Source organism: Oncorhynchus masou, chromosome 23 (assembly GCF_036934945.1).
Source record: "Oncorhynchus masou masou isolate Uvic2021 chromosome 23, UVic_Omas_1.1, whole genome shotgun sequence".
Taxonomy (NCBI): Eukaryota; Metazoa; Chordata; class Actinopteri; order Salmoniformes; family Salmonidae; genus Oncorhynchus; species Oncorhynchus masou.
Genome location: NC_088234.1, coordinates 35,735,006 through 36,724,315, shown reverse-complemented (window position 1 = coordinate 36,724,315; position 989,310 = coordinate 35,735,006). Strand labels below are relative to the sequence as shown.

The window sequence follows — 989,310 nt, the reverse complement described above, 5'->3', positions numbered from 1 at the left end:
AGTGTCATACCCAATAAGACTCAAGACTGTAATTGCTGCCATATGTGCTTCAACAAATTACTGAGTAAAGGGTCTGAATACTTTTGTAAATGTGATATTTCCATATATTTTTTTATGAGGAAAAAGACAAAAAAAACAATTTAATTAATTTCAGAATAAGGTTATAATGTAGAAAAATGTGGGAAAAGTCAAGGGGTCTTAATACTTTCCAAATGCACTTTATGCCTATGCAATGTACTTGCAGAAGGAGGTGTCTTCTGTTGGTACAATGGGCTTTTTATGCTGTGATGTTGCATGCAAATACTGGCCATATTTGCAAAAAGTTGTGCAGGTATGCCCAGAGTTGGAGGAGCTTCTAAAAATGCACCCTCTCCTCTCCGTTATGCATGCGAAGGCACATGAATGTTCTTGTGAGGTCATTTTTTAACTTCATGACTGTTTGTTTTATGCAGAAAGGCTATTGTAATGCTTTTTAAAATAATAGAATGAATACAAAAAAACATATTTGTTCATTCTGGCATTATACTGTAGCACAAAGGGGAGGCAGAAATCAGTCTGGTGCCGGCAACACAACCGTAGAGGAAGTTGAGCAGAAGAATAGTTTTATATTCAGAGCTTCTGTCACGACAAAGTACATATCCAAGGCCGATAAGTGTATTATGATAACATAACTAAAGCTGAAGGTTTAGGATTGCAACATAAATCCCTTAATAATGTTTAACCATTAATTAAGTGGTCCTTATATTTGAGCTCCAGCACACTTCAATTTATAAGATAAACCTAATTGCCCCTCTCCTGGACTGTCACCTTGCCACTGTGGAGAGGCTTACGTGCGCCAATGACCCTGAGAGCTAAGCCGGAGAGGTTTTATAATCCTGGCAGGTGAAACCAAGTCGACCAGGTCAAAGGGTAGGAGGCAGACAAAGCAGTCCATGGTCCTCCATGTTAGGGGTTGGGCAAGGGCTAACTACTCCACCCCGTAAAAAAACTGAAATATTGACGAACGGAAACCAAATAAATTGCCCCAAAGCAGGACATTCACTTGACCAGCCTTAGTATCCAAATATTAGTGGCCAGTAATCCACTTCTCCAAGAATTTAACTGAACGTGTCCCTTCTGTATTTTACGGGAGTCCCACCACACAGGTATAACATCTGCATCCTCGGTTATCCAAGTAATCAATGTGCTCCTCCATTTCGCGCACATTTTTTCTCAAGTGCCTTTATCTTAATGTCCATTGATGTAGTTGACGTTTCCACAGTAGCAAGAACACTCTTGTTATTCTAAATGCCCGATGTTATTATTCTTCTTCTGCCCATTTTCTGTGCTCCCTATCTACTTTAGAAAACATTGAAACTATTATCACCACTTAAATCAAATAAAATCAAATAACATTTTATTTGTCACATGCATCAAATACAACCTGACAGTGAAATGCATACTTATAAGCCCTTAAGCAACAATGCAGTTTTCAGAAAAATAAAAATGATAAATGATAAATAGAACTAACAAGTAATTAAAGAGCAGCAGTAAAAGTACAATAGCGAGGCTATATACAGGGTGTACAGGGTGTACAGAGTCAATGTGTGGGGCACTTGTTACTAGAGGTAATTGAGGTAATATGTACAATACCGGTCAAAAGTTTTAGAACACCGACTAATTCAAGGGTTTTTCTTTATTTGTACTATTTTCTACATTGTAGAATAATAATGAAGACATCAAAACTATGAAATAACACATGGAATCAGGTAGTAACCGAAAACGAACTGAACAAATCAAAATATACAGTGGGGAGAACAAGTATTTGATACACTCCTGATTTTGCAGGGTTGGGCGGTAAGTAAATTGGAGTGGGTCTAGGGTGTCAGGTAGGGTGTAGGTGATATGGTCCTTGACTAGTCTCTCAAAGCACTTCATGATGACGGAAGTGAGTGCTACGGGGCGGTAGTCATTTAGCTCAGTTACCTTAGCTTTCTTGGGAACAGGAACAATGGTGGCCCTCTTGAAGCATGTGGGAACAGCAGACTGGTATAGGGATTGATTGAATATGTCTGTAAACACACCAACCAGCTGGTCTGCACATGCTCTGAGGACGCGGCTGCGGATGCCGTCTGGGCCTGCAGCCTTGCGAGGGTTAACACGTTTAAATGTTTTACTCACCTCGGCTGCAGTGAAGGAGAGACCACATGTTTCCGTTGCAGGCAGTGTCAGTGGCACTGTATTGTCCTCAAAGCGGGCAAAAAAGTTATTTAGTCTGCCTGGGAGCAAGACATCCTGGTGACTGAGCTGGATTTATTCTTATAGTCCGTGATTGACTGTAGACCCTGCCACATACCTCTTGTGTCTGAGCCGTTGAATTGAGATTCTACTTTGTCTCCATACTGACGCTTAGCTTGTTTGATAGCCTTACGGAGGGAATAGCTGCACTGTTTGTATTCAGTCATATTACCAGTCACCTTGCCCTGATTAAAAGCAGTGGTTCGCGCTTTCAGTTTCACGCGAATGCTGCCATCAATCCACGATTTCTGGTTAGGGAATGTTTTAATCGTTGCTATGGGAACGACATCTTTAACGCACGTTCTAATGAACTCGCACACCGAATCAGTGTATTCGTCAATGTTGTTGCCTGACGCAATACGAAACATGTCCCAGTCCACGTGATGGAAGCAGTCTTGGAGTGTGGAATCAGCTTGGTCGGACCAGCGTTGGACAGACCTCAGCGTGGGAGCTTCTTGTTTCAGTTTCTGTCTGTAGGCAGGGATCAGCAAAATTGAGTCGTGGTCAGCTTTTCCGAAAGGGGGGCGGGGCAGGGCCTTATATGCGTCGCGGAAGTTAGAATAACAGTGATCCAAGGTTTTGCCAGCCCTGGTGGCGCAATCGATATGCTGATACATTTTAGGGAGTCTTGTTTTCAGATTAGCCTTGTTAAAATCCCCAGCTACAATGAATGCAGCCTCAGGATGTGTGGATTCCAGTTTGCAAAGAGTCAAATAAAGTTCGTTCAGAGCCATCGATGTGTCTGCTTGGGGGGGAATATATACGGCTGTGATATAATTGGTATATTTGGATAGAACACTGAAGTTTCTAAAAGTGTTAAAATAATCTGTCTATGAGTGTAACAGAACTGATTTGGCAGGTGAAACCCTGAGAACAAACCATCAAGGGAAAGAAATATTGAGGTCAAAGTATTTTCCTTAGCAGGTCCTATGGCTTCCACTAGATGCTTAGAAATTGGTCGATGTTTTTCTTTTGAGAAATGAAGAAGTAGTGCTGTTCTTTGCAAGTGTCAATCTGAAGGTCCCTAGTCTTTTGTTGCACGTGCACAGGAGTGTGCTCCGTGTTATTTTTCTTTCTTTCTTTTTTATTTTTTTTATTTCACCTTTATTTAACCAGGTAGGCTAGTTGAGAACAAGTTCTCATTTGCAACTACGACCTGGCCAATATAAAGCATAGCAGTGTGAACAGACAACACAGGGTTACACATGGAGTAAACAATTAACAAGTCAATAACACAGTAGAAAAAATAAAAGAGTCTATATACTTTGTGTGCAAAAGGCATGAGGAGGTAGGCGAATAATTACAATTTTACAGATTGACACTGGAGTGACAAATGATCAGATGGTCATGTACAGGTAGAGATATAGGTGTGCAAAAGAGCAGAAAAGTAAATAAATAAAAACAGTATGGGGATGAGGTAGGTAAAAATGGGTGGGCTATTTACCGATAGACTATGTACAGCTGCAGTGATCGGTTAGCTGCTCAGATAGTAGATGTTTGAAGTTGGTGAGGGAGTGTGTGCTACTACGGGTGGGTGTTGCCATCGTGACCAGTGAACTGAGATAAGGCGGAGCTTTACCTAGCATGGACTTGTAGACGACCTGGAGCCAGTGGGTCTGGCGACGAATATGTAGCGAGGGCCAGCCGACGAGAGCATACAGGTCGCAGTGGTGGGTGGTATAAGGTGCTTTAGTGACAAAACGGATGGCACTGTGATAAACTGCATCCAGTTTGCTGAGAAGAGTGTTGGAAGCAATTTTGTAGATGACATCGCCGAAGTTGAGGATCGGTAGGATAGTCAGTTTTACTAGGGTAAGTTTGGCGGCGTGAGTGAAGGTAGGTATTCTTAGGTATTGGAAACAGATTATCCCGTCTTAAATCGATTAATTACATTTTAGGATACCTGAGGTTGGATTAGGAACTTTGTTTGAAATGTTTGGACCACTTTTACAGGTAACTGTCAGGACCCAGTTGCGAACCTGGGTCCCCGGAGTGAGAAACAGTCACTTAACCAACTGAGCCACGAATAGTCAGCAGAACCCAGAAGATGAGGCAGACACAGCAGTACTTAAGACGGTGTATTTAATAAAGTAAAAAGGAGAAGTCCTTAAATACAAAAATGGCAAATCCAAAAGGTGGTAGGAATAGCACAAAAAAGCCTCAAGAGACACTCAAAAACAAAAACAGAATTCCACAAGAGCATCCACCGGAATCGACAGGAAAACACAGAACACTAGGGCTGGGTGCTAACATACAAACACAGAGCACAGAACTGAGGGAAACTAAGGGTTTAAATACAATCAGGGGAAACGAGGTACAGGTGCAAATAATAATGGGGAACAAGGGAAAAAACATAAGGTCAAAAAGCACAATGGGGGCATCTAGTGACCAAAACCCGGAACAACCCTGGCCAAATCCTGACAGAATCCCCCCCCTAGGAACGGCTCCTGACGTTCCTACCAGCTCTCTCAGGGTGGAGGGCCCTGAACTGACGAATGAGGTCAGGATCCAGGATGTCTTTGGCAGGAACCCAGGAGTGCTCCTCGGGACCGTAGCCTTCCCAGTCCACCAGATACTGCCAGGACCGCTGCACCCGGCGGGAATCCAGTATCCGATGGACGGTATAAGCCGGCTGGCCTCCAATGACACGAGGCGGAGGGGAGGTCTGTCTGCCGGGACAAGGGGAGAAAAAACAACAGGTTTTAACAATGAAATGTGAAATGTGGGATTAATCTTATGGGATCTGGATAAGTGTAGGCGATAAGAAACTGGGTTAACTCTCCTGGCAACCTTGAAGGGACCGATGTATTTTTGGGACAGCTTGCGAGACTCCACCCGTAGAGGTAAGTCTCTTGTGGAGAGCCAGACTCTCTGGCCGGGGCGCAGGGTAGGCCCGGGACGGCGACGTCTGTTGGCTTGTTGTTGGTACCTCTGTGAGGAACGCATAAGATTAAGACGGGTCTTCCTCCACATAAGCCGACAGCGTCTGACGAACTTCAAGGCTGAAGGCACTCTGACTTCTGCCTCCTGGTCCGGGAACAATGGAGGAGCATAGCCAAACTGACACTCGTGCGGGGACATACCAGTGGAGGAGGAGCGCAAGGTGTTGTGCGCGTATTCGGCCCAAACAATAAAGGATGACCATGTGGACGGGTTGTCACGAATCAGACATCGGAGGGTGGTTTCCAGCTCTTGATTCATCCTCTCTGTTTGGCCGTTGGACTCCGGATGGTACCCTGAAGATAGACTGGCAGAAGCCCCCATGAGTTGGCAGAAGGCCTTCCAAAACCTTGAGGCGAACTGGGGACCTCTGTCAGAAACCATATCTTGAGGAATGCCGAAGACTCGGAACACATGATTAATTACCAACTCAGCCGTTTCCTTGGCAGAAGGTAACTTAGTCAGAGGGACGAACCTGGCCGCCTTTGAAAACCTGTCGATTATGACTAGGATAGTAGTATTGCCATGGGATGGAGGAAGTCCAGTAATAAAGTCCAATGAGATATGGGACCAGGGTCTGTGGGGAACAGGTAAAGGGTGAAGGAGTCCTTGAGGGCGGAGGTGAGAAGATTTGCCCTGGCAGCACACGGGACAGGCATTGACGAAAGTGGCAACGTCTTCTCTTATGGTAGGCCACCAGAACTTACGCTGGATGAACTCCAAGGTGCGACCTACGCGCGGATGACAGGTGAGGCGAGAGGAGTGCCCCCACAGAAGGACCTGAGTCCTCACTGCCTTGGGGACAAACAACCGATTGGCAGGACCTCCTTTCGGGTCCGGTTCGCTAGCTTGAGCACGTCTCACGGTATCCTCAACTTGCCACGAGATCGGAGCCACAATCTTAGCAGCAGGAAGGACAGGCATGTCCGTGTCATCTCGAATGGCAGGAGCGTAGACTCGGGACAGGGCATCCGGTTTGAGATTCTTCGACCCGGGCCGATAGGTGAGGATAAACTGGAATCGATTGAAGAAAAGAGACCATCTAGCTTGTCTAGAGTTCAACCGCTTCGCCTGCTGGATATACTCCAGATCTTTGTGGTCCGTAAGCACTTGAAACGGGTGAGAAGCCCCCTCGAGCCAGTGTCTCCATTCCTTCAATGCCATCTTAACCGCTAGGAGTTCACGATCCCCCACATCGTAGTTCCTCTCAGTCGGGGTAAGCCGGTGTGAGAAGAAAGCGCACGGATGAAGCTTCTTGTCTTCACCCCTCTGAGACAGGACAGCTCCAACACCAACCTCTGATGCGTCTACCTCCACCACAAATGGTTCATCCGTAGTCGGTAGTATCAGGATGGGAGCAGAGAGAACGCGCTGCTTGAGTCCTTGGAAGGCCGTCTCAGCTTCTCTTCCCCACAAAAACCTTGCATTGCCACCCTTGGTTAAAGCTGAGAGAGGGGCTGCCACCAAGCTGAAGTTCTTGATGAACTTGCGGTAAAAGTTTGTGAAGCCCAGGAAACGCTGAACTTCCTTAACGGATTTGGGGGTGGGCCAATCCGCTACCGCCCCTACCTTCCTGGGGTCCATTTGGACTCGACCGGGTTCCACTACAAATCCCAGGAATTGTACTCGGGATGAATGGAATTCACATTTTTCCGGCTTAACGTACAGATGGCTGTCCAGGAGGCGTTTGAGTACTTGTCTGACATGCTTAGTGTGTTCTTGAAGGGAGCTCGAAAAGATGAGGATGTCATCCAAGTAAATGAACACAAATATGTTAAGCATATCCCTAAGCACATCGTTTATGAGCGCTTGGAACACCGCTGGGGCGTTGGTCAGGCCGAAGGGCATCACCAAGTATTCATAGTGACCAGTAGGCGTGTTGAAAGCGGTCTTCCACTCGTCACCAGGTCTGATCCGCACAAGATGGTATGCGTTCCGCAGGTCAAGCTTAGTGAAAACAACTGCTTCCTGGAGCAGCTCGAAGGCTGTGGCCATAAGGGGTAGCGGGTAACGGTTACGGACGGTTATGGCATTGAGTCCCCGGTAGTCGATGCAAGGACGTAATCCACTGTCTTTCTTGGCCACAAAGAAAAACCCTGCTCCCGCCGGGGAGGTGGATGGACGCATGAGGCCTGCTACCAGAGCGTCCTTGATGTAGGTATCCATAGCAGCTCGTTCGGGTGGAGATAGGGAAAAGATCCGACCCCTGGGGGGGCAAGTGCCCGGAAACAGGTCGATGGGGCAATCGTAAGGTCTATGGGGTGGTAGCATGGTGGCCCTCTGTTTGCTAAACACCAGTTTGAGGTCATGGTAACACTCGGGAACTCGGGTCAGGTCGATGGATTCTAAAGACTCGGGAGTAGAACTCGGGGAATTCTGGAAAATACAAGTAGCTTGGCACGTAGGACCCCACTGCTTGATAGTGCCCACAGACCAGTCGATGTGAGGGTTATGGCTGTGAAGCCAGGGGTATCCAAGGACGAGAGGGAACTCGGAACAGGAGATCAAATGAAAGTTCATCAATTCCTGGTGTTGTGAAACTGAAAGTCGCAAGGAGGTAGTGACATGAGTGACAAGTCCAGATCCCAAAGGGCTTCCATCCAATGTAGTGACCCTCATGGGTTCACTTAGAGGTTCAGAGGGAACGCCATTCTCCTTCGCCCAGACACCATCCATGAAGTTACCTGCGGCTCCAGAGTCTACCAAGGCTTGAAGGTGAAGCTTGTGGTTGTCCCAGGAGAGGGTGACTGGAATGAGCAGACGGGAGTTGGACGGATGGGAGGAGGTTATGTTTCCCGTTACAGTTCCCCCGGTCTGTACGGGACAGAGCGTTTCCCTGGAGCCCGGGACACGTGGAACGGAAATGGCCCGGTTTGCCGCAATATAGACAGCGTCGCTCCCTCATCCGGCGGTCTCTCTCAGCCTGGGAGATGCGTCCAATCTGCATGGGTTCCGATGGAGCCAGCGAGGATAAAGGTGGGGACTCGGAGCTGGGACTGATAGGGGCTAGAGGTCTACGGTTGAGTTCTCTCTCTCTCAGGAGCTGGTCAATGCGTGAGGCCAACTTGATCAGGGACTCGAGATTGTCCGGTGGTTCCCGAGTGGCCAGTTCATCTTGGATAGTGTCGGAAAGGCCTTTCAGAAAGCACACCGTGAGCGCCTCGTTGTTCCAGCCACTTGCTGCTGCCACCGTGCGGAACTGGATGGCATAGTCCGTCACGCTGCGCCAACCTTGGTGGAGAGTCAGGAGCTGTTTGGCTGAGTCAGAACCACTGCTTGTACCTTGAAACACTCGTTTGAATTCCTCAGCAAAGGCAGAGTAGCTGGCACAGCAGGAACTATGGGCATCCCACACAGCAGTAGCCCAGGCCAGGGCTTTTCCCGACAGCAGGGTGATGATATAAGCGATCTTAGACCGGTCGGTGGGAAACGACGAGGGTTGTAGCTCAAAGGAGAGAGAACATTGGGTGAGAAACCCTTTACAAGCACTTGGATCACCTGAGAACCGTTGGGGAGGTGGAAGACGAGGTTCAGCCAGGGGGTTAACTGCCATGGGTACGTGAATCTGAGGTACTGGGACGGGAACTGTTGCCGGGGTAAGACGATCAGATATTTGCTTAATGGAAGTCAGCATCTCCGACAGAAGATGAGAATGTCTAGCCATTAAGGCCTCTTGCTAAACCAGGGCGGCTTCGTGGCGTTGGACAGTCTCCTGGTGGTGGGACAGCATGGCAAAAAGGTCCTGGGAACTGGCTGCCTCTGGGTTCATTTTTGGCTCTGTGTTTCTGTCAGGACCCGGTTACGAACCTGGGTCTCCGGAGTGAGAAACAGTCACTTAACCAACTGAGCCACGAATAGTCAGCAGAACCCAGAAGATGAGGCAGACACAGCAGTACTTGAGACGGTGTATTTAATAAAGTAAAAAGGAGAAGTCCTTAAATACAAAAATGGCAAATCCAAAAGGTGGTAGGAATAGCACAAAAAAGCCTCAAGAGACACTCAAAAACAAAAACAGAATTCCACAAGAGCATCCACCGGAATCGACAGGAAAACACAGAACACTAGGGCTGGGTGCTAACATACAAACACAGAGCACAGAACTGAGGGAAACTAAGGGTTTAAATACAATCAGGGGAAACGAGGTACAGGTGCAAATAATAATGGGGAACAAGGGAAAAAACATAAGGTCAAAAAGCACAATGGGGGCATCTAGTGACCAAAACCCGGAACAACCCTGGCCAAATCCTGACAGTAACTTATTAGATACTTTGAAGTCATGTTGGGCGAGTTGGAACCGGTGTATTTCTGATTCAAATGCGCCAAATAAATTGCCATTTTGGGTATATAAAGAAGGAATTTATCGACAAAACTACCATTCATTGTGTCACTGAGGCATTTGGCATTGCAAAAAGAAAATCTTCAAAGGTAAGGCATTTATTAAATCGTTATTTCTGACTTTTGTGTCGCACCTGCCTGGTTGAATTTTTTTTTTCATGTGTTTGTATGCGGGGCGCTGTCCTCGGATAATCACATGGTGTGCCTCCGCCATAAAGTCTTTTTAAAATCTGATACAGCGGCTGGATCAACAAGAAGTTACTCTTTATTTTGATGTATTACACATATATTTTCGCGAATGTTGAATATTGATATTTCTGTAGATTTCATTTGGTGCTCTGCAATTTCACCCCATGTTGTCAAATCGATCCCGCTAAAGGGATTGGCGCTTTAAGGGATCCCTGAAGAGTGAGAGAGAACGGCAGAGAAAGCGAGATAGAAAGTGAGAGAGAGAGGGATGGGTTTTCCAGACTCAGACTGTTTTAAGAAAACAGTTATCAGCTGAACATAACAATATGCCAGTGAAAGCAATGACAGTAGCAGGTGACCTAACTGTGGTCTGTGACTATACTTATTTCGCATTGCAGCCAATTCAGTTGCAGTAATTCCATTTCAGATTTTTTGGTAATTTCGTTTTAATTATTTAATAATAAATAAACAGAATTGATATCAGCAAAATCATTATAACAGATTGGTAGGTCTACCATTACTTGTTACTTCTGTGAACTTTCATTATCCTACCACATCACGAGGGAGAGAAATTAGAAGATATCTTAAAAATATGTGGGTTTTTGGTAACGGAATTACAAGGCACAAGGCAATAATTCTTAAATCTTAATTCTTGCGGATCATTGGGACGCTACAATCCCACCTAGCCAACATCCGGTGAAATTGCAGAGCGCCAAATTCAAATTTCAGAAATCGTAATATTAAACATTCATGAAAATACAAGGGTCATAAATCATTTAAAAACGTAACTTCTTGTTAATCCAGCCACTTTGTCAGATTTCAAAAAGGCTTTACGGCAAAAGGACACCATGCGATTACCTGAGGACAGCGCCCCGCACACAAAAGCATTACATTTTCCAACCAGGCAGGTGCGAAACAGCTATAAAGTCAGAAAGAGAGAAAATAAATCACTTACCTTTGAAGATCTTCATCTGGTTGCAATCACAAGGGTCCCAGCTACATAACAAATGGTCCTTTTGTTCAACAAAGTCCTTCTTTATATCTCAATAAAGTAAGTTTCAATGGCGCACATGACTCAGTAATCCACCGGTTTCCCTCGTTCAAAACGCATACAAAATTAATCCCGTAAATTACCAATAAACTTCTTCTATACAAGTCAAACAACGTTCCTAATCAATCCTCAGGTACCCTATTATGTAAATAAACAATATAATTTAAGACGGAGAATACCGGAGACCATTCCCGGAGATAAATAACCAAGTACCTGCCCTCACCGGAACACGCTGCAAACACTACAGCCAAAATGGGAGCCACTTAGAAAAACTACAAATTCTAGCTAATTTTTCAAAAAACAAGCCTGAAACTCTTTCTAAAGACTGTTGGCATCTAGTGGAAGCCCTAGGAACTGCAATCTGGGAGGACATCCTTTTATTTTCCCATTCCCAGCCATTGTAATCAGAGGTAAGCTGAAAAAAACAATATTTCCGGATGTATTGTGTTGGCTTCTAAGCAGGAATCAGGTGTATAGTCTGGTTTTTGCCTGCCATATCAGTTCTGTTATACTCACATACAGTTTTGGAAACTTTAGAGTGTTTTCTATCCAATATTACCAATTATATGCATATCCTAGCTTCTGGGCCTGAGTAACAGGCAGTATACATTTGGCACCTCATTCACCAAACTTCCGAATACTGCCCCCTAGCCAAAAGAAGGTAAAACATTTATTTGAAACTAACTGTAACAGGTGGTTATTTGGCAGGGGTCCAAACGTCAACATTATTGTTTGATGTATTTCTGATACCTTTTAAGACATTTTCTGGTAGTTTCCTAGGACCCCTTTTTCCATCTGTTTAACCAGAAATCAAAGCCTTTACTTATGCCTACTTTTTAAGATGGAAAATTGTTGTCAAATGTATCATGCCTCTATTTCTCAAGAATATAGACTCTTAGCATTAATTTGAAAACCAATTTGATCTGCTCCTATGAACTTTACATGTTGGTGCTCATGGTTCCTTTTTGATGGAAATGCCCTAGGGTTGTTTGTGTCCAGTTTCAGGTTTTCAAGTCTCTTTACAAAAACAGATTCCTAAACAAACATTTGAAATATTGGCACATGTTAATGTTATTCCATAAAAACAAACACTTCATTTTCCCTCTACAGTTTGGCGACCCCGACGTGATACTGAAATGATCCTTATCCCTACATCTGTGAGTGTAAAATGGAATGTCATTGGAATCTGACTGATTATGATTACATTTCTAGGATGTGGTCTACACTAATGAGGTGCAACATAGCTACAGTTTCGGTAGCTCAATGGTTTTTGCATCTAAGTGTGCGTACCAAATGACGCCCTATTCCCTATATAGTGCACTACTTTTGATCAGAGTGTTATCGGTCTTGGTCAAAAGTAGTGCATTATGTAGTGAATAGGGTGCCAATTGGAATGCATGCTAAATGTGTTCAACGAAGGCCACTGTTGTTCATCTAATTTATCTGGTCCTTCCTGCCAGCTAGAGCTTTGTTGTGCAGCTCATAAGGAAGAATTATGTACAGGTCATCCTCACAGCGGGAGGTGTGCCAGGGGATAGGCTAACCTGGGCACAGGCATATAAATACAGAGACACACTGTAGAAATAATATTGTCACGCTCGCTATCCACAAACTCCCTGTCATAAATCAACCAAGGCGCAGCTTGCATGTAGTTCCACGTCTTTTAATGAAAGTGAAACCGAAATAACAAACAGGTAAACAGCAACGAACGTGACGCAACCGAGGTGCACGCAAACACACACGGAAAATAAATTACCCAAAAAAACACAGGTGGGAAAAGGCTACCTAAGTATGATTCTCAATCAGAGACAACGATTGACAGCTGCCTCTGATTGGGAACAATACCAGGCCAAACACATAGAAATAGAAAACATAGAAAAAACACATAGAATGCCCACCCCAACTCATGCCCTGACCAAACCAAAATAGAGACATAAAAAAGGAACTAAGGTCTGGACGTGACAAATATACTGTAGATGGAATTTACCTGCCCTGCCTCACTCATAAACTGTTAATGCCACTTACACAGATACTTCTAACATAGTATACTCACACCCAGTCCATAACACACTGCAAAATACCTACATTTTGTCTTGACATGTGAACACAAAATCAAAGATACCATATTAATAAGCATATGCTGATGTTTATTGAAACACCTCAAACAGGAGTGCAGCTGTACTGATGTAGAACAACACAACACACACCTTCACTGAGAACAGAGAGTAACACACACAAGTCTCCTTCAGTTCTACATTTTCATCTGACACTGAGTCCTGTTGGAGAAAAAAAATGAACATATCCAACCAGGTTAGAACTGAGGACATATTCTATTTCAAATGTGGACATGCAGTATACAATTGTTCAGTTGCATATTATATAACATAATATAGTATCATAGAATGTTGTAATAATATATATCATAAAATCACTCCAAATGTAGTTTCTATTAACATCCTCAAAGTTTATGTAGTGTTCCCAAAATGGCTACTAGTTGATGTTGTTAAAGAAAAGGTTTCCTTAGTCACAAATGAATGATCTGTAGAGTCCCAATTGTCAACGAACAAAGCACACATCAGGATCCAGCTCATTGTTGCACCTATAGTAAGGTATATAAACAGAAAAACACATTTTGCTCTCAAGGCCCAACATGCTTATCCATATGCAATAGTGTCTTTTCACAAATGGTGTTGTCATGCCATTGTCAATAATGATACTTTACTTTAAGGATGGCTATTCAACATCAGTCTGGTTGCCTTTTCAATTTACAAAATGCAGATTAGAAGGAATTTATGTTGTTGAAGTAAAATGTTGTTGATAAGATGAAGCAAAACATGATTGTACTCTCATGAACAGCAATTTAGTTTTTAAAATATTTATCCACAATCACTTTTAATTATCAACTTTTTTCTCACTTTATATATTTTCAAGACACATAAATACTTTTTTGCCGCACATTTTCTTTTTACATGAGGAAAATAACCAATAAAACGGAAAATGATCAGGTTCCAGTACTTTGTGGCTCCAATAGGCAATCCATAGGTCCATACATCACTTAAACACTCCCAATAGTTTTCTGATATGTCATGGCAACGCTCCCGGCAGCATCACAGAATTATGACGCGCACACACACACACACACACACACACACACAAACACACACACACACTTATACCGAGTGTGTCAGATTGTTGATCATGACTGTGATTCTTATCTTGCTCTCAAAGCCAAGATGTAAAATAACTCAGCTCTATTTTATGAAGTTTCAGATTAACAAAGAACAAACCACTGACTAATTATTGCAGAACAGAGTTAGACTGGTATGGGACTGCAGTAAGAGACATAGTCCTTTGTTTTCCTTTTTGGGTGGACTAAGGTGCAGCATTGGTGTCCCTCATTCTGCATTTTAGTTAGTAGTGCTGGATGGGGCAGCAAGCAGTCAAATGACTTTCAACCAGTCAAATGATCATGTGGCCTCATGGGTGGAATGTTATTAATATTTTTTTAAAGTGCAGAAAATCCTGTTTTTCTATCTCAAACAGTTCTGTTATATTTCAGTCTTCTTTGATGTATAAAACGTGTAATATTGGGATACACGCTCACAAATGGAATACATTTCAACTCTATACCTGACATGGTACAGGTGTCTTCTTTTTTGTAAGCCCATAACCATGTGTGTGAGGTGTAAACTTTTGTTTCAAAGTAGATTGGGTTAAGACTACCAAGAAACACTCTGTGTGACCCTGATTTAGTCCACTTCAGTTAGAGGCAGGTGTTTATCGTTGTCTCTGATTGGGAACCATATTTAGGCAGCCATATTCTTTAGGTATTTCGTGGGTGATTGTTTCTGTCTCTGTGTTTGTTACACCAGATAGGGCTGTTTTGGTTTTTCACGTTTCTTGTTTTGTATATTGTTCGTATTTATCATCTTCATTAAATATGTATAAAGATAACCACGCTGCATTTTGGTCCTCCTCTCTTTCACCAGAAGAAAACCGTAACATCTTCACCGTATCAGTCTGAAACTTTTGCACTCAAACTGGTGCCATCTGGTGGCCAAAATCTAAATTCCAATCTGAATGTATGGCCATTCTCTTGCATTTCAAAGATGATGAAAAAAATAAATAATAAAATGCATGTTTTTTTGTTTGTATTATCTTTTACCAGATCTAATGTGTTATATTCTCCTACAAAAATGTCACATTTCCACAAACTTCAAAGTGTTTCCTTTTAAATGGAATCAAGAATATGCATATCCTTACTTCAGGCCCTGTGCTACAGGCAGTTAGATTTGGGTATGTCATTTTTGAAAAAAAGGGTTGGATCCTTTAGAGGTTTGAAGTAAAATGCAGAAGCTGAGCTCAGCCCTTCCATATAATGTCACAACAATGGTATGGTATGCTTCAGCAGTATGGAAAACATGCCAATTCATCTTTGTCTGAACTACATCTGCTTGGTGGGGCTATGCAAATCAGTTTGATGACTAACAAGGAGGAATATGCTATCTCACTAAATAACTTCCAGTTGCTTACATCACAGAACACTTTCAGTTGCTGGAAAATAACCATCCTTGGTATTTCCCTGTAAATTGGCACTCAAATTGGGCTTGGCATAGCTCAAAACCCAGTAAAGAGTCATGTGCAGATTGTCTATTTATTTTGTGAGGCCAATGTCGACTAAAACCTATTTGCAATGCATGGGCTGTCTTTGGGGCTGCTTAGGTTTAATTTGACCCTAATGTCATCACAAGCAGTGCTGCCTTACTGAACATAATGAGGATTAATGTAGTATCAGATTGGAGTTTGTGCCTGGCTCAACGCTCTTCTACCATAACAATTCCACCTGCCACACTATCAATTGCCCTCGTTGAACTTGAATCTGTACTCAAATCTACCTCAGTGCAGGCAGGAAACGTTAAATACCCAGTCAGCCCACGTCATGGCAAGAGGGAGAGAGGGAGAGATTGCTTAGCAAGAGAGAGTGTGAGAAAGGGAGCGGGAGGAGATGGAGGAGGGAGAGAGGGGGTGGTAGATAAGGAAAGAGTAAGAGAGATTGAAAGAGAAAGAGTGGGAGAAGAGAAAAAGGGAGAGAGAGAGAAAGAGAGAGGAAAATAAATAGAAGAGATAGAGAGAATTGTCATGGAGGGATGAGAAAGATGCAATGAGAAACATTTGTGGAAAAAGAGAAACTGGATTGAGAGAAATGGATAGAAAGAATGGGAGGAATTGGAAAAAGAGAAATAAACACAGGACTAGGTAGAAGATTGTTCTGTCATCGAACAGTGCATCTCTCCATGTATGTAATGTTGCTATATTTATCCTTACGTTGACATGGAGAAGCAGCAACAGGAGAGATGGTAATAGTGCAATAGCAACCCTTGTTGGTCTAAGACGTTATGCTAATGAGCTTGAGGCTATAATTACAATCCCGGATACGGGATTGCTCGTAGCAAGAGGTTAAAAATCTTTTACATATCAACGCATCGTTAGAGCTTTACTTATTTTGATTACATAAATGCTTCAGAATTCACGAAACATTATGTTAGCTGATGAGATTATCTCATACAACAATCGTATAAAATCTCCTAAACCTGTGTTTACCACAGACCTTATTTTCTGCTTAAATCCGAAATCCCTCCAAAACTCCATTCCTTACCCAATAGGTTTTGGCCAACAAGCCTTGGCCTCGATTAGTGATTACGAAAAGAAGATATTTCTATTGCTCTCTATTGCTGTGACATTTAATGGGATTATCACCAGCTGCTCTGCTTTCCATCCAACTCCACATCAAACTTATACCAGCTGCCATACCAGCTAACGTCATTCTACTGATGAGAACAGTGAAGAAATTGTAGACCAATAACTTATAATGAGCATCCTCGTTGTACCATAACCTTTTATCAACCCACTGGTAACATTTACAGTGCATTCGTAAAGTATTCAGAATCGTATACCTTTTCCACAATTTCTTACGTTACAGCCTTATTCTAAAAGGTATCCTCCTCCTCATCAATCTACAGATAATACCCCATAATGACAAAGCAAAAACAGGTTGTATTTTTTCTTGCAAATGTATAAAATAGAAATAACTGCATTCAGTATTCAGACCCTTTACCCAGTTCTTTGTTGAAGCACCTTTGGCAGCGGTTACAGCCTTCAGTCTTCTTGGGTATGACGCTACAAGCTTGGCACACCTGTATTTGGGGAGTGTCTCCTATTATTCCCTGCAGATTGTCTCAAGTGCTGTCTGGTTAAATGGGGAGCATTGCTGCAGAGCTATTTTCAGGTCTCTCCAGAGATGTTAGATCAGGTTCAAGTCTGGGCACTGGCTGGGCCACTCAAGGACATTCAGAGGCTTGTCCCGAACCCACTCTTGCATTGTCTTGGCTGTGTGCTTAAGGTCATTGTCCTGTTGGAAGGTTAACAGTTGCCCCAGTCTGAGGTCCTGAGAATTCTGGAGCAGGTTTTCATCAAGGATCTCTCTGTACTTTGCTGCATTCATTTTTGCCTCAATCCTGACTAGACTCACAGTCCCTGCCGCTGACAAACATCCCCACAGCATGATGCTGCCACCACCATGCTTCACCGTAGGGATGGTGCCAGGTTTCGGCCAGACGTGACACTTGGCATTCAGGCCAAAGAGTTTAATGGTCTGAGAGTCTTCAGATGCCTTTAGGCAAACTCCAAGCAGGCTGTCATGTGCCTTTTACTGAGGAGTGGCTTCCGTCTGGCCACTGTACAAAAAGGCCTAATTGGTGGAGTGCTGCAGAGATCGTTGTCCTTCTGGAAGGTTCTCCCATCTCCACAGAGGAACTCTGGAGCTCTGTCAGAGTGACCATCAGGTTCTTGGTCACCTCCCTGACCAAGGCCCTTCTCCCCCGATTGCTCAGTTTGGCCGGGTGGCGAGCTCTAGGAAGAGTCTTGGTGGTTCCAAACTTCTTCCATTTAAGAATGATGGAGGACACTGTGTTCTTGGGGACCTTCCATTCTGCAGAAATGTTTTGGTACACTTGCCCAGCTCTGTGTCTCGAAACAATCCTGTTTTGGAGTTCTACGGACAATTCCTTCGACCTATGGACAGGTGTGTGACATTCCAAATCATGTCCAATCAATTGAATTTATCACAGGTGGACTCCAATCAAGTTGAATAAATATCTCAAGGATGATCAATGGAAACAGGATGCACCTGAGTTCTATTACGAGTCTCACAGCAAAGGGTCTGAATACTTATGTAAATAAGGCATTTTTGTTGATTTTTTTGCTTTGTTATTATGGGTTATTGTGTGTAGGTTGCTGAGGAATTACACTTTAAAATCCATGTTAGATTAAGGCTGTAATGTAACAAAATATGTAAAACTTCAAGTGGTCTGAATACTTTCCGAAGACACTGTACGTCCATTTTATGTTGATTTCACGCAACTGGCTCTTAATTTCCTTTTTTCACATTTGTATTGCCTTTTTGCTCCAGCAGTGTTGTCCTATATCCCTACACATACAAAGCCACTCTAAATGTAGACCAATGAAATGCTCCTGATTCAGGCAGGTAAAACAAACAAAGAGCGAGGATGGAGGAAGGCGAGAGGCTGGGAGAAAGGTTGTGAGTGGGAGAGGGGGTACAGTATTGTCCACATCTCAGTCTGTCTGAGTGAGAGGGGGTTGGATGCTCCTTGGGTGGGTGGGTGTGAGGCTAGGGGCCAGGTCTGGGTGTAGGGGTGGGCAGGAGTCATACAGGCCCCACTGTCAGCCCCTTCAGAGGCATGCTGGTGGTGTTCTCGGTGGGCAGGACCAGGGGATCGCCATGGGCAGAGACAAGGTGGGGGTTTTTGGCCAGACTGGCGTAAGGTAGATGGCAGTCCATGTGCAGGAACGGGGGGTAGTGCTGCCGGTAGCAGATGTAGGCAAAGAGCAGGCCGATCACCCCTCCAACAAAGGCATCTGGGGAATAACAATAATATATTAATAATGTACATATGCGACTTAGCGTAGGCGAGGGTTTTTCCAAAAGCATGTTACAGTATAGTGAGTGCATACATTTCTTGTATGTCTATGTGAGTGATATCCACAACAGTTAGTGCCACACTCCTACCAAATGAGTCACACAGGACATAAGACAAGTATTGCTAGATTGCACTTCAGATCTCAGAAATCTACCATAGGAAATAAATGTGGGTACTTAGTTATTTATACAGTGGATGAATCATTGATGATTTACTTAATTAATGATGTTTATATTGGAAATGTCAGCTAATTTAGATTTATCAGTTGCTCTTTTGAACGTTGGGCTGAGATCGGATGAGCTTTGGGCTGATGTCACTACTGGGCCTGGCTGAGTCTCAACATGTCCCTGGCTTGGACAGACCATCTGTCACTTTGTCACCATAGCTGAGAACAAAAATGATTTCCTAGTCATGATCAATGTAAGAAAATAAGTGCTAAATTGTAATGTGATTTGTGAACCAATAAAAACAATTGTTCACAAACAAATACATTGTAATGTTGTAGAGAGAATGAACAACTAATGCATTCGTTAGACTGGCTGAACTAGTCTCAAAAATATTTTGGAAACAATTATTTAACTATCCAACTGTAGAAAATGAAGTTAACACCATCACCATAAATTGTGTTGGAAAATAGATTGTCCACATTCCAATGTCCATTGTAGCATCCCACTTAAGAAGGCATGTCCAATGAATAATTTCAACTAGTTTATGCTAGTGCGGATTGGGACAGAGCCAGTAGTTTCGCCTGTTGATGGCAAAGTTTAATTACTGTATATAGTTGAGATGGATGACTATTAAAAGTAGGGATACTACAAACTAATGATGTGGAGGCTCTGTCACTGAGCTGGTGATTTGAAATGCATCATAATATGTGCAGAGTCATCTAAATGTTGATGGTGTTGATGCTTCAGTACGGGTCCCTTCTCCAATGCTGGAGCTGAACCCAGACATTTACAAAGGAACCAGGGGGCTACATCATCCCTTAATGGGGAAGAGTGCATGATGTTATCCACGCAGCGCTGTTCACAGAGCAGGGTAATAGGAGATTGGGCCCCTCAAGTTTAATGATCCAATCCATTGCTGCTTCCTTCTTATTTCCTGCTTTAGAATATGTACATAAAAAATGTGTAATATTCTTCCTGGGGGTGTACAGTATATGAACCGATTTGAATAAGATTTAATGTGGCAATAATGCTGTCAGTTCCGCATTAATGTAGTGCTTTGGCAGATTGTATTATACTGTAGTATTTCTGGACTAATATGCTGCAGTATTTACTGTAGTTTTTTTCAGACTGTAGAACACTGTATTATTATTGCAGAAATTACTTTAGTATTTACTATCTTTGACATAAAATGGAGGCTTTCTCCTTGAGAAAACCTACTGGAAAAATACTAAAAGGCCACTTTAGGAAGGACTTAACAAATAGTTAATCACTTGCACTCTTTTCTATAACCTGTAGGGAAGGCAATATATAATCAATACTTGTCATGTAGGTTTCTAAATTATAGGTGGCACAAATGGGGCTATGAGGGAGGGGAATGGGCAGGGTATATGCAAATTAAATACTTTCGTATTTACTATAATACATTTTTTTTAGTTTTTACAGACTGTAGTGTTTTTGCAGACATTAATGTAATATTTTCTATAGTATTCTACAGCATACTACAACATTTTATAGTAAGTACATGATCGATAAATAATCCAGTGTATAGTATAGAATTCTACGGTATACAAAAATCAAATCAAATTTTATTTGTCACATACACATGGTTAGCAGATGTTAATGCGAGTGTAGCAAAATGCTTGTGCTTCTAGTTCCGACAATGCAGTAATAACCAACAAGTAATCTAACTAACAATTCCTAAACTACTGTCTTATACACAGTGTAAGGGGATAAAGAATATGTACATGAGGATATATGAATGAGTGATGGTACAGAGCAGCATAGGCAAGATACAGTAGATGGTATCGAGTACAGTATATACATATGAGATGAGTATGTAAACAAAGTGGCATAGTTAAAGTGGCTAGTGATACATGTATTACATAAAGATGCAGTCGATGATATAGAGTACAGTATATACGTATGCATATGAGATGAATAATGTAGGGTAAGTAACATTATATAAGGTAGCATTGTTTAAAGTGGCTAGTGATATATTTACATCATTTCCCATCAATTCCCATTATTAAAGTGGCTGGAGTTGAGTCAGTGTCAGTGTGTTGGCAGCAGCCACTCAATGTTAGTGCTGGCTGTTTAACAGTCTGATGGCCTTGAGATAGAAGCTGTTTTTCAGTCTCTCTGTCCCAGCTTTGATGCACCTGTACTGACCTCGCCTTCTGGATGATAGCCGGGTGAACAGGCAGTGGCTCGGGTGGTTGATGTCCTTGATGATCTTTATGGCCTTCCTGTAACATCGGGTGGTGTAGGTGTCCTGGAGGGCAGGTAGTTTGCCCCCGGTGATGCGTTGTGCAGACCTCACTACCCTCTGGAGAGCCTTACGGTTGAGGGTGGAGCAGTTGCCGTACCAGGCGGTGATACAGCCCGCCAGGATGCTCTCGATTGTGCATCTGTAGAAGTTTGTGAGTGCTTTTGGTGACAAGCCGAATTTCTTCAGCCTCCTGAGGTTGAAGAGGCGCTGCTGCGCCTTCTTCACGATGCTGTCTGTGTGAGTGGACCAATTCAGTTTGTCTGTGATGTGTATGCCGAGGAACTTAAAACTTGCTACTCTCTCCACTACTGTTCCATCGATGTGGATAGGGGGGTGTTCCCTCTGCTGTTTCCTGAAGTCCACAATCATCTCCTTAGTTTTGTTGACGTTGAGTGTGAGGTTATTTTCCTGACACCACACTCCGAGGGCACTCACCTCCTCCCTGTAGGCCGTCTCGTCGTTGTTGGTAATCAAGCCTACCACTGTTGTGTCGTCCGCAAACTTGATGATTGAGTTGGAGGCGTGCATGGCCACGCAGTCGTGGGTGAACAGGGAGTACAGGAGAGGGCTCAGAACGCACCCTTGTGGGGCCCCAGTGTTGAGGATCAGCAGGGGGGAGATGTTGTTACCTACCCTCACCACCTGGGGGCGGCCCATCAGGAAGTCCAGTACCCAGTTGCACAGGGCGGGGTCGAGACCCAGGGTCTCGAGCTTGATGACGAGCTTGGAGGGTACTATGGTGTTCAATGCCGAGCTGTAGTCGATGAACAGCATTCTCACATAGGTATTCCTCTTGTCCAGATGGGTTAGGGCAGTGTGCAGTGTGGTTGAGATTGCATCGTCTGTGGACCTATTTGGTGGTAAGCAAATTGGAGTGGGTCTAGGGTGTCAGGTAGGGTGGAGGTGATATGGTCCTTGACTAGTCTCTCAAAGCACTTCATGATGACGGAAGTGAGTGCTACGGGGCGGTAGTCGTTTAGCTCAGTTACCTTAGCTTTCTTGGGAACAGGAACAATGGTGGCCCTCTTGAAGCATGTGGGAACAGCAGACTGGTATAGGGATTGATTGAATATGTCCGTAAACACACCAGCCAGCTGGTCTGCGCATGCTCTGAGGGCGCGGATGGGGATGCCGTCTGGGCCTGCAGCCTTGCGAGGGTTAACACGTTTAAATGTTTTACTCACCTCGGCTGCAGTGAAGGAGAGACCGCATGTTTCCGTTGCAGGCCGTGTCAATGGCACTGTATTGTCCTCAAAGCGGTCAAAAAAGTTATTTAGTCTGCCTGGGAGCAAGACATCCTGGTCCGTGACTGGGCTGGATTTCCTCCTTCCTGTAGTCCGTGATTGACTGTATACTACAGTTTACTACATAATTCTATAGTATATACTGTAGTATTCTATAGTAAACTCTAGTGTCATTTCATATGCGATCCCTCTAAAAGTAATTAGTGGTGTCTGACAGCAATGTCGCCTAACGCCTAATTTCTGCTGTCACTTTATAACTGGACATCAAATTTCTCTCTCTTTCTCCCCTCTGTGGTTATTTCTCTCACTCTCTATCAGGAAATAATTACTCAATGCTGTGTGCTTGCTTTCTGTCTCTCTCTCCATCCCTCTCTTTCTGGACATTACTGTCCATGTTGGTGGGGATTGAGGAACAGACGGCAGTTAAGACACCATAGAAAATGTGTTACCTCACTGTCATCGGCCAATGTTTTGAGATTCACACACTTATCACCTTCTTCCTTATAGAAACCTCTAATTACCCCTGTGTGTGTGTCTGGCAGGGTTTGTGTGTGCATGTGTTTGTGGGATTGTTTGTGTGAGTGTGTGAAAGAGAGAGAGACATGTTTCCCTTTTAGACCTGGAGACTCGGTGCCCTGCGTTCTACATCTTATCCACATGAGTTACACTGCTACACCCTGGTTCTGTTCCTATCTCCTGGTTGATTACTTGATGACTGTGGTTCATATATTGACATCAGTGTTGCCTCTGTGGTGATGATGCACTTGCTGTTACAAAAAGTGGAGAGTAGAGTAATAGAGTAATCTTAACAAGATAGCACCATATCTGATAAACCACCCACATAAAAAAATACTATAGTATACTATAATATAAATACTATCGTATTCATTGTAGAGTTTTTGCAGACTTCCTTGTAGTATTCACTGTAGTGTACTGTAGTTTACTGTACTATTTACTGTAACTATAGCATAAATACTGTAGTGAACGGAAACTAATATATACTGTCGTGTTTTTGTGGACTGTACAATATTGTAGTTTTTACTGTAGTGTTTTTGCAGTAAACTGTATTTACTGTAGTATTTTTTAAACATCAGTGTTGTATTTACTATAGTGCTTTTGACTTATTATCTTTGACATAAAATTGGAGGATTTCTGCTTCAAGAAACCAACTAGAGCCATACTAAAATAGCAAACTTACCCTAACCTGTAAGTCGGACTGGGGACTGAACAGATAATTTGTAAGCCGCTCTGGATAAGAGCGTCTGCTAAATGACTTAAATGTAAAAATGTAATGATAATTCAGCACTTTTGCTCTTTTTCTATAACATATACAATGTAATACTGCGTATGGTCTATACTTGGCATGTAGGTTTCTCAGTTATGGGTGGCACAAATTACGATATAATATATAGTTACTATAGTTTAAAAAGTGAAGTGTTTTTGCAGACTTTTGTGTTTTTGAGGACATTACTATAGCATTTACTACAGTGGTTTTTGCAGATAATATTGTAGTATTTACTATAGTGTTCTACGGTATACTACAACATTCTATAATAAGTTCTACACATGATCGATGGATACAACCATGTGAAGTATAGTATTCTATAGTATATCACAGTTTACTATAGTAAACAATATAATTTCTTCATGTGGGCATAATGATTTATAGATAGGGTTTTGGTTCGTAACTAAACTGACACAGGCTGACAGATGCAACGCAAACAGTTAGTCTGTATGTATCCTGACAGACCTGGGGCCTTGAGTGCTGGCATAGGTCTAAATTATGTAAAAGTACATTACCAGCCAACAGTTTGGATACCTACTCATTCCAGGGTTTTTCTTTATTTTTACTATTTTCTACATTTTAGAATAATATTGAAGACATCAAAACTATGAAATAACACATATGGAATCATGTAGTAAGCAAAAAAGTGTTAAACAAATCTAAATATATTTTAGATTATAGATTCAAGTAGTGACCCTTTGCCTTGATGACAGCTTTGCACACTCTTGGCATTCTCTCAACCAGCTCATGAGGTAGTCACCTGGAATGCATCAGTTGTGTTTTGACAAGGTAGGGCTGGTAAACAGAAGAGGCCTATTTGGTAAAATACCAAGTCCATATTATGGAAAGAACATCTCAAATAAGTAAAGAGAAATTACGATCCATTATAACTTTAAGACATGAAGGTCAGTCAATACGGAAAATGTCAAGAACTTTTAGAGTTTCTTCAAGTGCAGTCGCAAAAAACATCAAGCTCTATGATGAAACTGGCTCTCATGAGGACCGCCACAGGAATGGAAGACCCAGAGTTACCTTTGCTGCAGAGGATAAGTTTATTAGTTACCAACCTCAGAAATTGCAGCCCAAATAAATGATTCACAGGATTCAAGTAACAGACAACATCAACTGTTCAACATCAACTGTATATTTCAATGATGCCGCTCTTGCTGCGGGTGATTCCTTGATCCACCTCTACGCAGACGACACCATTCTGTATACATTTGGCCCTTCTTTGGACACTGTGTTAACAATCCTCCAAACGAGCTTCAATGCCATACAACACACCTTCCGTGGCCTCCAATTGCTCTTAAACGCTAGTAAAACAAAATGCATGCTCTTCAACAGATCGCTGCCCGCACTCGCCCACCCGACTAGCATCACTACTCTGGACGGTTCTGAATAAGAATATGTGGACAACTACAAATACCTAGGTGTCTGGCAAGGCTGTAAACCCTCCTTCCAGACATGTATTAAGCATCTCCAATCCAAAATTAAATCTAGAATCGGCTTTCTATGAAGCAAGGGCCAGCCAACGAGAGCATACAGGTTGCAGTGGTGGGTAGTATATGGGGCTTTGGTGACAAAACGGATGGCGCTGTGATAGACTGCATCCAGTTTGTTGAGTAGAGTGTTGGAGGCTATTTTATAAATAACATCGCCAAAGTAGAGGATCGGTAGGATGGTTAGTTTTACGTACATATGTTTGGCAGCATGAGTGAAGGATGCTTTGTTGCGAAATAGGAAACCGATTCTGGATTTAATTTTGGATTGGATATGTTTAATGTGAGTCTGGAAGGAAAGTTTACAGTCTAACCAGACACCTAGGTATTTGTAGTTGCCCACATATTCTAAGTTAGAAGGCGGGCAGGTGCGGGCAGCGAACGGTTGAAGAGCATGCATTTAGTTTCACTTGCATTTAAGAACAGTTGGAGGCCACGGAAGGAAAGTTGTATGGCATTGAAGCTCATCTGGAGGTTAGTTTCCACAGTGTCCAAAGAAGGGCCAGAGGTATACAGAATGGCGTCGTCTGCTTAGAGGTGGATCAAAGAATCACCAGCAGCGAGAGCAACATCATTGATGTATACAGAGAAGAGAGTCGGCCTGAGAATTGAACCCTGTGGCACCCCCATAGAGATTGCCAGAGGTCCGGACAACAGGCCCTCCGATTTGACACACTGAACTCTATCAGATGACCTAGCCTCCATCATCATCTGACGTCAACCCACTTTGAAGAATCTAAAATCTGAAGCACTTTTTTTGGTTACTACATAATTCCATTTGTTATTTCAATGTAGAAAATAGTAAAAATAAAGAAAAAATGTTGAATGAGTAGGTGTGTTCAAATGTTGGACTGATACTGTATATACCAGGAAAAACTCTGGGCCTTAGAAACCGAGTTTATGTGTATTCTAGTGATCTTATGTAAGCCTACAATTTTAAGTACATTCACATTGTGATGATAGGGATGCAATTCCCTGGTTTTCCAGAAATCCTATTGGAAGATTCCTGAATTAGTTGAAATCCAGGGAAATGGGGATAGTTAAAGTCACATGGTCAGAAAAAAACTCCTGGACCTAAATGGCATATCTGCTGGTTAATTTGGATGTGGTGTGACAGTGACAGACCTTGCCAGTGGTGTTTGTAGTCGCAGGTGCGGGACAGGGCAATCATCACAGCACTGTAGAGGGGCAGCAACATGAGGCTTTAGTCACAAACCCGGATCTGGGATGGGGAGTTTCAAGAAGTTAAAGTCACATGGTCAGAAAAAAAACTCCTGGACCTAAATGGCAGTGACAGACCTTGCCAGTGGTGTTTGTAGTCGCAGGTGCGGGACAGGGCAATCATCACAGCACTGTAGAGGGGCAGCAACATGGCACACAGACGCCAGCTGCGCCCGCGGCCCTGGTCCGTGAAGCAATGCAGCTTCCCAGCCAGGTAGAAGGAGGTGAAGCCCAAGCCAGAGAATGCAACTGAGGGATTGGGGGAGAGAGGGAGAGGGAGATGGGGAGTGCATGCAAAGAAGAGAGAGAACAAACAGCAAAAACATATTCATGATCAAGTACAAATCTTAGAACAAATCTTAGAACAAATCTTAGAACGTATTAAAGAAAGTATTAGACTACCAGAACCAACTTGATTCTCCAATTACATTGAATGACCTACCGGACAAAATACAAACCTCCAACCCAAAAAGGGCATGTAGTGTTGATAGTATCCTAAATGAAATGATGAAATATACAGACAACAAATTCCAACTGGCAAAACTTGAACTCTTTAACACCATCCTTAGCTCTGGCATCTTTCCCAATATTTGGAACCAAAGACTGACAGACCATGTATCCACCCTGCACACCCTAACTGACAAACATACAAACGAAAACAAATGCAGTCTTCTCATGCTTTGTTGATTTCAAAAAAGCTTTTGACTCAATTTGGCATGAGGGTCTGCTGCACAAATTGATGGAAAGTTGTGTTGTGGGAAAAACACTATAAAATCCATTTAAACAAACAACAAGTGTGTGGTTAAAATTGACAAAAAACACCTTTCTATCCACAGGGCCGTGGGGTGAGACAGGGATGCAGCATAAGCCCCGCCCTCTTCAAAATCTATATCAATGAATTGGCGAGAGCAAAAGAACAGTCTGCCCCACATGGTCTCACCCTACTAGAAAGTCAAATGTCTACTATTTGCTGATGATCTGGTGCTACTGTCCTCAACCAAGGAGGGCCTACAGCAGCACCTAGATCTGTTGCACAGATTATGTCAGACCTAAGCGCTAACAATAAATCTGAGCAAGACAAAAATAATGATGTTCCAAAAAAGTTGCCAGGACCACAAATACACATGTAATCTAGATTCCATTGCCCTAGAGCACACAAAAAAACAATACATACCTCAGCCTAAACATAAGGTAACTTCCAAAAAGCTGTGAACGATGTGAGAGACAAGGAAAGAAGGGCCATCAAATGCCATCAAAAATAACAGAAAATACACCAATTAGGATCTGGTGAAAAATAATTGAATCAATTAACCTAGCAAAAAAAGAAACGTCCCTTTTTCAGGACCCTGTCTTTCAAAGGTAATTCAGAAAAATCCAAATAACACCAAAAACACCAAAAGTAAGATGCCCAGGGTCCCTGCTAATCTGCGTGAACGTGCCTTCGGCATGCAGCAAGGAGTCATGAGGACAGCAGATGTGGTCAGGGCAATAAATTGCAATGTCCGTACGGTGAGATGCCTAAGACCGCGCTACAGGGAGACAGGATGGACAGCTGATCGTCCTCACAGTGGCAGACCATGTGTAACAACACCTACACAGGATCAGCACATCCAAAAATTACACCTGCGGGACAGATACAGGATGGCAACAACAACTGCCCGAGTTACACCAGGAACGCACAATCCCTCCATCACTGCTCAGACTGTCCGCAATAGGCTAAGAGAGGCTGGAATGAGGGTTTGTAGGCCTGTTGTAAGGCAGGTCCTCACCAGACATCATCGGCAACAACATCGCCTGTGGGCACAAACCCACCGTCGCTGGACCAGACAGGACTGGCAAGAGGTTCTCTTCACTGACGAGTTGCGCCATGGGTGATGGTCGGATTCGCATTTATCGTCGAAGGAATGAGCGTTACACTGAGGCCTGTACTCTGGAGCGGGATAAATTTGGAGGTGGAGGGTCCGTCATGTTCTGGGGTGGTGTGTCACAGCATCATCGGACCGAGCTTGTTGTCATTGCAGGTGTCACGACTTACGCCAAAGTCGGTCCCTCTCCTTGTTCAGGAGATGTTTGGCAGTCGACGTCACCAGTCTTCTAGCCATCGCCAAACCACCTTTCATTTTCCATTTGTTTTGTCTTGTTTTCCCATACACCTGGTATTCAATCTCATTAAGATTGGCACGTTTCCGTCTGGTTTGCGCCGGGTTTATTTTGTGGCAGCCTGTACCCTGCTTTGTGGCAGCCTGTACTTTGTACCTGTGTTTGTGTACTTTTGTGCTGCTTCACTGGTTCGTTGGGCATTTGTTTTGTGACGCTATTGCGTTCTGTGCAAATGATTGCCTCAGTAAAGTGCTTTGTCCCCTCATATTTGCTCTCCTGCGCCGGACTTCGATGCACCAGCTACACTCACCTCTTGACAGCAGGGAATCTCAACGCTGTGCTTACAGGGAAGACATCATGTGGTACCCTTCCTGCAGGCTCATCCTGACATGACCCTCCAGCATGACAATGTCACCAGCCATACTGCTCAGTCTGTGCATGATTTCCTGCAAGACAGGAATGTCAGTGTTCTGCCATGGCCAGCGACGAGCCCAGATCTCAATCCCATTGAGCATGTCTGGGACCTGTTGGATCGGAGGGTGAGGGCTAGGGCCATTCCCCCCAGAAATGTCCTGGAACTTGCAGGTGCCTTGGTGGAACTGTGGGGTAACATCTCACAGTAAGATGGTGCAGTCCATGAGGAGGAGATGCAAAACAACGCCGTCAGAGGAGAGGGTGCCAGAGCGGGCTTCTAGTGAAGCTTCGGATGCACGCACACCACCCACCGCTTCTGAGTATATTACTCGCTAATGTCCCGTTGTTAACAAAGCCGATATCCAGGATTGCAACATACTCTCTTTCAAAGAGACATGGTTTGCTGGGGACATGCTGTTGGAGTCTGTACAGTCAATGGGATTTTCAGAGCATCTCAGAGCATCTCTCTTGTAAGAAGAAGGGTGGGTGTATTTTTCATGATTAACGAATTGTGGTGTAATTGTAACAACATACAAGAACTCAAGTCCTTTTGTTCACCTGACCTGGAATTCCTCACAATCAAATGCCGACTGTAATATCTCCCAAGAGAACTCTCCTCGGTTATGATCACAGCCGCAAGCGGATACCAAGACGGCCATCAAGGAACTTCACTAGACTTTATGCAAACTTGAAATCATTGTTGTGTCTTTACTATCATTAAATTGAAGACTTAGTTTTATCAAAGACTCTCTGTAATTAGTATTCCGCGATTAGATTAATCATGTAACCGTAATTAACTAGGAAATCGGGGCACCAAGGAAAATATTCCGATTACAAAGTTATCATTTCCTAAAATAACTTTTCAGATATTTTATATCGGATCAAATAGTCTTCTGATTAATGAATTATTTACTTTACCTCACGTTAGTCTCATTCCAAACGTTGTAATTGTTGGTTATCTGCACGAACTCAGTCTTCACTATGAGTCATCAATTGTCAATTGTCTTAAATCATCAATTGTCTTTAATAACTAAGTAATTCATAGAAATGCATAAACAAACAAAGGTAAATATGGTACAAGAAATTATAGGGGAATGTGCCCTAGTGGGCTAAACCGGCATCGTGGCTTGGTAGACAAAAGCGGAGTCAGCTGAGAAGTCACTACAGAGTGATAATTATAACAATTGAAATGCTAATCCTTTGCACATGAACGCTCACTCATTCGGGAACAATTGCAATCAATATATATATATTTACGCTCAGTGTGTCGTCTTAATTGCTGGTGAAAAGTTTGTTTCTGTTGGAGAGTTTCGTCTCTCTCTCTCTCGGTGAGAGGGGACAGTTCAGAGCGACATTCATTAACTTGTTATAGAATGGATGTTTCAGCGGTTGTCGTTCTTCGCATTCAATGATCCCGAATTCCTAGCTGCAGACTAGTAATTAATATCAAAGACTTGTTCTTATTCTGTTGGTATCGATAGTCTAAGAGTTTAACCCCATGGTATTATTAAAGGATTCAGCAATGGTCTACAACCTTTGTACTCCCGTGATTGAGAGACACATGGTCTGGTGATCATTTCTCAAAGTTGGGTTTTATTCGGAATTGCAGAAAAGGGGCTGTCCCAGGATGTGGATCGTGCTGACCATAGTTCTGTTATTTTATTCTTTGTTTTAGTATGGTCAGGGCGTGAGTTGGGGTGGGCAGTCTCTGTTTGTTTTTTCTATGTTGGTTTTTGTGTTTGGCCGAGTATGGTTCTCAATCAGAGGCAGGTGTTGTTAGTTGTCTCTGATTGAGAATCATACTTAGGTAGCCTGGGTTTCATCTTTGGTTTGTGGGTGCTTCTGTCCGTGTTAGTGTTTGGGCCACACGGTACTGTTTCGTTTTTTTGTAAATTCACGTTGTCATTTATTGTTTAGTGTTCTGAGTTTTAATTAAAATCATCATGAACACTTACCACGCTGCGCTTTGGTCCGATCCTTACTCTTCCTCAGACGAAGAGGAGGAAATCCGTTACAGGATGCCTGACCCTAACTGGGCTCAGGGGCGGTCCTCTGATTTAGTTAAACTCAAAAGGGAATTGGAGTTTCCTTCATTAAACAGTCCAAAATCACATTGTAAAATTGTGTAAACAGTATCATACTCACTCATTCATTTTATACAAAAATGAGATGGAAACCTCATAACTGAGGCTATTATATAAACAGCGTTATGGTAATGTGGCCACACCGTCTCCCATGAGTTTCCCCAAGTTGTAACAAACAGACCAGTTCGTAGCTGGATTCTTCACCGATCTTTTATACTTTCTCCGGAACATGAAATTTGTTCGGACCTCAAGTTCTGTGAGGTGGAAGAAATTCCTTTTTTCTCTATGAAAATTCAAGCGGTCTGTGTGGCCATGAGGCAGGTCTTCTCGGGAATTTACGACCTCTCTCTGACTACAGCAGCCTTGTTGAAGGAACCAGGGGGTGGCAGGGAGAGGGGAATGAGCTTGCTGTACCCAAAGAGGGCAACGTCATGACAACATATATCCTGAGGCTGCATTTATTGTTGCTGGGGATTTTAACAAAGCTAATCTGAGAACAAGGCTACTTAAATTCTATCAGCATATCAATTGCAGTACACGAGCGAGTAACACACTCGACCATTACTCCTCTAACTTCCGGGATGCATACAAGGCCCTCCCTCGCCCTCCTTTTGGCAAATCTGACCTTGACTCCATCTTGTTGCTCCCCTCCTATATGCAGAAACTAAAACAGGAAGCGCCCGTGCTTAGGTCTATCCAATGCTGGTCTGACCAATCGGATTCCATGCTTCAAGATTGCTTCGATCATGTGGACTGGGATATGTTCCTGGGTAGCCTCAGACAATAACATTGTATACGCTGACTCGGTGAGCGAGTTTATAAGGACGTGTAAAGGAGATCCTGTACCCACTGTGACTATTCCCTTCCCTAACCAGAAACCGTCGATTGATGACAGCATTCGCGCAAAACTGAATGCACGTACCACCACATTTAATCATGGCAAAGTGATTGGAAACGTGACCAAATACAAACAGTGTAGTTATTCAAACAAGCAAAGCGTCAGCATAGAGACAATTTGGAGTCGCAAATCAATGGTTCAATCACGAGAGGTATGTGGCAGGATCTACTCAAACAGATTACAAAAAAAAAATCAGCCCCATCGCGAAAACATCGATGTCTTGCGCCCAGACAAATTAAACAACTTCTTTGCACGCTTTGAGGACAATAAAGTGCAACCGACACGGCCCGCTACCCAAGACTGTGGGCTCTCCTTCGCCGTGGCCGACGTGAGTTAGCTAGTGAGCCAGCCAGCTAACGTTAGCAAGCTAACAGTACATGTTAACTTGAAATGAAACCACTTTCTGTCAAAATTAGAAATGTGTAGTATCTGAAAATGTAGCTAGCTGGACTATCTTACCCGTATTTATCATGGACGGACGCCTCTCCTGCCGGATGGTTGCCCTTAGTTCGAATAGGTAATCCGTGCTTTCTCCATCTCCTTAGCTATCGTACTCGAATTCCACTAATTTCAAAACTCTGTCCTCCAGAATGTGGAGAGCACACACTTAATGTTAGCTAGCAAGCCAGCTAACTTTAGCTAGCTAACAGTACACTTTAAAACCTGTTAAAGATAGGGCTGTCTGCTGCCCCCTTTGGAGTAATTGCGTGCCCATATTAAACAGAAAAAAAATCTTTCAAAAATTGCTAATATATGCATATAAAAATATTATTGAATAGAAAACACTCTAAAGTTTCTAAAACCGTTGAAATTATGTCTGTATGTAAAGCAGAACTCTCAGGGCAGTCATTCTCCCAAACTCTCTCTTGTCATCATAAAAGTTGGCCCAACTTTGACGTCATCGCCCCCACCCTTCCCAAGCGCCTACAGACCTGGGAACAGTTTCTATGTCTTCAGCGCGATGTCTGCTTTCAATGGGGCTTCTCATTGTGAGAATAGCGCGCTCACGAGAGTTTTGGCGGCCCAAAACCTTTCGGTCACGCGAAAAAAAAGGTCACATTCATGCGCGCTCTCCTCCGGTGATCTCTCTCTTCCAAGACTGATTAAACGACGCGTGTGTTTCTGTTCGTCCTGAGAATTGTTGTGCACCTTTATAACATGCTAAAGCTTGGTTATGAACATCCACTTGACTTTTGGCTGCATTTCAACCGAAATATGCCGTGTTTGATAACCGAAAGACACAGACTTCACAACTAAACAATGTTTTTGGTGAGTATAATTCCTTCCAGGTCTTCTGATGGAAGAACAGCAAAGGTAAGGGAATATTTATGTGTTAAATTTGGGTTTCTGTGGACTCCAAGATAGAGGATAAATCATGCTAATTTCTGAGCGCCGACTCATATTATAGCCTAGTGAACAAATTCTGTAACGTTAAAAATAAATGTAACACAGCGATTGCATTTAGAAGAAGTGTATCTTTCTATATATATGTAGAACATGCATATTTAGTTAAGGTTTATGATGTGTATTGCTTGTTATCTGACGTTATCTGCCGGAGCTATCGTCATTTCTCCGGACATTTGAGTAGCATTTTTTGAACAATGCGTAATTGTAAACAGAGATTTATGGATATATATAGTATATTATTGAAAAAAACATAAATGTACTGTGTAACATGTTATATTACTGTCATCTGATGAAGATTTCAAAAGGTTAGTGATTTATTTTTCTTTTAATCCTGCGTTTGTTGATTGCATATTTTGTTCAACTTGGCTATGCAAATTAGCTGTGTCTTCGGTGGTGGTTTGACATAAATATGTGCTATGTTTTCGCCGTAAAACATTTTAGAAATCTGACTTGCTGGGTAGATAAACAAGGTGTTTATCTTTCATTTAAGCTATTGGACTTGTTAATGTGTGGAGGTTAAATATTTTTAAGAATATTTTTTAGGTTCCATGCGCCACATTCCAGCTGAGGGTGTTAGGGAAAGTTCCCAAATGGGGATCAACATCCACAACAGGTTTAACTTGACATTAGGCTAATGCAGTTATTACTACGCGATACATAATAAAAGCTGTGTTAGCCAGAATTACGTAGACATACTGATTAGCTGAAATGGACAGCAGCATGTTTTATAGTAGACCAATCCAAACTCATCTCTTGGCATGTCCAGCCCACTCATTATCTCAGCCTAGCGGGAAGGTTCCTGCCTTTTTCTGTGGGTAAGCCAACTAGGCTTGTAATTTAACAATTGTATTTGTATTTACAGAATGCATACAGGTTTGTTATTAAGGCACATTAAAATTCAAGTTCGAGAAGGCATTTAGATTGTTTTTTAAAAGTTTATGTTCAAACGGCTCTTCTGTGAAGTAGTGACCTGCGACATACACCTAGTTTTATGAAACGGGTCACATACAGTGGTTTGTCCTTGAAAAGTTGCACCATACTGCGGCGCAACTTGGATGGTGCATTGAAAAATGAGCCAGAACGACAACATCGCATCAAATGGTCACATGAGTTTTGCTCGCGCAACAGAATTGCATAGGTATTGCTTTTCCCTCTCCTACTGTGAAAGACATTTGCGGTTGATATATTATCGATTATATATTTTAAAAACAACCTGAGGATTGATTATTCTTCTATAGCACATTATTTAAGTGGGAACCACTGGTACCATTAATGCTAGTTAGTGCTAGTTTGACCACCAAAGGCCATCTTTAAAAAGCATTTGATAGCCTTCCATAATGGCTGTAGTAGAGAATGCAGTCAAGCGGGAGAACGGGGTTAATTTCCCCGACAGGGAGGAAGGAGAGTGCTGTCCTTGTAAATAAGAATTTGTTCTTAACAGATTCCATGTGTGTTATTTCATAGTTGTTATGTCTTCACTATTATTCTACAATGTAGACAATTTGTAAAAAAAAATAAGGAAAAAACCCTGGAATGAGAAGGTGTGTCCAAACTTTTGACTGGTACTTGCTTAATTGATTTGATTAATGTTATGATGTTTCTATTCCAAGAAAAATGAAAAACCCTCTGGGTTTCCATTAGGATGGAACGGAAAATATGGTGCTGTACAACGTGGCGGTCGGAAATACTGTACTGGGCTATTTAGCTGAAGAATCCCGTGTCGTGCGGGCACGGGGCAGACCGGGGTTCAATTCCCCGACAGAGAGGAAGGAGTAGAGTGTCCTTGTAAATAAGAATTGGTTCTTAACTTGACGCTACCCATCCCTTAACTTTTATGGCTGCAGGGGCAGTATTGAGAAGCTTGGATGAAAAGGTGCCCATTGTAAATGGCCAGCTCCTCAGTCTCAGTTGCTAATATATGCATATTATTATTATTATTATTGGATATAAAACACTCTAAAGTTTCCAAAACTGTCAAAATATTGTCTGAGTATAACAGAACTGATATTGCAGGTGAAACCCTGAAGAAAATCAAAACTCCATGTTCCATAGCCTCCCTTTGCTGGATTTAAAGGGATATCAACCAGATTCCTTTTCCTATCACTTCCTCAAGGCGTCAACAGTCTTCAGACATAGTTTCAGGCTTTTATTTTGAAAAATGAGCCAGAACGATAACATCGCGTCAAGCGGTCACATGAGTTTTGTTCGCGCAACAGAATTTGGATAGGTATTGTCACGCCTTGGTCTTAGTATTTTGTGTTTTAGTTAATTAGTTGGTCAGGCCAGGGTGTGACATGGGTTTATTGTTTGTTGTAATTCTTAGTGGGGTTTTTTAGTTATTGGGATTGTAGCTGATTAGGGGTGTATGTTACATAGGTTTGGCTGCCTGAGGCGGTTTGCAATCAGAGTCAGGTGATTCTCGTTGTCTCTGATTGGGAACCGTATTTAGGTAGCCTGGGTTTCACTTTGTATTTCGTGGGTGATTGTTCCTGTCTCTGTGTTAGTGTTCACCAGACAGGCTGTATAGGTTTTTCACATTCCGTTTGTTGTTTTTGTTTTTTCATGTATCGTCGTTTGTTCTATTAATAAACATGAGTAACCAACACGCTGCATTTCGGTCCGACTCTCTTTTGACAAACGAAGAACGTCGTTACAGGTATTGCTTTTCCCTCTCTTATTGTGAAAGACATTTGCGGTTGATATATAATTAATTATATATTTTAAAACAACCTGAGGATTGATTATAATGCGTTTGACATGTTTCTATGGACATTTTGGAAAATATTAGGAATTTTCGTCCGCATTGTCATGACCTCTCTTTCCTGTGGATTTCTGAACATAAGGCGACAAACAAACGGAGGTATTTTGGATATACAAAAAAAAAGCCTGAGAATGTGGCGCTATGTTATTCAGCGGTTGCTGATGACAATTCTCCCCCTTAACTTGTTATGACTGCAATCCTGATATCGGGATAAGTATCATCAAAAATCCATGTAATATAGCCTACACCATCACAATAAATCAATGATTTATTTTAGACAGGTCTAAAGAAATATGATATGAAGAAAATGTACTGTAGTATATTTCAGAAGAACAGAATAGCATACTCTGTGTTGTCCTTATGTTAGGCCCTAATCTGTGTGAGAACAGAAATTACAAGGTTATGTTATAATACTGTTATTGCATAAAATGGTTGTTTCATGCAACAGATTTTGTTGTTGTTGAACATTCTCATCTGTGTGTGTGGACTCTGGGAAATGTTACACTGACAGTAGATTTACGATGGAATGGTGATAAGACAACATTCCATTCCATGATTGGTGTCTGTGTCTCTGTCTGTTGGTAACAGGGAGAACCAATCTCCAGTTTCTTTAAAGAAAGGATTTTGTATTCGAGGTTGTATTAGTATTTTTGTATAAGCAAGCAGTAAATGAACAAGAGACAGATATTTGGCGCCATGTAAATCTTGATGTCTGTTGCATGAGGGCAAAATATACCTTGTATAAATTCTCTCATCTGTGATTTGTCATGAAGGAGGATGTTGCTTAGACCTGTTGGTTGGGCTCTCAAAGAATCATCTATGAGGTCTTGTTGGCAAGCTCCATTACTGCAGTAATTAAATAATAAAGTTGACTTGTTTTGAAGAAACCTAAAAGTTTCTCCTTAGATTAGAATAATTCCACAACATCTGGCTATACCATATGGCTGTAGGCTACACTAGTTCTTTTAGCAGACAAGATTTGCTTAGATTTCCTTAGCATTATTTTATAGTATGAAGAATACATTTGAACATGGCTAAATAAATTAGAAAATATATTTTCTCCAAACGATTTGAGGGAGTGAGCATATATAATAAAATAAAGATAGTAGGCAAAGCCTATAGAAAGCTGATGGGATCCTCCTCTTTTTAAGAGGCCATCATTCTGATCGTGGACTTCAGGAAACAGCAGAATGAGCACCCCCTATCCACATCAACGGGATAGTAGTGGAGAAGGTGGGAAGTTTTTTAAGTAACTCGACGTACACACGGACAAACTGAAATGGTCCACCCACACAGACAGCATGATGAAAAAGAAGGCTGATGTAAAAAGGGCTTTATAAATACATTTGATTGATTGATTGATTGTTATGATCATATTATGCATGTGTACGCATGTTATGTTTGTGGGAGTATGTTGGGGTGTCAGTGTAAGTATGTGTGTGTGTGTGCAGAGTCCAGTGTGTGTGCATAGAGCCAGTGCAAGAGTGTTAGTGCAGGTTGTCCGGGTAGCCCTTTGATTAGCTATTTAGCAGTTTTGCTTAGCAGTCTTATGGCTTGGGGGTAGAGGCTGTTGAGGTTGCTGTTGGTTCTAGACTTGGTGCATTTGTACCACTTGCGTAGCAGGGAAAGCAGTCTGTGGCTTGGGTGGCTGGAGTCTTTGCGCACCTTCCTCTGACACCGCCTGATATGGAGATACTGGATGGCAGGGCGCATTCTCAAACACCCTCTAAACGCCTAGCGGTCCGGTGCCTTGCATTTGCCGTACCAGGCGGTGATGCAGCCAGTCAATATGCCCTCAATTGTGTAGCCGTAGACCTTTTTGAGAGCCCATGCCAAATATTTTCAGCCACCTAAGGGGCTGCTCCACTACAACCCCATCAATGTGGAAGGGGGGCGTGTTCGCCCCTTCGATCAGCTGTTTTGTCTTGCTGACATTGAGGGAGAGGTTGTTGTCCTGGCACCACACTGCCAGGTCTCTGGCCTCCTGCCTATAGGCTTCCTCCTACCAACGTTCTTTCATCATGAAACCTGATGATGGTGTTGGAGTCGTGCACGACTACGCAGTCATTGGTGAACAGGGAGTACAGGAAGTGACTAAGCATAAACCCCTGAGGACCCCCCGTGTTGATGGTCAATGTGGCAGATGTGTTGTTGCCTACCCTCACCGACTGAGGGCAGCCCGTCAGGAAGTCCAGGATCCAGATGCAGAGGGAGGTGTTAAGTCCCAGCGTCCTGAGCTTGGTGATGAGTTTGGAGGGGACTATGGTGTTGAATGCTGAGCTGTAGTCAATGAATAGCATTCTTACATAGGTATTACTTTTGTCCAGGCGGCTGAGGGCAGTGTGGAGTGCAATGGAGTGCAATCATCTGTGGATCTGTTGGGGCGGTATGCAAATTGGAGTGGGCCTAAGGTTTCTGGGATGATGGAGTTGATGTGAGCAATAACCAGCCTTTCCAGGTACTTCATGGCTACAGACGTGAGTGCTACGGGTGTAGTCATTTAGGAAGGTTACCTTCGTGTTCTTGGGCTCAGAGACTATGGTGGTCTGCTTAAAACATGTTGATATTACAGACTCAGACAGGGAGAGGTTGAAAATGTCAGTGAAGGCACTTGTCAGTTGGTCAGCGCATGCTTGCAGTACACGTCCTGGTTATCTGTCCCTCCGGCCTTGTGAATGTTGACCTGTTTAAAGGTCTTACTTTCTCACATCGGCTGTGGAGAGCGAGATCACACAGTCTTCCGGAACAGCTGGTGCGCTCATGCATGTTTTAGTGTTCTTTGCCTCGAAGCGAGCATAGAAGTAGTTTAGCTCGTCTGGTAGGCTCGTGTCACTGGGCAGCTTTCAGTTGTGCTTCCCATAGTAGTCTGTAATGGTTTGTAACCCCTGCCACATCCAACGAGCGACAGAGCCGGTGTAGTACGATTAGATCTTAGTCCAAACATTTTTCCTGTTTGATGGTTCGTCGGAGGGAATAGCGGGATTTCTTATAAGCTTCCGGGTTAGTCCTGCTCCTTGAAAGCAGCAGCTCTACCCTTTAGCTCAGTAATCTACACCTAATACACACATAAGCAACGCAGTCAAATGAGGACGACTCTTTGTAGGTTCAGTCCAGGCCAGGATCGGCAAATCTAATAAGAACTCAGTAGCCAAATCAAGTACTCAAAACTCAATTTGAATAACAACTCAGTATATCTTCAGTACTCCTCAGAGTAATTACTAAATACAGTACCATGAGTGCCCTCGCAATAGAAACGACACTCACATTGTCACTGAGACTGATGTTGACTGTGTCATAAGTGGTGTCCCAAATGACACCCTATTCCCTTTATAGTGCACTACCTTTAACCAGGGCCCATAGGGCTAAGGTCAAAGGTAGTGCACTATGTAGGGAATAGGGGGCCATTTGGGATATAGCCAAAATTGACATTGATCCTGTCTCGAGGCATCCATAGGATGATTCGATACATGGAAGGACCCTTCCATGTACCCTTCCATTTTGTTTTGATTACTGTAATACAGCCTTTAGGTGTAATGAAAGGTGTCCTTGTGACATTATGATATGTAGCCTACTGTCACGCCCTGGTCTTAGTATTTTGTGTTTTCTTTATTATTTTGGTCAGGCCAGGTGTGACATGGGTTTATTATGTGGTGTGTTTTGTCTTGGGCTTTTTGTAGGTATTGGGATTGTGAATTAGTAGGGTTATCTAGAAAAGTCTATGGTTGCCTGAAGTGGCTCTCAATCAGAGACAAGTGTTTATCGTTGTCTCTGATTGGGAACCATATTTAGGCAGCCATATTCTTTGAGTCTTTCGTGGGTGATTGTTCCTGTCTCTGTGTTACTGTGTTAGATTGCACCAGAATAGGCTGTTTCGGTTTTCGTGTTACGTTTCTTGTTATTGTATTGTTTGTGTTTATTCGTTATAAAACATGTATGAAAATTACCACGCTGCATTTTGGTCCGATCCTTGCTACACCTCGTCGTCAGAGGAGGAGATAGAAGAAAACCGTGACACCTACTGACAGAGCAAAGTTTGAGATTGACTACATTAGTCGGATTGCACAGAATCACTGATCTAAAAATCCTCTTGCGTCCCAAATATCTACTCATTATGTGATCCTAGCAAACTGGGAACATTCCTAAAACATTAACTATGATTCCTATTAAGTTCTAGTTAGGGTTATATCTAAAATTAGGATAATGAACACCCCAAAAACATTCAAAGAATGTTCTTAAATATTCTCCTAACGTTCACTAAAATGTTGTCCAGAACATCTGTCACAACCAACACAGAACATTCCCCAATAGTTATCATTAGGTTTTCAGGTAATTTAATCACACAAATTATCAGTAATGTTTTCAGAATATTCTGTCGCAACAAAATGTGAGAGCAATAGAAATGGTTCCGAGAAAACATTATATGAATTTCCTGTTAATGTTGATGATGTTAATTAAAAACTTCTTATGGCTGGGGGGCAGTATTGAGTAGCTTTGATGAATAAGTTGCCCAAAGTAAATGGCCTGCTCCTCAGTCTCAGTTGCTAATATATGCATATTATTAGTAGTATTGGATAGAAAACACTATAAAGTTTCTAAAACTGTTTGAATGATGTCTGTGAGTATAACAGAACTCAAATGGCAGGCAAAATCCTGAGGAGAAATCAAAACAGGAAGTGGGAAATCTGAGCTTTGTATGTATTCACCAGAGTCCCCAATGAAATCCTCTTGAGATAGTAATGATGTTGCACTGCCTGGGGGATACACTAGATGTCAACCATCAATAGAAATTTGAATGGGACTTCTACGTTGTTGTGGGAGTGAATGAGAGCAGAATCTATCAGGTGTCTGGCAGTCAGCCATTTTCTGATCACGCTTATTCCTCATGGTATCCACTTGCGTTCCATTGCTCATGAAGACACAAAGGAATACTCCGGTTGGAACTTTATTGAAGCTATATGTTAAAAACATCCTAATGATTGATTCTGTACTTAGTTTGAAATATTTCTTCGACCTGTAATATAACTTTTTGAAGTTTTTGTCCGATGTAACGCTGACCAGAATGAGCGTTTGAATATGTATACCAAACACGCTAACAAAAGAAGGTATTTGGACATAAATAACGGACATTATCGAACAAAACAAACATTTATTGTGGACCTGGGATTCCTGGGGTGCTTTCTGATGTAGATCATCAAAGGTAAGGGAGTATTTATCATGTAACGTCTGGTTTATGTTGACGCCATCATTGCGGATATTGTGACTTTTACTTCTGAGCGCCGTCTCAGATTATTGCATGGGTTTCTCTTTCCGTAATGTTTTTTTTAATCTGACGGTTGCATTAAGGAGAGGTATATCTATAATTCCATGTATATAACTTGTATTATCATCTACATTTATGATGAGTATTTATGTTGAATGATGTGGCTATGCAAAATCCCTGGATGTTTTTGGAACTAGTGAATGTAACGCGCCAATGTAAACTCATATTTGGATAAATATGAACTTTATCAAACAAAACATACATGTATTGTGTAACATTAAGTCCTATGAGTGTCATCTGATGAAGATCATCAAAGGTTAGTGAATAATTGTATCTCTATTTGTGGCTTTTGTGACTCTGGCTGGAAAATCTTTGGCTGGAAAAATGGCTGTGTTTTTCTCTGGCTATGTGGTGACCTAACATAATCGTTTGTGGTACTTTTGCTGTAAAGCATATTTGAAATCGGACACTGTGGTAGGATTAACAACAAGATTAGCTTTAAAATGGTATGAGATACATGTATGTTTGAGGAATTTTAATGATGAGATTTTTGATGCTTTGAAATTGGCGCACTGCACTTTCACTGGCCTTTGTCATATCACTCCCGTTAACAGGAGTGCAGCCATAAGAAGTTAAATCACCCATAACAAGAAGTAGGGAATATTCCCACAATGCTCTCATAAAGCTATAGTGTGCCGTTATGACATGATGTTTTCAATGACATTCCCCTAAACATTATTCAGCAAATCATCGTTGGATTCAAATAAATTGGTTCTGAGAAAAGCCTGGTAAGGGTTTGAGTTAATATTAGGCTGATAATGTCCCACAAACATTCAAATGTTTTTGATCACCAAATATGTTTTTCTAATAAAAAGTTACAGAAAGCTTAGATTCTGTCAAACATGTTACTGTTACATACCATGACTCTTACGGAGGGAGACAAAAGGCAACAGTCTGGTTTCAGTCACTGATAAAGTAGGACAGCCGTGGATTAGGGAGGAGTGAGGAATTTGTCCCGAGGTCAAGTCAGGTGAAGTGAGAAGTCCTATTACACACACCTATACTTCCATTCCCATATTGGTTATAGCATGAGGCAGGGCCATGACTACACCAGTGAGGGGAACCAATTAAGTTCCTGTTTAGCAGCAGAGATGTATTGGCTGTCTAGATTTGCAAAGAATTGACTCTTTCTAGTAGGAGGGTATAAATATATGTGCTTGTGTAATCATGTTTTTTGTCTTTGCAGCTGTTTGACACAGTGGGTGAATAACATTGGTATGAGCTTTTTACTAGTTTGTTTAGAACCTAACACCAGTAATATAACACTAACACATGAAAGAAACAACTGTTCAAAAGTGAATTGTATCATTCTGGGAACATATGAAAACCATTCTAAGAACATTCAAACATTTTAAGAATGTCATCACAAGTAGAATGATTTTGTGTTTTGGGAAACTATCTCTTGCAAAATCCCCACAATGTTCGCACAACCTAAAGAAATGTGTTTTTTATGCACACTAAAATAACATTGTATGGTCATCTGCACACCTGGACAGTTTTGGTGTTTTGGGAACATATCTTTTGTGACATCCCCACAATGTTCCCACAACCTAATTAAACTTTCTGAGAACCTTCAAAGAACAGACTAAATGTTTTCTGGGAACGTTCTTGCAACGTCAAGCGAATGTTTATACAAACATTATATACTAATCATCACAACTGGACAGTTTTTGTGTTATGAGAACATTTGCTACAACCTAACCAATGTTCTGAGAACTTACACAGAACCAGTTTTGGTTTGCTGGGATCAAGATTAGGGATTCTGTGCCTTGCCTGGCTCAAACTGATCCCTAAAACATACTAATCGACAGTGTTGTGGCTGCTGACTGACTGACACTCACAAGAAGAGTGGCTGCTTGGGAAACTCTTGCGTCCTTCTGACACCAGGTATGGTTCTCCGGTGCACAGCATCTTAACATTCACCTGTCCATCTGGGAAACAACGCTGGAAGTAGTCTGGCCTGGGTCTGCAGAGAAAAGGAAGAAGACATTTCAATCAATCACTAAAGTTATGCCACCTAAAGTTAACTTTAAGTACATGTCAAGGCATTTAGTTACTTATTTAAATCACAAGCAGACGTGATTCGGAGTTCCATAGGCAGTCATTGTAAAGAAGAATTTGTTCATAACTGACTTATAGTTAAATAGTTAAGAATTTGTTCATAACTGACTCATAGTTAAATAACGGTTAAAAAAAAATAAATAAACAGAATTAAGTGCCACACCGCATAACTGAATTGTGAATGCCAATTTAAATAAAGTACTAATTGATATATAATTCAACCTTGCCCAAACAGTTTTTGAGTCTAGTTGGTGTACTGCAATGACGTATTTACCTGCCAACGATCAACTTGATAGTGTTTGTGAAGACTCCATTCAAGGCTAGAGCCAGTGAGACAGCTACAGGACATAGAAAGAACCAGAGACAGAAACAAGTTTTACAGAGACACAGAGTAAAACACAAAACAGCTAAATTATTGATCAACCGGGGGTGACACAGCACTTACAACCTCAACAATAAACCTGAGTCAGAGGGCACGCATGTATCTATTACAGATGAATGATAATCTATGGGGAGTTTTGAGCTCCATTGTACTGTTTTCTTCGGAACTCTGGTAGAGATTCTGGATCTGTGCCAGTTATTCTGCATTTGATGTCATAATAAAACAGAACATTAAAGGGCTATGTTTTTTTAACCTTAACTAGGCTAAAACAAATTCTTATTTTCAATGACAGCCTAGGAACAGGGGGTTAACTGCCTTGTTCAGGGGCAGAACAACATATTTTTACAGTGTCTGCTCAGGGATTCAATTTTGCAACCTTCCAGTTACTAGTCCAACGCTCTAACCACTAGGCGATCTGCCGCCACAGGATTCTGGGGCCTGGAGATAGCAGAGGTGACTGGAAGGATAGCAAACTAATGGAGTAATTACAGTTGAAGTCGAAAGTTTACATACACTTAGGTTGGATTCATTAAAACTAATTTTTCAACCACTCCACAAATTTCTTGTTAACAAACTATAGTTTTGGCAAGTCGGTTAGGACATCTAGTTTGTGCATGACACAAGTCATTTTTCCAACAATTGTTTACAGACAGATTATTTCACTTACAATTCACTGTATTACAATTCCAGTTGGTCAGATGTTTACATACACTAAATTGACTGAGCCTTTAACCTCTTGGTGCTATGGGGGCGCTATTTCATTTTTGGATAAAAAGACGTGCCCGTTTTAAGCGCAATATTTTGTCACAAAAAGATGCTCGACTATATAATTGATAGCTTTGGAAAGAAAACACTCTGATGTTTCCAGAACTGCAAAGATATCCTCTGTGGGTGCCCTAGAATGGGAGCTACAGGCAAAACCAAGATGAAACGGCATCCAGGAAACCAGCAGGATTTTTGAGGCTCCGTTTTCCATTGTCTCCTTATATGGCTGTGAATGCGAGAGGAATGAGCCTGCCCTTTCTGTCGTTTCCCCAAGGTGTCTGCAGCATTGTGACGTATTTGTAGGCATATCATTGGAAGATTGACCATAAGAGACTACATTTTCCAGGTGTCCGCCCGGTGTCCTCCGTCGAAATTGGTGCGTCTTTTTCAGCTGCTGGTATTTTTCCATGCGATTCTGAGGGGAAAGCAGGCTTCCACGAACTGCATATCAATGAAGAGATATGTGAAAAAACACCTTGAGGATTGATTCTAAACAACGTTTGCCATGTTTCGGTCGATATTATGGAGTTAATTCGGAAAAAGTTTGACGTTTTGGTGACTGAATTTTCGGTTCGTTTCGGTAGCCAAATGTGATGTACAAAATGGAGCGATTTCTCCTACACAAAGATTCTTTCAGGAAATAATGAACATTTGCTATGCAACTGAGAGTCTCCTCATTGAAAACATCCGAAGCTCTTCAAAGGTAAATGATTTTATTTATTTGGTTATCTGGTTTTTGTGAAAATGTTGCGTGCTAAATGCTTCTCAAAATGCTAAGCTAGCTTAGCATACTCTTACACAAATTAGTGATTTGCTATGGTTCAAAAGCATATTTTGAAAATCTGAGATGACAGTGTTGTTAAGAAAAGGCTAAGCTTGAGAGCAGGTGCATTATTTTCATTTTATTTAAATAACGATTTTCAGAAATTGTTAACGTTGCGTTATGCTAATGAGCCTGAGGCTTTATTCACGATCCGGGGTGGGGAGTATCAAGAGGTTAAACTGCTTGAAAATTCTGCTTGACATACTTGAAAAGTATGTCATGGCTTTAGAAGCTTCTGATAAGCTAATTGACATAATTTGAGTCAATTGGAGGTGTACCTGTGGATGTATTTCAAGGCCTACCCTCAGTGCCTCTTGCTTGACATCATGGGAAAATCAAAAGAAATCAGTCAAGACCTCAGAAAAAATATTGTAGGTTCATCCTTGTGAGCATTTTCCAAACGCCTGAAGGTACCACATTCATCTGTACAAAATAGTACGCAAGTATAAACACCATGGGACGACGCAGCAGTCATACCACTCAGGAAGGAGACGCGTTCTGTCTACTTTGGTGCGAAAAGTGCAAATCAATCCCAGGACAACAGCAAAGGACCTTTTGAAGATGCTGGAGGAAACAGGTACACAAGTATATTTATCCATAGTAAAAATAGTCCAATATCGACATCACCTGAAAGGTCGTGGTAAAATGGCTTAAGGACAACAAAGTCAGGGTATGGCCATCACAAAGCCCTGACCTCAATCCAATAGAACATTTGTGGGCAGAACTGAAAAAGCGTGTGTGAGCAAAGAGGCCTTACAACCCTGACTCAATTACACCAGCTCTGTCAGGAAGAATGGGCCCAAATTTACCCATCTTATTGTGGGAAACTTGTGGAAGGCTACCCAAAACATTTGACCCAAGTTAAACAATTTAAAGGCAATGCTACCAAATACTAATTGCATGTATGTAAAATTCTGACCCACTGGGAATGTGATGAAAGAAATACAAGCTGAACTATTATTCTGACATTTAACATTATTAAAATAAAGTGGTGATTCTAACTGACCAAAGACAGGGAATTTTCCGCGGATTAATTAAATGTCAGGAATTGTGAAAAACAGAGTTTAAATGTATTAGGCTAAGGTGTATGTAAACTTCCAACTTCAACTGTATGTAAACTGGACACTATGTATCTGGAGGCTGCATTCATTGTAGCGGGGGATTTTAACAAAGCAAATTTGAGAACAAGGCTACCTAAATTCTACCAGCATATTGATTGCATGACATGCAGGGCTAATACTCTCGACCACTGCTACTCCGACTTCCGCGATGCATAAAAAGCCCTCCTGCACCCTCCCTGCGGCAAATCCGACCATGCCATCTTGTTTGTTCCGTCTTACAGGCAGACACTCAAACAGGATGTACCAGTGACAAGAACCATTCAACACTGGTCGACCAATCAGAAGCCACGCTTCAACTTTGTATATATACATGTACATTTTTTCACTTTGTTAGTGTTGTGTTTACCTTATGACATTAGATCAATGTTAGCTGCCAACTTGGCCCTTATCTTAAATATTTAACTTCTGTGTTTGGAGACATTGGATCAGCATTCTTGTCGCGTCTCCTGTTCATTCCTTTTTTGTAGGGAAGCTAATATTCCATCATGTATGACATTAGTGGGAGTGTGTAAACATATTTTTTATTAGCATAGCATTTTTGTATGTTCTTCAAAGTTATGTTCTTGAAAATGTATCAATTTACCAATTTGTCCACTTGGAGGCCACTACATTTAGGCAACTCGTGAGGGTTACCTTGGTGACTTCATACTAAATTTCATGAAGCTTGCTCATTCTTGAAGTTATCAGTCTGAAACTTTGCACATACGCTGTTGCCCTCTTGTGGACATCATCCTATCTGAATGTATGGCTTTTTCTTTTTCATGTCAAAGGTGATGCAACACAAATAAAAATAGAAAACATGTTTTTGTTTTGTTTCACCTTTACCCAGATCTATTGTGTTATGTTCTCCTATATTAATTTCACATTTGTACAAATTTCAAAGTGTTTCCTTTCAAATAATATCAAGAATATGCATTTCCTTGCTTCAGGTCCTGGGCTACAGGCAGAAATTGAAAAGAAGGGTGCGATCCATATTAATTAACCTCTTGAGTGTAGGGGGCAGGATTTTCGTTTTTTGGCTAAAAAACGTACCCATTTGAAACTGTCTATTTCTCAGGCCCAGAAACTAGAATATGCATATAATTGTCAGATTATGATATAAAACACTCTAAAGTTTCCAAAACTTTCAAAATATTGTCTGTGAGTATAACAGAATGGATATTGCAGGTGAAAACCTGAGGAAAATCAAACCAGGAAGTGCTGTTTTTCCGGTAAGCTCTCTGTTCCATTGCCTCCATTTAAAGGGATATCAACCAGATTCCTTTTCCTATGGCTTCCATAAGGTGTCAACAGTCTTTAGACATAGTTTCACGCTTTTATTTTGAAAAATGAGCGAGAAAGATAACATCGCGTTAGTGGATAGCTGAGTGTTCACAGTTTTGCTTGTGCAACAGAGTGGGGCAGCCATTGTCTCTCCCTCTCATTTTGAAAAAGCGACAGACCGGGTTGATATATTATCGATTATATATTTAAAAACAACCTGAGGATTGATTATAAAAATGTTTGACATGTTTCTGTGGACATTACGGATACTATTTAGAATTTTCGTCTGCGATGTCGTGACCGCTCGAGCCTGTGGATTTCTGAACATAACACGCCAAACAAATGGAGGTATTTTGGATATAAAAATTATCTTTATGGAACAAAAGGAACATTTATTGTGTAACTGGGAGTCTCGTGAGTGCAAACGTCCGAAGTTCATCCAAGGTAAGCGATTTAATCTACTGCTTTTCTGACTTTCGTGACCAATCTACTTGTCTGCTAGTGTTTGTAATATTTTGTCTACTGAGAGTGATATTACATAAAAGCTTGTTATGCATTCGCCGAAAAGCTGTATTGAAATCTGACACGCCAGGCGGATTAACAACAAGCTAAGCTGTGTTTTGCTATATTGCACTTATGATTTCATGAACATTAAATATTTTTTGTAATTTAATTTGAATTTGGCGCGCTGCAATTCAGCGGGTGTTGATGAAAATGATCCCACTAAAGAGATGGGTGCTTCAAGAAGTTAACTTCTTCTCTCGTGGTGCCCCAAATTACTAATCTGTTGATTGTTACATGATTCATTTAATCGGTAACAATTAAACATAGTTAGTTGATTCGATAAATAAAGATTAATGAAAGCAAAGTCACGACACTAACTTGAATTCTAAATAAATCCCTGACAGTGTCCCCAATAAAGCACCCACACACCATCGCACCTCCTCCTCCATGCTTCATGGTGGGAACCACACATCCGGAGATCATCCATTCACCTACTCTGCTTCCCACAAAGACACGATGGTTGGATCCAAAAATCTCCAATTTGGACTCATCAGACCAAAGGACAGATTTCCATTGCTCATGTTTTTTTGGCCCAAGAAAGTCTCTTCTTCTTATTGGTGTACTTTTAGTAGGGGTTTCTTTGCAGAAATTCGACCATGAAGGCCTGATTCACACAGTCTCCTCTGAGCAGTTGATGTTGAGATGTGTCTGTTACTTGAAATCAGTGAAGCATTTATTTGGGCTGCAATCTGAGGTGCAGGTAACACTAATGGACTTATCTGCAGCAGAGGCAACTCTGGGTTTTCCTTTCCTGTGGCAGTCCTCAAGAGACCCAGTTTCATCATAGCGCCTTGGTCGTTTTTGCAACTGCACTTGAAGAAACTTCAAGTTCTTGAGTTTTTACTATCCAATACTACTATAATTATATGCATATCCTAGCTTCTGAGCCTGAGTAACAGGGAGTTTACTTTGGGCACTTCATTCATCCAAACTTCCGAATACTGCCCCCTATCCCTAAGAAGTTTAACACATTTAATCTAGCACTATATTCTACAGTACACAGAAAATTCACCAGTGGTGATTGTAACAATTTTCTAGAGGTCAACACTTTGCTATGCACTTATGCTGCTACCATTTTTCAGTGTTAACAAATGAACACCTGCAGTGTTACAGTCATTTATCTGCTTTTTGAGTGAATTGTATAGTTACCAGCCATGACTGTGTTTGTTAGTGACAGCGACATGATTGTTGCAAGGATGTCTTCATGGCTGCCCTACTTCATTGCACATTCAAATAAAATATTGGAATACTGGTCAATTTATGTAACAGAGATTTGGAATATATTTAACTGAGTCAGGAATGGGCATACATTATAAAATACCCGAAATACCAATGTATCAAAGTAAAATATAAGAAATTTGTGCAAAATCTTACATTTAATTACAATACATGTATTGTAAAAACACAAAATCTAATTTGAAAGTAGGAAACGGAAACTTCTTACTCACTAAGATATGTTTTTTTCCCCGTTACCTATCAGTCTGGACAAGTGCATCTGCTAAATAACCAAAACATTTATGTAAATGTAAAAAGGAACAACTGCAAAGCATGCTGGGTATTGTTATTGGCCTTGTTTCTGGGCAGAGCTCTTTAGAGTAATACTCAGCATGCTTTGCAATTGTTAGTTTTTACATCTACATTTATGTTTAGTTCATTTTGCAGGCACTCTTATCACGTCAGGCTTTTGATTCCAATGTAGGGGGCCACATAAATGTGAACAGCTATGAAGAAATGGTATAGACAAGAATTTTGAAAAGTATCATGTTACAAAATACATTGGAGTGTAGTACAGCCCAGTCTAATAAAACATACAAAAAGCTCAGATGTAATTTAAACATATAACAGAAATACTGCCCATCTCTGCTGACAGAAAGACACAAAACAGCGCCTCTCTGGCTCAGTATGTGTAGACCATGTATCTGATTTTGTCTGGACAAAAATAGTACGGCAAGTCATACTAATTCTGTCCCTACAGCATCAGATACATGTGCTACATATTGTAAGACAGACGGGCACTGTTTCATCAGCAGAAAGGAAGAGGCGAAGCGAGAGGGTTTACTCTCACCAAAATCTGTCCAGAATAAGTCCAATACGTTTCTATGGCCATAAATTATGCAGACCTAAACTTGTTGCCTGTATTCCCATCTTTGGGAAAATGACTCCCAATGTTGAAGCAGAGACATGAGCATCTTATCATTATTCAGATCTCTCGTTTCAACCACTTGGGAATTGGAAAATAAAGTTGGCTGTGCACAGCGCATGGTTCGGATGCTGGCTTCCCCTAAAGTAAATTGATGTTCTGACAAAATTATATAATTACTCCTGTCTAAATAAAATAATTCAAAATACTTCACCAAATAGCGTCACTTAGCCAAAGCGGATCATTAGCTTTAAAAAAACAACATCCTATGGATTGTTTCAAATCACAAGTGTGCAGGCCTATTTGGGAAGTGCAAAATTTGGGCAACATGTGGCAATAGGCCTAGCTGAATACTGAGTTGTGGCTGTCAGTGAAAAGTATCTAAGATATGTGTGAAGATAATGTGTCTTGAGTATAATTAAAAATGTTGAGACAATAAGAAAGGGGAGGGGTGTGTGGTGAAGATCTGACATGTTTCTCTCTCCAGAATGCATGTACTCAGTTCTCCAGAATGATCTCAGCTGTTTCCCGCCAATTCTTGCGCATTCATTGTTTCATTGTGTAAATTGTTTGCCCTTTGATTGTTAATTTTGATGAATTCCCCATTACATATGTCACCAGTAGGCCTAGTAAATGTACCGTTAATCCCGTCTTTTGGTTGCATACATTTCTGTTAATGCATCTATTAACCATTGTGTGGCATTTGTGTTTTTCTTATTCACCCAATGTTTGCGGGTCTGATACAGCCATAGCAATTTACATAAAAATACTTCATACTTAGATGTTGACTGATATCAATTACAAGCAATATTGATAGCATATATGGTTAACCTCTTGGAACTCCCCATCCCGGATCCGGGATCGTGACTAAAGCCTCAGGCTCATTAGCATAACGCAACGTTAACGATTTCTGAAAATCGCAAATAAAATGAAAATAATGCGTCTGCTCTCAAGCTTAGCCTTTTCTTAACAACACTGTCATCTCAGATTTTCAAAATATGCTTTTGAACCATAGAAATTGACTAATTTGTGTAAGAGTATGCAAAGCTAGCATAGCATTTTGAGTAGCATTTAGCACGCAACATTTTCACAAAAACCAGATAACCAAATAAATAAAATCATTTATCTTTGAAGAGCTTCTGATGTTTTCAATGAGGAGACTCTCAGTTACATACCAAATGCGCAGTTTTTCCTGAAAGCGTCTGTGTGTAGGAGAAATCGTTCCGTTTTCTACATTGCGTCTGGCTACCGAAACGAACTGAAAATTTAGTCACCTACAACGTAAAACTTTTTCCGGATTAACTACATAATATCGACCGAAACATGGCAAACGTTGTTTGGAATCAATCCTCAAGGTGTTTTTTCACATATCTCTTCATTGATATGCAGTTCGTGGAAGCTTGCTTTCCTCTCTGTATCCCATGGAAAAATACTGGCAGCTGTCTTTTGCGCACCAATTTCGGCGCAGGACACCGGGCGGACACCTGGTAAATGTGGTCTCTTATGGTCAATCTTCCAATGATCTGCCTACAAATACGTCACAATGCTGCAGACACCTTGGGGAAACGACAGAAAGGGCAGGCTCATTCCTTCCTCTCGCATTCACAGCCATATAAGGAGACAATGGAAAACAGAGCCTCAAAAATCCTGCTCATTTCCTGGATGCCGTCTCATCTTGGTTTTGCCTGAAGCTCACGTTCTAGGGCACGCACAGAAAATATCTTGGTATTTCTGGACACGTCAGAGTGTTTTCTTTCGAAAGCTATCAATTATATGCATAGTCGAGCATCTTTTTGTGACAAAATATCTTGTTTAAAACGGGAACGTTTTTCATACAAAAATGAAATAGCGCCCCCAGAGCATCAACAGGTTAATATTTGCCATTTACCTCTATTAGACCATACTTCCGGCGCCTACAGAGATGGCCGCCACGCTTCGCATTCCTGGTAAACTATGCAGAATTTCGTTTTTTTTATGAGTTATTGCTTACATTGTTACCCCAGGAAATCTTAGGATTTATTACATACAGTTGGGAGGAACTATTGGATATAAGAGCAACGTTACCTTACCAACATTACGACCAGGAATAAGACTTTCCCGAAGCAGATCCTTTGTTTGGTCCACCACCCAGGACAATGGATCGGATCCCAGTCGGTGATCCAAAACAACGGCACTGCAGAATCGGCAGACGGAGCGGTCCTCTGGTCAGGCTCCGTGGACGGGCACATCGCGCACCGCTCCCGAGCATACTACTCGCCAATGTCCAGTCTCTTGACAACAAGGTAGACGAAATCCAAGCAAGGGTTGCCTTCCAGAGAGACATCAGAGACTGTAGTGTTCTTTGTTTACCGGAAACATGGCTCACTCGAGACACGCTACCGGAGACGGTACAGCCACCTGGTTTCTTCACGCATCGCGCCAACAGAAACAAGCATCTCTCTGGCAAGAAGAAGGGCACTGGTGTATTCCTTATGATTAACGAGACGAGGTGTCATCATAACAACATACAGGAACTCAAGTCCATTTGTTCACCTGACCTAGAATTCCTTACAATCAAATGCCGACCGCATTATCTACCAAGAGAATTTTCTTCGATCATAATCACAGTCGTGTGTATTCCCTCCCAAGCAGACGGTGGCCTTGAACGAACTTCATTTGACTCTATGTAAACTGGAAACCACATATCCTGAGGGTGTATTTATTGTAGCTGTGGATTTTAACAAGGCTAATCTGAAAACAAGGCTCCCTAAATTTTATCAGCATATCGATTGCGCGACCCGGGCGTGCAAAACCCTGGATCGTTGTTATTCTAACTTCCACGATGCATATAAAGCCCTCCCCCGCCCATCTTTCGGAAAAGCTGACCACGACTCCATTTTGTTACTCCCAGCCTATAGACAGAAACTAAAACTGGAAGCACCCATGCTCAGGTCTGTCCAACGCTGGTCCAACCAATCGGATTCCACGCTTCAAGATTGCTTCGATCATGTGGACTGGAAAATGTTCCTCATAGCATTGAACAACAACATTGATGAATACGCTGATTCGGTGAGCGAGTTTATTAGCAAGTGCATCGGTAATGTTATACCCACGTCTATTAGAACATTCCCCAACCAGAAACAGTGGATTGATGGCAGCATTAGCGCAAAACTGAAAGCGCAAACCACTGCTTTTAATCAGGGCAAGGTGACCGGAAATACAAACAGTTCAGCTATTCCCTCCGCAAGGCAATCAAACAAGCTAAGCGTCAGTATAGAGTAGAGTCGCAATTCAACGGCTCAGACACGAGAGGTATGTGGCAGGGTCTACAGTCAATCATGGACTACAAAAGAAAAACCAGCCCCGTCGCATACCACGATGTCTGGCTCCCAGACAAATTAAACAACTTCTTTGCTCACTTTGAGGAGCAAAGTGAAACGGCCCACTACCAAAACCTGCGGGCTCTCCTTCACTGCAGCCAACGTGAGTAAAACATTTAAACGTGTTAACCCTCACAAGGCAGCAGGCCTAGACAGCATCCCCAGCTGCGTCCTCAGAGCATGCGCAGACCAGCTGGCTTGTGTGTTTACGGACATATTCAATCAATCCTTATCCCAGTCTGCTGTTCCCAAATGCTTCAATAGGACAACCATTGTTCCTGCTCCCAAGAAAGTTAAGGTAACTGAGCAAAATTACTACCGCCCAGTAGCACTCACTTCCGTCATCATGTAGTGCTTTGAGAGACTAGTAAAGGACCATATCACCTCCATCCTACCTGACACCCTCGACCCACTCCAATTTGCTTTCCACCCCAATGGGTCCACAGATGATGCAATCGCAATCACACTGCACACTGCCCTAACCCATCTGGACAAGAGGAATACCTATGTAAGAATGCTGTTCATCGACTACAGCTCAAGCAAATAACACCATAATACCCTCCAAACTCGTCATTAAGCTTGAGACCCTGGGTCTCGACCCCGCCCTGTGCAACTGGGTCCTGGACTTCCTAACGGGCCGCCCCCAGGTGGTGAGGATAGGTAACATCTCCACCCCACTGAACCTCAACACTGGGGCCCCACAAGGGTGCGTTCTCAGCCCTCTCCTGTACTCCCTGTTCACCCATGACTGCGTGGCCATGCTCACCTCCAACTCAATCATCATGTTTGCAGACAACACTACAGTGGTAGGCTTGATTACCAACAATGACGAGACAGCCTACAGGGAGGAGGTGCGTAGTGTGGTGTCAGGACAATAACCTCACACTCAATGTCAACAAAACAAAGGAGGTGATCGTGGACTTCAGGAAACAGCAGAGGGAGCAGCCCCCTATCCACATCGACGGGACAGTAATGGAGAAGGTGGGAAGTTTTAAGTTCCTCGGCGTACACATCACGGACAAACTGAAATGGTCCACCCACACAGACAGCGTGGTGAAGAAGGCGCAGCAGCGCCTCTTCAACCTCAGGAGACTGAAAAAATGTGGCTTGTCACCAAAAACACTCACAAACCTTTACAGATGCACAATCGAGAGCATCCTGTCGGGCTGTATCACCGCCTGGTATGGCAATTGCTCCGCCAACAACCGCAAGGTTCTTGAGGGTAGTGAGGTCTGCACAATGCATCCCCGGGGGCAAACTACCTGCTCTCCAGGACACCTACACCACCCGATGTCACAGGAAGGCCAAAAAGATCATCAAGGACAACAACCACCCGAGCCACTGCCTGTTCACCACGCTATCATCCAGAAGGCGAGGTCAGTAGAGGTGCAACAAAGCAGGGACAGAAAGACTGAAAATCAGCTTCTACCACAAGGCCATCAGACTGTTAAACAGCCATCACTAACATTGAGGGGCTGCTGCCAACATACTGACTCAAATCTCTAGCCACTTTAATAATTAAAAATGGACCTAATAAATGTATCACTAGCCACTTTAAACAATGCCACATTATATAATGTTTACATACCCTACATTACTCATCTCATATGTGTATACTGTACTCTATACCATCTACTACATCTTGCCTATGCCGTTCGCCCGTCACTCATTCCTATATATTTATGTACATATTCTTATTCATTCTTTTACACTTGTGTGTATAAGGTAGTTGTTGTGAAATTGTTAGGTTAGATGACTTGTTAGATATTACTGCATGGTTGGAACTAGTAAGACAAGCATTTTGCTACACTCTTATTAACATCTGCTAACCATGTGATTTTTTTGATTTGATTTATCAATTAAAGCGCTATTTGTTTTTTGGATACAATGTAAATTTTGAAAACATATATCTATTATAATGACGATATGGGTGGAAGAAATCATGTTAATCTTGAACAAATCTAAATTGAACAAGGTTTTCATCACCATTAATGTTTATAGCTTTGAACTGAACAAATTGGAAGGACAAATTTTACATGCAGTATTTTATGGAAATTATGAATAGCCACATTGCACACAAATTAGGGCCGGTCTACACACCACAAGAGGGAATGAGTTTTACTGTCTGTGTGTTGCAAATTCATTTCTTGCACTTGATGCATGTGTCCTGTGTCTTCGTGTCCTTCCTGGGTCCACACACATCGCAGTGCTTCTTCTTGTTGCTACCGGCTGCAATCTATGCATGGAATATTTCACGCATATGATGAAGTAGCATAGAATGATGAAAACACTTAGTTCAGGACTTTTTCTTACATCTCACTCACTCACTCACTCACTCACATATATAGTTACAGCAGGCCAAGTTAGGAGAGTCAGACACACACACACACACACACATGCAACAACGTCACTCACACTTACTTCCGGTATTGGAGTTGTTGGTTCCGTGGGTCGGGTGGATGGGGTACCAACATCCTCCTCCTGAATCCTCCTCACGATGGCTGCAGAAGCTGGGATCCTTTGAATATTTTACCTTCTCTGGATTTGAGGTCTTGCCCAGCTCCTTGAGAAGCTCCTCTGGATCTTCCCTCTGTTTAATCTTGGTGCAACGCCATCCAGATGAACAACGCGTTGTACGCACAGATGTTGAAGAATATCACCAGTGGCCACCGTAGGGTTCTTCTTTTGCAACTGTAGACAGTCACCAGCTTGTCTAAATTGTCCATTCCTCCTTTTGTGGCATTGTAATCCATTCTGATTTCTGGTTTTTGAGGTTCCTGGCCACAGATTCTCCCATTCCTATGCAGCATACTCAAGAGTACCACATTTTTGGCTTTGTTTGGCACGTAGATCACTAGGGAGGTGTCGGCCGCGAACACAACCTTAGTAGAATTGATTGGCATGTTCTGTGTATTCAACAGCTGAGGTGGGAGCTCTGGTTTCTTTTTCCCTACCATCGTCAGCTTCCTCTTGAGGAGCTCCTGTCCCAGCTTATGCGAAGTAAAAAAGCTTGCATGTGATGTTGTGGCAACGGAGTCCCTGTGTCATGTCCAGGACAACCCGCATCCCTTGGTTCTTTTCAGGGGCTCCACCATCTGGCTTCCTTGTATACACTTGCAAGTTCCACACATATGATAAAGCAGCATCACAGGCAGCTCAGATCTTGATTCCATATTTTGCGGGTTTAGACGGTATGTACTGCCTGAAGGGGCAGCGGCCCCTAAATGGCATAAGCTGCTCATCAACAGTAATTTTGGTCCCAGGGCTGTAAAACAGGGGAAGGCTGTCCACCCACTTGTCCCAGAGTGACTTTATAGACGTTAGCTTGTATCTCTGCCGCCGAGCTGGTCTGGGGTCTCAGTTATCGAAGTGGTTCATCCTGGAAATAATGTGGAAGTTTTCCAAAAACATTGTTGCACAGAAAAGTTCTCTGCCAGTTTCTGTATCCCACAATTATTGGATCTGAAAACACCAGCAAGGATAAGAATCCAAAAGTATGCATGTAAATGAGTTTGGTCCATCTCCTTCCATCTCTCTCCAAAAACAAGCCTTCCCTCTAAATTAGTGCTGTCCAGAATGATTTTCTGGATGGTGTCTGGGATGAACAGTTCAAAAGAAGGCTTTATGTTCTGCACATGAGTAAATGCCTATCTGCGTTGGCCCTGGTTGCATCACATTGGCAGTCATGCAGGGTGGCTCATTCCTTGGCCAAGAAGACCATTCAATTTCACAAATTTTTGACATCCATATTTTTCCTCCTGCAGACTGCTGATGAGCTGGTTGCTGACAGGCTGGTTCTGGGGCTGGCTGACGGTCATCTCATTCTCTTTGTCCAACTCACTGTCAGACTTCGAATTGACAGAGACATGATCCTCATATTCGGAAGATTCTTCATCTTCCAAAATGGAAGACGTTCCTTCCACACTAGCTTTATTTCTAAGGCCTTCTGAATAGAGCAGATTTTTTGCCATACTGATTGATTGTGGTAAGGAGCCACACATGCAAAGATATTTATTTGTTTTGTCCCTCCCCAAATTTGCACCTGGCTGGGGTAGAGTGTGGGAAAATACAGATTGTTGTTGTTTTGAGAAGTAAGTTTTGGTTAATTTCATAACCATCTTTTTTGGGGGGGCGTCTTTTGTTTATAGTGCTCAATGTGAACAATGAGCATATGTCTGGCTTCTCTGTCCTGATAATGTTGAGGGAGCACGCGTGCCTGAGCATGCATTGTAGGAAAAAAAATGTAAGAAAGTGCCAATTTGGGATGTCTGATTTCTTACTTTCTTAACCTGTTGAATCCTGGGGTCCTTTTTTTAAAAAGAACATTCCCAAAGTAAACGGGCTGTTTTTCAGGACCATAAAATAGAATATGCATATAATTGATTTCTTATTTTCTTAACTCACCACGTTCACAGCTCATCAGTTGAGCTTCTCAATAAAAAAATATTCACCTCACACAGTAACATGCTGACCAGACTGCCATCGTGCACATGTTGATTTTGTCCACCCATACCTTACGCAATCAGGACACGCATTTTGAAATATCAAAACGATCTCCGAACCAACTATATTAATTTGAGGACAGATCAAAAATCATTAAACATGTATGGCAATTTAGCAAGCTAGCTAGCTAATTTGTCCCGGGATTAAAACATGGGGTTGTTATTTTACCTGAAATGTACAAGGTCCTCTATTCCGACAATCAAAAGGGTAAACCAAGTATGTTTTTAGCAATCTCTCTGCCTTCAGGCTTCTTCTTCTTTGGACTTTAAATGACAGTTGTCAACCAACTTTAAGGTGCATTACCACTACCAACTGGACTGGAGTGTGGACCTCAGTTCATCTTTCAATCACCCACGTGGGTATATGCTCCTACAAACCAATGAGTAGATTGGAGATGCAGGACATGCAGAAAGGTGGGACTTGCAGCGCGTCAAGCTTCACAAATAGAAACAAGTTCTATTTTTAGAGCCTGCCTATGCAGACGCTCATTGACGCATGAGCAGTGAGGTTGTAATGATTGAATAACATGCATGTGGATATTTATTTTGCAACACGAGCGCACAGGAGCAGTGTGGTCAGCATGTAAGTTAATGATGTCTGTTTAACATGATCTGATGATCCTATATGTCCAGTGGGAACATTAAAACAGCTGTCTGTCCCGAGCTCACTTGCAGGAAACTCTGAGGGCCCAGAATTGGCTAGTTGATATAATGTTGCGCTTCACTAGTGTTAGCTCAAGACAAATAGAAAGGAAGGCAGACAGGCAGAGTAGAGAGAATAATGCGATTGAAAGAACCTGAATTTTCATCAGGATATGTTCTACTGTTTTTATCTGTCAGCGTTAGGCCTATGTATTCTACTTAGTTAGCAATTAATGTTATAAACTTACTTCTGCGTTGGCCTTTAGGCTATCTTTGAGTTCCATGCGCTCATTTCTTTAGCCACAATGGATCACGGTGTATCAATTTGTCCATATGTGTCCGAGGCTCGTGCTCTCGCATTAGTTGAATTTGGAAAATGTAATAATTTTTTTAATTCACATTTTTATGATTAACCTCATGACAATGATTTTGAGAAAGGAAATGTTATTATTTAAATCAAACTGTTCCACACGCAGGTAGGTAGAAATGTTTGGATAAATTGTAAGCTTCCCCAAACTTGAAACTCAAGAGCCAACTACGGTCTTTACTATAACACCCATTAAAAAACATTGTGTACAGGCAAGCACACATAGGAGGTCCCGTGAAAAAAATGTGTCCAACTGATTAGTTCTGGCCCCAGCCCTGGGTTGTTGTATTTCTTCTCTTTCAGTCCTGTTGCATCCACGAAGTGAGTGCCTAACATGCTGGCCATCCGTCTCTGTGACGTTGTACACATGTTGAGTTTGTCCATCCTTACCAGATGCGATCTGGATGTGCAGGTTGAAATATGAAAACAAACTCTGAAGTAATTATTCTGTATTACTTTGGTGGCATGACGATGTGATAAGACGCCTTTTCTAGCCGGCATTTTCAGTGGCCCTGTTGAAAATGATTCTGATTCTTCTGATTTCACTGCGATTGAGCAGTGGTAACATGGGTAAGTACATTATATCATATTGTAGAATAGTGATATTATTGCCAGGACAGGAATATAATTTATGAAATACAAATTGTAGGCTATCAGTTTTACACATCTAGGCATTCGCCTCTCACAGACTCCCATATGCCTTTAGTATACATGACGACAGGCTGTAACTGATTACTAGAAATAGCCAGCATCTTTCACCTTACAACCAAACTACTCTGTTATGAGTCGTAAATTATGCATTTCCTGAACAAAAGTCAAGGAAAAAAAGATATTACTCATCCAATCACAATTTAAAAATAAACAATATATTATGCGTGCTTTTCTAAACAGATGCCACCTGCTAAGACTTAAGTTGGTCGTCTTTGTATTAATAAGGTGCAGACACGGAGGAGGTTGTTATTGGTGCATCCCGTAAATGTAAAAGTAAAAAAGCTATCGCATGTGATGTTGTGGCAACGGAGTCCCTGTGTCATGTCCAGGACAACCCGCATCCCTTGGTTCTTTTCAGGGGCTCCACCATCTGGCTTCCTTGTATACACTTGCAAGTTCCACACATATGATAAAGCAGCATCACAGGCAGCTCAGATCTTGATTCCATATTTTGCGGGTTTAGACGGTATGTACTGCCTGAAGGGGCAGCGGCCCCTAAATGGCATAAGCTGCTCATCAACAGTAATTTTGGTCCCAGGGCTGTAAAACAGGGGAAGGCTGTCCACCCACTTGTCCCAGAGTGACTTTATAGACGCTAGCTTGTATCTCTGCCGCCGAGCTGGTCTGGGGTCACAGTTATCGAAGTGGTTCATCCTGGAAATAATGTGGAAGTTTTCCAAAAACATTGTTGCACAGAAAAGTTCTCTGCCAGTTTCTGTATCCCACAATTATTGGATCTGAAAACACCAGCAAGGATAAGAATCCAAAAGTATGCATGTAAATGAGTTTGGTCCATCTCCTTCCATCTCTCTCCAAAAACAAGCCTTCCCTCTAAATTAGTGCAGTCCAGAATGTGAATGTGATAAGGGAGCATGGGCAATATTATCACCTTGTCCAGGAACTACTACTTGATGGTGCCCGACATCACCAATACTTCTAGATGAGTGAAGAAGAGATGGAGACTTCTGTCTTTTGTTGGCCCAGACCTCACCAAGCAGACGACCAACTACAGGACCCTCAATAGAGCCAAAGCAAAGACTAACTGTAACTCTAAGGTCAATTATTGGAAAATGTTGTATTGTGTGAGCAGGTGCATGGAGAAAAGCAGTATACTACAGTGTAAAGAAACTCCAGCACACTGGTGATCATGATGCTCCAAAGATGTAGGCCTATTTTCCATTGCATCTAGGGAGCAGCAACATCACCATGTGCTGGAGTGTCTTCTCATTATACTCAAGGTAAGTAAGACACATTGTTCTTTGTTAAGTCCTTTAATATATAAATATTCAAGGTGACATGAACAGCCATGTCAAGGCATGGTGCACCTGTTGTAGGTGACACGAACAGCTACAGCAGGCACGATGCACCTGTTGTAGGTGAGATGAACAGCAAGGCTTGTAAAAAAAATGGCATATCCCCCAATTACAATATCCACTAAATAGAAAAAAACAATTAAAAGAAAATTAAATACAAGCTGCAAATATAACTGCAACAACAAAAAAAGTGCATTCATAAAAAGTTGGGTTCACTTTAAAACTTTCACAGGGCCTTCTAAAACAACATAGGTCTACATATATGCAGGAATGGGAACTTCCTTTTAAGAAGGGATTATCGATGTAACTCTGAGTCTGTCTCAGCTCTCTAGAGAGAATGTACTGAAACCTTCATCCCAGCTATGTGTTGGAAACCTAGGTTCTGGTGAGCATTGATCCTTGAGCTCATCGTACATGATTGGCTGTGGTCCACCTCTTCCGTGCGATGTAATTGCTGGCCGTGGTGTTGCCTGCTGGTAATCCCAGTTGTGTTGGAGACCTACAGTTGAAGTCGGAAGTTTATATACACCTTAGCCAACTAAATTTAAACTCAGTTTTTCACAATTCCTGACATTTAATCCAAATAAAAGTTCACTGTCTTAGGTCAGTTAGGATCACCACTTTATTTTAAGAATGTGAAATGTCAGAATAACAGTAGAGAGAATGATTTATTTAAGCTTTTATTTATTTCATCACATTCCCAGTTGGTCAGAATTTTATATACCCTCAATTAGTATTTGGTAGCATTGCCTTTCAATTGTTTAACTTGGGTCAAACGTTTAGGGTAGCCTTCCACAAGCTTCCCACAATAAGTTGGGTTACATTTGGCCCATTCCTCCTGACAGAGCTGGTGTAACTGAGTCAGGGTTGTAGGCCTCCTTGCTCGCACACGCTTTTTCAGTTCTGCCCACAAATTCTCTATAGATTTGAGGTCAGGGCTTTGTGATGGCCACTCCAATACCTTGACTTTGCTGTCCTTAAGCCATTTTGCCAAAACTTTGGAAGTATGCTTGGGGTCATTGTTCATTTGGAAGAACCATTTGGATCAAGCTTTAACTTCCTGACTGATGTCTTGAGATGTTGCTTCAATATATCCACATCATTTTCCATCTATTTTGCCATCTATTTTGTGAAGAGCACCAGTCCCTTCTGCAGCAAACACCCCACAACATGATGCTGCCACCCCCGTGCTTCACGGTTGGGATGGTGTTCTTCGGCTTGCAAGCCTCCCCCTTTCTCCTCCAAACATAACAATGGTCATTATGGCCAAACAGTTCTATGTTTGTTTCATCAGACCAGAGGACATTTCTCCAAAAAGTACAATCTTTGTCCCCATGTGCAGTTGCAAACCATAGTCTTGCTGAGCGGCCTTTCAGGTTATGTCGATATAGGACTCGTTTTACTGTGGATATAGATACTTTTGTACTTGTTTCTTCCAGCATCTTCACAAGGTCTTTGTTCTGGGATTGATTTGCACTTTTCGCACCAAAGTACATTCATCTCTACAAGACAGAATGCGTCTCCTTCCTGAGCGGTATGACAGCTGTGCGGTCCCATGGTGTTTATACTTGTGTACTATTGTTTGTTCAGATGAACATGGTACCCTTTTCTTTGTTTTTGGAAATTGCTCCCAAGGATGAACCCATACTACATCTACATGTTTTTTCTGAGGTCTTGGCTGAGTTATTTAAAACATTTTCTCATTATATCAAGCAAAGAGGCACTGAGTTTGAAGGTAGGCCTTGAAATACATCCACAGGTACACTGCCAATTGACTCAAATTATGTTAATTAGCCTATCAGAAGCTTCCAAAGCCATGACATCATTTTCTGGACTTTTCCAAGCTGTTTAAAGGTACAGTCAACGTAGTGTATGTAAACTTCTCCCTGGAATTGTGATACAGTGAACTATAAGTGAAATAATCTGTCTGTAAACAATTCTTGGAAAAATGACTTGTGTCATGCACAAAGTAGATGTCCTAACTGACTTGCCAAAACCATAGTTTGCTAACAAGAAATTTGAGGAGTGCTTGAAAAACAAGTTTTAATGACTCCAACCTAAGTCTATGTAAACTTCCGACTTCAACTGTAGGTCCTGGTGAGTAGGAGTATTGATGCCTGGGCTGGCCATACATCATAGGCTGTAGTCCATGTCTTCCATGTGGCGCACTGAAGAGCCATTGTGGTGGTGACAGAGGTGTTGCCTGCTGGTCATCCCAGTTTACAATCAATGATAGTAGTTGCACTTTCAGACTTCACCTGTTTTCTCCTATTTCTTTAGCTGTGGCACAAGGCTGTGCACAAACACCTCAACCTCATCCTCAAACGCAAGCAGGTCTTAATCCACATCTTGATGGTTGACCTTATCTTTTACTTGGTTGGTCTTGACTGCTGTTCAGGCCTCTGAAGCACAGGGCATGGCTCAGGGACCCCACATCATCCTCAGTGCCATCAGGCTCCACAGGTTGTGAATCAGAATGTTCAAGACTGAGGATGCCTTTTGAGCTGAAAATAGGTAAACATACAGTGTAAATTAAAGTCAAATGTGTTTAAGTAAAACTTCTGAAACAGCTCAGGCTCAATTAATTATATTTCTCAAATTTGGGACAGAAAATCAGTAGCACTGCTCGTTTTCATCATTCCTCTCTAATAAGGCCCTATATAATCACTAATTCATCATTAGTAGTCAATCAAGTAGTTACTTAGCAGGTAGAAAATAAGGCCAGCAATACTGCAGACCTTGAAGTTCGGAATTAAGTGCAATCAATTAAAATGTACAGTGACTAAACAAAACATTAGGAACACCTTCCTAATGTTGATTGCACCCCCTTTTCCCTCAGAACAGCCTCAATTCGTCGGGGCATTGACTTCACTGCTTCCCACAGTTGTGTCAAATTGGCTGGATATCGTTTGGGTAGTGGAACATTCTTGATACACATTGTAAAATGTTGATTGTGAAAATTGCAGTTCATGACACACTCAAAACGGTGCGCCCGACACCTACACCATACCCTGTTTGTCTTTCCCATTCACCCTCTGGATAGCACATATATACAATCCATGTCTCATTTGTCTCAAGGCTTACATTTTTGTCATCTACATCTACACTGATTGAAGTCAATTTAACAAGTGACATCGATAAGGGATCATAGCTTTCACCTGGTCAGTTTATGTCATGAAAAGAGCAGGTTTTCCTCATGTTATGTATGCTCAGTGTATAGTATAACTTACCTTCTTGGCTGGATGTAAGGTATCAGGAACAATAATATGTTCCCCCAGAAATGCTGGGTTGGGTCTTCTGTAGATGCCTTACAAAATTGTCACGGAAGGACTTCCATCTGGTTTTGCACAATTCAACATCTGTGAAGAGTAAAATAGACATAATTGATAAACCGATGGTCCCCTGTGCAGCCGATGAAATGTATCTCTCTTTGGGTTGTGGAGTGGAAGGCTGAGTCGTTATTAAACAGCTTGTTAATTTGGGCGAGCTTCGTGCAGCCTAGCAGAGAGAGTAGAAATTAGATGTGTTCCATTGGACCAATTCAATTACCTTGTAAACTGAGGCAAAAATATGAGCATTAATTACAATGTGCTCCTTTTCTGTCTCCCATCCCCTCTCTCCGGGGACACAAAGTGAAAGAATGAAAGCGAGGCCTCATCAAAATGCTATGATAGGTAATTGCACCACGTTTTGTGGAGGTTAGTCTCTCTGTCGCTACCCTGTTTCTGTTTCTCTCAAACTGCTCTCTCACTGCTATGGAAAATCAATGCCTGGTGAGACTCATTTGCGGTGAAAATAAGGTCATTACCATTGCTAAAGTCCCACGATCCCGAGATAAAGGATTATCTATGCACACTCCATCTCCCTATGCTACGTAGACCGAAGATAATATATTCAAAAGGACATAGGCAATCGGCAAAAGGCAATCACACTAAATGGGTACATCATGTATCTATTTTGTAAAACATGTTTGGTGGTACTTTCCAGAGGCCATGGGCAGCTTTGCCCCATTAAACCAATGTAGAATATGTATCCCTTCATTTAGTATGACATGTAATGCATGGAGTAATGGTCTGGTTACTTAAAGATCTAGTGCAGATGTTCTGATCTCTGGCTGTGATTGTTTTCAATTAAAATTTATCACAGGTGGACTCCAATCAAGTTGTGGAAACATCTCAAGGATGATCAATGGAAACAGGATGCACCTGAGCTCAATTTCGAGTCTCATAGCAAAGGTTCTTACTTATGTAAATTTCATATTTCAGTTTTTTATTTGTAATGAACTTGCAAACATTTCTAAAAAACTGTTTTTGCTGTTCTCATTATGGGGAATTGTGTGTAGATTGAAGAGGATATCTACCAAAACCATTTATGGTAGATTGACCAAACGGAAGCCACAGTAAAAAGCACATGACGGCCGGTTTGGAGAAAATGCACCTAAAGGACTCAGACCATGAGAAACAAGATTCTTTGGTCTGACCAAAGCGAGATTGAACTCTTTGGCCTGACTGCAAAGTGTCACATCTGGAGGAAACCTGGCACCATCCCTATTGTGAAGCATGGTGTTGGCAGCATCATGATGTGGGGATGTTTTTCAGGATTCAGAATTGAGTGAAAGACTGAGTGAAAGATGAATGGAGCAAAGTATAGAAAGATCCTTGATGAAAACCTGCTCTAGAGCGCTCAAGACCTCCGACTTGGGCGAAGGTTCACCTTCCAACAGGACAACGACCCTAAGCACACAGACAAGACAACACAGGAGTTGCTTCGGGACAAGTCTCTGAATGTCCTTGAGTGGCCCAGCCAGGCCCAGACTTGAAACCGATGAAGTGATGTACTGAGCCGTATGCTCTACCCTTGTAGTACCTTGCGGTCATAGGCTGACCAGTTGCCATACCAGGTGGTGATGCAACCGGGTCAGGATGCTCTTGGTGGTGCAGTTGTAGAACTTTTTGAGGATCTGAGGACCCTTGCCAAATATTTTCAGTCACCTGAGAGTAATAGGTTTTGTTGTGCCCTCATCGCGACTGTCTTGGTGTGCTTGGACCATGATAGTTTGTTGGTGATGTGGACACCAAGGAACTTGAAGCTCTCAACATATTCCACTACAGTCTCGTCGATGAGAATGGGGGCGTGCTCAGTCCTCCTTTTCCTCTAAAGCACAATCATCTCTTTTGTCTGGATCACGTTGAGTGAGAGGTTGTTGTCCTGGTAACACACTACTAGGTCTCTGACCTCCTCTCTATACGCTGTCTCAACGTTGTTGGTGATCAGGCCTACCACTGTTGTGTCATCTGCAAACTTGATGATGGTATTGGAGTCGTGCTTGGCCATGCAGTCATGGGTAAACAGGGAGTACAGGAGGGACTGAGCATGCACCCCTGAGGGGCTTCTGTGTTGAGGATCAGCGTGGCAGATGTTACCTACCCTTACCACCTGGGGGCAGCACGTCAGGAAGTCCAGGATCCAGTTGGAGAAGGAGGAGTTTAGTCCCATGGTCCTTAGCTTAGTGATGAGCTTTGAGGGGACTATGGTGTTGAACGCTGAGCTGTAGTCAATGAATAGCATTCTCACGTAGGTGTTCCTTTTGTCCAGGTGGGAAAGGGCAGTGTGGAGTCCATTTGAGACTGCATCATCTGTGGATCTGTTGGGGCGGTATGCATTTAGGAGTGGGTCTAGGGTTCCTGGGATAATGGTGTTGATGTGAGCCATGACCAGCCTTTCAAAGCACTTTGAAAGGCTGGTCACAGCGCTACAAGTCGGTAGTCATTTAAGCAGGTTACCATGGTTTTCTTGGGCATAGGGACTATGGTGGTCTGCTTGAAACACGTTGGTATTACAGACTTGGTCGTGGACAGGTTGAAAATGTCAGTGATAACACTTACCAGTTGGTGAGCGCATGCTCGGTGTCCTGGTAATCCATCTGGCCCTGCGGCCTTGTGAATGTTTACTTGTTTAAAGGTCTTACTCACATCGGCTACAGAGCGCGTGATCACACAGTCGTCCGGAACAACAGATGCTCTCATGCATGATTCAGTGCTGCTTGCCTTGAAGTGAGCATAGAAGTTATTTAGCTCGTCTGGTAGGCTCGTGTCACTGGACAGCTCGCATCTGCCACATCTGACGGGCGTCGGAGCTGGTGTAGTACGATTCAAAATTAGTCCTGTATTGACCTTTTTGATGTATTGACCTTTTTGATGGTTCGTTGGAGGGCATAGCAGGATTTCTTGAATGCGCCCAGGTTAGAGTCCCGCTCCTTGAAAGCAGCTGCTCTAACCTTTAGCTCAGTGCGGATGTTGCCTGTATCCATGACTTCTGGTTGATGAAGCCGATGATGGACGTGATGTACTCCTCAATGCCATCGGAAGAATCCAAGAACATATTCTAGTCTTTGCTATCAAAACAGTCCTGTAGCTTAGCATCTGCATCATCTGACCACTACCTTTTTGAGTGAGTCACTGGTACTTCCTGCTTTAGTTTTTGCTTGTAAGGGCGACGGAGACCTTTGTAAGCGTCTCTGTGTCTAGAGTTTTCCTTCTGGTTGCAAATATAACATGCTGGTAGAAATTTGGTTTACCGGATTTAAGTTTCCCTACATTTAAGTCCCAGGTCAATAGGAGCGCCGCCTCTGGATGAGCATTTTCTTATTTACTTATGGCCTTATACAGCTCGTTGAGTGCAGTCTTAGTGTCAGCATATTTTTGTGGTGGTAAATAGACAGCTATGAAAAATATAGATAAACTCTCTTGGTGAAAAGTATGGTCTACAGTTTATCATGAGATACTCTACCTCAGGCAAGCAAAACATAGAGACTTATTAAATTTTGTGCACCAGCTGTTTACTATTTACAAATAGACATAGACCGCCAACCCTTGTGTTACCAGAATAAAAATAAAGGAAAACACTTGAATGAGTAGGTGTGTCCAAACTTTTGACTGGTTCTGTATATAAATGTGTTTTTGCTTTGTCATTATGGGTTATTGTTTGTAGATTGATTAGGGTGAACAAAATATTGCCCTGTATAAAAAATAATACACTGTATAATATGACCATCTAGCAACTCAAAGGCTACATTTTTCGAGACACGTAGGGGAGAACAGTAGCATTTTAGCTAACCCCTCCCCTAATGTTTTTCCTAACCTTAACCTAATTCTCCTATCCTGATAAATAATTTGTCTTTATACTTACAACTTAAGCTCTACCAACCTCCAAAGTATATTATCTTAACATTCTATGTTGTTAGCTCTCTTAATCCTCTGCATTAGCTGTTATTGTTAGCCACAAATGCTAATAATGCCTGGCATCAGAGCAAGACATATATTAAAATATTTTCTTGATTTCTTTTTTACCTTTATTTAACGAGGCAAGTCAGTTAAGAACAAATTCTTATTTTCAATGACAGCCTAGGAACAGTGGGTTAACTGCCTGTTCAGGGGCAGAATGACAGATTTGTACCTTGTCAGCTCGGGGGTTTGAACTTGCAACCTTCCGGTTACTAGTCCAATGCTCTAACCACTAGGCTAAATATTTTAACATAGTAATTCCATGTTCAATCAAGCTATTATTTTCTATATGTTAGTACACCTCGAGGTTTAAGAAGCAAATACATCAGAAAGGTACTGGGAACAAGGCAATAGCCATGGAGTCAACATTGGGGGGTACCCAATCTGCCGGGAGGTCTGAGGCTCCCCCCAGAAAAATTTCAACATTTGAAATCGAACTTCCTGCCATTCTAAAATAAAAAATTAAAATCACTAACACATGGGATTAACATTGTATTTTTTATTTTTATTTTTTTACAATAATGTCTAATTTTGAATTGTATTACATTGCTCTGTTTTTGATTTTGTGCCTTTTCTTCTTTCATTGTATGTAATGGCAGAGATCAGAAATTAATAAAATTCAACCATAACCATAATCATATACACAGAAATCTATGCATTGTTATATGTAATTACTGACACTTTATAGCAAAATATGATTTATTTCCACATTTACAGTTCCAGGGCAAAATTACGTATTGACGTACGGACATTGACATTAAAACTATCACAATCGACAGTGATATAGCCTACCTAACACTCATATTACATTCTAGTTTTCCACTTTTTAATACATTTGAAAGTTTTGAGACAGTACAGTGCTTGACATTGATTTTACCTACCCACAGTAGTCAAGCAACAGCTTATTCTGGGGTACGGCAACACCACTTGAACAAACCACATGCAGAACTGCAGTACACCGTAATACTAGAACTGGTAGTTATAATCATGCCAATTTGTTACATTTATTTATGATAATGATTACATTTTCTAGCGACTATTTATGGTTGCCTGTCGTAGCATAGCGAATGTTTTATTTATTAATATTTTTATATCAATATGTTAGGGGGGTGGAACATTTTGAGCATATTTGAATATTGGAGGGATGTGTCCCCGCCAATCTATATTATAATTACGGCCCTGATTGGGAAGTTCAGGAAAACATCAAGGAAGATCATCAGGTAATAATTTGTGCGTAGAAAAGAAGATCTGCATTGGTTTGAAATACAATTTTGTCAAAATCCATTTTAAGGCGTCCTGTGCGGCTTGAGAGTAAGAAGAAAAAAGAAGCCAATCTGTTTGTCACAACCGTTAATAGCGGCTATCGGTGGCTGCTCACGTAACCGTGGTTCTATGAACCAAGGGGCGCATTAACCCTTGCATGGTTTTCGGGTCTGTGGGACCCATTTTCAATATTTACTAAAATAAAAATTATACAATTAATATTTTTTTCAACCTGAGACACATTGGCCATGGCTCCTTTGTGAAGAACATGTAAAATTAAACATTATCATTGAGTGCAGACTGTGGACCCGCCTACACATTTATATTACAGAGGGTAATAAAGTGTGGAAAAGTGTGTGTTGGTGAAAACAAGTAAAATTAAACAAAAAAGTTTGCTGTGTGCCTCCCTGGGCCTGCTGTTTCAACATAGTATCAAGAACCTGTCTGTCTCCCTGCCTATCTCCTGCTTTTCTTGCTATCTTTACACAATATCTTGCGGGAACCTGCACAATGTTATTACAATACATTATTTTGATACATTATAAAGAAAAATGTGTATTTTTCCACACTCGAGCTCAGCCAGGTGAAATTGGGGGAGGGACACTAAAAGCAGTAAATAGCTTTGCATCTGTGGCTCCTTACCACAATCAGTGTGGCAAAAATAATTCCTGCTCAGAGGGCCTTATAAATAGTATTTGCAGAGACAGAAGCTATCATGGAAAGAGTGTCTTCTACTTTGGAAGATGAAGAATTTTCTGAATATGAGGATCATGTCTCTGTCAGGTCAAAATCTGACAGTGAGTTGGATAAAGAGGATGAGATTGACATTCAGCCAGCCCCAGGACCAACCCGTCAGCAGCCAGCCCCAGGACCAGCCCTTCATCAACTAGCTCATCAGCAGCCTGCAGGAGGAGAAATATGGATGTCAAAAAATTGGGAAAATGAATTACTTGCCCAAGGAATGAACCAGCCGCATGGCTGCCAATGTGATAAGGATGCAACCAGGGCCGATGCAGATGGTGGTTACTCATCTGCAGGACATAAAGTCTTCTTCTGAACTGTTCATCCTGGACACCATCCAAAAAATCATTCTGGAATGCACTAATTTGAAGGGAAGGAGTGTTTTTGGAGAGAGATGGACCAAACTAATTTACATGCATACTTTTCGGTTCTTATCCTTGCTGGTGTTTTCAGATCGACTGGGGAATCCACAGAATCCCTGTGGGATGCACAAACTGTCAGAACTTTTTTTTTCATGCAACAATGTCTCTGGAATACTATCCCATTATTTCAAGGATTTTCCGCTTCGATAACAGAGACACCAGACCAGCTCGGAGGCAGAGAGACAATCTAGCTGATATCAGGTCAGTGTGGAACAAGTGGGTGGACTTGTAAGTATAGGGACAGGCAAAAATGTGGTGTTAAGGAGTACGATGCATAGGGATGGGAGAATCTGTGGCCAGGAACAACAAGAAACTGAAATCATAATAGATTACAATGTCACAAAAGGAGGGGTGGACAATTTAGACACGCTGATGACTGGCTACTACTGCAAAAGAAGAACACACGGTGGCCGCTTGTGATTTTCTTTAACATCTTGGACATCTCGGCGTACCACGGGATTGTCATCTGGATGGCGTTGAACCCAGATTGAAACAGAAGCTCAAGAGGAACTGGGCAAGGCATTGGTAATACCTAAAATCCAGAGGAGCCAACATATCCCAAGGATCCCAGCTTCAGCAGCCATCGTGAGAAGGATTCAGGAGGAGAAAGCTGGTTCCCCATCCGCCCGACCCACAGAACCAACAACTCCAATACCGGAAGTTTGTGTGAGTGATATTTTCGAGTGTGTATGTGTGTCTTACTCTCCTACCTTGGCCCGCTGTAACTATATATGTGAATTAGTGAGTGAGATGTTAGTAAAATTCCTGAACTAAGTGTTTTCATCATTCTAGATTGCAGCCGTTAACAACAAGAAGAAGCGTTGCGGTGTGTGTGGACCCAAGGACTGGAAGACACAGTACATATGCATCAGGTGCAAAAATACATTTGCAACACCCGCACAGTAAAACTCTAACCCTCATGTGCTGTGTAGACCGGCCTTATTAATTTGTGTTCAATTGGGATAATTAATCATTTCAATAAAATACTGTGTGTAAAATGTGTCCGTCCAATTTGTTCAATTCAAAACAATAAACATCAATAGTGATGAAAACCTTTTTGTTCAATATAAACATGATTTATTCCACCCATGTCATGATTATAATTGTGCTAATAGTTTTTTGTAAACAAAAATCTTTTTTTTTTTTTTTACAAATTGCGCTTTTATTGATACGTGTGATCCAGCAGATCACAAATATTTAAACATGTATGCTTTCTATATTGCTTGTAAATGTCAACATCTAAGTATTAACCTTTCTAGCGCAGGCATTTGCTAGCGGAACCCATCCACAACATTCCGCTGAAAAGGCAGCGAGCGAAATTCAAAAATATTTTTTAGAAATATGTAACTTTCACACATTAAAACCTCTTAGTGCCACCCGACACGCTAGCGTCCCACCTTGCCAACAATAAATGCAAATGCGCTACGCCAAATGCTAATAGCACTCGTTAAAACTCAAACGTTCATTAAAACACACATGCATGGTACTCAATTAAAGCTACACTCGTTGTGAATCTAGCCAACAAGTCAGATTTTTAAAATGCTTTTCGGCGAAAGCTTGAGAAGCTATTATCTGATAGCATGCAACACCCCGAAATACCTGAAGGGGACGTAAACAAAAGAATTAGCGTAGCCGGCGCTACACAAAACGCAGAAATAAAATATAAAACATTCATTACCTTTGACGAGCTTCTTTGTTGGAAATCCTATATGTCCCATAAACATCACATTTGGGTCTTTTTTTCCGATTAAATCGGTCCTTGTATACCCAAAATGTCAATTTATGAAGACTGTGTGATCCAGGAAAAAACACCATTTCCAAACGCAACGTCATTTTTTTAAATTAAAAAAGTTGCCTATAAACTTTGACAATACACTTCAAACTACTTTTGTAATCCAACTTTAGGTATTAGTAAACATTAATAAGCGATCGAATTCATCACGGGGCGATATGTACCCAATTTGTAAGTCGCTCTGGATAAGAGCGTCTGCTAAATGACTTAAATGTAAATGTATTCAATAGCAGCAAGTCTTGAAATGATGGTCGATATTCTCTCTACCAAAACTTCCTTTGGATGCACTGATGACAGGAAGTGCCTTTTCTTCGTTGAACCAAGGAATAACGTCACACCAATTGCCAAGACTGGCGACATCGTGTGGAAGCTGTAGGAATTGTCAACTGGGAGCTATCTATTTTCCCTGGCCATAGACAATACAGGCAACTGGCACATTGATATTTTTTTGTTGTAGTTGGGTGATCAGTTTTCCTTGGGGTTTTTCCCAAAACACACATTATGTTATAGTCACAGCCGTGGTTTAACCAGTTTTAGAAACTTCAGAGTGTTTTCTATCCACACATACTAATCATATGCATATACTATATTCCTTGCATGAGTAGCAGGACGTTGAAATGTTGCGAGATTTTTAACAGAATGTTGAAAAAAGTAGGCCTATCCTTTAAGTTAACTTCTTTCGGATCATTGGGACGCTAGCGTCCCACCTCAACAACATCTGGTGAAATTGCAGGTCGTGAAATTCAAATACAAAAGTAGTAATATTAAACATTCAGAAAAATACAAGTGTTATACACCATCTTGGTAATCAAACCACTTTGTCTGATTTACAATAGGCTTTACTGCAAAAGCATAGCATTTGATCGTCTGAGGACAGCGCCTCACCCACATCCTGCATTAACATGAATTCATAACCTGCACAGGTGTCACAAAACTCAAAAATAAAGATAAAATAAATCACTTACTTTTGGAGATCTTCTTTTTGCAAAGCAAATGGTACCAGGTACACAATGAATGGTCATTTTGTTCGATAAAGTCCTTCTTTAAATCCCAAATGTCTGTTTATTTGGCGCGTTTGATTCAGAAATCCACCTGTTCTAACTCGCCCAACATGACTACAAAGGAATCTAAAAAGTTACCTGTAAACTTTGTCCAAACAATTCAAACAAGGTTTCTAATCCAACCTCAGGTACCCTAATAGGTAAATAATTGATCAAATTTAAGACGGAATATACTGTGTTCAATTACCGCAGAAAAAGAATGAGGAGCGCACACTCATTCACCCGCGCCAAAAGACTAGAGTCCTTCTGAGGGATACTTCAAATGAATATGAATACTTCTTCATTTGTCAAAAAACAAGCATGAAACAATTTCTAAAGACTGTTGACATCTAGTGGAAGCCATAGGAACTGCAATCAGGGTCCTAATTATTAGACTTTCCCATAGAAAATCATTGAAAAGTCCAATGACAACAACAAAAAAATCCTGATAGATTGTCCTCTGGGTTTCGCCTGCCAAATCAGTTCTGTTATACTCAAAGACATTATTTTAACAGTTTTAAAAACCTTAGAGTGTTTGTTATCCAATACTATCATGCATATGCATATCCTGAGTAAAAGGCAGTTTACTTTGGGCACCTCAGTCATCCAAACTTCCGAATACTGCTTCCGAGCCTTAAAAAAGTTAAATGTGTGCTGAAAGTATGTTGTCAATAATTTTATTGTATCTGGTCAAACAGTTTTTTTTTCCAAATTTTACCAAGGGTTGGCAACAGGCTGATTGGTCGGCTTTACTATTCTTAGGTATTGGAATAACCTTTGCTTCCCTCCAGGTGTCACGCCCTGGCCTTAGTTATCTTTGTTTTCTTTATTATTTTGGTTAGGTCAGGGTGTGACATGGGGGATTTGTGTTTCTCTAGTCTAGGTGTTTATGTAAGTCTATGGATGCCTAGATTGGTTCTCAATTAGAAGCAGGTGTTTATCGTTGTCTCTGATTGGGAACCATATTTAGGCAGCCATGTTCTTTGGGTATTTTGTGGGTGATTGTCTTCTGTCTTTGTGTCATTGCACCAGATAGGACTGTTTCGGTTTTCCCATTTTGTTGTTTTGTATTTTGTAGTGTTCTCGTGTATGGTCTTGATTAAACATGTTGAACTCTAACCACGCTGCATTGCGGTCCTCCTCTCCTTCAGCAGAATGAGGCCTGAGTGCACACACTTTCTAGTAGGCTTACATTGAAGATATGGCAAATATGACTGTCAATATTGTCCACTATTATCCTCAGTAATTTCCTCAGTAATTTTCCATCCAAGTTGTCAGACCACAGTGGCTTGTCATTGTTGACAGAAAACAATCATTTTTCACCTCTTCCACACTCACTTTACGGAATTCAAAATTACAACGCCTGTCTTTCATAATTTGGTCAGATATACTCGGATGTGTAGTCAGCGTTTATTGCTGGCATATTTCTGGCCAAAGTTTTCAAATCTTGTGAAGGATAAAATTGTTAAAGTTGTTGGCAATATCAGTGGGTTTTGTGATGAATGAGCCATTTGATTCAATGAGTGACGGAGGTGAGATTGCCTTTTTGACCATTTCATTCTTTATGTCATTTATCTTTATTTCAAAGTGTTCTTTTTATTCAGTTTAGTCACATGATTTCTTAATTTGCAGTATGTTTGCCAATCGTTTGTGCAGCCAGACATATTTGCCAATAATTTTGCCTCATCCGTCTCAACCATACAATTGTTCAATTCCTCATCAATCGACGGGAATTTATCAGTTTTTACAGTCATTGTCTTAGTGTGTGCATGCTTCTTACTGACTGGGATAAGCAATTTCATAAATGTGTCAAGTGCAGCGTCTGGTTGCTCTTCATCACACACCACGGACCAACAAATATTCTTTACATCAACAACAAAACTTTTTGTATGACCTCTTATACACATTATTAGGTTTGGTTTTTGTTTTCCCAGATATCACTACTATATTGTGATCACTACATCTGATGGATTTGGATACTGCTTTAAATACATTTCTGCTTCATTAGTAAAGATGTGATCAATACATGTTGATGATTTCATTTATGTGCTGTTTGTAACTACCCTGGTTGGTTGACTGATAACCTGAACCAGGTTGCAGGCACTAGTTACAGTTTGAAGCTTCTCTTGAGTGGGCATCCTGATGAATGCCCGTCATTATTTTAATAACCTGTTAGGGACAGGGGGCAGCATTTTCACTTTTGATGAATTGCGTGCCCATAGTGAACTGCCTCCTACTCGGTCCCAGATGCTAATATATGCATAGTATTATTAGTATTGGATAGAAAACACTCTGAAGTTTCTAAAACTGTTTGAATTATGTATGTGAGTATAACAGCAAATTTCCAAACATGAAGTGGAAATATGGGGCTGGTCGAATTTCAAGTCATCGCCTATTCACATCCAAACAAGATAATGATATGTTCGTACTTCCTACACCTTCCACTAGATGTCAACAGTCAGTAGACTTTGAATGAAGCCTCTAGTGTGATATATGACCGGATGGGAGGGGAATGAGTCAGTGGTCTGTCAGAATGCCAGTTCCTGATTGCGCACAGTACTGTTGATATCCCCTGAGTTCCATGACCCTGTAGACAAAAACGAATGCTCCGGTTGGAACGTTATTGGATATATATGAAAATAACATCCTGAAGATTGATTCTCTACTTAGTTTGACCAGTTTATTCGACCTGGAATATAACTGTTTGACGTTTTTGTCCGAGTTCGCCTGGACCAGCGCCAGCTTTTGGACATGTGAACTAACCGTGCTCGCAAAAGCAGCTAATTGGACACTAGTAATGGACATTATGGAACAAAACAATGATTTATTGTGGAACTAGGACTCCCTGCACTGTCACGACTTCTGCCAAAGTCGTTGCCTCTCCTTGTTCGGGCGGTGCTCTGCGTTCGACGTCACCGGTCTTCTAGCCATCATTGATCCTTTTTTAATTTTCCATTGGCTTTGTCTTGTCTTCCCACACACCTGTTTTCCATCCCATTCATTACCTGTTGTGTATATAACCCTCTGTTTCCCCTCATGTCTTTGTCAGAGATTGTTTTATTGTCAGTGTAGTGTGTTTGTTGTATAGGTGCGCGTCGGGTCCTTGTACCCATGTTTGTTTGTTATGTACTTTTAGTGTTATGGAGCATACTCGGTGGACTTTATTAAAAGACTCCATTTGACTCTCCTGCGCCTAACTTCCCTGCCACCTATTACACCTATGCATGACATGCACTGCCTTCTGATGAAAGATCATCAAAGGTAATGGAATATTTATGACGTAATTTCGTATTTCTGTTGACTCCAACATGGCGGAGAAATATTGTTACGTCTTAGCGCTGTTTTAGATTATTGCATGGTATGCTTTTTTCAAAAATCTGACACAGCGGTTGCATTAAGAACCAGTGTATCTTTAATTATATGTAAAACATGGATCTTTCGTCAAAGTTTATGATGAGTATTTCTGTTATCTGGCTTAGCTCTGTAATTACTCCGGATATTTTGGAGGCATTTCTGAACATGGCGTCAATGTAAACCGAGATTTGTGGATATAAATATGCATATTATCGAACATAAATGTATTGTGTAACATGATGTCCTATGAGTGTCATCTGATGAAGATTATCAAAGGTTAGTGATTCATTTTATCTCTAATTCTGCTTTAGTGACTATCTTTGGCTGGGAACAATGGCTGTGTGTTTTTTTGGATTTGATGGTGATCTAACATGTATGTTGTGTTTTCGTTGTAAAACATTTTAAAAATCAGACACGATGGATAGATTAACAATATGTTTCTTTCATTTGCTGTATTGGACTTGTTAATGTGTGAAAGTTAAATATTTCCCAGAAATATTTTTGAATTTCCCGCGCTGCCTTTTCAGCGGAATGTTGGGGGGGTTCTGTTAGTGAAACGTCTGTCCTAGACAGGTTAATCACCCATAAAATATACCTCTCTGTTTATCACACACATTATCAAGCATTTTATCCAGATAAACACTGTTAGCACTTGGTGGTCTATAGCAGCTTCCCACCAGAATGAGCTTTAGGTAAGGCAGATGAACCTGTAGCCATATTACTTCAACAGTTTATAACATGAGATCCTCTCTAATCTTTACAGGAGCGTGGTTCTGAATATAAACAGCATCACCATTGGCATTTTAATTTTTTCTGTAAATGTTATAACATTGTATTGCTACTGCTGTATCAAAAGTATTATCTAAGTGAGTTTCAGAGATAGAATATGCATGTAATCTGTTATTAGCAATGTATTGATTTCATGTATTAATGTGGGTTATTTTTAGCACTTAGCACTTTAGATTCTTATGAATTCCACATCACCGTCTAAGACGCTGCATCGCAGTGCAAACTGCGTTGCTACAGATGCTGGTTCAATACACGTGCTGGCCATGACTGGGAGACCCATGAGGCGCCCATGAGGTTCTCTACCTCTAAAAACAGAAAAAAATAATTCTAACAAACTGACTTTATTAACAAATTAAGAAGAATTATTCTCCCCATGTTCAAGAATGGCCTTTTTCTAGCTCACTTTACATTATTTGAAAACAAAATCATTTTTAAACATTCATTTTTAATAATTTTTTAAACAGAGCGATTATTATTATTAATAATTTGTTACTATAAATTATAAATCCCCATTGGATATTCCCACAGATACAGTGCCCTGCGAAAGTATTCGGCCCCCTTGAACTTTGCGACCTTTTGCCACATTTCAGGCTTCAAACATAAAGATATAAAACTGTATTTTTTTGTGAAGAATCAACAACAAGTGGGACACAATCATGAAGTGGAACGACATTTATTGGATATTTCAAACTTTTTTAACAAATCAAATCTGAAAAACTGGGCGTGCAAAATTATTCAGCCCCCTTAAGGTAATACTTTGTAGCGCCACCTTTTGCTGCGATTACAGCTGTAAGTCGCTTGGGGTATGTCTCTATCAGTTTTGCACATCGAGAGACTGACATTTTTTCCCATTCCTTCTTGCAAAACAGCTCGAGCACAGTGAGGTTGGATGGAGAGCATTTGTGAACAGCAGTTTTCAGTTCTTTCCACAGATTCTCGATTGGATTCAGGTCTGGACTTTGACTTGGCCATTCTAACACCTGGATATGTTTATTTTTGAACCATTCGATTGTAGATTTTTCTTTATGTTTTGGATAATTGTCTTGTTGGAAGACAAATCACTGTCCCAGTCTCAGGTCTTTTGCAGACTTCATCAGGTTTTCTTCCAGAATGGTCCTGTATTTGGCTCCATCCATCTTCCCATCAATGTTAACCATCTTCCCTGTCCCTGCTGAAGAAAAGCAGGCCCAAACCATGATGCTGCCACCACCATGTTTGACAGTGGAGATGGTGTGTTCAGGGTGATGAGCTGTGTTGCTTTTACGCCAAACATAACGTTTTGCATTGTTGCCAAAAAGTTCAATTTTGGTTTCATCTGACCAGAGCACCTTCTTCCACATGTTTGGTGTGTCTCCCAGGTGGCTTGTGGCAAACTTTAAATGACACTTTTTATGGATATCTTTAAGAAAGGCTTTCTTCTTGCCACTCTTCCATAAAGGCCAGATTTGTGCAATATACGACTGATTGTTGTCCTATGGACAGAGTCTCCCACCTCAGCTGTAGATCTCTGTAGTTCATCCAGAGTGATCATGGGCCTCTTGGCTGCATCTCTGATCAGTCTTCTCCTTGTATGAGCTGAAAGTTTAGAGGGACGGCCAGGTCTTGGTAGATTTGCAGTGGTCTGATACTCCTTCCATTTCAATATTATCGCTTGCACAGTGCTCCTTGTGATGTTTAAAGCTTGGGAAATCTTTTTGTATCCAAATCCGGCTTTAAACTTCTTCACAACAGTATCTCGGACCTGCCTGGTGTGTTCCTTGTTCTTCATGATGCTCTCTGCGCTTTTAACGGACCTCTGAGACTATCACAGTGCAGGTGCATTTATACGGAGACTTGATTACACACAGGTGGATTGTATTTATCATCATTAGTCATTTAGGTCAACATTGGATCATTCAGAGATCCTCACTGAACTTCTGGAGAGAGTTTGCTGCACTGAAAGTAAAGGGGCTGAATAATTTTGCACGCCCAATTCTTCTGTTTTTGATTTGTTAAAAAAGTTTGAAATATCCAATAAATGTCATTCCACTTCATGATTGTGTCCCACTTGTTGTTGATTATTCACCAAAAAATACAGTTTTATATCTTTATGTTTGAAGCCTGAAATGTGGCAAAAGGTCGCAAAGTTCAAGGGGGCCGAATACTTTCGCAAGGCACTGTATATTATTAACCCTGTTATTAGCAGAACAATATATATTGGTCATATTTTTCATGGGTCCCGAGTGGCGCACAATGGGATTGCCTTGCAGTTCTCCAGCTGTATCTACTGAAAGCGCATGAGGTTCAAGGGATGAGGACACGGGATGGGCCGCAGAGCCGCACACAGAAGACTGACCTAGCCCATGGGGAAGAGAGGAGATGGAAGGGGGAGTGGACCCCCACCTGGACACACTGACAGCACTTTAAGGGTCATTGCACTAACAATGGCACTGACTAGGGAAACATTCCCGCTATTCTGTTTTTAGTGCCAGTCTACACGTTCAGACTAAAATAATGTAACTAATAATAGCGTGCTTCGTGGATAAAATAATGGTAAAAATACTTTTTCAAAATGCCAATGTTTATTTAGTTATGGATCCATAATGAATTACTATGGGAATAAATATCACTGAATTACAGAAATATCCTCCAATCCTCTTCACGTAATTATTGGCGGAGAGTCATGTCATATTTTTGATTTTCATTTATTTTATTTCACCTATATTTAACCAGGCAGGCTAGTTGAGAACAAGTTCTCATTTACAACACAGAGTTACACGTGGAATAAACAAGCGTACAGTCAAAAACACAATATAAAAGAAAGAAAGTCTATATACAGTGTGTGCAAATGGCGTGAGTGTCACGCCCTGGTCGAAATATATTATGTTTATTCTTCATTTATTCGGTCAGGCCAGGGTGTGACATGGGTTATTGTGGTGTGTTTTTGTCTTGGGGTTTTGTGGGATGTCTAGCGTTAGTCTATGGCTGCCTGAGGTGGTTCTCAATCAGTCAGGTGATTCTCGTTGTCTCTGATTGGGAACCATATTTAGGCAGCCATATTCTTTGTGTGTTTCGTGGGTGATTGTCCTTAGTGTCCTTGTTCCTGTCTCTGTTTACTCAAGTATAGGCTGTTTCGGTTTTCGTTACGTTCATTACGTTCTTTTGTTTTGTAGTATTTGTATTGATTCGTGTTTACGTTTTTTTGATTAAACATGGATCGCAATCTACACGCTGCATTTTGGTCCGACTCTCTTTCGCCTACAGAAAACCGTTACAGTGAGGAGGTAAGGCAATAAATAGGCCATAGTAGCAAGTAATTACAATTTAGCAAATTAACACTGGAGTGATAGATGTGCAGATGATGAGGTGCAAATAGAAATACTGGTGTGCAAAAGAGCAGAAAAGCAAATAAAAACAACATGGGGATGAGGTCGGTAGATTGGATGGGCTATTTACAGATGGGTTATGTACAGCGGCAGCGATTGGTTTGCTGCTTGGATAGCTGACGTTTAAAATTAGTGGGGGAAAGATAAGTCTCCAGCTTCAGCGATATTCTGTAGCATATGCATATCTTCCGATATGCTGTAGGCCTACCGTAGGCGAGATGAGTCTCACTAGTGTTGAAAAATGTGCTGTTAAAAGTGGTGTAGGTCTTATTTATTTATAGAGCATATTGAAGTTAGAATCAATAGGGTTTTAAGAAATAGCCTTCAAAAATGTTTGCACCGTTTCGGGCTGGTCTGAGAGAAGTATGGGGTCTGGTCTTGATAAATCAATGAGATGTTTATTTTCACTGAGTCTCCATTTTGGGTATTGGTTATACTAGAATTAGAAAATAAGGGTGTAGAAATATTATGCCCTTAGTGTAACCTTTATTTAACTAGGCAAGTCAGTTAAGAACCAATTCTAATTTACAAGGACAGCCTACTTCTTCTTTACAAGGACAGCCTACTTCTTCTTAAGGATGGAACCCTGGCCTCCCACGTGCCCGCACGACACAGGGATTCTTTAGCTAAATAGCCCTGTACTGTACTCCCGACCGTCACATTGTACAACGCCATATTTTTCGTTCCATCCTTATGGAAACCCAGAAGGGTTTTTAGATTTTCTTGGAATATAAACACCATAATATTAATCAAATTAATTAAGCAAGTACCAGTCAAAAGTTTGGACACCTACTCATTTGAGGGTTTTTCTTTATTATTACTATGTTCTACATTGTAGAATAATAGTGAAGACATATCAACTATGAAATAACACAAATGAAATCAGTTAACTAGAAATACAAACTGATTGTCATAGCTAGCTAAAGTTAACAAAACAAGGTTCACTGTTAGCTAGCAAGCCAGCCATCTAACCTCCGCTAACGTTAGCTAGCTAACAGCAAGCTTTAACTTGGGGTATTTTGTTTAGACATGTAACGTTAACAATAGCTAGATAGCAAAACATTTTACTAAAATCCCAATCCATAGAGTAATGTTAGCAAATCAGCCATCGAACTCCAGCTGGCTAGCTTACAGCAAGCTTTAACTAGCAAAACAAACCGATTGTCATAGCTAGCTAAAGTTAACCAAACAGGTTCAATGTTAGATTCTTACCTGTATACATGGATGAAAGTTTCACTGCAGACAGATTAATTTTCAGTCAGAGAGATTTAGCATCATCCTTCAGAAAGTAGTCCATCACAACAAACTCAAACCTTCTTCTTCTATGAGGTTTAACGACGGTTGGCATCCAATTTGTTGCATTACCGCCACCTACTAGACTGGAGTAAAACTCCCTTGTACTTTGCTTGAAAATAAAAAAAATACTAAATCAATACCCTACCATCTAACACTACACTCATTAATTTCAAAATTATATGAAATAAGATTAACACCACCCTACTCCTGTCACATGTGCTTCCTCTCTGTCCTCTAGGTCACCAGGCTGCACGTTAGGGCGACAATCTGTAACCATCGTTAGGCGCATAATGACATTCACCTGGTCTCCATCACCTCCTTGATTACCTGCCCTTTACATGTCACTCCCTTTGGCTTCTTCCCCAGTCGTCGTTGTTCCTGTTCTATGTCGGTGCGCTGTTTGTGGTTCTTGTGGTTGCTCTTTTATTTATAAAACGTATTCACTCACTGAACTTGCTTCCCAACTTTCAGCGTACATCGTTACAACTCCACTAATCACATTTATTTATCCCTACCTCATGACATCATCCTGAAAGGATGGGACATCACCTCTTAAAGGATGTACTGAATTAAATGTAAGAACAATATATTTACAATGGATATGCATGTAACTATAACGTACCAACCCATGAGCAAGCAACTTAATTTAAAGTGAAACACAAAATGGTATAACCTTTGTAAATACTATATACCTGTCTTTGAAAAGGGATTTAATGGTTTATTTATCTGGCTTCAAAGGTGTATTGTAAGTGAAATGTTGTTCAAAATAATATAATTTCTAATGTTAATGTAGGTAGTCATGAGCAAGCCAATTAAGCACGGTTGAAATGCGGTCACTCTCCACCCCTGACGTGGAAATGCGGTACCCTAAGAAGATGACGGACTCCAACAGTCGACCAAGCACCCTGCGCACCAGGGACACATGCTCGGTGCGTGTAGAGGAGTATATCAGAATGTCGTCGATATACACCACTACACCCTGCCCGTGGAGGTCCCGGAAAAACTTGTCAACAAAGGCGTGGAAGACTGATGGAGCATTCATTAACCCATATGGCATGATGAGGTACTCATAGTGCCCTAAGGGGGTACTAAATGCCATCTTCCACTCGTCCCCCTCCCGGATATGCACTCCTGAGATCCAATTTTGTGAAGAAGCGTGCCCCATGCATTGACTCGATCGCACTGGCGATGAGAGGCAGCGGGTAGCTGTACCTCACAGTGATCTTATTGATCTCCTCGATAGTCAATACACAGGGGCAGACTGTATCTGTAGTGATCGACTAGGGCCCTGTCGTTCCAGCTGTAGTAGAAACCCCTGGCATCCGGCATCCATCCCATCATACTCCCTCGGGAGCGCGAGTCGAATCCCGCTGGGACCAGGTGAAAGAGGGGTGGACAGAGGGACCTGTTGTAGTGGGGCTGGTGGTGGAGCTGAAAAACCGATCCATTGTCTGCAACATGCATCCATGGCTGTGCCCAGACGTTGCAACTTGGTCGCGTGCTGCTGAACGCTCCTCCACTGAAACTGGAGGGCATCTGCTCCTGCTTACTCCATTCTTCAGGTGAATGATCCTGTAAGGTGTGAATATCGGAGGCGAAGTCAAGTGCAGGAGAGCAGAGTATAATAAACAGGCCCCCTTTTAATACCGGTTAACAAATGACAGCACATAACACATACTAGTGCTAAAACAGGTCTAAAACAAAATATATACTTACTTTATACTTGCTATTGTTTGTGCCGATGAACGTGGTACCATCAGGCGTTTGGAAATTGCTCCCAAGGATGAACCAGACTTGTGGAGTTCAACCATTTTTTTCTGAGGTCTTGGCTGATTTCTTTTGATTTTCCAGTGATGTCAAGCAAAGAGGCACTGAGTTTGAAGGTCGGCCTTGAAATACATCCACAGGTACACCTCCAATTCACTCAAATGATGTCAATTAGCCTATCAGAAGCTTTTAAAGCCATGACATCCTTTTCTGGAATTTTCCAAGCTGTTTCGAGGCACACAGTCAACTTTGTGTATTTAAACCTCTGACCACTGGAATTGTGATACAGTGAATTACAAATGAAGTAATCTGTCTGTAAACAATTGTTGGAAAAATGACTTGTGGCATGCACAAAGTAGATGTCCAAGCCGACTTGCCAAAACTATAGTGTGTTATCAACAAGACATTTGTGGAGTGGTTGAAAAAAAAGAGTTTTAATGACTCCAACCTAAGAGTATATGTAAACTTCCGACTTCAACTGTAAATATAATACCTATACTGTTTATGCTAACACATATTCCTGTTCATTTACTAAAATCAGTTTGGTGCAGCTAGTTCACTCAGTCACAGGCTAGCCGGCAATGTCGCATTAGATGGTAAACTTTGAGCCAGCATAAGTTAGCCTTATTCTTTTGTTGCTTGGGTTACCCTCCTGCCATAAAATAGTGCATTATGGGTAGAGTTCTGAAACAATGTCCAGATACAGTAGAAAAATATGAGGTACAATCTACATTTGACCTTTAAAACACGTTTTATTTTTAATCCCAGCTCCCCCTGTCCCCGCAGGAGGCCTTTTTCCTTCTGGTAGGCCGTCATTGTAAATAAGAATTTGCTCTTAGGTAGCCTAGTGGTTAGAGCGTTAGACGGTTGCAGGATCGAATCCCCGAGCTGACAAGGTAAAAAATCTGTTGTTCTGCTCTTGAACAAGGCAGTAAACCCACTGTTCCTTGGCCGTCATTGAGAATAAGAATTTGTTTTTAACTGACTTGCCATGTAAAAACCTGTTTGGGAAAAGCGTGCTGCGCATCCGGTGAAATTGCAGAGCGCAAAATTTTAATTATTATAAATATTTAACTTTCATAAAATCACAAGTGTAATACATCAAAATAAAGCTTAACTTCTTGTTAATCCAGCCGCTGTGACAGATTTCAAAAAGGCTTTACAGCGAAAGCACACCATGTGATTATCTGAGGACAGCGCCCATCACACAAAACCATACAAACATTTTCCAACCAAGTAGATTAGTCACGGAAGTCAGAAATAGCAATAGAATTAATCACTTACCGTTGATATTCTTATGGTTGCACTCACAAGACTCCATGTTGCACAATAAATGTTTGTTTTGTTTGATAAAGTCCCTCTTTATGTCCAAAAACCTCAGTTTGGTTGGCACATTTTGTTCAGTAATCCATTGGCTCAAAGGTGGTCACAACAGGCAGATGAAAAATCCAAATAGTACCAGTAAAGTTCATAGAAACATGTCAAATGATGTTGATAATCAATCCTCAGGTTGTTTTTTGTCTAAATAATCAATAATATTTCAACCTGACAATAGCGTTGTCAATATAAAGGAAAAATAACGAAAGGCACGCTCACATATGTAAGGGCTATTTGACCAAGAAGGAGAGTGATGGAGTGCTGCATCAGATGACCGGGCCTCCACAATCCCCCAACCTCAACCAAATTGAGATGGTTTGGGATGAGTTGGACTGCAGGCTTAAGGAAAAGCAGACAACAAGTGCTCAGCATTTGTTTGACCCCCGTCACGACTGTTGGAAAAGCTGGTTGAGAGAATGCAAAGAGTGTGCAAAGCTGTCATCAGAGTAAAGGGTGGCTATTTGAAGAATCTCAAATATAAAATATTTGTTGATTTGTATAACGCTTTTTTGGTTACTATATGATTCCATGTGTTATTTCATAATTTTGATGTCTTCACTATTATTCTACAATGTAGAAAATAGTAAAAATAAAGAAAAACCGTTGAATGAGTAGGTGTTCTAAAACGTTTACATGTAACTACTGTGTTATGAGTACATTTATTACTATTTAGTTACATATTAATTAATGTGCACTTGATGTAAAGTGTTACCTGATGCGTTTTCCGTTTTGCTCTATGACCCTCACAAGTGTCACGGGACTCGTCTGAAAGTAACCGGTACCGTTTTTTAAAAACATATGGAAGTACTGTATGAAGGTAGTTTGGGCCTACCCCAAAAAAGGGTTTAAATATTTGTAAAAACATATACATGAGTATACATATATATACTGTACATATATCTCCTTGATTTAAACCTCATATCTTATTATTCATTTTTTGACTGTTCTTTATGCATTTATGAATGTGTTATTCAATGTATTTACATAGGCTTTAATAGTAAAAGCAAAAATCTATATTTTATCAAATCATTTTTTAAATGTAACATTTACCTTTATTTAACTCAGCATGTCAGTTAAGAACAAATTCTTATTTACAATGATGGCCTAGGAACAGCTTCCTTGATCAAGCTTCCTTGATCAGGGGCAGAACAACAGATTTTTACCTTGTCAGTTTGGGGATTTTATCTTGCAACCTTTCGGTTACTTGTCCAACGCTCTAACCACTAGGCTACCTGCCGTCCCATATTTATTTGAGTGGTATCTAAAGGGTTCCTAAAATTCCAAATCAAATAGCTTAATGATCCATAGGATTACCATCGTAAAACAATTCCATATGTCAGTTTAGCACCCCCCCCCCACAATTTCTATGCCTCAGTAATGTAAAAATACATAATATGCACTTAATATGGACATATCAACTCACTGATGTCATTCCCACAAATTATACCAGCCATCACAACCCTACCGTATTTCTTTCACATCAAGTCCGCATTAGAAAACATCACTGTTCTGTCACACTTCATCCACCATTTATACATAGTATGACATACGCTTATAGATGATGTGTGAAGCTTGTCATGCTTGTCATGCTTCTGATGACTTTATGTATGCTATACAAAGCCTTTATAAGTTGTAGTTTGTTTATTGTGTGACCAAAAATTGGCATAATAAAACACAGATTCAGGATAATGATGACTATGAAGAACGAAAGGAGGATTATGTAATTAAACTTATTAAAGTTGCTTATACGGATCCTCATTAGATGTTACTACTAATTCATCCTCCAGGATGTGAGATGTGGTATGGCCTGCATTACAACCACATATTTAATCATACTCACAGCATGTCTGCAGGATGTAAATAATGATAACAGTTCAAATAAAATGATGAGACAATTTAAGGGTTCAAAACATACATACCTAGACACGCTTCCTTGATTTCTGTCTTATCTGTCCGCCGAATGATCTTCACCACGAATATCACAGCCAAAGGAGTGAGAAATGAAATTGCCTGCGACGAAAACAAGAAGAAACACAATCAAAAGACAAACAACACACTTACGTACAGTATCACTGACATTGTTGCCGATTACAGGAACTCTTAATCGTTTCCCAAAGAGGTCCACAGGAGCGATTTTCCTGGCTTGACACAAAATTACTTTTCCTTCCACTGGGAGTGTGCAGTGTGGCATCTACCGTTAAAAGTTTTAATCAAAATAGTGCAAAATGAGCTGCCACCGATAAGGTTCTTTATTGTGCTCTGCAATCTCTTGCACTAAAGGGAGCATTCTGTTTGGTGTTCAGTGGCTGTCACTCCATAGGAGACTTGGGCATTCACAGACACCAGGTTATTATTTCTGCTTCAAAAAGTGTTGATTTGATTCATAAGATGTGCAGCACATTGATGTTCACAGCACATCGAATTTCCCTTGAGATAGTGATAAATTGATAATTTAAGTCTTTAAATTCAAATGTATTGTATCAGTTAAGCAATCTGTTTCAAAATCACTATCGCTCTCTGGCAATTATAACCTCACCCAGGAGATCATAGCGGGTCTATGAGAGGTCAGACTGAGTAGGGCTCTTTAACTTCTGGGATGAAGGATGACTATGGATTAGATACAGGATAGGAACAGCCCTGTCTGTGTGAAGCACAAAAGTGATAGATGGAGAAGCAAAGTTTGCGTATTGTTGCTTTGTCAATACAAATATGTTATTTTGTCATCACAATAAAATTACTTTTTGGAGAGAGTTCCTTTTTAGTTTTTTAATATAATATAATTTCTTGCTTTTTATAGAAGGCAAGGGATGAAGTTACACAGACGTTATGGTGTTAACCTTCTTCAATGTGTATCAGGGGACAGCAGTAAGCCGCTATCACTCTGCGTATTTGCTGACCTGTGACACAGTTAGATGGGAGCAGCCAAAGAATTAACACACACAGGAACTTTATTTATACACACTGGAGATGAACATGAGCATATGCATGGGGATGGTTCTGTAACGGACAGAAACAGAGATATTGTAGAATGAATATGCTATACAGGAGATAAATACACTGGCTTGAATGGAAATATGCAGTATGATAGAATGGGATATGGGATAGAACAACAAGGATTGTATCTAATATTGACCTAATAATTACCATTTATTATATAGTAACACCAGATTAATGACTAGCATGGCAATAGGACAGTAAGAATAATGGCTAGGACTGTATATAGCATATAGTAGGCTATTGCACACCAACATTCAAGAGCAAGGACTGTATTTAAATCTATAGGAAAATAGGAAGAAGTAAACAGTGACTAATAATTGCAGACAATATCAGTAGTAGTAACTAAGTAATAACAGGAATGAGAACTACATAGAATAATGCTACTCTGCACATCCTGCAATGACAACAACATCGACAACAACTTACTTTGTTTACAGATCCCATGGCTACATGTCCACTCGTTCTTAGACCAGAAAACATGGTTCAGGACCGCGTTAAACGTATACGTTTGATGGAGCATGCAAAGGACTAGATTGGTCAGATGCTCCTAGCAGTCTAGTTAATCACAGGATGCATGATAAGTGCATGGGGTCAGTGTGGGGTGCATGGGGTCAGTTTGATTGGCTGAAGCCAGGTACTGGAGGTGATCGATATTCTCAAGTGAGGGGAGAGCTAGACTACAGTGGTTCTTCCTTTGAAAGTTTTGAGCTTATGCTGCGACCGTTAGTGGTAGATGATAGCATTCTGTCATTGCACCAAACTATCACAAGGGGGAGTTAGAACGCTGATCTATCGATGGAGGTGTTAACCTCTTGAGTGTAGGGGGCAGTATTTTGATGTTTGGATTTTTTACTTTTTTTTTACATTTTATTTATTTCAGAGCAGAAAAGTAAATAAATGAAAACAGTGTGGGGATGAGGTAGGTGAAAATGGGTGGCTATTTACCAATAGACTATGTACAGCTGCAGCGATCGGTTAGCTGCTCAGATAGCACATGTTTGAAGTTGGTGAGGGAGATAAGTCTCCAACTTCAGGGATTTTTGCAATTCGTTCCAGTCACAGGCAGCAGAGTACTGGAACGAAAGGCGGCCAAATGAGGTGTTGGCTTTAGGGATGATCAGTGAGATACACCTGCTGGAGTGCGTGCTACGGATGGGTGTTGCCATCGTGACCAGTGAACTGAGATAAGGCGGAGCTTTACCTAGCATGGACTTGTAGATGACCTGGAGCCAGTGGGTCTGGCGACGAATATGTAGCGAGGGCCAGCCGACTAGAGCATACAAGTCGCAGTGGTGGGTGGTATAAGGTGCTTTAGTGACAAAACGGATGGCACTGTGATAAACTGCATCCAGTTTGCTGAGTAGTGTTGGAGGCAATTTTGTAGATGACATCGCCGAAGTCGAGGATCGGTAGGATAGTCAGTTTTACTAGGGTAGGTTTGGCGGCGTGAGTGAAGGAGGCTTTGTTGCGGAATAGAAAGCCAACTCTTGATTTGATTTTCGATTGGAGATGTTTGATATGAGTCTGGAAGGAGAGTTTACAGTCTAGCCAGACACCTAGGTACTTATAGGTGTCCACATATTCAGGGTCGGAACCATCCAGGGTGGTGATGCTCGTCAGGCATGCGGGTGCAGGCAGCGATCGGTTGAAAAGCATGCATTTGGTTTTACTAGCGTTTAAGAGCAGTTGGAGGCCACGGAATAAAAATGTACCCAAATGAAACTGCCTATTTCTCAGGCCCAGAATCTAGAATATGGATAAAATTGGCAGATTAGGATAGAAAACACTATAAAGTTTCAAAAACTGTCAAAATATTGTCGGCGAAAACCTGAGGAAAATCCAGCCAGGAAGTGTTGTTTTTCCCGAAACCTATAACCTATTTTCGTCTGCCCCGTCGTGACCGCTCGAGCCTGTGGATTTCTGAACAAAACCTGCCAACCAAAATGAGGTATTTTGGATATAAAAATAATCTTTATCGAACAAAAGGAACATTTATTGTGTAGCTGGGAGTCTCGTGAGTGCAAACATCCGCAGATCATCAAAGGCAAGTGATTCATTTTATTGCTTTTATTTGCTGCTAGCTGTTTGTAATGTTTTGTCTGCTGAGAGAGATGTCATAACATAAACGCTTGGATAGCTTTTGCTGTAAAGCTTTCTTGAAATCTGACACGCCAGGTGGATTAACTTCTTAGAACTACACCTCGCGGATCCGGGAGAATTGTCATCAACTACACAAATTAGCATAACAGAACGGACAAAAAATCTTACTAGAAAATATTCATATTCATGAAATCACAAGTGAAATATAGTGAAACACATCTTAGCCTTTTGTTAATCACCCTGCCATCTCAGATTTTGAAATTATGCTTTATAGCCAAAGAAAGACAAGCATTTGTGTAAGTTTATCGATAGCCTAGCATAGCATTATGTGCAGCTAGCAGCAGGCAGCTTGGTCACGAAAATCAGAAAAGCAATCAAATTAAATAATTTACCTTTGATGAGCTTCGGATGTTTTCACTCACGAGACTCCCAGTTAAGACAGCAAATGTTCATTTAGTTCCATAAAGATTATTTTTATAGCCGAAATACCTCAGTTTATTCTTCACGTGTTGAGAAATCCACCGGAAAATGCGGTCACGACAACACCGAAAAATATTCCAAATTAGATCAATAATATCGACATAAACATGGCAAACATTTTTTATAATCATTCCTCAAGGTGTTTTTCAAATATCTATTCGATAATATATCAACCGGGACAATTGGCTTCCTAGTAGGAGCGAGAGGAGCAATGGCCGCCTTTGTCTAATATGCACAAATCACTCTGAGAGCCACCAGCTGACCACTGACAGAATGTTGTCGTTCACGCTCATTTTACAAAATAAAAGCCTGAAACTATGTCTTGTGACTGTGGGCACATTAGGGAAGCCATAGAAAAAGGAATCTGGTTGATATCCCTTTCAATGCTCAATAGGGAGGTATAGGAACGCAGAGGTTTCAAAATAAGAGTCACTTCCTGATTGGATTTTTCTCAGGCTTTCACCTGCAATATCTGTTCTGTTATACTCACAGACAATATTTTTACAGTTTTGGAAACTTTAGAGTGCTTTCTGTCCTAAGCTGTCAATTATATGCATATTCTAGCATCTTGTCCTGAGAAATAACCCGTTTACTTTGGGAATGTTATTTTTCCAAAAATGAAAATACTGCCCCCTAGTCTCAAGAGGTTATTAACAACAAGCTAAGCTGTGTTTTGCTATATTGCACTTGTGATTTCATGAAAATGTTATATTTTTAGTAATTTAATTTGAATTTGGCACTCTGAAATTCAGTGGATGTTGACAAAAATGTGCGACAAGGAGTTAATGGAGGTGTTTTCAGTCTGAGAGAGTCTCTCTTCTCTGAAACTAGAGTCCTGCATCAGGCATAAAAAAACTGTCGGTGGTCCTGGAGCATTTAAAGCATACAGAAGATAAGATGCTGCCTCTTAATGATTTCTGAGAGCCAATCTGTTATCCAACGATTATTATTATTGTTAACCCTGCATTAAAATTACATAAAATGTTGGATCAAGCATATAAGTACAGTATTTTTTTATTAACATCTTTATGCTTTTGTTAATAAAATAATTATAAAAATACTCTTATCAAAATGCAGATTTTATTTCAACTACTGTACATTTCAGCTACATAATCCCAATATAATAGTATTTTTGAAATGTATCTCGTAGATTTTCCTTTCCTCCTGAAAGCCCTAATCTGTTCACTTAAATTATTAGAGATCCTGGTCATGCTACAGTATGTTGTTACAGGATAATGAAGGTGAGGACAATCGGCAATCAGCTGTATACTTATGGCCTATTGTAACCTGGAGTCACACCTTTCCAGTACTCCTCAACACTCACAAATCTCCACCCTTATTAATAACTTCTCTAGGGTCGGGGGCAGCATTTGGAATTTTGGATGAAAAGCGTGCCCATATTAAACTGCCTTCTACTCAGGCCCAGAAGATAGGATATGCATATAATTGGTTGATTTGGATAGAAAACACTAAAGTTTCAAAAACTGTTAAAATAGTGTCTGTGAGTATAACAGAACTGATTTGGCAGGCGAAAACCTGAGAAAAATCTATTCAGGAAGTGGGATTTTTTGTTGTTGTTGTAGTTTTCTATTCAATGCCATTACAGTATCCATTGACTTAGGACTCAAATTGCCTTCCACTGGATGTCAACAGTCGTTAGAAATTGTTTCAGGCTTGTATTCTGAAAAATGAGTGAGTAAGAGCAGTCTGAATGAGTGGACCCTGCCGTGTCACAGAGCTTTTTCATGCGCGTGACCGAAAGAGTGCCTTTCTTGTTTACCTTTTATATTTTTATTTTATTTAACCATTATTTAACTAGGCAAGTCAGTTAAGAACACATTCTTATTTTCAATGACGGCCTAGGAACAGTGGGTCCAACTGTCACGCCCTGGTCGTAATATATTGTGTTTGTCTGCATTTAGTTGGTCAGGCCAGGGTGTGACATGAGTTTTATTGTGGTGTGTTTTGTCTTGGGGTTTTGTGGGGTGTTGGGTGTGTGGTTTAGTGGGGTTAGCTAGCAAAGTCTATGGCTGTCTGGAGTGGTTCTCATTCAGAGGCAGGTGTTTATCGTTGTCTCTGATTGGGAACCATATTTAGGCAGCCATATTCTTTGAGTATTTCGTGGGTGATTGTTCCTGTCTGTGTTTGTGTTCACCAGATAGGCTGTATAGGTTTTCACGTTCCGTTTGTTGTTTTGTATTGTTCATTTTTTCTTCGTCATTAAACATGTATCAAAGATACCACGCTGCATTTTGGTCCTTCACCAGACAAAAGCCGTTACACCAACGCTTTAACCACTAGGCTACCCTGCCTCCCCATATTGACAATGTTATTGTCCAGTTGAAATGTTATCGATTATTTAGGCAAAAAACAACCTGAGGATTGAATAACAACATGGTTTGACATGTTTCTATGAACTTAACGGACACAATTTGGATTTTTTTTGTCTGGCTGTTGTGACTGCGTTTGAGCCTGAGGATTACTGTTGAAAACGCTCAAACAAAAAGGAGGATTTTGGATATAAAGAGTGACTTTATCAAAAAAGAGAGACTTTACTTACAGATAGGGGGCAGTTTTTTCACTTTGGATGAATTGCGTGCCCATAGTGAACTGCATCAAAATCTATCCTAAATTGCTAATATATGCATGTTATTATTAATATTGGATAGAAAACACTCTGAAGTTTCTAAAACTGTTTGAATTATGTTGGTGAGTATAACAGAACTCATAGGGCAGGCAATCTTCCAAACAAGTTTTGAAATCCTGAAAGTTGGGGCAACTTTGACGTCATTGCCCCCTCCCTTCCCAACAAGTTATGGATCTGGAAACACTTCCTACGTCTTCCACTAGATGTCCTCATTCAGTAGAACGTGTAATGGAGCATTTGCTGTGAACTTTGACCTAATGGGAAGGAAAGTAGTTGGTGTCGCAAAAGAATTCCATTTTGTTGTGGTGCGTTTGTCTTTGAGTGCTTGGGCTGTTCCAATCAGCCCCAGATAAAAACGAATGATCCGGTTGGAATGCTATTGGATCTATATGATTATAACATCCTGAAGATTGATTCTGCACTTAGTTTGACCAGTTTCTTCGACCTGTAATATGTATTTTGGAAGCTTTCGAAGTTTTCATGCAAAGTTATCCTGGACCAGAAGTCATTTTTTTGGGCATGTGAGCTGAAAGTGGTAACAAATGCTGCTACTTGGACACTAGAATTGAACATTATGAAACAAAACGATTTATTGTTGAACTAGGACTCCTTGCACTACATTCTGATGAAAGATCATCAAAGGTAAGGGAATATTTATGTTGTAATTTTGTATTTCTGTTGACTCCAACATGGCGGAGAAATATTGTTACGTCTGAGCACCGTCTCAGATTATTGCAATCTCAGACGTAACAATTTCTCCGCCATGTTGGCTTTTTCCGTAACATAAAAAAATGTGACACAGCGGTTGCATGAAGAACCAGTGTATCTTTACTTATATGTAGAACATATATCTTTAGTCAAAGTTAATGATGAGTATTTCTGTTATCTGGCGTAGCTTTCCATAATTCCTCCCAATATTTTGGAGAATTTTCTGAACATGGCGTCAATGTAAACCGAGATTTATGGATATCAAATGCATATTATCGAACAAAACATAAATGTACTGTGTAACGTCATATGACTGTCATCTGATGTAGATTTTCAAGAGGTTAGTGATTGATTTTTTTTTAATCCCGCATTTTGTGATTTTTATCTTTTGCTGGAAAAAATGTTTTTTCTTTGGTTTGGTGGTGGTCTAACATAAATATATGTTGTGTTTTTGCCGTAAATCTGACACTCTGGGTAGATGAACAAGGTGTTTATCTTTCATTTGAGGTATTGGACTTGTTAATGTGTGGAGGTTAAATATTTCTAAAGAATATTTTTGCATTCCCTGCGCCACCTTTTCAGCTGAACGGGGGGGGTGGAGTTCCTGTAGGGGAACCCATCGCCTTACCTCTTTCGATATAGGGGGCGCTCTTTTAATTTTTGGATAAAAAAACGTTCCCCTTTTAAACAAGATATTTTGTCACGAAAAAATGCTCGGCTATGCATATAATTGACAGCTTTGGAAAGAAAACACTCTGACGTTTCCAAAACCGTTTCCAAAAAGATATTTTCTGTGTGTGCAACAGAACTGATGCTACAGGCGAAACCAAGATGAAATTTCAAACAGGAAATGGCCCAGATTTTGACGGCGCTGTGTTCCAATGTCTCCTTATATGGCTGTGAATGCGCAAGGAATGAGCCTACACTTTCTGTCGTTTCCCCAAGGTGTCTGGAGCATTGTGACATATTTGTAGGCATATCATTGGAAGATTGACCATAAGAGACTACATTTACCAGGTGCTCGCTTGGTGTCCTCCATCGAAATTATTGCGTAATCTCAAGCTGCGTGCATTTTACCATTTGCTTCAGAGGAGAAAGTCATCTGCCACGAATGATTTATCATCGAATAGATATGTGAAAAACACCTTGAGGATTGATTCTAAACAACGTTCTGTCGATATTATGGATTTAATTTGGAAAAATGTTCGGCATTGTAATGACTGAATTTTCGGGGGTTTTCTTAGCCATACGTGATGAACAAAACGGAGCGATTTCTCCTACACAAATAATCTTTTTGGAAAAACTGAACATTTTCTATTTAACTGAGAGTCTCCTCATTGAAAACATCCGAAGTTCTTCAAAGGTAAATGATTTTATTTGAATGCTTTCCTTGTTTTTGTGAAAATGTTGCCTGCTGAAAGCTAGGCTTAATGCTATGCTAGCTATCTTGTGTAGCTATGGTTGAAAAGCATATTTTGAAAATCTGAGATGTCAGTGTTGTTAACAAAAGGCTAAGCTTGTGAGTGAATAGATTTCTTTAATTTCATTTGCGATTTTCATGAATAGTTAACGTTGCGTTATGCTAATGAGCTTGAGGCTATGATTACGCTCCCGGTTACGGGATTGCTCGACGCAAGAAGTTAATCCACCTGTCGTCTCAGATTTTGAAATTATGCTTTACAGCGAAAGCAATCCAAGCGTTTGTGTAAGTTTATCGATAGCCAAGAATAGCATTATGTACACTTAGCATCAGGAAGCTTGGTCACAAAAATCAGAAAAGCAATCAAATTAACCGTTTACCTTTGATCTTCGGATGTTTTCACTCACGAGACTCCCAGTTACACAACAAATGTTCCTTTTGTTCCATAAAGATTATTTTTATACCCAAAATACCTCTGTTTGTTTGTCACGTTATGTTCAGAAATCAGAGCGGTCACGACAATGCAGACAGAAATTCCAAATAGTCTTCATAATGTCCACAGAAACATGTCATTTTATAATCATTCCTCAGGTAGTTTTTAAAATATATATTCGATAATAAATCAAACGAGTGTGTAGGTTTTTCAATAACACCGGGTGGAACAATGGCCACTTTACTCTGTTGCGCAAAAACTCACTCTGAGAGCCCCCACCTACGACATACACAATGTGATCTTTCACGCTCATTTTCAAAATAAAAGCCTGAAACTATGTCTAAAGACTGACACCTTAGGGAAAAAGGAATTTGGTTGATATCCCTTTAAATGGAGGATAGGCATGCATAGGAACAGAAGGGTTTCAAAATAAGAGGCACTTCCTGATTGGATTTTCCTCAGGGTTTCGCCTGCAATATCAGTTCTGTTATACTCACAGACAATATTTTGACAGTTTTGGAAACTTTAGAGTATTTTCTACCCTAATCTTGTCAATGATATGCATATTCTCGCATCTGGTCCTGAAAAATAGGCCGTTTACTTTTGGAGCGTTATTTTTCCAAACTTAAAAATAGTGCAACCTAGCTTCAAGAGGTTTTAAATTATATGAAAAAAAATGTTATTTGGCATGGCCAAATTAAAAGTGCTTATTTATGTAACACATATGAATTCGGAGGACAGAAATGATTAAATATTAAGGCATTAGACCTCTCATTAAATCATCAGTCATACAAAATTTATAATTAAATCCAAACTGGTTCTCTAGTAAATTGGTAGGAATGTCTCATCCTATGTTCAAGAATGGCCTTTTTTCCTTTATTTAGATTACACCTGCTTACTTTCAGGTGTTTGAAAAGGACATCATCTCCAAAATATCATTATTTTTTCAAACAAGCCTTTAGAAAGTTAGTTGCAATTTCAATTTTAATCCACCCAAAAAGACAGCACAAATATTACAACAAATATTGTCGTTCAACTGAAATATACTAATTGGTTAAAAAAACATTTTCATGAAGAATTTTTTTAAAAGGTCTAATTTTAGTGAATGATATCATAAATAGGACTGGTGGAGTTATGTCACACATGCAGCTAACACAGACATACGGAAATGTCTGCTCTACCCAAAATGCCCTACCCAACTAATTGCACCATTACCACAAAAATGGAAGAGGCATGTAGAAGGGGAAAAAAGTATGGAACTTGTATGTCGGCCCTGTACTAAAGAACATAAATGGTTAAAGAAAAGGGTGATAAATAAAAACATATACCACTTTCATTTAGGGACCAAAGAACTGACTGCTGTGCCATATAAATTGCAAAATAGTTGGGAAAAGATTTTTGAGGTTCCCATTCCATGGCATATTGTTTATGAATTGATACACAAAACAACGCCGGATTCAAAACTTCAAAACTATACAAAATTCTTGCAACCAATAGAATGTTATATATCTGTGGATACAATCTTCCCAGTTCTGCAGATTTTGTTGTGAGGAGGCAGTCATTAGATCATTTATTTTGGTATTGTCCACATGTAGCTCGTTTTTGGTCACAGGTCAAGGAATGGCTGAAGAATTTGCCTAAAACTAATGCTGCAGATAGCAATTTCTGGGTGATTTGAAAAGCCATAGTCAATCAATCAATTATATAATAATTATTTTAGCATTTACAATCTCCAGAAGCTATGAAAATAGAAAGGTTCAGTACTTTTTGTGATGCATCACAGCACAGTTGAAAAATATATGGCAAATAGAAATCCAAAATGGATGGTGTTGAGAGATAGATGGGAGAGGTTGAATGGAGGGTGGGACTAATAACAAGATAACCAATGTAAAACATACGGGATCTGTAACATTTATATAGGTTCAGAAATTTTAAGAAATAGCACAGTTACAAGTAAAAATCAAACTGGATGGACATCAGAAATAGAGGAAGGACTAAAAACAAACAAAATATAACTGTTGTAAAATAGATTGTGTCTGTAAAATGTGTATAAGATGTATAAACTGAAGGTAGAAGCCTAAGTGTTTTTGTTTATTAGTTTACTCCAATTGGGGGAAGGGTGGTAGGGTTGGCAGGGAATAATAATGGTATATTCAAAAAAAAAGTATGTATATCTATATAGGTATGTATATGTATAAATGAGTATATGTATTGTGGCGTACAGCAGGTCAGCCACCAGGGGGAGACTCGTCGAGGCCTGGTAACAGATGGAGACCTCACGGGGCGATGTCTCCATCTGCTGGACGTGCCAGGTCTCGACGGGCTCTCCAGCCAGAACTAATTGGGGCTGATTGGGAGCTGGTGAGTAAATCAAGGGCGGATTGCTTACCAGCTGTGCAAGGCCCATAAATCTGCCAGAAGTGCAGCACACAGGGGGTGGGGGAAGAGAGGGGAAGAAAGGACTCCCGTTTTATTGTTGATGGTTGCAGAGGTAACAAAAGGGAGTTCAGTTTTGTGCCAGACCCGGAACCCCGAAAGTCGGTATCCCGGAGAGGGTCTCATGGGGGAGACCTATTCTTTGGTTTTTGATCAACTATCTAAATAAACACCTGTGAAACTGAGCTAATCCTTCTCTGTCTGTGTCTGATCTGGGTAAATGTCTTGACCAAACCTCCTGGTCTGCCACAGTATGTATATATTTACCCCCAAAAAGATATGGGGGATTGAAAATTATGCAGACAATTACATTGATGGATGCAACAATATTTCCACAATATTAAGCTGATTCACCCCTTAAAAAAAGAAAAAAAGCGCTATTGATAACAAATGTGTGGTTGTGACCCAGAGAATCATTATCATCTATTTTGGTACTGTTCTTATGTCGGAAGATTTTGGAGTGAGTAAGATTTCATTTTAAAATTAGCTACTATTAATGTTAATTTCAAAGACTCTGTTTTATTTTGATCCAAATTATATGGACCTTGATTTAAACTAAAGTGGGTGGAGAACAAACCCCTCTTCACATTGTTTAAGATAGAATTGAAATATTAAGTGTAAAAACTATACCTACCATAAATCTTTTTGACAAATGAAATGTATCTCGATATGTAATGTTTATGTACTCTTGTTTTGTATATTTCTGTTTTTGTGTTGGTTTTGTTCATAATAATAATACAAAGGAAAAAAAGCAGTCAGGCAACCAGGCTAACTTGCTAGCCACTTCCACACACAAATGAGAGAACAGCTCACTGAACATTTACTCGCCATAGCAGAGCTGGTTTGGCTGTTATGTTATCCAGAGCTTTGGTGACTGCAACTGTGGTGTCAGATTTGTCCATTTGTAAATTCAGAGCATTTTTCTCTCGGAGCGTACAAGCACACACTGGACACGCAGGCCGAGGAGTAGGGTTGATCCGAGCATTCTGACCTCACAACGTCAGTGAAGCACCAAAGCTAAATGGCTAACATTGGCTAGCTTGCTAGCTACTTCCATAATGAGAGAACACCCCGCTCTGACCATTTTACTTGCCAAAGTAGAGCTGGTTAGGCTGTTTTTATGTTATCCGCAATTTAATTACGCTTTTTTGCCAACGTTTACTGACACCGGCCTTATTCAAAGTACTGGTGTTGAGCATTTTGTAAATTCATCAATTATTCTGCGCTCTTGCACACTCTGACGAGAGTCTTTTTTTGAGACATGTAGCTATCTAGGTGAACCGTGACTCATGACATTACTACCCTGCATGAATCTGCAGGTAGCTAACCAACCAGGTTTTATATTAGCTAGCTAACATTAGGCTATAACTAGTCAAGCAAATGGGCCTGAGATACGAATAATAAGATCATACACGTAACATTAGATAGCGAGCCAGCCAGCCAGATAACGTTAGCTAGCTAGCTAACAGTACACTTTAACGTGAAATGAAACCACTTTTTGTCAAAATTTGAAATGTGTAATATCTGAAAATTTTGCCAGCTAGCTTACCTGTGGTCTGAAATTGCAGTAGATAACCAGAGCAAATTTACCAGCTAGTATGTCTGTCAACAGTTGTTGCAGTGACATTCTATTTAAATTGATATTTGCATAGTGGGGTTTGTTGTTAAGACATGCAGCTAGCTAACTAGCTAAACAATTAACCATAATGCCAACTATTACTATTAAACTGTATAAGCCTACTGTCAAGTTGAAGTGTGGCAGGCTGGCTAGCTAAAATTATGTGTATGCTCTCCACTTTCTGGAGGACCAAATTTTGAAATCAGTGGAATTTAAGTATGATAGCTAAGGAGACGGAGAAAACACTTCGATGATGTATACAGGTAAGATAGTCTAGCTAGTTACATTTTCAGATATTTCACGTCTCTAATTTCGACAAAGTGGTTACAAAATATATCCCAAAACATGCAAGTTGTAAATGCAAAGTTGTCATTTATAAAAATTTAACATGATGTATGAATGTACATAAACTTTAGACCATGCATACACACAGTTTCTAGTGGTGGGTGTATTGCACTGCAAGCAGGCAAGTAGCCTAGTATTTTGTGCCAATGGGAGATAAAATGGACAAGTTTGTTCATATGAAACAACAGGTTAATCCTTCAGAGTCTATATACACAATCACCCAACGTCAACCCAAATGGGATGGTTTGGGATGAGTTGGACCGCAGAGTAAAGGAAAAGCAGCACTCCTTCAAGACTGTTGTGAAAGCATTCCTGGTTGGGAGAATGCCAAGATTGTGCAAAGCTGTCCTCAAGGCAACAGCTGGCTACTTTGAATAATCTAATCTCATAATTTGTTTAATCTAATAACACTTTTTTGGCTACTACATGACTCCATGTGATATTTCATAGTTTTGATGTCTTCACTATTATTCTACAGCCGTGACCAAAAGTTTTGAGAATGACACAGATATTAATTTTCACAAAAGCTGCTGCCTCAGTATGTATGATGGCAATTTACATAAACTCCAGAATGTTATGAAGAATGATCAGATGAATTGCAATTAGTTGCAAAGTCCCTCTTTGCCATGTAAATAAACTGAATCCCCAAAAACATTTCCACTGCATTTCAGCCCTGCCACAAAAGGACCAGCTGACATCATGTCAGTGATTCTCGAGGTAACACAGGTGTGAGTGTTGAAGAGGACAAGGATGGAGATAACTCTGTCATATTGATTGAGTTCAAATAACAGACTGGAAGCTTCAAAAGGAGGGTGGTGCTTGGAATCATTGTTCTTCCTCTGTCAAAAATGATTACCTGCAAGGAAACACATGCCGTCATCATTGCTTTGCACAAAAATGGCTTCACAGGCAAGGATATTGCTGCCAGTAAGATTGCACCTAAATCAACCATTTATCGGATCATCAAGATCTTCAAGGAGAGAGGTTCAATTGCTGAGGAAGAAGGCTTCAGGGCACCCAAGAAAGTCCAACACGCGCCATGACCGTCTCCTAAAGTTGATTGTGCCATCACCAGTACAGAGCTTGCTCAGGAATGGCAGCAGGCAAGTGTGAGTGAATTTCCACACACAGTGAGGTGAAGACTTTGAGGATGGCCTGGTGTCAAGAAGGGCAGCAAAGTAGCCACTTATTTCCAGGAAAAACATCAGGGACAGACTGAAATTCTGCAAAAGGTACAGTGATTGGACTGCTGAGGACTGGGTAAAGTAATTTTCTCTGAATCCCCTTTCCGATTGTTTGGGGCATCCGGAAAAAAGCTTGTCCGGAGAAGATAAGGTGAGAGCTACCATCAGTCTCGAGTCATGCCAACATGAAAGCATCCTGAGACCATTCATGTGTGGGGTTGCTTCTCAGCCAAGGAAGTGGGCTCACTCACAATTTCGTCTAAGAACACAGCCATGAATAAAGAATGGTACCAACACATCCTCCGAGAGCAACTTTTCCCAACCATCCAGGAACAGTTTGGTGATGAACAATGCCTTTTCCTGCATGATGGAGCACCCTGCTATAAGGCAAAGGTGATAACTAAGTGGCTCGAGGAACAAAACGTCAATATTTTGGGTCCATGGCCAGGAATTTCCACAGACCTTAATCCCATTGAGAATTTGTGGACAATCCTGAAGAGGCGGGTGGAAAAACAAAACTCCACAAATTGACAAACTCCAAGCATTGATTATGCAAGAATGGGCTGCCATCAGCCAGGGTTTGGTCCAGAAGTTAATTGGCAGCATGCCAGGGCGGATTGCAGAGGTCTTGAAGAAGAAGGATCAACACTGCAAATATTAACTATTTGCATCAACTTCATGTAATTGTCAATAAAATCATTTGACACTTATTAAATGCTTGTAATTATACTTCAGTATTCCATAGTAACATCTGACAAAAATATCTAAAGACACTGAAGCAGCAAACTTGTGGAAATTAATATTTGTGTCATTCTCAAAACTTTTGGCCTTACAGTACAACATATCCCTCAACAATAAGACAGCACTAACACATGAAAGAGCCAACTCAGTGGCCTTATGGTCTGCCCTGAGATTGGAAGGTTTGGAGTGCAATCCCTGGTGCCGAGTCATAACAAAGACCGTAAAAATGGGACCCGATTCGTCTCTGCATGGCAATCAGCATTTAGGAGTTTGGGGTGTTTAGATTTACAGTAGTTGATTTGCTTGTCTTTTATATGCTTCCAACTGAAAAATGTGTCCTGGAGATTTTGTTATGTTTGTGAAAATTGATTGGCAATGTCCTCCATGGACTTCCACTGCCCCTATTCTTTCCGTAGAGACTTGCAGGACATTTCTTTAAGGACGATTGATCAATATGGCTCTGTGATGCACTTTTCACATCTTTTGATGAATGCTTAGAACATATGTCAATAGAGAATTTGATGTATTACAAGATATTGATTATCCTGAATGACTAATTTCTCCAGTTCACAGACCATCTGAATTCGTTCATTTGAGTCTAAAATGTGAGAGGTAATAGAATGAGTGGGATGAGGATGATGGTGATGGTGATGATGATGGTGTGTGCATGTGTGTGCTCCTATCTGTCTGTTTGTGTGTCACTTACGAACATGACCCTCTTAGGGATGTGGTCTGACTCCACCAAGGGGTTTTTGTAGAGCCATAGCTCCTCTGGTTGGATTACTCTCTCAAAGGGCTCCAGGAATTCTGTGAATCTGAGGGAGACACACATATGCACATTAGCTCTCAGTCATTCACAAAACATTTATTTTCATATGGGTGGCCCCCAGCTGGACTTAAACCCACAATCCTGGCTTTGCAAGCCCCATGCTCTGAAGGACCACACAATCTCTTTACGGTAATACCATGTTTTTAGTTCTTTGATACGTTAGACAGCAAACTGGCGCTCCAACATTGTATGTATAGAACTTTGAACAGGATTCGATATTTGCTACTGTACTTAACACGTTTTTACACCTTTAACCTCTTTTAGCTACCACCCTACTTTTTTCAATTTCCGCCTGAAGACATACCCAAATCTATCTGACTGTACCGCAGGCACAGAACCAAGGATATGCATATTATTGGTACCATTTGAAAGACAACACTCTGAAGTTTGTGTAAATGTGAATTGAATGTAGGAGAATATAACACAATAGATCTGGTTTAGATGATACAATAAAAAAAATCATACATTTTTTCTTTTTATTGTTGTATCATCTTTAAAATGAACAAGATAAAACAAACATTCAGATTGGATGATGGGACAATTTCAGTGAAACGCATAAAAGGGCAACAGTACTTGTGCAAAGTTTCAGAATGATAACTTCGAAAATGAATGTGCTACATGACATTTATCATGAAGTCACTCAGGTGTCCCACACAAGTAGCCCAAATGTGGCCAAATTGGTGAAGGTATACATTTTGAAACAAATAACTATGAACAAAATGCCAAAATGGTATTCTACACACCCCCCCCCAAAAAAAATGGACAAAAATAAATACTTGTACAAAATAACATGGGTAACTATTTACACACTCTCAATATTTGGAAGACCCTCAGTCCTTTATCAAATCAAATGTATTTATATAGCCCTTCGTACATTAGCTAATATCTCAACGTGCTGTACAGAAACCCAGCCTAAAACCCCAAACATCAAGCAATGCAGGTGTAGAATCACGGTGGATAGGAAAAACTTGCCAGAAAGGCCAAAACCTAGGAAGAAATCCAGAGAGGAACCAGGCTATGAGGGGTGGCCAGTCCTCTTATGGCTGTGCTGGGTGGAGATTATAACAGAACATGGCTGAGATTTTCAAACGTTCATAGATGACCAACGGGGTCAAATAATAGTAATCACAGAGGATGCAACATTACAGCACCTCAAGAGTAAATATGAACAGTTTGGGGTTCCATAGCTGCAGGCAGAACATTTGAAACTGGAACAGCAGCAGATCTACTGTCTCTATTATATTATGTCAGACCAGCTAGATCTACTGTCTTTATTATATTACAGCAGACCAGCTGTATTTACTGTCTCCATTTCAATTTGGCCATTGTTGTGGGCCTGCCTTCCCCTCAACAGCCGCAAATAGGCTATTTCATGTGGGGTGAGGCGGCAGACACGCATCTCACATTTTATTACATTACATTTTAATATATTGCTTCTAAAATTAAAAAAAATCACAAATAATATTTTATATTATTAATTTCAAACAAGCGCATTAGCATGAGAAGAACTTACCAGTCCAAAACATGTTCTCTCCGCTCAAAATATTCCTCCACTTGGGAATCGGTAAATTAATCGTCCTACAATAATCTCTGTCTCACTATTCCGATCAATTTCCTCTAAAATTGTGTGTACACCTGAGATTTTATCTCCCTCACCAACTTCAAACATCTGCTATCTGAGCAGCTAACAGATCGCTGCAGCTGTACATAGTCTATTGGTAAATAGCCCACCCAGTTTACCTACCTCATCCCCATACTGTTTCTATTTATTTACTTTTCTGCTCTTTTGCACACCAGTATCTCAACCATGACCATCTGATCATTTATAACTCCAGTGTTAATCTGCAAAAGTGTAATTATTCGTCTACCTCCTCATTCCTTTTGCACACAATGTATATAGACCCTTTTTCTTTTTTTCTTCAGTGTTATTGACTTGTTAAATGTTTACTCCATGGGTAACTCTGTGTTGTCTGTTCACACTGCTATGCTTTATCTTGGCCAGGTCGCAGTTGTAAATGACAACTTGTTCTCAACTAGCCTACCTGGTTAAATAAAGGCAAAATAAATAAAAATATCTAGACTTCGATTTAGCTTTCCCTGACTTAGTCGCCATACTGATTAACCTCTTGAATCTATGGGGGCAGTATTTCATTTTTGGATGAAAAACGTTCCCGTTTTAAACAAGATATTTTGTCACGAAAAGATGCTCGACTATGCATATAATTGACAACTTTGGAAAGAAAACACTCTGACGTTTCCAAAACTGCAAAGATATTATCTGTGTGTGCCATAGAACTGATGCTACAGGCGAAACCAATGAAATTTCAAACAGGAAATGCTCCAGATTTTGAATGCGCTGTGTTCCAATGTCTCCTTATATGGCTGTGAATGCGCAAGGAATGAGCCTACACTTTCTGTAATTTCTCCAAGGTGTCTGCAGCATTGTGACGTTTTTGTAGGCATATCATTGGAAGATTGACCATAAGAGACTACATTTACCAGGTGTCCGCCTGGTGTCCTCCGTCGAAATTATTGCGTAATATCCAGCTGCATGCACGTTTCCATTTGGTTCAGAAGAGAAAGGCAACTGCCACGAATGATTTATCATCGAATAGATATGTGAAAAACACCTTGAGGATTGATTCTAAACAACGTTTGCCATGTTTCTGTCGATATTATAGAGTTAATTTGGAAAAAATTGTAATGTAATGACTGAATTTTCGGGGGTTTTTCTTAGCCAAACGTGATGAAAAAAATGGAGCGATTTCTCCTACACAAATAATATTTTTGGAAAAACTGAACATTTGCTATCTAACTGAGTCTCCTCATTGAAAACATTTGAAGTTCTTCAAAGGTAAATTATTTTATTTGAATGCTTTTCTTGTTTTTGTGAAAATGTTGCCTGCTGAATGCTAGGCTTAATGCTATGCTAGCTATCAATATTCTTACACAAAAGCTTGTGAAGCTATGGTTGAAAAGCATATTTTGAAAATCTGAGATGACAGTGTTGTTAACAAAAGTCTAAGCATGTGAGCCAATATATTTATTTCATTTAATTTGCGATTTTCAAAAATAGTTTACGTTGCGTTATGGTAATGAGCTTGAGGCTATAATTACACTCCCGGATACGGGATTGCTCTTCGCAAGAGATTAACCTCTTGAAACTTTTGGATGGGTTTTAAACAAGATATTGTCACAAAAAGATGCTATATGCATATAATTGAGAGCTTTTGAATTTTCCAGATGCAAAAATTGTCTGTGGGTCCCGGGAGCTTTTAAACAAGATATTGTCACAAAAAGATGCTGATTTGTGATGGATTGACCATAAGAGACTACATTTGCATAGGCAATTTTATTTGATACAGATGTTAATAGATGGTATCCGACAATGCAGTAATACAGTATATACATATGAGATGAGTATGTAAACAAAGTGGCATGAGAGTTAAACAAAGTGGCATGAAAGTAGTGATACATGTATTACATAAGGATGCAGTCGATGATATAGAGTACAGTATATACGTATGCATATGAGATGAATAATGTAGGGTAAGTAACATTATATAAGGTAGCATTGTTTAAAGTGGCTAGTGATATATTTACATCATTTCCCATCAATTCCCATTATTAAAGTGGCTGGAGTTGAGTCAGTGTCAGTGTGTTGGCAGCAGCCACTCAATGTTAGTGGTGGCTGTTTAACAGTCTGATGGCCTTGAGATAGAAGCTGTTTTTCAGTCTCTCGGTCCCAGCTTTGATGCACCTGTACTGACCTCGCCTTCTGGATGATAGCGGGGTGAACAGGCAGTGGCTCGGGTGGTTGATGTCCTTGATGATCTTTATGGCCTTCCTGTAACATCGGGTGGTGTAGGTGTCCTGGAGGGCAGGTAGTTTACCCCCGGTGATGCGTTGTGCAGACCTCACTACCCTCTGGAGAGCCTTACGGTTGAGGGCGGAGCAGTTGCCGTACCAGGCGGTGATACATCTTCAACTGCACGTCTTTTTCCAAGCGATGCACCGGAGAAAGTAGACTACCACGAACGATATATCAATGAAGAGATATGTGAAAAACACATTGAGGATTGATTCTAAACAGCGTTTGCCGTGTTTCAGTCGATATTATGGAGTAAATTTGGAAAACAGTTCGCCGTTTTGATGACTGAATTTTCGTTTTTTTTTGGTACCCAAACGTGATGTACAAAACGGAGCAATTTCTCCTACTCAAAGAATCTTTCAGGAAAAACTGAACATTTGCTATGTAACTGAGAGTCTCCTTATTGAAAACATCTGAAGTTCTTCGAAGGTAAATGATTTTATTTGAATCCTTTTCTGGTTTTTGTGCAAATGTTGCCCGCTAAATGCTACGCTAAATGCTACGCTAGCTATCAATACTCTTACACAAATGCTTGTTTTGCTATGGTTCAAAAGCATATTTTGAAAATCTGAGATGACAGTGTTGTTAAGAAAAGGCTAAGCTTGAGAGCTAGCACATTCATTTCATTTCATTTGCGATTTTCATAAATAGTTAACGTTACGTTATGCTAATGGCTTGAGTCTATAACTGGATACAGGTTTTTTTCATAGCCAAACGTGAACAAAACGGAGCGATTTGTCCTACACAAATAATATTTTTTTTTTTAAACTGAACATTTGCTATCTAACTGAGAGTCTCCTCATTGAAAACATCTGAAGTTCTTCAAAGGTAAATGATTTTATTTGAATGATTTTCTTGTTTTTGTGAAAATGTTGCTGGCTGAATTCTAGGCTTATAGTTATGCTAGCTATCAATACTCTTACACAAATGCTTGTTTAGCTATGGTTGAAAAGCATATTTTGAAAATCTGAGATGACAGTGTTGTTAACAAAAGTCTAAGCTTGAGAGCAAATATATTTATTTCATTTCATTTGCGATTTTCATGAATAGTTAACGTTGCGTTATGCTAATGAGCTTGAGGCTATAAATAGGATCCCAGATCCGGGATTGCTCGACGCAAGAAGTTAAAGAAAATAATAACACATTCGGTGTTCGCCAAAGGGCATGTTGGGAGACTCCACAAACAGATTACTAAAAGGTATTCTGAGTCAGATGAGACTAAAATGTAGCTTTTTGGCCATAAAGGAAAACGCTATGTCAGGCACAAACTCAACACCTCGCATCACCCCCAGAGCACCATCCCCACAGTGAAGCATGGTGGTGGCAGCAACATAGTGGTGGCAGTTTCCCAGTCAGCAGGGTCAGGGAAACTTTTCAGAATTGAAAGAATGAAAAATGGTGCTAAATACAGGGAAATTCTTGAGGGAAACCTGTTTCAGTCTTCAAGAGATTCAGATGGAGGATGGAGGTTCACCTTCCAGCAGGACAATGACCCTAAGCATACTGCTAAAGCAACACTTGAGTGGTTTAAGGGAAACATGTAAATGTCTTGGAATGTCCTAGTCAAAGCCCAGACCTCAATCTAATTAAGAATCTGTGTTATGACTTAAAGACTGCTGTACACCAGCGGAACCCATCCAACTTGAAGGAGCTGGAGCAGTTTTGTCTTGAAGAATGAGCAAAAATCGCAGTGGCTCGATGTGCCAAGCTTATAGAGGCATACCCCAAGAGACTTGCAGCTGTATTTTCTGCAAAGGGTGGCTCTATATAGTATTGACTTTGGGGGGTGGGTGAATAGTTATGCATGCTCAAGTTCTTTTTTGTTGTTGTCTTATTACCTGTTTGTTTAACAATAAAACATATTTTGTACCTTTAAAGTGGTAGGCATGTTGTGTAAATCAAATGATACAAACCCCCCCAAAATCCATTTTAATTCCAGGTTGTAAGGCAACAAAATAGGAAAAATGCCAAGGGGGTGAATACTTTCGCAAGCCACTGTATTTAACCAATTGTTTTTGTTGGTAAAAAAATACCTCCATACTTCCATTCATTTCTTTTTTACCTGTACTGGGTTACCTTCAGATGAGTACTGTGACACTTGTGGGGGTCGTAGAGCAAAACGGAGAACACCCTTGTCGGCAGTTGTTCAACATTCAATGAGAGATGACTCATGATACAAAATCATGCAATTTTTTTCACTTGAGAAATACTGACCAAACATCATAGTCAGATGCAAAATTGAGCGACTACAATCTCCTCTGCAATAACTTAAAAATGAATCACAGATTACTTGAGTTATAATTGATTCATTCTGACTACTTTGAAGAAGCCTATACTGGCTATGGCATCTCAAAATGGACAAACAGTACTATTGCCCCTTTTTTCTCGGGAAGGTCTTTTAAGTGAGTATGCAAGCACACTCGTTCGGTTTGGCTACCCGAGCTCAGCTAGGCACTAGCAGAACTGAAGCATGCTGATGCCTTTAGAATAGTGCCAGTCAAGCCGTATAAACCCTCCTATGCTGTGTCCACCCCCTCAGTCCTACAGACTACAGGGTAAATAGACCTCTCTACTGGGCTTTCTCCTCCCACTCCCCTCTGTCTTAATGAGTTTCTCCTGGAACACACTCACATACCGAACCCCCACATGCCTGAATGGTTATACATGTACACACACAGTGGTGGAAAGTACTTAAGTAAAAATATTTTTACTTCACTACATTCCTAAAGAAAATAATCAACCTTTTACTCCATACATTTTCCTTTACACCCAAAAGTACGCGTTACATTTTGAATGTTTAGCACTACAGGAAAATGGTCCAATTCACGTTCTTATCAAGGAAACATTCCTGGTCTTCAATACTGTCTCTGATCTGGTGGACTCACTTAAGACAAATGTTTAGTTTGTAAATTATGTCTAAGTGTTGAACTATGCCCCTGTCTATACCGTAAATTAAACAAACAAGAAAATTGTGCCATCTGGTTCGCTTAAGGAATTGTAAATTATTTATACTTAAGTATATTTGAAAAATTACATTTACTTTAGACATATTTAAAACCTTTTATTCAAGTAGCATTTTACTGGGTGACTCACTTATACTGACTAATTTTCTATTAAGGTATCTTTACTTTCACTCAAGTATGACAATAGAGTTTTATTTATTTGTTATTTATTTCACCTTTATTTAACCAGGTAGGCCAGTTGAGAACAAGTTCTCATTTACAACTGCGACCTGGCCAAAATAAAGCAAAGCAGTGGGACAGAAAACAACAACACAGAGTTACACATGGGATAAACAAAAGTACAGTCAAAAACACAATAGAAAATCTATATACAGTGTAAGCAAATGTAGTAAGGAGGTAAGGCAATAAATAGGCCAATAAAAGCAAGCTAATTACAATTTAGCAATTAATTACTGGAGTGATAGATGTGCAGATGATGATATGCAAGTAGAAATACTGGTGTGCAATAGAGCAAAAAAAGTAAATAAAAACAATATGGGTATGAGGTAGGTAGTTGGATGGGCTGTGTACAGCTGCAGCGATCGGTAAGCTGCTCAGATAGCTGATGCTTAAAAGTTAGTGAGGGAGATATGTCTTCAACTTCAGCGATTTCTGCAATTTGTTCCAGTCATTGGCAGCAGAGAACTGGAAGGAATGGTGGCGAAAGGAAATGTTGGCTTTGAGGATGACCAGTGAGATATACTGTACCTGCTGGAGCACGTGCTACGGGTGGGTATTGTATTGGTGACTAGTGGGCTAAGATAAGGCCAAGCTTTATCTAGCAAAGACTTACAGATGACCTGGAGCCAATGGGACTGATGACAAATATGTAGCGAGGGCCAGCCAACGAGAGCATACATGTCGCAGTGGTGGGTGGTATACTGGGCTTTGGTGACAAAATGGATGCACTGTGATAGACTGCATCCAGTTTGCTGAGTATAGTGTTGGAAGCAAATTTTGTAAATTACATCGTCAAAGTCGAGGATCGGTAGGATAGTCAGTTTTACGAGGGTATGTTTGGCAGCGTGAGTGAAGGAGGCTGCGAAATAGGAAGCCGATTCTAGATTTAATTTTGAATTGGAGGCCACGAAATAAGTGTTCTATGGCATTGAAGCTCGTTTGGAGGTTTGTTAACACAGTGTCCAAAGAAGGGCCAGATGTCTACAGGATGGTGTCGTCTGTGTAGAGGTGGATCAAGGAATCACCCACAACAATAGCAACATAATTGATATATACTGAGAAAAAAGTCGGCCCGAGAATTGAACCCTGTGGTACCCCCATAGATGGGGTACCAACAGGTCCTCCGATTTGACACACTGAACTCTGTCTGAGAAGCAGTTAATGAACCAGTCGATGCAGTCATTTGAGAAACCAATAAGAATACGGTGATTGACAGAGTCGAATGCCTTGGCCAGGTCGCTGAAGACGGCTGCACAGTACTGTCTTTTATCGATGGCGGTTATGATATCGTACAGTACCTTGAGCGTGGCTGAGGTGCACCCTTGACCAGCTCGGAAACCGGATTGCACAGCGGAGAAGGTATGGTAGGATTTGAAATGATCAGTGATCTGATTGTTCACTTGGCTTTCAAAGACTTTAGAAAGGCAGGGCAGGATGGGTATAGGTCTGTAACTGTTTGGGTCTAGAGTGTCACCCCCTTAGAAGAGGGGGATGACCACAGCAGCTTTCCAATCTTTAAGAATCTTGGACAATATGAAAGAGATTTTGAACAGACTAGTAATAAAGGTTGCAACAATGGTGGTGGATAATTTTAGAAAGAGAAGTTCCAGATTGTCTAGCCCAGCTGATTTGTACGGGTCCAGGTATTGCAGCTCTTTCAGAACATCTGCATTTGGTTGAAGGAGAAACTGGGGGGGCTTGGGAAAGTCGCTGCTGGGGGTGCGGAGCTGTTGGCTGGGGTGTTGGGGTAGCCAGGAGAAAAGCATGGCCAGCCGTAGAGAAATGCTTATTGAAATTCTTAATTATCGTGGATTTATCATGGTTACAGTGTTTCCTAGCCTCAGTGCAGTGGGCAGCTGGGAGGAGGTGCTCTTGTTCTCCATGGACTTTAGTGTCCCAGATCTTTTTGGAGTTAGAGCTACAGGATGCACATTTCTGCTTGAAAAAGCTAGCCTTTGCTTTCCTAACTGACTTTATGTGTTGGTTCCTGAATTCCCTGAAAAGTTGCATATCGCGGGGACATTTCGAAGCTAGTGTAGTACGTCACTGGATGTTTTTGTGCTGGCCGAGGGCACTCACGTCTGATCCAAGGGCTATATCTGTTCTTAGTTCTACATTTTTTGAAAGGGGCATGCTTATTTAACCTTTTATATACTAGGGGGCAGTATTTTCATTTTTGGATCAAAAACGTTCCCATTTTAAATGGGATATTTTGTCACGACAAGATGCTCCACTATGCATATACAGTGCCTTGCGAAAGTATTCGGCCCCCTTGAACTTTGCGACCTTTTGCCACATTTCAGGCTTCAAACATAAAGATATAAAACTGTATTTTTATGTGAAGAATCAACAACAAGTGGGACACAATCATGAAGTGGAACGACATTTATTGGATATTTCAAACTTTTTTAATAAATCAAAAACTGAAAAATTGGGCGTGCAAAATTATTCAGCTCCCTTAAGTTAATACTTTGTAGCGCCACCTTTTGCTGCGATTACAGCTGTAAGTCGCTTGGGGTATGTCTCTATCAGTTTTGCACATCGAGAGACTGAAATTTTGGCATTGCATGGCTCGGTAATAATATGAGACGGGGTCACTGTATTTTAGATGTTTCCAAAACGTAATTGCTTTAAAAAATTATATGATTAGTGGATATTGGCCAAATTCTGCCCTGCATGCATTGTTTGTAGTTTTCCTCTGGACATGTAGGAGAATCTGACAGAAGTCTGCATGCAGAGTTTCAATGGGGTGTTTGTCCCATTTGATGAAATCTTGTTTTGCAAGTGGACCCCACACCTCACTGCCATAAAGTGCTATTGGTTCAATGACAAATTCAATTAGTTTTAGCCACATTCTTTTAGGTATTTCAATTTGAATTTGTTTTTTAATGGTGTAGAATGTTCTGCGTGGTATCACTCTCTGTTCATTCACTGCCTCATTAAGGTGTCCAGTTGAGCTTATTTTTAAACCTAAGTAATTGTAGTGTGTGCAGTTCTCTATATATTTTGTACCAATTGAGAACTTTGGTCTAATTCCCTGAGATCTGGATCTTCTCTGGAAAATCATTACTTTAGTATTTTTGGGGTTTACCGACAGGCCCAGGTCTGGCAGTACCGCTCTAGCAGGTCCAGGCTTTGCTGTAGGCCATTTGCTGTGGGTAACAGAAAATGTGAGTTGTGGAGACTAACACCAGGGGCCGAGGATTTTTCTAGAGTAGTGTCCAATTCGTTGATGTAAATTTTGAAGAGTCAAGGGCTCAGATTGCAACCCTGGCGAAGGCCCCGCCCCTGGTTAAAGAATTCTGTTATTTTCTTGACAATTTTAATGCTGCACGTATTGCCAGTATACATTTAATTTCATGTTTTACCCCCTACACCACTTTCAATAAATTTGTATAACAGCCCTGTATGCCAAATAGAATCAAATGCTTTTTGAAGTCGATAAAGCAAGTGTATATTTTGGTGGACATGTGTATCTATCAGGGTGTGAAGGGTGTACATGAACAGTCGTGTGATGTTTTGGTATAAATCCAATTTGGCTTTTAATCAAGACATTGTGCTTATCAAGGAAGTTTAGAACTCATACATGTATAATACCACAGAAAACCTTCCCCAGGTTACTGTTCACTCACATGCCCCTGTAATTGTTGGGGTCAAATTTGTGTCTGTTTTTAAAGATTGGGAGTCCTTGATTCCAGATGTCAGGTAAATAACCCACACTCAAAATCAAATTAAACAGTTTTAATAGAGCCAATTGAAATGTTGCACTAGTGAGTTTGAGCATCTCATTTAGGATGACATCAGGTCCGCATGTTTTTTTTAAAATAAATACATTTGAGGGCCTGAAGTTTCTTAAAACTTCTGGGCAGTAATTGGGGAGTCCAACCGATTTTAATTGTCATTTATAGCTTTTTCTAATCCATTCAATTTCTCATGAATTTGGCATTCTGCGATTGTGTCAATTTGAACGGTGTTGTAGATGGTTTTAAAATGGGTTGTCCATATTTCACCACTTTGTATCGCTAATTCCTCTTTTTTTGATTTTGTATTTTTTTCCAATTTGCCAGACCTTGTTCGTGTTTATTGACTCCGCAATTAGTGTCAGCTGCTTGCTGTTGTACTGTGCTTTTTTTGGTTCTGAGTGTATGTTTTTAGAGTAAGTCTCACAGTAATGAAGCCATAATTCACCATTATTTGAGACTCTGGTTTTGGTTGGATAGTGTTTTCCTTATAATTTTACAATTTGCATCAAACCAGTTGTCATCTGGTATTTTTTTTGTTTTGTTTTTATTCTCTCACACACTCACTCACTTACGTACTCAGTCAGGCAAAATTGGGATATGAAGCAATAGTCGCCAGGTGCCTACGTGCCCAGAATTCTCACCACCATACCTGTCACTCTCTGGGGAGAGGAGGGAAATCTGAGTCTGTCACTTTGGCACTGCCCAGACTTGAAGTGGCTTCCCTAAATAATTACTGTCCCAAGATGAGCAAGTGGGAGAGAGTCGAGATAGAAATTGGCATCCTCTCACTACTCAGCTCTCTGGGAAGATGCTGGGGGAGAAGGGAATTCAAGATCTTTCACGTTCTGTAATTACTCGACGACACTGGATCTATTCAGCCAGCCTGGTACATTAACCTAGAGTGGATGTCCCCGCACTGGCGTAAATCGAAATAGCATAATTCAAAAATCACCATACAAATCTGACAGTTTGAGATATCTGTTCTCTTTTAAATTGGATGAATCTCAATCCACCGCATCCGCAGATGTCGCACTTTCGCATCTGCGGCGAAAGGTGACAGAGCTAGAGCGGTGTTTGTGAGACCATGAGACATCCCGAAAATGTATCTTCTCACAAAATCGTCTCTAGCGTACGGACAGTTTGGCTAACTATTATGACCCCTATATAGAACGTTTACTCTCATGAACACGATGGTGTTCTCAGTTTTCCTCTACGACCCCCACAAGCATCTTGGGACTCATCTGAAGTCGGTACATCCGATCTGCCAACAGCGAAAGCACTAGCCTATGTCATTCTACAAAAGTTGACCTATTCTATTGGTCAACTTTTCCCTCTGTGCAATAAATAAATATTCCAAATATAGTCTGGGACAGTTGTGGGATGCGATAGATCCCAAATGAATACAATCACTAGCACCAAACATTTAAAAAGCATTGAGGCTATTGCAATAGATCAGAACGTTTAGCTTAACCTTTCCAAATATCTCTAACGGTTGCCCCAGTGTGCATTTTGTGTACTTGATGTCAAAAGGCAATCACTGTTCCAAAATGTAATTGTTGCGCAAAAGGAAAATTAAACCACTCTGGCCTCAAACCAATGCACGGTGCCTGTTAACTATGTTTCAACTTGTCAATTTCCAAATATATTATAACTAGTTAAATTTTCTAACAATACTTTGAATAGAGGTGTGTTCTGCCTCCTTATTAATTCACATAAAAAGTAACATTTCACTGTTGTGGACAATTTGTTTGAGGCCTTATTGCGAGGAACAAATGTTTCTATTCAACAAGAGCTGTCGTAGCTGAATCAGAATTAGTTAGGTAACATAGATAAATAAGATGTTTTATTCACTTTATTCTTGTAATTAGAATGTCTTCTTTTGGACTATACTGTTGGCAGTTGCATTTTCCTCTCTCTTCTCCAGGCAAAAGTCACTTGGGGCCCAAAGAGGGGAGAGGTCAGGCTTGTCTTTTACATGTCTGGTAATAGGCAGAATATCAGAAAGGGAGAAGTCAGGTTTGAACATTGTCTTCATAATGAATATATCTGTGAAACCATGTGAAGGGCTCCACTATGTCTGTACTCCAGTCATCGTCTCCTTTTCCCATTGGGGGGAGGAGTATGGCAGTGTCTGGAACCATTGTATGTCCCCTCTGATGTTGAAACTTATCTTTCATAGTATATGACCTAGAGGGAGTATCTAGTATTGACAATTGATATATGCCATTGAATGAGGTAATGTTTTGGTAACATGAAGTACCAAGATCGAGAAGTAGAACCTTGTATTAGAGTCCAAACTGAACGATAATTTATAGCTAATGCTATCTGGCTATGGGATACTCCTTTTTTAAGTAAAAGGCTCTTTGTGAAGTTCCTAAGATCTGTGGTTTGTCATTGTGAGTTCAGAGGGGTGTATCTTGGCTATAAAAGATGAAGTATTCTTTTGTAAGCACTCTCAGAATTCATTTATAGACACTGAATTAATCTGAGAGTCGCAGGGCTATGGTGAAGCTCATATTATTAAAATATGAAGTTTAAAATATAACTCTGACTTGTGTGTGGTTTATAACTCTCCTCATTTAGTAATACAGGAAATTACCACGACAGAGCCCACACACTTCCCCAGTGTTTCCCCAGATCAAGTATGATACATATCTCTTTTTCCCCCTGGCACATTTTCTGGCTGATGTCTGAAAGGCCTGTATTGATGTTTTCCTTTATAAATTATATCTTTGGACATGTGTGTTCCTATCAAAGTAAGTTACTTATTTTCTGTATATATTCTGTTGTAATTTCTACTCTATCACACCATATGTACAGTATGTATGCGCACAGTACCAATCAAAAGTTTGGACACCGACTCATGCAAGGGTTTTTCTTTATTTGTACAATTTTCTACATTGTAGAATAATAGTGAGACATCAAAACTGTGCGTCACTTGAGTGGGTTGAGTCACTGACTTGCTCTTTCTATCCGGGTTGGCGCCGGTTGGTATGTTGGTGGTTGGGAATATCACTCTAGTGGTGTGGGTGCTGTGCTTTGGCAAAGTGGGTGGGGTTATATCCTGCCTGTTTGGCCCTGTCGGGGGGTATCGTCGGACGGGGCCAAAGTGTCTCCCGACCCCTCTCAGCCTCAAGTATTTATACTGCAGTAGTTTGTGTCGGGGGGCTAGGTTTAGTCTTATATCTGGAGTATTTCTCCTGTCTTATCTGGTGTCCTGTGTGAATATAAGAATGCTCTCTCTAATTCTCTCTCTTTTGCTCTCTTTCGCTCTCTTTCTCGGAGGACCTGAGCCCTAGGACCATGCCTCAGGACTACATGGCCTGATGACTCCTTGCTGTCCCCAGTCCACCCGGCTGTGCTGCTGCTCCATTTTCAACTGTTCTGCCTGCGGCTATGGAACCCTGACCTGGTCAACGGACGTGCTACCTGTCCCAGGCCTGCTGTTTTCAACTCTCTAGAGAATGCAGGAGCCGTAGAGATACTCTGAATGATTGGCTATGAAAAGCCAACTGACATTCACTCCTGAGGTGCTGACCTGTTGCACCCTCGACAACCACTGTGATTATTATTATTTTACCCTGCTGGTCATCTATGAACATTTGAACATCTTGGCCATGTTCTGTTTTACTCTCCACCCGGCACAGGCAGAAGAGGACTGGCCACCCCTCATTGCCTGGTTCCTCTCTAGGTTTCTTCCTAGGTTCTTGCCCTTCTATGGAATTTTTCCTTGCCACCGTGCTTCTACACCTGCATTGCTTGCTGTTGGGGTTTTAGGCTGGGTTTCTGTACAGGACTTTGTGACATCAGCTGATGTAAGACGGGCTTGATAAATACATGGAATCATGTAGTAACCAAAAAAGTGTTAAACAAATCAAAAAATATTTTAGATTCTTCAAAGTTTTCCTTCACTCTGCGGTCCAATTCATCCCAAACCATCTCAATTGGGTAGAGGTCAGGTGATTGTGGCCAGGTCATGTAATGCTGCACTCCATAACTCTCCTTGGTCAAATAGCCCTTACACAGCCTGGGTCATTGTCCTGTTGAAATACACATGATAGTCCCACTAAGTGCAAACCAGATCGGACAGTGTATTGGTGCAGAATCCTGTGGTAGCCATGCTGGTTAAGTGTCTTGATTTCTAAATAAATCACAGACAGTGTCACCATAAAAGCACTCCCACACCATCACACCTACTCCACTATGCTTCACGGTGGGAACCACACATGCAGAGAATCTGTTCACCTTCTCTACGTCTCACAAAGACATGGCGATTGGAACCAAAAATCTCAAATTTGGACTTATCAAACCAAAGGACAGATTTCCACCGGTCTAATGTCCATTGCTCGTTTCTTGGCCAAAGCAAGTCTTTTCTTCTTATTGGTGTCCTTTTAGTAGTGGGTTATTTGAAGCAATTCGACCATGAAGGCCTGGCAGTCTCCTCTGAACAGTTAATGTTGAGATGCATCTGTTACTTGAACTGAAGCATTTATTTTGGCAGCAATTTCTGAGGCTGGTAACTCTAATGAACTTATCCTCTGCAGCAGAGGTAACTCTGGATCTTCCTTTCCTGTGGCGGTCCTCATGAGAGCTAGTTGCCTCATAGCAGTTGATGGTTTTTGCGACTGCCCATCAAGAAACTTTCAAAGTCCTTAACATTTTCCGTATTGACTTGCCTTCATGTCCTAAAGTAATGATGGACTGTCATTTCTCTTTGCTTTTTGAGCTGGTCTTGCCATAACATGGCCATGTTCTTTTATCAAATAGGGCTATCTTCTGTAAACCACCACTACCTTGTCACAACACACCTGATTTGGCTCAAGCACATCTAGAAGGAAAGAAAATTCACCATTAACAAGGCACACATGTTACTTGAAATAAAGCTGGTTGAGAGTATGCCAAGAGTGTGCAAACCTGTCATCAAGGCAAACGGTGGCTACTGTGAAGAATCTCAAATATAAAATATATTTTGACATGTTTAACACTTTTTTGGTTAAAATTGTAAAAATAAAGAAAACCCCTTGAATGAGTAGAAGTGTTCAAACTTTTGACTTGTAATGTAATGTGGTCAATAGTTGTGTGGTGATGATAAATAATTTTGTAGTTGTGGTCAGTACTTATGTGGTTGTGGTCAGAAGTTGTGCCCAGGAGTTGTGCTCATGAATGTTGGTCAGGAGTTGTGGTCTGTAGTTGTGATGTTGTGGTCAGCAGTTGTGTGGTTGTGGTCTATAGTTGTGCTGTGATCAGTAGTTATCTGGTTCAGTAGATGTGGTGTTCAGTGTGGTTGTCGTCAGTTGTGTGATTGTGGTCGGTAGTTGTCAGTAGTTTGGTCATTAGTTATGTGTGGTCAGTAGTAATTCATTTGTTCAGTGGTTGTGTTCAGCAGTTGTGTGTTTCAGTAGTTGTGAGGTCAATATTTTTGTGGTTAGTAGTTGTGGTCAGTATTTGTGTGGTTTTGGTAACCACAACCACACAACTATTGACCGCAACCTTAGAACTAACCACAGCTATTCACCACAACCACACAATTTCTGACCACAGCTGATGACCACAACCGCACGCCTACTGGCCACAATCCCTGACCACAAATACTAACCAAATCACACAAGAACATGTATTTGTATTGTGGTCGGTAGTTGTGTGATTGTGGTGAATAGTAGTTATGTGGTTGCGGTTAGTAGGTGCGGACAGGGGTTGTGGTCAGTTATGGTCATCAGTTGTGTGGTTGTAGTGAATCATTGTAGTCAGTTATGTAGTTGTGATCAGTTGTTGTGGTCATTAATTGTGGTCAGGAGTTGTGGTTAGTAGTTGTGTGGTTGTCTAGTAGTTGTGTGGTTCATTATTTATGTGGTCAATTGTTGTGGTCAATAGTTGTGTGGTTTTGGTCAGTAGTTCTGGTCTGTAGTTGTGCTGTGGTCCCTATTTGTGGTTAGTAGTATTCAGTAGTTGTGGTCAGTAAATTTGGACATTAGGTTTGGACAGTTGTGTGGTTGACAGTGGTTGTGGTCAGTAGTTGTGTGTGTGGTCAGGACTTCTTTGGTAGCGGTCAGTAGTCATGAATGGTGGTCAGAAGTTGTGGTTAGTAGTTTGTGGTTGTCTTTAGTAGTTGTGTGGTTCATTATTTTTGGTCAGTAGTTTGGGTCTGTAGTTGTGCTGTGGTCCCTATTTGTGATTAGCTGTGGTGATCAGTAGCTGTGGTCAGTTTTGGTCAGTAGCTATCGTCATTAAATGTGTGATCAGAAGTTGTATAGTTTTGGTTCACAGTTGTGTGGTTGTCATCAATAGTTGTGTGGTTGTGGTAAGTTGTGTGGTTTAGTAGTTAAGTATTTGAATGGTCAATATTTTTGTGATTATCAGCAGTTTTTTGATTTTGGTCAATAGTTTTGGTCAGTGGTTGTGGTCAGGAGTTGTGGTCAATAGTTGTGGTTCTGCTCAGTAATTGTGGTCCATAGTTATGGTCAGTAGTTGTGTGGTTCTGCTCAGTAATTGTGGTCAGTAGTTGTGTTGCTGTGGTTCAGTAGTTGTTTAGTCAACATTTTGTGGTTGTGGTCTGTAGTGTTGTGGTTAGCAAGTGTGTGGTTCTTGTCAGTAGTTGTGTGGTAATGGCCATTAGTTGTGGTCAGTCGTAGTGTGGTTGTGGTCAATGGTTTTGGTCAGTAGTTCTTGTCTGTAGTTGTGCTGTGGTCCCTATTTGTGGTTAGCTGTGGTGGTCGGTAGTTGTGGGCCGTAGATATCGTCATTAAAATGTGTTATCAGTAGATGTTTGGGTGTTGTCAGTAGTTGTATGGTTTTAGTTCACTATTTATGGGATCTATAGTTGTGTGGTTGTGGTCAGTAGTTATGGTCATCAGCTGTGGTCAGTAGTTGTGGTCAGTACTTGTCCAGCCAGTAGTTGAGGTTGTGCTCAGTAATTGTGGTCATTAGTTTTGGTCTGTAGTTGTGGTCAGTATTTGTGGTTAGTAGTTGTGTTTGTGGTAATTAGTTGGTCAGTAGTTGTGTGGTTATAGTCAGTAATTGTGGTCATCAGCTGTGTTTAGGACATGTGTAACGGCGTGTGTAACGGCGTGTGTAACGGCGTTCTTTGTTTGTCGTAAGAAAGTCGGACCGAAATGCAGCGTGTTGGTTACTCATGTTTTTTTTTTACATAAAAATACTGAGACGGCTTCTTGCAGACTGACAGCTCTGACTTTTCCATCCAGACGAACAGCTTTGGCAGCTCCTTGCAGACTGGCAACTCCATGCAGACTGGCAACTCCATGCAGACTGGCAACTCCATGCAGACTGGCAACTCCATGCAGACTGGCAGCTCCTTGCAGACTGGCAGCTCCTTGCAGACTGGCAGCTCCATGCAGACTGGCAGCTCCATGCAGACTGGAGGCTCCATGCAGACTGGCAGCTCCATGCAGACTGGCAGCTCTGGCTGCTCCAAGCAGACTGGCAGCTCTGGCTGCTCCATGCAGACTGGCATCTCTGGCTGCTCCATGCACACTGACAGCTCTGGCTGCTCCATGCAGACTGACAGCTCTGGCTGCTCCATGCAGACTGGCAGCTCTGGCTGCTCCATGCAGACTGGCAGCTCCGACCAGGCAGGAGGCTCCGGCAGCGCTGTAGAGGAGGAAGGCTCTAGGAGCACTGAACAGGCGGGAGACTCTGACAGCACAGGAGAGGAGAAAAGCTCCGACAGCGCAGGAGAGGCGAGGCGCACTGTAGGCCTGATGCGTGGTGCTGGCACTGGTGGTATTGGGCCGAAGACACGCACAGGAAGCCTGGTGCGGGGAGCTGCTACCGGAGGGCTGGGGTGTGGAGGTGGTACTGGATAGACCGGACCGTGTAGGCGCACTGGAGCTCTTGAGATCCGAGCCTGCCCAACCTTACCCGGTTGAATACTCTCGGTTGCCCTGCCAGTGCGGCGAGGTGGAATAGCCCGCACTGGGCTATGTAGGCGAACCGGAGACACCGAGCGCAAGGCTGGTGCCATGTAAGCCGGCCCAACTGCTCCGCCCATAACCTTAAGGCTCTCCAGAGAGTTGTGAGGTCTGCACAATGAATCACCGGGGGCAAACTACCTGCCCTCCAAGACACCTACACCCCCGATGTCACAGGAAGGCCAAAAAGATCATAAAGGACAACAAGCACCCGAGCCACTGCCTGTTCACCCCGCTATCATCCAGAAGGCGAGGTCAGTACAGGTGCATCAAAGCGGGGACCGAGAGACTGAAAAACAGCTTCTATCTCAAGTTCATCAGACTGTTAAACAGCCATCACTAACATTGAGTGGCTGTTTCCAACAACCCAGAAACTTCAATAATGGAAACATTGATGTAACAAATGTATCGGTAGCCACTTAAACAATGCAACTTCAAAAAATCTTTACATACCCTACATTACTCATCTCATATGTATATACTGTACTCTATACCATCTTCATGTAATGTATCACTAGCCACTTTAACCTTTCTAGAGCAGGGGTTCCGCTAGCGATAGATAAACATCTTGTTAAATCTCTTGTAACTACCCATCCCGGATCCTGGAGCGTTGTCATCAACTGACACTAATTAGCATAACGCACATAAATATTACTAGAAAAAAATTCATATTCATGAAATCACAAGTGAAATACACTGCTCAAAAACATAAAAGGAACACTAAAGTAACACATCCTAGATCTGAATGAATGAAATATTCTTATTAAATACTTTTTTCTTTACATAGTTGAATGTGCTGACAACAAAATCACACAAAAAATATCAATGGAAATCAAGTTTATCAACCCATGGAGGTCTGGATTTGGAGTCACACTCAGAATTAAAGTGGAAAACCACACTACAGGCTGATCCAACTTTGATGTAATGTCCTAAAAACAAGTCAAAATGAGGCTGGGTAGTGTGTGTGGCCTCCACGTGCCTGTATGACCTCCCAACAATGCCTGGCCATGCTCCTGATGAGGTGGCGGATGGTCTCCTGAGGGATCTCCTCCCAGACCTGGACTAAAGCATCCGCCAACTCCTGGACAGTCTGTGGTGCAACGTGGCATGATGTCCCAGATGTGCTCAATTGGATTCAGGTCTGGGAAACGGGCGGGCCAGTCCATAGCATCAATGCCTTCCTCTTGCAGGAACTGCTGAAACACTCCAGCCACATGAGGTCTAGCATTGTCTTTCATTTGGAGGAACCCAGGGCCAACCGCACCAGCATATGGTCTCACAAGGGGTCTGAGGATCTCATCTCGGTACCTAATGGCAGTCAGTCTACCTCTGGCGAGCACATGGAGGGCTGTGCGGCCACCCAAAGAAATGACACCCCACACCATGACTGACCCACCGCCAAACCGGTCATGCTGGAGGATGTTGCAGGCAGCAGGATGTTTTCCGCGGCATCCCCAGACTCTGTCACATGTGCTCAGTGTGAACATGCATTCATCTGTGAAGAGCACAGGGCGCCAGTGGCAAATTTGCCAATCTTGGTGTTCTCTGGCAAATGCCAAACGTCCTGCACGGTGTTGGGCTGTTAGCACAACCCCCACCTGTGTACGTCAGGCTCTCATACCACCCTCATGGAGTTCTGCTGGAGGTCATTTTGCAGGGCTCTGGCAGTGCTCCTCCTGCTCCTCCTTGCACAAAGGCGGAGGTAGCGGTCCTGCTGCTGGGTTGTTGCCCTCCTACGGCCTCCTCCTCGTCTCCTGATGTACTGGCCTGTCTCCTGGTAGCGCCTCCATGCTCTGGACACTACGCCGACAGACACAGCAAGCCTTCTTGCCACAGCTCGCATTGATGTGCCATCCTGGATGAGCTGCACTTCCTGAATCACTTGTGTGGGTTGTGGACTTTGTCTCATGCTACCACTAGAGTGAAAGCACCGCGAGCATTCAAAAGTGACCAAAACATCAGCCAGGAAGCATAGGAACTGAGAAGTGGTCTGTGGTTACCACCTGCAGAACCACTCCATTATTGGGGGTTTCTTGCTAATTGCCTGTAATTTCCACCTGTTGTCTATTCCATTTGCACAACAGCATGTGAAATGTATTGTCAATCAGTGTTGCCTCCTAAGTGGACATTTAGATTTCACAGAAGTGTGATTGACTTGAGTTACATTGTGTTGTTTAAGTGTTCCCTTTATTTTTTTGAGCAGTGTATATTGAAACACAGCTTAGCATTTTCTTAATCACCCTGTCATCTCAGATTTTGAATAATGCTTTACAGCCAAAGCAACACAAGCATTTGTGTAAGTTTATCGATAGCCTAGCATAGCATTATGCCTAGCTAGCGGCAGGCAACCTGGTCATGAAAATCAGAAAACAATCAAATTAAATTGTTTACCTTTGATGAACTTTGGATGTTTTCACTCACAAGACTCCCAGTTAGATAGCAAATGTTCCTTTTTTCCAAAAACATTATTTTTGTAGTCAAAATAACTCCGGTAGTTCTTCACGTTTGGCTGAGAATTCAAGCGGAAATTGCGGTCACGTCAACGCCGAAAAATATTCCAAATTAGCTCCATAATATCAACAGAAACATGGCAAACGTTGTTTATAATCAATCTTCAAGGTGTTTTTCAAATATCTATTTGATAATGTATCAACCGGGACAGGTGGCTTCTTAGTAGGAAAGAGAGAAACAATGGCCGCATTTGTCCCTTACGCACAAAACACTCTGAGAGACTCCAGCTGACCACTGACGCAATGTTGACGTTCAGGCTCATTTTTCAAAATAAAAGCCTGAAACTATGTATTATGACACTAGACACATTAGGGAAGCCATAGAAAAGGGAATCTGGTTGATATCTCATTCACTGCTCAATAGGGACGCATGGGAACGCAAAGCTTTCTAAATAAGAGTCCATTCTTGATTGGATTTTTCTCAGGCTTTCACCTGCAATTTCAGTTCTGTTATACTCACAGACAATATTTTTACAGATTTGGAAACTTTAGAGTGTTTTCTATCCTAAGCGGTCAATTACATGCATTATTCCTGCATCTTGTCCTGACAAATTATCCCATTTACTTTGGGAACGCTATTTTTCCAAAAATCTAAATCGTGCCCCCTAGTTTCAAGAGGTCTGCCCATCGTGTCCGATTTCAAAAATGCTTTACAGCTAAAGCACAACATATGAATATGTTAGGTCATAGCCAAGTCAAAAAAACACAGACATTTTTGCAGCCAAAGATAGGAGTCACAAAAAGCAGAAATATAGATACAATTAATCACTAACCTTTGATGATCTTCATCAGATGACACTCATAGGACATCATATTACATGTATGTTTTGCTCGATAATGTGCATATTTATATCCAAAAATCTCAGTTTACATTGTTGCCTTACGTGCAGTAATGTTTTGATTCCAAAACATTTGATTTTGCAGAAATATTCATAATAAACATTTATAAAAGATACAAGTGTTATTCACAGATTTAAAGATAGACTTCTCCTTAAAATGCAACCACTGTATCAGATTTTTAACGCCTTCACGGTACACGTTCCCCAAGGGCAACCCCCCAAGCTCAACTCAAAAGATGGCGCACAGAATGCAAAAATATTCTTAGAAATATTTAACCTCCACACATTAACATGTCCAATAGCTCAAATGAAAGATAAACACCTTGTTCATCTACCCAGCGAGTCAGATTTCTAAAATGTTTTACGGCGAAAACATAGCACATATGTATATCAAACCACCACTGGGACACATACAATATGTAGCCACATTGTCAAGCAAAAAGCACAATCACAAACGCAGGATTAAAAGAAAAATAATTCACTAACCTTTTGAAAATCTTCATCAGATGACAGTAATAGGACATGTTACACAGTACATTTATGTTTTTTTCAATAATATGCAATTTATTTCCATAAATCTCCATTTAAATTGAGCCATGTTCAAAAAATGCTACAGAAATGTCCAGAGAAATTATAAATAGCTCCGCCAGATAACAGCAATACACATCATAAACTTTGACTAAATATACATGTTCTACATATAGTTAGAAAGATAAACTGCTTCTTAATGCAACCGCTGTGTTACATTCCTTTTTAACGTTACAGAATTCGTTCACTAGGCAATATTCTGAGGAGGCGCTCAGACATAAGCAATATTTCTCTGCTATGCTGGAGTCAACAGAAATACAACATTACAACATAAATATTCCCTTGGTCTTCGATCAGAATGTAGTGGAAGGAGTCATACTTACCTAATATAACGTTTGATTTCAGTTCGTGTGTCTTTGTATTAGCATATGCTAACAGCTTCAGGTGAAATGCACCAAAAAGGACTTCTGATCACGAACAGTTGCGCATCAAAACTTCAAAATTACATATTATATATCGACTAAACTGGTCAAACTAAGTGCAGAATCAAGCTTTAGGATGTTATTAATGTACAAAACAATTGGCGATTCAAACAAAAGAACGCAACTCTCCTCAGAAGATGTGGAAAAAAGAGTGCCGTGTTTTCAATTGCGCCCTGACGCTCAGCTAAATTCTCGTGACACTTCAGTATTTTGCCCGCCAACTGGTCAAAGCTCGAGGGATTTTCTTCATTACGCGCCCCATTGAAAGAACACAGCACGCTGAAGAAACAGAAACTGATCCCAGATCCGTAGCTGGTTGGGAAGGGTGGGGGCTATGACGTCAAAGTTGGGGTAACTTTCCTGATGAGAGAGAGAGTTTGGGAGAATGGCTGCCCTGTGAGTTCTGCTTTACATAGACATAATTCGAACGGTTTTATAAGCTTTGTTTTCTATTCAATAATAATTATTATATGCATATATTAGCAATTTTGGACAGATTTGTTTTCTGTTTACTATGGGCACGCAATTCCTCCAAAGGGGGCAGTATTGTGCATAGCCTTAACTGGATAAGTTACGGAAAAAGCATAATATGAGAACGGCACTCAGAACCCAAAACAGCCAGAGGAATATCTGACATTTTGGAATCAACAAAGTTAGAAACAACACTATAAATATTCACTTACCATTGATGATCTTCATCAGAAAGCTCTCCCAGTAATCCCAGTTTGACAATAAATTAATGATTTGTTCCATAAAGTTCCATAATTTATGTCCAAATAGCCACTTGTTGTTAGCGTGTTCAGCACAGTAATCCATCTTCATTAGGCGTGAGCATTTCGCCCAGACACAAGCTCGAAAGGTTCAGTTACAGTCCTTTAGAAACATGTCAAACTATGTATGGAATCAATCTTTCTGATGTGTTTAACATAAAACATCAATAATGTTGCAATTGGAGAATTCATTTGTCTTCAGAAAAGCACTGGAATGAGAGGTAACTCTGTCGGGAGTGCGCGTCATGAGACCAAGGCTCTCTGCTAGACCACTGACTCACTGACACTGACTCTCTTGAGCCCCTCCTTTATAGTAGAATCCTCAAACCAGTTTCTAAAGACGGTTGACATCTAGTGGAATCCGTAGGATGTGCAACGTTATACATATCTCAATGTGTATTTGGTAGGCCAAGTTTTGAAAAACTACAAGCCTCAGATGTCCCACTTCCTGGTTGGATTTTTATCAGGTTTTCGCTTGCCATATGAGTTCTGTTGTACTCACAGACATCATTCAAACAGTTTTAGAAACTTCAGGGTGTTTTCTATCCAATACTAATAATAATATGCATATATTAGCATCTGGGAGAGAGTAGGAGGCAGTTCACTCTGAGAACGCTATTCATCCAAAAGTGAAAATGCTGCCCCCTATCCCAAAAAGGTTATTAAACAATGCCACATGTGTATGTATACATAGTCATCCGAAAGTGAAAATGCTGCCCACTATCCCAAAAAGATTATTAAACAATGCCACAGACAATGCAATTTCAACCACACTGCACACTGCCCTAACCCATCTGGACAAGAGGAATACCTATGTGAGAATGCTGTTCATCGATTACAGCTCGGCATTTAACACCATAGTACCCTCCAAGCTCGTCATCAAGCTCGAGACCCTGGGTCTCGACCCCGCCCTGTGCAACTGGGTATTGGACTTCCTGACGGGCCGCCCCCAGGTGGTGAGGGTAGGCAACATCTCCACCCCGCTGATCCTCAACACTGGGGCCCCACAAGGGTGCGTTCTGAGCCCTCTCCTGTACTCCCTGTTCACCCACGACTGCGCGGCCACGCACGCCTCCTACTCAATCATCAAGTTTGCGGACGACACAACAGTGGTAGGCTTGATTACCAACAATGACGAGATGGCCTACAGGGAGGAGGTGAGGGCCCTCGGAGTGTGGTGTCAGGAAAATAACCTCACACTCAACGTCAACAAAACTAAGGAGATGATTGTGGACTTCAGGAAACAGCAGAGGGAACACCCCTCTATTCACATCGATGGAACAGTAGTGGAGAGGGTAGTAAGTTTTAAGTTCCTCGGCATACACATCACAGACAAACTGAATTGGTCCACTCACACAGACAGCATCGTGAAGAAGGCGCAGCAGCGCCTCTTCAACCTCAGTAGGCTGAAGAAATTCGGCTTGTCACCAAAAGCACAAACTTCTACAGATGCACAATCGAGAGGATCCTGGCGGGCTGTATCACCGCCTGGTACGGCAACTGCTCCGCCCACAACCGTAAGGCTCTCCAGAGGGTAGTGAGGTCTGCACAACGCATCACCGGGGGCAAACTACCTGCCCTCCAGGACACCTACACCACCCGATGTTACAGGAAGGCCATAAAGATCATCAAGGACAACACCCACCCGAGCCACTGCCTGTTCACCCCGCTATCATCCAGAAGGCGAGGTCAGTACAGGTGCATCAAAGCTGGGACCGAGAGACTGAAAAACAGCTTCTATCTCAAGGCCATCAGACTGTTAACCTGTTGCGTCGCGCAATCCCGGATCCGGGATTCTATTTATAGCCTCAAGCTCATTAGCATAACGCAACGTTAACTATTCATGAAAATCGCAAATGAAATGAAATAAATATATTTGCTCTCAAGCTTAGACTTTTGTTAACAACACTGTCATCTCAGATTTTCAAAATATGCTTTTCAACCATAGCTAAACAAGCATTTGTGTAAGAGTATTGATTGCTAACATAGCTATAAGCCTAGAATTCAGCCAGCAACATTTTCACAAAAACAAGAAAATAATTCAAATAAAATCATTTACCTTTGAAGAACTTCAGATGTTTTCAATGAGGAGACTCTCAGTTAGATAGCAAATGTTCAGTTTTTCAAAAAAATATTATTTGTGTAGGACAAATCGCTCCGTTTTGTTCACGTTTGGCTATGAAAAAAACCTGTATACAGTTATAGCCTCAAGCTCATTAGCATAATGTAATGTTAACGATTTCTGAAAATCACAAATAAAATGAAAATAATGCGTTTGCTCTTTTCATAACAACACTGTCATCTCAGATTTTTAGCCTTTTTTTATTCACTAACAACACTGTCATCTCAGATTTTCAAAATATGCTTTTGAACCATAGAAATTGACTAATTTGTGTAAGAGTATGCAAAGAATTAGCATAGCATTTTGTGTAGCATGTAGCACGCGGACAACATTTTCACAAAAACCAGATAACCAAATAAATAAAATCATTTACCTTTGAAGAGCTTCTGATGTTTTCAATGAGGAGAGTCTCAGTCACATACCAAATGCGCAGTGTTTCCTGAAAGCGTCTGTGTGTAGGAGAAATCGTTCCGTTTTCTACATTGCGTCTGGCTATCCATTTGATTTGATTTGAAACAAAAATGATGCTGAGCGCCCCTAGAGTTTCAACCACTAACAAAATGCAGTCACCTACAACGTGAAACTTTTTCCGGATTAACTACATAATATCGAAATTTGAAACATGGCAAACGTTGTTTGGAATCAATCCTCAAGGTGCATCTTTTTTTTTTTCACATATCTCTTCATTGACATGCAGTTCGTGGAAGCTTGCTTTCCTCTCTGTGTCCCATGGAAAAATACTGGCAGGTGACTTTGTACCATCAGCACCATTCTTTATTTCTGTGTATAAGAAATTAGTTTTGGAATTGCAGGACACCATTGGGCGGACACGTGGTAAATGTGGTCTGTTATGGTCAATCTTCCAATGATCTGCCCACAAATACGTCACAATGCTGCAGACACCTTGGGGAAATGACAGAAAGGGCTGACTAATTCCTCTTGCGTTCACAGCCATATAAGGAGATCTTGAAAAACAGAGCCTCAAAAATCCTTGTCATTTCCTGGATGCCATCTCATCTTGGTTTTGCCTGAAGCTCACGTTTTAGGGCACGCACAGAGAAGATCTTTGTATTTCTGGACACGTCAGAGTGTTTTCTTTCATTTGGTATGTTTCCCATTTCGAACGGTAGCAATTATATGCATAGTCGAGCATCTTTTTGTGACAAAATATCTTGTTTAAAACGGGAACGTTTTTCATCCAAAAATGAAATTGCGCCCCCAGAGCATCAACAGGTTAAATCGCTTATCTTTGATGATCTTCGGATGTTTGCATTCAAGAGATTCCCAGTTACAAAATATATGTTCCTTTTGTTCCAATAAGATTATTTTTATATCCAAAATACCTCCATTTGTTTGGCGCGTTATGTTCAGAAATCCACAGGCTCGAGCGGTCACGACATCGCAGATGAAAATTCCAAATAGTATCCGTAATGTCCACAGAAACATGTCGAATGTTTTTTATAATCAATCCTCAGGTTGTTTTTAAAATATGTAATCGATAATATATCAACCGGGACTGTCGATTTTTCAATAGGAGAGGGAGAGACAATGGCTGCCCCACTCTGTTGCGCAAACAAAACACCCAGCTATCTACTGACACAGTGTTATTTTTCTCGCTCATTTTTTCAAAATAAAAGCCTGAAACTATGTCTAAAGACTGTTGACACCTTGAGGAACCATAGGAAAAGGAATCTGGTCCTCAGGATTTCGCCTGAAATATCAGTTATGTTATAATCACAGACAATATTTTGACAGTTTTGGAACTTTGGAGTGTTTTCTATCCTAATCTGACAAATAATCTGACAATTATATGCATATTCCAGTGTCTGGGCCTGAGTAACAGGCACGTTTTTTTTAGCCGAAAACTAAAATCCTGCCCCCTACACTCAAGAAGTTAACCCACTGTTCCTAGGCCGTCATTGAAAATAAGAATTTGTACTTAAATAGGGTGTCTTATCATAATTTGTTAGCTTGAGCCATTAGCTAGCTAACTATTTTCTTTGCTAATATCTCTTGCTAACATTAGCTTCACAGCCAATACTGAAGTGTTGTTGAGGAATATACATAAATGTATGTTTTTTTTGATGACATTTGGCGAGCTAACTATGTAATGGAAGCTAGCTAAAGTTATCTGGACTGCCTCAGACACAACATTAGCTAAGTTACCATAGCTAGATTTGACTTATTCTCCATCCGGGTTAATTTAACAAAGCTATTTGGCAGGCTTATCTCGTGAATGAATGAGTTAGCCAGCGTTACTGAACTGATTTTCAATGGTTTCTGACAGTGGCAGCTTTAGTCGCACTTGTGAAGTTGAGGAGGCTGGATGCACATTATGTTAGCTAGCTAGCTAGCGTTAGAGTTTAACTTCTCATGACTCTCAAACCCGCATGCAGGAGCGTAACCATAGCCTCAAACTAATTAGCATAACGCAGCGGACATAAATCTTCCTAGAAAATCACAAATGAAATATATTGAGACACAGCTTAGCCTTTTGTTAATCACACTGTCATCTCAGATTTTCAAAAATGCTTTACAGCCAATGCCACACAAACATTTGTGTAAGTTTATCATGGCATAATGCTATGGCTAGGCTCTGCTACCAGCAGGCAACATTTTCACGAAAATAAGAAAAGCAATCAAATTAAATAATTTACCTTTGAAGAACTTTGGATGTTTTCACTCATTAGACTCCCAGTTAGATAGCAAATGTTCCTTTTTTCCAAAAATATTATTTTTGTAGTCGAAATAGCTCCGTTTGTTCTTCACGTTTGGCTGAGAAATCGACCGGAAAATGCAGTCACTACAACGCCAAACTTTTTTCCAAATTAGCTCCATAATATCGACAGAAACACGGCAAACGTTGTTTAGAATCAACCCTCAAGGTGTTTTTCACGTAACAATTCAATAATATATCCGTCGGGACAATTGGTTTCTCATAAGAAGCGATTGGAAAAATGGCTACTTGTGTACTTTACGCAAGATTTTCTGCAGGAGCCATCATGTGACCACTTGCTAAATGTGGTCCCTTACGGCTATTCTTCAACATAAATGCGTAAAAAGACGTAGAAACCTGTAGACAGTAGACACCTTGGGGAATACGTAGAAAACGTAAGCTCATTCGTAGCTCATTCACAGTCGTATAAGGAGTCATTGGCATGAGGTGGTTTCAAAAAATGCGGCACTTGCTGATTGGATTTTTATCTGGGTTTCGCCTGTAACATCAGTTCTGTTGCACTCACAGACAATATCTTTGCAGTTTTGGAAACGTCAGAGTGTTTTCTATCCAAAGCTGTCAATTATATGCATAGTCGAGCATCTTGTCGTGACAAAATATCCCGTTTAAAACGGGAACGTTTTTTATCCAAAAATGAAAATATATAATAATATAATAATAATATGATGTAGCCAAAACAGTTTACCTAGCCCCCAACAACAACTGCTCCCTGGGTTCCGTGGATGTCTATTAAGGCAGCCTCCTGCATCTCTCTGGTTCAGAGGGGTTGGGTTAAATGCTGAAACACATTTTGGTTTAATACATTCAGTTGTGCAACTGATTAGGCACTCCCTTTTACCCTCTCTATTGCAGTGGAAGATATGGACCAGGAAAGGCTATTGCTTTTGCACAACTTTTCTATAGCCTGCAGTTAAAGAAGAACATAAAAGCAACCTTTTTTATACACTAGTAGAGGTTCTTGGGAAACGCACATACTGTGAATACATAGGACTATGGACGAACCATGCGACACACCAAGCTTGAGCAGTAGCCGGGTCTTGCCAGGTGAATGTTGAAAGATATGTTGTGTATTTTGAAAACTGATTGATGAAAGGAATTTGTAATTCATTGTATACTTTATGTTAACATCAGAGTCAAATGTGAAAGGGAAGCCCAGATGACCAGGTGGCTGAACAACAACAATCAGCTCAGGCAAACCAGGTTGTGTAGTACATGAAGGAGACCGTGATACAGAGGACCAGACAGAATGGTGGTGCTCAGGGGCTGTGTTTGACTGTGGGCGTTTGCTGTGGGTGTTTGAGTGAGAAAGACACAGAGGAGAGCCAACCAGCGAAAGCACAGCCCACTTTATGACCGACACATTGTGCCGACAACATCAAAGAGCCATTCCAGACGGAAGTCAGGAGGACTAGTGATTGACTGCAAAGGAAAAGTAGTTGTTTGTCTGTCTACAACAACACAATTTGAAGTCTTATTGGGTAGTCTCACAAGCATTAGAAACAGCATTTGATGTGGATACCGTTGGAACATCTGAGCTAGGGTGACGTCATCAATGTTTGTGGATATGTATGTACTGTATGTTAAGTTGTCTATTGTTTTTGTCGATGTATGTTTTTGTTTGTTAATAAATAAAAAGTAACCATCAAGTTATTCACTAAACAATACTTTCTTCAGATACACAATGTGATATCACTTTAAGACTTCTGCCATTAGTCCTCCCAACACCAGCCTACAAGATATGCAGGAAGACATTTCGACCTAGCTTCAATGAAACCAAAAAGTCCTTCATTGACTTTTAGCTGTAAGTTTAAATAGTGGATAGGCATTGGGAGATTGATGGGGAAATTAGATGATGGCATTTTGTAAACCTTGAATGAAAGGCACATCATTCGAAAATCTGTTACGCATAACTGCACACTCCAAGACATTAGGTAGGCTTCCATCCAATTTGAGACAGATTTTCATGCAAATATTCTAAAATCTGCATAAAACAATATGCACATTTTCCCACCAGAGATGTTTCCAGCAAACAGAGTTTTTGCAGATAAAATAAGGTGCGTGATGAACATAAAAATTACTTTTGCTATTAAATTTTCATGTTCCTAATACAAAACAACAACACGATGAATTGGTTTCCATCACATTTTCAACTCTACTGATGGTTTTGTCACAAACAAATGCATTATATAGCAAATGGGCCCACTCTGGTCTTGGCACATGAGCTCTAGCCAACATCTCACACATACAGTAGGTGTAGGCTGTCTACATTATGAGATTATGATGGATAAGAGCAATATTATTTGTATCTTTCAAACCCAGCCAAGCATTGATCATCATGTCACCAGAATAAGACCCTCATGATTTATTGGAAAGGAGCATCAAGCTCATCACCTTGCACATTCACCATCCTGTGAAGTTCATCATCATTTCAATTCGATCTTATGTAGCAAAATTCGAAATGGTGTTTTTATATTAGATTAAAGTAGAGACTCAGAGCTACAAAATGGTATATCATAAACTGCAGTTGAGGAGCAATGGGAAAGTAATTCTGCTTTGAAAGTTGATAAACACCTACTGGAGAGCTCTTCTTTGTCTACACCCATTCAGCATCGTTCACACTCTCTTAAAACCTTAGCCCCACCTCACATGGGAGGGCCTGTGCTAAACAGAGTGAGAAGTGTAGTAAACAACCAAAGATTTCAAGACTAAAAATGGTAAAATTACTTCCCTACAATAAGGAAAAACTCCAGGTAAAAATACACACTTTATTTCTTGGCCTATATCCTAATCTGATTTAGCTGCAGGTCATGTTGTTCTACACATTACTGTCTCTGGTAAACACGAACTATATCAAGAAAATTCCAAGTTTATTTGTCACATACACAGGATACAGAAGGTGTAAACAGTACAGTGGAATGGTTTCTTGCATATTTGCGTAGTAGCAATATCAAAAATATTAGATGATGCTTACCCAGACACACTTGTCTAAATTGATGGGTTATGTGAAAGAAGTGCTATAATCCCCAGCCACATCTTGCTAAGTGAATGGGTCTCTACAGAAGGTGTAAACGTTACAATTAAATGGTTATTTGCATATTTGCATAGCAATATCAAAAATAGAAAGTGTCAATACCAGTAGAGAAGTAATAAAATAATATACAGTATGTTCAAGAACAATATCAATAAAGATTACAGTGATAATGGTGATAGACGAGGTAGTTACAGTGCATTCAGAAAGTATTCAGACCCCTTGACTTTTTTCACAATTTGTTACATTACAGCCATATTCTAAAATGGATTAAATTGTTATTTTTCCTACAAGCAAAAACTGTTCTTTGTAAATTAAATGTATTAACAAATAAAAATATACTGAAATGTTACATTTACATAAGTATTCAGAGCTTTTACTCAGTACTTTGTTGAAGCATCTTTGGCAGAGATTACAGCCTCAAATCCTCTTGGGTAGGATTTTTAATGAATTTATTTGCACATTATGGTGAAAAATAAGTATTTGGTCAATAACAAACAAGCAAGATTTCTGGCTCTCACAGACCTGTGACTTATTATTTAAGAGACTCCTCTGTCCTCCACTCGTTACCTGTATTAATGGCACCTGTTTGTTATCAGTATAACATACACCTGTCCACAACCTCAAACAGTCACACTCCAAACTCCACTATGGCCAAGACCAAAGAGCTGTCAAAGGACACCAGGAAACAAAATTGTAGACCTGCACCAGGCTGGGAAGACTGAATCTGAAATAGGTAAGCAGCTTGGTTTGAAGAAATCAACTGTGGGAGCAATTATTAGGAAATGGAAGACATACAAGACCACTGATAATCTCCCTCGATCTGGGGCTCCACGCAAGATCTCACCCCGTGGGGTCAAAATGATCACAAGAACGGTGAGCAAAAATTCCAGAACCACACGGGGGACCTAGTGAATGACCTGCAGAGAGCTGCGACCAAAGTAACAAAGCCTACCATCAGCAAGGGCATTGAAGATGAAACGTGGCTGGGTCTCTCAGCATTACAATGATCCCAAACACACCGCCCGGGCAACGAAGGAGTGGCTTCGTAAGAAGCATTTCAAGGTCCTGGAGTGGCCTAGCCAGTCTCCAGATCTCAACTCCATAGAAAATCTTTGGAGGGAGTTGAAAGTCCGTGTTGCCCAGCAACAGCCCCAAAACATCACTACTCTAGAGGAGATGGAGGAATGGGTCAAAATACCAGCAACAATGTGTGAAAACCTTGTGAAGACTTACAGAAAATGTTTGACCTTCTGTTATTGCCAACAAAGGGAAAATAACAAAGTATTGAGAAACTTTTGTTATTGACCAAATACTTATTTTCCACCATAATTTGCAAATAAATTCATTAAAAATCCTACAATGTGATTTTCTGGATTTTTTTTCTCTCATTTTGTCTGTCATAGTTGAAGTGTACCTATGATGAAAATTTGGGAAATATCCTGTTTTTGCTATTTTCTTCATTACACACACACACACACACACACACACACACACACACACACACACACACACACACACACACACACACACACACACACACACACACACACACACACACACACACACACACACACACACACACACACACACACACACACACACACAGGGGTACTCAAGATCTGTGTTTTGGAATGGATGATGTCAATGCCTTTTGTACCCTATGTTATGATTGAATGTTTGAGAAGGCTCTATGGTGTTTCTTTGTTTGAAAAGGCCAACATCCTATTTTACTATTTTAGGAGGAAGTCAAACAAGTAATGCTCAGTTGGATCTTATCGTCGAGACTAGGTCCTCTAGACAATGTTTTTGTTTCTTCATGAATAGGTTGATAGTGAAAGGCTGTCTTTGTTGTTGACTTGCATAGCTAATGTTTGGTCTATTCCTTTCACATTTGTGTCCACACTCTCCGCATTTGAATGGTAATATACAGTACATTAGACTGATATGTTAACTGTAGTTCTCCTAAACAAAGATTTTGTTTAAATTCTTAGTGTCACAACTAATTCCTGTAATTTTGGGTAACCACTGTAAATTATAGGCGTTACAGTCATTTACAGGCTACTGTGCAGCGAGCAATTGACTACAAATTCATAAAACACAGTAACTTTATTTTTTATATTTACAGTATATGTACTGTACATTTACTGTAACTTACTTGCTACTTTACTGACAGTAATTTTCTGTTAAAACTACAGGAAATTTTTTACAGTGTAGTGGTCCTGCCTATCTGACAGAGTCATGAATTCATAACATGATGGATCATTCAAGTGGAACTGAAAGATAGCTATTGTATAAATGTAATGTAAATGTAAATGTATCCTCAGCTATTTTAACTTAGGAATGAGGGCAGTGATGGCATACGGCGTGTAGAGACTACTCAATAGGCACATTTCTTGAGGAGGGATACATACTGTACTTGTTTACCAAAATGAGAGTTGACGTGACGTATAATGTCTCTTACAGAGGATAACTGATGGCATACCTAAAGTGTCTGTAATAATATGGCACTATAACAAATGTCATCACTGGTGTACTTACAAAAAAACTCCAAAAAGCAGAACTCGTATGCCAGTCTCCATCACCAGAGCTCTTATGTTTTTCCTCCGGTCTGGGAGCGACATATTCATGAATCTTGAGACAATCCGTGTGGTTTAATTGACAAGCAGGGGCAGTCAATTCTCTGTGCTCACTTCATAAAATAATCCACCTTTCGACTAAGGCTTATTCATTGTCAGGCACTATAGGAAGCATTTTGCGTATCCACACGTCGTGCACATCTGTCGCGACTTGGTCAGCTGAAACGGAATCTTCCCTCCCCGCCGCCTCCTTTCTTCGCCACTGTAGCTCCACCGTCGGAGGTTTTGGGGAGAATTCTCCTTATTGCACCTCAATTGATAAATGCTCCACCTTTATTGCATGAATGTCTCATTCGTCCGTTCCATCAATTAGCCAATTAGGTGAGAAACGGGAGAGAACGGTGGACACGCAGCTATGAGAGACTCTCCTGAAAATATGGAGAGAGAGAGAGAGAGAGGAAAAAAAGGGAGAGGGGACATATGATGCTGAGCTGCACAATGTGATTATGGGGAGTTGTCTCCTTTTCATTGCCCCGTCTACCAGATAAAGTCAAGAAGCTTACAGACAAAAAATAATATGTAAATTATTGGTAGGCTATGTACACTGTAAAGGGGTTGCCGTGAATTTGACAGTAGCTTACTCATTGGCAATTAAGTTAGGCATACTGTATTTCACATTGCAGTCCACCTTCTGTAATCTAAATACACGATAAAATCTGTGTAATGAAACACCGTACAATATCATAAAATGGACTATATTATGTGTAAAAAAGTAAATGCTACCGTAGCCATGATGAATAAATGAATTTCATTAAGGGGTTTGTATTCAGTATTTTACTGTAATTACAAAGGATTGCTAGGTAATGCACAGCAAATAATCAACTGTTGAATCAACAATGAAGGTCCACAATTTTGTTACACTTTGTCAGTGTGCAACATCATCTATAATATTTTGTCTGTTAAAAATTATTTTGACCAGCAGGTGCCACTAGTGTACACTGTCGATCAAAGCCTCGAGTAATACACCTATTTTTGACACAATTGGCTGGAAATGCTAAATGCTTCAGGAAGCTTAGTATCCCCATCACTATTATGAACCTTCAGGTTTAAAGAAAACATCAAGGCCTGCAAGTCACATTTTGCTGGTTATGACATCCAGCATTTTGAACTTCTATTCAGAATCAATCAATTTAATGTATTTATAAAACCTTTTTCACATCAGCAGTTGTCACATAGTGCTTATACAGAAGCCAAACCTAAAATCCCAGAGTGCAAGAAATGCAGACGCACAGTGGCTTGGAAAAACTCCCTAGAAAAGCCTTAACTTAGGAAGAAACAGAGCGGATATAGGATCTGAGGGGTTGCGAGGCCTCTTCCAGCAAAGACTGTCAAGGTTAGGAAAATTGTTAGAAGGAGACTACTTAAACCATTGAAAATGGAAAAATCGTTTCAGTAACAGGTGCAATAAATCTAACTAACTGATGGATAAGTTTAATCAATCAATCAATGTACATGCAAAAACACAGACAATAAAAACAATCCTAAAAAATGTAGTTGCAGTTGAGCATGCTGGGAAATATGATAATGATGGCCATTGTTTTGATGGGAATGTTTTTTTTCTCAACAGAATAAAACTGACACAATCCCAATCTCACACTCAATCACAAACACTGTTTTTTTACACCACTGAGTGTTATTTCCACTCTTATAGAGTTAATTCACCTCTTGAATCAACACAAAAAAATGTTACATTTAAAATCAACACTAGATCTCTGGCCAATATAGCAGATCAATTAACATTTGGTGTTTTAAATCACTTGCACTTCTAGATGTTAATAAAGGCTTCCAAACTGGCAACGACTGCAGGGCAAAACAGACCAAAAGCACAATGGCAATATGCTCAACCATTTAACCTGTTGCGTCGCGCAATCCCGGATCCGGGATTCTATTTATAGCCTCAAGCTCATTAGCATAACGCAACGTTAACTATTCATGAAAATCGCAAATGAAATGAAATAAATATATTTGCTCTCAAGCTTAGACTTTTGTTAACAACACTGTCATCTCAGATATTCAAAATATGCTTTTCAACCATAGCTAAACAAGCATTTGTGTAAGAGTATTGATTGCTAACATAGCTATAAGCCTAGAATTCAGCCAGCAACATTTTCACAAAAACAAGAAAATAATTCAAATAAAATCATTTCCATTTGAAGAACTTCAGATGTTTTCAATGAGGAGACTCTGTTAGATAGCAAATGTTCAGTTTTTCAAAAAAATATTATTTGTGTAGGACAAATCGCTCCGTTTTGTTCACGTTTGGCTATGAAAAAAACCTGTATAAAGTTATAGCCTCAAGCTCATTAGCATAATGTAACGTTAACGATTTCTGAAAATCGCAAATAAAATGAAAATAATGCGCCTGCTCTAAAGCTTAGCCTTTTCTTAACAACACTGTCATCTCAGATTTTCAAAATATGCTTTTGAACCATCGCTATTCACTAATTTTGTAAGAGTATGCTAAGCTAGCTTAGCATTTTGAGTAGCATTTAGCACGCAACATTTTCACAAAAACCAGATAACCAAATAAATAAAATCATTTACCTTTGAAGAGCTTCGGATGTTTTCAATGAGGAGACTCTCAGTTACATAAAAAATGTTCAGTTTTTCCTGAAAGCATCTTTGTGTAGGAGAAATCGCTCCGTTTTGTACATCACATTTGGCTACCGAAACGAACCAAAATTCAGTCACCAACAACGTCAAACTTTTTCCGAATTAACTCCATAATATCGACCGAAACATGGCAAACGTTGTTTGGAATCAATCCTCAAGGTGTTTTTTCACATATCTCTTCATTGCTATATATCGTTCGTGGAAGCCTGCTTTCTTCTCTGAATTCCATGGAAAAATACTTGCAGCTGAGGTTTGCGCACCAATTTCGGCGCAGGACACCGGGCGGACACCTGGTAAATGTGGTCTCTTATGGTCAATCTTCCAATGATATGCCTACAAATACGTCACAATGCTGCAGACACCTTGGGAAACGACAGAAAGGGCAGACTCATTCCTCTCGCATTCACAGCCATATAAGGAGACAATGGAAAACGGAGCCTCAAAAATCCTGCTCATTTCCTGGATGCCGTTTCATCTTGGTTTTGCCTGTAGCTCACGTTCTAGGGCACGCACAGAAAATATCTTTACAGTTCTGGAAACGTCAGAGTGTTTTCTTTCCAAAGCTACCAATTATATGCATAGTCGAGCATCTTTTTGTGACAAAATATTGCGCTTAAAACGGGCACGTCTTTTTATCCAAAAATGATATAGCGCCCCTAGAGTTTCAAGAGGTTAACTTCTTGAAACTCCCCATCCCGGATCCGGGATCGTGACTAAAGCCTCAGGCTCATTAGCATAACGCAACGTTAACGATTTCTGAAAATCGCAAATAAAATGAAAATAATGCGCCTACTCTCAAGCTTAGCCTTTTCTTAACAACACTGTCATCTCAGATTTTCAAAATATGCTTTTGAACCATAGCAATTCACTAATTTGTGTAAGAGTATGCTAAGCTAGCTTAGCATTTTGAGTAGCATTTAGCACGCAACATTTTCACAAAAACCAGATAACCAAATAAATAAAATCATTTAACTTTGAAGAGCTTTGGATGTTTTCAATGAGGAGACTCTCAGTTACATAGCAAATGTGCAGTTTTTCAAAAAAATATTATTTGTGTAGGACAAATCGCTCCGTTTTGTTCACGTTTGGCTATGAAGAAAACCTGTATACAGTTAGAGCCTGAAGCTCATTAGCATAATGTAACGTTAACGATTTCTGAAAATCGCAAATAAAATGAAAATAATGCGCCTACTCTCAAGCTTAGCCTTTTCTTAACAACACTGTCATCTCAGATTTTCAAAATATGCTTTTGAACCATAGAAATTGACTAATTTGTGTAAGAGTATGCAAAGCTAGCAATGCATTTTGAGTAGCATGTAGCACGCAACATTTTCACAAAAACCAGATAACCAAATAAATAAAATCATTTACCTTTGAAGAGCTTCTGATGTTTTCAATGAGGAGACTCTCAGTTACATACCAAATGCGCAGTGTTTCCTGAAAGCGTCTGTGTGTAGGAGAAATCGTTCCGTTTTCCACATTGCGTCTGGCTACCGAAACGAACCGAAAATGCAGTCACCTACAACGTAAAACTTTTTCCGGATTAACTACATAATATCGACCGAAACATGGCAAACGTTGTTTGGAATCAGTCCTCAAGGTGTTTTTTCATATCTCTTCATTGACATGCAGTTCGTGGAAGCTTGCTTTCCTCTCTGTATCCCTTGGAAAAATACTGGCAGGTGACTTTGCGCACCAATTTCGGCGCAGGACACCGGGCGGACACGTGGTAAATGTGGTCTCTTATGGTCAATCTTCCAATGATCTGCCTACAAATACATCACAATGCTGCAGGCACCTTGGGGAAACGACAGAAAGGGCATTCTCATTCCTCTCGCATTCACAGCCATATAAGGAGACAAGGGAAAACAGAGCCTCAAAAATCCTGTTCATTTCCTGGATGCCGTCTCATCTTGGTTTTGCCTGAAGCTCACGTTCTAGGGCACGCACAGAAAATATCTTTGTATTTCTGGACACGTCAGAGTGTTTTCTTTCGAATCGTAGCAATTATATGCATAGTCGAGCATCTTTTTGTGACAAAATATCACAACGGGAACGTTTTTCATCCAAAAATGAAATTGCGCCCCTAGAGTTTCAACAGGTTAAAGACGGATTTCAGATATTTTTTTATGTTTCGTTTTAAAAAGCGATATTGCAAGTATAAATATGTTTTGAGCAAAATAGTGTTTTTTTAACTTTCTGTGCGTTCTCAAATTGCCACCCGCAGACCAATTGGAAGGCATTACATCATTGGTCATAACCCCACCCCTTCTGTAGGTTAGGTTACCTGGATGCAGAGTTGCTTACTGCTATCGGTAATCCAGTAACATTGTTTTGGAGAAAGTCACAGACCATCTCAGGATGCAAGACAACCAAGCCAATTGAAAAAAAATCTTTCAAACAAGTCCAGAATGCCGGCAAACAAAGTTGAATTTATTTGGGAAAGTTGAGTCAGACAACGTTCATTGCAAATCAAAATCACATTGTATTTGTCACATGCGCCGAATACAGCAGGTGTAGACCTTTCAGTGAAATGCTTACTTACAAGCCCTTAACCAACAATGCAGTTTTAAGGAAAACAACTATTAAGAAAGTATTTATTAAAATAAACGGAAGTAAAACAATAGAAAAAAAAATAAGAATTAAAGAGCAACAATAAAACAACAGTAATGAGGCTATATACAGTAAGGGAACATCCCCCTGTATTGGACAAAGATGAATGGCAAACCATTGGCATAGTACAAACCATGTACACAATGGCCAATACCACCCAAATCGGCGTTGATTCATGCAAAATGTACTTCAAATGCCATATGGCTATTGCCAGTTGTAACACTTCAAAAATCCAACAGGTGGCGTGTGCGCTCCACCGTGGTTTTTCATATTGAAAATGGACTCCAAGTCAACATCCAAAAGCCAAATTTTGAAAAAATGGATTTTTTGTCAAAAACTTCTCACCCCTTAAAAAAGTGCATTCTGGACCGTTTTTTGAAATTCTTTCACTTTTTTTTGTCAATTACACATGTGTAAGAACTGTATGAATATACTTTTGTCCAATTTTATTATCATATATATTTTTTTTTTTACTTGCGCATTATTGCATGTGTTTTCTCCATTTGCAATATGATTTCATAGGAAGTCAGAAGTCAAAAGTCAATAATTGCAAAATTTCATAAAAACTTCACACACCCCTAAAAAAGTGCTTTCTGGACCGTTTTTCGAAATTCTTTAGAATTTTGTGTCAATTACACACGCATAAGAACTGTATCAACATACTTTAGTCATATTTTATTATCATAATTTTTTTTTTTTTTACTTGTGCATAAAGCATATGTTTTGTGGGGGCAAAATGTCATAAGAAATTTGACATGCTCAAAAATCCTGCAGAAATGCAAAATTGACTGGCCTGATGAACTCGGGATGGCCGGGCAGTGATTGTTGTTCCTTTCAATCACTCGTGGTGTTGATTTCATCATGTCCATTTGTTTATGTTTTCTCACTTTTGCAAAGTCACTGTGCATTTGCAATATGGTTAACTGGGCATTCACCATCACCAATTTGTCATGCCATAAAAATCGTGCAGGAATGCCAAATTGACTGGCCCGATGACCTCGGGATGGCTAGGCAGTGATTCTGGTACCTCTCCATCACTCGTTTGGGTTGATTTCAGAATGTCGCTTTTGGTGATGGTACCTCACCACTTAAACATATTGCAAATGGACAAGAGTCACCTGCAATTCACCGTCCATCAGTCAATTTGATATCATTCAAAGCTAACTATTGGAGGTACTGTCAGTCTCTAAGCACCCCAATAATACGTCCCTCCATCCAAGTTGTGAATCTGTGTGATTTAGTTTTCCTTTGAATTTATATGGGTAAAATGACTGATTTACAGTTCATGGGGGTTGCCTAATCACACATATGAAGTTTTGGACAGATCTGATTTTTTTAACCCTTCCAAACAGCCCCTGAGACACCAATTATGGCACTTCCGGTTGGTACAGGAAGCTATAAATACACACATGTCTTGATTGACATAGAAACGTACAGAATCCTGAGTTTTAAGTCTTTACGTTGAGAATTGACTGATCTACACAGGGTTGAATGCAGAGTCATTTTCACCTTTGGTGGTGATGTACATCCAAATAACTTTTGGGTGAATTGAACCACTTCCGGTTGCTCCAGGAAGCTTAGAATCGACACAGGTAGACCTCATAGTGGTCTGATGGAATGTCATAGAAGACAGGTTCATAAGGCATTCATAACCCACATAGGCTTCAGGTTGAATTTCGAGGTGAAGCCAATGTATTCCTATGGGGAGAGAAGTCAATGCAAACTGTTTTTATGTAAATACCTTCTTTTAACTGTGAAGGGTTAATGTCACACGGTCAAGGTTAGGCTTGCACATATCGGGAGGACCTTAGGAACAGTCCTGTGTTTGAATTGTCCTTCTAAACCTAACGGTTCCGCCGCTGTCACCCAAAATCAAATGACGTTCTTGTGCAGGCTTCATATTGGGCCTACTTTTCTCATGGTCGCTGCGCTTAGACCGAGCGAGCTACGGTCAAGCGGGATATCTCGTTGAACTCGGCACGGCCTTGGGATTATGTTTATGCCATTGCCTGCTCTCTGTGTCTTTAAACACCGCGCTTTGTCACTCCATCCTTGCTGTGTGTGTGTGTGAGAGCTTTTCCTTGACATCTGTTGGGAGAAATGACTGATTTTACAGTTCAGGAGGGTTGCCTAATCACATATGAAGTTTTGAAAAGATCTGACCTTTTTAACCCTTCCAAACAGCCCCTGAGACACCAATTATGGCACTTCCGGTTGGCACAGGAAGCTATAACTCAACACACATCCTCATTGGGGTATTCCATTACAGAATCCGGAGTTTTAAGTCTTTACCATTAAAACTGACTGATTTACACAGGGTTGAATGCACTATGTCTATCAAACTGCAGGCAGGTTATGGGTATACACTTTTAGGGCGATTTTAACCACTTCCGGTTGGTCCAGGAAGCTTAGAATCGACACAGGTAGACCTTATAGTGGCCTGATGGACTGGTACCGAAGACAGGTTCATACAGCATTCATAACCCATATAGACTCCAGGTTGTATTTAGGGGAGCAGGCAATGTATTCCTATGGGGAGAGAAGTCAATGCAAACTGTTTTTATGTAAACACCTTCTTTTAACCTTGAAGGGTTAATGTCACACGGTCAAGGTTAGGCTTGCACAGATCAGGAGGACCTTAGGAACAGTCCTGTGTTTGAATTGTCCTTCTAAACCTAACGGTTCCGCCGCTGTCACCCAAAATCAAATGACGTACTGGTGCAGGCTTCATTTTGGGCCTATTTTTCTCATGGTCGCTGCGCTCAGACCGAGCGAGCTACGGTCAAGCGGGGCGCCTCATTGGACTCGGCACAGTCTGGACACTATGGTGATGCCATTTTTTGTGTTGATTTCAGAATGTCCATTTGGTAATGTTTTCTCACTCTTTCAAAGTCACTGTGCATTTGCAATATGGTTAACTGGGCATTCACCATCACCAATTTGTCATGCTATAAAAATCATGCAGGAATGCCAAATTGACTGGCCCGATGAACTCGGGATGGCTGGGCAGTGATTCTGGTACCTCTCCATCTCTCGTTTGGGTTGATTTCAGAATGTCACTTTTGGTGATGGTACCTCACTGTTAAAACATATTGCAAATGTTTTCTCACTTTTGCAAAGTCACTGAAAATTCGTGCAGGAATGCCAAATTGACTGGCCCGATGAACTCGGGATGGCTCGGCAGTGATTCTGGTACCTCTCCATCGCTCATTAGGGTTGATTCCAGAGTGTCCATTTGGTGATGTTTCTCACTCTTGCAAAGTCACTGTGCATTTGCAATATGGTTAACTGGGCATTCACCATCACCAATTTGTCATGCTATAAAAATCGTGCAGGAATGCCAAATTGACTGGCCCGATGAACTCGGGATGGCTGGGCAGTGATACTGGTACCTCTCCATCGCTCGTTAGGGTTGATTTCAGAATGTCGCTTTTGGTGATGGTACCTCACCGCTTAAACATATTGCAAATGGACAAGAGTCACCTGCAATTCACCGTCAATTTGATATCATTCTGACACCAAACTGATACAAACTGACACCAAACCCACTTTTCCCAACTCGTTTAGGAGCCAAGTATCACATACCTCAGAGCTGGCCCAAAATTCACAACGCCTTCGGTTCAAACCATAAAAAAAACATAAAACACATAGTTACTTTCTAGCTGCGGGTCCAGTTCGGACATTATGTGTAGGCCTATGTGAGGCAACCCCGAATCCCGAGTTTCGGCTCAATAGGTCATTCGGTGCCCGAGTAAAACCCTAATTGGTGCTGAAAATCCACTTTTTTCAATTACTTGCTACGGGGTCCTTGAATGAGCTATCGGATAGAAACGTTGGGGTCCATCTCTATGGGCCGAGCCGGTTTCAATGCACCTAGTCTTGTGTCTCTGAGACTTTTCTAAATGTCACCATTTTCGTAATGGTCAAAATGAATTGAAGTCATTGCAAATGTACGAGGCTGTTTCTCGGTCCGAGAACCTTCTAGAGCCACCTAACTCACCACGCACTATCGACCTGAGGTCTAGAACAGGTTTCTAAAGTTTCGGAACTCTAGGTCTGACGGTTCTTGGAGGCACTGTCAGTCTCTACGCAGCCCAATACGTCCCTCCATCCAAGTTGTGTATCTGTGTGATTTAGTTTTCCTTTGAATTTTTATGGGACAAATGACTGATTTACAGTTCATGGGGGTTGCCTAATCACACATATGAAGTTTTGGACAGATCTGATTTTTTAACCCTTCCAAACAGCCTCTGAGACACCAATTATGGCACTTCCGGTTGACACAGGAAGCTATAAGTCAACACATATCCTCATTGGGCTATGCTTTTACAGAATCCTGAGTTTTAAGTCTTTACGTTAAGAACTGAGTTATTTACGGAGGGTTTAGTGAGTGTGTGTTATTTCAGAAAATCATAGAAAATCACAGAAATGTCGCAGAGCTCCACAGCACACTTTAAAAATATTCGTATGAACACCCTGCAACTGGATCTGTAACCGTTGAAAAAAAGAAACACCTATATTTGAACATCACAAATCTGTCATTGTACGATTTCTCTTAAATGACGATAGATAAATGGCTGATTTTTTTTTTATTGACACCGGAGGCTCCTTGACTTTGACGTGAAGTGAAAAAATCATTTCTCTATTTTCATTTTGGACCTTTAATCCCAGAAAAATGGCCATAACTCAAAAACCGTCGAGGCCTAGACGCCATCTTGTTCGGGGCCAACTGCCCATTATGCCAAACCTATGCTCACCAAGTTTCGGCTTCGAAATATTTTCAGTTTTCGATATATGGCCCGTCGTGATTCGTGATGCTTTGTCAAATTGCAATATGATTGCTTATGCCCTCTTGTGGGGTTTTCCGGCATAGCGGAAAAATGGACCAAAATTGATTATTTTATAAAACGAAAACCGAATGTCCGACAAAGTTCATTTGATGACTTCCCGGTAGGTCTGGCCCTGCCGCTCGGCCCGACGCCGTCCCCGAATTTTAAAAATGTTTTTGGACGTCTAGTAAGGGACGGTACATTTCCAATATGGACTTTCTCACTAACCATACGGGAAATGTCGAAATGTTCCCTTAAGGTACCGGTACAGAGTCAATGTGCTGGTGCACAGGTTAGTCAAGGTAATTGAGGCAATATGTACATGTAGGAAGAGGTACAGTGACTATGCATAGATTATAAACAGAGAGCAGCAGCATAAAGATGGAGGAGGGGGGCAATGTGTATAGTCTGGGTAGCCATTTGAATAGCTGTTCAAGAGTCTTGGGGGTGGAAGCTGAACCTCTTAGAGATTGGGCTACTTTTTCCAACATTCTGTTAAAAACCGCAAAATAACATTTCAACGTCCTGCTACTCATGCCAGGAATATAGTATATGCATATGATTAGTATGTGTGCATAGGAAACACTCTGAAGTTTCTAGAACTGGTTCAATGGTGTCTGTGACTATAACAGAACAAGTTCCGTGGTCAAAATCGCCAGAAAACCTGGTCACTAAATCGACGGAGAAAAAATCAATCCGCCAGTCTATGTATTGTCTATTGGAAGGAAAAATACTTAAGGGTGAGATTACAGTTCCTATAGCTTCCACACGATGTCACCAGCGTTGTGATTTCGATTCAACTAAATCCTTGGTCATCTGAGTAATAGCCAATTCCGGTTGTCAGGTCCACAGCTGTGAACAAAGGAACCGGAAAAGTTGGCTACGTTTCCCAAACTTGTGCCTATTGAATACAGATCGCTCCGTGATCAATTTGATCATTTATTAATGTTTACTAATACCTAAAGTTGGATTACAGAAGTAGTTTGAAGTGTTTTGTCAAAGTTTACAGGCAACTTTTTTAATTAAAAAAAATAACGTTGCGTTTAAAAACTGTGTTTTTCCTGGATCGGTCTTCCTAAATGGACATTTTGGGTATACAAGGACCCAATTGCGATGTTTATGGGACATATAGGAGTGCCAACAAAGAATCTCGTCAATGGTAATGAATGTTTTATATTTTATTTCTGCGTTTTGTGTAGCGCCAGCTACGCTAATTCCTTTGTTTACGTCCCCTTCTGGTATTTCGGGGTGTTGCCTGCTATCAGATAATAGCTTCTCATGCTTTCGCCGAAAAGCATTTTACAAATCTGACTCGTTGGCTAGATTCACAACGAGTGTAGCTTGAATTGAGTACCCTGCATGTGAGTTTTAATGAACGTTTGAGTTTTAACGAGTGCTATTAGCATTTGGGGTAGCGCATTTGCATTTATTGTTGGCAGGGGGTGCGGTTGCGTCCCTCGTGGGCCAGAGAGGTTAACTTCTTCGATATAGGGGGCGCTCTTTTAAATTTTGGATCAAAAAACGTTCCCGTTTTAAACAAGATATTTTGTCACGAAAAGATGCTAAGATTATCTCTGATATACTAATTGGAAGTCTTTGAAGAGTTGAGAGATCCACTCAATAAAATGGAGATGCTTCTTTAAACTTTTTGTTGGGGTCCAATTGCCCCTTAGCCTCCAGACCTGCCCTTATATTGTCATTGTCTCCCACACTCTTTCAATGTGTTGTGTGTGACGTCCCACAAAATTGTTTGAGTGGTTGACTGTCTGGTGAATGTAACCCAGCCTATTCAGAGACCCGACATACGCTCTACAGTAGTCACTCAGAATGGTGGAACCTCTTCGCACATGTTGTCTGATGATAGGGATTAAGTTTGCCTGTGAACGGTTTTCCACCACATTTAAGAATGTGTTTCTTCTGTTTTGTTTGACCTCCATCTTACCAAGCACTCAACCCTGTCTTCTCCACATTGGCCCCATCCTTCCACGATTGTACTGAAAGATAGAAACAAGTGCATATTGTTATTTTGTGACAGGGAATTGGCCAGTGGTTAGTCGTGCCTTGAAATGGCGAGAGATCAGTAAATCCATGGGAACTAGCTTAATGGCACTTATGACATAAGCTAAGGTCTGATGGGTGAAACTGTATGATGTTGAAAGATAAATACATAAATATATATCTGTACTCTTGGACACAAGTTATCAAATTATTCAGTATATAAAATGGGCAAGCCCTCTAGTTTTTATCCATATGAGTATATCTACTGAGGAGTACTTAAAAAGGCAGCTGATTACCATAAGTTAAATATATCAACAAATTATCTCTCAGTTCCCAAGCCCAGCTAATGAATGTTAATACATAAAAAATGGATAATGCTATATCTTTCTCTTGTGCGAGAACTTGGATTAATCTATCACCACCAATCTCCATAGAGAACTTGACCCAATTTGGAAACCCTTCCTCCTCTTGAACCTCCTCAGGGCTTTGTTGCAGACCTTAAATAATGAGAGGTAAGACAAATGTTAGTTATATGAGAAGACTTGAGTGTCCCAGGGAAGCATCAACTTCTATAGGAGGGGCACTGAAATTAAATCTCAGTTAGGGTCCCAAATCGTCTTGAGCTGACACTGCTCCTGTCTTATGTTGAAATACACTTTAATGGAAGTTGTTACAAAATAACTGAGTTTGAGTTTGTCTGTTGTTACTATTTGCACAGTAATGCTCTGAAAACATTCAGCCTATATTCATTCAGCAGAACAGGCTTTTTAAAAGTCAAACAAATTCAGTAATCAAATAATTAATTGACAGATTGATTATCAAAATAGTTGCAGCTCTACAAACAGTACACAAAACACATTTGTATCAGCTTTTACTTAAAACTTTCCACCTTATTGTCAGGTTCATCTAGGGGTCATAAAAATAATGTTGATGTATTAGAACAATTGATTATGCTTATGTTTTATTAATAGAAGGGGAGGGGTTATAAGACCCCTCCCTCCTTACATTTATAGGGCCCTAGACTACAGATTAACAATATATATATATATTCATTATATAGTTTTCGAATTTTTCCACAGTTGTTTGCTCTTTCTCTGTCTTTCTTATAAAGCAGACCCCTCTTAGAAATGTGGGAGATAAGAGACTAGTCAGACAATTCCACAATAAATCAACTTTGGGGAGTGGACATTTATTGCTGAGCTTTTAGATAACACTGAAACTCTATGTTTGTATAGCTATGGATGCAGGGTTTTGGTCTCAGGAGTAAAAAGGTAATGACGTAGTCAGAGACATCACTAAGGCGTGACTTCAGTTTCATAAAACAACTAGAGACCTTTTGTTTGATGCAGAACTTACTCGGAAACATGTGTGCTATGTTCCTGATTGTCAATTTGTGTCTGCAATTGCATTAAAAGGTTTTTGAATGATTTAATTAAAGATATTGTCATAATGCTAATTTCACCAATGAACCAATGATTGACAAGGACGAAGTAGGAACAAACCCTAACATTGCTGTCCAGTCAATGTGGATAGGGGGGTGCTCCCTTTCCTGTTAAATAAAGTTCATGATTTTACATTTACATTTAAGTCATTTAGCAGACGCTCTTATCCAGAGCGACTTACAAATTGGTGAATTCACCTTCTGACATCCAGTGGAACAGCCACTTTACAATAGTGCATCTAAATCATTAAGGGGGGGGGTGAGAAGGATTACTTATCCTATCCTAGGTATTCCTTGAAGAGGTGGGGTTTCAGGTGTCTCCGGAAGGTGGTGATTGACTCCGCTGTCCTGGCGTCGTGAGGGAGTTTGTTCAACCATTGGGGGGCCAGAGCAGCGAACAGTTTTGACTGGGCTGAGCGGGAACTGTACTTCCTCAGTGGTAGGGAGGCGAGCAGGCCAGAGGTGGATGAACGCAGTGCCCTTGTTTGGGTGTAGGGCCTGATCAGAGCCTGGAGGTACTGCGGTGCCGTTCCCCTCACAGCTCCGTAGGCAAGCACCATGGTCTTGTAGCGGATGCGAGCTTCAACTGGAAGCCAGTGGAGAGAGCGGAGGAGCGGGGTGACGTGAGAGAACTTGGGAAGGTTGAACACCAGACGGGCTGCGGCGTTCTGGATGAGTTGTAGGTGTTTAATGGCACAGGCAGGGAGCCCAGCCAACAGCGAGTTGCAGTAATCCAGACGGGAGATGACAAGTGCCTGGATTAGGACCTGCGCCGCTTCCTGTGTGAGGCAGGGTCGTACTCTGCGGATGTTGTAGAGCATGAACCTACAGGAACGGGCCACCGCCATGATGTTGGTTGAGAACGACAGGGTGTTGTCCAGGATCACGCCAAGGTTCTTAGCGCTCTGGGAGGAGGACACAATGGAGTTGTCAACCGTGATGGCGAGATCATGGAACGGGCAGTCCTTCCCCGGGAGGAAGAGCAGCTCCGTCTTGCCGAGGTTCAGCTTGAGGTGGTGATCCGTCATCCACACTGATATGTCTGCCAGACATGCAGAGATGCGATTCGCCACCTGGTCATCAGAAGGGGGAAAGGAGAAGATTAATTGTGTGTCGTCTGCATAGCAATGATAGGAGAGACCATGTGAGGTTATGACAGAGCCAAGTGACTTGGTGTATAGCGAGAATAGGAGAGGGCCTAGAACAGAGCCCTGGGGGACACCAGTGGTGAGAGCGCGTGGCGAGGAGACAGATTCTCGCCACGCCACCTGGTAGGAGCGACCTGTCAGGTAGGACGCAATCCAAGCGTGGGCCGCGCCGGAGATGCCCAACTCGGAGAGGGTGGAGAGGAGGATCCGATGGTTCACAATTATCGAAGGCAGCCGATAGGTCTAGAAGGATGAGAGCAGAGGAGAGAGAGTTAGCTTTAGCAGTGCGGAGCGCCTCCGTGATACAGAGAAGAGCAGTCTCAGTTGAATGACTAGTCTTGAAACCTGACTGATTTGGATCAAGAAGGTCATTCTGAGAGAGATAGCGGGAGAGCTGGCCAAGGACGGCACGTTCAAGAGTTTTGGAGAGAAAAGAAAGAAGGGATACTGGTCTGTAGTTGTTGACATCGGAGGGATCGAGTGTAGGTTTTTTCAGAAGGGGTGCAACTCTCGCTCTCTTGAAGACGGAAGGGACGTAGCCAGCGGTCAGGGATGAGTTGATGAGCGAGGTGAGGTAAGGGAGAAGGTCTCCGGAAATGGTCTGGAGAAGAGAGGAGGGGATAGGGTCAAGCGGGCAGGTTGTTGGGCGGCCGGCCGTCACAAGAAGCGAGATTTCATCTGGAGAGAGAGGGGAGAAAGAGGTCAGAGCACAGGGTAGGGCAGTGTGAGCAGAACCAGCGGTGTCGTTTGACTTAGCAAACGAGGATCGGATGTCGTCGACCTTCTTTTCAAAATGGTTGACGTAGTCATCTGCAGAGAGGGAGGAGGGGGAGGGGGAGGAGGATTCAGGAGGGAGGAGAAGGTGGCAAAGAGCTTCCTAGGGTTAGAGGCAGATGCTTGGAATTTAGAGTGGTAGAAAGTGGCTTTAGCAGCAGAGACAGAGGAGGAAAATGTAGAGAGGAGGGAGTGAAAGGATGCCAGGTCCGCAGGGAGGCGAGTTTTCTTCCATTTCCGCTCGGCTGCCCGGAGCTCTGTTCTGTGAGCTCGCAATGAGTCGTCGAGCCACGGAGCGGGAGGGGAGGACCGAGCCGGCCTGGAGGATAGGGGACATAGAGAGTCAAAGGATGCAGAAAGGGAAGAGAGGAGGGTTGAGGAGGCAGAGTCAGGAGATAGGTTGGAGAAGGTATGAGCAGAGGGAAGAGATGATAGGATGGAAGAGGAGAGAGTAGCGGGGGAGAGAGAGCGAAGGTTGGGACGGCGCGATACCATCCGAGTTAGGGCAGTGTGGGAAGTGTTGGATGAGAGCGAGAGGGAAAAGGATACAAGGTAGTGGTCGGAGACTTGGAGGGGAGTTGCAATGAGGTTAGTGGAAGAACAGCATCTAGTAAAGTTGAGGTCGAGCGTATTGCCTGCCGTGTGAGTTGGGGGGGAAGGTGAGAGGGTGAGGTCAAAAGAGGAGAGGAGTGGAAAGAAGGAGGCAGAGAGGAATGAGTCAAAGGTAGACGTGGGGAGGTTAAAGTCGCCCAGGACTGTGAGAGGTGAGCCGTCCTCAGGAAAGGAGCTTATCAAGGCATCAAGCTCATTGATGAACTCTCCGAGGAACCTGGAGGGCGATAAATGATAAGGATGTTAAGCTTGAAAGGGCTGGTAACTGTGACAGCATGGAATTCAAAGGAGGCGATAGACAGATGGGTAAGGGGAGAAAGAGAGAATGACCACTTGGGAGAGATGAGGATCCCGGTGCCACCACCCCACTGACCAGAAGCTCTCGGGGTGTGCGAGAACACGTGGGCGGACGAAGAGAGAGCAGTAGGAGTAGCAGTGTTATCTGTGGTGATCCATGTTTCCGTCAGTGCCAAGAAGTCGAGGGACTGGAGGGAGGCATAGGCTGAGATGAACTCTGCCTTGTTGGCCGCAGATCGGCAGTTCCAGAGGCTACCGGAGACCTGGAACTCCACGTGGGTCGTGCGCGCTGGGACCACCAGATTAGGGTGGCCGCGGCCACGCGGTGTGGAGCGTTTGTATGGTCTGTGCAGAGAGGAGAGAACAGGGATAGATAGACACATAGTTGACAGGCTACAGAAGAGGCTACGCTAATGCAAAGGAGATTGGAATGACAAGTGGACTACACGTCTCGAATGTTCAGAAAGTTAAGCTTACGTAGCAAGAATCTTATTGACTAAAATGATTGAAATGATACAGTACTGCTGGAGTAGGCTAGCTGGCAGTGGCTGCGTTGTTGACTTTGTAGGCTAGCTGGTAGTGGCTGCGATGTTGACACTACACTAATCAAGTCGTTCCGTCGAGTGTAATAGTTTCTACAGTGCTGCTATTCGGGGGCTAGCTGGCTAGCTAGCAGTGTTGATTGCGTTACGTTACGTTAAAAGAACGACAATAGCTGGCTAGCTAACCTAGAAAATCGCTCTAGGCTACACAATTGTCTTAGATACAAAGACGGCTATGTAGCTAGCTAGCTACGATCAAACAAATCAAACCGTTGTACTGTAATAGTTTCTACAGTACTGCTATTCGGGGGCTAGCTGGCTAGCTAGCAGTGTTGATAGCGTTACGTTACGTTAAAAGAACGATCATCTCTTTTGTTTCGTTGACATTAAGTGAGAGGTTATTTTCCTGACACCACACGCCGAGTGCCCTCACCTCCTCCCTGTAGGCTGTCTCGTCGTTGTTGGTAATCAAGCCTGCCACTGTTTCGTCTGCAAACTTGATGATTGAGTTGGAGGCTTGCATGGGTGAACAGGGAGTACAGGAGGGGCTGAGAACGCACCATTGTGGGGCCCAAGTGTTGAGGATCAGCAGAGTGGAGATGTTGTTTCCTACCTTTACCACCTGGGTGCGGCCCATCAGGAAGTTCAGGACCCAGTTGCACAAGGCAGGGTCGAGACCCGGGGTCTCAAGCTTAATGATGAGTTTGGAGGGTACAAAGGTGTTGAATGCTGAGCTGAAGTCAATGAACAGCATTTTTACGTAGGTATTCGTCTTGTCCAGATGGTATAGGGCAGTGTACAGTGTGATGGCGATTTTATCGGCTGTGGACCTATTGAGGCGCTAAGCAAACTGAAGTGGATCTAGGGTGACAGGTAGGGTGGAAGTGATATGATCCTTGACTAGTCTCTCAAAATACTTCAAGATGACATAGGTGAGCGCTAGTCTTTAGTTCAGTTACCTTAGCTTTCTTGGGAACATGAACAATAGTGGCCATATTGAAGCATGTGGGGACAGCAGACTTGGATAAGTATTGATTGAACATGTCTATAAACACACCAGCCAGCTGGTCTGTGCATGCACTGAGGACGCGGCTAAGGATGCCATCTGGGCTGGCAGCCTTGCGAGGGTTAACACGTTGAAATGTTTTACTCATGTCTGCCACGGTAAAGGAGAGCCCAGAGTCTTTGGTAGCGGGCTGCGTCGGTGGCACTGTATTGTCCTCAAAGCGTGCAAAGAAGTTGTTTAACCTCTTGATGCTATGGGGGCGCTATTTCATTTTTGGATGACAAACGTTCCCGTTTTAAACAAGATATTTTGTCACAAAAAGATGCTCGACTATGCATATAATTGATAGCTTTCGAAAGAAAACACTCTGACGTGTCCAGAACTACCAATATATTTTCTGTGCGTGCCCTAGAACGTGAGCTTCAGGCAAAACCAAGATGAGATGGCATCCAGGAAATGAGCAGGATTTTTGAGGCTCTGTTTTCCATTGTCTCCTTATATGGCTGTGAATGCGAGAGGAGTAAATCTGCCCTTTCTGTCGTTTCCCCAAGGTGTCTGCAGCATTGTGACGTATTTGTAGGCATATCATTGGAAGATTGACCATAAGAGACCACATTTACCAGGTGTCCGCCCGGTGTCCTGCGCCGAAATTGGTGCGCAAAAGTCAGCTGCAAGTATTTTTCCATGGAATTTAGAGAAGAATGCAAGCTTCCACGAACAATATATCAATGAAGAGATATGTGAAAAAACACCTTGAGGATTGATTCCAAACAACGTTTGCCATGTTTCGGTCAATATTATGGAGTTAATTCGGAAAAAGTTTGACGTTGTAGGTGACTGAATTTTCGGTTCGTTTCGGTAGCCAGATGCGATGTACAAAACGGAACGATTTCTCCTACACACAGACGCTTTCAGGAAAAACTGCGCATTTGGTATGTAACTGAGAGTCTCCTCATTGAAAACATCCGAAGCTCTTCAAAGGTAAATGATTTTATTTATTTGGTTATCTGGTTTTTGTGTAAATGTTGCGTGCTAAATGCTACTCAAAATGCTAAGCTAGCTTTGTATACTCTTACACAAATTAGTCCATTTCTATGGTTCAAAAGCATATTTTGAAAATCTGAGATGACAGTGTTGTTAAGAAAAGGCTAAGCTTGAGAGCAGACGCATTATTTTCATTTTATTAGCGATTTTCAGAAATCGTTAACGTTGCGTTATGCTAATGAGCCTGAGGCTTTAGTCACGATCCCGGATCCGGGATGGGGAGTTCAAAGAGGTTAATATCCCCAGCTACAATAAATGCACCCTCAGGATATATGGTTTCCAGTTTGCATAAAGTCCAGTGAAGTTCCTTGATGGCCGTCTTGGTATCCGCTTGGAGGGGACGATAACTGAGGAGAACTGAGGAGAGATATCTTGGGAGATAATACGGTCGGTATTTGATTGTGCGGCATCCTTGGTCAGGTGAACAAAAGGGCTTGAGTTCCTGAATGTTGTTACAGTTAATCATGAAACGTACACCCCCACCCTTCTTCTTACTGGAGAGATATTTATTCCTGTCAGCGCTATGCACTGAAAATCCCGTTGGCTGTATGGACTTTGACAGCATGTCCCCAGCTAGTCATGCTTCGGTTGGACAGAGTATGTTACAATCCAGGATATCTCTTTGGAAAGCAACTCTTGCCCAGATTTCGTGGACTTTGCTTACTAGGAACTGGATTTTAGCAAGTAACACACTTAGGAGCAGTGGGTGGTGTATGCGCATCCGAAACCTCAGAAGACCGCTCCGGAAACCTCTCCTCCGGCGGCGTTGTTTTGGGTCGGCCTCTGGAATCAGTTCAAATACCCTGGGAGGTGCAGACAAAGGATCCAATGGGAAAGTCTTATTCCTGGTTGTAGTGCTGGTTGTGCTTTACGTCTCTCTGATATCCAATAGTTCTTCCCGGTTGAATGTAATAACACTTAAGGTTTTCTGGGTTAACAATGTAATAAATAATACATTAAAAAACTAAATACTGCACAGTTTCCTAAGGACTAGAAGTGAAGCTGCCATCTCTATCGATGCCATCTTCTATACCACTTTTCCAAGCGCATTCTACAAAACTGTCATGCCCACTTATCCACTGCCCCCATTTTGATGTTATAGTCAAGCACTGGTTTGATCTTTCCCTCTCCCGTCAGGTGGTCCACATTCCCTGTGGCCGAGATGGTTGCTATGTGGACAGTGTCTCATTTGTCATGCCACTTTACTGCCAGCTGTTGACCTTTCTCTTCGAACTCCAACTCCCCTCTATACATCTTCCTGCATCTGAATGCCGGCATCCCCTTCCTGTTCGACCTGACTCTGGCACATGCTGATGTCAGGCTGGTTAGAACATGTCTTATGTTGTGTAATGGGTCATTTAGATTGGCAGTAGCATTGTTGACAAAATCTGGCATCGCACCAGAACTTGGAAGCGGTCTTGGGAATAGAGAGTGGCAAAGAAAGGCGTTACAAACATGGGATTTGTGCTCTTTGGGAGTTATTTATTCCCATGAGAAGGACTGTCACAAGCAAGGTATATATTTCACAATTTGTGGTTGTCCCCCATTTAGTGAGTTTCCAACTCACTCCTGGCTCTCTCTTCTCCTGTAGCTCCAAGGCATAGCAATTGGTCTCCTCCACTATGTCTGCCACCAGCTCCTCTAATAGAAACAGCTTGAAGTACTTTCCTTCAGAAGGTAATGGCAAGGAGCTTTGCACTCCATAATGGGACTCATCAAAGCAAACATCAGGGCCAGGAGGGGTGAAATGGCTGGAGGCCTTCCATACCTGAAGAGCACTTTTCGGCATTTGCTGTATGATCGATGAGAATCTCCATGTTGCAAATGTACAGTCCCTTACTAGACGTCCGCAAATGTTTTGAAAATTCGCAGACGGCGGTGGACCGTGCACCGGGGCCAGATCTTCCGGGAAGTCATAGGAACGAAGTCTCTTGGACATTCGGTTCCGTTTTATAACATTTTCAAATTTTTGTCATTTCTCCGCTGTACCGGTAAATTCCACCAAATTGCGAATGGATTCTTATTGCAAATGTACAATCATCACCAATCACGACATGGCCATTTCACCTAAATGGAAAAGACTTCGAAGACAAAACTTGGTGAGCATAGGTTTGGCCTAATGGGCTGTTAGCCCAGAAACAAGATGGCGTTGAGGCCTCAATGCTTTTTGAGTTAAGGGCATTTATCTGGGATTAAAGGTCAAAAATTAAAATAGAGCGCTAATTTGACTGCTTCACGTCAAAGTACATGAACCTACAGTGTCAGGAAAAAAAGAACCAGCCATTTATCTATCCTAATTTTTGAGAAATCGTCCACAGTACAATTGGTGATGTTCAAAGAAATGTGTTTTTACCCGAAAAAAAGTTACAGATCCAGTTGCGGCATGTTCAGACGAATCTGTTTATGTGGGTTTCGGAACTTTCTGAAATAACACTCACTCATTCAACCCTCTAAATAAGTCAGTTCTTAACGTAAAAATTCAAAATTCTGTAAGAGCCTACCACAAGGAGGATATGTGTTCACTTTCAGCTTCCTGCGTCAAAAGGAAGTGCCTTAAATTGGGGTCATAGTGGCTGCTTGGAAGGGTTAAAAAGGTCAGATGTTTCCAAAACTTAATATGTGAGATTAGGCAACCCTCATGAGCTGTGAATCAGTCATTTCCCCCAACAGATGTCAAAGAAAAAACTCTCTCAGACACACAGCAAGTATGGAGTGACACAGTGCGGGGCTTAAAGACACACAGATCCTGCAATGGCATTACCAAAATCTCTAGGCTGTGCTGAGTTGAACGAGATACCCGCTTGACCGTAGCTCACTCGGTCGGAGCACAGCGACCGTGAAAAATGTAGGCCCAAAATTAAGCCTGGCCCTAAATTTCAGGTGTTTTTGGGTGACAGCGGGAGAACCATTAGGGTTAGAAGCAGAATTTGACCTCAGGAACGTTCCTGAGGTCCTCCCGATCTGTGCAAGCCTAACCTTGACCGTGAAAAGAAGGCGTTTACATCAAACAGTTTGCCTGCTCCCCTAAAGTCAACCTGAAGCCTATGTGGGTTATGAATGCCTTATGAACCTGTCTTCGATGACAATCCATCAGGCCACTATGAGGTCTACCTGTGTCGATTCTAAGCTTCCTGGAGCAACCAGAAGTGGTTAAATTCAAAGTTGTTGTGATAAATGCTGCATTCAACCCTGTGTAAATTAGTCAGTTCTTAACGTAAAACTGAAAACTCAGGGTTCTGTAAAAACCTACCCCAATGAGAATATGTGTTTACTTTTAGCTTCCTGTACCAACCGAAAGTGCTTTAAATTGGGGTCAAACGGGCTGTTTCAAAGGGTTAGAAAAGTCACATCTTTCAAATGTGTGATTAGGCAACCCTCATGAACTGTAAATCAGTAATTTCTCCCATCAGATTTCCAAGAAAAACTCTCTCACACACACAGCAAAGATGGATAATTACCTTTGTTCGAACTATCAAAGAACAGTCAGACCTAGAGTCGATAGTGCACGTTGAGTTATGTGCCTCGAAGGTTCTCAGACCGAGAAACAGCCTCAGAGTCGCAAGATAAGGTGCATTGAAACCGTCTCAGCCCATAGAGATGGACCCTAATGTTTCTGTCCGATAGCTCATTCAAGGACCCCGTAGCAATGACCGGAAAATGTGGATTTTCAGCACCAATTAAGGTCGCTGCTCAGGCTCCAAATGACCTATTGAGCCAAAACATGGGATTCGGGGTCGCCTCAGCTAGGCCTACACATAATGTCAGAACTAGACCTGCAGCTAGAACGTAACTATGTTTTTATTATAATTTAAACAGAAGGCGCTATGAATTTTGGAACTGCACTGAAATATGTGATAGTTGGCTTCTAAACGAGTTGGAAAAGTAGGTCTGGTGTCAGTTTGGTGTCAGAATGATATCTAATTGACTGATGGATGGTGACTTTTGTCCATTTGCAATATGTTTAAACAGTGATAGACCATCACCAAATTGACATTCTGAAATCAACACCAACGAGCGATGGAGAGGAACCAGAATCCCTGCCCGGCCATCCCGAGTTCATCGGGCCAGTCAATTTTAGTTTTCTGCAGTATATTTGAGCATGTCAAATTCGTGATAAATGCCCATTGAAACATATTGCGAATGGACAGCCTTGCACCTGGTGATTGGAATGGGTTACCAGGAGCACATAAAAAAATTGTTTTTAATGCCTTTAGGGGGAGCAAGGGGTCTACGGTTGGGTAGGGAGCACCACCCCCCGCCCATGCCCGTCCAAGGGGGCGCCCCTGGTCATTTTGGATGTTTTTCAAAATATCCCTCATCATACATGACAAATAGACCATCTAGGTTGATTCATGGCTTAACATAGTGCTATGTATGGTTCACTGACTTTTGGGTTTGGAAACCGACTTCCTATGATCGTACATGGCAAATGGACATAACATCCTGATTTGGCACTTTCAATACTGTCCTCTTGCATTTCTTATGGCATTTGGCCATGGTTCACTGACTTTTGACTTCCTATGATATCATATTGCAAATGGACATAACATCCTGATTTGGCACTTTCAATACTTTCTTATGGCATTTGGCAATGGTTCACTGACTTTTGACTTCGACTTTTGACGTCCTATGCAATCATATTGCAAATGGGGTCCTGTGTGGCTCAGTCGGTAGAGCATGGCGCTTGCAACGCCAAGCGTCAATGGGGCCACCCATATAAAATTGCAAATGCTTTGGACAAAAGCGTCTGCTAAATGGGATATATATACATATTCCTTATGGACAAGTAAAAAGATATGACAATAAAATATGACAAAAGTATGTTCATACAGTTATTATACATGTATAATTGGCAAAAGATATCAAAAGAATTTTGAAAACGGTCCAGAAATGACTTTTTTAGAGGGTGATACATTTTTTTTCTTCTTCTAAATTTAACCCTTGGGTCTTGACTCGATGTGCATTTGCAATATGAAAATATACTGTGGAGCGTGCTCGCCATCTATTTGATTTTTGCTGTGTGACACTTGGCATTTGCAATAAGCTTTGAGTGGTATTGGACATCGTGTATATGTTTTGTACGGTGCCCATATGTTCCCATTCATTTTTGTCCATTACAGCTACCACAGACCTCCTCTATTTCATACACTGTCTGTCTGCCTCCATCACAACCTGCATCTTCAAAGGGACTTGGGACTTCGTCAGTGGACAAGGGGTCCTCAGATTCAGGGTTCTCAAAGGCTACAAGGTTGGGGTTCAGCTCCTCATTGTCACTGTCACTTTCATACTCAAACTCGTTGTCAGAATTGATAAAAATCTCCCAAATTTCCGCATTTTGTGTTCTCTCCTTTTGAAAGACACTGCTAATGCTACAGCTTAGCCCACTGTCTACATACATAAACAACAACACTGACAGGCTCAGATTGGGAGTCAGAGGTTACGTAATTGACTACCAGCATGAGCCACTTGTACCAATAAATAACTAACAGAAAATATTTTGTGTGGTAATTATTTATTTATTTACTGTTTTATTCACGTTTTCAAGTTCTGGTGACGAATCATGCATTCTGATTCTTGCATAGATTGTAATGGATCCATTATGTGCGTAAAATACTTTTTTTGAGGATTGCACTGCTTATCATGAGCTAATGTAATTACAGCTATGTGTGGAGCCACGTTTGTTGACGTACAATGCATTCTGGGTTTCAAATAAACGTCTGTCGGACCAAATATGTTAAAACAAAATATGATGCAGGGTTCACAACATTTTTCGAGTATACTTCTGGAAGTGAATGATGGGATGTGAACGGTGGTAGATGACACACCCCCTTCAACATGCATACTGTAAACAGACCAAACTCATCTGGTCACCTCTTATCATCTTTGGTTGACGTGAAAAACAAACATGGCGGCGTGCACAAACTACCCATCGTCGGATTACTTATGATTTGTGTTTTACTCAACTATTGAGATCAATGGTGAGTTCACCCGTGATGTGATTAATTATAAATAGTAATTGCTATTAGCTAATTCATATTGTAATTCATGTCAGTCGAGAGTTATCTAAATATGACCACTTGTGTTACCTCAATCTTTACTCAGTTAGTGCTAGGAAAATATAGTCTACATATTCCGGTTTGGATGAATGTGTTATGGCAATGTCTGAACATTGCCTCCAAAAATAAACTGATCACATTCAGGTCATAACTTTGTAAGGATTGTGGATGTGCAAAATGTTTCTGTGAGAAAACAGTGTGGTCAATCAAAACTGGATGTTCTAAATTAGCGTCACACCGGTTTGAGCGTACACTGCAGGTACCACTGTAGAATGATCACACCCGTTTGTTGGTACTTGTGAAAAGGTGAAAGAGTACAATCTTTTTAGGTGTTTTTTAGCCTGTCAATGTATTGCTTAAATGGCTGCAATCCCGATAACGGGATCGATATGATAACAGTCAGTGAAAGTGCAGGGCGCCAAATTCAAAACATCAAATCTCATAATTAAAATTCCTCAAACAGACATGTATTTTATACCTTTTTAAAAGGTTATCTTGTTCTTAATCCTACCACAGTGTCCGATTTCAAATATGCTTTTACAGCAAAAGCACCACAAACGATTATGTTAGGTCACCACCAAACAACAATAAACACAGCCATTTTTTCCAGCCAAAGATAGCAGTCACAAAAAGCACAAATAGAGATAAAATTAATCACTAACCTTTGATGATCTTCATCAGATGACACTCATAGGACTTCATGTTACACAATACATGCATGTTTTGATAAAGTTCATATTTATCAAAATATGAGTTTACATTGGCGCGTTACATTGACTAGTTCCAAAAACATCCGATGATTTTGCATAGCCACATCATTCAACAGAAATACTCATCATAAATGTAGATGATAATACAAGTTATACGCATGGAATTATAGATATACCTCTCCTTAATGCAACCTCTGTGTCTGATTTCAAAAAAACATTACGGAATAAACAAACCATGCAATTATCTGAGACAGCGCTCAGAAGAAATAGTCACAATAGCCGCCATGTTGGCGTCAACATAAACAAGAAATTACATGATAAATATTCCCTTACCTTTGATGATTTTCATCAGAAAGCACTCCAGAAATCCCAGTTCCACAATAAAAGTTTGTTTTGTTCGATAATGTCCGTTATTTATGTCCAAATACCTCCTTTTGTTAGCGTGTTTGGTATTCTGGTCAGCGTTACATCGGACAAAAACTTTTAAAAGTTATATTACAGGTCGAAGAAACATTTCAAACTAAGTACAGAATCAATCATTAGGATGTTTTTAACATATAGCTTCAATAAAGTTCCAACCGGAGTATTCCTTGTGTCTTGATGAGCAATGGAACGCAAGTTGATACCATGAGGAATGCGTGTTATCAGAAAATGGCTGACTGCCAGTCACCTGCTCTCATTCAGTCCCCACAACACAGTAGAAGTCTCATTCAAATTTCTATGGATGGTTGACATCTAGTGGAACCCCTAGGAAGTGCAACATCATTAATATCTCAAGGGGATTTCATTGGGAATTGTGGTGAATACATACCAAGCTCAGATTTCTCACTTCCTGTTATGATTTCTCCTCAGGATTTCACCTGCCATATGAGTTCTGTTATACTCACAGACATCATTCAAACAGTTTTAGAAACTTCAGAGTGTTTTCTATCCAATACTAATAATATGCATAAATTAGCATCTGGGACAGAGTAGGAGGCAGTTCACTCTGGGCAAGCTATTCATCCAAAAGTGAAAATGCTGCCCCCTATCACAAAAAGGTTAGGGGGAACTTTTGACTAGCCAGCTTGACGATGAGATCCACATTCTGGGGATAGTGCAGGTTTGGTGGTGCAAGCGAGGCCGGCTTCTTTGCCTGTGATCTGTGTGCGCGGATGATCAGGATGGGCGTTTTGAAGTTCACTCCACAGCAGTGCCGGTATCAGCTCTGATACAAATTTTGTTCGTTTTCTCAGTGTCCTCCTGGATCCCATATATTCGTATGTTTGTGCGTCTTGAATGTGATTCAAGCATTTTGAGCATTTCCAGTCGGGCTTTCAGAGTTTTATTGTCATATTTTTATGTTGTGATGTTTCTCAATATCCTGTAGCCTGGCCTTGTGATCAATTGTCTGCTCGAACTCATGCATCCTGCCCTTGGTTCCCTTCACAGTTTTAGACCAAGTCCCAATACTCTTTAACCTCTCTGGGCAACCCGAAGCGCTAGCGTCCCACCTTGCCAACAATAAATGCAATAGCACTCGTTAAAACTCAAACGATCATTAAAACACATATGCAGGGTACTCAATTCAAGCTACACTCGTTGTGAATCTAGCCAACAAGTCAGATTTTAAAATGCTTTTCGGTGAAGGCATGAGAAGCTATTATCTGATAGCATGCAACACCCCAAAATATCTGAAGGGGACGTAAACAAAAGAATTAGCGTAGCCGGCGCTACACAAAACGCAGAAATAAAATATAACACATTCATTACCTTTGATGAGCTTCTTTGTTGGCACTCCTATATGTCCCATAAACTTCACAATTTGGTCTTTTTTTCGATTAAGTCGGTCCTTGTATACCCAAAATGTCCATTTATGAAGACTGTGTGATCCAGGAAAAACACAGTTTATAAACGCAACGTTATTTTTTTTAATTAAAAAAGTTGCCTATAAACTTTGACAAAACCCTTCAAACTACTTCTGTAGGTATTAGGTATTTAGGTATTAGTAAACGTTAATAAACGATTAAATTGATCACGGAGCAATCTGTATTCAATAGCAACAACTTTGGAAAACATAGTCCACTTTCCCCCTTCCATTTCTTCCTGCTGTGTACCCGACGAAAGGCTGTGCCTATTACTCATATGACCAAGGATTTAGCTGCATAGATTTCACAACACTGGCGACATCATGTGGAAGCTTTAGGAACTGTAAGCCCATCGCCATCTATTATACCTTGCAATAGACAATACAGAGACTGGCGGATCTCTTTCTAAAGACTGTTGACATCTAGTGGAAGCCCTAGGAACTGCAATCTGGGAGGATTTCACTTTATAATAAAACATCACAAATGGTCCTTTTGTTCGATTAATTCCATCGATATATGTTCATTTATTTGGCGCGTTTGATCCAGAAAAACACAAATTCAAACTTGCCCAACATGACTACAAAATATCTCAAAAGTTACCTGTAAACCATGCCTAAACATGTCAAACTACTTTTGTAATAAAACGTTAGGTATTTAACGTAAACAATCGATAAAATTTAAGACGCGATGATCTGTGTTCAATACAGGAGGATTTTTTTTTTAGCTAGCTTTATGGTCACGTGCCTCTAACAGTACACTTGAAGTGACCCTCATTCTGAACAGGGCTACTTCTTCATTACACAAAGAAAAAACCTCAACCAATTTCTAAAGACTGTTGACATCCAGTGGAAGCGGTAGGAACTGCAAGAAGGTCCCTTAGAAATCTGGATTCCAAATGAAACCGCATTGAAAGGAGAGTGACCTAAAAATCTGAATGGTTTGTCCTCGGGGTTTTCCCTGCTAAATAAGTTCTGTTATACTCACAGACATGATTCAAACAGTTTTAGAATGCAAATCTACTTATAATATGCATTTCATATCTTCTGAGGATGAATAGCAGGCAGTTGAATATCGGCATGCATTTCATCCGGATGTGAAAATACTGCCCCATCCCGCCAAAAATTGCATACAATACATCTCAATATTTGAATAATTAATTTTATACAGTCATTATTGCTCATCTTTGTTAAGGGTGTAAATAATTTCAGACCCCACTATGTATGTATGTTGTTAAAAGTAGAGGAAAGAGAGAGTAATGAATAAGACTCTTACATAAAACGAATCCAGTGTTTTTCCCCTGCTTGCTTTGACTCTGAACAATAGGTCATTGTCGCCAGAAAAAAAGAAAAGCCTTGTTGAAAGTGTTACTACTTTCTTTTTTTCCTCCCTTCTAATCCTTTTCTGCACCCATTTGTTCCTTAGTCTTAAATGAACACATATTCATGCTGGGCTATTTTAGAATGGAGAGGCCCCTGGAGGATGTGTGAGTGTGTGTGCGTGGCTGTGTGGCTGTGTATCTGTTTACGTGCATGTCCATCCGTGTCTGCCGATGTCCGTCTGTGTGTGTACTGTACAAGACTGTGTCTGGAGCCAATGAGCTACTAGCCAGTAGTGTAGGTGAGACTAAAGATCTCTACATACAGTGCCTTGCAAATGTATTCATCCCTCTTGGTGTTTTTCCTATTTTTTGCATTACAACCTGTAATTTAAATAGATTTTTATTTGGATTTCATGTAATGGACATAAACAAAATAGTCCAAATTGGTGAAGTGAAATAAAAAAATTGCTTTAAAAAAATAACTTAACGGAAAAGTGGTGGGTGCATAAGTATTCACCCTCTAAAAAAGATCTGGTGCAACCAATTACCTTCATAAGTCACATAATTAGATAGATAAAGTCCACATGATCTCAGTATATTTACACCTGTTCTGAAAGGCCCCAGAGTCTGCAACACCACTATGCAAGTGGCACCACCATGAAACCAATGAGATCTCCAAACAGGTCAGGGACAAAGTTTTGGAGAAGTACAGATCAGGGTTGAGTTATAAAAAATATCTGAAACTTTGAACATCCCTACAGAGCACCATTAATTGGATTCATTATTAAAAAAATGGAAAGAATATGGCACCACAACAAACCTGTCAAGACAGGACCACCCACCAAAACTCACGGAACAGGCAAGGAGGGTATTAATCAGAGAGGCAACAAAGAAACTAAAGATAAATATGAAGAAGCTGCAAAGCTCCACAGCAGAGATTGGAGTATCTGTCCGTAGGACCACATTAAGCCGTACACTCCACAGAGCTGGCCTTTACGGAAGAGTGGCCAGAAAAAAGCCATGCTTAATGGAAAAATAAGCAAACACATGTAGGAGACTCCCCAAACATATGGAAGAAGGTACTCTGGTCAGATGAGACTAAAATGTAGCTTTTAGACCATCAAGGAAAACACAATGTCTGGCACAAACCCATGTTTTTCAATGGCAGGGACTGGGAAACTGGTCAGGTTTTGAAGGATGGTGCTAAATACAGGGAAATTCTTGAGGGAAACCGGTTTCAGTCTTCCAGAGATTTGAGACTGGGATGGAGGTTCACCTTCCAGCAGGAAAATGACCCTAAGCATACTACTAAAGCAACACTCGAGTGGTTTAAGGGGAAACATTTAAATGTCTTGGAATGGCCTAGTTAAAGCCCAGACCTCAATCCAATTTAGAATCTGTGGTATGAATTAAAGATTGCTGTTCACCAGCAGAACACCTCCAACTTGAAGGAGCTGGAGCAGTTTTGCCTTGAAGAATGGGCAACAATCACAGTGGCTTGATGTGTCAAGCTTATTTTTTATTTTATTTTTCATTTCACCTTTATTTAACCAGGTAGGCTAGTTGAGAACAAGTTCTCATTTGCAACTGCGACCTGGCCAAGATAAAGCGTAGCAATTCGACACATACAACAAGACAGAGTTACACATGGAATAAACAAAACATACAGTCAATAATACAGTAGAACAAAAGAAAACAATAAGTCTATAAACAATGAGTGCAAATGAGGTAAGTTAAGGAAATAAATAGGCCATGGTGGCGAAGTAATTACAATATAGCAATTAAACACTGGAATGGTAGATTGGCAGAAGATGAATGTGCAGGTAGAGATACTGGGGTGCAAAGGAGCAAAATCAATAAATACCAGTATGGGGATGAGGTAGGTAGGTAGATGGGCTGTTTACCGATGGGCTATGTACAGGTGCAGTGATCTGTAAGCTGCTCTGACAGCTGCATCTTAAAGCTAGTGAGGGAGATGTGAGTCTCCAGCTTCAATTTGTTCCAGCCATGGGCAGCAGAGAACTAGAAGGAAAGACGACCAAATTCGGAATTGGCTTTGCGGGTGACCAGTGAGATATATCTGCTGGAGCGCGTGCTACGAGTGGGTGCTGCTATGGTGACCAGTAAGCTGAGATAAGGCGGGGCTTTACCTAGCAGAGACTTGTAGATAACCTGGAGCCAGTAGATTTGGTGACGACTATGAAGCGAGGGCCAACAAACGAAAGCGTACAGGTCGCAATGGTGGGTAGTGTATGGGGCTTTGGTGACAAAACGGATGGCACTGTGATACACTGCATCCAGTATGTTGAGTAGAGTGATGGAGGCTATTTTATAGATGACATCACCGAAGTTGAGGATCGGTAGGATGGTCAGTTTTAAGAGGGTATGTTTGGCATCATGAGTGAAGGATGCTTTGTTGCGATATAGGAAGCCGTTTCTAGATTTAGTTTTGGATTGGAGATGCTTAATGTGAGTCTGGAAGGAGAGTTTACAGTCTAACAAGACACCCAGGTAATTGTAATTGTCCACATATTCTAAGTCAGAGCCGTCCAAAGTAGTGATGCTGGACGGGCGGGCAGGTGCGGGCAGTGATCGATTTGAATAGCATGCATTTAGTTTTATTTGCGTTTAAGAGCAGTTGGAATCCACGGAAGGAGAGTTGTATGGCATTGAAGCTCGTCTGGAGGTTGGTTAACCTCTAGCGTTGAGCAATCCCGTATCCAGGAGCGTAATCATAGCCTCAAGCTCATTAGCATAACGCAACGTTAACTATTCATGAAAATCGCAAATGAAATGAAATAAATATATTGGCTCACAAGCTTAGCCTTTTGTTAACAACACTGTCATCTCAGATTTTCAAAATATTCTTTTCAACCATAGCTACACAAGCATTTGTGTAAGAGTATTGATAGCTAGCATAGCATTAAGCCTAGCATTCAGCAGGAAACATTTTCACAAAAACAAGAAAAGCATTCAAATAAAATCATTTACCTTTGAAGAACTTCGGTTGTTTTCAATGAGGAGACTCTCAGTTAGATAGCAAATGTTCAGTTTTCCAAAAAGATTATTTGTGTAGGAGAAATCGCTCCGTTTTGTTCAGCACGTTTGGCTAAGAAAACCCCCAAAAATTCAGTCATTACAACGTGTCAGGATTTGGCCAGGGTTGTTCCGGTTTTTGGTCACTAGATGCCCCCATTCTGCTTTTTGACCTTTTGCTTTCCCTTGATCCCCATTATTATTTGCACCTGTGCCTCGTTTACCCTGATTGTATTTAAACCCTTAGTTTCCCTCAGTTCTTTGCTCTGTGTTTGTATGTTAGCACCCAGCCTTAGTATTCTGTGTACTCTTGTTGATCCCGGTGGACGCTCTTGTGGAATTTACATTTACATTACATTTAAGTCATTTAGCAGACGTTCTGTTTTTTGTTCTTGTTTATTTATTTTTGAGTATCTTTTGAGGCTTTTTATGCTTTACCTACCACCTTGTGGATTTACCTTTTTGTCTTGGAGGATTACCTTGTGGATTACCTTGTTCTTGTGGAATTCCTTTTGAGGTTGTGGAGTTACATGTTTTCCTGAAGGACTTCACTTTTTATTTTATTAAATACACCGTCTCAAGTACTGCTGTGTCTGCCTCATCTTCTGGGTTCTGCTGACTATTCGTGGCTCAGTTGGTTAAGTGACTGTTTCTCACTCCGGAGACCCGGGTTCGTAACCGGGTCCTGACACAACGCCAAACTTTTCTCCATAATATCGACAGAAACATGGCAAACGTTGTTTAGAATCAAGCCTCAAGGTGTTTTTCACATATCTATTCGATGATAAATCATTCGTGGCAGTTGCCTTTCTCCTCTGAACCAAATGGAAAAGTGCACGCAGCTGGAGATTGCGCAATAATTTCGACGGAGGACACCAAGCGGACACCTGGTAAATGTAGTCTCTTATGGTCAATCTTCCAATGATATGCCTACAAATACGTCACAATGCTGCTGACGCCTTGGGGACATGACAGAAAGTGTAGGCTCATTCCTGGCGCATTCACAGCCATATAAGGAGACATTGGAACACAGCGCATTCAAAATCTGGGGCATTTCCTGTATGAAATTTCATCTTGGTTTCGCCTGTAGCATTAGTTCTGTGGCACTCACAGACAATATCGTTGCAGTTTTGGAAACGACAGGGTAGGATAGATATAGGTCTGTAGCCGTTTGGGTCTAGAGTATCACCCCTTTGAAGAAGGGGATGACCGCGGCAGCTTTCCAATCTTTGGGAATCTCAGATGATACGAAAGAGAGGTTGAACAGGCTAGTAATAGGGGTTGCAACAATTTCGGCAGATACTTTTAGAAAAGAGAAGGTCCAGATTGTCTAGCTCGGTTGATTTGTAGGGGTCCAGATTTTGCGGCTCTTTCAGAACATTATCTATCTGGATTTGGATAAAGGAGAAATGGTGGGGGCTTTGGCGGGTTGCTGTGGAGGCTGCCGGGAAGTTGACCGGGGTAGGGTTGGCCAAGAGAGGTTGAGCAGGCTAGTAATAGGGGTTGCAACAATTTCGGCAGATACTTTTAGAAAGAAAGGGTCCAGATTCTCTAGCCCGGCTCATTTGTAGGGGTCCAGATTTTGCAGCTCTTTCAGAACATCAGCTATCTGGATTTGGGTAAAGGAGAAATGGTGGGGGCTTTGGCGGGTTGCTGTGGAGGCTGCCGGGCAGTTGACCCGGGGTAGGCGTAGCCAAGTAGAAAGCATACTTCCGGCGCCGACAGAGATGGCCGCCTCGCTTCGCGTTCCTAGGAAACTATGCAGTTTTTTGTTTTTTTACGTGTTATTTCTTACATTAGTACCCCAGGTCATCTTAGGTTTCTTTACATATAGTCGAGAAGAACTACTGAATATAAGATCAGCGTCATCTCACCATCAGTACGACCAAGAATATGACTTTCGCGATGCGGATCCTGTGTTCTGCCTTTCAACCAGGACAACGGAATGGATCCCAGCCGGCGTCCCAAAAAAACGACTTCGTAAAAGAGGGAAACGAGGCGGTCTTCTGGTCAGACTACGTAGACGGGCACATCGTGCCCCACTTCCTAGCATTCTTCTCGCCAATGTCCAGTCTCTTGACAACAAGGTTGATGAAATCCGAGCAAGGGTAGCATTCCAGAGGGACATCAGAGACTGTAACGTTATTTGCTTCACGGAAACATGGCTCACTGGAGAGACGCTCTCGGTGGCGGTGCAGCCAGCGGGTTTCTCCACGCATCGCGCCGACAGAAACAAACATCTTTCTTGAAAGAAGAGGGGCGGAGGCATATGCCTTATGGCTAACGAGACGTGGTGTGATCACAGAAACATACAGGAACTCAAATCCTTCTGTTCACCTGATTTAGAATTCCTCACAATCAAATGCAGACCGCATTATCTACCAAGAGAATTCTCTTCGATTATAATCACAGCCGTATATATTCCCCCCCAAGCAGACACATCGATGGCTCTGAACGAACTTTATTTGACTCTTTGCAAACTGGAATCAATACATCCTGAGGATGCATTCATTGTAGCTGGGGATTTTAACAAGGCTAATCTGAAAACAAGACTCCCTAAAATGTATCAGCATATCGATTGCGCCACCAGGGCTGGCAAAACCTTGGATCACTGTTATTCTAACTTCCGCGATGCATATAAGGCCCTGCCCCGCCCCCCTTTCGGAAAAGCTGACCACAACTCCATTTTGCTGATCCCTGCCTACAGACAGAAACTGAAACAAGAAGCTCCCATGCTGAGGTCTGTCCAACGCTGGTCCGACAAAGCTGATTCCACACTCCAAGACTGCTTCCATCACGTGGACTGGGACATGTTTCGTATTGCGTCAGGCAACAACATTGACGAATACGCTGATTCGGTGTGCGAGTTCATTAGAACGTGCGTTGAAGATGTCGTTCCCATAGCAACGATTAAAACATTCCCTAACCAGAAAACGTGGATTGATGGCAGCCTTCGAGTGAAACTGAAAGCGCGAACCAATGCTTTTAATCAGGGCAATGTGACTGGTAATACGACTGAATACAAACAGTGCAGCTATTCCCTCCGTAAGGCTATCAAACAAGCTAAGCGTCAGTATAGAGACAAAGTAGAATCTCAATTCAACGGCTCAGACACAAGAGGTATGTGGCAGGGTCTACAGTCAATCACGGACTATAAGAATAAATCCAGCTCAGTCACGGACCAGGATGTCTTGCTCCCAGGCAGACTAAATATTTTTTTTGCCCGCTTTGAGGACAATACAGTGCCACTGACATGGCCTGCAACTGAAACATGTGGTCTCTCCTTCACTGCAGCCGAGGTGAGTAAAACATTTAAACGTTTTAACCCTCGCAAGGCTGCAGGCCCAGACGGCATCCCCAGGCGCGCCCTCAGAGCATGCGCAGACCAGCTGGCTGGTGTGTTTACGGACATATTCAATCAATCCCTATACCAGTCTGCTGTTCCCACATGCTTCAAGAGGGCCGCCATTGTTCCTGTTCCCAAGAAAGCTAAGGTAACTGAGCTAAACGACTACCGTCCCGTAGCACTCACTTCCGTCATCATGAAGTGCTTTGAGAGACTAGTCAAGGACCATATCACCTCCACCCTACCTGACACTCTAGACCCACTCCAATTTGCTTACCGCCCAAATAGGTCCACAGACGACGCAATCTCAACCACACTGCACACTGCCCTAACCCATCTGGACAAGAGGAATAACTATGTGAGAATGCTGTTCATCGACTACAGCTTGACATTTAACACCATAGTACCCTGCAAGCTCGTCATCAAGCTCGAGACCCTGGGTCTCGACCCCGCCCTGTGCAACTGGGTACTGGACTTCCTGCTGGGCCGCCCCCAGGTGGTGAGGGTATGCAACAACATCTCCACCCCGCTGATCCTCAACACTGGGGCCCCACAAGGGTGCGTTCTGAGCCCTCTCCTGTACTCCCTGTTCACCCACGACTGCGCGGCAACGCACGCCTCCAATTCAATCATCAAGTTTGCGGACGACACAACAGTGGTAGGCTTAATTACCAACAATGACGAGACGGCCTATAGGGAGGAGGTGAGGGCCCTCGGAGTGTGGTGTCAGGACAATAACCTCACACTCAACGTCAACAAAACTAAGGAGATGATTGTGGACTTCAGGAAACAGCAGAGGGAACACCCACCTATCCACATGGAACAGTAGTGGAGAGGGTAGTAAGTTTTAAGTTCCTCGGCATACACATCACAGACAAACTGAATTGGTCCACTCACACAGACAGCATCGTGAAGAAGGCGCAGCAGCGCCTCTTCAACCTCAGGAGGCTGAAGAAATTTGGATTGTCACCAAAAGCACTCACAAACTTCTACATATGCACAATCGAGAGCATCCTGGCGGGCTGTAACACCGCCTGGTACGGCAACTGCTCCGCCCACAACCCGTAAGGCTCTCCAGAGGGTAGTGAGAGGGCAAACTACCTGCCCTCCAGGACACCTACACCACCCGATGTTACAGGAAGGCCACAAAGATCATCAAGGACAACACCCACCCGAGCCACTGCCTGTTCACCCTGCTATCATCCAGAAGGCGAGGTCAGTACAGGTGCATCAAAGCTGGGACCGAGAGACTGAAAAACAGCTTGTATCTCAAGGCCATCAGACTGTTAAACAGCAACCACTAACATTGAGTGGCTGCTGCCAACACTGCCTCCAGCCACTTCAATAATGTGAATTGACGGGAAAGGATGTAAAATATATCACTAGCCACTTTAAACAATGCTACCTAATATAATGTTTACATACCCTACATTATTCATCTCATATGTATACGTATATACTGTACTCTATCATCTACTGCATCCTTATGTAATACATGTATCACTAGCCACTTTAACTATGTCACTTTGTTTACATACTCATCTCATATGTATATACTGTACTCGATACCATCTACTGTATCTTGCCTATGCTGCTCTGCACCATCACTCATTCATATATCCTTATGTACATATTCTTTATCCCCTTACACTGTGTATAAGAAATTAGTTTTGGAATTGTTAGTTAGATTACTTGTTGGTTATTACTGCATTGTCGGAACTGGAAGCACAAGCATTTCGCTACACTCGCATTAACATCTGCTAACCATGTGTATGTGACAAATAAAATTTGATTTGATTTGAACATTGCAAGCCATAGAGAAATGCTTATTGAAATTCTCAATTATAGTGGATTCTGGACAATGTTTCCTAGCCTCAGAGCTGTGAGCAGCTGGGATGAGGTGCTCTAATTCTCCATGGACTTTACAGTGTCCCAAAACATTTTGAGTTAGTACTACAGGATGCAAATTTCTGTTTGAAAAAGCTTGCCTCAGCTTTTCTAACTGCCTCTGTATATTTGTTCCTAACTTCCCTGAAAAGTTGCATATCACAGGGGCTATTCGATGCTATGCAGAATGCCACAGGATGTTTTTGTGCTGCTCAAGGGCAGACAGGTCTGGAGTGAACCATGGACTATATCTATTCCTAGTTCAAAATTTTTTGAGAGGGGCATGCTTATTTAAGATGGTGAGGAAGGCACTTTTAAAGAATAGCCAGTCATCATCTACTGATGGGATGAGGTCAATGTCATTCCAGGATACCCCGGCCAGGTCGATTAGAAAGGCCTGCTCGGAGAAATGTTTCAGGGAGCGTTTGACAGTGATGAGAGTTGGTCGTTTGGTTGAAGACCCATTACGGATGCAGGCAATGAGGCAATTATCGCTGAGATCTTGATTGAAAACAGCAGAGGTGTATTTGGAGGGCGAGTTAGTTAGGATGACATCTGAGGGTGCTCGTGTTTACTGATTTGGGGTTGAACCTGGTAGGTTCATTGATAATTTGTGTGAGATTGAGGGCATCAAGCTTAGTTTGTAGGATGGCCGGGGTGTTAAGCATGTTCCAGTTTAGGTCACCTAGAAGCACGAGCTCAGAAGATAGATGGGGGGCAATCAATTCACATATGGTATTGAGGGCACAGCTGGGGGCAGAGTGAGGTCCATAACAAGCGGCAACAGTGAGAGACTTGTTTCTGGAAAGGTGAACTTTAGTAGAAGCTCAAATTGACTTAGATAGTAATACAGAACTCTGCAGTCGATTGCAACACAGCCCCCTTGGGAAGTTCTATCTTGGCGGAAAACGTTATAGTGAGGAATGGAAATTTAAAGGTTTTTGGTGGTTTTCCAGGATTCATACACGGCTAAGACATCTGGGGTTGGCAGAGTGTGCTAAAGCAGTGAGTAAGCTTCTAATGTTAACATGCGTGAAACCAAGGCTTTTACGTTTACAGAAGTCAACAAATAAGAGCACCTGTGGGGTGGGAGTGGAGCTAGGCACTGCAGAACCTGGATTAACCTCCACATCACCAGAGGAACAGAGGAGAAGTAGGATAAGGGTACGGCTGAAGACTATATGAACTGGCCATCTAGCGTGATTAGAACAGAGAGTAAAAGGAGCAGGTTTCTGGGCACGATAGCATAGATTCAAGGCATAGTGTACAGACAAAGGTAAGGTAGGATTTGAGTACATTGGAGGTAAACCTAGGCATTGAGTAATGAAGAGATGAAGAGAGAGATATAGTCTCTGGAGATGTTTTAACCAGGTGATGTCATCGCATATGTAGGAGGTGGAACAACATGGTTGGTTAAGGCATATTGAGTAGGGCTCGAGGCTCCACAGTGGAATTAGACAGTAATCACTAACCAGGACAGTAATGGACAAGGCATATTGATATTAGAGAGAGGCAAGCGTAGCCAAGTGAACATATGGGTCCAGTGAGTGGTTGGGGTTGCTGGGGACACAGCGATTCAGACAGTTAGTGTAACAGTATAACTTTAGACCTTCCCCTCGCCCATACCCGGGCGCGAACCAGGGACCCTCTTCACACATCAACAACAGTCACCCTCGAAGCATCGTTACCCAATGCTCCACAAAAGCCACGGCCCTTGCAGAGCAAGGGGAACCACTACTTCAAGGTCTCAGAGCAAGTGACGTCACCGATTGAAACGGTATTTAGCGCGCACCACCGCTAACTAGCCAGCCGTTTCTCATCCGTTATACTCACCCCCCTTTTGACCTCCTCCTTTTCCGCAGCAACCAGTGATCCGGGTCAACAGCATCAATGTAACAGTATAACTTTAGACCGTCCCCTCGCCCATACCCGGGTGTGAACCATGGACCCTCTAAACGGCTAGCTAGTTAGCGGTGGTGCGTGCTAAATAGCGTTTCAATCGTTGACGTCACTTGCTCTGAGACCTTGAAGTAGTGGTTCCCCTTGCTCTGCAAGGGCCGCGGCTTTTGTGGAGTGATGGGTAACGATGCTTCGTGGGTTACTGTTGTTGATGTATGGGCGAGAGGACGGTCTAAAGTTATACTGTTACATTGCTAGGCCGGGGCTAAACAGGCTAACAGCTAGTAGGCCGGGGCAAGCTAGCAGTTAGCAGACCGGGTTAGCAAGCAAGCAAGGGCTAGCAGTTAGCAGAACGGGCAAGCAAGCAGATAGCAGGGGCTAGAAAGTTAACCTTTGAGGGATGTCGCGATGGGGATAAGTCTGTTTTTGCCTCTTCATGCGGTGACGTTGATAGACCAGTCGTGGAATTAGTAGGGTTCCAAGTAGCTCAAGGTAGCTAGCAGGCCTAGCTGGTTATCATAATGGGCCTTCAGCAGGCGTCGGGCCTATTGGGAGTCCTCGGGCAGATTATGTCGGTATTCCAGTCGTAGGGGATCTGCTGGGTTCCATGCCACGTACCGGCTGAAGAAGGTGTCCGGATATTGTAGCCCAGGAGTATACTTCGGTGGTAGCACAGGAGCTCTGGACGGGCTAGTTCTTATAGAGAATATACTCCAATAGACTTGCAGCTGTGATTGCTGCAAAAGGTGTCTCTACAAAGTATTGACTTTGGGGGGGGGGGGGTGATTAGTTATGCACGCTCAAGTTCTGGTCTTATTTCTTGTTTGTTTCACAAGACAAAATATTTTGCATCTTCAAAGTGGTAGGCATGTTGTGTAAATCAAATTATACATTTTATCTCCAGGTTGTAAGGCAACAAAATAGGAAAAATGGGGTGAAGACTTTCGCTAGCCACTGTATATCCCCCACTACTGCCAAGCCACCTCTTTTGCTGGATGCAGGGAACAAGTGGAGACAAAGTGTGGCCACAGTAAGGCAGCTCCTAGTGTGTCCAGGCATCTGTGTCTGTTGAGGATTCCCGTTTTCTTTTTGCGCTTGGTTGTCCATGTTTACCATGCTGGGTGTTCGGATGACCCTCCGACATGTTTTGGCGTTCAAAGCATTAGCAGTATTTGTCAATAAACCCATCGAGCCTTAAAAGTTGTTTTGGGTTGTTATCCAGCTTTTATGTTATTGCTCGCGAGTGAGCAGATCAGCTTCTTGTTTTGTATGTCAGTAGTCAAGTTGTCAAGATATTGGACTTTCAAGAAGCAAAGTGTAATTTGCCACATCATCATAATGATGTAAAATGCATAATGTAGATAAATCGTATCTTAAACCTTAACTGCTGACATGCAAAACATTTTGGGACTGTATTAACAGTTGACTAATGAAAGAAATATATTGACATCAACCACACACAGCAGAACAAATAATATTGGTGCAGTGCTCCAGTGGATACAAAGTAGTATGGCTGCATGCAAAGACTGCAGATACTCTTAAATGTGGTGCGGGGCTAAGCTTGTATTTCTAAGCATAGAGTAATGTGTCACAGGCACCAGTGTCTTTGTACCTACATAGTATATTACTTTGATGAAACTTTTCTCAATTATGACTGGTTTGTGACATTGGACTGTTGTGTGTTTTCAGTCGGGAGGCAGCTGTGACCTGTGGTTTGTTCATTGAAAGCACCATGAGGATAAATAATGGAGTACATGCAAAAAAAAACATTCTGGTGGCACACAGCCAGCTCAGCAACCCTGACTATGTAAGGTGTGACATTTCCAGGTTTGGGCTCAAATTAATAAAAAAATGATCAGAACTACAGTATGTGTCCTAGTGGACCAGCATCTTCATGGCAACTATTCTGACTCACACTCGAATCTGGACCCAGATAATACCTCCAGTGAATCAAAAGAACCAAAGTACCTTCCTGTTTGTATGAAAAGTGATCCCGATTCGGGTTCACAGCAGCTAGCTGACCAACAGACTTCTCACGGGAGTGTGAAGACTTGTGGTCACATGTTGTCAGTACATATTCAGCAGAGTCACTGCCCATCTTCTGAAAATGTCTGAAACCCTACCTCTTCAAAGAGCAGTACCTTGCCCTGAACGTAGTCACTTTCAATAGCCAACTACCACCCGGTTACTCAACCCTGCACCTTAGAGGATGCTGCCCTATTTATATAAACATGGAACACTGGTCACTTAAAAAATATGTACATACTGTTTTACCAATTTTATATGTACAGTGCCTTCAGAAAGTATTCAGACCTCTTGACTTTTTGCACATTTTGATACGTTACAGCCTTATTCTAAAATGGATTAAATTAAACAAATCCTCAGTAATCTACACCCAATACCCAATAATGACAAAGTTAAAACAGGCTTTTAGAAATGTTTGCAAATGTATTCCAAATAAAAACAGATACCTCATTTACATAATTATTCAGACCCTTTGCCTTGAGACTCGAAACTGAGCTCAGGTGCATGCTGTTTCCATTGATCATCCTTGAGATATTTCGACAACTTGATTGGAATCTACCTGTGGATTGGGAAAGGCACACACCTGTCTATATGAGTTCCTACAATTTACAGTGCATGTCAGAGCAAAAACCAAGCTGTGAGGTCAAAATAATTGTTTGTAGAGCTCCGAGGCAGGATTGTGTCGAGGCACAGATCTGGGGAAGGGTACCAAAACATTTTTGCGGCATTGAAGGTCCCCAAGAACTCAGTGGCCTCCATCATTCTTAAATGGAAGAAGTTTGGAAACACCAATACTCTTACTAGAGCTGGCTGCCTGGCCAAAATGAACAATGAACAATCGCCACCCCTCAATAAAAAGCACATGACAGCCTGCTTGGAGTTTGCCAAAAGGCACTGGTCTGATGAAACCAAGATTGAACTCTTTGGCTTGAATGCCAAGTGTCATGTCTGGAGGAAACATGGCACCATCCCTATGGTGAAGCATGGTGGTGGCAGCATCATGCTGTGGGGATGTATTTCAGTGGCAGGGACTGGGAGACTTGTCAGGATTGAGGGAAAGATGAACTGAGCAAAGTACAGAGAGATCCTTGATGAAAACCTGCTCCAGAGCACTCAGGACCTCAGACTGGGGTGAAGGTTCACCTTCCAACAGAAGAACAACCCTAATTACACAGCCAAGACAGAGCAAGAGTGGCTTTGAGACAAGTCTCTGAATGTCCTTGAGTTTTCCAGCCAGAGCCCGGAGTTGAACCCAATCAAACATGTCTGGAGAGACCTGAATATAGCTGTGCAGCAACGCTCCCCATCCAACCTGACAGAGCTTGAGAGGATCTACAGAGGAGAGACTCCCCAAATACAGGTGTACCAAGCTTGTAGCGTCACACCGAAGACTCAAGGCTGTTTTTGGTTTGTCATTATGGATTATTGTGCATGGTTGAATAGGGCTGTAATGTATCAAGAGGTCTGAACTTTCCGAATGCACTGTATATAGTGTAAGTGGTCAGACATCTGAGGATATCCCCCATCAAGTTGGAAACAAGTTAAACGGATAACCATAGTTCTGACTGCAAGTCCTAAAAGTCAGGATAGGAAGAAGAACCAAAACGGCGACATTAAAGTGTGAGGAATTAAAGTGTGAGGAAACCCACAGCACCACAGTCAACATAAGCTTATCTCACCAACCGGACAACAAAAAGAAAAAGGGAAATTAGACTTGTTGTAACCAATGTGGGAAAAGCGTTTACAACCAAAACTGGTACACTCGGGAGTAAGGTTAACAAAGCTGCAGCAACTGTTGGAAGAAGACTGTCAAGTTACACAAGCGGATTCACACTGGCAAGAGGGCTTGCAGCTTCTCAGTGTGATAAAAGTTTTGTCCAGAAGAGGGCATTGACAGACCACAAAAAGAGACTTATGGGATCAGCCGTTTGTGTGCACTCTGTGTGGGAAGAGCTTCAGTTTTGTCCAGAATCTCAAAGAGCACGAGACAATACACTCAGAGGAGTAGCCAAACCACTGCACACAATGCAAAAAGAGCTTCAAAACAGTATAATACTTCAGGATACACCAGCGCACACACTCAGGAGAGAAACCCGATTGTTGCTCACACTGTGGCAGAGAATTTGGCCACTTGAATGCGGTCAGAGTGCATGAGAAGCTGCACACAGGAAACAAGCCTTTCAAGCTTGAGCATTGTTGAAACGAGCTCCAGTCTGGCTAATTACCTCAATTATGTATTTGTTTATTTAGATTATAAGTAAGCAATTATAAACTGGGTAGTTCTAGCCCTGACTGCTGATTGGCTGGAAGCCGTGATATATCAGACTGTATACCACAGGTATGACAAAAACATTTTTTTTACTGTTTTATTTACATTATAATAGCAATAAGGCAACTCTGGGATTTGTAGTATATGACCAATATAAGTATAGGCCTATTGGTTACCTGTTTTATGTAATTCAAGTAATCCAGTTACATGTTCTATTTAAGCACAACCCCATAGGCTGTTCTTATCCATACAGCCATTAGCCGTGGTATATTGGCCATATACCCACGACAATTACCCAAGATGCCTTATTGCTATTATAAACTTGTTACCAATGTAATTAAAACAGTTTATAGCTCATAGCTATAGCTCATCAAAATCATAGCTCTGTATATGGTCTGGTATACCACGGCTTTCAGCCAATTAGCATTCAGGGCTCAAACCATCAGTTTATAAAATGCTACAACACAGGGAGAAGCAAAACGGGAGTTGGTGCAGAAAAATTGTAAGTGCGCACCGAACAGGGCAGCGCGTGTCGGAATTTTCTGTAGCCTATGCTGAGGTGAAGTTGAAGTGGAGAGCCAGAGCCAAGACGTGACATTTTCGACTGGAGGTGGAAAAAGTGTTGTGAGAGGGAGAGAAGAAGAGAGAGAGAGAGGGAGAGAGTGGAGCGTAAATAAGTAGCCTACCTATAGCGTTTACTTTCCTAACGCATCACAGCAGGACCGTGGATCGAATCTCAAGGCACTTAGCCCCTACGGACAAGGACAAGGCAGGTAAGATTAGATGATGAAGATGTGATAATTAACTCAATTTGTTTGCGTTAAAGCAATCGCATTATAGAGCAATGAGCACAATTCATTGAATAACTGATACTTTGATGGTTTTTGTGTACTGTGCCACCAAACCGATTGATAGAGGGTAGCCTATAGGCACGTTTTTGGGCTGCTTATTTCTGGACTTGCTTTCTAGTAGGCAGGGCAAACCCGTTTTGGTGATTTCTGGTATCTCATCAAAATCAATCAATCGCAGCACATGTTTGGACTCATTCAGAAATACCATTGGAAATGAATGCTGAAAGTTCTATTTATATTCCTAAAACTTAAGTTGAAAATGATGCATGCTGTCGCTGTTTCCTGTTGACAAGACATTTTGAGAAATAGCCCAATGTCAAAACACAGTTTAAGGTGTCCAAATCAATAACCAATATGCAGAAACTGTTCATGATATTGAAAACATTTAATATAATATATAATAATATATAACATAATATAATATAAACAAACAGTTTCTGCATATTGGTTATTAATATATATATATATATATATATATATATATATATATATATATATATATATATATATTACAAGCACCTTATAAAATGCACACGTTCCAAAAACCCTGTTTTGACAAGTGGCAATACATCACTAATATCGATTAGGGGAAATCAGGTTGTACGTCCTGTTGAAAGTAACACAACTTAAAATCCACATGGAAACTGGGTATATTTTTTACACACTGGTTGGGGAACAACCTGAAGAAGACAGTTATATTTTAGAGTGATGCATTTTGATTTGGAGGTCGCCAAAAAGGAAAGAGAAACGCAACACTTATTTGTCAATCACTCATATTGTTATGACCTTGAAATCAGTTGCGAGAGGGGGGAGATGAGGTTGCACGTCCAGTTAAAACTATTAAACACAGCTCAAAAACCCCACGGAATCTGGGAATAATGTGTACATCACTGGCCTGAGGACAATTTGTACAGCTCAACATTTGAAGTGTTGCACTTTGATTTAAGTGGGTCGCCAAGGTTGTAAGTGCAAAGCAACACTTTTTGTTAATCACTTTAATCGATATCTCGATCAAATCAATAGAACAGGGGGCAAACGTGTAGCGCTGTTTAAACTAACACTATTCAAAGGCCACATGGAAACTTTGAATAACCTATACATGGTTAGTTAGATGAGAACTTATAGAAGGCTTATATCTATATTGTGGAAGGTTAACTGTTGATTTCGGGAGGCTTCTATCATGGAAAAGGGAACGGGACACTTTTCTGTTAAACGCATCACGACGCATCATAGGATATCAAAAGTGACAACGATTGGCTGCTTTTTAAGTGGTTGTTTGACTGTTAAATCCATGTATTGGTGTGTGGAAGTGGCGACCAGTCATTCAGGGCAGGTGGGTGTTTTGAGCCCCACATTTTTAGCAAAAAAATATACATAAATACAAATATTTTGGGCTTGCCAGTTTTGCATGTTATTTTCGCATTAATGTGTCACATATCAGTTTGCAAACAATGTAAAAAAACAATGTAATATATATATATAATTGAGTTAATAAAGCTGCATACAAACTAGGGCTGGGCGGTATACCGTAATTTACTATATACACCAGTATTTATGCATGGCTCAAGGTCATTGCCAACAATGGGTATATAACAAAGTATTGAGAAACTTTTGTTATTGACCAAATACTTATTTTCCACCATCATTTGCAAATAAATTCAAAAAAATCCTACAATGTGATTTTCTGGATTGTTTTTCTCATTATATCGGTCATAGTTGAAGTGTACCTATGATGAAAATTACAGGCCTCTCATCTTTTTAAGTGGGAGAACTTGCACAATTGGTGGCTGACTAAATACTTTTTTGCCCCATTGTATGGAGCATTGATTGGTCTGATCTTGACAACATCATACTTTCAAAATCTTAGCTAGCAGTCATCATCATGAATCAAGTTGACAATCTACTTGCAAATTCATTTCAATCCTTGTCATATGAAGAGAAATTAAGGATAACACTTATCAGTACTCATCTGTCATTGGACTTAAACATTACACAACAAGTTGGGAATAGCAAATTCAACAATGAGTGGTTTGGAAGGAACTGAGCACAGCACAACAACGTGAGTCCAAAAAGGTATTGTATGCTGCTGCTTAAATTATGTAATATTCCAGGAGAGATGTATACTGTAACTAAGAAAGTTACTAAGTGTTTGTTGTGTAGTAAGCTGTTAGTATCCCATGTGCCTCGCGCTAATAATTCGGGCCCTTTTCCACTTTTAATTAGCCTATAACCTGTTTTAGTGAAATGTAATCATCGAATATTGTAAGAGATTTCATTGTCTGCTTATATGCCCCCGTTATGCATCCTATGGTTCTGACTTGGGGTACAGGGAGAATATTGTTAGAACAGCCCATGTTCTGAATTCTGTCGCTCTACATTTCAGAAGTGCTTAACAAATAGTTCTATTGACAACGTCCATCCTAGCTTGCTCATTAAGTCAACATCGAAATTACAGATGACCTCATCTGCTCGTCGTTCCCTTATGCCATAGTTTGTACATCTCAATTGTCAGTAGAAACCACATTTGTTTAAACAAGTCAGCCATATCAGCTATGTTTTATAAAAAGACAGTAAATGAGGCTAAATGAACAGTTTCGCTGCCAGACAAGGTTCCGCTGATAGCAAGGTGTTGGGACAGATTTATGTAGGCCCTAACAGTTTGTGGACACCGTTAGTCACCTTTATAGTGCAAGTAATTATTGTTTAGTGTTGTGTAGTGGCTTTGCTGGAATTAATAATGATTATTATTATTATTGTTGCCCCACCAAAGATTTACATGCTAAAATCGCCGCAGCTGTGGCCAGCGACTTTTATAGAGACCTCTCAAATTTTACATGCAATTTTCTGGCCATTTATTTAACGGACTAGGCTGCAGGGTAGCTTAGTGGTTAGAGCGTTGGACTAGTAACCGGAAGGTTGCAAGTTCAAATCCCCGAGCTGACAAGGTACAAATCTGTCATTCTGCCCCTGAACAGGCAGTTAACCCACTGTTCCTAGGCCATCAGGGCATTAATATCCCTAGAAAATATTCCTATTCATGAAAATCACCAATGAAATATATTAGCCTTTTCTAAATCACCCTTTCAACTCAGATTTTCAAAATATGCTTTACAGCCAAAGCTAGACAAGCATTTGTGTAAGTTTATCATAGCCTAGCATAGCATTATGCTCTGCTAGCAGCAGGCAACATTTTCATGAAAATAAGAAAAGCAATCAAATTAAATCATTTACCATTGAAGAACGTCAGATGTTTTCACTCACGAGACTCCCGGTTAGATAGCAAATGTTCCTTTTTTCCAAAAAGTGATTTTTGTAGGCGAAATAGCTCCATTTGTTCTTCACGTTCGGCTGAGAAATCGACTGAAAAATGCGGTCACTACAACATCTAACTTTTTTCCAAATTAGCTCCATAATATCGTCAAACATGGCAAACGTTGTTTAGAATCAATCCTCAGGGTGTTTTTCATATATCTATTTGATAATATACCCACCGGGACAATTGGTTTCTCATTAGAAGCGATTGGAATAATGGCTACCTCTGTACTTTACGCAAGATTTTCTGCGGGAGCCATCATGTGACCACTTGCTCAATGTAGCCCCTTACGGCTATTCTTCAACATAAATGCGTAAAAAATATGTCACATTTCTGTAGACACCTTGGGGAATACGTAGAAAGCGTAACCTCATTCGTAGCCCATTCACAGCCATATAAGGAGTCATTGGCATGCAGCGCTTTCAAAATATGGGGCACTTCCTGATTGAATTTTTATCTTGGTTTTGCCTGTAACATCAGTTCTGTTATACTCACAGAAAATATCTTTGCAGTTTTGGAAACGTTACAGTGTTTTCTATCCAAAGCTGGCAATTATATGCATAGTCTAGCATCTTGTCGTGACAAAATAGCCCATTTAAAACGGGAATGTTTTTTATCCAAAAATGAAATACCGCTCCCAGAGTTTGAAGAGAGGCTCCTCTGTCCTCCACTCGTTACCTGTATTAATGTCACCTGTTTGAACTTGTTATCAGTATAAAAGACACCTGCCCACAACCTCAAACAGTCACACTCCAAACTCCACTATGGCCAAGACCAAAGAGCTGTCAAAGGACACCAGAAACAAAATTGTAGACCTGCACCAGGCTGAGAAGACTGAATCTGCAATAGGTAAGCAGCTTGGTTTGAAGAAATCAACTGCGGGAGCAATTATTAGTAAATGGAAGACATACAAGACCACTGATAATCTCCCTCGATCTGGGGCTCCACGCAAGATCTCACCCCGTGGGGTCAAAATGATCACAAGAACGGTGAGCAAAAATCCCAGAACCACACGGGGGGACCTAGTGAATGACCTGCAGAGAGCTGGGACCAAAGTAACAAAGCCTACCATCAGTAACACACTGCAGTGCCAGACGTGTCCCCCTGCTGAAGCCAGTACATGTCCAGGCCCGTCTGAAGTTTGCTAGAGAGCGTTTGGATGATCCAGAAGAAGATTGGGAGAATGTCATATGGTCAGATGAAACCAAAATATAACTTTTTGGTAAAAACTCAACTCGTCGTGTTTGGAGGACAAAGAATGCTGAGTTGCATCTGAAGAACACCATACCTACTGTGTGTGTGAAGCATGGGGGTGGAAACATCATGCTTTGGGGCTGTTTTTCTGCAAAGGGACCAGGACGACTGGTCCATGTAAAGGAAAGAATGAATGGGGCCATGTATCTTGAGATTTTGAGTGAAAACCTCCTTCCATCAGCGAGGGCATTGAAGATGAACTGCTGTGTTGTCGTTCGCGCGAGGTTAAGCTTCAACTCTCATTTGCCACTGGCCTTGGTTCAGCTCCACTATTGCGGAACGTTGTCGGATGAGCTGACTCCAGGGTTGCAGAGGGCCACGTGGTCCTGGTGCTATCTAGTGATATCATTATGATAGTAGTTTGGTGTAAGCAACGCATACCCTCACCCCCTGTATACTGTATTGCTGGGTGTATTATCATAATGCTGAGTGACAGGTGTGGCAGAATTGCCAAGTTACAGAATAGAACAATATCTGCTTTCGGGGGTCACAAGCTTCAATTCTGTAGTTGGCCAGTGGATGAAATGGCCAGTGCAGAACCGTCTCCAAGACCATTTGGGATTAATTTACATGCACACACTCCGCGACATTATCTGTGACTCAATATAATATGAAGTGCTGCTACTCCTTTGTTTTCTCCTTATCTTAGAAATGAGTGTAGGAGAAAGAAACATTAGCTTATTGTGTATCGTTTCCCTCTCTCTCTCTGCAGTGTGGAAACAGCAAACCTCTGACAGTCGCTCTCTCTCGGAGTGTCTGTCACTCTTGCTGAATCCACTCAAAATACGCGAGGGGGAAAAATATCATTTGAAATGAAGGGGCCATATCTGACCATCTCTGTGAGCGACAGGCTCAAATGAAACACGATATGAGGGATATAGTAGCAATGGCTTGCAGATACAGTGAGATACAGATACAGTGTCCAAAGAGTAATAAGGGAGGGAGCAGGGTGGAGTTTACTGTATAGCAGGGGGGAAAAAAAGGAAGAACGAGAGAGTGGCATAAAAATAGGGCAAGTTTAAATCTCCCTCTCCTTATGGAATACCTAGACAGGATAGTGGAGTATGGGGTTGCATCCCAAATGAAACCCAGAATTTTTTAAAGTAGTGCACTATAGAGGGAACACATCGTAGATGTGCCTTCAGATAGAAGCAGGTTGAAAGCCTTCACATCAAACTCTCTAGAAGTAATCATCTATGTCAAGTAATTTCTTTAAATCAAATAAAGTGTTATTGGTCGCATACAAATATTTAGCAGATGTTATTGCGAGTGTTATTTATTTTAAGAATGTGAAATGTCAGAATAATAATAGAATGATTTAAGCTTTTATTTCTTTCATCACATTCCCAGTGGGTCAGAAGTTTACATACACTCAATTAGTATTTGGTAACATTGCCTTTAAATTGTTTAACTTGGGTCAAACATTTTGGGTAACCTTCCACAAGCTTCCCACAATAAGTTGGGTGAATTTTGGCCCATTCCTCCTGACAGAGTTGGTGTAACTGATTCAGGGTTGTAGGCCTCCTTGCTCGCACAAGCTTTTTTAGTTCTGCCCACACAATTTTCTATAGGATTGAGGTCAGGTCTTTGTGATGGCCACTCCAATACCTTGACATTGTTGTTCTTAAGCCATTTTGCCGCAACTTTGGAAGTATGCTTGGGGTCATTGTCCATTTGAAAGACACATTTGCGACCAAGCTTTAATTAATAACAACCAGATTCATTTTCCTATCACTTCCTCAAGGTGTCAACAGTCTTCAGACATAGTTTCATGCTATTATTTTGAAGAATGAGCGTGAACGACCACTTTGCGTAAGTTGGGGGCTCTCAGAGTGAGTTGTGCGCAAAAGCCAAATATCTTTATGGCACAAAAGGAACATTTGTATTCTAACTGGGAGTCTCGTGAGTGAAAACATCCGAAGATCATCAAAGGTAAATGATTCATTTGATTGCCTTTCTTATTTTCATGACCAAGTTACCTGATGCTAAGTTTACTTATTGTTTTGTCGAGCCATCGATAAACTTACACAAACGCTTGTATTTCTTTCGCTGTAAAGCATCATTTCAAAATCTGAGACGACAGGTGGATTAACAAAAGGCTAAACTGTGTTTTGCAATATTGCACTTGTGATTTCATGAATATTTTCTAGTAATATTATTTGACTGTGGCGCTATGCTATTCAGCGTTGCTGATGACAATTATCCCGGATCCGGTATGGGTTGTTCAGAGATTTTAACTTCCTGGCTGATGTCTTGAGATGTTGCTTCAATATATTCAAATAATTTTCCTTCCTTATGATGCTATCTATTTTGTGAAGTGCACCAGACCCTCCTGCAGCAAAGCACCCCCACAACATGATGCTACCACCCCCGTGCTTCACGGTTGGGATTGTGTTCTTTGGCTTGCAAGACTCCCCCATTTTCCTCCAAACATTACGATGACCAAACAGTTCTATTTTTGTTTCATCAGACCAGAGGGCATTTCTCCAAAAAGTGCTGTTGCAAACTGTAGTCTGGCTTTTTTATTTCACCTTTATTTAACCAGGTAGGCTAGTTGAGAACAAGTTCTCATTTGCAACTGTGACCTGGCCAAGATAAAGCGCAGCAATTCGACACATACAACAAGACAGAGTTACACATGGAATAAACAAAACATACAGTCAATAATACAGTAGAACAAAATAAAACAAAAGGTCTATATACAGTGAGTGCAAATGAGGTAAGTTAAGGAAATAAATAGGCCATGGTGGCTAAGTAATTACAATATAGCAATTAAACACTGGAGTGGTAGATTGGCAGAAGATGAATGTGCAGGTAGAGATGCAAAGGAGAGGTGCAAAGGAGCAAAATAAATAAATACCAGTATGGGATGAGGTAGGTAGATAGATGGGCTGTTTACAGATGGGCTATGTACAGGTGCAGTGATCTGTAAGCTGCTCTGACAGCTGGTGCTTAACCTCTTGAACCTCTGGGGCAGTATTTCATTTTTGGATGAAAAATGTTCCCGTTTTAAACAAGATAGTTTGTCACGAAAAGATGCTCGACTGTGCATATAATTGACAGCTTTGGAAAGAAAACGCTCTGACATTTCCAAAACTGCAAAGATATTATCTGTGAGTGCCACAGAACTGATGCTACAGGCGAAACCAAGATGAAATTTCAAACAGGAAATGCCCCAGATTTTGAATGTGCTGTGTTCCAATGTCTCCTTATATGGCTGTGATTGCGCAAGGAATGAGCCTACACTTTCTGTCGTTTCCCCAAGGTATCTGCAGCATTGTGACGTATTTGTAGGCATATCATTGGAAAATTGACCATAAGAGACTACATTTACCAGGTGTCCGCCTGGTGTCCTCCGTCAAAATTATTGCGTATCTCCAGCTGCATGCACTTTTCCATTTGGTTCAGAAGAGAAAGGCAACTGCCACGAATGATTTACCATCGAATAGATATGTGAAAAACACCTTGAGGATTGATTCTAAAAAATGTTTGCCATGTTTCTGTCGATATTATGGAGTTAATTTGGAAAAACCTTTGGCGTTGTAATGACTGAATTTTCGGGTTTTTTCTTAGCCAAACGTGATGAACAAAACGGAGCGATTTCTCCTACACAAATAATCTTTTGGGAAAAACTGAACATTTGCTATCTAACTGAGAGTCTCCTCATTGAAAACATCCGAAGTTCTTCAAAGGTAAATTATTTTATTTGAATGCTTTTCTTGTTTTTGTGAAAATGTTGCCTGCTGAATGCTTGGCTTAATGCTATGCTAGCTATCAATAGTCTTACACAAATGCTTGTGTAGCTATGGTTGAAAATCTGAGATGACAGTGTTGTTAACAAAAGGCTAAGCATGTGAGCCAATATATTTATTTAATTTCATTTGCGATTTTCAAAAATAATTAACATTGCATTATGGTAATGAGCTTGAGGCTATAATTACGCTCCCGGATACGGGATTGCTCGTCACAAGATGTTAAAGCGAATGAGGGAGATGGGTCTCCAGCTTCAGAGATTTTTGAAATTCGTTCCAGTCATGGGCACCAGAGAATTGGAAGGAAAGACTACTAAAGTAGGAATTGGCAATGGGGGTGACCAGTGAGATATATCTGCTGGAGCGTGTGCTGCTATGGTGACCAGTGAGCTGAGATAAGGCGGGGCTTTAAATAGCAGAGACTTGTACATAACCTGTAGCCAGTGGATTTGGAGACGAGTATGAAGCGAGGGCCAACCAACGAGAGCGTACAGGTTGCAATGGTGCATAGTGTATGGGGCTTTGGTGACAAAACGGATGGCACTGTTTCTGGCGGTTTCGGAGCAGTAGCTTCTTCCTTGATGTGCGGCCTTTCAGGTTATGTTGATATAGGACTCGTTTTACTGTGTATAGATACTTTTCTACCTGTTTCCAGCATCTTCACAAGTTCCTTTGCTGTTGTTCGGGGATTGATTTGCACTTTTCGCACCAAAATACTTTCATCTCTAGGAGACAGAACGCGTCTCCTTCCTGAACGGTATGACGGCTGTGTGGTCCCATGGTGTTTGTACAGATGAACGTGGTACCTTCAGGCGTTTGGAAATTGCTCCCAAGGATGAACCAGACTTGTTGAGGTCTACAATTTTTTTCTGAGGTCTTGGCTGATTTCTTTTGATTTTCCCATGATGTCAAGCAGAGGCTCTGAGTTTGAAGGTAGACCTTGAAATACATCCACTGGTACACCGCCAACTCAAATGATGTCAATTAGCCTATGAGAAGCTTCTAAAGGCATGACATAATTTTCTGGAATTTTGCAAGCTGTTAGAAGGCACAGTCAACATTGTGTATGTGAACTTCCAAACCACTGGAATTGTGATAACCAACCAAAACTATAGTTTGTTAACAATTTGTGGAGTGGTTTAAAAATGAGTTTTAATGACTCCATCCTAACTGTGTGTACATTTCTGACTTCAACTGTACCTATGAACACAGTAGCCTCCATGATTCTTAAATGGAAGAAGTTTGAAACCACCAAGACTCTTCCTAGAGCTGGACGCCCGGCCGAAGTTAGCAATCGGGGAAGAATGGCCTTGGACAGGGAGGTGACCAAGATTCCGATGATGATCCTGTCACAGCTCCAGAGTTCCTCTGTGGAGATGGGGTAACCTTCCAAAAGTACAACCATCTTTGCAGCACTCCACAAGTTAGGCCTTCATGGTAGAGTGGCCAGACAGACGCCACTCCTCAGTAAAAGGCACCTAAATGAAGGTTGAACTTTTTGGCCTGTTTGCCAAGTGTCACGTCAGGAGGAAACCTGGCACCATCCCTACGGGGAAGCATGGTGGTGGCAACAACATGCTGTGGGGATGTTTTTCAGTGGCAGGGACTGGGAGACTAGTCAGGATCGATGCAAAGATAAATGGAGAAAAGTACAGAAAGATCCTTGATGAAAACCTGCTCCAGAGCTCTCAGGACCTCAGACTGGGGTGAAGGTTCACCCTCCAACAGGACAATGACCCTAAGCACATATCCCGAAGCCACTCCTGTGTTGTCTTGGCTAAGTATCTGAATGTCCTAGATTGGCCCAGCCAGAGCCCAGATTTGAAGCTGATCGAACATCTCTGGAGAGACCTGAAGATAACTGTGCAGCAACGCTCCCCGTCCAACCTGACCGAGCTTGAGAGGGTCTGCAGAGAAGAATGGGAGAAACTCCTCAAACAGAAGGGTGCCAAGCTTTTAGCGTCATACCCAAGAAGACTCTAGGCTTTAAACGCTGCCAACAGTGCTTAAACAAAGTAGTGAAAAAGGGTCTGAATACTACTTATGTAAAGGTGATTCCCTCCATTTTTTTAGATATATATTTTTTACATAAATTAGCAAAAATAAAACAAACAGTTTTTGCTTTGTCATTATGGGGTATTGTGTGTAGATTGATGAGGAGCATTTTAGATTAAGGCTGTAACTTAACAAAATGGGGAAAAAGTCAAGGGGTCTGAATACATTCTGAATGCACTGTATATGATGGGATGTATAGACATTATGGACAGTATATGGATATAATATTTTGTTTATTTGAAGAACAGTGTATAGTTTAACAGCAATAGTGGATGAGTAAGCAGGGTGAACAGGCCGTGGCTCAAGTGGATGAGGTCCTTGATGATGTTCTTTGCCTACTGGATGGTGGCAGGGTGAGCAGGCCGTGGCTCCGGTGGCTGAGGTCTTTAATCTTCTTGGCCGGGTGCTGTAGATGTCCTGGAGTGCAGACAATGTGCCCCTGGTGATACGTTGGGCAGACTGCACCGTCCCCTGGAGAGCAATGTGCAGTTGTCTGTAAAGGTTTGTGAGGTGCCAAGCCAAACTTCTTCAGCCTCCTGAGGTTGAAAAGTCCACGTTGGACCTTCTTCACCACACTGCCTGTGTGAGTGGACTATATAAGATTGTCAGTAATGTGCATGCAAAGGAACTTCTCCACTGCGGCCCATCAGAAGTTCAGGACCCAGTTGCACGGGGCGGGTTCAAACTCAGGGCTGCAAGTTTAATGATGAGCTTGGCTGGTACTATGGTGTTGAAGGCTGAGCTGTAGTCAATGAACAACATTCTTACATAAGTATTTGCCCTGTCCAGAGGGGATAGGGCAGTGCGATGGCGGTTGTGTCACCCGTGGATCTATTAGGGCGGTATGCAAATTGCAGTGGGTCAAGGGGGTCGGGTAAGGTGGAAGTGATATGATCCTTAACTAGCCTCTCAAAGCACTTGATGACAGAAGTGAGTGCAATCGGGCGATAGTTATTTAGTTCAGTTTCCTTCGCTTTCTTGAGTACAGGAACAAATGGCGGACATCTTGAACAAGTGGGTACAGAAGACTGGGATAGGGAGAGATTGAATATGTCCTTAAATTCTCCAGCCAGCTGGTCTGCGCATGCTCTCAGTACACGGTTAGAGATGGCATCTGGGTCGGCAGCCTTGTGAGGTTTAACACGTGTAAATATCTTACTCACGCCAGGCACTGAGAACGAGAGCTCACAGTCCACGGTGATTTTCATCGAAGTGGGCGAAGAAGGTGATTAGCTTGTACGGGAGCAAGACGTTGGTGTCCGCGACGTGGCTCGTTTTTCCTTTATAATCCGTGATTGTCTGGAGTTGCTGCCACTTAAGTCTCATGTTTTAGACGTTGAATTGCGACTCAACTTTGTCTTTGTACTAACGTTTTTGTGTTTTGCCTGTTTGCATGCCTTACGAAAGGCATAACTGGAATGTTTGTACTTAATCATATTCCCAGTTACCTTGCCATGGTTAAATGCGGTGGTTCACACTTTCAGTTTTGCGCGAATGCCACTATCTATCCACGTTTTCTGGTTAGGGTAAGTTTTAATAGTCACGATTGGTACAACATCTCCTATGCACTTCCTTATAAACTCACTCACCAAATCAGCGTATACATCAATGTTATTGTCTGAGGCTACCCAGAACATGTTCCAGTCCGCATGATCAAAAATAGCTTCCTCTTTTCAGTTTTATTGAGAAGTTATTGAAAATAAATGCCCTTTTTTCAATTATTGAATTGTAATTTTAATTTTCTTCCTGACTTTAGGGGAGGAGAGGAAAGAGTTTCAAGTTTTAATGTCAGGTGCACAAGTACAGTGAAATGCCTTTCTTGTAATCTCCAAACCCAACAATGCAGTAATCAATGTAGAACAAAAACACTAGAACACTAGAAAGTAAGAAGCTTATATACAGGGTCAGTTCCAATACCATATCAGAGAGAGAGAGAGAGAGAGAGTGTGTGTGCATTAGGGTTGTCCCCAACTAAGAAAAATCTTGGTTCATCAAAAGTCTTCTGTTCTTTCAACCAATTCGATTAATTGGTCGCCATTTTTATACATGTATTTTTCCATATATCGACACACTGTGTTTTAATAAAATAAACTTTATTTGTTGAGCTTGTCTGATGCGTTAAGCACGCTGTTTTATGAAAGACACAAATGACTCAAGAGGGATCCAGAGATCAATATAACAAGAAGAAAAAGAACCTTAAACCGCTCCTGCTGGCTTTTAGAGATTCTGCCGTTTTAACCTTTTTTTATTTAACTAGGCAAGTCAGTTAAGAACAAATTCTTATTTTCAATGACAGCCTTGGAACAGTGGGTTAACTACCTGTTCAGGGGCAGAATGACAGATTTGTATCTTGTCAACTCGGGGATTTGAACTTGCAACCTTTTGGTTGCTAGTCCACCGCTCTAACCACTAGGCTACCCTGGCTACCCTGCCTTCCCTCTGTTACTCTCCTGAATTTGCCGGTAATAGGCTACAATTTGTCTTACCATTTCTACCGATCTGTATGCCAATTATGGTTTTCATATGCACAATTGTGTGGCTGCTTGGGTTTGTAGTTGTGTGCCTGCTTGGGTTTTTAGATTAGGAGCCAAAGGTCAGGTGTAGCCGATATATAGTTCAAAGCAGACACTAAATGGGGTGTTTTGATCTGTTGACTGTGAGACTGCAGACTACACAGCGATATGCTCTTGCTCAACTAGACCAGGGAGGACCTAACAGAAAGGTTGTGTTCCCAATGGCCCCTTATTTCCTATGTAGTGCACTACTTTTGACCAGTTATACAGGGGATACAAACAAGTAGATGCATGAGTCTCTGCAGGCTATCTGGTGCCCTCTGACAGCTGTGTTTAAGTTGTCTGATATACACAGTCCTTGTTCAGGACAGCTTCTCCAAGCGCATTCTAGCAGATAATGGCCAAGTGGGAGAAAGGGATGGAGACCTACTATGCGTCCCAAATGGCACCATATTTAGTGCACTATATAGGGAATATGATGCCATTTGGGATGCATATAAAACAAGTTTTGGGAATCGGGTGTCAGGCCCTGGTCACAAATATTGCATATGGTGCCATTCAAACATTGTCCAAATATACCATATTTATTTACACATTCTTATTTTTCATATGCATTGGGACTGTAGCCTGTGGGGCTAAAAAGTGCTGTTTTTTATGTACCGTATGGGTGTTGATATGTCCGTGTTAATTGGAGTTTACATTGAAGTAAAATAGAGGGTTATGGAGAGAAGAGGGACTAATAATGACATCAATACTGATGTTTGGTATATGTCAATATGAACCGTGTTGTGTAGGTCTACATTTTTCCTTTCTAGGCATTATGTGTTAATTGATATCATGTGCCTTTCGATTGACAAAAAGAAGACAGTTTATTTTTTTGTTAAAATGGTAGACAAGCATTAGTATGTATGCATGTATATGAGTCACTCTTTAGTCTAAAGCCTTTCTATGGACTGACAGCTTATTGATCCAAGCCTTTTAGAGAATAAGCACCAGGAAAGAAATGCATCACTATTCCTCTTTCAAGATTTACTCTCAAAAAAACAAATTAACAGTCGGACATCAGTAAGTGAAAATGGCATTGTTATCACAAGCTAAGTTTCCCTCCAATTGCACAACTATGCACATTTTCACACCAGAGGTGATTCCATCAAGCTGACTTTTTGTGGATAAAAAGCTGTTTATGATGTTGTAGTCCATTTAAAAGCACTTTTGTGCTTAAGTTTTCATGACCTGAATAAAAAGAGTTCAATGTGTTTTTCAACTCTAGCGAGTTGGTTTTGGTGCATGCTCTATAGACAACAATTCGCTGATAAAGTGGACAAGGGTGGTTATATGATTAAAAGCAATAATTTTTATTCGATAATTGGCAGCCAAGCACCGATCATCATGTAAACGGCATTTAAAATAATGGCTTACCCTCGATATTTTCATTTCATCACTGTGCACTTAACCACCATAAGTTATGAAGTTCATCGTAACTTATTCCATCTGCCTATAAACTCTGCATGTTTTCCATGTCGTGGTGGTAGTACAACATAACATATTGCGTGACTCCAAGTTTACTACGACATTAGGGTTTTTATATCAATATTCGCTCATAAAAGTGTTTCCACCACAATTGTGGCATAGTCTATTTCACCGACCAAATAATTATCCGCCCTTGTCTAACAAATTTTTATTTATTTATTTTCGAAATTGTGACATTTTACAGATAAATTTGCAGTTTCCATAAGGCCTGTTGTGAGATTTTTTAAATGGATCAGGTACATTATTTCACTAGAAATCTGGTCAATCTCAGACATGATGGAAGTGTTAGAACTTGAGTGGATTCTCAGTCTGATCTTAGTTTTAAACATTTTTTAAAACTTTGAATTGGATGTATGGGACTGCATCTCAAATGGCACCCTATACAGTGCACTACTTTTGAGCATAGGGGATAGGGTTGTCATTTGGGACACTGACAGTGTTCTCGTCATGAAGTTTCACTCAATTTATTTTCTTGCAAACCCTTTTTAAGCTATCAGCTGGTGCTGCTATGACAAATATGGCTTTTGTTTTGTTTGTGGCTATTTGAACAGGTGTACTAGCACAATCCCTTTTAGTTAGGAGGATTTCTAAACTTTGTTCATCCTATTGAGAAAAATGGCACCCTATTCCCAGGTCAAATATAGTCCACTAAATATGGAATAGGGTGCTTTTGACAGATATTGTCTTTGTCCCAAATCCAGATAGGACAATTGGTGGTGGGTGGTTGTGACAGTGACAGGGCAAGTCGGACCAGGCGCAACAACTCACAGCGCTCCCATCCTGTCCTGAAAATTACCCTCTCCCCAGATCCCTTTTTTCCTCCCATGTGCCTGTTTTGGAGGTGTCAGTGCATCCCGTGGGATCAAAGGGGCCTCAGGGAGCTACTGGGGGAGAGGAGAGTTTTCCTAGCATCTGTCCTGTACCCCACCTCTCCATCTCCTCTGAGATGAGGCGCTAGTCCAGTAACACTGAAAAGAAGCAGAGGAACATGTTTGTTACTATTCCTGCAGCAGCCTCACCTGGTACCAGAGCTGTTTGTATTTGATATAATTGTCATGTCCATAACTTATAAAATACAAACAGACCTGGGACCAGGATAGCAGCATCCCGCTTCCTCTGCTCTTCTGTTCCTTAGCTCAAATCATGTATGTGAAACTAAACAATCTCTCAAAGTTGATTGGAAATATTTCACTTCGCCACATGAACATGAGAAAGTATCTATATCATACACAGTGTTGCACTGTGCTCTGGAAAAGGGTTTCACACCTTGTAATGTGTGTTTACAACTGTGTCATTCTAAATGACATGAGTGAACAAACATCGACAGCAATTTCCAGCCCAGAGTGTGCAATGTGTATAGTTTCAGCATAGCACTATAAAACCACACACACGCACATACCATTATTCCTGTGTGGACTATTGTACTTACAGTACTCTCCACATGCTGTCACGTCATCCCACTGTTGTCATACTATACTCAGGAATGCTGAGTCGGGCAACAGCCTTTCTAAACACAGTGTCACTGGAGTGACACTAGAGGGATGGCTCAGCTCATCAGAGCAGCGTTGTCCCTCCCTCCATCCCTGACAGAGCCGAATGTCCCCTGATCACTCTCTGATCACTCCGCTAATGTCCAATGGTTTTTTCATGGTGAGCTGGGGAGAGATGTATACATCTCTAATTGATTGCCGTGATAATCCACAGATCTGCTCAGGCAGCTCCAGACTGCAACTGGGGCCCTGGCTGGCGCTGGCTCCAAGAAGGGTTGTCAGTGAGGAAGTCAGACACAATTGCCATGTAATCAATTATATCGAGTGCTATGGGCCGGGAGGGAGTCAGAGATATAGTTCCCTGTTCGTCTGTTGAATGGGACTCTTTCTGGAATCAACCCAGAGGGCCCAGATATTATTACGCTTCACTTTACATTTATTTTTTGGCCTTAATCACAAATTACAGAGAGATAACCGAGACAAGATCCCAAAACTCGTTTTCCCGTGATTAAATAACAATACATTTTTCTGTTGTGGGGAAAGCAATTCTAATGGACCCTGGTCATTAGCCAAATTGCTAGTGTAACAATTCTCGTCCTCCTCTTCTGAGGAGTAGTAGTAAGAAGGATCGGAGGACCAAAGCACAGCGTGGTATGTGTTCATGATGATATTTATTTAAACTCAGAACACTAAACAAAATAACAAAGAGAAAGAAACGAAACCGAAACAGTTCTGTAAGGTTAAAACACACTAGACAGAAAATAAACACTCACAAAACACAGGTGGAAAAAGGCTACCTAAGTATGAATCTCAATCAGAGACAACTAACGACACCTGCCTCTGATTGAGAACCATACCAGGCCAAACTCAAAACACAACATAGACAACCCACCCAACTCACGCCCTGACCATACTAAAACAAAGACATAAATAAAAGAACTAAGGTCAGAACGTGACAGCCAGGATTGCCTCGTTTCTGCAGTGTAGCCTATCCTGACCTTGATTGAACACTTTACATTACAGTGAAATACTGTAGTAGAATAGTTTAGCAGAATAAGCAGGTCATATTACATTTAATTAAAACCAAAAAATTGTTTTTAAGTGAGTAGGCATTAGGCAACTTCTTTTGTGGGCACTCCAATATGTCCCATAAACATCACAAATGGTCCTTTTTGTTCGATTAATTCCGTCAATATATATAAAAAAATGTCAATTTATTTGGCACGTTTGATCCAGAAAAAAACAGCTTCCAATTTGCGCAAAGTCACTAAAAAATATCTCAAAAGTTACCCGTAAACTTTACCAAAACATTTCAAAATACTTTTGTAATACAACTTTAGGTATTTTTAAACGTTAATAATCAATCAAATTGAATAAAGGTCTATTTGTTTTCAATAGAGGACGAGAGGAAACTAACGCTACTTTTCAAGTCTTGGCCAACTCTCAACAGCGTTACTCTTTTCCAGGATGGCCATACTTCTTAATTGCACAAAGGAATAACCTCAACCAAATTCCAAAGACTGGTGACATCCCAGTGGAAGCGGTAGGAACTGCAAACAAGTGACTAAGAAATATTGTTTCCCCATGAGAGTCCATTGAACAGACAGTGATCTCAAAAATAAATCATTCTGAATGGTTAGTCCTCTGGGTTTTGCCTGCTACATAAAATGCTGTTATACTCACAGACATGATTCAAACAGTTTTATAAACTTCAGAGTGTTTTCTATCCAAATCTACTAATCATATACATATCTTATATTTATGGCATGAGTTGCAGGAAGTTGAAATTGGGCACGCTATTTATCCAAAAGTGAAAATGCTGCCCCCTATCCCAAATAGGTTTTAAATATGAAATCAAGGTTTGCTTTTATACAGTTGAACTCAGAAGTTTACATTTAAACTTAGTTTTTCACAATTCCTGACATTTAATCCTAGTACAAATTCCCTAGTCTGTTGGATGGGGCTTTCATCCAACAGACTAGAGATCACCACTTTATTTTAAGAATGTGAAATGTCAGAATAATAGTAAAGAGAATGATTTATTTCAGCTTTTATTTCTTTTGCAACTTTTCAGGGAAGTTAAGAACAAATATAAACAGGCAGTTAGGAAAGCAAAGATGAGCTTTTTCAAACAGAAATTTGCATCCTGTAGCACAAACTCCAAAACGTTCTGGGACACTATATAGTCCATGGAGAATGAGAGCACCTCCTCCCAGCTGCCCACTGCATTGAGGCTAGGAAACACTGTCACCACCGATAAATCCACAATAATTGAGAATTTCAAGAAGCATTTTTCTACGGCTGGCCATGCTTTCCACCTGGCTACCCCTACCCCGGTCAACAGCCCTGCACCCCCATCAACAACTTGCCTAAATCTCCCCCATTTCTCCTTCACCCAAATCCAGATAGCTGATGTTCTGAAAGAGTTGCAAAATCTGGACCCCTACAAATCATCTGGGCTATACAATCTGGACCCTCTTTCTAAAATGATCTGCCGCAATTGTTGCAACCCTTATTACTAGCCTGTTCAACCTCTTTCCTATTGTCTGAGATCCCGCAGTCATCCCCTTCTTCAAAGGGGGAGACACTCTAGACCCAAACTGCTACAGACCTTTATCTATCCTACCCTGCCTTTCTAAGGTCTTTGAAAGCCAAGTTAACAAACAGATCACTGACCATTTCGAATCTCACCGTACCTTCTCCGCTCTGCAATCAGGTTTCCGAGCTGGTCATGGGTGCAATTCAGCCATGCTCAAGGTCCGAAACGATATCATAACCGCCATCAATAAAGGACAATACTGTGCAGCCATATTCATCAACCTGACCAAGGCTTTTGACTGTCAATCACCACATTCTTATCGGCAGACTCAACAGCCTTGGTTTCTCAAATGACTGCCTCGCCTATTTCACTAACTACTACTCTGATAGAGTTCAGTGTGTCAAAATGGAGGGCCTGTTGTCCGGACCTCTGGCATTCTCTATGGGGGTGCCACAGGGTTCAATTCTCGGGCCGACTCTTTTCTCTGTATGCATCAATGATGTCGATCTTGCTGCTGGTGATTCTCTGCTCCACCTCAACACAGATGACACCATTCTGTATACTTCTGGCCCTTCTTTGGACACTGTTAAATTCTTCGTTCTTATAGTGGGCGCTCTTTTAATTTTTGGATGAAAAAACTTTCCGGTTTTAAACATAGTTTGTCACGAAAAGATGCTCGACTATGCATATAATTGACAGCTTTGGAAAGAAAACACTCTGATGTTTCCAAAACTGCAAAGATATTATCTGTGAGTGCCACAGAACTGATGCTACAGGCAAAACCAAGATGAAATTTCAAACAGGAAATGGCCCAGATTTTGAAGGCGCTGTGTTCCAAGATGAAATTTCAAACAGGAAATGGCCCAGATTTTGAAGGCGCTGTGTTCCAATGTCTCCTTATAAGGCTGTGAATACGCCAGGAATGAGCCTACACTTTCTGTCGTTTCCCCAAGGTGTCTGCAGCATTGTGACGTATTTGTAGGCATATCGTTGGAAGATTGACCATAAGCGACTACGTTTACCAGGTGCCCGCTTGGTGTCCTCCATCGAAATTATTGCGTAATCTCCAGCTGCGTGCATTTTTCCATTTGCTTCAGAGGAGAAACCCAACTACCACGAATGATTTATCATCGAATAGATATGTGAAAAACACCTTGAGGATTGATTCTAAACAACGTTTGCCATGTTTCTGTCAATATTATGGAGTTAATTTGGGAAAAAGTTTGCCGTTGTAATGACTGAATTTTCAGGTTTTTTCTTATCCAAATGTGATGAACAAAACGGAGCGATTTCTCCGACACAAATAATCTTTTTGGAAAAACTGAAAATTTGCTATCTAACTGAGAGTCTCCTCATTGAAAACATCCGAAGTTCTTCAAAGGTAAATGATTTTATTTGAATGCTTTTCGTGTTTTTGTGAAAATGTTGCCTGCTGAATGCTAGGCTTAATGCTATGCTAGCTATCAATACTCTTACACAAATGATTGTGTAGCTATGGTTGAAAAGCATATTTTGAAAATCTGAGATGACAGTGTTAAAACCTGTTTGGGCTACTTTTTTCAACATTCTGTTAAAAATCGCGCAACATTTCAACGTCCTGCTACTCATGCCAGGAATATAGTATATGCATATGATTAGTATGTTTGCATAGAAAACACTCTGAAGTTTCTAAAACTGGTTCAATTATGTCTGTGACTATAACAGAACGTGTTTCGTGGTCAAAATCGCAAGGAAACCTGATCACAAAATCGACGAAGAAAAAATCAATCCGCCAGTCTCTGAATTGTCTATTGCAAGGCATAATAGATAGGGATGGGCTTGTTGCTATTGAATACAGATCGCTCCGTGATCAATTTGATCGTTTATTAACGTTTACTAATAACGTTTACTAATACCTAAAGTTGGATTAAAGAAGTAGTTTGAAGTGTTTTGTCAAAGTTTATAGGCAACTTTTTTAATTAAAAAAAATGACGTTGCGTTTAAAAACTGTGTTTTTCCTGGATCTGACGGTCTTCACAAATGGACATTTTGGGTATACAAGGACCGATTTAATCGAAAAAAAGACCCAATTGTGATGTTTATTGGACATATAGGAGTGCCAACAAAGAAGCTCGTCAAATGTAATGAATGTTTTATATTTTATTTCTGCGTTTTGTGTAGCGCTGGCTACGCTAATTATTTTGTTTACGTCCCCTTCTGGTATTTCGGGGTGTTGCATGCTATCAGATAATAGCTTCTCATGCTTTGCCGAAAAGCATTTTAAAAATCTGACTTGTTCACTAGATTCACAACGAGTGTAGCTTCAATTGAGTACCCTGCATGTGAGATTTAATTAACGTTTGAGTTTTAACGAGTGCTATTAGCATTTGGCGTAGCGCATTTGCATTTATTGTTCACAAGGTGGGATGCTTGCATGTCGGGTTGCCCAGAGAGGTTAACAAAAGGCTAAGTGAGTGAATATATTTCTTTCATTTCATTTGCGATTTTCATGAATAGTTAACGTTGCGTTATGGTAATGAGCTTGAGGCTATGATTACGCTCCCGGATATGGGATTGCTCGACCTAAGAAGTTAACTAACCTCCAGACGAGCTTCAATGCCATAACTCTCCTTCCATGGCCTCCAACTGCTCTTAAATGCAAGTAAAACTAAATGCATGCTCTTCGCCCGCACCTGCCCGCCCGCCCAGCATCACTACTCTGGACGGTTCTGACTTAGAATATGTGGACAATAACAAATACCTAGCTTTCTGGTTAGACTGTAAAGTCTCCTTCCAGACGCACATTAAGCATCTACTTGCCTAGAGTTTTCAGCTATACTTTTCTTGGCTATTTATTTACCACCACAGACACACACTCAGTCAACTGTATAAGGAAATAAGCAAACAGGAAACCAATCACCCAGAGGCGGCGCTCCTAGTGGCCAGAGAAGTTGTAGAGAAACTTAAATCAGTTCTACCAAATGTCTATCAACATGTTAAATTTACTCCACACACAGAGACGCGTACAAAGCTCTCCCTCGCCTTCCATTTGGTAAATCCGAACACAACTCTATCCTCCTGATTCCTGCTTACAGGAAAAAATTAAAGCAGGAAGCACCAGTGACTCTGTCTATAAAAAAGTGGTCAGAAGAAGCAGATGCTAAACTACTGGACTGTTTTGCTATCACAGACTGGACCATGTTCCAGGATTCTCCCGATGGCATTGAGGAGTACACCACATCAGTCACTGGCTTTATCAATAAGTGCATCGAGGATGTCGTCCCCACAGTGAATGTATGTACCCAACCAGAAGCCATGGATTACAGACAACATTTGCACTGAGCTAAAAGGGCAGAGCTGCTGCTTTCAAGGTGCGGGACTCTAACCCGGAAACTTACTAGAAATCCTGCTATTCCCTGTGACAACCCATCAAACAGGCAAAGTGTCAGTACAGGGTTAAGATTGAATCATAGTACACCAGGTTTTCGACGCTCGTCATGTGGCAGGGCTTGCAAATTATTACAGACTACAAAAGGGAAAAGCTAAATCACTTCTATGCTCACTTCGAGACATGCAACACTGAGGCATGCATGAGAGCATGAGCTGTTACAGACAACTGTGTGTTGTGTGATCACGCTCTCCGTAGCCAACGTGAGTAAGACCTTTCAACAGGTCAACATACACAAGGCTGAGGGGCCAGACGGATTACCAGGATGTGTGTTCCGGGCATGTGCTGACCAACTGGCAGGTGTCTTCACTGACATTTTCAACATGTCCCTGACTGAGTCTGTAATACCAACATGTTTCAAGCAAACCACCATAGTTCCTGTGCCCAAGAACACAAAGGCAACCTGCCTAAATGACTACAGACCCGTAGCGCTCACATCCATAGCCACGAAGTGCTTTGAAAGGCTGGTAATGGCTCACATCAACACCTTTATCCCAGAAACCTTAGACCCTCTAAAATTTGCATACCGCCACAACAGATCCACAAATGATGCAATCTCCATTGCACTCCACGCAGCCCTTTCTCACTTGAACAAAGTAACAATTATGTGAGAATGCTATTCATTGACTTCAGCTCAGCATTCAACACCATCGTTTCCTCAAAGCTCATCACTAAGCTAAGGATCCTGTGACTAAACACCTCCCTCAGCAACTGGATACTGGACTTCCTGACAAGCCACCCCCAGGTGCTGAGGGTAGGTAGCAACACATCTGCCATGCTGATCCTCAACACTGGAACCCCCCAGGGGTGCGTGCTCAGTCCCCTCTTGTACTCCCTGTTCACCCATGACTGCATGGGCAGGCACGACTCCAACACCATCATTAAGTTTTCAGACGACACAACAGTGGTACGCCTGATCACCGACAACAAAGAGACAGCCTATAGGGAGGAGGTCAGAGACTTGGCCGGGTGGTGCCAGAATAACAACCTATCCCTCAAAATTACCAAGACTAAGGAGATGATTGTGGACTACGGGAAAAGGAGGACATTCTCATCGACGGGGGTGTAGTCTAGCAGATTGACAGCTTCAAGTTCCTTGGTGTCCACATCACCAACAAAATAGAATGATCCAAACACACCAAGACAGTCATGAAGAGGGCACAACAAAGCCCATTCTTCCTCAGGAAACTAAAAAGATTTGGCATGGGTCCTGAGTTCCTCAAAGTTCTACAGCTGCAACATTGAGAGCACTGGTTGCATCACTGCCTGGTACGGCAATTGCTCGGCCTCCGACTGCAAGTCACTACAGATGATAGTTTGTATGGCCGAGTCCATCACTGGGGCTAAGCTGCCTTCCATCCAGGACCTCTACACCAGGCGGTGTCAGAGGAAGGCCCTAAAAATAGTCAAAGATCCCAGCCACCCCAGTCAGAGACTGTTCTCTCTACTACCTCATGGCAAGCGGTACCGGAGTGCCAAGTCTAGGACAAAAGGCTTCTCAACAGCTTTTACCCCCAAGCCATAAGACTCCTGAACAGGTTATCAAATGGCTACCTGTACTATTTGCATTGTGTTCCCCCCAACCCCTATGTTACGCTGCTAACCATAACCCATACACTTAGGTTGGAGTCATTAAAACTCATTTTTCAAACACTACAAATTTCTTGATAACGGACTATAGTTTTGGCAAGTCGGTTAGGACATCTACTTTGTGCATGACACAAGTAATTTTTCCAACAATTGTCTACAGACAGATTAGTTCTCTTATCACAATTCCAGTGGGTCAGAAGTTAACATGCACTAAGTTGACTGTGCCTTTAAACAGCTTGGAAAATTCCAGAAAATGATGATAGGCTAATTGACATCATTTGAGTCAATTGTAGGTGAACCTTTTGGATGTATTTCAAGGCCTACCTTCAAACTCAGTGCCTCTGCTTGACATCACAGGAAAATCAAAAGAAATCAGCCAACACCTCAGAAAAAAAGTCTGGTTCATCCTTGGGAACATTTTGCAAAACGTACCAAGTTCATCTGTACAAACAATACGCAACAGTACGCAAATATAAACACCATGGGACCACGAAGCCATCATACCACTCAGGAAGGAGACGCGTTCTGTCTCCTAGAGATGAACGTACTTTAGTGTGAAAAGTGCAAATCGCTCCCAGAACAACAGCAAATGACCTTGTGAAGATGCTGGAGGAAACAGGTACAAAAGTATCTATATCCACAGTAAAATGAGTCCTTTGTTGAAAGGCAGCTCAGCAAGGAAGAAGCCACTGCTCCAATACCGCCATAAAAAAGCAAGACTACGGTTTGCAACTGCGCATGGGGACAAAGATTGTACTTTTTGGAGAAATGTCCTCTGGTCTGTTGAAACAAACAGAACTGTTTGGCCATAATGACCATCATTATGTTAGGAGGAAAACGGGTTGAGGCTTGCAAGCCAAAGCACACCCTCCCAACCGTGAAGCACGGGGGTGGCAGCATCATGTTGTGGGGTGCTTTGCTGCAGCAGGGTCTGGTGCACTTCACAAAATAGATGGCATCATGAGGCAGGAAAATTACGTGGATATATTGAAGCAACATCTCAAGACATCAGTCAGGAAGTTAAAGCTTGGTCGCAAATGTGTCTTCCAAATGGACAATGACCACAAGCATACTTCCAAAGTTGTGGCAAAATGGCTTAAGGACAACAATTCAAGGTATTGGAGTGGCCATCACAAAGCCCTGACCTAAATTCCATAGAAAATTTGTAGGCAGAACTGAAAAAGTGTGTGTGAGCAAGGAGGCCTACATCCCTGACTCAGTTACACCAGCCCTGTCAGGAGGAATGGGCCAAAATTCACCCAACTTACTGTGGGAAGCTTGTGGAAGACTACCCGAAACATTTAATCCAAGTTAAACAATTTAAAGGCAATGCCACCAAATCCTAATTGAGTGTATGTAAACATCTGACCCACCTGGAATGTGATGAAAAATAACATCTGAAATAAATACTCTCTCTACTATTATTCTGACATTTCACAATCTTAAAAGATAGTGGTGATCCTAACTGACCTAAAACAGGAACTATTTCCTCAGATTAAATGTCAGGATTTGTGAAAAACTGAGTTTAAATGTATTTGGCTTAAATGCAGTGGAATATAGTATATAAACATATGAGATCAATAATGCAAGATATGTAAACATTATTAAAGTGACTGATGTTCCAGTGATTTCAAGTCTATGTATATAGGCAGCAGCCTCTAATGTGCTAGTGATGGCTATTTTAACAGTATGATGGCCTTGATGCATTCTGGGTGACATGTAAATGTCTGTCAGACCAAAGACGTTATCACAAATCGAGGTGAAGGGAATAATGGAAGACAACACACCCCCTTCAACCTGCATATTGCAAACAGACCAAACTCATCTTGTACACCACCTGTGATGTGCTATTTGTTAATAGTAATTGATATTAGCTAATTCATATTATGGTTTCTGTCAGCCAAGAGTTAGCTAAACATGAACGCTTGTGTTAGGTCACTCTTTCCCCAGTTAGCTCTACAACTAATGTAGCCTACGTATTCTGGTTTGGATGAGAATTCTGTTATGCTGTAGCTACTTCTGTGGATGTCTGAACAGTGCATCCAAAAATAAACTAAACTAGACAACATGTTGTAAAGACTGTTTGTGTAAAATGTTTCTGTGAAAAGAACAGTGTGGCCTGCTCAAACACTGAATGTTGTGTCAATTGTAATTGGACGTTCTAAATAAGTTTTCGAATCACACCAGTTTGAGCGTATGCTGTAGAATGATCATACTTGTGTGTTTGTATGTGTCAAAGGTTAAAGCTTATTCTATTGCCAACATGACAAGCTAAGTTATAAAATACGATCTTACAGTGTTCGGCTTTCGAAACGCACTTTAGACAAACAGATAGCAATTTACAGTGTATTCGGAAAGTATTCAGACCCCTTCACTTTTTCCACTCTGTTGTTTCATCCGTATTCTTAAATTGATTCAATAGTTTTTCCCCCACATCAATCTACACATAATACCCCACAATGACGAAGCAAAAACGTTTTTTTTTTTGATTTTAGCAAATGTATTTAAAATACAAAACTGAAATAATACATTTACATAAGTATTCAGACCCTTTACTCAGTACTTTGTTGAAGCACCATTGGCAGCGATTACAGCCTTGAGTCTTCTTGGGTATGACGCTAAGTTTGGCACACCTGTATTTTTAGAGTTTCTCCCATTCTTCTCTGCAGATCCTCTCAAGCTGGATTGGGAGTGTCACTGTAAATCTATTTTCAGGTCTCTCCAGAGATTTTCGATCGGCCACTCAAGTAAATTGAGAGTCTTGTCCCGAAGCCACTCTTGCATTGTCTGTGTGCTTAGGGTAGTTGTCCTGTTGGAAGGTGAACCTTTGCCCCAGTCTGATGTCCTGAGCACTCTGGAGCAGGTTTTTATCAAGGTTCTCTCTGTACTTCGTTCATCTTTCCCTCGTTCATAACTAGTCTCCCAGTCCCTACCGCTGAAAAATGTTCACGTCCGTGTTTCGTGGAACATTTTCTTCACAATACAACACACAGGCTCATTCTGTTCAGTACAATCCAGGGTATGAAGCATATCATCCTTTTAACTGTACATCAAGTATAGCAATGATAAATGTTGATACTGAAGGCATATTTGGACTGATGTGTGCGATTTGCTTTTATGACATCAAAGTGGTATTTATTACAATCTTCAACATCCCATCTTTCAGAACACATCGAGTCCTCTCAATGTACAGCATTCCCCTCAATCAGTCTACAAAAAAAAAATCCAAATATAGCCCAATTAGCAGGAGCTATGGTGTCATCTTTTTGTTGCAAGTGGTACACACGTTTAAAACGGCTGTCATATGAAACCCATACAATGTTGTAAGGCAGAGAGCCTGAGATCTGACATCATATATAGTATGTTACTGTACAGACAATGCGTTTCAAGTTGCTTATCAACGACCAAATCTGCCATTTTAAACCTGTATACGTGATGACAGAGGCTGTGACTAAAGGGCTAGGTAGTAGTGAATATGAGCCATTTGGCAATGTGCTCCGTGTGTTACAGTGGACTTTATAATGGCTTAACTTACACTTCCAGAGTGAAAATGCTTTGCACTCAGAGTATGAGTAATATGGAACTTGGTCTTCAACAATCAAGTGAGTTCGAGAGAAACTCTTTTAGGGATAGACCAAATGACTCTATATTTTCCCTAATTCAGTCTGTTCCATGTAGAACCAAACATTTATCATACAGGGGTGTGTTTCCCAAAAACTTTGAAGCACTATGATCATCTTAAGTTCATTTTTGGCAATGGATGTAAGATGATCTTAGTGCTACGAACCTTTGCAAAAACTCAGCCAAAGACCCAGAGACGCAAACTGTACACTTATTGAACCAGTCAGTCACAGCCAAAGTTCTATGCTCTTCTCACATCAGCCCTGCAGAAAAGCCAAAGTACAAGGCAGAGTGGCCGGTGTCTCCCAATGAATCTGCTGAAGCGTTGATCTAAGTTCACCCCTCTGACACCCAGTGTATCTGTCTCAGCCAGTATCCATCATCTCCACTCATTCATCTGTCATCTCAGATATGTCCTTAGCGTTTGGGAGTGGGATTAGTGACGAGACTGTGGTGGCAGAGGTGTGTGTCATTGTGTGTGTGTGTGTGCTCCTGCCAGTATGTGCCTGTCAGTCATTCTGTGTGTGTGTTTGTGCGCGCACAGTATGCCAGTGTGTGTGTGTGCCTGCAAGTGTGTGTTTTGCCAAAGTGAGCAATTTGGCTCATTGTTCGTATCCACATGTGAACCTTATAACTGTGCTTTAACTTGCTGCTTAATCCAGGGCCCATTGACCACATGGTTTACATCCCAAATGGCACCCTATTCCCTACATTGTGCACTACTTTTGACAATAGCCCAACATAATGCACTACTTTTGACTAGGCTTATGGGCCCTGGTTAAATGTAATGCACTATATAGGAAATAGGGTACCATTTGGGATGTGGCTACATTCATTAACTCAAACCCAATCAGACCCTTTATGATTTTGTCACGTCCGTCGTATGGAGGAGACCAAGGTGCAGCATGGTAAGCATACATTCTTCTTTAATAAAAGAAAGAACACTGAACAAACTATACAAAATGAACCGTGAAGCTAATATAGCTAGTGCAGACAGGCAACTAAACATAGAATAAGAACCCACAAACAACCCAAGGAATATGGCTACCTAAATATGGTCCCCAATCAGAGACAACGATAAACAGCTGCCTCTGATTGAGAACCAATCTAGGCAACCACAGACATATAAACACCTAGACTTACAAAACCCATTGACAATAGAAAAACTAACAAACCACCTGTGTCACACCCTGACCTAACCAAAGATAACTAAGGTTTGGTCTGGGACGGAGTGTGTTCAAATTGATTTATATAGCCCTTTGTACATCAGCTATCTCAACGTGCTGTACAGAAAACCAGCCTAAAACCCCAAACAGCAATCAATGCAGGTGTAGAAGCACGGTGTCTAGGAAAAACTCGCCAGAAAGGCCAAAACCTAGGAAGAAACCTAGAGAGGAACCAGGCTATGAGGGGTGGCCAGTCCTCTTCTGGCTGTGCTGGGTAGAGATTATAACAGAATATGGCCAAGATGTTCAAATCTTCATAAATGACCAGAATGGTCAAATAACAATAATTACAGTAGTTGTCGAGGGTGCAGAAAGTCAGCACCTCAGGAGTAAATTGGCTTTTCATAGCCAATCATTAAGGGTATCTCTACCACTCCTGCTGTCTCTAGAGAGTTGAAAACAGCAGGTCTGGGACAGGTAGCACGTCCGGTGAACAGGTCAGGATTCTATAGCCGCAGTCAGAACAGTTGAAACTGGAGCAGCAGCCAGGTGGACTGGGGACAGCAAGGAGTCATCATGCCAGGTAGTCCTGAGGCATGGTCCTAGGGCTCAGGTCCTCCAAGAGAGAGAAAGAAAGAGATAATGAGAGAGAGCGTACTTAAATTCACACAGGACACCGGATAAGACAGGAGAAGTACTCCAGATATAACAAACTGACCTAGCCCCCTGACACAAACTACTGCAGCATAAATACTGGAGGCTGAGACAGGAGGGGTCAGGAGACACTGTGGCCCCATCTGATGATACCCCCGGACAGCGCCAAACAGGAAGGATATAACCCCACCCACTTTGCCAAAGCACAGCCCCCACACCACTAAAGGGATATCTTCAACCACCAACTTACCATTCTGAGACATATGGGGGGGGGTGCCACCCCAGACAGGAAGATCATATCAGTGACTCAACCCACTCAATTAACGCACCCCTCCTTGGGACGTCATGAAAGAGCACCAGTAAGCCAGTGACTCAGCCCCTGTAATTGATATTGTTGATATTATTCCTGCTCTAAAACATGGCCACATCCCAAATGACACCATTTCTGACTCGTTTCCGGAAATTAGGTGTATGTCCCACATCACTACTTTACGGGAGATGCATTTGAATGTAAATATAAATTTTTATCAAAATGCCCTTTTTTTTGCCAGAAATGCTTTCTGCGACGTGAATGTTCATGTGCCTTAATAACACACTTGTATGCCACCTGAAAATGCAAATAAAAATAGTTAAATTAGTTGCTTTAGCCACAGAAAAAGACAAGAACTTTCCCGCTAACCATGATTGTCTGAGATAATGGATGGGCTGGACATGCCAAGAGATGAGTTCGGATTGGTCTGCCTTGTAGCATGCTTCTATCTGTAACATGAGCTGTGTAGTATGTGTAGATCATCCTTTCTACCACAACTTTTTGGACTGCAAAAGTGTCTCCGTTTTCTTGAGGACGATCGTGCCATGCTAACTCTCTCAGACTCTGAAAATGAATCAGACAATGAGGAAATCCCTGATTTAGGTAACATTTTCATTGCACCAGATATTGTGGAATCTCACGGAAGAAGTTGACCGAGTTTTAAAAATCTGTGGAATGCCTGGTGGATGCAGAGTATGATAGCTAGTGTAGAAATTCTGACATTTGATTGCAAAAGTTCAGAGGGAGTTGAAAAGAGAACACAGAAGACTGTTGTATAAAACACGTGTCTCCGGATTGCATCTTCAAACTAAGGGCAACCATGGCTACATTTTCAGATATTTATGTTTTGTTTTTTTGTCGTAAAGTTGTTTTCATTGCAAGTTAAATTGTATTATTAGTTAGCTAGCTAACTAATAACTGGCTTGCTAGCTAACGTTAGCTACTGGCTCGCTAGCTAACGTTACATGTAATGTTATTCGTATCTCAGAAAACAATTTGTATTGCTGGTTATAGCCTAATGTAAATTAGCTAGCAAACATTGAACCCAGTTGGTTAGCTTTAGCCATCTTCAGATTCATGCATTGTGGCTAGCGATGACAATCAGTATGGGTTGGGATTGCTGCCGCATTCAAAACAAGTGGGAACTTGGAAATCTCAGACTTCCAATTTCAGTGCTTTCAAGACAACTGTGAGCTCTGGCTGGTAAAAAATATTTTTAACGGTCATCCAACTCAAGACTCCACTTCACTAGATGATTACATGACCATTCAAGTTAGCCAGGTGGGTCAGGGGATGATTACAGTCATCTGTTGTATTTCATGAACATGTGTAGACAATAGTGACCTATCCACTTAGATGTGGCTGGGTGGTGGTTATAGCATTTATTTCACATGACCCATCAATTTAGACAAGTGTGTCTAATCATCTAATTATACCGTATTTATCTTGACATTTTCTGTTTTTGATATTGCTACGAAACAAATAACCATTTGTATATTTTTTATTTAATCTTTATTTAACTAGGCAAGTCAGTTAAGAACAAATTCTTATTTACAATGACGTCCTACCCTGGCCAAAGCTGGGCCAATTGTGCGCCACCCTATAGGACTACCAATCATGGCCGGATGTGATATGGACTTTAGTGATGCCTCTTGCACTGAGATTCAGTGCCTTAGACCACTGCGCCGCTGTACCGTTTACACATTCTGTATCCTAAGCATGTGACAAATTAACTTTGGTCAACACACTCTATATCAAATAAAATCAGAGACAGTAATGTTAAGAACAACATGACCTGCAACAAAGGACTAGATAAAGTGTAGTTTCGCTACTAATTTCATCACTTTGTCTTAATCTTTGGTTGTTTACTACACTACCTTGCTCACTCTGTTTAACACGTGGCCTCACATGGGAATCCTTAAGACATGGGTGGGACTAAGGCTTAAGAGGGTGTGAACTATGTTAAATGACTGTAGACTATCAGGTATGAAGGTAAGACCCAGATGCAGACCACTCCGAATAAACAATAGTTTAATGATCCAATAGGGGCAGGCAATAGACAGGTCAAGGCAGGCAGAGGTAAGTATATCAGAGGTGAGGCAACAGTACCAGATGGCAGGCAGGCTCAGGGTAAGCAGAGGTAAAAAATCCAGCGGGTGCAAAGGTACAGGTCGGTAGGCAGGCTCAGGTTCAGGGGCAGGCAGAGTGGTTAGGCAGGCGGGCTCGGAGTCAGGACAGGCAAGGGTCAAAACCAGGAGGGCGAGAAAAGAGAGACTGGGAAAAAGCAGGAGTTGATAAACAAAATGCTGGTTGACTTGACAAACTGAGAACACAGGTATATAAACACGGGATAATGGGGAAGATGGGCAACACAATCACAAGGACAGGGGAAACCAATCAGGGTGTGACAGTAGACAAAGAAGAGCTCTCCAGTAGGAGTACCAATACTTTCAATGGTCATTTTCTCAAAATGTGGGGTTACTAGTTTATCAACTTTCAAAGCAGAATACTTTCACATTGTTCCTCAACTGCAGTCTATGATATACCTTTTTTTCTCTCTGAGTCTCTTTTATCCAATGTAAAAAAACACAATTCCAAATTATGCTATGTAGAACCGAATCAGTCACATATTCCCTACACAGTGCAGTAAATAGGGAATAAAGTGCCATTTTGGATGAAGCTCTTCTCTTCCTGTAGCGTATTAACACAACTCCAGGAGAATATCAAAACACAGGACTCATGAGTCTCACTATTTACTTCCACTGAGTTATAGCATTGATATGTATTTGGCTAGATTGGATCAGTTTATCCTTGCTCCAGGATTTGCAGCTAATACTAGCTAATACTGCCTCAGGGGTTTTATGTTGAACTGATAACTACTGCTGAAGGAGTAGATTATAGAAAACATGAACCACAAACACATACATTTTTGGTATCATGATACTGAGGCTCTCTGTGCAGCCACTGAGTGGACATAATCTCTCCTGCTACAGGTCTCTAGGGCCCAACTGGGAATGGAGGGATAGGGGGAGGTGGAGGGAGAAGGGGGAGATCAGGGCCTCTAGGGCTCAGCAGGGAAAGGATGGGAAAAAAGAAGAGGGAGGGAAACAGGTATAGAGAGGACTACAGGAAACAGATACACCGCTGCTATTCTCTTCTCAACCTTTCCCCTCTCCTTCTGCCTCACCTGTACATATTTATCTTTTTCTTTGGCTGAATTGATTCCACCGCCCGCCATATCTCAAACAGCACACCAGAGACTGAATGGCTGGGAACTGCATGTTTATTTTATACAGAATTTTGGGCTGTTTATTCACACACACAGAGAGAGAGACAGAGAGACAGAACTGTACCTGCAGTCAATTTGTGCAATATGTTAGGAGATAAAGGAGATAGCGTTCATCATTTCACCTGTCACATTATTTTACATTACGAAGTTTACCATATATCCCCAGAACAGTTGAGCCAGTCACATGTTTGTTTGTAAATAGTCCAATGGGAGAAAGCAGGAGCAGGTTAATCCAGGGATTGCATTTTATATTGAAGTTTTTTTTTTTGCTTCAGTAGTTATCAGGGATGAGCAACTATAGTTTCCTTCACAGAAAATACTTTAGTGCAACACATTCGGGAGAAAGTAGCTTCATTTTTATCAGATGACCACAGAAGTGCAGTGTTATTTGGTTGGCAGCCACACAAGAAAATGAGTTTACAATGGAAAAGCAAGGCATTTCTTGCAAAAACAATGCTAAGCTGAGCTGACATATGTAATTGTTAAAATGTTCATACTATGGATAATTTTGTTATTTGATTTTGAATTTTAGGACCACTTTAGAAATCCCCCCCCCCCCCCAAAAAAAAATATATATATATATTTGATAAAATATTTAATTTGGGCTTTACTACTATAGCCCAGAGAAACGCAATGAATGAAGTTTTAATCTTGCATTTTACGGGAGAAGTAGGCTGGCTACACCAAGAAAAGGAATGAAGAAAAGTACCTACACAAAAGTCAGAGCGCTGTCTGCTGATTGAATGCCCGTTTGTGAATTCAATAAGAATAAAATTACAATAAGAAGCATTTTACATCTGCGTTTACAAAACTCAGAAAGATATTTATGCGTTTTTATATTTTATCTTCCTGCGTGAAAACACAGAACTCTGCGTTAACGCGATTTCTAAGATGAACTTCGAGTGGCCAGAAGGAAGCCCCCCTCAGTAAAAGGCACCAGACATGCCGCATGGAGTTTCCTTTATGTGCCTTTTGGCACTCTCCCCACAGCATGGTGCTGCCACCACCATGCTTCACCATAGAGATGGTGCCAGGTTTCCTTCAGATGTGACGCTTGGCATTCAGGCCAAAGAGTTCAATCTTGGTTTCATTAGACCAGAGTATCTTGTTTCTCATGGTCAGGGGGTTCTTTAGGTGCCTTTTGACAAACTCCAATCGGGCGGTCATGTACCTTTCACTGAGGAGTGGCTTCCGTCTGGCCACACTACCATAAAGGCCTGATTTTTGGAGTGCTGCAGAGATGGTTGTCCTTTTTGAACGTTCTCCCATCTTCACAGAGGAACTCTGGAGCTCTGTCCCTGACCAATGACCTTCTCCCCCGATGCTCAGTTACTGGCCGAGCGGCCAGCTCTAGGAAGAGTCTTGTTGGTTCTAAACTTCTTCCATTTAAGAATGATGGAGGCCAGTGTGTTCTTGGGGACCTTCAGTGCTGAAGACATTTTTTGGTACCTTTCCCAGATCTGTGTCGACACAATCGCGTCTCTGAGCTCTACGGACAATTCCTTCGACCTCATTGCTTGGTTTTTGCTCTGACATGCGCTTTCAACTGTTGGACCTTATATACATTAGACAGGTGTGTGCCTTTCCAAATCATGTCCATTGAATTGAATTTACCACAGGTGGATTCCAATCAAGTTGTAGAAACGTCAAGGATGATCAATAGAAACAATTTCCAGTCTCATAGCAAAGGGTCTGAATACTTATATAAATAAGGTATTTCTGTTTTGTATAAATTATCAACATTTTATTTAAAACCCATTTTCACTTTGTCATTATGGGCTATTGTGTGTAAGATTGATGTAGAAAATATTTAATTTAATCCATTTTAGAACAAGGATGTAACAAAATGTGGAAAAGGTTAAGGTGTTTGAATACTTTCCAAATGCACTGTAGCTATAGATTTTTGGAGAGGACCAGCTGAAATTAGTAATTTTTTGCCCACTGGTCACTGCAAAATAGCACCTTTTATTTTGCCTTGAACTTGCCACGTTTACTATAAATGGGCATCTTAGCTAATGGGAATTGAAGGATAAGAAGTGAAATACAGAGGTAGTGAGACAATGTGACATCTCTCAGTATATCATGGGTGTATCCACTAAAAACCAAACGAAACCAAGCAAACAGGGAGGGATCTACCAGAACATGTCTGTTAAGAAACTCTCATTTTCGTTGCTATGTTTTGCTATGGACTGCTATAGTGTGCACTAATGAACAAACCCCAGTCGAGGTAAGATGCGGATAGAATGTAAGTGTTGAGTTATCTTCCCTTGTGGCACCAACACTAGACTTGACACTCGACTCCGTGACATTAACAGTAAATACCAGTTAACAAAAACTGCAATTAGCAAGTAGCTTAATTAAGCCCTCTTCATATTAAGTGTTATTTTGCATCATTAATTTCAACCTTACAGTTGCCTTAGTGACACTGTGCTGGCAGATGAGCTCTCTAAATATCATTTACACTTCCCTTCCTTTTTCATTTTTTTTCAGACAGACTGAGTTTCCTGATACCATTAACATGTAGATAGCCTTATTATGGGGCATTTAAAAAGTGTGTGTAAGTGAGCAGTTCCTGTTAAATTCCCCATCTGCTAGTTGCCAGGCTGTTTTCGCACATATATCTAGCTAAGCATAGACAACATAGCATCGCTTCCCCTCCGCCTAATAACATTGTGTAAGATTACGTAAACTCTCACTTAAAACTCCAGGATCCACACAATTCCTCAAAGATGGCTGGAAATTTATAAGGGCAGGAATGTTTTAGGTTTCACAGATGGGATCCGAACCCTGGTCTCCAACTTGGGAAACCAACGTCTTAACCATCAGGCCAAGAGGAAATTCTCCTTGGGCCGAGGTTAATCTTGATTTTGAAGTCACAGGCAGGACTACTTCATCACGAGTGCTACTTTCCTCCGCTACACAGGAGGCATTCAGGTTCAGGTGCAGAAGTTGTTTTAATTTACAAATCGACAACATTAAATAAATAATTACACATTTCTAAAGCTATTCAATGAAACGTAAATGCCTTGGAGCAGGCAAACTTGTCTTTTTCATTAAGAAACTAATGGCGCATCGGGTGAAGATGACAGTGAGAATGAGTGGGTTACAGTGGCGACCATGAAAGGAAACAAGAGAACTAAAGTTGTGGTGGAATCTAGTAAAACTGAGCCTAGTTCTGCCTCGTTTTCAGTTGGAGTGGGGGTTTTGGACTGATGGAGTTACCTGGGAGGTCTCAATAAAAGTAATGGATGTATTGGATAATGTGGCATCAGTGAGAATTACAAGGTGAAGTAGACAGGTGGCAGGAATAAGGGGTGTCCACTGTCTCATCTGGAGGCAGTGACAATAGTTGAAGTAACAAGTGACTTTGAAGAAAAAAAGGGTAGGGGAGAGTGGGGTAAGTTGAGATGTTTTTTTACACTCTGTCAAGGGAAATATAGTATTCTGTCTAACAAAGTTATCTACATCTATACTGTGTATTCAGAAAGTATTCAGACCATGTGACTTTCCACATTTTGTTGTGTTACAGCCTTATTCTAAAATTGATGAGATTGTTTGTTCCCCTCAGTCTACACACAATACCACATAATGACGATGCAAAAACAGCTTTTTAGAATAGTTTGCACATTTCTTAAAAATAAAAAACAGATCACATTTACATAAGTATTCAAACCCTTTACTCAGTACTTTGTAGAAGCACCTTTGGCAGCGATCGATTAAAGCCTAGAGTATGATGCTACAAACCTGGCACACCTGTATTTGGGGAGTTTCCACCAATTATTTTCTGCAGATCCTCTCATGCTCTGTCAGGTTGGATGGGAATCATCACTGCACTAGGTCTCTCCAGAGATGTTGGATCAGGTTCAATTCCTGGCTCTGGCTGGGCTACTCAAGGACATTAAGAGACTTGTACCGAAGCCACTCCTGTACTGTCTTGTCTGTGTGCTTAGGGACATTGTCCTGTTGGAAGGTGAACCTTCACCCCAGTCTGAGGTCCTGAGTGCTCTGGAGCAGGTTTTCATCAAGGATCTCTCTGTATCTTTGCTCCTGTCATCTTTCACTTGATCCTGACTAGTCTCCCAGTCCCTACTGCTGAAAAACATCCCCACAGCATGATGCTGCTATCACTTTGCTTCACCGTAGGGATGGTGCCAGGTTTCCTCCAGACGTGACGTTTGGCATTCAGGCCAAATAGATTAGTCTTGGTTTCATCAAACCAGAGAAACTTGTTTCTCATGGTCAGAGTCCTTTAGGTGCTTTTTGACAAACTCCAAGCAGGATGTCATTTTCCTTTTACTGAGGGGTGGCTTCCGTCTGACCACTCTTCCATTAAGGCCTGATTTGTGGAGCGCTGCAGAGATGGCCGTCCTTCTGGAAGGTTCTCCCATCTCCACAGTGGAACTCTGGAGCTCTGTCAGATTGACCATCGGGTTCTTGGTCACCTCCCTGTCCATGGCCCTTCTCCCCCGATTACTCAGTTTGGCCTGGCGGCCAGCTCTAGGAAGAGTCTTGGTGGTTCCAAACTTCTTACATTTAAGAATGATGGAGGCAACTGTGTGTACCTTTCAAAATTATGTCCAATCAATTGAAAATGATTGGTTGCCTCTAATTAAGTTGTAGAAACATCTGAATGGAAACAGGATGCACCGGAGCTTAATTTCAAATGTCAGAGCAAAGAGCCTGAGTACTGATGTAAATAAGGTATTTCGGTTTTGAATTTTGAATACATTTGCAAAACTTTCTAAACCTGTTTTTTCCATTGTCATTGCGGGGTATTGAGTGTACATTGATGAGAGAAAAATGTATTTGATACATTTTAGAATAGGGCTGCAATGTAACAAAATGTAGGTAAAGTCAAAGGGCTGAATACTTTATGAATGCACTGTACATACCGTATGTGTGTATATATATATATATATATATATATATATAATATATATATATATAATATATATATCATATAATATATATAATATATATCATATATATATATCATATAATATATATATAATATATAATATCTATATAATATATATCTATCTATCTATCTATAATATATAATATCTATATATCTATCTATCTATCTATCTATCTATATATATGGTAAGTTGAGCTGCAGGACAGGGTAAGTTAAAACCTGTTATGGCAAGGCGATCCCCGAGGGGAACTCCACCCTCCCCCATTCAGCTGAAAAGGTGGCGCAGGGAATTCAAAAATATTCTTTAGAAATATTTAACTTTCACACATTAACAAGTCCAATACAGCAAATGAAAGAAACATCTTGTTCATCTACCCATCATGTCCGATTTTTAAAATGTTTTACAGCGAAAACACAACATATATTTATGTTAGACCACCACCAAATCAAAGGAAAAACGCAGCCATTTTTTCCCAGCCAAAGATAGCGTCACAAAAGCAGGATTAGAGATAAAATGAATCACTAACCTTTAGACAATCTTCATCAGATGACACTCATATGACATGTTACACAATACATTTATGTTTTGTTCGATAATATGCATATTTATATCCACAAATCTCGGTTTACATTGACGCCATGTTCAGAAATGCCTCCAAAATATCCGGAGGAATTATAGAAAGCTACGCCAGATAACAGAAATACTTATCATAAACTTTGACTAAAGATACAGGTTCTACATATAATTAAAGATACACTGGTTCTTAATGCAACCGCTGTGTCAGATTTTGTTTTTAAACGTTAAGAAAAAAGACTACCATGCAATAATCTGAGACAGCGCTCAGACGTTGGAGTCAGACATACGAAATTATATCATAAATATTGCCTTACCTTTGATGATCTTTCATCAGAATGCAGTGCAAGGAGTCCTAGTTACACAATAAATCGTTGTTTTGTTTCATAATGTCCAATACTAGTGTCCAATTAGCTGCATTTGCTAGCACTTTTAGCTCACGTGCACAAAAGCGGACGCTGGTCCAGGACAACTCGCACGAAAACTTCAGAAAGGTATATTCCAGGTCGAATAAACTGGTCAAACTAACTAGAGAATCAATCTTCAGGATGTTATTTTCATATATCCAATAACGTTCCAATCGGATAATAAGGTGTCAGCTGCAGCCAAATGGAATGACAGTGGCACCCACAGGGAAATTTCATTCTGCCAAGACCGTGACTATTTCCCCTCCCATTCGGTCAAAGTTCACACCAAAAGCTGCATTCCACATTCTACTGAATGAGGACATCTAATGGAAGGCGTAGGAAGTGCTACCAGATCCATATCATGTTGGGAAAGGAAGGGGCAATGACGTCAAAGTTGACCCACATTCAGAATTCCACTTCTTGTTTGGAAGATTGCCTGCCCTATGAGTTCTGTTATACTCACAGACATAATTCAAACAGTTTTAGAAACTTCAGGGTGTTTTCTATCCAATAGTAATAATAATATGCATATATTAGCAATCTAGGACAGAGTAGGATGCAGTTCAATATGGGCACGCAATTCATCCAAAGTGAAAATACTGCCCCCTATCCTCAACAAGTTTTAAGCCGCCAACACATCTGTTCTGAATGAAATGTAACGTCTATCTTTATTTTTTAAACACAATTCATTATAATCACTTTCTGTCTTTTAATAATTTTAAGCATATTTTAACACTGGCTTAACAACTAACAAACACTGCACTTTAACGTTGTTACCTCATATCTCAGCAATAATGCTTTGCATTACGCCAGGGAAGAAAACACTTCAATTTGCTAAACTTGCCATTGGCTCAACCATTGGCTTAGCTTATCCCATGGCCAGGCTCAACTTACCCCAAGGCAAACATTTTGACTATATTAGCCCACACAGCTATAAGGATGCAGTTTCATGTGAGGTTTAGGACCTCATATTGACATTTATGGAGACCCCAACTGATGTATAGAACAATCTTAAAATGATGTACTTTTCCGTAAGATACAGTGGCTTGTGAAAGTAATCACCCTCCTTGGCATTTTTCCTATTTTGTTGCCTTACAACCTGGAATTAAAATATTTTTTTCTAGGGGGGGGGGTGTATCATTTGATTTACCCAACATGCCTACCACTTTGAAGATGCTAAATATGTTTTTGTGAAACAAACAAGAAATAAGACAAAATAAACAGAAAACTTGAGCGTGCATATCTGTTCACCCCCCAAAGCCAATATTTTGTAGAGCCACCTTTTGCAGCGATTACAGCAGCAAGTTTCTTGGGGTATGTCTCTATATGCTTGGCACATCTAACCACTGGGACTTTTGCCCATTCTTCAAGGTAAAAGTTCTCCAGCGCCTTGAGCTCCTCAAATTTAGTCTCATCTAACCAGAGTACCTTCTTCCATATGTTTGGGGAGTCTCCCACATGCCTTTTGGCAAACACCAAATGGGTTTGCTTATTTTTTTTCTTCAAGCAATGGCTTTTTTCTGGCCACTCTTCCGTAAAGCCCAGCTTTGTGGAGTGTACGGCTTAAAGTGGTCCTATGAACAGATACTCCAATCTCCGCTGTGGAGCTTTGCAGCTCCTTCAGGGTTATCTTTGGTCTCTTTGTTGCCTCTCTGATTAATGACCTCCTTGCCTGGTCTGTGAGTTTTGGTGGGCTGCCCTCTCTTGGCAGGTTTGTTGTGGTGCCATATTCTTTACATTTTTTGATAATGGATTTAGTGGTGTGCCATGGGATGTTCAAAGTTTGTGATATTTTTTATAACCCAACCCTGATCTGTACTTCTCCACAACTTTGTCTCTGACCTGTTTGGAGAACTCCTTGGTCTTCATGGTGCCACTTGCTTGATGGTGCCTTTTGCTTAGTGGTGTTGCAGACTCTGGGGCCATTCAGAACTGGTGTATATATACTGAGATCATGTGACACTTAGATTGCATGCAGGTGGACTTTGTTTAAAGAATTATATGACTTCTGAAGGTAATTGGTTGCACCAGAACTTATTTAGGGGCTTCATAGCAAAGGGGTTGAATACATATGCATGCCCCAATTTTCTGTTTTTTAGCTCTCTTTTTTTCATTACACTTCACCAATTTGGACTATTTTGTGTATGTCCATTCCATGAAATCCAAATAAAAATCCATTTAAATTACAGGTTGTATTGCAACAAAATAGGAAAAATGCCAAGGGGTGAATACTTTTGCAAGGCATCATGAAACCTTAACACAAATTAATTTGACATAGTTAAACTATATATTTTTTAACCTTACTTGCTTACCACTTTTTTTTCATGTGGTTTCTTCCTTCTCAGACTTCATAAAATGATGACCTCTTCCTAAATATTTGGTCAAATTTATTAATTTTGTGTGTGGTTTCCTAGAAACATAGGTTGCTCAACTTACCCCTTTGGCTTCACTAACCCCACTCCCCGTTAGTAGTCACCAGTGAATGTTTCTCGCCAACCGAGTGATCCTGACATATTGCATGTGAAAAAGGTGGACTTTGTATACATTTTTGCGATGGTCATAAACTGCACAGTACAAATGGAGAAAGAATTTGAGAAAATTAGCATCATTGTGAGCCTGAATGCTTTTTGGGACTTCACAGCAGAGGTCTTGCAAGGAATCCTGTCGATTACTGTATCGCCCTCACCGGCACCTGAGTCTCTGTAGGGAGTTGATTTTGATTGGACTGTGACTGAAGGAGAAGGATTGGTTTTGATTGGTCTATTTTTTGTTATTTTGTGTGATGTTGTTTCCCCCCCACACACCTTTCTCGTTCACTACCTGTAGGTGGGGTCAGTACACCTTTTAAATTCTAGTCTGCCTTCTTTTTCTGTGAAGGTTTATGGCAATGTGTCCGCGCCTGCACAGAACTCCAACAAGTACCGAACTTTGACACAGACACGCGAGGAGCTCCCAAGGACTAAACAGCAAAGAAAAACATTGAATGGAAATACCTCATGAGTTAGCAAATGTTTGTGTTCAAATTCTACTCCTCATTTTTGGATATAGATTTAAGACAGAATGGAAGCAAATCTATAACATATCACATCATATGCTTCAGCAAAGATTGTTATATGATCCCATGACATTTGGTACAAATATTTGCGTTTTCTCCGCCTTCCTCTCTGTGACCCGGAAAAATAGAAGTGGTCGACCATATGTAGGAGAGAGTCAATTTGTTATAAGGTTAACGTAGGAGTTTGCGCCTGTCCTTGAGTGCGAAGGAAAGCATGCACACATTTAAAAATTATACGCTACTTAATCATTTTATCTATAAAATGTATGGCACAACTAGCTACATTTTATTTTTACCACTTTACACATGTATTTTGCGATTCCATCTCTTGTAATGTAATTTCCATACAAGCATATTTCTTTCCATGTTTCTTCTACTCTTGACCTTTGTCAGAAGGAGGCGACAAGAGGATGGAGGTGAGGATGTGAGGAATCAAGGAAATCTAATTGAAATTCCCCCAATGTCTTTCTAAAACTGAGGGGGCCAAAATTTAATGGGGGGGAAAAGGAATGAGATAACACAGGACCATCTGGATTAAAGGGGAATTTCACCCTGGCTTTGCCACGGGATATAGTCATTATTATTAACAACATTACATTTTTATCGTAAACATCACAATTATCCAAACCGTAAGCTAGAACTAGCACATGTTCATTTCACTGGTAGTATTGGCAAGTTTCGACTCCCTGTGTTTTAGTCTGCTCATAGTGAACCTAGGTAGAAGGGGAGTGCCCACAAACTTGAACAAAGGCAGCATTGTGTACTTCGAAACGACCAACACACAATGATCTCAGAACTTCTCTGTTTGTCATCAGGCCAATTGCCATAAGCACAAGGGTCTCAGCTTTCCCAGCCCACCATGCCAAACACCATTGCTAGTGTACCGAAGCCAGATAAAGAACTATGGCTGTGTTTAGTTCTGAAAAATCTGATTTGATTAAGACCAATTAGTGGAAAAAATATCCAAATTGGTCTGCCTGTGTCAATGCAGCCAGTGTGACTCAGCATAAGACCGTGTAGGCCTGAGGTCTCCAACCCTGTTTCTGGAAAGCTACCCTCCTGTAGGCTTTCGCTTCAACCCCAGTTGTAACTAACCTGGTTCAGTTTATCAACCAGCTAATTATAAGAATCAGCTGTGCTAGATTAGGGTTGGAGTGAAAATCTACGGTAGCTCTCCAGGAACAGGATTGGAGAGCCCTGATGTAGAACCAACATTAAATAAATATGGATATTTTGTATCAATCTTTGAAATTTGTCTGCCCTGATGGATTCCCCAAATATTTTTTATATAAGCTGTACAGGGCTCTGTTGCATCAAACAGGTGCAAGACATTCAGATATCCAAAATCTTTGGTGTAAAAATCTGTAGCCAAGAGAACTGGTAATCAGCAGATGATGGGTGGGAGAGGTGGTCATAATGAAATTGCAATTCTCAAGAAACATACAGTAAGTTCAGGTGATACTTGTAAAGCTGTGGAAGGAGTGCCATTCAGCTCCTCATGAGTCATCTACTTGAATTCCAGCAGAGGGATACAGTACATGGGATACCATGACACACGCAGGCAAAATAATTATGTTTCTTTAATCTAGAATCCATTCCAAGAAGAAGCCCAGGCACCACACTGCAGTATCTAATTACAGCAATGTCTATCAGGCATGCTGAGGCAAATATGTTTATAGTAAAACCAGCTTCAGTTTTAGAGATTTACCAAATAAATGGTTTTATTTTCAGTGTCAGTGGTGTATAGGTGAGGACGGAGTCAAGCGCAGGAAACAGAACTGAGTAAAAATAACGTACTTTACTTGGGAAAAATAAACAGTACAATAAATCCATGTAGGGATAACAAACCCTAACACAGATTGTTACATAGGGAAATAATAATAGCATAATGGGAACCAAGTGTACAATCAAGACATAACAAATGGAAAAAGAAATGTGGATCGGTGGCAGCTAGAAAGCCGGTGACGACGACCGCCGAACGCCGCCCGAACAAGGAGAGGCACCAACTTTGGCCGAAGTCGTGACATTTATGATTGTTCCTCATTACTGTTTGCTCGTAAACTTGGCAAGCTAACTTTCTGGAAATGCCATAATTGTTATTTACATCTTTTTTGAATCCTGTCTTGCGTTATGCCTATAATTTTGTGAGATTGAAATGCATCCACATTCATAATCATAACCAATGTCAACCATCGTCAATTATGTTACATAGCTTGCTTGTAAAATTATTGACAGTTGCTAACATTACACGTTTGCTCACATGTTACAAATACAAGTTAGCAGGCGCCAGGCTAACTAGGTAGCCAACTCCAGTCATGTGCTAACGTTTGCTGGTAAACCTACCTTTAGGTGGCTGGTTGTAACATTGTTGCTTGCTGTTTAGCAGCTAGCCATATTTACGACTAAAAAGAGAAGAGGTTTTAGAATCGAGATACTAAAGATCTCTTATAGTTTTAGTCATAGATAAGGCTACTGGTCGTTGTTTAGCTCGCTAACTTAGTTAACCAGCTACCTAGTTAGCTAAATTAGCAAACAGAAAAATAATCGTATTACCCCTCACTCTAACTGTCAAGACTTCCGCCGAGGTCGGTCCCTCTCCTTGTTCGGGTGGCGTTTGGTGGTCTTCTAGCCATCGCCGATCCACCTTTCATCTTCCATTTGTTTTGTCTTGTTTTCCCGCACACCTGGTTTACATTCCCTCATTACTCGTCTTGCATATAACCCTCTGTTTCCCCCCATGTCTGTGTGTGGAATTGTTATATGTATGTGTACTCCAGGCTGGTTTGTGGCGGGTTATTGTAACCCGTGTGGGTTTAGGTTTCTTAGTACCTACGGAGAGTGTTTTGTTCGCCTCAATAAAGGGCTCCGTTTGCTACCCATTTCTGTTCTCCTGCACCTGACTTCCCTGCAGCCAGTTACGCACTCCTTTACACTAACAAGTAGTATGTTAGCAAGAAATACACACTATGGGTTTCAGTAGATGAACTAAAGTTAGCTATGTGCCTTGCTGAATAAATAACTTACTTAGCTAGGCACCGTATTTTTATATGTGACCTCTTGGTTCTGACATCGGCTGTAGCTGAGGTTCTAAAGTTAGCTAAATTACAACGCTTTCATTTCGAATCTTCTTCGCTATATTGCAGTTTAAACATGTATGGTTGAATGTCACCATGTAGCTACTAGAGGTTCCATTGTCGAATTCGTGTTCATGAGAGGAATCACTTGAAGCCGTTGCATCTGGACAGTTTCCCACAAAGGATTGTTGTTAGTGTCCACCTCCTTTTCAAAAAAGCCTGCCTTGGGGAGGGACAGGGGCCAGAGCATGAAGCACCACCCAACACAAGTGGCTGTTCCACTGATGTCAGAAGGTGAATTCACCAATTTGTAAGTCGCTCTGGATAAGAGCGTCTGCTAAATGACTTAAATGTAATGTAAATGTAGTCTTTCAGAGACTGGAAGAAATGTTTCTGCTTGTATATTTAGCAGAGAATCTGCCGAAAGGAATATTGCTGAAAGATGTCCAATGACTCTATTGAACATGGACAACCATATCTACACCCACAGAAACATTTAATGCAATCAGTGTAACACAGACTCCCCCCAAACCATCAATACACTGGAAGTCGTCACAGCGTGTATCATTCAGCGAGCGAATCCCTGACCTACCTTCCTGTCCTGCCACATCTCACTGTCCTAGAAACGATTCAGACATTATGAAAACAAGCCCTGATTCACCCAGTGTGAAATTTCCCTTTAAATGTTTTGAAAAACCACCCTGCTTCTAAATGTTCTGAACACTTGCTCCTTCTCATAAAACCTTACTTTGTTTACTCTCTGAGGCTGACATTGAACATTGTCTTTAAACACACACACAGACATGCTGAGTATTTCCTATATGTGTGTATGTTGCAGTGCGGAGCAGGAGCAGGCGATGTTGTGGAGTGTGGGTTTTGGTGGCAGGATGACTGTAGCCAAGCTCCTCCTATTCATCTTCATCCTCCACACGTTTTGCGAAGGTGAGTCCCCACTACTTACTTTCCACTTTCCTTCCATCCATCACACTCCGCTCCTTATTCGCTCTTTTCTCCTCCCTCTTCTCTACCCTTTTATTCTTGCTCTCTCTTCTCTGAACCCCTATTTTTTACCCTTTGTATAAATGTTTTCTTTGTTTTACATTTTTATTATTCTCCCCCTTATCACTTCTTGTCTCTCTAGTCAAGCTTTCTTCATCTACACCTGATGATCGATGTGGCACAATTTGTCTGTTTGATTCATGTTTGTGTGTGTGTGTGTGTGTGTGTGTGTGTGTGTGTGTGTGTGTGTGTGTGTGTGTTGTGTGTGTGTTTTTTGTGTGTGTGTGTGTGTGTGTGTGTGTTTTTGAGTGTGTTGTGAATTACGATGCCGTGTAAACTGGTTGTGACAGCATTGCTGTGACAGGCAGGAGACACGTCCAATCACACCCACTGCTGATGCTGCAGGGGAAAGTTATTATGTGAATGCCACGACCTCTTTAGATCAACCCCAATGAGTTTATAAAGGGCTTACACTCTCTGGATTCAAATCACATTTTATTTGTAATTTGTGCTGAATACAATGCTTACTTACAAGCCCTTAACTTATTTGTCTTAAAACGACATTGTTGGTTAACTTCTTGCGTCGCGCAATCCCGATCCGGGATTCTATTTATAGCCTCAAGCTCATTAGCATAACGCAACGTTAACTATTCATGAAAATCGCAAATGAAATGAAATAAATATATTTGCTCTCAAGCTTAGACTTTTGTTAACAACACTGTCATCTCAGATTTTCAAAATATGCTTTTCAACCATAGCTAAACAAGCATTTGTGTTAGAGTATTGATAGCTAACATAGCTAAAAGCCTAGAATTCAGCCAGCAACATTTTCACAAAAACAAGAAAATCATTTACCTTTGAAGAACTTCAGATGTTTTCAATGAGGAGACTCAGTTACATAGCAAATGTTCAGTTTTTCCTGAAAGAATCTTTGTGTAGGAGAAATCGCTCCGTTTTGTACATCACATTTGGCTACCGAAACGAACCGAAAATTCAGTCACCAAAACGTCAAACTTTTTCCGAATTAACTCCATAATATCGACCAAAACATGGCAACCGTTGTTTAGAATCAATCCTCAAGGTGTTTTTTCACATATCTCTTCATTGATATGCAGTTCGTGGAAGCCTGCTTTCCCCTCAGAATTGCATGGAAAAATACCAGCAGCTGAAAATGACGCACCAATTTCGACGGAGGACACCGGGCGGACACCTGGAAAATGTAGTCTCTTATGGTCAATCTTCCAATGATATGCCTACAAATACGTCACAATGCTGCAGACACCTTGGGGAAACGATAGATAGGGCAGGCTCATTCCTGTCGCATTCACAGCCATATAAGGAGACAATGGAAAACAGAGCCTCAAAAATCCTGCTGATTTCCTGGTTGCCGTTTCATCTTGGTTTTGCCTGTAGCTCCCGTTCTAGGGCATCCACAGACAATATCTTTGCAGTTCTGGAAAATTCAGAGTGTTTTCTTTCCAAAGCTATCAATTATATGCATAGTCGAGCATCTTTTTGTGACAAAATATCTTGTTTAAAACGGGAACGTTTTTCATCCAAAAATGAAATAACCTCTTGAAACCCTGGGGTGCTAAGAAAATATTTGCTAAATAAATGAAAGTTAAAAAAATAAAAGTAACACAATAAAATAACAATAGCGAGGGTATATACAGGGGGTATTTGGTCTTTTGGTATCTAGTTAGGATCCCCAATAGCTGTTGCAAAAGCAGCAGCTACTCTTCCTGGGGTCCACACAAAACATGACATAATACAGAACATTAATAGACAAGAATAGCTCAAGGACAGAATGATATACATTTTTAAAGGCACACGTAGCCTACATATCAATACATACACACAAACTATCTAGGTCAAATAGGAGAGTTGTTGTGCCGTGAGGTGTTGCTTTCTATGTTTTTTGAAAGCAGGTTTGCTGTTCATTTGAGCAATATGAGATGGAAAGGAGTTTCATCCAAAAATGGCTCTATATAATACTGTATGCTTTCTTGAATTTGTTCTGGATTTGGGGACTGTGAAAAGACCCCTGGTGGCATGCCTGGTGCGGTAAGTTTGTGTGTCAGAGCTGTCTGTAAGTTGACTATGCAAACGATTTGGGATTTTCAGCACATTAATGTTTCTTATAAAAATAAGAAGTGATGCAGCCAGTCTCTCCTCAGCTCTTAGCCAAGAGAGACTGGCATGCATAGTATTTATATCAGCTGTTCTGGGCCAGCTGCAGCTTAACTACAGTCAGTCTTTCCTTGCAAAACTCGACCACACGACCGGTCAATAATCAAGATAAGACAAAACTAGAGCCTGCAGAACTTGCTTTTTGGAGTGCGGTGTCAAAAAAGCAGAGCGTATCTTTATTTCGTACAGACCTCTCCCCATATTTACAACCAGTGAATCTACAGTGCAATCGGAAAGTATTCAGACCCCTTGACTTTTTCCACATTTTGTTACATTACAGCCTTATTCTAAAATGTATCAAATTGTTTTTTTCTTTCAATCATCAATCTACAAACACAACCCCTTAATGCCAAAACAAAAACAGGTTTTTAGAATTGTTTGCAAAAAAACAAAACCCCCGGAAATATCACATTTACATAAGTATTCAGACCATTTACTCAGTCGAAGCACGTTTGGCAGCGGTTACAGCCTTCAGTCTTCTTAGGTATGACGCTACAAGCTTGGCACATCTGCATTTGGGGAGTTTCTCCCATTCTTATCTGCAGATCCTCTCAAGCTCTGTCAGGTTGGATGGGGACTGTCGCTGCACAGCTATTTCCAGGTCTCTCCAGAAACTGTTCGATCAGGTTCAAGTCCGGGCTCTAGCTGGGCCACTCAAGGACATTCAGAGGTCCTGAGCTCTCTGGAGCAGGTTGTGATCAAGGATCTCTCTGTATTTTTCTCCGTTCATCTTTTTCTCGATCCTGACTAATCGCTTGGCATTCAGGCCAAATAATTCAATCTTGGTTTCATCAGACCAGAGAATCTTGTTTCTCATGAGTCTTTAGATGCCTTTAGGCAAACTCCAAATGGGTGGTCATGTGCCTTTGTTTACTGAGGATTGGCTTCCGTCTGGCCTCTCTACAATAAAGGCCTGACAGGTGGAGTGCTGCAGAGATGATTGTCCTTCTGTAAGGTTCTTCTATCTCCACAGAGGAACTCTGGAGCTCTGTCAGAGTGACCATCGGGTTCTTGGTCACCTCCCTGACCAAGGCCCTTCTCCACCGATTGCTCAGTTTGGCCGTGCAGCCAGCTCTAGGAAGAGTCTTGGTGGTTCCAAACTTCTTACATTTAAGAATGATGGAGGCCACTGTGTTCTTGGGGACCTTCAATAAGGCAAAAATGTTTTGGTACCCTTCCTTTTCGACACAAGCCTGTCTTGGAACTCTACAGACAATGGCAGAATGGCAAGCAGAATGGTCAAAACCAGGACCTAGAAACAGATATGAGCAAGGGGAGAAACACTGGTAGGCTTGACAATCAAAATAAACTGGCAACAGACCACAGAGAGCACAGGTATAAATACACTGGGGATAATGGTAAAGATGTGCGACACCTGGAGGGGGATGGAGGCAAGCACAAAGACAGCACAAAGACAGGTGAAACAGATCAGGGTGTGATATCAGGACAGAGATCATCAACCTCGGATTAGACAAATATGTTTTCTTCAACAAGCAGGACGCACAGGATGTACTTCAGACACCCGACCAAAATCCCTGTCATTGGCAAGAGAAAGAGAGGCAGGTTCAGAGGACACAGAGCGGGGTGCCTCTTAAGGACCTGCCCGACGGCGAGTGTGAAACCTGCCTTTACCGTCAGTATTACTTGCCAACGTTTGGACAGTATATTAGGCTAGGTACGATCACGAATATCCTACCAACGGGACATCAAAAACTTTAACCTCTTATGTTTCACCGTATAGTGGCTAAATGACGACATGGATATTCAGCTTGTGGGATATATGCTGCACTGGCTAGATAGAACAGCACACAGGTAAGACGGGGGGGGGGGGGCAGTCTGCATATTTGTAAACAACATCTGGTGCACAAAATCTAAGGAAGTCCAGATTTTGTTCGCCTGAAGTAGAGTATCTAATGATAAGCTGTAGACCACACTATTTGCCAAGTGAGTTTGTCATCTATATTTTGCGTGGCTGTTTATTTATCACCTAAGACCGCACTCAGTCAACTGTATAAGGAAATAAGCAAACAGCAAACCACTCAACCAGAGGCGGCGCTCCTAGTGGCCAGGGACTTTCATGCATGGAAACTTAAATCAGTTTTACCTAATTTCTATCAGCATATTAAATGTACAACCAGAGGGACTTCAATTCTGCCCTTTACTCCACACACAGAGACGCATACAAAGCTCTCCCTCGCCCTCCATTTGGCAAATATGACCACAATTCTATCCTCTAATTCCTGCTTACAGGCAAAAATTAAAGCAGGAAGCACCAGTGACTCGGTCTATAAAAAAGTGATCAAATGAAGCAGATGCTAAACTAAAGGACTGTTTTGCTAGCACAAACTTGAATATTTTCCGGGATTCTTGGAATTAATGGCATTGAGGAGTACACCACATCAGTCACTGGCTTTATCACAGTGACTTTACGCACATACCCCAACCAGAAGCCATGGATTACAGGCAACATTCACACTGAGCTAAAGGGTAGAGCCGCCACTTTCAAGGTGTGGGACTCTAACCCAGAAGCTTATAAGAAATCCTGCCATGCCCTCCAACGAACCATCAAACAGGCAAAGCGCAAATACAGGACTAAGGTTGAATCGTACTACACCGGTTCAGATGCTAGTCTTATGTGGCAAGGCCTAAAAAGCTTTACTTACTACAAAGGAAATCACAGCCGAGAGCTGCCGAGTGACACGAGGCTACTAGACGAGCTAAATCACGTCTATGCTCGCTTCGAGGCAAGCAACACAGGCATTCATGAGAGCATGAGCTGTTCCAGACATCTGTGTGATCATGCTCTCCATAGCCGACGTGAGTAAGACCTTTAAACAGGTCAACATTCATAAGGCCGCGGGGCCAGATGGATTACCAGGACGTGTGCTCCGGGCATGTGCTGACCAACTGGCGCAGGTGTCTTCACTTACATGTTCAACATGTCCCTGATTGAGTCTGTAATACCAACATGTTTCAAGCAGACCACCATAGTCCCTGTGCACAAGAACACAAAGGCAACCTTCCTAAATGACTACAGACCCGTAGCACTCACGTCCATAGCCATGAAGTGCTTTGAAAGGCTGGTAATGGCTCACATTAACAACATTATCCCAGAAACCCTAGACCCACTCCAATTTGCATACCGCCCAAACAGATCCACAGATGATGCAATCTCTATTGCACTTCCCTTTCCCACCTGGACAAATGGTACACCTACGTTTGAATGCTATTCATTGACTACAGCTCAGCGTTCAACACAATAGTGCCCTCAAACCTCATCACTAAGCTAAGGATCCTAAACACCTCCCTTTGCAACTGGTTCCTGGACTGCCTGACGGGCTGCCCCCAGGTGGTGAGGGTAGGTAGCAACAGTATGTACATGTAGGTATAGTTAAATTGACTTTGCATATATGATAAACAGAGAGTAGAAGCAGCGTAAAAGAGGGGTTGGCAGTTGGGGGGTGGCGGGATACAATGCAGATAGTACGGGTAGCCAATGTAACGATGGCTACCCGTACTATCTGCATTGTGTCCCGCCACCCCCCAACTGCCAACCCCTCTTTTACGCTGCTTCTTCTCTGTTTACCTGTCATATATGCATAGTCACTTTAACTATACCTACATGTACATACTGCCTCAATTAGTCCGACTAACCGATGCCTGTATATAGCCTCGCTACTGTTATTTTCACTGTCTTTTAACTTTGTTTTTATTCCTTTATCTATTGTTCTCCTAATACCTAGTTTTTACTTAAAAATTGCCCTGTTGATCAGCAAGCATTTCACTGTAAGGTCTATCTATACCTGTTGTTTCCTCGCACATGACAAATAAACATTGATTTGATTTGACACATGGCTTGGTTTTTCTCTGACATGCACTGTCAACTGTGGAACATTCTATATATGTGTAACAACTGCTTAACACTATGGGCTACTTTAAGCTTAAACTCTATTGGACCAGTTAGATTCGCTACTAGAGCAGTAGGGAGAAATGCAAACCGCACAACTGAATAATTTAGGAAAAGAATGCCGGCTTGTATTTGGTAAATTCAAATTCCTACAAAAAAAAAATCACCTTGAGTAAATATTAATATGAAATTTGTACAATGAGCTCAATATGAATTCAAAACATCAACATTACAGTATACTTAGATATTGGCCATATATCCCGCCTATAGTTTACTAGGCTGCACCCAACTCTATTTCAATCTGATGGTAGCTCACATTTCAATGTGCATAGTTCAATATAAATAGAATTAACATGAATCCACAGAAAAACACAACCCAATTCACAAATACTGACTTATAAACCATTATGAGATGGAATCAAATGTGAGTGACTGTGCATATCAATAAACACTTTAAGGTACTTAAATGTGGTATGTTCTTATTACATTCAAAACCTAAACAAACAGGATCACACAATATATATACCACGAGTACCTTTCATATAAACATTAATTTAACCTCTTGCGACGAGCAATCCCGGATCCGGGATCGTCCTCCTAACAACACCTGTCTCAACATAGGAACACGTTTCTGTTTATTTAGTCCTTTAGTTTATGAGTTTATTTCTTTCCAGTAGCGGACATAAATACCCCTAGAAACTTTTCCTATTCATGAAAATCACAAATGAAATGAAATAAATATATTCAAACACAAGCTTAGCCTTTTGTTAACTACACTGTCATCTCAGATTTTCAAAATATGCGTTACAGCCAATGCTAGACAATCATTTGTCTAAGTTTATCATGGCATAATGCTATGCTAGGCTCTGCTGGCAGCAGGCAACATTTTCACGAAAATAAGAAAAGCAACCAAATTCAATAATTTACCTTTGAAGAACTTCAGATTTTTTCACTCAGGAGACTCCCAGTTAGATAGCAAATGTTCCTTTTTTCCAAAAATATTATTTTTGTAGGCGAAATAGCTCCCGTTTGTTCATCATGCTTGGCTGAGAAATAGGCCGGAAAATGCTACAACGCCAAACTTTTTTCAAAATGTACTCCATAATATCGACAGAAACACGGTAAACGTTGTTTAGGATATTATCGAATATATATGTTAAAAACACCTTGGGGATCCAAGGTGTTTTTAACATATATATTCGATAATATATCCGTTGAGGCAATTGGTTGCTCATAAGAAGCGATTGGAAGATTCTCGCAAGCGACGCAAGATTTTCTGCGGGAGACACCATGTGACCACTTGCTATATATGGTCCCTTACGGCTATTCTTCAATGGAAATGCGTAAAAAGACGTCACAATGCTGTAGACACCTTGGGGAATATGTGGAAAACGTAAGCTCATTCGTAGCTCATTCACAGCCATATAAGGAATCATTGGCATGAGGCGGTTTCAAAAAAATGCGGCACTTCCTGGTTGGATTTTATCTGGGTTTCGCCTGTAACATCAGTTCTGTGGCACTCACAGACAATATCTTTGCCGTTTTGGAAAAGTCAGAGTGTTTTCTATCCAAAGCTGTCAATTATATGCATAGTCGAATATATTTTCGTGACAAAATATCTTGTTTAAAACAGGAACGTTTTTTATCCCAAAATTTTAATAGCACCCCCTAATGCATAACTATAGCTCTTAGCTTTAATCTTTTACATGAATAAGAAAATAAAGCTGAGTCAAAATGCTTTACACTAACTACAGCACCAGGTTCACGTGGACTGAACAATAGAGTCTCCTGGGGAAATGGAAAGTACTAGTGCTAACACCTATACACCATTTCTTATAAAGTAATCTAAAACATAAATGTGTACCAAAAATGATTAAGATTTTAGCTAATCACATTTATTAAAAAAGTATGAAAAATAAAATGGTTTGCCATGCATGATTAGCATGATTGAGACAAAATTACTTGGCATTACCTTAGATTGTAAACTGTCATGGTCAAAACATATACAGTGCCTTCTGAAAGTATTCAGACCCCTTGACTTTTTCCACATTTTGTTACGTTACAGCCCTATACTGACATGTATTACATTTTAAAAAGTATCTATATCCACAGTAAAAACGAGTCCTATATCAACAACCTGAAAGGGCACTCAACAAGGAAGAAGCAACTCTTCCAAAACCGCCATAAAAAATACAGACTACGGTTTGCAACTGCACATGGGTCAAATATTGTACTTTTTGGAGAAATGTCCTCTGGTCTGATGAAACAAAAATATAACTGTTTGGCCACAATGACCATCGTTATGCTTGGAGGGAAAGGTTGTAGGCTTGCACTTCACAAAATAGATGGCATCATGAGGATAGAAAATGTGGATATATTGAAGCAACATCTCAAGACATCAGTAAGGAAGTTAAAGCTTGGTCGCAAATTGGTCTTCCGAATGTACAATGACTCCAAGCATACTTCCAAAGTTGTGGCAAAATGGCTTAAGGAGAATAAAGGCAAGGTATTGGAGTGGACATCACAATGCCCTGACCTCAATCCTATAGAAAATGTGTGAGCAGAACTAAAAAAGCATGTGCGAGCAAGGAGGCCGACAATCTTGATTCAGTTACACCATCTCTGTCTGGAGGAATGGGCCAAAATTCACCCAACTTATTGTGGGAAGCTTGTGGAAGGCTACCCGAAACGTTTGACCCAAGTTAAACAATTTAATGGCAATGCTACCAAATACTAATTGAGTGTATGTAAACTTCTGACCCACTGGGAATATGATGAAAGAAATCAAATCTGAAATAAATCACTCTCTCCTATTATTCTGACATTTCACATTCGTAAAATAAAGTGGTGATCCTAACTGACCTAAAACAGGGAATTTTTAATAGGATTAAATGCCAGAAATTGTGAAACTCAGATTAAATGCATTTGGCTAAAGTGTATGTAAACTTCCGACTTCAACTGTACATACATTTTACATACACATTTTGAATCCAATGGGTATGGATACAGCTTTAGAACAAGGTACTACAGTATTAGTAAAAATGTGATTGATACATGTGGATGATCTTGTTCCTGTAGTGTTTGTAAACACCCTGGTAGATTGATTAATAACCTTAACCAGATTATGGCACTGCATACAGTGAGAAACTTCCTCTTTAGCGAACAACTTGATGAAAACCAGTCAATTTTCAGGTACAACAACACCACCCCATAAGCATTTCTGTCTCTTCTATAATGTTATATACTTGTATTACTAATGCTGTATCATCAAAATAATAATAAAAATGTGATTCTCAGAAATGGCTAATATATGAATGTTATCTGATGTTAGCAAGTTAATTTTATTAGCCTTATTCTAAGGCAACATATATTAAACTCTCTGGGGTAGGTGGGACGCTTGCATCCCACATGACCAATAGCCAGGGAAAACGCAGGGCGCCAAATTCAAATGCATTTCTATAAAAATCTAACTTTCATTAAATTACACATGCACTATAGAATTAAAGCTACACTCGTTGTGAATCCAGCCAACATGTCAGATTTCAAAAAGGCTTTTCTGCAAAAGCATAAGATGCTATTATCTGATGATAGCACAACAGTAAACAATGAGAGTGTGGCATTTTTCAACTCTGCAGGCGTGACACAAAACGCAGAAATAAAATATAAATCATGCCTTACCTTTGCCGAGCTTCTTTTATTGGCACTCCTATATGTCCCATAATGTAACGGCTTTCGTCTGGTGGAAGAGAAGCGGACCAAATTGCAGCGTGGTATTTTTGAGACATGTTTAATGACGATGAAAACGAACAATACAAAAACAACAAACGGACCGTGAAAACCTATACAGCCTATCTGGTGACAACAAACACAGAGACAGGAACTATCACCCACGAAACACTCAAAGAATATGGCTGCCTAAATATGGTTCCCAATCAGAGACAACGATAAACACCTGCCTCCGATTGAGAACCACTCCAGACAGCCATAGACTTTGCTAGATACCCCCACTAAGCCACAATCCCAATACCTAACAAAAACCCCAAGACAAAACACACCACATAAACCCATGTCACACCCTGGCCTGACCAACTAAATGCAGACAAACACAATATACTTCGACCAGGGCGTGACAGAAACCCCCCCCCCCCCAAGGTGCAGACTCCCGGACGCACATCAAAACAATAGGGGAGGGTCCGGGTGGGCGTCTGTCCATGGTGGCGGCTCCGGCGCGGGACGTGGACCCCACTCTATCAATGTCTTAGTCCCTACTCCTCGCATCCTAGGATAGTCCACCCTCGCCGCCGACCATGGCCTAGCAGTCCTCACCCAGAACCCCACTGGACTGAGGGGCAGCTCGGGACTGAGGGGCAGCTCGGGACTGAGGGGCAGCTCGGGACTGAGGGGAAGCTCGGGACTGAGCGGAATCTCGGGACTGAGGGGAAGCTCGGGACTGAGGGGAAGCTCAGCACTGAGAGGAAGCCCAGCACTGAGAGGAAGCCCAGCACTGAGAAGACGCTCAGCACTGAGAGGAAGCTCAGGCAGGTAGTTGGATCCGGCAGATCCTGGCTGGCTGGCGGTTCTGGCAGATCCTGGCTGACTGGCGTATCTGGAAGAGTCTGGCTGACTGGCGGATCTGGAAGAGTCTGGCTGACTGGCGGATCTGGAGGAGTCTGGCTGACTGGCGGATCTGGAGGAGTCTGGCTGACTGGCGGATCTGGAAGAGTCTGGCTGACTGGCGGATCCTGGCAGACTGACGGATCTGGCGGCTCCATGCTGACTGGCGGCTCCATGCTGACTGGCGGCTCTGGCTGCTCCATGCAGACTGGCAGCTCTGGCGGCTCCTTGCAGACTGGCAGCTCCTTGCAGACTGGCAGCTCCTTGCAGACTGGCAGCTCCTTGCAGACTGGCAGCTCTAGCTGCTCCATGCAGACTGGCAGCTCTGGCAGCTCCTTGCAGACTGACAGCTCTAGCTGCTCCATGCAGACTGGCAGCTCTGACTGCTCCATGCAGACTGGCAGCTCTGACTGCTCCATGCAGACTGGCAGCTCTGACTGCTCCATGCAGACTGGCAGCTCTGACTGCTCCATGCAGACTGGCAGCTCTGGCTGCTCCATGCAGGCTGGCAGCTCTGGCTGCGCTGAACAGGCAGGAGACTCCAGCAGCGCTGTAGAGGAGGAAGGCTCTGGCAGAGCCGAACAGGCGGGAGACTCCGGCAGCGCAGGAGAGGAGGAAGGCTGTGGCTGCGCTGAACAGGCGGGAGACTCCGGCAGCGCAGGAGAAGAGGAAGGCTCGGGCAGCGCTGGAGAGGTGAGGCGCACTGTAGGCCTGATGCGTGGTGCTGGCACAGGAAGCCTGGTGCGGGGAGCTGCCACCGGAGGGCTGGTGTGTGGAGGTGGTACAGGGTAGACCGGACCGTGCAGGCGCACTGGAGCTCTTGAGCACCGAGCCTGCCCAACCTTACCTGGTTGAATACTCCTGGTCACTCTGCCAGTGCGGCGAGGTGGAATAGCCCGCACTGGGCTTTGTAGGCGAACCAGGGACACCGTGCACAAGGCTGGTGCCATGTAAGCCGGCCCACTGGGGACCAGATGCGTAGAGCCGGCTTCATGGCATTTGGCTCGACGCTCAATCTAGCCCGTGCGCACCACAGCATAACACGGTGCCTGCCCGGTCTCTCTAGCCCCCCGGTAACCACAGGAAGTTGGCGTAGGTCTCCTACCTAGCGTCGCCATACTCCCTGTGAGCCCGCCCCCAAGAAATCTTTGGGGCTGACTCCCGGGCTTCCATCGCCGTGCTGCCTCCTCATACCAGCGCCTCTCAGCTTTCGTCGCCTCTAGTTCTTCTTTGGGGCGGCGATATTCTCCAGGCTGAGCTCAAGGTCCTTCTCAGTCCAATTCGTCCTCCCATGTCCATTCCTCTCTTTGTTGCTCCTGCTGTTGCTGTTGCCTGTTACCACGCCGCTTGATCCTTTTGTGGTGGGTGATTCTATAACGGCTTTTGTCTGGTGGAATAGAAGCTTTAGGTATTTAGGTACAACTTTAGGTATTTCTAAACATATATAATCGATCAAATTAAAGACTGGATGATCGGTGTTCAATACAGGAGCAAAAAAAGCTGACGCTACTTTTCTGTAGTAACAGTTACTCGCCTCTATCAAAAGGTACACATGAAGTGGGTCGTTCTGAGCTATGGTTCTTCTTCATTACACAAATAAAACACCTCAACCAATTTCTACAAACTGGTGACATCCAGTGGAAGCGGTAGGAACTGCAGGAAAGTCGATTAGAATTCTGGATTCCCCATGAAAACTTATTAAAAAGACAGTGACCTCAGGTTTCGCCTGCTAAATAAGTTCTGTTATACTCACAGACATAATTCAAACAGTTTTAGAAACTTCAGAGTGTTTTCTATCTAATCATATGCATATATTAGGATCTGGGACCGAGTAGGAGGCAGTTCAGTTTGGGCACGCTATTTATCCAAAGTGAAAATGCTGCCCCCTACCCCAAACAGGTTAATATGGGATATTTGCAGCCCTTTCCTGGCTAGACAGACATAATATGGAAAAGAGCAAACAAAGCAAGAGAAAACATATGTACAATCAACAGTCCATTAATCAATTGTTTGTGATTTTTTATTTCACCTTTATTTAACCAGGTAGGCCAGTTGAGAACAAGTTCTAATTTACAACTGCGACCTGGCCAAGATAAAGCAAAGCAGTGCGACAAAAAACAACAACACAGAGTTACATATAATGAAACGTACAGTCAATGTGTGCAGAAGATTAATGTGCAAGTAGAGATACTGGGGTGCAAAGGAGCAAAACAATAATAATATGGGGATGAGGTAGTTGGGTGGGCTATTTACAGATAGGCTGTGTACAGGTGCAATGATCGGTAAGCTACTCTGACAGCTGTTATTTAAAGTTAGTGAGGGAGATATGAGACTCCAGCTTCAGTGATTTCTACAATTCATTCATGTCATTGGCAGCAGAGAACTGGAGGGAGGAGGAGGAGTTGTCTTTGGGGAAGACCAGTGAAATATACCTGCTTTTGTGCGTGCTGCGGTTGGCCAGTGAGCTGAGATAAGGTGGGGCTTTACCTAGCAAAGACTTATAAATGACCTGGAGCCAGTGGGTTTGGCGACGAATATGAAGTGAGGGCCAGCCAACGAGAGCATACAGGTCGCGGTGGTGGGTAGTATATGGGGCTTTTGTGACAATACGGATGGCACTGTGATAGACTACATCTATTTGCTGAGTAGAGTTTTAGGCTATTTTGTAAATGACATCACCAAAGTCAAGGATCGGTAGTATAGTTCGTTTTACGAGGGTATGTTTGGCAGCATGAGTAAAGGACGCCTTGTTGCAAAATAGGAAGCTGATTCTAGATTTAATTTCGGATTGGAGATGCTTGTCTAACCAGACACCTAGGTATTTGTAGTTGTCCACATATTCTAGGTCAGAACTGTCCAGAGTAGTGATGCTAGAGGGGCGGTCAGATGCGGGCAGCGATCGGTTGAAGAGCATGCATTTAGTTTTACTTGCATGTAAGAGCAGTTGGAGGCCAAGGAAGGAGAGGTGTATGGCATTGAAGCTCGTCTGGAGGTTAGCTAACACAGTGTCCAAAGAAGGGCCAGAAGTATACAGAATGGTGTCGTCTGCGTAGAGATGGTGTAACGGCTTTCTTCTGTGGATGAAGGAGAGGACCAAAGTGCAGCGTGGTTAGTGTTCATCATGTTTAACCTGTTGAAACTCTGGGGGCGCTATATCATTTTTGGATAAAAAGACGTGCTCGTTTTAAGCGCAATATTTTGTCACAAAAAGATGCTCGACTATGCATATAATTGGTAGCTTTGGAAAGAAAACACTCTGACGTTTCCAGAACTGCAAAGATATTTTCTGTGCGTGCCCTAGAACGTGAGCTACAGGCAAAACCAAGATGAAACGGCATCCAGGAAATTAGCAGGATTTTTGAGGCTCAGTTTTCCATTGTCTCCTTATATGGCTGTGAATGCGAGAGGAGTGAGTCAGCCCTTTCTGTCATTTCCCCAAGGTGTCTGCAGCATTGTGACGTATTTGTAGGCATATCATTGGAAGATTGACCATAAGAGACCACATTTACCAGGTGTCCGCCCGGTGTCCTGCGCCGAAATTGGTTCGCAAAAGTCAGCTGCAAGTATTTTTCCACAGAATTCAGAGAAGAATGCAGGCTTCCACGAACGATATATCAATGAAGAGATATGTGAAAAAACACCTTGAGGATTGATTCCAAACAACGTTTGCCATGTTTCGGTCGATATTATGGAGTTAATTCGGAAAAAGTTTGACGTTGTAGGTGACTGAATTTTCGGTTCGTTTCGGTAGCCAAATGTGATGTACAAAACGGAGCGATTTCTCCTACACAAAGACGCTTTCAGGAAAAACTGCACATTTGGTATGTAACTGAGAGTCTCCTCATTGAAAACATCCGAAGCTCTTCAAAGGTAAATGATTATTTATTTGGTTATCTGGTTTTTGTGAAAATGTTGCGTGCTAAATGCTACTCAAAATGCTAAGCTACCTTAGCATACTCTTACACAAATTAGTGAATTGCTATGGTTCAAAAGCATATTTTGAAAATCTGAGATGACAGTGTTGTTAAGAAAAGGCTAAGCTTGAGAGTAGGCGCATTATTTTCATTTTATTTGCGATTTTCAGAAATCATTAACGTTGCGTTATGCTAATGAGCCTGAGGCTTTAGTCACGATCCCGGATCCGGGATGGGGAGTTTCAAGAAGTTAATATAGATGATAAACGTGAACACTACAAAATGCAAAACAACAAATGTGGAAAAACCGAAACAGTTCTGTCTGGTGCAGACACACGAAGACAGAAGACAACAACCCACAAAAACCCAACACAAAACAGGCTACCTAAATATGGTTCCCAATCAGAGACAATGACTAACACCTGCCTCTGATTGAGAACCATATCAGGCCAAACATAGAAACAGGAAAACTAGACACACAACATGGAATGCCCACTCAGCTCACGTCCTGACCAACAATAAAACAAAGAAAACACAAAAGAACTATGGTCATAACGTGACAGGTGGATCAGAGAATCACCAGCAGCAAGAGCGACATCATTGATGTATACGGAGAAAAGAGTCGGCCTGAGAATTGAACCCTGTGGCACCCCCATATAGACTGCCAGAGGTCCAGACAACACTCCCTCCGATTTGACACACTGAACTCTGTCTGAAAAGTAGTTGGTGAACCAGGCGAGGCAGTGATTTGAGAAACCAAGGCTGTTGAGTCTGCCGAGAATAATGTGGTGATTGACAGAGTTGAAAGCCTTGGCCAGATCAATGAATACGGCTGCACAGTATTGTCTTTTATCAATGGTGGTTACGATATCGTTTAGGACCTTGAGTGTGGCTGAGGTGCACCCATGACCAGCTCGGAAACCAGATTGCTGAGTGGAGAATGTTCGGTGGGATTCGAAATGGTCGGTGATCTTTTTGTTGACTTGGCTTTCGAAAGACAGGGTAGGATAGATAAAGGTCTGTAACAGTTTGGGTCAAGAGTGTCTCCTTTGAAGAGGGGGAAGACTGCGGCAGTTTTCAAATCTTTAGGTATCTCAGATGATATGAAAGAGAGGTTGAACAGGCTAGTAATAGGGCTTGCAACAATTGCGGCAGAAAATTTTAGAAAGAGGGTCCAGATTGTCTAGCCCAGCTGATTTGTAGCGGTCCAGATTTTGCAGATCTTTCAGAACATCAGCTATCTGGATTTGGATGAAGGAGAAATGGGGAGGCTTGGGCAAGTTGCTGCAGGGGGTGCAGAGCTGTTGACCGGGATAGGGGTAGCCAGGTGGAAAGCATGGCCAGCCGTAGAATAATGCTTATTGTTTCCTTGCCTCAGTGCAGTGGACAGCTGGGAGGAGGTGCTTTACAGTGTCCCAGAACTTTTTTGAGTTTGTGCTGCAGGATGCAAATTTCTGTTCGTAAATCTAGTCTTCGCTTTTCTAACATTCCTGGAAATGTACATATCACGGGTAATGCAGTATGCCACAGGATGTTTTTGTGCTAGTCAAGTCTGGAGTGAACCAAGGGCTATATCTGTTCATAGTTATACATTTGTTAACGGGGCATGCTTATTTAAGATGGTGAGGAAAGCATTTTTAAAGAATAACCAGGCATCCTCTACTGACATAATGAGGTCAATATCCTTCCAGGATATCCGGGCCAGGTTGAATAGAAAGGCCTTCTCGCTTTAGTGTTTTAGGGAGAGTTTGACAGTGATGAGGGGTGGTCGTTTTTCCGCTGACCTTTTACGGACGCAGGCAATGAGGCAGTGATCGCTGAGATCCTGGTTGAAGACAGCAAAGGTTTATTTAGAGGGCAGGTTAGTCAAGATGATATCTATGAGGGTTCTGTGTTTTACGGATTTAGGGTTGTATCTGGTAGGTTCCTTGATAATTCGTGTGAGATTTAGGCATCGAGCTTCGATTGTAGGATTGCCTTGGTGTTATTCATATCCCAGTTTAGGTCACATGACAGAACAAACTCTGAAGATAGATGGGGAGAAATGAATTCACATATGGTGTCCAGAGCACAGCTGAGGGGGATCAAGCTGCAACAGTGAGAGACTTATTTCTGGAAAGGTGGTAATAGAAATAGTAACAGTACAATATTATAAAGTCATGCTCACTGACTATCCTACTGATCCTTGACTTCGGCGATGTCATTTACAAAATAGCCCACAACACTCTACTCAGCAAATTGGATGCAGTCTATCACAGTGCCATCCATTTTGTCACCAAAGCCCCATATACTACCGACCACCGCGACCTGTATGCTCTCGTTGGATAGCCCTGACTACATATTCGTCGACAAACCCACTGCCTCCAGGTCGTCTATAAGTCTTTGCTAGGTAAAGCCCCACCTTCTCTTAGCTCACTGGTCACCATAGCAACACCCACCCGCAGCGCGTGCTCCGGCAGGTATATTTCACTAGTCATCCCCAAAGCCAACACTACCTTTTGGCCACCTTTCCTTCCAGTTCTCTGCTGCCAATGACTGGAACGAATTGCAAAAATCACTGAAGCTGGAGTCTTATATCCCCCTCTCTAACATTAAGCATCAGCTGTCAGAGCAGCTTACTGATCACTGTACCTGTACACAGACAATCTGTAAACATCACACCTACTTACCTCATCCCCATATTATTACTTACTCTCTTGCTATTTTGCACCCCAGTATCTCTACTTGCACATCATCGTCTGCACATCTATCACTCCAGTGTTAATGCTAAATTGTAATTATTTTGCTGCTATGGCCTATTTATTGTCTACCTCCCTACTCTTCTACATTTGCACACACTGGACATATATTTAAAAAAAATGTTTCTATTGTGTTATTGACTGTACATTTGTCTATATGTAACTTTGTGTTGTTGTTTTTGTCGCACTGCTTTGCTTTATCTTGGCCAGGTCGCAGTTGGAAATGAGAACTTGTTCTTAACTAGCCTACCTGGTTACATAAAGGTGAAATAAAAAAATGTAAAATAAAAAAATAAAAATCTCGGAACATATTCCATCTATGCTAGCAAAACAAATGCTGTAGTTTAGCATCTGCGTCATCTGACCACTTCCGTATTATGCGAGTCAATGGTACTTCCTGCTTTAGGACGATATAACTATAGTCAGATTTGCCAAATGGAGAACGAGGGAGAGCTTTGTACGCGTCTCTGTGTGTGGAGTAAAGGTGATCTCGAGTTTTTTTCCTTTGGTTGCACATGTGACATGCTGGTATAAATTAGGTAAACCGATGTAAGTTTTCCTGCATTAAAGTCCACGGCCACAATGAGCACCACCTTTAGATGAGCATTTTCTTATTTGCTTATGGCCTTATACATCTTGTTGAGTGTGATCTTAGTGCCAGCATCAGTTTGTGTTGGTAAATAGACAGCTATAAGGAATATAGATGAAAACTCTCTTGGTAAATCGTGTGGTCTAGAGCTTATCATTAGCTACTCTACCTCAGACGAGCAAATCCTCGAGACCACTGTAATATAAGATTTCGCACACCAGCTGTTATTGACAAATAGACACAGACCACTACCGCTCGTCTTACCAGCAGTAGCTGTTTTGTTCTGCCGATGCACAGAAAACCTAGCCAACTGTATATTATCTTTGTCCTCGTTCAGCCATGACTCTGTGAAGCATAAGATATTACAGTTTTTAATGTCCCGTTATTAGGATAGTCTCAAACAGAGCTCATCCAGTGTATTGTCCAATGATTGCACATTTGCTAATAGGACGGATGGTACAGGCGGGTTACCCACTTGCCGACAAATTCTCACAAGGCACCCGGATCTGCTTCCCCCCTCTATCGGCGTCTCTTCTTCATGCGATTGACAAGTATTTGTGCCTGGTCCGGTAGCAGCAGTAATTCCTTCGCGTTTGACTCGTTAAAGAAAAAAATGTTAATCCAGTTTGAGTTGAGTAATCACTGTCCGAATATCCATAAGCTCTTTTTGGACAGTGGCAGAAACATTATGTACAAAATAAGTTAGAAACAAAAAAGACATACAAAATAGCACAATTGGTTAGGAGCCCATAAAACGGCAACCATCCTCTCCGGCACCATTCTTCCACCCCTCCCCCTTCTCTATATCTCACTCCCCTTCTCTCACCCTGTTTTCCATCTCTCTATTATTACTTCTCTCTTACTTTTCCTTCCCTCTCCATCTTCACTCCTCTCTCTCCCCCTTATCCCCTCAACCTTCTCTCTCACACTCTGCTTCTCCATCCCCCTATTTCTCTTTACCCCCCACCTCTTTCTTTCTCCAGACCAGCCAATTAGCCCAGTGACCCGGACAATTTATGTTCCCTCTCTGATTTTGCCCCCTTGAAATGATAAAATAAAGGGATCAGGAGGTCCTGGAGAGCACAGTAGCAACCCCCCCATTTACAGTACTCCTTTTTGTGTAATCTATCCATTGTGGTGGCCATAGCCTAGGACTGGATCCCAAATGGCACCCTACTCCCTTTGTAGTGCATTATAATAGTAATAGCGTGCCATTTGTGACACATCCTATCTAATTGAGGCTCAGTGACAGCATGCAGGTATGCATGTGTGAGCCGATCGGTTCATCCTGTTGTTGATTCATCCTCAGTTTTCTCCGATCACAGCCATTAAACTCTGTAACTGGTTTAACGTCACCATTGAGCTCATGTTGAAATCCTTGAGCTGTTTCCTTCCTCTTTGGCAACTGAGTTAGGAAGGATGCCTGTATCTTTTTAGTGACTGGGTGTATTTATTAATTACAAAGTATGATTAATAACTTCACCATGCTATTCAATTTCAATTTTTTTACCCATCTACCAATAGGTGCACTTTTTGCGAGGCATTGGAAAACCTATGGTCTTTGTTGTGTAATCTGTGTTTGAAATTCATTGCTCGACTGAAGGACCTTACAGATAATTGTATGGGTGGTAATACAGAGATGAGGTACTGTAGTTTTAAAATCTGAGGTAAAAAATTGTTTATTCCAAAACACGCATCCTGTTTGCAACAATGCGCTAAAGTAATACTGAAAAGAAAATTGGCATAGCAATTATCTTTTTGTACTGAATACAAAGTATTATGTTTGGGGCAACTCCAATAAAATTCATTACTGAGTAACACTCTCCATATATTCAATCATAGTGGTGGCTGCATCATGTTATGGGTATGCTTGCAATTGTTAAGGACTGGGGCCAAATCTACACTGGAGTTGCTCACCAAGAAGACCATGAAAAATGGTTGTCTAGCAATGATCAACAACTAATTTGATAGAGCTTGAAGAATTTTTTAAAATAATAATGGGCACATGTTCACAACCCACATGTGGAAAGCTCTTAGAGACTTATCCAGAAAGACTGCTGTAATTACTGCCAAAGTTGTTTCTACAAGGTATTGATTCAGGGTTGTGAATACTTATTTATATTAGATATTTCCGTATTTAATTTTCAATACATTTGCAAACATTTCAAAAAATATGTTTTCACTTTGTCATTGTGGGGTATTGTGTGCAGATGGTTGACCAAAAAAAAGATGTTGAATTCAGGCTCACATAAGAACATTTGGAATAAGTCAAGGAATACAAATACCTGTATATTACTCCAGTAGTAGTGTGGGTTGGTGGTGATATGAACTGATAAATCAGTATGGACACAGGCACAGCTTGACATGCAGTGTCTCTGAAATAGTGTATGTGATGGCACACTCCAGTATGCTTTCATGTAAACTGCACATAGGTAGGAGTCATTCACATCATAGATGAACACACACACTCACAAATACACACAAATACACACGTATGTATGCCTGCAGTGTATGCCTATGCCTCCAGGCACTGAAACGTTTTTTAATTTACATTTCTCACACCTATATAGGGATATTATAAGAGCCTGTAGAGCCTAACTTAATCACACTTTCCTCCTCTCTTTCGCTCCTCTTCCATAGCCTCCAACCAGCCTCCACGCTTCCAGAACTACTTTTTCCACTCATACCTTCTCATCTATGAGAACACACCAGTTGGTGAGTCTTTCAGTGTGTTGTGACTATATATGTTGTCATTTACTGTCCACATTGTGTGTCAACGTCCCAAGTCGTGATGGAATTCAGCAAACCACCCAGTCTTCATTTGTGATTTAGAGAGATATGGAAGATCAGAAAGATATAAAACATTAAAGAGTCACTGGTTCAGGTGTGAATTACTCTGCTTTAGAGAAAGAAAAGGAAGGAAAATGTGTGACGAAGAACGCATATGAAGTGAGGGGTATCTGACGATAAAGAGAGAGAGATATAGATAGAGAGAGATGTTTTGTAGTTGCGATCAGAATATAACCTTCTAGGCCTGGATGCTAATGCATAGTTGACTCAAAGGTTGTATGAACAACTTCACTATCAAATGGAGTCATATGTTTTTATGCATTGTATTTCTCATATCACTTATGCTGCTACTCAGTCGCAGTTGCTAAAATATGCATATTATTATCAGTATTGGATAGAAAACTGTTTGAATGATGTCTGTGAGAATAACAGAACTCAAGTGGGAAAGTGGAAAATCTGAGGTTTGTAGTTTTTCAACTCTTGGCCTATCGAATATACAGTGTCTATGGGGTCAAATTACACTTCCTAAGGCTTCCACTAGATGTCAACCATCTTTAGAACCTTGTTGATGCTTCTACTGTGAAGAAGGGGGGAATGAGGGCTCTTTGAGTCAGTGGTCTGTCAGAGTGCCACGAGCTGACCATGCGCGTTTACGTGATAGTTCGCTTGAGTTCCATTGCATTTCTGAAGACAAAGGAATTCTCCAGTTGGAACATTATTGAAGATTTATGATAAAAATATCCTATATTCTATACTTCGTTTGACATGTTTCTACGAACTGTAACGGAACTTTTTGACTTTTCGTCTGAACTAAGTGATCGCGCATTGAGCATTTGGACAAAAAGGAGGTATTCGGACATAAAGATTAACTTTATCAAACAAATCAAACATTCATTGTGGAACTGGGATTCCTGGGAGTGCATTCTGATGAAGATCATCAAAGGTAAGTGAATATTTACAATGCTATTTCTGACTTCTGTTGACTCCAACATGGCGGATATCTGTATTGCTTGATTTGTTGTCTCAGCGCAGTACTCAGATTATTGCATGGTTTGCTTTTTCTGTAAAGTGTTTTTGAAATCTGACACAGCAGTTGCATTAAGGAGAAGTATATATCTAATTCTGTGAATAACACTTGTATCTTATATTAAAGTTTATGATGAGTATTTCTGCACATTGATGTTGCTCTCTGCAAAATCACCGGATGTTTTGGAAGCAAAACATTACTGAACATAACTCGCCAATGTAAAATGAGATTTTTTAAATATAAAAATGCACTTTATCGAACAAAACATACATGTATTGTGGAATATGAAGTCTTATGAGTGTCATCTCATCAAGGTTAGTGATTCATTTTATCTCTATTTCTGCTTTTTATGACTCCTCTCTTTGGCTGGAAAATGGCTGTGTGTGTTTTTGTGACTAGGCTCTGACCTAACATAATCATATATTGTGCTTTGCTGTAAAGTATTTTTGAAATGGGACACGATGGGTAGATTAATAAGAAGTGCATCTTTCATTTGGTGTATTGCACTTGTTAATGTATGAAAGTTACATATTTCCCAAAAATATTTTTGAATTTCGTGCGATACCTTTTCAGCGGAATGTTGTCGAGTAGCCATAAGAAGTTAACCCAGTAGGACCCATAGTGGCCTCGATAGCTGTCCTTTAAATTTATATAGCGGCCGTGAATGGCCTTGTTTTTCTAACAATATGTGTCAATAATGAATAATGTACTTGCTAACAAGCTGTTGTCGTATTCGCAAGGCTGTTGTCATCAACCAGAAACCAGAAACAGGGTATGTTGTCATTTATTTAAAATGATCCAAAATGGTGGCGCCAACGCGGCCACAACTTTTCACTTTAGAAGAAACGGTAGCTATGTCGGTTGATAATATGGATTCGCACACATCGTTGAGCTCAAAATGGATGATGATGATGTCAAGTTGAGTGAATTAAGTAAACAGCAGATATATGTTTGGTTTTGTCGATGTTTGATGTTTGATGTTGTGAAAGCTCTCAGATTAGCAAGTACTGTCATAATCACTTGGTTGGTACAGGTGAGCACATCAGCGGTGGAGATCGAATGATTGCTCTCTCTGCCTCATGTTTGTTTTGTCTCTTTTTTTATAGATTTTATTTCATTTTTCAAACAACATAAACATATTGTTAGGTTCTTAGTTCTGGTATAAATCCAGCCGGACACCAAAGGAAACTCAAACTAGAAGCACATAGATAATTTCAAGAAATCCATAACATGATAATTACTGCTGCTAGGCTAATTATACAATTATAAACACATTAAAATGGGCTCAAGTCAAATAGTATTTTAACAGTCCTCCCTCTGGAAAAGTGATGTACCACACCATCTGTAAAACATAATGACTTGAGCAGAGCAGAGAAGAGAAAGAAAATACATGTTAATTATTTCACACCACCCTTGATGAAAATGTAATTGGAGCAAGGACCATCCATCCGATCTGTTCTATGCGATTTGGATGTTAGATCTTCTGCTGGGCTCCATGAAAATAGGACCCTATTGCTTTCTCTCACACATTCCCCTAGACTTCCCCCATTGGCCTAAGATCATCAGAGAAAACTAATTCGCTCCCTCTCCTTTATCCTCACCCTCTGGTGTCATAACAAGATTCAGACTATGAGCCTTGAAAGTAGTTAATTGTACTGTAGCGTCCGGCAAGCCATACTTATTAATGTGCTTTAACATTAGAGTTTTGATGGCATAGTCAAACATCAAAATCCCAATAATGGCCAAAATTTCCCAAGTTGCATACTCAATTATCCACATAATTTGTGCCTTCGTCCATTACCACGTGGTTACTAATGCTTCCCTAACAGATTTGGCTACCCCTTTTACACCACAACTCCAGTCACCATCATTGACATGGTGAATTAATTCACGCTGCTAGTCAAAACTCGTAAGGAATTCAATTTGAGTGACATTCTCTTCCCTTATATATATGTGTCATTCACCTTGCCTTGGTGAACACTCTACCATGGTTGGAAGGTGCTGTTAACACCTGTTCACCCGTGTCTGATTCTAACACCTGTCATGACTGTCTCTCCTTGGTGAGGATCAAAGGTGCCGGATCAGCTAGGCCAATGGCTGACAGATCCTGGGGAAGTTGGCCTGGTTTTATGATTTAACGACAGGATTGTAAATACCTGGCAGAAACATTCCCTTTGCATTATTGAGAATGGAATGTCTGAGTGTTATCTTAAAAATGTAAGATACAAAATTGAACATTGGAACATAAGTTTTGAAATCGAAACGTTTGGAATGGTTGGTGGGGATCCAAACAATAATCCTGTCAAAAGTTTATTATTTTGTGATATCATTAAGGATGGTATAACTAAATAACATTATAACTTTAAGAGCTTTCACAATGTATAGATCAGATTTGCATCTAAATGTTGTATAAAATAAATGATTAAGAATAAGAATAATTTGGTGAAAATAAAATGTGATTTTAGCCTTCTAAATTAGATAATTATTTTTTATATAAACTTTTGCCAAGTCAGTAACCACGCCCACGTGAGCACAGACTTTGTGTCAACATGATGGAACCTTTTTACTCAAGCATAAATGGACGAAATTTACATGAGACCAAAACATGCCTGTGTGCTGCCGGTGTGTAAAGTGGTCCTAGCTTTACCCTGAATAATCAACAATTGAGAGCAGTCTACATCCAGCATGAGCTTAATACATTACAAATGGTTAAATCTCTACAGACCAGACAGAGTGGAGCGGTGGCTACACGGCTGGAAATGGTTAACTTCTCTAGGATAGGGGGCAGCATTTGGAAGTTTGGATGAAAATCATGCCCAAATTCAACTGACTGCCACTCATCCCCAGAAGATAAGATATGCATATTATTAGTAGATTTGGATAGAGTTTCTAAAACTGTTTTAATCATGTCTGTGAGTATAACATAACTTATGTAGCAGGCGAAACCCCAAGGACAAACAATTCAGATTTTTTTTTTGAGGTCACACTCTTTTCAATGGGTTTTCATTGGGAATCCAGATTTCAAAGGGTCTTGCTTGCAGTTCCTACCACTTCCACTGGATGTCACCAGTCTTTAGAAATTGGTTGAGGTTTTTCCTTTGTGTAATGAAGAAGTAGCCCCGTTCAAAACGAGGGTCACTTCATGTGTACTGTTTGTGAGAGGCGCGTGACCAGAAAGCTAGTGTCAATTTGTTTTCTTCTTGTATTGAACACAGATCATCCCGTCTTCAATTTTATTGATTATTTACTTTTAAAAAATACCTAAAGTTGTATTACAAATGTAGTTTGAAATGTTTTGGCAAAGTTTACAGGTAACTTTTGAGATATTTTGTAGTCACGTTGCGAAAGTTGGAACCGGTGTTTTTCTGGATCAAACGCGCCAAATAAATGGACATTTTGGATATATATGGATGGAATTAATCGAACAAAAGGACCGTTTGTGATCTTTATGGGACATATTGGAGTGCCAACAGAAGAAGCTCGTCAAAGGTAAGGCATGATTTATATTTTTATTTCTGTGTTTTGTGTCACGCCTGCAGGGTTGAAATATGTTTTCTCTCTTTTGTTTATGGAGGTGCTATCCTCAGATAATAGCATCGTTTGCTTTCGCCGAAAAGCCTTTTTGAAATCTGACATGTTGGCTGGATTCACAATACATGTAGCTTTAATTTGGTATCTTACATGTGTGAATTCATGAAAGTTTGATTTTTATAGGAATTTATTTGAATTTGGGGCTCTGTATTTTCAATGGCTTTTGGCCAGGTACTGTCCCACATATCCCAGAGAGGTTAAAACTACAAGACCAGAAAATGGTAAGAACCTCTGAAACTCTTGACGAGTGAAGAGCTACAGACAACACCGGAACATTCAGTCTGCAGCTGTTTAAGTACAGGTAGTCTAGAAAACTCGACCAAAGATACAAGGAAGATCTCTTAAACAACCATTGGAACATCTGAAGTATCCATTCTAGGGACAGTCTAAGACAAACAAGCCTACTACAACTAAGGACATTGTGACCTCTGGTGGACAACCAGAGCCTTAAACAACCAGAGACTTAACATCGAACCACTTCCTATTGACGGATTGACTTCAATAGAAAGACGACCAATAAATGTCAATATATACATTGCAATTATTTTTGAATGAGCATTTTTGAATGATTCATGTGCAAAGTATTCATTTTCCCATGAGCATAGCTTCACATGTATGTACAATAATCCCACTCTCTGTCTCTCCTTCTCTTTCTTTCCCCCACCCCCTTTCCATGGTGTAACAAACCGTCATATCGGGTTAGTCCACTAGCTACTGTTTTCATTGCATGAGGTTAGTAATCAATAATCTATACTGTGTGTGTGTTTATGTATTTCTGTGTGATTATTTATTTAGTTACTTAGTAAATAAATACTTAAGCCAATTTGTGTATCACTGAATCATCACTTAGGCTAGGGTTTGTGCAGATTGTTCAGAATGAGACTGATGCGGTAAGAATACATTAATAATGCATTAAGTGACTTGTCTATAGATATGAATATATCTTATAAGAGTTTATTTCGGGAGATAGTAACTCGTTAAATATGTTTTCCCGTGGTGACCCAAGTTATTAATGAGTTAATTGTTACATGATTAATTTAATCACTTAAAAATTAAACATAGTTAATTGGATTAAAAATAACAGTTAATGATCTCATTAACGATAGTCACGTCACGACACACCCCATAAAATTGTTTATCTGCTTCTAGGCTGTTCCATTTACATTGAATAACCGTCTGTACCGAAATGCCAGTATTGTGTTCCCCTCTCATATTGGTCAATTGGATCAACAATTTCACTACAATTGTACTTTTGTTAGCATATTGTAGAGGTGAATCCAGGCCCTGCAGTGCCTAGCTCCACTCCTATTCCCCAGGCGCTCTCTTTTGATGACTTCTGTAGCCGTAATAGCCTTGGTTTCATGCATGTTAACATTAGAAGCATCCTCCCTAAGTTTGTTCTTCTATTCACTGCTTTAGCACACTCTGCCAACCCAGATGTTCTAGCTGTGTCTGAATCCTGGCTTAGGAAGACCACCAAAAATTCTGAAATTTTAATCCCAAACTACAACATTTTCAGACAAGATAGAACTGCCAAAGGGGGCGGTGTTGCAATCTACTGCAAAGATAGCCTGCAGAGTTCTGTCCTACTATCCAGGTCTGTACCCAAACAATTTGAACTTCTACTTTTAAAAATCCACCTCTCAAAAAACAAATCTTGCCGCCTGCTATAGACCACACTCTGACCCCAGCTGTGCTCTGGACACCATATGTGAACTGATTGCCCCCCATCTATCTTCAGAGCTTGTGCTGCTAGGCGACCTAAACTGGAACATGCTTAACACCCCAGCCATCCTACAATCTAAGCTTGATGCCCTCAATCTCACACAAATTATCAATGAACCTATCAGGTACCTCCCCAAAGCCTTAAACACGGACACCCTCATAGATATCATCCTAACCAACTTGCCCTCTAAATACACCTCTGCTGTCTTCAACCAAGATCTCAGCGATCACTGCCTCATTGCCTGCATCCGTATTGGGTCAGCGGTCAAACGACCTCCACTCATCACTGTCAAACGCTCCCTGAAACACTTCAGCGAGCAGGCCTTTCTAATCAACCTGGCCGGGGTATCCTGGAAGGATATTGATCTCATCCCGTCAGTAGAGGATGCCTGGATATTAAAACAAAAATGCCTTCCTAACCATCTTAAATAAGCATATATATATATATATATATCAGTTCTGTGGCACTCACAGACAATATCTTTGCAGTTTTGGAAACGTCAGTGTTTTCTTTCCAAAGCTGTCAATTATATGCATAGTCGAGCATCTTTTCGTGATAAAATATCTTGTTTAAAACGGGAACGTTTTTCATCCAAAAAATGTAATAGCGCCACCTAGTCGCAATAAGTTAAATTATGAGCCTAGTTGGTTTAGCCACGGAAATAATGAGATAATGGTTGGGCTGGACATACCAAGAGAGGAGTTTAGATTGTTTTGCCATGTAGCATGCTTCTTTCTATTATTATTATTTTTTTTTACCTTTATTTAACCAGGCAAGTCAGTTAAGAACAAATTCTTATTTTCAATGACGGCCTGGGAACAGTGGGTTAACTGCCTGTTCAGGGGCAGAACAACAGATATGTACCTTGTCAGCTCGGGGGTTTGAACTCGCAACCTTCCGGTTACTAGTCCAACACTCTAACCACTAGGCTACCCTGCCCTAACATGAGCTGTGTAGTATGTGTAGGTTATCCTTCATAACGCAGCTTTTTTTAAAGATACAATGTAGTAGAACTGCAAGGGTGTTGTTCTCCACTTTCTGGAGGACCGAGATTTAAAATCAGTGGAGTGCACAATGGATGATAACTAAGGAGATGGAAACAATTCTGGCATTTGATTGCAAATATGCAGACAGTGTCAAAATGAGAACACACAAGACTGAAATCCTTTTTTAGTTCTTGTCATATGAAGATAAATAATTAAGATAAATTATATATAAAGCATCTGTGCTCGTCGGGATTGAACATAAACATTACACAACAAGTTGAATATTGCAAATTCAACAATGAGTGGATTGGAAGGAATCAGTGGCTAACTGCAAGCGATGCAAAGCAATCACTTGCCTCCTATTCAGTGGAGTGGGTGTATGGTCCAGTCTGGGTTTAAGGGTATCTTTTCCAAGCTTAAAAGACATTCAACATTGGCCATGCTGTCAGTGAAACATGATTTGTGCTGTGCTCAAAACAACTGTTAACTCCGAACTGTTAAATCTGACTTCAGTGAGTTCAAGACAACTGGGAACTCGGGGAAATTTTTTTGTTTTGAACGGTGATCTAACTCGGAATTGTAAATCGGGAAATCGACATGATTCAACCTTGTTTTTTTCAGAGTTACCAGTTGTCTGTAAACCCTCTCTGGGATATGTGGGCCCACCTGGCCAAAAGCCAGTGAAAATGCAGAACGCCAAATTTTAAATAAATTACTTTAAAAATCAAACTTTCATGAAATCACACATGCAAGATACCAAATGAAAGCTACATTTGTTGTGAATCCAGCCAACATGTCAGATTTCAAAAGGCTTTTCGGCGAAAGCAAACAATGTTATTATCTGAGTATAGCACCATAGTAAACAAACACTGACAAGCTTATTGGCATCCCTCCAGGCTCGACACAAAACGCAGAAATAAAGATATAATTTGTGCCTTACTTTTGACAAGCTTCTTTTGTTGGCACTCCAATATGTCCCATAAACATCACAAATGGTCCTTTTGTTCGATTAATTCCATTGATACATATCCAAAATGTCTATTTATTTGGCGCGATTGATCCAGAAAACACCGGTTCCAACTTGCGCAACGTGACTGCAAAATATCTCAAAGGTTACCTGTAAACTTTGCCAAAACAATTCAAACTACTTTTGTAATACAACTTTAGGTATTTTTGAACGTAAATCATTTATAAAATTGGAGACTGGATGATCTGTGTTCAAAACAGGAGGAAAACAAACTGTAGCTAGCTTTCAGGTCTCTCGCCTCTAACAGAGTCCTCTTCACTCTAGCCTCGTTCTGAACAGTGTTTACTTCTTCATTACACAAAGAAAAATCATCTACTAATTTCTAAAGACTGTTGACATCCAGTGGAAGCGGTAGGAACTGCAAGAAGGCCCCTTAGAAATCTGGATTCCCAATGAAAACACATTTAAAAAGAGTGTGACCTCAAACAAACAAAAATCTGAAATGTTTGTCCTCTGGGTTTCGCCTGCCAAATAAGTTATTTTATACTCACAGACATGATTCAAACAGTTTTAGAAACTTCGGAGTGTTTTCTATCCAAATCTACTAATAATATGCATATCTTAACTTCCGGGGATGAGTAGCAGGCAGTTGAATTTGGGCATGCTTTTCATCCAAAATTCCGAATGCTGCTCCCTATCCTAGAGAGGTTTTAAAGCACCATAAATGCAGAGAATACCAGATTTTTATGACAAAGTTTGATGACAAGATTTGCTCACGAAGGACCGCCACATTGCCATCCCATTCAAGTGAGGACAGCACAATAAGGTGAGTCCAAAAATGTATTCTATGCTGCTGTAATATGCCAGGGAGATATGTATACTGTAGATAAGAAAGTAATACCAAGTGTATGTTGTGTCATAAGCTGTTTGTAGTCCATGTGCCGCACCCTAATAATTTGGTCTATTTTTCCCCACTTAATTTTGCCTACTTTTCTGACTTGATGGTGAACATGTAGATTTGGTGTACAGGGAGAATACTGTAAGAACGGCCCATGTTCTGAATTCTGTCGCTGTACATTTCAAAAGTGCTAAACAAATAGTTATATTGACTGTCAACCCTAGCTCGCTCATTAATGTCTTAACCAATATTACGGATTGCCTCTTATCAGCTTGTCGTCCCCTTGTGCCATATTTGTACATCTCAATTGTCAGTAGAAGCCACATTTGTTAAAGCAAGTCAGCCATATCAGCTGTGTTTTTTTAAAGGCAGCAACTGAGGCTGAATGAACTTTCGCTGCCAGACAAGGTTCTGCTGATGGCCAGGTGTAGCAGTAGTAAGGTGTTGGGACTGCTGTCGAGAATCTGTTGTTGGGACAGCTTTTTGTAGACTCTAACCGTTTGTGGGTACCGTTTATAGTGCAAATAATGTATTGTTTAGTGTTGTGTTATGTTGGGGCTTTGCTGGCATGCATCCCACTTTTTTCCTTTTTTTTGCCCCACCAAGTTTGATGATTATAAAGGGCTATACAAATTCGACAGTCAAAAGACAGGGACTTCAATTAGGCCTATGGCACGTCAAGGTAAAGTTAGCCTACTGTGTTGTAGATGTGACAAGGGGTTTGTCCACTCACTGGCCAATCAAGGTGTTCCATGGCTTAATACTGCATGTGTTTGGCACAAGTTCTGTAAGTTATTGGCAGTGTTTGTGTTGTCATAAACTCCAATTTGGCTGGGAGCGCGGAATTGTGGATTAGATTGATACAACAGTTTATTATAGAGATAAGTACATGTGACATACGACAAACACAAGTTTTCAGGATAAAAATGGATACAGTGAGCTCCAAAAGTTACATTTTTAGGTTGCTTTAATTTGAGGGTATTTTCATCCATGTTTGGTGAACCGTTTCGAAATTACAGCACTTTTTGTACATAGCATTTTAGGGGCAAAGAGTATTCGGACAAATTCACTTAGAGTACCAGTCAAAAGTTTGGACACACCTACTCATTCAAGGGTTTTTCATTATTTTTACTATGTTCTACATTGTAGAATAATCGTGAAGACATCAAAACTATGAAATAACACACATGGAATCATGTAGTAACCAAAAAATAATAAACCTCCGGTAGTAGTTGGCAAACCCTAAAAATCGCTGCACCTCCTTTACCGTGGTTGGAGTTGGCCAATTACACACGGCTGAAATGCGGTCATTCTCCATCTCTACCCCTGAAGCGGAAAAGCGGTAACCTAGGAAGGAGACGGACTGTTGGAAGAACAGACATTTCTCAGCCTTGACGTACAGGTCATGTTCCAACAGTCAACCAAGCACCCTGCGTACCAGGGACACATGCTCGGCACTTGTAGCGGAGTATATTAGAATTTCATCTTTACACACCACTACACCCTGCCCGTGCAGGTCCCTGAAATATCGAATCTACAAAGGATTGGAAGACTGATGGAGCATTCATTAACCCGTACGGCATGACGAGGTACTCATCATGCCCAGAAGTGGTGCTAAATGCTGTCTTCTACTCAACTCCCGCCCGGATACGCACCAGGCTGTAAGTGCTCCTGAGGTCCAATTTTGTGAAGAAGCGCGACCCGTGTAATGACTCGGTCATACTGGCTATGAGCGGCAGCGGGTAACTGTATTTTACCGTGATCTTACTTAAACCTCGTTAATCAATACACCTGTGTCACACCAGGTGAAAGCTATGATCCCTTATATATGTTACTTGTTAAATCAGTTTATATGAAGGGGAGGAGTAAGGTTGAATAATCATTTTTAAGCCTTGAGACAATTGAGACATGGATTGTGTATGTATGCCATTCGGAGGGTGTAAGGAACCTCATCCTCCTCTTCTGAGGAGGAGAAGCGAGAAGGATCGGAGGACCATAATGTTTATTTTAAAACATAAACTGAACACTACAAAATACAAAACAATAAACGTGAAATTAACGAAACAGTCCCGTGTGGCGACAAACACTGACACGGAAGACAAACACCCACAACCCAATGATTCTCAATCAGGGACAACAATTGACAAATTGACTGCCCACCCCAACTCACGCCCTGACCATACTAAAACAAAGGAACTAAGGTCAGAATGTGACAGTACCCCCCCCCCCCAAAGGTGCGGACTCCGGCCGCAAAACCTGAACCTATAGGGGAGGGTCTGGGTGGGCGTCTGTCCGCGGTGGCGGCTCTGGCGCGGGAAGTGGACCCCAGTTCACCATAGTTTTTTTGCGCCTCTTAGCCCGCCTCAGTGGCCTCTTTAGAGCGGATGCCCTTGCCACTGAGCTCGGACTGGGGATCCTCGCCATGGTTCTAGAATGGACGGGAGACTCCGGCAGCACCGGACAGGCGGGAGACTCCGGCAGCGCCGGACAGGAGGAAGGCTCTGGCAGCGCTGGAGTGAAGGGCGACACCGTGCGCCTCACGGCATAACACAGTGCCTGCCCGGTCCCTCTCTCTCTCTCCGGTAAGCACGGGAAGTTGGCGCAGGTCTCCTACCTGCCTTCGGCACACTCCCCGTGTGCCTTCCCCCCAAATTCTTTTGGGGCTGCCTCTCGGGCTTCCAGCCGCGCCGCCGTGCTGCCTCCTCGTACCACCGCCGCTCGGCTTTCACTGCCTCCAGCTCAGCCTTGGGGCGGCGATATTCTCAAGCCTGTGCCCATGGTCCCTTGCTGTCCAGAATCTCCTCCCAAGTCCAGGAGTCCTGCGATCGCTGCTGCTGCCCGTTACCACACTGCTTGGTCCTTTTGTGGTGGGTGTTTCTGTAATGGATGTCGTCTGGAGATAGAAAGGAGGACCAAGGTGCAGCGTGTTAAGTGTTCATGTCTTTTTAATAAACAAACTGAACACTGGAACAAAACAATAAACGATGTGAACAAAACGAAACAGTACCGTGTGGCCCAAACACTCACACGGAAACAAACACCCAGCCAACTCAAAACTAAAACGCAGGCTACCTAAGTATGATTCTCAATCAGGGACAACAATTGACAGCTGCCTCTGATTGAGAACCATACTAGGCCAAACTCAAAAACCAACATAGACTGCCACCCCAACTCACGCCCTGACCATACTAAAACAAAGACAAAAGCAAAGGAACTAAGGTCAGAGCGTGACAGAGGGTGAATGGGCAAGACAAATTATTTGTGCCTTTGAACGGGGTATGGTAGTAGGTGCCATGTGCACCAGTTTGTTGTCTGGCTCAACAGGTTTCTGTGTGTATCAACAATGTCCACCAGCCAACTTCACAAAAATGTGGGAAGCATTGCAGTACAACATGGGCCATCATCCCTATAAAAAGCATATACACATTGTAGAGTACATGCCCTAATGCATTGAGGCTGTTCTGAGGGCGGCTGTTGGCTCAGGCGGTGAATACTTATCAAGTTATATTAGTGCTATATTTCTCATTAATCTTTTTTTTTTTTGCATTTTTCTTCCACTTTGACATCAGACTATTGTGTAAGTCGTTGACGAAAATTAAATTCATTTTAATCCCACTTTGTAACACAATAAAATGTTAAGAAATTCAAGTGGGAGTATAGTTCTGATTAGGCACTGTATAAAATGGCAGTCAGGAGCCAATGGTATCTCAAGTCGATATCTGCATACGAAATGGCGCCCTATTCCCAATACTGCACTACTTTGACCAGGGCCCATATAGTAAGCCCATAGGGCTCTGGTCAAAAGTAGTGCACTTTATAATAAGCCATTTAGGATGCATTTAATGATGATCTTTTATTCCATTTTTTTTCATTTTGGTGGTTGAAGTGATTGACGGAGTAATTTGAGGATGCCTGGCTTTTCATCACCTAGCCAGGGCTGTCAGGGGCTTTGAATTTAAAACATATAGGTCTATAGAGTCTGTCACTTCACATAGGTTGTTTTTTATATCACAAATACCCTCTACTATCCTTCTCCTGCCCTTGTGAACTCTTAATCTGAGTTTTGGGAGTTTTCACAAACTTTTTCCTGCAGTTTGAGTGAGGATGGGATGAAATTGTGTACTTGGTGTACTCTGCACTCTATGTGTGAGCAGCTCATTTCCCTAACCACTAACCCGTCTCTCCCCACTGTGCCGTCTGGTCATGAATCACAGTGTCCTCTCTGCAGGCAGCCGGCTGGCTCCTGCCCAACACCCCCCACCATTGGTGCAGGGGGCAGTCAGTCATGTCCCAGTGTGGTCCATGATGGCCCCTGTCATGGGCCCTGTGATGGCTTGTTCAGTGGGGTGATTTTGAGGGCGGGCTGAGTGATTGGACAGTGACTATTTGTCAAGATTATTGTTTATTAGCTCAGCAGATGTCCTCGTCCTGGAGGGCCTCTAGTACATCCACAATGATGCCACTGAAGCTACACAGACAGGCCTGTCAAACTGTAGGAAGAGAGTGTGGTAGGGGGAGTTGTGTGTGTGTGTGTGTGTGTTGTGTGTGTGTGTGTGCACGCACGTGTGATGAGTTGAGGGCATAACAGACTGAAGGGTAGGAGGACCTTACTACTCTCTATAATAGCATAGGAGGATTTGAGGTCTGGAGGGTAAACTGAGGTTTTACTGCATACAGTCTCAGACAGACAGGTTGCCTAATAATATATGCCATTTAGCAGACACATTTGTTCAAAGCGACATGTGTGCATACATTTTTTTACTGGTGGCTCAAATGGGATTTGAACCCGTTAACCTAGCATTGCAAGTGCCATACTTGACCAACTCAGCCACACATGACTCAATAGATATGCTGTCTGTAGAAGGGACTGCATTACTTGATCTTTTTTGATCAAGTTTACGCAACAGCCCTGATTGGTAAATGTAAGTGATTGTGCTGGTTGACGTGTGTCTTGTTGATGGCATAACAATGTGGGGAATGCTTTGGGCCAGGTGAGGACGGGGCCACTATGTGTCAGCAGACACCTTATCCCGTGGCCCTGTGGGGGCCTGACTCAAACTGACGCACACATAGGGGCAGATCATGATTTTCAGATGTGTGTGTGAGAGTGATGTACAGAAGCAGCTTTTCCCTTTGTGTATTGCCCCTACCTGCCCTTCCATCCCTTCACTTCCCTCTCCCCCTGGGCAGAGGATCAGTAGCTGGGCTGCCTCCACCACCGGGCCTTGGAGCCTCTAGCCCTAGCTAGCCCCAGCCAGAGGGTGCCCATGTGTATTTATGAAGGAACATCAACATCTGACCACTACATGGATATTTGATCTGAGGCTGCAGCGTCTCCTCTCCTCCCTTTTCACCAGAAGGGGTCTGGTCTAAACATGGGAGATGCTTGACACATACAGTACAGCAATAGTGTTCACAGGTTGTCTTGGTGTGTTTGGTTATACACTGAAGTCTAGGTTGTTTGACGAATATAAATATTTTACTGAAGGGTTTCTTATTTCAGGGACGTTTCTACTGTGCACACCATGTCATTTGAACGTGGATAATTGGGAATTATTTAGTTGAGATGTTGATCAATGAGATTACAATTCATATTCACCCACTCAAAAAGGCAGCCAAATGTTTGTTGAGTTTCCAATGTGTTATCACTATGCTTTCAACCATTTTAAAAGCTCAAAGTTCAAGTTGGAATACAATGTCAGATGTTTTGTTTATTTAAACAGATGAATATGTTATCACTGTAGGATTTACCCCAATTATTCGACTGGTCGATTGTTTGGTTGGTAGGCTGTTGGTCAAGCAATATTTTTTTTAGTCGAGCAGTATCAATTATATATTTTTTATGGCACACGAGATACCTGTCTTATTCGCTCCCATCTCATTGAATTTATCCATTGCGGAGGCAAGGTGAATGACAGTTCAAGAAGAAGCAGACCCAGCTAGCAATGAGGAATCGGCCCAGAAGCAGCACTCTTCCGTGGGGCCGGAACAGATTGAATCGGCCCGGATTCAGGTGTCGGAGTCTCCCCGGAATCAAAATGAATGACTGCCCAGAATCGGCACAAGTACATTGGGCCGTTTCCGTCTACCGGCTTCTTACCAGAATTCCGTCAGAAGCGGCTCGATGCAATTTTAAATATATGTATACAAAATTACCCGTTTTCGTCATTATAAATATTTCTATTCTACATGATAAACATAGAAATGATACCCATGCACAATTTTTTACCCCCTTTGCATCATATCCAATTGTCTTTTTCCATCGCTGCAACTCTGGAGAGGCGAAGGTCGAGAGCCGTGCGTCCTTCGAAACACAATCCCACCAAGCCGCACTGCTTCTTGACACAATGCACGCTTATCCCAGAAGCCAGCCACACTAATGTGTCGGAGGAAACAACCGTGTCAGCGTGCATGTGCCTGGCCCGACACAGGAGTCGCTACAGCACGATGGGACAAAGACATCCCGGGCCGGCCAAACCCTCCCCTAACCCGGACGGCGCTGGGCCAATTGTGCGTCACCTCATGGGTCTCCCGGTCATCGAATTGGCATCTGTAGCAATGCAGTTTGCACTGCATTGTCTAGTCATTTAGGTCAACATTGGATCATTGAGAGATCCTCACTGAACTTCTGGAGAGAGTTTGCTGCACTGAAAGTAAAGGGGCTGAATAATTTTGCCCACCCAATTTTTCAGTTTTTGATTTGATAAAAAAGTTTGAAATATCCAATAAATGTCGTTCCATTTCATGATTGTGTCCCACTTGTTGTTAATTCTTCACAAAAAAATACAGTTTTATATCTTTATGTTTGAAGCCTGAAATGTGGCAAAAGGTCGCAAAGTTCAAGGGGGCCGAATACTTTCGCAAGGCACTGTAGCTGGAGAGTGTGGCTGCACAATGCACCTCTCTCTCCAGAATGCTCTCTCTCCCGCCAATTTGTACACATTCATTGTTTCATAACTTTATTGTGTGAATTGTTTACATTTGATTGTTAGTGTCTCTCAATATCCTATTACATACATTGCCAGTAGTATGTTACCGTTAATTCCTATCATTTCTCATCTGCAATGTTTGTCTTACCATTCTCATTGTCTGAGTGGACACGTTGTTTTTAGAGCGCACAACCTATGCTACACTATTTCCGATTTTTGTCAATTTAGTCATGGTCTTATGATTAGAGCGCTCCTGTCAATGTTGATTACACAAATGACCTGCGCTCAAATGTAGGCATATACAGTACCAGTCAAAAGTTGACACCTACTCATTCCAGGGTTTTTCTTTATTTTTTATATTTTCTACATTGTATAAAAATAGTGAAGACATCAAAACGATGGAATAACACATAACATGGAATCATGTGGTAACCAAAAAAAGTGTTAAACAAATCAAAATATACTTTTATATTTGAGATTCTTCAAAGTAGCTAACATTTTGTCTTGATGACAGCTTTGCACACTCTTGGCATTCTCTCAACCAGGTTCACGAGGTCGTCACGTGGAATTAATTTCAATTAACAGGTGTGTCTTGTTAAAAGTTAATTTCTTTCCTTCTTAATGCGTTTGAGCCAATCAGTTGTGTTGTGACAAGGTAGGGATGGTATACAGAAGACTGCCCTATTTGGTAAAATACCAAGTCCATATTATGGCAAGAACAGCTCAAATAAGCAAAGAGAAACCACAGTCCATCCAGAAAGGCCAGTCAATCCAGAAAATGTCAAGAACTTTGAAGGTTTCTTCAGGTGCAGTCGCAAACACAATGATGAAACTGGCTCTCATGAGGACCCAGAGTTATCTCTGCTGCAGAGGATAAGTTCATTGGAGTTAACTGCACCTCAGATTGCAGCCCAAATAAATGCTTCACAGAGTTCAAGTAACAGACACATCTCAACATCAACTGTTTAGAGGAGACTGCATGAAATCAGGCCTTCATGGTCGAATTGCTGCAAAGAAACCACTACTAAAGGACACCAATAATAATAAGAGACTTGTTTTGGCCAAGAAACACGAGCAATGGACTTTAAGACCAGTGGAAATCTGTCATTTGGTCTGATGAGTCCAAATTTGAGATTTTTGTTTCCAACCGCTATGTCTTTGTGAGACGCAGAGTAGTTGAATGGATGATCTCTGTATGTGTGGTTCCCACCATGAAGCAAGTAGGAGGAGGTGTGATGGTGTGGGGGTACTTTCTGGTGACACCTTCGGTGATTTATTTAGAATTCAAGGCACACAACCAGGATGGCTTTCTTCAGTGATCTGCTCCATCTGGTTTGCTCTTAGTGGGACTATAATTTGTTTTTCAACAGGACAATTGACCCAACACACCCCTCCGGCCTGTGTAAGGGCTGTTTGACCAAGAAGGAGAGTGATGGAGTGCTGCATCAGGTGACCTGGCCTCTACAATCACCCGACCTCAACCCAATTTCGATGGCTTGGGATGAGATAGACCTAGACCACAGAGTGAAGGAAAAGCAGCCAACAAGTGCTCAGCATATGTGGGAACTCCTTCAAGACTGTTGGAAAAGCATTCCAGGTGAACCTGGATGAAAGAATGCCAAGAGTGTGCAAAGCTGTCATCAAGGCAAAGGGTGGCTAACTTGTTTAGTTACTGCATGACTCCATATGTGTTATTTAATAGTTTTGATGTCTTCACTCTTGTTATACAATATAGAAAATAAAGAAAAGGTTGATCCTTGGGGTCCTCCGTAGTTAATGTCATGTTGATAACAGGCTAGCTAATAAAGTAGTTTTGACTATAGAGTACTAGCTTGGTTGTCAGTCATCAGTCATTACATTACTGTTATAGTGGATGGTAGGCCCCTTACTTGCCATGGATGGTTTGAGCCGTCTGGCTGGTTTTGGTGAGCAAGGAGTGGCAGGAAGCTGAAGATCCAGTGAATGGTTCATATTTTAAGGCTCTTGGAGCAGGTGAAGATATTTGCAAAATATACAAATCATCCAACAAGATGCTGGACCAGGCTTAAAGTAAAAAATATAAAGTCAAATTTATATAAAGATTGACTATCCGTCTGACTAGCCCCTAGGGCTACCCTAACTAATCCCTGCAACTCCCATAAACTCCCATAAAGCTCAACACCTGAGCATATTCCTGTCACCTGGCGGAGACCAGAAACACTTGTAATAATAGAAAGCACTTTGTCAAACTAAGCCAATAAACACTTATATAATATACACAACTCTACAATAACAGTTTAGATACTATAACCTGATGATATAGAAATATATAGAGTGCTTTTAAAAGGCTGGACTAGAGCAGAAACTCTTTCCCACCAATTAGTAACAGAGTGTCCCTTAATTAATGAGCAGCCCATGGTCACCTGCTCGCTTGGTGGCTACGCCCTTCTACATGCTACAAGACAGATCTCACACAAAATGTTGTAAGTACTGCTTTAGACTGGCAAAAAGTGTTGCTTTACACTAACAACATACCTAACAAACTGATTTCTGATTTACTTGTCATGTCTTATGTAATTTATTTATGTTTAGAAATAATTTTTAATCGGTCCATCATAGGTAACACACTCAATAAAAAATAAATATTTGGTGAGGAGACCAAGCAATTATATCACTATGCATACTTTGCAATAGGACTAGTTAGGAAGCACAGAGTTAGCATTCTCACACCGTATGTACAGTAACACTAGTGACTCCCCATCCCGCATGCGGGAGCATAATCATCGACTGACATTAATTAGCATAACGCAATGGACATAAATATTCCTAGAAAATATTCCTATTCATGAATATCACAAGTGAAATATATTGAGACACAACTTAGCCTTTTGTTAATCACCCTGTCATCTCAGATTTTCAAATTATGCTTTACAGCCAAAGCTAGACAAGCATTTATATAAGTTTATTGATAGCCTAGCATAGCATTTTGGTCACGGAAATCAGAAAAGCAATCAACTTAAATTGTTTACCTTTGATGAGCTTCGGATGTTTTCACTCAAGATACTCCCAGTTAGATAGCCAATGTTCCTTTTTTCCAAAAATATTATTTTTGTAGGCGAAATGGCTCCGTTTGTTCTTCACGTTTGGCTGAGAAATCGCCCGGAAATTGCAGTCACAAAAACGCCGAAAAATATTCCAAATTAGCTCCATAATATCGACAGAAACATTGCAAAGGTTGTTTATAATCAATCTTCAAGGTGTTTTTCAAATATTTATTCGATAATATATCCACTGGGACAATTGGTTTTTCAGTAGGACCGATTGGAAGAATGGCTAGCTCTGTATTTTACGCGAGAATCACTCTGGGAGCCATCAGGTAACCAGTGGCGCAATGTAGCCGCTTACAGGTATTGCTCAACATAAATGCGTAAAACTACGTCACAATGCTGTAGACACCTTGGGGAATACGGAGAAAAAGTAATCTGGTTGCTCAATAGGGACGCATTTGAACGCAGAGCTTTCAAAAGATGAGTCACTTCCGGATTGGATTTTTCTCAGGCTTTCACCTGCAATATCAGTTCTGTTATACTCACAGACAATATTTTTACAGTTTTGGAAAATTTACAGTGTTTTCTATCCTAAGCTGTCAATCAGATGCATATTCTTGCATCTTGTCCTGACAAAATACCCGTTTACTATGGGAACGTTATTTTTCCAATAATGAAAATACTGCCCCCTAGTCACAAAAGGTTAAATTGAGGGGGTAAACAATCACTTAATATAACGGAGGGGCATTCAGCAAGGCTTGAATTTGCAGTGACCATGTATCCTAGTAACAATTTCAGCTGGGTGATTTGAATGTATACCCCACTCATTACCTTTTCTGACATCTAAGTAAGGGATAAACCCCAATGTTCTGTACATTACCTTGGAAATAATGGACACGCAGCGGGATGAGGCGTTCATCCCACTTATTCCGCATTTGCCAAAGGAAACAATTTGAAAGCACACATTTACTGGTACTTTTTTAAATGTATACTTACATTTGTTTAACCAAATTCATACTTTCTCATCGTTTGGTTGCTGGAGAATTGTAAGATAGCACCGGAGCAGAAGGTTTTACGTGCCCCCAACCGATTGTGTTTTTTTGTTAGTTTACCTGCGTTGTTGGTAACTTATTTTTTTACTCTTTTTGTAAGTAATGTCGCTTCTACCGTCTCCGAAAATAGCTTCTAGACGTCAGGTCTGCGATTAATCAACACGGACAAGCAGAATCCTTTTCTTCTTTCATGACTCTGATGAGCCAAAGGCGGAGGATATATACGGCTCCCTCGGGAACAGTCCCCGACCCCAGTGATCTGCGTGAAGAGGAGGCGGAGAAAGAAAGGCCGGAGAGTGGGCTGCCTTCTGAGAAGTCGGAGGCGATTGAATAAACCCCGACCTCCCTCAAATTCTACTAGCAAACATGCAATCTTTGGACACTAAAATGGATGAGTTACTGGGAAGATTAAACTACCAACGGGACATTAAAAACTGTAACATCTTATGCTTCACGGGGTTGTGGCTAAAACGACGACAATATCAACATACAGCTGGCTGGTTTTACGATGTACAGGAAGGATAGAACAGCGGCATCTGGTAAGACAAGGGGCGGCGGTCTATGTATTTTTTTTGTAAACAACAGCTGGTGCACAATATCTAAGGAAGTCTTGAGCTATTGCTTGCCTGAGGTAGAGTTTCTCATGATAAGCTGTAGAAAACACTACCTACCGAGATAATTTTCATCTGTATTCGTTGTAGCTGTTTAAATACCACCACAGTCAGAGGCTGGCACTAAGATAGCATTGAATGAACTCTATTCTGCCATAAGCAAACAAGAAAACTCTCACCCAGAGGTGGCACTCCAAGTAGCCGGGGACTTTAATGCAGGGAGACGTATATCAGTTTTACCATATTTCTATCAGCATGTTAATTGTGCAACCAAAGGGAAAATAACTCTGGACCACCTATGCATACACAGTTCTCCCTCACCCTCCATTTGGTCAGCCACCAATTGTGCAAGTTCTCCCACAAGATGTGAGAGGCCTGTAGGATTTTTAATGAATTTATTTGCAAATTATGGTGGAAAATAAGTATTTGGTCAATAACAAAAGTTTATCTCAATACTTTATTATATACCCTATGTTGGCAATGACAGAGGTCAAACGTTTTCTGTAAGTCTTCACAAGGTTTTTTGGCCCATTCCTCCTTGCAGATCTCCTCGAGAGCAGTGATGTTTTGGGGCTGTTGCTGGGCAACACGGACTTTCAACTCCCTCCAAAGATTTTCTATGGGGTTGAGATCTGGAGACTGGCTAGCCCACTCCAGAACCTTGAAATGCTTCTTACGAAGCCACTCCTTCGTTGCCCGGGCGGTGTGTTTGGGATCATTGTCATGCTGAAAGACCCAGATACATTTCATCTTCAATGCCCTTGCTGATGGAAGGAGGTTGTCACTCAAAATCACACGATAAATGGCCCCATTCATTCTTTCCTTTACACAGGTCAGTCGTCGTGGTCCTTTTGAAGAAAAACAGCCCCAAAGCATGATTTTTCCACCCCCATGCTTCACAGTAGGTATGGTGTTCTTTGGATGCAACTCAGCATTCTTTGTCCTCCAAACACGACGAGTTGAGTTTTTACCAAAAAGTTCTATTTTGGTTTCATCTGCCCATATGGCATTCTCCCAATCTTCTTCTGGATCATCCAAATGCTCTCTAGCAAACTTCAGATGGGCCTGGACATGTACTGGCTTCAGCAGGGGGACACGTCTGGCACTGCAGGATTTGAGTCCCTGGTGGCGTAGTGTGTTACTGATGGTAGGCTTTGTTACTTTGGTCCCACCTCTCTGCAGGTCATTCACTAGGTCCCCCCTTGTGGTTCTGGGATTTTTGCTCACCGTTCTTGTGATCATTTTGACCCCACGGGGTGAGATCTTGCATGGAGCCCCAGATCGAGGGATATTATCAGTGGTCTTGTATGTCTTCCATTTCCTAATAATTGTTCCCACAGTTGAGTTCTTCAAACCAAGCTGCTTACCTATTGCAGATTCAGTCTTCCCAGTCTGGTGCAGGTCTACACTTTTGTTTCTGGTGTCCTTTGACAGCTCTTTGGTCTTGGCCTTAGTGGAGTTTGGAGTGTGACTGTTTGAGGTTGTGGACAGGTGTCTTTTATACTGATAACAAGTTCAAACAGGTGACATTAATACAGGTAACGAGTGGAGGACAGAGGAGCCTCTTGAAGAAGAAGTTACAGGTCTGTGAGAGCCAGAAATCTTGCTTGTTTGTAGGTAACCAAATACTTATTTTCCACCATAATTTGCAAAGAAATTCATTAAAAATCCTACAATGTGATTTTCTAGATTTTATTTTCCACATTTTGTGTGTCATAGTTGAAGTGTACCTATGATGAAAATTACAGGCCTCTTTCATATTTTTAAGTGGGAGAACTTGCACAATTGGTGGCTGACTAAATTATTTTTGCCCCACTGTATATGCACGCAACCACTCACTTACAGTACTGATTACTGACTACACACACCATTGTTAATTGTGTTTAGGTTACTTCAAATAATAAATATATTTGTGTTATTCCTTATCTCCCGTTGTCTCCTTTTTTGTTAGTCGTGACACAACATCATTAAAATAGTGGTCAGATGAAGCAGATGCTAAGCAAAATGACTATTTTGCTAGCACAGACTGGAATATGTTCTGGGATACCTCCAATGGCATTGAGGACTACACCACATCTGTCATTGGCTTCATCAATAAGTGCGTCGATGACTTCGTCCCCACAGTGACCGTATGTATATTCTCCAACCAGAAGGCATGAATTACAGGCAGCATCCGCACTGAGCTAAAGGGTAGAGCTGCCGCATTCAAGGAGTGGGGATCTAACCCGGAGCTTATAAGAAATCCCGCTATGCCTTCCGACGAACCATCAAGCTGGCAAAGCGTCAATACAGGACGAAGATCGAGTCGTACTACACCGACTCTGATGCTCGTCGGCTGTGGCAGGGCCTGCAAAACCATTACAGACTACAAAGGGAAGCACAGCCGAGAGCTGCCCAGTGACACAAGCCTACCGGACAAGCTAAACTACTTCAATGCTCTCTTTGAGGCAAATAATGCTGAAACATGCATGTACCGGAAGACTGTGTGATCACACTCTTCGCAGCTGATGTGAGTGTAACAGTATAATTTTAAACTGTCCCCTCGCTCATACCCGGGCGCAAACCAGGGACCCTCTGCACAAATCAACAACAGTCACCCACCGAAGCGTCGTTACCCATCGCTCCACAAAAGCCGAGGCCCTTGCAGAGCAAGGGGAACCACTACTTCAAGGTCTCAGAGCAAGTGACGTCACCGATTGAAACGCTATTTAGCTCACACCGCTAACTAAGCTAGCCGTTTCACATCCGTTACACTCACCCCCCTTTTGACCTTCCTCCTTTTCCGCAGCAACCAGTGATCCGGGTCAACAGCATCAATGTAACAGTATAATTTTAAACCGTCCAAATCAAATCAAATCAAATTTTATTTGTCACATACACATGGTTAGTAGATGTTAATGCGAGTGTAGCGAAATGCTTGTGCTTCTAGTTCCGACAATGCAGTAATATCCAACAAGTAATCTAACTAACAATTCCTAATCTACTGTCTTATACACAGTGTAAGGGGATAAAGAATATGTACATAAGGATATATGAATGAGTGATGGTACAGAGCAGCATAGGCAAGATACAGTAGATGGTATCGAGTACAGTATATACATGTGAGATGAGTATGTAAACAAAGTGGCATAGTTAAAGTGGCTAGTGATACATGTATTACATAAGGATGCAGTCGATGATATAGAGTACAGTATATACGTATGCATATGAGATGAATAATGTAAGGTAAGTAACATTATATAAGGTAGCATTGTTTAAAGTGACTAGTGATATATTTACAACATTTCCCATCAATTCCCATTATTAAAGTGTCAGTGTGTAGGCAGCAGCCACTCAATGTTAGTGGTGGCTGTTTAACAGTCTGATGGCCTTGAGATAGAAGCTGTTTTTCAGTCTCTCGGTCCCAGCTTTGATGCACCTGTACTGACCTCGCCTTCTGGATGATAGCGGGGTGAACAGGCAGTGGCTCGGGTGGTAGATGTTCTTGATGATCTTTATGGCCTTCCTGTAACATCGGGTGGTGTAGGTGTCCTGGAGGGCAGGTAGTTTGCCCCCGATGATGCGTTGTGCAGACCTCACTACCCTCTGGAGAGCCTTACGGTTGAGGGCGGAGCAGTTGCCGTACCAGGCGGCGATACAGCCCGCCAGGATGCTCTCGATTGTGCCTATGTAGAAGTTTGTGAGTGCTTTTGGTGACAAGCCGAATTTCTTCAGCCTCCTGAGGTTGAAGAGGCGCTGCTGCGCCTTCTTCACGATGCTGTCTGTGTGAGTGGACCAATTCAGTTTGTCTGTGATGTGTATGCCGATGTTCCATCGATGTGGATAGGGGGGTGTTCCCTCTGCTGTTTCCTGAAGTCCACAATCATCTCCTTAGTTTTGTTGACGTTGAGTGTGAGGTTATTTTCCTGACACCACACTCCGAGGGCCCTCACCTCCTCCCTGTAGGCCGTCTCGTCGTTGTTGGTAATCAAGCCTACCACTGTTGTGTCGTCCGCAAACTTGATGATTGAGTTGGAGGCGTGCGTGGCCACGCAGTCGTGGGTGAACAGGGAGTACAGGAGAGGGCTCAGAACGCACCCTTGTGGGGCCCCAGTGTTGAGGATCAGCGGGGAGGAGATGTTGTTACCTACCCTCACCACCTGGGGGCGGCCCGTCAGGAAGTCCAGTACCCAGTTGCACAGGGCGGGGTCGAGACCCAGGGTCTCGAGCTTGATGACGAGCTTGGAGGGTACTATGGTGTTGAATGCCGAGCTGTAGTCGATGAACAGCATTCTCACATAGGTATTCTTCTTGTCCAGATGGGTTAGGGCAGTGTGCAGTGTGGTTGAGATTGCATCGTCTGTGGACCTATTTGAGCGGTAAGCAAATTGGAGTGGGTCTAGGGAGTCAGGTAGGGTGGAGGTGATATGGTCCTTGACTAGTCTCTCAAAGCACTTCATGATGACGGAAGTGAGTGCTACGGGGCGGTAGTCGTTTAGCTCAGTTACCTTAGCTTTCTTGGGAACAGGAACGATGGTGGCCCTCTTGAAGCATGTGGGAACAGCAGACTGGTATAGGGATTGATTGAATATGTCTGTAAACACACCAGCCAGCTGGTCTGCGCATGCTCTGAGGGCGCGGCTGGGGATGCCGTCTGGGCCTGCAGCCTTGCGAGGGTTAACACTTTTAAATGTTTTACTCACCTCGGCTGCAGTGAAGGAGAGACCGCATTTTTACATTTACATTTACATTTAAGTCATTTAGCAGACGCTCTTATCCAGAGCGACTTACAAATTGGTGAATTCACCTTCTGACATCAGTGGAACAGCCACTTTACAATAGTGCATCTAAATCATTTAAGGGGGGTGAGAAGGATTGCTTTATCCTATCCTAGGTACTCCTTGAAGAGGTGGGGTTTCAGGTGTCTCCGGAAGGTGGTGATTGACTCCGCTGTCCTGGCATCGTGAGGGAGTTTGTTCCACCATTGGGGGGCCAGAGCAGCAAACAGTTTTGACTGGGCTGAGCGGGAACTGTACTTCCTCAGTGGTAGGGAGGCGAGCAGGCCAGAGGTGGATGAACGCAGTGCCCTTGTTTGGGTGTAGGGCCTGATCAGAGCCTGGAGGTACTGCGGTGCCGTTCCCCTCACAGCTCCGTAGGCAAGCACCATGGTCTTGTAGCGGATGCGAGCTTCAACTGGAAGCCAGTGGAGAGAGCGGAGGAGCGGGGTGACGTGGGAGAATTTGGGAAGGTTGAACACCAGACGGGCTGCGGCGTTCTGGATGAGTTGTAGGGGTTTAATGGCACAGGCAGGGAGCCCAGCCAACAGCGAGTTGCAGTAATCCAGACGGGAGATGACAAGTGCCTGGATTAGGACCTGCGTCGCTTCCTGTGTGAGGCAGGGGCGTACTCTGCGGATGTTGTAGAGCATGAACCTACAGGAACGGGCCACCGCCTTGATGTTAGTTGAGAACGACAGGGTGTTGTCCAGGATCACGCCAAGGTTCTTAGCGCTCTGGGAGGAGGAAACAATGGAGTTGTCAACCGTGATGGCGAGATCATGGAACGGGCAGTCCTTCCCCGGGAGGAAGAGCAGCTCCGTCTTGCCGAGGTTCAGCTTGAGGTGGTGATCCGTCATCCACACTGATATGTCTGCCAGACATGCAGAGATGCGATTCGCCACCTGGTCATCAGAAGGGGGAAAGGAGAAGATTAATTGTGTGTCGTCTGCATAGCAATGATAGGAGAGACCATGTGAGGTTATGACAGAGCCAAGTGACTTGGTGTATAGCGAGAATAGGAGAGGGCCTAGAATAGAGCCCTGGGGGACACCAGTGGTGAGAGCGCGTGGCGAGGAGACAGATTCTCGCCACGCCACCTGGTAGGAGCGACCTGTCAGGTAGGACGCAATCCAAGCGTGGGCCCCACCGGAGATGCCCAACTCGGAGAGGGTGGAGAGGAGGATCTGATGGTTCACAGTGTCGAAGGCAGCCGATAGGTCTAGAAGGATGAGAGCAGAGGAGAGAGAGTTAGCTTTAGCAGTGCGGAGCGCCTCCGCGATACAGAGAAGAGCAGTCTCAGTTGAATGACTAGTCTTGAAACCTGACTGATTTGGATCAAGAAGGTCATTCTGAGAGAGATAGCGGGAGAGCTGGCCAAGGACGGCACGTTCAAGAGTTTTGGAGAGAAAATAAAGAAGGGATACTGGTCTGTAGTTGTTGACATCGGAGGGATCGAGTGTAGGTTTTTTCAGAAGGGGTGCAACAACTTCCGTTGCAGGCAGTGTCAGTGGCACTGTATTGTCCTCAAAGTCGGCAAAAAAGTTATTTAGTCTGCCTGGGAGCAAGACATCCTGGTCCGTGAATGAGCTGGATTTCTTCCTGTAGTCCGTGATTGACTGTAGACCCTGCCACATGCCTCTTGTGTCTGAGCCGTTGATTTGGGATTCTACTTTGTCTCTGTACTGATGCTTAGCTTGTTTGATAGCCTTACGGAGGGAATAGCTGCATTGTTTGTATTCAGTCATGTTACCAGACACCTTGCCCTGATTGAAAGCAGTGGTTCGCGCTTTCAGTTTCACACGATTGCTGCCATCAATCCAAGGTTTCTGGTTAGGGAATGTTTTAATCGTTGCTTTGGGAACGACATCTTCAACGCACGTTCTAATGAACTCGCACACCGAATCAGTGTATTCGTCAATGTTGTTATTTGACGCAATACGAAACATGTCAGTCCACGTGATGGAAGCAGTCTTGGAGTGTGGAGTCAGCTTGGTCGGACCAGCGTTGGACAGACCTCAGCGTGGGAGCTTCTTTTTTTAGCTTTTGTCTGTAGGCAGGTATCAGCAAAATGGAGTGTGGTCAGCTTTTCCCGAAAGGGGGGCAGGGCAGGGCCTTATATGCATCGCGGAAGTTAGAGTAACAGTGATCCAAGGTTTTTCCGCCCCTGGTTGCGCAATCGATATGCTGATAAAATTTAGGGAGTCTTGTTTTCAGATTAGCCTTGTTAAAATCCCCAACAACGATGAATGCAGCCTCCGGATAAATGGTTTCCAGTTTTCAAAGAGTTAAATAAAGTTCTTTCAGAGCCATCGATGTGTCTGCTTGGGGGGGGATATATACGGCTGTGATTATAATCGAAGAGAATTCTCTTGGTAGGTAATGCGGTCTACATTTGATTGTGAGGAATTCTAAATCAGGTGAACAGAAGGATTTGAGTTCCTGTATGTTTCTTTCATCGCACCATGCCTTGTTAGCCATAAGGCATACACCCCCACCCCTCTTCTTACCAGAAAGGTGTTTGTTTCTGTCGGCGCGATGCGTGGAGAAACCCGTTGGCTGCACCGCATCGGATAGCGTCTCTCCAGTGAGCCATGTTTCCGTGAAGCACAGAACGTTACGGTCCCCTCGTCCATACCCGGGTGCGAACCAGGGACCCTCTGCACACATCAACAACAGTCACCCACCGGGTGATGCTGTTGACCCGGATCACTGGTTGCTGCGGAAAAGGAGGAACGGGTAATGACGCTTCGAGGGTGACTGTTGTTGATGTGTGCAGAAGGTCCCTGGTTCATGCCCGGGTATGGGCAGAGGGACGGTTTAAAAAATTATACTTTTACATGAGTAAGACCTTTAGACAGGTCAACATTCACAAGGCCACAGAGCCAGACATTTTCAACCTCTCCCTGTCCGAGTCTGTAATACCAACATGTTTTAAGCAGACCACCATATCGCCTGTGCCCAAAAACACTAAGGTCAACTGCCGAAATATCTACCGACCCGTAGCACTCACGTCTGTAGCCATGAAGCGCTTTGAAAGGCTGGTCATGGCTCACATCAACACCATCATCCCAGAAACCCTAGACCCACTCCAATTTGCATCCACAGATGATGCAGTCTCTATTGCACTCCACACTGCCCTTTCCCAACTGGACAAAAATAACATCTATGTGAGAATGCTATTCATTGACTACAGCTCAATGTTCAACACCATAGTACCCTTAAAGCTTATCAATAAGCTCAGGACCCTGGGACTAAACACCTCCCTCAGCAACTGGGCATTATTGATTTTTTAGTTAACCTGTATTTCACTTGGCAAGTCAGTTAAGAACAAATTCTTATTTACAATGACAGCCTAGGATCAGTGGGTTAACTGCCTTTTTCAGGGGCAGAACAATTTTTTTTAACTTGTCAGCTCAGGGATTCAATCAAGCAACCTTTCGGTTACTGGCCCAACACTCTAACCACTAGGCTACCAGCCGGATCCTGGACTTCCTGACTGGCCACCCCCAAGTGGTAAGGGTAGGGAACAACAAATCCGCCACGCTGATCCTCAACACAGGGCCCCTCAGGGGTGCGTACTCAACCCACTCCCTGTTCACTAATGACTGCATGGCCAGGCACAGACACCTTCATTAAATTTGTTGATGATACGTCACGTCACCGACAACAACGAGACAGCCCATGGGGAGGTCAGACCTGACAATATGGTGCTAGTACAACAACCCCTCCCTCAGCGTGATCAAGATGAAGGAGATGATTGTAGACTACAGGAAAAACAGGACCGAGCACGCCCCCATTCTCATCAACGGGGCTGCAATGAAGCAGGTTGAGATCTTCAAGTTCCTTGGTGCCCACATCACCAACAAACTAACATAGTCCAAGCACACCATGACAGACATGAAGCGGGCACGGCAAAACCTTTTCCCCCTCAGGCGACAGAAAAGATTTGGCATGGGTCCTCAGCTCCTCAAAAGGTTCTACAGTTGCACAATCGAGAGCATCCTGACTGGTTGCATCACTGCCTGGTATAGCAACTGCTCGGCCTCCGACCCCAAGGCACTACAGAGGGTAGTGCGAATTTCCCAGTACATTACTGTGGCCAAGCTTCCTGCCATCCAGGACCTCTATAGCAGTCGGTGTTAAAGGAAGGCCCTAAAAATTGTCAAAGACTCCAGCTACCCTATTCATAGACTGTTCTCTCTGCTACCACACAGCAAGCTTCCACCTCCAAGCCATAAGACTCCTGAACATCTAATCAAATGGCTACCCAGACTATTTTTCATTGCCGCCCTCCCCCTCTACACACCACTCTCTGATGTAATTTATGCATAGTCACTTTAATTACCTCTACCAACATGTACTGACTACCTCAACTAACTGGTGCCCCCACACATTGACTCTGAACCGGCACCCCCCTGAATATATTGTTATTTTTTACTGCTGCTCTTTAATTACTTGTTACTTTTCTCTCTTATTCTTATTCATATTTTTTGAAACTACACTGTTGGTTAGGGGCTCGTAAGTAAGCATTTCACTGAATACCTGTTGTATTCGGCTCATGTGACTAACAACATTTTATTTGATTTAGAGACACGACCCAGTCATTCGTTCGCTACGGCTACACAGTCACTACCTCTGCAGCCAGAGTAACAGCAAAGTTCATTCTGTTGCGTTTGTTTAAGCTGTTTAACCCACTTATACAACATTTGCCAAAGAAAACAATACTAAGCACAGATTCACCGGTATAAATTACTATTTTCTGTTGCTATTTTCATTTACATTAGCAAATTCATACTTTATAATCTTCTGGTTGCTAGAGACGCGACCCAGTCATTCGTTCGATTAGTTCGATATTTATGGGTGGGACCCAGTCGTTCGTTCTTTATGTTCCGTTGCCATGCTCACTGTCAATGCTCTTATCCCTTGCTTGCTACCTAGCCAGCTAGCTACGGCAAACACAGTTAAGACCTCTGCTGCCAGAATAACAGACAAGTAACTGCTTTCTAGTGACGTTCATGTGGATACATCCATAGCAATGAGCTGATAATGCCTGATTTATGCCTGGCATAGCTAGAAAAGTTTATCTTCTCATCAGGACACTCGTCAACACTGACTGTTAATTACGAGGAGATCACATTGCATGTCAAACACTAGTCTAGAAACCAATTTTTTTTTCATATCAGCGGCTAGAAACAGCTGGTCAAACTGAATGTGTTAGCTTCTGTTAGTGAACATTCGCAAACGGTTTGCCTTGTTGAATGCCCCTCAGATGTGAGTAAGGCTTCTGTTTGTGGCGAACATGTTACCTAGTAACAATTTCAGTTGAATAATTTGAATGAATATTCCAAAATATTACAGGCTGCAAATAGCTCATTTTTGTACTGGTATCTCTCTGAGTTAGTGATTGCTGTCTAGCAGTCTGATAGCCTTGAGATAGAAGCGTTTTTTCAATCTCTCGGTCCCAGCTTTGATGTACCTGTACTGACCTCGCCTTCTGGATCATAGCCGTGTGAACAGGGAGTGGCTCGGTTGGTTGTTTTCCATGATGATCTTTTTGGCCTTCCTGTGACATCGGGTGCTGTAGGTGTCATGGACGGCATGTAGTTTGCTCCCGGTGATGCGTTGTGCAGACCGCACCATCCTCTGGAGAGCCTTGCGGTTGAGGGCGGTACAGTTGCCGTACCAGGCTGTGATACAGCCCGACAGGATGCTCTCCATTGTGCATCTGTAAAAGTTAGTCAGGGTTTTGGGTGACAAGCCAAATTTCTTCAGGCACCTGAGGTTGAACCATTTGTTTGTCTGTGATGTGTACGCCCAGGAACTTAAAACTTTCCACCTTCTGCACTGCAGTCCCTTCGATGAGGATAGGGTGGTGCTCCCTTTGCTGTTTCCTGAAGTCCACAATCATCTCCTTTGTTTTGTTGATGTGAGAGGTTATAACTTGATGATTGAGTTGGAGGCATGCATGGCCACGCAGTCGTGGGTGAACAGGGAGTACAGGAGAGGGCTGAGCACACACCCTTGTAGGGCCCCAGTGTTGAGGGTCCTCGAAGTGGAGATGTTGTTTCCTACCTTCACCACCTGGGGGAGGCCCGACAGAGAGTCCTGGACCCAATATGTTTATGCATAGTTTACTAAGAACGCGAAGCAGGGTGACCATCTCTGTCGGCGCCTTTGGAGTACCAACTTAACTCCAGAAATATTCAATAAAATACATTAAATTCCAATCCACATGTATATCTAAAATAACAAGACGGTATCTATTGTAACAGAATGCATCTATGTTATTTAAATAACCACTGTTCACAACTTTATTTAATTAAGGCTTATACAATTATAATTTCATTATGCATTATGCCTAAGCATTTTTGCTACAAGCATTTTGCTACACCTACAATAACATTTGCTAAATATGTGTATGCGACCAATAAAGTTTGATTCGATTTTTAAACACTGGCCTCACAACGCTAGATTCTAAATCCACATATATTTTTCTTGTCTGTGTGTTTTCAACAACATTTGTTTTTACTTTGAAAAGGGCCTTGCAGTCAAGACATTGACAATGAAAAAGTCTCTATTTAATTACCTTGCTCTTTTTTTACTCTTTCAGCAACTAAAACACCAAGTAAAAAAGGTAATCACGTTCCTGAACATGAAGTTAATGGTTTATGATTTAAAACGTGAAATTCAAACACAATAATCTTCATCATCATATTTAATTTGTAAAATGCATTTCCCACACTAAACTTCTTAGCAGCATCAGGGTTCAAGATGCTGATGCAGGAGCTGGTTTCCTTCCCCGTTTTTAAAATATAGTTTACTACAGAAAAGCTACCTAAATGCAGACAAGCTGTCTAGTTGTGTTTCTTCTTCAATCAGTGTCATTTAAAATTGTTGCATTCACTTACAGGTTCATTAACTCATGTTGTGCAAATTGAATTGTATTACCTGCACAATTTCAGAAAGACCAAGGAGTAGTTTGAATGTTCTTCCCAAAGGCTCCAACAAAACTCAAGTGTTTGATCAATTTTATTTGTGGAGTGCCTTTGTAAAAACTATAAAACAGAAAGCATGTGTTGGAACACCGTAACAACTTCTTTTTATAACAATTAAAGAGAAAAAATACCCCAACAACCAAGACGCACAGTCGGCAAGATGCACGGTCAAACAATGAAAACATCAGTAGCCAAAACATAATTATAAGTGCAATGTGTGCTGGATAAATAAAAAAGCAATATTGGCATTATAATGAATATGTGTTGATATTACAGCAGTTAAAAAATAGCCAATTTATAAAAGTTAGATACCATGGCGAATTTGTCTGTATCTTTGTCATCAAAACAGAGGTAAGGCATGATCTATCTGAAGCGATCTTGTGACATGGTTTTTCCGAAGAAAGGTTTGACCTGAAGCTCTCCATATACACTCTTTCCACCGAATGCTCCACGGACATACAGCATTAAGGTGAACGCTTCCAGCTCATCAACAGACAGATCCCATGCATTGTCTCCTTGCTCCCTGTGGCCTCAGCCTGTGGCCCAGCCTGTTGCACTATTGTGGCTTGTTTGCGCTTAGTCTTCAGAATCAGAAGAATAAATCATGAGATGTCATGATTCATTTCATTCCCACCATCTAAGTAATTTTCATTCAGATCTTGTAGCAGCACTAACACAGCATGTGCATTCATCTTGCTTGGCCTTCTTGCCCTTTGTAAATCATGCAGGTTCTCACTGTGTACTCCAAGTAGGCCAGAGTAGACTGATAAGACTGCTATAGAGTACATACCATAATAATTAGAAAATACCAATAAAATAGAATTGTCCACCCTGTTCTTCACTCACAATTGGTGATTACATAATTATGCATTGTTCGTTTACCATCGCTCATCAACTCACCCATTCTCCCCTATCATTTTTTATTTAACTAGGCAAGTCAGTTAAGAACAAATTCTTATTTCAATGATTGCCAAACCCAGACAACACTGGGCCAATTGTGCACCGCTCTATGGGACTCCCAATCATGGCCGGTTGTGATACAGCCTGGAGAGGAACCAGGGACTGTAGTGACGCCTCTTGCTCTGAGATGCAGTGCCTTTGACCGCTGCACCACTCGGGAGCATACTTTACTTAATTTATTTAATCTGTTATATGTGTGAAATTAGTTTCGGGATAGTTTAGGTTAAATTTCAAGGCAATTATCTGTGTGATTATCAACTTAGCACGGCATATACTACTGTTGGGAGAACGAGTGGAACAGGCCCTAGGAGGTGCAATGGTTCTGTTTGTGATATTAAGATTCTAACAATGGCAGTGTGTTATATAGACTTATTTAGGGAAAGAAAGGAAGGAACGGGGCATAACTTAAAACATGGCAGAGTAATATATATTTTTTAAATCATGCGCAGGCACAATGAGTGCTTTAGTGGTTCTAGCGTTCATTTGCACATTGTTGTAAGCTTAAGAGCTAAGGAATTACATACATTTTTTACAAAAAGAGGATAGCAGAAGGGAGTTTAACAGTCTTTTTTCCCTCTCCGATATTAACAAGTTGCGCCTGTCTTGCTCTCTGTCTCCCACTTGCTGCCTTACTAAATACCCGGCAGTTTTAATTAGCTCCCCTGCTTTACTAATTCAATAATAATTAAAGAGCAGTATGTTGCCCCCGGGAGCAACTTATTAAACCCTCCCCCTAAACGCATTGATAATGTTTGTGTATTCTCATTTCCTCCACCCCTGCTGACTACCAATGCCTGCTTCTCATTACTGATTACACTTTTGCACTTATCCCTCTCTATCTGACCACTGTGTGTGTGTATGTGTGTGTGTATGTGTGGAGGCTCCACAGAGGAAGAAAGGGAGAACCATCCTCCTCAGTGAATTTCATAAAAATGGTAAAACATTGTAAAAGTTATCCTTTTTAGATAAAACTATACTAAATATATTCACGTTAATAAATAATTGGTTAAAACACACTGTTTTGCAATGAAGGTCTACAGTAACCTCAACAGCAATCTGTAGGATAGCACCATGGTGTAGCCGGAGGACAGCTGGCTTCCGTCCTCCTCCTGGTACATTGACTTCAATACAAAACCTAGGAGGCTCTTGGTTCTCACCCCCTTCCATAGACTTGCACAGTAATTATGCCAACTCCCGGAGGTTGTCCTCCATCCGATCCGAGCTCTTGCAGCATGAACTGACATGTTGTCCACCCAATCAAAGGTATCAGAGAATGAATCTAGTACTGAAAGCATAAGTTACAGCTAGCTAGCACTGTGGTGAGTAGTTGACTCAAGGAGAGAGAAAGACAATAGTTGAGCAGTTTTCAACAAATTAATTTATTAAAAAATGCTAGTTTAGTTACTCAAACACCCGGCTCCAACAGAGGGATGCTATGTTATGTTAGCTAGTTGACTATCCAACACAACACTGGAACTCTTCCAAGTCAAGGTAAGCTTTTGATTTTATTAATTTATTGCAACCGGGGCCCGACGGTCTAAATGCATGATTGTAGTGTGTTTGCGAACACATTAGTTCTATTAGCTATGTTGACTAGGATGGGGACAATGACGTAGGCTGTGTGTAGCGGTTATGTCATGGTTTGGCTTGGAACTTTTTTTATCGCCTGGTCACATACAGCTGATGTGTTGTTCATTGAATTCCACAAACAATGGGAAAAGATAAGAGGGGGAGAGTGCAAAGAGGCGAGAAGGAATACAAGGTGGCTGCTATGAAAGTGAACTGTGTTTATGCGTGATCAGGGGTGTATTCATTCCGCCAATTCTGTTAAAAACATTTCTTCAATGAAAGCAAACGAAACAGGGATAAAAATACCTGAATTTGTCCAATAGAAACTCTTGGTTGCGACACCCTAGATAAGCTAGATGCAGGCAAGAGTGTACGAGGGGGTATTGAATATTTCACTGTTACAGTGTTACACACTGTCTGTCATCTCAACATTTTCTCTTGTCCTGTGTGCACCTACATTGTAAACTTTCATTCATAGGCTAGGTAGTAGCAACGTCATGATGGGTTTAGGGCAAATTTGAGTGTCATGTAGTAGCCTAAACCTATCAATGTTAGATTGAACTGGGTGAATGGAATATGAATAACAGTCAATCAACATTCTGTATTAGAAATAAGGTGTGTGTGTGTGTGTGTGTGTGTGTGTGTGTGTGTGTGTGTGTGTGTGTGTGTGTGTGTGTGTGTTTACAGTAACTTCAGAGAGTATTCACACCCCTTTTTTTGTTACAGTCTGAATTTAAAATGGATTAAATTGAGATTTTGTGCAATTGATCTACACGCAATACCCCACAATGTCAAAGTATTTTTTTTTGTATGTTTACAAATTTATACAAAATGGAAACTGAAATGTTTTGATTCAGTAAGTATTCAAGCCTTTTGTTATGGCAAGCCTAAATATGTTCAGGAGTAAAAATGTGCTTAATAAGTCACATAATGAGTTGCATGAACTCACTGTGTGCAATAATAGTGGTTAACATGATTTTAAATCATTATCCCATCTCTCTACACCACACTAACAATTATATGTAATGTCCCTGTCGAGTAGTGCATTTCAGTCAACCACAAAGACCAGGGAGGTTTTCCATTTCCTCACAAAGAAGGGCACCTTTTGGTAGATAGGTAAAACATTTAAAAAGCTGACAGTGGTGTACACCCAGTCACTACAAAGATACAGGCTTGAAAATCTATGGCAAGGCTTGAAAATAGCTGTAGAGTGATGATCAAAAACCAAACCGAGCTTGAAGAGTTAAAAAAAAATATTATACACTCCAGATATGCAAAGCTCTTAGAGACTTACCCCAAAAGACTCATAGCTGTAATAGCTGCCAAAGGTGATTCTAACATGTTTTGACTCAAGGGGTTGAATATTTATCTAAATCATCTAAAAAAAATGTGTAGATCATGGGGGGGGAATACAATTACATAAATTTTAATCCAAATTTGTAACACAACAAAATGTGGAAAAGTTGAGTGGCGTAAATATTTTGTGAAGGCAATGTGGGTGCTTAATCGTACATCAGGGTTGAGGAGTAGCCTGGTCTCTCCTGTCCTCCTTTTCTCTGTTGATTCCCCAGGCCTGTATGTGTGAGGGCCACTCAATGACCAACTGATTTACACAGAACAAAATGCAGGGGGGAGTTAACTTTGCTTTTCAAGTGGGGAGGGGGAGGTTTCATGGCGGAGGGGGTGTTCAGTGGTGTTTTAAGTTAGTAAGGATGTCTCAATGAAGAGCAGAAGTCAACCTCTCTTTATCTCTCTCTCACTCTCTCTCTATCACGCACACACACACACACACACACTTCAGAGGCTCTACTTTGCACTAGGTCTGGTAATTGCCAGGGACCTCACAACCTTCTCATTATTTATTTGTTTATTTATTTATTTGTTTATCTATCATCAATGATCCAGCCAACCTTATTGTTTTCTACCAGCCAGTAAGCCAGAATTAGACAAGTCATCGTCAATACATCTGAAGGACTACCCTATGGTCTGTGTATTTCTTTGTTTAGTTTGTGGTCAGAGGAGGGTTGCAGAACAATGGTGGCTGGTGCAGTGCTGTAGGCTAGTAGCGCTCTCTCCTCTATCCCTTGGATTGCCTCCCTCAGTCTCTCTCTCCCTCCCCCTTCTTTCACCTCCTCCAACTCTTTCTCTCTCTCTCTCTCTCTCTCTCTCTCTCTCTCGCTCTCTCCATCTCCCCTCCTTTTCTCTCTCCCGTCCCTCCTCTCTCTGCCTCACCCTCTCTCTCCTCTTTCCCAACTGCACAAACATGATTATGATGCATAGATAGTCCGTTAGCTCTCTCTCCACTCCCTCCTCTCTATCCCTCCTCCCTCCTTCACCCTCTCCTCTCTCGCTCTCTTTCTCGCCATTCTCTCCCTCCTCACCCATACATGCTCTTTCCCTCCTTTCCCTCATCCTTCTCTCATCGCTCTCTCTCCCTCCTCTCTCCCACCTCTCTCTGCTCTCTCCCACCTCCACAGACAGGATATTGATGCATAGATTCTGTCTGTTGACTCTCTACCCTCCCTCCTCTCTATCCTCCTCCCTCTTTCACCCTATCCCTCTCTCTTTTTCTCTCCCCTTCCATCTCACCCTCCCTCCTCCCCCATTCAATTTCCCCCCTTTTCTCCTTCCCTCCCCTCCTCTCATCTCTCTCGCTACTCTCTCTCCCACCTCCACTTCTCTCTCCCACCTCCAAAGATAGGATATTGACGCATAGATATGCATGATAGCATTCAATGCAAAAAAAGTTGGTGATAAAGCTGCAATGGGTAAATTGGTGAGACAGACAGACAGACAGACAGACAGACAGACAGACAGACAGACAGACAGACAGACAGACAGGTGTACTTAACATTACTAAGTGTACTTAACATTACTAAGTGTACTTAACATTACTAAGTGTACTTAACATGACTAAGTGTACTTAACATGACTAAGTGTACTTAACATTACTAAGTGTACTTGACACAAAGAACACCTGCTCTTTTCAAGACAGAGACTGACCAGGTGAATCCAGGTGAAAGCTATGGTCCCTTATTGATGTACAGTGCCTTGCGAAAGTATTCGGCCCCCTTGAACTTTGCGACCTTTTGCCACATTTTAGGCTTTTAACATAAAGATATAAAACTGTATTTTTTTGTGAAGAATTAACAGCAAGTGGGACACAATCATGAAGTGGAACGACATTTATTGGATATTTCAAACCTTTTTAACAAATCAAAAACTGAAAATTTGGGCGTGCAAAATTATTCAGCCCCCTTAAGTTAATACTTTGTAGCGCCACCTTTTGCTGCGATTACAGCTGTAAGTCACTTGGGGTATGTCTCTATCAGTTTTGCACATCGAGAGACTGACATTTTTTCCCATTCCTTCTTGCAAAACAGCTCGAGCACAGTGAGGTTGGATGGAGAGCATTTGTGAACAGCAGTTTTCAGTTCTTTCCACAGATTCTCGATTAGATTCAGGTCTGGACTTTGACTTGGCCATTCTAACACCTGGATATGTTTATTTTTGAACCATTCCATTGAAGATTTTGCTTTATGTTTTGAATCATTGTCTTGTTGGAAGACAAATCTCCGTCCCAGTCTCAGGTCTTTTGCAGACTCCATCAGGTTTTTGTTATGTACTTGAGTGAAGACCCAAAAGCGGTTTTAACAGAAAACAGAGTTCTTTAATGAAAAACAGGAATGGCATAAATCCTCTTCCAACGTTGACAATGGAACAAAAAGAACGTAGTATAGTGCAGGATGCACCTGCCAGGCAGACTCCGACAGGATAGGACAAGGTGGAAGCAAACGAGACGACAGCTTGCTTCTGGCATCAAAAACACAAACAAGAATCAGACCCTGAAAGTAGCAGGAACAGAGAGAGAAATAAAGACCTAATCAGAGGGGGAAGAGAGAACAGGTGAGAAAGAGTGAATGAGCTAGTTAGGGGAGATGTAGAACAGCTGAAGAATGAGAGACAGAGAAGGTAACCTAAAAAGACCAGCAGAGAGAGACAGAGTGAAGAGAAAGGACAGGAACAGACATAACAAGACATGACAGTTTTCTTCCAGAATGGTCCTGTATTTGGCTCCATCCAACTTCCCATCAAACCATCTTCCCTGTCCCTGCTGAAGAAAAGCAGGCCCAAACCATGATGCTGCCACCACCATGTTTGACAGTGGGGATGGTGTGTTCAGGCTGATGAGCTGTGTTGCTTTTACGCAAAACATAAAGTTTTGCATTGTTGCCAAAAAGTTCAATTTTGGTTTCCTCTGACGAGAGCACCTTCTTCCACATGTTTGGTGTGTCTCCCAGGTGGCTTGTGACAAACTTTAAACGACACTTTTTATGGATATCTTTAAGAAATGGCTTTCTTCTTGCCACTCTTCCATAAAGGCCAGATTTGTGCAATATACGACTGATTGTTGTCCTATGGACAGAGTCTCCCACCTCAGCTGTAGATCTCTGCAGTTCATCCAGAGTGATCATGGGCCTCTTGGCTGCATCTCTGATCAGTCTTCTCCTTGTATGAGCTGAAAGTTTAGAGGGACGGCCAGGTCTTGGTAGATTTGCAGTGGATCACTTCGGATCTACACTTCGGTCCGCAGGTAGTATAACTTTTCATTACATTTTCATTACATTTTCATTACATTTCATTATAGTACAACGGTTTGATTTGTCTAATCTTAGCAATTTCTTCTTAGCTAGCTACATAGCCGTCTTTGTATCAAAGATAATTGCGTAATTATCGTATTTCGTCGTCCTAACGTAGTCTACACTGCTATCTGCCCAGCAGCTAGCTAACGAATACTAGCACTGTAGAAACTATTCACTCACCTGAACGACTCGATTAGTGTAGTGTTAGCTAGCTACATAGTTGTCTTTGCTGTCTTCGTTTCCAAGATAATTGTGTAGTTTAGAGTGTGTAGACTTGAGTGATTATCTTAATTTACCGAGGTTAGCTAGCCAGCTATTTGTCGTCCTTAACGTAGGAGATACTGCTAGCTAGCTAGCCAACAGCTAGCCAACGCCTACTGAATAGAACGTCAACAACCCGGTCAACATTCCGCTTCGCTCCACAGGTAGTATCACATCTTCATTTCACTTCATTACAGTACAACGGTTTGATTTGTTTGATCGTAGCTAGCTAGCTACATAGCCATCTTTGTATCTAAGACAATTGTGTAGTCTAGAGCGATTTTCTAGGTTAGCTAGCCAGCTATTGTCGTTCTTTTAACGTAACGTAACGTAATCAACACTGCTAGCTAGCCAGCTAGCCCCCGAATAGCAGCACTGTAGAAACTATTACACTCGACGGAACGACTTGATTAGTGTAGTGTCAACAACGCAGCCACTGCCAGCTAGCCTACAAAGTCAACAACGCAGCCACTACCAGCTAGCCTACTCCAGCAGTACTGTATCATTTCAATCATTTTAGTCAATAAGATTCTTGCTACGTAAGCTTAACTTTCTGAACATTCGAGACGTGTAGTCCACTTGTCATTCCAATCTCCTTTGCATTAGCGTAGCCTCTTCTGTAGCCTGTCAACTATGTGTCTATCTATCCCTGTTCTCTCCTCTCTGCACAGACCATACAAACGCTCCACACCGCGTGGCCGCGGCCACCCTAATCTGGTGGTCCCAGCGCGCACGACCCACGTGGAGTTCCAGGTCTCCGGTAGCCTCTGGAACTGCCGATCTGCGGCCAACAAGGCAGAGTTCATCTCAGCCTATGCCTCCCTCCAGTCCCTCGACTTCTTGGCACTGACGGAAACATGGATCACCACAGATAACACTGCTACTCCTACTGCTCTCTCTTCGTCCGCCCACGTGTTCTCGCACACCCCGAGAGCTTCTGGTCAGTGGGGTGGTGGCACCGGGATCCTCATCTCTCCCAAGTGGTCATTCTCTCTTTCTCCCCTTACCCATCTGTCTATCGCCTCCTTTGAATTCCATGCTGTCACAGTTACCAGCCCTTTCAAGCTTAACATCCTTATCATTTATCGCCCTCCAGGTTCCCTCGGAGAGTTCATCAATGAGCTTGATGCCTTGATAAGCTCCTTTCCTGAGGACGGCTCACCTCTCACAGTCCTGGGCGACTTTAACCTCCCCACGTCTTTGACTCATTCCTCTCTGCCTCCTTCTTTCCACTCCTCTCCTCTTTTGACTTCACCCTCTCATCTTCCCCCCCTACTCACAAGGCAGGCAATACGCTCGACCTCATCTTTACTAGATGCTGTTCTTCCACTAACCTCATTGCAACTCCCCTCCAAGTCTCCGACCACTACCTTGTATCCTTTTCCCTCTCGCTCTCATCCAACACTTCCCACACTGCCCCTACTCGGATGGTATCGCGCCGTCCCAACCTTCGCTTTCTCTCCCCCGCTACTCTCTCCTCTTCCATCCTATCATCTCTTCCCTCTGCTCAAACCTTCTCCAACCTATCTACTGATTCTGCCTCCTCAACCCTCCTCTCTTCCCTTTCTGTATCCTTTGACTCTATGTCCCCTATCCTCCAGGCCGGCTCGGTCCTCCCCTCCCGCTCCGTGGCTCGACGACTCATTGCGAGCTCACAGAACAGGGCTCCGGGCAGCCAAGCGGAAATGGAGGTAAACTCGCCTCCCTGCGGACCTGGCATCCTTTCACTCCCTCCTCTCTACATTTTCCTCCTCTGTCTCTGCTGCTAAAGCCACTTTCTACCACTCTAAATTCCAAGCATTTGCCTCTAACCCTAGGAAGCTCTTTGCCACCTTCTCCTCCCTCCTGAATCCTCCTCCCCCTCCCCCCTCCTCCCTCTCTGCAGATGACTTCGTCAACCATTTTGAAAAGAAGGTCGACGACATCCGATCCTCGTTTGCTAAGTCAAACGACACCGCTGGTTCTGCTCACAATGCCCTACCCTGTGCTCTGACCTCTTTCTCCTCTCTCTCTCCAGATGAAATCTTGCTTCTTGTGACGGCCGGCCGCCCAACAACCTGCCCGCTTGACCCTATCCCCTCCTCTCTTCTCCAGACCATTTCCAGAGACCTTCTCCCTTACCTCACCTCGCTCATCAACTCATCCCTGACCGCTGGCTACGTCCCTTCCGTCTTCAAGAGAGCGAGAGTTGCACCCCTTCTGAAAAAACCTACACTCGATCCCTCCGATGTCAACAACTACAGACCAGTATCCCTTCTTTCTTTTCTCTCCAAAACTCTTGAACGTGCCGTCCTTGGCCAGCTCTCCCGCTATCTCTCTCAGAATGACCTTCTTGATCCAAATCAGTCAGGTTTCAAGACTAGTCATTCAACTGAGACTGCTCTTCTCTGTATCACGGAGGCGCTCCGCACTGCTAAAGCTAACTCTCTCTCCTCTGCTCTCATCCTTCTAGACCTATCGGCTGCCTTCGATACTGTGAACCATCAGATCCTCCTCTCCACCCTCTCCGAGTTGGGCATCTCCGGCGCGGCCCACGCTTGGATTGCGTCCTACCTGACAGGTCGCTCCTACCAGGTGGCGTGGCGAGAATCTGTCTCCTCGCCACCCGCTCTCACCACTGGTGTCCCCCAGGGCTCTGTTCTAGGCCCTCTCCTATTCTCGCTATACACCAAGTCACTTGGCTCTGTCATAACCTCACATGGTCTCTCCTATCATTCCTATGCAGACGACACACAATCAATCTTCTCCTTTCCCCCTTCTGATGACCAGGTGGCGAATCGCATCTCTGCATGTCTGGCAGACATATCAGTGTGGATGACGGATCACCACCTCAAGCTGAACCTCGGCAAGACGGAACTGCTCTTCCTCCATTGTGTCCTCCTCCCAGAGCGCTAAGAACCTTGGCGTGATCCTGGAAAACACCCTGTCGTTCTCAACTAACATCGAGGCGGTGGCCCGTTCCTGTAGGTTCATGCTCTACAACATCCGCAGAGTACGACCCTGCCTCACACAGGAAGCGGCGCAGGTCCTAATCCAGGCACTTGTCATCTCCCGTCTGGATTACTGCAACTCGCTGTTGGCTGGGCTCCCTGCCTGTGCCATTAAACCCCTACAACTCATCCAGAACGCCGCAGCCCGTCTGGTGTTCAACCTTCCCAAATTCTCCCACGTCACCCCGCTCCTCCGCTCTCTCCACTGGCTTCCAGTTGAAACTCGCATCCGCTACAAGACCATGGTGCTTGCCTACGGAGTTGTGAGGGGAACGGCACCGCAGTACCTCCAGGCTCTGATCAGGCCCTACACCCAAACAAGGGCAATGCGTTCATCCACCTCTGGCCTGCTCGCCTCCCTACCACTGAGGAAGTACAGTTCCCGCTCAGCCCAGTCAAAACTGTTCGCTGCTCTGGCCCCCCAATGGTGGAACAAACTCCCTCACGACGCCAGGACAGCGGAGTCAATCACCACCTTCCGGAGACACCTGAAACCCCACCTCTTTAAGGAATACCTAGGATAGGATAAAGTAATCCTTCTCACCCCCCCTTAAATGATTTAGATGCACTATTGTAAAGTGGCTGTTCCACTAGATGTCATAAGGTGAATTCACCAATTTGTAAGTCGCTCTGGATAAGAGCGTCTGCCAAATGACTTAAATGTAAATGTAAATGTCTGATACTCCTTCCATTTCAATATTATCGCTTGCACAGTGCTTCTTGGGATGTTTAAAGCTTGGGAAATCTTTTTGTATCCAAATCCGGCTTTAAACTTCTTCACAACAGTATCTCGGACCTGCCTGGTGTGTTCCTTGTTCTTCATGATGCTCTCTGCGCTTTTAACGGACCTCTGAGACTATCACAGTGCAGGTGCATTTATACGGAGACTTGATTACACACTGGTGGATTGTATTTATCATCATTAGTCATTTAGGTCAACATTAGATCATTCAGAGATCCTCACTGAACTTCTGGAGAGAGTTTGCTGCACTGAAAGTAAAGGGGCTGAATAATTTTGCACGGCCAATTTTTCAGTTTTTGTTTTGTTAAAAAAGTTTGAAATATCTAATAGATGTCGTTCCACTTCATGATTGTGTCCCACTTGTTGTTGATTCTTCACAAAAAAATACAGTTTTATATCTTTATGTTTGAAGCCTGAAATGTGGCAAAAGGTCGCAAAGGTCGCAAATACTTTCGCAAGGCACTGTAATTTCTTAAATCCACTTCAATCAGTGTAAATGAAGGGGAGGAGACAGGTTAAAGAAGGATTTTTAAGCCTTGAGACAATTGAGATATTAATTCTGTAGGTATGCCATTCAGAGGGTGAATGGGTAAGACAGAATATTTACGTGCCTTTGAACAAGGCATGGTAATAGGTGCCAGGCGCACCGGTCTGTGTCAAGAACTGCAACACTGCTAAGTTTTTCACCCTCAACAGTTTCCTGTGTTTATCAAGAATGGTCCACCACCCAAAGGACATCCAGCCAACTTGGCACAACTGTGGGAAGCATTGGAGTCAACATGGGCAACCATCCCTGTGGAACACCTTCGACACCTAGTAGAGTCCATGCCCTGGCGAATTGAGGCTGTTCTGAGATCAAAAAGGTGTTCCTAATGTTTTGTATACTCAGTGTATGCGATCGCAGACGAACAGACAGAAAGACATACAGTACCAGTCAAAAGTTTGGACACACATACTAATTCAAGGATTTGTCTTTATCTTTATTTTTACTATTTTCTACATTGTAGAATAACAGTGAAGACGTACAAAACTATGAAATAACACATGGAATCATGTAGTAACCAAAAAAGTGTTAAACAAAATTGAATATACGAACACACCCGTAGTATAAACCAGCCTTTAGTCTTAAAATCTTTGATTGCTTAGCACATGGCCTCACCCGTGAATCCTTAACATTTTCACACATACCAACAAACAGCTGTGATCATTTTATAGTGGTCCTTGCAGCGTACGCTCAAGCCCGTGTGATTAGAAAGCTTTTTTAGAACGTCCAGTTTCGATTGACGCAACAGTCAGCATTTGAGCTGGCCAGACTGTTTTTCACAGAAACATTTTGCACAAACACAGTCCTTACTAAGTTATGTCCAGAATGTGAGCAGTTTATTTTTGAATGCAATGTTCAGACATTCACAGAACTAGCTCCAGCGTAACAAAATCATCCAATGTGGAAATTGTAGGCTATATTTGTTGTAGCGCTAAAGGAAAGATTGACGTAACACAAGCTGTCATATTTAGATCACTCTCAGCTGACAGAAACTACAATGTGAATTAACTAATAGCAATTACTATTTATCATCAGTCACATCATGGGTGAGTTCACCATTGATTGAAATAATTGAGTAAAACACTGTCGAGATATGGAAAGTAATCCAACGATTTTTTATTTATTTTACTAGGCAAGTCAGTCAAGAACAAATTCTTATTTTCAATGACGGCCTAGGAACAGTGGGTTAACTGCCTGTTCAGGTGCAGAATGACAGATTTGTACCTTGTCAGCTCGGGGGTTTGGACTTGCAACCTTCCGGTTACTAGTCCAACGCTCTAACCACTAGGCTACCCTGCCACCCCATTGGTAGTTTGTCTGCATTTCCATGTTTGTTTTTTCACATCAACCAAAGATAAGAGACCAGATGACTTTGGTCTGTTTGCAGTATGCATGTTGAAGGGGACGTGTTGTCCTCCATCATTCACATCCCATCAATCAGTTCTGGAAGTTTACTGAAAAAAAATGTGAACCCTCCCTCACCTTTTGTGACATCATCTTTGGTCCGACAGACGTTCACATGAAACCCAGAATGCATTGCATGTCAACCAACATGGCTCCACACATAGCTGGAATACGCTTAGCTCATCATAAGCAGTACCACCTTCAAAAAAAGTAATATGTGTCTATTAGTAACTTAAAATGTGTCCATTACAATCTATGCAAGAATCAGAGTGCATGATTTGTCACCAGAAAAGATGTGAATAAAACAGTAAATAAATAAATAATTACCAATAAATACTTAATTCCCCCCAACCTTGTAGCCATCGAGCCCCTTGTCCATTGATGAAGTCTCAGATGGAGGCAAACCGACGGTGTATGAAGTACAGGAGTTCTGTGGTAACCATTTCACCCCTCCTGGCCCTGCTCTTTGCTTTGACGAGTCCCAGTGTGGAGTGCAAAGCCCCTTGCCATTATCCTCTGAGGCAGAGTGCTTCAAGCTGTTTCTGACAGAGGAACTGGTGAGAAAGATAGTAAAGAGACCAATGCCTTGGAGCTACAGGATAGGAGCTACAGGAAAAGAGAGAGCTATGCCTTAGAGCTACAGGATAGGAGCTACAGGAAAAAAGAGAGCTATGCCTTGGAGCTACAGGAGAAGAGAGAGGCGGAAGGGAGGGGGAAACTCGCTAAATGTGAATTTCACAATTCGTGAAATGTATACCTTCCTGGTGACAGTCCTCATGGGAATAGTAAAGAAGAACTCCCTAAGAGAATACTCTTAGGAACTCCCTTCTTTGCCACCCTCATTTCCCAAGACTGATTCCTTGTTATGTTGTGATGCCTGCATTAATACTGCCAACCTAAATGACCCGTTACACAAAATAAGAAATGTTCTTACCAGCCTGACATCAGCATTTGGTTGGGTCTTTGTGCCGTTTGGGTCTTTGTGACGTGAAGACAGGATTTGTGCAGGACATTATAGTTTCACAGGGTCCACCGCTGACATCCAACATTATGAGGGGCTTGGGCTGTCTGGGTCCATGGTGACGACCATGCTGGCTCCTCATCTCGGCAAGGGACACACTCTTCCAGCATCTGCTCTCCAACAGCACAGGGGCCTGTGCCACAGTCAGGTCTAACAGGAAGGGGATGCCGACATTTGAATGTAGGAAGATGCAGAGAAGGGAGTTGGAGTTCAAGGACAATGGTCAACAGCTGGTAGTAAAGTGGCATGACCAACGATACGTTCATGTCCTCTCTACTGTCCATACAACAACCATGTCGGCCACAGGGAAGGTGGACCACCTGACAGGAGATAGAACGTTCAAACCAGACTGTGTGTTTGACTATAACCTCAAAATGGGGGCAGTGGATAAGGCGGACACGATAAACATCTTTGTGGAATGCGCTCAGAAAACTATCAAGCTATTTATGAATATATTTTTCCATCTGATCGACACTGCTGCCCTAAATGGCCACATAATTCACCGCCAACTAACAGGTGAGATGATTACTGAACAAGCTATTTTTTTGTAATTGGATGTACAGTTCACAAATAAAGCATATACAGTACCATTGTGCAATTATATAGTGACAATATCCAGAGGTGTGGACTCGAGTCACAAATATGATGACTTGCAACTCGACTTTGACTTTAACACCAATGACTCGAGACTTAACTTGGAGTTGAGCCTTTTGACTCGAACTGACTCGATACCCTCCCCAAGCCCAAATATAGAAAATTATGATATTAAAAGAAGTGTGCAGCGCAGCAACTCTTCATTTAAACGGATTACAGTTTGAATCGGACAGCAACCAATCAAATTGTGCCAGCTGAGAAAAAGTTGTGCATGGCAGTGCAGAGGAATGTCGGCAGGTGAATTCAGATAAAGCCATTGGAAAGATGATACCCAAAATATATAAAGGCTACACTGTATAAACAAAAAACAGAATGCAACTTGCAAAACATGCGGGAAGAAAATGACAGACAGAGGCTCAACAACTTCCAACTTTGTTCGACATTTGAAGCTACACAAAGAATGGTACGTTGTGGCAAATATAGCTGACAGCTATATAAATTATAACTTTGCTAGTGTAGCATGTGGGCTAACGTAATGTTAAATCAATGAGCCTCCACACAGTCAGTCAGTGCGGGAATGTGATCATTGCACCCAAGATTGAGCAACAACTGGCTCGGCAGTTAGTAGCCTAAATCCTGACTGATGTTACTGGTGTTCCTAAAACCATTGAGATACCTTAGCCTACTGTAACCGCATACCAAGAGGGTGTGGGGTGGATGGGTGGGTGTGTATGTGTGTGTGTGTTTAGGTTGGGCGATTGTATACAAGCCTAAGTTGCCCGATTGCGCCCCCATCCCTCATCCTCCCCACTCCCTCTCCCACATAGGTAAAGTAATGACCTACCAAATGTACAGAGAAAGAGAGCTGCTGGAGGAGCACTACACCCCTCGGCACCCATCCACTGGGGGCCGTCCTGCTGCAGACAATCCCCTACGCCTCACTGCACGGCATTTTACCTGCGATGTCCCTCAAACTGCTGCTCATGGTAATCGGACAGAGGCACTGCAAAATCTGCCTGTCTGGAACCAGGAGAAGGAAGCAGAGGAGGTTGACAAAGTACATGTGTTTAGCTTGTGACACATCTCTATGTGTTTCACCATGCTTTGGGGAGTACCATATGCTCAAGCACTATCGAGCACATCTGCAGCAATTACTGACTGACTTGACAGGTGACTTGACCGGTGATCTGCCATGATACTACGTCTTGAGAGGTGGGGGGGTGGAAATGCAGTTGTTGTTCAATCACTGCATGAATATAAAATATGTGTTATGCATATTCATAACTATTCAGTCTTGCAGTTTTTTCCCTCTGAAACAAGTTTTTGTTGTTGTTGTTCAACCACCACCAATATCTCAATCAAATATACAACTACATATAGGCAAATGATATGTTCTCTTGCTGTGTTTTCATCCAGTAAAACTGTTAAGGAATGTACTCTAGCATACAAAAGCTGGCCTCAATGTTCAGCCCCAAAGATGCCCAGCTATGATATTGGCAAATAATGTTCAGTACTGCTTGTGTGTTTGGTTTCTGAAAGTACAGAATGAAGAGAAATTATTAATAATTAGAATACGATATCAGGACATACAGTTAAAGTCGGAGGTTTACATACACCTTAACCAAATACATTTAAACTCAGTTTTTCACAATTCCTGACATTTAATTGTAGTAAAAATTCCCTCTCTGGTCAGTTAGGATCACCACTTTATTTTAAGAATGTAAAATGTCAGAATAATAGTAGAGAGTGATTTATTTCAGCTTTTATTTATTTCATCACATTCCCAGTGGGTCAGAACTTTACACACTCAATTAGTATTTGGTAGCATTGCCTTTAAATTGTTTAACTTGGGTCAAATGTTTTGGGTAGCCTTCCAAAAGCTTCCCACAATAAGTTGGGTGAATGTTGGCCCATTCCTCCTTGCTCGCACACGCTTTTTCAGTTCTGCCCACACATTTTCTATAGTGCTCGGTGATGGCCACTCCAATACCTTGACTTTGTTGTCCTTAAGCCATTTTTCCACAACTGTGGAAGTATGCTTGGGGTCATTGTCCATTTGGAATACCCATTTGTGACCAAGCTTTAACTTCCTGACTGATGTCTTGAGAAGTTGCTTCAATCTATCCACATAATTTTCCAGTCTCATGATGACATCTATTTTGTGAAGTGCACCAGTCCCTCCTGCAGCAAAGCACCCCCACAACATGATGCTGCCACTCCCATGCTTCACGGTTGGGATGGTGTTCTTTGGCTTGCAAGCCTCCCCCTTTTCCCTTCAAACATAATGATGGTCATTATGGCCAAACAGTTACATTTTTTGTTTCATCAGACCAGAGGACATTTCTCCAAAAAGTATGATCTTTGTCCCCATGTGCAGTTGCAAACCGTAATCTGGCTTTTTTATGGCGGTTTTGGAGCAGTGGCTTCTTCCTTGCTGAGCGGCCTTTCAGCTTATGTCGATATAGGACTCGTTTTGTCGATATAGGACTCGTTTTTACTGTGGCTATAGATACTTTTGTTTCCTCCAGCATCTTCACACGGTCATTTGCTGTTGTTCTGGGATTGATTTGCACTTTTCACACCAAAGAATGTTAATCTCTAGGAGACAGAATGTGTCTCCTTCCTGAGCGCTATGACGGCTGTGTGGTCCCATGGTGTTTATACTTGCATACTATTATTTGTACAGATGAACGTGGTACCTTCAGGCATTTGGAAATTGCTCCCAAGGATGAACTAGACTTCTACAACTGTTTTTCTGAGGTCTTGGCTGATTTATTTTTATTTTCCCATGATGTCAAGCAAAGAGGCACTGAATTTGAAGGTAGGCTTTGAAACACATCCACAAGTACACCTCCAATTGACTCAAATGATGTCAATTAGCTTATCATAAGATTCTAAAGCAATGACATAATTTTCTGGAATTTTCCAAGCCTTTTAAAGGTACAGTCAATTTAGTGTATGTAAACTTCTGACCCACTTGAATTGTGATACAGTGAATTCTAAGTGAAATAATCTGTCTGTAAACAATTGCTGGAATAATTACTTTTGGCATGCACAAAGTAGATGTCCTAACTGACTTCCAAAACTATAGTTTTTTTAACAAGACATTTGTGGAGTGGTTGAAAAATGAGTTTTAAGTGTATGTAAACTTCCGACTTCAACTGTATCAATAAAACAATATTCCAAAGAAGTAACACTTCTATAAAAACAATAAATTGCATTGACAATATCACAAATATGAGTTATAGAACAGTAAGAAACAGTAACTGAAACATAACATATAACTGAAACATAACTGAAACAGAACATATATACACAACATCCTCGTTACGTCTCATTCACAGGTGTCCATCTCAATAATCCTGGGAATACCTGGAACTACCACCACTCATTGTCGGAGAGTCAGAGAATGCATTCGGCAACATGGCTGCAAGGATGAGGATTCTTGATGGACGCACATTTCTTTGTGTACGCAGTGAACCAGTAGAGTTTTAATCTGGTTAATAAAATGAAACCTGATTCCTGGACGTCTCAGTGTGCCGTCATTTAGATTAGATTGAACTACACCACAAGTAGAAGCAAGCCTGTACAATCTGTGGCACACATCTCTTCTGTATGTTAGAATGCATTGAAACACCTTGTATTGAGATTAAGGAATGCCAACAGAGCTTTTTCGGCACATAAATAAAGCTTTATTCTTGCTTCTGAAGGTAAACCACAATACAAAAGTGTCTCTGAGAACAGAGATGTAAACAAGTGTCTATGGAATAAAATGTCAGTGTTGGAGTGTAGTTACAGATATTTCTGAATATAAATATTTCTAAATAATAGTACAACAGTGTATGCTATGTACATACATGTAATCAACAAAAGGGTCAAATATAAAGTGTCAGTTGTAGATACAATTATTTATGAGCGATATAAATATTTTGGAACAATAGTAAAAGTAAATGTAACCATGTAAACATGTAAACCAGACATGTAAATAACCAAAGTGCCTATGGAATAAAATGAAAGTGTCTCGTGTCTGACTACTCAGATAAGTTTCACTGGGGTCTCAATCTTTTGGTCCATGTCCTCTTCTTGAAGTCATGCACAAACTCATTCCTCCCAGAGTTTTGGCAAGAGTTCATCCATGAAATCAGCTATAGGTGCCAAACCCTGTGGAGAGGATGAGAAGACTGGGGAAATTAGGAGTGCAGTGTGCATGGTGAGGAGAGGAGGAAAATGGACAACAGAAGAGAGGAACGGCGAACAGAGTAAATTCTGAAATTATTATTTTTTATTTACCTGGTGGCTGGTGGCTAAGTGCAGGATGGCTAAGTGCAGGATGGTCTCCAGGTATTGAGATATGTCTTCAATCATTTGCACTGCCTTTGCAAGTGTTGGGGCGGCAGGGTAGAGCATTGGACTAGTAACCGGAAGGTTGCAAGTTCAAAACCCCGAGCTGACAAGGTACAAATCTGTTGTTCTTTCCCTGAACAGGCAGTTAACCCACTGTTCCTAGGCCGTCATTGAAAATAAGAATTTGTTCTGACTTGCCTGGTTAAATAAAGGTAAAATAAAAAATAAATGTGTCAAGGACTGAGTCTGCAGTTCTATTCTCCCTCCTTCTCACAGCCCTGCTACAACTACTGCTGCTGCTGTTTGGCACCGGTGAGGAGAAAGCCAGAGCTTCCCAGGTCCTGCATGTATATTGTTTCTAGTTCTGCACTGCAACTCAGTGCGGGAGATGGGCTGGTAGCCGATCACCAGTCAGTACTGGGGACAGAGGTAGTGCTTGAACGGGAAATGCTGGAGCGCAGAGAACAAAACCAGGTGCTGTCGTGACTTTAACATTCATTTGCAGACCGTAATTTATTAACTAACTATATGTAATTGTTAATTAAACAGGTAACAATTACAATTACATTTACATTACATTTAAGTCATTTGGCAGACGCTCTTATCCAGAGCGACTTACAAATTGGTGAATTCACCTTATGACATCCAGTGGAACAGCCACTTTACAATAGTGCATCTAAATCATTTAAGGGGGGGGGGGGTGAGAAGGATTACTTTATCCTATCCTAGGTATTCCTTAAAGAGGTGGGGTTTCAGGTGTCTCCAGAAGGTGGTGATTGACTCCGCTGTCCTGGCTTCGTGAGGGAGTTTGTTCCACCATTGGGGGGCCAGAGCAGCGAACAGTTTTGACTGGGCTGAGCGGGAACTGTACTTCCTCGGTGGTAGGGAGGCGAGCAGGCCAGAGGTGGATGAACGCAGTGCCCTTGTTTGGGTGTAGGGCCTGATCAGAGCCTGGAGGTACTGCGGTGCCGTTCCCCTCACAGCTCCGTAGGCAAGCACCATGGTCTTGTAGCGGATGCGAGCTTCAACTGGAAGCCAGTGGAGAGAGCGGAGGAGCGGGGTGACGTGAGAGAACTTGGGAAGGTTAACTCATTAGGATATTGGGCACCACGAGAGCGGTTCTGTCACGCCCTGGTCGAAGTTTATTGTGTTTGTCTTTATTTATTTGGTCAGGCCAGGGTGTGACATGGGTTTATTGTGGTGTGTTTTGTCTTGGGGTTTTGTTAGGTATTGGGTGTGTGGCTTAGTGGGGGTATCTAGCATAGTCTATGGCTGTCTGGAGTGGTTCTCAATCAGAGGCAGGTGTTTATCGTTGTCTCTGATTGGGAACCGTATTTAGGCAGCCATATTCTTTGAGTATTTCGTGGGTGATTGTTCCTGTCTCTGTGTTTGTTGTCACCAGATAGGCTGTATAGTTTTTCACGTTCCGTTTGTTGTTTTTGTATTGTTTGTTTTCTTCGTCAATAAACATGTCTCAAAAATATCACGCTGCATTTTGGTCCGCTTCTCCTTCGACAGACGAGAACCGTTACAGGTTCTTTAAAGAGTTACCATCTCCCTAATTAAACTCTAAAACCTCACATCACATCTTTAGACAGTCAACTTATTAAGCATAACCTCGTATCACATCATCATTCTGAACCGTTACCTCCTTGGATCTGAAAAAACCGAGCCTTGCTTATGATTCAGTACTACACAAATTGGTTTAATTATTTATTTACTAGCTAATAAAATGGGAACACAGGATAAACACAGGACAACACTTTGCATTTGTTATTGACTCAAGACATAATATGCTGAAAACAGGTCCCCCTGATGGAATGACAACAACATGGCTGCTTGTTATTAAGAAGAGAGAGAGAGGGACAGAGACACTTAACATTGGTACATTCAGAAACAACTTTCACATACAGTAACCATATATTTGCACACGAATCACCACTCGCTTTGAGTAAGAAATCATGAATGTGTTTAATTAACGACATCACGCTACCACATTCCCCAAGGGCACCCCCCCACGCTCAACTCAAAAGGTGGCGCACAGAATGCAAAAATATTCTTCGAAATATTTAACCAGTCCAATAGCTCAAATGAAAGATAAACACCTTGTTCATCTACCCAGCGAGTCAGATTTCTAAAATGTTTTACGGCGAAAACATAGCACATATAGCATAGCATACATAGCACATATATATCAAACCACCACAAAGACACATACAATATGTAGCCATTTTGCCAAGCAAAAGATGCAATCACAAACGCAGGATTAAAAGAAAAATAGTTCACTAACCTTTTGAAAATCTTCATCAGATGACAGTAATAGGACATGTTACACAGTACATTTATGTTTTTTTATCCATAAATAAATCTCCGTTTACATTGAGCCATGTTCAAAAAATGCTACAGAATTGTACGGAGAAATTATAGATACCTCCGCCAGATAACGCCAGATAACAGCAATACACATCATAAACTTTGACTAAATATACATGTTCTACATATAGTGAGAAAGATACACTGCTTTTTAATGCAACCGCTGTGTTAAATTTATTTTTAACGTTACAGAATTCGTTCACTAGGCAATAATCTGAGGCGGCGCTCAGACATAAGCAATATTTCTCTGCTATGTTGGAGTCAACAGAAATACAAAATTACAACATAAATATTCCCTTACCTTTGATGGTCTTCGATCAGAATGTAGTGGAAGGAGTCAAACTTACCCAATACATCGTTTGGTTTCAAGTTGTGTGTCTCTGTATTAGCATATGCTAACAGCTTCAGCTGAAATGCACCCAAAATTACTTCTGGTCCCGCACAGTTGCGCATCAAAACTTCAAAATTACATATTATATGTCGACTAAACTGGTCAAACTAAGTGCAGATACAAGCTTTAGGATGTTATTAACGTACAAAACAATTGGCGATTCGACCGAAAGAACGCAACTCTTCTCAGACGACCTGGAACAAAGGAATAGCCTGTATACAATTGCGCCAGGACGCACAGATATTTTCCCGTGACACGTCACTATTTTGCCTGCCAACGGGTCAAAGCTCGCGGGATTTTCCCCATTACTCGCTCTATTGAAAGGACACATCCCGCCGAAGACACAGAAACTGATTCCAGATCCGTAGCTGGTTGGGAAGGGTGGGGGCGATGACGTCAAAGTTGGCCCAACTTTCCTGATGAGAGAGAGAGTTTGGGAGAATGGCTTCCCTGTGAGTTCTGCTTTACATACAGACATAATTTGAACGGTTTTATAAGCTTTGTTTTCTATTCAATAATAATTATTATATGCATATATTAGCAATTTTGGACAGATTTTTTTTCTGTTTACTATGGGCACGCAATTCCTCCAAATGGGGCAGTATTGTGCATAGCCTTAACAGGCTAATGTCTGGGTTCGCTGGGGATCTCTCGGTGGACAGGGCAGCCATGGAAAGGGGGTTGGGCATTTTCGCTGCACGCATGTAAGGCTCTGATTGTCCAAAATGGTTCCAGCAAGTCTTCTGCTGTTGTACTGCTTTGTAGTTGTCCGATATCCGGTGACGTGTGCAGTCCTGAACAGAACTTGACTTTCCTTAACCCATCACTTATACAGTTTGCAGGGACGGGGCGGTTCCGGCAGGCTGACTCACTCTCTGACCTCACTCAAGGGGCGGTGACTTCTCACTGTGCACAAGTACACATACTTTAAATAAGGGAGCCCATTAAGCACATACAACAGGACACAGGTGAAACTAATAAGACAAAACAAACAGACAATGAAAAAGGGATTGGTGGCTGCTCGTAGGCCGGTGACGACGTCCGCCGAGCGATGCCCGACTAGGCGGGGGAGCCAACTTCGGCGGATGTCTAGACAAACATCTTGTTAATCTTCCCATCGTGACCGATTTAAAAAATGCTTTACAGCGAAAGCACAACATATGATTATGTTAGGTCATAGCCAAGTCAAAAAAAACACAGCCATTTTTCCAGGCAAAGATAGGAGTCACAAAAAGCAGAAATATAGATACAATTAATCACTAACCTTTGATGATCTTCATCAGATGACACTCATAGGACATCATGTTACACAATACATGTATGATTTCTTCAATAATGTACATATTTATATCCAAATATCTCATTTTACATTGGTGCGTTACGTGCAGTAATGTTTTGATTCCAAAACATCCGGTGATTTTGCAGAAATACTCAATAATAAACATTGATAAAAGATCCAAGTGTTATTCACAGAATTAAAGACAGACTTCTCCTTAATGCAACCGCTGTGTCAGATTTCAAAAAACCTTACGGAAAAAGCATAATCTGAGAACGGCGCTCAGAGCCCAATCTAGCCAGAGAAATATCCGCCAGTTTGGAGTCAACAGATGTTAGAAATAACACTATAAATATTGACTTACCTGTGATGATCTTCATCACAAGGCACTCCCAGGAATCCCAGTTCGACAATAAATGACTGATTTATTCAATAAAGTTCCATAAAGTCCATCATTTATGTCCAAATAGCCACTTGTTGTTAGCGTGTTCAGCCCAGTAATCGATCTTCATGAGGAGCGAGCACTTCGTCCAGACAAAAACTCAAAAAGTTCCGTTACAGGTCTTAGAAACAAGTCAATCGATGAATGGAATCAATCTTTAGGGTGTTTTTAACATAAATCATCAATAATGTTCCAACCAGAGAATTATTTTCTGAAGAAAAGGTAACTCTGTCGGGAGCGCGCGTCACGAGCCTGCCAGACCACTGACTCAAACAGATCTCATGAGCCCCTCCTTTATAGTAGAATCATCAAACCAGTTTCTAAAGACGGTTGACATCTAGTGGAATCCGTAGGAAGTGCAACTTGACTCCATAGACACTGTGTATTCGGTAGTCCAAGCTTTGAAAAACTACAAACCTCAGATATCCCACTTCCTGGTTGGATTTTTCTCAGGTTTTCGCCTGCCATATGAGTTCTGTTACACTCACAGACATCATTCAAACAGTTTTAGATACTTCAGAGTGTTTTCTATCCAATACTAATAATAATATGCATATATTAGCATCTGGGACAGAGGAAGGAGGAAGTCCACTCTAGGCACGCTATTCATCCAAAAGTGAAAATACGGCCCCCTATACCAAAAAGGTTAATCCAGCCGCTGTGTCAGATTTCAAAAAGGCTTTATGGCAAAAGCATATCATACAATTATCTGAGTACAGTGCCCCGCTTACAAAAGCATACAAACATTTTCCAAGCAAGCAGAGGAGTCACGAAAGTCAGAAATAACAATAAAATAAATCACTTACCTTTGAAGATTTTAATCTGGTTGCAATCACAAGGGTCCCAGCTACATAACAAAGGGTCCTTCTTTATATCTCAAAAACTCTGTTTTGTTGGCGCGTTTTGTTCAGTAATCCACTGGCTCAAAGGCAGTCAAAACATGCAGACGAATACATGCTAATAGTACCGGTAAAGTTTGTTGAAACATGTCAAACCATGTTTATAACTAATCATCAGGGTGTCAATTATCTAAATAATCAATAATATTTCAATCAAACAATAGCGTATTCAATAGAAAGGAAAAAGAACGAAATGTGCGCACACAGTCACGTGCGCAAACCAGTACTGCATGATTCCATAGACCAAAAGGTATTTTTCTTTGTCGTTTTTCAGAAAACAAGCCTAAAGACTATTGGCATCTAGTGGAAGCCATAGGAACTGCAATCTGGGCCCTAACTACTTAAATAGTCAATAGGCTTTCAATGGGAAACCACTCACATGAAAAAAATCAAATTTCCTGGATGGATTTTCTTCTGGTTTTCGCCTGCCATATCAGTTCTGTTATACTCACATACATTATTTTAACAGTTTTAGAAACGTCCGAGTGTTTTCTATCCAAATCTACCAATTATATGTATGCTTGTCATCCAGACGTCAAAATACTTTCCCCTAGCCTAAGGAAGTTAACTTTCTCAAATGACATCCCTCTCTTAAGGAGAAGTGTATCTAAAGTTACATGTATAATAGTTGTATATTTCATCAATGTTATTATGAGTATTTCTGTAAATTGATGTGGCTCTCTGCAAAATCACTGCATGTTTTGGAACTAATGAACATAACACGCTAATGTAAGATGAGATTTTTGGATATAAATATGAACTTTATCGAACAAAACATACACGTATTGTGTAACATGAAGTCCTATGAGTGTCATCTGATTAAGATCCTCAAAGGTTAGTGATTCATTTTATCTATATTTCTGCTTTTTATGACTCTCTTTGGCTGGAAAAATGGCTGTGTTTTTCTGTGACTTGGTGGTGACCTAACATAATCGTTTGTAGTGCTTTCGCTGTACAGCTTTTTTGAAATCAGACCCTGTGGCTGGATTAACGAGATGTTATCTTTAAAATGATGTAAAACAATCAAAAGCCTGATCAACTCTATACGAAGGAGATGTGAATCGCTGATCACACCAGATACTGATGGGCACTGATGCTGTGCGATTATGCTTGGCTCACAGTCGGCATTCCAATTCATCCCAAAGGTGTTTGATGGGGTTGAGTTCAGGGCTCTGTGTAAGCCAGTCAAGTTCTTCCACACCAATCTTGACAAACCATTTCTCTATGGACCTCGCTTTGTGCATGGAGGCATTGTCATGCTGAAATAGGGAAGGGTCTCCCCCAAACTGTTGCCACAAAGTTGGATGCACAGAATCGTCTAGAATGTCGTTGTATGCTGTAGCACTAAGATTTCCCTTCACTGGAACGAAGGGGCCTAGCCCAACCATAAAAACAGCCCCAGATCATTATTCCTCTTCCACCACTATGCATTGGGGCAGGTAGCGTTTTCCTTGCAGTCGCCAAACCTGCCAGATGGTGAAGTGTGATTCATCACTCCAGAGAACGCGTTTCCACTGCTCCAGAGTCCAATGGCGGCAAGCTTTACACCACTCAAGCCAACACTTGGCATTGCGCATGGTGATCTTAGACTTGTGTGTTGCTGCTCCGCCATGGAAAGCCATTTTATGGAGCTCCTGACAAAAACATTTTGTGCTGACGTGGCTTCCAACCGAGGACAGACAATATTTAGGCGCTACGCGGTTCAGCACTCGGTGGTCCCTTTCTATGAGCTTGTGTGGCCTACCACTTTGCGGCTGAGCCGTTGTTGCTCCTAGACATTTAAATTTCACAGTAACAGCACTTACAGTTGACCGAGGCAGCTTGAGCAGGGCAGAAATTTGACAAACTGACTTGTTGGAAAGGTGGCATCCATCCAATGATGGTGCCACATTAAAATTCACTGTGCTCTTCAGTAAGGCCATTCTACTGCCAATGTTTGCTGTGGATATTGCATGGCTGTGTACTCGGTTTTTACACCATTCAGCAACTGGTGTGGCTGAAATCGCCAAATCCAATAATTTGAAGGGGTGCCCACATACTTTTTTATCTGTGACGTCTGTTTTCATAGTCATGTGAAATCCATAGATTAGGACCTCATTTATTTATTTTAATTGACGTATTTCCTTATATGAACTGTAACTCACTAAAATCTTTGAAATTGTTCTATGTTGCGTTTATATTTTTGCTCATTGTATAAAATGTCTCTAATTAAATAAAAAATTATAAAAATAAGTGTACAAGATAAGCCAAGACATAAGTAAAAAATATACTGTGTATTCTTGAACCCCCTTCAAAAAAATAAGTAATGAAAAAAATATATTGCACTGTATGAAATAAGTCAAATATATTTATAAAGCCCTTTTTACATCAGCAGATGTCACAAAGTACTATACAGAAACTCCTAAAACCCCAAACAGCAAGCAATGCAAATGTAGAAGCACAGTGGCTAGGCAAACTCCCTAGAAAGGCAGTTCAACACCATTGTGCCCTCAAAGCTTATCACTAAGCTAAGGACCCTGGGACTAAACACCTTGCTCTGCAACTGGATCCTGAACTTCCTGACGGGCCGCCCCCAGGTGGTAAGGGTAGGTAACAACACATGATCCTGATCCTCAACACACTGATCCTCAACATGGGGGCCCCTCGGGGGTGTGAGCTCAGTCCCCTGTTCATGACTTCACAGCCAGGCACAGCCAACACCATCATTAAGTTTGCCTATGACAAAACACTGGTAGGTCTGATCACAAAAAACAACGAGACAGCATATAGAGAGGGGGTCAGAGACCTGGCCGTGTGGTGCCAAGACAATAACCTCTTCCTCAACATGATCAAGACTAAGGAGATGATTGTGGACTACAGGAAAAGGAGGACCGAGCACGCCCCCATTCTCATCAACGGGGCTGTAGTGGAGCAAGCTTCAAGTTCCTTGGTGTCCACATCACCAACAAACTAACATGGTCCAAGCACAACAAGACAGTCGTGACGAGGGCATGACAAAACCTATTCCGCCTCAGGAGCCTGCAAAGATTTGGCATGGGATCCTCAGATTCACAAAATGTTCTACAGCTCTATCATCGAGAGCATCTTGACTGGTTGCATCACTGCCTGGTATGGATGTACGGCCCAGTACATCACATGGGCCAAGCTTCCTGCCATCCAGGACTTCTATACCAGGCGTTGTCAGAAGAAGACCCTAAAAATTGTCAAAGACTCCAGCCACCCTAGTCATAGACTGTTCTCTCTGCTAATGCACGGCAAGCGGTACCGAAGCGCTAAGTCTAGGTCCAAGAGGCTTCAAAACAGCTTCTACCCCCAAGCCATAAGACTACTGAACTTCTAATGAAATGGCTATCCAAACTATTTGCATTGCCCGTCTCTTTTATGATGCTGCTACTCTGTTATTATCTATGCATAGTCACTTTAATAACTCTACCTATGTGTATATATTACCTCAATTACCTTGATTAACCATTGCCCCTGCACATTGACTCTGTACCTGTACCCCCTGTATAATAGCCTCGCTATTGTTATGTTACTGCTTAATTATTTGTTACTTTTATTTCTTTTTTTTAGGTATTTTTCTTAAAACTGCATTGTTGGTTAAGGGCTTTGTAAGTAAGCATTTCGCTGTTGTATTCGGCGCATGTGACAAATACAATTTGATTTGACATCTAACATTAAAGCTCCAACTATCGTCTTCTTATGCATTTTTTTTGCCAATCATCAGTCAAGAGTGAGTACACGTTGAGTGCTCTTCCCTATATTTGTATTTGTATTTATTATGGCTCGACATTATTTACTGCCAAGGCAGCAGCTACTCTTCCTGGGGTCCAGCAACATCAGACAGTTAAATACAGTTTAAAATACAACATGACATCACACCTTACGCAACACATTCAGTGTGTTTCCTCAGACTACCACTCCACCACCACATATTTAAAATACAAAATCCATGTGCACGTGTGTGTAGAGTGCATGCCTTATCATGTGTATTTGTGTCTGTGCCTGTGTGTGTCTCTTCAAAGTCCCCTCTCTTCAATAAGGTGTATTTTTATCCATTTACTTAATCCGATACTGATGTGGAATAGAGTTCTTACAAAAACAAGTAATGATGAAGTCAATCTCGCCTCCACTTTGAGCCATGAGAGATTTACATGCATATTATTAATGCTAGCTCTCCGTGTACATTAAAGGGCCAGCCATGTTGCCCTGTTCTGAGCATGCAATTTTCCGAGTCCCCTCTTTGTGGCATTTGACCACACCACTGAACAGTAGTCCAGGTTCGACAAAACTAGGGCCTGTAGGACCTGCCTTGTTGATAGTGTTGTTTAACGTCTAGGCCTGATGAGAACAAAACTGATAATCATGCATTTACATTGGACCCACTCCCACTCCATACCCTGCCTCAATACCACTATCACTGTGGGTCTCCTATAATAACACCACATTTCAAATGTTTACTGAACTCATACACTACAGCCCTCCTATTCCTATACCTTTCCCGATTTACGTTGAAAATGCCCACTTTTAAAGCCATGAAAAATATTACATTAAAAGTTTAAAAAAACAGCAGCGGTAACAAACAAAGGAAAGAAATCCCCCTGTGGTGCATGATCATACCCAGCATTATTTATCAACTTATCGGTAAAACTTTACTTGACACAGTGTCTTAACAGTCATAACCAGCTATAAAATAATGCAATATACCTGTATGTCTCAACAGCTGTAAATATATGGGTCATGACAGTGTTATGACCATATTATGGCAGGTTATGTATGACAAGTTATTTTTATTTTGTATTTTTTTTACTTCACCTTTATTTAACCAGGTAGGCTAGTTGAGAACAAGTTCTCATTTACAACTGCGACCTAGCCAAGATAAAGCATAGCAGTGTGAACAGACAACAACACAGAGTTGCACATGGAGTAAACAATAAACAAGTCAATAACATAGTAGGAAAAAAAGGAAAAAAGAGTCTATATACATTGTGTGCAAAAGGCATGAGGAGCTAGGCGAATAATTACAATTTTGCAGATTGCAGACTGGAGTGATAAATGATCAGATGGTCATATGCAGGTAGAGATACGGGTGTGCAAAAGAGCAGAAAAGTAAATGAATAAAAACAATATGGGGATGAGGTAGGTGAAAATGGGTGGGCTATTTACCAATAGACTATGTACAGCTGCAGCGATCGGTTAGCTGCTAAAGATAGCAGATGTTTAAAGTTGGTGAGGGAGATAAAAGTCTCCAACTTCAGCGATTTTTGCAATTTGTTCCAGTCACAGGCAGCAGAGAACTGTAAGGAAAGGCGGCCAAATGAGGTGTTGGCTTTAGGGATGATCAGTGAGATACACCTGCTGGAGCGCATGCTATTTTGTAGATGACATCGCCAAAGTCGAGGATCGGTAGGATAGTCAGTTTTACTAGGCGTGAGTGAAGGATGCTTTGTTGCGGAATAGAAAGCCGACTCCAGATTTGATTTTAGATTGGAGATGTTTGATATGAGTCTGGAAGGAGAGTTTGCAGTCTAGCCAGACACCTAGGTACTTATGGATGTCCACATATTCTAGGTCGGAACCATCCAGGGTGGTGATGCTAGTCGGATGTGCGGGTGCAGGCAGCGAACGGTTGAAAAGCATGCATTTGTTTTACAAGCGTTTAAGAGCAGTTGGAGGCAACGGAAGGAGTGTTTTATGGCATTGAAGCTCGTTTGGAGGTTAGATAGCACAGTGTCCAAGGAAGGGCCAGAAGCATACAGAATGGTGTCGTCTGCATAGAGGTGGATCAGGGAATCGTCCGCAACTCTGTCTGCAAAGTAGTTGGTGAACCAGACAAGGCAGTCATTAGAAAAACCGAGGCTACTGAGTCTGCCGATAAGAATATGGTGATTGACAGAGTCGAAAGCCTTGGCCAGGTCGATGAAGACGGCTGCACAGTACTGTATTTTATCGATGGCGGTTATGATATCGTTTAGTACCTTGAGCATGACAGAGGTGCACCCGTGACTGGCTCGGAAACCAGATTGCACAGCGGAGAAGGTACGGTGGGATTCGAGATGGTCAGTGATCTGTTTGTTTACTTGGCTTTCGAAGACCTTAGATAGGCAGTGCAGGATGGATATAGGTCTGTAAACAGTTTGGGTCCAGGGTGTCTCCTCCTTTGAAGAGGGGGATGACCGCGGCAGCTTTCCAGTCCTTGGGGATCTCAGACGATATGAAAGAGAGGTTGAACAGGCTGGTAATAGGGGTTGCTACAATGGCGGCGGATAGTTTCAGAAATAGAGGGTCCAGATTGTCAAGCCCAGCTGATTTGTACGGGTCCAGGTTTTGCAGCTCTCTCAGAACATCTGCTATCTGGATTTGGGTAAAGGAGAAGCTGGGGAGGCTTGGGCGAGTAGCTGCGGGGGGGGGGAGCTGTTGGCCTAGGTTGGAGTAGCCAGGAGGAAGGCATGGCCGGCCGTTGAGAAATGCTTGTTGAAGTTTTCGATTATCATGGATTTATCGGTGGTGACCGTGTTACCTAGCCTCAATGCAGTGGGCAGCTGGGAGGAGGTGCTCTTGTTCTCCATGGACTTTACAGTGTCCCAGAACTTTTTGAAGCTACAGGATGCAAATTTCTGCTTGAAAAAAGCTGGCCTTTGCTTTCCTGACTGACTGCGTGTATTGGTTCCTGACTTCCCTGAACATTGCATATCGCGGGGACTATTCGATGCTATTGCAGTCCGCCACAGGATGTTTTTGTGCTGGTCGAGGGCATTCAGGTCTGGAGTGAACCAAGGGCTATATCTGTTCTTAGTTCAGCATTTTTTGAACGGAGCATGCTTATCTAAGATGCTGAGGAAGTTACTTTTAACTTCTTGCGTCGAGCAATCCCGGATCCGGGATCCTATTTATAGCCTCAAGCTCATTAGCATAACGCAACGTTAACTATTCATGAAAATCGCAAATGAAATGAAATAAATATATTTGCTCTCAAGCTTAGACTTTTGTTAACAACACTGTCATCTCAGATTTTCAAAATATGCTTTTCAACCATAGCAAAACAAGCAATTGTGTAAGAGTACTGATAGCTAGCGTAGCATTTAGCGTAGCATTTAGCGTAGCATTTAGTGGGCAACCATTTTCACAAAAACCAGAAAAGCATTCAAATAAAATCATTTACCTTTGAAGAACTTCGGATGTTTTCAATGAGGAGACTCTCAGTTAGATAGCAAATGTTCACTTTTTCCTGAAAGATTCTTTGTGTAGGAGAAAAATGCTCCGTTTTGTACATCACTTTTGGCTACCAAAACAAACCGAAAATTCAGTCACCAAAACGCCAAACTTTTTTCCAAATTAACTTCATAATATCGACTGAAACATGGCAAACGTTGTTTAGAATCAATCCTCAAGGTGTTTTTCACATATCTCTTCATTGATATATCATTCGTGGAAGCCTGCTTTCTTCTCTGAATCACATGGAAAAATACTTGCAGCTGAGGTTTGCGCACCAATTTCGGCGCAGGACACCAGGCGGACACCTGGTAAATGTGGTCTCTTATGGTCAATCTTCCAATGATATGCCTACAAATACGTCACAATGCTGCAGACACCTTGGGGAAACGACAGAAATTGTGGGCTCATTCCTGTCGCATTCACAGCCATATAAGGAGACATTGGAAAACAGAGCTTCAAAAATTTTGCTCATTTTCTGTTTGAAGTTTCATCTTGGTTTCGCCTGTAGCATCAGTTCAGGGGCACTCACAGATAATATCTTTGCAGTTTTGGAAACGTCAGAGTGTTTTCTTTCCAAAGCTGTCAATTATATGCATAGTCGAGCATCTTTTTGTGACAAAATATTGCGCTTAAAACGGGCACGTTTTTTATCCAACAATGAAATTGTGCCCCCATAGATTCAAGAGTTAAAGAATGATCAGTTACCAACTTTACTCTTCTTTTCTGCCACTTTCTTTCGTTTTGCTGGACCTTTTCTTTATAATGCAACATGGCTAGTTAAATGGCAACTCCCCCCTCTAACTTTATCCAAGCCCACTGATGTTTTAATGTGATTGACTGTCCTAATAAGATTCTCTACATCAGGAACAAAACCCTGCATGATAGTGTGTTTACCAAATTAATTCCTCTAGAAAATAATGAATCTTGCGATTCCCATGTTGGGGGTTGAGTCTGGACCTGGGGCCGAGGCTGGAGCTGCTCCGAACCCCCCGGCTCGCTCTCAGATCTGGAGCCAGACGCGGCAGTAACCCTCATAACTGGGGAGAAAAGTGTAATGTTTTGCAAAAACACATCATTAAGAATACCACCTGGTTGACAAGGCAATTCTCTTTCACAAACACAACCAATACTTTATTCATTCCAACAACATCACATTTGCCTCAGGCACACACCTGAATCTGGGACGGCTTTTCCACCTGAGACATCATCCACACCCCCACCAAACAAATGCAACCCAAGCAACTTCCTCATCTGAAAATGTAGGCTGTAAACCACTAAATAAATCACTTGAACCTAAATCATGCAGGCAACAATTTTTATAAAGAAAGAAATTATCAAAAAAGGTAATGAAAAACCCTCTCACCACCTACAGCCCCCTCACACCCAACTCCTGTGAGGGAGAGAGACGTCTCCCCCCTCTTTCTTTGTCTGTCTGTCTGTTGATTTGTTAAAAAAGTTTGAAATATCCAATAAATGTCGTTCCACTTCATGATTGTGTCCCACTTGTTGTTGATTCTTCACAAAAAAATACAGTTTTATATCTTTATGTTTGAAGCCTGAAATGTGGCAAAAGGTCGCAAAATTCAAGGGGGCCGAATACTTTCGCAAGGCACTGTATGCCTCTCCTTGAATCTCCTGCAGATTTTATACAGGGACAATGTTGATCTTCTTACTTCTCGGCCAAAATGCCACCCCTCTCCATATTTTGCCACTACTTTTGACCAGAGCCTTATGGGCCTTCGTCAAAAGGAGTACACTAGATAGGGTATACAGTATGGTGCCATTTGGATGCAGCCCGCCAAGCCTTCTTACCTCTCCCTCTAGTGTTGTTCAGCTCTCAGCCTTAATGTCTACTCTCCCCATCGCTACCCAATAACACCAAGTGACGAGCACAAGGGACTTTTATTTTGTTTTAATCTAATCATCCCTTTTCTCTCTCTCTCTCTCTCTCTCTCTCTCTCTCTCTCTCTCTCTCTCTCTTTCTCTCTCTCTCTCTCTCTCTCTCCCCATTCACTCCTCTCTCTGGAAATGATGGTTTCTACGGTTCAGTGACGTCTGCAAACATGCCATCCATCATGGTATGGTTCTGTGGTATACTATCATACACAATTACACTCAGCCACGTGACAATGTGTTACCCTATATACACTCCCAGTCAAAAGTTTTAGAAAACCTACTCATTCAAGGGTTTTTCTTTATTTTTACTATTTTCTATTTGTAGAATAATAGTGAAGACATCAATCCATGAAATCACACATACGGTAACCAAAAAAGTGTAAAACAAATCAAAATATATTATATTTCAAAAAGACACCCCTTGCCTTGATGACTTCTTGTGCACACTTTTGGCATTCTCTCAACCAGCTTCATGAGGTAGTCACCTGGAATGCATTTCAATTAACAGGTGTGCCTTGTTAGAAGTTAATTTGTGGAATTTATTTCCTTAATGCGTTTGAGCCAATAAGTTGGGTTGTGACAGGGTAGGGTTGGTATACAGAAGATATTTGGTAAAAGACCAAGTCCATATTATGGCAAGAACAGCTCAAATAAGCAAAGAGAAACAACAGTCCATCATTACTTTAAGACGTGAAGGTCGGTCAATGCGGAACATTTCAATAATTTTGAAAGTTTCTTCAAGTGCAGTTGCAAAAACCATCCAGCACTATGATGAAACTGGCTCTCATGAGGACCGCCACAGGAAAGGAAGACCCAGAGTTACCTCTGCTGCAGAGGATAAGTTCATTAGAGTTACCAGCCTCAGAAATTGCAGCCCAAATAAATGCTTCACAGAGTTCAAGTAACAGATACATCTCAACATCAGCTGTTCAGAGGAGACTTTGTGAATCAGGTCTTCATGGTCGATATGCTGCAAAGAAACCACAACTAAAGGACACAAATAAGATGAAAAGACTTGCTTTGGCCAAGGAACACAAGCAATGGACATAAGACCGGTGGAAATGTGTAATTTGGTCTGGAGTAGTGTCTTTGTGAGATGCGGTGTGGGTGAACGGGTGATCTCTGCATGTGTATTTCCCACCGTAAAGCATGGAGGAGGATGGTGTGGGGGTGATGAGCTGGTGACTCTGTCTGTGATTTATTTAGAATTCAAGGAACACTTAACCAGCATGGCAACCACAGCAATCTGCAGTGATATGCCATCCCATCTGAACTATCATTTGTTTTTCAATAGGACAATGACCCAACACAACTCCAGGCTATGTAAGGGCTATTTTACCAAGAAGGAGAGTGATGGAGTGCTGCATCATATGACCTGGCCTCCAAAATCCTCCGACCTCAACCAAATTGAGATGGTTTGGGCTGAGTCAACCACAGAGTGAAGGAAAAGCAGCCAAAAAGTGCTCATCATATGTGATAACTCCTTCAAGACTGTTGGAAAAGCATTCCAGGTGAAGCTGGTTGAGATAATTCCAAGAGTGTGAAAAGCTGTCATCAAGGCAAAGGGTGGCTATTTGAAGAATTTCAAATATAAAATATATTTTGATTTGTTTAAAAAAAAATTGGTTCCTACATAATTCCATGTGTTCTTTCATTGTTTTGGAGTCTTCACTATTATTATACAATGTAGAAAATAGTAAAATTAAGAAAAACCCTTCAATGAGTAGGTGTGTCCAAATATCAGACTGGTACTGTATGTGGACACCCCTTCAAATTAGTGGATTTGGCTATTTCAGTCACACATTTTGCTGACAGGGGTATACAGTCGAGCACACAGCCATGCAATCTCCATAGACAAACATTGTCAGTAGAATGGCCTTACTGAAGACTTAGGTGACTTTCAATGTGGCACCGTCATAGGATCCCACCTTTCCAATAAATCACTGCAGAGAACATGGAAACACGTTTTCTGGAGTGTTGAATCACGCTTCATCATCTGGCAGTCCGACGGACGAATCTGGGTTTGGCGGATGCCAGGAGAACGTTACCTGCTCGAATATCATAGTGCCAACTGTAAAGTTTGGTGGAGTAGGAATAGCGGTTTGGGACAGTTTTTCATGGTTCGGGCTAGGCTCCTTAGTTCCAGTGAAGGTATATACTTACACTACAGCATATCATGGCATTTTAGATGATTATGTGCTTCCAACTTTGTGGCAACAGTTTGGGGAAGGCCCTTTCCTGATTCAGCATGACAATGCCCCGTGCACAAAGTGAGGTGCATAAAGAAATGGTTTGTTGAGATCAGTGTAAAAGAATTTGACTGGCCTGCACAGAGCCCTGACCTCAACCCCATCGAACACCTTTGGGATGAACCAGGCCTAATCGCCCAACATCAGTGCCCAACCTCACTAATGCTCTTGTGGCTGAATGGAAGCAAGTCCTGCAGCAATGTTCCAACATCTAGTGGAAAGCCTTCCCGGAAGAGTGGAGGCTGTTATAGCGGCAAAGGGGGAACAAACGCCAGTAGGTTTCCACATTCTTTTGGTCATGTAGTGTACATTTTGAGATAGTAGGAAGGCTTTACATCTGGAAGAGTGATTTCCGCTGTAGAAGTTAATGGAAGTGGCTAGAGGAGTCTGGCCAGGTACCAGTTGAAAGTTGCAGTGGTACCCAGGACTCCGCTGACAGGTGACAGTGAGACGGTGACTCCATGTAAACTATACCTGACCACTAGAGGGAACATGAAGGAGCACTCTCACACACACTCCTCTTACACACATGCGAGAAAGCACGCATGCTCACATGTGCACACACACACACACACACAAACACACCACTGTTTAATGTGGTCTCTTTATTTTACTCTAGTTGGATGTGCATGGTTAATATATTTAGATGGCATTGGTTTTGGGAAAGGTGTGCATTCTCATGTTGTAAGTTGGTGGGTGTGTGGCTTTTTGAATGAGTCCGTGTGTGTGTGTGTGTGTGTGTGTGTGTGTGTGTGTGTGTGTGTGTGTGTGTGTGTTGTTGGGGGAAATGGAGCAGCTTACTGGGTGCGGGGCAGATCAGCCTCCTGCAGCTGCTTATCAGGCCCAGGTGGGTCATGCCTGATACCTGCCTGAGCCACAGAGAGCAGCTAACCTAGAAATTGATGTTTCACATCACCAACCTGCTACTCTCTGCTCCACTGTCTGCTAGGAGGAACCCTTCTTGGGAGTTTGTTAGTCTGTTTGTGTGTGTGTCAGTCTGCTAATGTGTATGTGTTAATCTTTTGGTCTTGTTTTATTTGTATGTCTTTCACCTGGTGTCTGTTTCTTTGTGAATTTTGATCTGTGTGTATGTCGTTGTTTGTGTGTTTGTATGTGTCTGCTAATGTAGATGTGTATAATTGTTGGTTTTGTTTCTTAAGCTATGTGTATGAGTATGTGAGGGACAGTGACAGTATTTGCATGTGTCTGTCTCTCCTTGTGAGTATGTGTCTTTTAGTGTGTGTGTGTGTGTGTGTGTGTGTGTGTGTGTGTGTGTGTGTGTGTGTGTGTGTGTGTGTGTGTGTGTGTGTGTGTGTGTGTGTGTGTGTGTGTGTGTGTGTGTGTGTGTGTGTGTGTGTGTGTGTGTGTGTGTGTGCGTCACAGTAGGCTGCTGAGGGGAGGACAGCTCATAATAATGCCTGGAACTAAGCAAGTGGAATGGCATCAAACACATGAAAACCATGTGTTGGATTTATCTGATACCATTCCACCTATTCCGCTCCAACCATTAACACAAGCCGATCCTCTCCATTTAATATGCCATCAACCTCCTATGGTCTCTATGTGTCAACAAGAGTGCGTGCAGGGAAATATATTTTGATGTCTAACCATATGTGTGCTGACTGGAAGTGTGTGTGGCTTACGCGTGTGTAAGTTATATTCGGAAGTCACCGTGTGTAAGATCAGCATTAGTTGTTTTAGACAGGTGTGCTGAATGAAGACAGGTTATTGTGTTCTTGGTTTGAAAGCTGACATTTGTTCTGGTAAAGGACAGCACACTATTGACAGATATAATTAATTGACAAGATGTGTGTCTGTACCTACATTCCTGTGGCTCCTCAGAGAGAAAGAGACATATCCTTCCTTTGTTTTCTCCTATCTATCAATCTCCCTATCTTGTGTTCGGGCATTTGCACTCTCTCTTCAATTAAAGTCATACTTACACTCTTAGAAAAAAAGGTGTCTAGTAGAACCATATAGGGTTCTTCAGTATGTCCCCATACTAGGGGAACCCTTTTTGGTGCTAGGTATAACTCTTTGCAGAAGTTTCTACCTATAACCCTCTATGTAGCTTCCTTCATAGAACCAACTGTAGAGGATTTATTTATTAACAGTTCCACCAGCCTTATTAGCATTTAAAATGTAACTCTTTTTGACAATACATTACATATATCTTAAGGCCTTTCTTTTAATATCTAGTTATACCCTAACGTAGGGTTTTTCGGAAACTGCTGGTTTACAGGCCACAATTGGCCTGCAAGTCACATTATGCTGGCTTGCAAAGGGATGCGTAATTCCTATTGGAATCCAGACAGATAATCACCTGCAACCTGCATTTAGAATGACTGCCAATGTAAGGAAGATTGATAAAATAAGACTACCTAAACCATCTAAACTGGAATAACTCAACTGGAACAACCATCTTAGTAACAGATGAAATAGCTACTAACAGATTTGACTAGTTCAGAAAAGGTATGTTATTTATCTTTGTGTAGCATAAGATCAATCAATATACAAAAACACAGATATTGAAACAAACAATTCTAAAAATCAACCTTGCTATACAGGATGCTGGGAAATATGATAATGATGGTTATGGTTTTCAGTGTTTGTCAGGGTTATAAACACCAACACATATTATTTCACACCACGTAGTGTTAATGTACCACTTTACAGAGTTAATTTAAGTCCTGGATCAACTCTAGTTATAACTGGTCAATTTGCTGTGTACAAATATTCCCATATACTGAAGGTACAGTTTAAAACATTCTCACACCTATCCTTTTAAACTCTACAGGGTTAAAGTTTAAACAGTGGTAAACACTAATGCTGAGACACTATTTAAAATAAATAAAAATAATACAATAATAGAGCTACTCAGATTCATAAGGGCCTTCCAAACAATCATCAAAGACCCCTTTCTTCAAAAAGTGGTTATTAGGATGACAAAGGTAGGACCCTTTGCTGTACAAATAACCCTCGTCTTCCAAAAAGGTTTCTTCTGAAGAAAGTGGTTCTTGGTAGAACCCTATCCCTCTGCAAAGAACCCTTTTGGAAAAACAATTTCTAAAGGTGTATGCTATCTTTTTCTCTCTTCTCCGTTATTTTTCTAACCTCTCTCTTCCTTATGCTATTCCACTTTCTTTTCTCTTTTTTTCTCTCGTCCCCTATCTCTCTTTTCTTCCCGCCTCTCTCTCTCTCTCTTTCTCTTTCTCCCTTTCTCTCTGTATGCTGGGAGTGTTGGTGCACAATGGGAATTGCACCTTGTTATAAGAATGATTAAGGTTTTTGTTCTGCGGTAGAATGATGTATTTTGCATTTCCTGTTGGAATTGCCCTGGTTTTGGTGGGGATGGCAACCCACATGGGGACACCGTCTCTGTCACTCGGCACAGCTTCAGGTGTGTTACTGAAGCTACTATCACTGTGTAGGAATTTCTGGTGGCCGTAGGAGAGAAGGTAGGCTGTGTTTCTTATGCGACACGGGTGGATAAAGCGGTGGTGTTTTTTCTTAAAGCAGCGCGTATTGTCGATCGGATGGTTGAGCATGGCATTAATTCTTAAAAGCATGTCTTTTCAAGTTAGGCCACTTTTTTCTCCCTCAACAAGGGTATGATTTTCCAATGTACTGCCTTTTATTCCCAATGAGCTATTGGAGCAAGCCTTATTGCTGTTTGGGAAGTTTGCAAGTTCAATTAATATTGTCCCGCTGGGTTGCAAGCACTCTGAAACAGGTTATGGCATTTTGGCAACAGCTGTTTACGTGTTTGGACGCACCGGAGCAGACTTTGGAGTTATCGTTTAAAGTCGAGTATGACAACAGATTGTATATGCCTTATGCTAGTACAGATAGTCAACAGTGTTTTGAGTGTGGAGATATTTGCCATGAGTGGCATGCTTGCCTGAAAAGGGAGAAGGCGGAGGTCGGGATGTAGGTGGTCCTCATAACGCCTGGGCCCACTGATGTAGGGAGAGGTGGGTTGACAGTGGTAGAGCAGCCAATAGTACCTGTTGCTGAGGAACAAGTTGTTTTTGTTGATGGTACTGAGTTGCAGCTTGTACCAGAGGGGAACATAGCATCTGATGTGCAGCAGAAAAATAGCCATTTCCCCAGATTGGTGAGGAGATGCCCAGTACGAGTGATACAGGAGGGGGTTCAGGTGGAGGTAGTGGAGGAGATGTCCATTAGGAGTGATGGGGTTCAGGTGGGACTAGTCTCCCAGGCAGTAGAGGAGATGCCCGGTACAAGTGATGGGGTGCAAGTGGGGAGTGTTGAGAGGGATGTGGTAGAGGGGAGTCAGGGGTCAGTGGCCTCATTTGAGGAGGATCAGGAGAAGGCTATGGACACTTCTGATATGTCTGTTTACATGATAGCAGCTGGCGATGACTCAAACCTCTAGATGAGGTAAATGGGTTCCTGGACCAGACTTTTGGGAAATCTGTTAAATTGGCAGATATTTTTTGATCTTGATAAGTTTGTGAGGTCAGTTGTGGTGTTACCGAAGATGAGTGACCAGTTGACCAGTTAGACCAGTTGAGTGTGAAGAAAGCTTCCGCTTGAGGAAATGTGTTACTTGTGGTAAGGTTAAGATAACATTTAAACAATGATGATTATCATACGTCATAGAGGGATTTTTTCTCTTTGTCTGTTTTCTCTGTGATTTCTTCTATTGTTCCTTTCTACAAGGAGGTACTAAGGGGAGGTTCTCTCAATATTATTGGGGAAGGAACAGGAATAAGAGGGCTTGGATATTAGAAGTAATGAAACAGAAAATGCTTAATGTAGTTTTTCTACCGGAGATACATAGTGATGAGGCTAATAAGGTTGACTGGGGTATGTGGTGGGAGGGGTAACACATACTCAGTCACGGTACTCATTTCAGTGCTGTTGAGGCAATCTTGTTTTCCTCCGGCTTAGGGGTGACTGTGGTATCTACCACAGAGATTGTGAAGTCATGCTTTATTGGTCAAGGCGGATGTTATGGGTTATTTTTTTCTTTCTTTTATGTTTATGCTCCTAATTAGGGTACAGCGTGTATTGCTGTATTTGATCAAATAAAGGAAACCTTTAACACAGTGTTACCAAAAGAGGTGTAAGGTTTTAGGGGGGGGACTGGAACTGTACAGTGGATTTTTCTGTTAATCGTACTGCTGAAGATTCTCACCTGCGGTCAGCTACTTGTCTGTCTGGTCTATTAACTGAGTTTGAGCTTTCTGATGTGTGGAGGGTAAGAAATGCAAAAGTTAGGCAGTACACATGGCTAAAAGTTCATGAAGGTTGTGTTAGTGCAGCAATGTTAAACAGGTTGTATGTATCTGAGCACTACTGTAATAGTGTTGTAAGTTGTGACATTACTCCTGTGGGTTTTTCTGATCATCATATTGTTACTGATGATATTCACTTGTCCACCTTATTGGTATTTTACATTTAAGTTATTTACGTGATGCCATGTTTTGGGAAATGTTTTTGTTGTTTTGGGAAAAATGGAGAGCTATTAAATGGAATTTTGAGTCCTTGAGACAATGGTTGGAGATTTGGAAGGCTCAAATACGTGTGTTTTGTCAACAGTATACTGCTCTGTCTGGTATTGACATTAAAGAGACTACCAGAGACCTTGAACAGGACATAAAGTCTATTGAATTGAAGAAACATGAACTGAGGTCATTTTTAGATGAGGGTGAAAGGTACCTTGATTAGGTCTCGCTTTGCTACCTTCAAAGATACGTATGCTCCGAGTGTTTTTTTAAAACCTAGGGCAGTCGACATTGCCATGCAAACAGATGGTCTGCATTCGTCTCCCTGATGGGAAGGTGACCACGGATGACGGTGAGATGCGCCAACATGCCATGGATTTCTACTCTGCCCTCTACAAGGTGGATGATTGTGATCCTCTGTGTGCTGAGCAGTTGTTACATGGACTTCCTCAATTGGGCCCTGAGCAGAGAGCTGGTTTGGACTCTGACATTACTCTGCAGGAGCTGTTCACTGCAGTTATGCAGGTCTCATCAGGCCAAGCCCCTGGCATCGACGGTTTACCAGCTGATTTCTATAAGCACTTTTGGGGGTGTATTGGGGAGGTTATTTATGAAGTGGTGTGTGAATCTTTTCATGCGAGTTCTCGTCCTGTATCCTGTCAACATGCTGTGCTTTCATTGTTGCCAAAAAGGGGGATTTGGCTTTTATAAAAAACTGCGACCTGTTGTATTGCTGTGTGCAGAATATAAAATTATATCTAAGTGTTTCTCAAACAGGTTGAAAGTATATCTGGGGCTGTTGGTCCACTAGGACTAGGCTGTTGGTCCACTATTCTTATTGTGTACCTGACTGCTCTAGTGTTGATAACTTCTTTCTAATAAGAGATGTTTTAGATATTTGTAAACTGTCTGATGTGAATGTGGGTTTGCTTTCTTTCGATCAGGAGTAGGCTTTTGACCGTGTGGACCACCAGTACTTGTTGGAAAACAATAAAAGTCTTTGCGATTGGGGATGTTTTTTGTCTTAGATGAGTTTACTGTATTCTGGGGCGTCATATATGGTGAAGATAGTGGGTGGTTTGAACTGCCCCATCCCCGTCCAAAAGGGGTATTAGGCAGGGATGCCCAATTTCAGGACAGTTATATTGTCTGGAAATCAAACCAATGCATTATTTTTTTAGAGCAAAGCTTACTGGCTTCTCTGTGCCAGGGGTTATGAAAGGTCCCACAATAGCACTGTCTGCGTATGCAGATGACAGCTTTTATTACAGGGGGTGCGGATGTTAAGGTTCTCTCAAACGCTCTAAAAGTGTATGATGGGGACTCCTCAGTTAGAGTCAATTGGGAAAAGAGTGAATTGCCGTGGGCAGGTCAGCTTCAGACAGGGTCCGCTTCACGGTTACCAAGGGGATTCAGTGGGACAGAGATAGGATGAAGACTTTGGAGTTATTTCTAGCTTCCGATGTCTTTCAAAAAAATAACTGGGAGGGTGTAGTGGAGAAGGTGTGTGCCAGATTGTCTAGGTGGAAATGGGTGCTACCCCAGCTGTTTTATACGGGAAGGGTGCTGGTAGCCAATAACCTAGCCTGTGGCAGAGACAAATGATTTTACAGCCACAGGGGTCCTGATACAAGAGCTTCAGAGGACCCTTGTCGATTTCTTCTGGTTGATTAAAGCCGCATCCCTGTACCTGCCACTGCACATGGGTGGGCAAGGCCTGGTGGACATTTCTTCTATGATCATGGCTTTCCGGGTTCAAGCAGCCCAGAGACTGCTGTACAGACAGACAGACAGATAGACAAGGGCAGGCAGACCGGCAGACAGACACAGACAGTTTCAGAGGGAGTGAGATGGTTGAGGGGATGAAAGAAGGGGGAGGGTGAGAGAAGAAAGAGATAGGGGATAAAGAGGAGGAAGAGCATGGATCTCCAACCCTGACCCTGGAGAGCTACCATCCTGTAGGTTTTTCACTACAACCCCTGTTGTATTTAACTTGATTCTGCTTATTAACCAGTTCATTATTAGAATCAGGTGAGCAAGATTAGCGAAAACCTACAGGATGGTAGTGCTCCAGGAACAGGGTTGGAGAGCCTTTAGGTAGAGAGAAGAGACAGACAGAGAGGAGGGAGTGCAGCGTCCACATCACTAAGGACTTAACATGGCCCACACAAACTGCACAGTCATGAAGAGGGCACAATAGTGACTCTTCCCCCTCAGGAGATTTGGCATGGGCCTCGATAAATTCGACAGTTGCACCAAAGAGGGCATCCTAACTGGCTGCAAAACTGCTTGGTATGGCAACTGCTTGGCATCTGTCCACAAGGCGCTACAGAGGGTAGTGCTTACGGCACAGTACATCCCTGAGGCCGAGCTCCCTGCCATCCAGGACCTCTATACCAGGCAGTGTAAATTGTGTCACCCACACACACACACTCTCTCCTTCACCGCAGCCAACGTGAATAAAACATTTAACCTCTTGATGCTATGGGGGCGCTATTTCATTTTTGGATGAAAAACGTTCCCGTTTTAAACAAGATATTTTGTCACAAAAAGATGCTCGACTATACATATAATTGATAGCTTTCGAAAGAAAACACTCTGACGTGTCCAGAACTACCAATATATTTTCTGTGCGTGCCCTAGAACGTGAGCTTCAGGCAAAACCAAGATGAGACGGCATCCAGGAAATGAGCAGGATTTTTGAGGCTCTGTTTTCCATTGTCTCCTTATATGGCTGTGAATGCGAGAGGAGTAAGTCTGCCCTTTCTGTCGTTTCCCCAAGGTGTCTGCAGCATTGTGACGTATTTGTAGGCATATCATTGGAAGATTGACCATAAGAGACCACATTTACCAGGTGTCCGCCCGGTGTCCTGCGCCGAAATTGGTGCGAATTTAGAGAAGAATGCAAGCTTCCACGAACGATATATCAATGAAGAGATATGTGAAAAAACACCTTGAGGATTGATTCCAAACAACGTTTGCCATGTTTCGGTCGATATTATGTAGTTAATTCGGAAAAAGTTTGACGTTGTAGGTGACTGAATTTTCGGTTCGTTTCAGGAGCCAGATGCGATGTACAAAACGGAACGATTTCTCCTTACACACAGACGCTTTCAGGAAAAACTGCGCATTTGGTATGTAACTGAGAGTCTCCTCATTGAAAGCATCCGAAGCTCTTCAAAGGTAAATGATTTTATTTATTTGGTTATCTGGTTTTTGTGAAAATGTTGCGTGCTAAATGCTACTCAAAATGCTAAGCTAGCTTTGCATACTCTTACACAAATTAGTCAATTTCTATTGTTCAAAAGCATATTTTGTAAATCTGAGATGACAGTGTTGTTAAGAAAAGGCTAAGCTTGAGAGCAGACGCATTATTTTCATTTTATTTGCGATTTTCAGAAATCGTTAACGTTGCGTTATGCTAATGAGCCTGAGGCTTTAGTCACGATCCCGGATCCGGGATGGGGAGTTTCAAGAGACCCTCGAAAGGCTGCCGGCCCAGATGGCATCCCTAGCAGCGTCGTCAGAGCACGCGCAGACTAGCTCGCTGGTGTGTTTACGGACATATTCAATCAATCCCTATCCCAGTCTGCTGTTCCCACATGCTTCAAGAGGGCCACCATTGTTCCTGTTTCCAATAAATCTAACTGAGCTAAATGACTATCGCCCCGTAGAATGAAGTTCTTTGAGAGATTAGTCAAGGATCATATCACCTCCACCCTACCTGACACCCTAAACCCACTCCAATTTCCTTACTGCCCCAATAGGTCCACAGACGATACAATCGCAACCACATTGTACGCTGCCCTAACCCATCTAGACAAGAGGAATACCTATGTAAGAATGCTGTTCGTCTATTACAGCTCAGCATTTAATACCATAGTACCCTCCAAACTCGTCATTAAGCTTGAGACCCTGGGTCTCGACCCCGTCCTGTTCAACTGGGTCCTGGACTTTCTGACAGATCGCCCCCAGGTGGTGAGGGTAGAAAACAACATCTCCACCCACAACCATAAGGCTCTCCAGAGGGTAGTGACATTTTCACAACGCATCACCGGGGGCAAACTACCTGCCCTCCAGGACACCTACAGCACCCTATGTTACAGGATGGCCAAAAAGATCATCAAGGACAACCACCCGAGCCACTGCCTGTTCACCCCGCTCTCATCCAGAAGGCGAGGTCAGTACAGGTGCATCAAAGCTGGGACCGAAAGACTGAAAAACAGCTTCTATCTCATGGCCATCAGACTGTTAACCTGTTGCGTCGCGCAATCCCGGATCCGGGATTCTATTTATAGCCTCAAGCTCATTAGCATAACGCAACGTTAACTATTCATGAAAATCGCAAATGAAATGAAATAAATATATTTGCTCTCAAGCTTAGACTTTTGTTAACAACACTGTCATCTCAGATTTTCAAAATATGCTTTTCAACCATAGCTACACAAGCATATTGATAGCTAGCATAGCATTAAGCCTAGCATTCAGCAGGCAACATTTTCACAAAAACAAGAAAAGCATTAAAATAAAATCATTTACCTTTGAAGAACTTCGAATGTTTTCAATGAGGAGACTCTCAGTTAGATAGCAAATGTTCAGTTTTTCCAAAAATATTATTTGTGTAGGAGAAATTGCTCCATTTTGTTTCTTTTCGTGACAAAATATCTTGTTTAAAACGGGAACATTTTTTTTTATCCAAAAATTAAAAGAGCGCCCCCTATATCGAAGAAGTTAACACAGGAATGAGTGTTCTGTCATGCTGATTGAGTTCGAATAACAGCCTGGAAGCTTCAAAAGGAGGGTGGTGCTTGGAATCATTGTTATTCTTCTGTCAACCATGGTTAGCTGCAAGGAAACACATGCCGTCATCATTGCTTTGCACAAAAAGGACTTCATAGGCAAGAATATTGCTGTCAGTAAGATTGCACCTAAATCAACCATTTATCGGATCATCAAGAACTTCAAGGAGAGTGGTTAAATTTTTGTGAAGAAGGCTTCAGGGTGCCCAAGAAAGTCCAGCAAGCGCCAGGACCGTCTCCTAATGTTGATTCAGCTGCGGGATTGGGGCACCACCAGTACAGCGCTTGCTCAGGAATGGCAGCAGGTAGGTGTGAGTGCATCTGTACGCTCAGTGAGGCGAAAACCTTTGAAGGATGTCCTGGTGTCAAGAAGGGCAGCAAAGAAGCCACTTATCTCCAGGAAAAACATCAGGGACAGACTGATATTCTGTAAAAGGTACAGGGATTGGACTGCTGAGGACTGGGGTAAAGTCACTTTCTCATTTTCTGATTGTTTAGGGCATCCGGAAAAAAGCTTGTTCTTAGAAGACACGGTGAGCGCTACCATCAGTCCTGTGTCATGCCAACAGTAAAGCATCCTGAGACCATTCATATGTGGGGTTGCTTCTCAGCCAAGGGTGTGGACTCACTCACAATTTTTCCTGAGTGCACAGCCATGAATAAAGAATGGTCCCAACACATCCCTGAGAGCAACTTCTCCCAAACATCCAGGAACAGTTTGGTGACGAACAATGCCTTTTCGATCATGATGGAGCACCTTGCCATCAGGCAAAAATGATAACTAAGTGGCTCAGGGAACAGAACATCGATAATAAAAGTCTCCAACTTCAGCGATTTTGGTAATTTGTTCCAGTCACTGGCAGCAGAGAACTAGAAGGAAGGGTGGCCAAATGAGGTGTTGGCTTTGGGGATGATCAGTGAGATATACCTGCTGGAACGTGTGCTACGGGTGGGTGTTGTTATCGTGACCAGTGAACTGAGATAAGGCAGAGCTTTACCTAGCATAGACTTATAGATGACCTGGAGCCAGTGGGTCTGGCGACGATTATGTCTCGAGGGCCAACCGACTAGAGCATACAGGTCGCAGTGTTGGGTGGTATAAGGTGATTTGGTAACAAAACGGATGGCACTGTGATAGACTGTATCCAGTTTGCTGAGTAGAGTGTTGGAAGCTATTTTGTAGATGACATCGCCGAAGTCGAGGATTGGTAGGATGGTCAGTTTTTCTAGGGTAAGTTTGGCGGCGTGAGTGAAGGAGGATTTGTTGCGAAATAGAAAGCCGATTTTAGATTTGATTTTGGATTGGAGATGTTTAATATGAGTCTGGAAGGAGAGTTTACAGTCTAGCCAGACACTTAGGTAGTTATAGTTGTCCACATATTCTAGGTCCGAGCCATCCAGGGTGGTGATGCTAGTCGGGCGGGCAGGTGCGGGCAGCGGTTTTCTCAGCTGAGGGAGAGAGGAGGGTCAGTGAGTCGGGTGAGAGGCAGCCTCATTGCTGTTCCGTCCCCTCAAACTGACCATCAGATGCAGGCCATCAGTACAGTTTGATTGCCTTGCGGAGGGAATAGCTACACTGTTTCTATTCGGTCATGTTTCCTGTCTCCTTGCCATGATTAAAAGCGGTGGTTCATCAATACACAGATTCACATTAGGGAAGGTTTTAATAGTCACAGTGGGTACCACATCACTGATGGACTTGCTAATAAACTCGCTCACCAAGTCAACGTATACATCAATGTTGTTGTCTGAGTCATATACAAGTCTACCAAGTCTTCCTTGAACATATCCCAGTCCAAGTGATCGAAGCAATATTGAAGCGCGGAATCCAATTGGTCAGACTAGCGTTGGATAGACCTGACGTGCGTTTCCTGTTTTAGTTTCTGTCTACAGGCTGGGAGCAACAAAATGGAGTCATGGTCAGATTTGCCAAAGGGAAGGCGGGGGAGGGCTTAGTATGCATCTCGGAAGTTAGAGTAGCAATGGTCCAGAATGCGACCAGCTCGTGTCACGCATTCAAAGTGCTGATAGAATTTAGGAAGCCTTGTTCTCAGGTTAGCTTTGTTAAAATCCCCAGCTACAATAAATGCAGCCTCAGGATATATGGTTTCCAGTTAACATAGAGTCAAGTGAAGTTCTTTCAGGGCCGTCAAGGTATCTGCTTGGGGGGTGGGAGGGGCGTGGGGGTACACAACTGTGATTATAATCAAAGAGAATTATATTGGTAGATAATGTGGTCGGCATTTGATTGTAAGGAATTTTATGTGAGGTGAATAAAAGAACTTGAGTTCCTGTATGTTGTTATGATTACACCATGAGTCGTTAATCATAAGGCATACACCCCCGGCCTTCTTCTTTCCAGAGAGATGTTTGTTTCCGTCGGTGCGATGCGTGAAGAAACGGGGTGGCTGTACTGACTCTGACAACATATCCCAAGTGAGCCATGTTTCTGTGAATAAGAGAATGTTACAATCACTGATGTCTCTCTGGAATGCAACTCGTGCCCTAATTTCATCCACCTTGTTGTCTAGAGATTGGACATTGGCAAGTAATATGCTCGGAAGCAGTGGATGGTGTGCTCGCCTTCTAAGTCTGACCAGTAGTCCGCTCCGTCTGCCTCTCCTGCGGCGACCTCGTAGTTTTGGGGCGGCCTCTGAGATGAGATCCCATGTCCAGGGTGGAGGTCTAAACAAAGGATCCACTTCGTGAAAGTTGTATTCCTGGTCATGATGTTGGTAAATTGATGTCACTTTTATATCCAGTAGTTCTTTCCGGCTGTATATAATAACACTTGAGATTTTCTGGGCTAACAATGTAAGAAATAATACATTTAAAAAAATGACTGCATAGTTGCCTAACGACCTGAAGCGAGGCGACCATCTCTGGCAACATACACCTATTTTCCCGAATTGGGTCACATATATGAGAACACTGTAAAAAAATATTAATATTAACACTCACCTCAACTTAGCGAACATTTCCCCAGCCTAATTATTACCAAATATTCAAACATAGATTCAGTGAAAACAAAGATCTGACACAATTTGATTTATCTAGAGGAGTTTGTCATGGATATTCTAGAGGAAGAGATAGACTGTAGATTCTTCCACCAACAGCTTTATTATAAGATTTGCAAAAATTACCCAATCAACATCACCAAGAATGGTTCAGAGTTGAAAGCTTAACAAACATAGCCGGGTCTCTGCTTTTATAGAGAAAATATAACCCCTTTCTGTATATGTGTTAGCAGATAGTGTGTGAAAGGTAATTAGTTGCCGTCTTTAAGATATTTCGAGTTTGATAGCCCGATGGCTCAACCATCTAACTGCATTCACAACAACAAACACAATATTGTACTCCTTTCTGTAAGGTTCCATACATGTGACTTTCTGTAGATCGTAGATTTCACATCCTGTGGTTGCACCCAAATGTCTCTTAGCTGTAAACCCAGTCTTATGACTAAGTCACATCAAGACAAGTTTGTATCAGGTTAGAAAAAACACTTATCTATAGGGTGATGGTGCTGCACCAATGACAATGGTGCTGAAATTATAATCTAGGTGACTAAACAGAACTACTGCTTTAAATTAATATAATGATTGTATATGACTGGGAGTTTCAGTATAAGCAGGAATTTGATACATTCCTTCAATTGCATTAGCCTACTTTATTCCAATAGTTTCATCATTCAGTTGATCATAACTAAGGTGAGTTTCTTTCTCTGGGTTTTTCTAGGCCCAATGGCAGTTTCCTCGTCTCCTCACTCCGCTGCCGCCCACCTACACCACTTTGTTCTCAATGCTAGTTTAAATCAATATAGCCTACTGTCAATATAGACTGTCAATATAGCCTACAGCTCACCTAGTTTGGACTGAAAACTCTTGAATGCAAAAACAAATTTTCTGTCGCTAACAAATACAGTCATGGGTGGTAACTACAATTCACTCGAAAGCCAAGGCACAAATGTGCAAATAAGGTAGAATAAGTTCTCAAGTTGAATTGTTTGCTCACTCACCTATAAATTCAAAGTTAACTCTACATACAATTCAACTTGAGAATGTATGTTGGTTCAGCTACAGTGTACGCCCAAATGTGGAGCAAGCTCACAATCTTTTTGCAACTGGTTGTCTTACAATTGTATGTTGAATCATTTTGAGAATGTACATTTGTTCAGTTACATGCCCAAATGTTCAGCAGACATTGGGCAGTCACAATCCTATTGCAGCATGCATGTAAACACACACGGACACCTGCCGACCGTAGCCTTACTCCGACTTGTATGCATTACAGTCATCAACTGGTCAACTGTTGAGCAAATCTTCTGGCAGCATCAGCTCCTCTCCTCAGAGAGTGACCACTAGAGCCAGCCTAACATTCTTCATCCATCTCTATTTGTCATTCTCTCTCTCACTCTCTCCCCTCTCTCTCTCCCCCTCTCTCTCTCTCTCTCTCTCTCTCTATCTCTCGACTGTATCTCTCCCATCTCTTTCTCTCCCTCTTTGTCTCTCTCTCTCTCTCTCTCTGGTCACTGAGGACGGTCAGTGATAACAGCACCTCAGCGAGACAGTGTGTGTGTGTGTGTGTGTGTGTGTGTGTGTGTGTGTGTGTGTGTGTGTGTGTGTGTGTGTGTGTGTGTGTGTGTGTGTGTGTGTGTGTGTGCACACATGGGTGTGAGTATGTGTGTGCATGGTTCAGGGTGAGCAAATGTGCAGAAAGAGTAGAACTGTAGAGAAAGAGAGGAGACTGGAGAATAATAGAATAAAACTGGAAGTGGAACTGATGGACATACAGAGAGATGGAGGGAGAGACTGGCGGAGAGGAGGGAGAGGGGGAGTGATGGCAACAGATGGACGTGATGCTTCAGCAAGCAGCAATGTTTGAAAAAGCAGAGAGAAAAAGAAAGGAAAGAGAGAGTGCCGGGGAAGCTCGATATGTCATTGTCCGTCTGTCTACATAGATAATGTCCAGCTCTCCATTCTTTTCCGTGAGTGTACTGGCCTGGTCAAGCATGTCTATGTTGAGCCGAGTGAACTGGACCCAGCCAGTCTGAACCATGCTAGCATGACTATTGCCCCGCAATAAAATTCTCAAGTGTGTTGTAGTAGTAGTAGTAGTAGTAGTAGTAGTAGTAGTAGTGGCAGCAGCAGCAACAGTACCAGTAGCTGCCGCAGGTAGCCTAGCGGTTAACACTAGAACTGCTGGGCCTTGAGGGTGCCCCCTTACAGCTAATGAAAAGTAATTCTGCCCTGCTAGAGCTACTCCGGTCAACTGTAAGGGCTCTTATTGTGAAGTGAAAACGCCTAGGAGTGGTAGGCCGGCCACACAATCTCACAGAACGGGATTTCCAAGTCCTGAAGCGTATAGCGCGTAAAAATCTTCTGTCCTTGGTTGCAACACTCACTACCGAGTTCCAAACTTCCTTTGGAAGCAACATCAGCACAATAACTGTTTGTTTGGGAGCTTCATGAAATGTTTTTCCATGGCAGAGCAGTCTCACACAAGCCTAAGATCATCATGCGCAATGCCAAGCATCAGCCATTGGACTCTGGAACAGTGAAAACATGTTCCTTGGAATGATGGATCACGCTTCATGTGAACTGTAAAGTGTGGTGGAGGAGGAATAATGGTCTAGGGCTGTTTTTAATGGTTGAGGCTAGGCCCCTTAGTACCAGTGAAGGGACATCTTAACGCTACAGCATACAATGACTTTATAGATGATTCTTTGCTTCCAATTTTGTGGCAAAAGTTTGGGGAAGGCCCATTCCTGTTTCAGCATGACAATGCCCCCATGCACAAAGCGAGGTCCATACAGAAATAGTATGTTAAGATCAGTGTGGAAGAACTTGACTGGCCTGCACTTATTGATGTCACTTGTTATGTCCACTTCAATCATTGTAGATGAAGGGGAAGAGACTGTTTTCTGTGTGTATCAAGAATGTTCCACCAACCAAAGGCCATCCAGCCAACTTGACATAATCTCCTGTGGCACCGTTGCCACAGGAGATTGTGCTGTCATGATGTATTTGATGTAAGCATTTGTAAGCCAATTGTGAATTTGTTAAATAACTACATTAACCATGCTCATTTACTGGACATTTCAAATTACCATGACAGTTATGTATCACAATAGTTATAATAATTTGTGCAACATGCAGCAATCGACAGTATACAGTGCCTTCAGAAAGTATTCATACCCATTGACTTATTCAAGGGGTTAGCTCCATTCCATAAATGTTTTATCCTGAAAAACTCCCCAGTCCTTATCGATTACAAGCATACCCATAACATGATGCAGCACCACTATGCTTGAAAATATGGAGAGTGGTACTCAGTAATGTGTTGTATTGGTTTTGCTCCAAACATAACACTTTGTATTCAGGACAAGAAGTCAGTTGCTTTGCCACATTTTTTGGCAGTGTTACTTTTATTCTGTACAAGCTTCCTTTTTTTCCCACTTTGTCAAATAGGTTAGTTTTGTGAAATAACTACAATGTTATTGATCCATCCTCAGTTTTCTCCTATCAAAGCCATTAGACTCTGTAACTGTTTTAAAGTCACCGTTGGCCTCATAGTGAAATCGCTGAGCGGTTTCCTTCCTTTCCGGCAACTGAGTTAGGAAACACGCCTGTATCTTTGAAGTGACTGGGTGTATTGATACACAATTTAGCGGGTAATTAATAACTTCACCATGCTCCTTGGACTTTGTAGTTGAATCTGTTTTTGAAATTCACTACTTTACTGAGGGACTTTACAGATAATTGTATGTGCAGGCTACAGAGATGTAGTCATTCACAAATCATGGTAAACACTATTATTGCACACAGAGTGAGTCCATGCAACTTATTATGTGACTTGTGAAGCAAATATTTACTCCTGAACTTATTTTTGGCTTGCCATAACAAATGGGTTGAAAACTTGACTCAATTTTAAAAAATGTTGAAAACCTTAATTACACTTTGACATTATGGGGTATTATTGTGTGTAGGCCAGTGGCTAAATAATCTAAATTCAATCCATTTTAAATTCAGGCTGTAAAACAACAAAATGTGGAAAAGATCAAGGGATGTGAATACTCTCTGAAGGCACTGTAGATTAGAAGGTAAAGTATCAACTGTGCTTATTGTCCAAGTGGGGTCAAAGCCCGGCCCGCCAGGCACTTCCATCCGGACCCACGAGACATACAAAAAAAAAATATATAATATTAGTATATATATTCTTTAACAATTTTTCTCCCCAATTTCATGGTATCCAATTGGTAGTTACAGTCTTGTTCCATCGCTGCAACTCCCGTACGGACTCACGAGAGGCGAAGGTCGAGAGTCGTGCATCCTCCGAAACACGACCCAGCCAAGCCGCACTGCTTCTTGACACAATGCCGGTTAACCCTGAAGCCGGCCGCACCAATGTGTCGGAGGAAACACCTGGCAACCGTGCCGCAGGAGTCGCTAGAGAGCAATGTGATAAGGAAATCTCGGCCTGCAAAAACCGTCTCCTAAGCCGGACGACGCTGGGCCAATTGTGGGCCGCCTCATGGGTCTCCCAGTCACGGCCAGCTGTGACACAGCCTCAGATTGAATCCGGGTCTGTAGTGACGTCTCAAACACTGAGACTCAGTGTGTTAGACCCCTGCGCCACTTGGGAGGCCCCTGCAAATTTGATTTTAGTAAACAATTGGTCTCCCAAAAAATTGCGGTCCTCCATTGAATTTCAAAATCCCAATGTGGCCCTCGAGCCAAAGTTTGCCCATCCCGTTATAGTCCATTGTGGGCCCGTATGTACAATCTTCAGAGGCATATCTCATGACCCGCTGCCCTGTTTTCCACAACTCTTAAACTGACACTCAAATTATGCTATAAAATAAAGCTATTTACATGTGTCCAATAAACACTAGGCCTAAAACATAGGCAACAAACGTGAGCTGGTACCGTAGGTTAGTCAGCCTACACTAGAGAGGTGGAAATTAGCCTACACTCCCAGCTTGGATGTGTCCGCATACCGATGCGGTGCGAGCTGCAAATCCTAGCTGGTCACTTCACTCAAATCTTTCTATTTTTGGCTAAAACCATGATTTGGTCAAACAATAGCCCAAAGTGCATTAATATCCTAATTCCTGCTTTAAAGTGTTTGCTCTGCCCCTGTTTCTCCCTGTGCACTCTCAGTAGCCTAGATTGAGAAGGAGAGGAAGAGAAAAATACATTCTGATTGGCGAACATTTCAAATTGCAATTGCGATGACAAAAAAATATTCTCAATATTCACCATTTAAGTACTGTTTGAACCAAAGTATATTTGATACAGCCTAGGCTATGGATCACAAGGCAGTGTGCATCGTTTATTCAAGAGATGACATCATTGGGTAGTATACTCCAACAATTTTTTAAAGATATTAAAAACGGTTCGATTTATCAATTACACGGCTAACTAGCAGAACATTTTATTTAGCAATCTAGTTGATCCGTTTTGAGTTTCCACTTCTTCAGATGGTGATTAGTCCCATGATTTGAACACAAAAATATGTCTATATAACAAAATAAATCAGCATTTCTGGAGCCCTATTTTGACAGTATAGCAACAATAACCTAATTGTCAACCCAAAATTGATGTCAGTCCCTGGTTTAGGTGTTTCACATCAAAATATGTTAATCATGCATTCCTGCTTGGAAATGTTAGATGAAACAACTTACAGTGCATTCGGAAAGTATTCAGACCCCTTGACTTTTTCCAAGTTCTATTACGTTACAGCCTAATTCTAAAATGTATTAAATTATTTTTCCCCTCATCAATCTACACACAATACCGCATTACAAAAAACAGAAATACCTTATTTACATAACTATTCAGACCCTTTGCTATAAGACACAATATTGAGCTCAGGGCCATCCTGTTTCCATTAATCATCCTTGAGATGTTTCTACAACTGGATTGGAGTCCAGCTGTGGTACATTCAATTGATTGGACATGAAAGGTACATACCTGTCTATATAAGGTCCCACAGTTGACAGTGCACGTCAGCCAAGTGTCATGTCTAAACCTGGTACTATCCCTTCCCCTACAGTGAAGCGTGGTCATGGCAGCATTATGCTGTGTGGATGTTTTTCAGCGGATAAGGGACTGGAAGACTAGTCAGGGTCGAAGGAAAGATGAATGGAGCAAAGTACAGAGAGATCCTTGATGAACACCTGCTCCAGAGCACTCAGGACCTCAGACTGGGACAAAGGTTCACCTTCTAACAGGACAACGACCCTAAGCACACAGCCAAGACAACAAAGGAGTGGTTTCAGAAACAAGTATCCGCTTTTCCTTGAGCGGCCCAGCCAGAGGCCGGACTTGAAGCCGATCGAACATCGCTGGAGAGACCTGAAAAAAGCTGTGCATAATGTTCCCCATCCAACCTGACAGAGCTTGAGAGGATCTGACTAGAACAATGGGAGAAACTCCCCAAATAAAGGTCCTTCAAAAAAGTACTGAGTAAAGGGTTTGAATACTTATGTAAATGTGATTTACATCAGTTTTTAATTTATTTCATACATTTGCAAACATTTCTAAAAACCTGTTAATGCTTTGTCATTATGGGGTATTGTATTTAGATTGATGAGGAAAATAAAAAAGTCAATGGGTTTGAAAACGTACTTTATAACATTTTTGCAAAAATGTGGGCAGGGGAAAAGTTTGTCTGGAGCTCTCCTATACTATTTTGGGATTTACAGTATCAGTCAAAAGTTTAGACACACTTTTACTATTTTCTACATTGTAGAATAATAGTGAAAAAATCTAAACCTTGAAATAACACATATGGAATCATGTAGTAACCAAAAAAGTGTTTATCAAATCCAAATATATTTTTATATTTGAGATTCTTAAAAGTAGCCACCATTTGCCTTGGTGACAGCTTTCACATTCTTGGCATTCACCTGGAATGCATTTCAATTAACCTTTTATAACTAGGGGGCAGTATTTTCATTTTTGGATAAAAAGCGTTCCCGTTTTAAACGGGATATTTTGTCAAGACAAGATGCTCGACTATGCATATAATTGACAGTTTTGGATAGAAAACACTCTGACATTTCCAAAACTGCAAAGATATTGTCTGTGAGTGCAACAGAACTGATGTTACAGGCGAAACCCAGATAAAAATCCAACCAGGAAGTGCCGCATTTTTTGAAACCGCCTCATGCCAATGACTCCTTATATGGCTGTGAATGCGCTATGAATGAGCTTACGTTTTCTACGTATTCCCCAAGGTGTTTACAGCATTGTGACGTCTTTTTACTTATTTATGTTGAAGAATAGCCATAAGGGACCACATTTAGCAAGTGGTCACATGATGGCTCCGGCAGAAAATCTTGCGTAAATTACACAAGTTGCCATTTTTCCAATCGCTTCTTATGAGAAACCAATTGTCCGAACGGATATTTTATCGAATAGATATGTGGAAAACACCTTGAGGATTGATTCTAAACAACGTTTGCCATGTTTCTGTCGATATTATGGAACTAATTTGGATAAAAGTTTGGCGTTGTAGTGACTGCATTTTCCGGGCGATTTCTCAGCCGAACGTGAAGAACAAATTTAGAGCTATTTCGCCTACAAAAATAATATTTTGGGAAAAAAGGAACATTTGCTATCTAACTGGGAGTCTCCTGAGTGAAAACATCCGAAGTTCTTCAAAGGAAAATTATTTAATTTGATTGCTTTTCTTATTTTGTGAAAATGTTGCCTGATGCTAACAGAGCCTAGCCATAGCATTATGCCATGATATACTTACACAAATGCTTGTCTAGCGTTGGCTGTAAAGCATATTTAAAAAAATCTGAGATGATAGTGTGATTAACAAAAGGCTAAGCTGTGTCTCAATATATTTCATTTGTGATTTTCATGAATAGGACATTTTCTAGGAAGATTTATGTCCGCTGCGTTATGCTAATTAGTTTGAGGCTACATTACTCTCCCGCATGCGGGATGAGTAGTATCGAGAATTAACAGGTGTGCCTTGTTAGAAATTAATTTGTGTTCTTAATGCGTTTGTGTCAATAAGTTGTGTTGTGACAAGGTAGGGTTGGTATACAGAAGCCCTATTTGGTAAAATACCCAGTCCATATTATGGCAAGAACAGCTCAAATAAGCAAAGGGAAATGACAGTCCATCATTACTTTAAGACATGTAGTTCAGTCAATACAGAAAGATTCAAGAACTTTTGTGTAATCACAAAAACCATTAATCGCAATGATGACACACACTCTAATGAGGACCGTCACAGGACCGTCACTGCTGCAGAGAATAAGTTCATTAGAGTTAACTGCACTTCAGATTGCAGCCCAAATAAATGCTTGACAGAGGTCAAGTAACAGACACATCTAAACATCAACTGTTCAGAGGAGACTGCGTGAATCAAGCAATGGACATTAGACCGGTCTGATGAGTTCAAATTTGAGATTTTTGGTTCCAACCACTGTGTCTTTGTGAGACGTAGAGTAGGTGAACTAATGATCTCCGCATGTGTGGTTCCCACCGTGAAGCATGGAGGAGATGTGATGGCGTGGGGGTGCTTTGCTGGTGACACTCTTAGTGATTTATTTAGAATGTATGGCACACTTAACCAGCATGGCTACCACAGCATTCTGCAGCAATACACCATCCCATCTGGTTTGCGCTTAGTGGGACTATCATTTGTCTTTCAACAGGAAAATGACCCAAAACACATCTCCAGGCTGTGTAAGGGCTTTAACATGATAGCTATGTTAAAGCTAGCCCACACTCTTAGAAAAAGGTGCTATTTGAAACCTAAAATGATTATTCGGCTGCCCCCATAGTAGAGGAGCAAGATGGCGCAGACATAGAGGGTCACCTCGCTTCTAGTCCTCATGAAACTATGCAGTATTTAGTTTTTGTTGTGTTATTTCTTAAATTGCTAGCCCAGAAAAGCTTAAGTGTTATTACATACAGCTGGAAGAACTATTGGATATCAGAGTGACATCAACTAGGCTAAATTTTACAATGACAGCTCTACATGAAATCCAAAGAGGTTCTACCTGGAACCAAAAAGGGTTCTGCTATGGGGACAGCCGAAGAACCCTTTTGGAGCCCTATTTTCTAATTGTGTAGAAGAGAGAGGGAAAAGGGCAAGGAAAATGTGAGAGTGTGTGTGTGTGTGTGTGTGTGTGTGTGTGTGTGTGTGTGTGTGTGTGTGTGTGTGTGTGTGTGTGTGTGTGTGTGTGTGTGTGTGTGTGTGTGTGTGTGTGTGTGTGTGTGTGTGTGTGGAGGTGGCATGTTCCATTACCCTGCTGTGATTTAGTCTGACTCAGGTAATGGCTGGCCCTTACGAGGTCAACACAGGGCCAGCAGAGAGAGAGAAAAAGGGGTTGGACAGAGAGAGAGGTGAGTATGAGGTTGAGAGAAGAAAAGAGAGAAAAACATTTAAAGAAAAAGATGGTATGAGGGGGAAGGACACAGAGAGAATGGGAGTGAGAAAACGGAGACAGGAAGATAGAAAGAGCAAGAAGCAAGAAAGAAAGAAAGAAAGACAGAAAGAAAGAAAGAAAGAAAGAAAGAAAGAAAGAAAGAAAGAAAGAAGTGGGTATGGGGGTGGGGGCAGCCCCTGCTCCAACCCAGCCCTTACGGACAAGTTGTCGTGTGGACGGGTGGACGGGGTCTGAATGTGTAGCCAGTCTGTTTTGTTTCTGTGACAGCTTAGATCAGCTGCCACTCCAGAGTTCTGAGTAGCGTGGAGCCACCTGTCCACTCCTATCTAGGGCTGTTGTGGTGACCGTATTACCGTCACTGCAGCAGTCATGAGTCATGACCGCAGTCAAATTCCATGTGACCATTGAGTCACATTAATCTCCTACTATGCTGTACATGAATGGTACTGATGTGTTTGTAGAACCCAACTCGTTAAGACCGTCAGGTCGCTAATGGCCTGGTACTCAGTGCTCTATTGTCCCCCTAATCACTCTGACAGCAATGCAAATGCTATAAAAATCACATCAAACACTTACAGTTGCTTGCGAAAGTATTCACCCCCTTTGGCATTTTTCCTATTTTGTTGCCTTACAACCTGAAATTAAAATTGATTTTTTGAGGGTTTGTATCGTTTGATTTACACAACATGCATACCACTTTGAAGATGCAAAATGTTTTTCATTGTGAAACAAACAAGAAGCAAGAAGACAACAAAACAGAAAACTTGAGTGTGCATGACTATTCATTCCCCCCACCTTTTGCAGCACTTACAGCTGCAAGTCTCTTGGGGTATGTCTCTATAAGATTGGCACATCTAGCCACTGGGATTTTTGCCCATTCTTCAAGACAAAACTGTAATCTTTAAATCATACCACAGATTCTCAATTGGATTGAGGTCTGGGCTTTGACTAGGCTATTCCAAGACATTTAAATGTTTCTCCTTAAACTACTCGAGTGTTGGTTGAGCAGGATGCTTAGGGTCATTATCCTTCTGGGAGAAAGACTGAAACAGGTTTCCCTCAAGAATTTCCCTGTATTTAGCATCATCCATCATTTCTTAAATTCTGACCAGTTTCCCTGTTTCCCTGACAAAAAAATAAGAAATATTTATAAATATGTACAAACGGTGTATTCCTAAAGACTGACATAACAAGGTGATGAAAAACATCCTCACAGCATGATGCTGCCACCACCATGCTTCACTGTGGGGATGGTGTTCTTGGAATGATGAGAGGTGTTGGGTTTGCGCCAGACATAGCATTTTTCTTCATGGCCAAAAAGCTACATTTTAGTCTCATCTGACAAGAGTACCTTCTTCCATATGTTTGGGGAGTCTCCCACATGCCTTTTGGTGAACAAAAAACATGTTTGCTTATTTCTTTCTTTAAGCAATGGCTTTTTTCAGGCCACTCTTCCGTAAAGCCTTGCTCTGTGGAGCGTATGGCTTAAAGTGGCCATATGGACAGATACTCCAATCTCCGCTTTAGAGCTCCTTTAGGGTTATCTTTAGTTTCTTTGTTGCCTCTGATTAATGCCCTCCTTGTCTGGTCCTAGAGTTTTTGTGGGCGGTCCTCTCTCTCTTGGCAGGTTTGTTGTGGTGCCGTAGTCTTTCCATCTTTTTATAATGGATTTAATTGTGCTCCGTGGGATGTTCAAAGTTTCTGATATTTTTTTATAACCCAACGCCCGATCTGTATTTCTCCTCAACTTTGTCCCTGACCTGTTTGGAGAGCTCTTTGGTCTTCATGGTGTCGCTTGCTTGGTGGTGCCCCTTGCTTAGTGGTGTTGCAGACTCTGGGGCCTTTCAGAACGGGTGTATATATACTGAGATCATGTGACAAACTAATTATGTGACTTTAGGGGCTTCATCGCAAAGGCGGTTAATACATATGCATGCAACAGGTATCCTTTTTTATTTTTATTTTTACATTTCACTTCACCAATTTGGACTACTTTGTGTTTGTCCATTACATGAAATAAAAATAAAAATCTATTTAAATTACAAGTTGTGATGCAAGAAAATAGGAAAAATGCCAAGGGGGATGAATACTTTTGCAAGGCACTGAATCATTATAACAGTATCATTCTTTTAAAACTGCCCGTCGGGTTACATTGATTGATCTCACTGTGATCAACCAATTTGAAGAAAGTTCAACAACAGGTTGAAACTGAGTGGGGAACATGGTCGTTGTGGGTCTTGTTTCAAAACCAAACTCATCAAAATGAACAGCCCTTTCTAAGGTGATATTAATTCAAAGCATTTAAGACGTTGAATATAGAATACCCATACACATATTAGAGCTTATGTATAGGCCTATGAGCCCAAGCCCGAAAAAAAGCCTGAATTAAAACAAAAAACCAACCCCATTTTATGCATAGCAAAAACACACTTTTGTAGGCTACATAATTGGTCGAGCCTATACTCCAAAATTAAAGAACCTCTAGTAATCGCCTTTGAGTGTGGACTGTATTATTAACGGAAAAGGGTAGGGGGGATACCACGTCAGTGGCACAGCTGAATGCATTCAACCGAAATGTGTCTTCCTCATTGAATCCAACCCCTCTGAATCAGAGATGTGTGGTGGGCTGCCTTATTCAACTTTCTTGTCATCGGCACCAAGGAAGCAGTTGTTGTGGGTTAACTGCCATGTTCAAGGACAGAAAGCAGAGTTTTTCTCCTTACCGGCTCAGGAATTCAAACCAGTGACATTTCAGTTACTGGCCCAATGCTCTTAACCTCTAGGCTACCTGCATACTGGATGCACTGGTTACCTTATGCTATGCTCCAAACGTTCTATCCATGAGCCTGGGATAGAACACAGGCCTATTTGTATTTGATTTTGATAATTAATAGGCAGTTCTATTTCTTGATGCAGAAACAGCTTTAGATAGACTAGAATGGTCATATCTTTGGTCACTTTTGGAAACATATGGGACTTGGCTCCAATTGCATTAATATGATTTAAATACTATGCCACTCTGCCACTCCCTCAACCATAGTAAGGAAATACCTGCTCTGTTCCATTCAGAATAACTCTCACCTCTACTATGGAGCCACTGGCCTAGGCAATTCGACAATCGAAAGAAATTACACCAATATCTCTCATTTCTACAGATCATGTCATCATCTCATTATGTGTTGACGATATCTTACTTTATCGAGACAATATATCTCAATCCCTCGCAGATGCTTTGAAGACCATAGACGAATTCAGCTCCATTTCATGTTATACTATAAATCTAACCAAATATGCCCTACTGGCTAGAAGGCCAGCATCCCGGAGTCGCCTCTTCACTTTTGACGTTGAGACTGGTGTTTTGCGGGTACTATTTAATGAAGCTGCCAGTTGAGGACTTGTGTTGATGCTGATGCTCCAGATGCTTAACTAGTCTAAAGAAGGACATGTTTTTGCTTCTTTAATTAATCAGGACAACAGTTTTCAGCTGTGCTAACATAATTGCAAAATGTTTTTCTAATGATCAATTAGCCTTTAAAAATTCTAAACATGGATTAGCGAACACAACGTGCCATTGGAACACAGGAGTGATGGTTGCCTATAATAGGCCTCTGTACGCCTATGTAGCTATTCCATAAAATAAATATGCCGTTTCCAGCTACAATAGTCATTTACAACATTAACAATGTCTACACTGTATTTCTGATCAATTTAATGTTATTTTAATGGGTAAAAAAGGTGCTTTTCTTTCAAAAACAAGGACATTTCTAAGTGACCCCAAACTTTTGAACCAGGTTTTCCTCCAAGATTTTGCCTCTGCTTAGCACTATTCCATTAATTTTTATCTTAAAAACTCCCTAGTTTGTGGATGAGTCATGAGTGGTATTTAGTGATGTGTTGTGTTGGATTTTCCCCAAGCATAACGCTTTTTTATTCAGGACCCTTTTTAAAAAATTTCACCTAAAATGACACCAAAATCTAACTGCCTGTATCTCAGGACCTGAAGCAAGGATATGCATATTCTTGATACCATTTGAAAGGAAATGCTTTGAAGTTTGTGGAAATGTGAAATGAATGTAGGAGAATATAACACATTACATCTGGTAAAACATAAAACTTCACAGCGAAAGATCCTTACAAGTCACCCGGACCTTCGTCCTCAATACCTCTGTCTCTTTTTCCTGTGTCCGCCTCGTTGAAGAAAATAATTCCTCCAGTATGGGGTGATTCATCGCTGTCCTGATATCTAGAAGCACTTTTCGGTCATAAGACACAGTGGCAGAAACATCATATACAAAATAAGTTGCAAATAACGCGAAGAAACATACACAATAGCACAATTGGTTATGGGATCGTAAAGCGGCAGCCATCTCCTTCTGTGCCATTCTCTAAATCTAGCATATAGGACCTGTTTCAAATTATCACTTTTAGGCTCAACATAGCATATTCATATGCGCACTCGCTCGGAAATGGGAAAAATATAATTTTTATTTTATTCAGCCATGTTCAATTATATTATTCTTACAATAAAATCATATAATATCAAATAATGTCATGGGATTTCTAAGCATATCTTGTCTGCTAAATGAACTAGCCTATAGCCTAGGCTGGCATTGGCATGGGACATAGCCAGATAACATAGCCAACAAGCTGACTCAGAACATGCTATTATGTTCTTCTCAAAAAAATAATATTCATATCATAATGTTTCTTTAAACCTGCCTAAAATAAATAGATTTATGATACTTTTTTAAATGTAGATGTTCCATAGGTGCAAATCAGTGGCTTGTATGTGTGGAGGCCTTGAGATGCCAAACATGTTTATGTTCATTAAAGTTCAATTACTATGAGACCGGCAGTCATTTGTATGACAGTTACCGGTTGACAACATTTCATGACTGCCACAGCCCTACTCCTACCACTGCTCTTTTAGATCCCCCTCCAACACACACATTGACACCCAACAAACACTGTCACAGACACACACACACACACTCTACCATCTACCCCTGTCTGTCTGTCCATGGTGAGACAGTGAAACGTGATGAAAAGGAAACGAAAAGCGAGACATCAGAGCTTAATTTATTGGTTGGAGGAAGCTGTCTTTTCCACGGAGTGGTCTTGATGGGACTGTGTGTCTTAGTTGGATGCTCCGGCAAGTACACAAGGCCTAAGAATATCTATCTTTGTCCTCTCTGGCTGTGTCTGAAAACTTTACAATCTGTGAAATTTGGAGTTTTACGTTTTATTGTCACGTAAAGATGTACAGAGAAATGTCTTTCTTGCAAGCTCTTTCCCAACAATGGAGTAATCAATATCAGTAGTAAAAAAAAATATTATTCTCTATCATAAGTAAAGTAGAACAAAAACAGACGAGAAAAAGAAAATGACAAATAAGTGAGTAAGCTGTAATCCGCCGTCCTTGTTTCCTCCTATTTCTAACCCCCATTTAAAAGCACATTTTAGGAGAGGATCCAAGGTCCCTCCCCCTGACCAGGGTTAGGGTCAATTCCATTTAAATTCAGTCAATTCAGGAATGCTTCTATGATATTTTTTTTCCAGTCTGCTTCCTGAATTGATCGAATTTAAATGGGATTGACCTCAACACTGCCCCGGACATCCAATTAGCTTTGAGGAGGTGAAGAATTTAGGAAACAAGGACAGTGTAAGCCAGGGTTGGACAGCTTGTAACGTTTTAACACAAAGCCAGTGTATGTTCACAGGGGCCGGTATAAGAAGAGATGTGATTGGTTAGTCACATCGTCACTGAGCGGTTGTCATCCCATTCGGGCAGATTAGAAACCAAACCGTACTACTGTCATCCAATCCCCTGTGTCCTCTGCTCACATAGAAGAGGAAGTACCTAGATTGACTAGATTATTTCTATGCCTGTGATAGAAAATAGATGCGCTAAAGCACTTATCATTTACAGCAGAGAACCTTAAGGCAGTGTTTATATAAACCCAGCAAAAAAAGAACTTCCCTTTTTCAGGACTCTGTCTTTCAAAGATAATTCATAAAAATCCAAATAACTTCACAGATCTTCATGGAACAGGTTTAAACACGGTTTCCCATGCTTGTTCAATGAAACGTAAAGAATGAATGAACATGCACCTGTGGAACGGTCGTTAAGACACTAACAGCTTACAGACGGTAGGCAATTAAGGTCACAATTATGAAAATTTAGGACACTAAAGAGGCCTTTCCACTGATTCTGAAAATCACCAAAAGAAAGATGCCCAGTGTCCCTGCTCATCTGCATCAACATGCCTTAGACATGCTACAAGGAGGCATGAGGACTGCAGATGTGGCCAGGGCAATACATTGCAATATCCGTACTGTGAGACTCCTAAGACAGCGCTACAGGGAGACAGGACAGACAGCGGATCGTCCTCGCAGTGGCAGACCACATGTAACACCTGCAGAGGATTGGTACATCCGAACATCACACCTGTGGGACAGGTACTGGATGGCAACAACAACTGCCTGAGTTACACCAGGAATGCACAATCCCTCCATCAGTGCTCAGATAGGCTGGACTGAGGGCTTGTAGGCCTGTTATAAGGCAGGTCCTCACCTGCCTTACAACAGCTGTCACCTGTCTGGTCCACCGTCGCTGGATTAGACAGGACTGGCAAAAGGTGAAAGGTGCTCTTCACTGACGAGTCGTATTTTTGTTTCACCAGGGGTGATAGTCGGATTTGCGTTTATCATCGAAGGAATGAGCGTTACACCGAGGCCTGTACTCTGGAGCGGGATCGATTTGGAGGTGGAGGGACTGTCATGGTCTGGGGCGGTATGTCACAGCATCATCGGACTGAGCTTGTTGTCATTGCAGGCAATCTCAACGCTGTGCATTACAGGGAAGGCATCCTTCTCCCTCTTGTGGTACCCTTCCTGCAGGCGCATTGTTACGAATCCCTTTTGGCCCGACAGTCTAGGTGGGGGATGGTAATGAGAGCCGTAACGTAACTCATGCAATTTATAATAGTGACAAAGTAAACATGAGAACGAAATAACCACGACAACTGAAATCTACCGTCAAACTCAGGGTTTATTGGAAAACACACAGTAATGGGGGGAGCAGGAAAAGGGGCTGAGCTGGACCCAAGGAAATAAATAATAAGTATTCATAAACACCCCAAAGCTAGACTAGCCTATTTCAACAACAGCTAACTAACTAACCAAAAAAATACAGTGGGTGGTCCGCCCAGTGCTAACTACTGTATTTAACAAAGTTTACCTACGGGTAGTGTATGCCCATGGGCGACTTGTCTTGTTTCCCCCTTTTCCCACCAGCAAACAAAATACAAACACCATAACCAAAAACAATACTCACAGGTGAGGACAAAGTGATATGGAGGTGCTCAAACAAAAGAGGTCAATACATAAAGAGAGAGTGAAACAGAGAGACCTACAGATATGGCATTTACAGAGAGATTGAGCTCTAGAGCAAACAACTGCCTGGGTTTTTAAACCAAGGGAAAGGAACGGTGATTGGGTAGGAAACAGGAGGAGGTGTGTCTTCTGATTGATGATTGTGGGTGACTGATTGGGGAGTGATGATTTTCATCTGTGAGGGGAGAAGGAGAGAAAAGAACACAGGATACATACACACACACGCACACAGGATACCTGTATCCGTAACACTCATCCTGACATGACCCTCAAGCATGACAATGCCATCAGCCATACTGCTCGTTCTGTGCGTGATTTCCTGCAAGACAAGAATGTCAGTGTTCTGCCATGGCCAGCGAAGAGCCCGGAAATCCCATTGAGCACGTCTGGGACCTGTTGGATCGGAGGATGAGGGCTAGGGCCATTCCCCCCAGAAATGTCCAGGAACTTGCAGGTGCCTTGGTGGAAGAGTGGGGTAACATCTCAGAGCGAGAATTGGCAAATCTGGTGCAGTCCATGAGGAGGAGATGCACTGCATTACTTAGTGTCTGGTGTGGCCATCAGCTGCATTGACTGTTAGTTTTGATTTTGACCTCCCCTTTATTCAGGGACACATTATTCCATTTCTGTTAGTCACATGTCTGTGGATCTTGTTCAGTTTATGTCTCAGTTGTTGAACCTTATGTTCATATACATATTTACACATGCTTTGATTGCTGAAAATCAACGCAGTTGACAGTGAGAGGATGTTTATTTTTGTGTGTGTCTCTCTTTGTTAATGTGCACCTACGGGTGTGTGTGTGCATGCAAACCTTTTTTCGTCACCATAGGAATGCCCATGAAAAGTGTGTGTTCGTATGTCAGTGAATGTGTGTTTTGTCCTTGTGTGTGTCTGTCTTTGTCTACGTGCACCTACGAGTGTGTGTATTAGAGGTCAGCCAATTATGATTTTTCAACAAAATACCAATACCGATTAATTGGCCAATTTTTATATATATATATATATATATATATATATAGTTGTAATAATGACAATTACAACAATACTGAATGAATAAAGAACACTTTTATTTTAACTTAATCCATCAATAAAATATATTTAGTCTCAAATAAATTGTGAAACATCAATGTGGTTTAAATGCAAAAACAAAGTGTTGGAGAAGAAAGTAAAAGTGCAATATGTGCCATGTAAAATAGCCAACGTTTAAGTTCCTTGCTCAGAACATGAGAACATAGTTATAATAGGACTATTTCTCTCTATACCATTTGTATTTCATATACCTTTGACTATTGGATGTTCTAATAGGTACTTTAGTATTGCCAGCCTAATCTCGGGAGTTGATAGGCTTGAAGTCATAAACAGCTCAATGATTGAAACATTGCGAAGAGCTGATGGCAAACACAGGAAAGTGCAGTTTGAATGAATGCTTATGAACCTGCTGCGGCCTACACCGCATCGATTATATGCAACACAGTACAAGCTAGATAAACTAGTAATATCATCAACCATGTGTATTTAATTAGTGATTATGTTAAGATTGATTGTTTTTTATAATATATGTTTAATGCTAGCTAGCACCTTAACTTGGCTCCTTGCTGCACTCGCATAACAGGTCAGCCTGCCACGCAGTCTACTCGTGGAGTGCAATTTAATTGCCATGATCGGTTACCGTTTGTTATGAAAACTTGAAATCGACCTCTAGTGTGTATGGGTGAAAATTTGTGTCAATGTGTTTTTTCCACCATACAAATTATAATGAAAAGTGTGTGTGTTCGTATGTGAGTGAGTGTTTGTTGTGCTAGCGTAAGAGGTGACAGGCCTTTTACTTATGTGCTGTGTGTTTATGGTCTATGGTGTTAGTGGCTAGGAGTGTGTATTTCTCCTATGTGTAAATGGAGTGAGTGTCCATACGTAAGTGAGTATGCTGTGTTTGTGTGGGGGTATAACTTTTGTGCTGTCTGTACGGTCTACTTTGTGTGACTTTGGGTGTGTATTTCTCCAGGAGACTGAGACAGGTGAGAGAAAGGCAGAGGATGCATTTCTCTTGTCTGTGACAGATTTAGCCATAAATCTGCTAGATTAATCCACACTCTCCCAAGGACTATCATGGTGTGTGTTGTTGAAACACAGGAGTCAATTAGAGCTTGATGCACAGCACTATCCGTCTTCGGCTCACTTACCAACACTGTTATTAATGTCCTGTATACACATACGTGCAAGCACACACAGGATGTCACAGGAAGGCCAAAAAGATCATCAAGGACAACAACCACCCGAGCCTCTGCCTGTTCACCGCTAACATCCAAAAGGCGAGGTCAGTACAGGTGCATTAAAAGCTGGGACCGAGAGTCTGAAAAACAGCTTCTATTTCAAGGCCATCAGACTGTTAAATAGCCATCACTAGCACATAGAGGCTGCTGCATATATAAATAGACTTGAAATCACTGGCCACTTTAATAAATGGAACGCTAGTCACTTTAATAATGTCTACATATCTTGTATTACCTCATCCTATACTATTCTGTATCTTATTCTTTGCCGCTCTGACATTGCTCGTCCACATATTTTTAGATTCTTAATTCCATTCCCTTATTAGATTTATGTGTATTGGGTCAGAGCTGGAAGCACAAGTATTTCGCTACACCAGCAATAACATCTGCTTAACATGTGTATGTGACCAATACAGTTTGATTTGATTGATTTGATTTGAGGCTGACTGGTAGGTATGGGCAGGCACACAAGCAGATACTCGCATACATGCATGCAGGCAGGCAGGCAGGCAGGCAGGTGCACACACACACACACACACACACACACACACACACACACACACACACACACACACACACACACACACACACACACACACACACACACACACACACACACACACACACACACACAGGAGGAGAGATGGGGGGATGGAATGGAGAGGAGGAGAGGTGAGGAAAAGACAAAGGGAGGAGGTAGGGAGAAGGTAGAGACTGTTTGATTAAAAAACAACAGGAGAGCATGGAGAAAGAAAGAAAGAGACTGAAATGGAGAGAAACTGAGAAAGAGGGGCATGCATAATGTAAGAGAATTACCCACAGTGGTAACCCTATCACTTTGCAGAAAATAAATTGAGCAAACAAAGGGAAGTTACATTGATTTTGTGTGTGTTTGTGCGTGAGTGTGAGTGTAAGCTTGCTGGTGTGTGTATGTGTCCGTTTGTGTTTACAGTGTATACATAAATGGCACCCAACACATTTGTGCCACAGGTCCTTTTGTAGAATGTCTGCTTTAACTCCCTCTCTTCTAATTGACCTCCCTGGGGACAGATTTTTCCTGTCTGTTTCAATGGGCCTTTAAACCTCCCACAGGAAATAAATATTCTGCTATCTCCATTGATGCCACACCATTAGAAATGCCTCCTGAACACACACAAACAAAACAAGACACTCTTTGTATGTAAATTGACAACAAGGCGGCAGTATCCGCCCACCACAATTGATTGTTTGCCATTCCAGGTAATGATCTAGCCAGGTCCATTTCTGTCTGATTGGTTCACCTGAGGTGATGTGTGGTTGTAGGTATGGTATGGTATAAACATATACACAACCCCAGGGTGAAATAGTGATAGAGAATAACTATTTTCAACAAACTTTTATAGAATTTCTGAAGGAGGACAAACAGTGTTATTTATTGCGCTGGGGATGAGGTTGGAGTTTGGAGGAGATAGCCAATGTTGAGTCCTCAGGGATCCGTTAAAGACTAAACCTGAAATTGTGAATTCAGTCTCCCTCCTGAATCTTACTCATACATTACTTTTAAAAGGCAATTCAGATGACTGGGTCCAAATTAATCAGCTGGGGCAGTGGGGCTGTATACTGCTAATAGGAAAATTAGTTTGACTGACCTATTGAATAAAGATGTAGTACCAAGTACTCTGAAAAAACTATTGTTTCCTTTGAAGTCATATTCACTAATAAAAATAAAAATAAATGTATTTTAGTTACATTTCACATTGCCATGTAAATTAAATACTTCCAACATTATACAGTGAGGGAAAAAAAGTATTTGCTGATTTTGTACATTTGTCCACTGACAAAGAAATGATCAGTCTATAATTTTAATGGTAGGTTTATTTTAACAGTGAGATACAGAATAACAACAACAAAATCTAGAAAAACGCATGTCAAAAATGTTATAAATTGATTTGCATTTTAATGAGGAAAAAAGTATTTGACCCCCTTTCAATCAGAAAGATTTCTGGCTCCCAGGTGTCTTTTATACAGGTAACGAGCTGAGATTAGGAGCACAGTCTTAAAGGGAGTGCTCCTAATCTCAGTTTGTTACCTGTATAAAAGACACCTGTCCACAGAAGCAATCAATCAATCAGATTCCAAACTCTCCTCCATGGCCAAGACCAAAGAGCTCTCCAAGGATGTCAGGGACAAGATTGTAAACCTACACAAGGCTGGAATGGGCTACAAGACCATTGCCAAGCAGCTTGGTGAGAAGGTGACAACAGTTGGTGTGATTATTTGCAAATGGAAGAAACATAAAATAACTGTCAATCTCCCTTGGCCTGGGGCTCCATGCAAGATCTCACCTCGTGGAGTTGCAATGATCATGATAACGGTGAGGAATCAGCCCAGATCGACACAGGAGGATCTTGTCAATGATCTCAAGGCAGCTGGGACCATAGTCACCAAGAAAACAATTTTGTAACACACTACGCCGTGAAGGAGTGAAATCCTGCGGCGCCCGCATGGTCCCCCTGCTCAAGAAAGCACATATACATGCCTGTCTGAAGTTTGCCAATGAACATCTGAATGATTCCGAGGACAACTCCGTGAAAGTGTTGTGGTCAAATGAGACCAAAATGGCATCAACTCAACTTGCCGTGTTTGGAAGAGGAGGAATGTTGCCTATGACCCCAAGAACACCATCCCCACCATCAAACATGGAGGTGGAAACATTATACTTTGAGGTTGTTTTTCTGGGGACAGGACAACATCACCGCATCAAAGGGGCGATGGACGGGGCCATGTACCATCAAATCTTGGTTGAGAACCTCCTTCCCTCAGCCAGGGCATTGAAAATGGCTCGTGGATGGGTATTCCAGCATGACAATGACCCAAAACACATGGCCAAGGCAACAAAGGAGTGGCTCAAGAAGAAGCACATTAAGGTCCTGGAGTGGCCTAGCCAGTCTCCAGACCTTAATCACATAGAACATCTGTGAGAGAGCTGAAGTTTCAAGTTGCCAAATGTCAGCCTCGAAACCTTAATGACCTGGAGAAGATCTGCAAAGTGGAGTGGGACAAAATCCTTCCTGAGATGTGTGCAAACCTGGTGGCCAACTACAAGAAACGTCTGACCTCTGTGATTGCCAACAAGGGTTTTGCCACCAAGTACTAAGTCATGTTTTGCAGAGGGGTCAAATAATTATTTCCCTCATTAAAATGCAAATCAATTTATAACATTTTTGACATGCGTTTTTCTGGATTTTTTTCTTGAAATTCTGTCTCCCACTGTTCAAATAAACCTTCCATTAAAATTATAGACGGACCATTTATTTTTCAGTGGGCAAACGTACAAAATCAGCAGGGGATCAAATACTTTTTTCCCCTCACTGTAGATGCGACAATAGGTTTTGATTGGCCAATGCATTTAAAGTGAATTTTTTCCCCTCTTTTCTCTGTCAAGCCTGTATGATATTGGGACCTTAGCTGAGAGCTCCATTCCCTAAATGGTGACCAGATGGTGCCACAATCGATTCGCTAGTTTTCTTGCAAAACAGGGGGTTTCTTTAATAGCATTATCTCATAGGCACTTTTTGAAATGACCTCTAAGAAATTCCACAAAGTTATCAACAGTGACACTCAAATCACAGAGAACAATTAATTATGACCACTTCCTTACGTTTGAATATTCGAGAAAGGTGTTGTTGATTTTATTAAACACAATATTTTCTGCATAGAACGCTTTCTGCCCCACTCGAACTCTGGCAATCTCAACGTATCTCTCTCTCACAGGGCACTGCGGATCCCCAGGTGCATGGGCACCCCACAGTTGACACACAGTGCTTTCTCTAACCCAACTGTACACTCCCTCTGACTTTGCCCTCCTGCATTTTTCTCACATTGTGGGATCTCCCTTCTACACACTGCTGCAACATGTCCGATTCCTTGGTACCTAAAGCACCGAAGTTGGTTCGGAACGTAGGTCCTCACAGAATAGCAAATATAACCTAACCTGACCTTATCACAAAGAAACTGTGTCAAAGCTCAACAAGACAGACAGGGTGTTCTCAGTCTCGCCATTGCCACCGTGTCTATGTCTCACCAAACGGAGGGTGTCACAAAGGAATATTCCTTTTCATATGATCTACCTCTACACTCAAGGCTACCCCACTGATCACCCCTTTTAGCGGCACCCTGCTCTGGAGAGCAAAGCACACAACAGGTTGATCCCCGAGCCGCGTGACTTGAAGCGCCTGCTTCCTCTGGGAGATGGATACACAACAATTGAAGTCCACCTCTCGAAATGCCGCCATCTATTGTACTGGAGTGTGTATTCAATCACAGCGTACAAACAACATGGATAAAGAAACAAATGTTAAGAAGAAACAAATCCTCCTATCTAATTTTGTACTACTAAGAATATTAAAAAGAGCCCTACTAACTTCTAACAAACCCTAAGCCGTCCCCCAAATAGCTTCCAATCCCCCCATCCCCATCCAACCTAAATAACCTTACACATCAATCTTTCCCTCTCTTCCACATACCGGTACTGACAACAATACATCAACACATGCTTCGTCAACCATACAAACCGTACACCAGGGCTACATCAACTGTATTCTTACAGGGGCCAGATGTGAAAAAGGTTCATTGCAGGGGGACATTTTACACATAGAATCTTTGTGTAGAAACTGTATAAAAAAAAGCTATGCACACCCACAAACAAAGCACTTTTCTTAAAATGAAATGTTGCTAAAAGTAATTAGGGAAGAAAGTGAACCAACATGAGTCGAGTGTAACCGAAAAATGTGATAATCATTGAAAACTCACAAGTGTTTTTTAAATTGATTTAATCAAATATTAAAAGCATCTTAAAAATAGTTTGATAATTTTTAAATCATCTGAAAACTAAGCATCTCAATAAATAATACAAAGATATGTCAAATCATTACCAGGTACATTCATGGGGTAAACCTACTTTAAGATCAACCTACTCTAAGACCTACTCTAAGATCATCATCATTAGGCCATCCTATGTTAGTACATCTGTTGTTGAAGTACAATATATCAATAAAGCTACAGAACTTTAGCAGTCAAACTGCTTGTGCTTATGTTCATTTCTCTACCATAAGCCACCTGTTGTTTTAGAGAATTTGTCAGTACGTTCAACCGGCCTCACAACCGCAAACCACATGTAACCACGCCAGCCCAGGACCTCCACATCCGGCTGCTTCACCTGCGGGATCGTCTGAGGGATGGGAGTGTGGGTGTGCTGAGAAGTATTTCTGTCTGCAATAAAGCCCTTTCTGAAACTCATTCTGAATGGCTGGGCCTGGTTCCCCAGTGGGTGGGCCTATGCTCTCCCAGGCCTACCCATGGCTATGCCCCTACCTAGTCATGTGAAATCCATAGATTAGGGTGAAATGAATTTATGTACATTCACTGATTTCCTTATATGAACTGTAAATCAGTAAAATCGTTGAAATAGTTTTTTCATGTCAAATTGTAGTTTTGTGTAAAATTTCCATCCATTTTGTTAATCATCCCGAAACTGGTCAAATAAATGCAATAATAGTCAGACTAAAGCTTATTTCAAGGTACAAAGCAATTATTTTGGTTCCATCCCATGCGTAACATTCAGACAGTGCAGTTAACCTATTGAAACCTTGGGGGCGCTATATCATTTTTGGATAAAAAGACGTGCCCGTTTTAAGCGCAATATTTTGTCACAAAAAGATGCTCGAATATGCATATAATTGGTAGCTTTGGAAAGAAAACACTCTGACGTGTCCAGAACTGCAAAGATATTCTCTGTGCGTGCCCTAGAGCTACGTGAGCTACAGGCAAAACCAAGATGAGATGGCATCCAGGAAATGAGCAGGATTTTTGAGGCTCCGTTTTCCATTGTCTCCTTATATGGCTGTGAATGCGAGAGGAACGAGCCTGCCCTTTCTGTCGTTTCCCCAAGGTGTCTGCAGCATTGTGACGTATTTGTAGGCATATCATTGGAAGATTGACCATAAGAGACCACATTTACCAGGTGTCCGCCCGGTGTCCTGCGCCGAAATTGGTGCACAAAACTCAGCTGCAAGTATTTTTCCATGGAATTTAGAGAAGAAAGCAGGCTTCCACGAACGATATATCAATGCATAGATATGTGAAAAAACACCTTGAGGATTGATTCCAAACAATGTTTGCCATGTTTCAGTCGATATTATGGAGTTAATTCGGAAAAAGTTTGACGTTGTAGGTGACTGAATTTTCGGTTCGTTTCGGTAGCCAAATGTGATGTACAAAACGGAGCGATTTCTCCTACACAAAGACGCTTTCAGGAAAAACTTCACATTTGCTATGTAACTGAGAGTCTCCTCATTGAAAACATCCGAAGCTCTTCAAAGGTAAATGATTTTATTTATTTGGTTATCTGGTTTTTGTGAAAATGTTGCGTGCTAAATGCTACTCAAAATGCTAAGCTAGCTTAGCATACTCTTACACAAATTAGTGAATTACTATGGTTCAAAAGCATATTTTGAAAATCTGAGATGACAGTGTTGTTAAGAAAAGGCTAAGCTTGAGAGTAGGCGCATTATTTTCATTTTATTTGCGATTTTCAGAAATCGTTAACGTTGCGTTATGCTAATGAGCCTGAGGCTTTAGTCACGATCCCGGATCCGGGATGGGGAGTTTCAAGAGGTTACGAGGTAGTCACTTGGGATTCAATTGAAACAACTTCCAACACCAATTCTGTCACACCCTGACCATAGTTTACTTTGTATGTTTCTATGTTTTGGTTGGTCAGGGTGTGATCTGAGTGGGCATTCTATGTTGGATGTCTTGTTTGTCTATTTCTATGTCTGGCCTGATATGGTTCTCAATCAGAGGCAGGTGTTAGTCATTGTCTCTGATTGGGAACCATATTTCGGTAGCCTGGGTTTAACTGTGTGTTTGTGGGTGATTGTTCCTGTCTCTGTGTTTTGCACCAGATAGGACTGTTTTAGGTTTTCGCGCGTTTGTTGTTTTGTTAGTTTATTCGTGTACAGTTTATTTATTAAAGTAAAATGAATAACAACCATGCTGCATTTTGGTCCGCTCCTCCTTCTACAGACGAAAGCCGTTACAAATTCTTTCAACTGCTCACTATCTCCACAATTCGTACCTCCTCCAAACAAGACAGATGCTTGACTTGGCTTATATTTTGGTACATTTTAATCTACATGTTCATCTAAATTCAGAGAGAATATCAAGTAAAGCATAGAACAAACTTGAAGAATGCGCTGTGCCAAGACAATAGTGTTCTGCAATTGTAAAACAAGAGTATCTAAATAGAATACCAACAATTGACTCTTCTGAAAAACACTGAGCGATGAACTTCATATAATCAAGGCGCATTTGAGGTCCTAAGGGTAGCTCAAGTTGAGTGCATAGACAGTCCAAACAACATGGCACATCCAAAGGCTTCACTTCTCAGGTCGCTGAGAACTTAAACACCCTCGATCACAATTCCAACATCCTCTGGCTTCCTCCTCGGAATCTGCGCCCTCTTTTCAGATGATGTAAATCTCCATGACAGTCTGTATGATCTCCTTCTCAACCTCAGCAATGTCGCAGTTCAGAAGAACACACAACACAAACGAACACCAAGATAAGAACTGATCAGATAATAATCAAAAGCCATTAACTTTACTTCAATATTTTAACATGCATTTTTTTGGACAAAGGATTTTGTAAAAATATTACAAAAAAATATTACATTCACCTCAGCATTGTTATAATTGTTGTTATAAACTGGGTATATCAGACCGTACAACACTGGTATGACAAAACATATTTTTTTACTGCTCTAATTAAGTTGGTAACCAGTTTATAATACCAATAAGGCACCTCGGAGGTTTGTGATATATGACCAATATACCACGGCTAAGGGCTGTGTCCAGGCACTCCGCAATGCGTCATGGCTAAGAACAGCCCTTAGCCGTGGTATATTGGCCATATACCACACCTCTTCTGGCCTTATTGCTTAATTATACTGCACAGAGAGTTTGTTGACATATATACTAACCAAGTACTCATTGACAAGCTTCTCATCCTCATTGAGGTAGACAAACAGTCTTTTAAGAATCCAGTATCTCTTGATGTTAATGTCGTCACTCTACAATAAGACAAAACATATCAAGATGGAAATGGGTATTTTTTTCTGCATCCTGCTTTGCCATGTAACAATAGCAGAGAAGTATGCATATCTAACACCTTAGCTGTGACTGCCATCATTTTGTAGACCTTCCTTCCTGCAACTCCTCCTTTGGTGCGGACGGTTATCCAAAAACTGGTGCAGTTGTGCCATGAACTTTGATTGTTATCCACATGAGGTCTGCTTTAACCTGAAAACCCATTTTGAACAGCCAGCCATCAGAACCATGCAGAATTAAGAGGGAATGCCAAATACGGTGTAGGTTCATTACAACAAAACAACCTTAAATCACAAATAACACAAATGATTGTTCAAGCACATACACCAATCTAGCACGTCTCATTATTTACTCACTTTTAACTTTTTAGGATTTCAGCAATCATCAGCTTGTCCTAAACCACGTCTTGTCTGAGAAGGTTGGCTCCTTCCTTGATCACCACCTTGTTGTCTGTCTTTTTCACTTGCATCAAGAGAGTGACCGTCCCTTTCTCCAGGCTCTCTGTGGTTTCCCCTTTCGGGTGGTTTGGACAAATATTTACCTCTGCCCTCGTCGGTTTATTCATATTTGAGGCATCCAAACGGTACCGGAGTGCCAAGACTAGGTCCATTTGAGGCATCCATATTTGAGGCATCCTTGCCGCTTATATTTCAGGCAGGTGACGTGGACTTCTGGGCATCCAAGTCAGCTAAGCTTCGGCCAGCGCGGGATGCTCTTCAAACAAGGTTAGGTCTTTGTTAAGGCTTCAACCATCTCTTCTAATTGGTAATCATTTGGGTGTAGTTGATTATTTCCTCTGCCATGCCTTCAAGAATGTCAGATTACAGCTTTGGGGCAGGAGACAAGAATTTTGAATGTATTTCCCCATTCAAGTTGTATCCCTGCGTTGTAAGAAAAGCGAGATACCACAATTTAATCTGGCCAAGTGCAGGACCTTGATGATGTTGATTTAGGGGATGACAGTATGACAGTATCGTTGCTGTCATATGATAAGATGGATATGGAATCATTTGGGCCTCGGAGTGGGACTACTAGGATGCAAGAGCTGGTGGCCCCACTGGGCAGGGTTACAGGGATGCCAGAGTTAGCATCCTCACTGGATAAGTTTCAAAGTACTTTTATCTTCAATTTCAGTTGGCGATATCAGATTAATTCATTTGTTTCTAAAGTCAACATCCATGTACTGAAGCCTGAACTTCTTTATCTGTCCAAAAATGGTCTTTATCTCAAGACATTTATGAAGTGCTTTGAAAGGCTGGTCATGGCTCACATTAACACCATCCTCCTGGAAACTCTAGACCCATTTTAAATCCTATACCATCCACAACAACCTCTCGCTCAACGTGAGCAAGACAAAGGAGATGATCGTGGACTACAGGAAAAGGAGTGCCGAACACGACCCAATTCACATCGACGGGGTTGTAGTGTAGCGGGTTGAGAGTTTCAAGTTCCTTGGTGTCCACATCACTTACAAACACAAACACATGATTCCCCAGATCCTCAGAAAGTTCTACAGCTGCATCATCGATTGCATCCTAACCGTTTGCATCACCATCTGGTATGGCAACTGCTCAGCATCCGACCATAAGGCACCTCAGAGGGTAGTGCATACAGCCCAGTACATCAATGGGGCCAAGCTTACTGCCATCCAGGACATATATACTAGGAGGTGTCAGAGGAAGGCCCCAAAAAATTGTCAAAGACCCCATTCACCCAAGTCATAGACTGCTCTCTCTGCTACCGCACTTCAAAAGGTACCGGAGTGCCAAGTCTCGGTCCAAAAGGCTCCTTATTAACAGCTTCTACCCCCAAGCCATAAGACTGCTGAACAATTAATCAAATTGCCACCCAGACTATTTGCGTTATTATCTATGCATAGTCACTTCACCCCTACCTACATGTACAAATTACCTCGACTAACCAATACCCCTGTACATTGACTCGGTATCGATACCGGTACCCCCTACTTTTTTTACTTTTTATATTTTACTTTTGTTTAATTAGTAAATATTTGTCTTAACTATATTTTCATAAAACTGCATTGTTGGTTAAGGGCTTTTAAGTAACCATTTCACGGCGCATTTGACAAATAGATTATGATTTGATTTGATCCACAGACTTGGGAATTCCTGATTCAAGGGTTAGTTTTCTGGATTCATGCTCCTCGCCTAACTGGACAAGCCATTTTACAACCCCTTTATTCTAAAGAGCAGAAACAGAGGACAACTATTAGAGAGAGAGAGAGAGAGAGAGAGAGAGAGAGAGAGAGTGTGTGTGTGTGTGTGTGTGTGTGTGTGTGTGTGTGTGTGTGTGTGTGTGTGTGTGTGTGTGTGTGTGTGTGTGTGTGTGTGTGTGTGTGTGTGTGTGTGTGTGTGTGTGTGTGTGTGTGTGTGTGTGTGTGTGCATTACTTTTTACCAGAAGACCAGCATGCACACACACATACCTCTCCGGGGATCTTGTTGAAGATGAGGAAGGAGCTACCTGCAATGGAGTTACCCAGCAAGACATATACAAGTACAACGACTGACATGTTGATTTTCAATTTGCACATGTGCATTCACCCTAAATTGCCATCTTAGATAAACAGCAATGATGAAACAGTCATTTGATAGTATTTGATGAAGATGTATGGATTTCAGCAAACAAAGAACGGAATGCAACAACATAGGACAAACATAGGTACGTGGTAAGGGTTTAAAAATGTATATTTTTGAAGTATTGACGTGTAGCGACTTGAAAGAGTCAGAGGTTAATTTAAAAAACTCTAGTCTGCTCTCATCTGGTCATCAGTGATATGCATGCCGAGGAACTTGAAGCTTTCCACCTGCTCCACTGTGGTCCCGTTGATGTGGATAGGGGCGTGCTCCCTCTGCTGTTTCCTGAAGTCCATGACCAGGTCCTTTGTTTAGTGAACATTGAGAAAGAAGTTATTTTCTTGGCACCACACTCCCAGGGCCCTCACCTCCTCTCTGTAGGCTGTCTCATCGTTATCAGGCCTACTACTGTTGTGTTGTCTGCAAACTTGATGATTGAGTTGGAGGTGTGCGTGGCCAGGGATTGCAGGAGGGGACTGAGCACGCACCCTTGTGGGGCCCCTGTTTTGAGGATCAGCGAAGTGGAGGTGTTGTTACCCAACTAGGGACGGTGAAAGAACAAGTTGGTCCAAGACCAAGTTGCACAGGGTGGGGTTTAGACCCAGAGCCCCGAGCTTAAAAAATTCTTAACCCTCAACAACATCCGCTGAAAAGGCAGAGCGCGAAATTCAAAAATATGTTTTAGAAATATTTAACTTTCATACATTCACAAGTGCAATACACCAAATTCAAGCTTCACTCCTTGTTCATAAGCCCATCATGTCCGATTTGAAAAAGGCTTTACAGCGAAAGCACACCATATGATTATGTTAGGTCAGAGCCTAGTCACAAAAAACATACAGTCATTTTCCAGCCAAAGAGAGGAGTCACAAAAATCTGAAATAGAGATAAAATGAATCACTAACCTTTGATGATCTTCATCAGATGGCACTCATAGGACTTCATGTTACACAATACATGTATGTGTTGTTCGATAAAGTTCATATTTATATCCAAAAATCTCAGTTAACATTGGCGCGTCATGTTCAGTAATCTTGTGCCTCGAAAACATCTGGCGAATTTGCAGAGAGCCACATCAATTTACAGAAATACTCATCATAAACTTTGATAAAAGATGCAAGTGTTATGCACAGTATTAACTTCTTGGAACTCTAGGGGCGCAATTTCATTTTTGGATGAAAAACGTTCCCGTTTTAAACAAGATATTTTGTCACAAAAAGATGCTTGACTATGCATATAATTGCTACTGTTCGAAAGAAAACACTCTGACGTGTCCAGAAATACAAAGATCTTCTCTGTGCATGCCCTTTAACGTGAGCTTCAGGCAAAACCAAGATGAGATGGCATCCAGGAAATGACAAGGATTTTTGAGGCTCTGTTTGTCATGATCTCCTTATATGGCTGTGAACGCAAAAGGAATGAATCAACCCTCTCTGTCGTTTCCCCAATGTGTCTGCAGCATTGTGACGTATTTGTAGGCAGATCATTGGAAGATTGACCATAAGAGACCACATTTACCACGTGTCCGCCCGGTGTCCTGCGCCGAAATTGGTGCGCAAAAGTCACCTGCCAGTATTTTTCCAAACAATACAGAGAGTAAAGCAAGCTTCCACGAACTGCATGTCAATGAAGAGATATGTGAAAAAACACCTTGAGGACTGATTCCAAACAACGTTTGCCATGTTTCGGTCGATATTATGTAGTTAATCCGGAAAAAGTTTTACGTTGTAGGTGACTGCATTTTCGGTTCGTTTCAGTAGCCAGGCGCAATGTAGAAAACGGAACGATTTCTCCTACACACAGACGCTTTCAGGAAACACTGCGCATTTGGTGTGTAACTGAGAGTCTCCTCATTGAAAACATCAGAAGCTCTTCAAAGGTAAATGATTTTATTTATTTGGTTATCTGGTTTTTGTGAAAATGTTGCGTGCTACATGTTATTCAAAATGCATTGCTAGCTTTGCATACTCTTACACAAATTAGTCAATTTCTATGGTTCAAAAGCATATTTTGAAAATCTGAGATGACAGTGTTGTTAAGAAAAGGCTAAGCTTGAGAGCAGATGCATTATTTTCATTTTATTTGCGATTTTCAGAAATCGTTAACGTTACATTATGCTAATGAGCTTCAGGCTATAACTGTATACAGGGTTTTTCATAGCCAAACGTGAACAAAACGGAGCGATTTGTCCTACACAAATAATATTTTTTTGAAAAACTGCACATTTGCTATGTAACTGAGAGTCTCCTCATTGAAAACATCCGAAGCTCTTCAAAGTTAATGATTTTATTTATTTGGTTATCTGGCTTTTGTGAAAATGTTGCGTGCTACATGCTACACAAAATGCTATGCTAGCTTTGCATACTCTTACACAAATTAGTCAATTTCTATGGTTCAAAAGCATATTTTGAAAATCTGAGATGACAGTGTTGTTAAGAAAAGGCTAAGCTTGAGAGCAAACGCATTATTTTAATTTTATTTGCGATTTTCAGAAATCGTTAACGTTGCGTTATGCTAATGAGCCTGAGGCTTTAGTCACGATCCCGGATCCGGGATGGGGAGTTAAGAGGTTAAATACTGTGCCTTGCGGAAGTATTCGGCCCCCTTGAACTTTGCGACCTTTTGCCACATTTCAGGCTTCAAACATAAAGATATAAAACTGTATTTTTTTGTGAAGAATCAACAACAAGTGGGACACAATCATGAAGTGGAACGACATTTATTGGATATTTCAAACTTTTTTAACAAATCAAAAAATGAAAAATTGGGCGTGCAAATTATTCAGCCCCTTTACTTTCAGTGCAGCAAACTCTCTCCAGAAGTTCAGTGAGGATCTCTGAATGATCCAATGTTGACCTAAATGACTAATGATGATAAATACAATCCACCTGTGTGTAATCAAGTCTCCGTATAAATGCACCTGCACTGTGATAGTCTCAGAGGTCCGTTAAAAGCGCAGAGAGCATCATGAAGAACAAGGAACACACCAGGCAGGTCCGAGATACTGTTGTGAAGAAGTTTAAAGCCGGATTTGGATACAAAAAGATTTCTCAAGCTTTAAACATCCCAAGAAGCACTGTGCAAGCGATAATATTGAAATGGAAGGAGTATCAGACCACTGCAAATCTACCAAGACCTGGCCGTCCCTCTAAACTTTCAGCTCATACAAGGAGAAGACTGATCAGAGATGCAGCCAAGAGGCCCATGATCACTCTGGATGAACTGCAGAGATCTACAGCTGAGGTGGGAGACTCTGTCCATAGGACAACAATCAGTCGTATATTGCACACATCTGGCCTTTATGGAAGAGTGGCAAGAAGAAAGCCATTTCTTAAAGATATCCATAAAAAGTGTTGTTTAAAGTTTGTCACAAGCCACCTGGGAGACACACCAAACATGTGGAAGAAGGTGCTCTGGTCAGATGAAACCAAAATTGAACTTTTTGGCAACAATGCAAAACGTTATGTTTGGCGTAAAAGCAACACAGCTCATCACCGTGAACACAACATCCCCACTGTCAAACATGGTGGTGGCAGCATCATGGTTGGGCCTGCTTTTCTTCAGCAGGGACAGGGAAGATGGTTAAAATTGATGGGAAGATGGATGGAGCCAAATACAGGACCATTCTGGAAGAAAACCTGATGGAGTCTGCAAAAGACCTGAGACTGGGACGGAGATTTGTCTTCCAAAAAGACAATGATCCAAAACATAAAGCAAAATCTACAATGGAATGGTTGAAAAATAAACATATCCAGGTGTTAGAATGGCCAAGTCAAAGTCCAGACCTGAATCCAATCGAGAATCTGTGGAAAGAACTGGAAACTGCTGTTCACAAATGCTCTCCATCCAACCTCACTGAGCTCGAGCTGTTTTGCAAGGAGGAATGGGAAAAAATTTCAGTCTCTCGATGTGCAAAACTGATAGAGACATACCCCAAGCGACTTACAGCTGTAATCGCAGCAAAAGGTGGCGCTACAAAGTATTAATATAAGGGGGCTGAATAATTTTGCACGCCCAATTTTTTAGTTTTTGATTTGTTAAAAAAGTTTGAAATATCCAATAAATGTCGTTCCACTTCATGATTGTGTCCCACTTGTTGTTGATTCTTCACAAAAAATACAGTTTTATATCTTTATGTTTGAAGCCTGAAATGTGGCAAAAGGTCGCAAAGTTCAAGGGGGCCGAATACTTTCGCAAGGCACTGTATATACTTCTCCTTAATGATTAGTTTGGTGGGTACTATGGTGTTGAATGATGAGCTATTGTCAATGAACAGCATTCTTATATAAGTATTTCTATTGTACAGATGGGATAGGGCAGTGTTAACTGCGATGGCGATGCATCGTCTGTGGGGTGGTGGGTCTAGGGTGTCAAGTAAGGTGGAGGGGATATGATGCTTAATTCTTGACGCTACCCATCCCGTTAGCGGGACCATTTTCATCAGCAACCGCTGAATAGCATAGTGCCACAGTCAAATAATATTACTAAAAAATATTAATATTCATGAAATCACAAGTGCAGCAATATTGCAAAACACACCTGTCGTCTCAGATTTTGAAATTATGCTTTACAGCGAAAGCAATCCAAGCGTTTGTGTAAGTTTATCAATAGCATAGCATAACCCATTATGTACACTAAGCATTAAGTAGCTAGGTCACGAAAATCAAAAAAGCAATCAAATTAATCGTTTACCTTTGATGATCTTCAGATGTTTTCACTCACAAGACTCCCAGTTACACAACAAATGTTCCTTTTGTTCCATAAATATAATTTTTATACCAATAACTCTGTTTGTGTCCGCGACCTGGCTAAATGTACTATTTCATTATTTATAATTTTTTTCGCAAATTATTATAAAAACCTGTTTTTGCTTTTTCATTATGAGGCATTGTGTGTAGATTGATGAGGGAAAAAAATGTTTTAATCAATTTTAGAATAAGGCTGTAACGTAACAAATTCTGAAAAAGTAATGTGGGTCTGAAAACTTTCCGAATTCACTTTCCGAATGCACAAATGTATGTGTACACCGCTTCAAATCAATTGATTTCGCTATTTCAGCCACACCCGTTGCTTACAGGTCTATAGAACAGAGCACACAGCCATGCAATCTCCATAGACAAACATTTACAGGAGAATGTGCTTACTGAAGAGCTCAGTTTCAACATGGCAACATCATAGGATGCCAACTGTAAGTGCTGTTATTGTACCATGAAAATGTTTAGGAGCAACAACAGGTCAACCTTGAAGGGGTAGGCCACACAAGCTCATAGAACGGGAATGCAGGGTGCTGAAGCGCGTAGCACATAAAAATTGTCTGTCCTCCGGTGCAGCACTCATTGCCAAGTTCCAAACTGACTCTGGAAGCAACGTCAGCACAAAAACTGTTCATCGGAAAGGTTCATGAAGTGCATTTCAATTGCTGAGCAGCCGCACACAATGCCAAGCGTCGGCTGAAGAGGTGTAAAGTTCGCTGCCATTGGACTCTGGAGCAGTGGAAATGCGTTCTCTGCAGTGATGAATCACGCTTCACCATCTGGCAGTCCGACAGATGAATCTGGGTTTAGCGGATGCCAGGAGAACGCTACCTGCCCCAATGCAAAGTGCCATCTGTAAAGTTTGGAGGAGGAATAATGGTCTGGGGCTGGTTCGGCCCTTTAGTTCCAGTGAAAGGATATATTTACACTACAGCTTATAATGACATTTTAGATGACTCTGTGCTTCCAACTTTGTGACAACAGTTTGGGGAAGGCCCTTCCCTGTATCAGCATGACAATGCCCTCGTAGAAATGGTTTCTTGAGATCGATGTGGAAGAATTGACTCGCCTGCACAGAGCCCTGACCTCAACCCCATCAAACACCTTTGGGATGAATTGGAATGCCGGCTGCGAACCAGGCCTAATCGCCCAACATCAGTGCATGACCTCACTAACGCTCTGGTGGCTGAATGGAAGTAAGTCCCCTCAGCATTGTTCCAACCTCATTTTTTTGAGTGTGGTTGGTATACAGTATATTATATTACACTACACTACATTACTAAAGGACACGATATTATACTATACTATAGATACTACACATTAGGGTTGTGCCGAGTAGTCGGACATAATGAGTATCATCACGAGGATGGGCAATTTTCTAAATATGACGATGATGTGAGTATTTATCCGCAAAAAAAATACATACATATTTGGGTGCCAACAAGCATGTTTCTCATGTCATTCAGTCATGTGAGAGGTTTTGCGTGGTCTAAATTACTCAATTGGTTAGTGATGGGCTGTATGTTGATCCTGCTGCTCTGATTAGATAGAGTGAAGCTGGCTTCATAATTTCATCCGATCACTTTTTCTTGCATGTTTTCAGTCTGATCAGTTAGATTGCTGCTGCCTGCTACTATGGTAAATCACATTAAAAAAATGATTTTTTTATTTCACCTTTATTTAACCAGGTAGGCCAGTAGAGAACAAGTTCTCATTTACAACTGCGACCTAGCCAAGATAAAGAAAAGCAGTACGATGCAAACACAGAGTTACACATGGGATAAAAAAACATAGTCAGTTTATTTTTTATTTTTTATTTCACCTTTATTTAACCAGGAAGGCTAGTTGAGAACACGTTCTCATTTACAACGGTGACCTGGCCAAGATAAAGCATAGCAGTGTGAACAGACCTCAACACAGAGTTACACATGGAGTAAACAATAAACAAGTCAATAACACAGTATCATTTTGTTATTATTATTAAAAAAAGAGTCTATATACATTGTGTGCAAAAGGCATGAGGAGGTAGGCAAATAAATAAAATGTAGCAGATTAACACTGGAGTGATAAATGATCAGATGGTCATGTGCAGGTAGAGATACTGGTGTGCAAAAGAGCAGAAAAGTAAATAAATAAAAACAGTATGGGGATGAGGTAGGTAAATTGGGTGGGCTATTTACCGATGGACTATGTACAGCTGCAGCGATCGGTTAGCTGCTCAAATAGCAGATGTTTAAAGTTGACGAGGGAGATAAAAGTCTCCAACTTCAACGATTTTTGCAATTTGTTCCAGTCACAGGCAGCAGAGAACTGGAAGGAAAAGCGGCCGAATGAGGTGTTGGCTTTAGGGATGATCAGTGAGATACACCTGCTGGAGCGCGTGCTTTGGGTGGGTGTTGCCATCGTGACTAGTGAACTGAGATAAGGCGGAGCTTTACCTAGCATGGACTTGTAGATGACCTGGAGCCAGTGGGTCTGGCGACGAATATGGATGCGAACGGTTGAAAAGCATGCATTTGGTTTTACTAGCGTTTAAGAGCAGTAGGAGGCCACGGAAGGAGTGTTGTATGGCATTGAAGCTCGTTTGGGGGTTAGATAGCACAGTGTCCAAGGAAGGGCCAGAAGTGTTCAGAAGTGTACCTCTCTGCGTAGAGGTGGATCAGGGAATCGCCCTCAGCAAGAGCAACATCGTTGATATATACAGAAAAAAGAGTCGGCCTGAGAATTGAAGCCTTTGGCACCCTCATAGAGACTGCCAGTGGACCGGACAACATGCCCTCCGATTTGACACACTGAACTCTGTCTGCAAAGTAGTTGAAGAACCAGGCAAGGAAGTCATTAGAAAAACCGAGGCTACTGAGTCTGCCGATAAGAATATGGTGATTGACAGAGTCGAAAGCCTTGGCCAGGTCGATGAAGACGGCTGCACAGTACTGTCTTTTATCGATGGTGGTTATGATATCATTTAGTACCTTTAGCGTGGCTGATGTGCACCCGTGACAGGCTCGGAAACCGGATTGCACAGCGGTGGGATTCGAGATGGTCAGTGATCTGTTTGTTGACTTGGCTCTCGAAGACCTTAGATAGGCAGGGCAGGATGGATATAGGTCTGTAACAGTTTGGGTCCAGGATGTCTCCCCCTTTGAAGAGGGGGATGACCGCGGCAGCTTTCCAGTCCTTGGGGATCTCAGATGATATGAAAGAGAGGTTGAACAAGCTGGTAATAGGGGTTGCAACAATGGCGACGGATAGTTTCAGAAATAGAGGGTCCAGATTGTCAAGCCCAGCTGATTTGTACGGGTCCAGGTTTTGCAGCTCTTTCAGAACATCTGCTATCTGAATTTGGGTAAAGGAGAAGCTGGGGAGGCTTGAGCAAGTAGCTGCGGGAGGGTGGAGCTGTTGGCCGAGGTTGGAGTAGCCAGGAGGAAGGCATGGCCAGCCGTTGAGAAATGCTTGTTGAAGTTTTCAATTATCATGGATTTATCGGTGGTGACCGTGTTACCTACCCTCAATGCAGTGGGCAGCTGGGAGGAGGTGCTCTTGTTCTCCATGGACTTTTCAGTGTCCCAGAACTTTTTGGAGTTAGAGCTACAGGATGCAAATTTGAAAAATCTGGCCTTTGCTTTCCTGACTGACTGCGTGTATTGGTTCCTGACTTCCCTGAACAGTTGCATATCGCGGGGACTATTCGATGCTATTCCAGTCCGCCACAGAATGTTTTTGTGCTGGTCGAGGGCAGTCAGGTCTGGAGTGAACCAGGGGCTATATCTGTTCTTCGTTCTGCATTTTTTGAACGGAGCATGCTTATCTAAGATGCTGAGGAAGTTACTTTTAAAGAATGACCAAGCATCCTCAACTTCCAGGATACCCGGGCCAGGTCGATTAGAAAGGCCTGCTCGCAGAAGTGTTTTAGGGAGCGTTTGACAGTGATTAGGGGCGGTCGTTTGACTGCGGACCTGTAGCGGATACAGTCAATGAGGCAGTGATCGCTGAGATCCTGATTGAAGACAGCGGAGGTGTATTTGGAGGGCCAGTTGGTCAGGATAACGTCTATGAGGGTGCCCTTGCTTACAGATTTAAGGTTGTACCTGGTGGGTTCCTTGATGATTTGTGTGAGATTGAGGGCATCTAGCTTAAATTGTAGGACTGCCGCGGTGTTAAGCATATCCCAGTTTAGGTCACCCAACAAAACAAACTCTGAAGCTAGATGGGGGGCAATCAATTCACAAATGGTGTCCAGGGCACAGCTGGGAGCTGAGGGGGTCGGTAGCAGGCGGCAAAGGTGAGAGACTTATTTCTGGAGAGATACATTTTTTAAATTAGAAGTTTGAACTGTTTTTGGTGTGGACCTGGAAAGTATGACATTACTTTGCAGGCTATCTCTGCAGTAGACTGCAACTCCTCCCCCTTTGTCAGTTCTATCTTGACGGAAAATGTTATAGTTGGGTATGGAAATCTCATCATTTTTGGTGGCCTTCCTAAGCCAGGGTTCAGACACTTTAAGGACATCAGGGTTGGCAGAGTGTGCTAAAGCAGTGAGTAAAACAAACTTAGGGAGGAGGCTTCTGATGTTGGCATGCATGAAACCAAGGGTTTTTCGATCACAGAAGTCAACAAATGAGGGTGCCTGGGGACATTCAGGGCCTGGGTTTACCTCCACATCACCCGCGGAACAGAGGAGGAGTAGAATGAGGGTGCGGCTAAAGCCTATCAAAACTGGTCGCCTAGAGCGTTGGGGACAAAGAATAAAAGAAGCAGATTTCTGGGCGTGGTAGAATATATTCAGGGCATAATGCGCAGACAAGGGTATGGTGGGGTGCGGGTACAGCGGAGGTAAGCCCAGGCACTGGGTGATGATAAGAGAGGTTGTATCTCTGGACATGCTGGTTGTAATGGGTGAGGTCACCGCATGTGTGGGAGGTGGGACAAAGGAGGTATCAGAGGTATGAAGAGTGGAACTAGGGGTCCATTGTAAACTAAAACAACAATAACTAACCTGAACAACAGTATACAAGGCATAATGACATTTGAGAAAGACATACAGCGAGGCATAAAGTAATCACTGGTGTTGATTGGGAGAGCTAGCTAAAACAACAGGTGAGACAACAACAGCTAATCAGCTAACACAACAACAGCAGGTAAAATGGCGATGACTAGGCAGAGAGGGTCGGATTAACTACACACAGAGTTTGCGGCTGGGGCCGACAGATAAAAAATAAATAAATAGAATGGAGTACCGTGATTAATGGATAGTCCAATAGGCATCAGCTATGTAGCCAAGTGATCATAGTGTCCAGGGGGCAGCAGTATATGGAATGGGGGAACCCCATTACACTAGTGACACGGCATTTAAAGTTAGTAGCGTCTACCCCGACGGAGGCCGGATGAAGGCACAGCAGATGGAGTATTCGTCGGCAGACCAGTCGTGGTGGTGCGGCTAGTTTAGTTTGCAAGCCGGGAGATGTGCCTGGCTCATGGCTAACTGGTGCTAGCTTCGTGGCAGTGGCGTTAGCCACTATATCCAATCAGCAGCAGCGGTGATCCGGTGCCAAGGTCCAGAGTTTACAGCAAGGATCCGGTCGAGTTTTGGGCTCTTATCGTATATGAGTGGGGTTTGGGTGAACAGCTGAGTATGCCGGGAGGTGGGCTTCAGGGAATAGCTTCGGTATTAGGTGCCACGGTGAGTGAAAGCTAGCTGTGAAGATCAGAAGTAGTGGTCCGGGGATTCCGGTAGGAATCCGGCGTTGTTGTGGAGAGCCAGTCCAATATTGGTAGACAAGCAATATTGGTAGACAGGCGAGTATTATCCAGGCTAAAAACAGGTATGGTATCTGTGCAGAAGGTAAAAGCCGCTAGCAGTGGCTAACAATGACTAAATAGCTTGTAGCTAATTAGCTGGTTAGCTTCTGGAGATTCTTGAATGTGTTCTAAAATTGAAAATAATAGCAATTCCGTATCACATTGGGTGAGGCAGGTTACCGGAAGGTATAATCGAATAAAAAAATCGAGAAGAGATTGAAAATAAATTGAAATATATATATACAAAAAATTTGAAGACTTTAGAAAGGCATGGTAGCATAGATATACAGTTGAAGTCGGAAGTCTACATACATCTTAGCCAAATATATTTAAAATCAGTTTTTCATAATTTCTTACATTTAATCCTAGTAAAATTTCCCTGTCTTAGGTCAGTTAGGATCACCAGTTTATTTTAAGAATGTGAAATGTCAGAATAATAGTAGACATAGTGATTTATTTCAGCTTTTATTTATTTCATCACATTCCCAGTGGGTCAGAAGTTTACATACACTCAATTGGTATTTGGTAGTATTGCCTTAAACAATTTAAACTCGGGTCAAACATTTCGGGTAGCATTCCACAAGCTTCACACACTCTAAGTTGGGTGAATTTTAGCCCATTCCTCCTGACAGAGCTGGTGTAACTGAGTCAGGTTTGTAGGCCTCCTTGTTCACACACACAGTTCACAGTTTCAGTTCTGCCCACAATTTTTCTGCAGGGTTGAGGTCAGGGCTTTGTGATGGTCACTCCAATACCTTGACTTTGTTGTCCTGAAGCCATTTTTGCCACAACTTTGAAAGTATGCTTGGGGTCATTGTCCATTTGGAAAACCCATTTGCGACCAAGCTTTAACTTCCTGACTGATGTCTTCAATATATCCAAATAATTTTCCTGCTTCATGATGCCATTTATTTTGTGAAGCGCACCAGTGTTGTTTTTCCTCCAAACAAAAAATGGTCATTATGGCCAAACAGTTCTATTTTTGTTTCATCAGACCAGAGGACATTTCTCCAAAAAGTACAATCTTTGTCCCCATGTGCAGTTGCAAACCGTAGTCTGGCTTTTTTATGGCGGTTTTGGAGCGGTGGCTTCTTCCTTGCTGTGCGGCCTTTCGGGTTATGACAATATAGGACTCGTTTTACTGTGGATATAGACACTTTTGTACCTGTTTCCTCCAGCATATTCACAAGGTCCTTGTGTTGTCTGGGATTGATTTGCACTTTTCATACCAAAGTATGTTCATCTCTAGGAGACAGATCTCCTTCCTGAGCGGTATGACGGCTGCATGGTCACTTGTTGTTTATACTTGCATACTATTGTTTGTACTCATGAACATGGTACCTTCAGGCATTTGGAAATGTCTCCCAAGGGTGAACCAGACTTTTGGAGGTCTACAATTGTATTTCTGAGGACTTTGCTAATTTATTTTGATTTTCCCATGATGTCAAGCAAAGAGGCACTGAGTAGGTCTTGAAATACATCCACAGGTACACCTCCAATTGACTCAAATGAGATCAATTAGCCTATCAGAAGCTTCTAAAGCCATGACATCATTTTCTGGAATTGGAAGCTGTTTTAAGGTACAGTCAACTTAGTGTATGTAAACTTCTGACCCACTGGAATTGTGGAATAGTGAATTATAAGTTTAAAAAATCTGCTTGTAAACAATTATTGGAAAAATGACTTGTGACATGCACAATGTAGATGTCCTAAACGTATGCCAAACTATAGTTTGTTAACAAGAAATGTGTGGAGTGGTTGAAAAACAAGATTTAATGACTCCAACCTAACTGTATGTAAACATCTGACTTTAACTGTAGGTCTGTAACAGTTTGGGTTTAGAGTGTCTCCCCCTTTGAAGAGGGGATGACCGCGGCAGCTTTTCAATCTTTCGGGATCTCAGACGATACGAAAGAGTGGTTGATTAGGCTAGTAATAGGGGTTGCAGCAATTGCAGTGGATTATTTTAGAAAGAGAGGGTCCAGATTGTCTAGCCATGCAGGCTATTTCTGCAGTAGATTGCAACTCCACCCCCTTAGGCAGTTCTATCTTGGCGGAAAATGTTGTAGTTGGGATGGAAATTTCAGAATTTCCGGGTGTCCTTCCTAAACCTGGATTCAGACACAGCTAGGACATCAGGGTTGGCGGAGTATGCTAAAGCAGCGAATAAAACACACTTAGGGAGGAGGCTTCTGATGTTAACATGCATGAAACCAAGGCTTCAAATCAAATCAAATGTTATTTGTCACATACACATGGTTAGCAGATGTTAATGCGAGTGTAGCGAAATGCTTGTGCTTCTAGTTCCGACAATGCAGTAATAACCAACAAGTAATCTAACTAACAATTCCAAAACTATTGTCTTATACACAAGTGTAAGGGGATAAATAATATGTACATAAAGATATATGAATGAGTGATGGTACAGAGCAGCATAGGCAAGATACAGTAGATGGTATCGAGTACAGTATATACATATGAGATGAGTATGTAAACAAAGTGGCATAGTTAAAGTGGCTAGTGATACATGTATTACATAAAGATGCAGTAGATGATATAGAGTACAGTATATACGTATACATATGAGATGAATAATGTAGGGTATGTAAGCATTATATTAGGTAGCATTGTTTAAAGTGGCTAGTGATATATTTTACATCAATTCCCATTATTAATGTGGCTGGAGTTGAGTCAGTTTGTTGGCAGCAGCCACTCAATGTTAGTGGTTGCTGTTTAACAGTCTGATGGCCTTGAGATAGAAGCTGTTTTTCAGTCTCTCGGGCCCAGCTTTGATTCCCCTTCACTGACCTCGCCTTCTGGATGATAACGGGGTGAACAGGCAGTGGCTTGGGTGGTTGTTGTCCTTGATGATCTTTATGGCCTTCCTGTAACATCGGGTGGTGTAGGTGTCCTGGAGGGCAGGTAGTTTACCCCCGGTGATGCGTTGTGCAGACCTCACTACCCTCTGGAGAGCCTTATGGTTGTGGGAGGAGCAGTTGCCGTACCAGGCGGTGATACAGCCCGCCAGGATGCTCTCGATTGTGCATCTGTAGAAGTTTGTGAGTGCTTTTGGTGACAAGCCGAATTTCTTCAGCCTGCTGAGGTTGAAGAGGCGCTGCTGCGCCTTCTTCACGATGCTGTCTGTGTGGGTGGACCAATTCAGTTTGTCTGTGATGTGTATGCCGAGGAACTTAAAACTTACTACCCTCTCCACTACTGTTCCATCGATGTGGATAGGGGGGGTGTTCCCTCTGCTGTTTCCTGAAGTCCACAATCATCTCCTTAGTTTTGTTGACGTTGAGTGTGAGGTTATTTTCCTGACACCACACTCCGAGGGCCCTCACCTCCTCCCTGTAGGCCGTCTCGTCGTTGTTGGTAATCAAGCCTACCACTGTTGTGTCGTCCGCAAACTTGATGATTGAGTTGGAGGCGTGCATGGCCACGCAGTCGTGGGTGAACAGGGAGTACAGGAGAGGGCTCAGAACGCACCCTTGTGGGGCCCCAGTGTTGAGGATCAGTGGGGTGGAGATGTTGTTGCCTCTACCCTCACCACCTGGGGGCGGCCCGTCAGGAAGTCCAGTACCCAGTTGCACAGGGCGGGGTCGAGACCCAGGGTCTCGAGCTTGATGACGAGCTTGGAGGGTACTATGGTGTTAAATGCCGAGCTGTAGTCAATGAACAGCATTCTCACATAGGTATTCCTCTTGTCCAGATGGGTTAGGGCAGTGTGCAGTGTGGTTGAGATTGCATCGTCTGTGGACCTATTTGGGCGGTAAACAAATTGGAGTGGGTCTAGGGTGTCAGGTACGATGGAGGTGATATGGTCCTTGACTAGTCTCTCAAAGCACTTCATGATGACGGAAGTGAGTGCTACGGGGCGGTAGTCGTTTAGCTCAGTTACCTTAGCTTTCTTGGGAACAGGAACAATGGTGGCCCTCTTGAAGCATGTGGGAACAGCAGACTGGTATAGGGATTGATTGAATATGTCCGTAAACACACCAGCCAGCTGGTCTGCGCATGCTCTGAGGGCGCGGCTGGGGATGCCGTCCGGGCCTGCAGCCCTGCGAGGGTTAACATGTTTAAATGTTTTACTCACCTCGGCTGCAGTGAAGGAGAGTCCGCATGTTTTCGTTGCAGGCCGTGTCAGTGGCACTGTATTGTCCTCAAAGCGGGCAAAAAAGTTATTTAGTCTGCCTGGGAGCAAGACATCCTGGTCCGTGACTGGGCTGGTTTTCTTTTTGTAGTCCGTGATTGACTGTAGACCCTGCCACATACCTCTTGTGTCTGAGCCGTTGAATTGAGATTCTACTTTGTCTCTATACTGACGCTTAGCTTGTTTGATAGCCTTGCTATTAGCTGTTTGTAGCCCTAGAATTAGCTGGTATATGGGCCTAGCTCGAGGCTAGCTCAAAGCTTGTGTCGGGACAGATTTGTCAGCTAACAGTAGCCACTCGTTTGTGATGATCCGGAGTAATCATCCAGAGCGGCAGGAATCCGGTGATGTGTAGAGAGAAGCAGTCCGATATGCTCTTGGTTGATATAGCGCTGTGCAGACTGCCAGGTAATGTCCGAGCTAAGGCTGGCTGGTGACCAAGACAAAGGTGAAGACCGCTAGCCGTGGCTAACAAAGACTAGTAATCTGGTTAGCTAGCTCCTGGTGGAAGTTCCAGTTATAAGGAATAAAAATAGCAGATCAGTACCACATTGGGTGAGGCGGGTTGCAGGAAAATATATTTAGTTCGTATATAGAAAATGAGATGAAGATATATTTGCGCGGGATAAGACACGGGATAAGACACACATCCTGCTGCTACGCCATCTTGGAGTGATACAAGGACATTTGGTGAGGGCGTTTGCTATCAATCTATCAATGTGCATAATATATCTATAAAGTGGAGCAAGGTAAAAAAAATAATGTAAAAGATGAAAGGCTGATGCACAATCTGACTGAGGGAAAGCAAATTTGGCTGCCTGCTACAAATTGAGGACACACAGACGCACATATACCCCTCTGCAGGAGGTATTTTGCCAACTTATTTAGCCATATTTAAACACAATTTTGAGTATCAGCCTATCCGACTATCAAGTGTCTTTTTACGGATACATTTACGAGTATGAATATTCTTTTTTGACATTGTTTTAGTACAATATGTATAGTTGTATTGAATGAATGAAAAGGCATTAGTAGCAGAGTTAGAGGTGCATGCGTTAACATAGAGAGGAAACACACACATTATGGCCTTTTGTTGAGTAACAGCCCTGTCCTCCGATTATGACACATAGCCAATTATAAACACGTGATTTATTGTGAAGTGCATCCGCTTTAAAGGCACACACAAACACACACACATTTTGCACGCACGTCCAACACAAGTACGCATGCATGTGCATAAGTATGTCTGAATGCATGCACACTAGCACGCATGCAAACACACTCGCGCACACACTGTCACTTATAACAAGCTCTTACAGTCTCACTGCCGAATTAGACGTTTTCCACATTTCTCCAATGTCAAATTTCAAAGTTTCTCGAAACCTAACATTTTAAAAGTTGCAAAAATAAGTGCCTATCACTGGGATTGAACACATGACTCTCAGTGCTGGATCTCATGAATTAAGCCTATTCACCACCCCTGTCCACAATGCCCTATCAAAACCCAAGTTTACTTGATGTTAGTAGTGTTCACCATTGCCCCTAGAGGTGACATCCTGTATTTAGGCACACAGCTCCCTCTTCCCGCCTCTCCCCCTTCCAAATTGCTCAAGATTGAATTTGAAATTGGACGCCTGTCTATGTCCTAAGGACGTCCAGTTTGGTGGTTTTAACCCTATCCCTATCTCAAACCTTAACCCTGAACTTAACCATTCGGAATAATGTCTAAACATAATGTTTTAACCCTATTTAAAAGCTTAACCCTTAATTTAAAATTCGGTGTTTGGAACTGCATCAAAATTTTACGTTTGGAGAAACAGAACGATGCGGAGCAGGAGGACCAATCCAGGGTGTATAAAACACTTAAAAATGTGACGTTTGGCACAACCTCTGTCACGCCTTGGTCTTAGTATTTTGTGTTTTAGTTAATTAGTTGGTCAGGCCAGGGTGTGACATGGGTTTATTGTTTGTTGTAATACTTAGTGGGGTTTTTTAGTTATTGGGATTGTAGCTGATTAGGGGTGTGTGTTACATAGGTTTGGCTGCCTGAGGCGGTTCTCAATCAGAGTCAGGTGATTCTCGTTGTCTCTGATTGGGAACCGTATTTAGGTAGCCTGGGTTTCACTTTGTATTTCGTGGGTGATTGTTCCTGTCTCTGTGTTAGTGTTCACCAGACAGGCTGTATAGGTTTTTCACGTTCCGTTTGTTGTTTTTGTTATTTCATGTATTCGTCTTTTGTCTATTAAAAAACATGAGTAACCAACACGCTGCATTTCGGTCCGACTCTCTTTCGACAAACGAAGAACGTCGTTACAGAATCACCCACCACACACGGACCGAGCAGCGTGTCAACAGGCAGGAGCAGCCCAAAGAGGAGCCGCGTATTAAGGATTTCTGGACATGTGAGGAAATCCTTGACGGGAGAGGACCCTGGGCTAAACCAGGGGAGTGTAGCCGCCCAAAGGTGCAGCAGGCGAAGAGGAAACAGGAGCAGCCCAGAAAGGAGTACAGTATGGATTATACGACGTGGGAAGAAATAGACAGGTGGGCGGCCGACCCAGAGAGAGTGCCGGAGCCCGCCTGGGATTTGCTGGAGCAGTGCGAAGAGGGCTATAGGAGAATGGAGTCGGAAAAAAAAGACACGGCGGCGCAGAGCGAAGCCCCAAAAAATTATTGGGAGGGGGCTCAGAGGGGGAGTGGCTGAGTCAGGAGACAGACCTGAGCCAACTCTCCCTGTTTATCATGAAGAGCCAAGGAGGAGACCAGAACCGGTGTTGGAGTTGAGCGAAGCAGAGACTGTGAAGGAGTTAATGGGGAAATTGGAGGAGAAAGTAATGAGGGAGTTGCTAGTTTGGTGCTTTAGGTACAATATTCGTCCGACGGAGCGCGTCGGGGATTTAATGGCACCTGGGTCAGCGCTCCATACTAGTCCTGAGGTGCGTGTTAGTCGGCTGGTGAAAAATGTGCCAGCCTCACGCACTAGGCCTCCTGTGTACCTACCTAGCCTTGCACGTCCTGTGCCAGTCCTGCTCTCAGGCTCTCCAGTACACCTTCACGGTCCAGTCCATCCTGTACCACCTTCACACACCAGTCCTCTGATGGTAGCTCCCCGCACCAGGCTTCCTGTGCGTGTCCTCTATCCAGTACCACCTCCACACCCCAGCCCTCCGGTAGCAGCTCCCCGCACTAGGCTTCCTGTGCATGTCCTCGGCCCAATACCACCAGTGCCAGCACCAAGCATCAGGCCTTCAGTGCGCCTCGCCTGTTCAGCGCAGCCAGCGCTTTCTCCCTCTCCTGCGCTGTCGGAGTCTCCCGCCTGTTCAGCGTTTCTAGAGCCTTCCTCCTCTACAGCGCTGTCGGAGCCTCCTGCCTGTATGGAGCTGCCAGTCTGCATAGAGCAGCTAGAGCTGCCAGTCTGCATGAGGCAGCCAGAGCTGTCAGTCTGCTTGGAGCAGCCAGATCTGTCAGTCTGCTTGGAGCAGCCAGAGTTGCCAGTCTGCATGGAGCAGCCAGAGCTGCCAGTCTGCATGGAGCAGCTAGAGCTGCCAGTCTGCATGGGGCAGCCGGAGCTGTCAGTCTGCTTGGAGCAGCTAGAGCTGCCAGTCTGCAAGGAGCTGCCAGTCTGCATGGAGAAGCCAGAGCTGCCAGTCTGCATGGGGCAGCCAGAGCTGCCAGTCTGCATGGGGCAGCCGGAGCTGTCAGTCTGCTTGGAGCACCTAGAGCTGCCAGTCTGCAAGGAGCTGCCAGTCTGCATGGAGCAGCCAGAGCCGCCAGTCTGCATGGGGCAGCCAGAGCTGCCAGTCTGCATGGGGCAGCCAGAGCTGTCGGTCTGCTTGGAGCAGCCAGAGTTGCCAGTCTGCATGGAGTTGCCAGTCTGCATGGAGTTGCCAGTCTGCATGGAGTTGCCAGTCTGCATAGAGCTGCCAGTCTGCAAGGAGCTGCCAGTCTGCAAGGAGCTGCCAGTCTGCAAGGAGCTGCCAGTCTGCAAGGAGCTGCCAAAGCTGTTAGTCTGCATGGAACAGTCAGAGCCGCCAGTCAGCATGGAGCAGCCAGAGCCGCCAGTCAGCATGGAGCAGTCAGAGCCGCCAGTCAGCATGGAGCAGCCAGAGCCGCCAGTCAGCATGAAGCAGCCAGAGCCGTCAGTCAGCCAGACTCTTCCAGATCTGCCAGTCAGCCAGACTCTTCCAGATCTGCTATTCAGCCAGACTCTTCCAGATCTGCCAGTCAACCAGACTCTTCCAGATCTGCCAGTCAACCAGACTCTTCCAGATCCGCCAGTCAGCCAGGATCCGCCAGTCAGCCAGGATCTGCCAGATCTGCTAGTCAGCCAGGATCCGCCAGTCGGCCAGGATCTGCCAGATCTGCTAGTCGGCCAGGATCTGCCAGTCAGCCAGGATCCGCCAGTCAGCCAGGATCCGCCAGTCAGCCAGGATCCGCCAGTCAGCCAGGATCTGCCGGATTCAACCGCCTGGCTGGGCTTCATCTCAGTACTGGGCTTCTTCTCAGTACTGGGCTTCTTCTCAATGCTGGGCTGCCTCTCAGTGCTGGGCTGCCCCTCAGTCCCGAGCTGCCCCTCAGTCCCGAGCTGCCCCTCAGTTCCGAGCTGCCCCTCAGTCCCGAGCTGCCCCTCATTCCCGAGCTGCCTCAGTCCCGAGCTGCCCCTCAGTCACGAGCTGCTCCTCTGTTCAGTGGGGTTCTGGGTGAGGACTATTCGGCCATGGTCGGCGGAGAGGGTAGATTATCCCAGGACGCGAAGGGGAGGAACTATGACATTTATGGAGTGGGGTCCACGTCCCGAGCCGGAACCGCCACCATGGACAGACGCCCACCCGGACCCTCCCTATGGTTTTGAGGTGTATTCGGGAGTCCGCACCTTAGGGGGGGGGTTCTGTCACGCCTTGGTCTTAGTATTTTGTGTTTTAGTTAATTTGTTGGTCAGGGTGTGACATGGGTTTATTGTTTGTTGTAATTCTTAGTGGGGTTTTTTAGTTATTGGGATTGTAGCTGATTAGGGGTGTGTGTTACATAGGTTTGGCTGCCTGAGGCGGTTCTCAATCAGAGTCAGGTGATTCTCGTTGTCTCTGATTGGGAACCGTATTTAGGTAGCCTGGGTTTCACTTTGTATTTCGTGGGTGATTGTTCCTGTCTCTGTGTTAGTGTTCACCAGACAGGCTGTATAGGTTTTTCACGTTCCGTTTGTTGTTTTTGTTATTTCATGTATTCGTCTTTTGTCTATTAAAAAACATGAGTAACCAACACGCTGCATTTCGGTCCGACTCTCTTTCGACAAACGAAGAACGTCGTTACAGAATCACCCACCACACACGGACCGAGCAGCGTGTCAACAGGCAGGAGCAGCCCAAAGAGGAGCCGCGTATTAAGGATGAACGAAGAACGTCGTTGCAACCTCGAAATTAAATGTTTGGAGAAATGTATATAAACGTCAGAATTTGAAGTAAAATTGGTAATCATTGTTATTGGTGCCTTCTCACTTATCCTCTTGATACTCCCCATCCCGGATCCGGGATCGTGAATAAAGCCTCAGGCTCATTAGCATAATGCAACGTTAACGATTTCTGAAAATCGCAAATAAAATGAAAATAATGCGCCTGCTCTCAAGCTTAGCCTTTTCTTAACAACACTGTCATCTCAGATTTTCAAAATATGCTTTTGAACCATAGCAATTCACTACTTTGTGTAAGAGTATTCAAAGCTAGCTTAGCATTTTGAGTAGCATTTAGCACGCAACATTTTCACAAAAACCAGATAACCAAATAAATAAAATCATTTACCTTTGAAGAGCTTCAGATGTTTTCAATGAGGAGACTCAGTTACATAGCAAATGTTCAGTTTTTCCTGAAAGAATCTTTGTGTAGGAGAAATCGCTCCGTTTTGTACATCACATTCGGCTACCGAAACGAACCGAAAATTCAGTCACCAACAACGTCAAACTTTTTCAGAATTAACTCCATAATATCGACCGAAACATGGCAAACGTTGTTTGGAATCAATCCACAAGGTGTTTTTTCACATATCTCTTCATTGATATATCGTTCGTGGAAGTCTGCATTCTTCTCTGAATTCCATGGAAAAATACTTGCAGCTGAGGTTTGCGCACCAATTTCGGCGCAGGACACCGGGCGGACACCTGGTAAATGTGGTCTCTTATGGTCAATCTTCCAATGATATGCCTACAAATACGTCACAATGCTGCAGACACCTTGGGGAAACGACAGAAAGGGCAGGCTCATTCCTCTCGCATTCACAGCCATATAAGGAGACAATGGAAAACGGAGCCTCAAAAATCCTGCTCATTTCCTGGATGCCGTTTCATCTTGGTTTTGCCCGTAGCTCACGTTCTAGGGCACGCACAGAGAATATCTTTGCAGTTCTGGAAACGTCAGAGTGTTTTCTTTCCAAAGCTACCAATTATATGCATAGTCGAGCATCTTTTTGTGACAAAATATTGCGCTTAAAACGGGCACGTCTTTTTGTCCAAAAATGAAATAACGCCCCCATAGCATCAAGAGGATTTATACCGTTTTTGCACTACTAAGCCAAACATAGCCAAAGCAAGCTGTACTAGCTTGGTTACTGTAGTTGCTAGAATTGTGCTGAAAAGGACAATGGGAAAATAAATTCTCAGAGCCAGCTCAGTTTGGTTCGGGTCATGCATTTGAAAATGAGGATGCTCTCTCTCTGGCCCAATCATGTCTTCTTTAACCCTGTCTGTTTCTACCCTGGTCGGCCTTGTATGATCTCATTCTGCTCACCTCAGTTTGGCCTGGTTTGGTCTCTCCATTGACAGTGTCAGATTGTTGCAAAGGGCAGGGAGATAGACGAGAGAGAGAGAGAAAGAGAGAGATGATTCCCGAGCCCATTGCTCTTGTCCGAGTAGCAGGACTCGAGAGATGGAGGAGGGGAACTGTTAATGTGCACTGCATCATTCATAACAGTAATACTTGCATCACTTGCTGCTAAATAGCATCATTTGTCAGGGAAAGGGCTGGGTGCCTCACTGTTACAGATAAGCACCAACAGGTTGCCCTCACTGCACCACACACTTGCAAACAAGAATGCACATGCACATAGGCATGCAAAAATAGACACACACACACACACACACACACACACACATCACTCAAGAGTGCATGTCAACACACATGTACACCCCTGCATGTGTAGTAATACATTCTTAAAACAATGCATACATAGTTTAGGCTAAACAAGCACACGAGGCCTCCTACTCATGCACACTCTCACTTATACTCACAGCAAAGAACCCTTTACACTTAATGTTCTATACTCAATCACATGCTCTTTCCCTTGGTAGGAGTTAATCTTCCACATTACCGTGGCTAGTAGAGACAGGGTCCTGGTATGAAGGCACCATTTGTTACTCTTCACTCATATGCTGGGACATAACCATGTCTTCCCACATGCAGTGGACATTTATTTTTCAATGGAAGAGAGAGAGAGAGAGCGGGATAGGGTGAGTTAGGTCGTTATTATTGATGAATGTGCAGTAAAATGCTTAATTTCAACCCTCTTCGACCAAATTATAAATCATATTGAAAGCAGAGGAATTTGCATAAATCTCATTAGACACAATGAGAGGGGTTCATAAATCGTTATATTAATTAGTAATTTTTGCCTCCCTTTCATGAGGAAAATGGGGTGTATTAATAAAAAGAGAGGGGTGTGTGATTGTGGGGCCTAATTGGTCTTTGTGTTAAGCAGTCAGGTCCTGGAAGTGGCTTGATTTAGTTGTATCTCTAAAGTACTATCTCTAATGGACTACCTGCAGTGGTGGAGAGAGAGGAAGAGAGGTAGGAAGGTATGGAGATAATACTGCATATTAGTGTGTGTGGGGGGTCATGTGTATGTGTGCCTGTGTGTGTGTGCATGTGCCTGCCTGTGTGTGTGTTTGCCTGCCTGTGTGTGCATGTGTGTGAGTGTGTGTGCAATGCTGGTTAATACACTACACAGCACCACGTTAATAAATCCTCTTAATGGCCCTTCATGTTCTCCGTGTGGGTAACTCTACCAGACCCTATCTCTCCCTCAGTGGCTCCCTATCTCCACTTCAGTTTAACTGTACCATAATGAGCCCCTATCCCCCCGCCCCACCCCGCCCCTCACCCTGATTAGATACCCTCCACACACACACTCTCTCACATTCATGCATGCACACACACACATCCCGAGGCCCATGCCCTGGACTCTGCCTACCCTGGATCCACCCTGACACATGTCCAGCATGTTGGATTAGCCAACCTGTCACTGCTCCACCCCTGGGTTTGATTAGCCATCCTGTCTGGTCCTCGGGATGCGTGTGGGAGAGAGAGAGAGTGAGAGAGAGAGAGAGTGAGTGTGTGTGTTGCTCTGGTCTGTGATGAATGAAGCCTCTGAACCGCTGCAGCTCTCCAATTAAAATCACTCTACCCTCCTAACCTCACTGTGTGTGTGTGTGTGTGTGAGTAAGTGTGTTTGTTTTATTTGTGTATGTGTTCTCTCTATGCGGCTATGTGGGCATGCTGTCTGTGTGCTGTGTGTAAATATTTACATGTTTCCTCCCTATGCCAGTGTTTGAAAGTCCAGGACTTGAAAAAGTTGTCGAATGTGTGTGTGTGTGTGTGTGTGTGTGTGTGTGTGTGTGTGTGTGTGTGTGTGTGTGTGTGTGTGTGTGTGTGTGTGTGTGTGTGTGTTTGCTTTAATAAAGCCTTTTTCAAACCTCTCCTCATAATTGAACAAAAGTTTGGAGATGTGTATTGATTGTTTTTGATTTGTTATATTAGAGAAATCAGTGTACAGTAGGAAGAGCCAATAAGTGTCTCTCCTTTCTGGGGAGGTTCCCATTGCTTGGAAGGCAGCCACAGTTTGTGTTTTATTTAAGGGGGGGTCAAGCTGATCCTAACTGTTATAGGCATATTTCTATTTTCCTTTATCAAAAGTGTTGGAAAAACTTGTCAATAATCAACTGACTGGCTTACTTTATGTCTATAGTATTATTTTGGGTGTGCAATCTGGTTTCCGCTCAGGTTATGGATGTGTCACTGCAATCTTAAAGGTTAAAGGTGATTCTAAGCAATATTGTGCTGCTATTTTTATTGAGTGGCCAAAGCTTTTGATACGGTAGACCATTCCAGGAGCATTGGTGTCTCTGAGGGGTCTTTGGCCTGGTTTGCTAATGACCTCTCTCAAAGAATGCAGTGTATAAAGTCAGAAAATCTGCTGTCTCAGCCACTGCCTGTCACCAAGGGAGTACCCCAAGGCTCAATCCTAGGTCACTCGCTCTTCTCAATTTACATCAACAACATAGCTCAGGCAGTAGGAAGCTCTCTTATCCATGTATATGCAGATGATACAGTCTTATACTCAGCTGGCCCCTCCCTGGATTTTGTGCTAAGTGCTCTACAACAAAGCTTTCTTTGTGTCCAAGAAGCTTTCTCGATCCATAACCTTTTTCTGAACACCTCCAAAACGAAGGTCATATGGCTTGGTAAGAAGAATGCCCCTCTTCCCACAGGTGTTATTACTACCTCTAAGGGTTTAGAGCTTGGGGTAGTCACCGCATACAAGTACTTGGGAGTATGGCTAGAAGGTGCACTGTCCTTTTCTCAGCACATATCAAAGCTGCAGGCTAAAGCTAAATCTAGACGCTGTTTCCTCTATCGTAATCGCTCCTCTTTCACCCCAGTTGCCAAACTAACCCTGATACAGATGACCATCCTACCCATGCTAGATTACGGGGACATAATGTGTAGATCAGCAGGTAAGGGTGTTCTCGAGCAGCTAGATGTTCTTTACCATTCGGCCATCAGATTTGCCACCAATGCTTCTCATAGGACACATCACTGCACTCTATACTCCTCTGTAAACTGGTCATCTCTGTACACCCGTCGCAAGACCCACTGTTTGATGCTTCTTTATAAAACCCTCTTAGGCCTCACTCCCCCCATCTGCGATATATACTCCAGCCCTCATCCTCCACATACAACACCCATTCTGCAAGTCACATTCTGTTAAAGGTCCCCAAAGAACACACACATCCCTGGGTCGCTCCTCGATCAGTTCGCTGCAGCTAGCGACTGGAACGAGCTGCAACAAACACTCAAACTGGACATTTTTATCTCAATCTCTTCATTCAAAGATTCAATCATGGACATTCTTACTGACAGTTGTGGCTGCTTTGTATGATGTATTGTTGTCTCTACCATCTTGATCTTTGTGCTGTTGACTGCCCAATAATGTTTGTATCATGTTTTTGTGCTGCTACCATGTTGTGTTGCTACCATGTTGCTGTCATGTTGTGTTGCTACCTTGTTATGTTGTTGTCTCTTTATGTAGTGTTGTGTCTCTCTTGTTGTGATGTGTGTTTTGTCCTATAGTTATATTGTATTTATTAGTTTAATCCCAGGCCCCTGTAAATGAGAATTTGTTCATAAATGACCTGCCTAGTTAAATAAAGGTTAAATAAAATAAAATTAAAACAGTATTTTCATGAACGCTATTGTACTGGTATGGAAAAAGTAACACAGCTTTACTGCCTTTTTTGTTTCTTCATATGGTAACATTGGGTACAAAATTCAGCGGTGTAAAGTACTTAAGTAAAAATACTTTAAAGTACTACTTAAGTAGTTTTTCATGTGTAGTTTGCTTTACTATTTATACTTTTTATACTATACATTTTTTTTACAACTTTTACTTCACTACATTCCAAAATAAAATGATGTACTTTTTACTCCATACATTTTCTCTGACACCCAAAAGTACTCGTTACATTTTGAATGCTTAGTAGGACAGAAAAATGGTCCAATTCACACACTTATCAAGAGAACATCCCTGGTAATCCTACTGCCTCTGATCTGGCGGACTCACTAAACACACATGTTTAATTTGTAAATTATATCTGAGTTTTGGTGTGTGCCACTGGCTATCCATACATTAAAATAACATGAACATTTTTCCGCCTAGTTTGCTTAATATAAGGAATTTTAAATAATTTATACTTCTACTTTTACTTTCAATACTTGCCTAGTCAACGCCATTTTACCTGCTGTTGTTGTGCTAGCCGATTAGCTGTTGTTGTCTCACCTACTGTTTAAGCTAGCTTTCCCAATTCAACACCTGTGATTACTGTATGCCTCGCTGTATGTCTCTCTCAAATGTCAATATGCCTTGTATACTGTTGTTCAGGTTAGTTATCATTGTTTTAGTTCACAATGGAGCGCCTAGTTCCACTCTTCATACCCCTGATACCTCCTTTGTCCCACCTCCCACACTTGTGGTGACCTCACCCATTACAACTAGCATGTCCAGAGATACAACCTCTCTCATCATCACCCAGTGCCTGGGCTTACCTCCGCTGTACCCGCACCCCACCATACCCCTGTCTGCGCATTATGCCCTGAATATATTCTACCATGCCCAGAAACCTGCTCCTCTTATTCTCTGGCCCCAATGCTCTAGGCGACCAGTTTTGATAGCCTTTAGCCGCACCCTCATACTACTCCTTCTCTGTTCCGCGGGTGATGTGGAGGTAAACCCAGGCCCTGCATGTCCCCAGACACCCTCATTTGTTGACTTCTGTGATCGAAAAAGCCTTGGTTTCATGCATGTCAACATCAGAAGCCTCCTCCCTAAGTTTGTTTTACTCACCGCTTTAGCACACTCTGCTAACCCTGATGTCCTTGCCGTGTCTGAGTCCTGGCTCAGGAAGGCCACCAAAAATTCTGAGATTTCCATACCCAACTATAACATCTTCCGTCAAGATAGAACTGCCAAAGGGGGAGGAGTTGCAGTCTACTGCAGAGATAGCCTGCAAAGTAATGTCATACTTTCCAGGTCCATACCCAAACAGTTCGAACTACTAATTCTGAAAATTACTCTCTCCAGAAATAAGTCGCTCACTGTTGCCGCCTGCTACCGACCCCCTCAGCTCCCAGCTGTGCCCTGGACAACATTTGTGAATTGATTGCCCCCATCTAGCTTCAGAGTTTGTTCTGTTAGGTGACCTAAACTGGGATATGCTTAACACCCCGGCAGTCCTACAATCTAAGCTAGATGCCCTCAATCTCACACAAATCATCAAGGAACCCACCAGGTACAACCCTAACTCTGTAAGCAAGGGCACCCTCATAGACGTCATCCTGGCCAACTGGCCCTCCAAATACACCTCCGCTGTCTTCAATCAGGATCTCAGCGACCACTGCCTCATTGCCTGTATCCGCTACGGAGCCGCAGTCAAACGACCACCCCTCATCACTGTCAAACGCTCCCTAAAACACTTCTGTGAGCAGGCCTTTCTAATCGACCTGGCCTTGATTTTTGGTTGGTGACATCGGGTCGGGGTGCCGTCGCCAAAGGAACCAGGGGTGCCTCAGCTAGCTCGTCGTGCTTCCACGCCTTAGCTGTCTCAAGAGGTCTTCTTGCCTCGGTGTGCTTTGTGGTGGGGGTACTGTCATACTTTTCCCCACTCCCCCTCTCTGGCGCTCGAGGGCACCAGGCTGCCCTTCATTACGCACACCTGTTCACCATCACTACGCGCAGTAGCGCTCATTGTACACACCTGGACTCCTTCCCTTTTGTTGATTGCCTCATCTACATTGGCTTGCGAAAGTATTCACCCCACTTGGCATTTTTCCTATTTTGTTGCCTTACAACCTGGAATTAAAATAGATTTTGGGGGGGGTTTGTATCACCACTCGTTAAGAGAAGACATTTCATAGCAGAGATACTTTTAAACGTTTATCCTTAAAGTTATTGTACATTGTATTCCACTTTTTAATTTATATAAAGGAATGAATCATATAAATTAGCAGAGATACTCGTTAAGAGAAATCCCTTAAGACTTTTCATAGCAGAGATACTTTTAAAATTAAAATTAATTATCCTACCTCTTTGAAGATGCAAAATACTTTTTATTGTGAAACAAACAAGAAATAAGACAAAAAAACTTGAGCGTGCATAACTATTCACACCCCCTCCCCCCAAAAAAAGTCAATACTTTGTAGAGCCACCATTTGCTGCAAGTCTCTTGAGGTATGTCTCTATAAGTTTGGCACATCGAGCCACTGTAATTTTTTTCCATTCTTCAAGGCAGAACTGCTCCAGCTCCTTCAAGTTGGATGGGTTCCGCTGTTGTACAGCAATCTTTATGTCATACCACAGATTCTCAATTGGATTGAGGTCTGTGCTTTGACTAGGCCATTCCAAGACATTTAAATGTTTCCCCTTACACCACTCGAGTGTTACTTTATCAGTATGCTTAGGTTCATGGTCCTGCTGGAAGGTGAACCTCTGTCCTAGTCTCAAATCTCTGGAAGACTGAAACCGTTTTCCCTCAAGAATTTCCCTGTATTTAGCGCCATCCATCATTCCTTCAATTCTGACCAGTTTCTCAGTCCCTGCCAATGAAAATCACCCTCACAGCATGATGCTGCCACCACCATGCTTCACTGGAGGATGGTGTTTTCGGGGCGATGAGAGGTGCTGGGTTTGCGCCAGACATAACGTTTTCCTTTATGGCCAAAAAGCTACATTTTAGTCTCATCTGACCAGAATAGCTTCTTCCATATGTTTGGGGAGTCTCCCACTTGCCTTTTGGCAAACACCAAATGTGTTTGCTTATTTTTTTATTAATCGTGGCTTTTTCTGGCCAATCTTCCGTAAAGGCCAGCTCTGTGGAGTGTACGGCTTAAAGTGGCCCTATGGTAGGATACTCCAATCTTCACTATGGAGCTTTGCAGCTCCTTCAGGTTTATCTTTAGACTCTTTGTTGTCTCTCTGATTAATGCCCTCCTTTCCTGGTCCATGAGTTTTGGTGGGCGGCCCTCTCTTGGCAGGTTTGTTGTGGTGCCATATTCTTTAAATTTTTTAATAATGGATTTGATGTTGCTCCGTATGATGTTCAACGTTTCTGATGTTTTTTTATAAGTCAACCCTGATCTGTACTTCTCCACAACTTTGTTCCTGGCCTGATTGGAGAGCTCCTTTGTCTTCATGGTGCCGCTTGCTTGGTGGTGCGCCTTGCATAGTGGTGTTGCAGAATCTGGGGCCTTTCAGAACAGGTGTATATATACTAGGATCATGTGACACTTAATAAAGTCCACCTGTGTGCATAATTACGTTACTAATTATGTGAATTGGTTACACCAGATATTTTTTAGGGGCTTCATAGCAAAGGGGGTGAATACATATGCATGCACTACTGTTCCATTTTATTTATTTATCTAATATTTTGATAAAAGTTATTTTTTTACTTTCACTTCACCAATTTGAACTATTTATGTTCATTACATGAAATCCAAATGAAATAAATTTAACTTACAGGTTGTAATGCAACAAAATAGGAAAAACACCAAGGGGGATGAATACTTTTGCAAGGCACTGTATAACTGTCTGCTCCCTCGTTTGTTCCCTGTGTCAGCATTCATGTCGTTAAGTGTCCGTTGATAATTAGATGTTCACTTCCTGTACCTGCTTCTCGTCTACCATCGTCGATCCTTAGTATTTTACTGGGTTGCTTTCACTTTTACTTGAGTCATTCTCTATTAAGGTATCTTTCCTTTTACTCAAGTATAACAATTAGTTACTTTTTCCACCACTGGCCGAAATGGCAACCTATTCACTATTTAGTGGGGAATAGGGTGCCAAATTGGGAATATGGTGCCATTTTGGACCAAAAAAAATGTCTTCCTTTGACTGACGTTCGACCAATGTTTCCCCCTGTGTATGTCAGGCACATCAGTGACCCAGCTAGAGGCTCTGGACCCAGAACAGGAGCCACTCATCTTTGGTGTCGTGGGAGAGGAGGCCATGAGGTACTTTGCCGTGGCGAGAGACACAGGAGTGGTGTGGCTACGACAGCCTCTGGACCGCGAGGTTAGAAGACACACACACACACACAGGCACTTGCACGTACACATGCAGGTATACACACACACACATTAATGAGAAGAACAAGAATGTCAGAAAAGGAGGGATGGAACAGAGAGAAGTGAGGCTTTGGAAGAGTGTAATGATGAATGTTACAGTGTTCCCGAGTGGCACAGTGGTCTAAGACACTGCATCTCAGTGCAAGAGGTTCATTGCACTGGTTCAAATCCAGGCTGCATCACATCCGGCTGTGATTGAGAGACCGATAGGGCGGTGCACAATTGGCCCAGCGCCGTCTGGGTTTAACTGGGATAGGCTGTCATTGCAACTAAGAATTTGTGCTTAAACTGACTTGCCTAGTTAAATAAAGGTTAAATTAATTTAAAAAATAAGACCAAGAACAACTTGGAAGAAGACAAATAAAAGAGAAAGAGAAATAAGTGTATTTGTATGGGAATTGGCAAGAATGGGGTTTTAGAAAATCTTTACAAACACATCATCACATTTCAATTAAATAAACTGTATTCACATGCATGAATGCACAAGCTCACACACAAAGGTTATTATATTAAACTAAAATTCAAATTAAAACAGATTATGAAAAAAACTATTTTAGTAAACTGAAATAAAATAATTAACAAATATGTTTTAAAAAACATTTCTATTCTATTCAGAATAGAAACAATTATCTTTTACTCCAAAACTAACTAAAATAAAATAAAAAAACATAATGAATGTTCAGTTTTAGTTAGCTTTGTTAACTGTGGGCAAAAATCGAGTGGGGTTTGCAATGGGGTTTTAAAACTTTGGGGGGGATTTCAAGCTACAGAATCTGGCGGTGTTTCAAATAGGCCTATCTTTTATATGTCTCAAATAGATCTAGCTTGTGCATCACTATTACTAGTAATCACTACCTAACAGGGAAACAACTGTCTAGGTAGTAAACTTCATTCTTCTTACATGTACTACTAAAGTTAAAATGCATTGGATTGGTGTAAACATGGGCTATTACTTTTAGGCCGTGACTGCGTATCGGACTTTTCACCACATGTTTCTTTCCGCACATGTGCAGAAGCTTCGGGATCATTGGTATGGAGAAAACAAGGTCCGAGAAAAGTCAGATCCGCAGCCACTCCATTCCTTTTAAATTAGGTCATTTTGGGTTTTACTTTATAATTGAAACCTAACCTGACCTATGACATGACCCGCGACCCGGTTTCTTCACGTATCGCGTTGACAAAAACAAACATCACTCTGGTAAAAAGAAGTGCGGGATTGTATGCCTTATGATTAACGAGTCGTGGTGTGATCATAACAACAAACAGGAACTCAAGTCAGTTTGTTCAGCTGACCTAGAATTCCTGACAATCAAATGCAGACTGCATTATCTACCAAGAGAATTCTCTTCAATTATAATCACAGCCGTGTATATCTCCACCCAAGCAGATACCTTGAAAGAACGTCATTGGACTCTATGTAAACTGGAAACCATATATCCCGAGGCTACATTTATTGTAGCTGGGGATTTTATCAAGGTTAATCTGAAAACAAGGCTCCCTACATTTTATCAGCATATCGAATGTGCGATCCAGGCTGGCACAATTCTGGATCATTGCTACTCTAACTTCCACGACGCATACAAAGCCCTCCCTCGCCCTCCTTTCGGCAAATCTGACCATGACTCCATTTAGTTTCTCACAGCCTATAGACAGAAACTAAAACAGGATACGCCCGTGCTCAGGTCTGTCCAAAGCTGGTCCGACCAATCTGATTCCACTCTTCAAGATTGCTTCGATCACGTGGTCTGGGATATGTTCCCGATAGCATCGGACAACAACATTGATGTATACGCTGATTCGATGAGCGAGTTTATTAGCAAGTGCATAAGTGATAATGTACCAATGGTGACTATTAAAACCTTCCCCAACCAGAAACTGTGGATTGATGGCAGAATTCGTGCAAAACTGAAAGCGCGGACCACTGCTTTTAATCATGGCAAGGCGAATGGAAACATGACCAATTACAAACACTGTAGCTATTCCCTCCGCAAGGCAATCAAACAAGCTGAGCGTCAGTATAGAGACAAAGTAGAGTCACAATTCAGCGGCTCAGACACGAGATGTACAGTATGTGACAGGGTGTACAGTCAATCATGGATTACATAAAGAAAACCAGCCCCGTCGCAGACGTGTATATCGTGTATAGACGTGTATATACACTGTGTGTTTGTGGGTGATTATTCCTGTCTATGTGTTTGCAACAGATAGGGCTGTTTAGGTTTTCTCACGTTTATTGTTTTGTTAGTTTATTCATGTATAGTTTTCTTTATTAATTTATTTAGTTTTCATGAATAGAAACCACGCTGTATTTTGGTCCGCCTCTCCTTCAACTCAAGAAAACCGTTACATGGACACTGTGCTGTCTAACCTCCAAATGAGCTTCAATGCCATACAACACTCCTTCCCTTGGCCTCCAACTGCTCTTAAACGCTAGTAAAACCAAATGCATGCTTTTCAACCGTTCGCTGCCTGCACCCGCACGCCCGACTAGCATCACCACCCTGGATGGTTCCGACCTAGAATATGTGGACATCTATAAGTACCTAGGTGTCTGGCTAGACTGTAAACTCTCCTTCCAGACTCATATCAAACATCTCCAATCTAAAATCAAATCTAGAGTCAGCTTTCTATTCCGCAACAAAGCCTCCTTCACTCACGCTGCCAAACGTACCCTAGTAAAACTGACTATCCTACCGATCCTCGAATTCGGCGATGTCATCTACAAAATAGCTTCCAATACTCTACTCTGCAAACTGGATGCAGTTCATCACAGTGCCATCCGTTTTGTTACTAAAGCACCTTATACCACCCACCACTGCGACCTGTATGCTCTAGTCGGCTGGCCCTCGCCACATATTCGTCGCCAGACCCACTGGCTCCAGGTCATCTACAAGTCCATGCTAGGTAAAGCTCCGCCTTATCTCAGTTCACTGGTCACGATGGCAACACCCACCTGTAGCACGTGCTGCAGCAGGTGTATCTCACTGATCATCCCTAAAGCCAACACCTCATTTGGCCGCCTTTCGTTCCAGTTCTCTGCTGCCTGTGACTGGAACGAATTGCAAAAATCGCTGAAGTTGGAGACTTTTATCTCCCTCACCAACTTCAAACATCTGCTATCTGAGCAGCTAACCAATCGCTGCAGCTGTACATTGTCTACCGGTAAATAGCCCACCCAATTCACCGACCTCATCCCCATACTGTTTATATATATTTACTTTTCTGCTCTTCTGCACACCAGTATCTCTACCTGTACATGACCATCTGATCATTTATCACTCCAGTGTTAATCTGCAAAATTGTAATTATTCGCCTACCTCCTCATGCCTTTTGCACACAATGTATATAGACTCTCTTTTTTTCTACTGTGTTATTGACTTGTTAATTGTTTACTCCATGTGTAACTCTGTGTTGTCTGTTCACACTGCTATGCTTTATCTTGGCCAGGTTGCAGTTGCAAATGAGAACTTGTTCTCAACTAGCCTACCTGGTTAAATAAAGGTGAAATAAAAATAAATACGAATAAATAGTCAGATCTAGAGGCGCAAGCATTTCACTACACTCACATTAACATCTGCTAACCATGTGTAAGTGACCAATAAAAGTATGTATTTCAAATAAAAAAATATATGAAAATATAAAAACACAAAAATACAATAACCTTGACACACACCTTCCCTCCCCACACTCCCTCCCTCCTTCCCTCACATACTCTATGAAGGGTTATGCTGACTTGTCTCTCTCTCCATCTCTTCCAGACCAAGTCGGAGATGCAGGTGGAGTTCTCTGTGAGTGACAGCCAAGGGGTAAGAGTCAAACCTACACTATGATCAATGCTGTGACATGATGTATCACATCCTGTCTGTCAAGCAGCTCACACACTGTATATACAACTCCTGACTAACTCTCCTTACAGTTATTTACTCTGACACCTTTCTCACACGTAACATTCTAATGCTAAAGCACACTGACATTTCAACCTGCACAACCGTATAGGTCATGGTAAAGACAGTACACTTGTTACGTGCACAGATAGGGGTCTACCTGTGCCCGAGCACCTGTCCCTTTGCCCTCCCTCTTACCAGGTGCTCTTTTGGGTGGTGGTATATATATTTTATTGTATACAGTTTTGTTGTTGTTGTTCTGAACCCACTGTCCCCAAGTCGTCATGACGTCATCAAGTTCGCCCACCCCTACCCCATCTGTTGGTCTGCTGGGTCCACAACTCACATGCACCAGGTTGTGCCTTTTTCCCAGTTTGCCCTGTATGAATTGCATGCGCAAATCTGGTCCCCGGTTGAGTGTGTGTAGCAAGCTTCCAAGTTTAAATATCAACAGTGCTGCCACAGCAGCATAACTTTTGATGAACACTAGATAACACTTACATCACCATCAATATTTGGTATGTTTGCCTGCACAGCAGCACTTTATAATGTATTTACTTATAGAATTTACTTATTTTACTTATAGCCGAGAGAAGGGTGCTGGAGGTGTTGCAGAAACGCTGATAAATTGAAATAAATTTGCAAGTTATATAATTACTGCTGTTTGTTCAGAAATAAATTACATTTTTCAGAATAGCTTACTAAACCATGAGTGGACCTATAATTTAGTCACAGAGGATCAATATCTTCTTTAAAAAAATTGCCTGTCTGTGTACTGTGTGTAGCCTAATAACAAGGTATAGCCTGCAGTTGGGAAATCTGTCAGTGAACAGCATGCAGACTAAACAGGCCTTTCACAATATTTAAAATACATTCGCGGGATAACACAGGTTGGAAAGCAAATGGTTCCTGCTGAAAAGTGAAGACTAATCTTTCTGCTATCGGCTGCAAAAATATTTTAGCAACTTCCAAACAGGCCTATTGAGAGAGGCTTTTGGCACGAGCCAGCGAGTGAGCTGCACATCATTGGGTGAGTCAGTGAACTAGAAAGATTTTTTAGTGCTTTCCTTCTCATACTGTCAATAGGTGTGTCTCCACACACTTAAGCCGAGGCTATTGATGGATTCAAGACATGGGCGTTTTTAATGTTCTCAGATTCTCATTTTGTCAGTGTCAAAGTAGCCTGTCATTTTGATCATCTGTGCAGTATTTAAAAATATTCTGCCAAAGTCTCCAGTCATGTAAAATTATGTAGATTGCATGTAATGTGTTCATAAAAGGACACGTTTTTCAGGGACACTAGGATATTAAATATGTGTGCAACTTCTGTAAGCACCGCTACTCTACTGCTCTATGCCACAGCGATGATATGCATGCAATCCTTTATTATAAAGGTTTTAAAGAACCTCTTGTGTTCCGGTACCTAAAAGCTCCACAGGTCACTCCCCCTTTCCACTCACCACTCATGATTTACAAATTAAGCAATGAACACAGGTAGTCTAGACTCGTTATAAGCACCATTTTCTAAAGAATCCACACAAGCCACTGTCCAGCTAGCCATATATCATGAGTTAGAAGATTATGAGTATTAGGCTATATTATGAAGTTATTATTTAAGAGCATTGAAGATAAATCACATTCAGTAAAAAATGTGTTGAGGTAGCTAACTAGCAGATTAACATCAAGCACCATTTGCACCATTTGTGAACTGATTGCCTCCCATCTATCTTCAGAGCTTGTGCTGCTAGGTCACCTAAACTGGAACATGCTTAACACCCCAGCCATCCTACAATCTAAGCTTGATGCCCTCAATCTCACACAAATTATCAATGAACCTACCAGGTACAATCCCAAAGCCGTAAACACGGGCACCCTCATATAGATATCATCCTAACCAACTTGCCCTCTAAATACACCTCTGCTGTTTTCAACCAAGATCTCAGCGATCACTGCCTCATTGCCTGCATCCGTAATGGGTCAGCGGTCAAACGACCCCCACTCATCACTGTCAAATGCTCCCTGAAACACTTCAGCGAGCAGGCCTTTCTATTTGACCTGGCCCGGGTATCCTGGAAGGATATTGATCTCATCCCATCAGTAGAGGATGCCTGGTTATTCTTTTTTATTTAGAATTTGACCTAGAATATGTGGACATCTATAAGTACCTAGGTGTCTGGCTAGACTGTAAACTCTCCTTCCAGACTCATATCAAATATCTCCAATCTAAAATCAAATCTAGAGTCGGCTTCCTATTTCGCAACAAAGCCTCCTTCACTCACGCCGCCAAACTTACCCTTGTAAAACTGACCATCCTACCGATCCTCGACTTCGGCGATGTCATTTACAAAATAATCTCCAATACCCTACTCAATAAATTGGATGCAGTCTATCACAGTGCCATCCGTTTTGTCACCAAAGCCCCATATACTACCCATCAATGCGACCTGTACGCTCTCGTTGGCTGGCCCTCGCTTCATACTCGTCGCCAAACCCACTGGCTCCAGGTCATCTACAAGACCCTGCTAGGTAAAGTCCCTTCTTATCTCAGCTCGCTGGTCACCATAGCAGCACCAGGGAGCAGCTCACAGACTACTGCACCTGCACATAGCCCATCTATAATTTAGCCCAAACAACTACCTCTCCCCCTACTGTATTTATTTATTTATTTATTTATTTTGCTCCTTTGTACCCCATTATTTCTATCTCTACTTTGCACTTTTTTCCACCTCAAATCTACCATTCGAGTGTTTTACTTGCTATACTGTATCACATTGTATATAGACATATTTTTCTACTGTATTATTGACTGTATGTTTGTTTTACTCCATGTGTAACTGTGTTGTTGTATGTGTCGAACTACTTTGCTTTATCTTGGCCAGGTCGCAATTGTAAATGATAACTTGTTCTCAACTTGCCCACCTGGTTAAATAAAGGTGAAATAAATAAAGAAGCATGAACATCAATGATCAAATCAAATCAAAGTTCATGTGTACACCTGTTGTATTTAGTGCACGTGAGAAATTAACTTTGATTTGATTTGATCATTGATGTTACAAGAACAAGTTCTCAACTTACAGTGAAATGCTTACAGACTCTAACCAATAGTGCAAAAAAAGGTATTAGGTGAACAATAGGTAGTTAAAGAAATAAAACAACAGTAAAAAGACAGGCTATATACAGTAGCGAGGCTATAGAACTAGCTACATACAGACACCGGTTGTCAGGCTGATTGAGGTAGTATGTACATGTAGATATGGTTAAAGTGACTATGCATATACAGTATGATGAATAGAGAGTAGCAGTAGAGTAAAATAGGGGTTGGCGGGTGGTGGGTGGCGGGACACAATGCAGATAGCCCGGTTAGCCAATGTGCGGTAGCACTGGTTGGTCGGCCCAATTGAGGTAGTATGTACATGAATGTATAGTTAAAATGACTATGCATATATGATAAGCAGAGAGTAGCAGCAGTGTAAAACGAGGGGTTGGAGGGGCACACAATGCAAATAGTCTGGGTAGCCATTTGTTTACTTGTTCAGGAATCTTATGTCTTGGGGGTAAAAACTGTTGAGAAGCCTTTTTGTCCTAGACTTGGCACTCTGGTACCGCTTGCCATGCGGTATTAGAGAGATCAGTCTATGACTGGGGTGGCTGGGGTCTTTGAGAACTTTTAGAGCCTTCCTCTGACACGCCTGGTGTAGAGGTTCTGGCAGCTTAGCCCCAGTAATGTACTGGGCAGTACGCACTACCCTCTGTAGGCTGAGCAATTGCCATACCAGGCAGTGATACTCTCGATGTTGCAGCTGTAGAACCTTATGAGGAGCTCAGGACCCATGCCAAATCTTTTTAGTTTTCTAAGGGGAAATAGGCTTTGTCGTGCCCTCTTCACGACTGGCTTGGTGTGTTTAGACAATTCCAGTTTGTTTTTGATGTGGACACCAAGAAACCTGAAGCTCTCAACGTGCTCCACTACAGCCCCGTCGATGAGAATGGGTGGCATGCTCGGTCCTCCATCATCTCCTTAGTCTTGGTTACGTTGAGGGATAGGTTGTTATTCTGGCACCACACAGCCAGGTATGTGACCTCCTCCCTATAGGCTGTCTCATCGTTTTCGGTGATCAGGCCTACCACTGTTGTGTCGTCGGCAAACTTAATGATGGGGTTGGAGTCATGCCTGGCCATGCGGTCGTGGGTGAGCAGGGTGTACAGGAGGGGACTGAGCATGCACCCCTGTGGTGCTCCAGTGTTGAGGATCAGCGTGGCAGATGTGTTGCTATCTACCCTCACCACCTGGGGGCGGCCCATCAGGAAGTCCAGGATCCAATTGCAGAGGGAGGTGTTTAGTCGCAGGATCCTTAACTTTGTGATGAGCTGGGTACTATGGTGTTGAACGCTGAGCTGTAGTCAATGGATAGCATTCTCACATAAGAGTTCATTTTGTCCAGGTGGGAAAGGGCAGTGTGGATTGCAATAGAGATTGCATTATTTTTGGATCTGTTTGGGTGGTATGCAAATTGGAGTGTGTCTAGGGTTTCTGGGATAATGGTGTTGAAGTGAGCCAACCTTTCAAAGCACTTCATGGTTACGGACGTGAGTGCTACGGGTCTGTAGTCATTTAGGCAGGTTGCCTTTGTGTTCTTGGTGGTCTGTTTGAAACATGTTGGTATTACAGACTCAGTCAAGGACATTTTAAAAATGTCAGTGAAGACACCTGCCAGTTGGTCAGCACACATGCCCGGAGCACACGTCCTGGTAATCCGTCTTGCACGGCAGCCTTGTATATGTTGACCTTTTTAAAGGTCTTACTCACGTCGGCTACAGAGAGCGTGATCACACAGTCATCCGGAACAGCTGATGCTCTCATGCATGCCTCAGTGTTGCTTGCCTCAAAGCGAGCATAGAATTGATTAAGCTCGTCTGGTAGAGCTTTGTGCGCATCTCTGTAGGTGGAGTACAGGTGATCTAGAATTTTTTTGACATGTTGATGGAAATTTGGTAGAACTGATTTAAGTTTCCCTGCATTAAAGTCTCCGGCCACTAGGAGCGCCGCCTCTGGGTGAGTGGTTTCCTGTTGGCTTATTTCCTTATACAGTTGAGTGCGGTCTTAGTGCCCGCATCTGTCTGTGGTGGTAAATAAACAGCCACGAAAGTATAGCCGAAAACTCTCTAGAGAAGTAGTGTGGCCTGCAATTTATCACAATATACTCTACTTCAGGGGAGCAAAATATTGCTTACAATTTGTGATGTGTTGGGGAAATAAATAGGCAAATAGAAAACAGCATCTAAAAAGAAATTGCTTCAGATGCAGTCTGTATGTTTGAAGATCTTTTATTTTTAGGGGGAGGCCCTGCTGTGCATAGTGTATGTACTGTGTGTGTGTGTGTGGGGGGGGGGGGGGTCTGTATTTCTCCTTGCCTGTGTGTGTTTGTGTAATAACAAATCAGTACCTCTTGTGCCTTCGCAGGTGGTCAAAGACACAGTAAATATCCAGATAGGAGACGTGAATGACAACTCCCCAACTTTCCATGGCCAGCTGTACACAGTACACATCGCAGAGGTAGGCTACAGTCATGTACAGGATGTGTGTGTTGTAGTGTGTCTGTGTGTTCGTGTTTGTGTGTATGTCACTTCAATATCCCTATTGTGCCACGAGATGTTTTATAAATTTTTTAAAGATACTTTTGATGTTTTCTTGTGTAATTGGAGATGGAAGGGAGTTCCATGCGATCATGAATTTGTTTTTGACTTGGGGACTGTGATGAGACCCCTGATGGCATGTCTTGTGTATGGATATGTGAACTGTATGTTATTTGACTATGTGTAAAATCTGGAATTTGTATCACAGTACGTTATAAAAATAGTTTTCCCACTTTACTAGCGAAATAGTCATTGACATTTTTGTCAATATCAAAACATTTTGTTATAAATAACTCATAATCTTGATGGAAATGAATTGGGTTTTCTGCCCATGATACCATTTAACGTACTCCAAAGTATTTTTTCATTGTGTTTTATGTCATTTACCTTGGTTTGGCAATGTAATTTCTTGTTATTTTTGTTAAGTTTATTCACAACCTTTCTAAATATACAGTATGTCAATCGATTAGCTGAGCAGCCTGACTTGTTTGCCTCCACTTTTGTATAATTTATTTTTAATTCATCATCAATCCAGGAGGCTCTAACAGTTTTCACAGTTAATTTCATTACAGGTTCATGCTTGTCAACAATTGACATGAATAATTTTATGAACACTCTCAGAGGTGCATCTGGGTTCAGTTCCTCATACACATCAGACCAACATGCATTTTCTACATCCTCAACAAAAGAATCACGAGAAAACGTTTTGTATGATCTCTTATCATTTACTTTAGGAACTGCCGTTGATACTTTGGCTCTCCCTATTATTACCACAATGTTATGGTCACTACAGCCATTGGGAACTGATGATTCTTCGGAGCAAAGCTCTGTAGCATTAGTGAAGATATGATCAATACAAGTGGATGTCACAGATCCAACACTATCGGTATGCACTGTAGTTGGTTGAGTGATGACGTGGGTCATGTTCCAGCCATTCGTCACAGTTAGAAGCTTCCTCTTGAGAGGACAGCTAGTTGCTAACCAGTCAATGTTCAGGTCACCCAGAAAATAGACCTCTCTGTTAACATCACACACACACACTATCAAGCTTTACACACATTTTATTAAAGTACTGACTGTTAGCCTATTGTAGCAACCCAAAAGAAGAGGCTTTAGATGAGGCAGGTGAACTTGCAACCACAACACTTGATCTATGATCTTCTCTAAGCATTACAGTGATATGGCTCTGAACATATACAACAACACCTCCCCCATAGGCATTTGTGTCTTTTCTTTAGACATTATATCCCTGGATTGTTACTGCTGTATCCTCAAAGGAATTATCTAATTGAGTTTCAGAGATTGACAGTTTATCTGTATTTGTTAAAGATCCCATTAACAAACTTGTTTGATATATGTTTTAACCACTCCTATTTAAATGGTAGATTACCGGAAACTCAACAAGAAGGTCTGATTTAATTATTACTGAAACAGGATACAAGTGGTGTACATAAAGATCCAGTCCATTGAAAAAATTGGATGCCCCTTACACTTCGGTGTTGTGATGCAAAAATTCTAGCAAAATGTATAGCGCATAGAATTAATATTTTTTGATAAAGTACGACTGAAGTTTATATATAAATGCCTGGAACATTTCCATTTTGGACAATCTCTTATAAAATGGGTTAACGTGATGGATAATAACCTTAGGCGTAAAATGGTAAATAATGGCTAGTTGTCAAAAGGAGTAAAACAAGGTTGTCCACTATGTATTGAAATGTTAGCTATTAAAATACAGACCCAACAATAATTTCAAACGGTTAGAAATCCAGGGCTTAAAAACAAAGGTGTCATTGTACACTGATGACTCATCTTTTATTTTAAATCCACAATCATAGAGTATCTAGATACTTTTTCTAACCTCTCTGGATTACAACCAAATTATGATAAGTATTACATATTGGATCACTAAAAAATAAAACTTTTACATTACCGTGTAGTTTACCAATACAATTGTCTGATGGTGATTTGGACATATTCTATATACATATTACAAAATACATAAATGATCTCACGCCAATACATTTTTATAGAATGTTAGCAAAAATCACCCCGATTAACTCTTTAGTCATATCCCAGTTTACCAATTTGCTTATGGTCTTGCCTATACCTAGGAAACAGTTATTTAAAATGTACGAGAAAAAAGTATTCCATTTTTTTTGGAATGGCAAGCCAGACAAAATTAAGCAGGCCTATTTATACAATGACTATGAATTTCTGAGGGCATAAATTCTGAAATATTAAACATTAGACTTCTCACTAAAAGCTTCAGTCATACAAAAGTTTAACTTAAATCTGAACTGCTTCTCTAGCAAATTAATAAGAATGTCTCACCCCATGTTCAAGAATGGCCTTTTCCCTTTTATTCAGATTACAATGTTGCACTTTCGGTTATTTCAAAAGGAAATAATCTCCCAAATATCACTATTAAAAAAATAAAACATAGAAAGTTGGTTGCAATTTCAATTTAATCCACCAAAAATAATACAACTAATACTGTTGTTAAATTCAAATATACTAATAGATTTAAAAAAAAAATAGATATAAAAAATTGGAATAAAAACATGCTATAATCTTTCTAAATTAAATCATAAATAGGACTAGTGGAGTTATCTCACATGCAGCTATCAAAATATTTGGAAATGTCTGCTCTACCCACAATTACAATTAACTAATTCCAGCATTACTGCAAAAATTGAAGAGGCAAGTGGATGGTAAAAAGTAGGGCATTTTTCTGTTGGCCCTTCATTGAAGACCCTAATTGGTTAAAGAAATTGTAACAAGTAAAAAAGAATACCAGTTTCATTTAACCCTTGTGTAGTCTTAACATTCTGTATTCTCCCTTTGTCCTAAGGCTCAAAAATGACCCGCCTTCATTAAACCCCTAAAATAAAGGAGCTTAATTGAATTTTAACCCCAAAGCTATTTTGCATGAAGAAACAACCTGCCATTCATCACAAACTTTGTAATATCTGGTATTTCCCTCTTCACAGTGCAGAAAGACATTTAATCAGTGGACACCACTCGTTTCTAGTAGAACACACCTGTCATAATTTTTTTATTTACTAAAGTGAAGTTAATTATTATTATTATTATTATTGCTAAAGGTACTGCATAGGTGTATTTTTTTTTGCAAGAGATAGCACTTGCATAGCCTAAGAAAGTAGCAGAAATGTGCAGAAAGTTGTTTTGAATGTATTTTATTAGAGTGAAACAATAACAGTCTTGAATTTTTTGGCAACATAGTGATATATTCTTATATATTGTACAATGAAGATTTCAACTACAAAATTATAGTATTATCCCATTTTTTAATCATTGCTCCCACCCACAAGGTGTACCAACAACATTAAATACAAATAAAATAAGATAATAGATACAAAACAAAACCGTGAAGAACATAAATCAATCAACTCTAATTAGCACATGTAGGACAGTATGAAAATGTGTGTGCATGGACTTTGCAGATGTATTTCTCACATGTGCAGCACATTGTATTGTATCTCCTCCTCTTGCCTGTCCCAACTGCAGCCTCAGGTGGATCAGGACACGATTCAGCCCCCTAAAAAGCTTTCACAAGAGCTGCAGAGGCTGCTGTGCGGGGGATGCAGTCCCTTCTTTGAATGTGTGGGGTTACAAGTGCCTGTCCCAGCCGCTCCAGGAACACTGTCCTCTTGTTCCGCTTATCAGGCATCCAGGCAGGGTTGATCTTGTTCCATATCACAAAGGCATTGTATGAGGACACATCAAAGATGTTATGGAAGATGATCAAAGGCCAGCAGGCAGTCATCATCCTGCATCTGCAAGCTCCAATCACCTTGTCCAGGTTGTCCATGCCTCCTTTGTTGTGGTTGTAGTCCAGGATGATGCTGGCTTCCTGTCCTCACGATCACTGATATCAGCTGTTTTGTGCAGTGTTCTCAGGAGGACCAAATTCTTGTTTATCTTTGGGAGGTAAGAAACTAGAGTGGTGGTGGGGGTGAAGGCAAATGAGAAGTCGTCTCTCCACCTTGTTGCGAGGAGTGCAGGGGGGAGCTCAGGCTTGTTCTTTCTAACTGTGCCAACCATGGTGATCTTCATTTTTCAGGAGCTGTGTGTGTGTGTGTGTGTGTGTGTGTGTGTGTGTGTGTGTGTGTGTGTGTGTGTGTGTGTCTTTGTGTCTTTGTGTGTTTGTGTGTGTGTGTGTGTGTGTGTGTGTGTGTGTGTGTGTGTGTGTGTGTGTGTGTGTGTGTGTGTGTGTGTGTGTGTGTGTGTGTGTGTGTGTGTGTGTGTGTGTGTGTGTGTGTCTTTGTGTGTGTGTATCTTTGTGTTTTTTGTGGAGTGTAAATGATTTTATAACTCCGGGTCAAAGCTGACCTTAAGACAATCGTTTTACCCTGGTGGTGTACAGTTTTCATGTAAATATGAACAAAGGCAATGTTTCAGTTTTTGTTGGTGTCACGCTAGGAAAAGTCATCAAATTTCAAGTTGGAAAAATATAAATTATGGGGTTTTCCCTGCTGTGGAACATAGTGGCGGGTCATTGGCATTCTCTCAACCAGCATCATGAGATAGTCACCTGGAATGCATTTCAAATAACAGGTGTGCCTTGATAAAAGTTAAATTGTGAGATTTCTTTCCTTCTTAATGTGTTGGAGCCAATCAGTTGTGTTGTGACAATGTAGGGGTGGTATGCAGAAGATTTGGTAAAATACCAAGTCCATGGTATGGCAAGAACAGCTCGAATAAGCAAAGGCAAAGGGTGTCTACTTTGAAGAATCTCAAATATAAAATATATTTAGATTTGTTAAACACTTTTTTTGGTTACAACATAATTCCATATGTGTTATTTCATAGCTTTGATGTCTTCACTATTATTCTACAATGTAGAAAATAGTAAAAATAAAGAAAAACTCTTGAATGAGTAGGTGTGTCGAAACTTTTGACTGGTACTATATATATATATATAAATATATATATATATATATATGGAGCTACAATCTATCTGCAATATTAAAGCTGATCTACCCCTCAATGTTATCCCATGCCACCAATGTTATCCAATGTTATCAAGTTATTCATTTCATGAACCTTATTTCTAAGGCAACATATACTAATATTGGCTATTCTTAGCCCTTCCCTGTGTAGCTTATCTGAGATAGGCATAATGTGGAGACAAAAAAAATAGGACACTTGTTGGTGTGTGTTTGTGATATTGGGCTGAAGCTACTGTGTCGGAAGCTTGGCTCTCTTGCTCCTCCCAGTCTTTTGGGAGGGAGGGTGAACAATGAACTTGTTGTGGCAGATGTAAGCGATGTCCCCACATTCTCTGGCAGCTTAATAGCTCGGATAAGTTATTTCCGCCTCTGGCACACAGCTTCAGAGAACTCCTCGTTGAGGAAGATGTTGGTTCCTCTCAAGTTCTTGGCTCTCTCCAGAACAGCCATCTTTGAACCTTAGTAACTTGACCACTATTGGCCTGGGTCTGTCACCTGGGATGGTTACAGGTTTTTGCAACCTTTGGGCACGCCCCACCTCAATGTTCCTTTGATCCATCTGAAGCTTTTCGGTGATCGTTTTTCTCATTTTATCCTTTGTCCAGGTCTCATGTGGAGACTCTCGTATACCATCCACAACAATGTTATTCCTCATGGATTGTCCTTCCAGATAGCCTGTTTTCCCAGTCATGTGTGATAATGATTCACAGACAGTGCCAATTTTGTGTGGAATTGTTTATTGTCATCTTGCTGCAAGTCTCTTTCAGGACGTCCACCTCTCCCTGGAAGAACTGCAAACTGGTCTTAGGGTATTGGACCTCTCTGGTCAGATCATCCATTATTTTGTTTGTTGAGTCCACCAGTATTTGGACAAAGCTCTTGAAGCTCTTTTCCTGTTGCTGTAACAATTGCTTTTAGACATGTTTTTGTTGATTTTAAAGATCACGCACCTCTGATAGTGAAACACTGTCCTCTCCATTACTTCCACCTTCTTTAACTTTGGGAGCCATGATGGTAACAACGTAGGCTAACGCTGGTACTTCACGCAAACCAAACCAGCACAGCTCACATGGCCAACAGCAACAAACAGCAGAGATTTAAACAGCCACCATCCGCGGTCACAGCCACAATCGCTTTGTTTCCTTTGAATTGGGGTCTGTTTGAATAGTGTAAAAAACATGAAAGTGGACTAATTCCATGGATAGCGAACAGAAGATCATAGGTTTGAAACTCATTGATGCCGTATCACAATAAACAATAAATGTGTTTGCATTCATTTCTGTGTCCTCTCTGTTTGGAGTAAAACAAATCTAAATCAAAATAAGCTCGCAGTGTTATGAAAAGTCTTATTCAAAAACTTACAAAAACTTTGCATTTCATTATTAGAGGGTTAAGAAAACTTTCAATAATAACCATGAGAAAATGTTCACAAGATTTAGAGAATGTTCTCAGAATGTTATTTAATTACCTTCAAATAACTTAGAATTTCCGTTCTCAGAGTGTTAATAAAACCAACCAGGACATGTTTAAAGGAACTCGAGTAAAACATTCTCAAACTGCAACTTAAAAGCAAATATTCCTAGAACAGTCAGAACAGTTTGGATTTGTTCTCAGAATGTTTAAACAAATTCAATTTTAATGGTCAGAAGATGTAGGGAAAGAACTGGTTTGGGAATCATCGTCTTTCTCATATTTGGAGAAAGTCAACTTGCCTTCCAAACAGAACAACTCTTCATGTGGAGTGCTGTCCTAAATCTCTACCCTACAGCTTGGCTTTCTCTCTCTGTCTACTACCTCCACCAACTCTCTTCCACCTTTTTTCTATCTCTCTCCTCTCTTTCTATCCTTGCCTTCCTCTCCCATTTTCAGTTGCTCTCTTCCCCCTCTCCATCTTTCTCTCTCTCGCTTTCTCCCTCTATCCCTCTTCTTTGCCCTCTCCCCAATCTAATCCTTGATATTAAGTAATTGCCAGAGTGGAGTAAAGTGTTGGAGTGTGGAACTTCAAACAGAGGCTAAAATCTATCTCAGCGCGCACATATATTGTGTTGTGTTTATATTGAGTGCATAGCCTACCCCCAGTCCTCTCCAAATCTTCAAAGCCGCTGGGATTTTTCTCCTCTTCAATCCATAAAGTCCAGCAAATAAATTCAGAGAAATAGGAGACTGTTTAGCCTGCCCTGTTTACCTCCTCCTATGAGTGGAGTGAAGGGTTCTCTCAGGGTTCTACCAGGGTTCTCTCTGGGTTATGTTACAGTTACAGTATATCAGCATATATCATGGTTCTCTCAGGGTTCCAGTTACTAAGAGCTGCCAATGTCAACTGTTCATTTAAACTTTAACCCTATGCAATTACACATTCAAATAGATATAGACCTTAAGGGCAGGGATGTTATCATTCCTGTAAATATAGCATAGTTTTATTTTGATAATACAAAAGACCAGTCAGGTTGAATTGGCTGAAATTGTGTTTCTGAAATGCTGTTATTTCAAGATAAACCATGGTAAATGCCTGTTTACTAAAGTATCACTACTTATAGAACAGGGAACGGATTGAGTCACAACACCCTCACTGCCTTATCTTCCTTAAGGCAGTGAGGGTGTTGTGACTCAATCCGTTCCCTGTCCTATCCTGTTTCCTCCACTCCGTCCCTTCTCTCCTTCCTCCCTCTCATCATCTTCCGCCTTCGACAACTTTTTGTCCCCCGCATTTTTATGGTCTCCGTCTGTGACCTCTGGTGACCACGGGCAAAGCAAACTTTGCAACATCACTCCATCAACCTGTCACTCACCGGACATGCCACAGTAACCAGTCAATCACAGATTACGGCTTTAATTAACAACTCTGAGACAACAAACTAGTTCCTGAAATTGACTGCAGAGAAAAATAGACAAGGGGAGGGACAGAGAAAGAGATAGGGAAAGTAACATGGAAAAGAGTGGAAAGAGATGGTAGACAGGGAGTGAAAAAGATAGACAGAAATGTGTTATGTGTGAGAGACAGACGGAGAGAAACAATAACAATGTAAGGAGTGGGAAAGAGATGGAAGAGAGGGAGTGGGAAAGTGAGATCAAACAGGAATACAGAGAGAGAGAAAAGGGAAACAGCTAAATGACATGACAATATGAATAAAGGAAGAAGAAAAGTGATGATGTAAGAGCTCTTGACAGAGAAAGCAAACAGGTGGATGAAGATATTGAAAGGAACTACAGCCCAGTTAGCACAGTGAACAGATTAAGCTGTTACACTGGCTCAATATGATCTGAGGACAGGGAGTGCTAGTATGTAGACGAGTGGCGTGTGTGTGTGTAATTGAGCACGTGTAGAGGAGAGGAGTGTGTGTAATTGAGGAGGTGGAGAGGCTAGGAGTGTGTGTGTGTGTGTGTGTGTGTGTGTGTGTGTGTGTGTGTGTGTGTGTGTGTGTGTGTGTGTGTGTGTGTGTGTGTGTGTGTGTGTGTGTGTGTGTGTGTGTGTGTGTGTGTGTGTGTGTGTGTGTGTGTGCGTGCGTGCGCGTGCGTGCGTGCGTGTGTGTGTGTGTGTGTGTGTGTGTGCGTCTGTGTGTGTGCCTGCATGTGTAATTGTGAGTTTAATTTGTGGTGCTATAAAGAGGTTGAAGGGTAGCAGGTGGGCTGCTAGCATTCCCTCTGTCAGCGCTAATGAGCTGGGCAGATTTACAGCAACCAGACATTGTGGAGACAAAGAGATAATGGCTGTATCTCAAATGGCTCCCTATTCCGCATATAGTCTACTACATTTGACTAGAGCCCATAGGGTCCTTCCATACGGCTCAGGTGAAAACTTGTGCACTATATAGGGTATTTGGTGCCATTTGGGATGCACCCAGAGACTGTCATCCAAACACAATGTTTGACTAAATCAACAGATTCCCCATGTGATAGAATGATGGTGATGGTCAATGTGCAGGGGTCCTGCATGTTGAGTAAGGGAGATGTTTTCTTTTTTCTTCACATTTTAGAGTAAGGTGTATCCTGATCTGTTAACTTTTCGTTATGAGCTCAAGAAAGGTGATAATACATTTACTGGCATTCAGCCCTATGATTCTTGATCTAGAGCTAGTATAACACACCTAAAAGTATTTTAAATGTAGTCTGTCTGTGTGCATGTGTGTGTCTGTCTGTGGGTCGGTGTGTCTGTGTGTCTGTCTGTTTGTCTGTCTGTGTCTGTGGGTCAGTTTGTCTCTCTATGTGTGTGTGTCTGTCTGTGGGTCGGTCGGTGTGTCTGTCTGTCTGTCTGTCTGTCTGTCTGTCTGTCTGTGTGTGTGTGTGTGTGTGTGTGTGTGTGTCTTTGTGTATCCAGCAACTCAGTGTTTAATAAAAACCAGTCACCCCAGGGAATTCCCGATTCCCCACCCCCCAGCCTCTCGTCCCATGCTCCCTGACCCCTAAACCCTCTCCCACTGCGAGTTAGTCTCTGTGTCATTGAAACGTCGCCATCATCAAATGCCACCACTAATGACTTTGAGACTCGCCAAGTGTGTTTTGTGTCCTGTTGCTCTCCCCAGATGTATCCTACCCCAATGACACAAACACACTATTTCTCCTGCTCTCTTCTCTCTTCTTTTTTCTTTCCCCAAATACCCCTCTTTCTTTCTTTGAATTCCACTCTCTCCCGTTCATGACATATACTGTACATACAGAGAGACAGGCAAGCACGCACGAACACACACAAATCTATACATTTTCTGTACTGTCACTCTCTCTCCTTTATCTATACCTTAATAACTTGTCCATTCATCAATTGTTTTTTATCCTCCAGTAGACAGGCGGAGTAGAATATTGAACACAGATAAGCCAACAGCGATGCCGAGGGAGATAGTACAGCCATGTCTGGCCCTAAAATGCACACTCTTAGAAAAAAAGGGCTCCAAAATGGTTCTTTGCGGAGGGATAGGTTTCTACCAAGAACCGTTTTACCTAGAACCTTTAAAAACCCAATAAAAATGTTTGGAAGAAAGGTTTCTTTGATGATTCTTTGAATATATTTTTTAATTATATATATTTTTCTTAATTTAAACAGTGCCTGATTATTAGTGTTTACCTCAGTGTTGAATCCTCAGCATTAATAGATTGAGTAATCTGATAATTTTAAAACAATATGTGTGAGAATGTTTTAAACTGTACCTAGAGTATATGGGAATATTTTTGCATGGTATTCTCTTAGTAATTTTACAAATACCATACTGACATAGTTCATACCATTGCCATGATTTCTGTCTTTCAAATTCATATTTTATGTGATATTAAGCAGAGAGTAGTATATTAGAAGGCAGTGAACCAGCAGTGTATTGCATGGTTGTCACAGCTGATGAAAGGAGCAGACCAAGGTGCAGCGTATTGCACGTACATGTTCTTTAATTAAGAAAAGACACCGAACAGAACAAAACAATACACACTACAAAACAAAACCGTGAAGCTTAAGGCTAAGTCACTTAAAGAACGTCAACTTCCCACAAACACAGGTGGGAAAAAGGGTACCTAAGTATGGTTCCCAATCAGAGACAATGATAGACAGCTGTCCCTGATTGAGAACCATACCCGGTCAAAACCTAGAGATAGAAAATCATAGAAACACAAAACATAGAAATGCCCACCCCAACTCACGCCCTGACCAAACCAAAGTAGAGACATAAAAAGGATCTCCAAGGTCAGGGCGTGACAGTGGTACATTTGAATTTTCAGCTGGTTGAAGCTGGTCTGCAAAACCGAAAGTGAAAGATGTAAAAATGAAAATTAAGAACCGGAAGCATAGAAATACCACACATAGAACAAAAAATGCAGCTTCTTAAACTTTCTTTCAATGACATATCTATAACTCACATTTCTATGTGAATTTGGTTGGGTCTGTCACGTTCTGACCTTAGTTATTTTGTTATGTCTTAGTTTTAGTATGGTCAGGGCGTGAGTTGGGTGGGTTGTCTATGTTTGTTTTTCTATGAGTTGGTATTTCTCTGTTTGGCCTGGTATGGTTCTCAATCAGAGGCAGCTGTCAATCGTTGTCCCTGATTGAGAACCATATTTAGGCAGCCTGTTTTCACCCTTGCTTTGTGGGTGATTATTTTCTGTGTCTGTGTGGTCCACACGGAACTGTTTCGTTTTTGTTATTTCACGTTATTTTGTATTTTTCTGTGTTCTATTAAAAGTATCATGAACACTTACCACACTGCTCATTGGTCCTCCGATCCTTCCTACTACTCCTCGTCAGAGGAGGAAGAAGACCGTGACAGGGTTGCCCAAAAAGTTATATATTGCAGCTTTAACGCTTAGTGGTGTAAAATAACCCGCGTTGGTGTTAATAGCCAGAGTTGAGTCTGGTTGTGTAATTTTTACTTTGTGCCTATAAAACACTCAAAACCATGTACATTGTATTTCCCATCTTGCTCTATTGCAGGTTGATTTTCAGAAGTCTTTGTTTTTGCATTGATTGATTGATACATTTTTTGATATACAAAGATAACTTTTTTTTTAACAATTCCAATCTCTCAGCAGTTGGACTTATTGCACCCATTACTGAGATGGTTGTTCCAGTTCAGATGATTTAGGTAGTCTCATCATTCTGAATGTAGTTTCTGGGTGATTGAAAGTTCCAATTGTTGGATATTCTCACATCACTTTGAAAACCAGCATAATATGCTACAGGCCTGATGTGGCCTGTAAAGCAGGAGTTTCCTAACATCACTGTGTTAGGGTATAACTACGCCCTCAAATTGGAGTCCTGCATGGGTCCGTTATTTTTAGCCGCAGCCGCTTTGTGCCGGACACGTCAATTCCAAGCCCCATCACGACAGATTTTCCTCCTCAACCAGACACTCGCATATCATTTTTCAGAGAGCCGATCCGTGGCCCACCGAATAACATTCATTTATTCAATGTTTTTATGACTCCAGAGGAGTAGGCTATTAAGCTATTGCTATTCCCTGCATGAGTTTGTCTGCGTGTTTATTCCACATTTGGATAAAAGAAAAACATGCCATGAATTAAGAACAATAGGCCTATCTTCTTATTTACACAATAAGATGCAGCACATTGAGAACTCTATTCACTTTGAAAAAGAGCCTTCTAATTAGCCTTCTTCTTACCTAATGAAAACATATGGCTGACAACAAAATACACCATAAAATGCAATATTGTTTAGATAATCAGTATCAGTTAAACTTAAATAAACAATTGCCAGAATCAATAGGCTATAGGCTGCAAATATAGCCTACATTTATTTATTTAGTATGAAATTGGCTACTCAAACTATTATCAGCCACACAGGTTTAAACTTTATATGGCCTGTATATGGTTTAAACAAACAAAAGTCTGAATTAATGTAATAATTGACTGATAAGTAACTGAATTATCATAAACAAATACATGCTTGCACTTTTGCAGGCTGTGTGTCTATCAATCGGGTTGTTGTACTCCTTGTCCACAATGACTCCACAATTCACGAGGATTTCACTCACGCGGCACCTGTTTCCACGATGGTATATTTCACCATCTCAACCTTTCTCTTTATTTCTCTTGTTAAGTTAGTCATTTTTTGTGTGAGCTAGGAGTCAGGGAAAATTAACTTGACAATGTATTGTTGCGTGATGGAAGGAAACATGAGCTTTGCAGCTGGACAAATTAGGAACGTTTCAACCCCACACAAATAGCCTAGTAATGGACAGTTCCCGGCTACACTCTCACTCCGTGACTGCATGGTAGCCTAGGCCTAGGCTATGTCTGCCTCACTGCTCACATAGCCAAATGTAATTCGCAACACAACACAATCGCAACACAACAAGCTCCTTGGTTAGTAAAACTAATATTTATTTTCAACAACGTTTTCGACTCTCAATATAATTGTTCTGAATCACGAGCAGAACAAATCGAAGAACCCTATATGATTCTACTTACTATGATTATTGTGCACTATACAGATGGATCGAATATATTGGCAAACAGGCAGACAGACAAGCACTGCTAGATAGGAAACTTTAAGCTATCTGGGGGTTTTTCACAGCTAGATAACTAAATGTGAGCTTATCTGTTTTCTCTCCTCTCTCCATTCTGTCAGGCAGCAGGTGAAGGCAAATCCCTGCTCAACCCAGGTATTTCTGTATTTGCTATCAACTCTATCTTAGCGTCCCTCTCACAGAGCTGATGAGCGAGCTCTCCCATTGACTGCATTATAGACAAGTCTCTGTTTTAGCTGGGGGTGGACAGGCTACACAATAGAAATAGAATGACTAGAATATGGGTACACTCAATATAGCCACCAGAATTTACAGTACACGTAATCATGGAACGTTGACTTGAATGGGAATGTACGTTTTAATCATTCTATTTCTATGGGAGACAACTGTTCCTGGAACAATTACAGACCATAGAAAGTCAAACAGGATCAAAGCTTGAGAGTGGTCAGGTCATCATAACTGTGCAGTATCTATCTGGTGATACTGTACTGACTGCCACAGCATTCATGTGAACTGATGTTACATTGATGTTGAAATCACATCACAAGAGATCAAAGAATGGCAGGATAGTACTGGAGGGTTGGGCTGGGGAATGGAGAGTGGTTGGCAGAGAGGCAGGCAGGCAGACATATAGACGTACGCACGCATGCACACACACGTTCATTATGCCTGTGAATGAGATATTTAAAGCTTGTTGTTCTATTGTGCAGAACAACAGAGGACTTGCACTCTTGATGTGCCCTGTGTCACTATAAAGTAGACATCAGATTAATCTGATCTAGTCTCCTTTTCTCTTAACTTTGTCAAATGTTTATTATTGTGAAAACATAACTTCAAGACCTATTCATGTATGCCTCTGTGACTCGTATCATATTATCCTGCCAGAGGTTATTGTACCCATATCACCTTGGTCATATTAGAGCCATTATTTGCATTTTACCTGACTTATAAGCTAAGACATTATGAAACAATCCTATTAATTTTTGAATTTGTAAACTCTCCTCATTACCGTTGGCAAAATGAAAATGGCTGTTTGTACTGTAGTTGTCATAAAATCAAACACTCCCTCTGCATCTACCATAGCATAAACACCCCCCCCCCCCCCCACGAGACTGCAGTAGAGAGTGTCAGCAGTTTTAAATTCCTCTACATCACCGAGGACTTGACATCAAATCAAATCAAATTGTATTGGTCACATGCACATGGTCTTTTAGTATGTCTTATCTTTTAGTATTTATTTTGTTGTTGCGGGCAAAAATGTTATTAAAGTTAATTTCCTGCAATTCAACAAGGGAAAGAGAGAGATAGATAGAGAGAGAAGGAAGAATAGATGAGCGAGAGAGAGAGAGAAGAAAGACTTTATGAGTGTGAGAGAGGGAGAGAGAGAGAGAGAGGAATAATAGATGAGAGAGAAGGGAGGAGGTTGAATGGAAAGCAGTCTATGATATAACAGGGCAGGACTGGATTTGAATTGGAAGACAACCAAAAAAAAGAGCTAAGAATTAGTTAGTCCAAGCAAGGATTAAAACCACATAGATCTGTAATAATGTGATTGTGTTTGTGTATGTGACTGACTCTACATATGGTAATGAGAGAAAATTGATAGGGCTGCTCACAGTGCTTGGAGAGGAAACATTCAATGTTCAAGTGGATAAGAGGGCACATGATATGAGACATGGCTTCAGTTCATGTCAGGAGAGAGTTGACACTGTTATTGGAGTTGATTGGTCATCGCCCCTAAAACTGTGAGCTGGAAGGGACTTAGCTGTAAATACAAATAGCAGATACATTCCATTACAGCAGCGCCATCATAGGTGGTTTGGGCAAAAAGTTTCTCTATGAAGTTAAACTCAGAAATCTCAGAATTTACAAAGTCAAACACAGACTGTGCATCTCGCTCACTTGACACATCAAAGTTGTCCAATATTCCTGAATAAAGCCCTGATCGTCCACACACCTGCCGATACCTGACAACTGTGAGCAGACTGGTGGCACCACAGGTTTTTTTCCTTGGGCCCAGAGTGTTTCCTTATCTGGAAACCTAACCTGGTAAAACTCTGGACCCTATAGGGTATGACAGTGATTAATCAGTTGTAAAATTATTTTATATTGGCCATGATGGGACCAGTTTTTCTAATCAGGTCACATGGTTTTACAAAACTCCTGGAAAAACACCTGGCCCTGGGGAGGATGAAAACCCTGTCAAACTGCAACAGCTTGTTCATATGAGTTATATTTAAACTAGACTAACAGGGGGAGTTTCCTCTACACAGACACAGAGACTAAAACTGATGGACAATAGAACTCACAGGGCTGAGGTTTCTAAATGCATGTTTGCACCGTGTAGGCCTATGCAAAGCAAAATGCCTAATTAATAATTAACTCACAGCCTATGTCATCAATATTGTGTTGATTGATTAATTCCAGTTTAAAATGTATTGAAAAGTTATTGGCAGCCTAGCCAGCTGAGTTGAAATATAAACCACATTTGATCACATCCACATTTTCACCTGATACAACCAAATGGACTATAAATACAAAATGATACCAAGTTGTATGGACAGGGCACATAGGCTGTATGCAACTGCTGTTCTTAGAAGCCTACAGTTGATCAGACTGATTGCTAATGTTTAGGTGTAGCCGAGCTGCTGCAACATTTATGTAAAGACCAATTGTAGACCAATGCAAAACAGTTGTTTTTTAATCAAATATTATTGGTCACATACATGTGTTTAGTTGAAATTATTGGGGTGTAGCGAAATACCTGTGCAGTAATATCTAACAATGCACAACAACAATGGAATAAAGAAATATACATATTAGGACGAGCAATGTCGGAGTTGCATTGACTAAAATACAGTAGAATAGAATATAGTATATACAGTGCCTTGCGAAAGTATTCGGCTTCCTTGAACTTTGTGACCTTTTGCCACATTTCAGGCTTCAAACATAAAGATATAAAACTGTATTTTTTTGTGAAGAATCAACAAGTGGGACACAATCATGAAGTGGAACGACATTTATTGGTTGGATATTTCAAACTTTTTTAACAAATCAAAAACTGAAAAATTGGGCGTGCACAATTATTCAGCCCCCTTAAGTTAATACTTTGTAGCGCCACCTTTTGCTGCGATTACAGCTGTAAGTCGCTTGGGGTATATCTCTATCAGTTTTGCACATCGAGAGACTGACATTTTTTCCCATTCCTCCTTGCAAAACAGCTCGAGCTCAGTGAGGTTGGATGGAGAGCATTTGTGAACAGCAGTTTTCAGTTCTTTCCACAGATTCTCGATTGGATTCAGGTCTGGACTTTGACTTGGCCATTCTAACACCTGGATATGTTTATTTTTGAACCATTCCATTGTAGATTTTGCTTTATGTTTTGGTTGATTGTCTTGTTTGTAAGACAAATCTCCGTCCCAGTCTCAGGTCTTTTGCAGACTCCATCAGGTTTTCTTCCAGAATGGTCCTGTATTTGGCTGCATCCATCTTCCCATCAATTTTGACCATCTTCCCTGTCCCTGCTGAAGAAAAGCAGGCCCAAACCATGATGCTGCCTCCACCATGTTTGACAGTGGGGATGGTGTGTTCAGGGTGATGCGCTGTGTTGCTTTTACGCCAAACATAATGTTTTGCATTGTTGCCAAAAAGTTCAATTTTGGTTTCATCTGACCAGAGCACCTTCTTCCACATGTTTGGTGTGTCTCCCAGGTGGCTTGTGGCAAACTTTAAACAACACTTTTTATGGATATCTTTAAGAAATGGCTTTCTTCTTGCCACTCTTCCATAAAGGCCAGATTTGTGCAATATACGACTGATTGTTGTCCTATGGACAGAGTCTCCCACCTCAGCTGTAGATCTCTGCAGTTCATCCAGAGTGATCGTGGGCCTCTTGGCTACATCTCTGATCAGTCTTCTCCTTGTATGAGCTGAAAGTTTAGAGGGACGGCCAGGTCTTGGTAGATTTGCAGTGGTCTGATACTCCTTCCATTTCAATATTATCGCTTGCACAGTGCTCCTTGGGATGTTTAAAGCTTGGGAAATCTTTTTGTATCCAAATCCGGCTTTAAACTTCTTCACAACAGTATCTCGGACATACCTGGTGTGTTCCTTGTCCTTCATGATGCTCTCTGTGCTTTTAACGGACCTCTGAGACTATCACAGTGCAGGTGCATTTATACGGAGACTTGATTACACACAGGTGGATTGTATTTATCATCATTAGTCATTTAGGTCAACATTGGATCATTCAGAGATCCTCACTGAACTTCTGGAGAGAGTTTGCTGCACTGAAAGTAAAGGGGCTGAATAATTTTGCACGCCCAATTTTTCATTTTTTGATTTGTTAAAAAAGTTTGAAATATCCAATAAATGTTGTTCCACTTCATGATTGTGTCCCACTTGTTGTTGATTCTTCACAAAAAAATACAGTTTTATATCTTTATGTTTGAAGCCTGAAATGTGACAAAAGGTCGCAAAGTTCAAGGGGGCCGAATACTTTCGCAAGGCACTGTACATATTAAATGAGTAAAGCAGTATGTAAACATTATTAAAGTGACTAATGTTCCGTTATTAAAGTTACCAGTGATTCTATGTCTATTTATATAGGGCAGTAGCCTCTAAGGTGCAGGGTTGAGTAGCTGGGTGGTAGCCGGCTAGTGATGGCTATTTAATGGCTATTTAATGGCTACTGATGGCTATTTAACAGTCTGATGGCCTCCTTTATTTTGTTAACATTGAGAGAGAGGTTATTTTCCTGGCACCACTCCGCCAGGGCCCTCACCTCCTCTCTATAGGCTGTCTCGTCATTGTTGATAATCAGGCCTACAACTGTTGTGTCATCTGCCAACTTGATGACTGAGTTGGAGGAATGCATAGCCATGCAGTCATGGGTGAACAGTGAGTATAGGAGGGGGCTGAGCACACACCCTTGTGGCTCCCCTGTGTTGAGGATCAGCGAAGTGGAGGTGTTGTTTCCTACCTTCATCACATGGGGGTGGCCCGTCAGGAAGTCCAGGACCCAGTTGCACAGGGCGGGGTTCAGAACCAGGGCCCGAGCTTAATGATGAGCTTGGAGGTTACGGTGGTGTTGAAGGCTGAGCTGTAGTCAATGAACAGCATTCTTACATAGGTATTCCTCTTGCCCATATGGGATAGGGCAGTGTGCAGTGCGATGGCGATTTTATCGTCTCCGTGGATCTTTTGGGGCGGTATGCAAATTGGAGTGGGTCTAGGGTGTCAGGTAAGGTAGTGGTGACATGATCCTTAACTAGCCTCTCAATGCACTTCATGATGACAGACGTGAGTGCTACGGGGCGATAGTCATTTCGTTCAGTTACCTTTGCTTTCTTGGGTACAGGAACAATGGTGGACATCTTGAAGCAAGTGGGGACAGCAGACTGCTATAGAGAGATATTGAATATATCCGTAAGCACTCCAGCCAGCTGGTCTGCGCATGGTCTGAGGATGCAGCTAGGGATGCCGTCTGGGCCGGCAGCCTTGAGACGATTAACAGGTTTAAATGTCAGGTATTTGTTGACATGAGAATATATTTAGTGTCATTAAAAAGAAAAATCTGAGTAGGATGGTCCTCCCCTTCTTTCAATAAGAGCCTCCCCTGGTGTAATACCTATTTCATCTTATGCGTTCACTGTTAAAGGGTTGCCGTAAATTTGACATCCATTTACAGGCATCTCAGTGACAACTAACATTCTGTATTTCTTATTACAGTACACCAATTGTAATATAAATACGGTATCAAACCAAGTCCTCGGTAATGACACCAGTGGAGGCTGCTGAGGGGAGAACGACTCATAATAATGGCTGGAACAGAGGAAATGGAATGGCATCAAACACATGGAAAATATGTGTTGGATGTATTTGATACCATTCCATCTATTCCACTCCAGCCATTACCATGATCCCATCCTACCCAATTAATGTGCCACCAACCTCATGTGAATGACACACAGTACAATACTGTAAAATTTAAAATGCTATTGTAATCGGAATGAATGGATCAATTAAATTAATTGAGGGGTGTATTTTACTGTAAGGATTAATGCAAGCAGGTTGGCTACTTGGTAAACTGTTTGCACATTACAGCATATTAATGAATATTTTGTGTTTTATATCAGTTGCACTTATAGAGGCCTTAACAAAGGCTTCCAAACAGGGAAATACAGAGCAAAAGGACATAGTAAAATATTACACATTTAAGGTTAAAGACTTGCTCCCACTTCAATCTGTCCTATATAGATGTTAAACGATGGGGTACTTTAACTACATATGAGATAAATTGGTAAAGCAATCTCGCTCACAGGTGAAACAAATATTGTCTCTTACAAGGCATGCCTCAAAGTCAGAAAAGACAATCACATGCACCTACTAGCCTTTTGACCAGTATGTTCTAAATATTTATTACGTCCCTTACAGTGTGAGTTATTTTTGCACAAGTTTCGAGAATTCTATGCTGCTTTTCTAGAATTTGATTGTTACATTTTCTCACTATACCCTGAGTCAATATTCACGTCATAAGAAGGAATTCCGCTCGACCACGGCCACAAATTGGTGAAAATCAACATTCTTTCCCATTGACCCCATTGCAAAAGAGCCAACTTCTTTGTGCATTTTATGTTGTACAGAAATAAGAAAACATGCCGAATAGCTGCTGAGTTGTTCAATGAAGATGTTACCAGGTCAGAAATCCCGACCTACAGTTCACAATGCTCCCACGTAAAGAAATAGAGCCTGCAAGAAGAGCCCTGTGGCTTCAGGCTATTCGGAGAGTGGGAAATATCCATGTAGGCTACACGTAGCTGTGTTTATGGAAAACATTTAATCTCAGGTAAGACATTTAATTTGTTTTAGTATAATCTGTTTGTATCTCCACTCACTACTTGTAGTATGTTTGTTTGTGTTGTTGGTCTTAGCCAGCTTAATGTTCCAGACCGGTTGATAGCTAGCTAGCGCTCACTCACGTATGTGGCTGCTAGCACCGTCATGAAAAGTGGAATGAGGGAAGCGGTCAATATTATATTTTTCTAAGTTGTGAGAGTGCTCGGGAGCAGGCCATGTTGAAAAGTAATAACTTTAGACATTTCTTAAATGTAGTTTTGTAATTGCTGAAAACAAGCAGACAACAAGAAAATTGCGTTTGAAAAGGGTAGCTTTTTTGCTAAGCCAAAAGGTTAAAGTAGATTACCACAGGTTGTTTTCCATACAGGCAGGCAGGGCTGCAACGTTCTATCTAATACCAACTGGGACTATTCTTTGCGTCCCTCACTGTATCAAGACCACATTGTCTTTATATAGGGCTCTTTAACACGGTAAGTTTTTACCACACAATCTATTCCTATAGTAGTGGCAGCGAGTATCTATAGTACTATTGATAATTACTGTATATAATTATTATTATCATCTATATAAAATATAATATTATTTAAAAGGCCTTTGGTATTAGCCTGTCTGAGGGGATGTGCGTGTGAGACAGGGTGGGAAACCTAAAGTGCTAAATCTGATGTATTTGATATTATAGTGAGGGCGGGGTATGATCATATTACATATTCTGACCATGGCTAAGGGAAACACTGGCATCCTACATACGTTTTGGTCATTTTTTAAATGTATTTCATTTATTCTCCCCTGGAAAAAGTAGGCTATAGCGGTGGCTACATTTCATCAACATATTATCACAACTGGACATATAGCCTACAGATGCCTGCCTCATCGTCAAGCAAGGAAGATATTTTGTAATCATCAAATATGGTGAGTATTATGGCTTGGAGTTGGATAGGTTTAAGCCTGGTCGGGGTGGAGGAGAGCGAGAGGAGATTGAGAGCAGGATGGATCAAGTCATGTAAGCAACAAAGTGAGAGTTTGTGCAGTGATCAGATTGAATGGTGTGTGCGTGAAATCAGCTATATTGTATGCAGAGATTGTGGCATGAGTGAGGCGAGGTTGTAGATATAATGGGTTATCATAAACAATGGAGCTAGACAGGATTTTCTAGGTTTATGCTTTGGCAAAGGCTGAATGTTATGTGGACCAGTTATCGATCTCCTTCCAAAACGTGCTTACATTTGTATAAACTTCAATTATTACTAACTATATATTCCTTGGAAAAATAGATGTAATGTAACAACTCAAATTGTGTTTGTTTTTTTGGCGACTTTAGTAGTCAGCTGATGAAACGGGTTAGGCTAAAGGTGGTTGGCTACGGAAACAATGATTTTGAAAGGTTTGATTGAAATTGATGAAACATGATTGTGTGAATGTATTACAATGGGTCGTTTTTTGTCTTTTTGTTTCAATTTCCCCAATCCGCCCTCACCCGTCACACGTTTCAATACATTTTACAAAATATATATTTTTTAAATATCAGCATGAAGCGACAATTGTGCCCCACCCCTACACACATTTTACTTATTGTTCGCCTACCAGTCAGGTCATAGGTCAATCAATTTAATCCTGTATGACACTATAGGCCTACTTTCCACTCAGTAGTGCTTGAGGGTGTGGTACTTGCCAAAGCAAGGAAATGCACACAAGGCTGTGTTACAAGGCTAACACATGTACTTGGTCATCTTCTGTTTTGGTCGCCGAGTAGATGATAGACAGACCTTGCAATACCTCCTTGTGGTTTTCCCCTGAGGGGGATATTGCTTGAGTGACGTCAAGTGAGGCGTAGAGGATTGTCAGACAGGCCGGCCCCCAGTGGATGGACGACGCGAAGTGTGAGCGGCCGCATCTGTTTTATCCCGTACTGCTGGTATGAGATCACCTGACCTGTGACCTGCAGGTGAACAATGTGGCTGTTGAGGAGAGCTATGTCTATTAGGTGGAAAAATAGCTTCTTGTACCAATTGAGGGACTTTCTGGCGCACTCAACCAAACTGTTCTTCATGTCCACTTTGTCAACTGCTCCCATTTTTTTGTTGTACTCCCAGACACAGTGTCTTTTTTCCTCTCTCCGGTGAACACCGTCCAGTTTTCCTCTGTCTGACATTTTGGAGGTGTGCACTGTGGACAGAACATGGACATCTCGGTCGTCCCATTTCACTGCCATTATCTCCCTGTTGGTTTGGAACTCCCCCTTGCCCATTGTCTTTTTAAATATTGGCATCCCCTTGGATCTCACTAAAGGTACTGAAAAATAGTAGGGATACTGTACCAGCTACAGCATGGTGGTGAATACCACTGATCCAGATATGTCATGACCCTCACCATGCTTTATATCTGTGGTGGCGCCACAGATTTTACCCCAGGTGCAGTCTTCTCTCTCAGTTCATGAGCATACCTGCAAACAAATATGCATATTTAGAAGGCTAAAGGCATTCTGAATTTTGATACATTTGATGAGAGCCTTCCATTTGATAGTGGGCATACCTGTTGTTCTCCTGCACCATACTCTCCACGAATTCCTCATCAAGGAACAGTTTAAAACATTCTGCCTCTGAAGGGGTAGGTAGGGTGTGTTGTACGCCAGACAGTGTGTCATTGAAGTCTATCTCTGGTGGTGTGACAGGATCTCCAGCAGAGGGGCTTCCTCCTCAACTTCACCCTCTTCTCCCTCACTGCCTACAAGATTGGCAGCAGCACTAACATCTTGGGAATGTGAGGGATGCTCATTGATCGCAAGGTTGGGGTGGACACCATTGTCCTCAGACATCCCACAGTCCAGAAGGTTGGCGATCGGATATTCCTCATCAAGATTCCTTTTGACACAGATTCAAAAGGAAACACCTCACTGATGAGGAGATATGAGAAATATTTAGTCATTCTGATGTAGGATCTGGACATTATCAATCAATCAATCAATCAATCAATCAAATGTATTTTTACATCAGCCGATGTCACAAAGTGCTATACAGAAACCCAGCCTAAGACCTCAAACAGCAAGCAATGCAGATGTAGAAGCAAGGTGGCAAGGAAAAACTCCCTAGAAAGGCATAGGTATAATTCTAGAGAGGAACCAGGCTATGAAGGGTGGCCAGTCCTCTTCTGGCTGTGCCCGGTGGAGATTATAACAGTACGTGGCCAAGATGTTCAAATGGTCATACAGTGAAGGAAAACATGTTTGCCCACTGACAAAGAAATGATCAGTCTATAATTTTAATGGTAGGTTTATTTGAACAGTGAGATACAGAATAACAAAATCCAGAAAACGCATGTCAAAAGTGTAATAAATTGGTTTGCATTTTAATGAGGGAAATAAGTATTTGACCCTCTCTCAATCAAAAATATTTCTGGCTCCCAGGTGTCTTTTATACAGGTAACGAGCTGATATTAGGAACACACTCTTAAAGGGAGTGCTCCTAAACTCAGCTTGTTACCTGTATAAAAGACACCTGTCCACAGAAGCAATCAATCAATCAGATTCCAAACTCTCCACCATGGCCAGGACCAAAGAGCTCTCCAAGGATGTCAGGGACAAGATGGTAGACCTACACAAGACTGGAATGGGCTAAAAGACCATTGCCAAGCAGCTTGGTGAGAAGGTGACAACAGTTGGTGCAATTATTCGCAAATGGAAGAAACACAAAGGAACTGTCAATCTCCCTCGGCCTGGGGCTCCATGCAAGATCTCACCTCGTGGAGTTGCAATTATCATGAGAATGGTGAGGAATCGACACAGGAGGATCTTGTCAATGATTTCAAGGCAGCTGGGACCATAGTCACCAAGAAAACAATTTTGTAACACTACACCATGAAGGAGTGAAATCCTGCATCGCCCGCAAGGTCCCCCTGCTCAAGAAAGCAAATATACATGCCCATCTGAAGTTTGCCAATGAACATCTGAATGATTCAGAGGATAACTGGGTGAAAGTGTTGTAGTCAGATGAGAACAAAATGGAGCTCTTTGGCATCAAATCAACTCGCCTTGTTTGGAGGAGGAGGAATGGTGCCTATGACCCCAACAACACCATCCCCACCGTCAAACATGGAGGTGGAAACATTATGCTTTGGGGGTGTTTTTCTGCTAAGTGGACAGGACAAATTAACCGCATCAAAGGGACGATGGACGGGCCCATGTACCGTCAAATCTTGGGTGAGAATCTCCTTCCCTCAGCCAGGGCATTGAAAATGGGTCATGGATGGGTATCCCAGCATGACAATGACCCAAAACACGAGGCCAAGGCAACAAAGGAGTGGCTCAAGAAGAAGCACATTAAGGTCCTGGAGTGGCCTAGCCAGTCTCCAGACCTTAATCCCGTAGAAAATATGTGGAGGGAGCTGAAGGTTCGATTTGCCAAACGTCAGCCTCGAAACCTAAATGACTTGGAGAAGAGCTGCAAAGAGGAGTGGGACAAAATCCCTCCTGAGATGTTTGCAAACCTGGTGGCCAACTACAAGAAACGTCTGACCTCTGATTGCCAACAAGGTTTTAGCCCCCAAGTACTAAGTCATTTTTTGATGAGGGGTCAAATACTTATTTCCCTCATTAAAAAGCAAATCGAATTATAACATTTTTGACCTGCGTTTTTCTGGATTTTTTTGTTGTTATTCTGTCTCTCACTGTTCAAATAAACCTACCATTAAAATTATAGACTGATCACTTCTCTGTCAGTGGGCAAACGTACAAAATCAACAGGGGATCAAATGCTTTTTTCCCTCACTGTAGATGACCAGCAGGGTCAAATAATAATAATCACAGTGGTTGCAACCGGTCAGCACTTCAGAAGTAAATGTCAGTAGGCTTTTCATTGCTGATCATTCACAGTTAGAGACAGCCGGTGCAGTAGAGAGAGAGACAGTCTAAAACAGCAGGTCCGGGACAAGGAAGCACGTCCGTTGAACAGGTCTGGGTTTCATAGCCACAGGCAGAACAGTTGAAACTGGAGCAGCAGCACGATCAGGTGGACTGCGGACAGCAAGGAGTCATCAGGCAAGGTAGTCCTGAGGCATGGTCCTAGGGCTCAGGTCCTCCGAGAGAAGAGAGAAACAGAGATATAATTAGAGGGAGCATATTTAAATTCACACAGGACACCGAATAAGACGGGTGAAATACTCCAGATATTGCAGACTGACCCTAGCCCCCCGACACATAAATTATTGCAGCATAAATACTGGAGACTGAGACCAAAGGGGTCGGGAGACACCTTGGCCCCGTCCGACGATACCCCCGGACAGGGCCAACCAGGCAGGATATAACCACACCCACTTTGCCAAAGCACAGCTTTGGTGGAGGTACACAGTTCCTTGAGGAACACCGACATTTACAGTTGATTTGTCAGAGGACAAACCATTCACAGAGACAAACTGATATCTTTCCGACAGATCTAAACCAGGCCAGAATCTGTCCATGTAGACCAATTTGACCAATTTGAGTTTCCAATCTCTCCAAAAGAATGTGGTGATCGATTTAATCAAAAGCAGCACTAAGGTCTAGGAGCACGAGGACAGATGCAGAGCCTTGGTCTCACACCATAAAAAGGTAATTTACCACCTTCACGAGTGCAGTCGCAGTGCTATGATGGGGTCTAAAACCAGACTGAAGCATTTTGTATACATGGTTTATCTTCAGGAAGGCAGTGCAACAGTTTTTTCTAACATTTTTGAGAGGAATGGGAGATTCGATGTAGGCTGATAGTTTTTCATATTTTCTGGGTCAAGGTTTGTCTTTTTCAAGTGAGGCTTTATTTCTGCCACTTTTAGTGAGTCTGGTACACATCCGGTGGATAGGGAGCCATTTATTATGTTCAACATAGGAGGGCCAAGCACAGGAAGCAGCTCTTTCAGTAGTTTAGTTGGAATAGGGTCCAGTATGCAGCTTGAAGGTTTAGAGGCCATGATTATTTGCATCATTGAGTCAAGAGATAAAGTACTAAAACACTTGAATGTTTCCCTTGACCCTCAGTCCGGGCAGTGCTGTGCAGACTCAGGACAACTGAGCTTTATAGAAATATGCAGATTTAAAGAAGAGTCCATAGTTTGCTTTCTAATGATCATGATCTTTTCATCAAAGAAGTTCATAAGTTTATCACTGCTGAAGTGAAAGTCATCCTCTCTTGGGGAATGCTGCTTTTTAGTTAGCTTTGCGACAGTATCAAAAATACTTTTTGGATTGTTCTTGTTCTCCTCAATTAAGTTGGAAAAACAGTAGTGAGGGCTCTAGACACTGCACTGTCTTTCCAAGCTAATCGGAAGACTTCTAGTTTGGTGTAGTGCCATTTCCTTTCCAATTACCCAGTTACTTATGACAAATGTATTTTGTTTTTAGCTTGTTTTTAACTGGCTGCATTTACCGTATTACGCAAGGTTAAATTGAGTTCCTTTTTGTACTCTGAAGTCCTTGGGTAGGTGGAGGGAGTCTCGAAGGGCATCTAGGGATCTTTGGCCGAGAATTTATAGCACGGCTTTTGATGATCCTTGGTTGTGGTCTGAACAGATTATTTGTTGCGATTTTAAACGTAATAAAATGGTGGTCCGATAGTCCAGGATTACGAGGAAAAACATTTAGATCCAATATGTTTTCCACAGTACAAAATTAGATCCAGAGTATGACTGTGGCAGTGAGTAGGTCCGGAGACATGTTGGACAAAACCCGCTAAGTCAATGATGGCCCCAAAGCCTTTTGGAGTGGGTCTGTGGACTTTTTGATGTGAATATTAAAGTCACCAAAAATGTGAATATTATCTGCCATGACTACAAGGTCCGATAGGAATTTAGGGAACTCAGTGAGGAACACTGTATATGGCCTGTAAACAGTAGCTATGAAAAGTGATTGAGTAGGCTGCATAGATTTCATGACTAGAAGCTCAAAAGGTGAAAACGCAGTCATTTTTTTTTTGTAAATTGAAATTTGCTATCGTAAATGTTAGCGGGATGTGCGGGGGGATATGGTGAGTAGTGTAACCAGGAGGAGGGGCCTCATTTAACACAGTAAATTCATCATGCTTAAGCCATGTTTCAATCAGGCCAATCACATCAAGATTATGATCAGAGATTAGTTAATTGACTATAAATGCTTTGGAAGTGAGGCATCTAACACTACGTAGCCCTATTTTGAGATGAGAGATTTCACAATCTCTTTCAATAATGACGGGAATGGAGGAGGTCTTTGTTCCAGTAAGATTACTAAGGCGAACACTGCCATGTTTAGTTTTGCCCAACCTACATCTAGGCACAGAATCGGTCGCAATGGGGATAGCTGAGCTGACTACACTGACTGAGCTAGTGGCAGGCTGGCTAACAGCCTGCTGCCTGGCCTGCACCCTATCTCATTGTGGAGCTAGAGGAGTTAGAGCCATGTCTATGTTCATAGATAAGATGAGAGCACCCCTCCAGTTAGGATGGAGTCCGTCACTCCTCAGCAGGCCAGGCTTGGTCCTGTTTGTGGGTGAGTCCCAGAAAGAGGGCCAATTATCTACAAATTCTATATATTGGGAGGGGCAGAAAACAGTTTTCATCCAGCTATTGAGTTGTGAGACTCTGCTGTAGAGCTCATCACTCCCCCTAACTGGGAGGGGGCCAGAGACTCGATGCCGACACATCTTTCTAGCTGATTTACACGCTGAAGCTATGTTGCGCTTGGTGACCTCTGACTGTTTCATCCTAACCTCATTGGTGCTGACGTGGATAACAATATCCCTATACTCTCTACACTCGCCAGTTTTAGCCATAGCCAGCACCGTCTTCAGATTAGCCTTAACGTCAGTAGCCCTGCCCTCTTGTAAAACAGTGTGTGATCGCTGGATGCTTCTTTTTAAGTCTAATACTGTGGGTAATGGAGACGCCAATGACTAGGGTTTTCAATTTGTCAGAGCTAATGGTGGGAGGCTTTGGCGTATCAGACCCCGTAACGGGTGGAGGAGAGACCAGAGATGGCTCAGCCTCTGACTCCGACTCGTTGCTTAATGGGGAGAACTGGTTGAAAGTTTCTGTCGGCTGAATGAGCGACACCGGTTGAGCATTCCTACAGCATTTCCCTTCAGAAGCCATGAGAATATTTTCCGGCTGCGAGGACTGTGCGAGGGAATATATTGTACCCTGTGTACTTATTGGTGGCACAGAGGCTGTTACATCCTTTCCTACACTTAAAGTACCCTTGCCTAACGATTGCGTCTGAAGCTGGGCTTGCAGCACGGCTATCCTCATCATAATGCGATCATTCTCCTGTATATTATGAGTACAGCGACTGCAATTAGAAGGCATAATGTTACTCCTTAGCTTCGGCTTCGGTTCTGTATAACCACGTCCAGATAAAGCGTCCGGGGTGAAAAAGTTGAATGAAAAAAGTTGAATGAGGGAATTTTTTTAAATGTAAAACTAATTAAAAAGTAAAAACTGTAAAGTTGGCAGGCAGCAAAGTAATGTTAGCAACAAACCGTACAGCAGCATATAAAGAAGTCCACAAGTTGTGACCGGAAATTACTTAATGGCTGTCAATGTCTGTTAAAACGTACGTTTTTATGTCAGGACTGAATTTTTGTAACTATGGTTACTCAGGGTTGCCAGCGCAGACCCAGGTGTTTTATTGTTATTCATGTTATTTTATTGTTATTCATGTGTTTGCCCCCCATTTATTGACACATTTGATACATTTCCCATCATAGTAATGTCCTCCATCATATTCCCCCATGATACCTTCCTCCATTTCTACCCCCACATGGACTTGAAAAACCCCCACAAATTAATTGGGAATAAAGTCTTCAAGACCTTTTTTTCCCATTAGGACAAAACATAGTTTAGATGCTTTTCAGACAACATTGCTATTTAGACGTGTTTGTGGCATCACATGTAGACTTTCTCTTGCTACTGTTACAATCACATATTTGCAATGGTAGCTGCAGGGACCAGTCAACAATTATCGCAAATATGTACTCGTGCGTGTGAAAAAGCTTGTGGTCAAAAGGTTTTTGATGCTGCAAAGATACATTACTGTGTTCCATTACAGTACAGTGCTACATGTTAGTGAGAAGGATATACCAATTTAACTCATATGTGGTTATAGTGCCCCATCAATTTAAAATGTATAGTGGACAGATTGGAGTGGCAGCAAGTCTTGAACCTTTATTGGTTGAGCATTTTGCCATTTTGCCACTCTCTTTCTTATTGGTCTGTTAACTAATTTACAGCATGGGGATGTCACCATGGAAAGCCAAAACTCCCTTCCACCAAAACAGGCTGACATTTCAAGTGGTGTTTTCAAACAGCTATTACACTAAAAGGGCATAATATACATTTTCCATGCGGGCTCGGGAGAGACAAAGGTCGAAACACAACCCAACCTTCTTAACACAGCGCGCATCCAACCCGAAGCCACCCGCACCGATGTGTCGGAGGAAGCACCATGCACCTGGCTACCCTGGTTAGCCTGCCACAGGAGTTGCTGGTGCACAATGAGACAAGGATATCCTTACCTGCCAAACCCTCCCTAACCGAGATGACTCTAGGCCAATTGTGCATTGCCCCACGGACTTCCCGGTCGTGGCCGGCTACGACAGAGCCTGGGTGCGAACCCAGGGTCTCTGGTGGCACAGCTAGCGCTGCGATGCAGTGCCCTAGACCACTGTGCCACCCAGGAGGCCTACGCTGGGCTTTAAGAACTCTAGAAGTGCAAGTCATATAAAACACTAAATATTAATTGATATGCTGTAATCTGTAAACACATTATCAGCCAACCTGTTTGTACCAATCCCCAATCCCGTAAAATTGTGTAAAATACTCCATCTCCCCTGAATAAATTTTATGAATTCCTTCATTACGATTACAGTTGCATTTACTTTTTTTGCAGTATAATACAGTCAGTTGTACAGTATTGTACTGTGTGTCATTACACAGTACTTGTTTTGATACTGTATTTAGATTACACTGTACTGCAATATGCAACTTACTATGCAATATGCAATATTGCATATTATGCAATATGTAACTTACTTGCCAATAAGCAGTCTATAAATTACTGTCACATTTACGGCAACAGTGTAGATTTGGTCTGTTTATGTCCATGGCTGAACTTGCCTCCTACGGAGCACACACAAACATAGAATAAGCTTCAACCTTCCATTTTGACTCTCAATGTGTTGTGTGTGTGTGTGTGAGTGTGAGTGTGTGCGCGTATGTGCTTGTGTACATATGTGCATGCATGCTTTTGTGCACATGTGTGTGTATTGTTATTTGTGTGCATCCGTGACTGTTTCTGTGTTAATTTCAGTCAGTCCCTAAGTAGTCCTTTCAGGCGAAAATGGCTTTTTGAGTGAATTATGTAAAAGCCTACCATCGTTGCACTATAGTAATGGTTTACTGCTCGTACATCGTTTCCAGTCCAGGGGGTTGTCCAAACTGTGTTTGTGTCTGTCCATCACGTATGCTGCCAGTCGTGAAGGTAAAGTATAGACTCAGAAGTGTGTGTGTGTGTATGCTGCCATTCGTGAAGGTAAATCACCTTCTCACTCCCTTTATCTCCACCGTTTACTTTATTCCACTGAGCATGAAGAGCACCTTGATTTAGGTGTGGCAGTGGCGTGTGCATGTGTCGTGTGGGTATGGAAACTCCTCTGTTGATGAGAGAGCAGAGGGATCGCTCAAGATCCACTGCAAAATTTGACGTCCGTCCAGGTAGTCAGGTCGTTAGGAGATTGACTTCAAAACTGACCACTAGGGACGAAGGTGAGCGCTATTACCATCAAGTAATATTGGGTTTTGCAAGGGCTTTGTGGACGGGGAGGGCAGTTGGGTGTAAGCCGCGAGCTCCAGCTCCGAGGGACTCATCTTCAATCTCAGTGCCAGGCGCTCGTTTACATTTTTTAAATCCCAAATCTTAATTTAACCATGTGGACGTTTATGTAGAAGGGTTTGGATGTCTGATTCCGCAGTGAGATTGTGGGAGCTTGTTGGAGAGAGAGGGGATGGCAAGGGAGAGATTCAGTGAGAGAGAGAGGACAGATTGAAGGGAGAGAGAAACATCTTGCACTCCCAAAGCCATTAAAGTTTGATTCACCCCACTCCTCACTCTTTGAATAAATCAACCTGTCATTCGTCTCTCTCTCTCTCTGTTTCTTTCAGGTCCACCTCGGCTTCCCTCTTTTTCTCTCTTTTGCTCCCTCATGCCCTCTCTCTCTCTGTCTTTCTCTGTCTGTCAGTTTCTCTCTCTCATGCTCTCCTTCTCTCTCAAACTCACATAATTTTGAATTCTGACAAGGTTTGGCTAACATGGAAAGCCATTGTGCAACTTGTCAATCTCTTTGACAGTGCGGATAGTTTTCTCTCTCTGTGTGTTGTGTATGTGTGCTTGCGTGCCTGCGGGCGTGTGTGCGTCTTCTTCCTTCCCCTGCACTGTCTTTACGATCTTTGACAGATTAGAATATTGTTCTGTTATTCAAGTCTAAAGAGAAAAAGAATTAAGAGATAATATTTGCAGGCATTTTCCATTCACCCTACAGCAAACCACATCAGTTTTACAAGATGCCCTTTGGTGACAGAAGACATTTGGTGAGCCATGGGTGGTACAAAAGTGGAAGTGGAGAGCGAACTGAAAACTAAAGAGAAATACTGTACTGTCTTTCCCACCATTTCTGGTATTCTGGATGTACAGTTTTTTCTTTCTTTTCTCTATCGGCCTACAATTTTTTTCATAATTCCTCTGTCACCATCCTTAGCTACTGAATGTGTAGTGCTTACCGTGGGTTCCCAATTGAAGTGAAGAAGAAACTCTTGGATGGCACACTTTTTTATTGATAAAACCAACTTGTTTTAGCCCTTAGCCTTCTTCAGAGTTTTTCATTGAGTTCCCAATTTCCATAGCCTCACTCTCTCTGGTCTTGATCACAGTGAATGCTGAATTTCTCGAGGTGTGATTCACCCTTACGTCCTACAATACCAGTACTTGCGTCCTAAATAGAATTCTGATTGGGTATGCGAAAATGGAAACTTTTATAATTTGTGAAATTTCTAAAATAGTAGTAATACGTTAAATTCCAGGATGTCATAGTAATTTCAGCTTTACCTCTAGTAGAATTCGCACCATACAATTGAGGAAGAAAAGTGTATTTTCAGACCCATATTTGTTTGACAACAGCTGATAATCAGATTAGTGGACGGGCTGTACAAAAATGAATGAATGGCGGAAACAAGGCTATTGCACATTAGATTATGCATTCTCAGTATGAGTGAACCTATGTCAATATTTGTTATTTACTTCATACATTTATACTAAACAGTACGTTCTAAGTAGTATTTAGTATGACTAATACACAGTATGTAGCTTTAGTAAGTAGTAGGCAAGACAGATTTTGGACACGGACCATGATCTACTTACTTCACTGTAGGGAAGAGTGGAAATTACGTGGACATGCCATCATTTTCGCTGGTGTTGGTGAATGTAATCAGGGCTGTGTAACTCCCTCTATTGTCACTACTACTGTGCAGTTTAATTTAGTTTGTCCCAACATTTTCACATCATAGCAACCTCCCACCCATCAGTTTCCACACACACACAACTCAAATCAAATTGTATTTTTCACATGCGCCAAATACAATGGGTGTAGACTTTACTGTGAAATGCTTGCTTAAGAGTCCTTACCAACGATGCAGTTAAAACATAATAAAAAGAAAAATAGCAACATAAGAGGAATAATATACACAATAATTGAGCTATTTACAGGGAGTACCAGTACCAGATCAATGTGTGGTCATATGTGACAATAGTATGAACTTCTATGCAAAAAAAGTTTAAAAAAACCATATGAAAGACAGTTTGGAACACCTAAGTTGTCGCCGTTCTCCATCTGTGCCATATTGCCCACATCATCATAATCTCCATCATTATTATACGTGACAAACTTGCATTAGACGTGACAAACACTAAACATCCACTTTGTCCAATTAAAGCAAGGAACTGATGATTATTCACTCAATTATAAATCCAAACGTTGACAAATATTTGCTGCAAATGTCCCCAGATGTTGTCATTCCAATCAATCAGCTGCTAAGTGGCTGTGTCTTTTCTGCGTCATCCTATTTGGTGGTAAAAAACACAATTGTCCACAGCCATACAAATCAAATCAAATGTATTTATAAAGCCCTTCTTTCATCAGCTGATATCTCAAAGTGCTGTACAGAAACCCAGCCTAAAACCCCAAACAGCAAGCAATGCAGGTGTAGAAGCACGGTGGCTGAAAAACTCCCTAGAAAGGCCAGAACCTAGGAAGAAACCTAGAGAGGAACCAGGCTATGAGGGGTGGCCAGTCCTCTTCTGGCTGTGCCGGGTGGAGATTATAACAGAACATGGCCAAGATTTTCAAATGTTCATAGATGACCAGCCGCAGCATGGCCAGGTGGACTGGGGACAGCAAGGAGTCATCAGACCAGGTAGTCCTGAGGCATGGTCCTAGGGCTCAGGTCCTCCGAGAGAGAAATAAATAAATAAAGAGAATTAGAGAGGGCATACTTAAATTCACACAGGACACTGGATAAGGAGAAATACTCCAGATATAACAGACTGACCCTAGCCCCCCGACACATAAACTACTGCAGCATAGATACTGGAGGCTGAACAGGCAGGATATAACCCTACCCACTTTGCCAAAGCACAGCCCCCACACCAATAGAAGGATATCTCTAACCACCAACTTACCATCCTGAGACAAGGCCGAGTATAGCCCACAAAGATCTCTGACACGGCACAACCCATACAGTACATCAATATCAAATAAAATGTTATTAGTCACATGCGCCAAATACAACAGGTGTGGACCTTACAGGGAAATGCTAACTTACAAGCCTATAACCAACAATGCAGTTAAACAAATACTAATGAGAATAAGAAATAAAAGTAGAAGCAGTTAAAGAGCAGCAGTAAAATAACAATAGTGAGACAGTAATAACAGAGAGTTGCAGCGGTATAAGGGGGAGGGCAATGCAAATAGTCTGGGTTGCCATTTGATTAGATGTTCAGGAGTCTTATGGCTTGGGGATAGAAGCTGTTGAGAAGACTCTTGGACCTAGACTTGGCGCTCCGGTACTGCTTGCCGTGCGGTAGCAGAGAGAACAATCTATGAATAGGGTGGCTGGAGTCTTTGAACATTTTTAGGGCCTTCCTCTGACACCGCCTGGTGTAAAGTTCCTGGATGGCAGGAAGCTTGACCCCAGTGATGTACTACCCTCTGTAGTGCCTTACGGTTGGAGGCCGAGCAATTGCCATAACAGGCAGTGATGCAACCAGTCAGGATGCTCTCGATGGTGCAACTGTAGAACCTTTTGAGGATCTGAGGACCTATACCAAATCTTTTCATTCTCCTGAGGGAGAATAGGTTTTGTCGTACCCTCTTCACGACTGTCTTGGTATGCTTGGACCATGTCAACCATCTCAACCTGCTCCACTCGATGAGAATGGGTGTGTGCTCGGTCCTCCTTTTCCTGTAGTCCACAATCCTCTCCTTTGTCTTGATCACGTTTGAGGGAGAGGTTGTTGTCCTGGCACCACATGGCCTGGCCTCTGACCTGCTCCCTATAAGTTGTCTCGTCATTGTCGCTGATCAGGCATACCACTGTTGTGTTATCGGCAAACTTAATGATGGTGTTGGAGTCGTGCCTGGCCGTGCAGTCATGAGTGAACAGGAAGTACAGGAAGGGACTAAGCACGCACCCCTGAGGGACCCCTGTGTTGAGTATCAGCGTGGCGGATGTGTTGTTACCTACCGTTACCACCTGGGGGTAGCCCATCAGGAAGTCCAGGATCCAGTTGCAGAGGGAGGTGTTTGGTCCCAGGGTTCTTAGCTTGTTGATGAGCTTTGAGTGCACTCTGGTGTTGAATGCTGAGCTGTAGCAATTAATAGCATTCTCACATAGGTGTTCCTTTTGTCCAGGTGGGGAAGGGCAGTGTGGAGTGCAATAGAGTTAGCATCATCTGTGGATCTGTTAGGGCACTATGCAAATTGGAGTGGGTCTAGGGTTTCCGGGTGTTAATGGTTTTGATGTGAGTCATGCCTTTCAAAGCATTTCATGGCTACAGACGTGAGTGCTAAGGGTCGTAGTCATTTAGACAGGATTCCTTAGTGTTCTTGGGCACAGGGACTATAGTGATCTGCTTGAAACATGTTGGTATTACAGATTTGGACAGGGAGAGGTTGAAAATGTCAGTGAAGACAATTGCCAGTTGGTCAGTTTATGCTTGCAGTACACGTCCTGGTAATCCATCTGGCCCAGCGGCCTTGTGAATGTTGACCTGTTTAAAGTTTTTACTCACATCGGCTGCGTAGAGCGTGATCACAGAGTCGTCCGGAATAACTGGTGCTCTCATGCATGTTTCAGTGTTATTTGCCTTGAAGCAAGCACTGAAATAGTTTAGCTTGTCTGGTAGGCTTGTGTCACTGGGGAGCTCTCGTCTGTGCTTCTCTTTGTAGCCTGTAATGGTTTGCAAGCCCTGTCAGTCACATCCGACAAGCGTCGCAGCCAGTGTAGTACGATTCGATCTTAGTCCCGTATTGACACTTTGCCTGTTTGATGATTCATCGGAGAGCATTGTGGGATTTCTTATAAGTTTCCAGGTTAGGGTCCCACTCCTTGAAAGCATCAGCTCTAGCCTTTAGCTCAGTGTGGATGTTGCCTGTAATCCATGGCTTCTGGTTTGGTTATGTATGTACCTTCAATGAGGGGACGTCGTCATCGATGCACTTTTTGATGAAGCCAATGACTGGTGTGGTGTACTCCTCAATGCCACAAGAAGAATCCTGGAACATATTCCAGTCTGTGCTGCAAAACAGACCTGTAGTTTAGCATCTGCTTCATCTGACCACTTTTTTATTGACTGAGTCACTGGTGCTTCCTCTTTTCATTTTAGTTTGTAAGCAGTAATCAGCCGTATAGAATTATGGTCAGATTTGCCAAATGGAGGGAGAGAGAGAGCTTTGTACGCGTCTCTGTTTGTGGAGCAAATGTGGTTAAGAGGTTTTTTTCCCCTCTGGTTGTACATTTGTCATGCTGATAGAAATTTGCTAAAACAGATTTAAATTGCCCTGCATTAAAGTCCCTGGTATGTAGACAGTTCCTAAAAATATAGATGAAAACTCTCTAGGTAGATAGTGTGGTCTATAGCTTATCATGAGATGCTTTACCTCAGGCAAGAAAAACCTTGAGATTTCCTTAGATATCATGCAGCAGCTGTTGTTTACATATTTGCGTAGTCCGCTCCCCCTCGTCTTACCGCTTACTGCCACTGTTCTATCTTGCCGATACAGCGTATAACCAGCCAGATGTATTTTGATAATGTCATTGTTCAGCGACGACTCCGTGAAGCATAAGATATTACAGTTTTTAATAGTAGTTTCATCTTCCTTGTAGGTCGTCAATTTTATTTTCCAATGATTGCACGTTAGCTAGAAGAACGGAAGGCAGGGAGGGATAATTCGATCGCCTACAAATTCTCAGAAGGCAGCCCCTCCTCCGTCATCTTTTTCTCCATCATCTCTTCACGCAAATGACGGGGATTTGGGCCTGTTCCCCGGAAAGCAATATGTCGTTCACGTTGGACTTGTTAAAGAAAATATTTTTTTGCCAGTCCATGGTGAGTAATCGCTGTTCTGATGTCCAGAAATTATTTTCGGTCATGAGAGATGGTAGCAACAACATTATGTACAAAATAAGTAAAAACATACGTGTGTGCGTCTGTGTACAGGTGCAAATTGATGTTGGTTTCATTTACACAGCGCTGGTGATGACTGTGATGAATGGATGAGTTGATATATTTACCAACGTTTGACTTCCAAATGTCTTAACCAGAAAGTGGTGTCACAAAAGTCACTTATAAACAATTCGCAAGACAGGTATATCTACTGTTGTAGGATCTTAATTTCAGCCAGTTTGCTACAGCAGGAAAATAATCCTACAGCAACAGGAAAGGTAAATGAATGCACATTTTGTATGGTTCATACATTTTTCATACTTTATTTGTGGAGGCAGGGTAGCCTAGTGGTTAGAGTGTTGGACTAGTAACCGGAAGGTTGCAAGTTCAAACCCCTGAGCTGACTAGGTACAAATCTCTCATTCTGCCCCTGAACAGGCAGGTTAACCCACTGTTCCTAGGCTGCCATTGAAAATAAGAATTTGTTCTTAACTGACTTGCCTAGTTAAATAAAGATAAAATAAATTATCTTGAGATTGAAGACTTATTTACAGTTTTACTGCAAGATATGCCACAATGATGTTTGTTCTTCAAATTATGTATTTTATTAAAACAGTGAACAGCCACACAAAGTGGTAGACGCGTGCCCCACACTCGCACAGACGGGCATCCTCATTGCCTCTAATAATATAATATTATTATAATAAAAAAAAAAATACATTTTCAAACTGCTCTTAAAACCTATTTTTGCTTTGTCATTATGAGGTATTGTGTGTAGATTGATTGTGAAAAAACCCAAACAATTCAATCAATTTTAGAATAAGGCTGCAACGTAACAAAATGTGGAAAAAGTCAAGGGGTCTGAATACTTTCCGAATACATTGTACATGAAAATGCTGTTCATTGACTACAGCTCAGTGTTCAACATCGTAGTGCCCTCCAAGCTCATTACTAAGCTAGGACTCTGGGAGTAAACACGTCCCTCTGCGACTGATTCCTGGACTTACTGACATGCCAACCCCCAGGTGGTGAGGGTAGGCAACAACACATCCTCCACGCTGACCCGTAAAAATGGGGGCCCCTCGGGGGTGTGTGCTTAGTCCCCTCCTGTACTCCCTGTTCACCCACGACTGCGTGATCGTGGACTACAGCAAAATAAGGGCCGAGCACATCCCCATTCACATCGAAGGGGCTGTAGTGGAGCGGGTCCAAGTTCTTTGGTGTCCACATCAACTAGGACCTATCATGGTCCAAACACACCAAGACAATTGTGAAGAGGGCAAGACAAAAACCTGTTCCCCCTCAGGAGGGAGAAAAGATTTGGAAGGTACCTCAGATCCTCAAAAAGTTTTACAGCTGCACCATTGAGAGCATGGAACTGGTTGCATCACAGCTTGGTATGGCAATTGCTCGGCATCAGCAACAAGGCGCTACAGAGGGTAGTGCGTGTGTCCTAGTACATCACTGGGGCCAAGCTTCCTACCATCCAGAACCTCTTTACCAAGTGGTTTAGGAAGGCCCTAAAAATTGTCAGACTCCAGCCACCCAAGTCATATACTGTTCTCTCTGCTACCGCACGGCAAGCAGTACCCGAACTCCAAGTCTGGAACCAAAAGGCTCCTTAACAGCTTCTACCCCCAAGCCATAAGACTGATGAACAGTTAATCAAATGGCTACCAGGACTCTTTGCATTGACGCCCTTATTTTATTTGATATTTATAATATATTTTTGCACCAACTCTCTTCCACAGACTATATGTACATTCACTGGACTCATACTCACACATACCACACTGAAACTCCAACACACACACACACACACACACACACACACAGCTGCTACTCTCTGTTTATTATCTATGCATAGTTACTTTACCTTTATCTGCATGAGCCTATCTCTTGTTTCTGTAGCGTGAGGAAACTTGATGTACAAGTACACCCCCAATCTATCTCCTTAATGCTGAGTGCCAAGCAGAGATTCATTGGGTCCCATTTTTACAGTCTTTGGTATGATTCGGCCGGGATCAAACTCCTAACCTTCTAATCTCAGGGCGGACACTCTAACCCCAATGCCACTGAGTTGGTAGTTGTTTTGCCTTAATGATAACATATTGAGGAGATATCTACCCAACACAGATGGCCTAATGCATCTCAAGTGATCTTCTCATCTTTCAAGCACCAAACATACACAGGACTGCCACTGATGGTTTCCGACTAGAATGTCTACCAGACTCTTTACAAATGTTTTGTTAAAAAGGACATGAAATACATTGCTAAAGCTCTTTCGCCGTTCTTGGATTTCACTTAATTTTTTTGCAAGGGAAAAGTGCTCTAGCGCTCCGATTGTGTCAAGGGTGTGAAGCTTTCCCTGGTAAATGTGATTCATCTTTAGCCACATTTAGACGTTTTTGCACACACAAAAAAACAGAAAACATTTCAACTCCGATATCAGCAGTTTCACCACAAACCAGAGCAACTCCAGGGTGCTGAATTGTTTTTGCTTAGTACCCCCAAAAGGCTAGAGAGAAACAAAGAGAGAGACAGGTATTCTTATGTGTTTATATCACTTTGTCACTGCCCGTCAGTTTGATTTGATTGATTTAATTTGACATTGTCACTATAACACAGAACATCTAGATCTACTAGCTGCTTCTCCTGTCTGCCCCTCTAATGAAATTGAGGGAACAGAGAGAGAAATAGAAGGATGGAGGGAACAGGTTAGATTGGGAAAGAGAGAGCACTGAAAGACGAGGACTGTAAGGCTGCTAGAGAGTGACTGATGCTGTTGATCATAGCTCATAGTGGCTCCCATACAAAACATTATACTCTAGCTCTACTGTTCCCCTCACTCTTGTCTTTCCCCGCTCCATCTTCATCCATCCATCCCCCTCTCTCTCCCCATCTCTCTCTCCTCATCTCTCTCCTTCGCCGACTCTCTCATTTTCTTTCTTTCTTTCTTTCTTTCTTTCTTTCTTTCTTTCTTTCTTTCTTTCTTTCTTTCTTTGTGTCTACTGCAGAGCTACATGAATTGATTGCAAACTGAGTGTCTGTGTCACAAGGGGGCTCAGACACAACGACTACCCCCTTTACTGTGAAATGCTTACTTACAAGCCCTTCATTAACCAACAGTGCAGTTCGAGAAGAGTTAAGAAAATATTTACCAAGTAGACTAAAATAAAAAGTAATTATAAAAAAGTAACACAATAAGAATAACAATAACAAGGTTATATACAGGGGGCACCGGGACCGAGTCAGTGTGCTGTGGTACAGGTTAGTTGAGGTAATTTGTACTTGTAGGTGGGGGAGAAGTGACTATGCTTAGACAATGAACAGCAAGTAGCAGCAGTGTACAAAAGGGAGGGGGGTCAATGTAAATTGTTCGGTGGAGATGGGTATTAATTGTTCAGTAGTCTTGTGGCTTGGGCGTAGAAGCTGTTGAGGAGCCTCTTGGTCCTAGATTTGGCGCACTCACTATCCGCTGTCGCTTTCACTCCTTTTTCTCGTATAGTAACCACTTAATATGATCATCTTTCTGTCTCTCTCAACCTCTCATACCAATCTTACTTTCCTATTTCTAACTATGTCTCTCCACAGCATTTCCTTATAGCCGCTTTTTAAAATGTTCATATTGCTATACACATACATTTTGATATTTTATGTAGAGTTTAAAAGATACTCGCAATCAAATAATGAAAAGGAAAAGCCAAGGATGTTCAGTTGCAAAACGTTTATTAATTTAATCCATGCTTAAAATAATACAAAAAGGTGAAAGTGCTAAAAGGTGTTAAATCACACACATAGAGACACACAAGGAGACACACAGGTGCATGCATGCACACACACGCACACTGAAGTGACATTTGGTGGCCGGTGCATGAGAGAAACAAATATATGTATAGTTCAATATCCTTCCAGGATACCCGGGCTAGGTTGATTAGAAAGGCCTGCTCGCAGAAGTGTTTTAGGGAGCGTTTGACAGTGATGAGGGTTGGTCGTTTGACCTCGGACCCATAACGGGCAGTGAGGCAGTGATTGCTGAGATCCTGGTTGAAAACAGAAGAGGTGTATTTAGAGGGTAAGTTGGTCAGGATGATATCTATGACGGTGCCCATGCTCTGTGGACACGGCTAGGGATGCCATCTGGGCCAGCAGCCTTGTGAGGGTTAACAAGCTTAAACGTCTTACTCAAGTCAGTCACAGACAATGAGAGCACAAAATCCTTGGGAGGGGGCCGTGTCGGTGGCACTTTGTTATCCTCAAAGCTTGCGAAGAAGGTGTTTGGCTTGTCCAAGAGCAAAGTGTCGGTTTCCACGACATGGCTGGTTTTCCCTGTGTAGCCCGTGATTGTCTGTAGACCCTGCCACATACGTCTCGTGTCTGAGCCGTTGAATTGTGACTCCGCTTTGTCTCTATACTGACATTTTAACTGTTTGATTGCCTTACCGAGAGAATAACGACACTGTTTGCATTCAGCCATATTCACAGTCACCTTGCCCAGGTTTAATGCGGTGGTTCGCGCTTTCAGCTTTGAGCAAATGCGAATCGTCAGTTTTTGTATACGTCAATGTGACAAATCTAAACATTTTCTCAACTTTTAACCTGCAATTTTTTATTCAAATGATGTGATTCACTATTCATTTATGGTCATGTGTATGACCGCTAAGGGGTAATGCACTTCAATCTACCGCAGTCCTAGTAAAACTATCAGACGGCGCTCACCTTACTGCTGTCCCCCACCCGCTCAAAAATGTAGTTCCTGTCTGGATTTGAACTGATATCTAAAAACGCCATAATTGCCTCTGGTGGGATATACAATTCAACATTAGAAAATTGCTATCTTGGTCCATATGCTGGTATATAAGGGAAAATGTATTCTTATTTATCAGGATGCCTACACCTCTGTTGTTACTACAGTAGGTGGCAGCATAGGTATCCAACCCAGCTTCTCTTTAAATGTTCAATTTCTCCTTTTTTAAATGTAACAACAAAAAAACTGCTGACAAACTCTTTAGGTGTTTGAAAACCATATGATTTTTTCCCCATCATGGAGCCCATGGACATTCCATGTGATAAGTTGAGTTTTCTCGGTGTTTACTTGTATAGACTCAAACTTAACCGTATCTGTTTTGTCTATCATTGAAGAACCAAGTAAAAAAATTTAACAGACATGACATATGATGGCAGTGGGCATACCAAAAATGTGAGGATCATAGTATACATACCTAGTTATTGTATACATAACATATATAGAATGTGTGTGCAAGTGGGCTGAGCAGACACAAAAAAACTAAAAACAAACACAGAAAAATATATAAAGCAAAGTACATCTGTACTTAATCAAATTAAAACTAAAATAAATAAATCTGTTTTTTTTAACTAACAACAATATTTCTAAATAGATCGGGTCAGTAACATGATATCATAAATTGCTTCTCTCGTTCCATGGCGCTGTGTGCACAAGTAGGCCTTCATATGTTTGAACATAACATTCGCATGTCTATCAAAATACTAGGCTCCTGTCAATAGTATCGTTGCCTATGTGTGAGGCAGATTCTCAAGAAAGTCTGCCATTGATATGGTATTATAGGGGGACTGAATAGCTTGGTGGAGCGTGTCTTTGGTTATCGGACGAGGGGTGCTCTTTGACAATGGGGATGGATAGGCTACTTGAACAAGAGAAATGCAGGTATGTGAATTGTGAATAATGATAAAGCACCAAATTATTTCAAAGCACTCTCAGTACCCCCTAAAACCCTTTTATTCGGAGGCTACTTTTGGCTTATGGCCAGGATAAAAAATATGCACTTATGCAATGCTGCTAAACCAGCCTTGATTAAAGGGAGCGTAGGCTATGCTTATTTTTTAAATCAAATTAAACGAAATTGCGGGAAATCAATAATTTTTTAAATGTTTGTAAATACGAGATTCACCGACACAAAAGGCACATCTGTTCTTCCATGGGCACTGCACGTCATGGCTCGATAGGCTACGCTTCTGCTATCAAAACACATGCTATTATCAACTGCGTTACCGTTAAGGACACGCCTCAAATATTGCCACCCCTTCCACTTTAGTGCAAGACAGCTGATGTTAGACAGGTAAATTGTCAAACATGGCATTAGGGCTGGAAAAGATAGTGTGATAGTTTTTACATGACAAAATTGCAAACAAACATGCGTTTCGCACTTGTGGCTCCTTAGCACCAGCTGAAATAGAGCCCTAAGTGTTAATTACTATTACAGGGCTCAAGACTAACATTTTCCCATGGTGTTAATGGTGCCATTAACCTTTACAGGTGGTGGCACCAGCCCATGATTTGTCCAACATAGTGCTTTATTAAGAAGTATAATAAATAGACTACTGAGGTATTCAATAAATAAGTTGTTTCATCTAACACTGTAACGGAATTCTTCCGTCAAAGGAGAGGAGGACCAAAATGCAGCGTGGTTGAAATTCATGTTTGTTTTTAATAAGAAAACTATACATGCATAAACTACAAAAACAAAAACGTAAACCCGAAACAGTCCCATGTGGAACAAACACTGACACAGGAGACAAAAACCCAAAACCAAACAGGCTACCTAAATATGGTTCCCAATCAGAGACAATGACTAACACCTGTCTCTGATTGAGAATCATATCAGGCCAAACACAGAAACAGACAAACTAGACACACAACATAGAATGCCACTCAGATCACACCCTGACCAAACAAAATATAGAAACATACAAAGCAAACTATGGTCAGGGTGTGACAAACACGTCCAAGCAGGAATACATTATTCAATATATTTTTATATGCAACATAATCCAGTGATTGGCCTGAATTTTGGGTTGACAATTAGATTATAGTCACTAAATAGGCATCCAGAATTTCCCAATTTAAATTTTTGTTCAATAGAGATAAATTACATACATCATTATGTGGACTAACTAATAGCATAGGCTAATTAATTTGTGGTTCAACACCTAAGGAGGTTGAAACTCAAAACACAAACTCTAAATATAATACCCACTGCTAGTAGCCATATGCTCATCTAACAGTGAATGTATGTGCTAAAAAATCTTAGCAGTTGTATCCACGCTTATCTCAAAGCCATATCAAATATCTTGGTTGTAAAATAGTTGCTATTAAGTTGAATATTGAGACATGAAAAATTCTAAATGATTCCTACTGTCTTCTACAGTGACAATGGGACGAAGGTTCCAAAGCTCTGTTTTTCCTGCAATTGCATTATGAAATGTTACATGATTAGATCGTGCGCATGGGCAGAGAGGAGAGTGGCTCGCTCATCATAGCAGCAGGCCCCAGCGAGGGCACAGGCACAGGGCAGACACTTTCATTACATGGCCTGAATTTTGTTCAGCACTTTACTGTTTGGCCTAATTCTTGGTTTTAGATAGGACGTTTTGAGTGAGGTAACAATGTAGAATGGGCTCTTTGTACATGTATAGCCATCCTTTCCATTTTTTACGATGATCTTGGCTGTCTAACTGATGACAGAGTGATGACAGAGTTAAAGCAGGTCTCTTTGCTGATGCCGCTTTTGACTTTGAATGTGAGTTTGCGTGACCTCCCAACTTTGTAGGGGGGCCAGCCGCTTCCCACTGATTAGTATAACAGACAAAAAAAATGTGTGTGTCAATTTCGACCAGCCCACTCATCAATAAAACTGTGTTTGTCTGTGTTTGAATGAAGAGTGATTCAGGCCAATATTCAGGAGGAGCAACAGCTAACTAACATGTCGTGATACAAATGCCTGATTGACGTCTGCATGACGCCTGCATCTTAAAAAATTGCCTAGAGCTAAAATGTAATCAATAGGCTATTATAATACTGTAAGCCTCTCAACTGCAGGACGGTCTACTCCTGTAATTTTGATAGGACTTTCTTGATTTTAGGCTCAAAAGAAGTGTGTCATCCTCATACATGGTACTGCTGGCAACTTTGGCAATTATGCATTACATTAGTAATATATGCAACATACTGTACATCAATCCACTGTATCTAAGGTATCCATCAACTGCGCTGCAATGCATATAGCCCTGCTGCTGCGCTTATAGTGGCAAACAAAATTTACTGCAAGGTCAGTGTGTACATTATGTAACTTTTATCAATCCAATGATCTAATTAAATTGTTCAATTTGAACAACAGAATACTAGTTGCAGTGTTTCTACCTTGTTTAATTTATATTGCTATTTTTATATATTTTCTGCGTATAATTTCTGACATTTGATGGACTATTTGTTTGTCATCTTGTTTATATTTAGATACATGCAGCTTCTCTTCTGTCATTAGCCTACTTGTTGCTCTGGAATACTAAATTAAGTCTCACCATAATAATGTCATATATCGATAGAATGAGTGCATGGCAAACCCAGTTGACAAATGCAAGGCAAAAGTTATCTCTTTCATTTCTGATTCTCTCACCGAGCGAGGTTGTAGATGGCGGCTGTAGATGGCGTAGCAGTTCAGACGTCTTTGTCGTTGTCTTGTCGTGTCCCGTGTATTTATTTTTTTTTCCCTTTGTGTATATTTGTTAAATATATATTTTTATTTTTAACCTCAGTTTCAACATACTTTCCTTTTCCTCACCCAATGTGGTATGGATCTGCTATTTTCTATACTTTAGAACCAGAATCCCCAACAACAGCTAGCCAGCTAACTAGCTAATAGCTAGTAGACAGTTAGGCACTGCTAGCGGTCATCTGCGAACCCTAGCCCAGTCAACTCCTGCCAGTCTGCACAGCGATTCAACCCAGAGCATACCTGCTTTTTCTCCACATCTCCGGTGTCCTACCTCAAGCTCTGAACCTTTTCACCTGGATCATCGCAACTAGCCTCGTGCTAGGCCCATCTCCCAGCTTGCTGAAGAGGTCCATCAGCCAGACCTTGGGCTACAGTACATATTTTGGTAATTGGCCTAGACGCCTTTTACTGCCAACACGGAGCCCCGCTGATTCCATCACGACTGGTCTTCCGACGTAATCCGCCCGAGAGGTTTCAACAGGCTCCTCCGTCGCAACGTCCCCTAAAGGCCCATCCGCTAGCCTGCTAGCCACGGCCCGCTAGCTGTCTAGAGAATATCGGACTGTTAGCTGAAGAGGACCATCAGCCAATTTCTTTGGCTACAATTGTATGCTGTAGTGGTAAGATCTCCCTTCACTGGAACTAAACAGCCTAGCCCAAACCATGAAAAACAGCCCCAGACAATTATTTATCCACCAAACTTTACAGTTGGCACGATGCATTAGGGCAGGTAGTGTTCTCCTGACTTACGCCAAACCCAGATTCGTCCGTCAGACTGCCAGATGGTGAAGTGTGATTCATCACTCCAGAGAACGCATTTCCACTGCTCCAGAGTCCAATGGCGGTGAGCTTTACACCACTCCAGCCGACGCTTGGCAATGCGAATGGTGATCTTAGGCTTGTGTGCTACTGCTCGGCCATGAAAACACATTTTGTGAAGCTCCCAATGAACAGTTATTGTGCTGACATTGCTTCCATAGGCAGTTTGGAACTTGGTAGTGAGTGTTGCAAACGCGGACAGACAATTGTTACGCACTTCAGCACTCGACGTACCCATTCTGTGAGCATGTATGGCCTACCACTTCGCGGCTGAGCCGTTGTTGCTTCTAGTTGTTTCCATTTCACAATAACAGCAATTAGTCGTGGCCAAAAGTTTTGAGAATGACACAACTACTAATTTTCACAAAGTTTGCTGCTTCAGGGTCTTTAGACATTTTTGTTAGCTGTTACTATGGAATACTGAAGTATAATTGCAAGCATTTCATAAGTGTCAAAGGATTTTATTGACAATTACATGATGTTGATGCAAAGAGTCACTATTTGCAGTGTTGACCCTTCTTTTCCAATACCTCTGCAATCCGCCCTGGCATGCTGTCAATTAACTTCTGGGCCACATCCTGACTGATGGCAGCCCATTCTTGCATAATCAATGCTTGGAGTTTGTGGGTTTTTGGTGGTCCATCCGCCTCTTCAGGATTGACCACAAGTTCTCAATGGGATTAATGTCTGGGGAGTCTCCTGGCCATGGACCCAAAATATCGATCTTTTGTTCCCCGAGCCACTTGGTTATCACTTTTGCCTTATAGCAAGGAGCTCCATCATGCTGGAAAAGGCATTGTTCGTCATCAAACTGTTCCTGGATGGTTGTGAGAAGTTGCTCTCGGAGGATGTGTTGGTACCATTCTTTATTCATGGCTGTGTTTTAGGCAAAAGCTCACTCCCATGGCTGAGAAGCAACCCCACACATAAATGTTCTCAGGATGTTTTACTGTTGGCATGACACTACCATGGTAGCGCTCACCTTGTCTTCTCCAGAAAAGTTTTTTTCCTGGATGCCCCCTACAATCGGAAAGGGGATTCATCAGAGAAAATGACTTTACCCCAGTCCTCAGCAGTCCAATCCATGTACATTTTCCAGAATACCAGTCTGTCCCTGATATTTTTCCTGGAGAGAAGTGGCTTCTTTGCTGCCCTTCTTGACACCAGGCCATCCTCCAAAAGTCTTTGCCTCACTGTGCGTGCAGATGCACTCACACCTGCCTGCTGCCATTCCTGAGCAAGCTCTGTACTGGTAGTGCCCCGATCACGCAGCACCACCATGCTGGTGGTGCCCTGATTGCTTGCTGGACTTTCTTGGGTGCCCTGAAGCCTTCTTCACAACAATTGAAACCCTCTCCTTGAAGTTCTTGATGATCCGATAAATAGTTGATTTAGGTGCAATCTTACTGGCAGCAATATCCTTGCCTGTGAAGCCCTTTTTGTGCAAAGCAATGATGACGGCACGTGTTTCCTTGCAGGTAACCGTGGTTGACAGAGGAAGAACAATGATTCCAAGCACCACCCTCCTTTTCAAGCTTCCAGTCTGTTTTCCGAACTCAATAAGCATGACAGAATGATATTCATCCTTGTCCTTGTCAACACTCACACCTGTGTTAATGAGAGAATCACTGACATGATGTTTGCTGGTCCTTTTTTGTGGCAGGGCTGAAATGCAGTGGACATTTTTGGGGGGGATTCCGGATTGTTTGCATGGCAAAGAGGGACTTTGTAATTCATTGTAATTCATCTGATCACTCTTCATAACATTCTGGAGTATATGCAAATTGCCATCATGCAAACTGAGGCAGCAGACTTTGTGAAAATGTATATTTGTGTTGTTCTCAAAACTTTTGGCCACGACTGTACAGTTGAACGGGGCAGCTCTAGCAAGGCAGAAATTTGACAACTGACCATCCTATGACGGTGCCATGTTTATAGTCACTGAGCTCTTCAATAAGGCCAATCTACTACCAATGTTTTGTCTATGGTGATTTTATGGCTGTGTGTTCGATTGTATACACCTGTCAGCAATGGGTGTTGCTGAAATAGTCGAATCCACTAATTTGAAGGGGTGTCCACATACTTTTTTAATATAGATTGTATAGGTGTTTTTGATTTCATTCCAACTAGTTATTGCTGTTGTGGAATATAGTTTGCCTATCAGATTCATTTTTATCAGTTAGTGCACCATTCCCTCAACCGCCCCAGCCAAAGATATGAGTCCAGTCAGAAATATGAAGAAGACCTGTCCCAATATCATCTTTAAAATGTTGTTTTGGACCTACACAGGCAAGTTCTGGAGCAGCAGACCACAAACACCTAGAGCTTGCAGGACCTGCAAAAAGAGCTGTGGGAGCTCAAAAGTGCTGTGGGGGAGCAGAGAGCCATATCATAGCCAGTTCCCGGCCCTGGGCCCTCAGTTTAGAGGTCAGGAGGAAGATGGAGGACATGGGATGAGTTATTGGTAACAACCTCGCCAACATCACTCTTTATTTGTCTTAATATTAGTGTCTATGAAATATTATTCTTTTATTACTCCTACTCAGACAATAACATTTCTGTGCAGTTCTCTTGTCATTCACAAACAAGGACTTGCACAATGTTGGGGAGAAGTATAAAGGTGATGAAAGGTGAGAGGAGGGTAAGGCACCCATTCTTTAGTAATTTCGATACATCACACCAATTAGTAGGCCTAATACCATCACACTAAACCCACTTAGGGACAAGCATGGTGTTTTACACTTTGTTAGATTACTTTCATTGACTACTTTCAGGGTATGAAACCATGGGGTGTCAAACTCATTTTAACCCAGGGGCCGCATTCGCTCTTTAACGAGGTCCAGAGGGCCGCACCGAAAATGTGTTCTATTTCCTTGCCCTCAAAATCTGCAAAGAATTGTCCTCAAACCATGGTTTTGGGAATATTCAATGCTCCCTGACTGTCTAGTGATAATTAGTGAGCTGGACAGTCAAGAAACTGTATAAATATAAGTTCATTATCTTGTCTACGCAGTTTCAATTTGGTTTTACTCATTTGAAAATATATTGAGTTAGTTTTTTACTCAAACCATCAGAGGCTTAAGATGAAACCTTTGATGTAAGGTGTAACTGGGTTCAGCAAGGTGGTGTTGTTGTGACATATCGAATGTATGAATGAAATTCAGCCACTATTATCAGACTCACTTGGATAAGAATGATTTGAAATACTGTAGCTGTGCATGATTGTGCTTGCCTGGCCTAATGGAATAGTTCCACAAGTGCAAGCCCTGCCCACCCCAACACTCCAGACTGGCTCAATGGACTGCTCAAAGTAGGTGATCCCAGGTCTGATACGGTCATAGGAGGAGTTGGATTTCAGTGTCTGAACATAGTGTCTGAAATACATATTTACAAAATGTATTTTCATAATATCCACAGTAAAAACGGTGCACACAATATAGTGGTGAACAAAGTCCTGTTAACCCAGCTGAGGGCCAAATTCCAGGAGGCATGGACCGACAAGGAACTGGAAGGTGAGTTGTAACTTTTTTGATGTTTGTCCTCTGTTTAACTCTTGAAACTCCCCATCCCGGATCCGGGATTGTGACTAAAGCCTCAGGCTTATTAGCATAACGCAACGTTAACGATTTCTGAAAATCGCAAATAAAATTAAAATAATGCGTTTGCTCTCAAGCTTAGCCTTTTCTTAACAACACTGTCATCTCAGATTTTCAAAATATGCTTTTGAACCATAGAAATTGACTAATTTGTGTAAGAGTATGCAAAGCTAACATAGCATTTTGTGTAGCATGTAGCACGCAACATTTTCACAAAAGCCAGATAACCAAATAAATAAAATCATTAACTTTGAAGAGCTTCGGATGTTTTCAATGAGGAGACTCTCAGTTACATAGCAAATGTGCAGTTTTTCAAAAAAATATTATTTGTGTAGGACAAATCGCTCCGTTTTGTTCACGTTTGGCTATGAAAAAACCCTGTATACAGTTATAGCCTGAAGCTCATTAGCATAATGTAACGTTAACGATTTCTGAAAATCGCAAATAAAATGAAAATAATGCATCTGCTCTCAAGCTTAGCCTTTTCTTAACAACACTGTCATCTCAGATTTTCAAAATATGCTTTTGAACCATAGAAATTGACTAATTTGTGTAAGAGTATGCAAAGCTAGCAATGCATTTTGAATAACATGTAGCACGCAACATTTTCACAAAAACCAGATAACCAAATAAATAAAATCATTTACCTTTGAAGAGCTTCTGATGTTTTCAATGAGGAGACTCTCAGTTACACACCAAATGCGCAGTGTTTCCTGAAAGCGTCTGTGTGTAGGAGAAATCGTTCCGTTTTCTACATTGCACCTGGCTACTGAAACGAACCGAAAATGCAGTCACCTACAACGTAAAACGTTTTCCGGATTAACTACATAATATCGACCGAAACATGGCAAACGTTGTTTGGAATCAGTCCTCAAGGTGTTTTTTCACATATCTCTTCATTGACATGCAGTTCGTGGAAGCTTGCTTTACTCTCTGTATTGTTTGGAAAAATACTGGCAGGTGAATTTTGCGCACCAATTTCGGCGCAGGACACCGGGCGGACACGTGGTAAATGTGGTCTCTTATGGTCAATCTTCCAATGATCTGCCTACAAATACGTCACAATGCTGCAGACACCTTGGGGAAACGACAGAAAGGGCAGACTCATTCCTCTTGCGTTCACAGCCATATAAGGAGATCATGACAAACAGAGCCTCAAAAATCCTTGTCATTTCCTGGATGCCATCTCATCTTGGTTTTGCCTGAAGCTCACGTTAAAGGGCACGCACAGAGAAGATCTTTGTATTTCTGGACACGTCAGAGTGTTTTCTTTCGAACAGTAGCAATTATATGCATAGTCGAGCATCTTTTTGTGACAAAATATCTTGTTTAAAACGGGAACGTTTTTCATCCAAAAATGAAATTGCGCCCCTAGAGTTCCAAGAAGTTAACCTCATATAACATCTACCTAAACTCATCTTGAATGTCACAGTTTTCATCCACCTTTCATCATTAGCTTCCTAGTCTTGTTCAAATCAATTTGTGATGTTTTTTCATTGTCAAATCTGTATTGTAAGAGTGAATGAATGTATATTTTTTCTGTCCTTATTGGGAATTTTCTTTGTCATGACAATAACCACACATTACTTAATTTTCATTTTCATCTCTATGTTTTTCCCTTAAGAGGCAACCAGTAAACGATAGTGGACAGAGAGGGAGGCCTTCAGAATCGGCCTAATGGAGAACAGCTAGAGGACTAGGAGGAGAGAAAGGGTAAAAAGGTGTCGTCGCCGTCAATGTCAGGTTAGCCTTGTCATGAATCTTAAATTGCCAACTAATGCGCTATTCCAGGTGACCTACATTGCAGTCTCGCTGCGTGCAATTGATTGTGTGCTGCATCATTTACTGTGCAGTCTGCCACCAGATTGCTATGTTATATAAAGGACCAATCTTAAAATGTCTGTCCACATATTTTGAGATCTGCAATCTAGACACCTAGAACCCAACCCTCTCACCTTTCACTCTTGTGTAAATCTACGAGGATTTGATAAAAGAAAGATGGTGAATCTTCCACTTGTCCCATCACCGAGGACAAAGTAGAGCTATTACAATATTGCTTATACCAGGCCTGTTCAACCCTCCTCCTGGATGTCCCTGACCCCATCCAGAAACAACCCTTAGCTCCTAACCCCTAGGGACTTTTTGAAGATCTGCAAACAGTAGGTGTAAGCAATATGGTGAAGGTCCCATCTAGCCTGTCGGGGGCAAGCTGGAGCAGCAACCATATTGCCTAATATGTATGGAATATGTCAGAACTACACAAGCATCTAGGGAGAAGGGATTATGGGTTGTTTCTGTATGTAGTTCTATAATCTGGTAGGTTTTCGCTCCAACACTAGCATACTCAATCACACCAATTAAAATACTCTTATGACGGTTCTCCACTATGAGAGTGAACCAGGCCAACCTGTGAAAATCCTGGTTCCACTTTAATTACCATTACAACAGCATTCTTGGTTCTAGGAACCAACAGGATATTTTCAGCTATATCAAAAGGACCCCTAGGACTCTCAAAAAGGACCCTCTAGTTCAGCCTGGTTTGGTCTAGTTCTCGTAGTGGACAACTGGCATATGATTTCACAGTTCTGCAGCGGTTAAGGGCTTGACATTTATTTGTGTGGTTTAGGTGTGATGAGCACAATATGTTCTACATGAGCTGTTTTTGAAAACTACATATGGACAGGTATTAGCACTTACTGGAGGATAAGCTGTGACAAGAGGTTTAGAATTCTGCTTGTGTTACATTTAGTTGCACATATTACTTAAAATGTGTATTTTTAATTGTTCTTTTTTACAGGCCCATATCAGGTGGTTGAGGTACCTCACTCCTGAGGAAAGGGAGCACTGGGAGGTTGGTCAGGACAACTTGTTGAGCCATGTGGTGTCGGACCCTGACAACCACAAGGTCTGATTGTCCTGAGCTTGGGGCTTCATTGAAAATAACTGAAGAATAATGCCCCAGAGGAGCCTCTTTAATTAATAAATATATATAAAATAAAAAAAACACTGTTTTCGTTGTTTAATTGTTTCCTAGGACTATACTAATGGTATCTTTATTGCAGTGTAATGGCTTATCATCTTATTGCAGACATCAATACTGTTCCAGTAACAGATTTAAGAAATGTCCATTTCATAATAGCCTAGATAACTTTCATCAATCTGTGAAAATGTAATTTTGGTTTGGAATATTGCTTTGACAGTATAATATTTTAAGATAATATGAAAAATGCTATAGCTATGGAATGTATCATGAGGGTGAGCCAAAACCTCTGACTTAGGCAGTTTTAGAAAGAATAAGACTGGATAAAAACATCTGATATAATATTGAGTTGCACGCCTTTTTGCCCTCAGAACAACTTCAATTCGTCGGGGCATGGACTATACAAGGTTTCAAAAGTGTTCCACAGGGATGCTGGCCCATGTTGACTTAAATGCTTCTCACAGTTGTGTCAAGTTGGCTGGTAATGGATCTCTACTCCGAATCGCTAGTTCCATCTCATTTCACAGAAGCTCAATTGGATTGAGTTCTGGTGACTGGGCGGGCCACTGCAGTAAGCTTAATTCAATTTCATGTTCATGGAACCATTCCTGGACAATCTTAGCCTTGTGGCATGGGGCATTGTCCTGCAGAAAAAATAAGATGGATACACTGCTGCCATGAAGTTATGCACCTGATTGGCAATGATGTTCAGATGTCCTGTGGCATTCAAATGTTGCTGGACTTTTATCAAGTGGCCCAATATGTGCCATGAAAACACACCCCACACGATCACAACACCACCAGCCTGCAATGGTGACACGTGGCATGATGGATGCATGTACTCATGTGGTTTTCTCCATACACTAGTCCTCCCATCAGTGTGAAACAGCAGGAACTGGGATTCATCAGAACAGGCAATGTTTTTCCAATTCTCCAATGTCTAGTGTTTTCGTTCGTTAGCCCACTGCAACTGCAGTTCCTTGTTTTTTGCTGAAAGAAGTGCTACTCTGTAAGGTTGTTGGCTGCCACACCCCATTCGTGTCAAGATATAATTAGTTGTGCATTCTTTTATGGGTCTTTGAGCACCAATGTTGTACTTGAATGTCAGTTGACTAACTGTAGCCCGTCTGTTACTCTGCACAATTTGTCAGCCTCCTTTGTCCTCTTTCATCAATGGCCCGTTTTTTAGACCACCATCAATTGCCCACCCTCTGAATGGCACACATGCAGTGGGGAGAACAAGTATTTGATACATTGACGATTTTGCAGGTTTTCCTACTTACAAAGCATGTAGAGGTCTGTAATTTTTATCATAGGTACACTTCAACTGTGAGAGACGGAATCTAAAACAAAAATCCAGAAAATCACATTGTATGATTTTTAAGTAATTCATTTGCATTTTTTTGCATTACATAAGTATTTGTGCTGCAGTGTGTGCAAACCTGGTCAAGAACTACAGGAAACGTGTGATCTCTGTAACTGCAAACAAAGGTTTCTGTACCAAATATTAAATTCTGCTTTTCGGATGTATCAAATACATCATACATCATTCATTACAAAACCCACTATATATTGCCAACTGTTTTAATGATTTTTTCATTGGGAAGATTAGCAAATTTAGGCATGACATGCCAGCAACAAACGCTGACACTACACATCCAAGTATATCTGACCAAATTTTGAAAGACAAGCATTGTAATTTTGAATTCCGTAAAGTGAGTGTGGAAGAGGTAAAAAGATGATGGTTGTCTAGCAACAATGACAAGCCCCTGGGGTCTGTCAACTTGGATGGAAAAGTACTGAGTATAGTAGGGGACGATATTGACACTTCTATTTGCCATATCTTCAATTTAAGGCTACTAGAGTAGAGTAGGCGTGTGCCCTCAGGCCTGGAGAGAAACAAAAGTCATTCTGCTACCTTAGAATAGTAAATCCCCTTTCAACCAATCCGCCTGTTGCCCACCATTAATAAACTTTCTGAAAAAATGGTGTTGACCAGATACAATGCTATTTTATAGTAAACATATTGAAAGCAGATTTTCAGCACGCTACTACAGCAACTGAAATGACTGCAAAACTTAACAAAGAGCTGCTCTTAGTTTCAGAATGGCTGGCATTGTACTTGGTTGAAATCATTTTTTAAATCAAATCCAAATCAAATGTATTTATAAAGCCCTTCTTACATCAGCTGATATCTCAAAGTGCTATACAGAAACCTAGCCTAAAACGCCAAACAGCAAGCAATGCAGGTGTAGAAGCACAGTGGCTAGGAAAAACTCCCAAGAAAGGCCAGAACCTAGGAAGAAACCTAGAGAGGAACCAGGCTATGAGGGGTGGCCATTCCTTTCTGGCTGTGCAAAACAGTTGAAACTGGAGCAGCAGCATGGCCAGGTGGACTGGGGACAGCAAGGAGTCATCAGGCCAAGTAGTCCTGAGGCATGGTCCTAGGGCTCAGGTCCTCCGAGAGAGACAAAGAAAGAATTAGAGAGCATACTTAAATTCACACAGGACACCGGATAAGACAGAAGAAGTACTCCAGATATAACAGATTGACTCTAACCCTCCGATACATAAACTACTGCAGCAAAAATACTGGAGGCGGAGACAGGAGAGGTCCGGAGAAACTTTGGCCCCATCCGACGATACCCCCGGACAGAGCCAAACAGGCAGGATATAACCCCACCCACTTTGCCAAAGCACAGCCCCCACACCACTAGAGGGATATCTCTAGTGGTGTGGCTGGGCGAGTATAGCCCACAAAGATCTCCACCACGGCACAACCCAAGGGGGGGCGCCAAATCAGACAGGAACATCACGTCAGTGACTCAACCCACTCAAGTGATGCACAGCATGGAACAGCATGGAATATCACCAGTAAGCCAGTGACTCAACCCCTGTAATAGGGTTAGAGGCAGAGAATCCCAGTGGAGAGAGGGGAACCGGCCAGTGCCTTTCCGTTCACCTTCACACTCCTGGGCCAGACTGCACTCAATCATTGATGATTGAGTTGGAGGCGTGCATAGCCACGCAGTCATGGCTGAACAAGGAGTAGAGGAGAGGGCTGAGCACTCACCCTTGTGGGGCCCCAGTGTTGAGGATCAGCAAAGTGAGGTGTTGTTTCCTACCTTCACCACCTGGGGATCGGCCTGTTAGGAAGTCCAGGACCCAATTGCACATGGCGGGGTTGAGACCCAGGGCCTCAAGCTTAATGATGAGTGTACTATGGTGTTGAATGCTGAGCTATAGACAATGCACAGCATTCTGACATACATAGCTTTCCTCTTGTCGAGATAGGATAGGGCAGTGTGCAGTGTGATGGCGATTGCATCATCTATGGAATTTGAAGTGGGTCTAGGGTGACAGGTAAGGTAGAGGTGTGGTGATCCTTGACTAGTCTCTCAAAGCACTTCATGATTACAGAAGTGAGTGCTACCGGGCGATAGTAATTTAGTTCAGTTACTTTTGCCTTCTTGGGTACAGAAAAATGGTGGCCATCTTGAAGCATGTGGGGACAGCAGACTGTGATAGGGAGAGATTGAATATGTCCATTAACACACCAGCCAGCTGGTCTGCGCAAGATCTGAGAATGAGGCTAAGGATGCCGTCTGGGCCGGCAGCCTTGCGAGTGTTAACACGTTTAAATGTCTTACTCACGTTAACCACGGAGAAAGAGACCCCACAGTCCTTGGTAGCGGGCCGCTAGCACCCTAACACGTACGTCTCGTGTCTGAGCCATTGAATTGCTGACATTTCGCTTGTTTGATTGCCTTGGGTATGAATGACTACACTGTTTGAATTCAGACACATTCCCAGTCACCTTTCCATGGTTAAATGCGATGGTTTACTGCTTTCAGTTTTGCGTGAATGCCGCCATCTATCAACGGTTTCGGCTTAGGGTAGGCTTTAATAGTCACAGTGGGTACCACATCTCCTATACACTTCATTAAAAACACTCTCACAGAATCAGCGTATACATCAATTTTATTCTTTGAGGCTACCGAGAACATATCCCAGTTTGCGTGATCGAAACAATGTTGATGAGTGGATTCTGATTGGTCAGACCAGCGTTGAATAGTCCTTGGCACGGGTACATCCTGTTTGACTTTCTGCCTATAGGAAGGGAGGTGCAAAATGGAGTCGTTGTCAGATTTGCCGAAAGGAAGTTTGAGTAGCAGTGTAACGGCTTTCGTCTGGTGGAAGAGAAGCGGACCAAAATGCAGCGTGGTATTTTTGAGACATGTTTAATGACGATTAAAACGAACAATACAAAAACAATAAACGGAACGTGAAAACCTATACAGCCTATCTGGTGACAACAAACACAGAGACAGGAACAATCACCCACGAAACACTCAAAGAATATGGCTGCCTAAATATGGTTCCCAATCAGAGACAACGATAAACACCTGCCTCTGATTGAGAACCACTCCAGACAGCCATAGACTATTCTAGATACCCCCACTAAGCCACACACCCAACACCCAACAAAACCCCAAGACAAAACACATCACAATAAACCCATGTCACACCCTGGCCTGACCAAATAAATGAAGACAAACACAATATACTTCGACCAGGGTGTGACAAGCAGTGATCCAGTGTTTTTCCAGCGTGAATGCTGCAGTCAATATGCTAATGGCTTTAGGTAGCCTTGTTCTCAAATTTGTTTTGTTAAAATCCCCAGCTACACTAAATGCATTCTCGTGATATATGCTTTACAGTTTGCATAAAGTCCAGTGAAGTTCCTTCAGGGCCGTCCTGGTGTCAGCTTGAGTGGGGATATACAAGGCAGTGACAACAACCAAGGATAATTCTCTTGAGAGATAATACAGTCTGCATTTGATTGTGAGGAATTCTAGGTAGGGGGAACAAAAGGACTTGAGTTCCTGTATGTTGTTACAATTACACCATGAGTCGTTAATCATGGAACAAACACCCCCGTAATTCTCATTCCTGGAGAGATGTTTTTTCTTGTCGGCGCAACGCACAAAGAATCCAGGTGGCTGTAACGACTCCGACAGCATATCCCAAGAGAGACATGTTTCCGTAAAACAGAGTATGTTACAATCCCGGACATCTCTCTGGAAAGTAACCCTTTCCCTAATTTCATCTACCTTGTTATCTAGAGACTGGACATTAGCGAGTAATATACTTGGAAGCGGTGGGTGGTGTGCGTACCTCCGAAGTTTGACCAGAAGACCGCTCCGTCTACCTCTTCTCCAGGGGCGTTGTTTTGGATAAGCATCTGGAATCCATTCAAATGCCCTGGGTGGTTCGGACAACGGATCCGCTTCGGGAAATTCATATTCCTGATCAAATTGCTGGTAAGTTAGTGTAAAGTGACTTTTGTCTATAGCTGGGTTAGGCTACTCTAAAATGCTACAGTTGTCAACAAACCATCTGTGGGCTTATCACCACACCAGCTGTTTTTTGCATCCCTGCAGCGCGAATGACAATGGGAGTGATAATATCAGGACAGTGGCCAAGTGCTCTGCAAAACTGATAACACCACAGTCTCATCACAATTGGCTATGAAAACCTATAGGCATGGGATAATTTGAATACAATGTAGCCTGTCAAATGAGTTGACAAGGAAAGTTTGAAGGGCGAGAGAGAGACAGATGAAATTGACAACCATTCGTAGGCTAACATAGAAACAACACACAAGTTTTCCATAGCTTAATGATCAACCTTTGATGAATTTTACTGAACTAATACTGACACCACATTTTGGTGGTGAGTGTGTAATTCCAGTAAATCTGTCTCTGACCAGGCCTCTGAATTAAAATGTTAATTGGTAGCACAGGTGCTCCCAATTAAAATAATTTAGGAGCACACAACATTCTAGTTCATCAGAAGAGATTTATTTGTATTATTGAAATATAACCTACAGTGTATTGGGCCGATATTCATTATTTTGAAGCACATGTCGTGCCCCAGAAATTCATATTTAATCCTGCACAGACATTTGTTTATTGTAAAAAGCTATGAAATTACATAGTCATTTGTGGAATATTAAAAGCACTACCTGTTGAGATGCATTACACTGAAAACTGTACACTGTCTCTTTAAAAGCGTCAAGTTTGTGGGAGGAAGAGGCAAAGCTAGAGGATTTACTCCGTCCAAAATCTGTCTGCGTGACATAAGCCCTTTTTGTATGGAGGTCTATGAGAAAGTGTCGAATTACATGAGGCTTAGGTTGTTACAAATGTACTGATATACTGTAAGTGGATGCATGTGGCACATGGATATTTACCCTCTCATTGCCTCCTCCCACCTGCCTTCCATCTTTTATGACATGTATTTCCATTGTTAGAGCGGTCACTCGACTATCCTGTCAAAATAATAGATAATCTTTGGTGATGACATGCAAGACATCAGTCATTCATTCATTGCTATGATCATTGATCTCCTCAAAAAAGCTATCCCATTTCCTTTCTTTCTGTGCCCCCAAATGTTTGTATATACTGGTAAAGTAACAAGGTTGTTAGGTTGTTAATTAGGTTACATGACGGAACAAGGTTTAAACAAATGCCCGCGAGTGGTTGTGGAATTAACTGTATTATGAACAGGACTTAAAACAAACTTTTTTGTCCACCTGCCACTGTTGCAAGTACATGAAGGAATCTACCAGCCACTCAGAATTTAAACCAGCCAATACATGTATCGCTATAATTACACCAGAAACCACAACAAAAAACTTGATCAGTTTTGTTTTTCAATGGTTTCAGATATTTTCCAAAATGACACTTTTTAAAAGAACAAAATTGTCCACAACAAGGCTTAAACCACACCAGGAAACCACTATTGAGGGCTAATTTTAAGAATATGTAATTTGGAGGGTATGGTTTCTGTATGACATGCACATTAGCAGGGTTTTCAAAACAACTGACCATCTGATTGATACAAATTATCATGATATCATTAAGCCAGGTAAACCTACTTCGGAATGTTTTATGGCAAAACCTTTAGTAATGACTGTTTCTGCATGGCTAACTGGCTACACAACGTGGAAGACACAGTCATTCCCATGCCACCCGTAACTTCTTCAGAAGGTTATTTGTTAATATTCTTCACATTTTGGATTAAACAAATCTGCACTTTTTTCTCTATGGCATTCAAAAACAACTGTAGGCTACACTGAAGCCTCATCTGTTTAATCAAATTCTATGGGAAAGCCATCCACAGGTTCTGGATGAAGTGAATGGAGTGGCCATGAATTTTGATCTCCTTTCCCCCCTTGTTCCTTCAGAATGTTGACTTTGGTCTGATTGTTCCACAGCTTAAAGATTACCATGCGAGGGTATTTAGCGTTCTTCTGTTTCACGCAAATCCAAAGTCATCGCTCCAGATACATCCACGATAGATTGCAAAATGTTGTTTATTTTGGTGAGCATTGAGAGCATTTTAGCTATGTTTTCCTGGATGTCATTTAGCTGTTTGTTGCTCTCATTTGCGTCTCCAAGTGATGCTTTGTCTTTTCCTCTAAGGGAAGCCATGACTTGTTGGGTTCAAGTCGCAGCGTCACTTTACCCAGAGATTGTTTTGCTGTTGTATATACTGTAATTGACCGCTCACTTTCTCTGGGTTGCTTGGGGATATATTAATATATTGATTTCAGAGATTAATTTAAACTATGTTGTCTGGCTTCTACATACAGTGCATTCGGAAAGTATCCAGACCCTTTCACCTTTTCCACATTTTGTTACATTACAGCCTTATTCTAAAATTGATTAAATAAAAACAGTTCCTCATCAATCTACACACAATACCCCATCTTGACAAAGTGAAAACATGTTAGTTTTTTTTGCAAATGTTTTTTTTAAATACCTTATTTACATAAGCACCCTTTGCTATGAGATTCGAAATTGAGCTCAGCTCCATCCTGTTTCCATTGCTCGTCCTTGAGATGTGTCTACTTGTGGTAAATTCAATTGATTGGACATGATTTGGAAGGCACACACCTGTGTATAGAAGGTCCCACAGTTGACAGTGCATGTCAGAGCAAAAACCAAGCCATGATGTATAAGGAGGCACAGATCTAGGGAAGTGTATCAAAACGTTTCTGCAGTGTTGAAGATCCCCAAGAACACAGTAGCCTCCCTCATTCTTAAATGGAAGAAGTTTGGAACCACCAAGACTGACCGCCCTGCAAACTGAGTAATCGGGGAAGAAAGGGCTTGGTCACTGAGGTCACCAAGAACCCAATGGTCGCTGTGACAGAGCTCCAGAGTTTCTCTATGGAGATGGATGAACCTTCCAGAAGGACAACCATCTCTATAGCACTCCACCAATCAGGACTTTATGGTAGAGTGGCAGCCCGAAGCCACTCCTCAGTAAAAGGCATATGACAGCCCACTTGGAGTTTTTCAAAAGGCACCTAAAGGACTCTCAGACCATGAGAAACAAGATTCTCTGGTCTGATGAAACCAAGATTGAAAACTTTGCCTGAATGCCAAGTGTCACGTCCGGAGGAAACCTGGCACCATGCCTCCGGTGAAGCATGGTGGTGGCAGCATCATGCTGTGGGGATGTTTTTCAGTGGCAGGGACTTAGAGACTAGTCAGGATTGAGGGAAAGATTAACAGAGCAAAGTACAGAGATCCTTGATGAAAACCTTCTCCAGAGCTCTCAGGACCTCAGCATGGGGAAAAGGTTCACCTCCCAACAGGACAATGATGCTAAGCACACAGCCAAGACAACGAAGAAGCGGCTTCGGGACAAATCTTTGAATGTCCTTTAGTGGCCCAGCAAGAGCCCGGACTTGAACCTGATCAAACATCTCTGGAGAGACCTGAGAATAGCTGTGCAGCAAAACTCCCCATTTAACCTGACAGAGCTTGATAGAATCTGCAAAGAAGAATGGGAGAACTCCCAAATACAGGTTTGCCAAGCTTGTAGTGTCATTCTAAAAAAAGACTCAAGGCTGCCAATAGTGCTTCAACAAAGTACTGAGTAAAGGGTCTGAATACTTATGTAAATATGATATTTCTGTTTTGTTTTATTTTATATTTTAGTTTAAAAAAATGTTTTTGCTTTCTCATTATTGGATATTGTGTATAGATTGATGATGAAAAAAATACATTTTAATCAATTTTAGAACTAGGCTGTAATGTAACAACATGTGGAAAAAGTCAAGGGGTATGAATAGTTTCAGAATAAACTGTAACCTAATGGAAGTTTAAGGACTATTACTTTCTCCTCCTTTCTCCTCCGCTCTCCCAAATTGGCACCATTAAGTTTAGGTTATTGGATATAAGAACATCTTTCCCTTGTCACTCTTGAGTAGTTTTCTTAACAAGGAGTGCACATTTTTTTCATACATATCTGTCTGTGATTGAGATTGAGTATATACTGAACAAACATTTACAAGCAGACATTTTCCATATGCTCAAAAAGCATATTGTTTTCAAATGTTGTGCTCAAATTTGTTTACATCCCTGTTTGTGAGCATTGCTCCTTTGCCAAGATAATCTATCTCCCTGACAGGTGTGGCATAACTGATAAGCTGATTAAATAGCATTATCATTACACAGATGCACCTTGTGCTGGGGGCAATAAAAGGCCACTCTAAAATGTGCAGTTTAATCACACAACAAAGTTTTGAAGTAGGGTGCAATTGGCATGCCGACTGCCAGAATGTCCACCAGCGCTGTTGCCAGAGAATGTAATGTTCATTTAATTACCATAAGCAACGTCGTTTTAGAGAATTTGGCAGTACGTCTAACCGGCCTCACACCTGCAGGATCATTTGCACAACCAAATCATTTCTGCACAAACTGTCATAAACCGTCTCGGGGTAGCTCACCTGCTTGCTCATTGTTTTCACCAGGGTCTTGATCTGACTTCAGTTGGGCGTCTTCACTGACTTCAGTGGGCAAATGCTTACCTTCGATGACCACTGGCAAGCTGGAGAAGTGTGCTCTTCCCAGATTAATCAACTGCACTGGGCAAATCTCAGACAGCGTGTATGGCGTTGGGAGACAGGTTTGCTGATGTCAACGTTGTGAATAGAGTGCCCCATGATCCCGGTGGTGTTATGGTATGGTATAAGCTACGGACAACGAACACAATTGCATTTTATTTTTGGCATTTTGAGTGCATGACGAGATCCTGAGGCCCATTGTCGTGCCATTCATCCATCGCCATCACCTAATGTGTCGGCATGTTAATGCACGGCCCCATGGCTCAAAGATCTGTAAACAATTCCTGGAGGCTGAAAATGTCCCAGTTTTTCCATGGCCTGCATACTCACCAGACATGTCACCAACTGAGCATTATTGGGATGCTCTGGATTGATGTGTACGACAGTCTGTTCCAATTCCTGCCAATATCCAGCAATTTCACAAAGTCATTGAAGAGGAGTGGGACAACATTCCACAGGCCACAATCAACAGCCTGATCAACTCTTTGCACACTCTTGGCATTCTCTCAATGAGGTTCCCCTGGAATGCTTTTCCAACAGTCTTGAAGGAGTTCCCACTTATGCTGAGAACTTCTTGGCTGCTTTTCCTTCACTCTCCGGCACAACTCATCCCAAATCATCTCAATTGGGGTTAGGTTAGGTGATTGTGGATGTCAGATCATCTGATGCAGCACTCCATCACTCTCCTTCTTGGTCAAATAGCCCTTACACAGCCCATAAAGGCTTGATTCATGCAGTCTCCTCTGAACAGTTCATGTTGAGATGTGTGTGTTACTTGAACTCTGTGAAGCATTTATTTGTGCTGCAATTCCTTTAGCTGGTAACTCTAATGAACGTATCCTCTGCAGCAAAGGTAACTCCAGGTCTTCCTTTCCTGTGGTAGTCCTCATGAGAGCAAGTTTCATCATAGTTCTTGAAAGTTTTTGCGACTGCGCTTGAAGAAACTTTCAAAGTTCTTGACATTTTCCGGATTGACGGACCTTTATGTCTTAAAGTAACGATGGACTGTCATTTCTCTTTGCTTATATGAGCTGTTCTTGCCATAATACAATATGGATTTGGTATTTTACCAAATAGGGAAATATTCTGTATACCACCCATACCTTGTCACAACTCAACTGATTGGCTCGAACGCATTAAGAAGGAAATAAATTCCACAAATGAACTTTTAACAAAACACACCTGTTAAAAACGTATTAGGACTGCAATCCCATTAACGGGGTGATATGACAACAGCCAGTGAAAGTTCAGGGCGCCAAATTCAAAACAACAGAAATCTCATAATTACAATTCCTCAAACATACATGTACAGTATCTTATACCATTTTAAAGGTAATATTGTTGTTAATCCCACCACAATGTCCGATTTCAAATAGGAAGCACCACAAACGATTATGTTAGGTCACCACCAAGCCACAGAAAAATACAGCCATTTTTCCAGCCAAAGAGAGGAGTCACAAAAAGCACAAATAGAGGAAAAATTAATCACTAACCTTTGATGATCTTCATCAGATGACACCCATATGACTTCATGTTACACAATACGTGTATGTTTTGTTTGATAAAGTTCATATTTATATCAAGAAATCTGAGTTTACATTGACGCGTTACGCTCACTAGTTCCAAAAACATCCAGTGATTTTGCATAGCCTCATTGATTCAACAGAAATACTCATCATAAATGTAGATGATAATACAAGTTGTACACATGGAATTATAGCTATACCTCTCCTTAATGCAACCGCTGTGTCAGATTGTTTTTTAAACGGAAAAAGCAAACCATACAATATTCTGAGACGGTGCTCGGAAAATAAATACAATTTTCGGACATGTTGGAGTCAACAGAAACCAGAAATCACATTATAAATATTCTCTTACCTTTGATGATCTTCATCAGAATGTACTCCCAGGAATCATAGTTCCACGATAAATGCGTGATATGTTCGATAATGTCCATTATTTTTGTCCAAGTAGCTACTTTTGTTAGCACGTTAGGTACACATATCCAAACGCTCATTCAGGTTCAGCCGAACGTCGGACAAAAACGTCAAAAAGATATATTACAGGTCAAATAAACGTTTCAAACTAAGGATAGAATCATTCTTTAAGGTGTTGTTATCATAAATCTTCAATAAAGTTCCAACCGGAGAATTCCTTTCTGTCTAGAGAAGCAATGGAACGCAGGTCGATATCATGTAGAATGCGCGTGACCAGGAAATGGCTCTCTGCCAGTAACCTGACTCATTCAGCTCTCATTTAGGCCCACAGCACAGTAGAAGCCTCATTCAAGTTTCCAAAGACGGTTGACATCTAGTGGAAGCCCAACTTCATCCATATCCCAATGTGAATTCAATAGGGCCTGGGTTGAAAATGGACCAACCTCAGATTTATCACTTCCTGTTTGGATTTCTTCTCAGGTTTCTTGCCTGCCATATGAGTTCTGTTATTCTCACAGACATCATTCAAACATTTTTAGAAACTTCAGAGTGTTTTCTATCCAATACTACTAATAATATGCATATATTAGCAACTGAGACAGAGGAGCAGGCCATTTACTCTGGGCACCTTTCATCCAAGCTCCTCAATACTGCCCCTGCAGCCATAAGAAGTTAATTGAAATGCATTCCAGGTGGCTACCTCATGAAGCTGGTTGAGAGAATGCCAAGTGTGTGCAAAGCTTTCATCAAGGCAAAGGGTGGCTACTTTGAAGAATCTCAAATATAAAATATATTTAGATTTGTATAACACTTTTTTGGTTCCTACATGATTTCATATGTGTTATTTCATAGTTTTTATGTTTTCACTATTATTATACAATGTAGAAAATAGTCAAAATAAATAAAAACCCTGGAATGAGTAGGTGTGTCCAAACTTTTGACTGGTACTGTACATACACTCACGCTTATTTCCCTTCACTTCATACACACATCTCTTACTGTTTCTCTCCCTCTTACTCTTTCTCACACACAAACACTCCCTCTCGAAGTGTCCCTGATTCCCTTATGTCTTTATAAGACCAAAGTGCTGGACTGATTAAAGTCTCTGTTTTATAGAGAGCAGGGGATTTTTTTTTAAATAAATAAATTAAGCCGGAGTGTCTAGCCCCCTAGGCAATGGACGTTTATATGATAATTAGCCCGGCTCTCATTTGCATTTAATTCTATTTAAAAAATGACTTCTTCTGAAGAATAGAAGTGGGGAACAAAATAGATATAGGAGAGAGAGGGGGAAAGAGCAAGATGATAGAGAGAGAAAGAGTGAGGGAAAAAACGAGAGTAAAGAGAATGAAAGAAAAATGAAAATCACTCTTTCTCTCACCCCAGTTACTAACCAACATACTGTAGTGCTTCACCTTTGCCAACCATTGTCTTTCTGAGTAAGTCTCTAAGAGGTTTCCACACCTCGATTGTGCAACATTTGCCCAATATTCTGTTCAAAATTCTTCAACTTCTGTCAAATTGGTTGTTGATCATCGCTAGTCAACCATTTTCAGGTCTTGCCGTAGATGTTCAAGAAGATTTAAGACAAAACTTTATCTTGGCTACTAAGGAACATTCACTGTCTTCTTGGTGAGCAAGTCCCATGTAGATTTCGCCTTGTGTTTTAGGTCATTGTCCTGCTGAAAGGTGGATTCTTCTCTCAGTGTTTGGTGGAACGCAGACTGAACCAGGTTTTCCTATAGGATTTTGTCTGTGCTTAGCTCCATTCTATACATTTTTTTTATCCTGAAAAGCTCTCCGCCTGACATCCAGCATTACAGTGATGACAATGACAGAACACAGACACACACACACACCTACACACTACATGAGAATCACTCTTTAATCACATCATGTTTATCGAGGCATTGTTTTAATGTAGTTTGTACGCACATCATATTGAAGTTGCAATCTGTGATATGTGAGAATGTATTTAAACGGAACCTAGAATTGAAATATAATCTCCTGATTATCCATACACTATCCTGATGAAACCAAACGTTCCCCAGACATTGGCAATAACGTTGCCACAGCATTATCTATGTATGAGCAAACATCAGTCTTTGCCTTTGATTTCTCCATCTCTCCTTGTCTGTAACAATCACCTCCGTCTCCACTCTCGAGCCCCCTCTCCTCAGAGTCTCTGACACAGAATAAGAGTCATACGTTTAAACAGCAGCAGGGGCATTCGGCTGGCCCGTCCTTGTCCTCTTCCTGTGGGATCAACCCTGAGCCACAGGCCTGTCTTTTTCTCTCTTTCCCCTTCCCTAAAGAGCGACGGGACTTGATTACCTTTACACTTAAATAAACAGGAGAGGCTCTTAGAAGGCAGCCAGCCATGAGGAGGACGAGACAGGCAGGAGGTGGGAGGAGGCTGATGAGGAGATAAACATGTAGTCTGTTTCTCCCCCTCTGCTGATAGAAACCCACCTCACAGATAGGCTGATGTACTTCGTACATACACACACACACACTCTAGCATACACGCATAAAAATATGCCTCTGCGCACGCACACGATTATGCACGCACGCTCACACACAAGCACAAATATGCAAATGAGAATAAGTGTACGAGCATACGTGTACACACGCACACACGAACACACACAAACATGCAAGCACACACACACAGCATCATGGACTCATGCTTTCTCTCCCACTCATTCTCTCTCTCTCTCTCTCACACACACACACACACACACACACACACACACACAAACACACCACAGATGTCCTTGTCTTTCAAGAGTGGCTCCCCTTGCTGTCAGTCGGTGTGGAATCATTTTCCTCGGCTGAGTGCCTCTCTAGAAAATCGCCCATCGCTCAGCCTGGCCAGAGAGCACGGACAAGGGGAGATGGAGAAAGAAGAGGGGAATAAAAAGAGAGTGTCATCTGAGGTGGAATATGTATGTGTTCAAGTGAGTGTTTGTGTTTGTATGCAGGCATGCATTTGGAAATTATAATGTATCATTTACATATCTTTCACTGAGAGTGGACATTTTTAGGTGCAGTAGGTTAAACTGAAAATAAGGGTAAGCTGCCTGGCTCACTAGCCAATTTGTTTTACCTTTATTTAAACGGTCAAGTCAGTTAAGAACACATTCTTATTTTCATTGACGGCCTGGGAACAGTGGGTTATCTGCCTGTTCAGGGGCAGAACGACAGATTTGCACCTTGTCAGCTCGGGGGTATGAACTCGCAACCTTCCGGTTACTAGTCCAAAGCTCTAACCACTAGGCTACCCTGCTTGCCCCAAGGAGAGGAAACGATGAAAAGACAGCCTAGCGGATGTCACTTATTTATTAAGAGGCTGGAGGGAAGAAGCAGCACTATACTAACATGCAAACTGACCAGTCAACCCATCGATCGATTGCAGTGCAATGTTATGCATTTCCTAAATGCCCAATACTACAGTTCTAGACTATTCTGAGGAAAGGCTAACAAATAGTCTAAGACTAAGAAATATGTGGAAGCCTGAAAACCCCTCCTATCTCTTTTTCTTCACTTTAGCTGACACTTGTGGGCTAGCTTCCATTAGTCTCCTAAAGATGGGGTGGAATCCTCTTTCACTTCATTTAACATCCCTCTCTTTCTCATTCTCTCGCGTCTCTCCTCCCCTCACTCTGGCCATCAGCTCCAAGATACAAGGAGAGAGTGGAGGGAGGAGAGGGAGGAGGAGAAGGAGTGAAAAGTAAAGAGAAAATTAAATTTAAAAATGGGACATTATTGAAAATTGGATCCCAGGAAATTTAGCTGGAGTGTGAATGTGAATGCCCCGCTTGCTTCCTTTTCTTTTCTCTCTCTCATTCTCCTGCTTCCACCCTTCTTCTCTCTCTTCTTTCCTGCATTTTTTGTCTATTTGATTTATCTGCTGCTCCCAAATGGTCAACCTCTATTAGAAGGTTGGTGAACCAGTGGTTGTCTGAGACACAGGTTCAGATTTGAGTTTGCAGATACTGTATGTGTCTGTTTTACCCGACACACACACACACACACACACACACACACACACACACACACACACACACACACACACACACACACACACACACACACACACACACACACACACACACACACACACACACACACACACACACACACACACACACACGTGTATCTGCAACCTCAAATCTGAACCTGTGTGTATCTGCAGCCTCAAATCTGAACCTGTGTCTCAGACAGCCACTGGTCCCCTGACCTTCTAATAGAGGTTGACCAACGGGAGCAGCAGATAAATCAAACAGACAAAAAGTGCATGAATAATCTTCCATGTTTATATTTAATTTACTCTTTCATTTCTGTTCCTTTTCTGCCACACACACACACACTCCAACTTCATTCAACCTCCATACGGAGAAGTAATTTCTGAGCAATTTCTAAATTTATAGTTGGAGCCCTGCGGATAATGGACATTTAGACATATTTCAATAACATGCTGAATTATTGATCAGCTCATTTCAGAGGTAAAACATGTCTGATTGTCTCGCTTCAGTGATTAATGAACAATTATTTATATATGCACTAGATGGCAGACAGGGGGCGATGTTTTGAATCCACCACAACACATGTTGGCACAAAATAAAATATATTTTGGAAGCTATAGAATTGAATTTACTGACGTTGTCACGGCATTCATCGGAAGAAGAAGAGGAATCAACCAAAATGCAGGGTATGTGTTCATCTTTAATATACTGAACTGAACACTCAAATACAAAACAACAAAAGACTAGCCGAAACAGTTCTGCAAGGTGCAACCAACACTAAACAGAAAATAACCACCCACAACTAACAGTGGAAAAACAAGCTACCTAAGAATGGTTCTCAGTCAGTGAATGACAGCTGTCCCTGATTGAGAACCATACCCGAGCAAAACATAGAAATACAAAACCTAGACATACAAACATAGAATGACCACCCACATCACACCCTGACCAAACAAAAAATAGAAACATACAAAGCAATCTACGGTCAGGGCGTGACAGTCGTCTACATTTGTTTTTGGCACGGTTATTCTATTACATACACCTTAATGCATACTTTTAAATTATATTATGTGAGCTAAGCGTATAAAATGTAATATATAAAAGCATTTAAAATATACTTTTTTGGAAGTACTAATGTTACTGTCCCCACTAAAACAACAACACATTTAAATTAATGTAATTTTGTCATTGAAACATTTAAAGGAAAACTGTAGAATTTCATTCATTCCTATTTTCTGAGGAGTGCTAATATGGCCGAGCAGTGGCGTCAAAGCCTCTCCATGACCAAAACATAGAAAGTGCAATCCAGGGTTAATATACACCATTGTAAATTGTAAAAGAAAATGTTCCAGGACATAGACAAATCTGATATGGGCCGAAAGCTTAAATTCTTGTTAATCTAACTGCACTGTCCAATTTACAGTTGCTATTACAGTGAAATAATACCATGCTGTTGTTTGACGAGAGTGCACAGTTATGAACTTGAAAATGTGTTAATGAAACAATTAGGCACATTTGGGCATTCTTGATACAACATTTTGAATAGAAATGCAATGGTTCATTGAATCAGTCTAAAACTTATCACATACACTGCTGACAAAATGGCCAAAATCTAAATTGTGCCTAACCTGGAATATTACATTTTGGCCGTTCTCTTACAATTCAAACATGATGGGATGAAAACAAATATTAATGTTTTTTTCTTTGTATTCACTTTTACCAGATCTAATGTTTTATATTCTCCTACATTAATTTCACATTTCCACAAACTTCAAAGTGTTTATTTTCAACTGGTATCAAGAATATGCATATCCTTGCTTCAGGTACTGAGCTACAGGCAGTTAGATTTGGGTATGACATTTTAGGCAAAAGGTTTAAAAAAGAGTCTGATCCTTACACCCCCTGCTCCAATTCACTCACAAAACAGTAATTAAAGAATAGCTAAATGCAGATTACCATGAAACTGATTGAGATCAAATGATTGGCATGCTGATGCAGTTTGGAGTTTGGACATTTCACAGGAACATTTTTAAGAATTATCATTCGTGATAGTGATGGTGGTTATTTTGAAATAGGTATGGATTGGTGTTTGAGGGTATTAAAATATAACATTTTCTTAAGACATTTTCTTAAGACATCTGTCATGTGTGTGCATAGGCAGAAGTTGGAAATTTTATACATATTCTCTAATGATATTCGACAGGCTACATCTGTCAGTACAAACGTTGATTGAGAAATGATTGTTGTAAAAAAAAATAACACTACACCACTGCTTGTAACCACTTATAACCTTGTATAACCTAGTACAACTAGTACCTCAACAGTGACCAATTAGCTCGAACAGCCTTAATGAGTGCATTTTTGTATTAAGAAACAATGCATACAGATTTTAATCCTTGTTGCATACAGCATGTAACCTCTCAGTTAACAATGAAGGCTCCAGCCATTTTCAATCCCAATAATAACTTGAGTAGTGAGACAAACTGTACTCTGAAAGAGAGGGAATGAGGGAGTTTGAGAATGAAAGAAGGAGTGTGAGGGAACTGGCACAATCACAGCCCCGCTGGCTAGAAAAGTGGGGAGCAGCGGAAAGCATGAGAACAGGATGAGGTGAGAGGTGAGCCCCCTTCGATAACATAGGTGTAATCATGGTTCCATTATGTGCGAGCAGTTGGACCTCTGTACCTCTGTGCCTGTGCCCCATGGGACACCCTGGCTCAAAGCCCATTCAGCCCCTTTAGTCCCTTTTTACACCCCTGTGTCCAGGCACCGCCCCCAGAAAAGACAACTTTTTAACATTCTGCACATGCATGAAAGAACATTACGTCAAATGAGCGGAGGACTGCAACTTGATGTGTGTTCAGTGATCTGTATACTTTGAATATCAGACATTTCGTTTTTCATAAATGGAAGGAAATGCTGTGTCTAATTGTCTGTGAGTGCTCTTGGAGAATAGCTTACTTACGATGTAGCTGGCGTACAATGTTATTCTTTATAATAATAGTTTGTTAATAATAAAGCACTTTTTATGTACAGTGCATTCAGAAAGTATTCAGACCCTTTGACTTTTTTCACATTTTGTTACGTTACAACCTTATTCTAAGATTGATTAAATACTTTTTTTATTCATCAATCTACATACAATACACCATAATGACAAAGTAAAAACAGGTTTTCAGAACAATTTTTAGAACAGCACAATTTAAAAAACTTAAGGACATTCAGAGACTTGTCCTGAAACCCCTCCAGCATCATCTTGGTTGTGTGCTTAAGGTGATTGTCCTGATGGAAGTTGAACCCCTTCGGCCCAGTCTGAGGTCCTGAGAGCAGGTTTTCATCAAGGATCTCTCTGCACAATTCTCCGTTCATCTTTCCCTCGGGCCTGACTAGTCTTCCAGCCCCTGCCGCTGAAAAATATCCCCCACAGCATGATGCTGCCACCACGTGCTTTACCGTAGGGATGGTGCCAGTTTTCCTCTAGACGTGACGCTTGACATTCAGGCCAAAAAGTTCAATCTTGGTTTCATCAGACCAGAGAATCTTGTTTCTCATGGTCTGAGAGTCCTTTAGGTGTGTTTTGGCAAGCTCCAAGCAGGCTGTCATGTGCCTTTTAATGAGGAGTGGCTTCTGTCTGGCCACTCTTCCATGAAGGCCTAATTGGTGGAAGGCTGCCAAGAAGGTTGTCCTTCTGGAAGGTTCTCCCATCTCCACAGAGGTACTCTGGAGCTCTTTCAGTGTGACCATCTGGTTCTTGGTCATCTCCCTGACCAAGGCCCTTGTCCACCGATTGCTCAGTTTGCTCAGTTTGGCCGGGACGGCCAGCTCTAAGGAGAGTCTTGGTGGTTACAAACTTCTTCCTTTTAAAAATGATGGAGGACACTGTGTTCTTGGGGATTTTCAATGCTGCATACATGTTATGGTACCCTTCCTCAGATCTGATTTGACCTCATTGCTTGGTTTTTACTGTGACATGCACTGTCAACTGTAGGACCTTATTTAGACCAAAACATATCCAATCAATTGAATTTACCACAGGTGGACTCCAATAAAGTTGTAGTAACATCTCAAAGGTGATAAATAGAAATAGGATGCACCGTAGCTGAATTTCGAGTCTCATAAAGGGTCGAAATACTTATGTAAAAATGGTATAAAACGTAATAGAACTTAATAGAACATATCAATCAGGAGGATCAGAATAATTTTTTGTCTGATTTGAAATACACAAGTCTAACATTTAATCCAATCTGATTAACAAAATCTGATCAAAAAAGTTTAGAAAACTGGGTCCAGAGGACTACTCTGTATTACTTTGCTTAGAAAATGAAGGAAGTCCCAGTATTATCTTGATCACAACAATTCCCACACACTTTTGCACAGGCTATTCATGCTGCTGAAATCCTTAACCTAATTACAGAGATGTGCAAATTAATATGTAAATCATAAAGACAAATACCAAAGTTCTTCAGTCAGACTTTGCTCCCACTCCCAATGGACACTCCACCACCCTCCCTGGGTTAGAATGAAGACATGAAGCTAGAATTCTCCTCTTTATAAGTGTTTGGGGAAAAAGTAGTCTCACGCTTCCAGATCTAGAAGGTCTAAGGACTAAGGTTGAAGCTAGGGAGAGAGACTTGCTTCTCTTAGTGGTTAGGGATCCAGAGAGGCTGGTTTCTCCAGTTCTAAGATGTGGCCTGGGTGACCCCAGAGCCCCTTCAGAACTCCCCTATGCTCACCTGCCGTGCTGCTTCACCCGGCCCCAGCTCCACAGAAGAGCAGGGAGTTCAGCTCCTAGGAGGCCCCTTGGGGAGAGAAGTAGAAACTGGAGGAGAGTTGAAGGCTGAGGGGAGAGAGCCCTATTATACATCATACAGCAGCCAGGCCAGTTGAAAGAGAAGGGAGAGTCCCTTCTGCATTCTGGATTTATCATGGCTATTAGAGGCAGGGATCGCTCCTTTGGTGTGTGCTCATTGCTCATATCGCTCTTCTCTCAATCAACATTCAACCCACTCCCCCCTCCTCTTCATTTCTCTGTTCGCTTTTACTCTCTCTCCCTCTCTCTCTCACTCTCTCTTGCTCTCTCTCTCTATCTCTCCCTCTCACTCTCTCTTTCTCTCCCTAACCCCTCTCTCTCTCTCTCTCTCTTTATCTCCCTAACACCTCTCTCTCTCTTTCTTTCTCTTAGTGTCTCCTTTCAGGAGTGGAGTGTGATTCCCGTGGTGCCTCTCCAAATAAGACAATAAATAAGACAAGACCCCATCTGCATATCTCCATCACTCTCCCCTTCATCCCCTCTCTCCATCCCCTTTATTCTCTGCTATCTTTCTCCCTTATAAAATGTCACTCTCAATGTATTTCAAAACCAGGCAAACGATCACTACTCACTACACTAATTTGATGATTATGGAAGATTGACACAATAGCCAAACCGTCCGTTTAAAAAAAAAGTCTGACAGTATGATTCAACTAGCAGATTGTGCTAGACAGTTTAGAGGTCTGGAGCCATATCAAGCGTCTCAGAGTAGGATTTGTTTTATTTTAATACACTTGCAGTGAAGCCGCTCAACAACTCCACCATAGCAGTCATCCAACAGACTCCCATTCAGAGCAACACAGAAACATCCAGGGTCAATGCCCTGCTCAAGGGCACGTTGACAGATCTCCCACCAGACCAAAAAAACGTGAACCCGCACTCTCCAAGACCCTCCCCACACACACACACACACACACAGTTCCCCAATAGCTGCCTCTCAACCATTCGAGAACCCTCCCACAGCCCCCCCCCCCAAGAAAAATAATAATAACCATTTGAGAACCCACCCCCAAGAACCTCCCAATGCACCAACAACCAAGGGAATGAACCAAAGAGTAAAAGGACAAAGACAGAAGAAAACAGCAAACAACAATGCAAAAAATAAAAACAAAGGACATCAAGGACAACTAAAATCATAACAGCAATGCCAACTGTATATGTTTGTGTGCATGTCTGGCACTATTACATGTCTGTGTGTGTTCTTGTATGCGTTTATTTGAATGAGAGTGTGTGTATATGCATGTGGACAAACACCTGCACGGCATCACCCTCAGGCAAACCGGCATTAGCCGTAAAAACACTGCCCCTCAGTGTCATTCAAACGTATGTTTTATTTTGACTTTTTTTTTTAACCTTTATATTTGACCATCATTCTATCTTCCGCACAGCAACTCCACTTCCACTTGTCTCCAATTCCACATCCCAACCCTCAGTTTCCCTCAGCCCATTCCATCTATCTCTACTGGCCACCCACTTCGGATTTCTACACAACATATATCTTTCAACTATGCTGTGATGTTTAACGTACAATTTAAATATTTCTAAACTAATAGAATCCACAGATTGCAAGTTTAAGATAAATACTTTTACTAAGAGTATTAGTATATTAGTACTTGACTGACCTGGTCTCTCCAGATATCCTAACAGTACTACTTCTAGGATCAATTTTAGATCAACGCTATGCATTTTCAGCCGTTCCTGAACCTGAGACCAGAAACAGACTACTTGAGGGCAATGCCAAAATAAATGGTCTGTTGATTCTGTTTCCTCACAACAACATTTTCAGAGTTTCAATGATTTTATGCCCCAAATATTCAACATTTTGTTGGTGGCAAGAATTCTATTTAATAATTTTAGCTGAAAAGCACGAAGTCTTGAATCTCGCAATGTTTTATATACCAATCAATCAAATGTATTTTTAAAGCCCTTCTTACATCTGCTGATGTCACAAAGTGCTGTACAGAAACCCAGCCTAAAACCCCAAACAGCAAGCAATGCAGGTGTAGAAGCACGGTGGCCAGGAAAAACTACCTAGAAAGGCCAGAACCTAGGAAGACATCTAGAGAGGAACAAGGCTATGAGGGGTGGGCAGTCCTCTTCTGGCTGTGGAGATTACAACAGAACATGAACAAGATGTTCAAACGTTTATAGATGACCAGGAGGGTCAAATAATAATAATCACAGTGGTTGTAGAGGGTGCAACAGGTCAGCACCTCAGCAGTAAATGTCAATTGGCTTTTCATAGCCAATCATTCAGAGTATCTCTCCTGCTGTCTCTAGAGAGTTGAAAACAGCAGGTCTGGGACAAGGTAGCAGATCCGGTGAACAGGTCAGGGTTCCATAGCCACAGGCAGAACAGTTGAAACTGGAGCAGCAGCATGGCCGGGTGGACTGGGGACAGCAAGGAGTCATCAGGTCAGGTAATCCTGAAGCATGGTCCTAGGGCTCAGGTCCTCCGAGATAGAGAGAGAAAGAAAGAATTAGAGAGCATACTTAAATTCACACAGCACACCGGATAAGACAGGAGAAATACTCCAGATATAACAGACTGACCCTAGCCCCCCGACACATAAACTACTGCAGCATAAATACTGGAGGCTGAGACAGGAGAGGTCGGGAGACACTGTGGCCCCATCCGACGATACCCCCGGACAGGGCCAAACAGGTACTATATATCAACTCATACACCTTGTACCATGGAATCGGTACATCAGAAATCTATTCCCAACTATTTTCAATCTGTATGGCACAGTTGTCAACATCATGGTCCTCAAATGAAACTGCTTTACTTTCCTATATGCTATTTTTATTCCTCTGCCAGTTGTGATCCTTTATATTGGGCAGACAGACCAGTTCTCTACCTCCTCCTGAGTTCAGCCATAATATGTGTTGTAATATTTGTTCTGTCTTTTCAGGGGGATGAAATTGAAATTGTAGCCAGCTCTGAAATGCTTGTTTGAAAAAGGCCATTTTGAAACAATGGATGAGCTTTTCTTAGGAATCTACTTGAGAAACATTTAGGGTTCAAGTAAAACGTTTGAATAAGTGAAGCTTTTAGAGAGAGGTTTAGTCCTTTTATATTTAATAATCTTATCCCACCCAATTCATATTCATTATATAAATAGGCACGCTTTATTTTGTCTGGTTTAGCATCCCAGATAAAGCAAAATATTTTTTCATATGATTTGAAAAAAGAATCATCAAGAGTAGGCAGCTCCATAAGTAAGTGAGTGAACTGAGATTTGACTAAGGAGTTAATCAGGGCCATTTTAACATCAATAGACAGACAACATGTGGTTGCAGGATCTTGTCTATTTTTACAAGTTTACTATTGAAATTCATTGTGGAGAGCTTATTTATATATTTGGTGATATGAATACCAAGTATGTCTACTTCACCATCAGCCCATGTTATAGGTAAACTGCAGGGTAATGTAAAAGTATGATTTTTTAAAGATCCAATACGTAATATTGTACACTTATCGTAATTAGGTTTTACTCCAGAGAGTACAGAAATGTTATCTAGATCTACAATGAGACATTGCAGGGATCTAGCTTGCGGACTTAGTTTAAAACATGGACACCTTGGATTTCTACTCCTATAATGTCGTTTTTGGATCTGATTTTAATAGCTAGCATTTCGATGGCCATAACGAATAGATATGGTGACAGCTGACACCCTTGCTTAACTCCTCTTGACCATTCAAAACTCTGAGAAGTAGCCGTTATTTACTATTTTACACCCGGGGTTGCTACACATTATTTTTTACCCATTTTATAAGAGAATAACCGAAATTGAAAAAATACAAGCATTTTTAAAATAAAATCCAGTCTTACTTTATCAAATGCTTTTTCAAAATCCACTATAATTATCAGGCCTTGCTTCTTAGTTGTTTCATGATGCTCTATTTTTTCTAGTAGTTGTCGTATATTATCTTCAATGTATTGTCCATGTAAAAACCTGTCTGATCAGGATGAACAATACTTGGTAAAACCTTTTTAATTCTAGTGCTATGCATTTTGCTAGTATTTTTGCATCACAACATTGAGGTGTAAGGGGCCTCCAGTTTTTTAGATAGACTAGGTCTTTATATTTTCCATCTGGGTCTTGTTTTAATAATACAGAAATCAGACCTTTCTGTTGAGTACCTGACAGACTACCATTTATGTAGGAGTAGTAGAAACAATCTAACAATGGAGCTTTTAGTATATCAAAAAAGGCTTGATATACCTCTACTGGTATGCCATCAAGCTCTAGGGTTTATCCAGACTGAAAGGATTTAATAGCCTCAAAAAGTTATTCCTCTGTAATTTGGCCTTCACACTGATCTTTCTGTTCATTTGTTACATTTCTATTTTTTATATTATTTGGAAAGAATTCCTTAACATAATCTTCATTCAGTGGGAGAGGATGGGACGGAAAAGAGAACATCTGCCTAAAATAATTAGCTTCCTATTTTAAAATATAATTTGGAGAATCATAGAATCATAGACTCCGTCTTCAGTAACGAGTTTCGGCAAATTATTTTTTTCTAGCGTTCCTGTATTGGAGATTCAGGAAGAATTTTGTGGATTTTTCTCCATATTCAACCCAGTTTGCTTTATTTTTGCAATAGGTTACATTAGATTGTTCTTGAAGTCCTCAAGTTATTTTGTTTTTCCTCTAACTTATTTTGTATCTCTGTCGTATCATTTTTATTGCTATCTACCTGTACTATTAGTTCATGGATTTCCCTTGTTAGTCTTGTCTCTTTTAGCCAGAAACTGCTTTTTTATTATTGATGAATATTGGATTGAATGACCTCTGAAGGTACATTTAAAGGTATCCCAAACAACAAGGGGATTTGCTGAACCTATATTATACTGGAAATATTCAGTTATAGATGTTTTTGTCTTAGTTAAAAATAAGTTGTCCTCAAGTAAACGTTGATTCAATTTCCAATATCCCCGTCCATGTGGTAAATCTATAAGAGTTATGTGAATGCCAATTAGGTGATGATCCGATCAAATTCTGTCTTCTATTAAAACTTTTTTTTTACCTTTGATGCAAGAGAGAAAGAGACAAGAAAGTAGTAAAGACGACTGGCTTGATTAAGTCTCCTCTTTGTATACTTTCTAGGTCGGGGTTTTTTATTCTCAAATATCCACAATATTTGTGATTTCCTTAAGGGCACAGTGATGATAGTGTGTAGAGTGATTACCTTTACAGTCCAGTGAGGTACTTAACACTGTGTTACAGTCTCCTACCACTATGATAAGAAGTATGGATCATCCTGATTCGAACCATATACAGTGGGGCAAAAAAGTATTTAGTCAGCCACCAATTGTGCAAGTTCTCCCACTTAAAAAGATGAGAGAGGCCTGTAATTTTCATCATAGGTACACTTCAACTATGACAGACAAAATGAGAAAAAAAAATCCAGAAAATCACATTGTAGGATTTTTAATGAATTTATTTACAAATTATGGTGGAAAATAAGTATTTGGTCAATAACAAAAGTTTATCTCAATACTTTTTTATATACCCTTTGTTGGCAATGACAGAGGTCAAACGTTTTCTGTAAGTCTTCACAAGGTTTTCATACACTGTTGCTGGTATTTTGGCCCATTCCTCCATGCAGATCTCCTCTAGAGCAGTGAAGTTTTGGGGCTATTGCTGGGCAATACAGACTTTCAACTCCCTCCATAGTTTTTCTATGGGGTTGAGATCTGGAGACTGGCTAGGCCACTCCAGGACCTTGAAATGCTTCTTACGAAGCCACTCCTTCGTAAGATGTGACTTAATGAGAGTGTGTACGATGTCCGTATGAGAGTAAGACTATAATGTGTGCTGTCCAAATAAATAATTACTCTGCCAATTTGCATAGCCTTAATATTCATGATGATAATTGTAATCCATATCGTATCATCATCATAGTTGCATCACAATTACCTTTAACATCATTGAAAACACATCCCAGCATTCCCATACTAATTGACGATTCACATGATCATGAAAGAGACCGTGCATTTCTCTAGAGACGGCTTGTATTCTGTACAATATGTTAACATATATAAACTTGTAGACAAATACATAAAAAATATAGACAAACAAGAAACATATTCATTTATAAAACAATTCTCGACAATAGAGAGAGAAGAGAAAAGAGAGAAAGAGAGTGAGAGAAGAGAGCAAGATCAGGTGTGTGTGCATGTATAATTCCGTATGTGTAAGCAAGCATGTAATTGAGTACTTGTGTGTTCACATCCACTTCGTAGTTTTCAGATATTTTTACAGTTCCCATACTTTCTTTTTTTTCGTAACCTGAAGTCCCTGTAGAATTTAGTACATCCATGGTGTTATGGAGCTGTCTCGGAATTGCTGTCCATCTATAAAGAGTTTGTCCACAATGAGAAAGGCACGCCAACCATCCTTCCTTTGTTGTCTTTGTACTGGATACAGTCTCTTACGATGTTCCTTTATCTCCCTTGGAAATTGGTCATTGAGACCGAATTTGGTGCCTTTAAGCTCCCTCCCCCTGCTTTTGATTAGCTCTTTCTCTTGGTAGTGTTCAAATTTTGCGATGATCAGTCGGGGACCCTTGGTCTTGTCGTTCCAAGCCCAATGTCTGTGTACTGGAAAGCTACCTTGTTTACAGTCTCTATAGGAACTTTCAAGGCGGATTGCATGCATTCTCTGATCGCTCCCTCTGGATTTTTGAGAGCGTCCTCAGGAAACAAAATGTGATGCCACGACTTTGTATGTCTTAGTAGCGTCTCCTTCATCACCTTGTTTTCCCTGAGTAGACAATCCATGTTGAAATCATGGATTTTTACCTTGGATGTGAGTGCCTTGTTCTCTGCTTTGAGTGTGAGAATTTCACTCTGGCTAAACTCCAAACTAACCCTCAGCTTTGCCATCTCCTCACACAACTTTTCCAGTGTTGCATAGATTCCAGCCAGAGCACTTACCTCTACTTCAACGGCAGGTAAATCGTCCATGTCTGTAGATTAATCTGTTTTCTTTTTTTGCCCGGTTAAAGTGATTTTGTGATATTTCCATGATGGAGTGTGTTGTAAAAGTGTCAATCTAGAATCAGTTTTGTATTTTGGATCACAAGGAATAAGGCTACATGAACAGGGATTGAGCAGTCATTGTGTGGTGTCTTTATCGATAAGTGGTTGGACACATTCATGGGCTAATGAAAGCAGAAGAATTTAGTGCGCTGCTCTTTGCGCCCAGTTACCCCCATTGACTCCTAATCGGTGGCACCGAGAGCCAATCAATGCTCTGATGGAGAGGCCATTGATCCCCATTGTAAGATTAATAAAACACAGGCCAACCTCTCTCTCTGCCCTCATTTCTTTGTCAGATCTCTCACTCTCCCTCTCTCTTCCTCCTTTCACCTCTGTTTCTCACTTTTCTCTCCTATCTTCCTCTCTTTCCCACTCTGTCACCTTCTCCCTCCCCTTCTCTCTCTCCTCCCCATCTTTCTTTCTCTCTCTCTTTCTCTCCCTAACCCCTCTCTCTTTCTCTCTCTCTAAGTGTCTCCTCTCAAGAGAGGAGGGTGATTTCAGCAGTGGCTCTTCAAGTAAGAGAAAACTCTGTCTGCGTCTCTCCATCTTGCTCCCCTTCATCCCTCTTTTTCCATCCCTTTTATCTTCTACTACCTTTCACCTTTTTAACATGTCGCTCCCGAACAAAAATACAAAATTTATTTAAAAACCGGGCAAACAATCCCTACTTTCTACACTAATTCGATGATTATGGAAGAATACCCAATAGCCGAACCGTCCGTCTATAAAAAGTTGTCTGATATTATTATTAGCTGATTGTGCTGGACAGTTTAGAGGTCTTGAGGTCTTGAGCCATATCAAGCGTCTCATAGTAGGAGTGCAAATCTCGAATCAGTGTAGTATTTTAGATCACAACGAATAAGGCTACATGAACAGGGGGGATTGAGCAGTCATTGTCTGGTATCTTTATGGATAACTGATTGGATAGACTCACGGCCTAATAAAAGCAGAAGGATTCACTGCGCTGCTCTTTGCACACAGTTTCTCCCTTTGACTAATCGGCGGCACCGAGAGCCAATCATTGCTCTGATGGAGAAACCATTGTTCCCCCATTGTAAGATTCAAACACAAGCCAACCAGTGGACAAACAATGTCTCAGATAGTGGATAGACTCTCGTAGTACCCTACAAAAAAATATTTTGTTAGGATGTCCTCGGAGCGTCTCAAAATGGTTGCCTAGTCGTCAAGATGTTGTGTCACCTGGAGATTTTGTCTAGTTCGCTGTTTGTTCCAGGGACACCACAAAGGACATTTCCAGGAGGTTCTCGGCGCGTTGTGTCATGGTACCCTGGATTTTTTTTCTTCTAGTTCCTGGTTTGTTCCAGGTTTGTTCCAGGCGATTTATGATGTTCACAAGGCATTTTTTTACCAGTCATCAAGACATAGTGTGATGGTCACAATTAAGCTTCCTCTAGGAGACTTTTGTCTAGTTCCGGAGACGTCAGTGAGGACCAGGTCAGGACTTTTTCAGGATGTTCTCAGGACATTCAGTGTTCCAGTCATCAGGACTTTGTCTGATGGTCCTAAGGGAATGTTGTTCCCCCCAAAAAATCTGTTTACCTACCTATCTGGCCACGCCCACCCTCGTTTCATTACACATCACCCTTTATTACTGTTACCGAGCCCATTGATTGGCGCAGTGGTCTAAGGAACTCCATCTCAATGCTGAAGGTGTCACTACAGATGCCTTGGTTCGATTCCAGGCTGAGATAGAAGCTGTTTTTCAGTCTCTCGGTCCCAGCTTTGATGCACCTGTACTGACCTCGCCTTCATTGCACAAAGGAATAACAAGTAAGTGAAAGAATGGCCTCCTACTGTGCTAAGTACCTATCAGCCATCAGATTTATCATGTTTCTGACCTCTAAAAGTTGTTCTCAACTCTTTTTTTAGTATACATTCCATTTTAGCTGAACACTTTAAACATCCATCCTAATTCACCACTTTAAAGATTTGGGAGACCTGGGACAGTTGTTAGGACACTGTGTGATTACACAATGTCCTAACAACTGAAAAAAAAATGTTCTGAGAATGTGTTGAAAAAGTCCTGACATGGTCCCTAATCACATCCTGGTACCTTACATGGAACTAAACAAAAGTTCACCAGAGAACATTACCTTAGGACCATCACACAACAACATAATGACTAGTAAAAATGAATGTCCTGAGAAAATTCTGAAAAAACTCCTCAATGATGTCCTGGTAATTTACAGTGAACTAGACAATGTCTCCCATCAGAACATTCCATGAGAACCATAACGCAAAGTCCTGATGACTGGTCAAATAAATGTCCAGAGAACGTCTTAAAGAAGTCCTGAAATGGACACCAATGGCCATCAAGTTTAATCAAATAAAAACAGGGAACTAACTTACATTGAACTCGATAAAAGTTTCCTAGAGAAAGTTCCAATGTGACCACCATGTGATGTCCAGAGGACTGTTACACTGAATGTCCTGAGAACGTCCTAAAAACCTTGATGATGTCATCAGAACGTATAGGGAACTAGACAAACGCTTCTTGGGGACCATGACACAACATCCTGCCATGAGCAAATAAGTACCTATAATGAATATCCAGGCAGGGTCGTTTAATGTCCTGAGGAGAACGTTCTGTCAGAGCCAAACAGGGACGTTACCTAATGGTCACTCAAAGACCTTATTGCAACGTTCTGTCGGTAGCAAACAGCACAGGCCAGTATGCCGTGTTTCTATTAGACTCAGACAATGATCGTGTGGAATCTCTGTCGTAGCGGATTTCAAACAGCAAGAAAAGTGCAGAGCGACGGCCAAAAAATAGGCCATGCTAGACTTTTGGTCGGGCTGATTTGGTGTTGCCTGGCGTTCGCAATTAAAGTAAATTGGATGTTGTTGACCCTGCCATACCGTGCGACTCAAAAGCTCCCATTTTTCGTGAACGACCTAAAGATCACGAAAAATCAATTGCGACACGTGAATCATGCCAGTATAGTTCCAAATTGGCACTGTGGGGGCGTGGCGTTAAGTGTACCACAGTTTTAGCAATGTACTCTTTTACTTGGTTTGATGGGGGGGGGGGGTCAGGGTCAATGGGTTCATCACCCTTCTATGGGTGTCTAGGGGCATGCCCCCCCAGGATATTTGTTTACAAGAAACAGCTGAGAAATGGTTGTTTCTGGTGAATTTTACAGGGAAAATGCATCCAAAACGTTCATGGTAATTTGGTCAAAATATGAATACAAACAATTTCTGTATTACTTTAAACTGTTGCTCTAGCTCGAACCATTCAGAAAGTCACCACCGAACCCCTGATTTATCTAAATGCAAATGTCATAACCCATTATTTGTGTACCCTTCACCACGCTTGTTATGCCCGCTGAGAGAATTGTTTTGTAGAACGACTGTGTCCATTCTGGTGACTTTTCTACTCCAAATGAATTAAATAAAAGATGCTGACTCCATCTAAAATATACTTTTGCCTTTCAAAAATGTACCTAACAGCATATTTATCCATATTATCAGACTGGTGTGTTATTTAGCAATATGTAGTATCGCCTGCAGCATAGTGGATATAAATAAGTAGGCTGAAACATGGGGTTGCCCATCTGTATTTGTGCTAATCAATAGCTATACTGAATATCAGTGCTTCCCAAACTTTTTCAGTTATGCCCATTCTTGATACACATGGGAAACTGTTGAGCGTTAAAAACCCAGCAGTGTTGCAGTTCTTGACACACTCAAACCAGTGCGCCTGGGACCTCATACCTCATCCTCTGAATGGCACACGTACACAATCCATGTCTCAATTGTCTCAAGGCCTAAAAGGTGTTCTCCCCTTCATCTAAACTAATTGAAGTGACATCAATAAGAGATCATAGTTTTTACCTGGATTGACCTGGTCAGTCTGTCATGGAAATTAATGTTTTTTCCACAGATCTCACAAATAAGATTAATGTGCTCACAAAACTTTGAGACTGTGAGGGACTATGGTACATGTATAGCTAGGTAACCCATAGGTAACCTATAGGCAACACATAACACATGGTCACTGACACTAATCAGTCCTAGTCAAGCTACTTAAACCTACCTGAGGCACATTTCTAGAGCAGATGTTTTCCTCAGCTGGCATGATTTAGCAGTGGCCACCACAAGAACACAAACATTATCAAGTAGCAGATCACAGCAACTAATTAAGTAATATCATTTATTCTAAACAGTGTCTTGGAAATACACTTAGCTAGCTAGCTAAGAAGCTCATATCAAGCCACTGTCATAATCAGCAGATGTAGACTGATGGCTATGTTGTCATTATCTTGCAACTATCAGTCAAATTTATTAATTAAAACTTCTTAAGGCTAGGGGGCAGTATTTTGACGTCCAGATGAAAAGCGTGCCCAAAGTAAACTGCCTGTTACTCAGGCCCAAAAGCTAGGATACGTAAATAAAATAGAAAACTAAAGTTTCGAAAACTGTTAAAATAATGTCTGTGAGTATAACAGAACTGATTTGGCAGGCGAAACCCCGAGGACAAACCATCCAGGGGAAAAGAAATTGAGTTCATAGGATTTCCCAATTGTTTCTATGGGAAGCCCTATTTTTGAGGAACCAGGTTGCAGTTCCTATGGCTTCCACTAGATGTCAACAGTCTTTAGAAATTGTTCACAGTTTTTATTTTGAGAAATGAAGATTCATTGTAAGTTTTGTATTCATTGTAAGTGTCAATCCAGGTGGACTCTACTGTTTTGGTGCACGTGAACTGGAACGCGCTTCACGTTGTTTTTATCCGGTATAAGAAACAGTTTATTCCGTCTTCAATTTTATTGATTATTTTTATTTCACCTTTAATTTAACCAGGTAGGCTAGTTGAGAACAAGTTCTCATTTGCAACTGCGACCTGGCCAAGATAACACGGAGTTACACAGACAACACGGAGTTACACATGGAGTAAACAATTAACAAGTCAATAACACAGTAGAAAAAAAGAGAGTCTATATACATTGTGTGCAAAAGGCATGAGGAGGTAGGCGAATAATTACAATTTTGCAGATTAACACTGGAGTGATAAATTATCAGATGGTCATGTACAGGAAGAGATATTGGTGTGCAAAAGAGCAGAAAAGTAAATAAATATAAACAGTATGGGGACGAGGTAGGTAAAATTGGGTGGGCTATTTACCGATAGACTATGTACAGCTGCAGCGATCGGTTAGCTGCTCAGATAGCAGATGTTTGAAGTTGGTGAGGGAGATAAAAGTCTCCAACTTCAGCGATTTTTGCAATTCGTTCCAGTCACAGGCAGCAGAGAACTGGAACGAAAGTCAGCCAAATGAGGTGTTGGCTTTAGGGATGATCAGTGAGATACACCTGCTGGAGCGTGTGCTACGGGTGGGTGTTGCCATCGTGACCAGTGAACTGAGATAAGGCGGAGCTTTACCTAGCATGAACTTGTAGATGACCTGGAGCCAGTGGGTCTTGCGACGAATATGTAGCGAGGGCCAGCTGACTAGAGCATGCAGGTCGAGGTGGTGGGTGGTATAAGGTGCTTTAGTAACAAAACGGATGGCACTGTGATAAACTGCATCCAGTTTGCTGAGTAGAGTATTGGAAGCCATTTTGTAGATGACATCGCCGAAGTCGAGGATCGGTAGGATAGTCAGTTTTACTAGGGTAAGTTTGGCGGCGTGAGTGACGGAGGCTTTGTTGCGGAATAGAAAGCCGATTCTAGATTGGATTTTAGATTGGAGATATTTGATAAGAAGGAGAGTGTCTAGCCAGACACCTAGGTACTTATAGATGTCCACATATTCTAGGTCGGAACCATCCAGGGTGGTGATGCTCGTCGGGCATGCGGGTGCAGGCAGCGAACGGTTGAAAAGCATGCATTTGGTTTTACTAGAGCAGTTGGAGGCCACGGAAGGAGTGTTGTTTGGAATTGAAGCTCGTTTGGAGGTTAGATAGCACAGTGTCCAAGGACGGGCTGGAAGTATACAGAATGGTGTCGTCTGCGTAGAGGTGGATCAGTTAATTGCCCGCTGCAAGATCAACATCATTGATATATAGAGAGAAAAGAGTCGGCCCGAGAATTGAACCCTGTGGCACCCCCATAGAGACTGCCAGAGGACCGGACAGCATGCCCTCCGATTTTGACACACTGAACTATGTCTGCAACGTAGTTGGTGAACCAGGCAAGGCAGTCATCAGAAAAACCGAGGCTACTGAGTCTGCCGATAAGAATATGGTGATTGACAGAGTCGAATGCCTTGGCAAGGTCGATGAAGACGGCTGCACAGTACTGTCTTTTATCGATGGTGGTTATGATATCGTTTAGTACCTTGAGCGTGGCTGAGGTGCACCCATGACCGGCTCGGAAACCAGATTGCACAGCGGAGAAGCTACGGTGGGATTCGAGATGGTCAGTGACCTGTTTGTTGACTTGGCTTTCGAAGACCTTCGATAGGCAGGACAGGATGGATATAGGTCTGTAACTGTTTGGGTCCAGGATGTATCCCACTTTGAAGAGGGGGATGACTGCGGCAGCTTTCCAATCCTCGGGGATTTCAGACGACATGAAAGAGAGGTTGAACAGGCTGGTAATAGGGGTTGTGACAATGGCGGCGGATGGTTTCAGAAATGGAGGGTCCAGATTGTCAAGCCCAGCTGATTTGTACGGGTCCAGGTTTTGCAGCTCTTTCAGAACATCTGCTATCTGGATTTGGGTAAAGGAGAACCTGGAGAGGCTTGGGCGAGTAGCTGCGGGGGGGGGGGGCGGAGCTGTTGGCCGAGGTTGGAGTAGCCAGGAAGAAGGCATGGCCAGCCGTTGAGAAATGCTTGTTGAAGTTTTCGATAATCATGGATTTATCGGTGGTGACCGTGTTACCTAGCCTCAGTGCAGTGGGCGGCTGGGACGAGGTGCTCTTGTTCTCCATGGACTTCACAGTGTCCCAGAACTTTTTGAAGTTAGAGCTACAGGATGCAAATTTCTGCCTGAAGAAGCTGGCCTTTTGCTTTCCTGACTGACTGTGTGTATTGGTTCCTGACTTCCCTGAACAGTTGCATATCGCGGGGACTATTCGATGCTATTGCAGTCCGCCACTATTGCACACCGCCATTTACATTTTATGATACCCGAGTTTGGATTAGGAATTAAGTGTTTGGACCAAGTTTACAGGTAACTTATTAGATACTTTGTAGTCATGTTGGGCAAGTTGGAACCGGTGTATTTCTGAATCAAACACGCCAAATAAATGGACATTTTGGGGATATAAAGAAGGGATTTATCAAACAAAATAACCATGCATTGTGTCATGAGACATTTGGGATTACAAAAAAAGATCTTCAAAGGTAAGGCATTTATTATATGGCTATTTCTGACTTTTGTGTCGCACCTGCCTGGTTGAATAATTATTTTCAAGTGTTTGTATGCGAGGCGCTGTCCTCAGATAATCGCATGGTCTGCTTTCACCATAGAGCCTTTTTGAAATCTGACACAGCGGCTGAGTTAAAAAGAAGTTAAGCATTATTTTGATGTATTACACATGTAATTTCGTGAATGTTGAATATTGATATTCCTGTAGTTTGAATTTTGCCCTCTATCATTTCACTGGATGTTGTCAAATCAATCCCGCTAAAGGGATAGGCGCGTGAAGGGATCCATAAGAGGTTTTAAGACCTTTTATATCAGTCGATGTCACAAAGTGCTGTACAGAAACCCAGCCTAAAACCCCAAACAGCAACTAATGCAGATGTAGAAGCATGATGGCTAGGAAAAACTTCCTAGAAAGGCCAGAACCTAGGAAGAAACCGAGAGAAGAAGCAGACTCTGAGGGGTGGCCAGTCCTCTTCTGGCTGTGCCGGGTGGAGATTATAACAGAATATGGCAAAGATGTTCAAACATTCATAGATGAACAGCAGGGTCAGATAATAATAATCACAATGGTTGAAGATGGTGCAACAGGACAGCACCTCAGGAGTAAATGTCAGTTGGCTTTTCATAGCCGATCATTCAGAGTTAAAGACAGCAGGTGCAGTACAGAGAAAGTCCAAAACAGCAGATCCGGGACAAGGTAGCACATCCTGTGAACAGGTCAGTGTTCCATAGCCGCAGGCAGAACAGTTGAAACTGGAGCAGCAGCCTGACCAGGTGGACTGGGGACAGCAAGGGGTCATCGGCCGAGGTAGTCCCAAGGCATGGTCATAGGGCTCAGTTCCTCTGAGAGGAGAAAGAGAGCGAACTAGAGGGAGCATACTTAAATTCACAAAGGACGAGACATTCACACGGATGAGAGAGGAGAAATACTCCAGATATTACAGGCTGACCCGAGCCCCCTGACAAATAAACTATTGCAGCCTAAATAATGGAGGCTGAGACAGGAGCGGTTGGGAGACACTGTGTCCCTGTAATACACCCGGACAGGGCCAAACAGTCAGGATATAACCCCATCCACTTTGCCAAAGCACAGCCCCCACGCTACTAGAGGGATATGTTCAACCACCAATTTACTACCCAGAGACTAGGCTAAGTATATGCCACAAAGATCTCCTCCATGGCACGATCCCGAGGGGGCGCCAACCCGGACAGGAAAATCACGTCAGTGGAAGAGCACCAGTAAGCCACTGATTCAGCCCCTGTAATACAGTTTGAGGCAGATAATCCCAGTGGAGAGAGGGGAACTGGCCAGGCAGAGACAGCAAGAGCGGTTCGTCGCTCCAGTGCTTTTCCGTTCACCTTCGTACCGCTGGGCCAGACTACACTCAATCATAGTACCTACTGAATAGATGAGTCTTCAATAAAGACGTAAAGGTTGAGACTGAGTCTCCGTCTCTCACATGGATAGGCAGACCATTCCATAAAAATGGAGCTCTATAGGAGAAAGCCCTGCATCCAGCTGTTTGCTAAGAAATTCTAGGGACAGTAATGATGCCTGCTTCTTGTGACCATAGTGTAACTGTAGGTATGTACGGCAGGATCAAATCGGAAAGATAGGTAGGAGCAAGCCCATGTAATGCTTTGTAGGTTAGCAGTAAAGCCGTGAAATCAGCCATTGCCTTAACAGGAAGCCAGTGTAGAGAGGCTTGCACTGGATTTATACGATCCAATTTTTGGGGTTCTAGTCAAGATTCTAGCAGCTGTGTTTAGCACTAACTGAGGTTTATTTCAAATCAAATCAAGCTTTATTTGCCACATGCAGGAAATACAAAAAGTGTAGACTTTACAGTGAAATGCTTAACCAACAGTGCAGTTGAAGAAGAAGAAAATATTTACCAAGTAGGCTAAAATAAGAAGTACTAATAAAAAGTAACACAATAAGAATAACATTAACGAGGTGATAAACAGGGGGCACCGGTACCAAGTCAGAGTGCAGGGGTACAGGCTAGTTGAGGTAATCTGTACATGTTGGTGGGGGCGAAGTGACTATGCACAGGTAACAAACAAACAGCGAGAAGCAGCAGTGTATATTGTCAGGTGGCGATTTGTATGATTTGTTTCGCAGTCTAATGGTGTAGAAGCTGTTGAGGAGCCTTTTGGTCCTAGACTTGGTGTTCCGGTATCGCTTGCCATGAGGTAGCAGAGAAAACAGTGACTGGAGTCACTGACAATTTTATGGGCTTTCCTCTGACACCGCCTTATTATATAGGTCCTGGATGGCAGGAAGCTTGCCCCCAGTGATGTACTAGGCCGTTCAAACTACCCTCTGTAGAACCTTACAGTCAGATGCCGAGCAGTTGCCATACCAGGCAGTGATGCAACCGGTCTGGATGCTCTTGATGGTGCAGCTGTAGAACCTTTTCAGGATCTGGGGGACCCATGCCATATCTTTTCAGTCTCCCGAGGGGGAAAAGGTCCTTTCGTTTCCGTTCATGACTGTCTTGGTATGTTTTGACCATGATAGATTGTTGGTGATATTGACACCAGGGAACTTGAAACTCTCAACCCTTGTCCACTACAGCCCCGCAAATGTTAATGGGGGCCTGTTCAGCCCGCATTTTCCTGTAGTCCACGATCAGCTCCTTTGTCTTGCTCACATTGAGTGAGAGGTTGTTGTCCAGGCACCACACTGCCAGTTCTCTGACCTCCTCTCTATAGGCTGTCTTATCGTTGTCAGTGATCAAGCATACCACTGTTGTGTCGTCAGCAAACTTAATGATGGTGTTGGAGTTGTGTTCGGCCACGCAGTCATGGGTGAAGAGGGAGTACAGGAGAGGACTCAGTACACACCCCCGTGGGCCCCAGTGTTAAGGATCTGCATGGCAGACGTATTGTTGCCTACTCTTACCACCTGGAAGTGGCCCGTCAGGAAGTGCAGGATTCAGTTGCAGAGGGAGGTGTTTAGTCCCAGCTTTTAGTGTCCTTAGCTTGGTGATGAGCTTCGTGGGCAGTATGGTGTTAAACGCTGAGCTGTAGCTGAACAGCATTCTCACATAGGTGTTCCTTTTGTCCAGGTGAGAAAGGGCGGTGTGGAATGCGATTGAGATTGCGTCATCTGTGGATCTTTTGGGGTGGTTTGAGAATTGGAGTGGGTCTAGGGTGTCCGGAAGAATGCTTTCAAAGCACTTCATGGCTACCAACATGGAGCGGTAATCATTTAGGCAGGTTACCTTCACTTCCTTGGGCACAGGAACTATGGTGGTCTGCTTGAAACATGTAGGTATTTCCGAATCGGTCAGGGAGAGGTTGAAAATGTCAGTGAAGACACTTGACAATTGGTCCGTGCATGCTTTGAGTACACATCCTGGTAATCCATCTGGCCCAGCGGCTTTGTGAATGTTGACCTGTTTAAAGGTTTTGTTCACATCGGCTACCGAGAGAATTATCACAGTCATCCAGAATAGCTGGTGCTCGTGTGCATGCTTCAGTGTTGCTTGCCTTGAAGCAAGCATAAAAGGCATTTAGCTCGTCTACAGGGAAGCTCGCGTCTGGGATTCCCTCAGTAATAGTTTTCAAGCCCTGCCACATCCGACAAGCGTCAGAGCCGGTGTAGTAGGATTCAATCTTAATCCTGTGTTGACGCTTTGCTTGTTTTATGGTTTGTCGGAGGGCATAGCAGGATTTCTTATAAACGTCCAGATTAGTCTCCCACTCCTTGAAAGCAGCAGCTCTAGCCTTGAGCTGGATGCGGATGTTGCCTGTAATCCATGGCTTCCGGTTAGGATATATGCGTACAGTCACTGTGGGGACGTTGTCATCGATGCACTTATTGATGAAGCTGATGACTGAGGTGGTGTGTTCCTTAATGCTTCCTGCTTTAGTTTTTTCTTGTAAGCAGGAATCAGGAGGATATAATTATGGTCAGATTTGCCAAATGGAGGGCTTTATGTGCATCTCTGTGTGTGGTGTAAAGGTGTTCTAGAATTTTTTTCTCCCCTGGATGGACATGTGACATGCTGGTAAAAATTTGATAAAACTGATTTAGTGCTTTATCCGGGTAGCTGGAAAGTAGAGCATTGCAGTAGTCTCATCTAGAAGTGACAAAAGCATGTATACATTTTTCTGCATAATTTTTGGACAGTTTCAGACTTTTGCAATGTTAGGAAGATGGAAGAAAGCTGTCCTTGAAATTTTCTTGATATGTTTGTCAAACGAGAGATCAGGGTCCATCCAGAGTAAAGGTCAAACCATCCACAGAGACAAACTGATATCTTTCCGACAAATAAGATCTTAACCAGGCCAGGACTTGTCCGTGTAGACCAATTTGCGTTTCCAGTCCCTCGAAAATAATGTGGTAATCGATGGTATCAAAAGCAGCACTAAGGTCAAGGTGTACGAGGACATATGCAGAGACTTGGTCTGACGCCATTAAAGGTAATTTACCACCTTCACGAGTGCAGTATCAGTGCTATGATGGGGTCTAAAACCAGACTGAGGCGTTTCGTATTCATTGTTCGTCTTCAGGAAGGCAGTGGGATGCTGCGCAACAGCTTTTTCAATTCTTGGGGAAAATAAGCGCCATAAACAAATGGTTAAGGCTCCGGTTTATGTTTACAGCTAACAATTATATACAGGCGTTTTCAGAACTTTCAGTGTCGTGCCAGCTGGAGATACAAATAGCAAGTTAATATTAGCTTGCTATAACATTAGACAGGGTTGGGTAGGTTACTTTCTAAATGTAATCCGTTACAGTTACTAGTTATAATCGGTAACATAACTTTTGGATTACCAAAACTTAACAACGTGATCTGATTACATTCGGTTACTTTTAGATTACTTTCTACTTAAGAGGCATTAGAAGAAGACAAACATGTATATCACCAATTGAATCTATTGCAGGATAAATCAATGTTAAAGTTCACATAGAATACCATATATGGATGTTACATTTTACTTTATTTTACCAGGCAAGTCAGTTAAGACAAATTCTTATTTTCAATGATGGCCTGGGAACAGTGAGTTAACTGCCTGTTCAGGGGCAGAACGACAGATTTGTAGCTTGTCAGCTCGGGGGTTTGAACTCGCAACCTTCCGGTTACTAGTCCAACACTCTAACCACTAGGCTACACTGCCACCCCATGGATTATGGATATGTTGTGTAGGCTTCTTCTAACCAATCACTTTCTACTACATTTAACAATACGATTAAATTATATATTTACATTTAAAAACAAAGTCTATCAGAGTTCCAGTCATTCCAATAAATGTTATACCCCTTGATCTTCATGAATAGGACTTGGACATATGGACGTATAGATTAACCAAATTGTTTTACCTGAGCATGACCCCAAAACTAAGGACTAAATTAGCCAGCCTTACTCTGTTGTTTATGATTTTGTTGTCATGGAGGACTGATTGGGCTCATTGATTTGAGTTGAAAAATAAATACTGTGCTCATGGAATGGCATGCTTTCAGCACTACTGAAGAAACAAGCCCCACTTGTGTTCCATAGGCTTGGATCCGTACTTTGCAGCTGTTGCAAGAGGGCATTTTTCATTGGCTGTCCACTGGCTTCAAAAACAATGATTGACAGGCAGCTTAAACATCTTGAATTCAACCATTATTGGATTCAAATACACATTTAGATTTGTGAACAGCCATCCACAACAACCACAATCTGTAATTTGTATTTTATATTTAACTAGGCAAGTCAGTTAAGAACAAATTCTTATTTAAAATGACGGCCTACCCTGGCCAAACCCTAACCCGGACAACAATGGGCCAATTTTGTGCCGCCCTATGGGACTCCCAATCACGGCCGGTTGTGATACAGCCTGGAATTTGAGATGCAGTGCCTTAGACCTCTGTGCCACTCCGGATGCGCAAATAGCTAAATCAGAGAGCAGCAGTATGAATCACATCAATGCGCTATGTAGATATCAATAATAAGTTATATCCGTATCGCCACATTTATTCAAGTTGGATAATCGTTGGATGCCGACAGTAGTCGCACCATTGGAAGACATAGCTTGGACTGTAGCCTACAAAAGCCTATTCCTGCTCTTATCCTGCGATCCATCAAACACATTTGGTGTGTCATCATAGTGGTCTCTGACTTGTGGTCAGACTCACTCAGGTGGAACAAACTTAAACTTGCACCTTTTTTCAATGATGATTTGAATGTCATTGAGAAAACAGAGAAGTGTCAAATACTTTTTTTCGCAAACATCCTTTCTGAATTTAAAAGTAATCCTCGAATTAATCATCTAGTTTTTCAAAAGTATCTGTTATCTGATTACAATATTTTTGCTGGTAATGTAACAGATTACAGTTAATAAAATGTAATCCCTTACATGTAATCCGTTACTTCACAACCCTTACGTTACATACTGTTCAAACACTTTGTGGGTCAAGGGTGGTTGAACTTAGTTTTCTTAACTGAAATATTTTTTGTCGCTAGAGGCCAATGGCTCGAGCATATATGGTTGGATCTGTTGGAATTCACTCTCCAGATCTTCCAAGGGAAGTGAATCTTCCTCGATAATGTCATCAGACACAAAGCGGCTCTTGCTGGCAGAGACCACCTTGTAGCCCATTGTTCCTCCGGTGATGTGTGTTTGCTGTTGACAAAACTAGTTTAAACACAGATAGAACAATGAGCCAGATATTTCAAATGATGTATAAATATGAAGCATCCGGTTGGCGTTTCCACTCACTACCAAATATGGTGTTGAGAAGAAGCCCAGTGGCCGGCAGTGGGAGAAGATGGAGCGAGATGAATTTGGCTGAAATTCTGCAAATTTTCTCATCGATGAAACATTTGATCGCCATACAATTTTTTGTTTCCTAAACTATAATCTGTAAGAAACATAGTGGCCTGCATTTGGTGGACTTTGCCCTTTGCTAAAGTTTTAAAAAGTGGTGTTGTTTAGGAGTGCAATGGCAAATTCAGTTATTGCAAACGGGCACTTTATAGAGTAGCCGTTCCCTAACGGAAATATGCAAATAAATGTAGAACACTCCAATAGGATCTCACGAGCTTGTGCTTGGCTGTGCCCACCTCCTTGCTTGTTCTGCCCACTATGATTGATTTGCTCCCATTGGAGACAACAGGCAATGGTCTATCTTGGGTTAGTTATAAAAATCTTTGGTATAAGCAGGACACGTACATGCCCACCTTTGCAACGTAATACCTGCCCTTGACCTTATGCCTGCCCATATGTGAAGGTCAAGTAAATTACGTGATGAAAGAGGTGAAAAAGAGGCTTCTGACTAGTTATAAAATCTGTTGATGTGTAAAGGGATCTGTAAGATATGACGATTTGTTGTTGTATTTGCTTTGTGAAGGTGTTTTATGATTATCCTTGTATGGAGGGTGGCTTTACTAAATCACATGATTGATACCCTGCGGATTCGATGCCCGATGATACCCCCCCCCCCACTACCACCATTCTTATTTTCTTTCTTTCTCCCTCTCCCTTTCTCTCTCTCTCTCTCTCTCTCTCTCCATATATCTCTCTCTCCATCCTCTCTCTGGGTGGCAGGCACCTTAATCCAGTGAGACAGACCTGCTGATGCATGCCTGTCTTTCTGCAAGAGGACAAGGAGGGAGGGATGTAGGAGTTAGAGAGAGAGCGAGAGAGAGAGCGAGGTTGTAGGTGTAGGAAAAAGAGAGAAAATCTAAGAGAAAGAGACATGGAGGGTAAGATAGAGTGATAGGCAGTATGATGTCAGGGGATGTAGACATGGGGAGCTAGTCAGCTTATATTACCTGTGCTATGCTGTTGTGTTCCCTGGGCAATGGCCCTTGGCCTCCCAGCATATCCCTGTAGTACGACTGATAGGGGCTGAGGAGCACTCACACACACCACACACCCTCTCCTTTGTTTCCGTGAGAGGTGCAGCAGACAGACTGTTGCAGCAGACCACACTTTCGTATTTTGGGTATTCTGTTTGTGCTGATCTTAACTTTTTTTGTACATAAGTTTTCCGTCATAATTTCCTATGATGGAAGGGGAACTCAGGGGAGGGGGTTGTGTGCCTTTTTGTTAACTACAGCTGGTGTGCTTGTCACGCCCTGACTTTAGAGATCCTTTTATGTCTCTATTTTGGTTTGGTCAGGGTATGAGTTGGGGTGGACATTCTATGTTTTGTGCTCTATGTTTTCTATTTCTGTGTGTTTGGTCGGGTGTGGTTCTCAATCAGAGGCAGCTGTCCATCGTTGTCTCTGATTGAGAACCATACTTAGGGAGCCTTTTCCCACCTCTGTTTTGTGGGTAGTTATTTTCTGTTTCTTTTGTGTCGGCACCAGACAGAACTGTTTAGTTTGTTCTGCTTTGTTATTTTTTGTTCTAGTGTTCAGTTTTATTAAAAATCATAAACATGTAGCACGCTGCACCTTGGTCCTCTTCTTCAAACAGCCGTTTCAGTGCAATCTTTAATATTAAGGAAGTCAAGGTTCTACTCGCCTGAGTTAGAATACCTCATGATAAGCTGTAGACCATAATACAGTATTTACCAAGAGAGTAAATAGTATGAACAATGATAAAGCCTACAGGGAGGAGGTCGGAGACCTGGCCTCAATGTCAGCAAGACAAAGGAGCTGATCGTGGACTATAGGAAATGGAGGGCTGAGGACAACCCCCATCCACATCGATGAGGCTATAGTGGAGCAGGTTGAGAGCTTCCTCAGTATCCACATCACTTAGGAATTATCATGGTCCACACACACCAATGCAGTCATGAAGAGGACATGACATTGTCTCTTCTCCCTCAGATTCATCATGGGCCCTCAGATCCTCAAAAAGTTATACAGCTGCGCCATTGAAAGCATCTTGACTGGCTGCATCACCGCTTGGCATGGCAACTGCTTGGCATCTGACCTCAATTTGCTACAGAGGGTAGTGCATTCAGCCCAGTGCATCGCTGTGGCCTAGCTCATTGTCATCCAGGACCTCTATACCAGACGGTGTCAGAGGAAAACATTGTCAAAGTCTCCAGCCACCCAAGTTATAGACTGACCATCTCCTTTGCATCGACAAGGGAGCTCCCCCCTCTCAACCCCTAATGAATGGGAAAGATTGGCAACATCTAATTTATGGTGCTGATCTCTCCCATCATTTGGAATTGAGGAAATTAGTCTTGGGTCTACACACTGAATTGTGTGAGACATGGACTCAACTTGACATTAGATCACTGTTGAGCTTTAAAACATGATAATTTTGGGGATCCTGAGTGGTGCAGCGGTCTAAGATATTACATCTCAGTGCTTGAGGCATCACTACAGACATCCTGGTTCAATTCCAGACTGTATCACAACTGGACATTATTGGGAGTCCCATAGGGTGGCCCAGCGTCGTCTGGGTTTGGATGGTGTAGGTCCTCATACTAAATACAAATGTGTTCTTAACTGAGTTGCCTAGTTAAATAAATGTTAAATAACATATTTTATTTATCATACTGGGCTCTTTTATTTTCTAAGACACTTCTGTGTAGTTCTAAAATGTGAGGAATCAGTTGTTGTGAATGGTAATCGTATTTCATTATTTCCCCAGTTACTACTTTGCTTAATTCTCATTGGTCAGATATTGTTAATTAGTTGAGAAGAAAAAGGACATAGTTGAGTTGGTGCTTGGCTGCAAATGTGGCCAATTAATCATTACATCTGCAGAACAGTAATCTGTCTCAATTCAGTGTTTCGACATAGTCATCCATCTATCTTTTGAAAATCCCTTCATACTACAGAACTATGACTTTATGCCAATCTGTGTGCCTGTCTCTCCCTGGGTTCCAGAACACTCCAGTGGGCACCTCAGTGTACCAGGTAAATGCCACAGACCCAGACCAAGGCACAGGGGGAAGTGTGCTCTTCTCCTTCCAGCCCCCTTCTCCCTTTTTCTCCATCGATGGAGCCCGTGGTACGGTCACTGTCACCAGGGCCCTGGACTACGAGACCACCTCGGCCTACCAGCTCACTGTCAATGCCACGGTGAGAGAACACACAAAGTGCAGATAAGCTTACACACACTGTTTTTTTAAAATAAAGTAACAAGGCAGGATAGTGTTCAGTAGGGCACAGGGTAGCATAATGTTTTAAAAATGAAAAGGAGCAAGTCCAGGTAATCCCTCCCTGTTTCAGTCTGTTTTCTTCCAAGTGAACATGACCAAGGTGTGACCATGCTTGTGTTCTTCTGCTCTCTCCATCAGGACCAGGATAAGAAGCGGCCTCTATCCAGTCTGTCTAACTTGGCAATCACCATCACTGATGTCCAGGACATGGACCCTATCTTCACCAACCTGCCCTACAGCACCAACATAGAGGAGGACGCCCCACTGGTTAGTAATACTCCTCCTTTCATCCCCCCTTTCTCTACTTCTCCATCTCCTCCCCCACCTTTTCTCCTTATCTGCCCTAAGGCACCAACACAGAGGACTCCTCCATGCCGGTCAGTGACACTCTGTCTCATCTCCCCCTGTCTCTGAACACCATCCAGTTTTGATTTCTAGTTGCCATATATTTTTCAACAGGGCTGTGATGTTTCACAAAAGTTTTGAAACTTTCTATTCTCATAGTTTCTTCAGATTGTAAATTAAAGATTTTTTGCAATGAGTATTATGTTATTGATTGATTGACTATGACATTTCAGATTACACAGCAGTGCTATTTGCAGAGTTAACTCCAGGTAAATGTAACAATTCTTCAGCCATTCCTGTGACCAAAAACAAGCTACATAGGGACAGTATCAAAATAAATAATCTAAGGATTCTGTCTCTGAGTTTTGAATCCAGCGTCATCTTGTTTGTCAGTTCATAAACCATGTGCCTTGAAAACCAGCTATTTGCAATCTGTATGGCACATCTGTCCATTTTTTGGTCCTTAAATGAAACTGGTATACTTTTTTTATTTATTACAATTTTCTTTAGCCAATATTAGTCTTTAAGCAGGGGTGACAGACAAGTTTCTCACTTTATCCCCCTTCCTTTTTCATCTTCCATTTTTGGTTGTAATTTTAGACAGAGCAGACATTTCCATATATTTTTTTAGCTGCATGTGTCACCACCAGTCCGATTTATGATATAATTTAAAAGATTATACTGTTAAACATTTTTATCCCAAAATAATGAGTATATTTGATAATAATTTGTATAAATAATTAACATAATTAGTATATATCAATGACTATATATATCAATGACTATATTTGAGTTTAACCATAATATTTGTTTTAATATGTGTACTGTAATTTCTGGTGGATTAAATTGTAATTGCAACCAACTTTCTATGGCTTGTTTTAAAATAGCGATATTTCAGAGATTTTAGTTCATTTTTCAATAACCAAAAGTGAGAGGTTGTAATGTGAATAAAGGGACAAAGGCCATTCTTGAACACGGGGTGAGCCATTCTTACTAATCTGATAGAGAACCAGTTCCTATTTAGGTATAGATTTGTATGACTTTAGTGAGAGGTCGAATGCTTTAATATTTAATAATTTCTGCCCTCCGAATTCATATTAATTACACAAATAGACCCGTTTAATTTTGTCTGGCTTGCCATTCCAAATAAAATGTAATATTTTTTGCTCATATCATTTAAAAACAAGTTGTTAGGTGTAGGCAAGATCATAAGCAAGTCGGTAAACTGGGATATGACTTAAGAGTTAATCAGGGTGATTTTTCCACAAATAGACAGGTATTTTCCTTTCCATGGTAGTAAGATTTTTTATTTTTTTATTTCACCTTTATTTAACCAGGTAGGCAAGTTGAGAACAAGTTTTCATTTACAATTGCGACCTGGCCAAGATAAAGCAAAGCAGTTCGACACACACAACGACACAGAGTTACACATGGAGTAAAACAAACATACAGTCAATAATACAGTATGAACAAGTCTATATACGATGTGAGCAAATGAGGTGAGATAAGGGAGGTAAAGGCAAAAAAGGCCATGGTGGCAAAGTAAATACAATATAGCAAATAAAACACTGGAATGGTAGATTTGCAATGGAAGAATGTGCAAAGTAGAAATAAAAATAATGGGGTGCAAAATAAATAAATAAATTAATTAAATACAATAGGGAAAGAGGTAGTTGTTTGGGCTAAATTATAGGTGGGCTATGTACAGGTGCAATAATCTGTGAGCTGCTCTGACAGTTGGTGCTTAAAGCTAGTGAGGGAGATAAGTGTTTCCAGTTTCAGAGATTTTTGTAGTTCGTTCCAGTCATTGGCAGCAGAGAACTGGAAGGAGAGGCGGCCAAAGAAAGAATTGGTTTTGGGGGTGACTCGAGAGATATACCTGCTGGAGCGTGTGCTACAGGTGGGAGATGCTATGGTGAGCAGCGAGCTGAGATAAGGGGGGACTTTACCTAGCAGGGTCTTGTAGATGACATGGGTGGGTTTGGCGGCGAGTATGAAGCGAGGGCCACCCAACGAGAGCGTACAGGTCGCAATGGTGGGTAGTATATGGGGCTTTGGTGACAAAACGGATTGCACTGTGATAGACTGCATCCAATTTGTTGAGTAGGGAGGCTATTTTGTAAATGACATCGCCAAAGTCGAGGATCGGTAGGATCGTCAGTTTTACAAGGGTATGTTTGGCAGCATGAGTGAAGGATGCTTTGTTGAGAAATAGAAAGCCAATTCTTGATTTAACTTTGAATTGGAGATGTTTGATATGGGTCTGGAAGGAGAGTTTACAGTCTAACCAGACACCTAAGTATTTGTAGTTGTCCACGTATTCTAAGTCAGAGCCGTCCAGAGTAGTGATGTTGGGCAGGTGCAGGTAGCGATCGGTTGAAGAGCATGCATTTAGTTTTACTTGTTTTTAAGAGCAATTGGAGGCCACGGAAGGAGAGTTGTATGGCATTGAAGCTTGCCTGGAGGGTTGTTAACACAGTGTCCAAAGAAGGGCCAGAAGTATACAGAATGGTGTTGTCTGCATAGAGGTGGATCAGAGACTCACCAGCAGCAAGAGCGACCTCATTGATGTATACAGAGAATAGAGTCGGTCCAAGAATTGAACCCTGTGGCACCCCCATAGAGACTGCCAGAGGTCCGGACAGCAGACCCTCCGATTTGACAAGATCTGATCTATTTTTTGCTTACTTTCTATTAAAATGTACTAGTGATATAATTTCTTTCTTTCGGGGTATGAGTACCGAGTATGTCCACTTCACTGCCAGACAATTGTATTGGTAAACTACACAATCATTTTTTAATGCACCAACACGTAACTTATCATACTTTTTGTAATCCAGAGAGGTTAGAAAATGTATCTAGATCCTCTATGATCCAAATTGTGGATTTAAATGAGAACATGTATCATCAGCATACAATGACACATTTGTTTTGAAGCCCTGGATTTCTAGCCCCTTGATATTATTGTTGGATCTCATTTTAATAGCTAACATTTCGATGACCATAATACACAGATACAGTGCTTTCAGAAAGTTTTCAGACCCCTTGACCTTTTCCTCATTTTGTTACGTTACAGCTTTATTCTAAAATGTATTAAACAGTACCCCATTATCTACACACAATACAGCATAATGACAAAGAGGAAACAGGTTTTTACAGATTTTTGCATTTTTTTTTAAGTATTTGATTGGAGTCTACCTGTGGTAAATTCAATTGATTGGACATGATTTGGAAAGGCCCACACATGTCCATCATTCTTAAATAGAAGACATTTGGGAAAGCCAAGACTCTTCCTCGGACAGGTTACTCTGCCAAACTGAGCAATCGGGGGAGAAGGCCTTAGTCAGGGAGGTGACCAAGAACCTGATGTTCACTCTGACAGAGCTCCAGAGTTTCTTTGTTCCTTTCTGCAGCACTCCACCAATCAGGTTTTTATGGTAGTGTGGCCGATGGAAGCCACTCCTCTGTAAAAAGCACATGACATCTCGCTTGGAGTTTTCCAAAAGGGACTTAAAGGACTCTCAGACCATGAAAAACAAGATTATCTGGTCTGATAAAACCATGAGTGAACTACTTGACTAAGTGTCAAGTCTGGAGGAAAACTGGCACCATCCCTACGGTGAAGCATGTGGTGGCAACATCATGTTTTTCAGCGGTAGGGACTGGGAGAATAGTCAGGATAGAGGGAAAGATGAACAGAGCAAAGTGCAGAGAGATCCTCGATGAAAACTTGCTCCAGAGCGCTCAGGACCTCAGACTGGGGCGAAGGTTCACTTCCAACAGGACAACGACGCTATGCACACAACCAAGACAGCGCAGGAATGGCTTCGGGACAAGTCTCTGAATTTCCTTGAGTGGCCTAGCCGGAGGACGGTCTTGAACCCGATCTAACATCTCTGGAGAAACCTGAAAATAGCTGTGCAGCGATACTCCCTGTCCAACCTGACAGAGCTTGAGAGGATCTGCATAGAAGACTGGGAGAAACTCCCCAAATATAGGTGAGCCAAGCTTAAGTGTCATACCCACGAAGACTGCCCACATGTGCCTTATTGGTTTATTAATATTAAATTCATTTTTTCAAGTTCAAAACTGTGCACTCTCCTCAAACAATAGCATGGTATTTGTTTATTGTAATAGCTAACCCAAATGGACAGTGCAGTTAGATTAAGATGTTTTCTTGTAACTTAAAAACCTCATGCTAATCGCATTAGCTTACGTTAGCTCAACCATCCCATGGACGGGACACCGATACTGTTAAAGTACTTTGCTTCCTCTTTAAAAATATTGTTTGGTGAATCATTATCATTTTTGGAAGCATTTGTATGTTGAAGATACAAAAATGGAAAAATTAATTTTTCCCAATATTCCATACAGTTTGCTTCATTTTTATAATATATTACTCTTGATCTTTCTTGAATAAGTTATTTTTGTTTTTCCTCTAACTTATTCTGTGACTCTTTGGTACAGTTTACTTTACTTAACCATCTCCTCTGCCTCTCTTTTTCCTCTTATCATCAGTGAGATTGTTAGCAGGAGACTGAGGTTAGACTCTGAGTCAATTTGGGAGACCTCTTTCTCTCTTACTCTCTGTCTCTCACTCTCTCGCTCTCTTTATTTCCGTCTCTCTCGCTCACTCTCTCTCGCTCTCTTTATTTTTGTCTCCCTCCCTCCCTCCCTCCCTCCCTCCCTCCCTCCCTCCCTCCCTCCCTCCCTCCCTCCCTCCCTCCCTCCCTCCCTCCCTCCCTCTCCCTCCCTCCCTCCCTCCCTCCCCAGGTCCCCACAGATGCATTAGGTAAGGGGTGAACGCAATTGCAGCGTGAGATTTACATTGTGCTGCCTCCATTGTGAGGCCTCTATCAAAGGTCATCCAGGCCAGGATTTATCTCTGAGACCCACAGGAGATCCGAGACACAAATTTACTCACCGTGTCACCACCCCATATGCCCAGACTGCCGGGCTAGAAAGGGAGGGGCAGTGCGTGTCTCCTCTCTCATTCCCTCTCTCTGTCCCCTCGGTTACAGTACTCCCTCGCACTCCCGTCATCTGTGTGTGTGTGTGTGTGTGTGTGTGTGTGTGTGTGTGTGTGTGTGTGTGTGTGTGTGTGTGTGTGTGTGTGTGTGTGTGTGTGTGTGTGTGTGTGTGTGTGTGTGTGTGTGTGTGTGTGTGTGTGTGAGAGAGAGAGAGAGAGTGTATCCATCTTGACTGTGCTCATGATGCTTAGAGTTTTACTAAATGGGGTCTGTTTTCTGGTTCATGTTAATGGTTGTTCACGAGTACATGACATTTCTCACTGCCTCCCTCTTTTCCCTCTCTAACCGCACTACCCAGTCCTTCTCTCTTAACCTCTCTTACTTGATCCTCTCCCTCTCTCTCTGTCCCCTCCTTCACTACCTTCCTCCCTCTGTACCTTCTCTAAGTGCTCTCCCCTGTACCTCTCTCTTCTCCATCTCCCTCTTTGTCCTCTCTCTGTCTTCCTCCCTCCTATGTTCCCTCACCCCCTCATTCTGTCCCCCTCTTCCCTCTCTCTGTCCCCTCTCTCTGTCCCTCTCTCGTTCCCTCCCTCACTCCTTCTATCTGCCGCCTCTCAGTCCCCTATCTCATGCCCTCTCTTATTCCCTCACTCTGTCTACTCCCTCTCTCTGTCCCCCCGCTAGCTGAACTATCCCATCTCTCTTTCTCTTACCCTCTCTTACTCCCCCATTCTGTTCCCTCCCTCTCTCCTTCTCTCCCTATATTTTACTCACTCCCTCACTCACCCTTCTTCCCATCTCCCTCGCTCCCTTTCTCTGTCCCCTTCCCAGCTGTGCTGCTTTGGTCCCCCTCTCTCTTTCTCCCCTCTTCCTCCATCTGTTCTCCCTGTCCCATCTCTCTGTACACTCGCTGAATTCCTCCCTCTCTCTGCCCCCTCTTGTTCTCTCTGTCCCCTCTCTGTGTCCCATATCTCTGTACGCTCCCTGAATTCCTCCCTCTCTCTTCCTCCCACTGCACTACCCTGTCTGTCCCTCTATCTGACCCTCTATTCCTCCCCCCTCCATCCTTCCATCTCCCCCTTTCCTACTCCCTACCCCTCTGTCCCTCTCTTTGTCCCCTCCCCACACCGCACAACTCCATCCCTCTCCTAGTACCCTCTATGAGGTGCAGTAGTGAAATGTCAAGTGCTACATTTGCATGCATATTAACGGGGTGTGACGGAGGCGAAGCCTGGTGTCTCCCAGACTCTTCGATTCATCAGCTGTCACAGCGAAGGTCAGGGGGAGAGAAAGAGAGAGGGAGAAAGAAGGTGGAGGAAAGAGGAGAAAGGGAGAAGAAAGGGAGAAAGAGGGGGAGGGAGAGGAAGAGAGGGAGAGAGAAAGAAGGAAGGGAGAAGGGAAGAAGAGAGGGAGGGGAGAAAGGCAGAAAGAGGGGGAGGGAGAGGAAGAGAGGGAGAGAAAGAAGGAAGGGAGAAGGGGGGCAGAGGGAACGTGGGGCTCACATAGTATCTTATCTTCATGGAGAGCTACTGGATGGGTTTGGCTTTTGCTCCAGCCCTACACTAACACACCTGATTCAGCTAATGTAAGTCCTGAGGAGTTGCTGATTAGTAGAATCAGGCATGTTAGAATAAGGTTGGAACAAAATCCTGCACATTCAGTAGCTCTCTCACACACACACACACACACACACACACACACACACACACACACACACACACACACACACAGAGATACACACACACACACACAGCCATCCAACCACCCACACTTGTCCCTCCGTGGCCTGATAGTGATGTGATGAACTGGATAACAAAAGCACTTAGCTACAGCGCCACTGAAACACAGACAGACATCCACTATGCTGTACATGCAATATGCTTACACACACAGTCCTGCCCTAACATCATATTCTAACTGGCATCTGTCATTTTCAGTTTGCTAGTTATGTCTTGTGCGTTTCATAACCTTGTCTTTATAACAATTCAATAATGATGAGAAGGTGGACAGGAATCAGTTCAACCAATTATCTAGAACGTGCTCATCTCAACATATAGAATCCCCATGATGCTCTGCGGCACAACCCCAATACATCATCTCCTCCCCTTCTACTTTATGTGTCCCCATTATGAACAACAGTCCTGGAAGGGGACCATGAGCCCCTAGGTGATGACTTCTGGGTCAGGGTGTCACCCAGTAACAGTTTTGGTCCACTCAAATGAAATAAAAGTCACAACTGATGGTTCTGTCAGTGTTGGTTTACTCAACAGTAGGTGATCTGTGTGCCGTCTCCAGATAACGTCCTCTGCCGTAACAACATATTAGTTACATAGGTGTTACTATGTAATTACATGGTAATAAGGTTGTAGCGCTATCAGTTATTACACAGTAGGAACAAGGAATGTGTGATTACACATCCACTTGCTGAATGTTATTTCACATGTGTAATTACTGATGTTAATACATGTTTTCTTGTTCCAGTATGTAAGTAATGTTTTGTAGTTACATGTTTGAAAGTCACCTGTAAATTAGCGTGTTAATAACTCTAACCAAAAGCTGACCTTGTGTATGGTGTCCATATTAGGACGCTCTCAGTCTCAGTAAGAATTGCATCATTGTCCATAGGACTTAAGTCATTCTCAGTAGGAGTTGAGTCATTGTCAGTATGGTTTAAGTCAATCTCAGTAAGAGTTTTTATTTTATTTTATTTCACCTTTATTTAACCAGGTAGGCTAGTTGAGAACAAGTTCTCATTTACAACTGCGACCTGGCCAAGATAAAGCATAGCAGTGTGAACAGACAACACAGAGTTACACATGGAGTAAACAATTAACAAGTTAATAACACAGTAGAAAAAAAAGAGAGTATATATACATTGTGTGCAAAAGGCATGAGGAGGTAGGCGAATAATTACAATTTTGCAGATTAACACTGGAGTGATAAATTATCAGATGGTCATGTACAGGTAGAGATATTGGTGTGCAAAAGAGCAGAAAAGTAAATAAATATAAACAGTATGGGGATGAGGTAGGTAAATTGGGTGGGCTATATACCGATAGACTATGTACAGCTGCAGTAATCGGTTAGCTGCTCAGATAGCAGATGTTTGAAGTTGGTGAGGGAGATAAAAGTCTCCAACTTCAGCGATTTTTGCAATTCGTTCCAGTCACAGGCAGCAGAGAACTGGAACGAAAGGCGGCCAATTGAGGTTTTGGTTTTAGGGATGATCAGTGAGATACACCTGTGGCGCCCATGCTACGGGTGGGTGTTGCCATCGTGACCAGTGAACTTTGCCATCGTGACCAGCATGGACTTCTAGATGACCTGGAGCCAGTGGGTCTTGCGACGAATATGTAGCGAGGGCCAGCCAACTAGAGCATACAGGTCGAGGTGGTGGGTGGTATAAGGTGCTTTAGTAACAAAACGAATGGCACTGTGATAAACTGCATCCAGTTTCCTGAGTAGAGTATTGGAAGCTATTTTGTAGATGACATCGCCGAAGTCGAGGATCGGTAGAATAGTCAGTTTTAATAGGGTAAGTTTGGCGGCGTGAGTGACGGGGCTTTGTTGCGGAATAGAAAGCCGACTCTAGATTTGATTTTAGATTGGAGATGTTTGATATGAGTCTGGAAGGAGAGTGTCTAGCCAGACACCTAGGTACTTATAGATGTCCACATATTCTAGGTCGGAACCATCCAGGGTGGTGATGCTAGTCGGGCATGCGGGTGCAGGCAGCGAACAGTTGAAAAGTATGCATTTGGTTTTACTAGCGTTTAAGAGCAGTTGGAGGCCACGGAAGGAGTGTTGTATGGCGTTGAAGCACGTTTGGAGGTTAGATAGCACAGTGTCCAAGGAATGGCCGGAAGTATACAGAATGGTGTCGTCTGCGTAGAGGTGGATCAAGGAATCGCCCGCAGCAAGAGCAACATCATTGATATATAGAGAGAAAAGAGTCGGCCCGAGAATTGAACCCTGTGGCACCCCCATAGAGACTGCCAGAGGACCGGACAACATGCCTTCCGATTTGACACACTGAACTCTGTCTGCAAAGTAGTTGGTGAGACAGGTAAGGCAGTCATTAGAAAAACTGAGGCTACTGAGTCTGCCGATAAGAATATGGTGATTGACAGAGTCCAAAGCCTTGGCCAAATCGATGAAGATGGCTGCACAGTACTCTCTTTTATCGATGGCGGTTATGATATCGTTTAGTACCTTGAGCATGGCTGAGGTGCACCCGGGACCGGCTCGGAAACCAGATTGCACAGCGGAGAAGGTACGGTGGGATTCGAGATGGTCAGTGACCTGTTTGTTGACTTGGCTTTCGAAGACCTTAGATAGGCAGGGCAGGATGGATATACTGTAGGCCTGTAACAGTTTGGGTCCAGGGTGTCTCCCCCTTTGAAGAGGGGGATGACTGTGGCAGCTTTCCAATCCTTGGGGATCTCAGACGATATGAAAGAGAGGTTGAACAGGCTGGTAATAGGGTTTGCGACAATGGCGGCGGATAGTTTCAGAAATAGAGGGTCCAGATTGTCAAGCCCAGCTGATTTGTACTGGTCCAGGTCTTGCAGTTCTTTCAGAACATCTGCTATCTGGATTTGGGTAAAGGAGAACCTGGAGAGGCTTGGGCGAGTAGCGGCGGGGTGGGGTGGGGGGGGGGGCTGCTGGCCGAGGTTGGAGTAGCCAGGAGGAAGGCATGGCCAGCCATTGAGAAATGCTTGTTGAAGTTTTCGATAATCATGGATTTATCGGTGTTGACCGTGTTAGAGCCTCAGTGCAGAGTTGAATCATTGTCAGAATCAAAGTCAAATCAAATTTTATCAAATGTTAATTTTCACATGCGGTGAAAACAACTTCAATGGGTTTGGAGGGATGTAGACAGCCGTGAAGTCTATTTATTGAAATAAATGGACAGAGGTGCTAGCAAACATTAGTTAGATAGCTATCTAGTTACTTAGCTTGCTGACCAGCGTGCTAAATCATCCAGCATAACTTCTGTATTCAAAAGTGAAATAGATTACATAGAGAATTTATCCTGTCTCCGCTATCCAACCTCCCATCCCATTCCAGCCAATGTGTCTCTATCCCACCACCCCCACAGCAGAAGTAGAGTCAGTGGGAGTTGAATTTATTTTTTTATTGAATTTAAATGATTTATGGTTATTTAATGAGAATTTAATATAAGAATAATAACATTCAATCAATCTATTGGTGTATCTGTCTGTCTGTCTGTCTTGTAATCAAACAAAACAGTTCCATCCTGCTGAATGCACCCCTGGTTTGTTTTTCAGGTGGGTGGTCACATGTATTTGCGATCAGAGGACCACTGGTTTTTGCCCAGTAGGGGGGCAGGGACAGTGGAGGAAGCAAAGCTGTACACAGGTTACATTTACACACATTTCCTTTGAACATATGAAGAGTAATAATTATATTATGATTAAACTACCAACTTTCAGTGACAGCTGTGGTTCCTGTTAGATGCCTGAAATGTCCAAGAGAATAATACCATTTGCTGAAATAAACACTATATTTTTAGAAACGCATCCAGCTGCAGTGCCGCAGCATGGTATATCACAAAAACCCACATGTCACAATAAAACTGGCCTCTCATTAAAAGGGGTATCTGGAGTTGCTACATCATTATTTTTTTTACATATAAATTCATGATATTGTAGCGAACAGTAGGGCAGGGAAGCAAACCTGGGTCGCTGGAGTGAAAATAAAACCACATACACATCACACCAATAGGGTAACTGACTTGGTGGAAGTAGTAGTGTGGCTCATATAGTGTGGATTGCTACACTGCGAATGGGAAGGCATAATGCCATGCTTTGACTACTCAGTCCTCTCGCACATCTCGGGTTGCGCGTTTCAATGGCCCCACAGCTACCACCCCACTTCTGACATCAATGTAGTGAGAGGCAGGGCAGTGAAGCATAAAATGGGCCGCTGGTTTGAAAGATCCTGTGTAGCTCAGTTGGTACAACATGGCGCTTGCAAAACCAGGGCTGTGTGTTTTGATTCCCACGGGGGAGCAGAATGAAAATGTTTACTAGGTAAACTAATCTACTGTGGTGTCGGACCGCCCTTTGCTTCCAGAACAGCCTGAATTCAGGGCATGGAAACATTGCTCAATTGGTATCAAGGGACCTAACGTGTGCCAGGAAAACATTCCCCACACCACTGCCACCAAGTGCACCACTGTCATGCTGCATTAACCAATAAAGCAGCTAAATGAACTCAACTATGGTGTTTAACTCCCAGACTCCACGCTACAGTGGAATCTTGTCTTTCTCTCTCTCTCTCTCTCTCTCTCTCTCTCTCTCTCTCTCTCTTTAGCTCTGCTTCCTCTGTCATGGCGTCTTCAAGCTCACCCATTATGCAGCCGAACCTCACTTCCCGTGAGAACCGTGAACCCACAGAGGAGAGGCATGACAATCTTTACCACTGCATGTGCTGTAAGGAGTATTGTGTGACCAGACGAACGCTGTCCCAACACCCCCGCCTGGTGCATCTTGATGTACACTCAATCTCAAGAATTCAGCCCGTGCCCTCAGTTATCTCTTGCTCCTCATATGCTGCTTTCACCTGAGGATATACACACTGCAACGCGTGGGTCATTTCCTGACAACACAGACTCCCCCTTTATGGCCAAATCACTAATTTGTGACATTTGAATAACAGCCCCCGGTACTCCCATCGGTCTCCCAGTTACCAGCTACCAAGCCATGTGGCATGAGTCCTCATGAAATGATATCCCAACAATGTTACTAAAGTAACCCTTGCTACTACTAACATGGCCCATGACTATAGCCTCCTTCAATTACTGTCCCTACAGCGACTGCCGTGAGAATAATTACTGCATGTAATCTGTCAAGTGTTCGCCGGCTGTTATGAATGGGGAAGAGATTAATGAAGTTGGAAGAATATCCAACATAACAATACTCTGAGTCACAAGTTTCTTGAAAGTTGACAATAGTGTCTGAAATGCTAACACTATCTCTGCTACTTTCACCATGATCTGTGTATGTGTAATGTTCAATCTAACGTTATAACAGTCCCTATATTGTGCACAGTTCTCCCTCTCCTACAAGTTAATATCCTAACAATATACATAGAGTGGTATCATTCCCAGAGACTATCACCCCGATCACATTCCATCCCACTTAAAGAAGAAAGAGTTTCACACCCTCCTTAGATGTGACTAAGACTGGGGACAGAACCATCCGTTACTTTCTATGCTCATGTGATGCTGGTCTTTATCATCCAGTAATCTATATGTATTGATGTGATTTACCATTAAAATCCTGATGACATGCTAAGACAAAAAAAATGTAATCAAAAAAATCCTGGTTTACCCAAGCTATCATGCAGTGAGTTCACCAATAACCTCCCTATCGGATGACACCTAAAGATAAGGTTTGTAGAGCCTCCCTAGGCCGAATAAATTTGAGCAGTTCCCCCACCCCTCCATTTTGAAAGCAACTCTCTCTCGCTGTATCCAAATCATAACTAAAACATTTTATAAATTATCCAACCCAAATTTAGAATGACCGTCCTTAGTGCTTTACTTTGCGTCTATGACTCAAATTCAAGCTTGTCAACCTAGCACACATCATCACGGATAGAATGTACATTTATAAGCAGGACCTTTTATTGCCGGTATTAAATCTTCTCATTTACAGTCCCATGAGTGGCCTAGTAATGAAAGATCGGTATCTCAATGCATTCTTAGTATAAATTATTCCAAATAGATACATCCGTTTTTCCGATGTACTTTCACCTGATCCCCTACCAAGCCATTCTGTCTGATCCGTTTCTTCCACCAGCACCTCCAGGAACATGAGAGAAATTTGAATGGTATATCTCTCCATGCTCACTCCACATGTGCAGTCTCAACACTCCTTCTGCCCATACCCAGGTTTGGTTCACTGTCGCATTGGACACCTTTGTTGCTCTTTCTTCAGCCTTTTAGGGAGGGTTTTGAGTTTCACACACACTGTTTGTGATCAAATTATTCATACCATACATTAAGACATGATCAGACATCACCTTCCATGATAACCTCAAGAGAGGAAAGATCAGAACAACAGTTTAGTTCAATTAATTTCTGTTTCAGGAAATCCATACAAGCAATGACTATATGACCAATTATTACATTCCCAATTTTCTTAATAACATTATCTCTACGACAAACATCAAAGAGCATAACAACATATTGTTACTGTTGAAACCACTTTCAAATTTTGTTCCTACCCCCGTATTTTACTGGCAACCTCTCGGAAGAGTTACCAGATCTGGAAGTTATCACCCTAACCCACCGGGGAATCTCACACTCCAGTAGACCCAACCTTGTGAAATTTATAATGAAACAAAGACAAAAATGAAATCAGCAATACACATTTCACAATCCTTTTGGACGAACTGTCATCCCTTTTTAACATATATTTTTCCTTCTATATGCAAAATGAACAAAACACATTTGTATATTTACCCAAGGACCAGGACCCCAGGGAACTGGTCATTTTCCCATCGAACACATTATTCACATCATGATTCATAAACAACATGTTAAATCAAAAATAAACAAATTCGAATAACCAATTAACTTAAGAGTTACAACTCTTGATAACTCCACTAGGAAATAATAGTATCTCATAAAGTAATGGTAAAATAGAATAGAGATGGGTGTTTCTCATTCATTTTATAATTAAATCCCACTTGTTTCGATCATTTCTAGTGAGATTGATCAGGCCTCACCAGAAATACAGGATACAGGGCATTCGACAACATTAAATATTTCCTCTCCATTTTCTTTCCCTGTCCTTCAGAAACCCTTTAAACATTTCAAACACGTCCATCCTTCTGCATACCCAATTTAAACCAAACTGAAAAGACCCCACTAAATAAATCCCTCGGTATCAACATCACTAACGCATAATCAAAACTGGTAAGTTGTGTTGGGTGCTGGTGTGTGTGGTAAACCGTAGATCAAAAACACACATGAACAGGTCTTACTTATCTGGGAACACAGTTTATGGTCTAATCCAGATACTGTCATACTTAAAACTGCAGAATATCACTTACTGCTCTGCCCAAGACCACAGTCTCCAGGGACATTCCAACGAGAGATAATGAAACCACCTCTTCTGGAAAATAAAGTGTACACTTCGTTAGCATTCACTATGCTACATTTTAATCGGCAATCCACAAGAATTAATTATAAACCAAACATGATAATAATAAATCCACTGTCCTTACTCCAATCATTAAATGTTTGTTTTAATCCACCCCATAATTTATGTATATTTTATTTAGCATGTACTATTCTCCATAACCACGACACCACAATGTTTATGAACTAACAAATTAGAGTTCATTTTAGGTTTGGTAACCCCTATCTAATTCCTCGTGACCCCTCCACCCTTTCGTTCATTCTAGAAATCTATTTCAGAACAATACGACATAAAATGTTGCATGAGATGAAAACCCCCTCAAGGTTTTCTGAGTTACCAGGAGTGTTTGGCCAGATAATTTTAATTTGTTACCTCTTTAGGCAATTTTTGCCAATTTCTCATCAGGAGTCCACGATATTTGATCCCCGGCATCTATTAAAATGTTGTGTAAGACGTGATCTCATACGTCTTCCTTCAAAAAGAAACTGCAAACTCTATGAACCACTATCAATCAAAACGAAGCCATGCACTGCAATGTAAAATGTTCGCTCGTTGCCCTCAAGAGAATGTGTCGCTGCTCATTTGACATGGATGCAAAGGCTTGTATAACGGCATTTCCTCCGAACGCAGCAGGTTCCAGTACCACCCCACACTTATTCTTCCAATGTCCGATAGTCCCACATCTAAACAGGGAGCTATCTCCCTAAGCGTTGATGTTTTTTTTACTGCGTATCATTGTCTTACCTTGGCCATTAAAACCACTGTTAGTGACTTTCACTGTGGCCGTGTTAACCCCTCGCACGTTCCACTCTCACAACATCTTGCTCTATTTCATCCACAACCCCCGCAATTGCCGTTTTGTTCACTGGTTTCAAACCTGCCATCAAAGCCGAAGTACAAATTCTATCAATTCACTCCCATACCCTGTCATTTTGCAGCTGAATACCTCTACTAATTTCCCATATTCGTGCCGAATTGGTGTAATGCTCGTGCGCTTCTTTCAGCGCCTCCATGGCTTTATTAAAATCTTCTAGCTCTGCTCGGAGAATCGGGGCTGTCTGTCGCCATATAAATAGTTATTATTCCCAAACCTCTCAAAACGGTGTCAAGGGTATTTTAGATTTCTTCACTCCCATATATAATACACACCTCTTAACTATTTTCCAAGATATCGCTACCCACTTGCCCGGATAATAGTTATGGTATTTGTGCATATTAATTGGTCATGGCACTTAACTTCTTGCGTCGAGCAATCCCGGATCCGGGATTCTATTTATAGCCTCAAGCCCATTAGCATAACGCAACGTTAACTATTCATGAAAATCGCAAATGAAATGAAATAAATATATTTGCTCTCAAGCTTAGACTTTTGTTAACAACACTGTCATCTCAGATTTTCAAAATATGCTTTTTAACCATAGCTAAACAAGCATTTGTGTAAGAGTGTTGATAGCTAGCATAGCTATAAGCCTAGAATTCAGCCAGCAACATTTTCACAAAAACAAAATATCATTCAAATAAAATCATTTACCTTTGAAGAACTTCAGATGTTTTCAATGAGGAGACTGTTAGATAGCAAATGTTCAGTTTTTCAAAAAAATATTATTTGTGTAGGACAAATCGCTCCGTTTTGTTCACGTTTGGCTATTAAAAAAACCTGTATCCAGTTATAGCCTCAAGCTCATTAGCATAACGTAATGTTAACTATTTATTAAAATCGCAAATGAAATGAAATGAATGTGCTAGCTCTCAAGCTTAGCCTTTTCTTAACAACACTGTCATCTCAGATTTTCAAAATATGCTTTTGAACCATAGCAAAACAAGCATTTGTGATAGCTAGCGTCCTAGTAGTGATGGATAGTCAGTGGCAGCTTTTCAGGTTGTCCATTTAACTGTGACCTCAGTAATATCTACATCTTATTACTTATTACATCTTATTACTTATTACGCCTGTCTGACTGTAGAAGAGTGTATAGTAAATGCAATGTATTTGGCCACATTACACACAAAAAAATGTAGGCAGGCTCGTTCGATGTGACCCTTTTTACCACAGGCTCGTCCTGATGAACTCAACTGCTGAGCCTCTTTAGCAGCTAGTTCCATGGGCACACTGAATGGGCACACTGACTTCAATAGCCTTTGCCAAGGTCAGATTACTTTCAATCAAGTCTCTTTTTTGTAATTTCCCTCCGTAGCCCACATACTAGTCTGTCTCTAATGGTGTCATTTAAAATGTCATTAAACTCACAGTGCTCTGACAGTTTACTTAATGCAGCAGCAAACAAAACATTGTCACTGATTTTCTCTCTTCCTGATTTCTTCTGTCGAACCTAAACCTTCCATCAATAACTAGTGGTTTTGGTGAAAAGTGTCCTTTCAGTATTTCCACAATATCCCCATATGTCTTATCTGACCTGTCTGGCTGTAGCAGGCTGTGTAGCATTACATTACACAACGAAATGTAGGCACAATTGTGCCCTCATCAATGTCATTTGCAACAGCAAAATATTCTAATCATTCTGTATATGAGCTCTACTCCTCAATACTTTCATCAAACTGTCCAATATTTTCAACAATTAAAGACATTTTACGTTTTTCAATTAGCGCCGGATTCTCACTCTCTAAATTGTCCTCAACCACGGCAACGTTATGTTCTGCCGCAGCAATATTTTCTTCCAGACGGAAGATTTACCGAAGGTTCAGACTGACTTGTCACCAATCTTTTTGTTATGGTAGGTTTCCTAACCACGTCTTATAACAATTCAATAATGGTGAGACGAGAATCAGCCATTCATCTTGAATATGCTCATCTCAATGCATTGAACTCTCCCAATAAACCACACTAGTGTTTGGCTGTGAAAAGCTGCGGGGCTAGATTGCCTGAGTGGGTGTCAACTGTCCTCAAGGCCGCTGATATTTACACGTAAAAGGATATTAAACATGTAGCCCTGTTGTAGGTAATTTCTCAAATTGCTATCCCTTTCTTTCTCTCTCCTTCCCTCTCGTGTTCTCTCTTTCTTTCTCTCTCCCTCTCTCTTTCTCCTGCTCCCTCCATCCCTCTCTTTCACGTTTTCTCCATCCCTCCCTGTCTCTCTCTCTCTCCTTCCATCTCTTTCTGTCTCTCTGTTTCCGCTAATCAACCTGCCATCTGTACAAAACTTTGATGACGGGTTGAGAGAGTAAAGGCTTTGTCAAAGAACAGCATAGGGCCCGAGTTTGTGGCTGTTGTTTTGGATTTGTGTTGTCAGAAATGACATTTAAACCCTTTCTTGGACAAACACAATTTGGCTGTCAAACCACTGAGCTGAAATGGTAGAAGTGGGAGTATATTTTGGGAGGGGGAGGAGGGAAGGTAGTATTGTACAGGGATAAGGGATGAAGACAGAGAGGAGAGGGGGAATATGTTTGAGCTGAGAGGGAGTGAGTAATAGAGAGAGAGAGGGGAGGAGGGTGAGGGGAGTTTAAATGCTGGTTGATTGAACATATTGTGTGGACAGCAGGAGAATATTGCTCATATTACTTCAGCTCTCCCTCCCTCTTTCTCTCTCGCTCACTTTCCTCTCTCAGTCTCTCTCCCTGTCTCCCCCGCCTCCATCTTCCTCTCTCCCCTCTCCCTCTCTCTCCCTGCCTCTCTCTCTCTCTGTCTCTCTGGTAGTGATCGCTCACCTCTAAAAGAGCTGTAATTGATTCTGCTGTAATTGGTCAATGACAGGAGATGCTTTGGCAGAAGTGGAGCATAAACACGCCTCAGACACAATTTGTGGAATCAATGGGAGGTAGATAGTAAAGGAGGGAGGGAGAGAGAGATGGAGACAAGAGAGGGAGGGGGTGTTCTCTGGTCAGCTTGGAAGAGGTAGCGATGAGAGAGGGAAAGGGAGAGAGAGGGATGGAGAGAAAGAGAGACTTTTAAGTACTGTACCGTTCGAGAGAAACAGTGAACGGGTAAAAGAGCAAAGATACCGCCACCGTGTCTGATTGTAAAAGGCGCGGAGGCCTGGAAAGACCACATTCATTTGTATTTAGAAAGCTCCGCGGATCAAAGACTTTTCAAATCGCTTTTTTTCTGAACCCTCTCTCTTTATCGTTCTCTAAATTTTTTTCATGACTTGCAGCCTTATCTGCTCAGCTGTAGAGTTTTGAAACAACAGGAGAGAAATAAGGCCAGTCCATTTGTGCTTTGTGATGATGTTAGTTACTTTGTGGCAGCAGACATTTTGTTGTTTTCCAAGTGCGTAATGGCTCAGGGGTATTGGCTATACATGTTTAATTAGCTGTAGTTAGAGTTTTCCACATGGGGTCGTCTATGTGTTCGTATGCGTACTGAGTTTCTCGGTGGTGTGGCAGTGTTCTAAACATCTTTCTACTGTGTGTTTGTGTGTATGTATGTATGTGTTCATGCCTGTCTGAATGCGTGTGTGTTTGTGTGTGTGTGTCTACAGGGCTATGAGGTGCGCAAGATAAAAGCCATTGACCAGGATCTGGGGAGACCGAGGGGCATTGGCTACACCATCATCTCAGGTCTGTCAGACGCAATCAATCAGTATTCAATCCCCATCACACACATGCACACAGACACTCATAATCAATCACTATGATGATGATGATCTTACAGAATACTACACAAGGCTAATCCAAACACATAACAATCAATGCTTTCATATAATAATGCAATATAATAATAGAATAGTCTATAAACTATCAAGCTCTGTTCAGTGCAACCGTGCAGAACATTAAATATATAAATATAAATACGTCTAAATATGATCAATCAATATCATACTGTCCATCGGGGAGTTTGGCTACCATTCTCCTCCACCTGGGTTGTGTTCAGTTGGACACTGTAAATAACAATTTTGGGGGAGACAAATGTTTATACCTCCCTGTTTAACTCTGTTTTAAACCCCACAAGTTCTGTTACAATGCCTCACTACAGTTAGACAGACAAAAACATAATGTCCTGTAAACCAACATACAGGAGTTGGGGCAGTGAAGGTGTTTGTTTGTCTGTGTGCGTGCGTGCGTGCATGTTGGGGACGTCCTCTGTGGTGTGCTCCATCTCTTTGTTTCCCACAAAATACAGATACTTCAAACAGAACTTTCTTCAACTCCCTTCCATGTACTGTACAGTATGTACTGCAGCTGAATATGAAAGGTCGTAAGGAAAGGATGAGGATAATTTCCACCAGTCTGTATTGTGCTGATATGCTAAGAGACCTACTTTATGTTTTGTTGTTGTATGACTAAAACCGAGTCATGTGGGGTTTGTTGGCTGGGTCCAGTTCTTTAACCTTTTAGACCACAATGGAGGGGGAAGAAGAGAGAGGGAGAGAGGTGTGGGGGTGGCAGGGAGACCCCAACCTGTTTTGTTCTGACTCGTTGTGCAATTATTAGGCCTACTAGAACAGGAGAAAGCAGCACAATCTGATGAGTAAAGAATTTTGCAAAATTATTTTAAACTAGCAAATTATGCACATGTCCACATGCAATAAATGAAGCCCATCATTACACTCATAAACAATTATGCTTTTTCAAAACGCAAGATAGGCTACAGAAATCAACTGCGTTTTACACCTGCATTTGGAGCTGATAGTAAGTCAAGTTAGCAGCCAATATCAACTAGGGATATATCATGTTACTTCTCTGGAGTCCAGAGCAATCAAAATCATATGGCCTACTTGTAGCGGAGGTTGCAGAGTCAGATGGAAAGTGTGTTCTTTCTGCCCCTGCCATCACTTTGGAGGGCAAGTCTGCCTGTGGTAGCTCTGTTCTTACGCACAAATATTGTAAAAAATCTGCCAGAATATGTTGCATCTTCATCTCTTAATATTGACGGTAGAGGTATGTTACTGCTGATTATCTTCAGACGTATAACCAGTAGCCACCCAAATTAGGCATATCTGAAATGTGAAAATGATCAATAAAAGGAGTCCGCAGTAGATTGCTAAACTGTATTTCATATGGATAAGAGAGGACGGTAAAATGCAGAGAAGGCACTTCCGTCAACTATATATTACAAAAGTAAGAGCAGATCAGTGTCGCTAGTTTACAGCAGGACACATACTACAACGATATTCAACTAATGAGAAAAAACTGAGGATACATATCATACAGTAAATTAATAGAATTATAGAGAGGAATAGATGGAAAGTCATGCAGAGAATTAAGCTCACTTGTATGCAAACCGTTTTTTTTTGCAGATGTTTTCATACAGTACTCATATTCAACAGGAGTTGCACGTTCATAAATTCCTCTGTTATTTTGCGATCTGGCACACTCAGACGAGAGTGCTCTAAAATCGTAGTAGATAGACAGAGTGAATTTACGAAAACAGCCAAATATTGTTAGCCATCTAGGTGTCCCCGTAATACAGTCTACTCAATGGGGAGAGCATGAACGGCATGAACGGCAACAACACCCGGATAGTGTCCTCTTTAGTTGTCACAACACTGTGACAAAGGCTGTGTGATTTGGTGCACTCGGCTCTCAGCTGCGCGACATATATCCGTGTCCGTATGACCTCTCAACAACATTGTTCCATAATGTTACAGTATTAGCTAAACCTGTTCACTTTACTAGTAGTATGCAAATGTTTGGTGGCACAGAAAGAAAAGAAAATGATGTGAGTCTGGTAAGATAATCTGTGGTAATGTGTAGGCTATAGCAATGTATTATTAGTTAGCTAGGGTTTGAAATAGGTATATCTAGCTGTCTTATTTGAGTTTGTTCAATGCCTCAATTGATTTTATAAACTATATTGGACATATGGTGGTACAGATACCTGGTTCAAATCAACCCAAGACGATGAACCCTGAAGATTGGACAAAATGCATGACAAGGTGGCCCAGAGGAAACTAGCTGTCCTCAACCCCTACATTGCACAAATCTTCCAACAGCTCATTGAGTTTAATTGAAGACCTCTCGTGAGGTAGGTACACACACACACTTAATATGTCCCTTGTCACTTGTCTTTTTACCTACAGAGTAACAGCCCTGGTGCTCTCTGGCTACTATTATATATTGTTATTATTCTTGTCCTAGGGGTGAGAAGAGGTGACCCAGAACTGAGGAGGATTGTTTCTGAGCCCCATGAGGAACACCTTATGCTGTGTGGAATTCTCTCTCCTGGATGCTCTCCTACCCAAACTGTCCTGTTGTGTTTTTCACCACCTTTAAACCCCCTTTCCCCGAATAGAGTTGCCACTGATCATGGATCTAGGATTGTACCCAATCCTAATTTTAACTACACCTCCATCTCTCTTTGTCTCTCTCACCCACATCCCACACAGAGGCACACAATATAGTTTTTAAATTAGTGTTGTAATGATGCTCTTATTTGGTTACATATGTGTTAATTAACGGTTGTTACTTATATTGTCAATTATGTTGTTCATTTGTTGTTAATGTTCCTACCAATTTGAATAAATGTATGTTATGTACAAATGCATTATTTTTCTTACATTTAGATTTCAAGGATAATATTATTGTACATTTACAGCAAGGATGCTGTCATATGTTTTACAGTATTAAAAAGTCATGAATTAGATAGTGTGTCTAGTCCCTGGGGTAGAGGGAAATCGTAAATTATAGTGCTGTACTAAGCCCTTATGGAGCTGGAGCCTGTAGGCTTGATCAAGTCACTATCAGTTAAATAGATCATGGATAGTGAAGGATGATGATGCAGCGCCCGGATAATGAGGTAGGAGGATGAGGCGGGGAGGTGGGAGGATGATGCAATTTGGTGTGTGTGTGTATATTTGTGTGCGTATTTCCACATGTTTGTGTGCTTGCGTGCGCATAAGTGTGTGTGTGTGCGCCTGTGTGCTTTTGTAAGACTTCTACATCTCATATCCTCGAGTGTCCTCAGAGGGTGTGACTTAGTCCTGTGGGACTCGTCTCATTAGTTCAGTAATTAAGATAAACAAGGTTTTAATTGCAGAGATGATTTATGTTAATGATCTGGAGACCTGGATCAGGATATCCTCCCTCTCCCTCTCTCCATCAGAGGGGTAATCTGGGATTTGATGCATACAGTAGATTGTGACGCTCTGTGAGCTCTGGATCTATTGTTGATGGGTGTGTGTGCGTGTGTGCAGGGGAGTGTTTGGGGGGGGGGGGGGGCTAAGAAAGAGGTTGGGTGTGTTCGAGCAGTAAGGGTAAAGAAGCTTACTGTAGATGAAAGTCGGCGATTGATGTCGGAAATGTGCATCTGCGACAGATGACTGTGGTGGTTTTCAAACAGCAAGGCTCAGATCAACATGCAAGTGTCAAAATTGCTGCTATTGTTATTAAAAGTTCTATAAATGTCTAAATACGTTTCTCGAAACCCCCATATCACACACACGCAAACTAAACACATAACTTGTGTACAATTAATTGGTTAGAGAGAGGTCTCAAATATCACTTTAATTTGTATCCCCTATTGCTTCAGAATCGTGGCAAAGTTGGTTCCTGTTTCAATCACATCTTTGGTCACGTTCACTTGGGCCAACCAAAAACACCCTAATGATTGGTTGACAAATAGTGCCTCCCACAATGCAGGTGATGGCTGCAAGGAGCAGTTGGTGATAAGCAACTGCAGCGACTTGAAGGAGACTTCCTCAAAAACTGCATTTTATTTTTTATTTTTTTAAAATCTTTATTTAACCAGGTAGGCTAGTTGAGAACAAGTTCTCATTTGCAACTGCGACCTGGGCAGGATAAAGCATAGCAATTCGACACATACAACAACGCAGAGTTACACATGGAGTAAACAAAACATAGTCAATAATACAGTAGAACAAAAGAAAACAAAAAGTATATATACAGTGAGTGCAAATGAGGTAAGATAAGGGAGTTAACCTCTCTGGGGGGGGCGGGACGCTTGCGTCCCACATGGCCAATTGCCAGGGAAAATGCAGAGCGCCAAATTCAAATACATTTCTATAAAAATCAAACTTTCATTAAATTACACATGCAAGATAGCAAATTAAAGCTACACTCGTTGTGAATCCAGCCAACGTGTCAGATTTCAAAAAGGCTTTTCGGCGAAAGCATAAGATGCTATTATCTGATGATAGCACAACAGTAAACAATGAGAGAGTAGCATTTTTCAACTCTGCAGGCGTTACACAAAAAATAAAATCATGCCTTACCTTTGCCGAGCTTCTTTTATTGGCACTCCTATATGTCCCAAAAACATCGATATATATCCGTCGATATATATCCAAAATGTCAATATATTTGGCGCGTTTGATCCAGAAAAACACCGTTACGCAACGTCGCTACAAAATATCTCAAAAGTTACCTGTAAACTTTGCCAAAACATTTCAAACTACTTTTGTAATACATCTTTAGGTATTTCTAAACGTATATAGTCAATCAAATTGAAGACGGGATGATCTGTGTTCAATACAGGAGCAAAACAAACTGATGCTACTTTTTCTGGTTACGCGCCTCTATCAAAAGGTACACATGAAGTGACGTTCGTTCCGAGCTATGCTACTTCTTCGTTATACAAAGGAAAAACCTCAACCAATTTCAACATCCAGTGGAAGCGGTAGGAACTGCAGGAAGGTCTATTAGAATTCTGGATTCCCCATGAAAACATATTGAAAAGACAGTAACTCAAAAAAAAAGAAAATCTGAATGGTTTGTCCTTGGGATTTCGCCTGCTAAATAAGTTATGTTATACTCACAGGCATGATTCAAACAGTTTTAGAAACTTCAGAGTGTTTTCTATCCAATACTAATCATAATATGCATATATTAGGATCTGGGACAGAGTAGGTAGGAGGCAGGACAGTTTGGGCACACTATTTATCCAAAAGTGAAAATGCTACCCCAAACAGGTTAAGGCAATAAATAGGCCATGGTGGTGAAGTAATTACAATTTAGCAATTAAAACACTGGAATGATAGATGTGCAGAAGAGGAATGTGCAAGTAGAAATACTGGTGTGCAAAGGAGCAAGATAAATACATAAATACAGTATGGGGATGAGGTAGATACAGTGCCTTGCGAAAGTATTCGGCCCCCTTTGAACTTTGCGACCTTTTGCCACATTTCAGGCTTCAAACATAAAGATATAAAACTGTATTTTTTGTGAAGAATCTACAACAAGTGGGACACAATCATGAAGTGGATCGACATTTATTGGATATTTCAAACTTTTTTAACAAATCAAAAACTGAAAAATTGGGCGTGCAAAATTATTCAGCCCCCTTAAGTTAATACTTTGTAGCGCCACCTTTTGCTGCGATTACAGTTGCTTGGGGTATGTCTCTATCAGTTTTGCACATCGACAGTGTAACGGCGTTCTTCTTTTGTTGAAAGAGAGTCGGACCGAAATGCAGCGTGTAGGTTACTCATGTTTATTTAGTGAAGACAAACGAACGAACTATACATGAACAACTAAATAATACAAAAACAACAAATGGAACGTGAAACCTATTACAGCCTGACTGGTGAAACTAACACAAAGACAGGAACAATCACCCACGAAATACAAAGCGAAAACCAGGCTACCTAAATATGGTTCCCAATCAGCGACAACGAGAATCACCTGACTCTGATTGAGAACCGCCTCAGGCAGCCAACCTATTTAACACACACACCCCTAATCAGCTACAATCCCAAACACTACAAACCCCAATACGAAAATACAATACAATAAACCCATGTCACACCCTGGTCTAACCAAATATATAACGAAAACACAAAATACAATGACCAAGGCGTGACAGAACCCCCCCCCACCCCCAAGGTGCGGACTCCCGAACGCACCTCAAAACCATAGGGAGGGTCCGGGTGGGCGTCTGTCCATGGTGGCGGTTCCGGCTCCGGACGTGGACCCCACTTCATAAATGTCATTATTCCTCCCCTTCGCGTCCTGGGATAATCCACCCTAACCGCCGACCATGGCCGAATTGTCCTCACCCAGAAACCTACATAACAGAGGAGCAGCTCGTGACTGAGGGGCAGCTCGGGACTGAGGCAGCTCGGGACTGAGGGGCAGCTCGGGACTGAGAAGAAGCCCAGTACTGAGAAGAAGCCCAGTACTGAGATGAAGCCCAGCCAGGCAGTTGAATCCGGCAGACCCTGGCTGACTGGCGGATCCTGGCTGACTGGCAGATCCTGGCCAACTGGCGGATCCTGGCTGACTAGCAGATCTGGCAGATCCTGGCTGACTGGCGGATCTTGGCTGACTGGCAGATCCTGGTTGACTAGCAGATCTGGAAGAGTCTGGTTGACTGGCAGATCTGGAAGAGTCTGGTTGACTGGCAGATCTGGAAGAGTCGGGTTGACTGGCAGATCTGGAAGAGTGTGGTTGACTGGCAGATCTGGAAGAGTCTGGTTGACTGGCAGATCTGGAAGAGTCTGGTTGACTGGCAGATCTGGAAGAGTCTGGCTGACTGGCAGATCTGGAATAGTCTGGCTGACTGGCAGATCTGGAAGAGTCTGGCTGACTGGCAGATCTGGCTGCTTCATGCTGACTGAAGGCTCTGGCTGCTCCATACAGATTGACAGCTCTGGCGGCTCCTTGCAGACTGGCAGCTCCTTGCAGACTGGCAGCTCCATGCAGACTGGCAACTCTGGCTGCTCCATGTAGACTGGCAGCTCCTTGCAGATTGGCAGCTCCATGCAGACTGGCAACTCCATGCAGACTGGCAACTCCATGCAGACTGGCAACTTCATGCAGACTGACAGCTCTGGCTGCTCTATACAGACTGGCAGCTCCTTGCAGACTGGCAGCTCCATGCAGACTGGCAACTCAGGCTGCTCTATACAGGCAGGAGGCTCCGGCAGCGCTGTAGAGGAGGAAGGTTCTAGAACCGCTGAACAGGCGGGAGACTCCGACAGCGCAGGAGAGGGAGAAAGCACTGGCTGCGCTGAACAGGCGAGGTGCACTGAAAGCCTGATGCGTGGTGCTGGCACTGGTGGTATTTGGCCGAGGACACGCACAGGAAGCCTAGTGCGGGGAGCTGCTACTGGAGGGCTGGGGTGTGGAGGTGGTACTGGAAAAACCGGACCGTGCAGGCGCACTGGAGCTCTTGAGCACCGAGCCTGCCCAACCTTACCTGGTTGAATACTCTCGGTTGCCCTGCCAGTGCTGTGAGGAGAAATAGCCCGCACTGGGCTATGTAGGCGAACCGGAGACACCGAGCGCAAGGCTGGTGCCATGTAAGCCGGCCCAAGGAGACGCACTGGAGACCGGATGCGTAGAGCCGGCTTCATAGCATTTGGCTCGACGCTCAATCTAGCCCGGCCGATACGCGGAGCTGAAATATACCGCACCAGGCTATGCACCCGCACTGGGGACACCGTGCGCACCACTGCATAACACGGTGCCTGCCCGGTCTCTCTAGCCCCCCGGTAAACACAGGGAGATTGCTGCAGGTCTCCTACCTGACGCAGCCATACTCCCTGATAGCCCCCCCCCAAGAAATTTTGGGGCTGCTTTTCGGGCTTCCTTGCCAACCGTGTTCCCTCGTATCGTCGGCTCCTATCTCCGGCTGCCTCTGCTCTCCTTAGTGCCTCCACCTGTTGCCATGGGAGGCGATCTCTTCCGGCCAATATCTCCTCCCAAGTGTAGCAACCTTTACCATCCAGCACGTCTTCCCATGTCCATTCCTCCTCCCTTTGCTTCTCCAGCTGTCGTTGCCTGTTAACACGCTGCTCGGTCCGAGTGTGGTGGGTGATTCTGTAACGGCGTTCTTCTTTTGTTGAAAGAGAGTCGGACCGAAATGCAGCGTGTAGGTTACTCATGTTTATTTAGTGAAGACAAACGAACGAACTATACATGAACAACTAAATAATACAAAAACAACAAATGGAACGTGAAACCTATTACAGCCTGACTGGTGAAACTAACACAAAGACAGGAACAATCACCCACGAAATACAAAGCGAAAACCAGGCTACCTAAATACGGTTCCCAATCAGCGACAACGAGAATCACCTGACTCTGATTGAGAACCGCCTCAGGCAGCCAACCTATTTAACACACACACCCCTAATCAGCTACAATCCCAAACACTACAAACCCCAATACGAAAATACAATACAATAAACCCATGTCACACCCTGGTCTAACCAAATATATAACGAAAACACAAAATACAATGACCAAGGCGTGACAGACAGACTGAATTTTTTCCCATTCCTCCTTGCAAAACATCATTTCGTCAGCAATAGCTGAATAGCATTGCGCAACAGTCAAATAATATTACAAAAAATATTCATATTCATGAAATCACAAGTACAACATTGCAAAGCACAGTTTAGCCTTTTGTTAATCCACCTGTCGTCTCAGATTTTGAAATTATGCTTTACAGCGAAAGCAATCCAAGCATTTGTGTAAATTTATCGATAGCCTAGCATAGCATTATGTATACTTAGCATCAGGAAGCTTGGTCACAAAAATCAAAAAAGCAATCAAATTAACCGTTTACCTTTGATGATCTTCGGGTGTTTTCACTCACGATACTCCCAGTTCCACGGCAAATGTTCCTTTTGTTCCATAAAGATTATTTTTATACCCAAAATACCTCCGTTTGTTTGTCGCGTTATGTTCAGAAATCCACAGGAAAGAGAGATATAATGTCCACAGAAACATGTCAAACGTTTTTTATAATCATTCCTCCGGTAGTTTTTAAAATATATATTCGATAATATATCAACAGGGTGTGTAGGTTCTTCAATAACACCGGGAGAAACAATGGCCGCTTGACTCTGTAGCACAAACCTCACTCTGAGAGCCCCCGCCTATCCACTTACGCAATATGATCTTTCACGCTCATTTTTCAAAATAAAAGCCTGAAACTATGTCTAAAGACTGTTGACACCTTAGGGAAGCCATGGAAAAAGGAATCTGGTTGATATCCCTTTAAATGGAGGATAGGCATGCATAGGAACAGAAGGGTTTCAAAATAAGAGGCACCTCCTGATTGGATTTTCCTCAGGGTTTTGCCTTCAATATCAGTTCTGTTATACTCACAGACAATAATTTTAGAGTTCTGGAAACTTTAGAGTATTTTCAATCCCAATCTGACAATTATATGCATATTCCAGTTTCTGGGGCTGAGAAATAGGCAGTTTCAAATGGGTACGTTTTTTAGCCAAAAACGAAAATACTGCCACCTACACGCAAAAGGTTAAACTGCCTCTTTGCTTGAAATAATGGGGACATCAGTCAAGACTTTAGAAAATAATTGTAGACCTCCACAAGTCTGGTTCATCCTTGGGATCAATATCCAAATGCCTGAAGATACCACTTTCATCTGTACAAACAATAGTACGCAAGTATAAACACCATGGAACCACCATGGGATCATACTGCTCAGGAAGGAGAGGCATTCTGTCTCCTGGAGATGAACCTACTTTGGTGTGAAATGTGCAAATCCCAGAACTACAGCAAAGGACCTTGTGAAGATGCTGGAGGAAACAGGTACAAAAGTATCTATATCGACATAACCTGAAAGGCCGCTCAGCAAGGAAGAAGCCACTGCTACAAAACCGCCATAAAAACACAACAGTGGTAGGCCTGATCACTGACAACGATGACAAAGCCTATAGGGAGGAGGTCAGAGACCTGACCATGTGGTGCAAGGACAACAACCAAGTCTGTAATGTTTCGCAAACCCTGCCACATTCGACGAGAGACGGAGCCGGTGTAGTACGATTTGATCTTAGTCCTGTATTGAAGCTTCGCCTGTTTGATGGTTCGTCGGAAGGCATAGCGGGATTTCTTATAAGCTTCCAGGTTAGAAAGTGACAGCTCTACGCTTTAGCTCAGTGCGAATTTAATCCATGGCTTCAGGTTTGGGTATGTACGTACAGTCACTGTGGGGATGACCCCCTTGATGCACCTATTGATAAAGCCAGTGACTGACGTGGTGCACTCCTCAATTATCACTTTTTTACTACCAAAAAATGAACAGGTGGGAACTTATTTGAAAAGAGATTAAACATCAAGGTTATCTGATGTAAGTGCGAGGTCCTCTGTTACAAATAATTTAAAATGTTTATGAACAAAAATGAACACTCCTCCCACTCTTAATGTTCTACAGTGGTGAACAGCATTATAAGGAGACATGTCATAAAGCATGGTTGTCTCTTCGGTCAGCCATGTTTCTGAACGGGCAACAATGGAAAATTAATGACTGTGAGTAGACAGATAATGAACAAGGTGGTCATGATTTTTAGGAAGATTGCGAATGTTCAAATGAAAGGTAGAAAATAAGCATCTCTTGGAATTGGATAAACTGCTATACAGGTTGTTAAATTGCTCAACATTATATGATAGACTTATTTCTAGTAAATATCAGGAAATTTGAAGCTGGATCAACACATTGTGTGTATTGTTTTTTATTATTGTATTGCTTGATATTACTGTACTTTTGGAGCTAGAAACACATGCATTTTGCTGCACCTGCGATAACATCTGCAAATCTGTGTACACTACCAATACACCGTGATTTAGTTTGATACTGTTTATATTTAGGTGCCAGAACTTTCACCCTGATTCTTATGCAAAGTACAGCACACATTACCCCAGCCCCTAGTCCTGGAATCAGTTCCCCCTGGCCCCTCTTGTCCCTCAAAGCCTATGTCCCATACCCAGAAAGACAGACAGACAGACATGCATGACAGACACACAGACATACATCCATGATCAAACAGGCTTGGTCAGGGGGATGCACAGTACATCACAGTGATGACCTCTGGGACTACCAGTCTTGCTAGTCTGAATGCCCAGATGAGGCCCATGCAGCCAGCCCCACACATTCAGCTGTCTCAACTTCTGTGGCTGTAGGTGGAGTAATCTTATGGAGCCATGAAAAGATATGGGCAAATGTTCAGCTGCGCTTGTATGTACAGTATTGAGCACCACAGGCAAAAACTCAACCTGTCTCTTACTATATCTCTCTCGTGCACACACACTGACAGAACTAATCCACATCTTAAGCGTCTCTCTCAAGTTAAGGGTTTGAGTATGCATTATGATTTTAAAATGCAATTTAAAACACAAGACTCCCATTTTCTTTTACTGTATGAATAAGTTTGTCCGAGGCTAGATAAAACGCAAATGTGTCTTTGCATATAGCATCTTTAGCCAAAGGCAAGCAGGTGTGTGACCCAGTGACCGGAGACTGAGGGGTGGAACTGAACCTTTCACCTCCTCCCATCTGGCCTGCCGCCCAAACAGCCAGCCTGTCCCCCCTCAGAGTGTGTGTGGATGCGTGTGTGTGCATGAGTGTGTGTGCGTGTGTGTTTTTGTGTGTGTGTGTTTGTATGCATGTTAGTAGGAGACAGACAATGGTAGATTGGGGGGGGGGGGCTGCTGGCCTTGTCGTACAACTGCCCCAGCACACAGGTCAGCCAGGTACAGCCACAACATTTCCCGCCTGGACGCACAGATAAGCAAGAAAAGGCGATTATTTCCCACCATCCTCATCTCATCTCCACACATATCTCTATCCCTCAGTGTGGCTAGATACTCTGATTCCCTTTTCTTCAGGCTTGGGTCTGTAACTCTGTATCAGCTACAAGCTGTAACATTGGCTAAGGCTAATACCTGCTTATTTTATAGGGAGCTCTGAAGTCTGCCCGGGGGATTTCTGTAAGTTTTTCAGTTAGCCACTTTGGGGCTAACAGCGCACAGACTGGGTGCTTCCTGTAATCTCTCTGAGGAGAGGATGTGTAGTTCACTGGGGGTCCATCCCAAAAGGCACCCAATTTCCTATTTAGTGCACTTCTTTTAGCTAGGGCCCATAGAGTGCCATTTGGTACACAGATACATCTAAGCCCTGTTATGATTCCTTTCAACTATGAATAAAATAATAAATAATAAACATCTCTATATAATATAGTAGCTATACAGATATTATACATATTATGTAACAGTAATAGAGGACCCATACTTATCAGTTAGTATGTCTGTTAGAAGGTCATATACACACTACATAATAAATACAATGTCTTGGGACTGTCACCAATGCCCACACTATCATCAATGCAGATGCCTATCAATACTGTGTGTGTGTTACTTATTAATATTTTATTTAATTCAGCAGCAGCTTGAAAAACAAAGGAGAAATCTGTTTGATAGATATCCAGACATATGTTGGTTCAAAGTCTTTACAATCCACTACAACATGCTCCTTTCAAAGCTGGAATCCTACACTCAGGGAAAGTAAAACGACTACAAGAATCAAAGACGGAAATATAAGTTGAAATGTAGAACAGAGAAATTAGGTTTGAGATACTATTAAAACTATAACTTAAAAAAAATACTTTCTCAAGATTTCATGAAAGGGGTCAGCCAAATGGATCAAGGTAGGGAGGAAAGGGAAAACATTCCAGTTGGGTAATCTTCTGTAGAGTGGCTAGCGAACAGACAGATGTGACTGTAACTTGTGTTGTTAACACACTACCAGGGTACATCCCAAATGGCCCCCTCTTCCCTGGTCAAAAGTAGTGCCCTATATAAGGAATTAGGGTGCCACTTGGGACACTGCTCTCCACTTATCTCCTTCCTTATCCACATTGTTATTACTGGTTCATCTTGATTATTTATTTCTCTCGCTATTTTTTTCCACTAACTTTCTAAAATACATTTTAAAGATACCGACTCATCATAGTAGCCTAGCCCATAGATCTATATGTTTTGATAAGGTTTGTATCACCTAAAGCGGCCAAATATCTTCTTAAAATTATGCACATTAATCCACTTTACAAGGGATGTACAGCCTAACTGGCATACACAAGCAGTTTCAAGTTTGGGGAAGATCATTTTCACCATAAAAATGCACCTTTATAATCAAGGCATAACATGCATTATCGCATTTGCAGTCATTTTTGATAATGATGTTTTCCTGCTAATGGGAAAATTTGTGCTTATAGCCTACTGTCATGTGCTCATTGCTGCACTTATAATGTGAAGAATAGCCTAATAGTTTAGTTAAGCTAAACATTCTGATCTGTTGCGTCAGCCACATTGCGTAAAAAGGTTTTTTGATGCTAGTGGTTGTATTCATTTAGGATCTATCGCATCCCACAAATGTTTGGAATATGTATTTCTTGCACAGAATAGAACAGGTTGACTTTTGTACTTACGGGGGAGAGTAGATTGACATACATGTAGGCTAATGTTTTTGCTGTTTTTTAGGCCTACTCATCTTGTTTCCTGACAAAAAGTAAATGTGGACAATTCTTCCAATATCTTCCATATGCACCTAGATAAGGATGTGCGCAGTTGCGTTCCCGATGTGTCTGTCTTCACTTGTAGCCTGTGAGAAAGACCAGATAATGCCACAGAATTCTAAGCAAATATTTTCTGCTAAATGAACTAGTGTAGTCCAAATCCAATTTGCATAGCCAGATCAGGACCTCACATAAGGACAACTCAAGAGTATGCTATTCTGTTCTTCTGAAATATATTACATTTTCTTCATATCGTAAATAATGGATTTATTGTGAAGGTGTAGACTATATTACCTGAATCTATTAGACTTTTTAAAATATAGATGCTCCAACAGTCTGCATCAATGGCTCGTAGGCTATGTTTGGAAGCCAAATCAAATCAAATGTATTTATATAGCCCTTCGTACATCAGCTGATATCTCAAAGTGCTGTACAGAAACCCAGCCTAAAACCCCAAACAGCAAGCAATGCAGGTGTAGAAGCAAACAGCAAGCAATGCAGGTGTAGAAGCCAGGAGATACTAAATGTATTTATGTTAATTAACGGTCACTTACCGTGAGACCGACAGTTATTTGCTTGACCGCCACAGCCCTTGTCAGAACCTTGTTAAATCATTGGGAAAACATCTCTCCTTGGCTTAGTCATAGTAATTAAAATGTGAGAACTCTCACTGCACGCTGTCCTCCAAAGCTCACTGCTGTGAGAGTCAATGGCTACGCCCTTTATCACCTAAGATTCCATAGTCCTCAACTTTTTGTGTGTGACAAAGTGGTGCCCTAAATAGGGAATAGGGTGTAATTTGTGACACAAAATAGTGTTATTGTCATCACCTTGCCACACACTTGATTGAACTCACCAGATATGTCTGTTTCCAGTTCTCAAAGCACAATTCCCCCAAAATACTTAAACGTGTACAGTATGTTCTCCACTTTTGTGATTCAATGCACTCTTAGCAAACAGATGTTGCTCTTAGCAAACAGTTGTTGAGAATTTCAATAGCTCTTCTCTCAGCAGTGAATGCTGCCTTGCTGGTCTACAGCACATATCAAGTCAATGAGACTTGCTTACTATATGTAACAGTAACATAGCCTACTATATGGATATGTTACAGTATCACAATCCTACCTATTAACTCCTATGTAAGTTCTATCCAAATAGTGATTTAACATGAGACCCAGCCAAGGCTGTAGTATTGGTAATTGGCAACAAGATCACTGTTGTATTCCAACAATTCCACTACAAGTAATCACACACTAACTTTCCTATTTGCATGTGAAAACGGGAAATGTACACACCAGCGCGTGTGTTTGGTTTTACCATCCTTGTGGAGACCAGAAGTTCTCACAAGGATAGTAAAAACAAGGAAATTGCGGACAAGGAAAAAGGCTATTTTATGCTTAAGGTTTAAGGTTAAGGTTACAATTAGGGTTACAATTAGGGTTAGGGGTTAGGTTTAGAGTTAGCAATTAGGTTTAAGAGGATTTCTGTTTGTGCTGGTATTAAACCTTGGTTTGCACGGGCAATTGTAACTTCCTGCTCAGTCTGCATATGCACAGTGCCTTGCGAAAGTATTCGGCGCCCTTGAACTTTGCGACCTTTTGCCACATTTCAGGCTTCAAACATAAAGATATAAAACTGTATAGTTTTGTGAAGAATCAACAACAAGTGGGACACAATCATGAAGTGGAACGACATTTATTGGATATTTCAAACTTTTTTAACAAATCAAAAACTGAAAAATTGGGCGTGCAAAATTATTCAGCCCCCTTAAGTTAATACTTTGTAGCGCCACCTTTTGCTGCGATTACAGCTGTAAGTCAATTGGGGTATGTCTCTATCAGTTTTGCACATCGAGAGACTGACATTTTTTCCCATTCCTCCTTGCAAAACAGCTTGAGCTCAGTGAGGTTGGATGGAGAGCATTTGTGAACAGCAGTTTTCAGTTCTTTCCACAGATTCTCGATTGGATTCAGGTCTGGACTTTGACTTGGCCATTCTAACACCTGGATATGTTTATTTTTGAACCATTCCATTGTAGATTTTGCTTTATGTTTTGGATCATTGTCTTGTTGGAAGACAAATCTCCATCCCAGTCTCAGTTCTTTTGCAGGCTCCATCAGGTTTTCTTCCAGAATGGTCCTGTATTTGGCTCCATCCATCTTCCCATCAATTTTAACCATCTTCCCTGTCCCTGCTGAAGAAAAGCAGGCCCAAACCATGATGCTGCCACCACCATGTTTGACAGTGGGTATGGTGTGTTCAGGGTGATGAGCTGTGTTGCTTTTACGCCAAACATAATGTTTTGCATTGTTGCCAAAAGGTTCAATTTTGGTTTCATCTGACCAGAGCACCTTCTTCCACATGTTTGGTGTGTCTCCCAGGTGGCTTGTGGCAAACTTTAAACGACACTTTTTATGGATATCTTTAAGAAATGTCTTTCTTCTTGCCACTTTTCCATAAAGGACAGATTTGTGCAATATACGACTGATTGTTGTCCTATGGACAGAGTCTCCCACCTCAGCTGTAGATCTCTGCAGATCATCCAGAGTGATCATGGGCCTCTTGGCTGCATCTCTGATCAGTCTTCTCCTTGTATGAGCTGAAAGTTTAGAGGGACGGCCAGGTCTTGGTAGATTTGCAGTGGTCTGATACTCCTTCCATTTCAATATTATCGATTGCACAGTGCTCCTTGGGATGTTTAAAGCTTGGGAAATCTTTTTGTATCCAAATCCGGCTTTAAACTTCTTCACAACAGTATCTCGGACCTGCCTGGTGTGTTCCTTGTTCTTCTTGATGCTCTCTGCGCTTTTAACGGACCTCTGAGACTATCACAGTGCAGGTGCATTTATACGGAGACTTGATTACACACAGGTGGATCAAGTCTCACCTAACTGGGCCCCCACCGAACTAAATTAAGATTTAGGGTATGGGGTTCGGTAAATAGGATTTTGAATGGGAATCAATTGTTTAGTCCCCACAAGAATAGTAAAACAAATGTGTGTGTGTGTGTGTGTGTGTGTGTGTGTGTGTAGCATGCTTCTTGAGAAACAATGGATTTCTTATTTTCCAGTCCACTACAGTTGGTAATGTGAGAGCTTCATAGTATCAACCCCTGTCACTTTGCTCCACAGCCCACACACTCTGGCACACATTGATATATATTCACACACACACACACTTTTCATTCCACATGCAAATAGAAAGTAAGTGTGTAATTGGGAGTTGGAATACATCAGGTAAATGTAAACATGTTTTTAGCGGGATGTGTGTGTCTGTGTCTGTTTGTGCGCTTTTGAATTAGCAGCATTCTGTGCGTGTGTGTGTGTATGTGAGTCTGTGTGTCTGTGCGCTTGTGAATGAGCAGCATTCTGTGTGTATGTGTGAGTGCCTGTCTGCCCGCCTGCATACGTGCCTGTCTGCAATGTGTGTGTGTGTGTGTGTGTATGTGTGTGTGTGTCTGCCTGCCTGCCTGTGTGTGTGCATGTGCCTGCCTGCCTGCCTACATGTGACACTGCCTCTTCCCTTTCCAGAGGTCCAATCTCAATGTCATTGCGAATGGGAGAAGAGGAGCACTCTTTTTGTCACAACAGCAATTAGAATATAAATATATTTTTCTTAATGAGACCCAGGAGGCAATCTGTATAATTTCAATCTGTCTCTTTGGCCAACCTTTGCAGGCTGCGGAGCCGCGGAGAAAGGCATCTGCGAAACCTGAGGCAGTCAAATTCAAAACCCTTTCTACACGGTGCTGCACACCCAGCTAATCTGCCTTCCACCAAGAGAGATGGCCACTTGCTAACCCGAACCCATACCCTGAAATATCGATATTGGTGCCCACCACTAATCTCTGTTTACTACCCCACCCCCAGCACACACGCTCGTTCTCTACTGTGACTTCATTTTGAGTAGGGTGACTGACTATCGACTCTAGCAGTCCCAGTCCCTCTCTCCCTCCTCTCCCGCTTCTCTCTCCACCTCTTGCCCTCAATCCAGCTTAATTACCCACAGGGCATACCTCCTCCTCCTCCTTCTCGCAGACTGCCTCTTCTCCCCAGCAAACCGGGAACATTCCTAGAATATTAGCTAAGATTTCCCTAACGTTGTAGTTTGGGTTTTACCTGATATTAGGATAACATTTAGTAATTAATAACATTTTCAAAAACATTTTTTAATTAAATATCTTTGAAATGTTCTCCTAACATTCACAAAAATGTTGTGCAGAAATATCTGTAATAATCACCACAGAACATTCGCCAAAAGTTCTCATTAGGTTTCCAAAGTAATGTAATAATACAATGTACCAATAATGTTTTCCCAGCAAACCAAAATTGACTCTGTGAAAGTTACCAGAACAGGTTGCGGCAAATATTCTCATAACACAAATACGGTCCAGTCGTGCTGATGATTATACAATGTTTGTATAAAACATCTGCCTGATGTTGCAAGAATGTTCCATGAAAACATTTGTCTGTTCTATAAACGTTTAATTCGGTTTTGGGAATAGTCTGGTGGGAACATTGTGGGGACATCAGAAAAGATATGTACCTAAAACCCCCAAAAATCTGTCCAGTTGTGCAGATGATTCACAAATTTTATACCCCCAAGACATGCTAACCTCTCACCTTTACGACTGCAACTAAGGCTGGAAAGTTAATACAATCAAACTAGCAAGGGCAATGATCACAAGTCAGTCGTAACGTTGCTAATGGACTAGCGCAAACACAAGGCATGCAGGCTGGATAGGACACAAGCGATCATAAATGAGTCAACAGTCAACAGAGCCATCTCCTTTTTGAACATAATGCAAAGGAGAAACATGTAGACCTATTACAACAACATTTGAGCAGTAGCCTATACTCAGCTACAATACATTTTGAGTTTACCAGACAGCAATGCTGTATTCAACTGCAAAATTGATCCGTGCAGTGCAATTTTTTTTTAACATCTTTGAAGTTGAAATGTGGCAACATGTCACGCCTTGGTCATTGTATTTTGTGTTTTCGTTATATATTTGGTTAGGCCAGGGTGTGACATGGGTTTATGTATTGTATTTTCGTATTGGGGTTTGTAGTATTTGGGATTGCGGCTGAATAGGGGTGTTGTATAGGTTTGGTGCCTCAGTCCTGAGCTGCCCCTCAGTCACGAGCTGCTCCTCAGTTTAGTGGGGTTCTGGGTGAGGACTATTCGGCCATGGTCGGCGGCGAGGGTGAATCATCCCAGGATGCGAAGGGGAGGAACAATGACATTTATGAAGTGGGGTCCACGTCCCGAGCCGGAACCGCCACCATGGACAGACGCCCACCCGGACCCTCCCTATGGTTTTGAGGTGGGTTCGGGAGTCCGCACCTTAGGGGGGGGGTTCTGTCACGCCTTGGTCATTGTATTTTGTGTTTTCGTTATATATTTGGTTAGGCCAGGGTGTGACATGGGTTTATGTATTGTATTTTCGTATTGGGGTTTGTAGTATTTGGGATTGCGGCTGAGTAGGGGTGTTGTATAGGTTTGGCTGCCTGAGGCGGTTCTCAATCAGAGTCAGGTGATTCTCGTTGTCTCTGATTGGGAACCGTATTTAGGTAGCCTGGTTTTCACTTTGTATTTCGTGGGTGATTGTTCCTGTCTCTGTGTTAGTGTTCACCAGTCAGGCTGTAATAGGTTTCACGTTCCGTTTTGTTGTTTTGTATTTATTAGTTATTTCATGTATAGTTTCGTTATTTGTTTCACTAATAAACATGAGTAACCAACACGCTGCATTTCGGTCCGACTCTCTTTCGACAAACGAAGAACGTCGTTACACAACAAACCTCTACTTATGTTTTTGTTATTTGGAGTTAAATACTTTTTTGATTAGGGTCGCGGCATTTTACGCACATCTGCAAGCATAGCAGCAAAGGATGGACAAATATTATTTATCTCTTCATTTGTTGTAATATGTCAAAATTAGATATACAGCATCAGTTGAAGTCAGAAGTTTACATACACCTTAGCCAAATTCATTTAAACTCAGTTTTTCACAATTCCTCATATTTAATCCTAGTAACAATTCCCTGTCTTAGGTCAGTTAGGTCTTCATTCTTTATTCATTCTTTATTCTTTACATTCTTTATTTTAAGAATGTGAAATGCCAGAATGCTAATAGAGAGAATGATTTATTTCAGATGGTATTTATTTTATCACATTCCTAGTGGGTCTGAAGTTTACATAAACTCAATTAGAATTTGGTAGCATTGACTTTAAATTGTTTAACTTGTGTCAAACATTTCAGGTAGCCTTCCACAAGCTTCCCACTTCAAGTTGGGTGAATTTTGGCCCATTTCTCCTGACAGAGCTGGTGTAACTGAGTAAGGTTTGTAGAACTCCTTGCTCACACAGGCTTTTTCAGTTCTGCCAAAATATTCTCTATAGGATTGAGGTCAGGGCTTTGTGATGGCCACTCCAATACCTTGACTTTGTTGTCCTGAAGCCATTTTGCCCCAAGTATGCTTGGTGTCATTGTCCATTTGGAAGACCCATTTGCGACCAAGCTTTAACTTCCTAGACTGATGTCTTGAGATGTTGCTTCAATATATCCACATAATTTTCCAGTCTCATGATGCCATCTATTTTGTGAAGTGCACCAGTCCCTCCTTCAGCAAAGCACCCCCACAACATGATACTGCCAACCCCATGCTTCACAGTTGGGATGGTGTTCTTGGCTTGCAATCCTCCCCCTTTTGCCACCAAACATAACGATGGTCATTATGGCCAAACAGTTCTATTTTTCTTTCATCAGACCAGAGGACATTTCTCTAAATCTTTGTCCCCATGTGCATTTGCAAACCATAGTCTGGCTTTTTTTATGGCAGTTTTGGAGCAGTGGCTCCTTCCTTGCTGAGCGGCCTTAAAGGCCGATACTTTTCTACCTGATTCCTCCAGCATCTTCACGAGGTCCTTTGAAGTTGTTCTGGGATTGATTTGCACTTTTCGCACATAAGTACGTTCTCTAGGAGACAGAACGCGTCTCCTTCCTAAGCGGTATGACAGCTGTGTGGTCCCGTGGTGTTTAAACTTGCGTACTATTGTTTGTACAGATGAACGTGGTACCTTCAGGCATTTGGAAATTGCTCCCAAGGATGAACCAGAATACAATTATTTTTCTGAGGTCTTGGCTGATTTCTTTTGATTTTCCCATGATATCAAGCAAAGATTCACTGAGTTTGAAGGTCGGCCTTGAAATACATCCACAGGTACACCTTCAATTGTCTCAAATTTTGTCATTTAGCCTATCAGAAGCTTCTAAAGCCATGACATAATTTTCTGGAATTTCCCAAGCTGTTTAAAACTTCTTATGGCTGGGGGCAGTATTGAGTAGCTTGGGTGAATAAGGTGCCCAGAGTAAACTGCCAGCTATTCAGGCCCAGTTGCTAATATATACATATTATTAGTATATTTGGATAGAAAACACTCTGAGATTTCTAAAACAGTTTCAATGATGTATGTGAGTATAGCAGAACTCATATGGCAGGTAGAAAACATAGATAAATTCCAACCAGGAAGTGGAAAATCTGAGGTTTGTAGTTTTTCAAGTCATTGCCTATCAAATATGTAGTGTTTACGTGGTCAAATTGCACATCCTAAAGCTTCCACTACATGTCAACAGTCTTTAGAAACTTGTTTGATTCTTCTACTGTAAATGAGGGGGGAATGAGAGCTGATTGAGTCAGGGGTCTGGCAGAGTGCCACGAGCTGATCACGCGTGCTCACGTGAGAGTTTGCTCTGTTCCATTGCATTTCTGTAGACAAAGGAATTCCCCGGATTAAACATTATTGAAGTTTTATGATAAAAACATTCTAAAGATTGATTCTATATTTCATTTGACATGTTTCTACGAACTGTAATATGAATTTTCGTCTGAACTTTCGCCTGGACTTGCCCGCGCCTCGTGAGTTTGGATTGTGTACTAAATGCGCTATTGAACAAATCAAACATTTATTGTGGAACTGGGATTCCTGGGAGTGCATTCTGATGAAGATCATCAAAGCTCAGTGAATATTTATAATGCTATTTCTGACTTCTATTGACTCCACAACATGGTGGATATCTGTATGGCTTGTTTTGTTGTCTAAGCGCTATACTCCGATTATTGCATGGTGTGCTTTTTCAGTAAAGCTTTTTTGAAACACAGCGGCTGCATTAATAAGGAGAGGTTGATCTTAAGTTCCATGCATAACACTTGTATTTTAATCAACATTTATGATATATTAGATATATATATATAGTATTTCTGTAAATTGATGTGGCTCTCTGCAAAATCACTGCATGTTTTGGAAGCAAAACATTACTGAACTTAACGCGCCAATGTAACCTGAGATTTTTGGATATAAATATGAACTTTATCAAACAAAACATACATGTATTGTGTAACATGAAGTCCTAGGAGTGTCATCTGATGAAGATCATCAAAGGTTAGTGATTCATTTTATCTCTATTTCTGCTTTTTGTGACTCCTCTCTTTGGCTGGAAAATGGCTGTGTTTTTCTGCGACTAGGTGCAGACCTCACATTATCGTTTGTGTGCTTTCATCGTAAAGCCTTTTTGAAATTGGACACTGTGGTGGGATTAACAACCGGTTTATCTTTAAAATGGTGTAAAATACTTGTATGTTAGAGCAATTTTCATTATGAGATTTCTGTTGTTTTGAATTTGGACTTTCACTGGCTGTCGTCATATTGATCCCGTTAGCGGGATCTAAGCCATAATAAGTTTTAAAGGCACAGTTAACTTAGTGTGTGTAAACTTCTGACCCACTGGAATTGTGATACAGTGAATTATAAGTGAAATAATCTGTCTGTAAACAATTGTTGGAAAAATGACTTGTGTCATGCACAAAGTAGATGTCCTAACCAACTTGACAAAACTATAGTTTGTTAAAACATCTCGGATAGGGGGGATGCGAATGCAGAGCGCCAGGTTCAAATCAAATACTATAAAATTCAAACTTTCATTAAATCACACATGTAAGATACCAATTTAAAGCTACACTCGTTGGTGAATCCAGCCAACATGTCAGATTTCAAAAAGGCTTTTCGGCCAAAGCACAAGAAGCTATTATCTGATGATAGCACAGCAGTAAACAAAGAGACAAATAATATTTCAACCCTGCAGGCGCTACACAAAACGTAGAAATAAAATATAAATCATGCCTTACCTTTGACGAGCTTCTTTTGTTGGCACTCCAATATGTCCCATAAACATCTCAAATGGTACTTTTGTTCGATTAATTCCGTCCATATATATCCAAAATGTCAATTTATTCAGCGCGTTTGAGCCAGAAAAATACAGCTTCCAATTTGCACAACGTCACTACAAAATATTTCAAAAGTTACCTGTATTTGCCAAAACATTTCAAACTACTTTTGTAATACAACTTTATTTTTAAACGTTAATAATCGATCAAATTGAAGACGGGTCTATCTGTTTTCAATACAGGACAACAACAAACTGACACTACTTTTCTGGTCTTGCACAACTCTCAAAAGTGTTACACTGTTTCAAGATGGTCGTACTTCTTCATTTCACAAAGGAATAACCTCAACCATTTTCCAAAGACTGGTGACATCCAGTTCCCCAATTGAAACTCATTGAATAGACAGTGACCTCAAAAAATGATTTTTTCTGAATGGTTAGTCCTCAGGGTTTTGTCTGCTACATAAGTGCTGTTATACTCACAGACATGATTCAAACAGTTTTAGAAACTTAAGATTGTTTTCTATCCAAATCTACTAATAATATCCATATCTTATATTCTTGGCATGAGTAGCAGGAAGTGTAAATTGGGCACGCTATTTATCCAAAAGTGAAAATGCTGCCCCCTATCCCAAAGAGGTTTTAACATGAAATTTGTGGAGTGGTTGAAAAAAGAGTATTAATGACTCCAACCTAAGTGTATGTAAACTTCCAAATTCAAACGTATTTACATAATTGGACATTATAAAAAGCCTAATAAAACGAATAAAACAATGGCCAGTTTGGGTCGTGGTTGCAAGTTTTTTTGTAAAAACAATGAGGCTATGTCTGGCCCGAGAATTTGTTGTGTTTATTTAACTTGGCCCATGCTCTGATTGAATTTGACATCCCTGGTCTAGCTTATCTATTTGTGTAGCTAGCTATGTATTTAGCAAGCTAAAAACACCAATCATAACATTAGCTAGCTAGCTAGCTGCTGGGAGGATGTCATGTCATTGGAGGAGTTGAGATGCATTTGTGTCATTTGGTTAGCTAGCAAGAAATGTGAATCGTATTGCTAGCTAGTTATGCTGAACTTGAATGACTGTTATCCACGGCTAGCATATCCTTAACAATTAAGCACATTCATCCGCTTTAGAAATGGTGTAGCCTACCTGGCATATTAAAAGAGCAACTGCATGTAATGTCCATTCGCTATTCGAGTGCAGGTGGTGGATTGTTTTGGGGCGGGGGACACTGGGCCGCACAAACCTGCTTCCAAAGGGGCAGATTCCGGAAAGCCAGGGTCCGGTGGCAGTCCGCTTGTCGTTGATAACTGGAAGTTGTGTTGAGAAGGGCCAACCGGATTCTCTTCCAGATACGACGACAGCGGCGGACAAACATCTGGGCTGAAGGTATGCCGACCTCTTCATCCTACTCAGGGAAGAGCGGGAGCTGATTACCAAAGGGCGGGAGACCCGTGGCAGAGCAAGGAAGGGTGTGGAGGGTGTATTCGACCCACACCAGTTGCTGGCTCCAGGTGGTGGGGTTGATGGAGACCAGGCAGCAAAGAGTCGTCTCCAGGTCTTGGTTGGCTCACTCTGACTGGCCATTGGACTGGGGGTGGAACCCGGAGGACAGGCGGGCCGACGACCCAATGAGTGTGCAGAATACCGACCAGAACTGGGATGAGAACTGAGGGCCCTGGACAGAGACCATGTCCACTGGGAGTCTGTGGATCCGGAGTATGTGCTGCACCATGAGCTGGGCCATCACTTTGGCAGAGGGTAGCTTGGGGATGGGAATGAAGTGGGCAGCTTTGGAAAACCGGTCCACTACTGCCAGGATGCTGGTGTTGCCATCAGACGGGGGGAGACCCATGACGAAGTCTAGGGATATGTGAGACTAGGGATGGTGAGGGACAGGCAGAGGTTGAAGAGACCAGCCAGAGCTTGCCGAGGTGTCTTATTCTGCGCAGATCATGCATGCGGCAACTAACGCGAAGACATCAGGAACCATGGTAGTTCAACAAAAGCGCTGTTTCACAAAGACCAAGGTTCGACAGGAGTCCAGGTAGCAGGCAAGCTTGGAGGAGTGGTCCGGCTCCAGGACAGAGGAGTGGACCGCATCAGGAACAAACATCCTGTTATCTGGGCTCCCCTGAGGCTCAACTGGGAATGCTGTACCTCACGAACCTGCTTCCCTATTCCCCAGCTGAGTACCGTTGCCAGTCAGGGAAGGATATAGCGGTGTGACAGCGCATGCGGCTTGACATTCTTGGATCCCGGTTGGTATGAGAGGGAGAAGTTGAACCAGGTGAAAAGCAAGGCCCACCTAACTTGCCTGGAATTGAGAAGCTTGGCGGTGTGAAGATATCCAGGTTCTTGTAGTCGGCCCACAGAATGAACGAATGTTCTGCCCCCTTCAGCCATTGCCTCCACTCCTCCAACGCCATCTTCACCGCGGGAAGCTCACGATTCCCTACTGTGTAGTTCCTCTCCGTGGAGTTGAGGTGATGGGAGAAGAAGGCGCAGGGATGTATATTGAGGTCCAGGGCAGACCGCTGGGACAGGACAGCCCCCACTTCAACATCCGAAGCATCGTCCTCCACTACAAACTGGCGGGACAGGTCAGGATGAACCAAGATGTGAGCTGTGGTGAAACGGGTGTTTGAGATCCCGGAATGCTCGGTCAGCAGCTGGGGACCATGTGAACGGAACATTGGAAGAGGTGAGTGCAGACAGGGGGGAAGCCAGGGTGCTGTAACCACGGATAAAGCGATTATAAAAGTTGGCAAATTCCAGGAAACGTAGGCTGGGGCCAATCCATCACCGCTCTCACCTTCCCAGGATCCATCTATACACTCCCTGCAGTGATGATGTAACCCAGGAAGTGGATGGTGGAGTAATGGATTCACACTTCTCTGCTTTCACAAAAAGCTGCTTCTCCAGGAGGCGTTGGAGAATCTGTCTGAAATGTTCTTGGGCAGAGCAGGAGAAGACAAGGATGTCGTCAAGGTAGACGAAGACGAACTTGTTCAACATATCGCAGGGAACATCATTAAACAAAGCCTGGAACACAGCTGCAGAATGGTCAGGCCAAATGCCATGACCAGATACTCAGAGTGACCGCTGTCCGTGTTGAAGGCAGTCTCAACTCATCCCCTTCCCGTATCCGCACCAGGTGGTAGGCGTTCCGTAGCTCAGGTTTGGTGAACACTATGGACCCCTGGAGCAGCTCGAAGGCCGAGGCTCTGGTAGTCTCAATAGCCTTGGTTTCTGGACCCGATAGAGAATACAGTCCTCTTGGAGAAGGTCAATCCCGCAGTCATAGGGTCGGTGCGGCGGAAGCCATGCAGAAAGAGGCACATAGGGAGAACAAAGGATTTCACATGGCGAACCCCTAAATCCCCAAAATGAGGATTTGATACAAAATGTCCACTTGAGAGAAGGTGGGAATGGTTATGGTTATGACGAGTGTGTTTCATTTGGTGACCTCAGAGAGGACAGAAAACACACATAACTATATCTCTGAATATGTACATTTCTCAATTATGGGGTTTGCATCTAATTCTTGTATAAAATTAATGAGTAAAGATGAAACTATTGGTGAAATGATGTAAGGTGATGTTAAAGCTTCAATGTGAAAAAATCCGGTGAAATTGGAGGGTGCGCAATTCATATAAATAATCGTAATATTAAACATTTATGAACATACAAGTATCTTATATCGGTTAAAAGCTTAAATTCTTGTTAATCTAACTGCATTGTCCAATTTACAATAGGCTTTACAGCGAAAGCATACCATGCGAATGTTTGAGGACGGCACCTCACATCAACTTGTTTTTCAACCAGCACAGGCTTCATAAATTCGCAAATAGAGATTAAATAATCACTTCCTTTTTGAATATCTTCCTCTGTTTGCAATGCCAAGGGTCCCAGCTACAACATGCATGGTCGATAAAATCCTTCTTTATATCCCACAAAGTCTGTGTAGTTGGTGCCATCGATTTCAGTAATCCACTCGTTCAACACGCAAACAAAGGAAGCCAAAAAGCTATCGCTAAACTTTGTTCAAACAAGTCAAACTATGTTTCTATGTAATCCTCAGGCACCCTAAAATTAAAATAAACTATAATATTTCATTTGGAAAGAAATATGTTCAATAGGAAAGTAAAATTAGCAAGTGAGCATTCTCTTTAACTCTCGGCCACAAACTAATTTCCAAATGTGACTCCCGGTACCAAAACTCAAAAATCTTCCTCATTTTGGAAGAAACAAGCCTGAACCCTTGAACAAAGACTGTTTACATCTAGTGGAAGCCAAAACCTCAGTATAAGCTAATGTTGTAATGGTTGTTGAATTCCTAACCATACCACGTGGAGCATTGGCTACACTGCTGGAAATGGTTCAACTCTGAGACTATCAATCTTTACCGAATAAGAACAAATCATAGATAATAATTACTAGTCTGCAGCGAAAAATTATGTCAACCTGGTACGCGATGACCGTAAACTGCCAAAATATCTATTTCTATGAGAACATTTCAGAATGGTACTCTGAAGTATCCATTCTAACCACCTAAGCGGAGAGAGAGAGATGCTCTGATGAACGGACTCTCCGCAGGCTGACGATTCCAAAGGAGATCACGACGACACACTAGGTGTACATATAAATTGATTGCAATTATTCCCAAAAAGAATGAGCGTTCATCTGCAAAGGATTAGCATTTCAATTAATATAATTATCAACTGTGTAGTGACTCCTTTTGTCGTCTTTCCCGCCCTTTTCAGTCCACACCCACGTCCCTTTGTCCACCAAGCTGTCATATCGGCTTAGCCCACTAGGGAACCTCCCCTATCATTTCCTAATCTATTGTTTGCGTGTTTATGTGTTTCTGTGATTATTTTGTTAGTTAGTAAATAAATGATTAAGACAATTGGTGTATGGATGATTCATAGTAAAGGATGGGTTTGTGCAGATAACCAACAATTTATGACGTTTGGAAAGAGACTAACTTGAGTTAAAGAACAACTAATTAATAAGAAAATGAATTGATCAAATATTAAAATATCTGAATATCTGAATATTAGGAAAATTATAACTTTGTAATCTGAAGATTTTCCTTGGAGCCCTGAATTCCTAGTTAATTACATTTAGTTTAATCACCTAATAATAATTACAGAGAATTTATTTGATAAAATAACAGTCTTCACTTTAATGATGCCAAAGACATGACAGCGGCAATGGCAGAGAAGTCCGGGCAAATTCCGAGCCCCCAGGCAATGAGCGTGTGCAGAATGGGCTCCAGCCTATGATGGCACCAGCAGACCAGTCAACAAGTGGATTGTGACACTGGAGACAAGAGAATCCCAATACCATGGGAACCCTAATAGACTTAATGAGCAGGAATTGGATCGTCTCGCTGTTGTTCTCTGACACACGTAGGTTGATGGGGGTGGTATTGTGGGTGACCCGGCCTATAGAGCGCCCATCCAGCACTCTAACGTCCATGGGAATGGAGACGGGCTGAGTGGCAATGCCCAGCTCAGACGCCAGGGTAGCGTCCATAAAGCTCTCATCGGCCCTAGCGACAATGATTATCTGGAGAGATTCCGATTGGTTCCCAGAGAAAAATAGCATGAAAAGAGGTGCGAGTAAGGGGATAGGAAAATTTCTCCATATGGCTGATCAGAGTACTCGCTCCTACCAGTGAGCCTGGTATTTTTTGGACAGAAAGAGACGAAATACAGGCAACTCTTGTGTGAAGCCTGTATAGCTGTTTGGTTGGAGACAGCCTAGCTCTGCCTAGTTGCATTTGCAACTAGGTGAATCGGCAGACTTCGGGGAAACTCGTGTAGCCTTGGGTTCTCTCAGCAACGAAGCCGTCAAGGACTTCCGGGATGCCTCAGAGGCAAGTTGGAATCCTTGGGCGGGCGAGTGAAATCCAATCTCATCTTCTTCCTTCGTTCCTGTAGTCGCCGATCAATCAGAATGGTCAAGGCAATTAGCGAGTCGTGATCCGTCGGTAGTTCCCGGGTTGTAAGCTCATTCGTTACTTCCCCTGAAACTCAGGAACATGTCAAACAGCGTTTCCGGGTTCCAGTCACTGTCAGCTGCCAATGTGTGGAAATCCACCACATAGTCTGCCACACTGTGGGAGTCTCGCCGAAGCTGGAGTAACTTCCAGGCAGCCTCTCTACAGGACAATGGAGCATCGATAACTTTACCTCCACCACAAACTCCTCCAGACTGAAACATACTGTTGTTCCCATACTTCCGTAGCCTAGGCGAGAGCCCTCCCGGACATTATCATGATGCGGTACACTATCTCAGAGCGGTCCGAGGGGAAGGAGGAGGGCTGCAGCTTGATGATGAGGGAACTCTGAGCGAGAAAGACTGAATGGTGCCCAAATCTCCATTGAAGCGTTCAGGGGGGAGGTAAGCAGGGCTCCCAGGAAACCATGGTTGCTGGCGAGGCAGCCTTGCTAACATCCAGGTTACTGAGGGGCTGTGAGGTTACCGTCGTGGGAGGCTGCCTAACAGACAACCCATGGAATTGGTCCAGCAATGTGTTCAACGCTCTGTCATGGCATTCGGCCATGGTCTGGAACCCTTCCACGAGGCCATGAAGCAACTCCTCGTGCCTTTCAACGGTGGCTCCTTGTGAGGCAATGGCGTTGCGGAGCTTGTCCGAATCTACTGGGTCAGTCATGGTCAGTTCGTATAATCACATTTTAGGGAAGACCCAGATGCAGACAATGTTGAAGTAACAAAACTGTTTTAATAGAACAACAGGTCAAGGACAGGCAGAAGTCAGGAATCCAGATCGGAGTCCAAAAAATACAGAAACGGCAGGCAGTCTCAGAGTCAGGGCAGGCAGATGTCAATAATCCGGTGTGATGTGACAAGGTACAGAACGGCAGGCAGGCTCAGGGTTAGGGCAGGCAAAATGGTCAAAAACAAGTAAAAACTAGAGACAGACAGGAAGGAGAAAAATGCTGGTAGGCTTGACGAACAAAATGAACTGACAACAGACAAACAGAGAACACAGGTATAAATATACACTTGGGATAATGGGGAAGGTGGGCGACACATGGAGGGGGGTGGAGACGAGCACAAAGAAAGGTGAAATAGATTAGGGTGTGGCACAAGTGCTTGTCAAATTGTGAATGAGAGACTGATGAAATGTGTGGCCTGTGCTACAAACAGAGCATGCAACTTTTTCAAATCATTTTTTTTTGCATTGTGCCTCCTTAGAATGTATTATAAATGTAAACATATTGCCTAACGTTTGTATCACAACTAAAGTTGCATAAATAACTCTAAATTAAGCATATAGGAGGACCTCAAATTGTTTGAGGAAAAATATCCTTTCTATTTTACTCAGCTATGTTCAATATAATTGTTCTTACTATTCAATAATGTCATTGGAACTACCGTGGGGCAAAAAAGTATTTAGTCAGCCACCAATTGTGCAAGTTCTCCCACTTAAAAAGATGAGAGAGGCTTGTAATTTTCATCATAGGTACACTTCAACTATGAAAGACAAAACTAGAAAAAAATCCAGAAAATCACATTTTATGATTTTTAATGAATTTATTTGCAAATTATGGTGGAAAATAAGTATTTGGTCAATAACAAAAGTTTATCTCAATACTTTGGTATATACCCATTGTTGACAATGACAGAGGTCAAACGTTTTCTGTAAGTCCTCACAAGGTTTTCACACACTGTTGCTAGTATTTTGGCCCATTCCTCCATGCAGATCTCCTCTAGAGCAGTGATGTTTTGGGTCTGTTGCTGGGAAACAGAGTTTTGGAGACTGGCTAGGCCACTTCAGGACCTTGAAATGCTTCTTACGAAGCCATTCCTTCGTTGCCCGGGCGGTGTATTTGGGATCATTGTCATGCTGAAAGACCCAGCCACGTTTCATCTTCAATGCCCTTGCTGATGGAAGGAAGTTTTCACTCAAAATCTCACGATACATGGCCCCATTCATTCTTTCCTTTACACGGATCAGTCGTCCTGGTCCCTTTGCAGACAAACAGCCCCAAAGCATGATGTTTCCACCCCCATGCTTTACAGTAGGTATGGTGTTCTTTGGATACAACTTAGCATTCTTTGTCCTCCAAACACGACGAGTTGCGTTTTTACCAAAAAGTAATATTTTGGTTTCATATGACATTCTCCCAATCTTCTTCTGGATCATCCAAATGCTCTCTAGCAAACTTCAGACGGGCCTGGACATGTACTGGCTTAAGCAGAGGGATACATCTGGCACTGCAGGATTTAAGTCCCTGGCGGCGTAGTGTGTTACTGATGGTAGGCTTTGTTACTTTGGTCCCAGCTCTCTGCAGGTTATTCACTAGGTCCCCCCGTGTAAGTTCTGGGATTTTTGCTCACCTTTCTTGTGATCATTTTGACCCCACGGGGTGAAATCTTGCGTGGAGCCCCAGATCGAGGGAGATTATCAGTGGTCTTGTATGTCTTCCATTTCCTAATAATTGCTCCCACAGTTGATTTCTTCAAACCAAGCTGCTTACCTATTGCAGATTCAGTCTTCCCATCCTGGTGCAGGTCTACAATTTTGTTTCTGGTGTCCTTTGACAACTCTTTGGTCTTGGCCATAGTGGAGTTTGGAGTGTGACTGTTTGAGGTTGTGGACAGGTGTCTTTTATACTGATAACAAGTTCAAACAGGTGCCATTAATACAGGTACGAGTGGAGGACAGAGGAGCCTCTTAACTTCTTGATACTACCCATCCCGGATCCGGGATCGTGAATACAGCCTCAGGCTCATTAGCATAACGCAACGTTAACGATTTCTGAAAATCGCAAATGAAATGAAAATAATATGCCTGCTCTCAAGCTTAGCCCTTTCTTAACAACACTGTCATCTCAGATTTTCAAAATATGCTTTTGAACCATAGCAAATCAAGCATTTGTGTAAGAGTATTGCAAGCTAGCTTAGCATTTTGCGTAGCATTTAGCACGCAACATTTTCACAAAAACCAGATAACCAAATAAATAAAATCATTTACCTTTGAAGAACTTCGGATGTTTTCAATGAGGAGACTCTCAGTGACATAGCAAATGTTCAGTTTTTCCTGAAAGAATCTTTGTGCAGGAGAAATCGCTCCATTTTGTACATCACATTTGGCTACCGAAACGAACCGAAAATTCAGTCACCAAAATGTCAAACTTTTTCCGAATTAACTCCATAACATCGACCGAAACATGGCAAACGTTGTTTAGAATCAATCCTCAAGGTGTTTTTTCACATATCTCTTCATTGATATGCCGTTCGTGGAAGCCTGCTTTCCCCTCAGAATCCCATGGAAAAATACCAGCAGCTGAAAATAACGCACCAATTTCGACGGAGGACACCGGGCGGACACCTGGAAAATGTAGTCTCTTATGGTCAATCTTCCAATGATATGCCTACAAATACGTCACAATGCTGCAGACACCTTGGGGAAACGACAGATAGGGCAGGCTCATTCCTGTCGCATTCACAGCCATATTAAGGAGACAATGGAAAACAGAGCCTCAAAAATCCTGCTCATTTCCTGGTTGCCGTTTCATCTTGGTTTTGCCTGTAGCTCCTGTTCTAGGGCACCCACAGACAATATCTTTGCAGTTCTGGAAAAGCTATTAATTATATGCATAGTCGAGCATCTTTTTGTGACAAAATATTTTGTTTAAAACGGGAACGTTTTTCATCCAAAAATGAAATTGCGCCCCCAGAGTTTCAAGAGGCTAAAGAAGAAGTTACAGGTTTGTGAGAGCCAGAAATCTTGCTTGTTTGTAGGTGACCAAATACTTATTTTCCACCATAATTTGAAAATAAATTCATTAAAAATCCTACAATGTGATTTTCTGGATTTTTTTCCTCATTTTGTCTGTCATTATTGAAGTGTACCTATGATGAAAATTACAGCCGTCTCTCATCTTTTTAAGTGGGAGAACTTGCACAATTGGTGGCTGACTAAATACTTTTTTGCCCCACTGTATAAGCAAAATCTTGCCTGCTAAATGAACTAATGTAGCCCACAGCCAAATGCCATAGCCAGATCGGGGCCTAACGTAAGGAAGACTCAAAATATGCTATTCTTATTTTCTGATGTAGGCTACATTTTATTCATAATCATAAGGTTTCTTTAGACTTGTCTAAAATAAATCATGGATTTATTGTGACGGTGTAGGCCTAAGGTACTCAGCTCTTTCTGAAGTCCGGGGCCTGCTGGTTTTATGTTCTACCTGATCATTAATTGCACCCACCTGGTGTCACAGGTCTAGATCCATCCCTTACTAGAGGGGAACAACAATGAAAAAATTCTGCAGATCTAGCTTCGAGGTCTAGAATTGAGTTTGAAATGTGTAAGCTATATGACATGGATTTTTTTACTTTTTAATATGTAGATGTTCCAAACGTCCGCATCAGTGGCTTGTAGGCTCTGCATAGAAGATGGAGATGCTGAATATGTTGATGTTAATTAATAGTCAATTAACATGAGACCAGCAGTTATTTCAATGACAATCACTGGCTGACAAAATCTCATGACCGCTACAGACCTTAGTCGGAGAGATGAGGATCACTGAATCTCTCTCCCTTTCCTCTCTCTCTAATCTCTTCCCTCATGTCTCTGCTCTCTCTCTCTCTTTCTCTCCTCCCCTCTCTCAACCTCTAATACCCCCCTCTCTTCCATCCTTTCACTCTCCCCCCTATTCTCTCATCCCTCCAGGCAATACCAACAGTATCTTTGCTCTGGACTACATCAGTGGCTCTCTGACGGTAAATGGACAGCTGGACAGAGAGAACCCCCTCTACTCACCCGGATTCACTTTCACCGTCAAGGTCTGTCTGTTTGTGTTTAGGCCTGGGACTGATGAGAGAGAGACCTAAACTGAACATATAGCTACACCACCACTCTACATTTTCTTTAGATGTAAACCTTCCCAGTCACATACAGTACGCACATTTTGAATTAAGATATCATGTATGCTGGTACAGTATAGAATACATCATCAGTACTTAATTCAAGGCATTGGGATGTGAGGTATAATCTTCCAGGTGTGCATTTCCACACTCCGCCCTAAGGCTTATTATGACAGGGTCCTGCTGAGATCCTCATATTTAGAGAACGGTTAGACTTCCTTGGGAGCAACCTGGGAGGATAAAGGAATGGAAGATGTTCTTAATGTTGATGGAGTCCTGCCAGGCCAATGCTTTGGAGATTACTTGCTCCTTCTCTCTCCCTCTTCATCTTTGTCTTTCTGAGCCAGATGTAGATTCCGAATATCCCTTCACTGAGCCGTGAGAAGTCTCTCTCACTCGCCCTCTCTTTCTCTCTCAATTTGGTGCATTCTGTCATAGTGGGAGTCTTTCCTTCTCACCCCTGGCCTCTTCATCTCCTTACTTACACTTCTATGCTTCCCCTCCTCCTCTCCTCACCAAATGGTTCCCACAGTTTGAGAGAGGGGGCATGAAATGAATTTTAGTGTGGCAACGGGAGAGGGGGAATAGTTGGAGGGATTTTTGGTTAAAAGCCCGTTTTCACAGAGTGAATCTTGATGACTGCTTTCTACCAGAACCTTTTGTCTGGTTTAGACACACAAATAGGTGTGTGTGGTTTTAGTTAAAAGGTGCTAACTAAAACCATAAAGGGTTATTCGGCTTATCCCTGTAGAAGTACCCTTTACATTGTTCCAGGTAGAAACAGCGAACCGTTTTGAACCATTTTTCTAAGAGCATTAGTATAATAATGGAAACAGGGAATTCCATCACATCTTATTTAAAAATATATCCCTCCCACCTCACTCGTTATTCTTGATTGAAATCAACCATTTCAGCAAACTAGGAGAAAATTCATAGACCAAAATAAAAATATATTTTTGAAAATGTATAATATGGATATTTTCCTTCCCTCTTCTTTGGTGTCTTTATTGATTCTGAGTACTGTAGTAATATAACTATTTTTTTCAATTTTAGACCAGCTTAGATAGTGGTTGTGTCCAAAAGGACACCCTATTCTCTTTATAGTGCCTTACTTTTGACCAGGGCCCATAGGGCACAATAAGGAATAGGGTGCCATTTGGGATATAATCAGTTTTGAGTGTGTGGAGCTCAGCATTCAACAGCATAGTCCGCTCCCATCTCATCACCAAGCTCAAGACCCTGGGGCTGAACACCTCCTTCTGCAAATGGATCCTGGAAATCCTGACGGGCCGCCCCCCAGGGATGAGGGTAGGCAACAACACATCCGCCAGGCTGACCCTCAACATGGCGACCCCTCCTGTACTCCCTGTTCAACCATGACTGTGTGACTGCGCACGACTCCAACACCATCATCAAGTTTGCTGACGACACGACTGTGATAGAACTTGTCGTGACGTGACTGTCATTAATGAGATTAATGTTATTTTATCAAATCAATGAACTATATGTAATTATTACATGATTAAATTAATATGTAACAATTAACTCATTAATAACTTCTGACACCATGGGACAACGTATTTAACAAGTTACTCTCTCCCGAATTAAACTCTTTCAAGATATATTAACATCTATAGATCGTCAATTATTATTACCTCATCAGTCTCATTCTGAACATCATTGACCTCGTAAATCTGCACGAACCCTAGCCTAAGTGATGATTCATCGATACACAAAATAGCTTCAAAATAGCTATTCAATAACTAACTAAATAATCACACAGAAATACATAAACACACACACTACAGATTATTGATTACTTTCATAATGCAATGAAACAGTCCCTTGCAAACTAACCCGATATGATGGCTTGTTACACAATGGAAATGGTGTGGGGAAAGATAGAGCGGGAGAGACAAAGTGAGTGGAATTATTGTACATACATTGGGAAAACACGCTCACTGTAAATATGGATATTTAGCAGCCTAACAACCGCCCATTCAGATTTAGAAATGCAACGTTTATTTACGCTTAGATGTCTTTCTGTCGTCTCTCTGTTGAAACTACTTGTCCGTCTATGGCGAGTAGTTCGAGGCATGTAACACTCTGGTTTGTCCACCAGAGGTCACAATGTCCTTTGTAGTTGTAGGTTTCTTTTGTTCTGGAGTGGTCGTTAGAATGGATACGTTAGATGTACCACACTGTGGTGAGAGGGAAATGTTCATCCCCTCTTGTCTTCAGTTGAGTTTTCTAGACTACCAGTACTTAAACAGCTGTAGACTGTGAACAGTAGTCTTCATCTTTGTCACACCAGCCTTCGCTTTGGCTCCCGCTCCTGCCCAGCTCAGGCATTCGGCGTAGCCGGCCTTCTAGCTGTTACCGAACCTGCTGCTGGCAAATGCCCTTCACTCATCAACCCCGGACTTGTCTCGTCCCACCTGGTTCCAATCCCCACTCTATCACTGTATATATACTCCCTCTGTCATTTTCTTTGTCGGTCATTGTAAAACTTTGCTTTTTTTCTGAGAGGAATCTCTCCTACTATTTCCTGAGTATTTTATTATTTAGCACTTTGGGTTTCGTCCCGCATAACTTCTTGAAACTCCCCATCCCGGATCCGGGTTTGTGACTAAAGCCTCAGGCTCATTAGCATAACGCAACGTTAACGATTTCTGAAAATCACAAATAAAATGAAAATAATGCGTCTGCTCTCAAGCTGAGCCTTTTCTTAACAACACTGTCATCTCAGATTTTCAAAATCTGCTTTTGAACCATAGAAATTGACTAATTTGTGTAAGAGTATGCAAAGCTAGCATAGCATTTTGAGTAGCATTTAGCACGCAACATTTTCACAAAAACCAGATAACCAAATAAATAAAATCATTTACCTTTGAAGAGCTTCTGATGTTTTCAATGAGGAGACTCTCAGTTACATACCAAATGCGCAGTTTTTCCTGAAAGCGTCTGTGTGTAGGAGAAATCGTTCCGTTTTCTACATTGCGTCTGGCTACCGAAACGAACCGAAAATTCAGTCACCTACAACGTAAAACTTTTCCGGATTAACTACATAATATCGACCGAAACATGGCAAACGTTGTTTGGAATCAATCCTCAAGGTGTTTTTTCACATATCTCTTCATTGATATGCAGTTCGTGGAAGCTTGCTTTCCTCTCTGCAAATCCAAAGGTGGTATCCCATGTAAAAATACTGGCAGGTGACTTTTGCGCACCAATTTCCCGGCGCAGGACACCGGGCGGACACCTGGTAAATGTGGTCTCTTATGGTCAATCTTCCAATGATCTGCCTACAAATACGTCACAATGCTGCAGACACCTTGGGGAAATGACAGAAAGGGCAGGCTCATTCCTCTCGCATTCACAGCCATATAAGGAGACAATGGAAAACAGAGCCTCAAAAATCCTTGTCATTTCCTGGATGCCATCTCATCTTGGTTTTGCCTGAAGCTCACGTTCTAGGGCACGCACAGAGAATATCTTGGTATTTCTGGACACGTCAGAGTGTTTTCTTTCGAATGCTATCAATTATATGCATAGTCGAGCATCTTTTTGTGACAAAATATCTTGTTTAAAACTGGAACGTTTTTCATCCAAAAATGAAATAGCGCCCCCATAGATGTAAGAGGTTAATAAACTCAGTAGTTCAAAACCTGCGACTGCCTCCTGTCTACTCCTCTCTACACTTGTGACAGAATGACCGATGACCGACCCAAGGGAACAGGAAGCAGCAGGACATCCCGACCTCTCCACTATAAGGTTGATGCTCCTATTCCACAACTCGTACCTGGAGCACCTCGGGACTGCCATGGACGAGGTGCTCCGGACGGTATGCCAGCTTCAGGCTACACCACCACCTTTCCAGCTCGCCACGGTCGTTCCAGCTACCACACCACCATCTAAATCACCCAGTCCGATCAGCAACATCCACCTGCCAATCCCGGAGTGATTTGACAGCACCCCAGCTCATTGTAGGGGGTTTCTCCTGCTTTGTGACCTCCACCTTGCCAATCATGCCGGGATGGCCTCCGAGAAGGACAAGGTGTCCTTGGTGATCTCGGTGCTGACAGGCCGGGCTCTAGAGTGGGTGCACGCCGTGTGGGAGAGGGACGGTCCAGTAGTGCAGTCCTGTGAGCACTTCACCCAACTCTTCCTTGCAGTGTTTGACCACCCTACAGAGGGCCGAGAGGGAGGTGAGCACCTCCTTCATCTACGCCAGGGGTCCAGGACAGCGTCTGAGTATGCTCTGGATTTACAGATGGTGGCTGTCTCCACTGGCTGGAACGACCAGGCCCTTTTGATGGTTAAACGCAGCAGGCTACAGGCGGCCGTCCAGACCGTGCTAGCCTGTAGCGATGAGGATCTCATGCTGGACCAGCTCTTCGCCATGGCCATCCGCCTGGATAATCTCCTGCGTGCATGTCGTCGCCCATCCTGGGAGTTCGGGTCTCTCCCAGGAACCTCCAGTGAGACTGAGCCCATGGAGGTGGGCACAACGCAACTTCCCCAAGAGGAACGTCAATGCCGTCGTCAACAGGGTCTCTGCTCCTACTGCGGGGAGTTGGACCACCCTTGGAAAACCTGTCCCAGAAGGAGAAGGAAGGGACAGGCCGAGGAGTGCTACTGCACCTTCCCAGCTAGGTGTGGACGTGCCTTGCTCCTCTCTGTCCACCCAGCTTGTCCTCCTTCTGGTCACCTTCCCAGACTATCCTAGCCCCCCACTGAGTCCTGCCCTAAAGGACTCAGGTTCTGCCAGCAATTTCCTAGACCCGTCAGTGGCCTTATCATTACGCCTTCCTCTAGTCCCTTTACAACCCCCTATCCCAGTCCATTCCCTAGACAACCATCCCCTAGGAAAAGGACTGGTCTCAGACTACGATTCCCATTTCCTTCACAGTTCACAACCACCATGAATGCATCACTTAACTCATCTTAGACTCTTCTGCATACCCCGTTGTTTTAGGTTTTCCCTGGTTACAGTTGCATAACCCCAGGATGTTGTGGACAGAGAGGAGTTTGTTGGGTTGGTCGCAGGAGTGTCAGGGGAGGTGTCTCTCTGTGTCTATCTGTGCCACCTCCGTGGAAAGTCCAGACCATGGTCGTGGCCTGTTCCATCCAACATCAAGGCGGTGCAGCACTTCCTTGGTTTTGACAACCATTTCTGGTGCTTCATTAGGGGTTTCAGCACAATGGTGGCCCCTCTCAGCTCCCTGACTGAGTAGGCCAACGAAGCCTTCCGTGCGATCAAGGAACATTTTACGAACGCACCTGTTCTGGCTCATCCTGACCCATCTTTGCCCTTCATCGTGGAGGTGGACCCCTCCGATGTTGGAGTAGGGGCTGTTCTCTCCCAACACACTGCATCTCTGCATAAACTCCATCCATGCGCCTTCTACACATCGAAGCGATCTCCCGCGGAGTGGAACTACGACGTGGGGGATAGTGAGTTGCTGGCCATCAAGAAGGCGCTGAAAACATCACTGGCTGGAGGGTGCTCAACACCCATACCTTGTTTGGATGGACCACCGGAACCTAGAGTATATACGAGCAGCCAAGAGGCCGAACCTGCATCAGGCCAGTTGGGCCCTATTGTTTACCAGGTTTGACTACACCCTCTCCTACCGGACGGCATCTAAGAACATCAAGGCCGATGCGTTAACCCGGGTTCATGACACAGAGGATTGGAGGGAGAAAGTGACACTCATTATTCCCCTGTCCCGCATTGTGGATCCTGTAGTGTGGAATGTGGATGCGGACAACCGCCGAGCCCTGCCCACTGTCCCGAGGGGCGTATCTACGTGCCCTCTGATGTGCAAGACCGTCTCCTCGCCTGGGCACAAACAGCACCTGTGTTGGGGCACCCGGGTATAGCCCGTAATATCGACTGTCTCTCCTCCAAGTACTGGTGGAACATCTTGGCTTAGGATGTCCGGGTTAACGTCTCTTCCTGCTCCCCCTGCGCACAGATCAAGACACCAAGACAAGTCCCCTTTGGCAAACTCCACCCACTGCCAGTACCACAATAACCCTGGTCCCATTTCTCCATGGCCTTTGTCACAGACCTTCCCCCCTCGGAGGGGCACATCAACATCCTGGTAATTGTGGACTGATTTTCAAAAGCATGTAGTTTGATTCCTCTGCCCGGTCTCCCTACTGCCATGCAGACTGTGGTGGCTCTCTTCTCTCACTTATTCCGGCAATACGGGATCCCGGAGGACATCGTGTCTGACCGTTGGTCCTCAGTTCACCTCGCGTGTCTGGAAGACCTTCATGGAACAACTGGGGGTCACGGTCAGCCTCACTTCCAGGTACCGTCCCCAATCAAATGGTCAATCAAGTGTGCCGAGGAGGTATGGAACACAGCGCACACCCGTCTTTAGCATGTCGTCCTCCGGCAGAAGGCACAGGCCAATCGTCACCACAGTGTGGCATCGGTCTTTCACCCCAGTGACAGGGTCTGGCTTTCTACAAAGGACCTGCCCCTCCGCCTGCCCTTCTGGAAGCCGTTTTCCCCCGCCTGTGCAGCTCGGGCGTTCCGGAGTCACCAGCCTTCCACCAGCTGCCGAACCTGCTGCTATATTTTGCTTTAATAAACTCAGTAGTTCAGAACCTGTGACTGCCTCCTGCCTACTCCTCTCTAAACTCTCTAAACAGAACGCTTTTGGGTTCCAGATAGAACCCTTTTGGATTCCACGTTAACCCTCTTTAGAAAGGGTTTTAGAGTACATGGGACTCTAAAGGGAAACAAAAGGGTTGTAGTTGCAACCAAAAGGGGTTCTTCAAAGGGTTCTCCTATTGGGACAGCCAAAGAAACATTTAAGATTTTGGACAGCACCTTTTTTTCTAAGAGTGTACTGGAGTGGGTCGAGAGATTCAAACCCCTCGGTGTCCACATCACTAAGGTATTAACATGAATCACAAACAGTTGTGAAGAGGGCACGACAATGCCTCTTACCCCTCAGGAGGCTAAAAAGATTTGGCATGGGCCCTCAGATCCACAAAAAGTTCTACAGCTGCACCATTGAGAGCATCTTGACCGGCGCATTATTTCTTCGCAGAGCAACTGTAAGACACCTACAGAGGGTGGTGAGTATGGCCCACTACATCACTGGGGCCGAGCTTCTTGCCATACATGACCTCTATATCAGGCGGTGTCAGAAGAAGGCCCAAAAAAGTGTCAAAGACTCCAGCCAGCCAAGGCAAGCGATACCAGTGCACCAAGTCTGAAACCAACACGACCCACTCCCAAGCCATAAGACTGCTAAACTAGACCGCTAAATAGCTCATCAAATGACTACCTGGATTGACCCTTCTTTGTACCACACACACACACACACACACACACACACACACACACACACACACACACACACACACACACACACACACACACACACACACACACACACACACACACACACACAAAACATGCATACTGATGCCACACACACACTTTCACAGTCACCACATACAATGCTGCTACTGCCTCCTATATATCCTTTTGCCTCGTCACTTTACCCCTACCTACAGTATATACATAACTACCTCAATTAACTCGTACCCCTGCACATCGACTTGGTACTGGTACTCCCTGTATATAGCCATGTTATTTTCACTCGTTATTGTTATTCGTTATTTACTGTGTATTTATTGCTTATGTCACTATTTATATTTCTTGGAAGAGGATGTTTACATGCCTCTGAATGACACAAAACCCTGATTACCCACAATGCACCACTTTTGCCCAAACCTTTCCAATTGCCTGTGACATCGCTCCGTCACTTTTACAATAAAAGACAAAACCCTTTTCTATTTCCCCACTCTCACCTCTTTTCATCTCCCCGCTCCTCCCATTATCGACAGAGAGAGCAAAAGAAAGAGAGCAAAAAAAGAGAGGGAGAGAGTAATGGGACTATTTTCTCTTAAATCTCATTGTGTGTGTGATGTGTATCTACAGTGAACTCTTTGCGCCCCCACTTAGAGATGCTTTCTATGATTGCTTTGAGTCACTCTTGCCCCCCCCCCTGATCCAATAAAGGTACAGCTGTAAATACCTGAAGGAGATTGGTTACATCCCAAATGGAACCCTACCCCTATAAAGTCTTATGGGCCCTGGTCAAAAGTAGTACACTATTTATACATTTTAATTTCACCTTTATTTAACTAGGCAAGTCAGTTAAAACCTTTATGTGATCGGTGTCCCTCCACAGGGACGGTTGAGCTAACGTGCACTAATGTGATTAGCATGACATTATAAGTAACAAGAACATTTCCCAGGACATAGACATATCTGATATGGGCAGAAAGCTTAAAGTCTTGTTAATCTAATCTAACTGTCCAATATACAGTAGCTATTACAGTGATAAAATACCATGCTATTGTTTGAGGAGAGTGCACACCAACAAAAAAATTTATGACGGCAGCTGGTTTGATACATTGACCTCTGAAGGTAAAAATAATGTATTTACATTCAGTAATCTTGCTCTGATTTGTCATCCTGAGGATCCCAGAGATAAAATGTAACGTAGTTTTGTTCAAATGTAGGAACTGGGTTCTTCAGTTTTAACCCCTGCTGTGTCTGGCTCTGCACACACCCCGTCCGGCCATCTAGATGTGTGAAAGATAGTGCATAAGCTAATGATCCATCATGTATGACATTCCTGGTAGTGTGTAAACTTAAATTATGTATTGCCATATCATTTTTGTATGTTCTTTATGTATCATTTGACCAATTTGGCAAATTTGGGCAGACTTGATACAAAATATTGTCCAGTATTGAAATGCTTCACTGCATCAATCTGAAACTTTGCACACACATCTAAATTGCATCTAAACTGCAATAATACATTATGGCCTTTCTCTTGCATTTCAAAGATGATGAAAAAATGTAATAATAAAATAAGCATGCATTTTTGTTTGTACTATCTTTTACCAGATCTAATGGGTTATATTATCCTACATTAATTTCACACTTACACAAACTTCAAAGTGTTTCCTTTCAAATGGTATCAAGAATATACATATCCTTGCTTCAGGTCCTGAGCTACATGCAGTTAGATTTGGGTATGTAATTGGAGGCGAAAATTTAAAAAAAAGGTCCAATCTTTTTAAGAACATTTTCTTATTTATAATGACTGCCTACACTGGCCAAACCCGGACGACGCTGGGCAAATTGTGAACCGCCTTATGGGACTCCCAATCACGACCAGTTGTGATACAGCCTGGAATCAAACCAGGGTGTCTGTAGGGACACCTCTAGCACTAGAAATACAGTGCCTTAGACCACTGCGCCAATCGGAAGCCCAGTGTAGGGAATAGGGTGCCATTTGGACGCATCCATTGAGTGCTTACTGCTTTCACTCCACCAGAACAATTTTAGCTCCAATATGACACATCTCTCACTTTCTCATTCGCTCTCTTGTTCACACTGGAAATGAATTGCACTTGTTCGCCTGTCTTCAATGCCCGTCCTCCTCCAATACTCCCCCTGTGTCTCTCTCTCCACTCTCTCTCTCTCTCTCTCTCTTCTTTCTCTCTCTCTCTCTCTCTCTCTTTCCCCCATTTCTCCCCTCCATTCTTCCCTCAGGGCACTGAGTTGAACGATGACCGTACACCGTCAGATGCCTCGGTGATGACCACCTTCACCATCCTGCTGATTGACAAGAACGACAACGCGCCCAAGTTCAACAGCTCCGAGTACCGTGTGCACATCACCGAGCAGGCCCAGGTGGGCTTCGCCCTGCCTCTCTTCATACAGGCTGAAGACAAGGATGAGGTGGGTTGCCATCACCACGCATGCATGCCTGTAACAATATATATGGCAACAAATGGTAATAAACGGTAACACTTTGTTTGACACGGTTGAAAGTTCCTGGGATCAGGACAGAATAAGCAGGAAATCTGGAATCCTCCAACCGGGATATCTGGAAAAACTGAGAATTTTGGGAACTTTAATGGAATCTTGCAATCCTAGATGTTGCGTTGGCTCAGTACAGCAGTATAGATTCAGATGTAGTGTATTTTAGCAGTAGTGAGTAGTTGCAGAGGAGACATTGTGATGTGCTGAGTGAGTGTGTCAGCCCAGTGGGAAAGCAGCCCTGTTCAACAGCATCCTCTTTAGTTTTCCATCATGTGTCCGCCACTTCCCATTAGCTCTATCTAACATCCCACCGCGCTGACACACAGACCCACATACACATGCGCTCATAAACAGACACACAGACTATCTTCTTACACACACACTTGCTCGATCACTCACAGCAGCCCAAGACTAGGAGCCCCATTTGACTAGACTACAATTTAATTTGCTTTGGAAGATATGGGATAGAGCATCAAATTATACCTAACGAGGAAAATCAATCACCACAGGTTGAGATAAGCCGAAAGCTAGTCAACTCTGATTGATTCCAGCACCACAGCCGCCAGGATGAAATTTGATAGATAACTGCAAGTCAAGTGGAGAGAGAACGAGAAGGAGGGAGAGAAGGAGGAGAAGAGGGAGGTAGAGGGGTTGGGAAAGAGTGAAGAAGGTGTTGACAAAGTAGCATAACTAATGGAGTACTGGCAGGAAGTTAAGTGAATAGGGCAGTCATACAGACAGAGGGAAGCTGAGATAGTCAGAGTGAGAGGTGGAGGGAGAGAAGAAGAGAGAAAGAAAGGGGTGAGGATAGAGAGAGTGAGGCTGCGGGAGAGATAGAAAGACACAGAGAGAGAGAGTGAGAGAGATGCAGAGAGACAGAGAGAAAAAGTGAGACAGAGTATGTGTTTGATGGAGAGATAGTAGTGGCTTAGCAGCAGGTTTGTTTATTCATGTCATGGAGTGTGTTTGCTCTTGTCAGCATGGCGATGGATAGAAGTGCTAGGAGCTCCTCCACCAGGTGGTGACGGGCACACCTGGTAGAGGATAAGAGGGGTGCTGCTCTCAGACTGCGCCCTATCCCCTATTCAACCCTCTGCCCCCAGAGGCTGTCAGTGTCAGAGCATATGTGTGTGTGTGTATGTGTGTGTGTGTGTGTGTGTGCGTGTGTGCGTGCGTGCGTGCATGTGTATGTGTGCACATGTTTGTGCGTTTGTGTGCGCATGTGCAGAAGTTGGCAGAGGAAATTTACTAAAAATACAGAATGTTGCCATCCGACTCTCCTCAATTCCTCCCAGGCAAAATCATGTCTCTATCAATACAAGCTGTGCCCCTGTGAATTCTCCATAACAGATGCCATTAGGTTTATTTCCATTCTTCTCTCTATTTATTTTATCTAGGCAAGTCAGTTAAATATCAAATTCTTATTTACAATGATGGCCTAGGAACAGTGGGTTAACTGCCTGTTCAGGGTCAGAATGACAGATTTGCACCTTGTCAGCTCGGGGATTTGATCTTGCAACCTTTTGGTTACTAGGCCAACACTCTAACCACTAGGCTACTCTGCCGCCCCAAATGGTGCATCTATGTAAGCTGGGTAGGCTCAAGGCGGACAGCTACATAGCTACAGTTGATGGATTTCAACCAGATCTAAAGCGGAGAATGAATCAGAATGCAGCCCCACCTGGGGCATCCCTATTCAACCCCCCAGCTTAACTACACTCCCTACCTGTCCATCACTAGTGATGAGTACCTAATGGCACCAAAGTCCCTATATAGTGCATAACTTTTGACCGGGGCCCGTACACACTCAGAAAAAAATTGTGCTATGTTTAATGAACAATATAAACGCAACATGCAACAATTTCAAAGATTTTACTGAGTTACATTTCATATAAAGACATCAGTCAGTTGAAATAACTAGAACCATATCTATGGATTTCACATGATTGGGCAGGGGTGCAGTCATGGGGAGCCAGGCCCAGCCAATCAGAAGGAGTTTTTCCCCACAAAAGACCCCCCACCCCCCTTCAGACGATCCCACAGGTGAAGAAGCCATTAAAACCCTTTTTGGTTATAAGCACCCTTTTAAGGTTCTGAGACTGACAAAAAAAAAGCTCCCACATGAGTAAGAGACGAATGGGAGCATGATGTTCCCTGTTAAGATAATGTATATATTAGTGTTGGGAAAATAATGCTTTCTGAAGCCTTTGGGGCTTTCACCAAATTGTGATGAAAAATTGTTAATTCCTCAGAGCTTTTAATACAGTGCACACTAGTCAGGTTGATGGATTATCTTGGCAAAGCAGAAATGCTCAATAACAGGAATGTAAACACATTTTGACCAACCGGCTCAAATCGGTCTTATAAAGCGTAATTTGAAGTGATTTGTTTTTTACATTGGATAAAAGTAGAGACTCAGGGCTACAACATGGTATAGCAAACACCACATTTTTGAGGAACAATGGGAAAGTAATTCTGCTTTGAAAGTGATAAGCTTGTAAACTCAATTTTGAGAAAAGGGCCTTTAAATGTTTTGGTACCTATTGGAGAGCTCTCCTTTGTCTACACCCATTCAGCATGGTTCACACCCTCTTAAGCTAGCCCCACCCATCTCTTCAAGGATTCATTTGCACTGCCATGTGCAAAACATAGTAGTATAAATGAAGACTAAAAGTGGTAAAAGTAGTGGCCTACAATAAGGACAAATTCCAGGGAAACAGAAAGTTCCAGATAAAAATATTTTATAAATATTAGACGACACTATCCCAGACACACTTCAAATCTAATCAAAGTTTATTTGTCACGTTCCAAATAAAACAGGTGTAAGACCTAACAGTGAAATGCTTACTTATAGGCTCTAACCAATGGTGCCAAAAAAAAGGTGTGTGTGTGTGTGTGCGTGTGTGTGTGTGTGTGTGTGTGTGTGTGTGTGTGTGTGTGTGTGTGTGTGTGTGTGTGTGTGTGTGTGTGTGTGTGTGTGTGTGTGTGTGTGTGTGTGTGTGTGTGTGTAAAGAAATAAAACCACAGTAAAATGACATTTGAAAAAAGAGTAGCAAGGCTATTATTCAGACACCTGTTAGTCAGGCTTATTGAGGTAGTATGTACAAGTAGGTATCGTTAAATGACTATGCATATATGATGAATAGAGAGTAGCAGAAGCGTAAAAAGAGGGGTTGGCGGATTGTGTGACACAATGCAGATAGCCCGGTTAGCCAATGTGAGGGAGCACTGGTTGGTCTGGCCATTTTGGTAGTATGTACATGGATGTATAGTTAAAGTGACTATGCATATAACATAAACAGAGAGTAGCAGCAGCGTAAAAGAGGGGTTGGGGGGCACACAATGCATATAGTCTGGGTAACCATTTGGTTACCTGTTCAGGAGTCTTATGGCTTGGGAGTAAAAACTGTAGGAAGTTTTTACCCCCAAAAAGAAGCCTTTTTGTCCTAGACTTGGCACTCCGGTACCGCTTGCCATGCTGTAGTAGAGAGAACAGTCTTTGACTGGGGTGGCTGGGGTCTTTGACAATTTTTAAGGTCTTCCTCTGACACTGCCTGGTGTAGAGGTCCTGGATGGCCGGTCAGCTTTTCCCCAGTGATATACTGGGCCGTGCACACTACTCTCTGAAGTGCCTGTGGTCGGAGGCCGAGCAATTGCTGTACCGGGCAGTGAAGCAACCGGTCAGGCAAGATGCTCTCGATGTTGCAGCTGTAGAACCTTTTAAGAATCTCAGGACCCATGCCAAATCCTTTTAGTTTCCTGAGGGGGATTAGGCTTTGTCCTCTTCATGACTGTCTTGGTGTGTTTGGACCAATCTAGTTTGTTGTTGATGTGGACACCAAGGAATTTGAAGCTCTCAACCTGCTCCACTACAGCCCCGTCGATGAGAATGGGGCCGTGCTCGGTGCTCCTTTTCCTGTAGTCCACAATCATATCCTTAGTCTTAGTCTTGGTTACGTTGGGGGATAGGTTGTTATTCTGGCACCACCCGGCCAGGTCTGTGACCTCCTCCCTAATCAAATCAAATCAAATTTCATTTGTCACATATACATGGTTAGCAGATGTTAATGCGAGTGTAGCGAAATGCTTGTTCTTCTAGTTCTGACAATGCAGTAATAACCAACAAGTAATCTAACTAACAATTCCAAAACTACTGTCTTATACACACAAGTGTAAGGGGATAAAGAATATGTACATAAAGATATATGAATGAGTGATGGAACAGAGCAGCATAGGCAAGATACAGTAGATGGTATCGAGTACAGTATATACATATGAGATGAGTATGTAAACAAAGTGGCGTAGTTAAAGTGGCTAGTGATACATGTATTACATAACGATGCAGTAGATGATATAGAGTACAGTATATATGTATACATATGAGATGAATAATGTAGGGTATGTAAACATTATATTATGTAGCATTGTTTAAAGTGGCTAGTGATATATTTTACATCATTTCCCATCAATTCCCATTATTAAAGTGGCTGGAGTTGAGTCAGTGTGTTGGCAGCAGCCACTCAATGTTAGTGGTGGCTGTTTAACAGTCTGATGGCCTTGAGATAGAAGCTGTTTTTCAGTCTCTCGGTCCCAGCTTTGATGCACCTGTACTGACCTCGCCTTCTGGATGATAGCGGGGTGAACAGGCAGTGGCTCGGGTGGTTGTTGTCCTTGATGATCTTTATGGCCTTCCTGTAACATCGGGTGGTGTAGGTGTCCTGGAGGGCAGGTAGTTTGCCTCTGGTGATGCGTTGTGCAGACCTCACTACCCTCTGGAGAGCCTTACGGTTGTGGGCGGAGCAGTTGCCGTACCAGGCGGTGATACAGCCCGCCAGGATGCTCTCGATTGTGCATCTGTAGAAGTTTGTGAGTGCTTTTGGTGACAAGCCGAATTTCTTCAGCCTCCTGAGGTTGAAGAGGCGCTGCTGCGCCTTCTTCACGATGCTGTCTGTGTGGGTGGACCAATTTAGTTTGTCTGTCTCTTTAGTTTAGTCTGTGATGTGTATGCCGAGGAACTTAAAACTTACTACCCTCTCCACAACTGTTCCATCGATGTGGATAGGGGGGTGTTCCCTCTGCTGTTTCCTGAAGTCCACAATCATCTCCTTAGTTTTGTTGACGTTGAATGTGAGGTTATTTTCCTGACACCACACCCCGAGGGCCCTCACCTCCTCCCTGTAGGCCGTCTCGTCATTGTTGGTAATCAAGCCTACCACTGTTGTGTCGTCTGCAAACTTGATGATTGAGTTTGAGGCGTGTGTGGCCACGCAGTCGTGGGTGAACAGGGAGTACAGGAGAGGGCTCAGAACGCACCCTTGTTGGGCCCCAGTGTTGAGGATCAGCGGGGTGGAGATGTTGTTGCCTACCCTCACCACCTGGGGGCGGCCTGTCAGGAAGTCCAGTACCCAGTTGAACAGGGCGGGGACGAGACCCAAGGTCTCGAGCTTGATGACGAGCTTGGAGGGTACTATGGTGTTAAATACCGAGCTGTAGTCGATGAACAGCATTTTCACAGGTATTCCTCTTGTCCAGATGGGTTAGGGCAGTGTGCAGTGTGGTTGAGATTGCATCGTCGTTGGACCTATTTGGGTGGTAAGCAAATTGGAGTGGGTCTAGGGTGTCAGGTAGGGTGGAGGTGATATGGTCCTTGACTAGTCTCTCAAAGCACTTCATAGGCTGTCTCGTCATTGTTATTGATCAGGCCTACCACTGTTGTCGTCAGCAAACTTAATGATGGTGTTGGAGTCGTGCCTGGCCATGCAGTCGTGGGTGAACAGGGAGTACAGGAGGGGACTGACCATGCACCCTTGGGGAGCTACATTGTTGAGGATCAGCGTGGCAGATGTGTTGCTACCTACCCTCACCACCTGGGGGCGGTCTGTCAGGAATTCCAGGATCCAGTTGCAGAGGGAGGTGTTTAGTCCCAGGATCCTTAGCTTGGTGATGAGCTTTGAGGGTACTATGGTGTTGAATGATGAGTAGTAGTCAATGAACAGCATTCTCACATAGGTGTTCCTTTTGTCCAATTGGGAAAGGACATGAGTGGTCAAACATTTCGGTAAGACTTCCACAAGCATCCAACAATAAGCTGGGTGAATTTTGGCCCATTCCTCCTGACAGAGTTGTTCTAACTGAGTCAGGTTTTCAGGCCTCCTTGGACATTTCTCCAAAATTATTATTGCATGTGCAGTTGCAAACCGTAGTCTGTCCTTTTAATGGCGGTTTTGGAGCAGTGGCTTCTTCCTTGCTGAGCGGCCTTTAGGTTGTGTCGTTATAGGACTCGTTTTACTGTGGATATAGATACTTTTCTACCTGTTCCCTCCAGCATTTTCACAAGGACCTTTGCTGTTGTTCTGGGATTGATTTGCACTTTTTGCGCGAAAGTACATTAATCTCTAGGAGACAGAACTTGTCTCCTTCCTGAGTGGTATGATGGCTGTGTGGTCCCATGGTGTTTATACTTGCGTACTATTGTTTGTACAGATGAACATGGTACCTTCAGGTGTTTGGAAATTGCTCCCAAGGATGAACCAGACATGTGGAGGTCTACATTCTTTTTCTGAGGTCGTGGCTGATTTCTTTTGATTTTCCCACGATGTCAAGAAGGGAGGCACTGAGTTTGAAGGTAGGCCTTGAAATACATCCACAGGTACACCTCCAATTGACTCAAATGATGTCAATTAGCCTATTAGAAGCTTCTAAAGCCATGACATCATTTTCTGGAATTTTCCAAGATATTTAAAGGCACAGTCAACTTAGTCTATGTAAACTTCTGACCCACTGGAATTGTGACACAGTGAATAATAAGTGAAATAATCTGTCTGTAAACAATTGTTGGAAAAATGACTTGTATCATGCACAATGTAGATGACCTAACCAACTTGCCAAAAACTATTGTTTGTTAATTAACAATACATTTGTGGAGTGGTTGAAATACTAGTTTTAATGACTCCAACCTAAGTGTATGTAAACTTCTTATTTCAACTAAATATATATATATATATATATATATATATATATATATATATATATATATATATATATATATATATATATTGTGGCGTACAGCAGGTCAGCCACCAGGGTGAGACTCGTCGAGGCCTGGTGACAGACGGAGTATACATCGAGGCGATGGCTCCATCTGCTGGACGTGCCAGGTCTCGACAGGCTCTCCGCACAAGACTAATTGGGGCTGATTGGGGAGTTGGTGAGTGATCAAGGGCTGATTGCTCACTCGCTGCACAAGCCCATAAAGCTGCCAGAAGGGCAGCACACAGAGAGGACTGGGGGAAGTAAGGTGACTATGTGTAGTTGGAGATGGTGCCTGAGCTAAGATGAGGTTGCTGATTTTGTGTGCCCCTCAGGATACAGCAAGACTCGGAGCCCAGGAGACGGTATCCCGGAGAGGGTCTCATGGGGGAGACATCCTTTTCTTTTGATTTATTATTTAATAAACACCCTTGAAACAGAGCTAATCATACTCTGTCCGTGTTTGATCTGTGTAAACGTCTTGAACAAACCCGCTGGTCTGCCACAATATATATATATATGTCAGAAGGTGAATTCACCAATTTGTAAGTCGCTCTGGATAAGAGCGTCTGCTAAATGACTTAAATGTAAATGTAAATATATATATATATATATATATATATACACACCCAACCGTTCAAAAGTTTGGGGTCAAATGTCCTTGTTTTTGAAAGAAAAGCCTATTTTTGTCCAGTAAAATTACATAAAATGTATCAGAAATAAAGTGTAGACTTTGTTAATGTTGTAAATCACTATTGTAGCTGGAAATGGCAGATTTTTTATGGAATATCTACATAGGCGTACTAGAGGCCCCTTATCAGCAACCATCAACCTTGTGTTCCAATGGCATGTTGTGTTAGCTAATCAGTTTATAATTTTTATCATTAGAAATCCCTTTTGAAACTATGTGAGCACAGCTATAAACTGTTGTGCTGATTAAAGAAGCAATATAACTGTTCTTTTATTTTACCTTTATTTAATTAGGCAAGTCAGTTAAGAACAAATTCTTATTTTCAATGATGGCCTAGGAACAGTGGGTTAACTGCCTGTTCAGGGACAGAATGACAGATTTGTACCTTGTCAGCTGGGGGGTTTTGAACTTGCAATCTTCCGGTTACTAGTCCAACGCTCTAACCACTAGGCTACCTTGCTGCCCCTTCTTTATACTGGTTGAGTATCTGGAACATCAGCATTGGTGGGCTCGATTACAGGCTCAAAATTGGCCAGACACAGACCTTTCTTCTGAAACTTGTCCATCTATTCTTGTTCGTAGAAATGAAGGCTAAGAAATTGACAAGAAACTGAAGATCTCGTACAGCTCTGTGTACTACTCCCAGAACAACGCAAACTTATAAGGGCACAAGGTGAGACCCAAATGCAGACACAGGAGGCAGATGGCTGAGCTCCAATATTTATTGTACCAAAAGGAGTAGGCAAAAGGCAGGTTGGGGACCGCCAGGGTGCTGGGAGACCATGTGAACGAGAGAGATGAGTGCAGAGAGGGGGTTCACCAGGTTGCTGTAACCCCGAATTAAACGGCAGTAGAAGAAGTTAGCGAGCCCCAGGAAATGTTGTAACTGCACCCTGGACATAGGTTGAGGCCACTCTACCACTGCTTTCACTTTTCAGGATCCATCTGGATATTTCCATCAGCTATGACATATCCCAGAAAGGAGATTGTAGAGTGGTGGAACTCACACTTCTCAGCTTTCATGAACGATTGGTTCTCCAGGAGGCGCTAAAGGACTTGTCTGACATGAAGAACGTGTTCTTGGGCAGCCCGGGGAAAAATCAGGATGTCGTCAAGGTAGATGAATACGAAATGGTTTAGCATGTCTTGGAGCACATTGTTTACCAGAGCCTGGAAGACAGTGGGGGCGTTGATGAGTCCAAACAGCATGACCTGGCACTCATAATGTCCACTGGCTATGTTAAAGGCTGTCTTCCACTCATCTCCTTCGCGTATCTGAACCAGGTGGTAAGCATTCCAAAGGTACAGTTTGTAAAACATGGTAGCCACCTGGAGAGGTTCAAAAGCAGAGGAGAGGAGTGGTAGGGGGTACCAATACTTGATCGTTATATAATTCAGACCCCGGTAGTCAATGCACTGACACAGGGTCTTGTCCTTTTTCTACACGAAGAAAAACCCTGCGCCAGCAGGAGATGAAGACGGATGGATGCCTCCAGTAGCAGATAATCCACAATCTACTCCTCCATGGCTTTGGTCTCTGGGCCGGATAGAGAATATAGCCGATGTGGTGTCTAGGAGGACATACAGTAAATGGCATAATCATAAAGACAATGCGGGGGAAGAGAAGTAGCCCGTGCCTTACTGAAGACCTCCAGGAGGTCATGGTACTCAGTGGGGACAACAGCAACATCCCTGGCTTTGCTTACATCCTGAGGGGAACGCTTTCAGGCAATGAAAATGACAAAACGGGCTCCAACTCCGCATGAAGCTCGTGGTCCAGTCAATAGCATGATTGTGTTTCTGGAGCCAAGAAAAGAAATCCCAAAACCACAGGAACATGGGGAGGGAAATCGATGAGGAGGAACTGTAAGATCTCACTGTGGTTTCCTGATACCCATATATGAACGGGCACAGTGCTATGGGTGACTCTTCCAATAGAGCGGCCGTCCAGTGCCCTTGCATCCATGGGGACAGAGAGAAGTTGCGGGAATACCTCATTTAGAAACCATGGTAGCATCCATAAAAGTTTCATCAGCCCCAGAGTCAATGAGCACCCGGAGAGACTTAGACTGGTCTCCCCACAGCAGAATCACAAACCAAGTTAGACAGAAGATCGATGTTAGGGGACTCCCAGTCTGGCTCACCAGAGTACTTGTACCCACTAAAGAAAGGGGTTTCTCAACCTCTCTGGGATATGTGGGATGCTAGCGTGTGGGACGCTGGCCAAAAGCCAGGGAAAATACAGAAATAGCCAAATTCATATAAATTACTATAAATTACTATAAAAATCTAACTTACATTATTAAATCACACATGCAATATAGCAAATTAAAGCTACACGTGTTGCAAATCCAGCCAACATGTCAGATTTCAAAAAGGCTTTTCGGCGAAAGCAAACGATGCTATTATCTGAGGATAGCACCTCTGAAAACAAAAGAGAAAGCATATTTCAACTCTGCAGGCATGACACAAAACGCAGAAATAAAAATATAATTCATGCCTTACCTTTGACAAGTTTTTTTTTGTTGGCACTCCAATATGTCCCATAAATATCACAAATTGTCCTTTTGTTCGATTAATTCCGTCGATATATATCCAAAATGTCCATTTATTTGGCGCATTTGATCCAGAAAAACACCGGTTCCAACTTGAGCAAAGTGACTACAAAATATCTCAAAAGTTACTTTGCCAAAACATTTCAAACTACTTTTGTAATAAAACTTTAGGTATTTTTTTAAATAAATAATCGATAAAATTGAAGACGGGATGATCTGTGTTCAATACAGGAAGAAAACAAACTGAAGCATGCTTTCTGGTCACGCGCCTCTATCTAACAGTACACTTCAAGTGACCCACGTTCAAGATGGCCATACTACTTCATTACACAAAGGAATAACCTCAACCAATTTCTAAAGACTGTTGACATCCAGTGGAAGTGATAGGAACCGCAAGAAGGTCCCTTAGAAATCTGGATTCCCAATGAAACCCATTGAAAAGAGAGTGACCTAAAAAAAAAATCTGAATGGTTTTTCCTCAGGGTTTCGCCTGCTAAATAAATTATGTTATACTCACAGACATGATTCAAACAGTTTTAGAAACTTCAGAATGTTTTCTATCCAAATCTACTAATACTATGCATATCTTATCTTCTGGGGATGAGTAGCAGGCAGTTGAATTTGGGCTTACATTTCATCTGGACGTGACAATACTGCCCCCTGTCACCAAGAAGTTAACTGGGAAAGTGGCTATATAATGTCCCGCCCCTCCACAGTACAGACAACAGTGAGAATTTAGCATGCGTGAGCGTTCCCCAACCGATAACCTAGCTCTTCCCAGTTGCATGGGCTAAGGAGTATCCAACTTACCCGTCGCCGATGATTCACTGGGAACCTCGGTTGTTTTCGCCTCTCCTCTGGAAATACATACATCAGGGATTTACAGATTCCTTCGGACGGGCGCCAACATCAGCAGATGAATGAGTGTTGCCGAGACACGACCACCTCTCACACTTGTGTTCTCGTAGGTGCCCATCTATCCTAATTGCCAGGGCGATGAGGGAATTGAGGTCCCGTGGTATTTCCCGAGCTGCGAGCTCATCCTCTGACAGTCAGTGGAGAAAGGTGTCAAACAGAGCCTCTGGATTCAAGGAACTCTCTACTACGTAGTCATGTCACACTACAGGAGTTCTGATGTACCTGCAGTAGTTCTTGAGCCACCTCCCTCCCGGGCATCGGAGAATCGAAAACCTTCCTCACTTCTGCCATGAATTCCTCCAGGCTATGGGCACACAGCAGATTGTTGCTCCCACACAGCCGTTGCCCAGGAGAGCGCACTTCCGGATATTATCATGATTAAACACATTATCTTCGATCAGTCTGATGTGAATGAAGAGGGCTGGAGTTCAAAAATGAGGGAGCACTGGGAAAGGAATGCCCGGCAAGTACCAGGATCGCCTGCATAACGCTCCAGAGGAGGTAGGCGGGATCTCGAGGAGCCGGGGTAGGTTGAACAAATCCACTAGTAGTAGAAAGGTTAATGGGTGGTTGGGGGGTCTCAGAGGTGGCGGGCTGCATATGAGCTAACTCACTGATTTGCTCCATTATAGCCTTGAACCCTTTGTCATGGCGTTCCATCAGGGAACTAAGCCCTTCCAAAAGGACCAGCAGTTGCTCCTCATGCCTCCCAATGGTGGCTCCCTGCAGGGAGACAGCGTGACAGAGCTGGTTCTACTCTGCTGGGTCTATCATGGCCAGTTCGTACTATAAGGGCAGAAGGCGAGACCCAAATGCATACACAGGAGGCAGATGATTGAGCTCCGATATTTATTATACCAAAAGGGGGTAGGCAAAAGGCAGGTCGGGGACAGGCGAGAGTTCATAAACCAGTTCAGAGTCCAAACAGTACAAGGGGATAGGCAGGCTCGAGGTCAGAACAGGCAGAGCGGTCAGGCAGGTGGATTCGGCATCAGGACAGACAAGGGTCAAAACTAGGAGGGCTAGGAAAAAAACAGAAACTGGAACAAATAGGAGCTAGAAGAAACGCAGGTTGACTTGGCAAAACAAGATGAACTGGCACAGAGAGACACAGGGATAAATACACCGGGGACTACTGGGGAAAACAAGAGACATCTGGAGGTGGGTGGAGATAATCACAAAGACAGGTGAAACAGATCAGGGCGTCACAAAACTGTCTCTAACCAGAATAGAAAGTGGAGTGGGAGGCCCCGGTGCACAACTGAGCAAGTACATTTGAGTGTCTAGTTTGAGAAACAGATGCCTCACATATCCTCAGCTGGCAGTTTCATTAAATAGTACCCGCAAAAACAACAGTCTCAACGTCAACAGTGAAGAGGCAACAACGGGATGCTGACCTTTTAGGCAGATTTTCAAAGAAAAAGCCATATCTCAGACTGGCCAATAAAAAAAAGATTAAGATGTGCAAAAGAACACAGACACTGGACAGAGGAACTATGCCTATGTAGATATTCCAAAAACAAATCTGCCGTTTCCAGCAACAATAGTCATTTACAACATTAATAATGTCTACACTGTATTTCTGATAAATGTTGTGTTATATTAACTAATGAACAAAAATTGTGCTTTTCTTTTAAAAACAAGCACATTTCTAAGTGACCCCTAACCGTTGAACGGTAGTGTGTAAAATATACACTGCTCAAAAAAATAAAGGGAACACTTAAACAACACAATATAACTCCAAGTCAATCACACTTCTGTGAAATCAAACTGTCCACTTAGGAAGCAACACTGATTGACAATAAATTTCACATGCTGTTGTGCAAATGGAATAGACAACAGGTGGAAATTATAGGCAATTATCAAGACACCCCCAATAAAGGAGTGGTTCTGCAGGTGGTACCACAGACCACTTCTCAGTCCTATACTTCCTGGCTGATGTTTTGGTCACTTTTGAATGCTGACGGTGCTTCCACTCTAGCGGTAGCATGAGACGGAGTCTATAACCCACACAAGTGGCTCAGGTAGTGCAGCTCATCCAGGATGGCACATCAATGCGAGCTGTGGCAAGAAGGTTTGCTGTGTCTGTCAGCGTAGTGTCCAGAGCATGGAGGCGCTACCAGGAGACAGGCCAGTACATCAGGAGATGTGGAGGAGGCCGTAGGAGGGCAAAAATCCAGCAGCAGGACCGCTACATCCGCCTTTGTGCAAGGAGGAGCAGGAGGAGCACTGCCAGTCCCCCGTAAAATGATCTCCTGCAGGCCACAAATGTGCTTTTGTTGTCAGAACATTCAACTTTGATGTAATGTCCTTAAAACTAGTCAAAATGAGGCTCAGTAGTGTGTAAAGAAAAAAGTATTTAATAAGAATATTTCATTCATTCAGATCTAGGATGTGTTATTTTAGTGTTCCCTTTATTTTTTGAGCAGTAGTATATATATATATATATATATATATATATATATATATATATATATATATATATATATATATATATATACAGTTGAAGTCTGAAGTGTACATACACCTTAGCCAAATTCAGTTTTTCACAATTCCTGACATTTAATCCTTGTAAAAATTATCTGTCTTAGGTCAGTTAGGATCACCATTTTATTTTAAGTATGTGAAATAGAATTAGAATAATAGTAGGGAGAAAGATTTATTTCAGCTTTTATTTCTTTCATCACATTCCCATTGGGGCAGAAGTTTACATACACTCAATTAGTATTTGGTAGCATTGCCTTTAAATTGTTTAACTTTGGTCAAATGTTTGGGTAGCCTTCCACCAGCTTCCCACAATAAGTTTGGTGAATTTTGGCCCATTACTCCTGACAGAGCTGATGTAACTGAGTCAGGTTTGTAGGCCTCCTTGCTCGCACATGCTTTTTCAGTTCTGCCCACAAATTTTGTCAGGCCACTCCAATACCTTGGCTTTGTTGTCCTTAATAAGGCTAGGAATCCGCTAGCTGTTGACAACATCCGGGGGAAATTGGAGGGTGCGCAATTCAAATAAACGATCGTAATATTAAACATTTATGGACATACAAGTGTCTAATATTGTTTAAAAGCTGAATGTCTTATTAATCTAACTGCATTGCCCGATTTACGATAGGCTTTACAGCGTACCATGCGATTGTTTGAGGACGGAGCCCCACATCAACATATTTTTCAACCACCACAGGCTTCATAAAATCACAAATAGCAATTAAATAAATCACTTACTTTTGAAAATCTTCCTCTGTTTGCAATCCCAAGGGTCCAAGCTACAACATGAATGGTTGTTTTGTTAAATAAAATCCTTATTTATATCCCAAAAGGTCAGTTTAGTTGACGCCATCGATTTCAGTAATCCACTCGTTCAACATGCAGACAAAGGAGTTCAAAAAGCTACTGCAAAACTTTGTTCAAACTAGTCAAACTACGTTTCTATTCAATCCTCAGGTACCCTAAAATGAAAATAAACTCTTATATTTCATACAGAAGGGAGTATGTTCAATAGAAAAGTAAAAAGGAGCAGATTCCCCTCCTCTTCGACGTGCGCCAACAGAGTGATTTTCCACATGGACTCTTGTACCAAAACTCCAAATTATTCCTCTTTTTTGAAGAAACAAGGCTGGAACAATGAAGACTGTTGACATCTAGTGGAAGCCATAGGAATTGCAATCTGGGTGCTGGAATTACATAGGACCGATAGCTTTCCATTATAAGAGCCTGTTTGGTTTTTCTTTGGATATTCGCCTGACATATCAATTGTGTTATAGTCTCATGCATTATTTTTACAATTCTACAAACTTCAAGTGTTTTCTATCCAATGCTACTATATGCATATCCTGGCTTCTGGGCCTCAGTAACAGACAGTTTACTTTGGGCACGTCAGTCAGGTGGAAATTCCGAAAAATGGACACTATCCCTAAGAATTTTTTTTTTGTTGCCACAACTTTGGAAGTATGCTTGGGGTCATTGTCCATTTGGAAGACCCATTTCCAAACAAGTTTTAACCTCTTACACTTATGGTGGCGCTATTTCATTTTTGGAAGAAAAACGTTCCCGTTTTAAACAAGATATTTTGTCACAAAAAGATGCTTGACTATGCATATAATTGCTACTGTTCGAAAGAAAACACTCTGACGTGTCCAGAAATACAAATATCTTCTCTGTGCGTGCCCTTTAACCTCTTGAAACTCCCCATCCCGGATCCGGGATTGTGACTAAGCCTCAGGCTCATTAGCATAGTCATCTTGGTTTTGCCTGAAGCTCACGTTAAAGGGCACGCACAGAGAAGATATTTGTATTTCTGGACACGTCAGAGTGTTTTCTTTCGAACAGTAGCAATTATATGCATAGTCGAGCATCTTTTTGTGACAAAATATCTTGTTTAAAACGGGAACGTTTTTCTTCCAAAAATGAAATAGCGCCACCATAAGTGTAAGAGGTTAACGTGAGCTTCAGGCAAAACCAAGATGACTTGGCATCCAGGAAATGACAAGGATTTTTGAGGCTCTGTCTTTCATGATCTCCTTATATGGCTGTGAACGCAAGAGGAATGAGTCTGCCCTTTCTGTCGTTTCCCCAAGGTGTCTGCAGCATTGTGACGTATTTGTAGGCAGATCGTTGGAAGATTGACCATAAGAGACCACATTTACCACGTGTCCGCCCGGTGTCCTGCGCCGAAATTGGTGCGCAAAAGTCACCTGCCAGTATTTTTCCATGGGGCACAGAGAGAGAAGCAAGCTTCCACGAACTGCATGTCAATGAAGAGATATGTGAAAAAACACCTTGAGGATTGATTCCAAACAACGTTTGCCATGTTTCGGTCGATATTATGTAGTTAATCCGGAAAAAGTTTCACGTTGTAGATGACTGCATTTTCGGTTCGTTTCGGTAGCCAGGCGCAATGTAGAAAACGGAACGATTTCTCCTACACACAGACGCTTTCAGGAAACACTGCGCATTTGGTATGTGGCTGGGAGTCTCCTCATTGAAAACATCAGAAGCTCTTCAAAGGTAAATGATTTTATTTATTTGGTTATCTGGCTTTTGTGAAAATGTTGCGTGCTACATGCTACACAAAATGCTATGCTAGCTTTGCATACTCTTACACAAATTAGTCAATTTCTATGGTTCAAAAGCATATTTTGAAAATCTGAGATGACAGTGTTGTTAAGAAAAGGCTAAGCTTGAGAGCAAACGCATTATTTTAATTTTATTTGCGATTTTCAGAAATCGTTAACGTTGCGTTATGCTAATGAGCCTGAGGCTTAGTCACAATCCCGGATCCGGGATGGGGAGTTTCAAGAGGTTAACTTCCTGACTGATGTCTTGAGATGTTGCTTAAATATATCCACATATTTTTTGTATCTCATGATGCCATTTCTTTTGTAAAGTGCACCAGTCCCTCCTGCAGCAAAGCACCCCCACGACATGATGGTGCCACCCCCATGCTTCACGGTTGGGATGGTGTTCTTTGACTTGCAAGCCTCCCCCTTTTTCCTCCAAACATAACGATGGTCATTATGGCCATACAGTTCTATTTTTGTTTCATCAGACGAGAGGACATTTCTCCAAAAAGTATGATCTTTGTCCCCATGTGCAGTTGCAAACCGTAGTCTGGCATTTTTATGGATGTTTTAGAGCTGTGGCTTCTATCACGTTATCTCGATATAGGACTCGTTTCACTGTGGATATAGATACTTTTGTACCTGTTTCCTTCAGCATCTTCACAAGGTCCTTTACTGTTGTTCTGGGATTGTTTTGCACTTTTCGCACCAAAGTACGTTCATCTCTAGGAGACAGAACGCGTCTCCTTTCTGAGCGGTATGACAGCTGCGTGGTCTCATGTGGTTTATACATGCGTACTATTTTTTTTACAGATGAACGTGGTACCTTCAGGCATTTGGAAATTGCTCCAGAGTATGAACCAGACATGTCTACAATTTATTTCTGAGGTCTTGATGTCAAGCAAAGAGGCACTGAGTTTGAAGGTAGGCCTTGAAATACATCCACAGGTATGCCTCCAATTCACTCCAATTATGCCAATTAGCCTATCAGAAGCTTCTAAAGCCATGACATACTCTTCTGGCATTTCCCAAGCTGTTTAAAGTCATCTTATTATATCTAAACTTCTGACCCACTGGAATTGTGATACAGTGAATTATAAGTGAAATAATCTGTCTGTAAACAATTGTTGGAAAAATGACTTGTGTCATGCACAAAGCCGATGTCCTAACTGACTTGCCAAAACTATAGTTTGTTAAGAAGAAATTTGTTGAGTGGTTGAAAAAAGTGTTTTAATGACTTCAACCTAAGTGTATGTAAACTTCCGACTTCAACTGTATGTGCTGCCAAAAAATACAACTAATTATTGGTTTCTGAAAGAAACTCACCATCAAAGAAAGCACTGGCATAATGGTGAAATCAGTGGGATGTCGCATTTTGAAACACGTTTCAAAAAAGCATGTGATTAAACAAAGATATCATTGATCACATGTTAATCTAACCTTAAAATGAGCATTGGTACATTTTGTCGGATCAGCTGTGCTTTGAAAACTGCATTGGCTCTCCTCTCTCAAACGTCCCATCACTTGTCTATATTTACTATTATCTACTTAACCTGATAGTAAGTTATATTACATTTAAAATGGAGGTGTAGTTATCACTATTTAAACATAAATGAATTAAATTATACATAGTAAGTTATTCAAAGTAAATTTGGTGTTCATTACGATAGCTCTACATTTAAAGTTGACATAACTATGTTGCTATTGATTTAACTAGGTAGTGTAAGTTAAACTGACAAATGGTGAAGTTAACTGTATTGTATTAGTCAAAGTAAATTTGGTGTGAGTTAGTATAACTTCACATTTAAAGTTTGTATTGCTTGAAATATGCTGCACAACTTTTTGACTGGAAATAATATGTTGAAACAACAACAAAGAATTATGGTGTAGTTCACTATGTAGGGACTAGGGTGCCATTTGGGGTGCAACCCTAGATTAACACACACACACACAGCATACACAGGTTAACACAACAACAAAGCCACTACCTCACTCCACAATAACACACATACACATGAATGCATGTACAAACACCTGCACATAAAAATGCATGCACTGATACATATGCTCAACACAACAAAAAAGATCTGAATCGTAAAAACCAGTAGAGACTGATGAAAGGTAAAATGTTGAGGATTGGCTCATTGTAATGTCTGGAATTGAATGAATGGAACAATATCAACGACATGCAAATTAAAGATCTGCATTCATAAATATTTCTCCCACTGCCAGCCTCCACTGCTCACAATTACAAGGCATAGTTGACATTGACAGATGCATTACTAGATGCACTGCTAACCCACACGTCGAGAGGGAGAGTGTCAGAGATGTTCCAATTTTACTAGTGGGTGACACAAGTGGTAGTTACAGAGCTCTTTCTTCATCACTCTTCTCCGTTTGAATCTAAAACTTTCCGCTCGAAACTCATCACTAAACTTAGTGACAGCCACATCTGACAGGACTTTGGTATGAGAGCTTCTGAGATAGAGAGAGAGAGGCAAATGGATGGGCAATTACGTTTATGGGCAGTTTGAGGTGACATCCCTGCATATTGAATATTTTTTTAAATAGCCAGTCATCAGCCACAATGGTTCTCTGCGAGATGAAAAACAAAACAAAAGCATAGGGCCATTTTAACCGCCAAACATAATGCCCTCCACCATCGATCCACTGTCTGAGCCCTAAATGGCCCCCTATTCCCTGTAAAGTGAATACCTTGGTAAAATAAAAGATTTGGTTGTGCTAAAGGAGGGATTTGAGCTAAGGGATACTGTGAATAATGTGACACTCATCTTGAAGGAGCCAATAATGGTGTGAAATGGTGAAAGTCAACATGTAAAAAGTGAGCTTTATGAGTTTGTGTTTGATAAGTTTTATTTGTGTTTGATCAAATATAAAACAGTTGTAAATAACACAATAGCATCATGTTGCATGTTCTTCATGTTACGCCAGCCTTTGTTTTCTCTTAATCTCTGACTAAGACAACAAAAATGATGTCACTGGATCATGTGTATGCACACTAAACCAACATGACTAAGAGCAAAAGACCAGGATTAAATCTGAAACCTTGCTATTGTGCGCTTGACATTGAAACTTTTACCTTGAATGTGATCTCCGCAAACATGGTAACATTGCCTTTAAAAGCTGCATTGTCTACAAGCGTGATCTGAGTGAATCCCAGCCTAAGTGTAGCCGGAGCGATTTAGATAGTCATGCTTGTCAACATGGCTCTTTAAACATCCTCATTTCCTCGACAGCACACCTTATCCTCTCATTGTGTCATTCTGATTTCATCAAACACACACACGCACACACAGTCAGATGGTCCGTAAACATACCTCACACACACACACACATACACATACAATTCTGATTTAAACGCATGGCTTCAATGAGCTGCCATTGGCGGTGTAATCATCACTTTAGTAGAAGTGACGGCAGCTGTAGCAGTGGCAGCTTTGTGGGCATGGAGATTTGCTCTATTCTATACTCAAACGCCCAATTACAATTTACATAATGTTAAGCAATACGGTGGAGTGACTTTTATGTGGGAGAGGACGATTCAGATGAGGATACGAGATTATGAACTCCAATAGGGCTCTGGTCAAAAGTAGTGCACTATGTACTGAATAGGGTGCAATATGGGGCGCAACCTGTTGCCTGCCGACAGTTGTCAGACGGATGTTTGGGTCTATTTAGTGGGGTCTAATCTTCACTTGTTTATTTTTTCAGTGGTTGTTTTTTTTCCCACACGTTGTTTGTTCTCTGTTCTTGTCTTTTTCTGCGAAAAAGAGAACCCTCCAGGTTAAATGTTTATTGAACTCCGAAAAATGTTCTCTCTGCAGATCAATCATTCTCCCGCTGTCGTCATGAGCCATTTCGCTGGCAAATGGATTCCCGCAGAAATAGAAAAGGGGTCTTTATAATTGGCTGCGGGTGGTGAGACACAGTTCATAACCATGCCACATGCTCTCAGTGGTTTGTGTTGTGTGTGTGTGGATAGGGTGGTGGTGGTGGTGGTGGGGGGGGGGGGTTGTGTGCATGTATTTGTGTGTGTGGTGGCTGGTGGTTTCCAGTCAGGGAAAGTTAGAGCTGGCAATCTGAGATACAATCTAACCTCTGACCCTGCATCTCAAAGTCAGAGATAAGAGAGAAAAGAGATAGATTACAGGTAGAGGGGTGGGTGTACATACTGAGATATACAGTGCCTTGCGAAAGTATTCGGCCCCCTTGAACTTTGTGACCTTCTGCCACATTTCAGGCTTCAAACAAAAATATATAAAACTGTATTTTTTTGTGAAGAATCAACAACAAGTGGGACACAATCATGAAGTGGAACGACATTTATTGGATATTTCAAACTTTTTTTCCTCCTTGCAAAACAGCTCGAGCTCAGTGAGGTTGGATGAAGAGCATTTGTGAACAGCAGTTTTCAGTTCTTTCCACAGATTCTCGATTGGATTCAGGTCTGGACTTTGACTTGGCCATTCTAACACCTGGATATGTTTATTTTTGAACCATTCCATTGTAGATTTTGCTTTATGTTTTGTATCATTGTCTTGTTGGAAGACAAATCTCCATCCCAGTCTCAGGTCTTTTGCAGACTCCATCAGGTTTTCTTCCAGAATGGTCCTGTATTTGGCTCCATCCATCTTCCCATCAATTTTAACCATCTTCCCTGTCCCTGCTGAAGAAAAGCAGGCCCAAACCATGATGCTGCCACCACCATGTTTGACAGTGGGGATGGTGTGGTCAGGGTGATGAGCTGTGTTGCTTTTACGCCAAACATAACGTTTTGCATTGTTGCCAAAAAGTTCAATTTTGGTTTCATCTGACCAGAGCACCTTCTTCCACATGTTTGGTGTGTCTCCCAGGTGGTTTGTGGCAAACTTTAAACAACACTTTTTATGGATATCTTTAAGAAATGGCTTTCTTCTTGCCACTCTTCCATAAAGGTCAGATTTGTGCAATATATGACTGATTGTTGTCCTATGGACAGAGTCTCCCACCTCAGCTGTAGATCTCTGCAGTTCATCCAGAGTGATCATGGGCCTCTTGTCTTCTCCTTGTATGAGCTGAAAGTTTAGAGGGACGGCCAGGTCTTGGTAGATTTGCAGTGGTCTGATACTCCTTCCATTTCAATATTATCGCTTGCACAGTGCTCCTTGGGATGTTTAAAGCTTGGGAAATCTTTTTGTATCCAAATCCGGCTTTAAACTTCTTCACAACAGTATCTCGGACCTGCCTGCTGTGTTCCTTGTTCTTCATGATGCTCTCTGCGCTTTTAACGGACCTCTGAGACTATCACAGTGCAGGTGCATTTATACGGAGACTTGATTACATACAGGTGGATTGTATTTATCATCATTAGTCATTTAGGTCAACACTGGATCATTCAGAGATCCTCACTGAACTTCTGGAGAGAGTTTGCTGCACTGAAAGTAAAGGTTCTGAATAATTTTGCACGCCCAATTTTTCAGTTTTTGATTTGTTAAAAAAGTTTGAAATATCCAATAAATGTCTTTCCACTTCATGATTGTGTCCCACTTGTTGTTGATTCTTCACAAAAAAATACAGTTTTATATCTTTATGTTTGAAGCCTGAAATGTGGCAAAAGGTCGCAAAGTTCAAGGGGGCCGAATACTTTCGCAAGGCACTGTATAGATGGAGGGATGAGAGAGGATAGAGGAATGAAATGTAGAGATAATAAGAAGATAAATGTGCATGGATGGAGCCAATAATTGATGAATACATGCGTGTGCCTGGCATCAATCGAGCTCCCCCATTTCTCAATGTTTCAAAGAGGTTTGTGCTCAGTCAAAATAAAGTCAGATATTTTCTGACTCTCACACTCCAGTAATGAAGGTTTTGTCTTGTACATGCTAGCAGTGTGTACACCAGGGGTGAGAAAAATAGGGCCTAAGCCGATTAACTGCGTGGTGGATTTAACAAAAAAAATATGTGCGTCTTAGTTCATACAAGCTCAGTTACATGAGTAACCTTCGATGTCCACTATTGGCATTTGGAAAAACTGAGGTTTCTGGTTACTTCCTACAAATTTGACCCTAGCGTTTGTATGGTTGGAGCTATTAGCTATTATTACCCCATTCCTGAAAGCTAAGACTCTCAGAAACACATACATGCATTATAAACTATAGGAAAACATAGGATTTTTTTACACAGGCTGCCGTTGCATTTGGAAACTTTTGGCAAAATTAGAAAATACCCACTTTTCCAGGCACCACTCCACCACTGGTTAGGGTCATTGGAAAGACCATGGTCTTGAATTCTGGACTTGTTCTTGACTCGGTCTCCCCCCCTTTGGTCTTGGTCTTGACCCGAACTCGATTTGCTCCTGACTTGGTCTTGAATCGGTCTTGCTTTAGTTGGTCTCGAACACAACACTGGTGTGTAAGAGTAAATGCTAGTGTGTGTATCTGTAAAAGTACATATGCTGAATGTATGATACTGCCAAGTTGAAGAACAGTTCACTTTAATCAACAGTTTTCACTTCAATGTAAATATGCAGGAGTAGCAAAAGAGCAAATTTTAATCCATAGTCCTTAATGCAGTCCCACATCTCATACTGCAGCTTTGATTATCATCCATTTGAATATTTAACCAATATCTAATTCTCTCGCCCTTGTGACCCCTATCCCTCCCTCACTCCATTCCTCCACCCTCTCCTCTAGGGAGTGAATAGTATGTTTCAGGTGTTCCTAACGGGGAACAACTCGGATCACTTCACCATCTCCCCCACGGCAGTGCAGGGCCGGGCTGACATCAGGATGAGGGTGGCCGTGCCTCTGGACTATGAGAATATTCGCGCCTACAGCTTCTCTGTGAGTTCAATCTGCACACACACACACACACACACACACACACACACACACACACACACACACACACACACACACACACACACACACTAACGGACACACAAACGCATGCACACAAACACACACCCACACAAAAACTTGTTTACGGCACATTCTTATTTCCGTTACAAACACACTATCAGTAAAATGTACTTTAGCAAGACTCATCTACCGTATGGAGCACAGTGAGCAAAGACACTGTGAGCAGGTTTCTAGGACCCAGATTTAAGGAGCGATTGGTACATCCATTTTTTTTACTTTTAAATTAATTAATTATGTACAAAACATTTGAAACACTTGTCTTTCTTTGACATAGACTATCCAGGTGACAGCTATAATCTCTTATTGATGTCACCTGTTAAATCCACTTCAATCAGTGTATATGAAGTGGAGGAGACAGGTGAAAGAAGGATTTTTAAGCCTTGAGACAGTTGAGACATGGATTGTGTATGTGTGCCATTTAGAGGGTGAATGGGAAAGACAAAAGGTTTAAGTGCCATTGAATGAGGTATGGTAATAGGTGCCAGGCACACTGGTTGAGTGTGTCAAGAACTGGAACGCTGCTGGATTTTTCACACTCATCAGTCAATTTAGTATGCCTACTCCTGGACTAAAACACACTTTCAATTGACATTCTCCATATGGCATGCTTTTTAGAAAATCTTTGTTCCTGGAAACTGACCCATAGTGTTTTTTCAGTGATTTGAACTGCAACTGTAAGTTTATGTTTAGGTCCACACATCCTGAGAACCAAAGCATGGTAGCGCTATAAAGACAGTAACGGTATATAGTCACATTAGGTAAAACACGTACTAAAGCGAGGTCCATGCAGAAATTATTTGTCGAGATCGGTGTGGATCGGTGTGGAAGAACTTGACTGGCCTGCACAGAGCCCTGACATCAACCCCATTGAACACCTTTGGGATTTATTGGAATGCACACTGCGAACCAGGCCTAATCGCCCGACATTGGTGCCAGACCTCACTAATGCTCATGGCTGAATAGAAGCAAGTTTCTGCAGAAATGTTCCAACATCTAGTGGAAGGCCTTCCCAGAAGAGAGGATGCTGTTATAACAGCAAAGGGGGGACCAACTCCATATTAATGCCCATGATTTTGGAATAAGATGTTTGACGAGCAGGTGTCCAGACTTTGTCATGTAGTGTATAATAATAGATGAATTTGGCAAGATGGAATTGGTAATCGTCTGATGGGTGACAATACTATGAATTGTCAAATTGTGAATAAAGAGACTGATGGACAGTGCAGCTTGTGAACGGAGAACATGCATTTTTAAAAAATATTTTCCAATCATATGCAGTCCAGACGTTTTGATTCCTATATTCCACCAGAATGACCAGAGCCTAAGTGTTTTAACACACATACATATGCCAAACAACTCTACAAAATTAGCTGATGGGTTTTGTTTTGATTATTGTGGGTGTAGTTCAATATGAAATACAGTAACTTACTTGCCGCTGGCTGACTGTAAGTTATTGTCAAATTCACAGCAACCGCTCTAAAGTGAAGGTGACAACAGGGCATTTTAACTTTTTGACCTTCTATTAAGTATTAGAGTCTCTCCCCTCTCTCTTTCAGCTATTTGCCAATGAGTCCATGTCAGACCATGTGGGTTTTGCTCGTATCTATATTGACCTGATCAATGAGAATGACAACCGGCCCATCTTCAGTAAACCTCTGTACAACATCAGTCTGCCTGAGAACACTCCCAGAGGCACCTCCCTGCTACGCATCCAGGTAAGGTTATCACTGCAACATGCTATAACACACTGTAACACACACACAGCTTGTCACTGGATTACACTGTATCATGCTGTGGTATGGTATATGTTGTGCTGTAACACCCCTTGCCTAGGTAAGCTCGTTACGATCTCCCCGAAGTATGGTTTACCCTGTTGGAGCAGTTGTTAGCTGGGAGACCCCGGTTCAAGAACATCAAAGGGCATTGCACTGTCCCGTTTGCTGCATGTACCAATTGCTGTATGGTATACTGTAGCTACCTAAAACCATATAAATCTGATATTAACACAGAGTGGCCAACCAAAATCCTCAACATGTTGATACAATCAAAACAATCTCATCAGGATCAGAGATGGCCTCCAGGTGAATGACCCTCACTGACACTCATCCTCAGTGTGTGTGTGTGTGTGTGTGTGTGTGTGTGTGTGTGTGTGTGTGTGTGTGTGTGTGTGTGTGTGTGTGTGTGTGTGTGTGTGTGTGTGTGTGTGTGTGTGTGTGTGTGTGTGTGTGTGTGTGTGTGTGTGTGTGTGTGTGTGTGTGTGTGTGCTTGTGCTTGTGCGTGCGCGCACGCGTGTGTGTGTTACTCTTCCTGTGTGTGGGAGTGAGCATGTGTGTGTGGGCAGGCATGTGTGTGTCTCCTAGTACCACCCTGCCTTTATTACTGTCTACGTTTAATCCATACCAAGACCAGAGGTCACTATCATCTATATAATCTGACCTAGAAGTTTGACCATAGCCCATAGGGCTAAAGTCAAAGGTAGTGCACGAAATAGGGAATAGAGTGCCATTTGGGAAGCACTGCCGGTTATCTGCACATTGTTCCAACAATAACTGGATTACCATTAATTACGATGACAGTACTCTCAGACTTACACACGCACATTTAGACTCTAACCTGCTCTAGTAGATACAAGAAGCGCAAAAAGCATACGGTAGAAATCCATACTGTTTATAGACTGTGCGCTCGTGAAATTGAAATTGCGACACACCCGGGCAATCTAATATCCAATAAGTCTTCTTGATGACATTCGCTGTGTGCAGGCGCACACACACACACACACACACACACACACACACACACACACACACAAAGCAAGTCAGACATCGGACACAAACACTCACACACACATCGAGGACACACAAAAACACTCACGCCGGACACACTGCTGCACACTGCTTTCCTGACTAATCTCTCATGCTTACATGTAACCTCAGTACAGTATGTCTGGTAACATTCTATAATAACTATCATGAATAAGCATCAATAAACATGTATAAACTATTAACACATTTATTTGTAAACATGTATAAACATTTATTAACAAGCATTTCTAAGCATTTTAAGATATCCATTCCAAAAGCATTTAAATCATGTATAATTATTCGTAAAGCATAAAGACATTCACAAGCATTTGTATAGGTTCATTCATGAATGTTATTATAAAGTGTTATTGTATGTCTTTTGCTCTGTCCTGTCTGCTCTAGCTGCTATTTCACTAAGTCTCTTATCATCCTCTCCATTCTTACTCCCCTTCCTGTTTCCTCTCCCTCTCCCTCTTTCTCTCTCATCCCTCTCTTTCTGAGGCTGTTGTACTGTAGTGTCTAGCCAGTAAAGCCCAATTATTTTTGCTGTTATTTCACACACAGCACTTCAGCACTTCCAAGCTCACCACCACTGTTGTGACATTGTATCATTAATGTGACGACTGCTATTCATTGAATAATTAACTGTGTTTATAATTAACTCAGTAACCTGGGTCACCATGGGAAAAGTTTGTTTGAGTTACCGTTTCCCAAATGAACTCAAAGAATATCAGAATATCGATTTCATAGCAGTCGCTAATTAACTAATTTCCAGTTGCTAATTAATTAATTAATTTCAGTCTCATTCTGAACGTCGCATAATTCGTAAATCTACACAAACCCGGGTCTCACTAAATCATTCCGTACCACACCGATTGAGTTGATTATTTATTTACTAACGAGCTAGAAGGTTAATATAAGATAAACATACACAAAACAGTCTAGGTTATTGGTTAGAACTTCATACAATGGCAAAACAGGTCCCTAGCGGACCAACACAATATGACACATGTTACACAAGATGTGGATTTAGAGAGAGGAGGGTGCACAAGAGAAAAGCACATTTGTAAACTATGTTTAGTTTAGTTTAACACCTACCCAGACTGCCGCTCTTATTGGTCAGAATTATAATGAATGTATTTACTTGCTGAAAATCTGCATTGGGTATCTCTTCGTGGAACAAGTTCCGCTTAGGAGATTTAGGCAACGATCTTAGATGGCCGCGTCTCCTTCATCACCGGATGTATGTCTCTGATTGTCCACACCTGTGTCCTTTCTCTTGGTAGTCTGTTATCTTGCACTTATTCTGTGAGAGTGGACTTCTGAGGAGGATAATCAGCCATATCGATGCTCCCAGCTTGGGCAGGAAGGCCGTGTAGATAATCGATGACTGAAAGAGAATAACCAGTTGGTTCTTCTTGAATTCACCTTCTAAGATACAGTAATCTACTGGAGCCTTGATTGTTAAGAGGTTCCTTTGTCCTTTTCCTTGTGTTGCGTTTGGAATCTCAACTATCCGTAGACCTTGGCTGCAGCAGGCGGTCAACTTAGTCTGGATGTAAATTCTTTATGGCATGCTCTCTGGGTTCCCTGGGGCGTAGCTCATTACAAAGGAAAGGTATCAGGATTTTAACAACAACTAAATTCACAGTTCATCATTACAAAAACATTCTCTTTCATCTGGATATTCTCTACACAACGCACAGTATGTAAACATCATGTACATATTATAAAAACTCTTCAAGTTAATGTTTTTGTTATAACGTCGTCTTTTATCTTTCAATAAAATAACAAAAACAACATTCATTTTCACATTCCATCGATCATTGTTACCACCATTTTGGCTGGTGAAATATATTGTCCCAATATTTATTGCATGTTACAATTCTGAGGTAGATTCTCCATAAGGCCCACACAAAGACATTCCAGTCCCAAACATTAACAGGACCAACGATTCATAAGATTTACAATGGGCATGAGTTGTCATAACCCCCCCCCCCCCAATCAATCCCTCTATACCTCTCCCCATCTGCGGGATCCTCACAGGTCAGTCATGACACCACTCACTAGTGTCAGAACGTATGTATGCACACTATACTGCATGTCATGACTTGGTGTGTGTGTGTAGGCGTGGCTGTCAGTGTGTCCTGTGCCTTGTGCACTAGTTTGGGGGTACATCATTTGAAAGTCAACCACTAGACCTTTCCACTATTCTAGTACCACAGTTGTGTACTTCACTCTATGCGGTCAACAGCTGCTGTCCTCTGTGAACACAGACACACACAAACACACTCACTGAGTGACCGACCATCTCCTCTGACTAAACAGATGTTTCCCCACTCCTCTAGCCTCTGTCCATAAATACATGTTAGAGCCGGGGTGGCTTTATGGCTGACACACCCAAAAACACACACACAGTCCTGTGTCACACTGCCTCATCCCTCACCACCATCCCTCAAGGTCAGCACACGGACAGAGCAGAGAATTATCACGCTAGAGCCTGACAGACAGTCATCACACACAACTCACAAGTGTGTGTGTCTGTGTGCAATTGAATGTGTGCATTTGTATATACATGAAAGTGTTTGTCTGTGTGCATGCGCATATGTCCCTTCTTGTGCTTTTGCGTGTACTTGTGTGCTATGTGTGAATAAATGCCAGTGAAGTAATTTCAATGTGTTAATGTACATGTTTGTATGTGTATGTGGCTCTGCGCTCTGTTTCTGTTCATAGTTATCAACTAACGATTACAGAGGCCTATTTAATATGGGGAGGATATTGCTATTTGTTAGATATGCTCATCCCTGATCAAACGAATGTATGTGCACGGAAATGTATTAATGATGCCTTACTAATTCCTTAGATTAATACGAAGACACATTATTCTTCTAAATATTCTGAGTAAAGATAAGCAATTTTACTGTACACCAAAAGTTGTGTATATAAATTGTATCATCATTAAAAAACATTCTGAAATTGTAGATAACTATTATCAATCAGCCACAGTTGCTATAAGGGATATTCAATGTGATAAAATGGGACTGACAGTACATACTGTATAAATCCTCTTAGCACTTCAGAGTGCCAATGTTAAATTTGAACAGACTTTTTAGGCAGTCATTGCCACACCAAGAACTCAGTGAACTAAGTCACAGACAGGGTGTGAACTGCACCAGATGGCAGGCAAATGCCATTTCAGCACCACACGCCTGGACAGACACTCTAACTCCTCCAGCTCACTGGAGAGCTCAGGGTCGTGTTCATTGGGGCACATAAAGTAAAAGGTTTAAAACGGCTTGTGATGGAAAACAAAAATAATTATTTCATATTGGACTAGTTCAGACAGTACCTCTCTGTTTCGGACTATTTTCTTCTGTTTTGTGCCTACTAAACATGATCCAGCACTCGACCTGTGTGAGTCAGCTGTAAGTCAGTATGACAGTACTTGAAGGCTTATGTTAGTTAGTTAGTCTGTCAGCCAGCCAGCCAGCCAGCCAGCCCATCTGTCCATCCGTCCGTCTGTTGGTCCGTTTGTTTGTTTGTTCATAAGTTTGTTTGTCCGTTTGTTTGCTCGTTGATTTGTTTTTATGAGTCAGTAAGTCAGTTAGTCAACTCTGTGTTGTTGTCTGTTCACACTGCTATGCTTTATCTTGGCCAGGTCGCAGTTGAAAATGAGACCTTGTTCTCAACTAGCCTGCCCGGTTAAATAAAGGTGAAATAAAAAATAAAATAAAAATTCATTCAATTAACATAATTATTGCCCTACATTTTATGGCCATGCTTGTGATGGCCAGGGTGTTGTGCATTCCAGAGTTTAGTATGTGAGGTGCGTCTTAATGGGGAGGTAGGGCAAAGTAGATATGCATATTGTGACGGTTTTCTTCAAACTCCTCCGCTGACGAAGAGGTGTAAGCAAGGATCGGACCAAAATGCGGCGTGGTAATTTTCATACATGTTTAATGAACAAATAAACACGAACAATACAAAACAACAAACGTAACGTGAAAACCTAAACAGCCTATCTGGTGACAACAAACACAGAGACAGGAACATCAGGACACTAAGGACATAAGGACAATCACCCACGAAACACTCAAAGAATATGGCTGCCTAAATATGGTTCCCAATCAGAGACAACGATAAACACCTGCCTCTGATTGAGAACCACTTCAGACAACCATAAACTTAAGACAAACACAAAATACTTCGACCAGGGCGTGACACATATTTAAATTTGCATAAGTATAAATAATTATAAGTATGTTAAGGTAATTTTCCCAGTGGTTTCAAACAGTGCCAAATGAGCACCAGAAATGTAATTGAAATGCTTTGTTGAGCTTAATATTTATGATTCAACTGATTATGGTTTATATACATACAAGCCTTATTCAATGATTACTCAATGTCCTGTCTTGCAGCCCCACCTTCCCACACACGCGCACAAAAATGCACACGCACGCACAAACTCTCTCTCTCTGACAGGAACTCACACACAAACATAAGCACACACACAAGCACACAAACGGAGAGCAGCCCAGACCACAGACTGTTTCATATTTATCAGCTGCAGTGTTACTTATCATTATAAATATTTATTTGGATTTACTCTCTGTCCAGGTCTCTCTCTCCATCACACTCTTTCTCACCCTGGAGAGTTTAGACTCCGGCATCTCCTCATATCAGTAAAATTGCTCTTTGTTTTCTCCCCTCCTTGGGTTTGAGTGTGTTTGTATTCTTTCATTTCTTATTCATAGCCTCCAATCGTATTTTCAGTCTCTCACTTTCCTTTAGCCGTTGTAACACTAATGGATTTGGGGTTCTGTCAATGTGTGTGAGTGTGTGTGGTGGGTGCTTGGTAAATATTTATTCACAATGGCCATTTTCTTCTCACTTCTATGGAATGGAGGTTCCTTCAGTCTTTTACCCTTCCTTCTTTAGAAGTAGGATAATCACTCTCACATTTGAAGTCTTGTTGTATGTGATTGGGAAATATAAGATCTGACATGACTTAAAATAAAATAACTTGCACACTGCACTTGCCAGTATCGCTTACCACATTTGTATTTAGCATATTTATTGTCTTCACTATAAGGGTACAATGCGAGACCCAGATGCAGACACTGGAGGCAGATGGTCCGAGTCCCTGATATTTATTATAATCCAAGGGTAGGCAATAGAATGATCGTGGACAGGCAAAAAATCCAAACCGGGTCAGAGTCCAGGAGGTACAGAGTTGCAGGCAAGCTCGAGGTCAGGGCAGCCAGAAAGGTCCGGCAGGCAGGTTCAGAGTCAGAGCAGGCAAGGGTAAAAACTGTGAGGACTAGCAAAAGAGAATAAGATAAGAAAAAGCAGGAGCATGTGAAAAACACACTGGTTAACTTGACAAGACACACTGGCACAGAGAGACAGGAAACACAGGGATAAATACACCGGGGAAAATAAGTGACAGCTGGAGGGGGTGAGGACAATCACAAGGACAGGTGAAACAGATCAGGGCCCTTCACAGCCCTTCGTAAGAGAGTTTGTGATATTATAGTTGTTCATCCTTTTGTGTAGACATCGCTCCATAGCTAATCTAGGATCAGCACACCTATTCTGATACGCTTTGCGAATACGGGCCCTGATTCTTTAACACTAGAAAGATAGAAAAGCGTCATAATGACACAAAACAAATCCCCCTCATCGTAGACCTTTCCTAAATAAGCCTATATAACACACTGTCATTGTTAGAATCTTAATATCATGAAAATAACTGGAGTTATAACCAGTTTCTTAGGAGTGCATGTAATTTTCTGAATGGTTTCCCCCCTTTTTCTCCCTACAGTCAAAGGTGCCATGCCCAGTTGATAATTACCTTGATAATGGCCTCAGAACTAACCTAAACTATATTGAAACTAATGTGATACATATAACATAAGCTTAAATAAATGTAGTAAAATGTGATGGGGGAGAAAGTGTAAGAATGGGCGAGTTGATGAGCGAGGGGAAGAAAACGATGCAAAGAAAACAACCTGGTCAAAGAAAACAACATGGTCGTCAAAGAGAGATGGGAGCTCCCTCCCTCTGCCCAAAACAAGGCACCTGCACAGCAGCTGCACTCCACAATAGTCCTGAAAAATTACAACACAACACTCACACTTTACCAATGCAAGGCAAGAAAGAATGTTTGTGTCATGAACACCATGCATTTGACAGTTTCCACTGACAGTGACACAATAAAGAGAAAAACAGACTATTACACACTACTACCGAACAAAGGGTTACATAATATGCATCTGACAATTTGCTTTGGAATTCTAAGTAGCCAATGAATGTCACCAGGTAAGAGAATGGTAGCAAATAGGATTGTTCTTTACGCACCTCAAACTTAAAAATAGTGATCACCTTGAATGAATGAATGTCGATCCGTAAAGTTGACTGTAGTAAATCCTTTGCATCTTGTTTGGCGTTTTTGGGGATTTGTTTGTGATGGTTTGATTGCAGTAAGAATCGTGAGCTCTCCCACCATATGTTCAAACACCTGTGTCTTTATATAACACCTGATGTGTTTACCACCACCATGTGTCTGCTCCTAGTGGTCGGGAGTGTAATTGCCTTAAATAATACCATGATCAGGAAACTAGGTGTATGTCGCAGGTCACTACTTCACAGGAGAGCCGTTTGAACGTAAACTTGTTTAAATATAAATGCGTTTTCTGTCAAAAATGCCTTCTCGAACATGTGAACTTTCATGTGCCTTAATAACAAACTTGTATGCCATCCGTAGATACGAATCAAATTGTTAAATTACAAGCCTAGTTGGCTTAGCCAAAGAAAAAGTCAGCCACTTTCCCTAGCGATGATTGGCTGAGATAATGAGTGGGCTGGACATCCCAAGAAATGAGTCGGGATTAGTCTACCATATAGCACACTTCTGTCTATTTGAGCTGGTCAGTATGTCTAGGTAATCCTGTCTAAAGCAGATTTTTTTAAAGTATGGTGTATTAAAACTGCATGAGGGTTCAAAAAGTTTTGAAGTCAGTGGAATTTGAGTATGAGAAAACACCTGTCTCCAGATTACATTTTCAAACTAAGGGCAACCATGGCATCTGACAGGAGACGCATCCAACTATGGATGATGTACATGGGTAAGATAGTCTAGCTAGCTACATTTCCAGATATTACACATTTCTAATTTTGATAGAAATAGCCATTTGCTTGGCTCGCTATATTCTAATGTTAGCTAGTTAACATTGCACCCGTTTGGTTAGCAACCTGCAGTTTCATGCAGGGTAGTAACGTCATGAGTTGTGATTATGGTTCATTGTTTACGTAGCTAGCTAGCTAATGTTAGCTGGCTGGCTTGCTAATGTTTTGTGTATGACATTATTATTCGTATCTCAGAGCCATTTGTTTAGCTATAGCCTAATTTTAGCTAGCTAATGTTGAACCTGGTTGGTTAGCTACAGTACCTGCAGATTCATGTAGATTAGTAATGTCATGAGTTGGGATTAAGGTTAATTATTTTAGCAAAATATAAGTCTGGCCATCTACTTCGATTTCAGAGCACTCTCGTCTGATGTGCCAGAGAGCGCAGAATAACTGAGGAAGTTGTGAATGCTCAATACTGGTTGAATAAGGCCGGTGTCTGTAAACGTCAGCAAAAAAGCATAATTAAACTGTTGCAAGCAGCACAGTTCGTCACCAATGCTCTGGATAACATGAAAACAGCCTAACCAGCTCTGCTAGGGCGAGTAAAATGGTCAGAGTGGAGTGTTCTCTCAATATGTGTCTGGAAGTAGCTAGCAAGCTAGCCAATGTTAGCCAGTTAACTTTTTGCGTCGAGCAATCCCGGATCCGGGATTCTATTTATAGCCTTAAGCTCATTAGCATAACGCAACGTTAACTATTCATGAAAATCGCAAATGAAATGAAATAAATATATTTGCTCTCAAGCTTAGACTTTTGTTAACAACACTGTCATCTCAGATTTTCAAAATATGCTTTTCAACCATAGCTAAACAAGCATTTGTGTAAGAGTATTGATAGCTAGCATAGCTATAAGCCTAGAATTCAGCCAGCAACATGTTCACAAAAACAAGAAAATCATTCAAATAAAATCATTTACCTTTGAAGAACTTCAGATGTTTTCAATGAGGAGACTCTCAGTCAGATAGCAAATGTTCAGTTTTTCAAAAAAATATTATTTGTGTAGGACAAATCGCTCCGTTTTGTTTACGTTTGGCTATGAAAAAATCCTGTATCCAGTTATAGCCTCAAGCTCATTAGCATAACGTAATGTTAACTATTTATGAAAATCGCAAATTAAATGAAATGAATGTGCTAGCTCTCAAGCTTAGCCTTTTCTTAACAACACTGTCATCTCAGATTTTCAAAATATGCTTTTGAACCATAGCAAAACAAGCATTTGTGTAAGCGTATTGATAGCTAGCGTAGCATTTAGCGTAGCATTTAGCGGGCAACATTTGCACAAAAACCAGAAAAGGATTCAAATAAAATCATTTACCTTTGAAGAACTTCGGATGTTTTCAATGAGGAGACTCTCAGTTACATAGCAAATGTTCAGTTTTTCCTGAAAGATTCTTTGTGTAGGAGAAATCGCTCCGTTCTGTACATCACGTTTGGTACCAAAAAAAACGAAAATTCAGTCATCAAAACGGTGAACTGTTTTCCAAATTAACTCCATAATATCGACTGAAACATGGCAAACGCTGTTTAGAATCAATCCTCAATGTGTTTTTCACATATCTCTTCATTGATATATCGTTCGTGGTAGTCTCCTTTCTCCGGTGAATCGCTTGGAAAAAGACGTGCAGTTGAAGATGACGCACCAATTTCGACGGAGGACACCGGGCGGACATCTGGCAAATGTAGTCTCTTATGGTCAATCTTCCAATGATATGCCTACAAATACATCACAATGCTGCAGACACCTTGTGGAAACGATAGATCGGGCAGGCTCATTCCTTGCGCATTAATAGCCATATAAGGAGACAATGAAAAACAGAGCCTCAAAAATCCTGCTCATTTCCTGGTTGAAGTTTCATCTTGGTTTTGCCTGTAGCATCTGTTCTGGGGCACTCACAGACAATATCTTTGCAGTTCTGGAAACGTCAGAGTGTTTTCTTTCCAAAGCTATAAATTATATGCATAGTCGAGCATCTTTTTGTGACAAAATATTGCGCTTAAAACGGGCATGTTTTTTTTAACCAATAATGAAATAGCGCCCCCATAGATGTAACATGATAGGTACATTTCAACTGTGAGAGACGGAATCTTAAACAAAAATCCAGAATATCACATTGTATGATTTTGAAGTAATTAATTTGCATTTTATTGCATGACATAAGTATTTGATACATCAGAAAAGCAGAACTTAATATTTGGTACAGAAACCTTTGTTTCCAATTACAGAGATCATATGTTTCCTGTAGTTCTTGACCAGGTTTGCACACACTGCAGCAGGGATTTTGGCCCACTTCTCTATACAGACCTTCTCCAGATCCTTCAGGTTTCGGGGCAGTCGCTAGGCAATACGGACTTTCAGCTCCCTTCAAAGATTTTCTATTGGGTTCAGGATTGGTACATCCGAACCTCACACCAGTGGGACAGGTACAGGATGGAAACAACAACTGCCTGAGATACACCAGGAACGCACAATCCCTCCATCAGTGCTTAGAATGTAGGCATGTTGTAAGGCAGGTCCTCACCAGACATCATTGGCAACAACATCGCCTATGGGCACAAACCCACCTTCGCTGGACCAGACAGGACTGGCAAAAAGTGCTCTTCACTGACAAATAGCAGGTTTTGTCTCACCGGGGGTGATGGTCTGATTCACATTTGTCGTCGAAGGAATGAGCGTTACACTGAGGCCTGTACTCTGGAGTGGGATCAGTTTGGAGTTGGAGGGTCCGTCATGGTCTGGGGCAGTGTGTCACAGCATCATCGGACTGAGCTTGTTGTCATTGCAGGAAATCTCAATGCTGTGCATTACAGGGAAGACATCCTCCTCCCTCATGTGGTACCCAGGCAGGCTCATCCTGACATGACCCTCCAGCATGACAATGCCACCAGCCATACTGCTCCTTCTGTACGTGATTTCCTGCAAGACAAGAATGTCAGTGTTCTGCCACGGCCAGCGAAAAGCCTGGATCTCAATCACACGTCTGGGACCTGTTGGATTGGAGTGTGAGGGCTAGGGTCATTCCCCCCAGAAATGTCCGGGAAATTGCAGGCGCCTTGTTGGAAGAGTGGGGTAACATCTTACAGCAAGAACTGGCAAATCGTGTGCATTCCATGAGGAGGAGATGCACTGCAGTACTTAATGCAGCTGGAGGCCATACCAGATACAGACTGTTACTTTTGATTTTGACACCCCTTTGTTCAGGGACTTATTGTTCAATTTCTGTTTGTCACATGTCTTTGGAACTTGTTCAGTTTATGTCTGAGTTGTTGAATCTTGTTATGTTCATGCAAATATTTACATATGTTAAGTTTGCTGAAAATAAATGCAGTTGACATTGAGAACATTTATTTTACCTCTTCTCTTCATTTCAGTATTTTAGCCTTTCTTTGCTTCAGATTTTCCCTCATATTTTCTCTCAAAATGGTTTCCCTCACTAAGACAGTTTTGCCTCAATAAGACAGATTTCTCCCTCTAAGATCCATGTTCCTCTGCTCCTCTATCTAACATCATGCTGCAAACTTAACTGTGACACTAACCCTACCACATCTCATCACAGCAATGTTCCTGCAAGAGGTGATATTGAGGCGGCAGTGTAGCCTAGTGGTTAGAGCATTGGACTACTAACCGAAAGGTTGCAAGTTCAAATCCCCGAGCTGACAAGGTACAAAATCTGTCGTTCTGCCCCTGAACAGGCAGTTAACCCACTGTTCCTAGGCCGTCATTGAAAATAAGAATTTGTTCTTAACTGACTTGCCTAGTAAAATAAAGGTAAAAAAAAAAAAAAAAAAAAAGATTCAGCTGGGAGCAGCATTGGACAACAATGTTGATTGAAAATGGCAATACCATTCAGAATGTATTGATCAGTGTTCTGAGGCTAAATGAAATGCAAAAGGAAATTCTTGGGCTCCCGAGTGGTGCAGCAGTCTAAGGCACTGCATCTCAGTGCTCACTGCATAGCAGTGCGAGAGGGCTAGATGCGTCACAACAGACCCTGGTTTGATCCCAGGCTGTATCACAATCGGCCGTGATCGGGAGTCCCATAGGGTGCCGCGCAATTGGCACAGCATCATTCAGGTTAGGGGAGGGTTTGGCCGAGGTAGGCTATCATTGTAAAATTTAAATAAATGTCTTTACTACCTGCCAGAGATATCCCTGTGTTTGGAGCAATTCCATTGCAGTACCAGTTATTCATCACTGCTGCGAACATGGGATTGAGTCCAAAACAGCCTATACAGGCTATGTTATCTGGAGCAATTCACCACTGGCCAACCAAGAGACCTGGTATGTAGCTGCCAGCTATGATATGGACCCAAGAAGAAGATACAATGACGTAAAGCGGCTGCTGAAGTAACATTGTGGTGATGAAGAAGGCCCTAGAATGAAGGCCCTAGGTTGGGCTGTTATCAAACCTGAAGATGGGGCAGCAATGCAGACCTGCTCATTGTTGCTGCAACACTATGCAAGCTATCCAGTACATGTAAGAGTTAGACAACCCCTCAAATATGATATCAGTAATCTCCAAGCTGCCATTTAAGCTTCGAGACAAATGGAGGTCCACTGCATGTGACCATCTCGAACAAAGAGGTCAAAGAGCTGGTTGACTTGCCAGAGTGGCACTGGACCCTATTTTTGGCAATATTCAAGACCCTACACCCAATATGAGTGTTCCTAAGACTAGGGTGAGTGAGCCCAAGCATCATGTCCAGAGGCAAAATCTGCAGTTTTGCTACCACAGTTACAGCAGTGCTTTCCCTGTGCTATAGACCATTATGTGGAATCCTACTGCAAGATGGTACTGAAACCCCATAAGGAGATGATTTAATTCCTGAGGGGGAAAGGAATTTGTTACGCATGTCAAACTAAGGGACAATTGAGTAAAATGTGTAAAAAGCGTATTACTTGTCAATCTTGTCAGAGAAAGCAGGCAGTGCAGCAGCTAAGAGTTAAGATACTTCTGTTGCCAGAACCACGGTTCTTTCTCAGGCTTGGGGATATACTGGGGTCAGCACCACAAAATAATCCAAACGTATGCATTCCTATACTCAGGAAGTTCGGCAACCTTTTGTACCAAGAAGTTAATAGAGCAGCTGGATACCAGAAGCAAGATAGCTAAGATTCTACTCAAGACAATGGGTCAAGAGAAACCCTGATCTATTTCACCTTTATTTGAGCTTGTCTTCACCCCCCTCCAGGTGTCACCCATCTTCCCCATTATCCCCTGTGTATTTATACCTGTGTTCTCTGTTTGCCTGTTGCCAGTTAGTTTTGTTTTGTGACACCTAGCAGTGTTTGTTCCCCTGCTCCTGTCTGTTCTTGCTCCTGTTTTGCTAGTCCTTCCCGGTTTTGACCGTTCTGCCTGCCCTGACCTTGAGCTTGCCTGCTGTTTTATACCTAGCCCCACCTCACTGGATTATTGACCCCTGTCTGACCTGACCCTGAGACTGCCTGCCGTTCTGAACCTTTTTTCACCCTCTCTGATTACTGACCTTGCTGGACAATTCCGAGGATTCCCAACTGGGCAGTGGGTCACACACGTAATCTACCCCAGTGTCCCGAGAACCCCGCGTACCTCCACTGGAGTGTAGCGTGTCAGAGTACGTGGTGGATTTCCGCACGTTGGCAGCTGAAAGTGCTTGGAACCCAGAAGCGCTGTTCGACATTTTCCTACACAGAGTATCGAAGGAAGTAAAGAATGAGTTCCCCCGAGAGCCTCAGAAGACTGATGATTCCCCTCTTCCCGAGCCCATGCAACTAGGCAGAGCTAGGCTGTCTCCAGCTAAACGGCTATACAGGCTTCATACTAAGAGGTACCTGTAATGGGGTCATTTTGTCTCTACCTGTCCACTAAAAGACCAAGCTCACCGGTAGGAGCGAGTACTCTGGTGGGCCATATGGATAACATTTCCTCTCCCCTTACTCGCATCCATTTTCATGCCATGTTCCTGTGGTGGAGCCAGTCAATCTCTTCAGGTACTCATCGACTCTGGGGCCAATGAGAGCTTTATGGGCGCTACGCTGGCTTCCGAGCTGGATATCCCCACTCAGCCCTTCTCCATTCCCATGAATGTTAGAGCACTGGACGGGCGCTCTATAGGCCAGGTCCCCCACAATACCACCCTATCAACCTATATGTGTCAGGGAGCCACAGCAAGACGATCCAGTACCTGCTCATTAAGTCTTCTCAGGTTCCCGTGGTATGGGGATTGTCCTGGCTCCAGCGACACAATCCCCTCATTGACTGGTCTACCGGTGCTGATCGGGCACCGGTAGCTGCCGCCGCGCTGACCATATTGACTGCGGGTTTGACCTTCAACCAGGCACCACTCTGCCCCGGGGACGACTGTACTCTTTGTTGGGTCTGGAGACCAAGGCTATGGAGACCTACATTGAGGACTCCCTAGCTTCAGGGTTCATCCATCCTTCTCCCTCCCCGCCGGCGCAGGGTTCTTCTTTGTGGGGAAGAAGGACAAAACCCTTCGCCCTTGCATCGACTACCGGGGTCTCATTGACATCAAGGTGAAGAACCGCTACGTGCTACCACTCATCTCCTCGGCCTTGGAGCTCAAGGGGGCCACCGTGTTTCTCCAAGCTGGACCTACGGAACACCTACCACCTGGTGAGGACACGGGAAGGGGATGAGTGGAAGACTGACTTCAACATGGCCAGCGGTCACTACAAGTATCTGGTCATGTCATTTGGCATTACTGTGATCCAGGCTCAGTAATGCCCCTGCTGTGTGTTGCCCCCATCATAATGCCCCTGCTTTGATCCAGGCTCTGGTTAATGTTGTTCTCTGTGAGATGTTGAACCGGTTCGTATCTGTCTACCTCGATGACTTCACTCGTCTTCTCCCGCTCCACCCAAGAACAAGAACACGTACTGCAATGCCTCCTGTATGCCTCCTGTAGAACCAGCTTCTTGTAAAAGCAGAGAAGTGTGAATTCCATCACTGCACCATCCCCTTTCTGGGTTACATCATTGCTGCAATGGGTGTATAGATGAATCACAGGAAGGTGGGAGTGGTGGTGGATTGGCCCCAGCCTATGTCCAGAGTACAGCTGCAACGTTTCCTGGGATTCACCTACTTTTATCGCTTTTACCGCTTTTACCGTTTTATCCGGGGCTACAGCACCCTTGCTTCTCCCCTGTCTGCACTCACCTCTCCAAAGGTTCCGTTCAGGTTGTCCCTAGCTGCTGACCGGGCGTTCCGGGATCTCAAACACCGCTTCACCACAGCTCCCATCTTGGTTCATCCTGACCCGTCCAGCCAGCTCATGGTGGTGGCCAATGCTTCGAATTTCGGAGTGGGGGCTGTCCTGTCCCAGTGGTCTAAACTGTACCTCAAGTTACATCCCTGAGCCTTCTTCTCCCACTGACTCCACGCCACGGAGAAGAACTACGATGGGGGGAATCGTGAGCTTCTCGTGGTGAAGATGGCGTTGGAGGCACTGGCTGTAGGGGGCGGGACATCTGGGTCATACCTGAAACCTGATACGCAAAGCACTTACTAAACTGGATGGACTGGAGGTGAGTAGCCTTGAGAGTTCAGCGTTGCCAGAAGTGTTTACCCAGAGCTCAATACCAGTTGGCAAGGATAATATACCCAGTCAAGAGGAAGTGGCTATATCTGAAGGATGTTCATCTGACCACTATTGAAGCGGATGTCGGAATGTTGATCTGGGTCAATGTCCCCAAAGCAAAGGAACCATGGAATATCATTAATAGCGACAGAATGAGCCCTATATGGTCAAACCTCATCTTGGATGGGTGGCTAGAGTCAATTTATGTCATTTTGAATATTGAATTTGTGTTTATGGTGGAGACTTACCTTTTCTTGTAGGAGTGCAGCTCAATCCTCTCTTTCCGACGATATACTGTAGTATATACCTATTCCATAATATGGGGCTTGTGAAAGCGATCATTTTCTGCACATGGATACGGACAGGAAAATAGTAATGAAATTGTCTATTAATCCCAAATCATTTGAGCTACATACTAATAAGTCATCACCATCAACAGATGAGACTTTCAAAAACACTACAGTTATTTGGCTCTTCAACATCCACAAGCTTTACGGCAGCTGTCAGAACCCTGTCGTGGACGTCCTCTCATCTCACAAAACTGACTATCCAGACCAAACCGTTGGACCGATCGAACCGTTTGAGCTAAAAAACTACTATGTCACCCATATCGAAAGGGGCAACTATTATGAACATGAAAATGTTCTGCTCTACGACGCACAGAAACTTCAGAAGGTAACCCAAAAATTGCAAAAGTGGGGGTGGTGGGGGTCACGAAAAGTGGGCGTCATAAATAATGTGACAACATGGGTCTAAAATTATGGGGTTTTTTTTACCCCTGAGTTTTCTTTGATATTTAGGACAAACACTTCAAAACCTTATTCCTTGTGATACATTTTTTGACTCTGTTTTGCCATGTACAAATGTGTTATCCAATGCGTTTCTATGGGCTATTGCAGGGTTTCCCACATTCGGTCCTTGGTCCTGCCCTGGATGCACATTTTGTTTTTTTCCCCTAGCACTACACAGTTGATTCAAGGACAAATTCAACGTTTCATCAAATATTTATATTTTATATTTTTACCTACAGGGGTATTAAAATTCTAAATCAAATGGCTAAATGATCCATTGCATGACCTTCTTAAAATAATTCCATGTGTCAGTTTAGTAGATATTGTAATCTAAGGGTTTAAGACCTACATTAATGGTCAACTGAGCAGTAGCTCAGCCATTGATGAACAGGATTGACAATGCATGACCTGTAACAGGATCTCAATTGCTAACCTTGAAGAGCCTCTTGTAAAACAGTAAAATCAATACTTCTCAGAGCGAGACTACGACGAAAAACCTGAATGTTCTGCAGAAGACATTTTCTCGGTAACACAGAAAGATGGTCACATTCAACTTCGACTGTCATTTCGCAAAGAGGACGTAAATCTGCAAAGCAACCAAAAAATTGTGGCGCAGCGAGCAATGAACCTCATTAAAAGATTTCGGAGAGATAAGGCATTCTTTGTTGATTGCAAAGGCTTTATGAGTGACACCCTGTATAAAAGGCATGCCAAGAGGTTGCCACATGATCAGCTGCACAGGAATGAGGGAAGAGTGTGGTACCCCACCACGATTATGATTCCAAGGCACTTCACTCAACATTGAGATACTGCAAGTTTCCGACCTTACGAGTACTTTGCTGGTGGTCAAACTGAGATTCTATCACAAACCAGTGGCATTAATGGCGGATATCGAATGTATGTTCTACCTAGTCAAGGTTCCAGAACACGATGTTGACTTCCTGCGCTTCTTGTGGTGGCTCGACAGTGACATCGGGCAACCACTGGTAGAGTTCAGGATGGTAGCCCATCTATTTGGTGCAGTCTCCTCACTCAGATGTGCGAAATGCACCCTCAAAGAAACTGCTGATGACAATGAGGGTGATTTCAGTGAGGACGTCCTGAACACTATCCGAAAGTACGTTTATGTGGATGACTGTCTTAGGTCTGTAACCAATGAGATGCAAGCCATTTCCCTGACTTAGGAAACTAAGAACTGTGTGTGCTACCGGTTTATTCAAACTCACAAAGGGGATGAGCAACAGAAATTCCGATCTGGCTTCAATTCCTGATGAAGAGAAGGCCAAGGAAGTGAATGAGTTCGATATTGACCGAGAAGACCTCTAAGTGGAATGAGCTCTCAGAGTTCAGTGGAATGTCGAAATTGACACTTTCTTCAAGACTGTTATGAAGCAGCAACCACCAGAAGAGCAAAACCGTCTATGGCAAACTCCATCAATGGCACTATGGGATTTATAGCCACATTAGCTCTGAAGCCAAAGAAGATTGTTCAGGATCTTTGTAGAATCAACTGTGGATGTGATGACAAGATCGCAGACGTCCTTGCTCAGTCAAGAAACTGCACTATGAAACAAAGATACATTATGTAAAGAATGATAGTAAAAAGGCTTTGGAGCACCTAAATTACATTTTGGGCAAAAACGCAAGCTCAACTCCATTGGGGCAGCAGGTAGCTTAGTGGTTAGAGCATTGGACTAGTAACCGTAAAGGTTGCAAGATCAAATCCCCGAGGTGACAAGGTAAAGATCTGTTGTTCTGCCCCTGAAGAAGGCAGTTAACCCACTGTTCCTAGGCAGTCCTTTAAAATAAGAATTTGTTCTTAACTCACTTGCCTAGTTAAATAAAGGTAAAAGAAAAGGATAGCTCATTCATCACAAAACCCATTGATATTGCCAACTACTTCAATGTTTTTTTTTCATTTTCAAGATTTGCAAACATATGCATGACATGCCAGCAACAAATACTTACACTACACATCCAAGTATATCTGACCAAATTATGAAAGGCAAGCATTGTAATTTTGAATTCCGTAAAGTGAGAAAATTATTGTTGTCTATCAACAATGACAAGCCACCGGTGTCTGACAATTTGGATAAAAAATTATCAAAAATCAAATCAAACTTTATTTTCCACATGCGCCAAATACAATAAGTGTAGACATTAGCGTGAAATGCTGACTTACAAGCCCTTAACCAGTTCAAGAAGAATAACATCTTCACCAAGAAGGCTCAAATAAAAAGTAATAATAAAAAGTAACACAGTAAGAATAACAATAAGGAGGCTATATACAGGGGGCACAGGTACTGAATCAGTGTGCAGGGGTACAGGCTAGTTGAGGTAATCTGTACATGTAGATGGGGGCGAAGTGACTATGCATATAGCTAAGGAAAGGTATGCTTAGAATTGCAGAAAATAAAACAGATTTTTCTTTAAATAAAATTAAGCATAATGATTATGTCTTTAGATGGCAAGTAAAAGCTATTTAAGGTGTTTGCAAAATTCTCCAAGCTATGTGCACTATGTGCATGACGCCCTTTTATGTGTGTTTTTGTGTGTGCTCCCATGCATGTGTATGTTTGTATTGGTGTGTTTGTGAAGCTATTGACACCATATTGCTGATGTGATGGTGTGTGTATGTGTTTGTGTGTGTTGCTGTGTGTGTGGAGGTGTTTAGCTGTGTTGCGGAAGGAGGAGAGAGGGGGTTGTCTGTGTTTGGACTGAGGGTCGTGTCTGCTTGATAGCAGGCCTGACAGACCGTAATTGGTTTCCCTTTCCACGCCTCCCTTTCCTCAGAGCCATGTCAGAAAAGCAATTTTAGGAGCCGGTCAATTTAAATTCTTAAGATACAAAAGCTTGGCGCTGCATCACCCCTCCTCTGACCTGAGATGGTACGGCCTTATAATCTGTGTTCCTATCTACCTCTCTGTCATCACTGAGTGGAAGCTTTCACTCCCAAATGTTTGGAAACCTACCTACACAAAGAAAGTAGGATTTGATGTCATTGGTTGGAGTCAGTGGTGGGCCGTCAGGGCCAGCAAGGCCTTCTCTGCTGGCCTAAACTTCATCAGAATATAATTTTTTTTTAAATATATTTTCCCACAAATATGTATTAAATTATTTCCCAGAGTAAGAGTTACACTCTTCATTTCATAGCGTTCCTCTTGGTTGCACTGCTTCCAGCCCCAGGTTGAGATTTGGATGGCTGGTCTTTATGTTAGATATTTTATCCAATCATATTCAGCCATCATGTGTTGCCAGGGGTCTAAAATCTGCCCTCAGGCCTTCAGAATCAACAGTGTGGGCGCTTGTACCTTAAAGTGAATGGAAATTAAAATTTAGTGTCAACCAATCAGATTTAGAGTTGGCTATTGTACGCCTGCTGGCTGGCTCCAGTGTTACACAGGAGCCAGCTAGCAGGCGTAGTGCCTGCACGTCTTTTGATTGGATTACCAATATTGAGAGGCAGGTCCTATATGGGCAGGTCTCAGAACTAGAAAACTGAATTTGATCAAAAAATTAATTTGTGTACTACTAAACTGTTTTTTCAACCCACAATGGCGGAAGGAGAAGATATCGATTTGGTCGAGGATATAATTATAACGCCATTCTCAAGACAAATTTTTCAAGAAAAGTTAGACATTGTCAGGAGAGGTTAGACGCCAACGCTACAAAGCCGATGCTACAAAAACAGGCTCCGAGAAGCACTGCAAACTGTACTGCTGGGAATGCCTATTATTTGCAAGTGATCGATTTGGTGTTTGGAGCCACACTGGCTTTGCAAACCTGAGTTGTCTAACCAAGGCAGCAACGAGACACCAAAGTACGGCTGGGCACTTACAAACAATGGTGCTTTTGAAAACTTTTGGGGACACCCGAGTGAATCTACAGCTCAACAAACAAGCTCGCAGGGCAACGAAGCTGCACAATGAAAAGGTATTTTACTCTTCTCCTGCAATTCTCGGAATAAAAATGTAAATTTCAAGGTGACACAACACCTGGTTATACTGCGTTTCTGTCTAAATGTATAGGGTCTAGAGCCATGGCATCATAATGATGGTAATAAGAGGTGGATTAATTCGGGTGGGACTGTGTAGGACTTCACTAAAGGCCCAGGCCCCAGAACCACGGCACGCTACTGGTTGGAGCGCAGACTTTAGAGTTAGAGAAATGGTGACTGGAGATTCTGTTGGTGGGTCTGGCTTAAGATGTTTGAATCTTTGAGAGGTGGATCAACTAAGCACATAGGTGGATTTGTGTGGAGGTAAAGTGCAAACACAATCACTTAGATGTATGCAACTCACACACACACGCACACGCACACAAACACGCACACAAACACACTCAACCCCACACACTCTTTGCATATATGCCTGTTTGCTGACTCAGATGGGAAGAAACACATAATTTAACCGGACTGGTCAACTGAGAACTAATTTATCTTTTGTAGTTACTGCCTGAGGACTATGAGGCTCACAGAGTTTATATTGGCAATCAGAAGCTGCACTAGGCTCTCTGTGCAGCCACTCCTAAAGAGCTTAGTTTGGATTTGGTCAAGATGCTGTGTCGCTGATTTTAATACTCTTAGATTAGGTCCCAAATGCCATCCTATTCCCTTCATAGAGCACTACTTTTGACCAGGGCCCATAGTGCGCTGGTCAAAAGTAGTCGACTATATATGGAATAAGATGCCATTTGGGATGCAACCTTACTTCCCTGCTCTGTGTTGGGGAGACTTTTAATGTTGTACTCATTCGGTCCTGTTTGTACCCACGCTCGCTTGGAGAGAGAGGGGCCTCTGTTTGCACTGTGTTCATTTCATGTGGTTTTGTGGGTCTCTAGTTAGTGGTGTATGGATACAATATCTGTCTGTACAATGTCTTACATCAGATAGCGCAACCTCGTGGGACTAGCATCGTGTACGATATCTGGTTGTATGGACTCATGTCTCACATAACTTTGACTTTCCTCACAGTTTCCCTTACTTAAGCAAGAGTATATTATGCTATGCTATATGACCTTGACATTACTCAAAAACACCAGCACAGCCTCCTATAATCTATAGTCAAACCCACCAGGCCACATTCTGAGATGCCATCTCCTTCCCACCCCTTAACAAACTAATTTCCCCCTCAATTGTCTTTGGGACTGTGTCTAAAGTTAATTGCTCTTGGCAAAGTAACTGCGCCTGCGCTTGTCAAGTGATTGTTTGGCATGGAGGGTGAGTTGATTGAGTGAATGAGGGGAAAAAAGGGGGGGGGAAGAAAAAGAGGGAGGCAGTGAAGGAAAAAGTAGGGAAGGAGTGATGGAGGGAGGGAAGAATGGCTATTGATTATTTCTCTCTCTCTCTTTGTCGTCACGGCGAGAGTAGGCCTCAGCACCGAGGCTGCAGTATTAACTCTCTAGCAGAGTGCAGCCCCTGTCAGCGCGGCGACACCTGTCACGCTAACACCCCCCAGTGCTATCATTGGAATACTTATGGGCCTGTCACTCATCTCAGGAGAGAGGGAATGGGGAAAGGAGGGAAGGAGAGAGGGAAGACTTCAAAGGGAAAGAGTGTGCAGAAAGAGATAAGGAAAGAGTGAAGGTGGGAAGATATTGAGGGAGGGGCAGAGTTGGGATGGAAAGTGAGGAGAAGATATAAAAGGAAGAGGAAGGGAGAGATAAAGAAAGAAGGAAGGAGGAAGAGAGAGGGAGAGAGTGAGAGAGACGTAAGCGTTTGAGTGACACCAACCGATAGGGTCAGAGAGATGGGACAGATGAAAGCTCACAAACACCTTTATCTATCGCTCTCTCTCTCTCTCTCTCTCTCTCTCTCTCTCTCTCTCTCTCACTCTCTCCTTCTTTCCCTCCATCTCCCACCCCCCTTTCTAAACATCTAAAGTTGAAGTTTGATATGCTCTGAGTGTGCATGACAACAAAGAAAGGGTAATTTGGGCATTATAGAGACACATTGATCTACTGTCCATGATGCTGATTTTTAAGAGCATGATGGTGAAATTATAGGCCTTGGCTAAACAGCAAGGTGTGATTTTGAAAAGTTGTTCTTTGTTAAGCATTGATAGCACCAGCCGTTGTGCCATCTGTGTGGAAATGAGTAAAAGGAACACAAACGCACACACAGGCGCACGCACACACACACACCTCACAAACACATGTCCAGGTTCCCTTCCCCACACAGCCAGGTCTCCATGATGAGGTCACCATTGGGGCATCATTGAATCACAGTGGCTGAGGAACAAATTACACTCTATAGCATGTATAGTGCACTACTTTTTGAACAGGGCCCATAGGGCTTTCGTCATGCACTATATAGGTAATAGGGTGCCATTTGGGACGTAGCCGGTGGCTAACAGCAGGCTTGACAGAGCAGGGTGGAGATACACACTGGTATGGCCCTCTAAACAGACTATACAGCCACTCAACTGGAACTACATTACAAAAGCCTCTCCAGCCATGATCCATCAGCCCAACCAGGCCACATTACTATGGAGAAGGGAGAGATGGTGAGAGCGGGGGGGAGAAAGAGATAGAGCGAGAGAGTTTTGAGTTTTTATAAAACCTTAATTTTATAATTAATTATTGACACAATGGCACACTGTGCCTTTTCAGAAATAATACAAATTTGTAATTCCAAAATTAATAAAATAAAATAAAAAAGCATATGTATATATTATATAACTCATTTCATCAACAAAAAAATTGTTTCACAAAACAAACCGCTTCTTCAAAAGCCCACTTTTTCTCAAACAATGGGAGATTTTTTACAGCCGAGAAGAACTCAAAATCCACTTTTATTCTCGCTTTGACTAATCCTTTAAAAACACATCTTACATCCTGCCCATATCCCATGTCCATGTTATGTTTCCTAATCAAAAAAATGGACATGTTAGCTTGTCCCAAAATCAAATTTAACAGTTGACATTTTCTTTTCAGTTGCTTACTATATTGAAACCCCAAAATAAAAATAGTGTTATTTAAAATGTCCCCTACAGCTGTAAACAAAGACTTCAAAGAGAAGCTTTATCCTCTCACACTCCAGAAAACAGTGAAATGTGCTATCTTGTGTTACAAAAAGGACATCCATCTCCAACATCTGAGTTAATAACAGATACAAAAGCATTAATTGTAATGATGCCATGCAAAACCCTCCATTACATGTCACCAGTGCCCTTTTGTAATGGTGGCTTGTACAATGCTCTCCATTTACCTGGTCACCAATGCCCAGTTTATATCCTCCAAGGAGTGTCTTATTAATTGATCTTTATTCAAAACCTTGACACACCCCCTATATAAATCTTTCCCAATCACCTCATGCAAACACACCTCTTTCAATCCTCTCAAATCCATTAATAGCGTCTTTCCTTCTGACTCCACCCGTCCTCCATCCATTAAGTTGGGCCCAGCCATGGCCATTGATTGTTTTAGGGTGATGATTTTGCCCTTCACCAGAATCTTGGAGAAATGTGGAACAGCTACAGTTGAACAATCCAGTCTTGCCCCATACACCAGAGGTTACTCCAGCAGACAACACACTTTTTTGTATTTTATTAGGATCCCCATGAGCTTTTGCAAAAGCAACAGCTACTCCTTCCTGGGGTCCACACAAAATATGAAATATAATACAGAACGACATAATACAGAAAATCAATAGACAAGAACAGCTCAAGGACAGGACTACATGCATTTTTTTAAAGGCACATGTAGCCTACATATCAATGTGTACACACAAATTATCTAGGTCAAATAGGGAAGAGGTGTTGTGAGGTGTTGTGAGGTGTTGCTTTATCAGGTTTGCTGATTATTTGAGCAATATGAGATGGAACAGAGTTTCATGCAATAAGGGCTCTATATTATACTGTACGCTCTCTTGAATGTGTTCTGGATTTGGGGAATGTGAAAAAGACACCTGGTGGCATGTCTGGTGGGGTAAGTGTGTGTGTCGGAGCTGTGTGTAAATTGACTATGCAAACAATTTGGGATTTTCAACACGTTATTTCTCATATAAAGAAGAAGTGATGCAGTCAGTCTCTCCTCAACTCTTAGCCAAGAGAGACTGGCATGCATAGTATTTATATCAGCCCTCTGATTACAATGAGAGTAGAACGTGCCACTCTGTTCTGGGCCAGCTGCAGCTTATCTAGGTCTTTCCTTGCAGCACTGGACCAAACGACTGGACAATGATCAAGATTAGGCAAAACTAGAGCCTGCAGAACTTGCATTTTGGATTGTGGTATCAAAAAAGCAGAGCATCTCTTTATGACGGCCATATCTCTCCCCGTCTTTACAACTGTTGAATCTATATGTTTTGACTATGACAGTTTACAATCTAAGGTAATGCCATGTTGTTTAGTCTCCTCAACTTGTTCAACAGCCACACCATTCATTACCAGATTCAGCTGAGGTCTAGAACTTAAGGAATGATTTGTACCAAATACAGTGCTCTTAGTTTTAGAGATGTTTAGGACCCGTTTATTACTGGCCACCCATTCCAAAACAGACTGCAACTCTTTGTTAAGGGTTTCAGTGACTTCATTAGCCATGGTTGCTGATGCGTATATGGCTGAATCATCAGCATACATGGACACATGCTTTGTTTAATGACAGTAGCAGGTCATTGGTAAAAATAGAAAAGTGTAGAGAGCCTAGAGAGCTGCCCTGTGGTATACCACACGTTATATGTTTGACATTAGAGAAGCTTCCATTAAAGAAAATGCTATTGAGTTCTATTAGATAAATAGCTCTGAATCCACGAAATGGCAGAGGTTGAAACGCCATAACATATACGTTTTTTCAACAATAGGTTATGGTCAATAATATCGAAGGCTCCACTGAAATCTAACAGTACAGCTCCCACAATTTTCTTATTATCAATTTCTTTCAAACACTCATTAGTCATTTGTGTCAGTGCAGAACATGTTGAGTGCCCTTGTCTGTAAGCATGCTGAAAGTCCATTGTTAATTTGTTTACAGAGAAATAGCATTGTATTTGGTCAAACATGTCCCTTTTTCAGGACCCTGACTTTCAAAGATAATTTGAAACAGTCCAAATTACTTCACAGATCTTCATTGTAAATGGTTTAAAGATGTTTCCCATGCTTGTTCAATGAACCGTAAACAATTAATGAATATGCACCTGTGGAACGGTCGTTAAGACACTAACAGATTACAGACGGTAGGCAAATAAGGTCACGGTTATGCAAACTTAGGACACTAAAGAGGCCTTTCTACTGACTCTGAAAAACACCAAAAGAAGGGTAAGGGTCCCTGCTAATCTGCGTGAACATGCCTTAGGCATGCTGCAAGGAAGCATGGGGACTGCAGATGTGGCCAGGGCAATAAAATGCAATGCCCGTACTATGAGATGCCTAAGACAGCACTACAGGGAGACAGGATGGACAGCTGATTGTCCTCGCAGTGGCAGACCACATGTCACAACAGGATTGGTACATCCGAACCTCTCACCTGTGGGACAGGTACAGGATGGCAACAATAACTGCCCGAGTTACACCAGGAACACAAAATCACTCCATCAGTGCTCAGACTGTCCGCAATAGGCTGAGAGAAGCTAGACTGAGGGCTTGTAGGCTGTTTTAAGTCAGATCCTCACCAGACATCACCAGCAACAACGTCGCTTATTGGCACAAAACCACCGTCACTGGACCAGACAGGACTGGCAAAAAGTGCTTTTCAGCAGGTTTTGTCTCACCAGGGTCTGATTTGCGTTTATCGTCGAAGGAATGAGCGTTACACCGAGGCCTGTACTCTGGAGCGGGATTGATTTGGAGGGGGAGGGTCCGTCATGGTTTGAGGCGGTATGTCACAGCATGTGCGTCACAGGGAAGACATCCTCCTCCCTCATGTGGTACCCTTCCTGCAGGCTCACACAAACTATCTAGGTAGAGGGTGCAACAGGTCAGCAAGGTAGCACGTCCAGGGAACAGATCAGGGTTCCATAGCCGCAGGCAGAACAGTTGAAACTGGAGCAGCAGCACGACCAGGTGGACTGGGGACATCAAGGAGTCATCAGGCCAGGTAGTCCTGAGGCATGGTCCTAGGGCTCATGTCCTGAGGGAGGGAGACTCAGATATAACGGACTGACCCTAGCCCCCCGACACATAAACAATTGCAGCATAAATCTGAAGGCTGCGAGAGGAGGGGTCGCGAGACACTGTGGCCCCGTCCGACAATACCCCCGGACAGAGCCAAATAGGCAGGATATAACCCCACCCACTTTTCCAAAGCACAGACTCCACACCACTAGAGGGATACCTTCAACCACCAACTTACTATCCTGAGATAAGGCCGACAAGGACAAGAACCCTCCACGGGGGGTGCCAACCCGGACAGGAAGATCACGTCAGTGATTCAACCCACTCAAGTGGTGTACCCCTCCTAGGGATGTCATGGAAGAGCACCAGTAAGCCAGTGACTCAGCCCCTGTAATAGGGTTTGAGGCAGAGAATCCCAGGGGAGAGAGGGGAACCGGTCAGGCAGAGACAGCAAGGGCGGTTCATTGCTCCAGTGCCTTTCTGTTCACCTTCACACTCCTGGGCCAGACTACACTCAATCATGGGACCTACTGAAGAGATGTGTCTTCAATAAAGACTTAAAGGTCCAGACCGAGTCTTGCGTCTCTTACATGGATAGGCAGACCATTCAATAAAAATGGAGCTCTGTAGGAGAAAGCCCTGAAAACACTAAATAAACTTCAGTTAGTACTGAACACGGCTGCTAGAATCGGAACTCCCCATCCCGGATCCGGGATCGTGACTAAAGCCTCAGGCTCATTAGCATAACGCAACGTTAACGATTTCTGAAAATCGCAAATAAAATGAAGATAATGCATCTGCTCTCAAGCTTAGCCTTTTCTTAACAACACTGTCATCTCAGATTTTCAAAATATGCTTTTGAACCATAGAAATTGACTAATTTGTGTAAGAGTATGCTAAGCTAGCTTAGCATTTTGAGTAGCATTTAGCACGCAACATTTTCACAAAAACCAGATAACCAAATAAATAAAATCATTTACCTTTGAAGAGCTTCGGATGTTTTCAATGAGGAGACTCAGTTACATACCAAATGCGCAGTTTTTCCTGAAAGCGTCTGTGTGTAGGAGAAATCGTTCCGTTTTGTACATCGCATTTGGCTACCGAAACGAAAATTCAGTCACCTACAACGTCAAACTTTTTCCGAATTAACTCCATAATATCGACCGAAACATGGCAAACGTTGTTTGGAATCAATCCTCAAGGTGTTTTTTCACATATCTCTTCATTGATATATCGTTCGTGGAGGCTTGCATTCTTCTCTAAATTCCATGGAAAAATACTGGCAGCTGACTTTTGCGCACCAATTTCGGCGCAGGACACCGGGCGGACACCTGGTAATTGTGGTCTCTTATGGTCAATCTTCCAATGATATGCCTACAAATACGTCACAATGCTGCAGACACCTTGGGGAAACGACAGAAAGGGCAGACTTACTCCTCTCGCATTCACAGCCATATAAGGAGACAATGGAAAACAGAGCCTCAAAAATCCTGCTCATTTCCTGGATGCCGTCTCATCTTGGTTTTGCCTGAAGCTCACGTTCTAGGGCACGCACAGAAAATATCTTGGTAGTTCTGGACACGTCAGAGTGTTTTCTTTCGAAAGCTATCAATTATATGCATAGTCGAGCATCTTTTTGTGACAAAATATCTTGTTTAAAAAGGGGAACGTTTTTCATCCAAAAATGAAATAGCGCCCCCATAGCATCAAGAGGTTAAAAGCGCAGAGAGCATCAAGAAGAACAAGGAACACACCAGGCAGGTCCGAGATACTGTTGTGAAGAAGTTTAAAGCCGGATTTGGATACAAAAAGATTTCCCAAGCTTTAAACATCCCAAGGAGCACTGTGCAATCGATAATATTGAAATGGAAGGAGTATCAGACCACTGCAAATCTACCAAGACCTGTCCGTCCCTCTGAACTTTCAGCTCATACAAGGAGAAGACTGATCAGAGATGCAGCCAAGAGGCCCATGATCACTCTGGATGATCTGCAGAGATCTACAGCTGAGGTGGGAGACTCTGTCCATAGGACAACAATCAGTCGTATATTGCACAAATCTGTCCTTTATGGAAGAGGGCAAGAAGAAAGCCATTTCTTAAAGATATCCATAAAAAGTGTTGTTTAAAGTTTGCCACAAGCCACCTGGGAGACACACCAAACATGTGGAAGAAGGTGCTCCTGTAAGATGAAACCAAAATTGAACTTTTTGGCAACAATGCAAAACGTTATGTTTGGCGTAAAAGCAACACAGCTCATCAACCACAACACACCATCCCCACTGCCAAACATGGTGGTGGCAGCATCATGGTTTGGGCCTGCTTTTCTTCAGCAGGGACAGGGAAGATGGTTAAAATTGATGGGAAGATGGATGGAGCCAAATACAGGACCATTCTGGAAGAAAACCTGATGGAGGATGCAAAAGACCTGAGACTGGGACGGAGATTTGTCTTCCAACAAGACAATGATCCAAAACATAAAGCAAAATCTACAATGGAATGGTTCAAAAATAAACATATCCAGGTGTTAGAATGGCCAAGTCAAAGTCCAGACCTGAATCCAATCGAGAATCTGTGGAAAGAACTGAAAACTGCTGTTCACAAATGCTCTCCATCCAACCTCACTGAGCTCGAACTGTTTTGCAAGGAGGAATGGGAAAAAATGTCAGTCTCTCGATGTACAAAACTGATAGAGACATACCCCAAGCGACTTACAGCTGTAATCGCAGCAAAAGGTGGCGCTACAAAGTATTAACTTAAGGGGGCTGAATAATTTTGCACGCCCAATTTTTCAGTTTTTGATTTGTTAAAAAAGTTTGAAATATCCAATAATTGTCGTTCCACTTCATGATTGTGTCCCACTTGTTGTTGATTCTTCACAAAAAAATACAGTTTTATATCTTTATGTTTGAAGCCTGAAATGTGGCAAAAGGTCGCAAAGTTCAAGGGGGCCGAATACTTTCGCAAGGCACTGTACCTCTCTAGGCTAGATGGGACGCTACCGTCCCACCTGACCAACATCCAGTGAAAGTGCAGGGCCCCAAATTCATACTACAGAATTGTAAATATTTAACATTCTTGAAAATACACATGCAATATATCAACATCAAATCTGATTTCAAAAAGGCATTACGACGAAAGCATACCATGTGATTATCTGAGGACAGCACCCCATCAAACAAACACATGACAATCATATTTACACCCATATTTCAATTCATGCCTTACCTTTGAAGATCTTCTTCTGTTGGCACTCCAAAATGTCCCATAAACATCACAAATGGTCCTTTTGTTCGATAATGTCCTTTTATTAAACTCAGTTTAGCTGGTGCCATCAGTCAATAATCCCCTCAGTTCCCTTCGTCAAAATGCATACAAAATTAATCCCAAACGTTACTAATAAACTTTTCCAAACAAGTCAAACAATGTTTATAATCAATCTTTAGGTATCCTAATACGCAAATAAACGATCCAATTTAAGACAGAGAATCATCATTGTCTTTACTGGAGATAAACAACAAAGAACACATTTTCCTCCACAATCCACTTAAGCCAAAATGGGAGCCACCTAGGAAAACTACAATTTCCGGGTAATTTTTCTAAAATCCAGCCTGAAGCTGTTTCTGACTGTTGACATCTAGTGGAAGCCCTAGGAACTGCAATTTTGGAGGACTTGGGCTTATAATTAAAGTTCAATCCATTGAGAACAGTGGTAAGCTGAAACAAAAATGTTTGGGATGGTTTGTCCTCTGGGTTTCGTCTGCCATATCAGTTCTGTTATGCACACAGACATCATTGTAACAGTTTTAGAAACTTTAGAGTGTTTTCTATCTAAATATACCAATTATATGCATATCCTAGCTTATGGGCCTGAAAAACAGGCAGTTTACTTTGGGAAAGCTTTTCATCCGGACGTGAAAATACTGCCCCCACAGCAAAGAGGTTAAAACCTCCCTTACACCATGATCCCTCCAGACCATTTTCCAATCTCTAAATCACAACTTCTTTCCCAATTTACCTTTTCAGAGGATATTCCCCTAAACCCGCTTAACCATGAGACTCAAACTATACACCTGTACTTCATTTTTTCACTAAAATAACTACATTATCAGCATAGGCTGAGAGACGAATAGGAGGAATATCCTAAACGCAACCGATCTAAGAACATTTCTGAATGGTACTCTGAAGTATCCATTATAATAACTACAACCACAAAAGACCTTGGGACTTCTGAGGAACGCAACCGAGACTCTCTGATTAACTATTATCCAGCAGACGGACCGGCGATCAGAGAGTGACAACAAAAGACACACTAGTGTGTAAATTTATATTTATTTTCAAAGTATTAACATTTACATGGCTGTAGTTATGAACTGTATTACAGTGGGTCCACTCTGAGTATCCCCTCTTGAACTGACCCCACCCCTTTCCTTTATCTACCAAGACCGTCATTTCGGTTTCGTCCACTAGGGACTTACATTTGTATCATGTTAGTAACCAATGTATGACCTATCGTGTGTTTACGTAATTCTGTGGTTGATTACGTTAGTGAGTAAATAAATAATTAAGCCAATGTGTATATCGCTGATTCATGATCTATGCATGCAGATATCCAATGATTTCCGAAATTCAGAATATGACTGATGAGGTAATAATACATTAATAAGTGACTGTAATCGGTAAGATATGAAAATATCTGAAGAGTTATTGTCAGGACCCGGTTACGAACCTGGGTCTCTGGATTGAGAAACAGTCACTTAACCAACTGAGCCACGAATAGTCAGCAGAACCCAGAAGATGAGGCAGACACAGCAGTACTTAAGACGGTGTATTTAATAAAGTAAAAAGGAGAAGTCCTTCAATACAAAAATGGCAAATCCAAAAGGTGGTAGGAATAGCACAAAAAAGCCTCAAGAGATACTCAAAAACAGAATTCCACAAGAGCATCCACCGGAATCGACAAGAATACACAGAACACTAGGGCTGGGTGCTAACATACAAACACAGAGCACAGAACTGAGGGAAACTAAGGGTTTAAATACAATCAGGGTAAACGAGGCACAGGGGCAAATAATAATGGGGAACAAGGGAAAAAACATAAGGTCAAAAAGCACAATGGGGGCATCTAGTGACCAAAACCCGGAACAACCCTGGCCAAATCCTGACAAGTTATATTAGGGAAATAGAAACTCTTTAAACATTTTCCCGTGGTGCCCCGACTTCCTAGTTAATTAAAGTGACGTGATTAGTTTAATCTCGTAATTAAATTGCAGATAGAGAATTGGTTTGATAAATTAACAGTCTTCACATTTAATGATAGTCAATGCTACAACAACAGGAACCCCATCAATGCCTAGTGCCCTTCCATTTTCCATGCATTTTAATGCAGTGTATAGCACCTTCAAAGACAATAGTTGCTCTAGCTCAACCTGAGCTTCTGCAGCCACCTGTGGGAGCCCAACAAGGAACTGCTGTGTCACTGTTTTATCCTCTTTGTACTCACACTTGTAGAGCTCAGCATAGAACTCTACTGCCCTCTTTCTAATTTCAGTAGGGCTAGTGAGCTCTTGTCCAACAGCTGATTTGAGGCAATGAATAATTATTCTTAGTCCATTCCTTTTCTCTAAACCACATTTTCTTTGGAGAAGGCATCAGAGATTCCATGAAACTTACTTCACACCAATGCCCCCTGTGCTCTGGTACCCAGCAGGTCTGCCAATGTGGCTTTTTTTTCTTGAGGGGCTGAGTATGGCCTCAATCTCCTGTGGTCTCAACCAACGTCAGGAGTTACACTATTTCAGACTTTAACTCTTTCATTGATCTGGTGTTGTCTCTGGTGACATTCATTGTGTACTGATTACAGAATTGTTGAATCTGGATTTTCCCTATATCACACCACTGTTGAAGCGATACAAAACGGGCCTTTTGAGACCTCCACCTCTTCCAGAAAAAACTAAAACGTCCTGAAGTGAACATCACTCAATAAAGTTATATTAAAATGCCAGTATGCGCTTTCGGGTTTTACAGCGTTAGTGAACTCCACCTCTGTTGTTAAAGAATGATCAGAAAATCCCACTGGGGTTATCACACTTGATTTACAGACCTGGGATTGATGCTCAAAACAATAAAACCTGGCCAGAGAGATGGTGTTTTCTCTCACATGGGACCATGTGTACTGTCTCGTGCCTCCATGTTAGCTCCGCCAAATATAACACAGTTCAGGTGTTACAATGAGGTGTTTAAAAAAAGTATTTGAGGCTATATGAGGTTCTTTGTGGTTTCAATCTAAATCACTGACTGTGCAGGTAAAATTCCCAGCAAGAAATAAATCATCCTCTGTTACATTTCTCAATGGTATTTGATGATGTCTCTAAAAAACATACCCTCTCAACTGCCAACACTGGGGCATATACATTTATTAAACACACAGTTATATTTTCATACCTCGATCTAACTATTAATAACTTCCCCTCAACTACCTGTTCAACCTCATATGACAAAGGCAAAAACCCTTGTGAGTACAGGATATCCACCTTTTGAGCTTTTATGACTACACAACACTGCCCCCCCCTGCCCACACACACAAACTGCTGTTGCCACATAACATAATTGTCAATATTACTATGAGTTTCTTGGTAAAAACTTTTGCCACTTCCCTTACTCTTCATTAATTCATACACCACAGCACTTTTTTAAAGAAATCTTAAAACTGCTCTGGCTGGAAAAAAATAAAGAGGAAGAGACAGAAAAAACACATCTTTACAGAGTTAAGGCTGAACTCTTTCATTTCCTTTAGAATTGAAATCACTTGTCACTCTCGTGACAACTTTCTTGAGTCTAGCGATTTAAGGGCTTGTCAAACCTCTCAGAACCTTTGCTGATTCAACAAACAAATCACTTTCAGGAAAAAAAATTGTTACATTATAATCCTGCATATATTTCTTCCCTTTTGTCAATTTCAGAAATTGACGTGCCTTCTTACCTCCCTTCCACCTCATTTCTCTCGCTATTTTGTTGTGATGTGTCAGATGACTCACTCTCGCTCTCCACCTCAGAGGAAAACTCTACAACCGGTTAATCCTCAACTGATTCATCAATCTCTACCTTTTTCTTAGAATTAGAACCTTCATCACCCTTTAAATTCTTCCTCTTAATCCTCGGTACTTTGAAAACAGCTGCTTCATTTTCCATTGTTTCATTCTCCTCTTGAACTCCAATTTAATTTTCCAGCACCAACTCAGTGACCCCAGTTGCAGTCTCATTGGCTGTTTCCCCTCCCTCTTTTCTCTGATCCATCACAATTGCCCCTTTCTCCACACTGCTCTCCTTTCCTACTTTTTCAACCACTGCTGCCCACCTTCTCCCTTCCCCTGAACCCTTAGCATGTTCATCCCTTTGTGGTGGTGCATTTCCTGCACCAGCCCTAGCGCTGCTACCAAGCTCTGCGCGCACGTTCTCGGGACAATAGCGTACCAAATGCCACTTTCTCCTGCAGCCAAAGCATTTAATTGATTCAGTAGAAGTGTGGAACACATAATCAAATCTGTCAAACTTCAAACCTGACACTAAATTCAGTTAGTCAGTATACTTCTTCATTTTCATGTGCACTTGTCTCCTATGAGACACGACATGTTTCAACAAAGGAGATTTGCATCACAAAATCACCTTTTTATTGTAGATACAAGTTGACCATGATTAGAACTCTCGCTCCAACATTTCATTTCCAACAAATGGTCGCACGTTAGAAAGTACAACTTTCTTCGTCGGATTCATAAGAGGAAATACTGACGTCTGTGTATCCCGCAATACAACACCACTCTCAACTATTGTATTCACCTTTACAGTATAATCTAAGAATATCACTACAGGGGTATTCATCCTTGAGGCTGATTTTATGCTGTCATACCCAATGATAGCTCCAAATGCAAAACTAAAAACTTCCACCGAACACCCTGCCACAGCTGGAATCTATACTCCATGCATCCGACTAAGTTTTTCAAACCCCAACCCTCCGCAAGTGGCCATTGCAACCAGCCCTACAGCACTTGCGCCCTCGAGAGAAAAAACCCTCAACTATCACACCACCCCTATAAGTGCTTAGTGACAGTGAGACAAATAAAACCTTAGAACTAAACTGAACAATATATATATATATACAGTTGAAGTCGGAAGTTTACATACACTTAGGTTGGAGTCATTAAAACTCATTTTTCAACCTCACTCCACACATTTCACTCCACACATTTCTTGTTAACAAACTATAGTTTTTGGCAAGTCGGTTAGGACATCGACTTTGTGCATGACACAAGTAATTATTCCAGCAATTGTTCACATGCAGATTATTTCACGTATAAGTCACTGTATCACAATTCCAGTTGGTCAGAAGTTTACATATACTAAGTTGACTGTGCCTTTAAACAGCTTGGAAAATTCCAGAAAAGGATGTCATGGCTTTAGAAGCTTCTGATAGGCTAAATGACATAATTTGAGTCAATTGGAGGTTTACCTGTGGGTGTATTTCAAGGCTTACCTTCAAACTCACTGCCTCTTTGCTTGACATCATGGGATAACCAAAATAAATCAGCCAAGACCTCCACAAGTCACAATTGTAGACCTCCACAAGTTTGGTTCATCCTTGGGAGCAATTTCCAAATGCCTGAAGGTACCATCTGTACAAACAATAGTACGCAAGTATAAACACCATGGGACAACGCAGATATCATACCGCTCACGAAGGAGAAGCGTTCTGTCTCCTAGAGATGAATGTACTTTTGTGCGAAAAGTGCAAATCAATCCCAGAAAAACAGCAAAGGACCTTGTGAAGATGCTGGAGGAAACAGGTACAAACTATCTATATCCACAGTAAAACGAGTCCAATATCAACCTAACCCGAAATGACGCAGAGAAAGAAAAAAGCCACAGCTCCAAAACCACCATAAAAAAGCCAGACTATGGTTTGCAAATGCACATGGGGACAAAGATTGTACTTTTTGGAGAAATGTCCTCTGGTCTGATGAAACAAAAATAGAACTGATTGACCATAATGACCATCGTTAAGTTTGAAGGAAAAAGGGGATGGCTTGCAAGCCGAAGAACACCATCCCAACCGTGAAGCATGGGGGTGGCAGCATCATGTTGTGGAGGTGTTTTGCTGCAGGAGGGACTGGTGCACTTCACAACATAGATGGCATCATGAGGAAAGAAAATTATGTGGATATATTGAAGCAACATCTCAAGACATCAGTCAGGAAGTTAAAGCTTGGTTGCAAATGGGTCTTCTAAAATGGACAATGACCCCAAGCATAATTCCAAAGTTGTGGAAAAATGGCTTAAGGACAACAAAGTCAAGGTATTGGAGTGGCCATCACAAAGCCATGACCTCATACCTATAGAAAATGTGTGGGCAGAACTGAAAAAGCGTGTGTGAGCAAGGAGGCCTACAAACCTGACTCAGGTACACCAGCTCTGTCTGGAGAAATGGGCCAAAATTAACCCAAATATTTGTGGGAAGATAAAAAAAGGAAGATGTATTGATTGCATAGGTCTTCACACCCCAGAGTTTAAACTTGGTAGAGTAAGACACATAACAATAACAAACACGTAATTACATCCAACATCGTCATTACGTTTGCTAAAAACAAAGTCTGGAACCAACAGGACTCTGAACAGTTTTTACCAAGGCATAGAACTGCTAAATAGTTAGTCCAGGTTGGTTAACTATTTAACTATCTCCATTGACCCTTTTTGCAATAACTCTTTTCACTCATCACATACGCTGTTGGTAATGTTTATTGTCTATCCTGTTAAAAAGTCACTTTATCCCTACCTATATGTACATATCTACCTCAACTACCTCGTAACTCTGCACAATGACTCGTTACTGGTACCCGGTGTATGTTGCCAAGTTACTGTGTATTGTGTATTTATTAGTCATTGTGTATTTATTCCTATTGTTATTATTTTTCTATTATTTTATTTTTTTCTCTCTGCATTGTTGGGAAGGGCGTATAAGTAAGTCTTCAACTGTTGTTTACAAAGCATGTGAAAAATAACATTTTATTTGATTTTATTTGCTGTAGAACTTGTGAAGCAAAAGATCCAAGCTTCCTTAAAAAGTACAGTATTGATTGGGCTTTTTTTTCTTTCTTTTTTTACAATTTCCTTCCAGTTCAGTTTGTTGTTCAGTATTACCCCCCAGTACTTGTAAGAGTCAACAGTACCAATATTTTCACCATTAATAAAAATGGGATTTAAAAACATCTTTCTTTTTCCTAAAATCTACCACTAGCTCCTTGGTCTTCAGTACATTCAGGTCCGGATAGTTGGGCTCACAGAATTCCCTCAAGGACTCTTGTTTCCCTGTGATGAGCATCGGCTCCTCTCATGACACAGCTTATTATAACATGGTCATCACAGAATTTCTGTAAGTTGCTCAGTGCATTATTGTTTGTAATGTAATTTGTGTAAATGCTAAACAGGAAAAGTGACTGGATCGTCCACTGCGGCACCCCTGTGTTTGTTGGTCTATTGGTCAGGTAGTACACAGTCCATTTGATTGTGTTTGGGTTTATATGAATGTCCTTTAGTTTTTGGGCCAACAGGTGGGGTTGTATGGTATTGAATGCACTGGAGAAGTCATGGAACATTGTTCTCAACACACATCCAGGCTTCAAACTTTTTCCCCCAAAACAGCATAAATTCGTCAGTTTATGGACTCTACAAGGTGTCGAAAGCATTCCACAAGATGCTAGCTCATGCTGACTCCAATGCTTCCCACAGTTGTGTCAAGTTGGCTGGATGTCGTATGGGTGGTGGACACTTCTTGATACACATGGGAAACTGTTGAGTGTGGAAAACTCAACAGCATTGCAGTTCTTGACAGACTGAAACCGGTGCGCCTGGCACCTACTACCACATCCCGTTCAAAGGCACGTTAGTATTTGGTCTTGATCATTCACCATCTGAATGTCACACACTCCATGTCTCAACTGCATCAAGGCTTAAAATCCCTTCTTTAACCTGTCTTCTCCACTTCAACTACCCTGTTTCAATTGGATTTAAAAAGTGACATCAATAAGGAATCGTAGCTTTCACCTGGATTCACCTGGTCAGTCTATGTCATGGAAAGAGCAGGTGTTCCTAATATTTTGTACACTTATTGTACTCTGTGGAAGAGAGAGAGCGGAGTATCTTCGACACAAAGTTTTTCTGGTGGTAGGAATATTGCGAATGGTCCAGGTAGGCTGCCACCTCAATTCTTAATGAGGGTATTAAAACCCCCTCAAAAGGTTTTCATGACTTGTGAGGTCAAAGCCACTGGTCTAAATTTAATGAGCTCACTACGACAGGGACAGTGCCTCGGCGGCCATGACAGTAGTTTGATGGGAAGACGTTTGGCAGCAATCACAGCTGTGAATCATTTCATATCTGGCATCTGAGAACCTGTTCAGTGGTTATTTCAAGGCCCAGTGCAGTCAAAAGTATGTTTTCCCGTGTTTTATATCATATTATACAACAGCTGATGAAACTAGCACTGTGAAAGTGTGATTTAAAAAAAAAACGTTTTATTTCTTGATAGTTGCTCCTTGAAAGTACAATACGCACAAGACCTTCTAATCAGCAGGTTTGCATGGGCGGGTTTAAATAAGGTTAATTGGTTAATAGACAAATAAAAATGAGAGTTCCAAACCTCTATGCTAGTTTTTAGTTTTCCCCTACCAACTCAGACCACTCCCAGACAGTCATAGCAAGATTCTTGCTTGAGAAATAGTTTTTTACTAAAAGCTGCTTTTACCCATTGTTATGAAAATCTATTACAGTGAGATACTTATTAGATACTTAAAATGCAAGATGACGCTGACAGAATTGGTCGCCTCGCTTCGAGTTCTTAGGAGACTATGCAGTATTTTTTTTTGTATGTGTTTCATGTTACATTGTTATCCCAGGAAATCTTAAGTCTTATTACTTACAGCCAGGAAGAACTATTGGATATAAGAGCAACTTCAAATTACTAACATTACGACCAGAAAAATGACTTTCCCAAACCGGATCCTCTGTTCGGACCACCACCCAGGACAATGGATCTAATCCCAGTAGCCGACCCAAAACAATGGCGCCGCAGAAGGGGCAGACAGAGTGGCCTCCTGGTCAGGCTCCGTAGTCGTGCACATCGCCCACTGCTCCCGAGTATATGACCAGAGAGACATCAGATATTGTAACATTCTCTGTTTCACGGAAACATGTCTCTCTCGGGTTATGTTGTCGGAATCTGCTTCTTCATGCATTGCGCCGACAGAGATAAACACCTCTCTGGGAAGAGGAAGGGCGGGGGTGTGTGCCTCATGATTAACGACTCATGGTGTAATCATAATCATAACAACATGCAGGAACTCAAGTTCTCCTCCTCACCCGACGTAGAATTCCTTACAATCAAATGCTGGCCATCTCGTCAGTTATAGTCACAGCTGTGTACATTCCCCCTCAAGGAACTTTACTGGACTCTATGTAAACTCGAAACCATTTATCCTGAGTCTGCATTTATTGTAGCTGGGGATTTTAACTTCTTGACGCATCCATCCTGTTAGCGGGATCATTTTCCTCAACACCGGCTAGCGGGCCAAATTCAATTATTAAAAAATTTAATTTTCATGAAATCACAAGTGCAATATAGAAAAACATAGCTTACCTTGTTGTTAATCCACCTGGCGTGTCAGATTTCAATACATATTTTCGGCGAAAGCGTTTTTGTAAGAACATCTCTCTCAGTAGACAAAATATTACAAACAGCTAGCAGCCAAGTAGATTGGTCACGAAAGTTAGAAAAACAATAAATTTAATTGCTTACCATTGATGATCTGGGGTGGCAGGGCAGCCTAGTGGTTAGAGCATTTGACTATTAACCAGAAGGTTGTAAGTTCAAACCCCTGAGCTGACAAGGTACAAATCTGTTGTTCTGCCCCGAACAGGCAGTTAACCCACTGTTCCTAGGCCGTCATTGAAAATAAGAATTTGTTCTTATCTGACTTGCCTAGTTATTAGTTAAATAAAGGTTAAAAATACTCCCAGTTACACAATAAATGTTCCTTTTGTTCCATAAAGATTATTTTTATATCAAAAATACCTCCATTTGTTTGGCGCGTTATGTTCAGAAATCCACTGGCTCGAGCAGTCACGACATCGCAGACAAAAATTACAAATAGTATCCGTAATGTCCACAGAAACATGTCGAATGTTTTTTATAATCAATCCTCAGGTTGTTGTTCAAATATATCATTGATGATATATCAACCGGGACTGTAGCTTTTTCAATAGGAGAGGGAGAGACAATGGCTGCACCACTCTTGTTGTGCAAGTAAAACTCTGCGAACACCCAGCTATCCACTGACGCAATGTTATCTTTCTCGCTCATTTTTCAAAATAAAAGCCTGAAACTATGTCTAAAGACTGTTGTAACCTTGAGGAAGACATAGGAAAATGAATCTGGTGGATATCCCTTTAAATAGAGGCAAGGCATCCAATGGAACAGAGAGCTTTCAGGAAAAACAGCACTTCCTTGTTGGATTTTCCTCAGGTTTTCGCCTGCAATATCAGTTCTGTTATACTCACACACAATATTTTGACAGTTTTGGAAACTTTAGAGTGTTTTCTATCATAATCTGACAATTATATGCATATTCTACTTTCTGGGCCTGAGAAGTAGGCAGTTTCAAATGGGTATGTTTTTTTGTGCCAAAAATGAAAATCCTGCCCCCTACACTCAAGAAGTTTACAAAAAATATTTGAGAAAAAGGCTACCCAAATTTTATCAGCATATTGATTACACTACGCGCAGGGGTAATACACTCGAGCACTGCTACTCTAACTTCCGCAATGCATACAAAGCCCTCCTCCACCCTCCTTTTGGCAAATCCAACCACGAAGCCATCTTGCTCCTACCGTTATATAGGCAGAAACTCAAACGGGATGTACCAGTGACGAGAACCATTCAACGCTGTTCTGACCAACCGGAAGCCACGCTTTACGATTGTTTCGATGTTCTGATTAGCCTCAGAGAACAACATCGACCTATATGCTGACTCTGTGAGGGAGTTTATAAAAAAGTGCGTTGGACATGTTCTACCCACTGTGACTATTAAAACCTACCCTAACCAGAAACTGTGGATGGATGGTGGCATTGAAACTGAATGCACGAACAGGGACAAGGTGGAGTCGCAATTCAACAGCTCAGACACAAGACATATGTGGCAGGGTCTACAGGAAATCATGAACTACAAAAAGAAAACCAGCCACATCACGGACACTGACGTCACGCTTCTAGACAAACTAAACACCTTCATTTCCCACTTTGAGAATACAGTGCCATCATCGTGGCCCGCTAACAAGGAGTCCACCACCCCCCCCTTCTCCATGGTCGCCGTGAGTAAAACATTTAAACGTGTCAACAACCTCAAGGCTGCTGGCCCAGACTGCATCGCAAGCCGCATCTTTAGAGCATATGTAGGCCAGTTTAAGGACATATTCAATTGCTCCCTATCCCAGTATGTTGTCCCTACATGCTTCAAGATCATTATATTACATTTTTTTATTGAACCTTTATTTGACTAGGTAAGTCAGTAAATTAAGAACAAATTCTTATTTACAATGACAGCCTACCGGGGAACAGTGGGTTAACTGCCTTGTTCAGGGGCAAAACAACACATTTTTACCTTGTCAGCTTGAGGATTCAATCCAGCAACCTTTCGGTTACTGACCCAACGCTCTAACCTCTAGACTACCTTCCGCCCCTGGCTGCCATTGTTCCTGTACCCAAGAAGGCAAATATAACTGAACTAAATGACTACCGCCCGGTAGCACTCACTTCTGTCCTCATAAAGTACTTTGAGAGACTAGTCAATGATCATATCACTTCCACCATACCGGCCACACTAGACCCACATCAGTTTGCATACCGGTCCGCAGACAACGCAATCACCATTTTACTGCACACTGCCCTATCCCATCTGGACAAAAGGAATGTAAGAATGCTGTTCATTGACTACAGCTCACCCCCATAGCACACCATAGTAGGCTCCAAGCTCATCATCAAGCTGGAGGCCCTGTGCAATTGGGTCCTGGGCCGTCCCCAGGTGGTGAATGTAGGAAACAACATCTCCACTTCGCTGATCCTCAACCCTGGGGCCCCACAAGTGTGCGTGCTCAGCCCCCTCCTGTACTCCCTGTTCACCCACGACAGCGTGGCCATGCATCAAGTTTGCAGATGACACAACAGTAGTGGGCTTGATTACCATTAACGATGAGACAGCCTACAGGGAGGAGGTGAGGGCACACAGAGTATGGTGTCAGGAAAACAACCTCTCAGTCAACATCAACAAATTAAAGGAAATAAATTAAAGGACTTCAGAAAACAGCAGAGGGAGCACCCACTATCCACATCAAAGGGACAGTGGAGAAGGTGTAAAGTTATACTTTCCTCGGCATACACATCACAGACAAACTGAAATTGTCCACCCACACAGACAGTGTGGTGAAGAAGGTGCAACAAAGTCTCTTCAACCTCCGGAGGATGAAGAAATGGCTTCTCACCCAAAACTCTTCTAACAAACTTATATAGATGCACAATCGAGAGCATGCTGTCAGGCTGTATCACAGTCTGGTACGGCAACTGCACCGCCCTCAACCGCAAGGCTCTCCAGAGGGTTGTGCGGTCTGCAGAATACATCACCGGGGGCAAACTACCTGCCCCCCATGACACCTACAGCACCCGATGTCACAGGAAGGCCAAAAAAATCATCAAGGACAACAACCACCCGAGCCACTGCCTGTTCACACCGTTACCATCCAGAAGGCAAGTTCAGTACAGGTGCATCAATGCTGGGACCGAGAGACTAAAAAACAGCTTTGACCTCAAAGCCATCAGACTGCTAAACAGCAATCACTAACTCAGAGAGGCTGCTGCCTACATTGAGACCCAATTACTGGCCACTTTAATAAATGGATCACTAGTCACTTTAAACCTTGACACTTTAAGTAATGGCACTTTAATAATGTGTACATATCTTACATTACTCATTTCACATGTATTTTATACCATATTTTGCACCTTGCCTATGCCGCTCGGCCATCGCTCATCCACATACTTATATGTACATATTCTCATTCACCCCTTTAGATCTGTGTGTAATAGGTAGTTGTTGGGGAATTTAGAGTACTTGTTAGATATTACTGCACTGTTGGAACTAGAAGCACAAGCATTTCGCTATACTCGCATTAACATCTGCTAACCATGTGTATGTGACCAATAAAATTTGATTTGTTACCCAAAATTATTTGATATTGATATAATAACAGCTGCATTGGGCCTTAAATATATACCCATTGAATCTTGAAGAATATAACTTATTAATGTCTCATGAGCTAACCACACGTTTCTTACTCTATTGCCAAAAAAATATGATTTTATTACTCCATTGTTTACATGTAAAAGAAACAGTGTATAGCTTCCACATTTGTTTAATGCTATCACGTGGATGTCATGGACTGCATCTAGAGCGCTGTCTATGAATTGGATAGAGGTTACATTTCTTAGCCCCATCCCTCAGCCACAGTGCATTCGGAAAGTTTTCAGACCCCTTGAATTTATTACGTTACAGCCCTAATCTAAAACGTATTAAATCGTTTTTTCCCCTCATCAATCTACACCCAATACCCCATAATTTCAAGGCAAAACAGGTTTTTAGACATTTTTGCAAAAACTGAAATATCACATTTAAATAAGTATTCAAACCCTTAATCAGTATTTATTTGAAGCACCTTTGTCAGTGTTAGACTGTAGCTTTAAAGAATACAGATATCAGTCAGGGAAGGATGACCAAACTAAACCATGCTGTTTTTATTCTGATGTTTTATGTATTTTATTGCATTCACAGCTGCTTCACCAGAATGCGATTTGCACTTTATTTATTGTTCTTCAACTTGTTTTAAGGGAATACAATACCACAGTCAAATAGCACCCCATTCCATTTATAGCGCTCCACTTTGCCATATAGGGTTCTGGCCAAAAGTAGTGCACTATATAGGGTGCCATTTTGGATTCAGCCTAGGGTTTTTAAATGGTGTACTGTAGAGTGTCACTGTCACCCAAAGACTGCTGGTACCTTGCCCCTTTCCTCTCGCTACAATCTACATACACACATACAAACATTAAATAATAAAATTTCCTCCCCTCTCCTCAGGCCATAGACGGTGACTTTGGCACATTTGGGGCCGTGCGGTACTACTTCAGTGACGAGCCTGACCAGTAAGACACACCTAAATACACTGACTAAGACACCATATAAATTAACTGTCCCACCTTTTCTCAATCAATATGCATGATTAAAAATGAAATAAGTCTCATCTATTGAATGATGGAGTTTCTTATTGTCCTGTCACATGCCCCTCACCCAGGTTTTTGTTGGATGCTGAGACGGGATGGGTGAGTCTGAGGGGAAATCTGGACTACGAGCTGATGCGTCGGTTCACCCTGACCGTGCTGGCCCGGGATGGGGGTGGAGAAGAGACCACGGGCAGGCTGAGGGTCAACGTGCTGGATGTCAACGACAACACACCACTCTTTCAGAAGGAGGTATACATGGGTTCTCTGAGAGAGAATGAACAGACCACACAGCAGGTGGCCCGAGTCAGGGTAAGTTATAACACACACACATACAAACACACACACACACACACAAATAGACAGACAGACAGACAGACAGACAGACAGACAGACAGACAGACAGACAGACAGACAGACAGACAGACAGACAGACAGACAGACAGACAGACAGACAGACAGACACAAATACGCACACACACCAGGGCAGAAGAGCGTTGCTTGTGTGTGGACTAATTTAAGTCCTTAGTGATTTGGACACCGAGGAACTAGAAGCTGTCGACCCACTCCAATGCAGCCCTGTCGATGTGGATGAGGGCATGCTCATCCCCCCATTTCCTGTAGTCCACGATCATCTTGTTGGTTTTACTGACGTTGAGGGAGAGGTTGTTGTCCTGGCACCACACTTCCAGGTCACTGACCTCCTCCCTTTAGGCTGTCTCATCATCGCCAGTGATCAGGCCTCGCACTGTCGTGTCGTCAGCAAACTTGATGATGGTGTTGGCGTCATGCCTGGCCATGTAGTCATTGGTGAACAGCGAGTACAGGAAGGGACTAAGCACACAACCCTGTGGGGCCCCTGTGTTGAGGGTCAGTGTGGCGGAGGTGATGTTGCCTACCCTCACCACCTGGGGTCGGCCTATCAGGAAGTCCAGGATCCAGTTGCAGAGGGAGGTTTTCAGTCCCAGGGTCCCAGGCTTGGTGACAACCTTGGAGGGGACTATGGTGTTGAAAGCTGAGTTGTAGACAATGGACATCATTCTCACGTAGGTATGCTTCTTATCTAGGTGGGTGAGGGCAGTGTAGAGCGCAATTGAGATTAGGTTGTCTATGGATCTGTTGGGGCGGTATGCAAATTGGAATGGGTCCAGGGTGTCTGGGATGATGGAGTTGATGTGTGCCATAACCAGCATTTCAAAGCACTTCGTGATGGGACGAGGTTTAGGTTGTGATACCAAAGGATACCTCTTGAGCTCGATATCAAGTAGACTCTGGCTTTGATGTCAATTCTTTCTTAATCTTTCACCCATGCTGATTGCCCTCTTCAATTTAACTTACAGTTTAAGTGGTCTGTGTCTGTGTGCATGTGTGTTTGTCTTTGTGTTTGTATTGTTGTGTGTGCGTGCATGGGTGGCTGCCTGCACGTGTGCATGTGTGCATGTACACATCAAATCCAATTGTATTAGTCACATGCGCCGAATACAACAGTGGTGGACCTTACAGTGAAATGCTTTCTTATGAGCCCCCAACCAACAACGCAATTTCAAAAAATAAGGACAAGAATAAGAGATAAAAGTAACAAGTAATGAAAGAGCAGCAGTAAAACAACAATAGTGAGACTATATACAGGGGGGTACAGAGTCAATGTACGGGGGCACCGGTTAGTTGAGGTAGTATGTACATGTAGGTAGTGTTATTGAAGTGACTATGCATGATGACTACATCAGAGAGGAGTCTTTGACAATTTTTAGGGCCATCCTCTGACACTGCCTGGTATAGAGGTCCTGGAAGCTTTGTCCCAGTGATGCACTGGGCCGTTCGCACTACCCTCTGTAGTGCCTTGCGGTCGGAGGCTGAGCAGTTGCCATACCAGGCAGTGATGCAACCAGTCAGGATGCTCTCGATGGTGCAGCTGCAGAACATTTTGAGGATCTGAGGACCCATGCCAAATCTTTTCAGTCTCCTGAGGGGGAATAGGTTTCGTTGTGCCCTCTTCACGACAGTCTTGGCATGCTTGGACTATGTTAGTTTGTTGAGAATGGGGCTACGCTCGATCCTCTTTTTCATGTCATCCACAATCATCTCCTTTGTCTTGATCACGTTGAGGGATAGGTTGTTGTCCTGGCACCACACGGCCAGGTCTCTGACCTGCTACGGGTCAGTAGTCATTTAGGCCAGTTACCTTAGTGTTTATCAATTATTTACATTAAAAAATACCTAAAGTTGTATTACAAAAGTATTTTGAAATGTTTTGGCAAAGTTTACAGGTAACTTTTGAGATATTTTGTAGTCACATTGCGCAAATTGGAACCGGTGTTTTTCTGGATCAAACGCGCCAAATAAATGGACATTTTGGATATATATGGACGGAATTAATCGAACAAAAGGACCAATTGTGATGTTTATGGTACATATTGGAGTGCCAACAAAAGAAGCTCATCAAAGGTAAGGCATGAATTATATTTTTATTTCTGCTTTTCGTGTCGCGCCTGCAGGGTTGAAATATGTTTCTCTCTCTATGTTTTGCCGAAAAGCCTTTTTGAAATCTGTCAGGTTGGCTTGATTCACAACAACTGTAGCTTTAATTTGCTATCTTGCATGTGTGATTTCATGAAAGTTTGATTTTTATAGTAATTTATTTTAATTTGGCGCTCTGCATCCCACATATCCCAGAGAGGTTAAAGGTTTTACTCACATCGGCTACAGAGACCTTGATCACACAGGTCTTCCAGAACATCTGGTGCTCTCATACATGTTTCAGTGTTATTTGCCTCGAAACGAGCATAGAAGTAGTTTAGCTCATCTGGTTGACTTGTGTCACTTGGGCAGCTCTCGGCTGTGCTTCCGTTTGTAGTCAGTAATGGTTTGCAAGCCCTGCCACATCTGACGAGCGTCAGATCCGGTGTAGTATGATTCCATCTTAGTCCTGTATTAACGCTTTGCCTGTTTGATGGTTCATCAGAGGGTATAGCAGGATTTCTTATAAGCTTCCAGGATAGAGTCCCGCTCCTTGATAGCGGCAGGTCTAGCCATTAACTCCTTACGGATGCTGCCTATAATCCATGGCTTCTGGTTGGGGTATGTACATACGGTCACAGTGGGGATGACGTCATCAATACACTTATTTATGAACCCACTGACTGATGTGGTGTACTCCTCAATGCCATCGGAGGTATCCCGGAACATATTCCAGTCTTTGCTAGCAAAACAGTCCTGTAGCTTAGCATCTGCTTCATCTGGCCACTTTTTTATTGATCTAGTTGTCAGGACCCGTTTACGAACCTGGGTCTCCGGAGTGAGAAACAGTCACTTAACCAACTGAGCCACGAATAGTCAGCAGAACCCAGAAGATGAGGCAGACACAGCAGTACTTAAGACGGTGTATTTAATAAAGTAAAAAGGAGAAGTCCTTAAATACAAAAATGGCAAATCCAAAAGGTGGTAGGAATAGCACAAAAAAGCCTCAAGAGACACTCAAAAACAAAAACAGAATTCCACAAGAGCATCCACCGGAATCGACAGGAAAACACAGAACACTAGGGCTGGGTGCTAACATACAAACACAGAGCACAGAACTGAGGGAAACTAAGGGTTTAAATACAATCAGGGAAACGAGGTACAGGTGCAAATAATAATGGGGAACAAGGGAAAAAACCTAAGGTCAAAAAGCACAATGGGGGCATCTAGTGACCAAAACCCGGAACAACCCTGGCCAAATCCTGACAGAATCCCCCCCCTAGGAACGGCTCCTGACGTTCCTACCAGCTCTCTCAGGGTGGAGGGCCCTGAACTGACGAATGAGGTCAGGGTCCAGGATGTCTTTGGCAGGAACCCAGGAGCGCTCCTCGGGACCGTAGCCTTCCCAGTCCACCAGATACTGCCAGGACCACTGCACCCGGCGGGAATCCAGTATCCGATGGACGGTATAAGCCGGCTGGCCTCCAATGACACGAGGCGGAGGGGGAGGTCTGTCTGCCGGGACAAGGGGAGAAAAAACAACAGGTTTTAACAATGAAATGTGAAATGTGGGATTAATCTTAAGGGATCTGGGTAAGTGTAGGCGATAAGAAACTGGGTTAACTCTCCTGGCAACCTTGAAGGGACTGATGTATTTTTGGGACAGCTTGCGAGACTCCACCCATAGAGGTAAGTTTCTTGTGGAGAGCCAGACTCTCTGGCCGGGGCGCAGGGTAGGCCCGGGACGGCGACGTCTGTTGGCTTGTTGTTGGTACCTCTGTGAGGAACGCATAAGATTAAGACGGGTCTTCCTCCACATAAGCCGACAGCGTCTGACGAACTTCAAGGCTGAAGGCACTCTGACTTCTGCCTCCTGGTCCGGGAACAATGGAGGAGCATAGCCAAACTGACACTCGTGCGGGGACATACCAGTGGAGGAGGAGCGCAAGGTGTTGTGTGCGTATTCGGCCCAAACAATAAAGGATGACCATGTGGACGGGTTGTCACGAGTCATACATCGGAGGGTGGTTTCCAGCTCTTGATTCATCCTCTCTGTTTGGCCGTTGGACTCTGGATGGTACCCTGAAGATAGACTGGCAGAAGCCCCCATGAGTTGGCAGAAGGCCTTCCAAAACCTTGAGGCGAACTGGGGACCTCTGTCAGAAACCATATCTTGAGGAATGCCGAAGACTCGGAACACATGATTAATTACCAACTCAGCCGTTTCCTTGGCAGAAGGTAACTTAGTCAGAGGGACAAACCTGGCCGCCTTTGAAAACCTGTCGATTATGACTAGGATAGTAGTATTGCCATGGGATGGAGGAAGTCCAGTAATAAAGTCCAATGAGATATGGGACCAGGGTCTGTGGGGAACAGGTAAAGGGTGAAGGAGTCCTTGAGGACGGAGGTGAGAAGATTTGCCCTGGCAGCACACGGGACAGGCATTGACGAAAGTGGCAACGTCTTCTCTTATGGTAGGCCACCAGAACTTACGCTGGATGAACTCCAAGGTGCGACCTACGCCCGGATGACAGGTGAGGCGAGAGGAGTGCCCCCACAGAAGGACCTGAGTCCTCACTGCCTTGGGGACAAACAACCGATTGGCAGGTCCTCCTTTCGGGTCCGGTTCGCTAGCTTGAGCACGTCTCACGGTATCCTCAACTTGCCACGAGATCGGAGCCACAATCTTAGCAGCAGGAAGGACAGGCATGTCCGTGTCATCTCGAATGGCAGGAGCGTAGACTCGGGACAGGGCATCCGGTTTGAGATTCTTCGACCCGGGCCGATAGGTGAGGATAAACTGGAATCGATTGAAGAAAAGAGACCATCTAGCTTGTCTAGAGTTCAACCGCTTCGCCTGCTGGATATACTCCAGATTTTTGTGGTCCGTAAGCACTTGAAACGGGTGAGAAGCCCCCTCGAGCCAGTGTCTCCATTCCTTCAATGCCATCTTAACCGCTAGGAGTTCACGATCCCCCACATCGTAGTTCCTCTCAGTCGGGGTAAGCCGGTGTGAGAAGAAAGCGCACGGATGAAGCTTCTTGTTTTCACCCCTCTGAGACAGGACATTTAACACACATTTAAGTCATTTAGCAGACGCTCTTATCCAGAGCGACTTACAAATTGGTGAATTCACCTTCTGACATCCAGTGGAACAGCCACTTTACAATAGTGCATCTAAATCATTAAGGGGGGGTGAGAAGGATTACTTATCCTATCCTAGGTATTCCTTGAAGAGGTGGGGTTTCAGGTGTCTCCGGAAGGTGGTGATTGACTCCGCTGTCCTGGCGTCGTGAGGGAGTTTGTTCCACCATTGGGGGGCCAGAGCAGCGAACAGTTTTGACTGGGCTGAGCGGGAACTGTACTTCCTCAATGGTAGGGAGGCGAGCAGGCCAGAGGTGGATGAACGCAGTGCCCTTGCTTGGGTGTAGGGCCTGATCAGAGCCTGGAGGTACTGCGGTGCCGTTCCCCTCACAGCTCCGTAGGCAAGCACCATGGTCTTGTAGCGGATGCGAGCTTCAACTGGAAGCCAGTGGAGAGAGCGGAGGAGCGGGGTGACGTGAGAGAACTTGGGAAGGTTGAACACCAGACGGGCTGCGGCGTTCTGGATGAGTTGTAGGGGTTTAATGGCACAGGCAGGGAGCCCAGCCAACAGCGAGTTGCAGTAATCCAGACGGGAGATGACAAGTGCCTGGATTAGGACCTGCGCCGCTTCCTGTGTGAGGCAGGGTCGTACTCTGCGGATGTTGTAGAGCATGAACCTACAGGAACGGGCCACCGCCATGATGTTGGTTTAGAACGACAGGGTGTTGTCCAGGATCACGCCAAGGTTCTTAGCGCTCTGGGAGGAGGACACAATGGAGTTGTCAACCGGACAGCTCCAACACCAACCTCTGATGCGTCTACCTCCACCACAAATGGTTCATCCGTAGTCGGTAGTATCAGGATGGGAGCAGAGAGAACGCGCTGCTTGAGTCCTTGGAAGGCCGTCTCAGCTTCTCTTCCCCACAAAAACCTTGCATTGCCACCCTTGGTTAAAGCTGAGAGAGGGGCTGCCACCAAGCTGAAGTTCTTGATGAACTTGCGGTAAAAGTTTGTGAAGCCCAGGAAACGCTGAACTTCCTTAACGGATTTGGGGGTGGGCCAATCCGCTACCGCCCCTACCTTCCTGGGGTCCATTTGGACTCGACCGGGTTCCACTACAAATCCCAGGAATTGTACTCGGGATGAATGGAATTCACATTTTTCCGGCTTAACGTACAGATGGCTGTCCAGGAGGCGTTTGAGTACTTGTCTGACATGCTTAGTGTGTTCTTGAAGGGAGCTCGAAAAGATGAGGATGTCATCCAAGTAAACGAACACAAATATGTTAAGCATATCCCTAAGCACATCGTTTATGAGCGCTTGGAACACCGCTGGGGCGTTGGTCAGGCCGAAGGGCATCACCAAGTATTCATAGTGACCAGTAGGCGTGTTGAAAGCGGTCTTCCACTCGTCACCAGGTCTGATCCGCACAAGATGGTATGCGTTCCGCAGGTCAAGCTTAGTGAAAACAACTGCTTCCTGGAGCAGCTCGAAGGCTGTGGCCATAAGGGGTAGCGGGTAACGGTTACGGACGGTTATGGCATTGAGTCCCCGGTAGTCGATGCAAGGACGTAATCCACCGTCTTTCTTGGCCACAAAGAAAAACCCTGCTCCCGCCGGGGAGGTGGATGGACGCATGAGGCCTGCTTCCAGAGCGTCCTTGATGTAGGTATCCATAGCAGCTCGTTCGGGTGGAGATAGGGAAAAGATCCGACCCCTGGGGGGCAAGTGCCCGGAAACAGGTCGATGGGGCAATCGTAAGGTCTATGGGGTGGTAGCATGGTGGCCCTCTGTTTGCTAAACACCAGTTTGAGGTCATGGTAACACTCGGGAACTCGGGTCAGGTCGATGGATTCTAAAGACTCGGGAGTAGAACTCGGGGAATTCTGGAAAATACAAGTAGCTTGGCACGTAGGACCCCACTGCTTGATAGTGCCCACAGACCAGTCGATGTGAGGGTTATGGCTGTGAAGCCAGGGGTATCCAAGGATGAGAGGGAACTCGGAACAGGAGATCAAATGAAAGTTCATCAATTCCTGGTGTTGTGAAACTGAAAGTCGCAAGGAGGTAGTGACATGAGTGACAAGTCCAGATCCCAAAGGGCTTCCATCCAATGTAGTGACCCTCATGGGTTCACTTAGAGGTTCAGAGGGAACGCCATTCTCCTTCGCCCAGACACCATCCATGAAGTTACCTGCGGCTCCAGAGTCTACCAAGGATTGAAGGTGAAGCTTGTGGTTGTCCCAGGAGAGGGTGACTGGAATGAGCAGACGGGAGTTGGACGGATGGGAGGAGGTTATGTTTCCCGTTACAGTTCCCCCCGGTCTGTACGCGACAGAGCGTTTCCCTGGAGCCCGGGACACGTGGAACGGAAATGGCCCGGTTTGCCGCAATATAGACAGCGTCGCTCCCTCATCCGGCGGTCTCTCTCAGCCTGGGAGATGCGTCCAATCTGCATGGGTTCCGATGGAGCCAGCGAGGATAAAGGTGGGGACTCGGAGCTGGGACTGATAGGGGTTAGAGGTCTACGGTTGAGTTCTCTCTCTCAGACGCTGGTCAATGCGTGAGGCCAACTTGATCAGGGACTCGAGATTGTCCGGTGGTTCCCGAGTGGCCAGTTCATCTTGGATAGTGTCGGAAAGGCCTTTCAGAAAGCACACCGTGAGCGCCTCGTTGTTCCAGCCACTTGCTGCTGCCACCGTGCGGAACTGGATGGCATAGTCCGTCACGCTGCGCCAACCTTGGTGGAGAGTCAGGAGCTGTTTGGCTGAGTCAGAACCACTGCTTGGGTCTTGAAACACTCGTTTGAATTCCTCAGCAAAGGCAGAGTAGCTGGCACAGCAGGAACTATGGGCATCCCACACAGCAGTAGCCCAGGCCAGGGCTTTTTCCGACAGCAGGGTGATGATATAAGCGATCTTAGACCGGTCGGTGGGAAACGACGAGGATTGTAGCTCAAAGGAGAGAGAACATTGGGTGAGAAACCCTTTACAAGCACTTGGATCACCTGAGAACCGTTGGGGAGGTGGAAGACGAGGTTCAGCCAGGGGGTTAACTGCCATGGGTACGTGAATCTGAGGTACTGGGACGGGAACTGTTGCCGGGGTAAGACGATCAGATATTTGCTTAATGGAAGTCAGCATCTCCGACAGAAGATGAGAATGTCTAGCCATTAAGGCCTCTTGCTGAACCAGGGCGGCTTCGTGGCGTTGGACAGTCTCCTGGTGGTGGGACAGCATGGCAAAAGGTCCTGGGAACTGGCTGCCTCTGGGTTCATTTTTGGCTCTGTGTTTCTGTCAGGACCCGGTTACGAACCTGGGTCTCCGGAGTGAGAAACAGTCACTTAACCAACTGAGCCACAAATAGTCAGCAGAACCCAGAAGATGAGGCAGACACAGCAGTACTTAAGACGGTGTATTTAATAAAGTAAAAAGGAGAAGTCCTTAAATACAAAAATGGCAAATCCAAAAGGTGGTAGGAATAGCACAAAAAAGCCTCAAGAGACACTCAAAAACAAAAACAGAATTCCACAAGAGCATCCACCGGAATCGACAGGAAAACACAGAACACTAGGGCTGGGTGCTAACATACAAACACAGAGCACAGAACTGAGGGAAACTAAGGGTTTAAATACAATCAGGGGAAAACGAGGTACAGGTGCAAATAATAATGGGGAACAAGGGAAAAAACATAAGGTCAAAAAGCACAATGGGGGCATCTAGTGACCAAAACCCGGAACAACCCTGGCCAAATCCTGACACTAGTCACTGGTGCTTCCTGCTGTCAGTTTTGCTTGGAAGCAGGAATCAGGAGGATAGAACTATAGTCAGATTTGCCAAATGGAGGGTGAGGGAGAGTTTGTATGCATCTGTGTGTGGAGTATAGGAGGTCCGGAGAAATTTGGTAAAATGGATTTAAGTTTCCCTGCTTTAAATTCCCAAGCTACTAGGAGCCCCACCTCTGGGTGAGCATTTTCTTGTTTGCTTATGGTGGAATACAGCTCATTCAATGCTGTCTTAGTGCCAGCCTCTGACTGTGGTGGTATGTGAACAGCTATGAAAAATACAGATGAAAACTCACTAGGTAGATAGTGTGGTCTACAGCTTATCATGAGATACTCTACCTCAGGCGAGCAATAGCTGTGCATGCATATGTACTTTCTCACACACACACACGTGTGTCACTGTGTGTGTTACACACCTCTGTCTGCATCACCCTCTCTGCTATCCACTCTGTCTTCCTGTTAGAACTCCTATACCTCCATCTCTCTACAGCCCCCTATTAGTCAGGTTTCCAGTTAGGTCAGAGGTCAGGGGGTGTAATAGCAACTGATGGCTCTGCGTTTCCTCTTAACCCCCCTGGAGAGAAAGCTTACTTCCCAAATGGCACCATATTCCCTATTTGTGTACTCCATTTGACCCTTGTCAAAAGGAGTGCACTATATAGGGGATAGGGTGCCATTTTGGATGCATACAAAGCCAATTATTGGCCATTTGATCCTGACTTGGCTCTATACTGCCCGGCATGTCACAGGGTCTCCTGCCATGCTTTATTTGCCATGTGTGTGTGTGTGTGTGTGTGTGTGTGTGTGTGTGTGTGTGTGTGTGTGTGTGTGTGTGTGTGTGTGTGTGTGTGTGTGTGTGAGTGAGTGGGAACTGAACGCTCGACTTGCTGTGTTTGATTAGACAGAGCTAACCTTAAACACACTGGTTATTAATAGGATGCCTAAGAGAAAAAGGGAAACCAGCAAGCATAAAGTGTGTCAGCAATTCTGGTTTTGCCAAGGACCGGACTCCCAAGCCTCTGAAAATACTGGAGCCAAAAGAAGAAGGGAAGGAGGGAGGGAGAGAAGGAGGGAGGAAATATGAGAGAGAGAGAGAGGGGGGGGTACTGTGCAGCCAAAAGAGGAAGTTAAAGTGGAGCAAAAGAGTAAGAGTATCAAGTTTTACTGTCATGTGCACAAGTATAGCGAGGGGGTCTGCGCAGTACCTTCCACAAAAAGTTTTGCTTGACAAAAAGACACATACGTGGAGATTATACACTGGGCAAATGAGAGGTTGAAAATGACCGTGAATATGACTGCCAGCTGTTCAAATCAAATCAAATTTTATTTGTCACATACACATGGTTAGCAGATGTTAATGCGAGTGTAGCGAAATGCTTGTGCTTCTAGTTCCGACAATGCAGTAATAACCAACAAGTAATCTAACTAACAATTCCTAAACTACTGTCTTATACACAGTGTAAGGGGATAAAGAATATGTACATAAGGATATATGAATGAGTGATGGTACAGAGCAGCATAGGCAAGATACAGTAGATGGTATCGAGTACAGTATATACATATGAGATGAGTATGTAAACAAAGTGGCATGGTTAAAGTGGCTAGTGATACATGTATTACATGTATTACATAAGGATGCAGTCGATGGTACAGTATATACGTATGCATATGAGAAGAATAATGTAGGGTAAGTAACATTATATAAGGTAGCATTGTTTAAAGTGGCTAGTGATATATTTACATCATTTCCCATCAATTCCCATTATTAAAGTGGCTGGAGTTGAGTCAGCGTCAGTGTGTTGGCAGCAGCCACTCAATGTTAGTGGTGGCTGTTTAACAGTCTGATGGCCTTGAGATAGAAGCTGTTTTTCAGTCTCTCGGTCCCAGCTTTGATGCACCTGTACTGACCTCGCCTTCTGGATGATAGCGGGGTGAACAGGCAGTGGCTCGGGTGGTTGATGTCCTTGATGATCTTTATGGCCTTCTTGTAACATCGGGTGGTGTAGTTGTCCTGGAGGGCAGGTAGTTTGCCCTCGGTGATGCGTTGTGCAGACCTCACTACCCTCTGGAGAGCCTTACGGTTGAGGGCGGAGCAGTTGCCGTACCAAGCGGTGATACAGCCCCTGCTCTCGATTGTGCATCTGTAGAAGTTTGTGAGTGCTTTTGGTGACAAGCCGAATTTCTTCAGCCTCCTGAGGTTGAAGAGGCGCTGCTGCGCCTTCTTCACGATGCTGTCTGTGTGAGTGGACCAATTCAGTTTGTCTGTGATGTGTATGCCGAGGAACTTAAAACTTGCTGCTCTCTCCACTACCGTTCCATCGATGTGGATAGGGGGGTGTTCCCTCTGCTGTTTCCTGAAGTCCACAATCTGCACATGCTATGAGAACGCACCCTGGAAAAAGAGACAGAGAGCAAGAGAAGAAGGGGTAGTGTGAAGCCAAAAGAGAAAGGAACAGAGGGAGAGAAATTATGGGGAAGGGGGAACTGTCTCTCCCTGTCTCTTTCTCTCTACAACAGTGCTTTGCCTTTGCCTCCCACATCTCATGCCTTCCAGTCTCTTTTTCCACGCTTCCGCCTCTCCTTTCCTCTACCTTTCTTCTTTTACCCGTCTTCTTCCCTCTTTCCCTTCTCTTTGTTTATCTTTCTCTCTTCTCAGTTGGTTGGAGAGTGAATGCCTTATCATAAAGTATTTGAAGAGAGATAGAGTGAGAGATAGAGCGAGAGAGGAGAGCGAAGGTGATCATGTTAGAGAAAGAGATATATAGAGAAAATTGAATTAAATTGAGAGAGACAAGTGTAGCACTTTCCAGTGAGAAGTTACCAATAAAATCTCTACATAATCATAACATTTTTGCATATGTTCCCAAGTCAGCATTTGTCAACATGTCCAACCCATAATGATTCCCTAGGAATCTCCAATGACTCTCACTGCCTTATGATTAATGCTTTATCAGATGTATGTCAGATGTAGTTGTGTCGATTAACCTAGAATTGGACACACACACACACACACACACACACTTCTGTCTGTTCCCTGTTTGCTGTGTTCACCCAATATTAACACTGGGCGTTGGTTCTAATCTGTCCAATAACACACTGACTGGCTCACAGCCTGATGTCTTATCCACAGGTTCCAACACTGTAACACTGTACTGTAGCATCTGTCTCATCCATGTGAAATCACATTATCAAATCAAATCAAATGTATTTATATAGCCCTTCTTACATCAGCTGATATATCAAAGTGCTGTACAGAAACCCAGCCTAAAAACCCCAAACAGCAAGCAATGCAAGTGTAGAAGCACGGTGGCTAGGAAAAACTCCCTAGAAAGGCTAAAACCTAGGAAGAAACCTAGAGAGGAACCAGGCTATGAGGGGTGGCCAGTCCTCTTCTGGCTGTGCCGGGTGGAGATTATAACAGAACATGGCCAAGATGTTCAAATGTTCATAAATGACCAGCATGGTCAAATAATAATAATCACAGTAGTTGTTGAGGGTGTAACAAGTCAGCACCTCAGGAGTAAATGTCAGTTGGCTTTTCATAGCCAATCATTGAGAGTTTCTATACCGCTCCTGCTGTCTCTAGAGAGTTGAAAACAGCAGGTCTGGGACAGGTAGCACGTCCGGTGAACAGGTCAGGGTTCCATAGCCGCAGGCAGAACAGTTGAAACTGGAGCAGCAGCATGGCCAGGTGGACTGGGGACAGAAAGGAGTCATCATGCCAGGTAGTCCTGTGGCATGGTCCTAGGGCTCAGGTCCTCCGAGAGATATTATCTCTGACTCAATCACTCACTAAGTCAGTCACTCTCTCTCCCTTCCTACCCCCCTTCTCGCTCAGTCAAATTCATATACAAATTGCTTTATTGGCATGATAAACATTGAGTAAATATTGCAAAGGCTTCAATGTTGCAACTGCACTTGAGTTATACACATTGTAATAAAATAAAATAAAAAGTCATAACTAATCACTCTCTTTCTTTCTCAGGCTACAGATGAAGACTCTCCCCCTAACAACTTCCTGACCTACACCATCACATCAGCATCTGTATTCCGTAGTTACTTCAGAATTATCATGGTGGAGGGCTACGCAGGTCAGCATACACACAAATAAACACACACACATGCACATACATATTGAAATGATGCTTCTTTTGAGTAACCTCAACCTTTGAGTAAGGCTTAACATAATACACATTCATTGTGATTTTTGGCAATTGACATTATTAGCAATTTTTACACTAAGTACTGTACATATTTTGTATGTAGGCCTAACTAGAATACAAAGTTGCTGTGTTATGTCATGCTCCTGCTGTAAACCCTGCTGGCTCTACAGTCCTTAGCATCACACACGTCCTCAGCACTCTTCTCTCGCCAAGCTCTCCCTCTCTCGTCTCTCCTACCCTCTCCTCTCCTCAGTGATCAGTGTGAACAGCCCACTGGACTACGAGATGGTCCCTGAAGGACTGATCTACCTGACTGTGATGGCCAAAGATGGGGGGAACCCAGCCCTCAACAGCAGTGTCTCTGTCACCGTGGAGCTGTTTGTCAGTACATCACCCCCCTTTATGCTTTCTAATAGTTTCATCCAAAACTCATGTACCAGGATTGGGTTCAATTCGAATGGAAGTTAGTCAATTCAGGAACTTACTTGAATTTATAATTTGAAAATGGAAACTTTAGATATAAATAATTTCTCAATTTTAAACTCTGTGGGATGGGTGTCCCTAAACGGGACGGTTGTTGCTAACGTGCGCTAATGTGACTAGAATGACATTGTACACAACAGCCAACTTTCCAGTACATAGACATGTCTTATATGGGCAGAAAGGTTAAGTTATTGTTAATCTAACTGCAGTGTCCAATCAACAGTAGCTATTGCAGTGAAAAAAAATGTCATGCTACTGCTTGAGGAGAGTGCACAACTACAAAAAAAAATATCACAGCAACTGGTTTGATATATTCACCTCTGAAGGTAAATAATGTACTTACATTCAGTAATCTTGCTCTGATTTGTCAACTTGAGGGTCCCAGGGTAAAACTACGTTGTCTCACGATGGTCTAAACCCAGCTCACGTTCCCTATTAGTGGGTGAACAATCCACCACTTGGTGAATTCTGCTTCACAATGATAGGCAGAGCCGACATAGATCTATTTTTATGTTCAAATGTAGGAACTTGGATCTACAGTTTGACCCCTCTGCTGTCTCTGGCTCCACACCCACAATCTAACTTACACCTAGACTCATTTCTGAAAGTATGGCCTTCATCTTGCATTTAAAAAAAAACAACATGTTTTTTGGTTTGTATTATCTTTTACCAGATCTAATGTGTTATATTCTCCTACATAAATTTCACCTTTCCACAAACTTCAAAGTGTTTCCTCTCAAATGGTATCAAGAATGTGCTTATCATTGCTTCAGGTCCTGAGCTACCGGCAGTTAGATTTGGGTATGATGTTTTAGGTGAAAATGGAAAAAAAGGGTACGATCCTTAAAAGGTTTAACATTCTCTGTACATCCTTACATAGAGAAACATGTCCATTTATAAAGCGTGTTTGATCCAGAAAAAACAGCTTACAAAAACGCAACGTCACTACAAAATATTTCAAAAGTTGCCTATAAACTTTGCCAAAATATTTCAAACTACTTTTGTAATACAACGTTAGGTATTTTTAAACGTTAATAATCGATCAAATTGTAGACAGGGCAATCTGTATTCAATACAGGAAAGAAAACAAACCAGCGCTGCTTTTCACGTCTTGTGCAACTCACAAAAGTGTCCCCAGTTCCGAGTTGGCCTACTTCTTCATTGCACAAAGGAATAACCTCAACCAAATTCCAAAGACTGGCGACATCCAGTGTAAGCGGTAGGAACTGAAAATAGGTTCCTATGAAATATCCCATGGCAAAGACAATACAGGGAACAGGGAGGGGGAAAAATGTTTCTGAACAGTTAGTCCTCGGGGTTTTGACTGCTACAAAAGTTTTGTTTATACTCACAGACATGATTCAAACAGTTTTAGAAACTTCAGAGTGTTTTCTATCCAAACCCATGAATAATATGCGTATCTTATAATCTTGGCATGAGTAGCAGGAAGTTGAAATTGGGCACGCTATTTATCCAAAAGTGATTTTCTTTTCATTTTTGGATAAATAGCGCGCCCAATTGCCAAACTATAGTTTTGGCAAGACGGCTAGGACATCTACTTTGTGCATGACACAAGTAATTTTTCCAACAATTGTTTACAGACAGATTATTTCATTTATAATTCACTGTATCACAATATTAGTGGGTCAGAAGATTACATACACCAAGACATCAGTCAGGAAGTTAAAGCTTGGTTGCAAATGGGTCTTCCAAATGACCAATAACCTCAAGCATACTTCCAAAGTTGTGGCAAAATGGCTTAAGGACAACAAAGTCAAGGTATTGGAGTGGCCGTCACAAAGCCCTGACCTCAATCCTATATAAAAAAAATTAGGCAGAACTTTAAAAGCATGTGCGAACAAGGAGGTCTGTTACACCAGCTCTGTCAGGAGGAATGGGCCAAAATTCACCCAACGTATTGTGGGAAGCTTGTGGAAGGCTGTTAAACAATTTAAAGAAAACGCTACTAAATACTAATTGAGTGTATGTAAACTTCTGACCCACTGGGAATGTGATGAAAGAAATAAAAACTGAAATTAATCATTTTCTCTCCTATTATTCTGACATTTCACATTCTTAAAATAAAGTGGTGATCCTAACTGACCTAAAACAGGGATTTTTTACGAGGATTAAATGTCAGGAATTGTGAAAAACTGAGTTAAAATGTATTTGGCTAAGGTGTATGTAAACTTCCGACTTCAACTGTACCTACACACTAACACACACACACACACACACAGATACACACACTGTAAACTGGATGTCTAAAACCCTGCTGGTACGATATGTTGGTAATCAGAACCATAATAATGAAACAGAGAAATGTCACAGCCTTAATATCCACTGTTGGACAAACTTACTATTCCATTATTATCCCTACAGACCCCAGAAAACGGGATACAAATATATCAACAACATTACTACTCCCACACAATACATTTACACTTAAAGAAACATAAGAAACTTAAAGAAACATGTGTTTATTCATTGTTTATTTTTTTTATTTTTTCATTTTACCTTTATTTTACTAGGCAAGTCAGTTAAGAACAAATTGAGTAAGTAAGTCTATTTACTGTACATGTGATTGTGAAGACTTAGTCTATTTTCTTTGCTCACATTCTCACCTTAGGATGAAAATGACAACCCACCAAAGTTCAGCAAGCCATCCTACATTGCCAAGATCCATGAGGACATCATTGCAGGTGCGTTGTAGTCATAGAAATAGAACAACTTTATTACATAAATAATTGTATGTATCTCCAGTTGGAGTCGACGACAGCTGGGTTGTGTCTAAAAACCTTACTAGCTGTCAAAAAACCCTGCTTCCTCCATCCTCCAATGCACTTTGGGAGAAAGGCCTGGAGTGGAGGAAACAAGGACAGAGGAAGCAAGGATTTGACAGCTAGTCATGTTTTCAGACACAGCCCTGGTGTTACAATGAGGTCAATGGCTGAGACTGGGTGACTATAAATTCCCTCTGTTCAATTCAAAAAGCTTTGACATAGATCATTACAATTGCCTTTTAAAATAATAATACAGTAATTCAATGACCAAGTCACAACCTATCACTTCTTACCCTTTACCTTGATTTTCTTAAACATTAGCTCTTTCAATTATATTCCTTTCTTTGCTTTGTGTCCGTTTTTTATTTGTCCATTTTTTAAATGTATTTTTCTTTTTCTTAACTTGTCTTATCTTTTTGTGTAGATTTGTATAGTATTTTTAAGTGCTTAGCGAGACAGTGCAGTTAAATGACTATCGCTATACAGAGCAGAATAGCCGATAATGCTTATTCATTCTCATGAATGTATTCAGTGGACTCTTTCATCCCAGACAATAGATTTGTTTCCAATCGCTGGAGGAAATTAGATATTTGACTACCCCCTCGTCCGTCAAAGCTTCTGCGGAGCTTGGCAAATAGTTCAGACACACACACACACACTCACACGCACGCACGCACGCACGCACGCACACGCACACACACACACACACACACACACACACACACACACACACACACACACACACATATATATACACTGGAGGGCTGATTTGAAAGCAAAGTGGGGCTGGTGGACTGTGAGGCTGGATCATGGGGCTAATTTAGCTAGCTAACACCAGGCCTCTGGACTCAGCCTCTGCCAGGCTCTCATCCCCTTCCCTGGGTATTATTGACCATGGCTCTGCCAGGCTTGGACCACAATGCCAAACAAGCTGATAATCCCCTAATCTATAAACCCACTCACTGCCACTATCCTTCAGTGGAAAGGGGGGATAGAAAGTTCAGTTTTTATAATTATAATTATTCTTCTCTCTCCACTGGCTGTCTGTGTTCTGTTGTTCTTTTTCTGTGTTTCTCTCTTTCTCACTACTCTGTCTCCCTCTCTCACTTTCACTCTGAATTACCACCCCTTTCTCTCCCGCTTTCTCACTGAGATCCCCCTTTCTTGTTCCCCCTTCTCTCTTTCACTCCTCATATCCCTTAACTTCTCTCCCCATCCTCCTTGATATCCCTTCTTCTCTCTTCCCCTCTCTTTTGCTCACTCCTCATCCGTCTCTCTTCCTCAGGGGCGACAGTTGTGTTTGTGAATGCCACTGATCTGGATGCATCCCGAGAGTTTGGACAGGCCTCCCTCATTTACTCCCTACAGGGCTCCTCCCAGTTCCGCCTCAACACTCGCTCAGGTGTGTGTGCAGTGGCGGACTTAACATTTAGGCAACTAAGGCAATTGCCTGGGGCCTCAAATCATCAGAGGGCCTCGTGATTGAATTTTTCTGGGAAGTCGGGGTGTCAAATTACTGGCTATTAGAATCGTAGAATACACAAGGAAGGTTGCAATTTAAAAGTGTTGTGGTGCAGTCATTGACTGTCACTCAATTAGTCATGTCAGCTAACATTTTATAGAGTGCTAGATGAGTTAGTCTAGCCAGCTACCCTAAACCTTGAAGTAATCACGGCTGAATTACCGTCCGGGCACAAACGGCACCTCCAGCGGACCCCCTCTCGCCGTTTGGGGTCCTGACCTGCATTCCAAATCTCGCTTAGGGCCTCCAAAAGGCTCTGGGACGGGATCTCAGAGTGGCCTCTGCCTGGGGCTTCCAAATCACTATGTCTGGCCCTATGTGTGTGGGTGTCTGTGTGTGTGTGTTTGAGTGTGCGGACCTGCATGTGTATGAGCATGCGTAAATGCAAGAAAGCGAGTGTGTTTTTGTACATGCTTGTGTAGTGTCAGATGTGTGTTTGACCTATATATTACTGTGTGTGTGTTTCAGGAGAGATCACCACTACAGCCTTACTGGACAGAGAGCTGAAGTCGGAGTATATCCTTATTGTCAGAGCAGTGGATGGAGGGGTGGGGCCACTGCAAAAAACTGGCATTGCCACGGTAACCCATCGTCATTTTCATGCCTCTTCATGTTTCTTATTGTTCTCAAGCATTTAGATCAGACCTGGGCAATTATTTTCTTCGGAGGGCCACATTAGAATATATTTTTGTCATCGCGGGCCATAATCATATTACAGGATTATACATCATGTGTATGACCATGTTGACACATATATCTACTGTAAAACACATCCAGATATGCTACTTATTTTACTTGTTTTACATGCACAGAAATAAACCACATCCATGTTCTCCTTTTGGTAGGTAGTTTCATTATTAAACATGCAATGAACTACACAGAGGGAAATGTACAATGTACACTGTGCATTTGCACCACGGACAGTGTTAACGGGTATGCACAAAAACACAAGAACGAGAGAGAGCGCTCAACACTACATTTGAACTACTCAATCAGTGTGAGGAGTGAAGCATCTGATGGGCATTGACTAGAGCAGTGAAGTCAAGTATAGTTTCTGACGTCGCTATGCGCAGGATTGCTGAGAGGTGAGTCAGATGATCTGTGCCTTGACTATTTCATCACTTAAAATGTCTGTTCACATACATAGGTTGACCCAAACAGTACACGCATCTTCTGAACATGACTCCTAATCTTTGTAAAGTTGTGTTCATCGAGAGATGCATAGAACCTCGTCAGTGATATTGTTTTGAATAGTTCTCCAATCACTCCATCAGACTGAAGATCAATGAGCTCAAGTTGCAGGTCAGTGGGAGCGTTATCCACATTGAAGGTAAAAGGAGAAGAAACCCAAAGCATGTCATTTTCCAACACTTTGAAAACCTCAAACCGACGAGATAACTCACAGCTCAAAGCACGCAGCAGCGATGTATACTCCTCCCGCTGGTCATCTGATAGGGAACAGACTCGTAGTGTCGGAAGGTGGGTAAGATTGTTGGCTTCTACTTGGTGGGTCAGGAGGAGTAATTTTCCCTTGAAGGCTTTGACAAGGCTGTACATCTGATGTGCAAAAAGGCCCTTCCCTTGTAGTTTGGAATTCAGTTCATTCATGAGGGCCATGATGTCCACAGTGAAGGCAAAATAAACCAACCATTCTTTATCTTGCAGTTGAGGGAAATCCACATATTTTTCTTTCATTTTCAAAAACTCAGCAATCTCTGACTTCAGGACCCACACCCTTTTAAGCACCTTCCCCAAACGCAGCCATCTCACGTTTGAGTGGTAGGGGAATTCTGCATGACCTGACTCTGTCTCTTCCAACAGTTAGATAACCTGCCTGTGGTTTAAAGAGTTTGCTCTTATGAAGTTTGCCACTTTAGTGACCGTATCCACAACATTGCTCATTTTCAGAACACATTTTCAGAGCACCTCCTGATGAATAATGCAATGCAGGAAAATCATTTTCTGATTTGGGTTCACCTCAGCTACTTGATCTTGTATCCTTTTCAAAAGGCCAACGTTTTTTCCTTTCAAGTTTGGGCACCCATCGGTGATCACACTGGATAACTTTTCAAAACTCAGTCCCAGCTTTGTCACACACGTATTAACCTCCTCCAATAAATATTTCCCTTGTCACGCCCTGGCCTTAGTTATCTTTGTTTTTTTTAATTATTTTGGTTAGGCCAGGGTGTGACATGGGTGATGTATGGTTTTTGTCTCATCTAGGGTGTTGGCATGTCTAGGGGTTTTGTAAGTTTATGGGGCTGTTTCCTGTCTAGGTAATTGTATGTCTATGGTTGCCTAGATTGGTTCTCAATTAGAGTTAGCTGTCTATCGTTTTCTCTGATTGGGAACCATATTTAGGCAGCCATATTCTTTGGGTATTTGGTGGGTGATTGTTTCCTGTGTCAGTGTTTGTGCCACACGGGACTGTTTCGTTTCCAGTTTACTTTATTATTTTGTATTTGTGTTCATGTTTAGTTTTTCTTATTAAAAACCATGGACATCTACCACGCTGCGTATTGGTCCGATCCTTGTTTCACCTCTTCAGAGGAAGAGGAGGAAATCTGCCATGACAGAATCACCCACCACAACAGGACCAAGCGGCGTGGTGACAGGCAGCGGCAGCAAGAGCAGCGCAATCAGAACTTCTGGACTTGGGAGGAGATCCTAGACGGGAAAGGACCCTGGGCACAGCCAGGAGAATATCGCCTCCCCAAAGAAGAGCTGGAGGCAGCGAAGCGGAGAGGCGCTGGTTTGAGGAGGCAGCACGGCGGCGCGGATGGAAGCCCGAGAGTCAGCCCCAAAAATATATTGGGGGGGAACACAGGAAGTGTGGCGAAGCCAGGTAGGAGACCTGCGCCAACTTCTTGTGCTTACCGGAGGGCAAGAGAGACCGGGCAGGCACCATGTTATGCTGTGGGGAGCACCGTGTCCCCAGTGCGGGTGCATAGCCCGGTGCGGTACATACCAGCTCCTCGTATCGGCCGGGCTAGAGTGGGCATCGAGCCAAGTGCTATGAAGCCGGCTCTATGCATCTGGTCTCCAGTGCATCTCCTTGTGCCGGCGTACATGGCACCAGCCTTACGCATGGTGTCCCCGGTTCGCCTGCACAGCCCAGTGCGGGCTATTCCACCTCACCGCACTGGCAGGGCGACTGGGAGCGACCACCAGGTGAGGTTGGGCAGGTTCGGTGCTCAAGAGCTCCAGTGCGCTTGCACGGTCCGGTCTATCCAGTGCCACCTCCACGCACCAGCCCTCCGGTGGCAGCTCCCCGCACCAGGCTTCCTGTGCGTGTACAGAGCCCAGTACTCCCTGTTCCTCCTCCCCGCACTCGCCCTGAGGTGCGTGTCCTCGGCCCAGTACCACCAGCACCGGTACCAGGCCTACAGTACGCCTCGTCTGTCCAGAGCTGCTAGAGTCTCCCACCTGTCCAGAGCTGCTAGAGTCTCCCGCCTGTCCAGAGCTGCTAGAGTCTCCCGCCTGTCCAGAGCTGCTAGAGTCTCCCGCCTGTCCAGAGCTGCTAGAGTCTCCCGCCTGTCCAGAGCTGCTAGAGTCTCCCGCCTGTCCAGAGCTGCTAGAGTCTCCCGCCTGTCCAGAGCTGCCACGATCCGCCAGGATCCGCCAGAGCTGCCAGTCAGCCAGGATCCGCCAGAGCCGCCAGTCAGCCAGGATCCGCCAAAGCCGTCAGCCAGTCCGGAGCTGCCCTTCAGTCCGGAGCTGCCCTTCAGTCCGGAGCTGCCCCTTCAGTCCGGAGCGTATTGGTCCGATCCTTGTTTCACCTCTTCAGAGGAAGAGGAGGAAATCTGCCGTGACATCCCTGTGGTTGTGCTCTTCATTGACTGCACTGAAGCAAGCTCCTATGTAATTTCAAAATCTGGGGTTGCGCCTCGTAAGAATAACAACAACTGCACGTGGATCAGCTCTCATCCCAGGGCCAAGGAGAAAGAGGTGAAATCCTTTACCTTGTCTTTCAACTGTTGTTCCATATGCCGTGTCACTGTTCGTCTTGACAGGGAAACATTTTCAAACCTCTCTTTCTTGTCGGGGCCTAGTATTCCTGCAGAGTCAATTAAATGTTCCCCGCATCCAGTGCAGGCGGGAGGGATTGTTAATTGCGCTACCGAACTGCCCCTAATCAAAACGAAACAAAACGGCCTAAACCCAGCCGTCAGAAAACACAGAAAATTTAACTTTTTTTTTTTTTTTTTTCAGTGTGTCAATCACTCTCGAGTCATCTGGGACCCACGAGCTAAGCCCAAGGGACTACTAGGGGGGCACTTGAACATTCGTAGTGTCATTCCAAAAAGTGATCAAATTCAACATCTACTCACAGACTCCAACCTTGACTCTCTCTCTGCCTCTCAGAGACATGGCTCCATAAACACTCTCCATATGCTGCTTTGATTGTGCCTGGCTACAATGTTTTCAGGAGAGACAGGATTGAAGGAAGAGGAGGGGGTGTGATGATTTACATTAAAGAACATATCCGATGTGAACAAATTGAGTGGTCATGTGATAATGAACTAGAATGTATCGGCCTGAACGTTACACTGTCTCCCCAAATGTCTTTTACCCTCATTGGAATGTATAGGCCACCTTCCACCAAAAGTGTGTTTTTTGATCAGTTTAATACCATGCTTAGGGAATGTGATTTTGGGAAAGAGGTCATCTTAATGGGAGATTTTAACATTAATTATGAAGACAAGTGTTGTAGGAAAACCCTCAAACGGATCACTAATACCTTTGACCTTACACAGCTAGTTAAAGGGCCAACCAGGGTGACTTGTTGCTCTAAAACACAGATTGATTTGGTGTTCAGTAATAAACCATGTTGAGAAATAAGGTGAAAGAAATCAGACAGGCCAAGGCAAACTTTTTTAATTAACATAATTGGTGAAGCAAAGGGAAATTCTAAATTGATATTGGAGAATCTAAAAACGTTAACAGGGAAAGACCATAGTAACACTGCAAAAAGACTAGAAATCATGGTGAATAACAATCTAACACAGGATGCAGTCGAAATAGCAATAGCCTTCAATTCCTACTTTATTGACTCTGTCAGGGCACTGACACAGAACCCCTCCACCAGTTTCTTGGGCTCAGTGCTAGTGAATGACACTCAACCTGTCTTCATCATAAGGGAGGTATCTGAGTCAAAGGTGAACAAGGTGATTAGCTCACTAAAGAACTCTAAAGCCAAAGATGTGTTTGGGATGGACTCTACCTTTCTTAAAAACTACAAAGAGTCACTCATTGGCCCCATTACTAAGGTCACCAACACATCTATTGGTCTCGGTGTGTTTCCAAGGGTATGGAAGTCGGCCATAATAACGGCCATCTTTAAATCAGGCGACCCTGCTGACGTGAGTAACTACAGGCCCATTAGTATACTACCTGTGGTGTCAAAGGTTGTTGAAAAGTGTGTAGCAGAACAACTGATTGCCCACCTCAACAACAGCCCCTTCACATTACATTCCATGCAGTTTGGCTTCAGAGCGAAACACTCCACAGAAACGGCCAACTGCTTTCTTCTGGAAAATGTGAAGTCCAAGATGGACAAAGGGGGTGCTGTTGGGGCTGTGTTTCTGGACCTAAGGAAGGCTTTTGATACTGTTAACCATGAGATTCTCATCACAAAATTGTCAAAGTTCAACTTTTCCCCCGATGCCTTGAGATGGATGAAATCATACCTTGAAGGCAGAACTCAGTGTGTCAGAGTGAGCAATGAGCTGTCGCCCTATCGTAGCTATGATGTGGGCGTGCCCCAAGGGTCAATACTGGGGCCCCTCCTGTTCAGCCTGTACATTAATGATCTGCCTTCTGTCTGTACTGGGTCTGAAGTTCAAATGTATGCAGATGATACAGTGATATATGTGCATGCAAAGAGCAAACAACAAGCTGCACAAGAACTCACTACTGTAATGGTCCAGGTTACAAAGTGGCTCAGTGACTCGTGTTTGCATCTCAATGTGAAAAAAACTGTTTGCATGTTCTTCACAAAGAGGGCAACAGATGCTACTGAGCCAGATGTCTATGTGTCAGGGGAGAAGCTCCAGGTGGTATCCGATTTTAAGTACCTTGGCATCATACTTGAGTCCAACCTCTCTTTTAAAAAGCATGTGAAAAAGGTAATTCAAATAACTAAATTCAACCTAGCTAATTTCCGATTTATACGAAATTGTTTGACTACAGAGGTAGCAAAACTGTACTTCAACTCTATGATACTCCCACACTTAACATACTGCTTGACTAGTTGGGCCCAAGCTTGCTGTACAACATTAAAACCTATTCAGTCTGTCTACAAACAGGCTCTCAGAGTGCTTGATAGGAAGCCCAATAGCCATCATCATTGTCACATCCTTAGAAAGCATAAGCTCTTGAGTTGGGAAAATCTTGTGCAATACACAGACGCATGTCTTGTATTCAAGATCCTTAATGGCCTGGCTCTCCCTCCACTCAATATTTTTGTTAAACAGAAAACCCAGACATATGGCAGCAGATCCACAAGGTCTGCCATGAGAGGTGACTGTATAGTTCCCCTAAGGAAAAGCACCTTTAGTAGATCTGCATTCTCTGTGAGAGCTTCCCATGTCTGGAATACACTGCCATCAGACACACAACTGCACCACATATCACACTTTCACAAAATGCTTGAAGACATGGCTAAAGGTCAATCAGATTTGTGAACATGGTCCCTAGCTGTGTGTTGCCGCTTTCCATGTTGTCTGTTGTCCGTAGCTTGTGAGGTGTGGAAACACTTTGTTGCTTTTATGAATTTTGTCTTGCTGCTTTTTGCTCTATGTTGCTCTGTCTGTATGCTACGTCTTGCTTGTCCTATGTTGCTATGTCTTGCTTGTTCTATGTTGCTATTGTCTATATTGTAATTGTTTTTAATAACCTGCCCAGGGACTGCGGTTGAAAATTAGCCGGCTGGCTAAAACCGGCAATTTTACTGAAACGTTGATTAATGTGCACTGTCCCTGTAAAAATAAAAATAAACTCAACTCAACTCATTATTCAATGAATTCGCCCCCTCAGCTAATGGCTTGCTATTATGTTTAGCAATTTTGTGGGACAGTACATAGCTAGTTCTCGCAATTCTGTAATTTGCTTAATGCAGTTTTGTGAAAGGTCCTTGCTGCTATTGCAACTGAGAAATCAACACCTTCGATGCACTCTGCTTCGAAGACATATTCCTATATTTCTCTGCATGCTTCGTCTGTGTCAGGACAAGTGGTTGTCTCTCAAGACAGTGACGCTCTCTTTGCACACTAAGCACACAGCGTTTCCTGATACCACAATAAATAAATATTGCTGGAAATATTGCTGGAACACCCTACGTTCAATGTCTACTTTCCTTTTCATTGAAATCTTTGAAAAACACATTTTTTAGCAATTTCTAGCGAGCGACTATTTGTAACTGTGATGTGTGTGTCAGCCTGTCAGTCACTGTCTGTCCTCGTGCAGTTGTTATTTATACGTGTCTTCAAAATAAATCTCCCACAAGCGGTGGGAGTTAAATCGTTACACAAAGGCGAGTATTCATTGGAATTTTTAATTTGAATAACAAATGTGGGTTTTTTTTCAAAACTTTACTATCGCAAATTATTTATGTGATCTGAGCATGATTCCGTGGGCCGTATTGAATCAGGTCGCGGGCCGCATAGGCCTGATTTTGCCTAGGCCTGATTTAGATGCTTCTTTTCACTTTCTCTCCCTCTTCTATCTCTATGCCTTAAACTGAAATCAGAACATTCATCAACCCTTTCTTCTCCTCCCTCCAGGTGAACATCACCGTCCTGGACATCAACGACAATGCCCCTATGTGGCGAGATGAGCCCTACCATGCCAACGTGGTGGAGATGAGCCCCATGGACACTGACGTAATCTCTGTGAGTTCAGCCTTCCTTGACCTTTGATGCCCTGACCCCCAAAGATATGCTTTGGCTTGTAGACAAGACAGACAGATCACTGACTTTTTTGTGGATATTATTTTTCCTGTTCTGACTTGCCTAGTTAAATAAAGGTTAAATAATTGTTTGTTTTTTTATTAAATAAAAACGAAACTGAAAGGGACTAGGAACTTTAAATGCATTTGAATGCTTCTCCCTTAGATCAGATATGACTTTGGAGTATTCCGGTGGAAATAAATTAACTGTGCTGTACAATGTGTAGCCTGAGGAAACTTACTAAATGGATTACAGTTCAGGGATTTAGAGACACTTCTACAGGTAAGGCGAATTCTGCTGACAGACAAAGACTTAATTTCAGCATATTTAGACCTAACCCACTGTACAATACATTATATATATATATATACAATACATTTCCCACAGTGCAAATCAACTCAGAGGGGCTCTATTTTAACAAACCTGACACAATGGTAAATCACTGGCGGTAGCGCTATAGGTCAGAGGGTGTATCAGAAATATTTTTGCTATTTTCACTGCAGGAATTATGAGCACAATAGCTGTCGGTGGCAAAGGGGCTTGGTTTTCAATCAACACGTTCCATGGCTTAATACTGCATGCGTTTGTCTCAAGTTCTGTAGGTTATTGATGGTCTTTGCGTTGTCAACAACTCCAATACGTCTGGGTCACGGAATATTCTTATTCTAGTCCATTGTTGATTGATACTATAGTTTATTAAATAGCATAGGCTACAGTAATGAGTTGTAACGATTGACTGATACTCATGGTCCCAGTTTAAATGTTTAAAGGTTCCGCACAATTATCCTATTTCCCAAATAAAAATAGTCTTTGAATGACCAAAACCTCACCCATAATATTTGTACGCTATTAACCTTTTCATACGTGCCAACACACAGGTGTGATCATTCTACAGTGGTCCCTGTAGCATAAGATCAAAGCGGTGTGATTAGTGTGGTTAGAAAAAACATCCAGTTTAGGTATGACACAACAATCAGCATTTGAGCTGGGCACACGTTTTTTTCAGAAACATTTTGCAAAAACACAGTCCTTACAATTTTTTTCATTTTTTTCACCTTTATTTAACCAGGTAGGCTAGTTGAGAACACGTTCTCATTTATAACTGCGACCTGACCAATATAAAGCAAAGCAGTGTGACACAAACAACAAAACAGAGTTACACTTGGAATAAACAAGCGTACAGTCAATACAATAGGAAAGAAAAGTCTATATACAGTGTGTGCAAATGGCGTGAGGAGGTAAGGCAATAAATAGGCCATAGTAGTGAAGTAATTACAGTTTAGCAAATTAACACTGGAGTGATAGATGAGCAGATGGTGATGTACAAGTAGAAATACTGGTGTGCAAAGAGCAGAAAAGTAAATAAAAACAATATGGGGATGAGGTAGGTAGATGGGCTATGTACAGCTGCAGTGATCGATTAGCTGCTCAGATAGCTGATGTTTAAAGTTAGTAAGGGAAATATAAGTCTCCAGCTTCAGCAATTTTTGCAATTATGTCCAGAATGTGAGCAGTTAATTTTTGGATGCAATGTTCAGACATTCACAGAAGTAGATACAGTAAAACACAATCATCCAAACCAAAAAAATGTAGGCCTCATTTGTCCTCGTGCTAACTGAGGAAAGATTGACGTATCACAAGCAGTCATATTTTTATAACTCTCGGCTGACAGAAACTACAATATGAATTAACTAATAGCAATTATTATGTATAATTAATCACATCACGGGTGACCTCACCATTGATCGAAATAATTGAGTAAAACACTTTCTAGAAATCGAAAGTAATCCGACGCTGGGTAGGTTCTGCGCATTGCCATGTTTGTTTTTTCACAGAAACCAAAGATGAGTTTGGTCTGTTTATAGTATGCATGTTAAAGGGGGTGTGTCATCTACCATCGTTCACATCCCACCACTCCCTTCCGGAAGATCTCGTAAAATGAGTGAACCTTTACTGACCTCTTTTTTTATAACATCCTTGGTCTGACAAACGATTACGTGAAAACCCAGAATGCATTGTATGTCAACAAACTTGGCTCTACACATAGCTGGAATTAGCTAAGCTCATCATAATCAGTACAAACTTCAAAAAAGTGTTTTACACACGTGTCCATTAATCGGAATGCATGTTTTGTCACCAGTAATTGAAAACATGTGAATAAAACAGTAAATGTATAAATAAGTATCACAACTTTTTCTGATAGTGATTTATTGATACAAGCGATACAAGTGGAGCGTGCCAGCAGTCAATCACCTTACACCTCACTCTCACTCAGCCATTCAGTGTTGTTGTTCATGTATGTAGCGAGTGAGCTAAGCTGTGGCATTAGCAATGTCTTTCAAAAGGAGACAACTCACAAATGTGGAAATTCTGTAGATTTTTTTTTTAAAATTCTGACAATGAGTCTGAGTATGAAAGTCAGGAATCAGATTCTGACAGTGACAGTGAGGAGCTGCCCCCCAACCTTGTGGCCATTGAGAACCCTGAATCTGAGGACCCCTTGTCCACTGATGAAGTCCCCGGTCCCTTTGAAGATGCTGTTGGTGATGGAGGCAGACCGATAATGGATGAAGTACAGGAGTTCTGTGCTAGCTGGAAGGCTGCCAGTCATTTCACCCCTCTTGGCCTTGCTGTTTGCTTTGAGTCCCAGCCTGGAGTGCAAAGCCCCTTGCTTTTTCCATCTGAGGCAGAGTGCTTCAAGTTGTTTCTGACAGACGTGATGGGAGACATAGTAGAAGAGACCAATCGCTATGCCTTGGAGCTACAGTAGAAGAGAGAGGAAACTCGCTAAATGTGTGACAACCACAATTAGTGAAATGTATACTTCCCTGGTGACATTCCTCATGGGAATAGTAAAGAAGAACTCCCAAAGAGAATACTGGAGCACAGATCCTATGTTTGCAACTCCCTTCTTTGCCACCCTCTTTTCCCAAGACCGCTTCCTAGTTCTGCATGCGATGCCTGCATTTCGTCAACAATGCTACTGCCAACCTAAATGACCCGTTACACAAAATAAGACATGTTCTTACCAGCCTGACATCAGCATTTGGTTGGGTCTTTGTGCCATACAAGGACCTATGCATTGATGAATCCCTGATGTTATGGAAAGGTAGGCTGGCGTTCTGTCAATATATACCCTCCAAAACAGGTCAAGTTCTTTGTCATGTGCGACTTGAAGACAGGTTTGTGCAGGACATTATAGTTTACACAGGGTCCACCACTGTCATCCAACATTATGATGGGCTTGGTGTGTCCAGGTCTGTGGTGATGACCATGCTGGCTCCTCATCTTGGCAAGGGACACACTTTGTATGTGGACAATTGGTACAGCAGTCCCACACTCTTCCAGCATCTGCTCTCCAACAGCACAGGGGCCTGTGGCACAGTCAGGTCAAACAGGAAGAGGATGTCGGCATTCGGAAGCAGGAAGATGCAGAGAGGGGAGGTGGAGTTCAAGGAGAATGGTCAACAGCTGGCAGTAAAGTGGCATGACAAACGAGACGTCCATGTCCCCTCCACTTTACATACAGGAACCATGTCGGCCACAGGGAAGGTGGACCACCTGATGGGAGAGAGAAAGATCACACCAGACTGTGTTTGACTATAACCTCAAAATGGGGGCAGTGGATAAGGTGGACATGATGAACAGCTTTGTGGAATTCACTCGGAAAACTACCAAGTGGTATAGAAGATATTTTTTCCATCTGATCGACATTGCTGTCCTCAATGGCCACATAATTCACCACAAACTAACAGGTGAGATGATTACTGAACAAGGTATTTTTTTGTAATTGGACGTACAGTTCACATACAGCTCCATTGCGCAATTATTGTGACAATATCTCCTTTCCCTCATCCTCCCCACTCCCTCATAGGTAAAGTAATTACCGACCAAAAGTATAGAGAGAACCTCATGAGAGAGCTGCTGGAGGAGCACCACACCCCTCGGCGCCCATCCACTGGGGGCTGTCCTGCTGCATACAATCCCCTACGCCTCACTGCACGGCATTTTCCCTGTGAAGTCCCTCAAAGTGCTGCTCAAGGTCGTCGCACAGGGAGGCCCAGCAAAGTCTGCCTGCCTGGCAGCAGGAGGAGGAGGCAGAGGAAGTTGACAAAATAGATGTGTGTAGCTTGTGATACACCTCTGTGTTTCACCATGCTTTGGGGTGTATCATATGCTCAAGCACTATTGAACACATGTGCAGCAATTACTGACTGACTGACCTGACAGGTGACCTGCCATGATACTATGCCTTTAGAGGGGGAGGGTGGAAATGCAGTTGATGTTCAGTCACTGCATGAACATGAAATACAGGTTATGCATATTCAGGTTTTTTCCCCTCTAGTAAAACAAGTTTGTTGATGTTGTTGTTCAACCAACCACCACCAATACTGCAATAAAATAGACAACTATTACATATTGGCCTGTGTTTTCTTGCTATGTTTTCATCCAGTAAAACTGTTAAAAGCTGGCCTCAATCTTCAGGTCCAAAGATGTCCAGGTCCATGATAAGGGGAGGCAGGGTAGCCTAGTGGTTAGAGCGTTGGTCTAGTAACCGGAAGGTTGCGAGTTCAAACCCCCGAGCTGACAAGGTACAAATCTGTCGCTTGGCCCCTGAACAGTCAGTTAACCCACTGTTCCCAGGCCGTCATTGAAAATAAGAATTTGTTCTTAACTGACTTGCCTGTTTAAATAAAGGTAAAAAAAATATTGGCAAAAAATTTTTGTGTGTGTGTATTCTGAAAGTACAGAATAAAGAGGAATTATTAGTCATTAGAATACAATATCAAGATATAGCAATAAAACAATATTACAAAGAAGTAACATAACACTTCTATAAAAATAATATATTGCATTGTAGTCCCGTGCCTTATGACTCCCAAGTGGCGCAGCATTCTAAGGCCAGGGTGGCTTCAAAATACAACACAAGCTAATACTTCTCTGATGCAATTAGCATTGCTTTATAGAGCTAATAGAAGAATGTAGCTAGCTTACATAAGGAAAATTCAATATAGCACCATAAAGGTTATGAAATGAGTAACGTTACCTTGCGTGTTCGTGGTTATAAGGAATATACACAAATATGTTATGCTCCATACATACAGTGAGCTACAGTAGAAATTACATACCACGACATACAGAAACTATAACGAAATAATGCACTTACATTGATAAAAATGCACACATTTCCAAAGTTATTATTAGTAATGAAAACAACAATGACTGCGATGCGGGCACCAGACAAATGGTGGATGCCTGGCTGCAGTTGGTGTTCTCATTGATATGTATGGCTGCCAGGTTCAGCCTAAAATGATAAGGGTTTGTTTAGGAAAAATTAGTCATTGCGCATTACAGATGATGAAAAACTCACTTTTGTGACGTAATATACCTGCACAGGATTCCAAAGTTGGAAAAAACACTATATTGGGCGTAAACCTTAGAATGAGGCTGTGGAAGCCTTCCAGGGCAGAGTTCTGGTTGAAAATTTGGTCGTTGGAATAATGTTTTGGTCGTTGGACTAGAAATGAGTAGTATCATTATAGGATCGTCATGTGTGTGGTCATTCGGCAAGTGATTGAAAAGGGATGTCCCCTTGCTACCCTCTGTTCACCACATGCTCCAGTACTCGTCGACCAGTAGAGGTGGTTGGTGATGCTCTGCACCCATTTTTTCCGCATCAGACATTCATTGTCCTTGGCCACTACCTCCACTTCCCTAGAAATACTTGATTATTTTTTATTTGACCTTTATTTAACTAGGCAAGTCAGTTAAGAATTTGTTCTTCTTTACAATGACTGCCTATACCGCCCAAACCCTGACAATGCTGGGCCAATTGTGCGAACGCCCTATGGGACTCCCAATCACAGTCAATTGTGATACAGCCTGGATTCAAACCAGGGTGGCTGTAGTGACGCCTCTAGCACTGAGACCGATGCGTCACACAGAAGGAAATATTGATTTGATCAACCATAACTTGATATTTCCTTTACATTGTAGGGGGTAAGCTTGCTTTAGCTCGATGGGGTGAGCGCATTTTGCACTTTTGGGATTATTGTACCAATCTAGCTAAATCAAGCATTTTAGCTAATTAGCATCTTTTTAACTAATTAAAAAATATATATATTTTGCAATTACTTGGGATGTTAGTTCACCGTTCCCCTAACAGTAAGCATTTTAGGTAACCCTTCCCCTAACCTTAACCTAACTCCTAAACTTAACCCCTAACCCTAGCCAGCTAGCTAATGTTAACCACCAAGGCACCAAGCTAGAATTTGTAACATATAATACATTTAGCAAATTCTTAACATATTGCACATTTTGGATATACGGAACCTATACTACAAATTGTAATTCGTAACATATCATTCAAAATGGGTGATGGACATCCACAAATTAATACTTAACATACGATATGTAACATACTGTATCTATCAGGTTTGAAGGTGAGACCCAGATGCAGACTGTGTCAAAGTAACAATGTTTATTACAGTAACAGGGCAGGCAAACGACAGGTCAAGGCAGGCAGGAGTCGATAACCAGAATAGTTGGGGAAAGGTACAGGACGGCAGGCAGGCTCAGGGTCGGATCAGGTAGAGGTCGGTAATCCAGAGGTGGGGCAAAGGTACAGGACGGCAGGCGGGCTCAGCGTCAGGGGCAGGCAGAGTGGTCAGGCACGCGGGCTCAGAGTCAAACACAGGCAAGGGTCAAAACCAGGGAGGCGAAAAAGGGAGAGACTGAAAAGCAGGAGCTGAGACAAAGAAAATGCTGTTTTGACGAACTGGCAACAGACCATGCTGTTTGACGAACTGGCAACAGACCATCAGAGAACACAGGTATAAATATAAATATACAGGGGATAATGGGGAAGATGGGCGACGCCTGGAGGTGGGGTGGAGACAATCACAAAGACAGGTGAAACAGATCAGGGTGTGACAGTATCACACCGTACTAAATGGAGTGTCCCAGATTTACATACAGAATAGTATGAAATGCTCTGAGACTAGGATGCCCTCACACACCTGATCCTGAAACACATTGACCAACCAAAAACCTACACCAGAGCATTCTTTATAGATTTTTCCTCTGCCTTTAACTCCCTATAAACCACACCTTCTACTAGCCAAAATGAATGAACTGGACAGTAACCCACCCCTCATTCACTGGTATCACTAATTTCTAAGTGATATCTGCGTGGCACCATCAGCATTCAAATGCTTGCAAAATGGCTTGCGCAATATTACGCTTTATTAGTGGAGTGACAACCAATGTAAATTGCTAGGTTATTGTTTTGAAATACGCTGTTGAAAATTGTGTTTTACCAGAATAAAAGTAAACTACTGGAGGCACAACTCTCATATGGCTATAACTGCTGATCGATGCTTAGCCTACATCCGATTTTATTTTGATTGTTCGGGTTTACCTTCAGCAATCTTTTTGGTAGTTTTGCTTTAAACAATCATGGTCATTTTTTTAAATACAGGGTAAAGTTTAAAGGGATCACTTTTGCGAGCCGCACTGCAAGGCCGAAGCAGGAAGAGAAGAGATGCTCACTGAAAAAAAAACTTCCAAATGGTCAAAACCATTCGATTTTGAGACCGGGTGAAAGCCAAAATTGTGCTATAAATCAAAAATCATTTTTAAAGATAGATTTTGACATTACTATCTCAAACACTTATTATCTGCAAAAGAAATGACGAGTTAATTAGTAAATGATGGTGATTTCAGCTAAAAGTGGGGGGACAAAAAAAAACATATATTGCCTAATCTGATAGTGGGGTGGTACAGTGGTTCTTCCTTTAAAAGCAGCGTCTACTGCAGCTTGCGGGCTGCCGCAGAATTCTGTCACGTTATGTAAGTGTTAGCCAATGTTGCCATTAATGCTAGTTAGTGCTAGTTTGACCACCAGAGGGCATCTTTGAGAAGCATTTAAATATACAGTACATCATTCAATCAATCACTAATTTGTGCATGTCATCACACAGCATCCATGTCTTTAAATACAGTCAAGCATTTTAGTTATAAAACTAAATAACAAAAGGAGCCTTGATTGCTTTTACAATCACGGCTAAATTGATTGAATTAAGTAGGCCTTTATGCCAATAAGTAAGTTACGCTAAAACAGGTACAGTAACAAATTATTTTCATGGAATAGAAACACATTGTACAGTGCCATATTTTCGGAACGGAAACCCTTAGACCTACAGTACATGTGCTACAGTAAGAAATGCATTTTCGGTTTTTCATGGAATAGAAAAAAATATTCATCAAATTAATTAAGCTACATTTCTAAAAAATCAACCCCATATAGCCTGTTCTATTCAATGCTCCCTTTGACTTTCAATAACTTCTCAAAGATTCCCTCTGGTGGGCAAACTAGCACAAACTACCATTAATGGTAACAATGGCTGACACTGAAATAACGTGCCACAGAATTTTGCGGCACCTCACAAGCTGTGCTGCAGTATGACACAACTTTTAAAGGAAGAACCACTTTATACACCTTTTTATGGATGCAAGGTCAAGATAATAAAAACACACCCAATGACACACTACTGTTGAACCATACTTTGTTATAGCAGGATAATGGCTTGGTTTGTCATTGTGTGGAATGGAAATCAAGCAATAGTTGCAATAAAATAAATGTTTCTGAATACGTGGGTCAACGGTGTAATCTCAACTCGCGTTTCATGATGGGCACATGTACAAAATGTATGGAGGGGGTTTTATGCAAGTCCAAAATAATAACGTCAACTGGCTAAAATAATGTACAATAGCCTACACAAATAAAAAGGGTGTCGGCCCACCGTTTGCTACACCCAAACGTAATCTTTTAATAAAGCTTTGGTGATTGAGATTTATTTCAAAGCAGTCTCGCGAGCCAAAGCTTTTATGGATAGGCTTGGCTACTAGTAGTTTGCGAATGCATTGGGCAGGACATAAAAAACAGCATCATTGAGGGGAGAGGAGGCTATGCTTTTTTTAAATCAAATTAAACTTAATGGAAAATGTTTCTGAATACGAGGTTTACCGGCCTCAAAAGCAGTCCTCTCTCAAAAACTTATTTGGGCTGCAATCCCGTTAACAGGATTGATATGACAACAGCCAGTGAAAGTGCAGAGCGCCAAATTCAAACAACAGAAATCTCATCGTTAAAATTCCTCAAACATACATGTATCTTATACCATTTTAAAGGTACTCTTGTTAATCCCACCAAAGTGTCCAATTTCAAATAGGCTTTGGGTCACCGCCAAGTCATTTTTCCAGCCAAAGAGAGGAATCACAAAAAGCACAAATAGAGATAAATGAATCACTAACCTTTGATGATCTTCATCAGATGACACTCATTGGACTTCATGTTACACAATACATATATGTTTTGTTCGATAAAGTGCATATTTATATAAAAAATCGCAGTAAACATTGGTGCGTTATGTTCATTAGTTCCAAAAACATCCGGTGATTTTTGCAGAAATACTCATTATAAATGTCAATGAAAAAACAATTGTTAGACACTCCTTAATGCAACCGCTGTGTCAGATTTCAAAAAAACTTTACGGAAAAAGCAAACCATGCAATAAATCTGAGTACAGCTTTCAGACAACAAAGCAGCCAAAAAGATATCCACTATATTGGGTAGTCAACAGAGGTCAGAAATAGCATTATAAATATTCACTTACCTTTGATGATCTTCATCAGAATGCACTCCCAGGAATCCCAGTTCCACATTAAATGGATGATTTAGTTCGATAATGTCCATCATTTATTTCCAAAGAGCTACTTTTGTTAGCATGTTTGGTAAACAAATCCAAAGTCATGAAGCGCATTCCCTAGTTGGAGACGAAATGTCAAAAAGTTCCGTTACTGTCTGTAGAAACATGTCAAACAATGTATGGAATCAATCTTTAGGATATTTTAACATAAAACGTCAATAATGTTCCAACCGGAGAATTCCTATGTCTGTAGAAAAGCAATGGAACGAGAGCTAACTTCCTCGTGACCGCGCCTCAGAGCCTGTGGCACTCTGCCAGACACCTGGCTCAAACAGCCTTTATGAGCCCCCACTTCACAGTAGAATCCACAAACAAGTGTCTAAAGACGGTTTACATCTAGTGGAAGTCTTAGGAAGTGCAACATAACCAATATCCCACTGTGTATTCAATAGGAGCTGGATTTGAAAATCGACCAACCTCAGATTTCCCACTTCCTGTTTGGATTTCTTCTCAGGTTTTTGCCTGCCATATGAGTTCTGTTATACTCACAGACATCATGCAAACAGTTTTAGAAACTTCAGAGTGTTTTCTATCCAATACTAATAATAATATGCATATATTAGCAACTGGGACTGGGGAGCAGGCTGTTTACTCTGGGCACCTCTGGGCACCTTTCATCCAAGCTACTCAATACTGCCCCTGCAATCATAAGAAGTTAATCCATGAGCATATGGTAAGGTAGAAATCTGTCTTTCTGCCCCGGAACAAGGCAGTTAACCCACTGTTCCTCTGCCGTCACTGTAAATAAGAATGTATTCTTAACTTCTTATGGTATAGGGGACACTTGCGTCCCACTTGGATAAAAAAACAGGGAAAATGCAGCGCGGCAAATTCAAATATTGATATAAAATCAAACATTCATTAAATCACACATGTAAAATACTCAATTAAAGCTACATTCGTTGTGAATCCAGCCAACATGTCAGATTTTTAAAAGCTTTTCGGCGAAAGCATGAAGAAGCTATTATCTGATGATAGCACAATGTCAATAAAGAGGGTAGCATATTTCAAACCTGCAGGCGCTACACAAAACGATGAAATAAAATATAAAACATGCATTACCTTTGACGAGCTTCTTTTGTTGGCACTCCAATATGTCCCATAAACATCACAATTTGTCCTTTTTTTCGATTAATTCCTTCCATATATTCCCAAAATGTCCATTTATTTGGCACGTTTGATCCAGAAAATAAACTGCTTACAAAAACATAACATCACTACAAACCATTTCAAAAGTAACTTTGCCAAAATATTTCAAACTACTTTTGTAATACAACTTTAGGTATTTTTAAACATTAATAATCTATCAAATTGTAGACGGGGCAATCTGTATTCAATAAGGCAAGTAAACAAACCATGCTCCTTTTTACGTCTTGCGCAACTCTCATTAGTGTAACGTTGTTCCAGGATGTGCTGCTTCTTCGTTGCACAAATGAAGAACCTCAACCAAATTCCAAAGACTGGTGACATCCAGTGAAAGTGGTAGGAACTGAAAAATTGTTCCTATCAAATATCCCTTGGCAACAAAAAATAGTAATTCTGAACAGTTAATCCTCTGGGTTTTACCTGCTACATAAGTTCTGTTATACTCACAGACATGATTCAAACAGTTTTAGAAACTTCAGAGTGTTTTCTATACACATCTACTAATAGTATGCCTTTCATATATTCCTGGCATGAGTAGCAGGAAGTTAAAATTGGGCACGCTATTTATCCAGAAGTGAATACCTTATTAACTGACTAGTTAAAAAGGTGAAATAAAGAAAAAAGAAAGAAAATATGGGCACTGTGCATCTCAGCTGGATAGGCTGCGCTTCCACTCTCAAAATCCATACCATTACCAACCGCATTACCATTAAGACCTGCTTTTCGTTTGTCTTAAATCTTATCATTTGCATGGCATGAAATTGACATTTTTGCACTTGTTTATAAGAACACTCCTAAAATATTCCCACCCTTCCCACTTCAGCGCAAGCAAGCTGATGTTTGATAGGAAAATTGGCAAACCTAGCGCAAGTGGATGAAAATGCCACAGCTCTAGTTTACATTGCAGCAAACCGATCGCTGCAGCTGTACATAGTCCATCGGTAAATAGCCCACCCATTTTACCTACCTCATCCCCATACTGTTTTTATTTATTTACTTTTATGCTCTTTTGCTCACCAGTATCTCTACCTGCACATGACCATCTGATCATTTATTACTCCAGTGTTAATCTGCTAAATTGTAATTATTCGCCTACCTCCTCATGCTTTTTGCACACAATTTTTGAAATGTTTCTACTGTATTATTGACTTGTTTATTGTTTATTCCATGTGTAACTATGTGTTTGTTGTTGTCTGTTCACACTGCTATGCTTTATCTTGGCCAGGTCGCAGTTGTAAATGAGAACTCGTTCTCAACTGGCCTACCTGGTTAAATAAAGGTGAAATAAAAATAAGTTAAATAAAAAGTGGCGAAATTGCAAACTAACATGCGTTTGACAATTGCACCCAATTAGCACCAGCCAAAAAAGTATAGAATAATAAGTTCCGGGGGAGTGGTTGAAAGCAATCAGCTAGACCACCCCAGGCCACCAGAACAAACTTTTATTTTTGGCCAATACACTCTACAACTACTGTATGTCACAGTGTAGGTCATATTAAGTGAACATTTTGCTATTATTATCCCTTCCTCCCTCATTGGTGTCTTTGGCAACATGTTACTAATGAACCCTTAATTGTCCATTAATTAACAAGGCACCGGTGAGTGCAATTAAGGGGGTCCAATCGCTAATTAAAATGTAGACTGCAGTCAAACGCATTGCAAATTACTCTGCTGCTGCCTGAAGTGGAAGAAACGAGAGGAATTGAGAGAAGTAGAGAATGGAAAGAAAAAGAGTGGGGGTTGGCACCAAAATGTTTTTGTCTTTCTGCTTTTCTCTCTCTTCTCTCCCTCCATGGTGGAACTGGGAGGAATAGAGGGATGAGGTCTACTGATGGTGGACACACTGAAATGTGTTTCTCTCATGATCTCCCTCTCTCCCTCCATGTGTATCTATCTTTGATTTGAGCACTTCAGCCATCATTGAGAAATGAGAGAGGAAGAGAGATGAAGAGAGGAGAGAACAAGTGGTGTTGAAACACAGATTTTTTGTATTTCTCCCTCTCTTCACTTCCTCCATATGTACTTTAGATTTGCCTCTTTTCCATTGCATTGGATGCACTTGAGGAGCATCGAGTGATGCAGTGAATACAGTTACACACGCAGAGAGCGAGAGAAACAGTGATTTAGACATTCATCGATGGAGACGGTGCTCCCCGTCTCCCCCCCCCCCTCTCTGATCAAAGGTCAATAAGGCCACCTCTCCTGTGCCATACAGTCCCATAATTGGGTTGATGTGTGCCCCTGCCCGCTGTGTGTTACCATGGCAATGGGGCGACACCTGCAGAGCCCAGTGAGCCGGTGAATTTGTTTGCAGTACCCTGGGCAAAGGTTAGAGCCTACAACATAAACACACACACACACACACCATACTCCATCCAGCCGGCAACCCAGGACACTCATTTACATTCAGCACATCTACAGTCAGATGGTTTTCTAAACCACACACACACAGTAGGTAATCTAATCTCTACTGTGGTTACTTACCTAATTCAAAAACAATATTATTTTTCATACTGCTATCTAAAATTATTAGCTGTAGTCAAGCTGCTTATGCTGAAAAGCCTTCTATTTAACAGGTCTATTTAACTTTTTTCTTCTTTAGACAAAAGTTAATAATTCACTTAAAACATTTTATTTGTGTATTAATTTCCAGGGTGCAATTAACAGAAAGACAGCAGGCTTCAGACCTCGTAGGGTAAGAGTTGAATATATCTTCACTAGAACAACTTTAAAAATGTCTTACATTTATGTAACTTGTTTATGACCTATATAATGATTTAAACATGCATACATTTCCATGAAAGGAATACATTTACCACAGTACCTAACTTCCCCCATGATGGATTTTGTGAATAGTAACAGCAGTGGAAGCTGCTGAGTCGAGCACGGCTCATAATAATGGCTGAAACGGAGCGAATTGAAAAACAAACACATGAAAACCATGCGTTTGCTGTATTTGATGCCATTGCAACTATCCCACTCCAGCCAATACCATGAGCCCGTCCTCCCTAATTAAGGTTCCACCAACCTCATGTGAGTCACAGGTAAATGGCATTGTTTGGCCCGACATGATAGCGGAGGACAAGTCAACCCATTTACCTGTTTATGTGGATCCCCATTAACTTCAACAGAAGCAGCAGCTACTTTTCCCGGGGTCTGATACGCTGATAGATAAGGACAGTCACCAAAATACAACGATATACAAACAATACAACTAAAAAATGATACCAAAAATACAACAAAAACTATTTGTGTGTTACTGTGTGCGTGTGTTTGTGTGTTCCCTCACCGTCTCTGCCTTTCTATGAGCTGTTGTATAAACTTTTTTTTAAAGGTAATTGGTTTTCTAAAGGCTGTTTAGACATGCAGTGTTCCAAGCCGTACTGTATTGGCCGTCACAGGTGGGCTATGCCTGCTAATAGATCCATCTGAATTATCACTGAGCCTTCATAAGAATATCATCATGTTTCTGTACAAATCACCTGTGACTGTATTCATGATACAGCACTGCCTCACTGTAAATGTAAGCTGAGCAAATCTGCAGTGTATAATAGTTTTGTTTGGATGAATGGTGGTGCTGTTTCAAGGAAAACTAATCATGCAAGCAGAATGGCCTAGGGCCAATAAGGAATTCATCTGAAGGCGAAGTTGAATTTTCATTGAGACATGAATTCAAAATAATATGTACGCATTGGCGATATTAGCATGTAAATCTTTGTGAAGCAAAAAAGTATATGTAATATATTATGCATGCCAGCAAAACCACTACACCACACTATATAATACATTAATTACACTATAACGGTGACAAACGGTGCCCACAAACTGTTAGGCCTACATGAAGCGTCCCTATAGCAGAGCTTTCTTCTCAGCACCATGGAGTGAATACTTACCACTGCTACACCTGGCTATCAGCGGAGCCTTCTCTGGCAGCGAAACAGATTATTCAGCCTAATTTACAGCCTCCCAAAAAAAGTTTAAATCCAAGATGGCGTAGCAGTCAGGTGTCTTTGTCTTCGTCTTGTCTTGTCCCGTGAATGTATCGTTTTTCTTCGCATTTTCATTGAATGTATTTTTTAAACCTCAACTCCAACATGCTCTCCTGAAACCCGCCCAATGTGGTATGGATCTGCTATTTTCTTTGCTTTAGAACTGGAACCCCCAACAGAAGCTAGCCAGCTAACTAGCTATCCGTCACAACAGGTCTGCGAGGGGGCTACAACTGACTCTTCCGTCGTGACGTCCCCCCAACGCCCTTCTGCAAGCCTGCAACCCCATCCCGTTAGCTGTCTGAATCGCTGTGTCTCCAGCTCGCCTAGCTACTCACTAGACCCCATGATCACACGGCTACGCATGCCTCTCCCTAATGTCAACAAGACTTGTCCATTGCTGTTTTGGTTAGTGATTATTGTCTTATTTCACTGTAGAGCCTCCAGCCCTGTACAATATGCATTTGCTAACCTCTTGAAACTCTGGGGGCGCTATTTCATTTTTGGATGAAAAACGTTCCCGTTTTAAACAAGATATTTTGTCACAAAAAGATGCTTGACTATGCATATAATTGATAGCTTTGGAAAGAAAACACTCTGAATTTTCCAGAACTGCAAAGATATTGTCTGTGAGTGCCCTAGAACAGGAGCTACAGGCAAAACCAAGATGAAACGGCAACCAGGAAATGAGCAGGATTTTTGAGGCTCTGTTTTCCATTGTCTCCTTATATGGCTGTGAATGCGACAGGAATGAGCCTGCCCTATCTATCGTTTCCCCAAGGTGTCTGCAGCATTGTGGCGTATTTGTAGGCATATCATTGGAAGATTGACCATAAGAGACTACATTTTGCAGGTGTCCGCCCGGTGTCCTCCGTCGAAATTGGTGCGTCATTTTCAGCTGCTGGTATTTTTCCATGGGATTCTGAGGGGAAAGCAGGCTTCCACGAACTGCATATCAATGAAGAGATATGTGAAAAAAACACCTTGAGGATTGATTCTAAACAACGTTTGCCATGTTCCGGTCGATATTATGGAGTTAATTCGGAAAAAGTTTGACGTTTTGGTGACTGAATTTTCGGTTCGTTTCGGTAGCCAAATGTGATGTACAAAACGGAGCGATTTCTCCTACACAAAGATTCTTTCAGGAAAAACTGAACATTTGCTATGTAACTGAGAGTCTCCTCATTGAAAACATCCGAAGTTCTTCAAAGGTAAATGATTTTATTTATTTGGTTATCTGGATTTTGGGAAAATGTTGCGCGCTAAATGCTACGCAAAATGCTAAGCTAGCTTGCAATACTCTTACACAAATGCTTGATTTGCTATGGTTCAAAAGCATATTTTGTTAAGAAAAGGCTAAGCTTGAGAGCAGGCATATTATTTTCATTTCATTTGCGATTTTCAGAAATCGTTAACGTTGCGTTATGCTAATGAGCCTGAGGCTGTATTCACGATCCCGGATCCGGGATGGGTAGTATCAAGAGGCTAACCCTTTTGTTCCACCTCCCACACATGCGGTGACCTCACCTGGTTTAAATGGTGTCTCTAGAGGCAATACCTCTCTCATCGTCACTCAATGCTTAGGTTTACCTCCACTGTATTCACATCCTACGATACCCTTGTCTGTACATTATGCCTTGAATCTATTCTTCCATGCCCAGAAACCTACTAATTTTACTCTCTGTTCCGAACGCACTAGACGACCAGTTCGTATTGCCTTTAGCCATACCCTTATCCTACTTCTCCTCTGTTCCTCTGAGGATGTAGAGGTTAATCCAGGCCCTGCAGTGCCTAGATCCACAACCCATTACAAAGGTGCTCTCATTTGTTGACATCTGTAACTGTAAAAGCCTTGGTTTCATGCAGGTTAACAGTAGAAGCCTCCTCCCTAAGTTTGTTTTATACACTGCTTTAGCACACTCTGCCAACCCAGATGTCCTAGCCATGTCTGAATCCTGGCTTAGGAAGGCCAACAAAAACCCTGAAATCTCCATCCCTAACTATTCCATTTTCCGACAAGATAGAACTGCCAAAGGGGGCCGAGTTGCAATCTACTGCAGAGATAGACTGCAGAGTTATGTCATACTATCCAGGTCTGTGCCCAAACAATTTGAGCTTATACTTCTAAAAATCCACCTTTCCAGAAACAAGTCTCTCACCATTGCCGCTTGCTATAGACCACCTTCTGCTCCCAGCTGTGCCTTGGACACCATATGTGAATTGATTATCCCCCCTCCCTCCATCTATTGTCAGAGCTCGTACTGTTAGATCACCTAAACTGGGACATGCTTAACACCGCGGCCATCCTACAATCTAAACTAGATGCCCTTAATCTCACACAAATTATCAATGAACCTACCAGCTACAACCCCAAATCCATAAACACGGACACCCTCATAGATATCAGCCTAACCAACCTGCCCTCCAAATACACCTCTGCTGTCTTCAACCAGGATCTCAGCAATCACTGCCTCATTGCCTGCATCCGTAACGGGTCTGTGGTCAAACGGCCACCCCTTATCAATGTCAAATGCTCCCTAAAACACTTCAGCGAGCAGGCCTTTCTAATCGACCTGGCCCGGGTATCCTGTAAGGATATTGACCTCATTCCGTCAGTAGAGGATGCCTGGTTATTCTTTAAAAGTGCTTTCCTCGCCGTCTTAAATAAGCATGGCCCATTAAAAAGCAATGTAGAACCAGGAACAGATATAGCCCTTGGTTCACTCCGGAAACACTATCACCACTGATAAATCCACGATAATTGAGAATTTCAATGAGCATTATTCTACGGCTGGCCATGCTTTCCACCTGGTTACCCCTACCCTGGTCAACAGCCCCGCACCCCCCTCAGCAATTTGCCCAAGCCTCCCCATTTTTCCTTCACCCAAATCCAGTCAGCCGATGTTCTGAAAGAGCTGCACAATCTGGACACCTACAAATCAGCCGGGCTAGACCTATATCTATCCTAACCTGCCTTTCTATGGTCTTTGAAAGCCAAGTTAACAAACAGATCATCGAACATTTCGAATCCCACCGTACCATTTCCGCTATGCAATCTGGTTTCCTTGCCTGGTTCACCAACTACTTCTCAGAGTAAAGTGCATCAAATTGGAGGGCCTGTTGTCCGGACCTCCAGACCTCTTATACAGGTGCCACAGGGTTCAATTCTCGGGCCGACTCTTTTCTCTTTATACATCAATGATGTTGCTCTAGCTGCTGGTGATTTTCTGATCCACCTCTATGCAGACGACACCATTCTGTGTACTTCTGTCCCTTCTTTGGACACTTAACTAACTCCAGACAAGCTTTAATGCCAAACACCTCTCCTTCCGTGGCCTCCAACTGCTCTTAAATGCAAGTAAAACTAAATGCATGATTTTCAACCGATCGCTGCCCGCACCTGCCCACCCGTCCAACGTCACTACTCTGGACTTTTATGACTTCGACTATGTGGACAATTACAAATACCTAGTTGTCTGGTGAGACTGTAAACTCTCCTTCCAGACTCACATTAAGCATCTCCAATCCAAAATTTTATCTAGAATCAGATTCCTTTTTCGCAACAAAGCATCCTTTACTCGTAAAACTGACTATCCTACCGATCTTTGACTTTGGCTCTACTCAGCAAATTGGATGCAGTCTATCACAGTGCAGTCTGTTTTGTCACCAAAGCCCCATATACTAACGACCACTGCGACCTGTATGCTCTCGTTGGCTGGCCTTCGCTTCTTATTCGCCACCAAACCCACTGGCTCCAGGTCATCTATAAGTCTTTGCTAGGTGAAGCCCCACCTTACCTCAGCTCACTGGTCACCATAGCAGAACCCACCTGTAGCAGGCTTTCCAGCAGGTATATTTCACTGGCCACCCCCAAAGCCAATTCCTCATTTGGCCACCTTTCCTTCCTTTTCTCTGCTGCCAATGACTGGAACGAATTGCAAAATCAATGAAGCTGGAGACTCCCTCTCTAACTTTAAGCACCAGCTGTCAGAGCAGCTCACAGATCACTGCATCTGTACATAGCCCATCTTCAAATAGACCATCCACCTACCTCATCCCCATACTGTTTTTTTTCTTTCCTTTGTACCCCAGTATCTCTACTTGCACATCTATCACTCCAGTGTTTAATTGCTAAGTTGTATTTATTTCGCCACTATGGCCTATTTATTGCCTTACCTCTCTTATCTCACCTCATTTGCACACACTGTATATATACTTTCTGTTGTGTTATTGACTGTATGTTTGTTTTTTCCATGTGTTAGTCTGTGTTGTTTGTGTCACACTGCTTTGCTTTATCTTGGCCAAGTCGCAGTTGTGAATGAGAACTGGCCTACTTGGTTAACCTCTTGAAACTCCCCATCCCGGATCCGGGATTGTGACTAAGCCTCAGGCTCATTAGCATAACGCAACGTTAACGATTTCTGAAAATCGCAAATAAAATTAAAATAATGCGTTTGCTCTCAAGCTTAGCCTTTTCTTAACAACACTGTCATCTCAGATTTTCAAAATATGCTTTTGAACCATAGAAATTGACTAATTTGTGTAAGAGTATGCAAAGCTAGCATAGCATTTTGTGTAGCATGTAGCACGCAACATTTTCACAAAAGCCAGATAACCAAATAAATAAAATCATTTACCTTTGAAGAGCTTCTGATGTTTTCAATGAGGAGACTCCCAGCCACATACCAAATGCGCAGTGTTTCCTGAAAGCGTCTGTGTGTAGGAGAAATCGTTCCGTTTTCTACATTGCGCCTGGCTACCGAAACGAACCGAAAATGCAGTCACCTACAACGTGAAACTTTTTCCGGATTAACTACATAATATCGACGAAACATGGCAAACGTTGTTTGGAATCAATCCTCAAGGTGTTTTTTCACATATCTCTTCATTGACATGCAGTTCATGGAAGCTTGCTTCTCTCTCTGTGCCCCATGGAAAAATACTGGCAGGTGACTTTTGCGCACCAATTTCGGCGCAGGACACCGGGCGGACACGTGGTAAATGTGGTCTCTTATGGTCAATCTTCCAACGATCTGCCTACAAATACGTCACAATGCTGCAGACACCTTGGGGAAACGACAGAAAGGGCAGACTCATTCCTCTTGCGTTCACAGCCATATAAGGAGATCATGAAAGACAGAGCCTCAAAAATCCTTGTCATTTCCTGGATGCCAAGTCATCTTGGTTTTGCCTGAAGCTCACGTTAAAGGGCACGCACAGAGAAGATATTTGTATTTCTGGACACGTCAGAGTGTTTTCTTTCGAACAGTAGCAATTATATGCATAGTCGAGCATCTTTTTGTGACAAAATATCTTGTTTAATACGGGAACGTTTTTCTTCCAAAAATGAAATAGCGCCACCATAAGTGTAAGAGGTTAAATAAAGGTGACATAAAAATAAAATAAAAAGGGACGACGAGCGGATAAGAGGCAATCCGTAATTTTGATTAAGACATTAATGAGTGAGCAAGGACGGACATAGTCAATATAGCTATATGTTCAGCACTTTTGAAATGTACAGTGACAGAATTCAGAACATGGGCCATTCCCACAGTATTCTCCCTGTACACCAAGTCAGAACCGTAGGATAAATAAAGGGGGCATATAAGCAGAAAATGAAGCACTTACAATATTCGATGATTACATTTCTCTAAAACAGGTTATAGGCTACATGTGCACCACCAATTCAGAACAGTAGGCTAAGTTACTCTATGAGGGGGAAAGGGACCAAATTACATAGGCTAAATTACAGCTTTCTACACAACACACACTTTATTACTTTTTTAGCTACAGTATACATATTTCCCTAGCATATTACATCATTTATGCAGCAACATAAAACACATTTTTGGACTCTTGTTGTGCTGTGCTCACTTGAACAGTGAGCAAGTTCTGTGCTCATTTGAACAGGAAAGTGGCACTCCTTGTGGGCAAATTTTGTCATCAAACTTTGTCATCAAAATGTGGCATTCTCTGGATTTATGGTGCTTTCAAGACAACTGGGAACTCTGAAAAAAACAAGGTTGAATCATGATGTCGGTAATCTTCAGGTAGGAGCTCTAGAAAGACACCAGAGTTCCCAACTTGGAATTCAGAGTTGGATGACGTTAAAAAGTATTTTCCCAGTCGGAGCAATTTTTTTTCCAGAGTACCCAATTGTCTTGACAGCACCATAAATCCAGAGAATGACAGACTTTGATGACAAAGTTATCATCAAGGCAAAGGGTGGCTGCTTTGAAAAATCTAAAATCTAAAATAAATTTAGATTTGTTAAACACTTTTTTGGTTAACACATGATTCCATATGTGTTATTTCATAGTTTTGATGTCTTCACTTTTATTCGACAATGTAGAAAATAGTAAAAATTACGAAAAATCCCTGAATGTGTAGGTGGGTGTGTCCAAACTTGACTGGTACTCTAAAAAAATATTTAGATACAGCTTAATGAATTAACTGCAAACATTAACTCTGTAACCCATTATTAATGTTACAACATCCTCCCCCGTTGAACAACTGTGTTCATCTAAATCTCTAAGCTGTGTATTAACTGGAATAGGTCTTCTCAACAAAGTCTCCAAGGCAGTATGAACTGAACATAACATAACTAGGCCATCTCGGCCTGGAAACAGTTCCTCAAACTTACCTAGTTTACAGGTTTGTCTGGGTGTGTTATCTTCACACACATTCAGTGGGGTGGGCTGTGGTGTGTCACAGCAGTGTGCTGACTTTAGAGCCAGCAAGTAGTCTCTTCACCAGAAGGCCAGCATCCCGGAGTCTCCTCTTCACTGTTGACGTTGAGACTGGTGTTTTGCGGGTACTATTTAATGAAGCTGACAGTTGAGGACTTGTGAGGTGTCTGTTTCTCAGTTGTGCACCTGGGGCCTCCCACTCCTCTTTCTATTCTGGTTAGTGCCAGTTTGCGCTGATCTGTGAAGGGAGTACTACACAGCGTTGTACGAGATCTTCAGTTTCTTGGCAATTTCTTGCATGGAATAGCCCTCATTTCTCAGAACAAGAATAGACTGACGAGTATCAGAATTAAAGTCCTTTGTTTCTGGACATTTTGAGCCTGTAATTGAACCCACAAATGCTGATGCTCCAGATACTCAACTAGTCTAAAGAAGGCCTGTTTTATTGCTTCTTTAATCAGCACCACAGTTTTCAGCTTTACTAAGATAATTGCAAAATGGTTTTATAATGCTTGAGGGGGGGATATACACTGCTGTGACAATGACCAAAGAGAATTCTCTCGGGAGGTCTGTGATTGAGTTATTGTTGGGTGAACAAAATGGCCTGAGTTCTTGTATGTTACCACAATCACACCATGAGTTAATCATGAAACATACACCTCTGCCTTTTCCTAATCTGCATCGAACACACTCACCAATGTGCTGCTACTCACAGAATGTTTCAGAGATCTCAAGTTATGATGCTGCGTGCATTTCATCACACGCTTGCAGTCAAACAATCAATAATAATTTTCAACTTTGTGTTTCGTCTGTACTGTGTTCTCTCCGGCAGCGTACCGCACCACAGTGAGACCATCGTTTTTGGGCGAACCACAGTGCCTTAGTGTGCTCCTGAGTGAGGATATATTGTTCACATCAGTCCAAACGAACCGAAATAAGGGGGAAAACGCACCAGAGTTCAGAAAACCGTACCAAACCATTTTGGTGTGAAAGCCCCCTAAGAGTCATTCCTCCTCTCTCCCCTAACTCCTTATTATTATGCTCTCTTCTCTCTTCCTATCTCTTCTCACTCATTACCCCCTCCTCGCCCTGCCTCCTCCTTCCTTCCTTCCTTCCTTCCTTCCTTCCTTCCTTCCTTCCTTCCTTCCTTCCTTCCTTCCTTCCTTCCTTCCTTCCTTCCTTCCTTCCTTCCTCTCCTCTCCCCCCAACCCCCACCTCTTCTCCACTCCCTCCTCTCCCCACTTCCCCTTCCCCTCACCCCCTTCATAAATCCCCCCAGGTGCTAGCGGTAGATCCAGACGATGGGGACAATGGGACAGTGGTGTACAGCATCAGCCCAGAGAACCCCTTCTACACCATCAATAGCAGCACAGGGAAGATCAGGACCAGCGGGGTTGTGCTGGACAGAGAGAGCTCCAACCCCAAAGACACACTGCTCATGAGGACCATCATCGTGTCTGCTGTTGACAGTGAGTCCCAACCTAGGCCAGAACTCTGTCTGTTTGTTGGTCAATCATTTGGTCACTCGGTCGGTCGATCGATCTACGTGTCTATTTGTCTGTCTGTTTGGCTGGCTAGCTGTGACTGAGACGTCAGTCTGTCTATTCATGTATTTGTGTGTATGTGTGTCTGTCTGAGGCTGAAGAGTGTGTAAATCTGTCAGCCTATAGCATCAGTATCTAAATTACAGTGGCAGTTTATATGTGAGTCTCAAAATAACACTGTTTCAACAAAAATACTTTAATATTGATGGTGAAACTTTTATTGGTGTTTTGTGCTCTTGTAAATGCCGTGTTTGTTCCTCTGGCGCCTCCTCCAGTTGGCAGACCTCCGCTGCGTTCCTCATTCAGCACCACGGTGTACGTCAACCTGCTGGACCTGAATGACAACGACCCCACCTTCCTTAACCTGCCCTTTGTGGCCGAGGTGCCAGAAGGCCTGCCTAGTGGATCCTCTGTGTTCAAGGTTAGCCCACAATTACAAGATATCATCAGATTTATCATTCCATGCATGCCAGTGTGGCAGATTAATCAGATATCATGACTGTGTGTGTGTGTGTGTGTGTGTGTGTGTGTGTGTGTGTGTGTGTGTGTGTGTGTGTGTGTGTGTGTGTGTGTGTGTGTGTGTGTGTGTGTGTGTGTGTGTGTGTGTGTGTGTGTGTGTGTGTGTGTGTGTGTGTGTGTGTGTGTGAAGGCTAATTGGAGATTTCCTTTGTTTCTGTATCTGTCTGTCATGTCATCCTCTCACTTCTGCTCACCACACCACTTCCATCTCTCTCTCCCTCTATCTCCCCTCTGTTTCCTATCCACACACCTCTTATTCTTCTCCCCTCTCACCCTAACAACTCCCCTTTCCTCTCCTCCCTCCCTTCATCTCCTCTTTCTCTCCTCTCCTCTCCCTCCCTGTCCTCTCCCTTCATCCTGTCTCTTTCTCTCCCTCTCCATTCCTTTCCCTCAATCCCTCTCTCCTCTCCTCCCTCAGATCCAGGTGGATGACCCTGATGAGGAGGAGAATGGTATGGTTACCATGGCGCTACAGGTGGGCATGCCACGCCTTGACTTCTATCTCAACAGCACCACGGGCGTGCTGTACTCCACAGCAACGCTGGACCGTGAGCAGATTGGCCTGTACCACCTGAGGATTGTGGGATACGACCAAGGACAGAACCCGCGCACCTCCACCAGCACCCTCACCATCACAGGTATGCAATAGTCAGGACCCATATTCATAAAGCATCTCAGAGTAGAACTGCGTCTAGGATCAGTTTTGCCTTTCAGGACAATCGTGGAAATTTCCTCTATTTACCAAATCATGAGATCAAACCACACACAAGTCAGAGTTAGTTATCAAAGTCAATATTTAATTTTATGAGCTCTATCACAACCCTGTGACTCTCAGATAAATTCAGTGTCTATCAATGAATTCTCTGAGAGCCCCCTCTACATTGCAACTGAGATCCTTTAATAGCAAAGAACACACATAGTCAGACAGCATAGACATAATAAATCGTTCAGCTTTGTCTCCTTACTCAAACCCAGAACCATAAATAAATCCTCCATATCAACAGGCATATATCAAATTGTCATTTAGATACAACCAATTCTAAATACAACCAATCCTGGACAAACACACGGAGAGCATAGAATGATTCCAGACATTGCCCCATCCTCCTCTCCCCGATGGGAAAAGTAGGGAGTGACTGGCACACAGACACAGTGGAGCAAAATATATGTTTACACATGATGACACCTTGACCTCTCCCCTCTCTGTGGCCTATGCAACTTAGTCTTGACATAGAACAGATAACTGCCAATGGCCACCACTATAGTACAACAAAATACATTCTTATGAGAAATAACTCATAAGCATATCATGAATATAAAACATCTTATCTATGTTACCCACCAATTCTGTGGATAGTGGGGACCTGATCCTAAAACACTAAACCTACTTTCAGACGCTATGAAACTTTACACCATGTAAAGATAGAGACAAATCTTGCAGAGATTTTCAGAGTATAACCTTCTGGTCTGAAGCAGATCTTTTAGAAGCGCTGAGAGACTAATGAGAATCTACTAAATGTGTTTCTTGTCTTGTACGCCTACTGAGCATGATTCATGAATATGAAAACATGATAACTCAGTCTGTCTGTCTGTCTGTCTGTCTGTCTGTCTGTCTGTCTGTCTGTCTGTCTGTCTGTCTTTCTTTCTGTCTGCCTGGCTGTCTTGTCTCTCTATGTCCCTCAGTCCTAGATGCCAACGACGAGACCCCCACATTCTTCCCCAAAGTGTACAATGTGTCCCTGCAGGAGAATGTACCCAGGGACGATGTGGTGGCTCACCTCAACTGCTTCGACAACGACTCCGGCCTCAATGCTGAGCTCAGCTACTTCATCACAGGTCCGAGGTCAAACTAAAGCCATGGCAGCCACAAATGTGTGCGTCTGCGAGTGTGTGTGTGTGTGTGTGTGTGTGTGTGTGTGTGTGTGTGTGTGTGTGTGTGTGTGTGTGTGTGTGTGTGTGTGTGTGTGTGTGTGTGTGTGTGTGTGTGTGTGTGTGTGTGAGTGTGTGTGTGTGTGTGTGTGTGTTTGTGTGTGTAGTGTGTGTAGTGTGTGAGTGAGTGAGCGGTTAGGCAACACGTGTGTGTTTCTAGAGTGGTTGGGCAAGACGTAGAGGTGTATTATGTGAATTTCTTACTCCTTGTGTATGTAGTGTACACACATACACAAGGAGTAGGAAACTCACATAATACACCTCTCTTAGAAAAAAAGGGTTCCCAAGGGGTTCTTTGCGGAGGGATATGGTTCTACTAAGAACTGTTTTAATCAGAAGAACCCCTTTTGGAAGACACTGGTTCTTTGTAAGTCCTTTTACATCCTGAGAATAGGTTTTTGGAAGAAAGGGTTAATTGATGGTTCTTTGGAAGGAAAGAAGAATTCTTTGGAAGGCAAGAAGGGTTTTACCAATAACCATATATAATATTTCCCAGCATGCTATATTGCAGTGATATTTTGAGAAGTGTAAATTGATTGGTTGATACATTTTATGCAACACAAAGATAAATAATATACCATTTTCTAAACTACTCCAATAAGTTAGTAATTGGATTTATTACACCCGTTACTGAGATGGTTGTTCCTGTTTAGATGATGGAGGTAGTCTCATTATTCAATCTTCCCTAACCTAATAGTCATTCTGAATGCAGGTTGCGGGCGATTAACAATTCTACTTGTTGGATACACAACACTTTGCAAGCCAGCTTAATGTGACTTGCAGGCCTGATGTGGCCTGTAAGCCAGGAGATTCCTAACACACCTGTGTTAACATATAACTAGGCCCTCAAAGAAAGGTCTCATATATGTAATGTATTGTCATAAGTCGTACAATTTTAAAGGCTACTAAGGCTGGTGGAACTGTTCATAGAGGGTTATAGGAAGAACCTTTAGATTATAAAATTGTTATTGATAGAACCCTTCATAGAGGGTTCAAGGTAGAACTATATACAGTGGGTTCTTTGAAGAACCGTTTGTAGAGGGTTCTAGATAGAAACCTCTAAAAAGGATTCTACCCAGCACCAAAAAGGGTTCCCCTATTGGGACAAACCGAAGAACCCTGTATGGTTTTACTTAGCACCTTTTCTTCTAAGAGTGTAGTGTGTGTGTGTGTGCATGCAGACGTGCGTTCATTCATGTGTATAAGTGAATAGCCGAGATTTACATGTAATTTTCCACCATCTGTGTGTTGTGTTCTGCAGGTGGTAACCAGGATGGTAAATTCAGTGTTGGCTTCAGAAATGGTGTGGTCCGGACTGTGGTTGCCCTGGACAGAGAGACACAGGCTGCATACACACTGGTCATAGAGGCTATCGGTGAGTCCTAGCCCTATAAAAGTATTTTTCAGTCCTAGCCCTATACTATTCTTCTTCATCTTTCTTTTTACTCTGTGTATTTAGACCAATTGTATTTGTTCAATTTTAGGCTTATTTCAGTGTACATGTTCCGTACGATTTCAAACTTCAAATAAATTGGTTCAAAGCTACAATCCTTTTATACATCTATGAGATTGAGAAGTGAGAAGGGATGCGTGCAAGTCTTCAGTGATGTAAAGTGTTGTCTCAGTTTCTTTTCATCATCTTACCAAAGAGAGAACAATAAGTCTGCATCCCAAATGCAACACTATTCCCTATGTGCTGCATTACTTTTCACCAGGGCCCATGGTGTGAACTTTGTAAGGAATAGGCTGCCATTTATGGGATGCAGCCAAGGTTTGAGGTTTCCTGTTGTTGTTTTTCTTGAAACTTTTAAGTACATCTGAGTGTTTCTGGGGTGTCTCTGTGTGTGCTGATCGATTGTTCAGACACTTTACTGTGTGTATACACTGAGTATACGAAACATTAGAAACACCCTCCTAAAATTGACTCCAATGCTTCCCACAGTTGTGTCAAGTTGGCTGGATGTCATTTGGGTGGTGGGCCATTATTGATACACACAGGAAACTGTTGAGCTGTTGCAGTTCTTAACACAAACCGGTGCGCCTGGTACCTACTACCATACCCCATTCAAAGACACTTAAATATTTTGTCTTGCCCATTCACCCTCAAGGCTTGAAAATCCTTCTTTAACCTATCTCATCCACTTCATCTACGCTGATAGAAGTGGATTTCACACGTGATATCAATAAGGGACCATAGCATACACATGGTCAGTCTATGTCATAGAAAGAGCAGGGGTTCTTAATGCTTTATATACTAATTTAGGCGTGGAGAGGGGAAGAGAGAGAGGGGGAGAAGAAGAGGGGGAGAGAAGAAGAGGGATTGAGAGAAGAAGAGAGTACACATGTCATTACCTCAGGAGGGATTGAAGGGATTGGTTTCTAATGTATGATTTTAATGATTAGATTATACAGTTGGTTTTATTTGCAAAGATCTTGACTTACTTTAGTTGAAATGCAATCAATGAATGCATTGTAAGTTGTGAAATTATTGTAGTTGTGTCATAAAAAAACATACAAATATGTTCAATGGCCCAGTTTCTCAGAAACTGATAGACACATACACACAGTGTTGTAATGTGTGAATGTGTGTGTCCCTCAGACAATGGTCCATCAGGCAGCAGGAGGACAGGCACAGCCACAGTGTTTGTAAAAGTACTGGATGTGAACGACAACAGACCCATCTTCCTCCAGAACAGCTACGAGACCAGCATACTAGAGAATGTCCCCATAGGAACCAGCATCCTTCAGGTACCCAGGCAGGCTGAAACACACACACACACACACACACACAGATAGATGCATGTTCTTAATTTAATCACCCTGTTGCATCAGAACTTTCCTGCAATGCTATTTGATTTGAAGATTAAAAAGGCTTCTGTAATTTGTCATGTAAAATAATGTAAATGTATAAACCTATACAAAAATGTCCATGAATCATAATCTGCATAATAATTCCCATTTCCTATTCTCCTGCTGTAGCAAACTGTCTCAAATTAATATCCTACATCTGTACACGCACGCACGCACACAAACACACACACACACACACACACACACGCACAGGTACTGTCACGCCCTGGTCTTAGTATTTTGTGTTTTCTTTATCTATTTGGTCAGGCCAGGGTGTGACAACCATATTGAGGCAGCCATATTCTTTGAGTGTTTCGTGGGTGATTGTCCTTTTGTTCCTTTTCCTGTCCTTATGTCTGTCGTGTACTAGTTTGCACCAGTATTAGGCTGTTTCGGTTTTCGTTACGTTTATTGTTTTGTAGTGTTTGTGTTTAGTGTGTTTTTCCATTAAACATGAATCCCAATAGCCACGCCGCATTTTGGTCCGACTCTCCTTCGCCTATAGAAAGCCGTTACAGAATCACCCACCACAACAGGACCAAGCGGCGTGCCAACAGGCAGCGGCAGCAGGAGATACGAAATAAGGATTTCTGGACTTGGGAGGAAATCCTAGACGGAGAAAGACCCTGGGCACAGCCTGCAGAATATTGCCGCCCCAAGGAAGAACTGGAGGCGAAGAAAGCGGAGAGGCGCTGGTATGAGGAGGCAGCACGGCGACGCGGATGGAAGCCCGAGAGTCAGCCCCAAAAATTTCACAAGGAAGAGACCAGAACCAGAGCCGGTGTTGGAGGTGAGCGAAGCAGAGACTGTGAAGGAGTTAATGGGGAAATTGGAGGAGAGAGTTATGAGGGAGTTGCTGTGTTGGTGCTATAGGCATGGAATTCACCCGACGGAGCATGTCGGGGATTTGATGGCACCTGGGTCAGCGCTCCATACTCGTCCTGAGGTGCGTGTTAGTCGGCTGGTGAAGATTGTGCCAGCCTCACGCACCAGGCCTCCTGTGCACCTCCCTAGCCTTGCACGTTCTGTGCCAGCCCTGCTCTCAAAATCTCCAGTACGCCTTCACGGTCCAGCACATCCTGTGCCACCTCCACACACCAACCCTCCGGTGGCAGCTCCCCGCACCAGGCTTCCTGTGCGTGTCCTCGGCCCAATACCACCAGTGCCAGCACCATGCATCAGGCCTACAGTGCGCCTCGCCTCTCCAGCGCTGTCAGAGCCTTCCTCCTCTCCTGTGCTGCCGGAGTCTCCCGCCTGTTTAGCGCTGCCAGAGCCTTCCTCTCCTGCGCTGCTGGAGTCTCCCGCCTGTTTAGCGCTACCAGAGCCTTCCTCCTCTACAGCGCTGCCAGTCTGCATGGAGCAGCCAGAGCTGCCAGTCTGCATGGAGTAGCCAGAGCTGCCAGTCTGCAAGGAGCTGCCGGTCTGCAAGGAGCTGCCATTCTGCAAGGAGCTGCCAGTCTGCAAGGAGCTGCCAGTCTGCAAGGAGCTGCCAGAGCTGCCAGTCTGCATGGAGCAGCCAGAGCTGCCAGTCTGCAAGGAGCGCCGACAGAGATGGCCGCCTCGCTTCGCGTTCCTAGGAAACTATGCAGTTTTTTTTTTCTTACATTAGTACCCCAGGTCATCTTATGTTTCATTACATACAGTCGAGAAGAACTACTGAATATAAGATCAGCGTCAACTCACCATCAGTACGACCAAGAATATGTTTTTCGCGACTCGGATCCTGTGTTCTGCCTTACAAACAGGACAATGGAATGGATCGCATGCAGCGACCCAAAAAAACGACTCCGAAAAAGAGGGAAACGAGGCGGTCTTCTGGTCAGACTCCGGAGACGGGCACACCGTGCACCACTCCCTAGCATTCTTCTTGCCAATGTCCAGTCTCTTGACAACAAGGTTGATGAAATCTGAGCAAGGGTAGCATTCCAGAGGGACATCAGAGACTGTAACGTTCTGTGCTTCACGGAAACATGGCTCACAGGAGAGACGCTATCCGAAGCGGTGCAGCCAACGGGTTTCTCCACGCATCGCGCCGACAGAAGCAAACACCTTTTTGGTAAGAAGAGGGGTGGGGGCGTATGCCTTATGGCTAACGAGACATGGTGCAATGAAAGAAACATACAGGAACTCAAATCCTTCTGTTCACCTGATTTAGAATTCTTCACAAGCAAATGTAGACCGCATTATCTACCAAGAGAATTCTCTTCGATTATAATCACAGCCGTATATATCCCCCCCCAAGCAGACACATCAATGGCTCTGAACAAACTTTATTTAACTCTTTGCAAACTGGAAACCATTTATCCGGAGGCTGCATTGTAGCTGGGGATTTTAGCAAGGCTAATCTGAAAACAAGACTCCCTAAATTTTATCAGCATATCGATTGCACAACCAGGGGTGGAAAAACCTTGGATCACTGTTACTCTAACTTCCGTGACGCATATAAGGCCCTGCCCCGCCCTCCTTTCGGAAAAGCTGACCACGACTCCATTTTGCTGATCCCTGCCTACAGACAAAAACTGAAACAAGAAGCTCCCACGCTGAGGTCTGTCCAACGCGGGTCCGACCAAGCTGACTCCACACTCCAAGACTGCTTCCATCACGTGGTATGGGACATGTTTCGTATTGCGTCAGATAACAACATTGACGAATACGCTGATTCGGTGTGCAAGTTCATTAGAACGTGCGTTGGAGATGTCGTTCCCATAGCAACGATTAAAACATTCCCTAACCAGAAACCGTGGATTGATGGCAGCATTCGCGTGAAACTGAAAGCGCAAACCACTGCTTTTAATCAGGGCAAGGTGTCTGGTAACATGACCGAATACAAACAGTGCCGCTATTCCCTCTGCAAGGCTATCAAACAAGCTAAGCGCCAGTACAGAGACAAAGTAGAATCTCAATTCAACGGCTCAAACACAAGAGGCATGTGGCAGGGTCTACAGTCAATCACGGACTACAGGAAGAAATCCAGCCCAGTCACGGACCAGGATGTCTTGCTCCCAGGCAGACTAAATAACTGTTTTGCCCGCTTTGAGGACAATACAGTGCCACTGACACGGCCTGCAACGGAAACATGCGGTCTCTCCTTCACTGCAGCCGAGGTGAGTAAAACATTTAAACGTGTTAACCCTCGCAAGGCAGCAGGCCCAGACGGCATCCCCAGCCGCGCCCTCAGAGCATGCGCAGAACAGCTGGCTGGTGTGTTTACGGACATATTCAATCAATCCCTATACCAGTCTGCTGTTCCCACATGTTTCAAGAGGGCCACCATTGTTCCTGTTCCCAAGAAAGCTAAGGTAACTGAGCTAAACGACTACCGCCCCGTAGCACTCACTTCCGTCATCATGAAGTGCTTTGAGAGACTAGTCAAGGACCATATCACCTCCACCCTACCTGACACCCTAGACCCACTCCAATTTGCTTACCGCCCAAATAGGTCCACAGACGATGCAATCTCAACCCCACTGCACACTGCCCTAACCCATCTAGACAAGAGGAATACCTATGTGAGAATGCTGTTCATCGACTACAGCTCGGCATTCAACACCATAGTACCCTCCAAGCTCGTCATCAAGCTCGAGACCCTGGGTCTCGACCCTGCCCTGTGCAACTGGGTACTGGACTTCCTGACGGGCCGCCCCCAGGTGGTGAGGGTAGGCAACAACATCTCCTCCCCGCTGATCCTCAACACTGGGGCCCCACAAGGGTGCGTTCTGAGCCCTCTCCTGTACTCCCTGTTCACCCACGACTGCGTGGCCACGCACGCCTCCAACTCAATCATCAAGTTTGCGGACGACACAACAGTGGTAGGCTTGATTACCAACAACGACGAGACGGCCTACAGGGAGGAGGTGAGGGCCCTCGGAGTGTGGTGTCAGGAAAATAACCTCACACTCAACGTCAACAAAACTAAGGAGATGATTGTGGACTTCAGGAAACAGCAGAGGGAACACCCCCCTATCCACATTGATGGAACAGTAGTGGAGAGGGTAGCAAGTTTTAAGTTCCTCGGCATACACATCACAGACAAACTGAATTGGTCCACTCACACAGACAGCATCGTGAAGAAGGCGCAGCAGCGCCTCTTCAACCTCAGGAGGCTGAAGAAATTCGGCTTGTCACCAAAAGCACTCACAAACTTCTACAGATGCACAATCGAGAGCATCCTGGCGGGCTGTATCACTGCTCCGCCCTCAACCGTAAGGCTCTCCAGAGGGTAGTGAGGTCTGCACAACGCATCACCGTGGTCAAACTACCTGCCCTCCAGGACACCTACACCACCCGATGTTACAGGAAGGCCATAAAGATCATCAAGGACATCAACCACCCGAGCCACTGCCTGTACACCCCACTATCATCCAGAAGGCGAGGTCAGTACAGGTGCTTCAAAGCTGGGACCGAGAGACTGAAAAACAGCTTCTATCTCAAGGCCATCAGACTGTTAAACAGCCACCACTAACATTGAGTGGCTGCTGCCAACACACTGACACTGACTCAACTCCAGCCACTTTAATAATGGGAATTGATGGGAAATGATGTAAATATATCACTAGCCACTTTAAACAATGCTACCTAATATAATGTTACTTACCCTACATTATTCATCTCATATGCATACGTATATACTGTACTCTATATCATCGACTGCATCCTTATGTAATAAATGTATCACTAGTCACTTTAACTATAACTATTAACTAACTTTAACTATTAACCACTTTGTTTACATACTCATCTCATATGTATATACTGTACTCGATACCATCTACTGTATTTACATTTACATTTAAGTCATTTAGCAGACGCTCTTATCCAGAGCGACTTACAAATTGGAATATTGTATATTGCCTATGCTGCTCTGTACCATCACTCATTCATATATCCTTTTGTACATAATCTTTATCCCCTTACACTGTGCATAAGACAGTAGTTTAGGAATTGTTAGTTAGATTACTTGTTGGTTATTACTGCATTGTCGGAACTAGAAGCACAAGCATTTCGCTACAGTCGCATTAACATCTGCTAACCATGTGTATGTGACAAATAAAATTTGATTTGATTTTGATTTGATTTGATTTGAGCTGCCAGTCTGTAAGAAGCCGCCAGAGCTGCCAATCTGCAAGAAGCCGCCAGAGCTGCCAGTCTGCATGGAGCAGCCAGAGCCGTCAGTCAGCATGGAGCAGCCAGAGCCGCCAGTCAGCATGGAGCAGCCAGAGCCGCCAGTCAGCATGGAGCAGCCAGAGCAGCCAGAAATGGAGCAGCCAGAGCTGCCAGTCAGCATGGAGCAGCCAGAGCTGTCAGTCTGCCAGGATCCGCTAGTCAGCCAGACTCTTCCAGATCCGCCAGTCAGCCAGGATCTTCCAGATCCTCCAGTCAGCCAAACTCTTCCAGATCCGCCAGTCAGCCAGACTCTTCCAGATCCGCCAGTCAGCCAGATTCTTCCAGATCCGCCAGTCAGCCAGACTCTTCCAGATCCGCCAGTCAGCCAGACTCTTCCAGATCCGCCAGTCAGCCAGGATCTGCCAGAACCGCCAGCCAGCCAGGATCTGCCAGAGCCAACTACCTGCCTGAGCTTCCTCTCAGTGCTGAGCTTCCTCTCAGTGCTGAGCTTCCTCTCAGTGCTGAGCTTCCCCTCAGTCCCGAGCTGCCCCTCAGTCCCGAGCTGCCCCTCAGTCCCGTGCTGCCCCTCAGTCCCGAGCTGCCCCTCAGTCCCAAGCTCCCCCTCAGTCCAGTGGGATCCTGGGTGAGGACTACTAGGCCAAGGTCAGCAGCGAGGGTTGCCAATCTAAGGACGCGAGGAAGATGGACTAAGACTTTGTTAGAGTGGGGTCCACATCCCGCGCCGGAGCCGGAGCCGCCACCGTGGAAAGACGCCCACCCGGACCCTCCCCTATGGGTTTTGGTGTGCGGCCGGGAGTCCGCACCTTGGGGGGGGGGGGGATTCTGTCACGCCCTGGTCTTAGTATTTTGTGTTTTCTTTATCTATTTGGTCAGGCCAGGGTGTGACATGGGTTTTTGTATGTGGTGTGTTTTGTCTTGGTTTTTTTTCACATGTATTGGGGTGGTAGCTTAGTGGGGTGTTCTAGGTAAATCTATGGCTGTCTGAAGTGGTTCTCAATCAGAGGCAGGTGTTTATCGTTGTCTCTGATTGGGAACCATATTTAGGCAGCCATATTCTTTGAGTGTTTTGTGGGTGATTGTCCTTTTGTTCCTTTTCCTGTCCTTATGTCTGTCGTGTACTAGCTTGCACCAGTATTAGGCTGTTTCAGTCTTTGTTACGTTTATTGTTTTGTAGTGTTTGTGTTTAGTGTGTTTTTCCATTAAACATGAATCCCAATAGCCACGCCGCATTTTGGTCCAACTCTCCTTCGCAAATAGAAAACCGTTACAGGTACGCACATGGAGCTGGTAGAGAAAGTCACCACCCCCTTTCAAAATGTTCACCTTTTGTTGCTTTACAGCCTGAAATGAAAACACATAAAATGTTACTTTATTTACACACACTAACCCACAATATTCAAGTGGAAAAAAACAAGTAACAAGTAACACAGTAAAGTAACACAGTAAAATACCCTATTTGGATAAGTGAAACCCCCCCTTAGAATTGCAAACATGCGGAGGAAAAACTAACCACCTTCCAGATCACAAATCAAGCTAATTGGCTTTCATCTGTAATCAATTGTAGTGACTTGATTAGTTCAGAATAAAAGCAGCTATTCATGGAGGACTCCAATGCTTGTGGGAAAGTACTTTCAAAAGTTGTGGAAATGCTCAGGTCAGGGGATGGATATCAAACTATTTCAAAGGCTTTGTCTATCCCTCAGAGCACAGTTAAGACCATTATTAAGAAGTGGAAGGCGTATGGCACCACCCAGACCCTGCATAGATCAGGCCGTCCCTCCAAACTAGATGACCGGGCAAGGAGGAAACTGATCAGAGAGGCTACCAAGAAGCCAATGGTGACTTTGAAGAAGCTTCAGGCCTTTATGGTAAAGACTAGTGCATGTGACCACAATACCACAAGCGCTCCACAAATCTGGCCTCTATGGGAGGGTGGCAAGAAAAAAAAACACTCCTCAAAAAAAGCCACATTGGGTCTTGTTTGAGCTTTGCCAAAAAGTACCTTGTAGATTTCGAGGTCATGTGGCAAAATGTGCTGTGGTTAGATGAGACCAAAATTGAAATTATTGGCCTGAACGTAAAACGATACATCTTTCCACCCAAAGAACACCATGCCTAGAGTAAAGAAGCATGGCGGTGGCAGCATCCTGTTGTGGGGGTGTTTCTCTTCAGCAGGGACAGGAGCACTTGTCAGGATAGAAGGGAAAATTGGCAGTGCAAAATACCAACACATTTTTGAGGAGAACCAGCAGCCCTCTGCCATGAAGTTGAAAATGGGAAGATTGTTCATGTTTCAACATGACAATGACCCAAAGCACACCGCCAAAGCAACCGTACAGTGGGTGAAGCACAAGAAGGTGAACGTTCTTGTACAATTTGCAATTTGACTGAGCTTGAACACTTCAGCAAAGGAAGAATGGGCAAATATTGCACAGTCTAGGTGTGCAAGGTTAGTAGAAACATGTTCAAAGAGTGTAATGACTGTAATTTAAGAAAAAAGGTTCTTAACTCAGGGGGTGTTCACTTGTCTAAATAGGGTATTTTACTGTTTTAATTGTAACGAATGTTCAGAGTTCCTTAGATTTTTTTCCTGTTTCGATATTGTGGAATACTGTGTGTAAATAAAGCCGGGAAAAAGACTGATTTTATGTGTTTTCATTTCAGGCTGAAAGTAAAAGTAATAACAGTAACAATAAAAGTTGAACATTTTGAAAGGGGTTGTGACTTTCTATACACACACACACACACACACACACACACACACACACACACACACACACACACACACACACACACACACACACACACACACACACACACACACACACACACACACAGTGGTGTAAAGTATTTAAGTACAAATACTTTAAAGTACGACTTAGCTTGTTATGTGGGGTATCTGTACTTTACTATTTATATTTTGTACAATGGACATACTAAAAGACTCAGTGACTTTCCACGTGCCACCGTCATAGGATGCCACCTTTCCAACAAGTCAGTTCGCAAATTGTCTGCCCTGCTAGAGCTGCCCTGGTCAACTGTAAGTGCTGTTATTGTGAAGTGGAAACGTCTAGGAGCAACAAAGGCTCAGCTGCAAAGTGTTAATCCACACAAACTCACAGAACAGGTGGCAGTCTGACAGACTAATCTAGGTTTGGTGGATGCCAGGAGAATGCTACCTGCCCCAATGCATAGTGCGAAATGTAAAGTTTGGTGGCGGAGGAACAATTTTCTGGGGCTGTTTTTCATGGTTTGGGCTAGGCTCCTTATTTCCAGTGAAGGTAAATCTAAACACTACAGCATAAAATTAAATTTGAGATGATTCTATGCTTCCAAATTTGTGGCATGACAATGCCCCTGTGCACAAAGTGAGAGCCATACAGAAATAGTTTGTCAAGATCGGTGTGGAAGAACTTGACTGGCCTGCACAAAGCCCTGACCTCAACCCTATCGAACACCTTTGGGATGAATTGGAATGCCAACTATGAGCCAGGCCGAATCACCCAACATCAGTGCCTGACCTCAATATTGCTCTTGTGGCTGAATGGAAGCCAGTCCCTGCAGCAATGTTCCAACATCTAGAAGAGTGAAGGCTGCTGTAGCAGAGGGACCAACTCCAAATTAATGCCCATGATTTTGGAATGAGATGTTGGATGATATGGTTGGATGGTGTTGGATACTTTGGTCATGTAGTGTTATACCCAGCATAGCATAGTTTTTTTCTTTCATTACATAGCCAGGGCAGAATTTGACAAGTTCTAGCAACGGGCACTGCCACGCTTTTTTCATGACTGTTTGCGTGTGTGTGGACCATTTGAAATCCTTAGTAATTCAGACACTGAGGAACTTGAAGGTCTCGACCCGCTCCACTACAGCATGCTCGCCCCCCTTTTCCTGTGGTCTACGATCAGCTCCTTGGTCTTCCTGACATTGAGGGAAAGGTTGTTGATCTGACACCACACTGCCAGGTTACTGGCCTCCTCCCTGTAGGCTTTCTCATCATTGCCAGTGATAAGGCCTACCACCATTGCATCATCAGCAACTTAATGGTGTTTTCTGCCCTCACCACCTGGGGCCAGCCTGTCAGGAAGTCCAGGATCCAGGTGCAGAGGGAGGTGTTCAGTCCCAAGGTCCCAAGCTTGATGGCGAGCTTGGAGGGCACTATGGCGTTGAATGCTGATCTGTAGTCAATGAAAAGCATTCTCACATAGGTATTCCTCATATTTAGGTGGGTAAGGGCAGTGTGGAGTGCAATTGAGATTGTGTCAGCTATGTATCTGTTGGGGTGGTGTGCAAATTTAAGTGGGTCTATGGTGTCTGGGATGATGGAGTTGATGTGTACAATTAACCAACCTTTCAAAGCACTTCATGATTACAGATTTGAGTGCTACACAGCAGTACAGGGGAGGGGAAGAGGGAGACGGGGAGGCTGTAGAGGTTGAAATGTAGTGGTGGCTCTGTGAAGTAGGTGAAGTAGATGTTGACCGCTGGATCACTGTTGGTGTTTATTGTTGTGTTCACGGTCGCCAAGTTCTGGAAGGGAAAGGCATGAGAATGAGGTTAGCTGAGAAGGTGGACATCTGTGTGTGTGTGTGTGTGTGTGTGTGTGTGTGTGTGTGTGTGTGTGTGTGTGTGTGTGTGTGTGTGTGTGTGTGTGTGTGTGTGTGTGTGTGTGTGTGTGTGTGTGTGTGTGTGTGTGTGTGTGCTCGGGCACACAGCAGGTCTCTTGATATGAAATGTCTTGCCTTAATGGCCAAGCCAAACCAATTTGATTTAGGCCTATTTAGTAGGCGTTATTACCATCATACTCTGAAGGAGTTGCAACACACACGGTGTTTCCAAAGCTTCAGCTATTACAAGCTTTGCATGGTAATCAAATGTGCATTTAACACACACACACACACACACATGGCATTTGTACCGATTGGGTAGCTATTACATTAATGACTACACAACAGTCACTGCTTGACAGGGTTTCTGCAATGTAATACAAATTGGGTTTCTTAAAATGCACTCCCCCCAAATTATACCCAAACCCCCCACCCGCTATACCCCCCTCATTCCTTCTGCCCCCCTCCCTTGCACAATAGCATTTGTAAGTGTCATAGTCTTTAATTTAATGAGGACAAAGCGTGCCTTATCAGTTTAAGGGGAAACACATTGGGACGTTAAATTATTCTTAAGACAAAGTGACAGTGAAGCTGTGTGGAAAGGTCACTGCAGCAGCCATCTAGTCTTTACCTTCTCACTCACACACACACACACACACACACACACACACACACACACACACACACACACACACACACACACACACACACACACACACACACACACACACACACACACACACACACACACACACACACACACACAAGATATTGAATCGAAGCTCTCTTACAGTATAGACATACCCACACACACTTGCCACCTGTAACACACACTACTCTACCAAGTTTTTACACTATTCTACCTCTATCTCTACAGTTTTGCTCTTTTCTGCTTCTTGTACTGTTAGAGTCTAAAGCAAATGTAATACTCATACTCAGGGAGAAAAAGATCACCATTCTCCCTACACTGCAACAAATCCTCTCTCTGTGGGTCTCAAATCAATACGTAAATAATCCAGTTCAGTTAATTTCCTCAAGATTAGTTAACAATCAGTAAATAGTATCACAGTTTTATGCCATTTTTCTCTCTTTGTGTGGTCTCTCCATTTGTTTCATCCACCCATTACTATCCAATTCCCTATACATTTCTCTATTCTCTTCATCTGTAGGCTAACTGATGTGAGCACCACAAAGGACAAACACGCACAAACAAACCACAAACTCCAGAGAGTTCAGACATCTTCCACTGTCCAACATCCACTCTCTCTCTCACATTGACTGTGACTCCATACTTAGATGCACACACACGCACACGCACACGCACGCACACACACACACACACACACACACACACACACACACACACACACACACACACACACACACACACACACACACACACACACACACACACACACACACACACACACACACCCATTTGGACATAACACATATAAACAAACCAACACATGTAACCACGTCAGCAAACAAACATATACTTCATAAACACATTTACACATTTTATATACACACACACTAGAATTTTCTCTAACTTATTCAGTCACTTCCAGTATCAACTTTTCTCCCTTACTCTGCTTCTTTGAGGGAGTGTTTAGGGAACGCACAGGGAAGAAAGAGGGGACAGAGAGCTGGGAGAGCCTAAAACAATGGGCTCAATTTCCAACACCGTGTACGAGCACTAACACTGCAAATACTTACAATCACAACATCTAAGCTTAGCTAACACGGACTGGGATGTTCTGCACAACTTTTATAGCCAAAGTGTTGCGTTCCACTGTGTAATATCCTATTCATCACTCAACATTCTGACCCCCCACTCTCTTTTCTCCTATTTACCCCTCTCTTCCTCTTTCACTTCTCCTCTCCACATCTCTTTATAAAGCTAATGAGACTGAAGCAGGGCCCCTCTCTTCTCTACAATCTTGTCCCTGACATCCTTGGAGAGGTCTTTGGTCTTGGCCATGGTGGAGCGTTTGGAATCTGATTGATTGATTGCTTCTGTGGACAGATGTCTTTTATATAGGTAACAAACTGAGATTAGGAGCACTCACTTTAAGAGTGTGCTCCTAACCTCAGCTCTTTACCTGTATAAAAGACACCTGGGAGCCAGAAATCTTTCTGGTTGAGAGGGGTTCAAATACTTATTTCCCTCATTACAATGCAAATCAATTTATAACATATTTGACATGCGTTTTTCTGGATTTGTTTGTTGTTATTCTGTCTCTCACTGTTCAAATAAACCTACCATTAAAATTATAGACTGATCAGGTCTTTGTCAGTGGGCAAACGTACAAAATCAGCAGGGGATCAGAATTTTTTTCCCCCTCACTGTAGGTACATTTGAATGTCAGCGTGTGTGTCTGTGGGCATGCATGTGTGTTGTGTGCGAGTGTGTAAATGTTTATGTAGCTATGAAGGCCTATTCATGTGGTTTCAAGTTGCTGTGGTTGTTAATGAGTATAATGGCTGCATATGGCTGTGCTATAAATATGCATCAAGTTTTATTCTGTGTTTGTGTGTGCAGGTGCAGGCCACAGATGCAGACCAGGGCGAGAACGGCAGGGTTTTGTACAAGATCATTTCTGGTGAGTACAACTTCCCAGTCGCCAGGTGGAGATACTTTTCACACTTGCTCGCACAAAAACAAGTACACACAAAAGACTGTTAACAACAACCCTGCACGCTAATCATACCCTGCATGCATAATCATAACAGTTTATTTGAAGTCATACAGTATTAGCCATTTGAAAGCTCAATGATACATTTACAAAATGCAGTATCAAATTACTGTTGGTAATATTCTAGTATTAATACCCTCATGACCATCCTGCACGCGATCACTCTTAACCCGCAGCTAACATCTCTCTTCCCATTTCTCTCTCCCTCACACCACTCCCTCTCTGTCTGTCTCCCCTTCCCCTCTCCACCCCTTTCTCCCACCCACCCCATCCCCCTCTTTCTGCCTCTTTCTCCGCCACCCCCCCCCCCTCTCTGTATGTATGTGTCTCCCTATCTCTCTCGCTCTGTCTGCATGTGTAGGAAACAGTAAAAGTCTGTTTAGCATCAATGAGCTCTCGGGGCTTGTGACGCGGGGCCAGAGGGCTCTGGACAGAGAGAGCAGCAGCTCCCACGTGCTAGAGGTAGAGGCCTACAACAGAGACCAAGGCAGGATGAGGAGCTCCGTACGGGTAAGTAGAGTAGGAGGGAAGAGAAGGAGAGAGGGACAGGGTAGGAGGGGAGACAGTGTAACGAATGTCTTCGTCGTCTGAGGAGGAGTAGGAAGGATCGGACCAATATGCAAGGTAAGTGTCCATGTTAATTTATTAGACTGAACACACAAAACAAAATAACAAAGCGAATGGAAGAAACTAAACATAATGTAACATAAAGTAAGGTGACAGAAAACAACTACCCACCACTCAAGGGCGAAACCAGGCTGCCTAAGTATGGTTCTCAATCAGAGACAACGATTGACAGCTGCTTCTGATTGGGAACCATACCAGGCCAAAAGCAGAACTACAAAACATAGAACAAAAACATTGAATGCCCACCCCAACTCACGCCCTGACCAAACTAAAACAGAGACATAAAAAAGGAACTAAGGTCAGGATGTGACAGACAGGGTCGGGAGACAGGACAGGGCTGGAGGTGGAGGCCTACAACAGTGACCAGGGCAGGATAATGAGCTCCGTACGAGTGAGGATGGAAGGAGGATACAGGGGAGGGTAGTGGGAGACTGGGTAGAGGACAGAGGAGGGGAAGGGAGGGGACAGGGCAGGTGAGGAGCTCCGTACGAGTGAGGATGGAAGGAGGATACAGGGGAGGGTAGTGGGAGACTAGGTAGAGGACAGAGGAGGGGAAGGGAGGGGACATGGCAGGTGAGGAGCTCCGTACGAGTGAGGATGGAAGGAGGATACAGGGGAGGGTAGTGGGAGACTGGGTAGAGGACAGAGGAGGGGAAGGGAGGGGACAGGGCTGGAGGTGAGGAGCTCCATACGGGTGAGAATTGAAAAGGGATGGGGAGGAGAGGGGACAGGGCTAGAGTTGGAGGCCCACAAATAGGGACCAGGGCAGGATGAGAAGCTTTGTACGGGTGAGGCAGGAGATAGGGGAGGAAGAGGGGATGGGGAAGGAGGTGGGAAGAGGTGAAATGGCAGAACATAGAAAGAGGAGACTGTTGGGGTCCTACATGAGGGAGGAAAAGGGAGAGGATATGTGGCAGGATTCAGAAAATAACAAAGGAGAGAAAGGGTTGTGTATTGGGAGATGAGAGGGTGTGGGACAGAACCTATTAGAGTATAGGGCTGGAGTAGAGTATGGGGCAAAAGGGAGAGAGCTGTTGGGGTATAATACAAAGGGCACCTGTAAACTTTTGAGTAGTTGTGCAGTTATACTTCATTGACTCTCAGTCCCTCTGTCTTCCCCCTACAGGTGATAGTGTATGTGGAAGACGCCAACGACGAGCCACCAGTGTTCACCCAACAGCAATACAACCGCCTGGGCCTAAGGGAGACCGCTGGCATTGGCACCTCTGTAATCGTAGTCCGAGCCACAGACCCCGACACCGGTGGGTGTTGCGGTGTAACATAATGTACTACAGTACCCATAGCCCTCTGTACAAGCTGGTATTATTGATAATAAATACAGTGTAATGTACATACATATACATACTAGTATTGATTGATAAAGAGACAGGACAACATTATGTCAGCATCAGAACATCTTTACTAAAATAAAACGGAATATGCTGTACAGAGCATTATGGGTACTGTAGTACATCATGGTACAGGGGTGTCCCTCAGTAAGCCAATGAAGTGGGGTGTTAGAAGGCTCTCCCCGCCTCCATAGTTATTGGTGTTATATGACTCTCATACAGCTTTTATGCTGAGTTGTATTGTTCTGTCTGAAACTGGCATTTAGCTGAGCGTCATTAATCTGAGTGGCCTTTAACCCTCTACTTCTGCTATTCTGTGTGGGCTTCCTCTATTCACTTCCCGTCCTGTAATGTGTTGCACAAACACTGTGTGGGAGAATTGTTGCTGTGATGTTGACAGTCACCAAACACTACAGCTTTGGTCTTCATCACCTCTGAGGACATAATTATGTCATATCCTGCCCACATGTCCTGGAAATTTGGAAATGTCTCTTTGTTAGAGCAGAATATAGATTTTTGGTTATATTGTGGTTGGACATTTTAGATAGGTGTGTGTAGCAACAATGCATGGCTACGTACTCAGTTTTATTGTAAGAGTTGTTTGAAAGACCTCCTGAAATTTTAGCCTGGGTAAGATGGAGTTTTGGACTGCCTGGTGACATCAGTAGTAGTTAATAAACCAATAAGAAAGAGAGTTCCAAACCTCTGCCAATAACAGCTAGTTTTCAGTTTTGCCCTCTCTACACGGACCACTCCCAGACAGCCCTCTTGCTTGAGAAATTGCTCTTGCTAAGAAGCCATTTTTGTTACTTTTTGAGCATTTTAATTGAAAACAATCACAGTAATGTACTTCATTGTTACCCAGAAATTATTTCATATTGAGATAAAATCATCTGCATTGGGCCTTAAAGAAAAAAAACATTTTGTTTGTTCACTTCTCTCACTTGTTTTGCATCCCTTCTCCAAAACTCCTTCCCTTTACACCTTGCCCTGCAACTCCCTCACCTCCTCCCTGTCTTCCCACCCCTCCATCCAGGTGATGGCGGGGCTGTGGCCTATGCCCTCGTCTCTGGGTCCGACCATAAGTTCGATGTGGACGTGAGCACGGGCCTGGTGACCACTGTGGACTACCTAGACTACGAGACCAAGACCAGCTACCTGATGAACGTGTCGGCTACTAACCAGGCACCGCCGTTCCACCGTGGCTTCTGCACGGTCTACGTGACCTTACTTAATGAGCTGGACGAGGCAGTGGCGTTCTTCTCGGCGGGCTACGAGGTGTCAATCCTAGAGAACATCGCCACGGGAACGGAGGTGGTGCAGGTACAGGCGCAGTCGGCGGACAACCTCAACCAGCTGTCGTATCGCTTCGACCCGGACACATCGCCAGCCGCCCTCACCCTTTTCAAGATTGACAGTATCACAGTGAGTCAGTGGACAGGATAGGGTGTAACACCATATTAGCATTTTTCACTCTTAGTCCATTTAAATTCAGGAAATAACTACAAATCCGATTACAATTTTCCATTGAAAATAATTGTACCTGAATTGACTGAATTGAAATTGAATTGATCCCCATCCCTGCTGGATACTGTACTCTGCTCAAAATAGGATTATACTGTATATTTCAAACTAGGATAAATCAGGTTGTTTGTTCATGTGTTTTACTTCTTCTCTCCTTCTCTTTTTCCTTCTCTCTCCATCTATCTGTCCATCCGCAGGGTCGTATCACAGTCACAGGTCTGCTGGACAGAGAGAAGGGGGATATCTACACCCTGACTGTAGTGGCTGATGATGGGGGACCAAAAAAAGACTCCACTGTGGTACGGCAGTCACTTATTTCGTTTAATCTTTCATTTTTTTCTTTATTTTCTCCTTTCTTCTTGTTTTGACATTATTTGCTTGTACATTTTTATTCCCTGTTGTCAGAGATGGGCAATATTTATGTTATATGTATTTGAAATAGTTATTTGAATTACTTTTAAGTATTTTTTTATTTTGGTATTTCACTGGCCTGAACTACAATCCAAAACACAGTTTTGTAACAAGATAATTTTGAGACGTCATTAAAACAAGTATATTAAAATACTGTACTTTTTCATTCCATTTTCTTAAGCGGTTCACAATTTTCAAATCAAATCCAATTCTATTTGTCATGTGCCAAAAACAACACTGTTGTTCTGTCACGCCCTGGTCTATATTTATTATGTTTATCTTCATTTATTGGGTCAGGCCAGGGTGTGACATGGGTTTATTTGTGGTGTGTTTCATCTTGGGGTTGTGTGGGGTGTATAGCATAGTCATTGGCTGCCTGAGGCGGTTCTCAATCAGAGTCAAGTGATTATCGTTGTCTCTGATTGGGAACCATATTTAGGTAGCCATATTCTTTGTGTGTTTCGTGAGTGATTGTCCTTAGTGTCCTTGTTCCTGTCTCTATGTTAGTTTACACTACTATAGGCTGTTTCGGTTTTCGTTACGTTCTTTTTTTGTTTTGTAGTATTTGTATTGATTCGTGTTTTACGTTTTCATTAAACATGGATCGCAATCTACACTCTGCATTTTGGTCCGACTCTCCTTCGCCTACAGAAATCCGTTACAGAATCACCCACGAAACACACAAAGAATATGGCTACCTAAATATGGTTCCCAATCAGAGACAACGATAATCACCCGACTCTGATTGAGAACCGCCTCAGGCAGCCAATGACTATGCTATACACCCCACACAATCCCAAGACGAAACACACCACAAATAAACCCATGTCACACCCTGGCCTGACCCAATAAATGAAGATAAACATAATAAATATAGACCAGGGCGTGACATGTTCACTGTGAAACGCTTACAATGCAGTTTTAAGAAAATAGATTTAAGAAAATATTTACTATTTACTAATATTTAAATAAACAAGTAAGAACAAAAAAATGGAACACAATAAATGAACAATTGCGTGGCCCCTTTTCACACTGCAAGTCTGATGGCACTATGGTGTGATGAGTGTCTAGTAAATGTCAGGATTTGGCCAGGGTTGTTCCGGGTTTTGGTCACTAGATGCCCCCATTGTGCTTTTTGACCTTATGTTTTTTCCCTTGTTCCCCATTATTATTTGCACCTGTACCTCGTTTCCCCTGATTGTATTTAAACCCTTAGTTTCCCTCAGTTCTGTGCTCTGTGTTTGTATGTTAGCACCCAGCCCTAGTGTTCTGTGTTTTCTTGTCGATTCCGGTGGATGCTCTTGTGGAATTCTGTTTTTGTTTTTGAGTGTCTCTTGAGGCTTTTTTGTGCTATTCCTACCACCTTTTGGATTTGCCATTTTTGTATTTAAGGACCTCTCCTTTTTACTTTATTAAATACACCGTCTTAAGTACTGCTGTGTCTGCCTCATCTTCTGGGTTCTGCTGACTATTCGTGGCTCAGTTGGTTAAGTGACTGTTTCTCACTCCGGAGACCCAGGTTCGTAACCGGGTCCTGACAGTAAATGACCAGAATGTTAATATAAATATTAACACTTGCAACGCATGCTGGGCATTATTCTAAAGAGCTCTGCCACCAAAACAAGGCCAATAATCATTTTTACATAAACATTTACATTTTGGTAATTTAGCTTATCCAAAGTGACTTACAGTCGTTGCATTCAACTAAGGTAGATAAACAACCACATATCACAGTCTGTTACCACATCACAGTCTATCACAGTGTTACCTTAACTGAGAATGTTGCTGTGGTGAAGGCATGTACTTGCAAATGTATATTGTATTTTGAAAATATCAAAATAACTAAAATAATTATATTGTGATTAGATACAACACTTTGCAGAAGTATTTTGAATTGCATTTTGATACATTGGTCTTTAGAGTATTTTGTCATTTTAACAAGAAAGTATCTTTGCCCATCTCTGCCCGTTGTCAGGTCTCACCTGTTTTCAATAATGAACCATGTAACAATTTGTTAAATCTATTCTGTTGTAGAAAATGTCAGTTAATGACAATCTTTGTTTCCACCTCGTTACTGCTATCTCATGGGGAAATTGCAGAAGGTATGTGTTGCTTTCCGTCTTCAGTCTGGAGAACTGCCTTAAAGTTTTAATGAAAAGCTTAATTAAGTTTGTGCGTGTGTGTACGTATGTGTCACAAATGTACTTTAATTATTTTTAAACAGCATACTGTGTTAATCATATTCAAATCAAACGGTATGTAGCATTCCATTCTCCTTGTCAATGGCAATCTCTCATTGGTTGTGTCTATATCATGTGGCAGGTGTCAATCACCATACTGGATGAGAATGACAACAGTCCTGAGTTTGATATCACATCTGATTCGTCGGTGGAGATTCCAGAGAACACGCCCATCGGGAAGAGAGTGGCTGTGGTGCTGGGGCACGACAAAGATGCTGGGAATAATGCACTGGTTAGAGAGAGAGAGAGAGACTTTTGACTTTTTGTTCTGCATACTCACCTTGCCCTCTACCCCATGATACAACATCACACATCATGATAACCAAAACCTCACCACTTCTACAACTGTATATCTAACCCATCTTCCCCAGTTATATAGACGGCCTCCCCGACATACCGTATCTCCTTAAACATCGCCATAATTTTGATTATTTTACAGAACTCAAATTCCACCGTAAGGCGCACAGAGATCCCATTAAATCATAGTAAAGGGTATGTTATCCCCCCACCTGTGATCCTGTTCCTCCTTAGCCAAATAGGCAACTTTGCCTGAGCAAACAGAAAATTCAACAACACATATTGGCCTTTTCCTTATTCGAATACCTGTACCCCATTATAAACATACCAACAGTAAACTCCACCCCCAACCTCTCACACAGACATTCCAAAAGAGACATTTAATGGCATTAACCTGGCGCACACAGAAAATACACAGTTTCACTCATGACACAGAAAGGACTCCCCTGTCTGACTCCCGGATCGACCAGGGCTCCATGTAGAATCCTCCACTGGAGGTCCCTTGACCTCTTTCTTACTGGGAGTTTGTAGAGCCTCCTCCATCTAAAACCAACCATACCCCCTACCATACCCCCTACCACCGCCTTCACTCCTGACAGGCTCCAAATGTTCCTCAAATTAATGCAGAAGTTGTAGATGACTTTACCTCCCACCCCCCCAAACTTCCCCAGGCTCAGTGTTAAAGTGCAACGAGTCCTCCATAGCCCCTTGCCAGTCCCCAGTCTCTGCCGTCACCTGCTGTGGTGGAAACATTGGTGGACCCTCCCCATTTGGCCTATCAAACACCCCCCTTACCGGTACAGTCAGTGCCTCCTTGACCTCCCCCAGGAATCTCTCCAGCAGCCTAAGATATGTTAGTCCTGTTTGTTGTGCCAGGACTTCCGGGGTTTTCCCACCCCTCCTCCCCCCGCAGCCGCAGGTCGGCAGCTCATCTGCAACTCTCCTACCCCAACACACTCACACAACACGCAAAAGAAGTCCATTGGGATTCCATCGACCCCGGTGTACGGCTGGGGGACATCTGGGTTGCGGCTTCTGCCAGTACATGGGACAATAGGGGAATGTCCATTTCATCCCTCTGTGCCAGAGAGAGCTTAGGGGGTTATGCAAACAAAATCTGAGCACATATTGGATCTCACAGTTCTGCCCTATACAACTCAGTATAAAACTCCACAGTCCGCTCCCGCATCTCCCCCACCACAGAGGTCACCCACCCATCCGACAGCCGCAGACAATGCATACCGTTGGCTTCACCACTCTGTCTTTCCAAACAAAGAAGAAGGGCAATGTCCCTGAGCATGGAGAACCTAGCTCTTACAAGTGCTCCCTTTGCTTTAACCTGGAAAAAACTGCCCAGGCCCCTACGTAATTCAGCAAAATTAGCCTTGCCCAAACCAGCTCTACCTCCACTTCACTGATACTACACTCAATTTCCCCCAATACTCTACTAGCCTCTAAGGATGGGAGAGCTCTATTCTGATGACAGAAAATACACATTTTGATATTTACCACATCCCACCATTGACTCAGAGATTCATACTCCTCTCTTCGCTGCCCCCACCAAAAAGTCGGGAAACCTGATCAAAAAGAGGCATCTTGTAAGAGCTTTACATTTAACTTCCAATAGGATGCCTGCCAATAGCCCAGGTGAAATAGATAGCTGAGCTATGGTTATGTGGTGATCCGAAAAACCCACCGGGAGAATGGTAGTGCCCAACAGCCTATTGATCTGATGTAAAACTGATCGAGTTGCGCTGCACTCACCCTAGCCCCAAAGACCTTCACCCATGTATACTGTCTTGTGTTGGGATGTCAAGTTCTCCAAACATCCACTAGGTCAAACTGCTTAATGATGTCCCTTAACACTCCCTCTGAGCCTGAATGAGGCTCCTCCCCATTTCTAGATTTCGTAAAATCCATCATACAGTTCCAGTCCCCGCCGACCACCAGCGTCACCTCAGGCGCTACCTGTGAGAGTTCCTGTCTAAGACACCAAAACAGACGCGCCATCTATCTCCCTGTGTTAGTCACATACACATTTATAAGGACAAAACCACCGTTGTTAATTGCTGTTTTTACTACAAGCAGTCTACTCATACACACCTCCTTTGAGGAGCAAATTTCTACGGCCAAACCCGGTGCAAAAAGGACTGCCACCCCTGCACTAATATTTGTTCTATGGCTCAGCACACTTGACCCTTTCCACCAGAGCCCCCAATCGACTTCATTCACCACATCACTATGCGTCTCTTGCAGAAACAATACCTGTCATTTTTTTGGTTTTACATAATTCACCCAACATAGTCCTTTCCTCCTCTTTCCCTCATCTCTGGTGCCATTTATTTTAAGCGAAACTACCCGAAGAGTCGACATAAGAAGTGGGAGAACAGCCAGCAAAGAAACAGACCAATAGCAAAGCTCAAAAAGCCCCATGCCAGAAAAAAATATTAATCTAAAAAGCGTCTGAAGGTAGACCCTCATGCACAGTTGTGACCCACTTTTTCAACCGAAAACGTTTCCTGGGTGAGAGGACACCATGCCCCTCATTTTTCATAGCGTGTTGTACTGATCTCATAAACTTTCCCAGATCACAAAAAAAAATCTTAAAGGTGAACCTTTTCCCCTTTAGTCTCATTCAGGATCTTTGACTGTTTCCTCACCTTGTACTTTGACCTCTGCCTGGCTGTCAGCTCTGGACCCATTGAGGTGGAGTCTGAAAAGAAAGCCTCCGCATCGTCCTCAGACTTACCTTCCTCCTCCTTCTCATCTCCATCTCCCATCCTGACCACCTGCCCTTTATTTCTAGTCAGAGCCTCCCCCCAGCACCAGATGAAGGTTCCTTAGGGCCTTTGACCACACCAACCTCTCCCCTCCCACCTCCTTTATTCTCCCCCTTTTTCCTCTCACGCTTGACACCCTCTTCCACCACCCATAGTCTCTTGCCTCTCCCCACTACACTCTCCTCATACATTAGCATAACCTGACAAGGCCCAGCCTCATCTACACCACCATCCATGACATGACTAGACCCATCCTCATCTGCACCACATTCCATAGCATGACCGCGCTAGGCTGTGAAGCCATCGTGCACCGTTCAAACCCCGGTAAAAAAAACTCTGTCTTCTCCCTCCCTAACTAAAAAAAAAAACAGCGGGTACCGCTAAACGAACAGTGTGTCAACCCGCCACCACAGAATATTTAAAGAAAAGACCTAGGAAATGGGGGGGGGTGCTCAAGCAAGCCTTGTTGAACTATTTTCTGCTCTTTGTCTCTCTCTCAGGTGAACTTCAGTCTGGTGGCAGGGAACATGCAGGATGTGTTTGAGATCCGGACAGTGAACCACACCAATGGAGAGATCTACGTCAACTCCCCTCTGGACCGAGAGTCTGTTGACCGCTACCTGCTCAAGGTTAGACACCTGGGTCATATCCATTTTATTTATTTATTTATTTGATTTGAACCTTTATTTAACTAGGCAAGTCAGTTAGAACTAATTCTAATTTAGAATGACAGCCTACCAAAAGGCAAAAGGCCTCCTGCGGGTAAGGGGATAAAAAAAATATATATATATACAGTTGAAGTCGGAAGTCATTAAAACTTGTTTTTCAACCACTCAATAATCTTCTTGTTAACAAAACTAGTTTTGGCAAGTCCGTTAGGACATCTACTTTGTGCACAAGTCATTTGTCCAACAATTGTTTGCAAACAGATGATTTCACTTATAATTCACTGTATCACAATTCCAGTGGGTCAGAAGTTACATACACTAAGTTGACTGTGCCTCTAAACAGCTTGGAAAATTCCAGAAAATGATTTCATGGCTTTAGAAGCTTCTAATAGGCTAATTGACATAATTTGAGTCAATTGGAGGTTTACTTGTGGATGTATTTCAAGGCCTAACTTCAAATCACGGGAAAATCACAAAAAAATCAGCCAAGACCTCAGAAAAACATTTGTAGACCTCCACAAGTCTGGTTCATCCTTGGGAGCAATTTCAAAATGCCTGAAGGTACCACGTTCATCTATACAAACAATAGGACGCAAGTATAAACACAATGGGATCATGCAGCCGTCATACCGCTCAGGAAGGAGACGTGTTCTGTCTCCTAGAGATGAATGTGCGAAAAGTTCAAATCAATCCCAGAACAACCTTGTGAAGATGCTGGAGGAAAGGTACAAAAGTATCTATATCAACATAACCTATATCGACATCGCTCAGCAAGGAATAAGCCACTGCTCCAAAACCGGCAAAAAAAAAGCCAGACTACGGTTTGCAACTGCACATGGGGCCAGAGATCATACTTTTCAGAGAAATGTCCTCTTGTCTGATGAAACAAAAATGGACCTGTTTGGCCATAATGACCATCGTTATGTTTGGAGGAAAAAGGGGGAGGCTTGCAAGCCAAAGAACACCATCCCAACAGTGAAGCACGGGGGTGGCAGCATCATGTTGTGGGGTGCTTTGCTGCAGGTGGGACTGGTGAACTTCACAAAATAGATGGCATCGTGAGATGGGAAAATTATGTGGATACATTGAAGCAACATCTCAAGACATCAGTCAGGAAGTTAAAGCTTGGTCGCAAATTAGTCTTCCAAATGGGCAATGACTCCAAGCATACTTCCAAAGTTGTGGCAAAATGGCTTAAGGACAACAAAGTCAAGGTATTGAAGTGGCAATCAAAGCCTTGACCTCAATCCCATTGAAGATTTGTGGGAAGAACTGAAAAAGTGTGTGCGAGCAAGGAGGCCTACAAACCTGACTCAGTTACATCATCTACATCAAATTAGGCAGAGCTGAAAAAGCATGTGCGAACAAGGAGGTCAGTTACACCAGCTCTGTCAGGAGGAATGGGCCAAAATTCATCCAAACTTATTGTGGGAAGCTTGTGGAAGTCTACTCGAAATGTTTGACCCAAGTTAAACATTTTAAAGGCAATGCTACAAAATACTAATTGAGTGTATGTAAACTTCTGACCCAATGGGAATGTGATGAAGGAAATAAAAGCTGAAATAAATCATTCTCTCTACTATTATTCTTATATTTCAATCATGGACACTCTTACTGACAGCCCCAACTGTCAGTAAGAGTGTCCATGATTGAGTCTTTGGATGAAGAGATTGAGATAAAACTGTCCAGTTGGTATGTTTGTTGCAGCTCGTTCCAGTCCAGCTTGACCCAAGGATGTGTGTGCTTTGGGGACATTTAACAAAATGTAACTGGCAGAACTGGTGTTGTATGTGGAGGATGAGGGCTGCAGTAGATATCTCAGATAGGGGTTGAGTGAGGCCTACGAGAGTTTAATAACTAAGCATCAACCAGTGGGTCTTGCAACGGGTATACAGAGATGACCAGTTTACAGAGGAGTATAGAGTGCAGTGATGTGTCCTATACAGCGCATTGGTGACAAATCTGATGGCCTAATGGTAAAGAACATCTAGCCACTTGTGAGCGCTCTTACCTGCCAATCTTTAAATTATGTCCCCACAATCTAGCATGGGAAGGATGGTCATCTGTGTTCAGAACAAGGTTAAGGGTAGAGAAAGCTTGTTGGTCACTAAGAAAGCTTTGTGGTCGATCATCTGCATATAAATGGATAGAGACCTTCCTACCGCCTGAGCTATGTTGTTGATGTAAATTGAGTAGAGAGTTGGGTTTAGGATTGAGCCTTGGGGTACTCCCTTGGTGACAGGCAGTGGTTGAGACTGCATATTTTCAGACTTTATATACTGCACTCTTTGAGAGAGATAGTTAGCAAACCAGGCCAAAGACCCCTCAGAGACACCCAATACTCCTTAGCCGGCGCATAAGAATGGAATGGTCTACCATATCAAAAGCCTTGGTCAAGTCAATAAAAATAGCAGGACAACATTGCTTAGAATCAAGGGCAATGGTGACATCATTGAGGTTGCAGTGACACATCCATAACCTGAGCGGAAACCAGATTACATACCAGAGATAATACTGTAGACATCAAGAAAGCCAGTCAGTTGATTATTGACAAGTTTTTCCAACACTTTTGAAAAACAGGGCAAAATAGAATTAAGCACACTGAAGCAAAACAGTGCTTCAGATCATCCCTTCATGTTAGTCTGTTTTCTTCCATTTTGTGCCTACGAAACGCTTCCCTGGCCTCAATGTTACACTGGCACATGTTCAGGCTTCTCAGTCAGGAACCATAAGAAAATTATTTGTACTCAAGCTACATAGGATGGAAATTAAATATTATTTTACAGCACAAACATATGAAGTTTATTTTGAAAATGCTATATCCACTAATTTTTCACATTTGTGTTTCTTCATCAGAAATTATTGCTTCGTGTGAGTAAAATATGAATGTTCTTCCATAGATTTTAGGTGTGTAAGAAAATTAGTTTTTTTGCAAAACGGTATATATCCATTGTTAGGCTGGATGTAATGTTTGTATACTGTATATTTGACAGTGATATATGGTTGTCTTACCTAGCTATCCAAAGATGAATGCACTTACTTGATAAGAGCATCTAATAAAAGACGAAAATTTCAAGTCTAAATGTTTTACATACAGATAACATATTACTGTACTACATATTTTATATATAATTATTTCTCTCAGAGTGAGGCGGATATATAGCATTTTGCAAAAAAACATGATTATCTGTCTCTCTGAAATTAAACCATTAATATTATATTTAAAAAAAAACATCTGACTGTCATTGAACAACCTCATGCCATGATTAGATAGTGAAAAAACAGAAATTTCTTTCATAATTTCTTTACCATAATTTCTGACAGTGGATACACAGTGCATAGGGAAAGTATTCAGACCCCTTGACTTTTTCCACATTTTTTAAGTCTCCCATCAATCTACACACAATACACCATAATGGCAAAGCGAAAACAGCTATTTTGAAATGTTTGCAAATGTATGAAAAAACTAAAACAGAAACAGAAAGAAAGTATTTAGACCCTTTGCTATGAGACTCAAAATTGAGCTCAGGTGCATCATGTTTCTATTGATCATCCTTTGGATGTTTCTACAACTTGATTGGAATCCCCTGTGGTAAATTAAATTGATTGGAAATTATTTGGAAAGGCACACACCTGTCTATTTAAAATCCGAGCTGGCCGCCCGGCCAAACTGAGCAATCGGGGGAGAAAGACCTTGGTATGGGAGGTGACCATGAACCCGATGGTCACTCTGACAGAACTCCAGAATTCCTCTGTGGAATTGGGAGGACCTTCCAGAAGGACAACCATCTCTGCAGCACTCCACCAATCAGGCCTTTAGGGTAGAGTGGCCAGACGGAAACCACCCCTCAGTAAAAGGCACATGACAGCCCGCTTGGAGTTTGCCAAAAGGTACCTAAAAGACTATGAGATACGAGATACTCTGGTCTGATGAAACCAAGATTTAACGCTTTGGCCTGAATACCAAGCTTCACGTCTGGTAGAGACGTGGCACCATCCCCACGGTGAAGCATGGTGATGGCAGCATCATGCTGTGGGGATGTTTTTCAGCGGCAGGGACTGGGAGACTAGTCAGGATTGAGGGAAAAAGTTACGGAGCAAAGGACAGAGAGATCCTTAATGAAAACCTGCTCCAGAGCACTCAGGACGTCAGACTGGGGCGAAGGTTCACCTTCCAACAGGACAACGATCCTGAGCACACAGCCAAGACAACGAAGGAGTGGCTTCGGGACAAGTCTCTGAATGTCCTCGAGTGGCCCAGCCAGAGTCTTGATCTGAAACCGATTCAACATCTCTGGATAGACTTGAAAATAGGTGTGAAGCGACGCTTCCCATCCAACCTGACAGAGCTTGACAGGATCTGCAGAGAAGAATAGGAGAAACTCCCCAAATACAGGTGTGCCAAGCTCAGAGCGTCATACCCAAGAAGACTAGAGCCTGTAATCACCGCCAATGGTGCTTCAAAGTACTGAGTAAAGGGTCTGAAAACGTATGTAAATTGAATTGAACAGATACAGTGCCTTGCGAAAGTATTCGGCCCCCTTGAACTTTGCGACCTTTTGCCACATTTCAGGCTTCAAACATAAAGATATAAAACTGTATTTTTTTGTGAAGAATCAACAACAAGTGGGACACAATCATGAAGTGGAACAACATTTATTGGATATTTCAAACTTTTTTAACAAATCAAAAACTGAAAAATTGGGCGTGCAAAATTGTTCAACCCCCTTAAGTTAATACTTTGTAGCGCCACCTTTTGCTGCGATTACAGCTGTAAGTCGCTTGGGGTATGGTCTCTATCAGTTTTGCACATCGAGAGACTGAATTTTTTTCCCATTCCTCCGTGCAAAAAAAGGAAACACTTTGAATTTTATGGAATTGTGAAAGGAAAGTAGGAGAATATAACACATTAGATCTGGTAAAAGATAATACAAAGAAAAAAACAACAGTTTTACATTTTTTGTATCATCATCTTTGAAATGCAAGAGCAATGGCCATAATATATTATACCAGCCCAGGTGCAATTTAAATTTGGCCACTAGATGGCAGCAGTGCATATGCAATGTTTTAGACTGATCCAATGAACCATTGCCTTTCTTTGAGACACAGAATTGGTGAACGGATGATCTCTGCATGTGTGTTTCTCACTGTGAAGCATGGAGGAGGAGGTGTGACCTCCGCTGTGCAATCGGGTTTCCGAGCCGGTCACGGGTGCACCTCAGCCACGCTCAAGGTACTAAACGATATCATAACGGCCATCGATAAAAGACAGTACTGTGCAGCCGTCTTCATCGACCTTGCCAAGGCTTTCGAATCTGTCAATCACCATATTCTTATCGGCAGACTCAGTAGCCTTTGGTTTCTCTGATGACTGCCTTGCCTGGTTCACCAACTACTTTGCAGACAGAGTGCAGTGTGTCAAATCGGAGGGCATGCTGTCCGGTCCTCTGGCAGTCTGTATGGGGGTGCCACAGGGTTCACTTCTCGGGCCTACTCTTTTCTCTGTGTATATCAATGATGTTGCTCTTGCTGCAGGCGATTCCCTGATCCACCTCTACGCAGACAACACCATTCTATATACTTCCGGCCCGTCCTTGGACACTGTGCTATCTAACCTCCAAACAAGCTTCAATGCCATACAACACTCCTTCCGTGGCCTCCAACTGCTCTTAAACGCTAGTAAAACCAAATGTATGCTTTTCAACCGTTTGCTGCCTGCACCTGCACGCCTGACTAGTATCACCACCCTGGATGGTTCCGACCTTGAATATGTGGACATCTATAAGTACCTAGGTGTCTGGCTTGACTGTAAACTCTCCTTCCAGACTCATATCAAACATCTCCAATCGAAAATCAAATCCAGAATCGGCTTTCTATTCCGAAACAAAGCCTCCTTCACTCATGCCGCCAAACTTACCCTAGTAAAACTGACTATCCTACCGATCCTCGACTTCGGCGACGTCATCTACAAAATAGATCCAACACTCTACTCAGCAAACTGGATGCAGTTTATCACAGTGCCATCCGTTTTGTCACTAAAGCACCTTATACCACCCACCACTGCGACTTGTATGCTCTAGTCGGCTGGCCCTCGCTCCATATTCGTCGCCAGACCCACTGGTTCCAGGTCATCTAGAAGTCCATGCTAGGTAAAGCTCCGCCTTATCTCAGTTCCCTGGTCACGATAGCAACACCCACCCGTAGCACGCGCTCCAGCAGGTGTATCTCACTGATCATCCCTAAAGCCAACACCTCATTTGGCCGCCTTTCGTTCCAGTTTTCTGCTGCCTGTGACTGGAACGAATTGCAGAAATCGCTGAAGCTGGAGACTTTTATCTCCCTCACCAACTTCAAACATCTGCTATCTGAGCAGCTAACCAATCGCTGCAGATGTACATAGTCTTATCGGTAAATAGCCCACCAAATTATACATACCTCATCTCCATACTGTTTTTATTTATTTACTTTTCTGCTCTTTTGCACATCAATATCTCTACCTGTACATGACCATCTGATCATTTATCACTCCAGTGTTAATCTAATTATTTGCCTACCTCCTCATGCCTTTTGCACACAATGTATATAGACCCTTTTTTTTCTTTTTTTTCTACTGTTATTGACTTGTTTATTGTTTACTCAATGTGTAACTCTGTGTTGTCTGTTCACACTGCTATGCTTTATCTTGGCCAGGTCGCAGTTGCAAATTAGAACTTGTTCTCAACTAGCCTACCTGGTTAAATAAAGGTTAAATAAAATAAAATAAATAAATAAATAATTGTGTGGGGGTGCTTTGCTTTATTTGACCAAGAAGGAGAGTGGGGGGGGGGGCTCCAACCCTCCAAGAGCAGCAGTGGCAGCAGTGTATATGCAATGTTTTAGACTGATCCAATGAACCATTGCCTTTCTGTTCAACATTTTGTATCAAGACTGCCCAAATGTGCCTAATTGGTTAATTAATACATTTTCAAGTTCATAACTGTGCACTCTCCTCAAACAATTACATAATATTATTTCACTGTAATAGCTACTGTTGGACAGTGCAGTTAGATTAACAAGAATTTAAGCTTTCTGCCAATATCAGATATGTCTATGTCCTGGGAAATGTTCTTGTTACTTACAACCTCACGCTAATCGCATTAGCCTACGTTAGCTCCACCGTCCCTCAGAGGACCCACCAATCCTTAAGTTAAACGTTTTGCTCATATAGGCCACGAAGAGCGAGATCACAGTTATCTGGAAAAACAGGGGCTTTCACGCAAAGCACAGTGTTATATTCCTCGAAGCAAACATAAAAGGCATTTAGCTAGTTTGAGATTTCTGCATCGCTGGGCAACTCATGGCTGGGTTTCCCTTTGTAATCCGTTACCGTCTGCAAGCCTTGCCACAAACGATGAATGTCGGAGGCGCTGTAATAGGATTGCACCTTCTTCCTATATTGTCCTTTTGCATGTTTGATGTCTCGTCAGTGGTCATAGCGGGCTTTCTTGTATGTGTCCATGTCCCTGGCCCGTTCACTGTAAGCGGTAGCTCTAGCCTTTAGCCCAGCATGGATATTGCCTGTAATCCATGGTTTTTGGTTTGGATACGTTCTTAGTCACTGTGGGGACAACATCATCATGTGCTTATTGATGAAGCCCATGACTGTATACTCGTCAATGCTATCGGATGAATCCCGGATCATATTCCAGTCTGTACTAGCAAAACAGTCTTGTAGCCTCGCATCTGTTTCATCCCACCACTACTGTAGTGAGCGCATCACTGGTAATTCCTGTTTGAGCTTTTCTATGTAAACAGGATGCAGGAAAATGGAGTCATGGTCAGATTTGCCGAAGGGAGGATGAGGTAGGGCCTAATATGCATTTCTGTGGGTAGAATAAATGTGGTCGTCTTTTAGCGCCCCTAGTGGCACAGGAGATGTGTTGGTTGAAGTGAACGCTCTAGGATAGGAGACTCTCAAACGAAGCTCATCCATTTTATTGTTGAGTGACTGGACAATTGCCAATAGAACAGAGTGCCGTTCGGCTCAATTTCACCAGGACTCCACCTTATCTCCTGTGTCTATGCCTTCAGTGTTTTGGTAGCCCATGGAACAAAGGAATAGGGTCCAGTATGAACAGTGGAAGAGCTGAGTCGGAGTTGCAGTTGTATTTGAAGTCAAAATCGAGGTTAGTAACTGTCGAATCTGATGTCCAGAAGTGCTTTGTGGTGTGAACTTTCTGTACAAAAAAAGTTAAGATAAATATGATATAAGTCACTATATAGCAAAGTTGGGTTGGAACTCATAAGATATCGGGCTTCTCCTCCGGAGACGAATACCGCAGTGTACTGTAGACCCATATGTATGCCCACCTACTTAAGCACGTATGTGTGTGAGTAATTGAACATGTGTACATGCACACTATATGTGACTCACCTCCTGGATTTGGTCTTATGTGGCAAAATTTGAAATTGTGTTTTTTACATTGGATAAAACTACAGACTCAAGGCAACAAAATGATATATCATATATTGCATTTTTTGACGATCAATGGGAAAGTAATTTTGCTTTGAAAGTTGATAAACTTGTAAACTCACTTTTGAGAAAATGGCCTTTGAATATTTTGGCATCTAGTGAAGAGTTCTTCTTTGTCTACATCCACTCAGTCTCGTTCACACCCTCTTAAGCTTTAGCCCCACCCATCTCGTTTTGGTCTTGGAGCATTCAGAGCGCACACTTGACGCTCTGGACGATGATTTATTTACCTCTGGATAACAAGAAAACAGCCTAACCAGCGCTGCTGGCAACAATTTGCTTTTTTGCAAGCGTTTACTGACACCGGCCATATTCAACGGTTGTTGTACACTTTAGCTTAAGAAATGTAGCTAGCTAGCTCGGTAACAAATTAAACGTAGCTAGGTGAACAACATGTAAGATCACACATGTAACGTTAGCTAACGAGCCAGCCAGCTAGTTAAACAACAATGAACATTGTGCCAATTCATGTCATTACTACCCTGTACGAATCTGCTGGTTGCTAACCAACCAGGTTCAATGTTAGCTCGTTAACATTAGGCTCTAATTAGCAAAGCAAACCGTTCTGGGATACGAATAACGTCATACACATAACGTTAGCAAGGGAGCCAGCCACCTAACATTAGCTAGCTAGCTAACAGTATACTTTAGGATGAAATGAAACCACTTTCTGTCAAAATTTAATATCTGAAAATGTAGCTAGCTAGACTATCCTACACATACATCATCATGCATGATGGACGCGTCTCCCTGTCACAGATGGCATGCCACGGTGGCCCTTATTTTAAAGATGTAATCTGGAAACAGGTGTTTTCTCCATCTCTTTAACGTCTTATGGTAGAGGGGACGGTTGCGTCCCACTTGGGCAAAAAACAGGGAAAATGCAGCGTGGCAAATAAAAAAATGATATAAAAATCAAACTTTCATTAAATCACACATGTAAAATACTCAATTAAAACTACACTTGTTGTGAATCCAGCCAACATGTCAGATTTTTAAAAGGCTTTTCGGCAAAAGCATAAGAAGCTATTATCTGATGATAGCACAATAGTAAACAAAGAGGGTAGCATATTTCAACACTGCAGGCGCTACATAAAATAAAATATAAAACATGCATTACCTTTGACGAGCTTCTTTTGTTGGCACTCCAATATGTCCCATAAACATCACAATTGGTCCTTTTGTTCGATTAATTCCGTACATATATCCAAATGTCCATTTATTTGACACGTTTGATCCAGAAAAAAACAGCTTCCAAAAAACGCAACGTCACTACAAAATATTTCCAAGTTGCCTATAAACTTTGCCAAAATATTTCAAACTACTTTCGTAATACAACTTTGGGTATTTTTAAACGTTAATAATCGATCAAATTGTAGACGGGTCTATCTGTGTTCAATACAGGAAGACAACAAACCAACGCTACTTTTCACGTCTTGCGCACTCTCAACAGTGTTACCCAGTTGCTTGATGGCCTACTTCCACATTGCACAAATGAATAACCTCAACCAAATTCCAAAGACTGGTGACATCCAGTGGAAGCGGTAGGAACTGAAAACAGGTTCCTAAGAAATATCATTTGCCAATGAGAACTCAGTGAACAGACAGAGACAAAAAAATAATAATTCTGAACGGTTAGTCCTCGGGGTTTTGCCTGCTACATAAGTTCTGTTATATTCACAGACATGATTCAAACAGTTTTAGAAACTTCAGAGTGTTTTATATCCAAATCTACTAATAATATGCATATCTTATATTCCTGGCATGAGTAGCAGGAAGTTGAAATTGGGCACGCTATTTATCCAAAAGTGAAAATGCTGCCCCCTTATACCTTAAGAAAATAACTATCATACTCATTACACGGATTACAAAACTCAACCCTCCAGAAAGTGGAGAGCAACACTTATGGAGCTCCACTACCTGATACATTTATTTTTAAAGCCATGTTCGACAGGATTACCAACACCGACTGACCAGCTCAAATAGACAAACTCCTCTCTCAGCATGTCCAGCCCACTCATTACCTCAGCCAATCATGGCTAGTGGAAAGATTTCTGTCTTTTTCTGTATTTTAACCAACAAGGCTCGTAATTTAACAATTTTATTCCTATTTACAGATGGCATACAAGTGTGTTATTAAGGCACGTGAAAGTTCACATGTTCCAGTAGAAATGCTTGATAAAAAAAAGACTCCCCTGTGAAGTAGTGACTTGTGACATAAGCCTAGTTTCCTGAAACGGGTCACATATATACAAAGGTATGTGAACACCCCTTAGTGGATTTGGCTATTCCCGCCACACCCGTTGCTGATAGGTGTATAAAATCAAGCACACTGCCATGCAATCTTCATAGACAAACATTGGCAGTAGATTGGCCTTACTGAAGAGCTCAGTGACTTTCAACGTGGCAATATCATAGGATGCCACCTTTCCAACAAATTGTTTGTCAAATTGGGGAGAAAAAGGGGTGTTAAATTATTCTTTTTTTAAATATAATAATAGATCTGCCCTGTTAGAGCTTCCCCGGTCAACAGTGAGTGCTATTATTGTGAAATGGAAACGGAAATCATCTGTCCACATTTGCAACACTCACTACTGAGTTCCAAACTGCCTCTGGAAGCAACGTCAGCACAATAACTATTTTTTGGGAGCTTCTTGAAATGGGTTTCCATGGCTGAGCAGCCGCACACAAGCCTAACATCACTATACGTAATGCCAAGCGTCAGCTGGAGCTGTGTGAAGCTTGCCGCCGTTGGACTCTGGAGCAGTGGAAACACGTTCTCTGGAGTGATGAATCACGCTTCACCATATGGCAGTCTGACGGAGCAATCTGGGTTTGGCAGATAACAGGATAATGCTACCTACCCCAATGCATAGTGCCAACTGTAAACTTTGGAGGAGGAGGAGTAATGGTCTGAGGCTATTTTTCATGGTTCGGGCTGCAAGCCAGGCCTAATTGCCCAACATCAGTTCTCGACCTTACTAATGCTCTTGTGGCTGAATGGAAGCAAGTCCCCCCAGCATTGTTCCATCATCTAGTGGAAAGCTTTCCCAGACGAGTGGAGGCTGTTATAGCAGCAAAGGGGGGACCAACTCCATATTAATGCCCATAATTTTGGAATGAGATGTTTGACGAGCAGGTGTCCACATACTTTTGACCGTGTAGTTTATGTGTGTGTTATGACAGGTGCGTGCCATGGACAGCGGTGTGCCTCCCCACTACAGCGACCTCTCTCTCACTGTCAACATCCTGGACGTCAACGACAACACACCCATCATCGAGAGCCAGGGGGGCTACAACGTCAGCATCAGTGAAGTGAGACACGCACACACATCAGTCAGCCTATACAATCATATGCACGCACACACAAACACACACATCAGTCAATTACATACTGAATAATACACACACACAAACACACACGCACGCATCTATCAATTCAACTTTTAAGGTGTCCTCTGTGTCGTAGATGCTTCCAAAAAAATAACATCTGAAAGGGATGTTTGCCTGTGTTTAAAAAAATTACATTAACTCCATTTTGGTCTGAATCTAGTGAAACTACCACCAAACTACTGCAAAATGAAGTTAAATTACTAGTTGAATTACATGTATTGGAACTACTCCGCCAACACTGACCCAAAGCCTTTCAAGCTTTCTGTCTCCCTACCCTGTCTCCCCATTTCATTCTGTACTGCCTGGATACATTCCCCCAAAAATATGAATGGAGGGTGGAATTGTACTCTGCTTTAAAGACAAAAACAAAAAGCTATGAAATATATACAGTACACAGAAAATATAGTGTATTATGCACATGATGCTGAAAAGGTTATTGTCCATCTACCTGTGTGTGTGTGTTAGAATGTGGGGGGTGGTACGTCCGTCCTGCGCGTGGTGGCCACAGACCATGACATCGGGACAAACGCCATGCTCTTCTACTACATCACCTCGGGTAACCAGGACCTCACCTTCCGTATGGACCGCATGACAGGTGAGATGACAACCCGACCATGCCCACCCGACCGTGAGCGCCAGCAGGAGTACCAGCTAACCGTGATGGTGGAGGACGACGGTACACCTCCACTATCGGTGAGTTAGAGAGGGTTAGAAGTCAAGGGTGGGAGGGGGTGGGGGCTGACACACAGAGCTAAGGGAACAGGGATGATTTGAATTGGACAGGGTTTTGGTCACTGTGTTACCAGGGTCACGTTTAGTAGGCAAATATTGCAAAACACAATGAATAGAGCCGTCTACATGTCAGATAGGCATGCTTATTTTATATTAACGTTACACAACATTGTGCCTTGTTAAACACTCTCCTGGACAGTAGCTGTGTAACTTGTGACTTGGCTATAGGTTGTTGGACTGGCTTCACTCAGAAGAGTCATGTCAGGTTAATCACAGTTGAAAACATATTGCACTCTGTTGGTGTTCCTCAGTACTGCAAGCATTTCACCATATAGATGGGCAAGGATTAGCCTGGCTTATTCCTGGTATTTTGAATGAGCTAATACCTTTGAAGTGGTTTCAGTGACCGAATATGATGAAACTATATAAAATAAGGAAAACATTTTGAATAAGGAAATATTTGAAATAATACATCAAACTAATATTAGCAAATCATTTATTCAGGCCTCAGAACATGGAGAAAGACTTTCTAACGCATTTGAAGACAAGGTTCACATGGCAATGCTCCTTACTTAATGAGCTATAAATATAAAGCCTTTATATAGTATGGCATAAGTTTATAGATGATTTGTGAAGGATGTACCTGTATATAGTGCATATTACGACATCATGTATGCTATATACATTTTTTGATTATTTAAAGTGTCCCCATGATGAGTAGCAGGTTGATGGTTTAATCCCATGTGTTCTGCATTGGCTGATCAGAGGTATAAGGACAAGAAGTACACTGTGATACACAGGAAGTGCGTGACGATGTGCAATAACAGGAAATCCACGGCTGTGGTACTGAAAGAGGAAGAAAAGACTTGTTACTTCCTGTTTAGAAAACTTGCAAGAGCTCTACACATATTCCTCACCACAATGTGATTTGTCTGAGTGTGTGCATGCATGTGAACGTGCATCCTCTATTTTTGCGCAACTGTGGGACTTATATGTCATGTGATCGGTCTTTGTGGTCGCCTATGTGTGGCCTCCATCTCACAGAGTCTATGATTGACACACTTGGTGGAAAAAGTACCCAATTGTCATACTTGAGTAAAAGTACTGATACCTTAATAGAAAATGTCTCAAGTTAAAGTCACCCAGTAAATACTACTTGGGTAAATGTCTAAAAGTATTTGGTTTTAAGTATATCTAAGTGTCAAAAGTAAAAGTATAAATAATGTCAAATTCCTTATATTAAGCAAATCAGAAGGCACCATTGTTTTGTTTTTTAAATTACGGATAGCTAGAGGCACACTCCAACACTAAGACATAATTTACAAACGAAGCATATGTGTTTAGTGAGTCCACCAGATCATCATTAGGGATGACCAGAGATGTTATCTTGATAAGTGTGTGAATTGGACCATTTTCATCTCCTCCTAAGAATTCAAAATGTAACGAGTACATTTGGGTGTCAGGGAAAATGTATGGAGTAAAAAATATATTATTTTCTTTATGAATGTAGTGGAGTAAAAGTAGAATGTGTCAAAAATATGAATATTAAAAGTACAGATACCCCCAAAAACGACTTAACTACAACAGGATTGGTGGGTTCCCAGTGGGACGGTTGAGCTAACGTAGGCTATTGTGATTAGCATGAGGTTGTAAGTAATAAGAACATTTCCCAGGACATAGACATCTGATATTGACAGAAACCTTCAATTCTTGTTAATCTAACTGCATTGTCCAATATACAGTTGCTATTACAGTGAAATAATATAATGCTATTGTTTGAGGAGAGTGCACAGTTATGAACTTGAAAATGTATTAATTAACCAATTAGGCACAATTGGGCAGTCTTTATACAAAATGTTGAACAGAAAGGCAATGGTTCATTGGATCAGTCTAAAACATTGCATATACACTGCTGCCACTGCTGCTCTTGGAGGGTTGGAGCCCCCCCCCCACTCTCCTTCTTGGTCAAATAAAGCAAAGCACCCCCACACAATCACACCTCCTCCTCCATGCTTCACGGTGAGAACCACACATGCAGAGATCATCCGTTCACCTATTCTGTGTCTCACAAAGACACGGCGGTTGGAACCAAACATCTCAAATTTGGACTCAGATCAAAGGATAGATTTTCACTGGTCTAATGTCCATTTCTCGTGCTTCTTGGCTCAAGCATTTCTCTTCCTCTTATTGGTAACCTTAAGTTGTGGTTTCTTTGCAGCAATTCGACTATGAAGGCCTGATTCACGCAGTGTCCTCTGAACAGTTGATGTTGAGATGTATCTGTTACTTGAACTCCGTGAAGCATTCATTTTGTCTGCAATTTCTGAGCCTGGTAACTCTAATGATAGTGTCCTCTGCTGCAGAGGTAACTCTGGGTCTTCCATTCCTGTGGCGGTCCTCATGAGAGCCAGTTTCATCATAGTGCTTGATGGTTTTTGCAACTGCACTTGAAGAAACTTGAAACTTGAAAATGTATTGAAAATTCAGGATTGGCTGACCTTCATGTCTTAAAGTAATAATGAACTGTCGTTTCTCTCTGCTTATTTGAGATGTTCTTAACATAATATGGACTTGGTCTTTTACCAAATTGGGCTATCTTCTGTATACCACTCCTACCTTGTAACAACACAAATAATTGGCTCAAACGCATTAAGAAGGAAAGAAATTCTACAAATTAACTTTTAACAAGGCACACCTGTTATTTGAAATGCATTCCAGGTGACTACCTCATGAAGCTGGTTGAGAGAATGCCAAGAGTGGGCAAAGCGGTCATCAAGGCAAAGGGTGGTTACTTTGAAGAATCTCAAATAAAAATATATTTTGATGTGTTTAACACTTTCTTGGTTACTGCATTATTCCATATGTGCTATTTCATAGTTTTGATGTCTTCACTATTATTCTACAATGTAGAAAATAGTAAAAATAAAGAAAAACCCTGCAATGAGTAGGTGTGTCCAAACATTTGACTGGTACTGTATATAAACATATATCTCTATGGTGTCAATTGTTTTGGTTGTGACCATTTCAGTTTGGAATTTACAGAATCCCCATTATATATGCTCGCTATCTTTCATTTGGATACTGTATGTACATGTACATATGCACCAAAATATTTATATATACAGTATATTGAGTATACAAAACATTAAGCACACCTGCTCTTTCCATGATAGACTGATCAAGTGAATCTGGATGTAAGCTATGATCCCTTATTGATGTCATTTGTTAAATCCACTCCAGTTAGTGTAGATGAAGGGGAGGAGACATGTTAAATCATGTTAAATCAGCCTTAAGACAATTGAGACATGTATTTTGTGAGTGCCATTCAGAGGGTGAATGGGCAAAACAAATATTTAAGTGCCTTTGAACGGGGTAGTAGGTGCCAGGAGCACCGGTTTGTGTCAAGAACTGCAATGCTGCTGGGTTTTTCACGCTCAACAGTTTCCCGTGTGTATCAAGAGTGGTCCACCACCCAAAGGACATCCAGACAACTTGATACCTGTGGGAAGCATTGGCGTCAAAATTGGCCAGCATCAGTGTGGAATGCTTTCTACACCTTGTAGAGTCCATGTACGACGATTTGAGTCTGTTCTAAGGGCAACTTAATATTAGGAAGGTGTTCCTAATGTTTGGCAAGAACACCTCTTAAAAAACACGTTAATACAATAAAACATTTCTCCTAAATGTTTGCAGACAGACTACTCACCATGTGGCCATAGTGGAGGGGGATGCAATCCCATCACCTTGTGGTATTTGTTGGCTAAAGGCACATTCATTATTTTAAAGCATGGGGGGGACAGCATTTTTCAGTTTGAGATGTTTAAAAATAGACTAAACAAATAATTAGATCACTATCGTTCAATGTAATAATAGAACAAAACATTAAGTTTAGGAAGCAAGGTTTGGGACAGCCACCTCAATAGAAATAGCTGTATAAACAATGGCTTTATAATATATTAATTGAACAATGTGTTTGTTATTGGCTTGAATTAGAACATATGTTAATAAAATGTCCCAAGTTTTGAGACTTAATGTCACGATCGTTGGAAGCATACTCTGACCAACGTGCAGCGTGATCTCAGTTCCACATCTTTTATTAGAAATAAGTGAACCACACAACAAAACAATAAAGACTAAACAAACCGTGACAACCATGGAGTGCTAACATGCAACAACACATGAACAATATCCCACAAACCACAGGTGGCAAACAGGCTACCTAAATATGATCCACAATTAGAGACAACAATTACCAGCTGCCTCTAATTGGGAATCATACAAAATCACCAACATAGAAAAACAAAACTAGAACCCCACATAGAAATAATAAACTAGACTAAGTGCAGGTGCACAGTCACACAATCACAGTGCATGTGCATTTACACGGAGACTTGATTACACACAGGTGGATTGTATTTATCATCATTGGTCATTTAGGTCAACATTGGATCATTCAGAGATCCTCACTGAACTTCTGGAGAGAGTTTGCTGCACTGAAAGTACAGGGGCTGAATAATTTTGCACTTAAAAAAGTTTGAAATATCCAATCAATGTCGTTCCACTTCATGATTGTGTCCCACTTGTTGTTGATTCTTCACAAAAAATACAGTTTTATATCTTTATGTTTGAAGCCTGAAATGTGGCAAAAGGTCTCAAAGTTCAAGAGGGCCGAATACTTTCGCAAGGCACTGTACATCTAAATATTGTGAAACGTATGTGATTAACATGTAACTATTTGTGAAAAGATGTAATGTGATATTAACCTTCTAAATGGGAGTATGGGTTTTCATATAAGGTTAACCATATCAATGGCCACGCCCACGTGAGCATATACATGACTTTGGCGCCATGGAACTGCCCTTTTCCACTCCAGAGTATAAAACCACCCGTGACAAAATGTACATTTCATACCAAAGAGACCCACGGTAAACCGGACATCTCGAATGGTTAAGAAGTCAGAGAACGCCGGGACAGAGTACCCACTTTGGAATGGCTACAATTCTATAGGCCATCGGAGGCCATGCAGCTGTAGTTTTGGCTACACAGCTGGAAATGGTTCAACTCTGAGACTATTGATCACTACAAAATAGGAGCAAATCTCAAACGTATAGTCTGCAGCTAGAAATTACACAAGTCTAGAACGAGAATACCGACAACCGCCGAAGCATCTATTCTATGAGAACATTTCCGAATGGCACTCTGAGTTATCCATTCAAACCAAGTACAACCACGAAAGTCATTGTAACTTCTGGGAAAGTTAACCAAATACTCTGATGAACTCTACATGACGATCGAGTGAGGATCATCAATACAATGATAATAATTATCCACTGTGTATAGTGGATCCATTCTGTCTTTCCTGCTCTTTCTCAGTCCCCACCCCTTTCCTTTGTCTACCAAGCCGTCATATCGGCTTAGCCCACTAGGGACTTTTCTATCATCATTAGTAACCAATATCTACTGTTTGTTTGCTATGTAATTCTGTGTGATTATTTAGTTGTTGGTAAATGAATAATTAAGCCAATTTGTATATCGCTGATTCATGATTTTGGCCAGGATTCGTGCAAATATCCAATGGTTTGCAACTTCCAGTAATGAGAACTGATGAGGCAATTAACAATTCATTAATAAAAGACTAATTGAACAGATATTAAAATATCTGAACAGTTATATTCGGAAAATTATAACTTTGTAATCTCAACATTTTCCGTGGTGCCCCGACTTCCTAGTTAATTAATGTTATGTAATGATTAGTTTAATCACATAATGATTAGACCTAGAGAACTGATTTGATATAAATAAGTCTTCACATTTAATGGTAGTCCAGACACTATGTCACGCCTTGGTCTTAGTATTGTGTGTTTTAGTTTATTAGTTAGTCAGACCAGGGTGTGACATGGGGTTATTATGTATTGTATTTCCGTATTGGGGTTTGTAGTGTTTGGGTTGGTAGTTGATTAGGGGTGTGTGTGTGTGTTAATTAGGTTGGCTGCCTGAGGCGGTTCTCAATCAGAGTCAGGTGCTTCTCGTTGTCGCTGATTGGGAACCGTATTTAGGTAGCCTGATTTCGCTTTGCATTTCGTGGGTGATTGTTCCTGTCTCTGTGTAGGTTGCACCAGTCAGGCTGTATTAGGTTTCGTTCTGTTTGTTGATTTCTTGTATTTATTTAGTTATTCGTGTATAGTTCGTTCGTTTTGTCTTTATAATAAACATGAGTAACTTACACGCTGCATTTCGGTCCGACTCTCCTTCAACTAAACAAGAACGCCGTTACAGAATCACCCACCAAACACGGACCGAGCAGCGTGTCAACAGGCAGGAGCAGCGCAAAGAAGAGCCGCGCAAAGAGGAGCCTCGTTTTAAGGATTTCTGGACATGGGAGGAAATCCTGGACGGAAGAGGACCCTGGGCTAAACCAGAAGAGTGTAGCCGCCCTAAAGCGCAGCAGGCGAAGAGTAAACAGGAGCAGCGTGTCTACAGGCAGGAGCAGCGCAAACAGGAGCTACACGAGAAACAACAGAAGCAGCTTCAGTGGGAGAGGCTACACCATTTGGAGAATTGGACATGGGAGGAGGAACTGGACGGAGAAGGACCCTGGGCTCAGCCTGGTGAATATCGCCTCCCCAAGGAGGAATTAGAAGCGGCTAAAGCGGAGAGGCGCAAATATGAGGAGGCAGCACGGCGATGTGGATGGAAGCCCGAAAAGCAGCCCCAAAAATGTTTTGGGGGGGGGCTATCAGGGGGAGTGGCTGAGTCAGGAGACAGACCTGAGTCAACTCTTCCTGTTTATTGTGAAGAGCCAAGGAGGAGGTCAGAACCAGTGTTGGAGGTGAGCGAAGCAGAGACTGTGAAGGAGTTAATGGGACAATTGGAGGAGAGTTTAATGAGGGAGTTGCTAGTTTGGTGCTTTAGATATAATATTCGGCCGACGGAGCGTGTCGGGGATTTGATGGCACCTGGGTCAGCACTCCATACTAGTCCTGAGGTGCGTGTTAGTCGGCTGGTGGAAAGTGTGCCAGCCTCACGCACTAAGCCTCCTGAGTACCTGCCTAGCCTTGCACGTCCTGTGCCAGTCCTGCATTCAGGCTCTCCAGTACACCTTCACGGTCCAGTCCATCCTGTGCCACCTTCACACACCAGTCCTCCGGTAGTAGCTCCTCACACCAGGCTTCCTGTGCCTGTCCTTTATCTAGAACCACCTCCACACCCCAGCCCTCCAGTAGCAGCTCCCCGCACTAGGCTTCCTGTGCGTGTCCTCGGCCCAATACCACCAGTGCCAGCACCACGCATCAGGCCTACAGTGCGCCTCGCCTGTTCAGCGCAGCCAGCGCTTTCTCCCTCTCCTGCGCTGTCGGAGTCTCCCGTCTGTTCAGCGGTTCTAGAGCCTTTCTCCTCTACAGCGCTGCCGGAGCCTCCTGTTTGTATAGAGCAGCCTGAGCTGCCAGTCTACATTGAGCAGCCAGAGCTGTCAGTTTGTATAGAGCAGCCTGAGCTGCCAGTCTACCTTGAGCAGCCAGAGCTGTCAGTTTGCATAGATCAGCCTGAGCTGCTAGTCTGCATGGAGCAGCTAGTCTGCATGGAGCAGCCAGAGCTGCCAGTCTGCAAAGAGCTGCCAGTCTGCATGGAGTTGCCAGTCTGCATAGAGCTGCCAGTCTCCATGAAGCCGCCAGAGCTGTCAGTCAGTATGGAGCAGCCAGAGCCGCCAGTCAGCATGGAGCAGCCAGAGCCGTCAGTCAGCATGAAGCAGCCAGATCTTCCAGTCAGCCAGACTCTTCCAGATCTGCCAGTCGACCAGACTCTTCCAGATCTGCCAGTCGACCAGACTCTTCCAGATCTGCCAGTCAGCCAGACTCTTCCAGATCTGCCAGTCAGCCAGACTCTTCCAGTCAGCCAGACTCTTCCAGTCAGCCAGACTCTTCCAGATCTGCCAGTCGACCAGACTCTTCCAGATCTGCCAGTCAGCCAGACCCTTCCAGTCAGCCAGACTCTTCCAGATCTGCCAGTCAACCAGACTCTTCCAGATCTGCCAGTCAGCCAGACTCTTCCATATCTGCCAGTCAGCCAGACTCTTCCAGATCTGCCAGTCAGCCAGACTCTTCCAGATCTGCCAGTCAACCAGACTCTTCCAGATCTGCCAGTCAGTCAGACTCTTCCAGATCTGCCAGTCAACCAGACTCTTCCAGATCTGCCAGTCAACCAGACTCTTCCAGATCTGCCAGTCAGCCAGACTCTTCCAGATCTGCCAGTCAGCCAGACTCTTCCAGATCTGCCAGTCAACCAGACTCTTCCAGATCTGCCAGTCAGCCAGACTCTTCCAGATCTGCCAGTCAGCCAGACTCTTCCAGATCTGCCAGTCAGCCAGACTCTTCCAGATCTGCCAGTCAACCAGACTCTTCCAGATCCGCCAGTCAGCCAGGATCTGCCAGATCTGCTAGACAGCCAGGATCCTCCAGTCAGCCAGGATCTGCCAGATCTGCCTGTCAGCCAGGATCCGCCAGTCAGCCAGGATCTGCCAGATCTGCTAGTCAGCCAGGATCCGCCAGTCAGCCAGGATCCGCCAGTCAGCCAGGATCCGCCAGTCAGCCAGGATCCGCCAGTCAGTCAGGATCCGCCAGTCAGCCAGGATCCACCAGTCAGCCAGGATCCGCCAGTCAGCCTGGATCTGCCGGATTCTACTTCCTGGCTGGGCTTTTTCTCAGTACTGGGCTTTTTCTCAGTGCTGGGCTGCCTCTCAGTGCTGAGCTGCCCCTCTGTCCCGAGCTGCCCCTCTGTCCCGAGCTGCCCCTCTGTCCCGAGCTGTCCCTCAGTCCCGAGCTGTCCCTCAGTCCCGAGCTATCCCTCAGTCCCGAGCTGTCCCTCAGTCCCGAGCTGCCTCAGTCCCGAGCTGCCCCTCAGTCACGAGCTGCTTTTCTATTATGTAGGGTTCTGGGTGAGGACTATTCGGCCATGGTCGGCGGTTAGGGTGGATTATCCATGGACGCGAAGGGGAGGAACATTGACATTTATGAAGTGGGGTCCACGTCCGGAGCCGGAACCGCCACCATGGACAGACGCCCACCCGGACCCTCCCTATGGTTTTGAGGTGCGTTCGGGAGTCCGCACCTTAGGGGGGGGTTCTGTCACGCCTTGGTCTTAGTATTGTGTGTTTTAGTTTATTAGTTAGTCAGACCAGGGTGTGACATGGGGTTATTATGTATTGTATTTCCGTATTGGGGTTTGTAGTGTTTGGGTTGGTAGTTGATTAGGGGTGTGTGTGTGTGTTAATTAGGTTGGCTGCCTGAGGCGGTTCTCAATCAGAGTCAGGTGCTTCTCGTTGTCGCTGATTGGGAACCGTATTTAGGTAGCCTGATTTCGCTTTGCATTTCGTGGGTGATTGTTCCTGTCTCTGTGTAGGTTGCACCAGTCAGGCTGTATTAGGTTTCGTTCTGTTTGTTGTTTTCTTGTATTTATTTAGTTATTCGTGTATAGTTCGTTCGTTTTGTCTTTATAATAAACATGAGTAACTTACACGCTGCATTTCGGTCCGACTCTCCTTCAACTAAACAAGAACGCCGTTACACACGACACACCTATTCTGTAAAATCACCCATAAATAATAGGTCCCTCCTTGGCCTACTAGAACAACATGTTCTTGTAGCATTGGGAAACCTGCCAGCCAGTGAGTGTATATTATGCTCAGTGATAAATGACTGAAAACACAAACAGAAAGGTTTAAGAGCGCCGATTTATTATAGAAAAAAATTACATCAGCATTTTATTTAATTATTTTGGGGAAAGGCTTTATTTCATATGGTGTTGCCAAAGCTGCAGCTGTTTGGCTATTGCACACACACACACACACACACACACATGACTAATTTCAGGGTGTTTTTAGTACAATTCACTGAACACTCCTTATCTAATATCTACAGTAGTATTCGATAGCCACCTATCACTACCGTAGACACAATCTAAACATCATGTTTGAAATGCCAGTTTAGTCGACTTCACACATGCTTTCACTGTCCTGCTCTGACTGATTGTGCTTTGGTCAACAACTTTTCAATTCACTTATGTATACATACAGATAGATAAACATAAAATAACAAATAATCAAGTATAAGCACAAAATATGACAAAGGATATCACAAAACAGTAAACACAAGAAAACCATGGAATAAACACGTTGGTCATCTTGGCAGTGAAGGCATTTGGCTCATTGAGTTTGCGTTACTAGATCCATCCACTAGCCAAAATTGACACTTCTCTTCAAAAACAGACCATCCAGCATAGCAATATATCTCTAATATTTATTTGACAGTTTCTAGTACTGGTTGAATATTTGGACATTGTTACGTGCAGAGAAGGGTGTGGGAAGGAATAAGAGCGAAGAAAGGGAAGGGTTGGAGGGGGGTTACAGAAACACAGTATTTTAGGTAGTGAAATATATAAAAGGGGAAAGAGGAACAACACAAGAATGGGACGTTTAGATAAATAAAAGTGGGGCTTTGGTCTTGTTACAACAGCTCAGAGAAACACATTTTTAGAAACAATTGTTTAAGGCTGGTTTGAAATGGCTTTAAAAGACTACTGTCAGCACATACATGTCACATGACACATGTCACCTCTTACTACCCTGATCACTTTGGCACAAACAAATGTGCTGAATATGCATATCAGAGCCATAGGAAGAGGGAAACATCATAGAAAGAAGTAGAACACTATGGGCCAGTTTCCAGAACACAGATAAAGCTAATGGTGTTGGACTAAGAAGCACATTCAATGGAGAATCTCCATTTAATTGTGTCCCTCTTTTTTTAGATTTAGTCTCGTCTTAGTAATTTTGACAAAAATATTACGTCTTAGTAAAAAAAAAAATAATAATGATTTTATCTAGTTATTGTCAAAATGAAGAAAACAATGGGCCATTTTAGTCAACTAAATGCTCTTTCATTTAATTCACATAATTTATATTGCATAGATATCACACACACACACACACACACACACACACACACACACACACACACACACACACACACACACACACACACACACACTCGAGTCACTGGGTGCACATTAACTCTATTTACCGAGTCAGATATAGGTGGAGTGGCAAGAAGAATTTAGTCAATACATTTTTTGCAATCCCTTTCTTCCTTTCTTTCTGTGCCACCAAATGTTTGCATATACAGTGGGCTATTGGTAATACCAGAGCCACGTTCAGTAGCAAAATGTCAGAGGCATGTTTGTTCTACATAGCATATTTCTATCTGAACATTCCAAAAAGTTGCATACTGCTGAACGAGCCCCAGTTTGTTAGCTATAGCTAGCTATTGAGGTAACATGACTGAACAAGCTGTAGTCTAAACAAATGGTTAATGGTCTGGTCCGCAAGTAGCCTACTTTTAGCACGGCCCACAATGTTATTTATGTCAAAATTACAGGGTCATATCTTTTGAACAGTAAGGGCTAGCATCAAGCGTTTTCTCTGAGGAAAAAAGGGAGACTTGGCTACAGAACCTGCCTATGACAGGCAGTGGGGAAGGTGGGAGGATTGCGCGAAGACTACAAATTCAAAAAACAGCCTACTTTTCTCTACTCAATGAAGAGAAGAACATAGCTAGACTGTAGTTGTACTATTACTAGAATGCTAGTTAAGAAGAGTTGCCTGCGCAATGTGGAGAAATTAAGAAGAGTTGCCTGCACAATGTGTCTAATCGTAGACCCAGCTCACCAGCTGATGGAGGCTGTGTGTGCCAGATGTGGTGCATCATTCCTACTGCTGAAATGAACTACATCTGTCCTGCTAATATTAATTGTGCTTATCACTGAAAAGTGCTAGATTTGTTCAAAAACTATTGTCCTGTCCACTAAAGAGTCAGATTTTAATCACAGAGATAGATAGATGTTGTCATGTCTCATTTTAGTCGACTGAAATGAAAAATCACTTTCGTTCAGTTTGATTTTTCTAGGTCTGTCTCGTCAGTCTCGTCAATTGCCACTGAAAAATAGGTTTGTCAAATATTAGTGGAAAACAAATGTCTAAACCAAAGTTTACACTGTTTTTTTAGATTGATGCTTAATCTGTGTCCGGGAATGGGCCCTATATGGGGGAAATCTCTTTGGGGAAAATGGTGAGGGAAATGGTGAGGAGCATGTCATCAAGAGTCCACGGGAGTTGCTTTGTATCCTCTACAGCCCACCCTGCACCCACACTCCCCCCATCCTCCTCAGTACAGTCCTGGGACATCAGATCAGGAGCACCTGCTGGTCCTTGAGCTGTCGTCAGTGGTCAGATGGTGCGTCACATACTGTACTTAGCGGGCCCCCACTGCAACACAAGTGTTGAGAACAAACCCCCCCCCCCCCCTCCCCCTCTTTGGCCTCCTCCAGTTGTTGTTGCAGGTGGAACATTTATTTTAGAATAAACTGTCCCCTCCTTCCCTCTCCCATTCATCCAGGATGCGGTACACAGAGAGAGAGCTCTCCCAGCAGAGAAGGTTGTGAGACAGGCTTCAGGGTGACATGGCAGAGTGACGATGAATAACTAACCACAAGATGTTTCTGGGTTAGGGAGCCATTGACTGCTTCTCTCTATACTTGCAGGAAATCAGGAGACTCTAGGATGGGATCTAGAAAACACACACGCATGCAGTGAGCTCCAAAAGTATTGGGACAGTGACAAATGTTTGGTTCTTTAGGCTCTCTACTTCAGCACTTTGGATTTGAAATGATACATTGACTATGAGGTTAAAGTACAGACTGACCACTTTAATTTGAGGGCATTTTCACCCATAGTGGGTGAACCATTTAGGAAATTACAACACTTTTTGTACACAGTCCAACCATTTTAGGGGACCAAAAGTATTGGGACAAATTGACTTGTGTTAGTAGTCAAACATTTAGTATTCCTAGCACGCAATGAATTCATCTAGCTTGTGACTCTACAAACTTGTTGGGTGCATTTGGTGTTTGTTTTGGTTGAGTTTCAGATTATTTTGTGCCCAATAGAAATTAATGGTAAATAATATAATGTCATTTTGGAGTCACTTGTATTCTAAATAAGAATATAATATTTCTAAACATGTCTACATTAATGTGGATGCTACCATGCTTACGTATAGTCCTGCATGAATGGATAATGATGAGTGAGTAAGTTACAGGTGTACAAATATCATACCCCCAAGACATGCTAACCTCTCACCATTACAATAACATGGAAGGTTAGCATTTTTGGGTGTAGTATGATACACTACATGACCAAAAGTATGTGGACACCTGCTCGTCGAACATCTATTTCCAAAATCATGGGCATTAATATGGAGTTGGTCCCCCTTTGCTGCTATAAAGCCTACACTCTCCTGGGAAGGCCTTCCACTAGATGGTTGGAACATTGTTGCGGGGATTTGCTTCCATTCATCTACAAGAGCCTTAATGAGGTCGGGCACTGATGTTGGGCGATGAGGCCTGGCTTGATGTAATCATTGCGTGATAGGATTTGACTACTTTAATATATATAAGTGAATTTGTCCCAATACTTTTTGGTCCCCTAAAATTGGGGGACTATGTACAAAAAGTGCTGTAATTTCTAAACAGTTATATGGATGAAAATACACTCAAATTAAAGCTGACAGTCTGCACTTTAACCTTAGTCATTGTATCATTTCAAATTCAAAGTGCTAGAGTACAGAGCCAAAATAACAACAAAAATGTGTCACTGTCCCAATACCTTTGGAGCTCACTGTACACACACACCAAGAGAGGGAAGTTAGTTACTGCATCAGATACTGTAAGTTGGTCTGTTGTAATATTGGTTTGCTTAGGGAACATTTGTGACTGATGAGGAAACTAAATCTTTGTACATAAATGTTTCAATATTTTCTCAATATTTTGCCAACACAGTCCCCCCAAATTGATAAAGAATACTGCACATTCTGTACAAGACACAAGCAATTCTACAGACAGTCTGCATTTCATAGAATAGGACCGAATAAGATGTGTCAGTCAAAAGCAGAACCAGAAAGAGGTTCTAGACCAGTGTTGTGAAACTCTGAAAAAGAAAGCGGAAACTATTGATGCTAAAATTCCACTGAGTTGAAGGTCAGCGTGGGCTATTATTTTTAAGCAGAAAACATTAAGTGAGCCTGTGTATGTATGCGTTAGAGAATCAGCTGTGGAACAAGCCTTTATATCTAAGACAGGCCCTCTCTCCTCTCTGTTCCACCAAGACTTGGCTACCAGGAAACCGGGCAATCCACCTCGGAATGCCATGAATGTCTGTACAGGTTCCCAATGAATAAAGGGCATGATTGAACTTGCCTGGCTCAATTGAACCAGAAGAATAGTTGCAAAACTGTGAATGCTGCTCATCTGGGACTCCAAGTAGGCTATAGCAAATACTTAAAATATTTGAAAGATTTTGAATAGTATTTTAACCCAGGTCTGGACATTAAGAGGGTCAGAGGGGAAGGAGTCAGAGGAGGTAAATGTTGTGGTGCAGCCATGCTCTATCCAGTGGGGAGTGGGAATGGGGAGTGAAACTGGATTCGACTTTTTGTGCATACCAGTTTCCTTAGTCACGTCACACTAAAGCCAGCTGTGTGTGTGTGTGTTTTAGCCAAGACTGCCTTCATAAACTGGATGTTTCATGCTCTGTGCTGTGACAGGCGTGTAAAGCAATGGTAAGCTTATATTACGTCAGACTTTGGTTGCGTTTGTGTGGAAATTAAAATGACAGCAGTTAACTCTTGTGCAATATCAATACTTGGCTGTCTGCTTCTCTGTGTCAACAGCTATGTGTATGTACTTGCATGCGTGTGGAAGGTGGCCATTTGTGTATTTACATTTTTTTTCTCGCTTTTGGTGCAATTTTCACAAGTATGTGGTAAACTCTTGTTTCAAAACTCTAAGCACAACACACAAAATCATACAGTCACTGTCACACCCTGGTCTTCGTATTTTGTGTTTTCTTTATCTATTTGGTCTGGCCAGGGTGTGGCATGGGTTTTTGTATGTGGTGTGTTTTGTCTTGGGGTTTTTCATAGGTATTGGGATTGTAGCTTAGTGGGGTGTTCTTGATTAGTCTATGGCTGTCTGAAGTGGTTCTCAATCAGAGGCAGGTGTTTATCATTGTCTCTGATTGGGAACCATATTTAGGCAGCCATATTCTTTGAGTGTTTCGTGGGTGATTGTCATTTTGTTCCTGTTCTGTGTTAGTTTACACCAGTATAGGCTGTTTTCTTGTTACGTTTGTTGTTTTGTAATTGATTCGTGTTTACTTTTGTTTATTAAACATGGATCGCAATCTACACGCCGCATTTTGGTCCGACTCTCCTTCGCAAATAGAAAACCTTTACAGAATCACCCACCAGAACAGGACCAAGCGGCGTGACAACAGGCAGCAGCAGCAGGAGATACGAAATAAGGATTTCTGGACTTGGGAGGAAATCTTAGACGGAGAAGGACCCTGGGCACAGCCTGGAGAGCACAGCCTCTTCCCCAAGGAAGAACTGGAGGTGGTGAAAGCGGAGAGGCGCTGGTATGAGGAGGCAGCACGGCGACGCGGATGGAAGCCCGAGAGTCAGCCCCAAAAATTTATTGGGGGAGGCACAGGGAGAGTGTGGTAGTCAGGAGTCAGACCTGAGCCAACTCCCCCTGTTTATCGTGAGGAGCCAAGGAGGAGACCAGAACCAGAACCGGTGTTGGAGGTGAGCGAAGCAGAGACTGTGAAGGAATTAATGGGGAAATTGGAGGAGAGAGTAAAGAGGGAGTTGCTGTGTTGATGCTTTAAGCATGGAATTCGCCCGACGGAGCGTGTCGGGGATTTGATGGCACCCGGGTCAGCGCTCCATACTCGTCCTGAGGTGCGTGTTAATCGGCTGGTGAAGATTGTGCCAGCCTCACGCACCAGGCCTCCTGTGCACCTCCCTAGCCTTGCACGTCATGTGCCAGCCCTGCTCTCAAGATCTCCAGTACGCCTTCACGGTCCAGCCCATCCTGTGGCACCTCCACACACCAGCCCTCCGGTGGCAGTTCCCAGCACCAGGCTTCCTTCCCTCAGCCCAGTACCACCAGTGCCAGCACCACACATCAGGCCTACAGTGCACCTCGCCTCTCCAGCGCTGCCAGAGCCTTCCTCCTCTCCTGTGCTGCCGGAGTCTCGCGCCTGTTTAGCGCAGCCAGAGCTGCCAGTCTGCATGGAGCAGCCAGAGCTGCCAGTCTGCATGGAGCAGCCAGAGCTGCCAGTCTGCATGGAGCAGCCAGAGCTGCCAGTCTGCAAGGAGCAGCCAGAGCTGTCAGTCTGCAAGGAGCTGTCAGTCTGCAAGGAGCAAGGAGCTGCCAGTCTGCAAGGAGCTGCCAGAGGTGCCAGTCTGCAAGGAGCTGCCAGTCTGCAAGAAGCCGCCAGAGCTGCCAGTCTGCAAGAAGCCGCCAGAGCTGCCAGTCTGCAAGAAGCCGCCAGAGCTGCCAGTCTGCATGGAGCAGCCAGAGACGTCAGTCAGCATGGAGCAGCCAGAGCCGTCAGTCAGCATGGAGCAGCCAGAGCCGCCAGTCTGCCAGGATCCGCCAGTCAGCCAGACTCTTCCAGATCCGCCAGTCAGCCACACTCTTCCAGATCTGCCAGCCAGCCAGGATCTGCCAGAGCCAACTACCTGCCTGAGCTTCCTCTCAGTGCTGAGCTTCCCCTCAGTCCCGAGCTTCCCCTCAGTCCCGAGCTTCCCCTCAGTCCCGAGCTTCCCCTCAGTCCCGAGCTTCCCCTCAGTCCCGAGCTGCCCCTCAGTCCCGAGCTGCCCCTCAGTCCAGTGGGGTCCTGGGTGAGGACTACTAGGACAAGGTCGGCGGCGTGGGTCGCCTATCTAAGGACGAGAGGAAGATGGAACAAGACTTTGTTAGAGTGGGGTCCACGTCCCGCGTCGGAGCCGCCACCGTGGACAGACGCCCACCCGGACCCTCCCCTATGGGTTTTGGTGTGCAGCCGGGAGTACGCACCTTGGGGGGGGGGGTTCTGTCATGCCCTGGTCTTAGTATTTTGTGTTTTCTTTATCTATTTGGTCAGGCCAGGGTGTGGCATGGGTTTTTGTATGTGGTGTGTTTTGTTCTAGATTAGTCTATGGCTGTCTGAAGTGGTTCTCAATCAGAGGCAGGTGTTTATCGTTGTCTCTGATTGGGAACCATATTTAGGCAGCCATATTCTGAGTGTTTCATGGGTGATTGTCCTTTTGTTCCTGTTCTGTGTTAGTTTACACCAGTATAGGCTGTTTTCGGTTTTCTTGTTACGTTTGTTGTTTTGTAATTGATTCGTGTTTACTTTTGTTTATTAAACATGGATCGCAATCTACACGCCGCATTTTGGTCCGACTCTCCTTCACAAATAGAAAATCGTTACAGTCACTTTTTCACCAAAGTTAATAAGTGTTCCATCGAGAAATACATGTTTCACATTGCAATACATCTTCATCTAAAGTAAGTGTCTTTCACAAGGCAATGCTCACATTACTTTAGATAACATCCACAGGGATGCTGGTTGATGTTGACGCCAATGCTTTACACCGTTGTGTCAAGTTGGCTGGATGTCCTTTGGGTGGTGGACCATTGTTGATACACACAGGAAACTGTTGAGTGTCAAAAAATCAGCGGTGTTGCAGTTCTTGACACAAATCGGTGCACCTGGCACCTACTACCATATCCTGTTCAAAGGCACAAAAATCTTTTGTCTTACCAATTCGCCCTCTGAATGGCACACATACACAATCCATGTCTCAATTTTCTCAAGGCTTAAATATATTGACAAGATCAGAGATGCACGGTATATAACAAATCAAAGTGTATTGGTTGCATACATAGATTAGCAGATGTTACAGCAGGTGCAGCAAAATGCTTGTGTTTCTAGCTCCTAGAGTGCAGTAATACAATATCAATACAAACACGCAAATAATCCAGAAACTCAAAAACATTCCCTATACAGTAAACAGGAGGGGGGGGGACCATTGGCCAATACAGTACTATAATATGGTCATATATTTTTCCATTTAAGTAGCAGACAATTTTATCCAAGGTGACAACAGTCCACACTAGTGTGTGACCCCAGTGGGAATCAAACCCAAAACTCCAGTGTTGCTAGTGACACGTTCTTGTGAACTGAGCCGCGTACATGACCACTACAATACATAAGTACAATACACAACTACAATACAGGAAGAAAATGTATGATTGCCATCCACATGAGCGTATCACCCTCCTTCAGGCCATGGATAAAGCATGCAATGATTTCAATACAGACCTACAGTACCAGTCAAAAGTTTGGACACACCTATTGATTCCATTCTATATTTACTGTTTTCTACATTGTTGAAAAATAGTGAAGACTATCAAAACTAGGAAATAACACATATGGAATCATGTAGTAACCCAAAAAGTGTTAAACAAATCAAAATATATGTTATATTTGAGATTCTTCAAAGTAGCCACACTTTGCCTTGTTGACAGCTTTGCACACTCTTGGAATTCTCTCAACCAGCTTCATGAGGTAGTCACCTGGAATGTATTTCAATTAACAGGTGTGCCCTGTTAATTTATGGAATGCCTTTGAGCCAATCAGTTGTGTTGTGACAAGGTAGGGGTGATATACAGAAGATAGCCCTATTTGGTAAAATACCAAGTTTATATTATGTCAAGAACAACTCAAATAAGTGAAGAGAAATGACAGTCCATCATTACTTTAAGACTTGAAGGTCAGTCAACATGGAAAATTTCAAGAACTTTGAATGTTTTTTCTAGTGCAGTTGCAAAAACCATCAAGCACTATGATGAAACTGGCACTCATGAGGACCGGAATGGAATGGAATGGAATGGATGAGCGAGAGTTACCTCTGCTGCTGTTCCCAGGCCGTCATTGAAAATAAGAATTTGTTCTTAACTGACTTGCCTGGTTAAATAAAGGTAAAAAAAATAAAAATAAAAAATAAAAACATTTAGAATTCAAGGCACGCTTAACCAGCATGGCTACCACAGCATTCTGCAGCGATACGCCATCCCATCTGGTTTGTGCTTAGTGGGACTATCATTTGTTTTTCCATCGGACAATGACCCAACACGCCTCCAGATGACCTGGGCTCCACAATCACCCGACCTCAACCCAATTGAGATGGTTAATTTATTTAACCCTTATTTAACGAGGCAAGTCAGTTAAGAACAAATTCTTATTTACAATGACGGCCAAACCATAACCCGGATGACACTCGGCCAACTGGGACTCCAAATCACGGCCAGTTGTGATACAGCCTGGAAACAAACCAGGGTCTGTAGTGACACCTTTAGCACTGAGATGCAGTGTCTTAGACCGCTGCACCACTCGGGAGCCCCGAGTTGGACCGCAGAGTGAAGGAAAAGCAGCCAACAACTGCTCAGCATATGTGGGAATTCCTTCAAGACCTATGGAAAAGCATTCCAGGTGAGCTGGTTGAGAGAATGCCAGGAGTGTGCAAAGCTGTCATCAAGGCAAAGGGTGGCTACTTTGAAGAATCTAAAATATAATTGATTTGTTTAACACTTTTTTGGTTACTACATGATTCCAAATGTGTTATTTCATAGTTTTGATGTCTTCACTCTTATTCTACAATGTAGAAAATAGTACAAATAAAGAAAAATTCTTGAATGAGTAGGTGTGTCCAAACTTTTGACTGGTACTGTATGTGGTACTTGATGCAAACTAGTAGTGCCTGCTAAACATAATTTCTTTCATTCTTTCATTTGAAAGATGTCTTCAATGATGACACATGTTCAGTCAAATTTATAGGTAAAGCAAGTGTATTGCCTAATGTGAAATCAGGGTAAACATTGTAATTTACAGAACTGTAGCATACTACATTCAAACGTAAATTTTGAAGCATGTATCTTAATTTTTTCGTTATTGGATTAATTTATTGTTAAAATAACACAATTGAGAAGCTAACATGATGTTGTGTTTTGTTGATTAAACCAATTGACTCATTATATTTCACAGTAATATTGTATTTTGGATCAAAGGTTGTGTTGAAAGAAGTCTACAAACAAAATTAATGCACTTTACAACAAATGTTTTTGAACGCAAGACTGGCTGCGTTACACGTGTTGCTTGTGAAAATAGTACCAAAGCGTGTGTCTGCATGTGTGTTTGCATGAGCATTCATGCATTCGTGTGTGTATGTGTGTTATATCCTGTGTGTGTGTGTGCATGTCTGTGTGTTATATCCTGTGTGTACGCGTCTTACCCTGTTCTGGGAAGAAGACAACTCCGTGTGCGGGAGGAGATAGGGGGGTGCCAGGGTCGGACAGAAGCAGGTGTCGGCCTGTCTCTGAGGACTGCCTGGTCATGATTTGAGACACAGTCCTGGTCTTAGCCTGGCCCGGGGGTGAGACCCCCAGAAATACTGGGTTCTCATGGCCTGCAGCCTCACTGAGGAGAGACACACACAGGAGAGAGGAAAGAAACTACCAGATAGATATATACAGAAAACATGTATTGTATAGTACACTGCTATCCGATACATACAGTATTATATTAAGTGTAAACAGTGCACTTCATCAGTCCCAATTCAAGTACATTATTTTTACATTCCTCCAGTTGTATGAGTCGGTGAGTGCACATTTACAAGTTCTCAAGACATTGCATACTTATATCAAGAGTTGACTGTACATGAATACATACATACTGTACATAACAGTGTGATTACCACTTTGTATCTGTGTTATCAACAGCGTTATGGAAGTTTGTATGTGGTTAGTGTTAGCCTAATGTCAGAGGGAAGCCATAGCTGGCGTCTGGGCTGTGCGAAACTCAACTCACCTGTCCATTCTCACCAGCTCATGTGCACCTGGGAGGGGGAAAGGGAAATGGCCCATTATCAGACAACAAAGCAGTGTGCTAAATCTATGCATGTTTATTCCCTAACGTCATACTTGCTAGTGTAGAGGAAATGAGTTTAAGCACAAAGTGTAGAGTTGAAACTGTGTGTGTGTGTTGCACGCGTGCATGTATGTCTTTGTTACTCACGTTGGCTGAACTGGGCAGATTGCCTTTGCTTGTACACTAACACCAGGATGATGGGCAAAGAGAGAATAGCCATGATGCAAGCAGCTGTGGCCAGGCCTGCAGTCACTGACGCTGAGGATACCGTAAATAGACCAGGGGCAAAATTAACCTCAAAGAGCATTTTACTTAGCCTGATGGAACCAGCCTGATTGCCGTGTCCACCATTCTATTTCCATTCTATATCAGTCTAAACTTCTTCCTCATTGAAACAGTTATAGCCTGTAATGAGGGGCATTTTAAAACTAACTGATCTGTGGTTGGATCTCTTTCAACCAACCAGAGGACAGCCTAATTCAACGCACATGTCGGATTTTGTCCTAAACCCACCCATTGTTTCTGAGAGGATGCTGATTGGCCCCTTTATACCAAACACCCATCTTTAGTCCTCAAAAACACTACAGTGAATACTACAGCAAAGTCAGCAAAAACATTACAGTGACAACTATAGTATTTATACCAACTCATTGGCCTTGTGGTTAGAGTGTCTGCGCTGAGAATGGAAGGTTGTGAGTCCAATCCCTGGCCGAGTCATACCAAATACTATAAAATGGGACCTGATGCATCTCTGCTTGGCACTCAGCGTTAAGGAAATGGATTGGGGGCAAGGCCATACAATACACTATAGCGTCCTGTCCAGTGGGTGTACTTGTCCATCAAGCTGCCTTGCGCTACAGAAACAGTAGATGGGCTCCTGCCTTTTGAGCCATTCCGTCCTGCACAAGTTACTTAATTACTTATTTACACACTATATAGCATTTTTTCGTGGGCAGGTGGGCAGGTGACTCCAATAATCAACTAATCATGACCTTCAGTTTAGAATGCAATTAGTTTAATCAGCATTGCTTGCTAGGGATGGGGAAAAAGTGTGACACCACTCCGGCTCTGGAGTTGCCCATCCCTGTACTGGAGGCAGGTACAATTGTCCATGTGAATAAAGTATACCTTCTGCTGGCTTGATGTCCAATAGAGTGCATTTGGCCTTGTCTCTTTTCCCTACAGAGAGATGAGGAGACAGTTTAGAATTTTAAATGTCATGATAAGAATTGACTCGTAGTTGCACCGTGCACACACACACACAAATATTAAACAATTGACAGACGTGAATTCAAACACACACAAAAACTCAAAACACACATTTTCGCTCTCACACACACACATGGCCTTACGAGGTGTGATAGTGAGAAAGACGTGGCTATGCGTCCTCTGCACCACCTTGCCATTGTTAATATCCAGGGAGAGGCAGCAGTAACGCCCTTGGTCAGAATTGTTGACAAGCTGTAGTTGCACCCAGAAAGACTCTTCGCTTGCCCCGTACTTTACCCCCCAAGGAAGCGCCGCACTGGAATGGTTGCCCCGATGATTGTGGTCGCGGGGGTGCACCTTGTCATGGCAATGCTCAGCTGAGTGGGGGGTGAAAAGCCAGCTTTGATGCAGGTGGTCCAAGGGGTGCAGCTTGGCACCTCTCTGGGCGCAGAGCAGGGTGACGTTGGCACCCACCTCGCACATGTAGGAAAGGTGGGGGGCGTTGACAGTCAGGCGGGTGTGATGATGGGCCACGTCTCCATTGGCTGCAGAGGAGACAGAGTGGACACTTATTGGTGGGAGTACTTGTCAACTGACAAATTAGGCACTAGTTGAGAACAAATTCTTATTTTCAATGACGGCCTAGGAACAGTGGGTTAACTGCCTGTTCAGGGGCAGAATGACAGATTTGTACCTTGTCAGCTCGGGGGTTTGAACTTGCAACCTTCCGGTTACTAGTCCAACGCTCTAACCACTAGGCCATGCTGTTGCCCCAAATGGTTTACATTGGACTATTTCAGGTACGTTCCTCCCTGTTTCGTCCCATTTGGTAAGGGTAGTTACATCATCATAGAAGCCTTCAGAAAGTATCCTTGACTTTTTCCACATTTGTTACATTTACAGCTTTATTTCCTCAGCAATTTACACACAATACCCCACAAAGCTAAAACAGATTTTTGCACCAAGAAATATATAATTCAAACTGAAATACCTTATTTACATAAGTATTCAGACCCCTTGCTGTGAGACTCAAAATTCAGCTCAGGTGCATCCTGTTTCCATTGGTCATCCTTTAGATGTTTCTACAACTTGATTGGAGTCTACCTGTGGTAAATTCAATTGATTGGACATGGTTTGGAAAGGCACAGACCTGTCTATATAAGGTCTCACAGTTGACAATGCATGTCAGAGCAAAAACCAAGCCATGAGATCGAAGGAATTGTCCGTAGAGCTCCGAGACAGAATTGTGTCAAGGCACAGATCTGGGGAAGGGTACCCAAACATTTCTGCAGCATTGAAGGTCCCCAAGAAAACAGTGGCATTCTTAAAAAGAAGAAGTTTGAAACCACCAAGACTCTTCCTAAAGCTGGCTGTCTGGCCAAACTTTGCAATCAGGGAAGAAGGGCCTTGGTCAGGAAGGTGACTAAAAACCTGATGGTCACTCTGGCAGAGCTCTAGAGTTCCTCTGTGAAGATGGGAGAACCTTCCAGCAACCATCCCTGCAGCACATCAATCAGGTCTTTATGGTAGTGGCCAGACAGAAGCCACTCCTCAGTAAAAGGCACATGACAGCCCACTTGGAGTTTGACAAAAGGCGCCTAAAGACTATCAGACCATGAGAAACAAGATTCTCTGGTCTAATGAAACCAATATTGAACTATTTGGCCTGAATGCCAAGTGTCACACCTGCAGGAAACCTGGCACCATCCCTATGGTGAAGCATGGTGGTGGCAGCATCATGCTGTGAGGATGTTCTGCAGCGACAGGTACTGGGAGACTAGTCAGGATCGAGGCAAAGATGAACGGAGCAAAGTACAGAGAGATCCTTGATAAAAACCTGCTCCAGAGCACCAAGGACCTCAGACTGGGGCAAAGGTTCACCTTCAAACAGGACAACGACGCACATAGCTAAGACAACTTTGGAGTGGTACAGGACAAGTCTCTGAATGTCCTTGAGTGGCCCAGCCAGAGCCCGGACTTCAACCTGATCGAACATTGCTGGAATGACCTGAAAATAGCTCGGTAGCAACACTCCCCATCCAACCTGACAGAGCTTGAGATGATCTGCAGTGAAAAATCAGAGAAACTCCCCAAATACAGGTGTGCCAAGCTTGTAGCATCATACCCAAGAAAACTCTAGGCTGTAATCACTACCAAAGGTCCTTCAACAAAGTACTGAGTAAAGCGTCTGAATACTTATATAAATGTGATATTTCAGTAGTTTTTTTTTAAATACATTTTTGCTGTGTCATTATGGGTATTGTGTTTAGATTTATGAGCGGAAAAAAACTATTTAATCCATTTTAGAATAAGGCTGTAACCTAACAAAATGTGGAAAAGTCAAGGGATCTGAATACCTTCTGAATGCACTGTACAAAGTACTATAGTTACAAGTACAAAAACAACCCCTTAAACTGCGCACTGAGGCTTGTTATGATACTTTCTGCTTTTGCATATTATAGGTCAGCTTGTTTCATTTCCTCTATTCTGGGTATTCGTTTGCTGGTTAGAAAGTACAGACAGAGATTGTTCTAGTCTGCTGTCTATACAAATTTTCTCCAGATAGTTAATAGTTGTTAGATGAGAGAGACACATGTGCATGTGGGAGAGAAAGATAGTTGAGAGAGATAGAGAGAGGCATGCCAATTGTGAGAGTGTCTGTTGAGCTTTTGCATATTTCAGTTGGATACAGTTCCAATGTACAGTACCTGTCAAAAGTTTGGACACACTTATTCATTCCTTTTTTTGTTTTTACTATTTTATACATTGTAAAATAATAGTGAAGACATCCTAACGAAAAAAAGTGTTAAACAAATCAAAATATATTTTATATTTAAGATGCTTCAAAGTAGCCACCCTTTGCCTTGATGACAGCTTTGCAAACTCTTGGCATTCTCCAGATGGAAGCCACGCCTCAGTAAAAGGCACATGACAGCCCGCTTGGAATTTGCCAAAAGGCACCTAAAGACGACCAAACCATGAGAAACAAGATATACACACACTTCAAAAATCAGTGTCGATGAAGAGGTGGAGACATGGATTGTGTATGTGTTCCATTCAGAGGGTGAATATGGGCAAGCCAAAAGATGTAAGTGTCTTTGAACAGTATATGGTAGTAGGTACCATCGGGCACCAGTTTGAGTGTGTCAAGAACTGCAATGCTGCAAGGTTTCACACTCAACAATTTCCCATGTATCATGAATGGTCCACCACCCAAAAGCATCCCTGTGGAACGCTTTTGACACCTTGTAGAGTCCATGCCCCGACGAATCGAGGCTGTTCTGTGGACAAAGGGGTGCAACTCAATATTTGGAATTTGTTCCTAATGCTTTGTATACTCATTGTATTTCCACACTGAGTTTGAATTATGAGAATTTCCATTTAGTGTAAGAGCTGTTTGAAAAGGCTTTATGAAATTTCAGCCTGTTTTGGTGGGAGGGAGTTTTGGCCTTCCATGGTGACATCACCATGCAGTAAATTAGTTAATAGACCAATAAGTATAAGATGATCATGTTTTTCATGTGTGTAGTGATTCATTTACGTCAGGCCCTCATTTTAAGGTCAACCACCTATGGTGAAAGTATTCCTTTAAAAAATATATATATATACAAAAATTCAAGAGAAACACTGAACATGTAATATTCAAATCATAGTGTAAAAGCAGGTGTGCTGGATCTACTGTTCCTGGCCATTTTTTGGTGTTTTGTGTGAGAGGATCTAGCATAAAACATCAATTCTGTTTTAACAATTAAAATACATTTGTGAAGCTTGCATTCAATTGTCACTTCCTGTTGGACACAACAAGCTTCCATTCCCCATGTTACAAGGGGATTTAGGGCTGATTTACCATTAATTTTATTTGACACTTAATATAATATTTTTTTTATTCAACCACTTGATAAGGGAAAATGTTTTGTTACCAGAATGTTCAAATTAGGTGAAATCAAATGTTTTTTATGGGACTAAGTTACACTTCTCAAAAAAACACCAAATTGGTTAAACAACCTGCTTGTCAATGATTTTAGAAAGAGGCATAATGATGATTTAATTGATTTCACTTTCCATATCTGTCTAGACTTGTAAGATATCTAGACACAACGTGTGCCTGACTACCTCCAGAGGTGGTCCGGAAGATCTGATCACAATCAGATCCCAATGCATCTTCGTCTACACCATGGTTCCCAAACTCGGTCCTGGGTCCCTTCCCGGGTAAACGTTTCGGTTTTTGCTTTAGCACTACACAGCTGATTCAAATAACCAACTCAAAATCAAACTTAGATTATTTGAATCAGCTGTGTTGTGCTAGGGCAAAAAACGAATTGTGCACCCAGGGGGCCCCAGGAACGAGTTTGAGAAACCTCGGTCTACACCTGTCTGTGGGCACAATCAGAATGTGGACAAGATCAGAAGAAAGGAGGCATGTTAGAACCAGGTATAAATCAGGGCTATAGTCACAGCTAGTCAGTGTTGTGTCCTTGGGCCTGTTAAAGAAGTGACTGAGTAGGAGTGGCGGTCTCAGGGTCTAGGTGGTGGCAGGCTGAAGGACACTGTGGCTCTGCTCTGACTCAATATTGTTAGAGGGTTTAAACACTATTTTATGCTTGGATGTTTGTTTTAGCCTGCCCGGAGTGTCAGGTGGGCAAGGTTTGCACTGTCTCGACTTTTCTATTGGTTCCATTGCAACAGGCAAGCTAAATCAAGAAAAGCTAGTATTTGGAACCCAGGTCTGGTCTTGTCTGTCCCGGACAGTGGGTCCAAGTTACAGGTCAGAAATGTAGGCTTCCAGGCCCATTAAACCATCCTCAAGTAGATTTCCTAAACAGATATACGGACAAGTCAATTTGTGCTCAGTAAGGAATAAACCCAGGCCTGGCCCATTTAGGCCCTAATGTCAAAGTGACCCAGGAAAGTGTCTCTAATCATAGTAACCATCTCATGATTTGCCTCTGGAGATAGAGAGGATGGGATCAATGAACAAGCAGATGTTGTCTAAGAAACAGGAGGTTAACAGCTACCTTCATGAAAGTAGTGTAGATGACACTCGCAATGTCATCACCATCATCATTGATCATCGGTGACTAAAGCAATAGAGCCTTGAACAGACCACCGAGACTGGACGCAGTACTTAGCACCTCTGCCCAGAATGTCGACATTCAAGATTTTTTGTGTGTAGCACAGAATTTGGCGGTCAGTCTAGTAAAAATACTTCAGACCAGAACGACTGGTGGCATTAGCATTGCTTTCTTATTAAGCCTACTGTCTAATTCAAGTTTAGCTGGAATTTAGGCCAAAGGGATCTAAGAAATTTGATTGATTGACAATAGCGCTAACATCCTGACCACACTGCCCGCGTTGCATAATAAATGTACTCGTACACGTTATTCAATAATTTCACACAAACTGCTCACATCTTCCACCTCTCCCATCTCCTCACTGGTTTTAGGACCATATACTCACGTGGATGATTGAAATATAAACTGAGGTCCACACTCCAGTCCAGTTGGTGGTGGTAATGCACCTTAAAGTTGGTTGCCAACCGTCATATAAAGCCCACAGAAGAAGAAGACTGAAGGAGAGATTACAAGAAACTAACTAGGTTTACCTTTTTATCTGTGGAATAATTGTCGGAGTAGAGAACACACGAATTTGATTGACTCAAAATGGGTCAGAATTCTACAAAAGATCCAGTAAAAAGGATGTTGTGCATTTCATGTAAAATAACCATCGAATGTTTATATCCCAGGACAAATTAGCTAGCAACAGCGAGCTAGCTAGCTAAATGTCCATGAATGTTCTAGGTTAATATAGTTAGTTCAGAGAACATTTTGATAATTCAACCTGTGTGTCCTGATAGCGTCTGGTGTGAATAGACAAAATCAACATGCGCGCGATGGCGTTTGCCAGATCTAGTCAGCATGTAAGACATAGGCCTACATCTCGTCTTGCGCTGCGCAGAATATTAGATCTCAGCAACGCCTGGAGAAGTGTTTAAGATCACAACTTCCTTATGATATAGAGTGCATTTGAAAAGTACTCAGACCCTTTGACTTTTTTCAAATGTTGTTACGGTACAGCCTTATTCTAAAATGGATAAAATTAAAAATGTCCTCAGCAATCTACACACAATACCCCCTAATGACAAAGTAAAAGCAGGTTTTTAGAAATGTATTAAAAACAAAAACAGACCCTTTGCTATGAGACCTGAAATTGAGCTCAGGTGCACACTGTCTCCAATGTTTATCCTTGAGATGTTTCTACATTTTGATTGGACATGATTTGGAAAGGCACACACCTGTCTATTTAAGGTCACACAGTTGGCAGTCCATGTCAGAGCGAAAATCAAGCCAAGAGGTTGAAGGAATTGTACGTAGAGCTCAGAGACAGGATTGTGTCCAGGCACAGATATGGGGAAGGGTAGCAAAACAATTATGCAGCATTGATGGCCCCCAAGAACGCAGTGGCCTACATCCTTCTTAAATGGAAGAAGTTTGGAACCACCAAGAGTCTTCCTGGAGTGGGCCATCCCGGCCAAACTGAGCTATCGGGGGAGAAGGGTCTTGCTCAGGGAGGTCACCAAGAACCCAATGGTCACTCTGACAGAGCTGTAGAGTTCCTCTGTGAAGATGGGAGAACCTTCCAGGAGGACAACCATCTCTGCAGCACTCCACCAATCAGGCCTTTATGGTAGAGTGGCCAGACGGAAGCCACTCCTCAGTAAAATACACATGACAACCCACTTGGAATTTGCCAAAAGGCACCTTAAGACTCACAGACCATGAGAAACAAGATTCTCTGGTCTGATGAAACCAAGATTTAACTATTTGGCCTGAATGTCAAGCATCACGCCTGGAGGAAACCTGGCACCATCCTTACGGTGAAGCATGGTGGTGGCAGCATCATGCTGTGGGGATGTTTTGCAGCGGCAGGGACTGGGAGACTAGTCACGATTGAGGCAAAGATAAACAGAACAAATTACAGAGAGATCCTTGATGAAAACCTGCTCCAGAGCACTCAGGACCTCACCTCGCTAAGGTTCACCTTCCAACAGGACAACGACCCTAAGCACACAGCCAAGACAACGCAGGAGTGGCTCGGGACAAGTCTCTGAATGTCCTTGAGTGACCCAGACAGAGCCCAGTCTTAAACTCGATCGAACATCTCTGGAGAGACCTGAAAATATATGTGCAGTTTAGCATCTGCTTCATTTGATCACTTTTTATAGACCAAGTCACTGGGGCTTCCTCCTCTATCTAGCCAATGCAGAGTATATCCCGCTAGCTGCATATCCATTTCATCATTCAGCCACGATTCCGTGAAACATAAGATGTTACAGTTTCTGATGTCCCGTTGGTAGGATATTCGTGATCGTACCTCGTCTAATTTATTGTCCAATGATTGCACATTGGCAAGCAATATTGACGGTAACGGCAGCTTTCCCACACTCCGTCTGCGGATCCTTATGAGGCACCCCGCTCTGTGTCCTCTGTACCTGCGTCCCTTTCTCTTGCCAATGACGGGGATGTTGGCCTTGTCGGGTATTCGAAGTACATCCTGTGTGTCCTGCTTGTTGAAGAAAAAAATATTTGTCTAATCTGAGGTGAGTGATCGTTGTCCTGATATCCAGAAGCTCTTTATTTCCGTAAAATACGGTGGCAGAAATATTATGTACAAAATAATTTACAAATAATGCGAAAAAACCCTACATACTAGTACAATTGGTTAGGCACCCGTGAAAACTGATGCCATTTCTTCCAGCGCCATTTTAATACAAGCTTGTAGCGTCATACCCAAGAAGACTCGAGGCTGTCATCACTACCAAAGGTACTTCAACAAAGTACTGAATAAAGGGACTGAATACTTGTACAGTTGATATCAGTTTTTTATTTTTATTTTTAAAAACTGTTTTTGCTTTGTCATTGAGGTTGTGTGTAGGTTGATGCGAAAAAAACTATTTAATCAGTTTTAGAATAAGGCTGTAATGTAACAAAATGTGGAAAAAGTCAAGGGGTCCTGAATACTGTCCAAAGGCACTGTATACAGTGCCTTGCGAAAGTATTCGGCCCCCTTGAACAATGCGACGTTTTGCCACATTTCAGGCTTCAAACATAATGATATAAAACTGTATTTTTTTGTGAAGAATCAACAACAAGTGGGACACAATCATGAAGTGGAACGACATTTATTGGATATTTCAAACTTTTTTAACAAATCAAAAACTGAAAAATTGGGCGTGCAAAATGATTCAGCCCCCTTAAGTTAATACTGTAGCGCCACCTTTTGCTGCGATTACAGCTGTAAGTCTCTTGGGGTATGTCTCTATCAGTTTTGCACATCGAGAGACTGAATTTTTTCCCCATTCCTCCTTGCAAAACAGCTCGAGCTCAGTGAGGTTGGATGGAGAGCATTTGTGAACAGCAGTTTTCAGTTCTTTCCACAGATTCTCGATTGGATTCAGGTCTGGACTTTGACTTGGCCATTCTAACACCTGGATAAGTTTATTTTTGAACCATTCCATTGTAGATTTTGCTTTATGTTTTGGATCATTGTCTTGTTGGAAGACAAATCTCCGTCCCAGTCTCAGGTCTTTTGCAGACTCCATCAGGTTTTCTTCCAGAATGGTCCTGTATTTGGCTCCATCCATCTTCCCATCAATTTTAACCATCTTCCCTGTCCCTGCTGAAGAAAAGCAGGCCCAAACCATGATGCTGCCACCACCATGTTTGACAGTGGGGATGGTGGGTTCACGGTGATGAGCTGTGTTGCTTTTACGCCAAACATAACGTTTTGCATTGTTGCCAAAAAGTTCAATTTTGGTTTCATCTGACCAGAGCACCTTCTTCCACATGTTTGGTGAGTCTCCCAGGTGGCTTGTGGCAAACTTTAAATGACACTTTTTATGGATATCTTTAAGAAATGGCTTTCTTCTTGCCACTCTTCCATAAAGGCCAGATTTGTGCAATATACGACTGATTGTTGTCCTATGGACAGAGTCTCCCACCTCAGCTGTAGATCTCTGCAGTTCATCCAGAGTGATCATGGGCCTCTTGGCTGCATCTCTGATCAGTCTTCTTCACAACAGTATCTCGGACCTGCCTGGTGTGTTCCTTGTTCTTCATGATGCTCTCTGCGCTTTTAACGGACCTCTGAGACTATCACAGTGCAGGTGCATTTATACGGAGACTTGATTACACACAGGTGGATTGTATTTATCATCATTAGTCATTTAGGTCAACATTGGATCATTCAGAGATCCTCACTGAACTTCTGGAGAGATTTTGCTGCACTGAAAGTAAAGGGGCTGAATAATTTTGCACGCCCAATTTTTCAGTTTTTGATTTGTTAAAAAAGTTTGAAATATCCAATAAATGTCGTTCCACTTCATGATTGTGTCCCACTTGTTGTTGATTATTCACAAAAAAATACAGTTTTATATCTTTATGTTTGAAGCCTGAAATGTGGCAAAAGGTCGCAAAGTTCAAGGGGGCCTAATACTTTCGCAAGGCACTGTATATTTTTATAAGCACAAAGTGCTGACAGTTATCACAGGTGAAGTGAGACAATACAGATGACGTTGCTCATGATGTGCGCCCCTCAAATTATACAAATGTAACAGTCTGAGCGCACCAGTTTTGAAACAACGATACAGATGTAACCATGTGCCATTCATGTAAATTGAAGGAAAATATAAAAGCAACATGCAACAATTTTACTGAGTTACAGTCAATTGAAATACATTCATTAGGCCCTGATCTATGGATTTCACATGACTAGGCAGGGGCGCAGCCATGGGTTGGGCTGGGAGGACAGAAATACTCTTCAACACTCCATATTTCCCTACCTCCCCCCTCAGACGATCCCGCAGGTGAAGAAGCTGGATGTGGAAGTCCTGGGCTGGCGTGGCTACACGTGGTCCCCAGGCCAAGGTGCATCTGTGTAATGATCATGCTGTTTCATCAATTTATTGATATGCCACACCTGCCAGGTGGATGTATTATCTTGGCAAAGGATAAATGATAACTAACAGTGATGTAAACACATTTGGGCACAACATGTGAGAGAAATAAGCTCTTTGTGTATATTGGAACATTTGTGTGATCTTTTATTTCAGTTAATGAAACATGGGACCAACACTTTACATGATGCGTTTATATTTTTGTTCAGTGTATTATCTGAGCGGTACTGGTGCGCCCGACTCAAAAATCTATGTGCATTCCACACACATCTCAGGTTTATAAGTGAGTGTTCCAAAACATCTAAAAGATTAGAAAAAGTTTTGCGGCACACTTGAGAGTTCCTCAAGGCACACCAATATGCTGCAGCACACCAGTTGACAACCACTGCAGTAGAGGGTTGTGGTCAAGGGAGTGGGTTGGGTTCTGTGTCCTTAGTTTACAGCCTTTGGCTCAGTCAGTTCAAGACAATGCTGTAGGCACAATGCTGTAGGCTTTTGAACATCCGTTAAAACAGACTCTCAAAGCAGAAGTGTGAATGTTTATTTTCTTCTGTGCTTCCTATTTCTGTGTGTGTGTGTGTGTGTGTGTGTGTGTGTGTGTGTGTGTGTGTGTGTGTGTGTGTGTGTGTGTGTGTGTGTGTGTGTGTGTGTGTGTGTGTGTGTGTGTGTGTGTGTGTGTGTGTGTGATCTGCAGGGTCACACAGCTTTAACATCTGCAGTTTTGGGGCGGCTACATATGCAAAGTGGAGACTGGAGAGCTTGCCTCAGTTGGCTTTACCAAAGGCTTTTATGTCTTAGTAAATAGTGTATAATTAAGCAATAAGGCCCGGGGGGGGGTATATGGCCAATATACCATGGCCAAGGGCTGTTCATATATGCACAACGCAATGCAGAGTGTATGGATATAGCCCTTAGCCATGTTATAATGGCAATAACTGGAGCAGTAAAAATAAATATTTTGTCATGATATTACACGGCTGTCAGCCAATCAGCCTTCAGGGCTCGATCCTATCAGTTTATAATATCCCTTTGGTTTATTTATCACTTGAGTTGATCTAAAATAGCAAATATCTGTGCAATCACAGGTTAAATTGTATAGTGATAACCTGTGAGGTCTAAATCGGAGCCCTTATCCAATTGAAGTGAGTTAACGGGCGCAGCAGCTGCTTTTCATGCCTTGTCCAGCTGGACTGGGGAGTGATGCAGGGGGTTAAACAAACTCTTAAGCAGTGTCAGATGTTGTCTCATGCACCGTTTACATCTTGACACATTTCATTACGCCATACATCATATTCATGCAAAATATGACCTTTTAATTCAAGATAGGAGAAACATTTAGCTTACTTACTTTTTCCTTAACTTGTTTCGATAGCTTGACTTCCTAGAAAGTTATCTTACAGAACTGCTTTCTATCTATACTGTAGCTAGCGACCTCCACCTAATAATTATCATCAAAAACAAACGTCATTACAATCAAGCGGTTGAAACCAGTTCAGGGAACAGAACCAAAAACCGGAAAATGTCATTTTTCAAGGAACAGAAACATAACTAAAGTGATCAATACTGTTCCCGGAAGAGAACATGGGAACTGGTTTTATTTTATTATTGCAATATTTTACGTTCCAGGCATTTTTTCACCTCACATAAAAAAATGCAACAAGTACCTACACTTTGCAAAAAAGCCCTCACTCTGTCACGTTGGATTTATTAACAACAAAAAGGTAAGACGTGTTTTTATTTATTGTGCCGCTCTGCACACACAAACTTGCTAGCTAATGTTAGCTAGCTCAAGCTTGTTAGCTAGCTAGCTCAAAGGACATTCAAAGTTCTTCCATGGAAGTCGCTCCGACTAGGTATAATTCTGTGGACCTTATTCAGATAATGCATGTCATAACAAGTTACCCAGCACTTCAAACCTCCTCCTCAACCCTCTCTCCCCAGTCCCACCTGTAAAATTTCAGTCACATCTTGTGCCATAGGCAACACATTTCTGTCCATGATGCATGTAAACAATAAGCTTTCCTGCTCTTTCTGCACTGATTGGTGAAGTCATTTAATGAGCTAAATGTAAAAAACTTGATTCACAGGTAAAAAGTAACAGAAAATAATTATATAAACCGGACCTTTTTTTTGGTTCGATGCAGTTCAGAACATTATTTTGCTGGTCGGAAGTGTTGAGCGGAACGAAAAAATAGTGGTTCTGTTCAGAACGAAACGATTGGCTAAAGAAATGTGGGTCCAACCATGACAATAAACTTTAAACGGGAGGCAACAGTCATAAAGTAGAATTGTCTTAACAGCCAATGTGTATTATTTTTTAAACATACTATTAAAATATCACAAACTTATATGAAGCGTCGTCCGGGTTAGGGAAGGGTTTGACCGGCCGGGATTCCCTTGTCCCATTGCGCTCTAGTGACTCCTTGTGGCGGGCCAGGTGTCTGCAACTTACCCCGATCACCAGCTGGGCAATGTTTCCTCCGATACATTGGTGTGGCTGTCTTCCAGATTAAAAGCGCAGTACAAATACTTTCAATTCAAAAATTGCTTTCAATTGTTCAAAACTTTGGGGCATCTTCAGTCCAGCTTGAGTCCATTGAAGAACAGGAAGTGACCAAACCACAGAAGATGAAAATGTGGTTTTGGATAATGGCTTTATGGGATAGCTAGCAACATGTAACAATTACCCATTCCAATAAGTACTATTTTAATAGTAATATTAAATAATGCACATTGGCTGCTAATCCAATTATATTATGACTGTAGCCTCCCATTTAAGTGTATTGTTTTTGAAGAGATTGAATAGGTGAAGGTTGCTAGCTACAGTGGTATCAACAACCTAGCCTAGCTGCTCTGCTTGTTTTTCTATAAAGTAACTAAACAAACATGTTTTATTATCACCTAAAATAATCTAGTTCTCCTGTCTTGAATGAAAAGGCCATATTTTTAATTCTCCCAAAATAAATTTGATTGTTTGACAAGAGACAGGCTCCCCTCCATACTGCGTTGCAAACACTACACTTGTCCGTTCATTAACAGGGCAATGCCGGGTTCAAAACAACTGGGAACTGAAATATCTGGCTTCAGTGACTTCAAAACAACTGGTAACTCTGAATAAAAAGGGTCTCAGACTGGGAAAAATCTTTTGAATGGTCATCCAACACGGAATTCCAAGTCGGGAATTGGAGACTCTTTCTAGAGCTCCAACTGTACGATCTGAAGATCACTGACGCCATGATTTGACTTTGACGATGATTTGACGATTTCCCACTTATCTTATTACGACATAATAAAATACGTCATGACGTGTACGGGGCATGAGGCTTCAGTGTGGAACTCAAAACAAACGCGTTTGGTAGGCTAAAACTTTGTATAATGTTTCCAACACCACACGTACAAGACACTGTCAACAAAATCCCATCCCACACCAATTTTGACATAGGTATATCTTGATTTAGGCTAAATTAGCCTAGGGTGATGTCATTTTGTCATTGCCACTACCTGGAGGAAAACTTTATTTTGGTCAAAACTTGACATTTTTTTTATTAACTAGGCAAGGCAGTTAAGAACAAACTCGTATTTACAATGACGGCCTATGAACAGCGGGTTAACTGCCTTGTTCAGGGGCAGAACGACAGATTTGTACCTTTTCAGCTCGGGGATTCGATCTATCAACTTTTCAGTTACTTGCCCAACGTTCTAATCACAAGGCTACCTGCCGCCACAGTTAAACAGCAGATGCTTCATATCTCACAGAAGATGGAAAATGACTGCATGGCGGCAAACGCTCGGATCATGAGATGGATATCGCGCTTTACGCACAAAGGTAGCGAATGTTGAGAGTAGGCCTATTGTAGCCTAGAAACGTAAATAACGATAACTGGTAAATTACATTCAATTCCTAAATTCGATTAGAGATTGGAAAGTGAATGACAATCTCACTTGTCCCATAGCACATAATGCAAAACATCAGCAGTAGACCAAGGCCTAATGGATAGCCTATGACATTTTTGCCACTGTATGCCTATTTCAGATTGGAACTACCATATTTTGTTGAGTGTTGCCATGTTCGCGGTTTTCCGGCAAAATTGGTGTACTTTGAAAACGATGTCGTAGGTTAAAAATGTATTTGTAGCGGGTTGCAGGTTTTGGGGCTCGTTCTAAATTGCACCGCGGCCGCCATGATATTTCTCTTAAAAATATATTTCACTGTGTGTGACCTGCAGCTGACTGTCAGGCAGTGAGGCAGGCTGTTGCTGAGTGAGTTGTGGGGAGAGCCTGAGGTGTGTGTTGATAGAGCAGTACAGCTATTGAGTCATGTGAGCGAGAGGCGAGAGCAGCACGAAAGCACTGATAACTTTTTACCAGTTGTAGGTAGGTTATTGTCATTTTGGAGAACCTATTTGCAACCCATTTTACATAAAACACATTAATACGCTAGAATTGATGCACATCAATAAATAATGGAAACAATGCACTAGAGGAGGTGGTATAATTTTGACTGCTTAAGAATAAGGTATCAAGCGAAGTGCTTGCTGCCCGAGTGGAAATTTGAAATGCATGTTATGGAACTCCCGTGGTTATTTTTATGGGGTTAAAGGCTAAATGTGAAGAATGATACATTTGCCTCTGTTGGCTATCAAGTAGCCTATAATGTATATGCAATTCTAGGATACCATTTGATACAATAAATAGGTTGAAATCACCTGGAGTCAATGTAAATCCATTTGTGCCACTTGTGTAGCCTACCTGGAGCTGGCAAACCAATTTAATAAATAGTCTATAACTTTAGTTTATTGTTGTTGTAGCCTTGTGTTATTATGCAATTATTAATGGACATGTTTAGTTAATTCAATTGGAAATTATCTAAACTCTATTGCAATTGCCATTCAGTTGTTAGTACGCATACGATTGACGTAACAGTAGTCAGATTAGGCTACAGGTAAAACAAATTAAAAATAAATGAACACTGGCTGTTGTTGATGAACATATTCAGGTCATATATATACATATTCTTAATATTTAATTCAGTGATTGAAATTATGACCCCAACAAATTCCAGCAGGATTTTGGGAAGCACAAGCAGTTCTTACCTCTTAATCTGCCTCGCTATTCATGTTGAATTAATTTGTCCGTTAATTTGAATGAAGCAAACTGCTAAATCTAATACCTCATTCCCATATTGTTATTTATTTTTGCTCCTTTGCACCCCAGTATCTCTACTTGCACATTCACCTTCTGCACATCTATCACTCCAGTGTTTAATTGCTGAACTGTAATTTTTTCGCCACTATGGCCTATTCATTACTTTACCTCCTCAATCTTACTACATGTGCACACACTCTATATAGACTTTCCTATTGTGTTATTGACTGTACGTTTGTTTATCCCATGTGTAACTGTTGTTTGTGTCGCACTGCTTTGCTTTATCTTCGCCAGGTCTCAGTTGTAAATGAGAACTTGTTCTCAACTGGCCTACCTGGTTCAATAAAGTTTAAATAAAAGAAAATAAAAATATATAAAAAATCGTTCAATTTACATCCTGTCTAGGCTAATGTAGACTATTTAACTATTTAACATGAGAGACTAGACTATTTAACATGAGATGTAGGCCTACTAGATGCACAAGCATTTCGCTACACTCGCATTAACATCTGCTAACCATGTGTATGTGACAAATAAAATTTGATTTGATTTTGATTTGATTTGATTTATCACGGTCTCTAGGCTACCTGCCTTTATCTAAGCAAATCATGGCAAAATTGAATTACAATCATCCCAGATTTTAGTCTGTAGCCTATACCTATTGAAATGTGTCAATCTTGCAAATGGGCCATTTGTAGTCTGAACATTTGGCACATAATAACAGCAGAAATAAAGCTGAACATTAGTTTTTTATGTTCATCCAATGTTTTCTTGTTCAGAGATTTCAAGATCTTCTGTCCAACTTTCAGCACTCAAACTCTCCTTTCAGATGTATCTATAGTTATGAACATGCACAAAGGGGATTTATTTACAATTATAAACCTGGTTCAAGCCCTGAATGCTGATTGGCTGAAAGATGTGGTATATCCGACCATATACCACAGGTATGACAAACATTGCATTTTACTGCTGTAATTACGTTGGTAACCAGTTTCTAATATCATTCAGGCATCCCCTGGGTTTGCGGTATATGGACAATATAACACAGCTAATGGCTGTATCCAGGCACTCCGCATTGCATCATGCATAAGAACAGCCATTAGCCGTGGTATATTGGCCATATACCATACCCCCTTGTACAAATAATCTGGCAAGTTTAATAAAGGCAAATTATCTTTTCTCTTGACACATATTCAAATTAATTTATTAGGTCATGTCATAGCTTGCAATCATTTTTTAATTGTTAGACACTTCAGCACTGTTGGAGCTGGGAACTAAAGCATTTTGCTACACCCGCAATAACGTGCTAAAAATGTGTATGTGACAAATAACATTTGATATGATTCATTATTTTGAGGAAACCTGAATTTTGCTTCTAATATCTTTACTTTACTTACTATGATATTCCTTCTTAATTGGCTCGATAACTTTATGGAAAAACATTTTATTGTATAAATATAGCAATTCTTCTCTTGCTGTGAAAAAAAGGCTTTTGGCAGTGTTTGACTGGTCATTGGGTTAGAAATTTTAGCTTGACCTGGCAACCCTGTCGGTTTTGCCTGAAAACATTTAATATTTACAAAATCTTGTAAAAGTTAAAGGAAGAGAGTATGCTATTTAGTTTCAACGACACAGGGTAGCAACAAGTTCACACACCCAGGGTGTGAGCAACAAGCTCACAGGAGAGATTGGATTGCTTTGCTTACCTCCAACCACGGTCGCCAGGTGAAAATAGAGCAGAAACCTCAGCAGCAAATGGATCCGTAAAGTTTCTCTGCTGTATAATTCCCATGTCATTATTGTCTTCTGTCGCCTATGTAGCCTACTTTTTAATATTGATCTTTCTTCAAACGTATTTTTTTTGCCCTGCTGATACGTTAATTATTTTAACTGCGTTGGAATAACAATCTTTGACACGTGACACTCTATGCTACAATGTCACTAGTAAAAGTAAGTTACAAGTAGTCCTACCAAATTTTTGTGACTTGATGTCTTGCAGGAGGATATACTGTTGGCAAAATAATACACTCCAACTAAAACCGCACATGCGCACTCGCTCCTCCACCAACCTTCTCTCTCTGTCTCGCTCCTCCCCCTACCCACACTCTTTTAGCTGTTGAATGTTCCTCCATTCCAAAAACAACTGCATAAGTGTATTTTGACACCTAATTGTAATTACATTAGATGGTTTGACTGATTTTATATATATATAGAGAGAGATATACAGTGGGGCAAAAAAGTATTTAGTCAGCCACGAATTGTGCAAGTTCTCCCACTTAAAAAGATGAGAGAGGCCTATAATTTTTATCATAGGTACACTTCAACTATGAAAGACAAAATGAGAAAAAAAATCCAGAAAAATCACATTGTAGGATTTTTATGAATTTATTTGCAAATTATGGTGGAAAATAAGTATTTGGTCAATAACAAAAGTTTAGCTCAATACTTTGTTATATACCCTTTGCTGCCAATGACAGAGGTCAAACATTTTCTGTAAGTCTTCACAAGGTTTTCACACACTGTTGCTGGTATTTTGGCCCATTCCTCCATTCAGATCTCCTCTAGAGCAGTGAGGTTTTGGGGCTGTTGCTGGGCAACACGGACTTTCAACTCCCTCCAAAGATTTTCTATGGGGTTGAGATCTGGAGACTGGCTAGGCCACTCCAGGACCTTGAAATGCTTCTTACGAAGCCACTCCTTCGTTGCCCGGGCGGTGTGTTTGGGATCATTGTCATGCTGAAAGACCCAGCCACGTTTCATCTTCAATGCCTTTGCTGATGGAAAGAGGTTTTCACTCAAAATCTCACGATATATGGCCCCAATCATTCTTTCCTTTACACGGACCAGTCGTCCTGGTCCCTTTGCAGATAAACAGCCCCAAAGCATGATGTTTCCACCCCCATGCTTCACAGTAGGTATGGTGTTCTTTGGATGCAACTCAGCATTCTTTGTCCTCCAAAAACGACGAGTTGAGTTTTTACCAAAAAGTTATATTTTGGTTTCATATGACATTCTCCCAGTCTTCTTCTGGATCATCCAAATGCTCTCTAGCAAACTTCAGACGGGCCTGGACATGTACTGGCTTAAGCAGGGGGACACGTCTGGCACTGCAGGATTTGAGTCCCTGGCGGCGTAGTGTGTTACTGATGGTAGGCTTTGTTACATTGGTCCCAGCTCTCTGCAGGTCATTCACTCGGTCCCCCCATGTGGTTCTGGGATTTTTGCTCACCGTTCTTGTGATCATTTTGACCCCACGGGGTGAGATCTTACGTGGAGCCCCAGATCGAGGGAGATTATCAGTGGTCTTGTATGTCTTCCATTTCCTAATAATTGCTCCCACAATTGATTTCTTCAAACCAAGCTGCTTACCTATTGCAGATTCAGTCTTCCCATCCTGGTGCAGGTCTACAATTTTGTTTCTGGTGTCCTTTCACAGCTCTTTGGTCTTGGCCATAGTGGAGTTTGGAGTGTGACTGTTTGAGGTTGTGTGTCTTTTATACTGGTGTCTTTTATACTGATAACAAGTTCAAACAGGTGTCATTAATACAGGTAACAAGTGGAGTACAGAGGAGCCTCTTAATAGAGGTCTGTGAGAGCCAGAAATCTTGCTTGTTTGTAGGTGACCAAATACTTATTTTCCACCATAATTTGCAAATAAATTCATTAAAAATCCTACAATGTGATTTTCTGGATTCTTTTTCCATTTTGTCTGTCATAGTTGAAGTGTACCTATGATGAAAATTACAGGCCTCTCTCATCTTTTTAAGTGGAGAACTTGCACAATTGATGGCTGACTAAATACTTTTTTGCCCCACTGTATATATTATTTAATCCAAAGTATAATTTCAGTATTTGACCTTGGCTTCTGTTCTTTGTTACTTAATTTCCTGTTTGTGTGAAGTGTATGTATGTATGTGTCTGTATCTGTGCCTGCAGTCCTGTGCACGCCCACAGCCCCACACACATATAGGCCTACATTTTGTTCACAACAAAACTGAAACTAGAAGGAGAGGAGACATGTTCAAAAAATATTTTAAATTCTCGAGACAATTGAGACAGTACCAAGAAAAAGTATGAAAATGTAGGCACTCACTACTGTAACTCACTCTGTATAAGAGCGTCCGCTAAATGCCAAAAACAAATGTAAATGTAAATTGTGTATGTGTGCCATTCAGAAGATGAATGGGCAAGACAAACTATTTTCACATTCAACAGTTTTCCGTGTGAATCAAAACTGGTCCAACACAAAAAGGACATTGAGCCAACTTGCCCCAACCGTGGGAAGCATTGGAGTCAACATGGGCCAGCATCCCTGTGGAACGCTTTCGACACCTTGTACAGTCCATTCCCCGACAAATTGAGGCTGTTCTGAGGGCTAAAGGGGGTGCAATATTAGGAAGGTGTCCCTAATGTTTTGTAAACTCAGTGTATGTAAGCCCTACATTCATTAGAAAAATATATAACTCGGACCTATCGTATTATCAGGTGCGTATTACTCAAGGCCATCAGACTGTTAAATAACCATCACTAGGCGGCTTCCACTCAGTTACGTAAGTAACCCTGCACCTTAGAAGCTGCTGCCCCATATACATAGACTTGAAATCACTGGCCACTAATGGAACACTAGTCACTTTATTCATGTTTACATATTTTTGCTTTACACATCTCATATGGCATTCTGTATTCTACTCTACTGTATTTTAGTCTATGCCACTGTGACAATTGCCCATCCTAATATTTATATATTCCTTAATTCCATTCTTTTACTTTTAGGTAGTGTTTATTGTTGTGAATTGTTAGATATTACTGCACTGTTGGAGCTAGAAACACAAGCATTTTTCTACACCCACAATAACATCTGCTAAACATGTGTATGTGACAAATAACATTTGATTTGATGGAGAAAAACTGTATACCATTTTTTTTAAAGCCCTCGATGAAGATCTACCCAGAACAAAACATTGTTATACAGTATATGTTATGGAAAATGTGTAAAAGGGAAATCTATATATTTCCTGTGACCATATAGATCTATCAAACATGTGGAGTGTCAAGATCACTAGTGTGCTGGAGTTTATTTTTCACTCAGTAATGTATGTGCCCTTAACACTCTTTTTCTACACCAATTTTTGTTTCCCCACCAGTCATCGACCACCATCTACGTGCATATAGTGGATGAAAACGACAACGCACCAGAGTTTCCAGAGGAGGAGTATGTGACGGTGCTGAGCGAGGGCCCCGACACCTTGGGGGCCACCATTGCCACAGTAACCGCCATCGACCCAGACGAGGGCCTCAACGGCACCCTCCGATACACCATCGACCACGGCAACCTGGCCATCACCTTCTGCATCAATCAAACTACCGTAAGAATATGGACAGATATTTTACACACATTCTGAAATTGCATTTTTGTCCACCCCAGTTTTATCATTGGAATGTGATACAAAGCACGGCAACGGTGTGCTTTAGGACCATGCAGACGCCTCCGTGTGGTCGGTTAGGCTGTTTGAAGTGTTTATCCGACTGGATTTAGGTTGTTTGTTTGGACATGTTTAGTAGCCTTTGCTTTGTCACTTTTCAGAAGTAAATTAACTTGGCAAGCTTTCACCAGTTGATGTGCCGTTAGATAGAGAGCTCGCAAAAAGTTGGCTTTACATTAGCTGTTATTTTCGCCTCAATCAAACTAGACCTGAATCAAACAAGGAGAATCATTGGCCAAATGATTGAAGAGTGATATTCTGATGTTTCTTCAGTGCCATGTGAGTTGTATTAGTCAGTATGTCAATGTAATGTTATTGATCTGTCAGTTCCCTGATCTAATTCCCTACTTTTCACACTGACACAGTAATGAACAGCTAACGTTACATGCTTCACTGTCATGGTGTACAGTAGAGGTCTGTACAGGATGGCTTTCTTCATCCCACACTCGCTCCCACCCAATACTGCAAGAACTTGTCCCAAACTCAACTGCAGTCTCACAATGTTATTTTAGGCGTATGCTCACTTGCCAGCCAGGGTCCCAGCAATTTTGCAATATCAAACGCGTAACAATAACTTAAGAAATAGGTTAAATTACCAGAGAATTTCACATGGCCCTTATATTTTATTAATGGGCTATATCAGCCAATATGCTAGATGTAGTTTGAAGAGAGCAGTGTTGGATTGACTTGCACTTTCTCTTGAGCTATTTTATAGACTACCTTTTAGGAGTGGGAAGATTTTCAGATGGAGAAATATGGGTGATCAATATATAGGCCTATTTACACGCAATGTAGTAAACTATAGCCTAATCACAGACCTATTTAGGAAGTACTTTTCCTGTGAAAGATAACTGTCCTGTGCTTCTCAACCCATGTATACATAGGCTATAGCCTACTTTATTTATTTGAGACCACACGCGCAACTGATCTTGCAGGTATGGCTACTGAACTGGAGGCAGCAAGAATGATGACAGCAACACTACATTTAGCATTTTCCAATAGGATATAGCCTACCTTTTAGGATGAAGATTTGCAGGCAGAGACAAATGCATGGGTAATCCATACTTAATTGAAAATGCAAAGGTGCAATGCTCGCTCACCATAGTAGCCTAACACGCTGATCCTTCAGGCATCTTCTTCTTCTTTGGAGTTTATATGGCGGTTGCAACCAACTTTAAGGTATATTACCACCACCAACTAGACCGGAGTGTGGACCTCAGTTCATCTCTCAATCACCCACGTGGGTATATGGTCCTAAAAACCAATGAGAATATGACACGTGGGTATATGCTCCGCCAGCGTAACAGACTAAGATATAGAATACAGTATATACAGTGGGGCAAAAAAGCATTTAGTCAGCCACCAATTGTGCAAGTTCTCCCACTTAAAAATATGAGAGAGGCCTGTAATTTTCATCATAGGTACACTTCAACTATGGCAGACAAAATGAGAAAAAAAATCCAGAAAATCACACTAGGATTTTTGATGAATTTATTTGCAAATTATGGTGGAAAATAAGTATTTGGTCAATAACAAATGTTTATCTCAATACTTTGTTATATACCCTTTGTTGGCAATGACAGAGGTCAAACGTTTTCTGTAAGTCTTCATAAGGTTTTCACACAGTGTTGCTGGTATTTTGGCCCATTCCTCCATGCAGATCTCCTCTAGAGCAGTGATGTTTTGGGGCTGTTGCTGGGCAACACGGACTTTCAACTCCCTCCAAAGATTTTCTATGGGGTTGAGATCTGGAGACTGGCTAGGCCACTCCAGGACCTTGAAATGCTTCTTACGAAGCCACTCCTTCGTTGCCCGGGCGGTGTGTTTGGGATCATTATCATGCTGAAAGACCCAGCCACGTTTCATCTTCAATGCCCTTGCTGATGGAAGGAGGTTTTCACTCAAAATCTCACGATATATGGCCCCATTCATTCTTTCCTTTACACGGATCAGTCGTCCTGGTCCCTTTGCAGAAAAACAGCCCCAAAGCATGATGTTTCCACCCCCATGCTTCACAGTAGGTATGGTGTTCTTTGGATGCAACTCAGCATTCTTTGTCCTCCAAAAACGACGAGTTGAGTTTTTACCAAAAAGTTTTATTTTGGTTTCATCTGACCATATGACATTCTCCCAATCTTCTTCTGGATCATCCAAATGCTCTCTAGCAAACTTCAGACGGGCCTGGACATGTACTGGCTTAAGCAGGGGGACACGTCTGGCACTGCAGGATGTGAGTCCCTGGCAGCGTAGTGTGTTACTGATGGTAGGCTTTGTTACTTTGGTCCCAGCTCTCTATAGGTCATTCACTAGGTCCCCCCGTGTGGTTCTGGGATTTTTGCTCACCGTTCTTGTGATCATTTTGACCCCACGGGGTGAGATCTTGCATCGAGCCCCAGATCAAGGGAGATTTTCAGTGGTCGTGTATGTCTTCCATTTCCCAATAATCGCTCCCACTGTTGATTTCTTCAAACCAAGCTGCTTACCTATTGCAGATTCAGTCTTCCCAGCCTGGTGCAGGTCTACAATTTTGTTTCTGGTGTCATTTGACAGCTCTTTGGTCTTGGCCATAGTGGAGTTTGGAGTGTGACTGTTTGAGGTTGTGGACAGGTGTCTTTTATACTGATAACAATTTCAAACAGGTGCCATTAATACAGGTGGAGTGGAGGACAGAGGACCCTCTTAAGGAAGAAGTTACAGGTCTGTGAGAGCCAGAAATCTTGCTTGTTTGTAGGTGATCAAATACATATTTTCCACCATAATTTGCAAATAAATTCATTAAAAGTCCTACAATGTGATTTTCTGGATTTTTTTCCCTCATTTTGTCTGTCATAGTTGAAGTGTACCTATGATGAAAATTACAGGCCTTTCATCTTTTTAAGTGGGAGAACTTGCACAATTGGTGGCTGACTAAATACTTTTTGCCCCACTGTACATATGAGATGAGTAATGCAAGATATGTAAACATTATTAATTGACTAGTGTTCCATTCCTTAAAGTGGCCAGTGCCTATAGGCATATACATTTCTATGATTTCTATGCCTATAGGCAGCAGCCTCTAATGTGCTAGGGATGGCTGTTTAACAGTCTGATGGGCTTGAAATAGAAGCTGTTTTTCTGTCTCTCGGTCCAAGCTTTGATGCACCTGTCCTGACCTCGCCTTATGGATGATAGCGGGGTGAACAGGCAGTGGCTCGGGTGGTTGATGTCCTTGATTATCTTTTAGGCCTTCCCTTGACACCGGGTGCTGCAGGTGTCCTGGAGGGCGGGTAGTTTGCCCCTTGTAATGAGCTGGGCAGATTGCACCACCCTCAAGCCTTTCAGTTGCGGGCGGTGCAGTTGCCGTACCAGGCGGTGATACAGCCTAACAGGATGCTTTCAATTGTGCATCTGTAAAAGTTTGTGAGGGTTTTAGGTGACAAGCAAATTTCTTTAGCCTCCTTCACCACACTGTTTGTGTGGGTGGTACATTTCAGTTTGTCAGTGATGTGTACGCCAAGGAACTTGAAGCTTTCCACCTTCTCCACTGCGGTCGCGGCGATGTACATAGGGGGGTGCACCCTGTGCTTTTTCCGATCATCACCTTTGACATTGAGTGAGAAGTTGTTTTCCAGGCACCACACTCCCAGAGCCCTCACCTCCTCCCTGTAGGCTGTCTCGTCATCATTGGTCATCAAGCCTACTACTGTTGTGTCATCTGCAAACTTGATGATTGAGTTGGAGGCGTGCTTGGCCGAGCAGTCATGGGTGAACAGGGAGTACAGGAGGGGGCTAAGCATGCACCCTTGTGGGGCCCCAATGTTGAGGATCAGTGGAGTGGAGGTGATGTTTCCTACGTTCACCACCTGGGGGCGACCCGTCAGGAAGTCCAGGACCCAGTTGCACAGGGCGAGGTTCAGACCAGGGCCTCGAGCTTAATGATGAGCTTGGAGGGTTCTATGATGTTGAGTGCTGAGCTATATTCAATAAACAGCATTCTTACATGGGTATTGCTCTTGTCCAGATGGGATAGGGCAGTGTGCAGAGTGATGGCGATTGCGTCGTCTGTGGATCTATTGGTGTCGGTAAGAATTATGAAGTGGGTCTAGGGTGGCAGGTAAGGTAGAGGTTATATGACCCTTGACTAGTCTCTCAAAGCACTTCATGATGACAGAGGTGAGTGCTACGGGGCGATAGTCATTAAGTTAATCTACCTTTGCCTTCTTGGGTACAGGAACAATGGTGGCCATCTTAAAGCATGTGGGGACAGCAGACTGAGATAGGGAGAGATTGAAAATGCCCGTAAACACACCAGTCAGCTGGTCTGCGCATGCTCTGAGGACGCGGCTAGGGATACCGTCTGGGCCAGCAGCCTTGCGAGGGTTAACACATTTGAATGTATTACTCATGTCGGCCACGGAGAAGGAGTGCCCACAGTCCTTGGTCGCGGGCCGTGTCGGTGTCACTGTGTTATCCTCAAAGCATTATCCACCTTGCCATGTTTAAATGTGTTGGTTTGCACTTTCAGTTTTACGTTAATGATACAATCTATCCACGGTTTCTGGTTAGGGTAGGTTTTAATCGTCACAGTGGCTATTACATCTTCTATACACTTCCTTATAAACTCAGTCACTGTATCCATGTATGCGTCTAGCCTTTTTTCGCAAGCTACTCAAAACATATCCCAGTCCACTTGATCAAAACAATCCTGAAGTGTGGATTCCGATTGGTCAGACCAGCGTTGAATAGCTCTTATTACGGGTACTTCCTGTTTGAGTGTCTGGCTATAGGAAGGGTAGAGCAAGATGGAGTCGTGGGTCAGATTTGCCGAAAGGAGGGCGGGGAGGGCCTTGTAAGCATTCTGGATGTTTGAAAAGCAGTGGTTGATATTTAGCAGCGTGAGTAGTACAGTCGATATGTTGATCTTCAGCAGCCTTGTCCTCAAATTTGCTTTGTCAAAATCCCAAGCTACAATAAGTTTCCAGTTTGCATATAGAGCATGTCTTAAAGAAAATCAAAGTTTGTCTTTGTACTGTATTTGTAAGAGTTGTTCATTTGTTAGACTATTTGTTAAAGGTCCAACACAATATTGATGATTGAAAGATCTTGTATCTAGTTAAAGTCTTTTCAAACACTTAAACATTCGGAAAGTATTCAGACCCCTTGACTTTTTCCACGTTGTGTTACGTTATAGCCTTATTCTAAAATTCATTAAATCGTTTTTTCTTCTTCATCAATCTACACACAATTCCCCATTATGAAAATGCAAAAACCGGATTTTAGACATTTTAGAAAATGTATTAAAAATAAAAAAGATTTACATAAGTATTCAGACCCTTTAATCAGTACTTTGTTGAAGCACCTTTAGCAGCGAATACAGCCTCGAGTCTTCTTGGGTATGACGCTACAAGCTTGGCACACCTGTATTTGTGGAGTTCCTCCCATTCTTCTCTGCAGATCCTCTCAATCTCTGTCAGGTTGGATGGGGAGAGTCGCTGCACAGCTATTTGTAGGTCTCTCCAGAGATGCTCGATCAGGTTCAAGTCTGGCTGGGCCACTCAAGGATATTCAGAAAGCCACTTCTGCATTGTGTTGGCAGTGTGCTTCGGGTCATTGTCCTGTTGGAAGTTGAACCTTCACCATAGTCTGAGGTCATGAGCGCTCTGGAGCAGGTTTTCATCAAGGATCTCTCTGTACTTTGCTGCCACCACCATGCTTCACCATAGGGATGGTGCCATGTTTCCTCCAGACGTGATGCTTGGGTTTCTGCCTGAATAGTTCAATCTTGGTTTCATCATAGCAAATAATCTTGTTTTTCATGGTCTGAGTGTCCTGTAGGGGCCAAGCGGGCTGTCATGTTAATTTTACTGAGGAGTGGCTTCTGTCTTGCCACTATAACATAAAGGCCTGATTGGTGGAGTGCTGTAGAGATGGTTGTACTTCTGGAAGGTCCTCCCAACTCCACAGAGGAACTCTGGAGCTCTGTCAGTGTGACCATCGGGTTCTTGGGCACCTCCCTGACCAAGGCCCTTCTCCCCCGATTGTTCAGTTTGGCCGGGTGGCCAGCTCTAGGAAGAGTCTGGGTGGTTCCAGACTTCTTCCATTTAAGAATGATGGAGGCCACTGTGTTGTTGGGGACCTTCATTGCTACAGACATTTTCTGGTACCCTTCCCCAAATCAGTGCCTGGACACAGTCCTGTCTCGGAGCTCTACGGACAATTCCTTCGACCTCATGGCTTGTTTTTTGCTCAGTCATGTAGGATTTGTCATTTTGTGTTATTGTGTGTAGATTTATGAGTAAAAATATTGATTTAATCAATTTTAGAATGTTACGTAACAAAATATGGAAAAGGGGAGTCTGAATACTTTCCGAATGCTCTGTACTTTTTGTGTTGGGCCATGGGTCATAATAAATTGTGTAGAAATGCAGGAAATGTGCTTTTGTTTAGATGCCCCCAAAATGGAGGGCCCCAGACCCCCTGCCAAGTTATGTCCCCCTCTGCAAATTGCACTGCTGGGTGATTTAAAAAGTCATAGTCAATCGATCAATTATATAATAATACTTTTAGCAAAAAATATATATTTTTAATTTACAATATGTAGAAACTTTGTGAAACATCACAGCACAGTTTAAAATATATGGCAAATAGAAATCAAAACTTGGTGTTCAGAGACAGATGGGAGGGGATGAGTGGAGCTGAAAGATGCGACTAAATACAAACAAGAGATAACTATTGTAATTGTTGTTGTTGTCGATTAATTTACTCCATTATGGAAGGGATTGTATGGTTAGGAGAAAATAATAAAGGAAAATATATTTTAAAAAATATATACAGTACCAGTCAAAAGATTAGACGCATCTACTTATTCCAGGGTATTTCTTTATGTTTACTATTTTCTACGTTGTACAAAAGACATCAAAACTATGAAATAACACCTATTGAATCATGTAGTAACCCAAAAAGTGTTAAACAAAACAAAATATATTTTAAATTTGAGATTCTTCAAAGTAACCACCCTTTGCCTTGATGACAGCTTTGCACACTTTTGGCATTCTCTCAACCAGCTTCATGAGTTAGTCACCTGGAATGCATTTCAATTAACTGATGTGCCTAGTTTAAAGTTAATTTGTTGAATTTATTTTGCTGATGTTTCTGAGCTAATCAGTTGTGTTGTATACAGAATATAGCCCTATTTTGGTAAAAGACCAAGTTCATATTATGGCAAGAACAGCTCAAATAAACAAAGAGAAATGACAGTCCATCATTACTTTAAGACATGAAGGTCAGTCAATATGTAACATTTCAAGAACTTTCAAAGTTTCTTCAAGTGCGCTATGGTGAAACTGGCTCTCCTGAGAATTGCCACAGGAAAGGAAGACCCAGAGTTACCTCGGCTGCAGAGGATATGTTTATTAGAGTTACCAGCCTCAGAAATTGCAGCCTAAGTAAATGCTTCACAGAGTTCAAGTAACAGACACATCTCAACTGTTCAGATGAGACTGTGAATCAAGCCTTCGTGGTTGAATTGCCGCAAAGAAACCACTACTAAAGGACACCAATCATAAGAAGAGAGTTGCTTGGGCCAAGAAACACGAGCTATGGACATTAGACCGATGGAAATCTGCTCATCATAAGTGGGCTCTCCTTCAAGACTGTTGTAAAAGCATTCCAAGTGAAGCGGGTTGAGAGAATGCCAAGAGTGCAAAGCTGTCATCAAGGCAAAGGGTGGCTACTTTGAAGAATCTAAAATCTATTTTGATTAGTTTAACACTTTTAGATTACTTCATGTGTAATTTTGTAGTTTTCATGTCTTCACTATTATTCTACAATGTAGAAAAAAGTTTTTTTTAAATATAGAAAAACCCTTGAATGAGTAGGTGTGTCCAAACTTTTGACTGGTACTGTATATATATCATTATGTCCCCACCACTTCTAAAACTAAAATTGCTCTTTTATTTAGACTGATACCTAATTTACTGTGCAGACCTTGATCCAAACACTATTTGTAAGCTTTTCAGATAGTTTAGCTTGCCTGACTCAATGAAACCAAAATAATTGTTGCAGAAGTGAAAACCCTGCACTCCAGGCAGGCAAACACTCAAAGTATTTAAAATATTTCAGTAAGAATTTGATCCAAGGTTTGGTACTGTGTGTAGTTTGTGAACACACTGACCGTACAATATTTTGAATAGCGTTGAGTGTTAAAGTAGTTGTCTTTTTGTGCATGGGTGTGTGTCCAGGGAAAGATTGTTGCAGTGAAGGAGCTGGACTTTGAGATCAGCAATGGACACTATGCACTTGTCGTCACAGCAACAGACCAGTGTCCCATCCATGCCCTCCGCCTGACATCCAGCACTACGGTGATGACAATGACAGAACACAGAAACACACACTCACACACCTACACACTTCACTCTTTATACACATCATGTTTATCAAGGCATTGTTTTTAATGTAGTTTGTACACATCATATTAAAGTTGCAATCTGTGATATTTGCAGGAGTTTTTGTTCATTAAAATTAATGACCCACATTTTTTTCTACAAAAAGTGAACTATTCCTTTAATCACATAAATATACATATAGGCCATACAGATCTCTGAACAAGTTGTTTCTACTGGTCTTTTCCAGGTGTTGGTGAATGTCCTGGATGTGAACGATGTGACCCCCACCTTCCCCAAGGTCTATGAGGGGCCATTTAAGATAACAGAGGGCCAGCCGGGGCCCCGGGTCTGGACCCTCAAAGCCACTGACCAAGACTCTGGACTCAACGGCAAAGTGGAGTACAGCATCACTGCCGGAGACCCCCAGAGTGAGTAGGATGTGTGTGGGTTGGGGTTAGGGCTGTTACGGTGACGTATTACCGCCACACCAGCAGTCATGAGTCATGACCCACAGTCAAATTGCATGTGACCTTTGAGTCGTGGCAACTACAGTCGTAGCCAAAAGTTTTGAGAATGACACAAATATTAATTTTCACAAAGTCTGCTGCCTCAGTTTGTATGATGGCAATTTGCAAATACTCCAGAATGTTATGAAGAGTGATCAGATGAATTGCAATTAATTGCGAAGTCCCTCTTTGCCGTGCAAATTAACTGAATCCCCCAAAAACATTTCCACTGCATTTCAGCTCGGCCACAAAAGGACCAGCTGACATCATGTCAGTGATTCTCTTAGCTTTGGAAAGAAAACACTCTGAATTTTCCAGAACTGCAAAGATATTGTCTGTGGGTGCCCTAGAACGGGAGCTACAGGCAAAACCAAGATGAAACGGCAACCAGGATTTTTGAGGCTCCGTTTTCCATTGTCTCCTTATATGGCTGTGAATGCGATTGGAATGAGCCTGCCCTTTCTGTCGTTTCCCCAAGGTGTCTGCAGCATTGTGACGTATTTGTAGGCATATCATTGGAAGATTGACCATAAGAGACTACATTTTCCAGGTGTCCGCCCGGTGTCCTCCGTCGAAATTGGTGCGTCATTTTCAGCTGCTGGTATTTTTCCATTCGATTCTGAGGGGAAAGCAGGCTTCCACGAACTGCATATCAATGAAGAGATATGTGAAAAAACACCTTGAGGATTGATTCTAAACAACGTTTGCCATGTTTCGGTCGATATTATGGAGTTAATTCGGAAAAAGTTTGACGTTTTGGTGACTGAATTTTCGGTTCGTTTTTCGGTAGCCAAATGTGATGTACAAAACGGAGCGATTTCTCCTACACAAAGATTCTTTCAGGAAAAACTGAACATTTGCTATGTAACTGAGAGTCTCCTCATTGAAAACATCTGAAGCTCTTCAAAGGTAAATGATTTTATTTATTTGGTTATCTGGTTTTTGTGAAAATGTTGCATGCTAAATGCTACGCAAAATGCTAAGCTAGCTTGCAATACTCTTACACAAATGCTTGATTTGCTATGGTTCAAAAGCATATTTTGAAAATCTGAGATGACAGTGTTGTTAAGAAAAGGCTAAGCTTGAGAGCAGGCGCATTATTTTCATTTTATTTGTGATTTTCAGAAATCGTTAACGTTGCGTTATGCTAATGAGCCTGAGGCTTTATTCACGATCCCGGATCCGGGATGGGGAGTATCAAGAGGTTAACGGTAACGTCCCACCTGGCCAACATCCGTTGAAATTGCAGAGCGCGAAATTCAAACTACAGAATTATAAATATTTAACTTTCATAAAATCACAAGTGTAATACCTCAAACAAAGCTTAACTTTTTGTTAATCCAGCTGCTGTGTCAGATTTAAAACAGGCTTTATGGCGAAAGCACACCATGCGATTATCTGAGGACAGTGCCCTGTTTACAAAAGCGTGAAAAACATATTTCATCCAGGCAGGTGAGCCACGAAAGTCAGAAATAGCGATATATAAATGCCTTATCTTTGATGATCTTCTTCTGTTGGCACTCCAAAAGGTCCCAGATACATCACAAATGGTCCTTTTGTTTCATAATGTCCTTCATTATATCCATAAAAACTCAGTTTAGCTGGCACGCTTCTGTCAATAATCCACCCAGTTTCCCTCCATCAAAATTAATCCTAAACTTTAGTAATAAACTTTTCCAAACATATCAAACAACATTTATAATCAAACATAGGTACCCTAAAACATAAATAAACAATACAATTTAAGACGGAGAATCGTTATTGTCTTTACCGCAGAAAAATACCAAAGAACGCACTCCCTTCCACGTGCTTGAAAACACGACAGCCAAAATGGGAGCCACCTAGAAAAAACTACAATTTCTGGCTAATTTTTCCGAAAAACAAGCCTGAAACTCTTTCTAAAGACTGTTGAATCTAGTGGAAGCCCTAGGAACTGCAACCTGTGAGGATTTAGCCTTATAATTAAAGTGACAGCCATTGAATACAGTGTTAAACTGAATTTCTTTGGGGGGGGATAGTTTGTTCTCGGGGTTTCGCCTGCCATATCAGTTCTGTTATACTCAGACATTATTTTAACAGTTTTAGAAACTTTGGAGTGTTTTCTATCCAAATCTAAATTATATGCATATCCTAGCTTCTGGGCCTGAGTAACAGGCAGTTTACTTTGGGCACACTTTTCATCCGAACGTCAAAATACTGCCCCCTACCCAAAAGAGGTTAACACAGGTGTGAGTGTTGACGAGGACAAGGCTGGAGTTCACTCTGTCATGCTGATTGAGTTCGAATAACAGACTGGACGCTTCAAAGGAGGGTGGTGCTTGGAATCATTGTTCTTCCTCTGTCAAACATGGTTACCTGCAAGGAAACACGTGCATCATCATTGCTTTGCACAAAAAGGGCTTCACAGGCAAGGATATTGCTGCCAGTAAGATTGCACCTAAATCAACCATTTATCGGATCATCAAGAACTTCAAGGAGAGCGGTTCAATTGTTGTCATGAAGGCTTCGGGCTCCCAAGAAAGTCCAGCAAGCGCCAGGACCGTCCCCTAAAGTTGATTCAGCTGCGGGATTGGGGCACCATCAGTGCAGAGCTTGCTCAGGAATGGCAGCAGGCAGGTGTGAGTCTATCTGCACGCACAGTGAGGCGAAGACTTTTGGAGGATGGCCTGGTGTCAAGAAGGGCAGCAAAGAAGCCACTTCTCTCCTGGATAAACATCAGGGACAGACTGATATTCTGAAAAAGGTACAGGGATTGGACTGCTGAGGACTGGGGTAAAGTCATTTTCTCTGATGAATCCCCTGTCTGAATGTTTGGGGCATCCGGAAAAAAGCTTGTCCGGAGAAGGCAAGGTGATCGCTACCATCAGTTCTGTGTCATGCCTACAGTAAAGCATCCTGAGACCATTCATGTGTGGGGTTGCTTCTCAGCCAAGGGAGTGGCTCACTCAATTTTGCCTAAGAACACAGCCATGAATAAAGAATGGTACCAACACATCCTCCGAGAGCAACTTCTCCCAACCATCCAGGAACAGTTTGGTGACGAACAATGCATTTTCCAGCATGATGGAGCACCTTGCCATAAGGCAAAAGTGACAACTAAGTGGCTCGGTGAACAAAACATCGATATTTTGGGTCCATGGCCAGGAGACTCCCCAGACCTTAATCCCATTGAGAACTTGTGGTCAATCCTCAAGAGGCGTGTAGACAAACAAAAACCAACAAATTCTGATAAACTCCAAGCATTGATTATGCAAGAATGGGCTGCCATCCGTCAGGATGTGGCCCAGAAATTAATTGACAGCATGCCAGGGTGGATTGCAAAGGTCTTGAAACAGAAGGTTCAACACTGCAAATATTGACTCTTTGCATCAACTTCATGTAATTGTCAATAAAAGCCTTTGACACTTATGAAATGCTTGTAATTATACTTCAGTATTCCATAGTAACATCTGACAAAAATATCTAAAGACACTGAAGCAGCAAACTTTGTGAAAATTAATATGTGTGTCATTCTCAAAACTTTTGGCCACAACTGTAGACTTCTCAAACTGTGCTCTGATGCCCCTGATGGTAATTAGTAACCTATCAAACTTGCCAACGGCCTGGTACTCAAGCACTCTATTCAAGCAATAAGGCACGAGGTCGTGTGGTATATGGCCAATATACCAGGGATAATGGCTGTTCTTATGCACAACGCAACGCGGAGTGCCTGGTATATTGGCCATGTACCACAAAACCCGAGGTGCCTTATTGGTATTATAAACTGGTTACCAACATAATTAGAACAGTAAAAAGTCATTTTTGGCCACACCCGTGGTGTACTGTCTGATCTTCCACGGCTTTCATCAAATCAGCATTCAGATCTTGAACCACCCGGTTTATAATGACCCTCTAACCACTCGAACGTCAATACAATCGAAAATCAAATCAAACACTTAATAAGAGCCCTGATTTTCAGAGTTTTAGCGGAATAGGTTCGCCTGTTTTGCAGCGAGAGCCAGCTCCCCATAGCTGGTTGATGCATGGAATGAAATAAGAGTTCCTATAAGCCCATGTTGCGCAACATTTTAATAGGTTATGCTATGCAATTGTATGAGAACATCATTTTGATGGCCTCTTTTAAAAATAGGAGGATCCCATCAGCTTTCTATAGGCTAGGCCAGGCATATTCATTGCACGGATTGCATTGATTGGCAGCTCGCGGTACAGACTACCAAATACAGCAAAATGTCCAATAATTTCCGAGCATTCAAATTACACAAACTGCACTATTTCACTCACCCAGTATGTGGCATTATATAAGATGTTGAGCTGCTGCATGTGCATGTGCAGCTGCATGTGCAGTCGAGTAAACTGTTGCTTCGCTTTAAACTAGGCTAGCGATGGAGGCGAGAGGTGGAGGGCCGAGAGAAGCAGCAGTTAGTCCACTCTACTGAACATTTTTTGGGCCACATCAAAGTAAATATTTATCACTATCCTTGGCCGAATCCAACATTTAAAATGGATCGATTTGTCGTAGTCAAGGACAAGCAAAAACATAATAATGAGCAAACTGCCACTACAAATAATGAGGATGAGGAAGCTATTAGTAGAGCCTCGCACACAGATGAGGGACAAGCTAGCAAAAAGACAAAGGTACGGCTGTTGAAAGATAAATCGTATGTTTCAAGAAAAATGGAACAGAATTGTTCTTTGTACTTCATGGCACAAAACCCACTTTGTTTAATTGTCAAGAAGACGTGCGCAGGTTTTAAAAATGGTAATTTAGAACAGCATTTCAATACTACACATACAAAGAGAAATTCCCACCTGGCAGGGGTCTACAAAAAAATGGCATTCAACAACTAACTGCTTTGCTGAAAGGACAGCAACCGCTGATGGACAGAACGACCTCTTCTGCAGAGAAACTGACAGAGACAGCATTTGAGATTGCATGTATCTTGGCTAGGCATAAGATGGCCTTTATCGACGCCGACTCAGTGAAAGATTGCTTGTCGTCTTCAGCGGAAAGTATGTATACTGACTTCAGTAACGAAGATGATTTTCTAAAGCAAATGAAAGGACTACAACTATCAGACAACCATAATAAGAAGGGTTGAAGAAATAAGAAAAGACTTTAGTAAGCAGATAAACAAGGATACAGTGCCTTCGGCCCCATTGAACTTTGCGACCTTTTGCCACATTTCAGGCTTCAAACATAAAGATATAAAACTGTATTTTTTTGTGAAGAATCAACAACAAGTGGGACACAATCATGAAGTAGAACGACATTTATTGGATATTTCAAACTTTTTTAACAAATCAAAAACTGAAAAATTGGGTGTGCAAAATTATTCAGCCCCTTTACTTTCAGTGCAGCAAACTCTCTCCAGACGTTCAGTGAGGATCTCTGAATGATCCAATGTTGACCTAAATGACTAATGATGATAAATACAATCCACCTGTGTGTAATCAAGTCTCCGTATAAATGCACCTGCACTGTGATAGTCTCAGAGGTCCGATAAAAGCAAAGAGAGCATCATGAAGAACAAGGAACACACCAGGCAGGTCCGAGATACTGTTGTGAAGAAGTTTAAAGCCGGATTTGGATACAAAAAGATTTCCCAAGCTTTAAACATCCCAAGGAGCACTGTGCAAGCGATAATATTGAAATGGAAGGAGTATCAGACCACTGCAAATCTACCAAGACCTGGCCGTCCCTCTAAACTTTCAGCTTATACAAGGAGAAGACTGATCAGAGATGCAGCCAAGAGGCCCATGATCACTCTGGATGAACTGCAGAGATCTACAGCTGAGGTGAGAGACTCTGTCCATAGGACAACAATCAGTCGTATATTGCACAAATCTGGCCTTTATGGAAGAGTGGCAAGAAGAAAGCCATTTCTTAAAGATATCCATAAAAAGTGTCGTTTAAAGTTTGCCACAAGCCACCTGGGAGACACACCAAACATGTGGAAGAAGGTGCTCTGGTCAGATGAAACCAAAATTGAACTTTTTGGCAACAATGCAAAACGTTATGTTTGGCGTAAAAGCAACACAGCTCATCACCCTGAACACACCATACCCACTGTCAAACATGGTGGTGGCAGCATCATGGTTTGGGCCTGCTTTTCTTCAGCAGGGACAGGGAAGATGGTTAAAATTGATGGGAAGATGGATGGAGCCAAATACAGGACCATTCTGGAAGAAAACCTGATGGAGTCTGCAAAAGACCTGAGACTGGGACGGAGATTTGTCTTCCAACAAAACAATGATCCAAAACATAAAGCAAAATCTACAATGGAATGGTTCAAAAATAAACATATCCAGGTGTTAGAATGGCCAAGTCAAAGTCCAGACCTGAATCCAATCAAGAATCTGTGGAAAGAACTGAAAACTGCTGTTCACAAATGCTCTCCATCTAACCTCACTGAGCTCGAGCTGTTTTGCAAGAAGGAATGGGAAAAAATGTCAGTCTCTCGATGTGCAAAACTGATAGAGACATACCCCAAGCGACTTACAGCTGTAATCGCAGCAAAAGGTGGCGCTACAAAGTATTAACTTAAGGGGGCTGAATAATTTTGCACGCCCAATTTTTCAGTTTTTGATTTGTTAAAAAAGTTTGAAATATCCAATAAATGTCGTTCCACTTCATGATTGTGTCCCACTTGTTGTTAATTCTTCACAAAAAAAATACAGTTTTATATCTTTATGTTTGAAGCCTGAAATGTGGCAAAAGGTCGCAAAGTTCAAGGGGGCCGAATACTTTCGCAAGGCACTGTATATCAGCAGCTCCGTTTACCAGCATAGCATTGGACTTAAGCACGGCTCAGTTATGCGTATGCATTCGGTTACCGAAAGAGGAATCTTATCGGGAAGTACTTTTGTGCTTATTGCCACAGCAAGATCAAACGAGTGGAGAAGATGTGTTGAATGCACTTCAGACCTAGGGCTGGGCAGTATACCGTATTTTACTATATACCAGTATTTATTCACGGACCGGCTTGGGTTTTTACTTTACCTTCAATAACGATATTTGAATGTTTGGTTTGTTTAATGTGATATGCTATGTGTAATGTCCATTTTTATAGTTACTCCGCTACTTAATTCCTCTCTGCTCTCTGTCTCTCCATGCTGCTTTCCACACCCACCAAGTCCCACCCCCTGTCACGCAAAGAGCACATTTGTTGTTGCTTGACCACAAATCAAATTGATTCATATAGCCCTTTGTATAAAGTGCTGTACAGAAACCCAGCCTAAAACCCCAAACAGCAAGCAATGCAGGTGTTGAAGCACGTTGGCTCGGAAAAACTCCCTAGAAAGGCCAAAACCTAGGAAGTAACCTAAAGAGGAACCAGGCTATGAGGGGTGGCCAGTCCTCTTCTGGCTGTTCCTGGGTGGAGATTATAACAGGACATGGCCAAGATGTTCAAATGTTCATAAATGACCAGCATGGTCAAATAATAGTTCTGGGACAGGTTACACGTCTGGTGAACAGGTTAGGATTCCATAGCCGGAGGCAGAACAGTTGAAACTGGAGCAGCAGCACGGCCAGGTGGACTGGGGACAGCAAGGAGTTATCATGCCAGGTAATCCTGAGGCATGGTCCTAGGGCTCAGGTCCTCCGAGAGAGAGAAAGAAAGAGAGAATTAGAGAGAGCACACTTAAATTCACACAGGACACCAGATAAGACAGGAGAAGTACTCCAGATATAACAAACTGACCCTAGCCCCCCGACACATAACTACTGCAGCATAAATACTGGAGGCTGAGACAGGAGGGGTCAGGAGACACTGTGGCCCCAACCGATGATACCCCCGGACAGGGCCAAACAGGAAGGATATAACCCCACCGACTTTGCCAAAGTACAGCCCCACACCACTAGAGGGATATCTTCAACCCCTAACTTACCATCTTGAGATAAGGCCGAGTATAGCCCACAAAGATCTCCGCCACGGCACAACCCAAGGGGGGGGCGCCAACCCACAAGACACTTTCGTTCAGTGTGCATGGTCAATGCAGCACATGCAACAATGTTGATGACAACGATGTTGTTTCCACTTTGATCTTAATATAAATCCACAAGCGTTCTATAATTACAAAATTAGTTTGTGTTTCTTACATCTGCAAACAGCTAGTTTGTATTTTCTTAGCAAGTTAAGCAAAATTGTGTTAGCTGGCTATCCCACTATTATTTATACTCTAACTATAGAATTAAAATAAACATTCTAAATCCATGATTCCAAAAGTTCACCCAAGTGTTTTGATCTAAATCACAATTGCGCTACTCCGTTGCAATAAAACCACGTGCGGTTATTATGAGGACGACAACATCTAATGCTGATTTCAACTTGGCTTTCCATAAAATCTTTCCATTACAAAAATTCTGGTTTTTGGTTGCTTTCTCGTTACAAAAACAGCTGGTGAAATCAAAATGGTGAGATTAATGATACCGCTATTCATGGCTTTATTATCTGTGCCTGCATTGGCCACAGGCTACAGAAATGCAGGCAACGTCGAATTAACAATGGTTTAATAATCAGGCAGGGGTTAATAAACTAGAGGTGGGGCAAAGGTACCGGATGGCAGGCAGGCTCAGGGTAGGCAGAGGTCAATAATCCAGAGGTGGTGCAAAGGTACAGGTCGGCAGGCAGGCTCAGGCTCAGAGCCAGGACAGGCAAGGGTCAAAACCAGGAGGGCAAGAAAAAAAGACTAGGAAAAGCAGGCGCTGAGACAAAACATTGGTTGACTTGACAAACAAGACCAACTGACAACAGACAAACAGAACACAGGTATAAATACAAAGCGGATAATGGGGAAGATGGGCGACACCTGGAGAGGGGTGGAGACAATCACAAAGACAGGTGAAACAGATCAGGGTGTGACAAAATTACACCTACATCACTCAGGTGCTATCCCCTTAACTGCTACATGTTGAAGGCTGACCCTGTTTTGCTCCAAGCCTGTTTGGTGTGTCATTGGGTTGGGTATGGTAACAACAAAAATACATGCTCGGTCAACTCAACCACTTTTCAATATCTCTAACACGATGCCAGTGTCTACATAAGTGAAAACGGAACATTTTTGAAGAAAAGTTAAAAAGTTATACCGTATGACATCATCAAAAGTTAAAACATTTTTAAAACAGTGATTTTTGAACACTGTGAGATTCGCGGTGATGTACAGAGAAAGAAAATACCCTTCCTTGGGATAGAAACTCGTTACAGGTTTGGAAAATCACTGATGTCAGAGAGAAGCATTTTGTTTTTACTTACCACATTTGGAAGCACAGAATCGTCTAATGTCATTGTGTGCTGTAGCATTAAGATTTCCCTTCACCGAACCATGAAAAAAGACCCCAGACCATTATTCCTCCACCAAACTTTACAGTTGGCACTATGCATTCGGGCAGGTAGCGTGCTCCTGGCATTCCCCAAACCCATATTTGTCCGTCGTGCTGCCAGATAGTGAAGCGTTATTTATCACTTCAGAGAACGCATTTCCACTGCTCCAGAGTCCAATGGCATTCTACTGCCAATGTTTGTCTATGGATATTGCACGGCTGTGTGCTGGATTTTATATACCTGTCAGCAACGGGTGTGGCTGAAATAGCCGAATCCACTCATTTGAAGGGGTGTCTGACACTGATTTGGTGAGAGAAATGATCAAAATGAGATTGAAAATGGAGGAATTGCCCTTTAAGCATTGCCATGATTGTAGACAACCAGATGCATCGTTTTTTACGACCTAACTAAGAGTGTTTCCAAAACAAGCACGTAGAGAGAACATTCGCTATGTGCATTGTCAGACCATGTGTCGATACGGATAGGATCGAAAGAAAAGCATTGCTGCTATTGGATCAAATCTGTTACGGATGCGATACCTGTACAGGCATCAAAATCAGCAAAATTCCAGAGCGCCAACTAATAGCACTCCATACAACTCAAACTTTCATTAAAACACACATGCCGGGTACTCAATTAAAGCTACACTCGTTGTGAATCTAGTCAACATGTCAGATTTGTAAAATGCTTTTCGGCAAAAGCATAAGAAGCTATTATCTGATAGCATGCAGCCCCCAGAAACACACGAAGGGGACGTAAACAAAGAAATTAGCGTAGCCGGCGCTACACAAAACGCAGAAATAAAATATAAAGCATTCATTACCTTTGACGAGCTTCTTTGTTGGCACTCATATATGTCCCATAAACATCACAATTGGGTCTTTTTTTCGATTAAATCGGTCCATATATGAACACTGTGAAATCCAGGAAAAAACTCCCGTTTCCCAACGCAACGTCATTTTTTTAAATTAAAAAAGTTGCCTATAAACTTTGACAAAACACTTCAAACTACTTTTGTAATCCAACTTTAGGTATTAGTAAACGTTAATAAACGATCAAATTGATCACGGAGAGATCTGTATTCAATAGCTGCAAGTTTGGAAATCGTGTCCGAGTTTGCCCCTTTCATCACTTCCTCTGGGAGACTTCATGACAGGATGTGCCTATTACTCAGATGACCAAGGATTTAGCTGCATAGAATTCATAACACTGGCAACATCGTGTGGAAGCTGTAGGAACTGTAAGCCCATCACTATCTATTATACCTTGCAATAGACAATACAGAGACTGGCGGATTGATTTTTTCTTCGTCGATTTTGTGATCAGATTTCCTTGGGATTTTGAGTCCGAAACATGTTCTGTTATAGTCACAGACATGATTTAACCAGTTTTAGAAACTTCAGAGTGTTTTCTATCCACACATACTAAGCATATGCATATACTATATTCCTGGCATGACTAGCAGGACGTTGAAATGTTGCAGCATCCTTAACAGCATCCTTCCACAATACTGAAGATTGATCAGCTCCTAGATAGATATTACCACATATGACTGCAATAATTGAGGTGGCTTATTATGTTTACCCAATAATAATGCGCTAAATCACGGATTGTGCACATCATTGCGCATATCTTGCCACACATTTAAATAAAATGTTCACCTTTATTTAATTAACCAGGTAGGCCAGTTGAGAACAAGTTCTCATTTACAACTGCCGACCTGGCCAAGATAAAGAAAAGTTGTGCAACAGAAAAAACAAAAGTACAGTCAATACCACAATAGAAAAAAATGATATACAGTGTGTGCAAATTAGGTAAGATTAGGGAGGTAAGGCAATAAATAGGCCGTAGTGGCAAAGTAATTACAATTTAGCATTTAAACACTGGAGTGATAGATGTGGTAGTTGAGATACTGGTGTGCAGAGGGGCAAAAAATAATTAACAAAGGTTCTGGGAAACAGCTTAGCTACTAAAGATACATTGTAAAATGGTTCTAATGACAATCTGAAGGCTCTGGGAAACGAGGCCCTGGGTGGTTGCTGGTGTTACTGACTGGGTTATTTATTTGCATAACAGTTACTGGTTGAGAAAATGTAATGACCGGCACAGCCATAGTTGCGGTGGGTGTATCTGTGTGTGTCTTTGTGGAGGAGGGGATGCGTTATTGTGTGTGTGTGTGTGTGTGCATGCATGCTAGTGAGCTACCGTCTGTGTGTGTATGTGTGTGCAGTGTATACAGCTCGTAACCAACTAATCATGCCCTCCTCTCTTTCTTTTTCTTTCGCTCTCTCTTACTCTCTCAGATGAGTTTGTGATATCTCCAGTGGAAGGAGAGCTGCGTGTGAGGAGAGATGTGGAGCTGGACAGAGAGACCACACCCTTCTACAACATCACTGTCATGGCAAAAGACCTGGGCAAACCACCACGCAGCAGCATGGTGTGTTCGCACAGACATGCACTGATTTTGTGGTGCTTCCTGCTAACATGCTCAGACACTTCAATGTACACAACACATGTGCCCATACGCGCGCGCGCACACACACACACACACACATATATACAGTGCCTTGCGAAAGTATTCGGCCCCCTTGAACTTTGTGACCTTTTGCCACATTTCAGGCTTCAAACATAAAGATATAAAACTGTATTTTTTTGTGAAGAATCAACAACAAGTGGGACACAATCATGAAGTGGAACGACATTTATTGGATATTTCAAACGTTTTTAACAAATCAAAAACTGAAAAATTGGGCGTGCAAAATTATTCAGCCCCCTTAAGTTAATACTTTGTAGCTCCACCTTTTGCTGCGATTACAGCTGTAAGTCGCTTGGGGTATGTCTCTATCAGTTTTGCACATCGAGAGACTGAAATTTTTTCCCATTCCTCCTTGCAAAACAGCTCGAGCTCAGTGAGGTTGGATGGAGAGCATTTGTGAACAGCAGTTTTCAGTTCTTTCCACAGATTCTCGATTGGATTCAGGTCTGGACTTTGACTTGGCCATTCTAACACCTGGATATGTTTATTTTTGAACCATTCCATTGTAGATTTTGCTTTATGTTTTGGATCATTGTCTTGTTGGAAGACAAATCTCCGTCCCAGTCTCAGGTCTTTTTCAGACTCCATCAGGTTTTCTTCCAGAATGGTCCTGTATTTGGCTCCATCCATCTTCCCATCAATTTTAACCATCTTCCCTGTCCCTGCTGAAGAAAAGCAGGCCCAAACCATGATGCTGCCACCACCATGTTTGACAGTGGAGATGGTGTGTTCAGGGTGATGAGCTGTGTTGCTTTTACGCGAAACATAACGTTTTGCATTGTTGCCAAAAAGTTCAATTTTGGTTTCATCTGACCAGAGCACCTTCTTCCACATGTTTGGTGTCTCCCAGGTGGCTTGTGGCAAACTTTAAACGACACTTTTTATGGATATCTTTAAGAAATGGCTTTCTTCTTGCCACTCTTCCATAAAGGCCAGATTTGTGCAATATACGACTGATTTTTGTCCTATGGACAGAGTCTCCCACCTCAGCTGTAGATCTCTGCAGTTCATCCAGAGTGATCATGGGCCTCTTGGCTGCATCTCTGATCAGTCTTCTCCTTGTATAAGCTGAAAGTTTAGAGGGACGGCCAGGTCTTGGTAGATTTGCAGTGGTCTGATACTCCTTCCATTTCAATATTATCGCTTGCACAGTGCTCCTTGGGATGTTTAAAGCTTGGGAAATCTTTTTGTATCCAAATCCGGCTTTAAACTTCTTCACAACAGTATCTCGGACCTGCCTGGTGTGTTCCTTGTTCTTCATGATGCTCTCTGCGCTTTTAACGGACCTCTGAGACTATCACAGTGCAGGTGCATTTATACGGAGACTTGATTACGCACAGGTGGATTGTATTTATCATCATTAGTCATTTAGGTCAACATTGGATCATTCAGAGATCCTCACTGAACTTCTGGAGAGAGTTTGCTGCACTGAAAATAAAGGGGCTGAATAATTTTGCACGCCCAATTTTTCAGTTTTTGATTTGTTAAAAAAGTTTGAAATATCCAATAAATGTCGTTCCACTTCATGATTGTGTCCCACTTGTTGTTGATTCTTCACAAAAAATACAGTTTTATATCTTTATGTTTGAAGCCTGAAATGTGGCAAAAGGTCGCAAAGTTCAAGGGGGCCGAATACTTTCGCAAGGCACTGTATATATATATACACACACTCAGAAAGACTAAGTGCCACCCTGTCTTGTGTCTCCTTCATCTCCCAGGTGGTGGTGGGTGTCCATGTTCTGGACATCAATGACAATGACCCCGTGCTGCTCAACCTGCCCCATAACACCAGTGTGAGCGAGGGGGCGTCCGTCTACACCTCGGTGGCCATTGTCAGAGCGCAGGATGTAGACAGTGGACGCAACGCCCTACTCACCTACAACATCACTGCTGGAAACCGCTACGGCGCCTTTTACATCAATGACACTGTGAGAGGGAGGGAAAGGAGGGGGTGAAGGGGGAGGGAATGAGGGGTTGGAGGGTGAGGGAAGGAGGGGTTGGAGGGGGAGGGGATGGAGGGGGAGGAAAGGAGGGGAAGGGGATGGAGGGGGACAGACGATGTGAGGGAAGAAATGGAGAGAGAGAGGGTGAGAAGGTTGGGAAAGAGATAGAGGGAAAAAGAAAAAATGTGGATAAAAGAAGGGTTACGGAGAGTAAAAGGGGTAGAACAGATAGAGGAGAGGTAGAAAAATGTAGACCGAGAAATAGATAGAAAGTAATTGAAAAGGGAAGGGTATACTGGCGTAATTGATCAGTCATTTCTATCATCTCTCTCTCTCTCTCTCTCTCTCAGACAGGGGTGGTGCAGGTGAACAGGCCTCTGGACAGAGAGAGGGTGGCGGAGTACAGACTGGCCATTACAGTCAAAGACAACCCTGAGAACTCCCGCATTGCTCGCCGGGTACTGCCACACACACACACATAATCCCCTCTCAGCCCATACGCTATTTACTGGCAAAGTCAAGCCTCTGCTTCCTCAGCTGTAAGCTACCAAAACTCTGCAAAATCGTACACTGATTTTAACATTGATTATCTACAATGCCGAGTGAAAGTCTACGCACCTCTTGCACAGTCTTTATAATTAAATATAAAAACGGAGTCAATTAGATTTTTTCCCTACAGATCTACATAACCTATTCTACATTTTCATGAAATGTAAAATGTCTTGATTGCGTCTTTAACCCCAGAGTTAATACTTGGTGGAAGCACCTTTGCCAGCCATTACAGCTGTGAATCATTTTGAATAGGATTCTATCAAATTGCAACTCTTATGGCAACATACCATTGTTTTTGTGCTCAAAAAAGTGCTCAAGTGCAAAACATTTGGTTGAGGGTCATTGATGGACAGCTATATTCAAACCCTGTCTCTGATTTTCAAGCAAAATATACAGTGCATTTGGAAAGTATTCAGACTCCTTCGCTTTATCCACTTTTTCTAAAATTAATTAATTATTTTCTCCCCTCATCAATCTACACACAATACCCCATAATGGCAAAGCAAAAACAGTTTTTTTTATTTTTGCAAATGTATTAAAATAAAAAATCAGGTGCATCCTGCTTCCATTGATCATCCTTGAGATGTTTCTACAACTTGGACTCCACCTGTGGTAAATTCAATTGATTGGATATGATTTGGAAAGGCACACACCTGTCTATATAAAGTCCCACACCTGACAGTGCATGTCAGAGCAAAAAAGAAGCCATGACGTCAAAAGAATTGTCCGTAGAGCTCCGAGACAGGATTGTGTCGAGGCACAGATCTGGGGAAGGGTATCAAAAACTGCAGCATTGAAGGTCCCCAAGAACACAGTGGTCTCCATCATTCATAAATGGAAGAAGTTTGGAACCACCAAGACTCTTCCTAGAGCTGGCCACCCAGCCAAACTGAGCAATCGGGAGAGAAGGGCCTGTGTCAGGAAGGTGACCAAGAACCCAATGGTCACTCTGACAGAGCTCCATAGTTCCTCTGTGGAGATGGGAGAACCTTCCAGAAGGACCACCGTCTCTGTAGCACTCCACCAATCAGGCGTTATGGTAGAGAGGCTAGACGGAAGCCACTCCTCAGTAAAAGTCACGTCAGCCCACTTGGAGTTTGCCAAAATGCACCTAAAGGACTCTCAGACCATAAGAAACAAGATTTTCTGGTTTGATGAACCCAAGATTGAACTCTTTGTCCTGGCACCGCTCAACACCTGGCCAATACCATCCCTACGGTGAAGCATGGTGGTGCAAGCGTCATGCTGTGGGGATGATTTTCAGGGACTGGGAGACTAATCAGGATTGAGGGAAAGATAAACAGAGCAAATAAATAACTGTTTTTGCTTTGTCATTATCGGGTATTGTGTGTAGATTGATGTTTTTTATTCCCTCATCAATTTCAGAATAAGGCTGTAACGTAAAACATTTTGGAAAAAGTGAAGGGTCTGAATACTTCCCGAATGCACTGTAAGTCAGGACTGAGACTGGACCACTCAGGAACCGCTCAATACATATTGAAAAGCCATTTTGGTGCTTCTTTGGCATTGACATCCCAGGGTTTTCCTGTAATTCTTTACCTATGCTTTGGTCTTTTCTTATTTAATTTGATCCTAACAAACTCCCCAGTCCTTGCTGTTGATAAGCATACCCATGACTTGATGATGCCACCTGGTATCTTCTGGCGCCGACAGAGATGCCCGCCTCGCTTTGCGTTCCTAGGAAATTATGCAGTATTTTTTATTTTTTATGTGTTATTTCTTACATTGTTACCCCAGGAAAGCTTAGGTTTTATTACATACAGTTGGGAGGAAGTATTGGATATAAGAGCAACGTAAACTCACCAACATTACGACCAGGAATACGACTTTTCAGAAGCGGATCCTCTGTTTGGCCCACCACCCAGGACAATGGATCGGATCCCAGCCGGCGACCCAAAACAACGATGCAGCAGAAGGGGCAGACGGAGTGGTCTTCTGGTCAGGCTCCGTAGACGGGCACATTGCGCACCGCTCCCGAGCATACTACTCGCCAATGTCCAGTCTCTTGACAACAAGGTAGATGAAATCCGAGCAAGGGTTGCCTTCCAGAGAGACATTAGAGACTGCAACGTTATTTGTTCGCGTAAACATGGCTCACTCAAGACACGCTATCAGAGTCGGTACAGCCACCTGGTTTCTTCACGCATCGCGCCGACAGAAACAAGCATCTGGTAAAAAGAAGTGCGGGTGTGCCGACCGCATTATCTACCAACTGAATTCTCTTCGATCATAATCACAATCGTGTATATTCCCCCCCAAGCAGACAACAGCTCTGAACGAACTTCATTTGACTCTATGTAAACTGGAAACTAGACATGAGGCTGCATTTATTGTAGATGGGGATTTTAACAAGACTAATCTAAAAACAAGGCTCCCTAAATTTTAACAGGATATCGATTGCTCGACCCGAGCTGGCAAAACCCTGGATCATTGTTATTCTAACTTCTGCGACGCATATAAGGCCCTCCCCTGCCCTCCTTTCGGAAAAGCTGACCACGACTCCATTTTGTTGCTCCCAGCCTATAGACAGAAACTAAACCAGGAAGCTCCCGCTCAGGTCTGTTCAACGCTGGTCCGACCAATTGGATTCCACGCTTCAAGATTGCTTCGATCACATGGGCTGGGATATGTTCCACATAGCGGCGAACAACAAAATTGATGAATACGCTGATTTGCAAGTGCATCGGTGATGTTGTACCCACAGAGTCTATTAAAAAATTCCCCAACCAGAAACCGTGGATTGATGGCGGCATTCGCGCAAAACTGAAAGCGTGAACCACTGCTTTTAATCATGGCATGGTGACCAGAAACTTGACCGAATACAAACAGTGTAGCTATTCCTTCCACAAGGCAATCAAACAAGCTAAGCGTCAGTATAGAGACAAAGTAGAGTCACAATTCAACGGCTCAGACACGAGTGGTATGTGGCAGGGTCTACAGTCAATCACGGACTACAAAAGAAAATCCAGCACCATCGCGAACCGCGATGTCTTGCTCCCAAACAAACTAAACAACTTCTTTCCTCGCTTTGAGGACAATACAGTGCCACTGTGAGTAAAACATTTAAACGTGTTAACCCTCGCAAGGCTGCAGGCCCAGACAGCATCCCCAGCTGCGTCCTCAGAGCATGCGCAGACCAGCTGGCTGGTGTGTTTACGGACATATTCAATCAATCTTTATCCCAGTCTGCTGTTCCCACATGCTTCAAGAGGGCCACCATTGGTCCTGTTCCCAAAGGTAACTGAGCTAAATGACTACCATTCCATCATCATGAAGTGCTTTGAGAGACTAGTCAAGGAACATATCACCTCCATCCTACCTGACACCCTAGACCCACTCCAATTTACTTACCTCCCCAATAGGTCCACAGACAACTCAATCGCAATCACACTGCACACTGCCCTAACCCACCTGGACAAGAGGAATAACTATGCTGTTCATCGACTACAGCTCAGCATTTAACGCCATAGTACCCTCCAAACTCGTCATCAAACTCGAGACCCTGGGTCCCGGCCCCACCCTGTGCAACTGGATCCTGGACTTCCTGACGGGCCGCTCCCAGGTGGTGAGGGTAGGTAGCAACATCTCCACCCCACTGATCCTCAACATTGGGGCCCAACAAGGGTGCGTTCTCAGCCCTCTCCTGTACTCCCTGTTCACCCATGACTACGTGGCCATGCACGCCTCCAACTCAATAATCAAGTTTGCAGACGACACTACAGTGGTAGGCTTGATTACCAACAACGGGCGAGACGGCATACAGAGAGGAGGTAAGGGCTCTTGGTGTGAGGTGTCAGGAAAATAACCTCACACTCAATGTCAACAAAACAAAGGAGATGATCATGGACATCAGGAAACAGCAGAGAGAGCTGCCCCCTATCCACATCGACAGGAAAGTAGTGGAGAGGGTGGAAAGTTTTACATTCCTGGGCGTACACATCACAGGTAAACTGAAATGGTCCACCCACACAGACAGCGTGGTGAAGAAGGCGCAACAGCCTCAGGAGGCTGAAGAAATGGGGCTTGTCACCAAAAACACTCACAAACTTTTACAGATGCACAATCGAGAGCATTCTGTCGGGCTGTATCACCGCCTGGTATGGCAACGGCTCCACCCACAACCGTAAGGCTCCAGAGGGTAGTGAGGTCTGCACAACGCATCACCGGGGGCAAACTACCTATCCTCCAGGACACCTACACCACCCGATGTTACAGGAAGGTCAAAAAGATCCTGGACAACAACCACATGAGCCACTGCCTGTTCACCCTGCTATCATCCAGAATGCGAGGTCAGTACAGGTGCATCAAATTGGGGACAGAGAGACAGAAAAACAGCTTTTTCTCAAGGCCATCAGACTGTTAAACAGCCATCACTAACATTGAGTGGCTGCTGCCAACTCAACTCTAGCCACTTTAATAATATGTGAAATGTGGGATTAATCTTAAGGGATCTGGGTAAGTGTAGGCGATAAGAAACTGGGTTAACTCTCCTGGCAACCTTGAAGGGACCGATGTATTTTTGGGACAGCTTGCGAGACTCCACCCGTAGAGGTAAGTCTCTTGTGGAGAGCCAGACTCTCTGGCCGGGGCGCAGGGTAGGCCCGGGACGGCGACGTCTGTTGGCTTGTTGTTGGTACCTCTGTGAGGAATGCATAAGATTAAGACGGGTCTTCCTCCACATAAGCCGACAGCGTCTGACGAACTTCAAGGCTGAAGGCACTCTGTCTTCTGCCTCCTGGTCCGGGAACAATGGAGGAGCATAGCCAAACTGACACTCGTGCGGGGACATACCAGTGGAGGAGGAACGCAAGGTGTTGTGCGCGTATTCGGCCCAAACAATAAAGGATGACCATGTGGACGGGTTGTCACGAGTCATACATCGGAGGGTGGTTTCCAGCTCTTGATTCATCCTCTCTGTTTGGCCGTTGGACTCCGGATGGTACCCTGAAGATAGACTGGCAGAAGCCCCCATGAGTTGGCAGAAGGCCTTCCAAAACCTTGAGGCGAACTGGGGACCTCTGTCAGAAACCATATCTTGAGGAATGCCGAAGACTCGGAACACATGATTAATTACCAACTCAGCCGTTTCCTTGGCAGAAGGTAACTTAGTCAGAGGGACGAACCTGGCCGCCTTTGAAAACCTGTCGATTATGACTAGGATAGTAGTATTGCCATGGGATGGAGGAAGTCCAGTAATAAAGTCCAATGAGATATGGGACCAGGGTCTGTGGGGAACAGGTAAAGGGTGAAGGAGTCCTTGAGGGCGGAGGTGAGAAGATTTGCCCTGGCAGCACACGGGACAGGCATTGACGAAAGTGGCAACGTCTTCTCTTATGGTAGGCCACCAGAACTTACGCTGGATGAACTCCAAGGTGCGACCTACGCCCGGATGACAGGTGAGGCGAGAGGAGTGCCCCCACAGAAGGACCTGAGTCCTCACTGCCTTGGGGACAAACAACCGATTGGCAGGACCTCCTTTCGGGTCCGGTTCGCTAGCTTGAGCACGTCTCACGGTATCCTCAACTTGCCACGAGATCGGAGCCACAATCTTAGCAGCAGGAAGGACAGGCATGTCCGTGTCATCTCGAATGGCAGGAGCGTAGACTCGGGACAGGGCATCCGGTTTGAGATTCTTCGACCCGGGCCGATAGGTGAGGATAAACTGGAATCGATTGAAGAAAAGAGACCATCTAGCTTGTCTAGAGTTCAACCGCTTCGCCTGCTGGATATACTCCAGATTTTTGTGGTCCGTAAGCACTTGAAACGGGTGAGAAGCCCCCTCGAGCCAGTGTCTCCATTCCTTCAATGCCATCTTAACCGCTAGGAATTCACGGTCCCCCACATCGTAGTTCCTCTCAGTCGGGGTAAGCCGGTGTGAGAAGAAAGCGCACGGATGAAGCTTCTTGTCTTCACCCCTCTGAGACAGGACAGCTCCAACACCAACCTCTGATGCGTCTACCTCCACCACAAATGGTTCATCCGTAGTCGGTAGTATCAGGATGGGAGCAGAGAGAACGCGCTGCTTGAGTCCTTGGAAGGCCGTCTCAGCTTCTCTTCCCCACAAAAACCTTGCATTGCCACCCTTGGTTAAAGCTGAGAGAGGGGCTGCCACCAAGCTGAAGTTCTTGATGAACTTGCGGTAGAAGTTTGTGAAGCCCAGGAAACGCTGAACTTCCTTAACGGATTTGGGGGTGGGCCAATCCGCTACCGCCCCTACCTTCCTGGGGTCCATTTGGACTCGACCGGGTTCCACTACAAATCCCAGGAATTGTACTCGGGATGAATGGAATTCACATTTTTCCGGCTTAACGTACAGATGGCTGTCCAGGAGGCGTTTGAGTACTTGTCTGACATGCTTAGTGTGTTCTTGAAGGGAGCTCGAAAAGATGAGGATGTCATCCAAGTAAACGAACACAAATATGTTAAGCATATCCCTAAGCACATCGTTTATGAGCGCTTGGAACACCGCTGGGGCGTTGGTCAGGCCGAAGGGCATCACCAAGTATTCATAGTTACCAGTAGGCGTGTTGAAAGCGGTCTTCCACTCGTCACCAGGTCTGATCCGCACAAGATGGTATGCGTTCCGCAGGTCAAGCTTAGTGAAAACAACTGCTTCCTGGAGCAGCTCGAAGGCTGTGGCCATAAGGGGTAGCGGGTAACGGTTACGGACGGTTATGGCATTGAGTCCCCGGTAGTCGATGCAAGGACGTAATCCACCGTCTTTCTTGGCCACAAAGAAAAACCCTGCTCCCGCCGGGGGAGGTGGATGGAAGCATGAGGCCTGCTTCCAGAGCGTCCTTGATGTAGGTATCCATAGCAGCTCGTTCGGGTGGAGATAGGGAAAAGATCCGACCCCTGGGGGGCAAGTGCCCGGAAACAGGTCGATGGGGCAATCGTAAGGTCTATGGGGTGGTAGCATGGTGGCCCTCTGTTTGCTAAACACCAGTTTGAGGTCATGGTAACACTCGGGAACTCGGGTCAGGTCGATGGATTCTAAAGACTCGGGAGTAGAACTCGGGGAATTCTGGAAAATACAAGTAGCTTGGCACGTAGGACCCCACTGCTTGATAGTGCCCACAGACCAGTCGATGTGAGGGTTATGGCTGTGAAGCCAGGGGTATCCAAGGACGAGAGGGAACTCGGAACAGGAGATCAAATGAAAGTTCATCAATTCCTGGTGTTGTGAAACTGAAAGTCGCAAGGAGGTAGTGACATGAGTGACAAGTCCAGATCCCAAAGGGCTTCCATCCAATGTAGTGACCCTCATGGGTTCACTTAGAGGTTCAGAGGGAACGCCATTCTCCTTCGCCCAGACACCATCCATGAAGTTACCTGCGGCTCCAGAGTCTACCAAGGATTGAAGGTGAAGCTTGTGGTTGTCCCAGGAGAGGGTGACTGGAATGAGCAGACGGGAGTTGGACGGATGGGAGGAGGTTATGTTTCCCGTTACAGTTCCCCCCGGTCTGTACGCGACAGAGCGTTTCCCTGGAGCCCGGGACACGTGGAACGGAAATGGCCCGGTTTGCCGCAATATAGACAGCGTCGCTCCCTCATCCGGCGGTCTCTCTCAGCCTGGGAGATGCGGCCAATCTGCATGGGTTCCGATGGAGCCAGCGAGGATAAAGGTGGGGACTCGGAGCTGGGACTGATAGGGGCTAGAGGTCTACGGTTGAGTTCTCTCTCTCTCAGACGCTGGTCAATGCGTGAGGCCAACTTGATCAGGGACTCGAGATTGTCCGGTGGTTCCCGAGTGGCCAGTTCATCTTGGATAGTGTCAGAAAGGCCTTTCAGAAAGCACACCGTGAGCGCCTCGTTGTTCCAGCCACTTGCTGCTGCCACCGTGCGGAACTGGATGGCATAGTCCGTCACGCTGCGCCAACCTTGGTGGAGAGTCAGGAGCTGTTTGGCTGAGTCAGAACCACTGCTTGGGCCTTGAAACACTCGTTTGAATTCCTCAGCAAAGGCAGAGTAGCTGGCACAGCAGGAACTATGGGCATCCCACACAGCAGAAGCCCAGGCCAGGGCTTTTTCCGAAAGCAGGGTGATGATATAAGCAATCTTAGACCGGTCGGTGGGAAATGACGAGGGTTGTAGCTCAAAGGAGAGAGAACATTGGGTGAGAAACCCTTTACAAGCACTTGGATCACCTGAGAACCGTTGGGGAGGTGGAAGACGAGGTTCAGCCAGGGGGTTAACTGCCATGGGTACGTGAATCTGAGGTACTGGGACGGGAACTGTTGCCGGGGTAAGACGATCAGATATTTGCTTAATGGAAGTCAGCATCTCCGACAGAAGATGACAATGTCTAGCCATTAAGGCCTCTTGCTGAACCAGGGCGGCTTCGTGGCGTTGGACAGTCTCCTGGTGGTGGGACAGCATGGCAAAAAGGTCCTGGGAACTGGCTGCCTCTGGGTTCATTTTTGGCTCTGTGTTTCTGTCAGGACCCGGTTACGAACCTGGGTCTCCGGAGTGAGAAACAGTCACTTAACCAACTGAGCCACGAATAGTCAGCAAAACCCAGAAGATGAGGCAGACACAGCAGTACTTAAGACAGTGTATTTAATAAAGTAAAAAGGAGAAGTCCTTCAATACAAAAATGGCAAATCCAAAAGGTGGTAGGAATAGCACAAAAAAGCCTCAAGAGATACTCAAAAACAAAAACAGAATTCCACAAGAGCATCCACCGGAATCGACAAGAAAACACAGAACACTAGGGCTGGGTGCTAACATACAAACACAGAGCACAGAACTGAGGGAAACTAAGGGTTTAAATACAATCAGGGGAAACGAGGCACAGGTGCAAATAATAATGGGGAACAAGGGAAAAAACATAAGGTCAAAAAGCACAATGGGGGCATCTAGTGACCAAAACCCGGAACAACCCTGGCCAAATCCTGACACCTATACCATCTACTTCATCTTGCCATCTTGTGGTAATAAATGTATCACTAGCCACTTTAAACAATGCCACTTTATATAATGTTGACATACCTGTCATATGTATTAAAGTGTCTAATTGCGTGATTAACTGAATCAAGCAATTATTAACTCATTAACCTGGGGCACCATGGGAAAACTAGTTTTTATTGAGGTTGTATTTCCTAAATTAACTCAAAGAATATCAGAATATCGATTTTACAACAGCTAATTAACCAGTTGCCTCTACCTATCTTGTTCTAAACGTTGTATAGCCCGTGAATCTGCACGGACCCGGGTCTCACCAATGAGTTCGTACCACACCAATCATAGTTGACTATTTATTTACTAAAAAGCTAAAGTGATAATAAAACATACACATAGACAAAACACATTATAGGCTATTGATTAGAACTTAGTATAACGGGCCCACACACTATGTCGCGTGTTACCCACAATGGGGATTTCAAAAGAGAGAGAAAAAGAAAGTACATGATAAATATACATTTGGGTGAATTTGTCAGCTATGCTATTCTTTTTTAAATTTCGTTTTAATTTTTTTTAAATTTTACCCCTTTTTCTCCCCAATTTCATGGTATCCAATTGTTTTTAGTAGCTACTATCTTGTCTCATCGCTACAACTCCCGTACGGGCTCGGGAGAGACGAAGGTTGAAAGTTATGCATCCTCCGATACACAACCCAACCAAGCTGCACTGCTTCTTAACACAGCGCGCATCCAACCCGGAGGCCAGCCGCACCAATGTGTCGGAGGAAACACTGTGCACCTGGCAACCTTGGTTAGCGCGCACTGCGCCCGGCCCACCACAGGAGTCGCTGGTGTGCGATGAGACAGGGACATCCCTACCGGTCAAGCCCTCCCTAACCCGGACGATGCTAGGCCAATTGTGCGTCGCCCCACAGACCTCCCGGTCGCGGCCGGTTACGACAGAGCCTGGGCGCGAACCCAGATGTGCTGGTGGCACAGCTGGCGCTGCAGCACCCTTAATTAACCACTGCACCACCCGGGAGGCCCCAGCTATGCTATTCTAACCCTAGCCTTGCCCCAAACTGCCCCTCTTATGGGTCAGAATATAATGATGTAATTACGTGGGGATGAGCTCCGAGGATTCTCTGTGTAGGCCTTCAGTTGTTCATTGACGCACTACCTCCCGATGTCAGTGTCCTTTTTGGCTTTTTGGCTTAGAGGGTGGAAAGTTTTACATTCCTGGGCGTACACATCACAGGTAAACTGAAATGGTCCACCCACACAGACAGCGTGGTGAAGAAGGCGCAACAACCTCAGGAGGCTGAAGAAATAGGGCTTGTCACCAAAAACACTCACAAACTTTTACAGATGCACAATCGAGAGCATCCTGTCGGGCTGTATCACCGCCTGGTATGGCAACGGCTCCACCCACAACCGTAAGGCTCTCCAGAGTCTGTTCCCTCACCCTTTGCTCTGGAAGGGGTCTTCTGAGGACAGACAGCTCTGTAGCTCAGAGCTCACAGCATAGGAATGAAACCCTTTAGATACCACGATTCGATGGGAGATGGTTCGACTTGAATTCACCCACTTTGACACAGCTACTCATCCGTAGCTTGGGTAGAAAAGGATTTCTTTGTCCTCAAACTTGCGTTGCGTTCTGGGTTCGTTGACTTTTTAGACCTTGCTGCAGCTTGGGTCACGTAGTCTTCCTGTAAATTCTCTACTCACAGGTTTTATACCCTTGGGTCAGAAGTGTGCGTAACCGCCTTTAGGGTAATTCTCTGGGTGTACCAAGTTAATGAGGCAATTTATTCCAATCCAATTTTAGACAACTAACTTAACATTTCATCTTCCCCAAAACATTCTCTTTGATTTGGATATTTTCCATACAACATATAATGTATAAACATCAAACATATACTAAGAAAACGTTTCACATTACAATGTTTTTGTAATAACGTCATCTATTAACCTTTAATAACAAAACAAAAATGACATACATTTTCACATTCTATCTATCGTCATGACCACCATTGTGGCTGATGGAAACCATTGTTCCAAGTCCCTTTATTTCATGTTTAATGTTCTGAGGCTGGTTCTCCATAGTAACAGAACAAAGGAATTTGTCTGTGACCTGAGATTTACCAGGGGTGTGAGGGGTCATAAAACCCCCCACATCTTCAGACCCCTAGATCTCTCCTCCTCTGTTGGGGTTGAGAGATAATCTGTAGGCTTGTGGTCTCCTGTAACCTGACCTGGTCAGGACAGTCATGACATACACTACATTTCTCATATGTATATACTGTACTCTATACCATCTACTGCATCTTACCTTTGCCGTTCTGCCATCACTCATTCATATATTTGTATGTACATATTATTTTTCATTCCTTTACACTTGTGTGTATAAGGTAGTTTTTGTGAAATTGTTAGGTTAGATTACTTGTTAGATATTACTGCATGGTCGGAACTAGATGTACAAGCATTTCACTACACTCGCATTCACATCTGCTAACCATGTGTATGTGACAAATACAATTTGATTCGATTTGACAATACTTGAAAATACAGCGGGTTTCACTCTGTGTTGTGTTGTATTGGATTTGACCCAAACCTGTAGTTTTTAGATTAGGCCAATAAGTGAATTTCTTTGCTGTGTTGTCCAGCAGTATTACTAAACATTCTTGTTGCAAAATAATGTGGAAAGAATGCAATGTTGTTGATCCTCTGTATTTTAAAGTATTGATTTTTACCATACTGCCCAGCTCTACATTGACGGCATTATTCAATGACACTCAACCTTCAAATATTGTATGAAATTACAGCTGTTTGCTTTTTTATTGAGAACATTTCTCACCTTCTTCTTTGCCCCTCCCTCTTTCCTTTCCCCATCCACCCACCCATCCCTCCCTACCCAATCTGTCACCGTCCCCCGCCATCCATTCCTCTCTCCAGGACTCAGAACTGCTGGTGATCACAGTTTTGGATGAGAATGACAACAGGCCCATATTCACACAGACCGGCTACCGGGCTGAGATCACTGAGAACTCCCCCACAGGTGTTTTTATGTCTGTCTGTGTGTATGTTTGTTTCAATTGATAATGTATAATTCCTCTGCTACCTCTGTCCCTAACTTGGCACCCACTACCTATCTCTGCTTTCCTCTATTTATATCACTAATTTTTCTCTCTCTTCCCACTCTCTACCCAATCTCAATCTTTCCCTCTTTCATCAATCTTTCTTGCTTTTCCCTCTTCAACTCTTGCATTTAACTGTCCTCTCCCCTTCTGCCATCACGCGCATCTTCCTTTCTCCATCTCTCCCTCTCTTAGGCAGTGCTGTGTCAATGTTGAACGGACCAGTGTTGGCTGAGGACAAAGACATTGGGCCCAATGCTGTGGTCAGGTACCATCTGCTGGGAACAAGACAGGACCTCTTCACTGTGGACTCTGATACAGGTCACACACACATATTGATCACTCAATCACACTCTTCTAAATGCATGCACACTCAAACACATACACACACAACAATACACACATGCAATTAATTAGAACACCTTTGAAGTCATCACCAATGAAGCCACTGCCTGTACCTCTCCCTTGTTCCCCCTTGCAGGTGTGGTGCGTGTGCGACAGGCGGCGCTGTTGGACCGCGAGATGTTTGTGGAGCCTCGGGTGGAGCTGTTCCTGGTGGGGGAGGATGTGTGGGGGCTCAACAGCAGTGTACCCCTCACTGTGACAATCCTGGATCAGAACGACAACCCCCCTGTCTTCAACCCCCCCAGCCTAACTGTGCACCTTCCTGAGAACAGCCCCACTGGTGAGCGTGTGTTGGTGTGGATGGGTGTGCCTGTGTCTTATGTCTGTGTGACTCAATTCATGCATTCATGCGTGTATACAGTTGAAGTTGGAAGTTTACATACACTTAGGTTGGAGTCATTAAATCTTGTTTTTCAACCATTCAACAAATGTATTGTTAACAAACTATAGTTTTGGCAAGTCGGTTAGGACATCTACTTTGTGCATGCCACAAGTCATTTTTCCAACAATTGTTTACAGACAGATTATTTCACTTATAATTCACTGTTTCACAATTCCAGTGGGTGAGAAGTTTACATACACTAAGTTGACTGTGCCTTTAAAGGCAGTGCTACCAAATGTTAATTGAGTGTATGTAAACTTCTGACCCACCTGGGAATGTGATGAAAGAAATCAAATCTGAAATAAATAATTCTCTCTACTATTATTCTGATGTTTCACATTCTTAAAATAAAGTGGTGATCCTAACAGACCTAAAACAGGGAATTTGTATCAGGATTAAATGTCAGGAATTGTGAAAAACTGAGCTGTGTACCAAGACAGTGGCGGAGTGACAGCTTTTTTATTTTTTGAATGGCAAATTTCCTCTTTAAGCCTAGTCCTGGACAAAAAATACATTTCAATGGAGTTTCTCCCTTAAACATTACTTTTTTGTGCAGGACTAGACTTAATCTATGTCTGGGAAACCTGCCCTTTGTGTTCTATCCTTACCCCTGTGTCCTGTTTCCTCTCTCTCTGTTTTAGGTGTGGTGGTGACCCAGCTGTCTGCTAGTGACGCTGATTCAGGCTCTAACGCCTGGCTGCTCTACCGGCTGGAAAGTGGCGCGCAGGACCGCTTCATAGTCGACTCCCTGTCCGGCGCCATTCTGGTGGGCAACGCCATCCTCGACCGTGAGGAGCGTGGCTCCTACCGCCTGGTCATCTTGGCTACAGACCGCGGCACGCCCTCGTTGTCGGGCACTGCCACCCTGTCGGTCATCCTGGATGATGTCAACGACTCACGACCACGTTTCATTGAACCCGTGACGACTATCAATGTAAACGAGTCTACACCACCAGGCGTGGTGGTGGCTACGCTCGCCGCCGAGGATCATGACCTACGACCCCGGCTGGAATATTACATCATCTCTGTGGAGGCCAAGGATGATGGGAATAACCCTGTAGATGGGCTGCAAGAGTCTTTCGGCATCGATTTCCACACGGGTAAGTAGTCAACATACACAGTAGATAATGTTTAGTATTGTACTTTACTTAGTTGCCTGTCAGATTCTGTGGATGTTGTGTAAATATGTTTATGCAGTATAAGTAAGTGTGTGTATGTGCGTGCGTGCGTGTGTGCGGGAGTGTGTCTGCCTGTGCGTGTGTATGTACATGTGCATGTATGTGAGCCTGTTTGTGTGTGATAATTGTGTGTATATGTGACCTGTATGTGTGTATATGTGCGTGTGTTCCCACAGGTGCTGTGTTTGTGCATAACCCACTCAACAGAGAGCTGGTGGCCACATTTGAGATCCTTGTGTCGGTGCATGACAACGCCAGTGATGTCATCGACATGTCAGTCAGCGTACCTAATGGTGAGGCGTCATCTAAAATCACCCTACTTTTGTTTGTAATTTTATCACCATTTTGTGGCCCTATATGTCCCTCAAGATTCAGCACTTTGTTAAACCAACAGAAGTTGTTAGGAAATGATTTAGTGCAGCTCATGCTAAAAACAAGCATACACACAAACTACAATCCGCTCAAAATAGGTTGAAAGCAATGCTTCCCAAACTTTTTTGGTCTCGTGACCCCAACCATGTGAAAACAATTATGTAATTAACAGCCAATGTTAACATCTTTATTTTGGGCTATGGCAGTCAATTGAAAAACATTCTAACAGTATTAGACATAATTTTAATGTGGGGCTATGACAGTCAATTGCAAATAAGTCTGGCATAATGTATTTTATCTCACCACCACTGATGAGATGGGTGGGTTTGATGCTGTTTTTTATACATCCATTGTGATTGACAACAGTTCCTCTCTCAATGCGAAAAATCTTTGCAACATTCACCCACGATAACCACCAAGCCTCGGTGTGAAATAGAGCATGATAATGTTCTGATTCCATATCTCCAGATAACTTTGCGAACAGGCGTGTGCACAGTGGATGTGGTTTGATGTAGTTTACAATCAAAGTTACTTTCTGTAGTATATCTCTGAGATCTGTGGCTCAGCTCTTTGGCTGCCATTTGCTCTCGGTTTATCATACAATGCGTCTATAAAACATGCAATCTACTTGCAGTGAAGCCGCTCACCATCTACATCACATTCAGTCATCTAACAGACTCCCATCCAGAGCGATCTGCAGAAGCAACCAGGGTCAACGCCCTGCTCAAGGGCACGTCGACAGATCTCCCACAAGGTGAAAAATGGGGACCCGAACCAGCGACCCATCAGCCACCACACCAGCGACCCATCAGCCACCAGACCAAGCTCCCAACCGCCAGGCCACCAGCCCTCTAAGATCCCCCCTCAGTTTCCCAAGAGCTTCCCCTCAACTATGCGAGACCCCACCCCCAAGACTCTCACTTGAATGAGAGTCTGTGTATATGCATGTGTACAAACACCTGTGCGGGCATAATCCTCAGGCAAACAGGCATTAGATGTTACAACACTGCCCCTCGGTGTTATTCAAACATACTTTTTATTTTGACTTTATTTTTATCTTTGACCGTCATTCTATCCCCGCCCAGCAACTCCACTCCCACTTGTCTCCAATTCCACATCCCAACCCTCAGCTTCCTTCCGCCCATGCAACCTACAGTGGGGAGAACAAGTATTTGATACACCGCCGGTTTTGCAGGGTTCCAACTTACAAAGAATGTAGAGGTCTGTAATTTTTATCATAGGTACACTTCAACTGTGAGAGACGGAATCTAAAACAAACAGCAGCAACAAACTTTGTGAAGATGCTGGAGGAAACAGGTACAAAGTATCTATATCCACAGTAAAACGAGTTCTATATCGACATAACCTGAAAGGCTGCTCAGCAAGGAAGAAGCCACTGATCCAAAACTACCATAAAAAAGACAGACTACGGTTTGCAACTGCGCATAGGTACAAAGATTGTATTTTTTGTAGAAATGTCCTCTGGTCAGATGAAACAAAAATAGAACTGTTTGAAGGGAAAAGGGGGAGGCTTGCAAGCCAAAGAACACCATCCCAACCGTGAAGCACGGGAGTGCAGCATCATGTTGTGGGGGTGCTTTGCTGCAGTAGGGACTGGTGCACTTCACAAAATAGATGACATCATGAGGGAGAAAAATTACGTGGATATGTTGAAGCAACACCACAAGACATCAGTCAGGAAGTTAAAGCTTGGTCGCAAATGGGTCTTCCAAATGGACAATTACCCCAAGTATACTTCCAAAGTTGTGGCAAAATGGCTTAAGGACAACAAAGTCAAGGTATTGGAGTGGCCATCACAAAGCCCTGACCTCAATCCTATAGAAGATTTGTGGGCAGAACTGAAAAAGTGTGTGCGAGCAAGGAGGCCTTACAAACCTGACTCCGTTACACCAGCTCTGTCAGGAGGAATGGGCCAAAATGTACCCAACTTATTGTGGGAAACTTGTGGAAGGCTACCCAAAACATTTGACCCAAGTTAAACAATTTAAAGGCAATGCTAACAAATACTAATTGAGTGTATGTAAACTTCTGACCCACTGGGAATGTGATGAAAGAAATCATATCTGAAATCAATTATTCTCTCTACTATTATTCTGACATTTCACATTCTTAAAATAAAGTGGTGATCCTAACTGACATAAGACAGGGATTTTTACTCGGATTAAATGTCAGGAATTGTGAAAAACGGAGTTTAAATGTATTTGGCAAAGGTGTATGTGAACTTCCGACTTCAACTGTATATAACATGTATTTTTTCCTATGCCCCTGTTTCGAGACATCTGCATGATAATGTTACATTCTAAATCAAAACAAATTTCACACATATTATTTAGTATATGTAAAGACAAGATTAAATCAAGAATAGTCTGATGGGTGACAATTTTTCACTTGTGAATGACATATTATCACTTGTGAATGATGCCCAGCATAAGGCAAGAAACAATGCGTTTTTTTGCACAACCTTTTATGAATCATAGTCGCACACCTCATGTAGCCTATTCCATACACCTATATGTTTTGATAAGGTTGGTATCGCAACTGAAGTGTTCAAATAACTTCTTAAAATTAAGATCATTAATCCACTTTACAAGGAGTGTGGAGCCTAACTGGCATACATAAACCAGCGGCTGCGTTTCAAGTTTGGGGAAGATACATTTCACCTTTATAATTGTTGCTAATGGAGTTTTTCCCGCTAATGGAACATTTTAGCTTCTAGCCTAATTCCTTGTGCGCATTGCTGTGCTAATAATGGGAAGAAATATCCTAATAGTTTATCAACATTTAAAGCTAAATGTTCTGATTTGTTGCGTCACCCACATTGCGTAAAACAGTTTTTTAGTGTGCATTAAGGCCACACGAAGGGGATGCCGCCATGAAATTCTAGGCATTATCAAATTGTCAAATTGTGATTGAGAGACTGATAACGTGTGTACAGCCTGCACACAAAAAAACAAAGCAGAGCTCATGCAGACTTACAATGTATTATAAAACATGTAGCCCAATGTTTGTCGAACAACTAAAGTTACATTAATAACATTAAATTAAGCATATAGGAGTTCTTATTTATTTGTTATCCACTCAACACAGAATAGCCGCATATGCGAACTCACTCATCGTTTGGAGAAAATATACCTTGTATTTTTTTCAGCGTTGTTCAATTGTATTATTCATACTATAAAATAATGCCACGGTATTCTAAGCACATCTTGTCTGCTAAATGAACTAGTGTAACCCACAGCCATTTGGCATAGCCAGATCATGACCTAACATAAGGACAACTCAGTTTGCTATTCTGTTCTTCTGAAATAGACTACATTTTCTTCTAATCATGTTTCTGTAGACCTGTCTAAAATAAAACATTTATTTATTGTGAAAGTGTTGGCTATATTACATGGATTTATTAGACTTTTTAAAATATAAACTCAGCAAAAAAAGATACATCCTCTCACTGTCAACTGCATTTATTTTCAGCATCCTTAACATGCGTAAATATTTGTATGAACATAACAAGATTCAACAACTGAGACATAAACTGAACAAGTTCCACAGACATGTGACCAACAGAAATAGAATAATGTGTTCCTGAACAAAGTGGGGGTCAAAATCAAAAGTAACAGTCAGTATCTGGTGTGGCCACCAGCTGCATTAAGTACTGCAGTGCATCTCCTCCTCATGGACTGCACCACATTTACCAGTTCTTGCTGTGAGATGTTACCCCACTCTTCCACCAAGGCACCTGCATGTTCCCGGACATTTCTGGGGGGAATGGACCTAGCCCTCACCCTTCGATCCAACAGGTCCCAGACGTGCTCACTGGGATTGAAATCCGGGCTCTTCGATGGCCATGGCAGAACACTGACATTCCTGTCTTGCAGGAAATCACTTACAGAACGAGCAGTATGGCTGGTGTCATTGTCATGCAAGGATTAGCCTGCAGGAAGGGTACCACATGAGGGAAGAGTATGTCTTCCCTGTAACGCACAGCATTGAGATTGCCTGCAATGACAAAAAGCTCAGTCCGATGATGCTGTGACACACCTCCCCAGACCATGACGGACCCTCCACCTCCAAATCGATCCCACTCCAGAGTACGGTGTAACGCTTATTCTTTCGACGATAAACGCAAATCCGACCATCACCCCTGGTGAGACAAAACCGCAACTCGTCAGTGAAGAGCACTTTTTGCCAGTCCTGTCTTGTTCAGCGACGGTGGGTTTGTGCCCATAGGTGACGTTCTTGCCAGTGATGTCTGGTGAGGACCTGCCTTACAACAGGCCTACAAGCCCTCAGTCTAGCCTCTCTCAGCCTATTGCGGACAGTCTGAGCACTGATGGAGTGATTGTGCGTTCCTGGTGTAAACTCGGGCTGTTGTTGTTGTTGATGTTGTTGTTGTTGTTATCTGATTTACATCTACACAGAATGGGTCATACATTGATTACAAATTATGTCATAAAGGAAAACATCCCTAGCGGGCGGAACAGATATGACGACTGGTTACACAAAGAAAGGGGGTTGGGTTTTGAATGAAAGAGCGGGAAGACTGAGGAACAAAAATATGTTGTGTCTCTATCGGGCCGTAGGCAGCTATGCTATCGTAAATACAGTATCTTATGCATTCTAAATAATCGCCCATTTGAAAAAGGAAAATGCAATAAATATTTACTTTGAGCTGTGCTCCGGTAGATTGGTCGTAGATGGAAGGCCGGGTTGTCCAGCAGGATCTCCTGTCCTCTGAAGAATGTCTGGTGGGAAACAGGATACGTTGTAATATTGTTGTGTTTGTTAGATGGGATACGTCATCCGTCCTTTCCTTGCACAAGCTTACAGCGGCTGCTGCTAACTCAACAGCTAGGAGGTATCAATTCTGGAGTGAATAAGAGTTCAAAGTTCATGCCAAGTTGCCATACTTTAAGCGTGTGCTATATTCTGGCTGGTATAGTCAAAATTAATCCTTTCAGTGTTACGACAAATGAGTGAGGAGGTGTGGAGTCAGGCGCAGAGAGCAAAAGATGTGAGAAAAAACACGCTTTAATGTCCAGGAAAAATAACATGAACAAAAATAGGAAAACAAATGATCAGAAATAATAACGGACAGCGCGAAACCCAAAAATACAAACAAAATACACTCAAGCACAGAACAGACGAACAAGCCCGCACGAAACAGAAGCCGGCTGAACAAACTATATATAACCCCACCCTAACATCCAAACAAGAAACAGGTGATACCAATCAGACAAAACCAAAGGAACACAGAACAACGGATTGGTGATAGCTAGTAGACTGGCGACGACGACCGCCGAGCGCCACCCGAACAAGAAGGGGAGTCACCTTCGGTAATATTCGTGACATTCAGTGTGTCGATCGTCACCTTAACATTGAACACGATGCTAATTTCGTTAGGTTATTATCTGAGCCCTTTTAACGCAGGACCGTCCTCCTCACGTCCTCGGAACAGAAAGTAGAATTTTCGGCAACGGGTTTATATAGTGGTGAAGAGAAGGGCGTGTTTCATAGTTCACTTGGGCGGGTCCTCTGAGTGAGCAGAGTTTACTCTATGACAACCAATTCTCTCCTTTAGAAGCTAAAATTACATTTAATCTTTTCAAATAGTTTCATATTTAAACATTTAAAATTGCACAACAATTCCATGTGAATCTGATAACTAGAATGTGTAGACTTTCCAAGATACAGTTTGTCATCCTGTCCATTAGTCGTAATGTATGTCTCAGACAACAAATGATCTGGGATCATATTCATTAAGTACCAACTCATATTTTCAACTGGTTGGATTACCGAAATATGGTTCAGTTTCCCACCTTTTTATGTTACCAGACTCTATGTTACAAAGGCTTTATAAGAGTCAACTCTAAAAAGTAGAGAGAGAGAAAAGAGGAAAGGTATTTATGGGGGTCATAAAACTCCCCCAACAGGCCAACATCATGACAATGGGAAACAGTGTTTAAACCCTTTAGAATTAAGATCTGTGAAGTTATTTGGATTTTTACGAATTATCAATTAAAGACAGGGACGTTTATTTTTTTGCTGAGTTAATATGTTCCAAAGGTCTGCATCAGTGGCTTGTAGGCTATGTGTGGAAGCCAGATGCTAAATGTGTTTACGTCAATTAACGGTCAATTACCGTGAGACCGAAAGTTATTTGCTTGACAATCACCGGCTGACAACATTTTGTGACCGCCTCAGCCATAGTCATACCAAGAATCATTTAACTATTTGATTTTTAATTTTAGGACCCCTCTAGGTATAAAGTAAAAAACAAATGGATGAAACATTGAATTTGGCCTTAATGCTATTAGCCCGTAGAAACATACATGAAAAACAGATAGATTAGAAGTATGTTTTGAAGTATCTGAGAGATTTAAGCATGCTCAGGAGTGTTGTTTTTTACCCTTGTTTAACCCCTTTTTTGGTACTAAAGTATTTCCATATATGTGACTGACAAGCTCAAATCGGTCTTATGTAGCAAAATCTTTTTTTTTTTACGTTGGATAATAGTAGAGACTCAGAGCTAACAAATGGTATATCATACATTGCATTTTTGAGGAACAATGGGAAAGTAATTCTGCTTTGAAAGTTGATTAAACTTTTAAACTCACTTTTGAGAAAGGGCCTTTGAATGTTTTGGTACCTACTGGAGAGCTCTCCTTTGTCTACACCCTTTCAGCATTGTCCACACCCACTCATCTCTTTAAGGATTCACATTTGAGGTCATGTGCTAAACAGTGAGTAGTGTAGTAAAGATTAACTAAAAGTTGTAGTAGCCTACAGTGAGGAACAATTCCAGGTAAACAGAAAGTGTCCCGATAAAAATATGTTATAGATATTAGATGACACGCAGACACACTTGTCTAAATTGATGGGTCATGGGAAATAAATCATATAACCCCCAGCCACATCCAGTGGTGGAAAAAGTACTACATTGTCATACTTGAGTAAAAGTATAAATCATTTCAGCAACACTGGGTTTTTTTTCCCATTCTTCAAAGCAAAACTGCTCCAGCTCCTTCAAGTTTGATGGGTTCCGCTGGTGTACAGCACTCTTTAAGTCATACCACAGATTCTCAGTTGGATTGAGTCATTCCCACAAGAATTTACCTGTATTTAGCTCAATCCATCATTCCTTCAATTCTGACCAGTTTCCCAGTCCCTGCCGATGAAAAACATCCTCACAGCATGATGCTGCCACCACCATGCTTCACTGTGGGGATGATGTTCTCGGGGTAATGAGAGGTGTTGGGTTTGCGCCAGACATAGTGTTTTCCATTATGGTCAAAAAGCTCAATTTTAGTCTCATCTGACCAGAATACCTTCTTCCATATGTTTGGGGAGTCTCCAACATGCATTTTGATGAACACCAAATGTGCTTGCTTATGTTTTCTTTAAGCATGGCTTCTTTTTTCTGGCCACTCTTCCATAAAGGCCAGCTCTGTGGAGTGTACGGCTTAAAGTGGTCCTGTGGACCGATACTCCAATCTCCGCTGTGGAGATTTTCAGCTCCTTCAGGCCATTATTTAAAAAAAGTAGAATATGGAAGAATATGGCACCATAACAAACACGCCAAGAGAGGGCCACCCACCAAAACTCACAGACCAGGCGTGGAGGGCATTTAAACAGAGAAGGCAACGAAAATACTAAAGATAACTGTGGATAATCAAAGTGGATAATCAAAGCTTTGGATATTTTTTTATAACTCAACCCCGATCTGTACTTCTCCAAAACTTGGACTATGATGTGTATGTCCATTACATGACATCCAAATAAAAATAAATTTAAGTTACAGGTTGTAATGCAACAAAATAGGAAAAACACCAAGGGGGATGAATACTTTTACAAGTCACTGTACTATACATAAACAGATGCATGCTCCATATATTTATGTGGTGGACACTTAATACGGTTACATAATATTGTTGTGGTATGTCACAAAATCAGGTTACGGCAACACATATCAATATTTTGCTAAGTCTTGCTAAGTGCATGGTCTCTAAATCAAATTACATTTTATTTGTCACATACAAATGGTTAGCAGATGTTAATGCGAGTGTAGCGAAATGCTTGTGCTTCTAGTTCCGACAATGCAGTAATATCCAACGAGTAATCTAACCTAACAATTTCACAACAACTACCTTATACACACAAGTGTAAGGGAATGAATAAGAATTTGTACATAAAAAAAAATATATATATTTAAAAAAAAAAAATATTATATATATATATATGAATGAGTGATGGTATAGAACGGCATAGGCAAGATGAAGTGGATGGTATAGAGTACAGTATATACATATGAGATGAGTAATGTAGGGTATGTGAACATTATATGAAGTGGCATTGTTTAAAGTGGCTAGTGATACATTTATTACATCAATCTTTCCATTATTGAAGTGGCTTTGAGTCAGTATGTTGGCAGCAGCCATGCAATGTTAGTGATGGCTGTTTAACAGTCTGATGGCCTTGAGATAGAAGCTGTTTTTCAGTCTCTCAGTCCCAGCGTTGATGCACCTGTACTGACCTTGCATTCTGGGATGATAGCGGGGTGAAAAGGCAGTGGCTCGGGTGCTTGTTGTCCTTTATGATCCTTTTGGCCTTCCTGTGACATCGGGTGGTGTAGGTGTCCTGGAGGGCAGGTAGTTTTCCCCCGGTGATGCGTTTGCACAGGCGTCACTACCCTCTGGAGAGCCTTACGGTTTTGGGCGGAAGGTGTAAACGGTACAGCCAAATGGTTACTTGCATAGTAGCAATATCAGAAACAGTGTCAATATAAATAAAATCTACAATACGTACAACAAAAATATGCTTTGGCCTCATCATGAAGCGCTTCAGAAAGACCAGAGTGAACACTCCGTAGTTGGTGAAGAAATAGTGCATGTAGTTGATGACTGCGCTGCTGCTTTTGCTTGCTTGGGCCAGCTCTCTTTTTGATGACTGTATGACTGATGGATTAGAGTCAGGCATGTTCTACTGATTGATGCTGAAAGACAAATTCCAGATACAAATATTTTAGCATTATTATACAATAGATGCTAAATGGCATTCTGAGATAACATCACTGCACAAAGTTGATACAGGTAATGTTAGCTACTGTAGCTAGCCAGCCATATAATGTCATCTGGCTGGATAACAGCAAGCTTTAACTAGCAATACAAACAGATTGTCATAGTTGGTTAACTAAAGTTAACCAATAGGTTCAATGATTGCTAGCTAACTAGCTATCATTAGGCCTCAACTAACAATGCAAAATGGCATTCTGAGAAAACATCACTAACGTTACACACACTTCATACACATAAGTTAATGTTAGCTAGCAAGCCAGCCAGCTAACCTCAGTTAATGTTAGCTAGCTAACAGCAAGCTTTAACTTGGGGTCTTTTGTTTAGACATGTCATGTTATCATTAGCTATAATCCCAATCCATATAATAACATTACTAGCAATACAAACCGATTGTCATAGCAAGCTAAAGTTAACCAAATAATGTTAGGTTCAATGTTAGTAAGCAAGCCAGCCATCAAACTCTAGGTGGCGAGTTAACAGCTAACTTTAGCTTGCAATGAAAACAACTTTCTGACAAAATTAGAAACGTATTATATCTGAATCTGTAGCTAGATTCTTACCTGTGTACATGGATGAATGCTTCACGGCAGACTGCAACCCCTTTTATATGACACCTTGTTTGGCCCGTTGTGTTCCACTGATTTCAAAATGTGTTATTTTCAGAGAGAGAGAGAGAATCAGCATTGCATGGCACGATTGTCATCCAGAAAGTAGTCCATCACAACTTTTTCCCACTGACCTTTGTCGATAGCGCCTGATAAATTCAGGGCAGCAATGTTATTGAGAGCAGTAGCAACATATTTGCAGTTCTCCAATGGTAACGTTATATCTTTAAAAAAAACTGCAGTAGAAAGGATTATCTACACATTACGAGCAGTTCATTTTATAGACAGTAGATGCAACACCGCAGACCAATCCAAACTCATCTCTCCGCATGTCCAGCCCACTCATTATCTCAGCCAACCATGGCTAGTGGGAAGGTTGCTGGCTTTCTCTGTGGCTAAACCAACTACGCTGATAATTTAACAATTGTATTCGTATTTACAGATGACATTCAAGTTTGATATTAAGGCACATGAAAGTTCACATGCTCGAGAAGGCCAAAAAATGCATTTTGATAAAACATATTTTTTTTACGTTCAAAAGAATCTCCTGTGAAGTAGTGACTTGCGACATACGCCTAGTTTCCTGAATCGGGTCACATGTACAGTACTTATTTTAAACTGGTACCGGGTTACTTTCAGACAAGTCTTGTGAGGCTTTTTAGAATCGTAGACAAAGCATCCAACATGTACTGTATGTTCGTGAGAGTCTCACCTTTCATGTTAGTGTATAGCCCAAACCATTCGGACGTTACTGACGGAAGTTGGCACATCGGCATTACCACCTTCAGTCATAGAGAAAAACAGTGAACACTATTGTGAGAGTCATCTTTCCATAGAGGGTTCATATTAGTATGTTTGTCAAATTGTTCGGACGCCACAGACGTTTCTGTGACAAGACCGATTTTTGGGATGTCTCCTAGTCTGGAAAAAGCCGCTGGAGCTCTGCCACTTGAGATGCAGCCCATGCAAAAAACTCAAATCTCTAGCTTAAACAGACTGATTTTTATGTTTTTTTAATTAGTATTATGCTAATTAGATTTCTATGGTGGTTCGGACATCGACTAATATTTTCTCTGTCTTTTCCCAATACTAACCCTCCCAATGGCCTCTCAACCTTTGACAGCGAGACTGACCGTGAACGTGCTGGATGTGAATGACAACGCCCCGCGGTTCAGACCCTTTGGAGTTGCCAACTTCTCAGAGAAGATTCTGGAAGGCGCTCAGCCAGGCACCACTCTGCTGTCGGTGTCAGCCGTGGACCCAGACAAAGGCCCTAATGGACAGGTCATCTACCAGCTGCTACACTTGCCCCGAGGGGACTACCTCAGACTGGAGGACCCCTCTACTGGTACAACACACACACACACACACACACACATTGTGTAGTCTTCAACAGCTTACTGTATATTCGAACTAAAGTCACACCAAACTTGCATACACATACACAGATGTGAACACACACGTCATTATATTTATTATTTTCTGTGTATTCAAAAGTATTTTCAAATATCTTCTTATAAGTAGCACACGGTTAGGTTCTAATTCTCAGAGTAAAAAACTCAACGGACACTATGAAAGCTTAATAAAGAAGTTTAATTCTTCCCAGAGGATCAATACAGCTGCATTAGACAATGACAATGACATTTCACACAAGCACTGATATTTAACCCTTCCTCCTGATGCTCCTCCTACACATCTGAACAGCCAATGCATCTCTGTTGCTAGACAGAACTGTAATAATACCTGTTCTTCCTCACTTCATCTGACCTCTACCCCAGTGCTCACTGCTCCCCAACTCACGGCCGTCATGGTGCCTGGTACCAGACTGTGTCTCTTTTCCTCCCAGAGGATCCCTCCCTTAGGATCCCTGATGGCTAACAATAGCATATCCTGGCATAATGTAAATGTCATACATTACCCTCTCTCCCACAGTGACATAAGTATATTTCATTTTTTCAGAACTCAGCAACACACAAATCTCACTCAAAAAAGGCAGATTATTTCCTTTCTTTCAAATATTATTTATTTTTTTGTGATATGAAATAGACAATAACATACACTTATCAAACGTATTATGCCTACTAATTTGCTAGCCTGGATATTAGGTTATCTATTCTTATCGTACTACTACTTCTACAATATACAAGTACATCAGATTTTCACTGGAAGCCCATCTCTGCAGCCAATTCAAACACCCCCGGAATTGCTTCAGAAAAGAGTCCCTGTTTGCCAGAGTTCCCACACTGCTCCTAAAACTCCGTCCTCACTCTCTTGTAAAACTCCACCGTGACCATATTACTGCCACAGTAACTAGACATGTTGCGCAACATTTATATAGGCTATGCTATGCAATTGTGTGAGAAAACAGTGTTTTGATGGCCTCTATTAAAAAGAGGATTCCATAAGCTTTCTATTGGCTAGGCCTGGCCTACTATATTTATTTGTAAACAATCTTTATATCAAACACATTGCTCTGCTTTACAACTGGAGTAGACTACCTGGCTGGCATGAAAATTAACCGCAGGAGAAGAGTCCTCCATATGCTACTCAAGTGCATACAGATTACTTATTTTTTTCCCTGTTCCAAAGGGTGCATGATAATAGCCCATTCCAAACCAAAAGAAATTTCACACATATATTATTTAGTATATGTAAAGGCAAGAATAATTTGAGAACTTGTGAGTGAAGCCCAGCGTGTGCAGTCTAAGGCAAGAAACAGAGAATGCATTTTTTGCAAGTTTTTCAAATCATAGTCGCACGTAGCCTAGGCCATAGGCATATATGTTTTGATAAGGTTTGTATCACAACTAAAGTGGCCAAATAACTCTAAGTGTAGCCTGTAGTCCTACTGTAGGACCCCTGGAACAGGGTTGGAGAGCTCATAGTGTACAGAGCCTCGTTCTTATATAAGCCCAGCAATTGCGCAATCGCGTGTGAAAACAGACTTTTGACTGACCACTATTTAAATGAGGATCCCAGCTTTCTCGTGCTGCTATTTTTATCCCTCAATTCTTAAAATGAAGCACATTATGAAGCTTTATATCCGGTGTATCATACCTGTTATATTAAAAATGTAACCTCAGCAAAGCGTTTCCTCCATTCGCTATTCGAGACCAGGCAAGGGATGACATTTTTTTTTGTAGGACATTCTAAATTAAAAATTATTCGACACATACAGTGCCTTGCGAAAGTATTCGGCCCCCTTGAACTTTGCGAACTTTTGCCACATTTCAGGCTTCAAACATAAAGATATAAAACTATTTTTTTGTGAAGAATCAACAACAAGTGGGACAATCATGAAGTGGAACGACAATTATTGGATATTTCAAACTTTTTTAACAAATCAAAAACTGAAAAATTGGGCGTGCAAAATTATTCAGCCCCCTTAAGTTAATACTTTGTAGCGCCACCTTTTGCTGTGATTACAGCTGTAAGTCGCTTGGGGTATGTCTATCAGTTTTGCACATCGAGAGACTGAAATTTTTTCCAATTCCTCCTTGCAAAACAGCTCGAGCTCAGTGAGGTTGGATGGAGAGCATTTGTGAACAGCAGTTTTCAGTTCTTTCCACAGATTCTCAATTGGATTCAGGTCTGGACTTTGACTTGGCCATTCTAACACTTGGATATGTTTATTTTTGAACCATTCCATTGTAGATTTTGCTTTATGTTTTGGATCATTGTCTTGTTGGAAGACAAATCTCCGTCCCAGTCTCAGGTCTTTTGCAGACTCCATCAGGTTTTCTTCCAGAATGGTCCTGTATTTGGCTCCATCCATCTTCCCATCAATTTTAACCATCTTCCCTGTCCCTGCAGAAGAAAAGCAGGCCCAAACCATGATGCTGCCACCACCATGTTTGACAGTGGGGATGGTGTGTTCAAGGTGATGAGCTGTGTTGCTTTTACGCCAAACATAACGTTTTGCATTGTTGCCAAAAAGTTACATTTTGGTTTCATCTGACCAGAGCACCTTCTTCCACATGTTTGGTGTGTCTCCCAGGTGGCTTGTGGCAAACTTTAAACGACACTTTTTATGGATATCTTTAAGAAATGGCTTTCTTCTTGCCACTCTTCCATAAAGGCCAGATTTGTGCAATATACGACTGATTGTTGTCCTATGGACAGAGTCTCCCACCTCAGCTGTAGATCTCTGCAGTTCATCCAGAGTGATCATGGGCCTCTTGGCTGCATCTCTGATCAGTCTTCTCCTTGTATGAGCTGAAAGTTTAGAGGGACGGCCAGGTCTTGGTAGATTTGCAGTGGTCTGATACTCCTTCCATTTCAATATTATCGCTTGCACAGTGCTCCTTGGGATGTTTAAAGCTTGGGAAATCTTTTTGTATCTAAATCCGGCTTTAAATTTCTTCACAACAGTATCTCAGACCTGCCTGGTGTGTTCCTTGTTCTTCATGATGCTCTCTGCGCTTTTAACGGACCTCTGAGACTATCACAGTGCAGGTGCATTTATACGGAGACTTGATTACACACAGGTGGATTGTATTTATCATCATTAGTCATTTAGGTCAACATTGGATCATTCAAAGATCCTTACTGAACTTCTGGAGAGAGTTTGCTGCACTGAAAGTAAAGGGGCTGAATAATTTTGCACGCCCAATTTCAGTTTTTAGTTTGTTAAAAAAAGTTTGAAATATCCAATAAATGTCGTTCCACTTCATGATTGTGTCCCACTTGTTGATTCTTCACAAAAAATACAGTTTTATATCTTTATGTTTGAAGCCTGAAATGTGGCAAAAGGTCGCAAAGTGGGGGCCGAATACTTTCGCAAGGCACTGTATATTAGTATATGTCATTTAGCCTGTTGTGGATGTTGATCCCCATTTGGGAACTTTCCCTAACACCCTCAGCTGGAATGTGGCGCATGGAACGCAAAAAATATTCTTAAAAATATTTAACCTCCACACATTAACAAGTTCAATAGCTTAAATGAAAGATAAACACCTTGTTTATCTACCCAGCAAGTCAGATTTCTAAAATGTTTTACGGCGAAAACATAGCACATATTTATGTCAGACCACCACCGAAGACACAGCTAATTTGCATAGCCAAGTTGAACAAAATATGCAATCAACAAACGCAGGATTAAAAGAAAAATAAATCACTAACCTTTTGAAATCTTCATCAGATGACAGTAATATAACATGTTACACAGTACATTTATGTTTTTTTCAATAATATGCTATATATATCCATAAATCTCTTGTTTACAATTACGCATTGTTCAAAAAATGCTACTCAAATGTCCGGAGAAATGACGATAGCTCCGGCAGATAACGTCAGATAACAAGCAATACACATCATAACCTTTAACTAAATATGCTTGTTCTACATATATATAGAAAGATACACTTCTTCTAAATGCAATCGCTGTGTTACATTTATTTTTAACGTTACAGAATTCGTTCACTAGGCTATAATATGAGTCGGCGCTCAGAAATTAGCATGATGGCTCCTCTATCTTGGAGTCCACAGAAACCCAAATTTGACACATAAATATTCCCTTACCTTTGCTGTTCTTCCATCAGAAGACCTGGAAGGAATTATAGTCACCAAAAACATCGTTTAGTTGTGAAGTCTGTGTCTTTCGGTTATCAAACACGGCATATTTCGGTTGAAATGCAGCCAAAAGTCAAGTGGATGCGCACCAAAACGTTGAATTTACATATTATATGTCGACTAAACTTGTCAAACTATGTTCATAACCAAGCTTTAGCATGTTATAAAGGTGCACAACAATTCTCAGGACGAACAGAAACACACGCGTCGTTTAATTAGTCTAGGAAAAGAGAGAGCACCGGAGGAGAGCGCGCATGAATGTAACCTTTTTTTTTCGCGTGACCGAAAGGTTTCGGGCCGCCAAAACTCTCGTGAGCGCGCTATTCCCACAATGAGAAGCCCCATTGAAAGCAGACATCGCGCTGAAGACATAGAAACTGTTCCCAGGTCTGTAGGCGCTTGGGAAGGGTGGGGTCGATGACGTCAAAGTTGGGCCAACTTTTATGATGACAAGAGAGAGTTTGGGAGAATGACTGCCCTGAGAGTTCTGCTTTACATACAGACATAATTTCAACGGTTTTAGAAACTTAAAATGAAACGTTCACAGTAAAACTTTTAGTTCCATTTTTAATAGATTTTTTATTATTTTTTAAATAGTGTTTAGTGTTTTCTATTCAATAATATTTTTTATATGCATATATTAGCAATTTTTGAAAGATTTTTTTTCTGTTTAATATGGGCACGCAATTACTCCAAAGGGGGCAGCAGACAGCCCTATCTTTAATAGTCTGATGGATGAGAATATTATCAAGTGCTTGACAAATTGTGAATGAGAGACTGATGAAGTATGTGCAGCATGATCAAGAAGCAGAGCATGCCCTTCATGCAACTTTTTTCAGATCCTCATTAGTTGCATCATACAGCCTTAGAATGTATTACAAATCAAAACATATAGCATAAGGTGTGTAATCACAACTAACATTGCATAAATAATTCTAAATTAAGCTTAAAGTAGGACCTGTTTCAAATTATCACGTTATTAACCGCTCAAAACGATAGCCGCATGTGCGCACTCCCTCTGGAAAACGTTTGGGAAAAATATCCTTTCTATTTTATTCAGCTACTGTATGTTCAATTGTATTGTTGTTACTATAAATAATTTAAACTCCCAGTAATTTATTGGCTATTTGCCAATGTTTCGGCATCCCTGTGAAGAAAGCACAGTGATGCCAACACATTGGTAAATACCCAATAAATTACTGGGAGTTTTTATATGGAGTGTTCGACTCTTTCTATTTTGATAGTTTATGGTTTATTCCCAGTTAGTCAGCAATTCTACGCAAACTAATTTATCTGGGTGTGGGACAGCTCATGTTTTTTATTCTACTAAAAAATAATTTAAAATAATGCCACGGAAATGGCAAATCTTGCCTACTAAATTAACTAGTGTAGCCCACAGCCATATGTCATAGCCAGATCAAGGCCAAACATAAGGACCACTCAGAAAATGCTATTCTATTCTTCTGAAATTGGTTACATTTTCTTTATATAATGTTTCTTTAAAGCTGCCTGAAATAAATAATGGATTTATTATGATGGTGTTGGTTATATTAAATAGATTTATTAGACTTTTTTAAATGTAGATGTTCCAAAGTGAAAGCCCGGAGATGCAAGACATGTTTATCAAATCAAATATAGCCCTTCTTACATCAGCTGATATCTCAAAGTGCTGTACAGAAACCCAGCCTAAAACCCCAAACAGCAAGCAATGCAGGTATAGAAGCACGGTGGCTAGGAAAAACTCCCTAGAAAGGCCAAAACCTAGAGAGGAACCAGGCTATGAGGGGTGGCCAGTCCTCTTCTGGCTGTGCCGGGTAGAGATTATAACAGAACATGGCTAAGATGTTCAAATATTCATAAATAATAATAATCACAGTAGTTGTCGAGGGTGCAACAAGTCAGCACCTCGGGAGTAAATGTCCGTTGGCTTTTCATAGCCGATCATTAAGAGTATCTCTACCACTCCTGCTGTCTCTAGAGAGTTGAAAACAGCAGGTCTGGGACAGGTAGCAGGGTTCCATAGCTGAAGGCAGAACAGTTGAAACTGGAGCAGCAGCACGGCCAGGTGGACTGGGGACAGCAAGGAGTCATCATGCCAGGTAGTCCTGGGCATGGTCCTAGGGCTCAGGTCCTCTGAGAGAGAGAAAGAAAGAGAGCATACTTAAATTCACTCAGGACACCGGATAAGACAGGAGAAGTAATCCAGATATAACAGACCCCTAGCCCCCCGACAAATAAACTACTGCAGCATAAATACTGGAGGCTGAGACAGGAGGGGTCAGGAGACACTGTGGCCCCATCCGATGATACACCCGGACAGGGCCAAACAGGCAGGATATAACCCCACCCACTTTGCCAAAGCACAGCCCCCACACCACTAGAGGGATATCTTCAACCACCAACTTACCATCCTGAGACAAGGCCGAGTATAGCTCAAAGATCTCCGCCACGGCACAACCCAGGGGGGGGGGCGCCAACTCATACAGGAAGATCACGTCAGTGACTCAACCCACTCAAGTGACGCACCCCTCCTAGGCACGTCATGGAAGACACAGTGACACAGCCCCTGTAATAGGGTAGAGAATCCCAGTGGAAAGAGGGGAACTGGCCAGGCAGAGACAGCAAGGGCGGTTCGTTGCTCCAGAGCCTTTCCGTTCACCTTCACATTCCTGGGCCAGACTACACTCAATCATATGACCTACTGAAGAGATGAGTCTTCAGTAAAGACTTAAAGGTTGAGTCTGCGTCTCTCACATGGGTAGGCAGACCCATAAAAATTGAGCTCTGTAGGAGAAAGCCCTGCCTCCAGCTGTTTGCTTAGAAATTCTTGAGACAATTAGGAGGTCTGCGTCTTGTGACCGTAGCGTACGTGTAGGTATGTATGGCAGGACCAAATCGGAAATATAGGTAGGAGCAAGCCCATGAAATGCTTTGTAGGTTAGCAGTAAAACCTTGAAATCAGCCCTTGCCTTAACAGGAAGCTAGTGTAGGGAGGCTAGCACTGGAGTAATTAGATCAAATGTTTTGGTTCTAGTCAGGATTCTAAGCAGCCTTATTTAGCACAAACTGAAGTTTATTTAGTGCTTTATCCGGGTAGCCGGAAAGTAGATCATTGCAGTAGTCTAACCTAGAAGTAACAAAAGCATGGATTCATTTTTCTGCTTCATTCTTGGACAGAAAGATTCTTATTTTTGCAATGTTACGTAGATGGAAAAAAGATGTCCTTGAAACAGTCTTGATATGTTCGTCAAAAGAGAGATCATGGTCCAGAGTCATGCCGAGGTCCTTCACAGTTTTATTTGAGACGACTGTACAACCATCAAGATTAATTGTCAGATTCAACAGAAGATCTCTTTGTTTCTTGGGACCTAGAACAAGCATCTCTGTTTTGTCCGAGTTTAAAAGTAGAAAGTTTGCAGCCATCCACTTCCTTGTGTCTGAAACACAGGCTTCGAGCGAGGGCAATTTTGGGGCTTCACCATGTTTCATTGAAATGTACCATCCGTGTACCATCCGCATAGCAGTGAAAGTTAACATTATGTTTTCGAATGACATCCCCAAGAGGTAAAATATAGAGTTAAAACAATAGTGGTCCCAAAACGGAACCTTGAGGAACACCAAAATGTACAGTTGATTTGTCAGAGGACAAACCATTCACAGAGACAAACTGATATCTTTCCGACAGATAAGATCTAAACCAGGCCAGAACTTGTCCGTGTAGACCGATTTTGGTTTCCAATCTCTCCAAAAGAATGTGGTGATCGATGGTATCAAAAGCAGCGCTAAAGTCTGGGAGCACGAGGACAGATGTAGAGCCTCGTCTGCCGCCATTAAAAGGTAATTTACCACCTCCACAAGTGCAGTCTCGGTGCTATGATGGGGTCTTAAACCAGACTGAAGCATTTCGTATACATTGTTTGTCTTCTAGAAGGCAGTGATTGGCTGCTCAACAGCTTTTTCTAAAAATTTTGAGAGTAATGGAAGATTCAATATAGGCCGATTAGTTGTTTTATATTCTCTGGGTCAAGATTTGGCTTTTTCAAGAGAGGCTTTATTACTGCCACTTTTAGTGGATTTGGTACACATTCGGTGGATAGAGAGCCATTTATTATGTTCAACATAGGAGGGCCAAGCACAGGAAGCAGCTCTTTCAGTAGTTTAGTTGGAATAGGGTCCAGTATGCAGCTTGAAGGTTTAGAGGCCCTGATTATTTTCATCATTGTGTCAAGAGATATAGTACTAAAACACTTGAGTGTCTCTCTTGATCCTAGGTCCTGGCAGAGTTGTTCAGACTCAGGACAACTGAGCTTTGAAGGAATACGCAGATTTAAAGAGTCCGTAATTTGCTACCAAATGATCATGATCTTTTCCTCAAAGAAGTTCATGAATTTAATACTGCTGAAGTGAAAGCCATCCTCTCTTGGGGAATGCTGCTTTTCAGTTAGCTTTGCGACAGTATCAAAAAGAAATTTCGACTTGTTATTTTCCTCAATTAAGTTGGGAAAATAGGATGATAAAGCAGCAGTGAGGGTTCTTTGATACTGCACGGTACTGTCTTTCCAAGCTAGTCGGAAGACTTCCAGTTTGGTGTGGCGTCATTTCCGTTCCAATTTTCTGGATGCTTGCGTCAGAGGTCGGGTATTTTCTGTGTACCAGGGAGCTAGTTTCTTATGACAAATGTTTTTAGTTTTTAGGGGTGCAACTGCATCTAGGGAATTGCACAAGGTTAAATTGAGTTCCTCGGTTAGGTGGTTAACTGATTTTTGTCCTTGGTAGGCAGAGGGAGTCTGGAAGGGCTTCAAGGAATCTTTGTGTTGTCTGGGAATTTATAGCACAACTTTTGATGCTCCTTGGTTGGGGTCTGAGCAGATTATTTGTTGGAATTGCAAACATAATAAAATGGTGGTCTGATAGTCCAGGATTATTTATTCCATAGGGCAAAACTCGGTCCAGAGTATGACTGTGACAGTGAGTAGGTCCAGAGACATGTTGGACAAAACCCACTGAGTCGATGATGGCTCCGAAAGCCTTTTGGAGTGGATCTGTGGACTTTTCCATATGAATATTAAAATCACCAAAAATGTGAATATTATCTGCTATGACTACAAGTTCCGATAGGAATTCAGGGAACTCAGTGAGGAACGCTGTATATAGCCCAGGAGGCCTGTAAACAGTAGCTATAGAAAGTCATTGAGTGGGCTGCATATATTTCATGACTAGAAGCTCAAAAGACGAAAACGTCATATTTTTTTGTAAATTGAAATTTGCTATCGTAAATGTTAGCAACACCTCCGCCTTTCCGGGATGCACGGGGGATATGGTCACTAGTGTAACCAGGAGGTGAGGCCTCATTTAACACAGTAAATTCATCAGGCTTAAGCCATGTTTCAGTCAGGCCAATCATATCACTATTATGATCAGTGATTAGTTCATTGATTTTTAACTGCATTTGATGTGAGGGATCTAACATTAAGTAGCCCTATTTTGAGATGTAAGGTATCACGATCTCTTTCAATAATGGCAGGAATGGGGGAGGTCTTTATCCGAGTGAGATTGTTTAATTTTGCTCAACCTTGGTCGAGGCACAGACACGGTCTCAATGGGGATAGCTGAGCTGACTACACTGACTGTGCTAGTGGCAGACTCCACTAAGCTGGCAGGCTGGCTAACAGCCTGCTGCCTGGCCTGCACCCTATCTCATTGTGGAGCTCGAGGAGTTAGAGCCCTGTCTATGTTGGTAGATAAGAGGATGATGTGATGTAGAGGTGAATCCTGGCCTTGCAGTGCCTTGCTCCACTCCTATTCCCCAGGCGCTCTCTTTTGATGACTTCTGTAACCGCTATAGCCTTGGTTTCATGCATGTTTACACTAGAAGCCTCCTCCCTAAGTTTGTTTTATTCACTGCTTTAGCACACTCTGCCAACCCGGATGTCCTAGCCGTGTCTGAATCCTGGCTTAGGAAGACCAGCAAAAACTCTGAAATCTCCATCCCTAACTACAACATTTTCAGACAAGAAAGAACGGCCAAAGGGGGCGGTGTTGCAATCTACGACAGAGATAGCCTGCAGAGTACTGTCCAACTATCCAGGTCTGTACACATACAATTTGAACTTCTACTTTTAAAAACCCACATCCGTAAAAACAAGTCTCTCACGTTGCCGCATGCTATAGACAACCCTCTGCCCCAGCTGTGCTGTGGACACCATATGTGAACTGATTGCCCCCCATCTATCTTCAGAGCTCGTGCTGCTAGGTGACCTAAACTGGAACATGCTTAACACCCCAGCCATCCTACAATCTAAGCTTGATGCCCCCAATCTCACACATATTATCAATGAACCTACCAGGTACCACCCCAAAGCCGTAAACACGGGCACCCTCATAGATATCATCCTAACCAACTTGCCTTCTAAATACACCTTTGCTGTTTTCAACCAAGATCTCATTAATCACTGCCTCATTGCCTGCATTCGTAATGGGTCAGCGGTCAAACAACCTCCACTCATCACTGTCAAACGCTCCCTGAAACACTTCAGCAGGCAGGCCTTTCTAATCGACCTGGCCCTGGTATCCTGGAAGGATATTGACCTCATCCCGTCTGTAGAGGGTACCTGGTTGTTTAAAAAAAATGCCTTCATCACCATCTTAAATAATCATGCCCCATTCAAGAAATGTAGAACCAGGAGCCCTAGGTTCTCTCCAGACCTGACTGCCCTTAACCAACACAAAAACATCCTATGGCGTTCTGCATTAGCATCGAACAGCCCCCGTGATAATGCAACTTTTCGGGGAAGCTAGAAACCAATATACACAAGCAGTTAGAAAAGCCAAGGCTAGCTTTTTCAAGCAGAAATTTGCTTCCTGCTACACAAACTCAAAAAAGTTCTGTGACACTGTAAAGTCCAAAACCTTCCGCCGATCCCCCAATTGGAGTAAACTAATAAACACTTCTGCTTCTACCTTTGTAGCGGTATTTATTAGAGAGGGGTAAAGAAAGATTTTGTTCGGGCGCCAGGCAGGTATTAACCATGCCGAAAGGAAAAGAGTAGAATAGAGAGAGTATCACTACCAGACCCACACACATCAGCAGAAGAGACTGCCTAGAGTGTAGCCTGTTTACCAGATAGTCAGTGGAGAGAAAAGAGAATACACACCATATAAAACCCACATCACAGCACAGGGGTAACCCCGACAAGAATACTTCATACAATAATACTAATACTAATAATGGCAGAGCAATTAAACAGCATCTTCATACAAGAACAAACCCAGTCATCAACAGAGGATTTGCAATAATCTCTATTATTTTCTAGTGGATGAGTGCAGAGGGTATGAATGTGGGGGGTGTTCATCGACACAACAAAGGCCTTAAAAATGTCCACAGTCTTCTCGGCCACATGTCATTAGTACACCTCACCTCAATACAGTTCACATTACAATACACAACTTGCAAGCAACCTCCCTTTTAACTAAAATGTCCATCAAAATACTTCTGGCAGGGCAATAATAGTCCAGCTCTAATGAACTTCAATGGGAAGTGCATTTGAAAAATAGAGAATCTGTTGCAGGGTAAAGCACTGAAACGAGAGGGAAGAGAAAGAGAGAGAAAAAGAGAAATCTTAGCTGTGGTCTTCAGGCCTGCCGGTGTACGGTCTGACTGTCCGATGGTTTGTTGGTTTGTATGTTAAAGCTTCGCAACAATGTTGCTACTAATCCATGCGATCCATAACGGGCGCGGTCCCAAACAAAAACAACCACGATCTAAAGTGATCACACCGATGATTGAGTTAAATACTTTATAAACTACAAACGCTGAAAACAAACAAAACTTCTGCAGCACAGCACACACAATCAAACTGTCGCGCCAGCCAAGAGCCCCTCCCCAAAGAGCTGAATGAGCTCTCTTTATCTCCTCCTTCCTTACCGCTCATGTGCTCTTAAAGTGGCAGTGCACGGTGAAGGCTCCGTGCAGATTTCGCCACACTCCTCCCCCCATGAAAAAACAAAGCCTGTAGAAACAGAGAGGATGCAGGTTGACAGGTTCATGTTCCTGCTACACAAAACCAGGGAAGTCCTCATCATCAGAGTCCTCCACGAAGAGGTCCTGCAGGGTAGCAGGGCTTTAGGTCAACAACATGCACTGTCCTGACGTCTTCCCCAGTGTCCTCCAAACAGACCAAGTAATTCACTGGTCCCAACTGCTGCACTACACGGTATGGACCTTTCCATCTCGAAGCTAGCTTGGCAGTGAACTTCTTAGATGCCTTTGACAGATGATGTGAACGTACCCAGACACGAGACTGGGGTGGAAAACACACGTCTCGTCTATGTTTGTCATAGTTTCTCAGCTGTCGTTGTTTGGCTTTGGTTTTGCTGGCCTCCACTCTGGCTAGCAAGGTGTGGTGGTGTTGTATGGCATCAAACGCTGGGCAGTCAGGTGAAACATTCGAACTTTGCAAGAACCTGTCCATCGGACCTTTTAGTGGTCTTCCCAGGTGGAGTTCGGCGGGAGTGACCCCAGAAGTCTCCTGCACGGCAGAGTTCAGTGCAAAGCGAAATTCTGGAAGATGCTGATCCCAACTTGTGTGCTGATCCCCCACGAATGAAGCAATCATCCCCTTCGGTTTACCCTCTCGGTCAGGTTGGTCTGAGGATGATAGGCTGTGGTCAACTTGGCAATTACACCCCAGTAGGTACATTGCTCTTTGTAGATTCCTGATATGAACTGCGGACCTCGGTCAGAGAGGATTTGGTCTGGAATCCCGAATCTGGTAAAAACCTCCCTTCTCAGAATTAGAGCAATGGCTGATGCAGTGGCTTGGCGGAGGGGAAACAACTCCACCCAGTGTGTGTAGTAGTCCACTACCACCAATAAAAATTCATTCCGTGTCCCCCGGCTGGGAGGAAAAGGTCCCATGAGGTCAATTCCCAACATTTCATTTGGATGGTTCACCACGGTCTGCTGCATTTTCCCGGCAGGTCTGCCAATGTCTGGTTTGTATTTCTGGCAGGTTCACACTGCTGTACAAACTTCCGGGTATCAACCCACATGCTTGGCCAGTAAACCACCTCTTGTAGTCTTCGATAAGTTTTAACTCCAAGATGGCCACTCATGGGATTGGCATGATAAACTTGGATTATCTGGTCACACAATGTAGAGGGAATGAAGACGCGATAATGGGTGCTGTGTATTCCATCTCCTCTTGGAGTTTTTTGATACACTTTATCCTGAATTATGCTATACTTATCATTGAAGCGACTCTTGGAGTCTTCTTCAGACAGACTTTTGTGGATCACCATAATGGCAGCATCCTTCTGCTGTGCTCTCCATACACTCTCATCATCCAGAGGAAAGGAATCATCCAGACATTTAGCGTTAGCATAAGTACTGCACAAGGGAGGACAAACATTGGCAGTCTCTGTAATCCGAGAAAGGGCATCTGGTACAACATTCAGTTTTCCTTTGCGATACTCAATGATGAAGTCAAACTTCTGCAGACTGATAGACCAGCGAATAAGGCGGCTGTTGGTCTTGCCTGATGCCAGAACCCACTGCAGAGCAGCATGGTCTGTGACAACGGTGAAGATCTTTGCCTCCAAGTAGTAGCTCCATTTCTCCAAAGCCCAGACCACAGCGAGGCACTCCCTTTCAGTCGTTAAATAATTCCTCTCGGCTGAATTAAGGGTGCGACTTGCATAGGCAAGAACTTCTTCTGTTCCAAGTCCTGTTTGTTGAGCCAAGACTGCTCCAAGTCCTGTTTGACTTGCATCCGTGTACACAATGAAATGAGCATTCAGGTTAGGATGTCCAAGCACTGGAGGAGTAATTAGACTGTTTTTGAGTGCTTCAAATGCACTTTGGCATGCAGGGGTCCATTGGAATTTCACACCTTTCTTCCTTAAGGTGGTTGAGGGGTTCAGCTACCTTTGAAAAGTCAGGCACACACCTATGGTACCATCCAGCCATGCCCAGAAACCGCTGAACAGCCTTGAGGGATGTGGGAATTGGGAATTCCTGCACGGCTGCAACTTTGGCTGGATCTGCATGGATACCTTCAGCATTAACCACATGACCAAGGAACTTGAGTTCTGGCAGACAGAAACGACACTTCTTCAAGTTCAAGGTCAAACCTGCAGCCTGTAGCCTGTCGAAGACGGACTGAATGTCTTGCAGATGATCCCCGACAGAGGAGGAGTAGATTATGATGTCATCCAGATACACAAGACAATTTCTACCCCTCATATCTCCCAGGACAGTCTACATCAACCTTTGGAAGGTTGCTGGAGCATTCTTCAAACCAAAAGGCATGACTTTGAAGGAGTACAAACCAGCAGGGGTGACAAAGGCAGTCTTGTCCTGACTAGCGGGATCCATTGACACCTGCCAATAGCCACTGTTCATATCCAGATTACTAAAGATGGATGCTCCTGCCAGAGATTCCAGTATGTCATTTATGTTTGGTAGAGGGTAGGCATCGCTTTCTGTTATGGCATTCGGCTTCCTGTAGTCCACACAGAATCGATATCCACCATCTTTCTTAGGAATCAGGACAACCGGAGAAGCCCATCCGGAAAAAGAAGGTTCCACAATTCCATTCTCCAACATGCTTTTGTGCTGTTCATTGAGAATTGCCAGTTTGACAGGGGACAGCCTGTAGGGACGCTGCTTAATGGGGACCTCATGCCGGGTATAGATTTTGTGTTTGAAGACGGTTGTACGGCCGAGTGTAAAAGTACAAACCTCACTGTTCATGTCCAACATCTGGGAGAGCTGCCACCTTTCATCATCCGACAGACATGCCTGTTCCACTGCTTGTTTGATGTAGAAATCCGCATCAGGTTTGTTTTTGCTCTCGGATAGAAGGGGGGGTACGGCGGTAATCAGGGTGATAGTTGGGTTCTCGGACTTCACTGGTGGAACATGTTTTTGTCTTTGTCTCTTTATATTTTCTCTGTCTCTGACTTGACCTTGTCCGGACTCTGCATAATGTAGCAGGCTCCAACCTGAAATCAGTGCATTACCAGGTTGAAATAGATGAAGCTGGGAATAGTCAGAGTGTAGCCGATAGGAGGGTTCGGACATCGAGATGGTCAGTCCACTGAAGAACAGGAAGTCTAGGCCAAGGACTACAGCAAATGCAAGTCTTGAATCTGCAAGAATTGCCACAGGAAGGTTAATAGTCTCACCATGCAGTTTTATTATTATACTAATCCAGCCCAAGGGGGTGGTAGGTTCTCCATTGGCCAAGTACAATGGTCCCTCCTCCCATGTTCATAGCTCCTCGTGAGGTAATGCCATGTTCTGCCACAGGGCCTCTTGCATCAGGGTGTAAGATGCCCCTGTGTCAATTATGGCCTTCCCTCTCCAGTTCCTAACAGTCAGAGGAACCAATAGTTGTTGCGGAATAGGAATAAGACCGCTAGCTGTGCTGTCTAAAGGCTTCATGGTGGGCATCAAGGCTGACCCAATTGTATGCAAGCCACCACGCCTGTCTAGACTTTTAGTCTTCGGTCCTTTCTGACCTTTTCCTGAATCCTGACGCTGGACATAGAGCGGGCAAGAATCTGGAGGATGTTGGACTTTACTCCTCCAACACACGACTGGACATTTGTCCTGGATCTTGGGTTGCAAATATCTGAGACGGTTTAGCCCCAGGAGAGTTATGGGTATACTGGGATGAGGGAACGGGGTTTTTAGTTTGGAGGTGGTGCTTCCAGTCCTTCTCAAACTGAGTCCCAAGACGCACCAGATCATCCACATTTTTCACACGTTCTCGAAGTTGACTAGCAAGGCGGGGAACCATGTTCTTAAGAAGGAGTTTGACCATCTCCTGCTCAGTAATGTCAGCCTTCCATCTCCTACATAGAACTCGATAGGAGAAGGCAAAGTCCCGTATTGGCTCTGCTTCACCCTGGACTCTGTTACGAACACGTTCCGCCAGTTCATCCACATAGTCCTCTGAGAGGAAGGCTAAGAGGAATATATTTTGAAACTCCTCCCAGGTTGACACCTGTTCACGGGCTATCTCCCACCAGTCTCTTGCTGTACCATGGAGAACATTGTGGAGGGTAGCAAGAACCTCCAAGTCAGTAAGGGGCCGGATAGAAAGAAAATAATTACACTTAGATAAGAAAAACAGTGGATCAACATCATCTTCTGGGCTGCCAAAAGTGGGGAAAAGTAGTTTGATAGGGAGGGAGCGCTCTAGAGGAGGCATGACAGTGGCAGCGGGAGTTCTGTTGTTTAACAGTATCTTCAGAGGGGTTTTTGTAGTACTACCTGTTCCTATTCCCTTACTGGCCAAGCCAGTGGCAGAGGTACAACCTGAGGGAGGTGCAGAAGATTTGTCCAGAAGGGAAAAGCACTGCATTACCTCCTGGTGCAGCTCTTCCAGTTGAAGGTCTGTGGCCTTCTGTGCTTTTTCCATCTCATTAACGGTGTCCTTTTGAGTCTGTTCAATCAAAAATCGTAGTTCCCCTGTGAGGGAGTTCTTCATGTCCTCCATAACTTCCTTCAGATAAGAACACACTCCCTTCACAACAGAGGCTGACTCCTCTCTGCTCTCTGTTTTTGTTCCTCCTCAAGAAAGATTATGACTTGATGATGGTTAGTTTCCATTTGTGTTTTGAACCGGTGCAGTTTTCCTTGAATATCCTGCTTCAGAGAATCTTGTAAATATTTCTGTCTCTGAACAATTTGTTGTTGGTTTTCCTCCATTTGACAGGGAAGGTAATCCAACCTCTGCTGCACATCTGTCTGATGAGCCTCCACACATTCACTGAGTTTGCGAATGGCATTCTCCTGCATTGTCAAACTATGATTGGTGTGTGTCCATTGATGTTCCAGTTGTCCAGTGATCACAGAGACACCTCTCCCAGTCTCTCTGGACAGGGTAACCGGAAGGGTTTGAGGGGAGGGTAATGGTGGAGATGTTATAGGTGAGCCAGAAGCCTGGGGATTAGGGTCAGTGCTATCCAACTCCATTAGTTCATCGAGTCCTTCCACAATGAAAGAATCCCGAACATGATTACCACCAGGTGTGTCCACATTGACACAGTATGGGGTTTCAACAAAAGACATGATTCAACCTTGTGTGGATGGTGTCATGAGTGTTTCTCTTCAAGTCCCTGTTCGGGTGCCAATTCTGTAGCGGTATTTATTAGAGAGGGGTAAAGAAAGATTTTGTTCGGGCGCCAGGCAGGTATTAACCATGCCGAAAGGAAAAGAGTAGAATAGAGAGAGTATCACTACCAGACCCACACACATCAGCAGAAGAGACTGCCTAGAGTGTAGCCTGTTTACCAGATAGCCAGTGGAGAGAAAAGAGAATACACACCATATAAAACCCACATCACAGCACAGGGGTAACCCCGACAAGAATACTTCATACAATAATACTAATAATGGCAGAGCAATTAAACAGCATCTTCAAACCCAGTCATCAACAGAGGATTTGCAATAATCTGTATTATTTTCTAGTGGATGAGTGCAGAGGGTATGAATGTGGGGGGTGTTCATCGACACAACAAAGGCCTTAAAAATGTCCACAGTCTTCTCGGCCACATGTCATTAGTACACCTCACCTCAATACAGTTCACATTACAATACACAACTTGCAAGCAACCTCCCTTTTAACTAAAATGTCCATCAAAATACTTCTGGCAGGGCAATAATAGTCCAGCTCTAATGAACTTCAATGGGAAGTGCATTTGAAAAATAGAGAATCTGTTGCAGGGTAAAGCACTGAAACGAGAGGGAAGAGAAAGAGAGAGAAAAAGAGAAATCTTAGCTGTGGTCTTCAGGCCTGCATGTGTACGGTCTGACTGTCCGATGGTTTGTTGGTTTGTATGTTAAAGCTTCGCAACAATGTTGCTACTAATCCATGCGATCCATAACGGGCGCGGTCCCAAACAAAAACAACCACGATCTAAAGTGATCACACCGATGATTGAGTTAAATACTTTATAAACTACAAACGCTGAAAACAAACAAAACTTCTGCAGCACAGCACACACAATCAAACTGTCGCGCCAGCCAAGAGCCCCTCCCCAAAGAGCTGAATGAGCTCTCTTTATCTCCTCCTTCCTTACCGCTCATGTGCTCTTAAAGTGGCAGTGCACGGTGAAGGCTCCGTGCAGATTTCGCCACACCTTCAATCCATACATCTTATACACACTCTACAGACACAGTCTACTTTTTCTTAGTCCTTCCTCTATTTCTGATGTCCATCCAGTTTGATTTCTATTTGTAACTATGCTATGCAAAAGCTCCGAACCTATATACATTCTACAGATCCCTTATCCCTTACATTGTTTATCTTGTTATTAGTCCCACCCTTCAGCTCCACTCAACCCCTCCCATCTGTCTCTCAACATCATCCATTTTGGATTTCTACTTGCCATATATTTTTCAACTGTGCTGTGATGCTTCACAAAATAATTGAACCTTCCTATTCTAATAGCTTCTACAGATTGTAATTAAAAATTTAAAAAAATGCTAAAATAATTATTATATTATTGATTGATTGATTGACTATGGCTTTTCAAATCACCCAGTATTGCTATTTGTAGTGTTAGTTCTAGGCAAATGTTGCAATTCTTCAGCCATTCCTGGACCTGTGACCAAAAATGAGCTACATATGGGCAATACCAAAATAAAGGATCTAATGACTCTGCCTCCTCACAGCAGAATCTGCAGAGCCGGGAGGATTGTATCCCCCATATATATAACATTCTATTAGTTGCAAGAATTTTGTATAGTAATTTATATTGAAAAATTTGAAGTTTTGAATCCGGCGTTTTGCGTATCAATTCATAAACCATGTGCCATGGAATGGGTACATCGAAAATCTCTTCCCAACTATTTTGCGATCTATATGGCACAGCTGTCAGTTTTTTGGTCCTTAAATGAAATTGGTATATGTTTTTATTTATCACACTTTTCTTTAACCATTTGTGTTCTTTAATACAGGGCCGACATACAAGTTCCTTACTTTATTCCCCTTATACTTGCCTCTTCCATTTTTGTGGTAATGCTGCAATTAATTGGTTGTAATTTTGGGTAGAGCAGATATTTCCATATGTCTGTGTTAGCTGCATGTGTGACATAACTCCACCAGTCCTATTTATGATATCATTCACTAAATTTATACCTTTTTTAAAAATTTCTTTGATAAATACAGTTTTTTGAATCAATTAGTATATTTGAATTTAACCACAATATTTGTTGTACTATTTTTTCCGTCCTTTCAGGTGGATTAAACTGAAATTGCAACCAACTTTCTAAGGCTTGTTTAAAAAATAAAGATATTTTGGAGATGATTTCCTTTTCAAACAACCGAAAGTGAGCAGGTGTAATCTGAATAAAGGGGAAAAGGCCCTTCCTGAATATAGGATGAGACATTCGTACCAATTGACAAGAGAACCAGTTTGGATTTAAGTATAACTTTTGTATGACTGATGCCTTTAGTGAGAGGTCTAATGCTTTAATATTTAATCATTTCTGCCCACCGAATTCATATTATCTGGTTTGCCGTTCCAAATAAAATTGAATATTTTTTGTTCATATAATTTAAAAAGTAGGTCACTAGGGGTAGGCAAAACCATAAGCAAATAGGTAAACTGTGATATAACTAAGGAGTTAATCAGGGTGATTTTTCTACAAATAGACAGGTATTTTCCTTTCCTTTTAGGAAGAGTCTTGGTTGTTCCAAACTTCTTCCATTTAAGAATGATGGAGGTCATTGTTTTCTTGGGGACCTTCAATGCTGCAGAAATGTTTTGGTACCTTTCCCCAGATCTGTGCCTCGACACAATCCTGTCTCGGAGCTCCACGGACAATTCCTGTCTCGGAGCTCCACGGACATGGCTTGGTTTTTGCTCAGACATGCACTGTCAACTGTGTACCTTTCAAAATCATGTCCAATCAATTTAATTTACAACATGTGGACTCCAATCAAATTGTAGAAACATCTCAATGATGATCAGTGGAAACAGGATGCATCTGAGCTCAATTTCCAGTCTCATAGCAAAGGGTCTGAATACTTATGTAATTATTAGATTTTTAATAATTAATAATATTAATTTCTAAAAACCTGTTTTCGTTTTGTCATTATGGGGTATTGTGTGTAGATGAGATTTTTATTTTATTTTATCCATTTTAGAATAAGGTTAGCGTAACAAAATGTGGAAAAAGTCAATAGGTCTGATTACTTTACGAATGCACTGTGACGCCAAGACTTTTTGATTTTGTTCAATTTGTTGTATCTCATTTTATTATTTTAAATGTGTTTCTGGTATGTGTTACTGCAATTCCGCTTTTAGCCGCCATAGTGCACATGAAACAAAACTAAATAAGCCATTATCATTTTAAATACATTATTTGATTCTTAGCATTGATGATGATATTTGTTGATATTGATACTGATGTCCCTGTACCATCCATGGTACGGACAAACTTGTGAAATTGTGTGTAGAAGCCCATTTTGGGGTTGTTGCCACCAAACTGTTGTAACCAAACATTCAAACATTCTAAATGCTACTAAAGTTGCTTTTTAAAATGTTGATATCAACACTGTCGCTCCATTCAACCAAACATTCTAAATTCAAACATTCCACCAACTGTCTTTTATACAGGTAACGAGTTCAAACAGGTGTGGTTAATACAGGTAATGAGTGGAGAACAGGAGGGCTTCTTAAAGAAAAACTAACAGGTCTGTGAGAGCCGGAATTCTTACTGGTTGGTAGGTGATGAAATACTTATGTCATGCAATAAAATGCAAATTAATTAATTAAAAATCACAGAATGTTTTTTTCTGGATTTTTGTTTTAGATTCCTTCTCTCACAGTTGAAGTGTACCTATGATTAAAAAAATTACAGACCTCTACATGCTTTGTAAGTAGGAAACAAAAAGTATCAAATACTTGTTCTCCCAATGTATGTGTATGTCCATTACATGAAATCCAAATACAAATCTATTTAAATTACAGGTTGTAATGCAACAAAATAGGAAAAACGCCAAGGGGGATGAATAGTTTTGCAAGGCACTGTATGTACCCTGAAAATATATAGATATGGTGCCACCCCTGATTAGGGAATGACAGCCACTATAACTAAACAATAACACATTTATTTGAATACATATTTAGCTTCCAGTCAATGTCTCCATATACAAAGTTGAGAGTCTCATCTTTCATTTTTGGTCTTACTGGTATGTCAAATGAGCTAATTCGACAATTTCTCAGTATCAAAGAAACACATTAAATAAATAACAGAAACATTTTCATGACAAGTTGCCAGGGATGAAATTAATCAAAATAACTGTTCAAAACATGAAAAACATGCATAAAGCTGTATTTTTAAACCTCAAATTTGACTTTAAATGTGTGAGAATGTTCTGCGTATTTGCGGGAATTAAAACCATGTACTTGTACCATGTACCATGTACGTTATAACTACGTTTGTGCTTTTAGGGTTAATGGATATTGTTTAGACAGTTACACCAACTTTTAGAATTAAGAATATTCTTCCAATTGTAGACATTCAGTTACATAGGATTGTTCAAATTTTCCCCATGTAATGTTAATGCTCTGCTAACATTGCTACCATATAATGTTGTAGTATCATGTAAATGCATCATAATGCAGAAACCTCAATGTCCCAACTCTCTAAATACATGGATCTAGATGTGGCCATAGATAGAGAATCCTCTCACAATTCACTTTACAGAAAAAGGAACACTGATATATGATACTCTGTATCATGTCAAATCAGTTTTACATTGAACCAACAAACAATGGCAGATTTGAAATTCACAGAAATGCCCCCAGATTTGTTGTGCTATTCAATTTGTTTCCTTCAAGAAATGATTCGCTGGGTAAGCTAATTTACAAATAATCAACAAAACATTCTAAATGCAAACATTCTACCAACTTGCCATGACAAAAATAATAACATTTTTAGATGTAGCATACTATACAATACAATGGGTGGGTCTAATCCTGATTGCTGATTGGTTAAAATTGCATTCCAGACGGGTTTTAGTCCACAAATCTATGACGTTGAAAATTCCTATTTACTCTGTTCCAGCTGATTGCGCAATCCACTGTCTCATCAGCCCAGCCAGGCAATTTATAAACTTGATCTCTACTCTAAAAAGCATCTAGACATTATCTCACATTTCTTTTAGGCTAACATTTAGGTTTCAACAGTGGACATTTGTATAAACCTTGCTGTCTGTCTCTTTGACCTTTATGACATTGTTTCAATATTTAAATTCGATATCCAGCTGTCCCACAGTAATGAACGTGTTGGGAGTCAGGACGAGACAGACAGGCAGCGTTTTCTCAGCCAGTCGAAATCATGAATCATAATTTTTATGGATAATATATATTTCAATATAAATTGAAAAAAAGTCAAATTAAATGAAGTGCAGCTAGTTTGCAGTCTTTACAGCTTCAGTTTGAAGTGATTGTGTTAGCTGTGTTGTTGAACAACAGTGTCCTGACGAGTGAGCAAATGTCCTATGCCAGGCGAAATTGCACCTCATTAGTTTATTGTTATGGATGTACCCCAAATAAATGTCTTTATAAAACAGTTTAAATAAATACAAATGCAGCTATTTTGCTGTTATTCAGCCAGTATGGCAATGGAACATTTAGAATGAACAACTGTTTCTCTTCCATAGATACAGAACAAAAAGACTGAACGACTGGGACTGGCAACCAAACCGATAGAATGAATGACCAGTTAGCTTGGGTAGCAACCCTAGATTTGTGTCGGGACTATATCTGGAAGGATGAAATACTATGAATAAATTCATCAAAATAAGATTTTAATTGAAAACATGTCAATGATTATTTGAGTATGTTGGTAACCCATTGTATAAAAGTGATAATGCGCTCAAAGCCTGTGTTTGGAGGATATTGGCACAGTGTGCCTGCCTGGGCCTAATGACACCCGTGCCAATATATCCACCAAACACCGGCTTTGAGGGCATCAAATCAAATTGTAATCCAATTTTATTGGTCACATACTGTAGACCGGGGTTAGTTGTCACACTTTTTACAAATTAATGTATTTCTAATGCACCAGTATATCTTATTTTCACTGTTAGGAGAAAAACCAAGGTCTTCGGTTGAAATGGGGACCATTTGTTATCCTCATATCTTATTCCAACACGGAGTTATAAGCCATTAACAGCACTTTGTCCGAGGTTGGTTGTCACACAGTATGGGGTTGGTTGTCACAGTGTTTGCCATTAGTTTTTCAGCAACAAATAAACCAATATACAATGTTTTTGAAAAAGTAAAGCCTTTATTTGAAAAAAAAGGAAAGCCTTTATTTATTGAACAGTATTTCTCTCTAACATTACAAAAATAAATGTGTAGAAATAAATTCAACATTGTTGAATATTTGCTTTGGCATTGCAGTTCTTACTCTACTCAAATGTTCATGTCAATGCTTAATAAAACAAACTAAAGTAGGGCAACATTTGGGGAAAAAATTGTATGTGGATGAAGGTCATTCTTAGGCAAATAAACTATATGTAACGGTATTCGTCGTCTGAAGAAGAGGAATCGGATGTTAGTGTAATTTAATTTTACCAATGTGCTTTCATCAATTGAAAACCCTGAATCTATTTTATGAGAATTTCTAAGATTCTTGTTTGCATAAAATAGACGCAGACCAGTCTTTCAATAATAGGTAACAGAATTTATTCTCGGAGCGCGCTGACACTTAACCACGAGCAACAGTTTATATACAGATCATGACGTCATTTCATTGCTTTAACAGAATCCCCTCCTCTCGACCGGGACAAAGTGAGGTGAAAAGTTCATTCTAACTTACTAACACACTCCCAGATAACTTTTGACCCCTCAACATTATCAATCACCACTGAGCTGTCAGTTCTAATTAACAGAAAACCTAGGAATGCACTCACTATCTTATCTAAAAACCCCAGAGCTAAGTTTCTGTAGGTTCAACGCTAGGTTAACGACCTTATTTGTTTACACAGTCCCCAACCCATTTGTTTCTTCCTAGTTGGAATGGTGTTCATTAACTTTAATTACTCCTTGTCCTTGTCACACAATCCCTTCTTATGAACTCATATTGTTAATCAGATAAAATAAAACAGAGTATAAGTTTACTTAGTTACAATTCTATTTAAAATAGGGATATTGTTTGTTCATTTATTCATAATAATCACAACATTGGACCAAATCACACTCTGACCAAACCAAAATAGAGATATAAATAGCTCTAAGGTCAGGGCATAACACTATAAAGAGAAATAAATGGCTACAGTTTACACTTTTTTTGTTATTTAATGAAATATATTTTTTTTAGAAAAGGGGCTGTTTTTTTTTAAAGTACCGGGGTAACTGGCATCCCGGGGGGGGGGGGGGGGGTATTATGGGATAGGGTTTCACACAAGTGCGTCTAGTTGTCTTATTTTAATTATTTAAATTAAATATGTGGAAAAATTGTTGCACATTAACATCCGCACTATACGGAGATTTGATGTAAATTCCCTCCTTTTAACTCACCTGCACATTCATTTACTTTGTTCATTCTTTGTTGTTCCTTTTCCATACAATCCATTATGTACAATTGCAGTGAATAAATTTGAATAATGCACGCTTTTAAATCCCAGCAGTATTTCAAATTACATTCAGGAGCAAAAGGATTTCAATAGTTGTGTTTAATTCATAAAAAAAAAATATTAATTGGAATGTAATATTTTCATGGATTATCATTCAATCATTCAAATGTATTTATAAAGCCCTTTTTACATCAGCAGATGTCACAAAGTGCTATACAGAAACCCAACCCAATACCCCAAAGAGCAGGCTAGGAAAACTCCCTAGAATGGCTGGAACCTAGGAAGAAACCTAGAGAGGAACCAGGCTCTGGGGGATGGCCAGTCCTCTTCTGGCTGTGCCCGGGTGGAGATTATAAGAGTACATGGCCATTTAAGGCCAGATTGTTCTTCAAGATGTTCAAACGTTCATAGATGACCAGCAAGGTCAAATAATAATAAGTGGTTGTAGAAGGTGCAACAGGTCAGTACGGCAGGAATAAATGTCATTTGGCTTTTGATAGCTGAGCATTCACAGGTCAAGACAGCTGGTGCGGAGAGAGAGTCAAAAACAGCAGGTCCAGGACAAGGTACCACGTCCGGTGAATAGGTCAGGATTCCCTAGCCACAGGCAGAAAAGTTGAAACTGGTGCAGCAGCATGACCAGGTGGACTGGGGACAGCCAGGAGTCATCAGGCCAAGTAGTCCTAAGGAAAGATCCTAGAGCTCAGGTCCTCCGGGAGGGGAGGGAGAGAGAATTAGTGGGAGCATACATAAATTCACACAGGACACCAGATAAGACAGGAGAATTACACCAGATATTACAGACTGACCCTAGCCCCCCCCCGGCACATAGACTATTGCAGCATAGATACTGGAGACTGTAACAGGGGTGGGTCGGGGGACACTGGCCCCGTCCGACAATACCCCCAGACAGGGCCAACCATGCAGGATAAAACCCCACCCACTTTGCCAAAGCATAGCCCCCACACCACTAGAGGGATGTCAACAGTCTACCAACATACTACCCTGAGATAAGGTTGAGCATAGCCCACAAAAATCTTCTCCACCACAGTGACTCAGCCCCCATAACAGGGTCAGATGCAGAGAATCCCAGTGGAGAGAGGAGACCTGGCCAAGCAGAGACATCAAAGGCGGTTCGTCGCTCCAGTGCCTAGCCGTTCACCTTCTCACCCCTGGACCAGACTACGCTCAATCATAGGAACTACTGAATAGATGAGTCTTCAGTAATGACTTGAAGGTCGAGACCGAGTCTGCATCTCTCACATGGATAGGCAGAACATTCCATAAAAATGGAGCTCTATAGGAGAAAGCCCTGCCTCCAGCTGTTTGCTTAGAAATTCTAGGGACATCCCGGAGTCGCCTCTTCACTGTTGACTTTGAGACTGGTGTTTTGCGGGTACTATCAATTAGCCTTTTAAAATGATAAACTTGGATTAGCTTACACAACGTGCCATTGGATCACAGGAGTGATGGTTGCTGATAATGGGCCTCTGTATGCCTATGTAGATATTCCATAAACAAATATGCAGTTTCCAGCTACAATAGTCATTTACAACATTAACAATGTTTACACTGTATTTCTGATCAATTTGATGTTATTTTAATGGACAAAAAAAGTGTTTTTCTTTCAAAAACAAGGACATTTCTAAGTGACCCCAAACTTTTGAACGGTAGTGTAGTAATGGCATCACCAGCCGAATTCTAATTGAACTGGCACCAGTTGTGAAAATGGGCTGCGCTGGGCCAAGTTTACCCTAACAGGGCTCGAATTTGCGAATTAGATTAGAGTCAACTGGAATTTGGCCCTATATTTAAGTGCCGGTGGAAACAGGGCGAATGTGACAACCATCCCTAAACACCCCCCAATACTAATTAAGATGCTAGTAACCACATGACTTGATCTATGGAAAAAAATACACATTTAAATAAAGCTCTTCCTTTCCTCTTTTCAATAAAGTAATTGTTTATGGATACTCCCATCATATAGCTATTTATTAAAGAAATAACAAGCATATGAATATTTACTTTCACCCTTGAAAACTGCAAATATTCCTCTCACCTCAATATTTTTAGATCCTGTCCTGAATTGAACACATGGATGAACTCTCCTATAGAGGACACACATTTTTATCTTGAAATTAAATTATTACACAGCCCCTTCTGGATTTTGAGTAATAACCACTGTGACAACCAACCTGTGAGACAACCAACCCGTTCTCCCCTATAATTAGTATATGTATGATGAGAAGTGTGCTGGTAATCATTGTGTTGTTGTGCAGGTAAGATCGAAGCCAACCGGACAGTGGACTTTGAGCAGGTGCAGTGGCTGAACTTCACAGTGAGAGCTCAGGACCACGGCAGTCCACCCAGAGTGGCTGAGCTTCCTGTCTACCTACGTATAGTAGACATCAATGATAACAAGCCCATCTTTACACAACCCTCTTACCAGGTACCAAAAATACTAGTTCACAACATGCATTGCAAAGGGCGTCACCCTTAAGGCGTCAGCATACTTCGGTTCAGCTGGCACCTAGCCGAACTCGGCTAAGCGAACTGAACGTGTGTTTTCACATACTACCTTAATTAAAAGACATTCACTTGAAAAAAAAGATAACTCAAGAAATCTGTCATAAATGTTGACGTTTTTCCCAAGAAGATCTTAGTCGCGCAATTTTCCTCTAAGATGTTTGGTGCAGTAATAGTCAAGTAAAAAATGTTGCATGAAAACAATTTGTTTCTTGTTGAATGACACTTCATTGAAGAACCCCTACTGTTGACCAATCACCAACAAAGGGGCATAGACGTTGGCTACCGACTTCGGCTTGCCTCAAGAAAAAAATGTGTGTGCACGAATAGCCGAAAAAACACTTGCGGAAGACCAAATCTAACAAAAATGTCATTATATATGCACAAACTATTTTGGTTGGGATGCATGCGGACACCTTTAGTAGTACTCATTTGATATAATTTCTATTGTGATGGTCTGAGTTTGTGCTTGCCTGTGTGTATGCTGATGATGTTGTGTCATGCTGTCCCTTTGCAGAAGCCAGTGTTTGAGGATGTTGACTTGGGCACGGTCATAGTGACAGTCAGTGCCACAGATGCAGATTCGGGCCTCTTCTCTGTCATCGAGTACGGCCTGGTAGACGGAGAGGGCAAGTTTGGCATCACTCCCTCCACTGTGAGTTCTGTAACATGTTTTAACACGTGAAGAAACACACACACACACACACACACTTTGCAGTGCTTGAAGTCGACTTCTTTTTACTTCACATATCACTGCACTTCACAAATTGGTGCAGGCACTCATTTTTGGGTGCTGGTACTGTTTATATTTAGGAGCTGGAACTTTTTAGCCAATATTCTGTGGTGTATGGTCCTCGAGCAGTAGAAAATTCAATGTGCTAGTACTAGCTACCGGTGTGCACCTGCCAAATCCAAGCTCTAACGCACAAACACACATACATATACACACGCACACAAACACAGACACACACACACGCAATCGCTCCTCTCTTTTGTTTTCACTCTATTTTGTACTCTTTCAAAGAAAAATAACAGATTCATCTACATTCAATATAGAAAACATTAGGAACAAACACCTTCCTAATATTGAGTTGCACCCCCTTTTTCCCTAAGAACAGCTTCAATCCATTGGGGCATGGGCTCTACAAGGTGTTGAAAGTGTTCCACAGGGATGCTGACCCATTTTGACTCCAATGCTTCCCACAGCTGTGTCAAGATGGCTGGATGTCCTTTGGGTGGTGGACCATTCTTGATACACACGGGAAACTATTGACACCCAGCAGCGTGGCAGTTATTGATACACTCAAACTGGTGCGCCTGGCACCTGCTACCATACCCTGTTCAAAGACACTTAAATATTTTGTCTTGCCCATTCACCCTCTGAATGGCACACATACACAATCCCATGTCTCAATTTTCTTGAGGATTGCAAATCCTTCTTTAAATCCATCTCCTCAACCTCATCCACACTTATTGAAGTGATCTTAACAGGTGACATCAATTAGGGACCATAGCTGTCACCTGGATTCACCTGGTCAGTCTATGTCATGGAAAGAGCAGGCGTTCCTAATGTTTTATACACCCAGTGTATGTTGCCTGATCATCGAAATTACACTTAAATGTGGAATATGGGACCTGGAATGAAACATTTTACTAGCCTAAGAAGAAAGACATTTTCAGATACAAGGTGACTTTGTAGAGGTAAAGGAGGAGACCAAGGTTGCGGTTGGAATAATAGCTTTTAAAGGATCACTTTACTCTTTTGGTGTGTTGTTCATTAGTCCACTGTTAATACAATCCCCCAAAATGTTCATGTTTTTTAAGATGGAGCACTCTCAGCACAGAGCAAAAATTGTGATAATGATGCTGCCTTTTACATCATATGAGTAAACTATCCCTTTTACCTCAGAGCTCCTTGGGTACAAGCTAGTGCAAAATGAAACGTCCTTAATCTAGAGGTTGTATAAGTATGCATTAATCACTTCAGTGTCACAATTATGTGCATTATTATTATGACATAAAACAGACATTCTTGTAAGGGGGATTAACTTTTTTCAAAGAGTTAGTTTTTCTGCCTAAATGTTCGATCTCTGCTGCTTTGACTCCTGTCAGTCTTCCGCATTTCATTGGAGTCTGGTGTAGTTGCCCTTAGACACTGATCTTGTGCAATTTTTCATTTCCACTAATAGAAGGTAGTATAAATGTAACCACATGTAACATATGGTTTTTCATTAGTATACACGTCAAAAGTCCCAATGCAAAGTTACACCTCACTTTTCTATTTTTAGAGTTATTACATATAACCGATCAGAATCCCGAGAATGCCGAAGTCATGCCGGAAAATGTTTTTGCGGGTGTGAAGTTATATGGAGGACCCGGCAAGCCAGCCTATTCCCTATAATGTAAACTCCAACAGAAATGAATTAAAATGTATAACTTCAAATTAAACCTAATCGTTTGCACAAGGGCTGGGACGATACCAGTATTGCAATACTCGTTAGTAATTGTGGCATGAAAACAAAACATGAAGCTGATTTCAAATTTTTGGGAAAACAGCCCTAATATTGAAATCAAAAATCATTATGTTGTCATCCAGAGTCACATTTATTTATTTCCTAACCTATAGCACATAATATTTTACATACAGCAGGTTTTTAAAGGACCAAATAGTTTGGTCTGCCTCCTGTTTTCATTTTTGCGATACTGGTATCGTACTGGCCCTAGTGGTGAGCTTTCTGGTGCCAAGAGCTGCTTAGGCATCACCCAAGTGGGTGCTACACAGAGTGGAATTGGAGAAGTCCAGTGGCTATAAGTCACGCTCTTCCATTTCCTAATAATTGCTCCCACAGTTGATTTCTTCAAACCAAGCTGCTTACCTATTGCAGATTCAGTCTTCCCAGCCTGGTGCAGGTCTATCATTTTGTTTCTGGTGTCCTTTGACAGCTCTTTGGTCTTGGCCATAGTGGAGTTTGGAGTGTGACTGTTTGAGGTTGTGGACAGGTGTCTTTTATACTGATAACAAATTCAAACAGGTGCCATTAATACAGGTAATGGGTGGAGGACAGAGGAGCCTCTTAAAGAAGATGTTACAGGTCTGTGAGAGCCAGAAATGTTGCTTGTTTGTCGGTGACCAAATACTTACTTTCCACCATAACTTGCAAATAAATTCTATAATTTTTTTCTCATTTTGTCTGTCATAGTTGACGTGTACCTATGATGAAAATTACAGGCCTCTCTCATCTTTTTAAGTGGGAGAACTTGCACAATTGGTGGCTGACTAAATACTTTTTTGCCCCACTGTACATTGCTTGTTTGTATGTTGATTTTGAAATGCTTTGAGATTCTTTGAAAAGAAATGTAATAAATTATAATGATTATTATTATTACATTAAATACAGTGCCTTGCGAAAGTATTCGGCACCCTTGAACTTTGCGACCTTTTGCCACATTTCAGGCTTCAAACATAAAGATATAAAACTGTATTTTTTGTGAAGAATCAACAACAAGTGGGACACAATCATGAAGTGGAACTACATTTATTGGATATTTCAAACTTTTTTAACAAATCAAAAACTGAAAAATTGGGCGTGCAAAATTATTCAGCCCCCTTAAGTTAATACTTTGTAGCGCCACCTTTTGCTGCGATTACAGCTGTAAGTCGCTTGGGGTATGTCTCTATCAGTTTTGCACATCGAGAGACTGAAATTTTTTCCCATTCCTCCTTGCAAAACAGCTCGAGCTCAGTGAGGTTGGATGGAGAGCATTTATGAACAGCAGTTTTCAGTTCTTTCCACAGATTCTCGATTGGATTCAGGTGTTGACTTGGCCATTCTAACACCTGGATATGTTTATTTTTGAACCATTCCATTGTAGATTTTGCTTTATGTTTTGGATCATTTTCTTGTTGGAAGACAAATCTCCGTCCCAGTCTCAGGTCTTTTGCAGACTTCATCAGGTTTTCTTCCAGAATGGTCCTGTATTTAGCTCCATCCATCTTCCCATCAATTTTAACCATCTTCCCTGTCCCTGCTGAAGAAAAGCAGGCCCAAACCATGATGCTGCCACCACCATGTTTGACAGTGGAGATGGTGTGTTCAGGGTGATGAGCTGTGTTGCTTTTACGCCAAACATAACGTTTTGCATTGTTGCCAAAAAGTACAATTTTGGTTTCATCTGACCAGAGCACCTTCTTCCACATGTTTGGTGTGTCTCCCAGGTGGCTTGTGGCAAACTTTAAACGACACTTTTTATGGATATCTTTAAGAAATGGCTTTCTTCTTGCCACTCTTCCATAAAGGCCAGATTTGTGCAATATACGACTGATTGTTGTCCTATGGACAGAGTCTCCCACCTCAGCTGTAGATCTCTGCAGTTCATCCAGAGTGATCATGGGCCTCTTGGCTGCATCTCTGATCAGTCTTCTCCTTGTATGAGCTGAAAGTTTAGAGGGACGGCCAGGTCTTGGTAGATTTGCAGTGGTCTGATACTCCTTCCATTTCAATATTATCGCTTGCACAGTGCTCCTTGGGATGTTTAAAGCTTGGGAAATCTTTTTGTATCCAAATCCGGGTTTAAACTTCTTCACAACAGTATCTCGGACCTGCTTGGTGTGTTCCTTGTTCTTCATGATGCTCTCTGCGCTTTTAACGGACCTCTGAGACTATCACAGTGCAGGTGCATTTATACGGAGACTTGATTACACACAGGTGGATTGTATTTATCATCATTAGTCATTTAGGTCAACATTGGATCATTCAGAGATCCTCACTGAACTTCTGGAGAGAGTTTGCTGCACTGAAAGTAAAGGGGCTGAATAATTTTGCACACCCAATTTTTCAGTTTTTGATATGTTAAAAAAGTTTGAAATATCCAATAAATGTTGTTCCACTTCATGATTGTGTCCCACTTGTTGTTGATTCATCACAAAAAAATACAGTTTTATATCTTTATGTTTGAAGCCTGAAATGTGGCAAAAGGTCGCAAAGTTCAAGGGGGCCGAATACTTTCGCAAGGCACTGTATATAACACCATCTAACCATCAAATATGCAGTTATCTTAGCCAGAAAACCAGCCAGCTAAAGTTAGTTACAGTGTCCTCCATAATTATTGGGACAGTGAAAATGTTTTTTCTTCTTTCGGCTCTATACTCTATAATGTTTGAGAGTCAGCTAATCCAATAGCGATATAGTAGGTTAAATCCAAAGTAGATACATTCCGGAGGCAATAATCCAGAGGCAGCATTGGTCAAAGGAGAAGAGGGGAAGAGTCAACAATAAGACAGCGATTGGAGGAAGGCTCCAGGCAAATGGAAAGGATCACAACAGCGCAGTCAGTCAGCTACTGTAGCTCGCTAGTACTAAGCCAAGGTTGAAAAATTCTAGCCTACTTCACAGAGATCATGCGGACCCCTTGTGTGAGGAATATGATTGGTTGTTTTCATCACACCTCCTCGTGATTAGTGGATTGTAGCTCACCATTGCGAACACTCGATCTGCATGGCTAGTGGCTAACTAACCTGAGCTAGCTAACGCAGAGTAGATTATCCATATGATGTAGAGAAATATGCATTGTACGTAGTTTTGAAGATATCTAGAAATAGGTTAACAAATATGTTTAAAAAACAAAATATAACTATGTTTGTAGTTGTAGGTAACCAGATCGTGACTACAACTAAGTCACTAAGTCTTTGACCACACTGTGTTGTTCCTTTGGTGAGTAAAAACTCAAAACTGCTTCCTACCCTTTAAGGCTGTGACTGGGGGAGGGGAGGCTGATCCTACAGTGGTTTTTCCTGTACACGTTGTGTCATACTACTGCAGCACACCTTGCGGGCTGCCACAGAATTCTATGGCACGTTATTTAATGCTAGTTAGTACTAGTTTGACCACCAGATGGCATGTTTGAGAAGCATTTGACAGTCTTTAATATTGGCTGTACTAGAGCATTTAAAACCTATTTTGGAAGAACAAAGTATATGGGATTGATTTTAAAAAATGTAGCTTAATTAATTGTATTAATATTATGGTGTTACTATTCCAAGAAAAACAAAAAACAAAACCCTCAGGGAAAATATGGAGCTGTACAATGTGACCAGTCGGGAGTAGGCTACAGTACTAAGAGCAAAATAATCCCAACATTTCCACACCCTAATTGTAGTCTAACCAATACCCAAACAGAGATTTGGTGAAAATAAAAAGCTCATTGATTTATCAAGTCTCAGAGCAGCGTGAAACGGTGCTGAAATGGTTGACCACACCCAGGTAGGATATTGCTTCAAATTCTATTGCTTCCATCTTCAATATGGTCTAAGTGCCACAATGTCACAAATAATTGAACACACACAATTCTTAAAACTCTGAGAAGTGTAATAGAAGGTGATCTGCACTGCATATTAAACTGACATTCTTATTGCTAAATTCCACATGTTAGTGTGTATGTTTCGATCCTCTTTCTCGCACACGCACATGCACTTGCTGTCTTGACCTCTGAATGCTCGGCTATGAAAAGCCAACTGGCATTTACTCCTAAGGTGCCGACCGGTTGCACACTCTATAAACACTGTTTATATTATCTGACCGTGCTGGTCATTAATCTAGCTTTTATGGCCATGTACTCTTTTAATCTCCAACCAGTTCGGATTTAAGTATAGCTTTTGTATGACATGACGCCTTTAGTGAGAGGTCTAATGCTTTAATATTTAATAATTTCTGCCCTTGAATTCATATTCATTATATAAATAGGCCCATATGCACCTTGATATTGGGGGTGTGCCATGCAGCCGTGCCTAACAGGAAAAGGGGGTGCGCCATGTGGCCGCGCCAAACAGGGAAAGGGGAGTTGGAGCTGGTCAGGGGGGATGGAGCTGGTCATCCGAGCTTGTGCCAGAACCTTGTACCAAGGGAAGGGAGAAGCGGAGAGTCATAGATACTCCCGCCGTTTACCCGTGCTTCATTGGTCTGTTTTGCTTGATGGCCCTCCGATCTGCACTTGTTAGATGGCCCTCTGACCTGCAACCATTTTCTATGGTTATATATGTGTTCCCTACTCTTCTTGTGGTCTACCGAAATTAAGGCAGTTTATACAATTTTAAAAACATTACAATACTGTCAGGATTTGGCCAGGGTTGTTCTGGGTTTTGGTCACTAGATGCCCCCATTGTGCTTTTTGACCTTATGTTTTTTCCCTTGTTCCCCATTATTATTTGCACCTGTGCCTCGTTTCCCCTGATTGTATTTAAACCCTTAGTTTCCCTCAGTTCTGTGCTCTGTGTTTGTATGTTAGCACCCAGCTCTAGTGTTCTGTGTATTCTTGTCGATTCCGGTGGATGCTCTTGTGGAATTCTGTTTTTGTTTTTGAGTATCTCTTGAGGCTTTTTTGTGCTATTCCTACCACCTTTTGGATTTGCCATTTTTGTATTTAAGGACTTCTCCTTTTTACTTTATTAAATACACCGTCTTAAGTACTGCTGTGTCTGCCTCATCTTCTGGGTTCTGCTGACTATTTGTGGCTCAGGTGGTTAAGTGACTGTTTCTCACTCCGGAGACCCAGGTTCGTAACCGGGTCCTGACAGAAACACAGAGCCCAAAAATGAACCCAGAGGCAGCCAGTTCCCAGGACCTTTTTGCCATGCTGTCCCACCACCAGGAGACTGTCCAACGCCACGAAGCCACCCTGGTTCAGCAAGAGGCCTTAATGGCTAGACATTGTCATCTTCTGTCGGAGATGCTGACTTCCATTAAGCAAATATCTGATCGTCTTACCCCGGCAACAGTTCCCGTCCCAGTACCTCAGATTCACATACCCATGGCAGTTAACCCCCTGGCTGAACCACATCTTCCACCTCCCCAACGGTTCTCAGGTGATCCAAGTGCTTGTAAAGGGTTTCTCACCCAATGTTCTCTCTCCTTTGAGCTACAACCCTCGTCGTTTCCCACCGACCGGTCTAAGATCGCTTATATCATCACCCTGCTGTCGGAAAAAGCCCTGGCCTGGGCTACTGCTGTGTGGGATGCCCATAGTTCCTGCTCTGCCAGCTACTCTGCCTTTGCTGAGGAATTCAAACGAGTGTTTCAAGGCCCAAGCAGTGGTTCTGACTCAGCCAAACAGCTCCTGACTCTCCACCAAGGTTGGCGCAGCGTGACGGACTATGCCAGCCAGTTCCGCACGGTGGCAGCAGCAAGTGGCTGGAACAACGAGGCGCTCACGGTGTGCTTTCTGAAAGGCCTTTCCGACACTATCCAAGATGAACTGGCCACTCGGGAACCACCGGACAATCTCGAGTCCCTGATCAAGTTGGCCTCACGCATTGACCAGCGTCTGAGAGAGAGAGAACTCAACCGTAGACCTCTAGCCCCTATCAGTCCCAGCTCCGAGTCCCCACCTTTATCCTCGCTGGCTCCATCGGAACCCATGCAGATTGGCCGCATCTCCCAGGCTGAGAGAGACCGCCGGATGAGGGAGCGACGCTGTCTATATTGCGGCAAACCGGGCCATTTCCGTTCCACGTGTCCCGGGCTCCAGGGAAACGCTCTGTCCCGTACAGACCGGGGGGAACTGTAACGGGAAACATAACCTCCTCCCATCCGTTCAACTCCCGTCTGCTCATTCCAGTCACCCTCTCCTGGGACAACCACAAACTTCACCTTCAAGCCTTGGTGGACACTGGAGCCGCAGGTAACTTCATGGATGGTGTCTGGGCGAAGGAGAATGGCGTTCCCTCTGAACCTCTAAGTGAACCCATGAGGGTCACTACATTGGATGGAAGCCCTTTGGGATCTGGACTTGTCACTCATGTCACTACCTCCTTGCGACTTTCAGTTTCACAACACCAGGAATTGATGAACTTTCATTTGATCTCCTGTTCCGAGTTCCCTCTCGTCCTTGGATACCCCTGGCTTCACAGCCATAACCCTCACATCGACTGGTCTGTGGGCACTATCAAGCAGTGGGGTCCTACGTGCCAAGCTACTTGTATTTTCCAGAATTCCCCGAGTTCTACTCCCGAGTCTTTAGAATCCATCGACCTGACCCGAGTTCCCGAGTGTTACCATGACCTCAAACTGGTGTTTAGCAAACAGAGGGCCACCATGCTACCACCCCATAGACCTTACGATTGCCCCATCGATCTGTTTCCGGGCACTTGTCCCCCCAGGGGTCAGATCTTTTCCCTATCTCCACCCGAACGAGCTGCTATGGATACCTACATCAAGGACGCTCTGGAAGCAGGCCTCATGCGTCCATCCACCTCCCCGGCGGGAGCAGGGTTTTTCTTTGTGGCCAAGAAAGACGGTGGATTACGTCCTTGCATCGACTACCGGGGACTCAATGCCATAACCGTCCGTAACCGTTACCCGCTACCCCTTATGGCCACAGCCTTCGAGCTGCTCCAGGAAGCAGTTGTTTTCACTAAGCTTGACCTGCGGAACGCATACCATCTTGTGCGGATCAGACCTGGTGACGAGTGGAAGACCGCTTTCAACACGCCTACTGGTAACTATGAATACTTGGTGATGCCCTTCGGCCTGACCAACGCCCCAGCGGTGTTCCAAGCGCTCATAAACGATGTGCTTAGGGATATGCTTAACATATTTGTGTTCGTTTACTTGGATGACATCCTCATCTTTTCGAGCTCCCTTCAAGAACACACTAAGCATGTCAGACAAGTACTCAAACGCCTCCTGGACAGCCATCTGTACGTTAAGCCGGAAAAATGTGAATTCCATTCATCCCGAGTACAATTCCTGGGATTTGTAGTGGAACCCGGTCGAGTCCAAATGGACCCCAGGAAGGTAGGGGCGGTAGCGGATTGGCCCACCCCCAAATCCGTTAAGGAAGTTCAGCGTTTCCTGGGCTTCACAAACTTCTACCGCAAGTTCATCAAGAACTTCAGCTTGGTGGCAGCCCCTCTCTCAGCTTTAACCAAGGGTGGCAATGCAAGGTTTTTGTGGGGAAGAGAAGCTGAGACGGCCTTCCAAGGACTCAAGCAGCGCGTTCTCTCTGCTCCCATCCTGATACTACCGACTACGGATGAACCATTTGTGGTGGAGGTAGACGCATCAGAGGTTGGTGTTGGAGCTGTCCTGTCTCAGAGGGGTGAAGACAAGAAGCTTCATCCGTGCGCTTTCTTCTCACACCGGCTTACCCCGACTGAGAGGAACTACGATGTGGGGGACCGTGAACTCCTAGCGGTTAAGATGGCATTGAAGGAATGGAGACACTGGCTCGAGGGGGCTTCTCACCCGTTTCAAGTGCTTGCGGACCACAAAAATCTGGAGTATATCCAGCAGGCGAAGCGGTTGAACTCTAGACAAGCTAGATGGTCTCTTTTCTTCAATCGATTCCAGTTTATCCTCACCTATCGGCCCGGGTCGAAGAATCTCAAACCGGATGCCCTGTCCCGAGTCTACGCTCCTGCCATTCGAGATGACACGGACATGCCTGTCCTTCCTGCTGCTAAGATTGTGGCTCCGATCTCGTGGCAAGTTGAGGATACCGTGAGACGTGCTCAAGCTAGCGAACCGGACCCGAAAGGAGGTCCTGCCAATCGGTTGTTTGTCCCCAAGGCAGTGAGGACTCAGGTCCTTCTGTGGGGGCACTCCTCTCGCCTCACCTGTCATCCGGGCGTAGGTCGCACCTTGGAGTTCATCCAGCGTAAGTTCTGGTGGCCTACCATAAGAGAAGACGTTGCCACTTTCGTCAATGCCTGTCCCGTGTGCTGCCAGGGCAAATCTTCTCACCTCCGCCCTCAAGGACTCCTTCACCCTTTACCTGTTCCCCACAGACCCTGGTCCCATATCTCATTGGACTTTATTACTGGACTTCCTCCATCCCATGGCAATACTACTATCCTAGTCATAATCGACAGGTTTTCAAAGGCGGCCAGGTTCGTCCCTCTGACTAAGTTACCTTCTGCCAAGGAAACGGCTGAGTTGGTAATTAATCATGTGTTCCGAGTCTTCGGCATTCCTCAAGATATGGTTTCTGACAGAGGTCCCCAGTTCGCCTCAAGGTTTTGGAAGGCCTTCTGCCAACTCATGGGGGCTTCTGCCAGTCTATCTTCAGGGTACCATCCGGAGTCCAACGGCCAAACAGAGAGGATGAATCAAGAGCTGGAAACCACCCTCCGATGTATGACTCGTGACAACCCGTCCACATGGTCATCCTTTATTGTTTGGGCCGAATACGCGCACAACACCTTGCGTTCCTCCTCCACTGGTATGTCCCCGCACGAGTGTCAGTTTGGCTATGCTCCTCCATTGTTCCCGGACCAGGAGGCAGAAGACAGAGTGCCTTCAGCCTTGAAGTTCGTCAGACGCTGTCAGCTTATGTGGAGGAAGACCCGTCTTAATCTTATGCATTCCTCACAGAGGTACCAACAACAAGCCAACAGACGTCGCCGTCCCGGGCCTACCCTGCGCCCCGGCCAGAGAGTCTGGCTCTCCACAAGAGACTTACCTCTACGGGTGGAGTCTCGCAAGCTGTCCCAAAAATACATCGGTCCCTTCAAGGTTGCCAGGAGAGTTAACCCAGTTTCTTATCGCCTACACTTACCCAGATCCCTTAAGATTAATCCCACATTTCACATTTCATTGTTAAAACCTGTTGTTTTTTCTCCCCTTGTCCCGGCAGACAGACCTCCCCCTCCGCCTCGTGTCATTGGAGGCCAGCCGGCTTATACCGTCCATCGGATACTGGATTCCCGCCGGGTGCAGCGGTCCTGGCAGTATCTGGTGGACTGGGAAGGCTACGGTCCCGAGGAGCGCTCCTGGGTTCCTGCCAAAGACATCCTGGACCCTGACCTCATTCGTCAGTTCAGGGCCCTCCACCCTGAGAGAGCTGGTAGGAACGTCAGGAGCCGTTCCTAGGAGGGGGATTCTGTCAGGATTTGGCCAGGGTTGTTCCGGGTTTTGGTCACTAGATGCCCCCATTGTGCTTTTTGACCTTATGTTTTTTCCCTTGTTCCCCATTATTATTTGCACCTGTGCCTCGTTTCCCCTGATTGTATTTAAACCCTTAGTTTCCCTCAGTTCTGTGCTCTGTGTTTGTATGTTAGCACCCAGCCCTAGTGTTCTGTGTATTCTTGTCGATTCCGGTGGATGCTCTTGTGGAATTCTGTTTTTGTTTTTGAGTATCTCTTGAGGCTTTTTTGTGCTATTCCTACCACCTTTTGGATTTGCCATTTAAGGACTTCTCCTTTTTACTTTATTAAATACACCGTCTTAAGTACTGATGTGTCTGCCTCATCTTCTGGGTTCTGCTGACTATTCGTGGCTCAGTTGGTTAAGTGACTGTTTCTCACTCCGGAGACCCAGGTTCGTAACCGGGTCCTGACAAATACATTCACAGACTGTGTGCATTCAGGCCCCTACTCCACCACTACCACAAATATACAGTACAAAATCAATGTGTACATGTGTGTATAGTGTGCATGCTATTGTGTATGCATGTGTCTGTGCCTGTGTTTGTGTTGCTTCACAATCCCCGCTGTTCCATAAGGTGTTTTTTAATCTGTTTTTAAAATAAAATTTTACTGCTTGCATGAGTTACTTGATGTGGAATAGAGTTCCATGTAATCATGGCTCTATTTAGTACTGTGAGCCTTCCATAGTCTGCGCTGGACTTGGGGACTGTGAAGAGACCTCTTGTGGCATGTCTTGTGGGGTATGCATGGGTGCATTCAACATGTCAATACCTCTCATAAATACAAGCAGTGATAAAGTCAATCTCTCCTCCACTTTGAGCCAGGAGAGATTGACATGCATATTATTAATATTAGCGTTCTGTGTACATCCAAGGGCCAGCCATGCTGCCCTGTTCTGAACCAATTGCAATTTTCCTAAATCCTTTTTTGTGTCACCTGACCAAGGATTTTTGCATCATCCTTGTAATTCACTAAACATTACTACTCATTTTTAAGACTTTGTTATAGTCCAGGTACGACAAAACTATGGCCTGTAGGACCTGCCTTGTTGACCATGCTGTCAAGAAGGTAGAGCAGCGCCTTATCATGGACATACTTTTCCCCATCTTAGTTACTGTTTGTATCAATATGTTTTGACCATGACAGTTTACAATCCAGGGTAACTCCAAGCAGTTTAGTCACCTCAACTTGCTCAATTTCCACATGATTTATTGCAAGATTTAGTTGAGGTTTAGGGTTTAGTGAATGCTTTGTCCCAAATACAATGCTTTTAGTTTTAGAAGTATTTAGACTAACTTATTCCTTGCCACCCACTCTGAAACTAACTGCAATTCTTTGTTGCAGTGTTGCAGTTATTTCAGTCACTGTAGTAGCTGACATGTATAGTGTTGAGTCATCCGCATACATAGACACTCTGGCATTCCTCAAAGCCAGTGGCATGTCATTAGTGAAGATTTTTAAAAGTAATGGGCCTAGACAGCTGCCCTGGGGAATTCCTGTTTCTTCCTGAATTATGTTTGAGGCTTCCGTTAAAGAACACCCTCTATGTTCTGTTAGACAGGTAACACTTTATCCACAATATAGCAGTGGGTGTAAAAGCCATAACGCATAAGTTTTGCCAGCAGTAGACTATGATCGATAATATCAAAGGCCGCACTGAAGTCTAACAAGACAGTCCCCACAATCTTTTTATCATCAATATCTCTCAGCCAATCATCAGTAATTTGTGTAAGTGCTGTGCTTGTTGAATGTCCTTCTCTATAAGCATACTGAAAGTTTGTTGTCAATTTGTTTTCTGTAAAATAGCATTGTATCTGGTCAAACACTATTTTTTCAAAAAATGTACTAAGGGTTGGTAACAGGCTGATTGGTCGGCTATTTGAGCCAGTAAATGGGGCTTTACTATTCTTAGGTAGCGGAATTACTTTTGCTTTCCTCTAAGCCTGATGGCACACACTTTCTAACAGGCTTAAGTTGAAGATGGCAAAATGTGGCAAAATCGTCTGCTATTATCCTCAGTAATTTTCCATCCAAGTTGTCAGACCCCGGTGGCTTGTCATTGTTGATAGGCAATAATAATGTTTTGACCTCTTCCACATTAACGTTACGGAATTTAAAATTATTATGCTTGTCTTTCATAATTTGCTCAGATATGTACTTGGATGTGTAGTGTCAGCATTTGTTGCTGGCATGTTATGCCTACGTTTGCTAATCTTGCCAATGAAAAGATTATTAAAGTAGTTGGCAATATCAGTTGGTTTTCTGATGAATGAGCCATCTGTTTCAATAATAATAATAACAATATTTATTTAAATAATTCATAGTTTATATGGTGGCACCAAAAATGTGAATTAATATTTACAAAACAATTTTCCAAACAAAACAAATTACAAAATTGCAACATGTCAGACCATAATAAATAACACATTTACTTTGTATAGTGCTTTTCGTTACAATTTCCAGCGAGACTTTTCAAACCATCAACTCACTGATGGTTGAAGATGATGGGAGATCTGCAAATGCAGCCTGGAATCTTTTGGCATCACAGTACAATATCAACATCACTCTAATCATAGTCAGAAGACAGTTGAAGAAACTTGAGTGGATTTATGGAATGGCTTTGTAAGACTTATATGTTTTTTTTTTTTTTTTTTTAACCTTTATTTAACTAGGCAAGTCAGTTAAAGAACAAATTATTTTTTACATTGACGACCTACATTGACGACCTTTTACATTGACGGCAAAACCCAGATGATGCTGATCCAATTGTGCACCGCCCTATGGGATTCCGAATCACGGCTGGATGTGATACAGCCTGGATTCTAACCAGGGACTGTAGTGATGCCTCTTGCATGTAGATGCAGTGCCTTAGACCGCTGCACCACTCGGGAAACACGACCAATATATAGTTATTTATTTTCAGAAAATAAACCATGTGTGTTCTCTTGGATCAAAGATGGTGACAGTATTTTTATCATTATTTTATTAAGCATACAGATGTTAATGAAGAAGCCACATTTGCCTCGGGATCCATCCCAGTTGGTATTCTGTGGAACCATGCATTTTTCTGAAGTGGCCTGTTGTCCAGCCCTTTGTTCACTGATCTTCGCGGATGGTTGTCGGCAAATCAAATCAAATTTTATTGGTCACATACACATGGTTAGCCAATGTTAATGCGAGTGTAGCGAAATGCTTGTGCTTCTAGTTCCGACAGTGCAGTAATATCTAATAAATAATCTAACAATTCCCCAACAACTACCTCATACACACAAGGGGAATAATAATATGTACATATTGCAATTTTCTCATATGGATGAGTGGCATAGGCATGGTGCAATAGATGGTATAAGATACAGTACATACATATGAGATGAGTAATGAAAGATATGTGAACATTATTAAAGTGGCATTGTTTAAAGTGACCAGTGATCCATTTATTTAAGTGGCCAGTGATATGAGTCTCTATGTGATTGCTGTTTAGCAGTCTGATGGCCTTGAGAGAGAAGCTGTTTTTCAGCTTTGATGCACCTGTACTGACCTCGCCTTCTGGATGGTAGTGGGGTGAACAGGCAGTGGCTCGGGTGGTTGTTGTCCTTGATGATATTTTTTGAGGGCAGGTAGTTTGCACCCGGTGACGCGTTGTGCAGACCTCACAACCCTCTGGCGAGCATTGCTGTTGAGGGCGGTGCAGTTGCCGTACCATCCCGACAGGATGCTCTCAATTATGCATCTGTAAAAGTAAGTGACAAACTGTTGCGCTTTCTTCACCACACTGTCTGTGTGGGTGGACCGTTTCAGTTTGTCTGTGATGTGTACGCCGAGGAACTTAAAACCTTCCACCTTCTCCACTACTGTCCCATCAATGTGGATGGAGGAGTGATCCCTCTGCAGTTTCCTGAAATCCACGATCATCTCCTTTGTTTTGTTGACTTTGAGTGAGAGGTTGTTTTCCTGACACCACACTCCATGTGCCCTCACCTCCTCCCTGTAGGCTGTCTTGTCATTGTTGGTAGTCAAGCCCACTGCTGTTGTGTAGTCACCACCTGGGGGGCGGCCCGTCAGAAAGTCCAGGACTCAATTGCACAGGGCCGAGTAGAGACCCAGGGCATCCAGCTGAATGATGAGTTTGGTAGGTACTATGGTTTTAAATACTGAGCTGTAGTCAATGAACCGCATTCTTACATAGGTATTCCTCTCGTACAGATGGGACAGGTCTGTGTGCAGTGTGATGACGATTGCATCGTCTGTGGACCTGTTGGGGCGGTATGCAAACTGAAGTGGGTCTAGGGTGGCAGGTAAGGTGGAAGTGATATGATCTTTGACTAGTCTCTCAAAGCGCTTCATGATGACAGAAGTGAGTGCTACAGTGCGATAGTCATTTAGTTCAGTTATCTTTGCCTTCTTGGGTACAGGAACAATGGTGGTCATCTTTTAGCATTTGGGGACAGCAGACTGAGATAGGGAGGGATTGAATATGTCACACCATCCAGCTGGTCTGCACATGCTCTGAGGACGCGGCTAGGGATGACGTCTGTGCCAGCAGCCTTGCGAGGGTTAACACGTTTAAATATCTTACTCACATCGGCTACGGAGAAGAAGTGGGGGGTGGGGCGCGACGGTGGCACTGTTGTTATCCTCAAAGGTGGGCAAAGAAGGTGTTTAGTTTGTCTGGAAGCGAGACGTCAGTGTCTGTAACATGGCTGTTTTTCTTTTTGTAATCTGTGATTTCCTGTGGACTCTGCCATATACGTCTCGTATCTGAGCCATTGAATTGCATGGTTGTATGCTCTGAAAAAACACATTCACGTTTTTAGTACACAATTATAAATTTTATTACACAGTATGCCTACACATTGATAGGCTATTTAAAAATGTTTTTTTAGAAAATGCACTGAAACCAAAATACCTTTAGTTTTGGTGATCCTCTCAGCTATGACTAATTTTCAAGTCCTCTGGTGGCTCCAGTCCTAACCCTCCAATGTATTGAATGAATGTATTAATTACAGTCATTTACCATTTTCATTCTCTGACTGGTTGTTTGCGGAGTTCACCATCTCATTTTCAAGACCTTGTTTAAAAAATAACAAAATAAATTGAGATTATTTCATTTTCAATTGTATTTTTTATTTATTTTTTATTTCACCTTAATTTAACCAGGTAGGCCAGTTGAGAACAAGTTCTCATTTACAACTGCGATCTGGCCCATATAAAGCAAAGCAGTGCGACACAAACAACACAGAGTTACACTTGGGATAACAAACGGACAGTCAATAACACAATAGAAAAATCTGTAGACAGTGTGTGAAAATGAAGTAAGTAAGGCCATAGTGGCGAAGTAATTGCAATTTAGAAATGAACACTGGAAGTAGAAATACTGGTGTGCAAAAGAGCAGAAAAACAAAAACAAACATGGGGATTTTGGGCTATTTACAGATGGGCTGTGTACAGCTGCAGCGATCGGTAAGCTGCTCTGACAGCTGATGCTTAGTTAGTAAGGGAGATATAAGTCTCCAACTTCAGTGATTTTTGCAATTCATTCCAGTCATTGGCAGCAGAGAACTGGAAGGAAAGGCAGCCAAAGGAGGTGTTGGCTTTGGGGATGACCAGGGAAATATATGTGCTGGAGCGTGTGCTATGGGTGGGTGTTGCTATGGTGACCAGTGAGCTGAGATAAGGTGGCGCTTTACTAGTAGATGGCCTGGAGCCAGTGGGTTTGGCAACGAATATGTAGTGAGGACCAGCCAACGAGAGCATACAGGTCGCAGTGGTGGGTAGTATATGGGGCTTTGATGACAAAACGGATGTCAGTGTGATAGACTGCATCCAATTTGCTGAGTAGAGTGTTGGAGGCTATTTTGTAAATGACATCGCCGATGTCAAGGATCAGTAGGATAGTCAGTTTTACGAGGTTGTTTGGCAGCATGAGTGAAGGAGGCTTTGTTTTGGAGGATGGCCTGGTGTCAGGAAGGTCAGCAAAGAAGCCACTCCAGGAAAAACATCAGGAACAGACTGAAATTCTGCAAAAGGTACAGGGATTGGACTGCTGAGGACTGGGGTAAAGTCATTTTCTCTGATGAATCCCCTTTCCAATTGTTTGGGGCATCCGGAAAAAGCTTGTCCGGAGAAGACAAGGTGATCGCTTTCATCAGTCCTGTGTCATGCCAAAAGTAAAGCATCCTGAGACCATTAATGTGTGGGGTTGCTTCTCAGCCAAGGGAGTGGCTGAGAAGTACAATTTTGCCTAAGAACACAGCCTTGAATAAATAATGGTACAAACACATCCTCCGAGAGCAACTTCTCCCAACCATCCAGGAACAGTTTGGTGACGAACAATGCCTTTTCCAGCATGATGGAGCACTAAGTGGCTCGGGGAGCAAAGCATCAATATGTTGCGTCCATGGCCAGGAAACTCCCCAGACCTTAATCCCATTGAGAACTTGTGGTCAATCCTCAAGAGGTGGGTGGACAAACAAAACCCCACAAATTGACAAACTCCAAGCATTGATTATACAAGAATGGGCTGCCATCAGTCAGAATGTGGCTCAGAAGTTAATTGACAGCATGCCAGGGCGGATTGCAGAGGTCTTGAAAAAGAAGGGTCAACACTACAAATATTGACTCTTTGCATCAACTTCATGTAATTGTCAATAAAAGCCTTTGACACTTATGAAATGCTTGTAATTATACTTCAGTATTCCATAGTAACATCTGACAAAATTTCTAAAGACACTGAAGCAGCAAACTTTATTAATATTTGTGTCATTCTCAAAACTTTTGGCCACGACTGTAGAAAATATTTAAAAAAAACTTGATTTAGTTGGTGTGTCCAAACTTTTGACTGGTACTGTACAGCCATGGTTGTCAATTGTACTACAGAAATGGATCAAAAGTCACACAAAATAGGTTTTGGTGGCAGCTGCAGAGAAGCACTTGGAATTGCGAGGATTTACGGCATAACAGCTTATTGAGGTGTTGAGTGGTAGTGTTATGTCCTATCAGACCGTTAGTCTGGAGTAGGACTAGATAGGGTTCAAAAGTGGAATGGGGTGGGTTTTTTTTAGTGAGGGCTAATAGTTGGCAGGGCAATGTCTAATAATTACACTTTATAATCATCTTTCTCCCCTTTCTCCTCTTTCTCCTCCTCCTACTTTTCTACCCTCCCTCTCTTGTCAGGGTGACATCTACATTCTGTCTCCACTGGACAGGGAGACTAAAGACCACTACACCCTGACGGCCATAGCTAGGGACAACCCTGGGGGCAGCCCCAACAACCGACGGGAGAAATCTGTTCAGGTGGGATTCATACTGTAGTAGAACACAAGTAAACATAGTTGAATACACTGACTGTAATCACTCTGGATAAGACTAAAAATGTGAATGAAAATGTATGTTCAAAGTACTCTGCTGCACCCCGTTCACAAAAATGGTTCACTCCTACAGACAGTGAGTCACGTGGCCGTGGCTTACTATATAAAGCAGGCAGACAGGCATTGAGGCGTTCAGTTACTGTTTGATTAAACATTAGAATGGTCAAAACAAGTGACCTAAGCGACTTTGAATGAAGTATGATTGTCGGTGCCAGGCGCACCGGTTCCAGTACCTCAGAAACGTCCAGCCTCCTGTGCTTTTCCCACAAGACGGTGTCCAGGGTTCACCGAGAATGGTGCAACAAACAAAAAACGTCCAGTCAGTGGCCGTCCTGTGGGTGAAAACAACTCGTTGATGAGAGAGGTTGATGGAGAATGGCAATAATTGTGTGAACTAACAGGCGGGCCACAAATAGGCAAATAATGTTGCAGTAGAACAATGGTGTGTAGAACGATATCTCGTAATGCACAACTTGTCGGTCCTTGTCACGGCTGGGCTATTGCAGCAGATGACCACACTGGGTTCCACTCCTATCAGCTAAAAACAGAAAGTGGATCGAGTGAGCACATGATCAACAACACTGGATTTGAGGAGTGGAAAAGCATCCTGGTTCCTGTTGCGTCATGCTGATGGCAGATTCAGGTTTTGGCGTAAGCAACATGAGACCATGGACCCATCCTGCCTGTTGTCAATGGTACAGGATGGTGGCAGTGGTGGAAGGGTGTGGGGAATGTTTTCCTGGCACATGTTAAATCCCTTGATACCAATTGAGCAACGTTTGTACGGCACACCTTGTATAATCCATCCCACGAAGAATTCAGAGTGTTTTGGAGGCAAAGGGGGGTCCGACCCAGTACTAGGTGGGTGTACCTAATGAACTGTCTACTTTGTGTATATCTCTGCATTGGTAATATGTGTATTATGATTCCTATGGGGATTGAAACCATACATAACCTTGGTATTGCTAGCACCATACTCTTACCAACTGAGCCACACAGGGCCACATCATATTTTCCTGTCCCTGGTCTGTCTCTCTCAGGTCTTGGTGACCGTTCTGGATGTGAATGACTTCCGTCCACGGTTCTCAGATCAGGTCTTTGAGACCAGTGTGTTTGAGAACGAGCCCAGTGGGACATCTGTGATCACGCTGACTGCCAATGACCTGGATGAGGGGGAGAATGGTCTGCTGTACTACAGCCTGCAGGGCCCAGGGGCAGGTAGGAGCCACACAAACACACACACACATCATCATAGGTACGGTAAGAGGCTTTTGTTCCAGCCCAGTTTTAACACAACTGGTTTAACTTATTATGGTCTTCATTGGCAATTGATTAGTTGAATCAGGTGTGATAGGGCTGGGCTAAAACAAAAGCCTGTATCTCTCTCTCTCTTTCTCTTTATGGTGTATCAGATGCCTTCTCTCTGGACGCTGACACAGGCCTGGTGCGTTCTCTCCGTCTGCTGCAGTCCTTTGAGTGCTTTAACCTGACGGTGGTGGCTACAGACCAGGGCAAACCACCCCTCTGGGGCACCGCCACCTTACACATCATCATCATAGATGTCAACGACAACAGGCCCATGTTCGTCAGGCCCACCAATGGCACCATCATGCACATCATGGAGGTGTGTGTATATGTTTGCTTGTGCATGTTGGTGGTACTACAGTATGGTGTTAGAAGTCCCTAGCAGTATAGTAAAAATGTAATAACAGATTAGATATTTTTTTGCATGTATAAAGCTGTTGCTCAACTACACAGTGCTACTGTAAAAATCTCTGCAGTTGTAGCTATAGTGCATACAAACAGGATATCTCAAATCTCAATGATGTCTGCCCCCTCCCCCCTTGTAGGAGCAGGCCCCAGGCCTGCTGGTGTACGAGGTGTTTGCGACAGATGGGGATGAGGGGGTGAATGGAGAGGTGCGCTATGCATTCCTCCAGACAGGTTCTAGGAACAGAGATTGGGAGAACTTCCACATTGACACTATTACAGGAGTTATCACCACCGCCGTCAAACTGGACCGAGAGAAGCAGGCCCTGCACAGCGTGAGTGGACTGACAAGACACGACCTTGGGCCCAATTCTAACCATACATATGCACTTGTTGCTGGTGACAACCTGAATCATACCTTGAGGTCAATGGAAAAAATGCAAAGTTTGCAAAGGCCTGGCAGATTTCTGGTTAGGATTCAGCCCAGACAGGAATGAACAAGCTGATATGCAACTTATAAACCTACACAGTAATGGTGTGTGTGTGTGTGTGTGTGTGTGTGTGTGTGTGTGTGTGTGTGTGTGTGTGTGTGTGTGTGTGTGTGTGTGTGTGTGTGTGTGTGTGTGTGTGTGTGTGTGTGTGTGTGTGTGTGTGCGCTCGCTCGCGTGCGCACGCTCATGCACATGTGTGCGTGTGTGTGTATGTGTGTGCATGCTTGTGTGTATGTATGTGTATTGTTTATGTCTGACTAATGGAAGGTGTCCTGTCCCTCAGCTGATTGTTGTGGCCTATGACCTAGGTCAGCCCGTGCCTTATGAGACAACCCAGCCCCTACAGGTGGCGCTGTTGGACATCGATGACAACGAGCCTGTCTTCTTCAAGCCCCCGGTGAGTGGAGGAGAGTTAGAGAGCTTGGCCGTCTCTCATTTGAGGAAGATGTTCCCTCCACTCTGCCCTAATTCACATTCATCTTCCTGCAATGAAACATAGCCCTTGACTCCTCAGCTATAAATTAAACTCTGGGTTTATACCTTACCACAAAGTGATACTTTAAACGGCAGAATATTCTTTCTGTACCAAGCATGTTTGTGTGATCAAACCACCTTTTCAAATCTCTAGATATCTCTCCCTTCATATTTGTTTTTTATTTGGTATTTTGTGTACTATGTATGTATATTAGTCAATAACCTCATTTACACCTGGCACTAGCATGCGTCCTTCGTCCTGATCTTGCCCACATTTTCATAAATATGTCTACACATAGTATTAAAATGTGTCTCATATTTGTCCACTGTGTCTACATTGTGACCAGATTCTACGGGATTATGGTGATTTACAGTACCTTCAGAATATATTCACACCCCTTTACTTTTTCCACATTTTGTTGTGTTACAGCCTGAATTTAAAATTGATGAAATTGAGATTTGTTTTCACTGGCCTACACACAATACCCCCATAATGTCAAAGTGGAATGACGTTTTTTGACATTTTTACAAATTAATTAAAAATTAAAAGCTGAAATGTCTTGAGTCAATAAGTATTCAAGCCCTTTGTTGTGGCAAACCTAAATAACTTCAGGAGTAAAAATGTGCTTAACAAGTTGCATAAGTTGCATGGACTTATTACTCTGTGGCAAATAATAGTGTTTAACGTGATTTTTGAATGACTACCTCATCTGACACATACAATTGGTCCCTCAGTCGAGCAGTGAATTTCAAAAACAGATTCAACCACAAAGACCAGGGAGGCACCTATTGGTACTGTAGATGGGTAAAAAAAAAGTGACATTGAATATCCCTTTGAATATCACAAAGTTATTCATTACAGTTTGGATGGTGTATCAATACACCCAGTCACTACAAAGATACAAGTGTCCTTTCTAACTCAGTTGCTGGAGAAGAAGTAAACCACTCAGGGATTTCATCATTGAGGCCAATGGTGACTTTAAAACAGTTACAGCGTTTAATGGTTGTGATATGAGAAAACAAACTGCAATGTTGTTGTGGAGTAACAATATTGTAGTTACTCCATAACACTAACCTAATTGACAGAGTGAAAAGAAGGAAGCCTATACAGAATAAACAGATTCCAAAACATGCATCCTGTGTGCAACAAAGTAAAGTAATAGTGCAAAAATAATGTGTCAAAGCAATTCACTTTTTTCCTGAATACAAAGTGTTATGTTTTGGGCAAATCCAATACAACACATTACTGAGTACCATTCTCAATATTTTCAAGCATAGTGGTCTGAAAGTTTCTGAAAGTAGTGGTTTCACTGTCCAGATCCATCTACACTTGTAAGATATCATGACACAATGTATGCCTGACTACCTCCGGATGTGGTCAGGAAGATCTGGTCACAATCAGATCACAATGCGTATTTTAATCGTTTACACCTGTCTGAAAATGTGGGCACAATCTGAATGTGGACAAGATCAGGACAAAGGGTGCATGTTAGAACCAGGTGTCGTGTCTTTACTATAATTAACTGAAGACTGATAGTTTTTATCAAAGATTCTCTGTAATTAGTTATTACGCGATCAACTGATTAATCATGTAACTAATTAACTAGGAAGTCGGGGCACCAAGGAAAAATATTCAGATTACAAAGTTATCATTTCCTAAAATAACTTTTCAGATATTTTATCTGATCAATTAGTCTTCGCATTAATGATTTATTTTCTTTACCTCACGTTAGTCTCATTCTAAACATCGTAAATTGTTGGTTATATGCACGAACCCAGTCTTCACTATGAGTCATCCATACATCAATTGTGTTAAATCATTTATTTATTACTAACTAAGTAATTCACAGAAATGCATAAACAAACAAACAAACAAACAAGGTAAATGTGGTTACATGAAATGATAGGAGAATGTGCCCTAGTGGTCTAAACCGGCATGGCGGCTTGTTAGACAAAAGGGGAAGTGGGGGTCGACTAAGAAGTCATGTGGCCACACCGTCTCCCATGAGCTTCCCCAAGTTGTGACAAACGGACCAGTTCATAGCTGGATTCTTCACCAATCTTTTATACTTTCTCCGGAACATGAAATTTGTTCGTACCTCAAGTTCTGTGAGGTGGAAGGATTTCCTTTGTTCTCCATGAAAATCTACTCTCTCTATACTGTGTGTCCATGAGGAGATTCTCAGGAATTTACGACGTCTCTCTGACCACAGCAACCTAGTTGAAGGAGGAAAGGGAGGGCACAGAGAGGGGGATAGGCTTGCTATACCCAAAGAGGCCAACACCTGGGGCGGCAGGGTAGCCTAGTGGTTAGAGCATTGGACTAGTAGCCAGAAGGTTGCAAGTTCAAACCCCCGAGCTGACAAGGTACAAATCTGTCGTTCCGCCCCTGAACAGGCAGTTAACCCACTGTTCCTTGGCCATCATTGAAAATAAGAATTTGTTCTTAACTGACTTATTTTTAAATAAAGGTCTAAAAAAAAACAAAAACAAATGTCATGACACAGGTATAAATGGGGCTAATGTGTTGGTTTCATATGTGTGAAGAATTTGTCTTACATCTGGCTCATGTATCTGTGCGTGCGTGTGCATGCCTGTCTGTCTGGTTTGCTCTCAGCGAGGCAGCCTATCGTACCAGACTCTGTCTGTGGCAGAGCACTCTACTCCAGGGACAGTAGTGGGTAATGTGAAAGGAGCTGTGGACGCCGACGAAGGCTCAAACGCTGTAGTCTACTACTTCATAGCAGGTCTGTGGAGAGGACAACACAACACTATGGACACACACACAGAAGCACACACACAAACACACTGATTCATCCATACCGGACAATATAGAAATATCAGTCCATTATTACTGAATAATGAAATACCTCTTTGGCTTCTGCCTGTTGCTGTCCCTTCTATGAATGGATGTAACACTGATTTCCACCCGTGCCCTTTAGGGGGAGATACTGAGGGGAACTTTGGCCTGAACCCAGGGGGCATACTGAAGGTGAAGAAGGATCTGGATCGTGAGGACATCTCAGTATACTCCATCATCGTCAAGGCCTCCAGCCACAGGAATTGGGTCCCACCCAGGGATCAGAGGTCTGCCCGGGGCAGAGCCCTTGACCCCAGCCATGACCCCACCCTGCAGGAGATCAGAATCTACCTGGAGGACATCAACGACCAGCCACCGCGCTTCACCAGGCTGGAGTACACTGCAGGTACTGTACATAAAACTGGGGTGGGGGTTTGTGTTTCTATGTGCATGTGTGTGAATTGATAATATTGTGCTGCTCTCAATAACCAGTTCTCTCCCTCTCTTTCATCCTCTCTCTTTGTGTTCCCCCCTTCCCCTCTCTCTCTCCTTTTAGGTGTGGCAGCTGATGCCAAGGTGGGCTCAGATCTGATCCGGGTACAGGCCATAGACAACGACATAGGGAACAACAGCCTGGTGCTGTACCATGTCCTGTCCATTCGCTACATTAAACTCCAGTCCAATGACTCTGAGGACATAGGAAATGTCTTCATCATAGGTCAGCCACTGCCTACTGCCTAGCATGACTATTATCTGTGTTTGTGTAGTATCCCTTGTTAATCCTTGATAACCAATGTTGGAATCAATTCCATTTCAATAAAAAATTGAGGCAATTCATTGAATTGAAACATAATTGCCCCCTACTATTACTTATTGATAACTAAGGTTGGGATCAATTCCATTTCAATTAAGGTGAACATATTGACAGAAATTAAATTGGCCCTAACCATGTTGATAAATCTTTCTCCCTTCAAAGTCTCCTTACCAGTCCTTTATAACATCGGTTGGGATCAATTTAATATAAATTCAGATAATGAATTTACTACTGTAAATTGACTGAATTGAAAAGGAATGGGCCTCAACCCGATTGATAACTGTGAATCACAATGGAATTGGCCCTGAACCTTAGGCGAGACAGATGGGATCATCCGCACCTTTGACCTGTTCACGGCCTACGACCCGGGCTACTTCATGGTGGAGGTATTGGCACGGGACCTGGCGGGCCACAGTGACATCACCATGGTGGACATCTACATCCTGCGGGACAACCAGCGGGTGAAGATCATCATCAACGAGATACCCGAGCGGGTTCAACAGTTCCAGGAGGAGTTTATCAGCCTGCTATCCAACATCACCAGAGCCATAGTCAACACGGACGATATGCAGGTAGGTGGGGTTGGGGGATGTGGAGGATGTGTGTGTCTCTGTGCAGGTGTGTGTGTGCATGCATGCTAGTGTATAAAATTACGTATGAAATGTTTGTGTCCCACTATCCCCCTTTGTCATCTCCTCCTCTGTTTCTGCTCAGTTCCACGTGGACAAGAAAGGCAGAGTGAATTTTGCCCAGACAGACGTGCTCATACATGTGGTCAACAAGCAGACCAACCGCATCCTGGATGTGGAAAAGTCAGTTTCTGCCTGGCAGAATAATTTATTATCATGGTATTACCTATAGAAATGTAATTGCTGGAACGGACATTCCCCATATTTAGTGTAGCCATGAATTTTCCGGTCAAATTGCAGTGGTCTGAGGGGGCTTTGTCCCTTCTAGTAATTATATTTCTATGTCATTACATTGTTACTACACTAAAATCATGCTGTATAAGTCTACTCCTCTCTATGCTAAGTCCATTGTCTCTCCTTCCCTGGTCTTGTGATTGACAGGGTGATTCAGATGATTGATGAGAACAAGGACCAGCTGAGGAACCTGTTCAGGAATTACAACATCCTGGACGTCCAGCCTGCCATCAGCAGGAGAGCACCTGATGACCTCACAACGCTACAGATGGCCATCATTATCCTAGCTGTGTTGCTCTTCTTGGCAGCCATGTTGTTCATCTTCACGAACTGGTACTATCGCACAGTGTAAGATCTGTAATTGTCAAACATATTATACCAATCCACTTTAACTTCTACAATCCAATAATCATACTCATACTAAACCACTCCATTGTACAATATGCTCTTATGTATCAAAGTATTGATTGTTCTTTCAGTTCATCTCAATTGTCAATTACTTTTTCTTTCAATGGAATTTGTAATGGTATTACTTCACACTGGCTATGATAGGAGACACTACTTTGACTTGGCTATGTAAACATGTTAATCATCTCACCTGTTTGTGTGTTGTTCTGTGCTACAGACACAAGAGGAAGCTGAAAGCCATTGTAGCAGGATCCACAGGTGAGTGAGTGAGTGAGTGAGTGAGTGAGTGAGTGAGTGAGTGAGTGAGTGAGTGAGCCTGCATGCAGAATTGTGCAAAAATATCCTCTGTGTACAACATAGAACACCAAATAATGCATGCAGAGCAGAATTAGGCCAATACCCACTAATTATCCAGAAAGGAGCCATTAAATTCTACAACCACCTAAAAGGAAGTGATTCCCAAACCTTCCATAACAAAGCCAACACCTATAGAGAGATGAACCTGGAGAAGAGTCCCCTTTGCAAGCTGGTCCTGGGGCTCTGTTCACAAACACACCCCACAGAGCCCCAGGACAGCAGCACAATTAGACCCAAGCAAATCATGAGAAAACAAAAAGATAATTACTTGACACATTGGAAATAATTAATTAAACAGAGAGTACACAGTGACAGAATACCTGACCACTGTGACGGACCCAAACTTAAGGAAAGCTTTGACTATGTACAGACTCAGTGAGCATAGCCTTGCTATTGAGAAAGGCCGCCGTAGGGAGACATGGCTCTCAAGAGAAGACAGGCTATGTGCACACTGCCCACAAAATGAGGTGGAAACTAAGCTGCACTTCCTAACCTCCTGCCCAATGTATGGCCATATTAGAGACACATATTTCCCTCAGATTACACAGATCCACAAAGAATTTGAAAACAAACCCAATTTTGATAAACTCCCATATCTACTGGGTGAAATTCCAGTGTGCCATCACAGCAGCAAGATTTGTGACCTGTTGCCACAATAAAAGGGCAACCAGTGAAGAACAAACACCATTGTAAATACAACCAATATTTATGATAATTTATTTTCCCTTGTGTACTTTAACCATTTGTACATTGTTACAACACTGTATATGTAACGGATGTGAAACGGCTAGCTTAGTTAGCGGTGCGCGCTAAATAGCGTTTCAATCGGTGACGTCACTTGCTCTGAGACCTTGAAGTAGTAGTTCCCCTTGCTCTGCAAAGGCCGTGTGGCTTTTGTGGAGTGATGGGTAACGATGCTTCGTGGGTGTCAGTTGTTGATGTGTGCAGAGGGTCCCTGGTTCCCGCCCGGGTATGGGCGAGGGGACGGTCTAAAGTTGTACTGGTACATATATATATATATACACTTCCGTATGTGTAATGTTAACTGTTTATTTCACTTTTGTATATTACCTACCTCACTTGCTTTGGCAATGTTAACGCATGTTTCCCATGCCAATAAAGTTTTAGTTAGTTAGTTCACCTGTCTGTTTTCCAGGAAACCAAGGTCTAATGGACATCCTGGATATGCCCAACACCAATATATACTCATTTGAGGGGTGAGACAATCCATATTACAGTGTGAATTTTATTTTAGAAATCCGTAAAATATTTAAAAACCTACTTTGTTGCACTTCACTTATTTCATTGATATGTCTGTGGCGGCTTATTCCTTTTGCAAGGTTGTTGTGTATACATTATCTAATTAGACTGGTGAAGTGTTAGCTGTGTGTGGTGAATGGCCCATTGCTAAGACTGTTGTTGACACTCAGGGCCAACCCTGTTTGGCTGGACCCGTTCTGTCGGAACCTGGAGCTAGTTGCCCAGGCAGATAATGAAGAAGACCTGCCAGTGAACCTCAGTGAGATCACTGACCTGTGGAACAGCCCTGCTCGGACTCACGTGAGTACAGCTATCTACATATGTTCATCTATTTCTATGAGTACAGCCATTTATGTTTATATTAATTTATCCAACTTTATGAATTTCTATGAGTACAGCGAGTTATCTTTGTTAATAAGTACTGTATCCACTATACAGCACACAGAACACCACACTACACAGGATTGTGCTACTAACACCATAGGGAAGATGAAACCACCATCTGTCTCAGGTTTACATGAGCTCCAATTAGTCATCATGTCTCTGCCCTCCAAGTGATCCACAGGCCGGGATTCAATCAAAGGCACATTGTTGACAAGCGCACTGCACTTTACTTTTAAAGGTAATTTACGCTTGAGCCGACTGCTGCATTTACCGTGAATGCGATGTCCGCAAACATCATGGAAATTGCCGCATTTTCGACAGTGCAGTATGCATTTCATTGAATCCCGACCAAAGTCAGCTCTGGATCTTTTTGTCTCTCCTATCCCCAGTGATGTTCGAAGACAGGCGTTAGTGTTTAACTGAAGTGTGTGTGTGTTTGCATTACACCCTGCAGGGAACGTTTGGTCGCGAGCCCCAGGCCAAGCCTGAGGATGACCGCTACCTGAGGGCAGCCATCCAGGAGTACGACAATGTCGCCAAGCTGGGCCAGATCATGAGGGAGGGGCCCATTAAGGTGAGGAACGCACACACACGTGTCCTCTCTGGTGGCAGAGTCCACATACAGTGGGGCAAAAAAGTATTTAGTCAGCCACCAATTGTGCAAGTTCTCCCACTTAAAAAGATGAGGCCTGTAATTTTCATCATAGGTACACTTCAACTATGTCAGACAAAATGAGAAAAAAATCCAGAAAGTCACATTGTAGGATTTTTTTACATATATTTGCAAATTATGGTGGAAAATAAGTATTTGGTCACCTACAAACAAGCAAGATTTCTGGCTCTCACAGACCTGTAACTTCTTCTTTAAGAGGCTCCTCTGTCCTCCACTCGTTACCTGTATTAATGGCACCTGTTTGTACTTGTTATCAGTATAAAAGACACCTGTCCACAACCTCAAACAGTCACACTCCAAACTCCATTATGGCCAAGACCAAAGAGCTATCAAAGGACTCCAGAAACAAAATTGTAGACCTGCACCAGGCTGGGAAGACTGAATCTGCAATAGGTAAGCAGCTTGGTTTGAAGAAATCAACTGTGGGAGCAATTATTAGGAATTGGAAGACATACAAGACCACTGATAATCTCCCTCGATCTGGGGATCCACGCAAGATCTCACCCCGTGGGATCAAAATTATCACAAGAACGGTGAGCAAAAATCCCAGAACCACACGGGGGGACCTAGTGAATGACCTGCAGAGAGCTGGGACCAAAGTAACAAAGCCTACCATCAGTAATACACTACGCTGCCAGGGACTCAAATCCTGCAGTGCCAGACATGTCCCCCTGCTTAAACCAGTAGATGTCCAGGCCTGTCTGAAGTTTGCTAGAGAGCATTTGGATGATCCAGAAGAAGATTGGGAGAATGTCATATGGTCAGATGAAACCAAAATATAACTTTTTGGTAAAAACTTAACTCGTTGTGTTTGGACGACAAAGAATGCTGAGTTGCATTCAAAGAACACCATACCAACTGTGAAGCATGGGGGTGGAAACCTCCTTCCATCAGCAAGGGCATTGAAGATGAAACGTGGCTGGGTCTTTCAGCTTGACAATGATCCCAAACACACCGCCCGGGCAACAAAGTAGTGGCTTCATAAGAAGCATTTCAAGGTCCTGGAGTGGCCTAGCCAGTCTCCAGATCTCAACCCCATAGAAAATCTTTGGAGGGAGTTGAAAGTCCATGTTGCCCAGCAACAGCCCCAAAACATCACTGCTCTAGAGGAGATGTGCATAGAGGAATGGGCCAAAATACCAGCAACAGTGTGTGAAAACCTTGTGAAGACCTACAGAAAACATTTGACCTCTGTCATTGCCAACAAAGGGTATATAACAAAGTATTGAGAAACTTTCGTTATTGACCAAATACTTATTTTCCACCATAATTTGCAAATAAATTCATTAAAAATACTACAATGTGATTTTCTGGATTTTTTTTTCTCATTTTGTCTGTCATTAGTTGAAGTGTACCTATGATGAAAATTTACAGGCCTCATCTTTTTAAGTGGGAGAACTTGCACAATTGGTGGCTGACTAAATACTTTTTTGCCCCACTGTATTCCTGTTGGGGACTAATATTAAAACATTGTTTTTTAGGTTCTGTGCAGCTATCCAAAACATATTGGGATGGGTAAATGTGATTTTGATTGACTGTGACTGACCTTAACTGCTGTTCTATCAGGGCTCACTGCTCAATGGGGTTTTGGACAACTACCTGAGGCTCAAAAAGCTATTTGCAGCCAGACTGGTTACCAAGTCGACCAGCCAATGCGACCAATCGTCAGTCACAGAGGTGGAACGTGAGAAAAAGCAGGTCCAATTCTGCTGCTGTGTGCTGTCCTGTTCCTCGCCACTGTAGGGCGTGCTCTCACTACTGTTTCCTCTACTGGCGCGTCCCCATCTCACTGCTTGTCACTCTGTTTGCATGACTTTCGTAGGCCACTGCCAGCCCACTTTACTGCTCAATAGGATGTTGCAACTCACTGCTACTGCTAACTACCTGCTGTTTTTCTCCTCAGAATTCCTTTCAGGCAAATTTCTGACTCTTGCACTCCTTTTCACAATATTGCATCTGAATGTTAATGGTATTTACTTTTGATGATTGGTGCTAACTGCTTTTGTAAATTGTTCTCCTATCCCCTAATTCATTCCTATCCTCCATGCCTGTCCCTTCATTCCTCTCCCAGCTGATCCAGAGTGACCTGGATGATGACGAGGATGACCGTGTGGGCATGGGTGACAGCTGGGGCACGCTGCGATTCAGACACAAGCTCCCCGTTGAGATGAGGGGGCCCGACGGCGTCCACAGCAGCACGGGCACACTCCTAACCTCTGACCTCAACAGCCTGCCCGAGGACGACCAGCGGGCCCTGGCAAGCTCCACAGAGGCATTGAACATCACCGATGGCGGGTTGTACTCCGAGCGCAACACCCGTACCGAGTCAGCCAAGTCCACACCGCTGCACCGTAACAAGGATACTGACACGCTGACCGAGAGCCCACTGGAGATCACAGAGTTATGACTAGCCGAGGCCTCGCTGGTCTGAGAAGAGACACGACTGAGTGGAGTGTCCTACTGCTGTCCCCTTGCCTTCTCCCCTATCCTCTCCTCAAAAACTGAGGGTCAGACACTGACCACTGTGACCAGGATACAGCCAGGGGAGATTGGGGAAAGCGGGTAGAGGGCCAGGGGTTGGAGGAGGTGGAGTGTGTGCAGTCTGGGAACTTAAAATGTCAGTGAAGATCTTTGTGAGCCATGGATGGCGTGTGTGAGGGATCCCTTCAAAGATGGATATTAATTTGGTTTAGTGTCTAATTGTGGACAAGATGCAAAGACTTAGGGGCTCCTGAGTGGCACAGTGGTCTAAGGCACTGCATCTCAGTGCTGGAGGCTTCACTACAGACATCCTGGTTTGAATCCAGGCTGTATCACAACCAGCCGTGATTGGGAGTCCCATAGGGCGATGCACAATTGGCCCAGCGTCGTCCAGGTTTGCGCCGGCATAGACCGCCATTGTAAATGAGAATTTGAACTTAACCGACTTGCCTAGTTAAATAAAGGTAAAATAAAAAATGACGTGTCAAGCGAGGACCTGGAACATAGAATAGCCGACCAAATTGAAAGACTACTAAGATTAAACATCGTGAAAAAGAATACACTATGGCCAGCTTGTCTTGGACATCTCTTGCAGGACACCATTTGGTCTCCTACAGTCATTCTAAGATGGAGGCCAATACTGCCTTCATAAGGGGAGACCTGTCCAACAACAGCCTACTGTCAGACAGAAGTACAGTGTCCTTCTGGAGTTACGTCCTAGGTTGCACACACTCTCACAAAAAAAAGCCAGACCAGCGAACGGCCAACAAATGGACTGTCAAAAATAGTTAACATGACATAGAAATGTATGTTTTTTATTTACTGTAAAAGAGGTAAGAGATGAGCACTTATTGGGTGAGGAAGGGAAGAGGGTATACATAAGGACATTCTTTGAATTGAAAGGACTTGAGGTTTGGATATGGGGACTGCAGTGCCCTTCTGTTCTGTCTCCCAATGAATGGGTTGTCTTGGGTATCCCGAATTTGGAGACCTAACTGGACACCAACAGACATAGGTCTCCATCATGATATTTGACTAGAAAAGGACTACAGGACTCGTTTAATTATGTCATCATTGAGGAGCACAGACGAAGAGGAGGCTTTGTCTGGATATTAGCACAAGAGACAATAAATAAACCCACTCTGCTATGGTGGCCAAGTAGCCTGGTTAAACCAGACTGAACGCTGAGCTCACCACTGTAACATCTGTTTTGCGTGCCAGGCTAGTGGCCCAGCAGAGCAGCTCTAGGACTGAATGAACCAATAATAAAAGAGAACACTCACTGTTACTCAAAGAGTACACTGATAGACAGAGCCACAGCGAGTGCATCAATACAGTTCCTCGCTTCAAGTTACATGGGCAATAAAAATAATAATTGGGACTGAGTAAGAGTGGAACAATGCCTCAGTATGGAACTGGAAGCCTTATCTTCAGGCAAAATTCAATCCATAGCACTGAAGATCTGCGGTATAGCAAGATTGAGCCAATATATGCAGTGTTTACCGTGAATGCAGTCTCTGAGAACTGGGTTTTTAAATTTCATTCGCGCTATACCCCAGATCTTCAACCCTATGGACTGAATCTAGCCCTTGGATTGCCAGAAGGGGTAAGGTGGGAATATATATATATATAAAAGAAAAAGAGGGTATGCTGCCCCACAAAAAAAAACTTGACATTGCCACCAGTGTGAGTTCATGGTCAAAATGAGCAGGATTTGCTTTATTGTAAAGCAAAAATATATATCATAAAAAATGACCCGAAGAAAAAAAAATGCTCTTACCAAAATGGGTAGACAAAATGGATGTTTGAAATATGTGTACTACATTGTACTTTGGAGACATTTGTTGGGTTTCCTTTTGAATAGCAACCGTTTCCCGACCTGAGTGTTATGCATGATTTATTTTTATATTCCCATTTGTCATTGTCACCCAGCCCTGAGTTATGTGTTGAGAAATGTTGTTGTGGATGATCTGTGATAAAAAAATAAATATGCAACTGCCTCCGTCCCCGGTTCAGTGGGTTGATAGGAGTGTGTAGCCAATTCCTCTCACTATTGGAGCACTGAGGAGGAGCTGGTAACTAGTTATACTGTAAAACTACACACTACGCTGATCATGTGTCTACTGATTGAGCAGTCACTGACTATCTTGATGAAGTTGACCTGACAGTTGCCTGGCTAACCAGACTCCTTGCTCCGGCCAAACACTACACCACACCCACAGACATTAGTTTCTTCTCCACAAGTGTGGATCTGAGTACCTCCCTGACCCTTCACCGAATGCGAACACATTCAAAGGCATCCGATTCGTCCAGAAACCAATAGGTTGGACCAGAGCCAGAACACGTGGGTAAAGCGGCAGTTAGAAAATTTGTCATTTGCTTTGACCCTGATTGGTTTGTTTTGTACATGGCCCCTCGTCACCACACACAACTTCAATGACGGCAGTCTCAGACCAAAGTATGTAGCGCGAACGATAGAACGGTAGAATAATTTAGTATCTGGAAATACATGAAGGCTGACAATTTCAATACACAGCTCATGATATTGGATGACATTTTATAGTTGACATTTGTTATACATTAGATAATCTCAGTAGTTCACCTAATAACATAAAAAACTCAAGTTCTGTAACTTTTACGATAAAGAGTAATGTATACGTTGGACATTGGAAGCTAAATGTTGCCATCTAGTGGTTCTGATTTATCATCAACTACTGTACTATTCGTAAAAGGTACTAAAATCACAGTACAACCTGTTCATTAATAAAAATGACCACGATGACTACATGTGCAACTGAACAAAACACCACTTCATCTTTTGTTTTCAAATTACATAGAAAAAGCATTATTGATAGTTATCTTGGTGGATCCAGGTAGGCCACACACTGAAATTCAGAGTTCCGACTCATGTGGCCCGGGTGGTTGTGGTGGCAGTGGTGCTGGCTCCACTCATAGCCATCTTCTTCAGCGTTCTGTTCAACTGCATGGCGAATAACACACAGAAGCATAAACGTATCTTAAGTTAAACCAAATCCAATAGCATGAAGGAGATTAACTTTTCTATTCTCTGATAGGGAAGGTTTATTTAAAAAAAATGAAATACAGGGGCAAATGTCTGCAAAGTAACAGGAAAACAAGGACTGTTGCTACATGGAAATACAGCTCTAAAGTAATTTGAAAATGTAGCATTTCTCACCTCCTCAAACTTGTGGATCTGTCTGATGAAGAAGTCTCCATAGCGGCGGGCCACCTTGGTGTCTGCGATGTGGATCATGTCCTGCAGGCACATAACACAGGTTAGTTCAATACATTATTTCGGAGGTTAACAAAGAGTTAATTCAATAGTTACTTCATTAAACATTCTCTAAAATGTCGTGAGTAAGCTCTGTCTCACACACACAGTGCACACACCTTGTCGATGTAGAAGTCGACCTCCGAGGCGGACTGAAACTCTCCGTCCAAGGCAGAGATGCCACTGGTCCATACCAGGTTCTTCATCTTGTGTTTGAAGACCAGCAGCTGGATGCGGAATTCCTGCTCTGTCATGTCCAGGAAGCCTGCCAGCTTGGCCACGGGCATGGTGGTGTATAGCTTCAGGAAACTGGACAGGAGAGAGATGGAGCAGGGAGAGTTTAGAGGGAGGGAACCAAGGAAGCATGTTAGAGAGCAATGCTAGAGAGCTGGGTCGTGTTCAGTAGGGAGAAACGTTTAGAAAGGGTGTGAAACAAGGAGGTGCTGAACTTGAATTTCCAATACAAATTCCCTTTGAGGACATTAAAGCTAATCTTATTTTATCTGTCCAATAAGACACACATTTTCAATTTTCTACAGTGTACCCATCTGAAGTCAACCCTAATCAACATCATGGCCCCTAACAGAGATATGAGTGTAGCAGCGCATCCGACTCTCACAAAGATAGCGCATTACCTGCGGATGGTGGAGAGCTGGGCCTGTTGCTGCACCTCCTCGGCGAACACCTTGAGCTGCTGCTGGAAGGGCTCCTTGTGGTAGTTAGGATGCACATTGTCGTAGTTGGGCACCACCGGGGACAGGAACTTGGGACAGGCGAAGCTGAAGAGCTCCTCAAACACCTGCAGGTCTCTGGGGGGGCGCACAATCATGTCAGTCAGGTCTCAAACACCAACTATGGCCAAATTCAAACCCTAGACCCCTGCAGGAGTAAGCAATATTGTAATAGCTCTCCCTTGCCCTCTGATAAGCATGGTGGAAGATTCACCAAATTGCTTAGACCTGTGGTTCCCAACTTTTCTTTTAACCGTGGCACACCCATGGCTGTAAAACGTTTTGCCGCACACCTGAGAGTTCCTCAAGGCACACTAGTGCACAACGTTTAGGAACCACTGACTTAGACCAATCAAATCCTGTCCGATCTCCACGTAGTGTCTAAGGGTTGATTTGGGATTGGGCCTATGACTGTCTCGAGTGTCTTTCTCTCTCGCTCACCCCTTCTGCATGCGAAGCATCTTGTCTCCGTACTTCTCCCTGAGCTGGGTGTGGATGCTCTCGTCGATGCGCATGGGGTACATGGTCAGGGCGATGGCCAGCAGCCCGTGCATCTGCTCGTTCTGCTTGTTGATCTGGAGGAGCAGGAAGAAGCGACACAACCGATCACCAGGGTCGTGATCATTTTAAAACTTCCATTATGTGCACTTATGAACATGACCCAGCTCTAAGCGGGAGATGTCAATCAGTAATCGAGCTATCATAGTTATTGCAGGTTAGGCCCACTGACCAATGTTCCCCCAAATTTAGGGGGCACTAAGCAAATGTAAACTCTTGTGAGGGGAAACTTGAACTTTGTGAGCATTCTGTGCAACTTCCTGCATGCGTTTAGACCGTATCCACTTCAGGTTGCAGTTTTAGACAGTGGCCAAGTAAGCTACTGAGGCTATTTGAGCTCATTAGGCCTATCAGAGTGACGTACCAGTAAAAGCAATGGATCAAATGCATCCCATAAAATGTTCATATTAAAATATATATTGATTTCTGTGAGTCTACAGCAGCCTATGGTGTTCGATGGCTTAGGTGGTGGGCGTTGCAGGGGAAGCGGACGGCCCATCGGCATGCCTGAATTTCAGCAAACATTTTACAGACTCCCTATGTTGGCAGTGTAGAGAAATTATTGCATTTTAGTAAATTTCCTGCAATTCTATGCATTTTACAATGGCTAATTCTGTTAAAGTTTGCTCAAACATAAAATCTATACTGCTAAATGTATTGTTTTTGGAATATTCAATTCCCCCTGACTATCTAGAATTCCATTAGTGTGCAAAGTTGTTATCAAGGAAAAGGGTGACTATTTGAAGAATCTTAAATATAAAATAGATGTTTTACACTTTTTTGCTTACTACATGATTCCATGTGTTATTTAATAGTTTTGATGTCTTCACTATTATTCTACAATGTAGAAAATAGTACAAATAAAGAAAAACCCTTAAATGAGTAGATGTGTCAACTTGACTGGTACTGTATATCCATTATTACATCATTTATATCTAGTTTTAGTCATTTACAGTTTACAATGAAAACATAATACAAAATGTTACTGTTTGGACCATTTAAATAGTAGGAAAAAAATCTTTATTCCATGGACATTTTTTTTAAAGTAGGGCTTGAACTTGACTGAAAGCTTAATTCACTTGTCCAAAAATGGAAAAGGGTCTGTTAACTGTTAACACCATGGGCCTTATAGGTGAGTGGAAATTGCATCGTATATAATGCACAAAACACTTATTATACAGATAATCAGATTTTTTTAAATTGTTTTGGGGGGGGGGCTACCTATTTAAGCCTGTCTCAAAATTAAACACTGCCCATTTAAAAAAAAAAGAAAGCTCTTTACCTGACTTACTAGCTAAAGATGTACAGGTTTTGTGCTCTTGTTGGAAGCAATAATTGCAAAAAAAAAACAAAAAAAACAACTTGACTAATAACTCACTAACTAACAAAAAATATCAACAAATGTGCAGTTAACATCTCTGCGCTGGCTGGCATTTCTTCTGCGCTGCAGTCCTGAAAGTGTTGCACACGAAGCTTAGAGGGAACATTGTTTCCCCTAGAATTGTTTCCAGCAGCGGTTGCCCTTCCTCTTGACCGCAGACAATATTTCACTGCTTTAAAGCTAATTTCCTGCAATTCTACGCATTTTGCCATTGCCTATATTGCATATTACATATTATTTTTTTATGCCATCTGAGTAACTCACTATAACAAAAACAATGGGGGCCCATGCCATGAAATTTCTTAAATTTTAGGTTCCCCCTGACTGTCTAATTTTTATTTAGGTGATTATCTTATTAAAAATATATTACGCCATTATCTTTCCTACATACTTTATATGTGGTATTAGTCATTTAAGTTTCCACTGAAAACGTTTTATCATTACAATTTATTTTTGTATTTTTAATAATTACAGTTTTTTGGGATTCGACAGGAAACGATTTAAGAGGCGTTGCCCCGCTACTAAATGCATATAGGGGAAACACTGGCCACTGACCATCTCATATTTGTAGGTGGACCTCTGGAACATGTTCCTGGTCCTCTGGATGTAGAGGAGAATGTTTGCGAACACACGGATGGCGTCCTGGTACCTCCTCATCATCAGGTAGGCAAAGCCCACGTAGTAGTAGGTGGTGATCTGGCACTCGGGCACACGAGAGTACATACTCTGTAAGAGAGATGAAATATAAAGTAAAGGATGGTGACTGGGTTTACAAATAAGAGGGAAAATGGAATGAGCGTTAAATGGAGTACACATATAGATAAGAGGGGTCTCAACAGTTAAAAAGGCACACTGCTTAATTTGTAGGTCTGTAAATATCAGTGGGCATTTGGGCATAGATGTAGAGATAGATACAAGTCTTAAACAGGCAGAGGTCGACAGATTAATCGGGCCGATATCAAGTTTTCATAACAATCGATAATCATCATTTTTGGCGATTACATTGCATTCCATGAGGAAACTGCGTGGCAGGATGACCACCTGTTACACGAGTGCAGCAAGGAGCCATGGTAAGTTGCTAGCTAGTATTAAACTTATCTTATGAAAAACTATCAATCTTCACATAATCACTAGATAACTACACATGGTTGATGATATTACTAGGTTAATTAGCTTGTCCTGTGTTGCATACAATCAATGCGGTGCATGTTAATTTATCATAGAATCACAGCCTAATTTGCAAAATGGGGGATGATTTAACAAAAGCACGTTCGCAAAAAAAAGCACAATCGTTGCACAAATAAACCAAACCTTAAACATCAATGCCTTTCCTAAAATCAATACACAGAAGTAGATTTTTTTTGCCCCGCATATTTAAAAGAAATTAATGTACACACAAACACCAATTGCGCAAGTTCTCCCACTTAAAAAGATGAGAGAGGCCTGCAATTTTCATCATAGGTACACTTCAACTATGACAGACAAAATGAGATTTTTTTTTTTTGTTTAATGAATTTATTTGCAAATTATGGTGGAAAATAAGTATTTGGTCACCTACAAACAAGCAAGATGTCTGGCTCTCACAGACCTGTAACTTCTTCTTTAAGAGGCTCCTCTGTCCTCCACTCATTACCTGTATTAATGGCACCTGTTTGAACTTGTTATCAGTATAAAAGATACCTGTCCACAACCTCAAACAGTCACACTCCAAACTCCATTATGGCCAAGACCAAAGAGCTGTCAAAGGACACCAGAAACAAAATTGTAGACCTGCACCAGGCTGGGAAGACTGAATCTGCAATAGGTAAGCAGCTTGGTTTGAAGAAATCAACTGTGGGAGCAATTACTAGGAAATGGAAGACATACAAGACCACTAATAATCTCCCTCGATCTGGGGCTCGACGCAAGATCTCACCCCGTGGGATCAAAATGATCACAAGAACGGTGAGCAAAAATCCCAGAACCACACAGGGGGACCTAGTGAATGACCTGCAGAGAGCTGGGACCAAAGTAACAAAGCCTACCATCAGTAACACACTACGCCACCAGGGACTCAAATCTTGCAGTGTCAGACGTGTCCCCCTGCTTAAGCCAGTACATGTCCAGGCCCGTCTGAAGTTTGCTAGAGAGTATTTGGATGATCCAGAAGAAGATTGGGAGAATGTCATATGGTCAGATGAAACCAAAATATAACTTTTTGGTAAAAACTCAACTTGTCGTGTTTGGAGGACAAAGAATGTTGAGTTGCATCCAAAGAGCACCGTATGGTACCTACTGTGAAGCATGTGGTTGGAAACATCATGCTTTGGGGCTGTTTTTCTGCAAAGGTACCAGGACGACTGACCCGTGTAAAGGAAAGAATGAATGGGGCCGTGTATCGTGAGATTTTGAATGAAAACCTCCTTCCATCAGCAAGGGCATTGAAGATGAAACATGGCTGGGTCTTTCAGCATGACAATGATCCCAAACACACTGCCCGGGCAACAAAGTAGTGGCTTCGCAAGAAGCATTTCAAGGTCCTGGAGTGGCCTAGCCAGTCTCCAGATCTCAACCCCATAGAAAATCTTTGGAGGGAGTTGAAAGTCCGTGTTGCCCAGCAACAGCCCCAAAACATCACTGCTCTAGAGGAGATCTGCATGGAGGAATGGGCCAAAATACCAGCAACACTGTGTGAAAACCTTGACCTCTGTCATTGCCAACAAAGTGTATATAACAAAGTATTGAGTTAAGTATTTGGTCAATAACAAAAGTTTATTTCCACCATAATTTGCAAATAAATTCATTAAAAATCCTACAATGTGATTTTCTGGATTTTCTTTTCTCATTTTGTCTGTCATAGTTGAAGTGTACCTATGATGGAAATTACAGGGCTCTCATCTTTTTAAGTGGGAGAACTTGCACAATTGGTGTCTGACTAAATACTTTTTGCCCCACTGTATATACACACACACATAAATATATATATAAAAATTGTCCGATTAATCAGTATCTGCTTTTTTGGTCCGAATTGGAATCGGTGATCAAAAATCTGAATCGGTCAACCTCTATTCAGCAGTACTGTAAATGCACAGTCCTACTACAGTGGAAAGTGTACCTTCTTGTTGAGCTCGATGTTCTCCAGGACTTTGATGGCCTGGTAGTAGTCCCCCAACAGAGAGTGCAGCCTCAGCAGCCCCACCAGGCTGAAGTATCCCAGCATCTTATACAGGGAGTGACGGCCATACTCCCCAGCCACACTCTCTGGATCGCCTGCAACACAACACGCAACCTTTTAAGAGCTGTCGCAAATTAACCATGCACTTCCTCAACCATTCAGTGATGATCACTGACAAGAATCTGAAGGTAATCTGTGGTGTAAGATAATGCTCTGTCTGTATTAATGATATTGTTGTAATGATTTAACAATATGTTGATACAAAATATATCGTTATAAGAATATTTCACAACAAATTATATATCGTTATAACGATATGCAACATATGAATACAGATCCAATGCATCTACAGCTGAAGCTTCTTTCTTTACCTCCACTGGTATAGACCTCCAGCTGGCGGTTGATGTTGCTTTTGTCCACCAGCGAGTGGAGTACGTTCAGAACACTATGGACGTTCCAGATCTTGGGGTTGTTCCTAAGGAACTCAATCTCCTCCTCAGACTTCTTGGCTGTCTTGCAGCGATACTGGCTGAATGACTGGAACTGGTTAGGGGTACAAGAGGGAACTTGTTTCTTATTCTAATATAGTCCACGTGCCATAGCACCTTGAAGACAGAGGGGTATATCAAATGAATGCCATATAGTATGAAGAATAAATTTGGTCTGAAAATGACATTTTGAAGCCGAAAAACAAAAATGCACAAGCGGCATACCAAACTATGTCCATTTACCTGATAAATGAACTCATCAATAATGTCCCAGAGCCACTGGTTGGGCAGCTCCAGGGGGGCAGGTCCATCTGCATCTGTATACAACAAAATATATACCTGCTTAATGAGACATTGAAAAAGTCCAAAGGCAACATATATATGATAATATATTAAGGCAACAAATATTTAGTGCTCAGACTTACTTAGAATGTAGTTGAAGAGGTTGCAGTAATTGTAGTAAGACTCAAATCTTTGGTCGAGAGTGGGTCCTCCCTGATGGTTAAAAAATACAAAATGGCATTATTTAAGTAAAAAACTTCACTAAGTACTGACATTATTATCATCTGTGCATTATGACTCCATTGGCTTGAATCCATCCAGGACAGGTGATGTCAGATTTTCATTTTAAAGCCAATAGGGGTTAAACAATAAGTTTAACCCCTATTGGGGGCTAAACAAAAAGTTATGTGGCAGGATGGATAGATACTCACGCTGACTTTGGCGTAGATGTGTCTGTAGTACAACTCCTTATACAGGATCAGGAACACAGCATCTGAATTATTAACAATACAAGATGACCTGCTTTCTTCCCACTTCATTATATAAAAAAAATTGAGAAGAGCAACAACAAGAACAGAGGAGGCAAACTTGTTTGTGAACCACATAGTTGCCACTCTACAAGCAAAGGGCTCAAAAAAAACACTAGATATCCTGTTTAAACTCCTACCACGTCCATGTTTCTCTGTCCACCGTTGCAAAAACAACAAATAAAGTAATTCATTCACTCCTGCTGCCATAGCTTTTTTGAAACAGATGTGTTACTACTGCACTCTACACAACTTAGCAATTTACCCTATAATAACTTGCACTTTTCTCACCCCCTCTAGCAACTATGTAAAAGTACACCGTACACTGACACACTCACCGTACACTGACACACTCACCGTACACTGACACACTCACCGTACACTGACACACTCACCGTTTCCAACAAGGGAAGCGATGGCCTCAGCCTCTGGCCAAGGAGACGTCTTGAAGAAGCGGTCAGTCAGTTTGTTCCAGCTGGGGAGAGAGGAGAATGTGTAAGATGAAAACATTAAAACACAAGCTTCATGTAAGATATAACTACAGAAAAGAGTGGTGAGAGTACCTGTTCTCGTAGACATCTTGGATTTCATAAATCTTCTGCTCGATGCTCTCGCTCGACACACGGTTGGCCTGCAGCTCGTACACCTTCTGGTCGATCAGGTCCGAGATAGTCTTATGGAAGTACTGAAGGAAGTTTTTGATTACCTCGGGGATGACATGGTAGGTCTGCTGCTCATACTGGCGCTCGTAGGCAAGGTCGGCTTTAGGGTCACCTGCAAGAAGATTGAGGATTGAGGAGCATGAGGTACTGGCATTCTTGAGGAATAGTTTTGCACTGAAGTGGTAATGGTGGGATAGAGTGCAGGAAATGTCTACCATAGAAATATAATAATTGACGTGATTATATTTTTATGGTGTCTACTATTTGGTACAATTAACTGTGACAAATATCTAGATGAAACTACACACTCACCAGTATGGAGATAATCGTCATTTGTGTAGGAATAAGGGTCATACTGTGGAGAGATGGAGAAGTATGTAAATGATGATCAACATGACGTGTTGTGGCCTTCCTCTTTAGCTAGCAATCAGTCATCAACAGTACAAATCCTAATTGGTGAAGCCGGTGTCTAATCTAAAATAGCAAGCTAACGTTAGTTATGTAACGTTAATTCATAAACACTACTTCTCACATGAAAGGCAAAAAGTACGTGATAATCCAAATAAAACGTTATAAAATCAACTGCCTAGCTAGCTATCTATGTATCGCTAACGTTACCTATCTAGCGTTTACGTTCCAATGTGTCGGACCACACTATGATCCCAAGATAAACTATAAGAAAAGAAAATAAGCAGTTAGCTAGCTACGTACTTCTTCGGTTTCATCGGTTGGGTACGACATGATATTACGATATGTTCAATCTCATACAAAACAGCTGCTATATAGAAATGTGTGCTTAACAAAACCGCGCTGGAAAGGAACCGGAAATCGATTTGTAGCTCGAGCAACGAGTAGACAGTCACGCTTCGAACACACCAACAGTTTAAGACATGGCATTAAACGTTATGTTGCATTAACGCCACCTACTGTACTGGAGTGTGGGCCAGAGACAGGTAGAAAATCCGATCTGATAAAGTATTTGAGACGATATCTAATAAAGTTCTACTCAATATTCTCTTTAAATTAATTTCCAGTATCCCTTCTTCCTCATATTAGATCTCAGCCTCTCGCGTCCCTATGATACTGCCCACACTACAGCAATACATGCTCCACAGTCTGTTTCCTGGCAATAATCACACTTTCCTGGAGGATGCTTTCCTGTCACATTTCATGTTTTGTTCAACCGGCTGTGTCCACCCTTAATCTTGTAAAAATAGCATCCTCTCTTCTGTCCCTTCCTGCCAGGACTTTCCTCTGTACTTAAAATAAATGCCTTCCCTTAGTATTGTAATGACCTGACTAGATCATAAATGAACAATTGTCCAGACAGAGGCTTGAGTTTGCGAATTGACGGTTTATTAAACCAACTTTACACAGGCTACTGTTTGGGCCGAAGCACACGCCAAAAAGATGACAGATAACCCACAAGCCAATCATGACCTTCTCTTGGGAAGCCCAGACGTAAGAGAGAGAGAACAAAGGCTGAACCTGGTCTTAACTTCCAATGCTCCACCCCCCTGCCCAACCCCCCTCCACGCCACTCCGCCAACCACCAGGATGCCCGGCATCAGAACATTCCAGGCATTCCCGTGATTGGCAGATAGCAGGTTGATTGACATGTCGGACCCCGCGAACACCGGGTACTGGTCAGTACAACACAACCACCTCCTAGCCTAACACATAACACACAGCTGTCTGTGCGGGTCGCTACAGTATCTCTATTCCACTGCTCCTGCCATCTCTGCCCCGTCATAGTCCATATCAGGCTTTTTGCTCATTGAAACTACTTTTATTTTTATTTTTTATTTTACCTTTATTTAACCAGGCAAGTCAGTTAAGAACAAATTCTTATTTTCAATGACGGCCTAGGAACAGTGGGTTAACTGCCTGTTCAGGGGCAGAACGACAGATTTGAAACTACAACATCAACATCCCCACTACTAAGTGCTTGTTTAGCCAGTACATTAACTGCCTCGTTGCAGGAGCAAAGGACTGCAGACTAATCAACACTGCACATTAATCAGAGCAAATAACTACCTACTCTGTCTGGCTTGACTTCCTCCACCCACTTCAAGGCAAACAGTAAAGCTATGCCTTATATACAGATAGATGATCTGTAATACATTTCCTGACTGCCACCCCACATTTCTCCACTACAAATGCTGACCCAGTACGTCCTGTCATTGAATCTTTTGAACCATCTGTAAATGGCCACAAAATCCTGATACACATTATCCAGAGATATATTAAACAAATCAAATGGATCAACACCCTCCCTATCTTTCTGTAGTCTCTACAACACTTCTAGATCAACTACTGGAGGCGGGAGTAACCATTGTGGATTTATAGGAATAGCTACCGTTGGACTAAACTCCCTTACATACTGGATAAAGGATCTCATACGGGATAAAGGATCTCCCACAGGTCTCGCCCTTCCAATTGTATCACAGAACCGTCGCCAACATGACCTCTTGGCCTGACGGATAGTTCTCTTCACCAGGGCCTGGGCCTTTCTTATACTGAATCAGATGTTGGAAGTTATGCATACTTTGCAATACTCTAAATGCCTTGTTCCTACTCCTCTCCACCCCCCCCCCCACGGGACTGCTTTCCTCCTCCTCCGTGAACTCTTAGGTACAGCCTCAGTAGCTGCCCCAACTAAAGCTGTTTTCACCCAGTTATTCATACTATCCCCATCCCCGCTTTTATCCACTGCCATCACCTGCTCACTCAGCTCCTGAAACTGATCCCACTTTGCCCTTCCAAACACCCACATGCCTACTCCATCCACTGACCCCTCCTTCTCCCTCCGGCCTACTATCTTGTATCCTTGGGATATCCCCACCTGAAACCTTAACCATAAACATTACCTTAACCATTTTAAATGTCAACTTCAGGGGGGTGGGCACATCCCAAGAATCCCTGATAGCACAGACCAATAGTAGACAGCAGAATGCTGGGATTGTGACGGAATGAAATGAGCATCAGATGAGCTGGAATCGATTGATCATATTAAAGTATTAAGATGATTGAAGACACTAACAATTCCCCAAAGAGTGAAAGTGAATTATGTTAAATAGTGTGTCACGCTGTATAATAATAGAAGATAGGCGCAGGAATATGTAATCAGAGGTTTTATTTCTCCACTCAAAATAAAGTACGTCATGAAAACATCAGGGACGAAGCACAAAATAAACACGTATATTTATATAACACAGGGATGTAAACCCAAACAAAAGAGCAAGGTGTAAACCTCTAAATAATACATGGGACGAGACCCGTTATAACAAGTGCACAATAACATGTAGCACAAAAGCCTATACAACAGAGCACATGTACTCACAATACCAACGGACATGGGACAATAATCAACAAGGGCAATGGCGAACAGAGGGCACATACATGTATATACACATGCTAATCAGGGGAAATAGGAACCGGATCCATGACAAAGTGGCTGATAGAAATATTTTCAAATGCAATAGTTCAGTGTTTTTATGTGACATTACAATGCCTTTTTTTGGTTACTTGTAGATTATTTTTAGACCTTTTTTGGAAGTACGTAGCTGGTGTGACTGAAGTACAGTGCCTTGCAAAAGTATTCATCCCGCTGGGTGTTTTTCCTATTTTGTTGCATTACGACCTGTAATGTTAATAGATTTTTATTTGGATTTCATGTAATGGACAGACACAAAATAGTCCAAATTGGTGAAGTGAAATGAAAAAAATAACTTGCTTCAAAAATGTATAAAAATAAAAATGGAAAAGTGGTGCGTACATATGTATTCACCCCCTTTGCTTTGAAGTCTCTAAAAAAGATCTGGTGCAACCAATTACCTTCAGAAGTCACATAATTAGTTTGATTGCACACGGGGGGACTTTATTTAATTGTCACATGATCTCAGTATATATACACCTGTTCTGAAAGGCCCTAGAGTCTGCAACACCACTATGCAAGGGCACCACCAAGCAAGCGGCACCATAGAGCACTCCAAACAGGTCAGGGACAAGTTCTGGAGAAGTACAGATCAGGGTTGAGTTATAAAAAAATATCAGAAACTTTGAACATCCCACGGGGCACCATTAAATTCATTATTAAAAAATGGAAAGAATATGGCACCACAACAAACCTGCCAAGAGAGGGCCGCCCACTAAAACTCACGGACCAGGCAAGGAGGGCATTAATCAGAGAGGCAACAAAGAGACTAAAGAGAACCCTGAAGGAGCCGCAAAGCTCCACAGAAGAGATTGGAGCATCTGTCCACAGGACCACTTTAAGCCTTACACTCCACAGAGCTGGCCTTTAATGAAGAGTGACCAGAAAAAAATCCATGCTTATTAAAAAAAATAATCAAACACATTTGGTGTTCACAAAAAGGCATGTGGAAGACATATGGGAGACATTTCCAAACATATGGAAGAAGGTATTCTGGTGAGATGAGACTAAAATTGAGCTTTTTGGCCATAAAGGAAAACGTTATGTCTGGTGCAAACCCAACACCTCTCATCACCCTGAGAACACCATCCCCACATTGAAGCATGGTGGTGGCAGCATAATGCTGTGAGGATGATTTTCATCAGCAGGGACTGGGAAACTGGTCAGAAATGAAGGGATGCGCTAAATACAGGGATATTCTTGAGGGAAACCTGTTTCAGTCTTCCAGAGATTTGAGACTAGGACAGAGGTTCACCTTCCAGCAAGACAATGACCCTAGGAATACTTAAACACTCGAGTGGTTTAAGGAGAAACATTTAAATGTCTTGGAATGGCCTCGTCAAAGCCCAGACCTCAATCCAATTGAGAATCTGTGGTATGACTTAAAGATTGTAGTACACCAGTGGAACCCATCCAACTTGAAGGAGCTGAAGCAGTTTGAAGAATGGGCAAAAATCCCAGTGGCTCGATTTGCCAAGGTTATAGAGACATACCCCAAGAGACTTGCAGCTGTAATTGCAGAAAAAGGTGGCTCTGTTTTATTTATTTTTTGTCTTAGTTCTTGTTTGTGTAACGGCATTCGAGAGAAGAAGGTGAGGACTAAGGCGCAGCGTGGTACGTGTTCTTAATTATTTTAATAGAACACTGAAAAACACAAAAACAACAACGTGAACGAACGAAACCGAAACAGTTCTGTCTGGTACAGATACGAAACAGAAAACAACTACCCACACCCATAGTGGGAAAACAGGCTGCCTAAGTATGATTCTCAATCAGAGACAACGATAACCAGCTGCCTCTGATTGGGAACAATACCAGGCCTAAACATAGAAACACAACATAGAATACCTACCCACATCACACCCTGACCAAACGAAAAATAGAAACATACAAAGCAATCTACGGCCAGGGCGTGACAGTACCCCCCCCCCCAAAAGGTGCGGACTCCGGCCGCAAAACCTGAACCTATAGGGGAGGGTCTGGGTGGAAATCTGTCCGCGGTGGCGGCTCTGGCGTGGGACATGGACCCCACTCCACCATAGTCTTGGCCCACTTAAGTGGCACCTCTGGAGCGGCGACCCTCACTGCCGACCTCGGACTGGGGACCCTTGCAGCGCGTCCCGAATAGACGGGAGACTCCGGCAGCACTGGACAGGCGGGAGACTCCGGCAGCGCCGGAGTGAAGGGCCACTCTGGCAGCTCCTGACTGACGGGTGGCTCTGGCAGCTCCTGACAGGAGGGAGGCTCTGGAAGTGCTGGACAGGAGGGAGGCTCTGGAAGCGCTGAACAGGCGGGAGCACCTGGAGGGAGGAGACGGAGAGACAGCCTGGTGCGTGGGGCTGCCACAGGAGGCCTGGTGTGTGGAGGAGGCACCGGATGGACCGGACCGTGGAGGTCGCACTGGAGGTCTTGAGCACCGAGCCTGCACAACCTGTCCTGGCTGGATACTCCCTGTAGCCCGGCAAGTGCGGAGGGGTGGAACAGATCCCACTGGGCTGTGCTGGCGAACCGGGGACACCGTGCGTAGGGCTGGTGCCATATAACCCGGGCCGAGGAGACGCACTGGAGACCAGATACGCTGAGCCGGCTTCATTACTCCTGGCTCAATGCCCTCTCTTGCCCAGCCGATATGAGAAGTAGTGATGTAGCCCACCGTGCTATGCCTGCGCGGCATGCCTCACGGCATAACACGGTGCCCACCTAGATATACAACATAGAATACCCACCCACATCACACTCTGACCAAACGAAAAATAGAAACATACAAAGCAATCTACGGTCAGGGCGTGACAGTTTGTTTCACAATGAAAAATATTTTGCATCTTCAAAGAGGAAAGGCATGTTGTGTAAATCAAATGATACAACCCCCCCCCAAAAAAAACAAAAACATTTTTATTCCAGGTTGTGGTAAGGCAACAAAATAGGAAAAATGCCAAGGGGTGAATACTTTCGCATGGCACTGTAAATGATGATAGTTGCACAGTGAAACTCCATATTTGGTGAGTAATGATGGGGGTTGTGATAAGTGCCAGAATTAAGCCTCTTGAAGCTACTGATACCTCTCACCAAGTCACCTAACGTCATCCTAGCACCATAAAATACCGTCATAAATTAACCTAATAAAAATTAAATGACAAACAGTCGTGGGTGAATAGGGAGTACAGGAGGGGACTAAGCACCCCTGCTGAGGGGCCCCAGTATTGATGATCAGCATGGCAGATGTGTTGTTGCCTTCCGTTATCACCTGGGGGTGGCCTGTAAGGAAGTCCAGGATCCATTTGCAGAGGGAGGTGTTTAGTCCCGGGGTTCTTAGCGTAGTGATGAGCTTTGTGGGAATTATGGTGTTGAACGCTGAGCTGTAGTCAATGAATAGCATTCTCACATAGGTGCTCCTTTTGTCCAGGTGGGAAAGGGCAGTGTGGAGTGCGATTGAGATTGCGTCATCTGTGTATCTGTTGGGGCAGAATGCGAATTGGAGTGGTCTAGGGTTTCCGGCATGATGGTGTTGATGTGATTCATGACCCTCTTTTCAAATCACTTCATGACTACCGACATGAGTACTATGAGGTGGTAATCATTTAGGCAGGTTACCTTCGGACTGTGGACTGTCAATGGAGACAAGTTTTTTTCTAAGGCGCCGACTGTCGTCGAGGTAGATGAAAACAAACCGGTTCAACATGTCGCGAGAGAACATCATTAACTGGAGCCTGGAGCACAGTAGTGGTAAGGCCAAATGGCATGACCAGATACTGGTAGTGACCGCTGACTCATTCCCTTCCCATATCCGCACCAGGTGGTAGGTGTTCCGTAGGTCCAGCTTGGAGAACACAGTGGCCCCCTGGAGTGGCTCGAAGGCCGAGGAGATGAGTGGTAGCGGTTCTTTACTGTGATGTTGTTGAGGCCCCGGTAGTCGATGCACGGGTGCAAGGTTTTGTCCTTCTTCTCCTCAAAGAAGGATCCTGTGCTGGCGTGGGAGGCAGAAGGATGGATGAACCCTGCAGCTAGGGAGTCCTTAATGTAGGTTTCCATAGCCTTGGTCTCCGGAGCCGACAGAGAGTACAGTCTTCCCCAGGGCGGAGTGGTACCTGGGAGAATGTCAAACCCGGTGCGACGGAAGAGAAATAGGGGTATGTGTGGCAGAAGCGAAGTGGACCGGTCCTTAATTTAACCTGTCTGGGACTGGGGTTGAAATTGCAGGGCGCCAAATACAAATCAACAGAAATCTCATAAATCAAATTTCTCAAACATACAAGTATTATGCACCATTTTAAAGATATAATTCTTGTTAATCCAGCCACAGTGTCTGATTTCAAAAATGCTTTACAGCAAAAGCGCCACAAACGATTATGTTAGGTCACCCCCAAGTCACAGAAAACCCAGAAATTTCTCCAGCTAAAGAGAGTCACAAAAAGCACAAATAGAGATAAAATGGATCACTAACCTTTGATGATCTTCATCAGATGACACTCATAGGACTTCATGTTACACAATACTGTACTTTTTGTTCAATAAAGTGCATATTTATATCCAAAAATCTCATTTTACCTTGGTGTGTTTTGTTCAGTAGTTCAGTAGTTCCAAAACATGCAGTGATTTGGCAGAGAGCCACATCTATTTACGGAAATACTCATTATAAATGTTGATAAAAATACAAGGGTTATGCATGGAACTTTAGATACACTTCTCCTGTGACGGTTTTCTGTAGGTGAAGGAGAGTCGGACCAAAATACAGCGTGTAGATTGCGATCCATGTTTAATGAAAACGTAAAAACACGAATCAATACAAATACTACAAAACAAAAAGAACGTAACGAAAACCGAAACAGCCTATACTAGTGTAAACTAACATAGAGACAGGAACAAGGACACTAAGGACAATCACCCACGACACACACAAAGAATATGGCTACCTAAATATGGTTCCCAATCAGAGACAACGATAATCACCTGACTCTGATTGAGAACCGCCTCAGGCAGCCAATGACTATGCTATACACCCCACAAAACCCCAAGACGAAACACACCACAATAAACCCATGTCACACCCTGGCCTGACCCAATAAATGAAGATAAACATAATACATTTTGACCAGGGCGTGACAGAACCCCCCCCCCTAAGGTGCGGACTCCTGGACGCACATCAAAACAATAGGGAGGGTCCGGGTGGGGGTCCGGGTCTGTCCATGGTGGCGGCTCCGGCTCCGGCGCGGGACCCCACTCTATAAATGTCTTAGTCCCCCCTCCTCGCGTCCTAGGATAGTCCACCCTCGCCGCCGACCATGGCCTAGTAGTCCTCACCCAGAACCCCACTGGACTGAGGGGCAGCTCGGAACTGAGTGTCAGCTCGGGACTGAGGGGCAGCTCGGGACTGAGGGGCAGCTCGGGACAGAGACAGCTCGGGACTGAGGGGCAGCTCGGGACTAAGGGGCAGCTCGGGACTGAGAGGAAGCTCAGCACTGAGAGGAAGCCCAGCACTGAGAGGAAGCCCAGCACTGAGAGGAAGCCCAGCACTGAGAGGAAGCTCAGCCAGGTAGTTGGATCCGGCAGATCCTGGCTGGCTGGCGGTTCTGGCAGATCCTGGCTGGCTGGCGGTTCTGGCAGATCCTGGCTGGCTGGTGGTTCTGGCAGATCCTGGCTGACTGGCGGATCTGGAAGAGTCTGGCTGACTGGCAGATCTGGAAGAGTCTGGCTGACTGGCAGATCTGGAAGAGTCTGGCTGACTGGCAGATCTGGAAGAGTCTGGCTGACTGGCAGATCTGGAAAAGTCTGGCTGACTGGCAGATCTGGAAGAGTCTGGCTGACTGGGAAATCTGGAAGAGTCTGGCTGACTGGCAGATCTGGAAGAGTCTGGCTGACTGGCAGATCTGGAAGAGTCTGGCTGACTGGCGGATCCTGGCAGACTGACGGATCTGGCTGCTCCATGCTGACTGGCGGCTCTGGCTGCTCCATGTAGACTGACAGCTCTGGCGGCTTCTTGCAGACTGGCAGCTCCTTGCAGACTGGCAGCTCCTTGCAGACTGACAGCTCTGGCTGCTCCATGCAGACTGGCAGCTCTGGTTGCTCCATGCAGACTGACAGCTCCTTGCAGACTGGCAGCTCCTTGCAGACTGACAGCTCCTTGCAGACTGGCGCTCCTTGCAGACTGGCAGCTCCATGCAGACTGGCAGCTCTGGCTGCTCCATGCAGACTGACAGCTCCTTGCAGACTGGCAGCTCCTTGCAGACTGACAGCTCCTTGCAGTCTGACAGCTCCTTGCAGACTGGCAGCTCCATGCAGACTGGCAGCTCCGGCTGCTCCATGCAGACTGACAGCTCTGGCTGTTCCATGAAGACTGACAGCTCGGGCTGCGCTAAACATGAAGGAGACTTCATCAGCGCAGGAGAGGAGGAAGGCTCTGGCTGCGCTAAACAGGCGGGAGACTCCAGCAGCGCTGTAGAGGAGGAAGGCTCTGGCTGCGCTGAACAGGCGGGAGACTCCGGCAGCGCAGGAGAGTAGGAAGGCTCGGGCAGCGCTGAACAGGTGGGAGACTCCGGCAGCGCAGGAGAGGAGAAAGGCTCCGGTGGCGCTGGAGAGGCGATGCACACTGTAGGCCTGATGCGTGGTGCATGCACTGGTTTTACTGGGCCGAGGACACGCACAGGAAGCCTGGTGCGGGGAGCTGTCACCGGAGGGCTGGTGTGTGGAGGTGGCACAGGATGGGCTAGACCGTGAAGGTGTACTGGAGATCTTGAGAGCAGTGTTGGCACAGGACGTGCAAGGCTAGGGATGTGTACAGGAGGCCTGGTGCGTGAGGCTGGCACCAACTTCACCAGCCGACTAACACTCACCTCAGGACGAGTATGGAGCGCTGACCCAGGTGCCATCAAATCCCTGACACGTTCCGTCGGGCGAATTCCATGCAAAAAGCACCAACACAGCAACACACTCCCTCATTTCTCTCTCCTCCAATTTCCCCATTAACTCCTCAGTCTCTGCTTCGCTCACCTCCAACACCGGCTCTGGTTCTGGTCTCCTCCTTGGCCCCTCATGATAAACAGGGAGAGTTGGCTCAGGTCTGACTCCTGACTCTGCCACACTCTCCCTCAGCCCCCCCAACACATTTTTGGGGCTGACTCTCGGGCTTCCTAGCCAACTGTGTTCCCTCGTATCGCCGGCTCCTCTCTCCGGCTGCCTCTGCTCTCCTAAGTGCCTCCACCTGTTCCCATGGGAGGCGATCTCTTCCAGCGAGTATCTCCTCCCAAGTGTAACAACCATTGCCTTCCAAAACGTCTTCCCATGTCCATTCCTCCTTTCGCTGCTCCTGCTGCCGCTGCTTGTCACCACGCCGCTTGGTCCTGTTGTGGTGGGTGATTCTGTAACGACGTTCTTCTGTTGAAGGAGGAGCGGACCAAAATGCAGCGTGGTGGTTATTCATGTTTAATGATGGAAAATGACTTGACATGAAAATACTGAAATTGTACATTTCAGTATTTTCATGTCAAGTCATTTTCCATCAACAACAGACGGAAACGTGAAAAAACTATACAGCCTATCTAGTGAAACTAAACACAGAGACAGGAACAATCACCCACGAAACACTCAAAGAATATGGCTGCCTAAATATGGTTCCCAATCAGAGACAACGATAATCACCTGACTCTGATTGAGAACCGCCTCAGGCAGCCATAGACTATACTATACACCCCACAAAACCCCAAGATGAAACACATCACAATAAACCCATGTCACACCCTGGCCTGACCCAATAAATGAAGATAAACATTATACATTTTGACCAGGGTGTGACAAAAAATGGTCTCATCAAACATAAGTTCCCCACAAATGAAGGATCCAGATTCGTCTACTTGTTCTGTAGACATGCATTCAGTACTCCACGGGTCAGAACTTGGAATCGGCTCACGCATATTCCTCCCTTTTCAGCCAATAACATATCTAATGCAATTATTTTCTGCCAAGCCATCAGGCTGGTTGCTTCAGTCTGTTCTGCCAAACATTTAATAGCATCTCTGGTATAATTAATAAAGCGCTGTTGATTATAATAAATATAATTAATCCAGTCCACATTCTTATTGAGAGTAGACCACCCAGAAATGCTTAACTCTAATCCTGCTAGGATCTGATTTCTTGCTTTGAACTCATCTGGCACCCCCCGTGGAACCCCAATATTATCAATATATACTTTGTCATCAAAAGACCCAGATGGAGCAGCTCTTTTCACCCGTTTGGCTAACTTCATGTCTTGGTGTTGAATGAGTGTGAAAGACATTCCCAAATGTACAAGGGCACATAATCCTGTCCAATCTGCCGGTAATACTGGCCATAACATCATTCCCCCACACAACCACCAGATGTCAGCCCTGGCCCACTTTACCTTATTGAAATGCCCAGAGTTCAACCAGCCTGTCAAATCAGACATGGTCTCGTCAGTGGTAATATTCTCTGTCCTATTGCAGGTACTAACTTCCCCCACATATTTCCCATGAGTACTGTACCGGGCCAGACAGTAATATTCTCCTCTGGTCACTGTAAATGGAGGAAGTCTTGATTTAAAAGGGGAACCTGTGGATATAAATAGTAACTGTAACTGTCATTATCTGGCATTCCTGCTTTCGTCAACAGCTTTACCATACTGGCCTAACCTCCTCTACCCGGAACCGTATTAGGGTGTCGACCAAAAACGGGTCATATCCAACATACAATAACCCTAGATCCTCTTTCATGACCTTTTGAAAGGTAAGGTGTATCTTTATGCAATAGATCCCTCTCTCCGGATTACAGTCAAAAACTCTCACCTTCACTATACTCCACCTCCTTACATACTGGGTGAGTGGATTCATATAGCCTTCTCTCTCCGTATGAGCTATGACCTGTGTCCACGATAAATATGGGGACCTGCACCGATATATACCATAATGGCTCAGAGTCCTAGACTGCCATGTAGTTAGAGACCCCATTTGGTCTACATAAACTCCATTGAGAGATTCTTCCCAACCTCTACTCTAACTTCCTGTCTACCCAGATCTAGGGATCTCTTATGCTTGTTTTGGAACAAAATCCTCATCGTCTAAACCATGGGTCAAATTACCACTCTCCGCATACTCAGGTCGAACGTGCTGTATCAAGAATATGGCACCCACTATAAGACAGCTCAGACAAACAGCCCTCCAATGAAGCCCCACCCTTTTCCAAGAAAACATATCACCAGCAAGAGGCCAAGACACACCTTCACTTCTATGAACGCTCACAGCTGGGGAAAAGTTGAGTATTAGGGAAGTCTTCAGTAGGAGTTTGACCCCCGCCCTCTAAAAGATTTGCGGTTCCTCTCCTACCTCTGTGATTGTTCGACAGTATCAGTGTGTCCTACCCTCCCACAATGTGTGATAAGCACCCCGGGAGCTCCTTCGGCTATCCTCACCGCGAAGGCAGTCACCAGGAGTGCTTGGTATGGCTCCCCCAACAGGCCTCAGGGACTGCATTGAGTGGCTTCACCTGTAATTAACCTGTAATGCATAAAATCCTGGACATACAGGCTTGGTTAACAAACAGTTTCTCATGTGTTTTATCTGATTATATCTTTAACTTCTATGCCTATCTGTTAGCTATTTTTTAAAATTATTATTAGTTTATTATCCAATAGGCCACTAGGTGTCCTATCCTAGACCACAAACTTACCCATCCCCCTTTTGATACCTGGCCTGCCCAGGTAACAACCTTATCTACCCTAAATAATGACTTTGGTAGGATTAGTAAATTATCCTTATTTTCTGACATTATCATGTATGTCCAATTCTCCCTTGGGCATCCATTCATATCTATCCTGTATCAATTCTTTGTCAAGTGTCTTATCTACTTTAACAAGTATCTGTGCTACTTATATATGTTCTTAAATATATATATTTACCGATTTAAACACTAACCCCTTTCTCTCCTATCTCTCAAATGTCACTAAGCGTCTCACTGTTTGACTTTATCTAAAAAACATGTCTATGAGTGGCAATCTCTAAAGTCCTTACATTTCCTTAATCAATCTATCTTAATCCTTACAAAAATCCTAAATCATCACAGATGTCATATATTCCTGTCAAATGTAATACTATTGAAATAAAAACCTCCTAATAGTCAAACAAAGCCAAAATTAATGATAAATATATCAAATCCTTCCTACACTAATAAGCTTTTTCCTTCAGGGATCCACAGTATTTTATCTGACAATAACATGAATTAACCTTAAAATCAGTTTCATCAATAATTTAATATATGTTGCATAGTGTGTGGAATACCTTATCTACAGTAATTTATCACCCCTAAGAACTGAAACTTATTTTTCTATGTCATTTCCTGCCCTATTGGTTTAATACGGTGTCCTGTCCAAACCTCAAAGGACCATCCACCCCCATTTATTATTGATGATTAATATGATTTCTGTTCCTGTTGCAGTAATATAAACTCCATTATAATACATTTACCTTAAAACTAGTAACCCAAATGACCACAAATTCATTATACAAATGGCTCTCCCCTGAGGCTGATCAGACCCCAAAAGATAGCCATGATAATAAGGTCAAAGGCAATACCACCCTTTTATAGTCATGTTCCATACCACATTAGACATATTAAAGAACCTTTTATCCTTAAAATAAAGAAAATTCACTTGTGTAAATTAAAACTCATAAAATAAAAACTCATAAAGTTCCATATGTGAGCGTGCCTTTGCGCGAAAAAACAAATAGTCCTAACAAATGTTTTATGTGTATATATTTGCAAACCTTAATGAATTAAAAAAAAGCTCCAGGCCTTTTTCAATTGGGTCGTTTATGGCCTCTATTTCACCCACTCTCCCCAAGATTATAATCCCAGGAAACATCTAAAAGTGAGACACCTAAACATCAATTTTCCCAGAAGAACACAAAACGCCTAACGAGCATTCACTATGCTACTTCGATTCAGAAACTCAAAAGTGAACTATAAACTAAACCTAATGATAATTCCCCTTTACCTCAAATCATTAATCATAAATTTTAAACAATGTCAATGTATATGTTTACTTAAATGAACATGCTACCCTTAGATACAATTAACCAGATAACCTTATTATCCAATGTATTACTTCTTCCCTCTGCCGCAAATGTTGTAAATTTCTCTGTGTAAGAAATCCGTAAATTTAAACCCAGATATTTAATAAAAATGTAAATACATTCTCCCATGGCTCCTTCAACTTACATATTTTAGATAACTTCCATCCGTCCTGGAATGAAGGAATCCTACTTAAACACACCAGAATACAATGTTTAATTAAGTTAAATCAAACCCTAAAATAGACCATAACCAGTAACCAAATAAACAAAACACTTTTATCAGCAAACAATTTTCTCCGTTGGCTTGCAAGCCTCCCCCTTTTTCCTCCAAACATAACGATGGGCATTATGGCTGAACAGTTCTATTTTTGTTTCATCAGACCAGAGGACATTTCTCCAAAAGTAAGATCCTTGTCCCCATGTGCAGTTGTAAACTGTAGTCTGGCTTTTTTATGGTAGTTTTGGAGCAGTGGCTTCTTACTTGCTGAGCAGCCTTTCAGGTTATGTCGATATAGGACTCGTTTTACTATGGATATAGATACATTTGTAACTGTTTCCTCCAGCATCTTCACAAGGTCCTTTGCTGTTGTACTGGGATTGATTTGCATTTTTCTCACCAAAGTACGTTCATCTCTAGGGGACAGAACGTGCCTCCTTCCTGAGCGTTATGATGGCTGTGTGGTCCGATGGTGTTTATACTTGCGTACTATTGTTTGTACAGATGGACGTAGTACCTTCAGGCATTTGGAAATTGCTCCCTAAGACGAACCAGACCCGTTGTTTTTTAGGTCTTGGCTGATTTCTTTTGATTTTCCCATGATGTCAAGCAAAGAAGCACTGAGTTTGAAGGTAGGCATTAACCTCTTACACCTATGGTGGCGCTATTTCATTTTTGGAAGAAAAACGTTCCCGTTTTAAACAAGATATTTTGTCACAAAAAGATGCTCGACTATGCATATAATTGCTACTGTTCGAAAGAAAACACTCTGACGTGTCCAGAAATACAAATATCTTCTCTGTGCGTGCCCTTTAACGTGAGCTTCAGGCAAAACCAAGATGACTTGGCATCCAGGAAATGACAAGGATTTTTGAGGCTCTGTCTTTCATGATCTCCTTATATGGCTGTGAACGCAAGAGGAATGAGTCTGCCCTTTCTGTCGTTTCCCCAAGGTGTCTGCAGCATTGTGACGTATTTGTAGGCAGATCGTTGGAAGATTGACCATAAGAGACCACATTTACCACGTGTCCGCCCGGTGTCCTGCGCCGAAATTGGTGCGCAAAAGTCACCTGCCAGTATTTTTCCATGGGGCACAGAGAGAGAAGCAAGCTTCCACGAACTGCATGTCAATGAAGAGATATGTGAAAAAACACCTTGAGGATTGATTCCAAACAACGTTTGCCATGTTTCGGTCGATATTATGTAGTTAATCCGGAAAAAGTTTCACGTTGTAGGTGACTGCATTTTCGGTTCGTTTCGGTAGCCAGGCGCAATGTAGAAAACGGAACGATTTCTCCTACACACAGACGCTTTCAGGAAACACTGCGCATCTGGTATGTGGCTGGGAGTCTCCTCATTGAAAACATCAGAAGCTCTTCAAAGGTAAATGATTTTATTTATTTGGTTATCTGGCTTTTGTGAAAATGTTGCGTGCTACATGCTACACAAAATGCTATGCTAGCTTAGCATACTCTTACACAAATTAGTCAATTTCTATGGTTCAAAAGCATATTTTGAAAATCTGAGATGACAGTGTTGTTAAGAAAAGGCTAAGCTTGAGAGCAAACGCATTATTTTAATTTTATTTGCGATTTTCAGAAATCGTTAACGTTGCGTTATGCTAATGAGCCTGAGGCTTAGTCACAATCCCGGATCCGGGATGGGGAGTTTCAAGAGGTTAAAATACATCCACAGGTACACCTCCAAATGACTTAAATTATGTAAATTTACCTATCAGAAGCTTCTAAAGCCATGACATAATGTTCTGGAATTTTCCAAGCTGTTTAAAGGCACATTCAACTTCATGAATGTAAACTTCTGACCCACTGGAATTGTGATACAGTGAATTATAAGTGAAGTAATCTGTCTGTAAACAATTGTTGGAAAAAGTACTTGTGTCATGCACAAATTAGATTTCCTAACCAACTTGCCAAAACTATAGTTGTTAACAAGAAATTTGTGGAGTGGTTGAAAAACTAGTTTTAATGACTCCAACCTAAGTATATGTAAACTTCTGACTTCAACTGTAAATAAGGAAGTGTCTTACTATTCTCAATGGTTGGTCCTCTTGCCTGTTCTTTGAAGGTGGAAGGAGCCACAGTTATACACCTGAGAATGTTTACTGCACAACACAATCCATCAATCAGATTGATACGCAAGTGTAGGTGTGCGTTATATTTTGTCTAATTGTTCCTTTTTTTTCATTATGGGTGACTCTTAAATTAAGTGTCTGTTTTGTTTTTGTACAGACATCACCTTTACCTAAACAACACCTCACCTGAGAAGTAGAAATCAAAGGCAGAGAAACTAAGAATTGAATAACTGCAGTTGACATAGCAAGGAAATGGAAGAATACTTTCATGTGGATAGCTCTTAAAAAAGTATTTGGTTGTGCATAGTGTAGTCTATGGTGTTGACAGGGAACAGCACCCTCTTCAAAGAAGTAGTAGATGAAGATCTCCTGCACACAGATTACCTCCCGTGCTGCTTTGTCGGCCCCGATCCTTGAAACATTCTGCAGAGCAGCAGACCTCTCCTCTAGCATCCCGCGGCGAGCTGCAGATCCTCTCCTGGTCCTCGTGTCCATCCTGATGAAGCTATGCAGGACACAGGTAGCCTTCACACACCTGAATTCCCCCAGGAGGCAGTCCCAGATGGCCCTGGTCACGCAACCTTGTAGGCAATATGATTTCTCTTATAACAAATCATGATATCATTGGATAAATAGATGCATGTGCACACACATCTGCATGTGTAGCTTGTAACAACAACAGGATCACATCAAGGACAGCTCATTTGAGTTAGCCTGCACTGTAGCTAGTTAGCTAATAATACCAATTTTTTAAAACATTTTTGTTAAATGTATTGACTTACTTGAAAGGTTCTCTCAACCATGTGGACAATTGGAAACAGAGCAGCAAGGTTTGTTTGTCACCAGAGCTGTTTAGAGAATATTACTATTTACATGTGAATAAATTAATGAAATGGAGAATGGATGAATTATTTACCCATTTAATAACCAGACCTTCATACAAACTTGCTATGCTGAATTCTTGACACACAATCGAACTGCGCTGCTATATGCTGCCAGCACACCCACAAGCAAGCCACTTCTGGTGGCCAGAGCGGCACGTTGCAATTTACCACGTACTAATGTACACATACGATAAGGATTTTAGGTTAGTCCCATGCACCTCAGTAGTGCTGAGGCTGCGGCTGCCCCCCATAAATAGCTACCGCCGCACTACTTCCACCCTGTGTCCTTTTTCGAGGTGCCGTAGATCACTGACAAAGACGATTGGAGTGAACCAATAGCTCACATAACCGTGTTTACATACATAACCTTCATTATGTAGCACTATATTGGATCACTCCAATATGGTATCACAATACCAGATGAATCGGTGAACTAGGTAAGGGCCAGACAGGGAGTAAAGTCCCGTAGGACTGAGTTTAGGGCAGTCATAGTTGCTGTGTTCCTCCATCCTGACTCAGGGAGGCGGAGGTAACACCCAGCACACCCGTCCCAACCTCATCGGCAGGGTCCCCATTTACTTGATAGTACCTAGAAAAGGTGCTAGACGATGCCCAACTGGCTGAGGCACAAATGTCAACTGGCAGGGCCCATGATAGTAGAATGCCTCACTACAGCAGACGGCAGAGACCAATGTGAGAGTCTTTAAATCAATTGACTTATCCTAGAATTCTATCACCATAGCAAACAAATAGCTGATCAGACTGTCGTATTGCCTGTGTCCGTGTAATGTAAGTGTCCAAGAACGTCATCAGGCACAGCACACTTGGGAAAAAACAACCAGCTCATCCCCATCCACGGGAGGGGCATATACAGACAAATGTAAGGCCCGGTTCACATGTTTGTCAGACAGGACCTTCAGCAAGAATTAGGGGTTAAGATGGAGGGTGACACTCCTCTTGTCTGGACCCAGTGTGAAAAACATTCAGTGCTCACTGAAAAAGCATGAGGTTCACTCACACCCGTAGTGGAGGTAATAGCCAACAGGAATGCCCAGCTTCATGGATAAGTGCTTCAAAGACATCAACTCTAGGGGCTTGAGGGGCTTGAGGCTTAGCAAGAGCGGCTTAGCAAGAGCTGACAGCACCACGTCAAGGTTCCAACTAGGCACCGAGCGAGCCTTTGCTGGACACAGACATTGAACTCCCTTCATACACTTTGAGAGTAATGGGTAGCCACCCATGGGTCCGTCTTGGCTGTTGTCATGGCATGCTGAGATAGCGTCTAAACTGTAAAAATGTAAAACTGTTTGCATATGTGACTCCAGTGGAGGCTGCTGAGGGGAGAACAGGTCATAATAATGGCCGGAACGAAGCAAATGGATGTATTGATACCATTTCATTGATTCCGTTCCAGTCATTATCACAGCCCATTCCTCCAATTAAGATGCCACCAGCCCCCTGTGTATCACTCTCACACCAGGTACAGAATATGCCCCATCACATTTGATATGATGCATTGGTGGAAGATGCCATGGCGCTCCACAACGTGTTCACCACATTGTCCTGAAAGTCTAGATTGGTCCACTAGAGGCCAAGCCCGAAGCTGGAGGCGGTGCGGGTCCGGATACCACAGTGTCCCCCAAGCCTGAAAGAGCAGGTTGGGCCTTAGGGGCAGCTCCCATGGGGTCCCAGAGAGGAGGGACAACAGGACGCTGAACCATGGTGGTCTCGGCCAGCATGGAGCTATCTTGAACAGTTCGTGGCCCATCAAGACGACCAAGTCTAGCGTAGCTGTGATCAGGGGAAATGGTGGGAACGCGTAAAGTGTCATTGCCGGTCAATCGTGAGCGAGGGAGTCCAGACCCAGAGGGCCTGTAGGGTCCAACATTGAGAACCATCTGGGGCAATGAGTGTTCTCCTGAGATGCAAACAGATCCACCTGTGCTCTCCCGAACCTGTCCCAAAGCTGTTAGACCAAAGATCTAGTCCCCCTCCAGTGAGCCGTCTCTCAAAAGCATGTCTACTGCATTGTTCAGGACCTCGGAGATATGTGCTGCTCGCAGCGATGACAAGCGGGTCTAGGCCCACAGCAAGAGCTCCCAAACCATTGGACCAGGAACTGTCCTACCAGGTAGGACTGGAACTGTTGGAGAGCTAGGCAAACCCCCGAGCTCCTGCACATTGATGTGTTGACCATTCCATGGGAGGCTCCAGCGGACGCTGGCCACCTGCCTCTTAACACGGCACCCCAACCCAGAGGCATCAGCTCACACAAGTTCTCTGAGGTGGACTCTGATCAGGCTCACCCCCTTTAACAGGAAGGAGCGAGATAGCCATTTCGATAGGGTCTTCAAACATGCACCCATCACCAACAGTTGATGGTGTCTGTGTTGGTTTGGGTGCCGGCCGTGGGATTTGAACAGTGAAGCCACCATCAGTAGGCCGAATAGCTGTTGGCACTTTAACACCGACATGGCTCGTCCGAGCAGGAAACGTTTGAGCTAGGATATAATTTTGTTTACAATTTTGTTTACAATTTTGTTTACATTTACATTTTAGGATATAATTTTGTTTCTCTCATCTGAGGAGACGTGCCCTCATGAGAGCCGAGTCTATGGACACCCCAAGGTAGATCAGATGCTGTGAGGAGGTCAGGTGACTCTTTTCCTCGTTTAGGGTGAGGCCCAGAACTCTAAGGTGGTTAAAGAGGGTCCTCATGTCTGTTTTGGCCTGTTCCCTGGATGGGGCAGACTATCCAATCGTCCAGGTAAGGCAGTTTCGCCGAAATGCTGCAGTAGGTGTTCATCATGCAATGTGAGAGTCCAGTCAGGTGCCAGAACTGTTGCGGTGGCCGGCATTGGAATTGGAGTTTGTTGCCTTCTATCACTGTGTTTAGTACCCATGGGGACTCCGCTTGCCTCTTTCAGTTTGGCCTTTGGGCCTGTGAGAAGCTGCCAATGCTGGCAGCAAGCACTTCAGGATGACTGCCGAGTGCCACCTTTCATAGACACAGTCTCTGCCTGTGGGCAGGGACACCTTGCATATCTCAATGTGAAACGGCATTCTGGAAATGGTCATTTCTCTCTGTGGGAAGAAGAGAAGTGTAACAGAAAAATATGGCAACACCGTGAGACCAGCAGTGTAATCTAGTTATTATGTGAAAAAAAATAATCGAGCACCAACCCAGCTACCCACTGTTTGAAAAACAGCAGTGCAAATGCAGCTGGCATATGAGTTTACAGTGGAAACTAGTATAGTTAATGTCTGTACTACAAAGTAGTGCAACATAACTATAGTAAACACAGATACACACTGAAACCCTCACTACAGTAGAGCTGTAATGTTAGTTTCCAGGGGAAACTAGGATAGTTACGGTATTAACTGTAAATACAACAGAAAACTAGTAACCCCAGCTACACACTGTGCAAGACAGTAGTGTAATAGAGGAAAGGTGAGTTTCCAAGGGAAAACTAGGATAGTCACTGAAAACTGGTATGTAGCCTACCGTAAGTAGTGCAACAGAAAAACTATAGTAAACCCAGCTACACACTGTGCAAAAAAAAATGTTGTGTAATAGTGCTGTCAGTTTCCAATTAAGGGATAGTTCATGTCTGTACTGTAAAGTAGTGCAACATATATACAGTTCACGCAGCTACACACTGAAATAGAGCTGAGAGGTGAGTTTCCATGGGAAACTATGATAGTTACTGTCTGTACTGTAAACTAGTTTAACAGAAAACTATCACAACCCAGCAACTGTGTGAAGAAACAACATTGTAATCTCACTATGGTGAACATAAATTAAGCCAACAGTGTAATTTACTGGGTATACAAAACATTAAGAACACCTGCTCTTTCAATGACAGACTGACCAGGTGAATCTAGATGAAAGCTACGATCCCTTATTGATGTCACTTATTAAATCCACTTCAGCGTAGATTAAGGGGAGGAGACAGGTTAAAGAAGGATTTTTAAGCCTTCAGACAATTGAGACATGGATTGTATGTGTGCCATTCAGAGGGTGAGTGGGCAAGACAAAATATTTAAATGCCTTTGAACGGTGTATGGTAGTAGGTGCCAGAAGCACCGGTTTGTGTCAAGAACTGCAACTCTGCTGGGTTTTTCACTCTCAACAGTTTCCCGTGTGCATCAAGAATGGTCCACCACCCAAAAGACATCCAGCCAACTTGACACAACTGTGGAAAGCATTGGAGTCAACATGGGCCAGCATACCTGTGGAACACTTTCAACACCTTGCCCCAACAAATATTAGTAGGTTGTTCCCCATTTTTGGTAGACTCAGTGTGTTACTGTGCCTATATATACACTGCGCAATACTGTATGATAGTATAGAATGGGTCCTACAGTATCAGCCTTAGTCTCATACACTATTTGAAGGAGAGGAGACATTAATGGCTGTAGCTTTTCCTTCTGGAAAAACAATTAAGCCAACCATGTGATATACAATGTTTATAGTAAACACTGTGCAATACTGTACAATATGGACCTAAAATATCAGCCTAAGAGTATGAGACAATCTGAAGGAACAGACATTTAGTGTGAACTGCCTGACCGTGAAGTGGCAGGGCATTCTACATCACACGTTTATAGCTTATTTCTTGCTATATATGTGGGGGTTCAGGTTGGCAGTACTTAGTCCTGCAATGTTCACCTCTCATTAGATAGCTACTTTGCATAGTTCATTCACCATGGAACACACAAGAGTCTAGGCAATATGGCTTGCGCCCTCTGAGTGAGATGAAAAAATGGTGCGCCGAGCGACACCTAGCTTACTCTCAGGGGAGAACTCCAAGTCCACCAGAGTGAAACATACACAGTCTCCTGATCTTGCGGGATAGGCATGGTCCCCGAACCTGAAGGCTTGAACCGTGAGGGTTCCTGAAGGCTTAAACCGTGAGAGTTCCGGTGGACAGACAAGTCACACAGACATCTAAGACAAACCCTCTGCGCCACAATACTAGTCGGCCAAACCGAATATAGTCCAGTCGTGTACACTGTCAAAAGTAATAAAACAAGGACAAAACCCCCAAAAGATGGCATAAGTCAAACCGAGTGGGGGAACACCAGAGCACCGAGATGGAGAGGTTAGCTAGCTGCATCAAGCTAATGAATAGCTGTGGCTATACTTCTGCGCTTATACACTCTAATATAGAGTTCTTACCAAGAAAATCCTCTTTGAATGAGCCGAGAAAAGGAAAAAGATGGAAGTAGTGGGGCGGCAGCAATTTATGGGGGTCACTACCCGATACAGGGGACTAATTTGAAATTCTGACTCGGAATTTATCCTGCCGCACGGAAGAATACCATATTGGAGTGATCCCATTTAGTGCTACATAACATATCTTGACATGTTAATTCTGGCAGAGCTGTCTAAGAGGAAAATGAATGGTAGCTAACTGGACTAGAGGAGACTCATCATATTCATTCTTCTCTGCCCAGCTACTAATTCAAGTGCACTACATTTGTATAGGCATTGATAGTATACATTCGTATTATTAGATATTAGTTTAAAAATATATATGTACATTTGAACTCATGTTGCAATGGTCAGGAAGTCCTCTTTAAAATCAAGGTTGTACTGTGGATTTAATTACTTAACTTGCCACCAGGTGGCATGATTGCTTTGAATGTGCACTGACAGGGTAACATTGTTGACATTGTTGCACGGTGACTAGTAACCTATGCAGACATAGGGTTAGACATAGGGGCAGACATAGGGTTACATAGGGTAATGTGCAGACACATTACCCCTTTGGCCATAACCTCTTTTTTGTTACTATTTATTGTGAGTGGTGTAGATGTTTCAACTGGAATTTGAATTTGAATTTGCATGACTCTTTCCTGTACTCTATGACAGGCCTGTCCACAAGTGGAGGCTGGTGCGAGAAGCAATAGGAGGACGGGCTCATTGCAATGGCTGGAATGGAATAAATAGAACAGAGTGGAATGTGGTTTCCATATGTTTTATGTGTTTGATACAGTTCCTTTTATTCCATTCCAGCCATTACAATGGGCCCGTCCTCCTATAGCTCCACCCACCAGCCTCCATTGATGTCAACACAAAAGCGCTCCTGAGCCTCGGTACTTTAATGGCCTTAAAACCCACAGTTTCAGATTTTATGGACAATGTTTTATGTTTTTTTTGTATTAGGCTATTAAATTACATTTTTGCTTAGCATAATTTAAAAACGTTTGTCTCAAATCTCACGTAGGCCTGTTAGTCCGAGCCTATTGGCCATAATATTCCATTCGAAATGAATGGTGTGCACTGAGTGTTAAAACTTTGCAAATGTGTCTTTTGCCGAATGCCAACACTATAGGTTTGGGCCTACTCGACAGTACATTCTTTGACCGCCATATGACATTTTTTTGCACGCCCTCGGACACTGGCCTTCTAAGCCCAGCTAGTGAGATTCCACACCCAATTTCGCAGCCCATGGACCGTTTGCGGTTTGAGTAAACTGTCAGTGAGCTTCCATCCAAGGAATCTGGCATGATACTTCAATATTCCTCACACAAGGCAGCCCAGCTTGGTCTCATAGACTAGACGTAACATAGTAAATGACACTCAAATGAATAGCTAACCCTAACCCTTTAACCTAACTCCTAATATAAACCCTAACCTTCACACCCTAACCCCTAGCCTAGCTAACATTAGCCAGTATTTGTAATATATCATACGTTTTGCGAATTTGTAACATATTGTACATTTCGAAAATGTGTAACATATTGTATGTTTTGCAAATTCGTAACATTAATACAAATTGTAATTTGTAACATGTACTAAATGGTTGTCTCGGATTTACATACAGAATAATACAAATGCTCTGAGACCATGCTGGGCAGCCTGACCATCTTTTATTTGAGGTGTCAGAGGGCTCATGATGCGGGTGACCACAGAGCATCATAGGGGTTTTCCATTCCTTTCGACATGTGGACCTATCCATATCCCTATCTTTTGCGTGTGCGTGTGCGTTAGAGTAGACAGAGAAAGAGAGAAAGAGAGAGAGATGGCGTTTTCGAGAGGGAGTTCAAGACTGTACACGCGGCTCACTATATGTTCTGTCCTCTTTCATTACCTTTCATACGCATGCGCTAGTCGCTACTCTATACTCACTTCGCCTTTACGCAGTCTGGTCCTCTCTTTACTGAGCGAGGATCATAACACAGCAGAGGACAAAAGAGAAAAGGATTCCCTGTTGTGGTTTAGGGGAAAAAAAGAAAAGAGGGAGAAAGAAAGAAAATAGAACTTTGTTTGTCTTAGCTACCAGCAGCAGAAAGATAACTTCAAAACGTATAGGCTACCTACCTACCGTCAAGGAACTGCCTGCATCCGATAAGGGATCTAGTCCACATACGAGGAGAGGGAGGGGGTGTGGAGAAAAGTCGAGAGAGAGACAGAGTGTGTGTGTGAGAGAGAGAGAGAGCACTGAAGGAGGGAAAAAGGTCAGGACACAGGGGGCATTTCGCACTGCGAGAAATAAGGATAATATCAGAAGGTTGCAGAAGTAACGGAATTGGCAGAGATAAAAACGTGTGATAAAATAAACGTCTGCCCCACAACTTCTTCACAAAGTCAATTGAAAGGAGTACCTTGGTAATTGAATTGAGCGCATTTTCTCAAGAAAAGTATTTGGATACTTAGGACACAGTTGGTTTTGCTGAAGCCGAGACAGTAGGCTGGAGGCTTCACTTTGGATCGTGCGTAATTTTAATTGAGAGCCACCATCAGGATGCGCGTCTGCCTGCTCTTGGTCCTTCTCTGCCTCCTTTGCGCCGGGCACGCTCAGAAGTTCTCCGCTCTCACGGTAGGATACTATAGTATACTTCTGCCAGAATACTCTGACTTTTTGCAGTCGAGCATTTGTCATACTTGTGTATTGGTTTATTTTGGATATAGCCTTCTTACGCGCAGAATGCACGCTTGGAGCAATGGCTTTATGTGATGGCAATTAAGAAAATAACGTTTTTTTTAACCAGTTTACGAGCCGCGAAGGATAACATATGGTTCGGATTCTCCACTTGCATATTTTTGAACCCATGAACATAGCCTATTGATTTAAGTGTTGTTTTATCTGGAACTAGATATTTTCTATCTTTTTTCATTTTTGTATTTCTTTATTGAGGCCTGTTAATATATCTATTTATTTATATGTAATCTTTTTTAATATTTCTATTTCTATTCTTTTAATATATATTTTTTTAACTTCAATGATAGGACCATTCATGTAAGGTCCCTCTTTGATGTAAGGTCCTTCTTAATTTCCGTGCCAAATCATGTCCAAATCATCATCCTAAAGTATGACAAAAATGACTGTGTAACTCAATGAAGATGACTTGGACATGATTTGGAAAATTCTAGTTTAGGTACTATTGACTTGCATTGGATTGATGAAATCAATCAACTTACCTTGTTTCGTTAGATTGAGTTAGATCATGTAGACAGATCATGAGACAGATAACATGTTTAGTTGAGCAAAGGAGGAACAAACTACATTGTAAAAATAGTTATTTTTGATACGAAAGAAGATTAGCTGTGTGTCTGTCTGATTACGCTAAATACCTGAACATTGCATATTGTATATACATTAAAACATAGTGTGGCGGTGGTTTTGATTATTATTATTTTTTTTTTACCAGAGCAGTGTTCTCAAGCTTTATGAATGTTAGAGGTACACCAAATATTGACTTGTCCACATGAGTCCATCATTCTAAAATCCGTTTTAGTGAAAAATATCTGGGTATAAGAGTCCATTGTGAAAGCTAGATGTACTGCTAACACCTATAGCTAATTTAATGTTATGACTTTCAAAGGTCTGAAATAATTTAGAGAATACTTCAGTTTAGCCTTATTGAATCTTTGTCTGTAACAATTGCATTTTTCAAAGCATTTTTTTTGTGCAAACGCTGCTCCTTCGTGGAACTCCATGTCAGCGAAGTCTTTCGTCCTTGCGCGCCTGTGCGCTCTCATTGCGAGTGTAATCACATTGGCTAGGGAATAGCTGGCTGGTTGCTTGGCGGGGAAACTCGTTTAAACCTGTTTGAAGGATGATATAAAGTATGTAGGCTAAAAACAGCCTCATAGTCTTATAGCCTTATTATAGTGATAGTTCGCATGTGCTGCATTCGTTGCCTTTTAGATAGAATAAATAAAACAGTGTTGAAATAAGTTGAAAAAAGTCATCCATAAAAAAATTTAAAAAACATGCACATATTCAATATAAGAAACAGACAAACTGAAAGAACATTTATTTAACTTTATTTTAATTAATTTTCTTTCAGTATGCTCCATAGAATCTAATTATTAATATAATAAAACTAGGCCTATGATATTTTCTTGAAAATGAGGCCTATAGCCTACTCAAACATGATAATTGGCTTTATTTAGCAAGGCACTGGACAGATATATTCATATTCAGCACATCATGATTCGTTTTTTAGGATAGGTTAATTATTAGAGATTCTGTACCGCTTTTTGTCAACAGCACACCAAATCTTTACATCGATTTGAGGAATATTAGGCTATGGTGATGTCACCAATAGCCTATGTAAAGTCTGTATCAATAGGCTACCTGTTGCATTTTTGAGATATGAAAAGGAGACAGAAATGTGACTGACCTACACTGTACAGGTAGGAAAGTGTCCAGACAAATGTGAGCTGATTGACCATTAGGCTAGGTGTGAATGTTCTGAAGCTTAAAATTCTAATCCATCATGAATACAACAGAAACCCATAGACCCCTTATCAGCGGGACAAAAGTATTGCTCAGTCTATGAGATGGTTCGCTAAAAATGGCAGCACCATTTCATCAAATGTTCATGTTGATATTTTACAGTTTTCATGGGCATACAAATCCAAAATGATGTATGCTATTGCAAAATCGAATGCTTCTAACCGGGTCACCAACTTGAGTTGTACTTCAATATGCATAGGCCAATAGGACTACTTGTTGGATGCTCATTTGGAATCCAGGTGTTTAGTTAAGCCTAGTGATATTGTAAACCATCATCAGCTCATCCAGATTTGTTTTCTTCTGAATGAGAGTCAGATGTTGGGATATAGCATGGGGTGCTAGTTCGCCGCGCCTATGAAGACTGTTGCGATCAATGTTGGATTCAATCCTACATTTATGTTGATTATCTGCTATTGTTAGATTGATTTAACAGAGAAAGCATCAAGGTCTAGGCTACTGTGCCCAATTGCGTAGGATGGGCTGCATACTTTATCATAAAGGCTATTGTTACTTTGTGTCTCTAAAATCACAATGTTTCCATTTCTATTTTCATGTGACAAAGAGTCTTCTTTAAATTGAAACGACCTTAGCCCCTGCCTTTTACCTGATCCAATATTTTTGCATGAACTGTTTATTGTCATACATTTGGTAGCCTATGCTACAAAATATAATATTCTGCCCATATGAACAAATTTATTTTAGGCCACAGCCTAAGGAACAGCTACATGATTGAATGAAAAGCAGCAAACAGACACAACATTGTTTCAAATTCTTTAATAAAAGACACAAACAGCTTGCTTCCGGGCTTGCTTCACAGGTTCCTCGCCACATAGGCCTACAAGGAAACTCAATGTATCTCGACGAGTTCTTGGGGATCTGTACGCAGCATTGTACCTTCCACCAAAAGTTTTACTCCTCAAAAAGACACGTAAGAGGAATTTTTGTGTGCATGTATTCCGTCAGGCTAAGTGGCTTGACAGAATCTCTGGGTGCATTCTTTCTGCCAAGCAGTGGCATCTGGGCGCATGTAATCTGTCTGACCTGATAGAATCTCTAGGTGCCATCTCCCTGGGTTTGTAGGGTCTGACAGCTCCAGATGGTAGGAGTGGAGTGATTATCTCTGCTGGCATGTCTCTGTGATGTTTATGTGCCTGTTAGCAGCCTGCTCATTGCTCCAGTGCCTGGTCTGCCCAGTGATCCTCTCCAGTTTTGTTGTGCTAGTCACCCAGACAGCAAGCTAGAAGCCAAATATGCAAACATGACTGCATCCAACATCCAACAGCACTGATGACAATGCACTCTTTTGGGATGGGGTCCATGCCTCTCTGCTCTGACTACCATACCAGTGCATTTACATTCACAAAGCACTTGTCATTGTTACCACAGGCGAAGCACAGGCCAATGTCAGTTCATCCCCCTCTAGATCTGAGTAATGGTCTGAAGCACCATGCACCAAGGCTTCTGGTGAACTCTAAAAACAACCTAATTGCTGTCCCCTCTTAGAGTGTAATGTTGACATGTTCATTGCATTATAACCCAGCGGTGGAAACCCAACAACACTACAGTGCCAATTCCATATTACCCATCAGCCCTTGCATGCTTATGAAGAAAAGATAGGCAAGAGCACATTTTTGGGTGGATGGAGTTTTTTTTAACGGCCGTAATCAAGTGTGCTCACAGTGCTCATCTCTGCTCACTTCTGCTCAGGTAGGAATAATAGAAAGTTGTAGAGACTGGAGGCCGAAGTGGCTGTAGAGGAATGCGCAGTGTCAGAGTCTTGCCTCTGTGATTTAGAGGTTGATGTGGCAGCCGCCGCCCTTAGTGCCACTATTTATGGGCTGTGCGAGGATGCCTTAATATCCAATGGGAAACAAATGGCCATGGGTTGTTAACCTGGAGGTGAGGGGTCAGAGAAGCTCTCTCCTCTGCCTGCACATGGCATTTTGGAATGTGGGAGGAAGCATTGCATTGTGCAGATGCACCTCTCGCTCTGCATTCTCACACACACTGTGATATACAGTTGAAGTCAAAAGTTTACATACACTTAGGTTGGAGTCATTAAAACTCATTTTTCAACCACTCCACAAATTTCTTGTTAACAACTATAGCTTTGGCAAGTCGGTTAGGACATCTACTTTCTGCATGACACAAGTCGTTTTTTCAACAATTGTTCATAGGCAGATTATTTCACTTATTATTCACTGTATCACAATTCCAGTGGGTCAGAAGTTTACATACACTATGATGACTGTGTCTTTAAACAGCTTGGAAAATTCAAAAAAATGTTGTCATGGCTTTAGAAGCTTCTGATAGGCTAAGTGACATCATTTGAGTCATTTGGAGGTGTATCTGTGGATGTATTTAGGCCTACCTTCAAACTCAGTGCCTCTTTGCTTGACATCACAGGAAAATCAAAAGAAATCAGCCAAGACCTCAAAAAAAATGATGGACCTCCACATGTTTGGTTCATCATTGAGAGCAATTTCCAAAAGTCTGAAGGTAATACAAAATTCAAAAGGCATTCGCACATCTGAGCAATCTTTTTTGCAGGTGCATGGCAACAGTTGAACAAGATGAAGGAAACAGGAAACTGTACACTGCTCTTGATAGCATCACTGGTATTAATAAGCTTATTTATTGGTCTCACGGCTTTGGTCAGAGCTTTTGTTATTTAAAAAAAAATTAGCACCCTTATGTAGACCTAGCCCCACCCACATTCGTTCCACACGTCGAAAGGGGTTGGAGGCAAAGGAAAAACACATAAGTGCTACCAAATATAAAAGCCTGAAGGTACCATGTTCATCTGTACAAACAATAGCATGCAACTATGGGACAACACCATGGGACAACGCAGCCGTCATACTGCTCAGGAAAGAGCAGTATGTCTCCTAGAGATGAATGTACTTTGGTGCGAAAAGTGCAAATCAATCCCAGACCACAGCAAAGGACCTTGTGAAAATGCTGGAGGAAACAGGTACACAGGTATCTATATTCACAGTAAATCGAGTCCTATATTGACATAGCCTGAAAGGCCGCTCAGCAAGGAAGAAGCCACTGCTCCAAAACTGCCATAAAAAAGCCAGAATATGTTTTATAACTGCACATGGGGACAAATATTGTACTTTTTGGAGAAATGTCCTCTGGTTTGATGAAACAAAAATAGAAGTGTTTGGCCATAATGACCATTGTTTTGTTTGGAGGAAAAAGGGGGACGCTTGCAAGCCAAAAAATACCATCCCAACCGTGAAGCATGGGGGTGGCAGCATCATGTTGTGGGGATGCTTTGCTGCAGGAGGCACTGGTGCACTTCACAAAATAGATGGCATCATGAGGTAGGAAAATGATGTGGATATATTGAAGCAACATCTCAAGACATCAGTCAGGAAGTAAAAGCTTGGTTGCAAATGGATCTTCCAAATGGACAATGACCCCAAGCATACTTCCAAAGTTGTGGCAAAATGGCTTAAGGACAACAAAGTCAAGGTATTGGAGTGGTCATCACAAAGCCCTAACATCAATCCTATAGATGATTTGTGGGCAGAATTGAAAAAACATGTGCGAGCAAGGAGGCCTGCAAACCTGAATCAGTTACTCCAGCTCTGTCTGGAGGATGGGCCAAAATTCACCCAACTTATTGTGGGAAGCTTGTGGAAGGCTACCGGAAACGTTTGACCCAAGTTAAAGAATTTAAAGGCAATTCTACCAAATACTAATTGAGTGTATGTAAACATCTGACCCACTGGGAATGTAATGAAATAAATAATAGCTGAAAGAAATAATTATCCTTACTTTTATTGTGACATTTCACATTCTTAAAATAAAGTGCTGATCCTAACTGAACTAAGACAGGGAATTATTAATAGGATTAAATGTCAGGAATTGTGAAAACTGAGTTTAAATATAGTTGGCTAAGGTGCATGTAAACTTCCGTCATCAACTGTTCGCAGAGACTAGCCGTGCACAAACACATACACACACACTGATATATGTGTGCACTCTATCCTTGTGGAGGCAGAGGGATGGAACAGTGTTTGGTGTGTGTGTGTTTGTTTTAACATCTCAGCGTTGAGGTAAAAAGTGTTGTGAGTGTTATATCTGACTTTTGATTCTAATGGAGTTAACACCAGTGGGATTGAAGTTCCAATGGTTGGATATCCTAATATGACTTGCCGATGTGGCCTGCAAACCAAGTTTTTCAGACCACTAGGCTGTCGAAGTATGATATTGATAAAAAAAGTAATATTTTGTCATAAATAATTAAATCTTTATGATAAAATATTCACTTAGCCACTCACTTGCTGAATATTGCAGGACTGAAAGCTGTGAAATGCAACAATAATGTTTCTGTCACTCGCAAACACGTAATGTGTACTACAATTACCTCTAAAATTTACTTGAAAGGAACCCTGGGAAATAAATATGCAAATAGGCCTTTACACCCTACAGTGTTAAAACAACACCCCAGAATGAGTTACTGTAACTCCACAGGTATTCATTGCTTACCACAGACAAATGTGGTAACTATTTGCATGAGCTTTCAGAGATCATATCTTATTATTTAACATTGTTTTAGGTTTTTGATTATTAGGCATTTTATCCCACTTTCACAGCCATTGTTGTGCACTGAGCTCAATCCACTAACAGTAGCCTAAGTGTGTCACGACTTCCGCCGAAGTCGGTCCCTCTCCTTGTTCGGTCGAAGTCGGTCCCTCTCCTTGTTCGGGCGGCGTTCGACTGATAACTGATATTGTATTTAGGCTATATTTGGTCACACAAACAATAACTCATTCATTAAATTAAGCCATCATAAACCCTTTATAAGGCCTACATAGATGCTTCACATGGTTAATACATGTAAAGAACTTTGTGAGACAATAGATCAAATCGAATCAAATCAAATCGAATCAAATTTTATTTGTCACATACACATGGTTAGCAGATGTTAATGCGAGTGTAGCGAAATGCTTGTGCTTCTAGTTCCGACAATGCAGTAATAACCAAGTAATCTAACTAGCAATTCCTAAACTACTGTCTTATACACAGTGTAAGGGGATAAAGAATATGTACATAAGGATATATGAATGAGTGATGGTACAGAGCAGCATAGGCAAGATACAGTAGATGGTATCGAGTACAGTATATACATATGAGATGAGTATGTAAACAAAGTGGCATAGTTAAAGTGGCTAGTGATACATGTATTACATAAGGATGCAGTCGATGATATAGAGTACAGTATATACGTATGCATATGAGATGAATAATGTAGGGTAAGTAACATTATATAAGGTACCATTGTTTAAAGTGGCTAGTGATATATTTACATCATTTCCCATCAATTCCCATTATTAAAGTGGCTGGAGTTGAGTCAGTGTCAGTGTGTTGGCAGCAGCCACTCAATGTTAGTGGTGGCTGTTTAACAGTCTGATGGCCTTGAGATAGAAGCTGTTTTTCAGGCTCTCGGTCCCAGCTTTGATGCACCTGTACTGACCTCGCCTTCTGGATGATAGCGGGGTGAACAGGCAGTGGCTCGGGTGGTTGATGTCCTTGATGATCTTTATGGCCTTCCTGTAACATCGGGTGGTGTAGGTGTCCTGGAGGGCAGGTAGTTTGCCCCGGTGATGCGTTGTGCAGACCTCACTACCCTCTGGAGAGCCTTACGGTTGAGGGCGGAGCAGTTGCCGTACCAGGTGGTGATACAGCCCGCCAGGATGCTCTCGATTGTGCATCTGTAGAAGTTTGTGAGTGCTTTTGGTGACAAGCCGAATTTCTTCAGCCTCCTGAGGTTGAAGAGGCGCTGCTGCGCCTTCTTCACGATGCTGTCTGTGTGAGTGGACCAATTCAGTTTGTCTGTGATGTGTATGCCGAGGAACTTAAAACTTGCTACTCTCTCCACTACTGTTCCATCGATGTGGATAGGGGGCTGTTCCCTCTGCTGTTTCCTGAAGTCCACAATCATCTCCTTAGTTTTGTTGACGTTGAGTGTGAGGTTATTTTCCTGACACCACACTCCGAGGGCCCTCACCTCCTCCCTGTAGGCCGTCTCATCGTTGTTGGTAATCAAGCCTACCACTGTTTTGTCGTCCGCAAACTTGATGATTGAGTTGGAGGCGTGCGTGGCCACGCAGTCGTGGGTGAACAGGGACTACAGGAGAGGGCTCAGAACGCACCCTTGTGGGGCCCCAGTGTTGAGGATCAGCGGGGAGGAGATGTCTCAACCACCTCACCACCTGGGGGCGGCCCGTCAGGAAGTCCAGTACCCAGTTGCACAGGGCGGGGTCGAGACCCAGGGTCTCGAGCTTGATGACGAGCTTGGAGGGTACTATGGTGTTGAATGCCGAGCTGTAGTCGATGAACAGCATTCTCACATCCAGGTGGGTTAGGGCAGTGTGCAGTGAGGTTGAGATTGCATCGTCTGTGGACCTATTTGAGCGGTAAGCAAATTGGAGTGGGTCTAGGGTGTCAGGTACGGTGGAGGTGATATGGTCCTTGTCTCTCAAAGCACTTCATGATGACGGAAGTGAGTGCTACGGGGCGGTAGTCGTTTAGCTCAGTTACCTTAGCTTTCTTGGGAACAGGAACAATGGTGGCCCTCTTGAAGCATGTGGGAACAGCAGACTGGTATAGGGATTGATTGAATATGTCCGTAAACACACCAGCCAGCTGGTCCGCGCATGCTCTGAGGGCGCGGCTAGGGATGCCGTCTGGGCCTGCAGCCTTGCGAGGGTTAACACGTTTAAATGTTTTACTCACCTCGGCTGCAGTGAAGGAGAGACCGCATTTTTCCGTTGCAGGCAGTGTCAGTGGCACTGTATTGTCCTCAAAGCGGGCAAAAAAGTTATTTAGTCTGCCTGGGAGCAAGACATCCTGGTCCGTGACTGGGCTGGATTTCTTCCTGTAGTCCGTGATTGACTGTAGACCCTGCCACATGCCTCTTGTGTCTGGGCCGTTGAATTGGGATTCTACTTTGTCTCTGTACTGACGCTTAGCTTGTTTGATAGCCTTATGGAGGGAATAGCTGCATTGTTTGTATTCAGTCATGTTACCAGACACCTTGCCCTGATTGAAAGCAGTGTTTCGCGCTTTCAGTTTCACGCGAATGCTGCCATCAATCCAAGGTTTCTGGTTAGGGAATGTTTTAATCGTTGCTATGGGAACGACATCTTCAACGCACGTTCTAATGAACTCGCACACCGAATCAGCGTATTCGTCAATGTTGTTATTTGACGCAATACGAAACATGTCCCAGTCCACGTGATGGAAGCAGTCTTGGAGTGTGGAGTCAGCTTGGTCGGACCAGCGTTGAACGTTACAGTCTCTGATGTCCCTCTGGAATGCTACCCTTGCTCGGATTTCATCAACCTTGTTGTCAAGAGACTGGACATTGGCAAGAAGAATGCTAGGAAGTGGGGCACGATGTGCCCGTCTCCGTAGTCTGACCAGAAGACGTTTCCCTCTTTTTCGGAGTCGTTTTTTGGGTCGCTGCATGTGATCCATTCCGTTGTCCTGTTTGTAAGGCAGAACACAGGATCCGCGTTGCGAAAAACATATTCTTGGTCGTACTGATGGTGAGTTGACGCTGATCTTATATACAGTAGTTCTTCTCGGCTGTATGTAATGAAACCTAAGATGACCTGGGGTATTAATGTAAGAAATAACACGTAAAAAAACAAAAGACTGCATAGTTTCCTAGGAACGCGAAGCGAGGCGGCCATCTCTGTCTGCGCCGGAAGTACAGATATACAGATATAGCATTGAATGTTGTGGTGTTAGGTTGTGGTCTGGTGAGACATAGTGGCTTTAATGTTTTGCCTCAGGAGATATTGATTAACCAGAAGACGATTGGAGTTCCCTTTAAGGTAATCAACTTCGGTAAAATACTATGGGGAGTCGCACACTCTCGAAATATGCACCTCGCTGGAAGCCCTGCCTTCCACAGGTGATAAAGCTTGAGGCTCGAATTCATTCCTTCAATTATTATGTTCTTCACCTCGGTGTGAAACGCAACGATTCACTTTACTAAACAAACAATTGTAACACAAAACTGTCTTACATTGTGTCAACTTAACTGTCCCTTAGTGGTAGAGCATACTATCAATAACTTTGTGTGCTGAATTTGGCATGGTTCTTATAAGTTTCCTAATCACAAACAATTAGTTATTCTTGAATAGTTTGGCCTGGCTATAGCAGTAAGTAAGATGGCTAACGCGTCCGAAACAACTAAGGCTAACAAGCCAGTTCGGGTTTGCGACCATGCACAAATTAATTAAAAGATACTCACGTTTGTTGTCTTGTATGTCTTGTCTTGATGAAGGCTCAAGTCCCACCTCAGTGATTCGGTCTTAAGTAGATTTTTGAGATCAGGCTAGCTAACAAGCGCTGCATAGCATGCTAGCCAGGTTAGCTAACTTGCAGAGTCGAGCTAGCTACTGACATCTATTCCGGCTTCCTAATGGTGAAATTGCTTGGGTAGCTCTCTTATTTAGTATACGTAGCTAGCGTTCAGTTTCTTGGTTATTCTAAACGGATTGTGCTGAGGTCAAAGAAGCTAGCTAGACTAGAAGCCTCATCATGGTTAAAGTTGGTTAGCGTGCATAACTTCTGGCAAATTAAGCTTACTAGCTTTCCCTCAGCATTAAGGCAATCACATTCCTATTTCCAATTCCTGGAGATGGAGGGAGTGGAGGAAGTGGGGCTTGCGGGCACCTCCGATGAGAAAGCAGACTCCGAGCACTTGGCTCGGGAAATCCTCGGAGCGAGGGAACTTAGCACAGGTTTGAGTGACTGGTGAGCCCCTGCACAAAAACATCACTGTGACATCAGTGTCTCCACGTAGGGTTATGGCCAAACAGGGTGCTACGTCAACCATTGCCGTAGCCCCTGTGTCCATAAGGGGCCGGGCTTTGTCCAGCCAATACAGTCTCATGGAAACACAACTTAGTTTGCAAGCTTGTCCGTGTTTAAAGCCCCCTGATACCCCCCCCCCGTTCCTTGGTGTTCACCTGGTTCAAAGGGTATATCAATCTCCCAGGGTGAGAGTAATAAATTGGGAGATTCGCTCTCTGTCTACAAGGGGGCACTCTCCCCCATAGGTGGCTCGTTACTGGGATTAATAGACGATTCGTGCCTGTAGCTCACTCGTCCCTATTAGGTGCTTAGTGATACAGGTAGTGGGTTTTATAGGCGATTGGTTTGATTCCTGGGAATTAAATTAGCTTTTTCAGAGCTGTATGTCCCTTTTCCAGCTGGGTTACAAGGTGATGTGACAATGGTACCTATGACTGGTGGGTATGATAACCTTCAATAACCTTCAGTGCTGGGTGCCAGCCGGTTACCGGGACGCCACTTACCGCCTAAAACGAGGGGCACTGCCAATCGGAGTACGTCACGGATGCTGGTGCCCCAAAACCCAGTGTGGACTGGGCTTCAGGCAAACCTTAGTGCATGAACACAGTTGTCAACCTAAAGTTCCACAGTGTTCATGGGTAACAAAAGGGTTGTGTCTCCCACATGTGGGTGTAATGAAAAGTGTCCCTTCTCCAAAGGCGTCCTCCACGAGAAGGCTGTATGCGTATAAGAGGCAAGCGTTTGAGCTCTGGTGCCATGCTCACAGCGAGGGCATGTCTGCATGATATTGATGAGGGCTCCCTTGCTGGTCCTTTCTATGCTGCATGTTCGGTTGCAAACTGGAGATATCTCGATCAACTGCAGCAGGCAATTCTTATGAGGTGTTGTTGACTGGGAGGGACTGTGACATAGTGATATATTAGACAGCCAAGTGGTAAATTGCATTTTGTTATAAAGAAAGGACAAGGCTTTTTGCTAATATACCTCAGAACCAAAATTACTGTACTAGTTCTATCTGCTTGGCTGGGTAATTGGCCAACTATTTTATCTTGACGGGTATTTTTGAATACAACTTTTTATATAACACACCTCACCTGTCATTGTTGATGAAGTCACCTGTGTCATCAGGGTAGTAACTCGGGTCACTGTCAGAGGCCTGATGATGGCGTGTCCTTTTCGTAGGAGTCAAGGGAGACTCTGGAAACAATGGCAATCACATTACCGGACATGCTATGATACCCACCTTTGCTCCTTCTGGTAGGTCCCGGGATGTATTCCTGACCAGGGGATCCATCTGACACCCAACTGTGCACTTTGTCTGACAGGAAAACAGGGTCAACAATTGTCATCATCCCTCAGTTATAAACATAGCTTGAGAAATAACGTAATCTCATTTGGAAGCTAATTCTATGCTTTACAGATGTAGACTGACTGGCTCCAGATTGTATTAGGTAAACACGTTACATTATGCAACCAACTGTGACATGTTTTGCTATGGCCCTGAGCTAGTTTGAGTTTGTTGCTGCTAGTTAGTATACTGTTATAGTCAGACAAGAGTTAGCTACTACCACCATAGCTGCATTCAATATTTATTTGTGCCCTAGAGACAAGGGTTGCACCTCGGATGCTAATGTGACTGTTTTGTCTGAATTACACTAACTTAGAGTGGCATGGAAATACGATGGCATTGCTAAAGTAAGCAAAGAATTATTAGAAAAAAAACTTTGCCAAATTGTGTTGTCGTCAAATTTACTTTAGAGAGATAGCAATGTTGTAAAGATCTGGGTGTAGTGGGTGTGAAGTCAGGCGCAGGAAGCAGAGAGTTCAGGGGAGTGCTATTTAATGCACTAACGATGAACATAAGCCACCCCACGAAACACACGGCGCACAAAATCCAAATGCCCCAAACACGGGGACTCAAACAGTCCAGCTAGTAGGCCGGTGATGACGACCGCAGAGTGCCACCCGAACAGGAAGGGGAGCCACACGGTAGAAGTCGTGACAGTACCCCCACTGACGCGTGGCTCCCGCAGTGCGCTGACGTCGGCCCCGAGGGCGACCCGGAGGGCGAGGCGCAGAGCGATCCGGGTGGAGGCGATGGAAATCCCTCAACGGTGACGGGTCCAAGACGTGCAGGCCCCTCACTCGGCGTCTCGAGTCCAGAATGGCACGTATCCTGTACGCCGGGGACCCCTCGATGTCCAGAGGGGGCGGAGGGACCTCAGACACCTCACCTTCCTGCAGGGGACCAGCTACCACCGGCCTGAGGAGAGACACATGAAACGAGGGGTTAATACAAAAATAGGAAGGGAGTTGTAATCTATAACACACCTCGTTTATCCTCCTCAGGACTTTGAAGGGCCCCACACACTGCAGCCCCAGCTTCCGGCAGGGCAAGCAGAGGGGTAGGTTTCAGGTCGAGTGCCAGAACCTGTCCCCCGGTACAAACATGGGGGCCTCACTGCGGTGGCAGTCAGCACTCCTCTTCTGCCATCCACCGGCTTGTTTGCGGGATTCCTGGACGGCTCTCCATGTCTCCTTGGAGCGCTGCACCCACTCCTCCACCACAGGAGCCTCGGTCTGACTCGGATGCCGTGGTGCCAGGACCGGCTGGTAGCCCAACACACACTGAAATGGTGATAGGTTCCTAATAGACGGAGTGAGTTCTGGGCATACTCCGACCATGGGACGTACCTAGACCACTCCCCTGGCTGGTCCTGGCAATACGACCGCAGAAACCTACCCACCTCCTGGTTTACTCTGTCCACCTGCCCATTACTCTCGGAGTGATAACCGGAGGTCAGGCTGACAGAGACCCCCAGACGCTCCATAAACGCCCTCAAAACCCGAGACGTCAACTGGGGACCTCGATCAGAGATGATGTCCTCCGGCACTACGGTGTGACGTGGGTAAATAGCGCCTCCACAGTCTGTAGGGCTGTAGGGAGACCGGGCAATGGGAGGAGATGGCAGGACTTAGAAAACCGATCCACAACAACCAGGACCGTAGTGTTCCCCTGAGACTGGGTAAGATTGGTCAGGAAATCCACTGACAAGTGAGACCATGGCCGTTGTGGAACGGGGAGGGGCTGTAACTTCCCTCTAGGAAGGTGCCTAGGAGCCTTACTCTGGGCAAACACCGAACAGGAAGAGACACAGAACCTAACGTCCCTAGCCAAGGTGGGCCACCAATACTTCCCCCTGAGATCCCACACTGTCCTCGCCACACCACGATGACCCGAAGAGGGTAGGGTGTGAGCCCACCGAATCAGTTGATCGCGGACACCAAGCGAGCGCTGTAATAGCATGGCACCCACCCCAGCCCCGGACGCGTCCACCTCCACTATGAATGCTAAAGAGGGGTCTGGGTGCGCCAACACGGTGGCATCTGTGAATAGCGCCTTCAACCTATTGAAGGCTCTGTCAGCCTCTGCCGACCACCTCAAACGCAGCCGCCCCCCCTTCATCAGTGAGGTAATGGGGGCCGCTACCTGGCCAAAACCCCGGATAAACCTCCGGTAGTAATTGGCAAACCCTAAGAACCGCTGCACTTCCTTCACTGTGGTTGGAGTCGGCCAATTACGCACGGCCTTAACGCGGTCACACGCCACCCGAACAGGAAGGGGAGCCACCTTCGGTAGGAGTCGTGACAAATGTTGCCATTTCTGTTACGAGAAAAGTTTTTCAAAAATAGCTAGCAATGCTAATGTTAGCTAGCTAAAATACAGTGGTCCCCTCAATCTTAGTTAGCTGGCTAAAGTTATACTGCATCTAAAGTCAATCTGGCGACATCATGACAAAAGGTTTTCCTACTAATTATTTCCCTTCTTTTTAAATGTTATGTTTCCAAGCAAAATCCAAGTTGTATTGAGGTAGGCTAATATTAGCTAGCTGGCTAGAAAGTAATAGTTGAGAAAAAAGTAACTAAAAAGAGACGTGTTTTATTATCTTCTGATTAATTTGTCTACTAAGATAAATGTGATTTCTTTGAGATGTTTAGTCAGTGAATCAGGCCGTATCCATGGTAACCAGACACTCTTTCTGCCATGCATGCCTACAAACTACTGTAAAAACAGTTAAGTATGCCACTTACCTAAGGAAAATGTTTGAGGGGCTCTATGCAACATCCTTAAACAATTCCCTTAGGTAAGGTCAAAATATTCCTTAAGGTAAAACCCTTAAGGGAATACTTGAGATGTTTTATGCAACCGGGCCAAGGTCCTTAGCTTTGGGCTATTTCCCATCTCGCCGCCTCCTTTTGCTTCTGAAGAGCAACAGAGGTCACATTGCCCATTGTTTTAAGGGTTGACTGTAGGAGATATTTGTGCTGCGGCGAGTTGAGTATCACCACACATTTTTGTGAGGTTTTATTGCTTGGATGTCACTGTACCCAGTGTAGCCCACAGTGTCCTTAAGGCTTTGACAGGGGAAAGTCAATAAGCAGCGCACCTTGTGTGCAATACCCAGACTGATGCATCTGGCTGGGTCAGGAGTGGGTGGTCTGCCAAGGGACGTTTCATTTATAGTATTCATTGGGGTCGGCCTGGGGCATGATTACATTTCCCCATAGTATGTTGTACCGAGTTGACTGACTGAAAGGGAACGTAATGTTATGACTATAACTACTGTTACTTGAAGGAGGAAAACGAGGTACAACACCTGTTTGGCCCGGCGTCGCCCATTCCTGGGCTCCTTGAAGAGCTGTATAAAGCATTTAAAGAATGAATCCTAGCCTCACGCTTATCACCTGTGGAGGGCAGGGCCTCCAGCAAGGCACGGATATCATTGGCCTAGTCAGGCATGATTGTAGATCATTCAATCAAAGTCGCGAGAGTATGACCCCATAGTATATTGTACCTCGTTTCCCTCCTTCAGGGAACTATAGTTATAGTCATAACGTTATGTTCGCTGCCTAAAACATTTGTCGATGCCCTCTTGATGTTGTTAGGCAGCTGAACAATGTGCCACTTACAGTGCCTTGCGAAAGTATTCGGCCCCCTTGAACTTTGCGAACTTTTGCCACATTTCAGGCTTCAAACATAAAGATATAAAACTGTATATTTTGTGAAGAATCAACAACAAGTGGGACATAATCATGAAGTGGAACGACATTTATTGGATATTTCAAACTTTTTTAACAAATCAAAAACTGAAAAATTGGGCGTGCAAAATTATTCAGCCCCTTTACTTTCAGTGCAGCAAACTCTCTCCAGAAGTTCAGTGAGTATCTCTGAATGATCCAATGTTGACCTAAATGACTAGCTTTAAACATCCCAATGAGCACTGTGCAAGCGATAATATTGAAATGGAAGGAGTATCAGACCACTGCAAATCTACCAAGACCTGGCCGTCCCTCTATACTTTCAGCTCATACAAGGAGAAGACTGATCAGAGATGCAGCCAAGAGGCCAAGAGATCACTCTGGATGAACTGCAGAGATCTACAGCTGAGGTGGGAGACTCTGTCTATAGGACAACAATCAGTCGTATATTGCTCAAATCTGGCCTTTATGGAAGAGTTGGCAAGAAGAAAGCAATTTCTTAAAGATATCCATAAAAAGTGTTGTTTAAAGTTTGCCACAAGCCACCTGGGAGACACACCAAACATGTGGAAGAAGGTGCTCTGGTCAGATGAAAATTGAACTTTTTGGCAACAATGCAACACGTTATGTTTGGCGTAAAAGCAACACAGCTCATCACCCTGACCACACCATCCCCACTGTCAAACATGGTGGTGGCAGCATCATAGTTTGGGCCTGCTTTTCTTCAGTAGGGACAGGGAAGATGGTTAAAATTGATGGGAAGATGGATGGAGCCAAATACAGGACCATTCTGGAAGAAAACCTGATGGAGTCTGCAAAAGACCTGAGACTGGGACGGAGATTTGTCTTCCAACAAGACAATGATCCAAAACATAAAGCAAAATCTACAATGGAATGGTTCAAAAATAAACATATCCAGGTGTTAGAATGGCCAAGTCAAAGTCCAGACCTGAATCCAATCGAGAATCTGTGGAAAGAACTGAAAACTGCTGTTCACAAATGCTCTCCATCCAACCTCACTGAGCTCGAGCTGTTTTGCAAGGAGGAATGGGAAAAAATTCAGTCTCTCGATGTGCAAAACTGATAGAGACATACCCCAAGCGACTTACAGCTGTAATCGCAGCAAAAGGTGGCGCTACAAAGTATTAACTTAAGGGGGCTGAATAATTTTGCACGCCCAATTTTTCAGTTTTTGATTTGTTAAAAAAGTTTGAAATATCCAATAAATGTTGTTCCACTTCATGATTGTGTCCCACTTGTTGTTGATTCTTCACAAAATAATACAGTTTTATATCTTTATGTTTGAAGCCTGAAATGTGGCAAAAGGTCACAAAGTTCAAGGGGGCCGAATACTTTCGCAAGGCACTGTATGTTATTCCTGGGTAGGTTATGTTTTTGTCATTGTACTGTGAAAGGTGTTAGACCTGTCTAGAATTGTGTTTAAATCGGATAAGAACTTGTAGAACAATGCCTGCCTCTGGCACAAACCTATAAAAAGAAAAATCATGCTTTAACTTAACACATGGCCTCTATTGCCCCCTTGTCATTCACGAAACCTAGCACCTGCAAACATTTCTTTACTTAAAAAAAACCTCAAATAAAAAACTACCAGCGGCCTTTCACAGATTTCTCTTTTCTTTTTTTGCCTTCTTACTTTTTACATCTTTCACAGCAATTAAACGCCTTTGCCTTTGATTGAGTTAATAGCCTGGTTAAAAAGCTGTCAATTTCTTCCCTGTCCACCATTCTGGAAACTAATGATCTCCTTTGCATCCAAGCGGTGGTGCAGGAAACCCCCGCCAAGGCGATTTAACGCGTTTGTGACGGCTCTCAGCTGGGGCCCCCATTGACTGTACGGGGACGTGGTGTGAGGGGCCTCTCGGGGCAATAGAAGAGGGGGCACCCCAGCCCAGAAGGCCCTTATTGGGCTTCAATGTGCTCTCTGCTGGAGCTTCGCCTCCAGACCACTCCATTCAATCCCAAAAAGCTGCAAAGCCAGGGGAGGTAATAGGATTTGATTTGTATGCTGGTTGGTCTAGAAAAGAAAAATCCTCTCTCTCACACCCACTCCCTTTCTCGATCCCCCCTCGTTATCTTCAAACCTCTTATTGCATTATTTTAGCAGATGCAAAAAGCTTCTTCCAACAGAGATTAAGGAAATAGCATAGAAAGGACACAGACTAAAAAGAGAGAGAAGTGGACACATTAAAAGGGTACATGAAAAGGACTCAAGCCACACCAAGTGGTCTGTCTTACATGAATTCTCTTCTTCTCCTTCTATGAAGAAGTCGTAAGTCACAGTAGAGTGGAGGGCGGAGATATGCACTTAGTTGTAGCAGACCCACTGGGCACACACTGGTTGAATCAACATTGTTCCCACATAATTTAAAAAAATGTTAAACAACGTGGAATAGACATTGAATTGACATTTGTGCCCAGTGGGGATGCAGTGGACAATCCATCATATTGTAGCCCAGGCCCTGTTATGGTGTGTGATGGTTGCCATGAGGTTGGAGTGATATGTCAGGGGAGTGTCAGGCCCACTGGCTGTGGTTGAAAATGATGATCTGGTCTGGTTCTCTAGGTGGGCAGCAGCAGTAGCACTCTGGGCTGTGGTGGGGCTCTGGGGCTGCTAGCCTGCTGTGGTGGAGTGGGTCTGGGTTGAAGTCTGGAGGACACACAGACTGATCATTGTCAGAGCTGATCCTGGCCCGCTACGGCTGTGGTCTTGAAGAAAGCCATTTTCTGCCCAGTCTTTCTTGCCTCCTGCCCTTTATGTGACGGGGAGCTGTGAAAGAGAGCGGCCGGGTGCATGGAGGTCACAGCTGCAGGGGAAAGCCCTAATGGGAGATGTTGTTTCTGTACGATGGGAAGGGAAGACAGTGAGGGAGGAGGGGGGGAAGGAAGGAGGGAGGGGGTGAGAGAGTTCTCTGACCCAAGACTGTGGGAGACTGTCAGTCAGAAGCAGTGGTGCAGACGATCCAAGAAACTGAGAGATGAGAGACATGAAGGAAGAGAAGGGGGGTTAGGGATAGACCCCCAACACACTCAGAAATGGGCAACAAGCCCTCCTCTTTTCTTCTCGAGATGATATTCATAAATTGGATGAACATTCACATGGATGTTTTGCATAGATCAGTAAAAGAAAACCAAGACAGAGGAAGTGGGCTTAAAAGATTCACTGACAATAATTTATCTCCCAATCCAGAAGATAGTATCCCAAGTGGGTAAGAGAGGGGAGAAGGAGGAGGGAAAAAAGAAAGGCTGCAGAGACTGTAGTCGTGACTCAGACACAGGGTGTGTTTGTGAAAACAGACGTGGGGCCCCTGTAGCACGTGCAAACATTTTATTCCACCATCTCATCTCCTCTACTCCCTTTTGCTTCCAGATCAATGTTTTTTTAAAGAATGACAACGCATCAGTTTAAAGGCAGCGAGGGAAGAAAAGCAAGACAGACAGAAAGACAGGGGCTTGTAAAAATATATTTTTATTTATTTAATCCAAGTCTTCCCTCGTGGATCCTCTCTCTTTCTCAATGTGTTTCAACTGGCCTCTCTCTTCTGATTCCTCCCTGGGAGATTTATGATCAAAGATGACAGAGGGGGTTGTCTCCCCCGGCCATGGGCGATGCCGTGATCCAGGCTAGCGCTCTTCCAGGTGCAGTGCAGCCCCTCCAGCTCTCCTCTTCTGAGCACTGTTAGAGGCCCATCTGCTAACAACCCTAAACCCTCGGCACGTCAAGTCTCTCTTCATTTGTTACATGTCAGACAAAGCTAATTTATTTTATTAGTGATCATCCCGTCCACCTATATGGATGATGTTTCCTTTTTCATCTTTCTAGGCCCGCTGCCCTGTCATTTGATCGCTAACAATGGATTTATTTGCTGTGGGTAACTTGTAGGCGTGTGTGTGTGGGTGTGAGGGTGGGTGGGTGTGAGGGTGGGTGGGTGTGAGGGTGTTGGAGGTTACGGCTGTTCAGGAGTGTGTATACTGCATGTGTATGTGTGCGTACCTACAATGACAACTTAAACAAAAAACAGTTTGTGTTTATTGTGAGTGGTCCAATATTTACATGACTTCAGATACAATAGAATTCAAGTGTCAGGAAAGGACAGTTAAGTCCACAAACAGGCATTTACTATTGGATTGAAATAAAACCAACAGCTGCGTGTGTTCTGGAGACAGGAGAGGGCACAAAACAGTGTGTTTTCACCATTCAATCCACCTGAATATCATACAGAACATGCAAGAATCAAGCCAACACCATGAAAACCCACACATTTGTACTCTAAGTCACACAAAACCCTCAAGACTTCTATTTTATTTAGACACTTTCTCATTCAGTGTCTTTCCATTCATTGTAGCAGTCACAGCCTGTTGCCTGCTTCTTTGTGTGGACCAGCGAGGGGGTTTCAGTTTGCGGTGGGCAGACACAATGGTGGCATTGACACAGGTGATCTGATGCGTTCAGCCAGGAGGCTGCATCCTTCTTGCTCTCTTTTCATGCCTCAGTCAAACATCCATCGGGAATCTGGAGCGATTTCAGGTGAATTCCTGCGCAGGTGTTGGCACGAAAAAAAGGCAAGCAGGAAGCGTCACTCAAGTCTGATCCAGCTCCCCTCCCCCTCAACCCCCTCACCCCCGGGACAAGACAGGGCATGGCTACTCCTTGTGACTGACAAGCTTCTCCTCGGTCCTGTGATAGAGACGGTTTCATCAGGGTGTCTGTGTGGTTGTATATCATTGAGAGGATGTTATGCTTGTTTTCTTTTTACCACGAGTAATGACTAGAAAACACTGCTAAAAAAGGAACTTTCAATTACGATATTTGGTTTAGGCAATGAATGGACAGCTGTACCTTGTTGGAATAAGAGTCTCACAATATGGTTCTGCAAGGCATATGCCTATACACAGGCCCCAATTACACCGTGTATTTAGGCTACATACTGTGCATCCCTTTGAAATCACACCTGCTGCTTGAGAAGATTAAACTGTTTTGTCAGAGAGGTCAATGAAATTATTCAGTGTAATGATTTTCAACATGTTTAACACTTCTCTCTTGTTTCTGTCCCTTTCTCAAACTATCTTGCTCTCTGTCTTTCTGTCTCCTTTTCTCTCTACTCTCATCTTCCTTTCTGTCCATATCTCCCTCTTGCCTCTCCCTCCATCTCTTTCCTTTCTCTCTCAGTTTCTGCGTGTGGAGCAGGATAAGGAGTGTAACATGGAGTGTACTGGTGGTCCCAGGAAGCCCCTGTGCGCGTCGGACGGCAGGACCTTCTCATCACGCTGCGAGTTCCTCCGTGCCAAGTGCCGAGACCCCCAGCTGGAGGTCATCCGAGGGCCATGCAAAGGTTAGGCGGAGCCTCGCAAATGAGCCCCGGGTCACAGCAGAAACTTCATTTCAGCATAATGGGGTGGCAGGGTAGCCTAGTGGTTAGAGCATTGGACGAGTAACTGAAAGGTTGCAAGTTCAAATCCCGAGCTGAAAAGGTACAAAATCTGTCGTTCTGCCCCTGAACAGGCAGTTAACCCACTGTTCCTAGGCTGTCATTGAAAATAAGAATTTGTTCTTAACTGACTTGCCTAGTAAAATAAAGGTAAAAAAATATATATATATTCTTTGAGCACTGGGATGACAACTGGAGTTGACACAGGCAGGCCTATAGACAGTATAATGTAAAGTGAATTCTGCTGGTTTGGTCTTATAGGTTTGTGTGTAGCTACTAGTCATGCATTATACAGGACAAGTTCCCAACTCCCCATCAATGTTTTAAAAGTGTTATGTTTTTTTGTGCTATAATAAGTCTAACTTGAGGGATGATGAAAGGATAATTGGCAGGTAAAAGTGTAGACAGTCGACGTGTAGAAGAATGAACACCATTCTAGTTTATTTGCGTTGATGAAGTTCTTGAATGATTTGTATTAGATGTGTATATGTGTGTATCCTGCAACATTGTTCCCCCTTTGCTTTATGTTTATTTTTACATTATTTCCTTTCCTTTCTATCCAATCACAATGTCAAACTATGGGTGAAGCATCCTCATCGATTAGAAACAGATTTTTTCATCCTCCGTCTTATGGAACAGAATAAATGATGTGCCTGGTGTCTGAATGAAATGCCTTGACAAGAGTTAATGGGGTCGTTTTCATTATATAGATTATATATGCATGCTAGCATAGACATATATGGGACCGATGGCAGATTTGGGATGTAAAGCGTAATGCAATCAGAACCCAACAAGGTCAAGCAGCTCACAGACCCACTCATTGTGCGAGTGGTGGTAGGAAGACCCCATAGAATCCTAGCACCCCCAATTCTGCACCTCCTACTCCTCTGCTGCACTCACTAGAAAGTAACAGGGGAGGATTGCGGGCAGGGGCGGACTTGGACAAAAATTCGGCCCTAACATATTATCCACACCTGCCCACATCAATGCGCGGGCCACCAACTCACCTTTGTTTGCCTCCCTGTCGTGCTCTCTATCTATCTTGGCATCTTCTATCCTGTCACATTGTGCCTCTTTTTGAATGTCTGCTTAAGCTGTATACGTTACAAATGCCAAGCTAACGACTTAGGCTATATTGCAAATTAGTGCGCTGTTATCTGTTGAATCAGATCCCCTGAATCAACACCTACTATTACAGGGCTCCAGACTAATATTTTACCCTGGTGTCACTGGTGCCACTATCTTCTACAGTTGGTGGCACCAGCCCCTTGATTTTGTCGGACTGAGAGTCATGAGTAATCATCTTATAAAATAATTAATAGTTCTTTATTAGGAAGTGTAATAAATGGACTACTAATGTATTCAAGACATAAGTTGTTCAATCTAACACGTCCAAGCAGAAATGCATGATTCAATTTATTTTGATGTGCAACCTAATAAGGTGATTGTCATGAATTTTGGGTTGACAATTAGACTATAGTTGCTATATTTTACTGTCAATATAGGACTCCAGAATTTCAAGATTTATTTTGTGTTCAATAGAGATGAATTACGTACATCTTTATGTACACTAACTAATATCAGGATATTAACATTTGGGGTTCAACACCTGATGAAGTGAAAGCTCAAATGACATTAAATATGCACTCTGGGATCTTAAGCACAACCAATTCATAACATATTGCACAGATTGGATTTGTAACATTTGTAACATTAATTGCAAACATTGATCCACCCGTAAATGTAATGTCCTAAAAAAAACACACAGCTGTAGGCTATTATCCATGAGACCTATATATGCCTATGGCCGCGCGGCACTCCAAATCTCAAAGCCATATCAAATATCTTGGTTGTAAAATAGATGCTATTGAGTGGAATATTGAGAGTTGAGAAATGTAAATGATTCCTACAGAAAGCGGAGACCCTCCGCTCTGACAGGGACAAAGCATCCAAAGCTGTGTTTTTCCTGCAATTGCATTTTGAAATGTTATACGACCAGAACAAATTTTTCACTCGAGCTCATGGAGGGAGAGGAGAGTGGCTCCCTCATCACAGCAGCAGGCTCCAGTGAAACAAGCACAGCGGCAATTCATCTCTATTGAACACAAAATAAATCTTGAAATTCTGGAGTCCTATTTTGACAGTAAAATATAGCAACTATAGTCTAATTGGCACTTTCATTACAGAAATTACGAAGATAATGCACTTTACTCTTTGACCAATTCATGGTTTTAGCCGCCCAAAAAAACAGGACGTTTTGAGTGAGTTGACCATGTATAATGTGCTCTTTCTGCATTTATAGGTACCTTTTAAAAATGTTTTATGATCCATGATCTTGGCTGCCTAATTGATGACAGAGTCGGAGCAGATCTCTTTGCTGATGCCGCGTTTGACTTTGAATGTGAGTTTGCGTGACCTCAGCTCAGTCAGAGAACCGAGCCGGCCGTTGCCCACTGAGCAGCCAAAGGCTCATTATAGATTAGTTTAACAAAGAAATTGTGCAAAAATCGTAATAAAAAAAAATATTAACAGGCTTATGGGCCATGTCACCTTTTATATAAAAAATATATTTTAGGGGTGTCAATTCCGACAAACCCACCCCCAAAAATAATTGTCCAGCCCATCTGGCATTTGTCAGAATTGCCAGATGGCCAATCTGCCCTGCTGCAAAAAAAATAAAATACGTAACATGACAAAAAAAACATTTTTCGCATTTATGCTTGTGCTGGGTTGCCACGGCAACTGCTTTGAGAGGGACATCTGGATGTGGCCAACAAAGAAAGGCAGGAGAGAGAATGGAGGATTCCAGCTAGGAGGGCTGAAAGGGACAAGGGTCCATGAAAGTCCTATTGTATGAGTAAATAACATAGAAGCTGGGGAGTCTAAAACCCCATCCATTCCTTGGGGCAAGACACACAAAGTGACTTTTCCAGACTGAAGCCCAGGCCAGTCGGGACCAGAAATAACCCAGAGGTCAGCAGAGACTAGGCGGCATTTGGAAGCACAGAGTTGTGTTTGTGCATTTGGGATGGCGGGTAAGGCAAGACTGGCACCACATTTGTTTTCTATCACAAAGCAGAGCTCAGATGATTCAACTGTCCTGTCATTTTTTCCAGTCGTCGGGTATTTGGTTGGAGCCCCCTAGTGAAGGACGAGAGGTTTGGGTTTTTTCCACTGAAGCTAACTTTAAGTCCCTGTTTCACTCCCTCTGGAACATTGTCTTGCCTTGCCCCCTCTTCCACGCCTGTGACATGGTGCACACACACACACAAACACTCAGGCTGAAATAAACCAGCACGCTTTCTCTCCTTCTCCCTCTAATGGACGAGCAACAAAGAGCCAGCGACAAAGAGCCTCCTCACCATACTGGAGACAACTTTTAAACGTTTTAGCATGCGTCATTGTTTTCACTTGATTCGAACCAGCCAGCCAGGTTTGCATTATGGGTAATGTGTCACACATAGTAATAGTCAGCTGTGGCATCAACACACCATCCACTATAGCTCCTGACAGGGCAATCTGATCTGAGGCCATTACCATAAGAGAAGAAAAATAGGACCCATTTTTACATCCAAGAACCCTTTAAAGGCCAGGAGAGAAAAAATAAGTGACCAGAATCTAAACTGTTTTGGAGTGGGGTTTAAAGAGAGGGAGGGAAAGAGAATGAGAGAGATGGAGTGGGGTCTAGAGAATGGGGTTGAGAGAGAGAGAGATAGAGAGAGAGAGAGAGAGAGAGAGGATGCTGTGGGGTTTAGAGTGTGAAGAGATGGAGTGGGGTTTAGAGAGAAAGGAAGAGGTGGACATCCCAACGTTCCGACCTTCCAAATTTTTTTTCCCGTGCATCAGCCCTTTTCTGAGCTAGGCCAAGACTGGAATGTACTCCAGGAGAAAGAGGGAAAGTGATCTGTCCAGCCCCGTAATGGCTTTACCACTTGGCCATTGGACTGGCTGGTGCAGAGGCCTGTCTGCTACTAATAGATGCCGATGTTGGTTCGATTCCCAGCCACAAGACACAAGAATCTGCCACTTCCGAAACAGATTTAATTATTTCCCCTCTGTCTTAGTCTTTCTTTCTCTTTCCTCTCTTCATAATATGAATATGTGATTCAACGTCTCCCTCTGTCTTTTAACCATATTTATTGTCTTGGCTTTTTAGTGAATGTCATAAAACTCACAAGTTTTTTTAACTAGTGGATTTTAACAGAGTATTTGAAGCCTACATGTAGATATGACTAGCTGGATTCTTGTTGAGGTTGAGTGTGTCCGCTCTTGCTGGACATGCAATGATTGTTATGGTTTCTGTTGCCCAGACAGTAGGGCTGCAATTCAATTCATAGCGCAGTGCACTGAACAGCCAATGTGCACTGAACAGCCAATGGCATTTTCCCCGATGTCCGTGTGTATCACATTCATGGTAAGCGCTGGAAAAATGGGCTCAATCGGAAATTACCTTAAGTCAATTACCTTACCTTATGTCAAACATGGATTGGATTGAATTCCAGCCTAGTTGTTTTTATAAACAGTGTTTTATAGACATATGATTGGTTGAGATATTTTATTGTTTATTATATGATTGGTTGGATTATTATTTAGTTTAGTATATGATTGGTTGGATTATTGGATGTGTGATGATTATGATGTCTGTGCTGCAGATACATCCAGATGTGTGGCAGAGAAGAAGTACACGGAACAGCAGGCCAAGAAGCTCTTCCCTCAGGTGTTTGTACCTGTCTGCAACCCAGACGGAACATACAGTGAGGTAAGATAGAGTGCAATTATAGGAGCTAGATCAGCATTTCTCAATCCTCCCCTCGAGTACCCTCAGCCATTTCAAGTATTTTATATATTTTAACATTCACTTTTTTAGTAATCTTAGCAGACACTCTTTTCCAGAGTGACTTACATGAGCAATTTGGGTTTAGTGCATTGGTCAAGGGAACATCAACAGATTTTTCCACCTTGATTTGAACCAGCAACCTTTTGGTTACTGGTACAGCATGCTTACCTGCTTGGCTATAAATTCCAGAACTTAATCAGGTGTGTTAGTTCTGTTTATCAAATATGTAGAATCACTGGGGACACTCAAGGACAGGATTGGGAAACACTGACAATGTAGATTGGATTTTGAATTATTTGGTATTGTTGACAAGGCCGTCAGTCACCTTAAGAAATGAATTGAGAATAAAACTTGAGTTATTGTGAAAAAAGCAATATAAAACAAAACAGATTAGCAGTTCAAAGATTCTAAAAACAACCTCATGTTTCAAGAACATACCTGTTTTACACTTCGGGTTGAGCAATTAACTATTTAGGTACACTTGGAGTGTGGCCTGCCATGCAAATCTTAACCAATCTCATTTAACACACAGTTGAAACAATTAACTGCATGAGGTGATACTTATTGAATGTTGTCTCATGTCATTCAAACAAGTCCCCAGGCTATGTGCGCTAATTACTCAATTTGGTAGTTCTGCTGTCTGTAAAGAAATTGACAGTGTAACGGTTCTCGTCTGGTGAAGGAGAAGCGGACCAAAATGCAGCGTGGTATTTTTGAGACATGTTTAATGACGATGAAAAAAAACACGAACAATACAAAAACAACAAACGGCACGTGAAAACCTATACAGCCTATCTGGTGACAACAGAGACAGGAACAATCACCCACGAAATACTCAAAGAATATGGCTGCCTAAATATGGTTCCCAATCAGAGACAACGATAAACACCTGCCTCTGATTGAGAACCACTCTAGACAGCCATAGACTAAGCTAGATACCCCCACTAAGCCACACACCCAACACCTAACAACACCCCAAGACAAAACACACCACAATAAACCCATGTCCCACCCCGGCCTGACCAAATAAATAAAGACAAACACAATATACTACGACCATGGCGTGACAGACAGGCTGTTGGTTGATTCTGCTGCTACAATTGGTAGTGTGCAGCATGCTCCTATCATTTGTGCTGCAAGGCAGCTGTCCCGAGTTAGCGGGCATGATTGAATTCCAAACCCAACCCTCAAATATCCCAGGAAATCAGTAATGTCATTTTCACAAAATCTTTGTTTTGGAAAATACTTAGTGACCAAATGTATCCCACTAGTTACAGTTGTTAGTCAATTTTGTGACTAGAATTGATATTTATGACTACTACCGATGCCACAGTTCATTTATTTTATTGTTCAGCTGTTCTAAATATGGAAGGATTTGAATGAATCAATACAAAACTAACACACTTGCTCTTAAATAACTTGCATACTTTAAGACTACAGGGGCTCTAGTACCGGAGCCTTTCCTTCACTTCTGAAATGTTTTGTTTTAAGAGCATCTTAAAGAGTATTGCTGTAATGAAAAGTGATACAAATGAAATCTGTACACAGGCAGCAAAATGCTGATATGTTGCCATTAATTGGTCTTTCTACCCATCAGATCAGAAAATTTGACAAATTATCAGGCTGCCTGTGTAAACACAGCTAGAGAGTCTCCTGCCAATACAGTTACGTTTTGAAGGCCTTGAAATCGTCCAGTACCCAGCCAATAAACACATCTCTTTGCAGTTCCCCATTTAGCCTCAAGAGGACAGCCCCCTGACTTTATCTAAGTCTTCTTGTAATTCCCCTTTTGGTATATCGGCAACTGCGGGAGTGCCTCTACCGCACTCCCAGAACACTGCAGCCTAGGCACTGAGGGCAGCAGGTAGCCCTTAAGAGTGGTGGGCCAGTAATCAAAAGGTGAATCTGGTTTGAATCTCCAAGCCAACTAGGTGAAAAATCTATCGATATGCCCTTGAGCAATGAACTAAACCCTAATTGCACCTGTAATTCACTATGGATAAGAGAGTCTGCTAAATGACTGAAATGTAAAATGGAACGGCTGTACTCCTCAGCAGGGGCAGAACCGCTTCCCCTTCTCACGGGTCTTCCGTGCTGGTCCTCCAGAGGATACACACCAGTTGCCACCCGCCCACATCCTGTTGAATTATGGCTTGGTGCTGGTAGACGAAGGCCTTGACATTGCTTGCTCTTGCAAAAACATCTCAGTTTAAAGCCTTCTACAAAAAAAGCCCCCAAAACCGCTAGGGGTAAATATCCAACCACTGCCTCCATACGTGACAAGGCTGGCCATCCCCTCAAAATAAACTGAGAATAAAACTTTTTTTAAAGTGTTTAAGCAAGCTAAAACAAACCAGATTGCCGGTAAAAAAAAGAAACTCACTTTTCAGAACATACTGAATATACTTGTAATATACTCTGGTTTGAGCAATTACCTAATTGGGTACACTTGGAATGTGACCTGCCATGCAGGACTAGCCAATCTGCTCATTTAAAACACAATTGAAACAATTAACTACATGAGGTGATACTGATAGAAAGCACTTAAATATGGAAGTATTTGAATGACGAATGAATGAATCAATTCAAAATATACGAACGACCTGGGCCCGGTTTCCTGATAGCGATGGAACTTAGGCTTGCAAGTGTTTTAACGATGCACCTTTCCTACAATGGCTGAAAATGGAACATGCGTTTCCCAAAACACCATGCAGAGAGAACGGCTGTTAAGTGGAGCATGTGTCGATACTGATAGGATCGAAAGAAAGACAGTTAAAATCCATTAAAATCTTACCTTAACATTATAATTATTTCACAATACTGACGATGGATTTGCTCCTAGACAGATATTACCACCTACGGGTGCAAATATTGAGGCGGCTTATTCTAACGCATACCCAATAAAAATACTCAATCACCGATTTGGCACATTATTGCGCACCTGTTACGATACACCTCATGAAATTACAGACAGTAGCCTACAAGCATTGGGACTCAATTGATTGAACATGAAATGTATTTCAATATTATTTCCTACTGTTTATATTTTAATGCAATCATCTCAGTTTTCACTTGAATCATCTTTCTATACATCACTTGCTTGTATCAATAAACGGTCATACGAAAATGTATCACCTTTTAGCCAGGTACATTTCTATGGCAATGAATCCTTCAGAACTAACCTGCTGCGGGGCAGGCTAACTCACAGTTAACTCCACTTACCCTGAATGAAATGACTGAACCAATAGTTTAGCACCAATGAAATAACTTGCCCATGGATTGATTTTTCATCATTGTCTCAATGAAGAGTTTGGCGTTCGACTAGCATGTGCGACATGCATGCATAGTTACAAGCCTGCTATAGGCTTGTAACTATACGAGCAATATCCACAGTTGTAGTATGGATGAAGCCGGAGCTGGAATGTGAAGTTAACTGAAGCTGATTAGCTTTAGAAAACCCTAAGTAGATCTAGATTGCTTCGTAGGATACCCCTATGAAGTTATCAGTGGTCACAGAGAGATGGGTAAACCATGTGATTCTATGTTTAGCGGAGATCTTCTTTGTATACATTTAATGTAAATTCACTCACTTTTGTACATCGCCTTGGTCCGTACAATTGACCGTATTTTAGCGTCCCAAAAACGTAATACTTCCAGATCAACTATAATGTCAATACCATTGTAAAGCACACTTTCTCCCCTTTCCAACAAAATAAATGACATGACCTAAATGCTGCCCGTTTCTGCATAATTCAAGACGGCAATGAGCCCCGTCGGGTCTTTTTAAAAATAGAGGTTGGGGAAGAGAAACTAATAGTGAGAAGGAGAGATGTGAAGGAAAATTGCTTTTTTTTCACTCAATCTGTCCAATTTATCACCTTATCGCCTCTAAAATGTAAATACAACACTATAAAGAGTTTATATAATGTGTGATTACATACCTATTTGAAGGTTTGTGTTGAATTTGAATCTGGTTTTTAGAGCGGTGCTAAAGTGATCTTCAGAAGTAAACCGTTTTTTTGAGAGTCGTGATCGCTGGCAGTGACGACGCAAAATATGACTAGGTATCCTCCCTTACCCCCGTCACTGTCCATTTCTTGTTTTTAAACAATGAGAGAAGTGCTACACCTGGTGGAGAGAGATTGTAAGACAGAAATAGTTACTTTATGCGTGCTGTACGTTACGGCACGATGTAACGGAGGGTCAGTTTTTTCAACTTTTCTCCAATACTATAGAGTCATTACCATGTCGATCAACACTTAAATAGAAACATAGTTCATACCCCAGATTTTGAAGTCAACACAGTCGCTACAGTCCCATTAGTTTTCTTTGCGGCCTCGTTTGAATGTCGCGGTAGCTCACATTTGTACGGAATGGTTGCAAGGCGAAAATTAATCTAACGACACACTTAGCTGTTCTACGAGCGGTCTGAGGCAGGCGTTAGATTACGAGAATTTCCAAGTGCAACGTTAATAACATTGGTCTTGGGAAACAGTTTGGAGATTTAACGATGCTCCTACGAAGGTTCTGACGATGAACTTAGCCTTAAGATGCCTTTGGGAAACCACCCCTGCTCTTAATGCGATACTTTGGGAATTTGGCAATAAGGTCTCTGTGTCCAGTATGAAGGGAGTTAGAGGTAGTTTCGCAAGCCAATACTAACTAGCGTTAGCGCAATGAGATAACAATAGACTTCGAGTCACTGCACTAATATTAGTTAGCAATTGTGCTAACTAGTTAGCAACTTCCTTCAAACTGCAAGTAGAGACATAAAAATGTTATTCACAAGTTCAACTGACTGGCGAAGTAGATGAATGGCCTCATTGCCAAAATCCCAAAGTATCCCTTTAAATGACTATACTTTAAAATACTCCAATATCTCTAGTGAAGGAGTTTTTCCTTCAGCGTTATCTTGTCTATGTGACATGTTATCCTGTGCTGAGCTCTTATGCCATGCTGTGTTGGTTACAGGTGCAGTGTCATAGTTACACAGGCTACTGTTGGTGTGTCACGCCCAATGGCCGTCCTATCAGTGGCTCAGCCGTGGCCAATAAGAAGCCCCGATGCCAAGGTAGGTACACTCCTCCCAAACTGGGTCCTTTTTAATATATATATTTTTTTGTTAGAAACCATCTAGTTGATACTGTAGCTGTATATTCTGTGTGTGCATGTCTGTGTATGTGTCTACTTGCACAATTGTGTAAGTGTTAATGTGTTAATTTTCAGGCACTTTTTGGTTACAATGTTGTCGCAATGTTGTTGTTGATTGATCAGTTGCTGACAGTGGAGAACCACATCCAAATATTACAGTAATGATGTGTATTGTAATTTAGCTTTAGCAGCATGTAGCTGAGTAACAATGACAATGCTTGCTCAATCCACTTACGTAGGGAAACAACTTGACATTCTTTTGATTATGAGACATATTTGTGTGGATCACCATATATGCCCTTCCCTATGGGAAAGTCAGGATCCAGCAGACCTCGGGCTTTGAGGGTTAGGTGTGCATCCCAAATGTCACTCTTTTCCCTATGGAGCACAGTTATTTTGACCAGGGTCCATAAGGGCTATTTAGCATAATGGGAATAATGTGCCATTTAGGACGCAGCCTAGGAGTCCGAGGATGTTGCTCAATTCATGGGCTACATGGTGTAAATAGGCCCAGCAGAAAATCCTGTAGTGGAGTTGAGCAACAAAGTTAAACTGTACGGAATGTGAGCGTTCCTGGATAAAAGAGTCTGCCAAACAATCAAATAACCAATGCCACATGTCCCTATGTTTTCCCTCTTTGGAGCTCAATTGGAAGTCAGTGTGATTTCAGTTGTGAGGCAACTACAGAGATCTCAGGGTGTGGGTTTGGGTTTGCAGTCCATATTGGTGTCACAGTATGAGGCCAATGATTGAAAGCATGGCGGATATAGCAGCCACTGGTTGATGTACTAGGACTCTTGGGTCATGTTCATTAGGTACCAAATGAAGAAAACTGACTGAAACAGAGAGTGACTACCTGGACTTTTCCAATAAGAAAAGCTAACTGCTTTCCATTTTCAGGGTCAAAACATGAGAGAGCTAGCACAAGAGAACCCGGAAAAGCAGGTAAGTACTTAGTACATTAGTACCTTGACAATAACATGATAAAACTGTTGTTTTTGGTATATTTTATGTGTGTCTATAGTGGGTGTGCATTCATCCGTGCCTAAGGGAGTGTGTGAGTGAGTGCATGTGTGTGCTTGTGTGCATGCACCTGTGTGTATTTGAATCTGTAATATATGTACATCATACAGGATGGTCACCTGTTATAGCTTGCCTTTCCAATATTTTGACAATTGAAAGAGTGCGAGAGAGCAGCCTCAGGGCTGGAATAAAAGATAGCTTGTTACACAGTAACTAGGCCAGAGAAGAGAGGCTGTGTTTGGCTTGTATAAAGTTTACTCCCAGCAGCTAGACTAAAGGGATTTTCACACTACTGAGCCAAACCAGGTCAAGCCAAACCAAACTGTACTGAGCTGGGCTGGTTACGCATCCACCATAGTTGCTGGAACCATAATGAAAAAGACAATGTGGAAAGAAATATCAAGCCTGTAAACTTTGATTCGGGGTCGGCACAATTTTGTGAAAAGGGCATCAGACCCCATTACCTTTTTGCTTGTCTTTACCAGAAACCAGACAACGATATTGAAGGGCCCTCAGAATGGCAGAACTCACCAACTTAACTCACCAACACAAATAATTTTATTTCCTTTCAGCAGCAGTGTCCTCAGAAACAACAGATACAATAATTTTCTCAGTCCTCCCTAACATTTTACCTCCTTTATCCTCTGATTCTCTCTCTCTCTACCTCACAACTGAGTTTCATTTTAAGGGCATGCTGATTTGAAATTCTGTGAATCCTGTGAAGGATGTTGATAATTGGGGGGAGGTTTCCGATTGATTCCAGAACGCGGTGTCGTGATATTCTTTGCTGTGTGACATTTATGTCTGCACCTCTTTTCAGTGAACAGCTTAAACCTAGAGATTGTATGTTGTTTGAGCCCAGCCAAGTCATACCCATACTGTAGGTCAGCTGTTATTAGAGTCAGAGAAAATGTAAATGCAGAGACCAGAGAAAGAGAGTGCATCCTAAATGGCACCATTTTCTCTATGTAGTGCACTACTTTTTGTCAAAGTAGTGCACTACATAAGGAATAGGGTGTCATTTAGGGTGCACAGAAAGAGTATAGTTCAGCTTGATTTGGTTGGATAAACAGGATGGTTGAAACCAGAATAAACCATAGATTTGTGGTATCCCGACACTGAAAATAGCTTTGATTGCGTCAATATTTTGATTCGGCAAGAGATCCATCGATATCTACGCCTCCTTAGACGGCCTCATCAACTGTTTGTTATTAGAAACAAACATCAAAGTGGGAACCAGATATCTTCCATAATTAACACCGTCCACATTTATCATGGGACTTGCGGACTTAATTTAAAGTCCAATGCAGCTGTTTTTATCTCAAATAACATCTGGGTAACAATTAAGTACCTTACTTACTTGTTTTAGATTAAAAAGGTAAAAAATAAACAAAAATAGCTTATTAACAAAGAGCAATATCTCAAGCACGAACTTAGCTAGGACTGTCTGGCGTTGCGGAGGGGAAAACGAGCTATTTGCAGAGAGGTTTGGATCTCTCTTTCTTATTGGTCAATTAACTAGACTGAACAAAAATATAAACGCAAAATGCAACAATTTCTAAGATTTTACTAAGTTACAGTTCAAATAAGGAAATCAGTCAATTGAAATGAATAAATGAGGCCCTAATCTATGTTGGTCACATATACCTTTTAATAAAAGGTAGGGGCATGGATTAGAAAATCAGTCAGTATCTGTTGTGACCACCATTTGAATCATGCAGCACAACACATCTCCTTTGCACAGTGTTGATCAGGCTGTTGACTGTGGCCTGTGGAATGCTCAATGGGTGACATGTCTGGTGAGAGATTTGTTACTGGGAGATTTTCAGCTTCCAGGAATTGTGTACAGATCCTTGCGACATGGGGTTGTGAATTATCATGCTGAAACATGAGGTGATGAATGGCACGACAACGGCCCTCAGGATCTCATCATGTTATCTCTGTGCATTCAAATTGCAATTGAAAAAATGCAATTGTGTTCATTATAGCTTATGCCTACTCATACCATAATGCCACCACCACCATGGGGCACTCTGTTCACAACATTGACATCAGCAAACCGACCACCTGACAAGTGGTCTGTGGTTGTGAGGCCAGTTGGATTCCAAGAACACAGGATGAGATGTTACTATCCTTTGTGCAAGCACTTCTAAGAGTTAATGAACAGTGAGCCTGGTGAAATTTGGGGAGCGCATCGTCAGTAGTGTACCTTTGGTTCCTAGGGTGTTTTGGCCTTTCACACTATACACCCTCCCCAAAGGCGTCCGGCGACAGGGTGATCAAACCTATGCTTGCATCCCATTCCCAATTAGTCATAGGAGTTGCCTTGTTGTTGATAGCCAACATCCCATGGGACTATGCATGGCAGGGGCGTCCTCCTCCCTGAGTCAATCATTGTTGACCGCATACCTCCTGGCCCTCTCACTTCGGGGGCCAGCTGGGGTCTTTCCTCTTCATCCAGAGCCACTGACTGCTGCCTTCTGCCGCCTCCGATACAGCTTTGATTGCCTAACGCTGGCTCTGGCCCTTAATTCCCAGGTCTCTAAGCAGTCTGGTTGTAGATGTTGCCACAAAACCTCTGCAGCCCACCTCCACTGGTCGGACTTCTGTGTTCCAGCCATGATGCCATGCTTCGGCAGCTAGATCGGCATAGTGCAGATGTTTTTGCTCATAAGCGTCATCTACTGAGTCCTCCCAGGGTACTGTGAGCTCAATGATGAAGATCTTCTTGAGCGAACAGGACCAGAGCACCATGTCAGGTCTTAGGGTGGTGGTTGCGATTTCCGGAGGAAACACAAGTTGCCGGCCAATGTCAGCTAGCATTTTCCAGTCGCGGGCCAAGCGCAGCTGGTCCCGCTCTAATGGTGTAGAGCCGCTCTTTGGAGGTTTAGCCCCTTCGCGGACAAAGTTCATCCGTAAGGGGTGTGATGCTGCTGGGGGTGGTAGGGAGTTGGTGGCAGCTCGCTTGTCCTCCAGGATGGACGCAAGGTTTTTAAGGACTTGGTTGTGACACCAAGTGTAGCGTCCTTGGATGAGACTTGTTTTACACCCTGTAAGAATGTGCCTGAGGTTGGCTGGCATGGAACAGAGGGCACAGTCCGGATCTTCACCATACCATTGGTGAAGATCAACTGGTGTTGGAAGGATGTCATATGTTGCTCTGATGGAAAGCTCAACCGCCTCGCTTCCATGGCCCACAGATCCTTCCAGCGGATCTTCCTCTTCTCCACACTGTCCCATCGAGTCCACTGTCCCTGTTTGGAAAGAGAGACTGCCTTGGCCCACCTTGCAGCCTTTTCCTGATGGTGTACTTCCTGCACTACCATCTTCCGCTGCTCTGGTGCAGTGGCCTTACTCCAAGCAACACGGCTAGTTAGCCCAAGGCCTCCTCTCCCTTGCTGAACATGACCCACAATGTCAGCATGTCTGAGGGCTGCTGTTGCCTCCTGGACTGCTTTTCCTGGCCTCCATTTGCGCCCAGTTGCCAAGGTCGGCGCGTTGTTGCTCACCACTGGGTTTCGAGATTCATTCAGTGTCATCTGGAGCCTGGTTTTTGCACACTTGAATTCCTCTATTAGACTGGTGAGGGGCAGCTTGAGGACACCATCTCCATAGAGGCCTATGGTGGTAAGGCATCATGGAACTCCGAGCCACTTCTTTAAGTAGCCTGTAACTCCTCTTTCCATCTTCTCCACTGTACTGCCAAATTCTCTAAAATGACAATGGAGATGGTGGCTTATGGTAGAGAGATTCATATTAAATAATCTGGGAACAGCTTTGGTGGACATTCCTGCAGTCAGCATGCCAATTGCACTCTGCCTCCAAACTTGAGACATTCGTGGCATTGTGTTTTGTGACAAAATTGCACATTTTAGAGTGTATTTTCTTGTCCCCAGCACGAGGTGCACCTGTGTAATGATCACTGTTTAATCAGCTTCTTGATATCCCACACCTGTCAGGTGGATGGATTATCTTGGCAAAGGAGAAATGCTCACTAACAGGGATGTAAACACATTTGTGCACAACGTGAGAGAAATACACCTTTTGGGCATATGGAAAATTACTAGGATCTTTTATTTCAGCTCATGAAGCACTTTACATGTTGCGTTTATATTTTTGATCAGTATAAAACACAGCAAAATCTAGTTTTTGACTGCATTCATACATACACATTCTGAAAAAATTGGTCACTGAAGACTGACAGCAACTAATGCTGTGTAACAACAAATGGCATGTGATTTTCCTACTGCACACGAAAAAAGGAATTACAGCCATAAAAACCTTACAAAATAATGTTTATTAGAGGTTTATGTTAAATCCAAGTCATAAATATGACTTCCTTTTTAGAATCTCATTTCCTGTGTAGTGCTATGACTTCCTGTGCATTTCTGAATTAATTTGTAACTGAAGGCTGACAGGGTTCAAGTGAATTCAATCCCAAAAGCTTTATTGTCCATTGAATGAACATACTATGGAACATTCTTCAATCTCTCTAGTTCCCATAAGCCTATGTCCCCAGTCAGTCCCCACAGTGGTTGAGCCCTCCTCTGTGACCTGCTGTGAGGTTACCCACACCTGCGCTTTACACTAACGAGCCAGAACCCAACTAACCCCTTTCCCAGTCCTCCCTTCCACCCCCCTCAAAATCAAACAAACAAACAGAGCCTAGCCCAACCCTAACCCTCTTGTTAATTGATTCATCTGGAACATGTGTGCGCCTGGATGTTGCATATTTCTCTGGTTGGGCCTTGCACGCCTTCTCCTCTCCTTGCTCCTGTTCTTCAGCTGGCGGTACACACATGCACATACGCACATGAACATATGCACGCACACAAACTCATGCATTCCCCACATGCAGATCCACAGAGGGATGGAGAAGTGTATACCACAGAGTAGTCAGCCTTTAGCAACGTTCACATCCCTTCTCATTAACTTTGGGTTTGGTCCTCAATAAGTGTACTGTATGTAGGGCTGCATCCTAGCTTGAGATGTACTGTATACATATGTAACTTTCCCTTACATTTTCCATTGATCAAAGGGGATGGTGTGGGTGTCTGAAGTTAGATATGGGTATTATGTGTCTTTGAATAGCCACTAACATTTTTTTAATGATGATGAATATTATTGAAGCTCTGCAATCTTGATGTCCAACTATGACCACTATATGTACTGTACATCCACTGACACCTTGAGTGCATCTCATCTCCTCTATCACCCCTCTCACTCTTTCAATCCTCTAGTCTCTCTACCTCTCTTGGCCGGGCAATGTGCAAATCTGTAATGGTTGATTTAGTGTTGTAAAAATCTAGCGTACACTCTCAATTGTAGTTTCCTTGCAAATCTTTTCCATTCTAAACACAGATGAGTCAGCTGGCCTAGTGGGGGAGCCAAATTCCCCGACAGACGAGGAAGGTGAGCTCTTCTTCTTCCTTTCTGGGCCCTGTTCGATTAGTTCAGAAATGCGTCCTTCCTTACTCACCTTCAAGTAATAACAAATCTGAATTGGTTGGGTACTTTAAATAATTCCACTTTAATACTATATTTTATATCTTACATTACTCATATCACATGTATATACTGTATTTTACACCATCTACTGCACCTTGCCTAGGTAGTTGTTGGGGAATTGTTAGATTACTTGTTAGATTTTACTGCACTGTCGGAACTACAAGCACAAGCATTTCGCTACACTCGCATTAACATCTGCTAACCAATAAAATTTGATTTGATAAAATAAATAAATTAGTAACCTTGTTTTCATCTCAACAATACAAGAAAGGACATTTCTTCAGTATTCGAAAAGGGTCAAGATAGTTTCTGAACTGGGCTTGGCAGGTTGCATAGTGGTCAGAGTGTTGGACTAGTAACTGAAAGGTTGCAAGATCAATTCCCTGAGCTGACAAGGTAAAAATCTGTTGTTCTGCACCCGAACAACATGTTCCTAGGCTGTCATTGAAAATAAGAATTGGTTCATAACTGACTTGCCTAGTTAAATAAAGGTAAAAAAAAAAAAATGTGATGTATAATGTGTGTTTGATTGAATTCTGTAATCTTCTTTCAGACATAATTTCTCAGTACCCCACCCTCTGGACAGAGCAGGTCCGCAGCCGGCAGAACAACAGGACCAGAACACAATGTGAGTTCAAGAGGCATTTCTACCTATCCAATGATTGTTTTTTAGATTGCATTGTGAACTGAATTGATGAAGCTCTTGCTCTTTAGTTTATTTTAAAAATAGCAAGAGAGTTTTGTAAGAATATCGTAGTAGAAGAAAGACTTTCATTATGATTAAGTATTTTATGAGAGAATTGAATGGGATACACCAATCTATATGATATTAGTATATGGGATGAGTATGCTGCATTCACAATTGATGATGGTTTTAGAGCACTGTCTCTGTATTTTTTCTTATGCCATGTGCCTGTAATTGTCAGCACATTGCAGTATCCTCTCCATTCCCCTGGCTCAATCTATCCTCTAACACACATTGTATATAGACTTTCTTTTTTCTACTGTGTCATTGATTTGTTTATTGTGTTATTGGCTTGTTTATTGTTTACTCCATGTGTAACTCTGTGTTGTTTTCTGTGTCACACTGCTATGCTTTATCTTGGCCAGGTCACAATTGCAAATGAGAACTTGTTCTCAACTAGCCTACCTGGTTAAATAAAGGTGAAAAATGGCATTTTATTTATTCCTATCTACTCATTTGGGGAAAATTACTGCTTGCTGTGTGAAACAATGTTATTTTTGGTGTCTTGTCATGATACGTGTGTGTGTGTGCGCATGTGCATGCCTGTGTGTGTGTGTGTGTGTGTGTGTGTGAATCACTCAGTCTTGATTTTAGACCAATGAAAACGTTGCAAATGCAGTGTTGATGGTTTTGATTACCCAATGAACTCCCATGTGCTCCTTGTGGGGTATTGGATTTCTATCTATTAAAAAATTATCAAAAGAGAGACACACAGAGAGAAAAATAGTAAAGAGAGAGAGGAAGAGAGAGTTAAGAGAGCAAAGGAGGTATTTAGGGTCTTTTGTGTGGCTAAAGCTCTTATAAAATGAAAACAAACAAAGACAAAGGGGATATGCATTATCTTACTGTTGATTCCATGCCCAGAGGGAAGCCACAATGAAGAAGTAGAGGAAAGAAAGAAGAAGTGTTGAAAGCCCCAATGGCCCAGAGGAGCTCTTTAAAAAATGTGTTGGCATAGAAGTTTAATGCTTTAAAGCTTTGCTGGAGAGCTGTGTGGCATAGGGAAAATTTGGCTACAGGGAGTGATCTGATTGATTTCTGGTGGGACTCTTGGAGAGATATCTTTCTTCGGGGGAGCCAAAGTAAGTCCCTACTACTGTGTTTGGGAATGTTTAAGGAAAAATATGCAGACATAAAAGCTAGTTACTTTAGATACAGTAGATGTAGCATTTTTCTCTCTGGGAAAATGTGTGTGTGTGTGTAAATATTTACATAACTTGAGCACAGGGACCTCTGTTCAGTCATTAGCCCTTTAATGCCGGTAAACAGTGCAGTGGTGGGCTGATAAAGCAGTCTGCACACACTGTCTCCGAACACTCATCCTCCTCCTCCTCCATTGCTTCTTTTCCCCTCCTTTAAAAAAATCAAATAAATTTGTATTGTTCACATACACATATTTTGCAGGTGAAGCAAAATGCTTGTGTTCCTAGCGCCAAGAGTGCAGTAATACCTTACAATGCAAAACAATACACATAAATCGCCAAAATTAAGACATATTAGATGAGCAATGTCAGAGTCTGGAGAGCCTTTCGGTTCCGGATGCTGCAATTGCAGTACCAGGTGGTGATACAGCCTGACAGGATGCTCTCAATGGTGCATTTGTAGAAGTTTGTGAGGGCCTAAGGTGCCAAGCCAAATTTATTCAGTCTCCTGACATGGAAGAGGCGCTGTTGCGCCTTCTTCACTGCACTGTCTGTGTGGATGGACCATTTCAGGTTGTCATTGATGTGCACACCGAGGAACTTGAAGTTTTTCACCCTATCCACTGAGACCTTGTTGATGTAGATGGGGGTGTGCTCCCTCTGCTGTCTCCTAAATTCCAGGCTCAACTCCTTTGTTTTGTTGATATTCAGGGAGAGGTTATTTTCTTGGCACCACTCTGACAGGACCCTCACCTCCTCCCTTTAGGCTGTCTCATCCGTTTTGGTAATCAGGCTTACCACTGTTGTCGTCTGCAGACTTTATGATTGTGTTGGTGACATGCATGGCCAAGCAGCCATGGGTGAACAGGCAGTACAGGAGGGGGCTGAGCACACACCCTTGTGGGGCCCCGTGTTGAGGATCAGGATAGCTGAGGTGTTGTAGCCTCCACCTGGGGTCGACCTGTCAGGAAGTCCAGGACCTAGTAGCACAGGGTGGGGTTCCAACCCAGGGCTCCAAGGTTAGTGATGAGCTTGGGGACACTATGGTGTTGAAGGCTGAGCTGTAGTCAATGAACATAATTCTTACATAGGTATTCCTCTTGTCCAGATGGGATAGGGCAGTGTACAGTACAATGGTTATTGCATCATCCGTGGATCTGTTGGAGTGTTTTGCTAATTGTAGTGGGTCTAGGTCTAGGGTAAGGTGGAGGTGTGCGTGGATCCTTATATCCTTAACAAGCCTCTTAAAGCTCTTCATGATGACAGAAGTGTGTGCTACGGGTCAATTTGTAAGTTAGTTTAGTTGCCTGTGCTTTCTTAGGTACAGGAACAATGTAGGGAAGGGCATGAGTAAGTACTTGAGTACTCGAACTGACCTCAACTCGATCTGTAACCAGAGTTTTGTTTTTTAATACTGTAAAACTATTTGGTCTAAATTTAGTATTGAAGACAAGGTTAATTTGCTTTGACTCTAGTGTTCAATTTGTACATGTGCATTTCTGGGACACAACAACAAAATAAACCAAGCCAAGCATCTCACAAGTTCCGCTCACTTAATTCCCTTTCCCCTCCATGTCTCACTACTCACTCAATTGTGTTCCGACTGCTCCCTCTACACACACGTGCTGTGTACGCCTACAGAAATAAAAGCCTATAAAAACGTATCCAACTGATGGGAAACACAAGCTACATTCCTTGCCAAATGATGACAATTTTATCACAAATTCTAAATGGACTGGTTGACTGAAGTATGGATATATGTGTTTGCAACAATAAACTGTAGATTTGGAACATTTGTCATGAGTTGTTTAGGGTACTGGTACTAGTCAAAATTTTCACAAAGTCAAAATTGGCTATATCATAAAAATACATGAAAACAAAAATGTGCTTTTGGTCTTAATTTAAGGTTAGGCATAAGGCTAACAGTGTGGTTCAGGTCAGGGTTAGGTTTAATCTCATTTTTAAGAAGCAAACTTTTAGAAACAGGCAGGGTTTATGACTTTGTGTTTGTGGTAACTAATGTTGGTGACGATCCTACGAACTGCTAGTGGCATTTAGAATTGGTTAGCCCAAACTATTACCCGACTAAACATAGACAGGTTCCACACTGAAAATATGGAAAAAGATATTAGTTTGATGAAGCAAAGAGTGTATTTTCATCAGAATCATTAAGCCTAGGCCTTACTCCCCAAACAGATGTCTTGACCATAATTAATCCCCATGCAGTGTTCAATGTAGAAGGAACAGGCATAATAAACTCAATCTGCTTATCAAAAGGAAGACTTTCGTTTGGTTTTGGTTTGTAAACCCTTGCCAAATTGAGCCCATTTCACATTATCACTCTAAGAGTAACTGTTCCAGGCACGAGACACGAATGGCTTTGCACTATTCTGTTCTATCTTATTTTGATATATTACATGTTTTTTTACTAGAAAATAGGTGTCTTTACTGTGATCAGGGCTCGGGAAATAAGGGGTCTTGTCTGCAAAATTAACAAAACAAGGCTATTCCATTGCACAGCGAAAGCTTCTACAAGTAAGCGCCACACTGCTGAGGTTACTACCTTTTTGAAGACTGTGTTCCACAATGTTAACCAGTTGATTTTACAGTTTTCAATAAATACATCTTAAATGGCACTTGTTTTATAAATTGAATGAATATATATATATGGGTCAATTTAGCAATTAGTATGAGTTTTCTGTAATGGTTATGATAAATTAGGCATTGTTACTCACTGTTGGCATATTGATAAATGTGCAATTTTCTGAAAATAGCTTTTGATTTTTTTTTTTTTTTGAGTACTTGAGTACTCTAAAAAAGCATGCAAGTACTCGAACAGTCAAAAAAGGTAAAATGCCCATCCCTAAAAGAATGGTGGACATCTTGAAGCAAGTGCGGTCAACAGACTGGGATAGGGAGAGATTGAAAATGTCCATAAACAGTCCAGCCAGCAGGTCTGCGCATGCTCTGAGGACACGGTTAGGAATGCCGTCTGGGCCTGCAGCCTTGCAAGTGTTAACACGCCTTTTGGTTTTGGGTAAGTTCTTATCGTAATAGTGGGAACAACATCCTCTATGCACTTCCTGATGATCTCAGCCACCGAGTCAGTGTATACGTCAATGTCAATCTCAGTGGCAACCCGGAACGTATCCCAGTCCGTGTTGTCAAAACAATCTTGAAACATAGATTCCGATTGGTCAGACCGACGTTACCACGGGTACTTACTGTTTAAGTTTCTGTCTATAAAAAGGAGGCGCAATGGAGGTGTGATCTGATTTGCTGAAGGGAGGGCAGGGGAGGGCCTTGTAGCCACCCCGGAAGGGGGAGTAGCAATTGGTCAATCATTTTTATTGAGCGAGTAGGGCAAGCGATGTGTTGGAAATACTTTGGTAGTGGTTCTTCAGAAATGCTTTATTAAATTTCCCAGCTACATAAATGCGACCTCAAGATATGCAGTTTCCAGTTGGCACAAAGTCCAATGTAGTTCCTTGAGAGCCATTGTGGTGTCGGCTTGAGAGGGAATATACACGGCCATGACGATGACCAAAAATAATGATCTCAGGAGGTAATGTGGTCGGCATTTGATTGTGAGGTATTCCAGATTGAGAGAACAAAAGGACTTGAGTTCCTGTATCTTATCACAATCACACCATGAGTAGTTAATCATGAAATACACCTCCGCCTTTCTTCCTTCTGGAGTGATCTTTCTTCCTGTCCGCTCGATGTACAGAGAACCCAGCTGGCTGTATGGACGGGGGTAGTATATCCGTTGAGAGCTATGATTCCGTGAAACTGAGTATGTTATAGTCCCTAATGCCTCTCTGGAAAACGATCCTCGCCCTGAGCTCGTCTACTTTATTGTCCAGAGACTGAACATCAGCAAGTAATATACTCGGAAGCGGTGGATAGCATACACGCCTCCTGAGTCGGAATAAAATCCCACTCCATATTCCTCTTCTCCATCGCCGGCATCTTGCAGCAGCCCCTGGGATGAGTGGAAATGATTCGGGTAGTACAAATAAAGGTTCCAATTCAGAAAGTCGTATTTCCGGTTGAAATAATGGTGAGTGACCGTTGATCTAATATCGCAAAGTTATTTTTGGCAGTATGTAATAATGTGAGAAATAACAACAATACAAATCAAAATACTGCATGTCTGTCGGGGCTCTCTTTATTTACAACTGCTACCTTCTGGTTCATCCTCTGTGTGGGTCTAGGGTCTGATGCAGAATATGGGAATATGGGAAGGTATGTCAAGAGAAAAGAAAGCATGTGTTTGTTTTACAAATCCAAACTTCAGTTATATTGGGTCAGGGCTTAAATACAACAATGGTGTGTTTAACCTTTCTTGCACAGGCGTCCGCTAGCGACCAATCTCGACAACATCCGGTGAAATTGCAGAGCGCCAAATTCAAAGTAAAGAAATAGTCATAATAAACATTCATAAAAAATACAAGTGTTACACATTGGCTTAAAGATGAACTTCTTGCCGCTTTGTCAGATTTCAAAAAGGCTTTACGGTGAAAGCATACCATGTGATTATCTGAAGACAGCGCCCCGCTTACAAAAGCATACAAACATTTTACATCCAAATAAAGGAATTACTAAAGTCAGAAATAGTGATAAAATGAATCACTTACCCTTGAAGATCGTCATATGGTTGCAATCAAAAGAGTCCCAGCTACACAATAAATTGTTGTTTTGTTCGATAAAGTCCCTCTTTTTATCCCAAAAACTCTGTTTTGTTGCCGTGTTTTGTTCAGTAATCCACTGGCTCAAAGGAGGTCAAAACATGCAGACGAATAGTTCCTAATAGTACCGTTAAAGTTCATAGAGACATGTCAAACGATTTTTAGAATTCATCCTCAGTTTGTCAATTGTCTAAATAATCGATAACATTTCAACTGGACAATAGCTTATTCAATAGAAAGGAAAAACAACGAGGGGGGCACACTCGGTCACGCGCGCAAACCAGTACTGCATGATTCTACAGTCCACTGACAGAAAGGTCTCATTCTTTTTGATTTTTCGGAAAACAAGTCTGAAACAATGTCTAAAACCTGTTGACATCTAGTGGAAGCCATAGGAACTAAAATCTGGGTCCTAACCCATTTGACACTCTATAGGCATTCAATTGAAAATACCCACATCAAAAAAATCTAACTTCTGGGATGGATTTTCCTCAGGTTTTCACCTGCCATATCAGTTCTGTTATACTCACAGACATTATTTTAACAGTGTTTTCTATCCACATCTACCAATTATATGCATATCCTAGCTTCTGGGCCTGAGTAACAGGCAGTTTACTATGGGCACGCTTCTCATCCAGACGTCAAAATACTGCCCCCAAGCCATACGAAGTTAAATTAATCTTCTCCAGGTGTACTGTGTTTGAGTGTCTATATACCAAGGTGGACCATCTTCACTGCGCTGACTTGAGATGTTCTGATCTGTTCTCGCTGCTCCTTCTCTTACCCCTGACCCCTCAGCCTCATCATGTGACCAGGAGCAGCAGTCGGCCCAGGAGGAAGCACGGCAGCACAAGAACGAGGCGGTGTTCGTGCCCGACTGTGCCCAAGGGGGCCTCTACAAACCTGTCCAGTGTCACCCGTCCACCGGGTACTGCTGGTGCGTGCTGGTGGACACAGGGCGGCCCATTCCTGGCACCTCCACCAGGTGAGAGACTGGCACTGCCCATTTTGACAGTACAGCTACAAAACACCTGACTGGGGGCTGGAGATTTCAACCTGTATTACAGTAGGATATCGATATATCGTCTTATTGGGTACCCTGCTTTGTGTCCTGCTTTGTATAGTGTACGCCCTGAAGCTTCCAAGTGTACAGATGCAACTACATACCAACGTACATGCAGGTACATACAGAATGTCCTCACATCCACATTTCCTATAGAGTCCAATCACACATTAAACTGAGTGCCAGTCACCAGTAGCTAAGCGGTCCATCATGGGCACTGCTGTGTGTGTGATTGAGCGGTTGGTGAGGTTGAGTGTGGGGTTCAGGGGTTGGCGAGGCTGGCAAAGAAGGGGCATGCGTGCGGGTACAGTTTTAATGAGCGGGGGGAATGATGCAGAGCTAGGTATCGGATTAACAAGGCCCCAGGCAGGGCCCCAGGCAGGGCGCCAGACAGCGCATTAGTCTGTTCTTGGCCAGGACGCATGGCACAGCAGTGGCAATCGGGGCTTCGCTCTCTAGCGTTTTCCAAGGGAGGGCATGAAAGACATTCCTGTGTCCCACGCTCTCTGTTTCCCTCTATCTCACACACAATTTCCTTTCTCTTTCACTCTTTTTCTCTCTCTCTCACTATCACTGTTCCTCTTTCACTCTCTCTTCTCTCTCTCTCTCTCTCTCTCTCTCTCTCTCTCTCTCTCTCTCTCACACACACACTATCCCTCCACTATCCCTTCCTGTTTTTGGAGCAGCTTCTCACCCTCTCTCCAAGTTGCAGGGAAAGTATTTAGCCACAGTAATATTTCTAGATTAAGTGGGACTTTAAACTGCTGACATTTGATTGCATGAGGAGATGGGGGATGAATTATAGCATTGTTGATTTAACCATAAGAGTGAACTGAACAACATTAATAGTTATTTACATTGTGTATCACAGATATGAGCAACCAAAGTGTGATGGCAATGCCAGAGCCCATCCCACCAAACCGAAGGACCATTACAGAAGCAGACATCTTCAAGGTGGGTCTGGGTAGATGAAGTCTACATGGTCTCTTTCCTCTTTCCTCTCCGGAACACATTGTGGAATCTTAATCCTAACCAACTTGTCTCTGACCCTAACTATGCTTTGTAACTAATATATCACTATATAGTGATATTTTATTGTGTTAGAAAATAAGATAACATTTTATTTAATTGTATTTTTTTGTTAACAATTACACGAAAAGACTATGTGAAAATGGAAGAAGATTAATAGATAACTAATAACTAAAATATAGTTGTTGCGTAAGTATTCAGCTCCCTGAGTCAATAGATGTTAGAAACAGCTTTGGCATTGATTACTGCTGAAAGTCTTCTTAGGTGTCTATAAGCTTTGAACAACTGGATTGTGTAATATTCTTTTCAAAATTCTTTAAGCGCTGTCAATATGTTGGGGATCATGGATAGACAGCAATTCTCAAGTCTTGCCATAGATTTTCAAGCAGATTTAAGTCAAGACTGTAATTTGGCAACTCAGGAACATTCACTGTCTTCTTGGTAAGCAACTCCAGTGTAGATTTGGCCTTGTGTTGTAGTTTACTGTCCTACTGAAAGGTGAATTCCTCTCCCAGTCTCTGGTGTAAAGCAGACTGAAGCAGGTTTTTTTCTATGATTTTGCCTATGCTTAGCTTCATCCCATTTATTTTGATCCTCAGTATTTGCAGATAACAAGGATACCCATACCATGACGCAGGCACCACCATGTTTGAAAATAAGGAGGCAATTACTTAGTGATGTGTTGTGTTGGATTTGTTCCAAACATAAGGCTTTGCATTAGGCCAAAAAGTGTATTCCTTTGCTGTGTTTTTGTTTCTTCAGTATTAATTTAGTACCTTGTTTCATACAAGATGCATGTTTTGGAATATTTTTGTTCTGTATATTTGTATTCTTCTTTTCACTCTGTCATTTAGGTCATTATTGTGGAGTAACTACAATATTGTTGATCCATCCTCAGTTTTCTCCCATCACAGTCATTGAATGTTTTAAAATCAACAATTGCATCATGGTAACACACCCTAAGCAGTTGAATTCCTGTCCTGCAGGTCAGTTCAGAAGGACGACTGTATCTTTGATGTGTCTGGGTGATTTAACCCTTGTGTGGAGTTCATATTTTTGTTATTCACCCAATGTTTGCGGGTCTGATGGACCCACAACATGATTGGGTTTTTAAAACAATACAGCCGTAACAATTTACATAAAAATACTTCATACTTAGATGTTGGCTTATATCAATTACGAGGAATATAGACAACATACATGGTTCATATTAGCTATTTACCTAATCTAGATCACATGTATAAATAAAAGTGCTATTAGTTTAAAAAAAATCCAGACATATGTGGATTAAATCACGTTTATCTTGAACAAATATAAATGAAACAAGATTTTCATCACTATTAATGTTTATGGCTATGAACTGAACAAATCGGAAGGACCCATTCTACATAAGGTATTTTATGGAAATGATAAATGAGACCCATTGAATACAAATGAAGGCTGGTCTACACACCACAAAGTTTTACTGTGTGTGTGTGTTACAAACGTATTTCTTGCACTTGATGCATGTGTACTGTGTCTTCCTGTCCTTCATGGGTCCACACACATCTTGTTGCTACCGGCTGCAATCTAGAATGATGAAAGCACTTAGTTCAGGAATTTTATTAACATCTCACTAACTCACATATATATTTACTGTAGGCCAAGGTAGGAGAGTCAGACACACACACATGCAACAACATCGCTCACACTTACTTCTGGTATTGAAGTTGTTGGTTCTGTGCGTCGGGCGGATGTGGCACCAGCATCCTCCTCCTGAATCCCCCTCACGATGGCTGCAAAATCTGGGGTCCTCTGGATTTGAGGTCTTACCAAAAGCTCTTTCATAGTGGAGCTGGAAAAGGTATCTCCTCTGGAGATTCCCTCTGTTCCAATCTGGATTCAACGCCATCCAGATGACAAAGGCATTTTATGCCGAGATGTCCAAGATGTTGAAGAATATCACAAGTGGCCAGTGTGGGGTTCTTATTTTGCAGCTGTAGCCAGTCACCAGCTTTTCTAAATTGTCCACCTCTCCTTTTCTGACTTTTGATGTTCCTAGCTACAGATTCTCCCATCCCTATGGAGCGTACTCATGAGTACCACATTTTTGTCTTTCTTTGGCATGTAGGACACTAGGGACGTGTCAGCCATGAACACAAACTTAGAGGAATTGATAAGACTGTTCCGTGTATTCAACAGCTGAGGTGGGAGCTCTGGCTTGTTTTTTCGTACTGTTCCTGCCATCGTCAGCTTCCTCTTGAGGAGCTGCAGTCCCAGCTTGTGCGAAGTAAAAAAGTGTAATGTATTGTCATGCAAATCATGTATTGTAATAACATTGTGCAGGTTCACACACTACAAAGGGTAAAGAGTGCGTGAAAAGCTGGAGACAGGCATACATGCAGGGAGACAGACAGGTTCTTGGTGCTATGTTGAAACAGCAAGCCCAGAGAGGAGGAAGACAGACTGAAGGCACACAGCAAACCTTTTTGTTTAATTTTTACTTGTTTTCACCTACACACACACACTTTTCCACACTTTTATTACCCTCGGGACCAGTGGACCCGAACACGACATATGTAATGTAAATGTGTAGGGGGGTGCACAGTGTGCATTCAATGAAAATGTTTTCTTTTACATGTTCTTCACAGAAAATGAGCCAAGGCCAATGAGTCTCAGGTTTATTTTAGTAAACATTGAACATGTGTCCCATATACCCAAACAACCCACAGCAAAATTATTAACTTGGCCATGCTTAAAGAGATATTCTGTGTCTGATTTGCTATTGTTACCGATCTACCAATCTTTATGAGGTTTTAGAATGTGCTTGAAATTCAATACTTGACTGAGGGACCTTACAGATGTTCTATCTATGGGGGACAGAGGAAGGGTTAGTCATTCGAAAATCACGTGATCCCTATTATTTCACACAGAGTGAGTCCAACTTATTATGTGATTCGTTAAGCCAAATGTTATTCTGGAACTAATTTAGGCTTGCCTAAACAAAGGGGCTGAATACTTCTGCAACAACTACATTTTAGTAATAAAAAATCCACTTTGACCTATTTTGTGTAAATTGTTGACCAAAAATGGCAATTAAACCATTTGAATCTCACTTTGAAACACATTCAAATGTGAAGAAATCCAAGAGGTCTGAATACTTTTGCAAGGCACTGTAAATAAAATGTCACTCTAAGTAAAATATAATGAATATGTCACTATAAGGTTTAAAGATGATCACTAGCTAGGTTTCCATACAATTGGCGAAAGATTTTCATGCAAATGTTCTAAAGTCCATAAGAAATTATATGTGCATTATCCCACCAGATTTCCCGCTGATAAAAAGTTGTGTGATGACGTAGAGTCATAATTGAGGTTGAAACGCATCATGTCGAACTAAACTTGGAGTCACGAGATGATATATTATGTTCTATCACAACCACAATGTGGAAAAGCATTTAAAGGCAGATGAAATAAGTTATTATGAACTTCATAATTTATTTCGTAAGTTTATAACTTATGGTGGTTAAGTGCACAGTGATTACCTTCATGCACAATTACATCGGTAGAGTAAAATGGGATGGAAACATATTGAACTTCGGTTTTTTATTCGGTACACAGAAACTTTAAGCACAAAAGTGCTTTCATGTGCACTAGCACGAAGTTCAATATGTTTCCATCCCATTTTACTCTACCGATGTAATTGTGCATGAAGGTAATCACTGTGCACTTAACCACCATAAGTTAGAAACTTACGAAATAAATTATGAAGTTCATAATAACTTATTTCATCTGCCTTTAAATGCTTTTCCACATTGTGGTTGTGATAGAACATAATATATCATCTCGTGACTCCAAGTTTAGTTCGACATGATGCGTTTCAACCTCAATTATGACTCTATTTAACCAACAAAAAAATTATCGTAACTTGTCTAGAGTATTCTGTTTTGTCGACATTTGGGAAATTTCACAGCCAAAATTGCTGTTTTTTTGCATTAGGTAATTCATCCGCATGAAATGGTTGGATGGAAACCTGATTACTATAAGTAACATGTAAGTAATATAAGTAATATGTCAGTTTAGGTGACATATTACTACGTAATGGTTAGATATGACTATTTTGACATTCTAATGAGACCAGGTTGGTTTCGCAGCAGTTTACCCTGTCTGCTGATCCCAACACAAGGGGCAGAAACACAGTGCCTGTGTGTGTCTTTGTTGACATCATTAGTGTTTATCCATGAAATGCTTGACGCAGGCTGGCTTGATATTTCCCACAACCCCTCACATTGTGTGTGTGTTTGTGTGTGATAGAGAGGAGACAGATGCTAATTAGTGAGGTATGTAATCAGGGACTAACAGGGAGAGATGTGAAATAGGCCGGTGACAGGAATTGCCAGTTGAGGATGGAAGTGAAACCGTATGTGTGAGAGAGGGAAAGATAATGAAGGACAGGAAGTATGGGGGATACCATGGATAGTTAGTGGAAGATGGATGGACGACAGGGATAGATAGGTGTGGGCAGGGGAAATTCCAAGAGGGACTCCTGGTTGTTTTTTAGTTTTTTTTAGTACAGGAATGCCATTCAGTACAGATTATATTGAAATTAAAGTATCTGTGGTGAAAATATTCCGTGTTTCCCATATTAAATTGTTACCAAAAGTAAGATGAGTTGGCTACAGGAAAATATTGTTGATACTTGTTGATACCTTTAGTTTCAGTCACCCACAGCATTTTAGTCTAAAAACCAAAGTTAGCATTTGATGAGAGCGGCCAGGTAAACAAAACCAAATCATGGATTGCTGTCTCTTCTTGTCTAAAGCCTGCTTAAAGGGTAAGGAAAAACATTTGAAATGTTTTGAATTTGGGTGAACTATCCCTTCAATTCATCTGTAAACCCAGCCTCTAATGGGATGACAGCCATTTTAATAGTGTGTAAGATTCAGACCAAGGGAGCTTGGTCAGTAGTGTGTTTAGCGTTGGGCAGCTTTAGGTAAACAATGAAGCAGGAAAAATGGCATAATCTACTGATCTGGTTTAATAAGGCGCTTTTAGGAAAGCCGATTGACACTGCTTTCACAACTGTGTTAAAAGACGTCTGCCTTGAAAACAGCTTTCATACTTATTCACACTCCAGGCAGCAGGCAGAAACATATAAAAAATAATAAATATAATATTCTCAACACCAGACAGCCTCTGATACATGGGCTACATATAGACAGAGGGGCCCTGTTTCACTCACTTGGATGCTTTCTGCTTTCTCAGGTGAGATAGTTTCAGCAGAGAGGTAGAGGCGAAGTGAGAGGGCTCACTCACACCAAAATGTGTCCAGAATACACCCAATGCGTTTCTACAGGCTTAATAATATGCAACCCTAAGCTTGCCGCCTTCCTTCCCGCCTTTGGGACAACTACTCCCATTGTTACGGAGGAGATATGAGCATTTCGGCATTACATACAGATTTCTGATTTCAGCCACTTGTGAATTAGAAAGGATAGTTGGCGGGTGCACAGCACACTGTTCGGATGCTGGCTTGCCCTAAAGTAAATTGATGTTTTTCCAAAGTTATATAATTACTTCAGTCGAAATACAATTATTCAAAATATTTCACCAGAGAGCATGACTTAGCCATAGAGAATCATTAGCTTATTTAAAACAAATAGCGGTGGAATATTTAAAATCCCAATCATGTAGGCCTATGCCTATTTGTGAAGCCTGCAATCGGCAATTTGGCAGCACACATGGCAAAAGGCCTAGCTGAGTATTGAGTTGCGGCTATCAGTGAAAAGCATCTAAAATATGTGTGAAGATTATGTGTCTTGAGTATAATTTATAATGTTGAGACAAGAATGGGAGAGGTGTGTAGCTAAAATATGGCAAATCTCTCTCCAGAAGGCATACACTCAGCAGTCCAGAATGCGCTCAGCTGTCTCCCTCTAATTTTTGCGAATTCATTGTGTGAATTATTTGCCCTTTAATTGTTTATTTTTGTAAATTCTCCATTACGTGTCAAAAGTAGGCCTGGTAAATGTACCATTAATCCCCATCATTTAGTTATGTTTTTTACATTTTATTTATTTCACCTTTATTTAACCAGGTAGGCTAGTTGAGAACACATTCTCATTTACAACGGTGACCTGGCCAAGATAAAGCATAGCAGTGCGACACAAACACCAACACAGAGTTACACATGGAATAAACAAACATACAGCCAATAACACAATAGAAATGTTTATATACAGTGTGTGCAAATGAGGTAAGATAAGGGAGGTAGGCAATAAATAGGCTATAGTGGCAAAATAATTACAATATAGAAATTAAACACTGGAGTGATAGATGTGTAGAAGGTGAATGTGCAAGTAGAGATACTGGGGTGCAAAGGAGCAAAAAATAATACAGTATGGGGATGAGGTAGTTGGATGGGCTATTTACAGATGGGCTATGTACAGGTGCAGTGATCTGTGAGCAGCTCTGACAGCTGGTGCTTAAAGTTAGTGAGGGAGATATGAGTCTCCAGCTTCAGTGATTTTTGCAATTTGTTCCAGTCATTGGCAATAGAGAACTGGAAGGAAAGGTGGCCAAATGAGGAATTGGCTTTGGGGGTGACTGATAGATGACCTGGAGCCAGTGGGTTTGGCAACAAAATGAAGTGAGGGCTAGCCAACGAGAGCATACATGTCGCAATGGTGGGTATGGGGCTTTGGTGACAAAACGGATGGCACTGTGATAGACTGCATCCAATTTGCTGAGTTGAGTGTTGGAGGCTATTTTGCAAATGACATAGCCAAAGTCAAGAATCGGTTTTACGAGGGTACGTTTGGCAGCATGAGTGAAGGATGCTTTATTGCGAAATAGGAAGTTGATGCTAGATTTAATTTTGGATTGGATATGCTTAATGTGAGTCTGCAAGGAGAGTTTACAGTCTAACCTAGGTATTTGTAGTTGTCCACATATTCTAAGTCATTGGCATTGAAGCTTGTCTGGAGATTTGTTAACACAGTGTCCAAAGAAGGGCCAGAAGTATACAGAATGGTGTTGTCTGCGTAGAGGTGGATCAGAAGATCAGAGGAGGAGTAGGATAAGTGTATGGCTAAAGACTATAAGAACTGGTCATCTTGTGCATTCGGAACAGAGAGTAAAATGAGCAGGTTTCTCGGCACAGCAGAATAGATTCAAGGCAAAATGTACAGACAAAAGTATGGTAGAATGTGAATACAGTGGAGGTAAACCTAGGCATTGAGTGACGATTAGAGAGGTATTGTCTCTAGAGACACCATTTAAACCACGTGAGGTCACCGCATGTGTGGGAGGTGGAACAAAAGGGTTAGCTAAGGCATATTGAGCAGGGCTGGAGGCTCTACAGTGAAATAAGACAATAATCACTAACCAAAACAGCAATGGACAAGGCATATTGACATTAGGGAGAGGCATGCGTAGCCGAGTGATCATGGAGTCTTGTGAGTAGCTAGGCGGGCTGGAGACACGGCAATTCAGACAGCTAGTGGGCCGGGCTAGCAGGCTATCAGAAGGTCCTTAGGGGGACGTCGTGATGAAAGAGTCAGTTGTAGCCTCCCCGGGTAGTTACGTCGTCAGACCAGTTGTGATGGACCAGAAGGGCTCTGTGTAGTAAAAGGGTCCAGGCCAATTGGAAAAATAGGTATTGTAGCCCAAGAAAATTGGCTGATGGACCTCTTCAGCTAACAGTCCGATATGTTCTAGACAGTTTGCAGGCCGCGGATAGCAGGCTAGCAGATGGGCATTCAGGGAACGTCGCGATGGAGGAGCTTGTTGAAACCCCCTCAGGCGGTTTACATCGGTAGTCCAGTCAGGAAGAATCGGCGGGGCTGCGTATCGGCAGTAAGAGGGGTCCAGGCCAATTGTCAAAATAGATATTGTTATTGTAGCCCAAGGAGTGGCTGATGGATCACTTCAGCTAGCTGGGAGATGGGCCTAGCATAGGCTAGCTCCAGGCTAATTGGCGCCTACTTCGGGGCAGAGACATTAGCCAGGAGTAGCCACTCAAGTAGCAGCTAGCTAGCTGCGATGATCCAGGTGAAAAGGTTCAGAGCTCTGGGTTGAATTGCGCTGGTATGCTGTGGGTTGAATCGCGCTGTACAGAGTCCGGTATGCTCTGAGTTGAATCGCGTTGCGCTGACTGGCAGGAGTTGTCCGGGCTAAAGGTTAGCTGATGACCGCTAGCAGTGGCTAGTAGCTAGTTAGCTGACTAGCTTCTGTTGGGGGTTCCAGTTCTAAAGTAAAAATTGCAGATCCATACCACATTGGGGAGGTGGGTTGCAGGAGAGTTTGTTGGAGTTGAGGGTAAAAAATATTTTTAAAACATATACGAAATATATGCGAAGAAAAAAGATATACACGGGACACGACAAGATGAAGACAAAGACGCCTAACTGCTACGCCATCTTGGATTGTTTTCGTTAATTAACGCATGTAATAATCAGCCTACAGTAATTTACCATTCTCCTTCTTTGAGTGGAAACTTTTACAGAGTTCACAACATGCTACACTTGTGAGAAACACATTTTGGTTTATTTCATAACCATCATTTATGAGTTCAGTAAAAATGTTCATGTTCTTTTGTTTGGAGTCAGAGCAGGCTCTAGCATTTTGGGGGCCCTAAGGAAGATATGGTTAGTGGGCGCCCCACCTCACGGCAAAACATTTTATTGGCCCCCCTCTAAATGGTGGGGAGATTTTTGTTTAGAGTTCATTTTCTGCAATTCTACACATTTTGTCATGGGGACTGTCAGGACCCGGTTACGAACCTGGGTCTCCAGAGTGAGAAACAGTCACTTAACCAACTGAGCCACGAATAGTCAGCAGAACCCAGAAGATGAGGCAGACACAGCAGTACTTAAGACGGTGTATTTAATAAAGTAAAAAGGAGAAGTCCTTCAATACAAAAATGGCAAATCCAAAAGGTGGTAGGAATAGCACAAAAAAGCCTCAAGAGATACTCAAAAACAAAAACAGAATTCCACAAGAGCATCCACCGGAATCGACAAGAATACACAGAACACTAGGGCTGGGTGCTAACATACAAACACAGAGCACAGAACTGAGGGAAACTAAGGGTTTAAATACAATCAGGGGATACGAGGCACAGGTGCAAATAATAATGGGGAACAAGGGAAAAAACATAAGGTCAAAAAGCACAATGGGGGCATCTAGTGACCAAAACCCGGAACAACCCTGGCCAAATCCTGACAGGGACTAAAGAAAATGTTACAGTTTTAAAGACCCAGTGCAGTCAAAAACATGATTTCTCTGTTTTTAAAATATACAGTGCCTTAAGAAAGTATTCACACCCCTTGACTTTTTCTGCATTTTGTTGTGTTACAGCCTGAATTTAAAACGGATTAAATTTCAATTGTTTTTGGTCACTTGTCTACACACAATACCCCGTAATGTCAAAGTGGAGATATGTGTTTTGAAATATTTACAAATAAATAAAAATGAAAAGTATTGAGTCAATAAGTATTCAACCCCTTTGTTATGCAAGCATAAATAAATTCAGGAATAAAAACTTGCTAAACTCATGGCTTGGGGGCAGTATTTCGACATCTGGATAAGAAGCGTGCCCAAAGTAAACTGCCTTTTACTCAGGCCCAGAAGCTAGGATATGCATATAATTGGTAGATGTGGAAACACTCTAAAGTTTCCAAAATTGTTAAAATATTGTTTGTGAGTAATAACAGAACTGATATGGCAGGCGAAAACCTGAGGAAAATCCCTCCAGGAAGTGGGATCTGGAGAGCCTTGCGGTTGAGGGTGGTGTAGTTGCCATACCAGGCTGTGATACAGCCCGACAGGATGCTCTCGATTGTGCATCTGTAAAAGTTTGTCAGGGTTTTCGGTGACAGGCCAAATTTCTTCAGCCTCCTGAGGTTGAAGAGGCGCTGTTGCACCTTCTTCACTACAATATCTGTGTGGGTGGACCATTTCAGTTTGTCTGTGATGTGTACACCCAAGAACTTAAAACTGTCCATCTTCTTCACTGCTGTCCCTTCGGTGTGGATAGGGAGGTGCTCCCTCTGCTTTTTCCTGAAGTCCACGATCATCTCCTTTGTTTTGTTGACGTTGAGTGAGAGGTTGTTTTCCTGACACCACACTACGAGGGCCCTCACCTTCTTCTGGTAGGCTGTCTCGTCGATGTTGGTAATCAAGCTCACTACTATTGTATCGTCTGCAAATTTGATGATTGAATTGGAGGCGTGCATGGCCACTCAGTCATGGGTGAACAGGGAGTACAGGAGAGGGCTAAGCACACACCCTTTAGGGGCCCCAGTGTTGAGGTCAGTGAAGTGGAGATGTTGTTTTCTCTCTTCATCTTTGTTAGCGATCCGCGACGGTGGCACTGTATTATCCTCAAAGTGGGCAAAGAAGGTGTTGAATTTGTCTAGAAGCGTGACATCGGTATGCATGACGTAGCTGTTTTTGTTTTTGTAGTCCGTGATTTCCTGTAGACCCTGCCACATACGTCTTGTGTCTAAAACTGTTGAATTGCGACTGTACCTTGTCCCGGTACTGGCATTTCACTTGTTTGATTGCCTTGCGGAGCGAATAACTACACTGTTTATATTCAACCATATCTTCAGACCTCTTTCCATGGTTAAATGCGGTGGATCACGCTCTCAGTTTTACGCGAATGTCGCCATCCATTCACGGTTTCTGGTTAGGGTAGGTTTTAATGATCACAGTGGGTACGACATCTCCAATGCAATTATTTATGAATGCACTCACCAAGTCAACATATAGGTCAATATTGTCCTGATCGTGGCCTCCGATTGGCTTCCAATTGGTCAAACCAGCATTGAATGGTTCTCGTCACTGGTACATCCTGTTTGAGTTTCTGCCTATTAGCCAGGATGAGCAAGATGGTTTTGTGGTCGGATTTGCCGAAGGGAGGGCGGGGGAGGGCTTTGTATTAGAGATCGCCCGATTAACCGGAATGGCCGATTAATTTGGGCCGATTTCAAGTTTTCCGAAACCTGTATTTTTGGATGCCGATATTTTTTTTTACAACTTTATTTAACGACGCATGTCAGTTAAGAACACATTCCTAGTTTCAATGACGGCCTAGGAACGGTGGGTTAACTGCCTTGTTCAGGGGCAGAATGGCAAATTTTTACCTTGTCAGCTCGGGGATTCAATCTTGCAACCTTACGGTTAACTAGTCCAACGCTCTAACTACCTGCCTCTCATTGCACTCCACGAGGAGTTACGCGAATGCAGTAAGAAGCCAAGGTAAGTTGCTAGCTAGCATTAAACTTATCTTATAAAATCAATCAATCAATCATAATCACTAGTTATAAGTACACGTTGTTATTACTAGTTTATCTAGCGTGTCATGCATTGCTTATAATCGATGCGGTGCGCATTCACGGAAAAGGACTGTCGTTACTCCAACGTGAACCTAACCATAAACATCAATGCCTTTCTTAAAATCAATACACAGAAGTACATATTTTTATACCTGCATATTTAGCTAAAAGAAATGTTAGCAGACAATATTAACCAGGTGAAATTGTGTCACTTCTCTTGCGTTCATTGCACGCAGAGTCAGTATATGCGACAGTTTGGGCCGCCTGGCTCATTGCAAACTAATTTGCCAGAATTTTACGTAATTATGACATAACATTGAAGGTTGTGCAATGTAACAGCAATATTTAGACTTAGGGATGCCACCCGTTAGATAAAATACCGAACGGTTCCGTACTTCACTGAAATAATAAGCGTTTTGTTTTCGAAATGATAGTTTCCCGATTCGACCATATTAATAACCTAAGGCTCGTATTTCTGTGTGTTATTATGATATAATTAAGTCTATGATTTGATATTTGATAGAGCAGTCTGACTGATCGATGGTAGGCACCAGCAGGCTCGTAAGCATTCAATCAAACACAGAAGCATTTTGCCAGCAGCTCTTTGCTGTGCTTCAAACATTGAGCTGTTTATGACTTCAAGCCTATCAACTCCTGAGATTAGGCTGGTGTAACTGATGTGAAATGGCTAGCTAGTTAGCGGGGTGCGTGCTAATAGCGTTTCAAACGTCACTCGCTCTGAGACTTGGAGTAGTTGTTCCCCTTGCTCTGCAAGGGCCGTGGCTTTTGTGGAGCGATGGGTAACGATGCTTCGAGGGTGGCTGTTGTCGATGTGTTCCTGGTTCGAGCCCAGGTAGGGGCGAGCTATACTGTTACACTGGCAATACTAAAGTACCTATAAGAACATCCAATAGTCAAAGGTATAGGAAATACAAATCGTATATAGAGAAATAGTCCTATAATTCCTATAATAACTACAACCTAAACTTCTTACCTGAGAATATTGAAGACTCGTGTTAAAAGGAACCACCAGCTTTGATATGTTCTCATGTTCTGAGCAAGGAACTTAAACGTTAGCTTTCTGTCATATATGTCATATAAAGCACATATTGCACTTTTACTTTCTTCTCCAACACTTTGTTTTTGCATTATATAAACAAAATTGAACGTGTTTAATTATTTATTTGAGGCAAAATTGATTTTATTGATGTATTATATTAAGTTAAAATAAGTGTTCATTCAGTATTGTTGTAATAGTCATTATCACAAATAAATAAAAAACATTGGCCAATTAATCGGCTTTTTGTGGTCCTCCAATAATTGGTATCGGTATCGGCGTTGAAAAATCATAATCGGTTAACCTCTACTTTGTATGCATCGCGTAGGAATTAGCCCTACGTGTCGTGCAATCAATTTGCTGATCAAATTTAGGTAGCATTGTTCTCAAATTTGCTTTGCTAAAATCCCCAGCTACAATAAATGCAGCCTCCAGATATATAGTTTCCAGTTTACATAGAGTCAATGTCCAGTCTTGAAGCTGTAATCGCTGCCAAATTTGCTTCAACAAAGTACTGAGTAAATGATCTGAATATTTATGTAAATGTGAAAATTCAGTTTTTTATTTTTAATACATTTGCAAAAATAATAACATTTTGCTTTGTCATTATGGGGTATTGTGTGTAGATTGATGAGGGGAAAAAACTATTTAATCCATTAGAATAAGGCTGTAACCAGTGGTGATAAAAGTGCCCAATTGTCATACTTGAGTGAAAGTAAAGACACCAAGTGAAATGCTACTTGAGTTAAAGTAATAAAGTATTTGGTTTTAAATATACTTAAGTATGAAAAGTAAATGTAATTGCTAAAATATACTTATATACTAGTATAAGTATATATACTTAATATACTTAAGTATCAAAAGTGAAAGTATAAATAACTTAATACTAATTTCAAATTCTTTATATTAAGCAAACCAGACGGAGCAATCTTGTTTTTTAAATTTACGGATAGCAAGGGGCACACTCTAACACTCAGACATAATTTACAAACAAAGCATTTGCGTTTAATGAGTCCGCCAGATCAGATGCAGTAGGGATGAGCAGGGATTTTTCTTTAAGTGCATGAATTATACAAGTTTCCTGTCCTGCTCAGCATTCAAAGTAACTTTATTTTATTTGTATTTTTTTAACCTTTATTTAACCAGGCAAGTCAGTTAAGAACAAATTCTTATTTTCAATGACAGCCTAGGAACAGTGGGTTAACTGCCTGTTCAGGGGCAGAATGACAGATTTGTACCATGTCAGCTCGGGGGTTTGAACTTGCAACATTCCGGTTACTAGTCCAACGCTCTAACCTAGGCTACGCTGCCGCCCCAAACTTTTGGATGTCAGGGAAAATGTGTGGAGTAAGATGTACATTATTTTCTTCAGGAATGTCGTGAAGTACAGGTAACAGTAATCAAAGATGTAAATAGTAAAGTAAATTACAGATACCCCCAAAAACTACTTAAGTAGTACTTTAAAGTATTTTTACTTAAGTACTTTACACCACTGGCTGTAATGTAAGAACACGTGGAAAAAGTCAAGGGGTCTGAATGCTTTCTGAATGCACTGTATTCTCTGAACATTCTGAGAATATTTCTGATGTCACACCAAATTCTAAATATGAAATTATATAGAACCACTTGGGAACTTGTATGGTACGTTCTGCGAAAATACAGAAATTCCTCTAAAAGAACGCTGTTTCTTTACTTTCTTGGAAGCTTTTTTAAACCTCACAGTTTTTGTGAACAATCCCCCATTTTTTTGCAAAAAGTAATGAACAGTTTCAATATTTCTCCATGCCGTGTTGCATTATTCAAGTGTATTTAACGTCTGTGCAGCATGAGTGGGGAGCTAACAATGCAGTCCAGACAGCTCTGGAAATGAATGATTAAGTGGAGCAGGCACTTTGCTCTTCACTGTAAAGGGGCTCCGCTAATACAGACTTGATCCTCTTAATCACGTGAGACACATTTGACAGAAGTACCGAACGTAACCAAATTCAAGTACCGAACCATATTTTTTGTATTGAAAAAGTACAGAAGTTTCAGTATATCATGCACTATTCCAAAGTGAGTATTGTTGTTGCTGATTGTCCTGTCGCCTTGACAATCTTATATGTTGTTTATGTTACCCTAAAAGCACCAACAGGGGTAAACTTTGACCACAAGTGATCAAAAATGTCATCATTTTATAAAAAATGTATTTATCCTTCTAGACTTTGCAAGCAATTACAATGCCTTACAAAAAGTATTAAACCACCTTGGCGTTTTTCCAATTTTTTTGCATAACAATCTGTAATTTAAATTAATTTTTATTTGGATTTCATGAAATGAATATACACAAAATATTCCAAATTGGTGAAGTGAAATTTATAAACTGACTTGTTTAAAAAAAATTCAAAAAATGTACAAAGGAAAAATGGTGTGTGTGTATTCACCCCCTTTGCGGTGAATGCCCTAAATAAGTTCTGGTGCAACCAATTACCTTCAGAAATCGCATAATTAGTTAAATAAAGTCCACCTGTGTGCAATCTAAGTGTCACATGATCTGTCACATTATCTTAGCAAATATACACCAGTTCTGAAAGGCCCAGAGTTTTCAACACCAAGCAAGTGGCACCATGAAGACCAATGAGCTCTCCAAACAGTCAGGGACACATTTGTTGAGAAGTACAGATCAGGGTTGGGTTATGAAGACATATCAGGAACTTAACATCCCATGGAGCACCATTAAATCCATTATAAAAAGGTGGAAAGACTATGGCACCACAACAAACCTGCGAAGAGAGGGCCACCCACCAAAACTCCCGGACCAGGCAAGGAGGACATTAATCAGAGAGGCAACAAAGAGACTAAAGATAACCCTGAACGAGCTGCAAGCGGAGATTAGAGTATCTGTCCATAGGACCACTTTAAGCAGTACACTCCACAGAGCTGGGCTTTACGGAAGAGTGTCCAGAAAAAAGCCATTGCTTAAAGAAAAAAAGAAGCAAACACATTTGGTGTTAGCCAAAAGGCATTTTGGAGACTCCCCAAACATATGGTCAGATGAGACTAAAATTGAGCTTTTTGGCCATAAAGGAAAACACTATGTCTGGCACAAGCCCAACACCTCTCATCACCCCGAGAACACCATCCCCACAGTGAAGCATGGTGGTGGCAGCATCAATCTGTGGGGATGTTTTTCATCGGCAGGGACTGGAAATCTGGTCAGAATTGAAGGAATGGTGTATGGCGCTAAATACAGGGAAATTCTTTAGGGAAACCTGTTTGTCTTCCAGAGATTTGAGACTGGGACAGAGGTTCACCTTCCAGCAGGACAATAACACTAAGCATACTGCTAAACCAACACTTGAGTGGTTTAAGGGAAAACATTTAAATGTCTTGGAATGGCCTAGTCAAAGCCCAGACCTCAATCCAATTAACAATCTGTGGTATGACTTAAAGATTACTGTACACCATTGGAACTCGTCCAACTTGAATGAGCTGGAGCAGTTTTACCTTGAAGAATGGGCAAATATCATACTGGTTAAACATGCCGATCTTATAGAGACGTACCCCAAGAGACTTGTAGCTGTAATTCCTGCAAAAGCTGTCACTACAAAGTAAGTTTTTTTGGGGGGGGGTGAATAGTTATGCACGTTCAAGTTCTGTTTTTTTTGCCTTATTTTTTGTCAGCTTGTAAGGCAACAAAATAGGAAAAATGCCAAGGGGGTGAATACTTTCACAAGCCACAGTAGTTACCAACAGAAAAACTAAAACACAAACGTTTGTGTTAACATGAAGGAATTAAAAATAATCTCTCTTTTGTATGCTAGTGGTGCTGAAAATGTGGACTCAATAGTAAAACATTCAAACATTTGTGATAAAATTGGATTGTCAGTTTGATCTTGATGGATTTTTGGTCATTTTCAATGATGCTGACTACTTTAAACGCCTTCTTCTCCAGAACCGCTAGACCGATCGGCACTAAATGTTTCAAGACTCTTGCTAATACAATATGGTGGCAATAAGCAAATGAGCATGTGTGAATGTTTTTTTTCTGTTCAACAACGCCCCCATGTGGCCGAAGTGAACCATAGTTTACACATTAGCTAGACTCATATCCTTTAGCATGTGTGCCAAATGTAATCACTCTGAGTCAAACAGATCAAGAGATATAAACATGTGCCGTTATAGCTCCACCGTGTCTTTAATGTGAATATATTTGCATTTGTTGAGTCTTGACAGTGTTTCGAACATGTGTACCAAGTTTGGTTACAATGAGAATATCTGTCTGATTTATACGCATGAGTGTGCCAGACCACACCCACATTAATGTTTATTGGTCAGTATTAGCCATGATGTTTGACATACTAGTCTGGGAAATATTGGGTTCAGAGACCTTGGTACATACACTGAGTGTACAAAACATTAAGAACACCTTTGGACTGCAATGCTGAATCCAGGTGAAGCTATGATCCCTTACTGATTTCACTTGTTAACTCCTCTTCAGTGTAGATGAAGGGGAGGAGACAGGTTAAATAAGGATTTGTAAGCCTTGAGACAATTAAGTCATGGATTGTGTATGAAATCAAATCAAACTTTATTTGTCACATGCACCTAATACAACAAGTGAAATGCCGTGAAATGCTTTATTTACATATACAAGCCCTTAACCAACAGTGCAATTCAAGAAGAGTTAAGAAAATATTTACCAAATAAACTAAAGATATTTTTTTTAAACTAACACAACAACATTAACAATAACGAGGCTATATACAGGGGCTACCGCTACCGAGTCAGCGTGTGGGGGTACAGGTTAGAGGTCATTTGTACATGTAGGTAGGGGTGAAGTGAGTATGCATAGATAATAAACAGCGAGTAGCAGCAGAGTACAAAACAAATGGGGTGAGGGTCAATGTAATAGTCCGGTGGCCATTTAATTCATTGTTCAGCAGTCTTATGGCTTGAGTGTAGAAGCTGTTAAGGAGCCATTTGGTCCTAAAGACTTTGCGCTCCGGTAACGCTTGTCGTGTGGTAGCAGAGAAAACAGTCTATGACTCGGGTGACTGGAGTCTCTGACAAATTTATGGGCTTTCCTCTGACACTGTCTATTATATAGGTCTTGGATTCTCAGGAAGCTTGGACCCAGTGATGTACTGGGCTGTATGCATTACCCTTTGTAGTGCCTTATGGTCAGATGCCCGAGCAGTTGCCATACCAGTGCTCTCGATGGTGCAGCTGTAGACATTTTTGAGGATCTGGGAACCCATTTTTTTATTTTAGCTTTAATTAACTAGGCAAGTCAGTGAAGAACAAATTCTTATTTTCAATGAGGGCCTAGGAACAGTGGGTTAACTGCCTGTTCAGGGTCAGAACAACAGATTTGTACCTTGTCAGCTCGGGGGTTTGAACTTGCAACCATCCGGTTACTAGTCCAACGCTCTAACCACTAGGCTACGCTGCCGCCCCAAACCAAATCATTTCAGTCTCCGGAGGGGAAAAGGTTTTGTTGTGCCCTCTTCACGACTATCTTGGTGTGTTTGGAACATGATAGATTGTTGGTGATGTGGACACAAAGGAACTTGAAACTCTCGACCCACTCTACTACAGCCCCGTCGATGTTAACGGGAGCCTGTTTGGTCCGCCTTTTCCTGTAGTCCACTATCAGCTCATTTGTCTTGCTATCACTGAGGGAGAGGTTGTTGTCCTGGCACCACACTGCCAGTTCACTGACCTCCTCCCTATAGGCTGTCTCATCGTTGTCGGTGATCAGGCCTACTACTGTTGTGTCGTCGGGAAACTTAATGATGGTATTGGAGTTGTGTTTGGCCACACAGTCGTGGGTGAATAGAGAGTACAGGAGGGGACTAAGTACACACCCCTTAGGGGCTCCAGTGTTGAGGATCAGCGTGGCAGACATGTTTTTGCCTACCCTACCACCTTACCACCAAGTCCGAGTTCCAAATGCAGAGAGAGGTGTATAGTCCCAGGGTCCTTAGCTTAGTGATGAGCTTCGTGGGCGCTAATGGTGTTGAATGCTGAGCTGTTGTCAATGAACAGCATTCTCACATAAGTGTTCCTTTTGTCCAGGTGGGAAAGGGCAGTGTAGAGTGTGATTGAGATTGCGTCATCTGACGATCTGTTGGGGCGGAATGCGAATAGGAGTGGGTCTACGGTATCCGGTAAGATACCCTGTGTGTCATTAAGAGGGTGCACGGGCAAGACAAATAATAGAAGTGCCTTTGAACAGGGTATGGTAGTAGGTGACACAACTGTGGGAAGCATTGGAGTCAACATGGGCCAGCATCTCAGTGGAAAGCATTGCTGGTGAATGCTTTTGACACCTTGTTGAGTCCATTCCCCTGACAATTTGAGGCTGTTATGAGGGCAAAGTGGGTGCAACTCAATATTAGGACGGTTTTCTTAATGTTTTGTACACCCGGTGTAGATGCCATATGTCAAGGTTCATACAGATCGGTCCAGTGGTTCCGGAGGAGATTTCTTCATACTTTTTAATTTTTTAAAACAATATTTTAAATCAATCATGGCGGACCTAGTTCATATGCGGTGAGGGACGTGACCTTTCAATGTTTGCAATTTCAATCACCCGTTATAGTACCACCTTCTGTTCAATTGTCATGGCATTGCATGACTATGGGCCTTTACCACCAATAATAATAACATTAATGAACTGGAACAAATACAATTGGGTTTCACCAGCTTTACTGCTGAACCCCTAATTAAAACTGCAAGCAGCATTTCCGGGCTTCAGCTGTGGGCCCACTGATTCAACTTCAGGTCAAATTGGATGCTACAGACAACGAACATAATTGTGTTTTATCAATGGCAATTTGAATGCAGAGATACCGTGACGAGATCCTGATGCCCATTGTCGTGACATTCATCCGCTGCCGTCACCTCATGTTTCAGGATGAGAATGCATGGCCCCATGTCGCAAGAATCTGGACACGATTCCTGGAAGCTGAAAATGTCCCAGTTCTTCCACGGCCTGCATACTCATCAGACATGTCGCCCATTGAGGATGTTTGGTATGCTCTGTATCGACGTGTACGACAGCGTGTTCCAGTTCCCGCCAATATCCAGCAATTTCGCACAGCCATTGAAGAGGGCTGGGACAACATTTCACAATCAACAGCCTGATCAACTTTATGCGAAGGAGACGTGTTGCTTGAGGCAAATGGTGGTCACACCAGATACTGACTGTTTTTCTGATCCACAGCCCTACCTTTTTCTTCAGTTATCTGTGACTAACAGATGCATATCTGTATTCTAAGTCATTTGAAATCCATAGATTAGGGCCTAATGAATTTATTTCAGTTGACCGATTTCCTTATATGAACTGTACCTCCGTAAATTATTGCATACTGGGTTTATATTTTTTTTCAAACTTATTTTTAAAGGTCCTACCAATGTTTTTTGCTGTGCACTTCACAGTGTGTCATCCTGCAGCAGAAACCTTTTTTTGTTCTATTTGTCTGAAGTAGAGATCCTGTGTGGTTTATGTGACTTACCTAAAAGCACCAACCACAATAGCAATTCACACTCCCAATCCAATCAGATGAACAGATGAAAAAGACAAAAGAGAGACAATTACGTTAGCCAATGTCCACTAAACATTTCACAGTATATTATCCAATACCAAACATGTAATTATGTTGTAGATTGTTACATTGTGTCAGTTAGGGTTGTGTGATTTGGCAACAAAAGAAATATGTCAAGCCCTGTGTGGTAGGAATAGGTTAATTACCCGGAATGTCACCAGTATGCTTCCCTTCTGTGAACCACGCTACTCCATTCTTTACTGTCCAATGTTCAATAGGTCTACTCATTGCTGAAGAATGAATCTTTATCCGACAAGTACTAGATGGTAGATGATTGTGGCTATAACATGCTGGCAACATAGTGCCTCTTTCTAAACCATTGTTAACTTTCATGACTGGAATTAATCAAATTGTACAGACGATAAAAGCTCATATAAGTGTAGAAGCAACAAGTCTATCTAAATATTTGAAAATTGACCTATTCCACCAGATAGGTACAGTTGAAGTCGAAGGTTTACAAACACCTTCGCCAAATACATTTAAACTGAGTTTTTCACAATTCCTGACATTTATTCGAAGTAAGAATTCCATTTTAGGTCAGTTAGGATCACCACTTTATTTTAAGATTGGGAAAAGTCAGAATAATAGTAGAGAGAATGATTTCTTCCAGTTTTTATTTCTTTCATCACATTCTCAGTGGGTCAGAAGTTTACATACACTCAATTAGTATATGGTAGAATTTCCTTTAAATTGTTTAACTTGGGTCAAAATTTTCGGGTAGCCTTCCAGAAGCTTCCCACAATAAGTTGGGTGAATTTTGGCCCATTCCTCCTGACAGAGCTGGTGTAACTGAGTCAGGTTTGTAGGATCCTTGCTTGCACAAGCTTTTTCAGTTCTGCCTACAGATTTTCTAAAGAATTGAGGTCAGGACTTTGTGATGGCCACTCCAATACCTTGACTTTGTTGTCCTTAAGCCATTTGCTACAACTTTGGAAGTATGCCTGGGGTCATTGTCCATTTGGAAGATGCATTTGCAACAAATCTTTAACTTCCTCACTGTTGTCTTGAGATGTATATATCCACATAATTTTCATGCCTCAAGATGCCATCCATTTTGTGAAGCACACCAGTCCCTCCTGCAGCAAAGCAACCCCACAACATGATGCTGCCACCCTCGTGCCTCACGGTTGGGATGGTGTTCTTCGGCTTGCAAGCCTCCCCCTTTTTCCTCCAAACATAACGATGGTCATTATGGCCAAACAGATCTATTTTTGTTTCATCAGACAAGAGGACATTTCTCAAAATCTTTGTCCCCATGTGTAGTTGCAAACCGTAGTCTGGCTTTTTATGGCGGTTTTGGAGCACTTGCTTCTTCCTTGCTGAGCGGCCTTTCAGCTTATATCGATATAGGACACGTTATTACTGTGGATATAGATATTTTGTATCTGATTCCTCCAGCATCTTCACAAGGTCCTTTGTTGTTGTTCTGGGATTGATTTGCTCTACTCGCACCAAAGTACATTTATTTATAGGAAACAGAACACGCCTCCTTCCTGAGCGGTATGACAGCTGCGTGGTCCCATGGTGTTTATACTTGCGTACTATTGTTCATACAGATGAACGTGGTACCTTCAGGCATTTGGAAATTGCTCCCAAGGATGAACCAGACTTGTGGAGGTTTTGGCTGATTTTCCCATGATGTCAAGCAAAGAGTCACTGAGTTTGAAGGTAGGCCTTGAAATATATCCACAGGTACCCCTCCAAATGACTCAAATGATGTCAACAAGCCTATTAGATGCTTCTAAAGCCATGGCATCATTTTCTAGAATTTTCCAAGCTTTTTATAGGCACAGTCAACTTAGTGTATGTAAACTTCTGACCCACTGGAATTGTGATACAGTTAATTATAAGTTAAATAATCTGTCTGTAAACAATTGTTGGAAAAGTTACCTGTGTCATGTACAAAGTAGATGTCCTATCCAACTTGCCAAAACTATAGTTTGTGAACAAGAAATTTGTGGAGTGGTTGAAAAACGAGTTTTAATGACTCCAACCTAAGTCTATGTACACTTCTGACTTCAACTGTAAATCATAAATCAGACAGTCAATGATATGATAACATAAAAGTAACCTAACTTTTCAAAACACATTTCCACCACTGTTATTGTTGGAAAAGGTAGCTAGCATTTATACATTTATCGAGAGCCCTGAAAAGTTAATCATGACGCTGTCACTGACTGACTTTGAGGAGAAGGCAGTCAAACCACATGGGGACAATTTGTACAAAGTGAGAATTCAGTGGAGAGAATGCATCTGTGATCAGTTTTACCATCTTACCAGCTTCCCCCCTTATAGGCCTTAGCTAGGTGGCTAACACGTTAGCTACCTGCCATTAGCTTTTTAGCCTTAAGACATCATGATGCTGCCACAAATGAATGCTCATGTCTATTCTAGTATTCTAATGGAGACCAATAGTAATGGTGTCTTTGTTGCCATCTTTTTGTAGGCACTAAATCTGCCATTGGTTTGTTGAGCAAAGCCTATGGGAAAATTAATGGAGTTTTTAAAGGTATTTGGATAAGCGCTGAAAATAAGGTCTGTGGTAAACACAGGCTTATGAGATCTGATATGTTTTGATCTATGTGATAATCTTCATCTGCTAACATCATGTGATTTTTATTTTATTTTAGGTAATAAAAAACAACAACGCACAAAAGGCTTCCTCAGAACCGCTGGACTGAATAGAACCAAATGTGGTATTTGCACAATTTTCCAAAACTCTAGCTGAAACAATATGTCCGCTATGAGCCAATAAGCTTGCATGAATGTTTTTTCCTGACCAACAGCGCAACAACATTGCCAAAGTCAACCATATTTGACAGGTTATTGAGACTCATATCCTTGAGCATGTGTGCCAAATTTCATCACTCTGAGTCAAACAAATCAAGAGCTATAAACATGTGCCTGTTATAGCGTCACTGTGTGGTCTATATGAATGTGCTTGCATATGTTGAGGCTTCACATTATTTGGAACATGTGTACCAAGTTTCGTTGTAATACAAATATCCGTGACTGATTTATATTAATTTGTGACAGACCACTCCCACTTGAGTGTTTATTGGTCAGTTGCAGCCATGTTGTTTGACATACAAGCCTGGATTATAGTGCCTTTACAGACCTTGGTCCATAGATGCTATTTATCAGGTTTTGTGACAATCGGTAATTCGGTGCCAGCGGAATAGCGTTTGAAGTGTTTTTGACTAAATTCAAAACGGTGGAAAATCCATCATGGCGGACTTTAGGGATTTTGAGGCAAATTTGTTCCATGTGAGGAACGGGACATATGGACTACATCTCATGGTCATACGGGGTGCGTGGGCTGACCTTTCAAAGTTTGCATTTTTGGCAGGGTAGCCTAGTGGTTAGAGCGTTGGACTAGTAACCGAAAGGTTGCAAGTTCAAATCCCCGAGCTGACAAGGTACAAATCTGTCGTTCTGCCCCTGAACAGGCAGTTAACCCACTGTTCCTAGGCCGTCATTGAAAATAAGAATTTGTTCTTAACTGACTTGCCTAGTAAAATAAAGGTGAAATAAAAATAAATAAATAAAAATTGCTTGTTATAGCGCCACCATATGGCCAATTGGCATGGTATTGCATGAGAGAGTGTGGCCCTTGAGCCTTTACCATATTGCTAAGTTGCACAGTCTTGAGCCTTTTGATCTCACAGGATTTTTACATTTTTCACCAAAATGTCAGAAAAAGGGACATAATAAAAATAATGAACAGGAACAAATACAATAGAGTTTCACCAGCTTTGCTGCTGAACCCATAATAATAATAATAATAATCAACGGCAACAAATAGAATAGGGTTCCACCAGCTTTGCTGCTTGAACCCTTAATAATGATAATGAACACCAACAAATAAAATAGTGTTTCACCAGCTTCGCAGATGGAACCCCTAAATATAGTTGCAAGCAGCAATGCCAGGGTTCAAGCTGTGTGCCCATTGCGCCACCATCAGGACAAATTGGACACGTTTCCCAAGGAGGAGGCTACTTCTGTACTCCTTACCACACATGTCCAATATCACAACAAAAAATTGAACAGATCACATATTACGCACATTTTGGAAAATATTTTATGATGTTAACTTCTTTAAAATGGCTTCTTCTCCACAACCACAAATACCACATCTGGTATATAACATCTATGGATGCACATCTTCAAGACTCTTGTTCAAACAAAATGGCCCCAATAATCAAATGATCTCATATTAATGATTTTTCCTGTCCAAGACAAACTGAGCCATACAGATCAGCTCGACTCTTATCCCAGCTTTGCTGCTGAACCCGTAATAATGAACGCCAACAAATAGAGTAGTGTTTCACCATCTTCGCTACTGAATCCCTAATGAATGCCAACAAATACAATATGGTTTCACCAGTTTAGCTGCTAGAACCCCTAATAATAATGAACCAGACGAAATAGAATATGGTTTCACCAGCTTTGCTGCTGAACCCTTAATGATCAACGGAAACAAATACAATAGTGTTTCACCAGCTTTGCTGCTAAACTACTAATGAATAACAGACAAATGTTTATAACAAGTTTCTATGGATGTAAATTTATCGAAATATCTGTTCAAAAAAACATTTTGAAACATCAAATGTGACCATAAATGTGTGAAAATGTGCTTATTTTAGGGAATTTAAACAATTTACTTGTGTTACTAAAGGTTAATAAAATAAAAAAGTTGTACTGTTTGACGCAAAGTCAAAGAGAGAGAGAGAGAATATCTTGATTAAATGTATACAACAGATCAAGAGGGGATGGGGGGGTCAACATGTTAATAATCCAGGCCATGCAGGAGCCATGAACAGAGTTTCCACTGTTTCACGACCGTTCTACTGCTGTTTATGTAACACCGTGCCAGGCCAGAGCTGTGTTAGCAGGTGGAGTTTACTGAACAGAACAGGTCCATTGTGGAGCAGCCCACGGTCCCAAAACATTCAAAGGCCATTTTCTCAAAAGTGGGTTTACAAGTTTATCAACTATCAAAGAATAATTACTTTTTCAACTTGTTCCTCAAGTTTATGACGACACACCATTAATCCACTGTAAAAAACACAATTTCAAATGTTGCCTCACAAGACCAAATTGAGGCATTGGGACACATTATTTTGAGGCCTGACAGGGACAGATGCAGGGTTAATATCATCACACACTGAAAACACTCTCTGCTATTTATGTAGCCTACTGTTTTTACTGTTGCTCTACTGTTTCAACCTGACCGATCTGTTGCTGACTAATCTGGTTAAAATGCTACATTTTGTGGCACTGCTAGAGCCTGTTGAGCATTTGTGAAATATTGGTTATTACAAGCTGGAGAGGAACTAATGAAGTTATGTGTTGTTAACCAAGTGCTCTTTGCTTGAGTAGGTGGCAATGGGGTGGGGAACAACTACAACCATCCCATGAGAGAGACCTCAACCACAGAACATGGAAATCCTTCAGAAACAGTAGTAGAGTACTGTATAGCAAGGCTCGTTTGGAAAGATTAACAGTGTGAGATTGCAGCCACACTCTCACACAAACAAACATGCATACAGCATCTATCATGGCACCCTGTTCTATATAACTCTCGTCTCTCGTTGTAAAATGTGTCAGGACAGAGCGTCAAGAAAAAGCTGCAGCTTGTTTTTTTATGAGCTATTGCTTCAATGGCCGTAAACTCGGTTACTGTATAAAACTGGGAAGGATAATTATAAATGTTGCCTTCACATCACGGCAGCATATTTGCACTTGAACCTCTGGTGTTGAAAGGTTTATGGGGCGAAAAGGGAGAAAGGGACAACATGCGCTGAAAGGTGTGAAGGGATGGGGGTGTTTGGCCAGTAAGAGGGACTGAGGGATGCCATGGGGGCTGATCTTGGTAGCTGCTGCACTGAGTGCTGACAGGGCTTTGCCCCATGTGGGTTTATTAATTAACCAGGCAGATCACTCAAGAGTGACTTCGAAATTGGACGTCTATCCATGCCCTGAGGATGTCGGGAAATTATTTTGAAACCGGCCACTAGGGGCAGCAGTGAGCGCTATTACCATCAAGTAAGCTTGGATTTTACTAGGGTGTTGTGGACAGGGGTGGTGGATGGGTATAATCCCATGACTCTGGATCAGAAGGTTGCGTGTTTGATGGTTCGAAGGTTGCGGAATTCCATTACTCTGGATCAGAAGGGTGCGTGTTCGATCACAGTGGTGGACACGTTTTTTTATACAAAAATGTAACCCTTAACTTTTGACGTCTGGAGAAACGTGGATAGATGCCTAATTCTGGTTGGAATTAAGTAATTATAATCATTAACCGATTCCGGCTGCAACCATTTAATGCTTCACCCTGGGACCGAATTGAAAATGTCCAAACTCAATTTCATTTGAATGACAGCAAGAACATGTGCGTCCTGCCCCTGCTAAATTGACGACTAGACAAGTGTTGAACGCCCCTACACCCACTGTCTGCTGCCAAGAGGGAATGTCTAGATGGATCTGGATCCTTACCGGAAGACTTAACATTTGTATCAACTGGAGGGACATTTGAAATCCTGGTGGACTACTGAAATTCCACACACAGTTGAAGTCAGAAGTTTACATACACTTAGGTTGGAGTCAATAAAACAAGTTTTTAAACCACTCCACAAATCTCTTGTTAACAAACTATAGTTTTGGCAAGTCGGTTAGACATCTACTTTGTGCATGATTACAAGTCATTTTTCCAACAATTGTTTACAGACAGATTATTTTCACATTGTGATACAGATTATTCACTGTATCACAATTCCAGTGGGTCAGACGTTTACATGCACTAAGTTGACTGTGCCTTTAAACAGCTTGGACAAATCCAGAAAATGATGTCATGGCTTTAGAAGCTTCTGATAGGCTAATTGACATCATTTTAGTCATTTGGAGGTGTACCTGTGGATGTATTTCAAGGCCTACCTTCAAACTCAGTGCCTCTTTGCTTGACATCATGGGAAAATCAAAAGAATTCAGCCAAGAACTAAAAAAAAAAATGTTTTGACCTTCACAAGTCTGGTTCATCCTAGGGAGCAATTTCCAAATGCCTGAAGGTACCACGTTCATCTGTACAGACAATAGTACGCAAGTATAAACACCATGGGACCACGCATCCGTCATACAGCTCAGGAAGGAAGCATGTTCTGATTCCTAGAGATGAACATACTTTGGTGTGAGAAGTGCAAATCAATCCTAGAACAACAGCAAAGGACCTTGGGAAGATGCTAGAGGAAACAGGTACAAATATATCTATATCCACAGTCAAACGAGACCTATATCGACATAATCTGAAAGGCCACTCAGCAAGGAAGCCACTGCTCCAAAACCGCCATAAAAAAGGCAGACTATGGTTTGCAACTGCACATGGGGACAAAGATTTTGAGAAATGTCCTCTTGTCTGATGAAACAAAAATAGAACTGTTTGGCCATAATGACCATTGTTATGTTTGGAGGAAAAAGGGGGCTTGCAAGCTGAAGAATACCATCCCAACCGCGGAGCACATGGGTGGCAGCATCATGTTGTGGGGGGGTGCTTTGCTGCAGGAGGGACTGGTGCACTTCACAAAATAGATGGCATCATGAGGCACGGAAATTATGTGGATATATTGAAGCAACATCTCAAGACATCAGTCAGGAAGTTAAAGCTTGGTTGCAGATGAGTCTTCCAAATGGACAATGACCCCAGGCATACTTCCAAAGTTGTGGCAAAATGGCTTAAGGACAACAAAGTCAAGGTATTGGAGTGGCCAACACAAAGTCCTGACCTCAATCCTTTAGAAAATTTGTCGGCAGAACTGAAAAAGCGTGTGTGAGCATGGAGGCCAACAAACCTGACTCAGTTACACCCGCTCTGTCAGAAGGAATGGGCCAATATTCACCCAACTTATTGTGGGAATCTTGTGGAAAAATACCCCCAAAATACCCCAAATGTTTGACCCAAACTGTGGCAGTATTTCCAATAACGTTCCCGTAGTAAACGGGATATTTTGTCAGGACAAGATACTAGAATATGCATATAATTTATAGCTTAGGATAGAAAACACTCTAACGTTTCCAAAACTGTAAAAAATATTGTCTGTGAGTATAACAGAACTGATGTTGCAGGCGAAAGCCTGAGAAAAATCCAATCCGTAAGTGCCCCATGTTTTGAAAGCGCTGCGTTCCAATGAGTCCCTATTGAGCAGTAAATGGGCTATCAACCAGATTACGCTTTCTACGTATTCCCCAAGGTGTCTACAGCTTTGTGACATAGTTTTACGCATTTATGTAGGCGGCTACATTGCGCAAGTGGTCACCTGATGCCCCCAGAGAAATTCTCGCGTAAAATACAGAGGTAGCCATTACTCCAATCGGTCCTTCCGAAAAACTAATTGTCCCGATGGATATATTATCGAATAGATATTTGAAAAATACCTTGAGGATTGATTATAAACAGCGTTTGCCATGTTTCTATCGATATTATGGAGCTGATTTGGAATATTTTTGCCGTTTTCGTGACTGCAATTTCCGGGCGATTTCTCAGCCAAACGTGAAGAACAAACGGAGCTATTTCGCCTACAAAACGCATATTTTTGGATAAAAGGAACATTTGCTATCTAACTGGGAGTCTCATGAGTGAAAACATCCGAAGCTCATCAAAGGTAAATTATTTAATTTGATTGTTTTTCTGATTTCCGTGACCAAGTTACCTGCTGCTAGCTGGACAAAATGCTATGCTAGGCTATCGATAAACTTACACAAATGCTTGTCTAGCTTTGGCTGTAAAGCATATTTCGAAAATCTGAGATGACAGGTTTATTAACAAAAGGCTAAGCTGTGTCTCAATATATTTAATTTGTGATTTTCATGAATAGCAATATTTTCTAGACATATTGATGTCCGTTGCGTTATGCTAATTTGTGTCAAATGATGATTGCGCTCCCGCATGCGGGATGGGGAGACAGTAGAGGTTAAACTATTTAAAGGCAATGCTACCAAATACTAATTGAGTGTATGTAAGCTTCTGACCCACTGGGAAGGTGATGAAAGGAATAAAAGTTGAAATAAATCATTCTTTCTACTATTATTCTGACATATCCCATTCTTAAAATAAAGTGGTGATCGTAACTTACCTAAGAAGGCATTTTTACTAGGATTAAATGTCAAGAATTGTGAAAAATTGAGTTTAAATGTATTTGGCGAAGGTGTATATAAATGTCAATTGGTCTAGTTTGTTAACAAGAAAGTTGGAGAATGGTTGAAAAACAAGTTTTAATGACACCAACCTAAGTGTATGTAAACTTCCGACTTCATCTGTACATTCAGGAATACAAACTTACTTATTAACAAGTCACATAAGTTGCATGAACATAATTTTTGAATGACTACCTCATCTCTCTACCACACATAAAATTATATTTAAGGTCTCTCAGCCGAGCAGTGAATTTCAAACATAGATTCAACCACAAAGACGAGGGAGGTTTTCCCTTTGAGCATGATGAAGTTATTAATTATGCTTTGGATGGTGTATCAACACACCCAGTCACTACAAAGATACAGGCGTCTTTTCTAACTCAGTTGCCAGAGAGGAAGGAAACCCCTCAGCGATTTCATAATGAGGCTAATGGTGACTATAAAACAATTTCAGAGTTTAATGGATGTGATAGGAGAAAACTGGGGATGGATCAACAACATTGTAGTTTCTCCACAATATTAACCTAATTGACCAAGTGACAAGAACAAAGCCTGTATAGAATAAGAAATAGGCAAATTCAGGTTGAAACACACAAAGAAGTTAAGGGGTTTAAATACTTTCTGAATGCACTTTAGCTATTGGGAAGAGGCATCTAGAGTCTAGATATTTTAGTGGTTCTGGGTCATTGAGGGCCTACTCAAATGTAAATGCAAGTCTCAGAGCAGTAACAGCCAAGTCACTCTAACAGTTCATTCTTGATGCACCCATCCCGTTACCGGGATCATTTTCGTCAACCACCAAGCGTTTATGTAAGCACATCTCTCTCAGTAGGCAAAACATTACAAACAGCTAGCAGCCAAGTAGATTGGTCACAAAAGTCAGAAAAGCAATACATTAAATTGCTTACCTTTGATGATCTTCGGATGTTTGCACTCACGAGACTCCCAGTTACACAATAAATGTTCCTTTTGTTCCATAAAGATTATTTTTATATCCAAAATACCTCCATTGGGTTGGCGCGTTATGTTCAGAAATCAACAGGCTCGAGCGGTCATGACATCGCAGATTAAAATTTCAAATAGTATCCGTAATGATCGAGGAAACATGTCAAACATGTCAAACAAATCAACCCTCAGGTTGTTTGTACAATGTATAATCGATAATATATCAACCGGGAATGTAGCTTCTTCAGAGAGAGAGAGAAAATGGATGCTCCATGCTATTGCGCATACAAAACGCTGCTGGCACACAGCCATACACAGCCATACGATTATTTTCAAAATAAAAGCCTGAAACTATATCTAAAGAACGTTCACACCATGGGGAAACCGTAGGAAAAGGAATCTGGTTGACATCCGTTTAAATGGAACGAAGGCAGGCTATGGAACATAGCTTTCAAAATAGAAGCCACTTCCTGGTTTGATTTTCCTCAGGTTTTCGCATGCAATATCAGTTATGTTATACTCACAGACAATATTTTGACAGTTTTGGAAACTTTAGAGTGTTTTCTATCCTAATCTGACAATTATATGCATATTCTAGGTTCTGGGCCTGAGAAATAGGCCGTTTAATATGGGTACGTTTTTCATCAAAACATCAAAATACTGCCCCCTACACTCAAGAGGTTAAAATGTTAGAGTCAATCGAGTCGTCAACACTCGGTTCAGCTGCTGATAAACCTTTGCTTTGCTCTGTCGTCAATCCTCTATTACGCTGCTCATACACCTTTGCTTTTCTCTTGTGTCTTTACCTGGGAAAGGAGGAAATGAGGCTGGGTGCTGGGTGTTTACCACTGCGCTGGACGCCACCTGTTTGAGATTGGCCAAGCATGCTATTATCTCCTGTGCAGGAGAATATGGCCCCGTAGGCCTGGGTCATAAGAAGAGAAGAAACCCTGGATAATGTTCTCCTTTTCCTCCCGCAGGCGGCAAGTTGGGTTGGGGGAAAGGGGGATGGAGGGGGGTGACTGTGAGAAAACCTAAAAACCCCTAGAGGAAGAGTCCATGAATCTCTCGGGCCTCCATGGCCTTCAACTCTTCCAGAACAACTTTGGCCCCTTATTCTTAAAACATTATGGCCGAACACACAACTACTATCATTAGGTTCATTTGCTTCAGTTGCCCCCTCATGTACATACGTACATATTGAAGAGGTTCTTTCCTGACTGTTCTGCATGTGTTGATTGGCTAAGGTTAGGTGGAGGTGTCTGTTGGATGTAATTGTTTAACTTGTTTCAATGGTGGACGAGACTCCAATTTACACAGTGACACATATAGGGCACATACCGGCTGTGTATTTCTTAAATTATTTACTTTTTCAAAGTTCAAATACTCAGTCCATCAAACACATTTTTTATTTGACCTTTTTTAACTAGGCAAGTCAGTTAAGAACAAATTCTCACTGCCTTGTTCAGGGGCAGAAGGACCTTTCGGTTACAAGTCCAACACACTAACCACTAGGCTACCTGCCGGCCCACATATTGATTATATTATCAGATAATGTTGTAGAAAGAGACCAAAAGGATAGGAATATTAAGATTCTTATAGTCAATAATATCTACAGTTTGCCTATGAAATGGCACCAGGCGTTGGTTAGTCACATCGGGGGATACGGGGCCAGGGCCCCTGGTCTGTAGCCCACAGTTGTGAAAACTGTGATGGCCCCTGGTCTGTAGCCCACAGTTGTGAAAACTGTGATAGGTTTGCTCCGGGAGCCTCCAGATACATTTTCCTTCTCCATGATTGGCGAATTCTGACACTTATTGAAAGGGATTAAAAAGAAAACTGTGTGACAGTCTCATTGGGTTTTATTTCCCCCTCTGTCATCTTTATGTGCTACTCATGTTCAAACTACAGTCTCAGTTATTTTACTTCCCTTCCCAAAGGGATTTTATGGTGGCAACCACCTTTGAGAAATTGAATGGCCTGACATGGAATGGAAAGTCATTGTTCTGTCTCGTCACTCGCCGATGTTGACATTCTTTTGTAAATAAAACACATAATAGGTGCATATGCACTTATTCAGCTACCTTTGTTTTCCTTTCCAGGGTGTCCCGGGGCAAAGAAAACTGAATTTCTGACGAGTGTTCTCGACGCGCTGTCAACAGACATGGTGCATGCTGTCACAGATCCAGCGTCTGCCGGCAGGTTAGAATGTCACTGATCGATTTATTCATAGTTTTTTATTGATTTAAATGGTTTGGCCCGCTCCTTAATTAGAAAAATAAACAAAATGGCGGCCAAGTCACTTTAAAGCTGAGTGATATTCTTTTGCTATGAAGCTGAGTGATATTCCTTAATATCATGAATTTAAATTATATTAAATTGATGTAAATATCACAGAGTGGGCCTTTAACCGATTAATTCCCTGATTGATTGATTAATCGAACAATCATGAATCCACAGGATGTTGGAGCCAGACCCAAGTCACACACTAGAGGAGAGAGTGGTCCACTGGTACTTTAGTCAGCTAGATAAAAACTCCAGCGGTGACATCGGCAAGAAGGAGATCAAACCTTTCAAACGTTTCCTGCGCAAGAAGTCCAAGCCCAAGAAGTGTGTGAAGAAGTTTGTGGAGTACTGTGACATCAGCAATGACAAGGCTCTGTCCCTGCAGGAGCTGATGGGATGCCTGGGCGTCACCAAGGAAGAAGGTGAGATACCAAATTTTCATTCCCAGAGAATTCCCAACCAGGAATGCTGCCTCACAAATACTAATGTTGTAATAAGCCGCTAAATGATTAATCGAAAATGACTATGAAGTGATTTTATAAATGAAAACTGCTGGTAAAGTTTTACACTGCTCTCATCATGTAATGCTGATTATATTGTGACACTGTTTTACCCCAGGGACCAAACCAGGTGAAGGTACATCCTCCAGTAAACTGGTAAGTAAAACCCTGGCAATTACTTGTGTGAGTATTATATGCTGCACTTATAAGGTCAACAAATATCAGAGTGACAATAAGGAGAGTTGAGATCCAAGCAGTGAAATAATGGGAACCCGTCTGCCCTCTTTAAAGGTCCTTAATATCAAATAGTCCAACAGGTGCATTGTTTAAATATTTTTTTTTATATTAATAGAAAGATAGAGACTGTACTCCGTTGTGATTTTGGAATAATCGAAACCGGAGGCTCAAATGCAACAATATAAATAATTTATTAGGACATCATAATGTCCTAAAAGTGCAAGGTGCATACTGAAATGCACACTGAGGACACTGATGATGATTTGAAATTTTAACCTTTTATTTATGCATTTTTCAGCACCTTGCACTTTTTGGGCAGTATGATGCCCTTATAAATTATACATATTTTTGCATTTGAACCTCCAGTTTGGGTTCTTGCAAATTTGACTGTAATATACAAGCAGCTAGTGGCAAGTATGTTACTGTGAATATCAGATCAACGACACGCAAATATTGTAAAATGTATAATACTACTGTAGTTGTAATAAAATAAATGAATGAATGAATGGATGAATTCATTAAATTAAATTAATTGATGGGAGATGGGGTGGATATTACAGTATTTTACTCGGATTGGTGCAAGCAGGTTGGCTGCTATGTAAAGTGTTTTCACATTACAGCATCTATTAATATTTGTATTTTATATCACTTGCACTTTTAAAGGCCATAGTTAAGGCTTCAAACTGGCAGTGACTACAGTTAAAAGCAGACCAAAAGAACATGCCAAAATGCTTAACCTTTAAATCTGTATCCTATACATTTTAGATTGATAGTTGACTACCACACATCAGTTAAATTGGTACAGCAGTCTCACAAACGGATGCAACAAAAATTAATACAGGGACACGCATATGATAATGAGTCAGAAACAACAATACCATGCACCAATTGGTGGTAAAAAAAATGATGTTGGCTCTCCAAAAATATGGAAGAATAATCTATTCTGTAGGGTGGAAATACAGCAATTATTTTACCTCTCACAACATTTTCCAATACTGCACCTTAATTTACTGTATTATGCAGTATAATGCTTCTACAGTATTTTACTGTTGATACATATATACATTTACCGTATAAATTACAGTTTTCTGTTACAGTATGATCTCTTTTTATAAGATCCTAGCAGTGCTAACACTGCCTTTGAAAAGCAGGTTATAATAACTTTGGAGAAAGATGTGTGAGATAATTATCACAGATATAGTTTGCTATAGTGCTTGGTTCTCCCTCTTCGCAGAATCCCTCAAAGAAGCAAGGCTAAGCCAACCACCGAGATTTCCCCTCCCCTTTTGGAGCTTCTGCCAATCGGCAATGGAAACCATAGTATTTGCACTTTGTACTTTAAGAAATGTAAATTCCCTTTGTAGAAATTAGGTATTTAAACAGACTGCTGAATCTGTGAATGATGTAGTTTTTTTATGTCTTTACAAAAAAATATTTAACACATACAGTGTATGTGTCTTTTGTGTCTAAAGAAAGTATACTTTTCGGAGTTGTACAAGTTTTGTGATGTTGCATTTTGTGTCCGCTTTGAATTGTTATGTTTTACTGTTGTTGATGTTAACACAGATGTATGTATAGTTTGATATATGGCTAAAACATTAACTTAGGCCCCTCCGCATTATTTTATGTACTTACTGACCTAGCAGCCCTTCCTGAGCTCTGTACAGCTGTTTGTATTATTAAACATGGATCATCACACAATTAAGTTTGTTCAAAATGTATACATGTTTATTAGAAATAAAGAACTCTTTTATGACCCATTTGGGTCCCGCTTTAAATGACATGCTGCTTATAAAGGCTTCATAAAGGGCGGCAGGTAGCATAGTGGTTAGAGCGTTGGGTTCCCTAGTAACCGAAAGATTGCCAGGTCGAATCCCGATCTGACAAGGTAAAAATCTGTTATTCTGTCCCTGAACAAGGCAGTTAACCCACTGTTCCTAAGGTCATCATTGTAAATAACCATTTGTTCTTAACTGACTTGCCTGGTTAAATAAAGCCTCCATATAGCGTTCATAAACACTACAAGTGTCATTTATAACTATGTCTTGTTTTATAAAGTGTTTATTCATGTGGCATAACTGTGTGACATAACCACCAATGTCAGATGTGACATAACCCACTATGTCAAATGTGACCCAATTCAGGAAACTAGGTGAACAGTTTGAACCTAAAAAATATTTTTTTTAACAAAATGTGTTTTTTGAAAGATCTGCCTTCTCAAACATGTGAACTTCCATGTGCCTTTATAACAAACTTGTATGCCATCTGTAAATACAAATACAATTTCTAAATTGCAAGCCTTGTTGGTCAAGCCAGAGAAAAAGCCAGCATAGTCAGAGTTGGACCTGACAGGCCTCCCGGGTGGCACAGTTGTTAAGGGCGCTGTACTGCAGCGCCAGCTGTGCCATCAGAGACTCTGGGTTCGCGCCGAGGCTCTGTCGTAACCGGCCGCGACCCGGAGGTCCGTGACTGTCAACCATGACTTTCAACCTTCATCTCTCCCAAGCTCATACAGGAGTTGTAGCGATGAGACAAGATAGTAGCTACTCAAACAATTGGATACCACGAAATTGGGGAGAAAAAGGGGTACAATAATAAATAGATATATATATTAAAAAAAGAGTTGGACATGACCTAATCTTCTCCCAAAGTAAAAAAAAAAGTTGGTAGGGCCTTTTAAAACCTCTTAGAGATCGGGCTACTTTTTTCAACATTCTGTTAAAAATCGCGCAACATTTCAACGTCCTGCTACTCATGCCAGGAATATAGTATACGCATATGATTAGTATGTGTGCATAGAAAACACTCTGAAGTTTCTAGAACTGGTTCAATGGTGTCTGTGACTATAACAGAATGAGTTCCGTGGTCAAAATCGCCAGAAAACATGGTCACTAAATCGACAAAGAAAAAATCAATCCGCCAGCCCATGTATTGTCTATTGGAAGGAAAAATAATTAAGAGTGAGATTACAGTTCCTACAGCTTCCACACGATGTCGCCAGTGTTGTGATTTCGATTCAACTAAATCCTTGGTCATCTGAGTAATAGCCACATCCGGTTGTCAGGTCCACAGATGTAAACAATGGAACCGGAAAAGTTAGTTACGTTACCCAAACTCGTGCTTATTGAATACAGATCGCTCCGTGATCAATTTGATCGTTTATTAACGTTTAGTAATACCTAAAGTTGGATTACAGAAGTAGTTTGAAGTGTTTTGTCAAAGTTTATAGGCAACTTTTTTAATTTAAAAAAATAACGTTGCGTTTAAAAAATGTGTTTTTACTGGATCTGACGGTGTTCATAAATTGACATTTTGGGTACACAAGGACCGATTTAATCGAAAAAAAGACCCAATTGTGATGTTTATGGGACATATAGGAGTGCCAACAAAGAATCTCGTCAAAGGTAATGAATGTTTTATGTTTTATTTCTGCGTTTTGTGTAGCGCCGGCTACGCTAATTCCTTTGTTTACGTCCCCTTCTGGTATTTCGGCGTGTTGCCTGCTTTCAGACAATAGCTACTCATGCTTTCGCCGAAAAGCATTTTACAAATTTGACTCGTTGGCTAGATTCACAACGAGTGTAGCTTGAATTGAGTACCCTGTATGTGAATTTTAATGAACGTTTGAGTTTTAACGAGTGCTATTAGCATTTGGCGTAGCGCATTTGCATTTATTGTTGGAAGGGGGTGCGGTTGCGTCCCGGGTGGGCCAGAGAGGTTCAAATCAGTTTTAAAAAATGGCCTGCGTGGCAATGGAATTTGTGGAATAAAAGGCCAGTAACATTTCAAAGCCCCATGAAACGACATCATATACAATATACATTCATACTGAGTATTCCCTACAATACTTTTACTGTGGCACCTAGAATAATTCTTGCTCTAAGCTAACATGTATTCCATATATAGTGATTTGCATTGGGGGCATTTATTTGACCTTGGAACATATTTTCAAATCCACATTTATGCAAATGTCACATAAACATGAAGAAATATGAATCTTCGTTTTATTTAGACAATTATTTGTCATATATCATGAATGGTTATTGACACTTTTCTACTATTCCGTGGGGGACTTTTTTTCTCTCAAAAATGTCAGAAATTATGTGACCCTAAAGTACTTTTTTAATGTTGCTGACGAGAAGCTGATCATGTGATGAGTTTGCAAATTAAAGGCACACTTGTACTGCCACTGG

At 42.4% G+C, this 989,310-nt stretch overlaps 5 protein-coding genes and 2 long non-coding RNA genes across 18 annotated transcripts; 3 read left to right on the top strand and 4 right to left on the bottom strand.

The window, feature by feature from the left end:
- Nucleotides 1–18,515: 18,515 nt before the first annotated feature.
- LOC135509964 (phospholipid phosphatase 4-like) lies at nucleotides 18,516–138,265 on the bottom strand. Its single transcript, XM_064930783.1, has 7 exons — nucleotides 138,177–138,265; nucleotides 103,776–103,884; nucleotides 87,880–87,970; nucleotides 43,794–43,857; nucleotides 43,300–43,424; nucleotides 26,553–26,723; nucleotides 18,516–18,727 (listed from the first exon to the last, which is right to left on the bottom strand). Exons 1-7 carry the CDS (start codon nucleotides 138,263–138,265, stop codon nucleotides 18,516–18,518), a joined length of 861 nt encoding a protein of 286 aa, XP_064786855.1.
- Nucleotides 138,266–181,941: 43,676 nt separating this feature from the next.
- cdh23 (cadherin-related 23) lies at nucleotides 181,942–870,940 on the top strand. Of its 2 annotated transcripts, XM_064931960.1 has the most exons (68): nucleotides 181,942–182,357; nucleotides 227,805–227,908; nucleotides 248,558–248,632; nucleotides 389,634–389,776; nucleotides 393,588–393,635; nucleotides 399,175–399,267; nucleotides 496,662–496,856; nucleotides 497,075–497,203; nucleotides 515,867–515,945; nucleotides 549,558–549,670; nucleotides 559,353–559,541; nucleotides 582,568–582,717; nucleotides 584,352–584,510; nucleotides 628,435–628,499; nucleotides 628,649–628,886; nucleotides 641,885–641,990; nucleotides 642,316–642,443; nucleotides 645,175–645,247; nucleotides 646,614–646,730; nucleotides 647,319–647,431; nucleotides 654,635–654,742; nucleotides 677,673–677,862; nucleotides 678,213–678,358; nucleotides 678,875–679,094; nucleotides 680,140–680,292; nucleotides 681,647–681,760; nucleotides 682,985–683,133; nucleotides 695,515–695,575; nucleotides 696,030–696,178; nucleotides 697,422–697,557; nucleotides 698,681–699,069; nucleotides 699,366–699,467; nucleotides 701,522–701,524; nucleotides 701,902–702,051; nucleotides 705,397–705,525; nucleotides 717,263–717,391; nucleotides 717,935–718,162; nucleotides 760,515–760,736; nucleotides 769,073–769,192; nucleotides 769,464–769,644; nucleotides 781,349–781,482; nucleotides 783,300–783,509; nucleotides 783,875–783,982; nucleotides 795,956–796,058; nucleotides 796,333–796,458; nucleotides 796,619–796,822; nucleotides 797,566–798,024; nucleotides 798,279–798,395; nucleotides 809,295–809,519; nucleotides 836,628–836,797; nucleotides 837,392–837,529; nucleotides 855,968–856,087; nucleotides 857,202–857,379; nucleotides 857,574–857,785; nucleotides 858,012–858,206; nucleotides 858,646–858,759; nucleotides 861,454–861,583; nucleotides 861,779–862,042; nucleotides 862,193–862,354; nucleotides 862,766–863,022; nucleotides 863,165–863,262; nucleotides 863,521–863,721; nucleotides 863,999–864,039; nucleotides 865,295–865,355; nucleotides 865,569–865,698; nucleotides 866,237–866,356; nucleotides 868,022–868,132; nucleotides 868,527–870,940. In XM_064931960.1, exons 2-68 carry the CDS (start codon nucleotides 227,824–227,826, stop codon nucleotides 868,860–868,862), a joined length of 10,101 nt encoding a protein of 3,366 aa, XP_064788032.1. In that variant the 5' UTR covers nucleotides 181,942–182,357; nucleotides 227,805–227,823; the 3' UTR covers nucleotides 868,863–870,940. The 2 variants fall into 2 exon arrangements, with proteins under 2 accessions (XP_064788032.1, XP_064788031.1); XM_064931959.1 differs by lacking the exons at nucleotides 181,942–182,357; nucleotides 227,805–227,908; nucleotides 248,558–248,632; ... (39 more) ...; nucleotides 783,875–783,982; nucleotides 795,956–796,058 and having other exon boundaries at nucleotides 796,303–796,458; nucleotides 868,022–868,153.
- Nucleotides 448,216–451,754, top strand: LOC135510768 (uncharacterized). Its single transcript, XR_010451154.1, has 3 exons — nucleotides 448,216–448,709; nucleotides 450,418–450,536; nucleotides 451,591–451,754. It is a non-coding gene; the product is annotated as an uncharacterized LOC135510768 (long non-coding RNA).
- LOC135510769 (uncharacterized) lies at nucleotides 682,874–692,880 on the bottom strand. The gene is made up of 3 exons (XR_010451155.1): nucleotides 692,713–692,880; nucleotides 692,426–692,540; nucleotides 682,874–683,146 (listed from the first exon to the last, which is right to left on the bottom strand). It is a non-coding gene; the product is annotated as an uncharacterized LOC135510769 (long non-coding RNA).
- Nucleotides 718,711–757,432, bottom strand: vsir (V-set immunoregulatory receptor). Of its 7 annotated transcripts, XM_064931962.1 has the most exons (8): nucleotides 757,077–757,167; nucleotides 750,112–750,202; nucleotides 740,417–740,818; nucleotides 740,193–740,243; nucleotides 739,212–739,322; nucleotides 739,005–739,032; nucleotides 738,430–738,614; nucleotides 718,713–719,047 (listed from the first exon to the last, which is right to left on the bottom strand). In XM_064931962.1, the coding sequence occupies exons 2-8, from the start codon at nucleotides 750,200–750,202 to the stop codon at nucleotides 718,935–718,937; spliced, it is 981 nt and encodes a 326-aa protein (XP_064788034.1). In that variant the 5' UTR covers nucleotides 757,077–757,167; the 3' UTR covers nucleotides 718,713–718,934. The 7 variants fall into 7 exon arrangements, with proteins under 7 accessions (XP_064788035.1, XP_064788034.1, XP_064788036.1 ...); XM_064931963.1 differs by lacking the exons at nucleotides 750,112–750,202; nucleotides 757,077–757,167 and adding an exon at nucleotides 757,342–757,432 and having other exon boundaries at nucleotides 718,711–719,047; XM_064931967.1 differs by lacking the exons at nucleotides 750,112–750,202; nucleotides 757,077–757,167 and adding an exon at nucleotides 741,265–741,362 and having other exon boundaries at nucleotides 718,715–719,047.
- Nucleotides 870,941–871,476: 536 nt separating the features above from the next.
- Nucleotides 871,477–880,852, bottom strand: eif3s6ip (eukaryotic translation initiation factor 3, subunit 6 interacting protein). The gene is made up of 15 exons (XM_064931961.1): nucleotides 880,723–880,852; nucleotides 880,324–880,366; nucleotides 879,913–880,123; nucleotides 879,745–879,824; nucleotides 879,254–879,315; nucleotides 878,966–879,035; nucleotides 878,784–878,857; nucleotides 878,424–878,595; nucleotides 877,993–878,147; nucleotides 875,454–875,624; nucleotides 873,401–873,534; nucleotides 872,864–873,037; nucleotides 872,348–872,537; nucleotides 872,133–872,213; nucleotides 871,477–871,916 (listed from the first exon to the last, which is right to left on the bottom strand). The coding sequence occupies exons 1-15, from the start codon at nucleotides 880,750–880,752 to the stop codon at nucleotides 871,842–871,844; spliced, it is 1,722 nt and encodes a 573-aa protein (XP_064788033.1). The 5' UTR covers nucleotides 880,753–880,852; the 3' UTR covers nucleotides 871,477–871,841.
- Nucleotides 880,853–904,681: 23,829 nt separating this feature from the next.
- Nucleotides 904,682–987,128, top strand: smoc2 (SPARC related modular calcium binding 2). 5 transcript variants are annotated; one of them, XM_064931953.1, is made up of 14 exons: nucleotides 904,683–905,544; nucleotides 926,546–926,708; nucleotides 931,457–931,563; nucleotides 936,613–936,712; nucleotides 937,693–937,737; nucleotides 943,144–943,227; nucleotides 943,877–943,951; nucleotides 950,700–950,886; nucleotides 951,026–951,082; nucleotides 951,836–951,918; nucleotides 984,197–984,296; nucleotides 984,555–984,802; nucleotides 984,999–985,036; nucleotides 986,352–987,128. In XM_064931953.1, exons 1-14 carry the CDS (start codon nucleotides 905,470–905,472, stop codon nucleotides 986,373–986,375), a joined length of 1,386 nt encoding a protein of 461 aa, XP_064788025.1. In that variant the 5' UTR covers nucleotides 904,683–905,469; the 3' UTR covers nucleotides 986,376–987,128. The 5 variants fall into 5 exon arrangements, with proteins under 5 accessions (XP_064788027.1, XP_064788025.1, XP_064788029.1 ...); XM_064931954.1 differs by having other exon boundaries at nucleotides 904,685–905,544; nucleotides 943,177–943,227; XM_064931955.1 differs by lacking the exon at nucleotides 951,026–951,082 and having other exon boundaries at nucleotides 904,682–905,544.
- The last annotated feature ends 2,182 nt before the right edge of the window (nucleotides 987,129–989,310 follow it).

Bases quoted from the DNA above. Each gene is read 5' to 3' on its own strand.
- vsir (XM_064931968.1), bottom strand. From the start codon at position 757,167: ATGACATGGGAATTATACAGCAGAGAAACTTTACGGATCCATTTGCTG. The intron at 738,615-739,004 runs GTGAGTTGAGTT...GTCTCTCCTCAG, and splicing joins GAGCTGGTGAGAATGGACAG to TGAGGCTGCAGGCCATGAGA. The intron at 719,048-738,429 runs GTAAGACGCGTA...TTCCTCTTTCAG, and splicing joins TGTCTTCTTCCCAGAACAGG to TACCACAGCCGTGGATTTCC.
- cdh23 (XM_064931960.1), top strand. From the start codon at position 227,824: ATGTTGTGGAGTGTGGGTTTTGGTGGCAGGATGACTGTAGCCAAGCTC. The intron at 760,737-769,072 runs GTAAGAATATGG...GTGTGTGTCCAG, and splicing joins TCTGCATCAATCAAACTACC to GGAAAGATTGTTGCAGTGAA. The intron at 864,040-865,294 runs GTGAGTGAGTGA...TCTGTTTTCCAG, and splicing joins CATTGTAGCAGGATCCACAG to GAAACCAAGGTCTAATGGAC.
- LOC135509964 (XM_064930783.1), bottom strand. From the start codon at position 138,265: ATGAATATGTCGCTCCCAGACCGGAGGAAAAACATAAGAGCTCTGGTG. The intron at 103,885-138,176 runs GTAAGTACACCA...TGTCTCCCTCAG, and splicing joins CTGCTTTTTGGAGTTTTTTT to ATTCACAGAATTCCTGGAGC. The intron at 43,858-87,879 runs GTATGTATGTTT...TATGTCCTGTAG, and splicing joins AATCAAGGAAGCGTGTCTAG to CTGTCTCACTGGCTCTAGCC.
- smoc2 (XM_064931953.1), top strand. From the start codon at position 905,470: ATGCGCGTCTGCCTGCTCTTGGTCCTTCTCTGCCTCCTTTGCGCCGGG. The intron at 931,564-936,612 runs GTAAGATAGAGT...TGTTGGTTACAG, and splicing joins CAGACGGAACATACAGTGAG to GTGCAGTGTCATAGTTACAC. The intron at 984,803-984,998 runs GTGAGATACCAA...GTTTTACCCCAG, and splicing joins GGGCGTCACCAAGGAAGAAG to GGACCAAACCAGGTGAAGGT.
- eif3s6ip (XM_064931961.1), bottom strand. From the start codon at position 880,752: ATGTCGTACCCAACCGATGAAACCGAAGAA. The intron at 878,148-878,423 runs GTAAAGAAAGAA...GTTGTGTTGCAG, and splicing joins GGAGGTCTATACCAGTGGAG to GCGATCCAGAGAGTGTGGCT. The intron at 873,038-873,400 runs GTGAGCGAGAGA...GCGCCCCCCCAG, and splicing joins ATGCTTCGCATGCAGAAGGG to AGACCTGCAGGTGTTTGAGG.